The 953,965-nt window shown below is 37.4% G+C and overlaps 1 protein-coding gene and 5 pseudogenes across 6 annotated transcripts; 5 read left to right on the plus strand and 1 right to left on the minus strand.

Annotated features, from left to right (window-relative positions):
- Positions 1-67,844: 67,844 nt before the first annotated feature.
- Positions 67,845-70,045, plus strand: LOC311620810 (interleukin-17 receptor D-like; annotated as a pseudogene). Its single transcript has 2 exons — positions 67,845-68,078; positions 68,168-70,045. The product of its transcript is annotated as an interleukin-17 receptor D-like (transcript).
- A 68,932-nt stretch (positions 70,046-138,977) lies between these two features.
- Positions 138,978-139,372, plus strand: LOC311620817 (large ribosomal subunit protein eL34-like; annotated as a pseudogene). Its single transcript has one exon. The product of its transcript is annotated as a large ribosomal subunit protein eL34-like (transcript).
- Positions 139,373-159,501: 20,129 nt separating this feature from the next.
- On the minus strand, positions 159,502-193,345 carry LOC311620823 (developmental pluripotency-associated protein 2-like; annotated as a pseudogene). The gene is made up of 2 exons: positions 193,201-193,345; positions 159,502-160,293 (listed from the first exon to the last, which is right to left on the minus strand). The product of its transcript is annotated as a developmental pluripotency-associated protein 2-like (transcript).
- A 43,172-nt stretch (positions 193,346-236,517) lies between these two features.
- LOC311613602 (dynein light chain 1, cytoplasmic-like) lies at positions 236,518-236,953 on the plus strand (annotated as a pseudogene). The gene has a single exon. The product of its transcript is annotated as a dynein light chain 1, cytoplasmic-like (transcript).
- A 70,802-nt stretch (positions 236,954-307,755) lies between these two features.
- LOC311631876 (elongation factor 1-alpha 1-like) lies at positions 307,756-309,272 on the plus strand (annotated as a pseudogene). The gene has a single exon. The product of its transcript is annotated as an elongation factor 1-alpha 1-like (transcript).
- Positions 309,273-360,545: 51,273 nt separating this feature from the next.
- On the plus strand, positions 360,546-913,963 carry MALRD1 (MAM and LDL receptor class A domain containing 1; the record flags this gene model as incomplete). Its single annotated transcript, XM_084867858.1, has 40 exons — positions 360,546-360,723; positions 379,465-379,605; positions 400,713-400,804; positions 400,893-401,054; positions 412,242-412,338; positions 425,009-425,125; positions 425,977-426,123; positions 433,633-433,799; positions 438,907-438,999; positions 441,719-441,926; positions 450,096-450,242; positions 459,781-459,878; positions 468,135-468,308; positions 478,089-478,209; positions 493,500-493,652; positions 494,329-494,434; positions 494,904-495,271; positions 498,810-499,222; positions 531,257-531,344; positions 540,078-540,254; positions 542,486-542,648; positions 567,157-567,313; positions 571,793-571,903; positions 577,403-577,616; positions 593,644-593,891; positions 597,692-597,980; positions 646,279-646,524; positions 648,691-648,848; positions 695,610-695,793; positions 727,494-727,622; positions 735,089-735,250; positions 754,197-754,354; positions 777,277-777,478; positions 798,501-798,764; positions 805,551-805,676; positions 811,758-811,824; positions 879,476-879,555; positions 879,650-879,746; positions 910,050-910,125; positions 913,639-913,963. The coding sequence occupies 40 exons, from the start codon at positions 360,546-360,548 to the stop codon at positions 913,717-913,719; spliced, it is 6,459 nt and encodes a 2,152-aa protein (XP_084723984.1). The 3' UTR covers positions 913,720-913,963.
- Between the last annotated feature and the right edge of the window lie 40,002 nt (positions 913,964-953,965).

Here is a 953,965-nt window from a genome sequence, read left to right on the forward strand (position 1 = left end):
CTCAAAGAAAGTAGATCAACTGGAAATCAATGGCCAGTACTCAGAAAAAGTGTCAACTTTAAATATTAAAACTAAGAACAGCAGTTAGAGAGGAAATTCTAAATTAAATTCATGTATTTGTGTAAAAAGCTGAATATATCATGTGAACAGGACAAGCTAAAACATATTGGAAAGAATACTATTAACTATCTGACTTGCATGCTTCCTGTAAAAACCGTTCAGGAGATGGAGAGGATATTGAACAGTTGTTAATTTGCTGTTCATACAGAATAAACGTAAGCCTAACCCTGTTCCTCCAGGAAGCATGAAAGCCCTGCCTGACCAGGGTACTTACTTCCTAAGGAAATCAAAGCAGATTGCACTCTGTTGTGATGTCTACTAGTACACGAGACATCCAAAGGACCACAGTGAATCAGAATTTCGTGGCTACAAGGGAACACGAGGTCATAGAGTCTATGCCTTTCTCCTTTCCAATATCTGGATTGGATTGGATTATATTGTATAAATACGTTCAAAGTTTAGTCACATTGAATTGATGGCCAGGTGATGACTAAGATCACCTTTAAAGGATTCAGTCCACTAAATTTAAAGGGCCAAAAATGACTATATCCAAGAAGATAAACTTAAAATATTCAGATATTTAAAAGCTATATTAACTATTTGTAAGTATAGTATGATATATTTTCCATGTGCTGTTGATAGAATAATGTAAGGCCTAGCTAGAATCCTCATGCGTACTTTCATATTTTTTGAATACACACTTAGAGAAATCAGGTTAAATACAACATAACATTAGCTTTTTTTTTTTTTTCCTGCATAGGATAAGAAATGGGATAAAAAGAGGTACAAAGAGGAGAAAGCTGCATCTTAATGGGAAAATAAACAGTATTATAAGCAAAGAAAATGTTAACATTAGTTAATTCTGACATGTGAGTACATGGGTATTTGCCTCACTTTGTGTCTTCTATTTGTTTGAAATATTTAATGATATTTATATTAGTATGTATTAAATAATACTGTATATATGTGTGTGACTATGCATATTTATGTATTGTGTGTTTTTGTCTCTGCGTATGTTTCTGTGTATAAAATCTGGACTGATTCACACCAGATTGTTAACACAGGCCCATGATATCTTATCTAAACTCTTTGGGGCCAGCTGGGTTTTGAAATTTGAATAGTTCAGAGTTGAGGCTGTTAATCTAATACATATGGAATATATTACATGATTTCCTGAGGAAGCTTGGAGGCAGGGCTGTAAATCAAACCCATCACTATAAGAACTGCCTAAATACCTCACATAGTTCTGGTCAGGTAAAGTTTTCCCTCTAAATTCATTTTTCACATACTGCCTTCCAAATTTTAACTTTCTAAATTGTGGCTGATTATCCTTAATGGAAAGCTAATGGAGATTTTCTTGTTGTTTTGTTTTACTCACTTGTAATCTCTAAAACAAACCTTTAATATAGCCAAGTAATAGGAATAAGAAGGAGCAAACCCTTACCTTCTCTGGGGTGAATTAAACATGGCTGAGGCTTAGCAAGAATCAAGACCATTCCCTCCCTTTGAAGGACATCACAATCAAGCTGAAGGTGATTAGTGATGAATGGGAGGCCCCAACTGGATAGAGAGAATAGCCCACATGTGGTGCTGAGCCCCTGTGGAGGGGGAGAAAGAGAGAAAGAGTAGTTGGACAAGCCTGCTTTAGAAAACATCACAAATACCTTGCTTTTAAATTATAAAATCCTATCAAATCACTAGTGAATCTACAAACTAGTTAATATTCCCCAGATAATAGAGTAGTCTCAATTTGTACTGCAAATCAGAGCAAAACAAAAACTAAAATCCTAAAGAAATATTAAAGAGAAAGAAAACTACACAATGCTGAAACTCCTCCATGACAATGATAGGTTAATGAGTGCCTCCAGGCTTAGAAAGGAATGGCTTTGGTCTCAACCAATAATATTTCTCAAATGGCTAGTACTAACAGGACATTCTGGTTTTTGTTTTGTTTTATTATTATATTATTAAGACTTTTAGAGCAATTTTAGGTTCACTGCAAAACTGAGGGGAAGGTAGAGCATATCCATATGCCTCCAGACCCCACCGAAACATAGTCTCCCCCATTATCAATATCCCCCACCAGAGTGGGGCATTTGCTACAATTGATAGACTTGCATTTACATATCATAATCACACAAAGTCCATATTTGCTTTATGGCTCCATGGGTTTGAACCAATGTGTATAGGACATGTATCTATCATTATATTGTCAAAATGTTTCCTCTGCCCTAAAAACCCTCTTGTCTTCCCCTGCCTCCCCTGATCCCTGGTAACCACTGATTTTTTATTGTCTTCAGAGTTTTTTCTTTTCCAGATTATAATATAGTTGGAATCATACAGTTTATAGCTTTTTCACATTGGCTTCTTTTGCTTAGCAATACTCATTTTAGTGTTCCTCCAAGTCTATCCATGGCTCATTTGTACTTAACGTTGAATAATATTTCATTATCTGGATGCACCACAGTTTATTTATCCATTCGCCTACTCGAGGACATCTTGGTTGCTTCCATCTTCTGACAATTATGAATAAAATTGCTATAAAAATTCATGTGAAGGTATTTTTGTGTAGAAAAGGACATTCTGTTTTCTTCCCAATAATGTCAATGAACAATAGACTCTGAATGATCTTAATGGTTTCCTTCTAACTAAAAGTAGACCTAATTAAAAAATTTTATATAGAATATAAATAAATGAGGTGAGATTTCAAATTGTTCTGATTTTATTTGTCTTGTCACATGTAATAGACATAGACATGAAAATGATTCCATGATTGGCCTTTATAACATGTTTTCCAATTAAAAGTTTATAGATTCATAGTGTTTTTTACCATTAGATTTGGGAGTGGAATCATATATAATCCCTGAGAACCGTGTGAAAAAGCCTCTAATCATTGAGTCTAGATTTCTGGTCAATAGGACAGTCCTCTAAATAAAGAATACTAACATTTACAGAGTGTCTATCATTCCCAGACAATGCTCAGGTAATAACCACAGCAACAGTAATAGCTCACTGTTTACTCTATGCAAGATTTCTTCCACGTGCTTTATGGGTGTAAATCATAAATCATTTAATCTTCCCAATAACTCTAATGTATAATACCAATAGCACCCATTCTATTCCCTATTCCTCCTGCTTCCTTGGGCAGGGACTTCCCTGAAGCAGCACTGCTGTTACGGACCCCTTACTCTTTCCCCTGGGAGGAGGCATATTTAACTGACTGGAGATGTTAAAAGAATAAGCTGGGTGGTCTCAACTCATCCTCTTTGTCTCTCATTCAACCCTCCTTTTGTGAGCCAACCTGTCTTCAGGAGGCTGGCTCTCTGATATTATCCCTGGATAATGACAAAAAGTGTCCCCCAAAATGTGAGTCTAGTCCTCTCTAGCAGTGTTGGTTGTTCTCTGAGTGAATCTATTTATTCTGAAGTAAAATATTATTTTAAATATATGGCTGCAGATTCTAAAGCCATGTTCTCTAAAATATTTAGCTATTTGACTTTTATATTTATCTCAGTTGATTCAAAATTAGGACAAATGAGGTGTGTTATGTGTCAGGGACCCCTAACACCCTAACAATGACCGTCTCACATACCACCTCCACACACACACACGTGCACACACACTCACACACACAAACACACACACACACACACACACACACACACACACTTTCAGAGGAAGAAACAGAAAGGCAGAGGGATTAAGCAACATCCCTCTGATTCTACACCTGGATTTGAAACCCCAGGCTCCAGAGCCTATTTTCACGGCCACTATTGTGGCAACTCTTTCTCCATTATCCAGAATCCCCTAACGTGTTGTTTTGACTACCACTGGGATTTCACCGACTGGGAAATTGAAGCTCAAAGATGAAACATGCATAATCACTTAGGAAACAATGAACTGAGCAGAGATCAGCACTCAGACCACCTGACTCTGAAGGCATTGCATCTTCCACTACAGTCTACTTAGTTTCTGAACCTAGTTCAAAAGTAACTAATTTCAAACATCATCCAGAAGGGAGCCATGTGCAGGGGGTGAATGTTGGGGCACTCATTTGATAAGCTGCAGTTGCCTTTTATTATTAACCAAGAAAATGACATCAAAGATTTTTTGGGGAAAAAAATCTCCAATATTATTGGGCAACAAAAACAGAGCAACAGGATTAAAATGTGAATATAGCTCAAGTAAGGTTTCTTCACTATCTCAAATAATCCATCATCCACACTTAAACACACACACACACACACACACACACACACACACACACACAAATGAACTTTTTTCTAAGTTAGTCTCATCTCTGCCATCTTATTAAGGCCGTAGCCCCACCTTTGCTGTGCTTCCACAGATCACTCTTGAGCACTTAGTCAAGATAACCTCTCTACTCATTCCTGATTGTGAATGTGCTTGCTTTATTGATGTCAAAAGGATATATGTGCTAACGGTTGTCTGAGAAGATTAACATTAAATGGGAATCTTCTGCTGAGTTTTATTAATTTGTATGTGCTTACCTGAAAAGGCAAACTAGATTCTCCAGTCTTTGCATAGAGATTGATTTTTGCTTGTCTCTATTGAAATTTGGAGATTCCAGTTAGATCACCCTGCTTTTGCAAACTTCCATCCAGTGATGTTCTTGTAAAAACCGAGAGATGCGAATGCTGAGACAAATGATACCAAAACTGCACCTGTTGAAAAATATTGTTGAATATTCCATTTAACTATCTCAAGTAGATTTTCCATAATTAAAAATATCCCAAACTATTTTCGAATTAAATATAATCTTCACAATTCTTTCCTCCAAATGTGTAAGCCCAGAACAAGGAAAGCACTCATTTGCTAGACTTTGTATTCTCTCCTTAAGAAAAGGTGCAATACCCTGGCCAGTATATCCCAATGGTTAGAGCATTGGCCTGCACACTGAAGGGTCATGGGTTCAATTCCCAGGCAAGGGCACATACCTGGTTGCAGGTTTCGTCCCTGGGCTTTGGTCAGGGCATGTGTAGGAGGCTATCATTTGATGTGTCTCCACATCGATGTCTTTCTCTCTCCCTCTCTCATTTTCTATCTCTCAAAATCAATGGAAAACATATCATTAGTAAGGATTAACAAAAGAAAGAAAAGAAAAGAAAAGAAAAGAAAAGAAAAGGCTCAAGGTGGCTGTACCAACTGGTATATTTAACACTTGCCATGGAGATGTCTAAGAAATTGAGCACCAGCATACTACCAAAACAAGTTTGAGGAAACACATTTGTCCACAGAGTCATAGAAGTTTCTCAGGAATCTTCCCTATTGCTTCTGATAAATCTGGGGAGATACACTTTCTGTCTCAAAGTTACAAAAGCAGGTATTACTTTTCATTATCCTTGAAAACTATAATCAGTACTTGCCATTAACCCCTTCTCTGTTGTAACATTATCAAAGAATTGGAGAGCTCATAGGGTACTACTCATTACACAATTTAATCCAAGTGAGATATTGTTCTTTTTGAAACTATGGAGCCTTGGTCATTTTGCTTCTACTTGTCATCAAAGATGACATCTATATATATAAAAAGCTAATATGCAAATTGTTCCCAAGGGAGTTTGGGAGACCAGAGTTCAATTGCTTGCTATGACATGTGCTGACCATCAGGGGGCAACATGGATGGCCCCAATTGGCCCTGATCACCAGCCAAGGCTAGGTACCCTACCAGTGCATAAATTTTGTGCACTGGGCCTCTAATAATCTAATAAAAGTTTGACAGGTAAACCATGTAATGAAGAAAATATATAGAGAGGATTACTTTAGGTACTATCAGTACCTATAACATAGACTCCATAACTGTTATTTATTCAACCAAATATTTACTGACCATTTAATAAGTAGTGGGCACTGTGAAAGGCAAAAGTAAATCCCCTCAATGGTTGGATAATTCACTCTATAAAATATGACAATTACACCTCCTTAAAAACAGGTTCAGACACACAGCAGTCTCTTTTTTTCTTATTATGACACTAGAGGCCCAGTGCATGAAATTTGTGCACTGGGGGTGGGGGTCCCCGCACCCTCTCACAGTCTGGGAACCCTCAGGGTATGTTTGACTGATGGATTAGGACATCCTTAGTGCTGCTGTGAAGGCAGGAGAGGCTCCCACCACCACCACTGCACCTGCCAGCAGTGAGCCTGTCTTCTGGCTCACTGACCACCAGAGGGCAGCTCCTGTGTTGAGTGTCTGCCCCCTGGCAGTCAGTGTGCGTCATAGAAACCGGTTATTCTGCTGTTCAGTCAATATGCATATTAGGGCTTTATTATATAGAATAGAGTCTCAAGGGTGCTTTTTTCAGAAAAAACAAAAACAAAAACATTCAGAGATGAGGTCCCACTGAAACAGAATCCTTCTGTTTGGACTCAAAGTGATTCTTTTTCAGTTTACTATATTTTAAATTCTTGCTTTCTTCCCTTTGTCATTATGCTTTTATTTTGTTATATGAGCAGATATTAGTATATATATATATTAATTTACCCATGTATTTCATTGTTTGTACTAATTTCAGTGGAGATGGTGAAAGATTGCAAAATTTCATTAAATTCTTTTTAAAAATTGCTCATTATAAAATATCAAGCATTTTCTGTTCTAATGTGGTACATTTTTTACACCATATACTTAATTGACACCACCTGATCAAATAAAGTCTTTCTGGCTGTCCATTTCATTTTAGATTTTACTACCAGGATCATGTAAACTCAGACCTTGATAGGTAAGCAGAAGTATAAAGTCAAATGGAAGTGTTTAATTAAATTCTATGGAAATGGAGGATTTATGTTCCTCAATTACAATTAAATCTTAGATCCCTGCTGTAATTTCAGCATGTTGCAAGGTTGTAAATATGCAAAACAGAGCTTTAATCCTAGTTATACAAGAGATATACATGCCCCATCAGAATTTCAAGCTGTCAAATTATCACTCCGTACATCACCAGTGTGAAGTTATTTTAATAGTATATTCTGAGTAAGAATCAATGAGATCCACATTCAATAGAATAATGGATTAGAACTTACATTTAATTTACTATTTAAACATAATTGGCATTGTAGAAACTTCAGGAGTATTCTTGAATTTATTATAGACAAAGAAACTTTCTATAGACTTTTCATATTCAATATTGTTAAGGGTGAAAGGATGGCAAAAAAATTATTAATACAGGCACTCATCAAGTGTGCAAGGTGTGTGGCTCTCCATGTGATATACACCAGGAGTAGATCACCAAGACATGAACTCAAAATGATGATGTGTGTTGTGAATTCCACACAGAACCTATTATGACAATGTGTATTTAGTAGATATTCAGTTAATAAGTATTAAAAAAAAGAGGAAAGAATGAGTGGATTGTTAGCATCAGTACTTAAGTAAATATGTATAAACTTTGGAAGGGAGAGAGAGGGAGAGAGAGGAACAGGGGGAGATGAGAGACAGAGAGAGAACAGGAGGAGGAGGAGGAGGAAGAGAGAGAGGAAAAGGAGGAAGAAGAAGAACATGCTCTATGTCAGAAAATGTACAAGATATTAGGTGTCCTTACAGATCTCAGAGTTTTATAGAGGAGAGTGAAGAAAAAAAAAAAAAAAGAATGAATAAGTAAAAAGCGCATAATAACCAAGGTATGAAAATAGTGTGGCTACTTACATGTAAGTTAATTAGCACTAAACAAATTTTTAAAATTCTCAGCATAACCATTATTGCTTGTCTCATTTTTGGTTCTTATAAGTATATTTCTAGTAGCACATGATCTCATTCATCTAGAGCACATGTGTCAAACACAAGGCCCGCGGGCCCAATCCAGCCCGCCAGGCCTTGCAATGTGGCCCGCACCGCGCTGTCATCACTGCACTCCGCTGTCAGTTTATGACATTGTCAGTTTATGACTGTTCAGTAAACCATTCGGCCCGCGATTTAGGCTGGATTTTAGATTTTGGCCCCTTCTCTGATTGAGTTCGACACCCCTAATCTAGAGGAAATGATGAGCAACATAGACTGATGAACAAGAACAGACCCGGAGACAAGGAAGCATAGATCAAACTGTCAGATCTCAGAGGGAAGGTGGGGGAGGGTGGGGATAATAGGGAGAGATAAACCAAAGGACTTGTGTGCATGCATATGAGCCTAACCAGTGGTCATGGAAAACAGGGAGGTGGGGGCATGCTTGGGAGGGGTATGGGATGTGAATGGGGTGGTGAGGACAAATATGTGATACCTTAATCAATAAAGAAATTTTTAAAAATCCTTTTCTTAGTTATACTCATCATAGTTTATTTGTTCAGCAGCTATATGTAACAGAGGAAAATTTCCATCATCACAGAAAGCTCTACTACATAGAGCTGCAAATCGTGTACAATTTAAAATTTATTTACTGCTTGTCAGTGTTAGAAGAGATTATTTTCTAGATTCATGCCTGATTCAATAAAAAGCAGCTAAATACAATGTTAACATTTAAAGCTTGTTTTTTATGTCTCTTGTTTTCATTAAGGCACATCTTTTATAGTGTGTGACTGATCACTGTATTCAAGAGAATTTCATGTGCTAAAAGCTTGCAAAATAGCAGTTCCTTTCATTGCAAATTAGGGAGAAAAATAATGCTTAAACTATTGTATTTATTTACTGTATTCTATGATTTTGTATTATTTATATGTTTAAAAATATCAAATGCTCAATTTTACTACAAATGAAAGGGCATCTTAGGTGACTTCTCTGCTAGTTGCTGAGTACAGGTGGGTAACCACGCTGGAGTGTGGATGAACTCAGGGAGCCACTTGCTCTGGTTTCCAAGCCACCCCGAGATGTTCCCTGGAGGAGTGGCCAGTTCCACAAAAGACTAACTGGGCTCGCTGGTACTTAACTCTGGGAAGGCTATAACAGGGCATTGTTTGGAAGTTCAAAATGATTTCCTCCTCATTTCTGGTTTTCTGTTTCCAGTTGAAACTCTATCCCTCACATTTTCTGCTTCTTTCCTCAACTCTGCTTTGGTCTCTCTCAGAGTGCTTGTCCTCTCTTCACACCCTTTCTCCGTTGTATTCCAACCGTCAGCTGCCTCTGCCATCTCCGCTTTAAATCAAATCAGGCCCTGCCTGGTATTGCTACACTTGCTTGTCTTCAAGATCTAGAATAATAAAAATACCAAGAAAAAAAAAGTCAAAAAAAAAAAAAAAAAGAAAAGAAAGAAAGGAAACAAGTTATTTCCTCAAAATTCAGCTGGCAATAAGTCTGTATTGAAAAGGAAGATTGTTTATCACACACGCACAAAACAAAAAACAACTCACCGTTACCACAGTGATTTTTATGATTCCTAGTTATAACTGTTTTGTCTGTGTAGTCCTTATCTGAACAAAATTAAGTGGAAGTTAGGAATACTCATTAAATTGTAATCTATTTTTCTCATTAACCAATTAATCTCCATTTTTTTTAATCATATACAAGTAGAGAATACTTGCTCAATGCCACCCCCATAACTGTTACTTTCCCTAGAATGTATCACATATTCTAACATCTATCCTTGATTTAAACAAAAATCAGGGAACAAAGTGTGATTGCACCATTCCAAGCCCCACTCATAATTACTTTTTTCCTTAATTTGTCTTTGACATGAGTTCATCACTCTAGATAAGGAACATTATAAGACATGGCCTTTCAAAACTCATTGAGAGAGTTGTTATAAGTGGCTTATTATTATTATACCGTGTTCACCCTCTTGTGGTACTTAACCCTGAATTGCTGTTGGGATCCTCACTAAACCTACCTTTATGGCCAGCGTGTGCTCAGGTTGTCCCTGTTTTTCCCCAGCATTGAGAACTGTGATCAGTGCAGGGTAGATAAGTAAGCACTAGGTGTGTATTAAATCAGGTAAAAAATGTTTACATTGGTGCTGCTGGGAGCATTCAAAGGAGAAGACTCTGAACTATTTTTGTTTTGTGTTTTGCTTTTTACTTTCCACCATCCTAACCCACGATGACTCATTCGTCTTCTCTGCAAGGGCTGCTGAAACACAGATGTGAATGTGTAGCCTGGCCCGGAATCACTTTGTTCTGGAGCCATCAAATTTCTTGCTTCATCTATCTTTGCCCTCTTCATTCATGTTTTTACTTATGAATTTTTAAAAAACACACTCAATATATATATGAAGCAGAAACTTTATATTATAAATCTACCTGTATCTAATTGTGAAATTCTAAAGCTGAGATATTTTGTCTTTTGTACTGTAAATCAAATAGAACTAAAAAAAATTAATCCATGTAAATTCCCTTCATATTTGATATTTCCTAGTTAATTGAAAACAGTAACAGCATTTCAGTAACAATAAGAAATAGTGGCTTCTGGATCCCATATGTTCTGCTTGTCCTATCTCCTGGCTATTAAAGAGAAAAGTGTCAAGTTTCTACCAGTGACTGAAGAAAGATTTGAAGCTTTTAAATTAAAATCCATATCTTGAACAAGAATAAACTCCGGAACAACTGCGCATGTTGATACCATGTGTTGGCCATATATAAAGAACAAGGTAATAATTCATAATAACCCTAAAAGTCTGCTGATAGAAAAGAAAGCTTTGTGTTCTTTTAAAGTTCTTTAAAAAAAACAAACATGTTCTTCACTACATTAGCCTGATTTGATTATGTAAGAAAAAGGATCATATAATGTTATAAAATGAAGGCTTTGATCATACAAAGTGCCCAGTTATCTCACTGCCTCACTTTATCATTTTATAATGAAGAGCATTTGCTATTCCATGACTACAATGTATAAATATAAAATATAATCAATATGTTCAAATTAGAAAGATCAGCTGGATTTTCTGATTACTAAAGAAAATAAGCATTTGGTTTGTTCCCTTGTTCTGTAACTTTTATGGAAGAATCTAACATTGCCACAGACTTATAAAAAGGTAATTTTATATTCTTAAGATACTCCTTTTTGAGATAACATTAGCTATGTGTATCTCAAACTATAAATAACATTTTCTAACAGTCTACTACTATTTCCTAAGCTGGAAAATACTATAAAGTGATCCAAATATTCCTCCTTTTACCTCAAAGATTACTAAGATTAAAGCAGATGGAGACAAAATGTGAAAAACAAATACCTCTCTAACAATCTGTAATGTTGAAGCACTCTCACTTTTCCAGAAGTGAAGGCAAACAATTAAATCAGTATCTGAGACCTTGGGAGATTGAGGACTTGGTTCTGAGAGATAAACTATCAGACATTTAAACTGTCCACTGCTTTTACTGAGTCCTCACCTAAATAACTTCCCACAGCTAAGCTTAAGTAACCGTAGAAAAAAAAATGTCCTCAAGTGGAAATATTCATAAACTGAAACACAATCCCAGTGACCAAAATGAATGGCTACCAGCATACAACACTGGGAAAGGTAGATTATTTTAAAAAAGAAAATAGCAAAACAAACACACAAACATAGAAACAACTATATTTATTACATAGGATTTCATTAAAATAAAACAAAGATGGGTGTAGAGTGCAGCTGAATGAAGTGGAAGTCAAGTCCAGGTAGTCGTTTTAATCCTAATCCCCACAGAGCAGAGGAGAATAGAGGCGAGGAAAGAGTAGGGGGAGGAGAAAGAGGCAGAGGAGGAGGAGGAGGAAGAGGAGGGAGATGAAAAAAAATGAACATCTATAAGAGTTCTGTGGATTCTCAGACTTCTATTAAGCTGAAATAGTAATATATTTATACCTCTATCAGAAAAGTGCTATAACCTATATTTACAAGTGATGAATTTAGTTTGTGGCAGTATTGATATTTCATTATTTTTTATAACTAAAGAAAAAAAGTAAGCTAAAATCCTAAGGGCTTAGAAATATGTCAAAAATCTCAAAATGAATGGAAACAAGACAAGTTGAAGAGAAAACATCTAATTTAGTTTTTAGTTTTATAGAAAGGGGAAAAAATTATGTTTAGTGAATGCATGTTTTGTGCCAAATACTTTGCTATGTGACTTAATCACATTTTAATATTTACAACCATGTGAAGAAGGTATGCTAATACAAAGATTTCCAGTGTAGACATTGAATCTCAACTAGAGCGTTTAATCTGTGGAAGAACTAAGATTCAATAAAGTTCCAGAAACTGACCAGAGTGGCTCAGTTAGTTGAGCATTGTCCTGTGCACCAAAAGGTTGCTGGTCTGATTCCCAGTCAGGACACACACCTGCCTTATGAGTGAGATCCCTGATCAGGCATATATGGAAAGCAACCGATCACTGTTTCTCTCACTCACTCGCCCACTCTCACTCTCGCTCTCATTCTTGCTCTTTTGCTCTTTCCCTTTCTCTCTCTAAGCATGTCCTCATATGAGAATTTAAAATAAAAGTGGCAGAACTGAGATTTGTACCAAATCTATCTGATTCCAAACCTCAGCTTTTTTCTTTATTGTGCTTTTAAAATGAATTGAGTATTCTAATGGCTTGGTCTGTGTAGATATGGTTCCAGGAGGACTAATTAAAAGAATAAATTTTCAGAAAACATAATTATTTTCTGCATATATTCATCCTTTTATCTTTCTTTCAACAAGCATTTTTAACTAGATTTAATTTAATCAATAAACAGTATTGGTAAAAATAAAAGGCAGTTTGACAACATGCACCCACAGCTTTTAGATTAATGAAAGAATTGTGTAAAATACTATAAAAAGATAGAAATATTCCTTAGTGCCCCTCCCGCAAAAAAGAATGGCATGAGTTATGTTGCAAATGGTCTTTTGGAAGGACATGGCATTTCATGCTGAAATAACTCATACAAATCTCTCAATTCATCATGAAAACAGTGATAAAACATAGCAGACATTTACTAGCATGAGCAGCACAAGCCTCACACTTTACCACCACAGAATGGCCAATAGAAATTCCAATAGTAAATTACCTGACATGGGTTAGAGGCATTAAGTGATTTTGTAAGAACAGGACTTCCAAGTTTGGCCACTCCCGGCAATTGATGTGCTCGCAAATAAATAAACAATCCTGCAAGAACAAATATAAAGTCATATAGATGCAGGTTCTTCTGTTGTGCTTTTCACAGTTCCTTACCTTAGTATATTATCCTTGCACACATTCAACTGTCAATTAAATAAACAATATTATATTTTTACTTATTTACCATTAAGCTCTATAGACAACTTAAAGCACTTTCAGGTGAATAACATTGAACACCTATAATAAAACTCAATTGATTAAAAACAAGCTCTTGAATTAATCCTATAAACAAATATTATATTGGCTTACCTCACATCATAAGAGTTTAAAATCAAATTAAATGAAACATCTGGGTTTAAAATTAGATACTTAATATGCCCGTAAGAAATTTCAATGAGAGCTTTATTTTTAAGGTTTTTCATGAAGTACTGAAGGATACAAGCTTATGGGATGAGTTTGGTTCCTACTGGGGCTTACATGTTTGACATTGTGGTCTGTACTAGTGGGCAAAGAAATCACATCAGCAGATACCAGTGGCTGGAGGGGAGTGAGGTATTGACTACAAAGTGGTATAGCAGAATTTTGGAGGGGGTAACATAACTGTTTTATATCTTTTGATGGTTACACAATTACATATGGTTATATATGGTTATTCAGATTCAGTGAACTATACACCACAAAGGTTGAATTTTACTCATTTAAAGTATACTGTAACATGAGATGGTGAAAAGATTTGCCAGGGGCTATCTATTATGAAGAAAACAATATAAGGACAGTAGTTATAATATGATCTCATTTCACAAAATACTTATAGATATCTATCATGCATATAGGCTGTGTGGATGTTTAACAGAGAAGCTAGGAATGAAAAAGTAGAAGCCAACCAAAAAAGAAGGGTATGGAAATCAAGGCTTTACTCAAAAAAATAAGCTACATCATGTCAACCCAGCCATCTTTTATGTAAAATTACATATGGGAGTGTATGGGGAAAATTACTGGATATTAAAGTTTTTTAAAAGCTGTAATCTATAAACACAAAGCTCTGAGGGCTTAATGCACTGGAAGTCTGTGGTTTTAGATATAAAAACTGCAAGACTGACTTTGCTGCATTTCCCAGGAAACTTCCATTCCATTCCCCTTTCCCTTCCAGTACTGCTTTGTTTTCCTCCTCATTGTGATGGGAGACTAGAGTGATTACCTGAAGGTTAGATAACACAATGTCAGGTGAAGTGTTGGCTCAGTGACTGAGATATTTCCTTGATTTGTCCTTTCTGAAAAGAGAAAGAATGGTCCTAGCCAGTTTGGCTCAGAGTCCTCTACAGTAAGACATCGAAATCCACTTGAGTCACCATCCATCCCTTATAAAACATTTATAATGTCTTACTGCAGATCATTACTTATCTGCTTCCGTTACTAGAGTCTGATCTATTCAAGGCAGAGACCATGGCTTCCATCTGCACACACCTAAGTCTATTAGATGGTATGTACTCAATCACTCGATCTACAGTTTAGTTGTGTTATTTTAAAGTTAATAGTATACCAATGTATCTGAATAATGGCATCTAAACAAAAGAAAAGGTTTGAGAAAAGGTAAAGAAAACATTGCATGAGCAGGAGAAAATGTACTATGAATATAGTATAGTTCCAATAACTAAATTTCCTTTATATTTTAAACTTTGTTTAATCCACGCTGCCAAAAAATCTTTAAAAAAAAATAAAACTCATTGGTTCAAAAGCAAAAATTAGGACCTTACTCCACTGTCAAATAATGAGCTGGTTGTATAGCTTTGGAGAACAGATGGATGGCCAAAGTCTCCCTCCCATGCCCTAATATCCTCCCCCACCAACCCCAACTTGCAGTGGTTATAATTTAAAAATATGGCCAGCACTGTTACTTTTCTCATACTTATTTGAAAATCTTAAAAAAGAAACAAATAAAATAATGCCCAATGGGGTTATATGAGCTTAAAGTGGATCTACAGTTTAGTTGTGTTATTTTAAAGTTAATAGTATACCAATGTATCTGAATAATGGCATCTAAACAAAAGAAAAACATAAAACAAACTCTTTTCTGTTTCTTAGGAGTTTCAAAAATCGTTATTGGAATGCTATATGTAGTTGCTCTACTTTAAGGTGATATGTGAAAATATTTAAATATATGTTATTTATTTCAGAGAGGAAGAGAGAGGGAGAGATAGAAACATCAATAATGAGAGGGAATCATCAATCAGCTGATGACCAGCTCATGCACAATCCCCACACTGTGGTTTGAGCCTGCAACTGGGCATGTGCCCTGACCAGGAATCAAACTGTGATCTCCTGGTTCATAGATCGATGCTCAACCACTGAGCCATACCAGCCAGGTAGATATGTCAAAATGTTAATGGTGGTTAAAAATATATATGAGGTAGAAGTAAGATTGTTTGTTACAAAGAAACCATCAGTTATTAAATTTAATTCAAGTATTTCCAGATTTATTTCAGATAATGTTAAATCTCTTTTTACAACTCCCAGGAGGAAGATTAAGCTATTTTTCTTTCTGATTTGCAAAAATTGGATTGGTCATAAAAGGAAGACAAGCTTACTGTACATAATTCCTGGCAAGAAGAGAAAATTACAAGAGGATTCCAACCCCCCCCACACACTTATGCCTTTATTCCAACATTTTAAAAAATGCAACAAAATGTTGATTATTAAAATAATGCTTCTTCTAAGAAACTCAATTAACTGCAAACTATTAAGTGGATCAGGAGAGTATAAAGCAAGACAAACCAAAGTTCCATGCACATTATACATAGACTAGAGACCCTATGCACGAAATTTGTGCAGGAGGAGGGGGCCCCTCAGCCTGGCCTGTGCCCTCTCCCAATCTAAGATCCCTCAGGGACGTCCTACTGCCAGTTTAGGCAAGATCAGGTCTAAACCGGCAGTCGGACATCCCTCTCACTATCGGGGACTCCTCACTTCTAACCTGCTTGCTCCTTACTTGGCTTGCCGCTCCTTAGCACTGTCACGAAGGAGGGTGAGGCTCCTGCCACCACGGTTGTGCTCACCAGCAGTGAGCCTGGCTTCTGGCTGAGCAGCACGCCTGCCATGGGAGCGCAATGACCACCAAAGGGCAGCTCCTGCGTTGAGCATCTGCCCCCTGATGGTCAGTGTGCAGCACAGTGACTAGTCATTCTGGTTGTTCCACCATATGGTCACTGGGCTTTTATTATATAGATAGAAATGAAAATACACAGTACTATCATTCCACAACATGAAAGAAAGATAACTAATTTTTTAATGGCCTACCATGATTTGTGTTTGCTTGGTGATCAGCCTCAGGAAGATGGTTTTCTCCACTTGTCAATCCGTTCACAAATTCCCAGTGTGAATTTTCTGTGAGAAATGGCTTCCAGCCGCAGAAACCAGACTCAAAGTCACGCATGAGATGATTGGCTGTTAAGCATGGAATAGAAAACAGGTAAGGAGAAATGATGGTGGAGCATACAAGGAAACATTGACCTATAGTAGCCAATCAACTTAGGAGGTGGGAATAATCATTATTCTTTGTAAAGAATGTTTTCTGCTTATCAGGATAGTTTTACTTTCCAATTTCACAAGGTTTCCATGTGCTGTGTGAGGCATCCCTATCTATATTCTTCTATCTACAAGTCAGGCACTTTAGATCCCGGTTAGCCATTTCTATTATATTTAACTATAGGCCCAGGGCATGAATTCATGCACCAGTGGGGCCCCTCAGCCTGGCCTGTGGTCTCAGGCTGAAACTGGCTCTCTAACATGCCCCAAAAGGGTCCCAGATTGCAAAAGGGTGCAGGCCAGACCAAGGGACCCTACTGGTGCACAATAGGGGCCAGGGAGGAATGCAGGAGGTTTGCCAGCTGGGGAGGGCTCCAGGGCATGTCTAGCCAGTCTTGCTCAGTCTTGATCATCCTGACCCCAGCACCAAGCTCACCTACTGGTCAGAACTTCTTCCCTCTGGTAGTCAGTGCACCTCAAAACAACAAGTCAACCAGTTGATTATCTGCCCCCTGGTGGTCAGTGCACATCATAGAGAGCGATTGAGCAGCCTTAGCATATCATTAGCATATTACGCTTTGATTGGTTGAACAGCGGACTGGCCGACTGGACACTTAGCATATTAGGCTTTAATTATATAGGATGATGCAAGGTGAAACTCTATAGCTTTTCAGGGAGTAACTAATACACATGCCAAGATGAACAAGATTCACCTGTTGAGAAGGTAGTAAAAAATGTTTATTGCAAAAGTTGGAATTTAAAATAATCCTGGACACCTAAAGAAGTTGAGTTCAGGACCTTGGTATTTTTTCTATATTCTATTTTAACAATTAAAAAAAAGAAAACTTCCTAAGAAACTAGGAATATCAATCAAAAAAGATATATGTACCCTTACGTTCATAACAGCACAATCTACAATAGCTAGGATTTGGAAACAGCCTAGGTGCCCGTCAGCAGATAATTGGATCAAAAAACAATGGTACATCTACACAATGGAATACTATGCTGCCATAAAAAACAAGGAATTCTCATCATTTGCAGCGATGTGGATGGAATTGGAGAACATTATGCTGAGTGAAATAAGCCAGTTAATGAAAGTAAAACACCACATGATCTCACTCATTTATGGATAATAAGGAACATTATAAACTGATAAACAAAAAGATAGATACAGAGACAGTAAAGAAACAGACTGTTAAATTACAGCAGGGAGGGTAGGGAGATATGGGGGAGATAAGAGATCAACCAAAGAACTTGTATGCATGCATATAAACATAACCAATGGAGGAAAAACTATGGGGAGGGAGGGCATGCTTGGGAGTGTCGGGGGGGGGGGGGTTGGTAAGGTATGTACACATATAATACCTTAATAAAAAAAAATTATTACAAAAAAAAAAAGCTAACCATTTTAGGATTGCAAGTAAATTAGATATTCCCAACTCTGCTGTTTTCCCTTTTAATACACAACTAAAAAATTCAAAAATGCTTTATTTGTCACAAAAAAACTAGAACTAGAGAAAGTCAGGATTTGGGATAAGCTTTATAAGCATTTTTCCTAGTTTTGTCAACATATTTCTGAGAAAAAAATAAGTTTCAGAAGTCTGGGCAATAAACTAGAAATCCAAACAAGTTGATTTGTACTTTTGAAAAATTAGTTATGTGTTCATTTCCTAAAATAAGGATCTTAGGATATTGGGGGATACATTTAAAAAATAATTTTAAAATATTTTCATATATTTCTCTTTATGCAGATACATTTTTTATAATAGCAAAAGAGAGAACAAAATAAATTTTGGTCAGAAAACATCTATTTTTAACAAGCTCCCTATGATCATAATATTATCCTATCTAGTAAAAGAGTAATATGAAAATTAATCATCACTCCACTGCATCCACAAGCCATGCACCAGCCATGCCCACCAGCCAATCAGAGTGAGTATGTAAATTAACCCCTACCAAGATGGCTGCGGCCACAGAGAGAAGGAGGGAGGCTTGGGTTTCCCCGGGAATGGAGAAGCCGTGCTTTCTGCACACCCTGGTAGACCCAGGCCTCCACTAAGGGTTACAAAGTTTCAGTTATAGAAGATATATAAATTCTAACAGAAATGGCTGCCGCCATGGAGCAAGAAGGTTTGGCTCCACTCCAAGCCCCAAGGGAACCCCCACCCTGACCTGGGACACCCTTCAGGGCAAACCAGCTGGCCCCCACTCACGTACCAGGCCTCTATCCTATCTAATAAAAGAGTAATATGCAGATTGACCATCACTCCAACACACAAGATGGCTGCCCCCATGTGGTCAAAGATCCTGCCCTCATGTACACAAAAGATGGCCAGCAGGGGAGGGCAGCTGGGAGGGACCAGGCCTGCAAGGGAGGGCAGTTGGGGGCAATCAGGAAAGCAGCGGAGGGCAGTCTGGAGTCACCAGGCCTGCAAGGGAAGGCAGTTGGGGGGAAACAATGCTGCAGAGGAGGGCAGATAGGGGTAACTAGGCCTGCAGGGGAGGGCACTTAGAGGGACCAGGCCTGCAGGGGAGGGCAGTTAAGGGTAAACAGGCTGGAAGAGAGCAGTTAGGTATCAATCAGGCTGGCAGGGGATTGGTTAGGGGGTTATCAGGCTGGCAGGTAGAAGTAGTTATGGACAATTAGGAAGGCAGGCAGGTGAGCATTTGGAAGCTAGCAGTCCTGGATTATGAGAGGGATGTCCTATCAGGATTGGGCCTAAAGAGCAGTGGGACATCCCTTGAGGGGTCCCAGATTAGAGAAGGTGCAGGCTGGGCTTTGGGACATCACATTCCATGCACAAATTTTGTGCACTGGGCCTCTAGTAGTATAATAATGAAAAATGGGGCACATTACTTAATGTTGAATCAATATGTCAAAGAAATGCTATTTACCCATATATCTAAGTGGAAATCTATTGCTTCTAGATACGTTTTTATTTTCTCATCTCAGGCTACAAAAGTTTATAAATACTGTTATTGATTAAAAAAAAAAAGTGCTTACTCCTCAAAAGAGAGTCTCTTCTGGTGTCTTTACATAATTTTAAGCACCTATGACTGTCTCCCTTGACATTCAGAAAATCCTTTGGTCCATTTCCTTGGTCCTCCATGGACTTTGACACCTACTAGGCCACCTCCAAGTTCATCTAAGTCAACTGGTGTGGTACAGAAATATGCAAAATTCAAAATATATACTTGACCTCTTAATTGTGCTTACAAGTTTCAAATTATTGGCTATGTACTTGGTCATAAATCTTCTCATCTAGCCCTAGTTCCAAAGGGACACCTTTCTCTGGCACAGAAAATCTTCATAGATGTGGTGACCACACACCCATGTCAGCCCACAATTGCCTCAGTTTATGCCTGTCATCCTAGTATTGCTCAAGCAGGGACACTTCCTCTCAAGTGTCCCTGCTTGAGCAATAAATTTAATATTGCCATATTGGAGAAATAAATTATATACTGATACACAAAGAAAGCAAGTCCATGTGAATGAATAACTTACTCACTGTAGATAGCCACTGTAGTAACCTATTATAGTAGTAATCATTCTATGCCTGAACTAGATAATGGTGTGAAATGGCGATAAGATCAATAAGTGTGGAAATGCAAAGTACAGCATGAACCAAGCATCACCAAACCCTCTTCACAACTGTGATTGTGTCACTTGACTGCAAAGATGTAAAGAAGATTTCAAGATACAATAAAATTGGGTTGTATAAATATTGAAATTTGGCTTTAGGAGAAAAAATTCAAACCATTTTTCATTACTTGGATGGTGCACATTACTTAATGGTAAATCAATATGGCAAGGAATTTATCCAAACACCTAAGTGGAAATCTATTGCTTCTGAATGTGTGTGTGTGTGTGTGTGTTTTCTCATCTCAGGCAACAATAGTTTATACTATACCAATATTGATAAAAGCTTATTCCTCAAAGAAGAGTCTCTTCTGTTTTTTTCTTTTAAATAATCTTAAGCACCTATGACCTAACTTTATAAGTTAAAATGCCAATTATTGTACTTTCCATGGAACACTAAATACCACTGTCCTTAGAAAAATGAAAATTTATTTTTTAAATGCATCACCATAAATATATTTAAAAGCAAAATGGTACAATCACCTCTGTAAAAATCATGTGAATTGTTCAGTTATTTTAACCCCTGGCATTTGTTCCAGTATACTAGAAAAGGCTCTTAAAAAAAACAGGGGGGGGGTAAGCATTTTTAATATACTAGAATTTAATTGCACTATCTATATATATAAAAGCCAAGTGACTGGGATGGTGGAACGACCAGAACAACCAGTTGCTATGAGGTGCACTGCAGTGGCCAACTGGCCCGATGGGGGCCCTGATTGGGAGTGGGGCTGGCTGGCCAAGCACCCAAGGCCCCTCATCCTGAATGGCCCCACCCTCAATTGCCCCCCCAATCAGGGTTGGAGCTGGCCAGCCAACAGCTGCCCCTCCCACCCCAATTGGGGACAGGGCCAGCCAGCCAACCTTCTATGGCACCCCCGCAGCCCAGTCCCTGATCCTCCCCAATGGAGGTGGGGCCAGACCCCACATGTGCACAAATTCGTGCACTGGGCCTCTAGTAAAATATAAGTCAAATTCCAAACACTAGAGTTGAAGATATTCCATTAATATTTCCTGTGCATAATTAAAAATGTTTATCCTAAAATTATAAATAGCTGAAGAAAAACAAGAGGACCAAACATTCTGGAAATGAATAAATGCCTTATAATACATTGTATGCTAAATACTAAATATATATAAAAATCTCAAAGATCATCAATTCATATTATAAATAAGATGTATTCATTATAATGAGGGATTTTGGTTATTTGGTTGCTTTTATTTAAGTTTCTGTGATTATAGAAGACACATCACTATCTCTAACCAGAGCATGAGATATTCCACTGTTGGTAATTTCAGGGAAAATTCACTGAGTTCATCACTGAGAGTAATATTTTTAATTGATGACAAAGCTTTCTCTTGCATATTTAACTTCTACAGCATGTTGGAAAAGAAAAATAATTTCATTGTGACACCTGAGGAAAATTCTTCTGGATCATAAAAATTAAATATTTTATTTATGAATTCTCTAGTTTAGAAGTAAACTAGTTTCTAACACATAAGAAAAAAATACATTTGGAAATGAATGGGTAATGCTCCATTCAATAAGCAGATATTAGATTTCAGTATGTTTATATTATAAAAATGTTTGTTAATATTTATTAAGAAACTATAAGAATCTTTCCTCCACTAAACATATATATATTTCTCTTAACCACTGGTATTTTAATATTTAAAAATTTAAAAAATACATGAAAGATATGTAGAGATGGTATCATCATCTTAAGTACGAATAGACAAACATGTAAATTGTACCTCTGCTACACCACAAGCCAATTAGGAGTGATATGCTAATTAATCCAATAAAAATGGCAGTTAATTTGCATACTCAGCTGCTGAGTGATAGGGGTTGGAGGCTTGTGTCATTGCCAAGGTGACTACACAGGCATTCTTCCCTAGCCCTGGTCTCTCAGGGCCTCTGGCAGCATGGGAAGGAGGGGCCGAAATGGAAAGAGGTAGCTCTTGGAGCAGAAAGAGGAGGCTCCAGGACCTGAACGGAGAGGGGCTGGGCTAGAGTGAAAAGGCAGTGCCAGCAGGCAGGGAAAAGAAAGCCCATTCTAACACAAATCTTCATGCATCAGGCTTCTAGTACTATAAAATAAAAGCCTAATATGCTAAGCGTCCAATCATCTGGTCATTCTTTCAACCAATCAAAGTGTAATATGCTAATGATATACCAAAGTCACTCAATCACTCTCCATGACGTGGCACTGACCAACAGGTAGGACCCTCTGACCAGTAGGTTAGGTTGCTGCTGGGGTTTGGCTGCCCTAGAGCCCTCCCACGATCTCTACCTGGCTGGTCAACCTCCCACATCACTCACTGGCCTCGGTCGTGCACCAGTGGGGTCCCTTGACCTGGCCTGCACCCATCACAATCTGGGACCCCTTGGGGGATGTTGGAGAGCCAGTTTCGGCCCGATCCCACAGGCCAGGACAAGAGATCCCACTGGTGCATGAATTTGTGCACTGGCCTCTAGTAAAAAATAAATGCATTGCACTGAATTCTTGGTTGAAGCTTCTTTCATCTGAACATGTACCAACTTTTCCTTTAAACTGTCAAAACTTACATTAGCATTTTAAAAGCTCTAACAAGTTCTACAACTAAAATAATTTTTTCACAAATTAATTTCTCCTGTTTTGACTTAAACGCAGAACTATGTATCCTACCATCTTTTTTGGTGCATACACACAGTATTTTTTATATACATATTTTGTGGAAGGAAATATCAATTGTTTAATTAATAAAACCTCAATATAGGAAAATGGGAAAAACATATCCAAAATCAAATGCTAAAATAAAAGTAAATGAATAAAAAAAAATTTTGTTTGAGATATAAGAATTGTATTTATTTAAATGGAATTCATCATTTCTAAAGAGACACACAGAATCTTAGTTGCCAAGTTACATCAGATGAGAATCATCATGTGGTTAAATTATATATGTACTAGAGGTAGAGGCCCAATCCACGAAGATTCGTGCAAGAATGGGCCTTCCTTCCACAGGCTGTCAGCACCCCCTTTGCTCTGGCCAGAGCCATCTTTCTGCTCCAGCCTGGAGCTGTCCTTCCACCTTCTCATGCTGCCCAGAGGGCCAGAGTAGCCAGAAGCCCCTGGCTGCTCAGCACCTGCATATGCAAATTTACCTGCCATCTTTGTTGGGTTAATTTGCATACTGACTCCTGATTGGCAGGTGGGCATCGTGAAGGTATGGTCAATTAGCATGTTACTCTTTTATTAGGTAGATTCTTAACTATGACTTGGCTTGAATAGTTATAGGTTTCTTGTCATCACTCTTGTCAAAGACTCTCCATAAAAGGTCTGAAAGAAAGGTGTTAAGCCTTTTTTCCTACTTAATTGGTCAGAATGGGAAAAATCCTACATTTATAAAGGTTGGCAATATATAATATACTAGTATGTCTCCAAGGGGAAAATTAGAAAGAGGTTCCCTCTCCTACCCATTTCTCTCCTTAAGGAAAAACACACGCATACACCATAATGACAACTATTCATCTGTTGAACAGAAAGGTTTTGTGGTGTTAGCAATACCACCAATTCACAGCAGAGAATTAGTATTTGCTATACAGTCAGTTCTTTTATTAATGTTAGCATAGAAACTCATGCAAGGAACAGTATTAATAGCTTCAGAATGAGAATGTACATTCATCTTATTTCATATTAGCTTTACCTTGCTTAAAACAAACTCTAGTTTTTTAAATCCAACCACAGTCATGATTTGAAGCATGTTAATGAGTAAACTATTGATTCACTTACAGCAATTCACCGGGTCTTCATCACTCTTATCAGAACAATCCTGCCGAGAGTCACAGACTGATTCCTGGGCAATACACTGACCACTGGCACAAGTGAATTCACCTGCAGAGCAAGACTTTCTGGGTGTGGCCTGTGCACACACATAGACCCAGAAGTGATCCAGCCCAATGAAACCTCTCTGGCTCAAAAGAGCCCCTTTGAATATAATCTTTAGTGGGGGCAAAAATGAAAAAAAAATGAGTTCATAATCTCTTAAAAAGACTAATTATAATAATAATAGAGATTAAGTTATTAAGAAAACATCTGTTTAAAGAACAGGCAAATACAATTGAAAACAAAGTTCTTATTTGAGAAGCCTAACAGACACACATAAGATTAATAGGCACATGAGATCCACTGAAGCCTCTGAGAAACCACTCATGCCCATGATCAGGTCAAGTAGAGCATCCCACTTAATCCTCGACAATACCCCTGACTGCAAACTATTTACTTGGTCTCATCTTTGCATTTCTCTCTAATATTTACAGAAAAGACAAAGTATTGTCACTATGTACACACCAATAACTATGCATATTTTTTAACTACTGAAAGTAGTATTGGAATGCATAAAGAGAAATGTCAGGCAAATGGTAAGGGATGCAACAGAAGAATAGAAAATTTAAAGATTATAAAACATATTAATTTTTATCAAAAAATAATATATTTAATAATCAAAGCTTAAATTAAATAAAATCATTTTCTCCAATCAAATCGCTAGCTTTTCTGAAGGTATACAATACTAGCAAGTGAAACAACCATATGTTCCTAGTCCAATGTAAGATAATATCAAAATATTTTTGTAGGAATTGATTATAACTGATTCTTTAGATTGATTTAAGAGAGAGAAAAATTTGTGTTTGTTGGGGGGGGGGGGAGAGGGAGACAGATCCACGTGAGAGAAAAACATCCATCAGTTGTCTCCTACACATGCCTCAACCAGGGATTGAATCTGCAACCTAGTCATGCGCTCTGACTGCAAATTGAACCCGCCACTTTTCTGTTATACAGGACAATGCTCCAACCAAGCCACACCCACCAGAGCAATGTCAAAGTATTAATCTTCCTTCAGATTCTACCAAGAGCAATAGTCAACGCCAAGAAGAAAAGACAGACAAAAGAGCTGACGGGACAATTAGCAAATAATTAATTATCTGCTGTCCAATATGATAGCCCATAGCTACTTTGGGATATTTCAATTTAAATTAATTAAAATTAACCCCCTCTGTGGTACAAGCAACATTTTAAGTGTTTAATTAGTCGCATGCAGTTTGTGACTACCTTGTTGGAAAGCACAGATATAGAAAATTTCCATTACCACAGAAAGTTCTATTGAACAGTGGTGAACTAGATGTTGTTAACATATAAATAAGATACTAGAAATAAAAGCCAACTTCTTTTATCTCTTCCGGCTTAAAGTTTTTAAATAAGTTTCCTGCTTCCCACAAACATGAACAACTATTATTTTGCTGTTAAGAATTAAGATCAAGTTCAGTTTGCAAATATATTTAATGATTTAGTCTAGAAGATAATATTAAATTTAAATATCTAACATTAAAAAAACTTTGTAAGCTTCTATACACTTTCCCATAATGAGTATCATAGTAAAAATGTATAAAATTATTGTATCTAAAGCTGTATGTTTTCATAGCAGCAAGCAGTCAGACATGTAGAAATATCATTTAGAAGTTGTAATATTGAAAAATTTAAACTTGTCTCAAAATTTAAAAATTTAATATTAAGTCCCCAAAATCTGCCACTATTTAAAATCTACTTACACTTAATATGCATTTGGAAACCTAGAATAACTTCCAAATTATTTTCTTTATATTTTACTTTGTTTTATCTTGGGGTTAAATAACAAAATTTTAACATTCAGTCTACATAAAAAAGATGAAACTCCAATCATTTAGCACTCATTTCAAAAATTATAAAGGTAGATATCAGCTTAGAAAAGTTTGAATAGTGTTAAAATGTTGAGTCAGTAGGCTATGTTATAAACCTAAACTTTACTGAAATTGCTACAAAAATGCTATGGTTCAGAAACTCCAACCTCAGAAGTAAACAGGATTCTAAAAAACTCATGATTACAGATTAGTGTCATTTGGGTTATCCTTTTTAACACCTAAAGACATGTATGAAAATGGTATTAGCATAAGGAATGAAATTGCTTTCAGAAGCCACACATATACTTATACTCCAATATAAACATATGCTTTAATGTAACACAAAATGAATGTAATATTAAATAAAGTACTGCACTTCAAAAATAGAATTCTAAATAGCAATTAATAATACCAGATATTAAAATAACTAACTTACTATATTTTGTGATATTTCCATAATATTAGAAAAAAAAGAAATGATGGGCAAACATTTAATATGAAAGTTTAGGAAAATATTATCACATAATTATTTCAGCACAATTTCAACAAAAGCCCATGTAAGTTTTCTAGAGACAGTTTTCACTCTGAGTCCTTCACTCAGGGGAAGTTTGGCCTGAGAGGTATAGGTAGAATAAAAAGAAGTAGGTAATCGCTTTCCCCAAACTTATGTGTACATCTTTAATGTAAATGCTAATTTAAATTTAGCAATGGGTGATAAATTGACCACTACACAGCCAATAATGAAACATGATTAAAAAAATACTTGCTCTTCCCTTTTATACCTTAAATGTCTTCAGTCCTTATGGTATTAACACATCTGTTTTCATCCATTTTTTGTGAGTTGATGTATTGTATGTCCAAAATATTTCTTCTTCCTTTGATTAGAATAAAAAAGCATTATTCATTCCCCACATCCACTCTCATACTTACATACATACACTCTTAATTACATTTTAATAGAATTTACGCTATCTGTAGGATATTAACTGCTAAGAAATCTGAAGCATTGGTGAAAGGAGTGTATAAAATTTTTTAAAGGAAACATAAGGAAATAGGGGAACACAAATAGGTGGAATAACAAGGATGTTTAGGGCAGTGAAAATACTCAATATGATAATATAATGATGCATATGCCATTATCATTTGTTCAAACCTACAGAATGTACAACATATTATATTGTACATCTGTATAATGATCATTTATCAAGTTGCACCCAGTGCACAAAATTGGTGCACTGATAGGGTCTCTAGGCCTGGCCAGTGATCAGGGCTGATATTCGGGGAAATAGTGGGGCAATCGGTGGGGCACCCATTGGCACCCACTTTGGTTGGCCTGGGGCATGTGGGCTGGGAGCAGCTCCTGCATTGAGTGTCTGCCCCCTGGTGATCAGTGTACATCATAACTGTAGGTTGTTCCACCGTTCAGTCTATTTGCATATTAGGCTTTTATTATATAGGATAGGATGTATTATGAGGTTACATGCTCAATAAAAGTCTCTAATGTACTCCAAAATTTTGCTTCTGGTCTTGGACTTTATTGGTGACTATGTTCGTATGCTCTGAAATAATCCTATTTTTCTTTGGATTTTATTAAACAGTGAAGTTAATTTGACATTTCCGTGGTAATGTTCAGAATATTTACCACAGGGTGCACTAATTTTTCAGAGATCAAAACAGTGGAAATGCAAAAAGTGGTAAAATTATGTCTTAGGCTGAGCTTTGAGATGCCTCTTTGCTCTCTCTTTACTGTGAGATAGGCAATGACGTCTAGTTATAATGACACTCACACCTTTTCAAACTCTTGCAAGCATTTATCTCCATAGTTGGCTTCACTTGAATATCCAAGATTTTCTAGAAAATGAATCTATTTTCAACTTAGTCCTTTACCCTCTGATTTCTATCCCTATTTCCAAGTCTTAAATATTTCATAAGATAGCCTAAACCAACTCTTAAGACTCCCACAGACAGTGAAACATACATGTCAGACATGTTTTCATGGTCATATCAGGATGAACTGGAACTATAAAAAGGTAAGACACACAAGAATTTTTTGCTAATTATTTCTTATGGAACTTCAGTTATTCCACATCAATACACTCGTCCTCCACAAATGCTTTTAGTGACACTGCTTGGCAAGCTGTATTCATCACTTCCCCTCACTTTCATTTTATGAGAATAACAGAGCAACTGTGCTCTTTTTTCACAATGACTAATTGATTCCCCTCTGTTCTACTGGAAGAAGAATACATTTATATTTTTTTGAAAAATGAGCAGAGTTCTTTCTATATCATAAATGGAATTTCATACACTAAGTTAATTGTATATTGTGTATGAAATCCAGATTTTTCTACCACATTTTCTTATCTCATGCTACAATGAAAAAGAAAAATAATTAACCCCAACTAAACAAAATCAACTTTTATTTTATTTTTATCCTCACAGACTCTTATCTAACTACTTTCAATAGGTATTAATGTGAAAGAGACTCCCAGTTCAGAAAAGCCTTTCAAGTGATGTTCTAATTTTTTTATTTTTTTAATCAATAAATAAAAATGTTAAAAATATCTTTACTCACCCAGACCAGCATCAATAATGTCATTTTACCCTTCAAGAAAAATATTTATTACTACATATTTTAGCGATATCTGCTTATCCTTCCCTTTTCTAGTGAAGAAAATAAAAAGAACCAATTTAAAGCGTTTATTTTATTTTATTTTTAACTACTTTTTATTGTGTACAGGATAGGTCCATATACTGTGGTAAAGACCTTCCTTCAAGGAAAGTTTATTATGGCTTTAAAGACAGTGCCTTAGATATTTCTAAGGCACTGTCTTTCCTGCCCTAACTGTTTTCTTCCTGTTTGCCAGTGGGAATTTAGAAATATGTAGGAGCAGCATACATTGGACACTGCCCTTGGCTCACTGACAAGGAAACTCTCCTCAGGATAAAAGATAGGCTGTTGCTATGGTTATTGTCTTACTAGATGATGATCAGAGACCTAATCCCACACTAGAACTGCCACACACATAAGCTTACTTAGTCAACTTTTTATTTAACAACTTGCCTCTCACCAGTTTTCTATTTCTCAACTTCTATATCCTCTGAATATAAAGAAAATAACTCAGCATTCTCACTAGACATTTCTTTATTTACCTGCACATATCTTAAGGGTTGTCCTTTATTGTATTCCTGAAGATGTAAATGATTATTTTCATCAAGAGCTAATTTTGTAAATGACAGATTTGGAGTCTTTTTTAAGAGTGTGATAAAACATTAACTTGTGACTTAAATGTACTTTGTTACAGATTTGTGCTACATGTATAAAATATAGCCAGCAGAAAAAATAAACCACTCTCTTCAGAATACTGAGTAAACTAATAAATCAAACATCAGACAATACTTTCTATGATGTACTCTTGATTGCTTCCAGTTAATATACCCGATTAGTTCTCATCTAATAAACTTCTGTTCTTATAATGTAGGAAATGGATTGCTGATAACTGTATTCTTATTATATGAGGTGATATCTGAAGCCAATTTGTTTCCGTCTTTTCTTGTAGCATCCCAAAGCTACCAGAGAAATGATATCTCTAATTTTAAGTAATTCATAACTCCATTCTACATATATTAAAACTTTAAAAATCCATCACTGGTGTTCAGAGCAGATTAAAATAATCCCCAAAATTAGAAGATATATGATACAAATTTTACATAAATGTAGAATAACTAATTCAGCTTTTATCAAATATTAATTAACTAGAGGCCTGGTGCACAAAATTTGTGCACTGGGGGTGTTTCTCAGCCCAGCCTGCACCCTCTCCAATCTGAGACTCCTCAAGGGATGTCCAACTGCTGGTTTAGGCCTGATCCCTAACCCGGCACTCAGACATTCCTCTCACATTCTGAGACTGCTGGCTCCCAACCACTCACCTGCCTACCAGCCTGATCACCCCTAACCACTCCCCTGACAGCCTGATTATTGCCTAACTGCTCCCCTGCTGACCAGATAACCCCAACTGCCCTCCTCTGACAGCCCAGTTGCCCCCAATTGCCCTCCTCTGCCAACCTGGTCACCCCTAACTGCCCTCCCCTGCCGGCCTGATTGCCAACTACCCTTCCCTGCCAGCCATCTTGTGGGGGCCATCTTTGACCACATGGAGGCAGCCATCTTGTGCAAGAGTGTGAGGTTCAATTTGCATATTATCTCTTTATTATATAGGATTGCCTGCTGTATAAAAGCACTTTCATAGGGCCATATATTTTTAAAGTGCTTTAGCTATAATATAAATGTAACAAAATTATTCTAGAATTTCTTTGTTGAAGAAGGATACCGGAAATTTTAGCTGGTTGCAAATTACATAGAGGCTATTTGGGCTTGGTTTATATAGCATTGGTAACAATAACTGAAAAATGACTGAAACATAAATACTACAACATATATGGGTAAATTTTAACCTTTTTGTTTATTTGTTTTGTAAATTGTCCCCCATGTATCTGGAAAGTTTGGAGAACTACGTAAAGAGCAGGGAGATATTTTTACAAATTGAATGAAATATACCAAATAGATTCCAAGGCATTCTGCTGCCAAATACTACTGCAAAATATATGCTATTACAAAACTATAACCTAGTTACAGAATGCAAGACATTGTGTCTCATTCCTGTAACAAAGGGAAATGTATTAGGCCATCTAATGAGAGTATTCATCTACCTTTACACTTTAGAACTTTGTGAATATCTTGGAAAAGAAAACTAGAAGAAAGAAGACTGGACATGATGAAAATGACACAAAAGGAAAAATTACAAGTGATATAATAAAACTAACAAGAAAAAGACTTTGTCTTGAATTTTCAAATATCTTGCTAATAAAAATTCTGAAAGTTGAGGACGAAAAAGAAGAAAATGCTATTGAAAGATGGTTATTGGCACTTAATAAGTACAGATGATAAATTAATTTGTGTTAAAAATAAATCTAGCTGAAGTCATGTGCAAGTATCAACTGGATTTACCTAAAGAATCCTGAGCCAAAGGAAACAAATTTGGATGATTTTACTGTCTTCCTTTTTCTAATATCAGAATTATTGCAATTATTGTCAAATGTTCCCCATTTCTAGAATGATTGCTATTTACCCCATAGGATTTATTACCTTCTATTTATAATTTTTCCTCACAATAGAAATTCTCAGTGTCTCAGGTATTTCCCCGCATGTAGAGAATTCTTTTTAGTTATAGTTAGGTTTAAAAAAAAAAAAAAAAAAAAAAGGCTTAGGTTAGCATTATTACCACAATTTTTACTCTGCCCAAGGAACGTGGGAGGTTGGTAGGCCAGTCCTGCTCCCAATAGGGGTGGGGGTGGGGGCTGATCAGGGGCGGGCTAGCCAGGGATAGGGGCCATAGTCTGTTGGCCCACCAACCCTGCCCCTGGTTGAACTCCCTATAGAACTCATAGTGGAGGGGACAATTTGCCTATTAGCTTTTTATTATATAGTATTATCACATTGCTTTTGCAAATTATTACATTGACTTTTGCATATGGAAGTATTTCCTAAATGAACTTCTTAATATTTCTTTTTAAATGTATACTAAATAAAATCAAGCTAAAGAATACCTAAAGTCTACATGACTGAGAAACAGAAACAGAAGTTGCCAAGATTAGAAATTTCATTTACTCACTGGTTTTGAAATAAATGCAAGTTTCTTCTTACCTTATTGTTATACAGACTTACTCTCAGGACACTATTTTCCATAGCATAATAGAACTGCAAATGGCAGCTCTTGCCCCAGCAGTGACACACAGAGCTGTTAAGAGAGGCCCTGCTGTCTAAACGGTCAAGTGTGGAAGCATGGTTAGCTTTTACCCACATGTAGTAACCTGAAAATTAAAGGAAAAGAAAGCAATTCAGAAACAAATTAGGTACTTTCTGTTTGAACAAAATTATTGTATTTCTAGAGTTTTCAAAATCAGACTTGAATCACAAATATTTTATTTAAAATGATGATATGATGGTATGAAATGATTGTATCAACTACATATGACAGGTTTTTGTTTCCACATGCACTTTCTAAAATGCACTGAAATCTGTTCCAAATGTCTGAAATAAAAGTTTGATAATGCACCCCAAATGAAAATTCAATAATCTTATAAAAATCTCAATGACACCAAGTTTTCATTTTCATTTAAATATCACAATGTAACTTTTCTTTAATCAAGAATTCTTCAGCCTTCTTTCCAAAATTATTTTCCCTTTTGATTATGTTTCCTACTTTTTACAAAGAAACCTTTATCATTTGACAGAATAGATAGATAGATAGATAGATAGATGGATATAGATATATAGTTAGATAGATATGTCTTTTATATTTTTTTCAGAAAAACATTTCAGAATCAGATGTGTATTAGTAAGAATTCTTCAGGGAAACAGAGCCAATAGAATCAGAACTATAAACATATTAATTATAAAATTGGCTCACAGAGTCATGGAGGCTGAGAAATCCCAGTCTGCTATCTGCAAGCTGGAGAACCAGGAAAGTAGGTATAATTCAATCTGAGTCTGAAGGTCTGAGAACCAGGGATGTGGTAGTGTAAATCTTAAGAGTTTGAAGGCCCAGAACCAGGAGCTTAGATGTCAGACATTTTTGTCTCTCAGCATTTTACCTTCTATTTGCAATTCATCTCATGATCTGTGATAATCTGAGTAATTGTGATGGCAACACATGCCATGTATTTCTGGAATCCCACTTTCTCTTGACAAGGATTGGGAAGTTGCTGTGCACTTCTCAAATCCCACCAACTCTATTTTTCACTTTGTTCTTATTATTGACACTGTTACAATTGTTCCCATTTCCACCCAGTGCCCCCTGCTTTGCCCATCTTCACTCAGCCACTGCCTTCCCTTCCCTCTGGCCAATACCGCACTATTGTGTGTCTATGGGTTATGCACATATGTCCCATGGCTAATTCCTTCATCTTCTTTCATCTAGTCCCCACTTCAATCCCCCTGACAGCTGTCAGTCTGTTCCATGTATCCATGCCTCTGCTTCTACTTTGTTGTTAATCAGCTTCTTTTTTTCATTAGATTCCATGTATAAATGAGTTCATATGGTATTTGTCTTTCTCTGACTGAATTATTACATTTAAGCATTATATTCTCTGGGTCCATCCATGCTGCTTCAAAGGATAAGATTTTCTTTTTTTCTTACAGCTGGGTAGTATTCTGTTGCATAAATGTACCATAGCTTTTTATCCCCACATCTACTGAGGGGCACTTGAACTCTGTTTCCAGATCTTGGCTATTGTAAATAACACTAGAATGAACATAGGGGTGCAATATTCTTTCTGATTGGTGCTTCAGGACTCTTAGAACATATTCCCAGAAATGTGACCACTGAGTTCCATTTTTAAATTTTTGAGGAAACTCCATACTGTTTTTCACAGTGGCTGCACCAGTCTACATTCCCCTGGCAGTGTACTAGGGTTCCCTTTTCTCCACATACTTGCCAGCACTTGTTTATTGATTTATTGATAGTAGCCATTCTGGCAAATGTGAGGTGATATCTCATTACAGTTTTGGTTTACATCTCTTTGATGATTAGTGATATTGAGCATTTTTTTTCATGTCTTTTGAACATTTCTGTCCTTTTTTGCGAGGTGCCTACTCAGGTCATTTGTCCATTTTTAAAAAATACACTTTTATTAATTTCAGAGAGTAAGAAAGAGAGAGAGAGAAATAGAAACATCAATGGTGAGAGAGAGTCATTGATCAGCTGCCTTCTGCACACCCCATACTGGGGATCTATACCTCAATTTGGGCATGTGCCCTAATCAAGAATCGAACCATGACCTCCTGGTTCATAGGTTGAAGCTCAACACCAAGCCATGCCAGCCAGGCCCATTTTTTAAATGGATTGTTTTTCTTTCTGGTGTTCAGTTGTATAACTTCTTATACGTTTTGGAAATTAACCCCATATCAGGTATATTAGTGGAATATATACTGAGTGGCCAGATTATTATGACCACCGAATCAGTACTTTGTTGAGCCACCTTTTGCCTTCAATACTGAGGCAATTGTTCTTGGCATTGACTCCACGAAATGTTGAAAGGTGATTCAAGGGATCTGACACCATCCCTGATGAATAGCACTGTCCAGTTCTGTGAGATTTGATGGTTGTGGAACCAGCTGCCTGATGCTCTTTTAACTTTGCCCCACAAATGCTCAATTGGATGGAGATCTGGTGAATGTGGGGGCCACCCAATTAAGGTAAAGTCTCCCTCATGTTCTTGAAACCACTCCTGCACTATACGAGCACCATGGCATGGCGCTTTGTCTTGTTGGAAGAAGCCATCTTCATTGGGATACGCCATCAACATGAAAGGATGAACTTGATCAGCAACAATACTTAGGTATGTTGTGCTATTCAGATGTTATTCCATACAAATTAAAGGGCCCAAATCATGCCAGGAAAATATGCCCCAAACTATAACACTGCCCCCACCAGCTTGAAGGATTATACTCATGCATGTGGGGTGCATGCTTTCATGCCATTTCTGCCAAATTCTCACTCTGCCATCTGCATGATGCAACTGGAAATGTGATTCATCGGACCACATGACTTTTTTTCCAATGCTTGTGTTCCTGTGCGAATTGGAAATGTTTTATCTTGGTAACTGAAGACAGCAAAGGTGTTCAAAACAGGCCTTCAGCTTTCATATCCCATATGATGCAATGTAAGGTTAATTTGCCTACAAAGGTCAGGTGGTCATAATAATCTGGTCACTCAGTGTACATTCTACCATTCAATGGGTTTTCATTTTATTGATCGTTTCCTTGCTGTGCAGAAGCTTTTTAACTTGATGTTGTCCCATTTTTATATTTTCTTCATTATTTCCTTTGCCCTATGTGATATGTCCCCAAAAATATTGCTGAGAGATGTCTGAGATTTTTCTGGCTATATTTTCTTGTAGAATTTTTATGGTTTTGTGATTTACATTTAAGCCCTTTATCCAGTCTGATGTTATTCTTGTCTATGGTGTAAGTTGCTGGTCTAGTTTGATTTCTTTTGCATGCAACTAATATATTGAAAAGACTGTTTTCACTCCATTGTATGTGCTTGATGCCTTTGTCAAATATTAATTGCCTACAAAGGGGAGGGTTGATTTCTGGGTTCTTTGTTCTGTTCCATTGATCTATATGCCTGCTATTATGCTAGTATCAGGCTGTTTTGATTTTTACAATGGCAGTGAAGTATAGTTTTACATCAGCTATTGTGATAACTTTATTTTGTTCTTCTTTCTTAAGATTGCTGAGGCTATTTAAAGTTGTGTTTTTTTTTCTTACAGAATATAATTCAAATGCCCTATTTCTTAAGAAACTAGATAGAAGCATCAAATCTGTGAATTTTTTATTACCTAAAAATATTATCAATCAATTTTTCCCATCTGATTCTTAAAACCAATTTTCATTGTTGATTAACTCAATAATGTAGACAATACTGAGATATTTCCACAATTTTATAACTTCAATTTTCAAAAATAATATTTGAAATGCATATTCTGTAAGTTAGTAAATATTCCTGCAGCTTCTAAAAACTATTTAAATTAAATGAAACTCCTATTTATTAGAAATGTTAAACTTTAATGAAAATAGCATAGTAAGGTAATACTTTGCCTCGGACCTATACACAAGGAAATGATAAATAGAAAACACATTTTATAAAGCAAAGACAAGTCAAATGCCATCTCAAGAGAAAAGAAAAAAATATGCCAAGTGATAAGCAGAATATGGTCTTTAGGATAAAAAGCAGGCTGTTGTAGCTTGAATTTTGACTAATTTAAATTTTGCAAAAGCTAAAGGAGAAGAATCAAATTCTCTTAATGAAAGCAAAGACTAGGGAGGGAACCTGCTCATAAACTGAGGTGGGATATATCCTTCCCTCACTGTCTCAGGCTATAAGGATGTGAAAACTCCAAGCATTGCCATGAAATAGGAAACCGTAAACTAGTATTGTTATTTAGGTAAGGGATCAAGGAGCTAAGTAATGCTACAACAAAATCACTGAAGAAGCAGGTAGGTACAAAGAAAAACATTAAGAAAGAATGGAGGAAGGATAGAGAAAAAGCAAATCTACAGTAGATATCAGGAGAAAAGTACTATCACCATATAGTTACAAATGAAATAAAGTTTTTCATTTTAAAATTGTATCATCAAATAGCTTATTATTTATGCATGAGGCCAATTTAAAAATGTTTCAAGTTTATAAATACTAAGCAAGTTCATCACCATAAGTATTATGTAAATAAAACACAAGTAATTTAAAAAGTGAACCTTTGCAGGTAAGAAAAGAAACTGAAAGGGCGAGGATAAAATAATATAAACAACAAATAGCCAAAGAAAATGATAAAATGTATCATTATAACAGTTGAAAACATAATAGCTTTAAATGATATTTACTTTAAAATATTTTTTTAAATAGTAAACTATAATTCAAAACCTAAAAATGGTGGTGGGTGAAGGTGGAAGAAGGTATAGGGGGATGAATGGTAATGAGAAAAAATAAATAAATAAAAAGGGAGGGTTAGAAATGGAAATTTAAATTACGACGAGTTCCTTCTATTCCAGTAAGTGATAAACATATTGAAGCACTTTAGTATTATTAAAGAAATTTAATATTAAAGATATATGTCAAATTTTTAAATGACCATAAAAATATCTACACTAATAAAAGAGAAACATGCAAATTGACCATCATTCCACTACACCTACCAGCCAATCAGGAGTGATTATGCAAATTAATCCAACAAAGATGGCAGCAGCCATGGAGCTGGAGAAAGCAGGAAGCTTGAGTTGCCCCAGGCCTGCCATGGCCTCTGCTTAGGGCAACCCAGTCTTCCATCCAGTCCTTGCCTCAATTCAAGGAGGGGCTGGAAGCCAGGGTCACAGGGGGCATGGCCAGACTGAAAACAGCCCTCAACCCCTCACCCAGGCTGGCCATGCCCCCTTTCCAAGCTGGGACCCTCTACCCCATGGGAGCATGGCCGGCCTGCAAATCACCACAGGCCTCTCACCCAGGATGCCCATGCACCAAGGGAACCCCCACCCTGATCTGGGAAACCCTTTAGGGCAAACCAGCTAGCCCCCACCAGTGCACCAGGCCTCTATCTATACTTAAAAAGGGTAATATGCTAATTAGACTGGGAGACCTTCTAAGGGACCTTCTAGATGTTCTTCTGGACTAAGCCATGGAGGTGGGGCCAAGGTAGAGGCAGTTAGAGGCCAAGAGGGGAAGGCAGTTGTGGGTGATCAGGCTGGTGTGTGTGGGGGTCGGCTATTGGGGGTGATCAGGCCGGTGTGGGGGACAGTTGGAGGTGAGCAGACCAGCAGAGGAGCCAAGCAGGTCATCAGTGGGGGTCAGTTGAGGGTGATCAGGACAGCAGGGTGGCAGTTTGGAACGAGCAGGCCAGTGGGAAGGGGAGGTGGGGGCAAGCAGGCCAGCAGGGGGGCAGTTGGGGATAATCAGGCTGGCAGGGGGGCAGTTGGGGGCAAGCAGGCCAGCAGGCAGAGTGGTTAGGGGCAATCGGGCAGGCAGGTGAGCAGTTAGGAGCCAGCAGTCCCAGATTGTGAGAGGGATGCCCGATTGCTGGTTTAGGCCCAATCCCTGTAAACCAGCAGTAGAACATCCTTTGTGGGGTCCCAGATTGGAGAGGGTGCAGGCCAGGCTGAGGGACACCCTCCCCCGTGCATGAATTTCATGCACCGGGCTACTAATCCTATATAATAAAGATGCAATATGCAAATATTTGTTACACAATGAAGTGTAACAACTGACTGTATAACAGCTGGATCACAGGTCAGAAAGAGGGTGGGGCAGCAAGCTACAACTGGGCAGCAGAGAGCTACAGGAGGGGGCAAGGCAGCAAGCTATGGGGGGTGGGGGAGCCATAGGAGCCAGGGCAGAGGGCAGAGAACTACTGGCGGGTGGTAGCAAGCTAATGGTGCACAGATACGTGCGTAGGGCTACTAGTGATATATATAAATCAAAGCTTCTAAGCCAGTGAGAAAAATAAATAAGAAACTAACAACCAAAGACCTTAACAGACTCCTAACTAAAGAAGATATACAGATGACAATATATACAGATGGGGACAATAAAATCTATAGGAAGTAGATTAGTTTTTGCTGGAATAAAATTTTAAATTATACTTTTTAAACGTAACTAACAAAACACCTACCAAAAAAATAAGAAGGCAATAAAGAGAAAAGTACACAGAAATAACAACTTAGTGTTAGAATAAGAGGAAGAAACTCATTGACAATACTACAGGGATAGGGAAAGCTAATAGAGTAGATAAACCTTTTTTTGTGTGTGGTTGTTCATGCAAAATCTATTATCTCCTGATGATAAAAAATAATAAAATTTACCAAATTAAAATAGTTAACATAGTGTAAGTTTTCCTAAATCAAGTGAAATTATTGATTTTCCTATTTTTTTAATTATTATTTTTTTGTATTTGCCCCGGGTAAGTGGTGGAGACGGTGACATATTCCTGGGTAGGGTGAGCCTCCCACGCCGCCGGGTTGGTGGGCAAGGATCACCCCCAAATAGCAAACTGGCAGTTCCCACCGCCACTCTGGCGGGAAGGGCTGGGAGGACCTGGATGGAGGCTTGGGTTTCTGAGGTTGCAGGTAGGTCTGTCCTCACCCCAGCCTCCTGGGCGCTCAGGTACCCTCTGACCAGGCTCTGCAGTTTGGGCCTCGAGGGAAACAATCCCATCAGGAGTGGGGGTGTGGCCTGGCACAGCCGGGTGACTTGCAGGTTCCCCTGTATTTCATTTGGATTAAAGGGACCTGTCAGATAGAGGGTTTTGTGTGTGTGTGTGTGTGTGTGTGTGTGTGTGTGTGTGTGTGTGTGAGAGAGAGAGAGAGAGAGAGAGAGAGAGAGAGAGAGAGAGGTGGGGGGAGGGAGGGAGAGGGAGGGAGGGAGAGAGAGGAAGATAAGGAGAGAGAGGGAAGAGAGAAGGAAAAGAGAGGAGAGAAGGAAGACAGAAGACAAGGAAGAGAGGAGAGAGGAGAGAGGAGAGAGGGAAGGGGGGACCAGCCCTCGCCCCCTGGTGTTACATTTTCGCCAATTGTACCAACCTGGAACCTCAGGGGATCTTGGCCAAGCAGATGGACTGGCTCCAAGCAGGCTCCTGAGGTTCTCCCTCCCTCTCAGCCCCAGCCCCTCTCCTACTCCCGCTCTGCTCCTCCCTGCTGCTCCTCCTTCTTCTTCAGGGACCATTTGGCCTTCAAACCGGCCCTGCCAGAGCCCAGGGTCTTGGGAGAAGCACCTGGAGACTCTGCCTTCCCCGCGCCGCCTGGACCAACCCCGCCCGCACCTGCAGTCCCAGAGCCCAGGCCCTGAGCGCATCTGCCCGACGGTCCCGGCCGCAGGTGCTGGTGGAGCGGCCCAGAGTACCTGCCTTTGTTTCTTAAACTCCAGATCCCCCAAACCACCCCTCCCTCCCCTCCCCCCACAGGACAGGGAACTCCAGTGTTCTCCCCAAAGCCCCAAAAGGGGGGCGCGCGGAGATCCCAGCCTCGCTGCGCTCCACCGGAGAATGCAAACTCCCGGAGGGCACAAACCGTGTGGGGATGCGGGGTCCCCACATCCCCCCACGAAGCCGCCGTCGCCCGGCACCTCCCGTGACCCCCACCTTCCCGGGAGCCTGGAGATTCATCCCTCGCCCAGCCCCACACTCGGGAGGACCGGGGTTCCCCCCAGGGCACCCCAGAAGCCTCTAACTTCAGAAATGCCACCCGTTAGATCCTCAGAAGAACGGAGGTACCTCATCATCCCCGCGGGCAGGTCCGATTCCGCCAAAGGGGCTGGTCCGCGAGGTCGGGGGGGCGCGCCCTCCGCTGGGGAAGGCGCCTGAGCCGCGCTCCTGGCGCTCTGGCCCCGCCGCCTGGGCGCCCGCCACCTCCCCGGGCCCTTGCCCGTCAGCCTCGCATCCGCCGGCTAAACTTTTGGGGGGATCCCATCTCCAAGCCTTGGGAGTTCCGAGCTAAGCCTCCTCCCCCCTTTTGGGAAGCTCTTCCCTGGAATGTAATCGCGGGAAGATTACATGAGCGCGCTGGCCTAAGCGCGCTGGCCCCACCTCCATGGCTTTTTAAGTATAGAAAATAGGAAAATCAAGATTACAGGAGGGGTGGCTGCTGCCTGGTTCTCTGTCACGTAAAACCAACAGACACCCAATCAAGCTCCACTGCCCGGCCACCCCGCGCCCCCTGCTGCCTCCCCCCCCCACTCCATTCCATCACCTCTGCCGCCAGCTCCCCCCGGACTCCGGGTGCGCCGGGCTCAGCTCCCCTCCAAAGTGTTCCGAGAGGGGACGGCGCGCCCGGCCGGCCAGCCACGGACCTGCTGGAGAGAGGAACACGGAGAGGGGTGTGGATTCGGGGAGGATCCCTTTTTCCTCCAGCACAGCGTCTCGGGGCAGCTGGGTGGGAGTGTTTCCAAACCCTGTGGCTCGGCACTAGCTTTCCTCTCTCTCCCTCGCTCCGCCGCCTGCCCGCCCAGCGAGTCTTCCTGCTCCCCGCGGAGGGCGCGGCGCGGGGGCGGGCGGGCCCGCAGCTCCAAGTCCATGTCCGCGGCGCACTTGTGGCTGGTGCCGGGCCGGGGCTGCGGGGCTGAGCGGGGCTGTGCCGGGCCTGGGCTGAGCGGGGCTGTGCCGGGCCGAGGCGGCGGGGCTGTGCCGGGCCGGGGCTGCGGGGCTGAGCGGGGCTGTGCCGGGCCGGGGCTGCGGGGCTGAGCGGGGCTGTGCGGGGCCGGGGCGGCGGGGCTGAGCGGGGCCGCCGGGCGCGGCATTGCGTCCGTGTGAGTCCCGGGTCCGCCCTCTGCCACCGCCGCGATGGGGCTGTGTCCGCGGCTGTCACCCGGCGCGGTGGCCGGGATCCCGCGCCCGATTGGCCAATTGCTTCGCGCCAACCAGTCCCCTCTGGAGCAGGAGAAGGCACCACGAGGGGCGGCGGAGGCCCCGGATTTCGGGGTCACCAAGCTGCCCCCGGCGTGGCAGGGAGGAGGAGGGAGTGTAGGGGGAGGAGGAGAAGGAGGACGCTCGCCAGGTGGAGTCCCCTCCATGCTACATCACTCAGCTCTTTGGCAAAGTGGGGACCAGAAATGTCAAAGGTTCTGATTTGAACATCATCACCTCACCCGCCTCCAGAAAAGGGAGGACCCAGCGGCGGCAGAGGGGAAAGGGCTGCTGAGGAGGGGCAGGGAGGAGGGAAGTGGCTGGGAAGGAGCAGAGCTGCTCAGGCTGCCCTCTGCGCCCAGGACCCACACATGGCCAGCCACCCGCCCTGAGCTCGCTGTGGAGGCCGCGAGCACAACCCCGAAAAGGCTGATTTTCCTATTTTTAATTTCTATGGCATAATAAAATATACTCAGTTTCAATAAAATATGCTCAGTATGTTCAAGACCCTGATCAAATTTCTGCATTCAGTAACAATAAAGTACAATCCTAAAAATAATATATCTATGTGGATATGCCCAGTACATTCCATATACTAGTAAATGGAACCATAAATATTGGCCTTTTGTGTTTGACTTCAACTTAGCATTTAATGTTTTAAAGGTTTGTTCTTGTTGTAAAATGTATCAGAACTTTATTCCTTCTTTTTTTTTACCCTACCATTCCACTGGAACTGCATATGTAAAGGCTGATCTCTATATTGCTAGTATTTAATTTTCCCCTCCTAACATACCTGATATATAGTAGTACTAGAGACCCAGTGCACAAAATTTGTGCACAGTGGGGAGTGTCCCTCAGCCCAGCCTGCACCCTCTCCAATCTGGGACCCCTCCTCGAATGTCTGACTGCCGGTTTAGGCCCGATCCCTGTGGGATCTGACATCCCTCTCAATCCGGGACTACTGGCTCCCAAATGCTCGCCTGCCTTCCAGTCTGATTTCCCCTAACCACTTCTGCCTGCCAGCCTGATCACCTCCTAATCACTCCACTACCAGCCTGATCAATGCCTAAATGCTCCCCTGCCGACCTGATCAACCCCAGCTGCCCTACCCTACCAGTCTGGTCACCCCCAATGCCTTTCCCTGCCAGCCTGGTTGCCCCTATATGCCCGCCCCTGCCGGCCTGCACCACCCCTCCCCAACTACCATCCCTTCCAGGCCTGGTCCCCCACAACTGCCCTCCCCTACCGGCCTGATCACCCCTAACTGCCCTCCTCTGCAAGCTTGGTCACCCCTAACTGCCCTCCCCTGCCAGCCTGGTCACCCCTATCTGCCCTCCCCTGCAAGCTTGGTCCCCCCAACTGCCCTCCCTTCCCTGTAGGACCAGTCACTCCCAACTGCCCTCCCCTGTCAACCTGGTCACCCCTAACTGCCCTCTCTTGCTGCCTTAACACCCACAACTCCCCTCCCCTGCCAGCCATTTTGTGGCAGCCAATTTGCATATTACCTCTTTATTATATAGGATTTGGCCTAGTTGATCACCCTCCTTCTTCCCTAGATTCCAATACATAAATTTTCTCCTGGTTTTCCTCTTAAATTACTAGCTGTTCATTCTTAGACTCCTTTTTTGGTTTTAGTATTTCCTCAAGGTTACACAAAGTAGCATTAGAGCTTAGTCTTTAGATCTCTCCTCTACACTCATGTTCTTGTTAGTATCATCTAGTGTCACACCTTTAAATTTTTCCCAAGTACAAGTGACTGATAAAATTATATCTTACTAGAGGCCCGGTGCACAGATTTGTGCACTGGTGGGGTCCCTCAGCCTCGCCTGTGAGGATTGGGCCAGAACTGGCTCTCCAACACCCCCAGAGGGCTCCTGGATTGTGAGAGTGCCAAGGCCAGGGGCATCACTGGTGCAAGATGGGGGCAGGGAGGGACTGTGGGACAGCTTCAGGGCATGTCAGGCCCATCTTGCCCAGTCCCAATCAGCCAGACCCCAGCAGCAAGCTAACCTACCAGTCAGAGCATCCGCCCTATGGTGGTCAGTGCATGTTATAGTGACTAGTCAAAAGTCAAACGAATGGTCGGCCACTTATTGATACAATATAGATTTTTATTATTAGGATTATCTAATGCATGCCATGTTATAGTCATTAGATAATAGAGTTTGTGTGATATAATCTGTAATTCTCACAGTAATCATAGCTAGTAGATAATATGATTACTGTACAAATAAGTAAACCGGGGCTCAAAGAGATAAAGTGGCTTGTCTCAGGCCACTTAGCAGTGAGGAATTGAACTGAGCCAGGGGAAACTCAAGCCTCCTGCTCTCTCCAGCTCTGTGGCTACTGCCATTTTTGTTGGGATTGATTTATCTTCTATAATTGAAACTTTGTAGCCTTGAGTGGAGTCCCAGGGCCGGCCGGGGTGTGCAGAAAGCTTGGCTTCCTCCATTGTCAGGGAAATCCAAGCCTCCTGCTCACTCTGTGGCTGCAGCCATCTTGGTTGGATTAATTTGCATACTCACTCCTGATTGGCTGGTGGGTGTGGCTTGTGGGTGTAGCAGATTTGCATATTACTCTTTTATTAGATAGGATGCCCAGACCTTTTACTGGATTCCAATTTAAATGTCATCCTGATGACTTCGCTCCATCAAAGACATCTGCATTTTTCAAACTAAAGTTCTCATTTTCTCTACCCAAACTTTCTCCTCCCACATTCTTTCCCATTGTAGTTCATGATAACTCCACTCTTATAAATCAGGCAAGAAATGTGCAGTCATCTCTATCTCTCTTACTGTTTTAACACCATCAATCAGCATATATTTGCTTTGTTTAGAAAACACATTAAGAATATGACTATATCCTAACACCTCCACTATTACTGTTGAAGGTACAGATTCTTTGTGGATTACAATAATAACTTCTTATTTTACCTCCTTGTTTCTGCCTTTCTCCCAATATGTAAGTCAGATCATGTATCCTCTGCTCAAAACCCTTCCCTGGCTTTCTAACCTTCATGATGTAAATACAAAAGTCTTTACCATGATCATCCTCATATAAACCATGTTCATCCTCAGAAACTCTGCATTTATGGTACTTCCAGCATACACTCAACAATTTGGCTTTTTTGCACAGTAACTATAATCTCCATGTACCATGTCTGACTACTCTAAAACTTCATCTCACACTCACTTGTAGCACTTCTTATCTTGGTTTTCTGGTTTGTTGTTCCCCAGAGCACATATCACCATTTGACATAAAGTATATTTTTGTTTATTTGCTTAATGTCTTTCTCCCTCTGACTAAAATTTAAGATCCATGGGTGCAGGAATTATTGTTTGTTTGTTATTTTTGCTGCTGTCTCGCCAATGTCTAAAAAACTTATTTGGCACAATATATGTGCTCATTATATACTTAATTAGTGAATGGATGAAAAATTTGACAAAAAATTTTAAATGTCATATACTCTATGTAAAATATTTGCATTTTTATTTGAAATAAAATTGAAGCAATTGGTTATAAAAATGATTTGCAAATAGCATCCATAATCTGGTTTTTCATGATGAAAGCTTACAAATGATTAATGTTCTAAGCTTCCTGAATGGAAAAGCCACTAAAAATAAAACTGAATATGCAATTAAGGGAGTGTAGGCAATAAATGAATTTAACATGGCACAATAACAATTACCATGAAATGAAACCATAATTTCTATAGTTTCGTATAATAGCTACAAATCTTCTCCCCCTTAAAGTTCCATAATTAAATATTGGCTATAGTTTAAATACGGTTGTGTATTATCTCTAGTTTTTCACTATTTATACAAGACAAAAAAACAACAACAGCAAAGGAACTGTAAACAAAAATAGCAAAACAGGCAAGTATAAATTGCAAGAATTAAAAATCTAGCTTATACCTATTGATATTAAATATATTTCATCAATGCCAACCACTTTTGTTACCTTTATCTCCAAAACTAGAATTTATAACCATAAAAACAATGGGGTGGGAGTATAAATTGTCATTCACTTAATATCGTGGACATCATTTTTTATTTAGCGCATTTATCCAGAACTCAGAACTATTTAAAATGTCAATTATTTGTATTTATGGTAATATTCATTTTATCTCCCTCCTCACACTTTGTCTCTCTTATTCTAACATGAACCACAATCTAGTTCTAGAAAATGTTGTGTGTGTTTTTAATTCTCCATTAATGATACATGACCAGTAGGATGAAGCTTTGCCAAACATTTTAAGGTCTCTATACCAATGAGGCCACATGTTTAGAGCCTGCCATCCTTCAAATCTAATCTTGTACAAGCAGGTTACGTGAAACTCGCCAGACTTGGCTGGTAGAGAAGGAATTCTCAAGGTCACTACAGTAGGAGTTATCATCTACATACACTTTTGACTCCAGGACTTTAGGCAATCAATTTTCTTAAATTAGAAATTAGTAATGGATTTCAGTGAACAGTTATTAGATCATAAAGGGTAGCTAGAAGTTAATAAGATGAAAAATGAAAAAGGTACTTAGGTTCTTAGTTATTTAACTGTACTGGATATGCGTCATTCAGATTCTCATTAAGAGATGATTTGTATACTTGAGGTATTTATATATTTGACAAAGGCAGAGTCCCAGCAGACCAATCTAAAAATATTCACAGAATATTCAAAATATTCTGAGTATGGGCCACAGCATTCAGTCTTTATAAAAATTATAATAAGCCCTTATTCACGGGTTAAGTTATTAAAAAAGCAGTGATTAAGCACTTTCTTATTTAGTCACAGTCACAAACCTTGATTTTTTTTTTCTTCCATACTTGCTACGTGGGCAAAGTTTACAGAGATCCTCCTATTCAATAAATTCAGTGAATGTTTATATGTTGAGAAAACTGGTAATTTACAATGATGCTCTTTGAAGGTGTAAAAATAGTCTAAAATATTCCTTTAATATTATAAAAAGAATTTAGTGTTATTGTACACCTTGCAAAATGTTCAGAAACCATTAAAATACTTATATCTGACATTTTTATGAAGAAAGTCATTGACATATCAATAGTAAAAAGTACATCATAAATAAAATAATAGTTATTTTTTCCCCTCTAAAGGTAATACTACAGCTAATGTATGTAAAACAATCTCACCATCAGAATTTTTCCAACTTTAAAAGACCTGGGGAGGTGGTAGGAATAGGGAGGAGAGGGTCAAAGGGGTGAAAATGGGAGGACATCTGTAAAACTTTCAACAATAAAGATAAATTTAAAAAATTAAAATTAAAAAGTTACTTTTAAAAATTTCTTTTAATTTACATATGGTAATATTGGTATTCTATGAATTTTACCAAACAGAGAGCCAGTATCTGCAAATTCATTAAATTCCACTTATTCAGTCAGTTCTTCTTTGATGTCATTCACCAATGTTTGGGAGTTTTCAAAAAACTGATCCAGCATAAATTTTGTTAGATTTATATGTAAAACTTTTCCTTGACTGTATTATAAATAGCACCATTTTTCTAACAGAGTTCTAATTATTCATTGCCATACTATAGAAATACAATATTGATTTTATACTGACTTTACATCCTAGTACTATGATAAAGTCATTTACTAGTACTAGAAGCTTTTTGAAATATAAATTTTATGATATATTATTATAGACAATTGTGTTTTTGCAGATATGAATAGATTTATTCCTTCTGCTCCACTTGCATGCTTTACTTATGTGTCTTACCTTATTGCAGTGGCTATGACTTCCTGTTGAAAAGAAGTGTTAAGAATGGATATCATTGCTTGGTTCTCAGTTTTAGGGGTAAAGCATTCATCCCTTCATCATTATGTCTGATGTTAGCTGTTGAGTTTTGTACATGTCCTTTATTCCATTAAAGATGTTCATACTTTGCTGAGGTTTTTAATCATGACAGTATGTTGAATGCTGTCAAATACTTTTATGAATCTATTGAGATAATCATGTGCTTATTTTCTTTAGTCTGTCTACATGGTGAATTACAGTGATTGCTTTACAAACATTGAACTAGCCTTGTGTTTCCCAATGATTGTGGAGTGTTATCTTTTTTATATATTACTGGATTCTATTTGCTAATATTTTAGTAAATATTTTTTGTAGTGAAAAGTTGGTGTTTAGTATTCTTATAATATATTTATCTACTTTGGGATTAGGGTAAAGCCACTCTTACAGAATAAGATGGCAAGTGTTCAGTTCTATTTTCTGGAATAGAAAGTATAAAACTGGTGTTATTTCTCCCCTAAATATTCAATACAATTTTCCTTTACAACCATGTGGTCCTGGAGTTCTCTTTAACAGAAGATTTTCACTATGAGTTCTTTTTATTTAATAAATATAAAATTATTCAGATTATCAATTTCTTCTTCAATGACTTTGGTTGCTTGTGACTTTCAAAGAATTTGTCCATTACATATAAATTGTTGAATTTATGTTCAGAGAGTTATTTGTTGTATTCCTTCATTATTATTCTTTTTAATACCTGTAGAGTCTTTAATGTTAACCCTTGTTTCATTCCTGATATTGTTAATATGTGTCTACTCTCTTTTTTCCTTGAACAGCCTAGAATTTTGCCAATTTTATTTACCCTTTCAAAGAACCAACTTTCCGTTTTAATGATTTTTTTCTATTATTTCCCATCTTTAATTCCATTATTAAGTGACTTAGCTTTAACATATTTTTTGTTTTTTTTCTGCTTGATTTATATGGATAATTAAATTACTGCTTTGGGATCTTTCTTCTTTCCTAATAAAAAAGTTTATACCTATTAATTTCCCTCTAAGCACTGCATTAGCTGTATTACACAAATTTTAGTATTATATTTTCATTTTAATTCACTTAAAAATACTTGGCTATTTTGAAGTATGTTTTAATTAAATGTGTAAAATTTAGTTTCCAAATAATTGTGGATTTCTCAGATTTATAATTTAATTTCATTTTGGTTAGAGGACATATTTTATATGGTTTCAATTGTTTTAAAATTCTTAAGTTTTATTTTGTGGCCCCAGAATTACATGACCAATCCAAATCAGAGCCTGAAAATTTCAGTAATACTAATCCTGTCTTTATTCAAATACTAATAACACTAATCCTGTCAATAATTTAAAATTTTGTTCATTATTGATATTGATTATTTTCATTAATTTTTATTTTTAATATATTGTATTAACATAATATTTATCATGATTAGTAGACATCTTAGTTTACTTGGGCTGCCACAACAAAGTTCCATGTACTGGACGGTTTGAGCACATGATTTAAACAACAGATATTTATTTTCTCACAGTGCTGGAGGATGGAAGTCTGTGAAAATTGTCCAGCCAATGACATGGTCAAAAACATGGACTTTTCCCATTTCTTACTTTTTCCTGTGAAATGTACAGAGTTTCAACAGTCATTTAGTGACCATCAAATGGCAAGCATCAGGCAAATACCAGGGAAATCCCTTGTTCCCTGACTTTAATAATTAGTTCTAAACAGTATTTAATGTGGTATATTGAAGGAACTATACCATAACTACCTTCTGCTCCACTTGCATGCTTTACTTATGTGTCTTACCTTATTGCATTGGCTATGACTTCCTGTTGAAAAGAAGTGTTAAGAATGGACATCATTGCTTGGTTCTCAGTTTTAAGGGTAAAGCATTCATCCCTTCATCATTATGTCTGATGTTAGCTGTTGAGTTTTGTACATGCCCTTTATTCATATTTTCTTAAGTCACCTAAGAGAAAATTTCTGTTTTCTTGCATCCAAATACATTAACTCTAACCTCCAATGGAGTAGGATTTTCTGATGGAGATATACAGAACATGTTGCATTGGCTTTGCCTAAAGTCTCTGATGCTCCCCTATCCTGACCATAATCACCAGGACTACATGAGAAAGAAACATCTGATTCGAGATAGCTATCTCTGACCCAGGGCAGTCATTGTCAAGTATAATAATCAACATAAGAATAGCATCCCAAATACCAGTTCTAATCTTAAACCTGAGATTGGCTAGCTTCACAAATATGTCCTGAGAACATTATTTAAAATACAGTCACCATCCTCAGTGATTCCCTTCTAGCAGGTCTGTAGTGAAGCCCATGTGATTCTGAAGATTATTTAAATTTAGTCTATCATGATAGTGCCTGAACTTGACTGGAGAGCCTCATTTGGAAATTTAATGTTACATAATTTTATCATTGCTCACATTCCTGCCATTTGCAAAATGCAATTCTATCCAAATGCCAATTCTATCCCATCATGCTTTATCCTATTTCTCCATTATTAATACTCCTAGCACTGTTTTCCCCGCACTGCTCACTCAGAGAAACTGCACCCTCAGTTCTAAAGAACGCATGATGTGACCTTACCTAAACACTAGCTTTTCCATAAGATCACTTCCATTGTATCTTTCCCAAGGGCTGACATTCTTTTCCAATGCCCCATAAAACACAAGGCCCCAAATTAATTTTGCTATTTCTCTAAATCCCCATTGTTGCTCCTACACACTGATTTATTCTTCCATGTATAAAAACATCATGATACCCAATTTATTGCCCTGTGTCATCCATACTCATCCATTCTGCTTTCCATATTCATCGAAGACTTCAGTCTTGGATTTTTTTTTTAAGTTCTCTTCTTTAGCCCCAAATCTTATAATTTTATATCAATTTAATATTCATGTGAAAGGTCTAGCCAATATTTAGCTTTAAAACTCATGCCTCAACTTTTGTGAATTTTATTTTTCACACCATCTCAAAAACAACATGGTAACATTATCTAAAACTATTATCATAGAAATTATAGGCTGAAATATTTTTCTATTTGACTACAACTTTTCCTATAATGGCCAATTTTCTGATGGTCTTCTACTGTTATTGCTTTTTCTTCTATAATAATTCTATAGAGTTCTGAGTGCTTACTAAAATACTTGGCATTTGTCCTTTGTAATTTATTGTGGTTCATTTACATGAGCCTTTGACCCAGTATATGTATCTTGGGTAATTAGGGAAATAGCTTTGTTTCTTTGAGCCAAATGTGGGGAGAAAGTTCACGTTTGAAACAACAGTAGAGTCCTATTACAGGTGATCTCAATCCCAAAACACAACCCCAGCATGCTCCTGTGTAAATTTGTAATGCAAATAATTTCAATGACAGCAGCCCATTCCTAAATTTCTAACAGTTCAGAGAGTCCAACCAATAGCTGATTTTATTGCCTTATTTTTTATTTTTTAAAATATATTTTTATTGAGAGGAAGGGAGAGGGATAGAGATCAATGAGAGAGAAACATCGACCAGCTGCCTCCTGCACACCCCCCACCGGGTGTGTGCCTGCAACCAATGTACATGCCCTTAACCAGAATCTAACCTGGGACCCTTCTGTCTGTAGACTGAGGCTCCATCCACTGAGCCAAACCGGTTTTGGCTATTGCCTTATTTACCTTTGAGAGTGATTAGCTAGAATGGCCAATGATTAGGGCTTGTTAGGGATCACTTTGGTGAACTCCAATTTCTGCGGAAACTATGAAGCTGAGATATATCAAGACACTGATGAAGTGATCAAGGTCTGGAGCCAGAGTATCATTAAAAATTAAACATAATCTGGCTGTGCTCTAGACCCAGGAATACCATGCTAGGTAACAGAGGAAGGCATATTAAGGAAGATTTAAATAGCAGAGTAGTAACTAGAGTTTGCTCTGTCTGAAGTTAACCATGTGTTCTATACTGATATATTGCATTCTTTCTGATAAGGCTAAAAATGTTATCTCCATTTGGTGACAAGGCAATGAAGTTTATACTTCAATTATTTACTTCTAGAAATGAGTGAATAATATTCTATCCCCTTGAAGTTTTCCATTTCAATTTATCTATATCCAATTTATCATATAGTGATTTCTTTGCTAAGATATACTGAGCACAAATAATGCAAAGATGAAAGAGACCTTTATGTGTTCCAATGCCATCAACTCCTATCTTGTTCTGGATACTATGTATTTGTAGGCCCTTATCCTATAAGTAGGAGTTCGGTTTAAAATCCAAGCACAATACAGACACCATTTACCAAGATTCCTTCCTTTCTCTCAAGTAGACCAATCCATCTCTTATGTTCTTGACATATTTACTATAATTACCATATCTTTACACCAAATTGAAACCTGGAATCCTCTCTAAAAAGTAATTTTATTCTGATAAATCATATTGCAATAAAATAAAATTTAGGAAGGAAAAAAACTCTGTCAACTATTTCTTGTGTGTGTGTGTGTGTGTGTGTGTTTATATATATATATATATATATATAATTATTGCTGATTCTTAAACTACATTCATTTTACCTAACCAGATTTAATTTTAACATTGATATTTTCTATTGATAACAATGTGAATGGGGGGTTGAATAATATTTAATTAATATAATTAAGGGACCAATATGGATCATTTTTAGATCTGATATATATGGTTTATCAATGTAGCTATCTCAGTTTAAATAGAAAATAAATTATAACTAATATCTCCATTTATGTCTCTCAATGTAATGATCACATCAACTCTGCAAGAACTCAATTTTAAGTCTGTGGAGGACAGTTTTCTCTCATTTTACTAGAAAGCACAGAGTTCTCTTGGTAAGATTTAACTAGCCAGTGTAAACACTGCTACAAGGTTTCAAATCTGAAACTAAATTATCCCCTTCAACTCTTTATAGCATCAGAGTCAGTGAAGAATAGCCTATATTCACTCCTGGCATAGATCTAGTCATTGTTAGACAATTTATTACACAATGGAAAACAGGTCACTCTAAACCATCAGTCAAAAATAAAACGCAGGTCAAAGTCATTACAAAGTTTGTATTGCACTGAATTTATTCTACAGAATGAGGATAAAAATAAGAAAAAGTTCTTGCCATTTGCAGGCAAGCAGCCTGAACTGAAAGATATATCATCCATAGCTATGACTTCATCCTGTTCATTAGTTGAAATAACTTGACCTTGAAAAACAACCTACATGAAATAAAATAAAATGATTTGTGAAGCTTAAAGAAAACAACCTGCCTAAAAATACAAAAAAATAAAACAAAAATACAAAGGAAAGAACATCTCTCTCTCACAATCTACAGGCAGAGAGCCTACAAATAAGAAATATCACTTCCTAGAAGCACTTGGGTGACCATGCGCATCAGTTCCAAGTGGAAAGGGATCCAAGTGTAAATGCTAAAGGACTGGGAAAAGTAGTCAATTCTGTGTCTCACATATCTAGCATAGGTTAGATAACATGTTTGTGAAATGATACAACATTCACCTGGCTTCTGCCCTATAATCATCCTCTGTGTTTGTTTCCCATGTGTTCATACTACTTAGTATTTATCAGTTTTTATATCCATGCCCTATCTTGAACTCTGATGCTTGGCATTTCACAACTTTACCCCATTTTCACCTCCGTTTTCTGAATTTTACTCACAGTCTTGCCTCGGATGTCCTCCACATTTTCTGCCATGATCTAAACATAGCTTGAGACATTGACCAGAAATGGCTGTTCAGTGACTTATTGTTACAATCACTTAACATTATATTGTGATGTGCAGCTAGTACAAGTCTGCACTAAGAGAAAATACATAGGTATAATTAACCTTAGAAACTTCTCCACACCCTTTCCCCAAACTCATTCATCCTCAGGATTTCAACTGTCACCCAGGTTGATGAAACACAAATTTACATCTCAAATGTAAGCTTCTCTCCTGGGCTCTCTGGCCACATCTCCACAGCCTGGTGTACATTTTCACTCAGATAACTCAGATAGTGTTAGTCTGCTCTAATTCATAATGTTCTTTCCCCTTGAACTGGACCTGTCACCTGACCTTCACTGTCTGACAATGGTACTAATATCATTGTAATTAGCTACTTATTAATAACTAAAGGCTCGGTGTATGAAATTCATGCGGGAGGGGGGGGGGGGGAGGGAAGGGGAGGTATCCCTCAGCCCAGCCTACACCCTTTCCAATCTGTGACCTTTCAAGGGATGTCCGACTGCCCTCTTACAATCCAGAACTGCTGGCTCCCAACTGCTTGCCTACCTGCCTTCCTGATTGCCCCTAACCACTTATGCCTGCCAACCCGATCACCCCCTAACCACTCCCCTGCCAGCCTGTTTGATACCTAACTGCTTCCCTGCCAGTCTGTTTGCCCCTAACTGCACTCCCCTGTAGGCCTGGTCACTCCTAACTACTCTCCTCTGCATGCCTGCCCCCCCATCTCCCTGCAACTGCTCTCCCCTATAGGCCTGGGTCCCTCCCAACTTCCCTTTCCTGCAGGCCTGGTCACCCCTAACTGCCCTCCCTTGCAGGCCTGGTGCTTCCCAACTGCAATCCCTTGCTGGCCATCTTGTGGTGGCCTTCTTGAATCCACATAGGGGCAAGATCTTTGACCACATGGAGGCAGCCATCTTATGTGTTGGAGTGATGGTCAAGCTGCATATTACTCTTTTATTAGATAGAATAGAGTCCTGTTGCATGGGTGGGGGCCAGCTGGTTTGCCCTGAAGAATGTCCCGGATCAGGGTGGGGGTTCCCTTGGGGCATGGGGTGGCCTGGCTGAGGGGCCTGTGGTGATTTGCAGGCCAGCCATGCCCCCTAGTGACCCAAGCGGAAGACCTGGTATCTGGGATTTATTTACCTTCTACAATTGAAACTTTGTAGCCTGGAACGGAGCCAAGCCTTCTGCTTGCCTTGTGGCCACAGCCATTTCTGTTGGAACTTATGTATCTTCTATAATTGAAACTTTGTAACCTTAAGCAGAGGCCTGGGCTGGCCAGGGTGTGTGGAAAGCTTGGTTGCTTCCATTGCTGGGGGAATCCCTAGTCCCCTCCTCTTTCCAGCTCCCTGGCTGCCACCATTTCTGTTTGAATTTATGTATCTTCTATCATTGAAACTTTGTAGTCTTGAATGGAGGCCTAGGCCGGCAAGGGCAGGCAGAAAGCTTGGTTTTCTCTATTGCCAGGGAAACCCAAGCCTCCCTCCTGCTCTCTGTGGCTGTAGCCATCTTGGTTGGGTTTATTTGCTTATTCATTTCTGATTGAGTAGTGGGCATGGCTTGCGGGTGTAGTGAAGTGATGGTTAATTTACATATTACTCTTTTATTAGATAGGATAGGAAAGAAAAAAAAAAAAGGGAAAGCCAGAAATTATAGCATGTCATTTGGGAAGCTTCACCAGGAAGCTGCAACTTTGCACTCCCCAGGGAGCATAAATACATGCCCAGTAAATCCGGGGTGACATAGGGAAGATACTTGCTTGTGAATCACACCTGAGGACAGAGATGGTTGGCAAAAATGAGTGTGGCCATTGCAAGCCCATGAAAGTTTGGGAATGCATAATCATCCTTAACAAAGGAATTCTCTCTCTTGTTGCTTTTGGCTCATGACTCGTCACTCCTTGGGCTCTTTTGCTTCTGCTTCCTTGCACTCACCAGTACATCCCAGAGCCAGGCAGATCCTGCGTGCAATGTACTAATGATGTGCAGCAGGAAACACAAGCTAAGCTACCCTGATGCTGGATTAGACATGGCTCCCACATAGAAGGGAAACTCTGGACACTGGCTCTGATTTGAGCTCTACTGAAACCCCAGTTGAGCTCTATTTCTTTTATGACTGTACTAAAGAAAATGGGACTTCAGAAACCCGAGGAGTATCCCATGTAAATAAAACGTTCTACAATGTTCATTTCTTGTGGTGGCTTCCAGAAATGCTTATTCCAAGAACCCCACTTCTACAAGCAACTGGGGGAGATGAACCCCTCTCTTAAACAGTACCCGAAAATGCTCAAAATCTCAAAATGACCTTTGGAAATATTTTCTTCTTCAGTCTCATGTCCAATCAATCAAGACCTACAAAGCTCTGTCTTCTTTCCATGCCTATTTCTAATCCTCAATCTTCACACATGATCTAATAAAGTAAATTAAATTTAAATTACCTTCTTACCTTCAACCCTCTCCTCATCGGAGTTTGTAATACATATAACATATTTATTGATTTAACTAAATTATATGTGTAACTGAAGAAAAGTTAGTGTGAAAATTGGTTGCCATATGAGCCCACTGATGCAACAAGAGGAACTGTTTTTCTATTTTCTCTAAGTGTAGGGGAATTTACTAACGGATCTTCATAGCCACAAAACACAAGATCCATCAGGCATAACTAGATCATCTAGTTACATATATTTCAACAAAAAGATTTTCCAGGGATTTTGGTTGAGATTCCAAAAAGAGGGATGGGTTGAAACATATAAGAAAGTGGAATCCCAAGATGATTTTTAAAAGCCAGGTCCTGTGATCAGAGGCTGTGTTAGGGTATAGTTGTTGTATTTCTTTAAAAAGTAGTGTTTAACATTTCTTGTTTTCTTCAAAACTTGGCTAAAGGATATTTTTTCCCAAACATCCTCCTTATTTCAGCCGTGTTAGGGGAAACAATGAAAGTTAAAAAGTAGCAAAATCAAAGCAGATCACAACATAGATAATGGAGTTCGGAGTTGGCAGCATCGCACGTCTAGTTTAACCTGCTCTGATCCAATAGGAAACACGAGACAAATTCCTTTCAGCCCTAACATTTTAGGAGAAGATGGCCTTTGAAGAGAGTGAAGGGGTCAGCTCTTGAGCTACTTGATTTAAATCTTAGATAAACTTTGATAAGCCCTAGCTGGTTTGACTCAGTGGATAGAGCGTCAGCCTGCAGACTGAAGGGTCCCGGATTTGATTCTGGTCAACGGCATGTGCCTGGTTGCAGGCTTGATCTCTAGTAGGGGACATGCAGGAGGCAGACAATGATTATCTCTCATCATTGATGTTTCTTGTTCTCCCTCTCTCTTCATCTCTGAAATCTATAAAAATATATTTAAAAACATATACAGAATTTTGACAACAGATGAATGGATATGAACCTAACTTTAAATTGTACAAGTAACTTCATGAACAAAAACTCTTTTTATTATTTATTACATTAGAGTTTCTTAATTAGTAGTATACATTCAATATCATTTCTTAAGTAAACAGGAAATCCTGTTCCCATGATGTGTTCAGATAGTAAATATTTTTGAACTGAAAGGTAAAATGACTTAGATTATAATTATGGAAATTTTGAGAGTAGAATTTTTAACAATTCATTAAGATAACAATTCACATTGATTTGTATGGATAACTTATTTTTTGCCTATTTTTATAAAATCTACTGTTTCAGAATAGGAGGCTGCTGAAAATTCTCTGGCATTTCTAAAGGGGATATCAAAGAAATGAGAAATAAATAATAGCATATTAAAAATGCTTCCAGCCATGGCTGATTTTGCTCAGTGTTTAGAGCCTCAGCCAGCACACGGAAGGGTCACGGGTTTGATTCATATACCTTGGTTGCAGGTTCAATCTCTGGACCTGGTTGGGCTCGAGCAGGAGGCAACCAATCAATGTGCCTCTCTCATGTTTATGTTTTTCTCTTTCTTTCTCTCCTTTCTCTCTCCCCCCATCCCTCCCTTCCACTCTCTATAAAAATCAATGGGAAAAATATCATCAATCCTCAGGTGAGAATTAACAAAAAAATGCTTCCATATCTTTTTACTAGTAAAATTTAGGCACTGACTGCTCATTTAGCTTAAGAATTCAAACATTCAACTTCAAAACCATTGTCAGTGATATATTTAGCAACATAGTATTCATTCCTTTCTATCCATAAGACCAATATATGGGATGCTTTCAAAAAAAAAAAAAAAAAAAAGGAGGGTAGGGGGTAATAAAGGAAGGTTTCACTTAAATTGGAAACTAAATTTCTCCTTTAAATTATGACTGTTTTATTCTTTGAACATTTTAGGACTGTAGTATAATTACTTGTTTATGTCTGCAATTCTGAAAAAATCTGATTGTGACTAACCTGCACCATACAATGAATAATAAAACCAACACTGCAGACAAAAGAATATCTAATCAGTTTCATGCAACAGATCTGACCAAATCTGGGGTTGAATGTTGTTTTTTTTCCCTATCTTATAAATCCTCATACTGCTTTAACATGACAAAAATTACCATGGTTCAGTGACTACATGATGGAGATCTGAAATCAAACTAATCAGCTTGGTGTTAGTCCACCATCTAAAGCTCTTAATCCTCATTGAATAATGGGGCAAATTATAGTTTTAATACAGAGGACTGCTGAGAAGGGTCAGTGAGATAATATACACAAAGAACTAAATGTAGACCTTACACATAGTAAGTGCTTAATAAATTGGTTATTATTCCTTAAACATCTTCATGACTTACTGAAATTTGGCCATCTTTGTTGACTAAATGCATAAACATCACTCTTTGTTTATGTAGCAGTATTTTCTCAAAAATTAGCATGCTTCCATTTTCTTAAGGGATGGACCCAGGACTTTACAAATGAAGGTGAAAAGCCCTCACAGTCCAGAGGGTTTCTCAGAAACTAATGCTGAGCCAAGATCCAGGTGGGTCGAAAATCTCCTATTTATATATTTCTAAAGGAAGCACGGAGGGCTTTAAAATGACCAGAAGGCAGCATGGAGGGGAAATTGTGAAAAACGGAATAATTCTCAGAGGCTTGTAAAATGATGAGGTAGCAGACACTGTCTGGAGACACTGATTACAAATGCCCTCCAATAAGCCTCTCACTATAGCTTTTCAGGAATGAGCTACTGGCTGGTGACAGGCAGTATCGGGTCTAGTAATAATTAATGTCGTTTTAAACATTCGTTTAAAATCTTGCTTGGCGTTGACTTGTATTGACATAACCTTCAAACACGTGGTATCTACAGAACGTGTGAAGTGCAATTAACAAGTTTTGCTTGAAAAAGTTTGTGTTTGGTTTGGTTTTTGTTGCAAAACTAGGGCTAAGAAGATGGCGGATGAAGAGCATATTCGGCACTGCATGCTTTACGAGTTCCAATTAGGAAAAAAAGCAAATGAGGCTGCAAAAAACATCTGTAGTGCTCTTGGTCAAGATGCAGTTAGCGCCAGAAAATGCCAGCGTTGGTTTGAGAAATTTCGCGAGGGAAATTTTTCGTTAGATGACAAGAGTGGTCGAGGCCATGTGTCCAATTTTGATCAAGAAGCTCTTCAAGCTCTTTTGGTGCAAAATCCTTCCAATTGTAAGATGAATAAGTTCAGGGTATCTAACATGCAGCATGGTGAATATAGTTAATAATACTATTAATTATGTGAAGGCGAGGAGCGAGCTGTTCTGGGCCCGGCAGCTTCGGGCCTGGCCTCTGTTGCTCTGTTCCGCTCCACAATCAGCTGCTCCGGGCCTGGCTCCAGACAATCATTTCACAATATATACCTGCATCAAATCACTTTATTCCCTTAATTGTACATAATTTCACATGTCAACTCTATCTCAATATAGCTGGGGAACTCTTCCCATTAACATGGAGCTGGGAACATTCCCTGAATCCTACCCACAGCATCTTTAGTGCCTCAAATAAGTCTGTTTAATAAATGAATCAATCATTCATAAGAAGACTTAAATGCCTAATGGCTTAAGATAACCTCCCAACACAAACCGATATACCATTTATTTATTTATTTATTTTTGCATCTTTCGTATGATAAATATTTTCTTTTTTAAAAAATTTATTTATTTTTTAATCAATCTTTATTGTTCATATTATTACAAAGGTTCCTCATTTCTTCCCCCCTCCACCAGGTTCCCACCCCACCCTTGCCCTTTCCCCCCCCCCCCATTGTCTTCATCCATAGGTGCACAGTTTATGTTCAGTCTGTTCCCTCATCCACCACTCCCCTTTCCCCCAGAATTGTCAGTCCACTCCCCTCCTGTATCTCTGATTCTATTATAATCAACAGTTAATATTGTTCATCAGGTTTTTTGATTTCCTTGGTTGTTTTTTTATTAATTAACAAACTTTTATATTTTTAAGAATAAATTTTAAAATCTAATAATTTTAAACCTTTTTTTTTCTGCCCTGGGAACTGAGAAGCAAACTTGTTTACATGTAAACTTGCCCTTAGGCTATCAAAAGGCGTAGCCATTCAAATGTAAATGAACACATTGTTTAAAGATAGCTGCTGGCTGGAATTGGATTACCTGTTCTGGGTGGGAAGGGCTTGTCCTCCCCTTTCTCCCTTGAAATTAAGGTGTTAGCTTTAAAACCTTTTTTTTGGCAAGAGACCTTACACTTTCAGAACTTTAAATTTTTCAGGTAGTAAATCAATTACTTAGCATTTTCTCAAATTAATAATACCTCCACATGCCAAAGGATACACTTCACACAAAAGACACTTCCAAATAGATCAACCAACCTCATCCAGACCTCACACAAGGCACTCACAGATCAACACTTCAACGCTATAATAACTCAACACATCCAGATCTAAGCCTTCATCACTTGATTCAGCAGACCCTCAAGTTCCCCCAAAAGTTTCCAGCCATGTCTGAGAGGCAGCCCTGGGGCAGGGGCAGGCGAGGAGCGAGCTGTTCTGGGCCCGGCAGCTTCGGGCCTGGCCTCTGTTGCTCTGTTTCGCTCCACAATCAGCTGCTCCTGGCCTGGCTGCTCTGGGCTTGGCTGCTGCTGCTCCGGGCCTGGCTGCTACTCCGGGCCTGGCTGCTCCTGCTCTGGGCCTGGCTGCTCCCGACCCAGCTGCTCTGGGCCCGGTCGCTCAGAGCCTGGTCGCTCCCGGCCTGGCTACTGCTGCTCTGGGCCTGGCTGCTGCTGCTCCGGGCCCAGCTGCCACTGCCCTGAGCCTGGCCACTCTGGGCCTTGCCACCACTGCTCCAACATTCTGTCTTTTATTAAACGCGTTTATGTTGCAATGTTGGCTGCTGAGTTGAGTTCTGTCTTAATCTTTGATTTTTCAAGATCTTCTTTTTATTCTTTCTTAAGTAATTTTATTATCTTTTGCTAAAACTTGATTTCTTCACATTGAAAACTTTTTCGGTTTCTTCCTCCTCGTCCTGGAAGCTCAGCAGGCTGGCCTGCACGCCCCTTTGTTCTCTGCGGCCTTCTGCAAGGCTTCAGCCTATTGCCGGGGTTGGCGCCACCCATGAAGCAGCCCCTGGCCTCGGCTCAGTGGCTGCGATCAGCGGACGAAAGGCCCTGTTGCCTGGCTCCTTGCTGGCGCCCAGCTTGCTGGTGCCCGGCAGCAGCTCCCGCTCCTCACCGTGTTCTTCCCAGACTGGAAAGAACTCCGTGGGCTCTGCTTTTCGCCGCTCCCCTGGGGCTCCGCCTCACAGCTCTGTCTCCCTCTGTTTGAGCCTGGGTCTCCAGGGTCTGGCCTAGAACTGGGGTTCAGCGCTGTTGGTTCTGGGGTTCAGCTGAGTCCAGGGCTTTTATTTCCTTCTTGCTAGGGAACGCTAGCAAGGAACTCAGCCTACCCCTCCTCTCTGGCTCCATCCTCTCCGTGCGTGCGCAGCATGTCTCCGTACCTTAGGCTTTTACAGCTCCTCTGATTTTCTTTCTGATTTTCTCTTTCCTTCTTGTTGTAGAATTTACAGTCAGTCAACTTCCTGTAGCTCTGGGCAATGTCCATTTTATATTTTAGTTGTATTTTATTGAAATTGTGTGCGGCTGCGGTTAGGTGTTTACCTGTGCAGCCATCTTGAATCCTCTCCTGATATATCATTTAAATTGAATGCAAAGCCGAAACCGGTTTGGCTCAGCGGTAGAGCGTTGGTCTGCGGACAGAAAGGTCCCGGGTTCGATTCCGGTCAAGGGCATGTACATTGGTTGCAGGCACATCCCCAGTAGGGGGTGTGCAGGAGGCAGCTGGTCGATGTTTCTCTCTCATCGATGTTTCTAGTTCTCTCTCTCCCTTCCTCTCTGTAAAAAATCAATAAAATATATTAAAATAAATAAATAAATAAATAAATAAATAAATAAATTGAGTGCAAAGGCTCAAAATGACAGAACTGTGTTTATAACCATAAAATTCCATTTAAGTTTTATCTGTCCAGGCATCATTTAACCATCGATTAAGTACTTTTCTTTTAGTTTATTGAAATACACATTTAGTTTACAAAAGTCTGAAAATTCCAAACTACTATGATTTTATGACAGCTCAATTAAAAATATGCCATTCTTTTAATTAAAAAGTCTATTTAATTAAACAGTCTATTTCCTTATTGCCCAACAAAACCCTGTTCTCTCAAAAGCATGAGAAAAGTCTGAAAGGAAAGTTGTACTTAAAAATAAATTAAAAGAAATAGGACATTGGAACAGTAAGAAAAATAAAGAAAAAAATGAGGGGGACTCAAGAATTTAAGAAGAAATTTAGAAGGTTATATTTTACTGATATATCAATATATCTTAATATTTATCAACTTCAGTTTTGATACATTAACCTAAAACTTTTTAAAAAATATATTTTATTGATTTTCTTACAGAGAGGAAGGAAGAGGGATAGAGAGCTGAAACATCAATGAGAGAGAAATATAGACCAGCTGCCTCCTGCACACCCCCTACCCGGGATGTGCCCACAACCAATGTACATGCCCTTGACCAGAATCAAACCTGGGACCTTTCAGTCTGCAGACCGATGCTCTATCCACTGAGCCTAACCAGTTTCAGCCATAAAACTTTTTAAGTGTCTTTTGGGGTGACTGCCCAACCCAATTTCTTGGAACTATTTGGTCTCAACTCTTAAAAGTCCTGGCAAATCCCTCAGTCCTATGCCAAATGGGACAGTTATTCATCCCACTTTTAATTCACCTAGTACTCTCTAAAAATCAATAAAAACATATTTTTAAAGGAAGTTCTTTTTAAAAAAAAATAGCTAGAAAATATAACAAGCATACCTGAAATTTCTGGGAGCACTGAATGCTGATGACCTTTCTCTCCCACTGATGTTGGGGCCCAGCTCTGTTTTGCCATAAAGGTTGAACAGGACCCCCACGTGTAGTTTGAAGGCCAGCTATCAATTTGCCACTCATATGGCTGGAGAAGTAATAAAATGTAACCTGTGAAAAAATAATTAATATTCAAACAATTATAATAAAAAAGTTCCCAAATGTAAAAAGTTTTAAAGTGCTGTGTGCTTTCAAATACCTGACAAAGATGCAGGTTATTCGTCAGAAGAAAAACTCGGCTTCTTAAGTTTGAAGGAGAGTCCGCTTTGGAGATCAGTGAGAGAAAGTAAGCTATTAGAAACAAGAGTCAGCATTTAGACTTAGGGTAATCACTGGTAAACTTACTTAATACAACAGACAGTAATTCAGGCTTATACTCACATTGGATCAATATGTTTTTGCTCAAAGAATTAAACATTTAACTACATCATTTGCTTTTGCAAATGATCTGACTGATATTTTTACTTCATTATATTCCCCATTGAAATTACGAATTGGGATTATATTCCCTATAGCACTATTATGGGCTGCAGTCCACAACCCAATTTAGCTTATATAACATAGAAAGTTTTATAATTCTGCAAAGATGGTATCCAGAGAAAACATGTTAGGACTGCCCTCCAAAATAAGCAATTCAATGAAGAATTCAAAAGAGATAATTGTTTGCTGTGATTTTCTCCAGAAAGGATTAGGTCAAATAGTCCCAGCTTTTTCCAGGATTATGGAAAACAATACTGAGCCCTGATTCTCTCTTGTATGCTGCAGTACAGGCAGTGCCAGCTACTGTTTAAAAGACTACAAAATAAACACAGTCCTAGCTAGTGGTTAGATTGTTGGTCTATGGATTGAAGGGTCATGAGTTTGAATCCAATGAAGGGCAACATGCCTCAGTTGTCAGTTGGGATGTGTGCAGGAGGCAACCAATTGATGTGTCTCTCTCCCATCAATGTTTCTCTCTGTCTCTACCTCTCCCTTCCACTCTCTCTTAAAAAAAAAAGAAAATTAAAAAAGTATTCTCGGGTAAGGATAAAAAAAATCCTATCTAATAAAGAGCGGATATACTAATTGACCTTCACACTGCCGCAAAGATGGCGATGCCCACAGACAATAAGGTGGGAATATGCTAATATACTGATGTGCCCTCAAAGATGGCAGTACCCAGAGCCACAGATTGGTGGCACCCAGTCTCCTCAGCACCGCATCCTTGCCAAGCTCCTCCCTCAGGAGTCTCCCAGTCCCCTCAGGCTCTCAGCTTCCCAGGACTTGCCTGAGGCACAGGCAAGCCTCGCATGGTAGCTTCCCAGCTGCCCAGGGCCACCCAAGGGTAAAGTAACCAGGCCTGGCCAAGGCTTGTGCTGCCAGCTTTGGTAGCAGCAGAGGTCTGATGGGGGCATCTCCTGCCCTTGAGGACTCCCAGACTGTGAGAAGGGGCAGGCTAGGGTGAGGGACCTCCCCTCCAGTGCATGCATTTTCATGCACTAGGCCTCTAGTAAATACATAAATACATAAATAATAATATTCTCTGGACTTTCATTGATTTCCTGTAATACTTGACAAGATTGTAGTATATAATCTGAGAACTATTATTTTCTGCTTCTCTATTTGGTATGCCATTGTTTGTCAAAAAGAATGAAAAAATTATGCTAATGATGATTATAATGATATGTGCACCCTAGTTATATGGTGGCATTTTAAACTAAGTTGGAAATCAAATTTAATTGTCACATCATTAGTAATCAATAGTAACATCATGAAACCTTAAATACCTTTTTTCCCTAGACTTATTCCAAAATTGTACTCTACTTACACAGAAAGCAATGACATTAATGATAACTTATAGATATAGTCTGATGCATAATTTAAATTCCAGCAATAACAGAATATACTCCCTGGAATCTTCTATAATAATAAAGCATAATATGCTAATTAGACTGGACGTCCTTCCGGACAACCTTCTGGATGAAGCTTGGTCTGCCAGGGAAGCCTGGGTCCCAAGTGCCAGCCAGCAGCCAGAGGGAAGCCTGGTTCTGGGGTGCCTAGGGAAGCCAGTGCTGGTAGCAGAGGAAGGAAGGCCAATTTTTTGCATAAATTTTGTGCACTGGGCCTCTAGTTATTATGTATCTAATAAAAGGGTAATGTGCTAATTAGACCAGATATCTTCCAGATAACCTTCTGGATGTCCTTCCGGACAAATCCACGGTGGTGGGGCCAAGGCAGAGGCAGTTAGGGGCAATCAGGATGGCAGGAAACAGCAGTTACGGGGATCAGGCCAGTAGGGGAGAGCAATTATGGGATCAGGCTGTTAAGGGAGAACAGTTAGAAGGATCAGGCTGGCAGGGGAGAGCATTTAGGGGGATCAGGCAGGTAAACAGAGGTGGTTGGGAGTGATCACACACTGCACTGGTGTGCAGTTAGGAGCTAACTGTCCCAGATTTTGAGTCAGACATTCCCCAAGGGTTCTGGATTGGAGAGGGTGCAGCAAATGATTAATTAAATAAGCCTAAACAACCACATTAAAATATTGTTTTAAGTTTAAATAATATTATTAGCAATGCAAATGACAATAGTATTCAATAGGCCAGGGGTCCTCAAACTTTTTAAAGTGGGGGCCAGATCACGATCCCTCAGAGAGCTGGAGGGCCGGACTATATGAACTACTAATTCCTACTGTAACACCTCGGCTGCGCTCACTGCCCAAAAAACCTGGTGGGCCGGATCAGACTCCTCTGTGGGCCGCATGTGGCCCGCGGGCCTTAGTTTGAAGACCCCTGCAATAGGCCCTAAATTATTGTTTATAAATATTCAGCTACTAAAAATAACATCCATAATTATACAGGCAAATTGTCTTCATTTAAAAAAAATTACTTATATTAATCATGTTTATTTTTTAAAGTTTGGTCAATAATCAGATTTGCCACATTATGCTAATAAGTATTAAGAATAGCATTTGCAATAAAATAATCAATTATTTAAATAAGTAGGGTATTTTCTAAATATAAACTATGACATTTGTTATGTGCTATGACACTGTAAATTCTGTACTTTGTCAGAAACAAAATAAAGGTTAATCTTTAGGTTGTCGTGCAAAGTAAAGTTTTAAATTCAGAAACAGCTTGAGGTCCTTTAACATTTGTACTGGTAATAAGTTTTCCTTCCATGGGGGGAAAAAAAAAAAGTGTTCAAAATGCATCCAATAGCAATTTCTTGTTTTCTACCTTTAATTTCAACTTGGTGATAATAACAAACATATTTTTAAATGCACTTGTAATTTTACATTATACTCTACAGTATGAGTATAGAATTCCTTGTTTTCCATAAGACTTTAGTCATCTAATCTATGATTATAAAAGAAAGCAGATCCTTGGCAGCATAACCTTTTCCCACATGCCCATTCCCTCACCTGACACCCTCCTACTACTGGCTCTAAATATCAAGAAGAGACTTGTGAAGCTGACAACAACAACAAAAATGTAACCAATGTTCTCTCCATACACCTCTCTTACTCCTTGAAGGAACATAGTAAATCAAATCATACATATATCATCATCATCATGTATTTGCTTTTAATCTCTAATATATTCAATTGTTTGTTTATATGATTCATAAATTCTTATTTAAGCCTACCTCCCTAAAAGCAAGTGCAGAGTATATCTTCAAAGCATGCTTAAAATAAAGTTGTGACAAAGTGTTAATTATTAAGATTACAAAGAACATAAACAGCATGATTTCATTTACAAGCATAAACGTTAATGTCAAAGGGCTTTCAAAATTATTTTTTCTCATTTACTGAGTAGGTGTTAGAGTAAAATCCAACCTAACCAAGATTGATGACCGAAAAAGAAGAGTATATAAAACATAAAAACAACAAAAAACATGAATCAAGAGACTAAATCCAGTAACTTTGGCAGTGAATTCCACCAACTTTGATGCTCAGGAAAGAGAAGGTAAAATTTTCAGTCTTGCTTTCTTCAACTATAAACAGGCAGTCATGTGTTTCTCCATTTCCCAAGTTCTAAGTGATTAATGTGTATGATTGTGAGCCGAAGAAACATAAATCCTATAGCATGCTACAGAGTAATAAACTGGCTCAAAGGAAGAAAAACATTGAGCATTTTAGCAGTGAAATAATTTCAGTTCTTAAGAGCATTTTCCAAAATATTAGGCTACAGGAGTGTATCACCATGACAAGGTCCAAGGCTTGAAGAAAAGGTTAAAATGTCAAAACTTTTATAAAAGAAAAGGTGTGTTCATCTATTACAGAAATATGCCTTAGTTCAGATAGTTGAGAGGAAATAATCATCTTGGTTATAAACTCCTTCTCTCTATTGATATAGGAGAATGCCAATAAAAATTATAAATATCAACAACTAATCATTATTATTAGTTATTATGATTTCTAAAAATCAAAAGTATAATTCAGTATTGAGGAGTACTCAATATGTAAAGATCTAATCTGTGGCAGTACAGCATAAAGGTGGGAAGAATGGAGCTAGGTTGGACAAATGCTTTCATAAACTATTGCAATTAAATTGGTATTAATCCAATCTAGATTGTTTTGATCACCAGGCAGCTATTAAAAATTTGTTCAAAAGCGTATAGGGGGAAAAGTGAATCACTATGACACAGTAGAAAATATCTATGTAGCACAATCAAAAAGAGAAAGGCCCTGGATGGTTGGCTCAAATGGTTGGAGCATCGTCCTGTATCCCAAAAGGTTGCAGGTTTGATTCCCCGTCAGACCACATATCTAAGTTGCAGGTTCGATCCCCAGTAAGGGATCCTACAGGAGGCAATTGATCGATGTTTCTCTCTCATATTGATGTTTCTTTCTCTCTCTTTCCCTTCTTCTCTGTAATAAAAAATAAAAATAAATAAATACAAAACATATCCTCTGGTGAGGATTAAAAAAAAAAAAAGAAAAAGTAAAAACAAATATCAGGTGGTAAGTGTGAACCTTATCTTATCTCTAATTGTGATATGTAAATGGAAAAGTATCCAACCAAAAGTTTAAGGTTGGCATCCTATATAATAAAAGCCCAATATGCAAATTGTCCCTTCGACCAGGAGTTTGAACAGGGGACAGGCCCACTCCCCCTGGCCAACCCAACATGGTCAGTGGGGGGAAGGGGGGAGGAAGAGGCCCCTAAGGACCCTACCCATGCACAGGCCTTTAGTCCTATCTAATAAAAGAGAAACATGAAAACTGACCATACCTTCACTACCCTCACAAGCCACACCCACCATTCAATCAGGAGTGCGTATGTAAATTAACCCAACCAATGGCAGTTAATTTGCATATCCAGGCAGAGGGAAGACTGAAGATAGCGTAGAAGGAATCCAGGCACTTTAGAAGGGAGCGAAGCTGTGGAGAAGCTGGGCAGCAGAGAAGGGAGGGAAGCAGGGACACAGCCACAGGAAGCCCTATTCTTGCAGGAATCTTCCTGCAACAGGCCTCTAGTATTATATAAAAGTAATAGAAGGCCAGTGCACAAATATGTGTATCAGTGGGGTCCTCAGCCTGGCCTGGGGGATCGGGCCAAAACTAGCTCTCCGACATCTCCTTAGGGGTCCTGGATTGCAAGAGGGCACAGGCCAGGCCAAGTGACCCCACTGGTGCACAAATTTGTGCACGATCGGGGCCGGGAAGGGACAAAGGAGGTTGGCCAGCCAGGAAGGGACTGCTGGAGGGCTCCAGGGCATATGCGGCCATCTTGCTCAGTCCTGATCAGCTAGACCCCAGCAGAAAGCTAACCTACCGGTAGGAGCATCTACCTCCTGGTGGCCAAGGGCACGTCATAGTGAGTGGTTGAGTGGCCTTAGCATATCATTAGCATATTACATTTTGATTGGTTGAATGGTTGACCAGATGACTGGACACTTAGCATATTAGACTTTTATTATATAGGATGACCCACTCATAAGGTGTGTCTCTTATAGAAATCTTGTAGTAAATTTATTATACAAAAAATATAATAACAAAAAGGAGAGTTAGAATTCCAGGGGGAGGGTGGGGAAATTTTAACACACACACACACACACACAAAAATTGTTTTAGAAATAAAGGACACTTATGGTATGGTACACTCTGCCACTGCTGTCCCTGGTGCCACTGCCCACTCTGGTCTGGCTTGCAGTAGGTGACCAGGATGCAGACTATGGCCAGCCAGAGTAGGCAAGCACACAGCCATGGCCCCCTTGCTGCAGCTCTGCTCTGTCTTCTTCCCTGTCAATGCCTGTCTAAACAGCTCACAGCTGGCCCTGAGGGGGTGGAGGGGCGGGTTGGGGGTCGGGGGGTGGGGAGCTCCAGTAGAGCTTGGAGCATTGACACCTGTGGCTGGAGAGGAGTAGAGCTGGCTAGCAGAAGCAGTGGGCTGCACATCACCTTCAGATATGACAAAAACACAGAATGGGATGGGCCAAGTGAATCTGTTCCAGATTGGCCCAGGGGCCTTTAGTCATCTCTAATGTAGGCCTGGGTTCCAACCTTGGTTCCCTACTTACCAAATCAGACTGTACCACATACTTGAATCCTCCGGGAAAGCATGTGATTGCTGATGAACATCACCATCAGTCAGTTCGCCTGTCATGGCAAAGTGGCAATCACTATTCTTTGGTCCCCAGGGGCCCTTGGCATCGAATTCCTAAAAGGATTTTGGGTAGTACTGGAGGAACTGAAGTCAGAGGGAAGACAATTTCAACAACTGATTCTGAAAGACCCTAAGCAGCTCAACAATAGTTTCAAAAGAACTGGAATGCAATCTCAGCCTTTCCTGAATATGAAGTTTGAGACGGATTTCTTTGTAAACAATGTCCCCTTTTCTTCCATTAAAAAGGAAAGCAATTATCACCCTTTATTTTTCAGAACCTGAGCCTGTGGCTTGTTATAGCCGGACAACCTGGCCTGCACACCGTTCTGGAAGCCTGGGAACCTGAATATCACCCAGTACGGTTCGGATATGCAGGCACCCACCTTTGCCTTCCGCTTCCTCTACCTCCATTACAAGCTCAAGCATGAGGGACCTTCAAGAGAAAAGGGCTATTATCAGGAGCAAAATACAACCAGCTCCTCCTTCAAAATGTATCTCCAGGGGATTATATAGTTGAGCTGGTAGATGACACTAATACCACAAGAAAAGTGGTGCATTATGCCTGAAAGCCAGTGTGTTCCCCGCGGGCTGGGCCAATCAGAGCTGTTGCCATCACTGTGCCGCTGGTTGTCATATCCGCATTGGCAACACTCTTCCCTGTGATGTGCCCAAATAAGCAACAAGAAAACACATGTTCGCATTTAGATGAAGAGAGACCTGAGTCCTCCACCTACACCACAGCATTACAGCTACACCTAACCGGAGAGAGGCTCTGGCGCGGCCGAAGGTCTTTGCTATTCCAGAAAAGAGGCCAGAATAGCATGAACGTGGTCCAGTGCTTTGCCTGCTCCTTCAGGACCCCCGTGGCTGAGAGGTGGCTCTGGACCTGTGGACGATTTCAGGCTCTGCCAAGAAGGGCAGAGAGAATGAGTTCATCCAAAAGATCCCTGAGTCCCAGTTCATCATCGTGGTCTGTCCCAAAGGCGTGAGGAGCTTGGTGGATGAGAAGAACTATTGATACAAGCACAAAAGGGCGGCTGCGGCTCAGGGAAAGGGGAGCTCTTCCCCTCTTCCAGGCGGCTGTGTCTGCCATCGCCACAAAGCCCCGCCGGGCAGGCCAACGGAGCTCCTCGGCGGAGCTCAGCAAGTTCACTGAAGTCTACTTGGACTATTCCTGCGAGGGAGGCCTGCCTCGCGTCCTGGAACCTGAGCACCAAGTACAGGCTCATGGAACACCTGCCCCAGCACTGCTCCCACCTGCATGGCTTCCTGCGAGATCATGGCCTCCCGCGAGACCAGGGCCTCCCAGAGCCCGGACACCTCAGCAGGAGAACTACTTCCGGAGCAAGGCTAGCTGGTCCCCGTATGTAACCGTCTGCAACTGGTGGAGGAGCCCGGCTGGCTTGAGAAGCAGTTCATGCCCTCGCAGCCGCCCTACCCCCCCCTACGCTGCCAGGAGCCAGTTCCACCCAAGCCTGGTGCTGAATGGCTTCATGTACAAACTGGGGCTCGAAAGTGACCTCAAGGCTGAGGTGCCGTCTCCAGGTCTCCCGAGGGGCAGCAGCCGGGCCCCAACGAGGCCGTGGGCACCTCCTCCTGCACGCCGGGAAGGCCGCGGGCACCGCACTGGAGCATCTACGACTCTACTCATCTGTGCCCTCCTCCAAACTGTCTCCGCCCCTCATGGAAGAACTCTCAGTGGACCAAACTCGAATGTCCTCACTAACCGACAGCATGAAGTCCCCCTCGGGCCTGGGTGAGGAGGACCCTCCTGCCCTTTTGCCCAACGGAAGAGTCTAAGCATTGCCACTTTAGCTGCCACCTCTCTCCGGTTCCCAGCACATCTCCCTGGTTTTGCAGCCCACTTGGAGCAGAGGATGTTTGGAATGAAATTCATGCCAGTACTTGTTATCCTTGCCCTTATCATCTCACAGCTATCTTGGCAAAGTCTCTGATTTTATAAAAACCATGTGGCGCTTGAAAGGCGTGTCCATAAGATCTGACAAGAGCTTGCCATGGTAGGTCAGACCTTGGGTTAGAGCCAGTAGTGGGTGGTAAGGAGGAAACATATAAAAAAAAAAAAAAAAAAAAAGGAAAAATACCTGCACTGATCATTCAGAGTTAATTTATCTCTGCAAACTTTGTCTATTCATTGTTGGCTACTTTGATTTTTAAATGCTTTGCAGAAAAAGCACTTTTGATACTATCACAACCACAGAAATCAAGTGTTATTCTATCTGGAATCCATGTCATTAGAGAAGATACTCCTGTCCACTTTAGGTGTGGAATTCATGATGCCATGGGTGCTTAAAAGGTCAAGAAGGTGACTGAATATATAATCACCTTTCATAAAATGAGTCTTAATGTGTTCATGGGTGGCATGGCTGGCTGAGGTGGGCGCTGCAGGGACAGGATGACCGTCTAGACCAGTGGTTGCCAACCTTTTGGACCTCATGTACTAACAGTAGCCCGTGGACCATACGTTGGCGACCGCTGGTCTAGACCATTCTTTCTGAGATGAGCTGGTCAACATGCAAAATGCACCAAAGATCAGCTCTCAGGTCCACCTCTGGGTCTGAGAAGCATCATGTGAGGGCCAGATCTGCCTGCCAAGCTTTCCTGGGCTACCTTTATTGTGCTGTATCTCAGAGGGTAGTGCCTGGAATTTTATTTTTGAGAGACTGATACACAAATGAACTCTAGTACTGGAAGTTACAGTTCATGTGTCATTTGGCCTCTGATCTAAAATGCTGTGTCCAGAATATTTGGGGTCAGAATCTACAGAAATACAGAAGTGTGTGGAGGTTGTAGCCAGTTAATCTGCTGAACTGGTTTTGACTAATGACAAACCTCTTTTTAAGAAGGTGAAAAAGGAGGGTGTCATAGTAATATATAGAAATGTTTAAAAATGCTTTAAACATGCCTTAAAAATATATATGTTAGGGAGGTTTTAAAATGTTTAAATTAACTTTCTTGGAACTTAAAGTGTGATTCCCCACTGCCCTAAAGCATGTGTACCTCATAGATAAGAATTTGAACTTCAGTAAACAACGCAGAGTGACTTGTCAAGATAACCACCTAAGTGAGTAATGTTCTCTCCCTAGATAACCCCTTGCCCTGTTTGAGATAAACATGTGTCCTGGGTTTGAGTCTGGTCACCTGAGTGGCTGCAAATGGGGAACAGGCTTTAAAACTGGGGTCCAGACAGTCAAAGTGCTCGTCTGTCAAGACAGCCACAAAGGCCCGTCCTCTTGCCAGTCCAGCAAGGGATGCTGCTCCACACTCCTCCCTCTGCCAGACAACAGAAGAACAGTCAGTAACACCTGATTGAGAGGCAACCGAGCTCTGGGTGAGGAACACCAGCTCCCTGCATCAGGACCAGACCAGCCTAACTGCCGGACCCCCAAGGACAGCACCACTGGGATCCACTTAAGCCTGTACCCACAGCACCAGGAATTGTGTAACAAAAAGCTGTGTAATTTGCAATTGCATATGTTTCATGTGGTATAATTCCTCCAGCAATTGAATAAATTATTTTTTGTATGCTTAAAATTTAAATTAAAGCCTCTGGTCTTTGCTGGTCCTAAGCCTGTCCTCTGGTCCTGCTTTGCATAGAGTAGTCTCTTCACTAACAACGACTTGAATGTCCCACCCCTACATGGTTAGTTTATCTCAAGGGACTCCTTAGATAAACACCCCAGATTCTGTCTCAGGATCTCCTTAGGACAGAGGGACTGTCCCAAAGATGAATGAACTCTTTGAATAGTGTCTAAAGAAGACATGGGACCTGAAATCATTAATTTCTTGAATCTGAAAATATCCCTCCTACAGAAAAGAAAAAAAGGACATTTATAATGAAAAAAGAACCCATCAAGAAACTATAAGACTTATAAATATATATGCACCCTTTCACTCTCTCTAAGAATTAATGAAAAAAATATCCTCCAATGAGAATTAACAACAACAAAACAATTATAAGGTTGCTCAGAGAACTTAGTGACAATTTCACCAGCACAAAAACAAACAAACAAAAAACCCATAAAATGAACCAGTCAGAAATAAAGAATACATTAGAGTAGCGGTCACCAACCTTTTGGACCTCATACATAGACCATCAGTATCCGAGGACCACTTGTTGGCAACCACTGCTCCAAAGGTTTCCTTAAACCAGCAGTCACCAACCTTTTGGACCTACCAGTGGTCTGAGGACAACTGGTTGGCGACCACTGCATTAGAGATAATTGAGTAGATTAGATGAAAACAGAGGACTAGATCAGCAATTTGAAAGATAAGGTAGCAGAAAATTCTGCAAAATGGCAAAAAGGAAAAAGCTATCAAAATGAGGATAATTTAAGAAGTCACTGGGACACCAAGTATACTAACATTAAGAAGGAGAAGAGAGAGCACACAGGATTAAAACCTATTTGAAGTAATAATTATGAAAATCTTCCCTATCCTGGCAAAGAAAATATAAATACAAATTCAGTAGGTATAGAGAGTACCAAGCAAGGTGAACCCAAAGAAGGTCAAACCAAAACACATCATAATTAAAATACAAAAGGCTAAATACAAAGAGGAATAGTAAAAGCAATAAGAGAAAAGCAGTTAGTTACCTACAATGGATCTCCTATAAAACTGTTAGCTGATTTCTCAACAGAAACACTGCAAGCCAGAAGGGACTAGTATGAAACTGTCAATGTGATGAAAAGCAAGGATTTACAAGATTATTCTACCCAGCAAAGCTACCATTTAGAATTGAAGGATGAAAAGTTTCCCAGACAAGAAAAAGTTAAAGGGGTTCATCCTCACCAAACCAGTATCATAGGAAATGTTAAAGACTTGTTTTAAGAAGAAGAAAAAATATATGTATATGAATAATAAAATCACAATAACTACATATCTATCAATAATTATTTTATGTGTAAATGGACTAAATATTCCAATCAAAAGACATTTGGAGTCAGCATGGATAATAAAACAGGACCTTTACATATTCTGTCTACAAGAGTCAAATGACACACACAAGCTGAAAGTAAAGAGATGGAAAAAGAAATTTCATAAAAAGAAACAATCAAACAAAAAAGCCAGAATAGCAATATTTATATCAGACAAAATAGACTTTAAATAAAAGCCTATAACAAGAGACAAGAAAGGACCCAAAATTCCTCTTCTGGTTATTTTCCCAAAGAAACCCAAAACTCTAATTCAAAAAGACATATGCATCCATACGTTCATTGCAGCATTATTTACAATAGCAAAGATATAAAAGTAACCTATGTGTCCATAAATAGATTAGTGGATAGCCCTAGCTGATTTGGCTCAATGGAGAGAGTGTAGACCTACAAACTGAAGGTTCCTGGGTTTGATTCTGGTCAAGGGCATATGCCCAGATTGTGGGCTTGATCCCCAGTATCAGGTTTGCAGTTGGTCTCCAATAAATGATTCTCTCTCATCATTGATGTTTCTATCTCACTCTCTCCCTTCTTCTCTGAAACCAATAAAAATATATATTTAAAAAATTGATGAATGGATAAAGAAGTGATACATATGTACAATGAAACATGCCTCAGCCACAAAAAAAAAAGAAAAAGAAAAGAACAAAATCTTGCTGTCGGTAACAACATGGATGGACCTAGAGGGTATTGAGCTGAGTGAAATAAGTTAGTTAGAAAGACAAATGCAAGGTGGTTTTACTTATATGTGGAATCTAAAAAAGAAAACAAAATAAATGATCAAACAAAACAGAAACAAATTCACAGATATAGAGAACATTTTTTAAAAATATATTTTATTGAGTTTTTACAGAGAGGAAGATAGAAAGCTAGAAACATCGATGAGAGAGAAACATTGATCAGCTGCCTCTTGGACACCCCATACTGGGGATGTGCCCACAACCAAGATACATGCCCTTGACTGGAATCATACCAGGGACCTTTCAGCAAACCAACCCTCTATCCACTGAGCCAAACCAGTTTTGGCTAGAGAACATTTTGATAGTTACCAAATGAATGGGGGTTGGGGGATGGGTGAAAAGGGGGAAGGGTTTAAGAAGTTTAAAATGAGCCTTGGCCAGGTGGCTCAGTTGGTTGGAGCATATTCCCTTACACCAAACAGCTGTGGGTTCAATTCTCAGAGCACATACTAGGTTGCAGGTTCAATCCACAGTTGGGGTACATACCCGAGGCAACCAATTGGTTTCTCTCTCTCTCTCTCAAAATTAATAAAAACATAGCATCGGGTTAGGATTTTGTTTTCAAGTACAAATTTGTAGTTGCAAAATAGTCATGGACACGTAAAGTGTATATAGAGAATAAAATCAATATTGCATTAACTATGATGTCCGATGTACTAGATTTATTGGGGGTGATTACTTCATAAGTTATATAAATATCTAATCAATATGTTGTACACCTAAAAGTAATATAATATTGTATGCCAGCTGTGATTAAAAAAATAAAAATAGAATTTTTAAAAAGAGATGTAAAATCTCAATGAATGGTAACAAGTAAAGGGAATGAATCAGTAGTAATAAAAAGCTTTCTACAAAGAAATTCTCAAAGAATGATACTGGTAAATACTATAAAACATTTAAAGAAGAATTAACACCAACACTTCACATACTCTATCACAAATTAGGAGAGAACACTTCCCAACTCATTTTGTGAGGCCACTATTACCTTGATTCTAAAACCAAACACATCACCAGAAAATAAAGCAACAAATCAATATCCTTGATAAAATATAAATGTAAAAACACTAAACAAAATACTAGAAAGCCTCATTGAGCATGATATAAAAAGGATTATTCACCATGACCAAGTAGAATTTAATATAGAGAGTGCAAATTTGGTTCAACAGATGAAAAACAATCACTAACTCGATCAAGAAAAGACCAAAAACCTCATGATCATCTTGATAGCTACAGAAAACACATTTGATAAAGTCTAACACCCTTTCATAATAAAAATACTCAGCATAGTAGTAGCAGAAGGGAATATGCCTACCTGATAAATGGCATCTACTGAAAGCCCTCAGCTAGCATCATAACTAATGTAAAAGATTGAAAATGTTTCTCCTAAACATTTTCCAGAATGGAAACAGAAAGTAAAACTCTCTCTATTTGTAAAATGACAGGTTCTTGTATATAGAAGGTCCTAAGAAATTATGTGATTGCTCTGGGGCCACTTGAACAATTCAGTATAACTTTCCTATTTTAAGGTTATTTCATTAATAACATTAATTACATCTACAAAGTTTTTTCACCGAAGTACCTAGATTAGTGTTTGATTGAATAACCTGGGAATGGGAATCTTGAGGGAGGGCAGGCATCTTTAGAATTTTCCCTACCATAATTAGATAGGCAGCAATTTGGTTCTCTGGTTCCATTTGCTGTGTTTTAAGGCATTAACCAAAGTCTATAAATCCTGAAGTAGTTGAGAGTAAGCTCTTCCTTGACTAATTCAGTTGTAGGACACACTAAATCAATGTGACTACTAATTACGGTTGGCAGAGAACGAGAACGTTGGTTTGCAGAGAACAGAAATCTGCTCAGTCACTGTAATTGGTAAAATTCCCTGCAAACTTTCATTAGTCAGAATCTCAGTCTTCTGACAGAGTGGTTATGGTTCAAAAGATAGATTCCTTGAAATTCGTGTTGTATTTATTTCAGGGTACTAATATTTAATTTTATGTATTTCTGTTGAATCTGAATCTTTCACTTGTGGCTGAGTTCATTTGAAAAATATATACCATATAAATTTAACAAATAAATAAACCATCCTTCCTATAAAGATAAAATTTCTGCCCAAAGGACAGAAAATTATACATTAAAAATAGTATATATTTTTATTACATATAAAATATTACATACTCAAAAATATTATATAAATTATAGAATATATTTAGCTCTAATCAATAATATTTATTACTTTAAGATATTTGACAGCATGACTAGCTATGTTATGTGTAGAAATTTCATTGATGTCATATTAGTTAGTTCAAATAATCAGTTAAGTTGTCAACTCTGATTCCCTGACCGATGTATTTTTCTGAATTTGAAATAAAAGAAATGGAAACATAAACATATTATATTATACAATAAAATTAGGCATACATTTTGTTAAGGATTATGAAAAATGCATGTAGCTCACTCATTTAAAATGTGCACTCATGCAGACACCTATCAAGGACCTTGATATTATTAGTTTGACAATCAAAGAATTTGTGGAAGCAACTAAAGTTCTCTGCAAAATACTACTTGAGTCAGAATGAATCATTAAGTACCAAATGTGAATGCCTTTGAAATTCTTTATGCAACTCCTCAACCGCTGCCACATCCATCAATGTCTCTCTACCAAAACTCCTTCACTGTTGATAATTCTAATTCTGCTGCCGGATTGAGCAACAGCAGAATTAGAATTATCAACTGTGAAGGAGTTTTGGTAGAGAAGGGAAAAGAGGAAAGGAGATGGTACTGATGAGTAACATCAATATCCTTTCAATAACATTTTTATTTTTAGAAAGAAAGAGAGATATCAATTAGTTGTTCCACTTATTTACGCATTCATTGGCTGATGTTTATATATGCCCTGACCAGGGATCAAACACACAACCTTAGCATATCAGTACCATACTCTAACGAACTGAGCTACCCATCCAGGGCCTGGTGACATAGTCTTGACCTTCCCAAATACACTGCTTTATCTTCATTTCCAAAGAGATCATCCTCTAATCATCGCAGGCTGCTATCTAATTGCCTGAGAACACTATGTTTGAATTTGCTTAGACTAACATTATAGAATTTTAAAAATTTCTACCTGTATCATCATTAATTGTGTTATTCTCAAAAATGCTAAATGACCCCTCCCTAATTTCAATTGCATAAAAAAAAAATTGCAAGACTGATAGTCAACGTGGTGACATAGGTAAATGTGGTACTTGCTCCCTAAAACAGCCACAACAATATTAAAACTATAAAAGACAGAAAAGTCATTATTCAGAATTGCTTGGAATATAACTAAATGGAAGTTTAAAAATACAGAATTAAAGAAGGAGCTACATCAAGACTAGGAGAAGGGGTGGAGACACAGAAGGGTCTGGTCCCACACCCACCCACATCTGGTGGATTAAAATCGGAAGGGATTTCATGGCTAGGTAAGTTCCCCTGAAGAGGAGGGGTCCACGTCCCATACCAGGTCCGCCACCCCAAGGTTCTAGTGCCAGAAAGAGAAGTCCCCATAACTCTGGCTGAAAAACCAGCCAGGAATTGAGGCTGAGGGAGATGGAGGGCTGCTGGTGTACCAAACAGTTCCCCTTAAAGGGCCCACACACAAACTAACTCTGACTCATTTCCTCCAAACTCCAACACAAAGGCAGCAAATAGGAAAGCACCAGAGACTTGTGGGAAGGAACTGAATTGTCCAGTATCAGGTGAGAGCTGGAGGAGCAGCTTTCTCCCAGACTGATGTGCTGGCAGAGGCCATTTTTCCTTTGATGAGCCCTCCCCCTACAGAACCAGCAGGTTGGTGCCATGTCTGAAACTCTATCAACCTGGCTAACACTATTTGCCCTGCCCTAGTGATTTCTATGGCCTTGCCCGACCAAATCTTCTGGCCCACCTGAGCTGTTTTAAGTGGCTTTTCTATACACCTGGCCTGTATTGGCTAATGCTTCAGATTTTCCTAAAATCTCTCAAATAAGTAGTAGTATATGGCCTCAGTGGGCCCCATACCTCTCACTAAATGACCCCAGGCCCAGCACTAGACAGCCTTGGTTTGGAGCTTGGCCTTACCGGGGCACCTCCAAGCCCAGCATAAGTAGCAGCTATCTGCAGATTGATTTGTAGTTCATGCCAGTTGGCCACGAGTAGAATATAGATGACAGCTAATCTTGGCTTGCAACTCCTGGGAGGCCCCATAACACAGAGATAGCCTAATTGACATGTCTCCTTGAGTCAAAAATTAAACTCATCTTCCTTCCCTCCTCCCAACCAATCAGTGATCACTCCCCTATTTTTTTAAAAAAATATATTTTATTGATTTTTTACAGAGAGGAAGAGAGAGGGATAGAGAGTCAGAAACATCAATGAGAGAGAGTCATCAATCAGCTGCCTCTTGCACACCCCCCACTGGGGATGTGCCCACAACCAACGTACATGCCCTTGACCGGAATCGAACCTGGGACCTTTCAGTCCCCAGACCGACACTCTATCCACTGAGCCAAACCGGTTTTGGCAACTCCCTTATTTTATATTTCAATAAATGGTATTTGTTTCTGATCCAGCTTCCAAACCAGGAACCTGTATGTTGTTCCTGGGCCACACTCACCAATCATCAAGTCTTGTGAATTCTATATGTCAGCTGAAAATTCCATCAATTCTTATCTCAGCAACACCCTGAATCTGATATTTCTCTAACCCACAATGCATTTTTCTCTCTTCCGAAAGAGTGATCATTCTAAGGCCTGAATCCACTCCTACATATTTCCATCTAAAATCAGCATAAATATCATACGCCTTAGCATGACTCGCAAACACAGCTTATCTTTTTTTAAAATTTCTTTATTGATTAAGGTATTTTATGAGTCCTTACCTTTTAAGCTTACTGTTTACTATGTCCGCCCTTATCTTCTCAGTCACAATTTTACAAAACAATTCCGCTGGCAGTACTCTCAACATGCCATCTCTAGACGCCAGTTCTGAGATCCCATTCTCCCCTCCAGTCACCAGGTTAATACTACTTATTCTTGATTTCCCAGCTTAGAGGAATTCTCTAAGGTATCTTGGATGATTTTCCCAGGCTGGGTTAAATTTCATTCCTGGGCTTTCTCACAGCCTTCTATCCTCCTTCACCCTAGCACCCACAGGTCCAGAGTGGTCATTGTCTGTGGACTTCTGTGATTCCTCCATTACTCTGTAATAATGTATCAGGCTGGTAACTTTTTCACTATTGCATCCCCAGTTATTAGCCAAGTTCCTGGCAGACAGGAGGTGCTCAACAGGTAATTGCTAATTGAATGAAGTTAATGAAGGCTTACAATCCTTTCAACATTTGCTGGGCACACAAAAATAAACACGATGAGTATGTTAAATTTTAAAATGCTATTCCATAAAAGATATATAAGTCTTGTGTTCAATGTTACTTTTCCATTTCTAAATGTGTGCTATTTTAAAAGGCCCTGTAGATTTTGAAATTGCAATTTTGTATTGTATTAGCAATGCACTCCACCGACTTCCCACACTGAATAAGCAAAAGATTGTGTCATGTCACAGCCCATTTCAGGTTTTTCTGGAAGGAAAGAGGAAAGAGAAATAAGAAAGAGTAAAGAAGAATACAAACCGAAACATTTCAATTTTACATCCTGATTCTGAATCCAGGACCATAACATTTAATATATTTCATTTTTAAAAAAATCACATATTATGTTTCTCTCATAGTTGTTTATTGCCTAGTTTCAGCTGGGAAACTCCTTTATCAACTGCTATTGTCTAGTAAAAATAACATTACCCTACACTGTTTCAGCTGCCATTCATCATTTAGATAAGAAATGAACTGGAATGATGGTACCCAAAGCAAATCAGTGTAATTCAGTCACATAATATTTTATAAAGCAAATTTATATTGTGCTGCCAAAAGATAAAATTATTCTCAGCTGATTATATCCTTATCACTTTTTCTCTACATGTACCAACAGGGGCAAGGAATAAACATGCTACTAGCAGCCAGGGTTGTGTTTGTCTGGCTTACTAAGGAAGGGGATATGTCTCATAGGCCCCAGCACTCTAATACTCTGCTAGGCGCACCAAACACAGTGTTTCATTATGTCCAAAATACCCTCTTGCATTGTTTCCTACTTTTACTTAAAAAACTATTTCTCGGAGGAGGGACAAGATGGTGGCCGAACAGACGGACTTGTTCTGAGCCTGGTCCCAGAACAGATAGAAGGAGAGTCTGAGAGTCGCTCAAGGAGTATTGATTGGCAAGCTAAGGGGTAGCAGAACTCAAAAGGAAGGTAAGGGTCCACTGGACAGGATTTCTTGACTAAGCAGCCGGCCCTGCTACGGTGGAGACCTTTCCTATAGTTATGGGCTCAGAGGGAAGGCTGCTCCATCTTACCAAAAAAGGAGGATCTTCTCTGAGACCTGAAAAACCCACAGCAGAGGAGACCATCGAACAGCTGTGACGCCCCAATCGGCGCAAACACGTGGATTCAAGGGAGTTCTTCAATCACCCACAGAAAGGAGAAGGAATACCACATAACCAGACATCCTGAAAAGAGAGACCATGGGAAGACAAAGAAATAGCCCACACATGAAAGAAAAGCTGACATCACCAGAAAAGGAAGTACATGAGTTAGAGGCAAGGAACCTACAAGAGCAAGAATTCAGAGTAATGATCATAGGATGCCTAAAAAGAATGGAAGAGAAATTTGATGATATGAATAAGAAACAAGAGGAATTGAAGAAGAACCAAGAGGAATTGAAGAAGAACCAAGAGGAAATGAAGATGAATCAAGAAGAAATGAAAAATGACATCACTACTATGAAGAACTGAACAGAAAGCATAAAGAGAAGACTCAAAGAAGCAGAGCACCACATCAGTGAGCTAAAAGACAAGATGGAAAAAAATACCCAATTACAGCATCTTCTGGAAAAAAATAAAATAAAAAGCAGGAGGAGAGCCTAAGGGAACTTTGGGGCAACACAAAACAAAACAATATTAGAATAATAGGGGTTCCAGAAGGAAAGTATACTGAGGAAGACATGGAAAACGTATTTCAAGAAATAATGACAGAAAACTTCCCTGAGATAGAGAAGAAAAAAACCAGAAAAATCCAAGATGCTCTCAGAGTCCCAGCAAAATGAATCCCAGAAGACCGACACAAAGGCACATTATAATTAAATTGGCAAACAGCAATGACAATGTAAGAATCTTAAAAGCAGCCAGAGAGAGACAGAAAGTTACATATAAAGGAACCCCCATCAGACTAGCAACTGATTTCTCAACAGGAACTCATCAGGCCAGAAGGGAATGGGATGAAATATACAAAGTCATGCAAACGAAGGGTCTAAATCCAAGAATACTGTACCCAGCAAGGCTATCAATCAAAATTGAAGGTGTAATCAGGAGCTTCACAGACAAAAAAAGACCAAAGGAATTTATCTCCACCAAACCAGCAGTGCAAGAAATGCTAAAGGGTCTACTGTAAAAATAAAGAAATAGGAAGCAAAGAAGAAACACAGGGGTATAGAATAAAAATGGCATCAAATGAGTACCTATCAACAATAACTTGAAATGTAAATGAATTAAATGCTCCAATCAAAAGACATAGGGTAACAGATTGGATAAGAAAACAAGACCCATATATCTGTTGTGTACAAGAAACCCACTTCAGAAAAAAAAGACGCACACAGACTGAGGGAGAAGGGATGGAAAAAGGTTTACCAGGGAAAAAAAGCTGGGGTAGCAATACTTATATCTGACAAATTAGATCTCAGAATGAAGGACATAACAAGAGCTAATGAAGGCCACTTCATAATACTAAAGGGAGCAATCCAACAAGAAGAAATAACCCTGGTAAATATATATGCACCCAATATGGGAGCACCCAAATACATAAAAAAATAAATAAATAAATAAATAAAAAAAAAACTGATGGAGGACATTAAGAGAGAGATTAAAAGCAATACAATCATAATAGGAGATTTTAAAACACCACTGTCACCTTTGGACAAATCATCTAAACAAAAAATCAGCAAATATCAATCTTAAATGACTCACTAGACTAGATGGAATTAATCAACATCTTCAGAACATTCCACCCCAAAGCCACAGAATATACATTCTTCTCAAATGCACATGGGTCATTTTCAAAGATAGACCACATGTTGGGACATAGGCAAAGTCTCTTCAAATTCAAGAAGATAGAAGTCATATCAAGCATCGTCTCAGATCATAGTGGCATAAAACTGGAAATTAACTACAATAAAAATAATCCAAAGAAATCAAACACATGGAGACTAAACAGCATGCTATTAAACAAGGACTGGGTTACCAGAGAAATTAAGGAAGAAATTAAAAACATCCTGCAAACAAATGACAATGAAAACACAACCATCCAAAATCTATGGGACACAGCAAAAGCAGTTTTGACAGGGAAGTTCATATCTCTACAAGCCTACTGCAAAAAGCAAGAAAAAATGGTTACAGATTTTCTAACTCTACAACTCAAAGAGTTAGAAAAAGAGCAACAAGAAAAGCCCAGTGTAAGCAGAAGAAAGGAAATAATAAAAATCAGAGCAGAGATAAACGACATAGAGACCAAAGAAACAATACATAAGATCAACAAAACCAAGAGCTGGTTCTTTGAAAGGATAAACAAGATTGATGAACCTCTAGCCAGGCTAACCAAGAAACAAAGAGAAAGAACTCAAATAAACAAAATCAGAAATGAAAGAGGTGAAATAGCAACACACCCCGCTGAAGTACAAAGAATTGTTACAAAATACTATGAACAACTCTATTCCAACAAACTGAACAACCTGGAGGAAACGGACATATTCATAGAAAAATACAATCAATAAAATGTATTTTTAAAAAAGTTAAAAATGGAACTCCCATTTGACCCAGTAATCCCACTCCTAGGATTATATCCCAAGAAACTAGAAACACCAATCAGAAAGGATATATGCACCTCTATTTTCATAGCAGCACAATCTACTATAGCTAGGATTTGGAAACAGCCTAGGTGCCAGTCAGCAGATGATGGGATCAAAAAACTTTGGAACATCTACAAAATGGAATACTATGCTGCCATAAAACAGAAGGAATTCTCATCATTTGCAGCAACCTGGATGGAATTGGAGAATTCCATCATGCTGAGTGAAATAAGCCAGTCAATGAAAGACAAACACCACATGACCTCACTCACTTATGAATAATAAAGAACATTATGAACTGATGAACCAAAAGATAGATATAGAGACAGTAAAGCAACAAGCAAACTGTCAAATTACTGTGCGGAGGGTAGGGAGATCTGGTGGAGATAATAGATCAACTGAAGGACTTGTATACATGCATATAAGTACAACCAATGGACACAAAACTCTGGGGAGGGAGGGGATAAATGGGAGGGGGGAAGTGGTAAGATATGTACACAGATAATAATTTAATTTAAAAAAAACCACAAAATCATAGAATGTTAAAGGTAAAAACAAAACAAAACAACAACAACAAAAACTATTACTCAGTTGTCCAAGATCTCATGAAATGATGGAGCTTATAAGAAAACCAAAGATTTTCTAAAAAGACCAGCCGAAACTGGTTTGGCTCAGTGGATAGAGCATTGGCCTGCAGACTGAAAGGTCCCAGGTTCGATTCCTGTCAAGGTCTTGTATCTTGGTTGCAGGAACATCCCCAGTAAGGAGGTGTGCGAGAGGCAGATGATCGATGATTCTCTCTCATCAAAGTTTCCAAATCTCTATCCCTCTCTCTTCCTCTCTGTAAAAATTCAATAAAATATAATGTAACTGCTAAGGTTTGGAAGTAAATACATATTGCTATTAAGGGAGGAGGCGGGTGGTGGGTGGGATATAGAATGGAAAAAGCCTATAGAGTTCAAACCCTGTTGAGAGCCCAGCTGTTTCCAGAAGATATAGCTGGGGGCCTACAACAAGCCTAGAAATGAGGCCTTCTGGCTTGACAGGAGCAGGATTCATGACAAGGGCCAGAGGCTCCCTCTTTTCCCAAGCCTCTGGGGCCATGATAAGGAAAAGCATACGCAAAGTGAAACTGGCTTGTTGTAAAAATGTAGACGACTATTCCCCATAATGGAGGGTACTCAATAAATGATACAGAGTTGTGTTTAATTTTCAAACCCACATATATACAACAATATATACCTCACATATAACTCATGATTATACACCAGTTAAATAGGACTGCTAATAATACATATATATATATATATATATATATATATATATATATACACAATATCACTTTCTGTAAGATGTAAATGTGAGCCTCTTATGTGAAATGTAAGCATGATTCTATCTAAGCCTAATTTTCTCAGGTATTGCTTAGCCTCATCACTGGAGAGTATTAGGAATGTGCTTATCTTAAACATAAAATCCTTGCCTTTTTTCATTCAAGTCACCTAACCTCTAGTGTTGATATGAAGTAAACAACTTAAAAAATTCAAGTTAATGGTGGTGTTTCCATTGGTTAAAGGGATCACTCTGGCCAGTGTGTGTGGTGGCCCTGCAGTCCTGTGAATACTAGCTGGGTGCAGGAGATGCGCTGATGTCACGCACTGGTCATAGAACACCACTGAAACCATGGCGACGACTCGCATCATAACTGCCCTGGTGGTGTCCTAAGCCCTGGTCAGAACAGTGAGTTGGTGAGAGGAGAGGTCTCTCAAGTGTCTTGTTATTGATAGTGATTTGTTCATATTGATTGTATTTGTTAATTTGATTCTTTGTCATCACCATCTGACACACTGAGAGCAGAGTTTGGGGGTAAAAGGTATCTGCTTTGAGTGGCTCTTTAAAGAGTTGAACCATGAAGCGTAAAAAAAAGCAGAAACATCTGGAAGACAAGTATTCCATCAAAACCGATAGAATGTCAAGAGGTATGTGGTACACACATTCTCGGGGCAGAGGGTACTGTTTTCTAAAGAGAGAAAGAGAGAGAATTCCTAGTTTTGATGATGGAGGGAAAGAGTGAGCAAGTGAGGAAGGAAGAGGGAGGATGGGAAGAGAGAGGAAGGGGAGTGAGGGGTGGGTGGGAGAGAGAAGAGAATGAAAGAGAGAGAAGGGGAAGACAGAGTGAGTGATGGAAGGGAGGGAGGGAAGAATGGAGGGAGAGAGGGGGGGAGACAATGAGAGACTGAGATGGATGTTTGCACGTTGAGGGCCCAGAGTCCTTGACACTGTGGTTTAGGACATGTGCTACCTAAACCTTGTCCCTCTGGGTTACTCTGTTAGAGATATAGTGATTGATTAGTATAATATTTCTAAGAAAATGCATTTCCCTGTTTTTTATTTCTGCCTAAAGGCATTGGTAAAGTAAGTGTTACTAGTTTTCTAATAGTATATTCTCCTGTTAATAAAGAAGAAGTCTGGCTCTTAGAGGTGAGGAATAAATTGGGGGGTGGGGGTTTGAAAATTAAACACAACCAATGGACTTTGAACACTTAAACTCATTGTGTAGGGATAAGAGCTTAATGTCAAATAGAAATTATTTACACAGAAGAAAAAAAATTGTTTTAGATTATGAATATGTAAATGTGGGCCTCTTATGTGAAATGTAAGAAAAAATGGTATACACACACGCAATGCACACACATACACACACACACACAGAAATAAAACAACCATTAACAATGATGGTTAAATTAAAGAGAAAGTTTGGCTCTTTCTGAAAAATGGAAAACTAGAATATTTTAGTTACTATGGAGATACAAGTAAACAAGTAAGCAGTATATGAAAGAACCGTTGGGCAGGGGTGGGATGGGGACGGATGAGAGCCAGCCCCAAAGTTCCAGTGGTAGCTCACATTACCTCAAGAGGACTGATATTTCCAAATTTGGGATTTTTGCATTCTCTAGGGGACTTTTGAAAAAGGCTGATTTCATTTCACTTTCAAAAAATAATTGAACATATTTAGAGGTGTTATTGAGCATAAACTATGAGTCAAGCAAATGTACATTCACACCTTTTCACATACACACACACACATGTAATATAAATAAGCCAGGGAAAATATAAATAAGCACGGGGCGGGGGGGGGAGGGGGGGGGTGTCCCTCAGCCGAGCCTTCACCCTCTCCAATCTGGGATCCTTGGAGGAATGTAAAATTGCCTATTTAGACTCTATCCCACCGGAATAGCGTCCAAATGGGCAGTTGAACATCCCTTTCACAATCCAGGACTGCTAGCTCCCAACTACTTGCCTGCCTGCCTTCCTAATTGGCCCTAACCACTTCTGCCTGCCAGCTTGATCACCCCTAACCACTCCCATGCCAGCCTGATTGATGTCTAACTGCTCCGTTGCCAGCCTGTTTGCCCCCAACCTCCCTCCTCTTCTGGCCGGGCCACCACTACAGGGTTGATCGCCTCCAACTGCCCTCCCCTGCTGGCCATCTTGAGGTGGTCATCTTGTGACCACATGGGGGCAGGATTTTTGACTACACGAGGACAGCCATCTTGTATGTTGGAGTGATGGTCAATCTGCATATTACTCTTTTATTAGACAGGATAGAGGCCTGGTGCAAGGACGGGGGCCAGCTGGTTCGCCCTGAATTGTGTCCCGGATCACGGTGGGGGTTCCCATGGGGCGTGGAGCGGCCTGGGAGAGGGGCTTGTGGTGGTTTGCAAGCCAGCCATGCCCACTGGCAACCCAAGCAGAGACCCTGGTATCTGGAATTTATTTACCTTCTACAGTTAAAACAGTTGTAGCCTGGATTGAAGCCAAGCCCCCTGCTCACTATGCTGCTGTCATTTCTGTTTGGATTTCATAATTGAAACTTTGTATCCTTGACTGGAGGCCTAGGCTGGCCAGGGCATGTGAAAAGCTTGGGTTCCGTTGCCAGGGGCAACCCTAGCCTCTCAACTGCTGTCTGAGGCTGCAGCCATCTTGTTTGGGGTTATTCTGCATACTCACTCTAACTGGCTGGTGGGGATGGCTGGTGGGTGTGGTTATGGGCAAGATTATGGTTAATTTGCTTATTACTCTTTCATTGAGTAGGATTGTGTAAACCTACCACATAGTTTTTTAATTCATCTGTTGATGTGAACTTGGGATGTTTCCAGATCTAGGCTATTGTAAATAATGCTGCAGTGAACAATAGTGTATTAGGGTGCCCTTTTCTCCACATCCTCACCAGCATTGGTTGTTTGTTGATTTATTAAAGGTTGTCATTATGGCAGGTTTGAGGTGATACCTCATTGTGGTTTTTTAAAATTAATTTTTAGACAAAGGAAGAGAGAGAGAAAGAGGGAGAGAGGGAGAGAGGGAAAGAGGGAAAGAACAGAAAGTAACAGTGATAAACTGCCTGCTACTTGAGCTCAAACCAGCATGAAACACCCAACATGGGTATGTTTCTAACCAGGTATCAAATCCAATCAACTAAGCCACACCAGCCAGGACTAATTGTGGTGACTCTGTGCATTTCTCTGATGATTAGTGATGTTGAGCATTTTTTTATATGTTCCCAGTAACATGACATGCTCTTGTCTGATGCATAGGGACACACTCTTCTATGTTTTTCTGTTTTGTTTTGTTTTTCTTTTTTAAAATTGGGTGGTTCTTCTCCTAGTGCTGAGTTTTATAACTTCTTTATATACCTTGGAAACTAAATCTTTTATGATGTATCATTGGCAGATAAATTCTCCAAGAGAGTGAATATATCTCTTCATTTTGCTGATGTTTCTTTTGCTATGCAGAACCTTTGTGTTTGGTTAATGGGCAGATAAATAAACAAATAACAAACGTGAACCACACCTCTATTATGTATAATTTTTCAGCAAAGCTGAATTTACTAGAAGATGCTTTGCAGCATAGAAATAAGGCAGTGGCTCTAACTGAGGGCTAGAAAGCATGGGCACATCCTTCTTCCTCTGATGATTTATCCTGCATCCCACCTAAGGACAAGCTAAATGGTGCCATAAGGAGGGTGGGGGGGACTACTGAATAGGATACAAAGGGAGGGTGGGATCTAGACAAAGCTCCGAGTTAAGCTAAGTGGTTCTACCCCTTAGTGGACATAGGGCTGCACAGTACAAACCTCAAATGCTTCTGCATCTTCTTTACTATAATCATCAGGGGGAGGAATATATTCCAAGGGAAAAACACTGAACAGGAATGGAACCAGTCCAAGGAGATCACTGGAGAACAGTCTTCTGTTTGAGGGTATAATGGGGAGGGGCTAAGTGAAGAGAGTTTTAATCAGAGAAACATAGAAGAATATGTCCTTATGAGCCAGACAAGGGCATGTCATGTTACCAGGAACATGTGAAAGCACCAACAACTTAAAAATCACCAAAAATAGTAGGATCTCCCAAAAGTGAACTTTGAATGGAGATATCCAGTTGAAGACCCCATCACATCCATATATTTTCATAGCCCTTGCTTTCACATTCAGACCCCTTTGCACTCACTGTCCTATCATTCATTTCATTGAAATCATCCACATGCATCTGAGTTCTCCACACTCTCTGCCATACAAAGAGTTATAATTTATCTGACTCCTAACCCACAAGATTTGTATCATGTTTTTAAATTTTAAGTAAACAGAAGTACACAATATATACTTTGTGTCTGGTTCCTTTCTCTCTTTGTTATAATTGTGATATTCATCCATGCAGCATTTGACTTTATTTTCTAATTCTTGGTATCTGTATAGCATTGCATGGATATGATTTCTTCATTAATTATACTTTTCTGAGCATTTCGAATTACATGAAAAGGCAATGTTCTGGGCATTCGATTGTAAGTATTTTTCAGTATGGACACATTTCTACTTGGTGAATGCTGAAGAGCTGGACCACTGGGCCTAAGGTGCCATATTCCATCTTAACCCCTTCAGAACTCAATCTTTCACACTTTGAACTTCTAAGGCAATTACATGTTATTGGCCTCCTAATATACATGCTCCCTTTTTATACTCTTTGCCATCTTTTTAAAAGCAAAGGTATTCTTTCTCTTATACAGCTTAATTTTCACATCTTCACATTCTTTAATTATGCCCCCACATTTTGCAATTCCATTAGTTTCAAAGAGAACATTATCAGTAATATTTATGTGTGTATATTGCATTTTCTATGAAGGATTTGAGTGTTCTTCATATCATAAACCACATGATATGAAAAACATCAAATCCTTTATTATAGAAAATGCAATATACACACTTAATATGTGCTGAACTAGCACACAAAGTGCACATATACCCTTCTCAGACACACAAAGGCATTTGGCATTGTTGCAAATGCCAAATCAATCACACATCAATTCTTAACCCAGGGTTAACCAACACATTATAAACTTAAACACCACACACATTACCTTCACCAAAGCATTTTGTTACAAATATGAGTAATACACATAGCATACGCATTCATGAGACATGGTGATAACAATGAGAATTAGGCTTGGCTGTTGTTGAAACTGGAAAAGTGACATAATAATATAAAATAATTTCTTCAAAAATAAAAATTCATCTTTTTGTATCTCTCTCTGTATAGCAATATCACTATCGGTAGCAATATACTATAAATACTGAATGTTTCATGAAACTCACACCACATACTTCCAAATTGTACACATTTTTAGGAGGAAATTGGGTTGATACCCAATGTTTAGTTCCTGCACACTGACTTTCAGACATGATATTAAGTTGTTGATAATCTATATATATCTCCAGAAATATCATATGCAAAATACCCAATCCCATTGACATCCACCAAACATTCCTTATAACAACTATTCACTAATAGTTTGGAGTAAATGGAATTTTAAGTGTGATAGTCACTTTAATTTCTGTGAGAGCAAGAGTCATTTGAATTGATCATGCCTGACATGTAATATCTGCTCAACATGTAGATGTTGAATTGACACAGACCCCAGAAAATGCTTCATGTCAATGTTCTCCTTTATTCCATTGCCCAGGACCATGTAACACCCAAGAGGACACGCCTCAGCATCAGTCACCTGCAGAGGCCGTAGCCTGCAGTCAGGTAGAAGGAGAAAGGCCTGACTTTGCTAAATGTTTCATCCGTGTCTTCTCCCCACTGAAGCGTCTCAGTCTTGATAAGGAAGGTGAGAAATACACAAAGATGGGAACTGAGCTTGGTCATGAGATGTAGCTCAATTATTCAGGTTATTCTCTACTTAGTTCACTTTCCTCTCAAAAACAAGAAGGGCTTCAGGGCAGAAGGACTACTACTAATTCCTCTGTAGGGGGACAAGTAAGGAGTGTGCCTTCCAGAACTGGGCAAAGTCTTCAGCATAAATCCCCAACAAACAGCACTAGGACAGCTGGGGCTGAGGTAGACGACTATGCTAAGAGGTATAAGAAAGTTTACTTAGAACCTAATAATCAAATGAGTACAAACAAAGATTTTCACAATCTCACACTTCTCCATGCTCCCTCCCCCCCACTTCTCTCATATACACAGGCCTTCGCTGATCATCTACAATATTTCCCCCACTCTCTAGCAGCATTACCTAGATACATTCTTCATTCCTTCAAACAATCATTTTCAGACTCACCCATTTACACATTAATTCCATAAATAATCCACTCAGGTAACCTAACATGCCCTGGAGGAAATGAAATTTCATCTGCTGTGTCTCTAACCATATGGATCCTCAGTGACCAGGCCTTCATAGAGCTGAACATTCCGAGAGTGCACACACATGCCCTCTAACATGCTCCCTCTCAAAATCTCAAGTAAGAACAGGTACCACTCCTGCACATGTTCACATGTGTTGTCACACTACATAGCAAAGATGCACACCCTCAGTCACCATTCCCTTTTACAGACATGGAAAACACCCTCAGGTAAGTCCCAGAATATGCATACCACTCGGCAAAAACTTGCACACAAACTACATTCTCATTCGCACATGCAGTTGTTGAATTGACACAGACTCCAGAAAATGCCTCTTGTCAATGTTCTCCTTTATTCTATTGCCCAGGACCATGCAACACCCAGGAGGACATGCCTCAACATCAATCATCATGTAATCACATCTAACAAAGTAACCCACACACAGGATTCTGAAATAAAATATATACATGAACTTTCACTCCACATGCTCACGTAGGTCATGGCCATCTTAACTCCTACCACCTTCACAAGCATCTTTCAGTTTTCTTATGTTTGAAAATTTCTTTCTGAGCATTCCATCAATCACGACGAAATATTGCCTGTCCTGGAACCTTTAACATGCCTGCATCCCAATCAGCAAGGAAGCAGAAGAGCCCGGAGGAGCACAAAGGAGGATTATATGGTGATGCCTGGAAGTGGAACCTGTCATTTCCCTTCATTTCCTCTTTTAGAAATGTAATCTCATGGTCAGAACTACATGCAAGGGAAGCTAATAAATACAACATAGTAGTATGTCCAGGTTGAAAGGAGACAGCAGTCTCTGTCCATTCTCAAAGAACTCTTGGTGCAAACCCAGTGTCCCATGACATATATCGACACGATAAATAGTTCTGTGCATTTCATATTTTCATAGGAATCATATTACAGTATCAGTGAAGATGAAGGGCACGTGTGTTCACTGAACATGGCACACAGTAGATTCTCCTTGTTTGTTAAATGGACAGAAAAAATACACAAATAACACCCCTCACCTACATCTCTATTATTGTTATTTAATTTATCAGCAAAGATGAACATACATATGAGAAGATGCTTCACAGCACAGAACAAGGCCGTGGCCCTGACTCAAGGCCAGAAAGCAGGCGAGGCCTCTTCTTCAGACAGTCTATCCTGCAGCTCTTCTAAGACAAGCTAAATGGTGCTGCTAAGGAGGGACTGTCGAATAGGATGCAAAGGGAGTTTGGGATCTAGACACAATCCAGGGTTGAGCTGAATAGTTCTGTCTATTAGTCCACACAAGGATGCCAGGGGCAAAAAGAGGAATGCTTCTGCATCGCCTTCCATAGGATCAACAGTGGGAGCAATACATTCCAAGGGAAAAGCAAGTAATAGGACTGGAGCAAGCCCAAGGAGGTCGGTGGAGAACTGTGTTCTATTTGAGGAAATAGTAGGAAACAGCCTGTCCGAGAAACATGGAAGAATATTTTTATAGGAGCTGGAAAAGGGCACGTTGAGTAACCAGAAACATGTGAAGCACTAATAATTTGACACAGGTCGAAAGTGGTAGGATCCTTCAGAACTGAACTTGAGGTGGAGTGTAGAGATAAACAAAGACCCCATCACATCTATATATTTTCATAGACAATCTTTACCATTCCCATTCATTCCATATCAAACTCCTATGAGCTCACTTTCCCCAACATCGATTTCATTAAATATTCCATAAAGATCAAATTTCATACCATGAGAGGGGTCTTGACAGGAGTGGGGCAGGTCGAGTTTGGGTCTTGCGCAATTTCCAGGCATGAGAAGGTAGGTGGGGACTTGACTCTGGGTCCGGGGCATGCCCCAGACTCTGACAGGAGGGAGATTTTAATGTACATTTTACTAATTTTCTTTCATCTCTGACACTTCTATTATAGAGCTAGGGCAAATAGCAATATTAAAATATTTCCTCTAATTAATCCCCTTTTAATGTGCACGCATTTGTGAACTGGGCCACTCTTATTAAAGAATATTCTCTGCCATTATTTTCAAAGCATAGGTTTTCTTTCTCTTCTACACCTTCATTTGCATATCCCCACAGTCTTCATTCTCTCACATTTTGGAAATACACTAACTGCTCTAGTCTCAAAGAGAATATTTTTAGCAATAACATTCCTTATTTAAACAACGTAATATGTAAAGCACATAAGCCCATTATTATTGACAATGCAATCTACACACATAAATATGTTCTTAACTAACACGGAGACAAAAAGCACACATACCCTCCTCAGTAACACAAAGCTTATCCCACATTTACATTTGCAACACCAAATAATAACACATTATACCTCAACCTGGTTTTAACCAACACATTATAAACTTAAACACCAAGTACATTTCATTCACCATGGCATTTTGCTAAAAATGTGAATAATTTTATAGCACACACAATCATGAGGCATAATGATAATCTTAAACAGTGAGTTAAGGAGAAGTGAGCTTGGCTAAGATTGAAACGGACAGTGAAACAATGGTGAATAATTTTTTTCAAAAATAAAAATGTATCCTTTTGCAGCTATGTCTGTACATCTATACCAGTATAGATAACAATGTAAATATGTAGATATTCATAAAGAACTTAATGAAAGTCACACCATATATCTCCGAAATGCATAATTTTTCATGAAGAAATTGAGTTGATATCCACCTTTTAATCCTTGCATACTGTCATTCAAGCATAATTCAAAGTTGTTGATAATCTATATAGATAGAGTTCCAGAAATATCACATGCAAGATACCCAATCCTGCTGACATCCACTAAACACACCATTTAATAAGAGTTTACTTATCATTTGGAGTAAATATAGTTTTAATTAGGAAAATCACCTTAATTTCTGTGAGAATAAGTGTCAAGTGAAATGATCATCCCTGATATATAATATCCACTAAACATGCAGTTTTTGAATTGATAAAGACACAAGAAAATGCCTCATCTCAATGTTCTTTTTATTCCATTTCCCAGGACCATGGAACACCCAAGATGATGCAACTCTATCCAAGTCAACTGGAGAGAGCGCAGCCTGCAGTCAGACACCAAGAGCAAAGTCTGCCATCTCTGATTCTTTTGTCTGTGATTTCTCACAATCTAAGCGTCCCAGACTTGATGAGGATGGTAAGGAATAAAAAAACGTGGGATCTGAACTTAATCAAGAGATGTAGCTCAATGGCTCAGCCTACTCTCTACTTAGTTCAATTTCCACTCAATAACAGAAAATGGGCTTCAGGAACAAAGGACTAGAACTAAGGCTCTGCAGAGGGATAAGTAGGCAGTGTGTCTTCAAGGACAGGGCCAGGTTGTTCAGCACAAATGTCCAAAATAGCAGGCCGGGAAAGCTGAAGCTGAGGCAATAGACAGTGTTGACTAGTGCGTCTGATATTTTATCCAGACCTTACCCTCAGAAAAGCACTAACTGAGATCCTCACACAGTAACTCAAACATCAGTCCTCCTTCATACCAGCTAGGGATCTGTAAGTCCTGCATATCCCTTGTTCTCTCATGTACACAGCTTTCACTCTTCATCTGTCTTTCCCATTCTCTAACTGTATTACGGAGTATACACTTACTTTCATTTCATCACATAATCATTATCAGATTCACCCATGCAGATGCATTGATTTCATAAATAATCCACATCCCCTCACACAGATAACCTTTCTATGTCAAAGTCTAATAAAGTTATATGCCCTCAAGAAAATTTGCTTTTATCTGTTGCCTTTCTAATCTATATGGCACTTCAGATAACAGGCCTTCAGTTCTTCACTGAACTGAACATTCTGAGTCTCATAAACACCTCCCCTAATACTCTCAGTCTCACAGTCTTACAGTAAGATCAAGGACCAGTCCTGCACCATTTACATCTGCTGTCATCCAACATGGCAAACGTGCACATACTCCTTCCCCTTCCCTTTATCATCATGAAAAACACTCATCTGAATTATTCTAATACATACAAACAATTCCAAAAATACTTGCATACCAAACTTCATCTGCATTCATATGTTGTTATACCATGTAAACACCACAAAGTATCCAACACACTGAATTCTGAAATATAATATGTTCATGAACTTCCACTCCAAATTCTCATGTGTGTCATGGACATCTTAATCCCTATAGCCTTCACATACCTTATCAACCTTTCTTATGCTAGAAATTTTATTTCCCAGTATCCCAGCAACCAGATGGAAAAGTTTCCGGTACTAGAGCCTTTGAGAAACCTGCAAGCCAGTCAGTTAGGAAACAGAAGAGCACCATTGGACACTTACAAGCTTTGTATGGCAAAGCCTGAAATGGCACATGTCATTTCCATTCATTTTCCATTGTAGAAATGTAATCTCATGGTCAGAACTACCTGGTAGGGAAGCTCACAAAGATAAGATAGTTGTTTGTCCCCATTGAATGAAGACTGCAATCACTGTCCCATTTTCAAGGAAGCCACTTTGAGCAAACCCAGTTACCTAAGACATATATTGGCACAGTAACTACTTCAGTGCACTTAATAGGTTCATAGAAACCACATTACACTATCCACCCAGGCCGTGTGTGCTCAATGACTGTGGTACATAGTAGACTCTTTGATTAAAGGATAGATGAATACACAAATTACAGTCATGGACTGCATATTTGCTATTTTAATTTCTCAGCAAAGCTGGATTCACCAGAAGATGCTTTGCAGCAAAGTCACAAGGCAGTGGCCATAATTCAACCCGAGACAGAATCGAAGGCGTCTTCTTCAGACAGTGTGATCTTCATCTCCTCCACAGACAAGGGGAATGGTGCTGGTAAGGGGGGACTAGTGAGTAGGATGCAAAGGGAGGTGGGATCTAGACAGAAACCAGAGTTGAGCTGAACATTTCTGCCCATTAATGGACAACTGGCTGCCGAGTACAAACGGATACTCCAATGATTCTGCATATTCTTAGGGGGGTCAGCATGGAAACAATACTTTTCAAGAGAAAACACTGAAAACACCTGGAATGAGCCCAAGGAGATCAGCGGAGAAAAGTGACCTATTTGAGGAAATATGGGAGGGCCTAAGGGGATGAGAGTTTTATCAAAGAAACATGGAAGGCTATGTTCCTGTGAGCTGGCCAAGGGCATGTCATATTACCAGGAATGCGTGAAGCACTAATTTATCACAGGCCCAATTAGTAGGATCCTCAAGAACTGAACTTGAGGTAGAGTGCTGAGATACCCAGACAAAGACACCATCACATCCATATGTTTTCATAGCCAGTTTCCCATTCACCTTCATCCCATATAAGACCCCTTTGCTGTCACTGTCCCATCATTCATTTCCCTATAATCTTCCACATGCATCTAAATTCTCCATGCTGGATTTTTGTCCATACCATGCAAACTGGTCTAATTTCTCTGACTTCTAAGACCCTAGATTAGTATCCTTATTTTCACATTGTATGGAAATAGGAGGGCAAAATATATACTTTGTGTCTAGCTCCTATCACTAATCACTATATTTGTGGAATTTATCCATGTTATGTATGACATTAATATTGTTCTCTTTTGGTCCACATATATCATTGCATGAATATTATATTTTCATTGAGTATAATTACCTGATCAATGGGGTTGCTTTCAGACTGAACTACTTGAAAAAGTGATATTGTGGATATTCTATTGCATGTATTTTTCACACATTTCTATTTGATGAATGCTTAAGAGTTAGATTGGTAGGCCTTAGTTCCCATATTCTATCTCAATCCCTTCAGAACTCAATCTTTCATAATTTTTGATTTCTAATGCAATCACCCGTTACCACACATCTAATATTACACAAACTTATCTGAACTCTATACCATTTTTTCAAAGCACAGTTATTATTTCTTTTATTTGCATTCATTTTCACATCCCCTTTAATTATTCCCTCACATTTTGCAAATACACTAACTGCTCTTAGTCTCAAAGAGTATATTCTCAGCAATAACATTCCTTATCTAAACAACATAATATATGAAGCACATGAATGTATCATTATTGATAATTCAATGTACATACATAAATGAGTGCTGGACTAACAGACAGAAAGCACACACAACCTTAAACTTTTCAGTCACACAAAGTTCATCCCATATTCACATTAGCAAATAGCAAATCAACCTTACATTGAACCTTAACCCAGTTTTAACCAAAACAGCAAGCATATCACATTCAAATAAGTCTATAATACCCAATTCCACTGATATTCAGAAAACATACCATTTAGCATGTTTATTTATAATTTGAAGTTAATGGAATTTTAAATGGAAACTCATATTAATTTCTATCAGAAGAGGTGTCATGTGTAGTAATGATGCCTCACATGTCATGTGCACTCAACACTTAATTTTTGAACTGACACAGTCCTTGGCAAATGCCTCATCTCAATGTTCTATTTTATTCCATTGGCCAGAAAACCACATTAGCCAAGACAATGTTCTTCAGCCTGACTCAACCGTGGAGGACCCAGCCTGTAATTTCCCAGCAGCAGAACATTCTGGCTTTTCAGAACATCTTATCAGTCTCTCCACCATAATCAAGTGTCCCTGTCTTGATGAGGATGGTAAGGAATGCACAGCTGGGATCTGAACTTAATCAAGAGATGTAGCTCGATGGCTCATCCCATTCTCTACTTAGTTCACTTTCCCCTCAAAAGCAGAAAAATGGTTTCAGGAAAGAAGGACTAGAACTAAGGCTCTGCAGAGGGATAAGTAGGCAGTGTGTCTTCAAGGACAGGGTCAGGTTGCTCAGCACAAATGTCCAAAATAGCAGGCTGGGGAAAGCTGAACCTGAGGCAATAGACAGTGCTGACCAGTGTGTATGATATTTTATTCAGACCTTACCCTCAGAGAAGCACAAACTGAGATCCTCACACACTAACTCATGCATCAGTCCTCCTTCATACCAGCTAGGGATTTGTATGTCCTGCATATCCCTTGTTCTCTCATGTACACAGCTTTCACTCTTCATCTGTCTTTCCCATTCTCTAACTGTATTACGGAATCTATACTTACTTTCATTTCATCACATAATCATTGTCAGATTAACCCATGCAGATGCAATTATTCCATAAATAATCCACATCCCCTCACACAGATAACTTTTCTATGTTAAAGTCTAATAAAGTTATATGCCCTCAAGAAAATTTGCTTTCATCTTTTGCCTTTCTAACCTATATGGCACTTCAGATAACAGGCCTTCAGGTCTTCACTGAACTGAACATTCTGAGACTCATAAACACCTCTTCTAATACTCTCAGTCTCACGGTCTTACAGTAAGATCAAGGACCAGTACTGCACCATTTACATGTGCTGTCATACAACATGGCAAATGTGCACATACTCCTTCCCCATTCCCCTTATCATCATGAAAAACACTCATCTGAATTATTCTAATACATACAAACAATTCCAAAAATACTTGCATACCAAACTCCATCTGCATTCATATGTTGTTATACCATGCAAATACCTCAAAGTATCCCGCACACTGAATTCTGAAATATAATATGTTCATGAACTTTCACTCCAAATTCTCATGTGGGTCATGGACATCTTATTCCCTATAGCCTTCACATACCTCATCTACCTTTCTTATGCTAGAAATTTTATTTCCCAGTATCCCAGCAACCAGATGGAAAAGTTTCCGGTACTGGAGCATTTATGAAACCTGCAAGCCAGTCACTAAGGAAACAGAAGAGCACCAAGGGACACTTACGAGGTTTGTATGGCAAAGCCTGAAATGGCACATGTCATTTCCATTCATTTTCCGTTGTAGAAATGTAATCTCATGGTCAGAAATACCTGCAAGCGAAGCTCACAAAGATAAGATAGTTGTATGTCCATGTTGAATGAAGACAGCAATCACTATACCATTTTCAAAGAAGCCACTTTGAGCAAACCCAGTTACCTAAGACATATATTGGCACAATAACTACTTCAGTGCACTTAATAGGTTCATAGAAACCACATTACACTATCCATACAGGCCGCGTGTGCTCAATGACTGTGGTACATAGTAGACTCTTTGATTAAAGGATAGATGAATACACAAATTACAGTCATGGACTGCATATCTGTTATTTTAATTTCTCAGCAAAGCTGGATTCACCAGAAGATGCTTTGCAGCGAAGTCACAAGGCAGTGGCCATAATTCAACCTGAGACAGAATCGAAGGCGTCTTCTTCAGACAGTGTGATCTTCATCTCCTCCACATACAAGGGGAATGGTGCTGGTAAGGGGGGACTAGTGAGTGGGATGCAAAGGGAGGTGGGATCTAGACAGAACCCAGAGTTGAGCTGAACATTTCTGCCCAAAAATGGACAACTGGCTGCCGAGTACAAACAGATACTCCAATGATTCTGCACATTCTTGGGGGGTAATCATGGAAACAATACTTTTCAAGAGAAGACATTGAAAACAGCTGGAATGAACCAAAGGAGATCAGTGGAGAAAAGTGTCCTATTTGAGGAAATATGGGAGGGCCTAAGGGGATGAGAGTTTTATCAAAGAAACATGGAAGGCTATGTTCCTGTGAGCTGGCCAAGGGCATGTCATATTAACAGGAATGCATGAAGCACTAACTTATCAAAGGCCCAATGTGGTAGGATCCTCAAGAACTGAACTTGAGGTAGAGTGCTGAGATACCCAGACAAAGACACCATCACATCCATATGTTTTCATAACCAGTTTCCCATTCACATTCATCCCATATAAGACCCCTTTGCTGTCACTGTCCCATCATTCATTTCCCTATAATCTTCCACATGCATCTAAATTCTCCATGCTGGATTTTTGTCCATATCATGCAAACAGGTCTAATTTCTCTGGCTCCTAAGATTCTAGATTAGTATCCTTATTTTCACATTGTATGGAAATAGAAGGGCATAATATATACTTTGTGTCTAGCTCCTATCACTAATCTCTATATTTGTGGAACTTACCCATGTTATGTATGACATTAATTTTGTTCTTTTTTGGTCCACAAAATTATATTTTCATTGACTATAATTACCTGATCAATAGGGTTGCTTTCAGTCTGAACTGCTTGAAAAAGTGACATTGTGGGTATTCTATTGCAGGTATTTTTCACTATGGACGCATTTCTACTTGCTGAAAGCTTAACAGTTAGACTGCTAGGCCTTAGTTCCCATACTCTATCTTAATCCCTTCAGAACTCAATCTTTCAAAATTTTTGATTTCTAATGCAATCACTTGTTACCACACATCTAATATTACACAAACTTATCTGAATTCTATACCATTTTTTTCGAAGCACAGTTATTATTATTTTTATTTGCATTCATTTTCACATCCTCTTTAATTATTCCCTCACATTTTGCAAATACACTAACTGCTCTTAGTCTCAAAGAGTATATTCTCAGCAATAACATTCCTTATCTAAACAAGGTAATATGTAAAGAACATAAATGTAACATTATTGATAATGCAATCTACATACATGTATGCTGAACTAACAGACAGAAAGCATACAAAACCTTAAACTTTTCAGTCACATAAAGTTCATCCCATATTCACATTAGCAAATACCAAATCAACCTTACATCAAACTTTAACCCAGTTTTAACCAACACAACAAGCATATTAGATTCAAATAACACTTTGTTACCCAATCCCACTGATATTCACAAAACACACCATTTATCAAGTTGACTTATAGTTTGGAGTTAATGGAATTTGAAATGGAAACTCATATTAATTTCTATGAGAAGAGGTGTCATGTGTAGTAATGATGCCTCACATGTCATGTGCACTCAACATATAATTTTTGATTTGACACAGTCCTTGGCACAGCCTCATCTCAATGTTCTATTTTATTCCATTGCTCAGAACACCGCATCAGCCAAGACAAAGTGCCTCAGCCTGACTCACCCGTGGAGGCCCCATCCTGTAGTCATCCAGTTGGAGAAAAGTCTGGCTTCTTAGAGCATCTTATTGGTGTCTCCTCCCCAATCAAGCGTCCCCGTCTTGATGAGGATGACAAGGAATACACAGGTGGGACGTGAGTTTGGTCAAGAGATGTAGGTCAGTTCCTCAGTCTACTCTGTTAGTTCACTTTCCCCTAAAAAACAGAGGGGGCTTTAGGGCAGAAGGACCAGTACTAAGGGTTCTGCAAAGGGACAAGTAGGGAGTGTGCATTCCAGAACTCAGCTAAGTCCTTCAGCACAAATCCCCAACACAGCAACACTGCACAGGGCCAGCTGTAGCTGAAGTAGAGAACAGCACTGACATGTGTATGGGAGTTTACTCAGAGCCTTCCCCTCAGATGAGCACAAACTCAGATCCTCACACTTTATCACACATCTGTCCTCCTCCATACCAGATAAGGCTTCATTTCTGCTCCTTTTCCCTTGTTCTCTCATATACACAGGCCTTCCCTCCTCATCTGTCTTTCCCATTCTCTCACAGCATTACCAGGTGCACTGTTTCCTTCATTCCTTCACACAATCACTTTCAGACTCACCCATTTACACACTAATTCCATAAATAATCCACATGCCCTCACACAGATAATCTCTTTAAGTCAAACTCACATGCCCTAAAGGAAAGGAATTTTCATCTCTTGTGTCCCTAACTAACCATATGTCATTTCATGCACCAGGCCTGAGACCTTCATAGAGCTGAACACTGAGAGCACATACACACCTCCCCTAATATTCTCAATCTCACTGTCTCACAGTAAGAACAGGCACCACTCCTGCACTGTTCACATGTGCTGTCACACCACATAACAAGCATGTACTCACCCATTTGCCATCCTCTTTTAGCAACATGGAAACACTTCCCAGCTACGTCCAAAACTCTATATGAACGTGCTAATCATCCTCATTCTTACATACTTCTACCATGTCAATACCTCAGATACAGCACACCACACAGAGAATTCTGAAATGTCACATATATATCTATTTTTACTTCACATGTTCACATACTGCATGGGTAACTTAAATCCTACAGTCCTTACATATATTTTCTAATCTTTTTATGTTTCAATTTTTCCCCCCTAGAAATCAAGGAGATGCCTGTGTCCCAGGTCTCGGAGGAAAGGAAGGAATCCTCTGACTATTCACATATCAAAGTTCCTTCCTGTGCACTTAATAAGGAGCCCGTTATGTCCCCAGCTCCTGGGACAGAGGAAAGGCTCATGAGAATTTACTACATGCGTGTACAATTGAAAAGGGGTGTAGCCGTCTTATACCATACAAAGGAAGGGTGGGTGCCTCCCTCAAAAAAGATCAAAATGGAGGAAATGTTCTATATTGGAAAGGTCCATAAAAATGTCCCTGTATCTCATATGCCTGTGGAGAAACACCTAATTGCCCCTGAGCCGATGTTAGACAGCAGAGCCCAGGAGAAAAGGGGGGAGGCTGACAGTCCACCACAGCCTCCAGCTCAGAGCAGGTATCCCAGCGCTAAGACACCTGAGTGGCTGGTGGCCCAGGAAAGTGGGTTCAGGTGCATGGCCTGCTGCAGGGTGTTCCCCAGCTTAGAAGTCCTCCAGGAGCATGTGGAGTGCGGGGTCAGGGAGGGCTTCAGCTGCCACGTTTACCATAATGCCATGGCTCATCTAAAGTACAAAGAACGTCAGAGGAAGAAGAAAGAGAAAAGAATAAGGCAACGTTTAGATGCCAGAAGGAGTAACATTTAGGCACGAAGACAAACTTGTACAACTAAGTAGGCTGTTTTTCAGTCCCTACGAGAGAGGAAGTGAAGGTTAGACTTCACTCAGGAGGTTTCATTCCCTTCAAGCAGACATAGTATCCAACCATTTTACTCAATATCTACCACCACTATCTCTACACTCCTACCACCTGTCTCAGCACACAGCCCCTTGTAATGCCATCCACCACTTCCCTGAGGGGCAAGAAGGCAGAGAACACCATCGCAGATACTGCCTTTCCTCTATCCAAGTTTATTATATACCATCGTTGATGCAAAAGACTGTAAACACCCTACCACCTGTGTCAGCAGACAGCCCCTTGTAATACCACCTACCACTTTCCTGAGGGGCAAGAAGGCAGAACACAACATACCAGATACTGCCTTTCCTCTATCCAAGCTTATTATATACCATCCTTGATGCATGCTTGATGCAAAAGACTATAAAGACCATAAAATTTTGATAGTACAGATTGAAATTCCTCTCACCTATACCCACCCCCACTTTTTCATGAAATTGGCCTTTGTTAAAAAAATTTACATACCGTATTTTTCTATATCTATTTATTTAAATGAAGATACACGTTTTTTTCTAGTATCTCCCTGTAATGTATTCACCTTCACAAATATTTGGCTGGAAGACAGACATTATGGAGTACAAAAAGGTACTGCATGCGTGAAAGCAAAAGCAACTATAATCCACCTCTAACCTCCTATGAACTTGTGGAAACACAGGTGCATATACACTTCTTATACATACTTATTCATGGGGAAGGATGGAGCACACAATGTACAATTACAAGATACTCTAATATTTATATTAACGTATGTGTATATATACAGGTTTCCAAAATGTCATAGTGCATATTTAAGGTTAATATAATTTTAGAAGGATGACAGCTACCAACTTGAAAAACACTATTTCCATTTTTATTTACATGCATGTCATTTACACATGACTTTGTACATTTTTAACTGTCAATGTTAATTTTTCCTTTCTCTGCAATCTTTAGAGGGTAAGAAAAATGAAAATTCAAAAAGTATTAGTTCTAATTCCCAAAACTATAAGGGAGAATGGAAATTAAAATAGATCCACGTTTAGATGATCTTTATAATTTGTAGCTTTTACCCTTCTGAAATTATTAAAGCTTAAACCTGCACTATGACAATTTGGATACCTTTATGTATTCATATTTGATTGTCTTGTAACTTTTCATCTTGTGCTGCATCCTTCCCCATAAAAACACATGTATAAGAACTGTATATGCACCCCTGTGTCCACAAGTGCATAGAAGCTAAGAGATGGATTACACTTGCTGCTGTTTTCATCTGAGTATTTCCTAATTCTTTCATTGCAAAGAGGCTGTTTTCTGCCAAATATGTGGGCAAGTCAGACCAGTCAAGTGAAGTCATTACTTCTCTGCCTTCCTGTCATCATCCATCCCAGTTACCCCCAGTTAACATCTATCCCTGACCAATCTGTACTGATAACTTGGAAGGTAACAACAGGAGAGACATTGGGGTGGTAGTGGTGGTGGTGGTGGTGGTGAGTTATCCTTTGTCTGCAACTCAATGAAAGTTTTTCCACTCTTCACTTCCTCTCTTTTGGAAGATCGGGCTGTTTAAACTGTTACTTTAAGCCATTAATATTCAGCTCTAACTCTTCAATAAGTTCTTAGATTTTTTTTCTCTTAGTCTAAGCCATTGCCTGTTGTTTGTAACATGTTCTCTAACTAATGAAAATTAGCTTCAACATAATAATTTCTTCCATTTTAATAGCTGAAATGACATAACCTAGAAAGGACCACAGTATATTCCTCTGACATCATATTGAAACACTAAGGGATATGCTGGTAGCCAGTACATATAGTATGTCCTTGATTAATTAAGAAAGTGCATAGAGCATAGTAGCCAATATTTTTATGCACATCTACCACCACCATCTCAACAACCATCCCAGCCTTATGAGCAGACAGCCCCTTTTAATACCACCTAGCACTTTCCTAAGAAGGCAGACCACACATCCCAGATACAGTGCTACATCTATCCAACTTTATTATACCCCCTTTATATGCCATCTATGAATACATGCATTATGCAAAAGACTAAGAAACTTAAAAATTTAATACTATAGATTGGTTTTAATATTGGTTTTAGTATACCCCTCCCTTGTACTCAGCCCTCATATTTCAATGAACTTGCTTTGTTAGGATAGCATGTTCTGGAGTCTAGAATGTACTTAATACCACCTAGCACTTTCCTGAGGAAGAAGGCAGACCACACATCCCAGATACTGTGCTACATCTATCCAACTTTATTATACCTCCTACATATGCCATCTATGAATGCATGCTTCATGCAAAAGACTGTAAGCACCTTAGAAATTTAATAATACAGATTGTAATACCCCTCCCCTGTACTCAGCCCTCAAATTTCAATAAAATTTTTTGTTAAGATAGCATGTACTGGAGTCTAGAATGTATTTGCAAAGTAACATCTATTCATCTGTTCCTTGGGGAATTTTGTTAAATGGATAAAGCAAATAAAATTTCTTACATGCTACCAATTTCATTTTTGGCATTAACTATGTGTCCTTATTTTCTATATGATGGCTAATAAGTCTATTATCTATATATGTTACACTAAGTTATTTTTCCCATTTTCTAAAAAACATAAATAAATGCAAGTATATATCCTGTTGGGATTCAAAATCCTCTTTATGCTCGTCATCATTTTCTGCCTCATTCCAGTACATCTAATACTAAGTACACTATAAAATATATCATGTCTAGTAATTTCTACAGTGTCTACCCAGGAATGATTCAAGTATCTAAAATTATGTTTTGTATTATAAGATAGCTTTTAATTTTCTACAGGTTAAAAATTGAGGACACTGAAAAAAAAACATTTTCCTTTATTAATGAGTTTTGCCTTTGTTTTAAATTCATAGTAATTTCATATGGTATAACTTTTATTTAATCATATTGTAGTATAGTAATGTTTTAAATGTTTTCTCTTGAAGATAAGAGTGACTTAGAAAGTTTGCTATTTTTATTAATTTTTTTAAAAATTATATTTGTATTGATTTCCAGAGAGGAAGGGAGAGATAGATGAAGACAGAGTGACTTGGAAAGAGTTTGCTATTTTTTATTATTTTTTAAAAAATGTATTGTTTTCAGAGAGGAAGGGAGAGGGAGAGATAGAAATGTCAAAGATCAGAGAGAATCCTAGATAAGCTGCCTCCTGCACCTCCTGCCCTCCCTGGGTATGGAGTCTTCAACCATGTCATGTGCCCTGACAAGGAATGGCACAGTGACCTCATGTCCATAGGTCAACACTCAAAGACTAAGCCACACATGTGAGGCAGAAATGAGTTTTGTTTGTTTGTTTGTTTTTGTAATTTTTTAGTATTTTTATTGAATTTTTTGGGTTGACAATGGTTAATAAAACAATACAGGTTTCAAGTGTTCTATAACTCAATGAAACATCACCTGCATATTGATCACCCAAAGTAAAGTTATTTAGATAGCCATTTATTCCTTCCTTACTACTTTCAATCTCCCCTTTATTTCATTCACCTCATTTATCTGGCTCCCTACCACCCAGCCATCAATCTGATCTATATAGCTGTGCTTCTCTTTCTATTTTGTTTGTTTAAGTTCTGTTCATTAGATTCCACATCTAAGTAAGATCCTATGGCATTTATTTTTCTCTGATGGACTTATTTCACTTAGTGTAATAATCTCCATTCTATCCATGTTGTTGCAAAAAGTAAAATTTTCTTCTTTTATATGCCTGAGTGGTATCTCATTGTGTAAATGTACCAAAGGTTTTTTTTATCTGCTCCTATACTGAAGGGCACTTGCGCTGCTTCCAAATCTTGGCTATTGTTAATAATACGGCAATAAAGATGGGGGTACATATATTCTTTTGAATCAGTGTTTCAGATTTCCTCAGATATAATACCAGAAGTGGAATTGCTGGGTCATAAGGCAGAATGCGCAAGAGAGTGGGAATAGCGGGAACATACATCAATATAATAATGATCATATATGATAGCTCACATCCTAGTCAATGTGCAAAAAGGAGGTGTTTCCCTTAATATCAGGAATAAGAGAGTGATGTCTGCTTTCACCTCTCGTAATTGGCACAGCCTTGGAAGTTCTAGCCACAGCAATCAGACCAGTAAAAGAGATAAAAGGCATCCAAATTGAAAAGAAAGAAGTAAAGCCATTACTTGTAGATGACAAGATTCTATATTCTGAAAACCATAGACACCACCAAAAAAACTAGAAGTGATAAAGGAATTCAATAAATTAAAAGACTACAAAATTAATATTCAGAAATTTTGGCCTTTTTATAGACTATTAATAAACTATCAGAAAGAGAATTAAGAAACAATCCCAGCCAAAACCAGTTTGGCTCAATGGAGAGAGCGTTAGCCTGCGGACTGAAAGGTCCCAGGTTCAATTCCCGTCAAGGGCATGTACCTTGGTTGTGGGCACATCCCCAGTAGGGTGTGTGTAAGAGGCAGCTGATTGATGATTCTCTCTCATCGATGTTTCTTACTCTTTATCCCTCTCTCTTCCTCCCTGTAAAAAAAATAAATAAAATATATATTTTTTTAAAAAGAAAAGAAATTGAGGGAGATACAAATAATACATCTATTTTAAAATTGAAACCTAGAAGTCTGGGGAACCTTGGCCTTTGATAAGAAAGGGAATTTCTCTGGCAGCCACAAAGATTAAGATATGCACCCAATCAATGAAAGAGAAACACCACATCACCTCACTCATTGATGGATAATAAAGAACATTATAAACTGATGAACCAAAAGATAGATATCAAGACAGTAAAGCAACAAGCAGACTGTCAAATTACAGCGGGGAGGGTAGGGAGATATGGGGGAGATAAGAGATCAACAGAAGGACTTGTATGCATGCATATAGGTATAATCAATGGACACAAAACTCTGGGGAGGGAGGGCATGTGTGGGAGCAGGGGGTGGCAATGGTAAGATATGTACACATATAATTTAATTTAAAAAATTAAAATTAAAAATTAAAACAGATATGCACCCAATAGTCCTGGCTGGTGTGTTCAGTGATTAGAGTATCGGCACACCCACCCAGTGATTAGAGTATCGGCACACTGTCTCGATCAATGTGAAGAATATAAACCTCTAATGTAATCAGGTAGATTATCAGTCAAGAGCATGTGTCTGGGTTGTGGGTTCCCTCCTTTCCTTCCACTTCTGTAAAAAGCAATGAAAAAAATTTGTAATCAGGTGATCATTAAAAAATAGAAAGTATATGCACCTATACATAACTAAATGAGATGGCTGTTAGGTAAGTTTTTATTATTTTGAAATATCTTGGTGTGGCATTGGTTAAAAACATCATAGAGGTTTCAAGTGTACATTTCTATAATAAATGATAATTGTATGCCCACCACCCAAACTGTCACCATATACTTTACCCCATTTACTCTTTACTACCCCCTCCTCCATTTCCCTTCCCTCTGGTAACTATCATACTGTTGACTGTATCTATGAGTTTTTGCTTTTCTTATTTGCTTATTTGTTGCTTTAAGTTTTATATCCCACACATGTGTAAAATCATGTAGCTCTTAACTTTTTCTGTCTGACTTATTTTACTTAAGCATGATATTCTTAAGGCCCACCCATGATGTCACTAATGGCAGTTTATAATAAAAGTGTAAATTAAGAATGACCTTAAAAACAAACCAAAAGGAGACTATGTTTCTGTGAAACAGGCAGGAGCCCATGATTGAAATGACATAAGCTAGTAGAGGAAAAGACAAGGAGAACCACTTTTGAAGTTCCTCAGTAGATCAGAATAATTGTTTTTTAGTAGCCTTAAACTAAGTTTCCATGTAATGGGTAAATTGTAATTATGAAAACTAAGGAAATATCAAAAGTATAAGGAATGTGTTCTAAACTGAGCTTTGTGAGAATTGAATTGAAAATACTATATGTAGAAGAAAAAAATGAATGAAAAGAAATTATAATGTCCAATGTATCACATATATAAATGTATAAACAAATAAAATAGCAAAGAACACGTAAACATAACAGATCAGGATAATAGTATCCTTAATATTATTATTTTTCAGTTTTGTCTTTAAATAAGGAACACTTGAAGGCTAATATATGTAATTCAATTTGACAAAAACTTCTGTCTCTATCAATGTGAAGAATATAAACCTCTAATGTAATAAAAACCTCTAAATTAATATGATAATGCTAAATAAAATACTAAACATTTGACATTAATTTACCACTTGATGGGCAAAATAGAATACTATGAATTATGTATTCAGATAAGGTGAATTAATGACAATACATAATAAAAATCCTGGCTATCTGGGCTCAAAGATAAAGGTGGTTTGTGCAATTAAATTAGAACTTCGCTTTTTAATTAAAAAACAAAACAACACAATTTTATAGACTTTATGTTTTAGAGTAGTTTCAAATTTACAGCAAAATTAAATGGAAGGTACAGAGATATCCCATCTCCACACTTGCAGAGTCTCCATCATGATCAAAGTCGTCCATCAGAGTAGTACATTTCTTACAAATGAAGCCTGTACACTGATGCATCTTAATCATCCAGAGCCCACAGTGTAACCTTGGGTTCACTCTTGAGATTGTGTATGTAATGGGTTTGGACAAATATATGACATGTATCCAACATGATAGTGTCATATGCAGTAGTTTTACTGTTCTAAAATCCCTCTGTGCTCTGCTTATTCATCCTTTCCCTCCTCTGTCCCCTGGAAATCATATTTTTACTGTTGCCATAAGTTGCCTTTTTCCAGAATGTCATATATTTTAAATTAAACAGGGTGTAGCCTTTTCAGATGGACTACTTTCACTTAGTAATAGGCATTTGTTTTCTCCACGTCTTTTCATAACTTAATACAGTATTTTCCGGCATATAAGATGACCCCCTAATTTTACAGTTAAAACATAGGTTTAGGCCTATATTCGCTGTAGAAGACTACCCCTACACTTCCGAGGCAACACCAGTTCTTTTTTTAATTAAATTTTTAATGAATGACATTTTTTGAACATACCGTAATATACCGTACACTGATACGATAAATGGAAGTTCTCTTCACAAATGGCAATGCCATGAACTTGAACGAGAAACAAGAAATCCAAAAGAGAACATTAACAATGATGGCATCATCTGGAAAGAAAATTACATGAAGAACTTGCAGAAAATGCTTGTTTGTGACTAACTGGGATGATAAGAGGTTTTTCTAGGCAGAGGAGCATTGTGAGCTTAAAATCCTTCAAAATCCTCATCATGTTCTTCTTCTGACATCATAAGTTCATCAATGACCTCTTGTGGTACATTTGTAAGACAGTCATCATATGGATCAAATTCCGAATCAGATGGTGTGGCTTCAGCTTCAGCTTCCCCTTCATCTTGCCACAAGAAGTCATCCTCCATACCATCCAAAGAATTTTATATGCCACACTTCTTGAAAGACCTGATTACTGTTTCTTCAGTAATATCATTCCAGGCTTTTATGACAAAGTTACACAAAACATCCAATTGTGGCGCACGCATGTTTCCTCCTTTTGTGAATAACTTTTCGCCGTTAACCATCCACTCATTCCACTGTTCTCTAATGCGATCTTTAAATGGCTTGTTTAAGCACACATCCAGTGGCTGTACCAATGATGTCAATCCTCCAGGAATAACTGCCACATCTGTGTTTATTCTTGCCAGCCTGTTGTTTGTGCTGGTAGTTAAATGAGCCCTGAACATATTCCACACCAGTAGGCTACGTTCTTGATGAAGTCCACCTGGTCGCCTACTCCATACATTATCAAGCCATAGCTTTACCCCTTCTTCATACATCCATCCTTTTTCATTCACATGTACAAAAACTCAACAGGGAACTTGATTTTCGGCATTGTTTTTCTTTTAAAAATAATCATTGGTCTTAGTTTGGCACCATCAGCTGTACATGCTAGTACCACTGTAAAACTGGACTTCTCATGTCCTGTTATTTTAATTAACACTGTTTTTGCACCTTTGGGATCAACAGTTTTATTTCCAACCATATCGAAATTCATAGGAGTTTCATCCATATTTCTGATCTGACTTAATGCATAGCCATATTTCTTGCGCTGTTGTATTACATATTGATGGAAAAGACTTACTTTGCCGTCAAGATCTGCAGGTAATTTTTGTGCAATTTTGGTCTTTTGCCTCAGTACCAGATTGTGCCTTTCCAAGAACCTAGTACTCCAGGATACAGTGGCCTTAAATCCTTTGCTGTTATCTGGGTTAGATTTGGCCCACTGAAGTGCAAACATATGTATTTTGTTTCGTGTCATTACATAACCATTTTGATGATGCTCAAGAACCATGTCTGCTACATGCTTTTCGAGTTCTGGCCAATAAGGGGTGCCTCTTCTTAATGCACACTTACTCCTTGGCATACTCTTTAATGCATCTTCATTTGCTTTCCAGTCTCAGACCATCTTTTCTGTTACTCCATATTGTCTTGCCGCAGCACAGTTATTGTGTTCCTTGGCAAAGTTTACAACTTTCAGTTTGAAACTGGCTTCATATTTCCTTCTTCTTGCTGGAGCCGTGATGGGTTCTTTTCTACCAGCCATTTGTTGTACAGCCACTAATCTTTTAGGCCGGGGTTATACAGTACTGTAGCTTCAGCTACACAGAGAATGTTCTATTATGGTACCTTTTAACTCACTGTATGTGTCCTGATACAGCAGCTTTGGCTACACAGAACGTTCCTGTGCTGCAACTGTATGTACCACGGTGGGCCAATCACAACAAGCAGTTTCAAAGGTTATAATAGACTGCCTCTCTGACTCTGGCCAATCTGAGCAGGCTTTTTACTAGAACACATTGTAGCTTCTGGTACAGAACATGTATAATTTGCATGCATAAAAAGCCTGCTTGGATTGGCTGAGTTAGAGAGGCGGTCTGAGCAGCCTTGCAGTGATTGGTGCGGGATCGAGTTGGAAAATTCATTTAGCGGCATATCCAGATGATTTTCGGAATCGAATTGGAAAATTCGTTTAGCGGCATATCAAGACGTTTTTCGGGATATACTGGGCGTATAAGACAACCCTCGATTTTGATTGACTTTTTTTTCTTTTCAAAGGTTGTCTTATTCACCGGAAGCTCATTTCTTTTTAGTGCTGAGTAATATTTCAATGTCTCAATGTACTAGAGTTTATTTAGCCATTCACTAACTGAAGGACATCTTGTTTGCTTCCAAGTTTTGGCAATTATACATAAAGCTGCCATAAACACCCATGTGCAGGGTTTTTGTGCGAAAGTACATTTTCAATTCCTTTGATAAATACCACAGAGTATGATTATTGGTAAGAGTATGTTTAGTTTTGTGAGAAACCATCAAGCTGTCTCCAAAGTGAAAATTATTGTTTTAACAACTTAAGTGAGAAGACTTCTAACATCTCCATAGTTCATTAAGAACAATGCTGGTAATTAATAAACAATTATTAAAATATCTCACTTGCATTTCACTATGCAATTCTTTTTATATAAAAGACTTATGGAGATAAAAAAAATAACCCATTTTTCCTAAGAATAACCCATTTCAGAATGTGGTGGAATATTTCATATTACTCATGCTACAACTTAGAACTTATTTTCTTCTTTAAAACATATAGCTCTATAACTCAAAGCTTTTTCAATGAATATTATAAAGAGCTTAGCTTACCCCTATATGAACAATGTGAACAACTAAATTTATTTATTTTTTAAAATATATTTATTGATTTTCCACAGAGAGGAAGGGAGAGGGATAGAGAGCTAGAAACATTGATGAGAGAGAAACATTGACCAGCTGCCTCCTGCACACCCCGCACCGGGGATGTGCCCGCAACCAATGTACATGCCCTTGACCAGAATCAAACCTGGGACCCTTCAGTCTGCAGGCCGACGCTCTAACCACTGAGCCAAACTGGTTTTGGCTGAACAACTGAATTTCACAAACAGAACAAATATTATATTGACATAATGAGAAATTACAATTTGACTCATAACTTGGTTTATGAACTACATTCTGTAACTTATTGGAAGGGTTTAACACTAATTATGAATTGATCCCTTTCATTTTTCTCATTATTTCTGTCCTATCTAATAAAGAGGGAATATGCTAATTGACCATCACTCTGTCACAAAGATGGCTGCAACCACAGCTGAGGCCAAGTTCCCATATGGAGCCTCAATGAGCAATCAGCAGGGACCAGAGGCCACGCTCTCCCCCGCTGCTGTGCGGCTTGTCAGGGGACCTCAGGGTGTGCTTCTCGTCCTGATGCTAGACTAGGGGAACTCAGGCTGCTCCCCCCGCCCCAGTGCCAGGCCTGGGGACCTCAGGCCATGCTCCCCACCCCAGCACCAGGTCATGGGACCTCAGATTGTACCCCCTGTCTGGCAGGGATTGACAGGGGACTTCAGGCCACAACCTCCGCCCCAGCACCGGGCCAGGGGACCAGAGGCTATGCACCCCCTCCTGACTGGCTGAGCTTGACAGGGGACCTCACACCATGTCCCACACCCAGCGGATCTTGACAAGGGACCTCAAGGTGCACCCCAGTGCTGGGTCGGGGGAACTCAGACCGTGCCCCCAGCCAGTGGGGCTTGATGGGGGACCCGAAGCTGTGCCCTCTGCCACTGGGGCTTGACAGAGGACCTGAGGCTACGCTCCCCACTTGGTACCGGGCGGGGAGACCTGAGGCTGTGCACCCCTCCCCGCCTGGCGGGACTTGCCAGGGGACCTCAGGCTATGCCCCCCATCCAGAAGACCTTAACAGGGGATCTTAGGCTATGTCCCCCACCTGGTGGGGCTTGACGGAGGACCTCAAGGCACACCTCACGCTCTGATCAGGGCAGGGGACCTCTGGCCACACTCCCTGTCCTGGTGCTGGGCCAGGGGACCTGAGGCTACATCCCCTAACCAGCAGGGCTTGACAAGGGTGGGACTGGCAGGGTCTAGTTCTAGCCCAAAGGAGAGAAGGGGGGGCCAGATCTGGGTCTCATGCAATTTTGAGGTGCACATGGATGGGCAGGGATTTGATTCTGGGTCCCATGGTATGGCTTTTCACATACATTGCACTAATTTTCTTTCATCCCTGACACTTCTATTATAGTGTCAGGGAAGAAAGAAAATAAAAATAATTTAATATTTGCCATGGGACCCAGAATCAAATCCTTGCCCATCCATGTATACATCAAAATCGCATGAGACCCAGATCTGGCCGCCCCTCCTCTCCTTTGGGCTAGAACCAGACCCTGCCAGTCCCACCCTTGTCAAATAGCAATATTAAATTATTTCCTCTAATTAATCCCCTTTTAATGTGCACACATCTCTGTACATAGGTACAGAGATCTGCACTTGCTGCATTATTCTGGTTGCTTGCCTGCTTGTTGTTCTGTGCTCCTGGAGAGCACCTCTGCATCCAGCAATCTCTGTGAAATGCTTGGGCAATGAGCAGGGAGAAAAGTGAATGATATATTTTGCTGTGTTATGACCTGATAAATAAATAGTGAAGATCCAAGATTTTCAAAACCACATAATTGGTTTTCTGATTGCAAGACACTTAACTTTCTCAATGAATAGTACCTGAAAGTGACTTCTTAAGAACTATCCATCAAACAGATTTTCCTATATATCATTCCAATTTTTCACTATTGATGTAATGTATCATCTATTATAAAACATTCTTCATTTGTTCTACTGCTTTATGACATAACATGTATTTTTCACAGTATTATCTCCTTCATGAAATGCTTTTTAAAAAGTATCTTTTTCATTTCTTTGCCAACTAAATTTTGATATCCTAGAATGACTTGACTTCTCTTTCTCTTTATTTTATTGACTTCAGTGAGAGAAAGAGAGAAGTAGAGAGAGACAGAAACATCCATGATTAGAGAGAATCTTTCATCGGCTGCCTCCTGCACATCCCATACTAGGGATCAAGCCCTCACCCAGGCATGTACCCTGATCAGGAATCAAACATGACATTCTAGTTCATGGGTAGATGTTCTACCACTGAGCAACACCAGCCTGATGAACTTGGCTTCTCTCTGAGAAAGAGTCCCACTTGCCCACAGGCTGTGCGCAATGCTTTATCCAGAACTCAATCATTGTTTCTTGTTATTCATTTATATATATTTAGCATCCAGAAAAATCAAACAAAACTGTTTGAAAAGAAAGCATGTGTACAGAAACCTAACTCTCTTAAAAATATGAACACACAGACACAGACACAGACACACGCACACAGGTGCTTCCTAACTTACAATAGGATTACAAACCAAGTTGAAAAAGTTATATTAAAAATACATTGAGTACTATAAGCTATAGTATCAGTCATTTACCCTTGTGATCACATGCATCACCACAGAGGATCATACCACAGACTGCCAGCCCAGAAAAAGGTCAAAATTCAAAATTTGGAGTATGGTCTCCAGGAAATTGCTTTCACACCATAGTAAAGTTTAAAAATTATTTCTTAAAATTTTAAGTCACGTCCTAGCTTGTTTGGCTCAGTGAATAGTGTCAGCCTGTGGACATAAGGGTCTTGGGTTCGATTTCAGACAAGGGTACATGCCCGGGTCATGGATTCAATTTCCAGTATCCTCAGTAGGGGGTGTGCAGGAGGCAGCCAATAAATGATTCTCTCTCATCATTGATGTTTCTCTTTTCCCTTTATATTCTCTGAAGGCTTAAAAACAAGTTGACAAAGTAAAACATATGGTAAGACATGGAAAAATAAAAGATACTTTTATTTCATCAGTAGCATAAAGCAGAAGATCAGACTGCAAGGATTCTTAGGAAGAATGCAATCAGCAATTATCAAATAGACAATTAATAATTTACTGCAGACAAGGAAAAGTAAGAATATTCCCAAGGGCAAAGGAGCAGAAATAAAAGAACAACATTTGAAGGCCTTGAAATTAGTGTTATATGTAAAAACAGCTGCAAAACCTGGCTTGGGTATTGGCACAGTGCAGGCCTCCAAAACACTCATTCTCTTATTCATCCCCTTTACCTGCTCTCTGCTGTGACTGGTGTAACACAGGGATTAAGAAGGGTGGGATTTCACAAGCCGGACTTCCTGGGAATGTAATTAGTGCTCTGTCACCCAGGAGAAGGGAAACCTGTCAGTGCCCCGGATTCCTCATGTGTAAATAAGTACTGAAAGATGACGTCCATCATAGTGTCACTGGGAAAATTAAGTTAATAAACACAAAAATGCTCAGACGAAAACCTGACACATAGAACATGCTAATGAAGTTTACCTATTAATATTATTAGAATAATGATTGTCATGATATACCAACTTGATATTTACCTATTTGGACAGTGTCCAGTACCCTTTTCTGCGGCCTTGTTTCTCACACGGAAATAAATGTTATGGATATTTATCAGTTCCCTCTTAACAAAACATACCAAAGATATGATCTAAGTTGTCAAATTACAATAAAAACCTGAAGATGATTGCTGAAAGTGGTTTGGCTCAGAGGATAGAGCCTCGGACTGTAGGGTCCCGGGTTCGATTCCAGTCAAGGGCATGTACCTTGGTTGCAGGCACATTCCCTGTGGGGGGTGTGCAAGAGGCAGCTGATCAATGATTCTCTCTCATCAATGTTTCTAACTCTCTATCCCTCTCTCTTCCTCTCTGTAAAAAAAATCAATAAAATATATATATTTTTAAAAACCAAAAACCTGAAGATGTCCTGATAGATTAAACTAATATTTACAATTACTAATTGTTTAATATATTTCACCTGCAAGATACAGTTTGCATTTTAAGATTTATTATAATTATTTATAGTTAGAGAAACATATACAGAAATACAGGATACTTTGTAGAATCAATAAATCTATATTTTGATCTACGTTAGGATCTTGCTTTTTCCATTTTCAAGTAAAACTAAGTATTATAAATAGACAATTAACCATTTAAACTGAAGATTCTTATATAGGACTTTTACCCAAATATAGCAATATTTCACCAATCTCTAGGTTATAAAAATGATATTCAATATGATTAAACTAACAAGTTTTTAAAATAAAAAAATATTCTTTTTTTCAATCTCAATGTGCTTTTAATTACAAAAGATGTAAAATGATGCATTATAAAACTTGGAAGCTACTTTATGCAAAGTCCAGTCTTTAAATATTGCTTGACAAGGGACCTGGGAGTTAGGACCCTGGCAGGGAATCTGATTCTTGCTGGGATGGTTCTGTCATGAGCGATGAAAACATGCTCAGAACCACCTGTGCATCCATCAGAAGAGCCAAGGAGAGTCAGAACTGGAAATGCCTTCAGATATGCAAATGGGCGGGAATACACAGCAAACAGTTCAGCTCAGGGAATGGACAGGAGACTTGGGAGAAAGCGAACAGGACAGAGGAGAATTCATGGTCATCTTTGACAAGATCAGGAAAATGTTCTCCGAACACTTTATGTCCTCAAAACCACAACCATACAGAGAGGGAAAATGGGAAGAGAAGGTTTTAGTTCTATGATGTTTAACTACTGATAAGTGATAGCACAGGCGTGGATTCCTTGTAACAAAACTAAATATTGAAACACATTTAGCCCACAGCCCTGCGGGCGGCCGCGGCCCGCGCCTGGCTGGTCTTAGAGGCCCGGGGAGCGCACTCACCAGCTGAGGTCAGAGCGGCCACCTCCGGGGTGTCCTTGCCGCCATCCAAGCAAAGGGGGTGTATGCTGCCCAACACCTTCCCAGAGGAAAAGCTCGGACGGATAGACCTAAGGACAAATTCAATCCAGTGCTAAGCCTTATTGTCCTTGTTATACTGCCCCAAACAGCCGCTTTTCCCGGAAGCCCCCGGGGCAGCGCACGTCATCAGGCAGGTCCAGGCCCCCAGCTGTAAGGCGGGGCTGCCTCCCCGCAGACAGACAGAGCTGGGACCCCACACAGATGACCCCGTGGGGAAGGCACTGAGCAAAGAGTGAATTGTGCTGGGATCCCCACTCTTTTTTTTTTTTTTTTTTTATGTTTTAAAATTGACTTTATTTTTTTCCTCATTTTTTTTTTTATTAAGGTATTATATGTGTACAGACCTTACCAATCCCCACCCCACCCCCACTCCCATACATGCCCTGCCCCCCAGAAATTTTTGTCCATTGGTTATGCTTATATGCATGTATACAAGTCCTTCAGTTGATCTCTTTTCTCCCCCATATCTCCCTACCCTCCCTGCTGTAATTTGACAGTCTATTTCTTTTACTGTCTCTGAATCTATCCTTTTGTTCATCAGTTTATAATGTTCCTTATTATCTATAAATGAGTGAGATCATGTGGTGTTTTTCTTTCATTGATTGGCTTATTTCACTCAGCATAATGTTCTCCAATTCCATCCACATCTCTGCAAATGATGAGAATTCCTTCTTTTTTATGGCAGCATAGTATTCCATTGTGTAGATGTACCATGGTTTTTTGATCCAATCATCTGCTGATGGGCACCTAAGCTGTTTACGAATCCTAGCTATTGTAAATTTTGCTGCTATGAACATAGGGGTGAATATATCCTTTTTGATTGGTTTCTGGTGTCCCACTCTTAATAAAACCTCTTGTGACATCAGAACCGTCTGTCTGAAAGGCCAGACCAGATGTTGTGGGCTTGGACACAGGGAAGGCAGCCAGGAGCTGGCTTTTCTCGGCTCCTGGGGTGCTGTGCGCCCTCACAAGGAAAGGGCCTTTGCTTTTCCAGCCACTCCTGGGCTCCTCAGATCTTTCCAGGGATCTGGGTGGAATGAAGCTGGGGAGAAAAAAAATATTCTTAATTGGTGGTACAAAATTGCCCCCAAAGTCTTTTGTATACTTTATTTTCATTCGTGTACTTGCGCACGCGCATGCACGAGCCTGTGTGTGTGTGTGTGTGTGTGTGTGTGTGTGTGTATGTGTGTGCTTAGTCAAACACGCTATTCTCATGGATAGTCAAACACATGCACGAAGAAAAGTAACAGATAATTCATTCTAGAAAGTTCACTTTAAAACATATTTATTTTTCTAGGTATAATGAGATGAAAGTTCATAATGTTTATATTTTAATAGCTCTTTCGTTGAAATTCTTTTTCAGAAATATTCTCATCGTCACTGAAGGCAGTAGGAAACAACTGTGTTATAAATCCATGGGCAGATAATAGTGTGGTGAAGGCCTGGACAGGGTGGGGACTGGGTGAAGGGGGATAATGGGAGGAAAAAAGGAGGAAATATGTAATACTCTCAACACTAAAGATAAAATAAAATAATGAACATCTAGTCTGCATTTCTAATTATTTGAGTCCACTTTTTCCTTAGATTCTGTTAAAAAATATTTTCTTCTACAAAGAGAAAAAAGCAAACTAAATAGAGGTCCTTACTTTATGTATTTGCCACCAATATTGTTTCTGCCTGTAAACTAAGTGACAGCAAGAATAAGACTTCCTCTGAAATATTGAGCTTTAAAATCACAGCAAATAATTTCAGTGACAAAGTCCATGTTATGTTAAAGGGACAGACCTAGAAAGTTTCTATTAAACCTTTCTGTATGCATTAACATGTCTAGAAAAGTCTGCATTCTTTTGGATGAAAAGGAGAGAGATAACTGGAATTTAGGAAGCAACTAGTAGCAGTGTCTACTTAATCACAATCCAGAATAAAAGAGACTTTAGATAATGGAGGTGGACTGTTCCCATCTCACTGGCGAAATGATTGCTTTCTTAAGCCAGGAGCTGCAAATTTGTAATCATAAAGTTTCCATATTTTCAAATAGTTTTCACCATGCTCAGAACTTATTTATATCCTCACTTCCCATGAGCTGATATGCTAGTCAGGCAAAGACTGCTAGGCTTTATGAGAGTTACATTTCCCACTGTATGTTCTAAAGGGACATACGCTTTTCTTCAGAAATCTTGAGTCCTTGGTTAAGGTGGGTGGACCTCTGGAAAAATGCTCTGTTCTCAGTTTATGGACAAACATGTTTTGAGCCAGAACGAATATGATGGTCCACTCACCAAGGGGATGCTATAGGTAGGGGACAGTCAGCGCTCTTCCTCAGGAGACCCAAGATTTCCACACTAACTGAATGCTTGGTTGTCAATTATTTGTTTTTAAAGCGCTACACTGTGAAACAATGATGTCTGAAGTATGGAAAGCTAGCTGCAAAAATGTCAGTAATAACAATAACAGTAATAATAATCAGGAGTTGAATATTTCCTAAGGGTTTTACTGGAATTATTTCATTTCAATCTCCTGACAGTCTTATGAGAAGAGTCTTATTATTGTTGTTGCTGTTTTATTCTCATTTTTCTTTCTGATAACAGCCAACGCCCTATCCACTGAGCCAAATCGGTTTCGGCGAGCATGTGGCTCTTTTCGTTCACCAAATATAGTCGCAGGGATAAAGGGGAGACTACTATATCTCTCCCTATTGTGTGACCATTGTGAGGTCCACCCAATAGTGAACAATGAGGAAGGGAACCCCTTCAGCTGAGAGGAAGCTCTCTATCACTATTTTGTCAGATAAAGTTTTTAGATAAATAAATGCTTCTGTTTTTTTATTTTTATTTTGAGAACCTTTGCCTCTACATGATGCCATGCCATGTATTGTACATAATTATATTATATTAAAGTGAGAAAGTTCTCATTACCAAGACATTAACAACAGCACAGTTGAGACAGATGTTAAATTAAGACAGCAGGCAAATAATGAATTCTTAAGAACTTAATATTTTTAGGTTTTTCCTAAGCCCCTTTGAAACAAATGGTTTCTATGGAGGATTGTTCCAAGCAGCCCATTCTTTTCTGTGAATTAAGTCAAAGCATTAAAGAGTTATGCCGTGGAATATATTATTTTGTTTTTCTCACACAATTCCTTTGAAATTTATTTTGCATTTGCCTTCAAATTAATTACATTGTGAGATGCATGTATTTTTATATTTATTGTAAGTATTTGGGAAGCAGTTGAAGATATCATCTGCCACACTACTCAGTGGCCCTTGTATGTAGACCCATGACACATGGGGAATTGCAGCCTTAAGCATGCTCCTTTGGAGAAATTATTGGCCATCAGCAAGTTCTAGAATTAATTTATGGGTCAACTGTTACAAGTACAGCATCTATAACTATATATTAATTAGAAGCCTGGTGCACAAAATTTGTGCACTGGGTGGGGGGTGTCCCTCAGCTGGGCCTGCACCCTCTCCAATCTGGAACCCTTAGAGGGATGTCTGACTGCCCATTTAGTATAAATGGGCAGTCAGACATCCCTCTCACAATCCAGGACTGCTGGCTCCCAACTACTCACCTGCCTGCCTTCCTGATTGCCCCTTGCCGCTTCTGCCTGCCAGCTTGATCACCCCCAAACCACTCCACTGCCATCCTTATTGATGTCTATCTGCTCCCCTGGCAGCCTGTTTGCCCTAAACTTCCCTCCTCTGCTGGCCTGGCCACCCCTAACTGCCCTCCCTTGCAGGCCTGGTCCCTCTCAACTGCCCTCCCCTGCTGGCTATCTTGTGTCCACATGGGGGCAAGATCTGGCCTATGGTGGTTTGCAGGCCAGCCATGCCCCTTGGTGACCCAAGTGGAGGCCCTGGTATCTGGAATTTATTTACCTTCTACAATTAAAACTTTGTAGCTTGTAGCAAAGCTAAGCCCCCTGCTCACTCCAGCTGCCGCCGTTTCTGTTGGGATTCATGTATCTTCTATAATTGAACCTTTGCATCCTTGAGTGGAGGCCTAGACCAGCTAGGGCAGGCAGAAAGCTTGGCTTCCATTGCCGGGGAAACCCAAGCCTATCAATGCTCTCTCTGGCTGCAGCTATCTTGGTTGGGGTTAATTTGCATATTCGCTCTGATTGGCTGGTGGGCGTGGCTGGTGGGTATGGCTTGAGTGGAGTGATGGTTAACTTACTCTATTATTAGGAAAGATGCTTACTCTTATAGTTAAGGTACAGCGATTGTGTTCTGACCTTGTTTTATACTTATTTGTCTTTATTTTTATTTTATTAAGTTAATTTTGTCTGTCAGTACTTGTCAGTTCTTCATATCCTTTGTCTCTTGGTATATATGTAAATAGACAATTTCTCTAAATAACATTACTTTTATTATCAACATTCTGGCAATGCTAGTTCACTTTTAAAATTAATTCCGTAGGATATCTTTAGTTTAAAATTTAGTGTTGTGCTTTCACTACACTAAATATATTTAATTAAATATAATTAAAAAGAAGGGGGAATTGGAATATTTAAAGACAGAAAAGCTTAATAATGAAAGTTATCAGAGAAGACAGAGACATGAGTAAAATAATTACCCACCACATAAAATTTAAACTAATTCAAACAACCAGCTTTTAAAGATACAACAGCTATTTCCCCCCAAAATAAACATACTATACATCCAAAAAAGAATATTTCTGAAGTTATAAATCATAATGCTTAAAACTGAGTGCTTTGTACATTGGCAACACTCTTTTCCTTTCCCCCACACAAATAAGCACTCCTTCCTACCATTTAGATATTAAAAATCCGTCTTGCTGTTGGGGATTGGCGAAAGTTCTATTTAATTAAACAATAGCTTTTAAAGTGAATTTCATTTCATCACTTCCTTAAGCATAATTCTTGACTATTGTGTCCCTTGTGCCATTTTTTCAGCTTTTCCATTGCTTGAAGCATATTTATAGATATTATTTAGAGTCATCTAAGATTTATAAATATTCATTCATTTTCATTTCGTATCAGATATTATTCTAAAGAGTAAGAAAATGAATATAGTATTCTTAGGTGGTTTATCACTGGCTCTTTTTAAAAAAATTAATAAATCTTTATTGTTTAGATTATTAAAATTGTTTCTCATTTTAACCCCCATAGCTCTCCTCCACCTTGTTCCCACTCCACCCTCTGCCCTTACCTACCCCCACTGTCATCATCCATAGGTGTATAATTTTTGTCCAGTCTCTTCCCGTACTCCCCACATAGACACCCCTTTCCCCCTGAGAATTATCAATCCCCCCTTTCTATGCCCCTGATTCTATTATATTCAACAGATTATTTATTTTATTTTTTTAAATATATTTTTATTGATTTTGTACAGAGAGGAAGGGAGAGAAATAGAGAGTCAGAAACATCAATGAGAGAGAGAGAGAGTCATGGACCAGCTGCCTCTTGCATACCCCGTACTGGGGATATGCCCGCAACCAAGGTACATGCCCTTGACCGGAATTGAACCGGGGACCTTTCAGTCCCCAAGCTGACGTTCTATCCATTGAGCCAAACTGGTTTCGGCTCAACAGTTTATTTTGTTCCTCAGATTTTTAATTCAATTGATTTTTAGATTCACTTGTTGATAGATATGTATTTATTATTCATAATTTTTATCTTTACTTTTTTCTTCTTCTTCCTCTTCTTAAAGAATACCTTTCAGCATTTCATATAATACTGGTTTGGTGGTGATGAACTCCTTTAGCCTTTTCTTATCTGTGAAACTTGTGATCTGACCTTCAATTCTGAATGATGACTTTGCTGGGTAGAGTAATCTTGGTTGTAGGTTCTTGTGTTCATCACTTTGAATATTTCTTGGCACTCCTGTCTGGCTTGCATAGTTTCTGTTGAGAAAGCTGCTGACAATCCTGTGGGTGGTCCCTTATAGGTAATTAACTGTTTTTCTCTTGCTCTTTTAATATTCTCTCTTTGTCTTTTGCTGTTGGCATTTTAATTATGATGTGTCTTGGTGTGGACCTCTGTGGATTCCTTTTATTTGGGGTTCTGTGCACTTCCTGGACTTGTAAGTCTATTTCTTTCACCAGGTGGGAGAAGTTTTCAGTCATTATTTCTTCATATAGGTTTTCAGTATCTTGCTCTCTCTCTTCTTTTGGCATTCCCATAATTCTGATGTTGGTATGCTTGAAGTTGTCCCAGAGGCTTCTTACAATATCTTTAACTTTTTGGATTCTTTTTTCTTTTTGCTTTTTTGGTTGGGTGTTTTTTGCTCCTTTGTATTTCAAATCTGATGTGAACTTCATTCTTTTTTAAAAAATATATATTTTATTGATTTTTTACAGAGAGTAAGAGAGAGGGATAGAGAGTTAGAAACATTGATGAGAGAGAATCATCTATCACCTGCCTCTTGCACACCCCCTACTGGGGATATGCCTGCAACCAAGGTACATGCCCTTGACTGGAATTGAACCTGGCACCTTTCAGTCCACAGGCTGATGCTCTATCCACTGAGCCAAACCGGTTTCGGCGTGAACTCCATTCTTGCAATCCTCTAGTCTGTTGTTGGTTCTTTGTATAATATTTTTTTATTTCAGTCAGTGTATGCTCAATTTGTATTTGGTCCTTTTTCATATCCTCAAGGGCCTGGCTAAATTTATTGGCCTTTTCTAGGAAATTCTTGAATAACCTTATAAGCATGGTTTTGGACTCTATATCCAGTCATTTGTTTTCCTCCATTTCTTTTTTTTTGTGGTCTGTTTCCTTGTCTCCTCATTTTTGCTGCTTCCCTGAGTTAGTAGGGTGGCTTTGTGTGCTAGGTGTCCTATATGGTGCAATGGGTCAGCCTCCCAGTTACCTGAGGTGGACACTCTTGGTGCATCCCTTTGTGGACTGTGTGCACAGTCTTGTTATAGTTATGTCCTGAATGTTGCTGGTGTTACTTGGGAGGAATTGACCAATTGGCTGTGTGGACCCGCTGTGTCTATAATGGAAGAATTGCTGTGCTGGAGACATGCCTTTGGGGCAGGACTTGTTTCACTGGGGCTTTGGTGCTCACTTAGTCTGCCTCTTGAATGTGACTCTTATGAGGGTAGTTGAAATCTGGTGTTGTCTCACATAGACCAATAGATACACTATCTTCTGGATCTCCAATGCAGTGCAGGTCAGCTACTATCTGAGGCCAACCAGCAGGAGCTACAGCGAGAACTACAGTTTCTCCTCTTTGACGGGGATTTGGAGGTTTTGGAGCTGTCTGACCCAAGCTGCAGTCTGTTTGGTTAAGTTGCAATAGGGCAGGCCATTTATATGCATAATCCCCTGCATGAAGCTTGGGTGGGGTTGTAGATTGTGAAGGGCGGAGTCTCAGGGCATCACTAGGCTAGGGTGTGGCAAACAGTGATGGCTGCCAGTCAGCCTTTTCTGCGTTTCTGCATTTCCAAGAAAGTCACCCTCACTTTCCAACCCAATGGCCAACAAACCAGCTTCTCCCTGTAGGATTTGGGTCCCCAGCATCTTCCCAGAAATTGGATTTCAGGGTAATCGGGAGCTTGTCTTCCTTTGGGTTGAAAAAAAGCAGCAAATCCAATCTTCTGCCACCAGCCCAATTTGCGCACCTCTGTACCTCAGCTTTTCAGCGCTTGTGCACATCTCAGTGCTCTTTTCTCTTTCCTTCTAGTTGTAGAACTTCCACTCAGCCAGCTTTTTCATGGTTCTGGATGATAGATGTTTTGTCTTTTAGTTGTGGTTTTGAAATTGTTGTGAGAGACAGCAGTTTAGGTGTTTACCTATGCCACCATCTTGCTTTCTTTTCCTATCACTGGCTCTTATTGCAGTCTATTACTCTTCCATGTTTTAAACATTTTATTTGGTTTATGTTCTGTCTTGGTTTCCCCTCACCTTTCTGCCTTCCCTTTGCAATTCACCTGCCTGGTATTTCTTATCTCTCTGACCTTTGCAATTGGAATGCTCCAGGCTTCAGTCCTGGTTTGTTTCCTCCACCTACACTAGCTCCCTTGGAGGTCTCATACATTCTTGTGCTTTAAATATTCATTCAACATTCACTTTGTAAGGTATACAAACAAGGCATACAAATATAACTTGTACTTAGAGAAAAATACTTATAGAAAAAGGCATTTCAATCCCAGTGCCTGTGTATCATTGCCGGGGCCTATTGCAATAATCTTCAAGATAAAGTGGTGAAAACTTGTGGGGTTTGCAAATAATCCTCATAATAGGATTGCTCCTCTGGCAATAAAGCATTTGTGCTTATATTAAGCTTCTAAATCTAAATTGAATCCTTTCTCAAAGGTGTTCTTTCTTTTTCTGTTGTCCCCAAATGCTCTGAAATTTAGCATGTGATGTTGAATATACTAAGGTGTGTGTGTGTGTGTGTGTGTGTGTGTGTGTGTGTGTGCTTATGTCCTGGGTGAGGCACAGGACTGGTAAGCAAATAGGCTGCAACTACTGAATACTAAGGAACTAAGACCATCTATCAGTTTCCAACTGACAATACTTCTATCCCTGTAGACAGCACAAAATACAGAAACAACATTTAAAAAAAATTATAGGTGCTGTTTTGTATTTAAAATTTATCTCTCTTTGGCCTATTATATATGTACATTAATAGTGAAGAAATGTAAAAGCTCATGATTACTAGGAAACTGCACATTTTAAAAAATTCTCTAATGTCAAACATTAGGACGAATGTGTCTTTTTTTGGCATCAGGGCATTTGGTGATCTAAAACATCTGAGCCTGGATTGTCATTGCTTTGAGAATTCATTTCATATTGAGGAAAATTTGATAAAATATACTTGACCAAATTCTGGGCATTGAAGGTTTTTCATTTTTGTGGGTGTTTTTATAATAGTTTCACTAGATTTAGAAATAGCCTTGTCCCAGGAGTGTAATGAACAGTTATCTCATATCCTTCTCATTCATTATACTTTAGGTTCAGAATTATTTCCCAGCATCAGTATCAGCCTCTCCTTCTTCTTCCATCTATCCCAGCATAAGGAGATTACTCTGATGGAAGAATCCTCTTTTGGAATCCTGAACTTTGCAGTCTTCATCATCCCATACTGCATGGCTGCAGATGTTTCTCTTTTTGGTTCATTTTTGCAAAATTATTACATTGGAAAGCCTTTGTGCCCCAGTGGGTGCTCTTTAGGCTTTATTTGGAAGAAAATCATGTGATCCTAAAAATTTAAGCAAAAGATATGCTTATAAGCCTTCTGAAGATGTAGGTGAGTGTAGGGAGTTATTTTATACTTGCACTATTTTAGAGAAGAGTCTAAAAAATAAAATACTCAGCATAGAAAAATAAACTCATTTAATAGTTCATTTTGGAGAAATGCTATAGTTTTATGTTTTGTTTTGAGTGCACATTTGATATTTACAACAAAATAGGTTACATCATAAGTAGCAACCATTGGTGTGGATGAATAAACAGATGGCCACTGAAGAAGTTGCTAACTACCAATGGCGATGAATCCAAGAATCAAGCTGCCTTTAAAAAATATCAGCTTATAAAATTGTGAGATATTTAAAGTGTACATTGCCCAGAAAGTATGGCTCTGTTGTTGAATGTCAACCCATGAACCAAGAGGTCACCAGTTCGATTCCCGGTCAGGGCACATGCTCAGGTAGCGTGCTCAATCCCCAGTGTGGGGTGTGCAGGAGGCAGCGATCAATGGTTCACTCTCATTATTGATATTTCTGTCTCTTTCTTCCTCTCCCTTCCTCTCACTGAAATTAATAAGAATATATTTTAAAATGTACATTGTGGTGATTTGATATGCATATACATTGTGAAATGATTCCTCTCAACTGAGTTAATTAATACATACATCATATCACTTATTCGTCTTTTTTTTTTTTTTTTGATAAGAACATTTAAGTTATACTCTCTTTTTTTTTTATTAAATTATTATCTGTGTACATATTTTAACATTGCCCCACACCCTCCCATACATACTCTCCTTCCCCAGAGTTTTGTGTCCATTGGTTGTACTTATATGCATGAATACAAGTCCTTCAGTTGATCTATTATCTCCACCAGATCTCCCTACCCTACCTGCTGTAATTTCACAGTCTACTTGTTGCTTTACTGTCCCTATATCTATCTTTTGGTTCATCAGTTTATAATGTTCTTTATTATCCATAGATGAGTGAGGTCATGTGGTGTTTCTCGTTCATTGATTGGCTTATTTCACACACCATGATGTTCTCCAATTCCATCCAGGTTGCTGCAAATGATGAGAATTCCTTCTTTTTTATGGCAGCATAGTATTCCATTGTGTAGATGTACCATGGTTTTTTGATCCAATCATCTGCTGACGGGCACCTAGGCTGTTTCCAAATTCTTGCTATTGTAGATTGTGCTGCTATGAAAATAGGGGTGCATATATCCTTTCTGATTACTGTTTCTAGTTTCTTGGGATATATCCCTGGGAGTGGGATTACTGGGTAAAATGGGAGATCCATTTTCAGTTTTTTGAGGAAACTCCACACTGTTCTCCACAGTGGTTGCACCAGTCTGCATTCCCACCAGCAGTGCACGAGGGTTCCTTTTTCTCCACAACCTCGCCAACACTTGTCGTTTGTTGATTTGTTCATGTTGGCCATTCTGACAGGTGTGAGATGGTACCGCATTGTTGTTTTGATTTGCATCTCTCGGATAATTAGTGACTTTGAGCATGTTTTCATGTGCCTTTTGGCCTTCCTTCTGTCTTCTTTTGAAAATATTCTGTTTAGGTCCATTGCCCATTTTTTAATTGGATCATTCATCTTCCTTTTATTTAGTTGTATAAGCTGTTTGTAGATGTTGGAGATTAAACCTTTATCAGTGGTAACATTTGCAAATATGTTCTCCCAAACAGTGGACTTTCTTGTTGTTTTGTTGATGGTCTCTTTTGCTCTAAAAAAGCCTTTTATTTTGATGTAGTCCCATTTGTTTATTTTCTCTTTAGCTTCCATTGCCCTAGGGGCAGTATAAGTGAAGAAGTTCTTTTGGCATGCGTCTGAGATTTTGCTGCCTGTGGATGCTTCTAGTATTTTTATGGTTTCCCATCTGATGTTTAAGTCCTGTATCCATTTTGAGTTTATTTTTGTGTATGGTGTAAGTTGGTGATCTAGTTTCATTCTTTTGCATGTATCTGTCCAACTTTCCCAACACCATTTATTGAAGATACTGTCTTGATTCCATTGTATATACGTGCCTCCTTTGTCAAATATTAATTGAGCATAGTGATTTGGGTTGATATTTGGGTTCTCCATTAGATTACATTGATCTATATCACATATGTCAAACACAAAGCCCGCGGGCCAAATCCAGCCCGCCAGGCCTTGCAATGTGGCCCGCACCGCGCTGTCATCACTGCACTCCGCTGTCAGTTTATGACATTGTCAGTTTATGACTGTTCAGTAAACCATTCAGCCCGCAATTTAGGCTGGATTTTAGATTTTGGCCCCTTCTCTGATTGAGTTCGACACCCCTAATCTATATGTCTGTTCTTGTGCCAGTACCAGACTGTTTTGAGAACAGTGGCTTTGTAATACAGCTTGAAGTCTGGTGTTGAGATCCCTCCTACTTTACTCTTCTTTCTCAGGATTGCTGTGGCTATTCGGGGTCTTCTATTGTTCCAAATGAACTTTTGGAGAGTTCTTTCTAGGTCAGTGAAATATGCCATTGGTATTTTAATGGGGAGTGCATCGAACCTATAGATTGCTTTAGGAAGTATGGACATTTTGATGATGTTGATTCTACCAATCCATGAAAATGGTATGTTCTTCCTTCTCTTTACATCTTCCTCTATCTCTTTTTTCAGTGTCGTGTTGTTTTCTGTAAATAGGTCCTTTACTTCCCTAGTTAAATTTATTCCTAGGTATCTTAATTTTTTTGGTTCAATGGTAAATGGAATTGCTTTTTTAGTCTCTGTTTCTGTAGTTTCACTGTTGGTGTATAGAAATTCCATGGATTTCTTGGCATTAATTTTGTATCCTGCTACATTGCCAGATTCATTTATTAAGTCAATTAGTTTTTTAATGGAGTCTTTTGGGTTTTTTATGTACAATATCATGTCATCTGCAAATAAGGATAACTTTACTTCTTCTTTTCCAATTTGGATGCCTTTTATTTCCTCTTCTTGTCTAATTGCAATGGCTAGTACTTCCAGTACTATGTCAAACAGGAGTGGCGATAGTGGGCATTCCTGTCTTGTTCCTGTTCTTAGAGGGAATGGTTTTAGTTTTTGCCCATTGAGTATGATGTTGGCTGTGGGTTTATTATATATAGCTTTTATTATGTTGAGGTATGATCCTTATACTCCCACCTTGTTGAGAATTTTTATCAGGAAAGGGTGTTGGATTTTATCAAATGCTTTTTCTGCATCAATTGATGTGACTATATGATTTTTATCTTTCAATTTGTTTATGTGATGTATCATGTTTATTGATTTGCGGATATTGTACCATCCTTGCATTCCTGGAATAAATCCTACTTGGTCATGGTGTATGATCTTTGTGATGTTCTTCTGGAGTTGATTTGCTAGAATTTTGTTGAGAATTTTGGCATCTATGTTCATGAGGGATATTGGCCTGTAATTCTCTTTCATTGAGTTGTCTTTATCTGGTTTTGGTATTAGGGTGATGCTGGCTTCATAGAAGGAGTTTGGAAGTGTTCCTTCCTCTTGAATTTTTAGGAATAGTCTGAGGAGGATAGGTTTTAGTTCTTCCTTGAGTGCTTGGTAAAACTCTCCTGTGAAGCCATCTGGCCCTGGGCTTTTGTTTGCTGGAAGCTTTTTGATGTCTGTTTCAATTTCTTCCCAAGTCACTGGTCTATTGAGATTTTTAGATTCTTCCTGATTGAGTTTTGGAAGGTTGTATTTTTCTAGGAATATGTCCATTTCCTCCAGGTTGTTCAGTTTGTTGGAATAGAGTTGTTTGTAGTATTTTGTAACATTCTGTTGTATTTCGGTGGGGTCTGTTGTTATTTCACCTCTTTCATTTCTGATTTTGTTTGAGTTCTCTCTCTTTGTTTCTTGGTTAGTCTGGCTAGAGGTTCATCTATCTTGTTTATCCTTTCAAAGAACCAACTCTTGATTTTGTTGATCTTATGTATTGTTTCTTTGGTCTCTATGTTGTTTATCTCCGCTCAGATTTTTGTTATTTCCTTCCTTCTGCTTACACTGGGCTTTTCTTGTTGCTCTTTTTCTAACTCTTTGAGCTGTAGAGTTAGAAAATTTGTTACCTTTTTTTTTTTTTTTTTTTTTTTTTTTTTGCTTTTTGCAATAGGCTTTGTAGGGATATGAACTTCCCTCTCAAAACTGCTTTTGCTGTGTTCCATAGATTTTGGATTGTTGTTTTTTCATTGTCATTTGTTTCCAGGATGTTTTTAATTTCTTCCTTGATTTCTCTGGTAACCCAGACCTTGTTTAATAACATGCTGTTTAGTCTCCATGTGTTTGATTTCTTAGGGTTATTTTTATTGTAGTTAATTTCCATTTTTATGCCACTATGATCTGAGAAGATGCTTGATATGATTTCTATCTTCTTGAACTTGAAGAGACTTTGCCTATGTCCCAAAATGTGGTCTATCTTTGAGAATGTCCCTTGTGCACTTGAGAAGAATGTATATTCTGTTGCTTTGGGGTGGAATGTTCTGAAGATGTCAATTAATTCCACCTGGTCTAGTGAGTCATTTAGGATTGATATTTCTTTGCTGATTTTTTTGTTTAGATGATTTTCCAAGGGTGACAGTGGGGTATTAAAATCTCGTACTATAATTGTATTGCTATTAATCTCTCCCTTAATGTCCTCCAGTAGTTTTTTTTTTTTATGTATTTGGGTGCTCCTATATTGGGTGCATATATATTTAACAGGGTTATTTCTTCTTGTTGGATTGGTCCCTTTAGTATTATGAAGTGGCCTTCATTATCTCTTGTTATGTCCTTCACTCTGAGATCTAATTTGTCAGATATAAGTATTGCTACCCCAGCTTTTTTTTCATTTCCATTAGCCTGGAAAACCTTTTTCCATCCATTCACCCTCAGTCTGTGTGCATCCTTTTTTTTTCTGAAGTGGGTTTCTTGTAGACAACAGATATATGGGTCTTGTTTTCTTATTCAATCTATTACCCTATTTCTTTTCATTGGAGCATTTAATCCATTTACATTTAAAAAGATATTATTGATAGGAACTCATTTGATGCCATTTTTATTCTATACCCCTGTGTTCCTTCTTCGCTTCCTATTTCTTTATTTTTACAGTAGACCCTTTAGCATTTCTTGCACTGCTGGTTTGGTGGAGATAAATTCCTCTGGTCTTTTTTTGTCTGTGAAGCTCCTGATTACACCTTCTATTTTGATTGATAGCCTTGCTGTGTACAGTATTCTTGGATCTAAACCCTTCCTTTGCATTACTTTGTATATTTCATCCCATTCCCTTCTGGCCTGATGAGTTCCTGTTGAGAAATCAGTTGCTAGTCTGATGGGGGTTCCTTTGTATGTAACTTTCTGTCTCTCTCTGGCTGCTTTTAAAATTCTTACATTGTCATTGGTGTTTGCCAATTTAATTATAATGTGCCTTTGCGTCGGTCTTCTGGGATTCATTTTGCTGGGACTCTGAGAGCATCTTGGATTTTTCTGGGTTTTTTCTTCTCTATCTCAGGAAAGTTTTCTGTCATTATTTCTTGAAATACTTTTTCCATGTCTTCCGCAGTTTCCTTTCCTTCTGGAACTCCTATTATTCTAATATTATTTTGTTTTGTACTGTCCCAAAGTTCCCTTAGGCTCTCCTCCTGCTTTTTAATTTTTTTTTTCCTAAAGCTGCTCTAATTGGGTATTTTTTTCCATCTTGTCTTCTAGCTCAGTGATGTGGTCCTCTGCTTCTAGTAGTCTACTCTTGATGCTTTCTATTGAGTTCTTCATAGTTGCGATGTCATTTTTCATTTCTTCTTGGTTCATCTTCATTTCCTCTTGGTTCTTCTTCAATTCCTCTTGGTTCTTCTTCATTTCCTCTTGTTTCTTATTCATATCATGCAATTTCTCTTTCATTCTTTTTAGCCATCCTATGATCATTACTCTGAATTCTTGCTCTGGTAGGTTGCTTGCCTCTAACTCGTTTACTTACTTTTCTAGTGATGCCTGCTTTTCTTTCATGTGCAGGCTATTACTTTGTCTCCCAATGGTCTCTCTTTTCAGGATGTCTGGTTATGTGGTGTTCCTTCTGCTTTGATTTAAAGGCACAAAATATAACACTACCAGATACAACACAAAAGGCACTTACAGGAATGTATTTGTGATATTAATAAACTCTAATAAAGGTGACCACTAGAGAAAGGCAAATTAGGGGCTAGGAGAGAAGGAAGAAAGGTAAAAAGAAAATAATAAATAAAATAAAAAAGAGCGATAAATAAAGAGATAGAAAAAGAAGAAAAAAAAGTAATGACGAAATGGCATTGGAAAATAGGGAAAAAAGAAAAAAGGGCAAGAGAGAGAAAGAGAGAGAGAGAGAGAGAGAGAGAGAGAGAGAGAGAGAGAGAGAGAGAGAGACAAGAAGCAGACTAAGAGAGAAAGGGGAAACAAACTATATATATATATATATATATATATATATATATATATATATGGAGAAAATTCCCATAGAACAACCACTAATCCCAGCCAATGCCAGCAAAAATACTTGGAGATTAATACAAACTACAATATCCACTATTATTAAGTAAGGCTATGATGTACAGAAGTAAAAAACAAACAAAAACAAAAGATTTTTAAAAAATACAAAGCAACAATAAAAGCACAAGAATTAGCATAACAATTTCACTAAAAAGCTTAAAAATTCACTACAATCAACATTCACGCAAACAATGACAAAAGGATAGAGAGCTGAACAGTTTTTGTTTGTTTGTTTGTTTGTTTGTTTTTTTAACTAGTTAATATAGTGAAGAGGGTGGTATTTATACACTTGGATCAGGGGGTTGGAAATTATGTCTATAAGTACCATGAGAGCTTTAGCAGGGGGTATACAGAAAGAATAGGGGAAAAACTAAAGCCGGAAAGGGATAGGATAAAGAGGAGACAAAAAGGGTAAAGGTTAGTAAGCGAGTGATGGTGTAAAGGTTGAGTTGAGATAGGGTTGAACGATGCTATAGTAGAAATTAAAATAGAATGAAGACTAATCCCATTGTAAAATAAAGAGAAAATAAAATGGTACTAGAGAAAAAAAAGAAGTAAAAGGGAACAAAAAATGTAAAATAGCAGTAGTAATAGTGATTGAGATTGAAAGTTGTAATAAATGAAAAGGTAAAATCAAATAAGGAAAAAAGAAAAAAATTCGTTTCTTAAGTAAAAGAAGTAAAAAATGAAAATAAAATAAAAGTTGTAAGAAATGAAAATAAAATAAAGAATAGTAAAATTAGCATAAAAATGTCCAGTATTGGTCACTTACTTCCTCTCTTCTTGTATTTGGCACACCTGATTCTCGGACCAGACGTCTTGCAGTTCCCAGCATTCCACTGCACCTCAGGTATTTGTGTCCATTTATTTCTGATTAATTAAAAGTAAAAAAAAAAAGAGGCAGTTTGTAATTCAGCCCCTAGGTGGCAGTGTTTCTGGTTTGACCTCCCAGTCTTTTTGGTTGCTCTGGCCTTCTTTCTCTATGGCTCTAGCTGCCAGCGTGCCTGCTGGCTCCCAGACTATCTCTTCTGGCTTCGATCCCTTGTTTCCAGGAAGGCAATTTCCCCCTGCAATCTCCCCGGATATGCCCAACTGGGCAGTCCTTCCCTAGTATTCAGAAGCAAGGTGGTGAAGGGGATCAGGCGCCAAGGTGTCCAGATGTTCCGCCCTTGGCAGGACAGCCCCAATTCTTAACAATCTGTCCCGTGTCCCTAGGCGTTTTAAAAAAGTCCCGCTTCTGAGGAAGATTACACCAAACCCAGCACTGGGTCTCGCCGGGCAGGATTCTCACTGCAGCCGCAGCCTTCTTTCGGTGCAGCTCGGCGCAGGGGCCACTCGGGCGCTCCGTGGCTGCAGTCACTGCCAGCGCAGTGGCGACCCAGAACCCTCATGCTATCCCCGCAAAGTCTGACCTTTCCGTGGGTGATTAAAGAACTCCCTTGAATCCACGTGTTTGCGCTGATTGTGGCATCACAGCTGCTCGATGGTCTCCTCTGCTGTGGGTTTTCCAGGCCTCAGAGAAGATCCTCCTTTCCTAGTAAGAGGGCGCAGCCTTCCCTCTGAGCCTGTACCTCCGGGAGAGGTCTCTGCTGCTGGAGTGCTGGCTGCTTGGTCAGGAAATCCTGTCCAGCGGAACCTTCCTTACCTTCCTTTAGAGTTCCGCTGCCCCTTAGCTGCCAATCAATATTCCCTGAGTGACTTGGACGCTACTTCTATCTGTTCTGGGACCAGGGTCAGAACAAGTCCGTCTGTTTGGTCGCCATCTTGTCCCCCATCTCTAAGTTATACTCTCTTAGCAAATTTCAATTACACAACACAGTGTTATCAACCATGTTCATCATATTTTACATTAGATTCTCAGACTTTATTCATCTTATAGCTGAAAGTTCATACCTTTTTACAAATTTCTATTCTTAGCCTCTGACAATCAACTTTTTACTCTTTGTTTCTATGTTTGACTTTCCAAATTTTATTTATTTATTTTTTGTTAATCCCCATCCTTGGATATCTTTTCCATTGCTTTTTAGAGAGAATGGAAGGGAGGGAGGAGAGAAAGAGAGGAGAGAGAGAGAGAGAGAGAGAGAGAGAGAGAGACATCGACTGGTTGCCTTCCCACAAGCACCAAGACGGGGGTCAGCGATTACACCTGCAACCAGGGTAAGTACATGTCCTTGATTGGGAACCAAGCCTTATGACACTTTGGTGCCAATGCTCAAACCACTGAGCCACAAGGCTAGAGCTAAGTTTGACTTTTTTTTTTTTTTTTTTTTTTTTAACTGTTAAGTCCTGGCTGGTTTGCTCAGCAGATAGAGCATCTGTTCTTGGATCACAGGTTTGATTCTGGTCAAAGACGTGGACCTCAAAAAAGCAAATAATCCTGTAGAATGTGTTCCTAGATGTTATTTCACTGATTATGGCAAGAATTGTTTTCTTAGAATTTATCAGCATTAGACTTCCATAATATATAACTAATTTTAAGCGTTCTATTCCTGAACTGCTGTTTTAGAACAATGCCTGCCATGTAATAAGTGCTCAATAAAATATTCATTGAATGAATAATTTTATAGGTGAAATTTATTGAGCACTTACTATGAGCCAGGCACTGTTCTAAGCATTAGAAATGTGGTATAATACAGCAATACATAAGTTAAACAATTGGAGTATAATGGTGGTTGTACCTCTTCACACTGGAAATGATAAGCCATCAACCCTATAAAAATTTTTTTTTTCTCACCTCTCCAAAGGTGGATGTACTGGAACAAGATACTCCTCAAAATTGTTTAGATTTCCTACACTGAGATTATTTTCAACCAACGTGGTAGATGGATAGCACTAATTTTTATACATTCCCAAGTCACGCACGCAGTTTTAAGACTACATCTAGTCATTTTTGAACTTTTTGATTGAATACGATGTCATTAAATTTCTTGAGCATCTTTTAAATAATATACATACTTCATTCCTGGCCAGCTACAGTTGTTTTTGGAATTTCCCTTCTTTAAAAAAAAAAATCAGACAGGTTTCTGGAATTTTACAGTCACAGTTCAATTTGTGGCATTTCAAGTACTTAAAGCAAATGAAATCCCAGTATTCTGTATCTTCGGTAATTGTCAGAGAGTCTGGTCTGGATTTTACTGTACTTTTCTCTCAAAAAAGATAAAGACAATTCATAATAAAGAGTCAGAATCTAAGGTTCTTCTCACCTGGTGTTGCCATAGATGGGTTGAGGGTATATGGATCCACCAAGTGACTGCCCCTTTAGGGGACATGCATAGTTCTGAAAAATTCTGAGAAGCACTGGTCCAAGAGATAAAGAATTCATTTATTTTCTTTCTTTTTTTCTGACATAAGATCACCAGAAAGTTTGATTCTTTATACGACAGTAATTTTCATGATACTTTATATGACAATAATTTATAATTCTTTGAGTGCAAATAGAAATGCACTCAAAGAATTATAACATGTGACCTAAGCTTTTTTGGTTTTGGGAGATTGTTATTAAAAATACAACATATGAAAAGAAAAAAATACCATATATGGCCCTATCAGGTTTGGCTCAATGGATAGAGTGTTGGCCTGAAAACTGAAGGGTACATGCCCAAGTTGTGGGCTTGATCCCTAGTAGGGGCATGTAGAAGGCAGCCAATCAATGATTCTCTTTTATCATTGATGTTTCAATCTCTCTCTACCTCTCCCTTCCTCTTGAAAGTCAATAAAACTATATTAAAGGAGAAAACCAGGATGGCGGCATAGGTAAACACCTAAAATTGCTGTCTCACACAACCACTTCAAAACTACAACTAAAAGACCAAATGGACATCATTCAGAACCACAGGAAGGCTGGCTGAGTGGAAATTCTACAACTAGAAGGAAACAGAAAAGCACGCTGACACTCGGAGGAAGTGCAGAGGTACAGAGGCTTGAGTACATGGAAAGGGCTGGCATCTGAGTAGGCAGCTGGCTTTTTTCAATCGAGAGGGAGACACAAGCTTCTGTCTGCTCTGAACTCAAGTTCTGGGAGAGACTCTGGGGACCCAGAAACATTCGAGGAGGAACTGGACTGTCTGGCAGTGGGCAGAACCTGAGGACAACTTTCTTGCTGAGGTGTTTGCAGGACACTGAGACCCAGGGGCCTCTTAGGGCATGGCTGAGGATCAGCCATAGCTGTTTACTCCACCCTGTTGATTCCCTGAGATTCTGTCCCACCCAAGCTGTGTGCAAAGGCTTTTGCATATGAATGGCCTGGCCCTTTGCAATCTGAAATTACCTAACAAACTACAGCTGGGTCAGAGAGCCCCAGAACTTCCAAAAGAAGGCCCAAGGCCTCACAGTAGCTTGCATTGCTTGACAGCTGGGCCTCATCTGGCCACCTCCAAAACCCAAACAAAGAAGAGGACTCTCCAGATCTCTTCGTAGCTCCTGCTGGGTGGCCTCATTCCGAGCTAAATTTGGAAATCCAAAAGCCAGTGTACTAAGTAGTCAGAGTGGGACCATTCAGATTATAACTCCTCAGATCCATAAGGGACACACTCAGGGGGAAGACTCAGTGAGCACCAAAGCCCCACTAAAGCAAGTATTGCCCCATAGGGGTGTCTCCAACACAGAGGTTCTCCCACCATAGACACAGCTGATTCTCACAGCCAATGGCCTATAGGTCAATTTCTCCCAGTAATACCAACAACAATCACGGCTTAACTACAACAAGACTGTGCACACAGCCCACAAAGGGGTGCACCAAGAGTGTCCACCTCAGGTAATTGGGGAGGCTGAGCCACTAGGCCCTATAGGACATCTAGCACACACAGCCACTCTATCAACCCAGGGAGGCAGCCAAAATGTGGAGACAAAGAAACAGGTAACAGATGAAAGAAATGGAGGAAAGCAAACAACTGGCTATAGAGTTCAAAACCATGGTTATAAGGTTTTTCAAGAATCTTCTAGAAATCGCTGAAAAATTTAGTGAGATCCTCGAGGATATGAAAAAGGACCAACTAGAAATTAAGCATACACTGACTGAAATAAAGAATAATATACAGAGATCCAACAGCAGACTAGAGGATTGCAAGAATCAAATAAAAAATTTGAAATACAAAGAGGCAAAAAACACTCAACTGGAAATGCAAAAAGAAAAAGAATCCAAAAAGTTGAAGATACTGTAAGAAGCCTCTAGGACAACTTCAAGCATACCAACATCAGAATTATGAGGGTTCCAGAAGAAGTGAGAGAGAGCAAGATACTGGAAAACCTATTTGAAGAAATAATGACTGAAAACTTCTCCCACTTGGTGAAAGAAATAGACTTACAAGTCCAGGAAGTGCACAGAACCCCAAATAAAAGGAATCCAAAGAGGACCACACCAAGACACATCATAATTAAAATGCCAAGGGCAAAAGACAAAGAGAGAATATTAAAAGCAGGAAGAGAAAAACAGCTAATTACCTATAAGGGAACACCCATATGATTGTCAGCTGATTTCTCAACAGAAACCATGCTGGCCTGATGGGAGTGGCAAGAAATATTCCAAGTGATGAACAGCAAGAACCAACAACCAAGATTACTCTACCCAGCAAAGCAATCATTCAGAATTGAAGGGCAGATGAAGAGCTTCACAGATAAGAAAAAGCTAAAGGAGTTCATCACCACCAGACCAGTATTATATGAAATGCTGAAAGGTATTCTTTAAGAAGAGGAAGAAGAAGGAAGAGATAAAGATAAAATTATGAATAACAAATACATATAGATCAAGTGAATCTAAAAATCAAGTGAATTAAAAATCTGATGAATAGAATAATCTGGTGAATATAATAGAATCAGGGGCATAGAAAGGGAGTGAATTGACAATCCTCAGGGGGAAAGGGGTGAGGGGGTGTGCAGGAAGATACTGGATAAAAATTGTACACCTATGGATGAAGACAGTGGGCGGGGGGGCAGGGTTTAAGGGCACGGGGTGGGGTGGGAACCAGATGGAGGGGAGCTATTGGGGGGGGGGGAGGAACAACTGTAATATTCTTAACAATAAAGATTTATTAAACAAAACTATATTAGAAAGAAAAAAAGTCTCAACACGCCTTCCTGCTTTTAATATATATATATATATATATATATATATATATATATATATATATATATATATATATATATATACTGGTATATATTGGTATATATCACATGTAAGTTGCAGGAGCTGGGAACTCTCAGACTCAGTCTTTTGAGCAAGTGTGGTAGCATTCAGAATGGTCCAGCATTTAACATACCATCAGAGGCTGTCGTACAATACAGCTTTTAACAAAAGGAGGCTGTCTGAACCCCTGGTAATAGAATTGTTTACCTTTACACCAAGAAGGTTGAGAAAGCACAAAATCTGCATGTTGTGTGTTTCCAGGCTGACTTAGTGGAGCCCGTACTGTGAGACCTAAAGTTCTAATGAGTTTGTTTTAAAAGAGAAAACATGTCATCAGAGCCTGTTGTGGATCCATGTGTGTTAAATGTGTCCGTGACAGAATCAAGGGTTTTGTCCTTACTGAGGAGCAGAAAATTGTTGTGAAAGTGTTGAAGGCACAAGCACAGTCAGAAAGCTAAATACAAACAAAAAAGAAAGCTTGTTTTGAGTAATAAAAACAAATAAAAGACTTGCTTTGTTATTCCTTTTGTAAAATAAAGACTCATAGAATAAATTGTATTAAGGATACAAACATTTAACAACACTCATTATGTTATTTAATTATTCCTCATGAAATGGCAGGGAGCAAAGTCTCTCCTGAAAATGAGAAGCACACTAGGTGTGTTTTTTCTCTCTCTCTACTCTCCATTTCATAAATGATTTTATTTTTTTTGGGGAAGTCAAATGTTAAATTTTATGTTTAGCTGGTCTTACATCAAGAGTTTAAAAAATACATTTTCTTCAAAAGTCTTGCATTTTCAAAAAGGAGTTAATCTTAAAGATTCCTTAAGAAGTATGCTTTAAAAATTGCTGCAGTAATTGAGAAAAAAAAACTATTTGACTTTTTTCTTTGACTTTATAATGAAACTGCATATTGACTGTATAATGACGCTGCAAACTCTGATATTTGCCAAGAGATAATATAAGGATGGATCTTTCGCATCTTTGAATATAGAAAAGCTGTTCAAAATATTTCCTATCCAAAAACCTTCTCCTGACCTTCATCTCCCTCTGGTTCTTATCTAAATTTTTTGCTTCCTGCATTAGAAAACCTCTTTGAAATAGTTGTGGATACTTTCTGTCTTCTCATTCTCTACAGAACCCACTCCAAACTTTCTGATCATTCTACACCTGTGTTCTTATCCACCTGCTCCCTGTTGCTAAGCCCAATGGTCAGTTCCAAGCCCTATCTGACTGATGGAGCAGCAGCATTTGACATCATTGATTGCTCCTTTGTCTTTGAAACTGTGTCTGCACTTGGTCACTAGAATATCATCTCCTTTTTGTTCTCATTAAATTTCTGAATCTCTGTTTTTTTTTTTTTGTTTGTTTATTTGTTTATAGATCCTAGTTGGCTTTGTGACCTCAAATATTGAAGTATCTCATGTGTAGTGTTTAGATCTTTTCTATATTAAGGTGACCAGACGTCCCGCTTTTGGCGGGACAGTCCCGATTTTTTAAAACGCTGCGGGACAAATTGTTAAAAATTGGGACTGTCCCACCAAAAGCGGGACGTCTGATCACCTTAGTATATTCACTTACTTGAGTTACCTCATCTTGACCCGGAGATTGACTCTCAAAAAGTTATTTACCCTTCCTTTAAACCATATATTTCAAAATATCAGACAATCCTGTCAGCTCTGTTTTCAAAATATATCCTAATGAGTTATCAATGAGATGTTTTTTAGTCCAAGTAACTATCATGTTTCACTTGACCTATTGCAATAGGTTTCTAATTTGTCTCCAAGCTTCCCCTCTTGCTCTGTGATCGTGCTTTACCCTTGTCCCAATAATGACTTACAATTTTACTCAAAATGGAAGCTCAAGTACTTGCCATGGCGACTAACGACATCTATGAAATGGCCTTTACCTGTTTTTCTATCTGTGTCCCTTATCTATCTTGACCTCACTCTCCTTCAGTCAATCTTGCTTCCTGTGGCCTCCTCAGTAATGCTAAGTCCCCTAGGGCCTTGGCAAATTATGCTGCTTCTGACTGAAGCACTTTCATCAAAAACCTCACAGTTCAACTCTCACTTCATTCAGCTTCTCCATACAATGTTACCTAATCCAAGAATCCTTCCCCGAACCTCCATCAAACATAGGAGACCTGCCAGCCTTCTAAACACTTTCCATCCTCTGACCCACCTTTGTTTTCCTTTGAGCACATATCAATCTTATTATACCCATTGATTCAGATGGTTAATCATTGACTTTCTCCAGTACAATATAGACTCCCTAATGGCAGGGGCTTTATCTTTTTTTTGCAGTTATAGCTTAAGTGTTGGAAGAATACCTGACCTATAGGAGGTGCTCAATAAATTTTTTTTTAGTGAATAAATGCAAGAAATAGTAAGTGGCTTTTAGTTTATCAGCATTGAATTGTTTGCTTTTATAATCTATAAAATGCTGGTTGTGGCAACATGATGAATCGACTTCATGACTCTTCACCCTGAGAATTCTATGCTCTTTTGCTGAGCTCATGCTGGGTAACAGAAGGGTCACTTTAACTGCTCTTTTGTCAGAAGAGTCTCTTCCTACTTGGAGTTCTAGTGGGAAATGGACCATCACCGCTGAGATACACAGTCACTCTTCAGTTTCCTCCACAGCACTCAGGAGGCCTCCCCTGCCCCAACAGTCCTAGACCAGAGAGTGAGCAGCACTAGTGCCCTTTGGTCACTTCTTCACAAAAGCAGAATTTATTTTTGACTCTTCTAATTATCTTTTGGAGCCTAGTTTGGTAGAATCAATATTTTGTATTTGATGGGGGGATACTGGGAAAGGGTGTTTAAACTGCTCTAAAACCATGATATAGAAGTGTTTTCTCTGTGGCAAAATCGTATGAATATGACATTAGAATCAATATTTTTATTGGATATTTAAAATCACTTGCAGCCAAAATAAAATGTCAACCAAAGGGACACATTTAATGGCCACAGATTCAAGATTTCATAGGATTTTTGTGATGTATATCTCTTCAAGGTACAGTTTGACAGAAGATAAATTAAACCTGCCGCTTCAAATAAATCCTGGGGATGGAGGAATTCTAGGTGATTCTAAATATTTGATAAAGATATAGTTTTCTCTAGCAGTAAATGTTACAATCAAAATAAATAAATGATTAAAGATTGAGATAAGAATTGCTTTCAATAAACCCATAATGAAATAAATATTACAAGAAGATTATTAAAATTCTCCAAATGAGCTTTATATATTATAACACTAATATAAAAATTATTTGCCTTTAATAATTTAAAATATTCCAGTTTTAGTAGGTAAGCTATTTGTTAGACTTTTTGTAATAGATCTTAAAATACATTATATTGGAATAGCCAAAATATCATCATATAAGACTTAATTTTGAAGACTAAAGAGTAGTTAAAAAAGAAAACCTAGAAGACAGAACATATTACTATAGCACTACTGAAGACATTAAATAAAATTACACCATTTTAAGTTTAAAGTATCTATAAAATTAATGAAAAATTTAAAAGAAAGATATCTGAACATGTGACAAATTACATTTATTTTTTATGTTTTCCCAGTCCTTAGCTAAATCCATACATACTTTTAGTAGACATAATCCTAAAGTAAGTGCAATTTTATATCTATAACTTCCACTTAAAATCATATTTTTTGCATACTTGCTATATAATCTCTATGGATATCATTTTTAATGAACACTTAATATTCCATTCAGTACATTGCTATAATTTGCCTAACCTCTTTTGTCATGCTAGGTTCTGTTTGCTTCCTGAGCAGGCATTTATAATATTTAGTATAATAAAGAACTCCCCATGTGGTATGATTGGAGTAATGCTGAAAAAGATTTCTCATTTCAAAATTTCCATGTAAAGTTATTCATCACTATGCCTTGGCCTGAATTAGTTAGCATATTAGTTCTAGCCAAAACACGAGAAATGCATTTTGAATGGAGAAGACATGAGCATGGTGCTGGAACCTTGCTCACCCTGAGAGACCAGGTCCGCAGGTTGACACTGAGAACAGGAATCTTTCCTGAGAATGGATACTCTAAAGCACATGTGTCAAACACAAGGCCCGCGGGCCAAATCCAGCCCGCCAGGCCTTGCAATGTGGCCCGCACCACGCTGTCATCACTGCACTCCGCTGTCAGTTTATGACATTGTCAGTTTATGACTGTTCAGTAAACCATTCGGCCCGCGATTTAGGCTGGATTTTAGATTTTGGCCCCTTCTCTGATTGAGTTCGACATCCCTACAAGGGTCAGACGAGCCATCTCCTCTGCAGTACAAAATTTATTATTGGGCTGAGGTATAAACATTGCAGAATTTGTTTAGAGTCTAAATCTCTATAGACTTTAAAGAAATTTTACCTAAAAAGAACCAACTACAAATAATTTTTCTTTCTATCACTAGGTTGGAGGATTCACAGGCTATATTCACTATGGGTAGAAGAATAATAGATTTACTTGACCAGACATTTAAGACAGCTTTGGAGCATGGCTATGATAACAGAGGTTCCAGATCAGTAAAGTCAGAGCTGCTCTTGTCAGCCCTGTTGTTTGTCATTAATTTCTGGGGGGGGAAATACCAATGGCTGACAAGATTTCAAAAAACAGTATTTTTCCGATTCTTTTACTGTCCAAATGACCAAGATATCATGGGAACAAGGGTTCCTCTGAACTGCAATATATAAAGAGCAATAAAAAATTTCCTCCTATTAGTGGTCCATTGTCATTGTAATTTTTTATCTTATCATTTTTAATTTCTAATTACAGTTGACATAAATTAGTTTCAGGTGTATACCCCAGGGATTACACATTACATACTAGTAACTTATTAAGTGATTGTCCTGATAAATCTCCCAACCATCTGACACCATACATAATTATTAGCATACTAGAGGCCTGGTGCATGAAATTTGTGCAGGAGGGGGGAGGAGGGTCCCCTAAACCCATCCTGCACCCTCTCCCATCCAGAACCCCATGGGGGATGTCCGACTGCCGGTTTAGATCCAATTCCGGGGACCAGGCCTAAAATGGCAGTTAGACATCCCTCTCACTATCCTGGACCACTGGCTCCTAATTGTTCATTTGCCTGCCTGCCTCCTGCCTAGTCACCACTAACTGTCCCCCTCATCAGCCTGATTGCCCCTCACTGCCTCTCTGTGCTAGCCTGATCACCCCTAACTGGCTCACCCCTTCCCCTGCCACCTCCTCGCTGCTGGCCAGGTTGCCCCCAACTGCCCCCTCTTTGCCAGCCTGGTCACTCCTAACTGTCCCCCGGCTGGCCTGGTTGTCCCCAAATGCCCTCCTCTGCTGACCTGGTCACCCCAACTCCCCCCCACCTCTGGCCTGGTTGTCTCTTACTGCCCCCCTGCCGGCCTGGTTAGCCCTCATGGACTCCCCTCTCCCCCCCCCCCCCCCCACACACACACACACTGGCCTGGTCGCCTCATGCAGCCTGCTTGTTCAGTTGTTTGGTCATCCCTCACTAACTTCCCTGCCCACCTGTTTGTAGGCAGCCATCTTGTGAGGGTTAATTTGGATATTACCTCTTTATTATATAGAATTATTGACTATATTTCTTATGCATCCCCATGACTATTCTATAACAACCAACTTGTGGCAAACAGTGAGAGCCAGGTTGATGAAGTCTCAGATATGGCACTTGCCTGCTGGCTTAGTGGTTGGGGAGGGCTCAGCAAAGGAACAATGGCCTCTGCCAGCACTTCAGTCTGAGAGAAAGCTGCCACTTATTCTGATGTTGGTCAATTCAGTTTCTCCCCATATGTCTCTGGAGCCTTTCAAGCTGCTGTCTCCATGGTGGTGCTCAGAGAGTTTATCCTAGATAGTTTGTGTGCTGGCCCTTTAAGAGGCACTAGCTGGGACTCCAGCAGCTTATGATTTTCTCAGTCTCAATCCGTAATAGTTTTTACAATCATAAGTTATGGGGAATTCTCTTCCTGGCATTGGGTCCGTAGGGTGGGAGATCTGGGCTTGGACCTTTTGCTCCGTAGGGGTAGACCTCTGCAGTGGAGATATCCATCCTGATTTTTGTCCACCATATGAGGTTGTGGAACCAGTGGGTTTTAAGTCTCCTTCCCTCCGAACAGTCTCCACAGGGCTTCTTCTTTAATTTTCTACTTGTAGGACTTATATTCAGCTTGATTTCAGACAGTTATGAAGGATGGTTGTTCTGTAGTTTAGTTGCAGTTTTGCTGTAGTTATAGGAGGAGGTGAGTAATGTGTTTATTTACACTGCTATCTTGACCACAAGTCAGCACTATAACTTAAAACTAATTTTTGTTCACTAAGTTGAGCTATGGCTATTCATTATCAAAATGATAATATTCAACTTTTACAACTGAATTGGAGCTAAAATCCTCAACAAAACTCTGCAAATAGGAATCAGCATTACATTAAAAAGATCATACACCATGAACAAGTGGGATTTATCCCAGGGATGCAAGGATGGTACAATATCCACAAATCAATAAATGTGATATTTCTCACATAAACAAATTGTGAGACAAAAATCACATAATCATATCAATCAATGCAGAAAAAGCATTTGACAAAAATCCAACATCCTTTCTTGATTAAAACTCTCAGCAAAGTGGGAATAGAGGGATCATATCTCAACATACTAAAAGCCTTTATGACAAACCTACAGCCAACATCATACTCAATGGGCAAAACTAAACAGGGATGCCCACTTTCACCATTATTGTTCAATATAGTACTGGAAGTGTTAGCCATAGTGTTCAGACAAGAAGAAGAAATGAAAGTCATCCAAATTGGAAAGAAGAACTAAAACTGTCCTTATTTGCAGATAACATGATACTATACCTAGAAAACCCCAAAGACACCATCAAAAAACTACTAGCCCCCAAAAAATAAATTTGGCAATGTAGCAGGATACAAAATGAACACCCAGAAATCTATGGCTTTTTTACATACCAATACTGAACTAACAGAAAGAGAAATGGAAAAAAAATCTCATTTACCATTGCACCAAAAAAATTAAGATACCTTGGAATAAACTTAATTAAGGAGGTAAAAGACCTGTACTTGGAAAACTACAGGACATTTAAAAAAGAGATAGAGGAAGATATAAACAAATGAAAGAACATACTATGTTCATGGATTGGTAGAATCAACATCATTAAAATGTCCATTCTACCCAAAGCAATTTACAGATTCAATGTACTCCCCATAAAATACCAATGGCATACTTCAAAGGTCTAGAACAAACTCTCCAAAAGTTTACCTGGAATAAAAAAAGACCCCAAATAGCCATAGCAATCCTGACAAAGAAGAACAAAGTTGGAGGGTTCACAATACCAGATATTAAGCTATATTACCAAGCCACGTTCTCAAAACTGCCTAGTACTGGCACAAGAACAGACATATAGATCAATGGAACAGAACAGAGAACCAGAAATTGACCTCAGCCATTATGCCCAATTAATATTTGACAAAGGAGGCAAGAGCATACAATGCAGTCAAGGTAGTCTCTTCAATAAATAGTGTTGGGAAATTTGATCAGATACATGCAAAACATGTAACTGGTTCACCAACTTACACCATACACAAAAATAAACTCAAAATGGCTAAAGGACTTAAATGTAAGACAGGAAACCTTAAGAATCCTACAAGACTCCATAGGCAGCAAATAGCAGACATACTAGTATGTCGTAGCAATATCTTTACCAACACAGCTCCTAGGGCAATGGAGACTAAGGATAAAATAAACAAATGGGACTACATCAAAATAAAAAGCTTCTGTACAGCAAAAGAAACCATCAATAAAATAATAAGAAAGCCCACTGCATGGGAGAAGATATTTGCCAATGATATCTCTGATAAGGGTTTAATCTCCAAAATTTACCTAGGACTCATACAACTAACAAAAGGAAGATAAATGATTTAATAAAAAAAAAAAATGGTCAAAGGAGCTAAATAAACACTTTTAGAACTAGGACATAGAGAAGGCCAAGAGACATATGAAAACATGCTCAAAGTCACTAAACACCTGAGAGATACAAATCAAATCAACAATGAGATGCGTTCTCACACCTGTCAGAATGGCTATCATAAACAAACCAATAAATGACAAGTGTTGGCGAGAATGTGGAGCCAAAAAAACCCCCATGCACTGCTGGTGGGAATGCAGACTGGTGTAGCCACTGTGGAGAACAGTATGGAGTTTCTTCAAAAAGTTAAAAATGGCCCCAACTAGTTTGGCTCAGTGGATAGAGCATTGGCTTGTGGACTGAAGGGTCCCAGGTTTGATTCTAGTCAAGTGGCATGTATCTTGATTGCAGGCACATCCCCAGTTAGAGGTGTGCAGGAGGAAGCTGAATGATGTTTCTCTCTCACCAATTTTTCTAACTCTCCCTCTTCCTTCCTCTCTGTAAAAAATTAGTAAAATGTGCCAAAACCGGTTTGGCTAAGTGGTAGAGCATCGGTCTGCGGACTGAAAGGTTCCAGGTTCGATTCCGGTCAAGGGCATGTACATTGGTTGCGGGCACATCCCCAGTAGGGGGTGTGCAAGAGGCAGCTGGTAGATGTTTCTCTCTCAAGGACGTTTCTAGCTCTCTATCTCTCTCCCTTCCTCTCTGTAAAAAATCAATAAAATATATTAAAAAAAATTAGTAAAATGTTAAAAATTAAAAAAGTTAAAAATGGAACTCCCATTTGACCCAGTAATCCCATTTCTATGGCTATATCCTAAGAAACAGAAACACTAATCAGAAAGGATATATGCACCCTTATGTCATAGCAGCACAATTTACAATAGCTAAGATTTGGAAACAACCTAAGTGCCTAACAGCAGATGAGTGGATTTAAAAAATGGTGGTACATCTACACAATGGAATACTATAAAAAAGAAGGAACTTTTACCATTTGCAACAGCATGGAAAACTGGAGAGCATTATGCTAAGCCAGTTGGAGAAAGATAAATATCACATGATCTCATTCATTTGTGGGATATAATGATCAACATAATTTGATGGACAAGAATAGATCCAGCAACAAATGACAGGGAAGTGGGGGGAGTGGTTAGAGAGCAACCAAAGGACTTGTATGCATGCATAATAGCATAACCAAAGATCACAGACACTGGGGTTGTGGGAGCTTTCCCAGGGAGGGAATGGCTGTGTGTGTGTGTGTGTGTGTGTGTGTGTGTGTGTGTCTGGGGGCAGGGGGTGGGTGTCAAGCAGAGAAAAAGGAGACATATGTAAAACTTTAGGATATATATATATATATATATATATATATATATATATATATATATATCATATATATATATATATCTCCATCTCAACCGAACAGACGACTGAACAGGCTGCTTAGGGTGACCAGGCCCGCAGGGGGGTTAGTGAAAAGCGTTCAAATGACTGAGCAGCAGGCTGTGTGGGTTGACCAGGCCTGTAAGGGGGTCACTGAGAGGTAACCAAACGTTCAAACAATAGGCCCGCAGGGGGGCAGTTAGGGGTGACCAGTCTCTTGGGGGAGGAGTTGGAAGCAACCAGACTGGCAGGGGGCAGTAAGGGGCGACCAGGTCAACGGAGGAGCGACTAGGCCAGCAGGGGGGGTAATTGTGGGTGACAAGGCCAGCAGGGGGCAGTTAGGGATGGTCAGAAAGGCAAGTAGGTGAGTAGTTAGGAACCAGTGGTCCCTAAGGATCAGGCTTAAACCAGCAGTTGGATATCACCCGAGAGTCCCGGATTGGAGAGGGTGCAGGCTGGGCTGTGGGATCTCCCCCCGCCCCCCCCCCCCCCCCCCCGCGTGCATGAATTTTGTGCACTGGGCCCCCTCTAGTAAATAAATAAATACATAAAAAAAAAAGTTCTCTGGAGGTAGGGGGCAGATAGTGTAGGCCTTTTAGACAACTATAATGACTTTTACTTTTACTTAGAGCGATATAAGAATCAATTACAGGTTTTAAATTAGAGTAGGGACATGATCTGGCTTGTTTTAAAGGAATAGTATAACTGTAGAAAATAGAATGGCTATATGAAAAAATAAGCTATATAAAACGAGAAAAAAGGGGAAACAGGTTAGCAATCTCTGTATAGAGGAAAGGTAACTATAGCTTTGAGGCAGTAGAAGTGGTGAGACTTAGGATATATTTAGAAGGAGAAGCTTATTGGTCTTTTGATGCATTGAGTGTGTAGTATGACATTAAGGGAGAAGACAGGGATGACTAAGGCTACTGATGTGAGCAGCTGGTAAGATGAGGTTGCCATTTTTGACCTATAAGTGTGTTGGATAAGCAGTTCTTTTGTTCATTTAAATTTATTTTTCAATGTGATGTAAGGTAAGGGTTTAACTATATTTATCTTATTATTATTATTATTATTATTATTATTATTATTTTTTGCATGTGGATGTCCAGTTTCCTCTGCATCATTTATTGAGATATTTGTCTTTCTCCCACTAGATGGCCTTGGAAGCTTTGCTAATACTATTTGACCACATACATGAAGGTTTATTTCTGGGCTCTCTATTCTTTTCCATGGAAATATACATGTGTATGTATGCCAGAGCCACACTGTTTGGATTAACCATAGATTTGTCTTAAGTTTTGAAATCAGGAAGTATGAGACCTTCAAATTTCTTTTTTTTCACAACTCTCTTGCCTATTCAGAGTCCCTTGAAATTCTATATTAATTTTAAGATGGATTTTTCTATTTCTGAAAAAAAAATCATTGGGGTTCTGACAGAAATTGCATTGATTCTGTTGATCACTTTGGGCGATATGAATACCTTAACTATATTAAGTCTTTAGATCCATAAACAGAGGATGTCTTTCCATCTATTGGCATCTTTAACTTCTTTCAGCAACATTTTATAATTTTCAGTGTATAGGTATTTGCCTCCTTGGTTAAAGTTATTGCTTAGTATTATTTTTGATGATATATTACCTATTGTTATTTAAAATCCCTCCCCCCCCCAGATTTACTAAGGTATATTCACATATAACATTATATAAGTTTGAGGTGTACAATGTGATGTTTTGATGCATGTATATATTGTGAAGTAATTGCCACAATATGGTTAGTTAATGCAATTTAATACTATTTTAAATGAAAATTGTTTTCTTAATTTCTTTTCTGAATTGTTTATTATGCATAGAAAAGCAACTGATTTTTTTTTTGAGTTTCTATCTCTGGCCCCCACCTTATAATATTGCTTAGCATCCCACAAACTAATATTCCTAACAGCACAGTTTGGGAAATAGTGCCCAGAGATATACCTTTATTGTTGTAAAGTATTTCTTTGAATTTATATGATTTCCATATCACTTGCAGAAATCTATGACATTTTTAAACAGTTGTGATAAATGATGCTCTTATTTCTTTTGAAGGAAAAAAAAAAACAATAGAGAATTTGAATAATGTCCATAGTAAAAAAAAAATTGATTTATTTATCTACCAGAACTCTCTCTTTACTTGCATATAATTAATTCAATGGACAAAATTTCAAATGTAAGTTCTACTGCATGTGAGCTATATGGATTTGAACAACCTGTTTCATAATTTCAAGCCTCAACTTTCAAATCTATAATACAGAGTAACACCACCAGAATAATTTTTGTTGATGTCAAGGGACACATATATTTATTTCAGCCAGGAACTGTTTTAGGTTGGAGGAGAAGAATGTAGGCTTGATTTAGACTTGGTTATTTTTTTATGTTCTCAGTTATGATATTATTAAACTTTCAAAAAAGTTATTTCTTCATTCATGGAAAAGTGAAGTCATGTATGTAGATGTATGGTCTAGTAATACCATTCATTTATTCTATTAGAGACCTGGTGCTTGAACATTCATGCACTGGAGGAGGGGGTCCAGATTTTTTGAAAAGATTGGAAAGATTCTTTCCAAAAATTGGGACTTTTTTAAAACGCCACGGGACGTGGGAAAAATTGTTAGACACCGAGACTGTCCTGCCAAAAGCAGGATGATCTGGTCACCTTACCCTAACTACTTCTGCCTGCCAGCCTGATCACTCCCTAACCACTCTCCTGCCAGCCTGATTGATGCCTAACTTTTCCCCTGCCATCTTATTTGGCCCTAACTGCCTTCCCCTGCAAGCCTGGTCATCTCTAACTGCCCTCCCCTGCAGGCCTGGTCATCTCTAACTGCCCTCCCCTGCAGGCCTGGTCACCACTAACTGCCCTCCCTTGCAGGCCTAGGTCCCCCCCAACTGCTCTCCCCTGCTGGCCATCTTGTGGTGACCATATTGTTTCCACATGGAGGCAGCCATTTTTTACCACATAAGGGCAGCCATCTTGTGTTGGAGTGATGGTCAATTTGCATATTACTCTTTTATTAGATAGGATTTGGATTTGACAGTATTCCTAATGTTATAAATTTCTCTGATATGTTCTGACACCTTTGATGTTGAAAAGCACAAAAGAGATAGGGGAGTTAAATGAGATGTTTTTAAACATAATTTCTAAGAAACATTGAGCAAATTCATAAGTGAGAATCAGATTATTGATTTTTTTGTAGAAATCTTCCCTTTTCCTTCTTATAAAATGCAATCATTTTTATATAGCCCAATGTTAGAATAAACTAATTAATAAGGATAAAATATCATTGCTGCATTTGATATCATTGATCACAGAGGCTTGACTAGAGCTATTTTCTCTTTCCCATATTCAAAGTTGTAGAACAGATTTGCCCCTAAATACAGTAATTATTCTTGTCTTTAATCTCAGTTCTCTCAAAGAAGTTTAAACTAATTTCTTATCACAAGCCTTAAAGGTGGCATTTTTTTTTAATCTTATTGATGATAACTTGTTTTCTTCTATACATAATAAGTTGTCAATCAGGACTTTAAACTTTATAGGGCAGTGAGGACATAAAGGGAATATAGAAGGACAGTAAGAAAATAAAACAGAAAGCAGTAGTGAAGAAGGGAAAATGAACACTAAAAGTAGTAAAGTGGTATAGTCTTAACATATATTATTGGAATAATATGACTTAAATTACATAAATTATAAATATTTAAATTATTCAAATTATCTCTATCATCTCTATCTCTATCTCTATCTCTATCTCTATCTCTATCTCTATCTCTATCTATCTCTAAAGCTTTCTGGGAATGGATGTGGATACATTGATTGTGTGGACAGATAACTATGGCTTAACAACATTTATTTTACAATAATTATTAAAATTTCTCATATCTATTAATTATTTACACAAACTCTCCTCCATATGACCTCTCAATTATAAAAACAGTTTTGCCTCTACCTGCCATTTACCTTTTGGTGCAATCTGAGCACTCCAGAAAATTAGGGAGAGCTTCTGAGGGAATGATGTGGGCAGACACTGGCAGGGCTTGCTGAGAAGAGGAGGTGATGCACCTCCATTCCTAAGGCTGCAGATTAGGAAGACCACCTGCCTTTCTTTGGGTGGCCAGCTGGTGGTGGTTGAGGTGGAATTATCTCCCTCATGCTTTGTGGGAGCTGGGGCCAGGGCACTGACAAAATGCAACAAAATCACAATGGCAAAACTACTGATCTAGTCAACCAAGTATGATCCAAATAATGGAAAGAAGAAAAATCAGGAAATCTAGCCATTTGACATCAATAAGTTCAAATAGTCATAGCATTGCCACTGGAGTCTCAGTCTTTCACAGGAATTGCTATAACAGAACAAGATGAAATCTACACTATTAGGAATTCCCTCCAGGACATCAAGACAGCTACTGGGACTCTCATTTGTGGTCTTTGGTGCTTTTGCCCCAAATACAAACCTTGGGTAATCATTTGATGAATTTTTTGACTTTTCCATGAGCTTTCCCAGCAGAGCTTCCCTCATCTTTTTGTCAGTCACAAGATGCTTGTATGCTAATATGATGATGTGGGCTTAAACAGAGATCATAAATATTCAAATCAATTCCATGTAGTGCTCATTATGTGACTGACTGTAGCTCTAATTAAAAAGGAGTAAAACACAGTCCTGATCCTCAGAGAAGCAGGCTAATTGTTTGGGAGAAATACTGAAAGCTAGGTACAATGTAGTCTTATGTTATTACTAGAGGCCTGGTACATGGGATTCGTGCACTGGTGGGGGGCATGGCCTGTGGGGATCGGCCCACTGTGGGAGCACAGCTCATCACAGTCAGCCAAATGGCTATGAACTGGCCCTCTAAGCAGCTGCTTCCACTGTGGAAGAGCAGCTCACCCCGGTCAGCTGAGTGGCACTCCCACTGTGGAAGTGCACTGACCACCAGGGGCAGCTCCTGCACTGAACATCTGCCCCCTGGTGGTCAGTGCATGTCATAGTGACTGGTCAACTGGTTGTAGTGGTCATTCTGCCACTCAGTTGTTGGGCTTTTATTATCAAGCATCCTGACACACTGAAATTCTGGCAATATATGACAAAGGACCCAAAATGTGCATCCCAGACCAAGAATTTTAATATTTATGTTGTGAACAGATTGGGACTTCAGAAATTTTGAAGGATGAATAAGAATTGGGTAGACAGAATGATGGGGTGAAGACATTTAGGAAAAACAACAGAGCAGAGTTTGGGGAGGCAGAAGGAAGATAAGGAGGCAGCCTGGTTGAACCAACATGTATGGCAGCCAGAGAAAGATAATGTTGAAATATCATCCTATATACCTTATTTTCCAGCGTATAAGATGACTTTTGAAACGAAAAAAGCCTGCTCAGATTGGCCAGAGTCAGAGAGGCGGTCTATTAAAAAAAGAACTGGTGTTGCCTCGGAAGTGGGGGGTAGTCTTATACAGTGAATATAGGCCTAAGCCTATGTTTTAACTGTAAAATTAGGGGGGTCGTCTTATACGCCGGAAAATACCGTATTAAAAAGCTAATATGCAAATCAACCAAACATTGGAACAACCAGTCGCTATGATGTGCACTGACCACCAGGGGGCAGACACTTAATGTAGGAGCTGCCCCCTGGTGGTCAGTGTGCTCCCGCAGGGAGAGCTTCTCCTGCCTCCTTGGCATGCTAAGGATGTCCAACTGACAGCTTGGGCTCTCTCCCCAAGTTGGCAGTCAGACATCCCCCAAGGGCTCCTGGACTGTGAGAGGATGCAGACTGGGTTGAGGGACTCTTCACTCCAGTGCACAAATTTCATGCTCCAGGCCTATAGTGTTATACATAGTGTTATACATAGTGTTATACATAGTGTTATACATAGTGTTTTTCATAGAGTGTGGAAGGCCATGAAGGTGAGCTAGTTCTTTACTTTGGAGATAATTAGGAATTGGGGAAGTTATCTGGGCAGGGAACTTGTCAATGGGTAAATTTACTTGTTAGTTTCTTGAAAAGAAAAAGTATATTAGTTATGGAAAAGAGGGAAGGCAGGAACACCAGATTGGAGGCAGCAATCTTGGGGGAACATAAGTATTCTTGGATTAAGTTGTAGCAACGAGAACAGAAATGGTCAGAAAAAATTAATAGCACAGTAGCAATATGCACTATGCACTAACACATAGCACCAAGCTGTGGCAGATACGTTTTGTTTTGTTTTGTTTTGTTCTGTTTTGTTTTGTTGTTGTTAAATATATTTTATTGATTTTTTACAGAGAGGAAGAGAGAGGGATAGAGAGTTAGAAACATGGATGAGAGAGAATCATTGATCAGCTGCCTCTTGCACCACCCCCACCGGGATGTGCCCGCAACCAAGGTACATGCCCTTGACTGGAATCGAACCCAGGACCTTTAAGTCTGCAGGCCGTCGCTCTATCCACTGAGCCAAACCAGTCTTGGCAGTGGCAGATACTCTTATAAGCCCTTTCCTTTATTACTTATTAGTCCTTCTAAAAACTCTACGTGATATGTACCTTTAAAACCACCCCCATTTTACAGATGAGGAAACTGAGGCAATGAGAGGTTGTGTAACTTCTCCATGGCATATAACTATTAAATGGTAGAGTCTGGATCCAATCAGACAATATGACTACACTGTCTGTGCTCTTACCTGCTAAAGTCCCATTGCCTCTGGGATGGGTAAAATGGGTGTTTATGAAGAAATTTGGATAGTAGTTGGAAATTATATATTGTATGTGAAGATAAACAGCATCATCTCTTTCCCTTAAATAACTTTTAACTGTTTATTCAACATAGTGTTTTGTTTGAGTTAAGGATAAATAATATACTATAAAAATGGAATGATGGGAGATAAATTTTTAAATGTATTTCTATGATTTTTTTTTAAAAAAAGTAGAGATAAGATAAATCTATTCAAATGCCTTTAAAATGATGGGCATTTATATTTTCAGATACAAATTTTGTATTTGCCTTATCAGAAATATAATTTGCATATATATTTGATTGATTTATACTATATGCAAAACCAAATTGAGGTATTTTGTACATATTAAACTAATTAATTGTAGGTTTCATAGTAAAATCCAAACATTTTCTTTTCTAAGTTTGGCAATTTGCCAAAAAGCCTTTGGTTTACTTAGTAATGTGCCAACAAATAGCCTGCTTTCAGCTTCACTGTAATAAGAGTACCCGTACTTACGTTTGAAGACAGAAAAAGAAAAGTGTTTTTATCTTTTTTCCAATTCTTACTTTAAATTGTGAATTATACTATTACTTCCAAGGAAAGGACAGTCTCATACTTGGCATAGTATCACACATTATTAAATACCAGGGGACTAATGCAAGAATTTGTGCACCTTCAAAGGAACTGTGGGCTGTGAGGCTGTGGTGGGAGCAGGGTCGGGTTTTGGCCCATCCTCTGTGCCCCTCCTGCCACAGCCCTTGGTCCCCTGTCTGCCAGCATCCCTGCACCCGCAGCTGTTGCTCCCACGTGCTGATAGCACAAAGCTATTGGGGACTATTGGGCTGATGCCCCCAGCAGGTGTGAGTGGGGCCAGTGCCCTCAGCAGGTGAGAGTGGTGGCTGCTGCCCCATCACCCCTAAAGAGCAGGAGTAGGTGGAAAAGCCCTCAGGGTGATCAGGGCCTGCAGCCACCATTTGCATCCACTGACAGGACTGGGCGATTGGGGCTGGTGCTGGGCACCCTCCGCAGGTGCGAGCAGCCACTATGGAACTGGCAGTGGGGCCAGTGCTGGCAGCAGATGTGAGTGCCAGTGAACCGGGTATGTGGAAGCAAAGAATTTTCAGTAACTACCAGAGGCTCGCTGCAATGACAGCGACCAGTGCCCCGCCATGATCTGGTGCCCCGCTCACCTGTTCCACCATCCTGCCATGGCTGACACCTGCCATGTTCTGCGCTCTGCTGCCTGCTGCCGATGCTTGCCATGTTCCACGCGTGCCCCCTGGTGGTCAGTGCACGTCAGTTGTTTGGTTGTTCTGCCTTTCCTTTGGTCTATTTGCATAATTAGAGAGACAGATGTGGTTACCATCTTCTTTCAGAGTAACTTTGTAAGTTGCTTTATAAAAATGCTAACAGCTTTATGCTAATAACTAATAAACTCTGATAGAAGTGTAGAGCATTTTAATTAATGTCATATTTGAGTGGATTCATTGTTTCCAGCTTAATGGGGGAGATAAAATATTAAAGATGCCATAATGAATGTATGAAAACATTTTTGTTGGTCTTGTCCTAATTATTATTTCTTTTAACTTGGGTTCTTAATTTGAAGCATACTTCATTTTAAAGGAGGGTATAGCAAACATGTATTTATTTCAATAAGGATAGGTTGACTTTAATTTTTAAAGAACAGAAAATAGTCTTATTAATGTGTAGCTCTTATTTTTAAGAAAGTTGACATTTTTACCTGTTGTATAGAGATGTTTTGGAAAAGCTGGATATTCTGATGTTAAGGTTCAAGTTCTTTTTTTACATTAGTGATTTTTTGCAAAGAAAGATAAGAATATTAAAGATTCTGGTGAAAGAGGCCAGTCTTTTAGAAAAAAAGCCTCCTCTTTCCAGGGCTTTTAAATATTCTCTTTGAAAGTTCTATTGGTCATTTAATTTCTGCTTGTGCTACCGTATACAATTTAATTATTTCATTTACCTTCAGGAATAGGTATCTCTCTATCTTTTTAAAAAATCTTCACCCAAGTATATGTTTTTCATTGATTCTAGAGAGAAGAAAAGGGAGGAGAGAGAGACACATTAATCAGTTGCCTCATACATGCTGAGATCAAACCTGCAATCTGCAGCCTGGGTATGTGCCCTGACTGGGAATCGAACCCATGATCCTTTGTACACGGGACAATTCTCTAACCTCTGAGCTACACCAGCCATTGCAGGAACATGTGTCTTAATGAACCATTTGTAAAAAAATAATGGAGTTTCTGGATGAAAGACAGTGTCACTCAAACAGTGATTTCTATGATTTGAATAGCAACACTTTTTAGAATAATTTTGTGACATGCAAGTGAAATTCAACCCAGATTTATAATAGCAAAAAGATAGTCTCATAAATTGCTATATATATTGCTGACTTTCTAGTGATTGTAGATCTTGAGATAAGGAATATAGTATTTTTATGTACACCACATTTACATTTTAATAGTAATGTGCAAATTTTTAGCTATGACCTTATTGAGAAGATTATGTAGGGCAGCATAAACTGTTGAGAAGAACATACATGAGAAGGAAAGTAGTAAATCAACATTTAAATCAATAATATTTATTATTATGAAAGTAATATATTTGCAATATTAATAATTTGAAAGCACAATGAAGTAGAAGAAAGAAAAACTAATATTCACAACCTGAAACTATTGTTAAATATTGTACTTTTTTATGGTATTCTTTTTTTGATTTTATTTTATTGTTTAAAATATTACAAATAGTAGTACATATGTCTCCCCCCCCCCATTGACCTTTCTCCCAACAGTATTCTTTACTTTCATATATGAGTGAACTTAATTTGGATCATATTTAATTATTGTTTTTAACTTGCATTCATTTTTTATTAAACATTATATCAGAAACATCTCATTAAAATTCTTTGAAAACAATCAGGATATAATAGAATTTAATGATTCAGTCATTTGAACATTTAATTTATTTCTACTTCATCCTTATTACAAATAATGCATAATGAACATCCTACATAGTAAAAGGCTAATATGCAAATAGACCAAATAGCAGAACAACCAAACAACCGAACAACCAGTTACTATGATGTCTGCTGACCACTAGGGGGCATGCGCAGAACATGTGGGCATCGGCAGCAGGCGGGAGAGCACAGAACATGGCAGGTGTCAGCCGTGGCGGGTTGGGGGAGCAGGTGAGTGGGGGCACCAGACCAAGGCAGGGCACTGGTCGCTGTCATTGGGGAGAGCCTTTGGTGGTTACTGAAAATTCTTTGCTCCCGTGCACTGTGGTCCCACTGGGCTCTCACATCTCCTGCTTTTTATGCATGCAAATTATACATGTTCTGTACCCAAACTACACTGTGTTCTAGTAAAAAGCCTGCTCAGATTGGCCAGAGTCAGAGAGGCGGTCTATTAAAAAAAGAACTGGTGTTGCCTCGGAAGTGGGGGGTAGTCTTATACAGCAAATATAGGCCTAAACCTATGTTTTAACTGTAAAATTAGGGGGTTGTCTTATACGCCGGAAAATACGGGTATTTATTAATTTAATCATTCCTGCAACCAACATTCTTTGAAATCCAACTTTATCCTATAAAACTTATTTTTTTTATAATAGCAGATTTTTTTTATAATTATCAAAATTTGGACACAACCAAGATGGCCTTCAATATGTGAATGGATAAACAAATTATGGTACATCCAGACAATGGAATATTTAGTGCCAAAAAGAAGTGGGCTATCAAGCCATGAAAAGACCTGGAGGAACCTTAAATGCATATTGCTGCAACAGAAGTCATTTTGAAAAGGCTACTGTATGATTCCAACTATATGACATTTTGGAAATGGCAGAACTATGGATACAGTAAAAATATCAATGGAACAGAGGTTGGGAGCAGGGGGTGTTGAATAGGAGTACAGAATTTTTAGGACAGTGAAAATATTTTTTATGACTCTATAATGGTCATTATAGATTTGTCAAAATCCATAGAATGGCCCACCAGTGTGGCTCTGTGGTTGAGCCTTGACCTATGAATTTAGGAAGTCATGGATTGATTCCCAGTCAGGACACATGCCTGGGTTTCAGGCTTGATCCCCAATGGGGGTGGGTGGTGTGCAGGAGACAGCTAATTCATGATTTTATTTCTTCCTCTTCCTTCCTTTCTGAAATCAATAATAATAATAAAAAAATCCATAGAATGTAAAACACAAAGAGTGAACCTTAATGTCAACCGTGGGCTTTCAATGTCAATGACGGGTCAATGTAAATTCAACAAACCATTTTGGTGAAAGGTGTTGATAGTAGGGGAAATAGCAGGCAGCAGAATTTGGGAACTCTTACTTTCTGTTCAATTTTTCTGAAAACCTAAAATTGCTTAAAAAAATCTGTTAATTAAAACAAAACCACATTATATTCTATTGTACATAGCTGAACACTTGAAGCAATAGTGGCAGTCATGTTTTGGCAAACCTCAAGTACAGAATCCAGACTTTCATGTCTGTACTCAATGCATCAGATAACAATGAGGATGTCCAGAACAGAGCACAGGAATCATTGGGATACAATTTAATTTAGCTGTGAGTTCTCCACCTTTCATTCTTTATTGAGAGTGTTCAAACCAGGTTGCTTTTTCTTCCTCATTTTAACTAATCTTTCCATCATCCTTTTATTCCTCTTAACACATCTAGGGCATAATATATTATCTCCCAGGTCTAAGGATGGGAAAGGGTAGGCTAGTCAGTGAGAGAGAGATCATTTTTGTGGGAGTGTCAGGCATCTGACCTGTATGGAACTTCAGGCACATCCAACCCTTTTGGTCTGGCAAGAGAGGTCTGCTATGGACCACACACCACCTGATACCAGATGTTTGCAGCAGGAAGTTCCCAGCAGGAATAAGGTTGGAAGATGAAGTCACAGCCTCAGTTTGCATGGCTCTTGCAGCAATTCTTGACCATGCTGCCAGCACGGCCTCCTGGGCTGAAGCTGTCACTTCGACAATAGTATTGGTCCCTTCCTCTCTCTTACACATCTGACAGCTTGACTCACATCTTGCTCTCTTGATCACCATCTTGCATTCCCTCAAACATGATTGTGATGTGGCCTCCTGTGGTGTCTCAGCAATACTCTTTACACTGGCTCCATGCTCCCCACTCATTTGTTTTTCTTTAGAGCAAGCATGTTCCCTGCACCTAAGATAACCTCTATTTTCTTGCCATTAGTACTCAAATTCAATAGTTACACTCTTTATTAATTGAAGCAACACTCTATTAATTGAAGGCAAAATGGAAAGCAAGGGAAGAACTGGTTTTGGCCAAGCTTTGAATTATTCATTTGTTTGAGGAAGATAAACTTTATCGTTGGTCCTGGGCATCTTCAGTTTGGCTTCTGAGGTTTCACTTGATGTTCTTCACTACATTTCTCATCAAATGGAACCAATCACACTTTCTTCATTGAATTCATCCTCAAAGAAACCCTTTTCACTGCTATCAGAACTTGAGCTTGCCATTTCCAGGAACACTCAGAGGAAGGCAATGCCAGCAGTGTTATAGAAAACATTTTAATGCTTTTGAGACATACTGTGATATTGCTAGCCAGAGTGGCTATACCAATTTATTGACAATTATGTCAATATCTACCTCTTGGTATTTACACACTTATGTAATCTCTTCCATATGAGTACGGTCAACCTTTGTAAACCAATATAATAGAAGAAAATGAAGGCTAGTCAGAGGACATTGTGGTATCATCTCCCTTGCCTTCTCTTGGACCCCGTGACATGGGAAAAACCAGGTGCCATATTATGAGAACACTTAAGAAGCCCCAAGGAGTGGTCCATGTGGCCAGGAACTGAGTGAGGCCTCATACCAAGAGTCAGCAAGGACCCAAGTCCTCCAATCAACAACCATGAGTGAGACATTATGTAAGTGTCCTCCAGCTCCAGTCCAGCCTTCAGAGGACTTCAGCCCCAGCCAACACCTTGATGGCCACCTCATGAGAACTCCTGAGCCAGAGCCATCCAGCTAAGTCACTACTGGATTCTTGACCTTCAGAAACTGTGTAAGAAAATAATTTTTTTGTTGTTTTATTTGTTACCTTTTAAGGAAAATTTGTTACACATCAGAATTAAATAATACCCATTCCTACTAGCAGCTGGGGTAGAGTCCTTGCTGGCATTGTAATTTTTTTTTATAATATATTTTATTGATTTTTCCCCCTCCCTCCCTCTCATACATACCCTCCCTCCCCAGAGTTTTATCTCCATTGGTTGTACTTATATGCATGTTTACAAGTCCTTCGGTTGATCTATTATCTCCCCCAGATCTCCTCCCCTCCCCACTGTAAATTGACAGTCTGCTTGTTGCTTTACTGTCTCTATATCTATCTTTTGGTTCATCAGTTTATAATGTTCTTTATTATCCATAGATGAGTGAGGTCATGTGGTGTTTCTCTTTCATTGATTGGCTTATTTCACTCAGCATGATGCTTTCCAATTCCATCCAGGTTGCTGGAAATGATGAGAATTCCTTCTTTTTTATGGCAGCATGGTATTCCATTGTGTAGATGTACCATGGTTTTTTGATCCAATCATCTGCTGACGGGCACCTAGGCTGTTTCCAAATTCTGGCTATTGTAGATTGTGCTGCTATGAACATAGGGGTGCATATATCCTTTCTGATTGGTGTTTCTAGTTTCTTGGGATATATTCCTAGGAGTGGGTCAAATGGGAGTTCCATTTTCAGTTTTTTGAGGAAACTCCACACTGTTCTCCACAGTGGTTGCACCAGTCTGCATTCCCACCAGCAGTGCACGAGGGTTCCTTTTTCTCCACAACCTCGCCAACACTTGTTGTTTGTCGATTTGTTGATGTTGGCCATTCTGACAGGTGTGAGATGGTACCGCATTGTTGTTTTGATTTGCATCTCTCGGATAATTAGTGACTTTGAGCATGTTTTCATGTGCCTTTTGGCCTTCCTTCTGTCTTCTTTTGAAAATATTCTATTTAGGTCTATTGCCCATTTCTTAATTAGATCATTCCTCTTCCTTTTATTTAGTTGTATCAGCTGTCTGTAGATGTTGGAGATTAAACCATTATCAGTGGTATTATTTGCAAATATGTTCTCCCATACAGTGGGCTTTCTTGTTGTTTTGTTGATAGTTTCTTTTGCTGTAAAAAAGCTTTTTATTTTGATGTAGTCCCATTTGTTTATTTTCTCTTTAGCTTCCATTGCCCTAGGGGCAGTATCAGTGAAGAAGTTCTTTTGGCATATGTCTGAGATTTTGCTGCCTGTGGATGCTTCTAGTATTTTTATGGTTTCCTGTCTGATGTTTAAGTCCTGTATCCATTTTGAGTTTATTTTTGTGTATGGTGTAAGTTGGTGATCTAGTTTCATTCTTTTGCACGTGTCTGTCCAATTTTCCCAACACCATTTATTGAAGAGACTGTCTTGACTCCATTGTATATTCGTGCCTCCTTTGTCAAATATTAATTGAGCATAGTGATTTGGGTTGATATCTGGGTTCTCAATTCTATTCCTTTGATCTATATGTCTATTCTTGTGCCAGTACCAGGCTGTTTTGAGAACAGTGGCTTTGTAATACAGTTTGAAGTCTGGTATTGAGATCCTTCCTACTTTACCCTTCTTTCTCAGGATTGCTGTGGCTGTTTGGGGTCTTTTATTGTTCCAAATGAACTTTTGGAGAGTTCTTTCTAGGTCAGTGAAATATGCCGTTGGTATTTTAATGGGGAGTGCATTGAACCTATAGATTGCTTTAGGAAGTATGGACATTTTGATGATGTTGATTCTACCAATCCATGAACATGGAATGTTCTTCCATCTCTTTACATCTTCCTCTATCTCTTTTTTCAGTGTCATGTAGTTTTCCGCATATAGGTCCTTTACTTCCTTAGTTAAATTTATTCCTAGGTATCTTAATTTTTTTGGTGCGATGGCATTGTAATTTTTAAGCTAATTTGACAGTTAAAAATTATTTTGTTTTATTTACACATTTTAGGTTAATAATTTTCTCATGTTTATGAATCATATTTTCACTTCCAATTGATAATTTATGTCCATCCAGTTTTTATATTAGGGACTCAACAATATTTCTAGGATTTTAATTCCTATCAAGAACCAATACAACAGCATAAAGGCGCCATTATAAACCATAGGGATCTTTAGAAATATATAATTTCAAAGTTTTTGTTAGAATAACAAAGATCATGACTTGGAAAATAATTAACTCTTAAAGATGCATTTTGGTATTTTTGCTGGTACTTTCTTTGATTATCAAAGCAACTGTGGCAGATTGTATATTTAAAAAATGATGCAACAATATTTTCCATCTACATGCTCCCCCTATAATGTGAATTTGAAAGTCCTTCCATTGAGCATTTGGCTCTATAAACTCTGTCACCTTGGACTGGATGGACAAATTCAAGTAAGGTTATGTGAATTTTAAAGTTAGATCACAGAAGATAATATAGCTCCTTCCTGACTCATTCTTGGAACGCAACTACACTAATACAAGGAAGTCCAACTGGCCCACTTGGAGAAGACAGTTGGAGAGGCCCCTCACATGATTCTAGCGAACAGCTCAGCTGAGCTCCTTGTCAACAACTACCATTAATTGCCAAATATGTGGATGGAGATGCTCCAGATAATTCCAGCCCCCAGCCATTGGGTCGCCTCAAATCTTTCAGTCTTCCCAAGTAGGTCTGCAACCATTTTAGAGCTGAAATGATAAAATCTCCTCTGCCCTTGTTGAATTCTTGACTTACAGAGTCTGTGATCATCCTAAAACCATTGTTTTATGGGTAGTTTGCTATGTAGTAATAGTAAGTGGAAAAACAACCATATAAGGAATGGCAGGTTCCTCAGATGTTTTTAATCCCCATTTTAATCCTAAGGAAATTCAGGTAAAGAGAAAGAGAAAGAGAAGGAAAGGACATTTTCAGGGTTTTATAATAAGTCAAATAGTAGACTTCTTTCACCCTTGGGCATTCTTTCAAAGATATAAGTAGTGCTATAAATATAATGGAGACATTTTACACTCAATTACTCTTTCAGAAACCTTTATTGAATAGTTGTAGCCAGTAGATGAGGTTTTGAGGGTTCAATGATGAGCAAAAAGCAGACATGGACTCCATCTCCGTGGCAATTACAGGCCAGCACAGGAGAGAGACATTCACCAAATAATCACACATATGCTAATGCTTAACAATGGAGTTTTTCACAGGTTCTAAGAGCAAAACCAAATTGATAGTGGATAGGAAAATTTTGAAGAACTGACATTTGAATTGAGAACTGAAGGAAATTTCCTAAACAGGAAATGTGTTTAGTTATATTTTGGTATTCTTTTCCCACTTTATTAAGTGTGGTTTTTTATTTTTATTTTGTTAATCATTACCTGAAGATATTTTTCCATTGATTTTTAGAGAGAGTGGAAGGGAGAGGGAGAGACCAAGAAAAACAATGTGAGAGACACATCGATTGGTTGCCTCCTGCATGCACACTGACCAGGGTTGGGAAACCTGCAACCAGGGTACTTGCCTTTGACTGGAATCGAACCTGGGGATCTTCAGTCTGTGGGCCGACGCTCTATTCACTGAATCAAACTGGGCAGGGTAATTAGTGGGGTTTTTTTTTTTTTTTGTTTACTTTTTACTATTAAATTATATACTGCTTGAGGCCAGGTAATGTGCTTTCTATTTTACTTAAATCATTCAACAGAGTATACTTATGATCATAGTTATGCTCAGGCTTCTGTAAATGACTTAATGGAACACAATGACTTAAGTGTCATTTAACTTAGGACTCCCTTTCTATAATTGTTTTATAATACTGCTTTTATATAACTGACCTTGGGGCTAGCCGAAACTCTGTATCACCTAAGCAAAGCTGTTTTAATGAGTGTGAGGCCAGTGGGTTGGCACACTGATTTACAGTGGAGGATTCAGTTACTGGTGAACCATGCATTTATTTGGTAAAATTATGAGTTATGTCAACTAATGACATTAGTGCTTTCTGTGCTATTAAGTAAATAGTAACACTTAGTGGTTAATAATTGGCAATATAAACTGGTAACCGTTTCTGAAGATTTACCAAATGAAATTTATTTTTAATAATAATTCAAGAATGGAAAGAAAGTGGTAGGGATATAGGATTCCCCAACCCCAAAATTCTCAAAAACTCATTTTACAATTTACAGCCTTATTCATATTCTCAGTATTCTACAATGACATTTCGATGAATGCATTGTCACTATGAAGGAGACTCCCGATAGGGCAAAACTTAGGGGGTCTGATGGAACACAAGATGGATATGCAAGGGATTGCAGGGATATGGAAGGGTACCTGAGCAGAACCCCATGGGCTCTCCAGTATAGTCAGGCATTTGTACTACATCAAGACTGTAAAAAACAGAAGTTCTGAGATGAACATCACTCCAGAATTTCTCTCTGATTTATATTCTCCTTTCTTTTGGGAAACCTATCTCTTGCAGTATTGTGCCTCTTCTAGACTTGCTGAAATACAATTCATTTATCTTCTTGTCAGAAACTTTAGCTCTCTAAGGACAGTGGTGGAGGTGGACAGAATAGTAGCAGGAGATGTAATATATTGGGTAGAGGAGAGCTGGAGGCAAAGTTGATGCTGCTTTGTGAGATGAATGGAAGCTATTCCCAGAGATCAGAGGTCCGGGTAAGGTTTAGAAGGAACACTAGCAAGTAAAGTTTAAGGAGGTGAAGGCAGTTAAAATGCAAAGTTGGTGCTAAGACAGATAGCAGGATTAGAGTTATAAATATATTAACCTATATAAGAAGAATATAGAAGGTATGAGAATGATTTAAAAACAACCAAGGGAGACTTCATAGTAATTCTACTAAGCCAGACTCATTTAGACAGAGAATTCATTACCCAAAGGCATATAGTCCAACCAGTCTAAATCAAAACAATTAAAGTACTTGTGTTGCTCAACTACTATGAAAGAGATAAAAATACATAATAAAGTATTTATTTTTCAATTAAATTTATTAGGATGACATCCTATGTAATCAAAGCCTAATATGCAAATCTACTGAACAGTGGCACAACCGGTCAGCAGGTGGCGGGGTTGGCGAGCTGATGGCATCAGGCCAACCAAGGTGGGTGCCAGCAGGCAGAGGGGGGGGATAGTGATTGGGGAGTGTTGGTGACTGGCAGTGGCAGAGGGTCAATGGGGGCGGGGCCAGCTGCTCACTGGCCAGCACCATTCTCCAATTGGCCCACGGGTTGCCTCCTGCAGAAGGAGGCCAGACTGCAGAATAGGTCCACTCCCCAGGAGGAGCAGGCCTAAGCTGTCAGTCAGTCATCCCCCAAGAGCTCTTGGTCCGTGAGAGGGCACAGGCCGGGCTGATGGACCCCTCTGAGTGCATCAGACCTCTAGTTGATTAGTAAAATTATATAGGATTCAAGTGTAGAGTTTTTTCCTTTATAGTACCAACTTTTCACCAACTATATAATGTACACACCACAAAACTTTCCTTTCTCTCATTTCTCTATTTATCATTCTCTTGATTCCTATTACAAAATTCTGAAAAGGGAGGAACAAAGTAAAATGGTGAGAAGAGATAAGACTTTAGATATATTATGAAGGTAGAGCCAATAGACTATGTTAATAAATATGATTGGAGGTATGAAGGAAAGAGATGATTTAATAGTTTTGGATCAATGGAGTAACAAAAGAAAATATAAATCTCACATTATAAATTTGACCATCATATGTGTGTGTGTGTGTGTGTGTGTGTGTGTGTGTGTGTATTAGAGAGAGAGGGAGAGATAGAGAGAGGGGGAGATAGAGAGGGATATGGGTGATAAAGTGGAAAAGGAATTTAAATCTGATGAAACTTAAAATAGCCCTAAAGCCCTGCCAGTTTAGCTCAATGGTTAGAGCATTGCCCCAAGGACTGAAGGGTCACAGGTTTCATTCCTGACTCTGGTCGGGGCTCATATGGAAGGCAACCAATTGTTATGTCTCTCTTACATTGATCTCTCACTCTCTCTCTTTCTCCCCCTCTCCCTCTTCCATTCTCTCTAAAAATCAATGGAAAAAATGCCCTTGGGTGAGAATTTAAAAAATTAAAAAAAATAGCCCTGGAAATTATGATTGGAAGTCAATATTTTTACCCATCAGTATTTTATGAGAAATATTTCTCTAAGACCTTGAAAAGCCCTTACAAAACTGCATTTTTATATTTCTGTTCTGTTTTAGCATTGGGTGTTTACAATTCACTTTTTAAATCTCTCACTATAGATTTTTGTATTTCATTTTATTTTTAGACTAGAGGCCGAGTGGAGTTCCCTGGCCTGGCCTGTGGGAGCAGGATGAAACATACCTTTGACATCCCCTGAGGGCTCCCGGATTTCGAGAGGGCACAGGCCAGGTTAAGGGACCCCAGTGGTGTACAATAGGGGTCAGGGAGGGACCGTGGGAGAGCTCCAGGGCATGTCTGGCCCATCTACTTCAGTCCCAATCAACCGAATCCCAGCAGCAAGCAAACCTACAGGTCAGAGCGTCTGCCCCCTGGTGTTCATTGCATGCCATAATGAGCAGTTGAGCAGCCTTAGCATATCATTAGCATATTACACTTTGATTGGTCGAATGACCGACCAGATGACTGTACACTTAACGTATTAGGATTTTATTATATAAGTGTTCAGATGATATTCATCTGAACTGTCTTACAGAGGATGTCTCTAGGTGATGCCACGGAAGAGTAATGAGTCAGGACCCATTTAAGCCAGACTGCAGTAGGATTCTGGTAGAAGGCAAAATATAAAATGATAATAACATGGAACCAAGTTAGACTCTAGCCATAAAAGGGTAGAGCACCTAAATTCAGTGACTGCATAAGTACTAGCTTCAAGACATGGTAGCTATCACTTGATGTCTCTAAAACATCCCTAGATTTAAAGTTTTAAATATAATTTACTATTGAGAGTTATGTGAAATATTGACTCAAATTTGCCATTGTTTACAAAGGTGTTAATATTCTAAATTTACCAGGTTTGTTAAACTAGTTTATCATACATTACAACCTGATATATAACTACCTCACACATATTTTTCATAATCTGTAACTTCACTATTCTTTTAGTTTAGATTTAATCCCTGCACTTATGAAATAAACATTTTAAGTCTTTACATAGAATATTGAACATTTAAAGCCCTTTTTAATCTGGCATTTGTCTGCTTTTATGACCTCATGTCCTTCAATTCTTACTAGTTCCTTCCTCAACATAGACACACATACCAAGATATTAATCATTTTCTGGTCACACTAAAGCTGTCAATTACTCTTTGTATATGTAGTCCTGCTTATTCTTTGCTGGGAAAGTCTTCTAGGATGTGCACATATCCTGATAAACTCCTTATGCTGTAAACCTCAGCATGGAGAAGCCTTTGAAATAAATCTCTGTTTTTGTCCAAGAAAGGGAGTTGATTATTTCAAGGGCTGATTTAGCCTCTCAATCTTCTAGCACTCACCACAAGGAGTTGTATTATTTTCTTACAGGTCAACAGACATTTGACAGAAAAAGCTCATATATTATTTTTTGGTATTTCCAGTCTCTGAAGCAAAGAAGATTTACTAAACACCTTTGTTGAACGAATTTAAAGGATTCTTTCCAAATGGTGGTATGGTAAATGGTTCATGGCAACTAGTAAATAATCAATGAGTCATATATTCGACAAAAAGCTTCTATTTTGGTTATAGGTCATAAAATGTAAGAGGATTTTTAAAACTCTAATAATAACAAATCAAAATTTTAAGAAATAGATTCTATGTATCTTGATGAATATTTCATCAAGATTAGAGAAAATACACATTTTAACTTTTTTTGGTGAGCAGGATATATTATGATATATCATTTTAGTATATTTTCTTAAATTCCATAAATCTAAATAAGGGATATCTGTTTACAACATATTTTCCTGAATTTTCAGTAAAAAATTCCTTTAATATAATCTCAAGTGAAGTAGTGCCTCTATTATAAGATCATCCATTGTCAAGTGCAGGGACTTGTTTTGTTTTCCTGAAATGTGTACTGATGCCTTCTCTTCCTCAAAGCTGCATTAGCAGGCTTTCAGGACCCCTCCAATCAAACTTCAACTAGGTCTTGTTCAGAAGAAGGTAAAAGGAAAAAGAAAAAGTATATACAGACAATATGCAAACTCTCTAAAGTGTTTCAGGAAAATAGAGTTTACTTTGAATTTTTCCCTTTGAAGACGTTTTAAAAAGCAGATTTATAGATTGTTTGGAAGAGTTTTGGATAACACAGTTGCAGAAAAACAACCATCCCCGCTCCCCACCCCCCAAGTGCTTTAGAATATAAAGTGAGAATGCACAATGTCAGGGTTAGATCTATATTTGTTTTTTTTTTTTTTTTTTGGGGGGGGGGGGCGGGCGCTAACCTCATTTACAGCCAGGATTAATTTACATCATGAAAGCTGAGCAATATTGTTGAAAAATGTTAGGAAAGGACTAATTTTATGAATGAGTGGGTTACTGATTTACCACTTTGGCTTTAAAACATAATTCCACAGAGGTCAAGGTGGTACTCAGCATCCACAAGCATACCATTGGGAACTTTTTTTTCAAAGACCAAGTTTCCCCCTACTCACAGTAGGAAGCTTATAAATGTGGGGTCTGGGTAAAGAGAATAGCTAGATTAACAATAATGATCTTCTGGCCAAAATCATGCTGTAGGTAAACATGGTACTCACCTTCTCCCATAATGACACCAAAATCACAACTAAACCATCATTCAGAACCACTTTAAATTGAGCTAACTGGAAGTCCTACAATTAGGGAATTAAAAAAGACCCAGTGAGATTGGTAGGAGGGACAGAGTCTCAGAATGAGCTGGTCATGCACCCACGTGTGGCTGATAAAAATCAGGAGGACATCTCGGCTGAGGGAGGTCCTTCCTGAGGAGTGAGGGTCCCTGCCCCATACCAGGCTCCCAAGCCCAGGGTTCCAGTGCCATAAAGAGAAGTCCCCATAAGTTCTGGCTTTAAAGACCAGCAGGGATTGAGGATGAGGGACATGGAGGCTGCTGGAGTTCTAGGCAGTTTCTCTTAAAGGGCCTTCACATGGACTAACTCAGACTCTGAAGTTCAGTGAGGGGCAACACCTTGAAAAGGGCCAGAGACTTCAGAGCGGAACTGAATTGTCCAGCATCAGGACAAGAGCTGGGGGTGATGGACAGCATTTCCCAAACAGAAGGGCTGGCAGAAGCCATTGTTTCTTTTCTGAGCCCCCTGCATTTTCCCATAGAGCCGATAGGTGGGTGCCATATCTGAATTTCCATCAACCTGGCTGATACTATTTGCCCCACCCTAGTGATTCCCTGAAGCCCCATGCCCCATATAACTTTTTGGGCCTACCCAAGCTGTTTCCAGTGGCCTGTCCTGGCTCACGCTTCAGATTTTCCTAAAATCTTTCAAACAAGCAGCTTCTGGCCTCCTCAAGCCCCATACTTCTCGCTAAGTGGCTCTAAGTCCAGCATAGCAGCAGTTGACCTTCATTCACAGCTTGACTTGGCCTGAACACCTCAAGCCCAACATAAGAAGCAGCCATCTTCAGATCATTTGTAGCTTATGCTGGCAGAAGACAGTTGGTGGCTGACCTAAACCTGTATCCTAGGAGGACTCAGAACCAGCACACAAAGTGAACAGTTTCAGATCACATGGAAGCACCACTACTCAACTACCTTCACAAGTGACATACTCAGGGGCAGACTCAGTGGCCACCAGACCCCCATTGAAGTAAGTCTAGCTCTGTGGGGCAGGACCCTGTACAGCTGATCCTCCACAGTGATCCATGGTTGCCACAAGTTCTTGCAGCAGATTGCCTGGGGATAAATCCCTCCCATTAATGTGCCAACAGCAATCAGTGCTTAACTACAACAGGAGGGTGTACATAGCCCACACACAGAGTGGGACTATGCACAGCTTTGGTGATTGAGGAGGCTATACCTCTGGACCATACAGAACACTTACTACATTAGGTCACTCTATCAAGACTTGGAGATGTAGCAACACTACCTAACCCATAGAAACAAAGACAGGGAGGCTGCCAAAATGAGGGGTCAAAGAAATATGTCCCAAATGAAAGGACAGTAAAAATTCCAGAAAAAAGAACTAAACAAAATGGAGACAATCTACTGGATGCAGAGTTCAAAACACTGGTTATAAGGATATGCAATGAACATAGTGAGAAACTCAACAGCATAAATGAGGACCAGTCAGAAATGAAGGATACACTAACTAAAATGAAGAATAATTTACAAGCAATCAACTGTAGAATAGATGAAGCCAAGAATCAAATCATCAATTTGGAATATAAGGAAGCAAAAACACCTAATCAGAACAGCAAAAAGAAGCAAGAATCCAAAAATGAAGATAGTGTAAGGAACCTCTGGAACAAATTCAAGCATACCCACATTTGCATCATGGAGGTGTTGGAAGGGGAAGGGACAAAGCAAGAAATTGAACACCTATTTGTAAAAAATGACAGGAAATTTTCTAACTTGGTGAAGGAAATAGACATACAAGCTCAGAAAGCACAAAGAGTCCCAAACAAGATGAACACAAAAGGCTCATACTCTGACACATCATAATTAAAAGAAACAAAGTTAAAGACTAAGAGAATTTTAAAAGCAGCAAGAGAAAAGCAGTTAATTGTCTATAAGGGAGCTCCCATAAGATTGCCAGCTGATTTCTCAATAGGAACTTTGCAGGACAGAAGGAATTGGCAAGAAATGTTCAAAGTAATGAAATGCAAGGATTTATAGCCAAGATTCCTCTACCCAGCAAAGTTATTTAAATTAGAAGGAGAGATAAAGCATTTCCTAGACAAGAAAAAGCTAAAGGAATTCATCACCAGCAAACCTGTATTATATGAAATGTTAAAGGGTCTTTAACAACAGGAAGAAAAAAGATAAAAAAAACAATGAACAATGAAATGGCAAAAAATGCATATCTATCAACAATTGAATCTAAAAAACAACATAAATGAACATGTGGAACAGAAACAGATTCATAGATACAGACAATATTTTCATGGTTGCATGATGGGAGGGGGTTTAATGAGTGGGTGAAAAAAGGTGAAGGGATTAAGAAGTACAAATTGGTTTTTACATAATAGTCACGGGGATGTAAAGTATAGCATATGAAATATAAGTTAATATTCTAATAACTATGTGTGGTGTCAGATGGGTACAAGATTTTATCAGGATGATCACTTAGTAAGTTATGGAATGTCTAATCACTGGACTGTGAATCTGAAACTAATATAGTAAAGTATATTAACTATAATTGAAAACAAAAATGATAAAAAGGTAAATAAATATTGTTTTACTAATAAAATATTATTTCTCAAATCAAAACAAAATATCACAGAGAATGAAAACCAAGTCAACCCCTCCCCCCCACTCTAAAAATAAAATCTACATTTACTGAGGGTAGGCCAGTATCTTCTTAGTGAATGAAAAATAACATATTAAAGAATTAAATTATTGTTTTCATACTCCTAAATTAAACCTTTGATTTAAAGAAGAACAAAACAATTCTAATAACAACACTGGTTTGCATTAGTAAGTCTGCTTTAAGAGCATCAGTGTCCCAGAGTTTTGAGCTATTTGTGACAAAATTAACCACGTGACCTTGGACATGACCTCTTCTCTTCCATTTGTCCCATCTACAAATCGAGAGAACTTAATTAGATGAACTGGAATGTCTTTTCTGGCTCTGGTGCTGTTTAAGAAAAATTTTATTTGAAAACATAGGTCTGCAATGCCACCTGATTAGGACATTTCTAGAACAAAAGTTGTAAAAAACTTTACACACAACAGATGGTACAACATCCAGCTGATTTTTCCTGTTTGAGCTCTGGAACAGCCTTGGAACAGCTCTCTAAGCTATTGGCCTGACTTGTGAGAAGTTCTCCTGCATCAGGCCTTCCCGTAGCTATTTTAAGTCAGGAATTTTACTTTTTATGACAATGTATCTTTTTATCCTCTCTTATATGCCCCAAAGTTAGAACAAATGTTCTCAAACTTCATCATGCAAAGAAGCATCTGTGTACTCGCCAGACCTTCACTAGGCTCTTCTGTCTTGAATGAGACCAAATCCAGTAGCAACAATTAAGTTTTGAAAGTGGAAGCTTCAGGTGATGGTTCTCCAAATGTGGTCCACAATCAATTGAGAACTTTATTCTACATGAAGATTCCTGTCCCAATTCAGAGGTTATAGGGAGCAGAATAAGAATGTACTTTTTTTTTTTTTTTTTTTTTTTTAGCAGCTCCCATGTGATTCTTACATATTATTAACTTAGGGAAACAGGCTTAATTGACTTATTAATTCTCAAGACTTTTTCTGAGCATGAATGTGATACGAATCATTTTTCTCTTGGAGGAAGAAGTTACCAGAGGTCTGCATACCTTTGAAAATCATTACATTGTGTCCTTTGCTTTCACCATGGCTTTGATATTAAAAATAGCCACATGAGACAGGCCTGCATGGCTCAGTGATTGAGTGTTAACCTATAAACCAGGAAGTCATGGTTTGATTCCCAGTCAGGGCATATGCCCGGGTTGTGGACTGGATCCCCAGTGGGGTGTGTGCGGGAGGCTGCCAATGGATGATTTTCTTTCAACATTGATATTTCTATCTCTCTCTCCCTTTCCATTACTCTTGAAATCAATAAAATATATATATATATATATTAAAAAATATATATATATATATTTTAAAAATAGCCACATGACATTCTTTATTTTTTACTTTTTAGAATTCATGATCCATTACATTCTCAATGTTCCTTATATAAAGAACCTTGGGACAAATTTTTCCTAGCATTCCAATTTAAGAAAAAAAAATTGTTTCTCCTGATGAATTGATGTACTTTCTTTCACCAGAAAATGGGTGGTAAACCACATATCAAAATTTCCCTGTTATTTAGGCTGCTAAGAAGCTCAGGGCAAATCTTTGCATTCAGTTGTTATAGCTTTGATCAGTCAGGGTTTTATGAATATTAATTGTTACCTTCCATCTTTATAAATGGATACTTTTATTTTATTCAATATCCAGGTATTTGTGATTTTATTGTTACCCAGTCTAAATCATTTCTTGAAGTGGAAAGGATGGGTAGAAATAAGAATGACATTACTTTCAAAAGCTATACTTCTTAACTTCTTTGGTGAAATTCAGTCTTCCTTGTTCTTTACATCTTCTAAGGCATGGTTTTAATGACTTGCAATCTACATTACTAATGTGATCATCAGCTGCTTTTCCTTATCTAGTTGTTTATCTTACATCTTGCCTGACTTTCATTTTCCCCTGTTCAGTGTTTCCAAATTTTGTCTAATCATAAAATCACCTGCAAATGCTTGTTAAAAATACACAATCCCAGAATATCCTCTCCATACCTCCCTCCCCCAGTCCCGTGATCGTGATTTGGTAAGAGGATGATATAATTAAACAGCATATTATTTAAGTATCCTTTTGTTGATGCTGGACTTGAGGGATGACCAAACCATACCTTTCCCCCCCCAATACATCTTCCAGAGTTGAGATCCTTCAATTCTTTCATTGTAGAATGAAATACACCTTTAAGACAAGATTGAAGCATGACATTATCCACCAGCATTTACAATCCTGGCTTCATGAGGAAAATATCTGTGGAAGTCAGATAGGTCTCTATTTTCATCAAGTCTTCCAAGGAGTTAAGAGGCCATAATTGGCCCTAACCAGTTCGGCTCAGTGGATAGAGCATCGGCCTGCGGACTGAAGGGTCCCAGGTTCGATTCTAGTCAAGGGGGCACATCCCCAGTGGGGCAGTTGATTGATGTTTCTCTCTCATTGCAGGAGGCAGTTGATTGATGTTTCTCTCTCACTGATGTTTCTAACTCTCTATTCCTCTACCTTCCTCTCTGTGAAAAATCAATATATATATATATATATATATATATATATATATATATATATATATATATGTATATATATAAAAGAGGCCATAATTGTGTAGGAGCATTCTGTTCCGGAAATGAGAAACAGATATAAATGCTATTACAAATCAAAAGCAAGACTAAAAGGAGGCAAAAGCCACAGGAATTTGTATCCAATAATTCTTTCATTTATTTCATTGACATTTTATAAAGCTTTACTGCAGGTTCTCAACTTTGGGAGCTTCAGTATCACCATGGTGCTTTAAAAAATACAATAGTTTAGCCAAAACCCTGCCTACCAAATGACTATCTCTTGGGTTGAGCCAAATTTGTGTATTTTGAAAAAAATCTACTTGAGAATCCCTGAAATGGGCACACTAAGACTTCATTATCTAGTAATCTAGATCAGTAGTTCTCAGTCCTGATGGAGGCATGACTGGGAAACATTCGTGATATAAATTCTTGAATCCCACTGCAGTTTCACTCAATAAGGGACTTTTGGAGTTGGGACAAAAAAATCTGTTTTGAGAAAAAAACAACCTGAATTGAATCTGATGATTCAGCTGTTTTAAGAATCATTCACCTAAATTTCAAGGGACTTTAAAGGAAAGAATTTATGAGACAATTTAATAAAATGGTTCTTTGGAGGGAACATGTAGAATTCTAGAGAAATATATATATTTTTTAATTGTTAGTCTGAAGACAGCTGAAGTGAAGTTTTATCATATCACATCTGCTCTGGTCCCTTGCTCTTCCTTGTGGTACTTCTAGTCTTCTCTCTTCCTTTTTTCTCCCTACCTCCTGCCTCCCCTTTTCTCATTCATGCCTAAAATCTATATTATAGAATTTAGTTTACTGAGTTGTATAAGTGATCTCATAAAATGCCGTTTGGATATAATTTTAATTAGGTGTAGGGCAGAGTGTCTCAAATCTGACATTACATTTGAAATCCCCGGGGAGCTTAAAAAAATGCCCACACTCCACCCTGGAGTAATTACAACTGGGATTGGACTTTTAGAATATGTTTGCTTCTGAAAGCTTTTCAGTTGATTTAATGGTAAGAATCAACTGGATTGAGGGTTGAGAATAGCTAGTTAATTTTGTTTGTCAATGTATTCAAGTTGATAAATTAGGACAGATCTTTTGCCATTTGCCATTTTTGTTGCTGTTTATCGGTTCCTTCTAATGCTTAAAATTTATATAAGATAGGCTTTACTGAGATGGCAAACTGTTTTATGCAGCCCAAAAAGAAAACAATGTGAGGAAACATTACTTTGTACCTGGTAACCTGAGCACTTACTACCAGGCTGATGGGATATATGGATACAGTCTTTACAAAACCAAGGTTTTGGGTTGTCTCTTGTCATCCATGTTTTAATGTACAATTTCAAATGTTTTGTAGTGAACTATACATCTTCCTTAGAGACTGAAGCCATTAGGCCTTATAACTTCCAGTACATACCACACCATAACTAAAGTGATGGCCTTTTATTCTTTATTTTTTATATAAGGAAAGGTTTAGATTGTGAAAATTTTAAAAATGTATAAATATACTCATATTCTGGAAGACCTGTATAACTGAAGGAAGCAGAATAATGAGATGTATTATTTTCTTTAGAGCATTTGTATTAATAGTTCTATTTATCAGACATTTAGGGAATCTCACACTAAACACCAAATGCAATATTGAACATTGGGAATGAGAATACAAATAACATGCTTACTGCCCTCAGAGAGTTCACCTGAATGAATAAAAAATGCTAAACAATAAGGTATTATTGTAGTCTAGTTGGCAAAATAAAACCAATATGCATGTCACAGATATTAGAAAATGGTTATTTTATCATAATTGGAAAATTATTAGAGAATAACAAAGTGCTAACTACAATAGAATGCTGCTACTTAAAGAATAATAGGAAATGAGAAGCAGTGGGAATAAGATTTATACAGAACATGGTACTTTCCTTTGTGTCCTGAAGAATCACAGAATTTGCATTGAGGATGTAGAAAAGGAGGCCATTCTAGGGGTAAGACTAGGAGAGAAGGGGCCAATGTGGTGTATACATTAAAGTATGTGTTGAGGGGCAGGGTATATGCAGACACATAGAAGAAGTAAATTCTTACTTTTTGGAAAGGAAGTCTTGCATCCTTTTGATAAGCTCATAAAAGTTATGCAATCCTTTTTCCAGAACAATGCATAAACTAACAAATGCAAAACTTTTTATTTTGCTTTTTGGATTTACCACTTCCGTAAAGGATAGTGGAGCAAATAAGGCATAAGTGATTTGTTTCCAAATGATTATTGATTTATGAGGAGTGGAGTTAAATTATTACACTGGGTTTAGGAACATTTTCTGGCTAAGAAAAAAAAATTCCTGGTAGTAATATTACTAGAATGATTAAAACCAATAATATAAATATGAAATTACAATGAAATATGGACTAGGAAGACTACTATAATATAAGAATAAAGATTAAATATGTAAAAGGAAGATATTTCTCATTAATTAACGGAATATTTTAAGTAATTGGAATGCAACAAATAATTTTCTTTGTGCCTTTTAATTTTATATGTACGTAATGTTACAAATATTTTTGGAGGTATCCTACGATACCAGAAGTTATGTAGTATTTTAGAAGCAGAAAACTATAGTAGGAGTTTTAATACTTGACTGTTATAAATAAAAGCATAGTATTTTTTGTCATATTAATTTGTAGGAGATGAAAGAGAGAAGGTAAAAACATGACAGTGCTATCAAATTCTGCAGAATAATTAGGATAATTAGAATTTGGCAAGAAGAAAGGTTTTGCATATAATAAGTTCAATTAAAAACCCATGCTTTTAAGAATTTTGCATTTCATAGCTTGCTTAGGTAACTTGGTTTTTTTTATAAGAAAGCATAACATAGAAAATCTGATGTGTAAAGGAACCATAAGTAGGAGGAGATGAACTTGCATGTCCTTGCTTGAAGAACACAGCTATGAACCAGCAGAGGGAGTATGTTAACCAGATTTTCAATAGTGTTAACGTTTTTCACACAAGTCTTGAGTATGAAAAGCTTTACTCTAATAGAGTGAAAATCAAAATCATAAAGATACCTTTTATCTTGATAAGTAGAGCTACTACATTCTTTTGTAAGAATCTCTATATCATGGTTTTATGAAATTACACAAGGTTGAAATTGACAAACGAAGGAAAATGTGGGAATAAATGTTTTATTCATGGTTAGAGCCATGAAGTTGATAGCCTTCTTTTCTTGTCTTCTGCTGAAATTCAAAAAAGGAGATCTGATTTTCAAGAACTGAAGTGTGGTAGTGCAGATGTTTACATTTTGGACAAAAATATTGTGATACAATTTTTTCCTAAGAAAATAAGCGGAATTGTGTCAACTTGCTTCCCAATAAAGTTATATATAATATAGTTTAACTTGAAAGTTATGTTTAACTTTACAAAAATCTTTTAAAACAAAAGCAAACTGATTGGTGGTAGGAGTGGTAAAAAGATAAGGGCAAGAAAGTAGAAATAAAGTAGTCCCCCTTTATCTATAGATGATACATTCCAAGTCCCACAGCCACTGTGGACAACAGTATGGTGTTTCCTCAAAAAATTAAAATTGAACTGCCATTTGACCCCATATTCCCACTACTAGGAATATATCCCAAGAAAACAGAAACACCAATCAGAAAGGACATATGTACCCTTATGTTCATAGAGGCACAATTACAATAGCTAAGATTTGGAAACAGCCTAAGTGCCCATCAGCAGATGAGTGGATTAAAGAATGGTGGTACATAAAGAAATAGTATGGTTCTATAAAAGAAAAGGAATTCTTACCATTTACAACAACATGAATGGAACTGGAGAGCATTATGCTAAACGAAATAAGCCAGAGTAAGATAAATATCATATGATCTCACTCATTTGTGGAATATAATGAACAACATAAACTGATGAACAAAAATAGAACCAGAGTCATAGAAGCAACAAATAGACTGTCCAACCTATGAGGGAAGGCAGGGGGTGAGGGTGTAAGAGATCAACCAAAGGACTTGTGTGCATGCATATGAGCACAACCAATGGACACAGATGAGGGAGGTGAGGTAGGGAAAGCCGGGGAGAGGTAAATGAGGAAAAACGGAGATTTATGTAATACTTTAAACAATAAATAACAAATAAAAAAAAATTGAAGGAAAATATCCCCCCCCCCAAAAAAAAAAAGAAAGAAAGAAAAAGAAAGCTGTGGTACATGTACACAATAGAATACTACTTGACCATGAAAATGAAGGAACTAATTTTGCAACAGCATAGATGGACCTTGAGAGCATTATGCAAAGTGATACAGGCCAGTAATTCAGTCAGAAAAAGACAAGTACCATATAATTTTACTCACAAATTGAGTAATTTTACTCACTTACTCATATATTTATGAACAAAATGAACTAACAAGCAAAATAGAGACAGACTCAGAGAGAGAGCAGGCTGACAGCTATCAGGAGTTGGGAGATGCCTGGGTGGGGAGATTGGAGGGACTGAGTATAAGGAAAAAATTTATGGACTGGGACAATAGTGCGGAGATTGGTGAGTGTGGAGGCAGGGGGTTGGGGGAGTTGGAGGGCAGTATATTGGGGATAAATGATGATGGGCAGAGACTTTACTTGGGATGGTGAACACATAATACAGTGTGTAGAGTTATTGTTTAATTGTAGAATTATTGTAGAATTGTGCATCTGAAATTTGTAGAATTTGTTAACCAATGTCATCCAATAAATTCTATAGAATGGAAAAAAATAATTAAGCATTCATAAGCACTCTTATTATGCAATGTGACAAATAAGATGCAGCTCTAGTATATGATCTATATATTTAGGGTTCAAGATGTCATTTATACCAGAAGGTTATTGTTATGTTGGCTGTTGTCATATTTTTATTTGACAATGGAAGGGAAAAGAGGTCATAAAGTTAAATAATCAGGTATTACATGTATTAAAATTCTTGCAGCACACCAGTTGAAAATCACTGATATATATTATGGTGTGTTATCAGTACCCAATTCCTTTTCCATGGCTGAATAATAGTTCCTTATATGGCCATGCCACATTTTATTTAACCATTCATCAATTAATGAATATTTGGATTGTTTTCATATTTTGGCTGTTATTAATAATGCTGTCATAAACATGTGTGTACAAGCTTCTGTATTGCATATGTTTCTTTTCTGTTGAATATATTCAAAATAGTGAAATTCATGATAATTGTGCTTAGCGATTTGCAGAACTATTTTCCAAAATCATTGCCCTATTTTACATTCCGACTACAAGTATTGATATATTAGGATTCTGATTTCTCCACATACTTACCAGCACTTATTACCTGACTCTTTTTAAAATTCTAACCACTCCAGTGGGTATGAGGTGAATCTCACTGTGATTTTTATTTGCATTTCCCTAAGGACTAACTATAGTTGAATATTCTTTAATGATCATGGGAGAAAAAGAAGTAGTTTGCTTATTACCATATATCTATATTTCTGATATGTACATGAACCTGAGAGAACTTTATTTTATGGCTCTTTATAAAGAAACTCTGTATAATACAGGGGGTAATCTCCTCAGGGACATTTCTATAGTCAACATCGTAACTCTGTGTCAGAGTTGGGGGATATGATATGCTTTAAGAAAAACTAGAATTTACAAAGTATTTTATAACCAGGGATACATAATTTTTTAAATTGATGTTGATTAAAGAGACATCTCTCTTAAACAAACATTTATTTTCTCAGAAGCACATCTAGTGAAAAACTACATTCGCTTAACTTTGCCCTTGTAAGTGTGCTAATCTTAGCAAAAATAAGTCAATAATAATTCTATTGACTCTGTTAGTTCTGCTGAAATTAAAAGAAAACAATTTAAGGCTACTTTGAAGAGCTCATTCTAGAGAATGCAATTCTTGTTTTTCTTTCTGGGAATCTTTTCTTTACCAGCTGGCTCTGCAAAGATGATAAATCCTGTCTCCTGCTGAGTAACTCAGTGTCACTGTGCTCTGATTCACTTTAGACTATGTTGATCTTTCCAAATCTCAACAGTTGGGTTGAAAATATAATAGACAAAAGCCCTTGGAAGAATTAATTCATTCCCTTATGTGTTTTTGATGCTGGGATTCAAATAGGACTATTTTTTCTGTGTCCTTTTCTTAAAACTGAAGCAAAGCAGGCTGAGACTATATGTTATTTTTTAAAAGTACTCTCTTCTTTCCTCAAATTAAACCCTGGGGTGTGAAATTAAGCCCTGGAAGTAGTTGAATAGAGATAATGTGTCTGTTCAAGAATAAGATGTTTTACAGTGAATAAGACTGCATTTGGTGCTATATTATTCCCTTGTCAGAACCTTAGAAATCATTTAATAATTCTGAAAGAACTTGAGGAAGTTTAATGAAACATTGCTATTCTCTTTAGCAGCCCTTCTCTCTAAGTCCCCTCTAACTTTGGGGACTTAACGATTTATGTCATGGCTTCTAGATTCTCTGAGTTTGGCAAAGAGAAGAGAAGATACATAAAAAAATACTAATGTCCTCTTTGAAATTTTTGTGTCTCAATCCCTTTATTGTGAATTTTTACCAAGCACATGAAAAAAAAAAATCCAGCAATATATAAGGACTAAAGGCCTGGTGCATGAAAATTCATGCACTGGAGGGGGAGGGGTTCTCTTAGCCTGGGTGCCCTTTCTCACAATCCAGGGGCCCTCAGGGACGGGAGGTGACCTGGCGATCAGGGGAAGGCAATGCCCCATCAAACCTCTGCTGCTGCCACTGCTGGCAGTGCAAGCCTTGGCCAGCCCTGGTTACCTGAGCCTCCGGTGGCCATGGGCATCTGGGCAGCCATCGTCTGAGGCTTGTCTGCATCTCAGGCTGGCCCTGGAGGCTGGGGGGCTGAGGGGACTTGAGGACTCTGGAGGCCAGTGCTCAGCAAGGCTTGGGGCAGGCCTGGCCTTGCTGCATGCCTTTTGCTCCAGTGGGGCTGAGGGGACTGTGCACAGTCATCCTGTGGCTATGGGTGCCACCATCTTTGAGGGCGGGGCAGTCAATTAGCATATTCCCTCTTTATTGGCTGTGGGCACCACCATCTTTGTGATGGTGCAAGGGACAATTAACATATTCCCTCTTTATTAAATCAGATTTTGCTAGACAACTCCAGCAGATGTACAAAATAACCAGGGAAATTGTTCCAATTCCAACATTATTTACTAAATACATAATTGTACATTCTTTGTATTAGATTTCCACTAGTGGAAGAATTAAATTTAATAAACATTAGATTACAATTTGTGGATCTGCTTGGCACTTCCGTGATAGAAAAAAATGAGTGGCTTGAGTAACCGGTAGAAGAGATTGAAGGATTTACTTCCTAAACATTTTTATAGTTATTCAGTAACCCCAACACTGTTAATTAAATGTCACCAGTAATAAGAAAAAAAAAAATGAAGCAACTCGAAGCACTTCCCAGAAAGTCTCGCTTTTATCACAGATTTGGTTAAACCCCATTCGTTTTCCTTGGCAGCACACCAGAGCAGAGGAAGATATGGAAAGCAGGGTCCAATGTGCCAGAAGAGCCATTTCCATTGGCTCAGCCAGCTCTCATTCATCACGATCTAATAGGTCCTGGGCTTGGACCACCCGCTATTACCAGAACCCACTTCCTGGGTGTGTGAGCAGAGCAGGCACTTGGGGTTTAATGCTCTGCAATAGCTTTCGTGAAATTCTGAATAATTTAATCTTTGGATGTGTGTTGTATAATTCAAGTCTGATGGAACAGTGGGTCTGAGCCAGGGGCTTGGAGTTTGGGTTTGGTGGGGGATTTCTGACTTTCGTCATCTCCATGTGTCTCAGGACCTAAGCTCAGGCACCAGCTCCCCCCTTCTTTTTTGGTGCCACCCACCCTTTTGCTGGGTTTGTGGGGAAGGTGAGGATTGGGCATGAACCTCTTGCTCCCAGTTGTGGGGCAGGGCTGTGAGGTCTCTACTCTCCTAAGAGAGTGCAGCATTAAAGAGACAGATGGCGAAAGCAAGGAGATAGCTTCTTGCCAGCTCTGTGAACAAGAGGCCTCCTTTTTCCTTTTGCACCGTGTCTTGCAAATTATGTAGCTGGCCCTGTTTGTTACGCATTGATTCTCCCCATTTCACACTTGCTATTTGGTTGTTTTCTTTTGAAATGTGTGGCTAGAGTAAAAATAACGTTTCCCTTATTGTTTTTCCCCTATGCACCTGAGAGCTTTTGAGGGGGTTTCCACTGGTCAGATCCATTCAGTCACCAGCCAATGACACTTTGTTAGAAAGGCCATAGTTCTAAGTACTTCAGGGATTAATTAATGTCTCTTTGAATGATTCTATTGGATTTATTGTTCTCCAGGTAATTCAAACAACCATTATATAAAAGATTATTGTAGCCCTGCTGGTGTGGCTCCATGGTTGAGCATCAACTTATGAACCAGCAGGTCATAAGTTTGATTCCCGGTTCAGGGCACATGCCCAGGTTGCAGGATCTATCCCCAGTGTGGAATGTGCAGGAGGCAGCTGAACAATGATTCTCTCTCATCACCGATGCTTCTCTCTCTCCTCCCTTCCTCTCTGAAATCAATAAAAATATATTTTAAAAAAGATTTTTGTAATCTTTGTAATGTCCCATACTTATTTTTGTTATTGTCTGTATTGATTAGTAACATAATCTTACAGACAGAAAGACCTATTCCCTTACCTCTAGGGGCATCACAAAAAGGCTGCCTTTGGTGTGTGTGTGGTTTTTTTTTTTTTTAATTATTTTTATTTTTACTTTTAATTACAGTTTACTTTCAATATTATTTTGTATTGGTTCCAGGTATATAACATAGTGGTTAGACAATCATATACTATAAAGAAGTTTCCCCCCTCATATTTCCAGCACTTATATTGTACCACACATAGTTATCACAATACTAGTGGCCAGGTGCACGAAATTCATGCAAATTAAAAGGGAATTAATTAGAGGAAATATTTTAATATTGCTATTTGCTCTTTCGCTATAATAGAAGTGTAAGAAACGAAAGAAAATTAGTAAAAAGTATATGAAAATCTTCCTCTTGTCAGAGTCTAGGGCATGCTGCAGGACCCAGAGTCAAGTCCCTGCCCACCTTGAAATCCCACGAGACCCAGACCTAGCCGGCCTCACCCCCAATGGGAGAGATCCAGACCAGGCTGGCCCCAACCCTGTCAAGCCCCACCGGGTGAGGGGGCACAGCTTCAGGTCCTCTGTCAAGCCCTGCCAGGATGGGGAGCACAATCTGAGGTCCTCCAGCCTGGTGCTAGGGCAGGAAGTGCAGCCTGAGGTCCCCTTCCCTGGCCTGGCACCACGCAGCCTCAGGTCCCTGCTGATCACTCATTACGGATCTTTATGGAACCCCACCTCTGCTGTGGATGCAGCCATCTTGTGACAGTGTGACAGAGTTAGGGTCAATTTGCTATTATCTCTTTATTACAGAATTAGTGATTATATTCTCTCTGCTGTGTTTCACATCCCTGTGACTATTTTGTAACCACATTTGTACTATTAATCCCTTTACCTTTACACCTGGTCCCCCAACCTCCCTCCCTTCAATTTTGGTTGCATCATATATGCACCCTGACCACATTGTTACACATTGATTCTCCCCATTTCATACTTGCTATTTGACCAACCCCACACCTTGTAAATGTGCCCTGACTGAGAATCAAACCTGTGACCTTTTGGTGTCCAGGATGATGCTCCAACCAACTGAACCACACTGGCCAGAGCAGCAATTCCCTTTTGAATATTTTGAGGTAACTCCATACTGTTTTCTAAAGTGACTGCACCAATCTGTGTTCCCACCAACAGTGCACAGTTCTCTTTCTCCACATCCGAGCCAACACTTATTTGTGGATTACTGACAGGTGTGAGATGATATCTCATTGTGGTCTTAATCTGCATCTGAACATCTCTGACATTAGTAATGTTGGGCATCTTTTCATATGTCTCTGGGCCATGGCCATCTATATGTCCTCTTTGGAAAAGTGTCTTTCAGGTTTTTTGCCCATTTTAAAAATTAGATTGTTTATGTGTTTTTTCTGGTGTTGAGCAACATGAGTTCTTAATAAATTTTGTATATCAACCCCTTCTTAGATGTATCTGTCTCCTTCCATTTAGTAGGATTTGTTTTTTTTTAAATATATTTTATTGATATTTCCAGAGAGGAAGGGAGAGAGCTAGAGAGCTAGAAACGTCGATGAGAGAGAAACATCGACCAGCTGCCTCTTGCACACCCTCTACTGGGGATGTGCCCTCAACCAATGTACATGCCCCTGACCGGAATCGAACCTGGGACATTTCAGTCCTCAGATCAATGCTCTACCACTGAGCCAAACCGGTTTCGGCCGTTCTTTTTGTTTTGACAGTGTCCTTCTCTGTGCAAACACTATGTGATGCAGCCCATCTGTTTATGACTTCCTTTGTTTCCTACTCCTGCAAACAGGGTGGGCAGGAAAATCCTGGGATGAATTGTGCTTCCAGGTACAGAAAACCACTGGACACTTTTTTTTTTTTTTTGTCTTTGGTCTCTTTCACATACTACCTGGTTCTACATTGATATACCATATGTAAATTTTTGTAACTAGTAGAATTTGTTTACTCATTATTAGAGAGGGACAATACCTCGCATGCCAAGTTAAAACAGGTATCTTAAATAACACTGGTTAGATATATTGGGCATATCTTGCTGAAAGACCCGGGGGACTAAATTCAAGCAATATCTCAAACTTGTCATAAGCTATTCTCTTTCTCTAAAGCTCCCAGGGAAGAATGCTCACAGCTCTCTGATGCCTCGCATTTCTTTATAGCTGCAACCATTCTGTGATTACTCTGTAATGTCTGCACAGTCTAGATTAATGTTTCTCAATCTATTATCTATACATCTTCACTGTCCCTTCTAGTTAATCCCTCAAAAAAGGGTGACATAACTGGAAAATGCTGCACACACCCATTCCTTCTAGGAGAATTTCAACATGTATTAATTTATTGAAGCCTCCCCATAGGGCTACAGTAAAATGGGTGTTTAATATTTTTTAAACCAGGATTTTCCAAACTGATTTGATCATGTGGCATATTTTCTTCCATTAACACCTATTAATATTTTAGGGCAAAAACAATCCACAGTGAATTCTTTAGTAATTGCTTATCCGATAGTTAGAATTACTAGTATTTGGGAGTAAGATATTCACCTTTAACCAATTTGATGTGCGTGATCTTAAAGATAACATGTAAACTCAGTGATGCCTGAGGATGTCAGAGTGTCTAGAATACAGAATGGTGTATTTCAGAAGAGGTAGCTGTTTGTTGCAAGAAATCAGGAGTCTACCTGAAAAAGATAAAATCTTTAGATGGGTCTTCTGAGGGCAAACATCTCAGAAATTGGAGCAGAAATTACTCATCCCATTTCTCTCAATATTATTCTTGTCTCTAATTAGGGGATGTGGGCTCTTGTGTTAATGGGAGGGGTTGAATATAATTTTGAAAGATTCTGCAGTCTCTAATAATAAAAGCGTAATATGCAAGCCAACCAAATGACCAAACAGCAGAATGATGGCCCGGATGACCTCCAGATGACTATGCTATGACAGGCACTGGTGCCAGGCCAGCCAAGGCCAGTGCGATGAGATTGGTCAGGGAACCCTGTCATGGCCCCACAATTGTCCCACAGAGGGAGGCCCAGGCTACTTGGGTGACAGAGCTGTGGTGGGTGGGCAGGGCCTCCCTCTGTGGGCAATGGATCTGGGGGCCCCACAATTGATCACCCCACTAAGGGAGGCCCAGGACATCAGTCAGTGACACTGTGGCAAGTGTGCGGGGCCGGCCAGCAATCGCTCTGCAGAGGGAGGAGGCCCAGGCCAGTCAAGTGGTCACACCCCACACCGATTGCCCTCAGAAGAAGGTGACCGGTGGCCGAGGAAGGGGCACCGTTGCACAGATGGCAAGTAGTGGTAGTGGAGGGGGAAGGGCCAGCTGCTGGCAGCCGGGGGAAGGAAAGCCTTGATAGGCTCTGATTGCTGGCCAGACCTAAAGACCCTACCCAAGGAGTCCTGGATTATAAGAGGGTGCAGGCTGGGCTGAGGGACAAGCCCCTCCCCATGCATGAACCTTGTGCACCAGGCCTCTAGTGTGAATATAATAAGCAGAATAATGTCTCCCACTAATATAATGTCTCTTACTAATATCTAGAACCTAGAAATGTTGTATATGGAAAAGGGTCTTTGCAGATGTGATGTAAGTTAAAGATTTGAGATGGGAAAATTACCCAGGATTATCTGGTGGGCCCAATGCAATCACGGTGTCTTTATAAGAGAGGGGCAGAGGAAGGTTACTCACAGAGGGAGAGGATGCGGCAGTGTGAGCAAGGAGCTGCGAGTGATGTGGCACAAAGGCAAGTGTATTATTAATCAGCATTCTTCAAAGAAACAGAACCAACAGGATATTAAGATTATAGATATTGGTTAGAGGAAGGACCATTCACGAAAGGGTTTCAGGTTTGATTCCCTAGGGCACCTATCTGGGTTGCCCATTTGATCCTTGACCCTAGTTTGGAGTGCATGTGAAAGGCAACCAATCAATGTGAGACATTTCAATGTTGCGCTCTCTCTCTCTCCCCCCCCCACCCATTCTTCCCTACCTACTACTCTCTCTAAAAGTCAGTGGAAAAAATACCATCCAGTGAGGATTAACAAAAAGAAAAAAAAAGAGGCCCTAAAAACATTTAAATGTTTTTAGAATAAATTTATTAATTACAACAGATGGGATTTTTATAAACTTTATTAGTTATGTTATTTTAAACAGTGGTCTTACAATATCATGCATAAATTTGTTATTTTAGGATTAATTTATGTATGACTCTGTGTAGCCTGAAGGATAAAGCATACAAAAGAAGAATAAAAATTTCTGCTACTTAGACATGTTATCATTGCACCACACTCACCCCCCTCTAATCTCCATGTCCTCACAAATTCTGGTTATTATGTTTTATAAACCTAATACCTGGTAGTGACCTAACCATCATCCCTCCCCTTTTCCACCAGAAGTTCTATTACAATGATGAGTATATAAAATATTAGAACAAGTTTTAGCAACAAAGAGGTCAAATAATACTTGGAACTATGATTTGATTTTCAACTTCTTAATGCGAAATTCTCTTTGCTTTCTCTTTCTCTTTTAAGAATTTAACATTAGAACCCATAAGACTAAACAAAATATTATAAATACCCAATCAACAGTTTTAGAAGATAGCAAAAGAAGGCTATTTAAATATTGATTTGCCTCTACCTGTATATTTGGAGTATACTTCTAACTCATCACTTAGGCTTGAGATTATGCTGGTGTCACTACTTTCCCGTGAAGGAACTTGGAATTTAAAGTTCATGAAAGCAAAAATGGCCTTGTCTGGCATGTTTGCTGCTATGTAAATAAACTGAACATGCTAGAAGCGGTCCTTTAACTGTTATTAATCCCTCCCGGGCCTGATTCTTGCAGTTGAACTAGCTACTCGTTTACATTGTATTAAACACAATGGCTTGCTCAGGAGATGAGTAGCACAGTTCAGAGCATTTGACATCCAATGTTATAATTCTAGACAAGGCTCACCACTCTATGTATGTGTGTGTGTATGTATGTATGTATGTATGTATGGTGCCACTCAGCTTCAAATTCTTATAATTGGGAACTCAGAATATTGGGGACTAGAAGCGATCATACTTTTTCTCTTTCCCATCCAATATTATGCTCAATTCTTTTCCCCCATCATCAGCAATTATATAGGCTTGCATACGTTGACACTGTCACACTGGTCATATTGCCCAACTGGATTCCTGGCAAGGAGAAATGTCACGATCACAGGGGATTTACAAAGCAAATAGACAAGCTCCTCAAACAAAGTCTCTTTCCCCCTTTCCTGACTCTCTGGATGCACCGTTAGAAAACTATAGAAAGCTGCATGTGAGGACAAATGAAAACGTAATTGCTATGTTAAAGGAAGAGAGAAGAAAACAAAGTAAGATTATTGCTGACTTCTTGGAGTGTGTGTGTGTGAGTGTGTGTGTGAAAGAAGAAACTGGGAAGAGAAGGCAAATCCCCATTTCCTATAAGATGGGCCAACTCAGTTAAAATTTTTTTCAACAAACAACAGACATCAAATATCAATTAATGATGCAACTTGAATTTTGCAAGGCAATGTAGATACATTGAAAAATAAAATGAAACCTTTTTATTTTTGGTGAACTCTCTCCTTTCTATTTAATAGTACAGCTCATTGGATTAAGAGCACTTGGAATCTTTGAAGATGAGTTAAAAGAGAAAGGACTATATCTTACCTGGGCCATTTGATATTACCTGCAATGTCTCTCTCTCTCTCTCTCTCTCTCTCTCTCTCTCTCTCTCTCTCTCTCTCTCTCTCTCTGTGTGTGTGTGTGTGTGTGTGTTGTGAAGCTAAATTTTGTCTGTATTCTTTTGTTTCAGTCTCCAAGCTTGAAAAGGTAAGTTAGGTAAAGCTACCAAAGGTATAATAGGCAGTCCACGTATTTTGCACAACTCAAAATAATTAAAGAAGCGTGGCCTAATACTTTTCATTTCCAGTGCTTGAACTGATCTTCTGTTCCATGTTTCCATGCCTGTGCGTTGAGCGTCTGCCCCCCTGGTGGTCAGTGCATGTAATGGCTACCAGTCGAATGCTTAAGCAGTCAAATGGTCCAACGGTTGCTTAGGCTTTTGTATATATAGATATGCATTACCTATGAACACATACAATAGGGTGGTGGTAACTGCATGGAAGGGATAATACGGGGAGAGGGGCATTACAAGTGTGCAGAAGTAGCTTTCTAATCGTCTTAATTGCAATATACTAATGGAATATGGTATTGAACATCTTTTCATATATGTATATGACAATTGTATATCTTCTTTAGTGTGGTGTTTGTTCATATATTGTGCCCATTTTATTGAATTGATTGTTTTCCTATTATTGAGTTTTAACAGTCTTTTGTATAATTTGGATACCAGTTCTTTATCAAATAGTGTTTTGCAAATAGTTTTATCGCTAGTCTGTTACTTGTCTTTTTATCCTCTTAATGCTTTTACAGAACTGACATTTTTAATTTTAGTGAAGTCTGCTTTTTCAATATTTTTTTCATAGATAGTGTTTTTGATGTTGTATCTAAAAAATTATTGCTGCCTGGCTGGTGTGGCTCAGTGGTTGATTGTTGAACCATGAACCAATAGGTCATGGTTTGATTCCCAGTCAGGGCACATGGCCAGCTTTGGGGCTCAATCCCCACTAGGGGTCATGCAGGAGGCAGCCAATCAATGATTCTCTCTTTTCATTGGTGTTTCTATTTCTTCCTCTCCCTTCCTCTCTCTGAAATCAATAATAACAAACAAAAAAGTTACCACCAAACTCAAAGTCATCTAGATGTTCTTCTATGTTATATTCTAGGAATTTTATAGCATTGCATTTTATATTTATGTCTATGATCCATTTGTAGTTAACTTTTATAAAAAGGTGTACGTTTGTATTTAGATTCATTATTTTACATGTGGATATCTACTTGTTTCCAGTACCATTTGTTGAAAAGACTATTCTTCCTCCATTAAGTTGCTTTTACTCTTTAATCAAAAATCAGTGAAATATATATATATATATATATATATATATATATATATATATATATATATGGTAAATTTATTGGCATTTTATTTGGTTCTATTAAATTTTTTTTGTCAATTCTTTTACTGATACCTCACTGTTTGATTAGTATAGTTCTATGGTAAGTCTTGAAGTCAGGTGTCAGTACTCTGACATTGTTCTTCAATATTGTGTTAGCTACTATGGGTCTTTCTCCTTCCATATAAATTTTCTGTAGAGTTATTTCATTTTCAAATGAAAAAGTAATTCATTTTCAAAATTTTAAAATCATCAAATAATTATTTGTAATTAGAGGTCCAGTGTACAAAATCATGCATGGGTTGGGGTTCCCTTGGCCTAGCTGGCAATCAGGGCAAATCGGGGCCAATCAGGACCAGCTGGCCAAGGGGAGGGACTGCAGGAGGTTGGCTGGCCATGAAAGGTTGGCTGTGGGACTGTATTGACCATCAGGGGGCAGCTCCTGCCTTGAGCATCTGTCCCCTGGTGGTCAGCGCATCATCATAACAAACAGTTGAGAGGTTAATCAGTTGATCAGTCATAACAGTTGCATATATAAAACTCATGCAAAGGGGTGTCCTTTCAGCCCAGCCTGCACCTTCTACAATCCAGGACCCCACAGGAATCAGGCCTAAACTGGCAGTCAGAGATTCCATAGGGATCGTGCCTAAACTGGCAGTCGGATATCCCTCTCACAATCTGAGACAACTGGCTCCTACCACTCATCTATCTGCCTGCTTGATCACCCCAAACCCCTCTACCTGCCTGCATAATTGTCCCTAACTGCCTCTGCCTTGGCCCCACCACTATGGCTTTGTCCAGAAGGACATCTGGAAGGATGTCGAGTTTATCTGGTCTAATTAGAATATTACCCTTTTATTAGTATAGACTGGAGGTCTAATTAGAATATTACCCTTTTATTAGTATAGACTGGAGGTCTAATTAGAATATTACCCTTTTATTAGTATAGACTGGAGGTCTAATTAGAATATTACCCTTTTATTAGTATAGACTGGAGGTCTAATTAGAATATTACCCTTTTATTAGTATAGACTGGAGGTCTAATTAGAATATTACCCTTTTATTAGTATAGACTGGAGGTCTAATTAGAATATTACCCTTTTATTAGTATAGACTGGAGGTCTAATTAGAATATTACCCTTTTATTAGTATAGACTAGAGACCTGATATATAAAATTCATGCACAGAGCTGGGGTTCCTCAGCTTGGCCTGTACCCTCTCCAATCTGGGATTCTCCAATGTCAGACATTCCTCTCACAATCTAGGACTGTTGGTTCCTATACTGCTCACTTGTCTGCCTGCCTGATTGCCCCTAACCACCTCTGGCTTCCAGCTTGATTGCTCCCAACCGTTTTCCCTTGCTGACCTGATCACCCCTAACTGCCTCTGCCCCAGCCCCACCCTCATGGCTTTGTCCGGAAGGATGTTCGGTCTATCTGGTTTAATTAGCATATTACTCTTTTATTAGTATAGACTAGAGGCCTGGTGCACAAAATTCATGCATGGAGGGGGGTTCCTCAGCCTGGCCTGCACCCTCTCCAATCTGGGACTCCCTCGGGGGATGTCCAACTGCTGGTTTAGGCCTGATCCAGGACCACTGGCTCAAAACTGCTTGCTTGTCTGCCTGCCTGATCACCCCTGCTTTGCCCCCGGTTGGCCTGATCACCCCTAACTTGCTCCCCTGCTAGCCTGATCACTCCTAAGTGCCTCTGCCTCTGCCCTAAGTCTGGCATCCCTCTGTGGGAGGTGACCTGGCAGGTCAGGGGAAGGCACCATTCCATTACCCCACTGCTGTTGCCACTGCTGGCCCTATCTTGGGCCCTTCACAGCCACTCATGGCTGCCTGAGCCTCAGCCCTTGCAGCCGCTGTGGCTTTGTCCAGAAGGTCATCTGGAAAACATCCACTCTAATTAGCATATCACCTTTTATTAGTATAGATTTGGGGACTATTATAACCACCCAGAACTTAAGGAAAACACATGGACCTGGCCGGTTTGTCTTAATAGAGAGAACATAGGCTTATGGACTAAATGGTTCCAGATGTGATTCTGGTCAGGACACATGCCTGGGTTGTGGGCTAGATCCCCAGTAGGGGGCATGTGGGAGGCAGCTGATCAGCAATTCTTATCATTGATGTTTCTATTTCTCTCTCCCTTTCCCTTCCTCTTTAAAATCAATAAAAAAAAAAAATATTTAAAGAAAACATATGATCTTCACTTTGGGCTTTGTGATTTTATAATATTCTTTGTTCAGTAGTTTAACTTCCCTTAACTTTTCTTTACTCACCTTCAAAATACAATCTATTTTGGGGAAGATGATCAGGAAAGTGATTCTAGTGGGTAGAAGTTTTTTTTGGAGGGGATTGGGCTGTGAAAATATTTAAAAATTGAGCATGGTGATGGTTGTACCACTCTGAATTTACTTTAAAAAAAACCACACAGTTCATTGACATGTACAGTATATGAATTATATCTCAACATAGATGTTATTTTATTTCTTTTTAAATAAAGACCAGTCTTATGATCAATTACAAATGTTTTCAGAGGTCCCCCAGGATATGCTTACCATGTCCCCAAACAGGCTGCAACTCGCAGTGGCCGCCCGTCCTGGTGGATCTGGATGGTGTGGTTTGCAAAGGAGAAGGTGGCAAGAGGCTTGTGGAATTTCTGCAACCCCATTCCTGTGGCTCCTCATAGGGCACCAGGGCCATTTCCACTGTGCCAGCTCTCTGCTTCCTTTAACCTACTGGGCAAAAGAATCCTGCATGCTCTGGCCAGAAAGTGCATTCTCTCTCAGGTGGGCTGCATGCTTTTTTAAAGGTGGTTTTATGGATTCAAAAGGATAAACAGAGATGTGGAAAGCTCTTGTCGCAATCATTTTCCATGGCTCTTCCAGACTCATGGGAAGTGAGAAGTGGCTCTGCATTCATCCCAAAGGGTGTCTTTGAGCAAAAGCACCCAGAACGGCACAGCTCCTGCAGGATGCCCCACACACTTCACTGTCCGGACTCAGGGGGCCTGAGGCTCAGCGAGCACAGGACCCGGGAGAAGGCAGCACTTTCTGCACTGCCCAGGCCCGCATGGACTGCAGCTGCACCCGCCGAGATGGGCAGGGTATTTCTGCTGTTTTGTTTTGGTCTGGCATCCACCCCGTCAACCATGGACTTATGCCTGCACTGAGAATGTGAAGGGCTCCATGGTCCTACTTTTTGGTGGACGGTGCACACACTTCCACCTCATGAAGACTGGCAGTTAGACACTGGTGGCTTCTGAGTCACCTGAGGCAAGAGAGAGGGCCCTGTGTCCAGAATGAACTTGGGTGTCCGCAGCTTGGAGGCCTCCATGGAGTCCCCCAAATCTGCCACCGCCTGTGCTTCTCCAGTGCCCACAGGCATGCACTCTTTTTCCCGTGGGCCCTAAAGCTTGCAGAATCAGGTGGAGATGGGAGGCAGCAGAGCGGTCAGGGCTTTTGGGAACCCCCGGCCGAGCAGGATGCCCACCCACCTTAGGGTGCTGGGAGCTTCCTGGAGAAGGGACAAGGATGTGCCAGGCCACATTCTGGCTGCCTGAGCCTGGGCCCTTCGCAGCCGCTGTGACTTTGACTGGAGAAGGACATCAGGAAGGTCTTTGGGAAGATGTCCGCCCTAATTAGCATATTACCCTTTTATTAGTATAGATAGGTAAGCTAGTCATACAATATAATGCATCAGAAAATATCCTAACTTTCTCCTTAGTATAAATTTTTATAGCTTTAACTTTTGAAGATGTAAAAATCAATTTTTTTAATATAAAAGCAAAACATAATATTGGGTCATTTCTTTTTATTCTACATAAAATACCCAAGTTTGAGAGTGACTTTGAAAAGAGAAATTTAGGTTTTGAATAGCTGAGAATAGAACTGGTTAGTGGTGCTTTGCTTTAGTTTTGTAGTCGTTTAAATAAAAAATGTTCCCCCATTCCGCCCAGTATTCCAGGAAGCCATATTCCCACACTAGTCACCCCTGGAACTACCTTCATTAGCTGTGAATCTAGACAATCAACTGTGTAAAATGTACCTACAGAAAAGATCAAAGTGTTTTTGCTCTTAAGACAATCTTTTTTTTTCATGAGTTTCTATGACCTTCTTGGGAAGAAAACTTTTCTCATTCTCCTTCAACTTAAAATATACAATATGCCAAGGTGCCCTATTTTAGGATTGGTTTCCTGAACCCTATTAACCCTTCATTATTTGAGCATAAGATTTTTCGTAGATGGGCTTATGCACTTGAAAACGTTACCCAAAGCTTCATTAGGTAAAAAAGTATTTGGAAAGTGATTTTAATTAAGTAGTTCTCTGTTGGAAAGTCCTATGGAATATGTACTTCTACCAAAACACCATGTTCAAGATGAGAATAGAATATAGAAAGTAACTAGAGATGAAGAATTTAACATTCCAGCTATTCATATCTTCTTCCATGAAGGTAGGAAACCGCAAAACTAAGTACAATTGCAAACTGCATAAGTAAAAAAAAGTTTGAACTTCTGGAGCTCTTTCAGGATCCATATGATGCCCAGTACTGAGAGTAGGCATTCACAGTGTGGTGATTTGCTAATCAAGCCTATTGTCAGTAGTCAACTTATGTTCCTATAATTGGAAAATCCTGATTGAGTAACTATGTTTTAAACAGTGAACAGGCCATGGAGACTGCTCAAAGCAGATGGTGTAAAATCATCAGACATCATTGGCTTCTAGTGATCCCTCTTAATGTAATCTTCACATTGGGTTATCCGGCCGGCCAGGCCTTGCAATGTGGCCCGCACCGCGCTGTCATCACTGCACTCCACTGTCAGTTTATGACATTGTCAGTTTATGACTGTTCAGTAAACCATTCGGCCCATGATTTAGGCTGGATTTTAGATTTTGGCCCCTTCTCTGATTGAGTTCGACACCCCTAGGTTATCTTATAATATGGCATGTGTCAGAATCAACTGGAAGGCTTGTGAAAACAGATGACTAGTTTCTGATTCACTGGGTAGAGTGTGAGGCCTGATAACTGACATTTCTAAAAAATTCCTTGCTGGGGTTGATTCTGTTGGGGAAGGGTCACACTTTAGGACCTGTGTTCTTATGTGAATTCATTCCCTTCTCTGACCTGCCCTCAAATTGTAATCTATAAAAGTATTTACATTGTTGTTTTCATGCTTAAGAATAATTGCTTCTTCTCTGAAATGGTTACTTAAAGATTACCTTTTCTCCTCCTGAGAATTAGAAGGTGGGCAGAGGCCAGTTTTTTTTTTTTTGTTTTTTGTTTTTTCCCCCACAAAGCTAATATTGAGAACAACAAAACCAATCATGCCAAAACAGAAGGCATCTATCTCTCCCCAGTACAGGAAACTTTCCATATTATTTCAAATGCTTCTCTTTTTTGTATATGTTTATGCTTCTCTATTGCTGAAAAATTAATGACCTACTTTAATATAAATAAAATTATTTTAAAATTTAATGTGTGTATTAGTATCAGATTCAACCATGGCCACCATAATATTCCATCTATTATTTTGAAAGCCCTATCAAATAGCTAAATATTCTCACTTTTATTTCTATATTTCTGACAAAATATTAAAGGGGGAAGGTCCACCTTTAGCTTTCTCAGGGTTATTCTCCATTTTTTAAATGACTACTTCAGATAACATCAGTCAATTTCTGTAGTGGTTGCTCTCATTGCAGGCTTCTGTTATCTAGCAGACAGGTGTCAAGTGGAGTGAAAATGATGGCGTGAAGTGGGCACACTTAGTCTCAAGAATGTAGTCTGATTGCAGTAAGAAATAGATTTCTCTTTTCATTTAAATATAGGGAGAAAAAATTCAACTTAAAAAGATTTTATTAATCTACTCATTTACAATCTAGTCTCCACAAACCTTATAAATCACAGTTTATGTTTAGAGGAACTCTGGAATTCATCAGGTGATATTTCTTTCTATGTCAAAAAGCTTTAAGTAATCACAACATTAACATTATTTTTAGAAGAAATAAAGTATATCTTATGTCATCTCAAAATGTTATCTTTCTAAGTGTTTTTTGGTTAGCAAAATCTAAATGATTAAAATTTGGATTTATTAAAGATACATATTTTATAAGGGTGACTGTGGCACATAATAAAAATGGCTACAAATATTTTTCCATTTGTCTCTGCACACCACTTTATATTTTGACTTTGCCCAATGGTCCCATCAAGAAGTGAAGTCTAAAGAGAAACAAAGATGGTTGCATAGGTAAACACCTGACTTGATGCTGTGCACAACCACTTTAAAACTACAACTAAAAGACAAAATTGACATCATACAGAATCACAGAAGGCTGGCTAAGTGGAAATTTTACAACTCAAAGGGAAGAGAGAAGCTCACTGAGACTCAGAGGAGCTACAGAAGTAAAGTCCAGAGGTATGGAGGCGCACTCCTTGTGAGGGCTGGCAACTGAGTATGCGGATTGATTTTTCAATCAGGAGGGAGACACAAGCTTCTGAATGCTCTAAACTCCAGTTTTGGGTGAGACTCTGGGGACCCAGACTCATTAGTGGAGAAACTGGACTGTCTAGCAGCAGGCGGAACCCAAGGGCGGCTTTCTCTCAGAGGTGCTTGCATCAATTACTGCGGGACATTGAGACCCAGGGGCCTCTTAGGGCAGGGCTGATGGGAATCCATTACTGTTAGCTACACCCTGAGACTCCGCCCCATCCAAGTTTTGTGCAGAGGCTTTTGCATGTGAATGGCCTGGTCCTTTGAAATCTAAACTTACCTAACAAACTGCAGCTGAGTCAGAAAGACCCAGAACATCCAAAAGAAGGCCCAAGGCCTCACAGCAGCTTGCATTGCTTCACAGCTGGGCCTCATCTGGACACTTCCAAACCCGAAATAAAGAAGAGGAATCTGCAGATCTCTCTGTAGCTCCTGCTGGGTGGCCTCAGGCAAAGGCTAAATTAGCACCTCCTTGGAAATCCAAGAGCCAGTGTGCCCAGGGGTCAGAGTAGGACCACCCAGATTACAACTCTTCAGATCCATAAGCGACACACTCAGGGGACAGACTCAGTGAAAAGCAATGCCCCACTGAAACAAGTATTGTCCCATAAGGGTGTCTCCAGCACAGAAGTTCTCCCATCATAGACACAGCTGATCCTTACAACCAAGTGGCCTCGAAGTCAATTCCTCCCAGTGATACCAACAAAAACCAAGGCTTAACTATAACAAGACTGTGCACACAGCTCACAAAGGGGTGAACCAAGACTGTCCACCTCAGGTAATTGGGGAGACTGAGCCACTGGGTCCTATAGGACACCTAGCAGAAAAAGCCACTCTATCAACACAGGGAAGCAGCCAAATGCAGAGACAAAGAAACAGGTCACAAATGAAAGAAGTGAAGGAAAGAAAACGACTGGATATAGAATTCAAAACCATGGTTATAAGGTTTTTCAAGAATTTTCTAGAAAAGGCCAATTAATTTAACAAAACCCTTGAGGATATGAAAAAGGACCAATAGAAATTAAGCATACATTGACTGAAATTAAAAATAATATACAGAGATCCAACAGCAGACTAGAGGATTGCAAGAATCAAGTCAAAGATTTGAAATACAAAGAAGCAAGAAACACCCAACTAGAAAAGCAAAAAAGAATCCAAAAATATGAAGATAGTGTAAGGAGCCTCTGCTACAACTTCAAGCATACCAACATCAGAATTAAGGGGGTGCCAGAAGGAGAGAGAGAGCAAGATACTCAAAACCTGTTTGAAGAAATAATGACTGAAAACTTCCCCAACAAGGTGAAAGAAATAGACTTACAAGTCCAGGAAGTGCACAGAACCCCAAATAAAAGTAACCCAAAGAGGACCACACCAAGACACATCATAATTAAAATGCCAAGAGCAAAAGACAAAGAGAGAATAATAAAAGCAGTAATAAAAAAAAACAAAACAGTTTTCTACAAGGGAACACCCATATGATTGCCATCTGATTTCTCAACAGAAACGATGTAGGCCAGACGGGAGTGGCAAGAAATATTCAAAGTGATGAACAGCAAGAACCTACAACCAAGATTACTCTACCCAGCAAAACTATCATTCAGAATTAAAGGTCAGATAAAGAGCTTCACGGATTAAAAAAAAAAGCTAAAGGAGTTCATCACCACCAAACTAGTATTATATGAAATGCTGAAAGGTATTCTTTAAGAAGAGGAAGAAGAAGCAAATGGTAAAGATAAAAATTATGAACAATAAATACTTATCTATCAACAAGTGAATCTAAAAGTCAAGTGAATTAAAAATCTGATGAACAAAACAATCTGGTAAATATCATAGAATCAGGGGTATAGAAAGGAAGTGGACTGATAATTCTTGAGGGAAAAGGATTGTGGGGGGTGCAGGAAGGGACTGGACAAAAATTATATACCTATGGATGAGGTCAGCGGGGGCGGGGTAAGGGAATTGGGTGGGATGGGAACAGGTGGAGGGGAGCAATGATGGGAAAAAAAGAGGAACAACTGTAATAATATGAACAATAAATATTTAAAAGAAAATAAATAAGTGAAGTCTATTTCCTCATTTATTGACTCAGAGTTTGGCCATGTAAGTTGCCTTGATCAAAGGGCAAATATGCCACAAACAGAAGCTTGAATAAAATGCTATACAATAGGGCTTTGTTATCTTGCTGCATTTGGACTCTAAGTACACCATGTGACTGAATGGAGGGTACCATCTTGAAGAACAAGAAGCTACGTAGAAGAAAACTAAAGCACCTTGCTGATATTGAACTAACCAGCCAGACATGTGTGCTATTCCACTAAGACCAGGGGTTATAAAACTATGGTCTATGGGTTCAATCTAGCCTGTCACCTGCTTTTGTAAATAGGTTTTATTGCAACACAGCCATGCCATTCATCTACATATTATCTATGGGCACTTTTGTGCTATAGCAACAGAGTTGAATAGCTGCAAAAGAGATCAAATTATCTATAAAGTCTTTCACAGAAAAGGTGTGTTGACTCCTGCTTCAGACCATCCATTTTCAGGTAAGCTGGCCCAGACCAGAAGATGCAACCAGCAAACACACCGAATCATAAGAAATAATAAATGTGTATTGCCTTAAGGCTCCATGCTTTTTTGTTATGAAATATAAACTGATATTAAATGATTGGCTGATAACTAGCTGCATCCCCACCACCTCAACCGCAAGTTTTATTTTCATCTTTAGTAACAATGACCCTTTTCTGTTGCTCTTAAGCTTGGAGGATTGGCCCATAAGTTTAATGAATATTAGAGCTGAAATAATCTTAGAGATCATTTAGTCCAATCACCCCAAGAAATTAAACTCCAGGAAGACTACTTAGGCTTTACATATAGCTATCTTTGCTAATTAACTGCCAAAAAGCTTTCACTTGTGAAACTCAAACCTTTACTTCTTTCTGATTAGACTGGGAACATGCCTTGACTTGACTGCCCAGGAAAAAACTGAACAGTTGCATTTCCTTTATAGAGGATAGAAGCATAACAATTTGACATTACTGGGAATACTGCCACGGGATGTTTAAGGGGCTGTTTTAGAGAAATGATAGCTTATCTCTAATCATACCTGAATGAGCAGTTTGGTCTGATGGAAGGAAGTGAACAACTATGTATATATATTTTTTGCTTATTCCTCAGTTTCTATGAATAATTCTGAAGGGATTCACTTGGATAAATTAATTGAATGATTTGTTTTTATTTTTCTCATAGACATCTATGAGGATTGCACAGCAGACACTTGCAATCCAAATTTTAGAAATTTCTTGTAATATTAGTTAAAACAAATAACTGCAGAGCTACAATTATCACTTAAATTTACTTTATGACTGTCTGAAAACTACTAAAACAAAATAACAAATTTAAAGGATAAATGTAGGCTAACTCTTTACCTTTTGCAAGATTTATTTTTGACCTCAATATTGTAGGATTAATGAGGATAATGACAATTTCAAGCTTGGGTTCATTTTTATTCCATATAGAGCTATTTAGTCAGGGGAAACAACTGTCACAGCTATATTTCTAAAACACTGGAAGTTTAAATGAAAACTCATATAAAGTAGTTTTATTGATTGTATTTTGTGGATGCTTGTTAGTATTTTTTTCTTCAGTGTTAATAAAGAAGTCAATATTTGCAGATGACATGATATTGTGCATAGAAAACCATAAAGACTCCTCCAAAAAAGCTAATAAATGAATTAGGCAAAGTAGCAGGAAATAAAATTGATACCAAGAAATAGGTGGCATTTTCACACACCAACAATTAACTACCAGAAAGAGAAACTTAAGAAAATTATCCCATATGAATGCAACAACAAAAATAAGATACACAGGAATAAATTTAACCAAGGAGGTAAGAGACACATACTCAGAAAACTATAGGTTATTAAAGAAAGATATTTATGCAGATGCAAATAAGTGGAAGCATATACATACTGTGTTCATGGATTGGAATAATTAATATCATTAAAATGTCCTTACTACCCAAAACAATCTATCAATTCAATGTAATGCCTATTAAAATGCCAATGGCATAATTCACAGATCTGGAATGAATATTTCAAAAATTTTTATGGAACCAAAAAGACCCTGAATACCTGATATCAAACTATATTACACGGCCATTGTAATCAAAGCAGCCTGGTACTGTCATAAGAATAGCATACATATCACTGGAACAGAATGGGCAGGTTATGCAAAAATTAAAACCACACCTCCAATAATACACAAGAATAAACTCAAAATGGATAAAAGACTTAAATGTAAGTCACAAAACCATAAAAATCCTAGAAGAAATCATGGCCAATAAAATCTCAGAGATCTCTTAGAACAATAGTTTTGCTGCTATGTCTCCTAGGGCAAGGGAAATAAAGGAAAAAACAAACAAACAGGACTACATCAAACTAAAAAGCTTCTGCGCAGCAAAAGAAATCATCAACAAAACGAAAAAGGAACTCACTATATAGGAGAACTTATTCACCAATAAAACATCTGATAAAAGATTACTCTCCAAAATATATAAAGAACCTATATAACTCAACACCAGGAAAACAAACAATTCAAGTAAAACACCTATGTAACACCTTAATCAATAAAGAAAAAGAAAAAATATGTGCAAAGGCCCTGAATAGACACTTCTCCAAAATAGGGCATACGGATGGCCAGTAGACATATGAAAAGATACTCAAACTCGCTAATCATTAGAGACATGCAAATTAAAATTACAATGAGGTATCACCTCACACCTGCCAGGATGGCTACCATCCATAAATAAACAACTGCTGGTCTGGATGTGGAGAAAAGGGAACCTTCGTGCACTGCTGATAGAAGTGCAGACTGGTGCAGCCATTGTGGAGAACAGTATGAATACTCCTCAAAAACTTAAAAATGGAACTGCCTTTTAACCCAATGATCCCACTTCTGGGAATATATCATAAGAATCCCTAAACACCGATCAGAAAGAATATATGCACCCCTATAGTCATAGCAGTGTTATTTACAATAACCAAGATCTGGAAACAGCCCAAGTGCCCATCAGTAGATGAGTGGGGAAAAAAGCTGTGGAACAGGAGCTGTGGCAGGCAGCCACTGCAGCTGTGGCTGTAGCAGTGGGCAGCCTTGATGGTGCCCATCTAAGGTGCATTTAGAGGGTAACAGCCTGGGGAGTGGGTCCTGCCCAGCCAATCCCGTGCAAGGCCAGTGCCCGGTTCTTGCCCGCGCTTCCTGGGGCGGTGGGTGCAGTTAGGGCCCAGGCTGTCAGGTCATCACGTTCAAGTTCCAGGCCATCCACTGCTGATAGTTGCTACTGCGACTGCTGAGAGCCACCTGGGCCACTTCCTGGAAGACATTTTCGCAGAGCCAGGCTGAGCAGTTCAGGTATCCATCGCGTGCATGCCTTTGCCATCTCTTGGCCTCGGGGGTAGGTCACAGGCTCCAACCCAGTTTTCTGCAGCTTCTTCACCTGGGACTTGTCCTTGTGCAGGTCAGTCTTCCCGCCCGTGGTAATGATGGGCACCTCCATGAAGAAGTGAGTCACCTCCGAGTAGCACTGGTTCAAGGCACAATCATGGGCTGGTGACTCTCAGCAGAGTAGCAGTGCATTGGGGTCAGGGTAGAGCAGGTAGTCTTGGGCGACTTGCCCTGCTGAGTCCCAGCCAAGCAGGAATTCGGAAGGAGTGAAGTGGTGCAAGGAATTTGAATACACTATTTAAAAAAATATATATATATCTCATTTTTTCTTTAATATATCTCTTTTTTTTTCTGAACTCTGAACATTGAACTATGCTCTATCAATACACCTTACAGGCTATGGCGATTCTAAAATCATGGCAGTTATTCAAAATAACATTTGGGTATTATATTTCAAAAATAGTTTAAACTCACCTTAAAAGCCTGATGAGTAAATGATTGAGCAAAATTGAAACCATCATTTCTGCTCAATTTAGGCTAATTTCACCCAAATTTAGTATTATCTGGGCTCTTACTGGCATTTAGATTTCCTATCATCATGTTCTGAGCCGTTAGTGTATAAATATCAAAACATAATCCTTACTTAAAGGTATAAAATATGAATTCAGATGTTGGTAACACACCATAAATTTGAAGTGCATTTAATTCCTTTTATCAACACTATATTCTGATGATCTGGGTGTAGCATAATATTGAGGCTTTAAAAAGCATGGAGTTTCAGTCATTAAGGAACACCCATAGTGGAAGGTAATTATTTTCCCTTGCTTATAAAACAGGCTGTGATGTTGCAGGCAGAAATATTGTTTAGTTATAAACAGAACAGCCTGGGCTTTGATATGGTGACAATGGCTAGAAAACTAAGGATTATATGCTTTTCAAGCTGTGCTGGTGTCATTAATGTAGAACTGTCATTTTTTGCTGACTTCTGGTTGCTTGCTGAGAAAAGTATCTCTAGTTTCCAATATCAACATTAATCATGATTTTTGCACATCTTTTTGCTTATATAAAAGATACAAAGTTATTAAGCAATTCCCCAAAGTCTCTGACAGAAAAAAATAAAAAGAAGTATATTTTAATATGGCATAATAAATATTTTCTCAAGGGCCACTCTTAGGGGTGAGCATTTGTATGCCAGGCAATTTATAGGCCTCTTCCTGTAATATAGGGTACATTTTGTCCCCATTTTCTGAAAATGACTATTTCTTGTAGTTGCTGTGTGTGGAAAATTGTGGAGTGATTTTGAGACTCTGCATGTTCCCTTCCTGCAGGGAGAATTTACCTTTGTTTCTGGAGTGGAGGGAGTTTAGGAGAGAATACTTCAGTCTCATCTGGATTTAGCTGATTTGGGGTGATCTTTAAGTTTCGGGGCAAGCTCTTCTATTTCCGGTTGCCCTTACTCCTGTAGCAGAGCCCCTCATGAGTCCTAAGTGAGAGCCGGAGTATTTACTAGACTCCTTCCCTGGTCGGCTGTCATCTCCAATTTTTTAAAAACTTTCTTAGTTCACTGAGACCATAGAAGTCTGTTCAGCTCCCCTCAGCTTTTCAGCCTCTCAGTTGCTCCCTCTGGGTTTTCAGCATCTTGGTCAAAGAAAGCCAATGATGCAGGGGAAACGTGATGGTGAATTTGGGCCTCACCTCTTTGTATTTCCTTTTTCTCAGGGCAAATGGCCCTCCAGTCCTTGCTCCCTTAGGAGCACATTGCCTTCAGATTTTTGTTTTGTAAGATATTCTACCTGGGCTTTCCAGTTATTACCAGCAGCGAGTGATCTGACAGAAGCAGCTGATGAACACATTTCAGGGTCTGCTGGAACACACCTTTGAGGGAAACATGTTGCTTGTGTATTACCAGTTGGTTCTGACTGAAAGACAGTAGCATTTTTCTGTTTGTCATTGAGTAACTTCAAAGACTCAGAGAAGCTAGTTGGTGTTCATGGTTATGAATGTTCACATTAATGCAGAACTGTCTTTTACCTTCAAAGTGAATCCAGCTGTTATTGCTTAGTAGGAGATTTGCATTTCAGAAGAGTAGAAGGAGAGTAATTATGTCCTGATCCTTTTTATGAGGAGGTGGGCCTTTCCAGATGATGGTAGTTTCCTGGAATCTCCTTTGCCTGCCACTGGTTACTACATGTCCACTATTTTTTGTTGCTCAGACTGACACCTGATTACATGTGCATGCTCTTAATTACTTTCTCAGATTCTTCAATGATTTGTTGTGATTGTGATTATAGGATAGTAAAGACTAAACCGTTTGGCTGGTGTTCAATATTCTGCAGTGTGATTCTGCCATTCTAATTACTTTACCCTTGCCAGCTGAGCCTACTTCTGGCGATCAGGTGATTTCTGATGTACGGTAGTTTTTGCCATTAGCCTAGAACAGTGGTCAACAAACTGTGGCTTGGCCCTTTGAGTGTGGCTCTTCCACAAAATACCACGTGTGGGCACGCACGTACAGAGCGATTGAAACTTTGTGGCCCATGTGCAGAAATCGGGTTTAGGCTCTCAAAAGAAATTTCAATCATTGTACTGTTGATTTTTGGCTCTGTTGACTAATGAGTTTGCCGACCACTGGCCTAGCAGTGAACTTTGCTGCCAGAAGACTCAGTTCTCTTTCTTTACAGTCTGAGGATAGGCTAATGATAATTATAAAAAGGCAAGAACTGTTAATAGGGATACAGGGCATGACTATATACCCCAACATTGGTAAAATTCTTATTGGAAAGAGGCAGAAGATTGCAATGATTAAAAGAAAATACTTGGAGTTAGATTTGTTTTGGGAAAGTCTCTTAATTTCTTTATGCTACTATCTGTAAAATGGTGATAAACTACAGTAAGTACTTCATAGGGTTGTTAGGAAAATTAAATGAGTTTTCTTTACAAAGCACTTCAAACAGTGCCAAGCACATAGTAAGCACTAATACATGTTTGTTAAAGAGAGAAAAAGTTGGAGCTGCTCAAAGTTGGCCATTTGAAGAACCAAATATGGCTTTCTCTTCTGATTTCTGTCTAGCTATTAAGATATTAGACCTGGATCTTAGTTTTTGATCTATTCTTTGCCATTACATACTTTCCTCTTACTGTGTTCACCAAAAGTGAAAGGAATAATCGCACCCAGTGATTCTTTACTGGCATACTTTACTTTAATCTGAAAAGGCTCTTGTTGCAATCAGACCACCATAAACTTCCACTCGAGTATTTCCTCTTCGTTACTTTTGGAAATCACTTTGGCTTTCATATCTGGTTTCTCGAGTGCAGTGAAGAAAGGAGAGCCTGTCTTATACTCTGTTGGTGAGTCCTTAATCATTGTGTTCTACATTTTCTGTAGAACTGGGACCTGAACTCCTAGTCATTGGCCAGCCCAAGTGTGTTGTAGCAGTTGCTAGTGATTCTCCGCTCATTTCTCAGGTCTTACCACTTTAGTGCTCCCGTAAGACTTCCAAGTGCCATGATCTTTCAGAGGCCTTTCTCTGCAGACAATGAATACAACTCTGCCTGCGCTCAGGGCTGGCCCAAAGTGCAGGAGAATTACCGCACAGTGGCTCTCACCAATGACTGATGGGAAGTGGTGTATAAATACTTCAGGTCCCTTTCCCTCATGGCAAATACAGGTTAGGTCTCCAATCTCCAAGGAATGTCCCATCTTTTGTCAAATAAAAGTCTTGTATTCAAATACTTATATCAGCATCTGATTCTAGAGGAACCTAAATGAAGACTCACATGTTTCTCAAATGTGTAGAATAGAGGTGAGAGTGGTGAATTTAAATTTGAGCTGCTCTCCAGGTAAGGAGAAGTTGGGTTTGGCTATTGTTATTGTAGTGCCAGCGGGTGTTACAAGTAATAGGAGCAATAACAGTAAGTAAAGAACAAAAGTGCCCAAGGAATAAATGTGTCCTTGCTTTTAACTTACTTATTAATTTTGAGGCCCCACTCTAATATTGCTCTGGATTGAGTGCCATCCAGTGGGCTTAAGTGAGGGCTATTCACTGATTACAAAGAGAAAATTACTAGTAATAGATGTTGGAGCAACAAATTTAGTTCCATGTATTTATGGACTCAGCAATTATAAAAAAAATCCCTCATAGACCACTATACCACACTATTCTATATTAGATATATACACAATTGCCTCTCTCAATCCCATCAACCCTTCAATTCCTTACTTCCCTCTCTTGGTCCTGGCATTCAGACACTCTGTATGTGGACCCTTTCTGAGAGATGCAATCCTATTTTATCTACTCTTGTCTCCTGCATGTCTTCGATTTCAGTGAAATGATGTTCATTTTTCTCCTAGTATAGATCATTCATGCTTGTTCATGCTGTGTGTGTGTGTGTGTGTGTGTGTGTGTGTGTGTGTGTGTTTGTGTGTTTTAACCTGAAGTTCTTTCCCGTTTTTCTCTGTTAAACTAAGTTCTATTCTCCATTTAGGCTGTGCCAGCTGGGATAAAGTTCAAGTATAAGTAGCAGAAAACTCAACTAACAGTGGTTTAAGCAAATAAGATGTTTATTTGTCTTATGTAATAAGCAATTTGGAAGTAGGAAGTCTTAGACTGGTAGAATAGTTTAGCACTTTCATCATAAGCCTGGATTTTTATAATTCTTAAATTGTTTTGAATCCTCATGGCTACAATTGTATCTCGAGGCAGTCTATCTATGTTCCATACAGCAGAAAGGAAAATAATAAAGGGCAAAATCTAAACCATTGCCCATTTAAAAAAAAAAAAGCCTATTCAATGATTTGTACTTGCATTTAATTGGCTAGAAGTGAGTCATATGGCTAATCCAGCTGTGGGGGCTTCTGGGAAAGCATCTCAATTCTCCAGTCTCTGTTGCAGAAATTAGGAGAAATGAGGCTGTGAGTGATTTTTGCGTAGCTGATGCCCAGCATCCCAACATTCAGCTTTTAGCTTTCATGAGCTCTAGAAACAGTTATTTGTGGCAACAATTTTATTTGTAATTTGAGCTATGCTATTTTGAGTAAAAACAATATTTTAGCTCTTTGGCTAGATTTGAAACAACTGTGAATTTTATCCTGTCATGCTGTTTCTAACACTTGAATGTGAGCTCAAAGCCAGTGGTCATGACAGACTGAATGAAATGTTCAGAGCTGAGGGAGAGGTGAAAATAAAAAGCATTTAGGAAAGTGGGTGTGGGTGTGGGCTTCTTGAGGGAGTAAAGCAACATTATTTTAAATCCTACCCTATGTCACCTGTTGTAGAAAAACATTATTTTATGTAATTCTCATTCGACAGGGATATAAATTTTTTTCATTCAATTAGACAATGGTGGGTAATGGTGCTGGGGTTGGCAGACAGGTCTAACTCATCAGTTAATTTTTCTGTTGGTTTAGGACCGTGGTCAGCAAATTGCAGCTCACGAGCCACATGCGGTTCTTTGGCCCCTTGAGTGTGGCTCTTCCACAAAATACCACGGCCTGGGTGAATCTATTTTGAAGAAGTGGTGTTAGAAGTTTAAGTTTAAAAAATTTGGCTCTCAAAAGAAATTTCAATCCTTGTATTGATGATATTTGTCTCTGTTGACTAATGAGTTTGCTGACCACTGGTTGAGGATAAAAGACTAAGGGAAATTATGTGGCTTGAACGTTAGCTAACAGCCAGAACTCTGGTTCTCAATAACTGTTGTAGGGACGTTACTTCAGTGACCATCAAGGTTATCACTTCTCACTCTGTAGAAGTAACTCTCCACTTAGGCCATTGGCTTAGGGGCCCTTATCTGTGTACCCTGAAAATGTCCTGGGGTTTAGAAACAATTTTGCTCAATGGTTGAGCTAGATACTCTTACACATATCTTCAGAGCCAATTTGAGCAAAGTGAAATGAATAATTGAGTCTACGGCCATACCACCCTGAACGCGCCCGATCTTGTCTGAAATGAATAAATTGAAAAAAAAAAGGCTTTATAAATAATGGAAGTCTTGACATTCTTTAATATTACAGAGTAAATAGCTCTACATTCTAATTACTGCTGTATAATGTTGAGTATATTTGGTGGATTTAGTTAAAGAGTGGCTCTTGGTTTTGCTTAAAACATTCAGGCCTCACATTTATATTACAAAGTCCTTTAAAAAACATGCTAATAGTTGGGGAGAATCACAGCCAGGTTACATTTTCTTCTAAATTCTTCATCTCAGTTCTTCGTGTGACAGTGTATGCTATTTATGCTAGAAGAGAAGAACAGAGGGAGGGGTGTCTCCAGAGTCAGGATTACAGCTTTTTGTTCTTTTAAGTTTTCACACTAATTTCTTGGGTACAGATGATTACATACTATTTTGGAGGCTTTTCATTTTTTGCTTGTGTGCTTTTTTTCATTTGTATAATGCTGCAGAATTGCACAATTACCAAAAAGATATTAGGCTAACTTTTTTGTTCAAATCATGGTAGAATGGAAATTTTACTGTTCAATGACTAATGTAGTTTCCAACTTTTTCATCGTGAGAAATTATTTTTATTATTATTATTTTTTTAATTAATTCTCACCCAAGGATAATTTTTCCATTGACTTTTAGAGAGAGTGGGAGGAGGGAAAAGGAGAGATAGAGAGAGGAGGAGAGAGGAACATCAGGGTAAGACATTGATTGGTTATTTCCCACTTGTGCCCAGATCTGTGCCAGTGAATGAACCCATAACCCAGATACCTAGCCTTGACCAGATATCAAACTCATGACCCTTCTGTGTGTGAGCCAGTGCTCTAACCACTGACATCACTGGCCAAGGTGGGGAATTATTTTTTAAAATAAGAAAGATATTATAGAAACATTTATATTACTTATAATTTTTATGGTGGTTGACATGACAAAAAATGGTATTAACATAAGAAAACTTTTAAATAATTTATAGTGTATAAATCCAGAAAAATCTCTGTATAGTTGAAACATAATAACAAATACATGTATGACACACATTATTTATTCCATTTACATTCAATGCCTAGTGCTGTGTGGATCCACTCCAGATTATAAGCATCATAAAGGCAGAACTGACTTATTTCCCTTTTGTGTGGTATTTTCCATGCACAGGGCACTGTCTATCATGTAATAGATACATAATGGATATTTTCATTGAAGTAGCAAGTGCTTACACATTTTTAGGCTGCTTTTCATACAGTACAATTTTGAATAATCTAGAAACAATAAAGGTACAAAAGGCTCCATTTTTATACAATAATGAGCCTACCAATGAGTGTTTTTCCTGCCTTTGGAAACATTTTATTGTTGCAGTACAAAAATATTTCTCGACAGAAACCTTTTATTCAAGAGTTTCACGTAGTCAAAGATACAGACCAGATAGGTTTATGTCAGCGGAATATCAAATACAGCGTGTGGTGCACTAAAATCCAATTTGGCAATATTGTCTAAGCCCTCTATCTGTGACCCTGCTGAAACAGCCTTTGGGGTGCAACCTGATTCCATTGTCAAATCCTTTTGTGCGAACAGTAAATATGACCAGGGTGTAGCAGGTTTCCTTTAAGTCCCAGGGACAGCTGATGGGCAGAAAATATTGACTGGAAGACTTTACAAGGAGAAAGTAAATGCCTCATTCTGTGAAAAAGTTTTGCAATTATTGTTGAATAGAGGAAGGTTGCAGTTAAACTCATAGCGGTAAGGGATGGCATGAATAAGGGCATCCATACGAAGAGTCAGCAAAGCTTTCCCAGAAGTTGAGTAACTGGTACAGTGAATAAGAACATTTTTTTTTCTTAATAGACTCTCCACACTTATTGGTGGGTCTCATTTACCCACTCCTCTGACTAAACTCTGGGGGCCCTTATCTGCATGCACTCTTAAGAAATACAAAATACCAGCATCACTTGTCATAATTTTCTAAAATTAAAATGTCTTATCCCTACTGGATTTACTTTCCCTCCTGAAATGAACAAGTAAACAAAAACTGGGCAAAATATACAAAATAATTTTGAAGGCATTGGACATGAGGCATGGGGCACAGTGATGACTGAGAGGCTGAAAACAAATAGTGTGAGTTATATGATTGAGAGAAATTTCAGGGTGTAGTGTAAGGTGGAGGAACTCAGATAGAACCCAGTGGACTCCACGAAGTGCAGTGAGAGAGCTGAGAGTCCCAGGTAACCACAGGACACCGTCCTGAGAAAAGAGTTATACAGAGGAAAAAACCCATGAGATCTGCAAGAAGACCCTCTCCGGTGTCTAGCAAAGTACAGACCAGCGAATCAATGTGAGAAAACAGACGTCCAGAGAAGAAGCCAGCTGAACAGGTTAGCAGGAGCACTGTCTGGCAATCAGTCCAGGTCAGAACAGTGCCTGTCCCATCAGCCAGACTGGAGTGACATCACAAGTACGGAGCACTTGGTAGAGTAGGGAGAAAGGTCTTGCCTCTGTAGTGTGAAATAATAACCCTAAAGTGAACACTGTTTCAAGTATTCAAACATTCAAAAATTAATTCAGGACATGGAAGATATAAAAAAAAAGACCTGAATTAAACTTATAGAAGGGAAAATACAATGTGTAAGATAAAAACTACACTAAATTGGATGAATGGAAGATTTGACATCACAGAAGAAAATATTAGTGCATTTGAAGGCATAGTAATAGATAATCCGAAATGAAACACAAAGAAAGAAATAAGAATTTTAAAAACTTAATAAGCTCCCAGCTGGAGTGGCTTAGAGAAAGAGAGAGAGAGAGAGGAGAGAGAAACATTGATTGGTTGCCTCCTGAACATGTCCTGACCAGGGATTGAACCCATAACCTTTTAGTGTATGGGATGATACTCCAGCCAACTGAGACACCTGGCCAGGGCTTCCTCTTTCTTTTTATTAGTGTTAGATGGCACATATCTTTATCCATCCTTTTATTTTTAACCTATCTGATTTTTATATTTAAAGTGGGTTTTCTGTAGACATCATTTAGGTTTTTTTTTTTTAAAAACTTTATTGATTATGGTATCACATAATTGTCCTCATCCCCCCATTCCCATCCCAAACCTCTCCCCACATATGCTCCCACTGCTCTGTTTTCCGTGACCACTGGTTAGGCTTATATGCATGCATACAAGTCCTTTGGTTGATCTCTCCTCCTTTCCCCCACCCTCTCCTACCTTCCCTCTGAGGTTTGACAGTCTGATAGATGCTTCCTTATCTCTGGGTCTGTTTTTGTTCATCAGTTTATGTTGTTCATTATTTCATCATACAGTTTGGGTTTATTTGTTTTTTTTCCACTCTGACAATCTTTCTCTTTTAATTGATATATTTAGATCATTGATATTTAAAGTGATTATTGAGAGAGATTAATATCTGCCATATTTGTTACTTCTTTTTTATTTATTACCTTATTCTTTTTTTGTCTTCCATTCTTTTTGTCTTCTCTGATGTAACTGAACACTTTGTGTGATTTAATTTTTCTCTTCTGTTAACATATCAATTATACTTTTATTGTTTGTTTGCTTGTTACTTTTTTAGTTGCCTTTAACTTTGCAATATACATTTACAACTAATCCAAGTCCTATTTCAAATAGCAATATACCATTTCATGGGTAGTATAAGTACCTTAGGACAGAGTACTTCCACTTCTCATTTTCATCTCTATAGCATCGCTGTTATTCATTTTACTTATTCATAAGCTGTGATCACCAAATATGTTGTTGCTGTTAACATTTCGAGCAAATTGTGATCTGTTAGAATCTAAGAGTTAGATTAAGAAAAGAAATAAAATATTTTATGATACTTTCATTTATTTCTTCTCTCATATTTTTTCTTCATGCAGATCCAAGTTTCTGACATTTATCAATTTACTTTTTTTGTTTGAAATATTTCTTTTACCTTTGCTATGATCTGAATATTTGTGCCCTCCCCCTCCTTTAGATGTTAAATCCTAACACCTAATGTGATTATATTGGGAGGTAGGGCTTTTGGGAGATCATTAAGTTGTGAGGATGATTTGATGAGACATAGATCCCTTATTTTTTGTACAAATGGAGTAATAAACTGCCCAATTATTGGGAGAGGTGGTTTCTTAAAAAAGAAAAAAAGTTGTGAGGATGGATGGCTCATGCATGGGATTCATGCCTTTAGAAAAGAGCTCCCTAGCCCATTATGCCATCTCCCACATCACTTAGGCCCCCCAAAATAGTTTCTCTTGAGGGCAGGAGTTGTGACAAACAGAACGCCATGAGTATACAAGCATACCTCATTTTATTGTGCTTCCCTTTATTGTGCGTTGCAGATATTGTGTTTTCATCATTATCAAGGTAAGACCCTCCACCAGCAAAAGACTATGACTTGCTGACAGCTCACATGATGTTAGTATTTTTTAAATTATCAATGAAGTATTTTAAAATTAAGATATGTACATGACACTAGCAGACTTAATAAACTTCAGTATAGGGTAAACAGAACATCTACATGCATTGGGAAACTCACTTTATTGTGATATTTACTTTATTGTGCTGGTCTGAGACAGTATCTCCGAGGTTTGTCTATATTTCTTTTCCCCTTTCTCGGATCTTCTCTTTGAGAGCCTTGTAGAACTCCTGGTGGTAAAACTCACAACGGTGTGGTTCCTGATGAAGGCTGGACCTTCTCTGGAGTTTTTACCTTTCAAACTTGTCCACTTTCTTTGTCAATTATAGTTTCGATTTTTCTGTCCTGGCTCTGGTTTTGTGGAACTTTCGGCCTTGGTTTAGTTGTCTCTGCATCTGCCTGTCTGTCCCTATACCGTCCAGTAATTCAGTTGCCCTGTGAGCTCAGTTCTCTGAGAGGTCCAGGGAGAGTTATTGCTTTCGGTGTGTTAGGCTCTCTTGTTGGGAGATGGTAGTGATGACTCCAAAGCTCTTTTATGCTGGGCCAGAAATGCAAGGTCAATAATTGTTCTTTGACAAATATAAAGCCCCAGAATAATGCAGAAAGTATAATCTTTATCATAAATTGCTGTAACAATTGAATATACATAAGCAAGAGTGGAAAAAAAACTTTAATGTATTGCTTGCACTTTATTTAAAAATCAATTCAAAATGGATTATAGATCTAAATGTTAAACCAAAATCTATAAATCTTCTAAAAGAAAAGAGAAAATATGTTTTTCTTTGGGTTAGGCAAAAATTTCCTAGATGTGAGACTAAGAGTGATTTCTCAAGTAAAATATTGATAAATTGGATTTCATCAAAATTAAAATCTTCTATTCTTAATAAAACATTGTGAAGAGAATGAGAAGATAAGCCAATAGACTAAGAGAAAATATTTGCAGTATTATATTTAATAAAAAACTTGAATCTAGAGTATATGAAGAATCTCAAATCTCAATAAAAAAAGCAGGCATCCTAATGAAAAATAGGGGGGAAATTTATACAGACGCTTCATGAAAAAATATACACTTGGTATACAAACACATGAAAAGATACTTAATTAACATAATTAGTGCTTAGAGCAATGCAGAGTCTATGAGATATCACTACATATCTAAGAGAATGGATAAAATAACTCAGTTTTTAGAGCATTGTCCAGGTGTGTCAAGGTTGCAGGCTTGATCTACTGTCAGGGCATATACAAAAATCAATCAATAAGTGCATAAATAAGTGGAACAACAAATATATATAGTATATATATCCCGACACCCTCTCTCTGTAAAAATCAACAAAGCTAAAAAAAAATAAAATAAAAAAAGGATTGACCATAGCAAATTTCAGTAGAACATGAGGAAACCGGAACTCCTCTAGACTGCTGATAGGAATGTGTCACTTTGGAAAACTGACATTCTTTCAAAGTTAAAACATATCTACTATATAACCTAGACATTCTGTTCCTATTTACTTACACAAAAGAAAAGAAAGCAAATGCTGGGTCTGACCAGCAACCCCTGAATGATGGATGAACAGATTACTCTGACACAGTTTCACTGGGGCAGGGTGTGTGTGTGTGTGTGGGGGGGGAGGGCTAAGGGATGACCTGACTGATAGCAACCAGGCTGCCTCATTAGGCTTTTATTGCAGTTTTTATCTTTAGATACAGCGGTAGGGTGAGTAATCTTGGGAGGACATATGTTTACATTGTCCTCTAGGCAAGGGCATCCAGGGATAAAGCATAAGGATTCCAGTAAATACCCAGGAGTTGCACATGCACAGGCTTGTTTGGAAAGGTCAAGGAATAATTAGTGCCACTGCCTTCGACACTCCCCTAAATCGGAATTATGATAAACAGGGCAGGCTTCCACACACTTCCCTTTTCTGGGAATGTCCTCCTTACAACTTTCCAAACAAGTCTCTGTGCTCCCCACAGCAAAAATCCATAGAAAGACTTGTACGTGAATGTTGTCCATCAGCTTTTGAGTGAATAAACACATTATGTTGTGTCTATACAATGGAATACTAATGAGCAATAAAATAGAATGAACTATTGTTACACACTACAACATCACTTCATTTGAAATGATTGTGCTGAAAGAAGTAAAAAAATATTATGTATATGCTCTATGATTTCACTTATATAGAATTCTTTTTAAAATGCAAACTAATGTATAATGTCAAAACTACTAATCTATAGATCAAAAGTTGCTTGTGGGCATGAAGGGAGACTTGGGAGAATGAAATAAAGCAGAGAGTGATGTGTTGGTCAAATGACTTTCCCTTCCAAGCCAGCCCTTTGCTTTCCCATCCCTGTGGCCTCTGCTCCAGTTCAGAGATGCCAAGGCTGAATTTCGGACCAGTTTGAAGAATTGTTCTACTTCAAATATTAAATAGTATCTCCACTGTTTATGAGTGTGAGCTGAAATATCAATTTTAATGTCACGTTGCAGTCTTCTATGCAATTAGGAATTAATGAAGACTACATACTTTTTTTTTTAAATGTGTATCTTTTTTTTTTTTAATTTTTCACAGAGAGGAAGAGAGAGGGATAGAGAGTTAGAAACATCGATGAGAGAGAATCATCGATCAGCTGCCTCTTGCACACCCTCCACAGGGGATGTGCCCGCAACCAAGGTACATGCCCTTGCCCGGAATCAAACCCGGGACCTTTCAGTCCGCAGGCCGACGCTCTATCCACTGAGCCAAACCGGTCCCGGCAAAGACTACATACTTTTAAAAGACTTTAAAAGACAGAGAGTCACGAAAATCTAGTCTCAGAGAATTAGTATGGAATGTGACTCAAATGTCAGTCAAATGCGTTTAGAGGCTTTATTTATGTCTACTCCATTTCTACTTCCATATGCTCTTTTGGGGGAATTATCTCGACCATCTCAAAATAACAAAATTAAAGGAATTCAATTTTAATTAAAATAATTAGTGAAAACCTTTTATTAGAATACGTGGTGACAGTTACCCACTAGTAATGCCTTATCCTTAAGACCTACTGCACCCATAGTACCTGTGTGCTATCTAATTAGGAGATCTTTTATATTCCTTAAATATCAGGTGACCAGAATTCCAGACAGTATTTATTTGGAGTTTGGAAAAGAAGGTATAGGCCAGAATCGTAAGTAACTCTGTAATTTTATTTAGTCATCTTACTGCCATAAACTATCCCTCCATGACACACCTGCCCATGGCCACCCAATCATTCTGGGGACCAGGAGGAAGTAGCAAAACTTATCTGGTCTGGGATTTACTTTTCCTCTCTCCTTTCTCTGATAACAAGTAGTGGAATGACGGAAAAGCAGAGAAAATATAATTTCTACTTTTGAAATGCCATTTTGATTTGGCTTTCAAATTTTAGGATATATTTTTAAAAAGAGTTTCTTGACTGATAGATGCTATATCTTCAGTAGCACTAGTAACACCTGTCATCTGAAAAGAAACCACTTTATTTTCTCATTTCTATAATCTGTTATTTTCTCCCCCAGTCCCATTTTTAGTGCTTAAAAATGTCACAAAATGTCATTTGCATCTTAAAGCTTTTTTTTTTTCCTGTTTCGGTTTCCTCATGGCATCTGTGAAATATCACTCTTTTAAAAAATTGGACATGTTGGCCCATCTCCTTGAGAAATGGGGGTATTATAATGGTTTTGTGATTCACCTCCAGGTTGCAATTTGAGATGTTGAGTTTAAATGAAAAATGTTATGATTGGACTTCAGTTACCTTAGAAAATTGCCCTTTCCCATGTAGTATCAGAAAATAAGGAAGATCAGTCTATGCACTCTTGCTGCTTCTGTGATTAAACTTCAGGGGAAGCAATGATAAGAAATGCTGCTCACATTTGTGGATTTCATTCCCACTCTTGGTCTGTTACAGTTACATTGAGATAAAATTTTTTTTTAAAGCAGTGCAAAACCTATATTTTAAGAGTTTGACATGGTTTATTTTATCATTCAGGTCTGGCAATTTAAAAGCATGATTATAGTTAAAAGGATATGCTTGAAGCATAACTGAATAGTTCCCCTCTAGAAGTATTTTTGTAGACATTTAAACCTAATAATTCTGTCTGTAAGTTACAAGCTTAAGTTTTTATGTCATCATTAATAAAAATGTTTATTTATAGTTATTCAGCTGGATTTGGTATGCTGAGTAATTTAGAATAGTGCTGACACTCAGTCTACTGACACTAATTTATAGAATTTTGAAGCGTGTATGAAATAGCTCAAGATAACTGAATTGTATAACTGTAGTCATATAGAGCTAAATATATATTAGCTCTAGAGGTGATGGAGAAGCATTGTGGTTTTTAAAATTTTTCTGAAATGTTATTGTTATATACATCTAAAACATTTATTTCTGAAAAAAATTTTATAGATAAAAGTATGATTGTAGCACTTTACAAGAAACAATATAATTATGAGTGCTTAGCATATCTTCATAAGCATATCTTCGTATGCTAGAATATCTTGGCTAAGTTTGTAATAGAGTTTCTGCTACATTAATTATTCATTTGCCAATTCATTCGTATATATATATATATATATATATATATATATATATATATATATATATTTAAAGAGACAAAGTGTAAACATAAGTTTCTGTTGCTTCGTGAGGAGGCACTAACACACATCTCCCATGCCAGGGTGGACTATTTACTAAAAATGCAAATTCTTTCTTTTTATTTTTAAACCTATAGAGGAAGTATCATTTTTTAACAATGATGTGTAAAGTATTTCTAAAGAATAAAATATATTGAGATTTATATTGCTTATCCTTTGCCTTTTAAGCTCTTACAACAGAAATATAATTTTTATATTTTTAGTTATTTCTCCCATGCTATTTACATGTACAGAATTTCACTAATGTGCATCCTGTAGCTATGTTTTCTCCTCAATATGCATTTTAACTTAATTCAATTGTACATGAGAATTCAGCAAACAGTGATATTCTCAGTAGATATATTTATTTTTGTCTCTTTTTTCAAAAAAAGAAAAATATTGTTATAGATAACTTAGAAATAACTCTGGTCCTGCCCTAGGAAACAAAAATAAAAATTATTATTTATGTTGTATAATTTAACAAAACACCAATTGAGGTGTATTGTTGGACATTTCCATACATGGTAATGGATAGCAGGGATGAAGTGGTGAAAACAAATGGGTAGATTAGATGTTGTGATAAGCCTTTCTCTCCTACCATTAATTATTTTAGACATTTCTTTGCAGTTCCTCAAAATTTAATTCTCATTTCCTTGATTTTAAGCATTCCATTCATGATCTCCAATCTGTTACATTCATTTTCTTTGGCCCCTTGAAAGCCTCCAATCCAATGATCTTGCTTGTATTTCTATTAAGCATTACTCCATTTTTAATTAACATATCTGCTACCCAACATTAGATTTCATGATGCATTATTATAATCACTCCCTTGCAGTTCTCTGATTCCTTACTTTTCTCCTCTTCCATTATACTCACCTTGGCAAAACCCAACCCTGATTAAACCTAACTGTTCAACCTCTATTCATGCTCTAAGGAGTTGCATGTTTCTGGAGCAAATCACACACTCTATTGATTGATTTTAGTTTAACTTCATTATTATAAAATTCAAATAGTCACTCAGAACTACTCAGAAATGTTCCTATGAGGCTCACACACATCAGCATTCACACACAAGTACACACACATATGTAATTCATGTATGAACACAAAATGAAGAAAATGAGATGACAGGGAAACTACTATTTGCGTGTGTGTGTGTGTGTGTGTGTGTGTGTGTGTGTGTGTGTTATTTTTGTTTTTGTTTTTTGTTTTGCTATTTTGCTATGTAGAACTGAATATCTTGTGAGGAATACAGGAGGCAAATTGGGCTGGTTGCAAGATGATGACTTCAATTTTGTATATATTTCAAAGTAACTTGTGACACCCTAGAGATGTCAAGTAGACACTGTTATATATATCTGAAATTCAGAGAAGAATTCTGGGTGAAAAATGTCAATTTAGAAAATACTGGCAAGTCTAGGAAGAGAGCATATAATGGTGAAAGAACAAGTTAGAACTAAGCCTAGTCAAATTTTAACATTTAAAGGCAATAAGAGTGGAGGAGCCAGCAAAGGTGAGACCCTAACATGAAGAGATAACCAGAATAGTTTGATGTCATGGAAAAGATAGTTTTGGAAAGGAAGGGAGGTCATCATGTAGAATGATGTGGAAATAGCCGAAACCGGTTTGGCTCAGTGGTAGAGCGTTGGTCTGTGGACTGAAAGGTCCCAGGTTCGATTCTGGTCAAGGGCATGTACATTGGTTGCAGGCACATCCCCGGTAGGGGGTGTGCAAGAGGCAGCTGGTCAATGTTTCTCTCTCATCGACGTTTCTAGCTCTCGATATCTCTCTCTTCCTCTCTGTAAAAAAATAAAATAAAATAAAATAAAAAAAAGAATGATGTGGAAATATAAAATAGAATGGAACTCTAAGATAAAACTTCGTCTTACTGACATTTAACAGGTGTATAGGTCCCTGGCGACCCACAGGTTGAGAACCGCTAGCAGGGTTGCCTAAGACCATCAGAAAACACAGATATTTACATTATGATTCATAACAGTAGCAAAATTACAGTTATGAAATAGCAACGAAAATAATTTTATGGTTGGGGGTCACCACAACATGAGGAACTGTATTAAAGGGTGAAGGCATTAGAAAGGTTGAGAACCACTGTCTAGGTCTTCAAAAACGCTAAGAGATAGACTGAAATGAAGTGTCTGCATTTAGAATATTACTGGCTCAAACTGGCATATTAGTTTGTTTCATCAGTTGATAAGTTACTTTTTGTCTAGTCCTTACTGTATGCTTCATATATAAAAGCTCAGATCATTGTGTTTAAATTTTGCTTAATCTATTTAAAAATATTTTAATTGATTTCAGATAGAAAGGGGAAGAAATAGAGAGATAGAAACATCAATGATGAGAGAGAATCACTGATTGGCTGCCTCATGCACTCCCTCTACTGGGGATCAAGCCCACATGTGCCATGATCAGGAATCTAGTGACTTCCTGATTCATGGGTCAGAGCTCAGCCCCTGAGCCACTCTGGCTGGACTAAATTTTACTTTAGAAATATTAAAACATACATAAGAAAAATAGTGTAAAGAAATTCCACATAGCCCAGATTCAAGAATTAATGATATTTGCCAATCTTGTTTTATCTGTGTTCTTTCTCCCCACATTCCTACTACATTAAAATTATTTAAAAATTTTCAAATGTAGTTGAAATTCAATATTTCATTAGTTTCAGGTGTACAGCAAGGTGATTAGACATTATATAACCTACCAAGTGATCCCCCGATAAGTCCAGTACCCACTTGGCACCATACATAATTGTCATCTCAATATTTCCTATCTGTACTTTATATCTCCATGACTATTTCTTAACTGCCAATTTATATTTAGTCCCCTCACCTTTTAACCTAGCCTCCTAACCCCAGTTCCATATGGCAACCACTGTTTTGTATCTATAAGTTTGTTTCTGCTTTGTTTGCTCATTGCTTTTTTTTTTCTTTAAGATTCTACATATAATTGAAATCATATGATATTTGTCTTACATTGTCTCACTTATTTCAGTTAGCATAATATCCTCTAAGAATATCCAGGTTGTTGCAAATGGTAAATGGTAAGATTTCATTCTTTTTTATGACTAATATTCTATTTTATAGTAGTTTTTATTTTTTTAATTCTCACATGAGGATATATTTTTCCATTGCTTTTCAGAGAGAGAGGAAGAGAGGAATTGAAGGAAGGGGAAAATAGAGAAAGAGAGAGAGAGAGAGAGAGAGAGAGAGAGAGATCATGTGAGAGAGACACATTGACTGGTTGCTTCCCACATGTGACTGAACCAGGATAGGGAGCAAACCCACAACCCAAGTATGTGCTCTTGACTGGGAATCAAACCTGAAACCCTTAGTTGATTTAGTTAATTGTTATAACAATCCCATGAGGTTTAATTAGTATTATGCCCATGTTACAGATGTGGAAACTGAGTTATAGAGAACACAAGTGACTTGCCCAAGGCTGGTGAAGCTGGATTCTAACCCTGGTGGTCTGATTCTAAAACTAGTACAATTCGGTAGGGAAAGCAGCTCATAAATAATTTGGAATGATTAGGATGTGATACAAAGTTTTAGTCTCACTGGCCGCTGGCACCCCTCCCAGCTGTCATTTGACCTCTCCTTCCAGATCTAACATTCCTCAAGGAAAGCAAACATTTATGTGATAGCACCAGCTTCATTTATAACAGTAGTCCACCTGAGTCTGTTTCTGCTATAATCTATGCAGCCAATTCAAAATGAAAGTGGAGAAAATATGGAAATTAATGATAGATTTTAGATTGTTTATATTTAAGAAGCTGATAATCAAATTATGTGTTCAATTGAACATGTTAGTATAAGATGACAGGGTCAGATTCTGAAAAGCATTTTAGGGAAACAAATTAAAGCTTTTTAAAAATGACAGCTAACCCTTGTTTTTTTTAAAAAAAATATTTTATTGATTTTTTACAGAGAGGAAGGGAGAGAGATAGAAAGCTAGAAACATCGACAAGAGAGAAACATCGACCAGCTGCCTCTTGCACACCCCCCACCGGGGATGTGCCTGCAACCAATGTACATGCCCCTGACCAGAATCGAACCTGGGACCTTTCAGTCCGCAGACCGACGCTCTACCACTGGGCCAAACCGGCTTCAGCTAACCCTTGTTTTAACTATGCTGAATTTAAATGATCTAGGTAGGCTTCATCTGGAGCATTTCCACTGGGTCATCATGTTACTTTAATATCTTGGTCATTAATAAACATTGTTCTTTTATCTGAAGTAGAAAAATTACGTCAGGAAGAAGACATTGTTCTAGATTTATTTTTTTTAGTTTCTCACAGATATTCAGATATCATGTGACAAATACTCAGATTAATAGTTTATATAATTAGCAGTTATTTTCATGCCTGATCTAGGATCTAAAATGACAGCTTTATTAATTTATAACTCAAAGATAAATGGATAGGGGCACAAACATATAGCTGTGGTGCTGGCAAAAAGAGGAAAAGGAGAAAAGAGAGGAGGGAAAATTAAATTAATAGATGGTAGAATAAATATTTTCTCCTTTGTTAACAATCATGACACTCTGAGGTAGACATTAGGTATATGAAAATTATCACTTACTAATGAAATTATTCTTAGAAAGTCAGTTGATGTTAGAATTTGTGTCTTTTGATTTGAGATCCATAATTGTGAAATGGCACCATTTTTATTTTGCCCTGAAGCTCTTTTTTATTTTTATTTTTAAGAAATCAAAGTAAAACCTTATATTTATGGAGAAATTTAAAAGTAGCAAGAGAAAGACAGTTACCTACAAGGGAAATCCCATAAGACTGTCATCTGATTTCTCAGCAGAAACTTTTAACCTAGTTTAAAAGTCAGAAAGGATTGGTATATAATATTAAAAGTGATGAAGAACAAGGACTATAACCAAGACTACTTTCTACCCCAAAAGACTTATCATTTAAAATTAAAGGAGAAATAAAGAGCTTCCCAGATGAGAAAAAGCTAAAGGAATTCATCACCACCAAACCAGTATTACAAGAAATGTCAAAGGAACTTATTTAAGAAGAAAAAAGTGGGGGGAAAAGGACTATAAATATAAATATTAACATGGCAATAACTATATACTTGTTAATAATCATTTTAAAATGAAAATAATTAAATGCTCCAATAAAAAAATACAGAATAGCCATGGCTAGTTTGGCTCAGTGGATAGGGTGTCGGCCTGCAGACTGAAGGATCCTGGGTTCAATTTTGATCAGGGGCACATACCCAGATTGCAGGCTCAATCCCCAGTGGGGGATGTGAAAGAGGCACCCAATCAGTGATTCTCTCTCATCGTTGATGTTTCTACCTCTCCTTCTCCTTTCCTCTCTGAAATCAATTACATATAAGAGAAAGAACCAAAATAAATAAAGTCAGAAAAGAAAGCAGAGAAGGGACAATTGATACCAGAGAACTACAAAGGATTATAAGAAAACTAGTGGGCCAGCATGCAACATGCGCACAGTAGGCTACCTGCTGCTTTCTAGGGAGCTGCAGCATATCTGCAGGGGAGCCACGCTGTATCCACGGGAGCTGGCAGGAGGGAGCGCTCCATTTCCATGGAGCGAGGGTGGGGTGGGAGGGGTGGGGGGACATAAAGATGCTCCTTGTGTGAGCAGCCTGTTGAATAGTCATTACTATAACATTGTAATGGACAATTTGCATTATAGATAGATGATAGATAGATAGATAGATAGATAGATAGATAGATAGATAGATAGATAATACAGTTTGGATGCAGTGGCTCAGTGATTGTGCATCAACCTATGAACCTGCCAGGGGTACAGGCTTGATCCCCAGTTGGGGAAGTGTGCAGGAGCCAGCCAATCAATGATTCTCTCTTATCACTGGTGTTTCTTTCTCCCCAACTCCCTTGCTCACTGAAATAAATAAAAATGTATTTTTTTAAAGAAAATGCTATGAACAATTATATGGGAATAAATTGGACAATCTTGAAAAAATGGAGAAATTCTTAGGAACATACAGTCTTACAAGACTGAATAAAAGATAAATATAAACTCTAACTGGAATGATTACAACCAACAAAATTGAAGCAGTGATACAAAAAGTCTTGGACCAGATAGGTTTCTAGTTGAATATCACTAAATAATTCAAAGAGCTAACACCTATCCTCAAACTAGTCCAAAAGATTCAAGAGGAAGAAAAATTCCCAAGCTCATTTTACAAGGCTAGCATTATTCTAATTTCAAAACCATATAAAGTCATTACAAAGAAAGAAAATTATAGGCCAATATCCTTGATGAATATAGATGCTAAAATCCTCAACAAAATATTGGGTCGGCAACTAAGTAATTGCGGATTTTTTAAAGAAAATCAAAGACAATTTTTTCATGGAACTAAATAACTTTATTCTGTAATGTATTGCCCATTTTGATCAATGACCTTTTGCCATCTTTCAGGCAGCATCATAATCCCACGTTCAAAAAACTTCTGGTTTTTATTAGCAAAAAACTGAATCAGGTACGATTTGACATCATCATCATTATTGAAATTTTTACCATTCAAGGAGTTTTGTAAAGATCGAAACAAAAAGTAATCAGATGGTGCAAGGTCAGGACTATATGGTGGATGTGGCAAAACATCCCAACCAAGCTCCATTAATTTTTGCCGAGTGACCAAAGATGTGTGTGGCCTTGCATTGTCATGATGGAATACAACACCTTTTCGATTTGTCAATTCAGGCCGCTTTTCTTCAACTGCATTGTTTAATTTCGTTAGTTGTTCAATGTAGACATCAGAATTGATCGTTCGGTTGGGTGGTAAGAGTTCAAAGTAGACAATTCCTTTGTAATCCCACCAAACTGATAACAAAACCTTCTTTTGATGAATATCAGCTTTTGATGTTGTTTGAGTTGGTTCACCTGGCCTGCTCCACGATCTTTTCCGCTTGATATTGTTGTAAACAACCCATTTTTCATCGCCAGTTATCAGTCGTTTTAAAAATGGATCATTTTCATTACGTTTCTTTAGCAAATCACAGCTGCTAATGCGTTGCGTTAACTGTGATTCTTTCAGTTCGTGAGGAACCCATGTATCGAGTTTTTGAACATAGCCAAGTTGTTTTAAGTGATTTTCAATGCATGTATGTGATACATGAAGCTTCTCTGCAATCTCACGTGTTGTACTGTGACAGTCCGAATTGATTATTGCTTTGATTAGGGCGTCATCAACTTCAACTGGACGACCAGAGCGTTTTTCATCTTTGAGTGAAAAATCACCAGAACGAAATTTGGCAAACCAATTTTGACCCTGCCGTTCTTTTAAGGCTTCGTCACCATAAACAGCACATAACTTTTTATGAGCTTGCGATGCGTTTTTCCCTTTGCGGAAATAAAAAAGCAAAATATGACGAAAATGTTCCTTTTGATTTTCCATTTTTCAACGAACGCCAAACGAAAACTACAAAACAGATCAAAAAACTTTTTTTACTGATTAACAGCTGAATAGCCAACTATCAAATACAAAATGTGTTTTACATTTGTACTATGTCTGCAAACCTAAAAATTCAACTGAAGCCATATATGTGTGAAACCCGCAATTACTTAGCTGCCGACCCAATATTAGCAAACTGGATCCAGCATACAATAAAAAGATCCTACACCATGATCAAGTGGGATTTATTCTAGGGTTGCAAGTTTGGTTCAATATTCACAAATCAATTAACATGATACACCACATGAAAAAGGAAGGATACAAATCATATGATTATGTTCATAGATTAAGAAAAAGCATTTCACAAAATCCAACACCCATTTATGATAAAAAAAAACTGTCATTAAAGTAGGAATAGAGAAAACATACCTCAACATATTGAAGGCCATATTTACAAACCTACAGCTGACATCACACTCAACTGTGAAAATCTACAAATGTTTCTCTTAAGATCAGGTACAAGAAAGGAATGTCTACTTTCACCACTCTTTTTCAATATAGAATTGAAAGTCCTCAACACAGTGATCAGGCAAGAAGGAGAAATAAAAGACATCTAAATAGGAAATAAAGAAGTAAAACTGTTATTATTTGCAGATGATATGATATAGAGAACTCTAAAGATTGCACCAATAAATAAATAAATAAATAAATAAATAAATAAATAAATATTAGAACTAATAAATAAATTCAGTAAAGTAGCAGGATACAAAGTAAATATTCAGAAATCAGTTTTATTTTTATACATCACTAATTTCTATTAGAAATAGAAATGGAGAAAATATATCCCTAGGTATGTTTTAATTGCATCGAAACATATCTAGGAATAAATTTAACCAAGAGACAAAAAAACTGTACTCCAAAAATTATGACATTGAAGAAAGAACTTAAAGAAAATACAAATAAGTGGAAGTATATGTCATGTTAGTGGATAGAAGAATTATCATTGCTAAAATGTTTACACTATGAAAGCAATCTATAGATTCAAAGCAACATCTATCATAATATACCAATGACACATTTCACAGAACTAGAACACATAATCTAAAATTTTATGTGGAATGACAAAAGACCTCGAATAGCCACAGCAAACTTGAGACAGAAGAGCAAATTGGGAGGTATCATACTACTTGATATCAAATTATACTACAAGTCTAGTGTAGTAATCAAAACAATATGGTACTGGCATAAAAACAAACATATAGATCAATGAATAGAATAGAGAGCCCAGAAATATGACCAAGGAGGAAAGAACAAACAATGAGATAAGGACTGACTATTTAATAAATGATGTTGGGAAAATTGAACAGATACACGCAAAAAAGTGAAATTAGACCACCAACTTATACCATACACAAAAATAAAGTCCAACTGGATAAAAGACTTAAATGTAAGACAGCAAACCATAACTTAAATGTAAGACACGAAACCATAAAACTTCTAAGAGAAAACATTGTCAGTAAACTCTGACATTTGTCTTAGCAATACCTTTTCCAATATATCTCCTCAAGCAAGGGAAACAAAATAAAAAATATTTTAGTGGGACTACACTACACTAAAAAGGTTTTGCATAACAAAGAAAGGAATCAACAAAACCAGAAGAAACCTACTGAATATACCATAATTGCCAATGATAAATCCAATAAGGAATTAATATCTAAAATTCATAAACAATACATAGAACTCACCCTAGCAGGTTTAGCTCAGTGGATAGAGTGTTGGCCCTTGAATTGAAGGGTTCCAGGTTTGATTCCAGTCAAGAGCACATTACCTACCTCAGTTGCAGGCTCGATCCCCAACCCCAGGCTGGGCATATGAAGAAGGCAACCAATCAGTATTTCTCTCTCACATCAATGTTTCCCTCCATTCCTTTGCCTTCCACTCTCTCCAGAAATAAATGGGAAAATATCCTCAGGTAAGGATTGACCAAAAACCAAACAAACAAAAACAAGACATAGAAAACATTAAAAACAACAACCCAAACAATATAATTAAAAATGGGGAAAAGACCTAAACAGACAATTCTGCAAAGACAACATACAAATAGCTAAAGACATATGAAAAGATGTTCAATGTCACTAATAATCAGAAAAATGCAAATTAAAACTATAATGAGATTTCACCTCACACTTGTCAAAAGGATTATCATCAATAAACCAACAAACATTACTTGGCAAGGATGTGGAGAAAGGGGAATTTTCCTGCTCTGTTGGTGGGAATGCAGATTGGTGCAGTCACTATGGAAAACATTTTTATTTTAATTTCTCCAAAAAGTAAAAAATGGAATCGCCTTATGACCCAGCAATTTGACTTCTGGTCATATATCTGAATAAATTCAAAGCACTAATTTGAAAGAATATATGCACCCCTATATTCATTGTACAATAGCCAAGATATAGAAGCAACTTAAGTGCCCATCAATAAATGAGTGAATAGAAAAGTGATGGTTCTACACGGCTGGTGTGGTACAGTGCTTGAAAGTTGAACCATGCACCAGGAGATTGCCCATTGGATTGTGGATCAGAGTCCATGGCTGGCTTGCAAGCTTCATCCCCAACAGGGCATGTGCAGGAGGCAGCCGATCGATGTTGATGTTTCTCTCTTATCAATGTTTCTATCTCTCCCTCCCCCTTCCTCTCTCTCATAAATCAATAAAATCATATTAAATAATTTTTTAAAAAGTAGTGGTACATGTACACATGGAATATTACTTGGCTATAAAAAATAATAAAATCTTATTTTTTCGTGACATATGGATGGACCTAGATGGTATTATGTTGAGTGAAATAAGTCAGAAGAAGACAAATATCATGATTTCACTTATATTTGAAGCAATATAAGAAAGCAAAAAACAAAACAAAAACAAACAAACAAACAAACCAGTAACAGACTCATAGATACAGAGAACAGGCTGGTGGCTGCTAGAGGGATGGGAGTGCTGGGGGACTTGATGAAAAGAGGAAGGGATTGAGGATATAGATCGGTAGCTACAAAACAATCCCAGGTATGTAAAAGTACAGCACAGAGAATATGGTCAATAATATTGTAATAACTATATATGGTGCCATGGGAATCACTTTGTAATGTATATTATTGTTTAACCACCATATTGTACATCTGAAACTAATACAAAATAAAATTGAAAGTAAAATGTAATTGAACAATAAATTTTAAAAAATAATAAAAAGGAACACAAAGATTTTACCTTTTCTCTACAAATACCAACCTTTTTCCTTTAAAAAAAAAAAACACACAACAAAACAATAGCAAAACAGGCTGACATATATCTTTTAAAGCTTGAATGTTAAATATATGCTCAGCTCAGGAAGAATTATGTTGGGGATGAAAATGACCCAGAGGTAGAGTAAATTTCTCATTACAAAACAAATTAAAAATATCTTATTAAGTAAATATCACTGTTGTGCATTAAATAGAAAGGTCTTTTTGAGAGGCTTACTCTGTTCTTAAAAATCAGTCACATTGGGCTTATCTTAAGTTTCTTTTCTATTTATGCTTTTATTTTAATTCATGATCTTTTAAATAAACTATCTTCCTTTGAAAAAATAAACAAGAACCTCCTTATGCCTGAGAACCCAAAGGCTGCTGTTGAGAGTGTGCCAGTGGGAAGTTAGTTTGCTTTTGACTGATGAACTGTTTGGGAGGAACAAAGTACTCTAAATTGCTTCCACGTTTATTTTGTAAATTGCTGTGGAAGGTTGTATTTCTAGATGCTTGGCAATCTGCTGGATAGCTGGTGTTCAGCAAGTGAACCCTTTTAGTTATTCATCAAAGCAGCCTCATACTCCCACTAACCTTGCAAATGGTCATTGAGCATTAGATGGAAATAAACGAACTCTCCCCAAGCTCACTTTCCTATTAAAATAAAAAAGAAGAAGGAAAGAAGCCTCTGTCACAATGATTCATTCAGGGCAATCGCCCGTGGCCCAGTTCATCTAAAGTTCATTAAGTTCCAATTCCCTCCAATGCCAGGTTCCAATAACATGGTGATCCAAGAAGTCCGGGAAACGATTTATCCCAATAGTTTATATGCTTGTAAATGCCTTGCTAGGCTGGGATGCACACAGTTGTGTCAGGCTTCTTACTATATTTGACAAGTTTATACATTAACTTTGGGGCAAGAGGAATTTCACACAGTAAGATTTGAATTCTGTGTTACAATAGTTTGTTTCTTTTCAAGGTCTGAAATCATTGTTTTGAGAATGCTTTACTCTTTTTCAAAAACTGGCAGAATTCAATTTGAAAAATATAATTGTAAATTTTACTCCCTACCTTTAATGCCTCTTAAAATTATTTTTGAGGAGTATTATACTTTCTTATGTGGCTAATGAAAATGAGAAGGAAATGTAAAATCTTAAGATTTATTTTACTATATGCAGAGTTATTAAATAACATGAGAATTAAGGATGGTACATTTGACTCAGAGGAAAAAAAAGAATTATATTATTGGTGAGGGTTAACTAATACACTAGGCATTTTAATAATTACCGTTAAAATATATAATGAACTTTATGTTTGAGTTTAATATCAAATTTGAAAGACAACTACTTGCTAGATTTGCATTCATTTTAGATATTGAATTGTTTTGGTGATGTTGTCCTAAAGAATCCATTTTTATAGAAGATGAATTTACCATAGTGGACATTTACTTACTGGGATTATGACTGAGTGAATCATTACAAATGTTGGTTGTATTCTGAGGGAGAAAGAGTTTTATTATAGACAATAGGAAGGGAGAATATGAATTGCCACTCTGACTTGACTATTGCTATAATAAAAAGAACAAATGTGCCTGGCCAGCTTGGCTCTGATTGAGTGATTACCTATGAACCAGGAGGTCATGGTTTGATTCCTGGTTATGGTACATGCTGGGGTTATGGGCTCCATCCCCAGTGGGGGCATGCAGGAGGAAACCAATCAATGATTCTCTGTCATCATTAATGTTTCTATTTCTTTCTCCCTCTCCTTTCCTCTCTGAAATCAATCCTATATAATAAAAGGCTAATGTGCAAATGATCCTCTTGACCAGGATTTCGACTGGGATTTCAACAAGGGGGCAGGGCCTCCTGATCAACTGCTCATGGCCCCTTCCTCTGGCCAGCCCTGCCCCCGATCAACCCCCCTTCCCCATCTGGGTGGGGCCAGCCCACTAACTTTTCACTTTCCCTCCCCCTAGCCTGTCTGGCTAGATTGGCTCCGATCGGGGCAGGTTGGCTGGACACTACCCATGCACAAATCCATACACTGGGCCTCTAGGAAAGGAAAGGAAAGGAAGAAAAAAAGAAAGAAAGAAAGAAAGAAAGAAAGAAAGAAAGAAAGAAAGAAAGAAAGAAAGAAAGAAAGAAGGAAAAACGGAGAAACGGAGAAACGGAAAGAAGGAAAGGAAAGACAGAAAGGAGGAAAGAAAGAAAGAAGGAAAGAAAGAAGTAAAGAAAGAAAGAAGGAAAGAACATCAATGATGAGACAGAATCATTGATCTCTGACTCCTGCATGCTCCACAATGGGGATTAAGCCCCCAACCTGGGCATGTACCCTTGATTGGAATCGAATCCAGGACCCTTTATTCTGCAGGCTGATGCTCTATCCACTGAGCCAAACCAGCTAGACTCATCATTGATGTTTCTATCTCTCCCTCTCCCTTCCTCTTTGAAATAAATAAAAATACATATTTTTTACAAAAGAACAAAATGTGTGAGATTCATAAAACAAAGTCAATTAAATGTATATTAAGCAACAATTTTGATTAAAAGATGAATAAGTCATACCCTCTGTCTTTTGTCATCTCTCTTCTGGGACTATAGTCTACATTTCTTTCTTCCTTTATTTTTATTTTTAACTTCAGCACACTTTATCTTACTCAGTCCATGTAGGGCATCACTGTGTAGACCTTTCCAGTTACTCTTATAAACCTATCTATTAGATAGTACATAGAACTCATCTTTACCTATTTAACAATAAATATTTTGGTCAGTGGGTATTATGTCCCTGGCACTGTTCTAAGCATTGGGAATGTGATAGTGAACAAAATAGGAAAGGTCCCTGATCTCAAAGGACTTAGAATTTAGTAGGAGGAACCAGACAATAAACCAATAATCATATATCAGTATATCAATAAGCCAGCATATTTCTATCTTAAATGGATATTAATAAATATATATTAGGAAAATAAAGTAGGGTAAGAATATGTAGGGGAGGGAGGGAGGGTTAATATTTTTGAGTGGTTAAGATATAAGACACTGATAAGGGATCTTTTAATCAGAAATCTTTAGGATGTGAGAAAACAAACCATATAGTTATCTGGAGGAAGCATGTTCTGGGCAAAAGAATATATAGTGATATGGGAGTGGGCTTGAGGATCATTGAGGAAGCCAGGGTAGAGGAAGGACAGTATGAGAGTAGGTCAGAGAGTAGCAAGTTGTAAGGATTTAGCTATTAATAGTAAGAATGATGGGGAGCCTTTGAAGAATTTTGAGCATAGTGGCATGATTTGACTTATATTTAACTAGAGGTCTAGTGCGTGAAATTTGTGCATGGGGGGAGAGGGGTGGTCCCCTCAGCCCAGCCTGCACTCTTTCCAACCTGAGACATCCCTCTCACAATCCAGGACTGCTAGCTCCTAACTGCTCAACTGCCTGCCTGTTTGATAGCCCTTAACTGCCCCCCTGCCAGCCTGATCACCCCTAACCGCCTCTGCTTACTGGCCTGCTAACTGCCCCCAATTGCCCCCCCCCCATCAGCCTGGTCACCCCTAACTGCCCACCTCCCCACCAACCTGTTCACCCTTTACTGCCCCCTCTGCCGGCCTGGTCATTCCAACTGCCCCCCTCTGCCAGCCAGGTTGTCTCTAACTGCCCCCCCCCACTAGCCTAGTCACTCCTTACTGCCCCCCCCCTGGCCTGGCTGCCCCACACAGCCTCCCCTGTTGACCTGGTCACCCATAACTGCCCCCCCCCTGCTGGCCTGGTTATCCCCCAACTGCCCATTGCTCTGCCAGCCTGGTTGCCCCATGCAGCCTGTTATTTGGTCATTACTCTTACTGTGATGACATTCTGAACAATTTGCATATTCCTCTATTATTAGATAGATAGGATTGTTCTTACTGCAGAATAGAAATAGAGTATAAGGGCACATGAGAGTATGAGAGAAATTACTTAAAAAGCTGCTGCAAGGATTCAGATGAGAGACAATAGTGGAAGAAGTGGGGGAGGTGATTATGGTGGAGTTGATAAAGGAGGGAGGAGTTCTGAATGTATTTGAATGGCGGCAGAATCTGATGATGAATTGGATGAGGAGAGTGAGAAACAGACTAACCTAAGACCTCATCTTCTCTGATTTGCATAAGAATAGCACATTTTATTTTATTTTATTTCTGTCTCGTTGGGATGGTGGTAAGATAGACTAGGTGGGCATGGCAGGTGGGGCCTGTTGAGAAAAGTTCAAGTTGGGCTTTATTCAGCCTTTGCATGTGCTGTTCTTATGGGTATATTCTTCAAGTTTCAGATGTGTTTCTTGCATTGGTTTCCTAGGATTGCCATAACAAAGGACCACAAACTGAGTGCCTTAAAGCAACAGAAGTTTGTTTTGTTGACCAAAAATCTAAAATCAAGGTGTCAGAAGGGTCATTCTTCCTCTAAAACTTTGGATAGAACCCTTTCTTGACTCTTCCTAGCTCCTGGTGGTGGCCAGTAATTCTTGGTGTTTGTTGGCTTATAGATTTATCAATCCATTTTCGCCTCCATTGTCACATGGCTATCTTGCTGTGTGTCTCTGTTTTCTTACCTTCCGACAAGGACACCAGTCACATTGAATTAGGATCCCACCCTACTGCGGTATAACCTCATCTTAACCAATTACCTCTGAAGGGGCATATATCAAATAAAGTCACATTCTGCAGGATCAGGATCTACGACTTTAACATACCTCTTTTGGGAACATAATTCAAGCAGTCGTGGAAATGATGAATCGTGGTAATGTTCACTACAAACCTGAATATCCTGTGGTGGTTGTGTTGGTTTTTTTCTCCTGAGAGTCTTATTTTTTTTATAAAAACATTTTTTGGAGCTTTCCATCTCTCTACCTATCAGGAACTTCCAGATTGACAATCATAATGAATTTTTAGTATTCTTTTCTTTTACCAGTTCCTTTTGTATGGGCTACCAGTGGGAATAGTGGCACTACTCTTTGAAACTTTTTGAAGTTTAGAATATACCTACTTCTTTAGTAGATTGCTGCTATTTTTTTTTAATTAATTTCATTAGTTATCTGAGGAGAAAATCTGTGGCCCAAGGTAACTCTACTATCATTACCTTGAAGTTTAATTTCAAATATTTCAGCATAACATTAAAAATATGTATTACAGACTATTATCAAGGATTGTGTATAGTCTGAGATTTTACCCTACATGCAAACTGACAAGTTAGCCTATCATAATTTCATGGATGCTGGTGGAATAAATAAGTATCTTGAATCAGAGATAAAGGGCAATTTATAAATCACAGACATAGCAATAGCCAGATTATTAGCATTTTCACCAGTTTTCTAACCCCCAATTTCTACCAGGTTATGTGAAGAGAATAAGAATATACCTGCAAACACAATTGATTGCATTATAGGAGAGGAACCCCGAGTTTAGGGCATCTGAATCTTTTATAATGGACAGTAAGCATGTTTGCCCTTTTACTCCAGAAGAAACATTATCTTTATTATGCTATTTTAGTAAGCATCTCTGACCTTTGTTGTGGAGGGAGACATTATCTCTGTCTGCCAAGGGAGCAAACCTACACTTTGCTTCTGAGGAAGAAATTATCTCTATCTTCCAAGGCTATTTTTTTTAAAAAAAATATACAAACAGCCTTGAAAGTATATCTCACTTGCAAGGCATTCAGAGGTGCTAGGGGCCTATAGATAATTATGCTCCAACCATTGTTATGAAGACATATTTTCTCATAAGAAGTACTTGTGGTGATGTTTTTATCATTTCCAGAAAATGTGATAATTTGCATAAAGTTTTATAATCACAATATATTTAAATGCTCACCCAAAATTCCTGCATAGAATAATAACTTTGTGCCATATGCTTCAGTGTGCATTTCATATGTATTGTGTAGTAGGTATAATAGGGTCTTTGGAGATAGATAAGATTATTATTATTATTATTATCATTATTATTATTTTGCTAATTGGGCTGTGTTTTTATCCCTGGGTGAATAAAAATTTCTTCAAGATTGTTTTCCCATTTAACCCAATTTAATCCTCAGAAAAACAGGTCAGGAGAGGTTTAGTATTTTACCAACAGATGGGAGAGGTTTAGTATTTTACCCAATACTAAACTACATAGTGCTAATAGAAGATACTGAGGATTTAAATCATGGCCTATCTGACTCCCAACCCTGAATTCTATGAAGTATCTGGTATATTCAGTAGGAGGTATTTTACATTTAGTAGTCAAAAGTTCTGAGATAACTAAAATGTATTCTAAACTACTCCTTGGAAACAGACAAGTAACAGTTGAAATCAGACAGACAGAGAAATCAAAGCAGAGAACATTCCCAGAAACAGACATCTATCACTGTTGTTATAGAAGTGGTTTTCAGAGAGAAATTTGATATAAAAAGAAATTGTCATTTATCCAGGCCTAGACATTGTTTATTGGCTGCTGAAATTGTCTGGCTAGAATAGCTAGTGAACATGAAGTCTGATTTAGATTTATACATTTATTGATTCATGCGTGTCAAAACATTGGGACAGGGGCTGGAAATATTTATTTTGCTAGTCAGAAACAGAAAAAAGTTTCCTGTTTCATTGGCTGGGTGTGGGAGTCCTGAGCAGTGCTCCAGGTACTTCAGCTGTTACACAAACGAGATTTACATCCCACTTACATTTTCTCCTCTGTACTTGGCTTTCTCAGGTTTGTCTAATCTCTTCCACTTGCCATTTTACTTTGATTTTGTTATATATTTACTGAGTGTTGATGAGATGCAAACACTGTAGAAATACCAATTACATAGGATCTCTTCTCAGTAAACTTAACATAGAAATGGAAACATCAAGTGATATTTTTCTGAAATAACAGGTGGGTATTTCTATTTTAAATTTATTTCCAATGATAGGTCAGTAGATTCTCAAGTTGTATACAATCTGAGCCGATCATCTGACATGTTTATTTTGCTAACCTTTAATTTTTAATTTGGTTGGCCATTGCTTTCATTATTGCTAGAATTTATGCTATTCTGTTTTTCTTGCTTATTGGTATAATTGACTCTACTGCCCAGATGTTTGGATAGAGTGCTGTTGCCTAATGCTAATACTTAAGTCTAAGGAAAGGAGCTTTGGTCACAAAATAAATGTTTATGTCTGGGACATGCATTTGACTTCCCATGTAATGTGAGGTTCCTTTGCCCTAATTAATGCTGGATTTATATTTTGAAGAATGCCAATTAAGTGCAAACTGGCCCTAGAAAACAAATGCCTTTTGAACAAAGGCTGAGTGCAATGGGGCACAACCTATTGGCAAAACGTCAGAGTAGGAAGCTGAAGAATTGCATTTTAATCCAGATGACTACTTACTATTGTACATTTCTAATTTGGGGCAAATCTCAACCTTTTGGTGACCATTTTCTTATTTATAATGAGGATACATGAACATTCCTCAAACTGATAAGGAATGTGCATAAAATAATATCTGATATGTGCATATAAAATGTGTATGCATTTATTACTTATTAATTTTATTTATTTATTTTAACTTCTGTATGGCATTTAAACAAACAAAATCATAGACACAGTCAACAGAAGGGTGATTTTCAGAGGGAAAGGATCTGGGGGGAGGATGAAGAGTGTAAAGTGGATCAATATATGGTAGCAGAGGGAGACTAGACTCTGGGTGGTGAGCACACAATGCAATATACAGATGGTGTATTACAGAATTGTACGCTAGAAACTTACAGTGTTACTAACTAATATCATCCCCCATAAGCATAGTGAATTAAAATTTTTATTAAGTATTGTATAAATTTCTATGTTCTAGTTTCCATTGATATATAATAAATCACTCCAAAACATAGAGGCTTGAAACAAAAACCTTCTCTCCCCTCCTCTTCCTTCTCTTTCTTCTCCTCCTCCCTCTCCTCCTTCATCCTTCTGCAGTTTGGGCAGAGCTTCACAGGAGCAGTTCATCTCTGCTGGGTAGAGTTCCTCATAGCAGGGTGGCTGGGTCCAAGAGACAGGAAGTGAGAACTCCCGGTTTCATAAAGAAACGGACACGGCGTTACTTTTCCTACATTCTAAATTTTCACAGATTCTCAATTCAAGGGAGGGACCATAGTCACCATCTTTCAATGATGGTTCTTGAACTGCTGGAAAATATATCCTGCATCATTGTAAATAGCATTCCCAATGTTTTATTAACTCTATTTTTCCCTTTTAAAATATGAATCGTCAAGATGTGCCACGGATTCTGTAGTGATGGCTTCTCTAGCTGGGTCTGAGCCTAGACAGCCCCTCCCCCAGGAGATTGTTGCAGTAGGCCAGCTGCTGCTCCACTGTAACCATGTGCGACCGAAAGACGGTGGTCAAAAATGCCGATATGTCGGAGGAGATGCAACAGGACTCCTTGGAATGTGCTACTCAGGCATTGGAGAAATAAAACACAGAAAAGGATACTGTGGCCCATATTAAGAAGGAGTTTGACAAGAAGTACAACCCCACCTGGCACGGCATCATGGGGAGGAATTTCGGTAGTTACATGACACATGAAACCAAACACTTCATCTATTGTACTTCTACCTGGGCCAAGTGGCCATTCTTCTGTTCAAATCTGGTTAAAAGCATGAACTGTGCTACACACTCAGTGATCCACCCAAAAGTAAGGATTGCAGCCTAAATTCCATATACCAGAGACTGAAAATCTTCAACTTTGCCTAAAGGAACCCCTTGATCTTGAACCTTTATTGTGTTGTTTTGTACAGGGTATTCGCTGTACTCATTTGTTTTTATCAAACAATTAGCTAAGAAGCTTACATTTGTATTTATTTTCTATTCCATACATCTCTGCCCCATGTTTTTTCTCCTCAAAATCTATACCTTTTCCAAAATAAAATTTGTCGGAGGAAAAAAAAATATATGAATTGTCCCTTAATGTTATACAGCTTCCCTCACCATTGTCACTGGTTATTTAATATTTATGTAATTCCTAATGAATCGAACAGACAGAGGACTATAAAAAGAAGCAAAACACCATCTATTTTTTGTCACCTATCCCTAAAAGTAAGACTCATAAAAATATGCAATAAAACTTGAATTAAGAAAAATGAAACACATTACTGAGGAATTCTTATTCGATGTGACATCAATATATCATCAAAAGGAGGGCCTACAGCAGAGTTAGTCATCAATTTTGATAAGTTATAATATAAATACTAGTACACTATGTATGAGCACATTCTCACCATTCTAATCGATGTCACTAATGAGTGTCCTCAGCATAAAAGGACAGGAGTCACAATCAGGTCAGGAAAACACTTCACACGATGGGGGAGAGGTTTATCACAGTGAGCTCAGGGTGGAGTGGGTACCAGGGTTTTTAAGCAGCTCCAAAATAGTGCAATAGAGTGGAGAGACTGTGTGAACAGAATGGACACAAGTCCTTTAAAATATTCACTGAAGCATAATCTCAGAAGTTTTAGCAGTTTTAGAAAAGTTCAGAATAGTTTAATTTGGAAGATACATAAACAATCTAAAATTAGATTAGTGTCTTCGTGTGGGAGAAAATAAAAAGAAGATTAAATTCATATAAAATACTAGCCAAACCTAAATCCCAAAGACTCCTCAAAAAATAGGGGCATCTGTTCTGGCTCATCTTCTTTCAGGGGTCTTGAGGAGGAAGAAGATGGCCAGGTGAGAGTAGTTTGTGTCCTGGTCACCTTCCGTAAAGATTTCCCTAATTCCTCAAACATAGCCAAATCCTTAAACCAGCTGTCTGCTCTCCTGATAGCTGTCACCTGTGATGGCACTTTCATGTCTGTTACAGTTTATTTGGCTATGTGCGCCTCTGGTTCACTTAATATTACCACAATACCATAATTTATGGTATTTAACTGAATTAGAATCATTGAACAAATATAGAGCTTTGTATTCCTTAAAGCAGTTCATTCCACTTCTGCACACCTCTCCTCCCTCTTCATTATTGGCATAAAACAACCTCCTTGTTTTCCCTGAACTAGAGAAATACACTGAGTGGCCAGATTATTATGAACTCTGAACACATAATAATCTCACGACCCAGTGTAGATGTCTGTTGAAAGAGCCTTGAGAATCATAAACTGATTTGTTTGATCATAGCCACATCCAATGAAGACTTAAGATTAAAAATAAAAGATGGCGGCTGGTAGGACAGAGGTGAGGGAGAGGAAGTGAGTGAGTGAGGGTATGAAAGGAGAGTATGTGGTTGTGTGTGTAGTGTGAAATTGAGTAAGCGACAGTTAAATCTCGCAGGAAGAGCAGGGGCTGGCAGACCAGTCTCTCTTGGACAAAGAGAGACTACTACCACTGTGGGCACTCCCTGGACTGCAGGACTCGGGCATGGAGCCCACTCCATCTTGAAGGGGACAGCGGCCTTTCCTAGGAAATCATCAGCACCACCACCCAGACAGTACTTTGACACTGCCCACGATGCAGCAGCCACTCCAGCCCAATCCGGCTAACCCAGCTGAAGACCCGCAGACCCTGGGACCTCCACCTCCAAAGGTGCACCGCTCCGGCAGCAGTAAGTGCATCTTCCCCCTCCCCAGGGGCAGAACTCAGGACAGCACTTTCGGGGCCTACAGGTATCCAGGGCACACCACTCCTCAGGCAGCACCTGGGAGCCAGGGAGCCCTTCCTGGGTGTGATTCTATACAGAAAAGGGCGCGCTGCTCCGCAGTAGAAATCCTAAATTTCCTCTGCCTGAATAACTGCCCACAGACACCCCAGCTGTGTAACTTCAGTGCCAGGGCCCCTCAAAGTGCATCAGAGCTGTGCGCCTGCGAACTCACTGCCACAAACCTGCACATTTCCAAAGGGCAGGCACCCTGAGCCCATACATCCACCGGGCCCTCTGGGGAGCTGCTTTGAGCCCTGCTGGGTGTGATTCTGCACAGACAAGGATGTGCTACCCCGAAGTAGAAATTCTGAACTCTCTCCACCACACACACCCCAGCTGCTTAACTTCAGGGCTTCTCAAAGTGTTTCAGAACTCTGCGCCAAATGCACCACCAGCCCGCGTGCACATTTCCAACAGGCAGGCACCGATTCCATCTATCTATCCACAGGGCTCTTTCTTTCTTTTTTTTTTTTTTTAAAGTTTCCCTGTGGTAGCAACACTTAACAAATGTTTTACTCTCTTAACAATTTGTAAGTGCACAATACAGTATTATTTTAAACCATAGCCACTATGTAATAATACAACAGATCTCTATAACTTAGTGATTTCACATAACTGAATTGTTATGCCCATTCAACAACAACTCCTATTTCCCCCTCCCCACCAGCCTCTGAGCCACCTTCCTACTGCCTGCATCCATGAGTTTGACTATTTTATTTATTTATTTATTTTTTAAATAAATCTTTATTGTTCAGATTATTACAAATGTGTTCCTCTTCCCCCCCCCCAACCCCTCAGTTGCTCCCCTCCACCAGGTTCCCACCCCACCCTCTGCCCTTTCCCCACCCCCCATTGTCCTCATCCATAGGTGCAATTTATGTTCATTCTCTTCCCACAACCCCCGACTCCCCTTTTCCCCAAAATCATCAGTTCACTCTTTAATACCTCTGATTCTATTATATTCACCAGTTAATATTGTTCATCAGATTTTTTTTAATTCCCTTGGTTTTTAGATTCACTTGTTGATAGTTATGTATTTGTTGTTCATAATTTTTATGTTTATTTTCTTCCTCTTCATAGAGAACCCCCTTCAGCAATTCATATAATTCTGGTTTGGCGGTGATGAACTCCTTTAGCTTTTTTTTTTTTTATTTGTGAAGCTCTTTATCTGGCCTTTGATTCTGAGTGATAGCTTTGCTGGGTAGAGTATTTTTGGCTGTAGGTTCTTCCTATTCATCACCTTGAATATTTCTTGCCATTCCCTTCTGGCCTGCATGGTTTCTGTTGAGAAATCAGCTGACAATCGTATGGGTGCTCCTTTATAGGTAACTACCTGCTTTGCTCTTGCTGCTTTTAATATTCTCTCTTTGTCTTTTGCTCTTGGAATTTTAATTATGATGTGTCTTGGTGTGGTCCTCCTTTTGTTTGGGGTTCTGCAGGCTTCTTGTACTTGTAAGTCTATTTCTTTCCCCAGGTGGGGGAAGTTTTCTGTAACTATTTCTTCCAGTATTTTTTTCAGTATCTTGCTCTCTCTCTTCTTCTAGGATCCCCATAATACTGATGTTGGTTCGCTTGAAATTGTCCCAGAGGTTTCTTACACTATCTTCAACTTTCTGGATTCTCTTATCTTCTTGCTTCTGTGGAGGAATGTTCTCTGGCTCTTTGTGTTCTAAATCTTTGTCTTGATTCTTGTGATCTTCCAGTCTGATTTTAGGACTCTGTGTAATATTTTTTATTTCAGACAATGTTTTCTTCATTTCTAGTTGATCCCTTATTATTTCTAGTTGCTCCTTTTTCATATCCTCATAGGTCTCATTTATTTTATCGGCCTTTTTTAGGATACTGTTGAATAACCTTATAACTGTAGTTTTGAACTCAATGTCCAATATTTTCTTTTCCCCTATCTCCTTCCTTCCACAGGGCTCTTGTGGGAGCTGCTGTGAGTCCTTGCTGGGTGTGATCTTGGACAAACAGAGACTCACTCTCCCTAGCGATAGACATTCTGAATTTACTCATTCTGGATACCTGCACACAGACACCTCAATTACATGGCTTCAGTGCCAGGGCCTTTCAGAGTACATCAGTGCCCCTCACTGGCAAATGCACCGCAGATGCCCATGAGCCTCCACTGGGAGTGTGCACATATCCACCACAGGTGCAGCAGCAAAAGCTGAGTTTGTCCACTTCACAACTACAGAACTCTGGACACCACACTCATGCCTTTCCAGAATACAGAACCTTTTCAGTCGTGAGACTCATCACCCCAACAGTTCCTGGGTACCACTGTGAGTCCCCACTGGACACATGGGATTTCAATTAAGGGTGCAAGACAGCAAAAATTGGGAGCCCTCCTCCACTCCATGGCTCCTGACTTCTAGACACCACAGTTGCACCTTTCCAGCTAGTACTAGCCATTGCGATCAGACAAGAAGAAGAAATAAGAGGCATCCAAATTGGAAAAGAAGTAAAACTGACCATATTTTCAACTGACATGATACTGTACATAGAAAACCATAAAGACTCCATCAAAAAATAATTAAAATTAATGAATGAATTTGGCAATATAGTAAGATACAAAATTAATGCCAAGAAATCTGTGGCATTTCTATGCACCAATAATGAACTTACAGAAAGACTAAAAAAGCAATCCCATTCACCATCACACCAAAAAAATTTAAGATACTTATGAATAATCTTAACTAAGGAAATAAAAGACCTTTATGGGGAAAAATACACAACCACAACACTGGAAAAAAAAGAGATAGAGAAAGACATAAACAGATGGAAGAACATACCAAGTTCATGGATTGGTAGAATCAACATCATCAAAATGTCCATATTACCCAAAGCAATATATAAATTCAATGCACTTCCCATTAAAATATCAACAACATATTCATAAACCTAGAACGAACTTTCCAAAAATTTATCTGAAATAAAAAAAGACCCCAAATAGCTGCAGTAATCCTGAGAAAGAAGAACAAAGTAGGTGGGATCTCAATACCAGATATCAAGCTGCAGTCTCATTTTTATTCCTTCTCTATCAATCTCAGTAAATGGCCAAGATTTCCGCTTAACAAAGGAAGATGAAACGTGAGTTCCCTTGCTCAAATTTGTATTTATTTCATCATATTAACTTTTCCTTTCATCTAGCCCTTCCATTCAGTTCTAGAGCTGAGTAGTTATTCCCTGAAATAACTTTTTCACTTATTCTCTGGATCCCATTTTTCTCTGGGATGGTTTTTTTGTATTCATCTTTTATGCTGTTAGTGTTATTTTTGGTAGTTTTAAAATACCATTTCCTAAAACTATATGTATTCATAAAAACTTAAAAAAATATATGTACATTTTTCTTGATCTGAGTTTCTTGGAAAAATAGAGCCTGAGGCAAAAGTTTATGTGCTAAAGCTTGCTTGGTACCAAACAAAGGATCATGAGGCAGGAAAAGAGAAGGAACAAATGTGAATTAGCACATTACTGAGCTACTCACAGCTTTTGCAGCAGGCTATTCACTCATTCATGCTCTGATGCCCTCAAAGCGGGTCCATGAAAGTTCTATCCAACAAATGGTCTTTCTGGAACAAAATAGAAAGAATTAATTGATTGTGTACTGTCACCTATTTGTCGAAGTGTATCTTGTCAGAGTGCCAACTCCCTTGAATTGTCTGTTCTGCATCACTGACAGCAGGCTCCAGGAACAGGGATGCCCAGGATGGAAGTCAAGGTATTCAAGGAGAGGTGTGGAATATTCTATCCATGTTGTCACAAATGGCAGTATTTTGTTTTTGTTTATGGCTGAGTAGTATTCCACTGTATATATGTACCACCACTTCCTTCATGAAATCTTGTTTTAACCAGGGATATAAAAATTAAACTATGAGAGAATACTTTACATATACCAATTGACAACAATGCAAAAAATTCGAGTTTAGCCAATAATGATAAATATAATGAACAATAAACAATACACCTTTGGTTTTCTGCATTTTTAACATACCTATGTTATGATTTTCTTTTTAAAAAAATCTTTGTTTTATCATTTCTAGGAAGTTCTTACACATTATTCTTCAGTTGTTGTTTTTCTTTCTCCATCCTCTGTATTCTTTATATCTGGAACAATGATTAGATATATGTAAAACTTCCTATTCTATTTACTGTAACTCTTAAATTCTCTTGTTTATTTATAGTGCATGTACGATAGGTACTGTTTTCAGGTTTATTTTTTGTTTTTGTTTCATGAGCTGTTTCATTCTCCCCTTGAGTCTTGAACTTCAATGATTATATTTATCATTTTTAGACCTATTACTTGGTTCTTTGTCAAATTGGCTTGATCATTGGCTACAGTTTAATTCTTTATTCTTTTCTTTTTTACTAAATTATAGTTGGCATATAATTTGAGATTAGTTTCTGGTATACAGCACAGTGTACTCCTGAATATAAATGAAAAAATTCAACATTTATATACCTAATAAGTGACACCATAGTAATATGTCACCGTACATAGTTATTATAACAATATTGCTTCCATTCTCTATGCTGTAGTTTACATTCCCATGACTTACTTTATAACTGGAACTTTTTACTTTTTAAAATTTTATTTTTCTTTTCCACCCAATTCCCCAACACTCTCCCCTTGGCCCACCATCATTTGGTTCCCTGTATCAATTAGTTTGTTTCTGTTTTGTTTTGTTTGATCATTTGCTTTGCTTTTAGATTCCACAGGTAAGTGAAAACTTATAGTATTTGTGTTTCTCTGTCCAACTTCGTTTACTTAGCATTAATACTCTCTAGGTCCATCCATCTTGTCAAAAGTGACAAAGTTCATTCTTTTTTTATGATGAGTAATATACTATTATATATTTACCACATTTTCTTTATCTAGTTGTCTGTCAATAAATTCTTGGATTGTTTTCATATCTTGGCTACTGTAAATAATTCTGTGGTAAATATAGTGGTACATATACTTTTTTCAAATTGGTGTTTTCATTTTCTTCCTTAATTATTTTCTTTTCGGTGTATCTGGTATTAAAATCCCTGGGGTTATAAATCTTTTGTTTTTGTTTTTAATAACTTGCACTCAAGATGACTTATTTTCATATGTATTTGATAATGCAGACTAATATCTGACTACTAGAGTCCCGGTGCACAACATTAGTGCATTGGGAGTTTGGAGGGGTTGGGGGAAGGGGAAGGGCCTCTCAGCCAGGCCTGCACCCTTTTGCAGTCTGGGAGTCCTTGGACATCCTTAGTGCTCCCATGGAGGAGGGCCACTGTGCTCACCAGCTCTCAGCCTGGCTTGTGGCTGTGCACTGACCACCAGGGGGCAGCTCCTGCATTGAGCATCTGCCCTCTGGTGATCAGTGTGTGTCATAGCAACTGGTGGTTCAGCTGTTGGATTGATTAGCATATTACTCTTTTATTATATAGGATGGGAAAATCCTGTGGGTGCTAAGTAGAGGATGGTTTTCTCTAGAGGGTTTGTGTGATCATTCTGGGTCCACTTTAATTAATATTTTGGCTTCTACTTTCCTAACTCATGCATGTAATATAGAATCAAGCCCAAGACACATGTGGTAGAAGGTCTATGGTTAAAATTTTTAATGAGAAACCACTTTTATTCTTCCCTATTTCCCACCTCCCTGGAACCAAGGTTGCAACAGATAGCTTTTTTTCTTAGCACCCTTTGCTGCAGGGCTGAGTTGCCTAGTCATCCTTTCATTCTGATAAAGTCGTTTTTGTGTATGTGAGCTTATGTCTAGTAGTTTCCATTCTGACAAAAACCCAGAGTCCCATCCTCATTTACATGCATGGTCAGGCATGTAACTCAAAAACTCTAGACTACTGTTATTAGCATTTGTCCCAGAACATTTCCAATTTCACATTCTTTTTATCACTCTACTTTTAGCTTATCATCATCATCATCATCAATTTCTTGCCTTTGGGACTTTTTTTTTTAAAATCAGCAATGCATTTGAAAAATATTATTTTTGTAATTTATTCAAAATCAATTTTTGTATTCAGTAGGTTGGAGTAGTCTGTTCTGAATATTAATTCCTAAATAATCAGAAACAAAAGTATCATCTTCTTTTCGGAAGTATAAGGTACCAATATTTCAATTACTCTGATTTCCTAGGGAAGAAGGAAATAAAGGAAATAAATAATTGATTTGCAATGTGGGAAGGTACATTGCAAATATCTCACAATTTCAGGAGGCGATGTGGCTAGATATCACTAAAAGAGGACATTTTACTTTAATCTTACTTTCTGCAGTGCCTGAGGCATAGAAAAGGCTGATTTATTAATTCCATTCTCCGTGTTACTGTGAAACTATTGCCCTCAATTACTTTTTTAAGGCTATAGATTATAGTAAACTATTCAAGAACAAGACTAGATGTACAGAAAATCTCAGTCACAGAATTTCTAATAAAATTTTCTTGACTAAGTCTCTATTCTAAGATCTTTCTTTCTGCCAATTTCTACAACATGAATGTGATCTCAGAACTGATAAAAAATTAGTATCTGTTGAATGGCTTACATTTAGAATGTTCTGATTTTATTTTAATATGAACCAACTAATACCACTCCAATAATTGAATTAAAAGTTTATCTACAAATCTTATTAAAGATGTAGCATTTAAGAAAAGTTGGAGATGTAGAATAATACTGGAACATTTCAAAGGATTCCCGACTTATTTTTCTTTCCAATTTGTACTATAAACAGCTATCAGAATAATTTTTTAAAGCATAAATCTCAACATTTGGTCCTTCCTTTACTCAAGAAAGTTTAATTATTTGTTGTTTCTAATTCCTTATTAGACATTTTTCTATGTGAATGCATCATTTACAAGTGTTATTTGTCCGAATCTGAACTTAGGTTTTTACTCTCATACAATCAAGATTTATTGAAGTCTTCTCTTATACTCTATTCTGTGCAAGGCAAAGTGAATGAAAGGTGAATGAACTAGGCATGGTTCTTATCTTCTAGGAGACATTTAGTCCAATGGGTGTTGGGATGAAGGACAAAAAACATACTTTAAAAATCATATGGTAGTAAGCGCAATAATGTAAATGTATACAAGTAATCCCTTTATTTCCTCAATTTTAATAGCATTTTATCTATATTTCATAAGGCATTATTACTTTCACCTTTTGGTAGTCATTTACCTCTCCCATGACTTAAAAAAATTTTTAGGGGCAAGACAGGTATATTACATTTTGTGATATTTTTAAGACAATTTTTTAGAGCAGTTTTAAGATCACAGCAAAACTGGAAAGAGGCTATAGAGACATCCTGTGCCCCCACACATGCACAGCCTCACCTATAATCAACCATTCCCACTAGAACGGTACATTTGTTGTTATTGATCAACCTTCATAGCATAATTACCCCAACTCCATACTTTACATTGGGGTTTGCTATTGGTATTATACTTCCTTTGAGTTTAGACAATGTATAATGACATGTATGTACAATTATAGCATCATGTAGAGTATTTTTATTACCCTAAAGTCCTCTGTGCTCTGCATATTAATTTCTTCCTGTCCCCTATGATCTCTTTTTAAATTCCCCAACACATTTAACTGAGTGCCTTGCATAGAAAAATAGCAATAACAGAACAACAGTAACACAAAAAATAATATAAACTATTTAAGTATTTTTAACTATTTGCTAGTCCCTATTCAAGGGATTTGAACATATGAATTAATTTAATTCATACAACAACTCTGTGAATTGGGTACTAAAATTATCCCTATTCAACTGATGAAGAGGCCAAGGCACACTCCGGTTAAATAACTTGCTCAAACTTAAAAAGCTAATAATGCTGAGTCCAGAGTTGGATACAGTAAGTAGTCAGTAAATATATATTGAAAACAAAATGAATTAATACTAAGTATCTGTTTAAAGAAAAATTTAAATACAAAAGTCTTTGGGAATTCTACATCAAATATTAATGCATTGTTCTTTGGGCTGTATAATTTGTGGAGACTGTAAAACTATAGGTACATTAAAGGATTTATTCATGTCAGATGCGAAGTACCTTAGCTTCTTTGCCCTAAGACATGAAATACTGACATATTTTACCTCTAGCAACTCTTTTGTTTTTGTTGTCCTATTTTTCAAGTTGGATTGTCCTCAAAGGACAGAAACTTCATTGACATGCTAGACATTTCTTGTGTTTTACATGGAAACTTCCCCAATGCTCTGACTATAAATAACAACTGGCTTTATAACTGGCATGTTAATGGAATATATCACACTAAACCGAAAGTCTTGTGGAAATGTGGATCCTTTTTGCCTTTCTTGTCTTTTACCTTCAGGCCCTCAGATGACTTCTCAGAGTGAAAGGGCACTTTGGTGATCAGGAGGTCCAACCAGCTCCTTTTACAGAGAAGGAAGCTACATTTCAGAGAAGCTCTGCTTCACCCAAGGCCATACCATAAATTTAGGGAGAAAAGAAATGAGAACAGGCCTGTTTAGACATGAGACTGACATTCATGGAACAATCAGAGTCATGATTAGAGGATGGTGTAGGCCATCACCATGAAAATAATATATAGGCACCATTCTTTATAATCAAGCTATTTACAGTTAGGAGAAGACAATACAGAGGTACAGGTATTACATTATAAATCAGTCAAATGGAGTATCTACAGGTGATAGAGGGTAGATTATATGAAACCACAGAGGAATAGAGGTGCCTCCCAACTGTTGTATTCAGGAAAGCTACTCATTTATTTGACATGTTTTTATCTAACATGTATTCCAAGTGTTCTGCAGACAGTCTCAGTGTGGGCAGTTGGAGGGGCAAGCTGTGTGGGGCTGATGGGTTCCCTGTAATCTAGGGGTGCCCCCGAACTCCAACCAGCTCCCTGGATGTGCAGGTGCTATGTCCAGCATGGGGAGGTGGGCTCAGGGCTGCAGCATCAGCCTCTCCAGGTTTCCTGCTGGCAGGTCCTGCATTCCCCCTCTCCCCCCCCAAACACCCCCACACACACTGATCTTGATACCATAGACAGTCATGGAGCCCTGGGGAGTGTCCCCATTGACCAAGATGGCACTGGGGGAAGTTCTTACACTGAGAGAGCGAAAAGCTAGAAAGATGAATTGTCAGGGGTCCAGCAGGCCAAAAGCTAGAAAAATGAATGGATAGGTCCAAACCCCCCAACAGCTAGCAGGACAGTTATGATAGAAAAAAGTCCTCCCCTCCCTATCCCTCTGAGAACTGTGGGCTTCAGCAGGAAGGAGGGTGGTCTTTGAGACAGGAGTTCATCATTCTCCCAGGTTGAGGCACCTGAATTAACCACTTTCCTTTTGCATTAGAACCTGTCTCACAAGTTTGGCTTTAGTTGTACAGGCAGCTGAACCTGTGTTTTTTGCAAGTACCATCCCACATGCTGGAGAATCAGTGATGGACAAGCTAGACATGCTTTGTCCTCATAGTATCTATATCCTGGTCAGATAAATTTTTTAAAAATATATATTTTATTGTTTTTTTACAGAGAGGAAGGGAGAAGGATAGAGAGCTAGAAACATCGATGAGAGAGAAACATTGACCAGCTGCCTCTTGCACACCCCCTACTGGGGATGTGCCCGCAGCCAACATACATGCCCTTGACCGGAATCGAACCTGGGACCTTTCAGTCCACAGCCCGATGCTCTATCCACTGAGTCAAACCGGTTTCGGCAGTCAGATAGATTTTTGACAATGTAGAAATAAATGATCAATGACAATAAGGAGCATAAGCAAAGGTATTTTATTAAGAGCTTGTTATAGTAAGGGAGTCAGCTACCATCATCACTTCTATTTGATAGCGACTCAAAGACAGGTGGGAAAGTGGAAAGCTTTATAATTTAAAAAAAAAAAGGAACATTTCAGATATGCACTGATTGAAGACTGTTGGCATAGGGCAACTATAGGCAGGCTAACAAAAGTGGACACTTTATGTAATTGATTAGGGGGTACCTATGTGGCTCTTTCCTGTTGTCCCTATACTGGAAGCAGGCTAAAAATTAGGGAAGCTATCAATTATTCCAGTTTTGGCCATTTGGAGCCAATTTGTTACAGGAGTTATTGTTTGGTTTTCTGGAATGGTTGTTAGAGACAGTAGTCCAACTTTTTATAAGTTTGATTTATAAGATAATAGGTTGGCTTTCTGGGCTGTGGAGAGACTAGAAATACAAATAGACAGTAGTTCTGTTTTTACATATGAGCTAGCTACTGTCTATATGTATATCTAGTCTCTCAACAAGAAATAAATACTCCAAATAATACAAATAAATGGTATAAAGGTAAACAAACAAACAAAAAACAGGGAAAAGAATAGCATGTAATTTAAGAAGTGGAAAGGACCTTATTTTAGACAGGGTAGTTAGGAATTCTCTGAAAAAAAAGTAACACTTGAGTAGAAACTTGATTTACATGATGAAAAAAACAAGCAAACATAAGAAGTTTGGGAAGTGGATGAGGGAGAAGAATCCTGTGGAGGACAAAGCAAGTGTGATGGCTCAGAGGTGGGAATGAGCTTGAAGTGAATGAGGGACCGCAGAAGGCCCACAGTTGGGAATGAGCATGGTTGAGGAGAGTGAGGATAGTTTGGGGAGAGATTAGGGCTGGGACTGATTGTTGGTGTTTTCTTTTTCCTCTAAATCCTATTCGGAGGTCGTCAAAAGTCGCTGGCAGTTAGATGAGCTAATTGCTGGAGGTCAGTTTGGCCATCACGTGGAGAATAGTAGGTATGCAGTCAAATGTGGAAGCAGAGAGAACAGTTAGCTAGCTAATTGTGAGTACAAGTTTGAGCAGAATATTTAAGACTGAGAGGAAAATCAGAAGGGATGTTTTAACGTGAAGGAATTATGTCAGCGAATTAAAGGCAGTAGGGACACTTATGACAGGGAATGGAGAAAAATTCAGATTGACTGAAGATCTTGTGCTCCAGGCAAAGGGTAGCAGATAAATTAAGACTGTAATCAAAGGCAAAATTGCATAAAGTATAGGTTTTGTTAATTAGGAAATAAGCATCTGTTGAATAATATCATTAAAACCTTGGTTCAGAATGCTTTACTTCTTTGTAGTTTGCACAGTGGGTGAGGGAGATGGAGTTTGTCAGCAGCAACACTGGTGCTGACTGAAGTTATCTCACTAATCTATGTATGAGACATTCCTGAAACATAAACAGAAGGAACCAGGGAAGCAATGGCTTTTGTTGTTGATTCAAGAATTCCAAAGAGTGAAAAGAAAAATTCTACTGCACTGGATGGATGCAACTTCATATGTTGAAAAGCACCACGGTAGCAGCCATACAGTTTTTAATTTCAACCATTAGAGCCAGGCCATGTGCAGTTCCAAGCGATAGAAAACAATCATAAAGCAATGAGATTCTGAATAATGCAAGAGTCTTCCAGGCAACAGTAGGCCTGGAAGATACAATGCCTCTGCTTAAAGCTAGGAAGGTCTACAAATCTTCCCCTCACACAGTAGAAAGCTTATGGTGGGAGGCACGGTACAAAAGGTAGAGGTCAGTTTCAAAGCACATTTAGTTTCCATCCTTTCTTTCCCCCCAACCTATGCATTTTAAAGCAGCTGAGTTAGGACTGCAGATAAAATTCTATTCTTATTCCTTCCGGGCAATATTAGAATTTTGCTCTGGCATAAAAGTCCTGGCAAGCATAATTTTTAAGCATATTCATGTCTTTGTATGTGTTATACCTTTGCTAGTATTTCAAATTATTCCCCTAGGAAATACTACTAGAAGAGAAATGAGTGGATCATTTATAGTTACTTTTGTTCCTAATAGCTCGCACATTGTCCTTGAAAATGTAGGAAATTCAAGAGGTGGTGAGTCTTTTATTATTCTTTTAAAATGCAAATGTGGGAAATTCAACATAAATTATAGAAGCACATCAATGGCTGACACAGAATGAAATAGTAGTGATCACTTAAGTGACTTGATTTGTACTTTGGTTTTCATATATTATTATCTTTAATACTCAAAGCAGGTGATATATATATAATACACACCTGAGGATATGTTTATTGCTTTTGAGAGAGAGAGAGAGAGAGAGAGAGAGAGAGAGAGAGAGAGAGAGAGAGAAACATTGGTGTGAGAGAGAAACATCGATCAGTATGTGAAGCCTGGGGATATGCCCTGACTGGGGATTGAATCCATGACCTTCGGTGCATGGGATGATTTTCCAACCCACTGAACCATCAACTGAGGCTATAAGACAGATTTTTTTTTTAAGCATAGACTTTTTTAGTTTGTATTTTTAAAATATATTTTATTGATTTTTTACAGAGAGGAAGGGAGAGGGATAGAGAGCTAGAAACATCCATGAGAGAGAAACATCGATCAGCTGCCTCCTGCACACCTCCTACTGGAAATGTGCCTGCAACCAAGGTACATGCCCTTGACCAGAATTGAACCTGGGATACTTCAGTCCACAGGCTGATGCTCTATCCACTGAGCCAAACTGGTTAGGGTGAGACATTCTTTTATTCCCACTTTACAAGTTGGAAACTGAAGCTGGGAGGGTTAGCCCAAGTTCTTCAAAGCTCTATATTTGACTCCAGAGACTATGCTTTTAATATGATCCCCAGGCAAAATTAAGCAATGGCTTGAATGGGCACATGCTAGTCATTCCTGGTTAAGTGCTTCCCTGTTGATCCCATGAAGGAGCTAATCTCTTACCTTAAGCCCTCCTTCCTAGTCTACTGAAACTATTTCCCTCATAATTCGTTTCCTAACTGTTCTCTGCTTCCACCTTTCCTGCATTAGCCCTAATAACTATAACCACAAGTAATTAGGTTTTACTGCAGCATATTTAAAGTTTCATTCTCTAGGAAAAATTCAGTAGTTATTTTATTACCATGATAAAATTATTTTTTTAAATATGCAATTATTGATATTTTACAGAGAGGAAGGGAGAGAAATAGAGAGTTAAAAACATCAATGAAAGAGAAACATCAACCAGCTGCCTCCTGCACACCCCTTACTGGGGATGTGCCCACAACCAAGGTACATGCCCTTGACTGGAATCAAACCTGGGACCTTTCAGTCCACAGGCAGAAGCTCTATCCACTGAGTCAAACCGGTTTCAGCTAATCCAGCAATTCTTGACTCCAAAACTTGGATTCTTAACTAATCCAGCGCAGCCTTTAATACTGACTAAACAAGGCATAGCTGATAAACAAGGCAGCCCTTAAAACAAACTGAAGATATAATTTAATTATGCTTAATTTTTTTGTTGTGTAACCAGATCCTTAAATACATACTAAAACTTTCTCTTTAACAAATTATACTTCAAGTGGATCTTTCACTGGCTCTTCTCACTCACAGATTACTATTCTTTATATATATATATATATATATATATATATATATATATATATATATATATATATATGTTTTTATTTACTTAAAAAAAAAAAAGGAAAGAAGAGGGAGAGAAACCTCAATGTGAGGGCAGAGTATTGATCAGTTGCCTCCTGCATGCCTCCTACTGGGAGAACCCACAACTCAGGCATGTGCCCTGACCAAGAATGGAACCAGCTATCTCAGTGCATGGGGGATGCTCAACCAGTGGAGCCACACCTGCCAAGGAAAATACTTTTCTTTTTGTAAAAGCAAATGTGTCTGTAATATCTTTTCACAAATAAAAGGGAAAGGAAGTACTGTACTGGGCTTAAAAGCCATTAATTTGTCCTTCAATTATACCTTTGGAGACCACAGAGCAATGCTTAAACCCATACCTTTTATAGTCTGAAAGCATGAAATTATATTATGTATTTACATTTTAAGAAAATGTTCAAGATTAACAGAGTTTGTGCGACTTTTTTTTCTGGACAATTTTTATTAAAATAATTTCATTGATATTTTTTATAAATGTCATTATTAAAATATATATGAGCCACTTGTTTAGCCATTTGTGCTTTTATTTTTCTTTTAAATATGTTTTTATTGATTTCAGAGAGGAAGGGGAGGGAGAGAAAGAGAGTTATTGATCAGCTGCTTCCTGCATGCCCCCACTGGGGATTGAGCCCCAAACCTGGGCATGTGCTCTGACTGGAATCTAACTGTCACCTCCAGGTTCATAGGTTGATGCTGAACCACTGAGCCACACAGGGCTAGTCTTCTGTGATTTTATTGAGATTGAGCCAACTGACCAGGAAACACTTAGCAAATAGAGAACCGAACCTGTGGGTGGGTTCTTGCTGTGTATCTAGTTTTTAAGATCTGAAGGGTAGCTTTAAGTAAATGCGTTGCTAGTTTCCAAAGATGATTGAACAACTTTGTGTCATGTGCCAGTGATATTGTTAATTATGCTTTAGGTTACAAATTTTTTCAACTAAGTCTGTATCTCAGACATCTCATTTTTAAAAAATTCTTTATTGTTTAAAGTATTACAGATAGCCGAAACCTGTTTGGCTCAGTGGATAGAGCATCAGCCTGCAGACTGAAAGGTCTCGGGTTCGATTCCAGTCAAGGGCATGTACCTTGGTTGTGGGCACATCCCCAGTAGGGGATGTGCAAGAGACAGGTGATTCTCTTTTATCAATGTTTCTAACTATCTATCTGTAGTTATTATTATTATGGTTATTATTAATTTCCCTATTACTAACAAAGTTATTTGTTTTAATATTTCAATATCTGGATGTACATATGAAAAAATTTTGGTGGGCCATAATATAATTGTTTGATGATAAACTATGCACATTTTAAACTATGTAGATATTACCAAATAGTTTTCTAAAGTGAATGTATCAATATACATCTCATCATCCTTGTATAAGGATCCCTATGATTTTATATTATTGTCAAAACAATATTACTAGACTTATTATTTGTTGCCCATTTAATGAGTATAAAATATATTTATTTGGTATTAATTTACATTTTATAATTATTTATTAAGAACCTTTCATCGAACTCTTATTTACTTTCTGTGAAATTCCTGTATTTGTTTTTGTTCATATTTCTATTGACTTGTATTTTTTCCTAATTGATTTATAGGCATTCTTTATATATTTTTATACTTCTTTATTGATTAAAATAATACTACCAGGACCTATCTTATGTAGATCTCTTTTAATTGGTTTTAGTAAGGTTTATAAATCTACAAATTGAAACTTACCTTTTTTTTGGTTGGATTTAATGCTCAAGAACCTTTATTTTTGTAGTCTGAGGAAATGTAAATTATTAAACACATTCTGTTTGTTGGTAACAAACTAGCTTCTAATGTTAAAACACTGAAGTTCTTTAAAAATACAGAATACAAATGAAAAGTAGAAAGTGTGTATTTGTTAAAGAACACTATTGAACTTAACAATTTAGAAATTATACAATACTTCATAAATGCAAGTAACTTGTGTGGGTTTGTGTGTGTGTGTGTGTGTGTGTGTGTGTGTAAGAGAGTAGGAAGAGAAGGAAGCTTCTAAAATAGGATTAAAATGTTTTGTTTTTATACTAATTAAAATTGCAATCATAGTTTGTGCTTTAAACACTATCGTTTCACTTTTATTAGGTCTAGTATCTGTACTAATAAAAGGGTAATATGCTACTTAGAGTGGACATCTTTTAGACAAAGCCACAGCGGCTGCCTTAGGCTCAGGCAAGCCGTGGATGGTGGCTGCCACTACCAGGGCCGGTCTGAGGCTCAGACAAGCTGCAGTGGCTGTGAGGGCTGAAGCTCTGACAGCCATGGCGGTCAGCAGTGGCAGCAGCAGAGGCATGATGTGGGCATCACCTTCCCCTGATTGGTGGATCACCCCCCACAGAGGGAGGCCAGAGGCAGCAGCAGTGAGGCAGTGCCTTTCCCTGATTTGCAGTTTGCTTCCCAAAGTAGGACATCCCCTGAGGGCTCCTGGACTATAAGAGGGGGCAGGCCAGTCTGAGGGACATTCCCCAGTGCATGAATTACATGTACTGGCCTCTAGTCTATATATAAAAGCCTTCTATGCAAATTGTCCCCATGGGAGTTTAACTGGGAGACTGATTGCTCGCTATGATGTGCACTGACCACCAGGGGGCGGTGTTGAATGAAGAAAGGCCCTGGCTAGCAGCTGGAAATCCCTGATCAGCCTTCATTGCTGGCCAGACCTAGGGACCCTACTCTTGCACGAATTTCACGTACTAGGTTTCTAGTGTTTATATAATTGGAATCATATGCTTGCCGTGTATTATGTGGGTCTGGTTTCTGCTGATTAATATTATGCTGATATGATTTACCCAAAGTTTTGTGACTGGCTGTAGGCAATTCATTTTATATATTCGTTTATATGAATATATTACAATCTATCTTACTTTTGGGGGGATATGTAGGCTGTTTCCAGAATTTTGTTATGAGCAATACAATATGAACATTTTTGTACATGTCTCTTGGTGCACATACATATGCAGTTCTGTTGGCTATATGCCTGGGAATAAAATTGCTGATTTGTAAGAAGTGTGTATGTTGAATTTTGGTGGATAATGCCAAATAGTTTTTCATAGCGGCTTTATCAATTTACACTTTTACATAATCAACAAAATCTGGTCAGCATTTTAAAATTTACCCACTCTGGTGGATGGCTAGTGGTATTTCATTGTACAGTAGTTTTAATTTTAATGTCCCTGGTGATTAATGGTGGTATTTGTCACTCATTTTTGAAGTGTGTGTTGTGGTTTTACCATTTTTAAATTGGGTAAAAATGGCTTTCTATCTGTACTTGAACCATTTGTCTTGTTGTAAAGATGTTCTCCCTTGCTGTGACTTGGCTTTTCATTTCTTTAATGCTGTATTTTGCTCTAAAGATGTTCTAAATTTTAATGTAATTCGATTTAGAAATCTTTTCCTATTATAGTTAGAGCTCTTTTGTCCTGTTTAAGAAATATTTTAAGGTCATGAATTTATTCTTCTTTACTATTTTCTAGAAATTCTTTATGGTTTACATTTAGATCTGTAATCAACTTGAAACTCATTTTTTTATGTTGAGTTTTATTTTTCTTTCCCAAATGGATATGCATTTATACCTGCACCAGTTACTGAAAGGACCATCTTTCCTCACTAATGCATAGCACTGTCTTTGTCATTTCTCAAATGCTTATAGGATTCTTTCGTTTATTATAATAATTTGGCTGTTGTTTTAATAAAATATTTAGAATCAATTTATTTATTGCAATGGGAAAAGTATTGGATATTTTTGATAATTGCATTTAATCTATAGATTAATTTAGGAAATATTGGCATCTTTTAATATTGAGTCTCTACAATCTAAGTGTCCATCAATAGATGAATGGATAAAGAAATAGTACATACTTACAATGGAATATTACTTGTCCATAAAAAGAAAATGAAATCTTACAATTTGTGACTACATGGATTGACCTAAATCAGTGATTTTCAAACAGTGCTTCATAGGACACTGGTGTGCCACATGAAGTTTTGAAACATGCAATCCCTGACTATTTATTCAGGGGCACTAACTCTTTTCCTGTAATTTCCAAATGAAAAAATGACAACAATAGCCATTTGGTGTAAATGAATAAAAATTATACCTATTTTTTGTTAGATTGGCAAAAAATATTTTCTTGGTGTGCCACAGAATTTTAGTAATTAGTTTATATGTGCCATGTGATTAAAAGGAGGGAAATTGCTGACTTGGAGGGTATTATGCTAAGTGAAATAAGTCAGACAGAGAAAGATAAATACCATCATATTATTTCACTTATATGTGAAGAATAAAATAAATGAACCAACAAAAAGGAAACAGACTTATAAATATAAAGAACAAATTGATGGTTGCAATGGAAGGGATGTTTAGGAGGCTTAGTAAAAAAGATAAAGGGATTAAGTAATACAAATTGGTACTTACAAAATAGTCATGGGGATGAAAAGTATATCATAGGAACATAATCAATAATATTGAAAAACTATGGAGGGTGCCAGGTGTGTATTAGACTCATCAGGAGGGCCACTTGGTAAATTATATAATTGTTAAACCACTATGCTCTGCACTTGAAGTTAATCCTATATAATAGAAGGCTAATATGCAAATCAACCAAACTTTGGACTGACCAGTTGCTATGATGCACACTGATCACTAGAGGGAAGCTGCTGAACACAGGAGCTGTGCCCTGGTGGTCAGTGCACTCCCACAAGGGGAGAACCTCTCAGCCAAAAGCCAGGCTCACAGCTGGTGAGCACAGCTGCGGTGGTGGGAGCCTCTCTGGGGCAGTGCTAAGGAGCAGTGGTGGGTCTAAGCCAGCTGGCAGACATCCCCCAAGGGGTCCTGGACTGCTAGAGGACGCAGGCTGGGTCAGAGACCCAGTGCATGAATGTCGTGCACCAGGCCTCTAGTATAAGATGATATTGAATGTCACTGTAACTGAAAAAAATAACTAAATAAAATAGAGTCTTCCAGTCTATGAGCACAATAACTTTTTTTGTTTTTTGTCTTGTACAATTTCACTATTGTTTTTATAGTTTTCTATGTAGATGTTATAAATCTTTTGCTAGATTTATTTATGAATTTCTAAATTTTGTTGCCATTTTAAATGATTCTGTTATTAAACCTATCTCTTGAGTTCTTTATTTTATATATTCTACTTTTCAATTTTAAGTGATAGAATGTCCCTTTGATTAATGTTTATAGATTTAAATTTGCTATTCAATTTCTTCATTCTTTTATCTATTTGATCAATATATTCATTATTTCTTTTCATTACAATTATTTTAATGTTTTGTTAACTATACTAGTATATTTTGAGTATCTTTGTGCTCATTTCTATGGTCTGTCCTTTCTTTTTCAAATTGGTAACATTTTCTTGCTTCTTCATAGTTGAAATATTTTTTTCATTACATGTTGAACATTTATATATGTTAGACATACAAAGAGTTATATTCCTGATGTTATAAACTTCTACCAGAGAGTATTCTCTGTTTATCTGTTGAGTAGACATAGTGAGAGTCTTATTATCTCAATCCAATTCAAAATTGAGCTAGGTTGAAGCTGCGTTTTAGTTTTAGTTACACCGTCTGTCCCTGCCTCGTCTTTATTTCTAAGCTATGTCTCTTCCAGACTCTGACTTAGAGCCTGGCTGGCCTTATTTTTCTCAGGTGTGAGGCATTATAATAGTCCCAGTTCCATGCTTGAGAGCCAAATCTCTAGACTCAGACCCTGCATATTTCCACATTTTGGCAAATAGTGAAGAAGAAACTTGACAGTATGCTTTACAATAAGTTTTAGTTTCCTAAGTTTTGAGAAACAGAGACTTTCAGTCCCCCATTAGTAGATTTTGGACTATGTTTATAGCTCAGAATGCAGAAAATGTCTTGTGAATATATTGCTTTAGGTCCCTCATGCTATTAATTTGCCAGACTATTTTGACTGTGATTACTCAAAGCTTTTCCAGTTTGCATTTCCCCTGTTAGAGGTCCTGTGCTTAGTAAACCTGAAGTTTGGACAAAGGAGATCTTCAGTCTACAACTGAAATTACTTCATATTTCATGGGAAAAATAAGTGGATGTTATTAGCTCCCCTGAGAAAATATTTATCCTCTTAGATACTTTTCAGAATTCTCCTTAGAATTGTATTTTGTGTAACGCTTTGCTTCTATAGATTCCTAGTACCTTTAAACATATGGCTTTAATAATTACTTTTTTTCTAATAAGTGCAGTAGCATTGGCCTGCTGTGAAATAGCTATAAGCTCATTTATTTGGATTGGTTATTTTTATTTTCCCTCTTTATTGGCTTATTAATTATACTTTGTGACCATGGATGTTATAGAATATTTTCTTATTCTTATTGCCTGGACAATGCAAGGTATTTCTACCATCTAATTTTGCATAACAAACCATTATAAAACTCAATGCCCTAAACCAACAATTATTATTTTCTGTATTTCTGTGGTGATTGTGCTGACTTGGAGAATTCTCTCTTGGGTTTTCTTATATGGTTCTAGTCATATGATGACTACAGAATTATTTTAAGTTTCAACTCCCTTCTCTCCCTCCCCTCCCCTCCTCTCTTTTTCTTTTGTTCATCCTACCTGAGGGTATTTTTCATTGAATTTTAGGGAGAGTGGAAGAGAGCGGGAAAGACAGAAAGAAGCATCAATGTGAGAGAAACACACAATTGGTTGCCTCCTGCACGAATCCTGATCAAGGCCCAGGCCAGGTTGGAGCCTGCAACTAATGTACATGCCCTTGACGGAACTTGAACCCAGATCCCTTTGGTCCGCAGGCTGAGCTCTATCCACTGAGTCAAACTGGCTAGGGCTGGGTCTTCTTGATGGTTGACTTATTAGGTTGGCAGTTGATACTGGTTATTGGTTGAGAGCTCAGCTGCGATTGTTGATCAGTTAAGTACGTTCCCATGACCTAAAGTCATTCTGTAGAAAGCCGTTTTTAAAGATGCCATTCTCACGGAGTCATGTCCCCGACCCTTCACAGCATTATGTATTCCCTTACCCTCGAGTCTGAGCTGACACCGTGACTCAATTTTTGCTAGTAGAATATGGCAAAAATAATGCCACTGACTACTGAGACAATGTCACAAGAAGTCTAGTAACTGCCATGAGGATCTCTTGGCATGTTTATCCATGAGGTGGTTCCTCATAGAATTCACTAAACATGATGTTCAGGCTCAAATCAGGTGGGAAAACATTCATGTTGACAGTTCTTTCTCAGCTGGTATTGAACTCTAATTCAAGACTTGATCTTATAAAGCCATATTCAGCTATTTTACCACTTATCAGATTCATCTGGAATTAGAAAATATTCCCAGGGGGAAATAGTTTGAAATACTAGATTTCTCTCGTGGCATATCTCTCCTTATCAAGTCTCAATTATGCAGTTTTTAAATTGCCTCATTAGCCACATGTTGCCATTTATGGATATTTAAAAATCTTTTTGCAACCTCTACTTCTTCTCTGCAGGGAAGTTTGGATTGCCACTACAGGAAGGAAAACTTCCATATACCGGTATATTTTTTAAAAATTATCATATTGAACTTCTAATGAATCAAATTAGGATTATCTAAAGGCTTTTCCTGTACCTAATTTTAGTATCATTTGCCATTCAGCAGAATTGACCTTTTATATTGAGTAGAGAGATAGGACTCTGTGAGGATGGGGATAATCAGAAAAACTGTGCTGATTTCCCTTCTTGAATTTGTTCTCAAATGTCCTTATCTTGTAGTTTATACATTTTGATTTTGGGCTCATACTGGCAGGATGACATATTTTTAGTACCAAAATCATATGAAAATATTTGTGCAAAAACCTGGCGGGGAAAATGTCTATCCACACAACTATTTGTCTACTTTACGTAGGCTTTATATCCTTGAGGTTGTACCGTATTTATATCTCATTGTACTTTAATACATTGCATTGGAATCATCTTCTTATGTTTTTAAGTCTATGGTGCAAATAAAATTTCCTTAAGGACAATGACCATTTCTATTAATCTTCTATCCCTAGCACCTGAATAGGACTGTCATAGAGTTAGCACTCAATAGCAGTGTTTTTATCTGATTTGATGGAAGTACAAGCTGCAGTTTTTGAGATCAGTCAGCTTTCTAAAGGATTTCTATCAGTTCGGGTCCTGCAACTTTTAGGAGTGAAGAGTTAAATATAAATAAAAGTGAGCTTAGATATTTTGTGCTTATTAAGGACAAATCATCTATAATTTTCTGGCATAAAACAGAGCTTAAATGATGACAATGGTCATCAAGTAAAAGGAAAAAGTTAACATTAAGTTGTCAGAAAAAAATATGTCACTGCATTTCTCCAAAAGATCTCCATTTCGCTTTTGCTAGAACTCTTCTTCTCTATTTTTTTAAAGTTACTAATTATCATCATATACAACTGAGATTACTTGATCTTCACCCATCATTAGTGTTATAAATACAAAAGTGGTTATATTCTATTGGTTAGAAACAAGCCACAGGCCCAGCGCACACCAAAAGGAGGGGATTATGCATGAACAACAGGAGGCCATAGCAAAGTCTTTTCAATGCATTTGGAAATGGGAGGGTTGCCAAAAAGGAGACTAGATTTACAAAGGAACAGAAGGAAACTTTTGGAGGTGATAAATATATTTATTATCTTTATTGTGATGATCATTTCATAAGTGTATACATATGTCAAAACATATAAAATTATATAGTGAAATAGGTATAGTTTATTGTATGTCAATTATCCTAATAAATAGGGAATATGCTAATTGACCATCACACCTTCACAAAGATGGCAGAGCCCACAGCCAATAAGGAGGGAATATGCTAATTGACTGCCACACCCTCAAAGATGGCAGCAACCACAGCCACGAGATGGCAGCACCCAGTCTCTTCAGCCCTGCTAAGGGCAGTAGGCACACAGCACTTCTGGGCCCACCTTGGCAGTGGGGCAGTTGAGGGTGATTAGACTGGCAGGGGAGGGGTTTGTGAGGGACAACCAAATGACTGAACAAGTAGGCTTTGTCCAACCACCAGACCAGCAGGGGGGTTGGTGAGGAATGACCAAATGACTGAACAAGCAGGCTGTGTGGGGAAACCTGGCTGGCAGGGTGGTTAGTGAGGGACGATCAAACAACAGGCTGTGTGGGGTGACCAGGCCAGTTGGGGGGGGGGGCGCTGTGAGGGGCAACTAGGCTGTCAGGGAGGCAGCTGGGGGTGACCAGGCTAACAGGGGGCTTGTTGGGGGAGACCAGGCCAGCAGGGGGGGCAGTTGGGAACAGCCTGGCTGGCAGAGAGGGGGGTAATTGGAGGCAACCTGGCTGGCCACAGGGGTCTGTTAAGGGCCATCAGTCATGCAGGCAGATGTCTGATTAGGAGCCAGTGGTCCAGGATTGTGAAAGGGATGTCTGCCTGTCTAGACCAGCAGTCAGACATTCCCTGATGGCCCTGATTGGAGAGGGTGCAGGCTGGGCTGAAGGACCACCCCCCGCCTCAAGCCATACACAAATTTTGTGCACCGGGCTTCTAATATCTAAATAAAGCTATTAAAACAAAAAATTACATTTATTTACATATCAAGAATAAAAAGACGAATGCCCTATTCCTGTGGTCAGCAAACTGCAGCTTGTGAGCTACATACGGCTCTTTGGCCCCTGGTGGGTGGCTCTTCCACAAAATACCATGGCCTGGGCGAGTCTATATTGAAGAAGTGGCATTAGAAGAAGTTTAAGTTTAAAAAATTTGGATCTCAAAAGAAATTTCAATCATTGTACTGTTGATATTTGGCTCTGTTGACTAATTAATTCGCCGACCACTGCCCTAGCCAGTTTGGCTCAGTGGATAGAGTGTTAGCCTGAGGACTGCAGGGTCCCGGATTTGATTCTGGTCAAGGGTATGAACCTAGGTTGTAGGCTTCTCCCTGGCCCTGGGGCCCTGGTCAGGGTATACAGGAGGCAACCAATTGATGTGTTTATCTAACATTGATATTTCTCTTTCATTCTCTCTAAAAATCAATGGAAAAATATCCTTGGGTGAGGACTTAAAATTAAGAAACAATAAAAAGGTGAAGAAAACATCAACATTTTCTTAACTGCTATGGGTATAACCTTGACTGCTCTCTACATGAAATGCACTAGTGATATTAATGCAATTAGTTTTCTATACGGAAATGTAAGGTATACAAAACATTATTGCTACTGATATATATTTAAATGTTAGAAAAATTATGAGCTCTTGTAGAATCTGTCCTATAAGGAATAATTAAATGCATAGAGTTGACTAGCAAGTAAATTCCTGAAATAAAGTGAATAGATTAAAAAAATTAACCTATCACATTTGTGATGCTGGAGTTAGAGCTCTTAGAGAATGTATATTATTATTATTATTATTATTATTATTATTATTTATTAATTTAAAAAATTTACTTTTATTGATTTCAGAGAGGAAGGAAGAGGGAAAGAGAGATAGAAGCATCAATAATGGGAATCATTGATTGGCTACCTCCTGCACACACCACCCCCGAACCCGGGCAGGTGCCCTTGACCGGAATCGAACTTGGGAACCTTCAGTCCACAGTTGATGCTCTATCCACCAAGCCAAACCAGCTAGAGCTAGAATGTATATTATTTTAATGTAAGAATGCAAGTTCTTTTTAAATTAATCATGATAGTAAAATTATGAAAATTTGTTTTACTGCATGCCATATGACATCTCTTGATAGAAATGAGGGTATTAAAACTGATTAATTTATGTTTACTACTAATTTTTAAAGTGTATGGCAGATATCTTATCAAAAAAGCCAAAAATGGAAGAATATAGTAGTGTATTTATTTTTGGAAATATCATAGGTTAAAATAGTCCATGTTTATGAAAATATAATCAGGAACACTTTATTCACGATGGAAAAAGGAGGTAGCAATCATTGAATACAATGCTGGGTTGGGAAAATAGGATAGGCATTCATTAATGTTTAATTCTTACAAAATTCCCATGAGTCATTTTTTAAAAGTCAAGAATAATGTGCTGAAGTCACATAGAATTGTCCACAGTGAAACTGGGCTTCCAATGGTGGTCAGCCTCACCCCAGGTACACCATGATGGCTAGAAGCATAGAGTGGGAACACAGTGCATAGGTTTAAATTCTGGTTGTATAAACTGATACAAGTTATCCTATCTCTCTATGCCTCTGTTTTCTCTTCTGTATATATCAGAAATATCTGATTTGGAATGCATTAGTTTCTACAAAGGGCATAGAGCAGTGCTTGGTATATAGTAAACACTTTGATTATTTCTTCTCATTATTATTACATGCTCATGGACATGTGTATTAGTCAGTGTTTTTCAGAGAAATAGAACCAGCAAGATTAATTGATTGATTTTTTGATTTATTGAATTATTTATTAGAAGTGACTCAGGATTTTGAACATGATCTGCAGGGTGAGTTAGCAAGCTGGAAAGCTAGGATATCTGATGTTTCAATTTGAGACAAAGCTGATGTCCTATTTTGAAAGCAGAAAGATTTTTCCCTTACTGAGAATAGAGACAGGACTCTTACTTTATTTTGTTCAATGCAGGCCTCTAATTGATTGAATGAGGGAGGGTAATTCACTTTACTCAGCTTACAGATTTAAATGTTAATTTCATCCCAAAATACTCTATCAGAAACACACAGATTACCAAATACTTGGGTCCCTATGGTCTAGTCAAGTTGACATGTTATATTAACCAACACAGCATGGAAGCCATCAGATATCACACCAACACTATGCATTCCTAGGCTCTGCATTTTTGTGTGATATTTTTGGTGGAGATTTATTAATGTTTAAATATTTCAGTAAGAGATTTTATAGTTATGTTTATGCCTTTTTATTACTGAATGCTTGATGGTTCCTTGTCTTGTCACAATCATTATGATTTTTCTCCTTTTCAGAATGAAGAACTTACACATAATATTGGCTATAACATGACAAGTTGGCTGCTAATTGTGAAAACAAATCAGAATATTTGTGAATGATGAAGTGATAAATCTTATGCTTTTCATTGATGAAAGATTCATTCATTTAAGAAAATTTAAATAATTCTGAAATGTGGGACCTGGTTGGATCTTAACTATCATTTCAATAGCAAGTGAGATATTAAGCAAAAATATAAGAATAAATTATGGTAATATTAATAATACCAGTGATAATATTTATTGAGTACCTACTATGTGTCAAGCACTATAACAGACACAGCAGTTATTTCTCACACAAACTATGGGTTTGGAACCACTACTTTATTCATCGTTTACAATCAAGGAGAATGATGGTCAGATAAGTTAGAAAAGCAATGGAACGAGTCTGGGCTTATAAGACTTGAGTGGTTTAACTCTTAATATAATACTCTTCCCTTATGAAGAAAGAAATGATGCCTCAAAGCATGGGCCCACTTGAGATGTGGGTGCTCTCTGTAGGTTTTCTTTCCCAAATTATAGTCACTAGGGAGTGACATCTTGGCTCTAGTGCCTGTTTTTTGTTTGTCTGTTTTTAAAAAAATACATTTTATTGCTTTTATGCAGAGAGGAAGGGAGAGGGACAGAGAGCTAGAAACATCGATAAGAAAGAAACATCAATCAGCTGTCTCCTGTACATCTTCTACTGGGGATGTGCTTGTATGGAAGGTATATGTCCTTGACCGGAATTGAACCTGGGACCCTTCAGTCCACTGAGCCAAACCCATTAGGGCACTAATGCCTGTTTTTACATTTTCCTCCCAGTCACTGTGATTACTTTTTCCTCATAGCCATATTATAGTCAGAATTAGCAGCTGTTCTAAAACATATTCTATTAACAGAAAATTTGAAGAATAGCAAGGTTAACAGATCAGGAAATAATTTTTAAAAAATATATTTTATTGATTTTTACAGAGAGGAAGGGAGAAAGATAGAGAGCTAGAAACGTCAATGAGAGAGAAACATCAACCAGCTGCCTCCTGCACACCCCCTACCGGGGATGTGCCCGCAACCAATGTACATGCCCTTGACCAGAATCGAACCTGGGACCCTTCAGTCCGCAGACCGATCCACTACCACTGAGCCAAACAGGTTTCGGCAGGAAATAATTTTTATTAAAAGATAGTTTATCAGAACTAAAATGGCTATAGCGAAGATGGCTGCACAGGTAAACACCTAACCGTAGCGGCACACAACAATTTCAATAAAATACAACTAAAATACAAAATGGACATTACTCAGAACTACAGGAAAGTCGACTGACTTGAAATTCTACAACTAGAAGGAAAGAGATAACCAGAAGGAAAAGCAGAGGAGCTGTAAAACCCTAAGGTATGGAGATACACTGCGTGCGTGGAGAGGATGGAGCCAGAGAGGAGGGGCTGCTGACATTCCCCTGCCTAGGGGAAAGGAGACAAAAGCTCCGTACCGTGCTGAACTCCAGATCCAACTGCACTGAACCCCAGTTCTAGGCCAGACCCCGGGGACCCAGGCTCATACGGAGGGAGCCTGGACTGTAAGGCGGAACCCCAGGGGAGAGGGAAAAGGAAGTCCCGGAGACACGCACATTGTGCGCAGAGAATGGACAGTTGACTGTACTGCTGATTGCCCTAGTGGGAGGGAGACAAAAGCTCCAGACCTCTCTGAACGCCACCTCCAAACCCACTTCCAACTGAACAAAAGTTCTGGTCTCATTGGGGTAGAGCCTAGACTATTTGGTAGCTGGCGAAACTCTAGGGCACCTTTCTCTCAGAGGTGCTTGTAGTGAGTGCCGAAGGACACTGAGGAATACTGAGACCCAGGAGCCTCATAGGGCATGGCTGAGGGAAGCCAAGGCTGTAGGCTCCACCCTGAAACTCTACCAGATCCAAGCTGAACACAGACTTTTAAGGCTACCAACTCAGGAAAACTGTGAAAATGCCAAGACAAGGAAACAGATCACAAACGAAAGAAATGGAGGATAAAAAGCTACTGGATATAGGGTTCAAAACCACACTTATAAGGTTTTTCAAGAATTTCCTAGAAAAGGTCGATAAGACCTATGAGGATATGAAAAGGGATCAACTAGAAATAATAAGGGATCAACAAGAAATAATAAGGGACCAACAAGAAATAAAGAATACATTGTCTGAAATAAAAAATATTATACAGAGTCCTAAAAACAGAATGGAAGATCGCAAGAATCAAGTCAAAGAGTTTGAACATAAAGAGCCAGAAGACACTCCTCCACAGAAGCAAAAAGACAAGAGAATCCAGAAAGTTGAAGATAATGTAAGAAACCTCTGGGACAACTTCAAGCTAACCAACATCCGAATTATGGGGGTCCCAGAAGATGAAAGAGAGCAAGATATCAAAAACATACTGAAAGAAATAGTGACAGAAAACTTTCCCCACCTGGGGAAAGGATTAGACTTACAAGTCCAGGAAGCGCACAGAACTCCAAACAAAAGGAATCCAAAGAAGACCACACCAAGACAAATCATAATTAAAATTCCAAGAGCAAAAGACAAAGAGAGAATATTAAAAGCAGCAAGAGCAAAGCAGGTAGTTACCTAAAAGGAGCACCCATATGATTGTCAGCTGATTTCTCAACAGAAAACATGCAGGCCAGACGGGAATGGCAAGAAATATTTAAGGTGATGAATAGCAAGAACCTACAGCCAAAAATACTCTACCCAGCAAAGCTATTGCTCAGAATCGAAGGCCAGATAAAGAGCTTCACTAATAGAAAAAAAAAAAAAAAAAAAAAAAAAAAAAAAAGCTAAAGGAGTTCATCACCACCAAACCAGAATTATATGAATTGTTGAAGGGGGTTCTTTTAGAAGAGAAAGTAAATAAAGATAAAAATTATGATCAACAAATACATAACTATCAACAAGTGAATCTAAAAACCAAGGGAATTTAAAAAATCTGAAGAATAATATTAGCTGTTGAATATAATAGAATCAGAGGTATGGAAGGGGAGTGAACTGACGATTCTCTGGGAAAAGGGGAAAGGGGGGTGTGGGAAGAGACTGAACATAAACTGTGCACCTATGGATGAGGACAATGGGGAGTGGGGAAAGGGCAGAGGGTGGGGTGGGAACCTGGTGGAGGGGAGCAATGGAGGGGGGAAAAATGAGGAACATTTTAATAATATGAACAATGAAGATTTATTAAAAAAAAAAAGATAGTTTATCACTCACAGCTGCAAAGAAGAGAGAGCATGCCATGCCATGTGGGGGAGTAGGGACACATGGGAAAACATTGGCCATGAGGTAGAGGAATGAGGGAAATTGTGGGTGTCTGTAAGAAGGAATGGGTGAGGCAGAGTAAGCAGGCTTAGGATTGGATAGCACAAATGATTTCAGTGGGCTCTGGAACATAGGGGGTGTCCCTAAACTCTGGCACCTGGCTCTGGGGTGATTAAGGCTGATAGATGTATAGTGGCTTGGAATATGCGAAACCAAAAGGGAAGGTGGCTGGGTGGTTGGTGGTTGGTTTGTATAGGAAAAGGACGCCCCTGGCAGGAGGACATTTTCCAAGGAGAGGGGAGGCTGAGGGAGGCAGGAGGCCCAGAGAAGGAGACTCAGACATGTTATCAGGTTGTTCAGAACAAGGCGTGTCCAGCATATGAATGCAGAACAGATGTTAAAGCATCCAGTTTGCAAATGCTAGAAGCATGGTTAATAGGTATAGCTTCTCGCGCTTCTATTAGAGAAAGAGAATTTCAGAAGGCTTAAGTTTTTCATTAGCCCTGTAATTTACCTGTTTTGGCAGAATTATGTAGAAGTGTTCTTTCCGTGCCCATTCATTCTCAGGTGGGCTATAGACTCCTGTCTCAGTGGTGAAGCCTTTTGTTTGAAGGGAGAAACAGCTCTCAGCAGTGAGAGTTGTTAACATGGGCAGGCATCCTCCATTATAAGGTATAAATGGGAGTACCATAGGAGAAGAATATAAAAGCCGCAGAAACCTTGAGGTTTGTGAGAAGGGACTATGATTGTGCCAATACACATCCCCATCAGTTATTCCTGAGGAGTGACATGGGCCAGGGCCTGCAATGTGAATCTTTATCTCCAAGTATGGAAACTACTCTCTTCTGAGTTCTTCCAGTCTCCTTTCCACCTCTTTCATTCTCAGTCTCTACATTCTTTAGGATGTTACAACCCTAACCTATAAGGATGGAAAGTAAGCTGAGTGAAGAACTGGTTATAGGATATACAACATCCTTTTAACATAGAAGGGATGAAAGAGAAAAATTTGAAGTATGTTCAGTTTAAAATGAGGTCCTGTTAGGTGTGTTAGAAGCAGATGGGTTGAGCTGAAGAGGATGATGTACGTATTTAGTGTGACATGAGCATATAGTGAGAAATTATTCTGCACATCTGTGCAGACCCAAATATTATAATATGTGAGCTGTCAGAAGAACTTCTGGGCAAGTTATGGATCGTTCCTTCTTTCCATTCTAATATTAAGTGCATGGAAAGGTGCCATTTTTTTCTGGGTGACTGAGGAACCAGATGGAGGTCTTCTTTGGTTGCTAAGGTTCTGGTGGGATGAGTTACAAAGTGTGAACAATCCATTCCAGATGGACTCTGTGGATAGCAATAGATGACTTCCCTGAAGGAAATAATTGTTCCGAGCAGCCTTGCAAAATCCATAAAGGATTAATGAATCTATGTGAAGGGTTAATTAAAGGAAGACTTTTTTCTCTTTCTGAGTCAACTTTACTCTCCTGCCACTTTGATATTCAGGGCATAGACATTTATTTTAAAATGAAGCAGTACAGAAAAGTATGGGCTTGGTGACTGTCCATGGATATTTCTCAAAGACTAGGTCCATTGGGCTTTGAGCAGTTCTTTCCCACACAGATTGTGCTGTTGGCTTTGGGTCCTAAATGCAATGGAAGCTAAAAACATACTAGAAAATGAACAAAACATGGGAGCACAAATTCCAACCGGTGGTTGTAAGGTTGGTTGCCACACTGCTCATTTTCTTTAGTATTCCTTGCACACATGACCATGTTATATGTATACCATGAGGGTAGAAAAGTACTAATCTAACTGATTGTGGTCTGGAAGGATAATGCTTTCTGTTTTTTATATTCATACCTTACCTTTCCTCTTTAACACAATGACTGGACTTTTTCCTTATTATAAGTGCACTTTCAAAAACAAAGCACATGTATTACTCAAAAGGAAAACCAATAAGATTTGGGGTGTGTACAAGAACATGAATCACACTCCAAGAATGATCTTCCCTTCGGTGTGAGACCCATCCTTGATTACTTGGTTAATAGATTTGAGATATGAAGTTCTGTTCAGTAAGTGAGCAGATGAATAGAAGAAAACGCATTTCCTTAGTTCTAATAAAAATTGCTTTCATTTAGGTGAGTGCATTTTGTAGCACTAATCTCCATATTTAGAAAGCTCTACGCTGAAAACTAAGCATTCTTTCTGGGTCAAGATATCATCGAAGATACATAAATCAAGATTGCTTTGTGTTTTACTTTTATAATGGTGCTGATAATACAACTTTTGGTAGCATTCTTTCCTCCATGTTTTTTATTTCAGTGATTGAAGTCACTAAATTCATAATCATGTAAGAAATGTGCGAGTTATTTTTTTATCTATGTCCCATTTTCACCTCTCTTATTGAATTAGTCAAGTCTTTAATTTTCTCCCTTTTATTTCTCCCATGGATTATTGCAACAACTCCTTTATTGGTTTCTCAAAATTCAAGTCTCCCCTCTCTCTGGCCCATCCTCATATTGCTACCAGAATGTTCTTTCCAAAAATTCAAACTTGCTTTTATTGATGAAGACCAATTTTCTGTGAGTAAAGGGTTAACAAAACTTTTTTCTTTTTTACATGAGACAATGATCTTGAATTAAGCGCTCCCTCCCCCCCAACCTCCCCTGAAAACCTGATAAAGGTGGGATGTCAGCTGTATTATTGGGCAATATTGCTAATGGTAAAAGGCTGTCATTGGTATATTACATTGCACCTATGTGAATTGTGTCAGAAATCACAGCTCTGGACTCCTTGAGTGGATCCCTGGAAGCTATGTCTAGAGGAGTGTTATAAAAGATATTGGTTTCTAGGTGGGACACAGGGCTACTAAACTGATGTGGCTCCTACATCCACCAATAAGATCTCATTCTTTAGCACCTCAGTTTTGATTAAGGTAGGACCAAAGGAGACTAAACTTTGTACTCCACGAGGACTTGTTCTGAGGAAACATGCTTAACACTGCCCTACTGCCATGTCCATGTCCTTCAACTAGTAAGTCAATCTTATGCCAAGTGTAGCCTATTATAGTCCTGTGGGCTTAACTGCTCAGCTAAACCAAAAGAGCAACAAAGAGGGGGCATTGCAGTCATATACCAGACCTGTTTCTGCTTCCCATGGTTATTTCCAGCCACTCTCAAACTCATGTCTTATATACTGTTTAGTTTTAGTTCCCTGAATGTGACATACTCCCCATGCTCAGATCTCTGTGCTTCTTCTTTCTCCTCTCTCCTCTCTCCTTTTGTTTCCTTCCCTTTCCCTCCTTCCTATCTTCCTCCTCCCCCCCCCCCCCCCCAGAACATTATTATCCTGGTGAATTTTATTTATTTATTTATTTATTTATTTATTAATATATTTTATTGATATTTTTACAGAGAGGAAGGGAGAGGGATAGAGAGTTAGAAACCGATGAGAGAGAGTCATCGATCAGCTGCCTCTTGCACACCCCCTACTGGGGATATGCCCGCAACCAAGGTACATGCCCTTGACCGTAATAGAACCCGGGACTCTTCAGTCCGCAGGCTGACGCTCTATCCACTGAGCCAAACTAGTTTTGGCATATCCTGGTGAATTTTAGTACTTCAAGTTTCAATTCATAAGACTTCTGGAATGTAGTCCTTCAATGACCTATGGAACAGATCTGTTCTACTGCAGGCTTTCTGTATGACCTGTTGTTACGAATGACTTTTGATTCTTTTTAAATTATTGAAAAAAAAATTAAAGAAGAGTAATATTGAGGCATATTAATATTATATGACAATTGTACTTCAGTGTTCAAAAAAAGTTTTATTTGAATGTAGTTAAACTTATTTATTTATTTGCTTTTGCTTGTCTGCAACTGCTTTTGGACTACATGGTAGAGTTGGGTCGTTGTGACAGAGACTCTATGACTCTCAAAACCTAAAATATTTACTGTCAAGAATTTTTGCAGATAAAGTTTGCTAACCCCTAGTTTAGAGCAGCACTGTTCAATAAAAATTTCTGTGGTGATGGACATATTTAAATTTACACTCTTCAATATGGTAGCTACTAGCCTCATGTGGCTATTTACATTTAAATTAATACAAATTTAATAAAATTAAAAATTCAGTTCTTTCCTCACACTAGCCACATGTGTTTGGTGGCTACCATATTATATAGCACTTGTCTAGAAATGTGGCTTTGTTGTATTGTTTAATTTCATAGGACCTTGATTATAACTATCTTATTGCACTTAATATACATTAATGACTTTTTTAAAAGAAATTTTTAAAGGTATTTTTACTGATTTCAGAGAGGAATGGAGGAGAGAGATATATAAACATCAATGATGAGGGAAAATCATTGTTTGGCTGCCTCCTACATGCCCCCCTCACAACACCGGGCATGTACCCTTGACTGGAATCGAACCCACAATCCTTCAGTCAGAAGGCCAATGCTCTATCCACTGAACCAAACCAACTAGGGATAACCTTTTTTTATGACTTAGATAGTGAATTTTGGGGAGGAGTTTATTTTCATTTTATTTGACCTTTGCTTGTTAGGGTCTATTGTAGTATATGGTAGGTGGCAAGTCCTCAGTTAAAATTTGTATGCTTTCCTCCTGTTAATCCATCTTTGACATTTAATTTTCAGATCTAGTTAAGGGCTCTAAGGGGTTGAGAAAAACATTTTTTCCCTACATATAACTCTACCTTATCCTTTATATTTAATCTACTACTCTCTCTCTGGAGATAAATATTATAAATCTTAATGTATATCCTTTTAGACTAGATATTATTTTTCAAGATATGAATCAGATTTAGTTTTGGCTTAGTGCAGTCATTCTATAATCATTTTCCTGTGACTTTCTTTTATGACTTACTCAAAGCTCTTTGAGATAATTACATGTTAGTACACGTTTAATTATCTGTTGGCACAGTAATGTGTGTGATAACCCCTCCCCCAAAACTTAATGACTTAAAATAAGTCATTTTTTACTTCTAATGAGTTCATCATTTAGTTTGATGATTTTTTTTGATCCAAGCTGATCTCTTTTTTTTTTTTTCATACATTTGCTGACAAGTAGACTAGGAGCTAGGCTGTTCCACAATGACCTGAGCTGGAAAACTTGGCTTTTCTCCATGTTTCTTTCACATATCTTAAGAGGCTAGTTCATGCATGTCATAATCATGGAGGCAGGGACCCAACAGTTGAGAAGAAGCATACAAGCGGTTTGTCAAGAATATGTTTGCATCAAATTTGCTATTGTCCCATTGACGAAAGCATATCATGAGGTCAAGCCCAGGGTCAGTGTGGGAATGTACTAATGAGGATGTCAGTACAGGGAGTTGTGAGAAACTGAGAACATTAATGCAACCTATCACAATACGAATGGAACATGATTTTAATTCTGCAGAGCATTTTATAATATTGTTGTACCAAAATTTATTAATATGACCTCCAGGAAGAACATTAAGGGTGCTTATAATTTCCAGTTTTACAAACATTGCTGCAAGGAATATCTTTATACATATTTAATTTTTAATAGAAATACATTCCAAGAAATTTTAGAATTTTATTTTTTGTTGAAAGGAAAATAAAGTATGTATTGAAAAAAATTTTTTTTACATAAATGAAAGAAGGATGCTATTCTCAATATACTGCTTTCTACCTTTGAAAGCAACATTTTGTGCCCATAATTTGAGATTTTGACTTATTATTGAATCAGGAAAGAGCAAAGGATATGTTTCTCTCAAATTTTTTTTTGTACCTCTTAGTGGTTTAAAGTGGGATCCAATAAGGAGAATTAGACCTAGGGAACTGAACAACATATTATGTCAAGTGAAACTCTATTCTATCTTCATTCTTCTTTTATAGAGTGTTGTTGATCTCATAACTACTAAGCCCTGGTGTCATTTAATTTTTTTTAAAAAAAAATAGTATATGGGGTTATTTCATTCTGGTATCTACAAATAAAAAATAGAATCAATTAAAAGTGACATTGAGATTGATATAATAATGAACAATTCTATGTAGCTTGTTCCTGTTCTAACCCCATACATGGGTCAGTGACTAGCACATAATAGGTGTCTTAAAAACTTTTGTTGAATGAAAGTCAAATATTTGTTTACAACTCACGCTATATATCCCTTTTCACTATTCATTCCATGTCTAAGATACTGGGAATAATAATTTTCTACCATTATTCATTTCCATTTAGTTTTAGATATAAGAGTGCTTTAGATGCAGAGTAAAGATCAACGCATTAGAAACGGATTTCTAAAGAGCCCAAGGCCTTGTTTGGGATCAAATAATTGAAGTCAATTTTTCTAAATATAATGAGAGCAGACAAGGCCTAAATGTGGGGTTTCAAAGGAACAGATTTATATAAAGATGAGAAATACCAAAGCATTATACAAAGAAAGTATTTTTTTTTATTTTCTCAGATTACATTTCCTAATAAGTCAAAGTGCAATTTATTTTACTTATAAATGAATATCCACTTTTGTCCTGTCTTCTGTGTGATGCATGAGTTTATTTCAGAGAGTAGGGGAAAATACTGTGCCCTTGGTCTTCCTTAGAGGAGATAATTATATATAATCACCAAATTCAATTAAATATATGGGAAACACTTTTTTGAAAGCTTCTCTTTATAAAAATGTACACTTTTATTGTCACCGATAAGGAAAAAAAAATAGGCAAAAGTAAGATGAACATATTAGCAGTCATTTTTTTGTTAGCCTGGAAAAAATGAAAGCAGATTTTTTCACTAACAATAAATATGACCACTAACACTATGTAAGTCAATCTCTGTATTTGTGTGTCCATGTAGAAAAATATCTTGAATACCTAGAAACTCTTTTGTCCTAAATTTTTAGAAGTCTCTAAGAAATAATGGCTTACCCACATTTAAATTTGTTTTTAGAGGAAAACATGTAGTGATACCACATAATGCAATCTGTATTTCTCCAAGTCACAGCAAGGTACACAAAGTAGCATGAGGGTCCATACGGAATTACATTAAAAACAATCATCCTTTATTTGCTGACTCTTTACCCCACTTCCTCACACAGAGCCCCAGTCCTGTCCCCATGACTTTAGCAAGTCCCCTGAGTGTCTGCAGCGCAAGGCTTTCCCCAGTATATGCAGTGCTCATGCTCTTCAGTACCACCCCAGCACTACCTTACTGATGCTGGCTGTCCACCTGTTATGGTTCTCTGTATCTGTGAGTCTGTTTCTATTCTGCTTGTTCATTTATTTTGTTTTTTAGATTACGCATACATGTGAAAAAAAGATGGCATTTGTCTTGTTCTGTCTGACTTATTTCACTCAGCACAATACACTCTAGGTCCATCCATGTGGTTGCAGATGGCAAGATTATATTCCCTTTTATGACTGAGCCACATACCATTACATTCATGCACCACATCTTCTTTATCCATTCATCTATTTATGGATACTTATGTTGAGTACCTTTTTTATTTATTGATTTCAGAGTGAAGAAGGGAGAGGGAAAGAGAGAGAGAAACATCAATTATGAGAGAGAATCCTTGATTGGCTGTCTCCTGTATGCCCTCTATTGGAGATTGAACTTGCAATTCAAGCATGTCCCATGACCAGAATCAAACCGTGAACTCCTGGTTCAGGTTCCACACTCAACCATTGAACCACACAGGCCGGGCCATGTGGAATACATTTTCATGTACCTGTTGGCCATCTGTATGTCTTCTTTGGAAAAATGTATATTCAAATTCTCTTCCTAACTTTTTGTTGTTGTTGTTAATCCTCACCTGAGAATATTTTTCCCATTGATTTTTAGACAGAGAGGAAGGGAGGGGGAGAGACAGAGAGAGAGAAACATAGATGTAAGAGACACGCTAATCAGTTGCCTGCAATTGAGATACGTTCCCTTGACCGGAATTGAACCTGGGACCCTTCGGTCAAGAAACTGAAGGTCTAACCACTGAACAACCCAGCAAGGGCTCTCTTCCAATTTTTAATTGGATTTTTTTTTTTGAGTTATGAGTTCTTTATATATTTTGAATATTAACCCATTACCAAATATATGATTTGCCTTTTTCATTTTATTAGTGGTTTCCTTTGCTGTGCTGAAGCATTTTTATTTGATGTATTCCACTTGTTTATTTTTGCTTTTTTTGCCTTTGCTTTTTGTGTGAGATCCAAAAAATCACTGTCAAGTCTGATGTTAAGTAAATTACTACCATATTTTCTTTTAAGAGTTTTATGGTTTGGGGGTTTACATTTAAGTCTTTAATTCATTTAAGTGAGTTTTTGTGAACAGTATAAAATAGTGATACAGTTTCTTTTCCATTTGGCTGTCCAGTTTTTCTAATACTATTTATTGAAGATACTATCCTTTGTGTATTCTGTTTCTTTGTCATAAATAATTGATCATTAGAAATTGATAAGTGTGATGTCTTATCTTTGTCCTTCTTTCTTAAGATTGCTTTGGCTATTCAAAATTTTTCCTGGTCCAATACAAATTTTAGGATTTTTTTTGTTCTATTGCTGTGAAAAAATGCAATTAAAATTTTAAAAGAAATAATTTTGTAATAACTTAAAAATATTTTTATTTATTTACTCATTACATTGGAATATTTTAGTTAATCTCTCTTCAAGTTTTTTGTGCCTTCCATTTCAAATTTGTTATTATAACTATTCAGCAAAAGTTTAATTTTATGTACTATAAGTTTCGTTCTATAATTTCCATTTGGTTCACTGTTATAGTTTCCAAATCTCTGATAATATTTTCTATTTCCTTATTTATTTGAAAATGTTTTCCTTTATGTTTTTTTAGCATGTTTATTATAGCTACTCTGAAGTCTGTGCTAACTCTAATATTTTTGGTAATCATAGAGTTGGTTTCTGTGGGCCTGTTTTCCTCTTTATGGGACAATTTTTGTTTTTCTTTTGCTTTTCTTTTAATGTCAAGTAGTTTTTTTGTTGTACAATGAACACTATGTTTGTCATATTATAGGGACTCTGGATTGTGTTGTCTTTTAATGTAGAATCTTGGCTAAGTTAGTGAACTGCAACTTCTAACTCTATCACCTTTCTGGTGAGCAAGCAGCTGAAATTTCCCCTTACTTCTTGGAGCCTCCAAATATTTTTTTGTTCCTCTCATACCCTGGAGTACATGCAGTTCAGGGATCAATGAGTGATTTGGGTGAAATCTATAAACTGATTTATTTCCTCTCCTTTATAGCTCTCTTTCCAACCTGAACTCCATCTTTTGAGCTCACAATGTACTGAGCTGCTCAGACTCGGAAGTGCCCTCACAGAAAAAGCTGCATGAACATAAATTTCACCCAGGGCATTGCTCTTTCAAAAGTGTTTTCTTCTTAAGTTTTAAAAATTTTGCTGACTCTCTAGTACTTAACCTAGAATTATGGTGTTTATTCATAATTTTTCTAGAGTTTATAATTCTATCTGTGGGATAGTTATCTACTATGCCATTAATGGAAGAAAAATTTGTACAGGATATTTAATACACTTAAGTGATCACAAATTATGAAATCTGCCTTAAGGTATCCTGGAAAAGAAAAGTCAAAAGGCATTTTTTTTAAGTCAGCGATTTAAAAAAGAATGAACAATCAAGCAATAAACATTTTCTATTTGTAACTGTGAAATAAATCAATTAAAGCTATTCTAGCCTGTTTACCTAATGCAATTTTTTCTAAACACATCATAGCTACCATGTATTTACAAAATGTCAACAAAGCCTGATCAACTAATTCATAGCAAAGTTGACCCTTGTGATTAGTAGTTGTTTATCAATGGCTAGATTTATATGTAAACCTAAAAGTGCATCGATCAACCAAAACATGAATAGAGTGTCAATGGCAGCATAGACCGTGGAGATTAAGGATTAAGTGTGTGGAAAATATTTTGTTCTGTTTTTGAAATGATTTGTTTGGAAACTGGCAATGAGTATGGGTAAAAGTTATTTAAAAAAACAAATAAAACCTGGTTAAAAAGACTAGGTATTTTCTCTTTCATGTCACTGAAGCCAATTATAGTTTGGCACTCATGGATCACTGGAATGGGTTCAATATTTTCTCTTTAAAACACATTTTCTTCTTTGTTTTTCTGCCAAAAAGTCTGCAATTTTTATGAAATGAGTTTTATAATATGTATTTGTTTAAAAGTAAACTAATCAAAGTTTGTAGTCATTATATACTTTTCCTTACATTGAAAATATGCTTTTGTAGGATGTTGAAGAGAAGGAAAGAGAAAATTTCAATGTTTTATCCATGTGTGATAATGAATTTGTATGGGAAACAGTCAATTATCTCTATACTTAATAATAATTTTGCATTTTTGCTTCTAAATTGAGACTTAAGGTGACTAGTTTTACATGTAAGAATAGATTGAGTAGATTAAACTGTGCCAAAATACCTTGGGCATAGAACTGCATCATACTCCTTTATAATCTAGTGTCTAAAGTAAGAAATATCTAGTTTCTAAATAGTGTTTTCTACTTTAAATACCCTTTTAAAACAATGAAGAATAATTTGTATTATCGGATTTGTATCTTTTAAGTCACTTTATACATTATTTTAATGGCATATAGTTTTAATATGAACTCTCCAATCTTAAATAAATTTCCTCTTTATGGTAAAGTATAAAGATTTATTTGGTAAATCAAAATTTACTTTTCAAGTAAAGTTTTCACTTTTGAAAACAATCTAAGCTCTCCTATTTTAAAAACTCTGTCTCATGTTTTCAAAATTTAAAATTCAAACATAACTAGAGAGACCATTGTTTAAAGGAAAAAAAAAATTAGGCTCTAAATTTCTTCAGGTGATGGGTACACTATTCTGATTATTTTTAGCCTGTTGTAGAAAAATCAATAGATGTTACATTAAATCAATGAAGGGTGGATGCTAAGGTTATTAAATATATTTTTATAATGATAAAGGTGATCTTAAAACTTCTTAGCTAATAAAATATCAATTTGAAAAGTTAAGAATAATAGCAATTCATTATGTCTTTGTACACTCCATTAGAATTTTCAAATATAACATTAATTTTTAGTGACCTACATAAAAACTGGATGTGGTAAAAGTAGGTTTACAATTGTGAGTATGTAAAACAGTTTATTCTTGTTTTAGAGGCCCAGTGCATGAAATTGTGCACTGGGGTGAGGGTGTCCCTCAGCCCAGCCTGCACCCTCTCCAATCTGGGACATCTCTCTCACAATCTGGGACTGCTGGCTCCAAAGCACTGCCTGCCTGCCTGATTGCCCCTAACCACTCTCCTACCAGCTTATTCATATTTTCAGTCAGTAGTAATCATATTAATATTTTCAGTCAGTAGTATCTGCCCTGATTCCCCGAAAATAAGACAGTGTCTTATATTAGTTTTTTCTACCAAAGTTGCGCTAGGTCTTATTTTCAGGGAATGTCTTTTCTTTCCATGTGCTAGGTCTTATTTTAGGAGGATGTCTTATTTTTGGGGAAACATGGTAGTCGGAGGGGAAAAAAAATAAGGCTGGATATTTTGAGTAGAGAGGAATTTAATGTGGAGGGCATTACAATGGTGCTGAAGTGGCTGGGGAAGGAAAGGGCTGGTGTTACTGTCCCTCTGCTGCAGCTCAAGGTCCCCAGTTGGCAATGGGGTTGCTGAGAACTCCAAAGCTGCTGGGTTACAACCTTCTTCTTTATTTTGAATTTGGAGATGGATATTTTTCTTTTAAAACTGTCATATTAGAGTACATAGATGAGTAAAAGTGAATTCTATTTAATGTTATGTTTATAAAATCTAGTTAATAAAAACAAATCCCTGAGTATCTGCTACTATAATATTATAATGCTTTTGAATTCTCAGAGGGAAGCTCGCTATCTTAATTCAATGTGTGTGTGTGTGTGTTTTTTGTGTGGTTTTTTTGTTGAATTAAATTAAGAGATTTATGTTTTGTTTTTAGATGAAGGATTTCAGATTTTATAATGAGGAAACTAGTTCTTATTTTCACCAAGACTGCACAAATTAATGCATGTGCTTAAGGTTCAGTGTCCTTCTAAGTAATAATCTGCTCTATGTCTTTTTTTTCTTTTCAAATGTGGGCAAGTGCATTGTGAAGTGTAATTTTGCTCTGCTCAATTTCCTGTAACAATATTAATTGAAATTATTATAGTTTTTTTATGATATTAAAAGTTATAATTTTCTACTATTTTAGTAAGCTTTTTCAAAAATTTCAGTTCTTGAAATTATTATAGGTAGCACCCAAAGAGGCTTATAAAATATTTCTAATAAACTTACAAATTATTTATTCATAATCAAGAAGTAACAATAAATAATATATCTACTTCTAGTCCTCTAAAGGTTTTTTCCTGCAAGAAAATCAATTCAGAGTAAATCATTCAATGCCTTTACTTTAAATGTCTTTGTATGTATTGAGATAATAAAAGGACAAGTTTTTTTTTAATTAAATTATTATCTGTGTACATATTTTAACATTGCTCTCCCCTCCCTTACATACCCTCCCTCCCCAGAGTTTTGTGTCCATTGGTTGTACTTATATGCATGTATACAAGTCCTTCATTTGATCTCTTATCTCCCCCAGATCTCTCTATCCTCCCCACTATAATTTGATAGTCTGCTTGTTGCTTTACTGTTTCTATATCTATCTTTTGGTTCATCAGTTTATAATGTTCTTTATTATTCATAAATGAGGGAGGTCATGTGGTATTTCTCTTTCATTGTCTGGCTTATTTCACTCAGCATAATGTTCTCCAATTCTATCCAGGTTGCTGCAAATGATGAGAATAAGGACAAGTTTAAAATATATATATTATTGATGTTTTACAGAGAGGAAGAGAGAGGGATAGAGAGTTAGAAACATCAATGAGAGAGAATCATCCATCAGCTGCCTCTTGCACACCCCCTACTGGGGATGTGCCCGAAACCAAGGTACATGCCCTTGACCAAATCAAACCCAGGATCTTTAAATCCATAGGCCGACGCTCTATCCACTGAGCCAAACCATTTTCGGCTAAAAGGGTAAGTTTTATTTAAATGTCTCTGTATTCTGTATCTATATGGAATTTACTCAAGTAAGAAAGGATTACTTAAAGCTAAAGTAGAATTATATTTTATTTATTCTATTTCCAAATAGCCCCCAGCGCATGTGTGTGTGTGTGCGCGCACACACACACACACACACACACAATCACAAAACACTTGAGTAGTGTTTTCTGCTAGCTCATACTTGTCCATAGTAAATGGAGCAATAATAGTGGTATCATGAAGAGGAAAAATAAATGGACCAGCTTTCTCAGACTTGCTCTTTTTGAAATTAAAAATAGCAGCAGAGTTTCAAATAGTTGTGAAGAGAAGTAGAATAGCAAATTATTTAATACCATGTTAAGATAAAGATTTAAAATTTATGCTTATTATGAAGGACATAATTTGATTCTTCATGTTTAATAAAACTTTTCTGGATTTGCATGCCAGAAACAAAATGGCTACAATGAAGGATTACCTGGAGATCAAATCTGTAAATGTTATTTTTTTTTAATTTAAAGTTTAATTTATATTGTTATTGATTTCAGAGAGGAAGGGAGTGTGAGAGAGAGAGATAGAAACATCAATGATGAGAGAGAATCACTGACCAGCTGCCTCCTTCATGTTCCCTACTGGGGATCGAGCCCCCAACCCAGGCATGAGCCCTGACTGGGAATCGAACCTTGACCTCCTGGTCCATGAGTCACGCCAGCTTGGCCATAAATATTATTTCTTAATTGTTTGCTGCCACACTAGACACTCAGAAATGCAAAATAAGATGAATAATTTTATTTTGAGGATAATAAATTATACTGAATTACAAAATAATGTGTATGTAGGGGAGCATCAGACAAATATATTTAGGAATTGTAGTGTTCAGTTGAAGATAAGGACTACTAGGCTTCATGGTAGATAGAGAGTTCCAGAAGACATAGCTGAAGAGGCCTCATACGTGTGGAAATGAGGGATATTATGTGTATGTAGGACTTGGGGAAAAGGTCTTACTAACACCCAAGCTTTTATAATTTACTTTTGATCTAATTTAGCTGAAAACTTCAGCTCCAGAGGTAAAGGGTGAGTGATAGGGCTGGGCTTGATTTACCTGCTGATAAGGGAGACTAGTTGTTCAGCAACTGACAGTGAAAAGTGATCTGACCTTGGTCTTGATAAGACAAGGAAAAACGCTGAATCTGCAGTGTGACTGGTGACATTTATAAAGATGTGTTTATGCAATTATTAATCCATTGATATCAATTAAATCCTGTAGAAAACATTAAAAAATATCTTAAAACCTGCAAAGATAGATATTTCTGGTTTGTTGTTGGTGCTTTGACAGAAGAGGAACATGCACAACTCTGCCCCCTCCTGGAAGTTAGTGAAGACCTGCTCCTCAGTGCTGTGATGTTTCTCAGTTTTCCTCCTCCTGAGTCTTTTGCCTGGAGCCCAGATTTTCTTTCAGACAGTAGCAGAAGAGCTTCTTACATAGCAGACTGGCCCGGGATAAGTCTTCATTTGACTGTGATACAATGGATTTTATTCATTCTATATCTTGTTTATTATTGACCCTTTTCTTTTGAAATCATAACTAGTTATATTACTTTTTCCTTTTGACTATACCTGATGCAAAATAAATAAATAAATCAATAAAAGTAGAAAGTTACAAGTCAGCAATCTTAAGGCAGTGGTTAGATAGGTGGGGGAAAATCATTTGAAGTTCAAAGGAAACTTTTCAGTCCTGATGTTTACATTTGTTAAGTAGAGAACATGTCTTAGAAAAGGCACTCTAAGACCACTGTTTTCACTTGAGAAGGTAAGACAACAGACTTTCAAAATGAATTGACATTTCAGTCGTTCCATCAGGATATTACATGGCCTATTTAAAGACCATATTGGGTTTTTATGAGTCTTTGCACATGAATTACTGACACCTAGTACAGTGAATTTTCTGGTGTAACTGACTCCCTTTATAAAGTAATATAGTACCTATTGCCACCTTTAAACATCAGTGGTATTTCTGTGTATGCCTGATTTATTTTCATTATCTTCTCTATTTATTTTTTTCCTCAAGCTATCTAGGCCTCATTTTGTTATTATTATTAAAGAAGGTAGAATGACTGTGAATAGCCAAAACCCAACAAATCATCCAGTACAAAATCTGTGTTTGGAAAATCACAATAGTTTTATAGCTTAATTTCTTTCTGAGTTGGAATTTTGGTAGTATATCTAGATTTCAGAATTTCCTAATATTATTGATTAAGATTACATGCTTTTGCATGTTTTTTCCACTTTTATACATTTGGAAGTATTCGCAATAACTGAATTTAGGTGGATGTAGTTGATATACCAGTAAGAATAATTTTAAAGAGTTATATCTAATGATTGGAATCAAATATTTTTAGGAATGTATTTATACAAAATAATAAATTATTTTAAGAGAATTTTTGGAGTTTTATATGCTTCTTAGAAATAATACAGCTCTATCTTATAGAAATTCAAATCTTCCTTTTGGTGCTATAAGAAAATGTGATCAGAAAAATTATTATAAATAAATTTATTGTAGATGCAGGAAGAAAGATAGAAAATATCCAAAATAAAAATAAATTATAGGGTCATTTCTTATACTAAAATAATTTAAAAAATAAACTGGGGAAAATTATATATATATATATATATATATATATATATATATATATAATAGAATACTATTCAGCCATTTTTGACAATGTGAATGGATCTTGAGAATACCATGTTAAGCATAATATGTCAGATGGAAAAAGTCAAGAACTGTATGATTTCATTTATATAATGCAACAAATGAACAAATGAAAAACAAGGCAAAATAAAACTCATACACACACACAGACAACAGTTTGGTAGTTGCCAGAAGGGAAGGGAAATGAAGAGGAGGTAGTAAAAGGTAAAGGAGGTCAAATATATTTAATAGAATATTTGAATTTTGGTGGTAAACACATGCAAAATACAGATGATGTATTATAGAACTGTATATTTGAAACCTATATGATTTTATTAACCAATGTCACCCAATACATGTTTTAAAATTAAAAAAAAAATAAGTTGTGTGCAACATTCAAATACTTTTGCTATTCAAAAGTTAAGGACATGTTTAATCAACAAATGCACTAAATAATAACATAGATATACATTAGTTTCAAAGTTGTAAGATAGGAACAGAAATAAAGCAGAAATAACAATCCAAAGGAAGGGCAAATGTACTCTCCCCATAACCCCTTTAACAGACAACAGTAGCTTCAACTTATTCCTATGTCCTTAAATCTCTATGACATGCTTTCATGCTTCTTCGCGCCCCTACATCTGAGTAAAAGATTCTTGGTCTTGGTCTCTTCCTCCCCATCAGTTCCCTAAATTCACAGCATGAATCACCTTCACTTTTCTGTATGAATCCTTTCTGTTTCAGCTTTTCATATTTTCTAACACTACCTTAAAATAGTCCAAAACGTTTTCTCTGGTCTTTGGCCTGCTACCAACATTATAAGTTTTTCCCTTCATCCTATCAACAAAACCTCAGGCAATCTGCTGGCGAATTATCTTCCACCTGACTTGTAAGGTTGCTGTTATCCACCAATTTATTAAATATTTATTAAGTTTAGAATGAAGTTTCAAGATCTAGCCCCATAATTCCTCTTCCCAATTTCCCAATATATTAGTATATTGACTTCCAACAGACTTTATGAGGGCTAAAAACTAGTTAATTTTATTTCACTTTATTTAACAATTCTTATAATTAATTAAACTAAGCCCTAGATCTTTCTAACCTTGAGTAAGGACTCCCATTTCTCTTAGAAATGAATCACCTCTTTGAAGACTTTTCTTTCTTAAACCATTGAGCCAGTTACCCTTTGGGCAGGGATGGAGGCAAAGATTAAGAGATCATATCTAAAATTGAAAAAGAAGCAGCAATCTGCTCTGAGCGGCTCATGACTACTGAAATGAAAAATTATATAACCTTTCAGAATGAATCCTTCCCTTTAGGTATCACAAAAATAACTACCACAAGTGTGAAATGGACATTATTTGGCATACATTTAAACACATTCTTCTAATAAGTATGGTTTGATATAAAACCTAATGTGATATTTAAGTAATGATAAATTGAAATGGAATCAAAATAGTCTTAGAACCAGACTATTGGGTGAATCCTCAATTCTGGTGATGTGATCAGAGTAGCCACAGACATCTTCTGGTTTAGAAAGCTTTGCTAAAACACCTTCAACTAACTTCATAGTAATTTACTACATTTCTACATTACCTTAAGAACTCTATGCTTAAATTGTGAGATCCACTTCTTAGGATTTGAATCATTATTTCTCTGATTTTTGGATTTTTTCCTCCCTCTCCTGAGCTATCCCCTTTATAGTGTATAAAATATTGAAATTGGTTTTTTGGTTTTGTTTTCTAGTTTTTTGTTTGGTCCATTTCTTGTTCAGGAATTAAGACTTCATTTTTATAATCTAAACTGGGCAGGAATACTGGATGCTGTTGAGAGTGTTTTCCTGTCATGGGAATTTTTATTTTTAGCTAAAGATACTATGTCAGTAATTGTAAATAATCTAGTTCAATTTGCAAAATTTCCCAGTTGGTAATTTTTCCTGACTCTGGGTTTTATTTATTCATTTATTTTGTGTGTGCTTATGTGCAGTGGCTATTGTCCTGGAATTTGGGTGTTGAATGTCCAAGCTTCAGATATCAATGCTTTCAGGCTACTTCTTTCCCTCTCTTGCCTTTGCCCTCTTCTCCTTCCTTACCTCCACAAATATCTGTGAAACATGTAACTTGTGTCAGGCTACATGCTCATATATGGTGGAAAGCATCTTCTCTCAAAACTTTGAACCATTTTTTTGGTTATTCCTCTCTGATATTTTTTTTTTTTAAAGATTTGAACAAAGCATGTTTTATTTTTAATTGTTTTTTATTCCAACTCCATTTTGGAGAAACTACAACATGTAAATTATCATATTTGATAATACATGGCATACTGTCTTATTTTAACCTTTAAGATGCCATTTGTTTTGTCTGTATTAAGAGGTCATTTCATTCTGCAAAGTAGATATTGGTTGAAATTTTTAGGCTTTGTTAAAGTGGCAGCTTCTGGGTGCATTTTATTTCATCTAGTATAGTGATCTTCCACTTTTTTTAAAAAAAAAAATCTCATGGCACATATAAACTAATTACTGAAATTCTGTGACACACCAAAAAGTATATTTTTTGCCTATCTGAGAACAAAGCAGATATAATTGTGATTCATTCATACCAGTCAGCTATTGTTGTGTTGGCTATTGATTTTTTTAAATTCTTTATTGTTTAAAATATTACATATGTCTTCTTTTCCCTTCATTGACCTATCCCTGCCCCCCCCCCCAGCACATGCCCTTATCCTCCTCCCCACTGTCCGTATCCATAGATTATGCTTATATGTATGCATAAAAGTCGTTTAGTTGATCTCTTAACCCCCACCCCCAGCCTTCCCTCTGAGGTTTGATGCTTCTATGTCTTTGGATCTATTTTTGTTCATCAGTTTATGTTGTTCATTGCATTTCACAAATGAGTGAGATCATGTGATATTTATCTTTCTCCAACTGGCTTATTTTGCTTAGCATAATGCTCTCCAGGTCCATCCATGCTGTTGCAAATGGTAGGGGTTCTTTCTTTTTGTACCACAGAATAGTATTTTATTGTGTAGATATACCACCGTTTTTTAATCCATTAATTTGCTGATGGGCTGTTTCAAAATCTTAGCTATTGTAAATTGTGCTGCTATGAACATAGGGGTGCATATTTCCTTTCTGGTTGGTGTTTCTGATTTCTTGAGCTATATTCCTAGAAATGGGGTTACTGTGTCAAATGGGAGTTCCATTTTTAACTTTTTGAAGAAACTCCATACTGTTCACAGTGGCTGCAAAGTTGTCTTTTTTTTTTTTAAATTTGTCAATCTAAAGGAAAAGAGGTCAATGTCTCTGGCTAAATAGTCAGATATTGCATGTTTTAAAAATTCTTGTGGCACACCAGTGTGCCTACCGCAGCACGCTGTATGAAAATCACTGGCTTAAAGATTGGAAGCTGAGCTGAAATTGAAGCTTCTTTGTGATGAATTTCTGCAGTGCCTTCTCTCTCCTAAATCCAGATTGAATACAGAATAAACAAACCTGAAACCGAAAATCTGAAGCCAAGTTCTAAATGTACAGTACTTCCATCCTCTCCATAATAAAAAATATCTGTTCTAAACTGTGTATTTTAGGAATTAGGAGAGTCACAAAACTATCAGAATCTTTAAAAGGGGCCTTAAAATCCATGTTAACACCTACATCACCATTTTCCAATTGCCTGTGCTAATTGGATATACAGGGGGAATCAGGGAAAATATATCCAATATCTTAATTTTCAGCTAAAAATATTACCTAGGATCTCCAACATTCTATGTCTTCCTTTTACCAAACTATTTATTTGTAAAAGATTAAAATAGTTGCTTTGTATATAGTTTAGCTTATGTTTGGAAACATAAGACTCAAAAGGATTGAAGAAAATATTTATTTGGTTGAAATAGTGTTAACAGATTTTCTTGAATTTTCTTCATAGCTCTTGACTGTTTCTTAATAGCATTCTTTCATCCTTTCTCCCTCCCACTGACACATGCTATTTTTTTGTTTTTAAACCTGGTGTCATTTCACTTGCCACTTGGTGAAATGAAGTTTCAATCACCAAGAAGCAGCAGCACATCAAAGTTCACATTTATGTTGTTTTATCTTTCTTCCTTGTGTTTGAACCTTGGCCTAATAATTCACAGCACTAACTGCAACCACGGGGAAGATCAAGACAGGGATAAGGGTTGAGTTATGTTGTAAAAGATAAAATAATCAAACACAACATTGATAGCAACTTTCATTTAAAGTTATCAGTCATTAGGTAGTTCTATCTGAGTTGTAGTTGACCAGTTATTAAAACTGACCTGTTTTTACATGTTTGGGGAAACTAATTATTTTTGTTTTTTGTTGAAAATTCAATCTAGGAATTATTAAGGAAATTATTATTTTAGATTTTAATAGTGTAAGTGATGGAAGTCAAGTAAATATGAAGGATCTCAAAGCTGAAGGTATAGTATCATAAGACAGGAAATCAGAAGAGGTCAGCCCACCCATTTTTTGAACTTTACATCTGTCAATCTACCATCACAGGTAGTTCCTGACACAGGTAGTGGTGCCCTGGCACTGTCTCACAAGAGTTCGAAGGTATGCATCTCTTTCCATCCGCCTTCAGCAAGTTCAAATGGAAACTTGAAATTGGTGATGGTGGAAGGATTTACAACTCAAAAATCAGTGATGCCACAAATCAGAACTGTTGTGTGTGGTTTTTCTTTTCTTGGCAATTCAATTATTAAATGTTTATCAGTACACCATTGATGCAACTTATTCTATCATTTGTAAAAGTAGGAAATGTCCATCTTCCAGAGTAACTAGCTTTAAAGGGAGTAAAACACTTCTAAATAAATCATTTGATTTATTTCTTGGATGTTAATCTCCGGTATACATTTGGCATGCACAATGTAAAAATCAAAAATTGCCCCCAAGCTACTGAATAATTAATTATTTAATAATCTGTGATATATATACTCCAGAGTCTGAACTGAAGACCTGGCTCCTCTATCTTGTTGACCATCACAGATTACCTCAATTTTATAGTCCAAGATGGCAACATCTACATGCATAAATTTGACATAACTCTTCATTTGCTGAGAAATTTTCAATGCCTTTAATAAAGATTTATAATTATATATCTTACTCATCTTTTTTCAGATTTATTTACATGCATATTATAGTTTTCTTTTGATATTATAAATGGTGCCTCAAAAACCTTTTGCTGGCTGGGACCGGTTTGGCTCAGTGGATAGAGCGTTGGCCTGCGGACTGAAAGGTCCCGGGTTCGATTCCGGTCAAGAGCATGTACCTTGGTTGAGGGCACATCCCCAGTGGGGGGTGTGCAAGAGGCAGCTGGTGGATGTTTCTCTCTCATCAACGTTTCTAACTCTCTGTCCCTCTCAATTCCTCTTTGTGTAAAATCAATAAAAATATATTAAAAAAAAGTCCCCATTTGGGGAAGAAATCGGGACTTAAAATATATATATATATATATATATATATATATATATATATATATATATATAAACCTTTTGCTGGTATAGGAGGATACAATTGATTTGGTTGTGTTGATTTTATATCTAGTCATCTTGCTAACATTTTTAAAGATCTAATAACTTGTAATAATTTGTCACTATATTATTTTAAATTTTTAAATAGACAACTATATCAAACAAAATTAACAATAGTTGTATTTTCTCTTTAATTTTTATACCTTTAATTTATTTTTCTTGACTTACCACATAGCCAAAACCTCCAGTAAGCTGGTGAATATATGTAATAGCTAGAGTATAAATGGCTTTTTGCCAATTTTAAAGGAATGCTACTAACATTTCTTCACTTTAAAATGATTACTGCATCCATATAATAATTTCTGTGTAAGTATTAGGGATGTTTATTATAATTTTATTGTTAGTTACTTTCCCTGAATTTTTTTAAAGAAAATTTATCTGTATTGTTAAAAGTATTACAGCTGTTCCCCTTCCCCTCTCCAGGCCTTCCCTGCACTGTTGTCTGTGCATGGGCAATGCATATACCCATGCAAGGTAATTGGTTTATCTCTTCCCACCTCCCCCCTCCCCTCTGAAATACATCAGTTTGTTGCATGTTTCAATGTCTCTGGATCTTTTTTTGTTCATCAGTTTATTTATTTTTTTTTTATTAGATTCCACATATACGTAAGATCATGTCATACTTGTCTTTACCTGACTGGCTGATTTCACTTAGCATAATACTCTCCAGGTCTCTCCATACTGCCTCAAAGGGTAAGAGTTACTTATTTTTTTTATAGCTACATAGTATTGCATTATATAAATTTCTTCAATAAATAGTGTTGAATAATTGGACAAGTACATGCAAAAAAATGAAACTAGACAACAAACCTACACCATACACAAGAATAAACTGGATAAAATACTTAAACGTAAGTCATGAAACCATAAAAGTCCTAGAAGAAAATGTAGGTAGAAAAGTATCAGACATCCCAAATAGCATATTTTGCATGGATACATCCCAGATTACAGGTAACATGGGCTGAAGGTTGCAAAGAGCTGGTGTCTCCAGGACTCCGTGTTTCAGCAACAAGGTTATTAATCTTCCCATACTGATAGTAAATTCTCACATTGGAGGTTTGCTCCCAGATCCCGGTCATACAATTCCCAGCCAGCTCAGAATGTGCTTCCTGAGGCTCTGTGGCAGGGCAGCGCTCACATGAGGGGCCTGCAGAGAGACTGGGGTGGGAGGTGTTGTAGGGAGCCATGCAGGAGCCCTGCCTTTGGTGGTTTGTTTGTAAACGCCCAAACTGAAATGGCCATTTTTCCCTGAAAGGAGCTCTCACTGTGTTTTACTTTATTTTATAGTATTACATTTCGATGCTTCAAATTAATTTTTATGTTTTCACTATCGTTTATAGGAAATATATGTATATACTAGTATTTATAATATAGTTAATGCTATATATTATAATATTTATAATTATTTTTGCCTGCTTATTATCCCTCCTTCCTTCTTCTGAAGCATTAACATGGAGGCACATTTTAAGTGGTTTATATGCGGGGGAAGTTTCGCCTACTCCAGCCACAGACCTGAATGAACGGTCTTCTAATCTATGCCTTAGTAATTGCCAGTGAATACAAAGCTATCTTAGATAAAACAGCAGAGAAAGGGACATTTACCTCCGTTTGAGACCATAGATACTGAGACGCATATACACCTGGAGCACAAGGCATCACCTTGGCTAAGATATGGAGAGAGCCTGCCTGATAACAAGCTACCTAAGAGGAAAGTAAAGTTGGAAATGATGAGTGACTGCTGCCTGCTCTCATAATGCCTCAATAATTACCTCCACATTTCAGTTACATGTGCAGAACATTCCTACCCACACCCACCACTTTTACCTTTGCCAGGTTGATTCTCCACTCTTGCTTATAATCAAAAGAATTCTAAATATCAAACAGTTATAGTTTATATCCCAGTAGGCATGAACTGTGAAAACAGAAGCCATATCTACTTCTGCTCACCCTTGTCTCCATAGTACCTATCCTAATGACACAAAGTAGGCAGCTCATTTGTGAGTACATCAATGACTAGACTATGTAAGGATCTAAAAATTGTATTGATTTTGCTATGTAGAATATAAGAAGACATATTTTGTCACATGTATGTATATATCCTTTTTATGTATATGTGCATGTAATCATATATATATAACAAATATCTGATGCATTCATAACCAATGAGTATCATAATGTTGCCTCTGCTCTGGTCTTACTTCTGTAGTCCTGACCTGTACCATTATCCTTGGATCCTCTTCCATATTTTGTGTTATTTTTGTGAACTTTTAATGCATGTACAGGAAAGCTCAGTTTTAGTTTAACATGTCTGGGCACCTACAGCAGAATAGCGGGGTGACCCCACCAGGGAACGCAGTACTGATCTGAGCAAGGGGACTATGGAGGTTGCTAAGAGTCAGCAGAGCACGCCTTTTTCTTTCTGATGACTTGTGAATAAGATTCTCTTTCCTTTGTTCAAGTCACTGGGAAGTACCTGTAGCCTGTTATCCTAGGAAACCTCCACCCAGTATGGATTTCTGCTCTGATCTCTCTGCTCTGTGATCTCTCCCAATGAGAGGAGTTTATAGAATTTGGAGAAGAGAAGAGCAGCTTCTGTGGTTGATAATAAACTGAAAATGTCTTGTTTGGTGCACAGAACTATTACACTATTTTTGTTTCAATAGAAAACATTTATCTTGATATAGTGACCTCTTAGTTTTCAATCTTTAAATGCATCTATGTGTACAGTGTACTTGCAAAGAATCCTTTTATTTAATTTCCCCCACATCAATATGAGTCAGGATACTTGAAATTCTGCATTTTACATTTAAAGATCAGGACATCCAATATTTTGTGGGATATATTTTACTTCCCCAATATAAATAGCCAAATTAATAATGGAAACAAGAATGCTGTGTAAAAACATTGCTTTCTTAAGTCTCTGGCATAAACACAGACTCATGTAGCAATAGCCAAATATAGGCAATTTGTATAAAAACAATGCTCATAAATTAACATTTTAGAAATTATTGGTTGTTTGTAAAATGTGATTTTAAAGATACTGCTGGTAATTCAACATGTGTTTCAGTTCTAATTACATGCCTCTTAACTGTCTTCATTTTTTTCTTTTTACCTCCAACATATTACCATTTGAAATGAATTTTTTTTCTGTTGTTTGTTTAAATATGCTTTTTAAAATTGATTTCAGAGAGAGGGAGAGAGAGCTATAAACATTAATGATGAGAGAGAATTATCCATTGACCGCCTCATGCACATCCCCTTCTGAAGATCATGTCCACACCCAAGTATGTGCCCTGTCTGGGAATCAAACTGTGACCTCCTGGTTCATGGGTCAATGCTCAGCCACTAATCCACACTGGCTGGGCATTACCAGTTTTTCCTCATTATTGTGTTTCCTCTTTACTTTTATACTGTCTGGAGCAAGGTCATATACCTACAGCTCTTTATTATATAGGACTAGAGGCGCGGCACACAAAATTTGGGTACTGATAGGGCCTCTAGTTCTGGCTGGCGATCAGGGCCAATCTGTGAGGTGACAGGCGGGGTGACTGGGGTATGTGCCACCCTGGTGCTGACAACTGGCTGGGTCCGCCTCCCATCACTGCCACCAGTCACCTCCTGCTTGCAGGCCAGCCCCACCTCCCAATTGCTCAGCCACCAGTTGCCTCCCTCTGTAGGAGGCAATTGGCAGGGCAATTGGGAAGGCCCCCACTGGCACCTACCTTGCCTGGCCTGGGGCCTGCAGGCTGGCAACAGCTCCTGTGTTGAGCATCTGCCCTCTGATGGTCAGTGCATGTCATAGCAAGTTGTCGTTCTACCAGTTGTTCTGCCATTCCATTGATTTGCACATTAGGCTTTTATTATACAGGATTACTAGAAAGCCATCTGGTAATCACTATTCTCTTCCTCACGTGCACTTTGTTTCTATGAGGTGCAGAGGAGATATTAGGAATTCCTGGGGAAGATCACAGAGATGATTTCTGAATGTAGTGACCATACTTTTCCATTTGAATGCCCTGGAGCACCTAACATGGAGTCAGATGGACACAGGGTATATGTTTGTTGAATGAATGCTTGAAGTAGAAGAGAACAAAACCAGTAATAGAGTTTACACCCTTCAAGTACAAAGAAAAGTACAGGCGTCACAATAATAAAATGATAAAAAAATATTCACAAAAATCTAATCTTTATTTTTATTTGGTTGTGCAAAAAAAGATTAAGTTGTCAAACTTAGGATTGATGTGACAAAATATGTCATCTTATATTCTATATAGCAAAATCAATACAATTTTTATTTATTTTTAAATATATTTTATTGATTTTTTACAGAGAGGAGGAGAGAGGGATAGAGAGCTAGGGATGAGAGAGAAATATCGACCAGCTGCCTCTTACACACCCCCTACCGGGGATGTGCCCGCAACCAATGTACATTCCCTTGACCTGAATCAAACCTGGGACTTTTCAGTCCTCAGACCAACGCTCTACCACTGAGCCAAACCGGTTTCGGCATCAAAATAAATACAATTTTTAGATCTTTACTTAGTCTAGTCATTGATGCACTCACAAATGAATTACCTACTTTGTGTCATTAGGATAGGCACTATGGATACAACGGTGAGCAGAAGTAGATATGGCTTCTGTTTTCACAGTTTATGTCTACTGGGGTATAAACTATAACTGTTTGATATTTAAAATTCTTTTGATTATAAGCAGGAGTGGAGAATCAACCTGGCAAAGGTAAAAGTGGTGGGTGTGGGTAAGAATGCTTTGCACATGTAATGGCACAAGTGAGAATAAATAGAATTTATTGAGTAGTCTCAGTAGTTCAAATTAATTAAAGGATGCCATTAAAGAGCAACTATATATTTTTTCTTAATTTGTTCTATATGTAGTGCTGAAATTTAGTGTATATGCAGCAACCCTTCAGCTGTCAGATCTGGATGGTGAGACTGGTCAGGAGGGTTTTGGACAGCTTGGTGAGAGAAGGAAAGGGAAGAAGGGGTACCTAGGAGAATCAGGAAAGCAGCCTTTTAGCAACAAATTTAGAATTATTTGAATATCCAAAAACTGGTCTGACTGAGCCAGTGTGTACTTTATATGCATCCCCAGTGAACAGCTGCAGTGAAGATTAAGGCTTGCAGAGTAGACAAACCAAATGAGCAGTATCCCTTTCAGCATGGTGCCCCTGCATGGACCCAGCAGATAAACAACAAAATACACCTATGTACTCAACACAAACTGCATTTGCTGCCTGGGTGTTGTGGGGAGAAAAATAAATGAAAAAAAAATATTGTTAAACCACCAGATTAGAGCTTATGCTTAGTTAGACCTTTTCCTAAAAGTTGATGATACCTAAGTATGTGTTTCTCCCCCGCACCCCCCCTCCCCGGCAATCTGCTGTATCCCTCAACAAAATGGCAAAAAAAAAAAAAAGGAATCAGCATGTCTTGTGTTCCAACAGAAGCAGACCCTAGGAAAGATTCAAGTGCCAATAGTTTGAGAGGCACAGGAAATTCCCATCAGGGGTAGGGATATGACAACAGAGGGAAACAAAGGGAAAGCAGCCAAAAACAGCTGTGCCAGTCACCAAGCCAGCTCCCATTATGGGTGAAAAATGATTTAGAACATACCCTCAGAGTTATTCTCCAGAGGACAAGAGTCAGACACCATCCACCAGTGGGGAGAGCCTTAGTTAATTTCTTGGCATTTTCCAGGTTGCAGGATGAGATGCCTCGGGCTTCTTCAGAGAAATCCCTCAGATGAGGAAGTGGTCTTTTAGCTCATGTTGCCAAAACAAAATATTATGGACTGGGTAGCTTAAACATTGAAGTTGTTTTTGTTTGTTGGTTGGTTTGCTTTTTCATGGTTCTGGAAGCTAGAAGTCCAAGGTCAAGGTACCAGCTTGGTTGGTGAAGACTCTCTTTCTGGCTTGTTGGATGGGCAACTTTTCTTATGTCCTTACATTGCTGGGCAAGAAAGAAAGAAAGAAAGAAAGAAAGAAAGAAAGAAAGAAAGAAAGAAAGAAAGAAAGAAAGAAAGAAAGAAAGAAAGAAAGAAAGAGAGGGAAGGAGGGAGGGAGGGAGGGAGGGAGGGAGGGAGGGAGGGAAGGAAGGAAGGAAGGAAGGAAGGAAGGAAGGAAGGAAGGAAGGAAGGAAGATAGAAAGAAAGAAAGAAGAAAGAAAGAAAGAAAGAAAGAAAGAAAGAAAGAAAGAAAGAAAGAAAGAAAGAAAGAAAGAAAAGAAAGAAGGAAGGGAGGGAGAGAGGGAGGGAGGATTTTCTGGTGTTTCTTATAAAGGCACTAATCTCATCATAATGGCCTTATGCTCTTGAACTCTCCTAAACCTATTTATGTCCCTCTGTAAGGCCTTATCTCTGAATACCACCACATTTGGGGGTAGGGCTTCAACATATGAATTTGGAAAGGGGATACTATTCAATCTATAGCATTGATAAGGCCCTCAAAAGATGGGCAGGGCACAGTCTCCAAGCATATTTCCAAACCTAACTTGGTGATGTGAGAACTGGTTATGATCTTGATCCGTTAGGCTTCTGGTCTAACCATACACAGTCCTAAGATACCAACCTTTGCATCAGAGGCAGATTGAAAATTTGCCCTCTCTAAAGCAATTATATTACATTACTTTCTCTAGTATATTTTCATACAGTTATTCAGAAATTGGATGAACAGAATTACAATGTCCCCAGTTCCCTATGCAAATGTAAACTTCACAAGAATTAAGTGAATTCTTTAAAAATTTAATGATGAAGAGTAAATGTTATTCTAAAGAATACTCCTTTTTATGATAAAACAAAGTAAAAATATCAATCAATATGACTGGAAAATCATTTTCTGACATCAAATGGATTTATAGATGAGAGAGAGCTAAATGAGCTAGAAATAAAGGAATAATGCACTGGGGTGCTTTTCTTCCCCTCCCCCCCTCATATGTTTTTATTGATTTTTAGAGAGAGGAAGGAAAAGAGAGGGAGAAACATTAATGAGAGACAAACATCAGTCAGCTGCCTCATGCATACTCCCTACTGGGGATCAAGAGCACAATCCAGGCATGTGCCCTGACTGGAAATCAAATCAGTGACCTCTCAGGTCATGAGATGACACTCAGCCAACTGAACCACACCAGCCAGGGCAGGGACGCTCTTGTTTATGTAATATGTTTCTTGAGTCTGATGAAATCTGAATTGACCACTTCTGCAATATCTCATAACATGGAAATGCTATCATGGAAGAAAAATGCTAAAACTAAAATTCTTATTGTCCATGGTATTCATTTAACTCTTATTATATGCACCTCCCTCCTGGCACATGGATATATTTACTAACCTAGCAGCTCTTTGAACTCTATACTTTTGAGATTTTTATGGAGGCTTCATCATGTAGATATGATCAATTATTCGTTCAATTTCCTACCCCCCGCCCCTGTCTGGAAAAGAGGAGTGGGGCTGACAGTCCCACGTTTCTAGCTATGCCTGCTCTTTCTGGTGATCATCCACCGTTCAAGAGCCCAGAGAGAGCCACCTCATTAGAACAAAAAAATGCTTCTAACACCAAAGAAATTCTAAGATATTTAGGAGTTCTCTGTCAGACACTCCTGTCACTCAGGAAATTATAGGGTTTTAGGAAGCTCTGCACCAGAAAACAGAATCAAAGAGAAAATATGAACAGAAGCTTGGGGCAAATATAAATTGTATATATTTATTATCATTATTATTATTAGTAGTGTAGTAGTAATAATAATGGTAATATTTCACAGTCCCATTCTATGTGCTGAATCCTTACACCTGTAACTCAGTCTTGGCTCTTCCCAGAACCATATATCTTTGACCGCCAGGGTTGGTTGAATGATTAACTTAAAACCAGTCAGAGCTAAAGACATATTTGCTGGGACTGCTGGGGGAGGGAAGCATGTGCTTTGGTTTTCCCATTTGGCCCCCTGATATCAAGAAGGAGGCATAACTGGATCTCTTAAGAACCAATGATAAAATCTGAGATTAAGCCAACACAAGAGATGGAGGAGGTGAGAGAACGAAACTGAATTATGTGACAGTGCTTCACACTCTGGACTGGACTTTTCATCTTAAAAAAAAAAAGTACTAATTTTATTCAGGTTTTTCACCTTTATAACTAAAAATTTCCTAATAGACACAGATACACAACCATTGCAAGTCCTGAATTTTAAAGCTAATGAATGCTTTGATATCAAATCTTTCATCTTATCTTATTTAGGATGTCAATGAAATATGTGAGCAGTGATTTATTTATTTTTAATTATTTATTGTTTAAAGTATTACATGAGTCTCCTTTTCCCCCCATTGACCTCTCCTCGGCCACCCTCACCTCCCAACACAGACCCTCACCCCTCTACTGTCTGTGTCCATTGGTTTTGCTCATATGAATTCATAAACAACATAAACTGATGAACAAAAATAGAATCAGAGACATAGAAGTGATTTATTTTAAAAGAAGGAATGTACTAGGAATAATTCCTGATCTTTTGGAGAGTTTAACCCTGGCCCCCAGAGTTCACAGAACATGGACTGTTACCACAGAGATGCTTAGATATTACAATATTAGCTTTAGCTTTTTTTTCCTGGTAGTTTAAATTTCTGTTGAAGGCTGAAAATATTTTAAATGAGATATAGTACTTCTCACCACATCTTAAACTATGGTGACTACAAATGTACATCAGACACACTTCCATTATGTTTTAAAAAACTCTTTTCTATCTTGAGGAAAAAATATTGACTTCTCCCTTTATTAAGTTAAAATAGATTGATTGACTCACAAAAAAAAAGGACAAAATTCAAATGATGGTGTCTATAATATTACATTAACTAGAGGCCTGATGCATGAAAATTGTGTAGCTCTGGCTTCATCTGGAATATTGTCTGGAAGGTAATTCCGATGTCTGGTCTAATTAGCATATTATGCTTTTATTATTATAGATCATTCAATGGGAAGGCTCAGATACAATTGCTCTTGGTTTCAAAGATGCTTTGTATAAGTTGAAGCTTGTGTACCTAATTTTTCATGCATAACTATGCCCAATTGTGTTTTTTTTTAAATATATATTTTATTGATTTTTTAGAGAGGAAGGGAGAAAGATAGAGAGCTAGAAACGTTGATGAGAGAGAAACATCGACCAGCTGCCTCTTGCACACCCCTTACCAGGGATGTGCCTGCAACCAATGTACATGCCCTTGACCTGAATCGAAACTGGGACCTTTCAGTCCGCAGACCAACGCTCTACCACTGAGCCAAACTGGTTTCGGCTGCCCAATTGGTTTTGCTTTTTCAGCTTTCATATCGGTTAGGAAAATGTGATGTAGTGTTAGAAAAACTTCCTGGTAGAGCGTATTCTATATAGTTGGGTTACAAATCAAAATGATTGCCTCAATACACCTATATCTTGTTTGATAAAGTTCACAGCTGACTTGTGTGTTGAGAGACATTTTGTAAATTTGACCTGCAGTGTGAAAATTGTGTTTATTTGATTTTGGAATTTACATTGTCATAAACCAGTCAGGGTTCCTTCTTCTATAATTAGTTTTAGAACAAAATTTATTTTCAAAAAGTGTGACTCTATAAATTAAGAAAAAGAAAACTATGTTTTTCAAGTCATTTAGAGATAATGTGTGCAAGTCAGGAAATGGGATCTGCTTCCTATCTCAGAGAATCATCTCTTTCTTAAAAGATCATTCTGTCACGCAATTCACTGGACATTCATAAGGTTCAGAGTGCAGAAATGAAGATTAGCTACATTATACCAATAATAATTGAAGAATTATTCCTAGGTGGGCCTTGAAAACAATCTATTAACTTAGCAAATGTGATCTCTGGAAAAGAGCTCCAAATTGAATTTCATGGTTTACTCCTGTGCACATTTATGCTTCCTCAGTGGAATGAAAGAAATCATAGCTATGAACAGACGCATAGATTCATAAACAAACAAAAAAAACAGAAGTGGGAGATAACAGAAATAATTTGGCTTAGCTTCTCATTTTAGAAGCTTGAAATTAAGCTTATGTGAAATAAAATGAAAAACTTGGAAAAACTTTTAAGCATTTAAGTTGTTCTGGGTTTCTTTTACTTAAATTTGACTTCTTAATCATAGAAATAGATGGAGAAATTTAGAAGTCAAGTAGTACCTAAGGATTATAATTTTTAAAATCAATCTCTTATCTCTCTCCTCTGATAATATTGTTAACATGATAATATTGAAAATATATAAATATTGTTGATCAGTGAACTCCATTGCATTTAATGATAATATTTGATATACAACCTTGTTTTTCTTGGAAGATACTTGTCTTTTTGTGTTGTTTTTGGCCTACATTCTGATAGAACTATAAAACTTCTCTCATAATCAAATGCATTAGGTCTTCTTCCCTGCCCCAACACTCATCATTTTCCCCTTGGGAACGTAAGTCCTAGACATTAGAGACTTCCACCTGTGTCCTCCAATGAAGAGTGCTGCTACCTAGGCCTGCTCAATAGTTGTCATCATATATGAACCAGAAATTGTGCTGCTTTCTTGTGTAAATTACTGCTTCCTAGATTCCATGTCTTCTTTCTTCTTGGTTTTCCTCTTGCTTTTGGTACAGCATACATTTTATTTGCTTCTTTAGAAGGTTTGCTTCAAAAGGAAAGTTCTTGTGACCTTGTTTGTTTCAAAATATTCTTATTCTTCTTTTAACATTGGTCATATATTGTTACATATTATTCTCATTTAAAATTATTTTCACTTCATAATTTCAAAACAATAATACAATTGTTTGTATATATAAATACTAGGGGTCCAGTCCCTGAAATTCGTGCACTAGAATGGGGGGTCCCTCAGCCCAGCCTACCCCTTCTCACATACTGGGAGCCCTCAGGGAATGTCCTACTGACAGCTTAGGCCCGCTCCCTGTGGAGAGCAGCCTAAGCCACAGTCTGGCCTCCTTTTGTGGGAGGCAACCAGGCTGATCAGGGGAAGGCTCCAGCCCCTTCACCCCGCTGCTGCAGCCACTGCCAGTCACCACAGCCGCCAAGGTGTTTTCATCAACACGGACTCCAGTCCCTTCACCAAGAAAAAAATGACAACTTTATTTAGGCATTTTCAAGATGTGTCTTTCATAGGATATGCATTTTTTCTTTCTTTCTTTCTTTCTTTCTTTCTTTCTTTCTTTCTTTCTTTCTTTCTTTCTTTCTTTCTTTCTTTCTTTCTTTCTTCCTTTCTTTTTAATCCTCAGCTGAGGATATGTTTCCATTGATTTTTTTTAATATATATTTTATTGATTTTTTTTACAGAGAGGAAGGGAGAGAGATAGAGAGCCAGAAACGTTGATGAGAGAGAAACATTGACCAGCTGCCTCTTGCACACCCCCCACCGGGGATGTGCCTGCAACCAATGTACATGCCCTTGACCTGAATCGAACCTGGGACCTTTCAGTCCGCAGACCAATGCTCTACCACTGAGCCAAACCGGTTTCGGCTGTTTCCATTGATTTTTAGAGAATGGAAGAGAAATGGAAAGACAAAAAGAAACATCAAAGTGAGAGGAACACTTTGATTGGTTGCCTCCTGCATGAGCCCTGACCTGGGCCCTTCCAGGGAGGAGCCTGCAACCTAGGTACATGCCTTGATCAGAATCAACCCAGACCCTGCTGTTGGCAGGCCAAGGCATTATCCACTGAGTCAAACTACCGAGGGCAGGATATAACATTTCTTAGTCCTCCAGCAGCAGACCTTCCTTTTTTTTCTCCAGGAGTGTGGTGGAAAAACCCTAGATCACTTTTTTGGATTCTTTTTACCCAAGTTACTAAGAATATTACCAGTGGCATACAGAGAGCTTAGCCAATGAGCAGTCAGAAAAGGTGTTTCCTCTGTAATTCACACCAATCACCGGACTCGGCCCCTGTCCAGGCCCAAAGCCTCAGGACCTGGGCAGGGGCCCCCCAGATTCTCCAATTGCTGGCTCTGCCCCTGCCCAGGTCTAAAGCCTTTGGCCAAGGCTTTAGGCCTGTGAAGGGGACCCCCAGCTCCCTCCAATTGCTGGCTCTGTCCCAGCCCAGGCCTATAGCCTCAGGACCTGGGCACCGGGCCCCCTAGCTCCCTCCGACGATGCTCTAGGCCTGGGCAGGGCCCCCCAGCTCCCTCTAATGGCTGGATCTGCCCCTGTCCAAGCCTAAAGTCTCTGGCTGAGGCTTTAGGTTTGGGCAGGGGCCCCCTTAGCTCTGATCTCAGGCTAAGCCTTTCCCAGGAACCCCCTGGCTCAGGCCCTTCCCACGCTGCTCAGGGCCCATGTGGGGCCTACCTCAGAGTGACCTGGGTACCAAGGATGTTTCTGAGACCCAGGCCGCTGGGCTGGGTGCCTACGCAAATTAACCTCCATTTTGTTGGGTTAATTTGCATACTCACTCTGATTGGCTGTGGCTGTAGGAGAGATAGGGTTAATTTACATGTTAGTCTATTATTAGATAAGATATTGCATGTATGTGTTCTTCTGAAGACTTGTAGGACATTTTTATATCCATGGTATTCTGAAAATTTTCTTTTTTTCTCTTTTTTTTAGTTACATCCTCATATAATTACCTTTTTTCATTGTGAGAACTTTTTAGATTTATTCTCTTAACTTTTAAGTATACAATACAGAATTGCTAACTGTGGTCACCATGTTATACAATATATCCCCAGCAATCATTCATTTTATAACTGGAAGTATGTGCATTTGACCACCTCTATGCCCCCTCCCCACCATCCCCACTTCAGGCCCCACCTTGGGAAAGAATTTACCGTCTTTCTATGAGTTCTGTTGTTGTTGGTGGTGGTGTGTGTGTTTTTAGATTCCATCTATGTATACTTGAAATCACAAAGTATTTGTCTTTGTCTGACTTGTTTCTCTTAACAAGGGCTGGGGAACCTTTTTCCCATTTGGATATTTATAACATCATTTGAGGGCCATGCAAAATTATCAACTTAAAAAATTATCCTGCTATATATGGTCAAATATTTAATTAACTTACTGCTAATGCCTTGGCAGGGGCCAGACCAAATGATTTTGAGAGTTTTATATGGGCCTCAGGCCAGATGTTCCCCACTCCTGATATCCCTGAGGTTTCATCCATGCTGATGCAAATGGTAGAATTTCCTTATTTATAGCAGAAGATTACATTTTATGTATATAAGCCACATTTTCTTTATCTATTATCTATTGATTGACACCTAGGTTGCTTCCATGTCTTGACCTTCAGCCCTGAGCCAGACTCGCAGCTGGGGAGTGCAGCAGCAGTGGCGGAGCCTCCCCCAGCTCCACGGCAGTACTAAGGGTGTCCGACTGCTGGCTTAGATCTGTTCCCCATGGGCCTAAGCAGTCAGTCGGACATCCTTCAAGGCTCCTAGACTGCGAGAGGGCACAGACCAGGGTAAGGGACCCCACATACACACCTGAGTGCATGAATTTTGTGCACTGGACCTCTAGTGTTTTAATATGTCTCATGGTCTTCTATATGGTTTCTTTAGAAAAGTATCTATTTAGGTCCTTTGCTCATTTTTTTAAATTTGATTTTTTATCTTCTTTTTGTTAAGTTGTATGAGTTCCCTGTAAATTTTGGAGATTAAACCCTTATCGGAGATAACATTGGCAAATATGTTCTCTCATGCAGGTGGGCTTTCTTGTTGTTTCATTGATGGTTTCTTTTGCTGTGCAGAAACTTTTTACTTTGATGTAGTCCCATTTGTTTATTTTCTCCTTAGTTTTCCTTACCCTAGGACTGTGGTTGGCAAACTGCATCTCGCAAGCCACATACAGCTCTTTGGCCCCTTGAGTGTGACTCTTCCACAAAATACCCAAAGACTTTCATCATTTGCACAACTTGTGGTACTAGATGGGTTATCATCATTTGTAAGCAGTCGAGTCTTTGCTCTCAGGGTCTCTAATTGGGTAAGGCCACGGCTTATACTCTGAATTTGGGGGTTGGGGTGCTGTTAGGTGGTTGATGGGCCAGCTGACCAGGCTTTGTTTTCAAGTGGGTCTGCTGGGTGGGGTCCCTAGTTGGGCAAAGCTGTGGGCTATGCTCCATAATCACTCATGGGTATGTTGAGCCTTGGGCTATGCTACCCACATGTATGATTGCACTGGTTGGACTTCATGTTCAAGCAGGAATATAAGTTGGACTTTATGGTTATATGGGACCTCAGGCTGTTCCTCAAAATTGTGCAGCAGCGATACAGCCTGGACTTTGCAATCAGGTAACTGAATTTTGCCTTTGGTCAAGGTCACTGGTTAGGCCCTGTGGCTGAGGAGGGCCTTTAATTGTACTCTACAATTAGGTGGGGCTGGAGACTGTGTTCAGCAGTTGGACTGGAAAGCAATCTGGGTTCCATGGCTGGGTAGGATTGTAGGCTGGGATCTGCATCGCCATTACTACAACATATGCTCAGAGTAGTACTTCTTAAAAATAGAAGCTGGCAGGCTAGAAGGGGTCAGTTGGGGAAAAAGGGTATATCTGTAATAATTTCAACAATAAAGGTAAATTTTAAAAAATAAACAAGTAAAAAAAATAAACAGAAGTAGAAGCTGGGAACATATTTTTTGACTAAATTGGTACTTTGTTAACTAACTATGTTATTTTTAATGGGTTTGATTCCAAGTAAGAGAAAATCAGCTCAAAGTGGCCTCAACAGTGAGGAGAGTTCACTGGTTCACATATGAGGAAAATCCAAAGATAAAAGGCTCTTTGAACCTGGTTTGGTACAGTGACTCATTCCATTCAACAAGAACTGAATTTATCTATGTCTCTCCAATCTACCTTTGACAGTGTCAGCTTTATTCTTATTTTTCCCTATTTAAGTAGTGATGCTGCCAACCACTATCAGGAATATGTGTTTTCTTGTCAAGACCAGAAAGAGAGAAGGGCCCTTCTAGAAATTCTCTCACAGAGAAGATACATATCTTTCTTGAAAGCCACAGTAAATCTCTTGCATTTTAGTGACAGGAAGTGAGTCACTCATATATTTCTGAACTAATAACTATAACCTGTTAACCTCAACCTCAGACATAGATTGAACCACTTGAGCCAGATATGCTTAAGCCATCCTTAAATGAGTTTACCCAAAGGAATGTGTTTACCCATAGCAATAAATATTTATTAGATGTGCTGGACAAAACTGCAAAGATCACTTCACATTAATGCAGCTTTTTAAGTCAACCCTTGTACATGAATATGTTATACCTTCTGTCAGATGATTGGCATTTTGATTTTTGCTGAATATTCCTGTTCAATTAGCATAATCCAAAAGAAGTATTAATTTTAAAAGTTCACCCTATCCAGTATCTCCTTTTCTTCCCTCTTTTTCCCTTTCTCCCTTCCCTATCTCTCTTTCTCAATGACATATAAATATGTCTATATAAATTGTTTGTATCTATCTAATCCACTAATATATTTATTATTTAGTTATTTAAAAAAGTTACATGCTTAAAGTATATTAAGCTTTATATGTCTGCTCCATTTTATATTTTTTAAAAAGTACTAAATTCATCTTACTGTTTCCTTGAAAATATCTTCAAGCTTATCAAGATTTATAGTCATAGCACATTAGATTCCTGGAAAAGTTGTTGTTCTAACGTACAAAATTAATAATTTTAATGGAACATTCTTGATTTTATTTTTCTCAGTTGATATAGCTAAATTACTATAAATAGTTGTGCTTATGTTATATTATTTTCTTGTAACTATTAATAGGTATTTAAAGCATAATATCAATTTGACCATGGAAACCCATTTACAATCTTCACTTTTTCTTCTTATTTATCTAATTTTCAAACAGAAATGATATAAAGATTTTGCTGAGACACCATTCACTTTGAATAATTTATAATCAATGTGATTTTTCTAGTAGTGCTAGATCACTGACTGATCATTTATTTATTATGTGTCTGAGTGTTTTATATTTCAAAATAAAATTTTGATGGACATTAAATCAATTAGAATACAGTTGACAATCATTGAAGTATGTGGTGGCCTAAACCTCTTATTATTTTGATAAATCTACACTGATAAATACAGCACTTAAAACTACCGAGAATCTCATTAAAATGAGAGAAAACATTAGAATGAAAGTTTCCAACTCTGTTATATAAAGTAGTCCTTTTAATGCATCCTAGATTTCAAAGTTTCTGTTTTGTGCCTGAATGGATTATAAACTAGCAGTTCTTAGTGAGAATGTCTATGCAATATTTAAAGTAAAGCAATCTGTAATTAATATTTGCATTTTAAATACAGAGTGTTGTAAGGCAATTACATTTAATTTTCCAATCACAATACTGTAAATTTTTTCAGTTCCCCTTTATAACCCTTAGTTATTTCACTGTGAATTCATCAGAAAGATGCTCAGGGAAATCAAAAGTGGTGAAACCCAACTACAGAGCTCAGCAGCAAAGAGACAGAGAAAGAATAGCAGTTCAAGTATGGCTAGCAGTGAGGTTTTTGAGGGATGCAGTCATATAAGTTTTGGTATTAATTGGGACCAAAAGCCAGGGTGGCCCAGAGAAGCATTTGTCTATAGTGGGGAATAGAGCTCTTGCTCTGTTTCCTGAAATTGTTATATTAGAGTTTTATTCTAGGAAGAGAGAGGAGGGGGTATATATATCTTAACAGTGTAATGGGAAAAACAATTATTTTTGAGTATGCAGAAGTAACATTTTATTTCAGTAGCACCTTTGGGTTTTCTTGGAATCTCTGAAAAAAATTTATTTCACCAATTTAAGATTAGGATTTACCATTGGGTAGTGGGGAGGATATGTTTAATAAGTTAATATGTGAAAAATAATAGGACATCATGGCTACCACATGGTAGGGACTGGTGAGTGCCTGAGTTCTTGCCTGCCCTCCTTCTTTACTCACTCTTTCTCTGCATTCTTTCCCAAAAAAGGGAAGTGGGGAATTTGCAACATCGAAGAGGATTAGATAAGTGAAATCCTCCATTACTAGTGGGAATGGGGTTCTTAAGATATCTTAAGAAAAGGTATTTTCTAAGACTTGCATGGGAGAATGAATGGTTTTTATTTGTGTGGAAATAAATCCCTGTTTGCATAGTCTCATGTTTCTTCATTCCTGGAAAATACATAGCTGGGAGTTTAGTAGAGCTAAAAGCAGGGCCAGTGTCCGAGGTTTCTATTCTAGGGTTGAGCTGAGTCTGATGTATTACTAGGCTAATTATAGTCCATTGTGTAGGTTCCACATGGCTGTGAGCTACATGGGTGAATGCAGGGGAGTGCACTGTCCCCCTGCCCCCCACCGCCCCACAACAGGAATCCCCAAGGAGTAAAAGGACCAAAAGTGCAAGATCCAAGAGAGAGAACTTCCTTTGTTCAGGAGTGAAGATTTTGCACCCTTGCAGTGGCCACACTATTCTGGCCACTCACTGATTTGCTCCCAGGTGTGACTGACAGATAAGCATCATCCCAAATCATGTAGATCGGGGGTGGGGAACTTTCTTCTGCCAAGGGCCATTTGGATATTTACAGCACCATTTGCCGGCTGTATGAAATGATCAACTTAAAAACTGGCCTATTATATTTGGCCAAAATTTAATTAACACCCCTAATGTCTTTTGGCAGGACCAGACCAGATGATTTTGCAGGCCTTCTTACTGTATGGCGCATGGGCCTGACATTTCCCACCTATGCAAGTAAGGTCTAGAGGACGGACTTGGAGAATGTTAACTGTAGCTTCCCAGCAAAGCTATATAAATGGCATGCCTATATTATCTACTCTTGTCTTTACTCCTTTCCTGTTATTAATAACTAGAGGTGCAGTGCATGGAATTCGTGCACTCAGGGGAGTCCTCAGCCCAGCCTGCATCTTCTTGCAGTCTGGGAGCCCTTGGAGAATGTTCTACTGCTGGCTTAGGATATCCTTGGTGCTGCTGCAGAGTCGAGAGAGGTTCCCGCCACTGAAGCTGTGCTCACAGAGCCATGAGCTTGGCTTCTGGCTGAGCAGCCCTCCCACTGTGGGAGCGTAATGACAACCAGGGGTCAGCTCCTGCATTGAGTGTCGGCACCCTGGTGGTCAATGCACGTCATAGTGACCCGTCATCCTGCTGTTCAGTTGATTTGCATACTAGCCTTTTATTATATAGGATAACTAGAGTATTAACAGTATCATGGATGCCCCAGAGATTATTGTGGAACCACTTATAGTTTGGTTGTGAACTGTCTCACAGTGGGACATTTTTTTCTGAAATTTGGAGTGAAGAGGGAATATGTTTGATTTCTTAGATATTAGGATATGGGCTTTTCACATCACAAAATGGTTGTAAGAATTAAGGAAATTATACACAAAATCCTAACATGCTATACAAGGAAGAAGCACTTTGGAATCAGAGACACCAGAATTTAAAAAAAATGCTGGTCCTAGAGCTAAATGTAAAACCATTTATTTTCTCTCAGTTCCTAATGCTTCATCCTTACATTGTGGTGAAACATATGTGTGAGATGATATGTGAGAATTTGTGCAGCTCAAGCTTGGCTGTAAATACGGGAAGTTGGACTAGAATGTGCAGTGTTCCCCTGGGCAGGATGTTTCCCGGGCTCTTGTCTGGCCGAGTTGAAGAATGAAACCATGTATGAAAGGAGGTATAGTAAATAGTTAAAGGTGAACATTTATTTAGAAACAAGCACAGACTCCATGTGGGAAGGGAAAAAGAGTCCCACTGAGTCCCTTTTCCTTCGGTTTATAAAGGCTTCAGATCTTTGTGCCTTGATATCCCCTCTGGTTAGTTACTATCCCCTTAGATTGGTTACAATAGCAACTCCTGAGCTCAAACCTCACATGAAACTTTTTTTTTTTTTCCAATGGGTTTACCGCCAGAACACAGGTGTCCTGAAAACCACCATTAACTCAAGCCCAAGATGGGAAAGGAAGAAAAAACTCATATCAACATCGTCGTCATTGGGCATGTAGATTCCAGCAAGTCTACCACTACCGGCCATCTCATCTACAAATGTGGTGGGATCGACAAAAGAACCATCGAGAAATTTGAGAAGGAGGCTGCTGAGATGGTGAAGGGCTCCTTCAAGTATACCTGGGTCTTGGATAAACTGAAACCCGAATGTGAGCGAGGTATCACCATTGATATCTCCCTGTGGAAATTCGAGACCAGCAAGTATTATGTGACCATCACTGATGCCCCAGGGCACAGAGACTTCATCAAAAACATGATTACAGGCACATCTCAGACTGACTGTGCTGTCCTGATTGTTGCTGATGGTGTTGGTGAATTTGAAGCAGGCATCTCCAAGAATGGAAAGACCCGTGAGCATGCCCTTCTGGCTTACACTCTGGGTGTGAAACAGCTGATTGTTGGTGTTAACAAAATGGATTCCACTGAGCCACCCTACACCAGAAAAGATACGAGGAAATTGTTAAAAAAAAAAAAAAAAAAAAAAAAAAAGTCGTCACCTACATTAAGAAAATTGGCTACAACCTTGACACAGTAGCATTTATGCCAATTTCTGGTTGGAATGGTGACAATCATGCTGGAGCCAAGTGCTAATATGCCTTGGTTCAAGAGATGGAAGGTCACCCATAAAGATGGCAGTGCCAGTGGAACCACACTGCTTGAAGCTCTGGATTGCATCCTGCCACAAACTCGCCCAATTGACAAGCCCCTGTGTCTGCCCCTCCAGGATGTCTACAAAATTGGTGGTATTGGTACTGTCCCTGTGGGAAGAGTGGAGACTGGTGTTCTCAAGCCCGGCATGGTGGTCACCTTTGCTCCAGTCAATGTTACAACTGAAATGCACTATGAAGCTGTGAGTGAAGCTCTTCCTGGGGACAAGGTGGGCTTCAACGTTGAGAACGTGTCTGTCAAAGATGTTAACCTTGGCAATGTGGCTTGTGACAGCAAAAATGATCCACCAATGGAAGCAGCTGGCTCCACAGCTCAGGTGATTATCCTGAACCACCCAGGCCAGATCAGTGCTGGATATGCACCTGTGCTGGATTGTCACACAGCTCACATTGCTTGCAAATTTGCTGAGCTGAAGGAGAAGATTGATCGTCGTTCTGGAAAAAAGCTGGAAGATGGCCCCAAGTTTTTGAAATCTGGTGATGCTGCCATTGTTGATATGATTCCTGGCAAGCCCATGTGTGTTGAGAGCTTCTCTGACTACCCTCCTCTGGGCCGTTTCGCTGTTCGTGACATGAGACAGACAGTTGCTGTGGGTGTCATCAAAGCAGTGGACAAGAAGGCAGCTGGAGCTGGCAAAGTCACCAAGTCTGCCCAGAAAGCTCAGAAGAAAAAATGAACATTATTCCCAACACCTGCCACCCCAGTCTTAATCAGTGGTGGAAGAACGCTCTCAGAACTGTTTGTCTCAATTGGCCATTTAAGTTTAATAGTAAAAGACTGGTTAATGATTACAATGCATCGTAAAACCTTCAGCAGGAAAGGAGAATGTTTTGTGGACCATTTGGTTCTTTTGTGTGTGTGGCAGTTAAAGTTAATAGTTTTTAAAATCAGTGCTTTTCAATGGAAACAACATGACCAAAAATCTGTCACAGAATTTTGAAACCCATTAAAATAACAAAGTTTAATGAGAAACCTGTGTGCTCTTTTGGTCAACACTGTAACTTTCTGTTATACTACTTAGGTAAAAGGCTTCAGAATTGCCCATGACCTATTTCCAGTGTTATATCTGCTGATAAAACTTAACAATTGGATAGTTCTGTTAACATTTTTTTTTCCTGGGTGGAAACTTGAGGGTTTTTTGTGAGTATCTCCCCACCCCCCGAATCACCCGTCTCTTAATGGTAAAAGCTATGGGAAAGGGGGAGTCTGTTGGTGTAACACTAAATAGGTTAGGACAGGTGAGCAAAGAGTAACCTTGTATTTGTAAGCTACCCGTATTTTCGGACCATAAGACGCACTTTTTTCCCCCCAGAAGTGGGGGGAAAAAGTCCCTGCGTCTTATGGTCCAAATATAGCCTACACATATACTGTAAAAAAAATGTTTTTACTTGCCCGGCTCTGTGTGGTCTCTGTGTGCTTGCCCGGCTCTAAAATGGTTCTAAATGCTGCTGTTTACTTTATAGGGTTGATTACATGTGTTTATGACTGTGATGTTGGGTTTTAATGGACATAAAATATTTTAGGACACTATTTGTTTCAGAATCTTTTTTTCTTCATTTCCCTTCTCTAAAAACTGGTGCGTCTTATGGTCTGGTGCGTCTTATGGTCCAAAAAATACGGTAGTTTCTAAAGGCCAAATTCTGTAAAGGCCATGTGTTAACATAAAATTTTGTAGTTACATCAATATTGAGTAAATTTGTTGGTATGTCAAATTTTAGTTTTCCAGTTTTACTGGAATGTAAATTCACATTTACAAATGTTGAGGTAGTTTAAGAACCTTAAGTGAGGTTTGAATAGTATTGAGCACTGTCTTGCTGCAGTTATTGTATCCAAATTCTAGGGGGGGGGGAAATGATGCTGGACAAAACAAACAAACAAACAAACAAACAAAAAAAAACAACAAAAACCAAACAAACCTCACATGAAGTATGTGAAGTTCCCTCCTTCTTCTTCCTTATTGTTTCCCTATTCCCTGTGGGCTTTCTTCTTTCCTCTCTGAGTGAGGAGCTTCCTTCCCTTTATTCTGTAAATGTATACCTTTCTGCAGCTCTAGGCTTCCTGATCTTATGGAAACTACCATCTGCTACTCCCAGCTCCCTTATCTTATGGAAATGTACCCTTTGCAGCTCTGTAGCCCTGTGCTTTTTCCATGGACCCCTTAATTCCTAAAATTTTCTAAACCTGCCTATTTTACCCCTAAAACCTCCTTTTAGCACTTAATAGACTCTGAGTGGATTTTGCATCTTGGCAACTCCATTATCACAAATAAAGTGAAGCTGGTTGAACTCTAATTCAATATTAATGCAGTAACTGTCAGTGGAAAGAATTAAAAAGTTAGCTGTGTGCAGGTCTTGCTTGGGTCCCTGAGCTACGATGTCACTGATAATTGCTTAACAGCTCAGTTAGCATGGTGGCAAGTTGTTGCTTTCAGACAACTTGAAAGAGACTTCAAACGATTTCAGAGACTGTATCTGAATTGCAATGGATTCTAAAAGGTGTCTATAACACTTTGATGACCTTAGGTTTAAACTGTTTTTGGTTTTTTCCCCCAAATTCTTTGACATAACCTGCTCTCTCTTTTGTAAAAAGTCGAAATAGGACATAATGAATTATTTTGACCATCAGAACACAGCGGCAATGGTGTTACACTTGGCATCAGTCAGGAGAGCAATAAGAGTTTATTGCTCTGCAAATGAAATCTCGAATGCTGGACATAACTACTAAATTAGATTTAAATTCAAAATGCACAGGACATGATCGGCCATGCTTAAAAACTTAGCTGCTGCCAGCAACTGAGATATAAATTTAACTGTGGGGACAGAGTTTGAGAATTATAAGTGGAATGGTTAAGATACAGAAAGGGTACTAGCGATGGCTGTGAAATTAGCTTTGGCCGTGATGTGGTTTGTTGGGAGAGGATGGGGAGGGCCATTCTTGAGCCTAGTGAAGGCCTTTGTGGATGAAATGGGGGGCACATACTAAACCTGACAAGCTCAGGGGAGGGCAGCCCAGTAACCTTACAAACCCAGAGACCGAAAGTATAAAATTAAAACTTTCTAACTAAAAGCAAGTTATAGTGAGTAGTCATGTCCTAGGCTGGTGGTATCTTCCCTGACAAAGATCAATTTTACCTTACCTGAGCCTTGTTAGGGTTTGGCCAGTGACAAGGGCTGCGAAAGAATCCACAACCGAAAGAAGAGAAGCAGAGGGGAAGTTTATTTTACTTTCCCCAGTAAAGGAAGGGCCTGTGCATTGCTAATCAATACAAGGGCAGGTAATAGACAGAGGCCTTCTCTTTTAAAGGGTAATGGCTGCTATTGCTAGGTGACAGGAAGGGAAGGGGATTTGGGGCTGAAATTGGGCAGATGTTTGTTCTTCAGGAGACAGGAAACTTTCTACTATTATTAACTAGGGACTTCTTGGTGAGAATTACCTGAGTTGTAAAAATACCAGGGAGAAGGGTTATGCAAGGACAATGTCTGAGGTAATTCTTGAGAGTAGCTTATCTTGTTTTGTAATTTGAGCACAGGGGATGTTTGAATCAGAGGAACTAACAATCTTGGAGTTTAATTATCAGGTTCTTCTCATAAATTGTGTAAGACTACAGCATAGAAAAACAAAATTCTTTTCTATCTTTCTATCTTTCTTTCTTTTTCCCCCCTGATTTACAAGCCTGTCTATTGTCTTTTTGCATCTACCGTGTTTCCCCGAAAATAAAACATCCTCCGAAAATAAGACCTACTTACAGGTTTCCTTCTGAGTGAAATATAAGGCATCCCCCTATAAATAAGGCCCCCCAAGGCTCTGTCTCAGAATGCTATTGCTAAACATGAGAGATTTGGTCCGCTAATTCTGAAAGAAATGGAGTCATAAGAAATTTACCAGGAAATTCAGGAATTGGATTGTTATGATGATGTTCCAGAAGATGATGACATGATTGCCATTGAATAAATCAGTAAATTTTTGATACTGTAGGATTCACAGTTTGTCCGGTTTGTGTGGTTTGTGTTGACAACTACTGTACTACCGTACTGTATACAGGTAATAAATTTCCTTTATTTTCATTTAACAATAAATGTGTACCGTATTCTTCTTCATGGAAAAATAAGACATCCCCTGAAAATAAGACCTAGCGCATCTTTGGGAGCAAAAATTAATATAAGACACTGTCTTACTTTTGGGGAAACAGGATATGATAATATACCTTTGATATGCCAGAGTAATTTCCTTTTCCAGACTCCTCAGGGCACAATTACTGCACCAGAGTATAAAAATATATACAATATATAAAGAATTACAACTCGGTTGCTTTAACTTAAACATTCTTTGATTCTAAGAAGTAATAACATTGAAATTCAGTATTGTATCTTTCCTCTTTAGAATTTTTGTGCCAGGTGAACTGCTATTTGTTTCTTTACTATTTTATTCTGTTGTGGTCATGTCCTACATCATCTGTCATCTGCATTCCATGATAAATCAATTTTAAGTATATTTTGTCAGGCTATATTTTAAATATATTTTCAAAAAGCATTCTATCAATTATGTGCTATTAAAATAATAAATAAATTAATAATAATAAAGAAGGCCCACTCTAACATCATTTGCATTTCTTTTCTTTTTATATATATATTTTATTTAGTTTTTTACAGAGAGGAAGAGAGAGGGATGGAAAGCTAGAAACATCAATGAGAGAGAAACATTGATCAGCTGCCTCTTGCAATCCCCTATTGGGGATATGCCTGCAACCAAGGTACATATCCTTGACAGGAATTGAACCTGGGACCTTTCAGTCCACAGCTCGACGCTCTACCCACTGAGCCAAACCGGTTTTGACCATTTGCATTTCTTAATAAATAACATCAAAATGTAAGATGTATTTACAAAATATCTTGCTTAATGTCACATGGTATATAAGCAAGTTTAGGACATGAAAAAAAAAAAATGGATGCAATTGTTAGAGACACCTCTCCCTGGCAACAGAGGTGTTACTGGACAGCTGGCCCCTGAGTCAGTGGGAGACGGTTATTCTCAACCTTGATCCTTGTCTTTTCATAAAAATAAATTTATATGAGAGGCCTTGAGTGCAATGTGAAAAGCCAATTTATTAAAGCAATTAAAGTGTGCACCTTTTTTGAAAAAGCAAAGCAAGCAAACCTATCTTCTAGTACAGTGATCAGCAAACTCTTTAGTCAACAGAGCTCAATATCAATAGTACAAGGATAGAAATTTCTTTTGAGAGCCAAAAACCAACTTCTGCGCATGGGCCACGAAGTTTCAATCACATTGTACATGCGCGCCAGCACGTGGTATTTTGTGAAAGAGCCACACTCAAGGGGCCAAAGAGCCGCATGTAGCTCACGAGTCGCTGTTTGCTGACCACTCTACTAGTAGTACATTTGTTTATGTAGTGCAGAGAGACTCTCAGCCAATCTGAAGAGCAGGTTGGGTGGGGTCCGAGGCAATATATACCCTCCTCTCTATAAATTTCAAATTTTATTTGCGGAATATTTTGGGGCAGATTAATTCTCAAGGTCCCTTTCTACTTCTTGTGGCCCACCCAGAATTCATGAGAAGCCTCTAGCAACTTGATCTTGCCAAGCCTTGAGACTGCTGGCTTCTCTGCTGAGGGAGTAAAACTGCCCTTTTTCTCTCCCCTCCCCGCCACACCCCCTTTCATGTCCTAAACTTGCTCTATACCATGTGACATTAAGCAAGATAGTTTGTACTTGCATCTTACATTTTGATGTTATTTATTAAGAAATGCAAATGATGTGAGAGTGGACCTTCTTTATTATTATTATTTAATTAATTTATTCCTTCCTTAGGAAGGTTTTTTTCTTTTTATCATTTGCTCTCAAGTGTTCTTGGCTGAGGAAGATAATGGCTTGTTAGTTACAAGTTGGCTGCAAATTGACCACACTTTGGGGCCTTTTTAAGCGCTCCTCTCTCAGTCTCCCTATTCCTCTTGCCCTGGAATCCTGTAACACAATCAACATGTGATCTGGTTTGAGACGGGGCCAGTGTGGTAAAGTGGAATCTAAAAATCTGGGTCTAACCATCATCGGGTGGGTTGGGGATAGATTTCCTAGCGATGTGGTATTTAGTAACCTATGTCCCAAAGGACAGTACAAACCATGTGGCCTGCCCCTAACCTGTTCTACTTTTGCTTCCATTGAGTGAGACATCCAGGCTTCAATCAAGGTCAATATTTACTTTAATCATTATCTAAGGTTCATAAGCTGCTCTCCAGAATGGGCCAAATGAAGTTAATTGCCTTTTTTTGACATTTACACTTACATCATCATAATCTTCACATAATTTTTCAATATTCTCTGGAGAAGTTGATTTTCAGACTTTGCTCCAAAATTGCATAGATTTATATTACCTAATGAATTACTGAATGTATGTATGGCTCTACAAATGCAAACATTTTAAGCTCTACATAATTTGTTGTATAATTTTAATCCAAATGCTATTTTCAAAAGGTTCCAGATTTTATTTTAAAAACACAAGCTGTCTTTTAAGATATTTATATACATTTTAAACTAAAAAATCACAAACTGGTAGGCTGTTTTCTTTGACCTGCATAGCACTTTAGTTTTTAAAATGCTTTTAAAGTTATTTGATATCTTTTTAAAATAGGCATATTTCTAGAAGTATATATGATCAGACATGCTAGGTCTTTATTGCCAGATGGCACTGGTCATCCTAAGATAAACTGTGCCTACCTGCTTTCCACTGAACCCCAGACAAAGTCTACTGAGTTATTTATTTCATCACCTTGCTGGCCCTTGTAGATATCTCTTCTTGTGACTCACTCCCCACTCCAATGATCACAAATCTTAACATGGCAGATACATTTTGAATATTTGGTTTCTGTGAATGGTTATTGGTTTTAAAAATGACAATACTGATAGTTCTATCATGAGAAAGTGTGTGATTGCAAAACCAAAGGTGATCTGAATACTGTGTCATTTGTGTGTGAGTACTGGTGAGTAATGGTACCCATGTTCTGAGGACTTTTGCTTCTCTTTCTTTTCTTTGTCTCCTTACTCCTCACTCAAGGTTATGGCTAGGGAGGAGAGAGGGATGGAAGAAGAGAAGAGAGAGAGAGAGAGAGAGAGAGAATAAAATATTGATGTGATACATCATTTAGTGCCTCCTGGAGTGCCCTGACTGGGGATTGAACCTTCAACTTAGGTATATATCCTGACCACAGATCGAACCTGCAACCTTTTGTTGTACAACCCTTCAACCAGCTGAGCCACCTAGCCACGGCTCTTTTTCTTTTTCTTCTTCTTTTCCCTCTTGTATTGAATTTTTTGGTGTGACACTGGTTAGCAAAATTATATAGGATTCAGGTGCACTATTCTACATCGCATCATCTGTGCACTGTATTGGGCTTCTCTCTGAATTTGTCTGCAGGATGTGTAGTTTTCAGTCTGAGCATAATGTACTTACCTCACCAAGTTGTCTCAGAAATCTCTTTTCAGCCTGCTACTGACCGACTCTCCTCTAGCCTTCTCCCTCAGAATTAACATCCACCAAATGAGAGTAAAGCTCAACAGCTTACAGGTGGCCTGTGATCGTGAATCTTTTTACCTTTTGGTAGTCATTTCAGAAAGCAACATGGAGAATGTATATAGAGTTCTCAGAAAGAACGCACAGCTATTGCAGGGGTGGAGGTTAGAGAGCTTAGACTGATGAAACTGGTGGTCAGATCATTAGGCAGATTGTAAATAAGGTCATGAAGGCACCTGACTTTACTAATGTCCTATGTACATATTCAGGACAAAGGTCACTTTAAACGAGTGCACGACATACAATATTGCAAAAATTAAAGCTAGAAATTTTAAAAATCTTATGGCTGTTTAAAATGAAGTCCGGAGTAACGCTTCAAAATCGTGCCATAATGACCTGTATGCGCCAAAAATCAGACTTCCACATTCTCACAGGCAGTCAAAATGGGAGAAACCTATACAGACACGAAGTCCAAGTGTCTGTAAGATATAAATAAAGTGATTGCTCAAAAAATTATTTTCTTTTCCTTAAGTATTTTTATTAATTTCAGCGAGGAAGGGAGAGGGAGAGATAGAAATATCAATGATGAGAGAGAATCATTGACCGGCTGTCTCCTGCAAGGCCCCCACTGGGAATAAAGCCCAGAAACCAGGCATGTGCCCTGATTGGAAATCAAACTGTGACCTCCTGGTTCATAGGATGATGCTCAGCCACTGAGCCACTGTGGCCAGGCTCAAAAATATTCTTAATTTGTTGTTACAACTGGAGGGAATTTATCTTGGCAGTCTACATAAACAAAATGTGTGGCAAGTAAGGAAATCAAATACGAGATATGGAGGATGGCTCCTGTAGGTAGCAGCAGGAGAGGAGTGATGGTCACCAGCAAGGGAAGGGCACACGCTGTCCCAGGCCTCAAGCTAGGCAGCCCGCCCTGGTTGTCACCTCCTGCCCCCAGCAAGTCCCAGAGAAGAGCTGACATCTGGCGCCTCCCCTCCCCACTTGAATCCCATCCAGTGCCATGTCTTTTGCAGGTGGAGTTAGCTGACTGCCTCCCATGCACCCTCCCTGTTGGCATTGCCAAGGCCAAAGGGCAAGCACAGAGGTTTCCCCACACGCTGGCTCCACTGCCAGGCAAGCCCAGGCTTTGGGCTTTCTGTAAGCTTGGAGAGGGGCCAATAAGGAGGGAACCTTAAAAAATAGATAGATTCCCATCCCCCCCCAAAAAAAAATCCATGTAACATATTTAAGTAGTAATACAATGGGAACATTTATTTTATTATCATTTTTATGATTTTTAGAGAGAGGAAAGGAGAGGGAAAGAGAAATATTGATGTGATAGCATTACATCGATTGGCTACCTCCTGCATGCCCCTCCTGGGGACCAAGCCCACAACGTGGGCATGTGTCATGACCTGGAATCGAATAGGCAACTTTTCAGTACTTGGAATAATGCCACACTGGGAAAGGCTCTCATTCTGACCTCCAGTCTGAGCTGGTGCCATAACATCAAAGTGAAGTTAATGTAGGTAATGCTGGAGAGAATGGCCATCTTACTCTTGTGCTGATATGAGAAAGTAAAAGGTAAGGCATTCCCTTTAAAGGCAGTTTCTCTTTGCTGAGCCTTGAATAAGATGTGATGACTGACTGGAGTTTATGAAAGCTGGAGGCCGGCAAGGCTTGTGCTGAACAGAAGACCATGCCTTTGCAGAGGTAAAAAGAATAGGGTTAGTTTTCCCCTTAAGTAATATGCTAGCATCTGCTTAAATGCACACACGAATTTATGATAAAAGTTATGAAATTCTATGTCATATAACACATGGACAGGATACTTTCAATCTGGAAAAAAAACAATGAGGTTGTTCTAGCCATACATCTACCTCAGTTAAGCTCCCAAAGAGGCCTATCGAACTTCCAGGCCTAATAGATAAATTGAATGCAAAGTCCACTCCATGATAAGAGCACCATCAAATTAAATTAATATTAATACTTAATATTAGGAGAAACCTATTAGAAATAATTTAATTTTGGAATAGTTTTTGGTGTTCTTTCTTTATGAAGTAATTATCTGGTAGAACTGTCAATTTTGCTTAAGAAAATAACACCCTATTATCTCCTAATAGATAAATGTTTATATTCTTTTCTTTTGACAATGGGCTGGGAATTTATACCCATATTATACCCAATTTATACCCATAAAATGGTCTATTAAATTATGGAGAGACAAGATAAAATATATGCAGATACATCAATGAGATTTAGAAGCATTGAAAGCCACTCAAAATCCTTTTTACAAGCTCATTTAATGCAAATATAGATACTACATTCTATAAAAGGAATAGATAAACACTGTACCTTGCTGAAAAGTGCTTATTAGACATTAGGACTTAGTATCATAACTATTTGGTTCCTTTGAAGGGAGTAAAAATCTTAGCAGAACTTATTTTTTATTTATTTATTGTTGGTTTAGTCAGCTTTCTCAATTCAGAGTTCATAGACCTTATGATCTTGAATGCTTTTTGACTCAGTCCAACTAATCTTTATCAAGTTTCCAGATTCAGAGTTCTGTGACGGGTGCTGAATAAGATGAGCAAGTCATTATCTTAAGTGCCTTTTCCTTCTTAGCAAACAAAATAAATCCATGGAGCTCGGTGGCTCAGGAAAGCCCTTCGGCAGTCAGACTGCCTGGTTTTCACCTCTGACCTCTCTCATTTAGCTGTTTGACTTTGGCAAACAAAAGTTTGTCTTTTTTGTTTCAATGTCCTTATCAGAAAGAAAAATGAGAATAAAACAGCAACAACAGTAATAAGACTCTTCTCATAAGACTGTCAGGAGATTGAAATGAAATAATTCCAGTAAAACCCTTAGTAAATATTCAACTCCTGATTATTATTACTGTTATTGTTATTATGACATTTTTGCAGCTAGCTTTCCATACTTCAGACATCATTGTTTCACAGTGTAGCGCTTTAAAAACAAATAATTGACAACCAAGCATTCAGTTAGTGTGGAAATCTTGGGTCTCCTGAGGAAGAGCGCTGACTGTCCCCTACCTATAGCATCCCCTTGGTGAGTGGACCATCATATTCGTTCTGACTCAAAACGTGTTTGTCCATGAACTGAGAACAGAGCATTTTTCCAGAGGTCCACCCACCTTAACCAAGGACTCAAGAGTTCTGAAGAAAAGCGTATGTCCCTTTAGAACATACAGTGGGAAATGTAACTCTCATAAAGCCTAGCAGTCTTTGCCTGACTAGCATATCAGCTCATGGGAAGTGAGGATATAATTAAGTTCTGAGCCTGGTGAAAACTATTTGAAAATATGGAAACTTTATGATTACAAATTTGCAGCTCCTGGCTTAAGAAAGCAATCATTTCGCCAGTGAGATGGGAACAGTCCGCCTCCATTATCTAAAGTCTCCTTTATTCTGGATTGTGATTAAGTAGACACTGCTACTAGTTGCTTCCTAAATTTCAGTTTCTCCTTTTCATCCAAAAGAATGCAGACTTTTCTAGACATGTTAATGCATACAGAAAGGTTTAATAGAAACTTTTTAGGTCTGTCCCTTTAATATGACATGGACTTTGTCACTGAAGTTATTTGGTGTGATTTTTAAAGTTTAATAACATTTCAGAGGATGTCTTATTCTTGCTGTCACTGGTTTGCAGGCAGAAACAACATTGGTTATAGGTGGTAACTACATAAAGGGTAAAAACCAGTAAGGACCTCCATTTAGTTTGCCTTTTCTCTTTGTAGATGAAGAAAATATTTTTTAACAGAATATAAGGAAAAAGTGGACTCTCTGAAATGATTAGAAATGCAGCCTAGATGTTCATTATTTTATTTTATCTTTAGTGTTGAGAGTATTAGACTTTCTCCTTTTTTCCTCCCCCTTCACCCAGTCCCCACCCTGTCCAGGCCTTCACCACACTATTATCTGCCCATGGGTGTATAACACAGTTGTTTCCCTACTACCTTTCCTTACTGACGATGAGAATATTTCTGAAAAAGAATTTCAATGAAAGAGCCATTAAAATATAAACATTATGAAGTTTCATATCGTTATACCTAGAAAAATAAATATGTTTTAAAGTGAACTTCCCAGAATGAATTAGCTCTGTTACTTTTCCTTGTGCATGTGTTTGACTATCCATGAAAATAGTGTGTTTGACTAAACACACACACACACACACACACACACACACACACAGGCACAAGTACACATATGAAAATAAACAAAGTATGCAAAAGACTTTTGGGGCAATTTTGTACCACCAATTAAGAATATTTTTTCTCCCCAGCTTTATTCCCCGTTGAACGCCCAGATCCCTGAAAAGATCTGAGGGGCCCTGGGGGGAAGGGGGGGAGTGGCTGCTGAAGCAAAGGGCCTTCCCTTGTGGGGGCTCAGGAGCCCAGAAAAGCCAGCTCCTGGCTGCCTTCCCTGTGTCCAAGCCCCAGCATCTGGCCTGACCTTTCAGACAGACGGTTCTGATGTCACAAGAGGTTTTTATTAAGAGTGGGGACCCCAGCATCATTCACTCTTTGCACAGTGCCTTCCCCACGGGGTCATCTGTGTGGGGTCCCAGCTCTCTCTGTCTGCGGGGAGGCAGCCCGGCCTTACAGCTGGGGACCAGGACCTGCCTGATGACGTGCGCTGCCCCGGGGGCTTCCGGGAAAGCGGCTGTTTGGGGCAGTATAAGAAGAACAATAAGGCTTAGCACTGGATTGAATTTGTCCTTGGGTCCATCCGTCTGAGCTTTCCCTCTGGGACGGTGTTGGGCAGCATACACACCCTTTGCTTGGATGGCGGCAAGGACACCCCGGAGGTGGCCGCTCTGACCTCAGCTGGTGAGTGGCTCCCGGGGCCTCTAAGACCAGCCAGGCGCGGGCCGTAGCCGCCCAGGACTGCGTGCTAAATGTGTTTCAATAATTAGTTTTGTTACAAGGAATCCATGCCTGTGCTATCACTTATCAGTAGTTAAACATCATAGAACTAAAACCTTCTCTTCCCATTTTTCCTCTCTGTATGGTTGTGGTTTTGAGGACATAAAGTGTTCGGAGAACATTTTCCTGATCGTGTCAAAGATGACCATGAATTCTCCTCTGTCCTGTTCGCTTTCTCCCAAGTCTCCTGTCCGTTCCCCGAGCTGAACTGTTTGCTGTGTATTCCCGCCCATTTGCATATCTGAAGGCATTTCCAGTTCTGACTCTCCTTGGCTCTTCTGATGGATGCACAGGTGGTTCTGAGCATGTTTTCATTGCTCATGACAGAACCATCCCAGCAAGAATCAGACTCCCTGCCAGGGTCCTAACTCCCAGGTCCCTTGTCAAGCAATATTTAGACTGGACTTTTCATAAAGTAGCTTCCAAGTTTTATAATGCATCATTGTACATCTTTTGTAATTAAAAGCACCTTGAGGTTGAAAAAAAAGAATATTTTTTTATTTTAAAAACCTGTTAGTTTAAGCATATTGAATATAATTTTTATAACCTAGAGATTGGTCAAATATTGCTATATTTGGGTAAAAGTCCTATATCAGAATCTTCAGTTTAAATGGTTATTGTCTATTTATAATACTTAGTTTTACTTGAAAATGGAAAAAGCAAGATCCTCACGTAGCTCAAAATATAGATTTATTGATTCTACAGAGTATCCTGTATATCTGTATACTTTTCTCTAACTATAAATAATTAAAATAAATCTTAAAATGCAAACTGTATCTTGCAGGTGAAATATATTAAACCATTAGCAACGTAAATATTAGATTAATCTATCAGGACATCTTCAGGTTTTTAAAAAAATATATTTTGTTGATTTTTTTACAGAGAGGAAGAGAAAGGGATAGAGAGTTAGAAACATCAATGAGAGAGAATCATCCAACAGCTGCCTCTTGCACCCCCCCCCCCCCCCCCCCCCCGGGGATGTGCCTGCAACCAAGGTACATGCCCTTGACCGGAATCGAACCAGGGACCCTTCAGTCTGCAGGCTCTACTCACTGAGCCAAACTGGTTTCAGCAACCATCTTCAGGTTTTTATTGTAATTTGACAACTTAGATCATATCTTTGGTATGTTTTGCTAAGAGGGAACTGATAAATATCCATAACATTTATTTCCATGTAAGAAACAAGGCCGCAGAAAAGGGAACTGGACACTGTCCAAATAGTAAATATCAAGGTGGTATATCATAACAATCACTTTTCTAATAATATTAATAAGTAAACTTCATTAGCAGGTTCTATGTGTCAAGTATTCGTCTGAGCATTTTTGTGTTTATTAACTTAATTTTCCCAGTGACACTATGATGGACGTCATCTTTCAGTACTTATTTACACATGAGGAATCCGGGGCACTGACAGGTTTCCCTTCTCCTTGGTGACAGAACACTAATTACATTCCCAGGAAGTCCGGCTTGTGAAATCCCACCCTTCTTAATCCCTGTGTTACAACACCAGTCACAGCAGAGAGCAGGTAAAGGGGACAAATAAGAGAATGAGTGTTTTGGAGGCCTGCCCTGTGCCCATACCCAAGCTAGGCATTGCAGCTGTTTTTACATATAACACTAATTTCAAGGCCTTCAAAAGTAGTTCTTTTATTTCTGCTCCTATGCCCTTGGGAATATTCTTACTTTTCCTTGTCTGCAGTAAATTGTTAATTGTCTATTTGATAATTGCTGATTGCATTCTTCCTAAGAATCCTTGCAGCCTGATCTTCTGCTTCTATGCTACTGATGAAATAAAAGGACCTTTTATTTTTCCATGTCTTACCCTATGTTTTACTTTGTCAACTTTTTTTTAAGCCTTCAGAGATTATAATCTTTGTATTTTGGTTTTAGAGGATTGTACTCTATGCTATATTTTTTTTTCTGATATCATACCACCATTCACCTTAGTTTTGTGCCCTTTAGAATAAGTCATTTGTCAATAGTAAAATCTCTGTTAAAAAAAAATCAAAGCAATTACTAGACTTCATCCTCCACAGTTCGGTTTTGATATTTAAGAGTCAACTCTATGTTAGAACCAGGCAAAATGTCATTTTTAAACTGCAAAATGTAACATACAGCAGGCATCTTAAAGAGTATAATGATTTTCATGCTCCACTGTAAATTCCCAATAGCTGCTAAGTCTAAATATAATCACAGGACTTAGTGAAGTTTATCCAGAGGAAGTCTGGGGAGATTTTGAGCTCAATATTTCAGTGAAGATTTAATACGCAAGCTGTTTCTTACCAGCAATTTAGTCAAGGAGCTATTAGGATATAACTCCCAGCAGAAACAAACAACTCTCTCTGTAAACCTTATCTCATGTGCACCCTCATTAGAAGAAAACATTCCTACATTTCTTAAGTAACCAAAGCAAATATGGAGAAAACAAGGAATGGAACAGTGACCTCATGTCCATAGGTCAACACTCAAAGACTAAGCCACACATGCGAGGCAGAGATGGGTTTTGTTTGTTTGTTGTTGTTTTTTCTGTAATTTTTTAGTATTTTTATTGAAATTCTTGGGTTGACAATGGTTAATAAAACAATACAGGTTTCAAGTGTTCTATAACTCAATGAAACATCATTTGCATATTGATCACCCAAAGTAAAGTTATTTAAATCGCCATTTATTCCTTCCTTAGTACTTTGAATCTCCCCCTTATTCCATTCACCTCATTTATTCAGCCCCCAACCACCCAGCCATCAATCTGATCTATATAGCTGTGCTTTTCTTTCTATTTTGTTTGCTTAAATGTTCTGTTCATTAGATTCCACATCTAAGTAAGATCCTATAGATTTGTTTTTCTCTGATGGACTTATTCTCTTAGTGTAATAATCTCCATTCTGTCCATGTTGTTGCAAAAGGTAAAATTTTCTTCTTTTATGTGCCTGGGTGCTTTCTCATTGTGTAAATGTACCAAAGGTTTTTCTTATCTGCTCCTATACCTAAGGGCACTTGGGCTGCTTCTAAATCTTGGCTATTGTTAATAATATGGCAATGAAGATGGCGGTGCATATATTCTTTTGAATCAGTGTTTCAGATTTCCTCAGATTTATTACCAGAAGTGGATTGCTGGGTCATAAGGCAGAATGTTCAAGAGAGTGGGAATAGCGGGAACATACATCAATATAATAATGATCATATATGATAGCTCACATCCTAGTCAATGTGCAAAAATGAAGTGTTTCCCTTAATATCAGGAATGAGAGAGTGATGTCTGTTTTCACCTCTCTTAATTGGCACAACCTTGGAAGTTCTAGCCACAGCAATCAGACCAATAAAAGAAATAAAAGGCATCCAAATTGAAAAGAAAGAAGTAAAGCTATTATTTATAGATGACAAGATACTATATTCTGAAAACCATAGACACCACCAAAAAAACTAGAAGTGATAAAGGAATTCAATAAATTAGCAGGCTACAAAATTAATATTCAGAAATTTTAACCCTTTATTTTCATGTATATGTATGTGTATATATACAGACAGTTCATGACTTACAATTTTTAAACATATATATCTGTATGTGTGTGTGTGTATGTATGTGTATATATATATATATATATATATATATATATATATATATATATATATATAAAATTGATTTCAGAGAGGAACAGAGAGGGGAAAAGAGAAACATCAATGATGAGAGAGAATCATTTATTGGCTACCTACTGCACGCCACCTACTGAGGATACTGGAAATTGAACCCACGACCCAGGCATGTACTCTTGACTGGAATCGAACCCAAGACCCTTAAGTCCACAGGCTGACACTATTCACTGAGCCAAACAAGCTAGGGCATGACTTAAAATTTTAAGAAATAATTTTTAAACTTTACTATGGTGTGAAAACAATTTCATGGAGACCATACTCCAAATTTTGAATTTTGACCTTTTTCTGGGCTGGCAGTCTGTGGTATGATTCTCTGTGATTATACATGTGATCACAAGGGTAAACGACTGGTACTATAGCTATAGTATTCAATGTATTTTTAATATAACTTTTTCAACTTGGTTTGTAATCCTATTGTAAGTTAGGAAGCACCTGTGTGTGTGTGTGTGTCTGTGTCTGTGTATTCATATTTTTAAGAGAGTTACTTTTTTGTACACATGCTTTCTTTTCAAACAGTTTTGTTTGATTTTTCTGGAGGCTAAATATATAGTCCATTCATATAAATGAATAACAAGAAACAATGATTGAGTTCTGGATAAAGCATTGGGCACAGCCTGTGGGTAAGTGGGACTCTTTCTCAGAGAGAAGCCAAGTTCATCAGGCTGGTGTTGCTCAGTGGTAGAACATCTACCCATGAACTAGAATGTCATGTTTGATTCCTGATCAGGGTACATGCCTGGGTGAGGGCTTGATCCCTAGTATGGGATGTGCAGGAGGCAGCCGATGAAAGATTCTCTCTAATCATGGATGTTTCTGTCTCTCTCTACTTCTCTCTTTCAAGAGAAAAATAAAGAGAAAGAGAAGTCAAGTCATTCTAGGACAGGGTTTCCCAACCTTCTCTCATGATGAGAATCACCTGGTGGAGTTGTTAAAACACAGATTCCTGAATCCCAACTAAGAAGTGCTAAACTAGAATTTTTGGGAACATATAGGTAAAATTGCATACCTAACTTAGTGCTCTGTATATAACATCTGTCTTAGAGCACTAGTTAAGTATGCAATTTTACCTATATGTTCCCAAAAATTCTAGTTTAGCACTTCTTAGTTGGGATTCAGGAATCTGTGTTTTAACAACTCCACCAGGTGATTCTCATCATGAGAGAAGGTTGGGAAACACTGTTCTAGGATATCAAAATTTAGTTGGCAAAGAAATGAAAGATACTTTTTAAAAAGCACTTCATGAAGGAGATAATACTGTGAAAAAATACATGGTATGACATAAAGCAGTAGAACAAATAAAGAATGTTTTATAATAGATGATACATTAAATCAATAGTGAAAAATTGGAATGATATATAGGAAAATCTGTTTGATGGATAGTTCTTAAGAAGTCACTTTTAGGTACTATTCATTCAGAAAGTTAAGTGTCTTTGCAATCAGAAAACCAATTATGTGATTTTGAAAATCTTGGATCTTCACTATTTATTTATCAGGTCATAACACAGCAAAATATATTATTCACTTTTCTCCCTGCTCATTGCCCAAGCATTTCACAGAGATTACTGGATGCAGAGGTGCTGTCCAGGAGCACAGAACAACAAGCAGGCAAGCAACCAGAAGAATGCAGCAAGTGCAGATCTCTGTACCTATTGTTCTGGAAGCACAGGTGGAGGGTGCATGGAAAAAAATCCCAGAAATCTTCACTGAGGAGGTAACATTTGAATTGTCTTTTAGGATTAAAATAAGTATGTCTGGCAGGCCAGGGGTGGGGGGAGTATCTGCTTTAATCACACTTAACTCAGTTTGCTCTGCCACTAGGAAATATATCATATATCAATGAACTGGTGCACAAAATGTGTGCACATTAAAAGGGGATTAATTAGGGGAAATAATTTAATATTGCTATTTGCCCTTTCTCTATAATAGAAGTTTCAGGGATGAAAGAAAATTAGTGCAATGTACATGAAAACCTTCCTCCTATCAGAGTCTGGGGCCATACCATGGGACCCAGAATCAAATCCCTGCCCATCCATGTGCACCTCAAAATTGCATGAGACCCAGATCTGGCTGCCCCTCCTTTCCTTTGGGCTAGATCCAGACCCTGCCAGTCCCACCCTTGTCAAGCCCTGAAAAGCAGGGGGTGTAGCCTCAGGTCCCTGGCCCAGTACCAGGACAGGGAGTGTGGCCAGAGGTCCCCTGCCCTGATCAGAGGTGAGGTGTGCCTTGAGGTCCTCCGTCAAGCCCCGCCAGGTGGGGACATAGCCTAAGATCCCTGAAAAGGTCTTCTGGGTGGGCAGCATGGCCTGAGATCCCCTGGCAAGCCTTGCCAGGCGGGGAGGGGGGCACAGCCTCAGGTCCCCCCGCCCGGTACCAAGTGGGGAGCGCAGCCTCAGGTCCTCTGTCAAGCCCCAGTGGCAGAGGGCACAGCTTCAGGTCCCCCATCAAGCCCCACTGGTTGGGGGCAAGGCCTGAGTTCCCCCGACCCAGCACTGGGGGTGCACCTTGAGGTCCCTTGTCAAGACCTGCTGGGTGGGGGACATGGTGTGAGATCCCCTGTCAAGCTCAGCCAGTCAGGGTGGGGTGCATAGCCTCTGGTCCCCTGGCCTGGTGCTGGGGCGGAGGTTGTGGCCTGAGGTCCCCTGTCAATTCCTGCCAGACAGGGGGTGCAATTTGAGGTCCCATGACCTGGTGCTGGGGTGGGGAGCATGGCCTGAGGTCCCCAGGCCTGGCACTGGGGCGGGGGGAGCAGCCTGAGTTCCCCTAGTCTAGCATCAGGATGAGAAGCACACCCTGAGGTCCCCTGACAAGCCGCACAGCAGTGCGGGAGAGCTTGGCCTCTGGTCCCTGCTGATTGCTCATTAAGGCTCCTTATGGGAACTTGGCCTCAGCTGTGGTTGCAGCCATCTTTGTGACAGAGTGATGGTCAATTAGCATATTCCGTCTTTATTAGATAGGATAGCAATAATGAGAAAAATGAAAGGGATCAAATCAGAATATGTGTTAAACCCTTCTAATAAGTTACAGAATGTAGTTCATAAACCAAGTTATGAGTCAAATTGTAATTTCTCATTATGTCAATATAATATTTGTTCTGTTTGTGAAATTTAGTTGTTCACATTGTTCATATAGAGGTAAGCTCTTTATAATATTCATTGAAAAAGCTTTGAGTTATAGAGCCATATGTTTTAAACAAGAAAATAAGTTCTAAGTTGTAGACTTCTCTGCATGAGTAATATGAAATATTCCTCCACAAACCACCTTTATCTTTGAGCCCAGATAGCCAGGATTTTTATTATGTATTATCATTAATTCACCTTATCTGAATACATATTTCATAGTATTCTATTTTGCCCATAAAGTGGTAAATTAATGTCAAATGTTTAGTATTTTATTTAGCATTATCATATTAATTTAGAGGTTTTTATTACATTTTAATCACAGTTCTTTTATACAAATTCTTCACATTGATCGAGACAGAAGTTTTTGTCAAATTGAATTACATATATTAGCCTTCAAGTGTTCCTTATTTAAAGACAACACTAAAAAATAATAATATTATGGATACTATTATCCTGATCTGTTATGTTTATGTGTTCTTTGCTATTTTATTTGTTTATACATTTATATATGTGATACATTGGACATTATAATTTCTTTTCATTCATTTTTTTCTTCTACATATAGTATTTTAAATTCAATTCTCATAAAGCTTAGTTTAGAACCCATTCCTTATACTTTTGATATTTCGTTAATTTTCGTAATTACAATTTACCCATTACATGGAAACTTAGTTTAAGGCTACTTAAAAGCAATTATTCTGATCTACTGAGGAACTTCAAAAGTGGTTCTCCTTGTCTTTTCCTCTACTAGGTTATGTCATTTCAATCATGAGCTCCTGCCTGTTTCACAGAAACATAGTCTCCTTTGGTTTGTTTTTAAGGTAATTCTTAATTTACACTTTTATTAAAAACTGCCATTAGTGACATCATGGGTGGGCCTTAAGAATATCATGCTTAAGTAAAATAAGTCAGACAGAAAAAGTTAAGAGCCACATGATTTTACACATATGTGGGATATGAAACTTAAAAGCAACAAATAAGCAAATAAGAAAAACAAAAACTCATAGATACAGTCAACAGTATGATGGTTACCAGAGGGAAGGGACGTGGGGGGGTAGTAAAGAGTAAAGGGGCTCAAGTATATGGTGACAGTTTGGGTGGTGGGCATACAATGATCATTTATTATAGAAATGTACACTTGAAACCTCTATGATGTTTTTAACCAATGCCACCCCAATATATTTCAAAATAATAAAAACTTACCTAACAGCCATCTCATTATGTTATGTATAGGTGCATATACTTTCTATTTTTTAATGATCACCTGATTATATATTTTTTCATTGCTTTTTACAGAAGTGGAAGGAAAGGAGGGAACCCACAACCCAGACACATGCTCTTGACTGATAATCCAACTTATTACCCTTGGGTGGGTGTGCTGATACTCTAATCACTGAACACACCAGCCAGGACTATTGGGTGCATATCTGTTTTAATTTTAAATTTTAATTTTTTAATTTTTTAAATTAAATTATATGTGTACATATCTTACCATTGCCACCCCCTGCTCCCACACATGCCCTCCCTCCCCAGAGTTTTGTGTCCATTGATTATACTTATATGCATGCATACAAGTCCTTCGGTTGATCTCTTATCTCCCCCATATCTCCCTACCCTCCCCCCTGTAATTTGACAGTCTGCTTGTTGCTTTACTGTCTTTATATCTATCTTTTGGTTCATCAGTTTATAATGTTCTTTATTATCCATCAATGAGTGAGGTGATGTGATGTTTCTCTTTCATTGATTGGGTGCATATCTTAATCTTTGTGGCTGGCAGAGAAATTCCCTTTCTTATCAAAGGCCAAGGTTCCCAAGACTTCTAGGTTTCAATTTTAAAATAGATGTATTATTTGTATCTCCCTCAATTTCTTTTTAAAAAATATATTTTATTGATTTTTTTACAGAGAGGAAGAGAGTGGAATAGAGAGAAACATCGATGAGAGCGAATCATCAATCAGCTGCCTCTTACACACCCTCTACTGGGGATGTGCCCACAAACAAGGTACATGCCCTTGATGGGAATCGAACCTGGGACCTTTCAGTTTGCAGGCTAATGCTCTATCCACTGAGCCAAACTGGTTTCACTGGGATTGTTTCTTAATTTATCTTTCTGATAGTTTATTAATGGTATATAAAAATGCAGGCTCCATACCCAGGGAGGGCAGGAGGTGCAGCAGGAAGCTGATCTAGAATTCTCTCTGATCTTTGACATTTCTATCTCTCCCTCTCCCTTCCTCTCTGAAATCAATACATTTAAAAAAAATAATAAAAAATAGCAAACTCTTTCCAAGTCACTCTGTCTTCATCTATCTCTCCCTTCCTCTCTGGAAATCAATACAAATATAATTTTTGAAAAATTAATAAAAATAGCAAATTTTCTAAGTCACTCTTATCTTCAAGAGAAAACTTTTAAAACATTACTATACTATGATTAAATAAAAGTTATACCATATAAAATTACTATGAATTTAAAACAAAGGCAAAACTCATTAATAAAGGAAAATGTTTTTTTTTTCAGTGTCCTCAATTTTTAACCTGTTTAAAAGCTATCTTATAATACAAAACATAATTTTAGATACTTGAATCATTCTTGGGTAGACACTGTAGAAAGTACTAGACTTTATATATTTTATAGTGTACTTAGTATTAGATGTACTGGAATGAGGCAGAAAATGATGAAGAGCTTAAAGAGGATTTTGAATCCCAACAGGATATATACTTGCATTTATTTTTTTTTAGAAAATGGGGAAAATAACTTAGTGTAACATATATAGATAATAGACTTATTAGCCATCATATAGAAAATAAGGACACATAGTGAATGCCAAAAATGGAATTGGTAGCATGTAAGAAATTTTATTTGCTTTACCCATTTAACAAAATTCCCCAAGGAACAGATGAATAGATGTTACTTTGCAAATACATTCTAGACTCCAATACATGCTATCTTCACTTTTATTGAAATATGAGGGCTGAGTACAGGGAAGGGGTATTACAATCTGTATTATTAAATTTATATGGTGCTTACAGTCTTTTGCACGAAGCATGCATTCATAGATGGCATATGTAGGAGGTATAATAAAATTGGATAGATGTAGCACAGTATCTGGGATGTGTGGTCTGCCTTCTTCCTCAGGAAAGTGCTAGGTGGTATTAAATACATTCTAGACTCCAGAACATGCTATCCTAACAAAGCACGTTCATTGAAATATGAGGGCTGAGTACAGGGGAGGGTTATATTAAAACCAATATTAAAACCAATCTATAGTATTATATTAAATTTCTAAGGTGCTTACGGTCTTTTACATGAAGCATGCATTCATAGATGGCATATGTAGGAGGTATAATAAAGTTGGATAGATGGTAGCACAGTATCTGGGATGTGTGGTCTGCCTTCTTCCTCAGGAAAGTGCTGGGTGGTATTAAATGCATTCTAGACTCCAGTACATGCTATGCTAACAAAGCACGTTCATTGAAATATGAGGGCTGAGTACAGGGGAGGGGTATACTAAAACCAATATTAAAACCAATCTATAGTATTAAATTTCTAAGTTTCTTAGTCTTTTGCATCATGCATGTATTCATAGATGGCATATGGAGGGGGTATAATAAAGTTGGATAGATGTAGCACTGTATCTGGGATGTGTGGTCTGCCTTCTTCCTCAGGAAAGTGCTAGGTGGTATTAAAAGGGGTCGTCTGCTCATATGGCTGGGATGGTGGTGGTAGATGTGCATAAAAATATTGGCTACTATGCTCTATGCACTTTCCTAATTAATCAAGGACATACTATATGTACTACCTACCAGTATATCCCTTAGTGTTTCAATATGATGTCAGAGGAATATACTGTGGTCCTTTGTAGGTTATGTCATTTCAGCTATTAAAATGGAAGAAATTATTATGTTGAAGATAATTTGCATTGGCTAGAGAATAAGTTACAAACAACAGACAATGGCTTAGACTAATTGAGGAAAAAAAAATCTAAGAACTTATTGAAGAGTTAGAGCTGAGTATTAATGGCTTAAAATAACAGTTTAAACAGCCCGATCTTCCAAAAGAGAGGAAGTGAAGAGTGGAAAAACTTTCACTGAGTTGCAGACAAAGGATAACTCACCACCACCACCACCACTACCACTACCACCCCAATGTCTCTCCTGTTGTTACCTTCCAAGTTATCAGTACAGATTGGTCAGGGATAGATGTTTACTGGGGGTAACTGGGTTGGATGATGACAGGAAGGCAGAGAAGTAATGACTTCACTTGACTGGTCTGACTTGCTCACATATTTGGCAGAAAACAGCCTCTTTGCAATGAAAGAATTAGGAAATACTCAGATGAAAACAGCAGCAAGTGTAATCCATCTCTTAGCTTCTATGCACTTGTGGACACAGGGGTGCATATACAGTTCTTATACATGTGTTTTTATGGGGAAGGATGCAGCACAAGATGAAAAGTTACAAGACAATCGAATATGAATACATAAAGGTATCCAAATTGTCATAGTGCAGGTTTAAGCTTTAATAATTTCAGAAGGGTAAAAGCTACAAATTATAAAAATTATCTAAACGTGGATTTACTTTAATTTCCATTCTCCCTTATAGTTTTGGGAATTAGAAATAATACTTTTTGAATTTTCATTTTTTCTTACCCTCTGAAGATTGCAGAGAAAGGAAAAATTAACATTGACAGTTAAAAATGTACAAAGTCATGTGTAAATGACATGCATGTAAATAAAAATGGAAATAGTGTTTTTTAAGTTGGTAGCTGTCACCCTTCTAAAATTATATTAACCTTAAATATTCACTATGACATTTTGGAAACCTGTATATATACACATAAGTTAATATAAATATTAGATTATCTTGTAATTGTTCATTGTGTGCTCCATCCTTCCCCATGGATAAGTATGTATAAGAAGTGTATATGCACCTGTGTTTCCACAAGTTCATAGGAGGTTAGAGGTGGATTATAGTTGCTTTTGCTTTCACGCATGCAGTACCTTTTTGTACCTCCATAATGTCTGTCTTCCAGCCAAATATTTGTGAAGGTGAATACATTACAGGGAGATACTAGAAAAAAACGTGTATCTTCATTTAAATAAATGGATATAGAAAAATACAGTATGTAAATTTTTTTTTTAACAAAGGCCAATTTCATGAAAAAGTGGGGGTGGGTATAGGGGAGGGGAATTTCAATCTGTACTATCAAAATTTTATGGTCTTTATAGTCTTTTGCATCAAGCATGCATCAAGGATGGTATATAATAAGCTTGAATAGAGGAAAGGCAGTATCTGGGATGTTGTGTTCTGCCTTCTTGCCCCTCAGGAAAATGGTAGGTGGTATTACAAGGGGCTGTGTGCTGAGACAGGTGGTAGGGTGTTTACAGTCTTTTGCATCAAGGATGGTATATAATAAACTTGGATAGAGGAAAGGCAGTATCTGGGATGGTGTTCTCTGCCTTCTTGCCCCTCAGGGAAGTGGTGGATGGTATTACAAGGGGCTGTGTGCTGAGACAGGTGGTAGGGGTGTAGAGATGGTGGTGGTAGATATTGAGTAAAATGGTTGGATACTATGTCTGCTTGAAGCGAATGAAACCTCCTGAGTGAAGTCTAACCTTCACTTCCTCTCTCGTAGGGACTGAAAAACAGCCTACTTAGTTGTACAAGTTTGTCTTCGTGCCTAAATGTTTCTCCTTCTGGCATCTAAACGTTGCCTTATTCTCTTCTCTTTCTTCTTCCTCTGATGTTCTTTGTACTTTAGATGAGCCATGGCATTATGGTAAACGTGGCAGCTGAAGCCCTCCCTGACCCCGCACTCCACATGCTCCTGGAGGACTTCTAAGCTGGGAAACACCCTGCAGCAGGCCATGCACCTGAACCCACTTTCCTGGGCCACCAGCCACTCAGGTGTCTTAGCGCTGGGATACCTGCTCTGAGCTGGAGGCTGTGGTGGACTGTCAGCCTCCCCCCTTTTCTCCTGGGCTCTGCTGTCTAACATCGGCTCAGGGGCAATTAGGTGTTTCTCCACAGGCATATGAGATACAGGGACATTTTTATGAACCTTTCCAATATAGAACATTTCCTCCATTTTGATATTTTTTGAGGGAGGCACCAACCCTTCCTTTGTATGATATAAGATGGCTACACCCCTTTTCAATTGTACACGCATGTAGTAAATTCTCATGAGCCTTTCCTCTGTCCCAGGAGCTGGAGACATAACGGGCTCATTATTAAGTGCACAGGAAGGAACTTTGATATGTGAATAGTCAGAGGATTCCTTCCTTTCCTCCAAGACTTGGGACACAGGCATCTCCTTGATTTCTAGGGAAAAAAATTTGAAACATAAAAAGATTAGAAAATATATGTAAGGACTGTAGGATTTAAGTTACCCATGCAGTATGTGAACATGTGAAGTAAAAATAGATATATATGTGACATTTCAGAATTCTCTGTGTGGTGTGCTGTATCTGAGGTATTGACATGGTAGAAGTATATAAGAATGAGGATGATTAGCATGTTCATATAGAGTTTTGGACATAGCTGGGAAGTGTTTCCATGTTGCTAAAAGAGGATGGCAAATGGGTGAGTACATGCTTGTTATGCGGTGTGACAGCACATGTGAACAGTGCAGGAGTGGTGCCTGTTCTTACTGTGAGACAGTGAGATTGAGAGTATTAGGGGAGATGTGTATGTGCTCTCAGTGTTCAGCTCTATGAAGGTCTCAGGCCTGGTGCATGAAATGACATATGGTTAGTTAGGGACACAAGAGATGAAAGTTCCTTTCCTTTAGGGCAGGGGTCTTCAAACTATGGCCCGCTGGCCACATGCGGCCCACAGAGGAGTCTGATCCGGCCCGCCAGGTTTTTTGTGCAGTGAGCGCAGCCGAGGTGTTACAGTAGGAATTAGTAGTTCATATAGTCCGGCCCTCCAGCTCTCTGAGGGACCGTGATCTGGCCCCCACTTTAAAAAGTTTGAGGACCCCTGCTTTAGGGCATGTGAGTTTGACTTAAAGAGATTATCTGTGTGGGGGGGATGTGGATTATTTATGGAATTAGTGTGTAAATGGGTGAGTCTGAAAGTGATTGTGTGAAGGAATGAAGGAAACAGTGCACCTGGTAATGCTGTGAGAGAATGGGAAAGACAGATGAGGAGGGAAGGCCTGTATATATGAGAGAACAAGGGAAAAGGAGCAGAAATGGAGCCTTACCTGGTATGGAGGAGGACAGATGTGTGAGAAAGTGTGAAGATCTGAGTTTGTGCTCATCTGAGGGGAAGGCTCTGAGTAAACTCCCATACACATGTCAGTGCTGTTCTCTACTTCAGCCATAGCTGGCCCTGTGCGGAGCTGCTGTGTTGGGGATTTGTGCTGAAGGACTTAGCTGAGTTCTGGAATGCACACTCCCTCCTTGTCCCTCTGCAGAACCCTTAGTACTGGTCCTTCTGCCCTAAAGCCCCGTCTCTGTTTTTGAGGGGAAAGTGAACTAACAGAGTAGACTGAGGAACTGACCTACATCTCTTGACCAAACTCGGGTCCCACCTGTGTATTCCTTGTCATCCTCATCAAGACAGGGATGCTTGATTGGGGTGGAGACACCAATAAGATGCTCTGAGAAGCCAGACTTTTCTCCAACTGGGTGACTACAGGATGGGGCCTCCATGGGTGAGTCAGGCTGAGGCACTTTGTCTTGGCTGATGCGGTGTTCTGGGCAATGGAATAAAATAGAACATTGAGATGAGGCATTTGCCAAGGTCTGTATCAAATCAAAAATTATATGTTGAGTGCACATGACATGTGAGGCATCATTACTACACATGACACCTCTTCTCATAGAACTTAATATGAGTTTCCATTAACTACAAACTATAAGTCAACTTGATAAATGGTGTGTTTTGTGAATATCAGTGGGATTGGGTATCCAAGTGTTATTTGAATATAATATGCATGTTGTGTTGGTTAAAACTGGGTTAAACCAGTTTTGATGTAAGGTTGATTTGGTATTTGCTAATGTGAATATGGGATGGACTTTGTGTGACTGAAAAGTTTAAGGTTGTGTGTGCTTTCTGTCTGTTAGTTCAGCATACATGTATGTAGATTGCATTATCAGTAATGTTACATTTATGTCCTTTACATATTACCTTGTTTAGATAAGGAATGTTATTGCTGAGAATATACTCTTTGAGACTAAGAGCAGTTACTGTATTTGCAAAATGTGAGGGAATAATTAAAGGGGATGTGAAAATGAATGCAAATAAAAGAAATAATAACTGTGCTTTGAAAAAAATGGTATAGAATTCAGATAAGTTTGTGTAATATTAGATGTGTGGTAACAGGTGATTGCATTAGAAATCAAAAATTATGAAAGATTGAGTTCTGAAGGGATTAAGATAGAATATGGGAACTTAGGCCTAGCAGTCTAACAGTAAAGTTTTCAGCAAGTAGAAATGCGTCCATAGTGAAAAATACCTGCAATAGAATACACACAATGTCACATTTTCAAGCAGCTCAGACAGAAAGCAACCCTATGGATTAGGTAATAATAGTCAATGAAAATATAATATTCATGCAATGATATATGTGGACCAAAAAAGTACAAAATTAATGTCATACATAACATGCATAAGTTCCACAAATATAGAGATTAGTGATAGAATCTAGACACAAAGTATATATTGTACCCTTCTATTTCCATACAATGTAAAAATAAGGATACTAATCTATGGTCTTAGGAGTCAGAGAAATTAGACCTGTTTGCATGGTATGGACAAAAATCCAGCATGGAGAATTTAGATGCATGTGGAAGATTATAGGGAAATGAATGATGGGACAGTGACAGCAAAGGGGTCTTATATGGGATGAAGGTGAATGGAAAACTGGCTATGAAAACATAGGGATGTGATGGTGTCTTTGTCTGGGTATCTCAGCACTCTACCTCAAATTCAGTTCTTGAGGATCCTACCACATTGGGCCTTTGATAAGTTAGTGCTTCACGCGTTCCTGGTAATATGACATTCCGTTGGCCAGCTCACAGGAACATAGCCTTCCATGTTTCTTTGATAAAATTCTCATCCCTATAGGCCCTCCCATATTTCCTCAAATAGGACACTGTTCTCCACTGATCTCCTTGGGCTCATTCCAGCTGTTTTCAGTGTTTTCTCTTGGAAAGTATTGTTTCCATGCTGACCCCCCTAAGAATATGCAGAATCATTGGAGTATCTGTTTGTACTCGGCAGCCAGTTGTCCATTAATGGGCAGAAATGTTCAGCTCAACTCTGGTTTCTGTCTAGATCCCACCTCCCTTTGCATCCTACTCACTAGTCCCTCCTTACCAGCACCAATCCCCTTGTCTGTGGAAGAGATGAAGATTACACTGTTTGAAGAAGACGCCTTCGATTCTGTCTCAGGTTGAGTTATGGCCACTGCCTTGTGACTTTGCTGCAAAGCATCTTCTGGTGAATCCAGCTTTGCTGAGAAATTAAAATAACAGATATGCAGTCCATGACTGTAATTTGTGTATTCATCTATCCTTTAATCAAAGAGTCTACGATGTACCACATTCATTGAGCACACGCGGCCTGGATGGATAGTATAATGTGATTTCTATGAACCTATTAAGTGCACTGAAGTAGTTACTGTGCCAATATATGTCCTAAGTAACTGGGTTTGCTCAAAGTAGCTTCTTTGAAAATGGTATAGAGATTGCTGTCTTCATTCAAAATGGACATACAACTATCTTATCTTTGTGAGCTTCCCTTGCAGGTAGTTCTGACCATGAGATTACATTTCTACAATGGAAAATGAATGGAAATGACATGTGCCATTTCAGGCTTCGCCATACAAATATTCTAAGTGTCCCATGGTGCTCTTCTGTTTCCTAAATGACTGGCTTGCAGGTTTCATAAATGCTCCAGTACCAGAAGCTTTTCCATCTGGTTGTTGGGATACTGGGAAATAAAATTTCTAGCATAAGAAAGGTTGATAAGGTATGTAAAGGCTATAGGGATTAAGATGTCCATGACACACATGAGAATTTGGAGTGAAAGTTCATGAACATATTATATTTCACAATTCAGTGTGCGGGATACTTTGAGGTGTTTACATGGTATAACAACATATGAATGCAGATGTAGTTTTGTATGCAAGTATTTTTGGAATTGTTTGTATGTATTAGAATAATTCAGATGAGTGTTTTTCATGATGATAAGGGGAATGGGGAAGGAGTATGTGCACGTTTGCCATGTTGTATGACAGCACATGTAAATGGTGCAGGCCTGGTCCTTGATCTTATTGTAAGACTGTGAGACTGAGAGTTTTAGGGGAGGTGTTTATGAGACTCAGAATGTTCAGTTCAGTGAAGAACTGAAGGCCTGTTATCTGAAGTGCCATATAGATTAGAAAGGCAACAGATGAAAGCAAATTTTCTTGAGGACCTATAACTTTATTAGACTTTGACCTAGAAAGGTTATCTGTGTGAGGGGATGTGGATTATTTATGGAATTAATGCATCTGCATGGGTGAATCTGACAATGATTATGTGATGAAATTAAAGTAAGTGTATATTCCGTAATACAGTTAGAGAATGGGAAAGACAGATGAAGAGTGAAAGCTGTGTACGTGAGAGAACAAGGGATTTGCAGGACATACAGATCCCTAGCTGGTATGAAGGAGGACTGATGAGTGAGTTAGTGTGTAAGGATCTCAGTTTGTTCTTCTCTGAGGGTAAGGTCTGAATAAAATATCATACACATTGGTCAGCACTGTCTATTGCCTCAGCTTCAGCTTTCCCGGCCTGCTATTTTGGACATTTGTGCTGAGCAACCTGACCCTGTCCTTGAAGACACACTGCCTACTTATCCCTCTACAAAGCCTTAGTTCTAGTCCTTCTTTCCTGAAGCCATTTTTCTGCTTTTGAGGGGAAAGTGAACTAAGCAGAGAGTGGGATGAGCCATCGAGCTATATCTCTTGATTAAGTTCAGATCCCAGCTGTGCATTCCTTACCATCCTCATCAAGACGGGGACGCTTGATTATGGTGGAGAGACCGACAAGATGTTCTGAAAAGCCAGAATGTTCTGCTGCTGGGAAATTACAGGCTGGGTCCTCCACGGTTGAGTCAGGCTGAAGAACATTGTCTTGGCTAATGTGGTTTTCTGGGCCATGGAATAAAATAGAACATTGAGATGAGGCATTTGCCAAGGACTGTGTCAGTTCAAAAATTACATGTTGAGTGCACATGACATGTGAGGCATCATTACTACACATGACACCTCTTCTGATAGAAATTAGTACAAGTTTTCCATTTCAAATTCCATTAACTCCAAATTATAAATAAACATGCTAAATGGTGGGTTTTTTTTGTTTTTTGTTTTTTTTAAATATCAGTGGATTTGAGAATTATAGAGATATTTGAATGTAAGTACTTGCTGTGTTGGTTTCAACTGGGTTAAGGTTTAATGTAAGGTTGATTTGTTATTTGCTAATGTGAATATGGGATGGACTTTGTGTGACTGAAAAGTTTAAGGTTGTGTGTGCTTTCTGTCTGTTACTTCAGCACTCATTTATGTATGTAGATAGCATTATCAATAATGATACATTTATATCCTTTACATATTACCTTGTTTAGATAAGGAATGTTATTGCTGAGAATATACTCTTTGAGACTAAGAACAGTTAGTGTATTTGCAAAATGTGAAGGAATAATTAAAGGGGATGTGAAAATGAAGGCAAAAGAAAGAAATACTTCCTGTGCTTTGAAAAAAATGGTATAGATTTCAGATAAGTTTGTGTAATATTAGATGTGCGGTAACAGGTGATTGCATTAGAAATCAAAAATTATGAAAGATTGAGTGCTGAAAGAATTAAGATAAAATATGGGAACTAAGGCCTAGCAGTCTTACTCTTAAGCATTCATCAAATAGAAATGTGTGAAAAATACCTGCAATAGAATACCCACAATATCACTATTTCAAGTAGTTCAGACTGAAAGCAACCCTATTAATCAGGTAATTATAGTCAATGAAAATATAATATTCATGTAATGATATATGTGGACCAAAAAAGAACAAAATTAATGTCATACATAACATGGATAAATTCCACAAATATAGTGATTAGTGATAGGAGCTAGAGACAAAGTATATATTGTGCCCTATTTCCATATAATGTAAAAATAAAGATACTAATCTAGGGTCTTAGGAGTCAGAGAAATTAGACCTGTTTGCATGGTATGGACAAAAATCCAGCATGGAGAATTTAGATGCATGTGGAAGATTATAGGGAAATGAATGATGGGACAGTGACAGCAAAGGGGTCTTATATGGGATGAAGGTGAATGGGAAACTGACTATGAAAACATATGGATGTGATGGTGTCTTTGTCTGGGTATCTCAGCACTCTACCTCAAGTTCAGTTCTTGAGGATCCTACCACATTGGGCCTTTGATAAGTTAGTGCTTCACGTGTTCCTGGTAATATGACATTCCTTTGGCCAGCTCACAGGAACATAGCTTTCCATGTTTCTTTGATAAAACTCTCATCCCCTTAGGCCCTCCCATATTTCCTCAAATAGGACACTTTTTTCCACTGATCTCCTTGGATTCATTCCAGCTGTTTTCAGTGTTTTCTCTTGGAAAGTATTGTTTCCATGCTGACCCCCCTAAGAATATGCAGAATCATTGGAGTATCTGTACTCGGCAGCCAGTTGTCCATTAATGGGCAGAAATGTTCAGCTCAACTCTGGTTTCTGTCTCGATCCCACCTCCTCCCTTTGCATCCTACTAACTAGTCCCCCCTTACCAGCACCATTCCCCTTGTATGTGGAGGAGATGAAGATCACACTGTCTGAAGAAGACGCCTTCGATTCTGTCTCAGGTTGAGTTATGGCCACTGCCTTGTGACTTCGCTGCAAAGCATCTTCTGGTGAATCCAGCTTTGCTGAGAAATTAAAATAACAGATATGCAGTCCATGACTGTAATTTGTGTTTTCATCTATCCTTTAATCAAAGAGTCTACTATGTACCACATTCAATGAGCACACGCGGCCTGGATGGATAGTATAATGTGGTTTCTATGAACCTATTAAGGGCACTGAAGTAGTTACTGTGCCAATATATGTCCTAAGTAACTGGGTTTGCTCAAAGTGGCTTCTTTTAAAATGAGACAGAGTTTGTTGCCTTCATTCAATGTGACAAACAACTATCTTATCTTTGTGAGCTTCCCTTGCAGGTATTTCTGACCATGAGATTACATTTCTACAATGGAAAATGAATGGAAATGACATGTGCCATTTCAGGCTTTGCCATACAAAGCTTGTAAGTGTCCCTTGGTGCTCTTCTGTTTCCTAAGTGACTGGCTTGCAGGTTTCATAAACGCTCCAGTACCGGAAACTTTTCCATCTGGTTGTTGGGATACTGGGAAATAAAATTTCTAGCATAAGAAAGGTTGATAAGGTATGTGAAGGCTATAGGGATTAAGATGTCCATGACACACATGAGAATTTGGAGTGAAAGTTCATGAACATATTATATTTCAGAATTCAGTGTGTGGGATACTTTGAGGTGTTTACATGGTATAACAACATATGAATGCAGATGTAGTTTTGTGTGCAAGTATTTTTGGAATTATTTGTATGTATTAGAATAATTCAGATGAGTGTTTTTCATGATGATAAGGGGAATGGGGAAGGAGTATGTGCACGTTTGCCATGTTGTATGACAGCACATGTAAATGGTGCAGGACTGGTCCTTGATCTTACTGTAAGACTGTGAGACTGAGAGTATTAGGGGAGGTGTTTATGAGACTCAGAATGTTCAGTTCAGTGAAGAACTGAAGGCCTGTTATCTGAAGTGCCATATAGATTAGAAAGGCAACAGATGAAAGCAAATTTTCTTGAGGACCTATAACTTTATTAGACTTTGACCTAGAAAGGTTATCTGTGTGAGGGGATGTGGATTATTTATGGAATTAATGCATCTGCATGGGTGAATCTGACAATGATTATGTGATGAAATTAAAGTAAGTGTATACTCCATAATACAGTTAGAGATTGAGAAAGACAGATGAAGAGTGAAAGCTGTGTACATGAGAGAACAAGGGATATGCAGGACTTACAGATCCCTAGCTGGTATGAAGGAGGACTGATGTGTGAGTTAGTGTGTGAGGATCTCAGTTAGTGCTTTTCTGAGGGTAAGGTCTGAATAAAATATCATACACATTGGTCAGCACTGTCTATTGCCTCAGCTTCAGCTTTCCCGGCCTGCTATTTTGGACATTTGTGCTGAGCAACCTGACCCTGTCCTTGAAGACACACTGCCTACTTATCCCTCTGCAGAGCCTTAGTTCTAGTCCTTCTTTCCTGAAGCCCCTTTTCTGTTTTTGAGTGGAAATTGAACTAAGTAGAGAGTAGACTGAGCCATTGAGCTACATCTCTTGATTAAGTTCAGATCCCAAGTTTTTTTTATTCCTTACCATCCTCATCAAGTCTGGGACACTTAGATGGTGAGAAATCACAGACGAAAGGTTCAGAGATGGCAGACTTTGCTCTTGGTGTCTGACTGCAGGCTGCGGTCTCCCCAGTTGACTTGGGTAGAGTTGCATCATCTTGGGTGTTCCATGGTCCTGGGAAATGGAATAAAAATAACACTGAGATGAGGCATTTTCTCTTGTCTTTATCAATTCAAAAACTGCATGTTGAGTGGATACTATATAGCAGGCATGATCATTTCACTTGACACTTATTCTCACAGAAATTAAGGTGATTTTCCTAATTAAAACTATATTTACTCCAAATGATAAGTAAACTCTTATTAAATGCTGTGTTTGGTGGATGTCAGTGGGATTGGGTATCTTGCATGTGTTATTTCTGGAACTCTATCTATATAGATTATCAACTTTGAATTATGCTTGAAAGACATTATGCAAGGATATCAACTCAATTTCTTCATGAAAAATTATGCATTTAGGAGATATATGGTGTGACTTTCATTAAGTTCTTTATGAATATCTACATATTTCATTGTTATCTATACTGATATAGATATACAGACATAGCTGCAAAAGGATAAATTTTTAATTTTGAAAAAAATTATTCACCATTGTTTCACTGTCCGTTTCAATCTTAGCCAAGCTCACTGCTCCTTAATTCACTGTTTAAGATTATCATTATGCCTCATGATTGTGTGTGCTATAAAATTATTCACATTTTTAGCAAAATGCCTTGGTGAATGAAATGTACTTGGTGTTTAAGTTTATAATGTGTTGGTTAAAACCAGGTTGAGGTATAATGTGTTATTATTTGGTGTTGCACATGTAAATGTGGGATGAGCTTTGTGTGACTGAGGAGGGTATGTGTGCTTTTTGTCTCCATGTTAGTTAAGCACATATTTATGTGTGTAGATTGCATTGTCAATAATAATGGGCTTATGTGCTTTACATATTATGTTGTTCAAATAAGGAGTGTTATTGCTAAAAATATTCTCTTTGAGACTAGAGCAGTTAGTGTATTTCCAAAATGTGAGAGAATAATTATAGACTGTGGGGATATGCAAATGAAGGTGTAGAAGAGAAAGAATACCTATGCTTTGAAAACAATGGCAGAGAATATTCTTTAATACTAGTGGCCCAGTTCACAAATGCGTGCACATTAAAAGGGAATTAATTAGAGGAAATATTTAATATTGCTATTTGCCCTATCTCTATAATAGAAGTGTCAGAGATGAAAGAAAATTAGTAAAATGTACATGAAAATCTCCCTCCTGTCAGAGTCTGGGGCGTGCCCCGGGACCCAGAGTCAGGTACCCACCTACCTTCTCATGCCTGGAAATTGCGCAAGACCCAAACTCGACCTGCCCCACTCCTGTCAAGACCTCTCTCATGGTATGAAATTTTGATATTTGTGGAATATTTAATGAAATCGATGTTGGGGAAAGTGAGCTCATAGGAGTTTGATATGGAATGAATGGGAATGGTAAAGATTGTCTATGAAAATATATAGATGTGATGGGGTCTTTGCTTGTTTATCTCTACACTCCACCTCAAGTTCAGTTCTGTTGGATCCTACCACTTTGCACCTATGTCAAATTATTAGTGCTTCACATGTTTCTGGTTACACAACATGCCCTTTTCCAGCTCATATAAAAATATTCTTCCATGTTTCTCAGACAGGCCCTTTCCTACTATTTCCTCAAATAGAACACAGTTCTCCACCGACCTCCTTGGGCTTGCTCCAGTCCTATTACTTGCTTTTCCCTTGGAATGTATTGCTCCCACTGTTGATCCTATGGAAGGCGATGCAGAAGCATTCCTCTTTTTGCCCCTGGCATCCTTGTGTGGACTAATAGACAGAACTATTCAGCTCAACCCTGGATTGTGTCTAGATCCCAACCTCCCTTTGTATCCTATTTGACAGTCCCTCCTTAGCAGCACCATTTAGCTTGTCTTAGAAGAGCTGCAGGATAGACTGTCTGAAGAAGAGGCCTCGCCTGCTTTCTGGCCTTGAGTCAGGGCCACGGCCTTGTTCTGTGCTGTGAAGCATCTTCTCGTATGTATGTTCAGCTTTGCTGAGAAATTAAATAACAATAATAGAGATGTAGGTGAGGCGTGTTATTTGTGTATTTTTTCTGTCTATTTAACAAACAAGGAGAATCTACTGTGTGCCATGTTCAGTGAATACACGTGGCCTTCATCTTCACTGATAGAGTAATACGATTCCTATGAAAATATGAAATGCACAGAAGTATTTATCATGTCGATATATGTCATGGGACACTGGGTTTGCACCAAGAGTTCTTTGAGAATGGACAGAGACTGCTGTCTCTTTTCAACCTGGACAAACTACTATGTTGTATTTATTAGCTACCCTTGCATGTAGTTCTGACCATGAGATTACATTTCTAAAAGAGGAAATGAAGGAAATGACAGGTTCCACTTCCAGGCATCACCATATAATCCTCCTTTGTGCTCCTCCAAGCTCTTCTGCTTTCTATCTGACTGGGATTCAGGCATGTTAAAGGTTCCAGGATATGCAATATTTCATCGTGATTGATGGAATGCTCAGAAAGAAATTTTCAAACGTTAAGAAAACCGAAAGATGCGTGTGAAGGTGGTAGGAGTTAAGATGGCCATGACCTACGTGAGCATGTGGAGTGAAAGTTCATGTATATATTTTATTTCAGAATCCTGTGTGTGGGTTACTTTGTTAGATGTGATTACATGATGATTGATGTTGAGGCATGTCCTCTTGGGTGTTGCATGGTCCTGGGCAATAGAATAAAGGAGAACATTGACAGGATGCATTTTGTGGAGTCTGTGTCAATTCAACAACTACATGTGCAAATGAGAATGTAGTTTGTGTGCAAGTTTTTGCCAAGTGGTATGCATATTCTGGGACTTACCTGAGGTTGTTTTCAATGTCTGTAAAAGGGAATGGTGACCGAGGGTGTGCATCTTTGTTATGTGGTGTGACAACACATGTGAACATGTGCAGGAGTGGTACCTGTTCTTACTTGAGATTTTGAGAGGGAGCGTGTTAGAGGACATGTGTGTGCACTCTTGGAATTATCAGCTCTATTAAGGCCTGGTCACTGAGGATCCATATGTTTAGAGACACAGCAGATGAAATTTCATTTTCTTCAGGGCATGTTAGGTTACCTGAGTGGATTATTTATGGAATTAATGTGTAAATGGGTGAGTCTGAAAATGATTGTTTGAAGGAATGAAGAATGTATCTAGGTAATGCTGCTAGAGAGTGGGGGAAATAGATGATCAGCGAAGGCCTGTGTATATGAGAGAATTAGGGGTGGGGGGAAGGAGCATGGAGAAGTGTGAGTTTGTGAAAATGTTTGTACTCATTTGATTATTAGGTTCTAAGTAAACTTTCTTATACCTCTTAGCATGGTCCTCTACCTCAGCCCCAGCTGTCCCAGTGCTGTTTGTTGGGGATTTATGCTGAAGGACTTTGCCCAGTTCTGGAAGGCACACTCCCTACTTGTCCCCCTACAGAGGAATTAGTAGTAGTCCTTCTGCCCTGAAGCCCTTCCTGTTTTTGAGAGGAAAGTGAACTAAGTAGAGAATAGCCTGAAGAATTGAGCTACATCTCATGACCAAGCTCAGTTCCCATCTTTGTGTATTTCTCACCTTCCTTATCAAGACCGAGACGCTTCAGTGGGGAGAAGACACGGATGAAACATTTAGCAGAGTCAGGCCTTTCTCCTTCTATCTGACTGCAGGCTACGGCCTCTGCAGGTGACTGATGCTGAGGCGTGTCCTCTTGGGTGTTGCATGGTCCTGGGCAATGGAATAAAGGAGAACACTGACATGAAGCATTTTCTGGGGTCTGTGTCAATTCAACATCTACATGTTGAGCAGATATTACATGTCAGGCATGATCAATTCAAATGACTCTTGCTCTCACAGAAATTAAAGTGACTATCACACTTAAAATTCCATTTACTCCAAACTGTTAGTGAATAGTTGTTATACGGAATGTTTGGTGGATGTCAATGGGATTGGGTATTTTGCATATGATATTTCTGGAGATATATATATGGATTATCAACAACTTAATATCATGTCTGAAAGTCAGTGTGCAGGAACTAAACATTGGGTATCAACCCAATTTCCTCCTAAAAAAGTGTACAATTTGGAAGTATGTGGTGTGAGTTTCATGAAACATTCAGTATTTATAGTATATTGCTACCGATAGCAATGTTGCTATACAGAGAGAGATACAAAAAGATGAATTTTTATTTTTGAAGAAATTATTTTATATTATTATGTCACTATTCCAGTTTCAACGTCAGCCAAGCCTAATTCTCATTGTTATCACCATGTCTCATGAATGTGTATGCTATGTATAATACTCATATTTGTAGCAAAATGCTATGGTGAAGGTAATGTGTGTGGTGCTTAAGTTTATAATGTGTTGGTTAACCCTGGGTTAAGAATTGATGTGTGATTGATTTGGCATTTGCAAAAATGCCAAATGGCTTTGTGTGACTGAGAAGGGTATATGTGCACTTTGTGTGCTAGTTCAGCACATATTTATGTGTGTATATTGCATTTTCTATAATAAAGGATTTGATGTTTTTCATATCATGTGGTTTATGATATGAAAAACACTCAAATCCTTCATAGAAAATGCAATATACACACATAAATATTACTAATAATGTTCTCTCTGAAACTAGTGGAATTGCAAAATGTGAGGGCATAATTAAAGAATGTGAAGATGTGAAAATGAAGGTGTATAAGAGAAAGAATACCTTTGTTTTTAAAAAGATGGCAAAGAGTATAAAAATAGAGCGTGTAAATTAGGAGGCCAATAACATGTAATTGCCTTAGAAGTTAAAAGTATGAAAGATTGAGTTCTGAAGAGGTTAAGATGGAATATGGCACCTTAGGCCCAGTGGTCCAGCTCTTCAGCAATCACCAAGTAGAAATGTGTCCATATTGAAAAATACTTACAATCGAATGCCCAGAACATTGCCTTTTCATGTAATTCGAAATGCTCAGAAAAGTATAATTAATGAAGAAATCATATTCATGCAATGCTATACAGATTCCAAGAATTAAAAAACAAAGTCAAATGCTGCATGGATGAATATCATAATTATAACAAAGAGAGAAAGGAACCAGACACAAAGTATATATTGTGTACTTCTGTTTACCTAAAATTTAAAAACAGGATACAAATCTAGTGGGTTAGGAGTCAGATAAATTATAATTCTTTGTATGGCAGAGAGTGTGGAGAACTCAGATGCATGTGGATGATTTCAATGAAATGAATGATAGGACAGTGAGTGCACAGGGGTCTGCATGTGAAAGCAAGGGCTATGGAAATATATGGATGTGATGGGGTCTTCAACTGGATATCTCCATTCAAAGTTCACTTTTGGGAGATCCTACTATTTTTGGTGAGTTTTAAGTTGTTGGTGCTTTCACATGTTCCTGGTAACATGACATGCCCTTGTCTGGCTCATAAGGACATATTCTATGTTTCTCTGATTAAAACTCTCTTCACTTAGCCTCTCTACCATTATACCCTCAAACAGAACACTGTTTTCCAGTGATCTCCTTGGACTGGTTCCATTCCTGTTCAGTGTTTTTCCCTTGGAATATATTCCTCCCCCTGATGATTATGTTAAAGAAGATGCAGAAGCATTTGAGGTTTGTACTGTGCAGCCCTATGTCCACTAAGGGGTAGAACCACTTAGCTCAACTTGGAGCTTTGTCTAGATCCCACCATCCCTTTGTATCCTATTCAGTAGCCCCCCTCTTCCCTTATAGCACCATTTAGCTTGTCCTTAGGCGGGATGCAGGATAAATCATCAGAGGAAGAAGGATGTGCCGATGCTTTCTGCCTTATTTCTATGCTGCAAAGCATCTTCTAGTAAATTTCAGCTTTGCTGAAAAATTAGACATAATAGAGGTGTGGTTCACGTTTGTTATTTGTTTATTTATCTGCCCATTAACCAAACACAAAGGTTCTGCATAGCAAAAGAAACATCAGCAAAATGAAGAGATATATTCACTCTCTTGGAGAATTTATCTGCCAATAATATATCATAAAAGATTTAGTTTCCAAGATATATAAAGAAGTTATAAAACTCAGCACTAGGAGAAGAACCACCCAATTTTAAAAAAGAAAAACAAAACAAAACAAAACAACATGTCCCTATGCGTCAGACAAGTGCATGTCATGTTACCGGGAACATATAAAAAAAAATGCTCAACATCACTAATCATCAGAGAAATGCACAGAGTCGCCCCAATGAGTCCTGGCTGGTGTGGCTCAGTTGATTGGATTTGATACCTGGCTAGAAACATACCCATGTTGGGGGTTTCATGCTGGTTTGAGCTCAAGTAGCAGGCAGTTTATCATTGTTACTTTCTGTTCTTTCCCTCTCTCCCTCTCTCCCTCTCTCTCTTCCTTTGTCTAAAAATTAATTTTAAAAAACCACAATGAGGTATCACCTCATACCTGCCATAATGACAACCTTTAATAAATCAACAATCAACCAGTGCTGGTGAGGATGTGGAGAAAAGGGCACCCTAATGCACTATTGTTCACTGCAGCATTATTTACAATAGCCTAGATCTGGAAATATCCCAAGTTCACATCAACAGATGAATTAAAAAACTATGTGGTAGGTTTACACAATCCTGTTCAATGAAAGAGTAATATGCAAATTAACCATAATCTTGCCCAAAGCCACACCCACCAGCCATCCCCACCAGCCAATTAGAGTGAGTATGCAGAATAACCCCAAACAAGATGGCTGCAGCCACAGACAGCAGTTGAGAGGCTCGGGTTGCCCCTGGCAACGGAACCCAAGCTTTCCACCTGCCCTGGCCAGCCTAGGCCTCCAGTCAAGGATACAAAGTTTCAATTATGAAATCCAAACAGAAATGGCAGCAGCGTAGTGAGCAGGGGGCTTGGCTTCAATCCAGGCTACAACGTTTTAATTGTAGAAGGTAAATAAATTCCAGATACCAGGGTCTCTGCTTGGGTTGCCAGTGGGCATGGCTGGCTTGCAAACCACCACAAGCCCCTCTCCCAGGCCGCTCCACGCCCCAAGGGAACCCCCACCATGATCCGGGACACAATTCAGAGCAAACCAGCTAGCCCCCATCCTTGCACCAGGCCTCTATCCTGTCTAATAAAAGAGTAATATGCAGATTGACAATCACTCCAACATACAAGATGGCTGTCCTCATGTAGTCAAAAATCCTGCCCCCATGTGGACACAAGATGGCCACTTCAAGATGGCCAGCAGGGGAGGGCAGTTGAGAGAAACCAGGCATGCAAGGGAGGGCAGTTGGAGGTGATCAACCCTGTAGGGGTGGCCCGGCCAGAAGAGGAGGGAGGTTGGGGGCAAACAGGCTGGCAAGGGAGCAGTTAGACATCAATCAGGCTGGCATGGGAGTGGTTAGGGGTGATCAAGCTGGCAGGCAGATGTGGTTAGGGCCAATTAGGAAGGCAGGCAGGCAAGTAGTTGGGAGCTAGCAGTCCTGGATTGTGAAAGGGATGTCCAACTGCCCATTTGGACCCTTTTCCGGTGGGATAGAGTCTAAATAGGCAATTTAACATCCCTTGAGGGGTCCCAGATTGAAGAGGGTGAAGGCTGGGCTGAGGGACACCCCCCATCCCGCCCCCATGCTTATTTATATTTTTCCTGGCTTATTTATATTATGTGTGTGTGTGTGTGTGTGTGTGTGTGTGTGTGTGTGTGTGTGAAAAGGTGTGAATGTACATTTGCTTGACTCATAGTTTATGCTCAATAACATCTCTAAATATGTTCAATTATTTTTTGAAAGTTAAATGAAATCAGCCTTTTTCAAAAGTCCCCTAGAGAATGCAAAAATCCCAAATTTTGAAATATCAGTCCTCTTGAGGTAATGTGAGCTACCATTGGAACTTTGGGGCTGGCTCTCATCCGTCCCCATCCCACACCTGCCCAACGGTTCTTCCATATACTGGTTACTTGTTTACTTGTATCTCCATAGTAACTAAAATATTCCAGTTTTCCATTTTTCAGAAAGAGCCAAACTTTCTCTTTAATTTAACCATCATTGTTAATGGTTGTTTTATTTCTCTGTGTGTGTGTGTGTGTGTGTGTGTGTGCATTGCATGTGTGTATACCATTTTTTCTTACATTTCACATAAGAGGCCCACATTTACATCTTCATAATCTAAAACAATTTTTTTTTTACTTCTGTGTAAATAATTTCTATTTGACATTAAGCTCTTATCCCTACACAATGAGTGTAAGTGTTCAAAGTCCACCCCACCCCCCAATTTATTCCTCACCTCTAAGAGCCAGACTTTCTTCTACATTAACAGGAGAATATACTATTAGAAAACTCGTAACACTTACTTTACCAATGCCTTTAGGCAGAAATAAAAAACAGGGAAATACATTTTCTTAGAAATATTATACTAATCAATCACTGTATCTCTAACAGAGTAACCCAGAGGGACAAGGTTTAGGTAGCACATGTCCTAAACCACAGTGTCAAGAACTCGGGCATCTGAGTTTACTCTCAGACTCCCTGGGCCCTCAACATGCAAACATCCATCTCAGTCTCTCATTGTCTCCCTCCCTCTCTCCCTCCCTTCTTCCCTCCCTCCCTTCCACCACTCACTCTGTCTTCCCCTTCTCTCTCTTTCATTCTCTTTTCTCTCCCACCCACCACTCACTCCCCTTCCTTTCTCTTCCCATCCTACCTCTTCCTTCCTCACTTGCTCACTCTTTCCCTCCATCATCAAAACTAGGAATTCTCTCTCTTTCTCTCTTTAGAAAACAGTACCCTCTGCCCCGAGAATGTGTGTACCACATACCTCTTGACATTCTATCGGTTTTGATGGAATACTTGTCTTCCAGATGTTTCTGCTTTTTTTTACGCTTCATGGTTCAACTCTTTAAAGAGCCACTCAAAGCAGATACCTTTTACCCCCAAACTCTGCTCTCAGTGTGTCAGATGGTGATGACAAAGAATCAAATTAACAAATACAATCAATATGAACAAATCACTATCAATAACAAGACACTTGAGAGACCTCTCCTCTCACCAACTCACGGTTCTGACCAGGGCTTAGGACACCACCAGGGCAGTTATGATGCAAGTTGTCGCCATGGTTTCAGTGGTGTTCTATGACCAGTGAGTGACATCAGTGCACCCCCTGCACCCAGCTAGTATTCACAGGACTGCAGGGCCACCACACACACTGGCCAGAGTGATCCCTTTAACCAATGGAAACACTACCATTAACTTGAATTTTTTAAGTTGTTTAGTTCATATCAACACTAGAGGTTAGGTGACTTGAATGAAAAAAGGCAAGGATTTTATGTTTAGGATAAGCACATTCCTCATACTCTCCAGTGGTGAGGCTAAGCAATACCTGAGAAAATGAGGCTTAGATAGAATCATGCTTACATTTCACATAAGAGGCTCACATGTGCATCTTACAGAAAGTGGTATTGTTTATATATATGTTATTGGCAGTCCTATTTAACTGGTGTATAATCATGAGTTATATGTGAGGTATATATTTTTGTATATATGTGGGTTTGAAAATTAAACACAACTCTGTATCATTTATTGAGTACCCTCCATTATGGGGAATAGTCGTCTACATTTTTACAACAAGCGAGTTTCTCTTTGCCTATGCTTTTCCTTATCATGGCCCCAGAGGCTTGGGAAAAGAGGGAGCCTCTGGCCCTTGTCATGAATCCTGCTCAAGTCAAGCCAGAAGGCCTCATTTCTAGGCTTGTTGTAGGCCTCCAGCTATATCTTCTGGAAACAGCTGGGCTCTCAACAGGGTTTGAACTCTATAGGATTTTTCCATTCTACAATATATCCTACCCACCACAGACTATGCCTCCTCCCTTAAGAGCAATATGTATTTACTTCCAAACCTTAGCAGTTACATTATATTTTATTGATTTTTTTTACAGAGAGGGATAGAGAGTTGGAAACATCCATGAGAGAGAACCATCGATCATCTGCCTCTTGCACACCTCCTTACTGGGGATATTCCTGTAACCAAGATACATGCCCTTGACAGGAATCGAACCTGGGACCTTTCAGTCTGCAGATCAATGCTTTATCCACTGAGCCAAACCAGTTTCGGCTGGTCTTTTTAAAAAATCTTTGGTTTTCTTCTAAGCTCCATCATTTCATGAGATCTTGGACAACTGAGTAATAGTTTTTTGTTGTTGTTGTTGTTTTGTTTTGTTTTTATCTTTAACATTCTATGATTTTGTGGGGTTTTTTAATTAAATTATTATCTGTGTACATATCTTACCATTTCCCCCCTCCCATTCATCCCCTCCCTCCCCAGAGTTTTGTGTCTATTAGTTGTACTTATATGCATGTATACAAGTCCTTCAGTTGATCTGTTATCTCCACCAGATCTCCCTACCCTCCGCACAGTAATTTGACAGTTTGCTTGTTGCTTTACTGTCCCTATATCTATCTTTTGGTTCATCAGTTCATAATGTTCTTTATTATTCATAAGTGATTGAGGTCATGTGGTGTTTGCCTTTCATTGACTGGCTTATTTCACTCAGCACGATGTTCTCCAATTCCATCCAGGTTGCTGCAAATGATGAGAATTCCTTCTGTTTTATGGCAGCATAGTATTCCATTGTGTAGATGTACCAACGTTTTTTGATCCCATCATCTACTGACTGGCACCTAGGCTGTTTCCAAATCCTAGCTATTGTAGATTGTGCTGCTATGGAAATAGAGGTGCATATATCCTTTCTGATTGGTGTTTGTAGTTTCTTGGGATATAATCCTAGGAGTGGGATTACTGGGTCAAATGGGAGTGCCATTTTTAACTTTTTAAAAAATACATTTTATTGATTGTATTTTTCTAGGAATATGTCCGTTTCCTCCACGTTGTTCAGTTTGTTGGAATAGAGTTGTTCATAGTATTTTGTAACAATCCTTTGTACTTCAGCGGGGTGTGTTGCTATTTCACCTCTTTTGTAAATTTTGTTTATTTGAGTTCTTTCTCTTTGTTTCTTGGCTAGCCTGGCTAGAGGTCCATCTATCTTGTTTATCCTTTCAAAGAACCAGCTCTTGGTTTTGTTGATCTTATGTATTGTTTCTTTTGTCTCTATGTTGTTTATCTCCGCTCTGATTTTTATTATTTCCTTCCTTCTGCTTACAGTGGGCTTTTCTTGTTGCTCTTTTTCTAACTCTTCGAGTTGTAGAGTTAGAAAATCTGTAACCATTTTTTCTTGCCTTTTGCAATAGGCTTGTGGAGATAGGAACTTCCCTCTCAAAACTGCTTAATGTGACCCATAGATTTTGGATGGTTGTGTTTTCATTGTCATTTGTTTGCAGGATGTTTTTAATTTCCTCCTTGATTTCTCTGGTAACCCAGTCCTTGTTTAATAGCATGCTGTTTAGTCTCCATGTGTTTTATTTCTTTGGATTATTTTTATTGTAGTTAATTTCCAGTTTTATGCCACTATGATCTGAGAAGATGCTTGATATGACTTCTATCTTCTTGAATTTGAAGAGACATTGCCTATGTCCCAACATGTGGTCTATCTTTGAAAATGACCCATGTGCACTTGAGAAGAATGTATATTCTGTGGCTTTGGGGTGGAATGTTCTGAAGATGTTGATTAATTCCATCTGGTCTAGTGAGTCATTTAAGATTGATATTTCTTTGCTGATTTTTTGTTTAAATGATTTGTCCAAAGGTGACAGTGGGGTATTAAAATCTCCTACTAAGATGGTATTGTTTTTAATCTCTCCCTTAATGTCCTCCATCAGTTTTTTTATTTTTTATTTTATTTTATTTTTTTATGTATTTGGGTGCTCCCATATTGGGTGCATATATATTTACCAGGGTTATTTCTTCTTGTTGGATTGCTCCCTTTAGTATTATGAAGTGGCCTTCATTAGCTCTTGTTATGTCCTTCATTCTGAGATCTAATTTGTCAGATATAAGTATTGTTACCCCAGCTTTTTTTCCCTGGAAAACCTTTTTCCATCCCTTCTCCCTCAGTATGTGTGCGTCTTTTTTTCTGAAGTGGGTTTCTTGTACACAACAGATATATGGGTCTTGTTTTCTTATCCAATCTGTTACCCTATGTCTTTTGATTGGGGCATTTAATTCATTTACATTTCAAGTTATTATTGATAGGTACTCATTTGATGCCATTTTTATTCTATACCCCTGTGTTTCTTCTTTGCTTCCTATTTCTTTATTTTTACAGTAGGCCCTTTAGCATTTCTTGCTCTGCTGGTTTGGTGGAGATAAATTCCTTTAGTCATTTTTTTGTCTGTGAAGCTCCTGATTACACCTTCAATTTTGATTGATAGCCTTGCTGGGTACAGTATTCTTGGATTCAGACCCTTAGTTTGCATGACTTTGTATATTTCATCCCATTCCCTTCTGTTCTGATGAGTTCCTGTTGAGAAATCAGTTGCTATTCTGATGGCGTTTCCTTTATATGTAACTTTCTGTCTCTCTCTGGCTGCTTTTAAGATTCTTACATTGTCATTGGTGTTTGCCAATTTAACTATAACGTCGGTCTTCTGGGATTCATTTTGCTGAGACTCTGAGAGCATCTTGGATTTTTCTGGGTTTTTTCTTCTCTATCTCAGGAAAGTTTTCTGTCATTATTTCTTGAAATACGTTTTCCATGTCTTCCTCAGTATCCTTTCCTTCTGGAACCCCTATTATTCTAATATTGTTTTGTTTTGTATTGCCCCAAAGTTTCTTTAGGCTCTCCTGCTTTTTATTTTATTTTTTTTCCAGAAGCTGCTGTAATTGGGTATTTTTTTCCATCTTGTCTTCTAGCTCACTGATGTGGTCCTCTGCTTCTTCTAGTCTACTCTTGATGCTTTCTGTTGAGTTCTTCATAGTAATGATGTCACGTTTCATTTCTTCTTGATTCATCTTCATTTCCTCTTGGTTCTTCTTCAATTCCTCTTGTTTCTTATTCATATCATCAAATTTCTCTTCCATTCTTTTTAGGCATCCTGTGATCATTACTCTGAATTCTTGCTCTGGTAGGTTCCTTGCCTCCTAACTCATGTACTTCCTTTTCTGGTGATGTCAGCTTTTCTTTCATGTATGGGCTATTTCTTTGTCTTCCCATGGTCTCTCTTTTTAGGATGTCTGGTTATGTGGTATTCCTTCTCCTTTCTGTGGGTGATTGAAAAACTCCCTTGAATCCACGTGTTTGCGCCGATTTGGGCGTCACAGCTGTTCGATGGTCTCCTCTGCTGTGGGTTTTTTCAGGCCTCAGAGAAGATCCTCCTTTTTTGGTAAGATGGAGCAGCCTTCCCTCTGAGCCCATAACTCCGGGAAATGTCTCCACCTCAGCAGTGCCGGCTGCTTGGTCAGGAAATCCTGTCAAGTGGACCCTTACCTTCCTTTTGAGTTCTGCTACCCCTTAGCTTGCCAATCAATACTCCCTGAGCGACTCTCAGACTCTCCTTCTATCTGTTCTGGGACCAGGCTCAGAACAAGTCCATCTGTTCGGCCACCATCTTGTCCCTCCTCCAAGTAATAGTTTTTTAAGTAAAAGTAGGAAACAATGCAAGAGGGTATTTTGGACATAATGAAACACTGTGTTTGATGCGCCTAGCAGAGTATTAGAGTGCTGGGGCCTATGAGACATATCCCCTTCCTTAGTAAGTCAGACAAACACAACTCTGGCTGCTAGCAGCATGTTTATTCCTTGCCTCTATTGGTACATGTAGAGAAAAAGTGATAAGGAAATAATCAGCTGAGAATAATTTTATCTTTTGGCAGCACAATATAAATTTGCTTTATAAAATATTATGTGACTGAATTACACTGATTTGCTTTGGGTACCATCATTCCAGTTCATTTCTTATCTAAATGATGAATGGCAGCTGAAACAGTGTAGGGTAATGTTATTTTTACTAGACAATAACAGTTGATAAAGGAGTTTCCCAGCTGAAACTAGGCAATAAACAACTATGAGAGAAACATAATATGTGATTTTTAAAAAATGGAATATATAAAATGTTATGGTCCTGAATTCAGAATCAGGATGTAAAATTGAAATGTTTCGGTTTGTATGCTTCTTTACTCTTTCTTATTTCTCTGTCCTCTTTCCTTCCAGGTAAACCTGAAATGGGCTGTGACATGACACAATCATTTGCTTATTCAGTGTGGGAAGATGGTGGAGTGCATTGCTAATACAAAACAAAATTGCTATTTCAAAATCTACAGGGCCTTTTAAAATAGCACACATTTAGAAATGGAAAAGCAACGTTGAACACAAGAGTTATATATTTTTATGGAGTAGCATTTTAAAATTTAACACACTCCTGGTGTTTATTTTTGTGTGCCCAGCAAAGTTGAAAGGATTGTAAACCCTCATTAACTTCATTCAATTAGCAATTACCTATTGAGCACCTCCTGTCTGCCAGGAACTTGGCTAATAACTGGGGATGCAATAGTGAAAAAGTTACCAGCCTGATACATTATTACAGAGTAATGGAGGAATCACAGAAGTCCACAGACAATGACCACTCTGGACCTGTGGGTGCTAGGGGTGAATGAGGATAGAAGGCTGTGAGAAAGCCCAGGAATGAAATTTAACCCAGCCTGGGAAAATCATCCAAGATACCTTAGAGAATTCCTCTAAGCTGGGAAATCAAGAATAAGAAGTATTAACCTGGTGACTGGAGGGGGGAATGGGATCTCAGAACTGGCGTCTAGAGATGGCATGTTGAGAGCATTGTCAGCAGAATAGTTTTGTAAAATTGTGCTTGAGAAGATAATGGCGGGCATAGTAAACAGTAAGCCTTAAAAGGTAAGGACTCATATGCAATACCTTAATCAATAAAGAAATTTAAAAAAAAGATAAGCTGTGTTTGTGAGTCATGCTAAGGAGTATAACATTTATGCTGATTTTAGATGGAAATATGTAGGAGTGGTTTCGGGCCTTAGAATGATCACTCCATCTGAAGAAAGAAAAATGCATTGTGCGTAAGAGAAATATCAGATTCAGGGTGTTGCTGAGATAAGAATTGATGGAATCTTCAGCTGACATATAGAATACACAAGGCTTGCCGAAACCAGTTAGGCTCATGGTAGAGCGTCGGTCTGCGGACTGAAAGGTCCCAGGTTCGATTCCGGTCAAGGGATGTACGTTGGTTGCGGGCACATCCCCGGTAGGGGGTGTGCAAAAGGCAGCTGGTCGGTGTTTCTCTCTCATCGACATTTCTAGCTCTCTATCTCTCTCCCTTCCTCTCTGTAAAAAAAATCTATTAAATAGCCAAAACCAGTTTGGCTCAGTGGTAGAGCATCAGTCTGCGGACTGAAAGGTCCCAGGTTCGATTCTGGTCAGGGGCATGTACGTTGGTTGCAGGCACATCCCCGGTAGAGGGTGTGCAAAAGGCAGCTGGTCGATGTTTCTCTCTCATCGATGTTTCTAGCTCTCTATCTCTCTCCCTTTCTCTCTGTAAAAAAAATCTATTAAATAGCCAAAACCAGTTTGGCTCAGTGGTAGAGCATCAGTCTGCGGACTGAAAGGTCCCAGGTTCGATTCTGGTCAGGGGCATGTACGTTGGTTGCAGGCACATCCCCGGTAGAGGGTGTGCAAAAGGCAGCTGGTCGGTGTTTCTCTCTCATCGACATTTCTAGCTCTCTATCTCTCTCCCTTCCTCTCTGTAAAAAATCAATTAAAATATATTTTTTTAAAAAATTAATAAAATAAAATAAAAATAAAGAAAAGAATGCACAAGGCTTGATGATTGGTGAGAGTGGCCCAGGACCAACATACAGTTTCCTGGTTTGGAAGCTGGATCAGAAGAAAATGCCATTTATTGAAATATAAAATAGGGGAGTGATCATTGATTGGTTGGGAGGAGGAAAGGAAGATGAGTTTAATTTTTGACTCAAGGAGACATGTCAATTAGGCTATCTCTGTGTTATGTGTGTGTATGTACACATTTACTTAGGAAGAAGACTTCAAATGTAGGTTTGAAAAACGTATCGTATCAGGACTTCAGATATATAGCTTTGTGAAAAAACAATCTATACTATGTAAAAGCCTAGGTGGCCCTTGTGCCCTCACATCATCACAAGATGGCTGCCACAAGATGGCCACCCCCACATTGTCACAAGATGGCCGGCAGGGGAGGGCAGTTGGCAGTGGTCTAACCTCCAGGGAAGGGCAGTTGGGGGCATCTAACTGCAGAGGAGCAGTTAGATGTCAATCAGGCCAGTAGGCAGAAAAAGTTAGAGGCAATCTTATAGGCAGGCAGGTGAGTGGTTAGGAGCCAGCAGTCCTGGATTGTGAGAGGGATATTCAACTGCCAGTTTAGGCCCAATCTACAGGGCTGAGGGACACCCCCCCAGCAGTGCACAAATTTTGTGCACTTGGCCTCTAGTCTCATATAATAAAAGTGTATAATATAAATCCACCTAACAGCAGAACAACTGTTTGCTATGACATGCACTGACCACAAGGGGGAAAAAGCTCAACCCAGGAGCTGCCCCTTGGTGGTCAGTGTGCTCCCACAGGGGAAGCGCTGCTCAGCCAGAAGCCGGGCTCATGGCTGGTGAGCATAGTGGCAGTGGCAGGAGCCTCTCCCACCTCGGATACAGGCAGACAGTAAGAAGCCAGGGGTCCCGGACTGTGAGAGCCCTGGACTGCAAGAGGGCACAGGCCAGGCTGAGGAGCCCCACAGGTGGATGAATCTGTGCAGCAGGTCTCTAGTATATAGATAATACTGTACATTGTAAGTGTGAAGAGAAAGACTATAAAAAAGTGAAAAGGACCTTTAAGAGACACACAAAGAGGAATAACAAGGTATTACTCAATATTCTTTTACAAAACAGAGAAATAAGGGGAGCAGTTAGGTGTGAAGCTGAATAAAGCAGAGAGCAATGAAATACTAGAGAATGTGGAGTGCTCAATGATAGTCCAAAAGTATGGATTTTCCCCCCAGAGTCCTGAAGGCTCATATCATAGAATTTAATATTTTCATTGGGCCTTTTCTTTCTAGAATGTGAGGGTGGGGGAAGTGGGGAATCTTACTTTTCTCAGACTTTCTTTAAATGTGCAGATGCATTCTCTGCCCCTGAGCTATTGTCCATGCCACCATACATGGTCCACTTGCTTCTCACAATCTCCTGGGATATCTCTGTCTCTTGTTGTCATATTTCAGAAATTAGAAGAAAGTTGTTGAAAAAAGAATGTTAACATGCCTTTAAGAAATCAAATATAAAGGAATATTTTGAATATTCAACTTCATATAACTTCTATAATTATTCAGCCCATAGAATTTTATTAATATGTCAATGTATTCTGAACTTTGGTACACTGTGCATTCCAAAGATGCATCTAAAATCGTGTGTTTCACCTGCAAAAGTAAATGAAAACGAACTGACTATAGAAGGATGCGCATTTGAGTTCTACTTTCTAACACCAAGTGATTCTATTTCCTCATATATTTCCTTGGACCCCAGTTATGTGATTTGTAAAATAATGATCTCCAATGTCTTTTAAAAAATATTTTATTGATTTTTTACAGAGAGGAAGAGAGAGGGATAGAGAGTTAGAAACATCGATGAGAGAGAATCATCCATCAGCTGCCTCTTGCACACCCCCTACCGGGGATGTGCCCGCAACCAAGGTACATGCCCTTGACCGGAACTGAACCTGGGACCCTTAAGTCCGCAGACCGACGCTCTACCACTGAGCCAAACCGGTTTCAGCTCCAATGTCTTTTTAACATTTAAAATCTTATTGTTCCCAAGTAATCTAAACAAGCAATTCAAGGTTTCTATTCAATAATAAAGAATACCCATTTCATTCCCATGGAGCCATTCTGATATTTGGGCTTGAAATATTTCAGTAAGTTTTAGTAACCACAATAATGTTCTGAATTACATGAATGTGATTAAATAAGCATATGAATTCACACAGAACATTTTTATATCACTTATCATTTTAAGATGGTTTTCTCTCCATTTATATCCTGGCCCACTCTTTTATTTAAAATTTTCTTTCAGGAGATAGCAGAAATACAAAAGGCTTAAATTGTTAAACAGAGCAATAAATGTGTATGTCGATCTAGATAGAGAAATGGTGCAATTACTCAAGTTAAATATTTTCTAAGGACACTCCTGTGAAAGACTCAAGGAACTGCCTTGGGAGTCATTTGCCAGAGTTGCAGATTGTTACCAACAGTCCCCAATCATAAGAGGTAAACCTGGAAAGGAAAGAACAGAGAAAAGAAAAATAATGTTTCTTATGAGGGATTCACCTATTACAGCTGCCTGACTTCTACAGACAGACCAAGTGCCGCTCTTCTGACTGGCCGGAATGCCACCATTGCCAAAGAATGGAGCCTCCTGGGTTCCTTGGATTTTCTGTGTCCTCCTCTGTCCACTGGCTTGGCAAGGAGCAGAGGCCTTCCAGTGTGGCAATGGGGTCTCCGTGCCTCCTGACAGCGTGTGCGACTTCACAGATCACTGTGGGGACATGAGTGATGAACAGCAATGTAAGTTCCATGCTTCTCTTTTCTCCACTTTCTGTACATCTTTGCCGTATACCAGGGGCTGTTGAGCAGCCAGGGAGATTCAGGCAGATACCTGGCCCTGCATGGATTTAATTTATAAGCCCTTAGTGTAAGACAGAAACTGAGATAGTATTTTCATGAAAGAGACGGGTCCATAAATAAAAATTACTCTAGTGAAGCAATATCAAATTGCTAAGACTCTACCTAGCTGGATGCATTTTAGATCGGTTTTTACTGATTATATGGAAAGAATGACAGGCAGAAATGCATTATTTAATTTTGTATTAGTAGGGAAATTTTCAGAAGAAATGCAATGCTGCAGCTTTAAAATTCTGTGACAGAAAATACCAGCTTAAGGCTGAATGCAGTATGAAAACATTTTAAGTAAATGCTAGGTTAAAGGAGTTAGATTTTACTTCTGCTGCTAGGACGGTACCACCAAGTGAACTGATTATGCCCTGAGCACAGCGCCTGGCTTGTAGCATTTGGTTTCTGGCAGAGGAAAGAGCACAAGATTCCAAAACCTAGGAGCCTGGATAGACCACCTACTAATGGTGTGATCTTGAACCTCCACCTCATTATAAGAAGAACCGGCTCTCTCAGGTGGGAAATTGCTCCATTGCCTGCCAGTGTCATGGGTAAAGATTTGTATGTGTCTGTAGTTTCTCTGCCAATAAGACATCTTGAAGGAATTATTTCATTTCACCAATGAAACTGTGTTGTTCTTACATGTCATTGCCTTTCGTAAACAACTAATGGATTAAATGGAGTCACTGTTGGTTCTTTGTAATATGACCTAGTTATCTGAAGGCACTAATTCTAGTCAGAGCACTTGATCAAACGTATTTTCTATTTTTATTCAGATACTCTATTAATTAATGTTTACAGAATTCTTTCATTCAGGTAACGCTATTAGTATTTGCAGAATTTCTTCTGCTAAAATAGATTCTACACATTCAATTTTGCTGTTGTTGGCCTTCTTGTTACATATTCAGTTGTTACATTAAAACCAGAAAAAAGAGTTTACTGGAAAATGTCTCCTCTGTAGAAGAAAACAGTCTAATGATTTTTGCCCATAGTTTGGGATAGCTGTCAAGCAGTTAGTAACTATTAAATGCAAAGCACAGCCAAAGGCTAGGATTTGATGTTTGTCCAGTTTCCCCAGAAAGGCTGCGTGTGTGCGAGCTGCCCTGCCTCTCCCCTTCTCGGGTCTGTCTGGGACAGCCCTCTGGTGAGCAGCAAAGAGGAACCACTGGGCTGCTTTGGCAAGAAGTGCCAAGGCCCTTCCATTGTTAATCTCCACGAATCTCCCGTTAGCCCACCTGCTGTGGTAACGCGCGTGGCCCTGCTTCAGGGAAAAGGTTCAGTGAAAGAAGGAGGAAGCCACAGGGCGAGGAAGGTCTCCGCTGCAGGAAAGGTTCTAATAACGCGCATCCGTGGAGGAAAGCAAAGGAACACATCTGTCGAATAAACAGATTTCATTTAAAAAATGTTTCATTGGGAGATCACCTTTTGGCCTTTCATTTTTCATTTTCATTTCCAAGAAGTTTCCACTTGAGTATTTTATTTACAATGTGAACCATAACCTGTAGATAACATTGAGAATGTGAATTTCTATTGTATACTACACTGAAGGGGGAGGGGCGGAGAGGGGAGGAATATTGTGAGGGAATAGTAATGGCCAAGCAATTTCTCTCATGAAAGTTTGTGACGCTAAATTTACAGATGAGATTTTTAAAGCTAACTTTATAATGATGGTACAGTAGTCACATTTTGAAAAAAAAATCAACCTGTGCCTCTCTTTAATGTCCAGATTATGTGACCTTTAAGAAATAGATTAATAGGCTGATTATCTTAATGAAATTGGCATAGTTGATGTTGAATTTCAGATGCAACTGATTCTATTCATAGATTTTTTAAAATGTTCTTATTTTATATGATGGAACTCTGTTTAAGAATACTCCAACTGTTTAACTCAGGGTTTTTGTTTTGTTTTTTTTTTATATTAGGTTTAGGAAGACTGAATCTTCCCAATGGATTCAGTTCTATTTATGCACACTACTGAGCATTTAATATATAATATGCAAGGAAAATATATTTTAAGTATAACAATTATTTAGTTCTGGTGGCAAGAATCCCTCTTTATTAGACTTTATCCTGAGCCAGGGAAAAATGTGTAACTGGTCTGGATATTTAAAAAAAAAAAAATCATAATCCAAATGTTGCATTGTCTGCTTCCAAGCAGATTCCCTTCTTCTGGTGTTCATTTTCTTCTATGTTTATTTGTTTATTTATTTTAATATCAGAGTCAATACTAAATACAGAGATAGTCTAACTTCTAGCAATTGCTTCAAATTATTTGTTATACAAAAGTTCTACTCTGCTTTGTTCTTCTTAACATAAAGGCAGCTGTGTTATATTGCTACCATTCAAATTCAAATCAATCAGAAAATTACAAAATGTACTGTTGATACACTGTTAATATATATCCATATTTCAATGCATTCTCCCAGTGAAGTGTGCCCAGGAAATATACTTAGAAAATTACTTTTGCATACCTGGTGATAGTATTAAACTGTTTTAGAGCTAAATTTTCTCAGAATTTACTGTGATCCAAAAGAAGAAAAAATATATTCAGTTAATAAAATACTGTTCCCTTACATACATGTCATGCTTAAGAACTTTTTTTTTATTCACTCTAGTATTTTAATAAGGAGACAAAAGTCTTTTATACTTTGGTTTGATGTATATATCATAAAGATTTAAGATTTTATCTAATTTATTTTACAAATTATTTGAATTTAAGAACAAACATTTTTTTAAAAGTGTATTAATTTTATATAAATCTAAATGTATATGCAAAATATGTGAAAACTGCTTTAGAGGTACATTCTCAAAATCTGAGAGGTGATAATGTTTAACCTAAGCAAAACATTTCTTCACTAGAATAACATAAATATCAAGTATTCTTACAGTAATTGCTTCATTTAAGTACTGGAAGGTAAAGCATTGATAAAGTGAAATGTGAAATTTCATGTGTAATACTAATTACATCATTGGATGGAAAATTAGTATACACATTGCCATGAAACAATTAATAAAAATACTTTATAAATCCTATTTACCACAGCAGCACATATTAGTTTGGGCTATTATTACAAATATCATAGACATGGTGGCTTACACAGCAAACATTTATTTCTCACAAATCTAGAGGTAGGAAGTCCAAGATCAAGACACCAGCAGAACTGATGCCTGATGAGGGTCCCTTTCCCATTTTGCTACTTTCTCACATGACAGAGGTCATGTCTAGTGTCTCTTCATATAGAGGCAGGGAAACCGTCTTGAGGATTTTGTTCTCATGACCCAATCACATCCCAAATGCCTCACCTCCAAATATCATCACAGTGGCAATTATGGATTTTGGAGGGATACCAACATTCAGTCCACAGATTTATATTTGTAAGAGATCTAATAATAAATATGTATAGTTTAGCTCAAGAAAATTAGAAAATTTTCACACACTTCAGTTTTGGCCTAAATGGGTGCTATAGTTTTGAGTTCTGTGACATTTATTTTAATTTTATGTAACAATTTAAGCACACTCAATTGGGCACTCATTGAAAAATAGCAAAGTATAGTTTCATTTATTGCATTGGGCAGACTCATTAGGACCATTTTGCTTTAATGTCTCTGCAGATCTTTTGGTCTTTTCTGGTGTTTAGTCATAAGTTTAGAAACATTATATTTCAGTGGAGTAAAGCCTTCAAGCTCCTCTAAGTCAAAAGCCTCATTTTGTAAATGTGAATGAGGTGAGACCCCTAAGACAAGAGATTGATAATAGAAGGGTATGTATCAATTAATAGTGCCTCAAGACTGAAACTGGGGTTCCTATTCTTCTATATTTCAAATATGAGTTTTCTGAGGTTTTACAAGTGATTATAAAATCCAGTTATTGGACAACTTTATAGGGCGCTATAAAAGATATTGTTTCTAAATAAGACTATCCATTAGTTATTGATATCAGAATATGTGCATAAATCTCTAAAACTGTTTCCTTTCAATAAAATTTGCATATAGGCAGTATCATTTATCTATATTTTATTGTTAACCCAAATACTTTCAGATCTGTTATGCATGATTTGTACCAATTACAGGGTACTTCTGTTGAGGTGAACAGGAAGAGGAGGTACCTGTGAGAATAGAAAATATTCTGTAAAATGGAATGAATAAAAAGTGAAATAAAATGGATAGCAGTGCATATTTTAAAAAGACTAAGGTACAATAAATACCTAAGTCTACAGAACTGCACACTGGTTTCAATGTTTATGATGAAAGATCTATGAGATTTGCCTAAGAATGGCTGTGAAGGCAAAACCAGAGGAAGTAGAGGATAACATAAGCAATAAAATCTCAAACATCTCTCATCACAATATGCTTGCTGATACATCTTCTAGCACAAAGGAAACTAAGGAGAAAATAAACAAATGGGACTGCATCAAAATTAAAACCTTCTGCACAGCAAAAGGAACTATCAACAAAATCAAAAGGGAGCCCACCATATGGGAGAAAACATTTGCCAATGATTCACCTGATAAAAGGTTAGTATCCAAAATATATAAGCAACTCATACAACTTAACAAAAGGAAGACAAAAAATCCAACTAAAAAATGGACAAAATACCTAAGTAGACATTTCTAGAAAGTAGACACATAGATGGCCAAGAAGCATATTAAAAAATGCTCCAAGTCACTGATCATCAGAGAGATGCAAATTAAAACCACAATGAGGTATCATCTCACTCCAGTAGAAATGGCTACCATCAATAAATCAACAAAGGACAAGTGCTGGAGAGAATATGGCGAAAAAGGCTCTAGTACACTGCTGTTGGGAATGCAGACTGATGCAACCATTATGGAAAACAGTAAGTAATTTCCTCAAAAAGTTAAATATGGAACTTCCATTTGACCCAGTGATCCCACTTCTAGGAATATATCCTAAGAAACCCAAAACACCAATCAGAAAGAATGTATACATCCCCATGTTCATAAAAGCACAGTTTACAAAAAGCTAAGATCTGGAAACAGTCCAAGTCCCCATCGGTAGTCGAGGGGTTAAAAAAAAAGCCATGGTACATAGTATGAAATACTATGCAGCAGTAAAAAAGGAAGAATCCTTACCCTTTGAGACAGCATGGAGGGACCTGGCGAGTATTATGCTAAGCAAAATAAGCCAGTCAGAGAAAGACAAGTAGCGAATGATCTCATAATAAACTGTAGAACAAAATAGATTCAGAAACATAGAAGCATGAAACAGACTGTAGAATCTCAGAAATAAGATAGGGATGGGAAGAGATCAACCAAAGAACTTATATACATACATACGCATAACCCATGGATACAGACAATAGTGTGGGTAAGGCCTGGGGTGGGGGAAGGGTTGGCTAGAAGGGGTCAACAGGGGGGAAAAAGGTACATTGTATTATTTCCAATTATAAAGATAAATGTTAAAAAATTTTTAAGACTTAGGGAGAGGGATGTCAAGAATGCTGACATCACAAACTTGAGAAAGCTTGGAATATTTTAACAAAGATTGTAAATCTTTTTGTGCAAAGGAAATAAATTTACAAGCTCCTTATTAAAACATTTCTCAATGGAGTCTGAAAATTTTTCAATGAGTAAAGGGATATCAAATGGAAATTAGATGTACCCACTTGTACTAATAACAAAATAGCATGAATGTCTGTTTAGAATTTTAATCATTTTATTTGATATAAAATAAACATTCACTGGGGCTTTTATTGTTTTTATACTAGCCTTTTCTTTCCTCAGACAGTATTTTTCATGCAAGAGAGCTAATCTTAATCTTGCTCCAAGGGATGGGCTTCAGAAACCTTGAACTGAGCATCTTCTTTTATATGTACGCCTACTAGAGTCCTTTCTGCTATTTTGAAAACAATCTTTATAAAATACTTTCATGTCAAATAGCACTATCAGGAGCTCTTCCCTCTTGGCAGTGTTGGATGCTGCTGTGCACAGCTGTGTAACATAAATCATTTCCCTTAATAGGTTTTGATGTTTAAAATTGTTTCACAGTGTGGACTATTTTTGTTCATAAGGGGCAATGGAAATGTGAGAGAAAAAACGAACCACATACAATATGGGTTGTTCTTTCATCTTTGAATATATGAAAATATGAAAGCAATACACTGAAGAAGCATTATCAGTGCGTTCTGAAAATTCACTGGACAGTGAATCTTTCTCCCAAGAAAGAGGATAAAGTGTTATTAGAATTTTATCTTGACCCACCCTACGGTGCTTCTATCCACAATCCCAACAAAAGATGCTTTATACAAACAGTGAACTTGATGGAGCATGTATCTTTTTTTTTTGAGCATGTATCTTGATGGTACTTTAGGAAAATAAAACATGTCTTTATGCAATGATACCACCCTAGAGTTACAAACAGTTTAAGGAGAAGGCCCTGAAAAAAACAAAATATTAGTCTGATTAGGGCAGGACATTTATCTAGTCCTCCCCCATTTTCTAGAATCTTGATTATCACAGTCAAATAAATATTAGATGGACTGATGCATTACTGGTCGGAGGAACTACCAGCTGTAGTTTTTCTTCTACCACAGAATTAGATGAAACTGCTCAGTATTGCTATGTAATCTGCTCTAGTTTTGTGATTCAAGTGTACCCGTTCATACCATCTGAGGCATTCAGTCTGTGAGCTCTCTTTGAACATTTCAAAGATACTCTGATGACATCAAACAGTAAACTGTTTCACAAGCAATTTTGTTTTTTGAAACCCAGTGACTGTATGCAGATAGAACTCTTACCAAGCTTGTCACCCACAGAACTTTTCTGTTTGTCAATAAACATCACTTCTCCATGTGCATGTTGACACTAACGGCTTGATTAGGAATTCTAAGAGAAGGCTTGCATTCTGTTGTCAAAATTATCGAATTTTTGAAAGGACATTGAGTCACAGCTTAAGTTTCCATCAAAGAAATATGAATAGGATATAATGTTCTCTACTACCCAGAAATAATTGTGACTTTCCAGTGAATAAGTCTTGAAATGCTTGATTGGATTTGGAAGATAAATTTTAATTATTTTGAGAGAAATTGAAAACCTGTTTAGAAAAGAAAATGACAACAGTTCATTTATTCCTGAATTAGTTTACTTGATAGAAAAGTTTGTCCGTGCAAGAGATATAATTTTCTAATCAGGGCTCTGCATTCACCATTATAGGAATTACTGAAAAAGCCATAAGATCTTCTGACCAAACTGCTATGTTTAAATAGCTATGCATCATTTACAGTACTTGAGTATACATTGCTGTAGATTGAGTAAATGCCATGTGTTGTCCATATTTCTGCAGAAATCACCAAACACAAACACTAGAGGTCTTCTTTAAGGGTTACTAACCATAAACAATAGTAAAGAGAAAGCATGGTTTGATAATCCTTTTCTCATTGGCAAATACACCATCAGTGATGCAAATACCACCAAGGATGTTCTCAATAATTTGAATATAAAGCAAATTACATGACAAGAATCAAACCTAAGTAATATTGAATAATATTGAATAACTGGTTTGGGCTATGAAAGTGCTAATTCCATTTGCTGTTACAAACCTTTATGAGTTGGCTTTTTTCCTGTTTCTGTCCCAGTGAAAATATGAAAATTAAGTCAGTGTGAAAGATAAACATTTCTGGAAAAAACCAATTGCCAGTCCAAATAATAGCAGTCTCCCACAGATATTTACTTTTGAGGATAATTAATTTTTACTTTCATTTAATTGGAATATTTGGATCATTTCATCCTTTGTGGGAACTGGCCATTATTATTATTATTTTTTTTACAGTTAATGAGAGTAACAGAGATAATTCTTTGTGAAAATGTTTTTCTATGTTATCTACCTGAAGGAAATAATTTTCTAAAAAGCAAAATAAGTTATATATAAACTTTTGTGACTATAAAAATTCTTAATAAACTAGGAAAAGAGGAAACTACTTCAACACAATAAAGGCTATGTATGAAAAAGCCACAGCTAATTTCCTATTCAGTGGTAAAAGTTTGAAAGCTTTTCCTCTAAGATCAGGAATAAGATAAGATATCCTCTTTTGTTACTTCTATCTATACATTATTGGAAATCTCAGCCAGAGTAATTAAATAATAAGTAATAAAAGGCATTCAGATTGGAAATGAACAAATAAAATTATCTCTATTCACAGAAAATCTAATTCTTAAATAGAACTTAAAAATTTGACAAAAATAAAACTAAACACATCCAGTTAGAACAAATAAGCGAAGTTGTAGGATACAAAATCAACACATAAAAATGATTTTCATTTTTATACACTAACAATGAACAATCTGAAAAGGAAATTAAGAAAACGCTTTCATTTGTAATGGCATCAAACAGAATAAAATAGTAATTACCATAACCAAGGAGACAAAAACATGTTTAAGGAAAACAGAAGGAACACAGGGGTATAGAATAAAAATCCCATCAAATGAGTACCTATCAATAATAACTTTAAATGTAAATGAATTAAAAGCTACAATCAAAAGACATAGGGTAACAGATTGGATAAGAAAACAAGACCCATATATCTGTTGTGTACAAGAAACCCACTTTGGCTCAATAGATAGAGCATCGGCTTGGGGACTGAAGGGACCTGGGTTCGATTCCGGTCAAGGGCATGTACCTTGGTTACGGGCATATCCCCAGTTGGGGGTGTGTAAGAGGCAGCTGATCGATGACTCTCTCTCATCGATGTTTCTAGCTCTCTATCTCTCTCCCTTCCTCACTGTACAAAAACAATAAAATATATTAAAAAGAAAAAAAAGAAAAAAAAGAAACCCACTTCAGAAAAAAAGACGCACACAGACTGAGGGTGAAGAGATGGAAAAAGGTTTTCCAGGCCAATGGAAATGAAAAAAAAGCTGCTAGCAATACTTATATCTGACAAATTAGATCTCAGAGTGAAGGACATAACAAGATATAATGAAGGCCACTTCATAATACTAAAGGGAGCAATCCAACAAGAAGAAATAACCCTGGTAAATATATATGCACCCAATATGGAAGCACCCAAATATAAAAATAAAAATAAAATAAAACAAACAAACAAACAAACAAACAAAAAAACTGCTGGAAGACATTAAGGGAGAGATTAAAAGCAATAAAATCATAGTAGGAGATTTTTTTTTTAAATATATTTTATTGATATTTTACAGCGAGGAAGGGAGAGAGATAGAGAGCTAGAAACGTCAATGAGAGAGAAACATCGACCAGCTGCCTCTTGCGCACCCCCCACTGGGGATGTGCCAGCAACCAATTTACATGCCCTTGACCGGAATCAAACCCGGGACCCTTCAGTCCGCAGACCGACACTCTACCACTGAGCCAAACCGGTTTTGGTGATAGTAGATTTTAATACCCCACTGTCACCTTTGGACAAATCATCTAAACAAAAAATCAGCAAAGAAATAGCAATCCTAAATGACTCACTAGACCAGATCGAATTAATCGACATCTTCAGAACATTCCACCCCAAAGCCACAGAATATACATAATTCTCAAGTGCACATGGGTCATTTTCAAAGATAGACCACATGTTGGGACATAGGAAAAGTCTCTTCAAATTCAAGAAGATAGAAATCATATCAAGCATCTTCTCAGATCATAGTAGCATAAAACTGGAAATTAACTACAATAAAAATAATCCGAAGAAATCAAACACATGAAGACTAAACAGCATGCTATTAAACAAGGACTGGGTTACCAGAGAAATCAAGGAGGAAATTAAAAACATCCTGCAAACAAATGACAATGAAAACACAACCATCCAAAATCTTTGGGACACAGCAAAAGCAGTTTTGAGAGGGAAGTTCATATCTCTACAAGCCTATTGCAAAAAGCAAGAAAAAATGGTAACAGATTTTCTAACTCTACAACTCAAAGAGTTAGAAAAAGAGCAACAAGAAAAGCCCAGTGTAAGCAGAAGGAAGGAAATAATAAAGATCAGAATGGAGATAAACGACATAGAAACAAAAAAAAAACAATACATATGATCAACAAAACCAAGAGCTGGTTCTTTGCAAGGCTAAACAAGATTGATGAACTCTAGCCAAGCTAACCAAGAAACAGAGAGAGGACTCAAATAAACAAAATCAGAAACGAAAGAGGTGAAATAGCAACAGACCGCGCCGAAATACAAAGGAATGTTACAAAATACTATGAACAACTCTATTCCAACAAACTGAACAACCTGGAGAAAATGGACATATTCCTAGAAAAATGCAAGCTCCCAAAACTCAATCAGGAAGAATCTAAAAATCTCAATAGACCAATGACTTGGGAAAAATTGAAACAGTTATCAAAAAGCTTCCAGCAAACAAAATCCCAGGACCAGATGGCTTCACAAGAGAGTTTTACCAAACATTCAAGGAAGAACTAAAACCCATCCTCCTCAGACTATTCCAAAAAATTCAAGAGGAAGGAACACTTCCAAACTCCTTCTATGAAGCCAGCATTACCCTAATACCAAAACCCGATAAAGACAACTCAATGAAAGAGAATTACAGGCCAATATCTCTCATGAACATAGATGCCAAAATCCTCAACAAAATTCTAGCAAATCAGAAAGATCATACACCATGAGGAAATAAAAGGCATCCAAATTGGAAAAGAAGAAGTAAAGTTATCCTTATTTGCAGATGACATGATATTGTACATAAAAAAGCCAAAGACTCCATTAAAAAATGAATTGACTGAATAAATGAATTTGGCAATGTAGCAGGATATAAAATTAATGCCAAGAAATCTATGGCATTTCTATACACCAACAGTGAACTTACAGAAACAGAGACTAAAAAAGCAATTCCATTTATTTATCACACCAAAAAAATTAAGATACCTAGGAATAAAGTTAACTAAGGAAGTAAAGGACCTGTATTTGGAAAACTACACGACACTGAAATGAGATAGAGGAACATGTAAACAGATGGAAGTACATACCATGTTCATGGATTGGTAGAATCAACATCATCAAAATGTCCATACTTCCCAAAATAATCTATTGGTTCAATGCACTCTCCATTAAAATACCAATCACATATTTCACTGACCTAGAAAAAACTCTCCAAGAGTTCATTTGGAACAATAAAAGACCCCGAATAGCCACAGCAATCCTGAGAAAGTAGAGTAAAGTAGATTTCAAGCTGTATTTCAAAGCCACTGTTCTCAATACAGCCTGGTACTGGCACAAGAACAGACATGTAGATCAATGGAATAGAATCAAGAACCAAAATATCAACCCAAACCACTATGCTCAATTAATATTTGACAAAGGAGGTACGAATACGCAATGGAATCAAGGCAGTCTCTTCAATAAATGGTGTTAGGAAAATTGGACAGATACATGCAAAAGAATGAAACTTGATCATCAACTTACAACATACACAAAAATAAACTCAAAATGGATACAGGACTTAAACATAAGATGGGAAACCATAAAAATACTAGAGGCATCCACAGGAAGCAAAATCTCAGACTTTTGCCAAAAGATCTTCTTCACTGATACTGCCCCTAGGGCAATGGAAGTTAAAGAGAAAATAAACAAATGAGACTACATAAAAATAAAAAGCTTTTTTACAGCAAAAGAAACCATCAACAAAACAACAAGAAAGCCCAGTGTATGGGAGAACATATTTGCAAATGTTATCACTGATAAAGGTTTATTCTCCAACATCTACATACAGCTTATACAACTAAATAAAAGGAAGATGAATGATCCAATTAAAAAATGGGCAATGGACCTAACTAGAAAATTTTCAAAAGAAGACAGAAGGAAGGCCAAAAGGCACATGAAAACATGCTCAAAGTCACTAATTATCCAATAGATGCAAATCAAAACAACAATGTGGTACCTGTCAGAATGGCCAACATCAAGTGTTGGCAAGGTTGCAGAGAAATAGGAACCCTTGTACACTGCTGGTGGGAATGCAGACTGGTGCAATCACTGTGGAGAACAGTGTGGAGTTAACTCCTTTTGAAAATGGAACTCCCATTTGACCCAGTAATCCCATTCCTAGGAATATATCCCAAGAAAGTAGAAACACCAATCAGAAGGGATATATGCACCCCTATGTTCATAGCAGCACAATCTACAATAGGTAGGATTTGGAAACCTAGGTGCCAGTCAGCAGATGATTGGATCAAAAAAAGTTGGTACATCTACACAATGGAATATTATGCTGCCATAAAAAAGAAGGAATTCTCATCATTTGCAGCAACCTGGATGGAATTGGAGAACATCATGCTGATTGAAATAAGCCAGTCAATGAAAGAGAAACACCACATGACATCACTCATTTATGGGTAATAAAGAACATTATAAACTGATGAACCAAAAAATGGATATAGAGACAGTAAAGCAACAAGCATACTGTCAAATTACTGCGGGGAGGATAGAGAGATCTGGGGGAGATAATAGATCAACTGAAGGACTTGTATACATGCATATAAATACAACCAATGAATACAACACTCTGGGGAGGGAGGATATGTAAGGGAAGGGGCGCAATGGTAAGATACGTACACAGATAATAATTTAATAAAAAAATAAAAATATTTTTAAAATTGGCTAATTGAAATAATCGAATATTCTTGAAAAATTGATTTTACTATACAAAAAATTGTTTGACAAAAATTTTTATTGGTAGTTCATGCCATAGTAAAATTGAATAACATGTAATGAACCTAAAGCAGTCATTTTTCAGCACAAAAATTAATATTTAAAAGCTATCCAGATTAGATTATAAAATTTCCAAAAGCCTCCTACTATTTAAATAAAAAAGGTGGAGATAATAGAAGAATTTCATGTAAGGAAAAATATTCTATAAGTAAATTACTCCTCATAGGACTTTGAGGAGGAAAGTAGATGTGCATTATTAATATGTCCCAGGTTAAATAATTGGTTTGCTTTTAATACCTTCTACGTTTTCCTTTCTAGATTTTTCCTAATTCTTTTACTTTCTCTGCATTTTAAGAACTTTATATTCTGATAATCTATGCATATCATGCATTTCTGAGTTCTGCACCAGTTTCTCTACTATTACTGCTACTAAAACTTTATTCTATTCCTATTTTCTTAGAAGCATGCCCTAAAATTAACTATCTCTTGAGGACATACTTTAATATTTTTTCTTCTCAGTATAGCATTAATGAGAGACTCTTCAGTGAGCTTTAATGAGAGATTCTGGTTCTGTGGAAGCCAATTCAGGAGAGAATTGGGCCTTCCAAGAAACTACAAATGGCAACACAGAGACACCCTCCCTCCTGGACTACACTGCATCTGACCTTTGAAATCATAAAATTGATAATGACAATATGTAGAATCTAATGAACAAAATAAACTGATGAATAAAATAGATGCATAGAAGTTTGGAACAGACTGAAGGATTTCAGAGGGAATGCAGAGGTGGGTGGGAGGAGTGATTAGCAGGAACTTATATGCATATATGCATAGCCCATAGATACAGACAGTAGTGTGGTGAAGGCCTGGGAGGAGCAGGTGAGGGGTGGATTGGGTCAATGGGAAAAACAACAAAGGGACATCTGAAGTACTTTCAACAATAAATTTAAATAAAAAGAATAGAAAATGAAATGATAAGTTCTACAAGTTCAAAAACCCCAGGAACATGGATTCATACTGACAAGTTCCTACATACCATTCCTCATTATTGCATAGTATCCAACTGTTACAACCTAGTGATGACTGAGGCAGCAGAAATCTACATGGAGGCAGATTTAAAAATAGCAGGTAGTTTCAGATTTTAATGTAGATGTGTGGCATTTTGAATTGAAAGGTAAATCAGGCACAATTCAAGAAAAATTGTTTAAATGGTTTAAAACATACAATTTTCTAGTGGAGGAAATGAATACTTAGAAACTTTCTGATGCGTTTTTGAACAATCTAGCAGTTATTACAAGTTCATGATTACATTTTAAAATAAGAATTAGTTGAAAATGTATGCTCTTTAGATTCATTTAATAACAAAGAAACCCTGGTGAGACCAAAGAGGAAAAATGTTTTATTTAGCTATTTTTCTAGTTCTATCACTGCCAGAAATCATCACCATTATCCTTGTGTATTAAAAAGAACAATGAGCATTGCAAACAGATGTCAACTAGTAATTATACTGTAAGGTAATTTCTTGGTATTCAAAAAATGTTTGACACCTAGAAAATGTGTATATATTTCATACACATAATTGCTAAAATATGGTGATAAGATAGTTTTGAATATTTTATAATCACAAGTAGAGAGTTATAAAAATTGGTGAAATCTAAAGGAAACTTGATAAGGTGCTGGTGGCGAATTCCAACAGGTCATAATTATGCAAGAAGTTCTTCAGAACACTGATGGACATCTTCAGCAGGGCTGAAGATCTGCATATTATTGCCTGCTGCCAGACACCTGAGGGCAGTTCCCCCAACCTGATAGCCCTTTATTGTTTACTGGGCCTTACCTTTGATATGTATATCTGCTTTGCTAAAGGGAAATGTGGGTCCAAAGATTTGAAGAGCCCACTTCATGAGAAAGTGGAGCCTCCCCTGGCTCCCCCATGCCTCTCAAATTTATATTTCCTGTCTAGTGTCTAGTTTATTCATTTATACACAGCCCCTTCTCTAGATTCCTGAAACCTAGTAGCGGAAAGATCCTAGCAATAACAATACATATTTATGCAGATATATGCATAGCTAATTGAATAACACAGACATATGTGTATTTCATGCACAGGGATTGGAGGGTGTCCCTCGGCCCAGCATGCACCCTCTCCCATCTGGGACCCCTCAAGGGATGTCTGACTGCCTATTTAGACCTGATCCTGGTGGGACTGGACCTAAATGCACAATTGGACATCCCTCTCACAATCCAGGACTGCTGGCTCCCAACTGTTCACCTGCCTGCCTTCCTGATTTCCCTTAACTATGTCTGCCTGCCAGACTGATCACCCCCTAACCACTCCCCTGCCAGCCTGATTGATGTCTAACTGCTCCCCTGCCAGCCTGTTTACCCCCAACTTTCCTCCTCTGACAGCCTGGCCACCCCTAACTGCCCTCCCCTACAGGGTTGATTGCCTCAAACTGCCCTCCCTTGCAGACCTGGTCCCTCTCAACTGTTCTCCCTTGCAGGCCTGGTGCCTCCCAACTGCCCTCCCCTGATGGCCATCTTGTGGTGGCCATCTTGTGTCCACATGGGGGCAGGATCTTTGACCACATGAAGGCAGCCATCTTGTGTGTTGGAGTGATGGTCAATCTGCATATTACTCTTTTATTAGATAGATAGAGGCCTGGTGCATGAGTGGAGCCAGCTGGTTTGCCCTGAAGGGTGTCCCAGATCAGAGTGGGGGTTTGCTTGGGGTATGGGACAGCCTGAGCAATGGGCCTGTGGTGATTTGCGGCCCAGCCATGCCCCCTGGCGACCCAAGTGGAGACCTTGGAATCTGGAATTTATTTACCTTCTACAATTGAAACTTTGTAACTTGGAGCAGAGCCAAGCCTTCTGCTGGCTCCTTGGCTGGTAGCCATTTCCGTTGGAATTTATATATCTTCTATAATTGAAACTTTGTAGCCTGGAGTGGAGGCCTGGGCTGGCCAAGGTGTGCGGGAAGCTTTGTTTTCTCCATTGCCCGGGGCAACCCTAACCTCCTGCTCTTTCCAGCTCCATGGCTGTAGCCATTCTGTTTGGATTTGTTTACCTTCTATAATTGAAACTTTGTAGCCTTGAGTAAAGGCTTAGGTTAGCAAGGGCAGGCAGAAAGGTTGGCTTCCTCCATTGCCTGGGAAACCCAAGCTTTCCTCCTGCTCTCTGTGGCTATAGCCATCTTGGTTGGGCTTATTTGAATACTTGCTCTGATTGGTTGGTGGGCATGGCTGGTGGGCATGGCTGGTGGGTGTAGCAGAGTGATGGTTAATTTGCATATTACATTTTTATTAAGTAAACTATGTAATTTAGTTTATTTTTGTTCAACCAAAGTCCCTGAACCACTAGGGGTCTATGAGATAAAAAATGGGTTGTTTTGGCTATTTCAAATATTTCAAAGGCCTTATAGAAATTATAAATTTAACCATACTTTGATTCAAAGATTAACCAAGTATCTTTGCTTTTGGATAGAATTACATCAGTTCTATCTGGAAATACTAGTGTCCTTATGCTGACTAGAAACTCTGATAGCCCTCTAATTCTAGGTGTTTTATAAGAAGGACTGGTCTGCATGCATATAAGCATAATTGATGGATACAGACACCAGGAGGGTGAGGGTATGGGAGGGGGAAGGAGGTGTGGGGGAACAATGGGGGGGATAAGGACACCTATGTAATACCTTAATCAATAAACAAACAAAAAAAGAATGGAACAGCAAATTCACAGTTAGATCTTAGAACAGAGCTTTAAGAGCTCATGTTCTGAAGTAAAAAAAGACTTGATTCCACCCTTGACTCAGCACTCACTAGAAGTTCTACGTTGAGCAAGTTACTTCATGCCTCCAACACAGCGCCTCCATTTTCTTATTTAAAATAGAAGAAAATGTCGCTTCATAAGGAATAAATAAACTACTGAAAGCAAAATACCTAACATAGAAAGTCTACTTCAATAACATGTGGCTATTAAAATTCCTGTTATTATTACAGAGTATACTGGTTTGTAAAATCTTTCAAAATAAGGATCAAGAAGTAAAATTAATAAAGTAGACCATAGTAAAAATGCAGGTTTAGTTAGTGTTTAAAAGTTGCATTTCCCAATCATCCTTGAATTTTCATGTAGAAAACTTCAAGAATATGTACCAGGTGTATTATTATTAAATAATATTTTGTCCAAAATGTGATTAAATAAAAATTCACTGCTTGTGGGAATGCCAACTGATATAGCCACTTAGGAAAATATAAATATTCTTAGAAATGTTAAGAATAGAGTTACTGCCAAAGCCGGTTTGGCTCAGTGGCAGAGCGTCGGTCTGCAGACTGAAAGGTCCCAGGTTCGATTCCGGTCAAGAGCATGTACGTTGGTTGCGGGTACATCACCGGTAGGGGGTGTGCAAGAGGCAGCTGGTCGATGTTTCTCTCTCATGGACATTTGTAGCTCTCTATCTCTTTCCCTTCCTCTCTGTAAAAAAATCAATATTAAAAAAAAAAAATAGAGTTACCATATGGCCTAGCAATCCCTCTTTGGGGTACCTATCCCCAAAATCTGAAACATTTATTCATAAAGATATATGCACCTCTATGTTCTATGCAACATTATTCATGGTGGTCAAGACATAAATAATTGAAGTGTCTTTTGAGAGATTATTGGATAAAGAAGATGTGGTACATATATACAATGGAATGCTACTCAGCCTTAAAAAAAAGATGAAAAACTGCTATTTTATAGGACCAAACAGATGGATTTTGAGAATGTATTGCTAAGCAAAAAAAAGTCATAGAGAAAAAGTCAAGAACAATATGATTTTCCTCATATGTGGGATATAAAACTGAAAGTAACAAATGAGCAAACAAGACAATTGAACAAAGGAAAACTCAGAGACAACAGTATCATGGTTACCAGAGGGGAAGAAGGGTGGGGTTGTAAAGTAGTAAAGGGTAAAGCGAGTCAGATTTTGGTGACAACAGATTTGATATTGGATGGTAAACACACAATGAAATATACAGATGATGCATTATAAAATTGTAAATTGAAACCTGTCATTTTATTAATCAATGCCATCCCAATAAATTAAAAAAAAATGTTTTTGTGACTGGGTTGCCAAGCACTATTTAACAACCAGCATAATTACTCTTACTATGGCTACTTCAACCAGTCAGGGCAAGAACAATCTTGTTAAAGGGACTCCATAGCTGCTAAGGATTACAACCCAAGGAGGGGTGATTTGTGGATTTGTGGTTGAGATAACCTTTTTTTTTTTTTTTTTTTTTTTTTTTTTTAGGTTGACCATTTTTTAATGTATTTAGGATTTTTAAAAATAATGGAATAAAGCCTTATTCTGAATAACCAAGTGTCCAAATCTTGCTTCTCCCAAGCCTCTTGGATAATTGATACCCTCCAAAAAAGGGAGGGGTAGGGGGAGGGAAGTCAGAAAATGCCTTTGCTACATAAAAGCGTTAGAATTTCAAGAACATTGAGAGTCAACAGGGAGGTGCTATGTTCAATTCCAGGGGTCCATCACAGACATGATGGAATTCGGATATGCCTCGATGGCACCAATATTAAGATTGTGTTAGATGTAACCCTAATAGTAATTCCTCATATTTTGTAGTGCCAATGAGTTGTGAAGTATTTTTTTTTTATGTACATATGTCATTAGATCCTCACAGCAATTGCTTTAGGGAGACAGGGCAGGGTATTATTATTTTAATCATATAAGTGAAGAAAAAGGTTTGCTAAGGTACTTTGTTAATAAGAGACAAAGCCAGGATTAGGTCCTCAGTCTTTTGGTTTCACTGGGTTTTGTGTGTGGTGATTTATTAGAATGTCATATATGCAAAAAGCTTTACATTAATAATTCAAACATAAATGTGAGAAATGATCATTATGTGAGTCTACACTTGTCATTTGTTGCTAAGCTTTCTTTTTCTAATATTTTCTTATTTCTTAAGAAGCCAAATGGATTGTAAAAGCTAATTTATTTTTTCTCTCATTAGGCTCAAATTATGAAAGATGTGATTTTGAGGATGGGCTCTGTAATATGACACAAGATCAGAGTCTGAAACTTGGTTGGACAAAGAGAAATGGGATGACTGGTCTATCACCTCCATTTTATGATCACAATGGTGCTATATCTGGTAAATACTTTGAATTTCTTTCATTTCTTCCTTTTTTGTCATGTGTTTGATTATGTCAGTAGAATCTTGGCTGATATTTAGATACGAATAATTATACTGCCTAATTTTCTTTATACTGTAACTGTAACCATTTTTAAGATATTTGTTATTTTAAAATATCACATTGGATTCTTATAATTAAGTTCATGGGATCCCAAAGGTATCTAGACAATAATTAGGATGTTTTATATATTTTGACTCTATGGAAATTGTGAAATTTAAACATGAGACTACATAAATTAATTCATCAATTTTATGCTTTGCTTTTGGCTAGACTGATTTCAAGAATCCCGCCTAGCTGCTTTGGCTCTGTGTATAGAGCATTAGCCTGTGGACTGAAGGGTCCCAGTTTTGATTCAGGTCAAGGGTACATGCCCAGGTTTCAGGCTCTATCCCCGAGGGGTGGGGGTGGGAGGAAGGCAGGGGAGGGGGGGTGATGCAGGAGGCAGAGGATCAATGATTCTCTCTCATCATTGATGTTTCTATCTCTTTCTCTCCCTTCCTCTCTGAAATCAATAAAAATACATTTTTTTAAAAAAGAATCTCTTTGGCATTAGTATATTAGCATAGAAGCTTGTTAGCAGAGTGTGGAAAGATCCTGGATGAGAGATTAAAATAAAGCCAATATTTCAGTAGTAGAACTGCAAACATGGCCTTTGTCTTTTTTAGTTATAGTTGTATCCTCAGTGCCCCAAAGAGTGATTGTTATAACATGTGTCAGTAAACATCTCTATATCTAGGCTTCTTATCTGTAAATGGGATTAATGCTACCTACTTTTCATCCTGTTGTAAATTTTCAATCAGGTTATATATGATAAATTTTCAGAGCTAAATTTTAAAATCTATTAGAACATTAAAAACATGCCTGTGTCAATATTTGAAGTTTACTAAAACTCAGGGTAGAGTGATTACAATGTATTCCTGATTTTAAAAAATATAATTTTTCTTATGGTAGGTCTGAGAAGGCCGAGGTGGGAAGGAGGGCTGAAGGAGGGGAGGGAAAGGAAATATCTGTAATACTTTCAACAATAATGATACCTTTTTTTTTTTTTTTTTAAAGATCATCTTTCTTACGAGTATTTAAAATCAGGTTTAAATGGTAATATTAAAACTTTTGCATTTTGATCATTTGTTATATTGGAGCTGAAATCTGTATATTATGAAATAAGAATTCTATTAAACAGCATCTAAACTTTTTATTTTGTTCTAGAAAGGTGTGATGGTTCTAGCCTAGGACTGCAGCCCTGTGCTATTCTCCAGAGCCACACCTGCAGTGACCCATTGCTGGGCATATTTTTGAGATTTAAAAGTCTCATCCACACTGTGTTAACTCATGGCCATGTTAACTCTGTTTTCCCCAGGAGCTATGAGCAAGCTCTGTGTGCCCACTTATTTTTTATTTGTTTAGTTTTTGCCTCTGGCAGTTTATTATAAACATTTTCAAAGGATATGCAAAAGTTGAAAAAGTTTGCTGTGAGTAACCACATATTTACCACTTAGGTAAAACAACTCAAATAACTATATTTGTTTTATCAAATAGCTATTCATCTATTTATTTATTCCTCAATCCATCATATTTGCAAGGCATTCAAAGAGAATTGCAGGAATTACTTTACCCCAAACGAAAGAATGGCATCCTTAACTAAATGCAGGAGTCCACCATAGGCTTGGGGTATTTTCTGGTTTCTGTAAATAAAGTTGGTGGTTTTTATTAGTTTGTGTTTGTATGTATGTTTTTTGTTTGTTTGTTTGTTTTGTTTTTACATAGCCAGGCCCATTCATTCACAAATTGTCTGTTGCTGCTTTTGTGCTGCAAACTTGGATTTGAGTTTTTGAGTGGTTGGAGAGACAATATGGTCTACAAAGTCTAAATGATTTGGCCCTTTAAGAAAAGTTTGTCTGCTCCTACACTAGAGTTCAAGTTTTCCTTTTTTTTTTTTTTTTAAATATATTTTATTGATTTTTTACAGAGAAGAAGAGAGAGGGATAGAGAGCGAGAAACGTCGATGAGAGAGAAACATTGACCAGCTGCCTCTTGCACACCCCCTACCGGGGATGTGCTGGCAACCAACTTACATGCCCTTGCCCGGAATCGAACCTGGGACCTTTCAGTCTGCAGACCCGATGCTCTACCACTGAGCCAAACCGGCTTCGGCAGTTTTCCTTTTTTTCTTTGAGGTAAAATTTAAATTAGAAATTCAACACCAATATTAAGTGTACTCTTTGATAAATTCTGACAAATTACTATTTTTTTTCTGCAACACCCATAGGTTAGATTTGCCTGTTCTAGAACTTCATATAAATGGTTCATACATTGTTGTATAAGACTTTTTACACTTAGTATAATGCTTTCTGATTCATCCATGTTGTAGCATGTATCTTTAATTCTCTTCTTTTTATTGCTGGCCAGTATGCAATTGTATGGATTATTCTTCCATTACCCTATGGATTTACACCTTTGTTTTTTCTTATTTTGAGCTATTATAATAAAACTGCTTTAAACATTATTTGTGTGTGTGTGTGTGTGTGTGTGTGTGTGTGTGTGTGTTAATCCTCACCCAAGGATATTTCCCCCATTGATTTTAGAGAGAGTTAAAGGGAGGGAAGGGGAAAGAAAGAGAGAAACATCTTTGTGAGAGACACACATTAATTAGTTACCTCCTGCGTGTTCCCTGACTAGGTCCATATTTGCAACACAGGTATTTTCCTTAACTAGGAATCAAATCCATGACCTTTTGATGTGTGGCCTGATGCTCTAACTACTTAGCCATACCAATCAGGGCTAACTAGTTTTGTTTTATTCCTTCAAGTAGCCATTCTCATAACACTATGCCCCTTTTGTTTATCCAATCATCTGCTGATGGGCACCTAGGCTGTTTCCAAATCCTAGCTATTGTAGATTGTGCTGCTATGAAAATAGGGGTGGAGCCTCCTGGAGCCCCCAATTTTATTATTTTTTTAATGTAAGCATATAAATCACTGGATTTTTTAATACCAACGTATCTTAAATTGCTCTATGCTGTCCTTTCTGAAGGCTGCTGGGAACCATAATCTATTAATACTTGTCAGACCGCATTATGTAGACAGTAAATTGGATTATTTCATTAAGGAAAAACAGCAGAAGACAAAAAATGGAAAGAAAAATCTTACATTCTCATTCTCTATATCACATTTTTGCAGCCTTTATAATCTTAACATCTTTTTATTTGGGAATCAGTAAAAAAATTAATGTTCATTTATTCCTTTATGTATGTATTTAAAAAAAAACACAACTTTTTATCGAGCATTTCCACTGTTCCACAATCTATTCTAGGACCTACAGATATAACAGTGAACAAGAACATGGCTCTTGTCCTCAATGAATTTGTAATTTAGTGATGGAGACATAAATTTAATACCTGCACTATTCCAGAGACCTGCATCTTTTTTCTTTAAAGGGACAAACTATAAATCATTTTTCTTTTTTAGGCCATAAAACCTATTCAACTCTACATTGTATTGTGAGAGTAGCATATACAACACATAAGAATCAAGCATGGCTGTGTTATAACAAAACTTTATTGATGGACACTTGCATTTCTAATTCATATAAATTTCACAGATCATAAAATAGTCTTTAGAAAAATTTCAACCATTTACAATGAAAAATTTAACTCTCCTACAAACCTGGTGGCAAATGCGATTTGTCTGTGGGCTGTGGTTTGCTGTTTAATAAACATTGAGTATTTTTGCATCTAACAATATGCAATTTTGGTGATACATGAGTATAGGATAACATTCCTCCTTTAAGAACAAACAAGTTATGATCTTAATTTTAAGTGGCCAGGGTTCACTTTTGTAGCAAATGTAACTGAAGCCTGCCTTGATGTTTACTCTGATTCTGTAAAAGAATTAGCTTTGGTATTCATCTGAATTTTCTTCTTTTTTAAATTATTTTTTTTATTAAATTATTATCTGTGTACTTATTTTAGCATTGTCCCTCCTCTCACCCATACATACCATCCCTCCCAGAGTTTTGTGTCCATTGGTTTTACTTATATGCATGTATACAAGTTCCTTTTGTTGATCTCTTATCTCCCCCAGATCTCCCTCCCCTCCCCACTATAATTTGACAGTCTGCTTGTTGCTTTACTGTCTCTATATCTATCTTTTGGTTCATCAGTTTATAATGTTCTTTATTATCCATAAATGAGTGAGGTCATGTGGTGTTTCTCTTTCACTGACTGGCTTATTTCACTCAGCATGATGTTCTCCAATTCTATCCAGGTTGCTGCAAATGATGAGAATGCCTTCTTTTTATGGCAGCATAGTATTCCATTGTGGTGATGTACCAAAGTTTTTTGATCCAATCATCTGCTGACGGGCACCTAGGCTGTTTCCAAATCCTAGCTATTGTAGATTGTGCTGCTATGAACATAGGGGTGCATATATCCTTTCTGATTGGTGTTTTAGTTTCTTGGGATATATTCCTAGGAGTGGTATTACTGGGTCAAAAGGGAGTTCCACTTTCAGTGTTTTGAGGAAACTCCATACTGTTCTCCACAGTGGTTGCACCAGTCTGGATTCCCACCAGCAGTGCACATGGGTTCCTTTTTCTCCGCAACCTCGCCAACACTTGTCATTTGTTGATTTGTTGATGTTGGCCATTCTGACAGGTACGGCATTGTTGTTTTGATTTGCATCTCTTGGATAATTAGTGACTTTGAGCATGTTTTCATGTGCCTTTTGGCCTTCCTTCTGTCTTCTTTTGAAAATATTCTATTTAGGTCCATAAATAAACAAATGGGACTACATTGCCCATTTTTTTAATTGGATCATTCATCTTCCTTTTATTTAGTTGTATAAGCTGTCTGTAGATGTTGGAGATTAAACTTTATCAGTGATAACATTTGCAAATATGTTCTCCCATACAGTGGGCTTTCTTGTTGTTTTCTTTTGCTGTAAAAAAAGCTTTTTATTTTTATGTAGTCCCATTTGTTTATTTTCTTTTTAGCTTTCATTGCCCTAGGGGCAGTATCAGTGAAGAAGTTCTTTTGGCATATGTCTGAGATTTTGCTGCCTGTGGATGCCTCTAGTATTTTATGGTTTCCTGTCTTATGTTTAAGTCATGTATCCATTTTGAGTTTATTTTTGTGCATGGTGTAAGTTGATGATCAAGTTTCATTCTTATGCGTGTATCTGTCCAATTTTCCCAACACTATTTATTGAAGAGACTTCCTTGACTCCATTGTATATTTGTGCCTCCTTTGTCAAATATTAATTGAGCATAGTGGTTTGGGTTGATATCTGGGTTCTCGATCTATTCCATTGATTTATATGTCTGTTCTTGTGCCAGTACCAGGCTGTTTTGAGAACAGTGGCTTTGTAATACAGTTTGAAATCTGGTATTGAGATCTCTCCTACTTTACTCTTCATCTGAATTTTCAATTAAAGATATTTTTATAGTAGTCAATCCTGCTTTTTAATAATAAAAATACAAATAAGATTTGTGTTCATGAAGTGGAGTTACAGTGTATTATTCTACTTGTCCTTTTTATGAGGTAGTTACTCTATTTTAAAAGTAAAAAGAAAAAATTATTTTATGTTTATGTATACATACTTACATATGGTGGTGACCATTGCTCATTTTAATTCAAAAGCATTTGTTAATCCCATTGTGTATAAGGCATCATGATAAATTCTGTGAAATTCTATTAAAATAGTTGTTGCATATCAAGGTGTTTTTGATCTTTTTAGAAATGTTTTTTTTTTTTTTTTTTTTTTTTTTACAAAATGTAAGATTTTTATAGGAAGTAGGGTGTGGAAGGGGAGCTATTAACAAAAGAAAAAGAAAAAAATGATTATACTTGGGCCTAGACATCTCTTTTTTTTTTTTAGGGAAAAGAAGGGTATCGATGCAAAACATGTCCAAACATATAAAAAAATTTTATAAGAGTTTATTTGAGATAAACTGAGGACATATGCCAGGGAGCAATATCTCAAATGTTTCAGAGAAAAGGTTTTATAGTTTTTTCTTTTTCTTGGTCAACTTTTTAATTTTTATTACTTTATTTTTTAAAACCATTTTTAAATTACAGTTGAAATGCATTATTATATCAGTTTTTGGTGTATACTCCAGGGATTAGACATTACATAACTTACTAAGGGATCATCCCAATAAATCTCATATCCATTTGATACCATACATAGTTATTAGAATATTATTGACTATATTGTCTATGCTGTACTTTATATCTCCATGACTATTCCATAACAACTAATTTGTACTGCTTAATCACTACATCATTTTCACCCATCCTCCCAACTCCTCTCCCATCTGGCAACTGTCAAAACATCCTCTGTATCATGAGTCTATTTCTGTTCTGCTTGTTCACTTATTTTGTTTTTCAGATTCAATTGTTGATAGATATGTATTTATTGTTTGAACAGAATATTGCCCTTTTTCTTCTTAAAGAAGACCCTTTAGCACTTCATGTAATACTAATTTGGTGGTAATAACTTCCTTGAGCTTTTTCTTGTTTAGGAAGCTCTTTATCTTCCTTCAATTGTAAATGATAGCTTTGCTGAGTAATGTAATCTTGGTTGTAAGTCCTTGCCTTTCATCACTTTTTCTTTAAAATATATTTTTATTGATTTTTTTACACAGAGGAAGAGAGAGGGATAGAGAGTTAGAAACATCAATTCAAGAGAATCATCGATCAGCTGCCTCTTGCACACCCCCTACTGGGGATGTGCCAGCAACCAAGGTACATGCCCTTGACTGGAATTGAACCCGGGACCTTTCAGTCTGCAGGCTGAAGCTCTATTCCACTGAGCCAATCCAGTTTTGGCGCCTTTCATCACTTTGAATATTTCTAATCTATCCTTTCTAGCCTATAGGGTTTCTGTTGAGAAAGTAGCTGACAGTCATATGGGAGCTCTCTTGTAGGTAACTAATTGCTTTTCTCTTGCTGCTTTTAAGATTCTCTCTTTGTATTTAACCTTTTGTATTTTAATTATGATGTGTTTTGGTGTTGGTTTCTTTGGGATTTGTTTGGGATTCTTTGTGCTTCCTGGACTTGTGCATCTTTCACCAAATTAGGTAAGTTTTCTGTTATTATTTTTTCAAATATTACTTTTTCTGTTATTAGGTTTTCAATTTCTTGTTCATTCTCTTCTTATTCTAGCATCCCCCTGATGTGAATGTTGGTATGCTTAAATTTGTCCCAGAGGGTCCTTATATTATCTTCAACTTTGGATTCTTTTTTCTTTCTGCTATTCTGATTGGATGCTTTTGCTTCCATATATTCCAAATCAGTGATTTAATTCTTCAGTTACTCTACTGATAATTCCTTGTTAATTATTTTTCATTTCAGTTACTTTATATTTCATTTCTGACTGGTTCTTTTTTACTGTGTGGGAGTTCTAAGTTTCTTGAACATCCTTATAACCGTGTTTTGAACTCTGCATCAAGTAGATTGCTAGTCTCCATTTTGTTTAATTCTTTTTCTGGAGTTTTGTTCTGTTCTTTCACATGTTACATATTTTTTTGTGTCCTTTTGATGGGTTTCCTGTGTGTTTTTCTATGTATTTGGTAGAACTCCTACATCACCCAGGCTTGGTAGATTGATTTAATCAGTAGATGTTCAGTGAGGTTCAGCCTCCCTAGTCAAGTAAGTGACCATGACTCCAAGCTGGACACTCAGGTGTGCCCCCTCATATGGACAGTGTACACCCTCCGTTTGTTGCTGAACCTTGATTGCTATTGGCATATAATTGGGAGAGGTTTGCCTCCAGGGAAATCAGCTTCAAGGACTGGCTGTGACCACTGACCACTGACCTCTGATTACCAGCTGTTTAGGGGCCCACCCCACAGAGCAGGACTTATTTCAGCAGGGCTTTGATATCCACTGAGTTCGTCCCTTGTGTTGATTGTGGAAGTGATTAGATGGTAGTTATGCAGCGTAGTCTGAAGGTATCCATTAGGTGCACTGGTTCTGGGGCCTCCCAAGAGTTGCAAGCCAAGGTTAGCTGTCATCTATGTTCTGCTCATGGCCAACTGTCATAAGCTACAAAGCAATATGCAGATAGCTGCTACTTACGCTGGGCTTGGATGTGCCCAGGCATGACTAAGCTGCAAACCAAGGGTGACTGATGCTGGGCCTGGGGTCATTTAGTGAGAGGTATGGGGCCCACTGAAGCCATATACAATACTACTTATTTGAGAGATGTTAGGAAAATCTGAAGCATGAGCCAAGACAAGCCAGGTGCATGGAAAAGCCACTTAAAACAGCTCGGGTGGGACAGAGGTTTGGTGGGGCAAGTCCTCAGGGATCTCTAGGGCAGGGAAAATAGTGTTAGCCAGGTTGATAGAGTTTCAGATATGGCACCAACCTGCTGGCTCTGTAGGGGGAGGGCTCATCAAAGGAAAAATGGCCTCTGCCAGCACTTCAGTCTGGGAGAAAGCTGCTCCTCCGGCTCTCACCTGATACTGGACAATTCAGTTTCTTCCCACAATTCTCTGGTGCTTTTCTATATGCTGCCTTTGTGTTGGAGTTTGGAGTCAGAGTTAGTTTCTGTGTGGGCCCTTAAAAGGGACTATTTGGTACACCAGCAGCCCTCCCTCTCCCTCAGCCTCAATTCCTGATTGGTTTTACAGCCAGAGTTATGGGGACTTCTCTTTCTGGCACTAGAACCTTGGGGTGGCGGACCTGGTATGGGACTAGGACCCGTCCTCTTCAGGGGAACTTACATAGCCATGAAATCCGTTCCGATTTTAATCCACCACATGTGGGTGTGGGACCAGACCCTTCTGTGTCTCCACCCCTTCTGCTAGTCTTGGTGTAGTTCCTTCTTTGATTCTGTAGTTTTGAACTTCCATTTAGTTATATTCCAAGCAATTCTGAGTAATGACTGTTCTGTCATTTAGTTTTAATATTGTTGTGGCTGTGGGAGGGAGCAAGTAACACATTTAACTATGCCACCATCTTGACTGTCAGTCTGGCAGGTTTTTTTTTTTTGTTTGTTTTTAATGCATTTGAAATTAAGGAGGGGTCATTTAGCATTTTTGAGAATAACACAATTAATGATGATACAGGTAGAAACTTTAAAAGATCTATAATGTGCCGGGACCGGTTTGGCTCAATGGATGGAGCGTCAGCTTGGGGACTGAGGGGTCCCGGGTTCGATTCCGGTCAAGGGCATGTACCTTGGTTGCGGGCATATCCCCAGTGGGGGGTGTGCAGAAGGCAGCTGATCGATGACTCTCATCGATGTTTCTAACTCTCTCTCTCTCCCTTCCTCTCTGTACAAAATCAATAAAATATATTTTAAAAAAATAAATAAAAAAAATAAAAGATCTATAATGTTAGTCTGAGCAAATTCATACATAGTGTTCTCAGGCAATTACATAGTAGCCTGCTATGATTAGAGGATGCTGTCTTTGGAAACAAAAAATAAGGCATATAGTGTATTTGGGAAGGTCAAGACTATGTCACGAGGCCCAGGATGGGTAGCTCAGTTGGTGAGAGTGTGGTACTGATATGCTAAGGTTGTGTGTTTGATCCCTGGTCAGGGCATATATAAACATCAGCCAATGAATGAGTAAATAAGCAGAATAACAAATTGATATCTCTCTTTCTTTCTAAAAATAAAAATATTATTGAAAGGATATTGATGTTACTCAACAGTACCATCTCCTTTCCTCTTTTTCCTTCTCTACCAAAACTCCTTCACAGTTGATAATTCTAATTCTACTGCTGCCCAATCCAGCAGCAGAAATGAAAGACATTGATGGATGTGGCAGTGGTTGAGGAGTTGCATAAAGAATTTTAAAGGCATACACATTTGGTACTTAATGATTCGTTCTGCCTCAAGTAGTATTTTGCAGAGAACTTTAGTTTCTTTCACAAATTCTTTGATTGTCAAACTAATAATATGAAGGTCCTTGATAGGTGTCTGCATGAGTGCACATTTTAAATGAGTAAGCTACATGCATTTTCCATAATTCCTCAACAAAATTTATGCCTATTTTATTGTATAATATAATATTTTATGTTTCCATTTCTTTGATTTCAAATTCAGAGAAATACATCAGTCAGGGAATCAGAGTTGACAACTTAAACTGATTATTTGAACTAATACAACATCAATGAAATTTCTCCACATAACATAGCTAGTCACGCTGTCAAATATCTTTTTTTAAAATATATTTTATTGATTTTTTACAGAGAGGAAGAGAGAGGGATAGAGAGTTAGAAACATTGATGAGAGAGAATCATCCATCAGCTGCCTCTTGCACACCCCCTACTGGGGATGTGCCTGCAACCAAGGTACATGCCCTTGACCGGAATCAAACCTGGGACCCTTCAGTCCACAGACCGACGCTCTACCACTGAGCCAAACCAGCTTCAGCTGTCAAATATCTTAAAGTAATAAATATTATTGACTAGAGCTAAATATATTCTATAATTTATTTAATATTTTTGAATATGTAATATTTTTATATGTAATAAAAATATATACTATTTTTAATGTATAACTTTCTTTCCTTTGGGCAGAAATTTTATCTTTACAGGAAGAATGGTTTAGTTATTTGTTAAATTTACATGGGTATATGTTTTTTCAAATTAATTTAGCCACAAGTAAAAAATTCAGATTCAACAGAAATACATAAAATTAAATATTAGTACCTGAAATAAATACAACACAAATTTCAAGGAATCTATCTTTTGAACCATAACCACTCTGTCAGAAGACTGAGAATCTGTCTAATGAAAGTGGGCAGGGAATTTTACCGATTACAGTGACGGAGCAGATTTCTGTTCTCTGCAAACCAACGTTCTCTGCCAATTGTAATTAGTAGTCACATTGATTTAGTGTGTCCTACAACTGAATTAGTCAAGGAAGAACTTATACTCAACTACTTCAGGATTTATTTATACACTTTGGTTAATATCTTAAAACACAGCAAATGGAACAAGAGAACCAAATTGCTGCCTACCTAATTATGGTAGGGAAAATTCTAAAGATGCCTGCCCTCCCTCAAGATTCCCATTCCCAGGTTATTCAATCAAACACTAATCTAGGTACTTCTGTGAAAGAACTTTGTAGATGTAATTAATGTTATTAATGAAATAACCTTAAAATAGGAAAATTCTACTGAATAGTTCAAGTGGCCCCAATGCAATCACATAGTTCCTTAGGACCTTATATATACAAGAACCTGTCATTTACAAATAGATAGTAAAACTTCCCCCTTTTCACCCATCCCCAACCCACATTCATTTGTTACCTATCAAAATGTTCTCTATATCATTGAGTTTGTTTCTGTTTTGTTTGATCATTTATTTTGTTTTCTTTTTTATATTCCACATATAAGTAAAACTACCTTGTATTTGTCTTTCTGACTGACTTATTTCACTCAGCACAATGTCCTCTGGGTCCATCCATGTTGTAACCCACAGCAAGATTTTGTTTCTTTTTTATGGCCGAGACATATTTTTTTGTACATATGCACCACTGCTTCTTTATCTATTCATCAATTTTTTAAATATATATTTTTATTGGTTTCAGAGAAGAAGAGAGTGAGATAGAAACATCAATGATGAGAGAGAACCATTTATTGGAGGCCACAACCTGGGCATGTACTCTTGACCAAAATCAAACCCAGGAACCTTTAGTTTGCAGGCCTACACTCTCTCCATTGAGCCAAATAAGCTAGGGCTATCCACTAATCTATTTATGGACACATAGGTTACTTTTATATCTTTGCTATTGTAAATAATGCTGCAATGAACGTATGGATGCATATGTCTTTTTGAATTAGAGTTTTGGGTTTCTTTGGAAAAATAACCAGAAGAATTTTGGGTCCTTTCTTATCTCTTGTTATAGGCTTTTATTTAAAGTCTATATTGTCTGATATAAATATTGCTATTCTGGCTTTTTTGTTTGATTGTTTCTTTTTATGAAATTACTTTTTCCATCTCTTTACTTTCAGCCTGTGTGTGTCATTTGACTCTTGTAGACAGAATATGTAAAGGTCCAGTTTTATTATCCATGCAGCCTCCAAACATCTTTTGACTGGAGTATTTAATCCATTTACACATAAAATAATTATTGATAGATATGTAGTTATTGTGATTTTATTATTCATATATATATTATTTTTTATTTTTTATTTATTTTTTCTTCTTTTTAAAACAAGTCTCTTTAACACTTCCTGTGATACTGGTTTGGTGATGATGAACCCCTTTAACTTTTTCCTGTATGGGAGACTCTTCATCCTTCAATTCTAAATGATAGCTTTGCTGGGTAGAATTATCTTACTCGTAAATCCTTGCTGTTCATCACATTGACAATTTCATGCCAGTCCCTTCTGACTTGCAGTTTCTGTTGATAAATCAGCTAAGTTTTATAGGAGATCCCTTGTAGGTAACTGTTTTTCTCTTATTGTTTTTACCATTCCTCTTTGTATTTAACCTTTTGTATTTTAGATATGATGTGTTTGGTTCACCTTGCTTGGGACTCTCTACACCTACTGGATTTGTATTTATATTTACTTTGCCAGGATAGGGAAGATTTTTATAATTATTACTTCAAATAGGTTTTAATCCTGTGTGCTCTCTCTTCTCCTTCTTAATGTTAGTATACTTGGTATCCCAGTGACTTCTTAAATTATCCTCATTTAGATAGCTTTTTCCTTTTTGCTGTTTTGACAGAATTTTCTGCTACCTTATCTTTCAAATTGCTGGTCTAGTCCTCTGTTTCATCTAATCTACTCAATTCCCTCTAATGCAGTGGTTGCCAACCAGTTGTCCTCAGACCACTGGTAGGTCCAAAAGGTTGGTGACTGCTGGTTCAAGGAAACCTTAAGGAAACCTTCGGAGCAGTGGTTGCCAACAAGTGGTCCTCAGACCACTGATGGTTTGTGAGGTCTGAAAGGTTGGTTATCGCTGCTCTAATGTATTCTTTATTTCTGACTGGTTCTTTTTTATGGCTTTTTTGTTTTTATGCTGGTGAAATTGTCACTAAGTTCCCTGAGCAACCTCATAATTGTTTTGTTGTTGTTAATTCTCATTGGAGGGTATTTTTTTCTTTAATACTTAGAGAGAGTGAAAGGGTGCATATATGTTTATAAGTCTTATATTTTCTTGATGGGTTGATTCTTTTTTCATTATAAATGTCCTTTTCTTCTTTTTTGTAGGAGGGATACTTTCAGATTCAAGAAATTAATGATTTCAGGTCCTATTTCTTCTTTAGACACTATTGAAAGAGTACATTCATCTTTGGGACAGTCCCTCTGTACTAAGGAGATCCTGGGACAGGATCTGGGGTGTTTATCTAAAGAGTCCCTTGAGATAAACTAACCATGTATGTGTGGGACATTCAAGTAGTTGTTAGTGAAGAGACTACTCTATGCAAAGCAGGACCAGCAAAGACCAGAGGCTTTAATTTAAATTTTAAGCATACACAAAGTAATTTAATCAATTGCCAGAGGAATTATACCACATGAAACATATGCAGTTGCAAATTACACAACTTTTTGTTACACAATTCCTGGTGCTGCGGGTACAGGCTTAAGTGGGATCCCAGTGGTGCTGTCCTTGAGAGTCCGGCAGTTAGGCTGGTCTGGTCCTGATGCAGGGAGCCGGTGTTCCTCACCCAGAGCTCGATTGCCTCTCAATCAGGTGTTACTGACTGTTCTTCTGTTGTCTGGCAGAGGGAGGAGTGTGGAGCAGCATCCCTTGCTGGACTGGCAAGAGGACGGGCCTTTGTGGCTGTCTCGACAGACGAGCACTTTGACTGTCTGGACCCCAGTTTTAAAGCCTGTACCCCATTTGCAGCCACTCAGGTGACCAGACTCAAACCCAGGACACATGTTTATCTCCAACAGGGCAAGGGGTTATCTAGGGAGAGAACATTACTCACTTAGGTGGTTATCTTGACAAGTCACTCTGCGTTGTTTACTGAAGTTCAAATTCTTATCTATGAGGTACACATGCTTCAGGGCAGTGGGGAATCACACTTTAAGTTCCAAGGAAAGGTGATTTAAACATTTTAAAACCTCCTTAACATTATATATATATATATATATATATATATATATATATATATATATATATATATATATATATTAAGGCATTTTTAAACATTTCTATATATTACTATGACACCCTCTCTTTCACCTTCTTAAAAAGAGGTTTGTCATTAGTCAAAACCAGTTCAGCAGATTAACTGGCTACAACCTCCACACACTTCTGTATTTCTGTAGATTCTGACCCCAAATATTCTGGACACAGCTTTTTAGATCAGAGGCCAAATGAAACATGAACTGTAACTTCCAGTACTAGAGTGCATTTGTGTATCAGTCTCTCAAAAATAAAATTCCAGGCACCACCCTCTGAGATACAGCGCAATAAAGGTAGCCCAGGAAAGCTTGGCAGGCAGATCTGGCCCTCACATGATGCTACTCCGACCCAGAGGTGGATCTGAGAGCTGATCTTTGGTGCATTTTGCATGTTGACCAGCTCATTTCAGAAAGAATGGTCTAGACCAGCTGTCGCCAACGTATGGTCCAAGGGCTACTGTTAGTACATGAGGTCCAAAAGGTTGGCGACCGCTGGTCTAGACGGTCATCCTGGCCCTGCAGCACCCACCTCAGCCCGCCCTGCCACCCATGAATACATTAAGACTCATTTTATGAAAGGTGATTATATATTCAGTCACCTTCTTGACCTTTTAAACATCCATGGCATCATGAATTCCACACCTAAAGTGGCCAGGAGTATCATCTGTAATGACATGGATTCCAGATAGACTGACACTTGATTTCTGTGGTTGTGAAAATATTAAAAGTGCTTTTTCTACAAAGCATTTAAAAATCAAAATAGCCAACAATGAATAGACAAAGTTTGCAGAGATAAATTAACTCTGAATGATCAGTGCAGGTATTTTTTCTTTCTTTTTTTTTTTTAAATATGTTTCCTCCTTACCTCCCACTACTGGCTATAACCAAAGGTCTGACCTACCACGGCAAGCTGTTGTCAGATCTTATGGACACCCCTTTCCAAGCGCCACATGTTTTTTATAAAATCAGAGACTTTGCCAAGATAGCTGTGAGATGATAAGGGCAAGGAGAACAAATATTGGCATGAATTTCACTCCAAACATCTTTGTAGGAGACCTCAGCTCCAAGTGAGCTGCACAACCAGGGAGATGTGCTGGGAACCGGAGAGAGGTGGTAGCTAAAGTGGCAATGCTTAGACTCTTCCGTTGGGCAAAAGGGCAGGAGGGTCCTCCTCACCCAGGCCCGAGGGGGACTTCATGCTGTCGGTTAGTGAGGACATTCGAGTTTGGTCCACTGAGAGTTCTTCCATGAGGGGCGGAGACAGTTTGGAGGAGGGCACAGATGAGTAGAGTCATAGATGCTCCAGTGCGGTGCCCGCGGCCTTCCCGGCGTGCAGGAGGGGGTGCCCACGGCCTCGTTGGGGCCCGGCTGCTGCCCCTCGGGAGACCTGGAGACGGCACCTCAGCCTTGAGGTCACTTTCGAGCCCCAGTTTGTACGTGAAGCCATTCAGCACCAGGCCTGGGTGGAACTGGCTCCCGGCAGTGTAGGGGGGGAGGGAGGGGGCTGCGAGGGCATGAACTGCTTCTCAAGCCAGCCGGGCTCCTCCACCAGTTGCAGACGGTCACTTACAGGGACGGTTTGCCTTGCTCCGGAAGTAGTTCTCCTGCTGAGGCGTCCGGGCTGCGCGAGGCCATGGTCTCGCGGGAGGCTGTGGTTCATGCGATTCTGGCCTCTTTGCTGGAATAGTGAAGAAGGCCTTCGGCCGCGCCAGAGCCTCTCTCTGGTTAGGTGTAGCTGTAATGCTGTGGTGTAGGTGGAGGACTCAGGTCTCTCTTCATCCAAATGCGAACATGTGTTTTCTTGTTGCTTATTTGGGCACATCACAGGGAAGAGTGTTGCCAATGCGGATATGATAACCAGGGCGCAGTGATGGCAACAGCTCTGATGGGCCCAGCCCGCGGGGAACACACTGGCTTTCAGGCATCATGCACCACTTTTCTTGTGGTATTAGTGTCATCTACCAGCTCAATTATATAATCCCCTGGAGATACATTTTGAAGGAGGAGCTGGTTGTATTTTGCTCCTGATAATAGGCCTTTTCTTTTGAAGGTCCCTCATGCTTGAGATTGTTAATGGAGGTAGAGGAACCGGAAGGCAAAGGTGGGTGCCTGCATATCCGAACCGTACTGGGTGATATTCAGGTTCCCAGGCTTCCAGAACGGTGTGCAGGCCAGGTTGTCCGGCTATACCAAGCCACAGGCTCAGGTTCTGAAAAATAAAGGGTGATAATTGCTTTCCTTTTTCATGGAGGAAAAAGGGGACATTCTTTACAAAGAAATCCGTCTCAAACTTCATATTCAGGAAAGGCTGAGATTACATTCCAGTTCTTCTGAAACTACTGTTGAGCTGCTTCAGAGTCAGTTGTTGGTATTTTCTTCCCTCTGACTTCAGCTCCTCCAGTACTAACCGAAATCCTTGTAGGAATTCCACGCCCAGGGCCCCTGGGGACCAAAGAATAGTGACTGCCACTTGGCCATAACAGGCGAACTGACTCATCAGCAATCACAGGATTCAAGTATGTGGTTCAATCTGATTTGGTAAGTAGGGAACCAAGGTTGGAACCCAGGCCTACGTTAGAGATGACCAGAGGGCCCTGGGCCAATCTGGAACAGATTCACTTGGCCCATCCCATTCTGTGTTTTGTCATATTACAATTAGTTATTATGATTTCTAAAAATCAAAATTATAATTCAGTATTGAGGAGTACTCAATATGTAACGATCCAATCGTTATAATAATGATTAGTTATTGATATTTATAATTTCTCTTTATTGACATTCTCGTATATCAGTAGAGAGAAGGAGTTTATATCTAAGACGCTTATTTCCTCTCAACTATCTGAACTAAGGCGTATTTCTGTAATAGATGAACACACCGTTTCCTTTATAAAAGTTTTGACATTTTAACCTTTTCCTCAGGCCGTGGACCTTGTCATGGTGATACACTCCTGTAGCCTGATATTTTGGAAAATGTTATTAAGAACTGATATTATTTCACTGCTAAAATGCTCAATATTTTTCTTCCTTTGAGCCAGTTTATTACTCTGTAGCATGCAATAGGATTTATGTTTCTTCTACTCACAATCATACCCATTAATCACCTAGAACTTGGAAAATGGAGGAAACACACCACTGCCTGTTAATAGTTGAAGAAACCAAGACTGAAAATTTTACCTTCTCTTTCCTGAGCATCAAAGTTGGTGGAATTCACTGCCAAAGTTACTGGATTTAGTCTCAAGTCTTGATTCATGTTTTTTGTTGTTTTTATGTTTTATATACTCTCCTTTTTTGGTTATCAATCTTGTTATATTGGATTTTACTCCAACACCTACTCAGTAAATAAGAAAAAATAATTTTGAAAGCCCTTTGACATTAACATTTATAATTATAAATGAAATCATGCTGTTTATGTTCTTTGTAATCCTAATAATTAACACTTTGTCACAACTTTATTTTAAGCATGCTTTGAAGATACACTCTGCACTTGCTTTTAGGGAGGTAGGCTTAAAATAAGAATTTATGAATCATATAAACAAACAAGTGAATATATTAGAGATTAATAGCAAATACATGATGATGATGATGATGATATATGTGTGATTTGATTTACTATGCTCCTTCAAAGAGTAAGAGAGGTGTGAGGAGAGAACATTGGTTACATTTTTGTTGTTGTTGTCAGCTTCACAAGTCTCTTCTTGATGTTTAGAGCCAGTAGTAGGAGGGTGTCGGATGAGGGAATGGGCATGTGGGAAAAGTTATGCTCCCAAGGATCTGCTTTCTTTTATAATTATAGATTAGATGACTAAAGTCTTATGGAAAGCAAGGAATTCTATGCTCATACTGTAGAGAATAAGGTAAAATTACAAGTGCATTTAAAAATATGTTTGTTATTATCACCAAGATGAAATTAAAGGTAGAAAACAAGAAATTGCTATTGGATGCATTTTGAACACTTTTTTTTTCCCCCCATGGAAGGAAAACTTATTACCAGTACAAATGTTAAAGGACCTCAAGCTGTTTCTGAATTTAAAACTTTACTTTGCACGACAACCTAAAGATTAACCTTTATTTTGTTTCTGACAAAGTACAGAATTTACAGTGTCATAGCACATAACAAATGTCATAGTTTATATTTATAAAATACCCTTATTTAAATAATTGATTATTTTATTGCAAATGCTACTCTTAATACTTTTTAGCATAATGTGGCAAATCTGATTATTGACCAAACTTAAAAAAATAAACATGATTAATATAAGTAATTTTCTTAAAAAATGGAGGCAATTTGCCTGTATAATTATGGATGTTATTTTTAGTAGCTGAATATTTATAAACAATAATTTAGGGCCTATTGAATACTGTTGTCATTTGCATTGCTAATAATATTATTTAAACTTAAAACAATATTTTAATGTAGCTCTTTAGGCTTATTTAATTAATCATTTGCTTAACATTTGCTTTATTTGCTGAATATAAAGAAGAAACAAACTGATAGTCCACTTTGTATCACTATGATAACATCATCTAAATTGTGTTTATACTAAAGGCCTGGTGCACGAAATTCATGCAAGTGAGTGGGTGTGGTGGTGGTTGTCCCTAAACCCAGCCTGCACCCTCTCCAATTCAGAACCCTTGGGGGATATCCTACTCAAAATCTGGGACCTTTGGCTCCTAACTGTGCAACAGCCTGCCTGCTTGATCACTCCTAACCACCTCTGTCTACCTGCCTGATCCCCCTAAATGCTCTCCCCTGCCAGCCTGATTCCCCCTAACTACTCTCCCCTGCCGGCCTGATCTTTCTAACTGCTCTCCCCTAAAAACCTGATCCCATAATTGCTCTCCCCTGCTGGCCTGATCCCCGTAACTGCTGTTCCCTGCCATCCTGATTGCCCCTAACTGCCTCTGCCTTGGCCCTGCCACCATGGATTTGTCCAGAAGGACATCCAAAAGGTTATCTGGAAGATATCTGGTCTAATTAGCATATTACCCTTTTATTAGATACATAATAACTAGAGGCCCAATGCACGAAATTCATGCAAAAAATAGGCCTTCCTTCCCTCTGCTACCAGCACTGTCTTCCCTCTGGCACCCCAGACCCAGGCTTCCCTCTGGCTACTGGCTGGCACTCGGGACCCAGGCTTCCCCGGCAGACCAAGCTTCATCCAGAAGGTTGTCTGGAAGGATGTCCAGTCTAATTAGCATATTGTGCTTTATTATTATAGAAGATTTCAGGGAGTATATTCTGTTATTGCTGGAATTTAAATTATGCATCAGACTGTATCTATAAGTAATCATTAATGTCATTGCTTTCTGTTTAATTAGAGTACAATTTTGGAATAAGTCTAGGGAAAAAGAGGTATTTAAGATTTCATAATGTTACTATTGATTACTTATGATGTGACAATTAAATTTGATTTCCAACTTAGTTTAAAATGCCACTAAATAACTAGGGTAGACATATCATTATAATCATCATCAACATCATTTGTTCATTCTTTTTGACAAACAGTGGCACACAAAATAGAGAAGCAGAAAATAATAGTTCCTAGATTATATACTTCAATCTTGTCAAGTATTACAGGAAAGCTATGAAAGTCCAGAGAATGTTATTACTTATGTATTTATCCATTTACTAGAGGCCTAGTACATGAAAATTCATGCACTGGAGGGGAGGTCCCTCAGCCTAGCCTGCCCCTTCTCACAGTCTGGGAGTCCTCAAGGGCAGGAGATACCCCCATCAGACCTCTGCTGCTGCCACTTCTGGCAGCACAAGCCTTGGCCAGGCCTGGTTACTTTAGCCTTGGGTGGCCCTGGGCGGCTGGGAAGCTACCATCCAAGGCTTGCCTGTGCCTCGGGCAAGCCCTGGGAAGCAGAGGGGCTGAGGGGTCTGGGAGACTCCTGAGGGAGGCGCTTGGCAAGGCCGGGCCCCGATGGTGCTCAGGAGACTGAGCGCCACCAATCTGTGGCTGTGGGTACTGCCATCTTTGAGAGCACGTCAGTATATTAGCATATTCCCACCTTATAGGCAGTGGGCACAGCTATCTTTGAGGGTGGGGCAGTCAACTAGCATATTTCTTCCTTATTGGCTGTGGGCACTGCTATCTTTGAGGATAAGAGAGTCAATTAGCATATTCACTCCTTATTGTCTGTGGGCACCGCCATCTTTGCGGCAGTGTCAAGGTCAATTAGCATATCCCCTCTTTATTAGATAGGATTTTTATTTATCCTTACCCGAGAATACTTTTTTAATTTTCTTGTTTTTTTAAAGAGAGAGTGGAAGGGAGAAGTACAAACAGAGAGAAACATTGATGGGAGAGAGACACATCAATTGGTTGCCTCCTGCACACATCCCAACTGACAACTGAGGCATGTTGCCCTTGATTGGATTCAAACTCATGGCCCTTCAATCCATAGACCAACAATCTAACCACTAGCTAGGACTACGTTTATTTTGTAGTCTTTTAAACAGTAGCTGGCACTGCCTGTACTGCAGCATACAAGAGAGAATTAGGGCTCAGTATTGTTTTCCATAATCCTGGAAAAAGCTGGGACTATTTGATCTAATCCTTTCTGGAGAAAATCACAGCAAACAATGATCTCTTTTGAATTCCTCATTCAATTGCTTATTTTGGAGGGCAGTCCTAACATGTTTTCTCTGGATACCATCTTTGCAGAATTATAAAACTTTCTATGTTATATAAGTTAAGTTGGGTTGTGGACTGCAGCCCATAATAGTGCTATAGGGAATATAATCCCAATTAGTAATTTCAATGGGGAATATAATGAAGTAAAAATATCAGTCAGATCATTTGCAAAAGCAAATGATGTAGTTAAATGTTTAATTCTTTGAGCAAAAACATATTGATCCAATGTGAGTATAAGCCTGAATTACTGTCTGGTGTATTAAGTAAGTTTACCAGTGATTACCCTAAGTCTAACTGCTGACTCTTGTTTCTAATAGCCTACTTTCTCTCACTGGTCTCCAAAGTGGACTCTCCTTCAAACTTAAGAAGCCGAGTTTTTCTTCCAACGAATAACCTGCATCCTTGTCAGGTATTTGAAAGCACACAACACTTTAAAACTTTTTACATTTGGGAACTTCTTTATTATAATTGTTTGAATATTAATTATTTTTTCACAGGTTACATTTTATTACTTCTCCAGCCATATGAGTGGCAAATTGACAGCTGGCCTTCAAACTACATGTGGGGGTCCTGTTCAACCTTTATGGCAAAACAGAGCTGGGCCCCAACATCAGTGGGAGAGAAAGGTCATCAGCATTCAGTGCTCCCAGAAATTTCAGGTATGTTTGTTATGTTTTCTAGCTATTTTTTTTAAACAAGATGATAAGATACAATTTTTTTAAAAGAACTTCCTTTAAAAATATGTTTTTATTGATTTTTAGAGAGTACTAGGTGAATTAAAAGTTGGATGTATAACTGTCCCATTTGGCATAGGACTGAGGGATTTGTCAGGACTTTTAAGAGTTGAGACCAAATAGTTCCAAGAAATTGGGTTGGGCAGTCACCCCAAAAGACACTTAAAAGTTTTATGGCCGAAACTGGTTTGGCTCAGTGGATAGAGCATCAGTCTGCGTACTGAAAGGTCGCAGGTTCGATTCCAGTTAAGAGCATGTACATTGGTTGTGAGCATACCCCAGTAGGGGGTGTGCAGGAGGCAGCTGATCTATATTTCTCTCTCATTTATGTTTCTAGCTCTCTATCCCTCTCCCTTCCTCTCTGTAAAAAATCAATAAAATATATTAAAAAAAGGTTTTATGTTAATGTATTAAAACTGAAGTTGATAAATATTAAGATATATTGATATATCAGTAAAATATAACCTTCTAAATTTCTTCTTAAATTTTTGAGTCCCCCTCATTTTTTTCTTTATTTTTCTTACTGTTCCAATGTCCTATTTCTTTTAATTTATTCTTAACGCCCACTCTCCTTTCAGACTTTTCTCATGCTTTTGAGAGAACAGGGTTTTGTTGGGCAATGAGGAAAATACTGTTTAATTAAATACTCACTGGTCATATTAATTTCATGGTTAAACTCAAATTATTCAATACAGCCTTTATTTTCCAAAATAGATTTGAGAAATAAAGTCAAAGCAAACCTTTAAAATTTAAACTTATTTATATAACCTAATAAAACTTATGTATGGTAGAAATTATAATCTAATAATTATTATAAGGGTTCTTGGAAAAGTATGGCATATTTTAACATTTGGGACAGCCAAGCAAAATTTTCCAGTTAAAAGAGAATCTTAAAGCATTTTATTCTGAATTAATTTGCTTTTTAAACCTGATTTGTGAGCTAATATAGGCCAAATGGGTTTCCTTTATCATCTTTATTAAGATAGTATAATATAGTCAATTTTATAATTTTGTTAAAGAGTGCAAAATCATTTGATATGTGATGAATTTAGCATTTGCTTTAATATCAATCTTGAATTGGAGTTAATTTTAAGTTCAGCTATTTTGAATGGCAAAGTGGAAAGATAGGAGAATGAGCAGGGTCACTATTATAAAAATTAAATTATAAAATATAATAATGGCATATTTTTTAATTGAACTGTCATAAAATCACAATAGTTTGGAATTTTCAGACTTTTGTAAACTAAATAAGTATTTGAATAAATTAAAAGAAAAGCTCTTAATAGATGGATAAATGACACCTGGACAGATAAATCTTAAATGGAATTTTATGGTTAGAAACACAGTTCTGTAATTTTGAGCCTTTGCACTCAATTTAAATGATATATCAGTTTTTGTTGGGAGGTTATCCTAAGCCATTAGGCATTTAAGTCCTCCTATGAATGATTGATTCATTTATTAAAAAAAGACTTATTTGAGGCACTAAAGATGCTGTGGGTGTGATTCAGGGGATGTTCCCAGCTCCATGTTAATGGGAAAAGAGTTCCCCAGCTGTATTGAGATAGAGTTGACATGTGAAATTATGTACAATTAAGGGTATAAAGTGATGATTTGATGCAGGTATATATTGTGAAATGATTATCAAAATAAAGCTAGTTAATGCACCCATGACTTCACATAATTCTAGGTTGTTTTTGTTGTTGTGTGTGGTGAAAACATTTAAAATCAGTAGCTAGTGTGGCTCAGTTGGTTAGGCCCTGGTCCGTGCACCCTAGGGTTGCCATTTTATTTTATTTTATTTTATTTATTTATTTTTAACATTTTATTATAAAATAAATAAATAAATAAAATTTTACAGAGAGGAAGGGAGAGAGATAGAGAGTTAGAAACATCAATGAGAGAGAAACATTGACCTGCTGCCTCCCTACTGGGGATGTGCCCACAACCAAGGTACATGCCCTTGACCAGAATCAAACCTGAGACCTTTCAGTCTGCAGGCTGAGGCTCTATCCATTGAACCATACTAGTTTTAGCAGGTGTTGCCATTTTAATTCCTGGTCAGGACACTTGCCCAAGTTGCAGACTTAATCCCCAGTAGGGGGTGTGCAAGAGCCAGACAATTGATATTTTGCTCTCACATCACTGCTTCTGTCACTCCTCTCTTCCTCTTTGTTTGAAAATCAATTAAAAATCTTTTAAAAATTAAAACATCTACTTTTTTATTAACCAATTTTCAAGTACATATTATAATATTATTAGCTAAATTCACCATGCTGCATGTTAGATACCCTGAACTTATTCATCTTACAATTGGAAGTTAATATTCTTTAACTAACATTTCCTCTCACCACAGCCCCTGGCAACTACCATTCTGCTCTTTTTTAAAAGTTATTATTTTTAATTGAATTTATTGCAGTGACATTAGTTCACAAAACCATACAGGTTTTAAGTGTACAATTCAATAAAACATCATCTGTACATTACATTGTGCACCCGTTGCCCAAAGCAACGTCTCTTTCCATCCCTACCATTTCTCTATTCTTTGATTTTTATGAGTTTGGATTGTTTCAATTATACATATAAGTGAGTTTATATTATATTTGTCTTTCTTTGTCTGACTTATTTCACTTAGCATAATACCACATAGATCCATCCATGTTGTCATAAATGGTAGGATTTCCTTTTTTTTTTAGGAATTATTTCTTTGTATGAATACAGCATATTTTCTTTTTTTATTTTATTTTATTTTATTTTTTATTTTTTATTTTATTTTTTATTGATTATGGTCTCACATAATTGTCCTTATTCCCCCATTCCACATTTTCTTTATTCATTTACCATCCACAGATACTTGAGTTATTTCCATGTCCTAAGATTATGAGTAATGCTGCAGATATGGGAGGATAGATATCTTTTTTGAGACAGTTATTTCATTTCCATTGAATATATATCCAGAAGTGGGATTGCTGGATCATATGGTAGTTCTATTTTTAATTTTTTGAAGAACCACTGTACTGTTTTCCATAGTGGCTGGACCAAATTTACATTCCCACCAACAGTGCATAAAGTGTTTCCTTTCTCCACATCCTCACCATTCTAACATGTGTGAAGTATATCTCATTTTGGTTTTGATTGCATTCTTTTAATATTCAGTGATGCTGAGCACCTTCCTTTTCATGTTAGCAATTTGTACAAATGTTTACTCAGGAGTTCTGCCCATACTCTTTATTTTCCATTGAGTTTTATGAGTTCCTTACATATATTGGATATTAACCTCTTACTGGTATATTGTCATCAAAGAGAAAATTGTTGACAGGCATGGGGATGAGATGCAGTATGTTGCTGGATTTGGTGTGTTTGGAAAGAGAATCCATACATTTTAATTTGTTGTGGATATTGAGGTGCTAGAGATTTCTAATTTATATCTTATACTTCTCTTCCTACTCCCTTATGTCTCTTTGTCTTTTATCAATGACAACAAAAGCAATAACACAGAGCCGAGAGTGCTTTTGAGGGGATTGAGTCACATTGACTAGATGTTGCAGGATGAACCCCCTGAAGTCCTTCTGTCTGCATGCTTGTATAAATTTTAACGACTGACATGGGAATCTTGTTTATATATAAACGTTATCAGTGTTTACACATCTTTTCCATCTTTCAAACAGAGTGGATGTAAGAAAGTCTTGAACTATCTTCTTATGTCAAACGTCTCTCCTTAGGTCAGGCTTTTTACTGGCAGAGCAACTCATTCAGATGTTGGGCAGAGCTGGAACCTGTTTGTTTTGTAGGTTAGACCTTTTAAAATAGCCTCCTGCCGAAACCGGTTTGGCTCAGTGGATAGAGCTTTGGCCTGTGGACTGAGGGGTCCCAGGTTCAATTCTGGTCGAGGTCATGGACCTCGGTTGAGGGCACATCCCCAGTGGGAGGTGTGCAGGAGGCAGCTGATTAATGTTTCTCTCTCATCAATGTTTCTAACTTTTTATCTCTCTCCCTTCCTTTCTGTAAAAAATCAACAAAATATATTTTAAAAAATAAAATAGCCTCCTGTCTTTCTCAGCTGTCCAATCCCAAAGGGCACATTGTGTGGGTTGATGATTAAATATGTGGAGTAGCTAAATATAGAACTTAAAATTCTCAAGTTTATCATCTCCAGTGCAGTTCAGCTGTAGCTGAGGCAGCAGGGTTATTCATTTGAGTGCTTTAAAATGCAGCAGTGGCTTCATCCAAAGCAGACGCATGTGCAGTGCATTGATTTGTTTTCCCAAATACTTTATTGCTGATATAGAAGCAGTGCTCCTACCTTACAGGCTTTGTAAAAATTAGGAAATAACATGACTCTGTTGGGACCTTTGGCTACATCAGTCTTTCAGGTTGCAGGTATGCTTTAGTTCTCTCCTGTCAGCCAGTGAGCAGGTGTTCATTTGCTGCTGTTTGGCTGGGCTGCAGAGATGTGCTGTGCTTGTAATACTGCCTGTCACCAGCCAGTAGCTCATTCCTGAAAAGCTATAGTGAGAGGCTTATTGGCGGGCATTTGTAATCAGTGTCTCCAGACAGTGACTGCTGCCTCATCATTTTACAAGCCTCTGAGAATTATTCTGTTTTTCACAATTTCCCCTCCATGCTGCCTTCTGGTCATTTTAAAGCCCTCCGTGCTTCCTTTAGAAATATATAAATAGAAGATTTTCGACCCACCTGGACCTTGGCTCAGCATTAGTTTCTGAGAAACCCTCTGGACTGTGAGGGCTTTTCACCTTCATTTGTAAAGTCCTGGGTCCATCCCTTAAGAAAATGGAAGCATGCTAATTTTTGAGAAAATACTGCTACATAAACAAAGAGTGATGTTTATGCATTTAGTCAACAAAGATGGCCGAATTTCAGTAAGTCATGAAGATGTTTAAGGAATAATAACAACCACCAATTTATTAAGCACTTACTATGTGTAAGGTCTACATTTAGCCCTTTGTGTATATTATCTCACTGACCCTTCACAGCAGTCCTCTGCAATAAGACTATAATTTGCCCCATTATTCAATGAGGATTAAGAGCTTTAGACAGTGGACTAACTCCAAGCTGATTAGTTTGATTTCAGATCTCAATCATGTAGTCACTGAACCATGGTAATTTTTGTCATGTTAAAGCAGCATGAGGATTTATAAAATAGAAAAAAAAAAAAACCGAAACATTCAACCCCAGATTTGGTCAGATCTGTTGCATGAAACTCATTAGATATTCTTTTGTCTGCAATGTTGGTTTTATTCATTGTATGGTGCAGTTTAGCCACAATCACATTTTTTCAGAATTGCAGACATAAGCAAATAATTATACTACAGTCCTAAAATGTTCAAAGAATAAAACAGTCATAACTTAAAGGAGAAATTTAGTTCCCAATTTAAGTGAAACCGTCCTTTATTACCCCCTACCCTCCTTTTTTTTTTTTTTTTTTTTTTTTTTTTAAGGGAACCCATATATTGATTTTATGGATAGAAAGGAATGAATACTATGTTGCTAAATATATCACTGACAATGGTTTTCAAGTTTAATGTTTGAATTCTTAAGCTAAATGAGCAGTCAGGGCCTGAATTTTACTAATAAAAAGATATGGAAACATTTTTTTGTTAATTCACACCTGAGGATTGAGGATATTTTTCCCATTGATTTTTAGAGAGAGTGGACAGGAGGGATGGGGGGAGAGAGAAAGGAGAGAAAGAAAGAGAGAAACATGAACATGAGAGAGGCACATTTATTGGTTGCCTTGTGCTCAAGCTCAACCAGGTCCAGAGATTGAACCTGCAACCAAGGTATATGAATCCAACCCATGACCCTTCAGTATGCTGGCTGAGGCTCTAAACACTGAGCAAAATCAGCCATGGCTGGAAGCATTTTTAATATGCTATTATCTATTTCTCATTTCTTTGATATTCCATTTAGAAATGCCAGAGAATTTTCAGCAGCCTCCTATTTTGAAACAGTAGATTTTATAAAAATAGACAAAAATAAGTTATTCATACAAATCAATATGAATTATCTTAATGAATTGTTAAAAATTCTACTCTCAAAATTTTCAAAATTATAATCTAAGTCATTTTACCTTTAAGTCCAAAAATAGTTACTATCTGAACACATGATGGGAACAGGAGTTCCTGTTTACTTAAGAAATGATATTGAATGTATACTAATAATTAAGAAACTCTAATATAATAAATAATAAAAAGAGTTTTTTGTTCATGAAGTTACTTGTACAATCTAAGATAGGTTCACATCCATTCACCTGTTGTCAAAGTTCTGTGTATGTTTTTAAATATATTTTTATAGATTTCAGAGATAAAAGGAGAGGGAGAACAAGATAGAAACATCAATGATGAGAGATAATCATTGATTAACTGCCTCCTGCATGTCCCTTACTAGAGATCAAGCCTGCAACCAGGCACATGCCCTTGACCAGAATCAAATCCGGGACCCTTCAGTCTGCAGGCCCACACTCTATCCACTGAGTCAAACCAGCGAGGGCCTGTCAAGTTTATCCTAGATTTAAATCAAGTAGCTCAAATGCTGACCCCTTCACTCTCTTCAAAGGCCATCTTCTCTTAAAATGTTAGGGCTGAAAGGAATTTGTCTCATGTTTACTATTGGATCAGAGCAGGCCAAACTTGACTTTTGTGATGCTGCCAACTCCGTACTCCATTATCTTTGTTGTGATCTGCTTTGATTTTGCCACTTTTTAACTTTCATTATTTCCTCTAACATAGTTGAAATGAGGAGGATGTTTGGGGAAAAATATCCTTTGGCCAAGTTTTGAAGAAAATAAGGAACGTTAAACACCACTTTTTTTTTTTTTTTTTTTTTTTTTTTTTTTTTTTTTTAAAGAAATACAACTACTATTCCCCAACACAGCCTCTGATCACAGGACCTGGCTTTTAAAAATCATCTTGGGATTCCACTTTCTTATATGTTTCAAACCATCCCTCTTTTTGGGATCTCAATCAAAATCCCTGGAAAATTTTTTTTGTTGGAATATATATATAAACTAGATGATCTAGTTATGCCTGATGGATCTTGTGTTTTGTGGCTATAAAGATCCATTAGTAAATTCCCCTACACTTAGAGAAAATAGAAAAACATTTCCTCTTGTTGCATCAGTGGGCTCATGGCAACCAATTTTCACACTAACTTTTCTTCAGTTATACATATAATTTAGTTAGATCAATAAATATGTTATATATATTACAAACTCTGATGAGGAGAGGGTTGAAGATAAGAAGGTAATTTAGATTTAAGTTACTTTATTAGATCATGTGTGAAGATTGAGGATTAGAAATAGGCATGGGAAGAAGAGAGAGCTTTGTAAGTCTTGATTGATTGGACATGAGACTGAAGGAGAAAGTAGTTCCAAAGGTCAATTTGAAGTTTTGAGCATCTTTGGGTACTGTTAGAGGATAAGAGAGGGGTTCATCTCCCCCAGTTGCTAGTAGAAGTGGGATTCTTGGAATAAGCATTTCTGGAAGCCACCACAAGAGGATGAACATTGTAGAAAGTTTTATTTACATGGGATACACCTCAGGTTTCTGAAGTCCCATTTTCCTTAGTAAAGTCATAAAAGAAATAGAGCTCAACGGGGGTTTCAGTAGAGCTCAAATCAGAGCCAGTGTCCAGAGTTTCCTTTCCATATGGGAGCCATGTCTAATCCAGCATCAGGGTAGCTTAGCTTGTGTTTCCTGCTGCACATCATTAGTACATTGCACGCAGGATCTGCCTGGCTCTGGGTTGTACTGGTGAGTGCAAGGAAGCAGAAGCAAAAGAGCCCAAGGAGTGATGAGTCATCAGCCAAAAACAACAAGAAAGAGAATTCCTTTGTTAAGGAGGATTATTCATTCCCAAACTTTCATGGGCTTGCAAAGGCCACACTCATTTTTGCCAACCATCTCTGTCATCAGGTGTGATTGACAAGCAAGTACCTTCCCTATGTCACCCCAGATTTACTGGGCATGAATTTATGTTCCCTGGGGAGTGCAAAGTTGCAGCTTCCTGGTGAAGCTTCCCAAATGACATGCTATAATTTCTGGCTTTCCCTTTTTTCTTTCCTATCCTATCTAATAAAAGAGTAATATGCAAATTAGCCATCACTTCACTACACCCACAAGCCACACCCACTAGCCAATCAGGAATTAATAAGCAAATAAACACAACCAAGATGGCTATAGCTACAGAGAGCAGGAGGCTTGGGTTTCCCTGGCAATGGAGGAAGCCAAGCTTTCTGCCTGCCCTTGCTGGCCTAGGCCTCCATTCAAGGCTACAAAGTTTCAATGATAGAAGATACATAAATCCAAACAGAAATCGTGGCAGCCAGGGAGCTGGAAAGAGCAGAAGGCTAGGGTTTTCCCCGGCAATGGAGGAAAGCAAGCTTTCCACACACCCTGGCCAGCCCAGGCCTCTGCTTAAGGCTATAAAGTTTCAATTATGGAGATACATAAGTTCCAACAGAAATAGCTGTGGCCACAGAGCAAACAGAAGGCTTGGCTCTGCTCCAGACTACAAAGTTTCAATTGTAGAAGGTAAATAAAACCCAGATACCAGGGCCTCCATTTGGTCACCAGGGGGCATGGCCAGCTTGCAAACCACCACAGGCCCCTCAGCCATGCCCTAAGGGAACCACTACCCTGATCTGGGACACCCTTCAGGCAAACCTGCTGAACAGGCCTCTATCTTATCTAATAAAAGAGTAATATGCAGATTGACCATCACTCCAACAGACAAGATGGTGCCCCCATGTGGTCAAAGATCTTGCCCCTATGTGGACACAAGAGGGCCATCACAAGATGGCCAGCAGGAGAGGGAAGTTGGGAAGCACCAGGCCTGCAAGGGAGGGCAGTTAGGGGTGACCAGGCCTGCAGGGAAGGGCAGTTGGGAGGCACCCAGGCCTGCAGGGGAGAGCAGTTGGGAGGGACCAGGCATGCAGGGGAGGGTAGTTAGGAATGACCAGGCCTGCAGGGGAGAGAAGTTAGGGGCAAACAGGCTGGCTGGGGAGCAGTTAGGTATCAATCAGGCTGGTAGGGGAGTGGGAAGGGGGTGATCAAGTTGGTAGGCAGAGTGGTTAGGGGCAATCAGGAAGGCAGGCAGGTGAGCAGTTGGTAGCCAGCAGTTCTGGATTGTGAGAGGGCAGTCGACATCCCTCGAAAGGTCACAGATTGGAGAGGGTGCAGGCTGGGCTGAGGGATACCCCCCCCCCCCATGAATTTCATGCACCAAGCTTTTAGTTATTAATAAGTAGCTAATTACAATGATATCGGTACCATTGTCAGACAATGAAGGTCAGGTGACAGGTCCAGTTCAAGGGGAAAGAATATTATGAATTAGAACAGATTAACACTATCTGAGTGAAAATGCACACCAGGCTGTGGAGATGTGGCCTGAGAGCCCAGGAGAGAAGCTTACATTTGTGATGTAAATTTGTGTTTCATCATCCTGGGTGAAATCCTGAGGATGAATGGGTTTGGGGAAAGGGTGTGGAGAAAAAAGAAGAGCCTATTTCTACTTATCTCTTTTCATATGCTACTGTAGGTGTGTGTAAGCTTAGCTCAGCAATGACTAGGGAATATATTTATATGAAAAGGTTTTCAAGAAGAATTAAATATTAATCTGTAGAGAATAGATTTTTTTTCTCATAAACACAGTATTCTTATAATAGCTTAAATATTTTAATTAATCTATGTTAAATTAGTTATTTAAATACTAACTATGTATCAAGTGATGCTGTACATATAATTCATTTATCCTTGTAAATGCTTTATCATCTAGGTAATAGCATCATTTTTGTCAATACCCTTTTACAAAGAAAAAAACCAAGGCACAGACATCTTGAGTAACTTCTCCAAGGTCATGTTGCTATTCAGTGGTGTAATGGGTACTTGAACCCAAGTAGTCTGGTTCCAAATATACATTTTACCACTCTTCTCCACTGCCCTCATATAAAACCATCCCTACACAACAATCTTTGATAGATTTATCCTGTTTTTAAGTAGTCAAAGGGTTATTCTGTTTTATGTGAAGAAAAGATTACTTTTTTTAAGGGCTACTTATTGACAAGTTGCTCAATAGGTTATGGATATTTCTCTTCATATTTTTAACAGTCTGATAGATAGTGTCTGGTTTGATCAGAATGTATCAGTGCACCATGTTGTACAGGCACAGAGGATAATGCAGCACAGCAAAATGATCTGCTGGGGTTGACTGCATGAAGTCCTCTTGTTAATCTCAAAAGCAGTGCTGACTCTTTAAAATAACAAAATGTTTATATTATAAACAAGGCCTAACAATAAACACTAATTTAACGCATCCATGAATTAAGCCCAAATTGTCAATGGTATTTTTACTAAGGGTGGGATAATGCTCTTTACCAACACACTTATTTACTTATTATTTTTTTGTTTTTTTGATTTAAGTAACTAGGAGACTGGAGAGTAGTTTTGTTTTTTTTTTTCTTTCTAAGTTTCTCAGATTAATTATACCTATGTATTTTCTCTTAGTGCAGACTTGTACTAGCTGCACATCACAACATAATGTTCAGTGATTGTAACAATAAGTCACTGAACAGCCATTTCTGGTCAATGTCTCAAGCTATGTTTACATCATGGCAGAAAATGTGGAGGACATCCGAGGCAAGACTGTGAGTAAAATTCAGAAAACAGAGGTGAAAATGGGGTAAAGTTGTGAAATGCCAAGCATCAGAGTTCAAGATAGGGCATGGATATAAAAACTGATAAATACTAAGTAGTATGAACACATGGGAACCAAACACAGAGAATGATTATAGGGAAGAAGCCAGGTGAATGTTGTATCATTTCACAAACATGTTACCTAACCTATGCTAGACATGTGAGACACAGAAATGACTACTTTTCCCAGTCCTTTAGCATTTACACTTGGATCCTTTCCACTTGGAACTGGCATGGTCACCCAAGTGCTTCTAGGAAGTGATGTTTCTTATTTGTAGGCTCTCTGCCTTAAGATTGTGAGATAGAGATATTCTTTGCTTTGTATTTTTGTTTATTTCTTTTGTATTTTTGGGCAGGTTGTTTTCTTTAAGCTTTGCAAATCCTTTTATTTTATTTCATGTAGGTTGTTTTTCAAGGTCAAGTGATTTCAACTCATGAACAGGATGAAGTCATAGCTATTGATGATATATCTTTCAGTTCAGGCTGCTTGCCTGCAAATGGTAAGAACTTTTTATTATTTTGATCCTCATTCTGTAGAATAAATTCAGTGCAATACAAACTTTGTAATGACTTTGATCTGCTCTTTTTCCCCCCTGATGTTTTAGAGTGTCCTGTTTTCTACTCTATAATAAATTGTCTAACAATGACTAGGTCTATGCCAGAAGTGAAAATAGGCTATTCTTCACTGACTCTGATGCTATAAAGAGTTGAAGGGGATAATTTAGTTTCAGATTTAAAATCTCATAGCAGTGTTTACACTGGCTAGTTAAATCTTACCAAGAGAACTCTGCTGTCTAGCAAAATGAGAGAAAAGTGTCCTCCACAGTCTTAAAATTGAGTTCTTGCAGAGTTGATGTGATCATTACATTGAGAGATATACATGGAGATATTACTTATAATTTATTTTCTAGTTAAACTGAGATAGCTACATTGATAATCCACATATATCAGATCTAAAAATGATCCATATTGGTCCCTTAATTATATTAATTAAATAGTATTCAATACCCCATTCACATTGTTATCAATAGAAAATTTCAATGTTAAATTTTAATTTGGTTAGGTAAAATGAATGTAGTTTAAGAATAAGCAATAATTATATAATTATACACACACACACACACACACACACACACACACACACACACGAGATAGTTGGCAGAGTTTTTTTCCTTCCTAAATTTTATTTTATTTAAAAAAATATATATTTTATTGATTTTGTACAGAGAGGAAGGGAGAGAGATAGAGAGTTAGAAACATCGATGAGAGAGTCATCGATCAGCTGCCTTTTGCATACCCTCTACTGGGGATATGCCCTCAACCAAGGGACATGCCCTTGACCGGAATCGAACCCGGGAACTTTTAGTCCCCAAGCCGACACTCTATCCATTGAGCCAAACCGGTTTCGGCCCTAAATTTTATTTTATTGTAATATGACTTATCAGAATAAAGTTACTTTTTAGAGAGGATTCCAGGTTTCAATTTGGTGTAAAGATATGATAATTATAGTAAATATTTCAAGAACAGACGAGATGGATTGGTCTACTTGAGAGAAACGAAGGAATCTTGATAAATGGTGTCTGTATTGTGCTTGGATTTTAAACAGCACTCCTATTTATAGGATAAGGGCCTACAAATACATAGTATCCAGAAGAAGATAGGAGTTGATGACATTGGAACACATAAAGGTCTCTTTCATCTTTGCATTATTTGTGCTCAGCATATCTTAGCTAAGAAATCACTATGTGATAAATTGGATATAGATAAATTGAAATGGAGAACTTCAAGGGGACAGAATATAATTCACTCATTTCTAGAAGTAAATAATTGAAGTATAAACTTCAATGCCTTGTCACCAAATGGAGATAACATTTTTAGCCTTATCAGAAAGAATGCAATATATCAGTATAGAACACATGGTTAACTTCAGACAGAGCAAACTCTAGTTACTACTCTGCTATTTAAATCTTCCTAATATACCTTCCTCTGTTACCTAGCATGGTATTCCTGGGTCTAGAGCACAGCCAGATTATGTTTAATTTTTAATGATACTCTGGCTCCAGACCTTGATCACTTCATCAGTGTCTTGATATATCTCAGCTTCATAGTTTCTGCAGAAATTGTAGTCCACCAAAGTGATCCCTAACAAGCCCTAATCATTGGCCATTCTAGCTAATCACTCTTAAAGGTAAATAAGGCAATAGCCAAAACCGGTTTGGCTCAGTGGATGGAGCATCAGTCTGCAGACTGAAGGGTCCCAGGTTTGATTTTGGTTAAGGGCATGTACATTGGTTGCAGGCACATCCACAGTGGGGGGTGTGCAGGAGGCAGCTGGTCGATGTTTCTCTCTTATTGATCTCTATTCCTCTCCCTTCCTCTCAATAAAAATATATTTTAAAAAATAAAAAATAAGGCAATAAAATCAGCTATATTTTGGACTTTCTGAACTGTTAAGAATTTAGGAATGGGCTGCTGTCATTGAAATTATTTGCATTACAAATTTACACAGGAGCATGCTGGGGTTGTGTTTTGGGATTGAGATCACCTGTAACAGGACTCTACTATTGTTTCAAACATGAACTTTCTCCCCACATTTGGCTCTAAGAACCAAAGCTATTTCCCTAATTACCCAAGATACATATACTGGGTCACAGGCTAATGTAAATGAACCACAATAAATTACAAAGGACAAATGCCAAGTCTTTTAGTAAGCACTCAGAACTCTATAGAATTATTATAGAAGAAAAAGCAATAGCAGTAGAAGTAAGACCATCAGAAAATTGGCCATTAAAGGAAATGTTGTAGTCAAATAGAAAAATATTTCAGTCTATAATTTCAATGATAATAGTTTTAGATAATGTTACCATGTTGTTTTTGAGATGGTGTGAAAAATAAAATTCACAAAAGTTGAGGCATGAGTTTTAAAGCTAAATATTGGCTAGACCTTTCACATGGATATTAAATTGATACAAAATTATAATATTTGGGGCTAAAGAAGAGAACTTAAAAAAAACCAAGACTGAAGTCTTCAGTGAATATGGAAAGCAGAATGGATGAGTATGGATGACACAGGTCAATAAATTGGGTGTCATGAGCCAAGACGTTTTTATACATGGAAGAATAAATCAGTGTGTAGGAACGACAATGGGGATTTAGAGAAATGGCAAAATTAATTTTGGGCCTTGTGTTTTATGGGGCATTGGAAAAGAATGTCAGCCCTTGGGAAAGATACAACAGAAATGATCTTATGGAAAAAACTAGTATTTAGGTAAGGTCACATCATGTGTTCTTTAGAACTGAGGGTGCAGAAAGCTTGGTATTTTGTTTCTCAGAGTGAGCAGTGAGGGGAAAACAGTGCTAGGAGTATTAATAATGGAGAAACAGGATAAAGCATGATGGGATAGAATTGGCATTTGGATAGAATTGCACTTTGTAAATGGCAGGAATGTGAGCGATGGTAAAATTACATAACATTAAATTTCCAAATGAGGCTCTCCAGTCAAGTTCAGGCTCTATCATGATAGACTAAATTTAGGTAATCTTCAGAATCACATGGGCTTCACTACAGACCTGCTAGAAGGGAATCGCTGAGGATGGGGACTGTATTTTAAATAATGTTCTCAGGACATTTTTTGTGAAGCTAGCCAATCTCAGGTTTAAGATTAGAACTGGTATTTGGGATGCTATTCTTATGTTGATTATTATACTTGACAATGACTGCCCTGGGTCAGAATTAGCTATCTCGAATTAGATGTTTCTTTCTCATGTAGTCCTGGTGATTATGGTCAGGATAGGGGAACATCAGAGACTTTAGGCAAAGTCAATGCAACATGTTCTGTATATCTCCATCAGAAAATCCTACTCCAGTGGAGGTTAGAGTTAATGTATTTGGATGCAAGAAAACAGAAATTTTCTCCTAGGTGACTTAAGAAAGTAGAGGAGAATAGGTAGTTATGGTATAGTTTCTTCAATATATCACATTAAATATTGTTTAGTACTAATTATTAAAGTCAGGGAACAAGGGATTTCCCTGGTATTTGCCTGATGCTTGCCATTTGATGGTCACCAAATGTCTGTTGAAGCTCTGTACATTTCACAGGAAAAAGTAAGAAATGGGAAAAGTCCATGTTTTTGACCATGTCATTGGCTGGACAATTTTCACAGACTTCCATCCTCCAGCACTGTGAGAAAATAAATATCTGTTGTTTAAATCATGTGCTCAAACCGTCCAGTACATGGAACTTTGTTGTGGCAGCCCAAGTAAACTAAGATGTCTACTAATAATGATAAATAATATGTTAATACAACATATTAAAAATAAAAATTAATGAAAATAATATCAATGAACAAAATTTTAAATTGTTGACAGGATTAGTATTACTAGTATTTAAATAAAGACAGGATTAGTATTATTGAAATTTTCAGGCTCTGATTTGGATTGGTCATGTAATACTGGGGCCACAATAAAAAACTTAAGAATTTTAAAACAATTGAAACCATATAAAATATATCCTCTGACCAAAATGAAATTAAATTATAAATCTGAGAAATCCACAATTATTTGGAAACTAAATTATACACATTTAAATAAAACATACTTCAAAATAGCCAAGTATTTTGAAGTGAATTAAAATGAAAATATAATACTAAAATTTGTGTAATACAGCAAATGCAGTGTAGAGGGAAATTAATAGGTATAAACTTTTTATTAGGAAAGAAGAAAGATCCCAAAGCACTAATTTAACTATCCATATAAATAAAGTAGAAAAAAAAACAAAAACATGTTAAAGCTAAGTCACTTAATAATGGAATTAAAGATGGGAAATAATAGAAAAAAAAACATTAAAATGAAAAATTGGTTCTTTGAAAGGGTAAATAAAATTGGCAAAATTCTAGCCTATTCAAGAAAAAAAGAGAGTAGACACATATTAACAATTTCAGGAATGAAACAAGGGCTGACATTAAAGATTCTACAGATATTAAGAAGAAGAATAATGAAGGAATACAGCAAATAACTCTCTGAACATAAATTCAACAATTTATATGAAATGGACAAATTCTTTGAAAGTCACAAGCAACCAAAATCACTGAAGAAGAAATTGATGATCTGAATAATTTTATATTTATTAAATAAAAAGAACTCATAGTGAAAATCTTCTGTTAAAGAGAACTCCAGGACCATATGGTTGTAGAGGAAAATTGTATTGAATATTGAGGGGAGAAATAACACCAGTTTTATACTTTTTATTCCAGAAAATAGAATTGAACACTTGCCATCTTATTCTGTAAGGGTGGCTTTACCCTAATCCCAAAGTAGACAAAGATATTATAAGAATACTAAACACCAACTTTTCACAACTTTTATATATTACTGGATTCTATTAGGAAATAGAATCCAGTAATATATAAAAAAGATAACACACAATAATCATTGGGAAACACAAGGCTAGTTCAATGTTTGTAAAGCAATCACTGTAATTCACCATGTTGATAGACTAAAGAAAATAAGCACATGATGATCTCAATAGATTCATAAAAGTATTTGACAGCATTCAACATACTGTCATGATTAAAAACCTCAGCAAAGTATGAACATCTTTAATGGAATAAAGGACATGTACAAAACTCAACAGCTAACATCAGACATAATGATGAAGGGATGAATGCTTTACCCCTAAAACTGAGAACCAAGCAATGATGTCCATTCTTAACACTTCTTTTCAACAGGAAGTCATAGCCACTGCAATAAGGCAAGACACATAAGTAAAGCATGCAAGTGGAGCAGACGGAATAAATCTATTCATATCTGCAAATAACACAGTTGTTTATAACAATATATCATAGAATTTATATTTCAAAAAGATTCTGGTACTAATAGTAGAATGTAAAGTCAGTATAAAATTAATATTATATTTCTATTCTATGGCAATGAATAATTAGAACTCTGTTAGAAAAATGGTGCTATTTATAATACAATCAAAGAAAAGTTTTATATATAAATCTAACAAAATTTATGCTGGATCAGTTTTTTGAAAATTCCCAAACATTGGTGAATGACATCAAAGAAGACCTGACTGAATAAGTGGAATTTAATGAATTTGCAGATACAGGCTCTCTGTTTGGTAAAATTCATAGAATACCAAAAAGTATAAATATTACCATATGTAAATTAAAAGGAATTTTTAAAAGTAACTTTTTAATTTTAAAATTTATCTCTATTGTTGAAAGTTTTACAGATGTCCTCCAATTTTCACCCCTTTGACCCTCTCCTCCCTATTCCTACCTCCTCCCCAGGTCTTTTAAAGTTGGAAAAATTCTGATGGTGAGATTGTATTACATAGATTAGCTTTAGTATTACCTTTAGAGGGAAAAGATAACTATTATTCTATTTATGTACTTTTTACTATTGAAATGTCAATGACTTTCTTCATAAAAATGTCAGATATAAGTATTTTAATGGTTTCTGAACATTTTGCAAGGTGTACAATAAAACTAAATTCTTTTTATAATATTAAAGGAATATTTTAGACTATTTTCACACCTTCAAAGAGCATCATTGTAAATTACTGGTTTTCTCAACACATAAACATTCACTGTACATTTACTGAATAGGAGGATCTCTGTAAACTTTGCCCACGTAGCAAGTATGGAAGAAAAAAAAAAAAATCAAGGTTTGTGACTGTGACTAAATAAGAAAGTGCTTAATCACTGCTTCTTTAATAACTTAACCCGTGAATAAAGACTTGTTATAATTTTTATAAAGATTGAATGCTATGGCCCATACTCAGAATATTTTGAATATTCTGTGAATATTTTTAGATTGGTCTGCTGGGACTTTGCCTTTGCCAAATATATAAATACCTCAAGTATACAAATCATCTCTTAATGAGAATCTGAATGACGCATATGTTTTATCCAGTACAGTTAAATAACTAAGAACCTAAGTACCTTTTTCATCTTATTAACTTCTAGCTACCCTTTAAGATCTAATAACTGTTCACTGAAATCCATTACTAATTTCTAATTTAAGAAAATTGATTGCCTAAAGCCCCTGGAGTCAAAAGTGAATGTCTATGATAACTCCTATTGTAGTGACCTTGAGAATTCCTTCTCTACCAGCCAAGTCTGGCGAGTTTCACATAACCTGCTTGTACAAGATTAGATTTGAAGGATGGCAGGCTCTAGACATGAGGCCTCATTGGTATAGAGACCTTAAAATGTTTGGCAAAGCTTCATCCTACTGGTCATGTATCATTAATGGAGAATTAAAAACACACACAACATTTTCTAGAACTAGATTGTGGTGCATGTTAGAATGAGAGAGACAAAGTGTGAGGAGGGAGATAAAATGAATATTACCATAAATGCAAATAATTGACATTTTAAATAGTTCTGAGTTCTGGATAAATGCACTAAATAAAAATTGATGTCCATGATATTAAATGAATGACAACTTATACTGCCATGCCATTGTTTTTATGGTTATAAATTTTAGTTTTGGAGCCAAAGGTAACAAAAGTGGTTGGCATTGATGAAATATATTTAATATCAATAGGTATAAGCTGGTTTTTTAATTCTTGCAATTTATACTTGCCTGTTTTGCTATTTTTGTTTACAGTTCCTTTGTTGTTGTTGTTTTTTTGTCTTGTATAAATAGTGAAAAACTAGAGATAATACACAACGGTATTTAAACTGTAGCCAATATTTTAATTATGGAACTTTTTAAAAAAATATATATTTTATTGATTTTTCTTACAGAGAGGAAGGGAGAGAGATAGAGAGCTAGAAACGTTGATGAGAGAGAAACATCAACCAGCTGCCTCTTGCACACCCCCTACCAGGGATGTGCCCGCAACCAATGTACATGCCCTTGATCAGAATTGAACCTGAGACCTTTCAGTCCACAGACCGACGCTCTACCGCTGAGCCAAACTGGTTTTGATTAATTATGGAACTTTAAGGGGGAGAAGATTTGTAGCTATTATACGAAACTATAGAAATTACAGTTTTGTTTCATGGTAATTCTTATTGTGCCATGTTAGCTTCATTTATTGCCCACATTCCCTTAATTGCATATTAAGTTTTATTTTTAGTGGCTCTTCCATTCAGGAAGCTTAGAACATTAATCATTCGTAAGCTTTCATCATGAAAAAACAGATTATAGATGCTATTCGCAAATCATTTTTATAACCAATTGCCTCAATTTTATTTCAAATAAAAATGCAAATATTTTACATAGAGTATATGACATTTAAATTTTTTGTCAAATTTTTTCATTCATTCACTAATTAAGTATATAATGAGCACATATATTGAGCCAAATAAATTTTTTAGACATTGGGGAGACAGCAGCAAAAATAACAAATAAACAGTAATTCCTGCACCCACGGAACTTAAATTTTAGTCAGAGGGAGAAAGACATTAAGCAAATAAACAAAAATATACTTTATGTCAAATGGTGATATGTACTATGGGGAATAACAAACCAGAAAACCAAGATAAGAAGTGTTACAAGTGAGTGTGAGATGAAGTTTTAGAGTAGTCAGGCATGGTACATGGAGATTATAGTTACTGTGCAAAAAAGCCAAATTGTTGAGTGAGTAAGCAATGTGTATGCTAGAAGTACCATAAATGCAAAGTTTCTGAGGATGAACATGGTTTATATGAGGATGATCATGGTAAAGACTTTTGTATTTACTTCATGAAGGTTAGAAAGCCAGGGAAAGGTTTTGAGCAGAGGACACATGATCTGACTTAGATATTGGGAGAAAGGCAGAAACAAGGAGGCGAAATAAGAAGTTATTATTGTAATCCACAAAGAATCTGTACCTTCAACAGTAGTAGTGGAAGTGTTAGGATATAGTCATATTCTTAATGTGTTTTCTAAACAAAGCAAATATATGCTGATGATGGTTTTAAAACAGTAAGAGAGATAGAGATGACTGCACATTTCTTGCCTGATTTATAAGAGTGGAGTTATCATGAACTATAATGGGAAAGAATGTGGGAGGAGAAAGTTTGGGTAGAGAAAATAAGAATTTTAGTTTGAAAAAAGCAGATGTCTTTGAAGGAGCCAAGTCATCAGGATGACATTTAAATTGGAACCCAGTAAAAGGTCTGGGCATCCTATCTAATAAAAGAGTAATATGCAAATCGACCACACCTCTGCTATACACACAAGCCACACACACCAGCCAATCAGGAGTGAGTATGCAAATTAATCCAACCAAGATGGCTGCAGCCACAGAATGAGCAGGAGGCTTGGATTTCCCTGGCAATGGAAGAAGCCAAGCTTTCTGCACACCTTCGCCGGCCCTGGACTCCACTCAAGGCTACAAAGTTTCAATTATAGAAGATGAATCAATCCCAACAAAAATGGCAGTAGCCACAGAGCTAGAGAGAGCAGGAGGCTTGATGGAGGAAGCCAAGCTTCAGCACCCTTGGCCTGCCTTGGCCTCTGCTCAAGGCTACAAAGTTTCAATTATAAAAGATAAATCCCAGGTACCAGGGCCTCTGCTTCGGTTGCCAGGGGGCATGGACGGCCTACAAACCACCACAGGCCTCTCTACCAGGCCACCCCATGCTATAGGGGAACCCTACCCTGATCTGGAACACCCTTCAGGGCAAACCAGCTGGCCCCCACCCCTGCATCAGGCCTCTATTCTATCTATGGTCTAATAAAAAATTGGCCATAACTCCAACATACAAGATGGCTGCCCCCATGTGGACACAAGATGGCCACCATAAGATGGCCAGCAGGGGAGGGCAGTTGGGAGGACCAAGCCTGCAAGGGAGGGCAGTTATAGGCATTCAGGCCAGCAAGGTAGGTAAGTTGGGAAGGATCAGGCCTGCAAGGGAGGGAAGTTGGTGGTGATCAAGCTTTCAGGGGAGGGCAGTTGGGGGGTGGGGCAGGCCTTCAGGGAAGGGTAGTTAGGGGCAAATAGGCTGGCAAGGGAGTAGTTAAGCATAATCAGGCTGGCAGGGGAGTGGTTAGGGGGTGATTAGGCTAGCAGGTAGAAGTGATTAGGCACAATCAGGAAGGCAGGCAGACAAGCAGTTGGGAACCAGCAGTCCTGGATTTTGAGAGGGATGTCAGATCCCACAGGGATCGGACCTAAACTGGCAGTCAGACATTCTCTGAGGGGTCCCAGATTGGAGAGGGTGCAGGCTGGGCTGAATTTTGTGCACTGGGCCTCTAGTACTACTATATATCAGGTATATTGGGAAAGGAAAATTAAATACTAGCAATAAAGAGATCAGCCTTTACATATGCAGTTCCAGCGAAGTGGTAGGGTAAAAAAAGAAGGAATAAAGTTCTGATACATGTTTCAATAAGAACGAACCTTTAAAACATTAAATGCTAAGTTGAAGTCAAACACAAAAGGCCAATATTGTATGATTCCATTTACTAGTATATGGAATGCACTGGACAAATCCATATAGATAGAAAGCATATTACTGGTTGCTAGAGGTTTGTGGGATGAGGGAGTAGAGAATGGGGAGTGACTGTTAATGATTATGGGTGTTTTCTTTTTGTATAATGAAAATGTTTTGATGATTGTAGAACATTGTAAATGTACTAACAGTCATTGAATTGTATATTTACAAATAGTTAAAATAATTTAATGTTATGTGACTCTTATCTCAATAAAAATATTTTTGACAAAAACCTTATTGGAATGGATTCAAGAAAAAATGAGGGGGTGGAGTCAGTGAGAATATGAAAAACTCAGACAAATTAGTTGGAGGGGCTTGTAAGGTAAGAAGGTTTCCTTAGGATGGGTGAAATTTTGGTCACTTAGTGTACTGAAGCTATTTCTAAGAGGACATGCTAATGTAAAGGAGAAGAGGAAATTGCTGAAATGATTTTTTTTGGAAGATACATTTACTATATGAATGAATGAAAGGAGTGGGCTTAGAGTGGAGCATGGCTAGTTGACCCACATTACCAGAAGAAAGTTATGTGGACAGCTGTGTAGGTAGATTGATGGTTTTCTTCTGATTTTTCCTATGAAATATGAAGCAAGATGATTAGCTGAGAATGATGAGGTGGAGTGAAGGATGATTAACTGAAATGAAAGAGGAGGTGGAAATTTAAGGAGGGGGAATAGTGATTAGGAATAGAGGAAAAAGAAAGAATTAGAAAAATGTAGTATGGCATTGCCATGACGCAATGAAGTGAGTAGTCATGGATATGTAATTTGAATCATCATGATTGTGGGCCTCTCTTCACTCAAGTTCTGCTGCACAGATGTAAATGGAGTAGGTGGTTGGCTTTTGTAGAGCCAAGCCTATGCATAGTGGTGCTATCAACTAGGAGTGCGTGGGGCACTTACCTGGGCCCTTACTACTTGTGGCAGCTCCTGCAGACATTCAGACATCTCCCTGCCTGGAGCCAAAGTTGTGACTGGACCAGCCCTTGTGGTGGTGATTTTTAAGATTGCAAGATGCATCTCAGCAACAATTATCAAGGAAGTTTGGAAAAACAAGGTTCATTACACATAGGTACTGGAAGCTTATCTGGGGACATACATTTAGGTCATAGTGGGAGAGAGAGAGAGAGAGAGAGAGAGAGAGAGAGAGAGAGAGAGAGAGAGAGAGAGAGAGAGAGAGAGAGAGGATGGGGAGGAGAAGGAGGGAGAGAAGGAGGAGGAGGAGAAAGAGGAAGCAGCAGCGGCTATGTGTTTATTCGAGGGGATGTCTTTGAAATGGGTGTCTCAGTAAACCACAGCTTAATGTTAGGCACTTACAGGACAGTCCAAAAGCAAACTATCCATTACTTGCACTATGTGGAGAATTGTACTTTTCCATTTTTGCTCCAAGAGAGTGGGGAAGCATGAGAAGAGCCAGGATGACTGGCTGGCTAACATCTGTAAGAAAGGAAGAGAGAACATGAGAGAGGATGAAAAGAATTGATAAGATTGTAGAACCATTAGCTGGTAGGGCCTGGTGCTGTCAGAACATTGTTGCTGTTGAGATATGAGAGGGAGTGAACTGAAACAATGGGGATGAAGACTGTGGAGTGGGTCATGATAATTAAGGTCAAGGAAATGTTATTATGGTAGTAATGATAATCCTCCGAGGATTGGTGGCAGGGGTTGTTTTTCATCAGCGTTCTCCTTCACAATCACCAATAAGAAGAAATCAAGAAATGAAGAAGAATAGAAGTGAAGACAAATATTGAAATGACAAAGAATGACAGTGAAACAAGGCTAATGCCATCAAGGATTGAGCTGTAGTGCTTAGTCTGTAGATGACTGCAACAAGCTGGCACACAGAGTGAAACCCTTTGATGTCCAGAGATTCAAGGCTGGTGATTTAGGAAACTGAGTGAAAATTATCTGGAAGTGGCTACTGGTACAGGAAGGACACCTATCCAGTTTTAAGTTCTGTGTTGGGAAGGCTGTGAGAGGAAAGGAGGCACTGTTTGAAAGGGCTGCAGGAAAAATAGTTGCAGGGCAGATCCTGCTTCCAGTTAAAGAAGACACCATACGTTACATCTGATGTATGTACTGTTATCCTTTTAATAATAGGCTACTAGTTTTTATGTTCAGACAGGTTACTTCGGTGTGAATGAAAGATTTGGTTTTAGCATTCAAAACAGAGATGTCATTGAATCCTAGAAGCCTAAGCCTGGTTTATATATCTTTTCTCTGTGCAATGGGTCCACCTAAGGGATGATGCTGCCATAAAGAAGGTTTGGGTTGAAAATGCTTTGTAGAACAAGTGTTAATCCTATATAATAAAAGGTTAATATGCAAATCAACTGAATGGCAGAATGACCAGTTGCTATGCTGTGCACTGACTACCAGGGGCAGACGCCCAAACACAGGAGTTGCCCTCTGGTGGTCAGTGCATTCCCTCAGGGGGAGTACAGCTCAGCCAGAAGCTGGGCTCATGGCTGGTGAGCGCAGTGGCGGTGGCAGGAGTTTCTCTTGCCTCTATGGCAGTGCTAAGGATATCCAACTGCCAGTTTAGGCCCGCTCCTCAAGGAGAGCAGACCTAAGCCATCAGTCAGACATCCTCTGAGGGTTCCCAGACTGTGAGAGGGCGCAGGCCAGGCTGAGGGACTCTCTGAGTGCATGAATTTTGTGCACAGGGCCTCTAGTGTCTTAGTAAATGAATAACTCCCCCTAGTTGCATCTGCATCTCACTCTTTAAATTTAACAGATGAAACTTTGCCATGTCAAGAAGATGAAACTTTACCAACCGTCACAACTATGATGGAACTATGCCATCTTGATACAACTCTCTGCAGATTTGACACTACAGATGCAGGATTAAGATGTAAGTGTTAAATTGGCATACTCATCTTGTTGTGTGATCCTTTCATGAGACTCAGATCCCTAATCCTAAATAATAAATGCCTAGTCAAGCATGAATCGACCAGTCGGTAAGAGTTGCACTGACCACCACCTGGTCCCTCTCCCTTCACCCAACCCCTGCACCTGCAGGCTCTGATCACAGGATGGTGAACGGGGAACCACTGGGAACTGGAGTGGGTGGCAGCAGGGTGGGACTGGGGACTGGAGAGTGGACAGAAGATGGCCCTGATCACAGGCTAGGCCTAGGGACCCTACCAGTGCATGATTTCGTGCGCTGGGCCTCTAGTAGGAATATAAGATACTCACTTGTTATTTGGTATTTGTGGACATTTATGCCCAAGTTTTAGCTGGAATGTTATTAGAAAATTGATTTATTCAACAAGTAAAATATATTAAATATATCAATTTAAAGTAATATTATTTTGTAAAACAGTTCCACTAAAGACCATTTTGGAATTTTATATGCAATGATTCTATAAAATCTCAATGTGTTTATGAATAGATAATGATATAAATAGAATTATTTCCATAAATTAGCTAAGGTCAGATATTATGCTATTTAAAAAATCAAAAACAAAGCACTTTGGAAAGATAGAAAATTTTAATTTTTTATTGCAATGCAAAGGTTCTCATTTTGGGGGATCCCCATCTGAGTGAACTGAAGAACTTGAAAAAATAGAATTGTTTAAGGTTTATTGAACCAAAATTTCTAGTTATGAATTTGTGTGTAAACTCCAGTGTAACACCATCCATGGCAGTAACCGCTCTCATAGACTGTGAGAGTCCACCAGGATCTTTCTCTCCTCTCTTCAGTGTGTGAACCCTGTGGATTTGAATTTGACACGTGTGGCTGGGCATCAGAAGCAGTTTCTGGGCACATTTCCTGGTTGCGGACAAATTCAGGGAGAGTTCCTGCTTTAGAATCTACAACTCAGCATGATCAAAGTAGTGATGATGAAGGTAGGAATAAAAAATAATATCTTTTATATATTATTTTTAGAATTGTACTTTATTGTTACTGAATGCAGACATTTGATCAGGGTCTTGAACATACTGAGTATATTTTATTGAAACTATATTATGCCATAGACATTAAAAATAGTAAAATCAATAATTTCACTTGATTTAGGAAAAATTGCACTATGTTAATTAACTATTTTAATTTGGTAAATTTTATTATTTTTTATCATCAAGAGATAATAGATTTTGCATGAACAACCACACAGAAAAAAAGGTTTATCAACTGTTAGTTCTCCCTATCCCTGTAGTATTGTCAATGAGTTTCTTCCTCTTATTCTAACACTAATTTGTTATTTCTGTGTACTTTTCTCTTTATTGCCTTTTTATTTTTTGGTAGGGGTATTATTAGTTATTTTTTAAAAGTATAATTTAAAATTTTATTCCAGCAAAAACTAATCTACTTCCTGTAGATTTTATTGTCCCCATCTGCATATATTGTCATCTGTAAATCTTCTTTAGTTAGGTGTCTGTTAAGATCTTTGGTTGTTAGTTTCTTAGTTCTTTTTCTCACTGGCTTAGAAGCTTTGATTTATATATATTACTAGTAGCCCTACACACTTATTTGTGCACCAGTAGCTTGCTACCACCCGCCAGTAGCTCTCTGCCAGCTGCCCTGCCCTCCTATGGCTACCCCACCCCCTCACCCCCTATAGCTTGCTTTCTTGCCCCCTTCTCTAGCTCTCTGCCGCCCAGTTGTAGCTTGCTGCCCCACCCTCTTGCTGACCTGTGATACTGTTGTTATACAGTCAGTTGTTACACTTCATTGCGTAACAAAATTTTGCATATTACATCTTTATTATATAGGATTAGTAGTCCAGTGCATGAAATTCATGCCCTATTGCCGGTTTACAGGGATTGGGCCTAAACCGGCAGTCGGGCATCTCTCTCCCAATCTGCAACTGCTGGCTCCTAACCTCTCACCTGCCTGCCTGCCTGCCTGACTGCCCCTAACCACTCTGCCTGCTAGCCTGCTTGCCCCCACCTCCCCTTCTCACTGGCCTGCTCGTTCTGAATTGCCACCCTGCTTTCCTGATCACCCTCAACTGACCCCCACTGATGGCATGCTTAGCCCCTCTGCTGGTCTGCTCACCCCCAACTGCCCCCCCTCTGGCCTGATCACCCCCAATAGCTGCCCACCCCCCCGAACCAGCTGATCATCCACAACTGCTGTCCCATCCTGGCCTGATCACCCACAACTGCCTTCCCCTCTTGGCCTCTAACTGCCTCTACCTCAGCCCCACCACCATAGCTTTGTCCAGAAGAACGTCTAGAAGGTCTCCTGGAAGGTCTCCCAGTCTAATTAGCATATTACCCTTTTATTAGTACAGATAGAGGCCTGGTGCACAGGTGGGGGCTGGCTGGTTTGCCCTAAAGGGTGTCCCAGATCAGGGTGGGGGTTCCCTTGGTGCATGGGGCATCCTGGGTGAGGGGCCTGTGGTGGTTTGCAGGCCGGCCATGCTCCCATGGGGTGAGGGTCCCGGCTTGGAAAGGGGGCATGGCCAGCCTGGGTGAGGGGCTAAGGGCTGTTTGCAGGCTGGCCACACCCCTTTTGGGTGGGGATACCCACTGGAGTGCCTGGCCAGCCTGGGTGAGAAGCTGATGACTGTTTGCAGGCTGGCCAAGCCCTCCAGTGGTGACCCTCACCCCATGGGAGTGTGGCCAACCTCGGTAAGGGGCTGAGGGCTGTTTTCAGTCTGGCCATGCCCCCTGTGACCCTGGCTCCCAGCCCCTCCTTGAATGGAGGCAAGGACTGGCTGGAAGACTGGGTTACCCTAAGCTAGGGGTGTCGAACTCAATCAGAGAAGGGGCCAAAATCTAAAATCCAGCCTAAATCGCGGGCCGAATGGTTTACTGAACAGTCATAAACTGACAATGTCATAAACTGACAGCAGAGTGCAGTGATGACAGCGCAGTGCGGGCCACATTGCAAGGCCTGGCGGGCTGGATTTGGCCCGCGGGCCTTGTGTTTGACACATGTGCCCTAAGCAGAGGCCATGGCAGGCCTGGGGCAACTCAAGCCTCCTGCTCACTCCAGCTCCATGGCTGCTGCCATCTTTGTTGGGTTAATTTGCATAATCATTTCTGATTGTCTGGTAGGTGTAGTGGAGTGATGGTCAATTTGCATGTTTCTCTTTTATTAGTGTAGATATTTTTATGGACATTTAAAAATTTTGACATATATCTTTTTTTTGTTTAATATATTTTATTGATTTTCCACAGAGAGGAAGGGAGAGGGATAGAAAGCTAGAAACGTTGATGAGAGAGAAAGATCGACCAGCTACCTCTTGCACACCCCCTACTGGGGATGTGCCTGCAACCAATGTACATGCCCTTGACCAGAATTGAACCTGGGACCTTTCAGTCTGCAGACCGATGCTCTATCCACTGAGCGAAACCGGTTTCAGCTATATCTTTAATATTAAATTTCTTTATCACTTACTGGAATAGAAGGAACTCATTGTATTTTAAATTATCATTTTTAACCCTCCCTTTTTATTTATTTATTTTTTCTCATTACCATTCATCCCCCTATACTTTCTTCCACCTTCACCCACCACCCTTTTTAGGTTTTGAATTATAGTTTAATATTTAAAAAAATATTTTTAAGTAAATATCATTTAAAGCTATTACGTTTTCAGCTGTTACAATGATACATTTTATCATTTTCTTTAGTCACCATTGTTTATATTATTTTATCCTTACCCTTTCAGTTTCTTTTCCTTCCTGCAAACGTTCACTTTTTAAATTACCTGTGTTTTATTTACATAAGATTTGTTGTGATGAACTTGCTTTATAAACTTGAAACATTTTTAAATTGGCCTCACACTTAAATAATAAGCTATGTGGTGATACAATTTTGAAATGAAAAACTGTTTATTTCATTTCTAACTATATGGTGATAGTACTTTTCTCCTGATATCTACTGTAGATTGCTTTTTCTCTATCCTTCCTCTACTCTTTCCTAATGTTTTTCTTTGTACCTACCTGCTTGTTCAGTGATTTTGTTGTAGCATTACTTAGCTCCCTGATCTCTTACCTAAATAACAATACCAGTTTACGGTTTCCTATTTCATGGCAATGCTTGGAGTTTTCACATCCTTATAGCCCGAGACAGTGAGGGAAGGATATATCCCACCTCAGTTTATGAGCAGGTTCCCTCCATAGTCTTTGCTTTCATTAAGAGAATTTGATTCTTCTCCTTTAGCTTTTGCAAAATTTAAATTAGTCAAAATTCAAGCTACAACAGCCTGCTTTTTATCCTAAAGCCCATGTTCTGCTTATCACTTGGCATGTTTTTTTTTTCTCTTGAGATGGTATTTGACCTCTCTTTGCTTTATAAAATGTGTTTTCTATTTATCATTTCCTTGTGTATAGGTCCGAGGCAAAGTATTAACTTACTATGCTATTTTCATTAAAGTTTAACATTTCTAATAAATAGGAGTTTCATTTAATTTAAATAGTTTTTAGAAGCTGCAGGAATATTTACTAACTTACGGAACAAGCATTTGAAAGATTATTTTTGAAAATTAAAGTTATAAATTTATAAAAATATCTGTATTGTCTACATTATTGAGTTAACAATCAAAATTGCTTTTAAGAATCAGAAGGAAAAAATTGATTGATAATATTTTAGGTAATAAAAAAATCCACAGATTTGATGCTTCCATCTAGTTTCTTAAGAAATAGGGCATTTGAATTATATTCTATAAGAAAAAAAAAGACTTCAAATAGCCTCAGCAATCTTGAGAAAGAAGAACAAAGTAAAGGTATCACAATAGCTGATGTAAAACTATACTTCAATGCCATTGTAAAAATCAAAACAGCCTGGTACTAGCATAATAGCAGGCATATAGATCAATGGAACAGAACAAAGAACCCAGAAATCAACTCTCCCCTTTATAGGCAATTAATATTTGACAAAGGCAGCAAGCACATACAATGGTGTGAAAACAGTCTTTTCAATATATGTTGAGAAAATTAGTTACATGCAAAAGAAATGAAACTAGACCACCAACTTATCCCATACACAAGAATAACAGAATAGATAAAAGGCTTAAATGTAAATCACAAAACCATAAAAATTCTAGAAGAAAATATAATCAGCAAAATCTCAGACATCTCTCAGCAATATATATTTTTAATATATTTTATTGATTTTCCACAGAGAGGAAGAGAGAGGGTTAGAAAGTTAGAAACATCGATGAGAGAGTAGCATCGATCAGCTGCCTCCTGCACACCCTCTACTGGGGATGTGCCCACAACCCAGGTACATACCCTTGTCCGGAATTGAACCTAGGACCCTTGAGTCTGCAGGCCAATGCTCTATCCTTTGAGCCAAACTGGTTTTGGCTCTCAGCAATATTTTTGGCGACATATCTCATAGGGCAAAGGAAATAATGAAGAAAATATAAAAATGGGACAACATCAAATTAAAAAGCTTCTGCACAGCAAGGAAATGATCAATAAACTGAAAACCCATTGAATGGTAGAATGTACACTGAGTGACCAGATTATTATGACCACCTGACGTTTGTAAGCAAATTAGCCTTACACTGCATCATATGGGCATGGAAGCTGAAGGCCTGTTTGAACACCTTTTCTGTCTGCAGTTATCAAGATAAAACTTTTCCAATTCACACAGGAACACAAGGATTGGACAGTTGAGCATTGGAAAAAAGTCATGTGGTCTGATGAATCACATTTCCAGTTGTATCATGCAGATGGCAGAGTGAGAATTTGGCAGAAACGGCATGAAAGCATGCACCCCACATGCATGAGTACAATCCTTCAAGCTGGTGGGGGCAGTGTTATAGTTTAGGGCATATTTTCCTGGCATGATTTGGGCCCTTTAATTTGTGTGGAATAACATCTGAGTAGCACAACATACCTAAGTATTGTTGCTGATCAAGTTCGTCCTTTCATGTTGATAGCGTATCCCAATGAAGATGGCTTCTTCCAACAAGACAAAACGCCATGCCATGGTGCTCATATAGTGCGGGAGTGGTTTCAAGAACATGAAGGAGCCTTTACCTTAATTGGGTGGCCCCCACATTCACCAGATCTCAATCCAATTGAACATTTGTGGGGCAAAGTTAAAAGAGCATCAGGCAGCTGGTTCCACAACCATCAAATCTCACAGAACTGGACAGTGCTATTCATCAGGCATGGTGTCAGATCCTTTGAATCACCTTTCAACATCTCCTGGAGTCAATGCCAAGAACAATTGACCCAGTATTGAAGGCAAAAGGTAGCTCAACAAAGTACTGATTAGATGGTCATAATAATCTGGCCACTCAGTATATATTCCACTAATGTACCTGATATGGGGTTAATTTCCAAAACATACAAAAAGTTATACAACTGAACACCAGAAAGAAAAACAATCCATTTAAAAAATGGGCCTGGTTGGCATGGCTTGGTGTTGAGCTTCAACCGATGAACCAGGAGGTCATGGTTCGATTCCTGGTCAGGTCACATGACCAAATTGAGGGCTAGATCCCCAGAATGGGGTGTGCAGAAGGCAGCTGATAAATGACTCTCTCTCATCATTGATGTTTCTATTTCTCTCTCCCTCTTTCTTACTCTCTGAAATTAATAAAGGTATATTTTTTAAAAATGGGCAAATGACCTGAATAGGCACTTCGCCAAAAAAGGACATAGAAATGTTCAAAAGACATGAAAAAAATGCTCAATATCACTAATCATCAAAGAGATGTAAACCAAAACTGCAATGAGATATCACCTCACATTTGCCAGAATGGCTACTATCAATAAATCAATAAACAAGTGCTGGCAAGTATGTGGAGAAAAGGGAACACTAGTACACTGCTAGGGGAATGCAGACTGATGCAGCCACTGAGAAAAACAGTATGGAGTTTCCTCAAAAATTTAAAAATGGAACTACCTTTTGACTCAGTGGTCACACTTCTGAGAATATGTCCTAAGAGCACCAATCAGAAAGAATATTGCACCCCTATGTTCATTATAGTGTTATTTACAATAGCCAAGATCTGGAAACAGAATTCAAGTGCCCATCAGTAGATGTGGGGATAAAAAGCTATGGTACATTTATGCAATGGAGTACTACCCACCTGTAAGAAAAAAAGAAAATCTTATACTTTGAAGCAGCATGGATGGACCCGGAGAATATAATGCTTAAATGTAATAATTCAGTCAGAGAAAGACAAATACCATATGAACTCATTTATACGTGGAATCTAATGAACAAAAGAAGCTGATTCACAACAAAGTAGAACCAGAGGCATACATACATGGAACAGACTGACAGCTGTCCGGGGGATTGAAGTGGGGACTAGATGAAAGATGATGAAGGAATTAGCCATGGGACATATATGTATGCATAACCCATAGACACACAATAGTGCGGTATTGGCCAGAGGGAAGGGAAGGCAGTGGCTGAGTGAAGATGGGCAAAGCAGGGGGCACTGGGTGGAAATGGGAACAATTGTAAGTGTCAATAATAAGAACAAAGTGAAAAATAGAGTTGGTGGGATTTGAGAAGTGCACAGCAACTTCCAAATCTTTGTCAAGAGAAAGTGGGATTCCAGTAATATATGGCATGTGTTACCATCACAATTACTCAGATTATCACAGATCCTGAGATGGATTGCAAATAGATGGTAAAATGCTGAGAGACAAAAATGTCTGACATCTAAGCTCCTGGTTCTGGGCCTTCCAACTCTTAATATTTACACCACCACATCCCTGGTTCTCAGACCTTCAGACTCAGATTGAATTATACCTACTTTCCTGGTTCTCCAGCTTGCAGATAGCAGACTGGGATTTCTCAGCCTCCATAATTCTGTGAGCCAATTTTATAATTAATATGTTTATAGTTCTGATTCTATTGGCTCTGTTTTCCTGAAGAATTCTTACTAATACACGTCTGATTCTGAAATGTTTTTCTGAAAAAAATATAAAAGACATATCTATCTATCTATATATCTATATCCATCTATTTATCTATCTATCTATCTATCTATCTATCTATCTATCTATCTATCTATTCTGTCAAATGATAAAGGTTTCTTTGTAAAAAGTAGGAAAAATAATCAAAAGGGAAAATAATTTTGGAAAGAAGGCTGAAGAATTCTTGATTAAAGAAAAGTTACATTGTGATATTTAAATGAAAATGAAAACTTGGTGTCATTGAGATTTTTATAAGACTATTGAATTTTCATTTGGGCATTATCAAACTTTTATTTCAGACATTTGGAACAGATTTCAATGCATTTTAGAAAGTGCATGTGGAAACAAAAACCTGTCATATGTAGTTGATACAATTATTTCATACCATCATATCTTCATTTTAAATAAAATATTTGTGATTCAAGTCTGATTTTGAAAACTCTAGAAAAACAATAATTTTGTTCAAACAGAAAGTACCTAATTTGTTTCTAAATTGCTTTCTTTTCCTTTAATTTTCAGGTTACTACATGTGGGTAGAAGCTAACCATGCTTCTACACTTGACCATTTAGACAGCAGCGCTTATCTAAACAGCTCTGTGTGTCACTGCTGGGGCAAGAGCTGCCATTTGCAGTTCTATTATGCTATGGAATATAGTGTCCTGAGAGTAAGTCTGTATAACAATAAGGTAAGAAGAAACTTGCATTTATTTCAAAACCAGTGAGTAAATGAAATTTCTAATCTTGGCAACTTCTGTTTCTGTTTCTCAGTTATGCAGACTTTAGGTATTCTTTAGCTTGATTTTATTTAGTATACATTTAAAAAGAAATATTAAGAAATTCATTTAGAAATTTCTGCCATATGCAAAAGCCAATGTAGTAATAATTTGCAAAAGCAATGTGATAATACTATATAATAAAAAGCTAATAGGCAAATTGTCCCCTCAACCATGAGTTCTATTGGGAGTTCAACCAGGGGTCAGGGTTGGCCGGCCAACAGACTATGGCCCCCATCCCTGGCTATTCCACCCCTGATCAGCCCCCCCCCCAAAAAAAAAAAAACTCCTATTGGGAGCGGGGTTTGCCTACCAACCTCCATGTTCCTTGGGCAGAGTAAAAATTGTGGTGGTAATACTAGCCTAAGCCTTTTTCTATTTTTTTTTTTAAACTAACTATAACTAAAAATAATTCTCTACATGTGGGAAAATACCTGAGACACTGAGAATTTCTATTGTGAGGAAAAATTATAAATAGAAGGTAATAAATTATAGGGGTAAATAGCAATCATTCTAGAAATGGGGAACATTTGACAATAATTGCAGTAATTCTGATATTGGAAAAAGGAAGACAGTAAAATCATCCAAATTTGTTTCCTTTGGCTCAGGATACTTTGGGTAAATCCAGTTGAAACTTGCACATGACTTCAGCTAGATTTATTTTTAACACAAATTAATTTATCATCTGCACTTATTAAGTGCCAGTAACCATCTTTCAATAGCATTTTCTTATTTTTCATCCTCAAATTTCAGAATACTTATTAGCAAGATATTTGAAAATTCAAGACAAAGTCTTTTTCTTCCTAGTTCTATTATATTACTTCTACTTTTCCCTTTTGTGTCATTTTCATCATGTCCAGTCTTCTTTCTTCTAGTTTTCTTTTTCAAGATATTCACAAAGTTCTAAAGCGTAAAGGTAGATGAATACTCTCATTAGATAGCCTAATACATTTTCCTTTGTTATAGGAATGAGACACAATGTCTAGCATTCTGTAACTAGGTTATAGTTTTGTAATAGCATATATTTTGCAGTAGTATTTGGCAGCATAATGCCTTGGAATCTATTTGGTATATTTCATTCAATTTGTAAAAATATCTCCCTGCTCTTTATGTAGTTCTCCTAATTTTCCAGATACATGGGTTACAGTTTACAAAACAAATTAACAAACAAAAAGGTTAAAATTTATCCATATATGTTGTAGTATTTATGTTTCAGTTATTGTTACCAATGCTATATAAACCAAGCCCAGATAGCTTCTATGCAATTTGCAACCAGCTAAAATTTCCAGTATCCTTCTTCAACAAAGAAATTCTAGAATAATTTTGTTACATTTATATTATAGCTAAAGCACTTTAAAAATATATGACCCTATGAAAGTGCTTTTTACAGCAGGCAATCATATATAATAAGGAGGTAATATGCAAAGTGAACCTCACGCTCTTGCACAAAATGGCTGCCTCAAATGTGGTCAAAGATGGCCTCCACAAGATGGCTGGCAGGGAAGGGTAGTTGTGGGTAATCAGGCCGGCAGGGGAGGGCAGTTAGGGGTGACCAGGTTGGCAGAGGAGGGCAATTGGGGGCAACTGGGCTGGCAGAGGAGGGCAGTTGGGTTTACCTGGTCAGCAGGGGAGCAGTTAGGCATTGATCAGGCTGGCAGGGGAGTGGTTAGAGGTGATCAGGCTGGTAGACAGGTGAGCAGTTGGGAGCCAGCAGTCTTAGATTGTGAGAGGGATGTCTGAGTGCCGGATCAGGCCTAAACCAGCAGTTGGACATCCCTTGAGGAGTCTCAGATTGGAGAGGGTGCAGGCTGGGCTGAGAAACACCCCCAGTGCATGAATTTTGTGCACCAGGCCTCTAGTTAATTAATATTTGATAAAAGCTGAATTAGTTATTCTACATTTAAGTAAAATTTGTATCATATATCTTCTAATTTTGGGGATTATTTTAATCTGCTCTGAACACCAATGATGGATTTTTAACGTTTTAATATATGTAGAATGGAGTTATGAATTACTTAAAATTAGAGATGTCATTTCTCTGGTAGCTTTGGGATGCTACATTAAAAGTCGGAAACAAATTGGCTTCAGATATCACCTCATATAATAAGAATACAGTTATCAGCAATCCATTTCCTACATTATAAGAACAGAAGTTTATTAGATGAGAACTTATATGGTATGTTAATTGGAAGCAATTAAGAGTACATCATAGACAGTATTGTCTGATGTTTGACTTATTAGTTTACTCAGTATTCTGAAGAGAGTGGTTTATTTATTCTGAAACTCTGCTTGCTATATTTTATACATGTAGCACAAATCTGTAACAAAGTACATTTAAGTCACAAGTTAATGTTTTATCACACTCTTAAAAAAGACTCCAAATCTGTCATTTACAAAATTAGCTCTTGATGAAAATAATAATTTACATCTTCCAGGAATACAATAAAGGAAAACCCTTAAGGTATGTACAAGTAAATAAAGAAATGTCTAGTGAGAATGCTGAGTTATTTTCTTTATATTCAGAGGATATAGAAGTTGAGAAATAGAAAACTGGTGAGAGGCAAGTTGTTAAATAAAAAGTTGACTAAGTAAGCTTATGTGTGTGGCAGTTCTAGTTTGGGATTAGGTCTCTGTTCATCATCTAGTAAGACAATAACCATAGCAACAGCCTATCTCTTATCCTGAGGAGAGTTTCCTTGTCAGTGAGCCAAGGGCAGTGCCCAACTTATGCTGCTTCTACATATTTTCTAAATTTTCACTGCTTCTACATATTCTCTAAATATCCCCAAACAGGAAGAAAACAATTAGGGCAGAGAACTGTCTTTAAAGCCATAATAAACTTTCCTTGAAGGAAGGTCTTTACCACAGTATATGAACCTATCCTGTACGCAATGAAAAGTAGTTAAAAATAAAATAAAATAAAATAAAATAACCCCTTTAAATTGGTTCCTTTTATTTTCTTCACTAGAAAAGGATAAGCAGATATCGCTAAAATATGTAGTTATAAATATTTTTCTTGAAAGGTAAAATGACATTATTGATGATGGTCTCATGGAATAAAGATATTTTTAACATTTTTATTTATTGATTAAGAAAATAAAAAATTAGAACATTACTTGAAAGGCTTTTCTGAATTGGGAGTCTCTTTCACATTAACACTTGTTGAAAGTAGTTAGATAAGAGTCTGTGAGATAAAAATAAAATAAAAGTTAATTTTGCTTAGTTGGGGTTAATTATTTTTCTTTTTCATTGTAGCATGAGACAAGAAAATGTGGTAGAAAAATCTGGATTTCATACACAATATACAATTAACTTAGTGTATGAAATTCCATTTATGATATAGAAAGAACTCTGCTCATTTTTCAAAAAAATATAAATGTATTCTTCCAGTAGAACAGAGGGGAATCAATTAGTCATTGTGAAAAAGAGCACAGTTGCTCTCAGTTATTCTCCTAAAATGAAAGTGAGGGGAAGTGATGAATACAGCTTGCCAAGCAGTGTCACTAAAAGCATTTGTGGAGGACGAGTGTATTGATGTGGAATAACTGAAGTTCCATAAGAAATAACTAGCAAAAAATTCTTGTGTGTCTTACCTTTTTATAACTCCAGTTCATCCTGATATGACCATGAAAACATGTTTGACATGTATGTTTCACTGTCTGTGGGAGTCTTTTTAAAAAAAATATATTTTATTGATTTTTTTACAGAGAGGAAGGGAGAGAGATAGAGAGCTAGAAACGTCCATGAGAGAGAAACATTGACTAGTTGCCTCTTGCACACCCCCTACCATGGATGTGCCCGCAACCAAGGTACATGCCCTTGACAGGAATCAAACCCGGGACCTTTCAGTCCACAGACCGACACTCTACCACTGAGCCAAACCCCTTTCAGCTGTCTGTGGGAATCTTAAGAGTTGATATAAATAAGTCATGGAAGGAAGTACATTTTAGTACAATAGGTTTAGGCTATCTTCTGAAATATTTAAGACTTGGAAATAGGGATAGAAATCAGAGGGTAAAGGACTAAGTTGAAAATAGATTCATTTTCTAGAAAATCTTGGATATGAATCAAGTGAAGCCAACTATGGAGATAAATGCTTGCAGGAGTTTGAAAAGATGTGAGTGTCATTATAACTAGATGTCACCTTCCCATGCCATTGCCTATCTCACAGTAAAAAGGGAGCACAGAGGCATCTCAAAGCTCAGCTTAAGACATAATTTTGCCACTTTTTTGCATTTCCACTGTTTTGATCTATGAAAAATTAGTACACCCTGTGGTAAATATCCTGAACATTACCAGGGAAATGTCAAATTAACTTCACTGTTTGATAAAATCCAAAGAAAAATAGTATTATTTCAGAGCATAGGAACATAGTCACCAATTATAAAGCCCCAAACCAGAAGCAAAATTTTGGAGTATATTAGAGACTTTTATTGAGCATTTTACCTCATAATGCACCCTATCCTATATAATCAAAGTGTAATATGCAAATTGACTGAATGGTGGAACAACCCACTCTTATGATGTACACTGATCACCAGGGGGCAAGCAGACAATGCAGGAGCTGCTCCCAGCCCACATGCCCCAGGCCAACCAAAGTGGGTGCCAATTGCCCCAAATATCAGCTCTGATCACTGGCCAGGCCTAAAGACCCTACCAGTGCACCAACTTTGTGCACTGGGTGCAACCTGAGAAATGATCATTATACAAATGTGCAATATAGTATGTTGTACATTCTGTAGGTTTGAACAAACAATAATGGCATATGCATCATTATATTACCATATTGACTATTTTCACTGCCCTAAACATCCTTGCTACTCCACCTATTTGTGTTCCCCCATTTCCGTATGTATCTTTTAAAAATTTTTATACACTCCTTTCACCAATGCTTTAGATTCCTTAGCACTTACTATTCTACAGGTAGCGTAAATTCTATTAAAATGTAATTAAGAGTGTAGGTATGTAAGTATGAGAGTGGATGTGGGGAATGAGTAATATCTTTTTATTCTAATCAAAGGAAGAAGAAATATTTTGGACATACAATACATCAACTCACAAAAAATGGGTGAAAAAGGATGTGTTAATACCAGAAGGACTGAAGACATTTAAGGTATAAAAGGGAAGAGCAAGTATTTTTTTAATCATGTTTCATTATTGGCTGTGTAGTGGTCAATTTATCACCCATTGTTAAATTTAAATTAGCATTTACATTAAAGATGTACACATAGGTTTGGGGAAAGCGATTACCTACTTCTTTTTATTCTACCTATACCTTCTCAGGCCAAACTTCCCCTGAGTGAAGGACTCAGAGTGAAAACTGTCTCTAGAAAACTTACATGGACTTTTGTAGAAATTGTGCAGAAATAATTATGTGATAATATTTTCCTAAACTTTCATATTAAATGTTTGCCCATCATTTCTTTCTTTTCTAATATTATGGAAATATCACAAAATATAGTAAGTTAGTTATTTTAATATCTGGTATTATTAATTGCTATTTAGAATTTTATTTATGAAGTGCAGTACTTTATTTAATATTACATTCATTTTGTGTTGCATTAAAGCATATGTTTGTATTGGAGTATAAGTATAATTGGAGTATAAGTATAATTGCTTCTGAAAGCAATTTTATTCCTTATGCTAATGCCATATTCATACATGTCTCTAGGTGTTAAAAGGGATAACCCAAATGACACTAATCTAATCATGAGATATTTTGAATCCTGTTTACTTCTGAGGTTGGAGTTTCTGAACCATAGCATTTTTGTAGCAATCTCAGTAAAGTTTAGGTTTATAACATAGCTTACTGACACAACATTTTGACACTATTTTAACTTTTCTAAGCTGATATCTACCTTTATAATTTCTGAAATGAGTACTAAATGATTGGAGTTTCATCTTTTATATGTAGACTGAATGTTAAAATTTTGTTATTTAACCCCAAGATAAAACAAAGTAAAATATAAAAAAAATAATTTGGAAGTTATTCTAGGTTTCCAAATACATATTAAGTGTAAGTAGATTTTTAATAGTGGCAGATTTGGGGAATTTAAGATTAAATTTTTAAATTTTAAGACAAGTTTAAATTTTTCAATATTACAACTTCTGATATTTTTACATGTCTGATTGCTTGGCGCTATGAAAACATACAGCTTTAGATACAATAATTTTATATATTTTTACTATGATACTCATTGTGGGAAAGTGTGTAGAAGCTTACAAAGTTTTTTTTTAATGTTAGATATTTAAATTTAATATTATCTTCTAGACTAAATCATTAAATATATTTGCAAACTGAACTTGACTTAATTCTTTTTTTTAATTACATTTTTTATTGATTTTATACAGAGAGGAAGGGTGAGAGATAGAGTTAGAAACATCGATGAGAGAGTCATCGCTCAGCTGCCTCTTGCACACTCCTTACTGGGGATATGCCCACAACCAAGGTACATGCCCTTGACCGGAATCGAACCTAGGACTTTTCAGTCCCCAAGCCGATGCTCTATCCATTGAGCCAAACCAGTCCCGGCTTGACTTAATTCTTAACAGTGAAATAATAGTTGGTCATGTTTTTGCGAAGCAGAAAACTTATTTAGAAACTTTAAGCCAGAAGAGATAAAAGAAGTTGACTTTTATTTCTAGTATCTTATTTATATGTTAACAACATCTAGTTCACCACTGTTCAATAGAACTTTCTGTGGTAATGGAAATTTTCTATATCTGTGCTTTCCAACAAGGTAGCAATAAAATGCATGCGACTAATTAAGCACTTAAAATGTTACTTGTGCCACAGAGGGGATGAATTTTAATTAATTTAAATTGAAATATCCCAAAGTAGCTATGGACTATCATATTGGACAGCAGACAATTAGTTATTTGCTATCCCGTCAGCTCTTTTGTCTGTCTTTTCCTCTTGGTGTTGACTATTGCTCTTGGTAGGATCTGAAGGAAGATTAATACTTTGACATTGCTCTGGTGGGTGTGGCTTGGTTGGAGCATTGTCCTGTATAAAAGAAAAGTGGTGGGTTCAATTTGCGGTCAGAGCACATGTCTAGGTTGCAGGTTCAATCCCTGGTTGAGGCATGTGTGGGAGACAACTGATGGATGTTTTTCTCTCACGTGGATCTGTCTCTGCCCCTCTCTCTGTTTCTCTCTCTTAAATCAATCTAAGGAATCAGTTATAATCAATTCCTACAAAAATATTTTGATATTATCTTATATTGGACTAGGAACATATGGTTGTTTCACTTGCTAGTATTGTATACCTTCAGAAAAGCTAGCGATTTGATTGGAGAAAATGATATTATTTAATTTAAGCTTGATTTTTAAATATATTAATTTTTGATAGAATTAATATATTTTATAATCTTTAAATTTTCTATTCTTCTGTCGCATCCCTCACCATTTGCCTGACATTTCTTTTCATGCATTCCAATACTACTTTCAGTAGTTAAAAAATGTGCATAGCTATTGCTGTGTACATAGTGACAATTCTTAGTCTTTTCCTTAAATATTAAAGAGAGAGAATTGCAAAGATGAGACCAAGTACATAGTTTTCAGTCAGGGATATTGTTGAGAATTAAGTGAGATGCTCTACTGGACCTGATCATGGGCATGAGTGGTTTCTCAGAGGCTTCAGTGGATCTAATGTACCTATTAATCTTATGTGTGTGTGTTAGGCTTCTCAAATAAGAACTTTGTTCTCAATTGTATTTGCCTGTTCTTTAAACATATGTTTTCTTAATAACTTAATCTCTATTATTATTACAATTAGTCTTTTTTAAGAGATTATGAACTCATTTTTTTTTTCATTTTTCCCCCCATTAAAGATTATATTCGAAGGGGCTCTTTTGAGCCAGAGAAGTTTCATTGGGCTGGATCAGCTCTGGGTCTATGTGTGTGCACAGGCCGCACCCAGAAGGTCTTGCTCTGCAGGTGAATTCACTTGTGCCAGTGGTCAGTGTATTGCCCAGGAATCAGTCTGTGACTCTCGACAGGATTGTTCTGATAAGAGTGATGAAGACCCGGTGAATTGCTGTAAGTGAATCAATAGTTTACTCATTAACATGCTCCAAATCATGACTGTGGTTGGATTTAAAAAACTAGAGTTTGTTTTAAGCAAGGTAAAGATAATATGAAATAAGATGAATGTATATTCTCATTCTGAAGCTATTAATACTGTACCTTGCATGAGTTTCTTTGCTAACATTAATAAAAGAGCTGACTATATAGCAAATATAGTCTGCTGTGAATTGGTGGTATTGCAAAACCTTTCTGTTCAACAAATGAATACTTGTCATTAGTGGTGTATGCGTGTGTTTTTTCCTTAATGAGATAAATGGGTAGGAGAGGGAAACTCTTTCTAGTTTTCCCCTTGGAGACATACTAATATATTATATATTGTTAACCTTTATAAATGTAGGACTTTTCCCATTCTGACCAATTAAGTAGGAAAAAAGGCCTAACACCTTTCTTTCAGACCTTTTATGGAGAGTCTTTGACAAGAGTGTTGACAAGAAACCTATAACTATTCAAGCCAAGTCATAGTTAAAAATCTACCTAATAAAAGAGTAACATGTTAATTGACCATATCTTCATGATGCCCACCTGCCAATCAGGAGTCAGTATGCAGATTAACCAAACAAAGATGGTGGGTAAATTTGCTTATGTAGTAGCCAACTAGCTGGGGGCTTCTGACTACTCTGGGCCTCTGGGCAGCATGAGAAGATGGAAGGACAGCTCCAGGCTGGAGCAGAAAGATGGCTCTGGCCAGAGCAAAGGGGGTGCCGACAGCCTGTGGAAGGAAGGCCCATTCTTGCACGAATCTTCGTGGATTGGACCTCTAGTACATATATAATTTAACCACATGGTGATTCTCATCTGATGTAACTTGGCAACTAAAATTCTGTGTCTCTCTTTAGAAATAATGAATTCCAACTAAATGAATATAATTCATATATCTCAAACAAATGTTTTATTTATTTATTTACTTTTATTTTAGCATTTGATTTTGGATATGTTTTTCCCATTTATTTTCCTATATTGAGGTTTTATTAATTAAACAATTGATATTTCCTTCCACAAAATATGTATATAAAAAATACTGTGTGTATGCACCAAAAAAGATGGTAGGATACATAGTTCTGCGTTTAAGTCAAAACAGGAGAAAATAATTTGTGAAAAAATTATTTTACTTCTAGAACTTGTTAGAGCTTTTAAAATGCTAATGTAAGTTTTGACACCTTAAAGGAAAAGTTGGTACATGTTCAGATGAAAGAAGCTTAAACCAAGAATTCAGTGCAATGTATTTATTTTTTACTAGAGGCCAGGGCACAAATTCATGCACCAGTGGGATCTCTTGTCCTGGCCTGTGGGATTGGGCCGAAACTGGCTCTCCAACATCCTTCAGGGGTCCCAGGTTGTGAGAGGGTGCAGGCCCAGTCAAGAACCCCACTGGTGCACGACCGAGGCCAAGGAGTGATGTGGGAGGTTGACCAGCCAGGTAGGGGTCTTGGGAGGGCTCTAGGGCAGCCAAACCCCAGCAGCAACCTAACCTACTGGCCGGAGGGTCCTCCCCTGTTGGTCAGTGCCGAGTAATGGAGAGTGATTGAGTGACTTTGGTATATCAGTAGCATATTACATTTTCATTGGTTGAAAGAATGGCCAGATGACTGAACGCTTAGCATATTAGGCTTTTATTATATAGTACTAGAAGCCTGATGCATGAAGATTTGTGTTAGAATGGGCTTTCTTTTCCCTGCCTGCTGGCACTGCCTTTTCACTCCAGCCCAGCCCCTCTCCATTCAGGTCCTGGAGCCTTCTCTTTCTGCTCCAAGAGCTACCTCTTTCCATTTCGGCCCCTCCTTCCCATGCTGCCAGAGGCCCTGAGAGACTAGGGGTAGGGCAGAATGCCTGTGTAGTCACCATGGCGATGAAACAAGCCTCCCACCCCTATCACTCAGCAGCTGAGTATGACAATTAACTGCCATTTTTATTGGGTTAATTAGCATATCACTCCTGATTGGCTTGTGGTGTAGCAGAGATACAATTTACATGTTTGTCTATTTGTAGGCAAGATGATGATACCATCTCTAGATATCTTTCATGTATTTTTAAAATTATTAAATATTAAAATACCAATGGTTAAGAGAAATATATGCATGTTTAGTGGAAGAAAGATTCTTATAGTTTCTTAATAAATATTGACAAACATTTTTATAATATAAACATACTGAAATCTAATATCTGCTTATTGAATGAAACATTACTCATTCATTTTCAAATGTACTTTTTTCTTATGTGATAGAAACTAGTTTACTTCTAAACTAGATAATTCGTAAATATTTAATTTTTATGATCCAGAAGAATTTTCCTCAGGTGTCACAATGAAATTATTTTTCTCTTTCATTATGCTGTAGTGGTTAAATATGCAAGAGAAAGCTTTGTCATCAATTAAAAATATTACTCTCAGTGATGAACTCAGTGAAATTTCACTGAAATTACCAACAGTGGCATATCTCATGCTATGGTTAGAGATAGTGATGTGTCTTCTATAATCACAGAAACTTAAATAAAAGCAACCAAATAACCAAAATCCCTCATTATAATGAATACATTTTATTTATGATATGAATTGATTATGTTTGAGATTTTATATATATTTAGTATTTAACATACAAGGTATCATAAGGCATTTATTCATTTACAGAATGTTTGGTCCTCTTGGTTTTCTTCAGCTATTTATAATTTTAGGATAAACATTTGAATTATACAGGAAATATTAATGGAATATCTTCAACTCTGGTGTCTGGAATTTGACTTATATTTTACTAGAGGCCCAGTGCACAAATTTGTGCACAGGTGGGGTCTGGCCCCGCCTCCATTGGGGAGGATCAGGGACTGGGCTGGGCGGGGGGGGAGGGGCACAGAAGGTTGTCTGGCTGGCCCTGTCCCCAATCAGAGTGGGGGCCCAGTCAGTGACTGGGCTAGCTTGGGGGAGGGACTGCAGTTGGCTGGCCAGCCCACCTCTGATTGGGGGGACAATTGAGGATGGGGCCATTCAGGGTGAGGGGCCAGCCCCACTCCCAATCAGGGCCCCCATTGGGCCACTTAGCCACTGCAGTGCACTTCATAGAGACCAGTTCTGGTCGTTCCACCATTCCAGTCACTTGGCTTTTATATATATATAGATAGTGCAGTTAAATTCTAGTATATTAAAAATGCCCCCCCCCCCCCTTTTTTAAAGCCCTTTCTAGTATATTGGAACAAATGCCAGGGGTTAAAATAACTGAATAATTCACATGATTTTTTCAGAGGTGAGTGTACCATTTTGCTTTTAAATATATTTATGGTGATGCATTTAAAAATTAATTTTCCTTTTTCTAAGGACAGTGGTATTTAGTGTTGCATGGAAAGTACAATAATTGACATTTAAACTTATAAAGTTAGGTCATAGGTGCTTAAGATTATTAAAAAAAACACAAAAAAAAATAAGAGACTCTTCTTTGTGGAATAAGCTTTTATCAATATTGGTATAGTATAAACTCTTGTTGCCTGAAATGAGAAACACACACACACACACACACACACACATTCAGAAGCAATAGATTTCCACTTAGGTATTTGGATAAATTCCTTGACATATTGATTTACCATTAAGTAATGTGCACCATCCAAGTAATGAAAGAAATGGTTTGAACTTTTTCTCCTAAAGCCAAATTTCAATATTTATACAAGCCAAAGTTATTGTATCTTGAAATCTCCTTTACATCTTTGCAGTCAAGTGACACAATCACAGTTATGAAGAGTCTGTGGGAGGGTTTGGTGATGCTTGGTTCATGTTGTACTTTGCATTTCCACACTTATTGATCTTATCGCCATTTCACACCATTATCTAGTTGAGGCATAGAATGATTACTACTATAATAGGTTACTACAGTGGCTATCTACAGTGAGTAAGTTATTCATTCACATGGACTTGCTTCCTTTGTGTATCAGTATATGATTTATTTCTCCAATATGGCAATATTAAGTTTATTGCTCAAGCAGGGACATTTGAGAGGAAAATGAGAGGTATTCATTATTATATTAGGATGACAGGCATAAACTGAGGCAATTGTGGGCTGACACAGGTGTGTGGTCACCACATCTATGAAGATTTTCTATGCCTTAGGAACTAGGGGTAGATGAGAAGATTTATAACCAAGTACATAGCCAATAATTTGAAACTTGTAAGCACATTTAAGAGATCAAGTATATATTTTGAATTTTGCATATTTCTGTACCACACCAGTTGACTTAGATGAACTTGGAGGTGGCCTAGTAGGTGTCAAAGTCCATGGAGGACCAAGGAAATGGACTAGCGGATTTTCTGAATGTCCAGGGAGACAGTCACAGCTAGGCCATAGGTGCTTAAAATTATGTAAAGACACCAGAAGACAATCTCTTTTGAGGAGTAAGTGCTTTTTTTTTTTTTTTTAAATCAATAACAGTATTCTATAAACTCTAGTAGCCTGAGATGAGAAAATGAAAATGTATCTAGAAGCAATAGATTTCCACTTAGATATATGGGTAAATGGCATTTCTTTGACATATTAATTCAACATTAAGTAATATGCCCCATTTTTCATTATTATACTACTAGAGGCCCAGTGCAAAAAATTCATGCATGGAAGGAGGTGTCCCAAAGCCCAACCTGCACCTTCTCTAATCTGGGACCTTTCAAGGGATGTCTGACTGCCCCTTTAGGCCCAATCCTGGTAGGACATCCCTCTCACAATCCAGGACTGCTAGCTTCCAACTGCTCGCCTGCCTGCCTTCCTAATTGCCCCTAACCACTTCTACCTGCCAGCCTGATAACCCGCTAACCCATCCCCTGCCAGCCTGATACCTAACTGCTCCCTTTCCAGCCTGTTTACCCTTAACTGCCCTCCCCTGCAGGCCTGGTCACCTTTAACTGCCCTCCCCTGCAGGCCTAGTTACCTCTATCTGCCCTCCTCTGCAGGCCTGTTTCCCCCCAACTGCCTTCCCTTGCAGCCCTGATGCCTCCCAAATGCCTTCCCTTGCAGGACTGGTGCCTCCAGACTGCCCTCCCCTGCTTTCCTGATTGCTCCCAACTGCCCTCCCTTGCTGGCCTGGTCCCTCCCAACTGCCCTCCCCTGCTGGCCATCTTTTGTGTACATGAGGGCAGGATCTTTGACCACATGCGGGCAGCCAACTTGTGTTGGAGTGATGGTCAATCTGCATATTACTCTTTTATTAGATAGGATAGAGGCCTGGTGCACTGGTGGGGGCCAGCTGGTTTGCCATGAAGGGTGTCCTGGATCATGGTGGGGATTCCCTTGGGGTGTGGAGTGGCCTGAGCGAGGAGCCTATGGTGGTTTGCTGGCCAGCCATTACCCCTCCACTCCCCGGGAAACCCAAGTGGAGGCCCTGGTATCTGGAATTTATTTATCTTCTACAATTGAAACTTTGTAGCTTGGAGTGGAGCCACGCCTCCTTTTTGCTCCATGGTGGCAGCCATTTCTGTTAGAATTTATTTATCTTCTATAATTGAAACTTTGTACCCCTGAGTGGAGGCCTGGGCCTACCAGGGTGTGCGGAAAGCATGGCTTCTCCATTGCCGGGGAAACCCAAGCCTCCCTCCTTCTCTCTTTGGCTGAAGCCATCTTGGTTGGGGTTAATTTACATACTCACTCTGATTGGCTGGTGAGCATGGCTGGTTGGCATGGCTTGTGGGTGCAGTGGAGTGATGGTTAATTTTCATATTACTCTTTTACTAGATAGAATAATAGTATGATCATAGGGAACTTATTAAAAATAGATGTTTTCTGACCAAAATTTATTTTGTTCTCTTTTTTGCTATTATAAAAAATGCATCTGCATAAAGAGAAATATATGAAAATATTTAAAAATTAATTTTTAAATGTATTCCCCAATAGGCTAAGATTCTTATTTTAGGAAATAAACACATAATTAATTTTTCAAAAGTACAAATCAACTTGTTTGGATTTCTACTTTATTGCCCAGACTTCTGAAACTTGTTTTTTTCTTAATAATATGTTGACAAAACTAGGGGGAAAAAATGCTTATAAAGCTTATCCCAAATCCTGACTTTCTCTAGCCTTAGTTTTTTGTGACAAATAAAGCATTTTTGAATTTTTTAGTTGTGTATTAAGAGGGAAAACAGCAGAGTTAGGAATATCTAATTTAACTGCAATTCCAAAATGGTTAGCTTTTTTTTTTTTGTAGTCATTTTTTTTATTAAGGTATTATATGTGTACATACCTTACCAATCCCCCACACACACACTACCAAACATGCCCTCCCTTCCCATAGTTTTTCCTCCATTGGTTATGTTTATATGCATGCATACAAGTCCTTTGGTTGATCTCTTATCTCCCCCATATCTCCTTACCCTCCCTGCTGTAATTTTTAAAAAAATATATTTTATTGATTTTACACAGAGAGGAATTTAGAGGGATAGAGAGTTAGAAATATGGATGAGAGAGAAACATCGACCAGCTGCCTCTTGCACACCCCCCACTGGGGATGTGCCCACAACCAAGGTATGTGCCCTTGACCGGAATCGTACCCGGGACCTTTTAGTCCGCAGGCCAATGCTCTATCCACTGAACCAAACCAGTTTCGGCCCTCCCTGTGGTAATTTAACAGTCTGTTTGTTTCTTTTTTCTTTTCTTTTCTTTTTTAAAAAATATATTTTATTGATTTTTCACAGAGAGGAAGAGAGAGGGATAGAGAGTTAGAAACATCGATGAGAGAGAACCATTGATCAGCTGCCTCTTGCACACCCCCTACTGGGGATGTGCCCACAACCAAGGTACATGCCCTTGCCCAGAATCAAACCCAGGACCTTTCAGTCTGCAGGCCGACACTCTATCCACTGAGCCAAACCAGTCCCGGCTGTTTGTTTCTTTACTGTCTCTGTATTTATCTTTTTGTTCATCAGTTTATAATGTTCCTTATTATCCATAAATGAGTGAGATCATGTGGTATTTTTATTTCATTGACTGGCTTATTTGACTCAGCATAATGTTCTCCAATTCCATCCAGTTCGCTGCAAATGATAAGAATTCCTTCTTTTTTTATGACAGCATAGTATTCTGTTGTGTAGATGTATGATAGTTTTTTGATCCAGTTATCTGCTGACTGGCATGTAGGCTGTTTCCAAATCCTAGCTATTGTAGATTGTGCTGCTATGAACATAAGTGGTGCATATAACTTTTTTGATTAGTATTCCTAGTTTCTTAGGAAGCTTTTTTTTTTTTTTTTTTTTTTTTTTAATTGTTAAAATAGAATAGAGAAAAAATACCAAGGTACTGAACTCAACTTCTTTAGGTGTCCAGAATTAATTTAAATTCCAACTTTTTCAATAGATATTTTTTACTACCATCTCAGCAGGTGAATCTTGTTCATCTTGGCATGTTTATTAGTTACTCTAGAGTTTCACCTTATATCATCCTATATAATAAAAGCCTAATATGCTAAGCATCCAGTAGGCCAGTCGGCTGTTCAACCAATCAAAGCGTAATATGCTAATGATATGCTAACGCTGCTCAATCTCTCTCTATGATGTGCACTGACCACCAGGGGGCAGATAATTGACTGGTTGATTGACTTGTAGCTTTGAGGTGCACTGACTACCAGAGGGAAGAAGTTCTGATCAGTAGGTGAGCTTGCTGCTGGGGTCTGGCTGACCAGGACTGAGCAAGACTGGCTAGACATGCCCTGGAGCCCTCCCCAGCTGGCAAACCTCCAGGGCCCCTCCATGGCCCCTATTGTGCACCAGTAGGGTCCCTTGGTCTGGCCTGCACCTTTTGCAACCTGGGACCCTTTTGGGGCATGTTAGAGAGCCAGTTTCAGCCTGAGACCACAGGCCAGGCTGAGGGGCCCCACTGGTGCATGAATTCATGCACTGGGCCTATAGTTAAATATAATGGAAATGACTAACCAGGATCTAAAGTGCCTGACTTGTAGATAGAAGAATATAGATAGGGGATGCCTCACACAGCACATGGAAGCCTTGTGAAATTGGAAAGTAAAACTATTCTGATAAGCAGAAAACATTCTTTACAAAGAATAATGATTATTCTCAACTCCTAAGTTGATTGGCTAGTATAGGCCAATGTTTCCTTGTATGCTCCATCTTCATTTCTCCTTACCTGTTTTCTATTCCATGCATAACAGCCAATCACCTCATGTGTGACTTTGAGTCTGGTTTCTGCGGCTGGGAGCCATTTCTCACAGAAAATTCACACTGGGAATTTGTGAAAGGATTGACAAGTGGAGAAAACCATCTTCCTGAGGCTGATCACCAAGCAAACACAAATCATGGTAGGCCATTAAAAAATTAGTTATCTTTCTTTCATGTTGTGGAATGATACTACTGTGTATTTTCATTTCTATCTATATAATAAAAGCCCAGTGACCATATGGTGGAACGACCAGAAGGACCAGTCACTGTGATGCACACTGACCATCAGGGGGCAGATGCTCAATGCAGGAGCTGCCCTTTGGTGGTCAGTGCGCTCCTATGGCAGGCGTGCTGCTCAGCCAGAAGCCAGGCTCACTGCTGGTGAGCACAACCGTGGTGGCAGGAGCCTCACCCTCCTTCGTGACAGTGCTAAGGAGCGGCAAGCCAAGTAAGGAGCAAGCAGGTTAGGAGTGAGGAGTCCCAGATTGTGAGAGGGATGTCTGACTGCCGGTTTAGACCCGATCTTGCCTAAACTGGCAGTAGGACGTCCCTGAGGGATCTTAGATTGGGAGAGGGCACAGGCCAGGCTGAGGGGCCCCCTCCTCCTGCACAAATTTCATGCATAGGGTCTCTAGTCTATGTATAATGTGCATGGAACTTTGGTTTGTCTTGCTTTATACTCTCCTGATCAAATTAATAGCTTTCAGTTAATTGAGTTTCTTAGAAGAAACATTATTTTAATAATCAACATTTTGTTGCATTTTTTAAATGTTGGAATAAAGGCATAAGTGTGTGTAGGGGTTGGAATCCTCTTGTAATTTTCTCTTCTTGCCAGAAATTATGTACAGAAAGCTTATCTTCCTTTTATGACCAATCCAATTTTTGCAAATCAGAAAGAAAAATAGCTTAATCTTCCTTCTGGGAGTTGTAAAAAGAGATTTAACATTATCTATGAAATAAATCTGGAAATACTTGAATTAAATTTAATAACTGATGGTTTCTTTGTAAGAAACAATCTTACTTCTACCTCATATATATTTTTAACCACCATTAACATTTTGACATATCTACCTGGCTGGTATGGCTCAGTGGTTGAGCATCGAACTATGAACCAGGAGATCACAGTTTGATTCATGGTCAGGGCACCTGCCCAGTTGCAGGCTCAAATCACAGTGTGGGGATTGTGCATGAGCTGGTCATTGGCTGATTGATGATTCCCTCTCATTATTGATGTTTCTATCTATCCATCTCTCTTTCTTTCTGAAATAAATAACACATATTTAAATATTTTCACATATTACCTTAAAGTAGAGCAACTACATATAGCATTCCAATAACGATTTTTGAAACTCCTAGGAAAAAAGAAAAGATTTTGTTTCATGTTTTTCTTTTGTTTAGATGCCATTATTCAGATACATTGGTATACTATTAACTTTAAAATAACACAACTAAACTGTAGATCCACTTTAAGCTCATATAACTGCATTGGGCATTATTTTATTTGTTTCTTTTTTGAGATTTCCAAATAAGTATGCCAAAAGTAACAGTGCTGGCCATATTTTTAAATTATAACCACTGGAAGTTGGGGTTGGTGGGGGAGGATATGAGTGTATTGGAGGGAGACTTTGGCCATCCATCTATTCTCCAAAGCTATACAACCAGCTCATTATTTGACAGAGGAGTAAGGTCTTAATTTTTGCTTTTGTGCCAATGAGTTTTATTTTTCTTAAGATTTTTTGGCAGAGTGGATTAAACAAAGTTTAAAATAGAAAGGAAATTTAATTAATGGAATTATACCATATTCATAGTACATTTTCTCCTGCTCATGCAATGTTTTCTTTACCTTTTCTCAAACCAGTGATTGAGTACATACCATCTAATAGATTTAGGTGTGTGCAGATGGAAGCCATGGTCTCTGCCTTGAATAGATCAGACTCTAGTAACTGAAGCAGATAAGTAATGATTTGCAGTAAGACATTATAAAGGTTTTATAAGGGATGGATGGTGACTCAAGTGGATTTTAATGTCTTATTGTAGAGGACTCTGAGCCAAACTGGCTAGGGCCATTCTTTCTCTTTTTAGAAAGGACAAATCAAGCATATATCTCAGACACTGAGCCAACACTTCACCTGACATTGTGTTATCTAACCTTCAGGTAATCACTCTAGTCTCCCATCACAATGAGGAGGAAAACAAAGCAGTACTGGAAGGGAAAGGGGAATGGAATGGAAGTTTCCTGAGAAATGCAGCAGTCAGTCTTGCAGTTTTTATATCTAAAACTACAGACTTCCAGTTCATTATGTTCTCAGAGCTTTGTGTTTATGGATTACAGCTTTTAAAAAAACTTTAATATCCAGTAATTTCCCCCATACACTCCCATATGTAATTTTACATAAAAGATGGCTGGGTTGACATGATGTAGCTTATCTTTTTTGAGTAAAGCCTTGATTTCCATACCCTTCTTTTTTGGTTTGCTTCTACTTTTTCATTCCTAGCTTCTCTATTAAACATTCACACAGCTTGTATGCATCATAGATATGTATAAGTATTTTGTGAAATAAGATCATATTATAACTACTGTCTTTATATTGTTTTCTTCATAATAGTTAGCTCCTGGCAAATTCTTTCACCAGCTCATGATAAAGTATACTTTAAATGTAGTAAAATTCAACCTTTGTGGTGTATAGTTCACTGAGTCTGAATAACCATATATGATTGTATAACCATCAGAAGATATAAAACAGTTATGTTACTCCCTCCAAAATTCTGCCATGCAACTTTGTAGTCAATATCTCACTCCCCTCCAGCCACTGGCATCTGCTGATGTGATTTCTTTGCCTTCATCAGATGTAAATCGATTCATACAGTGTGTAACTTTTTGAGTCTGGTTTATTTCAATCTAAGTATAATGGATTTGAGATTCATTCATATTGTTGATTACAGAGGTAGTTCCTTTTTTTTTTATTGCCAACTAGTCTTTCATTATATGGATCTACCACTAGTTGCTGTTAAACTCACCAGTTAAGGGACATTTGAGTTGTTTCTAAATGTTTGCTGATTATGAATATGCTAGGGGCCTAGTGTACGAATTTCATCCCTCAGCCCAGCCTGCCCCCTCTCATAGACTGGGAGCCCTCAGCGGATGTCCTACTGATGGCTTAGGCCTGGTCCCTATGGAGGCGACTGGGCTGAATAGTGGAAGGTGCCAGCTCCATCCCCCTTCTGCTGCAGCCACTGCCAGCCACCATAGCCACCAAGGTGTTTTCATTAACATGGACTACAGTACTTCCCCATGAAAAAAAAATGACAACCATATTTAGGCATTTTCAAGATACGTCTTTCATCGATTATGACATTTCTTTCTTTTTTTTTTTTTTATCCTCACCTGAGGTTATGTTTCCATTGATTTTTAGAGAGTGTGGAAGAGAGATAGAGAGGAGAAACACAGAGAAACATCAGTGTGAGAGGGACACTTTGATTAGTTGCCTCTTGCATGAGCCCTGACCGGGGCCCCAGGGAGGAGCCTGTAACCTAGGTACATGCCCTTGATCAGAATCGAATCTGGACCCTATGGTCCGCAGGCCAAGGCTCTATCCACTGAACCAAACTGGCTAGGCCAGGATATGACATTTCTTAGCTCTTCCAGTAGTGGACCTTCATTTTTTTCCTCCAGGAGTATGGTAGGAAACCCTAGATCACCTTCTTGGATTCTTATTACTCAAGTTACCAAAAACACTGCACGTGGTGGCATACAGGGAGCTTCAGAAAAGGTGTTTACACTCAAACTGATTGGCTCAGTGGATAGAGCTTTGGCTTACAGACTGAAGGGTCTCAGGGTTGATTCCTATTAAGGGCATGTACCTTGGTTGGGGCACATCCCCAGTGGGGAGTGTGCAGGAGTCAGATGATCAATGTTTCTCTCTTATAGATGTTTCTGACAGTCTATCCCTCTCCCCTCTTCTCTGTAAAAAATAAATAAAATATATTTTTTAAAAAGAAAGAAAAGGTGTTTCCTCTGCAGCCCATGCACAAAGGATCCCCTACATTTTGTCCACTGGGCTAGGGGCATGTCCCCGGCTACCAAGGGCACACTCCAAAACCCAGCAGCCCCACATTCGCTGTGTCCGCAAGCTGGAGGGCATGGACCTGGGCTGCTTGGCACCCCCCACCATGGATCCTGGGGCCCGGGATGCTTGGCACTAGCACCAGTGGGTTACTCCTGGCTGGGGGTATTCTGAAACCCTGGCTGCTCAGGGCCTACAAGCAGACTGCTCAGCATCTGTGTTTGCAAATTAACTTTCCATCTTTGTTGGGTTAATTTGCATACTCACTCCTGCGTGGCTGGTGGGTGTCACAGAGGTACAGTTAATTTGCATCTTTCTCTTTTATTAGTGTAGATTATAAACTTTGCATACAATTTTTTTGTCTGAACATTTTTTTTTTGACTTAGCTCTGTCCAATGCCAATATAGAATTAATGTTTTCTCTATGGTTGGTGAGGAAAGCCTACTATTTCTGGCCATTTGTGAGCTTTGGGACATGGTGAAGCTGCCCCTTTTAGATGTTCCCCCCTAGCCTCAAGTGGTTTTCTCACATTCATGCTCTGATCAGTTCTCATCTGGGGTTTGGCAGGGCGTAGTGGGGACTTTTCTGCAGATCTATTTAGCTCTCTGTGTTTGTAACCATCTCCTTGGCACTCTGCCTTATAAACTCTAGTTACTTTTAAGTTTCCCCAAAATAACAACTCCAAGTTTTCAACTTGAAGAGACCACTTTACCCCTCCTGGTTCCCTGCTTCTTACATGGTAGCTGGATTCTCTCTGGATGGTAAGCTGGGATGATTGTATGGCTTAGCTCATATGTTACCCCACATTTAGAGATCATTAACTAATGATCATGCATTTCCATTGTCCTACATTTAAAAACCATTGTTTAGTATAGTTTTACTAGCTTAGGACAGAAGACTAAATCTGGAAGTAGAAGATGCCTAATTCATTTTGTTTGTTTTCTCATTTCTTTGAACTGCCTATGCCATTCCCTCCTTGATTGATGATTTTTATAACAATGCTTTTAAAATTCATTCTTGTACATGTTATCTTATATAGGGTGTTTTTAAAGTATCAGTTATCTGGGATTGAGACTTCTATATTTTCACTAAAATATATGTATTTATATTTTTAATAAATATTGATAAATTACTTCCCCTACAAATTTTAATGCTTAAATATTCACTAACAGAATAGGAGTGAATGTTTCCATTTACCTACCATAAATAGGCATTTTGTTCTCATTAAATTTTCCTGTTTATGAGTGTAAAATTATATCTTATGGGTGCAAATGGTTTTTATATGAAACCTTTATTTGTATTTCTTAGAAAAATGATCTTTTCAAATATTTATAGCTTCTCAATTTATATCTTCTTTAGTTTCTCAAAATAATACTTTATAGTTTTCAATGTATAAGGTTTTTTGTTTTGCTTTGCATTTTTATTTATTTATTTATTTATTTTTATATATTTTGTTTATTTTTTATAGAGAGGAAGAGAGAGGGATAGAGAGTTAGAAACATCGAAGAGAGAGATCATTGATCAGCTGCCTCCTGCACACCCCCTACTGGGGATGTGCCCTCAACCAGTGTACATGCCCTTGACCGGAATCGAACCCAGGACATTTCAGTGTGCAGGCTGACGCTCTATCCACTGAGCCAAACCAGTTTGGCTGTTTTGCATTTTTAAAAATTAAATTCTCTATTGTTTAAATTGACCCCATTGACCTCTCCCCAGCCACTCCTACCCTTTAGCACATTCCCTTATCCCCCTACTGTCTGTGTCCATTGTTTATGCTTATATGCATGCATACAAATCCTTTGGTTGATCTCTTACCCCTTCCCCCAACCCTTCCCTGTCTTCCCTCTGAGGTTTGATGGTTTCTTCAATGCTTCTCTGTCTCTGGAACTATTTTTGTACATCAGTTTATATTATTGATTATATTCCATAAATGAGTAAGCTCATGTGATATTTATCTGTCTCTGACTGGCTTACTTTGCTTAGCTAATGCTTTTCAGGTTCATCCATGCTGTTTCCAATGGTAAGAGTTCTTTCTTGTTTATAGCAGCGTAGTATTCCATTGTGTAGATGTACCACCATTTTTCAATCTACTCATGTGCTGATTTTTTTATATGAAATCTTTATTTGTATTTCTTAGAAAAATTATCTTTTCCAATTTATTTATCTTTTTTAGTTTATCTAGATAATATTTTGTAGCTTTCAATATGCAAGTTTTAAAAATATTTTACAAGCAAACAAAAAACAACAAAAATACAAAACAAAAATATTTTGCTAATATTTTTGTTGGTATTTGATATTTTTATTCATCATTGCTAGTATTATAGAAATGCAATTTTAAATATTGACCTTATATCCAATGACCTTGTTAATTTAATTTTATTTATAGGGAATAGTATTTTTATTTTATTGGTTCACAATTATTTTGTCTGTAAATAATGACAATTTTATTTTCTGCTTTCTAAATCTTAAGTCTTGTGAGTATGTGTATTTGTATGTGTGTATTTCATTGAACTGGCAAGGACTTCTTGAAAAATGTTGAAGTCCCTGGGTCTGAGTTCAGAGTTTATAACCTTTTTATCCTTTATCTTCACATATACACTTTAATATATTATTTATTTTTAAAATATTTGGTTAAATTTTTAGTATTGCATTTAGCTTCCAAATGAAGTTTCACTAACAATATTTTATATTGCCATTTTTCATCTAAAAATATGTTATTGCTTTCTATTTATCAGAGGATTTATAGTCACTTTTAAGATTTTATAATATTCTTATGTCTGTTGCTTTCTTATTACATTTATTTCTATGTATTGTGTACTAATGTTATTGTGAAAACAATATGTATCATCATTTCTAAATCTATACCTTATTGCTATGGTTAATAAAATAACTTAAAATATTTGTTTTCACTTACCTTACTGAATTATTTTATTAATACTTGTCATTATTTAAAAACATAGAATTCCTGGGAACATTTACTTTTATAATTATATTAGTGGCAAAACAGGAGAACTCTATCTCTACTTTTCTGTTATATTTACTAAATATACTATTCCCTTGACATCTACATTCACTAGACCTATAAGATAATATTATTTTAAGATAATATTATCTACTATGATCTTTAGTTAACATAAATATTTATTTTCACATTTTGATTAAACTAGTTCTGTTGTTTGCCATTTAGGATATTGTTTATTTTGGATTTGATTATTAGTCTTTAGTTGTTTTACTTTAATATTAAGTTATATTATTTGGAATGGCTGGTTTATCACAGTGTTTTCAATATTTGTTGAAATAAATCTATGATTTTACTTTTTAATTTGTTGATCTAGCTGCTATATTGATAGTACTGTTAAATTAAACAATATATTCATTCTTGGAAAGCTCTGATTAATAAGGAAATAATAATAATTTATAATTATTATATTATTGTTTTATTCTCATCTGAGGATATGTTTATTAATTTTAGAGAGAGAGGGAGAGTGAGAGAAACATCGATTAGTTGCCTCCCATATGTGCCCTGACTGGGGGTTGAACCCACAATATTGGTGCATGGGAAGATGTTCCAATGAACTGAGCCACCTTGTCAGGGACATGTAAATGTTTAATAAGGATTTCAAATGTAATTGGTAATATTTTTATTAGACTTCATATCTTTGATCATGAGTGATGTTGCTTGATAGTATTTTCTTTTTAAAAAAATATATTTTATTAATTTTTTACAGAGAGGAAGAGAGAGGGATAGAGAGTTAGAAACATCGATGAAGGAGAATCATTGATCAGCTGCCGATTGCACACCCCTCATTGGGGATATGCCCGCAACCATGACTAGTGAGGGGTGTGCAAGAGGCAGCTGATCAATGATTCTCTCTCATGCCTAGACCAGAATCAAACCCGGGATCTTTCAGTCTGCAGGCCGATGCTCTATCCATTGAGCCAAACCAGTTTCAGCAGTATTTTCTTATAAAATATATTTTTATTGATTTCAAAAAGGAAAGGAGAGGGAGAGAGAGACAGAAACATCAATGATGACAGAATTGGGGATCAAGTCCTCAACCCAGACATGTGCCTTGACTGGAAATTAAACCAAGATCGTCTAATTCATAGGTTAGATGCTCAACCACTGAGCTGGGCTATAATGTATTATTATTATTTAAATTCTTCTATTTTCTTTCATTCTCAAAGATGTCTGCATGCATCATAAAGTGAGTTAGGGAGCTCTCCTAGTTTTCTAAGTCTTAAGATCTTATGAGTAATTTTGCAAATATTTGTTCTTTAAAAATTAAATAAATCTTAGTCATGGGGTTGTACATTTCTAGTAGACATTATCACACTTCCAGTTATTTTGTGGTGTAACCAATTTATTCAAACCCTTTTTGTCTTTTAGGTTTTAGAGTTTTTGCATTTTTATATATCATTCTTTATTAAGTGTTTGAAATTGTACACATTTTAAATGTCTGAATATATATATTTTTTATTTTTTAGTATTTTGTTTAGACTTTTGAAAATATTCACTGGAGTTTTACCTGAACCTGAGGATTTTAAATGTGGAATACTTTTTTAATATTATCTTTTCCTACTCTATTTCTTTATAGGTGAAATGTAGAGAATAAAATGAGCTTATGCACTGTTTCCATTAGTCTTAGGTTGAAATTTGGGAAGAGTATTCCTCAGCCTTCCCAGTTAGCTTAGAGATTTAAAAACCATATAAACTGGGTACTATTTTCCTCACTCAAAGGCAACACTGCTAACCTGCAACTTTGGATATTTTGTTAAACATATGGAGTATCTATAAAATAATTCATTTTAATACTGAAATCCATTTCTGTGCAGTCAGCATTGACTTGTATGTAGAAAAATCACCTTAAGAATGTGATATTTTCCAGTAAAAATGGTTGGCTTTCCAAGTTGCCCATCACTTCCTGCTTATCAAAGGGCAGGATCAAACATTGACATTGTTCAGAATAGCCTTTCTTGTAAATTTTCAATATTCAAGGACAACTCCCCCCGACAGCAGTTCAGATGTGTGAGCTTTTAGCAGCTAAGCGATGTTATCCCCCTATACATTTGCCATGAGCACATCCTCTGTAGTTAAAATCTATAAGCAGTTATTTTGTTAACGTTCAGATTAGATCTTCAATTAAGCATTCATCCCCACTAGCACAGACCACAATGTCAAACATGTAAGCCCCAGGAGGAACCAAACTCATCCCATAAGCTTTATCCTTCAGTACTTTGTGAAAAACCTTAAAAATAAAGCTCTCATCAAAATTTCTTACGGGCATAGTGAGTATCTAATTGTAAACTTAAAGGCTTCATTTAATTTGATTTTAAACTCTTATGATGTGAGGTAAGCCAATATAATATTTGTTTATAGGATTAATTCAAGACCTTGTTTTTAATCAATTAAATTTTATTTTAGGTGTTTAATGTTATTCATCTGAAAGTGCTTTTAGTTGTCTATATAGATTAATGGTAAATAAGTAAAAATATAATATTCTTTACTTAATTGACAGTTGAATGTGTGCAAGGATAAGATGCTAGGGTAAGGAACTGTGAAAAGCACAACAGAAGAACCTGCATCTATATGACTTTATATTTGTTCTTGCAGGATTGTTTATTTATTTGCAAGCACATCAATTGCCTGGAGTGGCCAAACTTGGAAGTCCTGTTCTTACAAAATCACTTAATGCCTCTAACCCATGTCAGGTAATTTACTATTGGAATTTCTATTGGCCATTCTGTGGTGGTAAAGTGTGAGGCTTGTGCTGCTCCTGCTAGTAAATGTCTGCTATGTTTTATCACTGTTTTCATGATGAATTGAGAGATTTGTATGAGTTATTTCAGCATGAAATGCCATGTCCTTCCAAAAGACCATTTGCAACATAACTCATGACATTCTTTTTTTGCGGGAGGGGCACTAAGGAATATTTCTATCATTTTATAGTATTTTACACAATTCTTCCATTAATCTAAAAGCTATGGGTGCATGTTGTCAAAATTGCTTTTTATTTTTACCAATAATGTTTATCGATTAAATTAAATTTAGTTAAAAATGCTTGTTGAAAGAAAGATAAAAGGATGAATATATGCAGAAAATAATTATGTTTTCTGAAAATGTATTCTTTTAATTAGTTCTCCTGGAACCATATCTACACAGACTAAGCATTAGAATACTCAATTCATTTTAAAAGCACAATAAAGAAAAAAGCTGAGGTTTGGAATCAGATAGATTTGGTACAAATCTCAGTTCTGCCACTTTTATTTTAAATTCTCACATGAGGACATGTTTAGAGAGAGAAAGGGAAAGAGCAAAAGAGCAAGAGAGAGAATGAGACCGAGAGTGAGAGTGGGCGAGTGAGTGAGAGAAACAGGATCAGTTGCTTTCCATATATGCCTGATCAGGGATCTCACTCATAAGGCAGGTGTGTGTCCTGACTGGGAATCAGACCAGCAACCTTTTGGTGCACAGGACAATGCTCAACTAACTGAGCCACTCCGGTCAGTTTCTGGAACTTTGTTGAATCTTAGTTCTTCCACAGATTAAACGCTCTAGTTGAGATTCAATGTCTACACTGGAAACCTTCGTATTAGCATACCTTCTTCACATGGTTGTAAATATTAAAATGTGATTAAGTCACCTAGCAAAGTATTTGGCACAAAACAAGGATTCACTAAACATATTTTTTTCCCTTTCTATAAAACTAAAACTAAATCAAATGTTTTCTCTTCAACTTGTCTTGTTTTCATTCATTTTGAGATTTTTGACATCTCTCTAAGCCCTCAGGATTTCAGCTTATTTTTTTCTCTTTAGTTATAAAAAAATAATGAAATATCAATATTGCCACAAACTAAATTCATCACTTGTAAATATAGGTTATAGCACTTTTCTAATAAATAGAGGTATAAATATATTACATTTTCAGCTTTATAGAAATCTGAGAATCCACAGAACTCTTAATAGGTGTTCATTCTTTTTGTTTTCTTGTCATCTCCCTCCTCCTCCTCCTCCTCCTCCTCCTCCTCCCTTTTTTGCTGATTTCTCTGTGGGGATTAGGATTAAAACGACTACCTGGATTTGACTTCCACTTCACTCAGCTGCACTCTGCACCCATCTTTGCTTTATTTTAATGAAATTCTATGTAATAAATATAGTTGTTTCTCTGTTTGTGTGTTTGTTTTGCTATTTTGTTTGAGAACTCCTGGAGATTTTGTGCCTTCAAGAAATGCAATTCCTATTGGTAAATACATTTAGAGACATTGGGAATAATGCAGAAAGGGATAACATGTATTAATTCTACCTCTTTTACAAAAATTTGAACACAAAACTTAAGAGCTTATTAGGAATTTCTGAGACTCACTGAGAAAGCTTATTTTGTTTTACATTTTCTTTTAAAAAATAATCTGCCTTTCCCAGTGTTGTATGCTGGTAGCCATTCATTTTGGTCACTGGGATTGTGTTTCAATTTATGATTATTTCCACTTGAGGACATTTTTTTTTCTACGGTTACTTAAATTTGAAGCTTAGCTGTGGGAAGTTATTTAGGTGAGGACTCAGTGAAAGCAGTGGACAGTTTCGATGTCTGATAGTTTATCTTTCAGAACCAAGTCCTCAATCTCCCAAGGTCTCAGATACTGATTTAATTGTTTGCCTTCACTTCTGGAAAAGTGAGAGTGCTTCAGCATTACAGACTGTTAGAGAGGTATTTGTTTTTCACATTTTGTCTGCATCTGCTTTAATCTTAGTAATCTTTGAGGTAAAAGGAGGAATATTTGGATCACTTTATAGTATTTTCCAGCTTAAGAAATAGTAGTAGTCTGTTAGAAAATGTTATTTATAGTTTGAGATACACATAGCTAATGTTATCTCAAAAAGGAGTATCTTAAGAATATAAAATTACTTTTTATATATCTGTGGCAATGTTAGATTCTTCTATAAAAGTTACAGAACATGGGAACAAACCAAATTCTTATTTTCTTTAGTAATCAGTAGACCCAGCTGATCTTTCTAATTTGAACATATTGATTATATTTTATATTTATACATTGTATTCATGGAATAGCAAATGTTCTTCATTATAAAATGATAAAGTGAGGCAGTGAGATAACTGGGCACTTTGTATGATCAAAGCCTTCATTTTATAACATTATATGATCTTTTTTCTTACATAATCAAATTAGGCTAATGTAGTGAAGAACATGTTTGTTTTTTTTTAAAGAACTATAAAAGAACACAAAGCTTTCTTTTCTATCAGCAGACTTTTAGGGTTATTATGAATTATTACCTTGTACTTTATATATGGCCAACACATGGTATCAACATGCGCAGTTGTTCTGGAGTTTATTCTTGTTCAAGATATGGATTTTAATTTAAAAGCTTCAAACCTTCCTTCAGACACTGGTGGAAACTTGGCACTATTCTCTTTAATAGCCAGGAGATAGGACAAACAGAACATGTGGGATCCAGAAGCCACTATTTCTTATCAGTACTGAAATGCTGTTACTGTTTCCAATTAACTAGGAAGTATCAAATATGAAGAGGATTTGTATGGATTAATATTTTTTGAGTTCTATTTGAGTTACAGTACAAAAGACAAAATATCTCAGCTTTAGGATTTCTTAATTAGATACAGGAAGATTTATAATATAAAGTTTCTGCTTCATAGATATTGGGTGTGTTTTTTAAAAATTCATAAATAAAAACATGAATGAAGAGGGCAAAGATGGATGAAGCAAGAAGTGGGATGGTTCCAGAACAAAGTGATTCCGGGCCAGGCTACACATTCACATCTGTGTTTCAGCAGCCCGTGCAGAGAAGACGAATGAGTCATCGTGGGTTAGGATTGTGGAAAGTAAAAAACAAAACACAAAACAAAAATAGTTCAGAGTCTTCTCCTTTGAATGCACCAATGTAAACATTTTTTACCTGATTTAATACACGCTCAGTGCTTACTTATCTACCCTGCACTGATCACAGTTCTCAATGCTGGGGAAAAACAGGGACAACCTGAGCAAACGCTGGCCATAAAGGTAGGTTTAGTAAGGGTCCCAACAGCAATTCAGGGTTAAGTACCACAAGAGGGTGAACAGGGTATAATAATAATTACCCACTTACAACAACTCTCTCAATGAGTTTTGAAAGGCCATGTCTTATAATGTTCCTCATTTAGAGTGATGAACTCATGTCAAAGACAAATTAATGAAAAAAAGTAATTATGAGTGGGGCTTGGAATGGTGCAATCACACTTTGTTCCTGATTTTTGTTTAAATCAAGGATAGATGTTAGAATATGTGATGCATTCTAGGGAAAGTAACAGTTATGGGGGAGGCATTGAGCAAGTACTCTCTACTTGTATATGGTTTAAAAAAATGGAGATTAATTGGTTAATGAGAAAAACAGATTACAATTTACTGAGTATTCCTAACTTCCACTTAACTTTGTTCAGATAAGGACTACACAGACAAAAGTTATAACTAGGAATCATAAAAATCACTGTGGTAATGGTGAGTTGTTTTTTGTTTTGTGTGTGTGTGATAAACAATCTTCCTTTTCAATACAGACTTATTGCCAGCTAAATTTTGAGGGAATAACTTGTTTCCTTTCTTTTTTTTTTCTTTTTTTTGACTTTTTTTTTTCTCGGTATTTTTATTATTCTAGATCTTGAAGACAAGCAAGTGTAGCAATACCAGGCAGGGCCCGATTTGATTTAAAGTGGAGATGGCAGAGGCAGCTGACTGTTGGAATACAACTGAGAGAGGGTGTGAAGAGAGGACAAGCAGCTCTGAGAGAGACCAAAGCAGAGCTGGGGAAAGAAGCAGAAAATGTGAGGGATAGAGTTTCAACTGGAAACAGACCAAAGGCAGTGAAAACAGAAAACCAGAAATGAGGAGGAAATCATTTTGAACTTCTGAACAATGCCCTGTTATAGCCTTCCCAGAGTTAAGTACCAGGGAGCCCAGTTAGTCTTTTGTGGAACTGGCTGCTCCTCCAGGGAACATCTCGGGGGGCCTTGGAAACCAGAGCAAGTGGCTCCCTGAGTTCATCCACACTCCAGTGTGGCTACCCACCTGTACTCAGCAACTAGCAGAGAAGTCACCTAAGATGCCCTTTCATTTTGTAGTAAAATTGAGCATTTGATATTTTTAAACATATAAATAATACAAAATCATAGAATACAATAAATAAATACAATAGTTTAAGCATTATTTTTCTCTCTAATTTGCAATGAAAGGAACTGCTATTTTGCAAGCTTTTAGCACATGAAATTCTCTTGAATACAGTGATCAGTCACACACTATATAAGATTTGCCTTAATGAAAACAAGAAACATAAAATACAAGCTTTAAATGTTAACATTGTATTTAGCTACTTTTTATTGAATCAGGCATGAATCTAGAAAATAATTTCTTCTAACAATGACAAGCAGTAAATAAATTTTAAATGATTGGTGTAATTGTACATGATTTGAAGCTCTATGTAGTAGAACTTTCTGTGATGATCGAAATTTTCCTGTTACATATTGCTGCTGAACAAATAAACTATGTTGAGTATAACTAAGAAAAGGATTTTTTAAAATTTCTTTATTGATTAAGGTATCACATATTTGTCCTCACCACCCCATTCACATCCCAAACCCCTCCCCATGCATGCCCCCACCTCCCTGTTTTCCATGACTACTGGTTAGGCTCATATACATGCACATAAGTCCTTTGGTTTATCTCTCCCCCTTATCTCCACCCTCCCCCACTTTCCCTCTGAGATCTGACAGTCTGATCCATGCTTCCTTGCCTCCAGGTCTGTTCTTGTTCATCAGTCTATGTTGTTCATCATTTCCTCTAGATGAGTGAGATCATGTGCTACTATAAATACACTTATAAGAACCAAAAATGAGACAAGCAATAATGGTTATGCTGAGGATTTTAAAAATTTGTTTAATGCTAATTAACTTACATGTAGGTAGCCACACTATTTTCGTAACTTGGTCATTATGCTCATTATACTTATTCATTCATTTTTTTTTCTTCACTTTCCTCTATAAAACTCTGAGATCTGTAAGGACACCTAATATCTTGTACATTTTCTAACACAGAGCATGTTCTTCTTCTTCCTCCTTTTCCTCTCTCTCCTCCTCCTCCCCCTCCTTTTCTCTCTCTGTCTCTTATCCCCCCCTGTTCCTCTCTCTCCCTCTCTCTCCCTTCCAAAGTTTATACTTATTTACTTAAGTACTGATACTAACAGTCCACTCATTCTTGCCTTTTTAAAAAAAAAATATTTATTTACTGAATATCTACTGAATACACATTGTTATAATAGGTTCTGTGTGGAATTCACAACACACATCATCATTTTGAGTTCATGTCTTGGTGATCTACTCCTGGTGTGTATCACATGGAGAGCCACACACCTTGCACACTTGATAAGTGCCTGTTTCAAACCACAGCTGTATTAATAATTTTTCCCCCATCCTTTCACCCTTAACGATATTGAATATGAAAAGTCCATAGAAAGTTTTTTGGTCTATAATAAATTCAAGAATTCTCCTTAAGTTTCTACAATGCCAATTATGTTTAAATAGTAAATTAAATATAAGTTCTAATCCATTATTCTATTGAATGTGGATCTCATTGATTCTTACTCAGAATATACTATTAAAATAACTTCACACTGGTGATGTACTGAGTGACAGTTTGACAGCTTGAAATTCTGATGCGGCATGCATATCTCTTGCATAACTACGTTTAAAGCTCTGTTTTGCATATTTACAACCTTGCAGCATGCTGAAATTACAGCAGGGATCTAAGATTTAATTGTAATTGAGAACATAAATCCTCAATTTCCATAGAATTTAATTAAACACTTCCATTGACTTTACACTTCTGCTTACCTATCAAGGTCTGAGTTTACATGATCCTGGTAGTAAAATCTAAAATGAAATGGACAGCCAGAAAGACTTTATTTGATCAGGTGGTGTCAATTAAGTATATGGTGTAAAAAAATGTGCCACATTAGAACAGAAAATGCTTGATATTTTATAATGAGCAATTTTTAAACAGAATTTAATGAAATTTTGCAATCTTTCATCTCCACTGAAATTAGTGCCAACAATGAAATAAATGGGTAAATTAACATATATATATATATATATATATATATATATATATGAACTAATATCTGCTCATATAACACAATAAAAGCAGAATGACAAAGGGAAGAAAGCAAGAATTTAAAATATAGTAAACTGAAAAAAGAATCACCTAGAGTCCAAACAGAAGGATTCTGTTTCCCTCAGACCACATCTCTGAATGTTATTTTTTTCCCCCCTGAAAAAAGCACCCTTGAGACTCTATTCTATATAATAAAACCCTAATATGCAAATTGACCAAACAGCAGAATAACCAGTTGCTATGATGCACACTGACTGCCAGGGGGCAGACACTCAACACAGGAGCTGCCCCCTGGTGGTCAGTGAGCCAGAAGCCAGGCTCACTGCTGGCAGGTGCAGTGGTGGTGGTGGGTGCCTCTCCCGCCTTCGCAGCAGTGCTAAGGATATCCTAATCCATCAGTCAAACATCCCCTGAGGGTTCCCGGACTGTGAGAGGATTCAGGTCAGGCTGAGGGGACCCCTACCCCCAGTGCACAAATTTCAGAGGGCCTCTAATGTCATAATAAGGAAAAAAAGACTGCTGTGTGTCTGAACCTGTTTTTAAGGAGGTGTAATTGTTATATTTTATAGAGTGAATTATCCAACCATTGAGGGGATTTACTTTTGCCTTTCACAGTGCCCAGTACTTATTAAATGGTCAGTAAATATTTGGTTGAATAAATAACAGTTATGGAGTCTATGTTATAGGTACTGATAGTACCTAAAGTAATCCTCTCTATATATTTTCTTCATTACATGGTTTACTTGTCAAACTTTTATTAGATTATTAGAGGCCCAGTGCACAAAATTTATGCACTGGTAGGGTCCCTAGGCCTGGCTAGCGAACAGGGCCAATTGGGGCCTTCCATGTTGCCCCCTGATGGTCAGCACATGTTATAGCAAGCAATTGAACTCCTGGTTTCCCAAACTCCCTTGGGAACAATTTGCATATTAGCCTTTTATATATATAGATGTCATCTTTGATGACAAGTAGAAGCAAAATGTCTAAGGCTCCACAGTTTCAAAAAGAACAATATCTCACTTGGATTAAATTGTGTAATGAGTAGTATATGAACTCCCCAATTCTTTGATAATGTTAAAACAGAGAAGGGGTTAATGGCAAGTACTGATTATAGTTTTCAAGGATAATGAAAGTAATACCTGATTTTGTAACTTTGAGACTGAAAGTGTATCTCCACAGATTTATCAGAAGCACTAGAGAAGGTTCCTGAGAAACTTCTATGACTCTGTGGACAAATGTGTTTCCTCAAACTTGTTTTGGTAGTATGCTGGTGTTCAATTTCTTAGACATCTCCATGGCAAGTGTTAAATATACCAGTTGGTACAGCCACCTTGAGCCTTTTCTTTTCTTTTTGTTTCTTTTCTTTTCTCTTTGTCAATCCTTACTAATGATATATTTTCCATTGATTTTGAGAGAGAGAGAAAATGAGAGAGAGAGAGAGAAAGTCATCGATGTGGAGACACATCGAATAGTAGCCTTCTACACATGCCCTGACCAAGGCCTAGGGATGGAACCTGCAACCAGGTATGTGCCCTTGCCTGGGAATTGAACCCATGACTCTTCAGTGTGCAGGCCAATGCTCTAACCATTGAGATACACTGACCAGGGTATTGCACCTTTTCTTAAGGAGAGAATACAAAGTCTGGCAAATGAGTGCTTTCCTTCTTCTGGGCTTACAAATTTGGAGGAAAGGAGAATTGCAAAGATTAAATTTAATATGAAAGTAGTTTGGGATATTTTTAATTATGGAAAATCTACTTGAGACAGTTAAATGGAATATTCAACAATATTTTTCAACAGGTGCAGTTTTGGTATTATTTGTCTCAGCATTCACATCTCTCGGTTTTTACAAGAACATCACTGGATGAAAATTTGCAAAAGCAGGCTGAGCTAATTGGAATCTCCAAATTTCAATGGAGACAAGCAAAAATCAATCTCTATGCAAAGACTGGAGAATCTAGTTTGCCTTTTCAGGTAAGCACATACAAATTAATAAAACTCACCAGAAGATTCCCATTTAATGTTAATCCTCTCAGACAACTATTAGCACATATATCCCTTTGACATCAATAAAGCCAGCACATTCACAATCAGGAATGAGTAGAGAGATTATCTTGACTAAGGGCTCAAGAATGATCTGTGGAAGCACAGCAAAGGTGGGGCTAAGACCTTAATAAGATGGCAGAGATGAGAGTAACTTAGAAAAAAGTTCTTGTGTGTGTGGGTGTGTGTGTGTGTGTGTGTGTGTTTAAGTGTGGATGATGGATTATTTGAGATAGTGAAGAAACCTTACTTGAGCTATATTCACATTTTAATCCTGTTGCTCTGTTTTTGTTGCCCAATAATATTGGAGATTTTTTTTTCAAAATCTTTGATGTCATTTTCTTGGTTAACAATAAAAGAAGGTAACTGCAGCTTATCAAATGAGTGCCCCAACATTCACCCGCTGCACGTGGCTCTCTTCTGGATGATGTTTGAAATTAGTTACTTTTGAACTAGGTTCAGAAACTAAGTAGACTGTAGTGGAAAATGCAATGCCTTCAGAGTCAGGTGGTCTGAGTGCTGATCTCAGCTCAGTTCATTGTTTCCTAAGTGATTATGCATGTTTCATCTTTGAGCTTCAATTTCCCAGCTGGTGAAATCCCAGTGGTAGTCAAAACAACATGTTAGGGGATTCTGGATAATGGAGAAAGAGTTGCCACAATAGTGGCCGTGAACATAAACTCTGGAGTTGAGATTTCAAATCCAGGTATAGAATCATAGGGATGTTGCTTAGTCCCTCTGCCTTTCTGTTTCTTCCTCTGAAAGTGTGTGTGTGTGTGTGTGTGTGTGTGTGTGTGTGTGTGTGTGTGTGTGTATGGGGGTGGTGGTGGTGGTGGTATGTGAGATGGTCATTGTTAGGGTGTTAGGGGTCCTTGAGACTTAACACACCTCATTTGTCCTCATTTTGAATCAACTGAGATAAATATAAAAGTCAAATAGCTAAATATTTTAGAAAAGATGGCTTTAGAATCTGCAGCCAAATATTTAAAATAATACCTTACCTCAGAATAAATAGATTCACTCAGAGAACAACCAACTCTGCTAGAGAAGGACTAGACTCACATTTTGGGGGACACCTTTTGTCATTATCCAGGGATAATATCAGAGAGCCTGCCTACTGAAGACGGGTTGGCTCACAAAAGGAGGGTTGAATGAGAGACAAAGAGGATGAGTTGAGATCACCCTGCTTATTCTGTTAACACCTCCAGTCAGTTAAATCTGCCTCCTCTGAGGGTAAAGAGTAAGGAGTCCCTAACAGCAGTGCTGCTTCAGGGAAGTCCCTACCCAAGGAAGCAGGAGGAATAGGGAATAGAATGGGTACTATTGGTATTATACATTAGAGTTATTGGGGAGATTAAATGATTTATGATTTACACCCGTAAAGCACATGGAAGAAATCTGGCATAGAGTAAACAGTGAGCTATTACTGTTGCTGTGGTTATTACCTGAACACTGTCTGGGAATGATAGACACTCTGTAAATGTTAGTATTCTTTATTTAGAGGACTGTCCTATTGACCAGAAATCTAGACTCAATAATTAGAGGCTTTTTCACATAGTTCTCAGGGATTATATATGATTCCACTCCCAAATCTAATGGTAAAAAACACTATGAATCTATAAACTTTTAATTGGAAAACATGTTATAAAGGCCAGTCATGGAATCATTTTCATGTCTATGTCTATTACATGTGACAAGACAAAATCAGAACAATTTAAAATCTTGCCTCATTTATTTATATTCTATATAAAATTTTTAAATTAGGTCTACTTTTAGTTAGAATTAAACCATTAAGATCATTCAGAGTCTATTGTTCATTGACATTATTGGGAAGAAAACAGAATGTCCTTTTCTACACAACAATACCTTCACATGAATTTTTAAAGCAATTTTATCCATAATTGTCAAAAGATGGAAGCCACCAAGATGTCCTCAAGTGGGTGAATGGATAAATAAACTGTGGTACATCCAGATAATGAAATATTATTCAACGTTAAGTACAAATGAGCCATGGAAAGACTTGGAGAAACTCTAAAATGAGTATTGCTAAGCAAAAGAAGCCAATGTGAAAAGGCTATAAACTGTATTATTCCAACTATATTACAATCTGGAAAAGAAAAAACTCTGAAGACAATAAAAAATCAGTGGTTGCCAGGGTTCAGGGGAGGCAGGGGAAGACAAGAGGGTTTTTAGGGCAGAGAAAACATTTTGACAATATAATGATAGATACATGTCCTATACACATTGGTTCAAACCCATGGAGCCATAAAGCAAACATGGACTTTGTGTGATTATGATAAGTAAATCAAGTCTATCAATTGTAGCAAATGCCCCACTCTGGTGGGGGATATTGATAATGGGGGAGTCTATGTTTCGGTGGGGCCGGAGACATAAGGAAATCTGTACCTTCCCCTCAGTTTTTCAGTGTACTTAAAATTGCTCTAAAAGTCTTAATAATATAATAATAAAACAAAACAAAAACCAGAATGTCCTGTTAGTACTAGCTGTTTGAGAAATATTATGGGTTGAGACCAAAGGCATTTTTTTCTAAGCCTGGAGGCACTCATTAACCTATCATTGTCATTGAGGAGTTTCAGCATTGTGTAGTTTTCTATCTCTTTTAATATTTTTATAGGATTTTAGTTTTTGTTTTGCTCTGATTTTCAGTACAAATTGAGACTACTCTATTATCTGGGGAATATTAACTAGTTTGTAGATTCACTAGTGATTTGATAGGATTTTATAATTTGAAAGCAAGGTATTTGTGATGTTTTCTAAAGCAGGCTTGTCCAACTACTCTTTCTCCCTTTATCCTCTTCCGAGGGGGCTCAGCACCACATGTGGGCTATTCTCTCTATCCATTTGGGGCCTCCCATTCATCACTAATCACCTTCAGCTTGATTGTGATGTCTTTCAAAGGGAGGGAATGGTCTTGATTCTTGCTAAGCCTCAGCCATGTTTAATTCACCCCAGAGAAGGTAAGGGTTTGCTCCTTCTTATTCCTATTACTTGGCTATATTAAAGGTTTGTTTTAGAGACTACAAGTGAGTAAAACAAAACAAGAAAATCTCCATTAGCTTTCCATTAAGGATAATCAGCCACAATTTAGAAAGTTAAAATTTGGAAGGCAGTATGTGAAAAATGAATTTAGAGGGAAAACTTTACCTGACCAGAACTATGTGAGGTATTTAGGCAGTTCTTTTAGTGATGGGTTTGATTTACAGCCATGCCTCCAAACTTCCTCAGGAAATCATGTAATACATCCCATATGTATTAGATTAACAGACAACTCTGAACTATTCAAATTTCAAAACCCAGCTGGCCCCAAAGACTTTAGATAAGATATCATGGGCCTGTGTTAACAATCTGGTGTGAATCAGTCCAGATTTTATACACAGAAACACACGCAGAGACAAAAACACACAATACATAAATATGCATAGTCACACACACACACACACACACACACATATATACAGTATTATTTAATACATACTAATATAAATATCATTAAATATTTCAAACAAATAGAAGACACAAAGTGAGGCAAATACCCATGTACTCACATGTCAGAATTAACTAATGTTAACATTTTCTTTGCTTATAATACTGTTTATTTTCCCATTAAGATGCAACTTTGTCCTCTTTGCACCTCTTTTTATCCCATTTCTTAACCTCTGCAGGAAAAAAAAAGCTAATGTTATGTTGGTTTTAACCTGATTTCTCTAAGTATATATTCAAAAAATATGGACATACGCATGAGGATTCTAGCCAGGCTCTACTTCATTATTCTATCAACAGCACATGGAAAAGATACTATACTTACAAATAGTTAATATAGCTTTTAAATATTTGAATATTTAAAGTTTATCTTCTTGGATATAGTCATTTTTGGCCCTTTAAATTTAATGGACTGAATCCTTTAAGGGTGACCTTAGTCATCACCTGGCCTTTAGTTCAATGTGACTAAACTCTGAACATATTTATACAACATAATCCTATCCAATCCAGATATTGGAAAGGAGAAAGGCATAGACTCTATGACCTCGTGTTCCCTTGTAGCCAAGAAATTCTGATTCACTGTGGTCCTTTTGATGTCTCCTGTACTAGTAGACATCACAACAGAGTGCAATCTGCTTTGATTTCCTTAGGAAATAAGCACCCTGGTCAGGCAGGGCTTTCATGCTTCCTGGAGGATCAGGGTTAGACTTACATTTATTCTATATGAACAGCAAATTAACAGCTGTTCAATATTCTCTCCATTTCCTGAACAGTTTTTACAGGAAGCATGTAAGTCACATAGTTAATAGTATTCTTTCCAATATGTTTTAGCTTGTCCTGTTCACATGATATATTCAGCTTTTTACACAAATACATTGATTTAATTTAGGATTTCCCCTCTAACTGCTGTTCTTAGTTTTAATATCTGAAGTTGACACTTTTTTCTGAGTACTGGCCATTGATTTCCAGTTGATCTACTTTCTTTGAGTTTCCTATTAAAACATAATTGTGTCATATTTTAGATTTCATTTTAAAATGACCCTTTTGTGAAATTTTCTACAGTGATTGATATCATGTTCACTTTTTATCATAGTCAATGATAGAAATCAATAACAATTTCCTGACATTATTTGAGGATTCAGTAAGATTTATAATACAAAGGAGAAGGCTGGATTAGTCTCTGTAAAACTGCTGTGTCCTCAGCCTTCTTAATCCAGGGCTTTCTTAAATCTATTTTGCTACGTAGTTTTGTTCTGCAGCATTTGCTAAAGACTGATTATCTCCTTATTTCATTATAGTGATGCAATATAGCATAATCATTAAATGGCTCCGGTTCCATATTTTTCTTACTAAATGTCTGACCTCCAACCAATTACTTCAAGTCTCTAAGCTTCTGTTTCCTTTGCTTTAAAATGAAGGCAAAAATAGCATCATTTTTCACAGGGTAAAGACAAGTGAACATGCCTGGTGTGTAGAAAGCTCTAAATAAAAGTTAGCTCTTGCTCTTATTATTGATACCACCATCATTCAAAAATTACTGTATTTCAATTTCTCTTCTTAATATCTTTCTGTTTTCTAAATTGCCCCTTAGACTTATATTTATTGTCCTTATTATTCATTTTTAAAACATCAAAGAGCCAAAATCTAAATACGCTAGTTGAGTGTTTTTCTGGAAAAGCTTCCCTTAGTTTTGTAGGTGTGCAAAGTAATCCCTTGATTATAAACATCATTTACAAATTGTGATTCCTGGAAGCAAAAGCAAGAAATGATTTTGCTCATTCATGGTATAACATAATTAATTAATTAAAACAAATTTTAACAAGATCCTGAGAAATATTAGGTCTAGTAATAATTAATGTCGTTTTCTAATACTTTTTTTAAAAATCGAATTTATTTAAACAATACAACAAAATTTAATCAACAATATAGTTGCCATTGTTTTCTACTACTTGTGCCCAATGCTCAGGAAGCATTTTAATCCCTCTGTTGTAAAATTCTTGTGATTTTGATGCAAAAAATTCGGTCAATGCATTTTTGAGGCATTCTTCATTATTAAATTTTTTTCCAAGAAGAAAGTTTTGCAAAGAACAAAACAAATGGTAATCGGAAGGGGCAATATCAGGAGAATATGCAGGTTGAGGGAGAACTTCCCATTCCAACTGGCGCAGTTTTTCAGCAGTGATTCTTGCAGTATGTGGTCGTGCGTTATCGTGGTGAAGAATTACGCCCTTCCGATTAATCAGCGCGGGTTCTTTTTCTCTTAAAGCTTGGGCTAACCTTCCCAATTGGGCACTATACACTGCACTTGTAATGGTTTGGTTAGATGGTAAAAGTTCATAATGAAGAATTCCTTTAAAATTCCACCAAACACACAACATCACTTTTTTCGCATGCAAGTCAGGTTTTGGCGTGGGCTGCGGAGCCTCATTTTTGTCCAACCATTGAGGCCACCTTTTCAAATTAACATACAGCACCCATTTTTCATCTCCGGTAACAATTTGCTCTAAAAACGGCAAACGGTTTTGACGAGAGAGGAGCGAACTGCAAATTGTGACTCTTTGATTACGATTGTTGTCGGTCAACTCATGAGGAACCCATTTTCCAAACTTTTGGACTTTGCCAAGTGCACGCAATTGATTGGAAATTGTTTTTTGTGAACAATTTAAAGTTGTCGCAAGCTCTTGTTGGGTAATTTGAGGATTTTGCACCAAAAGAGCTTGAAGAGCTTCTTGATCAAAATTGGACACATGGCCTCGACCACTCTTGTCATCTAAAGAAAAATTTCCCTCGCGAAATTTCTCAAACCAACGCTGGCATTTTCTGGCGCTAACTGCATCTTGACCAAGAGCACTACAGATGTGTTTTGCAGCCTCACTTGCTTTTCTTCCTAATTGGAACTCGTAAAGCATGCAGTGCCGAATATGCTCTTCATCCGCCATCTTCTTAGCCCTAGTTCTGCAACAAAAACCAAACCAAACACAAACTTTTTCAAGCAAAACTTGTTAATTGCACTTCACACGTTCTGTAGATACCACGTGTTTGAAGGTTATGTCAATACAAGTCAACGCCAAGCAAGATTTTAAACGAATGTTAAAAAACTAAGTATTACTAGACTTGATAGTTATAGAAGGGAAAGACATCTACATACAATTTAAAGTTTAAGTTTTCAAATTGCCTTGAAAATCTTATGAAATGAGGTTTTCAATCTTTCTTCATCCATGGTTGACCATTTCTTTCAGCAATCTCTTTTTCATTTACTGATTATTAATAGGTACTGTCTTTCCCAAAGGGAGCTGCTTTGGGTTACAAATAAAGATATCAGCTTGGTTAAAACAACCAATTAAAAATAGGAATAGCTAATATGATTTTGAAATAATCAGATGAGGTTTTAATTAATCATAGATCATTTCATAGGCTTAAATTTAATTATAATACAAGTTAACAAGAAGAGGTGTAGATAATTTAATTCTATTTTTATTTGTTTTGAAAGTTGTTTTATCCTTACATTTTAATAAGAATATCTAAAAGAGTCTAGTGGTTTCCTTCAGGCAAAATGATAAAACCATAGTTTATTTTATTTTTAATATATTTTATTGATTTTTTACAGAGAGGAAGAGAGAAGGATAGAGAGCTAGAAACATCTATGAGAGAGAATCATCGATCAGCTGCCTCTTGCACACCCCCTACTGGGGATGTGCCTGCAACCAAGGTACATGCCCTTGACTGAAATTGAACCTGGGACCCTTCAGTCTGCAGGATGAGGCTCTATCCACTGAGCCAAATAGGTTTAGGCGATAAAATCATATTTTAAAGACCTACCCCATAATCCCACTTCAACTCATCCTAGGGCCCATCCACTCCATGTAAAGAATAGTATCATGCACCTCTGTAGGAGAACAGAGAATTGCCCATTTATTCTGTATTTTATCCAGCTTTTCTTTGGGCAGTACAGGACTTCAAAAGTGGTCATCAACAAATGCTTATCTAATAAGTCTAAAGAATTAAGCATCTATATTTTAATTAACTTCAACCAGAAAGTATTATGATAATGAATAAAATGAAAATCCTTTCAAAATTAAAGTTTTCAAAAATAAATTACAATAACTTAATAATGTTAACCATAGAATATTTCACAATTTCAATACCTGTATTTCATTTGTTAAAATTCATCTATAAAACCTGTTATTATTTTCTGCCTCTTGGATGAAGGCCACATTTCTCAGTTGGTTAATATATTTTTATATTACAGAAACCAGTTTTAAATAGAATTTTTAAAATTATGTACATCTTATTATAAAATATCAAACTTATTATACACTCCTGACCACAATCACCTCCCATCATAGTCCTTATCTTGAGTTAACTATAGACACTATATTTTTATTTTTACTTCTATATCCTTCCTATGTATGTATAATGATGTATGTACCATGTATATCTAGAAACCCATTGTGTATTTTTAGCCTAATGGTATTATTACTGGGAATATGGGCTCTTGGTTATTAACTTTTCAAAGGAAAGGTTCCACAATAAGTCCAGGTGATTTTTTGAGAATATGATTATTAAAGCTGAGGAGAGAGAAACAAAGGAGAGGCTTAAGATAGAAGAGGCAATATTATATAAGTAGGACTGAGCTAGGCAGAGCTGCCTTGCCTCTTTGGAAAGAAAGTCACAGGGGAGAAGTGAGCCAGCTGGGCTGTGTGAACTCAGGAAACAAATTACAGGGGCACAATAAGGGCCCTTGGAGAAAGAAAGCAAAGATATGTTCCTTAGGAAAGAAGCGGGGAAAGGAGAAAGTGTGCTCTAAGAGAGAGTGTGTGCACTAAGTCCTTGGTTTTTATTTGTTTTCTAAAGGCAGGAATTTTAAGGGAGTTCTTAGGGAAGGAATGCAATAGAATATTCCTAGTTTTCCAGGTGTATCCTTCCAGGGTCCTGGTGTCTACTGATTGGTTGGCACCGGGGCAAGTAGTCATCAGTCATCACAGCTGGTCCTGATGTCAGCCTTGGCTCTCTTCATCTGATTGTTGCTTTTCTGGGCCTGGAGCTGAAAAACAAATGAGGCCTAGATGTTTTCTCTAGTTTAGCCAAAACTCTATCTCTGAATCCAATAGACCTGGAACTTTGTTCCTAAGATTATTTGATGCTGACCTGAACCTTATTGTCCTGAGGGCTTAATACTTTAGCCAGTGATCCTGCAAGGGAGCTGGAGGCAGGTGAGGCAGGGTGCTGGATAGGGCCAGTTTGAGTTAGCCATCTGTTTCAGTTTCTCCATTCTACTTACCAATAAATTTTCCAAGCTTCTTACTATCCTGACTCAGTATCATAGTAGGACTTTTTTTGTAATTTATTTTATATGCAGAAGCACATATTGAAGGTCTTTCCATATTAGCAGGTAGAGATAGATTAATGTTAGCCAGCATAATAACCCATAGTTTATATTACAATTAATTTATTGACTCACATTTGAATTATTCATATTTATTTGTTATCAAAACCAGCGTTGAAATAAATATTGCTGCACAGGCCTTCATGTGTATGCCTAGGAATGTCTCTCTAGCATAAAGCCTGAAAAGTAGGATTAATTTTTGTAGTCTTTGCAATTTTTCTTTCATTTTTTTATTAAGATTGTAGAATAACAACAGAATAATGTGACTGACTAATAAGAAGAAAATTAATTATATCAGTCATTATTCAGTGTTAGAATAAATTAAACTTAAATAGATGCTTTGGAATATGAATATTACTTATTGCTGTATAGGGTTATAGATTGTAGACTTTACCTCACTATGTAAATTATGTATATGTATACATACTACATATAAGTATTTAAATATTCTGATGTGAAAATGAATCATTGTTTCCAGCAGACGCATTACAAATGAATTTATATCTCAATTAAATTGAGTTGTAAACCACACAGTTGATTATCCCAAAGAGATAATTTTAAATACATGTGACTTTTAATAGCTCTAATGGGAAGGCAATCCTTCAGTGCTAATGAATGTTACAACTTTTAATTGAAACTAAGTTACCTAAATTACTAAGATTACATAAAATGCTATCAAAACAGTTGTGACTATTAAATTATAACTTGAATGTTATGGTCAAAACATTTTTCTAAAATTAGATAAATGCAAATGAGCTTCTCTCTACACAAAAACATTTGTTTTTATGGTATATTTTTAATAATTTGTCTTTCTGTAATTATAGTTAATTTTAGAAGCTACTGTTTTATCATCAAATGCTTCAGTTGCCCTAGATGACATCAGTATATCCCAGGGATGTGAAATTTCACATATGTCACTGCCAGGTACCAGCATCGTAAACAAAGGTAAGTTAATCTCCTGGTCATTGTAATTTTAAGCTTTGGAGTAACTAGTTCTTCTTGATATCTACACCAATAAAAGAGTAAGATGCAAATTGACTGTACCTTTGTGATGCCAGCCAGCCAATCAGGAGTGGGTACAAAGATGGTGTGTTAATTTGCATACTCAGGCACTGTGTGACTGGGCGGGGCAGGACACTGGCTTCATTGCCATGGTGACGATGCAGGCATTCTGCACCACCTCAGCCACTCAGGGCCTCTGGGCAGTGTGGCATGGCAGAAAGGCAGCTGCAGGATGGGGTGAAAAGGCAGATCCAGTAGGAGTGAAGGCAGTGCTGGCAGCCAGAGGAAGGAAGGCCCATTCTCGCACGATTCCTGTAGTCAAAATATAACATACATTAGAGTCCTTCAGTAATATAATTCACTAATACTTAGTGCCAAATGTGGGTTAAATCACATGTCCTTGAAAACTAAACATATATATTTTTTAAATATTTTTTAAATATTTTTTTATTGATTGAGGAGAGAGAGAGAGAGAGAGAGAGAGAGAGAGAGAGAGAGAGAGAGAGATCAACCAGTTGCCTCTTGAATACACCCCTCCAGGGGCTCGAGCCCACAACCTGGGTATGTGCCCTGATCAGGAATCGAACCATTGATGTCCATTACACAGGATAATGCTCAACTAACTGAACCACAGGCTAGGGCTATTTATTTATTTTTATTTTTAAAATTAAATTTATTGGGGGTGACATTGATTAATAGCATTATATAAGTTTCAAGTATGTAATTCTATAATACACCAACTGCATATTGCCCTGTATCCTCACCACCTTCCATCACCATGTATTTGACATACTTTACCCTTTTCCATCTCCTCCTACCTCCCTTACCTCTTGTAATCATTAAAGTATTGTCTGTGTTTATAAGTTTTTGTTTCTTTGTTTTATTTGTTCATTTGTTTATTTCTGTTTTATATTACACATATGACAGAAATCATGTGGTCTCTTGTTCTTCTCCGTCTGACTTATTTTGCTTAGTATAATTCTCTCAAGATCATCCATACTGTCACAATTGGCAATATTTTATTCTTTCTTATGCTAAGTAGTATTTCATTGTAAATATTTATCATATCTTCTTTAACCCATCATCCATTGAATGACACTTAAGTTATTTATATGTCTTGGTACTGTGAATAATGCTGCAGTGAACATAGGCATACATATAGCTTTAGGAATAAATGTTTCCAGATTTTCTGGTGGTTACCTAGTAGTGGGATGGCTGAGTCATATGGTAGTTCTAGTATTCATTTTTTGAACAATCTTTGTACTGTTTTCCAAAATGGCTGTACCAATTTAGATTCTCACCAGCAGCACAAGAGTTCTCCTTTTTCTCCACATCATTTCCAACAGTTTTTATATCTTGTCTTATTGATAATATCATTTCTAACATGCGGGAGGGATATCTCATTGTAGTTTTGATTTGCATTTGCTTTATAGCTAGAAAGGTGGAGCATCTTTTCATATATCTGTTGACCATTTGCGTGTTTTCTTCAGATCATCTGTCCATTTTTTAATTGGATTGTTTGGGATTTTTGTATTGTTGTTGTTGAGTTGTATGAGCTCTTTATATATTTTAAATATTAGCCACTTATTGGAGGTATTGCTTGCAAATATTTTCTCCTATTCAGTTAGTTGCCTTTTTTGTTTTGTTGCTAATTTCTTATGCTGTGCAGTAGGCTCTGATTTTACATAAAAATATATTTAAAAAAAAAAGTAAAACTATGGTATGTCACAAACTATACTTCACTCTGTCTTCCAATGGTATTCTAAACTTTAAGCTAAAATTGTCAAATATAGGTATTTCAATTTAAAAAATTATGAAAGAATTTTAATTATTTGTTTGTTTTAAAACACATCTTTAAAAATAATTTCTATTTTAATTTTGTTTGGCAATTAAATTTTATATATAATATAATTCATGTTTCAGAATCACCTAGGATTTAAAAAATATATATTGTTTGGAAAGTGACTTAAGGCTAGCCAGAATTTTAAATCTTGATACTAATTCTCTGTGTAAATTCAAAACATAATATCTATTATATATAAAAGGCTAATATGCTAATTGTCCATTGGGTAGTGACATCACATAGCCCATCTTCCTCTCCCTAGCAACGACTAGCCTCCTTGCATTTTCTTCAGCCCAGAAACACAACTTGCTTTTGTCAGGTGCAAACATTTCATGCTTTAACCAAATGTCTGTGAAGCGTTCTCCCATGCCTCATCTCATTTTATCCTCACAGAAGTCCTGGCGTAGGTAGATAGGCAACTCAGTGGAATTGTATTTTCTTTTCATCAGCTGAAAATACAGAGATTTAGAAATCTTAGAAACGTGACCTTACTGAAAAGAAGTAAGAAATGGTGGACCTTGAAAATGACTTCAGGCTTTCTCACTGCACAGAATATAGTGAAACACTGCCGCAGTTAAATATTTTACCCTTTGTTCTCCCTGCATGATCTACAATAATAATCTGTTTTGTGTTGATATTTACTGCTGTGTTGCTGACAATTGCCTGAAAGAGAAGTTGGATTGCTTTACTGGGCTGGAAAAAGTTTAGCTAAATCATAAAGCAAGTTTATTCTATATCTATAAAAGGCTAAGTTTACTTGCACAGGCTCAATACATATAAAACTCTTGCTGGTGCAAATTGCACACATGTATTTCCATCTGTCATTGTTGATCATGAATTTGGTTGATACTTCTATTATATAGAAAGAGTGAATAATGATATTAAAATATTTCTTCTAATTAATTTTCTTTCAATGTGCATGAATTCGTGCACAAGGCCACTAGTTTTTACATAATAGATGGAGTTTGGCTAATTCTTTGACTAAATATTTTATAGAGAGTTTAAATTAAGGAAATATGATCATAAAATGGATTTTTTAAAATAGTCATATTGGCATTTTTGAAAGTCAAGTAGGCATTTTTGAAAGTCTAACCATTATTTATTTACTTATTTACTTATTTTTAAAAATATCTTTTTATTGATTTCAGAGAGGAAGGGAGAGGGAGATAGAGAGATAGAAACATTAATGAAGAGGGAGAATCATTGATTGGCTGCCTCTTGCACACCCCATACTAGGATCTACCGGTACAACATTGTTTAGGTTGGAAGATACTAAAGTTATTAAGTGAGCACTTGCATTCAAGTCCTATATTGATGATGCTGACTTCTCTAAATACAGTCTTTCCAACATGATTGCTATGGATGAAACTGCAGTGTTTATGGGCCAATCATCTCAAACAATTGAACAGTGGGGTGCCTCCTTAGTATACATTCCCTCCACTGCTTATGAAAGTGCACAGGTTTCCTGTATTTTTGGCAATTCCTCTGGATGGCACTAAAGTCCCACCTTTAATCATTTCTAAGGCAAGAAGGAAAAGATTGAACGTGTCTTGGGTGTTTTTATTCTTGAAACTGAAAAAGCCTGGGCCACACAAGAAGTTATAAGGAAGTGGGTTGATTTGATGCTGCCACTTATTATGCCAGGGAGCTAAAGAGGTCTGCTAGTCTGGGATGCAGCCAGCACTCACCACACTAAAGACATGAAGACATTTCTTCACGAAAGAAAAATAGATCAGATAATGATTCCCGCAGGAATGAAGCTATCTCCAGACTCTTGAAATTGCAATAAACAAGCCATTCAAGGACAATTTGCACATGGAAATTAATGACTACATTGAAAATAGAATGGAGAGAAATCAGCATGGAAACTTTGTGAAACCTAAACTGCAAGAAGTTATGACTTGGGTGAAGAATTCATGGGAGAAAAATCACTGACAGTTGCATTGCAAATGCACTGCAAGCAGGCTACCTTAACAAGAAGTATTCATTTAAAGACAGTGCTATTGCTAAACATGAGATATTTGGTCCACTGATTCTAAAAGAAATGGAGTCACAAGAAATTCACCAGGAAATTCAGGAATTGGGTTGTTATGATGATGTTCTAGAAGATGATGACATGATTGTCATTGAATAAATGAGTAAATTCTTGATACTGTAGGATTCACAGTTTGTCTGGTTTGTGTTGACAACTACTGTACTACGGTACCATATACAGGTAATAAATTTCCTTTATTTTAATTTAACAATAAATGTGTTCCGTATTCTTCTTCATGGAAAAATAAGACATCCCCTAAAAATAAGACCTAGTGCATCTTTGGGAGCAAAAATTAATATAAGACACTGTCTTATTTTCAGGGAAACAGGGTCATATATATTATAAAAGGCCTGCGGTCGTAACGCCATAATGACCAATGACTGGACTCATCAGGAGGTGCATTGATGGATCCCTACAGCGGTGGGTGGGACTCTGGGTATCAAATGATATCGAGTGCTGGGCTTCTAGTAAAAGCATAGTATGCTAATTAGACCAGATGTCCTTCTGTATGAAGCCAGGGATGTGAGGTAAGCCCAGGTCCGGGATGCCTGCTGGAGGCTGGATCAAAGCCTGAGTCCGGGTGACAGAGGGAAGCCGGTGCCAGAAGCCAGAGAAAGAAAGACCCATTTTTGCATGAATTTTATGCATCTGGCCTCTAGTGCATTTATAACTAGCATTCTTCCTCATTAGTGGAATCCCATTTTCAATGCAGGCCATGTGCCTCACAAACCTATATTCTTAAGCACATATTATTAGCCTTTTTATCCTTTCCAGGTCATCATTAAATTAAGAATAATACTTGCCAGAAATGAAGAGTTGCTCTTATGATCAGTTTGAAGCCAGACATAAAAAAATCACTTTTGGAGGTGAACTCATGTTCTTACTTAGGTCCCTTAGAGATCAAATAATAACGTAGTTAATTCTATATAAAAGTTTAAACAATTAATGTCCTCAAAATAACAACAAAACTGAATCCATTCTCTTGAGTTATTATTTCTTTAATCACATTACATTTCATAAATCTGAATGTACTGAATTGCCTTCAATTCCTATAGGATGTTTCATGGAATTAAAATATTATTTTCTAGACATGAATAGAAGAAGATCACTATTTGGAAATGGGCTCATGACCACAACTGAGTTAAAAATTAGCAAATAAACTCCAATTCTCTAGAGTATTTATTTTCATTTCGTTGCCTGCTTTTTTTTTTTTTTTTTTTTTTTTTTGCAGAGCTAATTCTATCCTGGGAATCTGTTTACTCATAGAAATGCTAATTCTTCATCCCGTTTTTATGAACCTATGCATTAAAGATTCTGGTAGTGAGTAGGGATGAGATAAAGGCACAGTGAAAAATTAAGAGGAGTAAGGATAAGAGTCTTTTGTCTCTTTGTAGCAAAAAGGAGAGAAGGAAGTACATTGATTTTAAGCGAATCATTTTGCCTTGAACTAACCAGCATATCAATTTCCCCACAGAGAACTTAATTGCTTGAAAAAACAGATGTTTTCTGTAAGCTGAAAAAGACAATACCACCCACAGAATTTCTATTCATAAATAATAAATCCTCCTTAAAAAGAACATTAATATTCCAGAATTTAAAATATTTAATATTTTGATGCAATTTATTCTAATTTTCTCATTTTTATGAACATTGCTAACTTAACTTGATTTGTTTTTCTTTTAGATAAGACTGATAATGGCCACAGAACAGTTATTAAATGACTTAAGAAGTAGGTTTTCAGTGCCTCTGAAATATCTTCAAACCTTTTAGTAAAAAACACACTAGTATATTTTAATCAATTTTGGTAAAAGAAATTTTAAAAAGTTATTGGATTAAAAAAACACACACACAAAAAAAACACCAAGTTTGGGATGCCTGGAGATTTTGTCATTTTGTAGAATGTTGAAAACCTTGGATAATTTTGTGATAGGCCATTAGACAGAACTGAGCAGAGCTAGGGATATGGGCCAGGTACAGAAAGTCACCAGGGTGAAGAGCTCAGGTGCCTACCAAAGAGCAAAACTGGGAAAAGAAGCACTTCGGCCCAATGTAACCTTTCTTCTATTAGCATATCGCTATTAACATGTGGTTTAGACAGCCTGGCCTTTCATGTCACTGTTCAGGCAGTTCAGACCCTCCTCTGACCTTTCCTCTCCTGGCATGTTGCTAGTTATGTGGGTAACACCTCCAGGACAAGGAGGTTTTGGCCTCCATCAGATCCTCCATCTAAGCCTCGTTGTGTTGCAGCTCCAGGTACAGAAAAGGAGCCAGGCCAATTGGGGTGATGCCACTGGTGACATTAGGACCAGCTGCATTGATTAATGATCCTCTACTCCGGCACCAACTAATCAGTAGAGGCCAGAACTCTGAAAGGACACACCTGTAGGGTTGACGAATATCCTATTGAGAGCATTCCCTGGGAAGGTCTTGAAAATCCTGGCTCTTAAAAGCCCTTAGGACTTTGAACCCAGTGTTACTGTCTTTTGGAGCACACCCATATCACTCTCTCCCTCTCCCTCCTCCCCTCCCCCCCCCCCCCCCCCGTGCATTTTTCTTGTCTATTTCCTAAGCTCCAAGGGCCCTTCTTTTGCCTCTGTAACTTGTTTCCTGAGTCCATATCTGCCAACACTCACTTCTTCTACCCCTGTGACTTTCTAAATAAATGTTCTCTTATAGTTTGAGTCTTTACTCTGAATTCTTTCTTGGCCATTACTCAAGTAATAAGATTGCTGAACCAAGGTTTGGTCTGACTCTACCAGTCTAACACATGGTGCCATTTTTGCTGCCGCCAACAATTTAAGTGAATTTATATTCATTTCTACATTCATTAATTGCAACATAAAACTATGATTATTTAAATTGCAATCTACTTGTACAGGTTTCAAGGAGTCCCTTTCTCCCTCCTTCCCCTCATCTTTCATTTCTTTCTTATTTGGACAGTTAAAAATACCATACACTGATAATGATGTTAAATTAAGTGTCTACAATATTTATTTATGATAACTGTAAAACTGAAGAATCTACACTGCAGGGCAGATATAATATCTCTTAGCAGAACTTCCTTTGTCCTTCATACCCTAATAGGGAAGGCTGAAGGTAAAGGGCTGATTTCCATTTAGGCCTGGTAAAAACATACGGCCTGGTAAAAACAAAATTCATGCCAGAGTGATTTATTGGGTCGACAGCTAAGTAATTGCGGATTTTTTAAAGAAAATCAAAGACAATTTTTTCATGGAACTAAATAACTTTATTCTGTAATGTATTGCCCATTTTGATCAATGACCTTTTGCCATCTTTCAGGCAGCATCATAATCCCACGTTCAAAAAACTTCTGGTTTTTATTAGCAAAAAACTGAATCAGGTACGATTTGACATCATCATCATTATTGAAATTTTTACCATTCAAGGAGTTTTGTAAAGATCGAAACAAAAAGTAATCAGATGGTGCAAGGTCAGGACTATATGGTGGATGTGGCAAAACATCCCAACCAAGCTCCATTAATTTTTGCCGAGTGACCAAAGATGTGTGTGGCCTTGCATTGTCATGATGGAATACAACACCTTTTCGATTTGTCAATTCGGGCCGCTTTTCTTCAACTGCATTGTTTAATTTCGTTAGTTGTTCAATGTAGACATCAGAATTGATCGTTTGGTTGGGTGGTAAGAGTTCAAAGTAGACAATTCCTTTGTAATCCCACCAAACTGATAACAAAACCTTCTTTTGATGAACATCAGCTTTTGATGTTGTTTGAGTTGGTTCACCTGGCCTGCTCCACGATCTTTTCCGCTTGATATTGTTGTAAACAACCCATTTTTCATCGCCAGTTATCAGTCGTTTTAAAAATGGATCATTTTCATTACGTTTCTTTAGCAAATCGCAGCTGCTAATGCGTTGAGTTAACTGTGATTCTTTCAGTTCGTGAGGAACCCATGTATCGAGTTTTTAAACATAGCCAAGTTGTTTTAAGTGATTTTCAATGCATGTATGTGATACATGAAGCTTCTCTGCAATCTCACGTGTTGTACTGTGACAGTCCGAATTGATTATTGCTTTGATTAGGGCGTCATCAACTTCAACTGGACGACCAGAGCGTTTTTCATCTTTGAGTGAAAAATCACCAAAACGAAATTTGGCAAACCAATTTTGACACTGCCGTTCTTTTAAGGCTTCGTCACCATAAACAGCACATAACTTTTTATGAGCTTGCGATGCGTTTTTCCCTTTGAGGAAATAAAAAAGCAAAATATGACGAAAATGTTCCTTTTGATTTTCCATTTTTTAACGAACGCCAAACGAAAACTACAAAACAGATCAAAAAACTTTTTTTACTGATTAACAGCTGAATAGCCAACTATCAAATAACAAAATGTGTTTTACATTTGTACTACGTCTGCAAACCTAAAAATTCAACTGAAGCCATCTATGTGTGAAACCCGCAATTACTTAGTTGCCTACCCAATATAATGGGTTTATGTTGTTATTTATGAAGAACTTTGACAAATAATCTGTTTTCATTTAAGAGAATGTTTCAAATTATTTGGGTCTATGAGCTCTCAATTCCAACTTGGCATCAGTAGGACAAAACCTAAGAAAGTTTGGGGTCCTGTGAGGGAGACAGAGAGCAGAGTGCCCAGGTATGTTCAAGCAATCTCAGCATTCTGAGACGTTTGTTTCCCCTGCTCAGGCTATTTGAAGTCAGTATGCGACTGTCATCACTTTTAAGCACATCTCTTTATTTTTCTTTGCTTAAAATTGTTAATTTGAATGATTTCTTTAGGATAGGCACTAAAATTGAATTTTTGTTTAAATGGTTATTTAATGACATAGTGCATTTCACCTTTTTTTTTTCTTTTTTTGCTGAAGGGTTATTATGTTAATAAGCAGTCATGCCAGCAATGTAGAAGGGTTCCAGCTTACATTTTTATTAAGTGTAAATTGGTTAATGAATAAGTTATTGTGGTAAAAAGATATTATTTTTTTGTTAATAAGCTGGATTCTTATTTTCTTCTTCATATTGTCCTCAAATTAAACCTTAGATATTGTTTTCCAGTTAAAAAACACACACAAAACCTCCCTTGACAGAAGTAATTGTAAAATATTGGAAAGGAACGTTGTTTCTGGTGAAGGCTTATCATTTCTGTTACATAAAACCAAGAAGTGGAGAATAGATTCCATTCATTCTCATTTATGGAGCCATTGATCACTGAGGGAAAAAGAGAAAAATATTTCTGTAGACAAGTATAAGACCATATGGTAAATAACCCATGATATTTTTATCAATCTTTGCTGTAGACAGTTGTGCTTTTGGATTGAAGAAAGTTAATTCGGTAGAGATAAAACAATAGATAAGATAGTAGAGATTAAAAAATACAGGATTCTTCTTTTTTAGTTAAAAATTCTATTGAGAATATAATCTGAGTATTTAATAAGAAAGTTTTTTTTATGATCACTTAAGATTAAATTTCAATAACATATTGTATCTATAAAGAAAGTAAATTTTTTCCATACATTATTTTGAGCACATTTTGGCTTTTATTTTTCAGTAAGATCATTGTTCTTCTTTACTCTAAAATTATAAATTAGAAGTCTAAGTGTCTTTTTGTTGTTTGTAAGCTCATTCTACACCAGTCCTCCCTTCTCTCATATTTACTACTCTTGTTCATTTTGTTTCTGTTTTCAAGTTAGCAAATTATCTGATGAGAAGTATAAGGAAGTAAACTTATTTTCCCCTATTCAACACCAAGTTTTCTTAGAAAACAATGTCTTGTTGCCTTGCAGAACTTTATTACTGTTGATACTGAAATTTACATCTTCTTCCAAAGTTGATGTAAACCTCTCTCTTTGGAGTATATATAGATTTAAAGATACCACAAAGACCATATGATAATATAAATACTACCACACGCTTATAAAGCATGTGTTTTGTATCTAAAATTGTCTGAGATGTATTTACACATAGTAACTAACTTATAGTTAGGGAGGCCCAAGGAGAATGAAATTCATGTCCCTTACTATGGTCAAATATTTAGTTCAGAGTGGAGGTGAGAGTGCAAAGTGAATCTCAGGGTTGATTTTAATTTTGTCACTAAGTTTTCCAGGGTGATTAAATTTATAAGATTCTCAAGTAATGCAAACCTCTTCACACTTATGGGCATTCATAAGAAAGGCTTTAAAAAATAAGTATTTAGTATCTGCTAAAAGTGTATAGTATATACAAACATGTTTGGAATATTTGCCATGCTATGTAGTAGTATACAATTTAGATGAGAAAATAGAAAATACATATAAAATATAACTAAGAGAAAAAGCTAGTTTTGCACCATTAGCAATAAGGAGGGTCTAAGATAGGAACGGATAGAAATCTGAGATAAGAAGCATGGAAGGAGGCTTAATGACAAGTTTGGGAATAAAGATATTTCTTAACTTGAATTGGAAATTCCATAAGGCCCTTGGAGCAGAATTTTAATTGCAGAACCAAATTGTTGATAAAAATAAGAGTGAGGTAATTAGCTAGAACAGTTTTTACCTGGGGAGTTAATTGTTTACCACTGCGGTAAAGGAGTGGGTATTTTTGGAGGGCACCTGGAGAGATAGGGCAATACCTTGTGATTAGTTCATTCATTCAGTAAATATTTAACAAGTACTATATTTGGCTCTATAGCTGTTACAGAGTGAACAAGGCATATATAGTTCCAGCCTTCATAGAGATACCAATCTAGTGGGGAGAACTATAATACAATAATAAATACATTCGAGTTTGTTGAGAGTTATGTGGGAGTTACAGGAGGGTATGTGATAGTTATAGATTCATCCCGTGATTAGCCCTAGTGTGGAGATATCAGGATTTTTTAAATTGTTCATAGTATTACAGGTGATCCTTTTGCCCCCTTTCATCCATCCCCTGTTCGATCCCAGTTAGTTTTTATTGTCCCATAGTGTCACTCTTTTATTATGTAGGACTAGAGGCCCAGTGCATGGAAATCATGCACTGGAGGGGGAAGTTCGTCAGCCTGGCCTACTCCCTCTCACAGTCTGGGAGCCCTCAGGGGCAAGAGGTGACCTGGAGATCAGGGGAAGACAAGGCCCCATCACATCTCTGCTGTTGCCACTGCCCGCAGTGCAAGTCTTCACTGGCTCTGGTTACCTGAGCCTCAGGTGGCCCTGTGCCTCATGCTGGCTCTGGGCTTCTGGGGGACTGAGGGGACTGGTGAACTTTGGAGGCAGGTATGCAAAGTGGCTGGGTCTGCCTGAGGGCAGGCCCGGCCTTGCCATGCACCAGTCACCCTGGCAGAGCTGATGGGACTGGGCGCCACCAACTTGTGGGCAGGGCAGTCAATTGGCATATTCCCTCCTTATTGTCTGTGGGCACCACCATCTTTTCAACACCGTGAGGTCAATTAGCATATTCCTTCTTTATTAGATAGGATTTTAAACAGTTGTTTGTTTGTTTGTTTTTTAACAAGAAAGCAATGGGTTGGAGCAATAATTATTAGATTATTGACAGAAATAAAGTAATTAAAGCTTTAATATTGCTGGGGTTTACCAGGAAGAAAATGTAGAGTAAGAGGCAAATTTTAAAAATAAAACTCTGACATTAATTACACCACTTAAAGTTTTCCATTCCAGATAAAGAATGCACATATAATTAACACTGCTTTGAGGTAATTCATATATAATTATAAATAAAGAATTATAAAGATCAAATATTGAACCCAAAGAGACTCACAATTCGTAAACTGTGTCAAAAGTAAAATCTATTTAAAAATTAGGAGTGGATGTGCTGGTAAGTAACTCAGCAAATTCAACTCTGTAATAGAACCAAAAATTTGATAAATAATATTTTATTTTGGAAAAAGAAAGGTCATAGATTCTTGCAACAAGTGTGCATTGAATGTCTGCTATGTGGCAGAAATTTTCTAATATCTCACAACATGTAAAACAGACAGACATCCATCTCTTCTTGGAACTTGCTTCTAGAAGGGAAGTAACTGAAACTATAATGAATGAGTAAATGGCATACTCTTTTTGAAAGGGCATGTGGTATAGAAATAAATAAAGCATGTTTTGCTTTCACAGGAAAACTGAGGGAAAGATAAGGAGTTTTCCTATAGACTCCAATCTACAAACATACATAGCTTCTCCCATTATTAATATTCCAATTGATAAACTTACACTAATACATCATAATCACCCCAAAACCATAACTTACATGTGAGCTCATTCGGTGTTGCACATTTTATGGGTTTGGTCAAATATATAATGACATGTACCCATCATTATGGTATCATACAGAGTATTTTCATTGCCATAAAAATCCTGTGTGCTTCTCCTGTTCATTGCTCCTGCACCCAGAATTGCTCACAACCATAGATATTTTGACTGTCTCCATAGTGTTGCCTTTTTCAGAATGTCATAATTGGAGTAATATAGTATGTAGCCTTTTAGCTTGACTCCTTTCACTTAATATGCATTTAAGTTTCATCTGTGTCTTTTCATGGCTTGATAGCCTATATCTTTTTAGCACTGAATAATATTCCATTGTATGGATGTGCCATCATTTCTTTATCCACTCATCTACTGAAGGACATCTTGGTTGCTTCCAAGTTTTGGCAATAATGAAGAAAGCTTCTATAAGCACTCATTTGTACTTTTTTAATGGACATATAAAACCTTTTCAATATCTTTGGGTAAATGTTAAGAGGCTCTTCCTGTATATTTTAAGTCTTTTTGCAAGGTCCATATTATCAGTCCAGACTTCCTCTTTGTCCAGTTTGTGTTTATCCCTATAAATGAACCTCTGTAAGGATAATCTGAAATCATCAAAAAAGTTATAAGACAGTGAATATGAAATGAGACAATGTCTGATTCTGGATTTTTTTTTTAACCTCACACGATTCCTTGGCTCCTCCATGCCTAACTCTCCTTTGCTTGAGTGACAAAGCTCTAAAAATGACCAAAAAAAAGTGTTGGGTGATGGAACTATTTGTCATCCACCAAATAACCCTAACATCTTTTCCCCCAGGTTAGCTACTGAAATTATTTTTACATAACTAATTGAGGTCCCAAGGGTGATTTTACATAAAATAATTGAAAGCTGCTATAGAGTCATTTGCTTTTCTACTCATAGCTATAAAATAGTGGTGTGTAATTTTTAGAAATTCTGTGTTGGCATCCTGTTATGAATATAATAACTTCTAGCCCAAAACTTGGTACATAATAATACCTGAGTAAATGGTAATTGCAATTGTTATTACAAATTGTGGTAATTATGATGATGATGATAAAAATTGAAATAGTCAATAATGATGCTCCTGAAACAGTGAAAAATTCTCAAATCTCAATTATTAAAACACACCCAGGATATTGTGTTTCTGTCAGAAAAAGATATACATAATTTTCAAAAGCCATTCTAATGAAGTTTGTTTGATTAATGGCTAATTGCATCTGATTACTACATATGTTATCACTTGAGGTGGATTTTAAAATGTGTGTAGAAATCCAAATATGTAGGAACAAAATATACTACAACATATTTGAAATTTAACAGCAAAATCATCTGTTGAAATTACTATTTTTGAAGAGCTTTATATAAGAGAACTATAAAATTGTTGCTGTAGTTTTTAAATTTTACTACCATTTGAATATCCATTTATTTCCACAGCAATATCTCCCTGGATAGCAAATGACAAGATCCCCTTTCCAAGTAGCTATGGGGATAAATATTATACTTTAGTAATATTTAGTTTTCCTTCTGTATTTGTATACAAGAACTGTTTTTTGAAGATTGTCTGAAATTGGAAACAAAAACATTTGCTTCCTCAGGGATTGAAATGATATTCCATACTTTGAAATCTCTGGAATTTATGTATATTTATGTGTTATTGGTATATTTTATATTCACAAATAGAGATGGCCTTTAAAAATGTGAACTTAAATATTCTTAGCACTTATTCTTGACTTGTTATATTTGTCATTTTTCTCACTTCAAGTGGCATTTAAATATGCTTAGCCATAGATTTCTAAATTTTACTTGAGAAATTTGTATTGTAAATATAGCAGTACTTTCTTCATTTTGCTTATTTCTAAGTGTCTCTGTATGTGTATTGGCATATCATCATCCCTTGTTTATTAAAGTTTAGGCAACATTTTAAAAATGTTTATTTTTAAATGTATTTATATATTCTAATTGCTTTTCCCCCCCATTATTGTTAACATTACATATTACTTTATAATATTTACAGGTATATACTGTAATGGTTAGACAATCATATTAATTTACAAAGTGGTCCCCTCCTGTTGACTTTTGATGAAATTAGAAAGTACTCTGCTGGACAGATTTTCAGCTAGGAAACTTGACATAAAACAAATGTATTTTGGAAATAAGATATTATATAGAAACTATTAAAATTAGAAAGTAGTATTTATAATGTTACTATTTACCTCATATTCTCCCTTGAGTAGAATTAACATTTTCAAAATTTATAGTGAAATTAAAAGTGATTTATAACTAGGTTAAATGCCTTTATTGTTTTAAATTTTAAAATCTCATTGAGTGACATATTATTTTAAATAATAATAATCATAATAGTAATAATAGTAATACTTCCCCATATGGCTGATGTGAAAGTTAGATCTAGATAAAGCATTCAGTAGTTCAGGATCTATTACATAGGGTATTCACTGAACATTAGCTATGATACTATACTGTTATTATTATAACTTCCCTTTCTTTCCTCTTTTTTTCTGGAAGTCAACTTATTCTTCTGCATATTTACCTGAAAACTGTTTAAAATTATTTTGCCCTGCACAAAGTAAGCAATGCATATAATGCTTTAGGAAGTATTAAGTTCTATAAAATCCAGAGGTGAACATTAACTAAATGCAATGGATCTACATTTTTCAGTTACTAAATATTTTTAGAAGTAGCTGCTCTCATGGTTTAGTGAAAATACTCTATAGGAATAATTCAGCCTTCCAGATGATATAATAGCAGCAGATAAACTAACATGAGTATCAGAATAAATTAGGCAGACTTTGGCAATTCTATTAACAATATGGCTGGATGATGATGCTGCTTAGAATATTTGGGGAAAATTGAAGTTTTAAAATTGATAATTCTACCTTATCAATTTCCAGTATGATAAGCGCAACTCCAGGGTGTTTTTTTGTTTGTTTGTTTGCTTTTTTGTTTTTTTTTGGGGGGGGGGTGTCAAAAGAGTTCCTTTTTCTCCTAAAGTATGTTTTTTGATATACTTAGAGAAGACTAACAAGGCGATTTCCATTGAACTCTACCCTTTGTAAAGTGTGCAAGCACTTTTGAGAGCCAACCTAAAAGCCACATTTTTGTTCTTCAGTTTCCAAATGTGACTTTGAAGCAAATAGCTGTGGTTGGTTTGAAGCAGTTAGCGGTGACCATTTTGACTGGATATGGAGCTCCAGAAGTAACCTTTCTGCTGATTTTGAGCAACAGGCCCCTCCCTATGATCATACTCACAAATCTGCTCAAGGTAAGAAATAAGCAAAGGCTCTTGGGAATGACCTCAGTTCCCCTTTGGTCAGGTCAGAGAAGAGAAAGAGAAGCAGATCACACTCTCTGTTACCACAACAAATAGTAGGGCATTTGAGCATGATCAGTTACATTCATGATGTCTGCATGGGATTACTCCTTTATGGATGGTGGGAATAGAGCATAGATATATTTTTTTGGCTGAGTTAATTTAAATTACCAATCGTTTTGACATCCTTTAGACCTTGATATAGATCATAGTTTAATATTTATAAGAGCAAATTTGACTACCACTTTCATTAATTTTTATTTATTTTTATTGATTTTTTAAAATATATTTTATTGATTTTTTACAGAGAGGAACAGAGAGGGATAGAGAGTTAGAAACATCAATGAGAGAGAAACATCGATCAGCTGCCTCTTGCACACTCTCCACCGGGGATGCGCCCGCAACCAAGGTACATGCCTTGACCTGAATCGAACCTGGGACCCTTCAGTCTGTAGGCCGATGCTCTATCCACTGAGCCAAACCGGTTTCAGCACTTTCATTGATTTTTAATTGTTGTATGGTCTTAATTTTAGTCGGACATGGAACTTATTTAGAGTAGGGCTAAGTGACAGATGTCTCACTTTATAATCTAATAGGCTAACGTATACTTGTTTTTGTATACCAATAGGGCATTTTATGTTCATTCTGAAGAAAAGCAGCAGCTTGGCCCAAGTTGCTAAACTCCAGAGTCCAACTCTCAACCAGACAGGAACAGGATGCACACTTTCTTTCTGGTAAATATTACAAACAGTGGTTAGTTACCTTAGCAGTGCCTTGCTTGCAGGCATACTCCTGCATTTAGTAGATATTACTATTCACCCTTGGTTTTGCTTTAAAAATTGCTATTGCATTAGCTCCACATAATAAGCAGTTTACTTAAGAGCTTATTATCAGTGTTTGTTGTGTTCTTTCTTAAGATGAAAGGGCCATTTTTCCTTCAGCAGTAGATTATAACTTAATCAACACTGCTTCTTTCTTCTGTTCTGGACTAAACTCCTTGAGAAACGCTTGTAGGGTCCTGAGAGTCAGAGTGTGCACCTCAGCAGATAAGTTTTGCAAAGGTGCAGCCACAATTGCTGCAAGAAATAAAGGCCTCTATTAAGATGATTAATTATTTACTGTTGACTGAGTGAAGGAGTAAAAGTTAAATATGTAGTCTATCCCAGTAAACAATATCCACTTCTTTTGTTTACTCTTTTCCAGGTTTTATAACTATGGCCTGTCAGTGGGAGCAGCTGTGCTCCAGCTACACGAGGAAAATTCCAATGACTCCACAGTGCTCTGGAGAGTCTTATATAACCAGGGCAACCAGTGGTCACAGGCAACTATTCAGCTTGGGCGCCTCACTCACCCCTTCCATCTGACCCTAGAAAAAGTCAGCCTTGGCATTTATGATGGGGTCTCAGCTATTGATGACATCAGTTTTGAAAACTGTACCCTTCCTCTCCCTGCGGAGAGCTGTGAAGGGCCAGATCATTTCTGGTGTGGACACACTAAGGCCTGCATACACAAGCTTCGGTTATGTGATCTGGTGGATGATTGTGGTGATCATACTGATGAGGCTGACTGTGGTAGGTATATTTTTGTCCCTCTCCCACATTTGATAGTGATGATCGTACTTAAATTTACTGTTCTTGACCCAGTCAAGTCAAAGACACTAAACATCGTTCCAGGGTCAATGAATGTTTTGTGCGCTTTAATTAATCAGTTAGTCAAAGCCATCTATATGTATTATGTAGTTTTAGAAATTAAATACTAGTGATACAATGTTAAATACAACTATACAGCTTCCTTGGCTTCATGGCGCTTAAGGACTAGATGAGGAGAGATATTATTCAAATATTTAATAAACAAATATCAAATGGAAGTTTTGACAAGATTTACAAATAGGGGTTATGTGACTTGAGGGAATAGCGGCATTGGACTTCCAAGAGTGATTACTTAGCTGAGATCTGAAAAATGTTAAGTCAAAGCATGAAGAAGTCCCCGTATGTCACCGCATGGCAGAGGAAGATAGCTAATGTGTGGCTTGTGCAAGGAGAAGGAAGGAATAGGGTGCAAGGTAAGGAGAGAGGTGTAAAGGGCAGCCAGATTTGCAGGTCTTTTTAGTCCATGTTAAGGAAGTTCTTCCTTATTTGAAGGTTTTTAAGAAGAAAACTAATATAATAAAATTGGCATATTTGAAAATGTCACTATGAATATGGTGTGTTATAAATGGATTAGAGAAGACTGTATGTAGGCGATCCGTTAGGAAGCCATAGCGGTAGTCAGCAGGAGAGGAGTTGGCAGCTTGTCACAGTGATAAGGATGGAGATGGAGGGATTAAAGTTTTGGGAAATATTTAGGAGGGACATTTGATGAGGTTTTGGCAATAGGGAGCACAGAGTAAGGTGTCAAAGATAAGTCTGAGTTTATGGTTTAAATTATCAAAAAATTTATGTCTGATGATTGTGTAGCTCTTGAAATTTCATGAGCACAAGTATACTTAAATACTTCCTTATAAAGAAGAGGCCAGCAAGGCAGCTATTAGCATAGCCAGAACTTTTGTGCAAATTCCAAAATGGCAAATAAATTCCACAACTGAGATTTCCTCCCCTTTCAGAGCTCCTCAGCTGACTGTCTCACTGTGGCAAATTTACACAATCAGACATGGCAACCCCAACATGAGTCTACAAGACTATGTTTTCTTATTCCATTCTACCAAACCAGAAGGAAGGCTAAAGTGATTTGGAAGTATCCTATATAAACAAAATCAATGGTTTTAACAATGGCTATTATAAGAAGTGTTGCTTGTCCTACATCTAATTAATTTTTGCAAGTTCAGAAAGTCTTTTTATCTTTTTCAAGCTTTTCAAATTCCACTCTTTAAAAATTTTGCCCTGGCTGGGTGGCTTAGATTAGAACATCATCCTGTATGGTTCACCAAAATGTTGTGGGTTCAATTTATGGTCAAAGTACATACCTAGGTTGTGGGCTTGAGTCCCAGTCCAGATGCATATGGAAGCCTACCAATCAATTGTTCTCTCTCTCTCTCTCTCTCTCTCTCTCTCTCTCTCTCTCTCTCTCTCTCTCTCTCTCTTTCTCTTTCTCTCTCTCTCAAAACAACAAGGACATATCCTTGGGTGAAGATTTTTTTAAAATGTGTTCTCTATCTAAAAGTAACCAAATTATCCTCATACTTGTCAGTATTAACTTCATAAAATATTAATGACAGAAAACAGTAGTTGTTAACTTCATAAAATATCAATAAATTTCTTGTGAATAAATATTAATGACAGAAAATAGTAGTGTCATTAGACTGTCAGTTGCTCTCTCAGCAGTCCATCTAGACATATTACTGTACTACATAGAATACATTAGCCATTCTAAATCCTCACTATATTTCCTGAAGTATGTTTAGTGTCATGGTCTTTTTTAAGGGTCTAGCTACACATATTCCCTTTTGAAATGAAGACTGAGCATGTAGTCAGTATGAAGACAGGCAACATACAAATCTGTTGGCTTTCTGTAAAAAAACTCAGCAGCTTGACATTCTCCTTCTTCTCTACAGCCAAAGACTGACACCTGGAAAGTATACCGTCGGCCCCCAGTTCACATCACAGCTGGGCCTGATTAGTCACAAATGAGGAAATATCAAATGAAAGCTCTTCTTCCATTTGATATTTATTCACTTGGCTCCCTTCATTAGGTTTAAGCCCTGTTCTCTAGTTTTCATATACAGATGATTTGTTCTTGCCTGGCTGCATTTATTCACATATGCTTTTATTTATTGTTTGAGTATTTATTCACCTTTGATGCCAAGTACAGTTGAATAAAGGACAGCTGACATTTATTTTTTTAAATATTAAATTATGTAAATTAAGCTAAATGTGGAACAAAACATTAATTCTAATTCCAAATAATGTCAAATGTACATTCTGTCTCATTTATTCTAAAGAAATACTTGGTGTTGACACAATTTTCACATCTTGAAAAATATGTATATTCCGATGTTATCCTAGAAATGTAGGTATTTATTTGATTAGAGGCTAATGTTTCATAAGTAAGTGCTTTGAATTCTAGTGAGTGAGGGCATTAGAAGTTTCAAAGCTCCGGTTTAAAGGAGCTACCATCCAGTAAGTAGAAAAGATGACCACTGAGGAGACATAGCTAAGAATTAGTAAGACACAGGGCGTAACACTTGGCATATATAGAGATGGGGAAAGGGGTGGAATGCTTAGGGCTCACTGGGAAGGACAAACAGGAAGTTCATTTAATCTGGGAAACGTGAAGCTTGAAAGATAAGAGGAGTATAGATTTAAGTTTAAGTTAAATGAATATGTATTCAAGGATTTTGATTGGAGCAGGAAAAAGATAAACTGTCATTAAAGAATGGTCATTCTGGCACAGGGATGGAAGGGGCACTTGGAACTGGCACTTGGATGAAGCCCAAGAGAAGTTTCTCAGAGTGAGGTCTGGAAAATATCTGCTTCATATCATCGTGGGTGCTTGTTAAAAACACGGATTTCTGGGCTTCACCTGTATCTAACAAACTAGTACTTGGATAGGCTTTACTATTTAAGCAATTTTACCTTAAACCACAGAGAAGTCCAAGAGATTGACATCTATTAAAATATGACTATTTTCAGCTCTGCATGTTAGAATCATCAAGGGAGTTGATGAGGTATCCTGATGATTGGCTCTATCATTTAGACCAAATATACCAACATTTTTGGAGATGAATTCTGGGTTTTGTGTTTTCTGTGTATTTATTTATTTATTTATTTTTAATGCTCACTGGATTGGAACATTCAGCTAAAATTGAAATCCACTGAGCCAGAAGTTTGTTTCAGTGAGCCAGCTGTTGAGTTGTGATCATTTGCCTAGAGTTATAGTAATAGAAATGGGGAAGGGATGAGCATAAGTGGCATATGGAAAATGACCAAAATAATTCTACTTTCAGCCCATAAAATATTATTACTTGATGTGTTATCTAGAACTTGTTCACTCTTTTTAAAACGTTACTGTTGCATTTTTAGATTAAATTGCTTACTAATATCAACTACTATTATTAATCAGAGATATTTTTATCTTTAATTATCTTTTGCTATTATTTACTGCCAATTTTAGTACCTGAACTACAATGTAACTTTGAAAATGGAATTTGTAATTGGGAACAAGATACAGAAGATGATTTTGATTGGACCAGGAACCAGGGTCCAACACCAACACTTAATACAGGGCCAATGAAGGATAATACTTTGGGCACAGCTAAAGGACACTATCTCTACATAGAATCTTCGGAGCCACAGGCTTTCCAAAACACAGCTGTTTTACTCAGCCCGATCCTCAGTGCCACTGGAACAGAAAGCTGCACCTTCCACTTCTATTACCACATGTTCGGAAAGCACATTTACAGGCTGGCCATCTACCAGCGAATCCGGAGTAACAGCAGGGGGCAGCTGCTGTGGCAGATATTTGGGGATCAAGGCAACAGGTGGATAAGGAAAGACCTCCACATTCCCAGCAGGCAGCCTTTTCAGGTATGGATAATGGCGTTTATAATTGGAAATGCATCTTAATGTCTAAAGAATATGAAAGGTTGCTACATTTTTTTTAATTTAAAGCAAGTGGAATTTGATCAGAGTTACTTTGATATGCATTTATCATTTAATTAAGGCTGTACCAAAGCTTGTTAAGTTGTGTTTCTCCTTGACTAGCCCCACTACTGTTTGATTAAAATCTATAAAGGTGGACACATGGCATTGGAAACAGCTTCAGGGTCCTTCGCTTTTAAGTAATTGTTGTGCTGAAAAAAATCTGGAGGGAAAAAAGTGTTTGGCACCACCTGTGATATTCTGTAAAAAGCTCAGATTCTTAATTATGCTATGTTGAATAGTTCATCTAAATATTTCACATTTTATAGGTAGGCATTGAAAATCCAGGAAGAGTGCATGCTTTGTTGGAAAATCACACAGCTACTCTGGGGCAGAACTAGAGTTTGAGTCTAGGTCTCCTTACTACTGGTGAAATATTCTTTACTCTAATTCTCACCTGCCTTCTCCTAAAAGTCAAATTTACAACATCAAGTTCAAATACTTATGTGACTTTTACTGGCATATACTCTGATCTCTCAGCAATTTCCTGAAATGAGTAAGTTAGAGATCTCCTTTGTCAGTTTTATAGGTATGAAGAAATAACTTAGGAAAAATGTAGCTAATTTTCAAAATATATGGATTCTGTAAAATGGTACCTATTTCCTCCCCACTTTTCCTAAATATATTTTAGAGGGCATTTTCTGGTTTTCATGGTGCAGAAAAGACTATAACATAACAGCATTATGTAGGAGAACAATGGCATTTAGAGAATGTAATTTCTGAAGATCTCAATATTTCTTGGAATGTGTTTGGTGGTTGCAGTGCTGACCATTGATACTAATAAAATTATTTACTCTACTCTTACCAATAATATTCCATACTAATTATTAAATGGTACATTGGTGTTAATGAAATCATACTGCAGAAAAATCATATACAATTGGTTTGTATATGGACATAATATAGTATATCAAAATAACATTTCCTTTTTCCAAATGTATTTTCTTGGCTATTCACCTTTTAACTGGTATATTATTGCAAGTGTGGTTCTGAGAGTGAGATAGTGTCTGTAAGTCTGTGATCTAGGTACTAATATTGTGGGATACATTCATTTATGCCAAGCAGTGTTCCATTTATTCCAGTACTCTGCCACCAGTATAATGTTCTAACTCCATCCTTAAAATTTCTAACACAGATTACTGTGCTTGCTATCCTATATTGTTTTTGGATTAGCATGCTTAAAATTTTACATCCTAGACAGTTTATTTATAATTTCCTTTTGAAGAATTCTTTTTTTAATTCTTAAAAAGGTTTTTAAAAATTAATTTCAGAGAGAAGAAGGGAGAGGGAGAGAGAATAGAAACATTATGCCCCCAAACACTGGTCAAACCCAAAACCCAGGCATGTGACCTGACTAGGAATCAAACCTGACCTCCTACTTCATAGGTTGATGTTAAACCACTGAGCAACACCAGCCAGGTTGAAGAATTCTTATTGCTTTATCTAAGCTGGTTTATCTAACGTGTTAATTAAGACATTTCATTTTTTAAAAAGTTATATAGAATTTCTGAGAACTCACTGCTAATCCCTTTTACAGTATGCTTTTCAGAAAGGAGACACCTTTATTCCTCCTAAGTTATACTGCAGCTCAAAATTTCCATGAAAAGTCAATACAGCAAAACAAGTTTTTTATGGAACACTCTATGTGGAGGGTCACATTGACATTTCAATAAGGGGAGGTATTTTAGCCATCATCAATTGTAGCAGCTATTGAATGAAATAAGAGTTGTTATATCCATTTTGAAGAAAATTTAAAACCATAATTTCTAAAGAGGTTTCAACTCATAATACTCAGCATACTACTGACCTTCTGAAAGGACAATTTCTAACAAAGGAAACACAAATGAAATTCTTTGTCATATCTGATTTTACCTACATGTCATATTTTTCCTTATAGTTAAACGGGGTTGTACCTACATAATGAACAATAGTATTTCACACAAGTAATTATTACCTGATGTTGTTGGCTGCCTGTTTTATTGATGATGCAACATAAATATCATATCAGAACTGTAACATTTGAATACAATTTGAATTATTTAACATTGAAATTCATTCAAGCACTTTCTCACCAAGTATTTAAAGCCAAATGTATTCTCAAGCTTCCAGTGTTAAGAATTTGTTACTTCACTGGGTTTTCTATCTTACCACTGGACATACTGACAGAAAATGTTTTCTTATACAGAATTGAAGAAGAGAGAGGGAGAGAGATAGAAACATCAATGATGAGAATCTCCCTTTTGCTTTTCCCTTGGAAGATGAATTTCTTGGCATGGAGTCACTGATAAGTGTTACAGGAGCCTAGTTTAATGCAAGTTATTGATTATTGGGCACCACAGGAACTGACAGTCTTCAGCTCACTTTTTTCTAACATGAGTACTTTTTCTAAAACGTGTTTTTAAGTATGAGAAAGGCATGGGGAGGGGACTTAGTCTTTCAAAGAAAAGATTGTTTAGCTAGACCTCTTAATGCCACAGAACTTTCTAACTTACTCTGAAAGAATTCTGTTAACAATTCTTTAGGTATAAAGTAAAACAGATTTTTCCCAAGTGGTTTTGTCATGAAATATTTTTAAAAGTCTTACTCATAATTTAGGTTTTCATCTATAGAATATACTTTTACATTTTAAATGGTGCATAATATTTCAGATCTAGGGAAAAATGTTTCTGAAATTATGATGTATATTAAATAGAACCATATTTAATAATGTTAACTTTACCACATTTTTTACGAAATTATGTATAGAAAGGCTAAAAGTTTAATCACATGTGTAGCCTCATAACATTTTTCTTCAGGTTGTGTACAGTTGCAAGAATTTACATTGAAAAGATTTGGTTGACTAGCTTTTAGTCTGTGTAGTGACACTCCTAGAGTTGTTGCTTATTGAACAGCACAATAAATCTCCTCTTACAATCTTAACTTTCTCATATACAATCTTAAGCTGAATTCAGATATAATCACAGTTTATTATGTCAACACATCATCCAGTATTGATACAAAGTGATAAACTTGGTTTCCTGGCTGAAGAACAAGTAACTATAGAGGAGAAAAGAACAGGTTAGATGGAGGTTATTACAAGAGTGTATATAAGAGAAAACAAGTTTAATTTCTTAATAAACCCATTTTATATTCTTCTCTACTTGTTACAGATTCTATAATACTAAATTTTATCTAATATTTTGGCCCTCCAAAATTATAGTAAAATATAATTATGGGCCATTAAGCATTAGAAATATACTTTATATACAGAGGTGGCAAAAGTAGGTCTACAGTTGTATGTGAAATAGTTTATTCTTGTATTGTTATTTATTAATTATTGCATTATTTATTTGTATTAATTTTGCCTACCCCTGTATTATTTATAATATATGTGAAATATATATTATTATGGGTCATTGAACATTGCAAAATCATATATAGTAATACCGTGTTTCCCCGAAAATAAGACATTTTCTGAAAATAAGACCTAGAGCATGGAAAGATAAGACATCCCCTGAAAATAAGACCTAGCGCAACTTTGGGAGAAAAAATTAATATAAGACACTGTCTTATTATGGGGGAAACAGGGTATATGCTATAGTAGTATTCAAATCCTATATAATAAAGAGCTAATATCCTAATTAGACCAAACAGCAGAATGACCATTTGGATGACCTTCCAGACCAAGCTGGGGATGCTAGGGCTGTCCGAGGACACAAGGGGCTTCGCGGGCTGAGCCCTTTGGTGAATTTTGTGCTTTGGGCCTCTAGTATTTCTGTAATCCACGTTGGGAAAAACAAAAGACAAAGGAAGAAAGATTTGGGTTGTAGGCTTGAATTCTTTAAAATAGCCAACTAGTTGGTAAGAAGGGTTAGAAAATTATTAAGTATAAATGAATGCTTTAATTCCAGTATGTCCCTTATCCCTTCACAATCTTTGCCCTGTTTGGAAACTCCTATAACTATGTTTTTGTTTGTTTCTTTTCTTTTCTCCCTGGTGCTGCATATACAAGCCACTTGTACTCTTTCTTTTCATAGACTAGAGGCCTGGTGCATGAAATTCATGCACATGGGGTGGGGATGTCCCTCAGCCCAACCTGCACCCTCTACAATCTGGGACCCTGGTGGGATCTGGCCTAAATGGGCAGTTGTACATCCCTCTCACAATCCAGGACTGCTGGCTCCCAACCGCTTGCATGCCTACCTGCCTGATTGCCCCTAACTGCTTCTGCCTGCCAGCCTGATCACCTCTAACCACTCCCCTGCCAACCTGGTCACCCCTCACTGCCCTCTCTGCAGGCCTGGTCACCCCTAACTGCCCTCCCCGGCTGGCCATCTTGTGGTGGCCATCTTGTGTCCACATTGGGATAGCCATCTTGTGTGTTGGAGTGATGGTCAATTTGCATGTTACCTCTTTATCATATAGGATTATATAGGATACTTCCAAATCACTTTAGCCTGCCTTCTGGTTTGGTAGAAGGGAATAAGAAAATGCAGCCTTGTAGAATCATGTGGGGGTTGCCATGTCTGACTGTGTAAATTTGCCACAGTGAGACTGTCAGCTGAGGAGCTCTGAAAGGGAAGGAAATCTCAGTTGTGGAATTTATTTGCCATTTTGGAATTTGCATATGCTAATAGCTGCCTTACTGGCCTCTTCTTTATAAGGAAGTATTTAAGTATACTTGTGTGAAGCTGCCATATGAAGAAGTGTATTAGATTATCAACGTTAGATTATTTTGCTAAAAACTATACTTTTAAGAATTACATCAGATCAGAATCTTATTTAGACAGTAGCTGTGTATCTGGCTGGACAAACAAAAGTAATAGTTTATTTCCTTCTGATGTGCTCTTTATTCTCTACAAATAAATGTCTATAAAATGTCTTTCAAATGTGTTTTTCTCTGCTGTTTCAAACTTGTTTTGATCATGTGAAACACTTGAGATTTGCTTTTTCTCTGTAAGTTTTCTTTTTAACAGTATAAAATATTGAACCAAATAGTTTTGCTAGCTGATATTGATGACACATGATTTCAGCTTTTATTTTCAGTAGAAAAATCAATGCATCACAGCATTCACTAAGAAAAAGGTTTGGGACTCTTTGTAATCCTTTGTCAGGTGATTGCTTTATCTTGATTTATCCCTTTAAACTTTTTCTCATTCAGCAGAAAATATTGTATCGCTATCTGTGAAAGCAAACCGATCTATACCAATTTATACTCAGAGTGCAGAATCCTTCCAGAATTGTTTATGGAACATATTAACTCACAATAGATTAGAGACACAATATCTTTTTCCCCTCCTTAAACATGTCATATTGATGATTTTGGTTCACAACCAAATTTTTATTTTAAGATTTTTAGTAAAAAATATTTCTTTTTAAAATAAAAAGGGACTGTAGGTGATTTTTATTCTAATGCTTCCCAGAATTTCAGGGTCTAAAAAGAAATTCAGTGTTCTTAGTCTTAACAGAATTGTCCTTATGGCAGGATTGCCAGTTGGACCTGCTTTAGGAGCTATTTTGAAATTGTTTTCAAAACAGAAAACAGCATCGTCAACTCCTGCCAAACTAAAATTTAATTATAAACTTAAAAAAAAATCTTCACCAGAGGATATTTTCATTGCTTTTCAGAGAGAGTGTAAGGGAGGGAGGGATGGAGAACAGAAGGGAAGAGGAAGAGGAAAGGGAGGAGATCAACTGGGGAGCGAATCCACAACCCAGGTATATGCCCTTGGCCAGGATTCTCTGTATGTGCTCACATGGGGTCAATGCTCTAACCACTTAGAAACACCTGCCAGAGCTGATTATAAACTTTGAAAATTATTTTCATTTAAATGAAATTCATCATATGTCTTCCAAGTATTTTTTACCCAAATATACACACTCTCTCTTTTTTTTTAAACATGTTTGTTTGTTTTAAAATACATTTTATTGATTTTTTTACAGAGAGTAAGGGAGAGGGATAGAGAGTTAGAAACATCATTGAGAGAGAAACATCCACCAACTGCCTTCTGCTCACTTCCTACTGGGTATATGTCTGCAACTAAGGTACATGCCCTTGACTGGAATTGAACTTGGGACCCTTGAGTCTGCAGGCTGACACTCTATCCACTGAGACAAACTGGTTAGGGCTATTTATTTATTTTATTATTTTTAAAAATATTTATTGTTCAGATTATTACAGATGTTCCTCTTTTTTCCCCCACAGCTCCCCTCCACCTGGTTCCACCCCACCCCACTGTCCTCATCCATAGGTGTAAGATCTTTGTCCAATCTCTTCCTGTACCCCTGTGCCCCCTTTCCCCTGAGAATTGTCAGTCAGCTCCCTTTTTATGCCCCTGATTCTATTACATTCACCAGTTTATTCTATTAATCAGATTTTTAATTTGTTTGATTTTTAGATTCACTTATTGATAGATAAGTGTTTGTTGTTACTTTGTTGTTCATAATTTTTTATCTTTACCTTTTTCTTCTTCTTCCTCTTATTAAAGAATACCCTTCAGCATTTCATATAATACTAGTTTGGTAGTGATGAACTCCTTTAGCTTTTTTCTTGTCTGTAAAGCTCTTTATGTGACCTTCAATACTAAATGATAGCTTTGCTGGATAGAGTAATCTTGGTTGTAGGTTCTTGCTATTCATCACTTTGAATATTTCTTATAATTTCCTTCTGGCTTGCATAGTTTCTGTTGAGAAATCAGCTGACAGTCCTATGGGTACCCTCTTATAGGCAACTAACTGTTTTTCTCTTGATGCTTTTAAAGTTCTCTCTTTGTCTTTTGCCCTTGGCATTTTAATTATGATGTGTCTTGTTATGGTCCTCTTTGGAGTCCACTTATTTGGAATTCTCTGCACTTCCTGTACTTGTAAGTCTATTTCTTTCACCAGGTGAGGGAAGTTTTCTGTCATTAGTTCTTCAAATAGGTTTTCAGTATATTGCTCTCTCTCTTCTTCTGGCACCCCCATAATTGGAAGTGGGTATGCGTGAAGTTTTTCCAGAGGCTCCTTACACTATCTTCATATTTTTTTTTATTATATTTTCTTTTTGCTCTTCCAGCTGGGTTTGTTTTTTTGTTGTTGTTTTTTGGTTCTTTGTATTTCAAATCTTCAACTTGATTCTTGGGATCCTCTAGTCTGCAATTAAATCTCTTTATATTATTCTTTATTTCAATTAATGTATGCTTAATTTCTGACTGGTCCTCTTTCTTTCTTTCTTTCTTTCTTTCTTTCTTTCTTTCTTTCTTTCTTTCTTTCTTTCTCTTTCTTTCAGTATTTTCACTAAGATCCTTGAAGGTATCATTAACTCCTTGGAGGTTTCTAGAGGATTCTTGAGTAACCTTATAACCATGGCTTTGAACTCTATATCAAGTATTTTGCTTTCTTCCATTTCTCTCATTTGTGACATGTTTCTTTGTCTCCAAATTTTGGCTGCTTCCCTGTGTTTGTTTCTATATATTGGGTAGCTGCTGAGTCTCCTTGAGTTGATAGAGTGGCCTTGTGTTGTAGGTGTCCTATGGGGCCCAGAGGCTCAGCCTCCCCAGTCGCCTGAGGTGGACACTCTTGGTGCACTCCTTTGTGGGCTGTGTGCACAGTTGGGTTGTAGTTGAGCCTTTATTGTTGTTGTTATCACTGGAAGGAATTGACCTCCAGGCTAATTGGCTATGATGACCAGCTGTGTCTACTATGGAAGGGCTACTGTACAGGAGATACCCTTATGAGGCTGGACTTGATTCAGCGGACTTTGGTGCTCACTGAGTCTGCCCCTTGAGTGTGTCACTTAGGGATGTGAAGAGTTGTAATCTGGTGTGGTCTCATACTGACTACTGGGTACACTGGGTCTTGGGTCTCCAAGAAGTTGCAAAGTCAGCCAGTTCCTGGGGCCACCAGGAACTACAGAGAGATCTGCAGATTTCTCTGCTTTGTATTGTGTTTGGAAGTCACCAGATAAGGCCCAGCTGTGAAGTAAGGCAGGCTGCTGCTGCCTTGGTGCTCCCTGACCCAGCTGCTGCCTGTTTGACAAGTTTTATGCTGAGAAAGGACAGGCTATTCATATGCAAAAGCCACTGCAAATAGCTTGGGTGGGGTTGTAAGTTGGGTGGGGCAGGGGATTCGGGAATCACCAGGGCAGAGCACACAGCAATGGCTTCAAGTCAGCCCTGCACCTGGGAGGTCCCAGTGCAGAAACAATGACCACTGCAAGCACCTCTGTCTAAAAGAGAGCCACCCTCATGTTCCTGCCCTGATGCTAGACAGTCTAGTTTCTCCTGGTATGTGTCTGGGAATCCCACAGTCTTACCTGGAACTGGAGTTCAAAATAAGCGAGAACTTGTATTTCCCTCCCGATTAAAAAGGTGGTACACCTGAATGCCAGCCCGTTCTTTGCCTCCATATCTCCTACCAGTCCCAGTGCACTTTCTTCTTTACTTCTCTGTATAATTGTAGTACTTCCACTCAGTCAGCTTTCCTGCAATTCTGGATGATAGCTGTTCTGTCTTTTAGTTTGATGTGGTTGTGAGAGACAGCAAGTACAGGTGTTTTACTTATGCCACCATCTTAGTTCTCCCCAAATATACATTCTTTTTTTATTTATTTTATCACTATTTATATAGGAAAAAAATATTTTATTTTTGCTATTTTGAACCTTTTTAGGTTTACTTTTTCATAGAGAAAATGTTCTTTTCATTTCATGACATAAAGCCAAGGGGAAACACTAAATATATGAATGTATGGAATTCTGAAATGTTTAAGGTTAAAGATGTTTTTTATACCTGAGCCAGTCTCCAGGAGGGTTAAGTGTAGAGTATTAAGATGAATAAAAGTCCTAAAAAATGATAAAAATAGAAGTCAGTCCACATAATCCCAAATTTATGATTTATTGGGGAATTCCATGATGTACCTAAAGCCTCTATTTATATGGGATATCTGACAAAAACTTTTTTCCCAATTTCTGTGAGAGTTGCTGCCAGTGGAAATTTTATTTGCATTTGGAATAAATGAAATTTTCAGGAAATGTCGAAGGTTTATAAAACATTCACTTTGTAGAAAGTTTGTAATAGGTATCCTTGTATATAAGCATGTCTTTGTCAGATATAGGCTGTTTCTATATTTCTGTGTCTCTAAATTCATTATTTTATTCACATGTATACTTTATTGTCATTGTATAGAACTACATTATTGTAATTTTTCTTTGCATGTGTCATGAGTATGAGTATTCTTTTAACTGCAGTGTTCTTATTGCTTCAATCATTACAGAGCAGACCTTATCCCACAGTGTCTTTGTAATTCAATCTAAATTAAAACACAGTCAAAGGCTATCAAAATCCATTAAAGAACACTCAGGCTCTGTCTCAGGATGAGATTTATTTGTCTTTACCCAATGCAATGTGTAACTACTTTTTCTGACTCCAAGACTCTATTGCTCTTCCATTGTTGTCCCTGGCTTTCTGATCTTTGATTTGATTACATTTTAAGATTTTCTTCTTGCTTCTTTCTCAGTTTCTCTGATATTTCTGCTCTCATAGATATTGTCAGCTTGTTATATAATTCTTGGCATTGTTCCTGTTCAGATAACTGATAATGACAGAGGTAGGTGTTTCATGTGTCATTCTATCCAAGCAAACTCTGTATATCCTGGGACTGCAATTTGTACTGACATTACACTGAGATTAAAAATTATAATGTTATGCTACTACTACTACTACAATTTATGCAATGTTATAACTTTTTATCAACCTGGAACTATTATTTAGTGTAAAATGTGACCTCACTTTATTTTACATTTTTAAAAAAGAAATTTAAATATTTTTTTCATTGTTTCCCAAGAGGAAGGGAAAGGGAGAGAGAAATAGACACATTAATGGTGAGAACCAATGATTGGCTATCTCCTTCATGCCCCCTCTTGGGGTTCGCGCCTGCGTCCCCAGGCATGTGTCCTGTTCCAGAATTGAACCCTGGCCTCCTGGTTCATGGTTGATGCTCAACCACAAATCTACACCAGCTGGGCTATTTTACATTTAAGTAGATCAAATTAAAGTTGGATTTTTTTGTATAATAAATTTAACTTTTCACTGCATTATAGAGTATATTCAAGCTATCCAACAAAATGCAATATAGACTTTGGAGTAACACTGCTTAAGTTCAAATCCTAGCTTTGTCATTTATTAACTATGTAGCCTTAGGAAAATTATGTAACTTCAATATGCCACCATCTCTTTACCTATAATGGGATATAATGATAGTACCTACCTTGCATAGTTTTTGTAAATATTATATTTGACATACTTGAGGCCTGGTGCATGAAATTCATGCATAGGTAGGGTCCCTAGGCCTGACCAGAGATCAGGGCCTATTGGGGCCTTCCTTCATTCCATGCTGCCCCCTGGTGGTCAGTGCATGTCATAGCAAGTGATCGAATTCCTGGTCTCCTGATTGAACTCCCAAGAGGACAATTTGCATATTAAGCTTTTAAATATACAGATACATGTCCTATACAATAAAAGTGTAATATGCTAAGTATCTGACCAATTGGTTGATTGGTCGACCACTCAAACAGTTGCTATGATGTGCACTGACCACCAGAGGGTAGATACTCCCACTGGTAGGTTTGCTTGCTACTGGGGTCTGGCCAATGGGGACTAGGCAAGAGGGCCAGAAGTGTCCTGGAACCCACCTGCAATTCCCCCACAGCTGGCCGGCTCCCATTGCCCCCAACAGGACTGAGTAAGATGGCCACAATCAGTCTTGAATGCTGGCCAGGCTGAGAGACTCAACCCGTGCACGAATTTGTGCACCTAATAATAATATCTAATAAAAGGGTAAAATGCAAATTTACCATACTTCCACTACACCCACAAGCCATCACCACCAGCCAATCAAGAGTGAGTATGCAAATTGAGCCAACCAAGATGGCTGCGGCCACAGAGCGAACAGGAGGCTTGGGTTTCCCTGCCAGTGAAGGAAGCCAATCTTCCTGCACACCCTGGCTAGCCAAGGAGTCTGTTCAAGGCTACAGTTTCAATTATAGAAGATAAATAAACCCCAGAACCAGGGCCTCTACTTGGGTCACCGAGGGGTGCGGCCGGCCTGAAAACCACCACAGGCCCTTTGCCCAGGCTGCCCCATACCTCAAGGGGACCCCCACCCTGATCCAGGACACCCTTCAGAATAAACCAGCTGGCCCCAACCCGTGCAGCAGACCTATATCCTATCTAATAAAAGATTTCTTCTTGCTTCTTTCTCAGTTTCTCTGAGATGGCTGCCCCCATATGGTCAAAGATGGCTGCCCCCGTGTGGACACAAGTTTGCCACCACAAGATGGCCAGCAGGGGAGGGCAGTTGTGAGCAATCAAGCCAGCAGGGGAGAGCAGTTTGGAGGGACCAGGCCTGCAAGGGAGGGCAGTTGGGGATGATCAAGTCTGTAGGGGAGGGCAGTTAGAGATGACCAGGCTGGCAGAGGAGTGAAGTTAGGGGCAACCGGGCCGGCATAGAAAGGAAGTTGGGGGGACCAGGCCTGCAGGGGAGGGAAGTTAGTGGTGACTAGGCTTGTAGGGGAGGGCAGTTAGGGGCAATCGGGCTGAGGGGAGCAGTTAGGCATCGATCAGGCTGGTAGGGGAGTGATCAGGCTGGCACGTAGAAGCAGTTATGGGCAATCAGGAAGGCAGGCAGGTGAGCAGTTGGGAGCCAGCAGTCCTGGATTATGAGAGGAATGTTTAACTGTCTGCTTAGGCCTGATATTATGGAGATCAGGCCTAAAGGGGGCAGTCGGACATTCCTCGAGGGATCCCAGATTGGAGAGGGTGCAGGCTGGGCTGAGGGACAACCCTTCTACATGAATTTCATGCACCAGGATTCTAGTTCTTATAAAAGATCAAGGCATACAGTAATCACTCAAACACAATAGTAAGAATAAAAGCAATAATAGCAATTGATATGTAATAAAAATAAATTTACTAGGCACTATTATTAAGTCTAAAAATAAAAAATTGAAAACTGTCTTTGGACAATAATAAATATTATAGAACTAGTGGCCCAGTGCATGAATTTGTGCACATTGAAAGGAAATTAATTAGAAGAAATATTTTAATATTGCTATTCGCTCTTTCTCTATAATAAAAATGTCAGCTAAATTCATGATCAACAATGACAGATGCAACCACATGCATGTGACTGGTGCCAGTGAGAGCTTTATATGTTTTACGCATGCACAAGTCAATTTAGTCTATAGGTATAGAATAAATTTGCTCGATGAGACCTGCTTTCTGATATAGCTAAACTTTTTCCAGCTCAGTAAAGCAATCCAACTTCTCTTTCAAGTAATTGTCAGCAACACAGCAGTAAATATCAACACAAAGAAGATTATTATTTTAGATCACGCAGGGATAACAAAGGGTAAAATATTCTCTGCAACAGTGTTTGACTATATTCTGTGCAGTGAGAAAACCTGAAGTCATTTTCAAGGTTCAACATTTCTTACTTCTTTTCAGTTGGGTCAAGTTTCTAAGCTTTCTAAATCTCCATTTTCCAGCTAATGAAAAGAAAATAGGATTCCACTGAGTTTCCTATCTACCTACTCCAGGACTTCTGTGAGGATCAAATGAGATGAGGCACAGGAAAACGCTTCACAGACATCTGGTTAGGTGTAAAATGTTTCCTTCTGGCTATCAAGCAAGTCATGTTTCTGGGCTGAAGAAAATGCAAGGAGGCTAGTCGTTGCTAAGGAGAGGAAGCTGGGCATTGCTACATGATGTCATTATCTTGGCAGACACTTAGCATATTAGCTATATATATATATATATATATATATATATATATATATCCCCTTTCTAAATGATTGAGGGCATAGAAACCATTTTCTCTATCTTCATGCTTAATTATTATAAATAAAAAGAAAGCTCTGCCTGATAGCCAGAGAAAACTGCTTTTTCCTGCCCTCTTATGCAGGAGAATGATAAAAGGTCAGTGCATAATAATACTAAATAATAGCCACAGACAATGAAACAGTCTACCAAAATTTGAAAAATAGTAAAGAAGTAGTATGGAAAACTTTATGCCAATAAATTGAACAACTTGGATGAAATGAATGCAAATCATTAGTAACGACTCAATAAGAAAAGGAAATGCAATGTGTCCTGGATCAGTAAAGACATTTAATTCACATTCAGCACTTCACACAAGGGAAACTCTAGACCCAGATATATTTACTAAGTAGTTAGTTATATGAAACAAAGTCAAAATGGAAAAGAAAAAAAAAGAAAAAGAAAAAAAAAAAAGGGAGGAAGGAACATTTCCCAACAGAAGCCAGTATTATCTGGATGCCAAAGCCAGAGATGTCACAAGTGAAGAAAATGAGAGACCAATGTTTGTTTTGAATTTAGATGTGAAATTACTCAAAGCAGTATTTTAAAAAATGATAATATTCTTTGACCAAATGGAGATTATCTCAGTAATGTAAGTCTAAATTAACATCTAAAAATCTACCAACAATTATGTGATCATTTCAATATATATAAAGGACAAACTTATAACATCTAACATCCTTTTTTAATAAGAATTCTCAGCAATGAATAGAAGGAAGCATTTTCAAATGGATTAAGTGTGTTTACAAAGGAAACCTATATCTACCATCTTACTTAGTAGTGAAATAGTTAATAGTTTCTACATATGTTTGGGTAGATTAGTTATTGGTTCTCTCTACGTCTTTTAAATATGTACTAGAGGTTGAAACTAGTGAATGCACAAGAGAGAAAGAAAAGAGGTAAAGAAAAATGGGAGGGGAGAATGAAGGGATAGGAAAATAAAATAAAGAGATGAGGCATATTTTAGAAAGGAAGAAAAACAAATATTATATATATATATATATATATATATATATATATATATATATATATATATATATTAATAAAAGGGTGATATGCTAATTTATTTTGCTAAAATATCCCCAATTTAATCTCTAGATTCAATGTAACCCAAATCAACCCTATAGTCCTTTTTGGTGAAATTACAAAGTTGATTCTAAAATTTTATGGTAATGCAGAAGTTTTAGAATAGCATTTTAAAACGCGTTTTAACAAAGAAGAATGAAGTTGGAGGACTGAACAACCAGATTTAAAGAGATATTATAAAGCTGCTTTAACAGAATAAAAAGTTTAGAAAGAGACCCACTCTTATATTGCCAGTTATAATTCAATAGGGAAATAAAGTTTCTAAAAATGTTGCTCCTGAAACGATATTAAATGGAAAATATGAACTTCAACAATTACCTCACACCATGTCCTCAAAGTAATTTAAGATATATATCATGTAATATAAATTTAAGATATACTGTAATGTAAATGTAAAATTATAAAACTTATTGAAGAAAATATAGGAAAGCCTTTAATGACTTTGATTACTGCAGGACAGTTGGTCTTGTCCAAAACATATATTCCAAATACTTTTTTTTCTCTCTAGAGGTTCTTAAATAAACAAAAGCGAAGTGAAACATAGCAAAAGACAAATGTTTTAAAAGACTTTGTGGATCAATATATAGATTTTAATTTTCTTTTTCATTTCTGTCTCCTAACAGAATAGATTATGTAGTTTTGATTCACTGGCCCTGAGTTGGCTGTGTCCACAGTTTCTCATGAATAGTTTGTCATGGATACTGTTGCGTATAACCCCAGTGCTCCCTCAGGACTAGAGTACTCCTCCCCCACGTGTGGGGAGTTTTATCAGCTAATGCCTCCCAGCTCACGCTCTCTTTAGAAACAGAGAGAGAGAGAGAGAGAGAGAGAGAGAGAGAGAGAGAGAGAGAGAGAGAGAGAGAGAGAGTTGACTTGCCGAGGCATGATGCCCCCTCTTTGAGACAGCTCATACCAAGAGAACAGTCTATCGGGTTGGAGGGGACCAATAAAAGCTCAGTATTCTTTTTTCCATTTGGGGCAACTCTGAAAAGGACCATCCCAATTCTCTGATACTGTGTTGTGACTGCATCATCACTCTCCTAATTCTTTCCCTCGCCTACAGTTTTTGGTTTCAAGGGAGTTGCCCAGTAAAAGCTCTGTACCCAAATCTGTTTCACGGGGAATCGGACCTGAGATGATAAGTTCTGGCCATCATGCTAATTAGTCATGGAGTTTACCTTCCGTTTTCCCTTGTTGCCTCTATTTCTACCCAAGCTTTACTCACGTAGACATAAAGCAAAGTTAATAACTGCAGCTAATATTTATTTAATACTCCCTATGTGCCAGGTGCTGTGTTTTGTGCATTATCCTTTCACAATCTCCCCAAAACACTAAGAGGAGGGTCTACTCATTCATGGAGGAAAATGAGAATTGTTTTGTAAAATGTTAACATTTCAGGATTTAGGCTGAAAGACATGAAGGGGACTCTATCTTATTTTTGCGTATTTTCCGTAAGTCTAAAATCAGGTCAAAACAAACAAACAAACAAACAAATTAAAAACACTGAGTAGTGAAACTAAGTTTTTAAGGTTTGAGTATCAGTCCAGAGTTCAGGTTCTTATTTACTAACCTAAATTGCATTTACAACAGAACTTCTCTTGGACTCTATCCAGGGCAAAGTGACACAGGTGTGTGCCTTTTTGCGCTGATTGAATTGGGTGTTTATCCTCTCAACAGTCATTTGAAACCTTCTGTTAGGAATATACGTTTATATAAATTATGTCTAATATTAGCACTTTTATTATAATTACTTAAAAATATAAATAGACTCCTTATAATTTTCACTGTATCAGCTAAAATCAAAAGCCATATACAAGCATGCAGATGAATTTCAGAGAACCTAGTGGTGACATTGCCCAAATAAATGACTATGTGACTCCTGCCCTCTCATTGCTTGTGTTTCACTGTTTCAGGGATAGAACGTAGTGGCTCAGACAGTCAGCCTGTCCCCCCACACTTCTAGCATCTTGTTTTTAACACTTTGTCATATTTAAGATACTTCTTATCCAATAAAGGATAGTGCCCCTTTCTCCTTCCAAATTGACAAGTGCTGGATTGTCCTTTGAAGGTCTATTAGGTCCCAACACAGTGTTAGACAAGTTGATAAACCATCCTTGTCATGAACCTTCCTTCCTTTCTGAAATCACTCTGTGCCTCACTCTTTCTTCCCGAGACAACTCTCAAAATGAACGCCTGCTTTCAGAATTTTCTCTCACATTGAGAAAACTATTTTGATGATCCTTCTAAATCCCCTTTTATAAATATACTAGAGGCCCGATGCACACAAATTTGTGCAAGAGCAGGCCTTCCTTCTCCCCCAGCTGCTGGCACAGGCTTCCTTCCTCTGGCCCCTGCAGGCACCCGGGACCCGGGTTGGCCTCCCTCCGGCCCCGGCTTCATCAGGAATGATGTCCAGAATGACACCTGGTTTAATTAGCATATTACCCTTTTATTATTATAGATTTGCTATTCTATAACTCCAAAACCTAGATGCTGACCAATAAAACCATCAAGACCACATTAAAGGTAGGTTATTATATAGAAAATTTTCCAAAATACTTTAACCATTTACTGTAGATATACCTGTCCTTTTTAAAGCCCCATCTAATAAAAGACTTAATTTAAGACTATACCTGAGAATATCCTATAAGATATATTTTGCATTTCAAAAGTAGCTAGGACTCTCTCAAAATGGAGAGGATGTATAAATATTCCTAATACCTCTTTACCCCCCAGTTTTAGAAGTTCAGTGAATACAAAGATCTTAAATTTTACTTTGATATAAAGAAAATATGGTTCCTAAAAAGGCAGCTTTAAACAATTTAGTCCAAATAATTCAACATTAAGTGATTTTTAAGATAGTTTTGTATTTTTAAATTATTTACTTAAAAATTAAAGATTGTGAAAGAACCTTTTAATTGATTCTTACAGGCACAACAGTTTTAATCTATATCAGACATTTTCAAACTTTCCCTGTCAAAAGCTAGATAGTGAACATTTTATTTTATTTTATTTTATTTTAAATATATTTTATTGATTTTTCTTACAGAGAGGAAGGGAGAGAGATAGAGAGCCAGAAACGTCGATGAGAGAGAAACATCGACCAGCTGCCTCTTGCACACCCTCTACTGGGGATGTGCCCGCAACCAATGTACATGCCCTTGACCGGAATCGAACCTGGGACCTTTCAGTCCGCAGGCCGATGCTCTACCGCTGAGCCAAACTGGTTTCGGCAAGATAGTGAACATTTTAGACTCCATGGGATATAGGGTCACTGTGGTGACAACTCAAAAGATTTGTAGGGTGAAAGCAACTTAGAGAATAAAAAAACAAATTGGTATGGGTCTATTCCAATTAAAAACAAAATACAACGTTTCCTTTTCATAAGACTCCCAGTTAAAGAAAAAGAAAAACACACTTTATTTACAAGTTTGTTCATCCCTGATCCTTGTAAACAGCCATTTTGGAATCCATAAGGAATTGTATTCTTTTAATATTATTATGGAAGTCGGGTATTTGTTATTGATCTCAGATATCATATGTCATCCTTAGATATGATCCTTTATTGTTTTTTTGTCATGTTGCTACATTCCCAATCTGATCATACCATTTAACTATTTCCGAGCATTATAATTTGGTTAGATTTGTACAAATGGCTGCATAATCAAACAACTGACACTAACTGGCCTTATCTATCTTACCCTAGAGACAGAACATACTGATTAATGAAAGATTATTGGAAAGCAATTATCTACTTTTTAGGAATATTTACTAAAAAAAGTTTAGGAAAAAAACAAAACAAAAACAAAACACCTGTCTTGGGCACTGTAGAAGGCTAACACATCCTATCTAATAAAGAGGGAATATGCTAATTGACCCTCATGCCATCGCAAAAATAGCGGCAGCCTCCCAGCTACCCAGGGCCAGCCTGAGGCACAGGCAAGCCTTGGATGGTAGATGCCCAGCCACCCAGGGCAACCCAAGGCTCAGGTAACCAAGGCCGGCTGAGGTGTGCACTGATGGCAGTGGCAGCAGCAGAGGTGTGATGGGGTGTCACCTTCCCCTGATCACCAGGTCGCTTCCCACCCCTGAGGGCTCCCAGACTGTGAGAGGGGGAGGCCGAGCTAGGGACCCCCCTTCAGTGCATGTATTTTCATGCACCAAGTCTTCAGTAGAGTCATGGTTATCTGATGAGGCTGAAAACAAAATATATGTTTTCAGAAAAAGAACAATAGAATAGTTTGGAAGGAAATCACCAGCATAGGATGAAGGAGATGAAAAGGAATGTATAATAAATGTGATGCTTTGGGAAGGAAAATGTTTCTTTTAACTCTAAGATTCTTATGAAATCTATAGAAGTCAGTGTCCACCCTTAAAAGAAGCCAAAGGAATCACTGTTAATAATCTGTTCATTCTCTTATCTAAAAATGCATCATAAATGAATACTTTTCTAAGGAGAGTCCTTTACCCATGCTTTAAACCATGTCAAGTGGCATTCTCCTTCATTAGGACATCACATCACGATGTTGAAAGTATATATGATTTACTGCATTTCTTCCCCACTGACTTTTTCCTCAGAGGTCTTACCTTTCCATGCTTGCTTAGAAAATTTAATTTTTAAGAGATTAATGAAAGGTGAAGCTTTGATTTCCATGTGATTCAAAGCTAGGAGACCTCCAAGGCTAGTGTTTTTTTGTTTTTGTTTTTTTTCTTTAAAGACTATTGCTTACCTGCATTTTCTATAAAACTAGCAGACATTTCAACATGCATCTCAGAAACTTGGTGGTTTGTATACTTAGATTTTAGATTTACACTGAGACTTGGTTATTGCAGAGTTCATCTGCCACCCAAAATGCCGACAAATGGATCAGTACCTTGGTCTCTTAAACATATATGAAAACGGTGCTGCCTGAGTGTGGGCTAAGAGCAAGGACAGCTATCCCTACCCTGTGGATGCCTCTTTGCACTCCCACAGGGGACAGCGAGCAGAAAGTCAGTACAGAAGCAGGGAAAACCGTATCTCAACTGACGTTAAATTGCACTATGTGTCACTTGACTTCTGTCGATGAGCTTGCAGCATTGCACAAGCATGCCTTTTAACGTCCTAGGGATGAAGAGCAAATTTTAATATGTTCTATGCTAACTGGCTTCCATATGTTCTAGTTCTAATTTTGTTTCATCTTTGAAATGTTGTCATTAAATGTTATTTATATTCCTCACAAGCTTACATACTGAGAGTTCACTATGAAATGCAGTGTTATTTTATATATTTTATTGATTTTTTTACAGAGAGGAAGGGAAAGAGATAGAGAGCTAGAAACGTCAATGAGAGAGAAACATCGACCAGCTGCCTCCTGCACACCCCCCAACGGGGATGTGCCTGCAACCAACGTACATGCCCCTGACCGGAATCGAACCCCGGACCCTTTAGTCCGCAGACCGATGCTCTACCACTGAGCCAAACCTGTTTCGGTGAAATGCAGCGTTATTTTAGGTGAAGCATAGGCAATGGAGGAGAATAGAGAAAACAGAATAATTTTTTAGGAAGTAGAAATTTACAAAGAGCTCATCAAAATTTGAAAGTAATTTTCTCTCAAGTCTTAGTTGATATACAAGAGGCTAGATACACTCCAGAGTTTAGGAAAATGTCAGCAAAAAACATTTTGAGCAATAAAATAAATAAATTGTGCATAATGTATATTCTCCTGGTTGCATGGCTAAATATACAGAAACCTTGTTTAAGACACATTCATATGTTGTTTTTTTTCTTTTTTTTTTGAATTTATTTGGGTTAGGTTGGTTAATAAAATTATATAGGTTTCAGGTGTACAATTCCATAACACATCATCTGTATATTGTATTGTGTATTTAGCACCTTCATTAGCACATCAAGTCTCCCTCCATCACCATTAAACTGCCCCCCATCCTGTTCTTCCTCTCCCCATCTTTTTCTCCCTTGGAATCACCATACTGCTATATGTGTCTATGAATTATTTGTTTTTGTTTTTTTTTTTTGTTTATTCCCTTCACATATTTCATCCAGCCTCAAACTCCTCCCTCTGACAAGTGCCAGTCAGTTCTTTATCATATCCTATGTAATAATCCTATATAATAAAAGGGTAATAAGCAAATTTATTCTAATGGCAGAACAACTGGGAATGACCACTCAACACAGGAGCTGCCCCCTGGTGGTCAATGCACTTCCACAGGGGGAGCTCCGCTCAGCCAGAAGCTGGCTCATGGCTGGCCAGTGCAGCAGTGGTGGTGGGAGCCTCTTCCACCTCTGCCTCATGGCAGTGCTAAGGGTGTCCCACTAATGGCTTAGCATTCCTGAGGGCTCCTGGGCTGACAGAGGATCCCAGACTGCAAGAGGGTGCTGGGCAGGCGGAGGGACCCCCTCGAGTGCACAAATCTTCACACACCAGGCGTCTAGTGTCTTATATTAGTTACCAGCAGAATGCTTTACATATCTAAGGTGTGTGTGTGTGTGTGTGTGTGTGTGTGTATGTATAAAATATTTCAGTTATCAAGCAAATGATGACTTCATTAGGAATTTAATTTGTGTGTTTTTTTGTGTTTTTTTTTAACATAGAAGTAGAATTAGATTGGTAGTTCTCAAGTTGTCATAATTATAAGGACTATCTGAAGTATTTTTTTTAAAAGATAGATTTTCATATATCAGAAGCTCTGGGGGAGAGTACTAATAATTTTAATTTTAATTTAAAAAATATACCCTGGGTGATTCTGGTAGTAAAACAATTTTAGGATCTATTATATTAAATGATACCTACATTAGGTTTTACAGTTACTTAATATCTGAATTTATTTTAAAAATACCTGGCATGAATTGTAAATGTTGCTATTCATTCTAGCTTATCTACTAAATAGCATATAGGAAGCCTAAATTTGCTTTTTTTATTGCCTTAAAAAGACACCAAGTTAAATGTAGCTAATGGAAGATAGCTGAATTACAGTAAATTGTAATGTTTAATCTTCTTAATACAAGCTTTTGTTACTGTGAAGATTGTATCTGTGTTTTCAGTCCTGTGAAAGGATGCTATCCTTTTCTATCTGATCAACAACAGACTATATTTTCTTGCTGACACTGTCTCTAGAATAATCCATACTGCCTTCCCTCTATCTACACATCAAGTATGCTTCTGATATGGATTTTGTTTAATAAGATTTCTTTTTCTAAGAACCTTAATATGGTGACCAGCTGGCATAGGCATTCAGACACATTTTCAGTCATGTTTTATTTCATACTAGGGGCCCAGTGCACAAATTCGTGCACCTTGAAAGGAACTGTGGGCCATGAGGCTGCAGTGGGCACAGGGGTGGTCTTGGCCCATCCTCTGTGCCCCCTTCCCAGCTTCTTCTCCCACAGCCCACCATCCTGTCTTCTGGCATCTCTGCTCCCACATGCTGACAGTGCCGATACCCCTCACAACTGCTGATGGTGCTGAGCAATTGGGGCTGGTGCCAGCAGCAGGTGAAATGAGGCCAGCTCCATCAGTGGTTATGAGCAGCAGCTGCTGCCCCAATCATCCTAAGGAGCAGGGGTGGTGGAGAAGCCCTGAGGGGCAATCAGGCCAGCAGCCGCTGCTTGCACCCACTGATGGTGCTGAACCATAAGGGTCAGTGCTGGGCTCCAGCAGTGGGTGTGAGTGGCAACTTTAGCACTGGCAGCAGGTGTGAGTGGGGCTGTCGCTGGTAGTAGGTGTGAGAGGCAGCTGTTAGCCCCAATCGCCCCTCAGGAACAGGGAGAGGTAGAGAAGCCCTGAGGGACAATTGGGACCAGCAGCTGTGGCTTGCACCCGCTGATGGTATTGAGCAATCTGGGCCAGTGATGGGCACTGGCAGCACATGTAAGCAGTGGCTTCAGTGCCAGCAGTGGGTGCGAGCAGGGCTGGTGCTAGCAGCAGGTATGAGTGTTAGGCAGGACTGCAGCAAACAGGAGCAAAGAATTTTCAGTAACCACGAGAAGCTCACCCTGATGACAGCAACTGGCACCCCATCTTGGTCTGTTGCCTCTGCTCACCTGGATGTCCACCATGCTCCACATGCCTCCCCCTCCCCCCGGTGGTCAGTGCACATCATAGTGACCAGTTGTTCAGTTGTTCTGCTGTTCAGTCTATTTGCCTATTAGGGTTTTATATGTATAGATTAATAAACTGATAATGTTGGTTTATATTCAGTATTGGGGAAAACTGCCTGGGTGACTGAAGACCAGATGCAGGATGACTGATCAGAGAGGGTGACACTGAGATGAAGCCTGATCCACTAGTGCTCTTTCTGCTGTGGAGTGGCTGGGTGGGAAGGAGAAAGCCCACATGTAGATTATTAGGCATGTCTGATCCAGTGTACTGAACTGAGCTCTGGTGTGAGGTGCTGCTGGAGACTAAAGTAGGTTTTGAGAACACAAAACAGTTTATTCTTGTATTATTATTTATTGTTTGTATTATTTTCATATGAACAACTGTGAAACTACTTTTGCTCAACTCTGTACTATTATATATTGATAACTAAAGGCCCAGTGCATGACATTCCTGCACAGGGGGATGATGGTCCCTTAGTCTGACCTGCACCCTCTTGCAATCTGGGACCCCTCAGGGGATGTCCAGCTGCAGCTTTAGGCCCAATCCTGTGGGATCAGGCTTAAAATGGCAGTCGGATATCCCTCTCACAAGCCAGGACCACTTGGCTCCTAACTGCTGGCTTGCCTGCCTGCCTGATTGCCTCTAATCACTCTGCCTGCCTGATTACTCCTAAGCACTCTACCTTCCTGCCCGATCACTCCTAACCACTCGCCTGCCTACCTGATGTCTCCTAACTGCTTGCCTGCCTGCCTGATTGACCCTAACCACATTTTCCTGGGCCCCTGCCACTGTGGCTTCCTCCAGAAGGATGTCCAGGATGATGTCCAGAAAGTCATTCGGCTGTCTGATCTAATTAGCATATTATGCTTTTATTATTATAGATAATATTATAGTGCTAAACGGTAGGTGCTACACATCAGTAATCAGAATTAATAATTATCTAAATGCAAGGAATGAATTGGGCTTGTATTGTTTGCACAGTGCCCCCATTCATTTAATTCCTATTAGTCACTATCAGACTTAGTATAAAAGCTTGCAAGCATAATAAAAGTAAAATGACAAATTAAAAATTTTTTAAATTGATTAAAATATTTGGAATTTTAAACTAGTCAAGAATGAGACCTTTTTTTGAGTATTTTGGATATCATTTTGCAAACAGAGTCTGTCTATAAACCTATGAGTGAGTTATTTAAACATTCTGGCTCTCATTTATTCAAATAAAAAATAAAGATTTTGGATTTTAAATGCTCTCTAAGGTCTCATTCCATGCATATATTATTTTTAAAATGCTTTAAAAAATGGTTGCAAGCCTACCTAAAACTAATATTGCTATCAAATACGTGCAGATAATTTTTAAAAAATTCTTCTAATAAATGGAATTTATATTTTTTTCAGATAGAAAGCGATGCTTGAGAAATTGCTGAAGATTGAGGGAAGGATCTAGAAATGCAGATGTCATAAATTTAGGAATGGAAAAAGAGGAGAGGGCAACAAAACCATATAAATGCAGGTAGACATTGAGTTGGAATCCAAGAACAAGGCTGTGTAAGGAAGAGACACAGGAAGTTGTATAAGAAAAAAGAAACAAGATTGTCAACAGTTTAGATGCGTAGTATGAAACACAATATATTTTACACCTTTAATTTCTTTGATAATCATATGCCATGTAAACCATGTGGGCACTATGGTGTGACATCAAGAGTAACATAAGAGATCAACCAAAGAACTTGCATGCATATGAGCATAACCAATGGACACAAATAATGTGGCAGGAAGTGGCAGTGAAGACTGGGGCTGGTGGGCAGCGGCAGGCTGGGAGAGGACAATGGGGGCAAAAGAGCGCATATGTAATACTTTCAACAATAAACAATTTTTTAAAAAGAGTAACATAAGTTTTAGTTGAAATTGGAATTTTCCTTCCCCCCCCTAACATATGGAAGTCCTTACTATATGCTCATCACTGTGCTAGGTGCTGTGTGTACAGTGTTCTATCCCTCAGTTAGCCTCACAGAGCTTGTCCTTAAAGTCTCCAAGAGGAGGCAGCCAATCGTTGAGTTGCACAAATATAATTAAAATTATGAAAAGTTTGTAAAGGACAGTAGCTTCAACTTGAGTGATCAAGAGAAAAGCTTCTCTGAGGTAGTAACATCTAAACTGAGACTTGAAATGGATTTTTTAATTCATAGTATTCACTGGGTGGGTATTACACAATATTGAACTAGAGAAAGTGTGAGGAGTTTGTAATTATTTTTGTAAAATCCCATATAATAAAAGGCTAACATGAAAATCGACCAAACAGCAGAACAATTGGTTGCTATGATGCACACTGACCACCAGGGGACAGATGCTCAATGTGGGAGCTGCCTCTGGTGGTCAGTGCACTCCCACAGGGAGAGCGCCACTCAGGCAGAAGCCAGGGTCATGGCTGGTGAGCACAGCGGTGGTGGCGGGAGCCTCTCCTGCCTCCATGGCAGTGCTAAGGATGTCCGACTGACGGCTTAAGCCCACAGCAGGCCTGAGCCATGTTAGAGATTCCCCCAAGTGCTCCCAAACTGGAAGAGAGCACAGGCCAATCTGAGAGACGCCCCACCCCCACCAGGCCACAAATGTCATGCCCTGAGACTCCAGTACTTGCATATAAATTGACAAACTATAGTGCTACTCATTTTTCTTTAAATATTATTTTTAGTAGTGTGGAGGATAAAAATGAGTGTATTGATTTTTAAAAAATAAGAATTTTAGAACTATGCTCTTAAATGAGAACTTATTTTGACATGTGTGAACCAATCACTTGGGCAGTATTATATTGCATTCTATTAAAATCTTATTACCGTATACCTTAATAATCATTTAAAATAATAAATGCAATATTTTATGAACTTTCTAATCAATAGTTCTTTATCTTCTTTAAAAAAATACTTTTATTGATTTCAGAGAAGAAGGGAAAAGGAGAAGGAGATAGAAACATCAATAATGAGAGAGAATAACTGATAAGCTGCCTTGTGCACTACCCACACTGGGGATCAAGCTGCAACCTGGGCATGTTTTCCATCCCTGACCTCCTGATTCATAGGTCGTCGGTCAACCATTGAGCCATGCAGCTGGGCAATTCTCTATCTGCTTTACTTTTCTCTCTGTTATATTGATCAGGATATTTTTAATTAAATGCTTCTTTATAATTTCCAATCAAATACATCCCATATATATTTTTAGCACTGGAGAGCAATTTGTCCTCATTCAAATAATAGATGAGATGTGAAGTGGTTTACATGGTAGATAAGTCCCCAGAAGATGGTTTAAAATAGCATGTGAGTTTGCAGAATTTCAAGTAGCAGATTAGCTATAAATTGATCAATACTTATTTCTTTCAAACCCTTTAGGCAAAGTCCAGAGAGACATTATATATATTGGAGGAGGAAGAAGTGCCATCCAGATTTTGGCCTTTCTGGTTTATTTAAAGTAACACAAAATGTTACTTTATGCTTTCCCATCCCTTTAAAGACCACAGAAAGCAAATAAACCTCATATGACCTGAATACATGGGATGATTTTTTTTTAGGTTTCTGTCTCTTTCATTCAAGAAAGAATAACAGAAAGAATTATATTTAGATAAAGAAACATCAACAAAATTTTGAATGACCTTATTTCCTCCACCAAAATTTCCCATTCCTTGATTTTAAAAAAATATCTCTACCCTCAATACAGCAAAAACCCTGATTGGGGGAAAATTGTGAGTGGAAAGGAGATTGGCCAGGCACAGGTGGGTGGCCCTCTCTGAAAGACTAAAAAGTCAGACTCATTCAGTTCAGAGTGTTATAAAATGAGGCATGAAAGAGAAAAGAAGGTTGAATTGATGTGAACATTTTAATTTACATATATATTAAGATGTATTGTTCTTCTACAAATTTAAATATATCAGCCATGTAGCACCATTCATCTGCACAGTTGGGAGAAAAAAAATTATTTATATACTTTTTAAATTTTTTTACTTTTTTTACATTTAATGTTATTTTGTACTGGAGGCTCAGGGCACGAAATTTGTCTACTGGTAAGGTTACTAGGACTTGCTAGCCATCAGGCCCGATCTGTGGGGTGACTGGCAGGGTGATCAAGGGGCCCCTGCTGACACCCACCTTGGCTACTCTGGGGCCTGCAGGCTGGGGGCAGCTCCTGTGTTGAGCGTCTGCCTCCTGATGATCAGTGTGCATCAGAGCGACCCATTGTTCTGCCATTTTACTAATTTGCATATTAGGCTTTTATTATATAAGATTAGTTTCAGGAGATGGTTCTTTATGGATTTCTTGTGTTCTGTACAGTTCACCCTCTTAGAAATGAAATATGTACTTATGTTCCAAAGTAAGCACCTTCTCTCTCTCTGTTCCTCCCCCCCCCCCCCCCCCCATTTTCTTTCTCTCCAAGAAGATAAGCAGATGTCAGAGTTTCCTGTTCTCTGGTGCAACCCACTGCATGTGCAGGAAAACATCTGGCCTTCATTGTGTTTTCCTGTGGAAATCTGGGATCCAATGGAAGGCATTTTTGGGGTTGATGCTTTCTGTTGTTCTCTATATAAAAATCTGGTATCTTCTTCCAGTATATGTCTATAAATCAGTGGCAGGCTAACTTGTTAGCTTGTGAGTAGGGTAAAATCTCATACCCTTTACAATTTATGGGGAATATGCACAAGGAATTGCAAACCAAAATGCCTATGGAAACCAGAAAAAAAGACATTAATTGGGAGTAGGTCAGGTATAAAATACTAAATGGTAACTGACAGCTTTAGAGTTGTGTATAACAGATAGTCACAGGGATAGTTGCAATTACAACAGTTGTCTTATGAAACATCCACTTCTAAAATATTGGTAACCTGTTTGACTTGAAAGTACTGTTTGGGATAAACTAAACTCCTGAGATTTAGGGTGTTACCACTTAGGTGTTTTTCTGGCCTAGAAGATAAGATATTCGAGGACAGGGACACATTTTTTCTCCTTGATTACCCTGGAAACATTTGACACAAGGACAATAGATGGACTATGCATATATATATATATATATATATATATATATATATATATATATATATAAACCCTAAGGGACCTTAACAACTGAAACAACTGATTGCAATGACATGCACTGCAGGGGTGGGGCCAACTGGTCAACCTTCTATGGGCCTCCTCCCCCACCCCCCAGGCTGGTCCTGCCCCAGATCAGCCCCCCTGCAACCTGATTGCCAATTGGGGGCAAGGCCAGCTAGACCCCACCTGTGCAAGAATGTGGGCCTCTTGTAAGTATATACGTTCTTTGGTTTATCTTTTTTCTTTGGGTCTTATTTTGTTGGTCAATTCATTTAGTTCATTAGTTTCTACAAATAAATGAAATCATATGATATTTGTCTTTCTCAGATTGGCTTATTTCACTAGGCATAATATTTTCCAGGTCCATCCATGCTGTCCCAAAGGGTAAAATAACCCTCTTTTTTCAGCTGTGTAGTGTTCCATAGTGTAAATGTCCCACAGCTTTTTTTATCCATTTAATTTGCTAATGGTGTCTTGAGCTATTTCCAAATCTTAGATATTGTAAATAATGCTGCTATGAGCATAGGGGTGCATATATTTTTTTTTCTAATTGATGTTTTCGTTTTTTTAGGATATATTCCCAGAAGTGGGATCATTTGGTCGAATGGTAGTTCCATTTTTAATTTTTTTAGGAAACACTATACTATTTTTCATAGTGGCTGCACCAATCTGCATTCCCACCAACAGTGAACTATTATTATCTTTTCTACACATCCTAATCGGCACTTGTCATTTGTTGATTGTTTGATGATAGCCATTCTGATAGGTGTGATATCTCATTGTGATTTTAATTTACATTTCTCTTATGATTAGTGACTTGGAGCATTTTTTCATGTTTATTGGTCATTTCTATGTTCTCTTTGGAGAAATATTTATTCAGACCTTCTGCCCATTTTTTAATTGAGTTGTTTGTTTTCATTTTGTTGAGTTGTATGGGTACTTTATCTATTTTGGATAGTAATACTTTATCAAATGTATCATTGGCAAATATGTTCTCCCAAACAGTGGGTTCCGTTTTCATTTTGATGGTTTCTTTTGCTGTAAAGAAACTTTTTATTTTGATGTAGTCCCATTTGTTTCTTTTCTTCATAGTTTCCTTTGCCCTAGGAAATGTATCTGTAAATATATTGCTATGTGAGATGTCTGATATTTTACTGCTTATGTTCTCATCTAAGATTTTTATGGTTTCATGCCTTATATTTAAGTCTTTTTTCAATCTTTAGTTTATTCTTGTGTATGGTATAAGTTGGTGGTCTAGTTTTGTTGTTTTGCATGTCTCTGTCCAGTTTTCTCATCATCATTTGTTGAAAATACTGTCTTTACTTCATTGTATTTCCTTGCCTCTTTTGTCAAATATTAATGGTGTGGGTTAATTTCTGGGTTCTCTGTTCTTATCTATTGTTCTTGTGCTATTACCAAACATGTTTGGGTTATAATAGCTTTGTAGTATAGTCTGATCTCAGGTATTGTGAACCCTCCTACTTTGTTCTTCTTTCTCAAGATTGCTGCAGCTATTTGGGGTCTTTTATGGTTCAATATCGATTTGTGGAGTATTTGTTCTAGCTCTGTGAAATATACCATTGGTATTTTATTAGGGATTGCATTGAGTCTATTGATTGCTTTGAGTAATATATCCAATAACATGTTAATGATGTTAATTATTCCAATCCATGAACGTGGCATTCACTTCCATTTATTTGTATCTTCCCCTATTTCTTTTTTCAATGTCCTAAAATTTTCTAAGTGCAGGTATTTTTCCTCCTCAGTTACACTTATTCCTAATTATCTTAATTTTTGTTGTTGTTGCAATGGTAAATGGGATTGCTTTTTCAGTTTTTCTTTCTGAGAGTTTATTATTGGTGTATAAAAATGCCATTGATTTCTGGATGTTGAATTTGTATCCTGCTACCTTGCCAAATTCATGTAGTAAGTCTAGTAATTTTCTGGTGGAGTCTTTAGGGATTTTTTTAATGTACAATATCATGTTATCTGTGAATAATGACAGTTTTACTTCCTCCTTTCCCATTTGGATGCCTTTTAGCTCTTCTCTGATTGCTGTGCTAGGATTTCCAGTACTACGTTGAACAAAAGTTCTGAAAGTGGACATCTTTGTCTTGTTCCTGTTCTTAAGGGAAATTCTTTTAGTTTTTGCCTACTGAGTATTATAATGCCTATATTTTTGTCATATATGCCTTTATTAGTTGAGTTATGATCCCTCTATTTCCACTTTACTGAGAGTTTTTATCAAAAAAGATTGCTGAATTTTGTTGAATGTGTTGGTTTTTTTTTTTTGTTTCTATTGACATGATCATGTGTTTTGTTAAAAATATATATTTAAAATATATTTTATTGATTTTTTACAGAGAGTAAGGGAGAGAGATAAAGAGTTAGAAACATTGATGAGAGAGAAACATTGATCAGCTGCCTCCTGCACACCCCCTCCTGGGGATGTGCCCTTGACTGGAATCAATGGGCCTTGGACCATTTCAGGGTCTTCCCATTGGCACTGGGTGCTCACAGAAGCGATGTTTGCCATAAATATAAAATAAATTGCAGATAAGCCCATGTGGACAGCATCCACTCAGAAATGCTGTTTACCAGGTGTGGCCACAAATGAGAAATTTTGGAATTTTTACAAATGACCAATATTTTAACGAAATAAATACTTTGGAACAGTTGATCTAACACATTTGAATGGAACCAAATATGTGTATATATTCTAAAATAATCTTACAGATATTTATATGCACAAGTATGCTTTTAATAGACTTTGGAAAAAATTTTACAAAAAAGAAAAACAAACAAAAACTCATAGACACAGATGACAGTATGGTGGTTACCAGAGGGAAGGGGTATGGGGTGGTAGTTGTAAAGGGTAAAGGGGGTCAAATATACGGTAATGGAAGAAGATATGACTTTGGGTGGTAAACACACACTGCAATATACAGGTGATGTGTCATGGAATTATACACTTGAAATCTATATAATTTTATTAACCAATATCACCCCAGTAAAATTTAATTAAAAAGTCAATTTTGGAATTCTGATGTCTATTTTTTTTAATATATTTTATTGATTTTTTTACAGAGAGGAAGAGAGAGAGATAAAGAGTTAGAAACATTGATGAGAGAGAGTCATCAATCAGCTGCCTCTTGCACACCCCCTACTGGGGATGTGCCCTCACCCAAGGTACATGCCCTTGACCAGAATCGAATCTTTCAGTCCGCAGGCCGACGCTCTATCCACTGAGCCAAACCGGTTTCGGCATGATGTTTATTTATTTTTTTTAATCTCTTCTCATGAATTAACTAAGATAATTATGAGCAGAATAGCCCAGTCAATAGTGTTTATTTTTATATACTTTAGTTTTTATTTTTTGTTCCACCTGTGAGCCTTCTTGTAGTTAGCATATTCTATATGGTACTGCAGTGAGACAGATACAGAATGATCGAAGAAATGTATTAATAATTAGTCTTTTCTTATAACCTTTTCCTCTTGTTGAAAATAAGACCCAACTACAGTCTTATTTTCTACAAAACAAAATATATTTAATAGTATGTACTGCCCAGTTCTTTTTATTTATTAGAATAGTTGTATGATTTTGTATAAAGTATTTTTCTCTGCCTATGATTTTTCTTTGAATCCTGCTGGTGGTAAAAAGAAGAGTGCATTTTATATTTGGTGTGATCCTTTGTAAAGAAGTGGGACACTTCCTGCATACCACTGTTAAAATATTCCTCTGGCAGTATTAGATGGACTATATTTACCCATTTGTAGATGCATCAACCTTTCCCATATTAAGTCCTTTAGCAAGAAAATCAGGGAGGAAGTCTGGTAGTGCTCAAATAAGACTGGGAAGTTGGAAGAAAATGTCAAGAGGTTAGAAGTCATTAATTTGACCTTTTAAAACTTTAATACATTAATAAACAATATATGATATAACTTTTGATGGAGGAAATAATTTAATAAATTAAATAATATTTCTACTTCCACATATATCATTAGTGAGGAAAAATGAAATAGAAACATAAGTTCATCTAATAGTGGAAAAAGAGAACATGTTTTTAAAGTTTGAGTTTGCTTAAAGTTCGTTACTAAATTATAGCAGGATTCCTAGTAAGTATTCAACATATTTGCATAAGTATTAAAATAATTCATCATGATTAATTCTATTATAGTAAAACTCAGCCCTAATCACAATCTGCCACACACTGTAGTGGCTTGTCAGTATTTCATATTTTACTAGAGTTCTGGTGGAATTGCAGCTCCTGTGAAAGCACAGGTGTCATCTGAGTTCACTGTGATTAATGTGGTTCAGAAGGAGATCTAATAACGATTAACCAGTTTCATAAAGTGTTACAGAATAAGGTCGTTGTGAGAAAAATTTTAAAACTCTTCAATATGTACAATCTAGCAAGTACCTCTGGCAGCAAATTTGATTTCTCAAAGGATGAAGAAGTCTAACCTTGGAAACATCTGAACTTTTAGGGCAAAGTTGGGAAAAGGGGACAATAATTTGCCTTCAAATACTTAAAGGATCAAAGGAAAACAGGGCAAGTCTAGAAATAGTGGTAGAAAGTTACAGGGAAGTAGACATCAATCTGCTATGGGCTTCTTGGCTTCCACAGGCTCAGGGCAGTGAGGAGCTTCTCCTGATTAGGATTATCAGGTAGAGGTCAGATGCCTACTTACTTATGAAGAATACTGTAAAATATTTTTTTAATGGTTCAGTAGAGAGTTTTCTTTCGGTAAATTCTGAATTCTTTTTCAGCTGTGGGATTTCATAAGTTAGTTCCCTTTAGAATGACAATAAATTTATTCTTTTTTTCTTAGATTTTGGTGGAGGCTTCAGTGGGAGATGGCTTCACTGGAGACATTGCAATTGATGATTTGTCTTTTATGGACTGTACCCTCTATCCTGGTAAGAAAGAATATTTCAATATATGACTATTTTCAAACCTGATTACTGAAAAACCCACCAAGGAAATCAGCATTTCATTTCAACAAATATTCCAAAGTGCCCTCAATTGTGTATTCTCAAATATATTAACCCTGGAAGAGATTATTGTAAATTTTTGCTAATAATAACCCTTAAAATCTTTGTGAAAATGGTAAAAAAGGGTTGGATCAGTTGTGTTTGTGTCTTATCACATGAAAAATACTAGAAAATCATGTCTGAAGTTACTCTGTAATTTCATTATATTTGAGGGTTTATTTGCCAATTTATTTGCCTTGCAATTATAATGTTTTGGAGGCTTTATTAACCTCTCAGTTACCTTTAGAGATGTTTTATTTTCAAGCTACACCTTATATTTTTCTAAGGATTGATTTCAATAATTTTATCTCCATGTTATAGATTTTCCATTAATGAAATCATACATGTTTCCAATATATTAGTAGTTGTTTGTCTGGGAAATAGTACAATAATTAATAAATAAGAATATAAGAATAAACTATGTTTCATATATTCACAACTCTAAACCTATTTTTGCCCCACCCTGTATATCTCTATTCTCAACATTTTCCTTTAACTGTAGACTTATATACTAACCACCTACTCAACATTTCAACTTAGATTTCTTTTTTTTTTTAAGAGCAGAAGCACCTATGATGCCTGCTAGCTTTTATTTTTTTAATATATTTTATTGATTTTTTACAGAGAGGAAGAGAGAGGGACAGAGAGTTAGAAACATCGATGAGAGAGAATCATCGATCAGCTGCCTCCTGCACACCCTCTACTGGGGATGTGCCCACAACCAAGTATATGCCCTTGACCTGAATCGAACCCGGGACCTTTCAGTCCACAGGCTGATGCTCTATCCACTGAGCCAAACCTGTTTTGGCATCAACTTAGATTTCTTACAGGAATCTCAAAGATACCTAGGGAAACACCTAAAACAAGCAGACTACTCCAATGGAAATTCATTCTAGTCTGTGCTTACTGATCCAGTCGGAATCTATATCAAGCTCTTGGAGGATGATTCTGACAGAGAGGCTGGAGGCTCTTAAAATCTGTGACAAGAGAGAGCATAGTTTATTTTTATTTTTTTATGATTAGAGGCTGGGCATTTCAAAAGCAATTCAAAAACCCATGTAGAAAGCATTGCCATGTGCTGAAGCGCAGCAGCAGCCCTGCTCTGCCACCACAGCGTTATCGGGCAGGAGAGTGCCAGCCCTCCCCAGACATAATCAGAGGGCTGGGCTCTAATCATTTTCCTTGTAACAAGGGGACACAGCTTTGATCCTTCACCTCACCACTCTGGCAGGGTTAATTACCATAACCACTCTGTGCAGGGGTTCCCACAGACTGGGCAGAAAGTCAATCCCTCTCTGGAAGGCCATCAAGAAGAAAATCAGCATTGAACAAGTTTACCCTAACTCTTCAGGTCTAAAAGTAAATTCTTGATTACCACTTGCCCCTCAGTTTTGACCTTCCTGCATGCCTCCCTAGCTCAATAAATGCGTTTATTTCTAGTTACGTATTCCTCATTAACAAATCTGGTCAGCCACTAGCTTCAGATATATACAGAGTTCACTACTTCTCATGGCTCTCACTGTTCTCCCCTTGATTCAGGCTACCATTGTCTTTGGATTATTATAACTGCTTTTTAAGTGATCTGCCTGCTTTTACCCTTAAGCCATATAAACTATCCTCAAAACAGCATCCAGAATGACTTTTTAAAGCTTAGATAATGTCATGTTTTCCTAGGACCATCCTTTCTCATTTAGAGAAAGAGGGAAGAAAAAAAAAAAAGAAAAAAAAGCCAAGCCTCTTCCTAGCTTCCAAGGAATAAATGACTGGCAGGCCTCTTAACTAACTAATCCTTGACTGCCCCAACCCTTCACACCTGCTTTTCCCTCTTGCCCCAGATATCCACTGGACTCCTTTCTTCTTTTTAATCTCTGCTCAAAGGTCTCTCCCTTAGTAAAGCTGTCGCTGAACACTACACAATCACAGACGCACACAGAGATCTCTTCCATATCTGATATTTTCTACCTCCTTTCCCTGTTATTTTTTTATGACACCTCTTCCTCTTAAAGTTCAATTTATTCTTTCCCCCACAATACTGTGGGCTGCATGAGACCATAAATTTTGCCTGTTCACTACTTTATCTCCAGCTGCCTAAATAGTATCTGGCATATATACATGTAGTTCTCAATAAATATTTGTTGGTTAGATGGGTGGATAGGAAGATGTCTATATCATTTTAAGTGTTTGTATACTATTATTATATATTTTAGTTTACTATTATTATTATTACTAAAATGCTAAGTACTTCTACATTTTATTAACCAAGGAGAAAATTTTTTATTAACCATGTCAGTCAGTTTTCCTTGACAGCCAAATCTCAGTGACTTACAATCTCAAGCATTTATTTCTTGTTTTTAAGTGTTAGTATAGAACAACATTAAAACCATGTGTGCTCTGTTGCTCTGTTCTGTGTGTCCCTTTTATCTGGGTCCAAGGCTCAAGGACCAAGTCCCTATGAGACCCATTCTGTTGTCAAGGAAGAGGGTGGGAAGAGAGAGCACCCTTATAGCTTCTACTGGGACAAGGTATGCATCGTGTCTGGTTGTGTCCATTGGTCAGAGCAGGTCATGCAGTTGAGCCTAAAAATGTGACAGGGAAGTAGTCTCCATTGACAGGAACTTGGCAAGAATGGAGAATATAAAATGGGCACAATGATGCAACCTGCCTATGTATCATCTCACATAATTCCATAACGTTTTAAGAGTCAAGAATAGTGTCTGGTCCATTGTTGATGAATGGATTTTGAATGTTGAATAGGGCAGATGCATTTGTTATCTCAATTTTATGGAACAAACTGAGAAGGAGATTACCTGCTATGATAAAATGACAGAATATGATATCTGTTTCTTTGGACCTTAATGTTAGCCACTGTTATTATAATGGTCTACAACTACTAACCTAAAAAAGAAAAGAACAAAATTTAATTTTACAGATGTGTAAAGTTAAACTTAAGGAACACAGGTGACCTCGAGGGGAATTTACAATTGAGGGCAGGAAGGAGATTTTCGCCTTAGCTTGTTTGATGTCCATGGCCAGAGGTTTCCCAAATCTCCTCCCACTCTGAGATTAGGGAGAAACCCTGTGGCCCAGGCAGCAGGGAACAACAAAGAAAGAGAACAAGCACCAGTCACACTGACACTGTGGTAGTTCCCACTGCCCTTAAATGCATTCTGTGGCTGATGGCTCCAAGGTGGAGCGAGAAGGGCTGCCAGGAACAAAGGCAGAGATGTAAAATATCAGTTACAGACTATTAGTCCTGATATTCTGCTTCAATTTTCAGAAGAAAGATATGGAATTCTAAAATCTGTCTGAACCATGCGGTTTTAATGTTGGCTCTATAACAAAAGCAACTTTGGGTTGAAGGCACAAAGCCTGTTATAACCATAGTTTTATAAAGGAATTTGATGCAATCTTGCCATAAAAATTAGGCTCTTAATAAAAAAAATATCATTCTTGATGAACTGTTTTATTTGTGATATCATTTTTGCTGAGGTGGGATCAGTACATATAGGTTTACTAGTATCTACAGACTTTGATTTGCTTTAAGTATAAACTGATTATCTACAGCATTTTTCTCCTTGGTTAATGAAACAAAGAAAAACTGAAAAACATATACACAAACATAAAATATTGACCTACTCTTTAAAGAATGGATTGGTACATTACCTATAACCTTTATTTTATACTAAAAGCAATTAAAAAGATTATCTTATTTTTACTTATTTCCTAAAAATCAACCTCTTTCTTTTCATGCCATCCTCTTTTTTTTTTTTTTTTTTTTTTTTAACAATATCAGTATTCTCTAGCAACCAGGGACTGGAATTCCACTGTATCCTTTGACTTTCTTCTTTTTTATTTTTAAAATATATTTTATTGATTTTTAAAAAAATATGTATTTTATTGATTTTTTAGAGAGAGGAAGGGAGAGGGATAAAGAGTTAGAAACATCGATGAGAGAGAAACATTGATCAGCTGCCTCCTGTACACCTCTTAGTGGGGATGTGCCCGCAACCAAGGTACCGTACATGCTCATGACCGGAATTGAACTTGGGACCCTTCAGTCTGGCAGGACCGATTCTCCATCCACTGAGCCAAACTGGTTAGGGCTTTTGACTTTTTTCTAAAACTGGCTCACTTGCAAACCTAGCTGACTCCAACTCCAAAATATTTCTCACATCTGTTCTGTTTTTTCCATTACCTCTGCCATGACCCTGATTCAAAATTGTTGATTCTAATAGTAAGCTTTTTCACTGCTAACTTTTATTAATTTCCCCAATAGTGTTTATGTCATAAATTTAGTTTCTTTTTACTTCATCCTTGAGCATCATTTGCTCTTTGATGTCAAATCTTTCTTATTTTCTAACTTCTGGTTGTTTCTAACTTAATTTTGAAATCCATTCCCAACTATGGTTCATACTTCCTTTGTTTCAGTACATTGATGATAAGATTCTTATTCAAAAACTGGTTCAGGAGGATACTAGAGAAAATATATTGAGGCAAGATTAATTACATTTCTAGGGAAAGTAGGCAAAATTAACCATATAATATAACCCTGTTGTTCTTTGCATCAAGATATGATGATGTTGGCCAGTCCCAGAGTGGGTAATGATGGGGAATAATGGCAAAATTCAATAGCTTTTCCCTCACCTTGAATCTGACCTTCAGAGTACATTATTAAGCAAAAATTGTTGCCAGACATTCAAATTTAAAAATCAGTAACCCAAAGGAAGTATCTGTTTCACATTATTTTTTTTCTGATACAAGAAAAGCAAAAAAGTATATTTTCTTTAGCAGAACACATATAATAGTTTACTTCCAGACATCAAGGATTATTGGTGAGGTAGCTGGGTTATTTGGAAAAATAAAGCTATGACTATATGGCATCACAACATACTGCTACAAAGAGAAAATGCAATTAAGCAATTACCTACCCATTTTTCATTTAATTTAAAATTTCAGAATTCAATATGTATATTTGAATTTAGTTACTAGAAGTATTAATTAATAGAAAGAATTTCACTATTCAAGATATCTGGTGTTTTATTTTCCTCAGGAAAATTGCTAATAAGTCATTGGCATGTCTTCCACTTGATGATGCCTTAAAATTGAGAAAGTATAGAAAATACTTATAAGAGGCTTAACAACAATATTTTGTATGCCCTCCCCTATCTGCCGAATGGCTTTTTGTTCTTAAACTGAGTTGATTGGAATTTTGACATCCCTCTACATTAATGTTAGTTTCTCACCAATTATATTTCTAAACTAGTGGCCCAGTACAATTGAAATTCATGGATGGAGAGGGGGAGAGTGGGTGTCTCTCAGCCTGGCCTGCACTCTCTCCAATTTGGGAACCCTTGGGGGATATCCGACTGGCAGTTGGACATCCTCTTGCAATCTGGGACTGCTGGCTCCTATCTGCTCACATGCCTGCCTGCCTAATTGCCCCTAACCACTCTGCTTGCTCCCAACTACCCCCCATCCTTCTCTCCCCCAGCTGCTCCTTCCTTGCTGGCCTGTTCGCCCCCAACTCCCCCCCCCCCAATCTGTTATACATATCAGTCAAGTCATTCAAGTCATTCACATAATTATGGCATATGTAAAGCTGGTAATAATTTATCAAGAACTAGGGATTTTCAAATATAAATTATATTGCTTAATTACCTTTGTGGGAATGACTGTGATGAGGAAGTCTAAAATAAAACAAGTTAGAGTATCTGTTCTATCAGAGATATTTTATTAATGTAGCATGAAGTATATCATATTTATTACAAGAAAGTCACAGTGCAAGGAGTTAGAAAATTGACTCTAATGAGTCTGAGTCATTGATCTCAAATGACAGGTATGCAGGTGGTTAGATTTGCCTGTAGCTTAGGGATGTAGAGGTAGATCATATCAACCAGATTAATCTCCACTTCTTAGTGAGTGCAGACTTAGTCATTTGCATTTTGCCTTTGCGATTTTGTTTCATCTACAAAGCATTTAGTGTTTTTTGTTTGGAGAGTTAACTCTATCATTGCTACTAACTTTAGTCTTTCTTTGCAATTCTAGGCAAATAATTAACGATAATCTAATAAAAGGGTAATATGCAAATTAGCTGTCACTCTGTCACAAAGATGGCAGCATCCATAGCATTCCGTGCCCTGGCCACAGAGGAAGGGAGGGCACTGGGCAGGCAGAACTCCCCCAGCCCAGCAGACACAACACAGGGCTGGGAGTGTGCTCTGGGCAGCCACCATGTGGCTCAGAGAATGCCCCCACCCCAGCAGACACAGCGTAGGGGGGCCTCTGCACATGAGCTGCAGAGAAAACATCTTTTTTCAGAGCCACTTGCAGTGTTCTTGGTAACTTGGGTAATATGAATCCAAGAAGGTGATCTAGTGTTTTTCCACCACACTCTTGGAGGAATATTATTTCCTTCACTTCACCAGTTTGGCTTAGTGGATAGAGCCTCGGCTTGCTGACCGCAGAGTCTGGGTTTGATTCTGATCAAGGGCATGTACCTAGGTTGCAGGCTCCTCCCTGGCCGGGACTCAGGTCAGGGCTCATGCAGAAGGAAAGCAATCTAACTTTCCCTCTCACATTTATGTTACTCTCCGTCTTTTCCTTTCTCTTCCAAGCTCTCTAAAATTCAATGGAAACATATCCTCAGGTGAGGAGAAAGAAAAAAAGAATAAGAAAGGAAGGAAGGAAGAAAGGAAGGAAGGAAAGATGGAAGGGAGGGAGGAAAGAAGGGAGGGAGGGAGGGAGGGAGAAAGAAATGTCATACCCTATGAAAGACACATCTTGAAAACGCCTAAATAAAATTGTCATTTTTTCCGTGGTGAAGGGATTGTCGTCCATGCTGATGAACACACCTTGGTGGCTGCAATGGTTGGCAGTGGCTGCAGCAGTGGGGTGATGGCATCTTCCCCTGATCAGCCTGGTCACCTCCCACAGAGGGAGGCCAGACTGTGACTTAGGCCTGCTCCCCACAAATTAAAAGTGCTGACAAAGACGTGGAGAAAAGGGTACCCTAGTACACTGGTGGTGGGAATGCAAACTGGTGCAGCCATTATGGAAACTGTATGGTGTTTCCTCAAAATATTAAAAATGGAACTCCCATTTGACCCAGTAATGCCACTTTTAGGAATATATACTAAGAAACCCAAAACACCAATCAGAAAGAATGTATGCACTCCTATGTTCATAGCAGCACAATATACAGTAGCTAAGATTTGGAAACAGCCTAAGTACCCATCAGCAGATGACTGGATAAAAATACTCATGATATATTTACACCATGGAATACTATGCAGCAGTAAAGAGAGAGAGAGAGAGAGAGAGAGAGAGAGAGAGAGAGAGAGAGAGAGAGAGAGAGAGGAAGATCTTTTACTTTTTGAGTCAGCATGGATGGACAAGGAGAGTATTATGCTAAGTGAAATAAGCCAGTCAAAGAAAAGTAAGTATAACATGATTTTGCTCATGTGGAATCTAGTGAACAAAATAAACTGATAAACAAAATAGATCCAGAGACATGGAAGCATGGAAAAAAGTGAGGAATCTCAGAGGGAATGTGGCAATGGGGGGATGGAGGGAGAGAGATTAACCAGGGAATTTATAGGCACGTATGTATAGCTTATGGACACAGACAATAAGGTGGTGAAGGTCTGGGAGGGGAGGTTACAGAGTGGAGGTGCTCAATGCGAAAAAAAGGAGCACATCTGTAATACTTCCAACAATAAATATAAAAATAAAAAATAAAAGGACCTACATGTTGCTTACGGTATACAGTTACTATTCTAAGTACCTCACAATATTAACACACTTAATGACACAATGATGTAATGTTATAAAAATTTTCGGTATATTTGCAAATGAGCTAAATGAGTGACAGTCTTTATCATACATAAACTTATGCTACAGGACTGTAATGAAAAATTTTTCTTATCCATTTTTCTATAAATGATTTTATTGCAGTGATTGTATATTTGACTTTAAATCTATTAGACCTTCTATATACATGGTATAAGAATATTATTAACAAATGTTTATTAAATCATTTACTATACAAATTAACTTCTATAAGTTTCTTTTAAATTTTGTAATTTCTGAAATTATTTCTTTAATTGTTTAAATACTTCTAGATGAATATTTCTGGTGTGGGTCTCTTTGCAACATTGAACCTTGAATATGTGAGGATGAATGGAACAAAGATGAGGAGATATTAGATTCATTATAGCAGTGGAAGAACAAAGTTCATTTACATGGTGGACTAGAAGGTTTAATCAGACCTAGACTCTAGTTCCTAATCTAGAATCTGGACTCTCTTGGTTCCTGCTAATGTTCTAAGTCCCGTTCTTGGGCCTCCTATTTATTCAGTGATCTCTGAATAGTTTTTCACTAATTTCCATCTGCATCTTCTCCTACTTTTATAATCAAATACATCCAGATTTATTTGCCATTGCTAAGACCAAGAATCCCATTTTATATGCTTACATAAGGAACTTCAGGAGATTAACAAATGCTATTAAATATATTTTTTTTATTTTGAATGTGAAGCATAGTTAGAAAAGCATATTGTGTAACATCTGTAAAGAAATGAAATATCTGCTAAATGACACCTGAATATTCTTTCTCATCCAGGTAATTTGCCAGTGGACCTTCCAATTCCACCAGAAATTTCAGTTCCAGTAACATTACCTCCACACAACTGTACAGACGGTGAATTTGTCTGCAGATCCAGTGGTCACTGTGTTGAAGAAATCCAGAAATGTGATTTTAGATATGACTGCCCTGACAAATCAGATGAATCATTTTGTGGTAAGTAAATTATTATTTTTTAATTAAATGTAGTCATAAAACAGATAAGGAAATTCTAGCATAACCTTTAAGTAGCATGGCCTAGTGTCCTAGTTAGAAATTTTCAACTGCCTTGAGCCATTTCTTTATATATAAGCTATTTGTATAGAAAATTATAATAGAAGAATTAGGATATATTCTTCTATCATGCTTAACAAGCAGTGTCTTTAAATTTATGTTTTAGTTCAGGACACATACAAGATTGATAGACACATGACGAGAGAGAGAGAGAAAAAGAGAGAAAGAGAGAAAGAGAGGGAGTTTTCATATACAACCTATGTATTTAAAAAAAAAAAATTGAACCAAGATGTCACCAGTTCACCAGTTCAATTCCCAGTCATGGCATCTATCAATAGTTTTCTCTTATTGATGTTCCTCTCTCTCAATTCCTCTTCTTTCCTTCTGCCTCTCTCTGTTAAAATCAATAGAAACATATTTAAATCCTAGAGGCCTGGTGCATGAAATTCATGCAGGCGGTGTCCCTCAGCCTGGCCTATACCCTCTCACAATGCAAGACCCAGTGGGGGATGTTTGACTGCCAGTTTAGGCCCAATTCCACTGGCTCTTAACCACTCGCCTGCCAGCCTGCCTGATCGCCCCTAACCACTGTGCCTAACTACCTGATGCCCCTAACTGCTCACCTTCCTGCCCGATTGTCCCTAACCACTCTCTTGCCTGCCTGATCACTCCTAACCTCTCTGCCTACCAGCCTGAATGCGCCTAACTGCCTCTACCTTGGCCCCTGCTGCTGAGGCATTGTTGGGAAGGTCCTCTGGAATGACATCCGGTTGTTCAGCTGTCTGGTCTAACTAGCATATTATGCTTTTATTATTATTGATAAAAAATAAAAAATGGACTTGTAATTTTGTGTAATATTAAAATATAGTCATTATAAGAATATTGAAAAATTTAAGCAAAGAGGTTGAATGTAAAAGTTATTGTAAATCTTATTGTTTTGAGTTTTAACTTGAAATTTGAAAAAATCCGTTCAGAGACTGGGCTAAAGTTTAGCTTTGTTAATATTACTGTGGAAAAAGAACAGGCTTATCAGAACTTGGAGGTCATGAAAGCAACATATATGCTACATTAGAAGAGACTGGCAATGCTTAAGTTGCTGCTTTAGGAGCTAATTAAAATCTCATTTCTTCATGAAAGCAGATTCTTTATTCCCAGTATTTCAGTTACTATAGGTATCCTATATTATAAAACCCTAATATGCAAATCAACCAAACAGCAGAACATCTGGTGGCTCTGACGTGCACTGACCACCAGGGGGCAGATGCTCAATGCAGATGCTTTGAGCATCTGCCCCCTTGACCCCCCCTCGCCCCCCCGAGAGGTAGGCAATCAGTGGAAGCAATTGGGGGGTGGGGCCAGCCAGTGGATGGCACCAGGCAGCCAGCCAAGTTGGGTGCCAGCAGAGGCCACCAGATCACCCTGCCCGCCAGTTGCCCACAGTTGGCCCTGATCACCAGCCAGGCCTAGGGACCCTACCCTATATATTAGGAACATATTTGATTTAAAAATTAAAACCTGGCAAGGCTACTCTAATATTGAAAAACAGGATGATGCAGCAATGACATGCATAGACTCTGGCTTTCACATTTTGTGGTCAGCCCTAATTCTGACACTTACAACTATATGACAAAGTCAATTAACTTCTCTCTGCTTCAGTTTTTCCACCCACAAAATGGGAAAATGGTACTACTGCCTCAGAAGGGTCATGTTATGTACTACTTTTTACAACCAGGGCCAAAAAATGTAGCTGTCCATACAACAGCAAGATGCCTTTCACCTGTTTGAAAAGTATGGTCACTGGTGCATATAGTGTCCTGGATTGCAAGGAGGATGTCTGATTGCTGGTTAAGGCCCAATTCCTAAACCAGCAATTGGACATCCCCCAAGGGTGCAGTCTGGCCTGAGAGACAACCCTCCCTTCCCCACCTGTGCACAAATTTCATGCATTGGGCCTCTAATTTGAATATAATAAAAATATTTATTTTAAACTCTTCTAGAAATTACACAACTTATTTGCCTACTTATTTTAATTATGTTAAAGCTACATTATAACGAGAAAAAAAAAACAAAAACAAAAAACCCAAAGTAAGAAAGTGGTAATGCAGATAGAAACCACCATTTACTGACACATTTATTTTAATTAGCTGATCTTGTCTTTGTTCCCTTTATTCAAGTAATGGAAGTTTGCAGCTTTGAAAAAGGAAGCCTGTGTGAATGGTACCAGCCAATCCCTGAAATTTTAATTCAAGATTCAAACACATTCCGGTGGGGTCTTGGTAATGGAAGCAGTATTCATCATGGGGAAGAAAACCACAGGCCCTCGGTGGACCATACAAAGTAAGTGACAACATACTATATTTCAAACATATGTCTTAAGAACTAATCATTAAAGCTGTTCCCCAAATTTCTGCCCCATCACTTCACCCTAGGTCAGTGCTATAAAAGATGGAAGTTTCATTTATAGAATGGGAGAGCTTAAGTATATCCTTTCATATATAATTGAAAAAAAATGAGAAAGTAGTGAATGCTTATTTGTAAAGTAGAAGTATTTTTTCTTAGATTTTTTCTTTATATGTATATCATTGATCATTAACTTTCATGATTAATTAAAAAATTGTAGCCAGCAGGCATGGCTCAGTGGTTGACATTGACCTATAAATCAGGAGAGAGGGCAGATTGATGCTCAGTCAGGACACATGCTATGGTTGCAGGCTCCATCCCTGGTGAGCATGCAGGAAGCAGGCCATCAATACATCTCTCTCATCATTGATGTTTCTATCTCTCTCTCCCTCTCCCTGTCTTACTGAAATCCAATAAAAATATATATATGTATTTTTTTAAATTTACAAAATGTTCAGTTCAAACATGAAATAAAAACATTCTTTTTTGTAATTGCATTTAAAAATAAAAATATAATTTGTGTGCTCTAAAGTAACTATTATAATTGGGAAACAGTTTTGGAGAAAACTTTTTGCTCTGAGTAATTCTAAAAGACACATAATTTTAAGACACCCTCTATATTGCCTCATTCTTTGTATAATAACCAACTTTTTTTTCTCAAACCTTTGGCCTATGTGTTCTCTTCTTTAATTCTAATCAAAATGACCCCTCTCTTTCCATTAGATCAAAACAAAATGTACCAATCTCATTTTTATCTGGAAAAAAAGATATCCTAACTAATAAAAGAGTGATTTGCAATTTGGCCGTACCTCCACACACCCACAAGCCACGCCCATCAACCAATCAGGAGCAAGTATGCAAATAAACCCAACCAAAATGACTGCAGCCACAGAGAGCAGGAGGGAGGCTTGAGTTTCCCTGGCAATGGAAGAATCCAAGCTTTCTGCCTGCCCTTGCTGGCCTAGGCCTCCACTCAAGGCTACAAAGTTTCAGTGATAGAGATAAATAAATCCAAACAGAAATGGTGGCAACCATGAAGCTAAAAAAAAGCAGGAGGCTAGGCTTGCTCCCGGAGATGGAGGAAGCTAAGCTTCTGAAGCCGTGGCCTGCCTTGGCCTCCTCTTCAGGCTACAAAGTTTCAATTATAGAAGATACATAAATCCCAACAGAAATGGCTGCCACCACGGAGCAAGCAGGAGGCTTGGCTCCACTCACAGCTACAAAGTTTCAATTGTAGAAGATAAATAATCCAAGATATCAGGGCCTCTGCTTGAGTTACTGGGTGGTGTGGCTGGCCTGCAAACCACCACAGACCTCTCACTCAGGCCACCCTACACCCCAAGGGAATTCCCACCCTCATCTGGGACACCCTTCAGAGCAAACCAGCTGGTCCCAACCCATGCACCAGGCCTCTGTCCTATCTAATAAAAGAGTAATATGCAGATTGACCATCACTCCAACACACAAGCTGGCTGTCCTATATGGTCAAAGATCCTGCAGGGGAGGGGAGTTGGGAGGGACCAGGCCTGCAAGGGAGAGCAGTGGGGGGCAATCAAGCCTGCAGAGAAAGGCAGTTAGGGGCAAACAGGCTGGTAGGGGAGCAGTTAGGCATCAATCAGGCTGGCAGGGGAGTGGTTAGGGGGTGATCAGACTGGCTGGCAGAAACAGTTAGGGGCAATCAGGAAGGCAGGCAGGTGAGCAGTTGGGAACCAGCAGTTATGGATTGTGAGAGGGATATCTGACTACCTGTTTAGGCCTGATCCTGGTGGGCAGTTGGGCATCCCACAAGGGGTCCTAGATTGAAGGACAAACACTCCCCACCCCAACCCTCCCCCAAGCATGAATTTGATGCTTCGGGCCTCTAGTTTTAAAATATTTTGGAATTTAGAGATTGATTATAGATTGTTAAACCATTTGAATATGAGCCACTCATTAAAAATACTGATTAGAATAACACAGTTTTCTTTCATATTTTGCTTATTTGTAAAGTAGGAGTATTTTTCTTAGAGTTTTATCTTTATGCATAACATTGAGCATTATCTTTCAGGTATACACTGTGGCAAATGCACCTATATTTCTCTCTATATTATGCACTAGTGTCCCAGTGCATGAAATTTGTGCATGGGGACAAGAGGTGTCCCTCAGCCTGGCCTGCACTCTCTCTAATCTTGGACCCCTTGTGGGATGTTGGACATCCCTCTGGCAATCTGGCACCACTGGCTTCTAACTGCTCACCTGCCTGCTGGCCTGCTTGCCCCCAGCTGTTCCCCTGACAGTTTTATTGCCCTCAACTGCCCTCCCCCTCAGGCCTGCTTTCCCCCAACTTCCCCCCCCTGCTGGCCTGATTGCCCCCAACTGGCCCCCCTGCTGGCCTGCTTGTCCAACTACCCCTCCCACCAGTCTGATCACCCCAACTGCCCTCCCTTCCTGGCCTGATCACCCCTAACCACTTCTGTCTCAGCCCTGCCACCATGGCTTTGTCCAGAAGGACATCCAGAAGGTCTCCTGGTCTAATTAGCATATTATCCTTTTATTAGATTTGTCTAGGCTTGACATCATGAACTAGAAGTCACATAGATAATGCAAGTTGTCTCTTTGCTATAACTAGGCATATAATAATGTATCTAAGTGATGTATATAAATGTGGCAGAAAATTTCAGTAAAACTGAAAATATTTTAATATGTCCTGCTCTGCAAAAATAACAATTTTCAATGCTTTAGTCTCTTAGACATTAAATACCAGAATTATTGCTTTCTGAAAGCCTTCTCTGGTAAGAAGGTAATATTTTATAGGCCAATTTAGATGCCTTATCACTCTTCTAGCATAATTTCCAAAAGATTCAGTTTTATAAATCTTGAATAATGGTTAAATAACAGCCTTTTAAAACAATCCATTGAAATAAAAATAAAACTGCAAACAGCCAAAATCTAAATTAACCATTGTACTTTTCTCTTAACTGTTTTAATACCTGTGGGAAGGGGCATTTTAGCAGTGTTGTCTCAGGACTGCATATAATGCAGAATTGTGCCGCTAAAGCACAAGAAACTTTGCTTTTATTATAGGTTGTCCTTGAGTTAAGCATCTATTTTTTATATCTGCATATATACTAATAATTTGTTTTGATTTAGTGAATTAAACCTCTTTAATTTTTATTTTATTTCAGTGTATTTTAGCTTGATAAGTAATTTTATTTTTTATTTATTGTCTAAAGTTTTACATATGTCTCCTTTTTCCCCACTTGAAACCCCCCCAGCCATTCCCACCCTGGGCCAGCCCCCACCACCCCAGTATCTGTGTCCATTGGTAAAGCTAACATGCATGCATACAAATCCTTTGGTTGCTCTCTAAGTAATTTTAAAAATTAACTATAGTGGCTTGAAAACAGGAAAGTTAAGAGAAATCATTGCTGAAAATAGCACTTGTAAACCATACCTAAAATAACGTGCTTAGATGGAATGTTTGCTATTCAGGATCAGGTTTCAAGAATATAATATTCTGTATGATTTCATATTATGTTACCAAAAATCAGCTGAGTAATAAAATAACATTCATATCATGGTTACAATTGCATTAAAAATAAACATTTATTTTCATTATATAAGTTCTTAAATATGCTTTTTCTGTAACCACATTAAAATTAAGTAAATATATTGGTATGCACAGAATTGTTATACAACATCTAGAGAAAAACATTTATTTAATTAAGTAAAGATAAGTTAGATTTAAGTTCTACATTATGAAAAGCACTTGAAAATACTAACATACTAGCTCACAAATGAAATACTTTGCAACATCAACATGATCTTCTGATATAGTGATTTATGCAGATACATCAATTACTGAAATAAAAGATCTTTATGGCCTAGAAGATGCATAGGTAGCTTTGCATCTAGGCATGCAATTTGTTTGTTAGGGATGTATTTCCCGAACATCTGATCTTGAGATAAAAAGCTTAATCAGACATGGAAGCAGCAAGTAAATGAATAGAAGTGAGGTGCTCAGTAATATGTTACACAATGAAAGAGAAGTCTGCTGTGCAGGGTCAGATAACAATTTATCTGTTCTACATGTCTATCTTGGTTGTCTATTTGTCTTTAATAACACCTGGAGAGATTTTGTCTTTGGATTTTTTTTTTTTGATAATACAAATAAACTAAAATAATACTATGGGTAAAGACCATATACTGATTCCTTAAGAATTTCTTAACTTTCTTGTTTCTACAAAAATCCTATTTTTTTTTGAACCACAAAAGAATAAATTTATTTTTTAACCATAAAAATGTTATATATGTAGATAAAATAAACAATATCAAGCAAAATCCTTTTACCTTGTACATTTATGCATATATATTTTAATGCAATTACGTTCATAATGTTATTGTAATTAAGCTCTTCCACAGGACTGGGAAAAAAGCATTTAAGAGACCCACACAGGGGAGATTGTGCTGTTGTAAGGTTTATTTGTGATGCAAAATGAAAGAGTTCTCTTCCTGAGTTCCCAATGTCCTATCTCCCTCCATCCCACCATAGAAAAAACCAACAGTGTCTTCTGCAAGGTCCAAACAACGGCATTGTCCAGAGTCTCTCTTCATATTAAACTTTAGAGCCCACACAGTCTGCTGTGGGCCCTCAGTGGCCACTAGACCATAAAGTCACCTGTTACAGGAACCAACAGGGCAAGTGTAGGTCAGGAGAGAGAGAGAGAGAGAGAGAGAGAGAGAGAGAGAGAGAGAGAGAGAGAGAGAGAAAGAGGGAGGGAAGGAGGGAGGGAGGGAGAGAGAGAGAGAGAGAGGAAGGGAGAGAGGGAGGGAGGGAGGGAGAGAGAGAGAGAGAGAGAGAGAGAGAGAGAGAGAGAGAGAGAGAGAGAGAGAGAGTGTGAGCTTCTTTGTTCACCTGGGATTATAATCAGGTGCTTTTCCAAAACAGACAATCAACTTCCAAACCTTTTTCAGACTTCTGATGGGTCTACCCCTCACCCATGATCCCTTTCCCAGGTGAGAATGACAGGCCTCTATGGTCAAGCACCACCCCCTGCATCATTTAGGCTCATGATGTCTGACTTTCTTGGCTTCCTTCCTTTATCTAGCTAGCTGGTAACAAATTCAACCACATTGTTTCTAATCCACTTTTTATTTCATATACAATCGATAAGCAACTCTACCTATACTTTTTAATAGTATTCCATTAAATGGATGCACAATAATTCACTAATTCATCTCCTCACTAGTTAATGTATGAGTTGTTTTTTGGTTATACAGAAATGTAATCAGTCTTTACTGAATAATATACAACTTTGTACACATTATAGATTATATCATGAAAGTAAAAAAAAAACACATATGGAGATGAACTTTTATATTAAGTAATATTTACATTTTAAAATATGTTATTTATAATCTTAAGTTACTCTCCAAAAACGTACCATTTTGCAAACAGCACATATGATGGTGTCTATTTTTTTGTATGCTTGCCAAACACTGAGTATTTATTTTTTTCATATTTTTCAGTTGACAGGTTAGAGTAGCAGCTAACAGTATATTTTTCATTTTTGTAAATAATACTAAGGAGGGTAACCTATTTTTTTTCCTTTGTGTCTGTTCCAGGAGTATTTCTGTATGTGTGTGTGTGTGGGGGGGGGGGGGGAATGTGTAGATGTGTATATGTATATTTTTTATTTGTGCTATTTTGCTTGGTTTTCAGTTTCTAGTGTTTGTGGATGTTTTTTCTTCTTGATTTATAAGATCTTTTAAAGCATTGAGGGAGGTTTTTTCCATTATTGAGTGTTGTAGTGATTTTACCCATTTTTATTAACCTAATCTTACTTTTTATTATATTTTTACATCTCAGAATTCTTAGGTTGTACAGTTACTTCTACCAATTGTATTCTTGATAAGTTTTTATTATTATTTCTCCCAGAGTGATATTTTCCCCAGATTAACTGAGATATAAGTGAAATATAATGTGTAAGTTCAAGGTATATGACACGACAATTTGGCATAAGTATATATTATAAAACTATTTCTCCAAAAAGTTTGTTAACATTTCCATCACCTCACATAGTTCCTGTGTGTGTGTGTGTGTGTGTGTGTGTGTGTGTGTTGAGAACATTTAAGATATACTCTCTTAGCAACTTTCTGGTATACCATATTGTTGACTATAGTCAACAGGCTGTATATCATATAGAAATTATTCATCCGATAACTATTTCCTTCATTTTATGTCCCTTCTGCCCCTGGCAACCATCAGTTTTTCTCCCATCTATCTCTATAGTTTGGTTTTTATAGATTCCAATCATAAGTGAGATCATGTGGTATTTGTCTTTCTATGTTTGACTTATTTCATTTAGAATAATGCCCTCAAAGTTTCCTCTATTACATTGCAACTGGCAGGTGTTTCTAAGTTACAGTTGAAAATATGTATGTATAAAATTTTCTTCATCTATTCATTGATGGAAATGTTGATACTTTATATATCTTTGCTATTTACACTAAGAGAAGATAAATATGAAATTTGACCATACCTCTGCAACGCCCACCAGCCAATCAGAAGTGAGTATGCAAATTAACCCAACAAAGATGGTGGATTGATTTGTATATGCAGATGCAGAGTGGCTGGGCGGACTGGAACACCTGGTTCAATGGAGAGAGCAGGGAGCAGAGGGAGCTACAGAAGAGGCTCTCTGGCCAGAGTGGAGAAAACTGAAGGCTCCAGCTGGAGCAAACACTGAAAGCAGCAGCCAGAGTGAAGGCCTGGATCCTGGGTGCTGTAGGAAAAACCTGTACTGGCAGCCAGTGGAAGGAAGGCCTATTGCATGAATCTTTGTGCACTGGGCCTCTAGTTGTAAATGATACTGCAATGAACATAGATGGAGGCACAGATATCTCTTTAAATACTGATTTCAGCCGGGACCGGTTTGGCTCAATGGATAGAGCGTTGGCTTGGGGACTGAAGGGTCCCGGGTTCGATTCCTGTCAAGGGCATGTACTTAGGTGGCGGCCATATCCCCAGTAGGGGGTGTGCAAGAGGCAGCTGATCGATGACTCTCTCTCATCGATGTTTCTAACTCTCTATCTCCCTCCCTTCCTCTCTGTATAAAATCAATAAAATATATTAAAAAATAAATAAATAAAATGAAAATAATAAATAAATAAATAAATACTGATTTCATTTCCTTCAGAAATGTACCCCAAAATGGGATTGTTGGATCAAATGGTAGGTTTTTTTAAAAACCTTCACACTATTTTTATTATGACTATACCAAGTTACATTTCCCCCCAACAGTGTAAAAGAATTTTCTTTTCTCTACTTTCTCCCCAACTTTTATCACTTACATTTTGATAATAGCCATTCTTAGTGGTGTAAGGTGATATCTCACTGTTTTTTATTTTTATTTTCCTGATAATTAGTGATAGTAAGCACAATTGCATGTATCTGTTGGCCATTTGGATACCTTCTTTGGAAAAAAATTTGATAGGGATTGGATCAAATCTGTAGGTTCTTTTGGGTAGTATGGGTATTTTAACAATACTAATTCTTCCAATGTGAATCCATGTGACTATATTCATCAAACTTGTCTTACCAGCTTGCTGATACATGGGCTTTTCTCTCTCAGACATAATCACTTGACCCTACCATGTTCAATCACCAGTTTTTCTTTTACTATATGAAAACTAAGGGAAACTAAAATAAGTACTTAGGGCTACATTTTGTACAAGTCTTCTTTGATGCTTCTCCAACTCTCATTTCATGCCTTGTTTTGTAAGAATATTCCCAGCCTCTGAGTTACCTTATTTCCTTTAGTTTTGGATTGTTTGAATTTCCTATTCAGGCCACTACAGACTTGGAAGTCATGTATTTGAACCCAGACCTTTGGTCATTACTCTCTAATTCTTTCTCAAATTCATTCTGATTTGGGAACCAAGGGTTGTCCTTAAGGCTGCAGTTTAGAGCAGAGCTCAGTGCCTGTATTAGTGTGTTACGTCTACTGTAAAAAATAAATGAATTAGCCAAAACCGGTTTGGCTCAGTGGAAGAGCGTCGGTCTGCGGACTGAAGGGTCCCAGATTCGATTCTGGTCAAGGGCATGTACATTGGTTACGGGCACATCCCCGGTAGGGGGTGTGCAGGAGGCAGCTGGTCGATGTTTCTCTCTCATTGATATTTCTAGCTCTCTATCTCTCTCTCTTCCTCTCTGTAAAATATCAATAAAATATATTAAAAATAATAATAAATTAATTAAATAATTAATTTTAAAAATCAGAAACTTGGTGGCTTTAAACAACAAAAAATTATTTTCTCCCAGTTCTAGAAGCCAAAAGAATGAAATCTGTATCACAGAGCCAAAACCAAGGTATTGGCGGGGCTCCTCTCTCTCTAGTGGGGAATCTATTTCTTGCCTCATCAAGTCTCTAGTGATTGTTTCATTTGTTGGTCTGTGGTCACATCAATCTACTCTCTGCCTCCATGGTCACATTGCCTCTTCCATCTCTGTCAACTCTCCCTCTGTCTTACTATTATAAAAACAGACAAACAAACAAACAACAACAAAAAATACAAACCCAACACTTTTGATTCTATTGATACTTATCATTCTTCCAGATTATTCAGGTTAATCACTCAATCTCAGATTGTCAATTTAATCACATCTGCATAGGCTTTGCCATATAAGGTAATACTGTGCTTCCCCGAAAATAAGACATCCTCCGAAAATAAGACTTAGTGCATGGAAAGATAAGACATCCCCTGAAAATAAGACCTAGTGCAACTTTAGGAGGAAAAAATAATATAAGACACTGTCTTATTTTCAGGGAAACAGGGTAGGTATTACAAGGTTCTAGGGATTAGAATCTGATATCTAGGAGACCATTATTTAGCCTACTATAGTGCACAAATCCTGAAATCAGATAGCACTAGATTTAACCCAGATCCAGCATTTATTAGCTGTGTGGACCTAGGTGATGGTGTAAACTGCATTTTAGTTTCATCATCTGAAAAAATGGGCACAAGACTATTTATCTAACATGGTTATTGTCAGTCACAAGCAAGACAATGCATGCAAAACAACCATCAAAGTGCATGTCTCATAATACAATCTCTGAATGTGTAGTTCTTACAGTGTGGCTAAGATTACCAGTAGAAGAGAATGTTGGGTTACATTGCAGAGAGCCTGGAATACTATGCCGAGGAGTTTAACATTGGCAATTGGGGGAGGGGAGTGGTGGCAGTTGGAGCAGTTGGGGCACACAGGAATCATTTCAGGTTTTTTATACAAATGAATCGTAAGATAATAGAAGTGAATTAAAATTAAATCTGATACATTAGTGTAGACCAGATTCGGGGGAAAAAGCTGGAAGAAAATTAGCTGAAATAATTGAGGTGTGTTTATTGACATGAACTAGAGAGAAATAGAATCTCTGGAAAACTAAAGTCCTTATCATGTAAATGACCTCCCTGGACCATAAGCTGGAGGTCAACAGAGGCAATTCCATTATTATTATTATTATTATTATTATTATTATTATTATTATTATTATTTTTACCATATCATGAATGATAGCTTCTCTAGTGTACTACAGAAGAATTTTCTGCTCTGCTTGTTACACACTCTCACCATAGTACACTGTGAATTATTATCAGGCATAAAGGGAACAGAACGGATCTCTGAAAGGGAATATAGAAATTCACAAAAATACCGGGTTGCCATTTAGAAAAGATGAAAACAAGTTATCACTTTAGGAAAGGGGTAAAAGTAACTTTTGTTTCTGAGGTTGACATCACATCTTTGAAGGCAGTGAAAGATAGTGTAACAAAATATGAGCAGGATATGTCTAAAAAATGACATTACAGATTCCCAAAAAGGAATGCCATTATATTAAGGCTTAAGGGCACTGAGTATTTATAGCAGAATTAAATCTATGAGAACCTTGTCTAGAAGTTACTAGGGATGGTGGAACAAATATATGGCTGTGATCAAGATTTCAGGAAGAACATTCTATCATTCACACTTTAGAATGTTTATCAAATAAGCTATATCAAGTGCAGGGTGGGGAGGTGAAGATGTAAAGACATTTCTTTTTCTTTTTTTTCTTTTTTTAGTTTAGAGCTATTATTTGATTTAATCATATTCTTTATGACTATCTTCACTTTTTGGATATTTAACATTAATTCCATCAATTGTTTCTTGTATATATTCATCTGTGTTTATTTTCTTTCTCCTGTTAAGGTATTATTCTTATAGAATCCACTGATCAGAATTTTTTTCCTTAATTCCAATGCTAAGAAAAGTGCCTGAAAAATGTTTGTGTTGTATTTTTCAGATGGCTTTATAAAGTGTCTTCCTAGTTAGCTAAATGCATCTTTTATTATAATCTGCATTAAGACTTCTTAATTGTATTCTAATGGGAATATTTCTTTGCCAGTACCTGCTTAGTTTAGTTTCATTTTCTATTTGACATTTTAATCTTCATTATAAGCATTATTAATTTATTGTAATATTTTCTATCAGTAAGGATTTTCATAAAAGTTGGTTTTTAAACTTCTGTTTCAAAAAACTTCACTAACTTGCACTTAATTTTTTTGTGTGTGTGTATTTTGAGATACTAAAATAACTTGAACAAAATTAATGAGGTCTATATGAGGCTCAGTGTAAAGTATAAAGTAAGCTTAATAGAGCAGAAAAGAAGGTTCTATTATCTCCTACATTTGTTGTCTACTCACTGAGTAGGCATAGAAATATGCATAAAGATTGCTATTTTTTTTATGGCATGAAGGATTTTGTTTAAATGTGATGCTTGTATTTTGGAGACATTTATTTACAGAATGATATGATTTTAATGCAGCTATCCAAATGTCTCTGACTCTAAAGACATGAATTATTCCTAAGAGTACATGTGATATTCAAATGAAACCATAAAGTAGGAGCAGAGGTAGATTTATTAATAATGCTGTCTAGCACAGTACTTTCTCCTAAGTACTATTTATAGTGATCTTACAAAGTCTATTTTTAGAACTGTATTTATAATGAAATTCAAAATATAGTTCCTTAATATTATGTTTTTTCCCCTAAAAAGTTTATATTTAGAACTACATTCTATAAGTTCTTCATAACATTATTATCTAAGAAGGGTAGTTTTACCTTAGTTATCAAGGTTGATAGGCAGATCAAACTAAAATTTGTGGTGTTTTTTTTGTTTGTTGTTGTTTGTTTGTTTATATTTTTTTACCAGTTTTAAGGACAAGTAACAAAAGAATGTAAAATTGTAGTCAGGGTTTAGCAATAATGAATATCATAGAATAACTATTATACCTTCATGCATGAATGGATACATATCTCTCAACATAGTGTTTATTTTAAAAGTATTTATAAAAATACATGAAATGTATGTGTTAAAAATCATGCATAGTCTTGCATATAATAGGTACTAACACAGATTATGTGCATACCAATTCAGAATCTAAATGCATCAGCTAAAGATATTAATGTTATTATAATTCAATTATTTATTCTTTAAATAATTTTTCTTTGAAGACTTCAGGTGATTTATTTATTTTTTTAAATTAAATTATTATCTGTGTACATATTTTAACATTAGTAGTAAGCTTTAAGTAGAATAAAGATAAATTATGTCTATTTTTATATATAAAACTTACCTTTAATGCTACTATTTCAAAGAACAATATCGAAACAGTTAAGTGAATGCTGTTAATGAAAATCGGGAAATGTCAAATTTACATTAACTTCTGACATTTAAGTAGGTATGTGTCCCCTTGCATGTCCCCTTTGACTACACAAAACTAACAAGGAGGCCTAGTAAAAGAACGGTGGTTGCTTTTATATAATGAAGCATTCTAGAAATAAAAGCAGTCCTAACTGAGTGTTTATGATGTGATGGGTTTAGTGTAGATGCCTTTCATGAAATCCTGTCGAGTCCTCCCAGTGAAATTTCAGGGGTGGTATAATATCTTCAAGTTAATTACAAGTGAGCAAGCAAAGGCTTAACGATGCTTGCCTATGGGCACTCTACTTAGTGAGCTTGAGAGATGGAAAACTGTAAATCCTGATCTCTCTGTGCTCTAACACTATCCTCCATCTTCTTGTGAATCTCTCTTACTTAAAAGCCAAGCGTTTGGAAGATTTGACATGACTTGATTGCAATGTTATGTCACAGGAGATGGAGAGACAGAAAACTGGTACTCTACAAATAATTTTGAAGAAATGGGAGAAGAGATAGGTGACGTGCCAGTGGTGGCAACCAGGAGAGAAAAAACAAGAAATGTTCAAAGCCCCAAACCATTCTTGCCTTCTTTCTTACTCTCCAAAATTGAGATTTTGTTGATATAAGCCAATCAAGGTGAACTCATATTGCTTTGCTGTGGATTGTTGTAGTTTAGTGTTTCTCAAAATCATCTGGAGAACTTGTGTAACACAGAAATCTTAGGTTCACTGCACAATGTCTGACTAGGTAGGTGTGTGTGTGTGTGTGTGTGTGTGTGTGTGTGTGTGTGTGTGATGGGGGGCTTGCTAGACTTTACGTTTGTAACAAGTTCTCAGGTGATGCTGATGCTGCTAGTCCACACTTAGAGTACGCATTTGTTTAGTCAAGAGCAGGTTCTCAAATTGGCAGCACATTGGAATTACTTGGAGACACTGATAAAAGATACTGAAATTCAGATCTCATGTGAATAACCCAAAAACACAAGTTCTATTTCTTGCCCTGGTTCTCATACAGGGATGCCTCTGAGAGATGATCTTCTAACTTTACTAACTTTTTCACCTTTACCAACTTCTAGGGTATGTGTTCACAAGACTGGACTCTTTTTTTTATAACTTTCCCCCCAAAGGTTCCTTTTCTATTTAGAATCACAGTCCTTTTTAATTTCTAGCTATTTACTATATTACTTTATAGTTTGTAACTTGGCGAATTGAAGTCTGACTTTCTGGTTAAGTGTTTTATGTAAGGAACAAGCAGATTTGGCATGATTTTTCTCAATAGAGATAAATATAGAGTTCTTCATCATTTTGTGGACAAATATTTCAGGAATAATTTAATATTATAATATTTGGAGCATTTATTGATTTTTCCTTTCAAGATTTTAGTATTAATAAGAATTGGCTTTAGCCGAGACCAGTTTGGCTCAATGAATAGAGCGTCGGCTTGGGGACTGAAGGGTCCTGGGTTCGATTCCATTCAAGGGCATTTACCTTGATTGCGGGCATATCCCCCATAGGGGGTGTGCAAGAGGCAGCTGATCAATGACTCTCTCTCATCGATGTTTCTAACTCTCTTTCTCCCTCTCTGTACAAAATCAATAAAATATATTTTTAAAAAACGAATTGGCTTTAAACATATGCTCAATATAAAGATCTGGCTGATATTTGAAAATACCCAGCATTATGATATGATGATAAATTACAATAGGTTTATGAAAGATGCAGTTAGTTATCTTATTGGTTACACAACTATTGATTTATTGATGTATACCAGTATTTGCTAAATAAAATAGCCTTTTTAAAGTGACTCAATAAATGGTTAATTAAATTATACCTTGTTTATTCCTTATGAAAAATATTTGTGAACAATTAGTTTTTAGTCTATATGAGCACAGGATATAATTTTATTGAGATACTAGAGGCCAGGTGCATGAAATTCATGTATGGGGGGTACGCCCCTCAGGCCAGCCTGCACCCCCTCCAATCTGGGCCCCCTTGAGGGATGTCCGACATAAACGGGTGGTCATACATCCCTCTCACAATCCAGGACCTCTGGCTCCTAATAGCTTGCCTGCCTCTGCCTGATTGCCCCTAACCACTTCTCCCTGCCATCCTGATCACCCCATAACCACTCCACTGCCAGCCTGATCGACTGCTAACTGCTCCCCAGCTGGCCCGATTTCCCCTAACGGCCCTCCCCAGCCAGTTTGTTCACCTAACTGTCTTCCTCTGCAGGCCTGGTCACCACCAACTGTCCTCCCCTGCTGGCCAGGTCACCACTAACTGCCCTCCCATTCAGGCCTGGTTACCCTCCGACTGTCCTCCACTGCAGGCCTGGGTCCCCCCCAACTGTCCTCTACTGCAGGCCTGGGTCCCCCCCAACTGTCCTCCATTGCAGGCCTGGTCTCCCCTAACTGCCCTCCTCTGAAGGCCTGGTTCCCCCCCTCCAACAGCCCTTCCTTGCTGGCTTGGTCTCCCCTAACTGCCCTCCTCTGCTGGCCTGTTCATCCACAACTGCTCACAACTGCCCCGCCCCTGCCAGCCATCTGTAGTGGCCATCTTGTGTCCACATGGGGGTGGCCATCTTGTGTCTTAGAGTGATGGTCAATTTGCATATTACTCTTTTATTAGATAGGATTGGTTTAGTTTTGTGTTTTCTTGAGCTCTGAATTATATTATTTTTATTCTTTTAAGTTCATAACCTAATGTCAGTGACTCTGAAACTTATAGAATGCATTTTTGATCCTTGTTTTATCTAAGGCCCTGATTAATGTCTCCACTCTTCTTTTGATGTTATTTTTATCATATATGTGTATGTGTGTATCTTTTACTTTATGATGCTATACTATATCATGTATTTTTTGTAAATAGGATTACATTTTGAGAACAAGTTGAAGTTTAAGTGATCTCTTAATGATCTCATTAGAAATATACTAGTTCTGTGAACTTTATTTTAATTAGACTAATTTATTATTTACTCTAATTGTTTTCATTTTTATGAAGCAATTCATTTTCTTTATTATTTTTCAGCATAAAATAATTAACAAAGTTCTTAGATTTCTGCAATCATAAGATTAAAAGTGGAAGTATATATAGATGGTGTTTACTTTAGGCATCTAAAATATTTAAATATTTTATTTGTAGCATATCACCACAAATAATGTGGTTTCTAGGATAATAAAGTTTAAGATTAGATTATCAGTTTTTAAAACTATTATTATCATTGCTATTTTTTTGTAATTGTCTCTATATATCTAGACACATTTCCATAAGAATGTAGTGACTATATATAGCTTTATAAAATTGCAAACTATATTCATAAGATCATTTATAGCCTCTAAGGAATGTTATTTTTATAGGCATGTTAAAATGCAATTTAAGAGATATTTTTTGCACAAAGACAAATACCATATAATTTCACTAATATATGGGTTATACAAAGTTAATGAACATATAAAGCAGAAACAAACTCATAGATGTAGAGAACTAATTTATGGTTGCCAGAAGGGACAAGTGTTGGGTGAAAATAGGAAAGGGTTTAAGATATACAAAATTCCAGTTAGAAAAACAGTCACGGGAATGTAAATTATAGAATGGGGAATATGGTTCATAATATTGTAATAACTATATATTGTGTCAGATGGGCATTAGACTTATGGGGTTGATCACTTCATAAGCTATATACACGTTTAATGACTATGTTGTACACCTGAAACTAATATAATATGGTATGTCAACAGTAATTGAAAAAAAATTATGAACACATTTAGTTGTTTTCTGATCAGCAGACCCTATATTAAATTAAATTTTTAAATGCAAAAAGATATTTTAAAAATATATGTTATATAAAATTTAAACAAGTAACAGAATAGGATACAAGAATTTTAAAATTTAGAAATACAGGTAAAACAGATTTTAAAAATTAGGTATCATTTAAAACAGAATATAAGAACTACAATAAAAGCACAACATTATCTGGGCACAAAGATGGGAGGTTTGATAGTGCACAAAATATAAATAAACAAACAAAATACAGTATGATAAAAGTAATTTTGATCTGGTTTTAAATAGCTACACCGAAATTCACCAATGATAAAATGTGGTTACACTCATGACGGAGGAATGATAAACCTTAGTTTTATAATATAAAATCCTAATAACTCAGCACAAGTAGTTGGCAGGGTAATACTTGATTCCCAGGTTCAGTGCCTTGGTGACTGGTAGTACCTCAAACAGAAATGAAGATCACTTGGGAAGGAGATATTTTATAAGACAACAGATAAGAAATACAAAAAAGAAAAATTATATTTGAGGGAAATATTCTAGTATATTGAGTAATGATATTCAAAAGAATGTTTCCTGATACCACTGGAAATCATTGATGCCAAAGAGGTAATGCCACTTCTATTCTGATGGTGAGAGTGGCACAAGTCATGGGGCTGAGCTGACCAGACTAGTGGAGAAACCTGGATCCCAGCTCCTCACTCCTATGTGGCTTTGGGCACACTTGTCCTGCTTTGGGCTTTATTCAGATCTCTTAAACTAGCAGCATCTGGCCTCTGTGTACCCCTACCACTTGGTAAGTAGCCCCGGCCCAGCACTAGTGGCAGCTCACCTTGGTTTACATTGTTGTTTTGATTTGCATCTCTCGGATAATTAGTGAGAGGAGGGAGAATTGGGGGAGATAATAGATCAACTGAAGGACTTGTATACATGCATATAAGTACAACCAATGGACATAAAACTCTAGGGAGGGAGGGTATGTATAGGAAGGAGGGGGGCAAAAAAAATCAATAAAATATATTAAAAAAATAAATAAATAAAATCTCAAGGCAGCCGGGACTGGTTTGGCTCAGTGGATAGAGCGTCTGCCTGCAGACTGAAAGGTCCTGGGTTCGATTCCAGGCAAGGGCATGTACCTTGGTTGCGGGCACATACCCAGTAGGGGGTGTGCAAGAGGCAGCTGATCAATGATTCTCTCTCATCGATGTTTCTAACTCTCTATCTCTCTCTTCCTCTCTGTGAAAAATCAATTAAAAAAAAAATTAAAATCTCAAGGCAGCATAGCCTGTGATATCTGGGAAGGTATTTCCAGCTGTGAATATTCACATACAGGAAGCATTTAAATTTAGACCCTGATAATATTGAAGGAACAAGAAATGAATAGAAAATCTTTACTCATTTGCATATTTATAACTGACAAGCTTATTTTCCATTTACATTGACTGGTTCCTTGTATATATGCTTTCCCTAGTATAGTAGCAGTCTTACACTGATTTTAGATTACAGAATAAGCAAAACTGCTTTTCATAGGAAGGTATTTCAGGGAAGTTGTTTCTCTATGACAGACGTTACACTTTGAGACAGTAAAAGACTTCTGCTCACTCCCATTGCTTCTTTCAGTTTCTGTATTCCTACAACTAAATTTACTAGCAAATAAATAGGGAAAGGGGCTGGGATATATCTGTGCTTCTCAAGCTTTTTTATATTAGGGAACCTATGGAAAGTGATAATACCAGTAAGATACAGCAGGGAAATTAGAGGGGATTTAAGGGTGTGTTTCTATATATGATGTTTTAAGATAAATTCTTAATAAACAAGTCTATTCACTATAAACTTGACTAGCTAATATTGTTAAAATAATTCTCTTTTATTTTTGTCTAACACTGAAATCAATAAAATAATAACAATATCATCTGTGCCACAGGTTAAAATTTATTAAGCATTTTTATATCTTTCACCTTGTTTCTATTTATAATGTGTATCTGTCTGTCTATCTGTAGATCCTTTCCTTATGAACCCTGCTTCATTCTCTAGAATGAATCCAGGCAAATTTGTTATATTGATGAACCTACAATGATATATCAAGCCACCTGAAATCCATATTTCACATCATAGTCACTCTTGTTGTGATGCATTAAGTGGGTTTGGACAAATGTATGATGGCCATCTATTCATCATTTTGGTAATATACTGAGAATTTTCATTGCCATAAAAATCCTTTATATGCTTTACCTATTTATCCCTCCCCTACTCACAACTGCAGACAACCACAGATCTTTTGGCTCTCATCATAGGTTTTGCCTTTTCCAGAATGTCATATTGGAATCATCAATATGTAGCCTTTTTAAATTGGCTTGACATAGTAATATGCATTTAAGGTTCTCATACATTTTTTCATGGCTTGCTAGCTTATTTATTTTTAGCAATGAATAATATCTCATTGTTGAATGCACCAAAGTTTATTTAGACATTCACCGACTGAAAAACATCTTGGTTTCTTCCAAGTTTTGGCAATTATGAATAAAATTGTTATAAACATCCATGTGCAGGCTTTTGTGTGGACATAAGTTTTCAACTCTTTTAGGTAAATACCAAGGAGTATAATTTCTGGATGATATGGTAAAAGTATGTTTAGCTTTATAAGGAACCACTAAACACTCTGCCAAAATGGCTGTACCATTTTGCATTCCCACCAGCAATGAATGAGACTTACTATTCATCCTCATTTTCTCCAGAATTTGGTGGTGTTAACGTTCTAGATTTTGACTATTCTTGTAGATGTGTACTGGTATTTCATTGTTGCCCTAATTTGCATTTCCCTGATAACATATGCTTATTTGCCAGTTTTACATATTCTTTGGTGAGGTGTCCAGGTCTTTGGCCCATTTCCTAATTAAGTTGAGTTATTTGATTTTTTTTTTTTTTTTTTTTTTTTTACTGTTAAGCTTTAAGAATCACTTGTTTATTCCGGTTAACGGTCCTCATTAAATGTGAATGCTTTATGTAAGCTCGAGACAAATGTGTAATCTGTTGTTGTTGAATGAGGTAGTCTATAGGTGTCAATTATATGTGGTTAATTAGTGATGTTGCTTTGTTTAACTATGTCCTTACTGATCTTTTGTCTGCTGTAAGTGTCCATTTCTGATATAGGGTTGTTGAAGTTTCTAAGGTAGTGAATTCATCTATTTCTTTAGTAGTTTTTGCCTCATATAGTTTGATGCTTTGTTGTTAGGTTCATGTACATTAAAGAGTGTTATGTCTTCTTGGATTGTTGATCTCTATAATGTTTTATCATACCTTTTATCTCTCATAACTTTATCTAATATGTTTTGAAAGCTGGGTCAGAAAATTTCTATTAGAAGTTATCACTTATCTAGTGATTCTCAAAATCAAGTTTGTTTCATTCACTCATTTGATAAATATTTTTTGACTGCTTACCATGTGGCAGTTTTGTGTGTGTGTAGTGTGTGTGTGTGTGTGTGTGTGTCAAAAGTGTTAGGAATGTGTGATATAAATAAACAACAAAAACAAGAACAGTATAATAGACAATTGTTATACAACTCCCAACTCTAGAGGAGCTGTTTACATTAAAAACAAAAAGTGTGTGTGTGAGTGTGTGTGTGTGTGTGTGTGTGTGTGTGTAAATGTTATGTATTGGGTTTCTTAAATACATTTGATTAATTCCAAACCAAACGCTACCCAACTAGCTTTTTCTTTTCTTTTTTTACTAGAACATCTGACTTATTTTTTATTCAATATATAAAAGAAAATGAGTTGCTTTAAAAGCAGGTGCCACAAATTTGTTTTAATCTTATAGTTATTTATTTTCCCCAGAGTATTTATTTTGAGAAGAAAAACAAAAGTGGAATATCTATTTGTCTATGTATTTCTTTTGGATTGACATTTTGATTTAGTAACTTGGGATTGTAAATGCCATTTTAACTGTTAATGTAAGTGGTTTAAGGCAGAGTCTCAAAATTTAGCATGTACATAATAGGCTGGAGAATTTGTTAAACAGATTGCTGATCCCTTCCCCAGAGTTTTGTTTAGTATATCTGAGATAGGGCTCAGGAATTTGCATTTTAAACAAGTTCCCAGGTGATGCTGCTGGTTTAGACACTTCTCTTATAGGAGAATAACTTTAGAATATAAAGCATGGGAAGATAGATGGATCAACGTCCTGGCTTCAGGGAATTACCACTGGCAAATTATTAATGTTAGTTATCCCATCCAAGAAGTAGTAATGATATTAATCCCACTTTTGAGGTTTGTTATGAGTGTCCAATGACAAACTATTATTTAATATTCCCTAATTTAAAGGCTTATTAATTTAAAGATTCATCTAAAAACTTACAATATTTTACTTTATACATCTCAAAAGCTAGTGTCCCTTTGGCTGAAAATCTGTTTTATAAAAAAATATATTTACATTAGTGAGCATTTTAAAATCCTGTTTTAGAATTAGAAGATAAATAAATACAACTGTGTAATTTCTTAAACTTTTAAAATTTTCAGTTACTTTTTAATGTTTTTCTACTTGCCTCACAAATAATTGTTCTCCAGTGAATGTCATATAATATTGAAACAGGAACTGTGGGTACTTTTAATTAAAATAGTTGCCTTGGTACCTTTGTTATTGAATTTTGAGCTGGTAAAAACCCTAGGTGGTTATATAAAATTTCAACAAATGTTAATTACTTCATTTTTATTTCATGAGACTAAGAAAGAGAAATCCAAACACACTCTGCTAAAATTGTAAGTCCTTTTTAAAAATTGAGATACCTTGCATTTGCAAAAGGGACACTTTGTATTTCTGCTACTCATGAACCTATTAAAGTTAATGATAAATCTTAGTAGCTAATATCAATCAATTATGTTAAAACAGCCTACAATATTATAATGAATCAAAAGATATCTCCCAAACTAATGAATAAGCCTGGAGAATATGTCCCTCATCTGGTATATTTACAAGATCAAAGGCCAATTGACTTAACTCAAAAATATTTTACTTTGTCCATGCAAGAGGATTTTTTAAAACTTTACTTTAGTACCCAGGAGATTCTTAAATAAAGAGGGGAGAGAAAGAATATTTTAATTGCTTACTCTGTGTAATGGTAAGACTTTAGAAACTGATCACCTAGGAGGCCTAGAAGACTTTCTTTAAAATAGCATGGACTATAAATCAGATCTCTTTTTATAATGACTTTTTATTTTTTATTTTTATTTTTAAAATATATTTTATTTATTTTTTTACAGAGAGGAAGGGAAAGGGATAGAAAGCTAGAAACATTGATGAGAGAGAAACATAGACCAGCTGCCTCCTGCACATCCCCATTGGGGATGTGCCCACAAACCAAAGTACATGCCCTTGACCAGAATCAAACCCAGGACCCTTCAGTCTGCAGGCTGACGCTCTATCCACTGAGCCAAACCAGTTTAGGCTATAATGACTTTATAAATAACTTGTATATTATCACCATGGATCTATACATTTGTAACACCTGGATGTGTAACACTTCTTTCAACTTTTACTACTATGTGGTTTATGATATGTTTTATTAGAAAATGTATGTTTCTATAAAACATTACTTCATGCTTTATATGAGAAAAGATAATTTGAAAGCTGGTAGAGAGATGCTGATATTTTATGGGTGACAGCACAGTGTGTGTGATCATTTTTGCTGTTCTCATTTTAGGAGGGGAGTTGATTTCCTTTATAGGTACATGGTTGAATAATCTCATCTCGAACACAGGCAAGCGTTCATTACAAGTTGTGTAATTCTTCATTTTTCCAATAGGAATTGTACGTACATCATGTGCCCTAAGTTAATGCATACATGATATACTGCTACACTGGTAACCGTGTTCACAGTGCGCTATGAACACACACATGCAGTTTGTTGTTTGAAATCTTCAAATTGATCTCCTGTCATGTCTCCCTTCTTTTCCTTGCCAGCAAGGGAGTATTGCAGGGGTTTATAATTTATATAATTATAACAAAATTATTTTGTATTTATTCTTGTGAGTGACTGAATATTTTTTAATTCTCATGGATTGGGGAAATTACTATTATTTTCATTGTATACTTTTTGGGAAACAAACACAGGGACCTCCAGTTGAACCTTAGTTAGATGCTTTTTATCATTGCAAAATTGTGACTTTTAATCATTTGATTCCTCCACGGTCTCCAGATCTATTAGCTTTGCTCTATATTTTCTAAATTTGTTGCTGTTATTGTTTTGTATTGTTTTGCTTCATTTATAACCAGCATAGGACACATTACCAACTTGTCTACTGAATTTCATCTGAATCCGCAGTTTTGCCACTCCCTTCATCTTTTATCTCCATGTGTGCTCTACTAACTTTAAACTCACTTGTCTATTTACTTATCAAGTATTTTTCAGGGTCTACTTTGAACCATGCACTATATAGGAAACAAAATATATATGGCCCCAAACACAGATATAAACATTTTAACAGTTCGGAATATTTCCTCCAGTTCTTGCTTGTATATATGTAGTTACATAATATGTTCTAGTAGTATAACAACACATATACATATAACTGTTGAACATGTAGGCTAGTGCATACTATAAGGTAGGCCATCAGTAAATATTGCATTTATGAAATGTGGTATATATGCTTTCTCCCATTCACTGGCTTTTTGATCATCATATTGGTATTTTTTTATAAATAGGAATCCTTAATTTGAATTCAGCTGTTTTTCAGTGTTACCCCTTATGGTTATTTTTATATATTGTTTAAAGAAACTTTCTAATTTCTACATTATAAAGATATTATATTATTATATTATTATTCTATAATAATAAAAGCATAATATGCTAATTAGACCAGACAGCTGAATGGCCTTCTGGATGTCCTTCTGGATGTCCTTTCAAATTACTTTCCAGATGAAGCTGGGGCAAGCCTCCAGGACTGTAAGGGCAGAGCAGAGCCGCTTGCACAAATTTTGTGCATTGGGCTTCTAGTCTTAGATAAGCTTCATTGGTTTACCTTCCACATTCCTGGTACAATCTACCTAGAAGTTATTATTTTTAAATGCAGTGAAATATATATCAACTTTTCTTATTTTCACAGATGGCTATCTAATTAATTTAGTACACACTAAAAATATTGTTCTTTCTTTCTTCACTGCTCTGATGATCTAAATTTTTCATAAATCATGTGTACAATATATGTGGATTTTTTCAGAACTATTCCATCCATTTCTCTGGCCCACTTGTCTGTCTTTATTCCAATAACATGCTGTCTTGATTAGTCTACCTTCATAATGGATCTTGACATCTGATAGAGTAATATTGGCTTTCCTTAGTATTCTTTCTTAGAAATTAAAAATATTTTAAATTACAGTTGACATTAAACATTATATTAATTTCAGTTATACAATATAAGTCTAGTACCTACTTGATACCATAATAGTTATTCTATTTGAAGCTTGTCCATTTCTGGGGGAAAAAATGTCTATTAAAATTGTGTTGAATCTCAGTGAATCTATAAGTCAATGAATTATTTACATGTTTTATTTATTCTTAGTATTCCTGGAGATCTGGATACTAAGACACAAGGAACAAAGTTGGAAGTGCTTACTCATTGAGACACAATTCAGAAAAATTAATGTAAAAAATCCTATCTCTTAAAAATGATCTTAATTTATATCCTCTGTGGTTTCAAGGATGCTAAACTCTTAACCTCAAATCACAGCTACCATTTATTAATTATATAAGATATACCAGGTACTGTGTCAGATATTCCACTTACTTTATTTCTAATTTCTATTAAAACCATACATGGAACTATCCCATTTTAAAATGAAGAAAGTATGTTCTGAGAGATTAAATAACCTAACCAATGTTTTCCCACATAGTAAATGATGAGGCCAGATGCTAAATCCTGTGTGCCTTTTGCTCACAGTCATATTCCCAGTGCCTTAGACAGGCAAGACTGGAAAGTTGAAGTCAATAAATACATGATGATTGAATGAATACTTCTGTCTTTATCTATTTACTATAAATAACTCACATTTCATTGATCAAATCATAAAACTTTCTAAATGCAAGGGGTTTCAATAACTATCAAGTTTAAACTTTATACTATCTAGCATATTTAGATGAGAAAGTGGTAAGAAATCTAATTAATCCAAGAGAGAATGCCAGAATGCTCAAATTGTAAAGAATGTATCATAGAAATGTACACTTGAAACCTATATAATTTTATTAACTAATGTCACTCTAATAAATTTAAACTTTTAAGAAAGTTGTGTATTGCCAATGATGTTTTAAAATTTTCTTTTCTTTCCTTTTTTTCTGAATTGACAATTAAAGAAGGGCATAAACACTATCCTGTATGGCAAGATTGCATTTCTATTTGTTTCCACCATTATTTCCTTCTTTAATTTGGATCTAGGAAAGTTAAGACACTCTAAAATTATCTACCAACTTAGTAAAACTGACCCACTTTAACAGAGAATAAATTTGAACCTGACAGCCTTTTAGATCTATGAGTAGAACCCTAAGCCAGTTTCCATTTTATTTTTTAATGCTTTATTTATAAATTTATTTATTTATTTAATGCCTCTTCTTAAGGCATTCACTGTTTCAGGGTCTCATTTTAATCTTCATGAAAAGAAGCTCTATAAAGCTATTCAGAGTATTGGCAGTATCATTGTAAAAAAAAAAAATCAACCAAGTAATTACAGATTAGACCTAGGATTTCAGCCTTTACCATAATTTGCACACATTGTACTAATTGATACATGTATTCAAAATCAAAATAGAAGAGTTATTTTTGTGGAAGGTTATGAGTCATCATTACACTATAAAACATCGTATATTACAGGAAAAACTGTAGAATGTTAAAATATGATAAATGACAAACTATATTTTGTGATTTTCTATTTTCTTTTTATCCTATAAACACATCATACTTCCCTAGAAATACCACAGATGGCTGGTACCTGTATGCTGATAGCTCAAATGGAAAATTTGGTGACACGGCTGACATCCTCACTCCTGTCATTTCACGCACAGGACCAAAATGTACCCTGGTGTTCTGGACTTACATGAATGGTGCCACCGTTGGCTCTCTCCAGGTATTGCTTAGATTATATCATTTTTAAAATTTGTTATATAAAAATTCATAAGGTATAATTTATTGGTATTAAAATGTAGTTTATTAATAAGTGAAAATGGACAATTATTAACACTTCAACATGGTATGATTGGAAAAATATTTTAGCAGAATTGAATCTGCATGGCTAGTACGATATATATATATATATATATATTTTACTATTGAATTTATGATTATGGTCTGTATCCTGAGTTTACAGTTTCAGTGTAATACAGTTTTTACTTGAAATATTTCATTTAAATTTCAGTAACAATGTTCTGAAAATAGCGCAAATGACTATACACTCTTTAGTAAAAAATTGAATGTACATCCTTCATGTTGTTATTTATAGTAGTGGTGTTCATTCTCCAGGAGTCTTTTTCATATTGTTTCTTTGTAAAAACAGGTTACATTTTCAAACTCACAAAAGGTTACCAGAATCTCACAGACAATATACCCTGGCTCAAAGATCTTATTTTTTGTCCATTATCCCAGGAGCATCTTTATTGGGAAAAAAAAATCAGTTTAATACAGAATCAGATATCACACTTAGTTGTTATTTCTTCTTTGTGTCTTTCAAACTGGAATGATCACTCAATTTTCCTGAGATTTTTATGAAACTGATATTCTAAAAACTGTAATTCAGTTATTTTGTAACGTTCTTCAAAATTTGGATTTGCTGAATGTTAAGCTTTCCCCCTCCCTTCAGCGTCACTAATAATGCATCCCATTAGTTAGTACATGATGTCCATCAGTCTCAGTACTTCTGTTTCCTTTGTTTTCAATAAATATTTTGTGAAGAACTATTTTGAAGAGTCCGTAAAATCCTGACCTGGATTCAATTTTGCCCACTAGTTTTTGCATCCTTTAGTATTTTTAATGGATTTAATTTTACTATGATGATTACCTAATTGTGATTTTCCAACTCCATTATTTTGTCTATATCTATAAGTTGGTATTATTTTGGAAGACCAACAACAACAAAAATCCCAAAATATTTTTTCTCCATTTTTAAATTCATTTATTCAGTGTGATTCATGGATTCCTATTGTGTTCAATTTCTTATCTGTTGCTTATTTGTTGGTTTTTAAATTGTCACAGATTTGGTCATAGGAGTCCCTTTTTAAGCTGACTGGTATGTTTCCTTGACAAGCTCCTCCACCCTTGAGAATTTCATTTCATTATGAACAAAAGGAAGTTCTAGATTCATCTTACTTTTACACAGTTCCATCCCTGGAGTTAACTAACTCCCCATGGGGCCCGGGTTTTTTTCAGACAACTGAATTCTACAGACTAACTAGAGAGAGGTTCTGGAACCTGAATGCACATCTGTAGAGCCTGTCTTACCATATTGGAAATGCCTTATGTAATATACAGCTTGTCTGTAATATGTATAGAGACAGCGTTTACATAGAAGCCAACTCAGTGTTTTGAAGCATCTATATTTTTACTCAGCCTCGGAGCTTATATAAAGTTTCCCAGAAAAAAATGAATTCCAACATTTCAGGACTGTTTACCATGAGCAGTTTTAGATCAGAGATATATCTGTAAAGGCAGCCATAGATAAGGACTCTCCCTGTGCTGAATGCCATTAATTTATTTACAAAGAAGTCTGTGTTTAGTACATTTGCAAGGAGATTGCACTTGGGTTATCTGCTTTCTTTTTCTCAACAAAGAGAAATATAATGCAGACCAGCTGTTTAACTACTTCTTTCCCAGTAGCTTGATTGTAATTTTAATATTAGGTGTTTTCCCCTTCCCCAATGTTATTGCTGTCTTATTCTAGGATTTTCCTGGCCATATTAAACACTTATTTTTCCAAATAAAATTTAGATAAGCATATTATTTCAAAACTGCTGTTTTTATTGGAAACACTTTTAAGTTTATAGATGAATTTTAGAAGAATTTCCTTCTTTATTACAGATGATACTTCTTATCAAAAGCAATTTAAAAGTAAACTTGTTTGTATACCAGTATATGTATGTGTTGAATGTTTAATAATCTGAAAGTATTCTAATAGCCTTATTGATTGAGGTTGCAATTTATCATTTGCTTTACATTGATTTTTAAAAAAATATCTTTAGGCAAAACAATATGATTTATTATAAGTTTTTCACTAGAAAAATGAGAATAATTTTCCTACTATATTTCATAGTTGTGATGATCTAAAATATGCTTTCATTTTGTAGATAAGATTTTATATTAGTAGATGCATAACTATGATTTTATATTAGTAGATGCAAACAGCTGATCCTTATTTTTGTGCATGGCTGAATAACATTAAATGTTGCATTACTTTGTTAATGAATACATTTTCCTTAGTGATTTATATCCTATCTAATAAAGAGGAAATATGCTAATTTATCATGCCCTCACAAAGGTGGTGATGCCCACAGCCACAGGATGGTGACTCCCAGTTCCCTCAGGCCCACTGGGACTGTAGACATGCAGCATGGCTGGGCCCACCCCTATACAGGTCCGGCCCATCCACACATGTGCCTCCAGAGTCCCCCAGTGCCCTTAGTCCCCCAGTTGCCCAGGGCCAGCCGGAGGCGCAGGCAAGCCTCAGATGGTGGTTTCCCAGTCACTTAGGGCTGCCTGAAGCTCAGGTAACCAGGGCCAGCTGAGGCTTGTGCTACTGGCAGTGGTAGCAGCAGAGGTGTTGCCTTCCCCTAATCACTGGGTCACCCCCTGCCCCTGAGGGCTCCTGTACGGTGAGAGGGGCAGGTTGAGGGACGCTCCCCTCCAGTGCATGAATTTTTCATTCACTGGGCCTCTAGTATAGAATAATATTCATACAAAATCTATTTCTAATACATTCTTTCTAGTGTCCACAAAATGATTTTTTATTTTTTTTAAGAAATTATGTTTTTTTTTTTATTTCAATAACATGATGAATTTTATAGACTGAGAATTTAGAATTATTTTTGCTAGGCACATATTATTTAGTACGTTAAGACTCTAAAAGCTCTACAGCTATTTGAATTTATTTTTTTTAAAGATAATGAAACTACTAAAAATTACCTTCACTTTAAAGTCAAAATCATCACAAACCCTTCTCAATAATTTCTTGGTTTGTATACCTTCTGTTTTTAAAAGTATTATTACGAAACTAGAGGCCCAGTGCACAAAATTCATGCAAGGGACTCGACCCTCGCAGCCCTGGCTTCATAAGGAAGTTCATCCGGATGGTTGTTTTGCTATTCAGTCTAATTAGCATATTAGCTCTTTATTATACAAGATGATTAAAAAACCTACCTGAGCCTGTTCTTTTAGAATGTGGACTTGTTCTGCATTTCCCAAGTTTGTTTCCTTTTATTTATTCTTTATTGATTAAAAAATTACATATGTCTCCTTTCTCCCCATTGACCTCTCTCCAACCACTCACACCCCCCCCCAGCACACACCCTCCCCCCCTCCCCCCTAGTGTCTCTGTTCATTGGTTATGCTTATATGCATTCATACAAGTCCTTTGGTTGATCTCTTAACTTTCAGTTGCTCTCTTGATTACTCATTTTGTATCGATTTTCAAAGAGGAGCCTAATAATTTATCTACTGAGACTTATCTGAATTTTCCCTTAGAATGAGGATATAGTACTGATGAGAATGTATAGTTTCAAGGCTGTGGTATAGAGAAATCTTACTAGCACAGCATGAGTAGGTGCATGCTCATATCACTCACATGTGTTGTTAAAAGTAATTGAGCGCCCACTGTAATACTGTCACTGTCCCAACTGAACCCAAGAAAATGAAGATCATTTTCAAAAGAGTATTTAGTAAGTTTGTGCTTTTTCAACAACATGGATGTTATTTAATATGTAAAATTCCAGTTGTTGCTGCTGTCAGGTGTTTTTTAAAAGCTGGGATAGGTCCTGGCTGGGTAGCTCAGTTGACTAGAGTGCCATCCATATACCCCTAGCTTGTAGGTTCAATTCCTTTTCAGGGCACACCAATGAATGTATAAGTTTGTGGAACAATGACTATCACTCTCCTCTTCTTCTTCTTCTTCTTCTTCTTCTTCTTCTTCTTCTTCTTCTTCTTCTTCTTCTTCTTCTCTCTCTCTCTCTCTCTCTCTCTCTCTCTCTCTCTCTCTCTCTCTCTCTCTCTCTTTCCTCCCTCCCTCTTTCTTTTTCTCCCTTCCTCTCTCTTTCAATAGTTAATCAATAAATTGATTTAAAAAACAGACAACTAACATAGAGTTCTTAGTTAAATGATGTCCAGATTTCTTTGGACTTGAATGACAGGTAATTATGCTCACTTTTATTACACAAAGCTTGTGAGGTGCTCTGGGACATAGTGCTATATAGAAAACAAAGATATCTAATGAAAATTGTCTCAGCTTTTCTATCAGGGACTTCATGTTGATATTAAAATAAAGTAAAAACTTGGAAAATCCTACATGTTTAAAATTTATCATGAAAAAATATTTCAGCACTTCATACTTGATTTATCTCTGCAGGTACTGAGCAAGAAAGACAATGTTACCTCTAAATTGTGGGCTCAAAGTGGACAGCAAGGTGCACAGTGGAAAAAAGTAGAACTATTTTTAGGCATTCATTCACAAATACAGGTTTGTAATCCAAGTACTTGGGTAGTAAGTTTTGGTGATATTCTTCTTTATTTTCTTCATTCATAGTCTTGTCATCCCATTCCATTTCTGATGTGTTGTAAGAATATATATAGTAGTTTCCATAGGAAATTAAAATTTCAGAATGTCCTTATTTCTCCAATTAGACAAGCATGCTTCTGGGAACATTTAATTTTAATGACAATTCTACTCCATTCCACAGTCTTGCAGATGTAAAGAACATCTCCCTCTATTTATAAATATGCATATTATAAGAGACTATAACTATATTATTTTTTAATTTGATTAAAAGGACATATTTTTAAAGCATATTGTATTGTTGAATCATTAGAGATAATAGTTTCACTTCATTTGAAAATATTATGGAGAGAAACAAAATTGTGTATTGTATTAGTATTTGTGTTTACATAGACTATAATACTACAATATTTGGAGGATAAGATATATGTAAAATAACTAAAGAACATAGATTAAAATGTATAAAGTGAAAATAATTATGTGGGAAGATATTTGATATGGATTTTATTTCTTATGGATTGCCAGGAAAGCAAGAGCCCCATGAAAGTGTGTGTGTATGGTTTAAATTTTTATGTTTTTGGCAGAATGGGGGTTTGCTTAGAAGATGAGGCAAATATCTATTAGCCATAACTGCACAGGGCTTAATTCTGTGAGTTTAGAATCACTTATCTCTGGATAAAAGATATATTTACTAATAATTACATTTCTAATCCTCTGTATATGCAATAGAAGTAGCCAATTCTGCTGTTAACATTCAGTGAGTGTATCTACAATTGTGTGCTGTGTCTGATAGATCAGCCCCTCTCAGCTCCTGTGGAAGCACAGGCTGGACACAGATGTATAAACGGACTGATACAGCATTGTCCCCAATTTCTTGGAAAAATAGGTGTAATAAATCCCTTCTATGTTTGGCCTCATTGGAATCTAGTTTTCTAATGGGTCATTTATAAGTAATTTAGGAAATTTTTAAGAAATAAGTTTAACCTGAGGAAATAAATATTAGAAAGCAATTTAATGGCCTTGCACATCCTGAAATATATTATTAAGTGATTCTGCCTTTTAACCTCCACGATCTTTTAACTGAGGCAAGAAAAATTCTTAGCAACAATGTGTAAAATATTTCATTGTTGCTAGACATAGGATTGCACTTACAGGAATGAAATCTTAACTAATTTTATGTAAGTAGAATATTTGTATGACAATATCACATACAAAACACACACACACACACGCACACACACACACACACACCCCACAAAATACCAACAATAAAGGGGATGGAATCAAGAGGAATCGCATACTAATTTAGCTTTTTCAAAATTAAATATTTCATATATTGAAATTTGTTGTTTAAATCTTTTTGTGTGTGATCCAATCACTCTTTTAGTGAAAACTTATTAGCACCTACTATGTGCAAAACAAAATAATATGCAGTAGAGCTAGAGTGTGAGTGTTCATGTTTATGATATCATTCCTTTAGTCTCTGAAAGATCAATGGCTCTAATTATTGAGGAAAAGTATAAGATAATTTTAGAAATTACATGCTGATTCAACACTGGGTAGTTTTCAGAGTTTTGTTTGGTAACCTGCACTCTGATTTAAACAGAATCTTTAATTATAATAATTTTTACAAGTAGAGCAATAACAATTACTAAGTGCTAAGTACTATTCTATGAATTTAAAAATACTTCTTTAGTTTTCACAATAACATGATGAGGTACATACTATTATTATTGCCACTAGAGGCCCAGTGCACAAAATTTGTGCACTTGAGGAGGAATTCTTCAGCCTGGCCTGCATCTGGGAGCCCTTGAGGGATGTAGGCCTAAGCCATCAGTTGGACATCCTTAGCATTGCATGGAGGAGGGAGAGGCTCCTACCACTGCCGCTGTGCTCACCAGCTGTGAGCCTGACTTCTGGCTGAATAGCGCTCCCACTGTGGGAGCACATTGACATACAGGGGACAGCTCCTGCATGGAGTGTCTGCCCCCTGGTGGTCAGCACACATCATAGTGACTGGTCATTCCACCATTCCTTCATTTGCCTCTTAGCCTTTTATTATATAGGATACACTGTAGATGAGTCCCCCCGCCCCCCCAGAACCATAAGAAATGCAAAAAATTCACTATTAACTCATTCTCGAATTTCCCCCACTTAAAATCAAATTGCCCCCCCCCTCCCCCGTGGGGCGTGTGCTGCACCTTGGGAACCACTGGGCTTGACACTTTTCCTCTCTCAGCTTCATTCTGAACACATACACACATACCACGGGAATTGTAATCTCCAACTACCTCACTGGGTTGTCATGAGGCGGTTCTGAGCTAATAAACCTGGAAATGTTTCAAGTAAGTGATGTCTAAACAGGAAGAGATTGTTATTTTTAAGCCCACAGGTACCCTCACAGGTAGCAGGTGCTGGTTAGGGGAGGAGGCCGTGATTGTTTCCTGGGACTGTAGCTATGGAAGCTTTGCAGAGGGTTCCAAGGCTTTGGGGCGGGGGGGCTTGGCCAGCAGCCCTGTCACAGTGGTTGTTTCTGGAGGTGCTGGCAGGGCGTTAGGGGGATGCAAGGAGGTAGTATGGCCAAAGGGAGATAACTGTCAAACCTTCCCGCTTGGCGCCATTCTTTAAATTGTACATGCCTGTTTAGCAGCTCTACCTGCTCAGGTCAGGGCTCCAGTCTCCTGGAGTGGGGTGGGGACTGGGCCAGGAGGGTGAGTTTAGCATTGCCCCCAGCGAGGTTCAGTGCGCTTCTGCTGTAGAGATGGTGCTGCTGCTATCAGGGGGAAGGGTCTGACCCTGGGGCCACTCAGGCCTGCCTCCACCCGGGTCTGGAGTTGTAGGGAGGAGAGGTGTTCCCAGCCCAGTGCAGGTGGCCCAGCAGCAGAGGGCTGTGGGCCCGGGTGCCTCGGGGTGCTGATGGGTGGTCCTGGCGTACTATTGTTGTGGGCGCTTCTGGTGGGGAAGAGATTGGGAGTTGGAGGTGCAAGTTGCAGCTACCCTGGAGGCTGGATCTTCTCCCCATCTAATCAGCCTCCCCATTTTCCCGGGGGTGTGGGGCTGGGGTCGGATGTCCATGCAGGGGATTGGAAGAGCTCCCCATGCCTGCTTCCTCCTCTTTGCAGTCTGGGCTCCTGTCAGGCGCTCTCCTCAGACCCCTGGGAACTTGGCCCTGGCCGCCCGCCCCCTGCTGTGTGTGCAGCCTCCTGCTGGTCTGTCAATATGCAAATTTCTCATTACTAGGACACCATAACAGACAATTAGCATATTACCTCTTTATATGTATAGATTTTATAGATTAGAATACAGAAATACCTAGAAGTTAGGTAACCTGCTCTAGTTAAATAACCTTAAAACAGCAGAGACAAACTTTAAACATAGGCAAGTCATCTACAAATCCATAATCCAACTGCTACTCTATATTGTTTCCCAAATTAAAAAAAAAAAAAATGATCCTGCTTTCATTCTACCAAAACTATATCATTGCTCTTTTTAAAATGTTTAATCACATTTATTGATAAAGTCTGTGGAATCTTAAACAACATTGTGTGGAGCAACTATATATATAAACGGAATATGCTACTAGCCAGGTGTCAGGACTGCTCAGGAGGAGCTCCGTGCACAGATTGGCAGGAGGGGACTGCATGCCACCCCCAGTCCCAGCGGCCGGAGGGAGGCTGGGGCAGCCTGGAGCGGAGAAACAACACACAGGAGCGCCTGCCCCGACCCCAGCAGACACAAAGCTTCAGCCAGGGGCTTGTTCACAGCAGCCCTTGCGGAGCTCGCCCCCACCCCAGCGGACAGGACACAATGCAGTGGCCGGCGCTATGTAGGTCAGGCGCGGGTCCCAGCCCCCTGTGGGTGCCTCCTTGTGCAATTTTAATCGTGCCCTGGGCCTCTAGTTGTGATGTAATTGATGATTTGATCATTAGGACAGGATAGGCAACTGAGGTTGTGTCTAAAGGATAGTAGGTAAACAAGTTAATGTAATAATAGTTGAGTTATCTGATTTTTTATTCACAGGACATTCCAGAATGTATTTAAAAATGTTTAGATATATCCAGATGATAAAGCACCTTTTTCAGTTTTCTAGGGTTCAATTTACCTTATAAAAAAGTTGTAGTCATTATTATTTTTCCAGTTTTACCTCCTTTTAATCACTTCCAAGCTCTTAATAAATCTTATAAATTGTTTTTCTTAGCACATTTGATCTGAAGAGAAACAATTTATCCCTTTTATGTAAATTTATATAGGAATTTACATATAAATTGTATTTTATTTTTTTTTATTTTTATAATGGGAGACAACTATTCTAATCCACTCATCTTAAGAGGAAAGCACTTAGCTTTTCCCACAGTAGTATAGAAGCATAACATGTCTTCAACAACAAAATTATAATAATTTCTTTCAAGAAAAATAATTATATATATATATATATATATATATATATATATATATATAATTTGGTCAAATGTGTTTGGGTGTTTGATCTCAATAAATATTTTGTGTAAAATCACTGAGGTAATTGTATTTCTTGTTAATTAATTTCTAATTGTTCTAAATTTACTTTAGAATAAAGGAGTATTTCTTATGTTAACACACAAATCCATATTTGGCCTGCAGAGAAACTCTGAACTAGTTTCACTTAAAAATTTGACACTAAACAATAAACTTTTTATGTTCTATGAAAAACTATGTTCATTATTATTCTAAGCAGTGGTCATGTCAAAAACTGAAGCTAACCTTTCTGAAAACTATAGTAACTCCTGTTATTTTTATCACTTCTAATTCTATTGCAGTCCACATAAGTGGGAGCTCACTACCAAAGAATGATACACATGAGAATTGTGTTCATCACATACATTAATCAAAGGCAAATAAAAATAATGTGAGTTCCAAAGATGTGGCCAATAAAAAAACCTCGTGGTATTGACATTTGATATCTTGGGGTGGACAGATCTGAGGAATGGCAAGAACTGAGCAAAACAGAGTGAAGGATGTGCTTGCAGCTCCTTCCTTTTGGTACAGTCTGTGCTTAGATTGGCCTCCTGCTTCCACGTGTGATGAGGCTCCAAGAAACGCGCAGGGCTTGTTGGTCTGGGAGCTGCAGAGGCAGCAGTGGTGGACTGGTGCCTCCGGCCAGGGCTCTGGCCACCTACCCACAATCAACACAGGAGGCATCGGTGTTGGTGATGCCACTCACACATTCTTACGTGTGAGGAGGGTACAAATCTAAACAACCCCCAAGCTTTTTGGGTCAGTTTCATTATGCAGCATTTCTATAGTCAAGTGTTGTATTTAGTGCTTGCTCCAAGTTTTGCATATGATGGACAGCTTAACTGAATCTGATTTTCTTCCCTTCCCTTCCCTTCCCTTCCCTTCCCTTCCCTTCCCTTCCCTTCCCTTCCCTTCCCTTCCCTTCCTCTCTCTCTTCCTCCCTCCTTCCTCCCTTCCTTCCTTCCTTAGATTATCTTTCGGGCAAAACGCAGTGTCAGTTACATGGGAGATGTAGCAGTGGATGACATTACCTTTCAAGATTGCTCACCCCTCCTCAGCCCAGACAGGAAGTGCACTGCTCAAGAGTTCATGTGTGCTAACAAGCATTGCATTGCACAGGACAAGCTGTGTGATTTTGTGAATGATTGCACTGATAATTCAGATGAGACTAACTTCATTTGCAGTAAGTAAAAGTGTTCTGTTTTCAAACTTTTGCCTTTATCTCCCACAATATTACTCAATTCCATGCATTAATTGCTGAACATACAGAGTATGTATATAGCTCAGCAGTTAGGGTCAATCAGAAATAATATGTGCACCCCTATGTTCATAACAGCACAATTTACAACAGATTTGGAAACAGCCCAAGTGCCCATCAGTAGCTGAGTGGATAAAAAAAGCTGTGGTGCATTTATACCATGGAATACTATGCAGCAGTAAAAAAAGAAGAATCTCTTATCCTTTGAGACAGCAGGGAGGGACTTGGAGAGCATTATGCTAAATGAAATAAGCCAGTCAGAGAAAACCAGGTATCACGTGATCTCAGTTCTATATGGAACCTAATGAACAAAATAAACTGTTAAACAAAATAGACCCAGAGACATAGAAGCATAAAACAGTCTGAGAAATCTCAGATGAAGGTGGGGGTGGGTGGTCAGGCAGGAAGAGATCAACCAAAGAACAGATAATAGTGTGGTGAAGCCTGGGTGTCTGTGTCCTGGATAGGGTCAATGGTGGAAAATAGGGGGACATCTGTAATGCTTCAACAATAGAGATAAATTAAAAAAAATAATTTTACTTTTTTCTCTCTCAATACCTAATTTAGAACCAGAATTCTTTTAAAACTAGATGACAGATTAGTGTGTGTGTGTGTGTGTGTGTGTGTGTGTGTGTGTGAAGGACTTGTAGATAAATTAGAAAACACAGAAGGGAAGCAAGTATTTTTCATGTAAAAGAAAGTTTTGAAACACACACACACACACATACACACGCACAAAACAAAACAAAACACAAACAAACAAAAACCAAAATACACAAAAACAACAACAACAACAACAACAACAAAAAACACCACACAGTAAAACATCCATCAAAACTTATTCATGCAGGGTTATCCAGCCTCTATGCTTGGATGCATGTTAAAGAGTTGTCATTCCTTCATGTAAATTATGAGATGTGGTCAGTTGTTTAAAAACCAAAAGTGAATACATAAAAAGATATCACATAAAAAAGGCAAAGTGGTCTCCTAAAGGAGATACATATCAACTATGTAATATTGTTTTAGGAGATTGATTTATAATAAACAACACCTATTAAAATATCCTTAGCTCAATGGGCCATATGTGCGCATTCAGGTAAATCTGTAAAATTGTACAATGTAGCCCAGTTGTTGCCTCATTTTATTGCAAATGAGGTGAATACAAATTGTCAAAAAGAAGTTTGACAAAGTATTTCACTCTACCAGTAATAATTTCTGAGCTAGAATATTACAGTTTGCTCCTTTTTCATCTCTTGAAACCAAATCTGGCATATTAAGAATAACTTCAGTATAAAGAGAGCTCACAGTTATATAAACCTTTAACCTTCAAAGGTCTTTTTTCTACTAATCATCACAGCAGCCCTGAGGTGTGGGGACATCTTTTATTAGTGCATTCCAGAGAAGTCATGAACATCAGTGCTTAAGATTTTGTCAAAGCTCATTATACTGGTATCAACAAAATTGATCCTAGAACTCATGCACTTTAATTTATGAAACCACTATTTTCCCCATGCTACCATACTACTTCTGTGTAACACCGAATCTTAAAAAAAAGTTACAGATTACAAATTCTATTTATATCATACAATTGTTCCTTCAGTTGTGGATTCTTTCTTATAATATCCATTATTATCATATATGAACTGAGCAAAAAAATGTTTGGCAAATCTCAAATTCTGTATTAATGTTAATTTCTACATCATGAATATTGTCTGATGTATTTATAGTTATTTTCTGAATCTAATGTTTTAAAATTCTTCATTGCCATTTTCTTGTGAATATCACACAAATATATTAGGTAATCAGTGAAACAGAACAGATATTAAACTTTTTTGGGTCATGTTGCCAATATATCTATTTTCCAAGATGTAATTTAATGCAATTTTTTGAGTACTTAAATTTTCAAGTAATTTCTGACTAAATTTTTCTTGAACTCTTTGTATTTAGGTTCTAACATTGTGGAAATTTATAGGAATCCTCTGTATTAGGGAAAGGCTGCTGGCTTTCTAAGATGGTCAAGAATGTATTGAAATTTGCTGTTTTGTAGTTGTTTTGTATGGAAAATAAAGGCAAAAGTAATCTTAAGCCTTTGGAGGGAAGGTTGTGCTAGAGGTGTTTTTTTGTGAAATGATCGCCAAATCACTTAAAGTTTGAGTGGGCCTACTTAACATCAGCAATATTAAAGCAAGAAAGCTGACTTAGTTCTAGATGTTACATAGAAATAAGAAAACTTTTTCAGCTTCTTCAAATAAATAAACTAACAAAAAATATGCAAGAACTCTAAAAGTAACCCACATTTTTATATTGGTTCTCATTACATGACAATGAGTTCTTTTTACATGGCATTGCTTATTTATATTATGTATTAACATTTTTAACTATTCATTCTAGTGGTCTTATGTGTTATGTTTTAATTATAAATAGCAAAATTCGCTATTTGACTTATGAGTGCTGTTATTTATCCCCTGTGTATACTATAAATATCGGAGTTCTAATTAGGTCCAGAAGAATAGCAAGAAAAAAATTTAAATCACTATAGGAACTGTTTTCAGAAGTTTGGCTGACAACTAAGCAAGCATTTAGGTTTAAGTTCCACAGTCTTTGAATTTTTGGTTTCTCATTTGTTTGTTTTCTTGAGAATTCTAAGTGGTGACTAAACATGAGTCACAATTCTAAGAAAATTGTTAAAATATCATTAGGTAGAAAAATGCCACATAGGAATAACAGAAATAGTTTAAAAACACAACTATTTTTAAAGCTGTAGACTACCTCTAGTAAAGAAGAAAATAATCCTTTGTAAACAAAAAGTAACTGCTGCTTTAATTTTCATATATTAATGTAGATTATGAAAGTAAAATCTAGAAGAAAAATTAGAATATTATTTATTACTTTATAATATAAATACCGTCTAAAATATATGATGTAGCCACAGAAGAAAGTGATTCCTATATCTGAGAAATCTAAAATCTAATTTGTACATATCTGTGCCATGATATAGAGGTTTCCTTGGGAAATAACCATATTTTTGTGTGTTTTTTGTAGGTTTTAATAAGCATATTTATTTTTGATACACAATTAAGAGTATCTCAGGCATACTGAAAATAATTTAATTCACTGTGACTAGTGAGGATACTGGATATTTGATCAGCATAATTGATAAGTAATATGAATCTAATGGGTAAATGTAATACTGCAGTACCAATTGTAGGTTATCTATTGTTTTTAAGCACACATGGAACATTTACTATATATATATTATTAAGCATTGAGAAAATTTAAATAATTTCAGTGGGTTAAAGTAACAGATTACCTCTTTTGAATTACTAGAAATCAATTATGAGACAAGTGCTAGAAAATTGCTATAGGGAAGATAAAAGAGACAGTTAATAACTCATGCCCCCCTAAAAATTACAATAAAATTAGAATATGTTTTAATAATAATGCATAAAATCCTCTGGGATTTAAGTAACTGAATACTTAGTGAAAAATGTGTAGACTAAATTTTTATATTAGAAGCTATATAATACTGCAAGTTAATGGAATAGAACACAAATCTAAGATTGGATTTGCAGAGACTGATAAAATTTTCAAAACCCTGTCAAGAATGATCAAGAGAAATGAAGAAGACAGACATATAAAAGTAACTTAACATATTTATTGAGAAGTTATGTGTCAAGCAGTGTTTGTGTAGTATGCATCAATAAGTAAACAGGCAGAAATCCCATTCCTCATATTCTTGTGTTAAACAGAAGATGTAATCTCTGTCTCTACGCACACAAATATATATATATACATACATACATACTAGAGGCCTGGTGCATGGAATTCGTGCTCTTGGAGGGGGGGTCCTCAGCCCACCTGCACCCTCTCACAGCCCAGGAGCCCTTGGGGGATGTCCGACTGCAGACATCCTTAACGCTGCTGCAGAGTCAGGAGAGGCTGTGAGCCCGGCCTCTGGCTGAGCAGTGCTCCCCCTGTGGGAGCACATTGACTACCAGGGGACAGATCCTGCATTGAGCATCTGCCCACTGGTGCTCAGTGCACATCGTAATGACTGGCCGTTCCTCCATTTGGTTGATTTGCATTATTAGGGCTTTATTATATAGTATATACAGTATATATAGTGTATATATATATATGTATATATAGTATATATGTGTGTGTGTGTATACATATGTATATATATAATTATAGTGTTTATTGAAAAGTGACAATTGATGTGAGAAAATATAAAGAAAATAAAAAACCATCCTGGGCACTGAAAATTACTGGTCTGGGCAGTTACCTAGTTCTTAGTCAATAATCATATAAAATCTAAGCAAAAGAATTAATACGATAAATAAAAATAAAGTAAATCTAAGCCAGCATTCTGTAATTAACACTTGATTATCTGACATTGTCCTTCATTTATTTATTTGGTAAACATGGAGAACCTCCAGTATAAGAAGCCCTGGAGCAAAAACAAAGAAAAACCAGATCTTATCTGAATAATTGTGGAGCTCCTCGTCTAATAAATGTGATAGGTACATAAACATTCACACTACAAATGAGAGTTAGATAAGTGCAAAGTATTTCTGGAGGGCGAAGGACAAAATTTCGTCATTTGTGAATATTAACCCTAGCATGGGCTTTCATAAAAGCAGCACCTCCCCTTGAAAACAACTAGTGTTTTTTTTCAGGTGCATGTTTGTTAGCCCTGGTCTCTGAGTGGCTGCTGTTGTCTTTGGGAGCTTATATTAGAAAGTAGGTCAGGCATCATCATGCTAATAAACCGGGCTTTCTTGGAAGGTGCGAAGCTTTATGAATCCATTATTGCAACCTCTAGTTTCACTGTCTTTCCAAAATTACCACTCAGTGTTTCAGGCGATATGTGTTAGGATACTGTTTTCAAAATTATGAAATCAGGTAGTCATCAAGGAAGACAAACTCATGCATGAGGGGCTTTTCTGGATCAATTTCTGTATTGTGAATTTTCAAAAAGTTGATATCATTAATAGATTTTTTTCCAAATTACTCACCCCCAAATCCTTTTTTTCCCTATAAAAACAAATACACTTTTTTACAGAACAATAGTTATTTTAATCAGTTTGGAATAATGGATTCATAGGTAGTTATATAGGAGAAATTCGGTGTAACCTTTAAAGGTTACATCTTGCATAACTATAGTATATCAAAATCAGGATACTAACTTTGGTTTAATATGCATGTATACAGAGTTTTGTGGGATGTTGTTACATATGTAAATTTGTGTAATCATCACTACTATTAAGATAATCCATCTCCACAAAGATCTCCCTTAATCTGCTCTTGGAGAATTACACTTATTTCTACCATCCCTACCTAACCTTGGGAAATCATTACTTCATTCTCCATTTCTATAGTTTGCCACCCTGAGAAAGTTATGTAAATGCACCCAAGTAGTATGTCTGAGACTGTTATTGTTTTTTATTCATCATAATTCTCTTGTGATCTATCCAAGTTGTTTTGTGTACAAATTATTGGTTCTTTTTATCGCTGACTGATATTCGATGCTTTGGATATAACCTACCATAGTATTATTTTGCAGAGTGGCTGTGCCATGTTACATTGCCACTGACAGCGAGTGATCGAGTTTCTCCACATCCTTATGAGCATTTGATATTGTAACTATTTTATTTTTATTTTTGTTGCTCTTATACGAGTAGTAGCCTCATCATGGTCTTAATTTGCATTTCCCTAATACCTAGTGAAGATGAACATCTCCTGTCTTTCTTTGTCATCTGTATCCTCTATGATGAAATGTTTCTTTATGCCTTTTGCCTGTTTTCTAATCAGATTTTTTTAACTGTTGAGTTTGGAGTTTTTTATATATTATAGATATAAATTATTTTACAGCTATATGAGTGGCAAATATTTACTCCTAGGCTTCGGAGTGTGTTTTCATTCTTCTAACAGCGAAAGAACAAATATTTTAAAAAATAGTTTGATACTAGAGGCCAGGTGCACGAAATTCGTGCACGGGGCTGGGTGGGTGGAGGGGGCGGGTGCCCCTCAGCCCAGCCTGCACTCTTTCCAATCTGGGACCCCTTGAGGGAATGTACGACTGCTCGTTTAGGCCTGATCCTGGTGAGATTGGGCCTAAATGGGCAGTCAGACATCCCTCTCACAATACAGGACTACTGGCTCTCAACTGCTCGCCTGCCTGCCTTCCTGATTGCCCCTAACTGCTTCTGCCTGCCAGCATGATTACCCCCTAACCATTCCCATGCCAGCCTGATTGATGTCTAACTGCTCCCCTGCCAGCCTGTTTGCCCCCAACTTCCCTCCTCTGCCAGCCTGGTCACTCCTAACTGCCCTTCCCTGTAGGGTTGATCGCCTACAACTGCCCTCTCTTGCAGGCCTGGTTCCTCCCAACTGCCCTCTCCTGCTGGCCATCTTGTGGTAGCCATCTTGTGTCCACATGGGGGCAGCCATCTTGTGTGTTGGAGTGATGGTCAATCTGCATATTACTCTTTTATTGGATAGGATAGAGGCCTGTGCATGGGTGGGGGCCAGCTGGTTTGCCCTGAAGGGTGTCCCAGATCAGGGTGGGGGTTCCCTTGGAGCGTGGGGTGGCCTGGGCAAGGGGCTTGTGTTGGTTTGTAGGCTGGCCATGCCCTCTGATAATCCAAGCAGAGGCCCTGGGATCTGGAATTTATTTACCTTCTACAATTAACTTTGTAGCCTGGAGCAGAGCCAAGCCCCTAGCTCACTCTGTGGCTGCCTCAATTTCTGTTTGGATTGATTTACCTTTTATAATTGAAACTTTGTAGCCTTGAGTGGAGACCTAGGCTGGTAAGGGCAGGTGGAAAGCTTGGCTTTCTCCATTGCTGGGACAACCCTATCCTGTTCTCTCCAGCTACGTGGCTGCAGCCATTTTTCTTGGGATTTATCTTTTCTAATTGAAACTTTGTATCCGTGAGTAGAGGCCTAGGCCAGCCAGGGTATGAGGAAATCTTGGCTTCCTCTATTGCCTGGGAAACCCAAGCCTCCCTCCTGCTCTCTGTGGCTGCAGTAATTTTGGTTGGAGTTAATTTGCATATTTGCTCTGATTGGCTGTTGGGCGTGGTTTGTAGGTATAGCAGAGTGATGTTAATTTGCATATTACTCTTTTATTAGGTAGGAGTTCTTACAACTTGTACTTCTTCATAATAATAAAAACTTAAATATTGGAAACAGGTACCATCAATTCTGCACATCTTTTCACATTCCCCATTCTCATGTTAGTAAGTGTGATATCAGAAATAATATTCTTGAACCCTTTAATAGCATTTAATATGCATGGTTTTAGATCTCCATTATCTAATCTTTCTCTCATTGAATGTTTTCAGTTATCAAAATTTCCTTAAACATGGGAATTAAATGTTTAAAAAATACTACAGTACTCTAATTATGATTAGACCATCACAATATTCAGTGTCATTTTTCTTTTATGCCTATTATAACAGAGTCATATATCCTATGAATTTTAGTAGTTTAGCTAATTAAATATTTTGTTGATCATGACTAAAAAAAATGAATAGGGGTTTTTTAAAAATAAATAATAGGTAAAGAAGATTCCAGATGGTAGGTGAGGGGTTGTATCATACTCTTAACAACTAGTTCTGCTACTTACTGTGTAATACTGAGCAAAGTACTTAATTCTGAACTTCTTCTTTCTCCCCAACCAAAAATAAGAATAATAACTATTATGTAGAGGTGTGAGATTTAAATAAAATAACATATAAAGTGAAAGCTCTGGATCTGACACACATTTGTTTAATACACAGTATCTTTCTTTCCAGTCAATTTTTCATGTTCCTAAAGGTGCTCTTATTTATAGCATATGCTCAATACATTTATATTGAATGAATAAGTGAATTAGAATGGTGAGATCTTAAATTTAGGAACTTGATGGTAGGATTTTAAAAGTTCTTTGCTCTCATTCATATGTGGAATCTAAAGAACAAAATAAACTGATGAACAAAGTAGATCAGAGACATAGAAATATGGAACAGACTGTTGAATCTGAGTGGGAAGGCTGGGGGTGGTTGGATGGATATGAAGAGATTAACCAAAGAATTTATGTGCATAAATGCATAACCCATGGACACAGACAACAGTGTGGTGAAGGCCTGGGTGAGAATGGGTGCAGGCTAGAAGGGGCCAATGCGGGGAGAAGGGGCCATCTGTTAAATTTTCAATAATAAAGATAAATTTAAAATGATCTATTTTTAAAATGAAACAGTCATTTCATGCTCATAAAGCTAATGATCAATGGGAAATTTGTAGCATTTAGAAAGGTAGAAACTGGTTTGATTGATGATACAGCTGTAGACAAAGGTGGTCATTTTCTTACCAATGATACAATTGTCTGGCACTGGCATTAATTACTCCATGAAATGCCAGGAATTGGCATCTGCACAGAAGATGGCTGTTTTCTCACCTGGCACCTGTGGGAAATAATAAAATATTAAATTATAAGATGGACTCTCTCGCCACAGTGATGTGAAATAAAAAGAACTTATACTTGCTTGTATTTTCCCAGTGATGTTAGAGATAAACTTTCTGGGGAAACATATATTCCAACTTTAGTAGGTATGGAAATAGAAAAATATGATTTATAATACGTAGCAGCATATGTATGATTTTTGAGGCTAAATGAAACCTGTTTTTTAGCAGCACACACATCATTCTTCATAGGGATGTCCTTTCTAGATGCTGGTCTGAATGTTAACTTAGCCCTTGTGGGTTGCTGAATTTTCTAGCACAAGGGCAACTGAATTAGTTACTTCATTATAATTCTTAGCCAAGTCAACAGTTCAGATTCTAAACAAGACGCTGAGTTGAAATTTACTTCTCAGTCCTTTGAAATACTACTTAGGAGAATTTTAGTATTCTGAACTAAAAAAAAAGCTCTACAAATTACAGTCTATTCTAAGAAAGAGTAAATTACCAAAATAAGTTTGAAACGTAATTTTAAAATGGAATTAGCAATTGGATAGAAAACACCAGCCTGTTCATTTGGTGACAGAAATTATGACAGAAAGATTCTCTTTATCCTTGAAAAAACATCAGTGTTAGGTTGACTGTTAAATTTAACAATTTTTAAAAAAATATATATTTTATTGATTTTTTACAGAGAGGAGGAGAGAGGGACAGAGAGCTAGAGATGTCAATGAGAGAGAAACATCGACCAGCTGCCTCCCGCACACCCCCTACTGGGGATGTGCCCACAACCAATGTACATGCCCCTGACAGGAATCGAACCTGGGACCCTTCAGTCCGCAGACCGACGCTCTACCACTGAGCCAAACTGGCTTCGGCAAATTTAACAATTTTTAAAGGCATATTAATCCGGATGCTGTCTTACATTTATCAATGTTCTTTCAAAAGCTAAAAATGATAATTTTATACCATTTTTTTATTGTTGGCCAAGTTCTTTGGTAGGGGATGTGATTAAGTTAATCTTCATTTTAGTAGTTTTATACACTTTGAAATAGTATAGAAACTACAGTAAAAACAATATGTTCTCTTATTCTCCAAGTTATCAACTACAAAGAGAATAGAGATTATTTTGTGTCTTTAAACATACTTATCTGATCTGTGCTAACTGTAAGAATGTATCCCTAAAACAAACAAACACATGGTTTTGATGCCTAGCACAATTTGGGAATTTTTTAAGAATTTATGTAATTTCATGTAATAGAGTTGATTCTTCCTTCATCCAGGAATCGCCATGACTTCAGCTAGGATGTATTTCTGTCTTTCTTTGGCCTTTGCATTGTAGGGCAGGTCCCTGAGAATTTTGGTGGCAAAATCATTTCTACTCTCATTTAGATAAAATTGCCTATAATCATTTGAGTATTTGTTTGTTAACAGAGAAATTTTTAACTAAATATAGATTGACATGTTGCAACTTGAGTTCTTCTCAAGTATTTTTAGTTTTTGGACACCATCTTGTGGTGAAGCATGGGACTTGGATGGAATGTGTGTAAGGAGGATTCTCTGAAATGCCAGGGGTTTCTGGGGGTCCTTGCTACAGGTGGCAGTCCCTGCCTTGATTTTTTCAAACAAATCTGACCTCCTGAGGTGTTTTACTAGAATCTTTATGTTTAGATTTCAAAATGTCCTTGTTTGAAAAACACTACAGATGCAGGTGCATTCTCAAGGATGCTTACCCTGCTGATTGAATCTAGAGGTTAATTTTAGTTCAAGCTATTGTTACAATAAAAAGCTAATGAGACAGGCAATCAGGGCTTTCTTGGCTTCTTATGCCAACTAGCCCCTTAGCTTCTCTTTCGCAGAAATGTGTGTCAGTCATCATTCATCTGTCATTCAGGGTCTGGCAGACATCCCTGGCACCATCTCACATTTAATTATGGTTTTACAGATTTCCATTTTCAGTCTTAATTTTCAAACAAAACAATATAGAATTACTGTTATCAAATAACTCTAAATTGTGTATTTTATAATTTATGGTCAAATTAATCACACATTGGTTTTTATGCTGTATTGTGCATATTTACTTAAAAATAAAGGTTATAAAAAGTAGCTTTAATGTATTATAAACACAATGCTTGGCTTTATAATACCTTAGCTTACATTGCTAGGTTTATAATTCACTGAGCAGAATTATGAAAAGACTAGAATCCCAGTGCACGAATTTGTGCGCAGATGGGATACCTCACCTGGCCTGTAATCAAGGCCTATCAGGAGCAACTGGCCAGGGGGAGGTATCCTGAGAGGTTGGCCAGTTGGGGGAGGGGCCATGAGAGGTTTGCCAGCCAGAGGCGGAGGGGCCACAGGAGGCTGGCTGTGGGAGCTCACTGACCACCATGGGGCAGCTCCTGTGTTGAGCATCTGCCCTCTGGTGGTCAGTGCACATCATAGCGACTGGTCAACCAGTCGTTTCAGTCCTTCCGGTCATTTGGTCATAATGGTCACTTAGGCTTTTATATATATAGATGTTTGTATAAATCCAACTGACCACTTTTGTATATGAGGAGCTTGGAAGTTGCAACTCTGTCCTATCAAGTAAAAAGCTGGACATATTAAAAAATCAATAATTCTCCTGAGACCCACAAGAGAGGCAAGGACATAGGGTGCACAAGGCACACTACTTCCCCCAGGACTGTAGAGACCTATAGGTAAACACTGGTAGTAACACTTTATTAGAGCAGAGACTCAAGCACAGAAACCACTATGGGAACCAGCACTAGAGGAAGAAAACCTGACCTGCCATTGATGATGAGGCTCAGTGTGGACAAGTTTGTGAAATTTATCTCCACACATTCAACCAGGCTCCATAGTAAATATTGGAAAACATTCCTTCATACTTCTGACAGAGCATTCTGTTTTTCTAGTAACAAAACTAACTGGGTATTATCAGAGCCTAACTGACCTGGTGGGAGGGAAATACCCAATGCTATCCCCCTCCAGCCATCTGGTTCCTCCTAATGGGTAGAAAAGTCTGAGAAACATGATATTTACAGTTCAGAGGCACAGGCCCTTTAAAGACTGGGACCTAATCATGAAACTGTAGAATATTTTCCCTCTCCCCATATTATAAGGCCTATATACAGTGGTTCTTTATACTCAGAATGTCATATCTGGCTATCCAGGAAAAAGTTACAAGACATACTGAAAGGGAAAATAAATTTTGAAGAGACAGAGCAAACATCAGAATCAGACATGGAAAGGATGAGGAATTTAAAACAACTATGATCGATCTTCTAAGGCCACTAATGGATAACATAGACAGCATGCAGGAACAGATGGGCAATGTAAGTAATGAGATGGCCATCCTAAGAAAGAATCAAACAGAAATGCTGTGATCAAAAACACTGGAACAAAAATGAAGAATGCCTTTGAAGGGCTTATTTGTAACCTGAACACAACTAGGAAAGATGTAAAGATAGAGGATATAAAGATAGAAATATCCCAAACTGAAAAACAAAAATACCAAGAAAAACATACCAGAACACAAAACCATATCCAAGGACTTTAGGAAAAACAAATGGATAATGATAATGTCAAAGAAGAAAGAGAAAAGGACTAGAAGAATTTGAAACAATAACAACTGAGAATTTTGCCAAATTAATGTCAGGCAAAAAAAAAAAAAAAATAGATTCAGAGAGCTCAAAGAACATGAAGCAGGAAAATGCTCCTCCTGCAAAAAACAAACACACACACACACACACACACACACACACACACACAAAACAAACAAACCACATAATTGGGCACAGCATTTTTAAACTAAAGGGAAATCAAAGATAAAGTAAAACCCTGAAAATAGTCACTGTAAAAAAAAGCACCTTACCTATAAAGAAACAAAAGTAAAAAATACACTGGAACTTAGTTTTTCCAGAAGGCTGTTAGGGAAGCAATTTGTACGAAAACCTAATCCATTTTTTTTTCCCATTAGAAATAATGTAAATTGAATTAATCCTTTCCAGACCCCTAAATGATAAAGTTTTAATCTTTTTACATATAATACATGTCCAATGTACCACAAATAAACACATTAAATACAAAAGGACATGAAATGTAAATGAAAATTTAACAAAAATAAATGAAATATGCATAAAAAATGAAAAATTTCATACATATTTACTTGAATAAATTAAGTTAAAAAGCTAAGGTTCCATTGTATTTTGTTTTTTAAGCTCTATACTTCTCACAACTTTCCTTTTCATTTTGCTGCTATTAATAACCTTTTTAGGGCCTATGGTGATTTATTGTACATATTTAATAATAATAAGCTGGAAAAAAACCACAAAAATATTCCTAGCACAAGGTTTAGTGGTAAACTTACTCAAACACTCACACATTCTCTCCGTTGTCTCCTGAAATACATGACTGTTCAGACAGGTATCAGCATGAAAGGATTGTTTGTCTAGAACTGAAGTTTTGTTTGACAACTGAAATATTTTCCATGAATAACTTGGTCAATAATCAAATTGTTCTAGATGGGAGACATTGGAGAACTTAAGTTTGACTGTGCATCTAACTTCTCAGACAAGATGGAAGCAAGAAAAGAGTAGAATGAGGTACTTAAAGGGCTGAAGGGAAAACAAGTCTAAAAAACCCTACCAACACAGAATCCATATCCTGATAACTCATCCTTCAAAAGTGAAGAGAAATGAAGACCTTGTTAAAAAAAAATTAATTTTCTTGTAGAGAGTATTACAGATGTCCCCCATTTTAGCCTTCGACCCCCCTCCACCTGTATCCTGTCCCATCCACGGCCTTCACCACATTATTATCTGTGTCTAAGGGCTATGTATACATGCATATAAATTATTTGGTTAATCTCTTCCCACTCCCCTCCACCCTTCCCTCTGAGATCTGTATCCATGCCTTTGGACCTGTTTTATTCATCAGTTTATTTTATTCGTTAGATTCCACATATCAGTGAAATCATGTGATATTTGTCTTTCTTTAACTAGCTTATTTTGCTTACCATAATAATCTCCAGGTCCATCCTTGCTGTCTCAAAAGATCAGAGACCCATCTTTTTGTAGCTGCATAGTATTCCTTTGTGTAAATGTTCCACTCATCTACTGACTGACACTTGGGCTGTTTCCAAATATTAGCTATTTTAAATAATGCTGCAATGAATATAGGGGTGCATGTATCCTTTCTGACTGGTGTTTCAAGAAGTGAGGGAATGTTTTGCTGCTAAACCTACTTTGCAAAAAAATGTTAAAAGATGTTTTTTTTTAGAGAGAAGCAAAACAGTATGGGTCAGAAAATGATACGTATCAGACCTACATAAGTGATGGTGAGGAATGAAGAAGAAATAAGTGAAGATGAAATAAAATTTAATTTTTAAAATTTTATATTTATTTTTAAAAGTATTACATATGTCTCCTTTTTTCACATCGACTTCCTCCCAATTGATCAACCAGTCAATACTGTTTAAAATAAAATAACAATAACGCATTCAATTGTGCATTCTTATATATAACACTTGAGGCTCAATGTACAAAGATTTGTGCAAAAATGGGCCTTCCTTCCCCTGGCTGCTGCACCACCATTGCTCTGGCTGGAGCTGCCTTTCTGCCTTCCCTCCAGCCTGGAGCCACCTTTATGCCTTCCCACAATGCACAGAGGCCCAGAGCTGCTGGGAAGGTGGGGAACACCCCCTGCCATTCTGTGCCTGCATATGCAATTAACCTGCCATCTTTGTTGGGCTAATTTGCATACTCATTCCTGATAGGCTGGTGGAATTCACAAAGGTAGAGTCAATTTGCATATTTCTCTTTTATTAGTGTAGATATTTATATATATATATATATATGTGTGTGTGTGTGTGTGTATATATCTATCTATCTATCTCTCTCTCTCTCTCTCTCTCTATATATATATATATATATATATATATATATATATATATATAAAATCATGTATGATTGTATACAAAGTAAAATGAATAATGTTAATGGTATAAGAGATAGAAGTGAGGAATTAAGATTATATTGTTATTATAAGATAGTCACACTATGCATGAAGGGATATAATGTTCTTTTAAAATAAGTTTGGATTATTTGTAAAGGTAATGTAACAGTCTAGGGAAATCAGTAAAAGAGTTAAAAAATAAAAGTATAACCAATGCCAAGAGAGGAGATAAAATGCAATTATATAAAATATTTAATTAAAACTGCAAAAGGCAGTAAAACTATAGAAGATAAAAATAAGCATAAAGAATGTGGGCAACAAATAGGAAATAGTAATAGATATGGTAGGTATTAATCCAGTTGTCTCAATGATCATTTTGAACATCAGTGGTCTAAATGTACTAATTAAAAAACAGAAATTGTTAGAGTAGATAAAAAAAAATAAGACCCCACTATATGTTGTCTGCAAGAAGTGTATTTTAAATATAAAAACATGTATAGATTAAACATAACTATATGGAATATTATAGGCTGTCCACAGAAAATGTGTACACAAACTTTGAGTAATATTAATGGCAATGTTTATTAAAATACATTTAATTTTCAAAATTGACCTACCAGCTGTTAAAGTGTATATACATTTTTGGGGGAACGCCTGTATATACCATGCTTATGCTAAACAAAATAAAACAAGAGTAGTTTTATTAATTTTAGACAGAGCTGACATCAAAGAAGGAAAGTTATCAAAGGTAAATAAGGGAATTACATAGCAATAGAGGGTCAATTCTTCAAGAAAACATTACAGTCTATAATGTGTAAGTGCCTAACAACAGAATGTCAAGCCATGTGTGACAAAAACTAATAGACTTGCAAAGCGAAACTATCATAGTTGGGGATTTCCATACCACTCTATCAGAACTACATAGATCCCTCAGGCAGAAATCCAATAAGCATTGAATGGAAGAAAAAAATGTATGCCATGTTAGTAACAAAATATTTTAAGATGTTAGATTGTTGGTATTTAATGCAACTTAACATTTAATTTCTGCAACTTAATTATAAATTAATTCAAATTATTTCACTTTTTACCTTACTTTTCTGTTTTACAATTTTCTCACTTCTAAAATGAGGTTATCTTTACAAACTAATTGCAATGATTAATAACTTTCGCTTTAGGCAGCATTTCCCAAGCCAAACTGTATTGCAGAATAACAAACTTCCTAAATTCTCTACCAAGCTCTAAGAAGCAAAGATGAAGGAAATAAATCACATTGATCAAATAGGTACTTGGAGGAGAAAATGTGTGTAATGCTAAAATATTTTCTCATTGATTTTGAGACAGGGGACCAGATTTGTGGAGAGATAAACTTATGCAAACCACAGAAATAGCTGTGTGTAGCAAACTAAAATATTCTGTTTGAATGTTGCAAAGTTTTCTATATTGCAGTGATGTGGCAAGATCACTGTGATTTTGGATTGCAAGTCTTTAAGTCAGTTAAGTCTGCTGATTTTCTCTTTCTTTCTACCATAATTTGGGAAATGTTTTCCAGGTCCCTCCATTGGGCGCTGTGATTTTGAATTTGATCTCTGTTCCTGGGAGCAGGAACAGGAGGATGACTTTGACTGGAATCTGAAAGCTAGCAGCATCCCTGCTGCAGGCACAGAGCCAGCCGCTGACCACACCTTGCGAAATTCGTCTGGTCATTACATCTTCATAAAGAGCTTGTTCCCTCAGCAGCCCATGAGGGCAGCCAGAATTTCCAGCCCGGTCATAAGTAGAAGAAGCAAAAACTGCAAGGTATGGTAAAGACAGAAATATTATGATCAACTTCTGATAGATTCAATAAAGAAAATGAAATGGTTAGGACAAGACCAAAAATGTGCTTGAATTTATCAACTTGGGATATGTGAGGAAGGAAGGTGGTGAAATAAGGATGAGATGGAAGGATACTTGAACCTGTAGGAAGAAGGTGTAATCCATAAATATTTGAATTTTGAAAACCATTGTGATATTTCATTATTATTATCCAGGGATAATTCAAAAGGCATAAAATGCCAGATGTTTTCACTCAGGAAGTTTAGTACTCATTATGAGACTTTCTCCATCAGAAAAAAAAACCTATATATATATATATATATATATATATATATATATATATATATATATATATAGTTTATTTAGTTATATATATATAGTATAATCCAAGGAATATTATTAGAGATAGGTGGAGGTATGATAAAATGTTTGAAGATGTCTTCCCACCCCCCCCCCCCAAAAAAAAAGAAAGAATAATTTATATGGGTAGGAAGAAAAAAAATGGTTTTGCCACTATCCTGTGGAAATTTGAAAAAAAAGATTTATAGAGTATTAAAAATATAAATAAGGTTATGTGGTTCTTAGGGTTAAACAAATGTATTTTCAGAATATTTCACTTTCCTTTATTTATTTTTGCTTGATGGTTTCTATTTCACAAAAATATCGAGCCAGCTACAGTAGGAACTAAACTTGGCATTATATATTATATAAATTAAGCCCTCGGGGATGTCTTCACAGGAATCTTGCTTTTGAGAAATTGATATATAAATCATTGTGTCTTTATTTATATTTACAATGAAAAGTGCAGTCTTTATACGATCTAAACACATGATTCTGACAGGTGTTTCCCCAAAGTTTGAGCACTAAAGGAAAAACCAATTATATGTACAAAGTTGGTAATTGATCAGAGAATCAGGCTGGGAGACAATGCATGATTTAATTCTTTAATGTCTTCAAATTATATTATTGTCATGTTCCTTTCTCTACATTAGTGAGAGTCCTAACAATGGGAAGAAGGAATATTAAATCATTGTTTACAGGCTCCCAATTGTACCTGCTTCTGTTACAGATGCGTGTTCTTCTATTTCATGCTGACTTACCTTCACATCCTACCACTGTCACAGTCTTAAAGCATAGTAAACCTTTAGTTTGTCTTTGGAAAGTTTCTGTCTGAGCTTAAGGTAATTCATAGGTAAAAGCTCTGATAGTGATCTCATCTCTTTTATGTCTTCAGGCACATTTGATAGGAGTTGTGCCACTCTGGTTTCACAGATTTTTCTGTAAGAAAGTGAAATGTTCAGATAAGAGTTTTAGAAAAATAACTCAGATGCCCAGAATGAATTTAATATATCATTCAGAATTATATTAAACTTTAATTAGCCTGACAATGAAACCTGACTTTTAATCAAATCTATTTTATTTGCTTTTGTTGTTTCCTCCCCCCCGCCAAAAATTTTCTTAATATTTTCTAAAAAGAAAAGCCCAAATACACCAGAATTTATATAGATTAAGTACCTATATATTGAAAATTACAAATAAGTTCTAATCTTAGAAAGCCAATTAAAAATTAAACATGAAATACATATAAAATTCCAGTTGACTTCTAAGCTTTTTTGTTTAGACACTTTCTCTAAAAATGTTCAAATTTTTTTTCTCTTTTCACTCTGTAGTAACCAAGGATTTCATTCATCTCTGTTTTCCCTGGTCCCAGAACTGTAGTCCCTACTGTTTTAAACATCTGTGTGAGAATAATGAAGTATGCCTAGAAGAAATGTCAAAAATTAATGATGAATGGCTTACTTTATGAATATTTATTATATAGATTGAATACAAAGAAGTAAGGAAAGGTCAAGCTGGAAATGATTGGGTCTCTCATGTAGAAAATATATATGTATTAGACAAGCAGAAAACGACCTCCCAATTTTTTCACAAAAATCCTGTCTATCACTTGACCTTGTGGAATACCTTCAAGCAGAAAAACCCAAATTGGAGGTTTTCTTCCTTTTGAGAAATGGGTGGTGATGATGGAGATTGATGACGAAAGAGATCAAACCTCTGAGTGACTACACTTTTAAGTGAAAATGACTCTTTAGAATTTAGTACTTACCAGACTTTTATTCACTCAGGTTGCCCTGTGATAAGTTTCTGTTGTCATCAGGTGTTCTCTGTAGAAATGGAGGTGTTTCGATGTTTTTTGTTGTTGTTTGTTTGTTTGTTTTTTATGATAACCTACTGGCATCATTCAGAAAATGGTCTCAAGAAGGTAGAGAAGTATTTACTGTGCTGTAGCACATACACTTCATGTTTCTTGCACAAATAAGAAAACAGACCACGCCTGTGACTAGAAAGGATCCAGAGAGACATATGTATGCTGTGCCCATCAGATTGTTTCTCTCATGCCTGTTGGTGCTGCCCAAGAGTCTGCCCGGGCCCCTTTTGTTTCTCACTCTCAGGAGTTATGCCACCCTGGTTTCACCAGTTTTTTCTGGACAAGGCACAGGGCTCATAGATCTCACACCTTCCAACATTAATTGTTTAACAAAAAAAGAAAAGTGTTTGGATTGGAGCATACTATCTGAAAGTTTCATCAGCTGGGCAATTTGAGTAGAGTCATTTACATGGCTTATGTATTCTTCATGCTCTTTGAAGTATGCATTGCATATATTGTTTGATCATGCTTTTTACCCTTTAAACACATCCATTCTGTAGAATATGCTATTGTTTCAATTAATGTATTTTTGTGTGTGAAAATCAAGCCCCATTACAGTTTTCCCTCATTCATACAAATGACAAGAAGAAAGGTTTAAAACCCTCTGAATTCTTTTTAAAAAATATGTTTTATTGATTTTTTACAGAGAGGAAGAGAGAGGGATAGAGAGTTAGAAACATCCATGAGAGAGAATCATCGATCAGCTGCCTCCTGCACACCTCCTACTGGGGATGGGCCCACAACCAAGGCACATGCCCTTGACTGGAATCGAACCCGGGACCCTTCAGTCAGCAGGCTGACACTCTTATCCACTGAGCCAAACTGGTTTCAGCAACCCTCTGAATTCTTATTGTTCCTAACCAGTACTATTTTTTCTCTTAGATGTTTTTGACTCTCCCTTTCTATGTAACAATCACTAAAAGGCTAGTCAAATTTATCTTTGAAATGTTAAAGTGTTTATTAATTTTTACTCAGGGAAAAACTCCCAAACTGCTCTTCTATAGCATGTTTCTAGCATTTGAGTAAAATGTGAATAATTGCTGTCTTGGTGGTTTTGAAATATATAGTGGAGCCTCAAGGATCTTGTAGAACTAAAAATGTGTTTCAAGTGCAAGAATGTGGTTGAATAAGCAATAAAGGATTCTGCTTTTTGGAGAAAATGATTTAAGTTTCATGAGACTGAAAATGGTTGTTTCATCCCTCTTATTTTTTAATCATGAAAAGTCTTTTTGTATAACACATCACTTTTTAATCATATTTTATTCCTTTGATGATCATGTTAAAAGTTTATTAATGAATCCTGCATTTAGAAATCACAAAAAGTAAACTCTGCCCATTTTTTAAAACTAAATTTCTATTTGATCCTTATTGTACTATCCTTCATATACAGCAACCTATGATGTAAGGCTGGCCTCACTTTATTAGTACACAGTGTTAGAGTATTCACAGAACAATAGCACATGTAGATTTAATTTTCTTTCTGGAATAAATAAAGAGGGCAATATACTATCATTGAAAATAAAATGGGATTAATTGTACTAATTACATATAACATTCTAACTCTTGGTTACAGATAATTTTTCATTATCACATGTATGGAAATGGCATTGGGGCACTCACCTTGATGCAGGTATCAGTCTCAAACAAAACAACGTTCCTAGTTAATCTCACTGCAGAACAAGGCAACTTCTGGCAGCGGAAGGAGCTAATACTGTCTGGCGAGGAGGACTTCCAACTCAAATTTGAAGGAAGAGTTGGGAAAGGACACCGCGGTGATATTGCACTGGATGACATTGTGCTTACGAAGAGTTGTCTACCAGCCCATCAGTCCGTGGAAGAACTAGCGGTGCCTCTTCCAACAGGTATACTTCAACTTGTGTTTGTTTGGAGGTTTTACAGGGTAGAGACTAGGAAGGAAAAAAAGGAAATAAAAAGTAGTTATCTACTGCTTCCAAAATGAAGAAAAAAAAAATCCTTTGTATTCCAAAAATACAGGTACCTTTTAAGCCTTTTCTTATAAAATTATCTTCCTCATTTTCTCAAAGTTTCAGTATATTTATCAGTTCCTGAGTTCTCTGTTTAGTCAGCTTCTTCTTAGACCAATAAAATAAGACTTCTCTGCTTGCAGTCTGATACATAATCTAAGATTAAAAAAATAGCATGTTCACTCAATAAAATATATGTACATTGAGGACAGAGTTACTCAATTTTAGTTATGCATTACTGTGGTTATGCTGTTTACTTTATTCTTTTTAGACCAACAACTCTAATTTGAGTGGCTGAGTTACTTAAATAGTTTAGATAATTGAATAAGTCCATATACTCTTTTAACCTAAAATATATTTTAGTAATTTGTTCAAGGAATTATATTAAATTTTTGAGTTGGTAGGAAGCCTGTTTGACAAAGTATGGGCAGCTATACACCTGCATGGCTCCCTCCTCAGCTGATTTCCCTGTATAAGATGCCCCTTGATTTTCAGTCTAATTATTTTAGAAAATAATGTATTATACATAGAAAAATACAGTATTTTACCTGCCAGCACATTCAAATTGGGTTAGCCATAATTCAATTGTTTAGTATCCAGTCATGGCTAATGGCCACCCACTGGCAGCACAGGAGATGAAGTGAATGTTAGGGTACTTTCAGGTCAGTCCCTGACAATGGGGTTCCATTTTTCAGGGTAAATTTTGTGAATTTCCAAGAATTGCAGTCATATTCTTATTTAAATAGAAGCACAGAAATATACCCAGGGCCAAATATGAAAGCACAAGTATTATATTCTAGTGGACTACATATTCAGACTCCCTTCTTACTAACTACATTTTGCACAACTCTGAGACTCAGTTTCCTCGTCTCTAAAGCCAATAGACCATCACCTATTTCTTAGGTTCTTGGGTTCTTAAGAATAAAAAGAGGTAATTGCTTATGTAATCTGTCTAGTTTCATGGCTGTCGTAATGTAAGCATTTAGTCAATAAAATCATCTCATTTTATATTATGCTATATTTTGGAGCACCTTTATCATTATTCCTTAAGCAGTGTAGCCATTTGAAAGTAAGTATCCATTATTTGCATTTTTATTAAAACATGTTTTTCTACCATTTGTTTTGACAAAAATTTTTTTCTTGCAGAAACCACAAGCATCTAATTATTTTGTATTACATTATAATCATTCAATTTTGTCATTTATTGATAATGTCTAATTTATTTTGAAATAATGAATAATATGTATGTAAGTGTATACTTAGAAATATTTAATAAATATTAATTTATTATTACTACAAAACCACTTAACTTGAAACTTTCACAGTTTGAAGAAGGGTAATTAGGTTATGTTAACATTTATTAAAGGTTTGAAAGTCACTCTAGTTCATGCAGACTTTTCATCTGTATTCAGGTATGTAGGCTAATATCTCCCTTAAGGATAGCTTAAAATTGAAAAAATAAGAGGAGACAAAACATATATATTTATGAAGGTGCAATTGAATTTAATCTGAAATCAGTGATTCTAATGAGCCAAATAATATCCAGGGCTTTGTTAGCAAATTAGTTATATTGTTATTAATTTCCCATAATTATATTGAGTTTATTTATTTATTTTTAATTTTAGGAAGGAAGTGTCAATGTTTTTCCACTATTAAGCATATTGGATGATATGAACATAAATAAGAGTGAAAAATACATTCATAAAAATGCTTTTTAAAACTTTATTTTAATTTATTGGGATGACATTGATTAATAAAATTATATAGGTTTCAGGTGAACAATTCTATAATACCTCATCTGTAATATTGTGTTGTCTTTTCAGCACCCCAAGTTAAGTTTCCTTTAATCACCATTTATTTCTCCTTTTCCTCTCCTATTTCCTCCCACCTTCCTTTCCCTTTGGTAATGACCATACTGTTTTCTCTAAGTATAAGGGTTTTTTGTTTGTTTGTTTGTTTGCTTGTTTTGCTTAATTCCTTCACCTTTTTCACACATTGCCTTAACCCCTCCACCTCTAAAAATGTATTTTGTTGGCAAGTCTATTAAGGATATTAAGGACCAAGTGATGATGGATAAAAATTATTGTTTAACAAATTTCAATATGAAAAATTCAAACAAGATCCCTCTCTAAATGTTCATTTGCAAATTCAGCCACTATCTGATTCTCTGTTTTATTGGCAGATATTTTTTTAAAAATCTCTTAGTATAATGAGGTCAGGGAATCAGTTTTGTGTGTGTGAGTGTGTGTGTACTGTGTTTTGAGTCCCCACAGTTATTTTTAAATATGAGTTATGCAAGAAGAATAGTTGAGGATATAACATGGTAATCAACTTTTGCTTTAAAAATATATGTAAGGCAAAGAGGGCTGAGTGGATTAGCTCCTTCTAAAGGTCACTCATTTCTCTGAAATATTTGGCAAAAGTTTAAAAGGCTTCTACCTGCTGATGAGAGTGCCAGCATAGCAAATCAGTCAGAGTCCTGAGTAAGGGAAATCAGGCTGATTGCACTGGCTCTGTAATTTAGTGAAGCCTTTACATAAAATTTGGTGCAAAGTGCATGTGTTTGAGGTTTAAAGATATGAACTTGGATCTCTGCACTTCTTACTACCTATGAAATCAGGTCTACTTAACCTCCTTAATTCTTACCTTTCTTATCTGTAAAAATGGGATTATTATAATTTACTTCTAAATGATTTGAATACATAATTGAGATATATATGTTTTTAAAAATACTTGGCAGATAGTTGGTTTTCAGTTTTCTTTTATCTGCCACTACTACTAGAGGGATTATAAAATTAAACTACAGGTTGAAATTTGTTAAAAGCATAGTATCTACTTGCTGGTTTTGCTTTGTGATGTTTCATTCATTGCTCAAAGAAATAGTTTAGATCCTTTCTGCCCTGTTTCTCTTCAAAGGAATTGCACACAAAAAAACCTCCAAATATGTAATTAGTAAACTTGCTGATTTTATTTTCTATATATAAAAGCTTAAGTGACCGTCTGACCATTTGACTGTTCGACCATTCAACCATTCGACCATTAGTCCGGTAGCTATGATGTGCACTGACTACCAGGGGGAAGATGCTCTGACTGGTAGGTTAGCTTGCTACTGGGATCTGGCTGACTAGGACTGGGCAATATGGGCCAGACATGCCCTGAAGCCTTACCATCCTGATTGTGCACCAGTGGGGTCCCTCGGTCTGGCCTGCATCTCTCCAAATACAGGACTCCTCAGGGAATGCCCACAGGCCAGGCCGAGGGACCCCTTGGGTGCATGAATCCATGCACTGGGCCTCTAGTATTTCTTAAAATAGACAAGCTATAGTACTAAAATTCACAAAAGTTGAAGACTGGCTTGGGTATGGTATGGGTGGGGAGAGGAAATAAGTTAAATTTTAAATATAGATATACTCCTCAGAATGTTTTCCAAATAGAATACCTCTTGGTTCTAATATTCAAATTCATAGAATGCATGTGTCTCTTCTTTGTTTTTTGGAGAGTTGGGACTAATAATTATATTGGAAAATATATTTATATCACCTCAACTTCAGTAGAGTACTGTTTACACAATATATTACATGGGAAAAATTCTCAAGTTTTTTGCAAATACAGCTGGTAGACAAAAGGTTTTGAAAATTTCATGCAATGGCGATTCAGAGGCTGGTGATCATGGGCATTGCTATGGTTAAGAAAAACATCACAGCAACAAATGTGCTGTGAGCCATTATTTCATTGTGCATTTGTCCTGAGTATGTTTCTCCTGTGTCTTCGATATGTAGCTGTATTTTGATTATGTTAACAATGAAAGCCCCCAGAACTTGAAAAAAATGTGGAGAGGAAAGCAAGGCAGGTAAAAAAGAGATTAGAATGTAAGATAAAATAAAAGGATGCAACATTTTGACCCAGGATATCTGGCTTTGAGGAAGAGCCAGATTTAAAAATGAAATAGTTGAAGAGCCCTTAGACTATGTCATCTAGAGATTCACTACTGAGTTTGTTTATGTAAACGCTAGAGGCCTGGTACACAGATTCATGCTCTGGTGGGGTTCCTGAGCCTGGCCTGTGGAGATCAGACCAAAACCAGCTCTCCAACATCTCCCTGAGGGGTCCCGGATCTTTGGTTAATCTCTTCCGCTCTCCCGCCCTTTCCCTCTGAGATTCATCAGTCTGTCCCATGTGTCTATGGCTGTGCATTGAGTACCTGCCTCCAGGTGGTCAGTGTGTATCATAGCTACCAGTCAAATGGTTGAACGGTTGAATGGTCTCTTAGGCTTTTATATATATAGATGTAATGGTAGTTTAAGGAAGACAACCAGCAAATAAGAATAGTAGACATCACTAACTTCTAAGACTTTGACTTTAATAGGTACTTCTTTCTAGGATACTGCAAGTAATATTTAAATTATTACCGAGTGCTGGGGAAGACAGGTAACTTCTAATGTTAACAGATCTTCACTTCTTCCATATCTAATTAGATTCTGTAAATAATACAGATTAACTCAAACTATGAAAAATTAACATTGGTTTATTCAGCAAACACTTGAAGGAGGCTTGGAAATTAGCCAATATGATATCAAAAATCATCAAAACATATGAAGATAGAAATATTCCTAGGATGTTCTGTGATATTTGAATAGCTATTTGTAAGCCTCAACTCTTTGCTCAATAAACTGTAGTATGTTAATATTTCATTGTCTATGTTTACCTCCACTGGGAATTCTAAAAAGCAAAACATTACATTTTTAATCTCTTAAATAATTTATGTTTGTGTTTTTCATAAACTTGATCCTAACTAAAACATTTATAAGCAAAGTTAGAAATTACATTATTGCATTGTCATTGTTATCAGGCTAAAATTAAATTACTTTTCCTGTTTGAGACCCCCCAAAATACATTCTGGATTAAACAAAAACCAAGAAAGATACTTCAAGTGGTTTATTATAAGTGAAACAATACAGATTACATTTCTCTTGGAAAGAAAATATGATTGTGTGAAACCAAATATGTTTCATATCCCAATGAAGTTAACATGTTAGAAAATTTCAGCTTTACTTGAAATGCCAATTGGCTGTACCCTACTTATATAGTAGTGGAGAGATATCCAATTTAAAATACTATAATTTTTAACTATATCATTGTTCCAAGAAAATGTCCTTTAATTTAGGACTTTTTCCATATGCGCCATTTCTTTCATATTGCAGTAAGTACATGGAGAATTAGGATTTTTGTGTGCTATTTTTTTAACTGACATTTGGGCCTCTCAATGCACATTGTCTGTTTTAACAAACATATGGGTAGATAATCAAAATAAAATTATCTAATTAGAATATCATTTATAATTTAAAAATTGAAGATATAAAATTTTATAGCAAAATGCACATGATCGCAAATATTTTATCTCAAGTGATTTTAATGTAAGAGAAAAGCTTATAATTTTTAGTTTCAGTTTCATTGCTAATCTGTTTTTACTTATATTTCTGATCTTTCTGAAATTATTATCATGCTTTCTGAGATACATCTATAAGAAGTTTCTTTAATGATGACCTATAACCTCTAATTAAATTGAATGCTTTAAGCTCAATGTAATGTTTGAAAGGTATTTGCACGAGATGTACAATTTTAGTTTGGTACTTTCTGTTAGATATTTTTGAGAGATATTTTTCCACTGTCTCTTGCCTTCTATTGATTATTATGATCAAGAAATCAGCTCTTGTCCAGGCTGATTTGGCTCAGTGGATAGAGCGTTGGCCTGTACACTGAAGGATTCTGGGGTTGATTCTGGTCAAGGGCACATGCTCAAGAGCTTTCTGAATCTGGACATTGATATGCTTCATAAATTCTGAAACATTCTAAGTAATTATGACTTTGAATATTGCTTTTCCTCCATTCACTCATTTTTCTCCTCTGGATCTCTAGTAATACTTATGTTTGATCTCATCTTACTCTTTCTTTTCCATTTTACAAAATGAATTATAATTTAGATAAAGCAGACTAATACAGTGATTTCTAAAAAATGCATATACCAATGGAATCTAAAATACATAAAAATATCAAACATTTTTTATCACTCTCAAAGTTTTCCTTGTTCTCCTCAGAAATATTGCCCCTTATTCCATCATATCCCATCAACCAGAGGCAACCAATATCCTGCTGTTTATCACCATAGTTTTTATTTGCCTGTAATGAGCTTCCTAATAATGGTGCTCAGTGTAAGTTTTTAAAACATTTATCCATATTGTTGAGTGTATCACTATTTTGTATCTTTGAATTAGTGAAATGTTTAAACAGACACTCTGTAGCAGGATATATATACAGATAACCTATAAGTACGAATAAAAACCATCAGGGAAAAGCAAACTGAAACCATAAAGAGATATTATTTTATTTTATGAGAATATCACAAAGTGTTTATGCATTCTGTTGATGAGCAAATGGGTTGTTTTAGATTATTGATATTATGAATGAAGCTGCTGTAAAAGTTTGTGTACACATCTCTTTTCTTTCTCTTGTTTAGTTTGTTTGTTGTTAATCCTTGCCCAAGGATTTTTTTCCCATTGATTTTTAGAGAGAGTGGGAAAGAGAGATGGGGGAGAGAGAGAATAACATCAATGTGAGAGAGAGACATCAATTGGTTGCCTCCCACATGAACCCCTACCAGGGCCAAAAATTAAACCTGCAACTGAGGTCTGTGCCCTTGATCTAGAATTGAACCTAAAACCTTTGGTGTGAGCTGACACTCTAACCACCAAAGCACAACAGCCAGGGCTGTGTACACATCTCTTTATAGAAATATGTTTTTTTCTTTATAAGTACCTGGGACTGCAATTGCTTCACTTTATAAGCAACAACCAAATAATATTTAAAGATGATTTTCTAATTTTATAATTCCATCAATAATTTGTGTTTGCCAGTTGCTATTCATTCTCACCAGTATTCAGTTTGTCTTTTTAACCTTAGCAATTCTAGTGCATATGAAATAATATCTCATTGTGGTTTCAGTTTATTTTTCCCTGATGGTTTTTACCAAGTTTTTATTTTTTCGTGCTGTTGTTAGTAGTACTGTGTTGTTGTTTTTATAACCTTGTTTTAAAAAGTCCATTGCTAGCATGTAAAACTAGAACTGATTTTTGACAATTAAATCTTGTGGCTTTGCAAAATTCACATTAATAATTCTTATAGTTATATTTTAGTAAATTCCTTAGGACTTAAAACTATGAAACATCTTATAAAAATAGTATTGTTCTCTATTTCCAAGCTTCAAGCCTTTATTTTTCTTGCTGGCTTAGATATCCAGAACAATGTCCAATATCGGTGGTGGGAAGATACATTTTGCCTTGGTTCTGATTTTAGGGGGTAGCATTCTCTCCTCCATTAGTATGATGTTAACTATTCATTTTTAAGGTAGTGGCTTTTATTAGATTAAGAAGTTTTATTCTGTTTCTAATCATTTAATATTTAATCATTATTATATATTAACTTTTGTCAAATGCTTTTTCTGAATATGCAATATTTCTCCTCTAATATCTAACTATGGATATTATTTAACCAAAAATTCTAACAACTCTTGGATATATGAAAGGAGAGAAGAATATGTTTTGGAGAAAGGAATCATATAGAATTAATGTCCTTATTCTCATAGGACAAAGACAACACTGAAATTTGAAAAGCCATGAATTAGCTTTGTAGATATTTTATTTAGATACTTGCAAAAAATTACAGATAAAACAGAGTTAAAAATGAATCTATGCAAAGTTAGTGTCCAATGAGACATGGACTACTTGAAGTAGTATTCACCTTTTAAAATTCCATTCATGTGTTATTTTAGTATATATGAAAATTTAAAAGGGAAACTTATTTTTATAAGAGAAATTATGTATAACAAATAGATAAAACTGGTCTAGTTTTTTAAAAGAAATAGTCAGTTTTGTCAAGACTGGAAATACCAGTCAGGCCATATATTGTCATTATAGTATTCACAAATAATCTTCAAAAATAATGAAAGATCATAAATAATTAAAATAAATATTCTTGTAAATTAAAGTTCTGTCTAAATGGTCCTTCTTAATAATACCTTTAAAAGCTAACATTGATAGAAAATGTGAATATATAATTCTTTTGGAGGAAAAATTAAGCCACTGCTAAAATGTATGCTATTTTAATACTCAGAACAGAAAGACGAAAGTTGATATCATTTTTTTCAGAAGGTTTTCTATCTGCATTTTAGTAAATATTAAAAGAATGACATGGGATTGCCTGAGGAAAACATTTCTATAAATTTTTTAAGGAAATGACTCCTTGTAAGTTTCTCACACTTTTATAGGTACTATTTTTCACCTTGAATTGTCCATGGATCTGTAGGCTAAACATTATTCACAATGTTTTCCTAAAAATTATAAAGTTCAATTAGCAAGGAAGCTTTTATAGTTTTTATACTGTGTGTAAAATGAAAAAATAGGTCAGCATGGAAATTAAAAAATTGGAATATTTTTTCGGTAAGATTTGCACTTAATATATAAAAACTCATATTTCATCTTTATTGCTTTTCTAAAGAAATTTTGTTTAAATATGTGCATGCATTTGCTACTTTTTAAATGTTTTCAGTTACTTAGACTGTACATATAAATACACACAACTATTTTTAAAATATATTTTTATTGATTTTTTACAGAGAGGAATAGAGAGGAATAGAGAGTTAGAAACATCAATGAGGAAGAATCATTAATCAGCTGCCTCTGCACAACCCCTACTGGGGATGTGCCCACAATCAAGGTACATACCCTTGACCGGAATCGAACCCAGGACCTTTCAGTCCGCAGGCCAACGCTCTATCCACTGAGCCAAACTGGTTTTGGCAACACACCTATTTTTTAATGCTTTAGTTATTTAGACTACATGTATAGTACATTAAAGTAATGGTATAGAAATAAATTTTCTTGTAATGCAGAGAACATTTTAATATACAAAACTTATATTGCATAATCTTACCAGTACCTACAGCTTAGATTTCAATTTATATTAATGTTATATATTATCTGTGGAATCTAATGAACAAAATAAATTGACCAAAGAAAATAAGTCTTGAGGCATGGGAACAACTGACATATCTCAGGAGGAGGGGGTGGCAAGGAGAGATAAGCCAAAGGATTTATATATTAACTAGAGTCCCTGAGCACAACATTTGTGCACTGGAGGGGGGAGGGTCCCTCAGCTTGGCCTGCACCCTCTCACAGTCCAGGACCCTGCAGGGCATGTCCACCCGCAGGCTTTGCCCTGCCCCCCACGGCAAAGGTTGGAGAGGCTCCTGCCACCTCGGCTGTGCTCACTAGATGTGAGCCCAGCTTCAGGCTGAGCACTGCTCTCCCTATGGGAGCACACTGACTACCAGAGGGCAGCTCCTGCATTGCATGTGTGCCCCCTGCTGGTCAGTGCGTGGCATAGCGAGCAGGAATCTGGTCATTTTGTCCATAACAGTCGCTTAGGCTTTTATTATATAGCTATACATGGCCCATGCATTCAGATAATAGTGTGGTGAAGGCTGAAGGGGGAGAAGAGACTGGGAGAGGGAATGGGAAATGGAGGATACCTATAATACTGTCAACAATAAAAATATATATTAAACATTCTGTAGCCTGTACAGATAAAATTAAAATTTCAATGTAATACTCTTCATGATAAATGTTTACATTAAAAATTTAATGATTAGTATAAAGCCTAGTAATACAAATGCTACAGGGTTTTCTGAAAACTATCTTGAACCTAGTTAGTGCATTTCCTGAAGCTCTATGCAAATGTTTTGAGGCAGTTACATGATTTTATTAATATCATACATATTTCATAACTGATATGTGAAAATATTTAAATAATGTATTTAGTTATATATATATATATATATATATATATATATATATATATATATATGGCAGTTTATTCACATGTAAAATAGGGTTAATAAGCAGATCTACCTTAATTGTATTATTGTGAAGCTTGAATAAGTTGTAAAACATTTATAAGTGTAACTACCAACAATACTAAGTTATTTATACAGTGGTGCCTCACACAACGAACTTAATTCGTTCCAGGAGCAAGCTTGTTATGCGAAAAGTTCGTTATGTGAAACACGTTTTCCCATAATAATACATGTTAAAAAAAATAATTCATTCTGTAGCATAAAATATGCTAAGATGACATATTTTTATTTAGATACATCTAAAAACATAATTTTTTTTAAAAAAAAACAGACACTTTTTTAATTTTAAGACAGACTAAGTAGAGTCTACGGAATCTTGCACATCTTCATCCATTTTCTGCTTTTTGGCCGATGGTTTCATGAAAAACCTGTCCAAAGTTCGCTGTGCGATGCGTTCGTTATGCGAGGCACCACTGTAGGTTTAAATCACAATTACTGTGTTGTTATTGTTACCATTGTTATGAAAGTGATGAGTTACAATTCATTACTTAACCACTAAAGGCCTGGTGCATGAAAATTCATGAACTGGAGAGGGGGGTCCCTCAGCCCAACCTGCCTCCTCTTACAGTCTAGGATCCCTAAGGGGCAGGAGGTAATCCAGTGATCAGGGGAAGGCAAAGCCTTCATCACACCTTTGCTGCTGCCACTGCAGCCCTTGGCCAGCCCTGAGCAACTGGGGGGTTAAGGGGACTGGGGGACTTTGGAGGCAGGTACGTGGAGAGGCCTGGCATGCCTGGGGACATATCCAGCCTTGCTGTGCACCTGCAGCCCCAACAGGTCTGAGGCTCTGGAAGTTTCCATCTCTGAGGGTGGGGCAATCAATTTGCTTATCCCCTCCTTATTGGCTATGAGTGCCACCTTCTTTGAGTGCAGAACTATCAGTTAACATACTCCTTTCTTATTGACTGTGGGCACCTCCATCTTTGTGGCAGAGTGAGGGTCAATTAGCATATTCCCTTTTTATTAGATAGGATTGAGAAAAACGAAACAAGTTTGTTCCAATGACTATATATGGTAAAGAAAAATATCAGGTATGATTTAATTGTGGTGATTCTAGGAAATTGTCATTGTAATTTTTGATCATTTTTTTGGTATTTCCAGCCAACTATAGACAAATTAATAATCCTAAATTGATAAAAATGGATCAGGAATTTTCTATAGTGGATTTTTAATTGCTTTGTGAACAATGATTTTCCCAGCTCTATGACTCTATGATAATTACCAACAATGAAAATCCCAATACAATTAAATTCAGTTTCCCCATTTTCATCAGTGATATCATGATAAAAGTTAATTTGATATAAAGATTAAAAAACTTAATTTGATACTTTTTGTCTCTATCACCCACTATATACTTTATTAGTAAATATTAGTTGTTTAGCTTTTTTAATATATAAGTATGTTTTTTCACACTAAACTTCAAATACCTGAACATTAAGCACTAGATTTCATACTGTATGGATGCCACCTCTTTATCTTAAACTAGAACCATACTAAAATCCTATATAATAAAAGCCTAATATGCTAAGTGTCCAGATGACCAGTCAGCCATTCAACCAATCAAAGTATAATATGCTAATGATATGTTAAGGCTGCCCAACTACTTGCTATGATGTGCACTGACCACCAGAAGGCAGGCACTCCTACTGATTAGTTAGCTTGCTGCTGAGGTCCAGCCAATTGGGGCTGAGTGAGATGAGCTGGACATGCCCTGGAGTTCTCCCATGGTCCCTCCTCAGCTGGCCAACCTCTAGCTTCCCTCCCTAACCCCAATCGTGCACTGGTGGGGTCCCTTGGCCTGGCCTGCACCCTCTTGCAATCTGAGACCCCAAGGGGGATGTCATAGAACTGGTTTTAGCCTGATCCCACAGGCCAGGCTGAGGGACGACACCAGTGCATGATTTCTCCATTAATTCAATACATAGTTTAAATAATATGTATTGAATTAATGGATAAACTAATTAGTTTGAATTTCACAAAGCCTCTCTGAAGATAGATTTCTCTACCGTGCTTTATCAGAATGATCACAATGATGATGATGATGATGATGATGATGATGATGATGATGAAATGCAATCCACAGTTCAAAGTGAATTTGCTTGATTGAATGCTTTGCTTTGCATATTCGAATAGCTCTTTATAGCTGCCATGGAAGAGTGCTGATTTGCACAGGCTAAGTTCTATAAGAAGTGAAACCCCTGGTGTTCTGCTGTAGCTGAAAGAACACAGAGCCTGTGCAGCTCTTCTCTGCTGTGTGCCAGGTATTTGACACTGTCCTTTTTCCTCAGCATCTATTGAAAAAACGTTTTTCCCTTTTAAAAAATTTATAAGGTTATTTATATTGCTTAATATTTAAACAAATTCCTCACGTCTTAACATAAATATTTCATTAAGTATTTTATCTTTTATACCACTGCATTTTATTTACTAATTTATTAAATAGTATTGTGCTATGTTGGTGAGAAAATTGATCTATCACTTCCTTGAATGTCCCTTTTCTGCTTTTGGTATTAGAGTAATACTGACTTAATAAAATGCAAGTGGAAGTGCTCCCTATCACTCTATTTGATGGACCAATATATGCTGGATTAGTAGTCTTTTTTCCCTAAAATGTGGTAGAATATACCAGCTAAATTTTGTTCCAGAGTCTTCTTTGTAGGGAGGCTGTTAATTATGGTTTCTATATCATAAATGTAGAGCTGTTCACCTTTTTTGTTATTACTTCAGTTAGATTTAGTGACTTCTTGTGTGAAGGAATTTTTTTCACCCAAATTGTCAAATTCATTGTTATAAACCTGTTCATATTTATCTTTATTATCATTTTAATGTCTATGCACCATGAAGTGATATTCCTTCTTTCATTTCTCATATTGATAATCTGTCTTTATTTTATTTTATTAATCAGTGTAAATGGAGTTTTATCAAATTTACTGATATTTACAAAAAACCAAACACAGCTTTTAGCCCTAATCAGTTTGGCTTATTGGATAGGCACATGTGTCAAACACAAGGCCCGCGGGCCAAATCCAGCCCGCCAGGCCTTGCAATGTGGCCCGCACCGCGCTGTCATCACTGCACTCCGCTGTCAGTTTATGACATTCTCAGTTTATGACTGTTCAGTAAACCATTCGGCCCGCGATTTAGGCTGGATTTTAGATTTTGGCCCCTTCTCCGATTGAGTTCGACACCCCTAGGATAGAGCATCGGTCTGAAGACTGAACCGTCCCAGGTTTGATTCGGGTCAAGGGCATGTATCTTGGTTGTGGGCACATATCCAGCAGGGAGTGTGCAGGAGGTACTGATCAATGTTTCTCTCTCATCGATGTTTCTAACTTTCTATCCCTCTCCCTTCTTCTCTGTAAAAAATCAATAAAATATATTAAGCACACACACACACGCACACGCACACACACACACACACACACACACACACACACACAACAAAAAACCACACCCAAATTTTAGTTTCACAGATCCTTTTCACTGTTTTTGTTTTTCTTCCACTGATATTTTCTCTTATTCTTATTATTTTCTTATTTTTACTTATTTTAGGTTAAATTTATTTTGTGTAGCTTCTTAAGGTATAAGATTAGAAAATTGATATTATTTATATTAAACTATTTCTAAATTAATCATTTAATGGCATAAATTTACCTATTGGGTTTAGCAGCATTCCATCAATCTTAAATATGCTGTTTTCATTTTATTTCAGTTCAAAATATATAATTACCTTTGTCTTTCTTCTTCAACATACGACTTACACACAATAGTGTTATTTAGTTTAAAATATTTGGTGGATTTTCCAGATATCTATTTGTTATTGATTTCTAATTTAATCCTGTTTTATTAAGAGAACAAACTCTGCATGATTTTATCCTTTTTCAATTTTTATGGTCCTGTATATGGTATATTTTGGTGACAGTTCCATGTGACCTAGAAAATAATGTGCATTCATACTCTTGTTTGATGTAGTCTTTTATGAATATGAATTTGAACAATGTGCCTCATAAAAAGTTAGTCTTCTATATCCTTAAACTTGTTATATCAAGACTGATAGAGAAGTGGTAACACAACAAATATTGTGAATTTGCCTTTGATTTATGTGGTTTTTCTTTCTGCAATTAGTTTAATATACACTTATGATTGTCATATTTTCTTGCTTAAATGACTCTGAATCATTATAAAAATGTGTGTCTTTATGCTTGGAAGTATTTCTCCCCTTGAGTTTTATTTATTATTTCTAATTTCATGGGATGGGATTCAAATGTCTCCAGGACATATGGGAATTATAGGAATTGTTTTGCTTGGCTTTTATTTCTTTAAAAATGATTTAAGTCTTATTTTACACGTTTTTATCCCTCCTTCCTTTGGAAAATAGACACTTTTATTTAAACTTTACCCTAGAATTTTAATGTGCATAAGTAATATAATACAGTTTAAAGTAACTTGGCATCTTTATCATCCTTCTTAATATTACATAGAAACACCTCCCCCCCCCCCCCCCCCCCCCCCAGTGCTACAGAGACATCTGCAGTTTCCTCCCCTTTGTATGGAGTTTGGAAGTGCTTAGACAAGGCCCAGCTGTGAAGCAAGGCAAGCTGCTGCTGCCAGGCCTTGGGCCTTCTTTTGGAAGCTCTGGGGATCTCTCACCCAGCTGCAGTTTGACAGGTTTTAGGCAGAAAAAGGACAGGCCATTCATATACAAAAGCTGCTGTACACAGCTTGGGAGGAGTTATAAACTGGGTTGGGTGGGGTCTCCTGGAATCACCAGGGCAGAGCAAACAGCAATGGCTGCCAGTCATCTCTGCACTGGAGAGGTCTCCGGTCCTCAGTGTCCTGTGCCCCCATGCAGGAACAATGATTGCTGTGAACACCTCTCTGAGAAAGCGCCCTGCATTCCTGCCCCAGAGCCAGACAGTCCTATTTCTCCCCGTATGTGCCTGGGTCCCCAAAGTCTCACCCAGAACTGAAGTTCAAAGCAAGTGGGAGCTTGTATCTCGATTTAAAGAGCAGCACATCCAGGTGCCAGCACTTTCCATGCCTCTGCGCTTCTTTCCAGTCTCAATGCACTTTCTTCTCCTATCTAGTTGTGGAACTTCCACTTAGCCAGCTTTTCTGCGACTCTGGGTGGTAGTTATTCTATCTTTTAGTTGTAATTTTGATGTGGTTGTGAGAGGCAGCAAGTATAGGTGTTTAGCTATGCTACCCTCTTGGTTCATACTGGACAGCAAAAAACAAAATAATTATTCCCATATGAGTAAGAGGAATAATTGTTAGTTTTTTAATCCCTTATGATTTTCTTAAAAACATTTTTTGCTCTGACTTACTTTTAAAATCCAAGAATATGTTTTTATCGATTTTTAGAGAGAGAAATGGATCGAGAGAGAGAAACATTGGTTTTAGAGAAAAACATCCATTGGCTGCCTCCATATGACTGGGGATTGAACCTGCAACCTAGATATGGGTCCTGACTGGAAATCCAACCCAGATCCTTTTGAATGAGATGACACTTTAATCAGCTGAGCCTCCTGGCTAGGGCTCTAGATTACTTCTTTTTTTTTCTCTTCTTCTAAGAATGCAGTATATGATACATATAATATATAAAGATATGTTAATCAACTATTTATGTTTTAGGTAAGGCTTTTGGTTGACAGTAGGTTAATCACTAGTTAAATTTTTGGTGAGTTAAATGTTATAGGTGGATTTTCAACTGCACCCCAACTCTTCATTTTTAGGGTCTTCTGTACTTTACTACAGCATTATTGTTTTCCAGCCAATTTGCTCATCAAACACTCGGCCAATTCCATCTTGCCAGAACTCCTTTCACAGTAACCCAAGGATGATCTACACACATGTGGTTGGTACACAGCAGTGTTTTCATAAAGAGCAAGGTCATTTTCTTGCCTCTTGTGAGTTTCTTGCTTTTTGAATCCTCCAGACCTTTGGAAAATATTATTTATAATGAGTATTTAATTTTGTTCAATTTAGACTCAGCTGCCATCAAACTATCTACCACTCTTGCTACTTCTTGACATACTACCTTGTGCCTTTCATTGTCCAAGCCCAGCATGATTTAAACTATTGAAAATATCATATAAATATTGTGCAATATATTATACCGGAATTTTTATAACTCAGCAACAACTCATTATATCTTAATCTTCATGCACTGCAAAAGTGATGTTTTTATTTGTTCCTTCACATTTTTTTCCTAGGACTCATAAAAATTATTATCTATCATAAAAATTATTATCTATTAGTTTGGGCATGATCTCCCAAAATCATTCCACATCATATTTCTTGTGAAAAAAATCAACATTACATTATTTATATTTGAGAGATGGGTATTTTTCAATAGTGATGCTTATCTCTTAATCATAATGGGAATAATTGTTTGTTTTTTGCTGTCCAGTATGAATGGGCCTTTGTTATTTACTAAATTCCTATAAAAGGATCCACATACAAATTTAGAGTACAGTGGCAAAATAGGTTGTATGGCAGTTATGTTGTAAATAATGAAATTTATTTGTTATATAAATTGTTTGGTTATATAACTTATAATATTATAATTTCTTATGTTGTAAAATGCTTTCTAATGACAAAGATGGATTTTATCCAGTATTTTTCTACTGTCAAGTACTTAAAAAAATTAAGGGGACAGAAAGTACAAGATCAAAGAAAAGAAGCAATTATTTTAACTCCACTTCTTATTTTATTTAAATTTTCTTTATAAAATATCTTTTATTTTTATCTCAAGGACTAATGTATGTGAAACTAGAGTTAATAAAAGAAATAATATCATATTAGATTCATGTTAGCAATTGTGCTTTTTATCTTAGTAAAATTCTCATAAAATATAATATAGATTATATCATGACTATGTTACTTTCACGCTATTACATTAACTATTGAAGATGTGTGTTTCTTTGCTGACTGACTTGCTTTGTATATAAGGTGCCCAGATATAATAAGAAGTTGCACATATTAAAAAATAAAAGATGGACCAGCTTGGTAAGTTAGTCAAATGTGGTTATTTGACTAATGAAGGCATGCAAAGCTGACACAAAACAATTGACTGAATGTCAGAAATGAAAGCCACAAGAATTAACTGAAAACAGCATATGTTCCCATACAAAACATATGCATGGGAATTTTAATTATCAGACTCAAGAGGCAGCCAACTTTCATAGTTATTTTTCTTTTATTTTTTACCATGAGCTGAACCTTTCAGGGAGGCCATCCTGTAAATATTTTGCACCCATGAAGGGCTGCAAAGCAGGACCATTCAGATGTAGTCATATACTTCAATTTTATAACAGACATGACCAGTTTAAAAAATAAAGCTCTATCAGAAATGTTTATGTCTGCCGAAACCGGTTTGGCTCAGTGGATAGAGCGTCAGCCTGCGGACTGAAAGGTCCCAGGTTTGATTCCGGTCAAGGGCATGTACCTTGGTTGCGGGCACATCCCCAGTAGAGGGTGTGCAAGAAGTGGCTGATCGATGATTCTCTCTCATCGATGGTTCTAACTCTCTCTCTTCCTCTCTGTAAAAAATCAATTATATATATATATATATATATATATATATATATATATATATATATATATATATATATATAAATGTTTATGTCTGAATAGAAATAAGATGCTGCAGACAAAAGTAATTCTTATAATCCTCAAGTGAGAAATCCAGTTTTACAATAGAAATTTCTTTATTTTCAACCAATGTTCTTGATTTTATTCTGGAGAAACAATAGAACTCAATCAATGCTTTTTTTGCAGAGAAGATAGAATGAGTTCACTGGCATAAAATTACTGTTACTGCCTACCTCATCTTTTTACTAAGTTCAAATAACATAAGCCTATTATCACAATGTAAAGCTAAGAATTCCTTTGCCAGAAAGCTGCATCTATGATAATAAAAGAGTGATATGCTAATTAGACCTGATGTCCTTATGGACAAAGCCAGTCTGCGAGGGAGGGATCCAGGCAGCCAGCCACCTACTCTTGCACAAATTTCTTGCATTGGGCCTCTAGTGTAAATATAAAAGTATTGCATAATCTGAAAATGGAAAATAAGAAAATGGTCACAGAATTATGTTGGGGCACTGATGTAAAGATTAATATTTTACTATAGGTGCAAAAATAAGAACTGACTCATATACTGAGATCTTAAAGACATCAGTATAAAGTTTGTGAGATACAGGGTATAAAAAAACAAACAAAATAAAACACTACACATAATTAATATCTGCTTAATTGCTTGTTTCTTTTTAATCTTTATCAGTAATCATTGTGCTGAGTAAAGTAATTATTTCTACTTCTTGTAAGCTTACCTTATTGGGAATTGGAAGGAGAGGCCTCAGTTACACATGGATGCAGGAAAGCCATGGTGAATTTTATGAATCAGATATCTTTACATGTAATCATCTTCCAAAATAATACTACAGATTATAGTAATAGCGGTGTTATTAAAATAGGATGCAGAAACATGAAGCACCATATCTTTTTTTCCTCATTGGGAGGAATCTTATTTTTTTAACAGTCTTTTCTTTAAATGGCATTTAGTAATAACTGTGTCCATTGCATCTCTTTTAATTAGAACTATTTTATTTGTGAAAGTTCTACTGCTCTAAGTCTTAGCATATTTAACACCCTATATTGAACAAGATCTTCTTGTCTTAAAAAGGGACGTATTAGTAGTTCAACTGAGCAGTTTTTTGAAAGGAAGGGAGGGAGCAAGGAAAGGACAAAGGGTTGATGGGAGAGGAGAGGAGAGAGGAAAGGAGAAGGGATGGCAGGAAAGGGGAGGGGAGAGGAGATAAGAGGGGAGGGCAGGGGAGGGGAAGGAAGGAAAAGGGAGGGGAGCAGAGGGGAAAGAATGAAAAGGGAGGGGAGGGGAGGAGAGGGGAGGGAAAGGGAGGGGAGGAGAGGGGAGGAAAGGAGAGGGAAAAAGATATTGGTATTTTCAACTAAAATAACGGTACAGTAAATATTTCTATAATTGATAGTATGAGTATGATTCAATGGTAACTCTATAGAGCACCTTTAGCAAAGTTGTTTTATTTATTTTAAGATTATCTGCAATGTGTTTGTACAGAAGTTTTACACACATTTATAAGGTGTTGAATTTAAATAAAAGTGATATTTAATCTATTAATTATTAGGAGTACCAGAATAACACTAATTTCAAGTACATGTAAAATATTCAATAAGGTGCTGAACCCCAAAACTAGTCTCAATAGATTCAACTGAATGGAAGTCATACAGAGTATGCTTTCTAAACCTGATGAAATTAGTTAGGCATTCATATGATCACATGTGGAATATTCCAAATATACACAATTAAGTGGCATTCTTCTAAACAAATCAATACTAGTTAAACTAAACAGCAATCTGGTCCTAAGAATATTTACCATTTTATATGAGAATTGTTGTATACAAATAGGTTGAGATGAGAATTATTTGTATACAAATAGGTTGGGAAATCACAGGGGAATAAAATTTTTTTAATGAATTAAAATTAAAATAAAGCTAAATTAAAGCTAATTTTGTGATGTCAAATCGCCACAATAAGAGCTACTCTTATATAGCACTCAATCAGCATTAAATAAGTGTTAGTTTTACCGCTGTTCCTTAATGCTAATGTCTTTGGAAAATAAAGTGTTTCGTGGCTCCTTTCTGTAATTTGTTGTTGGGAGTAAGAACACTTTCCTTTGCTGTCTTGTAAATAGCCCAGACACCACTGGAGGGCTAGGAATGGAAATGTCACATAAATGAATTGCTCCACTGTGACTTTATGTGGCATGGAGAACTCTCAGGAGCTCTGCTTTACAAACTGGCCTGAGTAGTTTGTCTTACACACCAAAGTCAGTCAGTGAGCTTCCAGATAAATACCTGGTTGAACTTGGGCTGCCATTCATTTTCTTCTCTGAAAGAATCCTTAAAAGATGGACATGTTTATAGAGGAGAAATGTTTCTCTTTAGTGAGTATGTAACAGAAAATAGCATTAAGCCTTATGTGCCTGGAAAACTAGGAACCATAAAATACACCAAACACTAAAACCTTAATTGCAAAAGCTACCAAGATAAGGGATTGGAAGACTACAATTAATGAGCAAGCAGCTGTCTTTGATGATTAAAAAATGCAGCCCTCAAAATAGATGTCTAGGTGTTTATGCCACTATTTAAAATATTTTATCATAGTTTAGCTAGTATTTATTGGTTCATTTTATTCATTTTTTTACCATGCTCTGACTGCTCTGAGACCAACCTATTTGTATACAAATAATTCTCATCTCAACCTATTTGTATACAACAATTCTCATATAAAATGGTAAATATTCTTAGGACCAGATTGCTGTTTAGTTTAAGTAGTATTTAGAGTGCCTATTCCACACAAGATAATGCATGAGCTATAATTGTATTAAATTCCTGATATGCAATCATAGTAAAGGAATGTTGATTTTAGACGATACAGCAAAGAAACTTTGCATTTATTCAGTCCCCATGTTGGTTGCATATCACATAGTTCTTTTTACTTAAAATTCCATTGTAAACATGAAATATAGAGGGTAATGTTTAAGGTAATATAAACAAAAATCTTAAATGATGGGTATGTTTAAATTGTTGCCTTATGAAATAAACTAGAGGCCTGGTGCATGAAATTTGTGCATGGGGTGGGGATCCCTCAGTCCGACCTACACCCTCTCCAATCTGGGACCCCTTGGGGCATGTCTGATGGCCTGTTTAGGCCGAATCCTAAACCGGCCCTCAGACATCCCTCTGGCAATCCAGGACCACTGTCTCCTAACCACTCACCTGCCTGCCTACCTAATGCCCCTAACTGCTCCCCTGCCTGCCTGATCATCCCTAACTGCCTCTGCCTGCTTGCTTGGTCACCCCTAATGGCCCTCCTCTGCCAGCCTGGTCACCTCCAATATGCATATGGCTGGGATTCCTCAGCCTGGCCTGTGCCCTCTCACAATCTGGGAGCCTTCCAGGGGTGTCCTTAGGGGAGCAAGACTAAGCCAGCAGTCAGACATTCTTAGCTCTGCTATGGAGACAGGAGAGGCTCCTAACACTGCTACTGTGATTGCCAGCCATGAGCCCAGCTCAGGGCTTCTGGCTGAGTGGCACTCCTCCTGTGGGAGCACACTGACCACCAGGGAGCAGCTCCTGCATTAAGTGTCTGCCCCCTAGTGATCAGTGTGCGTCATAGCAACTGGTTGTTCAACTGTTTGGTTGATTTGCATATTAGACTTTTATTATATAGGATGTGGAAAGGGATGAAGGAAGTTCCTTTGTTTTTTGTTTATTTTCCATGTTTCTTATTAGCAAAAACTGGTTGGGTTTTACTTCATAAGAGGAGAGAATCAAATAAACACACCTCACATACGCAGTGCTTATTTATCTTCTTGGCCAAAGGAGCTAATTCATATATTCTTTTTAAAATATTTTTTTATTGATTTCAGAGAGGAAGGGAGAGTGAGAAAGGGATAGAAACATTAATGATGAGAGAGAATCATGGCTGGTTGCCTCCTACAAGCTCCCTCCTGGAGATTGAGCATACAACCCACACATGTTCCTGACCAGGAATTGAACTATGATATCCTGGTTCATGGGCTGGCGCTCCAACACAGAGCCACGCTGACAGGCAATAATTCATATATTCTTAAGTAAACTTTGTATTAACTTTGTATCATTTACTAAAAAGCAGCACCATTAAATCAACTCATGAACTGAACATTTAGAACTCATCCCCCCCGCCCCCCGCCAAATTTATGTGTCTATTTGTATCAACTTTCTCATCTCAAAGTTTATCAACTTCATTATAATACTAGAGACCTGATGCATGAAATTCATGCAAGGGGGTGAGTATTATCCCTCAGCCCAACCTGTACCCTCTCCAATCTGGGAGCCCTCAGGGGTTGTACTACTAATGGCTTAGTCCTGCTCCCCATGATTCTCTGCTTTCAGTAGACCTGCCTTCTCAATGCCACCACAGGCCTGCTGTCTGCTCTCTGCAGGGGCCTGCTTGCCCCTCACCATGGTGATGGCTAAAAGGACTGGGGGACTCTGGTGGGGCTGAGGGGACTGGGTGCCACCATCTTGTGGCTGTGGGCACCGCCATCTTTGCGATGAAGTAATGGTCAATTTGAATATTCCTTCCTTATTAGCTAAGATACAGTATTAAAATCCAGAAAACTAGTGTTTTTCAGAGCATGCCTCACATATCAGCTGACTTTATTTTGTCACTATTTCTACAAATAATTCAATTATTAATCTTTGTTTTGTTAATCCTTACCCAAGGATATTTTTTTCCATTGATTTCTAGAGAAAGTGGAAGGGAGGGAGGAGGTGGGAGAGAAATATCGATGTGAGAGAAACACATCAATTAGTTGCCTCATGAATGTGCCCCTACTGACTGGGGCCAGGGATCGTACCTGCAATGTAGGTATGTGCCCTTGACCAGGAATCAAACATGCTACCCTTCTGTGTGAAGGCCTACACTCAAACACTGGCCGGGGCTCAACCATTATTGTTACGTTTTAACATATTGTTGGGAGAGAAAGTCTGTCATCAGCCCTCCTTGTGTCCTTGATGAGCATGTCAAACTGTCCCTAGAGATTGTGCAATCTCTGTTGCTACTCACAATGGCAATTAAGTAGGACAGGGTGACCATAGAGTCTATAGAATGGCTCCTCCCTTGGGCAGAGGAGCTGACTTGTTTGCTGCTTTTTATAAATAGGATGAAGCATTAGGTCTTGAATGTCTCAGGTAGATCCATCAGTGTATGTCACAGTGCCTCTGTACCCCTGAGATGCTGACCTGTAATTAGAGAAAGAGATGGAAAGTCTAGGACCACTTTATAGAATAGACTGCAGAGCTCTTGGCTGATGCGTTTGTGAGGTGAGTAAGTGAGAAAAGTTACATGCTTAGAGAGCAAATGGCAGCAAATGGCAAGCCATCTCACAGGTGACTTTATGCTGAAGCCACTTGGATGCAGTAGGGACAGAATTTGCCTCACAACAAAGCTTGATACTTTGCGTTTCAGTTTCTATGACTATTATAGTTAACATGGGGACACTTCTCCAAGGTCAGTAACATTTCTTGAAATCACATGGAGGCTGCTAGTTAAAGATACTTCATTCTGCCTGAATAATTTGACCGAACGACAGCCTTGATCATGAGTCCCTCACGCAGAGATGACTGGTAAGTTTTAAGATCTGCTCTACCCACCCTACTCCCCACTATGAAGGATTTCACTAAATCTGTTGTCAGTAACAGGAGGCCCTGTGTAGGAGGCTGTGATCATTTTGTGCCAAAAGATGCTCAGAATAAAGATAGACTCTCCCCTACACTTGGCAAAGTTTGCAATTCAAGCCAATTGGGCACTTATGCAACTGGTGGAAAGAGAAGGTACCCTTATAAACCCAAATACCTTTGTAAAGAAAAACCTTCCTTTACAGGAGAAACTAGGTCAAGGGTGTCCATCAGAACAAATTAGTCCTTCATTCCTCCACTATCTGAGCCTGAGTCTAAATATCCTGATTTAACAGCCTTTAAATAAGGGAGAACAGGGTGGGTCTCAGGTTTTCCATCTTCTGGTATAACAGCAGCTTTACAACAGAGTGAAGGTACTATGAAGTAGGGGCAAAAAGTGGTAGATACAAAGTTTATGCTCTTTGAATTCAGGTTCTCTTGAGAAGAGCCAGGAATTTAACTGGCTGGATTTGGAAATGGAGTAAATATCGGGAAGGGAAAATCAGTAATTGAAACCTTGGGTAAGATTGTTCAAACTCTTATTGTCTTCCCTTGTGGATGATACTGAATGTGTAATTGCCAATGATGTTTCATCTGATTGTACTATGAATTCTCATCAAGTCCAACTGCTGATTGCAAAGACCACCTTGTAGGGAGGGCTACACTAGTTGACTAATAGATCTGCTGATCACACTAGTCCATTTTATAACTGCAGTAGTGCCCTACAGACCACCAAATAAGCTTCCCATATTATTTTATTTATTTATTTAATTTTTTTAAAAAAAATTTTAATTAAATTATTATCTGTGTACATATTTTAACATTGCCCCCCCCCCCATGCATACCCTCCCTCCCAGAGTTTTGTGTCCATTGGTTGTACTTATATGCATGTATACAAGTCCTTTGTTTGATCTATTATCTCCCCCAGATCTCCCTACCCTCCCGGCTGTAATTTGACAATCTGCTTGTTGGTTTACTGTCTTTATATCTGACTTTTGGTTCATCAGTTTATAATGTTCTTTAATATCCATAAATGAGTGAGGTCATGTGGTATTTCTCTTTCATTGATTGGCTTATTTCACTCAGCATGATGTTCTCTAGTTCTATCCAGGTTGCTGCAAATGATGAGAATGCCTTCTTTTTATGGCAGTATAGTATTCCATTGTGTAGATGTACCAAAGTTTTTTTTATCTAATCATCTGCGGATGGGCACCTAGGCTGTTTCCAGATTCTAGCTATTGTAGGTTGTGCTGCTATGAACATAGGGGTGCATATATCCTTTCTGATTGGTGTTTCTAGTTTCTTGGGATATATTCCTAGGGGTGCAACTGGTGGAAAGAGAAGGTACCATTTGGGTCAAAAGGGAGTTCCATTTTCAGTTTTTTGAGGAAACTCCACACTGTTCTCCACAGTGGTTGCACCAGTCTGCACTCCCACCAGCAGTGCACGAGGGTTCCTTTTTCTCTGCAACCTCGCCAACACTTGTCGTTTGTTGATTTGTTGATGTTGGCTATTCTGACAGGTGTGAGATGGTACCGCATTGTTGTTTTGATTTGCATCTCTTGGACAATTAGTGACTTTGAGCATGTTTTCATGTGCCTTTTGGCCTTCCTTGTGTCTTCTTTTGAAAAGATTCTATTTAGGTCCATTGCCCATTTTTTAATTGGATCATCCATCTTCCTTTTATTTAGTTGTATCAGCTGTCTGTAGATGTTGGAGATTAAACCTTTATCAGTGATAACATTTGCAAATATGTTCTCCCATACAGTGGGCTTTCTTGTTGTTTTGTTGATGGTTTCTTTTGCTGTAAAAAAGCTTTTTATTTTGATGTAGTCCCATTTGTTTATTTTCTCTTTAGCTTCCATTGCCCTAGGGGCAGTATCAGTGAAGAAGTTCTTTTGGCATATGTCTGAGATTTTGCTGCCTGTGGATGCCTCTAGTATTTTTATGGTTTCCCGTCTTATGTTTAAGTCCTGTATCCATTTTGAGTTTATTTTTGTGTATGGTGTAAGTTGGTGATCTAGTTTCATTCTTTTGCATGTGTCTGTCCAATTTTCCCAACACCATTTATTGAAGAGACTGTCTTGACTCCATTGTATATTTGTGCCTCCTTTGTCAAATATTAACTGAGCATAGTGATTTGGGTTGATATCTGGGTTCTCGATTCTATTCCATTGATCTATATGTCTGTTCCTGTGCCAGTACCAGGCTGATTTGAGAACAATGGCTTTGTAATACAGTTTGAAGTCTGGTATTGAGATCCCTCCTACTTTACTCTTCTTTCTCAGGATTGCTGTGGCTATTCGGGGTCTTTTATAAAAGCTATATATGATAAACCCACAGCCAACATCATACTCAATGGGCAAAAACTAAAATCATTCCCTCTAAGAACAGGAACAGGACAGGGATGCCACTACTCTTTGACATAGTACTGAAAGTACTAGCCATCACAATTAGACAAGAAGAGGAAATAAAAGGCATCCAAATTGGAAAAGAAGAAGTAAAGTTATCCTTATTTGCAGATGACATGATATTGTACATAAAAAACCCAAAAGACTCCATTAAAAAACTAATTGGCTTAATAAATGAATTTGGCAATGTAGCAGGATACAAAATTAACACCAAGAAATCTATGGCATTTCTATACACCAACAGCAAACTTATAGAAACAGAGACTAAAAAAGCAATTCCATTTACCATCGCACCAAAAAAATTAAGATACCTAGGAATAAACTTAACTAAGGAAGTAAAGGACCTATATGCGGAAAACTACACGACATGGAAAAAAGAGATAGAGGAAGATGTAAACAGATGGAAGAACATACCATGTTCATGGATTGGTAGAATCAACATCATCAAAATATCCATACTTCCTAAAGCAATCTATAGGTTCAATGCACTCCCCATTAAAATACCAATGGCATATTTCACTGACCTAGAAAGAACTCTCCAAAAGTTCATTTGGAACTATAAGAGACCCCATATTATCTTAAAAACAACGCAGTATTCCAGGAAGAGAAAAATACATATTTCACTAATTACTTCAAGACAGCAGAGCTATTTTTTATGATGCAGTATCTCCATATATCAACCCTATATGGTCAGTTAAAAGTGAACTGTTTCTCTGGCCAGCTGGCTCAATTTGTTGAACAGTCGTTGTACACACCAAAAGTTGTGGATTCAATTCCCAGTCAGAGAAAATACCTACATTGTGGTTTTATTCCAGGTTCAGGCCCATACAGGAGGTTACTGATCAATTGTTCTCTCTCGCATCAATGTTTCTCTCTCTTTCTTTCCATTCCTCTCTCTCTAAAATAAATGAAAATATATCCTCAGGTGATGATTGGGGGGGAAAAAGTTGAACTGTTGACTATCACTAAATTAATTTGGTATAACCCCAGCTATTTCAGACATGATGACTGTAACTTAATCAAATGCACAACTGACAGAACCTGTTATGCCACCATGGCCATTGCTAATGCTTTTGTCTTGATCACTTTGGAAGCATCATCTGGTTGGGCCCCAAAACACAATTATTATGTCATCACAGGGGTGTCTGAATTCTCCTAAGTCTCACCAATGGGTGGATTGAGATGTAGAAGAAACACCCTTAAGGCTAATTGGCTTTACTACTTTCATGATATAATATTGATAAGCCTCAAGAGTATAAAGGACAATAGCTTTAGAGCTGACACAAGCTCACATAAGACCTCAAGCACAATTCATAAATTATTCATTAATTATTAGGGACCAACCATTCAATGTTGGGAGGCAATTCTTGCATTTCTGCACATTTTGCGAAACGAAGCACTAACTGCTCTTTAGATATTTGTATAATAAATAGCTTTGGAAATAAAAACATTGTCTCCCTCCAAAGGGAAGTCCAGGTTTGTTAACAGCTTTGAAGTATAAAGATATATTCTTTCTCTAAAGCAAAGAACAAGCATATTTACTGCCTATTACAAAATATTCAGGTCTTATTCTCAGAGTTCCTCTCCTGCAATGCAACCCTCTATCTTTACATAACATTATGGAAACTGAGATTCAGAGACAAATACACACAAAAAATGAGGATACTCATGTTACTTCTACTCATATGAATAATAAAGTGCCCTTCATCTCTGATCCAGGAGTCCTGTGCTTTATACTAACCCATAAAGCCATAGCAAGCTAACTCACAAGCTTTCAACTAGGGTAAAGTCTCAGACCCTTCACAATTATTTTGTAACCCATCAAATTCTGGGGAACAATATAGACTGGGGCTCAAACATTGATCCCTGAGACAGGATAAATAGGAAATACAGCACTTAATCTGACTATTTGAGTATTAGAGATAATATTTGCCTCATCTAGAAATTTTGTACAAGTGGGCCAGAAAATGTGCCAAATTTAGCTGTGGCCTTGAGCAGCACAAAGTGCTATAGGCATTGCAATAGGCTGCCCCGGCAGTATTCCTCTAGAAGCCTAAATTCCTAAGGCCCTCTCTATGCTACAGGTACCTATTAACTTATTGGAATCTCTGGCAAAGGGAAGCAGCTTTAGGTACTAGAGTCACTGACCTCCCCAATTGGTGTGCCCAATACATTCATTTGAGAAGCAGACACTGGCCTGCTATTGGGAACTTTTGGAGACCAAGTACCTTTCGAAGGATTTCCAATTGTCATTGTGCCCAGATATTACCATCTTGTGTTGGGGTCACTCGGATGCTAACCACAGAGTTGGAAAGGTTCAACAGTCTTCTCATATTAGATGAAGATGGTATTTTCAAGAGAAATCAGTTCGGTTCTGCAATTGTGCTTCCTTATTCACAAAGGTTACAGGTATATCTGAAGACCTTTTACCTTCCCCAGTACCAATAACAGGGGTTGCTTTTGACTTCCTTGGGACTTCACTTCCAGGAATTTCTCCAACTTAAGTCCAGGAGTTGCTTGGACTTAATTTATTGATGGCTTGGCCAAACTAAGTCTGCTGGTGTCCACTGGGTGGCAGCAGCCATCTAGTCCCAATTACTACTCTGAAAGACTATCTGTCTTGCCTTAGAGCAGTAATGGGCAAACCATGGTCTTTATGTTTATTTTATGTTGCTTGTATGGTTGTCTTATTTACCAGGAATATTTTAAGTTCATATAAGGCATGGATCATATATATTCCACATACTTCCATGACAGACCCTATGAAAATTGTCCCTCCATTAAATTGTTCCTCTTTTTCCCAGTCAGATGCACTGAAAAAATGGACATGGTGTTGGCCCCTGAAAGATGTGTCTCTTTGATTCAAAGAATCTTAGGCTGAATGGCCCCTATTAATATCTTCTGCCTCCAGTATTTATTCTTACACTTGAATCTTTAATACTCTTATTATTATCATGCCCTATGAGACTGAATATAACCAGAAACTATTGAAGGTGTAGATTCACAGGAAGAGCTTCACAGGACTTTATGTCTAGCTTCAGCCCTCTGAAGCAGTGATTCTCTGGGAATTAAGCTGGACCGGGGTAGGTTGTCCCTCATTAATTTTCCATTATACTTTGAAAAGTTGAACTCTCTGTCAAATAATATTGCTTTTTAGGATTTTGCATTAAGTTTATCACTAGACTCTGAACCACAAGTAGCAATGTTATAGAGAAGAAATAATGGACTTGATTTTTAAATTAATTTTATTCCTTTGTATCCTCACAGTTAACAATATCACCTTAAGTAAGTTACTTCACCATTCTATGTCAATTTCCTAAATATGTCAAATATCAAATGAAAAACAAAAAACAAAAACAAAACAACTAACTAATTGAGACCTAATTACTCTCACTGCTTCTGGTCACTCCCAATTTTAATTCTTTTTCAGTTAAAAATGTTAGAACAATACTCTGACCATGTCACTCCTCTGGTGAGATTTACTGAATAGCTTTCCTACACTAAAGGATAAAGTTCAAACTTCTTAGATGGTTCAATTTATCATATGCTTCCTGGTGGATACTCTATAAATGATAATGTTCTAAGCTCTAGTGATGTAAAGCTAAATACCACAAGACTTTTGTTCTTCTGTAGGAAGTTTATAGTTTGATAAAGAGAGGCATCCAGGTAAATGAATAATTATTTTAAAAACATTCTATGTGCTATATATTGATGAACACATCATTTGGATCCTCCCCCAAGTAAATGATAGTTAAAATAATAATAATGGAATAATAACAGCTATGTATGGTATATCACTGTTGGCATTTTATATGATTTTTTTGTGTAAGATTATCTTCCCCTTACATATTATATAACTGAATGAAAATCACACAAAGAGATATCAGATTCACATTTATGTTTGCCTAATTACAACAGCAGTGTCCCCCTGTATTTGTTTTATATGATGCCATAACAAATACTACAAATGTAGTGTTTTTTAAAGAACATGTATTTATTATCTCACAGGTCTGTAAGTCAGAAATCCGACAAAGGTCTCACTGAGCAAAAATCACAGTGTCTTTAAGGGTGCATTCCTTTCAGGAGGCTCTAGGAGAGAATTTATTTCTTCGGTCATTCAGGTTGTTGGCAGAATTCAGTTCCTTGTGGTTGTAGGACTACGGTTGCCAGTTCCTTGCTGTCAGCTGAGGTGGTACCTAGCTTTTAGAGGCCACTCAGGTTTCTAAGCTAGTGGCCTTCCTGTTCCATCCTTAAAGCCAGTAAAAGTGGGTCAAGTCCATCTTATAATTTGTATCTTTTTAGCCTCTTTTTCTATTTTTGTACTTCAATCTTCTGCCTTCTTTCACTTTTAAGGGCTTATGTGATTAGTTTATGCCCTCTGGAAAATCCAGGATAATATACCATTCCAAGATTATTACCTTTGGTTACATCTGCCAAAACCACATCTCCCTTTATGTAAAATAATATATTGATAGGGTCCAGAGATTTGGGCAGGGACATGTTTGATATTAATTATTCAAACTACAATACCCAGTTTCTTTTCTTTATCATTTTTGCCTAAAGAATGAAAAATCTGATAAAGTTCAGTTAGTTGGAGTTGATGGAATAGTACATTTTTAATACAGAGATAAAGATATACAAACAGCCGAAACTGGTTTGGCTCAATGGATAGAGCGTCGGCTTGTGGACTGAAGGACCCGGGTTCGATTCCGGTCAAGGGCATGTACCTTGGTTGCGGGCATATCCCCAGTAGGGGATGTGCAAGAGGCAGCTGATTGATGACTCTCTCACATCGATGTTTCTAATTCTCTATCTCTCTCCCTTCCTCTCTGTACAAAATCAATAATATATATATATATATATATATATATATATATATATATATATATATATATATTTTTTTTTTTTAAGATATACAAACATACCTCTTTTTTTCCGTGCTTCACAGATGTGTTTTTCACAAGTTGAAGGCAAGACTCTCCATCAGCAAAAATATTATGATTTTTTTATCGCAATACTCGCTCTATTGTGGTGAGCCTGTACCTAAAAGGGAATGATCAAAGACTCAGGAAGAGCATGATCAAAGACTCAGGTGCATAAAGTCCCATGTATGTTTAGAGGAATGAACAGATGTCTGGTGTGAGTGAAGAGTAGATGATGTAGTGAGGACTTGAAATAATGATGCCAGAAAGAGGCGCTGGGATTGATTTGTGAATGTCCTTGAAAGCTGCATTCAGGGGTTTGGACTAAATTCCATTGAAGATGGGAAGTGAGGAAAAGTTTTGAACATGAAGCAGATAGCTGAGTATTCTATATGATCATATCTCTACTAATTCCCTAGCTGAATTTTGGAGTGAGAGAACATGATTTTTATGTTCTGGCTCCAATATTGATTAGTTCATTCTCTATACAGTTGCTCTTAAAGTTTGATACAGAAAAAGTATGATTATACACATGTGAATATGTACATGTACATACATGTGTGCAAATTTCTACACATGCAATATTAAAGTGCTTTTCAAAGTATCAAGTTCTAGGAAAATATTAATTTGTTTCTCAAAAAAGATTGATTTTTAAATACTGAAAAGGCATTTCCCTATTCTTCATATTTCTTCCATTGAAGCCTATCCTTCTTTAGAGCGTTAGTACCCAACTCCTCTGTGGAGTCAACCCATGCTACTGATGTCACCAATCTTTTACAGCATTCACTACCTCATTCAGTTCTCCCACCATGTATTGAATTGCATTATTAGAAAAACTTTATTATAACTGTATGCATGGTTATTATTTATAAACCACATTAGAGAAAGTTATAGACTTTTGATTCTTGTTATTTCCTAATTTTTCTATTTTATCCTAGAATTTCATGCAATGTGCTAGAACGAAAAGAAACACAAACTTCATTGTTTGATCTATTTGAGTCTAAATCTCAGATCCACCTTTAACAGACATTGTGAATTTGCACAAGTTAATTAATATTGGTGTAGAATCAAGGTAATACTTATTATTAAATATTGTGAGTTATAGATGGCATTAATAAAATGTCTAGCATTGGTTGGCATTTCATTTATTTTAGCTATGAAAACGACATAAATAAACTAGAGGCCCAGTGCACGAATTTGTGCACAGGCAGGGTCCCTCCAGGTGGCCTGCGGGGATTGGGCCAAAACTGGCAGTCCAATGCCACCTGCTGCTCCTGCCTGCCACTCCCACGCATCCCAGCCCCGCTGCACTTGCCATAGTTCGCACCCAGGCAGTTTCAATTAGGAGAGGCTTGTGTCACTGCAGTGGTACTCACCAGCCTTGAGGCTTGTGTCTGGTGCCCATCCCTGGAGGTTGCAGTGGGGGGCGGGGGGGAGTGGGAAGGAGGGGAAGGGTATGGGACTGGGATGTGATCAGACCTCTGGGTGGGTGGTGGATGCTTTTGCCAGCCTGGGATCTGGATCCATCCTGCTGGTGTTTATGCCAGTTGTCAGAAGCCACCTGGTGGCTGCTTTTATATAGTTTTTTCCTTGCAGAGCATCTAGGGTGGGGAAATGGCCATGGTGTCCGAAGCTAACTTCCAGGAGGCCTGTGGTGCTGTTGGAATCATGCCAGCAGTGCTGGACTGTTGGTGCTTGGCCTGCCTCCACAGATTGGACCTGCAGAAATACCGAGGGAGTGAGTGGCTGCTGCTGGGCTGGTAGGCCACCGGGAAGGGTGGTTCAGCTGAGTGGTGTTCCCACTGTGGGGGCTCACTGACCACCAGTGGGAGCTCCTATGTTGAGCATCTGCCCCCTGATGGTCAGTGCATGTCATAGTATTCAGTCATTCAGTTGCTAGGCTTTTATATATATAGATGCTATTTTTTTTTAACAAAGCATATGTGCACCTAAATTTGTTTTTACATCATTGTTTAAGTAGTGATTCATTTTTCTTTAAAACATCTTATAAGCATTTATTTATTTTTCAAAATGTCTTTGTGAGGTCAGTTTTAATAACTATTTTAGAAGTGGAAAAAAATTTATACAGAAAGGTTAAAGGAACTGATTAGGACCACACTTTAAATCACTGATGTTCTGTGAATTGACCTCAATGTGGTGACTTTAATTGCTATGCTTAGTTAACGATTTTGCTTCCTACACTTAGCCTTCTTTCACCAAAAATAGAATTAATTGTGCTTATCTGGCATTTTCATATGCTTATCAAAATTATTTGGCTTCTTGAATACACAACAGGAAATAACATTAATTCTTTATTTTATATTTACTAAAGTTTTTTCTTCTATTTTCCAAAAACTTTAGGAGAAAACAGTTTGTGTTTACTTTTGACTAAATTTATTACTTCAATTCCTTCAGTCTTTGATAAATTCCTCAACCTTTTCTAAGTAATTTATGAACATCCCCTTTTATTTTTATAGATATACATATATATCTGATAAGTATACATACAGTTACTTATAAGTAATTTCAAGGAAAACTCAGCATTTTTCTTTCTTTTTTTCTCTTTTTTTAAAATATATTTTATTGATTTCGTACAGAGAGGAAGGGAGAGAGACAGAGAGTTAGAAACATCGATAAGAGAGAGTCATCGATCAGCTGCCTCTTGCACACCCCCTACCGGGGATATGCCCGCAACCAAGGTACATGCCCTTGACCAGAATCGAACCCAGAACCCCTCAGTCCCCAAGCTGATGCTCTATCCATTGAGCCAAACCTGTCTCGGCAACTCAGCATTTTTCATAAGAGAACAATTAAATTCAGCAGTATAGCCAATATTTGCCAATGCATGATATGCTGTGATAACATGTCTTGACTGATTTATAGACTTGGAAGCCATTTATACTTCCCTCAAGCTCAGTTTTCTTAACTCTACAAAAAGGATCATGTTCTCTTAATATCCCTGGGAATTGAGATAAGGGCAGTCAGTCATATCTAATAAAAGAGTAATATGCAAATTGAACATACATCCACTACACCCACAAGCCAGACCCACCAGCCAATCAGGAGAAAGTATGCAAATTAACCCAACCAAGATGGCTGTGGCCACAGAGAGAGTAGAAGGCTTGGGTTTCCCAGGCAATGGAGGAAGCCAACCTTTCTGCCTGCCCTGGCCTGCCTTGGCCTCTGCTTAAGGGTACAAAGTTTCAATTGTAGAAGATAAATAAATCCCAACAAAAAAATTGCTGTGGCTGTGGAATGAGCAGGAGGCTTGGCTCTGCTCAAGGCTACAAAGTTTCAATTATAGGATATAAATAAATACCAGATACCAGGGCGTCTGCTTGGGTCACTGGGGGGGGGGGGGGTGTTACTGGCCTGTAAACTACCACAGGCCCCTTGCCCAGGCAACCCCATACCCCAAGGGAACCCCCACCCTGATTGAGGACACCCTTTCAGGCAAACTAGCTGGCCCCCACCCATGAACCAGGCCTCTATCCTATCTTATCCACCATTTTAAATCTTCACCATTTTTACCTAGCCTCCAACCCTCCTCCCCTCTGGCTACCATCAGTAAGTTCTCTTTATCTTTTTTTTTTTTTTTTAATATATTTAATTGATTTTTTTACAGAGAGAAAGGGAGAGGGATAGAGAGCTAGAAACATCAATGATGAGAGAAAAATCGACCAGCTGCCTCATGCACACGCCCTACTGGGGATGTGCCCACAACCAATGTATATGCCCTTGACTGGAATTGAACCTGGGACCTTTCAGTCCACAGACCGACGCTCTATCCACTGAGCCAAACCGGTTTTGGCAAGTTCTTTTTATCTTTATCTATGCTTCTGTTTTGTGTTTTTTTTAGCATTTAAAAAATTTTTAATTTATTGACTTGAGAGGAAGATAGGAATGGAGAGAGAGAGAGAGAGAGAGAGAGAGAGAGAGAGAGAGAGAGAGAGAGAGAGAAAGGGAGAGATACATTAATTTGTTATATTTATGTATTCAGTGGTTGCTTCTAATATGTGCCCTACTGGGTATGGTACCCACAACCTTGGTGTATGGGGCAGACACTCCAGCCAACTGAGCTACCCAACCAGTGCAAAGCTGTTAATTTTGTTTATTCATTTATTTTTCCACTTATAGGTGAAATTATATCTTTGTCTTTGAGTTATTTTACTTACCCTAATTAATTTTAAAATAAAATAACTTCATAAATGGGAGTGCTATTTAAGCCTAAACATACTATGAGTATGTTTTGCTTCCTTTTAATATAATTTAGCTTAGATGGTCTGTTTTTTTTTCCCTTTGAATTAAAAATTTACCTCAGCCCTAGCCTATATAGGTCAGCGGATAGACTGGGGGGTTGTGGGTTTAAATCCAGTCAAGGACAAGTACCTTGGTTGCAGGCTCAATCCCTGGCCTGGGTCACTGTACCTGTGGGAGTCAAACAATCAATGTGTCTCTCTCACATCAATGTTTCTCTCTGTGTATCTGTCCCCCTCCCTTCCACTCTCTAAAAATCAATGAAAAAATATCCTCAGGTAAGGATTAACAACAACAAAAATTTCCTCAGTTTCCCTACACAAATTATTTTTAACCAGATCAGCAAGGTTTACAAATGGAAATTGCTTTGTTATGGGATCAAGTTATATAAAGGTAGTTTAAACTAGGGTTGTGGAAAACAGTATGGAGCTTCCTGAGAAAATTAAAAATGGAACTGCCTTTTGACCCAGCGACCCCACTTCTGGGAACATATCCTAAGAATCCTGAAGCACCAAGCAGAAAGAATGAATGCACCTCTATGTTTATAGCAGCTCAATTTACAACAGCTAAGATCTGGAAACAGCCCAAGTGCTCATTAGTAGATGAGTGAATAAAAAAGCTGTGGTACATTTACACAATGGAATACTCCATGGCAATAAGAAGAAGGAACTATTTCCTTTGGTGACAGCATGGATGGACCTAGAGATTATTATGCTAAGTGAAATAAGCCAGAGAGAGAGAAAGACAAATACCATATGGTTTCACTTATATGTGGAATATAATGAACAAAACTGATGAGCAAAATAGAAACAGAGTCATGGATACATGGAACAGACTGACAGCTGTCAGGGGAAGGTGAGAGAGGTGGACAGGATGAAAGAAGGTGAAGGGATTAGCCAAAGAACATATGTGTATAACCCATAGACACAGACAACACTTTGGTGATGGCCAGCGGGAAGGATGGCAGGGCTGGGTGGAGGTGGGCAAATGGGGTTGTGTGTATTGCAGACATATGTAATAGAGTCAAAATAAAAATAAAGTTAAAAAAAAAAAGACTGACAAATAGGAAAATGATAGTCAGGAAAGAGACTGAAGGCCATGTTCAACTTTTAAATTATTCTGGCAAAATCCTCACTGAAGTGAAGAATTAAGGCCCACATGAACACAATATCTTAGTTTAATTCAATAAGTGTTAATAAAACATCTATGTGTGTGTTCTTTTTTTATTTTATTGATTTTTTACGGAGAGGAAGGGACAGGGATAGAAAGTTAGAAACATTGATGATAGAGGAACATCGATCAGCTGCCTCCTGCACACTGCCCCCCCCCCCCCCCACTGGGGATGTGCCCGCAACCAACGTACATGCCCTTGACGGGAATCGAACCCCGGACCCTTGAGTCCGCAGGCCGACGCTCAATCCACTGAGCCAAACCGGTTTCTGCTATATGTATGTTCTTACTGTGTTTTCAAATATAGCTTTTCTACTTACATGGCTATACATGAAAAAAATAAATAAATTGGAACTGTGACTATAGAATTTTGACTATAGATATAGTAGAGAAATATTTGCTTACTGTATTAGAAATGCATATTTTGAACAAATTGTTTAGCTGATATCATTATCCAAAACAAAAGAAAGAAACCCAGAATTGTCATTTTCATCACAGTAAACCTGTCCAAGGTAGTTGATTCTCTTCTTCTAATGCCTGCAGTCTTGGTATCTCAGAGTTTATCAATCAAAACATAGCCTGATCCCTTTCTTCATTGCCCAACAAGCCAAATGCCAACTGATTTTCCAGACAACCATCTAAAAGCTCACACTCAGTGACATGTATCCTCCTCCTTGCTATATTCATTCACTTTTTTTGCTTATCCAGCAAATGTATAATGAGCGCTTTCTTTTATAAATATTTTTTATATTTTTAATTACAGTAAACACACAATACTAAGTATTATATTAGTTTCAGGTGCACCACATAGTGACTAGACATTTACCAGTATACAACTTACAAAGTGATCACTCCATAGATCTAGCACCTATCCGACAGCATACATTGTTATTACAATATTATTTTCTAAGTAAAGCCAGTTTCTATCCCAAAACCTGTGGCCCTACAGGTTTGTGGTGGGTAGCAAATAATCAGGCAGACAATTACAACACTTCATGTTACTATAGTCCTGGGAAGAGAACTGCCTTGTATGACAAGAGGCTCCCATAGAGGGAGTTGACCAATCAAGGTTTCTTATGGGAAGGGGACATTAAAACAAAAATTGCAAGATTTTCAAAGAGAGAGAGTTCTGGAGACAGGTGATCCAGCATTTGTAAGGTTTCTGTTGTTGAATGAGCGGCTAGAGGGCGAGTAGGTTTGTGGTGGGGAGCTGAGGAGGGCATGATAGGAGAAGAGGCTGCAGAGGTGAGTAGCACACAGACTTTGAGTTGATCCTGTGTCACATTGCAAATGTGGTCTTTACCCTTGCTGTGATGGGAAACCTGTGAAGATGTTCAGGCGTGATGGTGATCCAAGTTGCATTTTGAAAACACCACTCTGATTACAATGTAGAACATGAATTTCAGGAGGCCCAGAGGAGACACAGATCAATCATTTGGATGCTATTTCATTAGTCAAGTTCTGAAGTGTCCCTTGAGAAAAGCGAGTGATTTAAAAAAAAAATACCAAAAAACATTTCTTATAACTCCAGCCTTTATGTTCCTACTAGAGGCCTGATGCACAAAATTCATGCAAAGGTAGGCCTGGGCAGCTACGGTGGCTGCCCGGACCCCTCACTCGCAACTATGGGCAGCTGCAACCCCGCTTGGTCCTGGAAGGATGTCTGGAAAGATATCTGATCTAATTAGCATATTATGCTTTAATTATTATAGATTTCCAGAGGAACCCTTAAATTCTTATGTATTTTTCAAAGGTATTCAATAAATACATGAGCATGTGTGTATGTTGCAAGTTTGTATGTATTTCTCTTCTTCACTTTACGAATCTATTGTTCACTTTATATGCCAAAGTAAATTTCAGGTTCATCAAAGGTTTAAAAAATATATAAAATCATACAGTAATCATACAGCACTAGAAAAAATATGGGAAATTTTATTTAATGTTATATTGTCAAATATCATAAAAGGGAAGATTGACAAATTAGACTGCATAAAAGTACAAAATATAATCTTCATAAAGTGATATTGATCTTGAGGTAATACTTGTAGCTCCCGCTCTGTCTCATGGATGCAGCTCCCTTCACAATGCCTTAGACAAAGCTAATTCTCCTCAGATACTCAAAGCTCTATCAGGTGCATTGAAAGACAATGAAAGACTATTATATCCTACATTTCCTAGTGGAAAATATAATTCAGTGGACTGTCTTCATGCTATTTCTGGTAGTTGAACTTAAAATTTAGGGGATAAGGGTGATAAATGGTGATGGAAGACTTGATTTGGGGTGGTGAACATACAATATGATATACAGATGATGTGTTGTGGAATTTGTATCTGAGACATATATAATTGTGTTAACCAGTGTCACCACAGTTAAATTCAATTAAAAAATAAAACTTCAGAAAATGATGATTTTTTTATGATCAGACTCACTACCTTACCTTTCAAAATATAACTAGGAAAGAAGCTATACAAATTGTTCAAAATTTCTTCCTAGTCAGAATCATTAAGGCATATTTCTTTTTACAGGTACTTTGGATTTATTGTTTGAATGCTTTCCCAATTATAGAGTTAAATCAGTTGAATATGTAATGTTAGCATAATATTTTTAAAACATTAATATTAAAATTGGGATACTTAAAGATTGATATATGAGTCATTCTTTCTGGAAATATGTCCTGAATGCATCCAAGTGGTAACTTCGTTAGTTTAAATTTTGTTATGTAGCTCAAGACTGCGGAAACTGCTCTTAGAATATTTGGAGAGCCACTATTTGGAATGAGAAAGATGGAAGCTGCAGGGACAGTATTTGAACCAATTTGCACTTTGTTCATTTCTGGTTGGGGCTGAGACTAGGCCTAGAAACATGTAAAAAAAGCTTCTGTTTTCTCTGTACTAGAGCTTCAACCATATTGGATCATACATTACATTTTACAAGCCCGTTGGAGCCACATTAGTCCTTTCTCCTTAAGCCTGGAGGCTTCTTTTCTGCCTTGACTTCCATGTTTTTCTGTTTTTCTTAATGCAAACACAATTTTTCTAACAATTTTTTGGTCAGTTCCTTAAGGCTACTGTCATCTATTTAATGGAATTTCTTCCACATATTACCTCCTTCTATGTTAACATTAAAAGTAGATACCATTATACTTCCTAGTTTCAAGATTTTGCTGCAAATTACTAAGGAGAAAAATCAAAAGGCTTAAAAAAAATGATGGTCTTCCAAATGTTTCAGGATCTCCCAAAGCAACTGGTCTGCCTTTATTTTTATTTTTTTTTCCCCTTTAACCTACTACAAGAAATTAACCAGAAAGGTTTTATTTTCTATTCTCACATCACATAGAAGGTTAGCTACCCCTCTGAACTCTCTTGCCAGATAAATAGAATTGGAAGTGAGGAAAAAAAATCAGCCCCTGACAACCCAGACTTGGCCTTTTATGTAGGCATTGGTATTGCTACAAGCTGGTGATTCTCCTGTTGAACATAAACAATTTCACAGAACATCAATATTAGACAAGGCAACTCAGGGACCATGGTGGATTAAAATAAAAACAAGATCAGTTTGCAGTTGTGTCTGAACACAGACAAAACACAAACATTTTGATTCATCTGAGTGAAAGCTGTTTCTAACCAATTATAACGCTACTAGAGGCCTGGTGCATGAAATTCATGGAGGGGGTGACCCTCAGCCCAGCCTCTGCCCTCTCACAGTCTAGGACCCTCTGGGTATAGGGTCTAAGCTGGAACTCAGACATGCCTCTCCACTGTGCTCGCCAGCCCTGAGCCCGGCTTCTGGTTGAGCAGGGGCAGGGACAGAGGAGGGAGAGTGTGGCTCAATTAGAAGCCAGGCTCGCTTGCCCCACACCCCGCGCCCACTACTGGGCCGGGTGTTCTGGGGCTAGGCCTGCTGGGGGAGGGGCTGTGGGAGGTAGAGGCACTGTGGTCACACCCTGTCCACCCTCTGTGGAGGCTCCGGACTGAGGTGCTGCCGCCTCTCCCAGTGACACTTCTGCGGAGGGGCCATGGTGCTGGACCAGCTCCACCATGGCTCGCTGGCCCCGCCCTCTGCCCACTGGTTGTTCTAGAAGGTTGTTTGGCTGTTTGGTCTAACTAGCATATTAGTCTTTTATTATTATAGATTCTATTCTAGTTTTCCTTTTGTTAGATAAGAATTATTAAGACAGCCAATCATAGAATTAGCCCTGATTCCTATCAGTCATTGATCTGGAGCAAAATTCCATTTCCTTGGACACCCCCTTCCAAAATGATATTTATTCATCTACACTGAGTGGCCAGATTATTATGATCCATGAAAACATAATAATCTGGCCATTATATATATATATATATATATATATATATATATATATATATATATATATACATATATATATAATATTAGAGGCCTGGTGCATTAAATTATATATATAAGAATCTGCCCACTCAATATATATATTAGACACCTGGTGCATGAAATTATATATATATATATATATATAGCCTCTCTCTCTCCATATATATATATATATATATATATATATATATATATATATAGTGCCTCTCTCTCCATATATATATATATATATATATATATATATATATATATATACACATATAATTTTTTTTAGAGGCCCAGTGCATGAAATTGTGCCTGGGTGGGGTCTGGCCAGCCTGGCTATGAGGAGGGAACATGGGTGGTTGGCTGGCATGCCTGCTGGTCGAACTCCTGATCAAGGGGACAATTTACATATTAGCCTTTTATTATATAGGATATACACTGAGTTCAGAGATCATAATAATCTGGCCACTCAGTTTATGCTACAAGTAATAAAGCCAAGTTGTTCTAGAAGGCGTGACTGGTGGTCTTTGGCTGGAGGACAATGATAAGAGAGAAAATGAGAGCTAGATTGTGGGGTACCTGCTGCCTATTTTAAGGATTTAGCTTTTTCTCTGAGTGAGACTAGAAAAATTTTTTTAACTTTTAATATCATTTTTAAATGTTGTAATGGTTTTCAATTCACAGAAATAGTTCAAAAACTTTATGGAGAGCCTGCACTTCATTCAGATTTGCAAATTATTATCATTTTGCCCATTCGGTTGACATATAATCTTTCTTCTGAATCATCTTAGAGTAAGTTGCAGAAACCAATATGCCCTTTACCTCTAAATAATTCATAGTCTGTTTCCTATAAATTACATGTATAATGATCAAATCAGGACAGTTAATATTGATACAATGTTATTCAATTTTTAGGCCTCATTCAAACTTTACTAATCTCCTCCATAATGTCTTAATGTACTTTAACCTGGTTCAGGATCCAATCAAGGATTATGCACTACATTTAGTTTTTTATTTTATTTTTATCGTTGTTGTTTTCTTTTTTTTTAATCCTCACCCTAAGATATTTTTTCCCTTAATTTTTAGAGACAGTTGAAGGGAGGAAACTTGGGGAGAGAAATGGGAGAGCGAGCTAGAGAGAAAGAGGCATCAATATGAGAGACATATAGATTGGCTGCTTCCTGCAGCAACCTTTAACAGGGTCTAGGTATTGAACCTGCTACTGAGGTATGTGTCCTTGACCAGGAATAGAACCCTCAACCCTTCATCCACAGACCAACACTGCAACCACCAAGTCAAACAGCCCAGGGCATACTACATTTGGTTTTCATGTATCTTTAGATTTCTTTCATCTATAACAATTACTCAGTCCTTTTTTCTTTTTTCAACAAATGCAGACCTTTTGTTTTGTGGAATACTCCAACTTGTGTTTGTTCATTTCTCTTCAAATTAGATTCAGTTTATGAATTTTGGAGAAAAAATACTACATAATAACATCACCATTTTCTAAAATCAGTTGATCATATGTTTGTGAGTTTATTTATAAGCTCTATAACTTTGATACATTGCTCAGTCTGTCTATATATGTCAATCCCACACAGTGTTGATTATTATAGCTTCATACTATATATTAAAATCAGTTACTATAAGTCTGCCAACTATTACACTAATGTAGGTACTTTGCATTTCCAAATACATTTTTGGATTATTTTGTTAATTTCTACTAAATCCTGTTGAAATTTTTATTGGAATTATATTTTAATTGTAGATAAAATTGGGCTTTGAATATCATTGAAGTTTATGATCATAAACCTGATGATTATCTTCTAGGGTCTTTTTTTTTTTTTTTTTTTTTTTTTTTTTTTTTTTTTTTTTTTTTTTTACCAAGTGATTTATAGTTGTCACTATAAAGGCCAGGCATGTATTTTGTTAAACTTATGCCTAGAATTTCATATTTTGGGATGCTATTTTAAAAGAAAAAAAATTGGATTTCAGTTGTTTATAGAATATGAAAATATAATTGATTTTTGTATGTTGGTAGTATATAATCTCGCTAAATTTACTTGTTAGTAAAAATCTTTCTACATGTTTTCTAAAATCGTAGATGAACACATTGAGCATATTCTGACAGCTGCTTTAGCTTCTTTGATAATCTTTCATATATACACACACACACACACACACACACACACCGTATTTTCCGGCGTATAAGACGACTCCCTAATTTTACAGTTAAAACATAGGTTTAGGCCTATATTCGCTGTATAAGACTACCCCCCACTTAAAAGAAAATACTTACTTTGCAGTCAAGATCTGCAGGTAATTTTTGTGCACTTTTGGTCTTTGCCCCCAATTTTCGGTTGAGTTTTTTTCATTTCAAAAGTTGTCTTATATGCCGGAAAAATATGGCGCGCGTGTGTGTGTGTGTGTGTGTGTGTGTGTGTATATATATATATATATATATATATATATATAGTATATATATATACTTGTTTCTATTGGCTAATTTTTTCCCTCATTATAGATCACATTTTCCTGTTTCTTCACATGCTAGTAATTTTTAATTTGATGCTTATATATGGTGAACTTTATGTTGCTGAGTTCTGAAATTTGGAATATCCTATAGAAAGCATTGAACTTTGTTATAGAGGCATTTAAGTTGCTTACAATTCTGTTTGGTCCTTTTGATTCTTATTTTTAAGTTTTTGTTTAAAGATAGGTTTAGAACAGAAATCACAATTTTTTTTTTCAGTATTTTTCTTTAAACATAAGGGACATTTAGTCTTCTTTTCAAAGCCATCTCTTTTAAACACAAATTTAGTTTAAGAGGAAAGTATGTCTAGAGATTGAATGTGTTTAGCCCTGTTGCAACTACTCAACTTACATTTTAGTGTGTAAGTAACCTAATCCTACCTTACAAAAGAGTAACATGCAAATTAACCATCACTCTGCTCAAGCCACACCTACCAGGCAATCAGAGTGAGTATGCAAATTAACCCCAACCAAGATGGCTGCAGCCACAGAGGGCAGTTGAGAGGCTTGGGTTTCCTCAGCAATAGAGGAAGCCAAGCTTTCCTCACACCCTGGCTGGCCTAGGCCTCCACTCAAGTATACAAAGTTTCAATTATAGAAGGTAAACAAATTCAAACAGAAATGGCAGCTGCCATGGAACTAGCAGGAGGCTTGGCTCTGCTTCAGGCTACAAAGTTTAATGGATCATGCAAGATAGGGGTAGGGCACAGAGAATAGGAAAGAAAGTATTGCAATAAAAATAAAAAAAAAATGGTAGTGACTAAAACCAATATAGTAGTAGAGATGATGAGATATATTTTAATAGTAGCATTGCTAATTAATAGAATTCACTGGAATATTATAGATGAGTTATGAGATAAAATATATATTATTGTTAATACAGCTCCTAGAGCTTAAGACGATCCTCAGTTATAAGATGGAAACTTCATCCAAATTCGGCTCGGATGTTAAGACTGATGATACCACATACACACCAAGAGGGTTTAAAAATGTCTGTTACTCACATAATGAGGCTTACTGGGAGATCAGAATAGCACCCAGGCATGTGTCCAAAAGTCGTTTTAGAGAGCAGGGAAAGGGGCTTAGAGCTGTAATGGTGGTTACAGGGGTGTGACCACTGGGAGGAATCCTGTGCACAGATAGGGGCTTGTGTGGTCTGAACCTAATGCCAACAGGAGAAAAACCCGGACTTTTTAGTCAGCTTTGACAAATATGGGCACAAGGGGAAAAGCTGTCAGCACTCAAATATAAAAAAAATACAGAGCCTCTTACGAGATTTTTGTTGTTGTTTGTTTGTTTGTTTGTTTGGAGTATCTGGAGTTATAGAGTTGCCATTGACAGAGATGAGGAGACTATTCATTGAAAAAAGTTTGGGGGATAAAATTCACAGATTGTAGTTAAGCATTTTGAGTTTCAGAAGTCTCTAAGATTTGAGTTGGAGATTTGTAACTTTTATAATTTATCTTCTTTTGAATTACCCATTAAAATATTTTCCAGGTATTTATTTTTTATAAAATTTACCGAAGTAACACTGGTTAATAACACTACATAAATTTCAGGTGCACAACTTTACAATATGACATTTGGGTACTCTACTGTGTGCTCCCCACCAAAAGTCTTGTCTCCTTCCACCATCTATTTGAGCCTCCTTACCCTCTTTGTGCTCCCCTTAACCCCTTCCCCTTCTGGTAGCCAACATTCTGTTGTCTGCATCTATGAGTTTGTTTTGTTTGCTCCTCTTTGCTTTATATTCCACATAATTTACTTTTTACAAACTAAACTGCCCACCAAGGGTCACTGCCTAATTTAAACAAATAATCAAAGTTGCACAATTTTATAAGAGCTTTAAAATCAGCTCTTATGAATCATTTAAAGATGTACACCCTACTCTAAGATAGCTGATTTCTTTGGACAAAACAACAGGCAAGGGAAGTAATTTGGAAATAGGTGAACAGCATTGATAATAGCCCTTGATATTTGTTGAAAAATGTTGCATGTTATTTTATGTGTAGAATGTATTATTGCAGTGAAACTTTAATAATGTACAGGGCTTTCTATTCAAAATTAATCTTCTGTAATATTTGAATTATTGTAATTTAAAATTATGCAGCTATTTGTTTAGATGTAAACTTAATCAGTCTGATTATTCTAAAATATTAGCTATATTGATTATGTAATAAATTGCAATCTGTAATGTGTTCCCAATTAGAAACATGTCCAAATTATTTTCCTGTTTGCTTTAAAATAATTAGATTTTTAGCTTGGTTTAGTCACGATGGAGAAAAGTATTTTCAGGAGCAGTTTGGTTTTACTCTCCGAGCAAATTGGAATTGACAAAATCAATACCAATGCCAACTTGAATAAAATGAAACAATCTAGTAATTTCTCGGGTTTTCCACAGTCCCATGAGAAATAATGCATCTGTTAGACAAAGCCACCACTTTTGTTCCTGGGTGATCTCACATGTTGTGATAGTTGATCTGATATCACTACTCTTCTCTTCAAGTCAATGTTTTTAAAAAACAATTTTTTAGACATTAGACCTGGGTTCCAAATGCATCTCTGCTCTTGAAAAATCAGCAAGTCATTTAATGTCTGTAATCCTCAGTTTTCTCATCTATAAGTGTGAGGATTAATATAAATGATCTCCATTTCTATGTAGCTCAAACATGCTTTAAGGTTATGATTTAGAATTAAGCTATGTAATTGAAACATTAGAGGTCTTTTGTCTTACCCCTAATCTGATAAACTGACCTGGGCATGTAATGTAAGTGAAAATCATTTAAACCCACACTGCAAGGAAGGAAAATATTACCAAACAGAAAGTTTTGTTAGAGGCATAATGCACAGTTGAAACTTATGTCCAAAGGCTTTGTAATTGTAAAGGCCATTTAATGAAGCAATCTGCAGCATGCAGTTCAGGAACAATTAGTGTGCAAATGGCTAATAGTCTTCAGAACACCAGTCTCCTCCCCAGTGGTTTCCACATGGCATTCCTGTCATCTCCTCCCACTTCTTGCCTCTTACCCATCTATTTTCTTAAATGTGAGACTAATTCAGGACTAAACGCTTCTAGATAAAATTTTATTTTATTACTTCATGATTTTTATTTTGTATTGAATTTATTACGATGACATTGGTTAATAAAATTATATAAGTTTCAGCATGTACAATTCTATGATACATCAGCGGTATATTGTATTCTGTGTTCACCACCCCAAGTCAAACTTCCTTCCATCACCATTTATCCCTCCTTCCCCCCTGTACCCTCTTCCACCTCCTCCCACCCCCATTCCCCTCTGGTAATCACAATGTTATTGTCTGTTGTCTATGATGTTGGTTTTTTTTTTGTTTTTGTTTTTGTTTTTTTTTGTTTGTTTGTTTGTTTGTTTTTTTTTTGTGTGTGTGTGTGTGTGTGTTTTATCCCTTCACTTTTTCCACCTGGCCCCGCAACCACTCCCCTCTAACACCTGTCAGTCTGCTCTCTATATCTAGGAATCTGTTTCTATTTTGTTTGTATGTTTTGTACATTAGTACTTGTCTTTCTCTGACAGGCTTATTTCACTTAGCATACTCTCCAGGTCTAACCATGCTGTTGCAAAGGGTAAGATTTCCTTTTTTTTTTCTGTACAGGTAAGTAATATTCTACTGTGTAAACTGTACCACAGCTTTTGTATTCACTCATCTACTAATGGACACTTGGCTGCCTCCAAATCTTGGCTATTATAAATAATGCTGTAGTGAATATGGGGTGCATATATTCTTTTGAATTAGTATACCATATTTCTTTTAATATATCCCCAGAAGTGGAGTCTCAGGGTCATAAAGTAGTTCCATTTTTAATTTTTTGAGGACTCTCCATACTGCTTTTCACAGTGACTGAACCAGTCTGCATTCCCACCAACAGTGCATGAGGATCCCCTTTTCTCCACATCCTCACCAGTACTTTTTGTTGTTTGTGGCAGTGTCAATTTATGACCTATGCCCATTTTTTTATTGGACTGTTTGGTTTTTCAGGTAGAAAAAAATTTATTAACTGGAGTTTCCTGCTAATACAAACCTTTGGACAAATCCCTTAATCACCTCCTAGCTCTAACCCACACAATCCTCATCACCATGCAACTTGCCTCAGGCATTAGAAATTATCATCTAGAAGTGGAATTATCTAGGTGTGGAATTATCAGTTCCTCCACCAGGCAGATGGAAAAGATGTACCTGAAGAAAATTTCTGCTACTATAGTGTCACAGAGCAAATGTGAAGATAATGTCCCAAGTTGGGTCTCCAAGCAACTTTTCCTACTGGAATATTATTATCAATAGTTCTATTGTAATATTGGAGTAACATAATAATAATACCTTCAGTGAGCACACTGAACTGCTTTATAATTTCTAAAGCACTTTATTTCACTTATTCATTTATTTGACTTATATTTGGTGATCACCTACATAAGGGCCACACACTATTCTAGATGCTATTGACATAAACAGTAGGCTTTTTAATTAGTTTAACCTATCTACATTTACTATTATTTTTTTTCTTTCTAAATAGGAAAACTAAAAGCTCATCAAATCATGTAACTGATAACTATCAGAGTCATAGTTCAAATGCAGGTCTTTACAAGTATTGTTCTTTATCTTAAGCTTTGTGAAAAAGTCTTTATGGTTGACCTTGTTTTATAGGGAAGTTACTTCTAAAATTCCAAACAATTGGCAGATAAATATGCATTGTGGAGAAAAGGCTATTGGATAGTTTGATATTATCTTTATATCCTTGCCCCTGTTTAAAGGAAGTAATATATATATATATATATATATATATATATATATATATATATATATATATGTATATATATATATATATATATATATACACACACACACACACACACACACACACTTGGCTTCTGATAAATATTGGAGTGTATGGATACTAATGGAATGTACTTCCAAATGCCCCATAATATATAACCTCTTAGTACCTTAACGATTTTGTTTCAGATTAAAAAATGGGAAGCCTCACTTTGGCTTTTAGATCTAATTTACATCCTTGAATATTGCTTATAAGAAATGCTATTTTTGAGGAGACTTGAGGTACTTTTCTAGATCAATAAAATTATATATTTTTTTTCCTTCCCATTTTGAATGATCCTTGTGAGTGATCTATAGGCCAGGACCCTGGGGAGAATTAGGACAGAGAGATAGGGGTCAGATAGCTCAAACTCCTAACACCATATTTCTTTATATATTGAAGTGAATTCACTTTTACTACCTTTTAATTTCTTCATCCTTTTGTTTTGTTTTGTTTTCTATGTTTTAGGTTACTGCCCACATGGCTATCGGGAATGTCAGAATGGCCAATGTTATAAACCAGAGCAAAGCTGTAATTTTATAGATGACTGTGGAGATTCCACTGATGAAAACGAATGTGGAAGCTCTTGTACTTTTGAACAAGGCTGGTGTGGCTGGCAAAACTCCCTGGCTGAGAACTTTGATTGGGTTTTGGGCATTGGCTCTCATCAAAGCTTAAGACCCCCCAAAGACCACACACTTGGAAATGAAAACGGTAGGTTGTTAGGTTGGTAGAGTCACTCTAATCATATTCACAATAAGCATCACTTCATCTTCCCTGACAGCAAATGGAGTGTTCTGGAGAGACCACCATGGTTCCCAGGCAAGTAAGTCAAACATTTAGTGAGTGTATTTGTCTCCAAGCACTGCCATAACCAAGTGCCACCAACTGGATAGTATAAATAACAAACATTTATTAGCATACACAACAAGCATTTATTCTCTCACAGTTTGGGATGCTAAAATTCTGAAACCAGGTGTCAGTGGGACTGGATTTGAGGGCCTGAAGGGAGGAGCATCTGTTCCATGCCTCTCTCCTAGCCTATGGTAACCTCACATTTCTTGCAGAAGCTATTATCCTTGTGTCTTCACATTGTATTAGCTCCATACATATCTGCTTCTATGTCCAAATTTCCTCCTCCATTTTTAGGACACAGACATGTTGAATCATGGCCCACTCTAATAACCTTATTTTAAATTGGTCACTGGCAAGACCCTATTTCCAAATAAAGTCACATTTATAGGGACTGGAGATAGATAAGGACCTGAACATCTCTTAGTGAACACAATTCAACCAATAACAATGAGTATTCAAAATCTAATCTTATGGGGAAGAGAGAGGATAATGTATGCTGCCATAAGGCACATTTCCTAAAGAACACACACTTCATCCTGGCACTCATTTGATCTGTTCACATTCTCAAAATCCTCATCTCTCAAATGGCGATAATAAAATTAGCCCTGTGTGCCAAATAGGTTGTACAGATCAAATGAGGTGATGTGCATGCAGGGAAAGCATGTGAAAGCTGTAGAGGTGTCACGGTAAGATTCATAGGTTAAAGATTTTGGGGATTGTCGTTTTTACAATGAAGGGCTGAAGGCAAATCTCAGATATACTAGTGAAAAGATATAAGGCATTAGCAAGAAGGGGCCCTGAATTCCTGGGTGCTAAGAGTAGGGAGAAAAAAAAAGTCTAAATATTAAAATTCCACAGGCCTATGAAAAAACAAAGCTCTCCAAAACAGCCTGACCAAACCAGAAAATGGAAGGCTTAAGTTCCACCCAAGCACTGAGCTCTACATACATACAATGTTTGGGATATTTGGATACACAAATATAAAACTCAACATGTTTCCCACTGTGTTGACTATTAAAATTCTCAGTGTTTCATTTATACACTTTACTTATGACTGCATTTTTAAGGTTTCTTTATTTATTTCTCATAGGTAATTTTTGCATTGTTTTTCAATAACTGGATAGTCTGATGGGTCCTTTAAATGATTTCTATAACTATCTTGTTGATACAATAGCATAAATTTCTTGTCAGATGAGTTAATCTGCATAGTATAAAATACTTTGCTAAAAGCATACAGTTGGAAATTGTTCTGTAAGAGAGTGGGAGGCAAGCCTCCTTTTGTTTGGCAGCTCAGATCATATGATATATAATTAAAAACTCTAACCATTCATCCATTTATGGACACCTAGGTTGCTTCCATATCTTGGCTATTATAAATAATGCTGCAATAAGTGTTGTGGTGCACTTACCTTTTTTAAAAAAATATATATATATCTTTATTGATTTCAGAGAGGAAGGGAGAGGGAAAGAGATATAGAAACATCAATAATGAGAGAGAATCATTGATTGGCTGCCTCCTGCATGTCCCCTAATAGGAATCAAGCCTCCAACCCAGGCATAATGTCTCCAACCTGAAGCGAACCTGGGACCCTTCAGTCCTCAGGCTGATGCTCCATGCACTGACCCAACCCAGCTAGAGCACATTTACCTTTTTGAATTACTATTTTCATTTTTTTAGATAAACACCCAGGATTATAAGGTAGTTCTAATTTTTTGTGGAACTTCCATACTTTTTTCCACAGTGGCTGCACCAATTTACATTTCCACCAACAGACCACGAGGGTTTTCTTTTCTCCAAATCCTCAACAACTCTTATTTCTTATCTTTTTCATAAATAGCCACTCTGATAGGTGTGAGGTGATATCTCATTATGGTTTGATTTGCATTTCCCTGATAATTAGTGATGAGCATCTTTGTATGTGTCTGTCAAGTATATTTTAATTTATAAATAACTCAAAGATGGAAAAGCTGAAATAATTCCCCCATTGTTATTTAACCTTAACTGAATCCTGTCCTTGTTCCTAGGGCACTTTCTGTATCTGGAGGCTACTCCGGTGGGCCTTCGGGGGGAAGAAGCACACCTCAAGAGTGGTGTGTGGCAAGAATCCAGTGCTGCATGTACCATGAGCTTCTGGTATTTCATATCTGCAAAAGCCACGGGGTTCATTCAGATTCTCATCAAGGTAGGATCTTTGCCCATGATGCTTTGAGTTTAGGGAAGTTTCCTACAAATAGCACATGGCCAAAAAGGTTTTAATTACAACTCTGCTAACAGGGCCAGAGAAGGCCTCCTTTAGCTGCTACTGTGGTTCAAATGGTCTGTGGAGTTTGGTCAGCTGGGCCTATAAACCAGCTTTGAGCTCAACACCATCCCCTGTGATCATGATTGAATCCAGAGACACTTTTTATGTTACCAATCTGTCTAAGACAGGTAAGGTTTTTCATTCTATTAGATATTTCCGCCCCTATTTTTCTTAGTAAAAGAAAGTAGAGTATTTGTACTTCTGAAAGAAGAGTGACTATCCATTTTAACTCATATGTGAGTGATCATTAAAGGAACTGATATTAGATATTCTGGTTTCTAAGCACAGCTTGCAAAGAACTGCACTGCTCAGGAGAGTGATCAAGGTATGATTACTTTGAACTGCTTATTAACTCTGACACCTTAATGCATTTTATTCCTGAGGATTAATTGGATGTTTCTGTTCGGGCTTTAATTTAGTATAATAAAGTGATAGTGTTTGGGGAGCAAAATAACAAAGTATATATTAATATTCATGAGACTTGGTTCATATACCTTACTCTTTGGCAAGTTCAAACAGCAGCAAAAAGGAGGTGTGTGTGTGTGTGTGTGTGTGTGTGTGTGTGTGTGTGCTGTTCATTTCAAGAATCTAGTTAGAATTTCAAGAAAGCTGACTTTAAAATCATGCTCCTGAGGCTCCTGCTGCTTCACTGTGCAGGAGCTTTGGTGAAGTTCCCTGGCACTGACAGGAATGCCTGGGCCCACATGTCTGCACAGTCCATGTTTTATCTGAAACCTGAGCTAGCTTTGTAATTCAGGGCTCTGCTATAATAATGCAGGAAAGCCACCCTAATAAGATACATGCAGAAAATATTGCAGTGATTTATTCTTATATTTAAATTGGAAGACTTGCTAAAATGCAATGCTTGCAGTTCTCACAGGGCTGTTTTCCTAGTATCTGTTGAATGTGATACTGATGTGATGCACACCATGTGGAGGATTGGTTCAGCTCTGCAGACTTTAATTATTTGTTCCACTCAGGTTTGCATTTCAGCTCTCTTATATTATAGACACACACTTTATATTGCTATAAAATGTACAATTAAACTGTTTTGAGACACATCATCCTAATGAGTCATGTTGAACTTCTATATACCCATGGACATTGAACAACATTTTAAAAAACCTATCTACGTAACATATTAAAAAAACTTATTTAAAAACATATGTCTATTCTCATTTAGTGACATTAATTACAAAGGAGAGAAAATGTTTATAGCATGTATTGATTTTTTCATGAACTTTAGGGCAATCATTTTATTTTGCTAGTTAATATGGTATATATTTTTGATCATCATTACAAAGATCTTCTTAAGCTTCTCTCTGCGGAACCAGGCTGGACTGCTCCCTGCTCATTAGTTTGAAAGCATCCCAGCCAGATGGCAAACAAGAGCGGCAGGGAATCTGCCTTTCATTTTTTTCTCTTTTCTCCTCATCTTTTAAACCAAGCATCCCTCAGAATTCTATAAGTTCTTCCTGCTCCCTGCCTACTCATTTATATTTATTCTGTTTCAACAGAGAGATTATAAAATCCTGAGAGCAAGGCCTCGAGGTTTTAGTCTCTATGTGTCCATCCCAGCTATTCAGAGAAAGGACTAATGGGTGACGGCAGTGCAAGAAGAGTCCCTCCTAGAGCCACTGCCAAGCTCAGGACAATCCTTGCTTGGGACAAAGGAATGGCTGTTCAGCATTATACGCACAACATTTTGGTCATAACCTGAGAACTTTTAATCTAAATCTGAAATACAGACATGCAATCAGTTAGAAGAGTCACATTACATTGAACAATAATATGGAGGGGACTGCGTGGGAGGTGAGGCAAGCCACAAATGCCACAGTAGCTTGAGCAGGCCCAGAGTGGAGGCAGATAGCATGTGAACTGCAGAGGAAACACCTATTCTGACCACTTATTGGCTAAGCTCCCTGTACATACGCCACTCGCAGTGATCTTGGTAAGATGGATTATAAGAATCCAAGAAGGTGATCTAGGGTTTTTCCACCACACTACTGGAGGAAAAAAATGAAGGTCCACTGCTGGAAGGCTAAGAAATGTCATAGCCTACCCTATCCGGTTTGGCTCAGTGGATAGAACCTCAGCATGTGGACCACAGGGTCTGGGTTCGATTCTGATCAAGGGCATGTACCTAGGTTCAGGCTCCACCCTGGCCAGAGCCTAGTTCAGGGCTCATGCAGGAGGCAACCAATTGCAGTGTCCCTCTCACACTGATATTTCTCTCTCTCTTTCATTCTCTCTCCCATGCTCTCTAAAAATCAGAAAAATATATATTCAGGTGAGGATTAAGAAAGAAAGAAAGAAAGAAAGAAAGAAAGAAAGAAAGAAAGAAAGAAAGAAAGAAAAAAGAAAAGAAAAGAAAAGAAAAGAAAAGAAAAGAAAAGAAAAGAAAAGAAAAGGAAAGGAAAGGAAAGGAAAGGAAAGGAAAGGAAAGGAAAGGAAGGAAAGGAAAGGAAAGGAAGGAAGGAAGGAAGGAAGGAAGGAAGAAATGTCATATCCTATGAAAGAGACATCTTGAAAATGCCTAAAGAAAGTTGATATATTTTCGTGGTGAAGGGACTGGAGTCTGTGTTTATGAAAACACCTTGGCAGCTGTGGCAGCCAGCCGTGGCAGCAGCAGCGGGGTGATGGGGGTGGCACTTTCCCTGATCATCCTTATTGCCTCCGGCAGAGGAAGGCCAGACTAAGCTGTCTGGAGGACATCCCCTAGAGTTCCCAGACTGTGAGAGACATCAGGCTGGGCTATAATTTTGTGCACTGGGCCTCTAGTCCTATATAATAAAATTCTAATAAAGAGATCAAACAGCGGAACAACAAGAACCACAGAACAAACAACCAAACAGAACAATTGGTTGCTATGATGCGTGCTGACCACCAGGTGGCGTTTGTGGAACATGTGGGTGTTGGCTGTAGTGGGATGGTGGAGCAGATGAGTTGGGGCACCAGACCAAGGCAGGGTACTGGTTGCTGTCATCGGGGTGAGCCTCTGGTGGTTACTGAAAATTCTTTGCTCCTGTGTGCCATGGTCCCGCCCAGCACTCGCACCTGCTGCTGGCACCAGCCCAGGTCTCACCCACTGCTGGAGCCAGAGCTGCGCCTCACACCCACTGCCAGTGCCAGGTGCTGGTCCCAATTACTTGACACCATCAGTGGGTGTGAGTGGTGGCTGCCAGCCCTGATCACCCTGAGGGTTTCTCAACCTTCTTCTCCTGAAAGGTGATTGGGGCATCAGCTGCCACTCGCATCCACTAATGGCTCCAGACTTGATCCTGGCACCGGTCCCAATTGTTCTGCACCATCAACTTGTGTGAGTGGGGCTGGCATCAGCATGTGGGAGCAATGGCAGTGGGAGCAGGCTGCCAGCAGACATAGGACTGGGGGCCATGGCAGGAGGGGCTGGGTTAGGTCGTGGAAGATGGGCCAAAACTGGCCCCTATGCCTACTGCAGCCTCTCAGCCTACAGATCCTTTCAAGGTGCACAGATTGGTGCACTGGGCCCTAGTCTATATATGTAAAAGCCTAAGTGACTGTTACAGCCAGACGACTGGACGAGGAGACAACTGGCCAGTAGCTATGATGAGCACTGACCACCAGGGGGCAGTTGTTTAACACAGGAGTTGTCCCTGGTTGTCAGTGTGCTCCCACAGCCAACCTCCCATGGCAGGCCAACCTCCCACAATCCCTCCCCCTGGCCAGCTGGCCCCAATTGGCCCCAATCAGGACTGGGCAAGATGAGCCTGTAGTCTTTCTAATAATAGAGGAATATGCAAATTGTCCAGGACTTCATCACAGTAACAGTAATGACCAAACAGCAGGCAGGGGAGTGAGTGAGGGATGAACAAATGATTGAACAGCAGGCTGTGTGGGACAACAAGGCCAGCAAAAGAGGACAGTTGGAGATGATCATGCTGTCAGGGGTAAGAAGTTGGGGGATGGGGACCAGGTCTGCAAGGGAGGGCAGTTAGAGGTAACCAGGCCAGCAGGAGAGGGCAGTTAGAGGTAACCAGGCCATCAGGGGATGTAAGTTGAGTGTGACCAGGCCAACAGGGGAGGGCAGTTAGGGGCAACCAGGCAAGGGAGGGCAGTTGTGGGCAATCAGGCCAGCAGGGAAGCAGTTAGGTATAAATCAGGCCAACAGGGGAGCATTAGGGGGCAATCAGGCTGGCAGGCAAAAGCAGTTAGGGGCAATCAGGAAGGCAGGCAGGTGAGCAGTTAGGAGCCAGCAGTCCTGGGTTGTGAGAGAGATGTCTGACTGCTTGTTTAGGCCTGATCCCACATGGTGAGTAGGCCAGCAGGGGAGGGTAGTTGGGGGTGATCAGGCCAGCAGAGGATGGGGCCTAACCAAACAGTTAAACATCCCCCAAGGGGTTCCAGATTGGAAAGGGTGCAGATCAGGCTGAGGGACATGCCCCATGCACGAATTTTGTGCACTGGGCCTCTAATTTAATAATATTATAGTTTTAAAGGTTAGTATTGCTTGTAGATCACAACCACAGTAACACACAATAATAGATACATTTATTGAAAACTAACCACATACCATTTGTTGAACATTAGCATGTACTATTTCATGTAATTCTTGGCACAACCCTCTGAGTTAAATAATGTGAGCTCCAATTTTACTATAACAGAAAATAAAGGAATCTCATAGAAATAACATAGCCATCCCATGGCTACCTACTCAGTCAGTAATAGACTGGGTGTTGGCATTTAGGTATATTTACATACAAAACTTAGTAATTTACCCCTCACCGTCCCCAAGTGTCCTTCACTTATAATAGTGCATGTTTCCCTCTCCTAAGAAGATGGAGATTTTATTTTACTGAGCTCCAAATTCATTGCATAGAATCATTTTATTTTTTCAGAAAACAAAATGAATAATAGTTCTTAGAATGGATATGCGTAATTGTTAAAACTGCTCCTGTAATTAAGGAGTTAATTTAGGGAAATCCCAACAAAGATAATCTATTGCTTTAGAAAATATTTAGTAAAGAACAGTATTATTTTACATAATGTATGCATTACTTCTATCTTTCTTGCTTTTAGTGGTATGAGAACTACTTTTAACTAAACAGGTGTAATTGAAACAAATGTAACCTTTGGGTCTTAAAGTGATAAGTGAATTACAAGAAGATAGAAGAAGTATTATGTTGAGAAATTTTAACCTTAATATTTTCTTTTCTTTGAAGTATGCCTTAGTTATAAATATAACAAATAACCATGATGAAATGAAGTAGCCAAAATTTTTTCAAGAGCAATAACAACTTTAAAAAAATACAGCTAGTTTTATTGTGAGATTATAGAGTTTGTCTAATAGAAGGAATGTTGCCTAACCCTCACTGCTTGGGCCAAGCCACGTTGGGAATGGGATGTAGTCCATGGGAAATGGTTGTGATCTCTGCTTTGCATTGCCTTCCTCACTGAAGACTCAGATGGGCTAAGTAGTAAGAACAAGGTTATAAGTTATTAGATGAGCTAAGGGTTGAACTCAGGGATTATAAAAACCAAGATTAGAATGTTATACAATCTGTTTTTGTTCTGTGGAGGAAGATTGGATGTTGATAATCTAAATTAAAATCCATGGGCCATGTCTTTTTCTGAATTTAGTAATAATTCATTTTTAAATAGTATACTTATTCTTGATAATATGGCCAGATCATTTTTTATCTGCCTTTTAACTTATTTAAATTTGATACATTCTCATCAAATTTAAATGTATTGCTTTTCAGATCATCTAAGATTTAAAACAAAAAAGCACATGCTCAGTAGTAGAATAAGAGTTCCACAACATAAAAGCTAACTTGTTTTTATAAGTATATTTAATTTTACTCATATTTTCACTCACTTGTTTTCTTATGGGGTTAATTAATGATGAGTAATATGTAGATTTTAATACACTGTAAAGAATTTGGGGAGAATATTTTAAGTTACCATTTTGTTTTCATGGGTATATGTCTGTTTACTCATCAAGAAACAAAACATCTTCGCATCTTTTCAGTTAGTCATTTGAAAAAATACAGGAACACCTGCTACCTGAAGAACATTATTGTGTTTTGGAGCTACTCCATCCGTAATAAACTGTTATTTTAGTCAAAGGACTGTATGCTGTAGGGAATTTGCATCTACTTGACTGAAGGCATTCAGGGCTATCCATTATACCATTATGATAGAAAACATAATATATCAATATTCAAATCAGAAGTGGAGAAAAATAATGTGTTTCAGGAGAGCCCTTCTGATTATAGCAGCCTAGTTATGCTGAAAAACCATAATTGAATTAGTTCATTGCTTTATCTTGCTTAGTGATTCAGAGAATTTTAGAGCTGGTGGGGTCCTTGGAATAAATTTAATCTATGCTATTCATTTTACAGATGAAGGAATTAGGATTATGAGGTTATATTTCTTGCCCCAGCTCATATAGTATTTGAAGAAAAAATGTTAGGATATGAATCCCATTCTTCTGACTTCTAATTTAGAGTTATTATACTTGACTTCCTGGAGATTCTATGTAAAGAGCATATTGACTATGGGAATACCAATTTTGCTCAATAGGCAGTGAAAAAGGTCAAATCAACAAGTGAAAGGACAGATTCCTTTGCTTAGTTAGTAGACTAAGTCATCTTTTATTCTCATTCTAGAGAACAGTGAGCCTCAGTTTTCAACTGGCAAAAATGAGCATTTTCCATCCTGTCCAGCCTATCATTACCCTCTCCCCACACACTCACTCAGCACATCCTGGTCTGAGGTTTACACCTACTGCAGTTACTAACACCACGTGTGCCTAAGTATTAGAGTATGTCAGACGGATTTTCAGATTTAGACATATTTTGATCTCTTCAGCTAACTGAATATCTGATGCTATTTTACTCACATTGCTGGCATCTTATTCGCTGTTTCAGAGAAAATGATGTAGAAAATATGGATAGAGAGGATACATAGAATCTCTATTGATACATATTCTGAAATCTTGATTATTTTAGACTGCCATGTGGACTTTATAAATCAATTATACTAAACTATTAGTATCAACATTTATTTTTTTTATCAGAATTGTTTCAGCACCTTCACAATTTCATCTATACAGTGGGAGCTATATTGATTGCATTATTGAGCCATGCAAGATATCAGCACATTCAGAGATTTATTAAATCAGCTGCCACTAGATCACAATGTCCTGATTTATATATAATAAATGTTTATTTTAATCACCCTGGAGAACATGGCATATTTGTTCCAGGCATACTTTTTACTAAGTAAGATTTTTTTTAAATTTCTTGCTTCTTTCCTACATCTCTTACCTCTTTCAGGTTCCTCTCCTGCTATCCACTACGACTTCTGTGTAGCCAGTGCCACTGGAATCCCTTCTGCCACAGAGAAAACATTTATCTAGGATGCTAACACTGTTTAATTAAACCCAGGAGTTTTTGCTTTACATGAGACACATATGGTCAGCAGTGCAGAACATTATGCTCACTACTCTAGCTGCTATTTCACTTCCATTTAGATTTCCACTGCAACTATTCTTGTGTCCAGTTATTGGCTGATCTCTCTGCCCCCCCCCCTTTTTTTCATACAATGTGCTAAGTCTTTTACATATATTAACTCACTTAACCTGCAAAATAAATTTGTGAGGTAGATTCTTTGCCCTAATTTTATAGAGAAGGAAATTGAGACCCAGATCTCATAAATAGTAAGTGGTATAATCAGGATTAAAAGCCAAGTCTAAGTTCAAAATCCACCCTCTTAACCATTACTTTTAACTTCTGCTATTTGCATTGAAACCACTTTTATACTCAGGGTGTCAAGATATTACTGCCCATCAAAGTTTTCTAGTGGTTCAGAAATCATACAAATTAGAGATGTCCATCTTTACATATTAATAAATCCATAGGCCTGTTCCCCACACATGTTACAGAGGGGAGATGATTCTGTTCAGCAACTTCTGCTGTTTTATTTATTTTTCCACCTTAGCAGCACTCACCCTGTGGAAGCACACTGACCACCAGAGGGCAACTCCTGAACTGAATGTCTGCCCCCTAGTAGTCAGTGTGTGTCATAGTGACCAGTCATTCTGACATTTGATCAACTTGCATATTAGCCTTTTATTATATAGGATAAGATCTAGACTAGAAAGAGAAGGAAAAGAAAATATTGTGACTTGCTTAGTTTAAGATATAGTTGGCCAGTAGCTTCACATGGTTACTGTTAATTTGCCCAAAGAAAATTCATAGGCACAATTATTTTGTACAGAACTGTCCTATGTAGGAATCCTGAGTGCCAATTAATTTCACTTTAACTTTGGCTTATTTCTAATATTTGCATTTTAACAATTTTAAAAGAATGTTTTCATGGCAAAACGTTATTTTTATGTTATTTTATTTTTTTAGGATATTGTCTGAAAAATCACAGTAATGTTTAGCAAATAATAGTAATTCTATTGGAACTTATAAGTTCTTATCAGTTCATTTTTAACATCTGCTTTGTTAATTTGCTATGGAGTTTGCAACATATACTTCTACCACGCTTCGGGTACAGAACATGTACACTGTGTTCTAGTAAAAAGCCTGCTCAGATTGGCCAAAGTCAGAGAGGCGGTCTATTAAAAAAAGAACTGGTGTTGTCTCGGAAGTGGGGGGTAGTCTTATACAGCGAATATAGGCCTAAACCTATGTTTTAACTGTAAAATTAGGGGGTCGTCTTATACGCCGGGAAATATGGTATAAAACACATTCCTATGTATAATATTTTGTGAATTTTAATAAAATAAATGTTTGGGGGGAAAAGAGGTGGGGGCAGGCGATGGGAGAAAAAGTAAACATATGTAATACTTTCAACAATAAAGATTAACAAAATAAATAAAACAAATGTTTAAGTCATAATTTTTAACACTGAAGAAATAGGTTTAAATTGGTATTTTCCAAATTAGTACAACTCTCCACATCTCCTAAAGAAGTCAGGAATCTCTTTTTAATAATCTAGGACTTATGTCAACAAAGCTCCTTGGAAAATTCTGCTGTGATTCCACATCTGTGGGTAGCATTCTGTGAAAGATACAAATAAAGAAAGCTGGGCTATTTAGGATATCCACTGCACTTACTCAGACTGTCTGTGACTAACTCAGTCCCTTTGATTTAGGACTACAACACTCCTTTGCAAATACTGAGTTGCCAGCTCAGTCCCAACTCTTTCCACTCATTGATTCCATTCATGCATTCTAATAAGACTCCAGTGAGCTTGTACCAAACACACTTGCTGTCATGGAGCTGGTAAGCTTGGAGTAGACTTAAATTCTTGCAAAAGCCACAATATGACTTTCAGTCTTTCTATGAGAAACAGATCTATCCCATTAGAAACAGCATGTTCTTCAATATTTTATTGCCCTCTTTCCAAAAGTACACTCTTTCTGAAAGGGTGACTTACGACTTCCTGTGCTGAATTCCTGAAACAGGGACCTCTGGGTTTAATGTGATGGGTCCTAATTAAGGAACATTATGTTCCCATACCACTGAGTCTTTGTTTCATGGCCCTACTACACTGGATGATGACCCTTTCTACAGAAAGTTTTATTCTCATGACTAGGGAGCTTTCATGACGGACAGGATACATCTGTCCTGTTTCTAGTATGAAATATAGTGTCAAGCATATAGTGGGTATTATAATCGAATGAGTGAAAACATAAGCAGTAAATAATGAGATGCCAACTATGTAGAACAAACCATTTAGTATGTGAGAAATTTGAAAGCTATTGAAACATTTATGGACTGAAAATGTTTAGAGGAAACCTGATGTTGAAATTAAGAAGAATTTGGATAACTTATCTTTAGCTTTAATTTAAATTTATAACCCATATATTGAGTAACTTATAATGTATTCACCTTAAATAAATTGAAATGTGTCAAATTATAAATGCAAATTAATGGTTTATATAAATACTGGTAATAGTCTAAGCAAATTTAAAAATAATTCAAAATTGCTCTTTGAACAGCTAAAGAAGACAATTGAAAATGTAAATTGTTAAAAGTGTATTTAACAGGCTTAACTTTTAACTTTTGCTTGATATGAGAAAATAAATTTCAAATGAGCTGCTATTCAGATATTGTCAACATTATTTTCTTTTCACCAATTGACACATGTTGAATAACTTTTATAGAATTAAATTTAAATGATTTTTTTAATTCAGTTTTTATAGCTCAAGTTATACACAAAATTACTTAGGATCATCATAAACAACATTGACAAGATAGTGCCAACCTATAGGCACTCTTGTGATAAGACTTAAGATTGAAAAATGGATTAAGAGTAGGTTCTCCAGAATCATCTATTCTCAACATTTCATAGCACTCATCCTCCATACATTTAAATAACTTTAAAGACTTTCATGCCAATGCTGTTCATGTGATACAAAAATCTCCAACAAGATTAATTAAATATTGCCGGGACCTGTTTTGCTCAATGGATAGAGTGTCGGCTTGGGGACTGAAAGGTCTCGGGTTTGATTCCGGTCAAGGGCATGTACCTTGGTTGCGGGCACATCCCCAGTAGGGGGTGTGCAAGAGGTAGCTGATCGATGACTCTCTCTCATCGATGTTTCTAGCTCTCTATCTCTCTCCCTTCCTCTCTGTATAAAATCAATAAAAAATATATATTTAAAAAAAAGATTAATTAAATATTAAAGAATAATATTTTTCTCGGTAATATTAAGTTTTGGAAGGCTTCATATCATTGAAATATCTAAAATTTTACTCCCTAAGAACCAATGATTTGGCCCCATTAAAAATATATGTTATTCCCGCCGAAACTGGTTTGGCTCAATGGATAGAGCATCGGCTTGGGGACTGAAAGGTCCCAGGTTCGATTCCGGTCAAGGGCATGTACCTTGGTTGCGGGCATATCCCCAGTAGGGGGTGTGCAAGAGGCAGCTGATCCATGACTCTCTCTCATCGATGTTTCTAACTCTCTATCTCTCTCCCTACCTCTCTGTACAAAATCAATAAAATATATATTTTCAAAAAAAATATATATATATATATGTTATTCCCTTCTACTTTCCTCTCTTCATCTGTAACATTCTGAAATCTCTTTTCTCTTCTGAGGGACATCATTGTTCATCTTTCCCAAAGGCAAGCTTTCCAATTTAACACCTTTGCTAAATTTAGTTTAGCAAATATAACTTTAAAATATTTCTCAATAAGCAAATATAACCACATTATTCATATACATTTTCCTCTATGTTCTTATCCATGCCTTTTCATTATACATAACTTTAATTTTTTAAAAAAATCAATGTTTTTTTTCCATTCTTTTGTCACTTATCACTTTCTATCACTCTCTTGAAGGTCGGATAGAGGTACAATTTATTTTTGTGTCCTTCATAATGAATGGCTCATTGTAAACACATATTATATTTGTTAGAAAAAAATAAAAAGTTCCCAATGCCTCAAGTTCATATATATAAACAGGGAGAATAATATATAAACACATAATTAAAGGAATTTACAAGTAGAAGATTTTGGGGAAATTTTGAGTGGGAGCCAAATATGAAATTACCTACTATGTAGTCTCGACAAATTATTCTACATAAAACAATTACTTTTATGGTCCTAATAGCAAACCCTATATTGCATCATGGTTGATATTACTCTGTCAAGAATAGAAAAACAGCCGAAACCGGTTTGGCTCAGTGGATAGAGCATCGGCCTGAGGACTGAAAGGTCCCGGGTTCAATTCCTGTCAAGGGCATGTACCTTGGTTGCAGGCACATCCCCGGTAGGGGGTGTGCAAGAGGCAGCTGGTCGATGTTTCTCTCTCATCGAAGTTTCTAGCTCTCTCTCCCTCTCTGTAAAAAATCAATAAAATATATATTTTTTTTAAAAGAATAGAAAAACAGAAGGATAACAAAAGTGGATTAGTGTTCTTTTAATAAATTAGACCATCTATTTATGGACTTACTTTATGGATCAGACCATACATACGAAAGCTTTTACATTCAAATTTCCATAAATATCTCATTGAAGACTTTGTTAAGGGTTAAAAGTAATAATGAACTTTATTTTCCACTCAAGGAATGCTATTCACTATATACTACACATGATCTTTGTACATTGCCTTATCTTCTCTTATGCTAATCTGCTGGTGGCAAGATAGCTTACTTAGTTCTTCAGCATTCACAAGCCCTAAGGATTTTAAGAGTCATATTTTAATGAGTTTATCTTGACTCCTTTTGACTTCATTGGGGATCATTCAGCAAATACAATCTCACCAAATTTAGAAGTCCTATGGCTTCTAAATTATGAAAGAATGGAAAAACAACAACAACAACAACAACAAAAACTCTTTAGGTTAGAAGAGGAGGGCTTATTTGGGAGGGGAGTTCACTTAAATTATTTTTGAGAAAAGCTTTTTTATAAATATATTTTATTGATTTTTTACAGAGAGAAAGGGAGAGAGATAGAGAGCTAGAAATGTCGATGAGAAAGAAACATCGACCAGCTGCCCCCTGCACACCCCGGACCGGAGATGTGCAGCAACCAATGTATATGCCCTTGACAGGAATCTAACCTGGGACCTTTCAGTCCGCAGACCAATGCTCTACCGCTGAGCCAAACCGGTTTTGGCAATTTTTGAGAAAAGCTTTAAAATATGAGGTAGAATATTGAAATTAATAACTTTCTTAGCTTTATTAGCATTGGAGCTAACTTTTCTTTGTATTCAAAGGAACATAAACATATACACAAGTGCACCTAAATTTAAAAGAAGAAAATTATATCCCAAATGGTATTAAACAAGCTAAGCAACTTTTTTTCCTTTGATATTTTACAAAAAAAAAAAAAAAAGTTTAACCAGAAGGTGAATTAAGAAAAAAAAAAAAGACAAAATCAAAGAAATTTTAAAAACTTTCTTTCTACATTTGAGCATAAAATATGATAGCAATATATAAATGAATATTTTTCAATTACTTTGTTTACTTAGATGTGGAGAGATTGTGAACAGTTTTATTTTCATAGATATGCTTTTTTATTACTATTCTATCCATGCAGCAATAAACATCATTTGAAAAAATTCATGGAATACTTTAAAATGGATAGCTCAATACTTGAAAACGTTTTTATATTTTGTGAAGCCATTAAAGGCATAGCATTAGCATGGGTCTACAAAAACATTTTTCTATATAATTTATTTTTAGGTCAGATGTGCTACCTTCTATCTCATACTAGAATTTTTTGATATGCCCTGCTTTCTTGAAAATCCCCTTCCCCCACCTTCAAATTTTTAGGCAAATATATGTTTTTTTCTGCATAACTTAAGCACTATTATATTTTTAAGAAAATTTTATGAATGCAAACAGAGTGAGACAATAAACTAGAGCTAAGTAAATGAGAGTGCATGGTTCAACATGACTGACAGAATAATATAGATTTACTTAGTTTTCCTACTTCTCTGGGAAAGAAAAATCCATATTACATTTTATTTTGCACACACATAATATAAATTACTTCAATTCTCTTTTAAGTCAGAACATCATAAAAGTTCTGTTAAATTTAATACAATTGAATTGCTAGAATCAGAATCATTATATTAGTACAAGGCACAGTACTCAACTAGTCCATGTGTACCTTCTCATATAGGAAAAGTACTCTGAAAATATATGAAATTTTATGCACAGAGAAGAAAAAGCAAATTTATGGATTTTCTTGTAACTTACTATAAATGTATCCATGTAAATGAAAGATCTACATATGTATTCAATAAGATAATTAGCATTTTATTTAATGGTATTACATGCTGACTCCAAAAATCCAATCCTGTGAAAGGATTGTGAAAAAAAACAATGCAATTTGAAAGGAGGCATTACTGGTCTTTTGCATACAGTAACATTTTTGTAATTTTAAAAATATTTATGAATTTAATAATAAATCTTAAAACATCTTCCTGGTTATTTTGATGAAGTTAGAACTCATAGAATGTAGAAGTAGTTGTATGAACAGTCACTTCTTTTATGGAAATTAATGTTCAACAAGAAGGACCATCTTCTCTCCCTCCTTGAAGGTCTCACATCTCATATTTTGAAATTATTTTTATTATCCACCCCTGGGTTTTTATCAGGTAGTTGCTTCTCAGCATTGTGTACTTTTACTTGCATACATTTCTGGCCATTGATTATTCTGCTCCAGGTGATTTCTGGGACTCTGAGATCCCTGGCTTGACACCTTGCTGCAATTTCCTTGCTGTTTTCAACACAGGAAGAAAACCACATTTCCCTTTAAATCAATCCATTAATGGAAAACAAAAACTACAAACACAAGGCATAAGTGTATGTCAGATTTTACAGAAGAGTTGTACTAATTAGAATTTTAGTACATAGGAAGAGAAACCTAATTAGTTCTCGGTCTTACTCTTTTCCTTCACTTTTGATCTTCCTTCAAACCTTTCAAGGAATCACACGATTTTATCCTTCCAATGCAAAATAGATTCCTGTTTCAGATAATATCAACCCAAACATAGTAATGGTCTTGACCTTGGATACATTTTTCTTTCTTTTACCAGAGCAATCACAAGATACAGTGGCCTATATCAGTTCATTTTCCAAATGCAAGGTGTTTAGCTGATAGAATATCTCAGTAGGTTTCTGGATATGACAAAAGATCACTAGACATGTAGTCAGATAGAGAGACTTAGACTTGAATCCCAGCTCTAACATTTATTATTCATTACCTTGGGTAAATCACTTAGCATCTATGTCCTGCCATCTCTCTGTGTTTAAAAAAAATGGTCATAATATGAGCTAAAATAGTTTTAGGGTCATCAAATGCTGTAATAATGGGTGAGAATGTGCTTCAAAACCATAAAGCATTGAATAAGTTTTAGGTCATTTTCTTCTATTAATTGATAATGAAAAGTAAGCATAGAAAAGAGAGAAAAGTAATACTCCGAATATTTACTTATATTGGATAAAAATAAATTTAACTGTATAAGAATATGTATCATCTAAACATGAATGATTCATTACTATCTAACTGGGGATTTTCATATTATGCCCTTCTCTTTGATGCCAGAACCCGTTATGTTGTTCGTTCTCACACATTGCCTGTGGAGGGTGTGCATAGAACTTTGTGCCTCTGTTCACTGATAGCTGATGATGCGATTCTGTCAGGCATTAGGCTCAGAGCACAAGCTGTTACTGTGTGCTTCCCATAACCTGGGATGTCTGTCATTTAGGAGATGGTGCTAGACAAGCAGAATGCTGTCATGAGGTGGGTTATTCAGGACAATTAAATACCCAGAAAAAAACTAAGATGTTTGTTTTTAAAGTAAAGGAAGCGTATTTAGATATGTCAGCATAATCCATTAGAAGACATTCATTCCCCTTCTCTCACATGACAAACGTTCAAATTATCACCATAGCTCACACTTAGAGGATCATTAACATGACACCGCTCTGCAGATAACTCATTTAGTAGCTCTGTGCTGGGGAAGCAATACAATGCCCACGCTTTGTTACTAGAGCGCCAGTTCTCCATAAAAGCACTGAGGTGAGGAGGATAATTTAATGGTTGCTATGATTTTAGCTCGTTTCATCAGATATCCATGTAGAATCTTTGTGCTCACCTTCCACCTCCAAATGCACACCAGCTTTGCTTCTATCTTAAATGAAGAGAAGTCACCGTTCATCATTCGATGGGGATGGAAGTGGGGGAGAAGTGGTGTAGCTCTAAGAGGACAATGAGAGATAGGAATGGTCCCTGTGCTTAAAGAAATGTTCTGTGTCACTGTCGATGTCCTGGGGATAATATTTCCTGTAGCTCTACAAGATGTTTCCACTGGGGCAAGTGGGTAAAGGGTTATTGCTGTAGGGGGTGGGAGTCGGATGGAGGGAGAAAATGGGGGGCATCTGAAATACTTTCAACAATAAAAAAGAGCATTAAAAAACACACCTGAATGTGAATCTACAATTACATCAAAACTGGCAGTTTAAAAATAATCCTGTGTTAAATGAAAATCCTAATGATGGTTTTGCTTCATCTTTTACCCAGCTAAACTTTCTCTGCAATTTATAGTGTCTGAAAGTATTCTATCTTCTTAATTATAATGTTATATTTAGCTATGAATAATCTGTACTTCCTGATTTTATCAGAAATGGATACCATGGTAATCTTAGCTTATGGCATTTCACATTTTAGTGACTTGGTAGCTAGGTCTGTTTCTGTTTCAAGCCATGCCCTGTCATAAATACAAAGATAATATTCCTGGCTTCTTGCATTTTCATGTCAATTTTACCCTTATAGCAGCAATTCTTACCTCCAAAAGTATTATTTTCACACTTTTCTTCTTTTCATATTATCTATATTATCCCATGTCAAATTTTAAATTTTAGCTATACAATAAATGGTTTCTGATATTTTGTACCAAAGTTCAGATTAGTTTTTTTTTTCATGATGGTCCAATTTATTATTTTTTATTTACTAAATTTATTGGGGTGACATCGGTTAATATGATCACAGTAGAGGCCCGGTGCGAGCATCTGGTGTGGACGGGCAGGTCTCAGCTGACCTCTGACCTCTGGGCCCTGTGTGCCCCCCACCTGAGTCACGGCGCCGGCCCCACTCAGAGATGCAGTGAGTGCAGCTGGACAGCACGGGCCGGGCGCAGAGTGGGCTTCTGGGCCGCCCAGCAGTGCCAGTGCCGCAGGGAAGCGGGCGGGCAGCGGCTCTCTCCCCGCCGTCCTGGCAGACCGGCTCCTGTGCGAACCAAAGGCAGGAGCCCAGGGCCTGGTGGCCGTGGCCAGCTCACCCGGAAGAGGCCACGTGGGGGTGGGGCAGGCTCCTCTGGGCTCCTGGCACCTGAGTGCGGGGAGGGGGGGGCCTTCCCCAGAATAGGAGCCCTGGCAGCCCAGGAGGGGGTGCAGGGGGAGTGAGAGTGAGCTCAGTGAGGAGCGGCAAACCAATGTAGAAAATGAGCCACCAGAAGGCAGAATGAGCCGCCATAAAGCCGAAAAGCTATCATGCCATTCTATCCCCAAGTTTGTATCTGGTTATTTTTTGGGGGGGAATTCCTGTAGTTGTGTATCACTGATCCTTCTCATAGTAGTGTTAAGTGAGGACTGTGCATTTTATAAGCTATTAGTATGTAGATCAGACATTTCCTTTTACAGAGAAGGAAGAAAACTTGTTCCTGTATGATGTGTTTTAGATAACTTTATTCTTACATATTGAACTCATTTGAAATACCTGGATTGAAATCTTTGAAGAAAAAGTAAAAAACCCTCTATCTGTCTATGTGCAGGTACACTATATACATGATGTATTAAAAGTCCCTTAACAGTATTATGAAATAGTTAATTTACTCCATTTTACAAGCGAGGAACAATGATTCAATGATTTTAAATCTCTCTGACTTCATAGCTCTCAATGACAGTGAACTGTAACAGAATAATTTTGAAATTTGGGGGGGTTAGTTATTATACACTGGTATTTTGTAAAATGTCTTTAACTTTTTATCATTTTGCAACACACTGTGTTCAGTAGTTAAACTCCTGGATAAAACATCTTTATGTCTTTTCCAGAAGGCTTTTCTAATGGTAATACTAGAATGCACTAGATGGGGAGAAAAAGTAAGTCCACTCAAGTGTAATTTAAAACTGTCATAAAGTAAAAATTGGTAAACCATTTTGTCACAACTAATATGAAAATTTTGTGATAAAAAATCATTAAGTAAGTGGTTTGTGACTTGGAATTGGGAAAAAGACATACTAAAAAGCCTAAGTCTTTGCCTAAGTCTTTTAATGGTTGGTATAAAAATTGCAAGTAGGAAGTAGAGGGAAATCAAGAATTCATTTTCTCTATCCTACTTAGTTTTTTTGTTTGCTTCTTTGTTTGTTTTCTCCCTCAGTGAAAGGTCCTTTCTGACCCATCAGTCGTCGTCGTCGTCGTCGTCGTCTTCTTCTTCTTCTTCTTCTTCTTCTTCTTCTTCTTCTTCTTCTTAACATATAATTTGTTTGTTTTATTCTGTGTCTTTGGCTAAACCTCAGTCTAACCAGAAGGAATCTGAGCTGAGTCCTAGGTCTTCACACTAATGTCACTGCCCCTTTAATTGGCAGGTGTCTTTCCCTAAGAAAGTCAGATTCTTGGCACTTCTCAGTCCCATGTTGAAGTTCTTTTAACTCAGAGACATAAACTAAACCAAGGACTTAACACATTATGGAGCCTCTCTGACCAGTTGTAAGGCATCAGTCATGAAACACTATGGAATCATAAAAATTACATCATATCTTTAAAACCAAAGACATAGGATTGGAATTGGGAGAAGGTCTCCAAATTAGGTACTGTGGCATTAAGGATGGCTCACTGAATCAAACAGCTAAACTTAAAGGATGCCCAGCAGGAGATGGACAGGAGATACAGGACTTGGGAGGGGATGATAAAGGCCTCAATAGCCACTCAAATAGGCTGCCAACCAGCTAAGCACACATACTAATAAGGAAGCCATAAAAGGATTTTTCTGTTTAGGTATTGATCATACCTTCAGAGCAGTATAAGATCCACATTCATTTGAATGAAGATTGTTTATATAAACTTTTTGAAAAATAGCTAATGATATTGGGATCCCTTCTTCTGAATTATTAGACTAAATCTATAATTTAAATATATAGTTCTTTGCTTTTTTGAGAATCTGTTAATTAAGATGATTTATATTTTCACAAATAATGTATTATTATACTGTCTTCTGACTAATTGTGTTAATTAGCATATTTAAACATGATAAATGGCAATCACGAGCCATTTCTACATGTAGACTAGACAGGAAAGCAGGGTTTATAAAAATAGGACATACACAAATTACCAGACAATTTTAATGGTTAGTATTTTTAAATTTATAAATGTGCTCTTTTAAGAAATAGGCCCTAGAGAATAGATCATTTCTACAGAGTTCCACATGATAATTATTCTTTAAAAAAATCAATATAGTTTTCATATTTAAGTTGATTGGTGCCAAACTGTGTTGAGAGTAATATGCAGGATAACAGGTTCGATTTTGAAATAATAAAAATAAAAATATAACGAATTCTAAAAAATAAAAAACCCTGGCTACATAATACTGCCTGCAGCAAAGTGTGTGCTCCTGGTTGTTATCCTCTCTGGACAATAAACCATTTTTTTTTAAGAAATTAGTTTTTTGTCTATTTTGTTCCCAGACAAATTCCAAGGTTTGAGAATTGGGCTTAGTAGAGAGGCCCTTGAATATTTATTCACTAAGTGAAATGGGCTTTTAAGGAAAATTATTACATATAGATCTGTTATTTGTTTCTGGGTGTAAACAAAAGGCTTGTATGAAAGGGCTGGTTAGCATGTCAAGTAATTTGCCTAAGGGAACAAGGCAGAAGTCATGATGTCTTATGCAGCCCAGCTTCAGAAGTCACGCAGTCATTTCCACAATTGCCTATTGGTTACATAGACCAGCACTGTTCAACGGGAGAAGGGGCTAATCAAGGATGTCTCAAGCCACAGGTCAGTAAGTACCAGCTGGTAGATTAGGGGGGCCACTATGGAGGTTGCCTGCCATGAGGCCATCCTGATAACTGCTGCCAGCTATTCTGCATGGATGTAAATTCTAACAGTCCTTACTGCTCATATACATTGAGCAGTTTTTCATTTCCAGCTGGAAAAAAAAAAAATCAAACCTGTTATCCTGCATATTACTCTCAACACAGTTTGGCACCAACTTTTGCATCCTTATCTCACACTTCTCCAGTTGCCATCCATATATGTTCTGTTCTGTAAGCCTTCCTCCTTTCTCCTGTGCTTGCTTTCTTGATGACACCCTTTCTCCTATGTTTTTAGTTTCACTCCTCACTGGGTCATCAAATCAGCATACACATATCCTTTTACCATTTTGCACCTATCTTATTTCTTGCTTCATGTTCCATCTCTATACTGGGCTTCCTTTCAACATCAACCTTCTTGAAAAGTTACTTTGCTCTCACTTCTCCAACTTGCATTCACTCCTCAGCCAACTTGTATTCAACCCTCAAAACTGCACTGAATCTTCTTTTGAAAAGGTGCCAGTTTCATCCCTGCATAGCCATTTAACACTTTTCTGTGCCCAAATCATTTGGCTGCTCAGCAGTATTCAATGTCTATGGCTATCCCCGGGTAGAAACACTTTCTTATTCTTTGCTTGACATATGGAATACCTTCATGGTTTTCTTCTAACTTCTATATCTTTCCTTCTCATATCCTTTTCCAATTCTATTATCTCTGTTCTAATTATAAAACCTTCGATTACCTCATGACAGGTCCTTGCCTCCTTATTTTTCTCTTTGCATCTTCTTATAATAGCTTGCCCCTTCATATAGCTTTAAATGCCCACTGCTTCCTTTCCATATCTCACATCAAAACTGCCTCATGAATTGGATTGCTAATAAGTTTAGTATACAAATTAAACTTTGATTTGGGTGCATTCTCTAAGTTTTCATATTTTTATAACTAGAGGCCTGATGCATGAAATTCTGCAAGGATAGGTCTTCATAGTCCTGCAGCCACCCCCCACACCCCCCGGTTCCCCAATTCCACAGACCCCCCCACCCCATTGATTGCCCCACAAAGGGTGGCCTGGGACTCCCTCTGCGGGGTGATCATGTGCATTGCACCCACCTTGGCTGGCCTGGCTCCAGTGCGTGTCATAGTGTGTGGTCCAGAAGGTGGTCTTGATGATTGTTCCGCTATTCAGTCGTTGGGTTGATTTGTATGTTATGCTTTTATTACTATAGATAGCGTCATGTACATATGACTTTCCTTTCCCAGAGTGTTTGTAAATACTTAGAGTTTTGAAACATCAGTTTACACTTTTATATTTGTTATGACACATAGCACAATGATGCTTAATATTCATTGAATTAAATTAATATGTAAATATGGCAAGGCAAACATAGACTCTAAGATAAATGCATGTTTAACTCTAATCAGTGGAACAAATTTACTTATAAGTCATTAATTAACCTTACTATAATAATTTGCAAAAGCAGGAATATACAAAACTTTATCTTAAGCATATGTAATATTTTTATTTATTTATTTTTTAAAATATATTTTATTGATTTTTTACAGAGAGGAAGAGAGAGGGATAGAGGGTTAGAAACGTCAATGAGAGAGAATCATCGACCAGCTGCCTCCTGCACACCCCCCACTGGGGATGTACCCGCAACCAATGTACATGCCCTTAACCGGAATTGAACCTGGGACCCTTCAGTCCTCAGATCGACGCTCTATCCACTGAGCCAAACCGGTTTCGGCACATATGTAATATTTTTAAAGGAATAAAATGTACTTTAATAAAAATGCTTAAGTAAATAAAATGTTTTTTCTAAACTGATGCCATCCATTTTTGTGTATGTCCTGGGTAGTTATTGAGTTCTATTTTTCCTCATTTATTCATCACAATGTTGACTGTAGAGATCAAAATTCAGAGTGACTACATATATGTGTGTGCATATTTTAGATTTATACATGTATAATATACTAGAGGCCCATTGCATGGAGATTCATGCAATAGGCCTTCCTTCACCTGGCTGCCAGCACCAGGGCCCAGGCCTTCACTCTGGACACTGCCTTCAGTCTTTGCCCTAGCCAGAGCACCACTCCTGTAGCTCCCTCTGCCGCCTACCCGCCCCCTACCACCAGCTTCCCCCTAATAGCAGTCATCCTGCTCCACCCAGCTGTTCTGTGCCTGCATGTGTGCTGTCCAGAGGCCTACAGTAGCAAGGAACGGGGACACCATTATCTGTTTAGGTTAATTTGCATACTCAATCCTGATTGGCTGGTGGGTGTTGCAAAGTGATGGTCAATTTGCATATTTATTTTTTATTAATGTAGATTATAATAAATTAGAGGCCTGTTGCAGGAAGATTCCTGCAATAGGGCTTCCTGCTGCGGTCTCCGCTGCCCTGCTTGCTTGCTTTTCCACAGTTTTGATCCCTTCTGCAGTGCTTGGCTTTTTTCTAAGCTGTCTTCAGTCTTGGCTCTGCGCCTGGACATGCAAATTAACCACCATGTTGGTAAGGTTAATTTGCATACTTGCCCTGATTGGCTGATGGGTGTGGCTGGTGGGTATAGCGAAGGTATGGCCAATTTGCATGTTTCTCTTTTATAAGATAGGATAAGTATATTCAGCTACCTAGTTAGCTATATAATATTTATATATAAATAAAATATACCCAACTCCTGCACACATTACTTTCAAACAAAAATGCCATGATATAGATGATTATAACAAAAAAAAATTAAATATTATATTTTTCAACTTAATTATATTTTAGGTATGACTTTGAGAATTGAAGTATACATTTTTCTTAATTGGTGGAAAAGGAGATATCTCCACTATAAGACTCTGAAAAGAAGCTTTGGATTATGTTTAATGTATTGAATATGACATCTTATTTTGCGGTAAATTTGGTAATTTTCAGTTAAAATGTCTGTTGTTAATTTTTCTGTCACTGTAGATGTTTCTGTTACTTGTGTGTGTCCATGTATATATGTGTGTTTTAAATCTAGGATTTGTTACACACTATATTTCATAAACTCTGTTAATAAGAATTATTACTTGAACCTTGGCTTTCTGATATATTCTGATTCTAAGCACTGACATTGTAATGTTAACTTTGGAGATGTGTAAAGAAACTCACAAACTTAAATAGGAAATAATAAGTAATAGCTAATTCACCTGAGGTCACTGTAGGGCAAGACCTAGGGAATTTGAAAAGGGCATTTTTAATTCTTGGTTAGAGGCCACAGTGGAATAGTACAAGGTATCTCAGACACTGACCTCCTCTAATTACTGTGTCCCTGGTTAATTACTCCAGGGCTAGAGAATGTCCAGAAGTTGTACTGAAGAGTATAAAGAAGAAACATATTTTAATATTGCAAATTTGACCAAATACAGCAATGATTAATTGCCATGCTGAAAACATATCCTATATGTCCCACTCAAATTAATATGATTAAAATAGTTATGGGTTTTCCATTATTGGTGTTGGCTTGTCAGTAATTCACAAAGAAGATTTTGATAATCCATCAAATCACCCTCCAGTCCTCAAAGGTAGACTGTTATTGCTTTTTTTTTTTTTTTTTTTTTTTTTACCATAACTGGGTTAAAACCCTTAACTTGAAAGACACGTTGAGAGTTTGGCTTAGGTACAGGGATTTCAAAGAACAGAGCCAAAGTTAGTGTGTCTGTGCCAGGAAGAAGGATGGAAGGAGCATATGACTGAACTCGACTGTAGCAAGCTGCCTTTGATGATGCGACAGAAAAATAATTAAAGCACAACCAAGAACGGTGAATGATTCTATTCAAGAACAAAACCCTCTGGAAGACTGATAAAGGCCACTGGTGCAGAAAAATAGCATTTCTTTCAGGAAGAAATTTTGAAAAGGAAAATAATCTACTTCTTTAAACTCTATAAAGAAGTCTTACTGCTCCTATTTGAGCTCTGTCTCATTTATATTCTTTCTTAACTTGATGCTGTGTTATCAATATTTTTTCAATTTTATGATCAATAAAATACACTTATGCAGAACATAGTCATGTGCATGAGAAATGAATTTCAAACAAAACAATAATAAAAGTTTTAGCAAGAAAAGTTTACTTTCAATGTTACTAATGCTATATACAGTAAACAAACACAGCAACACATGGACTAAAACCAGAAGACCTTCAATTTTTTGTGAAGCCATGAAATAAAGACAACGTCTTATGAGACAACATGCTGTAGAGAACTCAAGAATGACAAAGATAATTATTTTCCCATAATATCTGTGCATAGAGCAAAAATTGCTTTCTGGCTCCAGAGGTACAGATTTAGAGTGAAATTTAACAAATGAGAATTGCATTTTTATACCTAATAATAATATGCAGAATTCTCTGGGTCTATGGTTTATTGGAACACTGTAAAATAATTACTACATTATACTATCTTCTAAGCCAGATTTCACTTTTTGTCTAGAATTTTTTCTTGAAGTTTAATTTGTCTGAGTTTTCATTTTCCTTTCATTGTGGAAAGTTATGAAGCCTTGCTAATTGGGCTGGAAATTTCTATGAGAAATGCAAAGTGTGGAATAATGATAGCATTTTAATTCTTCACTCTGGTGTTTCAAGTATGCCCCCAAGAAAAGTAGTTGGCCTGCCTTCCCTCTCTCTCTCTCTCACTTTCTCTCTCTCTCTCTTCAGGGAAATCCTTCATTAACCAGGCTCTGTGCTCATTTGCAGCGGTTATAACTGGCCTATTCCTGAGCTGTAAGCCCCCAGGGAGTTTCATGTGCTTTTGCTGTACTCACTCTGTCCTCACGCCTGCCTGGTGTATGATGCCAGGTTGGAAGTTCCTTTTAAAATGGAAAGATTGCATTCAACAGCAACAACAAATAACAGTGCTTATTCTGACTGGAGAAGTTTTGTGAAGCCTAGTAATTGGCTATATGAGGTTTGGCCAAATCTGACTTAGAAAACTTTATAAAGTTATAATTGTTTATATTGTTGCAATAAAGCACAGATCTATTGTACACTATCACCGTTCTGTAGTAAAATACAATCCTATTTAATGTTTTACTCTAAGTATTTTTCTTTGGGGACAGAAGTTTATGACTACTCCATTAACAAATACCAAAATAATTATATCTACACTAATAAAAGAGTAAGATGCAAATTGACCATACCTTCATGACGCCCACCAGCTAATCAGGAGTGAGCATGCAAATTAACCCAACAAATATGGTGGGTTAATTTGCATATGCAGGTGCCAAACAGCTGGGGGCTGGGGTGGGATGCTTGGGTCATTGCCATGGCAACGACACAAGCGCCTCTGCCACTCCGGGACTGTGGGAAGGTGGAAAGGTGGCTCTGGTCCCAAGTGAAAAGCTGGCTCTGGCCAGAGTGAAGGCAGTGCAGCAGCCAGGGGAAGGAAGGCCCATTCTTACATGAATCTTCATGCATCGGGCCTCTATTTTGTTTTATATTTAAGGTAGTTTATTTAATTCAAGTGACCATAATTCAGGAATAATAGCCTTTAAAGTTACTATGATTAAAAAAAATAACAAAACACCAAAACAAACTCCCTATAATGGAGTGCTCTATGCAAATAATGATGTTGAAATTTAAACTAAATGCATTATGCCACACATCACCCTGTCTGCAAGAAGTATAGGTGGCACCTGAGTGTCCAGGGAATAATCTCAGAGTATTGAGGGACCCCAATGGCAGGTCGTCATGTGTATAAAGACATAGTTATCTCATGTAGATAACTATAACAGAGATAACTAACCCTGCTACTAATAATGAAGAGAGGATAAATCATGGGGTTGAGGCCCAGCGGGGAAGGTTGTGTGTGCCTCCCCACATGATGTCCAGAGTCTAACTCTGAACAAAGCTGAAAAGAGACTGCATGACTGGCAGTTTTGTGACATCCTGAAGCACTTCTGAAGGCCAGGATGCACTAGGGAGTTTTATTTCATTAAGCACAAGAATGATTATTCTAACAATGAGCACACTTTGACATAGGAACAAGTTGACAAATTAACAAGAATGAAGTGAGGAAAATATTTGGATAATTTATTTTGGGTGTTAATCTAACAGATGACATAGAAAAATATTGAATGAAATCAATCCCAGAGAGGATTAATCAAACATTAAAACAGAAGAGTCTCCTCCCCCAACCCCCCCCCCCAAAAAGGAAAAAGAATTTGTTTAGAACATGAATTAAATTAAAGAAATTAAACCAAGAGAACTTAGCTCATATTTCTGGAATTAAGCCAATTGTTCTTTAACATAATCTTAACTAATTTCAACTCAGAAAACATTGAGAGGAAAGAAAGAGAAAAAGAAAAAGAGAAAGGTTACAGACAGCCCTACACAGAAACATACATTATCATGAGATTTTCTTCTTTACCTTGAACATTTCAAAAATTAAAGCTAAAATTATTTCCAATGCTACAATTAAAATATAGAAAATGTGTTTATTGCTCATGTGAAATAGATAACTCACTATTACCTGCTTTTATATTACCTCTTCCAGTTGTGTTTGGTGTTAAGTATTAACATTTGCTTTTATTTTTTTTCAATAAAAAATATTCTACTGTTGATACTATCAGGAGGATTTAATAATGTGCTTTGTTATACTGATATTTTAAAATTTTGCTTTTAAAATCACATTAGTTCTTGTTCTCTAAGTCTGGAAATGGAATTTGTCCAGAAGTGATAAAATCCTGAGCTGAGTTTGCTTGGCAACAAGGACCAGCAAACAGGTTAACATCAGGCACCAGAGAAGTGTGGGTCTATCACTAACAAAGGGTGGCTCTTTAAGACAATGTCAAGAAGTTCAAAGAAATGGAATAAAAAGAACATTGAAACAGGAACCACTTTTCCAAAAGCATCTTAATGGTGGCCATGAGTTATTTTTGGATTAGTCTTTTTAAATATTATAGCTGTACATTTAATCACATCATTAAAAAATGATCAAGGGTATTTCCTCCATATCTTTGTGTCTGCCAGGGTGGCTTTCCAAGACAGTGGTGATCTGCCCTTAACAGCCAGCAAATGACAATGTGAAGTCAACATGTGAAGCCCTTTTGATTAGTTATAAAAAAAATAAGTATTTTTTCTTATTCTTAGCCTTAAGAATACAGTTTTGACTATTTATTTGGATTTTACCTTAGTTTTGTCTTTACCTGTTAGTCATGATTTCTCCCTTTTCCCTTTCTTAGTCGTTGGTGACTCCCCACTGTGGAAAAGAGAATGGCTTCTTGTGAGTCCCAAAAAATAGTAGCATTGACTAGGCTGTGGTAAATATACATGTGTGTGTATATATGCAGTATGGTAATATATATGCATACATACATAAGTGTGTAAATATACACAACATGGTGTGTATATATGTACATGTACATGAAGATGTATAAATAAATATCTACATTTTTGTTGTTATTTGTGTTTTTGAGTCTGGTAAGTATGGAATTGGACAGGACAGATGGATTTAATGTGGTAACCTCTGTGGTCCAGGCAATTGTAGAGCAAGGTGATTGCAGAGTAACTATTTGTCCTTTGAGTCTCCTTTGAGCCACATGCTACCAACACATTTATTCGTCTCCCCACCACTGCCCCAGAATCCCAGGGCATTAACCTAATCTTTGAGAATGAAGATATATTTCTTTACTACTTTTTATTTTTCTTCATCTTTCCCCAAAAACATCTCACTGGAAAGAAAATAGATTGTGGGATGATACTGTTTAAACAATGATGAGTTTTATAATATTATAGAAATCCTATATAATAAAAACCTAAACATGCAAATTGTCCCCTCGGGCAGTCATTCGGCCAGGAGTTCAAACTGGGAGACCAGGAGTTCGACCACTCACTATGCTGTGTGCTTACCACCATGACAGGCATCTGCAATGCAGTGCTGGCAGTGGAGAAGCTGCTAGCCCTGATAGGCCACGACAAGAGCAGAACCACAGCGGGAGGGTGGAGCAGGTGAGAGGGCAGCACCAAGCCAAGGAGGGTGCAAGCAGATGCCAGATTGCTCCCCTGCAGATGGCAACCAGCAGTGGCAGTGGGGGTGGGGCCACCGCCCTACTCCCAGGTGCTGAGGGAGCAGCATAGGCGGGTGGTGGCCCCAATAAATCACCCTGCAGGCGGGATGGTGGAGCAGGTGAGCAGGCAGCATCAGGCCATAGCAGGGTGCCAGACAGGGCTGAGGAATTGCAAGGCTGCTGATGTGAGCTGGGGACCAGTCCCCACAGGCCACCCAGATAGACCTCTCCTGTGCCTGAATTTGTGCACCAGGACTCTAGTATATTTATAATTTCATAAAGATTTTATTAATCAATGTTTATTATGAAAATATATTGGTAAAATGTTAATATTTTCTATATCAGGCATCGTGTTAGAAACCTTAAATGGTTGATTTCAAATCTTCATAAAAGGTTACAAGGTAAATGCAACAGTTTTTATGTTCCAGATGTGGAAAATGAGGTTCAAAGTGGTTAAAAACATGCCTAATTAGTAGAGATGTTAGTTATTTCCATTAGACTTCATTGAGTTCAAATTAAAGTAATCATAGTTGAGTCAAGTTTGAAAATAGTGAGAGATTTTAACTCATTGATCACTTACCATACAACTGAAGGAATTGGAAGTACTTGCAAAAGCAACACTGTCTTCCCATAGGGTCTCATGGAGACATCACTAACTGGCCATGACATTGTCCTGCTAAGCCCACATACAGGTGTGGAATTTCCAGCCTGCAATAAATAAGAGGAGATTCTGGCATCTCAAATGTGTGTATGCATTTGCAGCTTCATTTTACTAATGAGTGTGGCTATGAGGAGCGTCTGTGGCTGACATCTAGGTCATGTCCTTGGGAGAAAGGTATGACTAAATAAATGCAATAATTATTCTTTCCACGGAGTATTCTTGTCCTTAGTAAACTTCTTACCATTTACTGCTGGGTAATTAATTGACTTCTCTTGGGCATTTGGATCTCAGAGCTTTCAGGGACATTCATGGTTCTTTCAGGACATTAAACCTTAATGGTATGGATCTCATATTTGTACATACATAATAAATTGAAAGGCTAAAACAAATGAAACTTTTGTTCTTTACTACCTTGTATTTCAGCAGTTAAAATGTCCAAATAATACATTATAGAGTATTGTTATTACGTTTTTAAAAATATATTTTATTGATTTTTTATAGAGAGGAAAGGAGAGGGATAGAGAGAAATATTGATGAGAGAGAAACATCAATCAGTCACCTCATGCACAACCCTTATTTGGAATGTGCCCGCAACCAAGGCACATGCTCTTGACTGAAATGGAACCTGGGACCCTTCAGTTCGCAGGCTGACCCTCTATCTACTGAGCCAAACCGGTTAGGGCTTGTTATTACATTTTAAAAGAAAAACATTGCATCTTGCTTAGCCAGGACTTAATCCATGCTTTGTAGACAGCCTCTTGTTAGTGTAGCTCCCTGTTCCAGGTAGTGGACATCAGCAAGGGCATTAGATTCAGACAAATCTGGGTTCAACCTCTACTACCTTTCTTGTTATGTTTGTTCTCAGCTTCAAGTTTCCTCACCACTGAGCTTTAGTCTTGTTATTTACAAGGGTTGTGATTAGCAATAAACAAACTGTATCTAAGACCCCCAAATAGTTACAATTACTAGTAGGTTAATATTACTAGAATTTATATTTAATAGTACATCATGAAAGCTAAAAAAGGGTTCAATTCTTTTACAACTTAGTATACATCTTCTCTATAAGACATATTGCATTAGGCATCTTTGGTAGAGAAACACAAAGAAATAAGACACAGCATTTCCCAAGAAGAAATGCATTCCAATAAAATACATATACTAGTATATATACTATATATAGAAGTGGGCAAAAGTAGGTTTACTGTGCCATAATGACATTCTTTTGAGATAATAAAGCTATTGTAATAATCAGACCCTGTATGTCTTTTTCCTTATGAACAAGTATATACCTACTCTTGCCCACCCTGGAGTAATATATACACATATGCAAGCAGACAAAATATCCTAACGTAGAAACCTAAGGTACTGTAGATACTTTGCCTCTTTTTCATCACCTGCCCAGATTCTCTGACCAGTGTCCACTGTTCTAGATCAACGTCTCCACCTTGTGGAGAGACTAAAGAACAGTTTGACCCAATATCAGTTTTCCCTTACTACCTTCATGTCTTCTCGGGGATCTGAGAGGGGCTTAGAAAGTTGAAGTGCTGGTGATTTGGATGTGAGTGGATGGTTTAAAAGTCTTACCTAGCTTTCATGGCTTATACTACATTTGGTTAATTTTATCAAAGATATTCCTTCTTTGTGAAGCACAAGCCTATGTTTATTTAACTCCTCTTTCCTTTCTTCTAAACACTCACCAACACAACTATATGTAATTAATAGTACCGGGTATACACTTCAAATATAGTACTCTAATATCTTTCTAAATGTTTGAAAGTTTTTGAATTAAAAAATATTTAATTACAAAGGGCTGAGGTAAAGTACTTTGAATGAATATTGCTGTCATCTCCATTTTACAACTAACAAGTAAGAGGCCAAAATAAATTGTGACTTACCCAAAGTCATACATTAAGTAAGGGGTGTAACAAGGTTCAAACAGAATTCACTCCGGATCCAGAACCTGGACCCCAAGCATGTGGCTTCTGATAATTGCTGTAGCCCTACATTTTCACAACTCTCCCTATACATTTTTAACAATCTTTTATGATTTCTAGTTCTTGATTTTGGCCTACTGAGAAAGCCATGTACTGTATGTTGATCATTTCCATTACTAATTTATGATATCCAATTTTAACTAGATCTGTAATGCAGTCCCTCAATTCATTCATTCTAAAAGCATTGTCTATTCCTAGGAACCTCCACCTTTACTCTCGATTTTATAGCTCCTTGTTGACATCTACCCTATCCAGATTCACTTATAAATCTTGTCCGTTTTTCCCCTTCAACTTTATCAGAAAGATCTGATCCTTCCAAAGCAGATCGAGTGAAGGCACACCATAACTTAACAATTGTCAGTGGCTTCCAATTGGCTATATAGGAGTAAGACTTAAATCCTCAACATGTAATGAAGGACACCTTCCATAATGTGGCCTTGGTCTGTATATCTAGTTGTGACTCCTCAGTTCCTAACTTACTTTTGGTATTCTAACCACATCAGCCTATTCAGGGCTTCCAAAATATTAAAACACTTTCATACCTCAGTGCATTTACTCATGTTGTTTTTCTTTGCTTAGATGTCCTCATCTACTTTATGTACTTGATGCTGTCCTGTTCCATTTCTAAAGCCCAGTTCAAATGCTATACTCTTTATTTCACTTTCCTAATTTCACATAGGCCCTTCATTTCACTGCAACCTCACCAAAGTACTATACCTTTTTTTTACACTACAAAGGAATTTTCTCACACTCAAGTATAATAGTTATATGGTTTGTTTTTTTGTTCCCATTTATTTATGAGCCACTTAAATCATAACTTATTTTTCTTTTTGACAACTGGCTTAATTAATGGCATACAAAAGACACCTAATAAGAGCTAAGTAAAATTAAAATGTAACTCACATGAATGGTAAGTATTCTGATTGCATTGTCCTCACTTGCATTAGGGAATATTAAAATGTAGTGAGTAAGTTAAAATTCCTCCTTTGAGTTTATGTAAAACAATCTTCATTTTAAGTTTCATTTCTATTCTTTCAATTTTGATAAATTCCAATTGAACATCTAAATTACTGCAGCTTTGCTGAAATAACATACTAGAGGCCCAATGCATAAAATTTGTGCAAGAGTAAGGCAAGGCCTTCCTTCCCCTGGCTGCTGGTACTGCTTCCCTCTGGCATCCAAGACCCCGGCTTCCCTCGCAGTTCTGGTTTCATCCCGAAGGTCATCCAGAAGGACATTTGGAGGGACATCCAGTCTACTTAGCATATTATGCTTTTATTATTATAAATTAGCATCAAGTAGAAGGATGCCTGACTTAGACTTGCTGCTCCATATAAGAGTAAGGAAGTATAAATAAATAAGTTCATTTTAACATCTTGAGTTTATAATCTAAAATTAATAAATCATTGAGTATTCTACTTTATTTCTATCATTTGTGAATTGGTGGTTAGACTTACCTCCTTTGTTATTGACTTAGCAACAGATGATACTATATTTTCATCTTTATGTTTGTATATTAGCTTTACAATAGCTTTTTCAATATAATCTTTATTTCATCAATATGTTGGAGAGTAAAAGTTTGGATATTTTTTACTAGTTTGTTAAATACCAAACTGTATTTCTAGTTGGCTGAATCCAATAATTTATTCAAGCAAGAAAATCCTCCCATTCTTCATATATACATAATATATATTTGACTAGTAGCACCTTTATACATTTTCTTTTGTGACTACCGTTAAATAGTATTGATTTTCAGAGGATTTTGAATTGAAAATATTACTTCTAATACTCTATTGAAATATTTTTATTTATTTTTTGTAAACAATGTTTCTTTTGTAAGAAAAAATGTATAAGGATCTGAGTTTTCATTTGTACTTGTTTGCTGTTTGATTCACATATACTTATTCATTTTTCTCTTTCATTATTCTTCTCTCCTGGAGGAAGACACTTAGCTGAATTATGTCCAATAATTTTGTCATAAAATGTTGTTCTGTTTGCATCAAATGGTTATCAACCTTCATGAGTAGTAGTGTATCAATGGGCAGATAAAATCATTCAGGACAGACATCCTGCTCCAGACCTTCCTGCCTCCTCTTATTATTCTTCCTGTCAGATGCTTCCTAAGGACTCCTTATTTTAATTTTTTCCAACATTGTTCTCCTATGTTCAATCATATCAATGTCTTCCTCCTTCAAGAACTAAATGTAAGAGTGAAAGACAGTAGAGACCAATAAGTAGGAAATCACCTTGACTATCATAGATTGAGAATTTAATTGGGTTAGTGAGCCTTTTCTACAGTGTATAGCAAAGACCTTGCAAGAATCCTTCTGAATGTAACTTTGTCAGATCTATCAGCTCCACAGCCTATTTCTTATTATAACTACTTCTTACTTCTTTTTGTATCACATAAGATTTAGAACAATTATAGTATGTCTCAGAAAGTTATCTATATGAATGTATTTAGAGAACATGCTTTTTAGTAATTTTTTAATGTTTATTACAAGTTATTCAATTTAAACATATTAAAATTAGTTTTAACCTATATTGAAGAAAGAATCTGAAATTTTATAGGAAATATCTTAATTCACCAAGTTAAAATTCAATATGCTTTCATTGAATAAAGGAATGTTTTTTTAGTGCACACCTATGCCAAGCTTTGTCTTAAGCAAGTGACATCCAGAGGTGAATGAGATAAAGAAATTCTCATCCTCACAGACTTTAAATTGTTCTGGGGAGACAAAAAATGAACAATTTATTAAAATAATTAAAACACAGGAAGAAAATAAAAAAATGAGAAGTAAAATGTGCTATAAACATTGAGGTAAGACGATATGATAGGATTGAGAGTGGAACCCACCCTTGAAGTCCTGGGAAGGCTTCTCCAAAGTGACATTTAAAGAGGAAAATATAATCTCCAATATTGTAATTCTGTAATCTCAGTAATTGCACTTATGAACTGGTCTTGTCTTCCTTCTTCAAAATCCCAGTATCCTAGGCTCCTGAAAAAAGTTTGAAAAGGAAATTGAAATATTTTAGAAGCTTTAAAATAAATATATTTTGATGCTTTATAATGAATATATTTTCAGATTACATTCTTTATACTGCATACACATTTAGTATCAATTAAATAATTTATTTTTATTTTCTACATGTAGACATATGTATTTGTTTTGTAGTTATTTATTAAGCACCTTACTATATGCAAGGCACTATGCTAGCTAGGTACAATTGATCATATTTTACCCAGCATTATATTCTGTCTGATAAAGAGAAATATTTATTAAGTCCTCGCTCTAGTAAAGACTATATAATACAAGTGAGATAAGAGCTGTGAAGGAGAAGTACAAAATGCTTTCAGAGTCTATGGTAGAGAGGTTGAGATCAATGAGTTTGTGTGAGACAGTGATGATTCCACTGAAACAAGAGTGGGAATTAACTGGATTGAAAGGGGAAAAGCAAAGGACCATTTCATATAAATGTGCTGAAATGGGAAGGAGCTTGGGCCATCAGACTCCAACGGTTTCCTTAAACCAGAGGTAGCCAACCTTTCAGACCTCATGGACCACTAATTGGTGACTGGTGCGAGGACTGACAAGGGGTGGGTGTAGATGGCACAGGAGGAATGAAGGGATACCTGGTAGGAAAGAAGGTTGGGCAGAGAATCTCTGAGTTGCTTTAACGTGAGATTGTGTGCCTGCTAATTGAGAGGTAGCCACCTCCTTTCATAGTATGAACATTGATTATAAGATCACTTGATAGAACCAAATTGTGTTTAATAGCGTGTCAGTCATATTGTTTATTGAATACACACAGTGCTTATCCAGACATAATTTATTCCACCATGATAATAGATATGCCAAAGCAACAGTTATTCTAGAAGATAATGATCCAGCAATTCATGCTTTTCTGGTTAAATAACATATTTTCTTATATGTGTTTTTAAAATTCATTTCAGAGAGAGGAAGGGAGAGGCTGAGAAAGATAGAAACATCAATGATAAGAGAGAGTCATTGATTGTCTGCTTCCTTCTTGACCCAGAATGGGGGTCAAGCATATGCCCTGATTGGGAATCAAACCCTGATCTCCTTGTTCATGAGTTTACATTCAAATGCTGAGCCACACTGGCTGGGCAAATAATATCATAATGACACTTTTAGTGGATGAAAGAATGGTCACAGATCAGACTTGTTATGGCACTCTTGATAATCAGACCAAACAATTTATGCCCATTAACTTTAGACAACCATAGTAGGGAAATACTTTAACACTGTTAGTTATCTTTTATAGATCCAAAGGTTGATATCATATATTGCTCCATTAAACATGGAATAAAATGACCATGTGAACATGCAGGAAAACTTTAACATCTATATGGAAAAGAGAAAAGCTTAAGAGAGAGTCATGCATGGGGGACTTTGTGACCACTATCTGTGTGTGTGTGTGTGTGTGTGTGTAAGTATGTATGTGTAGATAGATAGATAGATGATAGATAGATATATGGATGGATCATCTGTATGTGTTTATATGAATGAAAGAGAAACTAAACTTTCTAATACAATGTGAATGAGTGTATGATTTCTGCAGTTGGAAACACTGGGAAAAAAGTAAGATTAGTATGGTAAAATGAATGTGATTATAAGACATCCTACCTAATAAAAGAGTAATATGCAAATTAACCATTACTCCACTAAACCCACAAGCCACGCCCACCAGCCAGTCAGAGCAACTATGCAAATTAACCCCAACCAAGATGGTTGCCGCCACAGAGAGTGGGAGGGAGGCTTGGGTTTCTCCGGCAATGGAGGAAGCCAAGCTTTCCACACACCCTGGCCAGCCCAAGCTTCTACTCAAGGATACAAAGTTTCAATTATAGAACATAAATCCCAAGAAAAATTGACTGCATCCATGGAGCTGGAGAGAACAAGCTAGGGTTTCCCCTGGCGATGGAGGAAGCCAAACTTTCCACCTGCCTTGGCCAACTTAGGCCTCCACTCCAGGTACCAAGTTTCAATTATAGAAGGTGAATAAACTCCAACAGAAATGGCTACTCACTGCTACAGAGTGAGTAGAAGGCTTGGCTTCACTCCAGGCTACAAAGTTTAAAGTGTAGAATATAAATATATCCCAGATATCAGGGCCTTCACTTTGGTTGCCAGGGGGGCATGGTTGGCCTGCAAACCACCACGAGCTCCTCTCCCAGGCCGCCCCACGCCTTACAGGAACTCCCACCCTGATTCAGAACACCCTTCAGGGCAAACCAGCTGGCCCCCACCCATGCACCTATCCTATCTAATAAAAGAGTAATATGCAGATTGACCATCACTCCAACACACAAGATCAAGATAGCTGCCCTCATATGGTCAAAGATTCTGCCCCCATGTGGACACAAAATGGCCACCACAAGATGGCCAGAAGGGGAGGACAATTGGGACTGAACAGGCCAGCAGGGGAGGGCAGTTGGAAGGGATCAGGTTAGCAGGGGAGGGCAGTTGTGAGCGATCAGGCTAGCAGAGAGGGCAATTGGGAAGGACCAGACCTGCAAGGGAGGGCAGTTGGGGGCAATCAAGCCTGCAGAGGAGGGCAGTTAGGCCAGCAGAGGAGGGAAGTTGTGGGCAAACAGGCTGGCAGAGGAGCAGTTAGACATCAATGGGGCTGGCAGGGCAGTGGTTAGGGGGTGATCAGGCTGGCAGGCAGAAGTGGTTAGGGGCAATCAGGAAGGCAGACAGGTGAGCAGTTGGGAACCAGCAGCCCTGGATTGTGAGAGGGATCCCAGATAGGAGAGGGTGCAGGCTGGGCTGAGGGACATCCTACCCCCCACCCACCCCCGAGCACAAATTTTGTGCACTGGGCCTCTAGTTAATTATCCAACTTCAGCTTCATTCATCTCTATTTTTTTCATTAAACTGTCTATTTCAACTAAAAGGTCTATATTAGTTGCCTAGATTTTTAAAAGAAAATTGCTAAGAAATAAATATTTTGGATGTAACAAAACATTATTCTGGCTAAAATGTGACAGTTTTCTGTCTGTTTAATGTGATTTTATAAAATATCCATCTAAAACCATACACATCTACCCAATGAGTATATTAATTTAATCCTCAACATGATTATCTCAGGACAGAAGGCTTTCTGTAAACACAAGAATCACTGAGTTAGAGAACTTACTTGAAACATAATAGTTATGTCAAAGATATTTCTGGGGAAGAGATTTTTATGCAAATTTAAAATAGCCTACATAATTTTATTATTTTCAAAAATTCAAAATAACCTTAACTTGTACATAAACTGTAAATAGTGTAATATGTTTTAAGTTTTAAAGGAATTTCTAGTATTTTTAAATACTTAATATTTTAGATTATTTAAAAAATTATATAAATTTATCTGCTAGAAAATTTTCTAGGCCTTAGACACTCCACTCCATTTGTTAAAAAGTACTTTAAAATATTTTATTATAACCATGGATGCTTTTAATACTAGTTAAGTCATCCATGTGGCTTCAAATATTCAATGTTTTAATGTTGTTCAGAAGGAGAAGAGAAAACTAAGCTACTATGACAATGAGTAGGGCCACACATATATTAAATTATGTTTGTTGTTGTTTAGTTTCAAGGTGATTTCTGTGTGGCATTTCATCCTTGTAATATATTATTTATGTGCTCAATTTCTTATGAAGATTATGTTTACTTAAACATGTTTTAATTTTTTTTTAATTCATGAAAAACCTTTAAAAAAAAAACAGCAAAAATTTAATGGACACAAAAAGAAAGTTTTGGTTTTTTTTAAATTGGAATATTTGGAAGCTGTGCATTATTACCTTATTAATGAAAACAGTTTCTGATAGTTCTTTTTTTTTCTGCCCTCAGATTGGATTTCTAAATTCTAGTTATTCATGGTAATTACATGAAATATAATTATATAATTTGCAAAGAGAGATAGTTATATAAGATAATATGTATTAAAGCATAGATGTAATTACATATTATAGAAAGTAGATTTTTTTAAGTTGTGTTTATCAAACTCTTTTATTTTATAATAGTTTTAGATTTACATAATTACTCTTAATAGAATAGGCCTTCCTCCCCTGGCTGCCAGCACACTCCTGGCTCGCTCCAGCAGCCTGTGCAGTGGTGGCAGAGGTGGCAAGCCTTGTGTGCTCCAGGGCAGCTTTCTCCTCACCCTCCTTCTCCAGAGAGTTCCTCTGTGCAGCTCTGGCGCTCCTGCTCCCGGGGGAAGCTCGGAGGGGAAAAGGTGGGGGGAGCAAGGCAGGAGGGGAAGAGGTGGGAGGAGCAAGGCAGGCGGGGAAGACTGGAGAGGTTGGTGCACTAGAGCATTTCACTTTCCCAGTGTGAAAGAGGGATGCAATTGGCCCCTTCCTCATCCTCTTCCTCCTCTGCTCTCTGCCTCCTGCCTGCCATCCCTCCACGCCCATCGCCCTTCCCCTCTTGATTGGACAAGATAGGGAGGAGGGAGATCTGATAATTTGGGTTACTGTGTAGGTGGCCTCTTTCATCTACTCAAAACAAAGCTGAGCTGCCTGCCTCTGCTGCCACAGCCAAAGCCACTGCCATTGCCCTTTGGCTGGTGGTGGGGCCAAGTGCTACTTTGACGGCCAGGTCCATGCTGCCATTTCTCCGTAAATGGCAAGTGGGCTTCACAGCAGCTCCTGCATTGAATGTCTGCCCCTGGTGGTCATTGTGCATCATGATGACCAGTTGGACAGTGGAAAGGACACTTATCATATTGGCCTTTTATATATATATATATATATATATATATACATTAGAGGCCCAATGCACAAAGATTCGTGCAAGAATGGGCTTTCCATCCCCTGCCTGCTGGCACTGCCTTCGCTCTGGCTAGAGCTGCCTTTCCACCTTCCCATGCTTCCCAAAGGCCTGGAGTGTCTGGGCCAGTGTGGACTGCCTGTGTCATCACCATGGTGACAATGCAAACATTCCACCCTGCCCCCCACCACTTTATACTTGTATATGCAAATTAACCCACCATCTTTTGTTGGGTTAATTTGCATACCCATTCCTATTGGCTGGTGGGTGTCATGAATGTATGGTCAATTTGCATCTTACTCTTTTATTAGTGTATGCGTGTGTGTGTGTGTGTGTGTGTGCATATATACACATACATGTTATTATGAAATCTGGGCACTAGGTGTTCTCCTTGCTAATGGGTTCTATATGCATAATAGATGGGAATTCAATTAAATATCAAGTTAGGATATTTTAACATATAGCATATTTTAGCTGATGGAGCTAGAATATATGTGTGTGTGTACAAACCTATGTATATACACATATTTATACATATTTCTATTATATATGTAACCATTTGCATCTATGGTAATCTAAATGCGAACTTATAATGTCTCTACTATAATTCACTGCCACATAGATGATTCTAGCTTTAGTCCTCATTCTTCTGTAACCTCTTACTACAAAGGTGATAAACCTGGCCCTCACTATCCTTTTTGCATTTAATTATTTTTTAATTGTGGAGTACATGTATGTGTGTAGTGCCTTCAAACTGTTTTCCTATATTCTCATGGGAAACCTATAAACTAGAATACAGTGCTCATATACAGTTCCTTTTTTTTTATAAAAATTTTTTTTAAATACATCTTATTGATTTTTAACAGAGAGAAAGGGAGAGAGATAGAGAGCCAGAAACGTTGATGAGAGAGAAACATCGACCAGCTGCCTCCTGCATACCCCCTACCGGGGATGTGCCCACAACCAAGATACATGCCCTTGACCGGAATCGAACCCGGGACCCCTCAGTCCGCAGACCGACGCTATACCACTGAGCCAAACCAGCTTCAGCTACAGTTCCTTTTTGTCTTTGTCTTACAGATTCCATTCATTCCAAATTTACTTAGATCAACACCTTTCTCCTCCAACCCATTAGTGAAATTATTTTATACATTAGTAATACATTTAGATTGTTTTGTCACAGTTCACATTCCTTCCTGAGATATTTCAATTTCCTAAATGATTTTTAAATTGCATACATTAATATTTCAGCTGCCTTAATAGATCACAGATATTGCAGCTTAAAATTGAAGTACTGGTTTTTGTGAAGCCTGGCAATCATTCTTACAAGCAATAGGAAAGAAAGACATGCCTGTACAGGAGCTCCCCTACAGCCCATACTCATTGATCTTTCTAGCTCCCTTTTTCCCACACTGCAGGAACTCCCTACCCACCCGCAAACACTGGTACTTAAGAAAACCTATAGAGTCCCAGGTGTTTCACAATTTCTGCTTCTTTTTTCCTCCCTCCCTTCTTCTTTCTCACTTTCTCTGTTTCTCTCTTTCTTTCTTCCTTTCTTCTTTCCTTCCTTCATTTCTTTCTTTCTTTCTTTCTTTCTTTCTTTCTTTCTTTCTTTCTTTCTTTCTTTCTTTCTCCCACTTGCTGTTCCTCAAACTAGTTCTATCCAATAATTTCTATAGTATTTCAAGGTTTATATTTGGTGAGGGAGCTAACAATTATTGCTAATTTGCCATACTTACAATATGATTTTTTATATTATCAACAGTTGGCAAAGAATAACAGAGAAATATCCCATTCAACACTGTAACATATCTAGAAATAAATTTTAATAGGTCTGTAACTTATTTATTGACAACTATAAAATTTTAGTCAGTGGCATAAAAAGAGGCCTACAAAAAGATTCACAGGTTATCAAAAGATAAATGATATTTCATGGTAAAATAATTAAATCTTTAAATATTTCAGTTATTCATTAAATTATTCTAAAATTCATTTGAAAGAATGAATGTATGAGAAAGCCAAAAGAATAAAAATAATAGTAAGGATGAAAATGTGACTATTATAATATAACATTAAGACTTAACTGACTCAAGCATACAAACCTTACATCTCTCTAACATATCTTTACTCTCCTGACTGTTCAAAGAAGTTCTTTTAACCATTTGTTTAGGGTAGGTCTACTGAAGACAAATTCTTTTATTTTTCCTTTGTTTAGAAAAAGCCTGGGAAGAAGGGGTCTTGGGCCCTTGGGGCCTAATTTGTGTGGCCATCTAAGCTCTCTATTTGGCCTTTGCTGTTGGGGTGGGCAGTCAGACTGTATTTTCTATGGTGCTTGGCTGTTATAGAACAATTATTATTGAAATGATTTATTTCTGCTAGACTTCCCTCTCTTGGTCCTTTGGCTAAGATAGAGCAGTCTGTGGCTGTTGAAATTCCACATTGCCAGATTCTCATGTTCGTTTTGGAATATGTCATACAAAAGAAAATTTAGAAAACTCACAAGCTATGGTTCCTTGAGTCCTGAAATCTCTGATTAGTCTGCCTTCTCTCCACTTTTTAGAATCTTTTAAATAAAACCTTAATATGCAAATAGAGCAAATGGCAGAATGACTGATAACTATGACACACACTGACCACCAGAGGGCATATGCTTAACGCAGGAATTGCCCCCTGGTGGTCAGTGCAAGCGCTGCTCAGCCAGAAGTTGGGATTATGCCTGGTGAGTGCAGCAGTGGTGACAGGAGTCTGACTGCTGGCTTAGGCCTGGGAAGTGGGCCTGAGCCAGCAGTTGGACATTCTCTGAGGAGGGGTCCTGGACTGCAAGAGGGTGCAGGCTGGGCTGAGAGAAGCACCCCCACCCCCAGTGCACGAATGTCAAACACTGGGCCTCTAATATTTATATAAAACTGAATATAATGTACAGGAGTTTAAGAAAAATATGAAAATTAAGTCCACTCAGATATTCCCAGAGCAAAATGTAGTAAGCTAATAAATATGATATTGATGGAGGAATACAGATAAGACTGAAATGGGAACTCTAAAAACAGATTCACAATATGATAAAGAGAAAAACTGTTGGGAAGAGTTGTTGAACAACTGGTTTTAGATAAATAATTTCAAGAAAAGTTATATATTCACCTCAAACATATGAAACTAAAAATTCAAATGGCTATATAGTACTATATATATATATATATATATATATATATATATATATATATATATATATATATCTACAACTAGAAGTGGCTATACCATTTTACTGTTTCTTACCACTGTTCTTTACATGACCCAAAGGGAAAGAAGGGAATAAAGTATAAGACAAACACACTGAAAAAAACAGATAAGCGCCATCCTAGATAATAAAAGCACAGCAACCATAATGGCAGAACGACCAGAACAAGTCAACCAGTTACTATGAGGTGCATTGACCACCTCTTGGTCCCTTTCCCTAGCCAGAGGGCTCTGATAACTGATGGCAAATAGGGAACCAGGGTGGGTGGTGGGGGATGTGGGCAGCGCCAGGCCAAGGTCCCTACCCACTGGACACCACAACACAGAAGGGGATGGGCAGCAGGGGCTGGAGCTGGCGCGAGCGGGCAGGAATGGTCGCCCTCTTGGTCTCTCCCTCTGCTGTCAGGCTCCTATTGCTGGATGGCAAACGGGGAATGGGGATGGAGGCAGGGAATTGTGTGTAGGTATGGTCCCTAGGCCTATCCTGCAATCAAGGTAGGCCTAGGGACCATACCTACACACAATTTTGTGTGCCAGGCCTCTAATATAACATGAAAGTGTTAATATGCATAATAGATGGGAATTCAATTAAAATTGTATGAAAAGTTAAATTATAAGAGAATATTTTTCCAATTTTTACAATTTAAACATTTTGTATTAATGTGTATTTTTAATTATGGTTAGTGTGGTGTACTGCCTTGAGTTCTTGAATTTAGTATCCATATGATAAAAGAGTGGGTAGTGGCAAAGATGTGACTTTGAATTGAGATATCATTCTTTCTCAATTTAAAAAGTTAAAAACAGAATATTAAGTAAATAAATAAAGTACTGATGTGTGTGAAACAAACATTTGAGAATTTATATGTAACTACTTTTTTAAAAATTGCTGTTTTGTATTTCTGTAGTAATTTTATAGTTATTTACTTTTTAAAAAATATATATTTTATTGATTTTTTACAGAGAGGAAGGGAGAGAGATAGAGAGTTAGAAACATCCATGAGAGAGAGTCATCGACCAGCTGCCTCTTGCACGCCCCCTACTGCGAATGTGCCTGCAACCAAGGTACATGCCCTTGATAGGAATCAAACCTGGGACCCTTCAGTCCGCAGACTGATGCTCTACCACTGAGCCAAACCAGTTTCGGCTATAGTTATTTACTTTTATGATTCTCTCCTATTAGATTAATACCATCACATGGTAGACACTCCTTCCCCCCCCACCCCACCTTTTTGTTCCTGGTATGTAACATAGTATTTGGATCTATATGAACATCAAATGTTTGCTAAATAAATGAATGACTGGATGCATATAATAAATAAGTATGCATTGCACATTTGGATAAATGCTTTTGGTAATTATGGGGATAAGATTTTATATATTATATATAAAAGTGGAGAATAACAAGTAAATAAAATTATATTCTCCAATAACACATCAGTAGGTTAATCCATAGTTGGTTTTTAAAAGAATTTATCTTTGTCTTCTTTCACTAACACATAAAATGACAATTAATGTATTATTCAAATAGCTATAATAATAAAAGCATAATATGCTAATTAGACCAGACACCTTTTTGGACAACCTTCTGGAGGAAGCCAGGGCTGCGAGGGAGCCAGGCTCCTGGGTGCTGGCAGCCAGGGGAAGAAAGGCCTGCTCTTCCATGAATTTCATGCATCGGACCTTTAGTCTTTTTTATTAAAAAGCCAGTTGTAAGATTTAAGGAATGATTCTTCTTTTATTTATTAAAGTGATTACACAATCTTCTTTGATGATTTTTGTTGAAAATCTTTTGAGACATGGTTGATGAGTGGCTCTATTAACTTCAGAAGCAGGTTGAAAGGAAAAATTAGCAAAGTGAATTAAATTTGCAACTTAAGACTGACTTTATGAATATCCTTGCTTGTTATATAGCTATGTGTCAGACAGAACCCTTCTACTCTAATCTTTAACTTAACTAATCATTCCTTTGATTCCAAATCACTGAGATATCACCAAGAGGCAAAGACTAACCTTGAAAATGGCTTCTCTTCTTTAGCCATCAGAAAGATCCAAAGCTCCATTAAGTAGGTGTGGATTTTTCATCTTCATGCAGAAGTTATAAGAGTCTCTGGTTGTAAAGGTTTGTTGTTGTTTTGGAAAGTATGTTGAAAGATCTACCTTAGTTGCTTTGTGAAGTTAATTTTAGATGAAGTGATACGGAGTTCTACTTTCTCTTTGTAACTCAGCAGAGGAAGAGCCACTTTATTGATCTGTGTCTCCCTCAGCAGAACAGGAGTCAATAATATTTATTAACAGTAGATCCCTAAAACATGAAACTAAATGCATAACTCCTTTGGATATCTTTTTCAAACATTTCTCTTTATTCTTTATATGTTTCAGAGTTGTATGCTATAAATCTGTTGAAATATCTTCTTTTATTTCCTGAATGCCATTACATTAAATATTCTTTATTCTATTGTTTGGTTATAAATTTCAAAGCCAGTTTTTCTTGTGAATTCATCATAAGAACACAGCACTAGAGCCTGAGATAATTATTATTTGAGGCTAACCACAAACAAAATGTAATATATGTATGCATGTATATATTTATCTTTCTTGTTTTTATTATCATGATTTATTAAACATTTAATTCCCAGAGATAGTCTAAGCTCAAAATTATCAAAGAAAATTATAGACAAAGACTTGTCCTTGAGCTTAACTAGTTTATATTTTGTTTTACTGTAGGCATCATTTTTTATCATTAGGTTTATGTTATATGTCATGTCATGTTATATGTACTACATTGGGATTATTCAGATATCATAATATTATACTACTAGTAGTCCAATCTTAGACATTTAGAGGAGATATTTACATAAGTCTCTTAGAAATTAATTTTTTTATAAATAAAGAATTTGGTATAGAAATAGTTATAGTTAGTGCTCATATAATAATAATATCATAATAGAATTTTAAGTAATCAAAATAATAGAATAAGAGGGTTTTTGAAATCTGACAGAATTTAGGAATTATCACTTTTCACCCATACTCAAAATACTCCACAGTTCCTTTATCATATCCATCAGGGATAAGTGATTTTCCCCACATAGTCCTCCTTTCATTTCTTTTTTCCTTTCCTTTTCTAAGTTACTTCAGCTCTTTAAAGGAAAGTGCAGTCTAAATAATTAAAAATATGAATAGAAGTTTGAAGGAATTGCCAGAGCTATAAATCCCAGATTTCTATAAACTGTTCAGATTCCATAAGATATAAAAAAAAATTTTGTATACATGACAGGAGAGATGTATTGAATTGAGCAGGATATATTTTTAAAATATGTTTTTATTGATTCAGAAAGGAAGATCAAGGGAGAGAAAGATAGAAGCATCAATGATGAGAGAGAATCATTGATTGGCTGCCTCATGCATGCCCCACACTGGGGATCAAGGCTGAAACCCAAGCATGTAGCCCAACCAGAAAACAAACCATGAACTCCTGGTTCATTCGTTTATGCTCAACCATTGAACCATGCTGGCCAGATGGACATCTATAGATAGATAAATAGATAGATAGATAGATAGATAGATAGATAGATAGATAGATATAGATAAGTGACTATCACATCTGAAACAACCAAACGGAGAACTGAACAGGCTGTGTGGGGTGACCGGGCTGGCAGGTGGGTTAGTGAGGGATGACCAAACAACTGAGCAGCAGGCTGCACTGGAGCAAAAAGGCCCACAAGGGGGGGGGGGGGGGGGGGCGGGATTTAGCGGTGACCAGGCTGGCAGTTGGGGGCAGTGAGGGGCAACCAAATGACTGAGTAGCAGGCTGTGTGGGGCTACCAGGCCCCCAGGAGCTACTGGTGGGAGTGCAGTGAGGAGCAATCAGGCTGGTGGGAGAGGGGGGTAGTTGGGGGTGAGCAGGCGAGCAGGGGAGGCAGCTAAGGACAATCAGGCAGCAGGTATGTGAGCAGTTAGGAGCCAGTGGTCCTGGATTGTGAGAGGGATGTCTGACTTTTGGTTTAGGATCAAGCCTAAACTGGCAGTCAGACATCTTCAGAGGGGTCCCAGATTGAGGAGGGTGCAGGCAGGCTGAGGGAATGCCTCCCCGCCAACCCTGTGCAATAATTTTGTGCACCTGGCCTCTAGTCTCTAATAATAAAAGTATAATATGCTAGTTAGACCAGACATCCTTCCAGACAACCTTCTGGATGAAGCCAGGGCTTTGAGGGAAGCCTGGGTCCCAGGTGCCAGAGGGAAGCCAGTGCCAGCAGCTGGGGGAAGGAAGGCCTGCTCTTGCATGAATTAATTTCATGCATTGGGCCTCTAGTTTTTTAATAATGGCATCTCTGAAAATGCTAAAACAAAGTTATTGTGACTTCTGCTAGTATTGCTTTTAGGAAACACTGCAGTAGATTAATATGTCTGTTTTGATGATGTGCCCTATTTTCCCATGTATAAGATGCCCCCCACTTTTCCAACCCCAAATTAAGAAATAAATATTTCAAACATTTTGCTGGTTGTCCTCTAAAGGCCTTCTTCTTTTTTGGCATCTTAGGGGATTCTTTTTGTCTTCTCCACTGTCTGATCATACATTCAGTGGGAGGAGGTCCAACTTGTCTCCCTGCAGCTCGCTTTCCTTGCTCTTTTACATAGCTGATAACAATCAGTTTGAATTTTTCAGAGTAAGACAATCACTTACCACTACTTATCTTTTTATTTTTTGACATCTTTTTGGGCTCAGAATGTTCTCGTCCCTGTTGCATCTCTGCACTCTCCACCTCCACCTCCAATTACAGCAAGCATGTCAAACTCAAAGGCTAACACAGGCCAAATAAATGAGGCATGCTGCCTGTTGGCCATGAGTTTGACGTGCTTGAATTACAGCATCAGCTGACATCAGTAATAATAAGACTCATGATTGGTGAAGCCTGTTTGACAAGGCTTCTTCTTCAGCTGACTTCAATCTATAAGAATGCCCCTCAATTTTCAGTCTAATGAGTTTAGAAAAAATAATAACATTTTGTACACGGAAAAATACAGTAATATATATATCACTAGAGGCCTGGTAGGGTCCCTTGGCCTGGCTGGCAATCGAGACCGGCCAGGGGGGAGGGGCTGTGGGAGAATGGCCAGCTTTAGGAAGTGGCTGTGGGAGCAGAGTGACCACCAAGGGACAGCTCCTGCATTGAGTGTGGTGGGTCAGTGCACGTCATAGCAACCAGTCGACCAGTCATTCATTTGATCACTTAGGTTTTTATAGATAGATAGATAGATAGATAGATAGATAGATAATCAGAGTTTCAATGTTTTTAAATTGAGTTTTCACTGATGAAATGATTGGAGGGTATTTTTTATTCTTTTTCTCTTGTGTTTAATTATTTCTCTTATGTAAACTATTTTACTTTCAGACAGAGAAAGGACTATCAAAAGTATGGCAAGAAAGTAAGCAGACTTCTGGCGATCAGTGGCAAAAGGCTGTCATCCTGCTAGGAAAATTAAGAAATTTTGAAGTTATATTCCAAGGGATCAGAACAAGGGATCTAGGAGGAGGAGCTGCAATTGATGACATTGAATTTAAAAACTGCACGACTGGTAAGTCTCTGGAAAGCATTTCCATTTGGAAGCACACTTATAATCTAGCCCTTTTGTCTTATATTTCATATTTATAAAGTGTTCTTCTGCTATATGTTCTGTACATAAATAAAAATAAATTTATAATTTGATTTTATAATTATTGAACCTACACTTACATGTTAAGAGGTTGTATTTTCTTCACTTGTTAATTGCTTAAGTAATGTCTTTTTTCCTTTCACACATTTCCTTTCTAACATGCAGAAGTGTTCTCCTTTGAATTAATTATTTTCAATATAATTTAAAGTGTAGACCTAATACTTATATAAATATTTATCTACTTTAAATAATTTAAGATGAATCTTCTTGATTAGAAAACTAGTAGTTGGTGAACATATGAGAAATAAGTTCAACTAGGGTCAATTCAAGCAGGACTTCAGTTGAAGTCTATGCTTAAGGAATTTAAGAAGCCACTCTAGCAAGTGAACAGCAACTTGCAAAACTCTGCTATTTATCATGCTTCTAAATGTGAAGTCTAACTTTACATAGATTTTTCTTAGAAAAATACCTAGAAAATGTATAAAATAATTATAAATACACTTGCACATTTTCACAATTGGCATAGCTCTTTCTGAGGAATTATTCCATCTGCTTTCCAAAGTAGTGGTGTGAGATATGCACTGCTAATGAGAGATATGTCTCCTGTGATTTTCTACATGGTATAACTTAGAGGTAAGACCTGGGACTGAGAGCTAAACTTGAATGCTATTTAATTATACTGTTGCTTTCATATTAAAATATGACTTCACTGAGGCAGTTAAAAAATATGACTTTAGCTTTTGGTGATGTTGAGCCATCTGCTCTTTTTATGACCAGGGCTGCTTCAAAGGATTCTGCTTAGAAGTCAGTTCTATAGTTCTATTTCCCCCATTACGTTTCTTGGAACACGTTACAGAAAGTCAGAATCCATGCCCAGATGATATGGAGCACAGAGCTCCCTGTATCTGTGTCAAATAGGAGACAGGGTTGCCTGGCTTAGAGGAGTTTGGGAGAGGATGCTGGATGACAGAAAGGAATTATAATCATGCAAAGGTATCTTAGAGGTCACAATGTGCTGCTTCAGCTCCTCCTTAGTAACTTTCCTAGAAATATGGTAAATTTCTATTACAGTTGTCACTCAAGCTATATGTGTTTCTAGCAACTTAAACATTTTTTTCAAAGCATTTTTGGAAAATTTTAGAAAAAAAGAAGCTTTATTAAACAAGAGAGATGTCTTTCTTCTCAAGGGAAGCAGAATGATTCCTAGGTAGTTTGATTCAGGACAAAGGAAAACGGAAAATTATTCGAACTTTGCCAGGTTTCATTTAGAAGTTTACACTGTTTCCTCCTGTATTTATCTTGAAGTCCTGTGAAAATTTACATGATTATAGTTAACTAGAGGCTTGTTGCTGGAAAATTCCTGCAAGAATAGGGCTTCCTGCTATGGTCTCCACTTACCCGACTTCTTCCCTCCCTTCTCCACCACCCCTCTTGCTTGCTTGCTTGCTTCTCTGCAGCTTCACTCCCTTCTGCAGCACTTGGCTTCCTTCTATGCTGTCTTCAGTCTTCACTCACTCTGCGCCTGGATATGCAAATTAACCGCCATATTGGTTGGATTAATTTGTATACTATCAATAGTTCCTGATTGGCTCATGGGTGTGGCTTGTGGGTATAGCAGAGGTATGGTCAATTTGCAAGTTTCTCTTTTATTAGATAGGATTTTGTTCAGTTCAATCCAATGCTTAATTTACTGAGTAATTTTATATATATTATTGATTTTTTACAGAGAGGAAGGTAGAGAGATAGAGAGCTAGAAACGTCGATGAGAGAGAAACATCGACCAGCTGCCTCTTGCACACCCCCTACCGGGGATGTGCCTGCAACCAAGGTACATGCCCTTGACCAGAATCGAACCTGGGACCTTTCAGTATGCAGACTGATGCTCTACCACTGAGCCAAACAGGCTTCGGCTCTTTTTTTTTTTTTTTTTTTAAATATATTTTATTGATTTTTTACAGAGAGGAAGGGAGAGAGATAGACAGCTAGAAACGTCGATGAGAGAGAAACATCGACCAGCTGCCTCTTGCACACTCCCTACCGGGGATGTGCCCGCAACCAAGGTACATGCCCATGACTGGTATCGAACCCAGGATCTTTCAGTCCGCAGACCGATGCTCTACCACTAAGTCAAACAGGTTTCGGCCTGAGTAATTCTTTAATATGTATTTAGTGACAAACTACTATAGTTCTTTCTATGTCATAAATGATAAAGGCAAATTGTGGTCACTTGTATGTGAATGTAGTCAATTGTATATTAAATATATTTTAGGAAAAATTAATTGTCTTTAATAGACCAGCTTCATACAAATAATGAGGTTTTTCAAATTATATATGAATCAAAATAGAAAGGAAAAAAAGCATTATGTAAAAGTTTACCAAACTAAGCATGGAACTAAAAAACCATGATCTATATTAGTTTGTTTTTAATAATTAATCATCACACATATAATTATTTATTTTTAAATTTTAATTTAATATTATTTTGTCATCAAATGTATCTCCTCTATGTCCACTTCATATAGCAATAAACTGTCAGTGCTATGAAGTATGGATAATGAGAAAAAGTTTAGAATATGTTACCCTAAGTTGTGCTTTACTATTACAATTTAGAAGAAGAGAATAATAGTTGATAAAACACCCTAAAATCAGAGAAGCACTATAGAATGGTGATTAAGAACAAGGAGTCTTGAATCAAACTCTCCGAGTGTGGGATCTAGTTCTTCTACTGTCTAACTTGGGTGTGTTTGAGCATGTGTTTTTTCACTTTGCTTTAGTTTTGTTAACAATGAAATGGGGATAGTAGTCATGATACTTCCATCATAGATTGCTTTGAGTATGAAATCTGATAATATAAATGAAGCACTTAGAATAGTCTTGCATTTAGTAAAATTTATATACTTTTCTAGAGGCCCGATGCATGGATGGGGTCTGGCCAACCTGCCACTATCAGGGCCACTGGTGGTTGGCCAGCCAGCCCCACCCAGTGGTCAAACTCCCAGCCAAACTCCCAGTAAATTGAACAATTTGCATATTAGCCTTGTATTATATAGGATTGCTGTAATAATCATCATTATTATTTATTATGCCATGTTTTCAAATAGTGCTCTATTCCCTGTATTAGCAAATCAACTTATATCATATGTAAATAATTTGTCATGAAAATATTTCATCAATAAATCATTGCTGTTTCCCATTTGAAATGAAAGTTAAAATGGCAATGTTAATTTCTCTGTCACTTCCTGCCAATCACAAACGACTGCTATTATATGATAACATTTATATGTAATGTACAGAATAGCAGATTTATAGAGATATAAAGTAGATTAGTGGTTACTTAGGGCTGAAAAAGTATGGATTTAAAGAATGACTGTTATTGAGTATGGGTTTCTTTAAGGGTTGAAAAAATGTTCTAATTTTTTATGGTGATTCGTACACAACTTCATAAATGTACTAAAACCATTACATTTTAAATTTCATATGGATTAACTTAGTGGAATATAAATTGTACGTTATAAATTAATAAAGCTCTTAAAAATAAAAAAAAAAGAAATGAGGGATAATTCTGGAGAGATGGTAGTAGTGGTGTTAGAATAGCTTTTGGATTTTTCAAAGTCCTCATATCAAAACACTCAGAGTACCTAGTAAGCAAAGTCAATAAGCATTGAAACGTACAAAACCTACAAGCTACAGGAGACAAACTGGCAACAGCCTCAAGACCTGCGTGTTATTTATGTCTACAAAAGAGAAAGCAGAAGAATCACAATAGAGCCAACAGGCAGATATTCACTAGAAAATCAGTCAGACAGTTTGAAAATGGCAGCTAAAATTGGGAGGGATTTTACCACTTTGAGAATGAGTGGGCCCAAGTGTTCTATGGGAGTTGGTGGGACTGGAGCAATCCAGCTACAGTGAACTCTCAAAATGGATTCACCAAGATACCTCTTCAGTACAGCAGCCCGTGTTCAAAACCAATACAAATAAAAACAAAAACAAAACAAAAAGAAAAAAACAATGAAAAACCAAATCAAGCACCACTGGGAGTGGATTCAAAATTGAGTAGACCAGAGATAAATGAAAGAGAACACTGCATCCAAGTGATGGAGGAGAAATAAATCAGGAAATCTCAAATGCATGTCATCATATTTGTATACATTATTTAAGTTCTATAGACTTTGATACTAATCACCTAACATTTCTCATATCATTTTAGAGTTTCAGTTTCCTTGTTTGCAAAATGATAGGATCATAATAGACCATCTCTGAGATTTTCATAGAATTGACAACTCTAGAACCCAGCATATTTTTCTTACTGAAAAATATATCATTTGACACAACGAGAATTTAATTTATTATTATTTTTTAGTTTTTAAATACATTTATTGGGGTGACATCCTATATAATAAAACCTTAATATGCAAATCAACCAAATGCAGAAGGACCAGCCAGCAGAATGACTGGTCACTATGATGCACACTGACCACCAGGGGGCAGACTGGCAATGGTAATTGCCAAGGGGCAGCACCAAGCCACCAGCAAGGTGAATGCCAGTGGCAGCCCCCCAATCGCCCCACCCACCAGTTGCCCCACAGATGTCTCTGATCATTGGCCAGGCCTAGGGACCTTACCCTATATATTGGGAAGAGTCTCTTAGATTTAAAAATTAAAACCTGGCAAAGCTACTCTAAGACTGAAAAAACAGGATCTTGCAGGAATGACATACATGGACTCTGGCTTGCATATTTTGTGGTCAGCCCTAATTCTGACACTTATAACTGTGTGACAAAACCAATTACTTCTCTCTGCTTCAGTTATTCCACCGATAAGATGGGGGAAATGGTACTACTGCCTCAGAGGAATCATGTTATGCATTAGTTTTTAGAATCAGGGCAAAAAAAAAAAAATGTAACTGCCAATACAACAACAAGATGCCTTACACCTGCATGAAAAGTATGTCATTGGTACATGCATGTCCCAGATTGTGAGAGGGATGTCTGACTGCTGGTTTAGGCCCAGTACCTCCCCAGGGTCTCAGATTGCGAGATTGCACAGACTGGGCTGGGGGACTCCTCACACCTGCACCTCCTGGGCATGAATTTCAGGCTCCGGCCTCGAGTTGGTTAATAACGTTATACAGGTTTCAATTCTATGATTACATTATCTGTATATTCATGGTGTGCTTACCACCAAAGTCAAATCTTATTGTCACTCTTAATTTGGCCCCCAATAGGCTTTACAACCCTCCCTTTCCTCTGATAACCATCATATTGTTGTCTGTGTCTATGAATTTTTGCTTGTTTAGTTTTCTTGTTTGCTCGTTTGTTACTTTCAGTTTTAGATCCCACATATGAGTGAAAGTGTATACATGATTCTTGACTATTTCTGTCTGACTTGTTCCATGAGAGCAAAGTTTAAAATTGATTAAGAATAAAAGTGGAAGAAGATAAAGATATATATATCTCCTTTATCTACTTTACCTGCAAATAAAAAAACTGTTTGAGCTTCATATTTATTTTTTACTTTCCATAAAAAAAACTTACAATTGAATTTAAAATATAATATTTAGTACATGGCTAAAATAAGAGAGATATAGTCTTCTTATTTCTTTGCATTCTGGTACTATCTTCAATTTACTATCAAATTTATTATACTTTTTTCAAAAAGAAAAATGAGACCAAAGAATAGATATATTCTTTTGTCTGCCCACAGAAACATTAAAAAGCATATCTCCATTTTGGACAAGTTAACAAGGGAGCAAGTAATTTAGTTATAAAAAAAAATAAGTGAAAGATTATGAAATTGGTAAATCTTTTTTAAAAATTCAAACTGATTTTAAAATAGCTTGCACAAAAATCATAATTTGCAACTACCATTCTATAGAGCAGAGAAATAGGAGGATAATTTATATGAAAAGAAAAGGAATATTCCATCATTGTAATTATAAATGTGATACTTTTAAATTTAATGCTTAATCAATTTTCAATCAGAACATTATTTATTAAGTATAGTAATTTACCTGATTCTCATTGCATTTACTATTAATACTAAATAGCATTTCTGTTGGTTCTGGCACAAGACCACTGTGCAAGTCCTAGCTTACCCATTTGCTGCCTGCTCTGTGGTTTTGGGCATAACCTTCCTTTGTCTCATTTTCTCAGCTAGGAAATTGAACTGACAATGCTTCCATCCAATAGAGTTCTTACAAGGATTAAATCATTAACTTTACATAAAGTGCTTTGAAGAATGCATGAGATATAACAAGCACTAAAAATCTGTTGGCTAAAACTAAAAATGCGCAACAAAAGCAAAAGACTTGACATTGTTTTAGCACAATACTTTTTACGTCCATGTTTAAGATCAGGTTCTGTTCTACTGAGAGGTTCAGCAAGCAATTAATGATTGCATAGGTGGAGGGACGCTCTGTACCATGCACTATGCCCAACTCCTCAGAGCAGTGGCGAAATGCATGTTGTTCACAGTGTTTGTTTTATTTATTTTTCTATTTCACCTTTTTAAGATCCTTTCTTGACTCCTGGCATTTCTTCTTCTTCCCCATGTGCTCCCCCACCATCCCAACCATCTTATATTTCCAGGATTGGTCTGTGAACTGTCTCCAAGACACTGGTTAACCTGGTGACTCATGTGGGAGCCAATAATGATATAAGATGTTGCCTTTTCTACTGAAAAACCTAGGAAATTCAATTGAATGATGACCAGTTTTCAGTTCAGTGAAAAAGAAATAATTTAGGGAATAAGAAAATGCTTCCAGAAGTCAATAAAATCTTCTAAGTAAACAATAGCTACTCAGTCCCTCTCTAAATTCATACAGATCAAAACACATCATGCTCCCCAAATAATCATAAATGTGAAAGGAAGGAAATAACTTGGGAATAAAATAAGAGAAGCCAGTGCCATAATTTTAGATGTCTAGTACATTGTCTTTACACATAGCCTGAAAAGACATAATTTTTATTATAACTACTTTCACACCTTTCATCTTTTCCCCTTAAAACTGTATGTATGACTCCTAAGTGTCCTTTAAACAGTAATTCATCGGGAGTGAAAAATAGTGGCTTGATGATAATGATTTCAGGGCAGCCTCACTCTGGATTTGAATTGAGCTTTGGAGACCACAAAAGTGATTGCTGTATATATAGCTCATGAATGCATAAATCTATAAACAGAACCATGTAGAGTTTGATTTCAAAACTTACCTTCTTCACTTAGTTTGATGAAAAGCTATAGTTCTGCTCAACATATGTGTTCCAGATGTTGCATTTAGTTCTTTCACAATTTTCTTTAAAAAATAATTGTCAGAAAGGGGGGGGGGAAGATGGTAGGTAGCATTGTATAATGTAAGGATTCACATATGATGGAAAATAGGAAAATGGATGGATAGATAGATGGATAAAGGGTTAGATAGTGGGAAATGAATTCGTAGAAAGAATTTATTCAAATTTTGATGTATGTGTAAAAATTCCAAACAGGGCAAGTTTCTGCCTTCATTAGTTTACGTTCTGGTGGTGGATACAGACAATAGGCAATATTGTCTCACATAGTGATAGGCCTTATGAACAAACTAGGGTGAACGTGATGGAGAATGATTAACCTGGTGAGTCAGAAACTGCCCTTTTGAAGATTACAGTTAAGCAAAGGCTTCAATGAAATAAAAGGCAACCATGCAAACACCTTGGGGAAGAGCACCCTGGCCTCAGAACTACTGAGGCAGGTTGTCTGGGAGGGGAGCACCTTGATGAGTCAGAAGAAAACAAAGGGAGGAGAGAACAGAGGCCATATTGTGCAGAGCTTAGTCATTAGAAATGGGTTGCTTTCAAAATAGTTAAGGAACTCGTACAACTTAACAAAAGGAAGACAAACAATCCAATTAAAAAATGGGCAAAGGACCTAAATTGACACTTCTCCAAAGAGGACATATAGAAGGCCAAAAGACATGTAAAAAAAATGCTCAAAGTCACTGATCATCACAGAGGTGCAAATTAAAACAATAATGAGGTATCACCTCACACCTGTCAGAATGGCTACCATCAATAAATCAACAAGTGCTGGCAAGGATGTGGAGAAAAGGGAACCCTAGTTCACTGCTGGTGGGAATGCAGACTGATGCAGTCACTATGGAAAATAGTATGAAGTTTCTTCAAAACATTAAATATGGAACTGCCATTTGACCCAGTAATTCCACTTCCAGGAATATATCCTAAGAATCCTAAAACACTAATCAGAAAAAAATATATGCACCCCTATGTTCATAGCAGTGCAATTTAAAATAGGTAAGATCTAGAAACAGCCCAAGTGCCCATTAGTAAATGAGTGAATAAAAAAGCTGTGGTACAGCCTGTCCAATGTGGCTCAGTGGTTGAGCATTGGCCTATGAACTAGATACAGGGGTCTTCAAACTACGGCCCGCGGGCCACATGCAGCCCCCAGGGGAGTCTGATCCTGCCTGCCAGGTTTTTTGGGCAGTGAGCGCAGCCAAGGTGTTACAGTAGGGATTAGTAGTTCATATAGTCCGGCCCTCCAGCTCTCTGAGGGACCGTGATCTGGCCCCCACTTTAAAAAGTTTGAGGACCCCTGAACTAGAAGGTCATGATGGTTTAATTTCCAGTCAAGACACATGCCTGGGTTTCAGGCTTGATCCCCAATGGAGGGCATGTAGGAGGCAACCAATCCATCTTTCTCTCTCATTAATGTTTCTGTCTCTCTATCCCTATCCCTTCCTCTGTCTAAAATCAATAAAAACATATTTTTTAAAAAGCTGTAGTACATTTACACCATGGAATACTATGCAACTATAAAAAAAAGGATGGCTCACCCTTTGAAACAGGATGAAGGAACCTGGAGAGTATTATGCTCTCAAAATAAGCCAGTCAAAGAAAGACAAGTATCACATGTTCTCACTCATATGTGGAATCTAAAAAAATATACTGATATATGTATCATTATCACAGCACTATTTAATTAATCCTTAGTTCAACTCTGAAAAATTGAGATATGAAGAGGTTACACTGAATAATAACAGCAGGTTGATTTCCTTACTGATATTAATTGGCACTGAAACTTTTAGCCATATCCTATTTAATAAAGAGCTAAAATGCAAATGATTATCATGCCATCATGCCATAAAGGCTCAGACACTCAACACTGGGGAGAGAGGAATGGGGACCAGCCAGGCTGTGGCCTTGGAGAGGGACAAGCTGCCCGCCTTGTGGTCCTGGGCACCTACGGCTGCAGCTCAAGTGAAGCTGCCAGCCCATGATCCCCTGTGGCTGTGGCCAACCTGGGCAAAGATGGCCTCAGTCCTGGGTGCCTGTGGCCAGCCAGAGGAAGGGAATCCTGGGTCCTAGGTGTGAGGTGAGGTAGAGGCAGTTAGGGGCGATTAGGCCAGCAGGGGAGCAGTTAGTGGTGATCAGGCAGGCAGGCAGGTGAGCAGTTAGGAGTCAGTGGTCCTGGATTATAAGAGAAAGTCGAACATCTCCTGAGGGTTCCCGAATTAGAGAGGGTGCAGGCCGGGCTAAGGGCACCCCCTATGCACAAATTTTGTGCACCGGGCCTCTAGTTTAGTCATAATAGCACAGAACACACTATCATGAATAGCGTTGGGTTAAAAGCAGTCACACAGTACCTGCCATATTTATTTTGTCAATAATTCAAATGCTCTTGAAAACAACAGACATATTACTAACAGTGGAGTGTTTTAGCGACACTAATTGAAATATTTTAAAACATTGTAAATCTTGTTTTTTTTTTTTTAAAAAAAAAAATGTTCAAAAATCCTCATTTTTAAGACTTATTTTATTTTGGATCCAGAAATTTTTTCAGTAAGAGAAGGAGAAAAAAGAAACTAAGCCTTATATACAAATATTGTAGAACTTGAGCCCAATCCATGTCACAGTAGTTTCACTATCAGATTATAAATGACTATTTTTATTTAGGTTTTCTTCTGAAATGCATCTTCCATACCTAAAGCTAAAGTATTCTGCCAAGGATTGTCAAAATTTGTTAAATGGAATCTTTATTTAGAGCCAATTCATATATTTAAATTAATACTACAAAATAAACTTTATTTATTGGCTGGGTGAATACCAAATGGTTTCTCAAATAAAAAAATAGACTTATTTGACATAACTGCCTTACATTTCTGCAAATGTGTTTTATTGCTTAACAAAAGATGTTGTGTTTTAAAAATACCCCGTCTGGGTGATAGTTTTATTGATTTATTTGCAGTGACATTGGATAATAAGATCATATAAGATCTCTTTCTCTCTCTCTCTTCCTCCCTCCCTCTAAAAATAAATGAAAAAAAAACTATCCTTGGGTGAGGATTTAAAAAATAATAATGATAGTAAAAATAAAATAAATGTTTTTGAAATTTGGAAGTTACTTTATGGTCATATAATCCAGTTGATCCTAACTAACACACCATGTAATTTCCTATATTACATGGAGGAACATTATTTATAATTAAGGCTACTATAGAACTCATTCTGCAAATATATAGAGAATGTTGTATTTGACATTGAGTTACCTAGCATTGTAGTACAGGAAGCAAATACATTTGTTTTCTTTAAAGACATTGTATGAGGGTTGTGGTTGCTTAATTAATGGCCTCCAAAAATCACAACAAATGTATCAATTCTTTTCAGGTGTTTTTGCAAACTAATGCAACGAGAGAGAAGTATGCTTGCCTTTCAGATTCTAATATGCTAAATAAATTAAGAAAAAGCTTTTTAGCATCCCTGGCTCCAGCCTTGTGGGGAAAGAAGTCGGGGAAATAAAGTTGGCACCAAACAAAATTCAGAACCAAAAGTTGGATATAATTCTTGTGGCATCAACCTCTCCTCACAGCAATTGCCAGCTATTGCCCTCACTTTGCTTTATTGATTGAATTGATTTGAGACAGACCTCAGGCAAGAAGCCTCATTGCAATTGTCAACCAATAACTACATTCTACATTAAGACTTTGAGCCAAATTATTTGCTTACTTTTAATCAGGGACTAGAATCTTAATCCTCTCCCATGCTCATATTTTAAATAATGGGACTATGTAATTTAATTTCTTATTATATCTTTAACCAGCTATTTTAAATTAAAAAGTCAAAGCTATGAATCTATGTAATTACTTTAACACTGCATTTAAGCCAACCATTTAAAACACACCTAGGAAATATCAAAGATGACTTTATCTTTCAATATAATTTATAAAATTTGCATTTCTGTCAAAATGCTCTACATTTAAAGTTTTGATTATATCATAATATACTGCATATTATAATTAATATGTTTATATGTAAGTATAATCAAATTAATGTTATACAATGATTTAGTTCTATTCATAATATTAAATAAAAATAATCACTTTGTAATACATTTTAGAAAGTCTTAAATAGCCTTGAAATATCCCTGATGAAGGCTACTATAATTCTGAATGTTAGCATTATCTTCAGTTTATATGATTTCTAATTATAGCTTGTCTCAATTACACTGAACATTTTCACACTTAATATCTGGGTCAATAGGATCATTGCTTTGAGAATTTGTGACAATATGGCATCTCAATTTGTACTGAACTATATTTTACTTTTTTTATTCAAAGTTAATATTAATATTTATCAATAAGAAATGGAAACTTTACATTTCTGACACATCTTTTTTTATTATATGGTTGAAAGATATGTTTATCAGTCCTGAAATAAATATTAAGACATATAAGCTACAGGTGTACTTAAAATTAGTAGATGTGGAACTCGAGAAATTTATATCCTGTTGGATCAAACATAAAGAAATATTTTTCAATAAAATATATATGCATAAATACTAAGCAGGGCCAGAAACCAATTTTCCTGTCCACTGAATGTAATGGAACATGCACACACACTCATACACAAAGAGGTATACAGTATATGAATTTCTGAAAAGCAGTTTTTTGAATAATCCACAATAAAAAACTGATGGGAAAATAGGGTTTGGGCAAGCCACAATGAGCAGAGGTCACTAAATTATAGAGCTCTGATATATATATATATATATATATATATATATATATATATATATATATATATTTGCAACCATAATATAAATACTGACAGTTTAAAACATTATATGATTCTAATACATAAAGAAACTTTTCAGTAAAATAGAATTTTACCTAGAAAGGGAAGGGGTTGGGTGGAAGGCAAGGAATCTTAATGGAAGGGAGGTATAAAAAAAATTTAAGAGCTGTTGAATTATGGAGACTAAGGAAAAATGACTGAAGTTTGGAAAAACCATAGGACAGATAGTGCTTCTGTAAGGGAGTCTGTGCAGAAACAGCCATGACCAGGGTGAGACAGCCTGAGCAGCCACGTGTCTGCCCTGGCTGTCTGGGCTCAGCGGTTTCCTGTTTTCCCTCTGTGCCTCTGTAACACCAGTCGTTATTGTAGAGGGGAAAATCATATAGGAATCAGCACAACTTCAGTGTTGTATTGACCTAATTCCTTTATCAATCAGTTGCATACAAACTTCGTTTTTATGAAAACATGCATTGGATACATGATAAGACAGTGGAAGGAAACTAATATATATTGAGCACCTAGTGGGTGACAAAATCAAACTAGACCCAGCACACACATTATTCATTTTAAGGAGAGGATGATTTTTAATTCAGAATAGGCTCTCAAAGGATATGAGGAAAATAGAAGCACATAAATTGTCTGGAAATTTACCTCTGAGGAGTTGGGAAATACAGCTTTAAATGGTTGATTAAAAGTTCATGAAGGAGCTCAGCAAAAAAACAACAACACACACAAATAAAACAACAACAACAAATAAACAAAAAACCCATAGTTTGAATTTACTTCAAGTACTTTACTTTTTGTTTTTTTAATTTTTATACATTCTCATGATAATTTATAGGAAATATCTAGGTTAATTAGGTCTAGTTTAATTGACAATAGCATCAAATTTAAAGGGAGTTTAATTATAGAGATGAGGTGTTGGGTCCAAGTGCCTCTGCCAGGGCCTTGACCGCTTTGAATGCTGGGAATTGGAAAAAGACACTGCAGTGTAGGAAAATGGGCCATCCTTCATTCCACACAGAGCAGCCATTGCAAATACAGCAGCCCCCAAGCAGCCCACCAGCTGATCAGGAACACATTTTATACTAACTCAGACAAGCCTGAGGCTTCTTGCCAAATCATGACATCAGTTTTACGTAAGATAAAGGTGCACCTGCGCAGTGCGTACAGTAACACTGCTGTGTCATTGCCTTCGCACATCTGTATGGCACATGGCTCTAGAGCAGCGGTCCACAGGTGGAGAACTGCTAGCAGGGTCACCTAAGACCATCGGAAAACACAGATATTTACATTACGATTCATAACAGTAGCAAAATTACAGTTATGAAGTAGCAACAAAAATAATTTTATTGTTGGGGGTCACCACAACATGAGAAACTGTTGTGGTGAAAACACAGATATTTACATTATTTATAATCCTCTCCCTCTCCCTGTCCTTGTCCCTCTCCCTTTCCCTCTTCCTTCTTTTCATTTTCTTTTTTATGTTTTATATTTTTATAACTGAACTTTTATATTGATTAGAGAGAGAAAGAGAGTAAGGGAAAGAGAGAGAAAGAAAAAAAGAGAGAGAGTAAGAGAGATGCATTGATTTGTTGTTTCACTTATTTATGCATATTCATTGGTTGACTCTTGTATGTGCCCTGACGGGGATGGAACCCACAGCCTTGATCCACTAGGATGACACCGTCGGGTCACTTTTTAAATTTTTATAGAGCACGATTTATGTAATTTATTTAATTTAATATAATCAAAATTTTACTTTATAGGTTTATCTTTATCACCAGGCTTAAGAAACACTATGAGATGAAACGTTCTTCATAGTTTTTTCCATCTTTACATTTTAATGCTAATATTTAAATGCCCTTGAGCCATACATATTTATTCACCAGATTTTGTCTAGCTAATAATGCTTTATACTTTTGGTTGATCCTTCTTCCCAAGTCCTCTACCAAAATAATTCAACACGTTTGCTTTGTGATTTTTTTTTCCTTTACATGTTGACACATTTTACTATTGTAATTATTTTCTATTTTATTTTGTTGTCCATTGCACTGAGGGAACACCCTGGATTCATTTTAGTTGTTTATCTTTAATAGTTAAATAGGGTTCTCTTAATTGTCCCACTCTAAATGTGAAATTCATTGATTCCCCTGATTATCAAGGACTCATAGTGATTCATTTGGCAGGGGGATGCTTTCATTTTCTTTATTGCTTTAAATATAAACTTAGTCCAAGGTATTGAAAGGCCCTTTTTATTTATACTAAAGCTAAATGTGTTGGTTGAGCTAATAAAAAACAAATTAAAATATTAAGAAATTAATAATTATTCACTACTTTTTTTTTACATGTTAATATGTTTCTAAACCATCTTTAATGTTAGTTATTTTATGCCTAGGTATAATTTTATGAGTTTAGTGATTGATTGAAATTTATCTCAATAGTTATTAAGTATTGTAAGTATATTGAAATGAAGCTGGGTGGAATACAGCCATCTTTGGGCTTTGGATGCAATTGCCCAATAAGCTGTGGCATGTTGACCAGAAACCATGAGAACGTAAGCCTTTGTAAAGCCTACGGAGGCCTTCAATGTGAGGTAAACCGACGATGGGTAGCCTCAGTGTTTAAATGATCTGAAAAAATTTGGTTCTCTAGTTACATGGGATCCAAGAATGTCCATTTCCAGAAATCAGTCCACTCCGTGCCTCAATTTATACCTTTTTCTCTCATTGTTTCTGACACTAATGTTACCCACCATCCACTATGACAAAGGTAATTCTTTGAAGAGGCAAAAATTATTTTTCTTCATTCTGGCTCTCCTTCAGTCTCTTCTTCCCTCACTTCTCTCTCTCTCTCTCTCTCTCTCTCTCTCTCTCTCTCTCTCTCTCTCTCTCTCTCTCTCATATATTTTATTGATTTTTTACAGAGAGGAAGAGAGAGGGATAGAGAGTTAGAAACATCAATGAGAGAGAATCATCGATCAGCTGCCTCCTGCACACCCCCTACCAGGGATGCGCCAGCAACCAATGTACATGTCCTCGACCGGAATTAAACCGGGGACCCTTCAGTCCCCAAGCCAACGCTCCATGCACTGAGCCAAACCGGTCTCGGCTCTCTCTCTCTTTTTTTTTATCTTATTAAAAAAAATGTTCACTTTCTATTGTGAAATGAATCAATGATTGCAGTTCTCAATCTTGGCTGCACATTAATATCTCTGGGAGAGATTAAAATAATATCTCTGCCCAAGCCCCATTTCAGACCATTTAAATCATTATCTCTGGATGTGGGGTAAAGGCAACCACATTTTTTAAAGCTTCAAATAATTCTAATTTTCCCTTATTATCTGAGCCCTTAATATACATATAAAATTGTATTTTTAATGTATATTGCTAGTTTAATATTAAAGTGATCCCCAAGTTACTCTACACCCATAGAAGGCAAACTGTGGCTTGCAAGCCACATGCGGCTCTTTGGTCCCTTGAGTGTGGCTCTTCTACAAAATACCACAGCCTGGGAAAGTCTATTTTGAAGAAGTGGCATTAGAAGAAGTTTAAGTTTAAAAAATGTGGCTCTCAAAAGAAATTTCAGTTGGTGTACTGTTGATATTTGGCTCTGTTGACTAGAGAGTTTGCCGACCACTGCTCTTCACAAATTGTCATAAAGATGTAAAAAGCTGAAAAATGAGTAATCCTATGTAATAAAAGGCTAATATGCAAATAGACCAAACGGTGGAACTACCAGTCTCTATGACACACACTGACCACCAGGGGACAGACACTCAATGCAGGAGCTGCCTCCTGATGGTCAGTGCACTCCCACAGGGAGAGCACCACTCAGCCAGAAGCCTTGAGCTGGGCTCCTGGCTGGCAAGCACAGTGGTTGTGGTGGGAGCCTCTCCCTTCTCAGCTGCAGTGCTAAGGATGTCTGACTGCCAATTTTGGCCCACTCCCTGCTGGGAGCAGGCCTAAGCTGTCAATCAGATATGCCCTGTGAGGTCCTGGACTGCAAGAGGGTCCAGGCTGGACTGAGAAACACCCCCCAAGTGTATGAATTTCATGCACCGGGCCTCTAGTTTTAATATAAATATCCATTATTTTTATAAAATAATTATTTTTTACATAAGTCAGACAAATTTATATCAAAACTGCAGATTTAGTTTACTAGTTTTTATTAAAATGTCTGACAAGTATAATATTTGGTAAATGCAGCTCTCTGTAAATCAGCCAGTTAAAACATACTTAGTTTTCATCATTATAAACTTATCTTTATTTTTAAAATTCAAATAAATGTGTAAATACACCTTCCATGACAGCTATCTCACTTCTAAATATAATAATTGCTGAATGTAAATATCCCATATTCTTTATGTCTTTTAAAAAAATTATACAGGTTATTCTTCTAGAAAATAATATTTGTCATTTTACCAACACTCTGCCACACACACTCTGCAAGTGAAGGCTAAGTATTTTAGCATTAAAAGCTTGCTATCAACAAAAGTGTCTCCAAATTTAAGTTGAGAAAAAAGAAGCCGGGCTATTCTGAAACATCTGCTTCTAGAACAGTGCCTAACACTCAGTAGATAATCAGTACATATATATACACACACACACACTAGAAGCCCAGTGCACAAAACTTGGGCACTGGGAGGGGGGTTATCCCAGGCCTCTCACAAGCTGGGAGCCCTCAGGGGGTGTCTGATTTATGACGTAGGCCCACTCCCCATCCTCAGCACTACCATGGACATGGGAGAGGCTCCACCACTGCAGCTGGGGTCACCAGCTGTGAGCCCGGCTCAGGGCTTGTGGCTAAGCAGCACCCTGTGGGAGTACACTGACCACCAGGGGAAGCTCTTGCATTGAGCAACTGCCCCATGTTGGTCAGTGCCAAGTCATAGTGACCAGTCATTCTGTAGCTAGGTCAATTTGAATATTAGCCTTTTATTATATAGGATGTACATGCACTTGTACACGTATACATATATTTTTGTATTAAAATACACAGAACATAAAATCTACCATCTCAATCATTTTAAAGCACATAGTTTTGTAGCATTAAGTACATTTACATTTCTGGGAAAACTTCAGCAGCATCTGTCCAAGAACTCTTTTCACCTTGGAAAACTGAAATTCTCTATCCATTAAACTATATTTTCTGAAGCCCTCAACCTTAACAACTACCATTTTACTTGCTGTGTCTATGAATTTGATTATTCTAGATACCTCATATAAGTAGAATCATACAATATTTGTCCTTTTGTGACTAGCTTACTTCGCTTAGCACAATATCCTCAAAGTTCATCCATGTTGTAGCATACACAAGAATTCCCTTTTAGAATATCAGGACACAAAGAACTGAAGACATTATAAACCTTAGGAAAAAGGAGCTTAGTGGGCTACCCCCTTTGGGATCCTCTCTCCATGTGGGAGTCTGTACTTGTTTCCAACAAATTTCCACCTTTCCATAAAAAATAAAGAATTCCCTTTTAAGCCTGTAAGTATGGACCACATTTTGTTTATTCATTCATCTGCCAATGGACACTTGGGTGACTTCTACCTTTTGGCTATTGTAATAATAATGCTATGATCATTGGTGTGCAAATACCTGTTGAGTCTATATTTTCAATTCTTTTTGGTATATGTGCCAAATTAGAATTGCTGGATCATATGATAATTCTATTTTTAAGTTCTTCAGGGCATTCCAACTTCTCATATCCACACCAAAGCTTTTCTCTGTTTTATTGTTATTGTGTTTGTTTGGTTTTATTGTTGTTGTTGTTGTTTTATAGAAGCATCCTAATAGGGGAGAGGTGGCATCTTATTTGGTTTTTATTTGCATTTCCCCAATTTGCATTAGTGATGATAAACATCTTTTCATGTGATTATGAGCCTTTGTATATCTTCCCTGAAGAAATATATTTTGAAGTCCTTTGCACATTCTTAATTGGGTTGTTTGTGTGTTTTTCTGCTGTTGAGTTTTAAGCCAATCTTTTTAAAATTAGTATAAAGATGAATATGAGCAATGAAGCCATCCATTGTTTTATCATTGAGCAGCTGCATCAGAAAACATAAATATATAAGTAAATATAAATATGTAAATATTTCTAAATATACCTCATTTCTATTGTAAGTTCAAATATACTTGTGTAAAACTCTAAACTCAGCAATCGCCTTTTTGCTTATTATAAACTCAGTGATAACATAATTTTCTTTGTCCTAAGGAATAGCTATTTTTTGTTAATCTACCATAATTTTTATATAACCTGTTGAACAACAGTTTCTGCCATCATAGACATTCATCAATAGCAGTTATGTCATTATAGGAAATCAGTTTTCTGAGGTGTTGAAATGAACATTTAACATGTAACTACTAATAGTACATCAGCTACTGTCATTTTTCTAATGATGTGTATCTCTCCCTATCTTTCACTATGAGCAGTGCTAATTTGTATCAAACCTCCAAAGACAACTTTGATGAGAATTCTAAAACATCAAACTTATTTACATTTGCACTTATATCTTTAGTTTTCTTAATAAAAAATAAGGGTTGTTTTAAGTGATTAATGTGTTGGTAGTAAATAACATTGTGTGATAAATAGTTTCATGTTATTTTTTACTTCAGTCTCTTAAAGCTCTCTATCTAGATAAATCATTCTTTGAAAATAGTCAAATATAAAGACTTGAGGCCCGCTGCATGAAATTCATGCACTGGGGGTGGGGGAGAGTGTCCCTCAGCCCAGCCTGAACCCTCACCAATCCTGGACCCCTCAGGGAATGTCCCACTGCCGTTTAGGCCTGATCCCTATGAAATTGAGCCTAAAGGGCAGTTGGACATCACTCTCACAATCTAGGACTGCTGGCTCCTAACCACTCACCTGCCAGTCCGATTACCTCCAACTGCCATCCCCTGCTGGCCTGTTCATCCACAACTGCCTTCCCCTGTTGGCCAGATTGCCCACAATTACCCTCCCCTGCCAGTCATCTTGTGGCGGCCATCTTGTGATGATATGGGGGTGGCCATCTTGCGATGACAAGGGTGCAACCATCTTGTGACCACATTAAGGCAACCATCTTGTGACCACATATGGAAGGCCATCTTGTAACCACATGGGGGTGGACATCTTGGGCAAGGGCATGGCAGTCAATTTTCATATTATCTCTTTATTATATAGGATGTGAGACTTTAAATGAGGTACTGCCACAACTTGACCATGCATATTTTCGAATGTTGAATAAATGGAAAGATGTGAAGCTCTTTTGCTCCCTGGAAAGTAGGGAGTATGATTGTGAAATGTACAAAGGAGATCTAGGCTGATCATAGATGCATTTTCAGGCATGTTGATCTTAGGAAGCTTCGTATTTGAAAATGCTGAGATAGAAGTTGATTTCTTAAAACTATATGCCTTTTTCTTCCTTGCAGGGTCTTATATTCTCTTCAATGTACCCTTAACTCAGCCTGAAGATTGCTGATAAATGATTAGTTCATTCTTCCTATTCCAACATGAATGCCAAGTCTGCCAAAAATCAAATTTCTAAACACATGAGACCCAGTTCTAGGTCTTTCATTATGTTGCTATGGTGTATTAGTCTATGTCTTTGCCATTCCACATAATTTTATTTATTATAATTTATAAGTTTTTAATTTTATTTATTATAATTTATAATAGATAAGTTTTATTATATAAGTTATATAGTCTCTTGATTTTGATCTTTCTCAGGATATTTTGGTTCTTGTTAGCCTTTTGTTATTGCCTATAAATTTGAGATCCAGGTGATGTATATTTCATGTCCACCACTTCTGATAAGGAGGCTTATTTCTCATTTACTTTAATGCAGCAGGTATAAATCTATAGATTTCAGTTTTGTGTGGGAGCCTCCAATAAATTTCATGCCCTGAGTGGCGCCTGAGCCAATGAAGTTATCTGAAGATTTTAACAGATATTCTTTGTTGGCTGAATTAATTTCATTTCTGACTTTAAATAGTATTAAATTTAAAATATATTTCAATATTTTATTACACATTACAGATACTTCCTCTCAAATGAGGTGATTTAATTCTCATCCCACCAAAAATGGAAGTAATACTTTTCTTTTATCCATAATATTTAAAACTTTAAAGTACACAATTAACAAGAGGTGTTTTATAATGTTTTACTAGAGGCCTGGTGAGTGAAATTTGGGGGGTGGGGGAGGGTGTCCCTCAGCCCAGCCTGCACCCTCTCCAATCCAGGACCCCTTGGGAGATGTCCGACTGTCGGTTTAGGCCCAATCCCAGGCAGTCAGACATCCCTCTCACAATCCTGGACTGCTGGCTCCTAATTTCTCACCTGCCTGCTTGCCAGGTCACCCCCTAATGTCCCTCGCCACCAGCCTTATTGCACCTCACTGCCTCCGTGTGCCAGTGTAATTGCCCCTAACTGCCCCCCTGCTGGCCTGGTCACCCCCAACTGCTTCCCTCTGCTAGCCTAATAGGCCCTAACTGCCCCCACTGCCAGCCTGGTTGTAGGTAGCCATCTTGTGAGGGTTAATTTGCATGTAACTCTTTATTATATAGGATAATATGTATTTTGGAAAATTATACCATCATTTTTTAAATGGTAGACAAGTTGCACTAATTAAAAAGTCAGAATCAGATTGTTCAGCATGTCAAAAACTCTTCTTCTGCATTAACGCCCATTAATGGGATCACCATCTGAGAGATTCCAGAACCTTATATTTTAAGGAAGGCTATACATTTTCTCCAACATGGGTGGGATTGTTCTCCTTTATTACACATATCATTGATTATTATTGCAGCCCTTCTACTTCTAGAGTGGGGCCAACTTAGATCAATAACAAAGGTACCGTATTTTCCGGCGTATAAGACTTTTGAAACAAAAAGAAGTCAACCAAAAATCGGGGGTCATCTTATACGCCGAGTATATCATTGTTAATGTTCTCTTTTGGATTTCTTGTTTCTCGGTCAAGTTCATGGCATTGCCATTTGTGAAGAGACCTTCCATTTATAGTATCAATGTACGGTATATTACGGTATGTTTGAAAAATGTCATTCATTAAAAATTTAATTAAAAAAAGAACTGGTGTTACCTAGGAAGTGGGGGGTAGTCTTATACAGTGAATATAGGCCTAAACCTATGTTTTAACTGTAAAATTAGGGGGTTGTCTTATACGCCGGAAAATACAGTAGTTAACAGCTTATATCTTTTTAGTGCATGTACCAACTTTTTCAAACTTACTAGTAAATAAATCAGGGTCATTTTTGGTTAAAGATTCTGGGGTAGATCAGAGAATTGAAGAAACAATTGTGCAAGCCAGCCTTGGGCATGAGCTCCAAGGACCTGAGCAACATGGCCTCATGGAAATTTGTTCCAGAGAAGCGCCCAGTAGACACCTATGCCCCCAATCCTGCCATTTGTGTGTGTCTTGGTAAAACATTCATTCTCGATAGAAATAATCCCATTGGCCTTTCTTTAATTAGTTGTCTCTCCTGTGATCAGTCAGCCAAGCTAATACCACCATGACATTCTTGGTAATGAGCATTAAAGGGCCCTACCCTGTCTCCCTCCTGCTACACTCCTTCCCAGTTGGCAAGGGGTCTCTGTTCCTGAGCCTAAGTTCTTTACCTCATTATTTTTTATAAATTTTTTAAACACACACACACACACACACACACACACACACAAATGTAATGGTTTTGTTTTTTTCCAGTTATTCCCACACTTTATTTCTACGGGATCAATGTTAATAAAGTCTTCAGCTTTATGTAACACTTGATGTCTCCTTTCCAGTGCAAATATACATGCTGGAGTGGGGATATCAATATTGTGAAACAGTCTACAAGAGTAATTTTTAACTCTTTAAAGTCAAAAAATGTTAACAGAATTTATTTCTTACATATTACCTCTAAGACAAATGTAGTTTTGGAAGTTTTGGACAGCTAAAAATTATAATCATAGGTTACTTGTGAACAGCATCTTTGTACTTGCATTTATTAAAAAAAAAAAAAAAAAAAAAAAAAAAAAACAAAACAGAAAAATTTCAGCGAATTAACGAAGAAAGTGTTTTCAGATAATATCTAATATTTTTTAGAATTTTAGAGGGAAAAGACCTAACAATCTAGAGTAGGGGTGTCGAACTCAATCAGAGAAGGGGCCAAAATCTAAAATCCAGCCTAAATCGCGGGCCAAATGGTTTACTGAACAGTCATAAACTGACAATGTCATAAACTGACAGCGGAGTGCAGTGATGACAGCGCGGTGTGGGCCACATTGCAAGGCCTGGTGGGCTGGATTTGGCCCGCGGGCCTTGTGTTTGACACATGTGATCTAGAGTGTTCAAATGATTTTATTTCAAGTTGTTTTGGGGTTTTACAAATATAGAAATAAGGCATATTGACTATCAATTTAGTGATTAACCTATCATTCCACAGTGGTTGTAAGAGAAATAGAAATAAACAAACATAATTGTTGACTTGATTGGTAAGTTATAAAAATTGTAGTTTTCAATGTGGTCAAAATTAATAAACTGTTTATTAAATGTTATGTAATTACTGCATCAGTGGGGTGCCTCAGCCTGGCCTGTGGGGATTGGGCCAAAACCAGCTCTCTAACATTTCCTGAGAATGGTCTCGGATTGTGAGAGGGCACAGGCCAGGCTGAGGGACCCCACCGGAGCATGATCCGGGTGGGGAGGGACTGTAGGAAGGCTCCAGGGCATGTCCGGCCCATCTTGCCCAGTGCAGATCTGCCAGACCCCAGCAGCAAGCTAACCTATCAGTTGGACCATCTGCTCCCTGGTAGTCAATGAACATCACAGCGACTGGTTGAATGGCCTAACAATTGGACACTTAGCCTATTAGGCTTTTATTATATAGGATATTTTGAACTGATATTTTGAAGCAAATGCTTCAGTATGAATTTCATGCAAAAGTTGCTGAACAGCCCTTGCCAGTATTGCTCTGTTGGTTGGAGCATCATCCCACACACCAAAAGGTGTCAGGTTCAATTCCAGGTCAGGGCACATACCCAGGTTGCGGGTGCCATCCCTGATCCCTGGGGGTGTGCACGGGAGGCAACTGATCAATGTTTCTCTCTTACATCAATGTTTCTCATGTTTCTCTCTCTGTTTTTATACCTTCCTATCTCTAATATCAATGGAAAATAAATATACTTGGGTGAAGATTAAAAAAAATAAAAAGTTACCTGAGCAAAGGCAAAGACAATAATATTCTGAGACAAATGTAATTAAATACGTAATTGAATCTGCTCCCTTTGTCATTCCCTGTCAGATGTCTATGACATTGGTGCTTTAATGTACAACTTTCCTCTTATGCCACACTCCACTGGAGTGAAGATAAATTTTGAGCAAAGTGTGTATTTCTTCTTAATATAGCAATTAAAATTTTTTACTTTGACCTAAACACATGACATATTCCACCCATCATGGATCTTTTTTAAGTCCAAGCTTGAATCTACCATGTAAACAAATATTTTTAATGATTGGGCCACTTTTAATGATGATTGTAATTTTCCTAAGTAATTTTTTTCTTTTCCTACAATTTTATGTAGAATACCAAATTCCTCTTCCTCAAATTGATCTTCCTTTATTATCTTAACTGGAGGCCTTTGGGTAGTGGGCCTAAACCGTCAGTTGGACATCTTTAGTGCTGCCACAGAGACCGGAGAAGCTCCACCACATCACACTGCTCACCAGCTATGAGCCCTGCTTCTGGCTGAGCAGTGCTCCCCCTGTGGGAGCTCACTGATCACCAGGGGCAGCTCCTTCATTGAGCGTCTACCCCCTGGTGGTCAGGGTGCATCACAGCAACTGATGTTCTGCCATTAGGATGATTTGCCTATTACCCTTTTATTATATAGGATATTCCATGCTGCCTTGTCCCATTTCTCTTTAGATTGTCTTTACTTCCTCCCTCATGTCATCACACATCACTGAGCCTCCTTGCCCGTGTAGCAACCAATAAATTACATCATTAGCTGTGCTTATATGGACTATCAAACTCACAGAATATATTACATCTCAGAAATTATATTAGGCAGTGATAATAATTACCACACAGCCCATTTATCCTCTGAACAGTTTTCAGTACTTGACAGTTCTTTTATAATTATTTTTAACTGCAAGATTTTGTAGGAAAGATTTAATCCAATGCATTTTACATTTGCTAAATGCACTTGTCAGTTCTTAGTATTTTTAGCATGTTTTTAATTAATTTTAAGTTTAAATAACCAACTATTCTTATTGCAATGGTAAAGTCCAGTTTACAAATTTTAAACACAGTTTAGCAAATATTACTTTATCACTTGAAAGGAGTCTGGACTCTGTGCTATGTTTTGGGGTATAGAAATAAATCTAAAACAGTTACTTCCTTTAAAGATGTTCCTATATATTTTTTCAGAATAAGCATGATTATTTTGTCCACTGTATAGTCAATAAATGCAACAGAAAATGTATCATGGTATTGTATTTTAATACATCTGTTATCATTGAGATTATCAAGGACACTGAATTTTGTTGTTGATTTATTTTATTATTTCCTCTGTCTTCTTCCTTGTCCTTCTAAAATTGTGTGTGTTTTGTTTTATATAAACCTTTAAACCAATTACTATCCCAATCAGTAATTGAGATATATATATATATCAATTGAGCAATCTGTTGTCCTTAAAGTAAGTGAAATTTGAGCATGTCTTGTAAATAGCCAGCCATCTCCACCATAGGAAATGGGAGAATGAAGGCATAAAAACTGAATAAAGACAAAATTGGTGGGGGGGAAAGTGCATCTGTGGACTGTACATAGATAGGTACTGTGAAGTTTATTGTGAGGCAAGAAGTTGGGAAAGATAAAGTAGGAGGCAAGAAGAAAACACAGTGTATGCATCTTTGGTCATGTTTAGTGTGTCTAATATGTTACAGAAAAATCCAATGGAAGGTGTGTAAGTGTATAAACTCAGGAAAAGTTACAGATTGGGATGTAGCTCTTGGGGCATCAGCCCCCAGTTGGTAGATACAACCATGACAATAAATATGATGCAGGAGAAGAGCAAAGGAAAATGAGTCAGGGTCATAATATGCTCCACAGGCATTTACATGTCCATATTGGACCTGGAGCCCAGAGAAGAGAAGGAAGGTTAAGAGACAGCAGAACAGCAGGAATATGATGCCAAACACATAAGGGCATAAGGGTTACAAAAGGAAAGACATTTTTGGCATATCAGAAGCAGCAGTAAAGTCCAGAATAGAAATGGTTGCTATGTCTTTTTTAAATGGTATTTAGAAACTACCATTTAAAAGTCAAGTAATTGAGCAAGGTATCTTCTGGTGGAGGAATGGGAATTAAAAAGAGCTGAGAATTTGATGAGGACTTCTGAGACATTAAACCATTAATAACGTTTTTTTCATGCACAAAAGTGTGTGCTCTTTGTCAGTTAAATCAGTTGAATTTTGTTGTTGATGTTTTATTTTCTCTTACGAGAGGCCTGATGACAAAACTCGTGCACGGGGATCAGGGGTGGTATCCCTAGGCCCAGCCTGCACCATCTCCAATCTGGGATCCCTCAAGGGCTGTCTGACTGCCTGTTTAGTCCTGATAATGGTGGGATCTGGCCTAAAAGGAAAGTCGGACATCCCTCTCATAATCCAGGACTGCTGGATCCCAAACTGCTCGCCTACCTTCCTTCCTGATTGCCCCTAACTGCTTCTGCCTGCCAGCCTGATCACCCCCTAACCATTCCCATGCCAGCCTAATTGATGCCTAACTGCTCCCCTGCCAGCCTGTTTGCCCCTTACTGCCCTCCTCTGCAGGCCTGGTCACCCATAACTGCCCTCTCCTGCAGCTTTGATTGCCCCCAACTGCCCTCCCTTGCAGGCCTAGTCCCTCCCTACTACTCTCCCCTGCTGGCCATCTTGTGGTGGCCATATTGTGTCCACATGGGGGCAGGATCTTTGACCACATGGGGGCAGCCATCTTGTGTGTTGAAGTGATGGTCAATCTGCATATTACTCTTCTATTAGATAGGATAGAGGCCTGGTGCATGGGTGGGGGCCGACTGGTTTGCCCTAAATAGTGTCCCAGATCAGGGTGGGGTTCCCTTGGGGCAAGGGGCCTGTGCTGGTTTGCAGGCCGGCCACAACCTGTGATGACCCAAGCAGAGGCTCTGGTATCTGGGGTATATTTATTTTCTACAATTGAAACTTTGTAGCCTGGAGTTGAGGCATAGGCCAGCCAGGGTGTATGGAAAGCTTGGTTTCCTCCATCACCGGGGACAACTCTAGCCTCCTGCTCTTTCCAGCTTTGTGGCTGCCACCATTTCTCTTTGAATGTATGTATCTTCTATCATTGAAACTTTGTAGCCTTGAGTGGAGGCCTAGGCTGGCAAGGGCAGGCAAAAAGCTTGGCTTACTTCATTGCCAGGGAAACCCAAGCATCCCTCCTCTCTGTGGCCATAGCCATATTAGTTGGGTTTATTTGCATATTTGTTCGTGATTGGCTTGTCAGTGTGGCTTGTGGGCATGGCTTGTGGGTGCAGCAGAGTGATGGTTAATTTGCATATTGCTCTTTTATTAGATAGACTTATTTTCTCTGTCTTCTTCCTGGGCCTTCTAAAATAGCATGTGTTTTACTTTTGTTTTATATAAATCTTTAAACCAATTACTGATATATATATATATATATATATATATATATATATATATATATATATATATAATATCTTAGGGTTGAGCTATCTGTTGACCTTAAAATATATGAAAAATCACAAAGAAAACTAAATACTTAAACTATGTGCAGATATAAAAATTTAAAGATAAAAATCTGAGATTCATTCATTGAAAGGGAGGATTGTACATATAATTTTCTTTCAGACAAATATAGACACAGTTTGTAGTCACCCTTTTTTGTCTAAAAACATGAAAAGTTGATCTTTATGATATTTTCCACTTAGCAGGCACCTTGCCTCTGCATCACAAACAGAATCAGATTTTTTATATTTCCAAAAACTCTTGCTGTACATAACATGGTCCAGTACCTCCAGTAACACTTCAGATAATGTGACACACACTGAGCTCTGCGGTCACTGAGATCACTGAGGTTACAGTTTCAGATATGTTGCTATCAATTGTCTGATATGTGCACTGACCTTAAAACTTAGCAATTTTTCTAACATAAGACAGATTTAAGTGTTCATGGTAAATAGAAAATATGAAACACTATGATTTTCTAAACATTTGAAAATACTTGTGTGATATTGAGTCTTCTGCAGTGTTGAGACTTCTTTTTATGTGCAAACTCACCCCTGATGTTTCTAGAACAAGAGTACTCAAGTGAAATAAGAAATTCATAAGTGAAGAAAGATTTGAGGTGCATAATCTTTTCCAAAATATCTATTCTTGGGCCTATTTTCCTTTTAGTATCCAAAATGTTTCTCTTCCTTTAAATAAATCTGAATCTTCAATATTCAATGTGGTCAAATTTTCTTGATAAGGAAGCTAAGAAGAATGGAAGAAAGTTCACGTAGGAACTGCTTCCTCTCAGTTTATCATCTGGCCTATTTTATTAATTGACTGAATGACTGAGATGATAGGCACTTTAAAGTCCATCAACTGAATAAATGTATTAAATATTTATTAACATAACTATAAACTTGAGCTACTTTTTATTGTCCTCTGACAGCCAACCATAAATATCTTCAATTATAGCACAACATATACCATCTTAATAAAAAAAATTTCATCAGCAGATTATGAATTATTTGAAGGTAAGAACTATCATAATATCTACCAGTGTGTCTGACATTTGCTTACTATATGTTTCTAGGATGAATAATTAAAGATTCTAAACAGATGATATCACTAGATGTAAAAGCTTATAGTCTTTTGTATGAAAAACTATTGATCAATGTTTTCATTTAGAGATCAATATTATATGACTTACCTAAGGTTGCAGCTTTTATAAGAATGGAGTTCACGAGCTGGCTGGTGTAGCTCAGTTGGTTGGACCAGGCACTGAAATTTTATTGTGTTTGATTCCTAAGGGCACATGTAGGCTCTGGGTTTAATCCCCTGTGGGCACATGTATGAGAGGCAATAGATGAATGTAGTTCAAACTCATTATATTGGTCCACATCTTTTATTTGGTCCACATCTTTTATTTGCAATCAGTATTTACTGCCCATTATTGTCAGCTTTAACTAAAGAAAAACTTTTATTTAGAATGCCAAAACTTCTGAGACATACCTATAAAAAAAAAGAAAACTATCCAGGGATAATTTATCAAATTAAAATAGACAAATTACAAAGAAAATTCATACATTGTCAAGTAAAAAGAAACCCTGGTCTTGTAAAAGTTTCCTCTTCTAACCACTACAAATGCATCTTAATGTTTCTCTTGCTCTGAGTACACTCAGATGCTTACATGTATTTACTTTTATATAAATACAAAATAAAGAGAGATTTCTTTAAACAAAGATCTGCTATTGGAAAAAAATTCCAGTATCATAAAATTTACATTAAATAAAGAGTATTACTTTGAGAAAATTGTTTTCTGTGGCTTTCTTGTGGTTATTTTTAGAATTCATAGGATACTGACAGATTTTAAATATTAAATTTATATTGAAAGTTAGGCTATAGAAGAATTGACAAAATCATATAATAAGATATTATTTCCACTCACTGAAAACATGAGTGTCTAATACACTTATTAATACTCTATATACTAGACCCAAGACCAAAGAGGAGAATCAAAATATCGATCATAGGTGGAAGCTAACTTCCCAGTGGCCTAAATTATGTGGGGATTGAATTTTCTAATCCTGTATGAGACGAGAAGATCTAGACATGACTCTTTTCATACAGATTAGTCTTTTTAGGTCAGGCTCAAAGAAATGTGGTTGTTTTTTCCAGGAGCTTGTGCAAAAGTGAAGGTAAAACAAACAAATAAGATAGAAGCTACCAGCACAAAAACAAAACCCTAAACTTGTGTCACACCACATATAGGATAGTATGTCATGTGAGAATAAGAATTCCAAAACAGAATATATTGATCGTTTTCCATAATTGAAAAATGCCACGACTCTTCAAGTTATCATAGCATAGAAAATAATGGCACCTCAGTAGCAAGGAGCAACCTGGTACCCAGATCTTGGTTTCTAAGGGCATTCTCCAGTGAAGGAAACCAGTGCTCCAAATGGCTGATGACTGACTCTAGAACTGGGTCAGGAAATATATGTTAGCCCTGATCAACTTACAGTGCTAGAAAATCAGGTAGTATCCAAAAGAAATGACTACACTGATGAGTATGTCAAAGGGACATGAGAACTAATTTAAGAGCTTCCCCTGGACAAAACTGGAATAATGGGAGCAATAAAATAAAGTAGAATGAATCCTGTGTATAAAACTACTTAAATTCAAATAGAAATTTATAGTCAAGGACATCTTTACTGTAAATTCTGTTTCAAAGCAGAATAAAACCAGCTTTCAATTGATGTCACATGCAGGATGGTGACAGTTTGTTCAAATGCATATGAATTAACCCTTTGTATATACCTCATGCTTTCATTGGATTAAATATTCATTTCTTATGGATACATAATATTCAGGCTTTTTCTTTCTAGGATTCTTCAGCCTATCTTGCTTTAGTTTTAGGTCTTTATGAATCTGTCAATCTTGTATGTTTTATTTTTTGGCTAACGTAATAATTTAGTTATTTTCATATGCCATATTCTGCCAGCCAGATTATCTTCATCTCTCTATTATGAGCACCAACTGCTTTCAGCACTGCATCATTAACTATAGAATACTTGAAATTATCTTTTATTTCTTATATTTGAAATCTATAGAGTTTATCATATTGACTAGATGAAGAAATTTAAACTTGCTGAACAGGTATAAACATTATCACTCAAATAATCTAATTTTTCTATTTACCGTGATGTTTTTGCTAACTACAATCTGATTGACTATATTCTTGTCTTTAGGATCCTCTTTTCTTAGAATAGTAGGCTTTCTAATATTTTCTTAATATAATTCATATACAATAGGGATTTTAGCAGTTGCTTGGTTTACTGAAATTCAAAGCACTGACTTGATTTCTCTTCATGTTTTTGTTATCCTATACTGTTAGGTAAATAATCCATATTTAGAGATGTAGCCTATTCAAATTTTTAAAAAACTAAAAATCTTATTATTTAGATAGATTATGGGTTAAGACATTTCCTCTGTGGAGTATGAAATAATCTCCAATGCATATATTTGCATACTAAATAATGTCTACATGTTGCTCTGGATAAGTGTAAATTTTATCTAGTGTTTATTAAAATTATTTGGGAAAGATTCTAAATCAGCCAACAAACCTGACTGTAAATTCTTCATCTTAGTGATGTCCCTAGTTGAAATATTTGCTATTGTCTTAGATGCTTTTTCTTCAATCTTCATATTTGGACTATATATTACTGTTAAAGTATCCTGCAAATTATTCAGGTTTTAGCTATTGTGTGGAAGAATGATTCAATGGATATGAAAATGCACTTTTATCAAATCTATGGTGTTTTACCATTTTCCTTTATGGAGATACTGCCTAACCTTGAGTAACTTACCTTACTTCAGGCATTCCATCCTGAACTTATAGTCTATGTATCAAAAGAATTGCTGAGCTTTATTTAATTTGTTGAATTTGATAAAAATAGTTTCATATCTTTAATGTGTATCATTTGGGAGCTGTGAAAATTATCATTAGATTTCATATCACTTCAAAGGATAATCAATTATTATGTGACTTTCTTTGAAAATCCTGTGAATTCACTTTTCTTAGTTCCCTTTAGATGAAACCATTATACCTTCGATTATTATAACTAGCATTGATGAAGCACAAAGTACATAGTAGGTGCCATGTTAAAATCCAAGAGAATACAGCAAAATCTCCTCCTGTTAAGGGGCTTGGAGTCTGAAGGGACAGACAGGCATGTAAACTGCTCTTATATGAGGTGCTGACTATTTAACAGGAATAAAAGGGGTCTTCAGTGGCATAAAACGGGCTGTTCAGCCAGGAAGTTGGATGATAAAGAGAAAGACAAGACAAAGGTAGAGAGAGGAGTTGTATCCTTGAGACTTGAGGTTGAGGATACCAGCAGAAGCATAAGAGTGTAGGTAAAAGAAACAACATATGAACACATGGGAAAATAAAGAACAAATGACATATTTGTGAAACCTTCTGTTGCAGATGCTTATGAGAAGAGCCACAAAAAATGAGAATTAAAAAACAAGTTGGTACCAAAAAACAAAAGATTTGTAATCCCTTGGTTAGAAGTTTGGGTTTATATAATAGCTAATGGTCAGCCTTTGAGTAATTAAAGGATATTTTGAAATTATCATCTATGTAACTTGCTGAACAATGGAGGTAGGACTGAAAGAGGGAAAGTTGTGTGAACATCTACCTTGGACAACTATTAAAATCACTAACTTATTTAATAGTGTGAAATATATAAAATGATTAAAATGAGTAATCAAATGTAATGAAACCATCACAAAGTAACACCTTTGTTTTTTCCCCCAGTGGGAGAGACTTCTGAAATTTGCCCAGAAGCCACTGACTTTTTGTGCCACAACAAAAAGTGTATTGCATCCCACCTTGTCTGTGACTATAAACCAGACTGCTCTGATAGGTCTGATGAAGCTCACTGTGGTAAGTATATTTGTCTGTTTTAATGCTGCCAGCTCAGCACAGATTTTCACTTTATTAGTAGAGAAACATATTGGCAGAGCTAAGAAGAAATGTTCTTTTCATTCACTATAGTAGATTTAGAATAGCCAAAACATTTTTTTAACTTCTCTATGAAAATATCCAGATGGCAGTCCTCTCTTATTCTTTTTACTCCTATATTGAAAACGGCAATAAATCTATAGCAATTTATGTTAGAAAACTTTCCCATTATGTCACTGTATAGAACTCTGAGTGTAGCCAACACCACTAGCCATCTCCGGAAAGTTTTTATCTTGAGAAAGTATATCTCAGTACCCAATAAACAGTAAATCTCTATTTTTCCCACACCCCAGTTCCTAGCAACCATCATTATACTTTTTGTTTTTACGCATTTGAGAACTCTAGGTACCTCATATAAGTGAAATCATACATAATTTTTTTTAACTTTTTTAGTGAATGGCTCATTTCACATAGTATAATGTCCTCAACATTCATCCCGTATTTTAGTTTTAAATAAAAATATAAAAGGAAGTGTAAGTAATTGGCATTGTTTAAATTATACTATGAACGTTATACATTATATTATTAATTTTAAAATAATTCAGGCCTGATCCCGGTAGGATTGAGCCTAAATGGGCAGTTGGACATTCCTCTCACAATCCAGGACTGCTGGCTCCCAACTGCTCACCTGCCTGCCTTCCTGATTACTCCTAACCACTTCTGCCTGCCAGCCTGATCACCTCCTAACCATTCCCATGCCATCCTGATTGATGTCTAATTGCTCCTGTTATTTATGACTTCTTTTAAGTGCATCACAACAGGTATCAAGCCTGTAACCTGGGTATGTGTCCTGACCAGGAACTGAACCTGCCTTCTCTTCATATATGGTACAACACTCCAACCAATTGAGCCACACTGGCCAGGGATGAAAATGTATTTTTTATACTTACTGTAAGAAATTGATTTCAATGGAATTCTAAAACACTTGTAAAATCACCACTTTTCCCACAAGACATGACAAAAGAACATTTTATAACCACCAGTAAAACATTAAAAACTAAGCCAAATTTATAAAGGTTCTAAAGGAAAAAAATAATTAAAATATGATGGCATAGATAACATATATTCAGTGGAGAAAGAAAGACTGTTACAGTCACATAGAAACATTACTGTAGATAGTAAAATTATCTTCCTTTCATATAAAAATCTATGTATATGAAAATTCTATCTAATAAAATAATAATATGCAAATTAACGTTCATTCCAACACACAAGATGGCTGCCCCATGTTGTCGAAGATGGCTGCCCCCATGTGGATACAAGATGGCCACCACAAGATGACCAGCAGGGGAGGGCAGTTGGAAGGCACCTGGCCTGCAAAGGAGGGCAGTTGGGGGCGATCAAGCCTGCATAGGAGGGCAGTTAGGGGTGACCAGGCAGGCAGAGGAAGGAAGTTGGGGGTAACTAGGCCTGCAGGGAAGGACAGTGGCAGGGAGGGGGAAGGCCTTCAGGGGAAGGCAGCTAGGGGCAAACAGGCTGGCAGGGGAGCAATTAGACATAAATCAGGATGGCATGGGAGTGGTTAGGAGGTGATCAGGCTGGCAGGCAGAAGTGATTAGGAGTAATCAGGAAGGCAGGCAGGTGAGCAGTTGGGAGTCAGCAGTCCTGGGTTGTGAGAGGGATGTCCGACTGCCCATTTTGGCTCAATCCTACCGGGATCAGGCCTGAATGGGCAGTTGGACATCCCTCGAGTGGTCACAGATTGGAGAGGGTGCAGGCTGAGCTGAGGTGAGGGACACCCCCCACCTGTGCATGAATTTCATGCACCAGGTCTCTAGTATTTTATATAAAGTATATTCTTTCATTATTCCTATTCTTAATATGGGGTAGGAACAACTTTCTGAACATTAGATATATAAAAATGAATAAGACATAGTTTTAGACTTCAAAAACTTAGTTTATACTGTGTGAGTGAGAAACTATGAAGAAAAATGTATTTAAATCTAATATGTTTTTTCTCTTTTTTTAAAAGAAGTTGTTAATAAATGAAATGTTTCCTGGTTAATTGTAAAGTGTAACCAGTTCTATCAAGAATAAGGTTATCACAGCTTATTCAGAGAGCACAAATGAAGAATAGTGTGTGTGTGTGTGTGTGTGTGTGTATACACCTGTATGTGCAATATAGAAATAGGCTTACAAAATGCTAGGGAAAGTTATGGGTAATTCGGGTTTTCAAATGTGAAAGCTGCCCATGTTCATCTGGCTTCACTCATTTTTTCCTCTCAGACTGCCTTATATGCTTTTCCCCTCACAGTTATTGATGTGAAAACACACACAGGAAGTTTTGATTTTCTGAAACTGAAGTAAATTACTTATATCTGTTAGTGTTAACCACAACTTTGATGGACAACTGCAAGAAGTAGTTGAATTTATTAATATATAAATAATATATTAACAAATTAAAAAGTCACTTTTCTTAGTCTCTTGATACACTTTTTTTTCATATCCACAAACAAAACTACACAGATTACAAAAATATACAAGTGACTTAGTTCTGTAAATGGACTTCATTTATATTTTATATTGATGGTCTTTTATATATATTCTCCAATGTAAATCATCAGGGCTAAATTCCTGAAGTCAGATAATCTACATGCATAATGGAATAAATTGCACATTTTTTAAATGACCTTTGGAGAAATATAAGAAAGAGTTGACCTTTTGGATTATTAAACTGGAGTCCTCATTTTGACTTTGACCCTCACTTGTTGGGCAATTATTTAAATTCTCAATGACTCACTTTTCTCATCTGTTCAGTAGATACAATAACATCCATCCTATTGAGTGCTTTGAGAATTAAATGAAATAATGTAAAGAATGTCTCTGTTCAGTATCCTAGAATTGATAATGTTAGCTTTTTCCATATCACAAATTTTACATTCTCTGGAAATTTGTCAGTCATGTCTTATATACATAGCCTTTAAATTTATCAGAAAATAAATGCAGTTATTCCTCAAAAAAATGTGTCATAAAATAAAATTTTCTTTTGCATCTTTACCTCCTGTTGCAAAATGTTTGGTTACTACTAAGTGAGGTCAATTCTTAAAAAAACAAACAAAACCACAACAGTTAAATCAGAAAATGTGCTCTCTTCTTTCATGGGAGGAAATTATTATGTAAAATGTGTTAAATGCACCTTGTGTTCTCAGCTGGGGATGTGCAGCATGCTAGTGGCCCCTTTCTCTCCTGCCTCTTACAGTGACAAACATCCTCTTTCCCAGTCTCCCCAGATTCTTAAATATCCTTCTCAATGCAGCAAAGGAGCCATTTCACAATGAGGATAAACTATTTAGTATTCATGTATTATGCATTATGGTATGGCAAAGTAAGGTGGATATGTGGATGTAAGGAATTAAAGATAATTATGGTGCTATCTCTTAAACATATGTTAATTGATCAATATTTACACTGACCAACCATATTATTCCACTGGGAAAATGCCAGTTGTTTAAAGAATGTTACTAATGCTTTGAATCCTTCAAAGGTTCATGATAAAGATCACACACTATCGGTTTTCTAAAGCAATAGCTATTTTGAAAATGCAGATGTTACATAGTCCTCATCAAGAAATATTGCAATGTCTTCATATCATTCATCATGCAATAATTATGGATGGGAACACTTTGATATACATGATGTAGTTCACTAAAAATTACAGATTACTGGAAATGTTTATACAATAGTAATAAAATAGTAAACAACAAGTAAGATGACAATATAAAATAAAGAAGCAATGAATTTCGAAATTAGTGGTAACAACTATAATGCCATAAACCCACACATGCCCCGAGAACTGGCATCGTCTTCAAAGGGAGAGATGGTATAGACAATGGATATTGAAGGAAGATAGAATGGAGAAGAGGAGATAGAGATACTTATAACAGAAATTCCAACCTTACACAGTTTAGATGGACAGGATTCCCTGATAGTTGCTTTTTATTTCTTTTTGTTGCTTAAAAAGAGAACTCTAATTTTATCTGGGGCAGCATTGTGAGCATCTGCAAATGCCATCATCTCCAGTCTTCCTTACAGCCACCAGAGGCCAATGAATACACATGGGGATTTTGGAAAGGTGTCTCTTTCAGAAAAAAAAAAGGCGCTTTCCTCTTTTTGTCTCCCTCAATGCTTGAATGTCTGTGACCCATGGAAGTACAGCAGTTGTCTTGCATCCATGCATGAGTGTGAGGATGACAAGGTGACAGCACTGAAAGGTGGGAAATGTGTGCTTGGCACCGCACCCACCGCACGGCTGCACCACAATGCCGACCTTAAACTGACAACTTCCCAGCTTACTGTTAATTGAAATAAATCAACTCCTGTCTGTTTGAGTTATGATGATTTGGTATTCTGTAAAGCCAGCTCCTCCCCATCAAATTCTGCAGTCCTGAGTATCTCATTTTTGTAATGCTATCATGAGAAAGGACCAATAGGTTTTCTTCCTTTTGATTGTTTTCTAAAGAAAAAAAAATTCCTATGTGCCTTTTCTCCAATAAGCCTCATTGTCTAGAATTGCATCCCACGTTGATGTTTATACTGATTAAGAAAGAGGAACATGGCATCACAATTGCTGAGATTAACCATCCGTCGCTATTGGAGCTGATGAGGGCTGTTTCACCCACAAAGCACATACCTGACTGAGAGAAGGGTTATCCCTGGAGAAAACTGCACTTCTCTCCTGAACAAGAGAGGGAAGGGCTGACTGACAAATGAGCACCCAAATGCTAGAGAAAACATTTTAAAAAGTGAGAATTAGCTTTAACCATAAAAGTTGAAGGAAGTCTGTTTTTAGTCAAGAGATAATTTTCTGAAAAATTCGGTTGGCAGGCGATTTTAAACATGAGACAGATTTCAGCCTAAAAAACTTTTTGCATTGCATAAAGGTTACTGTATTCAAGGCTAGAGATTTTGGAGAGTATCTTCAGACAATGTGAAAACTTGAATATTCTTTTTAGCAAGGGAAATAACACATAAGAACATTCTTAAAGGTGATTAATATAGTTTGCATTTGTAATGTTGATAGATTTAAGGCTACGTTTAAAAAAAGAGACTCGCCAAAACCGGTTTGGCTCAATGGATAGAGCATTGGCCTGCAGACTGATAGGTCCCAGGTTCGATTCCAGTCAAGGGCATGTACCTTGGTTGCAGGCACATCCCCGATGTTTCTCTCTCATCGATGTTTCTAACTCTCTGTCCTTATCTCTTCCTCTCTGTAAAAACTGAATAATATATATATTAAAAAGAGAGAGAGACTCCATTAAACCAGGTGGCTGAAACCAATGGAACTGGAACAGGCACTATAAAACTGCAACGAAGGAAATGAATTAAATACGTTTTCAAAGGGAGAATCTACAGGTATTGGTGATATCAGAAATTGGATATGAAAATGAAGAATGCAGAATTAAAGATAACTCCAAAGTTAGAATTTTTAGAAAGAAAGAAGATTCATCCTATGAAATTAGTCAATCATCTCAAAAAGAAGAACCCAACTTGAGAAGTGAATGATGAGTTTTTTTTAGGCTTGTTTGGTTTGAGGTAATGGTTGTGTATTCCAAGTGAAATGTTCCAAAAGCATTTGAAGACAAATGCCCGCATGGATGCGGATTTATTTGTAAGCCATATGCGTAAAAGTGTGAAGGGCCCCTGGAAAGGATGAGTGAAGATATACAGTGAGAAATTTAAATAAATAAATACATATTTTTTAAATCAAGAGGGACACCGTGACTGTATCTGCAAATTTTAGGAAAGTAATTAGTGGAGAATGTGAGATTGGCAAATGTGGAAAAATTGTGTAACTTTGAAATAAATGAGGCTGTGGAATCCTAAAAATAGTGTTGCTAAGGAGTAGAGATCATAAACTGAGAATAGCTTTAGAAAGGACAAGTTTCAAAAATTGATGCAAAGAGAATGAAATATAAGAGAATTGATCCTGATTGCATGCATATCCTTAGGGTCGAAAATAAAGGTCATTTATTAAATAAATTGGAGCTAGAAGGACAGAGTGGTCACAGAGAATGGAAAAGGATGTAGGATAATTATTGTCAAGCCTATATGGTGGGGAGTCAGTTACACGGAAATACGATAGTACAGAGCCTGAATGTGACATTATTCTGAAGAACCCACACTAGCTGTCTTGTATGGACATTGATAAGTTCTGCATTTTTGCAGTTGTGCTGGCTAAACACCTGGAGAACTGAATCTCTCACCTTTATCCACATTGTTTGCATAATATAAACCTATCTAAGCCATGGGTTTGGTACAGAAAAGCATAAAGATATACAGGGCCCATAAAGAAACACAAAAAATTAACTAATTATAAACTATGGAAAATGAATAAAATAAATGTACACAATTTAAAGTGATTTTACTTTTGGAGATAAAATGCAATCATGCCTGAGAAGTGAAATGCTGATACTTTATGAAAATTCTCTCAGAGATCCAGAAAACTTTCTATAAAAATATGAAAACTACTTTTGTTATATATTTGGTGTCCATTTTAATGGCAAATTTTTCTTCTGATGAAGTTTCTATGTGCTAGTATTAGTTTGATGTTAAGAAAAAGTTATAAACAAGAAATTACTTTAAGAAATGTTAAAAATAATATAAACTTTATATATATATATATATATATATATATATATATATATATATATATATAGACAGGAAAAGTCAATGACAGACTCAGTTGCTATACAAAAAAATAAAATGAAAAATGAAAGCAGATATCAGAATATTATGATGGCACTTTTACAGATGACTAGTTGTTATCTCAACTAGTTATTATCACAACACAGTTCTTATCTAGTAATTTATATTGTGAATAACTTAATTTTTAATGAGTTATCAATCAACACTTTTAGAAGAGAACATCTTTCATTATTTGCTGACTAGTTCTGAAATGTTGTACATGGTGATTGTATCTTATGCCCAAAGGGAGTGTCCGTACAGTTCACTGTTTCACCTTAAGGCACCTTTTCTTTAGCAAGTGAGTTTGCCTCTCCAACAGTCTATGCTGTTCAAACACCAGAGCACTCAGAGGAACTGAATTAATATCCAGACAACTGAAGCTGTTGATTTATTTGATTTGATAGGTATTATAATGCTATGTTCATTGTTTATGTGTAGACAGTTTTACCTATTATTTATAAGTATCCTTAGTCAACCCATATAGCTTCTTAGTGAATAAATGACAATATTCATGCACTGCTTCTAGATCCTGGACTAAAAAAGCTGGTTACATCTGATTTTATCAATGGGTGCAAATGTCCTACTTCTATGCATTTACTTATAAAGAATTAGAATATGCAGATATTAATTAAAATCATCACAAAAGTATCACTTAGTGCAATATAGATTTTCAGAACTTATTATTAAAATGTTTGTTTCCTTAGGCCAGTACACAACCACAACAGGAAGCTGTAATTTTGAAACAACTTCCACAAATTGGACCACAGCCTGTGGTCTTACTCAACACTCTGAAGATGACTTGGACTGGGCCATTGGCAACAGAATTCCTGATGAAGCACTGAGTGCAGACTCTGATCATACACCAGGTAACCCTACTAGAGATACACAGGCCAGGTAACCAACTCCTGGAAACCTGCGTTATCTATTTGATTGAATGCTGGAGTATGTCTGTTATGTCTGCATGTGGGGGAAGAGGGGGAGTTAGAAATCAATAGGGATTATGAAAAGGAAGTTAGTACTTTCTGTTTAACCCCTGAATTACTGAATAGACTGAGAACTGACATTGCTACAACAAGGAAATCCATGACTTATATTTTAAGAGAGTCACAAAATGTTTTCCCTCTATCCTAAATGTGTCCCTTAAATCAACAATCAGAGCAGGGACAAGTAGGGGGCAATCAGATTAATGCATGGAAAGGTTTACAATTAGCAATTATAAGAATTTTCAAAATATGCAATGGCCAGTAGCTGGCCACCAATTTTATTTTATTTTCTCTGAAGGTCCAAGACAGAGAGGTAAGTTGGTGATGAAGGAATGAGCATCCACAAAATCTTGACAGGTTTTACTTTGTGTCCTGTGATTTTAGGTAAAGGTAATATTTAATGGATTTACAGTTAGTAGAATCAGAGTATAAGTAGGCTAGTAACCTTATTTATTTTGAGCCTGAAATCTTGGCTACCCTGAACTTTTCTTCTTCAGGAATTAACTTTCCCCTTGGGTAAAAAAAAAAAAATAACTTTTTTATAGATAAGTTTTCTTAGGAATAAAAAATAACATGAGATAGTTGCGATGGTTAATTTTATGTAGCAACTTAAAATTATGTAGCAACTTAGAGGGTGTTATTGGACTAGGTTAACATTTTTTTTACATTCAGTATTATTTTGCTTTAGTTTCATGTGTACAACATAGTGGTTAGACAAGCATACATAAAGTGTTCCCTCTGATATTTCCAGCACCAAACTGGCAACATATATAGTCATTACAGCATTATTGACTACATTTTCTATGCTGTACTCTGTGTCCCTGTGGCTATTTTGTAACTACCAATATGTATGATACTTCTCAATCCCCTCACCTTTTTCTCCCCGTTCCTCAACTCCTCTCCCACCTGGCAACCATCAGTCTGTTCTCTGTACTTAGGATTCAGTTTCTGTTTTATTTATTTGCTTAGATTGTTCTCTAGAGTCTCCATATAAGTGAAACCATATGGTATTTATTTTTCTCTGACTCATTTATTTCACTTAGCACAACCCCCTCTAGGACCATCCATGCTTTCGAAATGGTAAGATTTTGATCTTTCTTATGGCTAAGTAATATTCCATTGTGCTAATGTAGCTTTTTTATCCACTCGTCTATTGATGTGTTCTTAGATTGCTTCCATAATTTGGCTATATAAATAACACTGCAGTGAAGATAGGATGGGGGTGCATTTATTCTTTTGAATTAGTGTTTTGGGTTTAAGCAGTTCCATTTTTAATATTTTTAGCAACTTCCATAATGTTTTCCATAGTGGCTGCACCAATCTACATTCCCACCAATAGTGTATGATGGTTCCCTTTTCTCCACATCTTCCCCATCACTTGTTTGTTGATTTATTGATGATAGCCATTCTGACAGGTATGAGATTACATCTCATTGTGCTTTTAATTTGCATTTCTCTGATGATTAGTGATATTGAGCATCTTTTCATATGCTTATTGACCATCTATATGTCATGAGGTTAACATTTATATCAGTAAACTTCAAGCAGATTGCCCTCCATAATGTGGGCGGTCCTTATCCAATCAATTGATGGCCTAATAGAACAAAACAAATGGGCTGCCCAACCAAAAGTTAATTTCACCAACAGACTGCCTTTGGACTTCATCTGCACCATTTACTCTCCTGGGGCTCCAGCCTGCTGGCCCACACTGGACAGTTAAGGCTTACCAGCATCATAATCATATGATTCATTTACTTATAACAAATATATTTCTACTAGAGGCCTGGTGCACGAAATTCGTGCATGGGGGGAGGGCCTGCATCCTCTCCAATCTGGGATCCCTCCTAAAATCCAGGATTACTGGTTCTCAACTGCTTGCCTGCCTGCCTTCCTGATTGCCCCTAACTTCTTCTGCCTGCCAGCCTGATCACCCTCTAACAGTCTAGGGGTGTCGAACTCAATCAGAGAAGGGGCCAAAATCTAAAATCCAGCCTAAATCGCGGGCCGAATGGTTTACTGAACAGTCATAAACTGACAATGTCATAAACTGACAGCGGAGTGCAGTGATGACAGCGTGGTGCGGGCCACATTGCAAGGCCTGGCGGGCTGGATTTGGCCCGCGGGCCTTGTGTTTGACACATGTGCTCTAACCACTCCCATGCCAGCCTGATTGATGTCTAACTGTTCCCCTGCCAGCCTGTTTGCCCCCAACTTTCCTCCTCTGCCGGCCTGGTCACCTCTAACTGCCCTCCCCTGCAGCCCTGGTCCCTCCCAACTGCCCTTGCCTGCTGGCCTGATCACCCACAAGTGCCTCCCTTGAAGGCCTGGTGCATCCCAACTGCCAGCCCCTGCTGGCCATCTTGTAGTGGACACCTTGTGTCCACATGGGGGCAGGATCTTTGACCACAAAGGGGCAGCCATCTTGATTTTATGTGTTGGAGTGATGGTCAGTCTGCATATTACTCTTTTATTAGATAGGATAGAGGCCTGGTGCATGGTGGGGGCTAGTTGGTTTGCCCTGAAGGGTGTCCTGAATCAGGTGGGAGTTCTGTTGGGGCATGGGGCAACTTGGGCAAGGGGCCTGTGGTGGTTTGAAGGCTGGCCACACTCCCTGGGTCACCAAGTGGAGGCCCTGGTATCTGGGATTTATTTATCTTCTACAATTGAAACTTTGTAGCCTGGAGTGGAGCCAAGCCTCCTGCTTGCTCTGTGGCCACAGCCATTTTTGTTGGGATTTATTTATCGTCTATACTTGAAACTTTGTAGGATTGAGCAGAGGCCAAAGCAGACCAGGGCTGCAGATGCTTAGCTTCCTCCATCACCTGGGGCAACCCTAATCTCCTGCTCTTCCAGCTCTGTGGCTGCCACCATTTCTGTTGGGATTTATTTATCTTCTATAATTGAAATTTTGTAGCCTTAAGTGGAGGCCTGGGCTGATCAGGGCGTGTGGAAAGTTTGGCTTCCTCCATTGCTGGGGAAACCCAAGCCTCCCTCCTACTCTCTCTGTGGCCACAGCCATCTTGGATGGGTTTATTTGCATAATCACTCCTGATTGACTGGTGAGCATGGCTGGTGGATATAACAGAGTGATGGTTAATTTTCTTATTACTCTTTTATTAGAAAGGATATTTATATACATTCCATTAGTTCTATTTTTCTGGAGAAACATAACAAATACAGTAAAATATTACTCAAAAGGATGGAAGCATAGGCACAAAGAGAAAGAGCAAGATTATATAAATTAAAATAACTTTTCATAGAAAAAATATATGAGGTTGGCCCAGACATTTTATGACTAGTGAGAATAGAACTATAGTTTTATTGTTTTTACATTTTAGGCAGATTGAAAATGACATGATGTTCACTTACAACATGTGTATTCATTCTTATTTTAAAGTTGTCCCCTAATTCATCTTCAAATTGAATATGTTAATTTCCTTTGACCTGCTAGGTTATATTTTCTCTTCCTTTTACCAAGCTTTGTTTTGTGTTTTTTTTTTTCTTTAAAAAACATGAAGTTAATATACACTAGATAATATGTTAAAAGAACAGAAAAGAGAATCAAGATACTGTGGTTAGTAATTAGGAGGATTTAAGATATAACAAAAGTTAATTCCATTTAAAAAGATGTATTATTTAATATGGTGCTGGTATATCTGGTTATTCACCTGGAAATAAATGAAATTAAACCCATTTTTCTTCCACATATTTCATATACAGAAATATAGTCTAGATTGATTAAGGTCTTAAATGTAACAAATAATAAAATTCTTGCAAGAAAACAGAGGTTAAGCAATGTGAAATTTAAAGACAGGATCTAAAGTTGAGAAGCTACACAAGGAAAAATGTATATATTTCATTATGTGACATTTTAACCATGGTCTAAAATTTTCATAAATAAAAACAATAGGCACATAATAGATTAGAAAAATTTTCCTTACAGATTACAAGTAAGATTATATTTATGTCATCTCTGCCTCTATTTCTATTATAATCTCTATCTATATCTTTCTATTGCATAATCAATTCCCAGATGACTACATTAATATCATCAACAAATATATTCAATGATGCTCAAGTTCAAAAGTCATCAGAAAAATGCAAATGAAATAATAATTTTGAATAAGATTTTCAAAAGCCACCTATAGATGGCTGAAAGAAAGAGTGGAGAAGCAGGGAAAGCATATTCAAACATGGTTTTGGGAAATGTTCATGGATAGGAAAATGTTCTGACCATCTATAATAAAATAAGTGTAATATTCCAATTAGATTAAACAGCTGGATGACCTTTCAGATGTCATTCCATACATCCTTCCAAACGAAGCTGCAGTGGCCAAGGCAGAGGCAGTTAGGGATAATCAGGCAGGCAGGTAGAATGGTCAGGGATGATCAGGCAGGCGAGCAGTTAGGGGTGATATGCAGTTGGCGAGTAGTTAGTGGCTATGGGGCAAGCAGGCAAGTGGATAGGGGCAATGAAGCAGGCATGCAGAGTGGTTAGGGCAGATCAGGCAGGCTTGCAAGTGAGCAGTTAGGAGCCAGTGGTCCCGGATTGTGAGATGGATGTCCATCTGCCAGTTTAGGCCTGATCCCTGTGGGTCCTGAACTGTGAGAGGGTGCAGTCCAGGCTGAGGGACCACCACCTCCCTGTGCACACATTTTATGCACCAGGCATCTAGTATAGAAATAAAAAGACCGATACAGAAGCACATGTGTATAGGGAATCTTAATTCAGCATCATTATTTGTTGAAATAAAAGGAAATAAAGTAAATGTCCACGATTCATACATTCTGTTATTTGTTCCTTATTGCTTTATTGGTCTACTAGAGACCTCATGCATGAAATTCATGCATGTCGAGGGTGGGGGGAGAAGGTCCCTCAGCCTGGGCTACACTCTCGCCCCCACTGCTTTCCCCTGCTAGCTTGACCACCCTAACCGCCTCTGCTGTGGCCCCTGCCACCATGGCTTTATCTGGAAGGACATCTGGAAGGATGTCTGGTAGACGTCTGGTCTAATTAGCATATTTCCCTTATATTAGTATAGATTGAATACCAGGCACTGTTTTGTCCTGGGAGTATATTAGTGAATAAAACAGATAAAAATTGCTGCCGAAGTGGAGTTTACTTTCTACAAGGAGAGTCAAGATAATGAACAAACAATTCTGATTATATGGACTGTTAGAAGTTGAGGAGAAAGAAGGAATGAAGTAGGACCAAGAAGGCCCAAGGATGGGTGTGTGCATTGCAGTTGGAGGGGAAATAGGTAGTGAGGGATGGTTGTTAAAATATACTGATCAAAGTAGGCTGCATTCAGAAAAGGCCATAAAAAAAAAAAAAAAAAAAAAAAAAAAAAAAAACTTGAAAGAGGGGAGGAGTGAACCATGTGAATGTCTAAGGAAAGTGACGGAGTGGCAGTAGAGTGATGGCCAGTGACAAATGCCCTGAGGTCAGACACCTAGTTGGTGTCTCAACCTGGGTCCCACTGATGGTTAGGGTAATGGAATTAGCTGGTATAGGGCTGTCCTGTGCAGTATAGGATATTGGGCAGTATCCCTGGCCTCTAACACCAGTTGCAGTAGCACAAAGTTTTAATTACAGAAGATAAATAAATCCCAGGTACTAGGGCCTCCCAAGGCTTCTACTTGGGTCGCTGTGGGGCATGGCCAGCCTGCACATCACCACAGGCTCCTCACCCAGGGAATTGAGCAGTCGGACATCACTCGAGGGGTCCCAGATTGGAGAGCGTGCAGGCTGGGATAAAGGACACACACCCCAGTGCATGAATTTTGTTCACCAGGCCTCTAGTTAATATATATTTAGCTATATATTTGTTGTTGTGTCATTTATTACATTTTTAATATAAATAACAATGAATATACATTTTTAAAATTTTATGATTACTCTTAAGGATAATTCTATTTTTTTTTTTTTACTTTAGAAGTTATGAGACATAAGCCAATTTTGAATTTTGCTACTAAGATCCAGACTGTAATATCTTGATGCACATGCCTGTGAATTATTTTTTAAATAATAAAAAAAATTGTGTCAGTTAATTTGACATCTAATATTATATTAGTCTCAAGTATACAGCCTAGTGGTTAGAAATTTATGTAATTTACAAAGTGATCCTCCCAGTTAGTCCAGTATCCACCTCACACTATACATAGTAATTACAGTATTATTGACCATATTCTTTTGTGGTGCTTTACATCCCCATGACTGTTCTGTAACTGCCAGGTTGTAACTTCTCAATTTCTTCACCTTTTTACCTCTTCTACCCCCCCTCACTCCCCCACCTGGCAACAATCAGTTTGTTCTCTGTATCTATGAGTTTGTTCTTGTTTTGTTTGTTTATGTGTTAGTTCCTTAGATTACATTTGTATCATTTTCTTTCTTCTTAAGACAGTATTGAAAATACTGCTAGTATAATATTACTAATCGTTCAAAAATTATTATAGGTTCAGTTTAGGAAAAATAGAAGTATAATTAATGGATATGAGAAGGTTTCATGCATGTTCAAAAAGACAAACAAAAGTCATCAATTGATATATTTTAATGATACAATTAAGGACTCTTAATGGCACTATTTTTAAAAAACTTTCATAGCTTGTGTGTGTTAATTAAAGACCCATAAAAAGTTTTGTGTCTGGTTATTTAGCTAATATTGTATCCAAGTAATGTTGTCCAGAGATAAAGGAAAGTAATCATTCTGACAGAATTCTTTATTATCCTCCCTGTTAATTACTACTTGATACAGTATATTTTTACAAAGTGTTCTCTTCAAAGCTGCTTGATTATGTCATCCTTGATACACTAACATGGTTCACTGAACTTGTTTAGGCATCTCTAAGGTAATAGGCTGCTAAATAAATTGTATGAACATTAATTAATTTTGACCCTCTGGGAAAAACAAAATTCTTTCTGAGAAGGCCAACCAATTCAAAGAGCCTCTGGTCCATTTATAAGCATCACAGCATTGCTGTTAATTAAAACTCTATTTGTGGATCTTTTCATTTATTGTTAGCAGGACGAAGAATTAGATACATAGGGAGGACATTTTCAATGCCCACCACATGACTATTTATGAGTCTTGTTGGAGTCATTGTTGAAACTATAGAAAGAAACTACAGTACAAACATTAATCCACTCTCTAGTCTGCACATGAATAGTGTTGAGACGTAGTGTACATGGGATTTAATGGCATGGGTGACATTTGTGTGACATGAATTAACAATGGTATAATGTAGAGGGCCGCTGTCTCTGTTTTCCCTTCCTTCATCACTTTCTTTTTTTTAAAAAAATGGCATAATTGACCATCTCCACAATTAGACTATAAACTCCAGGAGTCACATCTTTTGTATTTTTATATTCACTCCAACATTTAAGATTGAATATTACTTGATAAATACTTGTGTAGGTCATGTTATTTGGATGTATCTCATTCTGTATTTTAAACAGCCATGTATTTTGAATTAATTAATAAAACGAGCATTTCTTGAATGCATATTAAACACCACACACAATGTGTTGAGAACTGAGGCTATGAATTAACTAGTGTTTGAAAAGTTACTGGACTGAAATATGCTGCTCGATATAACCCACATGCTCACTATTACTTCCGTGTTCACAACTCAAGGTCAAACAATAACCCCAATCTTGGTGAGGTTAATGCTCTGCTGTGTTAATAGCAGTTTAAAGTACAAAGTGTTCAACAAATGTAATATACTTGATACTTTGTAGACAGAGCCCTGCAGGCTGGGCAGATGATAACCACACTTCCTTTACAGCAGGAAGAACAGACATCATTTCTATGTTATCCTGAGGAAAAAAGGTTGAATGATTTCTCTAAGTCTGAAGCCCCCCAGTGAATGGGGCCTATTCTAAGCCCTTCGCCAGGGTATCACCATAGCATGTGTGGTCCTTATTTACTGCTGCATCTGTATCTTCATATATGGGGCCTCTTAACCTTTATTTCAGGTCATGCTTATAAGGCCGTCTCACCCTGATATTTGCTACAGGGAGATTCCCCTATTCATTAACTTGGGAGAGTAGGAGTTAGGTCAGTGACACAGTTAGATATTGAAAAGTCAAATGATACTGGGTCTTATCAAAATATTAGAGGCCCAGTGCATGAATTCATGGGGTCCCTTGGTCTGACTTATGGGATCAAGCCAAAACCAGCTCTCAAACATCCTCTGAGGAGTCTCAGATTGCAAGAAGCTGAGGGACCCCACCTGTGCATGATCAGGGCCAGGAAGAGATATGGGAGAATGGCCAGCTGGGGAGGGACAATGGAAGGCTCCAGGGTGTGTTAGGCCCAGTTCAATGGCCAAATCTCAGCATCAAGCTAACCTACTGGTTAGAGTGCCTGCCCTCTGGTAATCAGTACACATCATAGGGAGTGGTTGAGTGGCCTTAGTGTATCATTAGCATATTACGCTTTGATTGGTTGACAACCGGACGACCAGACACTTAACATATTAGGCTTTTATTATATCGGATATGATGCCCTGGACAGGTGGCTAATTTGGTTGGAGCATTATCCTGCATACCAAAAGGATTCAGGTTCCATTCCTGGTCAAGGTACATACTTAGGTTGTTGGTTTGATTCCCAGTTCAGTCACCTATAGGATGCAATCCATCAATGTGTATCTTTCACATCCATGTTTCCCTCTCTCTAGAAAGAGTCCTAGTTTTTGTTACTGGCATTATTATTGTTAACACTTAATTCTCTCTCAATTTCAAATTCTATCAGCTCTTCATTCTCAACTTACATGTTTTCTTTTTTCCCCTTTTTTGTATTTCCAATTCTATCATCTTAATTCACTCTTGGGCCATTGCAGATGTCAAAGAGCCTAATAGCCAATGCAGATATTCTCCTATATCAAGCCACTGTTGGCATTGACACAGGATTAATATTCCTGAATCTGCTCCTCCAAATCATTAGGAGTTCCTCATTGACCTTTAGTTTGACACCAACGGCTGCGTAGGTTCTTCTCCAAATTGCATTTCTAATTTTGGTTTTTATGTTATTCAGCTCCAAAGACTGCATTCTCCCTCCTCAAATATGCTTTTGGTGTTATAAACATCAACTTTTGGTCATATCATTGTTTAGCGTGACTTGTAATCTTTGGTTGATAGTGGACACAATGCACTGGGTAAAAGGAACTGCAGTAAATAGGCTTTTAGTTTTTATCTTACCTGGAGTAAGGATGTGATTACTGTTTGCTGTAAGTATCAGAAGGTAAAATTTCCTCTAGCAGCCTTGTTTTTGTCTCCCTTGTTTTATTTTGGTTCCCCCAGAGATGTAATGTCTGAGAGATAAAGTTCTCTCCATTCCAGTGCCTTACTAATGTACAGGAGCCTTACTGATGGGGTGGTAAGGTGCAAGGTGTTAGGTGGTAAAGTCAGGGGAAGGGAAGAATTCTACAATCTTGTGATTTCAGCAAGCCTTTCACTGTGACCTTCACACGTGCTTCTCAGTAAATAGGAAGCACTTGTGAGAGGTGCTTCTCCTGCTCTTTTTCACCTGAGAGAGGACATCTAGACCTGGCGAGGAAAAACAGACATACTTCTGAGTGCCTGCTTTCCCCTCCCCTGAAAAAAACAGAGAGGATTTTTCTCCAGTCTTCACTGTGAGGACTTGTTAGGGCTTCTGGAGGTAAAACTTGGAGGGTACCCATAAGCCTCGTCCCCTTGGAATTCTCATATCTCTAGATTTTCCACCCTGAGCCTCCAGATTGTCAATTTTAGCTGCCATGCTCCTCAACCAGGATGGGCTCCATTCGTAATTCCTGCTCCTGAAGTTCTGCTCCACTAAATTGTATGTGCCTACCTGTCTCTCCTGCTGAGGATGGCAGTTTGCCCTGTGACCTCTACTTTAGTGTCTGGTGGATCTATGGAGAGTTTGTGAGTTTTAGTTAAACTTCTTTTATTATTCAATATATATTTGTTGATTTCAGAGAGGAAGGGAGAGAGAGAGAGAGAGAGAAACATCAATGGTGAGAGAGAATCATTGATTGGCTTCCTCTTGCATGGCCCCTACTGAAGATCCAGCCCACAACCAGGACATGTGCTCTTGATCAAACCTTCAGTCCACAGGCCAATCCTCTATCCACTGAGCCAAACCAGCTAAGGCTAGTTTAACTCTTTTGTTGTGAAGATGAGACTGATACCTTCCATGCTCCTTACAGGCTGAACTAGAAACCAGATATCCTCCCACATTGTTATTATTTTTAGAAGAATCTTTGCCACTCTAAACTGATTTTTTTTTTTTGCCTGCTACCATTTTCACTATTTCCTCATACATGTCATATGTCATCATATCTTGATATAATGACACATATTTCATAAAGTATTTTTTCAATCACCAAATTTAAACTATCTTTTATCTGCTAAATAGTATAATAGTTTAGGATCTATATCAATATTTGGTATAATAGATTCATAATAATCCCATTGAAGGCCTATTATTATTATTATCATTAATTATTTCTTGTTTGATAGATGATGAATATAAGACACGGTGGGTATATAATGATTTTCCCAAAATCAAAGGCAAGTATTGAATTTGAACCTAGTGTGATCTAGAGCTTGTTTCTCAATAGTACATATTGATGTCTTTAATCATTAGATTCTTTGAGTTGTTTCATTTTTTCCAAGCCATGATTTGTTCAACTCCCTAACGTCCAAATGCAACACATAATGCCTTCCATATGGCAGTAGTTATTCAATCAATAACTTGTGATTAATAGTATTTTACTACTGCTAAAATAATATTTCTTACCTATTCTCTAATTTCCCAGGAGAATAGCTCTAATTTACACTTGTATTCGAAGCACTTTACATTTAGTGTACCATTTAAGTTTCACCACAATCTCATGAGACTAAAGTACCTACTATATTTATATGTTATTTCTTTTTAGTCCTAGAGAAGTTAAATAGGTTCTCCAAAGTCACATTTCTAGTAAATGGTAGAATCAAGATTTGAACTGAAACCCACAGCTTCAGTGCTTACAGGCTTACCTAGAGGAAGCTCTGCCCCACAGTTTCTGCTTAGTACATATTCATTAAAAGAATATGATAATAACTCTTTTATGTTCAATGAAAACAAATATTGTTCTGCTATTTGTTTTCCATATTCATTCAGTTTAAATGGATCTCAAACCTAAACAAAGTCACTTACCTAAAGAAAAAGATTTATGATTTATTAGTTCTGCCTTCCTCCATGTATATCAAGTTAGTTTCCTTTTTAATTTCCATTTGTCAAATTAAATCAAGTTTCCAATATGATATGAAGTCAATGCATGTTTCCAAAAGCATCTTGATAAGAAAGTTACACATTTCAAGTATTTTGAGTTCTTTTAATGTGAGAAATAAAAGATTCAGTATTTCATCCTTACTACCAACTTTGGGAGAAAAAAATTAATATAATACACTCTTATTTTCAGAGAAACAGGGTAGTATATCATTACTAGAGTTCCAGAGCATGAAATTCATGAAATGGTAGGGTCCCTAGAGCTGCTGGCTTCAAGCCAGGGCCTCCCTCCCTTCCCCCAGCCAGCCCCACCCCCTGGTCAAACTCTCAGACAACTCTTGGTTAAGGGGACAATTTGCATACTATGCTTTTATTATCTGTAATATGCTAATTAGATTGAATGACCTTACTGATGTCATTTCGGATGTCCTTCCTGACAAAGCAATGGTGGTGGAGGTGGAGGTGGAGGCAGAGGCAGTTAGGGGCAATCAGGCTGGCAGGGAGCAGTTAGGGGGCAATCTGACCAACAGGGGAGCAGTTGGGGTGATCAGGCAGGTAGAAAGTGGTGTTTAGGATAGGTAGAGGTGGATAGGGGCCAACAGGCAGGCATGCAAAGTGGTTAGGGGTGATCAGGCAGGCAGGCAGAGAGGTTAAGGGTGATCAGGCAAGTAGGCAAGGTAGTTAGAGGCAATCAGGCAAGCAGACAGGGGGTAGGGCAATCAAGCAGGGAGGCAGAGTGGTTAGGGGTGATCAGGCATGCAGACAGGTGAGTGGTTAGGAACTAGTGGTCCCTGATTGCAAGAGGGATGTCTGACTGCCAGTTAGGCTAGATCCCACAGGCAGTGGAGCAGTTAGGGGCGATTAGGCTGGCAGGGGAGCAGTTAGGGGTGTTTGGACATCCCCCAAGGTGTCCCGGATTGGAGAGGGTGCTGGCCAGCTGAGAGACACCTCCTCCTCCGCCCCCCCTCCCCCATGCATGAATTTTATGCACCAGGCCTCTAGTATAAGATAATGTGGTTGAGATATATTTGCTGCTAAGTAATTAGAAGCTTTTAAAATAAGATGAATCTACCTTGTGTTGGCATGTCATAATTAGAAACTTCATTTCTATATCAGATCCATCCATAGTGACAGGGAAAAGTTAATAATTCTAAATTTTATAATAGTAAATAGTGTTAAAATGAGACATTTTGCTGAAAAGTATTTAATTACTCTCAAAAGAGAATAATGCCTAAAAAATAAACTTTGGGAACGACAGATATTTAAAAATGCTAATCCATTCATTATACAGCCATTCAAAAAGCAAATAAGAGTGACATAAGTTGCCAAAAACATTTTTGGCTCAGTGGATAGAGCATCAATCTGCGGACTGAGAGGTCCCAGGTTCGATTCCAGTCAAGGGCATGTACATTGGTTGCGGGCACATCCCTGGTAGGGGGTGTGCAAGAGGCAGCTGGTCGATGTTTCTCTCTCATCTGTTTTTAGCTTTCTATCCCTCTTCCTTCTTCTCTGTAAAAAATTGATAATATATATATATATATATATATATATATATATATATAAATAGTGACATAAGGACAGACATTTCCATCAAAGACCATGATAATATTTCATTTGATTTCAGAGGCATTCATTCTGTGGTTACTATTTTGGCAGCTTTGAGGAAATTTTTGTTTTCTCTCTGAGCATGCTTACTTGTTAATGCTTTTAAAACTTGCAGCCACAAATAGCTACCACCTTGAAAATATGGGGAGAGGGGATAAAGTGCAAAAAGAGATTGAGGGCATTTCAACTGATAGTCACTCGCTATGCACCCTTCCATTTTAGAATGAGGGGCAGGCAGAAATCAGAGGATGAGCAGCCAAGCTTATGTAAGTCTGACTCTGAAGCAGGAAGGAATTTGCTATTTTAAAAGAGAGGCATTGCACTGCATTAAAAAATAAATAAATAAAATAAATTAGGCAGCCTTATTTTATGAGCAAGGGGAGAAAAAGTTAAAATTACCTACAATTTAAAGCAAAGACTGAATTCAGATGACTTGAAGTGGGAAATTGTCTTTTATGATTTGACCCCAGTACACACGAGTGGGATTCTGCTTGAGGGGACTGGAGCTATGAAAACATGCTGTCTTCTAAAAGTACTAACTGTCCTTTTAAAAAAAGAAATGTCAAACTGATTACCTGATAACTTGAGGAACCATTTTCAAAAACTCCAGATAGTAGCTCACAACATCTAAAAGACAAATTGTGACCTTTCCTCTTAGGCAGCACCAGAAGGAGAAAGTGTCCGTGAGGCATGGGGATGGGTGGGGAGTATGGCTTGTACATTTGGGTAACCCAATATCGAGTAACAATGGTGACTTGTAAACAATGCACTTTGATGCTGAATTTACACTATTGGGCACTAAGTAGTCCCCAATTTTCTAAAATGTGTGCAATTCTTTAAATAGTTCTTAAAGTAAAAAATGGAATATTAATGAGAAACTTCTATTCAGTGCCTGATTTTAACTGATATGTGAAAAATAAGATCTATTCTTTAAGAATATTAACAACTTAGTCCTAGCCAGTGACTTATTTGGCTGGAGCATTGTTCCCACACCAAAGGTTGTAGGTTCTATTCTGGTCAGGGAACATTTCCAAGTTGTGGTTTTATCCCCAATTGGTGCACCAATCCATGTTTTTCTCTCACATTGATGTTTCTCTCTATATATACTCCCTTCTTCAATCTCTAAAAAACAAACAAACAAAAAAGCATAAATGGAAACATATCCTCAGGTGATAATTTATCGATAAAAAGAGAATATTAAAAACTTATAAAACCTGTATAAGCAAAACTAAAGTAGTATCTGAAAGTGTACAGAAAAACACAGAAGGCAGAGATGAAGGCCTGAGGGTAAGGGGGGTAGAGAGGGTCAATTGGGTACAAAAGGGACATCTGTAATACTTTCTTTTTTTTTAAGATTTATCTTTATTTTAAAAAGTATTACAGATGTCTCCTTTTTTATTCCCATTGACGCCTCCACCCAGCCTTCCCAGGCCTTTATCACACTGTGTCCCCGGATCTGAATACTTTCAGCAATAAAGATAAATTTTTAAAAATACATTCAGACATATTTAATGAATACCCACATTCCAGACTACTGCATCTAGTAATACTTAATTAACAATGCTAGATTTTACAAAGTAATTTAATGCATGAGATCTAATATATGAGAGTTAATTAACTTTTAAATGGCCAGTAGAAAGCTTTAAAATAGTCCAAAGTCAAACCAACAACAACAAAAAAAAATATTGCACATGAATGTTGTTGATCATTACAAGGAGTCACACACAAATGAAGTGAACTGATTTAATGATTTACCACTGCATTCTAAATATGCTTTAGCAGTTTACATGTTTAAGATTTATTAACTGCTTTAATGGATTATGAACTTTGTGTGGGATGTTAGAGTGACCTTCTCCAAGGATTTTGCCATATATATATATATATATATATATATATATATATATATATATATGTAATTCCCAAAGAAGCAACTGAAAGTTTATCAATGTTTGAAAGTGGGTATGGTCTGAATTTGCAAGATAAAGAATGAGTCTATTTCTGAAAATGTAATCCAATGTAAGGATTTATAAATTTGTTACACATTATATAGTTCCTGGATAATTCACTTAATTCTATTAATAATTTCAAGAGGCTAAGCAACTTTTAAATCTTTATAGTTCTCAAGTGAAAAATGTGTTATTGCAACAAGTCTTTTCTCCTTACAAAGCCAAATTTACATATGCTAGAATTCCACAATTAAAAATCCCCAAAGACCAACTTTGCAATGGTCTCTTCTAAATTGCCAGGCATGGTTTTGCATTCTTAAATTTTAAAATGGATAAAATTTCACATTTTCATGCATTAACACATTAACCAGGGATTGACTTTCTGATTTTTGTGATCAGGCATAGTATTTTGTAAAACTAAAATTGAATATGCAAATTACAAAAGGTTAGGTGTGTTTTGAAAACACACTTAGAGTGCACTAACTAATAAATGGAATTGCTAGCTTTGATGTTGAGCTCTACATAACACTGTTTGTCTTTTACTGAAGTAGATAAGCTTCAGTGAAATGATGGATTATTATTAGACCCAGTGAATTATAAATATTTTAATTAAATTTCATAATATATTCCTAAAATGCAAATTTTAGATTGTAATAAATCCTTGTAATTATATCATATATTTAATAAACTGTTTTTAGAAGTTACTCTAATAAAAGTAAATACTGGGGAAAATAAATATGAAATGGGAAATAAATATGAAATGAAAAATTTGGAATAGGAAGTGAAGATGTTCAATCCAATTTAAAAATTTGAGAAATTGGTCAGTGTTTAATAGTCTCATCCCCTAATATTGTGGCTTTTTGCATATGAAATAAATTTGACAACAAAGTGGACAATCTATAAGAAATGAATAAATTCTTAGAAGCATACAGTCTTCCATGACTGAGTCAAGAAGAAACAACAAATCTGAATAGATGAATACCTACTAACTAAATAAAATCAGTAATAAAAAATAATAATTAATTAATTTAAAAGCAACAAGAGCAACAACAAAACTGCCAACAAAAAAATCTTAATCCAGCCGAAGCTGGTTTGGCTCAGTGGTAGAGTGTCGGTCTGTGGACTGAAAGGTCCCAGGTTCGATTCTGGTCAAGGGCATGTACATTGGTTGCAGGCGCATCCTCAGTAGGGGGTGTGAAAGAGGCAGCTGGTCGATGTTTCTCTCTCATTGATGTTTCTAGCTCTCTATCTCTCTCCCTTCATCTCTGTAAAAAATCAATAAAATATATATTTTTTTTAAAAAAACCTTAATCCAATGGCTTCAAGGGTGAATTTTACCAAACATTCAAAGGAAAATTAACTCCTATCATTCCAAAAAAATTAAAGAAGGGCTTCCAAACTCATTTTACAAGGACAGCTTTGCTGAATTAAAAACACAAAGACATTACAAAAAAAAAATTATAGGTCAATATTTCTGATGAACATGGATGTAAGAATATTCAACAAAATATTAGCAAATCTAATTTAGCAATACATTAAAAAGATCAAGCACCATGATCAGGTGGGATTTAGTCCTGGAGTGCAAAATTGGTTCAATCCACAAATCAATTAATGTGATAAACCACATAAAATTGAGAATAAAAATATGATTGAGACAATAGATGCAGATAACACTTAAAATACAATATATATTTATAGTTAAAATGCTCAACAAAGTAGGAATAAAAGAAACATACCCCAATATAATAAAGGACACATATGACAAATGCATAGCTAGCATCATAGTCAAAAGGGAAAACTAAATGTTTCACTTAAAATCAGGAACAAGACAGTGTCCACTTTCACTGCTTTTATTCAGCATAATATTGTAAGTCCTAACCATAATAATCAGGCAAGAAAAAAAAGGCTTGCTGAAACTCATTTGGCTCAGTGGATAGAGCTGCGGACTGAACGGTCCCAGGTTCAATTTCAGTCAAGGGCATATACCTTGGTTGTGGGCACATCCCCAGTAGAAGGTGTGCAGGAGGCAGCTGATCAATGTTTCTCTCTCATTGATGTTTCTAACTCTCTATCCCTCTCCCTTCCTCTCTATAAAAAATCAATAAAAATGGTTTTTTTAATTAAATTGGAATGGAAGAAAAAACTGTCATCATTTGCAGATGACATGATACTGTATGTAGATAATCCTAAAAATTCCACAAAAAAACTACTAGAACTAATAAGTGAATTCAATAGAAAGGACATAAAATTCATATTCTGAGTTTAGAAGCATTTTTATACACCAATAACAAACTATCAGAAAGAGAAATTAAGAAAGCAATACCATTTACAATTGCATCAAAAAATACCTAGGAATAAATTTAACCAAGGAAGTAAAAGACCTGTATTCAGAAAATTGTAACACACTGAAGAAAGAAATTGAAGGTATAAATGAATGTAAACATATACTCTGCTCATAAATAGGAATAATTACAGCATCATTAAAAAACTACTAGAACTAATAAGTGAATTCAATAGAAAGGACATAAAATTCATATTCTGAGTTTAGAAGCATTTTTATACACCAATAACAAACTATCAGAAAGAGAAATTAAGAAAGCAATACCATTTACAATTGCATCAAAAAATACCTAGGAATAAATTTAACCAAGGAAGTAAAAGACCTGTATTCAGAAAATTGTAACACACTGAAGAAAGAAATTGAAGGTATAAATGAATGTAAACATATACTCTGCTCATAAATAGGAATAATTACAGCATCATCAAAAGCAATCTACAAATTCAATATAGTTTTTATTAAAATACCAATGTCATTTTTTTGCAAATAATTGTAATATTTATATGGAACTACAAAAGACCCCCAAAGTAGCTAAAGCAGTGTTTTAAAAGTTGGAGGTATCATGCTATCTAATATCAAACTATATTATAAGGTTATACTGTTAACAAAAACAGTATGGTACTGACATGAAAACAGACACTTAGATCAATGGAACAGAATAGAAAGCCCAGAAATTAATCTATGCCTTTATATTCAATTAATATTTGATAAATGAGGCAAGAATATACAATGAGAAAAAGATATCTCTCCTATAAATGGTGTGGGGAAAACTGAATGGATATATGCAAAAAACAACAACAAAACAAAACAAAAACAAAACACTAGATCACCTCCTCTATCATACACAAGAATAAACTCAAAATGGATTCAAGACTGAAATGTTAGACTGAAAACCATAATGACCTGAGATGAAAACATAGGCAGTAAAATCTCAGGTATTTCTCCAAACTATCACATGGTGGAAGATATTTGCCAATTACACATCTGATAAGGGATTAATATCCAAAATTTATGAAGAACTCATACAACTTAACATTAAAAATACAATCAATCTAATTTTAAAAAAATGAGCAAAGGACCGGAATAGGTATTTCTCTAGACAGTACTTACAAAATGCCAAAAGACATATGATGATGTATGCAGGGGAAATAAATCCAGCTGTGTTTAAATAGAGAGATCTTTCACATATTCATCCCATAATGCAATTGAGGAGAAGTCATTTATTGCTCAGAAAAAATAATGTAGTGGCATTGAGAATTACATTTCATTTTGCTGGCATCACCATTCATTACTACTGTAGCTAGTGTGTGAATCAGAACATGAGATACATCAATCAGTCCCCAATACCTGCTCAACATGCAACTCACAAAATATTTTATTTGCTTGAAACTGATTGACAATTTAAGCAAATTGGGAAAAACACAAATATTTTATCACTTTATGCACGAGTCACATCCCTGGGTGAATTTTGAGAATCACATAATCATGACTCTTTTTTGTTGTTGTTCAAAAAAATAAATGTTATTGATATATAACTCACAAAAAGTAAATGAATTATGTTTAAATGCGTGTGTGTGTGTGTGTGTTTGGAGAAAAATGAAATGTGTACATGTTATAACTACATTCTGCCTCCTGCTATAAAATATATAATTTAATTTTAAAAAGTTCTATTTATCTATTTCAAGGTAGTGGACAACACTTTGTGTATGTCAACTCATCTGGTCCCAAAGAAGGATACACCGCAAGAATCACTACTTCTCAGTACTTCCCGGCAAGCCTCGGAATGTGTACCGTTCGGTTCTGGTTCTACATGACCGATCCCAGGAGTATGGGAGTACTAAAGGTACAAAAGCAAGACAGAGATTGTGTTGCACTAAAATCTTTGTAGGATGTCTTTTAACATGTTTTTTTCATAATCTTATAAACTTTTTCTTTCTTATTATCTCTAATTTGGGCATATCAGTGTCATGGGGGCAGAGGTATTTCAACAGATGTGTTGCATTTGTAAGAACTCTCTGCAGTTATGACATGGGGAAGTTTGCTGGACAGGACAGATCACTCCTTATCAGGGGTCTGAGAACTTAACAATTGTTCATGTGTTTTCTAAAGTAATTAAGACCAAAAGTCTAACTAATATTATCTGGAATTGTAATGAGGAAGAATCTCTTATATTTTAATATTAAAAAGAGTTTTTAAAGGAATAAAATGAATAATAATGTGCATTGTTGGTATATATGTGGATAAATATTCTTATTTGTTGTTATCAATATGAAATTATGAAGACTATTTTGGTAATTGAAAGCTTCATATTTTTTATAATAATTATCAAAACATTAGAGGCCAGATCTATGAAATTCATGCACAGGTGTGGGGGGGTTTCCCTCAGTCGAGCCTGCACCCTCTCCAATCTGAACACAGTGGGATCGGGCCTAAATGGTCAGTTGGACATCCCTCTCAATCCAGGACTGCTGGTTCCCAACTGCTCACCTGCCTGCCTTCATGATTGCCCCTAACCTCTTCTGCCTGCCAGCCTGATCATTCCATTACCACTTCCCTGCCAGCCTGAGTGATGTCTAACTGCTCCCCTGCCAGCCTGTTTGCCCCTAACTTCCTTCCCCTGCAGATCTGATCACCCCTAACTGCACTCCCCTACAGGCTTGATTGCCACTAACTGCCCTCCCTTGCAGGCCTGGTCCCTCCCAACTGCCCTCCCCTGCTGGCCATCTTGTGGTGGCCATTTTGTGCTCTCATGGGGGCAGGATTTTTGACCACAGGGGGGAAGCTATTTTGTGTGTTGGAGTGATGATCAATTTGCATATATATATACATATATATATATATATATATACATATATATATATATATTTTTTTTTTTTTTTTAAAATTATTATTAGATAGGATTAGATAGGATAAAAGCCTGGTGAATGGGTAGGGGCCAGCTGGTTTTCCCTGAAGTGTGTCCATATCAGGGTAGGGGTTCCCTTGGGTCATGGGGCAGCCTGGGTGAGGGGCCTGTGGTGGTTTGCAGGCCAACAACGCCCCCCCCCCCCTGTGGTGGTTTGCAGGCCAACAGCACCCCCCCCCACCTCCCCCCGGTGACCCAAGCAGAGATCCTGGTATCTGAGATTTATTTATCTTCTACAATTGAAACTTTGTAGCCTGGAGTGGAGGCCTGGGCTTGCTAGGGTGTACAGAAAGCTTGGCTTCCCCCATCGCCAGGGGAAACTCTAGCCTCCTGCTCTCTCCAGCTCCATGGCTGCCACTATTTTTGTTGGGATTTATTCATCTTCTATAATTGGAACTTTGTAGCATTGAGTGGAAGCCTGGGCCAGCTAGGGTGTGTGGAAAGCTTGGCTTCCTTCATTTCCAGGGAAACCCAACCCCTTCCTGCTCTCTCTGTGGCCACAGCCATCTTGGTGGGGTTAATTTGCATACTTTCTCCTGATTGACTTGTGGGTGTAGCTTATGGGCATGGCTTATGGGTGTAGTGGAGTGCTGGTTAATTTGCATATTACTCTTTTATTAGATAGGGTAATATATTAAACTATGTTAGTGAATAATTAGTGATAAAGAGAAATGTTTATATCTCATTAATAACTAAAGCAGTTAATAAAAATGCATTCCAGAATGTCATTTAAAACATATATCTAATTTTGAGTGTATCGGGGTGTGTGTGTGTGTGTGTGTGTGTGTGTGTGTGTGTGTATATATATATATATATATATATATATATATTAATCTATATAAATATCTACATTGTTAAAAGAAATATATGCAAACATACACAAACAATGGTTAATTATCTCTAGATGGTGGAGAAAAAATGTTATCTTATTATTTTTACTCATTAATTTTATAATTGTCTGCATTAAATATGCAATACCTTTCTAATTTAAAAAATTTATATCTAAAGGGTGTTTAAATTGAGAGGGCTGAGAGACACTGATCTATTGTAGAATGTGCCATAACAGATGACCACTTGAGTTCATAAAGAGCAAATGTAGTCTTGGAGCACATGGCAGAGTATAATTGTGCTAATCTGAAACTACTTACAGTGATTACATAAATCCTTTAGAAAGGGTGTGGCAAGGAAACTACCTAAGGTGAGGTTTCTAGTAGAGGATTTATGAGGCAATGAAAATAGTACAACATTCCTAATAGAGATTTCCAATTGTAGATTGTGGTTAGTGTGCTTTCTTGCCAGCACAAATTTAATGAAATTATATTAAGTACTGCATAATCTCTGCCCTTCTGTGTTCTGTTCTGTTCTGTATCCCTGAGAACTACATTTCCCAAGCTTCTTTGCTCTCTGCTACCTGGATAAGTTTGACCAATGAAAGGCACTGGCCAAAGACAGAGGCAGGAAGAGGAGGCAAGCCTTCCCTTTCTCTCTATTTTGGCTGACTTTCTAACTGCATCTCAACTGTAACTCTGTTTCATCCAGATAGGCACTGGCTCCTTAGTTCTAACTCCCACTAAGTAAGCCTGCCAAATTCTAGCTTCTTTCAGCAACTCAATTTTGGTGGCTACTTCCCTTTAATGCTCTAGTTTTAGGGATGTGGAAACATCTTCCTGTGCATACTCATCTATTGTCTCATAAATTTCTTGGTGGTTTCTCATCTCTGCAATAAATTTTGTAACCAATTCCCCATATTAAATTTCCTCTATTTTTGAAATATGTTAGAGTAGTTTATATTGTATAGCTTGTCCCTGCCTGATATTAGTGCCCACCCCAAAGAAAATACAAATCTTTTGAAAATATTAATTTGTAAAATAATGAAAAATTTTGAGTCAGCACCAGTCAGTTTAAATTTGTCTGCTTATGTTAACTTATTAAAAACTATCCTCTGGTAGGGAAGACAGAAAACAAAATTAGAAACACCTTAATATGAAAACTTCAATTTGTGATACAATACCATGAAGCAAATAAAACAGATTTTGGTGATGAATAATTACTTAGGGTCTGCTGAGAGTGTTATTTTATACTGAATGGTAAGGAATCCTCCCTAAGAAAAATAATGTTTGAATTTATATTTGAAAAACAAGACAGAGCCAAAACCGGTTTGGCTCCTTGGATAGAGCGTTGGCCTGTGGACTGAAAGGTCCCAAGTTAGATTCAGGTCAAGGGCATGTACCTTGGTTGCGTTCACATCTCCAGTAGGGGGTGTGCAAGAGGCAGCTGATTCTCCTTGATGTTTCTAACTCCTTATCCCTCTCTCTTCCTCTCTGTAAAAAAATCAATAAAATATATTTTTTAAAAAGATAAAAGAAAAAAAAAAAAAAAGAAGAAAGACAAGACAGAGCCAGCTTTGTTCTAGGCAGAGGGAGTAAGTCAATAAAAAGGTGCAAAGGTGAAAGGAATGTGAGGGCCAGAACAGCTGGCACAAAATTATATATATATATATATATATATATATATATATATATATATATATATATATCATATATCATATATATCAAACAGGCAGGGGCCAGCTCCTGTAGGGACTGATGACTGTGAGATTAGATTTTATTTAAGAACCATGCAATGTCATTGGGGAGTGTCTTGGACTGCTATAACAAATTACCATGGACTAGGTGGTTTACACAAGAGAAATTTACAGCTCACAGTCCTGGGGGCTGAAAAATCCAAGGTCAAAATGCCAGCTAGTTCAGTTTCTGTTGTGCATCCTCTTCCTGGTTTGCACATGGATGCCTTCTCTGTGTGCTCACTGGCAGAGAGATCATCTCTCCTGGGTCTCTTTTATAACCACACAAATCCCATTCAGAGGGCCTTCACCCTCATGAGCTAATTACCTCTCAAAGGCCCCACCAAAAACTAAAGCATTGGGGATGAGGGCTTCGCCATATGAATTTGGTGAGACATACAAGCATCCAATTCATAGCAGAGTGTGAAACTGTAGAATAATATAAGCTTATTTGATAATTTAAAAGACTGCCCCACAACTACAGGGAAAAGGAATGAGTGCTGGTAGCAGGAGGAGGACAGAAGTGGAAGTGAAGCAAGAAGACACGTTAGATGATTTCTAGAAGTTTGGGCAAAGAAGTTAGGGCTTGATCTAAAGTGGAGTGTTAGGATAAACTAAAAGCAATTTCTACATAATGAGCAAGACTTAAATTTTCACTGGTATATTAAGATTATTTTCTAAATTACTCATGCTTTAATGTTATAGTATATTATAGAGGGCATCATATAAATCTACTAGTCAAAGAAGACTTGTACAGTTGAGGAGATCAAAGTGAAATTCAATTATGAGCTTTCTATAACTTTTTGGGATAAAAAGCCAAACAATTCAGATTTATCCCAGCCTGCAAAGTAGATGTTACATAGAGAAGGCAACTGTTTTATAAGAACTGGGAAGCCTGATGGTGAATGAATAATATTCAGAATAATAAAATGTTCATACAGGCATCAATATCCTTTTATTCAAAAGCTCAGGAAATTATAGAATGATGCTAATACATTATTTTCTAGGTCATTTTTCCCCCACTTACCTACCTACATATAAAATTAAAAGCACTCCTTAAAACAGTGCTAGTTACTTTTGAATCACATTGCCAAAATAACCTCAGTGAACCAAATAAATTTCCCATGAGATTATTTAATCCCAGTATTTTAGCTTGTTTTAATATTTAATACTAACTCATGTGAGTTACTTAATATCTATGAAAAGAGGTAAAGTTTGACACTGGACAAAAAGCATTCCTGTAAAAAGTGACTATTATCCTTTAATATCCAAACTCATTTTTTAAAGATACACAAAGGAAGGCAGGTAACTTGAATAATTAATACTTCTACAACTATTTTGGGTAATTTGTAGAAATTTCTAATTGCTTGTGAAGAAAAAAAAACATAACCAAATACTTAAAACTGTGTTCAGTGATAAGAGATGAATTCATATATCTATATGGGTTTCTAGTAGCCTATTTTTCATATTTCAGAACAGTTAACCTTTTGTGTTGACATAGAGTTAGGGTTTTTTAGACCTAAATGATTTCTGCTAAAACCTATGGAATTAAGCATGTGATTGTCCCATTCAGGAAGTCATTATTGTTGTAGTCAGTGTTTGTGAGATTTTCTTTGCTTTGCTGTGATGTTTAGGAAGATAGTAAGAGCAGAGAAAAATAAAAATAGCAGAGAGTAGTATTAGATGATTACTATATGCTGTGCACTGTCTAAAGTGTTTAACATGTATTGACCGGTCTAATCCTCATTGAGGCAAGCACTAACATTGTCTGCTTTTTATTTATTTATTTATTTTTTAATCCTCACCCAAGGGTATTTTTCTCATTGGTTTCTAGAGAGAGTAGGAGATAGGAAGAGGGAGAGAGAGACAGACACACACACAGAGAGAGAGAAGACATCAAATGTAGAGAGACACATCATGTTGCCTCCTGAAAGCACCCCCACCCACCAGGGCTCAGGAATGTACAAAGGATGTATGTGCCATTGACTGCTGGAAGCAATGAGATTGTTCTCAGGAGTGGGCGTCCATTTTACAGGAACACCAGGTGTCTCTCCACCCCCACATCCTGCTTGCTTCAGGCAATTTAGCAATCGACCTAGAGGCCCAGGTTTCCTTATTGAATTAAAGGCATGCTTAATAGACTAACAATATACACCAACCAAATAAAATGACAGATAAAACTACATTCAACAGATAACATATAGACTTAATAAATTGCTGTTCCCTTCCTGAATCTCTTCCTATTCTGTTCTCCAAAGCATTGACTGGCCTTTAAAGTTATTTTAGCTAAAATCTGCTGGTCCCAAGGCATCCTATGGTAATTTTTAAACAAAGCATCAGAGCATTCCCTGGTGAGATGATTAACAGCTCACTCTCTCTAGCTGCCTTTGAACCTCTGGATAGGAGAGGCAGAGGATCTGGCAAGGCCCTTTTTCTTATACGGACTTTTTATCCCTGATACAAATTAGGCATAATAGTGATTGAACAAGACCCCACATAATTAAAGATGACAATGGCACTCTTTTTCCTTGAGCCTGATTTGAAAGAGTATCTTTAAACATTTTAATTTCTTTATCCTTGAACATGGAAGCTAAAAATTTACAAAAATATTTTTGCCTTTTGGTCAAATCCTTCCCCATTATGGCCTGGCTCAAAACAAAAGACTTTCTTGCCCACCTTAGGCTCTCGACCTCCAAGACTTGGTGCAAGTTTTACACGCAGTGAATCTCCCCACTGAATTTTCTGTGACCCACCTTTATCAGTGCTTCACTTCTTTTCTTCGCTCTGGCGAATCTTCTTCTCTAGATGTCCTTATCTTAGGTGACATTAATGCCAGGGTTTTACTCATCATCTGCTAGAGTTCAAGGAATCCACATTCAGCCAACGGGTGGAGAACCCACAGGCTCAATCAGCCCTTTGCTGGATCCTAGCACCAAGTCCAAGTCCAAGGGATGGTCCTGGGTGAGCTTCTTTGGAATCCTGTCGTGACTATGCCAAGTAATGTTAATGTAAAAAACAAACAAACAAACAAACAAAAAACAAATGAACAACAACCATTGAACCTGTAAACAATTTTTTTTGAGTTTATTTGAGCCAAACTCTTGACATATGCTGGGAAGCAGAACCTCATTTGACCCCGAATCAAACCTATGACCTATGGACTGATGCTCTAACCACTTACCCAAACAAGCTAGGGCTAATATTATCCACATTTTAATAAAGAAAATAATGTGTCAGAGGAAGCTTCAGGAGCATGTCTGAAGTCCTAGAGCTAGGAGGTGGCAGGCTTTGGCGTCCCCAGAGCCACTGGCTCCAGTCTGTGTTTACTCTTTCAGATCTAGATAGCAATTTTTATGGCACATTTTAGTTTTCTTTATTTTTATTATTCAAAATTATTCCTTATTTTCTACAAATATTTATTGAAATCTAGTCCTTTAAACATTGGTGAGTGGGTGCTATATGTATTTGTTTTACCTATAATTGCCTATGTCATCCACCATGTCATCCTTTTTTTCTGTTTTTCTTTCTTTTATTTTTTAAAGTAAAGACATATTTTTTTTAAATGTCTTTATTATTGAAAGCACTACATATGTCCCCCCCCCTTTTTTTCCCTATTGACTACCTCCACCCCATACCTGCCCCTCCCAGGTCTTCACCATACGATTGTCTGTGTCCATAGGCTGTGTATATATATGCATACAAGTTCCCCAATTAATCTCTCCCAACCCACCTCCCATCCCCACCTTCCCTCTGTGATTCATCGGTTTGTTCTATGCTTCCATGTCTCTAGATCTATTTTGTTCATCAATTTATTTTGTTCATTAGATTCCACTTATGAGTGAGATCATGTAATACTTGTCTTTCTTTGATCTGCTTATTTCACTTTGCATAATACTCTCTAGGTCCATCCATGCTGTCTCAAAGGGTAAGAGATCCTTCTTTTTAATAGCTGCATAACATTCCATATCTCAGCTTGTTTATCCACTCATCTGCTGGTGGCCACTTGGGCTGTTTTCAGATCTTAGCTATTCTAAATTTTGTTTTTATGAAACAGGGGTGTATACATTCTTTCTGACTGGTGTTTTGAGTTTCATGGCAGTCCTTATTTAATTTTTTGAGGAAACTGCATACTGTTTTCCATAATGGCTGTACCAGTCTGCATTCCATCAGCAGTGTACTAAGTGTTCTGCTGCTTTTAATGATTAACTGTTGAAAGAGTAGTTCAAGGATCACCAAGACTACATCTCTTTGTCAAACTGATTAAGACCTTCTCTGGTCAGTTTTGAACTTCTCAAGTTTCTCATCACATTTACAGATGTCCTAGTAGAAGAGTCAGACCATTCAGAGGGTGGCTTTCTGCACGCTAATGACAAAGGAAATTCTCTTTATTCCCTGGATGCTCCCAGACCCCTGACCTTCAGAGTAAGAAGTCTGGAAAAGGAGGAAGAGTTTCATCCCATTCAACCTTGTTTCTTAAAACACAAAGTGAGAGTGGGCCTGCTGGGGCATGAGATTACCTAGAAAGGACATTTGACGTACCAATCAGCACCTAATGTTACCACCCACATAACTATGGTTATGAAGAATAATTGAGTAATGAAGCAATGAAATATGGAGCATGAACGTTTCCTAGTAGTAGAGGGAAAAATAGATTTATTTTCACTTAGTTGTGGCACCATTTACCATTTAGTACAGTGAAGAATAACTTACAAACTGATAACCTCTGTTAAAATGATGCCAAAAAGGCTCCTGTTATTACTGTGAGATATCACCACACAGATGAGGACCTGGCCCATTTTGTAATTATCATGAATGCAGCATAAATTCCTCCAGGCATATGTTGAATGAAAAAGAAAACCAATAAAAAAAATGTTGTTTCAAAAGAGAAAAAATATTGAAAATGCTTTTTACATTTTTAAAAATATGTATTAAAAATTAAATAGGTACTCATTGTATTATATGTCCTTAAGGCAATTTACACATCTGGTTATTTTGTTTTATTCCTTTTTTATATTATTAATGCTTAATTTTAAAATGTTATGATGTTAATATTATGAGATTTGTTGGGAGTCACTATCAGTATTACATCTATAATATTATTCTTTTTTAAAAGCACATTTTTATTGATGCTCCAGATTAACCACTTCTCTTTCATCCCAGTTTATGCTAAAGCTCATGGTGATAGTTTTCACCAGTGGTGGCACACTGCTTATCAAGAGCAGCCTCTATATTTATAAAAGCCTAAGCGACCATTATGACCAGACAACTGAAAGACCAGACAACCAGCAGGTAGCTATGATGTGGCCTGACCACCGGGGGGCAGACACTCAATGCAGGAGCTGCCTTCTGGAGGTCAGTGCACTCCCACAGCCAAACTCCCGGGGTGGCCAACCTTGCATAGGCTCTCCCTCCAGCCACCCGGCCCCAATTAGCCCTGATTAGCCCTGATCACTGGCCAGGCTGAGGGACCCCAACCATGAACGAATTCATACACTGTGCCTCTAGCTTGAAAATAATAGTAGATTGTGTTTAAGAGAGGAAACCATAGTATATGCAATATCCCCAGATATAAATGGTAGATATATGTGTAGGAGTCATGGAGCATAACACATTCCTGCTATCTAAACAGTCTTTCAGAAGATCTAGATTGTACTCTAAATTGAGCATCTTATGTATTTTAAGCGGAAATATAGGAAGCAATATACTGGGACAGTAGTTTTCCACGTGTCACATACACTGCTGCATTGCAATCAGTTGTAAGATGTAACAAAGTAATATATAATAAAAACTGTTAAAATGAACCTAACTATTTATGTGATTTCCTCCCTTTTTGAGAATAGATTCAAGGTGGGTTTTTTTTTTTCAATATAGTATCAGTGTTCCATATCTTAATCTGATAGGTCCTATTATATTAAATAAAAGAGAAAGGTAAGGTTGCATGTGCCATGTGCCAGGCATTTTGCTGGGTGGGGTGCATGCCAGACGAGCTTTGCCTTGTAGAGTGTGTCTAACACACAACCATCATCTATCACAACATAAGAATCAAGGGCTTTTGTTACCAGATTAGCAAAGGTGAGTGTGTAGATCTTGCCAGCAAAGAGATACTTCAATAGTGTAGCTAAAACCGACTATGCTGAGATGTGCTGTGATCTCCCATTGCAGAGAATAGAAAAAAATGTGATGGTGAAACATACTACTATAAGTTACAATTAAATTATAAATGGAGCTGAGTGGTCAGGCACCATTTGAAATGTAAAAGCTGACACTCAAGAGAAGGAGCTAATCTAATCTGACCTTCACAATAAACTTTTCCTTTGGAATATAATAAAATCCGAAAAAGAAAAGTAACCTCAACTTGAATAAATATGCTGCTAAACATTAAAATCATGTCATAGTTTTAAGACACAGACATGGGAATTTGCAAAAGAAGGTATTTCTTACACCTGCCAACATTGGGTCGGTATAAAGTCACCATAAGAAAGATCCCAAAACCAGCTTTGCTTAAAAGTCTGAGTCTTGACAAAACCCAGTTTGGTTCAGGGGATAGAGTGTCAGTCTGCAGACTCAAGGGTTCCAGGTTTGATTCTGGTTAAGGGCATGTTCCTTGGTTGTGGGCACATCCCCAGTAGGGGGTGTGCAGGAGGCAGCTGATCAGTGTTTCTCTCTCATCAATGTTTCTAGCTCTCTATGCCGCTTCCTTCCTCTCTGTAAAAAATCAGTAAGACATATATTTTTTAAAAAGTCTAGGTCTTTTATTTTATATAAAATTTTTAAAATGTCATATTTGATTAAAGTAATTTTCTTTTACATTCTTATTTCATGAAATCTATTAATCTATTTTCCTTAGAGATCCTGGGTTTAATGCTTTGTTTAGGAAGCACTTTCCTGCCATAAAAATAATCTTACTTATTTTAGATTTATACAGTTTTGATTTCTATACTTAATTAATCCTCTTATACTTCATTTTGTGTACGTATGGTGAGAAGTTAGAAGCTCCTAATTTTTGCTGTTTGTAAGCCAGTTCCTCCACCACCACCATTGATTCAGTACTGTGTTCTCTCCTGTTGATTTGACATGCTTCCGTTATTATACGTGAAATTTATATATGCATTTGTAAATTTTCTACAGATGCATAAAAGAAAGGTTGTTTCTTAATTTTATTTCAAAAATAGATAGAGGGATAGAAAGACAATAGAAACACAGAGATACATACTAATCCTCTACATGCTTACTGGTATCTACTAAGTTTGTCAATTTGGGAAAAATGTATTTTAAATTCCTCCAATTTGATTATAGAATTCTCAGTTTGTCTTTTTGTTTATATCCATCTCAGCCCTTTATAGCTCAAAGCTATATTGTTGATTGTGTAAGAATTCAACAGTTATATCTGCTTGGGGAATTAGAACTTTTATCAAGTTTAAACACCCCTCTTTATACTTTCCCTGAAATATTTTGCCTGTTAATAACTTGGATGTTCTTACCATTTAAAAAATAATTTCTGCCAAAACCAGTTTGGCTCAGTGGATAGAGCGTCGGCCTGTGGACTGAAGAGTCCTGGGTTCGAATCCGGTCAAGGGCATGTACGTTGGTTGCGGGCACATCTCCAGTACGGGGTGTGCAAGAGGCAACTGATCGATGATTCTCTCTCATTGATGTTTCTAACTCTCTATCCCTCTCTCTTCCTCTCTGTAAAAAAATCAATAAAAATATATTAAAATAATAATAATAATAATAATAATAATAATTTCTATAAAATTTTACCCATCTTTTTATTTTTATTATTCCATGACAGTTGGCTTTCATTATGTCAGTTATAAAGACAAGGCTGGGGGTATCTTTTTTTCCTGTTATCTGAGCTTCTGTTCTTTTACAAAATCAACTCAGTGTTATGGTTATTGTTTTATTAAAATGGAGACCTATTTTTCTATATTTTCTGTGTCTCTCTCCTTGTTTCATTATTTTTCCCTTTATATGTCTTTTCCATTTTTATGTCTTTTGTTCTTGCTTATTCCCAGTATTTAAACATTTTAATTGCTGTGTCTCTTTTTCTGAAGTGGATGCTTAATTTGCTTTAAAATATTTATCCACTATTATTGTAAATGAATTGCATACTTCCAACCTACCCACTCCTCAAATAAATGAAGATCTTTGGCAAGATTTTATTGACCTGGCTTATCCTCCCAGCTCTATGATTTACTAAAATTGGCTAGAACAGAAGATTTGAGGTGTAATTCATCCCCTCTCTTGGCAATCACATCTTTGACATGCCTCACTAATATATAATAATCAAGTAAAACTTTTATAGTTATCTTTGCTCACTAGCCCTTATCAATTCCTATGCAATCACTATATTGAATTTTTGTTTACTGTGTATATTAGCCTGCTAAGCTGCCATAACAAAATGCCACAGATTGGGCAGTTTAAACAACAGAAGTTTATTTACTCAAGTTTCTAGATTCTACTGATCCAAGAGCAGCTTGTCAACATGTTGGATTTCTCCTGCATTTTCTCTCGTTGGCTTACAGATAGTAGCCTTCTCTTCCCTCACGTGAATTTTCCTCTATGTGTGATCATCTCTGGTATATATCTCTTCTTGTGTCCAAATTTCCTTTTGTTTTGAGAACATCAGAAAAAATGTCTTAGGGTCCACCCCAAGGGCCTCATTTTAATTTAATTACCTTTTGTCTCTAAATACAGCCACTTTTTAGAATACTAGGGTTCAGGGTTCAACATATGAACTCTGGGGCAGACACCTTCAGCCCCAAATAACATGTCTTCTTTACACACATTTCAAAAATAGTGTATACATGGGTGGTAAGCTTTGTGAGTTCTTGATTAATTGAAAAACTGTTATGTACCGATATTGGAAAGGTAGTTTGATGGGGTATGAACTTCTAGGTTCAAAATTATTTTTCCTGAAGTTATTGAAGGTGCTGTTGCATTGTATTCTAAAATCCATGATCTGTCTGCCTTACAGAAGACAGATGTCAGTCTGATTATTTCTCCTCCAGGATTTTTACAAATCTTTTCTCTCAGAAAATGTGTAAAATTTTTTTTTTTATTCCTGGAGTTCATCATCCTGGAAGTTTGATGGACCCTCATCCTGTTTTATCACCAGGTGGTTTTATTCTGTAATTGATTTAATTATCTCCTTATGGGAAAATCTATTAGACAGATGTGTAAACTTCTGGCTCTGTCCTTGCTACTCTCTAACATATCCTCAAAGGTTTTATGTTTCAGTCTTCTGGCACTGTAGTCTGATTACTTGGTTCAATTTTCCAGTTTACTTTTTGGAATTTAATTTGTATTGATTCTGCTATTCAGTTAATCTCTGGGGTTTTATACTTGCAATCATATTCTTAATTTCCAAGAACTCTGAATGTTTCTTTTTCTTAAGAAAAAGAAACATTCAGAGTTCTATCCTATTCTATTCTATTGATATTATATATAGGATATCCAAATCTCTCAAGGGAGTTACATACATTATTTATTGCCCACTTAATCTATTAGCAATCTACTTCGAGGTATTTTGTTCAATGTAATGTCTCTTAGAATTATCCTCACTTGTTTTGGTTACTTACTATTAGTTTTGTATTTCTACACGTGGATAAGTCTACATTGACTAGTCCTATATAATAAAGAGCTAATATGTTAATTACACCAAACAGCAGAACGACCGTCCAAATGACCTTCCGGAGGAAGCCAAGGCTCTGAGGGTCAAGCCCCTTGCACAAATTTTGTGCATCAGGCCTCGTGTGTGTGTGTGTGTGTGTGTGTGTGTGTGTGTGTATTTCATTGCCTCCAACCAAGTAAGAAGTTTCATTCCCCTAAAAGTGTATACTTATTTTGAATCATGATCTCTGGTTCTCTTTTGCTCTGGTGTAAAGGAGGAGCTGAATTTCTAGTGGGCTTGAAATTCTGATGTAATGGTAGCTTGTTTATTTGTTGAGGAAGGTATGAGGACTACATGGCAGTCACAAGAGACACCTCCTCATTGCTCTGGTCCCAGTGCCCACTCATGGAAACTCCTGTGTCAGATCTCCCACAGGAGCAGTACTAGTATTTACTCCCGCTGTGTGTTCAGGCACGGATGCTAGATCAGCAGCTCCTTACACAGAGAGTGACCTGACTTTTTATAAAGATGCATTACTAGCCAGTGACACATGCACAGCTCCGTCTTTATGCTCCCAGAATTCTGCTGGGAACAGTCATTTCTAGGTTGGTCTTTTCTTCATTTGTAGGTGTTCGCAACATTCGCAGTTTTACTTACATATTTTCACCAGTTTCTATTCAGTTTAAAACTTTCAGAAAATTCTTTTTTTTTTTATGTTGGCAGTATGCTCTTGATTTTCCAGTGTGTCAGATTTATTTCTGTATTTTTCCTGTCTTTGCAGTCAAATATTCTTGAGGAGTATAGGTAAGCATGTGTTTTCATTTTGCCATCAGAATCACAGATCATTTTTTTAAAAAATATTTGCAATTTTGCAGAACATGCTAAAACTAAATTAACACCCTGTTCCATTTTTATTCTATTTGCTGTTTTGCCGGCTAATTTTTCTTCTTTTTGAGGGAAGGTATTTTGAAGGCATTTTGAAGGTGGTCTGTACAGCAATATTATTAGCTGGGAGGGGGAAAACCACCTGTAAATATCAGGCTAATATTGAATGCTACACAGGTCATTCTGCTAGTGTATGAGTCACTTAGCTGTTGCTTGATTTCTGATTATTTCCAAATAGTCTGGCTCTTTCAAAGAATGTGAGGTTAATGTCGTAGAGCTAAATACAGATCTGCCATTTCCATTCCCATGTGCATAGAAGCCGTAGTTTTCTCAGCTCTTCCTCCTCTGATTCAGCCACTGCTGTTTACTGCAACCCAAGTGATTTTCAGGAGGGGCAATCAACTGGAATACAGGAAAACCTTTGTCCCAGACTAGTTTTCTGAGTTAAAAATGACTGGACACTGAAAATTTCTAAGGCTCTTGGTATCATCCCCTTATTTAGAGGACTCTAACAATGCTTTTGAAACACACACACACACACACACACACACACACACACACACACAGACACATACACACACACACACACACAGTTAGTATTGGCAGAACCAGGATTAGAATCTGGGTTCTAGCCCCAGTTTAAGTTCATCCTTCTTATTGCTAAGTAGGTTAAACACTGAAGGAAAGCTGTATGCTTTTAAAATATGATAGAAATGCCTCATTATACCACATTTACTACTAATCACCAGCCAACTTTAGATAGTCTTTTATAGTTTCAACATGGATTTCATGTGAATGAACTCATTGAATTTGTTTTGGGACATTAGAGAACAAACTGGTATTTTTTATCTTCTGTCTCAAATAAGAAAGAAAAAAGAGTGATCTATTTATTCAACCTTTAAAGATAGAGCTTAAATGTAAATTGATCTTCATATTCTGATTGTTCTAAGCATATATACATACATATAATAATATATGTAAAATTATATGTTTGTATACATATATAATACATATTATCTAGATGTGTGTCAGATATATAGAAAATTACCCATGCCCATCCTTATCTATGGTGAATTTCTTATTTTAAGACATGTAGCTTAATTATAACACAGTGATCTCTAATAGTAAACAAAGAAAAGAAGTTGAGGTGATGTTTTAGTGTAAATAAGTAATTAATTATAAACATAGGGATTAGAGCATTACTATGTCTTAAAAAAATTAGAAAGTGTGATGGAAAGAGGGAAGGGAGGGAAGAGTGAGTAAATGTGTTTAGAAAACCAAGTGACCATTTGAATAATTGTTTTAACTGACATTAAAATGGAGGAGACATTTGTGATTTTCCAACTAATTAGGCAAGTGAGTGAATCAAAGCAAATAAGGAAAATTCTGAATGACTCTGAGTTTTGTAAGTACATACATTTCTTTTTCAAATAAAATAATAAATTTGCTGAGATAGAAATTTCATAATGAGAAATATGAGCTTCTACTTCTGCTCCCATTATTGACTAATGAGTCAATTATTCCCTCTAGTTCTCTAAAAGTTTTTTACCAGTTAATCTTCAAGATCCTTTGAAAACACTGAACTTCTTAAAATTTTACCTTTTTCACTCTTTCATTATTTATCAAATGTTTACTGAGCATCTATTATGTACCCAGTCATATTCTAAGCATTAAGGATACATAATTAGATGAAACAAACACACTCTCTTCCCTCATAAAATTTACATTATAATGGAGGAAAACAGCAAGCAGGAAATGTGATAAATAAGATGGGTAGTTGTTTTAAAGTCATGTAACATGGAAACAAGACAAAATAAACAAATAGTAATGCATAGCAAAGGAAACAATCAACAAAATGAAAAGACAAACAACTGAATGGGAGAATATATTCACCAATGATCCACCTGATAAGAGCATAATACCAAAAATGTATAAAGAATTTATACAACTCAACATAAAAAAATACAGACAACCTAATTAAAAAATGGACAGAGGACTTGAATAGACACTTCTCTAAAGAGGACATAGAGATGGCCAATAGACATATGAAAAGATGTTCAATATCATTAATCATCAGAAAATGCAAATTAAAACCACAGTGAAATATCACCTCATGTCTATCAGAATGGCTATCATCAATAAATCAAAAAACACATGTTGGTAAAGCTGTGGAGAAAAGGGAATCCTCATACATTGCTGGTGGGAATACTGATTGGTGCAGTCACTATGGAAAACATATAGAGTTTCTTTAAAAAAATAAAAATGGAACTTCCTTATGACCCAGCAATTTCACTTTTATTAATATTCTATTAATATATTCAAAGAAACCCAAACATGAATTCAAAAGAACATATGTGCCCTTGTGTTTATTGCAGTGTTATTTACAATAGTCAAGATTTGGAAGCAGCCTAAGTGCCCATCAGTAAATGAGTGGATAAAAAAGCTGTGGTACATTTACACAATAGACTGCTATTCAACCTAAAAAAAGAAAGAAATTTTACCTTTTGTGACAACATGGGTTTATCTGGATCATATTATGCTAAGTGAAGTAAGCCAGTCAGAGAAAGACAAATATCTTCATATGATTTCATTTAAATGTTGAATCTAATTAACAAAATAAACAAAATAGAAACAGACACATAGATACAGAAAGCAGACAAATGGGTGTCAGAGGGGAGGTATGTTGGCAAGCTGGGTGAAAAATGTGATGGGATTAAGGAAAAAAAAAATAAAAGCAAAAAAACTCATAAACGCAATCAGCAGCATAGTGACTGCCAGAGGGAAAGTGGGGTGTGGGGAGGTAGAAGAGGGTAAGGGAGGTATAAATGATGGCAGAAGGAGTCTTGACTTTGAGTAGTGAAAACACAATACAACATACAGATGCTGTCTTATAGAATTGTACATTTGAAACAATATTATTTTATTAACCAATATCCCCCCAATAAATTCAATAAAATTATTCTTAAAAACTGTATAACACAGTAAAGCAGAATAATAGGTTTGTGGAGCTGGGTATGGGCTCATTTTCAAAACCACAGTCAGAGGGGGCCACAGTAAAAATGTAAATTTTGAGCAAACACTTGAAGGAGGTGAGGGAGTAAGCCATGCAACCACGAGCTGCAGGTGGAAGAACACTGCAGACAGCGACAAGAAATAGCGCAAAGCTTCAAGTCTAGTGTCCCTGGTGTTTAGGAGGAGTAGCAAGGGGGCCTTGTGGATAGACACAAGGAGGGAGAGAGGTACAAAACAGAGAAAAGGGGCAGGGGAGAGAAATCTTGAAGAAAGCTTTGTAGCATTGTAAGGATCTTCTCATTAACTTTTCTCGGGGGCCCGGTTCTAGAAAAATTGTTATTAGGAATTGAGTTCTTTAGTACTTCCTTTGATACCATAATGTACCTGGTATTTGATCATCCTTGCCTCTGATCAGGCAAAGTGGCAAGGTCTCAGGAGAGGGAGCTTGGGAAAGCAGTTGAATTAGTAAAATTAGAGATGATGTACCACCAGACTTTTTAAAATATCTGAAATTAGAAAGTGTGATGGAAAGAGGGAAGGGAGGGAAAAGTGAGTAAATGTAATTAGAGAACCAAGTGACCATTTGAATAATTGTTTTAACTGACGTTAAAATGGATGAGACATTTGTGATTTTCCCACTAATTAGGCAATTGAGTGAATCAAAGCAAATAAGGAAAATTCCATACCAGCTCTGTACTTGTGTATTTTTGCTTCCTTTTTAATTAATAGGCTTTCTCATTAGCTGCTACAGATTGACAGGAAAAACTCAGCAGCATTCAATTTCCATATACTCCCTTGAATCTCCTACCCTAAGTTTCCATTATTATAATATCATGCATTATTGTGGCACATTTGTTGCAATTGATGAGCCATTGTTAATGCTTTATTATTCATTAAAATCTATGGGTTCACCCTTTGGGTTCACCCTTTCTGTTGTACATTCCATGGGTTTTCACAAAGGTATGACACTTCCAGATTATTATATAGAATAGCATTGCTGCCCTAAAATATCCACCTGTGCTCCACCTATTCATTCCTCCCTACCACCTCTATATCCCTTGCAATCACTAATCTTTCTTGCTTAATGTATAGTTTTATCTTTCCCAGAAATTCATATAGCTACAATCATACTTGGAATTGAATAAATTCTACCATATTGGTGTGGCAGGCAGGGGAGTGGTGGCCGGGGGTGGGGGGGAGGTGGGGGGAGTTCCTGAAAGCAGGGGCCCTGTTGAGATGTGCCCCACCCCTGTGCCCGTTGCTGGACCAGATTCCCCTCAGTGCTGCAACTGGCCCCACACCATCCAGGGAGCCTCTAAGAGCCTCGACCCTTTGTTCCCCCCACTCTAGACCAACCATCCCCCAACCCACCTGCCAAAGTCCTGTGAAGGACAGGAGAAAGTGAGGACAGGGCACCCTATATGCACTGAGGCCTCTGCCATCCTTCTTTATCCCCCTGGTTCCCAGGACAGAGCTGGATCTGAAGCCCAGACACAGCTGCTAAGCCAAGGCCTGGGCCTGGGCTTCTTACCCAGTATTGGGGTAAGAAAACCTGAGCTATAATTAATGAATTGCTGGAGGCCCACTCTGGACAAGTTTGAAAGTTAAACATTTGGAAAGAATACCATACTTTTGTGAGTTTGACCTCTAACAACAGCCTTATAAGGTTCTCACATTGAAAAACAGAGAAAAGTCACTACAACCATTTGGTAGGAAAAGGGGGAAATAAAGCATTTTGAAATATGCCCAGCATTCTAATCTTCTTGGCCAGATCTGCCCTCAAGTCAAACTATTTAAAGAGAGCTTGATTTATTGGAGTTTACCAGAGCTTAACAAATTGGAGAAAGAAAATACACCCATCCCAGCCTCTGATAGCTTTCCAGGTGGGGGAAGGGGAACAAGCACTTTCAGACTTTTCTGGCCTTCCTGTCTTACCTGTCTTAAGAAAACAGGAAGGAAGAGAGGAGCTTCAACAACAGCTACTAATCGCGTTATTTAAATTCTTACCTGGATAATTTAGCCACATGGGTATTATTGAAATAACTAGTCTCTGATATCCATAATTTTGTGAATTTAATAATTATCACTCATATTGTATATTATCTGTTCATATTTGTTATTGAATATTTTAATCCAAAGGGATGTTTATTCAAGTGCTAAGGAGTTGCTTCCTCAAAAAGAGTTTCATTGCAATTAAGTTAATGAAGTTGACCAGAACTCATTTGGACTATAATAGGGTGAAATAATGAGACAAGATAGGTTGGCATCTATTGGAGACATAATGATATAGCTTATGATGGTGTGTATGTTGGCAGGGTGGGAAGGGGAGGTTGGAAGCAATCAGGGGGTGAGATTTTGAGAAGTAGAGTAAAAGGACAATGAAAGAAAAAGGAGTTTGGCAAAAGTATCCAGGGTTGATTAAAGATTTAAAAGACTGAAGGTAGAGAATACAATGAAGTGTAAATAAAATAGATACATTAATAACTAAAATACATAATATGCTAGAATTTTGGGGGTGACAAAGTTTTGTGTTATATTTCATGTAATTAGTTTTTGCACTAATTTTCCCAGGTAGAGTTATAAAATAAAGCTATTTCATGGTAAATCTTTGTGAAATAACCCAGAATTTATGTTAAAAAAAAAAAAAAAAACAACCTAAAAACTCAATCCTATCTAATAAAAGAGCAATATGCAAATTAACAATCATTCCACTATACCCACAAGCCACATCCATCAGCCAATCAGGAGTGAGTATGCAAATTAACCCAACCCAAATTGCTTTGGTCACAGAGAGAACAGCAGGATTGGGTTTCCCCGGCAATGGAGGAAGCCAAGCTTTCCACACATCCTGGCTGCCCCAGACATTCACTCAAGGCTACAAAGTTTAAATTATAGAAGATAAATAAATCCCAGATACTAGGGCCTCCACTTGGGTCACCAGGGGGCATAGCTAGCCTGCAAACCACAACAGGACCCTCGCCCAGGCCACCCCATGCCCCAAGGGAACCCACACCCTAATCAGGGATACACTTCACGTCAAACCAACCGGCCCCCACCCATGCATCAGGCCTCTATCCTATCTAATAAAAGAGTAATATGCAGATTGACCATCACTCCAACATTTAAGATTGCTGCCCCTTAGTGGTCAAAGATGGCTGCCCCCATGTGGACAAAAGATGGCTGCCACAAGATGGTCAGCAGGCAAGGGAAGTTGGGAGGGACCAGGCCTACAAGGGAGGGCAGTTGGGGGTGACCAGGCCAGCAGAGGAGGAAAGTTCGGGTTGACTCAGCCTGTAGAGAGGGCAGTTGGGGGGATCCAGGCCTGCAGAGAAGGGCAGTTAGGGGTGACCAGGCCTGCAGGAGAGGGCAGCTAGGGGAAAACAGGCTGGCAGAGGAGTGATTAGGGTATGATCAGGCTGGCAGGCAGAAGTGGTGGGGGCAATCAGGAAGGCAGGCAGGCGAGTCGTTGGGACCAGCAGTCCTGGATTGTGAGAGGGATGTCCGACTGCCCATTTGGGCCATCCTACTGAAATCAGGCCTAAATGGGCAGTCAGACATCTCTCAAAGGGTCCCAGATTGGAGAGGGTGCAGGCTGGGCTGAGGGACATACCTACCCATGCACGAAATTCATAATTTCACCAGGCCTCTAGTTTAGTATAATTTTGTAGAGCTGTCTGGTTATCAAGTTGAACTGAAAACTTCATATATTTTTAGAGTTCTTTTTGTTTGTTTGTTTATTTGTTTTGTTTTTTGTTTGTTTTTTTACTTTTAAGTTTTAAAAAAGGGATGTGGGGGAAACTTGCATAAATGTGACCACTATGTATCCACCAAATCCTGGAGCTGAAGACTCTTTGGGATGAATGTTTTCTTTTGTGTGAGACTGGAAACATTTAACTGACTCAAATTCCTTTCATGTTGAGACTTAGCATATTTCATTTATTAAAACATCAATATAAAAAGTGATTTTTGCTGAAGAAATATCTGCTTTTTCAAAATGTTAAATTAGTACTTTTCAGGTTTCATGCTGTGCAAGCTTTTTATTTTTCTTCAGTTTAACCCCCTTCCCTAGATTTATTTTTATTGTTTTGTTTAATGTCTATTAACAGTTGAGTTTTTGGTTTGACTTCAAATTTTTTATAGTTGTGAACATTGACAACATGCTTAATTTCCAGGTCTGGAATATTTGACAATTCTTTGTAGTATATCTAGATATCAATATAATATCTTATACAGTAGGATGAATGGTCTTATCATCTTCTTGTGTTAGTACATATTCTGGATAGATTTTTATAGGATAAATTTTGACACTAAGAAAAAAGTGAGAAAGTAATATTACTTAATAAGGGGGAATGTCATTGTACAAACAAGACTATTGCAATGCAAGAAAATTATAATCTATGTGTTTTCTCTGGGTCTTGATTTTCTATAGAAGCAAGAATAGTATAAGTGATTGCTCAAGTACATTACGAATAATCTAGGGAACTGATAACTATTAAATTCAGTAAAAAATAAAATTTAGAAAAATAACTTTGGAGCTTTACATTTTTTTGTTGTTTAAGCACTGAATTTTTGGTAAAGAGAGCTATAAATGACAGGTTTTTTATTTAAAATTATTAAAACTTGGCACAAGAATTGCTTTAAAAACTAACTGTATTTCTATTTCATTTCTTCTTTGTTGAATCCTGAACTTTATTAGCCCGTGAACTTTAAAACATCCTGAATATTGATGTTAGTTAATTCAGAAAGATTTTCTGTTAAAATATTAAATATTTTCTGACATTAGTTTCTGAAATTACTTGAAAACTCTCATAGTCACTTACTGTGAGGGTTTCCTTTTTTCCAGTGATACATCTTAGTTAGACATGAATTTCTCCTTAGCAATGAGAGATTCTAGTTGTAAACACCTCCAGCTTTTTAGATGCTTAAAAATGTTATAGTTTTTTTTTTCTTTTTTTTTTTTTTTTAAATATATTTTATTGATTTTCTTACAGAGAGGAAGGGAGAGAGATAGAGAGCTAGAAACATCGATGAGAGAGAAACATCGACCAGCTGCCTCTTGCACACCCCCTATCGGGGATGTGCCTGCAACCAATGTACATGCCTCTGGCCGGAATCGAACCTGGGACCTTTCAGTCCGCAGACCGACACTCTACCACTGAGCCAAACCGGCTTCGGCAAAATGTTATAGTTTTTACCATGTCCAATTTGATACACAGAAATTAACATGACAAAACCAAAGATTTAATTAACAAAAGACAATGTAACATACTGTGCTCACCTTATAACCATAGAATGTACATATAGAAAATATTATAATCAAGGTAGTGAGCTTTCACATGGCCACGTTCTCTCATTAAGAAGTTGGGTGCCCAATGAAGAGCAGAATCAGGATTCAAGTGGGGGCAGTCCACTTCAAAGTTTGCCCTTTGAAGCACCAAGCCATTGTTGAGGAAATGGGTTTATCACATGGCCCATTAAAATCCTATTTTAACCTGTAGCAGCTGACAGGGTACATTACACAGAATTAAAACTAGCGCCTACATTAAAAAAAAAAACAAAACAAAAAAAAACAAAAACAACAACAAAAAAAAAACACTAAAAACATCAAGTCAGTTTAGAGTACTCTCCAGGCTTCCTTCTTTCTTAAACACCATGGAAACAAGCCAAAACAAGTCAAAAGTGTTTTCTATTCACATTGAGAAGATTATCCTGCCTTGGGTAGAAATATATATTTCTAATATCCAAACCATAAAGCGTTGCTTTTTCTCCGTTTTCCCCCACCTATAGGTGTATATCGTTGAGGAATCTGGACTAAATATCCTGGTGTGGTCAGTGGTTGGTAATAAAAGAACCGGTTGGGTATATGGATATGTACATCTCTCCAGTAACAGTCCATTTAAGGTGGCATTTGAAGCTGATTTGAGTGGTGATGAACACATCTTTATTGCCCTTGATGACATCTCCTTTACCCCAGAATGTGTATTTGGAGGTAAGTGATTCCTTTAGAAAATGGGATATGCACGCATTGTTTTTAATATCTAAAAAGAGAAGAATGGGGAATTCTGAGGAATAGCATTTTTTTCCATGTTCCATCCTAGTTATATATTGAAGAAAGAATAGTCTATATTGTAGGAGGCAAAGATTTTTCTGACCATGACACTTCACTATGGAATTTTCATGTCATCTGGACAACAAAATAACTTTGACTAAAGTTCTTTTAAAAGCATGGCAGAAATTTGGTTTCATTAATATAGCTTTATTGTCTACTTTCTCATGTAGGTTTGCAGTAACTGCATAAGGTAAAGATCTCTCTGGTCACCTATCATATCTCAGATTGTCTTTTCCATTCATGTCAACTTTTGCCTTTCCATAGGCTTTTTCCATTTTCCTGTTTCTTCTCTACAATCTAGAATTCTTATTCTATTGCATAAAGAAAACAAAAGTCCTGTCACTGACTCTTAAAAACAAAACAAAAAACAAAAAATCTCTTTAACTGAAATCTGACCTTCTCCTACTTACGATGTTTTTCTTAAGTGGCAACTTATTCTCTTTTAAATTTAGTCTTTAAAATTTTAATGCTTGACAATAGGGTCATTATCTTTTTCCTACTTGATGCCTCTTCCAAAATTTTATTCTTCTAGTCACACATTGGGGTTTTTATCTTTTTTATGATTTTTCTTTGGATCCTAAATTCTAGACAATCTTAACTTCCCGGTGATTGAGCTTATATCACACACTGACCTTCAATGCTAGTCACCTTCATAAATATTCTTCCTCATTAACCAAATCTCTCATAATTACTTTCTGGACCTTATAACATGCTCTGAAAATCCAGGTTGAAATTTTCATCTAATTCTTATGTTCTCTTCTTCTTAATTACTCCTCCTAAATCTGTTTTTCAACATACTATTTAATAAAGAGGGAATATGCAAATTGACCATTATAACCTCAGAATGATGGCAGTGCCCACAGCCAATAAGGAGGTAATATGCTAATTGACTGTCATACCCTCAAAGATGGCAGCGTCCACAACCACAAGATGGCAGTGCACAGTCCCCTCAGCCCGGCCAGGGCTACAGGCATGTGGAAGTGTTGGGTCTGCCCCCAGGTGGGTCTTGCCACTCCATGTTCCTGCCTCCTGAGTCCCCCAGTCCTCTCATCCCCCAGCTGCCTAGGGCTGGCCTGAAGTGTAGGCAAGCCTTAGATGTCAGCTGCCCAGCTGCCCAGGGCCGCCCAGGCTCAGGTAACCAAGGACGGCCAAGGCTTGTGCTGCTGGCAGCAGCAGCAGCAGCAGCAGAGGTGTGATAGGGGTGTCACCTTCCCCTAATCGCTGGGTCACCTTCTGTCCCTGAGGGCTCCTGCACTGTGAGAGGGGGCAGGCCAGGCTGAGAGACACCCCTCCAGTGCATGAATTTTCATGCACCAGGCCTATAGTAAATAATACGAAAAAAATTCTAGATTCGCAATGCTTTATGTGCTTTTTATAAAACACACTCTTTCTACATTCTTTCTAGTAATCCCAGATGTAATTATCAGACACCACAATTCCATTCTAAGTCTGTACCTTGAATTCTATAATGTCCTACTAGAGGCCCGGCACATACAATTTGTGCATGGGTACAGTCCCTAAGCTTGGCCTGTGATCAGGGCCATCTTCTCTTGCTGCTTGAAGCTGGCTCTGCCCCCCACTGCCACCCACCCCTGGTTCCCCATTCACTGTCCAGTGATCAGAGCCTACTGGTCTGGGGGAGAGATCAAGAGGTTGGCCATTCTTGCCTGCTCACTGACCCCTTCCCCTGATGTGTGTGGGGCCATCAGTGGGGTGGGGACCTTAACCTGACATCCACGGCTACCCACCCCTGGTTCCCCTTTCCCCATCATGGATCAGAGCCTGCCTGCCAGGGAAGGGACTGAGAGGTGCGATTGGGGCCTACAATCAGCAATTGAGGCTATGGGCTGGAGGCAGCTCCTGCATTGAGTGTCTGCCCCCTGGTGGTCAGTGCATGTCATAGCAACATTCTGCCATTTGGTCAAAAGTATATTACCCTTTTATTATATAGGATTCTTTCATTTTAATATAAATATGGGTCCTAATTATGTGCCAGGAACTCTGATGAGCACATTGCAAGTGTTGATCAGGCCATCCCTGTAGAATAGATACAAGTATCCAGCTCATGTTTGGTCACAATGACTTTATCAATCTTTAAAATTGAATTGCTATGACCATTTGTATTTTCCAAATTGCTGATGCTTATGCTCACTGGGACAACTAGAAATTTTGGTCCCTTAGCTGGGCCTTCAAGGATCCCAGATACATGTGTTTCCCATTCCTGGCACTGTTTTTCTACAGCAATTCTCCCTTGGACTTTCTTCATTCTGTCAATGTTTTTATATCCTTTGAATCCTATATAATAAAAGGCTAATATGCAATTCGATCAAACTGCAGAATGACTGGTCACTATGACATGCACTGACCACCAGGGGGCAATGCTCAATGCAGGAGCTGCATCCTGGTGGCCAATGCATTCTTGCAGGGGGAGCGCCGCTTAGCCAGAAGCCAGGCTCACAGCCGACAAGCTCAACAGTGGTAGCGGAAGTCTTTCCTGCCTCTGCAGCAGTGCTAAGGATGTCTGACTGATGGGGAGAGGGTCTAAGCCATCAGTTGGACATCCCCCAAGGGCTTCCAGACTGCAATAGGGCACAGGCCAGGCTGAGAGACCCACCCCAACTGCACAAATCTCATGCACCAGGTTACTAGTTGAATATAGAGCCATTTTATAACAAATACCTTTAATTTTATCTTTTCATCTCCAAATATACCTATATCTACAACCAATTTTTTTGGTCACCATTTGTCTCAGAAAAAAAAACAAAACAAAAAACAAAAAACATTTTTCCAAGAGTAAATCTATCTTCTTGATCATTTTTGTTCTCAGCTTCTCCCATAAAAGTCTTCTCTGTCCTTTATTCCATATCTTCAGTTTCTTTTATTTCACTTTTGGCTCTTGTTACACACACACACACACACACACACACACACACACACACAGAATTCCCCACTAATTTTGAGCTTCTTAAGACCAACAGGAGCTTGTCTCTTTCACAAGACCTAGGGCATTTAGAACACAATTTAGTGGGGCTTAAGATGAATCACATGACTGCTACTAGTCCACAGATGGGAACAAAGTTGCCAGGGATATGGGAGTGCACAGCTCCTGTTGGACCCCCAAGTGGATGAGACTGCTGCCAGGGCTACAGTCCAGCAAAACTGGAGCCAGATCATGGGATCTCTTCTGGGTCTGTGATCAAGCTTGCATATGGCAGACCTGTGACCGGAGACATACACATGATGGCTCCCACCCTATCCCTGGGCATGCAGGAGGCCTCTATGACTATCATAGAGCAGAGCTCTAGCTGGGTCCCAGGGCTGCTTATAGATCCGCTATCTTGTCCAAGAGCAACAGGTCTGCTACTGGGTGAGCTGGTGGGTATGGCTCTCCCAGGTCCTTGGGTGGCAGGTCTTCCTTCTCACCATGGTATAACATGACTTAAGACAGGTCACAAGTCTGTCTCTGGAACCATAGTTAGGTTTAGGTCAGTTGATCTATTACCAGGGGCACAGATGGGCATGTCTCCTGCCAGATTCTGTGTGAGCACGATTGCCCCTGGACCACAGCAGAGCAGGGTTGGAACTGAGTCACAGGATAGCTTCAGGGTCCACAGCCAGGACTAATGCTGACAGTCTTGCTTCCCAGGGGCACAAACAAGTGTTGCTGTTCCCTGCATGGGCAGGAATGACTCTAGACTACTGTAGAAGGGTGGTCTAGGATTGAGCCAGGTCGCAGAACTGCTTCAGGATCCACAGTTGAGTCCAAGGCCAGTGGCCTATGACTAAGGGCACAGACAGGGATGGATCCTCCCAGATCCCTTGGAAGATGGAACTGGTGCAAAATGTCAGCTAAGCAGGGCTGTACTGTATCCATTGGGGGACAGGGCTACTTTTAGTCTGTATCCAGGACTGGATTCTATGATCCCACCACCAAGGTATGGGCCTGCATTCTCAAAGTGGCTCTCCTGGTCTTGGGCTCCACATGGAGGGTCATAACCTCCTACCTGATTCTTAAATCTCCAGCAAAGACAGTTTGTCCATGGGGAGGCGGTGGGGTATGAGAGCCAGGGACCATCTATTCAAACATCACCCTGATGTCATGCTCCTCATACATAATTTTTAAAGGCTTTTAAGAAGGAAAAATACATACACACATATGCCTCAGTAAGCTTGGATAAAAACACTCTTTACCACTGGCCAGTGTGACTCAGTTTGTTAGAACTTCCTCTCTGCCAGCTAAAGGTGGCAGTTCAATTCCCAGTCAGTGTTGCAGGTTCTACCCTGGATCAGGGAGCATGCGGGAGACACTGATCCATGTAGTGATGTTTCACTCTCTCATCAATGTTTTTCTCTCCCTCTCTCTTCCTTCCTCTCTTTCTAAAATCAATAAAAGCATGTCCTCAGGTGAAGATTAAAAATAAATGATCTTTATATGTTTGTACTTAGCCAGGAAAACTTCATTTCCTAGTAATGCTGGATAAAGGAAGCATTATTTTCATAAAAACTTCATTTCCTAAAATGCTGGATAAAGGAAGCATTATTTTCATTAAAAAAAATTCAAACTGATCAAGTTTTTATAATATGCTTACACAAATTTTCTCTTATGTTGAATAAGAATGCAAAAAAGGCACACAGCTTTCCTGTAAAATATTGTTGTAAAAGGACACAAAAATTCCAGTAGTATAGGATCTGTTACTATGAATGTTTATTAAGCAAAGGAAGAGAAAGAAGTTTAAATAAATTTTTCCCCTTTATTCACTTATGTGTGTGCTTCATTCAGCCCTCAGAGAAGGTGAAACCATCTATACTTTCAAAACTGCTTGCTTTTTCCATCTTTCCTTAGATTCCATCTACATTCAAATGAACTAAGTAGCTAAATTAACTTATTTTTTTTCAGATCTTATAATATGACATCCAGATTATTACATTTAGCATACCAGCTTTTTCTCGTGTCCCAGTTAACATCCTGAGATTAAAAATAGCCCTCAACCTCCTTTCAACATCATATTAGTTTTTTTGAAGTTTTATCTACCCTCCTGTTTCCACTCCAAAAATATATACTCTCCCATTAATAAAGGAATAGACAGCATTTGTCACCACAAGTTACATGTGGTTTTCTTTCCATTTAGAAGGTTGTCCTGTAACAGTAGCCCCTCCACCACCCCGAAGAATCTTTGCTTTCTGCATTATTACTTCTCCACTCTCCCTTTAATTACTTTCCGTTTCCCAGGACATTTTCTAAATAGAGGCATTCTCCATGCAATAAAACATCTCCAGCAATTCTGAGTCAGCAGAGAAATGTATTTGTTTTCACAGTCTGTTTTCTTTAGCCATGTGAGTGTCCAAGGATAGGAGATGTGTGCTATTTTCTCCTATAATTTGAAACAAAGAGGATCACATTTTTTCCAAGATGAAGAAACATTTTGCAAAGCAGATAGGATATATAAGGTGTTTTAAAGTATTTGAAACAACAATGGCAGAGAAATTTTAGGATGCTTAAAGATATGATATATTTCTACATAATTTGGTATGAGTCTAATAAATAAGCAGATATCAGTACACACAATTGGAGGGGGGGGAAAGTGATAGGTAGGAAGCAGATGATCTCAGCACCAGAGTTTACTGGTGTCCTGGGTTGAATAGTGTGGCATCAGAATCCATGTCCTTCCTGCAACCTTGGAATGTGACCTTATTTGGAAATAAGGTCTTTGCAAATATGATTAATATGTAAGTTAAGATGAGATTCTATTGGAACAGGGTTGGCCTTAATACAATATGACTGGCATCCCTATAAGTAGAGGAGAAGGGACAGGGAAACAGGGACCCTCGAGAGGGGAATACCATGTGGTGAAAGAGGCAGAGATTGAACTGATACTTCTATGAGTCTAGGAATGATAAGAATTACCAGAAAAACAGGAAGCAAAGAGGAAGGAATGGGCTGGGTTCTCGTAGAGAGCCAACAGAGAGCCAACAGAGAGAGCACAACTGGGCCAACACCTTGAATTCAGATTCTGGCCTGCAGAACTGTGAGAGAATAAAATTCTGCTAATTTAAGCACCCAGTTTGTGGTACTTTGTTATAGCAGCCCTAGGAAACTAACACAAGTGGCAACATTGAGTTCTACTTTGCCATCCAGAAGTAGGTCCAAACCTTCCTTAAACAAACCCCTTACTGCCAGGGCCAGCCTGATGGTTGAACCGGCCTGAGGTGGGAACTGAGAAAAGAAAGACAGGAAAGCAGGATCAGGAGGACTACAGGTCATCTAGAGACTGCAGCAACTTTAACTGCGTAATGCTTTTTATACACAAAACACTGAATAGGAGGTCTGTCAAGATGAATGTATTATTTGTTCCTCTTAATTTCTAAGAGAGAGACAAAGCAGAAGGACAAATTCTTGGTACAACAAATCAGGCAGATTCTCAGTACAGCAAATCTCAGTAAATAGTTACAGACTTCTTGGTAAGCCTTGAAAGGTTGCTCTCATTCTACAAAAGTTGCTCTCATTCTACTGATAATCACCATCAAAACAAGTCTGGGAAAACTGTGTGGTTAGGGGACTAGCCTTGCTAGTCCCTTTGTGTGCAAGGATCGTGTTAGCTTACACCCGGTCTCCAACAACTTACCGCACATCTGACCTGATTTTCCTTATCTATGAAATGATTATTGTCAAGATTTATAAAATGTGTTTTGTCTAAAATAATCTCATGAACTATTTCAGGCAATTAAATAATCATTTGGAAAAACCTAACAATAACTCTTAAGCAATATAAGACATCTCACTTTACACTGAGAACATTCCTAGTGGAAAAGTGCTGAGTCTGATGCTCTTTTACCTAATACACAGTAAATAACAAATTTGCTCTTATGTGTTTAATCTAAAGAAAATAAATTTTCAGGGAGGAACGCAAATTCCAAAGAAAATAAATATTATTGTAGGGCACCTTTTTTAGATTTAATCTTAACATGGTAAATATAAAATGATAACAACTAGCAAAGTGACAAACAAAATAAAGTATAACATTCATTAGAAATTCAAGGGGGTAGGCAGCCACAGATTCTCCTTATTTATATTATCACTATTAAAGGACAACTTCATTCTTGAGTAGAGATTGTCCTTCTCTTTTCACATCCCTGAACTTGAACAGCAAGGGTAACTCTGGAACATTTCCAGGACAGTTGTATTCTCTTGAATGCAAATTATTTAGAGGTTGAGATGTTTGTTTGTTTTCATCATCATCATTATCATCATCATTTATATTATCTTCAATTATGAATTCCACAAGCCCAGAAGTATTCCTGTTTTATAGTAGATATTCAATAAGTATGCTGTGAATACACAAAAAACATGTTAAATGGATAGATGAATAAAGAAAAGTTATTGCCAACTGAATTCATATGGTACCTCACTTTACTACCATCAATGTATTCTCCTTCTAGGCTTCTTCTCAAACCCCTGTTTAGAGAGAAAAAGAAGATATTAGTGAATCATCCAACAGATTCTATGACTATTTTGAGTGCTACAAAGATGACAACTAGACTAAACTTTTGAAGGCATGAGTCTAAATCATGACTGTGCCACTAAACATTCTTATAATTTTAAGAAAATCATTTAACATTTTTAAAAAATGTTTTGTCGTTGAGGAAATTAAATAGACATCTCTTAGTCTCTTCTAGCTCTGCCATTTTATAATTGTATGAACTGGATTTATTGTCAAGGGTCATGACAGCAGAAGGGAACCAGAGAATGACACAGAAAGGAACAGAGTCCAAAGAGAAGGAGAAGGAAGTTAAAAGGGGTCTAGGGGTTAGGGCTGACAGGTACAAGCAGAAATGTTATTGCAACTAGATGCAGAAGAGTTCTCAATACTTGGTGTGTCTGTAAACTTGAGTAAGCCAGTTTTTCATTGAGTCAGTGTTTGTTGAGAATCTGTGAGTTGCCCTGAATTTAGATTGGAAGGACAGATATGAATATAATTGTATCACTAGTTCTCCAGGAGTTAAAAATCTGAGATATTACGATAATGATGCATATCTGAAGGTTTAAAGCAATATAAAGTGTATTTGAAACTCTTTCATCTCTAAGATATGTGTTCTTAGATGATTTCATTTCACTTAGAGGTATCATCAAAAAGTAGTTTCTTGAGACATCATTGAATATTCTGAGAAATAGTGGTTTGCTCATAATCTAGCTCTTATTTCTTTTAAAAAAGGATCTCTGATTTGTAACACTTGCCTATTTTCTGGGTGTAAATACGCCTAGCACGATTGGCTGCAGGTTACCAGTGTGACATCACAGGAGGTGGGATTGGGAAGAGATGCACACAGTCATACCACAGGCTGCAGCACACACAGGGTCAGAGGAGTGAGCTCCAGGCCAGTGGTGCTACCTCCTCCCAGCTAGATAGCTGAATGCACACTGAAGCTGTACATATTCTGCAGCCCAGGGACCAAATTATAAAGTTGACCAGCAACAATATACTCTCTGTCTATACTAATGGTGTTCAACAGAGAATGGTTCACATTTACTTAGCATTGTGAATCAAGAATATTGCTAATGAAACATCTATCTAATAATAAAGGAATATGGAAGTTGTCAGGGATGCTGTCACAGTAACAGTAATAACCTGCAGGCTGCGTGGGGTGACCTGAGGTGACCAGGCCAGCAGGGGGTTAGTGAGGAATGACCAAATGACTCAACAGCAGGCTGCGTGGGGTGACCAGGGCAACAGGGAGGAGGAGAGAGAGAGAAGGGAGGCAGTTAGAGACAATCAGGCTGGCAGGCAGAGGTGGTTAGGGGTGATCAGGCTGGCAGGGGGTGCAGTTAGGGGGTATCAGTCAGGCAGGTGAGCAATTAGGAGCCAGTGGTCCCACATTGTGAGAGGGTGCAGGCTGGGCTGAAGGGAGCCCCCCATCTCTGTTGCATGAATTTTGTGCACCTGGCCTCTAGTCTTTTATAATAAAAGCCTAACACACAAATTGTCCCCTCGGGCAGTTGTTCACCTGGGAGTTTGACCACTCACTATGATGTGTGCTGACTACCAGGGGCAGAGTGAAACATGGTGAGCATCAGTGACATGCTGCAACCTCTCACAGCTACCTGGTGGCAAGGGCTGAGGGGATAGAGGTGTGGTGAGAATGTGGGGTGTTGGTTGAGCTCATTCTCACTGCCCCTGCTACCCTCCCCTGGGACACCAGGGCTCACATGCTGGGGAAGCTCCCATGCTCAGGTGCCGGGCACCCTTGGGGAGCCCAGCCCGCACCCCTGTGGCCTCTTCTGGGTGAGGGGGGCTGCAGCTGCCAGGGGGTTGGTTGGGCTTTTTTTGGGTTCGTGCAGGAGCTGGTCTGTGAGACTGGCCACGAGAGAGCACGCTGCCTGCCCTGCTTCTTTGCAGCACTGCTGGGTAACTCAGAGGCCCACACTGTGCCCTGGCCCAAGGCATCCAGCTGTGCTCACTGCATCTCCGTGTGGAGACTCAGGTACTGAGTCAGGCAGAGGGGGGCTTGCTGGGGGCCTAGGGGCCCAGGTGGTGCCCAGGATTCCGAGGTCAGCTGGGACCTGCCCTTCCATGCCAGATGCTCATGCTTTGATCTCTGGCCAGGTTTAGGGATGACACCCATCCACAAATTTTGTGCACTAGGCCTCTAGTATTCTATAATGAAGATATCTGTATCTTTGTATGAGTTGATAAAACTTCCTGAGAAACCTTTTGGTTTGACATGTCCTATGCATAACCATAGGACATGTCATTAAATTTTCAGTGCCTTTCTTTTTATAAATATAAACTTGAAAATCACTGTGGGGTTTTTTTATTTGTTTTTTTTTTCTCTCTCTCTCCTTTATTCCCTTACTACAAACCTCAGGCTGTAAAAAAATATTTGCCTTTTTTTCCTCCCCATTCAGTTTTATTTTATGACTCAAGCTCTAGTTCAAGGTCTTCTTATTGCTTATCAGAATCTCTGTAATGTCTACATAACAGATTTATCAAATTTACTGACATGTGTCATATACAAATACCAAATTAGTCCCATAGTCCTATTATAGTGTAAGTTCCAGAAAAGGTAAACATTCTATCTTTCTTTTTCACCACAACAACCAAAATAAATTTTTATGCAAGCAATAAAATCTGGCTTGGGCTAACAAGCAGAAAATAAGTTTATTGAAATGATACTGCATAGCTCTAAATATCAAGTATAAAACTGAGAATTGAAAGAGGAGAGTGGAAAACAAGTAAAAATGACTAAAACAGAGGGTAAAACTGGCTAATTCCACTGCCTTTAAATATTTTTTTTTTTTGGAAGCTGGGATATCAACTCCCATGTCATCACTCTACACTCTATCTGTCCCCATGTCACTCCCTCAAAATTAAAAGAACTTATTGGAAGCACACCATAGACCAAGCCAAAGTCATATGTTTATATGTCAGTCTCCTCAGTTAATCTTTTGTATCTAATTTCCACATTATCCACCTCTGGGTGAGGCTATTCTCTGTCTTTTTAAATCATAATCAAACCTGAATATTCTGCAATATATGGACCAAATTATAAAGTTGGCCAGTGACAATAAACTCTCTATCTATGCTATAATGGTGAGAGAGGAAATATAAGTGAAACTAGTCAAAATATACAAATTCATAGAGGTTATGAATAAAACGCTTAGAAGCTCCAATTGCTTACCAAATAGGTTTTGTATTCTTTAGTACAACTCCTTCCATATCTATATGTCTCTGCAAAATGTTCCCTTAAAATGGGACCTCTTACCTTTCTTAATTATGTCCCATATTCTCTTATCTCTATGACTTTGGTCTTACTGCTTCCTGGCTGGGAGCACCCTGCCCTTTACCTCCTCTAGTTCAAAGTCTTTTCTACTTTTGAGGGCAGAACAAAGGCCACCTTCTTCATGAAATTATATTTCATCTTCCCCACAAGAAGCCAGACTCTGTTCTAGATCTTAGCCTTTAGTTCGCAGCTCCCCAATAATATGCCTTATGTGATATTTTGAGATGTGTAGCTTGTATTACATCATTTTCAGTTTCTCCACATTAAAAAATTCCCATTGTCATTATCTTGTGTTTGGTTGTTGTTGTTGTTTTGTTTTGTTTTGTTTTTTTGTGTGTGTTTTTTTCTTTTCTGTTTTAGTGAGAATGAGAGATCTTTTACTTTTAGGCTGGTTAAAAATATAAATTTCAAGTCAGCATTTGATATAAAGAGTAGATATCCATTTTATATCAGAAGTTATAGCAATTGTAAATAAATTATTTAAAACATGGTTTTAATGCATGGTTCACTCTTATAATTTTGATTTAGTTAGTGATTCATGGACCTAATTTTAAAGTGAATAGTGATGAATGTACAAAAAGCTGAAAGTGATTATTAGTAGATCCCAATTCCCTATTATTGGCTTATAGAATATTCTTGGATTTTAAATCTATTAAGTCCTCACAGTTTGTCAAAGGATGGGATAATTCCTCTTAACTTTTAGAAGAAGTATTAGATTTAAAGAGAAAGAAGGAACAAGAACCAGAAAATAGCATTAAAAGCTAGTACCAAGCAGGCTTGTGGAAGAAAAAAGCTTGTCTGTTATACTATGAAGTGGTTCATACTTAGATTCCTGCTGATCATCAGTTTGGAAGGAATCTTGTTGAATTAAGGGAAAGAAATCCAATGACAACCATGGAAAAAACATTATGAAATATATTCTGTTAGCCTGGATTTGACAGTGAACCTAATAAACCATAAATTATCATCCCAACACTCTGTGTTAAAGTTGAATGCTTTTATGTGAACTGTGGTACTTCCCAAATCAATATATGTACTTATGTATATAAATAGTATGTAAATATACATGCAATGTATATTTATATATATGTGTGTGTGCAATGTATACATATATAAATATGTATACATTGCAATGTATATTTATATAAATATATATATAATGTATATACACAATAAAACATGGTGTGGCAATTTAGTAATTTCTCTACTGTATGAAAACAAAAACCGATTCCTAAATTCCTAGTCACTTTTAGAAATTATTATAACCTTTGCTGACTCTTTTTTTCACTAAGAAATACACTACAGGCCAAATGTTTACCAGGTAAAGTATGTATGAAAGATCCTGGGTGCTTTTCACAGCCAAGGTCAATCTGACCGTGTTTTGTTCTCTTGGGCTATTAGAGTCTACTTTCATTATGGGTTTTCTGTTTCCTGGAACACGTATGTTGTTATATGGAAAACATCCAGACTTTATGAAAACACGTTTGTGTGTTTATTACCTAAGAAATAGAATGAGAATGTGACATTGCATATCTGTTTTAAGGAAATGTTTTCTGAAAAATTGAAAAACAAATGACTTCAACAGAATGACCAGTTTTACTGATAACATCTTATTGGCCTGTGAAAACATTTTACCCAGAAAATGCTGGTTACTCTGTGAAAATAGTTGGAAATGGGAAAATAGAAAACAAACAAACAAAACATTTCCTGGCTTACCATAAAGTAAATGGGTTTTCAAGCATGAATTGTCATCTTTACTAATATAAACTTGCTTAAAATAGAAAACATGAAGCTAGAGAAGTAAACAGGTCTTTTTTTTGGGTGGGGGAAGGAGGGTTATTGGGAGAGAAGAGGTTGTCAAAAGAATGACAAGTAAGAAGCCAGCCACATAGCCTTGCTTTTTTCCCCCCCTGCTCTTTTTTATTATAATGTAACCAATGTGAGTTTAGTTAGGCATGCCTCCTGTAGGATCCCATACAGGGCAAGAGAGCCCAAGACACACTTTAACATAATCATTTTAATTATTTCATTAGCAAGGCAGGAATTAATCTCAAAAATGGTGTGATTTTAAAAATAGTGATACATTCATATATAACACTCCAAGCTCCTCATCCATATTTCCCCAAAGTAGTAAGTTAAACTCGGCATGTGTGTCCCTGTCTTTGGTGCCAATGCCCTGTTAACTGGAAAATATGGCAGCAGAGCCACTTTCTGTGTTTGGTTGGATCACAGAGATGGTCAAGACATGACAGCTGGGAGGTCTCTGAAAGACTGCCATAGAACTGTAGTTGACACATGAGTGTTTTCTTCTGCCCACTTCAATAAGCCATGTGTCAATCCTTTGACATCCCTGAGGCAGGTATTCCAAAATTATGCATGAAAGTGAACAATATCCCCTCATAGATTGCCCAAAACTTCTTCTATTTCCTTGACTTTATATTATTTATGGTCTGTGATGGAGAGAGAGCTTCCCACCCTCCATTCTTAAGCCTTCTGCACAAAGACAAAGACCAAAGAAGCAATTGGTGCCTAAATGCCAGCTCAGAATTTCTGTAAAGAGAAGCCTTTCCATTCACATGATTAACATGACATTCTCCTTCCTGGCCCCGTCCCAGCCAGCAAAGAGTACAACACTGCTGTATCTGGAAAGTTCATTATTTTTCCTCTGCAGTTTTAGGTTTTAGAATACACGTGAGGTCAAATCAGGCATCAGATCATTGAATTCCAACAGGACAATGGCATTCAATCCCATAAGAATAATGGAGTTAAACTTATAAGGCATTGAAGAACCATTTTTGAGCAGGATTTTTCCTTTTGGGAAATGCAATGTGAAGCATAAATTAAAAGGGGAATTTATTTCATAATATTGTCCCTAAAGTTAAAAATCAAGAGTTTAGCATTTAGGGAATTCTCAACTATTACATTAAATAAAGCTGTAGTTATTATGTAATAGAGCTATCAGTGAACAGTAGCATTAAATTAGTCTAAGTACATAATCTGGCCCACCACTGCATATAATAGAGGCCACACCAATAAAAATATGTCAGACCAAGAACCATCTGGAAGTGATAAAGTAGGAATGAATATGTAATCCATGAGGGTCTCTCCAGGTTTCAGGGCTCATGACAAGAAAGAAATGGCCAGCAACCTAGCATTTCATGTTTTTTCATTCACATAAGTTTTACATTATTTTGTGTTATGTGAAGGCAGAAAATTCTTCATTTATACAATTTCAGTCACTTGCAGTGATATCATTATTTTTAGTTAGGAAGGAATTCTCTATAATTGTGGCAGATATTGATGTTGAGTAAAAAGTATAACTCTCTTGGGGCCTCTTAGTACCTTCCGTTTCTTTAGTTCTTATTTTCCCTAGTGCGGAAAATATTTTCTTGAGTTTCTTTTAAGTCTGCATTCTCAGTATGTGCTGAGGAGCAAAAAGAACTCTGGTAATAAGATTCTTGCCCCTCCTCCACAGGCTCATGATTTTTCTCAACTTCACTGCTCAGCTCCACTGCCCAGCCTCTCTCCTGCAGCCTTTCTATCCCTGATGAACAGTTTCTGACACTGGCGAAACTGGATGTGTGCATATGCAAAGATTCACACACACACATTAATTGCACAAATGCACATATATACATGTACACATGCTTATATGTATATTGCTTAAATTTTTAATCTGTTAGCTCTTTCCTTCAGTTACGGTAGCTTTTCAGCCTTGGCTAGCTGCAGCTACTTACTTTGAAGATAATTATCGCTTTCTATTTGGCATTTGTTCTTAGATGCTTGACAGCTTCTGTATTGGATTCAACTTCTGGAAACGTTTAGACCGCTTTTGCTCTGTCGCTTCTGTCAACCTTCGAATGCTTCTCTTTTGGGCAGGCTCAACAAGCCCTCCTGACTCACCTGCTCCACACGCTCCACACTGCTCTCTATGTCCCAGACCTTCTGTTATTTTTAGTCCAAACAGAGGTCACATGCTATCACATTTCCTAGAATATTTAAACTAACCAGATATTGAGATTAAAGGAGATCAACATGATTCTCTTAGAGGTCCACCTAGAGATAACAATTTTTAAATTTAAAAAAATTAATGAATATTTTTGTACTTTATAAAGAAACTTAAGAAAAGATAAATATAAAATTATAATTAAAAATAACTTCAAACCAGGTTTGCACTTAAAAATGATGTTTTTTTCTCATGTGTTTTTGTGATTCTTTTCCACTTTTGTGAATAAAATATCTGCCAGAGACAAACAATTATCAACTTATAACATGTATTTTACAATAGCATTTACCATTTATATCACTGAGTATGGCAACATTTAGCAAGAGCTTATTTTCTCCACTGTTGAAACTATTTTTTCCTTTCAACACCAGCAATTCATTTTGCTTTCACTAAACATATTAATCATAATGATAAAAATCCACCAGATTATCCTTGGGCAATTTAGGCATGTAGTGAATTTATATGAAATTCATGAGAACATTTCATTGTATTTCACTGCAAATTTTTAGTATGAATAATTTTTATTACTCTAAGAAAGTTATTTCAACTGCTGCCCAAACGAAGTGAACAATGAAACTCAACATTCTGTAGGAAGACAAAGAAATAACCAGGATGTCAAAAATTGTAACATGCTTCATAGCACAAAATGAAATAAAATGTGATAATCAGAAGAATTTTTTGGTTCCAGGGAATGTAAAAGCTAGCTAATAATGCCAGTTCCTATAACCTTTTATCTCAGGTGGGTTTTTTCCTAAAATATTTTATTTTTCTCTCTCCTAACATTTATTATAAAACAAAAGGCAGATTTATTTTTACGCATTTATATATAACCTTGTTTGTGAAAGTGCTTTATGTGAAATCTCATAAACCTTCTAAAACAATTGGTAAAAACCCTTAGCATCTATATAAATGAATATAGATGTTACTAAATTATAGATTTATATTTACATATATTGTAGAAAGTTATTTTTAAAGAGTCTTATAGTTTTTATTTTTCTAATTTATACTATTTTGTGGTTTATTAAACCAATGGAAATAGTCAATGCATTCTTTATTTATTGTTACCTCGTGTTAATTAATCATAGAAAGTAAAACTATTTTATCCATTAATTATTACTCGTCGATTTAAGAAGTATTTATTGAAGAATATGTCACTGCATTCTCAAAGGGAGGTTAAAAATTTTCCAACTCTGACTTGGAATGTCCAAACACAGTGTGAGGCCACACCTCTACAATGGGGAAAGGCCCCTTAAGGATGCTATGGCCGTGACACAGCTGACATTTCACGATGACCCTAGTATAGCTTTGATTGTGGGATTTTCCTTTGGTTTCAGAGCCACTGTTCTCAAAACTAACCCTGTACTCTAAATCAGGTTTCTTAACCTATTTTCTGTTGAAACTCATGAGAGCTAATGCTCATGTGCTTCTCATATGAGTGGTGCAATACAGGCAAGAGAGCGATGGCTTAAAACAATTTTGAGATGATAGCTATAAATCCACATCCTTACTTTGCACTGGAGAAGCATATTTGGTGAGATACTAGGGAGTCAGCATAATTTTACTGTTGGTACAGCCTTGAAACAGCTCCAATATACAGAGTAAATCAATTGCAAACTACAACACGAGATATACTTTATTGTTGATCTCCACAAACTTGAGACCTGTGATCCATTTGAGAAGCATTCCCCTAAATCGTATATAATACATAAGGTGTGAGAGTATGCATGTGTGTGTGTGTAAATCCACTAAGCTTTCATAGCAGATCTTCTACCTGCCCCAGAATCAGATCTACACCCTTAATCAGATATAATCAGAGGAATGTTGCCTTAACATCAGTAAACCTTTAACCTAAAAAGAATGAGTTGTTTTTTCAAATTAATCTGCATTTTCTTGGGGTGTCTTTCCTCCTTCTTTCTCTCCTTCAGTTATGGTCACCAACATTTCCTAATTCCTTCTCTCTCTTTCTTTCTTTCTATTCTCAGAGTACTTTCTGGGGTATATGAATGACACTCTCAGCACTGAATGTGCTATTACATTTTGCTTTCCTGATAGGTGTTAGTTTTGTACTTATGCTATATGCTCTCCCACAGAATGACTCTCTCCTGTAATTGATGAAAACATGCATTTCCAAGGAAGCTATTTAAGGTTAGGACTAATCTAGCATCATTTGCTTGTGGATTCACTGGCCTTGCATCTAAATTGCAATGTTTTTAACTATGTTATTTTGTAATTATTGATTTCAGATAGAGAAAGAGAGTTGGGGAGGGAGATAGAAACATGAATGATGAAAGAGAATCGTCAATTGGCTGCCTCCTGCACATCCTCTACTGGGATTGGAGCCTGGAACCCTGGCCCGTGCCCTGACTGGGAATCAAACCATAACCTCCTGGTTCATGGGTTGATGCTCAACCTCTTAGCCACACTGTCTGAGACGCAATTCCAAGGCTTTTAAACCACCTGACTAAGCAGCTCACTGAACATGAAAATTACAAAAAAAAAAAGCCATAAAACATGCAGTACAGCTAGATTATATGCTCTGGGGAATATTAGTGCTAAAATGTATATAAAGTATATAATTTTTTAGAGAAGCTTTTGTTTTAAAGCAAAATTAAGTGGAGTTTCAGAGAGTTCATGTACACCCATCTCTCTCCCAACTCACAGCCTCTCTCAGCATCAACATGCCCCCCTGCAGTGGTGCATTTATTACACTGAACGAACCAATACTGACTTATAACTATCATGCACAGTTCATAGCTTATATTAGGCTTCACTCTTAGTGTTGTAAATTCCACTGGTTTTGACAAGTGTATGATGGCATGTCTAATCTGTTCAGACTTCTAAACAGAATATCATAGACTGAGTGGTTTACAAACAACAAATATTCATTTTTCACAGTTTTGGAGGCTTCGGAAGTCCAAGATCAAGCTTCTGACAGGTTTGGTGCCCAGAAAAAAACTGGCTCCTCATAAACAGTGCCTTGTCGCTGTGTCCTCAGGAGGCAGGAAGAGCAAGGTAGCTGTCTTCGGCCACTCTTACAAGGTCACTAACCCATTCATGAGGGCTTCATGACCTAATCACGTCCCAAGGCACCATCTCCAAGAATCATGACATGGAGGATTAGGTTTCAACATAGGAAATTTCGGGAGACACAAACATTCAGTCTATGGCATGGCATGAACCCACGGTTACAATGTCATACAGAATGACACTGTTCCGAAAGTCCTCTGTGCTCTATATATACTCAACTTTTCCTTCCCCTCCACTCCTGCTAGCCATTGATCGTTTTATTCTATCCACAGTGTTGCCTTTTCCAGAATGTTATATAGATGAAATCAGACAATATATACCCTTCTTAGATTGACTATTCTCACTTAGTCATATGCATGTAAGGTGGTGCTAAGATTTTTCAGTTTAAAACAGGAAACGATTAATTTTGTTCATTTTTTTACAAAATTATATGGAAAGATATGACTTATGATAATTAGGTAATTTTAAGCATGACATTGAAATATAAATACATTGATATTAAATTTTCAGGAAAATTTATTAATTTCTCAAAGAGAGAATATAGTAGAATACTTTCAATTCAAAAGATAAACATAGTTCATCTTTCATGAGTAATCAATTTATTTGAAATGAGAACTGGAGGAAGCTTTTATATTAAAAAAATCAATATGCAGAACTTTCACTAGATAAAATAAGAGACTTTAAAGAAATGTTGAACTTACAGAAAAGTGCTTCTGGCTAAGAGCCTACGTAGACTCCCAGAAGGGTGAAAGTTAATATTCTCTTACATTAGAAATATTTCAGTGGAAAATTTGAGAAGTGGTTCAAGGGAGATTTAATTTCAGACAAGATATATTTTGATGGTTGGATAGCATCTTAGATTTGGGTTCCCAGAGAAGTGAACTCTGAGGCCAAGATTTCCATGTAGAAAGTTTATTGGAAATTCTCCAAGGAACAAGCTTGTGAAGTGAAGGAGCAGGACTGGGCAGAGGGAGAGCTGAGCTGTGATGCAGGTGCAATAGTGGGACTCAGTGGTTGCCATAGGGAATGTTAGGGCTATAATGGCCCTCATAGTTGTCCCGAATTAAGACATATGAGTTGGGTCATCTTATCCACAATTTAACTAGTCAATGAATGGAGCTGTTCTTGTGAGGCAGTGCAACTTAGGGGGAAGCTCCTGGAGCTGAACTCATTTGTGAGTTGTCATCTGGTAATTTCCTGGCAGTTGTGAGAATGAACACGTTAATCTTGATGGAAAACAGAATCCACAGTACAACACAGAATCCTTTACAGATAGTACAAGTGCCTCAGCTTTTTTGTTTAGAAGGATCTTAAATAAGTGAGTTGTGAGTACCTTTTGATATAAATGGCTCTGAAATATGATGACATTGCTACCTCAAAATAAAAGAGAGAATTTTGTTTTTACATGTCATATATAATAAAGATGTAATATGCAAATTGACCCTCATGCCATTGCACAAGATGGCCATGTGGTCAAAAGTGGCCATCCCCATGTGGTCAAAGATGGCTGCCACAAGATGGCCTGCAGGGAAGGGTAGTTGTGGGCAATCAGGCCAGCAGGGGAGGGCAGTGGGGGGACCAGGACTGCAGGCAAGGGCAGTTAGGGGTGACCGGGCTGGTAAGGAAGGGCAGTTGGGGGCGACTGGGCCCACAGGGTAAGGTAGTTGGGGGTGATTGGGCTGGCAAGTGAGGGCAGTTGGGGACAATTGGGCTGGCAGGGGAGCAGTTAGGCATCAATCAGGCTGGCAGGGGAGTGGTTAGGAGTTAATCAGGCTGGCAGGCAGGCAAGTGGTTGGGACCCAGCAGTCCCAGATTGAGAGGGATATCTGACTGCTGGTTTGAGGGACACCCTGGAGTGCACGAATTTCATGCACTGGCCTCTAATCTAACATAAGGAAAAATATAAAGGAGTATATATATATATATATATATATATATATATATATATACACATACACACATTTGAAATAGTCTATAAGCATAAGAAATTTGTACTTGTCTTGAAATAGAGAAAATTACTTTCCTCATGATTTTTTGTTTGTTTTATTTTGTGGTGGTGTTGTTCCTTTTTGTTGTTTCCCCTTCTCCCCCCAGAAGTGATCTTAGCTAAGTAATAAGAGCACTACTAAAGTTGGTTCTAGATTTTCATCACAAGCAAAAAATTTTTATTCAGCTTTTTCACCTTTGGTGAGTTCAAAAGATAAATGTTTAGTGAATAAAATATTTTAGAAAAAAAATTAAGAATGTCTGCCCTTCCTTAAATATGAGATTAATCCAACAAAAAGAATGAATGAAGAGAAAGTATTTAATTGACCATTGTTTAAATATAAATATAAATATAAATATAAATATAAATATAAATATAAATATAAATATAAATATAAATATAAATATAAATATAAATATAAATATAAATATAAATATAAATATAAATATAAATATAAATATAAATATAAATATAAATATAAATATGGTACATTTACACAATGGAATAGTGTGCTGCTGTATAAAAAAAAAAGGAATTCTCACCATTTGCAACAGCATGGATGGAACTGGAGAGCATTTTGCTAAGCAAAATAAGTCAGTCAGAGAAGGATAAATATCACATGATTTCACTCATTTGTGGAATATAATGAACAACATAAACTGATGAACAAAAACAGAGACCAAGAAGCATCAATCATACCATCAAACCTCAGAGGGAAGGTAGGGGAGGGTGGGGTAAGGGGGAAAGATCAACCAAAGGACTTGTATGCATGCATATGAGCCTAACCAAGGGACATAGACCATAATGGGGTGAGTTAATGAGTGAGGGGTGGGGGAACAATGCGGAGATAGGGACACATATGTAACACCTTAATCAATAAAGAAAACAGGAATGTTGCTTCTGAGATTTAGATAAGGCATTTTCTTTCATCATGTTTGTATGTTTTGTGGAGTTCATATAATTCCTAACTGGAAATTAATTTACTTAAATTACCAAAATATGTTATGTTTAATAAAGAATAAATATATCACCTTACAATGTTTCAACACCAGACGGAGATATGACACTCCTGATGCCAAAAATAGCTCGATACGCTCTCTTTTCAGGTCCTGTCACAACTCAGCCACCTCCTTGTGAGGCTGATCAATTTTCCTGTGTCTACACACTCCAGTGTGTCCCTCTCTTGGGGAAGTGCAATGGACAGGAGGATTGCGTGGATGGATCGGATGAAATGGATTGTCCTCTCCGCCCTCCTCCTCAGCTCTGCGGTGAAATGGAGTTCCCGTGCTCTACCCACGGGTGCATCCCCTCCCTCCTGCTATGTGACGGAGTGCCTGACTGCCACTTAAGTGAAGATGAATCCAGCTGCTGTGAGTCATTTCACTAACTTAATGCACCAGGGAAGGGATGCTGTTTGGGAATGATCAGCTTGACAAATAAAACAAAATTCTCTAGAGTCATACCATGACCATATCATCCATAACATAGTTCTTTGTGTTGTGTTCCTAGACAAAACAAATAGCCCTTGTTTAGTCAACTTGTCAAGTCTTATAATGTTTTCTTAGAGGCAAGGCAAACAAATGGAAATGAATAAAAAGAAAAAGCCTGCCTAATTACTTATCCCTTGTCACATCAAGGTTTTAATATTATTTGGCTAGGAATCATATTAATTTCAATATAATCATGTGATATTTGACTTTAATTAGCAGTACTATTTAAAGAGAAGCGTAGAAAACTCATGTATCCTTATACTTTTAGAGATTTGTTGAAAATTGGTGTTTGATGAGGTAGCAATATCTGAAGTTCTGCTCCTAAAGGGAAATAAGTCCACATTAGGAATAGACTGCTATCATGAGAGATTTGCTTCTACCCATCTCTAAAATATTGAGGAGTTCTGACTCTCTAGGGTAAATTGTGTGAAAATGAACAATGGACAAAATGCTGGAACAAAATTACAAAATAAATGTATCCAATGAGAGAAATTTCCTCCCAAGGGGGAATAACTGTTTTCCTGGGCTTACCTAGTGATTTAGAATATTTTGTAAACTTACATTCATTCATTCACTTGTTCACAAACTTTTAATAGAAACACAATTTATGCCACTTATTGGGCATTTATGATTCAGGTGGATTTGGCATTGTTCCAGTCAGGTTCATAGATATTTCTTATATTACTGAAGGAGATTGGTAAGTGATAGTTGGGAATTCCATGTGATAAGTTCTGTGAGGGAGAGAGATACAGGGTAATTGAATATATAGGTAACTCTAACTATGGTGCTAGAGCCAAGTTTAGAAAGACAAGTAGTCATTAGGCAAATAGAGATGCTTAATTTCAGTGAAGAATGTCCCAAGAATAGTGAAAAGGTTTTTTGAAGCATATTGCCTACAACTAGAGTAATTTGTGGTGGGAAATGTATAAATAAGTCTGGAGAGGCAAGCAAGGACTCAGTCTTGAAGAGGCCTCCCCTACATAACTCTTTAAGTAGCACTGGAATGGACTGAAGCAAGGAAGAGGACTGCTTAGGAAATGTAGTCAAAATATAAAGGCATTGGTTAAATAATGGTGTATGGTAAAGATAGGAATATATTTAAGAGACATTCTGGTGAAGAGGAAGAGAAAATAATCAAGAATAGTTTCCAGGTTTCTGATTTGAGCACCAGGACAACCAATCTACCATTTCCTGAACTGGGAAAAATAAAAAGAGAAGAACCTGTTACGGTAAGATTGTGGCTTCATTTTTAAACATGTTACATTTGTGCTATCTGTGGGACATCCACAGAAATATTCAGAAAGTACTTAGAAATGAATATCTGGAGCTCAGGAAAGATATAAAGCAAGATCTATACAGATACATGGTCTTCAACATATGATGGTTAAAACTGTGATGTAGATAAGGTAATAAAGAGTAAAAAGAGAAAGTGGCAGACAAAATCCTAAAGGACATCTAAAAGACAGTTAAGAAAACCATGCATTGAAAGACACTGATATGTGGACATAGACACCTCAGGACAACAAAAAGAGATTGATGTTCTGATGATAAAAAGCTATAATTATCAGAGTATCCACAGGTTGGAATGTTTCGGGGAGATTAGGTCTAAAAAATATGTAGGCTGGGAAATCAAAAGGTGCTTTCTGGTGATGTTGGAAAGAGAGAACCTGTTCTGGAATGAGAGGGAAGAATTTGGAAGTCAATCTTTTGTAGAGAAAATGGGAAATGGCAAAGAGCAATCAATTACAGACAGCTCTTTCAAGAAGTTGACGTTTAGTGAGATGTAGGGCCAAATAAGAGGTTTGTTTGTTTGGTTCGTATCTTTTGATAGGCTTGTACATGTTTAAATCTTGTAGGAATAGAATTCTGAGGTGTTTAGAATTTTAACCAGGAAAATCAATAGCAATTGATATTTGAAGGCCTTTTCTGGCAAAAATAGATGCTGTAGTGATAGGATGTTTAAACAAATCAGTGATGAGTTCAACATTTAAAGATAATTTGTATTTAATATTGTCTTTCCATTGGAAACACATTGTTTTAATGAACTGGAGTGTCATTTACTTTACCAAAACTATCCCTTTTCCCTTTAAAAAAAAATGAAGAAAAATAAGTATAGTTTAGTTATATGGGAAAATAACACAAAACTAGGAACAGTCTTTTCACTGATAACAATCTATTTACCAAGATTTCAAGATTTCATCAGATATTACATCATTAATATTCTGTCAAGAAATAGATGGTTCATTGATACTGTATAATTTGAAAATATTTTAAGAAAGCAATTATTTATTAGGGAAATATTGTGCATAAAGAAACCAAACAGGATAGGCATAATAGGGGCTTTTATCACCTATAGACCAAAGCATTTAAGAGGAAGAAACAGTGGTATGAATCTGGAGTCAAAGAAGCCCATTAAGAAAAGCTGTGGTGGGTGAGCTGGTTTGGTGCAGTACATAGACCATCAGCCTGTGGACTGAAGGATCCTGGGGTTTGATTCCAGTCAAGGGCACATGTACGAGTTGTGGGCTTGGCCACCAGTAGGAGGTGTGTGGGAGGCAACCAATCAATGGTTCTTTCTCATCATTGATGTTTCTATTTCTCTCTCCTTTTCCCTTCCTCTCTCAAATCAATAAATATATATACTTTTAAAAAGTTGTGGTATTTTGTTAAAGGGTGATTTCACAGTCACTTCCCTTGTATTAGCCTCCTGCTGATGATACCCATTTGCCAAAGCTTAACAAAAGTTAAACTTAATCAAAATCCAAAGGACAAAGAATCTTGTTAATGTGTCCTTATAATTTAGTCTCCCAGGGCCTAGAGCAAGAAGAGGAGGTAGGGAATGACTCAAGAGAGGAAATGGAAGCTCTCCATCAATGATAAGCACAGCTGTGGAAAACATAAAGGGAAGCGGATGATTTACCTATTTTCTAACTTTAATTTGTTCCAGTAGAAGTTGATATTTCCCAGTAAGTTGAATACCACTTACTGAACACTTGGAATAGGTCATGCTTCTAAGATACTGAATGGATACACAGCCATAATCATACATGCTTTACTTAGGGTTTTTTTTTTTTTTTAATGCAGCAATTATAATTTATAACAGGAATTTTGCTTTAGGGATGTAACGCCAAGTGGAATATTCATGAGTTGTATCATCTACCTGAGTACCTGAGTGAATGAGCTAAAAGCCACACAATGCTCTGTGGTACTTGGCTCATTTAGGTAAGAAAGATAATGTAGGATGACAGATTGAAATAAGTATTTGTGTAGACATTAAAACATAATGTTTTAATGTGAATGTGGCGAAAGTAGATATTGTCAAGGGAAACATTTTGAAATACCAGTTTCCTATAAATTTCATTTATATTCATAACCCATAGACGCAGACAATAGTGTAGTCATGGCCAAAGGGAAGAGGTGGCAAAAGCTGAGTGGAGGTAGACAAAGTTGGGGGCTGGCAGGGGGGAAGGAGCGTAATAATGTCAACAATAAAAATAAAGTTAAAAATAATAAATTTCATATATAACTTATTTGGACTAATTTTTGAAATTGTCCTTGATGTATATTTATTAATGATAGAAGGGAAAAAGGGAGCAATAGTTCAGTTAGTTGTCCTATTTTTAGTACAATGTACTTTACTGTATATGTCAGTAAATATTAATTGCATTCATAATTTATTTGCCACTACATTTAAAAGAATATTGATAAACATCCATTAACTTTAATGTTAAACTATTTAAAATGCCACAGAAACTGTGGCTTTAGTTTTCAATTTTATAAAGTAAAGGGTCCATTTTTAACTGTCTAAATTGAAAACTTTCTATTAAAAGGAAAAAAGTAAAACCTTTTTTTAATTTTTTTTCTGAGAGGTATATTTTATGTCTTTTAATGCTATTTGGGTCATAATTGATATTTTATATTACTGATAAGCTACAGATAAGCTACAGATCTTCATTGTACATTCAACTTGAAGATAAGCTATTATTCCCACTGGAATGATGAGGGTGAGGGAATATGGATGGATTAGTATTTCTGAGAAAAGGATTAAAAATAATGCTTTATAATTAGATGAGCAGTACCTATTGTCTTTGTTTACAAATTTCAATATATTATATTTTTTAAAAGCTTAAAGCTATCATCTTATATCTCTCAGCTCCTTGCAATGCATTGATAATAAAATATGTATATATACACACATGCTCATACATGTGGTTATATAGATGTATTAATAAACATATACATTATTTTGCAAACATCTCTGAATCTTATAAGCGTTGGAAATTGTGCGATTTTCCAGTATGTGTGTTTGCAATATGATTTATCTTATCAATGTATATTCTAAAATCTTTTTTGGTTTGCTTTTTGTTTGTTTGTTTTTAATTTATTAGGGATGTGGAGAGAAAAGGACACCTTGTACACTGCTGGTGGGAGTGTAAATTGGTACAGCCACTAGGGAAACAGTATGAGGTTTCCTCATAGGTGCTTCTTTTTTCTTTTTTCTTTTTTTTGAATTGGAATCCTAAAATCTTTTAAACCTTTGGAAAAGCTTAAAGATTATCTTTTCCCTTGGGACCTTAGCCATTTCTAAAAGCTGGTTTGAGCCTTGTTTTTCAGGTTTGTTTGTACCACCTTCTTACACAATTCTACAGTTAAAGGCAAACTGCTTTACTCATGGTTTCAATATCAAATTTATTGATTCTCCGTCTATAGATTACCGCTTCATTAAATGACTTTTCTCTGGAAACATTAAAATTTAAAACACATTCAAGACTCTACTCTTCTTTCAGTCTTTATAGACCTCCCTACACTAAAGGAATCTCTAGCTTTTATCATGCTTATTTATACCAGCGCTTTACCAACTAAACCTGACCTTATGGTGTATCTTTTATTATTGTTTTGAACTACTGATCATGCTTGTATTGTTATCTTGCTATTGTTGCTTTATACATTCTGATGTCCCTTTATTTACACATCTTCCCTGTGCCCTTCATTTGAAGTGCTAAGCCTAGTATCTTACATTTCGTGACAGCTTAATAATATTTATTGCTGTTGCATTGATGTTCCAGCACCTCAGGAAGAATTGCTGAATGAAGACTGTCACTTTAATTATTCAGAGCCAGCATTTTAATCAATGGAAATACAAACTCTTAGAAACGACATTTTTATGTCCAATTTGAAAATAAATTTTGATAGGCAGTTCTCAAACTAAACTATGCCAATTATCCTACAATAACTCTAAACAGTTCCTTCCAGCACACAAATATGTTTGAAGAAAATAAAATAAAATGTTTTTAAATAACTGACAAAATCTGTGCAGGAACCATACTTGGGGATCTCTATCCCCATGTCTTATAAACTGTTCATTTAGTTTGAGAAGGTTGAACTTAGTTGTCTTTATTCTACCAGAAGTAACTTCCTAGATCAATCCTTTAAACTTTTTAGCAGATTTGAATTAAAATGTTTAAATAAGATATATCATATCATTAAGTATATTGAAGAAAAGCAGAGCTGTTTTTGTTGAACTTGGGTTAAGCCCCAGAAAGCCCTGGCTCACCACTCCTATCTTTCACATTATCTCTGCAAAACACCATGAATTAAAGGAATCAGGTTAGAGAAACAGTGTAGACCAATATCATTATTATCACTTTCTGAACCTCTCTTGTATTTCTGAGAAGATGGTGCAGTGGGTTCATGCTTTGACACTTTCCCTCTATTCCAAACACAGCAATGCTAGAGGGAAGAGCTATCACACAAAAGGCCTTGAAGACGTTAAATATTGGCATGGAACAAAACAGAGGTAGAACCAGAGAAAATAGAGATCAGGCCTGCTGGTTTCTAGGTTTTTAAGTGATCAGGAGAACAGAGATGCATGATGGCCTAGACTGAAATGTTCTGGTTCAGCCCTAACTCATAGCAGGAGTCTAAAACACAGCCTCCTGCTTTATAGGTAGTCACAATCCTAAATAGACTAGAGGATGAGAGGGAGGAACACAATAATACATTGTAAGGACTAAGAAAACATCCAAGGGAATTCCAGTCATTTGCAGAATTAGCTCCATTGAACTGTCAGTACCCTTGACAGACATCAATAAAGACATTTTTCTGGAGGGGAAAAACACAAAAAAAAATAAAAGTCTTGTGAATAAGACTTATGCTTGTTTATTAAAGTCAGGCTAATAAGATACTCTGGGATTTACAAAATACCTCCATCATGCACCAACACGGTGTGATAAGGTCACACAGTTGTAGCACATTGAGCTGCAGTGACCACATCAACACCCAGATCTAATGGGCGCCTAGCCACTACTCATAACTTATAACTCAGTTGGAAATTGATGAACACTCAAACGAGTTATGTTACCTATCAGTTCAATTGCACCTAATATCAGGGACATTCGAGGAGTAACAGAGATCTTTGATGTAAATTTGGGTCTTGTCTAAAATCAATTCAGACTACTACTACATAGTACATATGATGCATTTTATACATACCTAATGCAATGCTCAGAAATGATTCCATCAACATACTTTGAAAAATGTTCAACTTTTTAAATTGAATATATAATTTAAATATGGAACTAAAAAATGAAGGATAATACAATAAATTATATTATTTCATTAGAAAAATATTTTTTAAAAAGATGGTGATGATCCTTTTTTTTCCAGCCAATGTCAGCTGTTCTGCTGGAGCTCTGCTGTGCACCTCCTCTAACAGCTGTATCCCAGCTCACGAGCGCTGTGATGGTTTTGCCCACTGCATGGACTTGCAACTTGATGAATCCAGCTGTTCAGGTACTTCATTTTCATTCAAATATTCTTTACAATCTAAGCCAATAACTTAACCTGCAGACAATAATGATATTAAAACTTGAAATTTAAATAATAGCAAGAATGAAATAACTGCATTTCTATTATTGGTTTGGGACAGGAAGAATGTTGACATCTAAATATTACAAATATAGCTCTGGCTGATGTGGCTCAGTTGCTTGGGTATCATTCCATGCACCAAGAGATAGCATGTAAAATCCTCAGTTGGGGCACATGTCCAAGTTATGGGCTTAATCCCTGGTAGGAACATGCAGGAGACAGCAGTTTGATGTATTGTTCTCACATTGATTTCTCTCTCTCTCTCTTTCTCTCTCTCCCCCACTCCTTTCCTCAATCTTTAAAATTCAATAAAATAAATAAATAAATCTTAAAAATAAACAAATAAATATTACAAATATCTACATGCAAATTGACTGTACCTTCATGACACACACCAGCCAATCATGAGTGAGCATGCAAATTAACCCAACAAAGATGGTGGGTTAATTTGCATATGCAGGTGCTGAGCAGAAGATGTCCCCTGATGGTCCCTGTGCTCCCACAGGGGGAGCTCTGCTCAGTCACAAACCAGGCTGACACCATCACAGTGGCAGTGGTGGGATGTCTGTAGCACCAAGTTTGTCCAACTGCGGCTTAGGCCGACTATTCCTGGACTTCCAGAGGGATGTCTGACTGCTAGCTAGGCCCAATCCCCCAGGGAGCAGGCCTAAGCTGGCAGGTGGGCATCCCCTGAGGGCTCATAGCTGCCAGAGGGTACAGACCAACCTGAGGTATTCCCCAAGTGCACAAATTTTCATGCACCAGGCCTCAAGTATAAAATAATAGATAGGGTCTATATAAATCTGTCACAACTAAAAAGTACTATGAATTGGTGATAAAAGGTGTATTTGATCATATTTTCTAAATAAATTTTAGATATTTCATATCAAATTATATTCTTTGTAAGACTCTACTCTTCATATCTTTCAAGAAAGGAGAACATTATAAGTGAAAACAGAATGATAATTATATTCAAATCATAGTATATGGCATCTTTTTTTATGCTGCTGAAAATGAATACCCACATAACACTGAATTTTATGAATACAAAAGGAAATTAAGAATTGAGCAAATCTGGTGTTACAAAATATGCAAAGATAAATGCTTTCCAACATTGTTTCTCTACTAGGCATTCACATACACCAGATTGGACACCCAAAAGTAAAACTTGCTCTCTTTTCAGACAGCTAGAAATATATTAATGAGGTAGTTCCACTCTTTGAAACTATTAAGATACAGTACTTAAGTCCAGTACCAAAATTTATTTACATAAAGGTGAGATTGTATTTAGTATAATTTTATATGAGAACAAATATATTATAATATGCTGTGGTTTATTGTTTGCTTTGAAATGTTCTACCTTTAAAAGTATGATCAGAAATACAAAAGACCTGCCAAAACTGGTTTGGCTCAGTGGATAGTCGGACTGAGGACTAAAGAGTCCCGGGTTTGATTCTGGTCAAGGGCATGTACCTTGGTGGCGGGCACATCCCCAGAGAGGGGTGTGCAGGAGGCAGCTGATGGATGTTTCTTTCTTATCAATGTTCCTGACTCTCTATCCCTCTCTCTTCCTCTCTGTAAAAACTCAATAAAATATATTTAAAAAGAAAAAAAGAAAGAAATACAAAAGACCTGCCATTCATACTGAGTGATGGACACTCTATCCTACCTAATAAAGACCTTCACACCATCAATGCTAATTGACCTTCACACCATCAAAAAGATGGTAGTGCCCACAGCCAATAAGGAGGGAATCTGTTAATTGACTATCATGCCCTCAAAGATGGTGGCACCCACAGCCACAAGATGGTGGCGCCTAGTCCCCTCAGCCCCCAAGCCACCCAGCACAGGCCTAAGGCACAGGCAAGCCTCAGATATTGGCTGCCCAGCCACCCAGGGTCACCTGAGGCTCAAGTAACCAGGGCCGGCTGAGGCTTGCACTGCCATCAGTGGCAGCAGGTGTGATGGGGCATTGCCTTCCCCTGATCGCCAGATCGCCTCCCACCCCCGAGGGCTCCTGGACTGTGAGAGGGGGCAGGCTGGGCTGAGGGCCACCCCTCCTCCAGTGCATTAATTTTCATGTACCAGGCCTCTAGAAGATAATAGTACATTTTTGTTGCCCCATATATTTTAATCACTTACCAATTCATTTACAGTTTTTTAAAACATATAGGTCAGATTGCCATAGCTTTGGGGTTAAAGTAAAATAAAGAACTAGTGGAACAGTTTTCGGAAATAAAATTCATATTATATTATGTATTCTCTATTTGTATTTTATTTGCTTTTTAGTTTGTCAATCAAATGTAATTAAGACTATGCTTCCATTTTAAGAGTGCCTTTAATACTAATCCATGCGAAGATTTTTAGTGCACATTAAACCTTCCTGTTTCTTTCAAGCATCATATTCCTCTAAGGTCAGCATTTTATAGACTTTTTGCCAAACCTACAGCATCCACTACTTCTCCCGGAGTCACACAACAGATGGTGAGCAGTTGGTCAGCCCTCACCTCAAAGTTTAAATCATTAAAAAGAACATCAAGCTCAGGCAATGTATGGGTATTGCAGGTTAAGTTTTTTCTCTGGGTCCTATTCCTAAGTTTCAATAGAAAGACATATTATTTTCAAGTTTGGCTGTTTATGCAATAGAAAATCATTGAACAGAATTTGCCTGGCTTAATTTTAAGTTGAAAGGTTTTTCCAGTCATTTGCAGTAGTAGAGGTTAATTAAGGTTATGCAATGGTGATACTATAACTATGATAATCAGCTATTTGAAGGAGAATTGGGAAAAGACACTGAAATTTAAACTTTCAGGATGAAATATTATAAATATAATTTAATAGATGAATAATAAAATGCTACTACTACTACTACTACTAATAATAATAATACAGCAAAATAACATTTCAGAAGATTTTTCAAAACCAAATGAAAACAAAACAAAAAATCCTTATGTAAGTACTGTGGAGCTATTTCAAGTTTCTTAGCAGCAGTTAATCTTTCCTGCAGTCTCTGTGCTGGGATTTCAAGAGAAAGAGAACAATCTGTGCCAGCTGGGAACCTGGTTTGCTGCACAAGCTTTCCGATGGACTCTTACAGCCCAGACTACCTGAAACCATGCAGTTGTTTACTGTGTATGGATATTTAACCCTCGGCAGCGCATTGAGACAACATGATTCAAAGGGGTTTAAAAACCCATAAAGTCAAGAACTTCAAGGGGGGATAGAAATTCTGAATAATGGATAATGGATCATTTGACATTTTTTTAATTGACAGGCTTTGGAGTGAGAGGATCGGGATTTAGTTCAATACCTGCTGCTTCCTTGCTGTTAACTTGAGCAGTACATCATTAAGCAGTGTCCTATGTAAGAAAAGATAAGTATGGGGTGTACCACATAGTGTTATGAGGGCTAAATGAGGTAACACCGGTAAAACTCTTAGGACAGACTATGACAGAGCAGGTCTGCAGTGAATGGCAATGGTGCTGGGAAGAAAAGGAAGATGAGAAGATGGAGAGTGCACTGGTAATGAAAATTAGATTTCATGGCAAATTCAGAGAATGCCCTGAAATAGAAGGATACATCAGAACAATTATTTTAATACTTATACATGTCATTGACTAGGATAGAAATGTTATAAATTTAATTTATCCTCCTAGCAGGCCCATAAGAAAGGTGAAATAATCTTCACTTTAAACATGAAGAACTTTAAAATATCTAGCCCAAGGTCACACACCTTATTAACTGAGTAGTTTTCAGGGAGGGAAAACTGAGACACACATGATAATTCCTTCACAACAATCCACCTCGTAATAGCTGTCAATCCCTTAGTATCTATACACATTGGGAGAAACAATAGCAACAACAAAGAAAGGTGTCTAGTTGTAAATTATTTACATTTAAATTTAAAAGTTACTTTTTTTTTGTCCTGACTGGTTTGGCTCAGTGGATAACACGTTGGCCTGCGGAATGAAGAGTCCCAGGTTCGATTCTGGTCAAGGGCATGTACCTTGGTTGCAGGCACATTCTCTCTGATGTTTCTAATTCTCTATTTCTCTCCCTTCCTCTCTGTAAAAAAATCAATAAGAATACATTTTTTAGCCGAAACTGTTTTGGCTCAGTGGTTAGAGCATCGGTCTGCGGACTGAAAGGTCCCAGGTTCGATTCCGGTGAAGGGCATGTACATTGGTTGCAGGCCCACAGGGGTTGTGCAGGAGGCAGCTGGTTGATGTTTCTCTCTCATCGATGTTTCTAGCTCTCTATCCCTCTCTCTTCCTCTCTGTGGAAAATCAATAAAATATATTTTTAAAAATAAATAATACATTTTTTTTAAAAAAAAGTTAATTTTGTTTTTAAATTGATCACTTGTCCAGTTTATAGGAGTTCTTGTTTTTCCAAAGTGATACACCACTTTGGGATTGAACTTGAATTTTTCAAAGAATGATTGTTCTACAAAGTCAGTTATGAGTGGTGTGGACCTCCAGACACATGTCATAATAACCAAATAAGGGAGTAGAAGGCAGAGAGATATCAGTGTGGCTAAAGAACCTGGGGACATGTACTAATTCTAAAAGCAACCCCATAGATGCCTAGTTCCAGTCTTGGGAACTATCTACTTCGCTGCTGGAGATATAATTAGTCTTTTTCATTTCTAACTGGTCATACCCATGCCCTTCTCCATTTCATCTACCCTCTGGTCTAAACTGTTTTCAGTAAATTGAAGATGAAAATACTGTGTACTGTTTTTCCATTTTATGAATAAAGAGCCTGGCTCAAAGGCAGAAGCTTATAAACACTCATTAGAGATAATCTGCAAACCTTCTGTTCTCCAAAATACCAGGATTCACTTTTATTCTGACCAATACCACTTTCTGCTTTTTAAGGTGCTCCATTATTCAGTGTAAGAGAGTACATATCTAGATTCTCATAGAATCATTCTGATATAAGGCTAGTTACTCACTACATTCAAAGTAATTATTAATAACCCCAGAAAGGAAATGTGCATCTGTGTGTATTTTGATACTATGCAATATCAGACACTGACTGGTGTTTTAATAAAACAAACCTCTTTTTTAAGGAAGACTAAAATTGTACTTAAGACCAAAAATAGCCATAAACTGGTTTATCTAACAAGGATTGTATCTATATATGCTTCATCATATTGGTCAGCTATTTCTAATCAAACCAGCTGATTTCCTGTTTTTGAAGGAAATTTTTAATCTGTTCTATTCAGTTTAGCATGCACCTGGTGCCTGAGGAGTAAAGCTCTTTATTCTTGTCTCCAGCACCTTGTTCCTTATTGAAATTCATTAAACAGGAAGGAGTAAGCGTAGGCAGGATGGTGAATATATCCTTGGAAAAGCAAATTACATTTCCTAACCCAGGGGAGAAGTCTGCTTCTCTGGCCCACCACTCCGACATGTGGAGAGAATGAACACCTCCCAAGAAGCAGGAGCCACGGAGTAAGTTTAGAGCTACAGAGAAGAAGCCTTGGAGAATTAATGTGCTTTTAGTAACTAGAAAGCAGTTGATTTTAAATTATTACATTTAATGAAATGACTAACAGTGATATGACCATCATCTTCCTAATCCTCTATAACAAAAGCCTAATATGCTAAGTGTCTGGTCATCCAGTCATCTGTTCCACCAATCAAAGCATGATATGTTATAACGCGCTAAGGCCATTCAACCACTCAAAAGACATGCACTGACCACTGGGGGGCAGACGCTCTGCCCAATAGGTTAGCTTGCTGCTTTGGTCTGGCTGATTAGGATTGAGCTAGACGGGCCAGACATGCTCTGGAGCCCTCTAACAGTCCCTCCCTGACTGGCCAACCTCCTGTGTCCCTCTCTGGCCCTAATCATGCAACTGTGGGGTCCCTTGGCCTCGCCTGTGCCCTCTTGCAATCCGAGCTAAGGGACCCTCTCCCCAAGTGCACAAATTTCATGCCCCAGGCCTCTAGTAATATTTATAATTAACATTGGTATTCTCTGATGCTTTCTTTTTAGAGTGTCCAATAGCTTATTGCAGAAATGGTGGGACTTGTGTGGTGGAAAAAAGTGGTCCTACGTGTCGGTAAGTAGCATTGTCTATTTTTTTTTTTTTAACATTTATTGCACTTGGCTTACTTATTTTTCTTGAGGCTGATATAATAGAGCAGCAATGTGGTTAATAAGGTAAAAAAAATAGTGAATAATGGCATTATTTATGTGTATCTGTCTGAATAAGAAAAAGTAATGTGTCAGTGCCTTTCAGAAAAAATTTCAATTATTTAACATGATTTTACATCTTTGAGCATTTTATATTACATGGCATATATAGTTTAATAATACTCATTACTCCTTGTATTTAATATTTATATCAGGTTATAAAATATTTTTATGTGGGTATCATCCTATTTCAGGTTAATTGTCTGTGTTTCTTCCTTTGTATTTCAAATTTCATACTTCTTTTTTCTAACAACAAAGAATAAAATTCATAAATAAATTCTATTTCTGGTTTATGCAGTGGCTATTTATGAATAGCTAAAGTTAAAGGTACAGATAAGATATATCTTTGTATACTTTAAATATTTTTAAAGCAAAAATAAATAAAAATGGGCCTGTGATTTCTTTTGGGAGTTATTTACATTGTATATCAAAGATTACTTAAATTTTTTCTCTCATCCTTTAAGGAATTGTGCAAAACTTTCATATATTCTAAAGGAAATAATGCACATTCAATTATATTTCTGTCTATGACTTTTTAGTCTAGAAGACCAATGGACATATTACTTTGCTTATTAGAGAACTGATTTCAGATTGATATTCAAGTCATCGGAAACATATAGAAGTATCTGGAAGATACTGATTAGTAGTTGCTTAAATCCTTATATCCTTTCATGCAACACTCAAATTTTAGGAAATGTTTATCCCTAAAATAAGCAAAGACGTCTATAAATTAAAATAACAATATTTGATGAACTATATTTAGACACTGTTTTGGCATTATTGAAACTGAATTATTAGTGGGTTTCTCAAAGTATTTTGTCTCTCAAATTTATTACATAATTTATTTCACATCTCAACAAAGTTATACTTTTCCTTGTATTCATTTTCATGGAAATTAATTTGTCATAATATAACATGATGGAAAGATGGAATGCATAATATTAATTTCTAAAATCTCTTGACATAAACTGAGAATGATGTCATAAATAATAAATATTGAAAGTTAGCTGAATGTCATTTAGTACAAACGTTTTAGAGTAAAGAAGATTGAAATTTTGTGCTCTTCAATCCTTATAGATAAGACAAGAAAACTCCCACACTCTAGTTAGCCTCAAATTAGCAAGCAAAGAGATTTATGTTCTTGGCAACATCTTCATGTGTTTTAATTAAACTTCAAAAATTGAAATACAGATGGTGATGTCGAAACTTGTTTCTCTCAAATAAGAAAATTCTAATAGGGGAGAAGATGTAAGAGAGGGGTGGACAAAAGAAAGGAAATCTTTTTTTTTTTTTTTCAGAAATGTAGAAAGGAATTAACTAGAAAATTCATTAAATATTTTAATATATTACTTTTGAAATTAAATAAAAAATTTCAAATAGTCTAAATAATTAGAATTGTTATCAATAGTAACAAATGTTTGGAATTAGTGCTATCTACAACATAGGTATAAAAAGTGACATTTGAAAAAAGTTTACATTGTAATATAGGATTTTACATATATATATATATATATATATATATATATATATATATATATATATATAGAGAGAGAGAGAGAGAGAGAGAGAGAGAGAGGGAGAGGGAGGGAGGGGGGGAGGGGGGAGTTAAAAATTATATATATATATTTACACATTTTTAAAAAATTACCATAATGTAACAAACCGAAAGTAGAAATTCCAACATTAAAATACTCTCTTTAGTAGTATGGTCTATATTTTCCCTTTCACAAACACATGTACACATACAAGCATACTTTGTTTCTTACAGAAATGCAAATTACACTTTATGCATCTACTTTTTACCTTTTTGGGATTCTTTTCTCTCTTTATGAAATATCATTCCTTTCTTCTATGTTGGTATATATAACTCTACTCCACCACTTACTGGCTGTGTAGTTTTGGAGACATCCTTAACCTGCCTTTGTTCCAGCTTCTTTTTTTGGTAAAATGGAAAAAATAACACCACCTACCTCATGGTGTAGGTGTGAGGTGTAAAGGGATTGACATATGTCAAACACTGTACAGTGCCTGACACGTACAAGATATTATAGGAACGGTGGCCATCAATATTATTTTATCTTTCTTTTTTATGCCATGTAGTATACTACTTATTCATTGGTTTTTCATCATTGAATTAATCCCATTTACCCTACTAATGATTGTTTAGTTCTTAAATATTTGCTTCACAAAAAAATCTTGCAGTATCCAACATTTGACTTATTCTGCACAATTCTTTAATCATAGCATGTTTTACTGAAATGCCAAATAATCATGCAAATTATTTCTACTTACACAGTGTCAAATTCATTCCCAAGTAAATTTAGTGTCCACGTCATTTGTCACATACAGGTATTTATTTTTGAATTTAAGGTTAAACAAAGACAGCTTTAGAATACAGAGTTTTTAATTTTTTAATCCTTACCTGAAAATATGTTTATTGATTTTTATATAGAGAGGAAAACATTGACCAGTTGTCTCCCATATAAACCTGCAGCCTAGGTTTGAGCCCAGACTGAGAATCAAACCCGCAACCTTTCCATCTATGGTGCGATGCTGCAAAGCCACCGGCCATGGCGAGAATGCAGAGTTTAGAGGAAATAGAGGGCACTGTGAAAAGGTGCTGGCTTTATATCAGGCCCTACTCTTTAATTCCTGGGTGAGAATTTATTGCCTTTATCATCAAAAGAAGTAAGGACAACAGATCAAGCCCACCTCTCATCCAGGTCATTGTGAATGTAAGAGTTTGCCGGTCACCTGAGGAAGCCGACCACAAAAACCTTTGGATTTCTTCTTGAGAGCCTGGCTGGTGTGGCTCAGTGGTTGAGCATTGACCTATGAACCAGAGGTCATGGTTCAAATCCCGGTCAGGGCACATGCCCACGCGGCGGGCTCAGTCTCCCGTAGTGGTGGGGCAGGGGCAACAGGTTAATTATTCTCTCTCATCATTGATGTTTCTATATCTCTTTCCATCTCCATTTCTCTCTCTGAATTAATAAAAACATATATTTAAAAAAATAAATAAAACACCTTGAGAAAGGACATTCATGTTTTACCAGGGGGGAAAAAAAGAAAAAAAGAAAAAGAAAGAAACTTTATAAGAAGGTCATTTGGGTTCCCGGGAGTTTAAAATTATCCACAAGAGTAAAAACTACTACGCGAACCATGTTTCCCCATTACTTGAGAGACACCAGTGGCTTGTCATGTTTGTTTCAGGACTGAATATGGAAAGCATGACCAAGAGGAGGGAAATATCCCTCAGCTAAAGAGGCTTGGTTATTATGTTATGTTGTATGTCAATATGTTCATTAGGAAAAAGTAGACTGAGATATGAAATATAAATTCCAAATTAATATTCAGGGCAGGAAAATGGTTTCAAGAAAGAAAAGAAAATCAAGTCAGCAAGGCTAAAAGGGAGAAATAGGAAGCAGAGTGAAATTTAAAAAAATACATATATAATTATATGTGATTTCCTTATATCCACGTAGTTTAGTAAAAAGAAAAAATAATAAAAGCAGATGATTTTGCTCAGCCAATTTATCTAAATGTAATCTAATAAAACAAGAAATAAAAATATAGAATGATGACAAAGAAAAAAACAACTCTTGAACACTTTAAATATCATTTCTAGGAAGCCCTTATATTAAAAAGGCGCGTTAGCCAGGAATTAAAAAGGCAATAAAAATGGTAATTTCTCATCGCTCACCTTCTTAAGGTGGCAGTATTTGAGCTCCGGTCACTTTTTCCTCTTTCCCTGGTTTCTAGAGTACCATCGGCCACCCTTTGAATTCTCCTTTATTGTTTCCTCCTCTTTCCCCTGAGGCTCAAATATTGGAGTGCTCCAGTTCTCAGTGTTTGAAATTCTCTCTTCTGCCTACCCTTACTTAATACATGATCACATCTAAGCTTGGGTTGCTTAAACTTTGAATACAATTTATCAGCAGCCCAAACCTATCCACTAACATTTACATTCTTAAATTCAATTGCTAATAAGACCCCAAGTTTCATTCAGATTTTATTTTGATATCTGATAGGCATCACAAATTTATCATGTTCAAAAATACCTGATGCCTCGACAGGTTATATTTTTACCTTTTTTCAAGATTTGCACACACTGTTCCTTCTGCCTAGAGTCTTCTTTATCTACCTTCTTTGACCAAAGAATGTTTTTTAATCTTTATAGATCCTATGTGGATGACATTTTCTCTGGGAAAACTTTGCCAGATCAACCAGAGAGAATGGCTTCTTTCTGGGATTCTCTGTGCTCCTGTTACCTTGTTATTTTAAAAGAAGTATGAGTTTTATTGAAAGCTACTTCAATTTTTAAAAAGTTTTATGAAAATATTCCTGTCTATCCTACTAAGAATTACATTTCCAATAAAATTTTATTTTTGTGACTAACAAAGTTTGTTTTACTCAAATTTTAGTAGCTATATTTGTAAAGGTAAATTTGGACAATTATGGTAATTGAAAATTTAAAAATAAATTATTGTCCTTTTTTATTGCAGAAAAACATAATCCATGGCTTTAAAGTATAAAATAACTTAAAACAGAAATCTTTTTGTAAGGAAAATCAAAACATTAGTTTAAGGAATAAAAGGAACAATATTTCTAAATACTAAAGACAAACTACTTTATGTATTATGGATTGGAAGATAATGTGTATTCAATAACCACGGTATTTACATTTCAATGTTTACATTTAAAAGTGTAAGAGTTTTATTTGCAGTAGCCTGGAGAGTGAATCCTTTGCAACTGCTTAATGTTGAGATAATTTTTTTAATTTTTACTTAATATTAAAGTAACTACAAAGTTTTTCAAAAACTCTTTTGGAGAATGTGTGGGTAATAATTTTAAAAGACAATTGTCATAGAAAATACTGGCCATGTTTTTCATACCTTTAATAGCCAATACTAATACCTGGCTTTGAGTATGAGCACTTACTAACCCCATGACTTTGAATAAATCATTTAACCTTTTTCTGAGGGGGACTAGGGAAATGGCCATTCACTGAGAAAACAATATCTGTCATAATGGAGCTTTGACTTAAACAGGGTTCTGGTATTGCTGAAATGTATAATTGTTTTGTTTAAAGGAGCATTTTTTATATGTTGCATCTAAGTGGGAAGCATTAGTAATGTATTTGCCAGTTTCTTTTTTAACATTACAGAAATCATTTCTATAGCAACAAAAAATAGTTCTTAACTAGGTGGAACACAGAACAAATCATCAAAATTTAAGATCGTGGCCTCTGTTATTTTTTCAAACATAGTACTCACTGCTAAGAACTAACAAATATATTCATAATAACACGAGTTTTTCATAAATGAAAACCATTTTAAGGTTTCAAAAGGTCAATGTAAAGAGTGCATTTAAATATATTTAATGTAGTAAGCTTGAAAGTCTATGTAGGTGTATTTTTTCTTTTCCAAACCCAACACATGGTAGAAACAATTTTATGGGAAAATATAAATTACCAACATTGCCCCCAGAAAGAGATTTTAAAGTTTAGCAGATTGAAGGACATAGTAGAAATTTTAAAAGTCAAATATATAGTCCCTCTCTTCCCAAAATTTTAATGTGATATCTTTTTTAAAAAATTGAAAGCATTTTCCCTTAAATCCAAATTAAAAATAAAAGTCTGTTATCACTGGAATTATATTCACTCGAGATGTTTCAGCCAAAGGATCAAGAAAAAGAAGTAAGGATAAAAACATATTGAAAAAGAAGAAACACTGATAGTATTGTAGATATTCACAGGCAGGAAATTCAAGCAAATTAACTATATCACTATTACTATGATAAAAGGGTTCAGCATGGTAGATGGATACAAAATAAATATGCAACACTAGGTAAGTTTCCCTTTTACCATTAGCATAATAATTGAAGGAGATAATTGGAACAGAGTTCTATTCTGAAACAGCAGCAATTATTACAATACTAGAGGCCCAGTGCATGAAATTCATCCACAGCGGTGGGGGGATCCCTCAGCCTGGCCTGCACCCTCTCCAATCCAGAACCCCTGGAGGGATGTCTGAACGCCAGTTTAGGCCCAATCGCACAATCTGGGACCACTGGCTCCTAATTACTTGCCTGCCTGCCTGATTGCCCCTAACCGCCTCTGCCTCCACACTCGGGACTCAGGCTTCCCTCTCCCTGGCAGACTGCAGTCGAACATTACAGACTCTGGGAGGCTTCCTCCCAGGCCAGACACAGGCCCCCGCTTTGTCAGGAAGAACGTTTGGAATGTTGTTTGGTCTATTCAGTCTAATTAGCACATTACCCTTTTATTAGTATAGATAAACAAAGCTACACTTAACAGTAATGTTTACTTAACAGTAATGTTTAAGATCCATATAAAGAAAACTAAAAGCTCAAATGAAGGTGAAAATATTCAAAGACCAGATTTAATGGATGAACTTTCTTTCGAGAAGCAGCAAAATGCAATAGTGTACAAATGACAATTAACCAAAGAGCCTTTTTAATGTTTCTGGTTTTGGTTTGTTTTTTGAAATAGACCAATGAATTGTAATGTTCACCTAGAAAATAAACATAATATTTAAAGAAAAAAAATTAAGGATTGATATTTGCTCTACGTGGCACCAAAGCTTGCTATAACACAATGGTAATAAACAATGCAGTGCTGTGATAGAAATAAACAGATTATTGGAATAGAGTGAAGAGTCTACAAACAGGTGAAATTAGTATTAAATATTATAGGTAACATGTCAAGTTCATGAAAATGGGCTAGATTTTGTAATAACTGATATTAGAGTAATTGTTAGACATTTATTTAAAATACAAATTATTTCCCACAAGTCATGTACCTTTGAATATTGAGGGAAAACTTTTTCTCTATTCCATACTATTTATCATGAAATAAAGCATTCTGTTTCTAATTTTTTAAAAATACAATATAAATTATTATTGATACTATACACAGGAATTTATTCCAGATTTATTAAAGATATAAACAAAAAATTCTGGGAGGAAATATAGAATGAGAAATATTTTTAAATATTGAAGTGCAGAAGTCATTTATAAGTTTATTAGTAGCCATAAGAAAATATATAAGTTGACCATATGGGTGGTTTTTAATACTGCATTATGGTGAAAATGCCATAAACAAAAATGTTAAGAAGCATACAGGTTACAAAAAAGATATACATATATACTACAGACAAAGATTAGCTATTATATCTTAGCTGTTATATATGTATACCTATATGTATACCCACATGTACATATAGGTATACATATATAGTATCCTCTCAAAGCAATGGAATTTATACTATAGATAACTAGACAAGGTTGTCAACATGTCTGAAAAAAATTCAAGCCTCATTAATAATAAATAAGTGCAAAATAAATCTTTGAAATTCTAGTTTTGCCTGTCAAAAAAAAAAGTCTCATATAAATTCTATAAAATGTAGAGACACTGACCCTTTTATACATAGACTATAGGGATATAATTAGACTGACATAATAAAAAGAAAGATACAGATTAATTTGGGTGTTTTGCAGTACTATTGTGAAAACAAACTTAAAAATTCAAAATAGTGTATCCCTAACTGGTTTGGCTCAGTGGATAAAGCGTCGGCCTGTGGACTGAAGGGTCCCAGGTTCGATTTCGGTCAAGGGCATGTACCTTGGCTGCATGCACATCCCCCGTGAGAGGTGTGTAGGAGGCAGCTGATCATTGTTTCTCTCTCACTGATGTTTCTAACTCTATCCCTCTCCCTTCTTCTCTGTAAAAAAATAAATAAAATATTTTTTTTTAAGTTCAAAATAGTGAAATGTGATATTACATATTTTAAATGGAACATATAAATCCTGACATAGAAAAGTATATATAATATCTAGTAAAAAGTGCAAATTCCAAAATAATATGCATATTGGGGGGGGGGTATGTAAATGTGTCCATGTAAAAAAGAAAACAAGTCTAGCAGTGTGTACCTCAAAGTGTTAGGAGTTCAGTGACCTCTGTGGAGGGAAATTGGCTTTGGGGGAAAGAGCAGTTTTATATTTTGTTTCTGCATTTTCCTCTTAAGCACTGCTTCTATAACTTAGAAATGCATTTTTTTAAAAATCCTAATAACAGTTGCAATATTTAAAAACAAATAACATCTCTTACAATAAAAGGCACAGCCAACTGGCTGCTTTTAGCAGTCGCTCAAGTTAATGTGCCTGTCCCTCGGTTTTCTTACCCGGATGTCAGAAAGCATTACACACTCTCTGCCTCGCGTAGAGCCAAACAAGCCAGACAGAGCAGGAATGTGATTGAACATGAAGCAAACAGCCTCTCTCACCAAGCCTCCCTCCCAGAGCTGGATTCTTCTCCGATCACATGTGCCAAAAGCGTTATGAAAATGGAAAGCACATTGAACCCTAATTTGCCTTCTCTGCCCCGTTCCCAGAAGGAAAGCCACGTGATCTGTTTGTACACTTAGCTGTTAAATTGTGTTTAGACTTCCCATGCCAGCCGTGGGCTTTCACAGCTGAGCTCGGCGTTGCTTTGACAATTTGATGTAAGTGCCTCCTGAATGACCTGTTGCCTCGTCCAGGGAGGGCATCCTCCAAGGAAGGGCATGGCCCAGATTCGGTTCACTGGTCATTGCTGACAGGGATTTGTGGTCCAGATATTTTCCAAAGTCTCTGGTATGACCTGACTGTTAAGTAGATAGTTCTCTCCTCCTGGAAGAAAAGTGTGGGTTATTTCTGGGGCCGTGTCTAATGCCAAAGGACTTGCTTTAAAAGAGATAACAGGAGATAGCTGTCTGTCTTATAGGGATCGGGAATTCAGAAAAGCCTGCTACTCCACTGATCCTCAAATAGCTGTGTCGGAAATGTTCCCTCTTCATCAACACAGTTTTTACTTTACCTGTTTTCCTTGCATGTGCACAACTGAGCTTTAATGGAGTGGCCCTTGGCTGGAAATGGCATCTTTTCTTTTCTTTTGTGGTTATGTGTGATGTGTGTGTGTGTGTGTGTGTGTGTGTGTGTGTGTGTGTGCGTGCGTGTGTGTGTGTTTCCAAAGCACTGGATTGAGAGAGGGAGGGAAGGAGAGAGAGAGAGAGAGAAAGAGAGAGAGAGAGAGCCCAGTGGAGATGCTAAGAGACCCGAGGTTCAGAAAAATGCTGACAAAAAGTCATTCCTCAGACTGAATTTTACAATTTCCCAAGCCAGGCTCCCAAGTGGCACTGGAACTGCTGGCTATCCAGCCCTGCCTTGATCCTACATAGCTTTTCTTCCTGCTCAGTCAGCATGAGTTTAACTGTGTCACAGCAGAATCTTTTGTGCTGTTGCTAGGTGGCTGATCTCTGCCTTCCTGAAGCACAATCTAGCAAATGAGGTAGAACTTTTTGAACTTACCCCCCTTACTAGTGAGATGTTGATAGATCTAAGTAGTTCAGTGCACTTCAACTTTGAAACCCCTGTTGGGTTTTTCTGATCCTCTGAAAGCCCAAGTGTACACTTGCCATTGCCTTAACTGCTGCCCATTGTAATTCTGAGATATAGGCACCCTCTATCTGTGTTCCCCTTAAGACGACAGTTTACTTTCTTTATTTTCACCTGGAAGAAGAAAGAGGTCATGGCAATTGTTTCTGTCTCCAAGTTTAAAATTAAATTATGACTACCTATGATCAGTAGCTAGGTTTTTATATAATCTATGTCTATATAATCTATATATAAATTCTATATAATCTATATGTCTATATTATCCTTCTGTTTACTGTTTGTTGAAAGACAAAGATTTGTGAGAATCATACATGATTCTCATACAACATACAACACAGAAAAATAATTTTCAGAAATTATAACGATAGAACTCCTACTTGCCTTTTCATTCTTTATGTGTGGGCAATGAGTGAGCAGACAAATTTATTACAGCAAATACCACAGGAGCAGCAGCAAGAAAAGAGATCAAAGGAAGAGGACATGTATTTTATTATTGCATATAGAAAAATACATCCTCTTTTAATTTATTGCCTGGGAATCCAGAATCAAACAATAAATAGAATTATATTATGGAATGAGAATATTTTCTAATATATATTTTTTTACTTTGTAGATAAAACTAAAAACACTGTTTTCTTATTAGAATGTCAGAATGAGAATCTTTTTAGTTTGACTGAAAACTGGTTTCACATATGTTATTTTCAATTTTGTTAGAATTAAACATGATATAAGAATTTTCTCTGTAGCAATGTAAATTATAAGGCATTGTCTTTCCTATTGGCTGTGGCTTTTATAATGTTGAGAGAATACAAGTTATATACATAAAAAGGTATATGTTGATAAATAGTATATAATATATTATTTTTATAGTATATTGTTTACTAGGATAAATCACACTACTGAACAAATATATATCCACATTGACAAGTATTTGCCTATGTTTCTTTATTTTTATGGCAAAACATCACAATATATAAAAGTTAATCATTCATTGAATACTAAGTGAATGGAGTATTGTGAGGTGCAAAAGAAGGAAAACTGGATATGAAATTATCAATAGAAGAGCTGCCTCAACAACAGCTCATAATTATACATCAGAATCAGTCAGGGACCCAACAGAAAAGATAATTTACCCAGATGGCTAAAATGACAAAAGTTATAAGAATGCGTACTTTAGTGAAGGTATAGGCAAGGTTAAAGGAATAACAGGGATGTTGAACTCAGGACACCAGTAAAAGTAGAAAGCCTAAACTGAAGGCACAAGGAGTGGATTGTGGATCCAGAGCTCCTGGGGAGAGCTGGCACTGTGGGGAGGGCCCACAGCAGGAGAAACAGTTGTTGGAGGATGCACAAACCACCCTGCTAGAGAAGCTAGAGCGAACAGACAAAACACACCCAATTATCTCTCCTCTCACCCTCTCAACTCAGCCTCCCATTGACTAAACCTAATAGAAAGCCAACAAGGGAACATAGAGAAGAATGTGATTCATAAAGGTCTTTTTTTCCGGGGACAGAATTGGGCATAGAAAGGGGCCTGGGCCAGAGGAGTGACCTTGGTAAAACTCCTAACCGTTCTCTGTGTCAGTATGCTTATCAATTAGAAAGCCCTTCCAGCTTCTAGTAGCAGAGCTCGGGTGACTTAAAACCGAAGGAAACGTCCTTTTTCTTATGATAAAAGTTCTAGAGACAAATGATTTCTGGCATCATTTCATTAGTTCAAGAATGCCAAAGCCAAAACTGTGCTTTTCCTGACACATTCTGGGCCTGGTGCTCCATCAGAACCCCTTTCCAGGCAATTTAAACAAAATAGGGTTTGACAGGAAAGGAGGGGGACTTGATCAGAAGCTCCAATAGCAATTTCCAAATATACCTCCATTTCCTAAGAAATATGCCAAGATATATATTCTGTGGAAGTTTAGCTTAAGAAGTAAAGATTAGCCAAAACCGATTTGGCTCAGTGGATAGAGCATTGGCCTGCAGACTGAAAGGTCCCAGGTTCGATTTCGATCAAGGGCATGTACCTTGGTTGCAGGCACATCCCCAGTGGGGAGTGTGCAGGAGGCAGCTGATTGATGTTTCTCTCTCATCTATGTTTCTAACTCTCTATCCCTCTCTCTTCCTCTTGTAAAAAGTCAATAAAATATATATATTTTTAAAAAGAAGTAAAAATTAATAAGATTATCCAATTGTAAAAAATTGATTTTTAGACTCCTTGTGTAACATTGAGACTATTAAAAGTATTGAGAAAAAAGATAATGAGGGAGCAGGTTTATAAAGATTTGTTGGTCATGCTGAGCCCCACCCCATCATTAAAGGAAAAGCACAGTGAAATGGGCTTCATAGAAACCTTTCAGCCAGCGTGTATAGGTTTCCCACAGCTGTAAAGCTCAGGGGAATGGTGTTTGTTATGTACATGAGTTATCTAAAGGTGGCTGGCTGTGGCTGTTGGGCTGTATGAACCAGTGGTGGGGACATTGGAAAGCAACTGCATGATTCCCCTTAGAAATACTTCAAAAGTATACAAATCCTGGAGTCCGATGTTCAATCATATTAGTAATGTCAGCCTGGTGGTTTATAAAAGGTTTTTGCCAGAAGTTGGAGGGGACCCTACAGCAAAATGACTCTAAAACCGCTCTCTGAAAAGTCAAAAGATTCTTTAGACACTTGGTAGGCTCCAAGAACAGACGCACACCTCAAATAAGATTGTTCTTTGTCAGCTTTCCCCTTTCCTTGCCCAGACTCTGATGCCAGATGGACTGAAGCAGTTGGAAAAGGGAGGAGATGAGGGAGAAAAATAAAAGCCAGTTCACCTTCTCTGAAGGTGGTCAGGCTCCCTAAAGCTGGATCTGACTAAGGGAAGTCAGGAAACACACCTTTAGGTTTGGCGCTTTGATGATCACATAAGATTGAGCAGTTAGATCACCAAAATGAGACTGAATTTTGTCACTCAAAGTAACTATTACATATTGATTTATCTAAAATGAGCAGGAAAGAAATGAGGCCACCTGAAATTTGTATTTATATGTAGCAGATTTAAAGCCACACAAAGATAAAAATCAATATTATTTTTATTATATTAGAAAATTTATGCTTGTATAATATACAAGTTTAATAATTTTTCAGCTGGGCATTTTTCAGGGTGCTTTCAATAAGGAAGGAGAGAATGCATATGGACTAGGTGCTCAGCAGTCTCTCCCATAGAACTCACCTGCAAATTGATCAGCATGAACCAGACCAGGGTCCTCAAATAAGACAACAGAGCTATAAAAAATGCTATGGAAAGTAAATAAGCTATAAACATTTAATAGGAAGAGTTTGATTCTAGAGATTTTTTTTTTTTTTTTGCTTAAAGCCTAATAAAAATGGCAAAATTGGCTGGTCATTTTACTGCTGTAGAAGAATCAGTAGTGGAAGTCCTAGTTTAATAGAAGAATGAATGAATTGAGGTATTCAAGCAGGATTCAATTTTAAGAACTCATGAAAATAAGGGTTAAAAAATAGCAATTGTAGTCTTTATATGCACCTTTTATAAAGCTCAATGCCTACATAGCAAGGACCAAGATTGCCTACAACTATTACCTGGACAAAGCCACACAGAGGAATAAGAATTACATATTTGAGATATCTAGTATCATAACAGTACAGGAGCCTTGAAACATACCTAATGGAGAACGGAGGGCACCCAAAGAAAAGTAACCTAAAACCACTACACAGGGGAGAATCATAAAAGTGGGACTCCACTTTACCACAAACTCACAAAATAAAGCTCTAAGGCAGAGGAAAATCTAATAATAAGAGAGGCAGTAAACAAATCACAATTGGGAAATATAGTCCTGGTGAAATAAAAAGGAAAAACAAGCAATTTAAACTAAGTTCAAAATTTGTATGTTAAAGCATTTTTTATTTTAAATTCTGAAGGCTATGATTCAAGAAAAATTAAACTGAAAACTAGTCATGAAAATTAAAATTAAAATCAGATTTTAAGTTGAACACAGTTGAAAAGAGAATTAATACATTGGAAGATATTAAAAAACTGACTCAGAATGCACATTTTAAAATATGAAAAATACCTATGATATACCAAGGGTAGATTGATTAAGTTTAATATATATCACTATAATTTCTAGAACATAGTAGATAAATATTTAAAAAGCAATATTCAAAGAATATAGTGGCTGAGAATATATCTGATGGAAATAAAGCCGTGACTTCAAATTTAGCATGTAAAGTGTTACATGCATAGGTGTGCACAAAACGAGACAAAAAACTAGAGACCTTAATGTGTCAAGGAAAAATTGCAAGAACGTCAGGGGAAACAGAATATTTTTAAAGCATTCAGAGAAAAGATACAAAGTACTTATGAAGATTTAGAAACTTAAACTGACATTGGTATTCTCCCAAGACTATAGGTACCAGATGATAATAGAGTTAGAAAAGTGCTGAGGGAATATTATTGTCACACTGGAATTTCATGCTCGGATAAATTATTTAAATCATGTGTGAGGGAGGGTGAAATAAAGACATCATCAGTCATACAGAGTTTAGGAATGTTTACTACCCATAGATTTTCCAATAAAAGAAATAATTCCTTCAGCAAAAAGAAAAGTTTATCCCAAAGGGAAAATGAGGATGCATAAAACAATGGTGATTAAAGAAACAGGTAAACTCTTCTATAAATTTACTAACTGTTAACTCTAAAAAGTATACCTATTCTTAAATTTGTTTTAAAAAGTCAGAACTAAAATCTAGGAAGTAGTAATATCAAAAAGAGGAGAGCATTCAGAGAGTAGTTATATATGCTAAATTCCTTTTACATTTTAGAAGATAGACATTCCAAAATACTTTAGGATTTGTTTGAAAGATATTACTTATGAGTATATTTTTCATTGTTTTATTGTATAAAATTGCATAACAAAATTTATCATTTTTAAGTTTAGAGATAAGTTGCAATATTCACATTGTTGTGCAAACATCACTATCATCCATTTCCACTTTTCGTCGTATAACAGATTGAAGAATTCTGGGAAAAAGGCAAAAGTTTTAGTCCTAATATGTAAGCCGGTGTAGCGCAGGTGGTTGAGCATCATCCCATGCACCGAAAGGTCTCAGGTTTGATTGGCAGTTCGATCGCCAGCAGTGAGTGTGCAGGATCAATGTTTCTCTCTCACATTGATGTTTCTCACTCTCTCCCTCTCCCTTCCTCTCTATCTAAAAGCAATATTTAAAAAAAAAAAAAAAAAAAGGAATGCCAAGAATACATAAGGTAAATGTTCTAAGGCAGTGAATAAGGTCACTTGACAAAGGAACTTCTTTTTGTTCCTTTTTGGTTTCTCTCCATGGACTATGAAATCATGTCAAATTTGTTAAAGGCACAAGACAAAACAAATAAGAGTAAAGATGAAAATGGAGCAACTGCTTAGAGTGACTGAAATTAATCATAAAAGTTATGGTCACACTACTAAACTAAAAGTAAAAAGTGATTCTGCATTAAGATAGTAGCAGAAAATTAATTTTGGAAAGTGACTTTAGAACTTAATAGTTAATTGAATATGAGTGAGGGATGGTGATAAGGAAGAGGAAAAAAGAAAGATTACCCTAAGCCTTTTAATAACTTGGAAAATGGTGGTATCATAAGGTGGAACTTGAATATCTGGAAGAGGAGCTGTTTTCCAGAGAAGAAAACTACTATTTTATTAAACTATGCAGAAAGAATATTTCCAGCTACTTCAAGAATGTAAACCAAGCAATCCTTCACCAGAGCTGGGGTTTGTTTGCAATTATTATGGCACTTTTTTTTTAAGCCTTTGCTATCAGATTCCAGTGAGTCACCTCCACAGAAGATGGTGGAAGTTAAATGCTTGGCAAGACCCCCAGTGAAGGAAGCCCAGACTGAAGCCATAAGAGACATGTCAGCACACAGTTTCACTTCCTTTTGGTTATTTGGGTGATGAGAGTAACAGGAAGACTAAGTTGTTTTTGTTTTGTTTTGCTTTGTTTTTATTTAAACCCCATGAAAACTAAATTCTTAAATTTTGCTTTATCAGAAGACAAAAAAAAAACAAAACAAAAAAAAAACAAAACAAAACAAAACAAAAAAACTAAGAGCTTAGAGCTCCATAGGACAAACAACTAAACATAAAGTAAAAGTTAGGAAGTATAAGTGAGGAACAGTCTAGCAGTTCAAACAGAGAGACAGTTCTGGATTATATAAAATGTGCAACATTTTCTCCTCCAAAAAATTGTATTATAGCAAAGAAAAATATTTAGTCTTTGTACTGTGCTTGCATATCTAAAAAAGCCATCTATTGCCCAACCAAAAGGATTCAACTGTGTGCATAGATGGATGAAACTCATAAGTTTATTTGTCTCTAGGACACTGTCAGCATTACTAGTAGTCATATACATTTCTCTAACTGGTTTTGATAGGAAAATGGCTGAAATGAAGGAGCCATATTCAATAGGCACATCTATTTGATCCCCACAAGTGTCCTATAAAATAGCTCTCTGCTCACAACACATTCTCAACCCCTTTAAATCAACTTTCCCCCAGCTCACACCATACATTTTGAGAAATATGTAAAATAATAATAGTAATGATAACACTTTAAAATCAGAGTTTGACTTTCCACAGTATCTCCAAAGGAGTCCTTTTAATCTCATAGTCCATTCCTTCAGTCCATAGGAACTTCAGTATACAACTCTAGTCTTCCACCGTAAAATCTATGTGGGAAATGACAGATACAAATTATTTTATTGGTGGATGGAATTAAATAAGAGAGTATGATTTGTATAAAAATTGAACATTAGTAGTTCTGATCATATTTGCAACATATATGCCTCTGACCAGAAGTTAACTGCAGTATCATTTTCAGAATACAGATAATTGGAATGTTTTTAACTCAACAAGACAGGATGTAGTTGGGATCACCAGTAACTAAACCTCAGAATTGCCTTGCCCTAAAGAGTCAATGTGTGGCTTTATGTCTATATGTCACACATATCGGACTATGGAAATGTTGTTTTTCAGGCAATAGTAGAGTTGGAGATTATTTCCACAGCAGAAAAGCATCCATTGCACCACCAAGTAGGGTTCAACTGTGTACATAGATGGATGGAATTATTTAATTGAAATTAAACTGAAATTATTGTATTTCAAGTCACTTTCCTTCTCCCAATACATGCTATTGCAGTGACTCACCATTGAACTGACTTTCACCAGGGGCATGTTCCTCCTGTTCTCCTGGGCTGCTGTTCCCTGCAGGCCCATTGTAGTATCCGAGTGTCTATAATCCCTAAGAAAAGGCAGAAGGAATAAAAAAAAAAACAGTGTGTTTTAATATTTTCAAATAAAAAATTTTGACTTTAGGGTCTTTCCAAAAAATACGGTTGAACACTGAAGATTTTATTAATGTTCCTTCTTACCCTAATTATATTTTGCATCAAATATTTCATAGACTCATTGTTATAGACTATTTTGAAAAATGTGGTATCCAATAGCATCTATTTCTGATTTGTTTCTCTCTGGGTCACTGTTACCCTGTGGTAAATATGTTCCTTTCAGTCCATTTCTTGAACTTATCTAGTTTCCTCCTTCTCCTTTTCATGTAATTCAGAAATAACTGTAATCATGGTATTACACAGCAAAAGAGCTGAGATGTGGAAATTGTATAATACATTTTTGTCTTTAAAATGAAAAGAGAAAAAGAACAAATAAGGAATTGTCAGAGTAATAGATTTTGTCTTTTTAAAAAATGGTGCAACATCTTTTTAATTTTGTTTTCATATGCAACTAGAAATCATCTAGGAATTGCTTTCTACTCATATTATTATCATCTTAATGTCATCTGCATTTATTTATATTGGACATTCATTTTTATTTATGGTCCCATGGGAGAAGAAAATTAGGCTTAAATAAGAGAAAAGGGCTAAAATTATCAGACTTAACACCCCAAAGATATGTTTATCACATATTTGTCAGGTTTAAAATTCATAATGTATTTTTCATATACTATAGACTCTATACTGCAGGTGGATTATGTTTTTAGATGATAGTATTTATAGTATAATAAATCTGATAAATAGCAAGCAATAATACAAAATGACATTCTAAAATTAACATTCAAAAATCTATTGTTAGATAAAATGGTTAAAGTGAATAATGAATAATATTAAAATATTCTAAGTAAACTATGCATATCAGAGTACTAAGCAATAATTATGTGTACATTCAAAAGCCTTTTGATCATTAGACAAAGACTTTACATGCCAAATAAAAATGTACATTCTGCAATACAGAAAAAAACTATAAAAGAATGTGGTTATTGCAAACGAAAGACATCATCTTGAGGCAGGCAGATTAATGATTTGGTTTTACTTATTTAACAAAACTTTTCCAATACAATATTAGACTTTGTTTAGAACTTTTTTGTGTGGTACTCTGGTTCTCCATTACAGATTATAGGCCGCAACAAACAAATTATGGAAAAAGTTAGACCTTCAAGGAATAATGGAAACCATTTGTTACATTTTTGAAATGAAAAGCCTTCATTATGGGAGAATGAGTATTATAGCTATGTTCCACTATTTACAGTCTAATGTGAGTTTGCCTCATATGCAAGCTCATTAGTTGATTTTTAGTGCCTGGAACAAGCAGCCTAAATTTAATTACAAGTATATTTTACAAAATATTTCCCTACCACTAGGCATGACTCTACCAAAGTTAAATTTTTAACTCAACACTCATACATGTGAAATGACCCAAGTTGGGTTATAACCCATACATCTAAAACCTGTTCTTTTATTATTGTAATAGCAAGTAAACTCATAATGGTCAGAACTGGAGATTAACTTTGAGTGAAATAAAAATTAATGCATTCTTTTTCTCAAAATTAAAACTAATCTTAGTAACTTATGCCATATATTTTTAAAATATATTTTCTAATGATATAATTCAAATTCAACCCCAAACTAAATTTATCAAATCTTTACAACATACTTTGTTTTCAAGGGAAGTCAGCCAAACAATTTTTCTTTTGAGAGAGTGGAAGAGAAATACAGAGAGAGAGAAACATCAGTATGAGAGAGACACACCCATTGCCACTCCCAGGGCTGGGGACAGAGTCTGAAACCGAGGCTCTTGCCCTTTCCTGTAATCAAACCCCTTACTGTAATCAAACCCCTTACTGTAATCAAACCCGGACACTACTCTCGTGGGCTCACACCCGCTATTCACTGAGCCAAACTGGCCAGGGCCAGCCCAAAGATGTTAATGTATCTCCTTTTATTGGCTGGAATAATTGTCAAAATAGAATAATAGAGTATTCCAAAAATCTATTGAACGTTGTGGTTGATCTTACCCTTCTTTTGTGAGGGTGTACTGGACTCTGTGATCTCCAGAGTTGGCAAAATGTATAAATTTTTAATTGGACCTTGCATCCCGGTTTTGAAATTTATATACCAGTACAAAAATTGCTTGTGAAATGCTAACTGAAGCAACCAAAATATTGAGTTTCTTAATTTAAAGCAGTCTACCTGCATGGCTGACCCTCTTACATTGCTTCTTTCAATTCCTCAGTAAAAGTGGAAGATAAAAGAAAGGTAAAATAATATCAAAACAAGCTATAATTTTACTGAATAGATAGTGGGGAGATTGAAATAATCAGAGTGCACATACACATATAATCCAACTGGATAAATCTAGTTCTAAAGTTTGGCACAATAATAAAGATCAATATAAACTGATGAACCATAAGATAGATATAGAGACAGTAAAGCAACAAGCAGTTTGTCAAATTACAGCGGGGAGGGGAGGAGAATCTGGGGGAGATAATAGATCAACCGAAGGACTTGTATACATGCATATAAGTACAACCAATGGACATAAAACTCTGGGGAGGGAGGGGATGTGTAGGAGTGAGGGAGGGGGCAAAAAAAAAAATCAAAATCAATAAAATATGTAAATAAATAAATAAATAAATAATTTTTTTTTAAAAAAGAACAAAAAATAAAAAAATAAAAAAAATAAAGTTTGGCGCAATACTCTGAATAACTTAGAAAGATGTAAGAACACCAACAAAACAAACAAACAAAAATAAAACATAATCTGCATGAACATCCTCAAGTTCAATTTAGGTAACATTCCTAATAGAAGACACATGGGGCTTTTAAATGTTGAAGTCCTAGAGTAGATAACGCAAGTTTGAGAGTCTAGAATAAAAGAATCAAAGATTGCTGGCATCCGTGTATTTCTGTAGAGAGTGTAGTAGCTTACTCAGTTAGCCAGGTTGTGAGTTAGAAGGAGGCCATGAGAGAACACGTTTCTGACAGGCCTCAGGGAGTGGTGTCAGAGAGACTTGTGTTACAAAGGCATTACCATGGACTCCAGAAAGCCCTCTCTTCTCCAGACTCTCATTGACTTTGATTCATAGTATGGCCTGTAGGTGTAGTAATAACCATAATTAGTTTGGAATAGCTATCTTACCCTGTGGATAATGGTCAAGCCCAATTTGCACTTGCATTTTCTTTGTAAGTATATTCTCTTCCTTTTAGGGAAAATTTGCATAGCAACTAGTATGAAACAAGTTGGTAATGTGAGTAAAATAAAAATTGCTTAAATTGACCTGAATAAGATTTTTCACATTACTTATTCAGTTAGCTAAAACTGTATTTGATTAAACTGTCCAATAATTTTAATGTACTTTTATAATGTAAGCTCACATTAATACTGACAACCGAGGGGGGAAATCAGTACCCATTCCTTTAAGTTTAGCCCCTGACCTTAGGATTTTTTAGAAAGACCCTTCTTTATTAGTATGTAGTGTCCACCTCAGAACTACTGGCCAATCTATCCTTCCTCACAGCATATAGCCTCTGTCACCCACCCCCGTATCTATTCTCCACCCTCTTTCCCACACCCTGTGGCTGGCACGCTGACCTTTCTGGGCTGCATCAATAGGCTCCCTTGCTCTCTGGCTTCTCACTGAATTCAGCCAGTGGGATGCACCCGCAGAGGTCAGAGGGTAGAAGGAAAGTATGTTTGCCTGGCGCCCTCCTTTCAGGGCCATTGCAATGTAACTGTGTCCCCCTAAGACATAACTTCTGATAGCCCTCTTCCACTACTACTGTACTACATTTTTGAACTCAGGAAAGAGTTCCTTCAGTCTCCTGCTGTTACTTGTCTTGGTATATTGCCTCATTCCTTGTTGTTGGCCAAAACCTTGCCTTCACTTTAATAAACCCTCCTCAATAAACCAAATCGACTATAGCATCTCTTTTTTAATCAGAACCCTTGCAGAAAGCTTTCCCTCCAAACTCTTGATTTTAAGGACCAAGACTCATAAGTGGCGCTCTGAGGGCTGAAAGGGCCCCTGCATACAGGAACCAGGGATCCTGTGGGGTGCTATCTTCCTCAACTCATTTAGATATCTGATCTGATAGGAGACCTCATTGTTGTTAGTTTGAAAGAGTGAAGTTTGTGTCACGGCCCAGCAGGTACTCACCAGGCTGCTCTATCAGTCTGCTTTGTTGAAAGGCACTTATGCCTCCACATGCTTTGTTTGTAGGCATCAGAGATAGACAAGAAGAAACAGTTCATTCCATTGGATCATGTGCAGTGATTGAGGGGAGGGAGTGTTGATGCTTATGTAGACACGTGACTCTACCTGCAAGGCAGCATCTGACCCTAATCATCTTAAAGATTAGCATTTCCCAAAAAGATCTTATCTCATGACATGATCCCATAAGGAGTCAAAACAGTTATGGTAATAGATAGTACATCATCTAATAATATAAATGATTATTGTTTTAATACTGTGGATCAGGCACAAGTGTCCCATTTAATTTTAAGGGGAAAATTCCATGCAGTATTGTCTTCAGGTGATGAATCTGACTGAGGTCCAAACAATTTAGTATCTTTTCCAAAGTCACTCATCTAATAAGTAGCACAATTGGAATATAAACCAAATCTGTTGGACTATAAATAATATTCTCTTAACTATTAACCCTCATACTTAGTCTCTTGGTGCATATGTGAAAAAGCAATTGTTCATAAAACTATTCATTGTAAAAGATCCTATAAAAATAGTCATATTTTTATGGCAGTATATAAATAATTATCTAGTACTGATTAGAACTAGGAATATAGTACTGTCAATTCTAATTAAAGGGCATTATCAGTAATTTTTCTATATTTTATGAGTAATGGTGTCATTATGTCTTGTAAAAATCTTAGACGGTGGTCTCTGAAGTCAGTATATAAAAAATGGGTAGGAATCCAATTATTTTCTTAATTTCTAAATGATACTTCGAACAACAACAGTGTACCTTTTTTTCTACAAAAAGAAAAAGAAAGAAAAGAAAAGAAAAACAATTCTGGTTTTCCTTCAACAACAAGGAATGAGGCAATATACCAAGACAAGTAACAGCAGGAGACTGAAGGAACTCTTTCCTGAGTCCCATTTTCTTTGTTAACAAAAGGCAAGTTTTATCGCTAGATGTAAATAAGGAAAAACGAAGTTGTGCTATGTGAACTATGGCTCTAGTTGTCCCCCGCCCCCACCACCATCTTCTTTTTAAAACATGACACTTTCTCCTGTTTATTTTCTCTGAGACACATCCAAAGGTTAGCATTTCCTTTTTCAGCAGTTCATTAGGGAAGGTACTGGCATGTGGCTGCTGGCTGGAATTGTTAATAGGAAAACTCATTCCGCTGTCTCATCTCCTTACTACATTGTTTCCAACTTTTGGTTAACCAATGACCCAAAATGTTTATAAAACATAAAGTAGTTTAGATTTAATGAGGGTTTAAAGCTTCCTCTGTTAGTTTCTCAATTATGGGGCTGCGTACTGTTTATGTCTGTGTCCCTGGCACTCAGGACAATGTTTGGCACATGGGTACTTTAAAAAATATATAATAAAGCAAGTCATAATATTACATTTGTAATGAAGTTGTTTTATGTGTGAATGAGATAACCTATGCACAGGCTTTCACTCTTCTTGGTTCAGGAGTAAAAGGCACAAAAATATGCATTGCTTTGTTTTTTAAGAAATAAAATGTGGTGAGCATATATTTAGTCCTTAACAGAAAAGTTATAACAGCTGGTCTGGGCACTGTGTGATAAAAGACCTATGAGAGGTGATTGGGCCGACAGAAAAAAAAGCATTAAGATAATTTTTAAAGCTCAATGAAATTTGAAAAATGTCCTCAAGTGACTAAGAAATATCCCTCAAAATTTTTTTTTTTCACCGAGAGAGCACTAGTAGCAGAAAGACACAAATGAATATCCCTGGGAAAGTTCAGGAGTGCTACTTGATGCCACTCTGCAAGTGTGACATGTCCTGATAGTCTCCTGCTTTACCTTTTAGAAGTTAGCATAATCTACAATGTGCATATAAAAATATTTTCTAAAATTAGTTTAGTAAATTGATGCCCCCAAATTAGATACATTTATATCATGTTTTGCATATTCTGTAGCATACCACTTTTATGCCAACCAATTCAAATAAAACAAACTTAAGGGAGTTTCATATAAAAATTATGCTATCAGAAAAACATAAAAAGAAAAAAAAACCGAATTGGCAAATACAATGAATAGAACCTTAAGAACCTGTTAGATAATATGATATGCTAAATGGTTTTACATATCCTATATAATAAAAGCCTAATATGCAAATCAACTGAACAGTGGAACAACTGGCGGAACGACTGATCACTTTGATGTGCACTGACCACCAGGGGACAGACGCTTAACACAGAAGCTGCCCCCAGCCCGCAGGCCCCGGGCCAGCCAAGGGGGGTGCCAGTGGAGAGGCAACCAGTGGCAGCTGCTGGGGTTGGGGCTGGCTAGTGGATGGTGCCAGGATGGCCAAGGTGGGTACAGGAGGGGCCCCCTGATTAGCCTACCAGTTGCCCCACAGATCGGCCCTGATCACTAGCCAGGCGTAGGGACCCTACCCACGCACACATGTCATGCACTGGGCCTCTAGTTCATAATAAGAACCCAAGATGGAGAGAATGAGATTGACTATATAAATATTTAAGGGCATAGATAAAAATTAAAAAAAATTACCCAATTTAGTGAAAACCATCAACTTATAAATTCAACGAACCCCAGCCAAGCAAGCTAAATATGAAGAAATCCATATCTAAACACATCATAGTAAAATTTTTAAAAACCAAACTTAAAGGGAAAAGAAAAAAAGCTGCTGGAGGAAAAAAAAAACAAAACTAAAAAACACCCAACTCATTATATTCAAAGAACTAGTAATACATTTGAAAGCTGACTTCCTGTCAGAAGCAATAGAAGCAAACGTGCCATGGACCGAAATCCAAAAAGATGAAAGAAAAAGAAACTGTTTACTAAAATATTCAAAGCAAAAGTGAAATACATTTTTAGATAAACAAACCCGCCAAAACAATTTGTCACTAGAAGCCACATACTATCAGAAATGCAAAAGAATATCGCTCAGGCTCAAGAGAAATGCTGTTGTTATCCGTGGGGTGTCCTTCATGTCCCCGCCCGCTGCCAGAGAGAGTGGGCTTCTTGTGATGTCAGGAGACAAGGCACTTCCTGAGATTCACATGGGAGAAGAAGTGATATTTATTTACATGGAAACCCCTGAGTTTCCAAGGTGCTATCGCCCTCAGTCCCACAAAGGAAACCATCCCAGTTCATCTTCCGCAGAGCTAGGATGACAGCCAGTGTCTAGCGTTTCTGCTCCATATTTGCACAGTCCAGTCCAGCATCCGGCCAGCTTAGCCTGTGTTCCCAGTGGCAGGCTACTGCATGGAGGGGCCACAGGGCCATAGACAAGAGCAAGGAAGCAGGAGCAAAGCCAGAGGAACAAGAGAAGATAATTCCCTTACCTGGGATTTTGACCTTTTAACATTTCAGATGCTTGCAGTAGCTCCACTCCTAGGCAATTATCCTTTTATCCCAGGCTAGACTGACAGGCCAGCATTTTCCCTATGTCACCCTGACCTCACTGCGCTTTACTCATCTTCTCGTTGGACCCCTCCCCGCAGTGATTCGCAGTGATCTGCAGGGACTGGGCTGGTGGTTCCCTGGGGAGAGCAAAGTTGCCTCTTCCTGGTGATCATAATTATGATCATAATTATAATGCTGGCCACCCTTTTGATTTCTTTCTATTAATAATATTAATAACTTACGGGTTACAATGGTAACAATATGAGATGGAAACTTGAATTTATAAGGAGAAATAAGAGCATCCGGAATGGCAAAAGTAATAAATATTTTTAAAAAGTTCTTTCTTTTCCCCCCTCTGTTTTCCTTAAAAGGCAGCTGATGTTTTAACATTGTAAGGTAGGAAATAAGAAATATGAAATGTGTCTGAAGTAACAAAAAAAGCAAAAAGGACCAGGGAGATGGCTAACCAGATTTATACTACTGTGAGCTTATCATATTTTTGAAATGGGAAATAGGAAATTTAAGTGGGAAGAAGTGAAAAGTCTCTCTAATTAGAAATTAATAATTTAAGGATACATAATTATAGCCCTAGCACAACAATTAAAACAAATTTAAAAAGCATAACTAAGAAGTTAATAGAAGTGTTGCAGAATTTACCAGGTGATGAAAAACACATGTACTCAGAAGATTCAGGAAATCCCTTTATTTGCAGCTGTGCTAGTACAGTGACTCAGGGGAGCAGTTTCCAAAGTCTGAGTACCGAATGCGGAGGGTCTCTCCCACTTATCCGCTTGGTTCATTTGTCTCCCCAAATAGGGACCAGGCTGCCAGACTTTTCACGGGCTTTGCAGTCCCTCTGTGGGTGGGTACAGGAGAAGTTGAGATTATACCCATAGGCCTGGCCTGGGTGGTGCCAGTGACCTCCCCTCTGGCTAAGCTGTTAAATTCTGGGTATTTTGGAAAACAGATTTTTGCCTAAGGAAGGGGCAGTAACTTAATTATAGGCTAACAACCATGTGCATTAGGATACTGGTCACTGGCACAGATTCAGGTTGCTACCCCCGTCCCCCTCAGGTGGCCCCTTGTATTCCCCCTCAGAAGAATTAAAATGGACTTCCAAAAACTTTTCAATTAACATAAAGAATTCAATAGCAGGGGTGAAGCCTTTGAGAATCAATATGATGCTCTATGTAGACACTAAGAATGAGAAAGCTGCTGAGACTCTGTTAATATCAGATGAAAATAGATTTAAAGACAAAGAGTACTATAAGAAATAGAGAGAGGCACTTATAAGGACAAAAGGGGCAATTAGCTAACAATAGACCTATTGATCTAAATATCTATACAACTAAGGTCAGAGCTTCAGAATTCATGAAGCAAAGAGTGGCTAAACTCTCTCAAAGGGAGAAATAGACAATTTCAGAATCTTAGTTAGCAATAGAACAAGTTGACTAAAATTCATTAAGTATGAACATTATCCAAACAACACTATCAACCACCTTAACCTAAATGATATTTGTAGACCACTGCCCCAAACAGTTGCAGCACACACATTTGGAACCTACACTTAGTTAAAGAATTTGTGATGGACTATGTGATAACAACAAGTATAATACTGAGCACACTGAAAAATCCACTCTTCTTGGAGCCATAAGAGAGGGGAGGACCCACACCGGCAAACTGCTGTTCCCAGGACCTGAGTGACAGACAGGTGACTACAGGAGTCACAGCTTGCCGGAGCAGGGCTGCCATCAGGAACCATTGCAGGAATGAGTGCCAGGACAGGGAAACCTGGACTTTCATTTGACAAATTGCTAGAGTCTCGGCATGGACAAGCACAAGAGTTGAAAACTGCAGTCATTTAATTTTTAAAAATTAAATTAATTAATTAAAAAAAATAAAAAGTAAAATAAAATTGTGCCAAGAACACACAGTGCTTATTCCTAGAAATATGACAATGAATGGTAAAGTCCAACAAATTTCTTATCCTCAAGTGGACTGTCATGGAGACAAATTTATGATCGTAATGCACTGTTGTAAGGTCAATAAAATTACATTATAGGCTCAATTAACATCTCTGTAAAAACTTTTTAGCATTTCTTTTGAAAATATATTTTTACTGATTTCAGAGAGGAAGGGAGAGGGAGAGACAGAAACATCAATGGGGATTGAGCCCACAACCCAGGCATGTGCCCTGTCTGGGAATGGAACCATGACCTCCTGGTTCATAGGTCAACGCTCAACCACTGAACCACGCCAGCTGGACATCATTTCTTAATGTTATAGATTTCCCATCAATTCATATGCATCTTTTAAGTTATCTGAACCTCTATAAACTGACTCCTAGGTCTTTCTTTAGGTTCAATCTGCAGCAATACTTTCTACTGAGAGTGAGAACTGCTGTCAGTTTAGCCTGACAGGTGAGAGATTTTACTGAAAGAAAAAAAAAACATTATGTGCTGATTCTTTTTTATTATTATTAATATTTTTTTTATTTCAGAGAGGAAGGGAGAGGGAGAAAGAGATAGAAACATCAATGATGTGAGAATATCATTCATCAGCTGCCTCCTGCACTGAGGATATCCCCTGCAAGCCAGGCATGTGCCCTGACCAGGAATTGAACTGTGACCTCCTGATTCATGGGTCAACACTCAACCATTTAGCTAGACCTGTCGGGGGGTGCTGTTTCTAGGTGCTCTGGGTGGTCAATAGAAAAAACAATCTCCCCATCTGCTCTAGACTTACTGTCTCTATCAAAGGATAGTCTCTGCTCTTTTCCCAAATAGAATATGTTATATCAATAATGGAATATCTTCCACAATACTATTTCTCTTCTTTATCTTTGTTAAAAAATGTCAATTAAATGGTCACAAGTCCAAGGTGCTGTTTTATTACAGTAATGTTTTAGTTAACTACCATGAATATGTGTTTTTTATTAAATTTATTGAGGTGATATTGGTCAATAAATTTATATAGGTTTTGCCCTAGCCAAGTAGCTCAGTTGGTTAGAGTGTCATCCAAATATACCAAGGTTGCAGGTTTGAACTCTAATCAGGGCTACAAGAAGCAACTGATGAGTTCTCTAAATTCTATATAATAAAGGTCTAATATGCTAAGTGTCTGACCGTTCATTCATTTGCCAGTCACTATGATATGCATTGACCACCAGGGGGCTGATGCTCTGACTGGTAGGTTAGCTTGCTGCTGGGATCCAGCTGATTGAGACTGGGTGAGATGGGCTGGACACTTCATGGAGCCCTCCCTGATCGTGCAACTGGTGGGGTCCCTCGGCCTGGCATGCACCCTTTGCAATCCAGGACCCCTCAGAAAGCCAAGATGTCAGAGAGCTGGTTTTGGCCTGATCCTCACAGACCAGGGTGAGGGACCCCACTGGTGCAGGAATTTGTGCATTGGGCCTCTAGTATATATATATATATATATTGAATAGTATATCTACTATAAAGTATATATATATATATATATATATATATATATATATACACACATATATATAAAGATATATATATTGTATATGGAGAGAGAGAGAGAGAGAGAGAGGTCATTTGCTAATTGCTGTTATGGTGTCCCTGTAAAGACCAATTCGCATATTGATGTGAGTGCAGTAGGAGGTGGGCAGCTGGAGCCAAGTTCCCAGGGGTCTGAGGAGAGCTCCTGACAGGAGCCAAGGCTGCAAAGAAAGAAGAGAAAGCGGGCATGGGGAGCTCTTCCAGTCCCCCTGCATGGACACCCTATCCCAGCCCCAGTACCCCAGGGGGACAGGGAGGCTGACTGAATGGGAAGAAGACCCAGCCTGGGGGGTAGCTGCAGCCCTCACTTCCAACTCCCAATCTCTTCCCCTACCACTCCCACCAGGGGCGCCCAAAACAATAGCATGCCAGCAAACACCTGTCAGTGCACCTGAGGCCCCCGGGGCCTGCAGCCCACCTCTTTGGGGCACCCTCTGCTGAGGCCAGGCACATCTCTCCTCCCTACAAGTCCAGACCCAGGTAGAGGCAGACCTGAGCAGCCCCCCAGGGTCAGACCCTCCCCGCCTCACCCCCACCTGAGAGCAGCAGTGCCATCTCTGCAGTGGAAGCGGGCTGAACCTCACTGGGGCATGGCGAAAACCACCCTCCTAGTCTGCCTGGCTCTGCTCTGGCCCAGCCCCCACCCAGTTCCAGGGGATTGGAGCCCCGACCTGAGCAGATACAGCTGCAAGATAGCCATGTACAATTTAAAAAATGGTGCCAAGCAGGAAGGTTTGACAGTTACTCCCCCTTCAGCCTCACTGCCCTCCTGGCATTCCCCTAATTCCCTGTCCCCCCCCCTCCCCCGCCACCAGCACCTCCAGAGACTGCTACAGGGCTGCTGGCCAGAGCCCCCTCTCTGAGGCCTGCAGAACCCTCTGCAAAGCTTCCATAGCTACAGTCCCAGGAAACAATCATGGCCTCCTCCCCTAATCAGCACCTGCTACCTGTGAGGGTATCCGTGGGCTTAAAAATAACAATCCCTTCCTGTTTAGACATCACTTACTTGATGAAACATTTCTAGGTTTATTAGCTCAGAACCTCCTCATGACAGCCCAGTGAGGTAGGCAGAAAAGAGATTACAATTCCCACAGTATATGCATTTGTATTCAGAAATGAAGCTCAGAGAGGAAAAGTGTCAAGCCCAGTGGTTCCCAAGGTGCAGCATAGGCCCCATAGGGGACATTTGATTGTAAGTGGGGGCAATCTGAGAATGAGTTAACTGAATTTTTTGCATTTCTTTTGGTTTTAGAGGGCCTCATCTACAGCGTATCCTACACAGTAAAAAGCTAATATGCAAATGTCAGAATGGTGGAATGGCTGGTCATTTTAATGCGCACTGACCACCAGAAGGCAAACACTCAATGCAGGAACTGCCCCCTGGTTGGCAGTGTGCTCCCACAGGGGGAGCGCCATTCAGCTGGAAGCTGGGCTCACAGCTGGCGAGCACAGCGGCAGTGGTGGGATCCTCTTCTGCCTCCGTGGCAATGCTAAGGATGTCCGACTGATGGCTTAGCCCACTAAGCTGGCAGTCAGACACCATCCCAAGGCTCCAGGACTGCTAGGCCAGGCTGAGGGTCACCTCCACGTGCACAAATTTTGTGCACCGAGCCTCTAGTAAATAAATAAATAACAAATTTTAAAAGGAAATGAAAGATAATATAAGTTCTAAGTATACAATTATACAATAAAATTATATTGCATTGTGTGTTTACCACCCAAAGTTAAATATCCTTATGTCATTACATACTTGACCCCCTCTATTCCTCTGGTAACCACCTCCCCCTCTTTTTCTCTGGTAACCACCCTACTGTTGTCTGTGTCTATGATGGTGTTTCTAGTTAACTGAAGAATGGTAAAACTGAATGAGGCCTGGCCACCCTTCAATATGTTGGGATGTGTTATGGTGAACTCTACCTTATTTATCTTCAGAGATACTTCTTACCCGATAAATGTAAGAATATTGTTTGATTTCTCAATTATTGTCATCAGAATATTCTTTGAATCATCAGATTCTATATAGGCAGAGTGAGCCTAGTTAGGCATAATTATTAATTTTTAAGAGAGGGTCATTATTTGAAGGAGAAAAAGCATAATGTGAAAGTAGACTATTTCAGAATGACAGTTATTTAGCTGCTAAGTAGTTTCATCATTCAAAGCAAACAAACAAACACATACTGAACACTATTATGTTCCACGACCTGTGATAGGAAGTGGAAACAAACAAACAAACAAAAGTAATTATCCTAGCTTTAAAATGATTTATATAGCAGAGAAGACATATAAGCTATGGAGCCACAATATAATGAGACAAGTACATAGTAGCCTTGCAAAGTCAGAGAATAGCGCTTGCTTAATCTTGCACATAACAGTCAATGTTTTCAGTTGCAAGCAATAGAAATGACTCTGGTAGATTTAAGTGGAAAGGAGTTTATCTTAAAACTATAGCATAATCCACAGAAATACTTGGAGGGCTGGAGAACAATGCTCACGGGCGAGAAACAATGGTGAAGGGGCATCACTGTGGCTACCACAGAACACTAGTGCTAAGCTTGTAGCGCTAGAGCACTATATTGACCCAGAATATTGTAACATATTATGTGAATATTAGGATGATTTACGAAAATGCCATCACTATCAGTGATGATGTCCTTGATGCATCACTAGCCTCAAATTCAAAGTCTAACCTCTCCTTGGAGGAGCCCAAGTTACGTGTTGACATTTTAGCTGCCATGGAAACTGGAAAAGCAAGCGTCTGTTTAATTCCTATAATGGGATGTGGGCTCTGCCTCTCACTCATATGAATTTTGGCGGGGAGGTGAAGCTTGATAAATAGATAATTACCAATAGGGAAGGAGCTGTATCTTCTACGAAAGAACCAAATATTTAAGGACATACCTTTTGAACATGCCGCTCAAGTACATGGCCCATGTGAGAGAGACACGGAAGGTAAAATTCTTAAAGCAGACAGCCCACATCATGGAAGTTCATGGGTGACACAATAGGGAGGGTAAGCCTTTTCCTGAGAGAAAAGGGGAGGGATGTGAATGTTACAGAAGTCACTGTGCACGATGAGCGGTGCCTTCCATCGACTGACCAGAAGGATAAGCACTACTTCTTTTTCACCGTTGTAGCTCTCAGACTTAGTCCATGGTTGAATTAATTATCCAATTAACATAATAGTATAACAAGATAGTAGAAATATAAAGTCTTAATATTTCTTAATACCATTAATACCATTTTCTCTCTCCTCTCTTTTCTGAAAGCTTCATGAAGAGATGATTTAAGCCCTCCTTTGCTGCAGAGATCCCAACAGTGACCCAGATAGCTGAGTCCAATGGAAACTAGGATCACCTGTTAACAGTTTAATTAAGCTCTTTAAGAATGAGCAGGGTTATCGCTGACACACTGAGTGGCTTCCTGACATGTACAGCATTAAGAATAGGCAGTCATAGATTTCATGGCGAGGCATTGTCTCCTGTGGGAGCAGATGAATGTGTGATTTTCCCGAAATGACAAAATGATTGATCACCTTCCATATGCACTGCCATCCACCAGGCAGGAGTAATGCTTCCCCCGGCGGGCTCCCACCAGTGGGAACAAACAATTTTGATGGATAAAAGACTAAAGCAAGATTAAGAAAATGGAAAGAAAAATTGTATTAAAAGAAATGTGGGGTTTTTCTTACACATCTTATTAACAAGACGTGTGGCATAAAACATTTCACCAAACACAGTCATCCTTCCAGCCTTGAGGTGAAGGTCTATTTAATTTTATCAGTGCTTTCCTGGTTTATATGTGAAACACCAGTGAAAACAGATATAAAGGCAGTCTTTGTTTAGGCCAAATGGCCATTATCCACATTTTTGCAGAGATGAGCCCAAAAGAGGAGTCATATTAAGTAGCACAGTTTCTTGTTCTCACTATGTTTTAGGAGGGAAGCCTGTGCTGTAATAAAAGGCTGCATTTCTCTGCTTTCCTTTGCTCCCATTGCAAACAATTAACTTTCAGGTGAATCTAAAATTCACTGTTCTTTAAAGCAAAAAGAGGTTAGGGAACTACCTTTTTCCAAAAAAAACTACCTTTGTCATTGAATACAGTAACAGAGAGAATGAGAGAGCATGAAAATTGAAGCTAAAAATATCCACACACAGTGGGAAAATCAGGAAGTGACTGCCAGGGGAATGAGGCAAGAAGAAATGTAGAAGATGGACACAGCAATGTGTGTGTGCTGGGTCCGAGTTCCCGGATATCCATGGCCTCTTAGATGCAGTTTCAAAAAAATATATATATTTTTTGAAACTGCATCTAAGAAAAAAAAAAGAAATATGTTCATCAGTTTTTTCTTTGTTGTTCTTCTGCAGTATTCTGCGCAAAGTAATTTTAAAAGTGAACTGCAGCCGAAGCCAGTTTGGCTCAGTGGTAGAGCATCGGTCTGCGGACTGAAAGGTCCCAGGTTCGATTCGGTCAAGGGCATGTACATTGGTTGCGGGCACATCCCTTGGTGGGGGATGTGCAAGAGGCAGCTGGTCGATGTTTCTCTCTCATCGATGTTTCTAACTCTCTCTCCCTCTCTCTTCTGCTCTGTAAAATATCAATAAAAATATAAAATAAAAAAAATGAACTGCAAATGAAAGAGTTTTTAAAGATTTGGGAGGAGTGTGTTTCTAGGAGTTTTCCCTTTATATATTGGTAGAGAGAAGTGATTTATAGACCATTATTGGCCCAGATTTCTTTGTATTCTTAACGCTCTGGGCTTGACTTTCTTCAATGTAACTATTGATGATTTTAAGATACACTTGATATCAAAGAACCTAGAGATCCAAGAAGTCATGCATATTTCTACAGATAAGATAATATTATCCAAAATCATTCCCATTATAATAGCTGAGATTGAATGACTGCCATGTGAAATATATCAACAAAAAGACATACCCATGAAGGAAAAAAACAACAACAGTAGAATAAACTAATATTAGCTAAACACCTAAATCAATGCTAAGTATATAGTCAATGCTCTATTCCCCTGACTATTATATTTGTTTTGGTGGATTGACATTAAAAAAAAAAGCTCTACAATTTTACAGTGCTTATAAAAAAAACAGAATATCTATTGTCTTGAGCCAAATATATTATACCTAATACATTTTGAAGTATCTAAGGATTTCACGTAATATTTTGTTTAATTATTGTAACCATTTATAATTTTCTATTTAAAAATATCAATAAAAGATCAACTATATTAAAATGTTTTATTTGATATTGTTCATGACAGTCATTATATTTTCCTTATAATTAATGTTTTGTGAGAACAATTATCAGACATATTCATCTAAATTTTCCAAACTATTAATTCTATAAATGTTTTTCTATATTAAATATAGCTTAAAATAATATATGAAGGGCCAGTTACTCCTTGCTGAATTGCCATGATTCATTCTTGTTATTATTACATTTACTGTTGTGATCCAAGAAATTCTGGCAATATTTTCCACAGTAAACTTTATTTTTTCTGTCTGACCCAAACTAACGTGCAGCCCTGTGCATTTATCTGTGGTCTCTACCAGTATATACTTTTATAAAAACTTCCCAAATAGAGACTGGAATTCTAGGAAATGTTTTTAAGCTATATGCTTACTTTATGAGTAGCATGACGATTTTGCAGCAACAACAACTTATCCGTTAGGGTTATCCATCTGATTGTCCAACACTGCCCTTGACCTTGTCTTTATGAAACATTCCCCTTTGGCACTCTTCTCTTTTTTACAACATCCTCAATCTTTTTCACTCACTTCACTTTTCTCACTCTGCAAACAAACACTATTTTATTTTGTTCTACCTCTCCAGGTTTTTTAAAATTTATAATATCTTAAAGAATTGTTGCTGCCGAATAAATATATTATAGTGATGCAGACACGTGTTAAATATGTTGGTCCAAATGGTCAGTGATGATTTTGTATACCTATTTCCTTCCATCACCAAATTTCCCCATTTGCAGATTAAACTTGTTATCCTCATTCTCTCTCAATCTTTTCTTTCTTTTTCTTTTTCTTCTTCTTTTTTTTTCTTCCTTTTATCCTTTATATTTTGCTATACTGTCACAATCATTCAACCACTCTGGACCTCTTTAACCTTTTCTCTTTGACCTGCCTCCAGCTTCTGTTTTGTTAACTGATTTGGTCTTTATAGTAATTTAATTTTTAGTCTTCACTTAATTAATTCCTTTCTCCCAAATCCTAACAATGTACATTCTCCCACACAATCCTTGGGCCTTTGCTTTTCACTTTCTTAAGAATGTAAAGCTCAGAGTGGCCTCCCAGAAGAACCCAGTGAGAGTTCATTCTAATGTCCACATCAGGGACCTCTGTCTCTAGAGGTCTGGCAAACTTCATGAGGAGCTCTACCTAGGCACCAAGAAATGAATGCAAGGATGGGAAATATAGTTGTTTTTGTTATGTTTTATATTAGAAGTAAAGGAATTAAGAAAGATAAATTATTTCAGATTATGTATATACGCATTCAATAATTGGTTAAGTATAAGACTAGTTTCAAAATATATAACTCAGACATTATTAAAACCTTCATGATCCCCACATTAAGAGCTTAGGTGACACTTCTTATCTTCTGCAATTATTGCTTGTGAGACTTCCATAAACGTTGATTTTTCCATTTTAAAAATGAGCCAAGCCCTAGCCAGTTTGGCTCAGGGAATAAAGTCTCGGCCTGCAGACTAAAGGGTCCCAGGTTCAATTCCAGTCAAGGGCACATGCCAAGATTGTGGGCTCAGTCCCCAGTAGGGGACCTGCAGGAGGCAACCAATCAATAATTCTCTCTCATCGTTGATGTTTCTATCTCTCTCTACCTTGCTTCTCTGAAATCAATCAAAATATATATATTTTTTAAAAATGGGCTGAGAATTTTGGCTTGACTGCTTCTTAGGCTGTTCTGAGAACTGAATAAAATAATGTATAAAGAAGTTCTTTGAAAATTCCATTATGTAAATATAGGCATCAAATAGATAGTAGGTTTTGAAAGAGAAGAGGCTGTTATAGATTGAGGCATCTGCTCTGCCTCTCTCAGCTAATATTTCTTGATTAATATTGTAATTGCTATATTTTGATACTCAGGCAAAGTATAGAAAATTATATGTTTTACAAAAGATCAAAATATATTTGAGAATCACATGCACAATCAAAATAATAGTGCTGCATTATACTGTGTGTGGCCAGTTTTTAAGGATCTTTTTCATACACTGCTGATATTCTTGCTGGTTCACACTGGAACCTGGGAGTACAAGCATCTCTGACACTTACTCCTGGAGGTGGGAGTGTTATGAACCACAGAGAGTGTTAGAAGAGGTCACTGAAAGTTTCTTCTTTTTGTATCTCATTTTCAAAAAAAGGACAATTGAAACACACAACAGTTTGAAAGATTAGAGATATTTTAATATTGAAGGTCAAGAGTCATGGACCCTGGTGGATATTCAGTCCTAAGCTGAGTCGTTTCTACCCAATTGATTCACTTCTCTGATCTCCAGTTTCCTTTTATGTACACTGGAATGGGGCAGCACCTTGGACCAGAAAGCAGTAAGCGCTCACTTTGTGTGAAATGTTATCACGCTCTCTTGTTTACCTCCTCGGTACTTGGCACGGCCTCTGATTTCACACCATTGTTTTTCATTGTAATGCTGACCACAGCTGAGAAACACTCAAGGCTTCTCCTGGTGGTTTACCCCTGACAGTCATCATATGGCTCCACCGATTTTGTTAGAGGAGTGCCATTAAAAACAATCATAATTTAAAAAAATAAAAATAAAAATAAAAAATCAATTGAGTCAAATGTTTACTTTGGAAGAAAAAATGGTTTGATTTATTGTATGTATTTTTTTAATTGGCAAAGTAGAAAACTGCCTGTTTGCAAAACTGACCATAAAAATGATTCATCTGTGTATTTTCCTGCTATTTGCTCTTTAGCCATCAGTGTTATTTTAGGACAGTAAGCTCTTTCTTATCTAGTTCAGTCTTTTGCTGGTATTTTCTCTCTAGTCATTTGATTAACTTTTTTCAAATATATTTTTATTGATTTCAGAGAGAAAGGGAAAGGGAGATAGAGAAAAACAACAAAAAACAAACAAACAAACAAACAAACAAAAACAATGATGAGAAAGAATCACTGATCTGCTGCCTCCTGCATGGCACTTACTGTAGATCAAGGCCACACCTGATCTGGAGCAGGAGCCCCGATTGGAATTGCACTGTGACCTTCCGGTTTATAGGTGAACGCTCAACCCATGAGCCACACTGGCAGGGATTAACTTTTCATCAATATGTCAGCTGCCTTAACCTTTATATGTATAATAATTAGCACTGTACACTCCATATATTAGGAGCTTACTAACATATTTGCCTATGATAATAGTAGCTAATATTCATAGAATACTTAATACATAACAGCACTTTGACATATATTGAGTTAAGCCCTAAGATCATGGTCGGCAAACTGTGGCTCACAAGCCACATGCGGCTCTTTGGCCTCTTGAGTGTGGCTCTTCCACAAAATACCATGGCCTGGGCCAGTCTGTTTTGAAGAAGTGGCATTAGCAGAAGTTTAAGTTTTAAAAATTTGGCTCTCAAAAGAAATTTTAATCATTGTACTGTTGATATTTGGCTCTGTTGACTAATGAGTTTGCTAACCACTGCCCTAAGATATAGGTGTTATTATATTATTGTATTTTATAGAAGGAACTGAAGCTTGGATAGATTAAGTAATTATCTTTATGTATATACTGAATGAGATTCTCAAGTTTATTCATTTCATCAATAAAGTTTTTTTAAATGTCTATTTTTATTTTCATCATCTCTAACATATATATATATATATATATATATATATATATATATATATATATTTAAATCACATCATTTTTTAAAAATATATTTTATTGATTTTTTTACAGAGAGGAAGAGAGAGGGATAGAGAGCTAGAAACGTCGATGAGAGAGAAACATCGACCATCTGCCTCTAGCACACCCCCTACCGGGGATGTGCCCGCAACCAATGCACATGCCCTTGACAGGAATCGAACCTGGGACCCTTCAGTCCGCAGACCAACGCTCTACCACTGAGCCAAACCAGTTTTGGCTCTAACATATATTTTGATTTTAATTTTTAACTGTTGATTTACGTTTCTGCATAATCTTTCTTACCTTATTTCTCTTTGTATTCATTTTGTTTTCTTCTCTCTTCACTTAACCATTGGTCTGCTTCATAGAAGCCATTCTTACAATGGCCATTCTCTTAATCCTTAGGGTAAGGTTCCTTTCAACTTTCCCTAACCTAATTTTTAAGATGACATTTTTTCCCCCCTGTTGATGAGGTCAATAAACAGTTTACAAGGTGCCTATGTTCCTGCTCCTCTTCTGTCTGGGAGATCTGAAGTTTGTCTCAAATCAAATGGTGATGACTGTCCCTTTTGCATCTCCAAGCTAACGTGCTAAGTTGGAGAATCTGCTATATCTTTAATGGGCTTTGGATTCCTGGAATTGATTAATAACAGATACTAATTGCATAAGACTAGTGCAGCCAGAGAGGTTAGCAGATTTTACTGTACAGGACATACTGTGAACCAATCAATCTTTGGATCATGTTTAAGGTGACCAGACGTCCCGCTTTTGGCGGGACAGTCCCGATTTTTAACAATTTGTCCCACGTCCCTCGGCGTTTTAAAAAAGTCCCGATTTTTGGAAAGAATGCATGACAAGCTAGGGAACGGCGGGAGAACGGGAAGGGAATATACATTTTTCGGCGTCCATGTGGCTATTTAGCCAGGATATGAGTTTTATATTATTATTTTTTTATTAAATTATTATCTGTGTACATATTTTAACATTGCCCCCCCCATACAAACCCTCCCTCCCCAGAGTTTTGTGTCCATTGGTTGTACTTATATGCATGTATGTATACAAGTCCTTCGGTTGATCTCTTATCTCCCCCAGAGTTTTATATTATTTTTGTTAATTTTATAATTTAAACTTTAATAATAACAAATAATTGTTGAGAACTGATTATAGAGAACTGCTTATCAAAGTTCGCATTGTTGATAAGTTGTTATAATTCGACCACCATTGTTTGGACTTAATCAACAATGACATTTTTTGGGATTGGCAACGACGAAAACATTTTGTCACTGTCTCTCAGATGATACACATCGTACTGCGTGCTAGTAAGCTAGTTAAACAAGTGATGTCATTACTAATCAGCTATTCAGATAATTTAGGTAAGTAATTTATTTATTTATTTATTTCATAAATAAATAAATTTTCTTGAATTTAGCAGACAGTACTCGCAAAAAGTCTAGCGCCAGCCTTGAAAGTGACACATACAACTATACATATTTTTTAAATTATATTTGTAAATTATACTTATGTTGAAATTTAAAATATATATATTACAATTCTATTTTTGCATTCTATGAAAATTTTTGTTGCTCCATATAGACCAAATTTTTAGTCAAGAATACCCCGTCCCCCCCTCCCCCCTGCGTCAATGGTGTCCCGCTTTACCAATGAAATCTGGTCACCTTAGTCATGTTGCTTGGGGAGAAACTCCTCCTGACCCTAACACACACACACACACACACACACACCTCGCTGAAAAGACAGAGAGATAAAGTACTTGGCAGTAACAAAAATGACTCCTCATTGTCTCCTAGCTTGGGTATTGTCTTATCTGCCTGATTTGTTTTCTGAAGAAATCTCTCCAGTCTCTGGCAATCTTGGTTTTGGGTTCTGAGTTTTCTTCTCTCTCTGGGTCATCAGAGATATCCATCCATGTTATAAACACTCAGCACAGTTTAATTCAAAACATGTACACAGAATGACCACAAAGTGCCTCTTTTCCCAGGCTGCAGATAAAACAGCGAACAAGACACATTACTGCTGTCTTCATTGCCTTAGAGGTTAGGAACGAAAACACACAGTTAAAAAGTTATTATTTATGCATGATGAGTCCTTGAAAATGGAAGGATATTAAGTCTATTTACAGAAGTCAGGTATACTTTCAAATTGCCCAGATTATTTTAAAAGCTACATCCCACCTTTCAGCCTGCAAAACAAAGCAAAGCAAAACAAAATAAAACAAAACAAAAAAACACAGCTGTTTGGTTTTGTTTTACTTTAGTATGCTTTACTTTTGAGAGCCAAAAGCCATTATAATCACTTGAAAGGATAGAATATTTTCTCCCATATGAATCCAATTAAACAAAACAGCATGCTTTTTTGTAGAAATTCTGTAGAAATAGTGACATTAATTCTAAGAGGTTTTTTTTTTAATTCCATTACATTTTCGTAAGAGAGAAACCTAATTGGCTACAGTCATCACAGTGCTGTTTCACAATTGGGTTTTCTTGTTAAACTCTTGTTTTGTTGGATGAGGTGATGGGAGGTTTTATGTCTCCAAGCAAGAGGAGGTGGTAGCTGACACTTCATTTTCTCCATGTCGTCATTCCTAACACACTTAAGAATATTCTTTGTTTGAAATGAAAAGAAAGGACATTAATATTAATGTAATCACAGAGAGCAAACCAAAGAAAAAGGACTTACTTGCTATTGTGAGACATTGGTGCATTTATTAAACACCATAGCTTGCACCAAGATAAACAAAATAGGTGCTTCAGATGGAAAATGTGAGGTTTTGAATTAACTTTGCAAAATATAGATGAGTTCATGCAATATCCATTCCTTCATTTCTTCTCCTTTTGATTTAGCGAATCAAAAAATATATATACTTATCATCTATTAATGCAATCACAGACTTCTTTCATATGAAAGTGTATAATTAATACATACTGTTCCAAGTTCTAGGGAGAAAAAAATGAACTGGACAAGACTACCATATATTTTTGCTTTTGATTAGGTACTACTCAATACTGGCACTATGTTGTATTTATAGTGGAATACATGCAGATTAACTAATTATTTGAAGCAGAGTGCATACAGAGAAATGGAAATGAAAGGACTTTTAAGATGAAAGTGTTAATTGAGTCTCTACCTAACCTGCTCTTGGAAGGAAAGTGACAAGGCACACCATGTACAAGCAGAGAGAGAAAGAACCATTTTATTCATCACTTGTTATTCAACAAAACCAAACATTACTGCTGAGTTTATATAGTGTCATTCTTTTTGAAGAATTCAAAATACTTTCCTACTCTTGAAACAATTATATATCCATAGCCTTTCTGAAACTCAGAGTATATACTGTGGATATTTGCAGACAAAGGTACTGAGAGTTTAAATGATTTACTTAAGGTCATCATCTAGTTTTCCAAGGAAAAAGAAAGGTCAGATTTTAAAATTTCCAACTGCTTGTGTTTTAGCGCTATTTTGTGCAGTTCTATGTATAACTTAGTAAAGCATGACTCCTGATTATGGTTCATCAATGAGGCTTTGCCTGTCACCCACATCAGCCCCATCACAAAAGCAGTGAAGGAAAAGAGAACTGTGGGTGATAGCCCTTTGTTTGTAGGTGAGTGGGTTGAGGACGTAATTAGGCAGCTAAAGTCCAGGTGAAAACCCTTAGGAAAAGAGGCCCTGATTCATCTACCATGGCATGTTATCCCACAGAAGAGGCATATGATCAGGGCTGGTCTTGAAGCCTCTCAGAGCAGGATTTTTCATGGGATCTCAGAAGAGAGAGCAGAACCCAAGTCTGACAGTAAGAATTTTGCTCAGCCCCCACAGAACTCCTGCAGCGCTCAGAGGGACACACTGTTCTAAGTTCTAGGGAGAAAAAAAAAATTAACCAGACAAGACTATCATATATTTCTCTCATACTCTATTGAGAGATTTTCTCTATAAGGAAAAGATGAACTGCTGTCAGACCAGTTGAGGAGAATTCACCCTTTAGTATGAGGAAATGACACAGTTTCGTATATGGGATTCATCTAGACAACAGGTCCACGTGGTTAAAAGGTTTCGGTTCTGCTGGGCCACCTTTGACCAGCTTTATGGATAGAAGGAGCAGGCTTTCATTGTCAATACCTATGGGTGCTTATGGGTTGTGGCCTTTTCTATTGCCTAGGCAGGAATATACAAAAAGCGAGGAGAAAAACACACACAAATGCCACAGGGGACTCCTCCATACAGGGTTCCTCTATTCCTGAGGTCTGTAGCCAGGCTGCCTGAAAAGGCATGGTGACTGGTTGAATTTGCCTGCTTATTAGATTATTAATTTAATGATTAATTAGATATAATATAATTTTGTATTATATTGTGTTATGACAGTGGTTTCAAGTGTTGTCTAATTATCAAAAAGACACTACTTCACTCCAGTAACCTCAGTTGAAGCCATGACATCTCAATCAATCTTTTTTATTGTCTTAAAAAAAGTAACTTTCTTAGTGATGCTGGTGATGAGTTCAGTTTGGAAAATATTGGCTGAAATGTTCACTTGGGATGATATTGGCATATCCTTTTGGTATCTCAGAGCAAACTGATTTGTTAATCTGAATGTTTCATACAGTAACATTTTTAATAAAGTAAGCCCATATCTAAGTAAAAGAAAATATTTAATTAATGGCATTGTGATACATTTTAATGATATTTGTGGTTTCTTTATTATTAAAAGTAATGTTTTAATATATTTATTATAGAAAATTTTTAAGTTCTGAAGTACATCAAAGAGAAAACCTCAGAATAAAAGAAAAATTAATATGTTGATGTTTCTTTATTTTTAAAATTAAGATTATACTGTTAGTGTACTATATGAATGCTTTTTGTACTTTCTACTTGATTATAAACTTTTTTTGTATTTCATTGTAAAGTCACTTTTAAATAATATTGATTATTCATGCATCATTGACCATTTATATTTAATCCAAAGACTAAAAGACAATTACTAAGAATCTTGGTAGAAAAAGGGGCACCTATTTAGGATTTATTACATTAATTTCCTTCCCTTCCCCCACAGCACACACACATAGCTTCATCTTACAATACTGAATGAAGTAGCTGCCCTGATTATGCCAGAATTTAGGCTTTCAGTGCCTTAGCTTAAACTTTCATTTTTCTATATTTTTCTTTCTCAGCATCTATTATGACCAAGTAGTTTCAATATATATATTTTTTAATATTTGCTAGGCTAAATAAATCCCCCAGCTGTCTCCATTTTCTCAGACCCTTTCCTTCTGTCCTCTGATCTCAGATATGTAGTCAGCAGACTTTCCCAGAACCCTAGTATCTTCTAGAATGATTTTCTTTACCTCTTCGCCATAACAACACAGGCTGTCCTTTCAGAACTGTGCCATCTGGCTATACTGTTTGCTGCTTCTCACTGTTCCTGGCATCTGACTTCCACATTTATTGATCTTGGCTTTCAGCTGTATTAATTTCCACTTGGGTAATCATTCTTAGTGACCTAAGCATCTAGGAGTTTTCTTCAACAATATTCTTGGTCCTTTTCATTCTCTGACTTCTCCCCAATTAGCTTTTCTCCTATCCTTGCAGAACTAGTCATTCTTATGGTCAGTTTCTGGACATTGTCACCACCTCCAGCTACATTAGTTAGATTTCAAAATCACTCCTTCTGGCCCTAACTGGTTTGGCTCAGTGGATAGAGCATCGGCCTGAGGACAGAAAGGTCCCAGGTTTGATTCTGGTCAAGGGCCTGTACCTTTGGTTGCAAGCACATCCCCAGTAGGGGGTGTGCAAGAGGCAGCTGATTGATGTTTGTCTCTCATTGATGTTTCTAACTCTCTATACTACTCCCATCTTCTCTGTAAAAAAAAAATCACTAAAATATACTTTTTTTTTTAAATCACTCTTTCTGACTAGAGTGCCCCATATTTCCATGTAATCTAGCTAGTATATTCACTGCAATACTTTCTGTTCTTATTCAATTTCCAAATTGTTGACCCCAAACTATTTTTTACATTCAACATCGTTTTCCTCATGTCTTTATTTCCATTCTTACAGAGATTAAGTTCCATCTCTCATTATTAAACATATTCTTTTGGTAATCTTGCCAACCCCCTTTCACATTTCTCCATCTGTCAGATCGCTTGGGACATACTTCATTTCTGAATAAACCCAACTACCTATAAATTACACCAGAGCAACTAACTGTGTATGCATTTACCTATTCTTCTTTCCAGACCTGGTAAAATATCAACAACAACAAAAAATAAAAGCCATGTAAATTGACAAGGGTATGACAATGAAGAATAAACAACAAAGAACAAGAGGAGGTGATAACATTTTAGAAGATAAGATGTAGGTGAAGAATGACTTATCTGAGTGCAAAAGCTAAAATCTAAGCATCTGAGGAGGGGGTTTCCAATGAGGTACATTCTCTCTCTAGAAAGCCAAATAGTTAGAGGCACTGAGTACCCCAATCACAGAATGAAACACTCAGTTGGAAAAATAATTTGTTGAAAGCCTGTAAATAGTCTTAGATATCCAACCCCCAATGGCACCCACCCAATTATTCTTTGGAGAAATTGTGCCAAAGACTCCAGACACAAGAAGACCGGGATCAGCAGAGGGCAGCTATGAGGTGTTCCTTGAATAATTACCTGTTTTTATGTTAAATGGTGAAAACCCTATTTTCCTTATTTCTTCCCAGCTCCCAAAACACCAGCATTGAATCTTATACCTTCCCCATGCCAAATTAGCCTCCAACAGAAATGGAAATCTCTCTTGATGGAGAGTTGGGATGACATCAATATAAAGATATCGTAGAATGAACCTTGTTGCCTTAAACTATAGTCCATCAGTCAACCAGTTCGGCCTGTGCCAGAAACCCTGTAATAATTTTTATGGAGCTTTACTCTTAAATCCACTTAGATAGATAAGAATGACCAAGTGTAGAAGGAAGCCACTAATATGAAAGACAGGTAAAATAATAAGTCACCAGACTCAGGTGGAAAAATTGAACTCAGGTGAAACAGAAACTTGTGGAGGGCTGAATAAAAATGTTTTAATTATAGTTCATGTGCTCAGAAAGTTAGGAAATGTCTAAGAGAAATAAACGATTATAGAAAAAAGGACTTTAGGAAATTTAAAATATAACACTTAAAATGCTTAAACCTTAAAAAGACTATTAGAATATAAAATTAGAGCATTCTTCCCAAAATAGAATATAAAGACAAGGAAAGTATGCAATAAAAATAAGAAAATTTAAGGACAAAGTCAGGAAGTTCAATATCCAAATAATAAGAAATCCAGAAACAAAGAACAGAGTTAATAGAGCAGGGAGAGAATTGTCAGAAGAAATAATGCAGAAAACTTACCCAGATTGATGAAGTGTCAGAAAATGAAAAAAGAGCCATACAATGGCCTCCATGGGGGAAGTTTCAGAAAACCTGGTCTGAAGACACTGTGAATGTAATAGGTCACATACAAAAAATGAGGCATGTAATCAGAGAAGTATTGGAAATTACAGGATAATGGAGACTTCTAACAGCTAGAAGATAATGCAGATATCTAGATGGTAATAAAGGCTCTGGTTGATTAGAGTACTAGAGGCCCCATGCACAAAATGCATGCAAGAGTAGGCCTTCCTTCCCCCGGCTGCCAGCACTGGCTTGCTCTGGTCTAATTAGCATATTACCCTTTTATTATTATAGATGTGATTTTCAAACTTGAGTTCTAAAGCCAAGCAAACTAAACATTTATTTTGAGTGTAATATTTCAAACAAGAGATCTCAAAAATTTAACATCCCATACACACTGTGCTCCAGCAAAATGAAGGAGGAAATCAAGGAAGAGGATGACATGGGATCCAGGAAACGGGCTGACATTGAAGAGAAGTCCTAGAAATTCTCAAAGAATAGGTCTACAGAGCAGGCAGTCTAGATTAGCCCAAAGAAACAAGGGACTTGGGACATCCCTAAAAGAAGACAGAATCTACTTGATATTTTAACTAGGTGAAAAATTGTATTGAGAGGATGTTGGAGAGTTGAAGAATTAGCCACAAGCAAAGAAAACTTAGCAAATTAAAATGAATTGAATAGTTTACTTGAGGAAAAAAAAGAGCCAAAAAAAAGTAAATAGAGCATTAATCTTTGTACACTATTAGCTTAGCAGTGAACAGCGATATTTATGAAATAATAATATTATAAACTCTGAATATTGATTTAATTATATTGAGTGGTGGAGGGAAGCCTCTAAGAGGCAGTAAGAAAGGAGTTTCTATTTATACAAATGCCAGTGAAAATTTTAGCATAACAATAAAATAAGCAAATCAAAAAGCACCACATTGTATATTATCTATAAAAATAGAGGTTTGCACTAAAAGAAACAGTTAAGGAAATTGAAAGCACGTGTCTTTGGAGCTTAAGCACAACTTGAGTGTTTGAAAAATAGGCATGCAATACTTTAACAAAATATAAACATAGCAAAATTCCCTCTAGTGGCAAACACACATACACACACACATTTATGACCTTAATGGGCACTCAGCACTGTGGGAAATGCTGTTGCATGTCTCTAGTTTGAGTAATTCCTGAGTCAAAATTACTCCAGTTTATGTTTTCTCCTCTCTGCCTCAAGTTTCCCACCCCACACCACCATCTCTACCAATTTCGTTAACAGATTCATCATCAGAGAACTCCCAATCATTCCTGGAGCGAATAACCCATTCTCATGTACCTGCTTTCTCTCAGAAAAGACCCTATTCCTCCGTCGGCTGCGGAGCCCATTCCTTCTCCTCTTCCCAAGAATTTCTCTCACGTCCCCTGTCTCTCTTTATCAGACACTGGCTTTATCTCATCTATTGGATAAACACACTCTTGTAGCTATTCCCTTACAAAACAAAGCAAACCAAAAACAAACAAACAAAACTCTCACTTGCTCCCACTGTCTGCTTCTGCTCCCAACAAACTTATCTTCTCATTTTGTGATAAAACTTTCCAAATGGGTTGAACATATTCTCAAGTTTGGTCCCTCTATTGGCACTGCAGCCTCTCAGACTCCACCTTGCTTTTTGTCTTTCTCCACATCTCCCTTCCTCAATATAATGGACACTTCCGGAGGTCAGGACTTTGTCCTTTGTGTGGTTAAACAACACTTAAGACTTAGCACCTGGCCTTCAGTGAAAATATTTAAACAAATGAATCAAGTATAAAATCTTATTCCAAAAGAATGCAATGATTTATTTAAAAAGATATTTTAGTATTAATATATGGTACACAATGTGGACATTCAGTATGACAATTGAATATTTTTTTCAAAATCTATGCTTTATAAAAAAACCTTTGAAATATATGATGTGAAGCAAATGAAAATATGTATTTCATGATTTTGCACCAACTTTATTTTATGTTTACGTATATATATAACATGCTATAAAATAGCTAAATATTTAGTAACATAAACAAAACCAATATGTGCTACATGTCATGTCAGTTCTCATTGCCTAAAAATCTGAATTTCAGTGCATATTTTATTTCCACTTTAGGTAATAAAATGCTCAGGAATAATTAAAACTATATATGTATAGTTTAATATATATAGTATATAATATATGCATATATGTATATATATTTAATTTAACAGGAAATGTTTTTGCTCTGTATTTGAGGTGATAAAATTATCTAATATCAGGATTTACTATAACAGAAACTGCTGAAACCAAAGAGGAAGATAAAGCAATATCTCTGATAAACTGTTGTCATCATTGGCTGGCACTGGCCTTGTCTTTCCCCCCAGCTAACTTTTCTCTCCCCTATGCACCTATATTATCACAGGACAGGCGGTTGAAAACCTATTATTCTTAAAATTTATGAGATATTTACAACATGAAATAGCCCCTAACGGAGTCATTTTTCTTCCATTGCTGGCCACACCACCCTATTCTTATTCCAGAGTTTCCTCCTCTGTGCCAACCATCGCTGGTCATAAAGCACCTTCATCAGCAGGTGTTACATATTAGGCAACATCATTCTTCATGATGTCCAAGGGTTTGAATTTTTAAGCGATCATCATGTAATATAACAACAAAGATATACAAATAATGGAAATGTATACATATGTACATATATATACATTTCCATTATTTGTATATCTATATCTATATCTTTATCTATATAGTATATATAGATATATGTATACTACTGTCTGCTGTTTAGACTTTCTAATATAAAACTTTTTCCCATATTTTACTTTGGTAGCAGAGTTATAAAGCGTGATGAAACAAAGTAGTTTATCTTAACCATTTTATATATTAAGACGAATATATATGTAATCGATAAATTGTATGTTTACTGAATATTTAAGAGAAATAAACAGATCTAGGCCAGGAAATATACTAAGGAATTATTTGTTAATAATAATGTACTTTTCGTTGTTATCACCCATTTTATATGTTTAGGAGAGTTTATATAACCTGAGGGTTACTTATACATTTAGAACTGGAGAAAAGTCATCAGTAGAGTGATTCAGAGGTAGAAACATTCTTGGAGAGAGTCTGTTTATAGTTGAGAACAATAAGTCTTCTACTACATTTTCCTTCTATCCCCCAAGTCCCTTTGCTCCTTATTCAGATTGATTTGCCTTTCCTTAAAGATTATAACTAATACATACTGAGGGAAGAGGCAGTTTTTACTAAAGTCTACAGCACAATGTACTCTTGTATGCAGTGTGCTGGTAATTTATTTAGGATTTTGATACCTATAAGTGGCATTGTTCTCAGAGTTTCTTCTGTATATAAATTTTTTTTAGGTTTTTATCATCTTGGGCAAACATTAGCTTCCTGAAATAAATTGGGTAGCTTCTTTTATTTTCTGAAATGACAAGTATAACATGAGAATTACCTTTTCATGAAATTTTGAAAGAGAAAAACAGCCAAATAGCCTAGTTTTGAAGCATTTTTAAGTCTTTTTCAATATTACATACATTATGGAACTACTTTCATTTTCTATTGGTTATATTAACTTTATAATATATATTACCATTGCAAAATCATTTCATTGAGGTTTTCAAGTTTCTGATTATAAAGTTTAATATGTGTTTGTGTGTAAATGCACATAATATATAAGTATATTTATTCTACATACATTATAGGTAATGTATACTACATACGTAAACTTAATATTTAACTAAAATATTTTATTTTGAAAACATTTTATTGATTTTTTTTATAGAGAGGAAGAGAGAGGGATAGAAAGTTAGAAACATCAATGAGAGAGAAACATCGATCAGCTGACTCCTGCACACCCCCAACTGGGGATGTGCCTGCAACCAAAGTACATGCCCTTGATAGGTATCAAACCTGGGATTCTTCAGTCCACAGGCTCTATCCACTGGACTACAAAAGTCGGGCAATCTAAAATATTTTAAATATACATACATACATAATATATATGCATGTGTATGCATGTGTGCCTAAAATTGAGTAGTAACAAATGCAATGAAGAAAAAGAACTAGGGTGAGCAGATTATCAGTCAGGGATGAGGCAGAGGTGCTGGCTGTGGTATGTTTTAGATAAACTTGTTGACTAAGATCTTTCTGAGAGTGTGTCATTTGAGCCAAGATCACAATTTTATGAAAGGGAAAAGATTTGGGCAAACTACTTAAGTATCAGAAGAACTGTAAAACATAAAGTACCTGAGATAAGAGTGTTCAGAGAAGAGCATTACCATATCGAGAAGGAGGGTGCTTGGAGTCCAGTAACAAATGGTCTAGCAGACAAAGGTGTACCTTAAGCAAGGCCTAGTGAATACAGACACACAATAATCACTAACTGAACAGAGTGTAGGGTTTAGAAAATTTTCTCAGTTTGATGGAAAATCATTAGATGATGCCTTGTCTTGTACTGAGCAAGTAAAGGGACCTGTCACTTTACTAAAGGTCAAAGTAGACTGCAAATACCCAAGGATTCCCATCCCTATAAGCACTGTGGTTAGTGGACACTCCTTCCAGAGCCAGCATTCCTCTGCTCCTTCTTTCTCATTTTTGAGCCTACCATTTTGTGCTTACATGTGTGTATTTTAATGTGAAATAAAGAAAACATCAATAATGTCTTGCTGGAATTGAAAAGGTCAGAACCTATGTTTTCAAAACATGTGTTTTTCATACATCCTATAATAACAAAAGAAAAGTTTCAAAAACCCATTTTTTTGCTGCTATTGTACTCCACAACAACAAGTTAATGCCTTTACTGCTTCATCTTAGAACACTATTTCTATTGACTCTCAGCCCGTTTTCAGTTGTCCAATTTGTGAATTATTTCATTTCCTTGCTATTTTCTTTCTTTCTTTTTTTTTTTTTGCAACTCCAATGAAGGATCCTATCCAATAAAAGGGTAATATGCAAATTAACCACCACTCCATCACAAAGATAGCAGTCCCCATAGCCACAAGATCGCAGGGCCCAGTCCTCTCAGCCCCGCCAGCGTCCCCCCAGTCCTGGGGTGGGGGGGTGTTGCTGCTGAGAATGGGTAGCATGAGCCTCTGGGCAGCAGGCCTAGAGAGGCATGGGGGTTAAGGGGGACCCTTGTGTCATCGCCCCAGCGATGAAGCAAGTGTTCTGTGCCCGGCCATGAATGGGCCTGTAGGCCACAGAGAGCCTCTGGGCAGCGAGTGTGGAGTGGCCAGGCCCCTCAGAGAGCTACTGGCACACCGATTCGTGTGCAAGGCCACTAGTCACTTCATAACAGTGGAAAATGTTAGAAGAGGGAAACCTAAAACATAACCTTTAGGATTTTTTTTTTTTTTTTTTAGTTTCCTAAACTATCAGTTGCAGGACCACACCAACCAATAGTCTAAATGAATGAAAGCAGAACACTTTTTTTTTTTATCTGCTTTATGCTCTCTGAAGTAGGAGTAGAAACAGTTTTTTGTGTCTATAATGTTGTAATAACTTGAAATAATATATGAATGTGTTCCCTTCTTACATTTGCAATTCTGAGTAACTTGGCTACCAATTCTAGTGGAAGTACAAAAAAAAAAAAAAAAAGCGTCAGGAACATGTGATTTGCATTTTCAAATTATCATCCCCTAAAAACAGAATCTGGTAATAAATATACTACTTTTGTGAGGAAGTGGGATATAGATACAAAAATAAGAACATAGCTAAGCAGTTCTAAGAATCTGAATTCACCACTGACAAAGCCACTGTGCTCTAAATTTTAATTTGTTCTTTGAGATTGGGAATAATAACTCAGCCTCAAAGCAATATTCTCAGGCAGAGAGTTTCAAAGTATTCCCCAGATCAGCAGAGTCAGTGGCACCTGAGAAATGGTTAGAAATGAAATTCTGAAATCGCCTCATGTCACCATACAGGAGAGATCCTTGTCCACACCAGTGGCTCATGTGGTGGAATTCTTGTGATACCTGGAGAAAAAGAATTTTCTGAGATTCACACAGGAGGATGGAATATGATAGAAGTCTTTACTTTCATGCAATTAAATCTCCACGTTTTCAAAGCCTCGTTTCCCATAGAAGTATAGCTAGGGCTTCGGCAGAGCTAAAATCAGAGCCAGTGTCCAGTTTCCTTCCCAGGTCTGCACAGTCCAGTCCAGCATCAAGCTAGTGTACTCTGTGTTTCCCCACTGCAGACCATCAGCCCATTGCAGGTGGGTCCACAGGGAAACATGGCTGTGGAGGAAACACAGGCGAATGCAAGGAAGCCAGGAGTGAGCCAAAAGCACAAAAGAGAATGACTTCTTTGTTCAGGGGATTATGTATTCCCAAATTTTCATGTGCTTGCAGTGGCCATGCCCAGCCCATTCTGGCCAATGATCTCTGTCCCTAGGTTTGACTGACAGGCAAGTATCTTCCGTATGTCACCCCAACTTTACTGGGCATGCATCCATCTTTCCTTTGTTGGGTCCCTTCCCTGACTGTTTTTCATGGAAAAGGCCGGTGGTTCCCTGGGGAATGCAAAGTTGCAGTTTCCTGGTGAACCTGCACAAATAACATGCCTATAACGTCTGGTTTTCTCTCTTTGCTTTTTTCCAATTCTTAATTACTTGCTAATTATAACAGTATTAGTCCTCCATTTAGAGAAATAAGGCCTGTAATCTTTTTTAAAAATTATTTATTGTTGAGAGTTTTACATAAGTCTCCTTTCACCCCATTGAGCTCTACCCTCCTGCTCCCACTACTCAGCACATACCCCACCCACCTTTTGTCTGTGTCCATTGGTCATGTTCATATGCATGGATACAAGTCCTCTGGTTGATCTATTACCCCACCACCACACCCTCCCCGGCCTTTGCTCTGAGGTTTGACAGTCTGTTCAATGACTCTGTGTCTCTGGATCAATTTTTGTTCATCAGTTTATGTTGTTCATTATATTCTATAAATGAGTGAGATTGTGTGACATTTATCTTTCTCCAACTGGCCTATCTCACTTAGCATAATGCTCTCCAGTTCCATCCATGCTGCTGTAAATAGTAGAGTTCTTCCTTTTTTACAGTAGCATATAATTCCATTGTGTAGATGTACCACTGGTTTTTAATCCACTCCTCTGCTGATGGGAACTTAGGCTGTTTTCAAATCTCAGTTGTTGTAAATTGTGCTGCTATAAATATAGAGATGTCTATATTCTTTCTGATTGATATTTCTGATTTCTTGGTATATATCCCTAGAAGTGGGATTACTGGGTCAAATGGGAGTTCCATTTTTAAATTTTTAAGAAAACTTTATACTGTTTTTACAGTGTCTTCACCAGTCTGCATTCCCACCAGCAGTCCAGGGTTCCTTTTTCTCCACATCCTCGCCAGCATTTGGTTGATTTGTCATTCTGACAGCTATGAGATGGTGCCTCGTTGTTGTTTTGATTTGCATCTCTTGAATGATTAGTGACTTTGAACATATTTTCATATGTCTGTCAGCCTTCTGTATGTCCTCTTTTGCAAAGTATCTATTTAGGTCCATTGCTTATTTTTTGATTGGATTGTTTATCTTGCTTTTGTTAATTTTGGAGATTAAACCCTTATTGGATGTAACATTGGCAAATATGTTCTCCCATGCAGTAGGCTTTCGGGTTGTTTTGATGATGATTTTTTTTTGCTGTGAAAAAGCTTTTTATTTTGATGTAGTCCCATTTGTTTATTTTCTCCTTATTTCTGTCTTAGGAGCTGTATCAGTAAAGATATTGCTATAACATATATCTGCTATTTTGCTGTCTATGGATTCTTTTAAGATTTTTATGATTTTCTGTCTTACATTTAAGTCCTTTATCCATTTTGAGTTTATTTTTGTGAGTCGTGTTAAGTTGGTGGTCTAGTTTCTTTTTCTTTTCTTTTCTTTTCTTTTCTTTCTTCCTTCCTTCCTTCCTTCCTTCCTTCCTTCCTTCCTTCCTTCCTTCCTTCCTTCCTTCCTTCCTTTCTTTTTCTTCCTTCCTTCCTCCCTCCCTCCCTCCCTCCCTCCCTTCCTCCCTCCCTCCCTTCCTCTCTCTCTCTCCTTCTTTCTTTCTTTCTTTCTTTCTTTCTTTCTTTCTTTCTTTCTTTCTTTCTTTCTTTCTTTCTTTCTTTCTTTCTTTCTTTCTTTCTTTCTTTCTTCTTATGTATCTGTCCAATTTTCCCAACACCATTTATTGAAGACCTTGTCTTAACTCTATTGTATGCTCTTGCCTCCTTTGTCAAATATTAATTGAGCATAATGGCTTCAGTCAATTTCTGGTTTCTCTGTTCTGTTCGATTAGTCTATATGTCTGTTCTTGTGCCAGTAACAGACAGTTTTGAGAACAGTGGCTTTGTAATATAGCTTGATATCTGGCTTTGTAATCCCTCCAACTTTGTTTTTCTATTTTAGGATTGCTGCAGGTATTCAGGGTCTTTTTTTATTCCATATAAATCTTGGAGAGTTTGTTCTAGGTCTGTGAATTTAGTATTTTAATGGATATTGCATTGAATCTATAGATTGCCTTGGATCATATGAACATTTTAATGATTTTAATTCTACCAATCCATGAACGCAGTATATTCTTCCACTTCTTTATATATTCTTCTATTTCTTTTTTCAATGTTCTGTAGTTTTCTGAATACAGGTCTTTTACCTCCTTAGTAAAATTTACTCCTAGGTATCTTGTTATTTTTGGTCCAATAGTAAATGGGATTTTATTTTTTAATTTCTCCTTCTGTGAGTTCATTATTGGTGTATAAAAATGCCATAGATTTCTTGGTGTTAATTTTTTATCCTGCTACATTGCTGAATTCATTTTTTAAATCTAGCAGTTTTTTGATGGAGAGTTTAGGGTTTTCTTTGTATAATATCTTGTCATCTGTGAATATTGTCGGTTTTCTGCTTTTCCAATTGGGATGCTTTTTATTTCTTCTTCTTGTCTGATCACTGTGGCTAGAACTTCTGGTACTATGTTGAACAGGATTGGTGAAAATATTCATGAAAGATTGGTGTCTGATTCCTGTTTTTAGGGAAAATAGTTTTAGTATTTGCCTATTGAGAATGATGTTGGGTATAGGTTTGTCATATTAGGCTTTTATTATGTTAAGGTTTTATTGCCACTTTGCTGCAAGTTTTTATCAAGAAAGAGTGTTGGATTTTGTTATATGCTTTTTCTACATTAATTGATATTAACATGTGATTTTTGTCTTTCAGTTTCTTATGTGATGCATCACACTTATTGATTTGTGGTTACTATACCAGCCTTATATCCCTGGAATGAATCCCACTTGGTCATGGTGTATGATCTTTTTATTGTATTGCTGAATGTGATTTGCTAATATTTTGTTGAGGATTTTAGCATCTATGTTCATCGGGGATATTGACTTGTAATACTCTTTCAGTGACATGTCTTTATCTGATTTTGGGATTGTAATTCTGGCTTCATAGAAAGAACTTGGAAGTATTTCTTACTCTTGAATTTTTTGGAATGGTCTGAGGAGGATCTGTGTTTGTTCTCCTTTTAATGTTTTGATAAAACTTCCCTGTGAACTTATCAGGACCAGGGTTTTTGTTTGCTGGAAGTTTTTATTACTCTTCAATTTCATTGGTAGTTATCGGCCTTTTCAGGTTTTCTGTAGTTTTGGAAGATTTTATTTTTCTAGGAATATGTCAATTTCATCTAGGTTGTCTGGTTTGTTGGAATAGAATCGTTTATAGTGGGTTTTTTAGTTTTGTTTTGTTTGTTTGTTTTTACAATCCTTTATATTTCAGTGAGATTGGTTGATACTTCACCTCTTTCATTTCTGATTTTTTAATTAGTTGAGTCCCCTCTCTCTCTCTGTTTCTTGGTGAGAAGCCTTGAAATTATAGAAGAATAAATGGATGAAAGTTTTCATTTTCTTGTAATTGCTTCTGGCTGTCAAAGGGCGTAGATCTGTCTTTTCCTGGCAGATCTATGCTCAGAGTTTCTCCCTGACAGAGGAAGGAAAAGCAAAAGGAAAGGGGGCTATTTACGCAGGGAAGAGGGCTTTTGCGAAATCTGTGTTAATCTGGTGTCCTTATGAGGCAACATAAGTGATGTCCAGAGGATGATGCATTTGACAAGCTGCATTCCTATTGTATTCTGGAAATAACAAACTTGACAAGAAGATTAAAAGGCACAATTCAAAAGTGAGGAGGCTTATAGTAACTAAAGGTCGGGTGAGAGATTTAAAAAAAAAAAACCATGTGGTAAAGGGAAAGGTTAACTTTACATGCCCCAGATTAGAGTGGAGGAATGGCTTCCCTGGAGGAAGGTGTGTCACACCTGCCTGAAGCCCTTCTGCCCATTATATTCAAACCAGAGGCCCTGTTTGGGTCCCTCAGCCTGGCCTGTGCTCTCTCACAGTCTGGGAGTCTCATGATTGATCGCCCCTAAGTGGTAGGCCCTGTCCACCCAACCAGGGCTCCACAATGGATCACCCCTGCGGAGGGAGGCCCTACCCACCAGCCACAGCACCACCACAGGGTAGCCTGGGCTTCCCTCTCTGGGGCAATTATGCAATCCTCTGATTGATCAGTCACCCCATGGGTCGATGACCTGGACCTCTCTCTGGAGGGCAATCATGGGGCAATGGCTTGTTCCCTGACTAATCACAACGTACCTGCCTTGGCTGGCCTGGCACCAGTGCATGTTGTAGCATGGTCATCCAGAAGGTCTTCTATATGGTCATTTATCTGTTTGGTCAATTTTCATGTTACTCTTTTATTATTATAGATTAAGCTAAAGGAAATATTTTAAGATTCCCCAGTGTGGGGCCTTTCTGTCTGAACCTTTTTCTGTAGAAAAAGAAAAGCAGTTTCAAATGAAGTTGATAGCTCATATTTCATTAACCCAACTTTAAGTCCAAAGCATTAACTCATTTCAGAAGATAAGTGATGCAACTGGTTTCTAGAGTGAGACTTGAGTTGTGTGAATATGCAATCAAGTAAATAAGAACATAGGCATCCACCCTACGAAAACAGGAGCAAAGGAACAAAACCAAAAATTAATGCTCATAACAAATCACAAACTGGTTGAGAAGACTTTTAGATGCAAGGCTTTTGCTGGAATTAAAGCCAGCAGTGACAATCTGATATATTTTCTGCAGTTTAACACCGCTGATGATATTATTAGGTGCTGAGATATGTATGGCATATCTAGAGATAGCTTTAAAATAAAAATTTAAAGACAATTATACTGGAGTCAAAAATCCACAATTAGGCTTTGCAGTTTTTATTATCATACAATTTTTCTTCTTACAATTATTCTCACATTCTAAGAGACTGTATTAAGTCCCATTTTAATTTTGTCTGAGTATTTGCATAAATATAAGAATAACAACTGATCAAACAAATCACAGGAGCTCTTTCAAATTTGCTTTGCTGCCATCTTTCACAAGGAATTTAAACATTGAGCTACAGTCATCCCCTCAGGGCAGAGAAGGCAAGCTGCAGTTTCCATCAGGCTTTGTCTTCAATGCCTGTAGGTTTGGGTCAATTCCTTAAGTTCTTGAGGTCCCCAAATGTCATGAGGTTTCTTTCTTGCCATCTTTCAGCAAAGCCATGTTCGTTTGTTATTTGGGAAGATTGCTATGAGACATGTGACCAAGTAAGGTATCAGGCCACGTGGCTTCAGTTGGCTTTGGAAGTCAATCTCAATTCCTTAAGGCATCTGGTGGCATCCAGAGTCCAGGCCTGTCTCTCTTAGACATGGTATTTTAGTCAAAATATTGGTTAATAAGACCAGATCGTTTGAAATTGGTCTTATTGAGTATGTCCAAAGAAAGGTACTGCCATTATGTATTCATTAAGAATTATCAGGCTCTGGAGGTATGTAGGGAGAAAAGGCAAACATATCCCATAACTTTTAGAAATACAGGTTTGCTTCATTTACTAGCAAATATATTTATACTTCAAGAGACGTATTTCCATAGAGAAAGGTATCCTATAGTAAAGTTCACCGATTTAGCAAATCATAGGTGAATTGAGTTAAATTGGTTGGCTCAAATAGCTGAGGCTCAGATGACATTTATTTTTTAACATTTGCATTTCAATAGGTAGTTTAGATAAGAGTTCTTGAAGAGGAGGTGAGGTATTCGCACTTTGAAGGCAGAGGACCATTTCCTTGGTAAACCTAGAATAAAATTTCTTGTCAGAGTAGGCACTCTCAAGGCACTGTAAGTGGAGATGGCATTATTTATTGACTTCAGGGAGTAAAATCTTAAAAAAAAAAAAAAAAAAAAATTTGACAAGGCGACTTAATAGTTGAGGGAGGCATAAATGTCTTTTCTGCTTTCCAGCTTTCTGTCATATTCCAGAATTTGGAGTGGCCTATGACACTTTCACCACCAAGGTCCCACAGCCATCCTACCTTCACCAGCCAGGGGACTTCCATTCACTCCCAGTACGAAATCTCTTCTCACGCCTGGCATAGAGACTCTTCCCCATACAGTAATACAATTGTCCAGGTTCTGATGGCCTTGGACCTTACTGGAGGTTTTCACTCTTTATTGTCTTGGATGGGGAAATATGGCTTTTAAAAAGCCAGCCTTTAATAGCTGGGCTGGCAAACTGTTGCTGTCTCATTTCCTAGCAGCCTCAGTTCTTTGGCAGCAGCAGACAGCTTCCTTTAAGAGAAGGGAACTATCCCCTGCTAGTCTGTCAAGACAAAGATTTAACGCCTGGGCCCTGGGGTTAAATTCTGTTTGTAGTTAATTTCCAAGATTAAGTAACAAAAACCTTTTTTTTATTTTATTTTTTTTTTTTAGCAACTGTATATTTGAGGCTTTTCTCTATTAATTATGCCTGTGGCAAAAGCATTAATGACAAGTAGTAATGTTTGCATGAGTCAAATTACCCAGTAGTAAAGTTTGCATGAATCAAATGACACAGCAGTTGCATTTGTAACCCAAACAGTATCAGTAGTGAGCAGCTCCTCTGACTCTGCCACATTGCTCTTAAGCAAGGACATGACTGGCAGGGCGGTTACAATTATAACTTCCAGTTTCAAGTAACAGGCTGCCAGGGAGGTGTCCTCTGCCCTAGTGATGACTTTAGTTCCCATCCCCTGTGATGAGCCAGGGAGAGGGGGAACCAGGAAGGTAGCAGCCCTGGGCTTGCCAGGGGCTGGGATCCTGGTAGCAGCTTTTCTTGGAGGCTTCTCTCTGCATTCAGACTTTCTCTGTTACGCCCTCCCCCACAAGTGCCCAGCCCCAGGCCACTAGACCCATGAGGTCCAGGGAGCTTTGGTTGGGGAACTTGCAGGGGTGTGGGCAGGAGGCAGCAGCAATCCAGACTGTGGCCCACCTCCGGGGCCCCTGCTCCTGGGCACCCTGGGTGCCCTAGCAGGGCAGAAGAAGAGGGAGGTGGGAGGCAGAGGGAAGCCAGGGCTGGGGTGGTCTTTGGCTTGGAGCTACACAGGGCTGGGAGCCTGGCCTTAAACCCCCAGCTTGGGATGCGGGGTTGCTGGCCCCTCCCTGGGCTTAAGCAGTCTGAAGAGCTGGGAGTTTCCCAGGCCAGGAGTAAATGTCAATGCAATAGTGAGTGCATGCAGGCTCCGTGTTTTGCATTCGCCTGGCACTCATCTGCATATTGCTCTGCAAGAACCCATAGCACCCGCACCAAGGTGGCAATAAAGGGTGTTCCCAGGCCCGCAATCTGAATCCTGTGGGGTGGGAACAAAGAGAAGTTAAATTGTTGCCACATGAGCAGCATGCAGGAGAGTGGTTAAGAGAGATGAGTTTTATAAACAGGGATGAATATGGAGACAAGGCGCAAACTCCATAGTAGTATCAGGTCATGCACCTTTTCAGCATTTTCTAGAGCCTGTTGTGTCTTTGGGACTGGGAGCATGGTGTCGCTTTCTACTGGATTTGCACCCAAAGCAGCAGAAGCTAGTTAGGGCAGAGAAAAGAAAGCAAAAGATTCAGACAAGCACCAATCTAGGAGACAATGTGAGAAATGAATTATAAAACTCCCAGGCTAAGAAGGGAGGTTTCTCACCACAAGGTAGGCCAGTTTTTTCTCTCTTTGGAGGACAGGCCAGGTGCAGACATGCAAGGTTGAAGGCGGTGGGCATGCTTTGGCCGGGAAGTAGAAGAGAAGGGATGCTTTACATAAACTAGCTCTCCTGGTAGGGTCTCATCTGGGTTACCATCTGTTACTGGGTAAGAGGTCTTATCCCTGCTGGTGGCTCATGAGGGTGGAATTCTTGCACTCAAAAAAGAATTTTCTGAGATTCACAGAGAAGGATGAAATGTGATAGAAGGCTTCATTTCTGTGGAATTATATCCCTAGGTTTCCCAAGTTCCATTTCCCTTTGTCCTGCCATAGAAGTATAGCTAGGGCTTCAGCACAGCTAAAATCAGAGCCAGTGTCCAGAGTTTCCTTTCTGGGTCTGCACAGTCCAATCCAGCATCAGGCTAGTGTACTTTGTTTCCCCACTGCAGTCCATCAGCCCATTGCAGGTGGGTCCACAGGTAAACATGGCTGTGGAGGAAACACAGGCAAATGCAAGGAAGCCAAGAGCAAGCCAAAAGCACAAGAGAGAGAGAACTTGTTTGTTCAGGAAAATATGTATTCCCAAATTTTCATGTGCTTGCAGTGGCCACGCCCATTCTGGCCAATGATCTCTGTCCCCAGGTTTGGCTGTGTCACCCCAACTTTACTGGACATGTATCTATCTTTCCTTTGTTGGGTCCCTTCCCTGACAGTTTTTCAGGAAGTAGGCTGGTGGTTCCCTGGGGAGTGCCAAGTTGCAGCTTCCTGGTGAAGCTGCCCAAATGAAGTGCCTGTAATACCTGGCCTTCCCTCTTTGCTTCTTTTCCTTTATTAATATCTAGCTAATTACAAGAATATCAGCCAGACATTGTGAACCAGGAACTCTAGGGATGGGGCCAGCAATCTGTTTTTATACTAGTAAACCTTACAGGAAATTCTGATGCTTACTAATTGTGTATATGATTATTATAATGATTAAATAAGATAAGTACAAAATAAAGGTGCTTTGATAACTGTAACAAATTATCCATGTGTTAACTGCAATTATGATAGTGGATATTTTCAGTAAATTTCTATGAGCAGATTGTGCTAATTGGCCCTTACCTTCCAAAAATGTATAGTCTAGAAAGATTTATAAGGAAAAGGACAGTTGAACTACTGTGTGCCATGTGCTGTCCTCAGAGTTTACAGGATGCCATGGGACCCAAAGAAGTATTTTTTAAGTCAGACAGGACACAAAGGAAGGCCTCCCAGGGTAAATGTCATTTGGTCTGGTCTGTGTCTTTAAGGATAAATATAAGTTAGCCAGATGGATGAGAAGTTAAGCCATCTTCCAGCCAATGAGAATAGGTGTTTCAGAAAGATGTAGAAGGCCAAAAGAGTACATCTCTCAGGTGAAGGTCTTTCAATAAGAATAAAAAGTTTATGAGCAAAGAGGAAATTTAGATCAAACCAGTTGTGCCTTCAAGAGTCCATATTAGAAAACAGTCTCTGTATAAAATCACTTATGGACAGGACTCTAAGAGCAGTGAGAAATTAGTAAAGGGTTTGAATTGGGGGAGTGAACAATGTGACATTAGTCTGGAGGGAGGAAATCCAGTGAGGAGCCTAGAAGACACATTCATGAGATAATTCAGAAGTAAACTGTTGGAACTTTGGAGATTGAGATGATGAGGTGGAGGAATGGATATGGGAATCTAGAAATTGTTTCTAATCTTTGAAAAGAAATTATTTCCTTCTGGTGCTAGGAATGCCATATTTCAAAATAGTATTAAAAGGTCCTTTAGTTTCACAATTGTTAGGAAGAATGAAATCAAATGTGTTCTCCCTATTATCCTGAGTCAGTGAAAAGTATTGGATTAAGTTACCTAATTTACATTTTGAGTCTTTTCTAAATTTGAATATGCAAATATCAACATTGTAATGAAATAACCATGCCTCTGCATTAGCACTTAATTTTTCCTCCCTATTTGAACAGTTGAAGTAGTTAAAATAAAATAAAAAAGAGTAAATCTCCTGCCTGTTCCCATGAACCCATGCTCAGAAAATGTGTGTCTCTTCCTTTTCCCTGGCAATGAGACACAGGAACTAGGGCCAACATACAGATGACAGTAAGGATGGGAGGAGCCTTTGTTCCAGGTTTAGTGGGTAATGAATGGGTGTTACCAAGCACATCCAGAAATAAGTGATTTCAGAGCCCCTGGATTAGAGTGTACTAATAGGGAAGAGCTATTAGAATTAAGGAAAGATTAGCATGTTGGCTCCTACTGAGAGTGTCTAATTATATTTTATTTCTCCCTTTCTCCTGTTTTTGTTAGGAAAACAAAGTCTTATGCATGGATGATGTGGGACATTTATCTTCCTCTTTCAGGTGGACTCTCCCTAATACTTATAAATTTTACAAAATATGTTGGAGCTAATTAGTCAAGTAGGAAATTAGTCTAAGCAAATTAATCACCGGTACTCACAGTGGAATTTTGGTGCTTTGTGGCTCATAGATTATGTAGTGGCTTCTCCTTCTTTCTTATTTCCTGTTAAATGAGTTCACCCATGACAATCAGGATGGCTTGTTAAGGGCTCCCCTCAATTGTCCCATTTCCTTTCTGCTGGCACAGGCTCAGCACACAGCCCTGAAAACAGTCAGAGCTGATGAGACAGCACTTCCCTCTTCCCTCTAGGAGTACTAATACATGTGTCTGATACATGTGTCTGATGGGTAGAAGCCTCATTGGTTTGGGGCAGAGGAATGTACATTGCAGGCACCAAGCATATTCAACAACTGCTTTTCCCCTCCCCTACCTCTATATATGGTTTAAAAACCTTCAGGCATATTTATATATACATTTTTATTTATTTTATTTTATTATTTCCATCACCATCTATCTCCTCTATGCCTTGTTCCACCTTCACTCTCCCCTACTTCTCCCCCACCCCCTCAAAATCACCACATAAAAGCAGAAGCTGTGGCAATGGCTTTTCACTGCTTGATAAGCCTTAACCGATGCTCAGGCAAGGATGGGAGACAGGGCAGTTGCCAGATGCCAGTTCCCTGGAGGGACAGTCTGTTAGGGCATAAAGTCAGCAGGGGACATGACCATCATTTCTACCAGAAAGTAAAGGCCTGGGTATGGGACAGCGTGGCATAGATAACATTTCACAGTCTACAATAGACTTTTACATATGTTGTCTAATTCTCATACACCTTCTATGAGGTGAGTTGTAATTGTTGCTGCTCATAATAGAACTAAAGTCATTTGATTCTACCATAGCTAGAAAATGGTAAAGATTAGCCTCAAACCCATATGGCCTGACCCTATTACTTATTCTTTTTTAGCACCACACTGGTCCTCTACAATTAGAGATTGTAGAGGGCTGCCTGGGAAGGCACATGGGCATTTCTTTATTTTTTTATTTTATTTAAAAAAATAATATATATATTTATATTTAATTTCTTTATTGATTAAGGTATATTTGTCCTCAACCCCCCCATTCCAATCCCTCATCCCTCCCCACTCATGTCCCCACCCCCCTATTGTCCTTGACCACTGGTTAGGCTCATATGTATGCATACAAGTCCTTTGGTTGATCTCTCCCTTTTATTCTTACCCTTCCTTTGAGGTCCAACAGTCTGACCCATGGCTCCTTGTCTCTGGGTCTGTTCTTGTTCATCAGTCTACGTTGTTCACCATTTTTTTCTAGATGAGTGAGATCATGTCCTACTGGAAATATACTTATAAGAATCAAAAATGAGACAAGCAGTAATGGTTTTGCTGAAAGGCATATGAATCAGTCTGTAATGAGATTCTTTCTGGGCCAACAGTTCTTATGAGATCCAATTTCAAAGTTAAACAGTTCCTTATATGTACATGTCAGCAATGATATTTCAGTTCTGGATTGTGGACAAATGGTGGTAATGCAGGTCCAACCCTCTATGGTTTGGTCCTGGACAACATGCAGTGATACACAGCTGCTGACTGTTATTATGGCAAGGTGTCCTCAGCGTCTTCCATCTCTGGACTGCTTCTCTTCTGTCCTCATGGTTGAAGTAGTCCTGTCAATTTCTCTCTGTTGCCAGAATCCACGTGGTCTTGGAGTTGTTTTCTTTAAATTCTTGTCAGCTGAACTCAGGGCGATAGGCAGAGCCATGCCCTAGGAACATGCTTCCCCAATGAGGTTGGACAGGTTATCAGCTTGGCCTTCAGATCAGCCCAGGTGTCTACAGGGGTGGGCTTTGATATGTAAATCCAGTCAAACACCAGGAATGCTCTGGCCTACTCAAGAATGCAAATAAGCTCCTTTGATCCTAAGTGTTTGGTGATACTTCCTGGTATTTGGGGGTATAAAATAAATGTGCTGCATGGGCTCAGGGTCTTCACTGCCTCTCCATCAGAGAGAATGGCGTCCCACCTGACTCCCAGCTTGCTTCTATTTATATGTCTTTCTTTCTTTCTTTCTTTCTTTCTTTCTTTCTTTCTTTCTTTCTTTCTTTCTTTCTTTCTTCCTTCCTTCCTTCCTTCCTTCCTTCCTTCCTTCCTTCCTTCCTTCCTTCCTTCCTTCCTTCCTTCCTCTCTCTCTCTCTCTCTCTCTCTCTCTCTCTCTCTCTCTCTTTCTTTCTTTCTTTCTTTCTTTCTTCTTCCTCAATCCCTGGCCACCTCCACTTAGAACAGGTTCGTTCATCTTTCTTTCCATGCTGGATGATGAAAAGGGAGATCCCCGCCATATCTGGCCCCAGCAGCATCTGACCCCCCCACAAGAGATTTTTCCAGAGTAAAGCCTAATGTGATGAATGGACATTTCCAGACCATGAGGACCAGGAAGTTCTAACAGACAAACACTATAAAGTTAACTGCCATTATAAACAACTAAATTCCTACTTTGAGAAGACATGGAAAGCAAAACCATGTAGTGAACAGAGAGTCATTGGCTGAGGAGATAAAGAGACATAGTTGAAAATCTCATTCAGAATGTACCCCTAGGTGATTTGCTGTTTAACTGCTCTGTGACTTATTTATGCAAATATGAAATGGGGAAATAATTCCTTTTCCATAACATTATTATATTACAAATACTATAGTAAAGCATTTAGAATATTATTGAGCACATAGCAGGTTTTCAATTGTAATTCCTTTTGGGCTTTATATATTGTGGTTTTCTGAAGCATGGAATGTAAATATAGAAGATACTGGCTTCTATAAACAAAAATGATATAAATGAATTTAATTATCACAACATGTTGCTATAAAAATACCTAAGAAAAAGAAAAACAAATCTACTTCTAAAATGCTAGATTATAAATCTAATCTAAAATATATTCAAAATGCATGCTGCTTCTGAAGGGATTTTACTTCTACATCCTTAAAAACTTCAATATTAGAGTAAATATGGCTTTACAAATACAGTGTAAAATAGAATTTGGAAATTTATATGTTAATTTGGGATCCCATAATAACATATTTGAATCTATGCCTCCAGATCTAATCAATTATAAATGATTTATTTATTATTGGATGACCAATTTTTCTGGAACATTTTATACTTCATTCTTTGGAATAAATATAATTTAAAATATAATTTAATATATCACTTATTCCATAAATGTATAATTGAGGTTGCACATTTTTCACTTTCTGGGTCTAGAAATATAATTATTCTTGAAGCAATTCTTTCATCCTCCCTTTTAGCACTTTTTTTTTTAAAGGTATATAATTTATCTTAACAAAGGAAAGCAATTTATTTATTTATTTATTTATTTATTTATTTATTTATTTTTTAGTGAATCCTCACCCAAGGATATTTTTTTCCAGAGAATGGAAGGGAGGGGGAGAGACAGAGAGAGAGAAGATTGAATCAGGACCCTTCAGTCCATAGGCCAATGCTCTATCCATTGAGCCAAACCAACTAGGGCCTTTAGCACTTTTTTAACCTTATTATATGTCATATATGTTAATCTCTACTTTGTATCTTGGCATCACACAATTGCACAGCACTCCCTAAACCCACCCCACTCTTACAACCATCCAGCTCTGCCTTAGATGCCGCACCAGGACTAGTCTTCTTGGGCTGGCATCCGCTTAATCATAGTACACCAAAATCTTCCCAACATCTCATCTATTCTCCCTGTTTGAATGGAGTCTAGGCATGCAACTGCCACAATTACTTTGAACACTGAATTATCCATAGAAGGAATTTAGTATGACAAAGATAAAATATCTGATAAATATTCTTACTTGCTTCTTTTTGCAACCAAGCAGATGTTTCTTCTTAATGGAGAGGGTTGAGGAGAAGGTGAAAGGCAACAACAAAAATATTAAACTGAGAAATATATACATGATATGTTAATTTCTGAAAATTGTCTGTGTGGGTTGTTTGTATAGACAGCTGGCCTTAAGGAAGCCCATAATGCATTGTTGAAAGTAAAAGCCAGTTTGTTACAGAGAAATGTAGATGCTTCTATTACAATAAACACACACATGTGTATACCTATGTGTGTGTTTTATGAAAGAGTAAAGGAGTGGAAAGAGACATACTTGGCTGTTTATATTAGTTACATAAGGAGGATAGAATTACATAAGGATATGAAGGATTGTGTTCAAACATACATTACTTTAAGCATGTATTACTTTTAATCTGATGAACATCAAATAGGAAGGAAGTAATGCTTGGAACTAGGTTGGTGTGGAGATTATAATCTCTGCTTCAAGGAACAACTTATTGTTGTTGACAAAATTTTTAAAATATGTTCTATTGATTTCAGAGAAAGAAAAGGAGAGGGAGAGAGAAACATCAATGGTGAAAGAGAATCATTGATTGGCTGCCTCCTGCATGCCCCTTACTGGGGATCAAGCCCCCAACCCAGGCATATGCACTAACCAGGAATCAAACCTTGACCTCCTGGTTCATGGGTCAACACTCAACCACTGAGACACACCAGCCCAGTGACAATAATTTTTTTTTAATATATTTTATTGATTTTTCACAGAGAGGAAGGTAGAGGAACAGAGAGTTAGAAACATCGATGAGAGAGATACATCGACCAGCTGCCTCTTGCACACCCCCCATCAGGGATGTGCCCGCAACCAATGTACATGCCCTTGGCCGGAATGGAACCTGGGACCTTTCAGTCTGCAGAGCGACGCTCTATCCACTGAGCCAAACCAGTTTCGGCGACAATAATTTTTTTGAATCATAGATATTACTGTATAATTTTAAAATTTCAGTAGTTTCTATTCATATTTCAAAATTAATTGGTATATATTAAAACTCACAAGTAAATCCCCTTGAAAACACATATATCCCCTGCAGGCTTTATCACCCCCAGGCCTGGGCCCTCTCAACTGCCCTCCCTTGCTGGCCATCTTGTGGTGGCCATCTTGTGTCCACATGGGTCAGCCATCTTGTGTATTGGAGTGATGGTCAATCTGCATATTGTTCTTTTATTAGATTATATATATATACACACACACACACACACACACACATACATACATACACACACTATAGATAGGCAAATGATAATATATAAGTATACATACATATATAAATATATAGACAAATAGAAAGAAGATAGATGATCGATAGCACACATTTAGATTTGTCCATTCATTTTTAACTTGTATTTTAAGATAGTGTCCACTGACATTTATCTTAATAGGCATATTCAAATATCTACATATATCTAAAGGGAAGACTAGTATGATTCTCATGCCAGTGAGTGGCATTTTAAAAAATCTAACGATGGCCAATTAACCAAAATGAATACCTGTCACTGTCTCTAGGCCACACCAGTTTGTGCACATGTGAAAGACTGACATGTAGAGTCACACTGTCAATTGAGAACTGACAAGAACTATATCCTAATAGTTATGAGAATAAAAAACATAGTATTAATGTATGCATGTAAAATAATATTAGATGTTTTACAAGATTACCCAAGCTGAAAAAAAATCTTTAAGCACTTTAAAATGAATGACAAGTTGGAAAGAAAAATATTAAAATGAAGAATGAGAATAAAAGAGATAAATGAATTTAACAAATAAATGAAAAAATACATAAATAAGAAACTCAAAAGAAAAAATACTCCATTAATTAACAATTCTGATTTATTTTCATTTGAATTTCAGAAACATCCAAAAAGTCAAATGTCTTAAATTTCTATCTTTTAAAGAATACCTAAGGAAAGAAGGTATTCTTATATGGACCTCCTTATACCTCTAAGCTTTTTATATTTTTAAAAAAAGTGATTGCTTTTTGAAGGAATTGTTATTGATCATTCAAGTTTTCAAATTCAAAAGAGAGAATGAAACTAAAATAAATGTGTACTGAAGAAGCATTGTTCAATACACAGCTTTTAAGCACACTATTCAGAAGCTAGTTTTTAATCCTATTTTGTAGCATGTACCATGAACATGGCAGGAAATTCAACTAAGTCCTTTTTCAATTGTATTGTGTTATTTCTGGTAAATAAGAATGTGAAAAGAAAAAGAAAAAAAAAAGAATGTGTACCCAAGCTTTCATACCCATATGCAAATACATACTATCAGAAGTATTCTAACACGTTTGCCACTTAGAAATCAATCCTATCTCTCTGAGCACAAGCTAGTCTCCATTTCTGAATGATCTAAGAACTATCCATATCAAAGGAGATGTTCCCAGTGTTGAGTTTCATCATGTATGTCCCTAAGTAAAACAAAGGAAGTGAAATTCTATTAGTATTCCTAATCCATCCCATGAGATTACCAACCTGATTCCAAATCTATGAACTTGAAGGATCATCTGTTTTAAAGAAAAATAATTGTGCTCTGTAATTTATATTAATCCATAATTTGAATAATCTCTATCAGTATCTGAAGTAAGTTAAATCACTTTTTATTGAAAGAATGTGCTAGCTTTTAAGTTTGAGACAAATGAGTAAAGTAATATGGACATTGGTGAAAAACAAGTCAATTTTTGAAAACAAAAAAGGAAGTTTCTGAAAACTAAGTGCCCATCTTATAATATAGGAGAAGGTAAATCTCTAGGAGAAGGTAAATCACAACAAACATCATCTTACACAATAATGTGAAAATAATGAAATTTAATTTTGTTTTTACTTTGGTTTAACATTTTTAGTTTCTTATCAAAGTTACCCACATTGCAGGTATCTCATTTTCTATTGACACTCATCAACTTATTCCATAACAATACAACTAAATTATGCCGCTACTTCCTTTTTGTTTTTCTAACTGTCATCTTTTATCTCATTTCCAGATGTGGACAAGGATGGACAGGAAATCGATGTCATATCAAAGTTCACCATTCTACTGCAGATCTTGCATACTCTCAGAATAGTAGGTGACATTGTGACTAAATGAATCACTGGGCTTTTGAGTCTCTAATATTTTTGACTGTGTGTGCATCCTTTTCATTGCTTTGAAATTCTAGACATATGGACTCTCCTGGGTATTGGATTAGTTTTCCTGATGACACATATTGCAGTTGCCACCTTGTGTTTTCTTGCGAACAGAAAAGTACCACTAAGGTAAGTGAAACATTTAATTTGCTGTATTTTCCTTTCGCTCCATTTTACATGCAGGTAACTTTAGTATTTTCATACTTCATGCTATCTTTCTCTTATTTACTTATTTTTTTTTTTTTTTAGTAAAGTTGACTTTTTAGATTATTTTAGGAGCATTTTTTTATGACAACACAAAGAAGAACATGGCATTCTGCACTGATTAAAGAGATAGAAGGGGCTGGACATCCAAGTGTATGGTGGAGCCCAGGGAAGGCAGCAGAACTGCAAGAGGTACTTGCCTGACCTGCCCAGGAAAGCTCAACTCTAGGCACCAGCTTTCCAGCCAAGACCCCATGTCCTAGGGAATGCACAGGCCAGAGGTCAAGAGCTGCTGTACCTGGAGGAACTTTGCAGGCAGGGCACAGGCATGACATAGAACACCTCGCCGTCTACTGTGCTGGTTAAGATACTAGGAATAGATGAATGGATAAAAAAAAGTTGTGGCACATTTACACCATGGAATACTATGTAGCTATTTATAAAAAGAAGGATCTTTTACCTTTGAGACAGCACGGAGGGACCTGGAGAAGAATATTATGCTAAGCAAAATAAGCCAGTCAGAGAAAAACAAGTATCATATGTGACATTTAAAGAACAAAATAGATCCAAGCTGATGAACAAAATAAGCTGATGAACAAAATAGATCCAAGATATAGAAACATGGAACAGACTATGGACTCTCAGAGGGAAGGTGAGGGTGGGTGGGAAGAGATTAACCAAAGAACTTGTGTGACTATATATCTAGCACATAGACAAAGACAATAGTGTGGTGAAGGCCTGAGGCAGGAGTCCAGTGTGGGCTAAAAGGGGTCAATGGAAAAAAGAAGGTCATATACAATATTTTCAACAATAAGGATAAAATTTAAAAGATGATGCTAGGAGCTTCCTACCTAACACCCATCTTCCCATCACCTGTAAGGCATACAGGTAACCCCAATAAGGAAAATGACTATCTTTTTCATGAACAGAACAAAAGAAAGACTCAGAATAAGATTTAATATAATTTTAAGATATTGAAGAAGCACATCATGTCTTGTAAGCTGAGTCTGTGGTCAGAGAGTTGGATCAGCTGCAACACCGAAGTGTCACAGAGCGCAGGATAACTGCATTCTCCTTGGTGTCAAATGGAACATGCCACCTGCTGATAAATGCTTCTCAGCTATCCACCCTGCAGTCTTGTTAAATACCAGACACCAAACTTGTTATCATCAATTAAAGCAATTTTATTCCAGAACTATGGTATTCATTAGAAAAAAAAAGATCTGACATTTTTAATCCATTACTATCAAGAACATTCTGATCTACTAATTCTGTGGTTATTTATTATGTGTGTAAAATGTGCCAGACAATGTAGATACAAACATGAATGAGAAGCAGTCTGGACCTAAAGGACTTTGTAATCTAGTGGAAATAACATACAAAAGCTACTAATTGAAATACTGGTCCTATGCTAAAATTTACACACGTATTAGTCAATATTCTTCAAAGAAACAAAAACAATAGCTAACTATATTAGTGTTTCTGTCATATAGATATGTATATATATATATCTACTATTGCTTACTATATAATATTAGTACATTATCATATATTATATATCTTGTTATATTAACATATTGTATTAAAATATATTATATATTAATGTAACTTATGAAGATATCTTGAGAGTAACATGTAATTATATGTAAATAATCCTATATAATAAAGAGGTGATATGCAAATTGACCATCACTCCAACACAAAAGATGGCCACCCCCATGTGGACACAAGATGGCCACTATAAGATGACCAGCCAGGGAGGGCAGTTGGAGGTTACCAGGCTTGCAGGGGAGGGCATTTAGGGAGGATCAGGTTGGCAAGAGAGGGCGGTTAGGAATGACAGGGCCAGCAGGGGAGGGCATTTGTGGATGACCAGGCCTGCAAGGGAGGGCAGTTAGGGGCAATTGGTCCAGCATGGGAACAGTTAGGTGTTGATCAGGCTGGCAGGGGAGTGGTTAGGGGTGATCAGGCTGGCAGGCAGGTGAGCGGTTGGGAGTCAGCAGTCTTGGATTGGGAGGGGGGGGTCCTAGATTGGAGAGATTGCTGGTTGGGCTGAGAGACATACACCCTCCATGCATGAATTTCATGCACTGGGCCTCTAGTAAGATGTATTTTCACTTAATATACAATATTAATTATTTAAATTATATTTAATGTGAAATTAATTAAATTATTATTTTAATTATATTAATAATGTAATTAATATATTATATAGAATTAGAGAAAGATTTATTTTAAGGAATTGACTTATGTAATTGAGGCCAGCAAGTCACAATCCATGTAAGAGTTGATGGTATATGCTTGTATCCAAAGTCTGCCAGGCATGCTATCAGGCTGAAATACAGGGAGGATTTCCTTGTAGCCTTGAGGCAGAATTCCTTCTCATTTGGGAAACTTCAGTCTTTGTTGTTAAAACCTTTAAATGGCTGAATGTGGCCCACACATATTATGAAATATAATCTGCTTTACTTAAGCTTGGCTGATGATAAGTGTTAATCACACCTAAAAAATACTTTTACAACATCTGGACTAGTATTTGAGCAAAGAACTGGATGCCACAGTCTAGCCCAGTTGACACATAAAATTAATCACCAGGGACCTAGCCGATTTGGCTCAGTGGATAGAGCATCCCTGCAGACCAAAGGGTCCAAGGTTCCATTCAGGTCGAGGGCAGGCTCCTCCCCAGCCTGGGCCCAGGTCAGGGTTTGTGTAGGAGGCAACCAATCAATGTTTTCTTTCACAAATCATGTGCCCTATCCAGTTTGGCTCATGGATAGAGCGTTTGACTGTGGACTCACGGGTCTCGGGTTCAATTCTGGTCAAGGGCATGTACCTTGGTTGTGGGCACATAACCAGTGGGGAGTGTGCAGGAAGCAGCTGGTCAATGTTTCTGTCTTATTGATGCTTCTGACTCTCTATCCCTCTCCCTTCCTCTCTGTAAAAAATCAATAAAATATATTTATAAATAAATAGAGTTATGTGAATGAGTTGTCACATTAACACAGCCAGCAAGGGTATTTAGGAAGAACCCTAAATTTCACCTTTTCCAGGTTCATGTTGGACAGCTTATGCCACTGGAGCTTTTGAGAAATTTCTCAGGCAAATGTCAGTGGCACTATGCCACAGCCTGACAGAGCCAGCTCTCTTTTCTCTCATTCTGTCATTCTTCAACATCACACTTCCTTTTCCTCATCACTCCTCACCTCTTTCTTTGCCAAACTCTATTTCTGTTTTCTCTTTTCCTATTTACTTGTTCATCTCCTCTTAAACTTTTCTGTTTTCTGACACTTTTTAAAAAATATTTAGTATCTTCTTCTCATCTCTTATTGATGGTCTCCAGAGTTTGCCTCTATATCTGATTCCCTTTCATGTAAGATATCTTTTATTTCCAAGGTTTCAAATGCCATATATACATTAATGGCTCCAAATAATCTCTGTCTTACTAAAGTTCTTTTTCATGCTCCAGATTCATATCGTGTTTTCAATTATTTGCTAGATTTCTCCATAGAATTTTTCTAGTCACACTGACTTTAACATATGAATCATTTCCAAATTCTGCAACCTGCCTTTGAAATAACTTTATTATTTGAGGTGAAAGCTTAGATATAGCTGCTTTGATCATCCTACCTGAACACATCAGAATGCTATCTTACAATAACAATCCTTCTTGCACAAGATACACAAAAGATTGAGTGGAATTGGCTACATTTTACAAATATGAAACTCCTCTTACTACCCATTTTAAAGAACTGCCAAGATTATCAGTAATGTAGGCCAGACAAAACCCACTAAGGCTTATTAATGGAGACAGAACCATGTATACTGTCATCAACTAACCTTTAATTTCTCCAGTCTAGGTAGGGAGAGGACTGGGAAGGAAAGAAAAGGGGTCCTTGCAGTCATTGTCTTTGGAGCAGTGCAGTGTTTTTAGTGAGAAGTTTTACTTCCTTCCCAGTAAAGAAGGGAGGAAGATACCACCTCCAACACTACCCAAAGCAATGGGATGGAAGAGCTCCAAGAGAATCAATAGTTAAGATTTATGATGCCTAGAAGAAAGAGTGAAAACCCTGCAAAATCTGATCCCTGTTCCACATCAGAGTGCAATGCAGAGAAAAAGTTCTCAAGAGTGCTTGATAAATGTACCCTTTGCAAACAGACATGAAGACAATTTTTGGTTCATTGTTCTGGAAGCGGGTGGTCCTGGGAGCATCTTATACCAGCTGGGCTTAAAAGGACTGTACCTAGAAACAACCTGGAATGTACCTGGAAACAACAGGAGAGTAAGGTTGGGGGGGGAGAGGAGGGGTTAAACTGTATCCCCATTGTGCACAGCCCTCCAAATGTCTGGAAGAGAACTTAGATCTTTCTTCCTTGATCCATTTGAAGAAGCACAGAGAACAGGCACATTCGTGTTATGGGCTGTTCGGTCAGCTGCCAGGTTACGTGAGGTGATGCCCCTCCTGAAAAGGGAATTAGGGGAAGGACTGAACTGAATGTTAATACGATGCCTTCTTTTAAAATGCATTCATTAATAGACGGGGTTAAAATGAAGTTGATTCTCTCTCTCTCTCTCTCTCTCTCTCTCTCTCTCTCTCTCTCTCTCTTTCTCTCTCTCACACACACACACACACACACAAATATCCCATATGTAATCACCATGAAGGCCATGACAAGAGAAAAGTGAGAACTATCCATTGTGCAATGGCAGGGGACTTCCAACCAATGATAGGAGACTAGTTACTGAGAATATCTCAGCCTTGCATTTCCCCTTCATCTCCCAGTTCCCATGATAGAGCAAAGCCTTGAAAAATGAAAGCCAAAACCATGACCTGTAATCTCTTCCTGATTTCAAGCAGCAGCCATGGTCTGATCTCAAGTCTGAAATGGGGAAAGGGCAGGCAACATATAAAAGTTAAAGTCTAGTATTACTTGGTAGCTTTAAAGTGGATTTGATTATGTTTTAAACATCAAAAACTAACTTTTAATCATTAAAAGAGATAATAATGTTATGAAATTTGCCCAAAATATATGTGAATTGGACCAAGAATAGAGGATGTTTGATAAAACACGGTAGGAAAGAGTGATTACACATCAGTTACCAAAATCTTAAGTCTCTGCTCCTAATAGAGGCAAGGTGAAGTCCAATACTTCAGATCCCAGCCAGTGTCTCTGTTTCTGACACACTGATTCATTTTCACATCTTCTTCCCTCTCCCTTGTACCTTCTCTTCCCATTTCCAAGATCTCAAACAAAAAGGTTTGATTCCCTCTACTACCCTCCCCAAAATAACACCCAATACTGTATTCTCAGTCTTTAGTGATCTCCCGGATCATTTCTCGTTCATGTTGCCCTGGATGCCACAGGATGAAGCTCCCACTAGTGGGAATACAGAGAGAGGAACTCCCTCTGAGGAACCAGACTGGCCTCAGCCCAAACATGAGGCAGACCACAACCATAATTGCCACCATTCTCTATACCAGCCGCTACAGACTGGAGGGTGCTTATCTGAGGCCCAAGAGACTTCTTGAGGGTACATGACCCAAATGGTTTCAGTGAGTCATTTTGTAGATGTCCAAACTTCATGTGTTTTCTTCTACATTGAGAAAGATTCATTTGGCCTGCTGCTTCTCCTTTCTCATTTATTCATTCACACATGTCCTCTTTATCCACATCCATCCTGATTCTAACCAAAATAAATCACCAGTGGGAGAATGGCAGGGCAATACCCCTGGGATACAAATGGAGAGATAATGTGAAAATGCAGTCCTCCTAAAAAGGGTAAAAAAAGATATTTGAGAAAATCAATATTGAAAGGAGAGCAGCTGAAACCGGTTTGGCTCAGTGGATAGAGCATCGGCCTGCGGACTGAATGGTCCTGGGTTCAATTCTTGTCAAGGGCACGTACCTTGGTTGAGGGCACATCCCCAGTGGGGGGCATGCAGGAGGCAGATGATCAATGTTTCTCTCTCATCGATGTTTCTAGCTCTCTCTTTTTCTTCATCTCTGTGAAAAATCAATAATATATATATATATATATATATATATATATATATATATATATATATATATTTTTTTTTTAAAGAAAGGGGAGCAGAGGTAAATCTTTGCCAAATTTTTCCTCCCTCCTTTTTTCTTTCTCTCTTATCTCCTTTCCCCTTCATTCCCACTTAGGTTTAAAAATCATAATTAATTGATATGATTGTTTTGGGACACATTTTAACATGCCTATTGGAGTTGAATAATGAAGTCACCCTTTTCTGTCGAAATTACTTGAGGGAAAATGTAAATGACTAGTCAAAGATCACTGCACCAAGTTTAACTTTTCACCATTGCCAGCCTTCCACATTGACCTTTGGGAAAAGTCTCATCTTCCCCCAAAGCACATGGTCTTCTGTACCTTCTGCCTGGCAGAGTTATCCAAACTAATTTTTTTTTGATGCCTGGGAAAAAATTACATCCTTCCAGGCTTAGTCACTGAGTTGTCAGAATATTGTCATCAAGAAGACAGTTACTTCACTAGTATGCAGTGTTATTACTTAACTTTTTCCACATTAACCAGTCCTCATCCTTATATCCCCTAGCATTGTATGATAATAGGTACCCAATACATGACTGTTTAAAACTATACTTTTATTGAATATTATCAATAATCTGAGTATCATTAAAATCATTATGTATGTCTACTAATTAAATGTAAATTTAAATGTGGTGTATCAAATTTCTTTAAAAGTTTTTTGTTTGTTTGTTTGTTTTTGTTGTTGTTGTTTTGTTTTGTTTTTTGCATGAAATCCCTTAAGCCATAAAGCTAGTAAGAATGTTTGGCCACGAGATGGATAAGTGAAACAACAAGTCACTTTGAAAATAATATCAAAACTTTGAGATGCATAGGAATCAATGTAAGCAAGAAATTAATCACTCTTTCAAAATAAACCTTAACCTGAAGATTTTTCATTAGGTTTTGTAAAAAGAATCTGTAGCATCAGAGCCCCTTCAGTGACTTGAAACATTATTATTAATTAAAATAAATAAATACAAACAGGATAAGCCCAGCCAGTATTGCTCAGTAGTTGAGTGACAACCCATGAACCAAGAGATTTCAGGTTTAATTCCCAGTCAGGGCACAAAAGAGATGCAGGCTTGCTCCCCTAGGGGGCATGCAGGAAGCAGCAATCAATGTTTCTTTCTCATCAATGTTTCCATCTCTCTATCCCTCTCCATTCTTCTCTCTCTAAAAAGCAATAAAAATATATTTTAAAATAATAAACAAAATATAAATGAAAACAGAATGGAGTTCTGTATGCTCAGACAATGCTAAGCACAGTAATGGATCTCTTAATGTTGTTTATGGAGATCTGGTTTCCTGGATTTTATTGTATATTTGGCGACCTCTGTTAACTACTTGCCACCTAATGTATTAACGAGGCAACTTTGATTTCAGGTAAATAAAGTAACTCAAATTGGCTTACTCAAAATAAAGAATTCTGTCTAAAAATGCTCATATCTCCCAGAGTTCAAGGCTAGGAATAAAAAAGGTCGGGCCTCAGAAAGCTTGGACCCAGTGGAATTCTTCACTTGCCTCTCCTTTCTGCTCCTTTTCCCTTCTTTGCTTGTTTTTTTTTTTTTCCTCTGAAGATTTTATGTGCTCTACTCACTGTTTAAATGACAAAATGTTCATCACCCAGAGGATGGGTACTAGGTACTCATTAGATCTCGAAACATGGGGAAAGAGTAAATATTTGTCTTTCTATCCCCATTCGGTATTCTAAAGGAAAACTACCTGATTAGCCCACTTAGGTAAGGATCCAATTTCTGACCAAACCCATGATGGATGAGATAGGAGGTGAGGTCAATAGTATAAGCATGGCTACAGGCACCCATATTAAGGCACTATAGTGGGGGAGGTGGGAGGGGAGGCCAAGAAAGAGGTTATTGTGAAAATTCTCTGAAAGGTATTCACAACGCTGTCCCCTTGGACCATCCAGACTCCACCAGTTTCATTCTGCCATGGGACTGTTGAGGAAGCAACAACTATGACAGTCTTCTAGAGTTGTTTATAGTAACAGAAAGTAGATCTGATCATCAAAATCTGTACCTAGAAATCAAGACTAAAGGGTACATATAAATAATGGACTATTCTTTCCTTACCAGCAGCCACATAATTCCCACTGCTTTCCTAGTTTAGATTATATCATCTTTTAAAAAAATATATATTTTATTGATTTTTTACAGAGAGGAAGAGAGAGGGATAGAGAGTTAGAAACATCGATGAGAGAGAATCATTGATCAGCTGCCTCTTGCACACCCCTCACTGGGGATGTGCCTGCAACCAAGGTACATGCCCTTGACTGGAATCGAACCTGGGACCTTTCAGTCCCCAGGCCGACACTCTATCCATTGAGCCAAACTGGTTTCGGCAGATTATATCATCTTTAAATTAAATAAATTCATTGGAGTGCCATTCACTATTAAAATTATATAGGTTTTAAGTATGTATTTCTATGATACATCATCTGCATATTGCATTGAGTGCCCACCACCTAAATTCAAATCTCCTTTCATCTCCAAACATTGACTCCTTCTACTCTCCACTACCCCCATACTCCCTTTACCTCTGGTAGCCACCATACTATTGTCTGTATCCATGAGTTTCACATATGAGTGAAACATATGGTTCTTAGCATTTCCTGACTGGTTTATTTTGAATAGCATAATAATTCTCAAGGTCCATTCATGTTGTTGCAAATGGCAGTCTTTCATTTTTTCTTAAGGCTGAGTAGGTTTCCATTTTGCATATGGAAATGGAAACCACATCTTTATATAATCATCTATGAAAGGACACTTAATGTTGTTTTCATGTCTGAGCCACTGTGAATAGTGCTGCAAATGGATATAGGGGTGCATATATCTTTACAAATAAATATTTTCAAAATTTTCAGGTAGATACCCAGAAGAGGAGTTACTGGTCATAGGGCAACTCTATTCTTAATTTGTTTTTGAGGAATATTTATACTATTTTCCAGAGTGGCAGTACGAGTTTACATTTCCATCAGCAGTGAATAAGGGATTCTTTTTCAGTACAACCTTTCCAACAATCATTATTACTTGTCTTATTGATTATAGCCATTCTAACTGGAGTGAGGTCATATCTCATTGTAGTTTTGTTTTGCATTTGCCTTGTAGCTGGTGAAGTAGTAGCTAGTGAAATGGCCAAAAATATATTTCTTGGGAGAAGTTAGACTATCATCTTTGACTGGGAGAAAATTGTCAATAAATAGCTGCATTGTGGCACTTTATTCCTGAAGGTTAATTGAATAAATACACTAAGAAAACTTTTAAAAGCAAACATTATAGTTAGTTATTCTGAGAAATAAGATATTTCTGTGTGAGGATTTTTTGGAAAAGTTTAGATGAGGAAATTTTCTTTAAAAATTTTATAAGATTGTGAGTTAATGTGTGCTTTGCTGAGAAGGAAATTAGGAGATCAGAATATGCTCTTGGGAATGTCTCATGATTAAATTTCACAAACATTAATAAATACTTCGTATGTGCTAGTCTTAAGAGATCTCAAGACTATATATTATAATATATAATATAATATAATATAATATAATATAATATAATATAATAGATGATTTCCCTGCTCTCTGACCATATTCAGTGTAATATATGTTAGACTATGATAAGTATAGTGGTAGAAATGTAAACCAAAATACATTGGGGGTAAAATGGAAGGGGAGAATGATCAAAAGAATAATTTTTTAAAATATTTTTGATAAGAATTCCAAAAGCTGGACATGCTGCCCTATATAACCCACTGGAGGTATAAATGTTCTTGTTTGAAAATCATGAATGAGTAGCCCTGACCTCCAAATAAAATATCTGTTTCTACAATATAATCTCTCCACCAGAGCTTTCCCCACTACTGAAACCTTGTATAATAAATAATGTGGAGCTTTGGAGGCAGAAGTTTAGCTGCTCATGTAGTTTAGGATCCCTGCAGAGGCCTAACCTGGGCCTAGCAATGAATATTTATCCTTAACAAAAATCATAACCTTGCTTTCTCTATGCCTCAGGGCATTCAGCTGCTTTTGCAGCTAGAGTATCACCAGTGAGCCTGCCCTGGTTTCTGAAATGAATACGTAGCCTTAGCAAACTGGAATTCCACCTGGGACATTGACCACAGTGGTCTCATAATGCTGACACACTCTGGTCTGTCTGCATGTATGTCTGCCCACAAAAAGTATGGCTGTTAAGGCCCATGAGCTTAACTCTCCAATCTCAGTCCCTTGTGAGACATATAGTGGCCATGCTCTGCTAATACTGCTAAGTGTTTACTTTGGGCAAGAAAAGGGAAATTGAGAAGAGGAATTCAAAATCTTCTCCTAAATATAGGATCCTCCTCCTCTTCCTCTTTCTCCTTCTGCACTTCCTCCTCCTCCTTCTCTATTTTAAAGAGAAGCCTATACAGCCTGATACTGTCCCCTTAATCCTCACCTTTGTTTTCTTGACCAGAAATGGTGGAAAAGGCCCATAAGAGAGGACTCAAAGGAAAAAGAGTATTTGTCCCAAGCGGGTCCCATTTTTGCTCCTCTTATATGAGCCCTCCTTCTGGCACTGTGGCCAGGAATTCCATAAAGCCATATATCTCTTCTTCTGCAGAGTGGGATGAGTGATGCACAGGGCAGGTCTTGCTCTGACATATGGAGGTGATATATTACAGAGAGCTAGCATCCGATGGATTAAGAGTGCTCCTAAGGGGAGATAGTATTTGCATTGGGACTTCTAGGATGAAGAAACCAAGCACAGATGAGTTCAAGGGAGGAGAGGTAATAAAATAAAATAAAATAAAATAAAATAAAATAAAATAAAATAAAATAAAATAAAATAAAATAAGATAGAATAAGGAAAATTATGGTTTCAAAAATGTCTCACATAGTATAGAATATGGGAAAAGAAGTGGTAAATTAAACTTAGAACAGGAGGTTGTGGAGAAGTGGTTAAAGATTTTGAATGTCTAAATAGATTTCAATTCATTAAAAAAAAAAAAATAGGTCTGAGTTCTGGCTATATTCTGTCTGTCCCCAGACCCACTCTCCACCTTCCTCAACCAAAGAGCATGGAGAAGTACAGAAGGTAAACCTGGATATTTGACCTTTTTGGATTGCATTAACAAGCTCCCTTCTCATCTGAATTTGTTATGTTTGACCGAAGTGGGACACGTTGAGAGAGGAAAGAGAAGGGTCTGGTTATTCATAATCCTGGATTCTTCCTCAGCAGTGTTCCAGGGAGGAGCCTCTATGCATTCCACAGCGACCTTCTCCCATACCTTTCCTTTTTCCTTCTTCCCGACTGGGGTGATAACAGGCCTGATGTCATTGGCCCTGCTACTGCACCAGCATTTATTGTTTCTCTACATTCTGGCTTTGCAAATTGCCACTTTATCAAACACTCCTCAAATTTTCCAACTTGTGTATTTCAGCTATTTTTCTGCTACGGTCTTAATTGATACAAAGTGGGAAAGAGTTTTAAACAGAACCTCAAGCTCACATCTGTGTTCAATAAAAGAATGAAGAGCATGAGAAAGAGATTGGCAGTCTAGAGCAGTGTTTCCCAACCTTCTCTCATGATGAGAATCACCTGGTGGAGTTGTTAAAACACAGATTCCTGAATCCCAACTAAGAAGTGCTAAACTAGAATTTTGGAGAACATATAGGTAAAATTGCATACCTAACTTAGTGCTCTGTATATAAAATCTGTCTTAGAGCACTAGTTAAGTATACAATTTTACCTATATGTTCCCCAAAATTCTAGTTTAGCACTTCTTAGTTGGGATTCAGGAATCTGTGTTTTAACAACTCCACCAGGTGATTCTCATCATGAGAGAAGGTTGGGAAACACTGGTCTAGAGGACATACACTTGTTCAAGAGGTTTAGGTGAGAAATGAGTACTTGAAACTGAACAGTGATAATTGACTTAATATAAGAGGTGAGAAAAATGCAAGTATCAAAGTTGTTTCAAGGGTATTATTCCTAAGTGACTGCAAATGTGATAATGCCACTAACAGAGATTCAAAACCCAGGAAGAAAGATAGGCTTGCTTTGGATAATAGGGAAGAAAATTACTTTAATATTCCACATTTTCTTCCGTATAAAATGAGGAACTTTAATTCAATCAATTTTCCAATTTTCTATCATTTATAGTCCACCCCACAATTAGGGCTTGAGTATATATTATGTTTACTATTACTTATATTTATCTTTAAATAGACTACATTTTTTGTTTAGTTTTCTCTAGGGAAATAATATTCATGAAATCATGAGTTTAATGTGCCATTTATATTTTTTATTATACCATTAATATAAAATGTAACTATAAATTTAAAATGTTGTGTTGCCTAAATTATTCTTTCTTATAATCATTGTTTCACCTACTATATAGTAAAAAATGATAATTAAATTATTTTAAAGTTATCTCCAAGCTCTAAAATTGCATGATTTGAATGGAATATTGAACTTGATTGTTTGAGCCCTGAGTATTCCAGGGCTATTAGGGTACCTTTAATCTGAGAAGTATCCTACCTTAATCTTTGCATTACAATTTTCTGAGAGAATTAATGCTTAATTAAAAAGTAAAAATGTGCCTACGTTATAATTCAATAAGAGACCAAACATTTGGCAAATCTATCTGTGTGGTGGTGTTGACCACACAACTGACTGGTGAACTCAGCAATGTCTGGAACTCAGTTGTCATACTATTCACTAATAACTCTTTGGAAAGCAGGGGCAACATTGTTTGTTTATCTTGCATCTTGCCTAACACATGGTGTGCATTTCATAAATAACATCTAGGGAAGATGAAGAATCAGATGGCTGGGATTTGTAGATACATCAAAGTCTTGGAGTTCAGGCCCTATGTGCTGATTATGCTCAAGACATAAATGAGTAATGCAAACTGCCACCTTTCCAATATAAAATGTAGAACAAGCTTCTAGAAATGCTGGGCTTACTGCTTTCTTTACCATAAAAATAAAACATAAAAGGTAAGACTTCTACCAAAGCTAACCACAAAAATGGTGTCCTCTGAAAACCTTCCCAGGGCACTTTGGACAGAAGTCACCACTTCTGCCTCTGAGCTCCCAAAGCACTTAGTTCTCAGCTTGTTTTCCACTCATCACATTTGACTTCCCAAGATTTTGAGCCGCTTGGAGGCAGGATCCTTGTGCTATTCATATTTATATCCCTAAGTTCACAAGTAGCAGTTAGGAATTCATCTCAGTAAATAATTGTTAGGTTGAATTTCTCAGCCTATTTACAATAGTATGTTGGGACCCAAATGAACAATTTATATTCCAAAGCAATCTCTTACTTGGCCATAATGCTTCAGAATTTATTCAGATTAGAATCCTCACAAGATGGACTCTAAAAGTTGAGTTGTCATTGTTTGGTATTCTTAAATAATTTCCATCCAGTTGACTGAATTGCATTCTATTCTGTGAAAGTTGAAAGCAAATCAAGGAACAACAAATGATTCTGCTTGTATGACTCTTGGCAGACTGATTATGGGAGTCCACAATTCTCTAAAAATCAGTCCATAATCAGAAGCTTAAATACTAGGATATTAATAAAGAAAAACAAAATCTGCAAGTATAAGTATTCAAAATCTATGGGGGGAAAAACTTAGCATCAAAACACCTGGGCACTTCAGGGGGGCAGGAAATGGAATTTAGTTATGAGTAACTGTGTTCACTTTCCCCCAAATTATCCTCATACTAGAGCATTTAATTTAGATATACAGATATATGACAGATTTTGCTTTGAAACTTCTGAAAACATTGCATGACATCTGTCAATCTAATATAATTACCAGTTTTATTTATAAAGGTATTGTTCTCCTCATTTTATTTTCTTAGAGAAGTCATTTTCAAATTAGTGTATAGATTAACTCTTTTTAAGAAAATAGTTCTCATATTTATTAATGGAACAAAAGTAGAAATTTAATATGAGTTCCAAAATGATTTGCTATTTTTACTAAATATTTAGTCATTTTTAAAAATAACTAATTCCATCATAGTTAGAAAATATATTATTTGATTAAACAAAATTAGTTTACATGCAATGTGTCAGGAAGACAAGTCTTGAATAATACCGGCTTCATTTGGTGTGGACCTGTGTGTGGTTGCAAATCTATTGTCATTGGACACAAATTCCAAATAGCTTAAGGGTTGAAATATGGCCCCAGCTAGTTTTTGCTCAGTGGATAGAGCACCAGCCCACGGACGGAAGGGCCCCGGGTTCAATTCCAGGCAAGCACATGTACCTTGGTTGCAGGTTCAATTCCTGGCCGGCCCCAAGGGTTGCGTGTGGAAGGCAACCAATCAATGTGTCTCTCTCACATAGATGTTTCTCTCTCTTTGTCTCTCCCCCTCCCACTCTTTCTCTAAAATATCAATCACCTAGGGTGAGGATTAACAACAACAAAAATAAATGAAAGCTATATAAAAATTTTACAGAGCACTTTACTGTATAACAGCCCATGTTCTAATTATTTGACCTGAAGATAGCCATGTTTCCATGTTGAAACAGAACTGTTTGGCAGAGATTGCCCCCTGGACAGGACTCACGGTCCTTTCTTCAGTTCACTGTAAATATTTCACAGCATTTCAGCTCATGATATTTCTATGTTTCATGTGATTCCTTGTATCCAGCCATCAGAGTAGGTCAAGGTGTTATAGGGAAATCAGAGATGCTCCATGAAAGAGGTGACCTGTGTAAAAGAGGAAGGACAAGAATGCAGTCAAGTGAAGTGTGTTATTAGTAAATCATATCGCTCTACCATGGCATGCAGCAAATGCATTCAGCAACTTTGACTACAGAATCTGAACAGTTAGGTAGTTCTTTGTCAGTTTTCTGTAAGGGATTTGGAAGGGGGGCATGGGAGCAACTTCTTAACTTTTCTTCAGTAACTACTTTGCTATCCTCCTGATAGACTCCTTTCTGCTTTCAAATCACATTTCACATATTTGTTTTTTATAAAGATCCTTGGGGACACTGCTATAAGTTTAGCACTATGTTTACTGTATTGAATTTCTAGCTCATTAATGACTCACAGTACAGATTGACAACAGAACTTAAATGGACAGCTTATTTTCATCTTTGTAAAACAAAACACACATAAGTCAGAAACTCTTAGTACTTTATTAATATATTTGCTGGCAAACATTTATTAAGCACCTATTTTGCGCTTGGCACTGTTAGGGGCTGAGAATGTAAAAAATAAAAAAGTTATCTACACTCTCGTAGGGAGAGCATATGGAAAAGCAAATAATATCAGTTCTTCAACAAGCGTATCTTAATAGGACATACCATTGCTTTCTGCAAAGCACCAGATAAACACAGCCAAGGAAAAGCTGAATTTGCTTCGAAGTGGAAGCCACATGGTGGTGACGCAGAAAAGGGTTTAGTGAGATGCGCCACATCATGCAAGTCTGAATGCTCTGGCTGAAATCACTAGATGAAAAGAGGATGGGCATTCCAAGGAGGCAGAAGCACTCATGTAAAGGCATGAGTTGTGACAGAGAAAATCATGGTCACTGTGAATAAAACGTAGGTCAGGTAAGAGAAAATGAGGGAAATATACTGAGAATCAATAGGGTAAAGTTCCATTTTAACAAAATCTACATAGGAAGCTAATTGTGCTGTGTGCTTATAATTTGTCTTGAAGTTTCAAACATAGGTTGTTTTTAAAACTATAAGACAATATAATTTTATTCCTTAAGTTTTTTAAGTATTATAACTGAGTTTATTCATGGTAAAAGGTAATTTTAACTACAAGTATTAAATTCAAAATAGGCTCTATTTAAAGGAATTTGTGAATATTTGAGAGTCATAATAAAACAAGTAAATTTTTCTAGACAAATTCTCATATAGTGCTGTCAACTTTAAAATCATCTAACAAAATTTAGAAAGAGGCAAGTTGCTAGGTGATTGCCAAGGGAAATCATGAAGTCTGATAATTAACTTCAACACTGCAATCTATTTCAATCAAATGATTGTGTATCTAAGATAATTCAATAAGGAAATTAGAGTGAGTTTTCACATAGAGAAATTTACATGAAAAAAGCATTTCAATTTGATGAGACAAAGTTATATAGTAGTTGGCCCTTCCAAAAATGAAGCTTTGAGATCTCACATCATAAGAAGAAAGAGAACAGAATATTTTCAGAGAGTTAGCTAGCAAAAACGTACTGAAGGAAGATAAGTAAGCCAAGCAAATGAGTGTTTACTCATCTGAGGACTCACAGTGTAGAAAAAAGCCATTCAAACTATTGTATTTTTAGTGAAGGATCAGCTCTGTTTTGGTTTGTTGTTTTCAATTCATCACATACTAATGTTTTTATAAGAATTGGGAAAAAATGAAGTTAAAAGATATAAAATACTAGTCCAAATTTTTTATTCTTAGCCCCAACAGACATAAATGTACTCTGTCAAATTGCTACAAATGTTTCTAAACACTGGTTCTCTATTTTTATTATCTCATCATGGAACAATAAACAGAATAAGACCAAGCCATAAATAAGTCACACTCTGAGTGGCTCTGTAATAGAGTACATGACACATTCTCAGGACTCAGTCATAATGTTTCCTGGGGAAACTGTAAAATAAAGACTTTAGCTCTGCCCAGAGGAAGTTAACATTCAAGTGACAGATCTATGAATATAAATAAATAGGTGCAACAAGGCCCATTTTCTACACAGATTCTTACTAAGTTTTTCAACTTTAAATTGTCAAAAAGACTTCACAGTGAAGCAAGTTGCTAGGTGATTGGTACTGCAAATCACAAAGATTGATTATTACCTTCAATATTGCAATCACTTTTCAACAAAGGGATTGTGTCTAAGAGAATTCAATAAGGAAATCAGAGTGAGTTTCATACAGAGCAATTTACATAGAAAAGTATTTCATCCCAATTAAAGGAAGTACTATATGTCCTGTGAGTAAAATGACTGCGCATAGTGAAATATAAAGAACAGAAGTGGTTTTTTTGTTGGCTGTATCAATGAGTTCTTTCTCTCCTTTTTTTCTTTTTTACTCACTCCTCCACCTGTCCTTCCTCCCTCCCCCTTCCTGAAAACTGCCAGCCTCCTCTCTATCTACAAGTCTACTCTCTTATTTTTCTTGTTAGGCCAGTTTGTCCACTAGATCCCACCTACGCATGAGATCATAAGGTACTAGTCTTTTTCCAATTGGCTTATTTTACTAAGCATAATGTTTCCCAGGTCCATCCATACTGTCACAAAGGGTAAATCTTCCTTCTTTTTTCAACCGAGTGGTGTTCCATTGTGTACCTGTACCATAGCTGTCCTATCCACTCATCTCCTGATGGACTCGGACTGTTTCCAAAACCTTGGCCATTTAAATAATGCTGCAATGAATATAGGGGTTCATATATTCGTTTGAATTAGTGTCTTGGGTTTCTTCGGATACATTCCCAGAAGTGGAATTACTGGGTTATAAAGCAGTTCCATTTTTAATTATTTGAAGTAATTCGGTATTGCTTTCCACAGTGGCTGCACCACTCTGCAGTTTTTACCCACCATTGCACTTGCTCCATTGGTACAAATATCAACACAGTGAAAAAAAAAGTATGCTACGATAAAATTAACTAATTTAGATTGCACTTTGATTGAATCTCTTACCCCTGTGTCTTATTATGAAGATGTTTTTGAAGGGTGTAGCCCCTGGAGATGTCTTGGGGCCTCTGGGGGCCCACAGGCGCGCTTTGAAAAACGCCGCCCTTGTGCCACCGAAGCATTACTTGAAAGGCTTATTGATACTCTCTCAAGTAGTGTATGTCTCATCATCTGGCCATTCTCGTATTATTAGACATCTAGATCGTCTCTAATCTTTCATTATCCTCAGCCATTTGTGATGAACCCCTTTGTGTATAAATCTTTGTCTTCCTCTCTGATTGTTTCCTAGAGGTCGGCTCCCAGTAATTTTACGAGGCGAAGCAAACATTCCCCAGTGTACTACCCAATGCACTTCCAGAGGACTCTCCCGCTCTGCGTCTGGTTCCCATTAGGTGGTTGTGAATGTGCTCACACCGCAGTCAGAGGAGGGGAAGCCCGTGGAGACTGCGCTCCCATTGGCAGCATGGGGTCTCCTGCAGGTTAAGCGACAGGAACCTGGGTCAGCGTTAGTCATGCTAATTGCATCCATATTTCCCGGGCATGTTCCCCCTGGAGCCCTCTGCCACAGCAAGATCGCATTAAACGGTGACAGGCTTTGTGGTCAGCGACACTTATTTCCTGCCTGAAAAGAGTAAGAGGAAAATTCAGCAGCTGCTGTAACATGTGAAGGAGTTTAGCGAAATTTGGTGTCCTGGTTGTTTGATTGTGTGACCCCGGATGATTAATCCTTTCCTCTCCCTTTTGTGGCATTTCTGGTTATGTTTGCAAACCCGATTCTCTCTGAACTTTTTCACCCAAACATTTGGTTCGGCTTGTTCCTTAAAGGCTTGGAAATGAAAAGGAGCTCGTAAACATTCCCTTCTGTTTTTTTCAAATTGGCTTGCTTCTTTTCTTCCTTTCTATTTTTTCCAGATTTTTTGTTTTAATTCTTTTTTTTTTTAAAAAAAAAAAGTCATAATCTTACCAGAAGTAGATGCCATTATATAGCTGATTATCTCCACGTACTAGTTAGCATGATTTTCCCCTTTCTCTTTAACAGTAGTAAGATAATAGATAGACATGTACAGTCAGTGAGAAAAGATTGATTGAATAGACTCAATATTCTTTCTTATATTGCCTCATGATGTCATGCAATTCATTATACCTATAGATCCTTATGACAGATTTAATGTGCTGACACTAATTACCTACTACATATTTTAGTCTTGGTGACTTTTTTATAATAAACACAAACATGAAAATGCCCCACTCCCCCAAGTCAAATTCTCTAAGGCCCTTCTGTGTGTCAACGGTTCCTTAAAAATCATTCACCTTCTTGCTACCACCTTCTCCTAGGCAGTTTTTACTAAGCACTTGTTGGCAGTGTTAGTCTGGTATTTTAATAGATATGAGTGAACGAACAATTTAGTGAAACCCATTAGTATTTTTTCTTAAGATAATGTTTTGGGGGCTTGCTACTTTGTTAACCTAGATCCGTGGTCGGCAAACTGTGGCTCGCATGCAGCTCTTTGCCCCCTTGAATGTGGCTCTTCCACAAAATACCATGGCCTGGGAGAGTCTATTTTGAAGAAGTTTAAGTTTAAAAAATGTGGCTGTCAAAAGAAATTTCAATCGTTGTACTGTTGATATTTGGCTCTGTTGACTAATGAGTTTGCCGAGCACTGGCCTAGATTATGGTAACAGGAAACACACAATATAAGTTAAGTCTTCTCTCCTGAGCTGGAGATGTGCTTCTAAGCACCTGGCTTGTTTCTTTTTGAAAGTGTGACCCTATGTAACTTTATTGTCTTGCTTAAATTTAAATTCATAAATCTTAAAGGCAAATTTGTATTATACATTTAATGAGCGTATAGACTCTCACTATACCCATTTCATGTACTATCTCATTACGTCTGGCTCAACTCTATTTTCTAGTTTTCAGAGTCCCTTTCTCCAACTTCCTGTCTACTTTTTATTTGCTTTACAGTCTTCTATTGTGCTTATCTTTGCAAATTTCCCTAAATCTGTCATTATTTTAAAATTACAAAATATTATCTAACTTTTAAAATTTGTAATAACCCTCCTTAAAAACAGTCTATTCAAACAGACTGAATTTTGGATTGGAAATGATCAGAGACCAGATGTAAAATAAAACTTGTCTAAGTTTTTAAGAAAAGAAATAAGATGGTAAGGGTGAATTATGTGCCACTGAAAATTACACAGGAAACATAGTTTACCAATCTCTTTTTATTACTGTGAGTTAAAAATGACCAAAAACAACAATAAAAACACCTCAGTTTCCTAGGTTTTAAAATCAGGAAACAAAAATAAAAAAAAGTATCACTTATTAATTTTTATGATGAGACAGAGAAAAAAGTTATGAACATCCTGGTTAAGAAACATTAAAAATAGATACAAGTAAAAGTGGAAACTCAGAAATATTTTATTTTTATTAGTATTTTGTAATATATATTCCTCTAATCTGAAAGACTAATACACTCAAAAGGGCTTCATACAAAGTCTTAGGACTAGAAACATTTGTGAAAAAACCTAATTGATGAGTTTACGTATTATGTAGATCTATGTCTCCCCAGCCAGGTAGAGTGGCTTAATGTAGGAGGTGTCCTTTAGGTCCAGTTCACTGGAGCTGGGCACTCCAGGTGTACCACCTTTCCATGTGGGCCATGTCTACTGTGTAGTTGAGCCTTGATTATTGTTGGCACTTCAATGAGAGGGGTTTAACCCCCAGGCCAATTTGCTGCAAGAACTAGTTGTGAACATTTAGAATCAAAAGAGCTTCTGCTAAGTGAAATAAACCAGTTAGAAAAATATCTCACTCTTATATGAAATCTAATGAACAAAATAGATCCAGAGATATAGAAGCATAGAACAGACTGATGAATCTCTGGATTGGGGGTCTGAGGGAGAGATTAACCAAAGAACTTGTATTCTCTGCATACCCCATGGACACAGACAATAGTGTGATGAAGACCTGAGGGTCCAGGGGTATGGGAAAGTTAATGGGGGGAAACAAGAAGGACATCTATAATACTCTTAGCAATAAAGATAGTTTTTAAAAAGATATGCTTCCCAGATAAGGGAAGCTAAAGGAGTTCATAACCACCAAACAGGTTTTACATGAAATGTTAAAGGATTTTCTTGAAGAAAAAGAAGAAGAAGAAGGAGAAGAAGAAGGAGAAGGAGAAGGAGAAGGAGAAGGAGAAGGAGAAGGAGAAGGAGAAGGAGAAGGAGAAGGAGAACGAGAACAACAACAACAACAACAACAACAACAACAACACAAGTACAACAAGAAAAAAATGGCAATAAATACATGTGTCTATCAAGAAATGAATCTAAACAATAAACAATGAAGCAGAACAGAAATATACTCATTGATACAGAAGAATATTTTGATAGTTTCCAGATGGGATGGAATCAGAGGAATGGGTGAAAAATGTAAAGGGATTAACGGATACAAACTGGGTTTTACAGAATAGTCATGGGGTGTAAATTACAGCATAGGGAATATAGTCAATAATATTCTAATAACTATGTGTGGTGCCAGATGGGTACTAGATTTATTAGGATGATCAATTAGTAAATTATATGTCTAATCACTGAGGTGTATACCTGAAATTAGTATAACATTGCATGTCAACTATAATTGAAAAATAAAAAAATGATTTAAATTTTTAAAAAGTGTTTAAAATTACTGGTGGAAATAGGGAGAGTAGAACTGAAATTTACTTTTCTGAGACACAGCAGATTCACCATTAGTCAGGTGAAGTTAAAGATAAGATAATAGGCATGACTCTTAGAATAAATGAATTCCATTCCCACCATCATTTAAATGGGTCCTTAGTTTTAAAAAATGTCACATGTACTTTTATGGTTAGAAAATATTTTCCTCAATAGTAACAAATCAAGTCTTCATAGCCTAAAATGTATCCTAGTTATACAGGGATATTACATGTCTCTCACTTTTCAGAGATACATATACTATATGAGGAACACAGACCATTATTTTTCAAATATTATAAAATGAGTTATTCATACCAAATTGATTTTTCTACAATAATATGACTTTTTTCCATTTGTATGTAATAGAAAAGGATAGGAGGGCCTTCTCTATTCTGTTAGACTCCGCTCATCTTCAGGGAAGCCTTCAGCTACTCTTCCGTGCCACTTAATTTCCTGAAAATAAAACGGAAAGAGGTAGTGGGCAAAAATAAACTCCTGCCCCACTTAAAGTCTTGCACTAAGTGGAACAGAAAGCTAATACAAATGTGGCTCCATGATAACAACAGCAAAAAATTAATCTCTTCTCTCTCTGGATACCAATGAAGTATATTGTTAATATTGTTAGGAGTGGGTATAGGCAAACAGGGTAGAGAGGTTAATGAATTTTGTTCCATCATTAAGCCTTCAGACTAAATGCATTCATGAAATTACCCTTCCTATAAACATTTGGTTGATTCCTACTGCACTAGGTACTTCACTAGATGCTGAGGTAGAAGAGAAAACCAAACAAAATACTTGTATGTCTGGGGGGGGATCTCAGTTGCCCCATTTGTTAAAAGTCATTAATAAGATGATGACAAAGGTCCTTGATAGCTTTAAATTAATAGATCTAATTTTAAAATATTAATAAGTATTATAGTGATTATTTGATACCTCCTCATTGTTTTTTCTTCATGCTGATGTCTCTTCATTAATCCCAGGCATTGGGGTCAAGTTTAAAAGAAGATGTAAATGACAAAAGGAAGAAAGAAAAAGAAACAAAAGAGAATAGCATTAAACTATCGGTGGGCATCTATTTGTGGTAGGCATTTTATGAACATGAAATTTCACCTAAGAGACAGAAATTCCAAAAGAAGTTGTAGAGACAAGTTCAAGTTCTACAAGTTTCATGGATATGTTGGTCAGCCTTGTAAGTCCAGTACATAATGCAGAGTTTAGTACATAGTATGTGCTTTGGAAATATTGGACAAATTTAAATAAAAAATTTGAAAGATGATAAGCAACATAATCAACATTCTATCATTCTACCTCTTAAGGAGTGAGTGACTACATTGTAGAGCATCATTTTCCTTAACTCAGGACAATCATTTTTTGGGATATTAGAATATTCTTTAACATTTAGAAACAATATCTAGAAATTATTTTATAGTGAAAATATGAGAGCAATTTCCTTCACAAAAGCATGCCCAAGAAGTATATTTTAGTAAATTAATTATCATGTTTAGCTCTTCAAATCACCTTGATAGCTGCATTATAATTACCCCAATTTCATATAGTGTAATAAGAAAACTTAACCAGAGCAATTAGACAAGAAAAAGAAATAAAATAAATCCAAATTGGAAAAGAATAAATAAATCTATCTCTGTTTACAAACAATCTTACTGTATTTATAGAAAATTCCCAAAAATATACAAAAAATTCACTAAAGCTAATAAATGAATTCAGCAAATTTGCAGGATATAAGAACAACACACCAAAATCATTTGTTCTCTTAAATACAAGTAACGAAAAATCATAAAAATATTTTAAGAAAGCAATCACATATGACAATAGAATCTAAAAGAATATAACAATACCTGGGAATAAATTTAACCAGGGAGGTTAAAAATTTCTATGCTTAACAGAATGAAGTATTACTAAAAGAAATTAAATAAAACTTAAATAAGTGAAAAGACATTTCAAGTTTATAGATAGGAAGACTTAGTATTTTCAAGCTGTCAATACTTGAAAGTATTCAAAGCAATATATAAATATATACATATATTTATATACACACACACAACCTACTCAATATTAAAACTCCAACAGCCCGTTTTTTGCAGAAATTCATAAGGAAGAGTAAGAACACTAAAGAGTCAAAACAATCTTGATAAAGGATAAAGTTGGAGAATTCACACTTCCTAATTCAAAACTTACCATAAAGCTATAGCAAACTAAAGATGAGGTCTGAACAAACTAATATGCATGGACTAGAACTAGTAATCCAACTATAAACCCAGACATCTATGACCAATTAATTTTTGACAAGTGTACCAAGTACATTCAATAAAAAAATAATAGTCTAGATGCTGCTGGAACAACTAGATTTTTACATGCAAAAGAATGAAGTTGAACCCTTACCATAAATATGCACAAAAATTAATTGAAAATAGGTTAATTTAGACATAAATATAAGAGCTAAGCCTGGGCGGTCTGGCTCTGATTGACTGTGGACCCATGAACCAGGAGGAGGTCATGGTTCTGTTCCCAGTCAGGGCACATCCCCAGTGAGGGGCATGCAGGAGGCAGCTGATCAGTGATTTTCTCTCATCATTGATGTTTCTATCTCTCTCTCCCTTGCCCTTTCTCTTTGAAATCAATAAAAATATATATCTTCTCTTTTTTTTTTTCTTTTTTTAGTTTTCAATCAAGCTTTTGAAAAGATCATAAAATAGCAGTTTCTCATCACTGTACATTAAGACTGCACACTTCTGAATGGAGAGATCAGTCATAGGTGAATTGCTTTTCTATGACCCTTGAGGTGCGTACTTGCAGCTCTTACCTGAATTTATCCAAACTCTCTAGGGAAGTGAACTCAACGTGATGACTGACATCAGCGGTGGCCAGTACAGGAGTGCGATCAGGGTGTCCCTCCCCCTTTCTGGGAAGGACATAAAGTAAGGCATGATCTTTCTTCCAGTTCCAATTAAACAAAACAGCTATAACCCTGTCCCTTCTCCCTCCCTCCCCCGCAAGGTATTTATGAATGGGCCAGTGTCCAACCTGGGGTCCCCCAAGGGGGGGAAACATATCTTTTTTTTTAAGAACTTAAAATCATTTTTAAAAATCTAGAATAAAGCATATGAGCAAATCTGCATGACCTGGGATTTGGCAACGCATTCTTAGATATGATACCCAACGCACAAGAACAAAGAAAAATAACTAAACTGGACTGTATCAAAAACTTTCATACATTGAAGGGCATTATCAAGAAAGTGAAAGGATAACGTACAAAGTGGGAGAAAATATTTGAAATGATACATTTAGTAAGAGCCTAGTACCCAGAATACACAAAAACCCTACAACTCAACAACAAAGGGAGCAACAACACAATTAAAAAAATAAACAGACTTCCCCAGCCAATGTGGCTCAATGGTTGAGCATTGACTCATGCAGGTTTGATTCCTGGTCAGGGTACATGCCTGGGTTTGCACACCTACTAGAGGGTGTGCAAGAGGCAGCCTGATGGATATTTCTCTCTCATTGATGTTTCTATCTCTCTCTAAAATTCAATAACAAATATTTTTTTTAAAATAAGCAGACTTGAATAGACATTTCTTCAAAAAAGATATACAAATGGCCTATATTAATGTCATTAGTTGTTAGGGAAAATGCAAATCAAAACTCTAATTAAATACTACTTCACACCTATTAAGATGGCAATAATAACAAAACAAAAAATAGTAAATGTTAGTAGGGATGTGGACAAATAGAAAACCTCATAAAGTATTAGTGGAAATGTAAAATGGTGCAGCTGCTCTGGAAAATTGTTTAGTTCTGCAAAAAGCTAAATAGAATTACCATATGACCCAGCAATTTTACTCCTAAGGAATAATTATATACCCAAAGTAATGAAAACGGGGACTCAGATAATTACATGCCAATGTTCACAGCAGAGTATTCACAATAGCCAAAAGGTGGAAACAACTCAAGTATCTATCATCAAATGAAAAACAAAATGTAGTATATGAATATGATGGAATATTATTCAGCCATAAAAATGACTTGAAGTTTTGTATATGCTACAATATAGATGAATTTTGAATGCATTGTGTTAAGTTAGATACGGTAGTCACAAAATTATAGGTATTGTATATTTCCACATTTCCACTCATATGAAGTATCCATAATAGATAAATTTATAGAGATAGAAAATAAAAAATTAGAGGTTATAGGAGTTGAAGGAAGGAAAAATGTAAAGTTACTGTTTAATGGCTACAGTTTCTATTTGTGGTGATGGAAACATTTTGGAAATACATATTGGTGTGGTTGTGTAACATTGTGAATATAATGAATTATACTGAACTGTACATTTAAAAGACAATTAAAATGTCAAATTTTATGTTATTTTACATTTCTCAAAATTAATAATTAATTACAGTAAATTAATATCACTATTACTTTTAAAAGTTAAATTATATGTGTTGAAAGAATTGTATGATTTGTAAATTATAATTCAATAAGACTTTTAAAATACAAGGAGAGCAAAAGTAGGCTTAGAGTTGTTCATATGGAAGATAAAACAATAATTAATAAATAATAATACAAGGTTAAACTTTGTTTTGTGTACTCACAATTATAACCTACTTTTGCCCACCCCTGTATTTATATAAAATAAAATAAACATTTACTTCAAAGTCATGTTTACTATATTCAACATAGATGAGTTTTTGTTGTAGTTTTTTTTATTATCTTCATTGTCCATTTACAATAATTTCAGATGCTTTTTATAAACGCTTTCACGTTTTTAATTAATACTAAAAAATATCTTAGTCAATAATCTATGAAGTGAATTCCTTTAGAAGTATACATATGCTCACTATTTTTAAATTGGAAATTCCCAACAGAATTGCCCTAGCTCTGCACTGACATATTTCTCTTAAACCCACTCAGAATTCCACTTTATGCAGTTTCTGCACATATTGGATAAAGCATGGCATTTAATAATAATTTAAGTGAATGCATAAGTTATGGGTGGAAACTGATGTGATCCATGCAGGTTTTCCTTTCCTCAACTCTAAACGTCTAAGCCAATTCCTTGCTGACTCCTAGGGGTGGCTAGATTCTTTGAAACCTCAGCTCTTTCTGAACCATCTGCCTATCTACAAATATAAGTTAAACGTAGCATTTTTTTAGCCTAATGCAGACTTACCGTTGCACCATATAGTGTCAGAACTAGCAGAAACACATCATAATTCGTTTTTTTCCTCATATAAGGAATCAGCATTTGAAAGTAAAATTTATCATGTTTGAAAACCAAATTTATAAAATTGAAGAAAATAAAAAATTATATCACAGAACTTGAAATCATAAATGGTATGGAGTTGATACCAGAAATGCATTTAATAGTAGTATTTATGGGCGATGAGTAATATTTTACTTCACAAAGAAAAGATATTAAGAATTAATCCTAACAACTCAGTGGTTTCTAATATTTGGAGACATCTTTGTATTTGGAAAAAATAAAAGTGTGAGATTGCTAATAAAGATAATTTGTAGTATGAAGGATTAACCTTTGTTCCTCTTTCACTATCATAACCCTTTCCTCTTTGTTAAAATTCCACATCCTTCCCCTTAACTAGCACACTTCCTTCTTTGTAGTTACTCAATCCTGCAGTTTTTTTCCTCATTTTAATATAAAATTGCTTAAGACAAAATCCTTTCTGAAGAAAATTAGATTTAATAGCTGAATTAACAGGGCTGGAAAATGGATCAATTTACCTGACTTCAGCCTGCTAATCTTGGTCTAGGTCATCTGGGGTCCCAGCAGTCCAAAGCCAAATGTAATCACCTCATATTAAGAGTTGCTGTGTTCTGAGCCTCTCTTCTATCCGGTCGGCTGCCAAGCCTGTCCCTCATCCTGGTTGCATGCCCTGCCTTTGCACCATCTGTCCTGTCTGGTCCTATGGTTTGGTTTTCCTCCTGCTTCCTTTTCATGGCAAGATTAATTTTATGAGCTGCTGGTATCTGTGGCTATCCCCCTCTTTACCTACTGCTTAATTTTTCTTCTGTTTTGATTTCCCCTACCTCCATGTTAATATCTATCTCCTGTACCAGCTTTTGCTTTGACACTTTGAAGCATCTCAAAACTGCCCTTCATTTTGTACCAAGTCTCAACTTTGAAAGCAACCCTTCTCATGCCCCAACCCAACCATTTCCTGAGCCTGCTGCTCTGAGAACTTACTCTGGTTATTCTTGGGGGAAGAACAGGCAAGGGATCAAGCACCACTTGTTTGATTTAATGGGGGTAATCCTAAGTATTCAGTTAATGACACTTGTTGCCCCATCGTTTAAGAGTATTCTATTATATGATTGTTTTTTCAAAATGTAATCCACAAAAAGGCTGCTATTGCTCTCTTCATCAATAACCAAAATGTAGACACAGTGAGGGTGAACTGGTGAGATTATTGAATATTTAAGCCAATGGTATAGACACCGTGGTGGGCAGGAAGCGTGGAAGACACTGAATCCACAGGGAGAATGTATTGCCAGCCAAACACAATTACCCAGGTTATGCTGCCGGGCTCACTCGTTTTAGAAGAGGACTATACGGTTGGTTTTGGTGGATAGAATAAGAGGTCACATACCTGTGACAACTTATTTTCAAAAAGCACAACAAGAGCTTCCTCTTTACTCTCTTTTCTTTGAGGATTTAAATGTTTATTATTGACAAATTTGTCGTCATTATACCTTGATTAATCAAAAGTATTCATGAACATATTTTTCCTCAGGACACTGGAGTCATTCTGGAATTGGTCTTTCATTCTCCATTATGTGTATGTGTGCATGCATATTTGTGTGCATGACTGTGATCCTTGCTCTGTCTTTAGTAGGGTGTATTTGCATATCCAGTTATATATTTTTCTGTTCCTGTGATGGTCATATTTTCTTTATCAGCCACTATTGCAAGCTAGTTGTTTTCTGATAAGCCTATTGACTCTTAAGTAATTAAAGTATAAAAAGAAAATGATCACTTAGGATCCCACTATATCTGAGTCAATTATGTGGACTTAGACCAATGTGTGAGATTACCAAGGACATGCCCATTTGTGATTCATAAAAGGAAAATTAACAAAAATAACTCTTCAAAACACTCATACTTAACTTTTCTGTTTAAAATATTAAAGACAGTGATGCCATAAATCTTTAAGTCATGCACTGTCATGGAAAATAGTCCTCAGAATGTGAGGACTTGGCACCTTAAAGTCTCAGGGAAATCAAGGTGGCCTTTCTTATAACTTTATATTATACTAGAGGCACAGTGCATGAAATGTGCACAGCTGGGGTCTCTATGCCTGGCTGGTGATCAGGGCTGATCAGGGCTGTCTTGCCCAGTCCCAATTGGGGCCTGGCCAATTGGGGCTGGGATGATTGGGGCCTGTTGGCCAGGGTAGGGAAAGTGGGGAGGGACTGCGGGAAGTTGACTGGCCGGTGGTAGGGAGGGACCAGGGGAGGTTGGCCAGACGCAGGAGGTTGGCTGTGGGAGCACACTGACCACCAGAGGGCAGCTCCTGCATTGAGCATCTGCCGCCTGGTGGTCAGTGCATGTCATAGCGACTGGTCAACTGGTTGTTCTGGTCACTCTGATCATTCAGTTGTAATGGTTGCTTAGGTTTTTATATATATAGATTGTTCTTTTTAATATTTTTCCTCATATTATTTGAGAAATATTTTAAGAAATCAATTTTAAAAATCAACTTAATACCATTTTTGTCTTTGTCTGGGTTTATTTGGATCTAGATATTCAAAGGATAAATAACTCTTGCTTTCAATAATGGGGTTGCTTTGGTGTCAGGCTAAAAAGTCTTATAGTAATACTAGAGGCCTAGTGCACAAATTTGTGTATGGATGGGGCCTGGCTGGCTTGGCCCCAATTGGCAGATCAGGGCTAGACCTATTGGGAGGAAGAGGCACTGGGAGGATGGCCAGCTGGCCTGCCCTGATTGGGGCCCAATCAGGGCTAGGCTGGCTAGGGAGAGGGGCCACAAGCAATTGCTGGTGAGCCCCATCCCTGACTGGGGACAGGGGGCTGATTTGGGGCAGTGCCATCTATGGGGAGGGGCTGTGGGTGGTGGGTCAGCTGTCCCTGCCCCTAAATTGGGCCAAGGGAGGAGCTGTGGGAGGTTGGCAGACATGATTGGTGTATGAGGGGCCAATTGAGGACAGAGTTGGCTGGGGGAAGTGGCCATGGGCCAATCGGTGTGGTAGAGGCTGATCTGGGGTGGGGCTAGTTACAGAGAGGGGCTATGGGTGGTGGGCTGGCTGGCCTCACCCCCAAATGTGGGGGGGTTATTGGGGGGGGTCAGTAGCCTGGAGGAGGGGCAATAGGTGGTTGGCCAGCTGCACCTGCCCCTGATAAAAGTGAGGGGGCCAATTGGGGGTGGAGCCAATCTGGGTGGTGCAGGCCCTTGGGGGTGGGACCAGCTGGGGAAGGGGCTGCAAAAGTTTGGCTGGCTGACCCCATATTGGGGAAGGGTCACCCCTGATTGGCCACCCAGAGAAAGGTCATGGGGGTGGGGGAGGGGGCAGAAGGTTGGCAGGCAGCCCCAGCCCCTGATCTGGCAGGTTGGCTGGCCTCAGTGGGCATCATAGTAACCTGTCATTCCCCAGTTGTTAACGGTGTCTGATCGCTGGCTTTTTACATATATAGATAATCATAACAATATGTATGCAGACTGGACAATGTGTCTCACAAAAATTTCTACCTAAAAATTTACAGTGGTACATTTCAATACTTATTCTTTTCTCTTTCTTTTTTTGCAACCCCATGTGCTTTAAGGAAAACTAAAGGAAGTGTTAATTGTGCATTTGTTAATCCAGTGTATGGGAATTGGAGCAACTCAGAGAAGTCAGAGGTAAGAGATGGTGGTGAACTGTTTTGTTTCTGAAGCAAAAACACACCCATACACAGCGTGTTTGAACACGCTTTACTAAGAGGAACGATTTCATCTGTGGGTGGAAAGGAGTTTCAGTCTCTCAAATGTGCTATGAGAATTCTCCGTTCCAGGACAGTTGCAATCTACTTGTAATATCAGTTCACTGTTAAGTGTCTGTGTGGCCACACTGCTCACACTCAGGGAACTGAGAAATCTGGAAAATACCTGTTTCACCCACAGAATGTTAGTCAGTGACTCACAGTAACTACTCTTACTTGAGTATTTGAATAACAGTTCAAATATGACTGTTCTTCATATTTTATTGTCAAAGACAAAAAGGAGGATAGCATTCTGTGTTCTCTTATGTAGGTGTGGACAATGAGGCCCTTTACCTGAAAACTCAGAAAGCAAAGAGAGAAATACCGTATTTTCCGGCGTATAAAACGACCCCCTAAGTTTACAGTTAAAACATAGGTTTAGGCCTATATTCGCTGTATAAGACTACCTCCCACTTCCGAGGCAACACCAGTTCTTTTTTTAATAGACCGCCTCTCTGACTCTGGCCAATCTGAGCAGGCTTTTTATGCATGCAAATTATACATGTTCTGTACCCGAAGCTACAGTGTGTTCTAGTAAAAAGCCTGCTTAGATTGGCCAGAGTCAGAGAGGCGGTCTATTAAAAAAACTGGTGTTGCCTTGGAAGTGGGGGGTAGTCTTATACAGCGAATATAGGCCTAAACCTATGTTTTAACTGTAAACTTAGGGGGTCGTCTTATACGCCGGAAAACATGGTAGTGCATTACATCTTTCTTGGCCCTTTTTAGGCTACTCCTTACCAGCATAAGAAGTAGGCTAGAGAGGAAATGGCAAGCAAAATTTTTCTCATCCTTTTCTTAAGTGGGTAATAAAATGGGGTTAGCCAGGACACATTGCTTTCTATCTCTGAAAGCTTCCTCTCATCTGATTTTAGAAATGTTGTATAAAATTTAATCTCCTGTCAAAATGAGCATATAAAAGTTTTAATTTTCCTCCGTTATTTTTTTTTGTGAAAATAGGTCATGAACAGTTTGCTACTGTTCTTGAAAATAGTAGCAAAAGTATCAGGTCAGGTGGTTTCTGGTCATTTTGAGGCTTGGTTGGTGAGGCTGAAGTCTAACACAACCTTTGACTCTTTTTGTTTTCATCAATTATGATGTCAATACACATTGTTAGTATTTTTGGGGGATGATTGAAAACAAGGAGTAAGATATTTCCCAGAACACAGGAGATCATTACTTTGGGTGGTCTGTCTAGTCAATCAAGACATCAGGTAAAAGTGATATATATTCCTATTTAATGGGTAATAAATAAATAAGTGCATGTTAAGAAAACCAAATGTATCTTTTTGAAAAAGTAGGAAGGTATAATACAGAGTGTCCCCCAAAAATGTATGCACACTTTAATAGCTGGTAGCTCAATTTTGAAAATGAAATGGATTTTAATAAACACTGCCTTTCTAATTATTCTAAGTCAGTGCATACATTTTTGGGACACCCTATTTATGTATATATCTTTTTTTATTTTTACTTCAAAAAAGAAATTGTAATCTTTTTATCTTTAGCTGAGCTTAACTTTTAGTACCTGAAGGAGAAAATTATATAAGAATTAAATGTAGTGTCTTAAATTTGGGATTTTAAATATTAATATCTCATCAACTTAAAATAATTAACTGTATGTTCGGAAGGTGTTATGCATCCTTTACTTTGTACTGAGAAGGTGGCTTCTCTGGTGCACAGGAAGAGGTCCCTTTCAAAGACCCACCTTCCAACATGCTTTTAAGATGCTCTCTACTATGCTTACCTATGGCAGGGCGACTGATGACTCCAGCAAACCCTGGAAGCAGTTTCTTTTTATTTTATTTTCTAATAAAAATTTCCCTTTCACATTCCTTTTTCCTTCCATTAGAAATAGCTAGAGAAAAAATCCTGTAATTGCTCTTGACCTTTGTTGCTACTTTTATTTCTATTTTTTTCAGAAGCAAATGCCTTTATATTAATTAAACTGTGTTTCTTCACTGACATTATAACAGAGAAATCAATTTCTCCAAAAGTCTTCCAAACACTCAGTGAAAATTTTCATATTTTGATACAGAAATTGAGATAATTGTATAATGAACCGGTATGTACCTGCCAGCAAATTCAACCATTATCAACCCATGGTCATTCTTTTTTTCTTTTTTTCTTTTTTAAATATATTGTATTGATTTTTTACAGAAGGAAGGGAGAGGGATAGAGAGTTAGAAACATCGATGAGAAACGTCTATCAGCTTCCTCCTGCACACTTCCTACTGGGGATGTGCCCACACCAAGGTACATGTCCTTGACTGGAATCGAACCTGGGACCTGTCAGTCCACAGGCCAATGCTCTATCCACTGAGCCAAACTGGTTAGGGCCCATGGTCATTCTTGATTCACTTCTACTGCCATTTCCTCCACCCACCGGAGTGGTGGTGGCATTTTTAGATTTTATTTTCTTTAGAGCAGTTTTAGGTTCACAGCAAAATTGAGAATGCAATACAGGGAGCTCCCATATATTCCTTGTCCCCACACATGCGTAGTCTCCTCCTCTGTCAACATCCCACACCAGAGTAACAATTGTTAGCAATTGATGAACCTACATTAACTTGTCATCATCACACAGAGTCCATAGTTTACATTCAACCAGAATGTTTTTAAGCAAATTCCAAAAGTCATTTAATTTCATCTATAAAGACTCAGATGCATATTTAAGGGATCTAACCACAGCATCTCAACGAAACATTTGACAATGTTCCTTGATACCATCAAATATTCAGTCAGTGCTCAATCTCCCCCAGTTGTCTCATAAATAAGTAGGGGCATTTATATTTGTTGTTGTTGTTGCTATATATATATATATATTTTTTAAATCAGGATCAGTATAAGATAATATGCATTCAAATTGTTAGACTTGTTTCTTAAGTCTCTTTTAATTTCTAGGTTCCATTTTCTCAATCTTATATTTTTCTTCCAATTTATTCATTAAAGAAATCAAGTTGTTTGTCCTATAGAATGTCCCAAATTTTAAATTTTCTAATATACGTACTCTGCAAAATACAATTCTCCCAAATAAAAACAATTGTTTGTTTCTTTTATTATTTTGTGTAACATGTCTATAATAAATACAGCAGACTTAGAAAAACCAGCACCATAAGGAGTAGCAGCAAAGATACTGACAAGTGCATACCCTCCACCCCACCACAGGTGAGGATGAGGCAGTGGCTTCTGTGCACAGAAGACAGGCACACACTGAGACTAGACTGGTGCCAGAGGTTCAGGCAGTGTCTCCTGGGAGTGAGTGCTGGGGAATTAGGGTTGTTCCATTTATTACTCCAGTGGAAAATCATTAAAAACTTGCTATGTTCTTCATGATCTGGAAAGAAGTCTCTTATATTAATGCATAAAATTCTATTCTTTTCTATGTGTTTTTCTTTAGAGTTCTACATACTCCTTCTCCAATCCACTATATGGCACAACATCAGGAAGCCTGCAGACCGTACCTAATTATCTCAAATAGTATTGTCAAGATCAACTATCATCTAGCATGTATAGTTTATAGAAAATTCCAATCTGTCAAATGTGATAGAAACTTATATTATGCAATAGTAAAAATTGAAAGTTTATTCAGAATACTACTGTAATTATTACCTTTAAGAATAAATATTATCACTAAATGTATTGAATGGTTTCATGGAATTTAAATCAGAACCTTATCATTGTATATCTGAATATCTTAATAAAATGTTCTACTTAAGTTTCTTATTTTCCTTTGGTTTTATCACTGTTATTAAAATAATTAAATAATTAAATAATTAAATAATTCATAATTAACGTAAAGAATCAAATTGTCTCAGGTCCGGAATAATAGAAGTTTTAAAATGCTAATTTAGATTCCACAGAGCTTAGAAACAAAGGCAAACTACCTCAGCACACAAACTAGCAGGAAGAAAAATCTTAGTAATCCTAATTAATGCAACTATTGTTACAGAAGACCAGAGAAAAAAAGAGCTAAGCTTAAAGAAATGCAGTTACACTTTATTATTTTTTAAAAATATATTTTATTGAATTTTTACAGAGAGGAAGCGAGAGGGATAGAGAGTTAGAAACATCGGTGAGAGAGAAACATTGATCAGCTGCCTCCTGTACACCCCCTAATGGGGATATGCCTGCCACCAAGGTACAAAGCCCTGACTGGAATCGAACCTGGGACCTTTCAGTCCACAAGCTGATGCTCTATCCACTGAACCAAACAGGTCAGGGCTATACTTTATTATTATTACACAAGTGGGCTCAGAGAAAAATGTCTCAAATTCTGGGCAAAAACATGGAGGAAGCTTTCCCTATTTATACTTTTTCCAGTTCTTTGTCTCCCACATAAGGGGTTTTCTGGTCCCCTTTGCAAGTTCTTAAAGAGCCCAATGTGCTATGGCTTTAAGACCACAACTAAAAGCCTGGCCTGGCACCAGCACTGATAGCTCCATCTGGGGATAGTGTATGGCCTCTCTAATGTGGGAGTAAACAGGCCTTGCAAACCAGACAACTAAAGGGGCAGAGATTAAACTATAAGCTAATAAGAATGTGTATTAGGTTAAAGGCATGGGTTCAGATTGCTAGACCCCCAAATGTCTCCTTTTCCTCATCACTATGAGTAAAATTTATTTCTGACTTTTGGGGAAAATTTTATAAAGTATTGTCCTAAACTTTACTTTATTTGGATACTCATTTAACACATCTTAATATATAGCAAATCATTATGTTATATATTTTAAGCAGATACAATGTTATATGTTAATTCTATCTCAATAAGACTAGAAAAATATGATTCTTCACTATAAAATAATTTATTATTGAATGCTAAGAAATTTGAAAAGTCTGGATAAAAATGAATGATTTTCTAGGGAAATGGTAGTTATAAAAATTGATTTGAGATGTGACAAAACATGGAGAAATCAAAAAGCACTAATGGCTTCAAAAGAAATCAGTTCAAATCTTATAGAAATCAATTTCTATGTTATTTGAACCATCATGCCCTTTTCAATTATAATGCATGTATTGTACTGTTAATAAAATTAAAATATGAATGTAACAAAGAAAAAATATAATTTTGATTATTTTTTCTTATAAAAATTGATTCAAAAATCCCAGGTTAAATTTTAGCAACTCCCAGGCAAGCCAGGTTCTCTCTGATGGGAATTTACATCTTAAGCAAAGATACATGAGAATGGAAGATGGCTGGACCTGGAAATGCCTAGAAAGATGGAAACCCTACTCCTGTTACTACAATGTTCAAAGCAACTCTCCTTTCAAATTGTTCACACATTCTATTTATATTTTTTAATGTTGTGAGTTCCCTGAAATCTTTTCAATATATCCTTTTATTTTCTCTAAGTTGGTCAGGGTCAATTTCTAGCAACCAAAGAAAGCCATAAATTGGGGCTTACCTTAGTCAACTGGTGCTGCAATAATAAAATATCTCAGACTTGTGGCTTAAACAACAGACTTTTATTTCACAGATCCTGTAGCTGTGAAGTCCAGGATCAAGATGTCAGCAATGTAAGTTCCAACTGAAAACCTCGTCTCTTGGTGACTCGGCCACTCACTGTGTGCTCACAGGACCTCTTCTTCCCTGGTGAGCGGAAAGAGCTGGGGCAGGAAGGTCTTATCTGGTGTTTCTTTAGAGAAGGGCATTAATCCCATACTATCCCATCTTCCTCGTGACCTCATCTAAACCAAATTACTTTCTAAATGCTGCATTTCTAAATACTATCACATTATGGGTAGGGCTTCAATATGTGAATTTTAAAGAATACAAGCATTTCAGCCCTTAACAGTGCTGTTCTACGGGACCTGAAATGATTTCTTTTGACATTATTAGTTCATAGATAACAATGGCTATGAGGATATATTAAGGCTGAGAATATATTAGAAAAAGAATGTAAAATTCAAGTCCTAATTTAGACAATGACCTGAATGGATTAGGAAATTAATTCATTCAGGTGATTAATGATTTCTTTACTCTTATTTAACAGGTGCATTTTGCATATTGTCCATTCATATGGATTAATTATATTAATTGAAAGTTAATTTATTTTTTTAATTGATTTCAGAGAGGAAGGGAGAGGGAGAGAGATAGAAACATCAACAATGTTTATTGATTTGGGCCTAAATGGGCAGTGGGACATCCCTCTCACAATACAGGACTGCTGGCTCCCAACTGCTTGCCTGCCTGCCTTCCTGATTGCCCCTAACCACTTCTGCCTGCCAGCCTGATCACCCCTTAACCACTCTCCTGCCAGCCTGAGTGATGTCTAACTACTCCCCTGCCAGCCTGTTTGCCCCCAACTTCCCTCCTTTGCCAGTCTGGTCACCCCTAACTACCCTCCCCAGCAGGCTTGATCTCCCCCAACTGCCCTCCCTTGCAGGCCTGGTATCTCTCCCAACTGCCCTCCCCTGCTGGCCATCTTGGGAGAGAGAGAGAGAGAGAGAGAGAGAGAGAGAGAGAGAGAGAGAGAGAGAGAGAGAGATCAGTGAGTGAGAATCACCGATCTGCTGCCTCCTACACAGCCACTTCTGGGAATGGAGCCCATAACAAAATAAACTGGTGAATATAATAGAGTCAGAGCCATGGAAGCATGGAATAGACTGATGAATCTCAGAGCAAAGAAAAAAAGGCATTGCGGGAAGATAGTAACCAAAGATCTTGCCGATGGACACAGACAATAGGGGGGTGAAGGCCTGGGGCAGGTTGGGAACCGGGTGGAGGGGGGCAATAGGGAAAAAAGGGGATATCTGTAATACTCTCAATAAAGATTCTAATAATATATATCATTATTTTAATAGACTTTTATAAAGCATTCTGGCATGTATGAGAACAGATTGTTAGAACAGGATGGATAAAAGCAACATTTATTAGAAACTTTTAATAATATAAACTCATAAAAGATAATTAATACTGAGCTTATAAAGTTATTAAAAGTATTTTTAAAATAAAGCATGAAGAATCACAATAAATATTTATTTGCCAAAATTTCACAGATTTGATTTAATAGAATAAAATTTCAATCCACTTAACAAATTTGTAAGTGGAATACAAAGAATTCCACTTAATTTTTATTTGCGTAGTACACATTCTGTGATGAAGATTTGGAGATATGTTATTCCTCAGAAATCAATTTACAGTGCTTTAGTTTTGTTTCAGGTGCAAATATTCAAGGTTCTGAACTGTATTAGACTTGGAAACTAAATAAATAAAGGTCTCAATATTGTTCATTATTAATCTATCTGCACAGTTTTTAAGAAATTAAAGTTATTTAATGCCAAATTAAAGCAGGCTTTTGATAAGACTCAACATTATGATTATACTAATTTCAAGAATGATAATCATTTATGTCAGTATGCCACAAATAAGAATTCATAGTAATTTTCTGGGTGCAGTAGCAGGAAATGTATTCATTTACATGATATTAATCCTGACTTGGTAGGTAAGTAGCACAATCAAGCCTATGTATAATTATATTCTATGTCTATACACAGGTATCACATTATAGGAGAGAAAGGAAATGTTCTTATGTTTAGACAATGTGCAATTCAATAGAGAGCTTTATAGTGACGGTACATTTAAACTATTCATACAAGTTGAGGACTCTCAAGAACAACATAGCAGTAGATACAGATGTAGATAAAGATAGTGTAGGTGTAGATGCAGATGTGGATATAGATGTATGTGTAGCTTGGTAAATATATGATAGGTAGATGATAGACCCAGAGAGAAGGAGAAAGATCATATCCTTCTGGTTAGGGTCAAATCTTGAAATCGAAGCCTAAATCCTTTCTTTGGATATCCTCTCTTCAGTCTTTCCAGACTGGATTAAGAGGGCTTCACCATGGCCATTGTAAAGAGAAGTCACTTCTCTGTACCTGCCCAGGTGAGCCAAGACAGGAAGTGATAAAATTCTTAGGTCGCCTCCTCTATGTCTACACAGTTCTAGCCCCTTGTGTAAGCTCTGCTGCTCAAGAAGGAACCGTTGTGACTCTCGGGTGACAGATCTTTTCCCTACTAAAGAATAGTAAGGATGTATGGAGACTCTCAAGAGCAATTTCTCGCAAGATTTTTTCTTCTTTTTAATCTAAAATTGGTTATTTTACATTCTTAATAATGTGCCTATTAGATAATTGAGCCCATTTTTAATAAACTTGTACACATCTTCCTACAAAATGAATCCCCTGGAAATTTTTAATTAGAAAAAGACCTGGGGGGATTCACTTTCTAAGGATATTTGATGAAGTACACCATACTCAGAGATTTTGTATTATAAAATGAAATAGAATAAAATATTTAACATTTTCATTTAAAATTATAAATGTTAGCAGAAGAAAGGCATGCAAAGTAGCCAGTGTGAGTGTGGAGACAAGGCAAATGAGGCAGGTGTCAAGGAAGATTTTCATGATTTCTGAAAACGAATTTCAAGATTCTCAAGAGCACTAGACATTTTACTCTTAATGGACACCTATGTGGCAGATACCCACTTGCAGTTCCCTGAAGCATTTGCATTTCTCCACACTTAAGGGGTTTGCCAGATACAAATGTGAAAATAAGCAATTTCTAATTCCAAGGACTGCCAACCCAGCCCCAACATTTCAATGCTGGATCATTTACTATTGCCACGGTAATTAAAACCAATTCTTTGAAATTGCATCACTCATTTGCTGCGCCTTATATTAACTGCAAAACCTCCTACCACGCTAAAATGCACATCCAAAAACGAGAGGATATCTCTCCCAGGAAAGCCTTCCACAGAATGAGTATGTCTATCTGCTATCACAGAAAAGCTTCAACAATAGGCACATATCACTTCTGTGCAATCCGCCTCCAGCCCTTCTACGATGGACACATAATAGATACTATTGTGACTGTTCCAAACATTCTTGTTCCTCTTCGCCACTTCGTATCACACCATGACTGGGGAAAGACAATGAGTGCATTGCTGCTTTTAAAAAGCTTTGATCTATTGCAGCATCTAGAGGCAGAACTGAAAACCAAGTGAGGGAGATGAGAGAAATTTCAGAAAACCAGCTCAGTCGCTGCTCATTCCCATGCAGACCATAAAACCATCACCAAACCAAACATTAGAATGAATGTAGTTCAATTAACACAGTAAAAGTGGTCAGCATTTGATATGTTTCCATCAGTTTTATTACAGCAACAACTATAATTTGGAAGTTATAGGAAATTTTATATTAGGATTAAAAGCTCAATGTTTTAATGTTTTATTGGAACTGAATGTGTTTTATGACAACTAAAAATATAAGCATTGTCTTTTCCCTCTGTGTTTTGGATCCAAAATATCACTGTAAGAATGAAGTAAAAAGTATAAGAAACAAATAAACACTATTCTTTCTTCCCTTTTAAAGTCCCTGCTATTGCCTGGGGTTCTTCATTCTGTGTATAGATTTTCAATGGCTTATTAGAAACATGATGCCCTGGAAGGTAATAGTAGAATGTGAGATTGTTTTTGCTACCATAGTAAGAAATGGAAAGTAGAATAGTGAGTTTATTGCTTGCTATTTAAAACAAAATGCTCTTACGCTTTTACTACTATGTTTGGCAGTGGTAAGAGTATCTATAGTAGTAGAACAAAATATTGTCCATATTGTCCACTAGATTATTTGCCATATTAATAATAGTTTTTTTTAATATATATATATTTGAATTTAATGTTGCATGAAGAAGATAAACTTTACTGGCTTTAAGATTAAAGATTTGCATTTAAAATATTTTTGTATTTTCAATTTATAACAAATATTTTATAAGAAGAGAACATTGTCTTCATTAATTAACAACGTATTTTTAAAAGTATAACACATTTGCCTGACCTTCATTTCTCAGTGGTTGAGCGTAGACCTATGAACCAGGAGGTCATGGTTCGATTCCTGATCAGGGCATATGCCAGGGTTGCAACATGCAGGAGGCAGATGATCAATAATTCTCTCTCATCACTGATGTTTCTATCTTTCTCTCATTCTCTGAAATCAATATATATATATTGATTTCAGAGAATATATATGTACTTAATATACTTTTATTGATTCTTTTACAGAGAATAAGGAAGAGAAATAGAGAATTAGAAACATTAATGAGAGAGAAACACTGATCAATGTTTCCTGCATGCCCCCCACTGAGGATTAAGCCCACAACCAAGATACATGCCCTTGATCAGAACTGAACCTAGGACCCTACCAATCTAATGCTCTATCCACTGAGCCAAACCAGTCAGGGCTATAAATATATATTTTTAAAAGTATGACACTTTTTTTCTAGAGATTTCCCATATTATATAGGTAAAGTGTTATATTATTTTTAGTGATTATTGTACAGTGTAGAGTATACATCAATTTTTCAAATTTCACTTCATAATAGTGTAAGAACCTTCCTTTTTCTTCCTCTTAATTCTACATGCTATTTTTTGTCATGCTTCTTAACATCAAAACACATTCTCACTATTTCTGTATTATGTTTTAAAGTAACTAAAATTATGAAAGCATCTATGATAATTTACCATTTTGTTTATATTTAAAAATATAAATACACTGCGTTATTTATCTAAGTAAGTCTCGATTTCTATCATATTTGTCTAACATTTTTTTGTAGCACAAGCCTTATGGTAATAAATTCTGTCAGCTTTTGTTTGTCTGAAAAAGGTCTTTATTTTGCATTTATTTTTTAAGGATTTTTTGCTAATTATCAAAATCTGTATTCAAAGATTTTTCTATAACTACTTTAAAGAAGTGCACTCCATTTTCTTTTGGGCTATATCCTTTCTAATATGAAGTCTGGTGAAGTCATTGTCTTTGTTCCTCTCTATGTAATTTTGTTTGTATTTTCTGGTTTCTTTCCAGATTTTTCTTTTTATCATTAAATTTTAGTTGTTTTACCACAATGTTTGTAGGTTATCCTGCTTCATATTCTTTGGGATTCATGAATCTGTGGCTACTTTTTCCCAAAAAAATTTCTGGCTATTACATCTCCATATTCTTATTGCTTTATGCTTTCTCTCTCCTTTTGAGATTAAAATTTCTTGTATATTAGAACATTTGATAGAGTCCTGAAGGTCTTAGGTGCTCTTTTTTTGTTTCTTTTGGGTTATTTTTCCTCTACGGTCTTTATCTTTTAGTCTATTTGAATAATTTTCAAACATACTTACCCTCAAAGTTAGTTATTTTTTTCTCAGCTGTATTTGGTCTGCTGATGAGCCCATTACAGGAATGCATGTGCCATCTCCGACATTTTTTTAAATTTTATTTTAGTGTTCTCACTTGACGCTTAAAAAATCAATTTTTTTTTCTGTTTGCTGAAATCCCACATCTGCTCATACAGGTTGCCACTTTTTCCACAAGATCTTTATTGATTATAGCTATTATAATCAATTCTCTATCAGATCATTTCAACAATTGGGTCACTTGAAAATGGGTCTTTAGATTAATGTGCCTCTTGATTAAGGTTGGTTTTTCATACTTTTTTGTCTTATAATATTTTTGAGTGCTAGATATCCTATGTAGAAGAGTAGAAACTGAGGTAAATAGTGTTTATTATGAAAACATCATGCTTTGTCATTCTTCTATGTGTGTGTATGTGTGTGTATGTGGTGGTAGGGTTGGTGGAGGAGTGATTCCAATCAGGAGTTTGGCTTGTTGTAGGTTTTGTTGCTCCTCTCATAACCTTCTGTTCCCACTGACTTCAAATACGTATAGCAGTTGGTTATTGTTATCTTATTCTTAGAGTGGGGCCTGAGCTTCACACGGTTGTTAAATCCAAAGAAGTGCTTAGAGCTACCTTTTTGGGGGGCTTAGCAAAATGCTTCAACTTTAGGGAAAGTGTGATACTTTTTGGGCAGCAGAGCAGGACAAAATCTAAAGTTTGAGATTTGTGCAATTTTGTACTTTTCAGTACCTTCCCAGATATCATTTTATCAAATTCATAAAGCCATCCTTTTAAGCAGCTATTACCATCAACTTTATAAGGTTCATGACTTGCTTGCCAATGGTCATTCACAAAGTTGAGCTATGAAACTGACCTTGCACGTCTGGCTTCCGACCTTCAGCATACAGCTCTGTCATATAAAATATGCCACTCAGTGAGCTCAACATGCACCTTTTGCTGTGGAACTTACCTCAATAAAGCAGCTCTATGAAACACTGCATTTGAAAGGCAGCTGTGGTGCACAACCTTTTGACCTTAAAAGCACTTCAATAGTTTATCATCCCATTATAAAAATCTCCAAGAGTAAGACAAAGGTTCAAAACCTATAATCAAATTAAGGTGTTAAGTTCAGAATTCAATGAAATAATTTAGAGATATAGGTGTTATTGATTTTTTCAGAGTTCATGTTAAAATTCTAATGCTGTTATAGCATTAATCCAATAAAATTTTTAAAGGTTCTTATTATCTCTAAAATTTCAGGCACACATATTCAGTGCTGTCTTGGTTAATAGTTACTACTATAGAAAAATACATAGCATGTTAACTCTATGCCAATAATATCAAGTTTGAAATGAAGCACAAAAAAAAAAAAAAATGCTAAGCAAAATAAGCCAGTCGTAGAAAGATAAATATCACATGATCTCACTCATTTGTGGAATACAATAAACAACATAAACTGATGAACTAAAATAGATCCGGAATCATAGAAACATTGAACAGACCATCCAACTTCAGAGCTCAGAGGGAAGGTGGGAGAGGTAAGGGGAAAGGGGTGGAGAGATCAACCAAAGGACTTATATACATGCACATAAGCATAACACATGGCTACAGACAGTAGGGGGGTGATGACATGTGCTGGGGGCAGGGGAGGAATGACTATGAAGAGGTCAATGGGGGAAAATGAGACATTTGTAATACTTTAAACTATAAAGAATTTATACACTGAGTGGTCAGATTATTATGATCTCTGAACACATAATCTGGCCATTCAGTGTATATCTTATATAATAAATACAAACATATATATGTTTGTATTTATTATATATTTCTGCACACCTTGGCTGGCCCAGGCCTCAGCTTAAGGCTACAAAGGTACAATTATAGAAGATAAATAAATCCCAACAGAAATGGCTGCTGCCACGGTGCAAGCAGAAGGCTTGGCTCTGCTCCAGGCTACGAATTTCAATTGTAAAAGTAAATAAATCCCAGATACCAGGCCTTCACTTGGGTCACTGGGGGTGTGTGGCCAGCCTGCAAACCACTACAGGTTCCTTGTCAAGGCCACCCCATGCCCCAAAGGAATCCCCACCCTCATCTGGGACACCCTTCAGGACAAACCAGCTGGCCTCCACTCATGCACCAGGCCTCTATCCTTTCTAATAAAAAAGTAATATACAGATTGACCATCACTCCAACACACAAGATGAGATCCTTCCCTCATGTTAACTCAAGATGGCCACCACAAGATGGCCATCAGGGGAGGGCACTTGAGAGGGACCAGGCCTGCAATGGAGGGCAGTTGGGGGAGATCAAGCCTGCAGGGAAGGGTAGTTAGGGGTGACCAGACTAGCAGAGGAGGGAAGTTGGGGGCAAACAGGCTGGCAGGGGAGCAGTTAGACATCAATCAGGCTGGCAGGAGAGTGGTTAAGGGGTGATCAGGCTGGCAGCAGAAGTGATTAGTGGCAATCAGGAACGCAGGCAGGTGAGTAGTTGGCAGCCAACAGTCCTGGATTGTGAGAGAGATGTCCCACTGCCCATTTAGGCCCAATCCTAAACAGGCAGTTGGACATCCCTTAAGGGGTCCCAGATTGGAGAGGGTGTAGGCTGGGCTGAAGGACAATCCCCACCCTACCCCCCATGCACAAATTTTGTGCACTGGGCCTCTAGTGCTCTAATATATCTATGTGTGTGTGTGTGTGTGTGTGTGTGTGTGTGTGTGTGTTCTGTAGCCTTAAAAAAAAAACACCTTTTTATCCCTTCAACACTAAAAGTTTTTTCTTGGCTTTAAAAGATGGAAATTCTTGCATTAGCCAGTTTTACTTATTGGATAGAGAATAGGCCTGTGGACTGAAGTGTCCCAGGTTTGATTCAGGTCAAGGGCATATGCCTGGGTTGCAGGCTGGATCCCAATATGGAGTGTGCAGGAGGCAGCTGATCAATGACTCTCATCATTGATATTTCTATCTCTCACTTCTTTTCTGAAATCAATAAAAATAAATCAAAAGAGATGGGAATTTTTTTTTTTAATAAAGAAAGTTGAAACGTATGAATAGTATTTTGTTATTAAGTCCATGATACAACATTTCTTGAAACCCACTCCTCTAGTGGCAAACAGTACTTCTCACTAGCCTGTGAACAGTTTCACCAGTTGTAAAATGGAGTTTACTTTTTACTACGTGAGTTATTGTGGCATTTGGTAGTTTCCTGTCTCCCAAGAACTTCAAAGCATTCCCAAAATGACACTTTTGTTATTATAGGAACAATTTCTCCACAAGCTAGGCTCTATTTCACTCTCATCTTCCATGAGATAATATCCCATGACACAGGATAATTGGAACTTAATTCTGTTCAGGCACATAACTGCTCCAGTCCATGGAAAACAACAGCAGTAGATCTGGAATTCATCTAAAAGGTATAATTATACATTAAATGATCCAGTTTATGCTGGACATCTGCAGCATATCATTGTAATTAATCAAGAATGGGTAAGTGTAAAATATTAAGTATGATAATAAGCATGCTCTGTCTCTATTTTTATTCCCTTCCACTAAAAGAGAAAACAAACATTCTGGATGTATGAATACATTATGAAAATGTTTATAGGAAAGGAAATCTTAAATCTTAAGAGTTTTTTTTTTTATATAAATAACTCTCAAGAAGTTTAATTCTTGGTAAAAATCTTCATTGATAGGCAAAAAATAGAAGAAAAGAAAAAAACAGCCCAACCTTATGATGATTCAAAGAAGAAAGAATGGAGGGGAGAGGCACTTTGAGGAAGTATTTAGCCATCATTCGTTGAGGAAAAGTTAAACAATCCAATATGATTCTAATATTCTGTAATTACTCCGTCCTAGGAGAAACTGTAAGGTATGCAAATATCCAAGGAAAACACTCCAATGTAAGTCCCAAGATTTTATACATTTTATGATGAGTACACACAGACCCCAAAACAAGTAGAATTTCTGATGCTCTTGCATCTGCACAGAAAATGAATTTAATTCAATAAACAAGTGTCAGCCACCTGCCATATTACCTGCAGTGTTATCAATACTAGAAATGCAGAGATAAGTAATACATGCTCTCTGCCTTTGATAAACTAAGAATCCAGACAGCATGTTAAAGCACATCAACTAACAAACCAACCAACAGTAGAAAACTATAATAAAGTCTTGCAATAGTGATATGAACAAGTTATCACAGAAAAGTAAGAGCTTCCCTCTTTAACCTAGTGGAAGTAGAGGTGCAGAATACTGAACAGCCTTTCAGAGGAAGTGCCTCTTGAGCTGGCATGTGACAGATGAATAGCTGCTTCCTCGCATAAGGACTGCTTCCTCAGTCCTTACTCACATAGAAGGTAGACCCCAGGAGGAGGTCCTTCGTAAGCTCTAGGCACTCTCTGAAGTGCTTACTATTACATCAAACACGCTGAAAATGTGCCCATATCAGATATTAAATTATACTTTATAATTCACACACAAGCATATGAGTTGGGATGCATTTGACAAGAAGTCATAATGCTAGCAGCTACACTGTGTAGACAATGAGTTAAATGTTTACCAATTTAATTTTTTTTATTTATTTCATGCATTTAGTACAATATATTTAATAATAAGATCACTGACTAGCCCTTTGGAGATGAACCCATGTCGACATTTGCACACACCATTCTCTCTAGCCTGTGGTCAGGTGTCAGCAGCAGAGGACCTGAGTGAGGGTCCACACTGAGAATTTATTTCCCTGTGTCTCTGTGGTCACGGACGAGCCCATTGGCCTCTCCAGCCTTGTTTCCCCACTCATTAAATAAGATTGGCAGATAGCACTATAGATGTGATGTACTTGAAGTTTCATATGGAAGACTTTCTAGAGGGGGAGGGCATAATTGCAGCCAAAATAACTCAGTGCTTTTTATCGAGCACTTTTTTTTTTAAATCAAGCATCAGAAATGACAAAAGTGCTTAAAATATTTTCTTTACTAGAAAAGCAATATATAATATGAAGATGAGGACCCCTCCCTTCTCTAAGGAAATATTGCAATAGAGCTTTAAAAAAAAAAAAAAAGTAGGAAACCCCTTGAAAATGTTGATTTTCTTTGTGAATTATCCCATGTAGAACCACTGAGTGACGTATGGACGCTTTTGGTTTTAAACACATTATTTCTCTGGTTCAGCAAAGGCTCCTTTTTACTCATTCAGGTGGGTTTCTGAAACACAGAGAAACTTTATAAAGTCCAGGGTGCCAGGGGAGTGAGCCTGCCCGGGGCAGAGAAGTGCAAGAAGCTTGAGAAATGTCTGGCCTCAGAGGTGCGTGCCCTCCGTGCCCATTTGGCCCTGGCTGCTGGCCCAGCAGAGACGAGAGCCTGGGAATGGGGCCAGGGTACCTGCCCTGTGCTGAGCTCAGGGCCACGTCCAGCTGGCTTCCTCCTGTACAGCAGTGTGCAAAAGTACCCGAGAATATCTCCACACGGGAGCGCAGGAGAAGTTCTGCTTGGCAGTTTGGGGCCTAAGGAGCTTTGGGCGGCACTTGCCTGACCCTCCCTGCAGGGCCTTCCCTCAGCGTATCCTCTGCCACCCTCTTCAGGAAACAAAACCAGCTTTTCCTCCCCGCCGGCAGTGTTTCCTTTGGCATCAGCTATTGAATTACGACTTCATGTAACAACCTTGATACACATCAGAAAAATACTACTAAGCTAAAAAAGCAAGATGCAAAAATATAAAGTGAAGAATTTATTTAAATATAGATTACGACTTGATGGGCTAATGGGAACCTTGTTTGGGGTGACCGTTTTTGCTGAAACTGTAAAGAAAGGGAAGATGATAATAACGTGTTCAGGATGGGGCTAAAAAAAAAAATTAATCAGTGATGGCAATTTACCAGGTGCAGGTCTATACCTTTATTTTCAGCGTATCCTCATGGTTTCTAAGCTCCTCCGTGTCCGCTTCACTGTCTACCCCCTGGGATTATCCTTAGATCTTGTAGCTCCCTATATATTTAAGATGGTGTTTGCTGTACTTTGCCCAGCTTTTCTAAGTTTTCCTTTGGGAGGCTTTCCAAGATATGTTTTTGTCCACATTGCGGGAAACTAAAGCTTTGCACTCATGTCTTTCATTTCTCTCCATTCCCGGCTCCCTTCCCGCTTTCCCACCCCGTGAAAACTGTTCTTGTCAGAGATAAAATGTTTTCCATGTTAGCCCACCTTAACATTTACTTTTCTCTTTGTACTCAGTGCATTCAATTCAATGCTCTACTCAATTTCTCCAATTGGCAGCAACCTATGACTTCGTATATTTCCCTCTCTTTACTGCATTGAAACCACAATCTTTGAATTCTTTTACGACCTGCTTTTCTCGGCCTCACTCTCTGGTACCTAAATATTGAGGTCCCCAGGGCTCAGTGCTGGGCCCTTTTCTCTTTCCTGCCTACATTTCCTTCTTCCTACCTGATGTTATCAAACCTCGTGGTTTAACTCTCTTAATATCTCCCACATTCCATCTTCAGCCCCCTTCTCCAACTTTAGAACCAGATTTCTAGATCCAGTTGCTTATTTGACATGCACTGACCATCAGGGGGCACAAGAAGGCAGAGTGGGTGTCAGCCAAGGTGGGATGGTGGAGCAGGTGAGCAGGGGCACCAGACCAAATGGGGCTGTCATGGAGGTGAATCTCTAGTGGTTACTGAAAATTCTTCGTTCTCGCATGCCACGGTCCTGCCTGGTGCAGGCGCCAGAGCTCTTGCTCACACTTCCTCTGTGCCCATGCCCAGCCCCTGCAGCCACAACCCCAGATCCCCTGTCTGCCTGCAGCCCTGCAATCCTTGCCACTGCTCCCACATACTGATGGCACAAACCCCTCTTGCACCTGCTGATGGCATGGAACAATTGGGGCCAGCGCTAGCAGCAGGTATGAGTGGGGCTGGGGCTGGCCTTGGATGCAAAAGGCAGCAGCTGACCCCAATTGTACCTCAAGAGCAGGGGGAGGTAAGAAATCCTGAGGGGCGATCAGGGCTGCAGCCACCGTTCACACCCATTGGTGATACCAAGTGATCAGAGCTAGCAGCAATCGGTTGTTCAGTTGTTTTGCCATTTGGGTTTTATTTATCACATATATATTCATATATATGATACATAACAAATGATACATGATACATGATATGTGATATATGATATATGATATATGATATATGATAGATAATATATAATGTATAATGTATAATATATAGTATATATAAATACTTATGTATATGATATATGTATATACATATGTTAATGTTTATGTATATTTGCATATTAGGGATATATATATATATACACACATATAAGAGGCATGGTGCACAAATTTGTTCATGGATGGTGTCTGGCAGGCCCATCCCAATGAGGGCCAATCAGGCTGGGTTGGTGGGATGTGGGGCTGCAGGAGGTCAGCTAGCTAGTCCTGCCCCCAATCAGGCCAGTTGATCAGCCACAGTGAGCATAATAGTGATTAGTCGTTCTGGTTTGTCCGGTGTTCTGGTCACTGGCTTTTTATATACAGAGATATATATAAAAGGCTAGTACGCTAAGTGTTCCTCCACCCGTCCGACCAGTCGCTATGATGCACACTGACCACCAGGGTGCAGATGCTCAACGCAGGAGCTGCCGAGCTGCAGTGACTTGGCAGTGGCGGTTCTCAGGTGATGAATCCTGAAACCAGAGAGGAGGGAGCCCAATTCCTCACGGGCCGCACAATTCCACCTTCGGCCGTGAGAGATGTTGTTGCTGGGGCACTGTCAGTCAGAATCTGGTTTACTGCACATTTGGGTTTGTGTTCCACATCCTGTATGACAGCAGCTTTGCAGAGTGCCCTCTCGCACTCCAGGACCCCTCAAGGGATGTTGGAGAGCTGGTTTCAGCCTAATCCCCCAGGCCAGGCAGAGAGCCCCCACCCGCCAGAGGGACCCCGCTCACTCTGCAGATGCCCTTTGAGCCACGGGGCCACCTCAGGTGCGGCCAGCCAGGAAGGGACCACAGAGGTTGGCTCTGGGCATGTCTGGCCCATCTCGCCCAGTCCTGCCCCACCAGCCACCTTCTAATTAATTTCCTTTCAATGTTCATGAACCCATGTACCAGGTCACTAGTAGTATATAAAGGGAACACTCAGTTTTCTTAACAGTGGCCTGCATGAGCATCTGCACATGCCCCTCTCACCCTCTGTCATCTTTTCCAGCCGAAGAAGATTCCTGCACATCAAGTCCCTCCCCTTGAGGACGTTTGTGCCAGAACACCCTCCTCCCAGGTGTTTGAGTTGGTTTCTTTGTGGCCTGTCCCCCACTGCAGCCCAGCCTCCGTGAAGACAGGGGCCTGTTGGCGTTCTTCACCTGGCCCTGGAGCAGGAGGCAGTACTCGGTATTGGTAAATGAACACAGGCATCTCTTATTCGTGAAGCTATGAGAAATGTTTATTTCTAATTATGGCTTCCATTATATTCCAAAGAGTCTGTAACAGAAATGCAATGCTTTATAATGTTAGAAAGGTTTTAGTTAAATAATTTAGTCACTTCACTTAAGTGAATTATAACATTCAATAATATGTAGTGTATAATTATTGTCAGAAGTTAACTAATTAGTTAAAATTTACTAATATTTTGTAGCAGCACTTATAATATAATACGTAAGATGTGGGCTGGAACGTCAGGTAACAAACAAATGAAATACATTATAACCTGAAGAAGCTTACAACTCAGAAACGGGAGCTAAGAAGTAAGTACATCAATCTATTATATATTCTAACCCAGATTTGGGTAAGTACTAGAAAGATACATAAATTAGATGTGAGCACTGTTCTATAATCCCCTACCTCATGCAACTAGTACTATTTACACTAATAAAAGAGAAACATGCAAATTAACCATCACTCCAATATACCCACTAGCCAATCAGGAGGGAATATGAAATTAGAAGGAGAAAAATGGTGGCTGCCCAGCTGCTCTAGGCGTGAAGTGGTGGGATGGGGCAGTATGCCTGCTATGAGAGGAAGGGCGGGGGCGAGGAGATCTACAGCAGTGGAACTCCAGCCACAGTGAAGATAAAGACTACAGATTCTGGAGTCTACAATGAAGACAAAGACAGCAGACTCCAGCCAAGTCAGTAGCGAAGCACCAGAGACAAAGAAGGCAGACTCTGGCTGGCGTCTACAGCAAAGGTGGCAGAGTCCAGCCAGAGTCTGCAGTGAAGACAAAGGCAGCAGACACTGGCTGGAGTCTACTGCAAAGGCGGAAGACTCTGGCAGGAGCGTAGGCCTGGGTCCAAGGTGCCAGAGGAAAACCAGCGCTGGAAGCCAAGGGAAGCAAGGCCTATTGCATGGATCTCTTCATGGCCTCCAGTGCAGCTGGTATACAGACAAATTCAAATTGCCTCTTGTTCCTACAGCAAAAAGTTTCTTTTATCCTGGCTTACATTTTTGTTATTATTTTTTAAAAAACAAATCTAAACAAAAATAAGGAAAAACTAACAAAACAAGTAAATAAACAAAGAGATTCCAATTAATAAATGATACAGTTGAGAATAATATTTCCATTTATAATTCTGAATACAGTTTTTTCTCAATATTGTAGTAAAATAAATATGAATTAAAGACTTAAAATGTACCCAGCCAGAATTAGGTTTTATAAAAGATACTAGAGGCCCAGTGCACAAAAATCTGCACACTTGGGGCGGTCCCTCATCCCAGCCTGCACCCTCAGGAGATGTCCACCTGCCAGCATAGGCCTGTTCCTTGGGGGATCAGGCCTAAGTTGGCAGTCAGACATCCCTCTGGTAGCCTGGAACCTAAGCCATAGTCAACACCCTTAGCGCTGCTGAGGAGGTGGGAGAGGCTCCTGCCATTGCTGCTGCACTCACAGCCACCAGCCTGGCTTGTGGCTGAGTGGAGCTCACCTTGTGGGAACTCACTGACCACCAGGGGACAGCTCCTGTGTTGAGTGCCTGCCTCCTAGTGGTTAATGCATACCATAGCAACCGGTCATTCCCCATCATTCCACCATTAGGGTCAATTTGCATATCACACTTTTGTTATATAGGATAGAAAAATAAGATATTAAATATATTGTAATATTTGCATAATACTGTGTTTGCATAATAAATGGTATCTATTATTATTATTAAGTACTTTATATCTAGAATTCTGAGGACGCTGATATTGATAAAATTATAGCTGCTTATACTTTTCAAGAAGTGATTAGGTAAATAAAAGATAAAGGAATCATCAAAGTGAATTTAAAATATCACTCTAACATTACTAAATTTTTCAGAGCTTAATATGGTATTAGTCTTAGTTCTTATAAATAAACGGCTTACTGAACGTTTTCAATATCATGAAGCATTTATTCTTCAAGATAAACTAAGGTTATTAAATGTTTCCTCTTGTAATTCACTTATAGCTTATTTCCAGAGTTCTTTAGTGGCCTTAAAGTTTTTCTGCTTTGATTTTCTAATGGTGCCTTTCCCTGAGGCTGTTATTCAATAAAAAGGCAGATTAACTAGCATCTATCCAGTATGCTGCTCACTTTCTCTAAAGTAAGCTAAGTACTCGTAACAACCCTAAGTCAGGCCGAGTGCCGAAAAGGGACTTTCCAAATACCTGGGCAGCGTGCAGGTGCTCTGGAAACTTGAACCAAGAAGACAAGAGGTAGGTAATTATGGGTGGTTCATGTTTTGTTTTTTAAGTGTTTGCTTTCCATAGAAGTTTCATTTACAAATTACATATTGGTGTCCTTACATGACCTTCATGATTTTGAATTCAGATGTTTAATTAGCTGACAAATATTTCAAGCTGTCACAAAAAGGAACTCTTCCAGGCCATGTAGTTCAATTTAAGTAGCACCATGTATGTACACCAGTTTTGTTAGTTCAGATAGTCCCTGACTTGTGGGTAAGGGTTCAATTTAGAATTTTTTGACTTTGTGAAAGTATGAATATGATAGGTATTCAATAGAAATGGGTAAGGCTAAGCTAGGATGTTTGGTGTATTAAATACATTTCAATTTAAGATGTTTCAACTTACAATGTTTTTTTGTTTTTTGGTTTTTTTTTTTCAGGATGTAACCCCATGGTAAGTCAAGGAGCATCTATATTTTAACATCTTATTGTATTTTGTTGTTATTCTTTCCTGAAAAATGTGAAAACTTGAAAACAAAATATGCTGAGTCAGCTGATAAAAAGTTGGACTCATAAATCTAACAGTAGGTAACAGTAGAAAAGGTTTAATGTTTTAAAAAATTGTGTCATCACCAGATTGTCATTAGAATTAATGAAGTCAATCATGTATTAAAACAAATTTAGGAACATATGTATTTGGAATGTTGGAATTTTATCATTGAAGATTAGGTTCAACAGAAAAGAGGTAGCTTTTTTTCCTCTTAAATTCTCTGGGAAGAGAAACTCTTCCTATATTTGATTATTATATTGCTACTGTATATGAGAATTTCACACACATTTCCAGAAACGCCTTAAATATTACAGTAGACCCACAAATGGAGGCATATGGTAGCCAGTTGGTGGTGGTATTCTCACTCCTCACTGAAAGTATCTCTTTCCTTCATTTCTCTCTTTCTTTTGCTATTCCTGTATCACCATTCTTACTCATTCATGCATTTCCTCTGCTTATACCACAGGCCTACTAGTGACACCTATAGGTACTCATAGGCATTGCATGCCTTTAAATAGAGCTGGAGTGGGTTAACCTCCGCTGGGAATTTTAAATATTTGGAAGATTTGGAACTTATATATTTTTCTCTCGTATTTTAGAATGCTGCAGAGAATTTAAGGAAAATGTTTAATCTTTACTAGCATATTATGGCAGAGTGGAAAATGTGTATGTGTGCTTGCACTGGATTAAAAATTTTGCTCTAATGATCAATTGCATAACCTTGAGCTCATTCCTCTTAGAAAGTCAGTGTCCTCAGTAATAAATGTTTCTTTAAAAAATATATATTTTATTGATTTTTTTTTTACAGAGAGGAAGGAAAGGGATAGAGAGCTAGAAACATCAATGAGAGAGAAACATCGATCAGCTGCCTCCTGCACACCCCCCACCTGGGATGTGCCGGCAACCAAAGTGCATGCCCTTGACCTGAATCAAACCTGGGACCTTTCAGTCCGCAGACCAACGCTCTATCCACTGAGCCAAACCGGTTTTGGCAATAAATGTTTTTGTTTTTTTTAAAACACTGACAACTTGTTAATATATATATATATATATTGGATCGGCAACTAAGTAATTGCGGATTTTTTAAAGAAAATCAAAGACATTTTTTTCATGGAACTAAATAACTTTATTCTGTAATGTATTGCCCATTTTGATCAATGACCTTTTGCCATCTTTCAGGCAGCATCATAATCCCACGTTCAAAAAACTTCTGGTTTTTATTAGCAAAAAACTGAATCAGGTACGATTTGACATCATCATCATTATTGAAATTTTTACCATTCAAGGAGTTTTGTAAAGATCGAAACAAAAAGTAATCAGATGGTGCAAGGTCAGGACTATATGGTGGATGTGGCAAAACATCCCAACCAAGCTCCATTAATTTTTGCCAAGTGACCAAAGATGTGTGTGGCCTTGCATTGTCATGATGGAATACAACACCTTTTCGATTTGTCAATTCGGGCCGCTTTTCTTCAACTGCATTGTTTAATTTTGTTAGTTGTTCAATGTAGACATCAGAATTGATTGTTCGGTTGGGTGGTAAGAGTTCAAAGTAGACAATTCCTTTGTAATCCCACCAAACTGATAACAAAACCTTCTTTTGATGAATATCAGCTTTTGATGTTGTTTGAGTTGGTTCACCTGGCCTGCTCCACGATCTTTTCTGCTTGATATTGTTGTAAACAACCCATTTTTCATTGCCAGTTATCAGTCATTTTAAAAATGGATCATTTTCATTACGTTTCTTTAGCAAATCGCAGCTGCTAATGCGTTGCGTTAACTGTGATTCTTTAATTTCGTGAGGAACCCATGTATCGAGTTTTAAAACATAGCCAAGTTGTTTTAAGTGATTTTCAATGCATGTATGTGATACATGAAGCTTCTCTGCAATCTCACGTGTTGTACTGTGACAGTCCGAATTGATTATTGCTTTGATTAGGGCGTCATCAACTTCAACTGGACGACTAGAGCGTTTTTCATCTTTGAGTGAAAAATCACCAGAACGAAATTTGGCAAACCAATTTTGACACTGCTGTTCTTTTAAGGCTTCGTCACCATAAACAGCACATAACTTTTTATGAGCTTGCGATGCGTTTTCCCTTTGCAGAAATAAAAAAGCAAAATATGACGAAAATGTTCCTTTTGATTTTCCATTTTTCAACGAACGCCAAACGAAAACTACAAAACAGATCAAAAAACTTTTTTTACTGATTAACAGCTGAATAGCCAACTATCAATAACAAAATGTGTTTTACATTTGTACTACGTCTGCAAACCTAAAAATTCAACTGAAGCCATATATGTGTGAAACCCGCAATTACTTAGCTGCCGACCCAATATATATAATATATTATATATGTGTGTGTGTGTGTGTGTGTGTGTGTGTGTGTGTGTGTAATCTGGCTTATAGTAGACATTCAATGAATGGTATTATTGCCTGATGCTAATTGCATTACTTACTTTTTCTATTACATTAGAGTCCACTTTGTTATATTTAAGACATGGATACAGTTTAATTAAATTAAAGGTTCACCCTTTAAAATTTTTAACTATTAAAAGCAAAATTGATAACCTCATATTTTTATTTGATGTTTAATGTCTGAGTGTTTAACAATGGAGTCTTGGGAATCAGTGACAAATAATAAAATAATTAAGACAATGAGTAAGTTTGTTGTTGAAACAGACCTCTTTCTTAAAAATAAGTCAATGAACAAGATGTTAATTGATTTTCTTATAACACAGAAATGTCACAATGGTACTAAATTTTGACCACCGTCATATCTTTACTTTTTAAAACAAGAAAATTTCCCAGAAAGAGTGGAATTAAATATATATATATACATATATATATATATATATATATATATATATATATATATATATATACATATATATATATACATATACATACATATTTGGAAATGAAGCAAAAATCAGTACTGAATATCTGCTTCTCTCACTTATCTCCCCCTGTAAAGACCTTCAAATACCAGAGAGAGCACGCAGGGGAGCCATTAAAACTGAGATAAACCAACAGTCAAGGGAAGAATGTGAATCATTTCTTTAATATACTTATTGCTTCTTTAATATATTTTCTTTTCTTCTCCCAAAATTATATTTTCCTCCTCTGTCCTAGATAGTGAGCTCTTTCCTCAACATCTCTAAGCTCTTCTCTTGACTTTTCCTTTCTATCTCCCTCATGATTCGTTTCATTTGTAGTCTGCCTACTGATTCTACACTGGAAGGTACAAGGACAGTTAGAGAATGTGCTGAGCTCAGTAACAACATTAAACAGATAAAATATGAGCTCTGAAAAGCAAGTCATGGACATGAAAATTGTTGATCTTTAAAAAACAATGGGCATAAGGAGGGAAGATTGCATTCTGTGCTACGGTTTCTTCCATATAGGCAATAAGTTAGAGCTTCAATTTTGGATAGGAGCAGAAGTGAGGATGTAATGAGCAACTAGCTGTACAGGGTTGAGCAAGGGTAGATTTACAGTTGTGAGTACGCAAAGCACAGTTTATTTATTTTTTATTTATTTATTACAATATTATATTGTTTTTCTATATGAATAACTATAAAAGCACTTTTCTCCTACCCTGTAGATTTTTGGTAAGTGTAATGTCATGAGCAAATAAACAGAGACAGAAAAAAAGAAATACAGGTTTTGGTGCAAAGAGCAGGCAATGATGTTTCTGGGCCACTGAACAAAGAGCTGGAAGAGTGGGCAGTGCTGAGGATAGCTTTGAAAAACACTGCGAGGAAGCTGGACTCCAGTGAAGATTCCTGAGGAGGGCAAGAGCATAATCCTCTGAGAGATTACTGTGGCAATAGGGTGGTGGAAGAGAATCAAAGGCAGAAGTGCAATTTACTAATAACTGTGAGTAATCCAGGCTAAAGATTTTAAGGCCCTGGGATATAAAATCTGTAAAGTGGGGAACAGTATTAGCAATAGAATGGAAAGAAGAGGAAATAAAAAAATATATTAGATCAGAAACACAAAAACTTATCAAACTAGGGGGCCTTGGAGAATGATATTGGCATCATTAGAAATGGCGAAGCCCAAAGGAGAAGCCTAAGGATGGGAGAGAAAGACAGTAAGTGCAGTGTGGATGATGCTGAAATATCAATCCACAGAGTAACCAGGCGGAACTGTAGATCTTGGGAGAGTTATGGTACAAAGAGGATTTGAAGTTATATTTTCTTGTGTGGCTAACATGGACTTCATAGTTAGAATCAGTATGGTTTTCTCCATTGTGAAAATCACAATAAAGAAGAGAGAGAGAAAGTGAGGCAAGTAATAGGAGGATGCATAGATCGCTCTCTTCAAAAATCATTAAGAATCAACATCAATTCACAAGTTCTTGGCTTAACACTAGAGTTAGGAGGATTCGTGAATACCACTTGAAACATCTGTATTCCACACACAGGAAAACAAGAGCCATTTGGATCGTCCTTAAAAAATAAGGACAGATGGAAATTGATATTCAATGAATATTTGTTGAATGGATGTATATACATTCTTTTATAAAGCTCGAATTATAAATCTAGTTGGAAAAAAAGGAATTTCATGGACCCCTATTTTTTATTGTTGTCAATATAACAGATATCTCCCATTCCCCACTACTCACCCCTCCACCCCGCACTTTACTACCCCCATCCTGTCCCTGCCCCTCCTCCTGGCCTTCACTACACTGTTGTCTGTGTCCATGGGCTATTCATGTATATTCTTTAGCTAATCTCTTCACCTTCCTTCATCCCACATGGACCTCTGTGTTTTTTTTTTAATAATTGTAGTAAAATATATATAAATTAAAAGTTACCATTTTCACCACTTGAGAATGTATAATTCAGTGGCATTTATTACATTCACAATGTTGTTTAGAACATTTTCATTACCCCAAGCAAAAACTCTATACCTACTACTAATGCTTACACTGCTTCCTCCCTGATCCTGGTAGCTAACCTCTAATCTATGTTCTGTGTCTATAGGATCATACAATCACATAATAGGGTTCTTTTCTTTTCTTTTATTGTGGTAAGAACATGTACCATGAGATCTGCCCTCTTAACAGATTTTAAGTGTGCAGTAGGTTATTGTTGATTCTAGACATAATGCTGTACAGCTGGTTCTAGAATGTATTCATTTTACATAACTGAAACTTTATCCCTGTAGATTAATCACTCCCCATTTGTTCCTTTGATTCTGGTTTTGATTTTATGAACTTGACTGTTTTACATACATCATACAAGATTAAATCATGTAACACTTGTTAAATGTGTCTCATGGCCCCCTGTTTTCTAAGGAAAGATTATTTGGGGATAGGAGAAACATTTTAGTTACACTTAAGCTGAGGATTCTTACTTGAGCACTTACTATCTCTAATAGAAAATAATATTGTATCTCTAGTTGCTTTAGAGTTTACAACATGCTTCTGTATTATTTTATTTTTACAAATTTAAGTGAGCTAGGGCAAGAATTATTATCTACATGGCATAGACACAGTGAAACTCATAGGTACTGGGTGGCTTGCTCCAGTACCTATGTACATGTAACTAATAAATCACCCAGTACCTATGTACATGTAACTAAAAAGTCACACTTAGGTTTCAAGGTGTTGTTGTTGTTGTTTTAACTGAAGCTAGAAATATAATAAAACAAACAATCACTAGTAGTTATTTAGATGTATCAATGACTGGGTTAAAACATGTAAGCTTTAACATTTCTGTCTTTAAATGCATGATAAAATTTCCAGGTAGAGCTATAAAAATATTTCTAAGTAAAAAAGTAAAAATTAATTTATCTGATGGGTACAATTTCAAAATAAAGTTATAAAATACTTCTAAGTAAAAAATAATTTATCTGATGTATAGTTAAGTCATCAGAAAATGCCTTAATAACACTCATGTTATTAACTTGGGAGAATAATCAGAAATTATCTACATCTGAGTGTATTAAAACTGTTATTGGAATGAGCCAGAATTTACCTACATTTCCAAAATATAGATGCCTTTCCAAATCTTATTTTAATAAGTTCTCCAAATAAAGAAAATTATAATAGTTAATAGATTTTCACAGCACAAAAATACATAAAATAATGGATGCCCCATTGAGATATTACACTGCTTTCAACTGTTTGATGACAATTTGAGGAGAAATTGGGACTTATACATTTTCTATAAAATATGAAGAATCTTGGGAAGGTTTTAAATGAAGAGGACATGATTGGCTATAGTACTCATGTTGAATTTCTTCAAATGCTGCTTTTCAATAAGACTTTAAAACATAGTGTCCTTAATACTTACACTTGATGGTTTTGATAAAATGTGCATTGTGCTCTAGCTGGTTTGGCTCAGTGGATAGAGTGTAGGCCTGAGGATTAAAGGGTCCTGGGTTCGATTTCAAACAAGGGCACATGCCTAGTCCTAGCTTGTTTGGCTCAGTGACTAGAGCATTGGCCTGGGGACTGAAAGATCCTGGGTTCGATTCTGGTTAAGGGCACATGCCTGGGTTTTGGGCTTGATCCCCAATAAGGGGTGTGCAGGAGGCGGCCAATCAATGATTCTATCATTGATGTTTCTCTCTCTCTCTCTCCCCTTTCCTTTCCTTTCTAAAATCAATAAAAATATGTATTTTAAAAATGTACATTGTAATAGAGGAAAGTAAAATCAGGTGGAAAAGTACATTAAATTCTTTGGTCTTTGTTTTAAGCTCAACTGTGGGCAGCCTGAGGGTTGAGATCAGAAAGCTGAAATTGCATGTCAGCCATTTGCTGTGTTCTGGCTGTGTACTCTCCGGCCTTAGAAACAGTTCAAAAGGTACAGCATCTTAAAATTTTCAAATTTAAGAATACCTGGTGTAAGAAATGAAAAGGAAAGTATAAACCAGCAAGATTAAAACTTTTGCTTGTGAATAACTGATGTGTCTCTTTTGCTTAATTTCTAAAGACAGTTCTCTGGGTTTTGTCCAGGAAAACAAGTGGAAAACTCCCAGCCTGAAGCCCCCTGATGACTCTGTCAGCGCTCCATGTAACATTCTGAATGATGCATTTCAGATGGAGGTTTATACTTAAGCAGTTTTGAAGTGATAGTCAATAAGAAAATAACTTTTGAAAAGGCTAATTTGCTTTGTAGTCAATTCTACCCGAAGTGGGCATTTTCTTCTGTGTGCGTGTGTAACATGACGTAATGTTGAGAGGGAACATTTTCATTTCCCGCTGGCTTATTCCCTGACCTTTATTCAGATTGCCATGTTGTTTTTTGATGTTTCTCACGGCACCCACAGTTAACAACTACACGCATTTGAATTAATCTCCCAAACATCAGTAAAACAATTCCCTGTAATTGGGACAGAAGTATAGGAGTGGTAAGGGTGGGGATGGTATGAAGGAGAGCAAGGGTAATTAATAATTGCTCGTCTTTCTGCTTCTCATCTAGTGTTTTCTTCTCCGTCAGTCAACTGGCGGCTTGGGCGGAGTAGATTTTGGCAGATAGAACTTAAAGTGAAGTTCCAACAAAGGAGAAGCCATCACGGTGACAGACGTGGCCTCAGTGCCTCGGACAGAAACTGGCAGGTAATGGGATCTCACCCACTTGTTCCTCGGTTATATGGAGCGCTTACTCATGCCATGCACTATTCAAAGGAATGCGAATTCGTCATGGAACACAACATACGGCACTCGTTGTCCACCGGAATGTATAGTTCAGTAGGGGAGGGCCAGTAACAAGCTTAATAAATAAAACCTTAGAATAACAAAAGGTGATTGGGCTGTGGAAAAATAACAAAGCTGGGTAAGAGGGATTGGGAGCATAAAAATGATGGCACAGTTGAGATTTCAAATGACGTGGCCGGGGTAGCACTCAGAGAGGTGAAAAGTGAGCAAAGACTGAAAGAAGTGGGGATCTGAGGCACGTAAATATCCGGAGATTATTCCAGGCACAGGGACCCTCAGGTGAAGTGGGGGAAAGGCTCAGATGCAGCAAGGGGCCAGGGGAGCTGGCGCAGAATGCCAGGGAAGGAGGTCCCTTCACATAGGTCACCTTGGAGAGTGCGCCTGGTAGAGGGCTGTGGAGGCTTCGCCCTGAGTGAGATGGGTGTGGCCTTTTCATCCGCAGGAACACCATCTCATTTATGTTTTAAGCAGATCACCTCGGCTGCTCTGCTGAACATAGAAGGTGGCGAAGAGCAAAGCAGGGAGGCCTGGGAGGAGGCAGTGGGAATTATTCAGGCCAAAGGTGATAGTGGCTTAGACCAGGCTCTGAAACGAGTTCACGTATTCACCTACTCATTTTTACAAATCACAGTTGAGGGTGTCTTTTTGTCAGGCCGGCACTGTTCCCAATACTTTAAATGTTCACAAGCCCTTGTTTGCTTCTATAAAGCGGTAAAGTGGTAGGCTGAATAATGCCGCACCCCAGGATGTCCACATTCTAACCTCCAGACCCTGTGAACATGCTACTTCACATGGTGTGTTAATCTAAGCATCTGGAAATGAGGACATTCCTTGGGTTATTCTGGTAGGTACAGCATGATCACAGGGTCATAAGAGAAAGGCGGGAGGATCAGCATCAGGTAGGAGATGTGAGGATGGAGGCAAAAGGTTGGAGTGAGGTGAGGAGGAAAGGGTCAGGAGTCAGCCAATGAACCCCAAAAGCTGAAGAAAGCAAGGAGAAGGGTTCTCCCCTAGTGATACCCGTTTTAGACCTCCAGTACTGTGAGGTAATACATTTGTGTTGTTTTAAGCCAATAACTTTATGTTAATTTCTTACAGCAGCAATAGGAAACTAATTTGGAGATAAGATTTCCAAATAAATGCATACGACTCATGATTATTCAAATTTTAGATTGTTTCCAATTTTTTCTTGTTATAAATAATACTATCCTTATGAATAAATCTTGGCATGCACTTCTGATTTTTTTTTTTTTTTTTAGGTTTGGAAATGGGACAACTGTTATAAAAATTGATTGTTATGCTTTAAAATACAGAGATATTACAGAGAACCATACAAAAAACACTATATTCTCACAACAAGATTAACTTTTGCTAACACTAGATTTTGCTTATAATAAATAAAATGTAAGTGGCGGAGGTTAACTATTCTTTAATTTGCTTTCATGTTCTGCTTCCTTGCCCCATCTCTTCAAGACAGATACTGACAAATACAGAAGGGTTCACAAATGTGTGAGTCATCTTTGCACCCTGGCCATGCAATCTCTGTGTGGTTCCAATTTTAGCATAGCACATTGACAAGGCAAGTGCCAGGGTTTTCTTTTAATCTTAAGAAAAACTTGAAGAAACACAGCCAACATTGTAAACTATAACTTGTTTATGACCATAATATGTTTAGACTCAAAAATATGAATCTTCATAGAAAGTAAAAAGAAAAAAAAAACAATTGAGAGAAAGATGAAGAAAAAAAAACTTAAAATATAGAATGAACTGATCATAGCAACTTTTTTTCTAGATGTGTATTCGATCTCTGTTTATTTTGTCTCACATTCAAAGTCTTAATATAAGTTAAACTTATGAAATCTTCAAATTATGCACTTACAAGCCATTGCTAATTTTGTCACAGTTCCTGTGCTCTGAACTGGGAAGAAAAGGATATTGTTTCCTTTACTGTAATTCTTCTGTTTTATTAGGGTGTCACACAGGCTACTTGACAGTCTGGTTTGAGAATAGGTCCCTTTGACAAGCTTGGTCAGAATTTGAGCAAACCCTCTACTTCAGCAGAACACAACTCAGCCATGAGGATGAAGATTCATTCCTATTACAAGATATCACAAACTAGGATTTTGGCTAAATGAACTCACCAAATAAAATGTCCAAAATATAAGGGTTTCTTAAGATATGTAACTTTTGAATAGGATTCCAAATTACACATATGACACTTTAAGTTTATATTGAAACAATCGAGTCATTTAGAAGAACACTTTTTTTACTCTGGTCAATCTAAATATTCCAACACAATTTTTTATATATTATACTTTATGTAAGAGCCACAAGATAGATATTATTACCATTGAAAAGGTTAGACTTTTTGAATTAACTCCTTTAAAATATGTTAAAAAGCAAAAACTTATAGAGCTAAAAACTAGTATTATGTAGTACTTAAAACACAAAGTATTCATTATATTTCTTAAATTTTACAAACTATTATGTACTTTCTTCTCATAGAAAGCTGTGAACAACATAGTTTTTTTATTAATTTGAATGAAAAAAAATTAAAGAGTAGAAATGAATAATTAAATGATAGATGTCTGTCGGTATATTGCATTACACACACAATGAGAGACTGAATTTATATTAAAGGGCTCGTCTCTTTCTGAGATAGAAATTGTATCCCTTAAAAAAAGTATGAATAAGCTGCTCCATATAATTATTTTTTTTTTTACTTATTTTGATTAATGAAACAAGAAGGGAGCAAGGTTCCCACAAATGTTGTTAAAAAGCCAAATAAGTTTCACTATTGTTTTAGAATCAAAAGGATTTGAGCTCTAACTGGTAATAACTGGTAATCAAGGAGGAGCTATTTAATGAGATGGGCTTGTCTTCAACTTGGCTATTACTTTCTAAATTCTGAATGACAACACCTCATTATATAAATTGATTTAATCTTAGAGGAATGTGCTTTATATTCAGTTTTTAATTTATGCTTACTTTCTTCTCTGAGTAATAAAACTGACTGCAGAAATTTAGATGCTAAAGAAGATTATTTTTTAAATATCATGTATTAGGGAGTGAGAAAAATAAAATAAAATATTATGTATTATTTTATAGAGGTATTTTTCCTTTTCTTTTAAGTTTACTGTAATTTACCATGAAAAAACAAGGGGTAGTAAAAAATGCATTTATACACACATGTATAATGAATAGAATCTTTAATGCCATGCTTTTACACTAGGAAAGTATTTTCCAAGTATGGTATTAGGATGACTTGCATCATGTAAGCACCCAAAGATCTGTTAAAAAATTAGTTTCCCACATTTCACCCCAACTCAAAGTCATTAAATTAGAATCCTCAAGCAGGTGCATGGAGCAGAAGTATGCATACAAAACAAGCATACTTGGTGATATTGATGGAGACAGTTCAAGGAGTGAGTAATCTTAAAGTCCTGCTCTATGGGCTAATGTCACATGTTTCCAATATTGTTTTATAGTTTCATTAAAGCCACTTTAGTATAATTCCAGATGTGTATGTACCACACAATTATGAGGCTTATATTTTGAACTGATGATTTATAACTGATTATGAATTTGGCAATAATAACATATTTTTAAATATCACTAAATTAGTCCAATTCCTGCTTTGATAGTAGGCCAGTCAAAACTACTCAGATGTTGCCCTGGATGGGTGGTTTGATTGGTTGCTAGTTTGATTCCTGGTCAGGACTCAATTTAGGTTGTGGGTTCCATCTCTGGTTGGGGTAAGTAGAGGAGACAACTGATTCATGTTTCTCTCTCACATTGATGTTTCATTCTCTCTCTCTCTCTCTCTCTCTCTCTCTCTCTCTCTCTCTTTCTTTCTTTCTTTCTCTTTTCTTTCCTCTCTCTCTAAAATAATCAATACACATATCCTCTAGTGAGCATTGGGAAAAAAAATCTATTCAGATGCTGACTGGTACACACACTTGAGTAATAGCCTTGGATTTGGCATTATAGCACACTGACATTATTCTCTGTATTATTTTATGTCCTCCTGTGATAAACATAAAAATCTTAACCTTTTCTCGTGAAGATTTTGATATGACCCTGCCAGCATGTGCCAGCTGTGCCTCAGCCCCAGTTAAGGATCATAATCTTCTTTTGATTAGTGATATTTAAAAATATGTTATTATTGCCAAATTCATAATCAGTTATAAATCATCAGTTCAAATATAAGCCTCATAATTGTGTGGCAGATACACATCTGGCATTTTTTGTAGTTTGTACTTTAAAATGCAGATTTTCTTTGTTTCTCCAATAGCAAACTATAACATCTTTTTTTTTTTTTTTTTTTTTTTGTCTACTCAACCTGCTTTCCCCTCTGCCCTGCAAGAAGTAACAACCTGCATTTTATTGAGAATCAAATTTATATATTGGAGTAGAGGAGGGAGGGGTCAGAAAAGAAAGAAAGAACTCACACAGACAACAGTGTGGCAATCGTGGGGGGAAGGAGGAGGTGGAAGAGGATATGTGGGTAAATGATAATGAAAAAAAAGTAAAGAAAATAAAGAAAAATATTATCATGATTAAAATGAAAATTTAGATATTGATTCAAATTGCCATTACGTATCTTGGACCCAGTTTTATAGTTTACAAGATTGATTCCACAAGTCACAGGGTTAGTGGTTGATGCTAGGACTCTGGGGTATCACTTGGAATGGACAAAGAGAGTATCCTGTGGTTATAACTGCTTGGCTGTCCTTTGATGATATTATCTCTGTATATCTCTCTGTCCTCTATCTGAAGTCATTCCTTGGTACACTCTCCAGAAACTCACTCTCCGTGTACTACTTCATGTCAATTATGCATCATTTGCTTATAACATCTCTATTTAGACCATGCTCCATCCTCACAGCTTTTTCAAGATCTTCTGAGTCTTTAAAGTACAACGTCCTAAGTTCTATCTTTCAATGCAGTATCCTCCACTCCAGCTTGGAGTTCCTTTGTTCTTCCTAACTACACACATTCTCTATCTCCATATTTACATACTGCCAAGGAAATGATTTTATATGTCCTTCCTACTGTAATGCAAACATTTCTTGTATGGGCCTTGCTCGGGGTTGACCTTCATTAGATAAATTCAAAAGTTAATCCTCAATCTTTAAATGTATAGCTCTTTCCTTTCCAGGCCTCACAAAAGACAAGGTTTAAATAATCTTTTAAAGATTAATACAGAACACTTCCTAGATCATAAAACAAGGAAAATCTAAGTAGCTAATTATAATCTAAATCCAATACATTAGAGAACTCTTTTCCCTAAATGTCACAGGATTTAGGGGTGCAGAACACTTGCAAGCTGAACAGTATAATGACAATAGAGGGGTAAGATTTCTATTTGGAGAGCTGCTTATTTATTGATAGTCCCAAATATGTATGGAAATCTACATTTTCAAAGTTTAAGTTATATTTACTGATGGAAAGGCTTAAAGCTTACAGGAAAAGACATAGGAAAAGTTTTCATTTTCACTAAAACTCAAGTAAACATTAAAATGTTACTAGAAAATGTAATATAAAAAAGTCACTGAAATATTTTCAAAGTGACATATCAGGAAGAGAAAATAGCAAGTAGCTAAAATGAGTGAGGCAGTACCAAAAACCAATAAAGAGAAAAATCTTCCTAAAAGTGATGGATGATTTAATCAGGACAACTGGAATTCAATCAGAAGAGAATACACACAGGTAGTAAAATATGTCAGACCAGACTTTGTAGAGCTAGAAAAAAAATGGGTTATTGGATTCTTTAATAATAAATGGAATCCTCTAAGTATTAAAGGAAACTAGTCAGCTTTTCCAGTTATGTGCAAATGGCATTCATTAGCAGTAGCATATTAGAACTCATTAAATATTTTTGATGCTGTAAGAGATTCTAAAACTTTTGTGTGTCTTTGGTTACATAAATTATACTGTTTTCTCTGTCATTTTAAGTAGGTCATAGAATACCTGAGTTTGAATGATCCTTTATTGTTAGCAGAATTTCAATAAATACTGCATATTTCAATGAATTATTCACAATTAAATAATACTGATATTCTATCACAAAAATATAATGGCAACAAAGTTCTATGTCTTTGAAAGTACCTTACTCTGATAAAGTCAACAGGACTCTAGGAAAGCACAAAGTAGATTAAAAAAATATATTACTTGAAGATTATTTTTGTTATTCTCATGGTTTATAGTCATAGTATTACTTTTTAGGTTGACATAATATTATCCCATGTATTCCATGAAATAGCCTTTACCCCTTTCTGTCTCTGGTTAATTAATAATATATTGTTTCAATATGTATTCAATATGAGACAGTATTGATTGTGTTTTTCTTTTTTTTCATATAAGCAACAATTTATTATAAATATGTTCCAAGTTATAGCACAAACTATTTGTTTTTTTATTTTTTATTGATTAAAGTATTACAAATGTGTGGTTATCCCCTTCATTATCCCTCCCACCTCGCAATTCTGCCCTCACTCCCACCCTCACCCTCTATGGTCTGCATCCATTGGTTAGGCTTATATGCATGCGTACAAGTTCTTTGGTTGATCTCTCTCCCTTACCCCCACCTTCCCCTACCTTCCCTCTGAGGTTTGAGCATCTGATCGATGTTTCTTTGTCTCTGGATCTGTTTTTGTTCATCAGTTTATGTTGTTCATTATAATCCACAAATGAGTGGGTGCCAATGTTATCACCAATAAGAGTTTAATCTCCAATATTTACAGGGAACTCATACAACTTAACAAAAGGAAGATAACCCAATCAAAAAATGGGCAATGGACCTCAATAGGTACTTTTTGAAAGAAGACATAAGGAAGGCCAAGAGACATATGAAAACATGCTCAAAGTCATTAATCATCTGAGAGATGCAAATCAAAACGACAATGCGGTACCATCTCACAGCTGTCAGAATGGCTATCATCAACAAATCAAAAGATATCACGTGTTTTTCTTTTGACAATCTGTTTTTTTATTCTCAGAAATACATATAATTTGCATAGTGTTATGAACCAAAAAGATATTTTAGACTGTCCTGGCAACTTGTTATGGTATTAACATACCTCATAACATACATCACTATATATCTGCTATAGGAATCTTTGTTCTAGGTTAAATTTTTTAAATAGCAGAAGACATTGGAACACAAATGTCTTCTAACCAGGATTTTGCATCTTCCTCTAATGAAAGATGCTGCTAGATCTTCCTGGTTTTTACACATTTTGAAAGGTGTCATGTAGAACTTGACCATACAATCTTCATTAACCTTCTTTGAAAGCTATTTTAAACTTGTTTCCAGTTAAAATGGAGATTACTTGTTATATTATTCTGAGCTAATTTCCCACACATTTGTCTACTAATTCTCTTCTAGTATAATAGAATTTACTATTTATTTAACAGAACAAGAAACAGAAATAGTTGTTAATTTTAGAAATATTAGTTCAGATTTTCTGAGGACTACACGTAAAGAGAATATGATCTTCAAAATTTCGGGTTTATCTATTCTTCTGCCAAAAAAAAAAAAAAAAAAAAAAAAAAGGGAGGCATAGATAAGAATCTTCAAGAAGGCTGTGGTTGACAGCCTGTGTATAAGACTGTATAGAAACTTACTGGAGCCATCAGGTTTCAGCTGACAGTGTACAGCTGAGAGCAGCTCACCACACCCTTACTTGGCTTCTCAAGCTTTGGCATTACATTGCATGAGAAATCCTGCCTCTTGCATTTGTTGATGTTAATCATCCACAGCCCATGTGAGCTTTGGCCTTCCCTCCTTAATAAAGGTTGCTGGAGTTGTAATAACTTATTAACATTTCTCAAGTTTGAGTGGTGTATATTTGTAATTGTGTTCATCTTAATTTTCCTTCCTAGCAATAACAAAATGTTTATAATAAATAAGCTCCAATGGTATTTTTTTATTGCAGAATAAGAGAAAAGACCAACTAGAAATAGAATTATGATTTCTAATAAGAAAAAATATATAATATTTAAAGAAGCAAAGGAGACCTTCAGGGAGGAACCAGATTGCCAAGGAAATTCAGAAACTAGTGACAAAGAATAAAAGATGAAACCAGACTAACTGGATACAAAACAAAACATGCTTATTGCAAAACTGGTGACATAAAGGACATATCAAGTATTCATTAAGACTTTTGGTGTGTGTTATGATTTATCATTCTTAATGTTGAGAATAAATTAGAGGGTTTTTTTTTACACAAAGTATATTAACATGAGACAAAAAAACAAAAAACAAAAACCTGACAAACATTAAACATGAAACAAAATAAAACAGAAAAACATTAAATATCAGCCAACAATAGCTATCCAGACCAACAGATGAAAAACTCAATTTTACCTACATGCTAGCCATGTAAATGTGGCACCATAATATATGCATGTGTCCTAAAAGATTTTTATTTATTGTGATATATTTTTTCACATGCTGAATCAAATCAAAATCACAGGGTATCTCAAACTTATTAGAATGGCTGTTATAAAAAAGGCAAGTGAAAACAACAAATGGTGGTGAAGATGTGGAATAAAGGGAGCCCTTGTTCACTGACATGGGAATGTCAGTGGGTTCAGTCACTATAGAAAGCAGTATTGGGGGTCCTCAAAGTATTAAAAATGATCCAGAAATCTCACTTCTGAGTGATATCACTATCTCAAAGAGTTATCTGTACCCCTGCATTCATTGCAGCTACAGTCACAATAGCAAAGAAGACATAACTTAAATATCCATGGATAAAACATATGAATGGATAAAACAAAATGTGATACAAATGTATTAATAAATGAATGAATATTATTTATCCATAAAAAAATATTTGCAATAGCATGGATGAAATTTGAGGACATTATGGTAAGTGAAACATTAACAAATAACAAATAATATTTAAACCCACTCAGGTGCATAATTCCATATATCCTATATAATAAAGAGGTAATATGTAAATTGACCATCACTCCAACACACAAGATGGCTGCCCTCATTTGGTCAAAGATGGCCACCACAAAATGGCTGGCAAGGGAAGGCAGTTTTGGGTGATTAGGCCAGCAGGGGAGGACAGTTGGGAGAGACCAGTTCTGCAGAAGAGGGCAGTTGGGGGCACTCAGGCCTGCAGGGGAGGGAAGTTAGGGGTGCCCAGGCTGGCAGGGGAGGGCAGTTAGGGGCACCTGGGCCAGCAGGGGAACAATTAGGCATCGATCAGGCTGGCAGGGGAGTGGTTAGGGATGAAAGGTTGGCAGGCAGAAACAGTTAGGGGCCTTCAGCCAGGCAGGCAGGCGAGCAGTTGGGAGCCAGCAGTCCTGGATTGTGAGAAGGATCCCAGATTGGAGAGGGTGCAGGCTAGGCTGAGGAACACACACCCCCTGTAAATGAATTTTGTGCACTGGGCCTCTAGTCTAAAATAAGAGGAATTTATAGAAACTGAAAGTATATTGGACATTGCCAGGGACTGAGGGTTGGGGGATGTGAAGAGATACTGGTCAATGGGCACAAACTTCCAGTTTATGAATAATACATTCTGGGTTTTCTGTGTATGCTTTTGGATTATAGCTAACAATACTATATAGTGTATTGAAAGTCACTAATAGCTTAGATCTTAAATATTCCCACTATAACAATAACAACAAAATGATAAATATGTAAGGTGAAGGTGCATTAATTAACCTTATTGTGGTAAACATTTACCAATATATACTTGTAACAAATTATCACATTGTTCAGCTTAAACTTGCATAATGTTATATGTCAATTATATATCAATAAAGTTGGAAAAATATCTAAAATCAATATCCTAACTTTTCACCCTAAAAAATTAAAACAAGTTAAATCTAAAGCAAGCAGAATTAACTAAATAATAAAGATTAGAGGGAAATGCATGAAATAGAGAATTAAAAAATAAAAGGATAGAAAAGTCAGCAAAACCAAAAGGCGGTTCTTCAAATAAACCAAAAGATGATTCTTCGAATAATTAAAATTGACACACCTTTAGCTCAATTGCTCAAGAATAAAAGAGAAAAGACTCAAGTTAGTAATATCAAGAATAAAAAAGTGGACATTACTACTATCACCCTAATTAACTAGTGAATATTACTAATAAAGGAAAGAAAGTAAATGGAACTCAGACACTGTAAACATGGTCACCTAGGAAGCTTTATGGGGAAGCTATGGCTTCACACAGCATATTCCTCCCAGGGGATTAGAACACCTCCCTTCTCACACCTGGTGGTACTGGATTGTTGTGGGAAGAGTGGTACAATAAAGTCAAAATGATGCAGGGAAGGTGCTTGCCTGTCAGTCTAGCCTGGGAACAATGGATTGGCTAGGGGTGGACACCATCAGAGGCATGGAAATCTTGGAAAGTTAAGTGATTAGTTTAAATAAGGTCCTGGTGATCCCAGACAGACTTCCCTCTCTCTTATTCTCTTGTTCTCAGTTGCTCCATGTCGTGCACTTGTCCGTGTGTTCACTCATTCTCTCCCCACACCCATGTGGCCTATTGGCCATTCGGACTTTACACACAGGACGCCTGGACTGAACTGGGCTTTAATATGGAACAGGAATTCTGGGCAGTGGCCCTTATTCTGGACCTGCCAAAGACAAGATAGTATATCTTCCATGGAGAGATGAACAGAGATGGGAACTTAGAGGAGGACCCTTTTAATTTTACATCATCAGTAAGCTTTCCACTAACCCCCATCCTCCCATGGGGGCCTCAGGAAATTCATTTCCTCAATGCTGCTGCCTTTGAGGTGGGGTTCAGGATCTGAAGGAGGGGCTGACGCACAAATAAAAATGCTAAACAAGAAATATGAATTTAGAAGGCATTGAGGGCCAGGGGGAGCCTCTTTCTTCCTTTCTTTTTTAAATATATTTTATTGATTTTTTTTTTTTTTTAACAGAGAGGTAGGGAGAGGAATGGAGAGCTAGAAACATTGATGAAAGAGAAATATCAATCACCTGCCTCCTGCACACTTTCCATGGGGATGTGCCCGCAACCAAAGTACATGCCCTTGACTGGAATCGAATCCAGAACCTTTCAGTCTGCAGGCAGACACTATCCACTGAGCCCAACCAGTTAGAGTAGGAGCCCCTTTCTTGAAGAGATACACTTACTTTTGGCCAGGTCCACTATTTATTTATTTGAATACACATTTTCCCTTTAGCAATGCCTACAGGCATATCAAAGGTAAAGTTTGGTAAACAGTAAAAGGATTCTCAGGTTAGGGAATTGCCTTGAGCCACTGATATCTCAACACTCAGTGTTTAGCATCAATCCTGTTAATGTCCAAGGTCCATTGGACTTCCGCGTTCCTTGGTGCACTGACAGAATTGGGGAGCAGAGACTTCCTGCACTCAAGGCCCCCCAAGAACTCCACTTACACTGATAACATTACTACCAACCTTAAGGGAATATTATAAACAACAGTTTGCCAACAAATTAGGTAACAAACAGACAAATTCTAAGAAAAATACAAATTGTCAAATCTGGCTCCAAAAGAAGAAGAACATCTGAATAAACTAATAACAAGTAAAAATATTGAGCATAATGAGTATCTGTTAGCCAAGTTACAATTTAGGACAGGTCTTTGGAAATACTCAATGTGAATGTTGGAGGTGGGATGAAATGGGTAATTGTAATTACCTTCATAAAGATAAAACTGCATTTAGAATGTTTAAAAACCTCTCCAAAAGTTGGTATAGATAAGGGCTGCAAACAGGTACAGACATTAGTTCAGGTGCTAATGTCTGCCTAAAGTTCTACATTGTTGAGAGTGATTCTGAAATATTATCTTAAGATCTTTAAATGAGGGGATGTTCTGTGAATTCCACATCTTTGTCATGCACAAAGAACTAAAGTGGTACTGATACCATGGTAATCAGCTAGTTATTAGGAATCAGAAAGAAGCAAAGAGAAGGCCAGGCATTATAAAGATGGCCATTTGGGCAGCTTCACCAGGAAGCTGCACCTTTACACTTCCCAGGGAACCACCTTCTATTCCCTGTAGATCACCTGGGAAAGGCCTGGACAAAGAGGAGATGGGCGCATGCGCAGTGAAGTTGGGGCGGTGTAAAGAAGGTGTGTGCTGCTAGCCAAACCTCAGAACAAAAATCATTGGCCTGAGGGGGTGAGGACCACTGCAAGTCATGAAAATTTGGGAATACATAACCCCCCAGACACAGCAATTCTCTCTTTTGGCGCTCTTGGCTCTTCTGTGGCTCTCTTGTATTGGTCTGTATTCCCACTATAGCCACGTGGCCCTGAGGAGCCCGCATGCAATGGACTGATGGACTGCAACTGGGAACACAAACTAAGCTAGCCTGCTGCTGGATTGGACTGTCCCCCAACCGGGCCTGGCAACTCTGGACCCTGGCTTTGATCTTAACCCTGCTGAAAACGAAATGGGACTTTTTCCTTGGTGGGACAAAAAGAAATGGGACCTTGGAAACTCAGGGGTTTAATTCCACAGAAATATAGATTTTTGCAATATCTCATTCTCCCATGTGAGTCTCCTAAAATCATTCTTTTTTTCTTGTGATATGACAAGCCCATTTCCACCTGCAACAGGTGAGGAAACAGAGAACTCCCCACGGATAACAGCACTCTTTTGTGACTTCTGATTTGTTTGTTCATTGAGAGGGTAGCTAATATTAAACCAGTGTGGGATGGGAGGAAGAGGGGAGGAAGAAAACAAAGAAAAATAAAAACAGCAGTTTAGTTCTGATGACTATAGTAAGATGGAAGATTAAACTTTTTTCCACAAAGAAATCCTAATTCTTCCCCAGGAAATTGAAGTAGATAATTCTGTGGTAAAACGTATATGGCAAACTTAAGTCATTTAGGCCACAATGATTTACCCTCTTTTCCTTAGCCAGGGTTATTTCAGTAATCTACTCAATTTCACTTTGAACATATTATCTTAAATATATTTTAATTATTGGTTGATTGCTATAATGTAAAGAAAAAATACATTTTTACAAAAAATTATTGGTTGACATTTAAGGCAAATCATCACAGTCTAAGTTTATTATAATAACACCCTTTTTCTTTCTTAGTTCTGGGCACTAAATCATCCTGCATGATTGACTTTTCATTACCTTCATCTTCTATCTATACTTACTTTCTATGAGGTCAGCTCTTCAGCATAAGATTCAAATATGAGTGAAATGAAATAATGGAGCAGCACCAGTGAGATGGCGATAGGTAAAATCCTCTCCAGACTCACTCTGAATTACTACTGGGCTCCCTTTGTACTCTGGGCATCACATTTCCACTGAAGGGATGTACTGGTAGCTTCAATCAGGAGGGCAAAGCATTGATGACAACAGGTGAGAAAAGTAAACACTGCTAATTTGCATCCTGTAACAATAATAATAATAATAATAATAATAATAATAAAGGAATAAAGACTATGATGCCAGGGAGAGGTGGGACTTGTTTCTTCTCAGAGAAACAGGAGACACCCATTTTTTTATTGTGAAAGTGAATGACTTCTGCTAGGTTTCCATGGTTTTGTATATAATGAGGATTGGAGTTGCACGAAGTACCCTTTTAGGAAGGTTTCCACATAGATTCATGACACAGTAATCTTACTAAGGATGCAGACAGAAAAAAAAATCAAGAGCAATTAAATGAAAATCAAATTTTGATAAGAATACTTGGTTATCTAACTTAATGTTAAATAGTGTCCC

This window comes from Pipistrellus hanaki (assembly GCF_964339955.1).
Source record: "Pipistrellus hanaki genome assembly, chromosome: 1".
Taxonomy (NCBI): Eukaryota; Metazoa; Chordata; class Mammalia; order Chiroptera; family Vespertilionidae; genus Pipistrellus; species Pipistrellus hanaki.